Source organism: Dermochelys coriacea, chromosome 4 (assembly GCF_009764565.3).
Source record: "Dermochelys coriacea isolate rDerCor1 chromosome 4, rDerCor1.pri.v4, whole genome shotgun sequence".
Classification (NCBI taxonomy): Eukaryota; Metazoa; Chordata; order Testudines; family Dermochelyidae; genus Dermochelys; species Dermochelys coriacea.
The window spans coordinates 135,506,179-136,573,631 of NC_050071.1; the positions used below are offsets into that span (position 1 = coordinate 135,506,179).

General features: G+C 40.7%; 2 protein-coding genes and 2 long non-coding RNA genes across 9 annotated transcripts; 3 read left to right on the forward strand and 1 right to left on the reverse strand.

Moving 5' to 3' along the window:
• Positions 1–31,173: 31,173 nt before the first annotated feature.
• CTNNA2 (catenin alpha 2) lies at positions 31,174–813,305 on the reverse strand. 5 transcript variants are annotated; one of them, XM_043512733.1, is made up of 21 exons: positions 813,106–813,305; positions 742,624–742,766; positions 726,479–726,585; positions 656,714–656,766; positions 654,471–654,666; positions 615,298–615,464; positions 606,263–606,382; positions 603,210–603,476; positions 565,691–565,894; positions 208,044–208,124; positions 188,438–188,590; positions 125,291–125,383; positions 124,847–125,003; positions 118,330–118,530; positions 95,944–96,095; positions 83,567–83,680; positions 79,025–79,206; positions 76,395–76,500; positions 68,851–68,985; positions 57,964–58,107; positions 31,174–32,313 (listed from the first exon to the last, which is right to left on the reverse strand). In XM_043512733.1, the coding sequence occupies exons 3-21, from the start codon at positions 726,546–726,548 to the stop codon at positions 32,026–32,028; spliced, it is 2,883 nt and encodes a 960-aa protein (XP_043368668.1). In that variant the 5' UTR covers positions 726,549–726,585; positions 742,624–742,766; positions 813,106–813,305; the 3' UTR covers positions 31,174–32,025. The 5 variants fall into 5 exon arrangements, with proteins under 5 accessions (XP_043368668.1, XP_043368669.1, XP_043368667.1 ...); XM_043512734.1 differs by lacking the exon at positions 656,714–656,766 and having other exon boundaries at positions 813,106–813,304; XM_043512732.1 differs by lacking the exons at positions 742,624–742,766; positions 813,106–813,305 and adding an exon at positions 727,913–727,956.
• LRRTM1 (leucine rich repeat transmembrane neuronal 1) lies at positions 254,073–256,830 on the forward strand. Its single transcript, XM_038399465.2, has one exon. It carries the CDS (start codon positions 254,942–254,944, stop codon positions 256,505–256,507), a length of 1,566 nt encoding a protein of 521 aa, XP_038255393.1. The 5' UTR covers positions 254,073–254,941; the 3' UTR covers positions 256,508–256,830.
• LOC122459750 lies at positions 731,810–734,542 on the forward strand. Its single transcript, XR_006280627.1, has 3 exons — positions 731,810–732,208; positions 733,019–733,028; positions 734,531–734,542. It is a non-coding gene; the product is annotated as an uncharacterized LOC122459750 (long non-coding RNA).
• Positions 813,306–813,344: 39 nt separating the features above from the next.
• LOC119854646 lies at positions 813,345–819,417 on the forward strand. 2 transcript variants are annotated; one of them, XR_005292555.2, is made up of 4 exons: positions 813,345–813,473; positions 817,320–817,484; positions 817,703–818,715; positions 818,914–819,417. It is a non-coding gene; the product is annotated as an uncharacterized LOC119854646 (long non-coding RNA). The 2 variants fall into 2 exon arrangements; XR_006280626.1 differs by lacking the exon at positions 817,320–817,484.
• Positions 819,418–1,067,453: the final 248,036 nt, after the last annotated feature.

A 1,067,453-nucleotide genomic window follows, 5' to 3' on the forward strand; every position in this document is an offset into this window, starting at 1 on the left:
AATCTGAGAGGGATGAAGTGCGAAGCATGCTTTCAGAAGTCTTAAAAGAGCAATACTCTGATGTGGAAACTAGAGAACCCAAACCACCAAAAAAGAAAATCAACCTTCTGCTGGTGACATCTGACTCAGATGATGAAAATGAACATTATTGGTTCATACTGCTTTGAATTGTTATTGAGCAGAACCCATCATCAGCATGGACACATGTCCTCTGAAATGGTGATTGAAGCAGGAAGAGACATATGAATTTTTACCACATCTGGCACGTAAATATCTTGCGACGCTGGCTACAACAGCGCCATGAGAATGCCTGTTCTCACTTTCAGGTGACATTGAAAACAAGAAGTGGGCAGCATTATGTCCTGCAAATGTAAACTAACTTGTTTCTATGAGTGATTGGCTGAACAAGTAGGAGGACTGAGTGGACTTGTAGGCTCTAAAGTTTTGCATTGTTTTATTTTTGAATGCAGGGGTTTTTGTACATAATTCTACATTTGTAAGTTTAACTTTTATGATATAGAGATTGCACTACAGTACTTGTATTAGGTGAATTGAAAATACTATTTCTTTTGGGTTTTTTTACAGTGCAAATATTTGTAATAAAAATACATATAAAGTGAGCACTGTATACTTTGTATTCTGTGTTGTAACTGAAATCAATCTATTTGAAAATTTAGAAAACATCCAAAATATTTAAATAAATGGTATTCTATTATTGTGTAACTTTAGCACCTTTGTGGCCAAGAAAAGGCATGTGCAGGAATGCAGCAGAGAAAGTCCTTTCCACCCCAGGGCACCTATTCCAAACACCCTAGAGTGAACACATGCACCTCGGAAAAGTACAGTGACTATAGGAAAGTGAAATGTTTATTCCCAGAGGGATGAAAGGAGAAAAGCAACAGAGGGAATAATAGGGGGGAGCAGTAAAACAGGGTTGCTTTCAGTTCAAGGCCCCACAGACCCAGTGGTAACAAAGTCTGAAAGGGCAGACACCGAGCAATGTGTTTGCACACAGAGTTCAGGAGTCCTGGGCAAAGTTCCAGGCCACTGGTGAGTCTTGGGTGCTCCTGGTTTTCTTCGGCACCAGTAAAATTCCCCCAACAAACCCCTCCTGTGCCCTTTTGTGCAAAACCATACAGAGCGACAACCTCCCCACTTAACTAGCGAACAGTCTCCCTCCTTATTCCCAATGCCAAGTCACAAGCCCCAGTACTCACAGCCTTATGCAGCTCTGGGCATCAGTGACACTGGGTCCAGCTCGGGTCTGTCCTTCTTGGGCGATTCTATCATGCAGTCCTTCTGTCTGGAGCTCCAGACATGCACCCTGTTGCTCTCCCTCCCCTCCCCACTCCCAACATCACTTCCTCCTTCTGGAACAATCAGCACTTCTCTCCTCTGGAAAAAAAATCATTTGGAGCAATTTCAATTTCATACTGATCAGGCAGATCTGAAACCCCTCCAAGCAGAGTTTTCCAGTCAGAAAAGAAAGTCTATGTCCTGTTCTGGTTGTTGGTATCTTAGCTCTTGTTAACTTTTGGAATGAATGGTCATGGGAGTTTACCTATCTTACTGAATCAATTGCAACAATGAATCAGGATGAAATAAAGTTATTTCTTCCTGAGAAACATATACATTTGATCACATTTCAATTTTACTTCTTTTGAGGTAACCATTTTGGATCATAACTTTTGCTGATTATGCCAAATAAATCTTCCACCTACAGGCACTCACTTTTTCTAGTCTGCTTCTACCCTCTCTCCACCCTCTACTTTTATTATTATTAATTATACATTTAACACCTACAGATTTCACTCAAGATCAGGTGCCTTGTGGTGCTAGGCACTGCACAAATGCATAGTAAGAGACAGTCTCTGCCTAAGGGACTTGCAATCTAAATAAACAAAGGGTGGAAGAAAAAGCAGAGGCAGAGTGTTTTAGCTAAGGAGAACACTTCATCTCCATCTTCTTCTTACTTTCTTCCTTGCATCCCAATAGTTAAGGTTGCAACCAATTTTGCAACCATGTTCCATAGAGTGTAAGCCACTTGGTGCAAAGACCATCCTCTTGTGTGTTTGGAAAGCATCAAAGATATAGTAGGCGCTACCATAAATAAATACACTGCACACATGGTCATAGTCCCTGCTCTAAAGAAGTTTACAGTTTAAGGCCCCGATTCTGCAAATGCTCACCAAGAGCCACAGTTGAAGTCAATGAGCTGAGGACCACCTGCATGGAGCAGCTTATAGGACCAGGGCCCAATATTTAGGTTACTTATATATGGTCCCCAGTACTGTAGTATCTGAATACCTTACAATATATTTTAAATATGTTTTATCCTCACAACATCCCTCTGAGATAGGAAAATGCCATTTCTCCCATTGTACAGATAAGGCATCAAAACACAGAAAGACTAAGGGTAGGATCCACAAAAGGGACTTTGCCATTGAATGCTGAGCATGAAGGCACCTACCTTTGGAAAATCACAGGAACAAGATTGCGATCAACAAAGCTGAGTTAGACACTTAGGCTGCCTATACAATGAATGGAGAGAGAGAGACCATTTTAGAAAGTGATCCACAAAAGCGAGGACCCTAGTGGGGAAGCTGCCTACACTAGCCAACAGAGATGCCAGGGAGAGGGGTGTATCCTAGACCCCACCCCTCTTTTGGATACAGGTACGATAAATGCAGGCCTAACCCTGTTTAATGATTGATGATACGGAACCTGGCTCCCAGAGTGAGGCAGCTTAGGAGCCTAGAGGCGTTTCTTGCAGAATGAGTTAGTCACCTCCCTTGCTCCACACAAGGCAATGAGAGAAGGCGGAGCGGGTGCCCACATGATGGGTTTCTTCCTTTTGACCAAATTCCCCTTATAATATAGGCCCTTTTAGAGGAAAGTAGGTACCATCAGCATATTTTTCTCCCACCAAATAAGGTGGCTTTAGTTTTGAAAAGACAGATTCTGTCTGCAGGTATCATTCAGTTAGTTACATCAACACTGGTGACTCTCCCAAAAGAATGTAAGAATAGCATCTGCTGAATGTCCACAAGGACTTATACAATAGCGGAGACTACTCACCAGATAACAAATCAATATCTTCCTCATCGGGTTGCTTATGGCTTCCACAAACTGCAGCCATTCTTTTCAGGGCCTCTCATGTTCTTCTGAAATGCTAACTGCTACTGTGCTTCTTGTAGCAGTCCTGCTAGGAAGGTCTATTTTCACTCACACTGTGTTACTTCTGTGCATGATTTATTTTTGTTCTTTTTCCCAAAACAGAAATTTCTACATGGTTAAAGGCTGAAAATCAGACCAACAAGAAATTCTTCCTCCTCCGCAACTTCTTCCTAGACAGCCCACATTCTCCATTCAAACTGCTAGCCTGATGAAAAACGGCACCGAATGACCTATTGTTTTAAAATCTCAAGCCTGCCAGTTTGCAGTTGATAGCTTAATTTTTCTTTTTAATTATTATGACCCAGTTGTGAAAAGGAGCAAAACCCCTAAAAAGAAACATTTCTTTGGCCAAAAGCTTGTGCCACAGACTGCCTGAGAGTAAAAAGCAAGGACTACTTAATGGAAACTTAAAACAGTAATAGCAGATCATAAACGGCCTTTCAATATACCTGGAATTGTGCTGTCACTCAAAATTGCACAAACAATTACAATGCCACCTGTGCAAGCCATTTGAAAACCTAACCCTTAATGTGTCTTACTTTCCAATGCATGGGAACTGCATTGATTATTTTCCTCTTATCAGTTTTTCTCCAGTTGACTTATTTATGAGGTAAGCAATATCCCTGCCACCCCATCCCTCCATTTCTTTCTTTTGATCTGATTATAATAAGGCCATTCTTTTAAAATTGCCCATTTTACCACTGCCCACAAAAGACTATTGTTAACTCACTTTCTATTACAATAATTTTACACACATCAGAAGTGTCAATAAAATAAAAACCAAGCAATTTCAAGTTTCCTCCTGTCTTATTGCATGTTGTATCCCACCATTGCAAGTGATATGCTTCCCAGGATTGGTTGGGAGACTGATAAGATTCTGACAGCTACAGAGAAAAGGCCATATGTTCTGGGACTGAAGCATTTTCACATTATAAATGGTAATAATAGAGATCTTTGATGCTGTGTATGGTTTTGATACATTCATGAGTCTGAAGCTGCAGTTGAGCAAAACATTTTAAGCACATGCTTAAGTCCCATTTAAATCAGGCCAACCTATTTAAGTCTTGTGTGAAGAATTCACTCCGGGAGTCCATCACTATTCAGAAAAGCAATTGAGTGCATGCTATATTTTAAGCATTTGCTTAACTCCTGCTGAGGTCAAGTATATGCTTAAGTACTCTGGTGAACAGGGATGAACTGCAGAATTAGGGCTTGAATGAATTCTTCACAAATCCACTTCTGATTTAGGCTATGTCATACACTAAAGGTCAGAAACTCAACTGACGTAAATCAGGAAAGCCAATAAAACAACGCTAGTTTGCACCAGCTGAAGATCTGAACCAGAGCTTCCACTGATGACTCCCACGTGTACTAACTGTACTTTTCTGAGCTGGTCCCATCACTGAAATTTCACTCCTGTCATCACAACTGAATTAAGTGTCAGCATCATTAACATTTCTGAAACATGCTTTAAAGCAGAAATGCTAAACAACTGATGTGACATTATGCCCCATATTCTCTATAGAAATATAGTTATGATATGAATATGGCATAAAATGTGTTTTATGCAAGATGGGTCATGTGAGGTATCATTGGAAAAGTTATGATTTACTGAATGTAATTATCCAATTTGCATGCATGTATCATTTATGTATCTGAAGTTATGAATATTGACTATATAACAATTACAACTGTTGTGTGTACTTAGGGAATGACCACCAGTATGCAATCAGCCTGGATGGGCCATTAGGGAGGACAATAGGATGGTGAAGATACTAATATCCCTCCTTCCTGAGAAGTTTCCTGGGAGGCTGCCTTGACACTGCAGGGTCATCTGATTGTGTCACCTGGTACAGCATACCATCTTGAAACACTGGTACTTTTCCATGTGAAGAGGGTGGGGGTCAAAACTGGGAAACAAAAGATTCCCACCATATGCAAATCCTACTTAAGTCTGGGGAGTGACTTAATCTAGGCTTTTCTCCAGTGCCTCTCTGTCCAAGAAGGAAGACTGCTGAAAACACCTGAAGAAACAAAAAGAAAAAGAGTACTTGTGGCACCTTAGAGACTAACAAATTTATTAGAGCATAAGCTTTCATGAGCTACAGCTCACTTCATCGGATTTAGCTCACGAAAGCTTATGCTCTAATAAATTTGTTAGTCTCTAAGGTGCCACAAGTACTCTTTTTCTTTTTGCGAATACAGACTAACACGGCTGCTACTCTGAAACCTGAAGAAACAAAGGAACTAAGCTGGGGAAGGCAGGGGCTTAGCCAAGGCTAGGAATGGTGTCTAGCCTGTAAAAGGAATCCCTGGAGATTTAAGCTACAAGCAGTACAGTTTACCTTCAAGAAACTCTTCAACCTGCATAAAACAACATTTAGGGTGAGAAATTATTATTTGTAGCTGGTATTCCTTAGTGTATTAAGCTTAGTTTATGTGTTTTGTTTTATATGCTCTGTAATCCTCTTTGTTCTGTTTGCTATCCCTTATAATCTACTTAGAATCTACCTTTTGTAGTTAATAAACTTGTTAAAACCCAGTTTGTGCAATTCATAACTGGGGAGGGAGGGCAAAAAGTTTATCTTGCATATCTTCCTCTACACTGAGGGAGCAGGCGAATTTTATGAGCTTACTCTATATAGCTCTCTATACAGCACAAGACAATATAATTTTGGGTTTAGACTCCCGAGGGGGTGTGCACCAGAGTGCTGGACAATTCCCTGGTGCTGAATCCTCCCACACAGAGCTGATTGCAGACACTGTCTGATTCTGCAGTTGGTTGTGTCTCTACCTGTGTGTGTGCTGTAAGGGGGGTTGAGAGCCTATCACAGCAGCACAGAGTAAGGGGAACCCAGGCTGGTGGGACAGGTGGGCTCCATTGGACCCAGCACATCAGGTGGCACTTCAGAAGGGGGGTCCAACCCGTCACACTGACTCTCCTCTGGGACGCTATCCCCATTCTGCTTTGATCATGTTGGCCCTGATTCTGTGCAGTGCAGAGTCCCCTTGTTCTGATAGACACCAATACAGGAGCACAGATAGATGAATGGGTTAGACTGAAGCTAAGGAGTGGAAGCCAATGGGAGCTGTGGACATGCTACTTTGCAGAAGTCCTCAGTAACTTGAAGGTTCAGCCCCAGAGTTGATGCTGATTCTCTAAAATAGAGTACAGTAATACCATAAAAATAAAGAATGTACCAGAGGTCAGGAAGGGTTGAAGGAAGCAGAGAGGTGCAAAGAGACCATCTTGAACAAGAACAAGCAGTTCTGAGGAAGGGGAATGCTAAATTATACATTTTCAGATAGTTCTATGATGTCTGATAAAGTTTCCTGGGAGTCCTATAATAAGCAACTGCAATTGCAGTTACTTTTTCATACCAACCTGAGTTTATTAACTGACTCAGCAAATGCAAATTTCACTAGCTTTTCCACTCAGAACATTTCTTGGGGAGCTCTTAAAAGGATATCTGCTAGGCTTTTTTAGGGATAGATTCTGCCACCTTTGCTCACCTTGAGTTGTACCTTATTCACAATCAGTTCATAAGAGCTGTTAAGCATGAGTAAGAGTGATATAATTTGGCTGTTAACATTTGCCTGCTTACAGGTCAGATATCCGGGTTTAGAGTCACTAAGGCACACTGCAGAGCACAATTTTAACAAAGAGTAGCTAAAGGGGTTACTTGATCATAGTGTGTAAGTACCTATACGGGGAACACAAATTTGATAACAGAGGGTTCTTCAACCTAACAGAGAGAGTTATAACAAGTTCCAATGGCTGGAAATTAAAGCTAGACAAATTCAAACTGGAAATAAGATTATTATTATTTATCCATAATTGTAATTGACCATTGGAACAATTTGCAAAGCATTGTGGTGGATTCTCCATCATTGGAAAGTTTGAAATCAAGATTGGATGTTTTTTTCTAAAATATGTGTTTTAGTTGAAACAGAAACAGAAATTAATTGAGGGCAATCATATGGCCTGTGTTATACAGGAAGTCAGACCTGATTATCACAATGGTCCCTTCTGGTTTTACAATCTATGAAAAATCAGGTTTTGTCGCTTGCTATAGGTTAAACCCATTACATCTTGTCCGACCATCAGTGGACATGGAGAACAATTGATCTCAGTCCTCTTTATAACAGCTCTTAACATATTTGAAACCTTATCAGGTCCCCCTTCAGTCTTCTTTCTCCAGACTAAACATGCTAGTTACTTTATATCCCAATGAGAAACAGATGGCCCCTGCACTGATTCCATAAACAGTTACACATGCTTTCAATGTACACACTGGGAATACTAAGTGGAACAGCTCACAGAGCATAATGTTAATCCCATGCATTTGTAGGATCAGGACTACTTGCGAAGTGACAGGCAAGACAACAACATTTCAGGAGGAGAATCAGCAGCGGATGGGAGCAGGGGGAGGAAGTGAAGAGTTTTTTAGAAGAGTAGACTCCTTACTGGCAGCTGGGTGTGACATAGCAGGCTCTCCTCATCTAGTACCCGCTCCTGACAGCTACTGTGGCCCTGCAGTGGCCTGATTCTCATTCCTCCTGGGGTAACAAAAAGTCCAGCAAACAGTAGCCCCATGGCCTTGAGAGAAGTCTTTGGTCCAAGTCCCAACTCCTTAGTCCTTCCATCCCTGGTCTTCGATATCTTCACACCAACTTTTTCAGTAGTCAGTTGGGGAACCCGGAGCCTCCCTCTTTTCTAAGTTCCAGCCCAGGAAACTTGTAATAAACAGGCTAGTTCTGCCTATTTACACCCCTTGCTTCCTCCTTAGGCTTCGTCCTACCTCAGCCTGACTTCAGGCCTTTCCCTCCACCCCTATCTGGGCCCACTGTATAGTTTTAAGAGTCCCCAAGATCTCAGACTTTGCCCCTCCTTCTGGCCATGGCTCACAGGATTCCCCCTGGAGTTCTCAAAAAAATCCCAAACCAAAAGTACAAACTGAAATTACTTCTGCCTCTTTTCAGGCCCGAACTTTAATCCTGCCCAAGTCTTCCCTGACTCTACTCCTCATTTGAACACAGACATCCCAGAACAGCCTCCCTGGAGTCTTGAGACCACAATAGGAGCTAACTCCCCTCCTTTGGCTTTCCCAGTCCTCTTCTTTCCTGACTTTTATCAGATCATCTCAGAGAGCAGGTAATTATTCCCAGTCTCCTTTCTCCTGGGTCTCTAACTGAGCTTTCTGTCCTTTTAAGGAAACCTGGTTTCAGAGTAGCAGCCGTGTTAGTCTGTATTCGCAAAAAGAAAAGGAGTACTTGTGGCACCTTAGAGACTAACAAATTTATTAGAGCATAAGCTTTCGTGAGCTACAGCTCACTTCATCGGATGCATTTGGTGGAAAAAACAGAGGAGAGATTTATATACACACACACAGAGAACATGAAACAATGGGTTTATCATACACACTGTAAGGAGAGTGATCACTTAAGATAAGCCATCACCAACAGCAGGGGGGGGAAGGAGGAAAACCTTTCATGGTGACAAGCAGGTAGGCTAATTCCAGCAGTTAACAAGAATATCAGAGGAACAGTGGGGGGTGGGGTGGGAGGGAGAAATACCATGGGGAAATAGTTTTACTTTGTGTAATGACTCATCCATTCCCAGTCTCTATTCAAGCCTAAGTTAATTGTATCCAGTTTGCAAATTAATTCCAATTCAGCAGTCTCTCGTTGGAGTCTGTTTTTGAAGCTTTTTTGTTGAAGTATAGCCACTCTTAGGTCTGTGATCGAGTGACCAGAGAGATTGAAGTGTTCTCCAACTGGTTTTTGAATGTTATAATTCTTGACGTCTGATTTGTGTCCATTCATTCTTTTACGTAGAGACTGTCCAGTTTGGCCAATGTACATGGCAGAGGGGCATTGCTGGCACATGATGGCATATATCACATTGGTAGATGCGCAGGTGAACGAGCCTCTGATAGTGTGGCTGATGTGATTAGGCCCTATGATGGTATCCCCTGAATAGATATGTGGACAGAGTTGGCAACGGGCTTTGTTGCAAGGATAGGTTCCTGGGTTAGTGGTTCTGTTGTGTGGTGTGTGGTTGCTGGTGAGTATTTGCTTCAGATTGGGGGGCTGTCTGTAAGCAAGGACTGGTCTGTCTCCCAAGATCTGAGAGAGCGATGGCTCGTCCTTCAGGATAGGTTGTAGATCCTTGATGATGCGTTGGAGGGGTTTTAGTTGGGGGCTGAAGGTGATGGCTAGTGGCGTTCTGTTGTTTTCTTTGTTGGGCCTGTCCTGTAGTAGGTGACTTCTGGGTACTCTTCTGGCTCTGTCAATCTGTTTCTTCACTTCAGCAGGTGGGTACTGTAGTTGTAGGAATGCATGATAGAGATCTTGTAGGTGTTTGTCTCTGTCTGAGGGGTTGGAGCAAATGCGGTTATATCGTAGCGCTTGGCTGTAGACAATGGATCGAGTGGTATGATCTGGATGAAAGCTAGAGGCATGTAGGTAGGAATAGCGGTCAGTAGGTTTCCGATATAGGGTGGTGTTTATGTGACCATCGCTTATTAGCACCGTAGTGTCCAGGAAGTGGATCTCTTGTGTGGACTGGTCCAGGCTGAGGTTGATGGTGGGATGGAAATTGTTGAAATCATGGTGGAATTCCTCAAGAGCTTCTTTTCCATGGGTCCAGATGATGAAGATGTCATCAATGTAGCGCAAGTAGAGTAGGGGCATTAGGGAACGAGAGCTGAGGAAGCGTTGTTCTAAGTCAGCCATAAAAATGTTGGCATACTGTGGGGCCATGCGGGTACCCATCGCAGTGCCGCTGATTTGAAGGTATACATTGTCACCAAATGTGAAATAGTTATGGGTCAGGACAAAGTCACAAAGTTCTGCCACCAGGTTAGCCGTGACAGTATCGGGGATACTGTTCCTGACGGCTTGTAGTCCATCTTTGTGTGGAATGTTGGTGTAGAGGGCTTCTACATCCATAGTGGCTAGGATGGTGTTTTTAGGAAGATCACCAATGGACTGTAGTTTCCTCAGGAAATCGGTGGTGTCTCGAAGATAGCTGGGAGTGCTGGTAACGAAGGGCCTGAGGAGGGAGTCTACATAGCCAGACAATCCTGCTGTCAGGGTGCCAATGCCTGAGATGATGGGGCGTCCAGGATTTCCAGGTTTATGGATCTTGGGTAGCAGATAGAATACCCCAGGTCCTGGCTCCAGGGGTGTGTCTGTGCGGATTTGTTCTTGTGCTTTTTCAGGGAGTTTCTTGAGCAAATGCTGTAGTTTCTTTTGGTAACTCTCAGTGGGATCAGAGGGTAATGGCTTGTAGAAAGTGGTGTTGGAGAGCTGCCTAGTAGCCTCTTGTTCATACTCTGACCTATTCATGATGACGACAGCACCTCCTTTGTCAGCCTTTTTGATTATGATGTCAGAGTTGTTTCTGAGGCTGTGGATGGCACTGTGTTCTGCATGGCTGAGGTTATGGGGTAAGCGATGCTGCTTTTCCACAATTTCAGCTCGTGCACGTCGGCGGAAGCAGTCTATGTAGAAATCCAGGCTGCTGTTTCGACCTTCAGGAGGAGTCCACCTAGAATCCTTCTTTTTGTAGTGTTGGCAGGAAGGTCTCTGTGGGTTAATATGTTGGTCAGAGGTGTGTTGGAAATATTCCTTGAGTCTGAGACGTCGAAAATAGGATTCTAGGTCACCACAGAACTGTATCATGTTCGTGGGGGTGGAGGGGCAAAAGGAGAGGCCCCTCCACCCCCACGAACATGATACAGTTCTGTGGTGACCTAGAATCCTATTTTCGACGTCTCAGACTCAAGGAATATTTCCAACACACCTCTGACCAACATATTAACCCAAAGAGACCTTCCTGCCAACACTACAAAAAGAAGGATTCTAGGTGGACTCCTCCTGAAGGTCGAAACAGCAGCCTGGATTTCTACATAGACTGCTTCCGCCGACGTGCACGAGCTGAAATTGTGGAAAAGCAGCATCGCTTACCCCATAACCTCAGCCATGCAGAACACAGTGCCATCCACAGCCTCAGAAACAACTCTGACATCATAATCAAAAAGGCTGACAAAGGAGGTGCTGTCGTCATCATGAATAGGTCAGAGTATGAACAAGAGGCTACTAGGCAGCTCTCCAACACCACTTTCTACAAGCCATTACCCTCTGATCCCACTGAGAGTTACCAAAAGAAACTACAGCATTTGCTCAAGAAACTCCCTGAAAAAGCACAAGAACAAATCCGCACAGACACACCCCTGGAGCCAGGACCTGGGGTATTCTATCTGCTACCCAAGATCCATAAACCTGGAAATCCTGGACGCCCCATCATCTCAGGCATTGGCACCCTGACAGCAGGATTGTCTGGCTATGTAGACTCCCTCCTCAGGCCCTTCGTTACCAGCACTCCCAGCTATCTTCGAGACACCACCGATTTCCTGAGGAAACTACAGTCCATTGGTGATCTTCCTAAAAACACCATCCTAGCCACTATGGATGTAGAAGCCCTCTACACCAACATTCCACACAAAGATGGACTACAAGCCGTCAGGAACAGTATCCCCGATACTGTCACGGCTAACCTGGTGACAGAACTTTGTGACTTTGTCCTGACCCATAACTATTTCACATTTGGTGACAATGTATACCTTCAAATCAGCGGCACTGCGATGGGTACCCGCATGGCCCCACAGTATGCCAACATTTTTATGGCTGACTTAGAACAACGCTTCCTCAGCTCTCGTTCCCTAATGCCCCTACTCTACTTGCGCTACATTGATGACATCTTCATCATCTGGACCCATGGAAAAGAAGCTTTTGAGGAATTCCACCATGATTTCAACAATTTCCATCCCACCATCAACCTCAGCCTGGACCAGTCCACACAAGAGATCCACTTCCTGGACACTACGGTGCTAATAAGCGATGGTCACATAAACACCACCCTATATCGGAAACCTACTGACCGCTATTCCTACCTACATGCCTCTAGCTTTCATCCAGATCATACCACTCGATCCATTGTCTACAGCCAAGCGCTACGATATAACCGCATTTGCTCCAACCCCTCAGACAGAGACAAACACCTACAAGATCTCTATCATGCATTCCTACAACTACAGTACCCACCTGCTGAAGTGAAGAAACAGATTGACAGAGCCAGAAGAGTACCCAGAAGTCACCTACTACAGGACAGGCCCAACAAAGAAAACAACAGAACGCCACTAGCCATCACCTTCAGCCCCCAACTAAAACCCCTCCAACGCATCATCAAGGATCTACAACCTATCCTGAAGGACGAGCCATCGCTCTCTCAGATCTTGGGAGACAGACCAGTCCTTGCTTACAGACAGCCCCCCAATCTGAAGCAAATACTCACCAGCAACCACACACCACACAACAGAACCACTAACCCAGGAACCTATCCTTGCAACAAAGCCCGTTGCCAACTCTGTCCACATATCTATTCAGGGGATACCATCATAGGGCCTAATCACATCAGCCACACTATCAGAGGCTCGTTCACCTGCGCATCTACCAATGTGATATATGCCATCATGTGCCAGCAATGCCCCTCTGCCATGTACATTGGCCAAACTGGACAGTCTCTACGTAAAAGAATGAATGGACACAAATCAGACGTCAAGAATTATAACATTCAAAAACCAGTTGGAGAACACTTCAATCTCTCTGGTCACTCGATCACAGACCTAAGAGTGGCTATACTTCAACAAAAAAGCTTCAAAAACAGACTCCAACGAGAGACTGCTGAATTGGAATTAATTTGCAAACTGGATACAATTAACTTAGGCTTGAATAGAGACTGGGAATGGATGAGTCATTACACAAAGTAAAACTATTTCCCCATGGTATTTCTCCCTCCCACCCCACCCCCCACTGTTCCTCTGATATTCTTGTTAACTGCTGGAATTAGCCTACCTGCTTGTCACCATGAAAGGTTTTCCTCCTTCCCCCCCCTGCTGTTGGTGATGGCTTATCTTAAGTGATCACTCTCCTTACAGTGTGTATGATAAACCCATTGTTTCATGTTCTCTGTGTGTGTGTATATAAATCTCTCCTCTGTTTTTTCCACCAAATGCATCCGATGAAGTGAGCTGTAGCTCACGAAAGCTTATGCTCTAATAAATTTGTTAGTCTCTAAGGTGCCACAAGTACTCCTTTTCTTTAAGGAAACCTGACTCCTTTCCAGATGGACCTATTAATTAACTTACTTAACACCTCTCTAGGTGCCAGCTGGCCGGTTAATTTAGCTATCAAGCTCCTGTTAACCATTTCAGTACCAGTATGGGATTTACCTATAGAAGTATTACAGCAACAAGAGCATTCATTTACTCAGTGTAGGTATGTAGTGATTAGAAAGATGATTTATGATTTATGAAAGTGACGGTAATGTATTATATTCTTGGCTCCCTTCTTGTAGACATCATGGAAGTAGTGTTAAACAGGAACTTGAATGAGAGGAAAGAAATGGCTTGGCAGACCAGAATCACGAATTGTTGTTCACAGTATTGTTGTCGCTGTGTTGGTGACAGAGTATTAGAGAGACAAGGTGGGTGGAGTAATATCTTTTATTAAGCAATTTCTGTTGGTGAAAGAGACATGCTTTCAAGCTTATACTGAGCTCTGTGTCAACTCAAAAGCTTGTCTCTTTCACCAACAGAATTTGGACCAATAAAAGGTATTATCTCACCTACCTTGTATATCCAGAATTAGGAAGACTTTTATATTAGCCCAGTGCCGAATCCATTGAAATCAATGTGGCAGGTCTGTAACTTGAAATCTTTAAATCATTATTTGAGAGTTCAGTAACTCAGCCACAGGTTAGGAATCTATTACAGGAGTGGATGGGTGAGGTTCTGTGGCCTGCAGTGTAAGGGAGGTCAGCCTAGATTATGATGCCCCTTCACATCTTAAAGTTGATGAGTCTTCAACTGGAATAAATTGCTCCATTGACTTCAATGGAGGTATGCCAATTTACAGCAGCAGAGGATGTGCCCCGTAGGAAATCTTTCCATTTATTTTATAATAGAGCTGGAGGGAAAATTCTTTTCAATAAAAATTGGACTTCTCTGCATTTCAAATATCTGTTTCCTTGTAAATGCCCTGGCTTTTCAACAACAACAAAACACTTCAATTTCCCCCCAATTTTTCAGTGAAATATGTCAGTTTCTAAAAATTGAAAAAAATTATTGAAAACAAAGGCTTTTATTTCTTTTTGAAAAAAGAAAAAAATATTGGATTTAAGTTGAGGGGGAAAAAACAAAATGTCCACAAAAATGTTGGAAAAAAAATCCATGGAAAATATTTACAGTTTTCCAACATGCTCTACTTCAAAGGTATGGAGCCCTATATGAATGTCATTTAAAAATTCTTTTTTCCCCAGTATTTATTTTAATATAAGATTGATTAGATGCTCAGAGAGTATGTTGCATAAGGAAGCATTATAGAAAAAGAAGATTGTCCTGGATTGTCACATTGCACTTTCTCCGAGATAGAAACTGAGTTCGGTACTCTCCCAAGGTTTTGGGTGTATTTGATAAAAATCAATTGTCAAAAGCAGCTCTCAGAGTCTGATTGCAAAATTATTCCTCCTTTCTATGGCTGAGGTGATGAATTAGCTCAGCAGATAGCACATCATTTGAATAATGTCTTATTTCTTGTTTTCCCTTCAGGAAAATAAGTTGCTAACCATTGCCTGATATGTCCAGGAATTTGTTAGATGGGAAACTACTGGAGTTGTATAAGACTATTCCCTGAACTGAGCCTCAAAGCTTGTGAGCATCCTCATATTATTTGCTCTGGGGAAATAAAAAATGCTAAGAAAGCTTATTGCTTTGCCCCGAAACATTAGAAAATATAGAAGCCCTGTCGTTTCTGAATTTCAAGTTTGCTTTATTCCCCACAGTGGTGAATATAAATATTTCCCTTAACCAATATTTAACTCCAGTCATTCCGAGTTGCTTGGTTTCTTATACTTAAACAGGCAAGTGTGCAATGTTCATTTTGGATACTCATCCATGAGCACCAAGGAATTTGGGTTTCATTTTAATTTTGATCATCAAACTGAAAACAACATCTAGGCTTCATATTAGCTCTATGGGTTTTTTTAATTGTGTGTAGCAAAATCCCTTCAAAGAAAAACAGCATTCATTGCAACTCTACAGTACAACAACAAAGAGCTACCCACAAGAGAACAGCTGTAGCGAATTCACTCAGACTCAGCCCTGAGCTATCACTTATTAACACAATATGCTCCCTGTGCCCCAGTAAGCTTATTTGATAGGAGCTTATTATTTAGAACCCTTGGTGAGACTCTGTCAAGTAAATAGCATTTCCAGTGGTTTCAAGACCTCAGAAGTTCACTGGAAAATTGTAGATTGTTTATCATTGGTGTCACTCTTTTCCATTTTCTTTAGAGTCACCTTAGCTCTATTAATAGTAGGACTTGAAAAATATTCGTCCCCATTCCCCTCTGTTATCTCGGTGTAACTCTGGCACTTGTTCTGCTGTAATGGCGAGCAGCATTTGGATGCATTACTGGTTTAATAGTCATTGGGCCTGATTCTGTTCTCACTTGGAATGGCATAAATCAAGTCACTTGGTCAGATTCTCTGGTGCATTGTAAACCTTTGTAGCACTCCCATAATGTGAAAGGGCTGTAAAGCCAGGTTAACTGGCTTCCTGAGGAATCTCACTGCATGGGGCATTCCAGGTGGCATAAATCTGGCATAATTGGCTCTACATCACCCCTTCCTTGCAGCCCTTGAGGATGTGGCCAGCCAGAGGATCTCTTGCCTCATTAATGAAAAAGTCCTTTAGTCTGATAATCCAAACTGGTGAGTAACCAGCCCCAGGATTGAGGAAATGCAAATGACTCTTTTCTGCCCCACATCTCCTTCCCCGCACATCCTCTTTCCATTTTAATGGTCCTTGCTGTTCAGCTCCACCCTCAATGTAGGATCATAGAATATCAGAGTTGGAAGGGACCTCAGGAGGTCATCTAGTCCAACCCCCTGCTCAAAACAGGACCAACCCCAACTAAATCATCCCAGTCAGGGCTTTGTCAAGCCGGGTCTTAACAGCCGTAAAGCAGCCTTGGGGCTGAGTTAGACCCAACACCCATGGCCCCCTCTAGAGAATGTCCCAGCAGCCAAGGATCACCAGAATTTATGTTACCTGAGTGGTATGAAATGACCAAATTGCAACAGAGGACTTGGGCCATTATTTTAAATTTCACTGATGAGTTCAATTAATGCTAAAAAGGAGACTGAGCTGCTATTTCTTGATAGTAACAACATTAAGGATAAGAACATATGAACTTAGTCTTTAACAGTCCAGGGGAAAAAGAAATCCATGCTCATATGAATTTAAATCTGGGTCAGATTACTACTGGTAGAGGGAATAAATGTGTAAGAACAAGATGTTAAGTCACTGTATTATAGTCTAATTTAATTTATAACTGAAGGGCCATCATGACAATATAATTATATACCATTTATGCCCAAGAGTGAGTATTTTAAATGCAATCCAGTTCAATTTGTATATGTAAGTGGAATTTAAGTTACTTTAATGTTACCGTACAGGACAAGAACTCACATTTGTTAAGGTTTTATAATATAAAATGATACATGATTTCCTAACAGAGACTCAGTCAAATCTAATTAAGAATGAGGAATCTTTGTGACAATTTCAAATAGGATCCGTCTGTCCTCCTGATAAAATTCTGCAGCATGAGGTGTAATGCTGTCTAAAACACCTCATCACCATTCTCTACTGGCTCCCTATCTATCAACATACAGACTTTACTATGGAATTAATTGTGTCTGAGAGACTGTGCATAGCATGTATCTGAAGTCCTTATTCAGTTAATGGGTATTTTACCTTAGTATATTTTTACTTCAACATTGGTCCTTCAGTGACTTCTTGATGTCTTATTATTTGTAATTACATTAGTGTCTAGAGCCTGCAAGTGAAATGAGGAGCCCTTTGTGCTAGGCCCTGTACAACATAGTAAGAGACAGTCCCTGAACCAAAGAGATTATGGGCTAATAGACAAGGCAGAAGGGAAAACAAAGGCACAGAGAGATGATGTGATTTGCCCTAAGCCTCTGACTGCCAGAAGCTGGGACTAGACGACAAGGGAGGATCAGGGAAAGATTTCCCTGTTTCTGAAGCATCTTGCCCCAGCCACAGTCAGAAGACAGGATACTGGGCTTGATGGACTATTGGTCTGACCCACTATGGCCATTCTTATGCCCAAGGTCACAGAGGGGGGAGTAGCTCAACTGGGCTCAGAACCCAGACCTCCTGAATCCCAGTCCAGTGCCCATTCCAGCTGACCATGTTAGGCATGGACAAACTAGTCTGGATAAAAATATTTGCTTCCTCCATTCCCCACCCTCTTGAATCCCCCATGACTCAAACCTAACTCCTCCTAATTTTAGAGACAAATCTTTGCCAAGCATTCTGAAGAGTTCCGATGACATTTTCTACCTTCATTTTTGTGAGTGGCTCTGTCCCTGTGAGCCCTTAGTCATAGTTTGCAAATTCAGTACATTGGGCAAACTTAGATATTTCTTTGACCCAAAGCTAAACTCCAAACCTTTGCAGTTTACCCATTACTGCCCTTTATGCCCTTGTGCTGTCATACCCATGACCATAAAGGAATTTCATGGTTACCATGACTCTGAGTACCACAAGCATTCATAGCTTCATGGCCACATAAAGGAGGGATAGAATGCACATCCTGCTGCTCCAAAAATGGATGTCTGTACCTCTTGAGCTAAAGAAGACTCTTTAGTAGCTGTTACCAGTATAGTGTCTAGGGCACACAACCGAATAATTGTGATTCCAGCCAGTAGAGTGGTTAGTTATGTTTAAGCATTAGCCAGTCATTAAAGTATTTCAGTGGAAATTCATTCCTGACTTCAAATCTGGGGTCTAATCTACATCATGTCCCACCCTCTCCCCCCCAGTCAGATGAGTAACAAAGTGAAGTAACAAAAAGTGACTTACCAAGGCTGGTTGGGATCTGACAGATAAAGGTCTCCTATTGAGGTTCTTAGTGCTGCTATAAATTAATGCACAAACCAGAACATCTGCTTTTTGAAGCCAGCCTTCTTAGCTCACAGCAACTGTACTCACAGCTCAGAGAAGTCAGCATGTGAAATTATAGTGTAGCTCTCATTCCTCCCCCACCCCCAGGCACTCTGTTTGTTCTGTTTCCTCTGTTCTTGTAGGTGAGGAGATCCAAGACTATGAACATTTGCTAAAGGTGCCTCTCCTTCTGTCCCAGGATCTAATTCTGAAGACCTTGCTCAGGCAAAGAAGCCTCCAGCACCTTTCTGTCATTTGTGGGAGTACTGAGTTTTGGTATTGAAGCATTAGAGATGCCTTTTAATAGTCAGATAAGGACCAGATGGTGTAAGTGAAGGGCTCAGGACAAAGCTATTCTGGGCCTGACTCTTAAACAAACCTGGCTTTATCATAAAAGGGTAGGAACACAAGTCCTTTTGCGTTATCTTAGATTCAATTAGTGAAATACTAGACAGCTGAGTAGAGTTGCTACTGGCTTCCATCAGAGTGAACTGAATAGGTAGGGTAGCAATGATGTTGGTCCTGCATAATTCTGCTGCATTTGCAGAGAATGATATCAATATGATTCTGTTTAACTCAAGAGGTTTTTGATGCTGAAATATACCCTCTGCCATATGGCACCAGTGACAAAGTGTGATACTCTGTTCTGGCCTGCAGGATTAGAGTGGAGAAGGCCTAGATTCTTAAGGACTCTTCTTTTCTGGAGTGAATAAACTGTAAATGATCGAGATCCTTTCCTCCCTAGTTTTCTTTAAAAGATGGCTATAGCAAGAGAGAGGTGTGTATTTAACACCATTCCAAAGTTCTTTTAATCTCTTATCTGTATTTATTTATTTATTTCCTTAAAGGACATAAGGGCAGCATAGTCCGTAAGGGATAGGGCACTGGTGTCAGAAACTGATGACTCAGGTTCTAGTCCTGGCTCTGCCACTGACTCACCATGTGACCTTGGGCCAGTCATTCAAATTTCTTTGCCTCCTTTTCCCCATGTGGGGTTAATCATGTTTCCCCACCATTGTCAAGTGCTTTAAAATCTACAGATGGAGAGTGCCGTGTATGTGTTTTAATATTATTTGTTATATTTTATTCATTGTCTTCATCACCCTTTAGTTTCTTATCTTAATGGGCTTTGTCCTTGTTTTCTGCTAGCTGAGAAAGGAATCATTCCATCCTCACCCACTAGCCATCGCTCAGTAACAAAGCAGCTAGTGAAATTGGTGATTTAAGGTCCAATCTTGAGCATCTGCAGTGAGCTGCTGATTAGGATCGTAATGATCATTTTCCCACAAGCCTCATTTGAAAGGTTTCCAGGTCTGAAATGTAATGGCTTTCCGGCATCCACTGGCCTCTAGAAATGGGATGTAAAACCTTTCCCATGGCTCTTGTAAAATGGAAGGCAGTCAGATAATTTGTTGCTCTGATGATGTGAAACTTAGGTCCCAGCCTGAGACTTTAATGGGTAAAACTGATTGAGACCCTAGGCACCTCTGTATTCACACCTTACATGTTACTGCTATAATATTGGTACAAAATACACCGTATGAGTTATCATATGAAAGCTAATGACATCTTGGTTATTTATATTGTAAAACACATGTGTTAATGGTACATGGGAAGTTATGAATTCCCTCTGTATGATGTCACTAGAACATGTTTAAGCCTAGGCAAAGTAAAGGTGATACACAGTTCTGTCCTAGAAAAAGGAATGTGGGTTTACCTCAGTTTATGTGTTAGTAGTAAACAAAGCCATCATGCTAACCCAGCCTGGGTTATCCTGAATTTGAGAATTCACATGGCTTTGGCATCCCAGAGAGACACAGGAGAATGAATTCCCAGGAGGCCTTCCTGACTTGTAAGACAAAGACATTCCCCTTGGGGATATAAGGAACAGAGAGAAACTCCATCTTGATCTTTCCCTTAGGAGACAAAGGAACAAAGCAATTTCATCTCTAAGATGGGTCCTGGCCTGCTGGCCCGTAAAATTTAGAATGAAGATTGTACGTGAGAGAAACCATCTTGAACAAAGATGGTACCTTGGTAGCTTAAGTTTTATTTTTTTTAATTCATGTTTTCAGTTTTATTTGCTTGTAACCATTTCTACCTTTATCCTTTTACCTTGGTATCACTTAATTCATGAGGAATGAACGGCATATGTTTAAACATGTACACCAGATCAGAAGCTGCCCAGAACCATTCACTGTAACAGAGCTGGAACAGACACTGGGTAGCATCAAGTGTAGAATAGCTGCAGGCAATGACAACATATCTCCAGAATTCCTGAAAAACCTTGGCCCCCATGCTCGGCTTTGGCTTGTGAAATTCTTCACCAGGGTAATCATTGAAGGCAGACTACCTAAGATATGGCGCACTGGAAAAGTCACTGACCTCCTAAAGCCTGGAAAGGGTCCAAATCAAGCATCAAGCTATCCTCCCCTATCATTATTTTTGGTGTGCTTCAAGGCACTGGAGTGCTTGGTCCTACAGTGCATATTACCCGACGTAGAGAGAATTTTGAGCCCTGACCAAGCCAGCTTTTGCCGAGGCCATAGCACATGCAACCAAGTACTCACACTGACCATATTTGTTGAAAATTACTTCCAGAGAAACTTGAAAACAGACACTCTTTTCATCGGCCTTACAGCGGCGTACAATATGGTATGGCAAATTGGCCTGCTCGTGCAGGTATCATGGTTCCTGCTACCTTGGGTCACAGGCATCGTTGAACAGTTCCTCCGCGATAGGCAGTTCAGAGTCCATATGGGGGAGAAGATGAGTGCTGGGAGATGATAGAGCAATGGGTTACCCCAGGGGTCTGTGCTGTCTCCAACCTTGTTCAACCTTTACACCAATGACCTGCCAACAACGGAGTCACGAAAGTTCATTTATGCAGATGACATCTGTTGCAGTACCCACGCCCAGACATTTCATGAGCTTGATGCCACCTTAAACTGGGACATGATAAAGTTAGCTGACTACTGTAAGACTTGGTGCCTCCAGCCAAGCGCCATAAAAACTGTCTCGTTTGTTCCATCTTCATCACGCCAGCACAACCTGAGAACTAAATATTTATCTGAATGGTCAGGAGCTGAAGCACGAAGTGGAAGTGTTCTATCTAGGTGTGATGTTAGACTGCACACTGCGTTACCATGCCCACCTGAGGAAGTCAGCAGCTAAAGTTAAGACACGCAATAATCTTCTTAGCAAACTGGCAGGTTCGTCATGGGGTGCTCGTGCTCCAACTTTGTGGATGTCAGCTCTTGCCACCTTGTATTCAGTAGTGGACTACTGCGAACAAGTTTGGAGTCAATTTTCACGCACCAAACTGGTGGATACGCAGTTACATGCTGCCATGAGTATCATCTCTAGCACCATGCATCCGACTCCACTCCCAAGGCTTCCAGTTCTGAGCAATATTGATCCTCCTCAGATCAGATGAGATGTTGCCACTGGCCAGTTACTGGAGAAGTATGTGTCAACTCAAGCCTGCCACTGCACAATGACCTTTTTAAACCACCAGCTGTATGTTAGCCATCTCATCCGCCACGCCAGGATGTTAGGGCAGAAACACTCCGGCGAGAGGAATGGATATCTGTTATAATCCCCAACCAGTCCCTTGTCGCCCATCCCACAATTTTCCCACCTGGTTTTGACCTGTCCTGTCACCAGTGGTTCCTGTTGAACAGGCTTCGGACCGGGCAAGGTCTCCATGCAGCCAACCAGTATTGCTGGGGCCTTCGTGACAGCCCTTTGTGTAACTGCGGCGCAACACAGCCGAAGACACACAGTGTCAATGAATGCCTGCTGACTAGGTTCAGCGGTGGCCTAGAAGAACTGCATCACGCCACTGAAGATGCCATCACTTGGCTAGACAACTATGCACATGCTAAATAATAAAATCCATGTTCTTTTGCTCGTAAACTTGTTTTCCTTTCATTATCAGTCATTGGTGCTGTGTAAATTCAGTAAAATGTGTGCTTCTAGAGAAGCTAAGAGGTTGGAGTCTTTGACTGTCTCTGCGAAGGCAGCAAACCTAACACTTTCTCTGTGAAGGTTCAGTCAGAGGGACCCTGCAGTAGGACAGTTTTAGGGTTGGCAGTGTACTAAAGACAAGCCACCCAGGAGTAATCAGGTTGGGCAAAGCCAGGGTGAGACTTGTGGCCTGCTGCCAGGCTGTGGAGATCAGAGCTCTGGAGCACAGCTGTACAGCCACAAGACACCCAGGGTTGCAAGGCAGACAGTGATCGAACCACTCACTGTTCTGGGTGAACCCCAAAATGTCACACTCAAACTCTCCCCCCTCGCAAGGCCATCCTCCGTTCCCATCTCTTTAGATGTGATCTCCTCTCAGTGACTCTTGTATTTACATTTGTGCTGCCTCTGTTTCAGAGAGGAGATAAATTTAAGGAGTAGCTGTAAAAGACAAAGAATGACTAAGATGGATCAATCAAAGAGGGTTGGGAGAAACTAGAGAAAGATAATGAAAGAGAAAAAAAGTGAGCAGGGTTTTAAACTGTAACACAATTTATTTTGTTGAGTTGGGAAAATGCCTATGATTTGTGAGCTGACAATATTTTTTTCTGTAGACATTCTTTTAACACTGGGCTACACAGAAAGAATTTGCCAGGATATAGACTATTTTTTCGTCAATTTAATTATTTGACAGGTTACTGGTAACGTTAAAAAAAGTTGGATGATTTTTATGAGCACTAACAACATTTTCAGCTGTGCTTGTTGAGAATAGGGTAATTAAATGTTGTGCTTCGGGGCATAAACTGATTGACAGAGGTGCCAAGAAGAGTTTCTGCACAGCTCAAACAGCAAAGTGCATTGCTTATTTTTATTTTCACATTCCGCTGAAACATCAGGTGCTGGCCACTGTTGGGCTTGGAGTACGAGAACTGATGATCTGATTCTGTGTCAGACAATGGCAAACCGACACTAGTCCAACAATGACCAAAGTAACTGGTGCTTTCTTATGACTTTAAATTCGGTTACAGACCCATATGGAATGCTACAACTGACATGCTACAGGTGTAAAGGATTTGGTAGTGACATACCAATGCCATTTTGACATTGCTTTAAAATTTATAGAAGCATACAAAACAGAAACAAAAGTTTCCCATTGAAATAACTCTGAGGGTTCACAGATAGGAAGGACAAGTTTCAAAATTAAGTAGTGATATCGGAGGCCAACACTATTTTCAGTGCCCAACATGCAGTATCTTAAACAGGGGACTGATGTTCAGAGGTGGGTGCTCCACACGCTCTAGAAGGCAGATCCCTTTAAAATGTCTGAAGCTGGGCACCCAAAAATTGAATTTCCCCAATTCACAAGTCTCTTTTAAGATCTCAACCAAAATTTCTTTACACAAAGGAATATATAGGGATTGGCAATAGATCATTTGCTCTAAGATTTCCTGTACTAATCTGGATCTGATGGTATTGGGATGAAAAGTACCACAGGGAGAATGGTGTAGGTATATGTTTGTGTGAGAACATGCAAGAAAGAGAATATGACTTTAATCAAATAATTACAGAATAACCATTTTGTCTCCAATAGGAAGCCCAATTTTACAATGACGTGCAAAAGTGGGCTGAGATCAATTAGCTGCTGTCCCCTCCCACCAGACCCTGGTAAAACAGAGAATTTAGTGCAGGGAAACTTTTATCCAACCCCCAACAAAATAAACAAATGGCATTCCAACCACTCCTGCTGAGGTAGAGCTATAACATCTGTCTACAAGCCACGGGATGCAGATTTCTCACTTATCACTGTTGACGAAATAGAAGAGGGGGAAAAAGAATGACTTTTTCACTCTTATAAGACATGAACTGACTTGTAGAGTGAAACTAGGCAAACTCAGACAACTATGTTCCTCCATAAAGACAGATACATGGGTCGCTAATGAAAATGGATTGCAGTTTGTTGGGCCTCTTACCTTAGCTCATTGCGACTTTAAAAAGCTGTCTTACGGGACAAATAAAAAAAATGTATGCGAGTGTTTACACAGACCTTTGTCAGGAGCTAAGGAACCTAATTCATTCTTCAGTGAGGGTCCAGTAATGGTTCTTCCTTTAGGTCTCAAGATCTCTATATCTCTTAAAAACTGAATTAACTGGGGAGAAGTCACTGTTGAAATCATAAAAAAATACTCCATCTACACACTGCAACTTGACCTCTTAAATTGATGTGTTCTAGATCCTTGACCAGGGCCATTGGGAGGCCATTTATTATATCATAGGCTTAACTTTTTTCTGGAAGCAAATTCTGGGACCACCAACTTAAGATTCTAAAAGAGAATCGAGTAACATTTCTACTAAAAACCTGAGTCTTTGGAGAGTAACTGTTATTTATTAGTATTTGTCTTTCAGTAGCCAAATCAATAGTTATAGGATCTCTCGTCTATCAATCTGACCTGTCTATGCATTTATACCAGGCTGATCACTGTAGAGTCTGAGCATAGATTTTAAGACCAGATGGGACCATTATGATAATATAGTCTGACTTTCTGTATTACAAAGGCCAAAGAACCTCACCGTTAATGTCTGCATGTAAAAGCTAAACTGGATCAGAAATGTTTTTTAAGCTAAGTAATTGCCTCTCAATAGAAGGGTCCTTTGCAGGCTGAGAAAGACCAGAATAATTTCATCTCTCTCTCACTGGTCTAATTTTCAGCCAGTTGGAACTGAGAAGTGAGCATAATAGTGGAAAATTCACAATCTGCGAAGATATGGCTATTTACAGATCCATTATCCCTCAGAACCTGCCAAACACATTTGGAACTTTGAAATTTTACTTCAAGGTACAAATGACTATTGTGTTGGACAATCTGCAACATCAAACTATTCCTATGGAACTCCAGCAAAGAGTTTCAATAAAAGGCAGTGTAGATCAAGTCATTAAATATGTATTGCTTTAAAAAAAAATAACAAGGAAAAGAAAATACATTTCAGTCACCTGGAGCCTTCACCAGTTGTCAAATTCTCCATGGCTTGATGTTAACTGAGACATGAGGGAAACATCACTAAAACTGTAGTAAAGGAATGAACTTTTACCTACACGTGTTAGTCATTCAGACAAGAAATTGTCACTCTCTATAGGCCTAACTTAAGTGCCTCTCTAAAGGTCTGCTTAAGTACATCCCTGTTCTGCAAAGCACCTAAACATGCACTCAAGTGCCTAAGTGGGTAAACCAAAGGGTAGAGAGAGAAAAGATTCAACTCAGTCGGAAAATTACCAGGCACCTGTGAAGCACAGATAATACCTTGATTTAAAACATTGTCTAGGAATGCCAAGTGGACTCCCTTTTGATTGTAGAAGGAGCTGAAAATACAAGTGACCTTGAGAGCGTTGAAAGAAATCTGCGGTCCACTTTGTATCACTAGGTAGACTTATCACAAGTGGGGAGGGCTATAAGTTACTACAGTGAATACTTTCCCAGGTGTCTGGCTGGTGGGTTTAACTGATCGCCATATTTGGGTTTGGGAAGGAATTTTCCCCCAGGTCAGATTGGCGGAGACTCTGGGAGTTTTTCGCCTTCCTCTACAGCATGGACATCAGTCCCTCCCTTGTGTAAACTAGACTAAATGGCGGATTCTCTATAATGGGAAGTCTTTAAATCATGATTTGAGGACTTCAGTAACTCAGCCAGAGGTTATGGGTTTATTACAGGAGTGGGTGGGTGAAGTTCTGTGGCCTGTGATGTGCAGGAAGTCAGACTGATGATCATGATGGTCCCTTCTTGCCTTGAAGTATATCAGCACCTTATCATCAGTAGAGAAAAATAATTGTATTGCACTGCCAAAAAAATTCAAATGAGACATTTTAGTTTATTTTTTTTTACTTTTCATAGGACATTTCTAAACAAATGAAACAAATGAAACTTTTAAAATTTTGTTTCAATTAAAAATTTTTCGATTGGAATAGAAATTTTTGTTTCAGTTCAGTTTTCAAAAAATAAAATGCAGTTCTAAACTGAACAATAATTTTGATATCATAGAATCATAGAATATCAGGGTTGGAAGGGACCTCAGGAGGTCATCTAGTCCAACCCCCTGCTCAAAGCAGGACTAAATCCCCAACTAAATCATCCCAACCAGGGCTTTGTCAAGCCTTACCTTAAAAACCTCTCAGGAAGGAGATTCCATCACTTCCCTAGGTAATTTATTCCAGTGCTTCACCACCTTTCTAGTGGAAAAGATTTTCCTAATATCCAACCTAAACCTTCCCCACTGCAACTTGAGACCATTACTCCTCGTTCTTTTTCATTTTGAAATTTCCCATAAAATTTGTTTTCTTTAAAATATTCAAACAAAAACAAGAACTTTTGTTCTTGACAAAGCCAGATTTTTCAACTGAAAAATTATAGCCAGCTTTAATCACAGGAACTTAAAAATTTAAAATAGAAAATATCATCCAGTCCACCTTTTGGCCAAAATAGGATTATTGTCTGCAATGTGTTTCTAGTGCTTCATATCCACTCTGCTTTTAAAGTACTCTAGCAATCAGTCTCTTGAAGGTACTTCACAATGGTAGATCACAACTGTAATAAATATAAAGGGAAGGGTAACCACCTTTCTGTATACAGTGCTATAAAATCCCTCCTGGCCAGAGGCAAAACCCTTTCACCTGTATAGGGTTAAGAAGCTAAGATAACCTCGCTGGCACCTGACCCAAAATGACCAATGAGGGGACAAGATACTTTCAAATCTGGAGGGGGAACAAAGGGTTTGTCTGTGTATGATGCTTTTGCCAGGAACAGATCAGGAATGCAGCCTTACAACTCCTGTTAGCTAGAAATGCGTTAGATTTCCTTTTATTTAATGGCTGGTAAAATAAACTATGCTGGATGGAATGTATATTCCTGTTTTTGTGTCTTTTTGTAACTTAAGGTTTTGCCTAGAGAGATTCTCTATGTTTTGAATCTGATTACCCTGTAAGGTATTTACCATCCTGATTTTACAGAGGTGATTCTTTTATCTTTTCTTTAATTAAAATTCTTCTTTTAAGAACCTGATTGATTTTTCATTATTCTTAAGATCCAACGGTTTGAGTCTGTGTTCACCTATACAAATTGGTGAGGATTCTTATGAAGCCTTCCCCAGGAAAGGGGGTGTAGGGTTTGGGGGAATATTTTGGGAGAAGATGTCTCCAAGTGGGCTCTTTCCCTGTTCTTTGTTTAAAATGCTTGGTGATGGCAGCATACGGTTCAAGGGCAAAGCAAAGTTTGTATCTTGGGGAAGTTTTTAACCTAAGCTGGTAAGAATAAGCTTAGGGGGTCTTTCATGCAGGTCCCGACATCTGTACCCTGGAGTTTAGAGTGGGGAAGGAACCTTGACAACACCACTGGGAAATTATTAGACCAAAGTGCTACTTTGCTTAGATTCATCCCCTTTCTATGAATCATAGCTCTAATTCAGCAAGGTATTTAAGCTCGTTTAAGTTTAAGCACATAAGTAATGCCATTCCTAGGCAGAAAAGCACTTAAGCACATGCTTCAAGTTAGGCACACACTTAAATCTTACTGGGAACTTAAGTTTTAATACATGCTTAAAGTGAAGCATCGGCTTAATTGTTTTGCTGAATCAGGGCCTGTAGTCTGGCTTTGGCTCACTCAAAAGATTTCTTTGATCGTCTTGATTTGTGCACCCTTCATACACTTGTAGATGACCACCAGGTGCCCTGTCCCATTAGCTTCCCTTTGGACTAGATCACATTTAACTTTTAAAAGTCGTCTTCCCTCCAATTACTATTAAATAAATATGCTATCATGGAAAAGTTCTTCCCAACCGGCTACAAAAAGTGCACCAGTTCTGTGTGTTCACAAGTACCTGAGTCAGAAACTGATGGTTATACTTACCAAAGGTAGAAACTATAAAACAGAAACATTTTGGTTCAGCTTCCTCAAGGTGGGCTGCAAACTCCACTGAATTCTCTGCAGAAGCATAGTTCAGAAGAAGCAGCCATTGCTGGAAATAGTATACAGGCCAGTCTTGTAGGTTGGATCTCTGGTCTCCTATGCAGAGGCCACACGTTCTGGCATTTGAACAACAACAATAGTGACCACAGTATGGAGGGCTATGCCAGGACTTTTTTATTCCTGCTGAAAACAGAATCCAACTCAGGGTTTACAGACCTGAGAGTGGCTATCATTCAACAAAAAAACTTCAAGAACAGACTCCAACGAGAGACTGCTGAATTGGAATTAATTTGCAAACTTGATACAATTAACTTAGGCTTGAATAGAGACTGGGAGTGGATGGATCATTACATAAAGTATAACTATTTCCCCATGTTATATCTCCCTCCACCGCACCCCCCCACTGTTCCTCAGACATTCTTGTTAACTGCTGGAAATGGCTCACCTTGATTATCACCACAAAAGGTTTTCCTCCTCCCCCGCCCTTCCTTCTGGTAATAACTCATCTTAAGTGATCATTCTCCTTACAGTGTGTATGATAAAACCCATTGTTTCATGTTCTCTGTGTGTGTGTATATAAATCTCCTTTATAAAAATCACTGTATTTTCCACTGAATGCATCTGATGAAGTGAGCTGTAGCTCACGAAAGCTCATCCTCAAATAAATTTGTTAGTCTCTAAGGTGCCACAAGTACTCCTTTTCTTTTTTGCAAATACAGACTAACACGGCTGCTACTCTGAAACAACTCAGGGATGCCTACTAGAGTGCCACGCTGTTCTTCAGTCCAATGGCTGGGAGTCTGCTCATCAGCTGGAAGCAAATCATTTTCAAAAAAGCCTGATCAAGTGTAAGACATGTTACCAAATTTTATCTCCTGCAGCCAGAGGCTTAATGCTTTTCCTTGCACTGTAATTATGGTATGATATTGAATTAGAAATGTAGCACTCACTCATTGTTTAAATAGCTCTCTTTCTTTGGATTGTTACTGAACTGAATAATTGATCATTGAGGTTGTTAATTGTCTTCACGTTTGAAATGTTGGCTTTCTACTGGCTTCCATTTTTCAGCCATCATTTATGCTGATAGGTAGATCTGTTTACTCCTACTGAAAGTGGGGAGTGAAGGGAGGGAGACAAACAAAAAACCCACATGTCTTCAAAGAAACGGTTTGTACCATGTACTATTTATTTTTTAAAGTCATCATTTTGGAAATGCTATTTAAAGGTATAGCAATGGTAATATTGAAATTAGGGAAACCAACACCCCCAATTTACACTGTTCTTAATTGGCATACAACTAGTTATAATTAAAGTAAGCAAACCACGTAGCAGATCAAAATCCTGAGAGTTCAACATGAATAGAAGGTATTCCAGTGTTACCTAATCCCAAAGGGATACTTCCAGTGGTAAGAGATCCCTTTGGAATACTTCCGACGCGCCGTGATCTGTGTTTTTGTGATCCAGTACTTAGGCCCTGATTGATGGCCATGAGGAACTGGTTGCAGGTTTCTAATTTAGGGCTGCTTGGCCCCAGGGTAAATTAGAGAAGGAAGGATACTGCTCTAAATTATGCTACTAAAATTGCTGGTGTAAGGACCCTACCATCAAGGACGGGCTCAGCATAGCTCTGCCATGCTCCACCCAATCCTGATACATACGCAGTTCACACCTGATTCACCCCTTCCTCCATCTTTTGTGTACACAGAGGGATTCTCTGCTGGGAAACTCTGGCCAGTTTAAAGCCATATTTTGTTGGCCTTACCGGACTGCGAAATTTGGGCCACAGATTTTAAAGGTTTTGAGGCAGGGATTACAAGGACTCCATTCTCTACTGCTGTATCTCTGCTGAAGCCAATGGAGTTATACCAGCAGGGAATTAGTCCTTTGTGTCTTTGTTTTGTAAAGAGCCAACCACACCTATGGTGCTCTATAAGTAATAATAATGAATACCATATGTCATGACAATTAGCGTCAAGGGTTTCAACTGGCTTCTGGGGTAAGGTTTTCAGGGGAGGATTCATGTCTTCCAATGTGTTTGAAGCTCACCTAGCACAGTGGGGGCTGGTCTTGATTGAGAGTCTTTAGGCATTAGACAAATAACACAACATAGCCTAGGAGAACTATTATTGTGGTGTGACTGAAAGGTATTTAATGCATTCAGTCTCTATGTGAGGAAGCAATACAATGCTATTGTGTTGCACTGATGTTCTGACAGTCAACGGCATATGTCCAACCAATATATCCTGGGCAAGCATACTAACTCAGCTCTCAAAATAATATAAAGCAGATAAATGCCATGTACGTTATAACTCACTCTGCCCCGGACAAATTTTATTCATGCTCTTTCATGAGAGGTCAGGAATGCTCTATTAAGTTCTAGGAAATAAAAATTAATTTCAACAAAAAAATATTTTCATGCTGATTGTCCTACATTCAAATAGAGGGAAAACCTTGTTATAGTGATATTAACACAATTAATGCAGTTCAACCAATTCTTAGGCTGTAAAGTGAATATAAGTTAATGATGCATTTTTCAGAACAATAATGTGTAGATGGTTCTATGCAACCTGGCGTGTCAAAATGATCTCCCAGATGCTCAGACACCTACATTAAATAGAGCTTTACAAATTCAGTGCAAATTAACTACTGTGTAGCCGCTTCAGGGGTGAAACCCATCAGATATTTTCTGCCACATTACATGAAAGAATCTGTTTGGGGCAATTGTTTTGTTGGTTTTCTATACAATTGATAGGAAGGTATTCAACTGAAGAATCACAGAATTTTATCTCCCATACATGCTACATGCCGGAATTTGACACCCCTCCCCTTCCTTGTTGTGAGCAAATGAGTACACAATACACTATTTTGTCGCCCCTGCCCCCAAAATACACGCACAAATGCAAAATAAATTGATTTCCATCTGAAGGCCATGGTAAATGATATCTGTGCATTAAAAGACAGAAGTCATACCCAAGACTCCAAGGTTAAATGAGTTTATTGAGATTTAGTGGTTACAATGGTATATTAGATACCTGTAATCCAAGCTACACCTACATATTTGCCTCTAAATTCTCACATAATCAATTTCTCTGTCTCTAAGCATTCCACCACCAAGTCTTCTATTTCTAACAATAATATTATAATAATAATAATAATATAAAAGGCAATGTCAATCACCATATTTGTGCTTCATACTTCACCATAAAGAATTCAATTGGCAAAAAGTAAAACTTTGTCCATATTAATGGGATTAATTGAAACATGAGCATAGTCATAACCACTACTAGAATATAAAGAATAAAATATGGATTAAAAGAAGCATTTTAAAAATGGATTAGTTTTTATCCTTGATCAAAATTCACATACTATGATGAAGATGACTTAAATGTTAAATTGTTTAATTATTGGGCCACACATTTAAGCATATTGGCTAGTACATTTTTGCACTGTAACAGAAGCAATACGAACTTTATGGTCTACCATTACACTTCCAGGTTTTTTCAATTAAATATACCTGCCAACTTAATGTTTCTTGCATGCATAAAGTTTTGCTTTTCAGTTTATTATTTACCCCCACACTTGAGGTGCAAATTCGTTGGCCAATTTTATGCTATAGTTTAAAAAAGTAAGCTTGGGATAACTCCATGTAACATCAGAATAGAATGGTCTGCATTCGTGGGTTGCAGATTGTTAATTATTTTAATAGAGCCTCAGGATGCATGCAAATTGACACTGCTTCATTTGGTTCTTCCCCCATGCCAGACACATACAAGTCGGCAGGTATGCATACAAAAAGGAATATAAAACCCTCCTGGTAAAGCCTAGTGTTTTAGAAGGAATCCATAGCTTTAAATTCACTTAAAGCCTGTACTGGGGAAATGTGTTTCTTCTGGGAACCTCTTCTCACTCGTGTCTGATATTCTTCTGGCTTTTCTCTCTTTACTAAGGGTTTCTTCTCAGGGGCCTTCATCTTCCAAGATACAACAGGTGAGTTCACTGCAGCTGTACCATAGACCTTCTGATATTTCGTAGAAGCCACATATGATGCTTTCACCGTAAGGACCACAGCGTTCATCAGATTTTTAGCTGCCTGGATGAGGGACGTAGCGCTGTCCAGCTGTGGATAGAAAGAGAATGAAATATGAACTCATCTCCAGAAGGATTTTATATATGTTCTCAGATCTGATTAGATTTTCTTGCAGAAGGCCAGCAGAATATTATACAAAAAGAACAATCGCTGTACAGGATACACCCAGGTTTGTAGTCCAGGTGTCCCAGGAACAGCCCACCAGTAATGTGTACTGAATCGGACTGCTGGCTACAGAGAAGCTGTGTGATACTTTACATTAACTTTACAAACATTTCAAAAGAAAAAAAAGTTGTTTTTCTTGTGTGTGTGAGGGGTTCGATTACATAAATTCCTCTCTAAAGTAATGTCTCACCAAACTTCTAACAATGTAGGGCTAGTCTATACTAGAAGTGCTGCAGCTGCACCAGTGCAACTGTGCCACTGTAGCACGTCCGCTGAAGATGCTCTATGTTGACTGGAGGGAGCTTTCCCATCGGCAAAATAAAACCACTTACATGGGAGGCGGTAGCTATATTAGTGGGAGAAGCTCTCCCGACTACTGAGCACTTTTCACATCAGTTCTTAGGTCAGTGTAACTTATGTTGCTCAGGGAGTGACTTATCATACCCCTGAGCAATCTAAGTTATACCAACATAAATTTTAGTCTGTACAAGCCATTACTTTTAACTGTGAGGGACAACCAAACAGGTCAGGTGGGATTTCCCCAAACTCTCAGCTTTAGCCTAACTGCTCCCATTAAGTCAGTGTAAAACACCAATTGTTGTCATTGGGAGAATTAAGCTAATGCTAAACTCTTTGGGGAATCCCACCTGAATAGTTTAGAAAAGGTTGTGAAACCCTCAAGAAGCAGGAAAGACAAAGTAGCTGAGCGTAGATTTCACAATTATATGAGTAGGTAAAACAATGATTTCACAATTATACATGTGTAAAACTATGCAAACTCTCACCCAGGTATTATTTACTCTGTGTGTTATACTTCTTATCACTGCCTGCATTTTCCTACAAAGGACCTTGATTTTGCAAACTATCCCTATTCATCAAAGCCCTTATGCATATGCTTAATGTTAAGCATGTGCTTAAGTCCCATTAATGTAATAGGACCTAAACATGTGCTTAACTTTAAAGCAATGCGACTTCAAGTCAACAGGATTTAATCATGTGCTTAAATAAGTATGTGATTAAGGGCCAGATTTTTTAGAGGTATTAAGACTGCTCCTGGGGTTTTGGAGGGCAGATTTTGGGTTTTAGACATAGATAGGTATCTAGTGGGATTTTGGAGCTAGGTATCCAGACACTTTTGAAAAATCCCACAAGAAGCTACATGAAAATGTAGATCGATGGTGGGCAACCTGAGGCCCACGGGCCGCATGCAGCCCCTCAGGATAATCCGCTGGCAGGCTGCAAGAAAGTTTGTTTACATTGACTGTCTGTAGGCAGAGCTGCCCGCAGCTCCCAGTGGCTGTGGTTCCGCCATTCCCAGCCAATGGGAGCTGTGGGAAGTGGCACGGGCCGCAGGGACATGCTGGCCGCCGCTTCCCACAGTTCCCATTGGCCGGGAACAGGGAACTGCGGCCACTGGGAGCTGCGGGTGGCCGTGGCTGCAGACCGTCAATGTAAACAAACTGTCGCACCCAGTGGATTACCCTGATGGGCCGCATGAGGCCTGCAGGCTGCTCACCACTGATGTAGATCCTCAAACTCCTAATTGACAGTCCTGTAGGTGTCCCAAATTCCTAGGAACCTATATTTCTGCTAGTAAAATCCTCATGGTGCCTACATTTCTGGCCGTGCGTGTGCACATTGCCATCTCCTGACACTGCTGACATCATGTAAGCCACAGAGGATTACAAACTAGGCTTTCCCCAGCACTTATCTTACCTGTGGGGCCTGATCTGGTAAGCGTGCTCTGAGAATGCCTTAGAGCACACGTACTGGATCCAATCTCCACACAAAATGCACCCTAGAGGAGGTTTGCCCAACAGCTCACTCACCGAGGATGTTGAAGACCTAGGTTCAAATCCCCACTTGGCCTGATGTAGGGGGCAGGGACTTGAACCAGAATCACTCAGCATTTTCCCCAACCACTGCGCTATGAAGGATCTTGGGGCAGGTCTCAGTCTCCTGGGGAGGCTGCTCCACTTTGTGTAAGTAAATAATTACTCCCTGGGCCAGAGAGACAATGAGAACGACTCTGTAGCCTGGTAGTTTTTGCAAGAAAGGGCTCACTTAGTTTATATGGCTAACTCTAGAAGAAGTTGTGAATTCTGAGCAGATTGAGGAGCCTCACTCCCTTTGAGGGGCAGAGCTTAAGCCACACCCACCTCCTCAGCATTTCCTGCTGGCTCACTTAGATGGCTCCCCACAAAGATTGTTGGCTTTTGTGACTCCCCTCTCGTAGATCCCTGACTCTCTGGGTACCTTGTATAGGGAGCCAGGGCACCTGATTTGGGGCTGAAGATTTCAATAGGTGGCAGGGCACCTGAAATTAGGCACTCAGCTTAAGTCCCCCTTGTAGATCTAGCCCTAGGCCCCTACCTGCATCTTTAAGAGCTTATAAATCTTTGAAAATCTGGCCCTAAGGCCCAGAGCCACAAAGGTATTAAGGCGCCTAACTCCCATTGAGTTCAATCAATAGGAATTAGATGCCAAAATAATTTGGAGGATCTGGACCTAAATGATTTGCTAAACTGGGGTTCAAGTTACCATGTTCAGGTAGTTCTTTGAAAAACATTGCAAAAGGGGGGTTAGTTCCCTGTTATTAGGAACCAGGAGGTTAGGTCCTCATTCCATCAGGTTTAATTTTCCACTAAAATAACAGTGTTTTCAGGCTTGTTGGGACTCTCGCAGATGAGACGACTTACCATCGCGCTGCTTCCATCCCACTCTACTTTCCCAGCCAATTTCACAGTCGTTCTAATGAGCCCCTTCCCTTCCTAGTTCCCTCCAGCCCCAGCTTTGGGTGATGCATTTTCATCTTTCACAACAATTTACATGTATGTTTAAAAAAGGCAAAATACACACAAAGGCAACATCAGACATGTAATGTGCAGAATACATGGACACTATGAAAACACGTTGTGTTACTAAATATAAGTAAGGATGCTGCCCTAATCAACATGCTCAAAATATAACCAGAAAGAAACCCGCCCCTCCAAGAATAGAAATGGGGAGGGGGGAATGGCCAGCGCAGAAGTATTATTAACATTGTTCCAGAGGCCTGGAGGATGTGTGAGAGAGAGCAAGTGAATTCACAAAGCAGAACGAAGCAGAGGAATCCTGCACTGCCAGCAATGAGACGCACTCTGCAGCTTCTCCGTGGAGATGGAGACACAAGGATTCCACCGTCCCTGCTCCGCACAAAAATGGAGGCTCCAAAATACATCTCTACAGCACCCAGATTTTTAAAATGCAGTGGGAGTGATTTACATATAAAAAAACCCCAGCAGTGTGCTCTTCACCAGCACCCTATTTCAGACCTTTTGCACTCCGCATGTGTAACAGAAAATGTTCACAGCACTGTTTACTTTGTATTCCACCTTGTCAATGGGTATTTCACTGCCTCATTCCTACATTTGTGCCCTCCCCCAAGATTACTACCTGGAGTGGAATAGTGATTGGCTCTGTGATGAGTCGGACTGGCCCCGCACTGGGAATGAGAGGGTCAACCCTTCTCTGCTGGCAGAGGAAGCCATGCCCCTGAGGCTCTGCTGGGCATGCTCCAACAGACAGTCAAGTATAAAAGCCTGCAGAGCTGCTCAGTCAGGGCTAGTGGCTGAGGAAGGAGGACACTCAGTGGAGGCTTCAGCCCAGGAGCAATGGCGACTTGTACAGGAGGGAGCTGAAGGGCCAGGAGGTGGGATCAGAGACCGGCAGCTGTGGAAACCCCAGGGAGCACTAGAGGCTGAGGAACGTGAAGATCCTGATGCCACAGGGAATGCTACTTTTTAGCTTTGGTAGGAAGTGACCCAGGAATGGGAAGGGAGTGGTATCTCCCACCACTCTGAGGGCAGCGTGTTGCAGTAGGATTCCCCGCTGACCCAGGGTGGATCACGTCGTAAATGACAGGGCCCTGGGTTGCAGCCCGGGCTCCCCTACCGGGGGTCTCTAAACCCCCCACCCTTTTTGTGACGACATAGTTCACCAACCCCTCTCTTACCTCAAAGGAGATAGATGAACTCCGGCCGCTGGGCTACACTATCCTATGAGGGGAGGAGGACTTAGAGGGACTCTAGCCCTCGGGCCACACTGCTTTAGGAGCATACTATAGAGACTCCGGCCGCTAGGCCGTGCTATCCCGCCAGGGGAAGAAGATTTAGAGGAACTCTGGCCATTGGACCATACAGCCCTGACTACAGGGAGGTTGTAGAACTGGCATAGAAGCCAGGAGGTGGGGTTAACCTCCTTTCTCCTCACCCCCGCCGGAATCAAAGGGATTGACAAGGTACAAAACCCAGCACAGACTCTTACAACTTGTCATGCTTCATTCCTACACTTTCTTGCTCCATTCCCTCTCTCTGGCTGCAATGACTTTTGGTTCCGTGTGCTTCCTTTTGTGCCACCATTTGTTGCTGATGAGCCCTAGCAGTCACATGCAGATTTGCAGCACCTAATTTGAGGTCTTTCACTGCCTCTGCTAGGCCATTAAATCAAAGCTGAAGCCAGTGGTTTGTCACTGGAAGGGCAAAACATAATGACTGAGCTTTCATCAAAATCATGCTGATGGAGACTAGCTAACATAACATAAGGACATAAGAACATAAGGATGGCCATACTCGGTCTCACCAAAGGTCCATCTAGCCCATTACCCTGTCTTCCGACAGTGGCCAATACCAGATGCCCCAGAGGGAATGAACAGAACTGGTAATCATCAAGTGATCCATCCCCTGTTGCCCATTCCCAGGTTCTGGCAAACAGAGGCTAGTGACACAATCCCTGTCCACGCTGGCTAATAGCCATTGATGGACCTTTGCTCCATGAATTGATCTAGTTCTTTTCTGAACCATGTTATAGTCTTGGCCTTCACAACATCCTTTGGCTAGGAGTTCCACAGGTTGACTGTGACTTGTACGAAAAAATACGTGCTTTTGTTTGTTTTAAAACTACTGCCTCCTAATTTAATTTGGTGGCCCCTAGTTCTTGTGTTATGAGAAGGAGTAAATAACACTTCCTTATTTACTTTCTCAACACCAGTCATGATTTTATAGACGTCAATCATATCCCCTCTTAGTCGTCTCTTTTCCAAGCTGAAATGTCCCAGTCTTATTAAACTCTCCTCATACGGCAGCCATTCCATACCCCTAATAATTTTTGTTGCCCTTTTCTGAATTTTTTCTAAATCTAATATATCTTTTTTGAGACGGGGCGATCACATCTGCACCCAGTATTCAAGATGTGGGCGTACCATGGACTTATATAGATGCAATATGATACTTTCTGTTTTATAATCTACCCTTTCTTAATGATTCCCAACATTCTGTTTGCTTTTTTGACTGTCGCTGCACATTGAGTGGATGTTTTCAGAGAACTATCCACAATGACTTCAAGATCTCTTTCTTAAGTGGTAACAGCTAATTTAGCTCATTCATATGTAGGCACAGCACTCACATACTTCACTTATGTTTTAGATTTTGTTTGAGGCCCTTTCCAGGCCCCTTTCATGGGTAAATCCTTAGCTTATAATGGCAGGAAAACATCAATTCAATAGAAATAATGTTCAGCATGGTATTACTATACCCAAACCATTCCCTGATTTATAATGCGGTCTATATGTTTGTTGGCAAATAACAGATCTCTATTAAATTAGGATATTTTAAGTTATGACTGAGGGCTACAATCAAACATTATTCATTTTGAAATGATTCTTTTTGAAACTTCCATGCATAGATACAGTATATATAGTGATATAGTCAAGGAGTATTTCCTTTGTAATCAATCAATGTGGGGCAGCCACAATACTTTGCGCGCCTATGAACTCCTTTCAGCTGCATATTTCAAAGAGCCTGACAAACTTTAATTTTCATGACAAATCTTTGAGGAGGGAATGATTATAGGCATTTTCAAGATGGTGCGAACTAAAGCACAGAACCATTAAGGGAAGCATTTTCAAAACTTCAAAAGAGAGGCACCTAAATCCATATTTACAGCCTGACCTTACGAACACTTACCCCATGCGGTTAAGCACGAGGTAATTCCATGGGGGCCAATGGGCCTATTCACGTGCTTAGAGGTAAGCATGTGTATAAGTGTGCGAGGACCGGGGCCTTAGGATACGTCCACACCGCAAAAAAAACAACAACAAAAAACCCCAAACAAACCCAGGGCAGTGAGTCTCAGAGCCCAGTTCAACTGACCCAGACCCACAGGGCTCACATTATGGGGCTAAAAATAGTTTGGTATATATTCCAGCTCAGGCCGAAGCCGGGCTCTGAAACCCAGTGTGGGGGGTGGGTCTCAGAGCCCGGGCAGGAACCTCTACATTACTATTTTTACTCCTATCGGGTGCCCAAGTCAGATTCTGAGACTCACTGCTGCAGCGTTTGTTTTTGCAGTGTAGATATGTCCCAGGATACCTAAAAAACTGATGTCTCCCATTGTCCACCAGCACCTCAGAAAAGCATCTCACTTATTTTTGTGCCTCTTTAATCACCCGTCTCTCCTTTTCAACCCATTGTTACAGCAGATAAAGGGCTGCTCATCTTCACCAGTATTAATCTAAGGATGAGTTCCAGACACCCTATCATTGGTCTTAGTATTTATTTACATTCTAATATGCTTCCACGCTCTGAAAGCTTATGAGAGACATAAAAAGCCCCTACCGTTATTAGGCCCTGGGTGTCCACCAAACCTGCTCATAAGTATCGTGTATCCAATTTGGTATCCAATTTGGCCACCTAAGTGAGTTCTTTATTGCCTCCAGGTCCTGGCCTGTAGTTTGGTTCAGCAGAGAAGAATTTATCTAAATGAGCATTACTTCAATTCACTTTTTAGGCCTTGCTGTGCCACTGTGGTACTTCAGTTTTAAGCTGGCCTGTTGAAATCAGCAAAGTTACACCGGCACAGAGCGGATGCAATAGTGAATCAGGACCGTGATGTATTAATTTCCTACAAAATCTGGGCCCAGAAACACACACACTTTCCCAAATATGTAATGCTGATAACTGAAAGGGGGAAATTAACACTGAAAATAAAAGCAACAGCAGGATATTATTGTGCAGACAAAGAAAGCAAACACCACTCCCTAGCAATGGAAAGGGAATTATTAACGTGATGATACCCTTTGTGATAATAGCTAACACAGTCTTTTTGACAAGCTATGCAAGTAATATATTTTCAAGAGTTCTGATATTTGGATCACTTTTTGCTTTCATTTAGGGAAAAAGCCCTCGAAGTCATAAAAGAGAAATGTAGGCCATTGTGCCATAAAACTACAACAGCAAAGAAGGGTGGGGAAGGAATCACAATTCTTAAAGAAACTTGGAATCATTCCGCTGGAGCTTGGTCATTCATTCAGGTTAAAAGAGCCATCTACCCAAGAGGAGGCACAAATCATTCAGAAAAAAGACTTTGCTACAAGCTATCTTTGCAATTAATGAATGCAAGGTTAGAAACCTGGAGCAGCAGAGCCTATTATCTGCCAAGAAGATCATTTCAGGTATAAAAAACTACATAAGGCTTTCAGGGATGTGTGATCAGCTTATATGCTGTGCTACATTTCCCCTGAAATAGAGGCAGAATTTTCCAGAGTCTTGTGGCAATAAGGATATTTTGCTTCTTTTACAGGCCCACCATAATCAGAAGTGTCTGAATAAAAAAAAGCAATAGCTACAAAACTAAAGGGGAGGGGGGAAGAAGACTGCTCATGTTTTCCTCAACAATATGAAAACGTAAAATAATTTTCCCTCTTCGTTTTATTACATCCTTAATGTGGGGGGAAAAGTATGACTCAGTTTTAAAAAGAAGAGCGTTTTCTTTCCAGCACTCTCCCTATGATTTAGAGAAGGAGAGAGAGAGTGGAGCTAGCAGAAGGGAGGAGACCCTGATCTTTCACAATTCAATGTGCTTTTTTCAATGCAATGTTCATCTTTTTCTCCCTTTGGTGAGAAAGTGGTGTCACTGAAATAGGCAAAGAAAAAAGTTACAGAATAGTTGGATACATTGCATGTATTCAAGTCAGCAGGTCCTGAAGATATTTATGCTAGAGTACTTAAGGAACTACCTGAATCAATCTTCAAACCATTAGCAATCATCTTAAAGAACTCATGGAGGACTGGAGAGGTACCAGGAATCTGGAGAAAGGCAAACATCATGCCTATCTTTAAAAAGGGAACAAAGAGGATCTGGGGAATTTTAGATCAGTCAGCTTACCTTCAATACCTGGAAAGATACTGGAACAAATTATTAAAAATCAATGTGTAAACATCTACAGGATTAAAGGGTAATAAATAATAGGCAAAATGGGTTGGGGAGAAACAAATCATATCAAACCAATCTAATTTCCTTCTTTGACAGGGTTACTGTTCTAATGGATAGGGTGGAAGCAGTAGACATAATATATCTTGGCTTTAGTAAGGCTTTTGACACATTCCTACATAACATTCTCATAAACCAAGTTGGGAAATGTGGTCTAGATGAAATTACTATAGATGGGTGCATAACTGGTTGAAAGACCATAATCAAAGAGTAATTAGCAATGGTTCACTGTCAAATTGGGAAGACATATCTAGTAAAATCCAGCAGGGGTCTATCATAAGTCTGTATTTTATACTGCTATTCAGTATTTTCATTAATGACTGGCATAATTAAATGAACAGTCTGCTCATAAAATCAGCAGATGACACTAAGTTGGGAGAGGTTGCAAGCACTTTGGAGGACAGGATTCAAATTCAAAATGACCTCAACAAATTGGAGAATGGGTCTGAAATCAACAAGATGAAATTCAATAAAGACAAGTCCAAAGTACTACAGTTTGGAATTAAAAAAACCAACTGCTTAAATACAGAATGGGGAATAACTGGTTAGACACTAGTACTTCTGGGGGCGGGGGGCACAGTGGATCACATATTGAATATGAGCCAAAAATGTAATGTAGTTGTTAAAAAGGCTAATATAATTCTGGGGTGTATTAACAGGAGAGTCGTACATACGACACAAGAGGCAATTGTCCCGCTCTACTTGGCACTGGTGAGGCCTCAGCTGCAAGACTGTGTCCAGTTTTGGATGCCACACTTTAAGAAAGATGTGGACAAATTGGGGAGAGTCTAGAAGAGAGCAACAAAAGTGATAAAAGGTTCAAAACACCTGACCTATGAGCAAAGGTTAAAAAAGAAAACTGGGCATGTTTAGTTTTGAGAAAAGAAGACTGAGGAGGGGGGCCTGAAAAGTCTTCAAAAATGTTATGGGCTTCTACAAAGAGGACTGTGACCAATTGTTCTCCATGGCCACTGAAGATAGGACAAGAAGTAATTGTCTTAATTTGAAGCAAGGGAGATTTAAGTTTGATGACAATGTCAAATTTTCTAACTATAAAAATAGTTCTATACTGGAACAGGCTTCCAAGGGAGATTGTGAAATTCCCATCACTGAAGGTTTTTTAAGAACAGGTTAGACAAACATCTGTCGGGGATTATATAGGTTTACTTGACGCCGTGTTAGATCCGCACCAGCCTTACATTTCTAAGGTTCTATGAAAATATTTGTCTGACGAACTCTCCCAACCATTAGTGTTGATTTTTAATAGGTCTTGCATAACTGGGGAATTTACAGAGGACTGGAAGAAAGCTAATGCAGTACCAATATTTTAAAAGGGTAAATGGGATGACCCGGGGAATTATAGACCTGTCAGCCTGCTCTCAATCCTGGGCAAAGTAATGAAATGACTGATATGGGACTTGATTAAAAAGAATTAAAGGTGGGTAATATAATTAATGACAATCAACATAGGATTATGGAAAATAAATCTTTCCAAACTAACTTGATATAATTTTTAGATGAGATTACAATTTTGTTTGATAAAGATAATAGTATTAATGTACACCTAGACTTCTGCATGGCATATAACTTGGTTCTACACAACAGTTTGATTAAGAAAAGAGAACAATACAAAACCAAAAAGGTGAATTTAAATGGTTCAAAACTGTTTTGATAGATCTCAAAATATAATGGTTAACTGGGATTCATCACTGAGTGGGTATGTTTGTAATGGGGTCCCAGAGGCATCTGTTCTTGGTCTTACACTATTTAATATTAGTATCAGTGCCCTGGAAAGAAACATAAAATCATTACTGATAAAGTGTTCAGATGAAACAAATAATAATGATGAGCATAGGTCACTGATAAGTAGTGATCTGGATTGCTTAACATGCTGATACAAGTAAACAAAGTGAGTTTCAATAAAGTCAAATGTCAGGTCATATGTTTAGGAACAAAGAATATAGGCCACACCTACAGCATGGGGGGACTCTATCCCAGAAAGCCGGGACTTTGAAAAAGACTGGATGGATATTCAGCTAAACATGATCTTCCTGAAGGATGCTGTGGCTAAAAGGTCTAATGCAATGCTTGGATGTATAAATAGGGATATATCGAAGAAGAGTAGAGAGGTAATATCTCCATGTTCAGCATTGGTGTGACCATAACTGCAATACTGTGTCCAGGTCTCATGTCCAAAATTCAAAAAGGATGTTGATAAGATGGAGAAGATTAACAGAAGATCCTCAAGAATAATTAAAGCACTGGAAAATATGCCTTGCAGTGAAAGACTCAAAGTGCTCAATCTGTTTATCTTAAGAAAGAGAAGGTTAAGTAAAGGGTTACTTGATCACAGTCTGTACATACCTACGTAGGTAACAGAAATTTGATAATAAAGGGCTTTTCAACCTAGCAGACAAAGATATAACAAGATACAATGGCCAGAAGTTGAAACTAGACAAAGTCAGTCTCATAATGAAACGTAAATTTCAACAGTGAGAGTAATTAACCATAGGAATGACTTACTAAGGCTTGTTTCAGAGTAGCAGCCGTGTTAGTCTGTATTCGCAAAAAGAAAAGGAGTACTTGTGGCACCTTAGAGACTAACAAATTTATATTAGCATAAGCTTTTATGAGCTACAGCTCACTTCATCGGATGCATTCGAGCTGTAGCTCATGAAAGCTTATGCTCAAATAAATGTGTTAGTCTCTAAGGTTCCACAAGAACTCCTTTTCTTTTTACTATGGCTTGTGGTTGATTCTCCATTACTGGAAACGTTTAAATCAAGGATGGATGTTTTTCAAAAAGATATGTTTAACCACAGCTACTAGACTTGAAGCAGGAATTAATAAAGGAAAGTCCTGTAGCTGTCTTACGCAAGAGGTCAGACTACAGTATGACAGTGGTCCCTTCAGGCTTTAAAATTTATGAATTAATTTTTACTACTAGTACTAATGGCTATTGTTATTCTGATTGGTTTTATCAGGTTAGTTTGTTGTTGTTGTTTGTGATTATTCTTATTCTTGGTTATCAGATATTACAACAGCACCTAAAACCATTGGAATGGGCACTGAACAGCAGTGTAAGGGCTAGATTAAGATTTGAATTACATAACCGTGCAGGACCCTTTTACACCCCTACTCTGGCTAACAGGATCTAGGTGCAGAGAAATAAGCAGTGCTATGCATCTGCTTTCTTCCTCCCCGGACCAAGTAGCAAGAAAGAAGTGTGAAATGGATAGAACCTTGGATCCATTCCACCCATTGTTGTAGGGGTAGTACTGGCCAATTAGCTTCTGGTACAGGCCAGTAGTGAAGTAGTATCCCCTGGGAGCCAAGAAGAAACAAGGGAGGAATTGTGACACAGAAAAGTGTATGAGGAATAATGCCTCCTAGAGCTACTGCTATGGCAGTTCACCTTCTGTAACAGCCCTTGCTCAGAGCTATGTCTTAAGGCAAAGGGCAAGTCTACACTACAAAATTAAGTTGGCCTAAGTGACTTAAATGTACAGCTACCAAAGTAATTGAATCAGTTTTACATATCCACACTATGCTCCTTGTGTAGGTGGTGTGTGTCCTTACCAGAAGCACTTGCACCAATTTAACTGCCAGTGTGGAGTATTGTGGGATAGTTTCTCAAAGGAGGCAACTGTCAAGGTAAGCAACACAGTGTCTACATTGACACTGCATCAGTCTAACTACATCAACTTAAGTACTACGCCTCTCGTGGAGGTGGAGTTATTAAGTCAGTATAGTGGGTGATTTAGATCAGTGGGAGATAAATTTTAGTGTAGATGCTTACAAGTTAGGTGGAGGTAAGGCAGCTTATATTGATCTAAACTCTGTGGCGTAGACCAGGCCAAAATCTAGCCCTATATAAATAAATGTACATTTTCCTCACAATTATAGTAATGCCACCTGACATTTCTGTAGTGCTTTCCATTGCAAAGCATTTTACGGTTTTACAAGTATGTATTAATGACAACCAATATATGACTCACTACACCCAGGACTCAAATGCAGCCATCTGTGGGTTGTTTAACAGTAACACTACACAACAGGCTAAGGCCCCAATCCACCAACTAATATAAGAACATGAGGAATTCCACTGAAGTCAATGTAATAAAGTGCTTTGCTAGATCTGGGGCTAGGACCTGAAGAAAAGTAAAATCCATTAATCAGTTGAAAGTACATGGCAATGTGTTGTAGCTAAGCAAAATGCTATTATCCAAACTGGGATGTGTGCATGACACTGAGGTTAAAAAGGTTTCATGGTTAGCTAGAGAAAACAAAGTATATTCCCCCTTTTTTTGATATTTTCCCATTGGATTGCAATTAACTTACTCCTCTTGACATGTTGACGTTTTAACTCATTTAGGTGGGTAGCTGTGTTTCATAACTTGCCAACCTACTGATTACTTCTTGTCATTTGCATTGTTTCAATTATAGGTAGCTAAACCATAGGGACTCCCAAGCAGACTTAGTTATATTGAACACATTCTTCATCCTTAGCACGGTTTTTCATACCATCTCCCTCATCATAATGAGAAACAGACAAATGTACCAAGAATTATGGGTAGCTCCTCCATATAACATGAATCATTGCCATTTTGAGGAGAGACTTATATTGAAGTTGGTTGGTTACCAGTTTCATTATGACAATATCCCAAACTATAAGTAGTGTTCTAATAAAAGAAGACATACACAGAGGCAAACACACACGATATAGAGACCGGGAGGATGCATTTGAATTGCTGAATAAATCACTTTGACCAATATTAATTGCCAAAAAGAAGAAAAGAAAAAGAAAAAAATAGATCCCATTTTATTTTCTTTGTATGAAAAGGTCTATTTAATATAAATAGGTATTTAATTTGTGAAAACAAAATATCTAGAGATAAATATAATAAAAGATATTCAGTGAACTGAGCTATGTTTTAAATCACATTTAATAGCTAAATGAAGAGATAGTCCTTGAAGAAGTAATAAATATTATTCTATCTATAATAATAGGTTATAATACATAATTTTAATTAAATTAATTTTAAATCAAACCGGTTGACCCATAACTACTGATAGTTAAAGGCTGCCATGTGAATGATCCTAGAAGTTAACAAAAATGTATGCACCAGCCCTAAAAATCCTTTCACTTTGTTTTTACACTCTGCAACTACCCAGAGATAAAGATTACCTGACTGAAAAAATCAGGAAAATCAGGAAAAATCTTTATATCACAGTGAAACCTATTTTAAGTAAGCAGATATGAATTCAGCCCCAAATGGTCATCCAGTAGAAAAGATCTTAAACCCTAATGGTAGTAAACTAGAAAGTTTGAAGATATTTCTGTGTTAATTTAAGATGGGGTTTGTGTGTGGACGTAATCACTAGTTCATGTTTCACTGTTATGCTACTTGCACACTGCATACCACATACAGCAGCATATAGGATATGTTTAGCTACACTCCACAATCAAAAGCAGGCTGTGTCCACATTGCAGCATGTAGCTACATGTGTTAGTGAAAGGCTCTGGCAGGGACAAGGCAGTGGGGAAAGGCTCAGCAGCAGGGAACTGCCAGAGCCTATTCCCTCTGCCTCCCCACTATCAAAGTCCTTCCCTATTGCTGGAGTCTTTCATTGCAGCGGCAAAAGGCTCGGGCACCTCCTTGATATTGGAGTCTTTCCCTGCCGCAGGGAGCTGCCAGAGCCTTTGCCCATTGCTTCCACACTGCTGGAGTCTTTCCCCTCTGTTGGATCTTTTCACTGCAGTGAGGAAAGACTCCAGCAGTGAATAGGCAGAGGGACACTACACTGCTAAAAACAGCAGTGTCAGCAGGGAAGGCACTGCTTGGGCAAGTAGAGAGCCATGTAAGGTATATACCTGGGTACATACCCACAAGATCCAGGTGTGTCTTTGCTCATCTAAGAACTCTCTCACCGTCTACACTGATATTTGTACCCGTGCTAGGGGGGAATGTAGTGTATGTACTCCATATGCCACTGAAAGGAGTGTGCAGTGTAGATGTGCCTTTAACGTAATCGAGTTTAAGGCCACAAGGGATCACCAGATCATCTAGTCTGACCTCCTGTATATCACAGACAACTAATACCATGGCCACACTGACCCCAGTGAAATCTCTTTCTGATTTTACTTACAGTGATGTATGGCCCTGATTCAGCAAAGAACTTAAGCACATTGCTAACTTTAAGACGACTTCAAAGCAGACTACAAACTCACTTCAGCTTAGGTATATACTTAAGTACCTTGCTGAATCAAGGCCTAAATCCAGAGTACCTACGATGGATTTAGAGTAACTTAGTCCAGGTCTGCACTGAAGACTTCTGTTGGCACAGTTATGTTGGTCATGGGAGTGAAGAGGTATGATCCCTGACCAATGTAGTTGTGCCGATGGAGGTCCCTAGCATAGACACAGCTATATCAGCAAAGTTGAACTTTTACCAGTACAGTTTGTTTCACTTGTTGTGAGAGGTTTAATTACATGAGTACAAAGTGAAGTTTTGCTGGTATAACTGCATCCATTTTAGGAGCACTTTGCTTGTAAGGCTTTTCTTGCCTTCACCTTGTCCTGTTAATTGGGGTCAGCAGCTCTTGTTCAGTCCAAGCACTCCTGTTGACTACTTTTGTCCAAGCTGACAACAACTTGCTTCATGTGCTACCTCGGTATCTCGAACCATCTTTTTCTGATTCTTCCTCCTGGTCTTTGTCCTGTGACTACTAGATCTGATACTTTCTGACCAACACACCTCACATCTTATTGTCTCACATGACCCAACCATCTTAGTAGATACTCTTTCTGCTTTTCCATGATGGGGGCCACCTGCATGATAATTCATACCATTTCATTGTGTGACCCCATCCATCAACTCTCGTCTTCCTAGTGTTAACCTAAACATTCTCATTTTGGCAGTATGAACTAATTGTTCTTCTCTCATTCATCCACTAACTTTCTGACCCATATGTCATGGTCAGTCTAATTATGGTCTTATACACTTTGCTCTTTAGCTTACTTGCCATATTCTTATTGCAGAGAACTCCTGTCAACTACCTCCTTTTCCACCAAGTGCTCTTCATGTGATCCCTAACATCTGCTCCATGGTCCTCGCATGGCTCAACATTTAACTGAGGTATTTAAATTGTTGCACAGACTTTAACTCTATACCATCTAATTATACTGGCTTCTCATTGTCCCTCTCAATAAAGCATTGTGTGTATTCCATCTTTTGTTGGTTAATTCATAAACCATTTTCTTCTAACGCAGCCCTCCAGTATAATGGTATTGCTATACCAGTTTTTAAAAAAGCACCTTAATGGTATTGCTATATCAGTAAAATGTTCTTAGTGTTGATATGGCCTTACATCAGAGTCTGGCCCATATATTCTAGCACTGAACAATATATTGGGCCAGATCCTTAATTGGAGTAACTCAATGTGGCTCATTTCAATGGAGTTAGGACACTTTACAGCAGCTTGGCTTGATTAGATCAGCTAGACCATGCCCCTGACAGTGCAGGATTGGTCCCTATTGCACATTTTTCTAGAATTATAGACTCTAGAGTAAGAAAGGCCTGTTGTTGTAGCACAAAGGATCAAATTTATGTGCTTTAGCCGTCATCCATTAGCAGTAATTCCACTCCAGCTGAAATTTTGGAAATTGCTTTATCAAAATACCATTCTTATGTCAATGGCTGATGTTCCAAATTGTCAGCATTTATCCTATGAATGAGGCATGATGAAAGCATTAAATTTAATACTTGAAATGAAAATATGGAACACAAGCCAAATGGAAGCCACTGAGTTTTTAATGTTGTCCAGCTATAGCTATGTAAGAATTATTATTATTGGCTTCTTTCCATCCTGATAGGAACTGAATGTTAAGAAACAGTACTGTCTTCCATGCATCTGTCGTAAATCTCACAGGAAGCAGGGATATAGATCCTTGTATTATTGGTTCAGTAGTCTTAAAGCAATGGGTGAAAAAAATCTGACATTTCCAACTAGCTAGAGTGGCGTGGGAGGCAGTGAAACTGGACATATGGATGAGGGTTCTATTTGGGATGCAGTGTTTCTTTATCCGAATGTAACAGGGTGTAGCAGGGCCCCACTTGGTCCTGCCTCTTCTCTGCTCTAAAAACTGCTCCAAGACCTTCTGGCTCAGCAGTCACCAGTGCAGTTCATTTACATCATGCCATCCCACCACCTTCGCACCAGGCTGAGCTTGGGGGTTTCCAGCCTTGAGGACTTCTTAGCCTCTGAATCCAGAAGGGCAGAGCTGCTCCCTTCCCCTTCCCCTGCTTCCTCCTTTCTGTCTGCCTCCCTTGGCTTCTTTCTTCTGTGGCTTTTATACTGCACCAGGATAATTAGGCTGGCAGCTGTTTCCCCTTTGCCAATCAGGTGCAGATTTCTCTAGCCAGCTCTAATTTACCTCCCTTAATTGGAGCAGGGGTGACAGAGGGCTGGCTCAGGAGTTCCTGCACAACACCCTGTCACACCGAGTGCAACTATAATAGAAACTTTGTGTTTGACATCTGCATTAAATACAGAAAACGAGTAGCTCACACATCAGAAAACTACAAAGCCATTTATTTAAATGTAATGAATTAATATTATCCACATATCGCAAAACACTTCAACTCTCTTTGCCAAGGCATCAGATTTCATGTAAATCTAATGTTACAACAATAAAATCCTCCAAACCATTCTGCCATCTCAGCTGGAACTTTTAGTATCTGTGGATGGATAACAGACACAGTCCCAACCACATCTGGTTTGAGGAAAAGACCTAATCACAGTGTGGAGGAGAGGATGAAGGTCCCATCACAAAAATAAAATAAGATTACATCTCCTAGTGTGGTTGAGTTAAACAATACTTTGGAGAAGGCACAAGATCCCAACCTATCACAGAAGATACATTGTCAGCATGGATACTGAAGCAGCACAGAATAAGAAGTCTCTTGAGAATCCAATGATCCAACAAGAAGTCAGTAAGGTAAAAATTCAGGTGAGTGATCTGCATACAGCCAGAACTTCATAAAACATTTTATGCTCTGATTCACAAGCAGGACAGATACACACAAATCAGTCCATCTTTGATTCTGGACATCTCCTGAACCTGAGATCATATGTAAAACCCACAGCCAGGTCTCTTCACTAACCCTCCCTGAATCTGAGTACCCATTCATGTCAGATGCATGAAAGAAGGTGCAGGCTTTCAAATTCAGTTGCTATTATATCTATAGGAGGCCGATATAGGGTAGTGTGTCAATACTATTGATTTGTTTCCTCCTGGTTTGAATTTTGTATTGTATGCCTTTTGTGAGAAGGTTTAAAGATGTAACAAATATATCTAGATTTTTTTTTATATTTCAGTTTTTCCAAGTGAATTTAATACTCCTATAAAGGTGTTAGATTGCCAATCCTGGAGACCAGTCTCCTCTTATTTATCCAGAGAACAGGAACAGCAACTAGAGAGACAATGCACGTTTTTCCTTACTGTCTTACCTGGAGAGACTTGGAATAGACTCATGTTGATTGGTTATTGCACAATCAACACCAAATAGAGTAACTATCAGACACAAAGTGCAATGGACTTTCAGTCCAATGGCATCAATAAAGCATATAAACTAGAACATTTATTTTCATAAGACTGTGTTAGCCACAGTTGTTTCTCATGATTTTGTCAGTGTGATCAAACAGCACAATGTGGCATTTCAATCTATATTGCTAAAAAAGTGTGACTGTCCAACTTTTCCATTTGTAAGACTGTCAGAACCTCTGTGTACGTGTTATCTTCCTATTTTCATCTGAGATGATATCTCACATTCCAAGGTAAATTGCTTCCTAACTAAATTCAGATGCCTGAGGTTGCCTTTGCCCAGGTCAGCATAAGAAGAGTTTGAGGATGACTTTGCTGGCATACATGGTTTTCCTCAGGGGAGCTTACAAATACCATCAATCATATTCAATCCTGAAATAAACAGAATGAAATAACATTGCTGAATGGCCGATATTGGCAGGACAACAGTTCTTCTATCCTGGCATGGTGTTTCATTGCTTGCCAACTAATATTTTGCATCTTGTATAAAAAGTTAACATTGGGCTTAAACTCACAAGTGCTGAACACTTGCGAGATGTTGAGTTCCCCCCATTTCCACTGAAGTCAGTGAGAGCATTCAGGGCCTGATACAAGACCCAATCAATGGAAAGATTTCTTTTGATTTCGGTGAGCTCACTCTTGCAGGACTGAGCCCATAGCAAAAGGAAGAAGGAAAAGAAGTCCTGACCACATGAAATATGATCACATAGATAGTAGAGTATCTATATTCCAGTCTGTCAGCTAGCAAATGCATAACTCAATATTTCAGCAGAGGCTTAGTCATGTTACAGATTATGTGAAGATTCTCGTCAATCACCGGATACATTATTTGTGAATATAAAGTGGCGCGTTACTATAGATACTATTGGCCATTTTACTCCTTAAAAGAAGCAGTTTGGAATTTCTGGATACTTTGAAAATAAATTAAAACACAAACAAATGAGTTAAAAATTCAGTAGATATTCCAAGAAAGAACAAAAAACAAGGGAAAGTAAAATGAGCCAAACCCCTCTCATTTTATTCACAAAAGTAGTCTTGTACATGTCAAAGTTTGGTGGCCTCAGTGGGATTACCTGAATGAGTAAAATAAGAAGGATTAAGCCCAATTTACACAACAAAGATACTTTTTCATCACTTATGTCAATTCTGCAAATGTTTATACATCTGAGTAACTTTACCTATAGGAGTAGTCCTCTTGAGCTCAATGCCAGAGTTACACACATAAAGTGTTTGCAGGACTAGGATTTAAGTGAATAATGCTTCATTTGGCCAACTTTTAGAATTTGCAACAGAGGTCATTCAAGAAAAGTGCTAGAGGAAAATAATCACACATTTGGCATTGCCAGATATTTAACAATTCATCAGATTTGGCTGGTCCAACACCATTTCCTTTAGCAATTACATGTTATGTTACTGAGTTACATTAGGAAATCATAACTCATTTGGTCAAAGTTTTATTTTGAGCGTCAGAATCTTGGAAGGAACTTTAACAACAAATGCAAAGGTACTTACAATGCAGTCTGAATAATTCACATGCTTTAAGATTTTTTGTACTAAATATCCTTGGGACACTCGTTTCTATGTCCATGCAGAATAATGCAACCCTCCCTCCAATCCTTCTCTCCAATTTATAATTGACTTAGAAATGTTACACAGGTAATCTCAAAAAAGAAAAGGAGTACTTGTGGCACCTTAGCGACTAACAAATTTATTTGAGCATAAGCTTTCGTGAGCTACAGCTCACTTCATCAGATGCATTCAGTGGAAAATACAGTGGGGAGATTTATATATACACACAGAGAACATGAAACAATGGGTTTTATGATACACACTGTAAGGAGAGTGATCACTTCAGATGAGCTATTACCAGCAGGATGGAAGGGGGGAAGGAGGAAAACCTTTTGTTTTGATATAAACGCATTTGCTCCAACCCCTCAGACAGAGACAAACACCTACAAGATCTCTATCATGCATTCTTACAACTACAATACCCACCTGCTGAAGTGAAGAAACAGATTGACAGAGCCAGAAGAGTACCCAGAAGTCACCTACTACAGGACAGGCCCAACAAAGAAAATAACAGAACAACACTAGCCATCACCTTCAGCCCCCAACTAAAACCTCTCCAATGCATCATCAAGGATCTACAACCTATCCTGAAGGACGACCCATCACTCTCACAGATCTTGGGAGATAGGCCAGTCCTTGGTTACAGACAGCTCCCCAACCTGAAGCAAATACTCACCAGCAACCACACAACAGAACCACTAACCCAGGAACCTATCCTTGCAACAAAGCCCGTTGCCAACTCTGTCCACATATCTATTCAGGGGACACCATCATAGGGCCTAACTACATCAGCCACACTATCAGAGGCTCCTTCACCTGTGATATATGCCATCATATGCCAGCAATGTCCCTCTGCCATGTACATTGGTCAAACTGGACAGTCTCTACGTAAAAGAATAAATGGACACAAATCAGATGTCAAGAATTATAACATTCAAAAACCAGTCGGAGAACACTTCAATCTCTCTGGTCACACGATTACAGACCTGAGAGTGGCTATCCTTCAACAAAAAAACTTCAGAAACAGACTCCAACGAGAGACTGCTGAATTGGAATTAATTTGCAAACTGGATACTATTAACTTAGGCTTGAATAGAGACTGGGAGTGGATGGGTCATTACATAAAGTAAAACTATTTCCACATGTTATTTCTCCCCCCACCCCACCCTCCACTGTTCCTCAGACATTCTTGTTAACTGCTGGAAATGGCCCACCTTGATTATCACCACAAAAGGTTTTCCTCCTTCCCCTCTCCTTCCTGCTAGTAATAGCTCATCTTAAGTGATCACTCTCCTTACAGTGTGTATGATAAAACCCATTGTTTCATGTTCTCTGTGTGTGTATATAAATCTCCCCACTGTATTTTCCACCAAATGGATCCAATGAAGTGAGCTGTAGCTCATGAAAGCTTATGCTCAAATAAATTTGTTAGTCTCTAAGGTGCCACAAATATTCCTTTTCTTTTTTGTGAATACAGACTAACATGGCTGCTACTCTGAAACCAGCTAATCTCAGCCTTTACTTTAAAAGGGAAAAATAAAAGGAAGCCCCTTAGCCTTTTCCTTTGTGAAGACAACCCTGGTGTATTCTACAGATTTGGAGTTATTTATGGTTCTCTGTACAGTTGCCTACAGCTAGTATTTGGTGCCAGTGAAAACCATGGCCATGTGTCCCTTTATTTTGTGGAGGATCCATGATTTTTTCACGACCATGGGGGCAGAGTTGCATGAGATGCTACCAACGACAGCCTTCTCAGCTGTCTGAATCTGAGCCACTTCCACTGCTCTGAATCTCTTTCGATGTCTGGCCTCAAAAAGGAATAACTAATAAGCATGATAAAGACAGTGTGATCCAGTGGCCTAGGCATGGAATCAAGAAGAAGTGACTGCTGCATCCTAAATCTGACTCTAATGTGGGATTCTTCTGTGGCCTGGTCAATACACTTAGACCAAAAACTGTAAAATGCCTGTTATATATGGGTAAAACCATTTTTGGATGCCTAAGCTGACGGTCTAATTTTTGAGAGCTACTGAGCACCCAATTCGGTCAGTGAATGCTGAGGGTGCTTAGCACTTCTGAAAAAATCAGTTCCTCGTTGTCTCCAATTAAACAGGCCAAGAATTATGGTGAACAGCATTTGTGGATACTTTTGAAATTGTTGTCCTTAAGCTCTCTGTCTTATTTTTCCAAACTGCCAAATGAAGATAATTACTTAACTCATGGGGGTGTTGTGATTATTAATTAGTTAATGTTTATAAAATACTACAAAAGTGTTAAAACTCACCAAGACCTAATGGCTCCAAGAACCCTGGTTTACTTAAATCAATGTTCTTTGCAAAACATTTTAAAACTTTTGCCTGGACCTTGGTACCAGATGGGATCCATTTCGCCAACAGCCCCATCCCATCCCCAACCTCATATTTTTTCATGTACAATACAAGGCTATTAAGCATGTCACTGAGAATGTGGCAGGTCTTGCCTCTAAATGTTCAAACTTGCTTTCTGAAGCAGATTGATACCTCTTATACTATAAATCTTCTTTGTCAGCAATATTCCCAGTGTAATCAACTGAGCAGCTAATATTTAGTGATGGGTTTCTACAAATCCAAATTGCTGTCCTGGTTATCTCTGCTAATGGTGTTGGTAAATAATGGCCATAACTCAGAAGCGATTTCTAATTTTACTGGAGAATACTGTGGTGATTCTGGTGCCACTTCTAATGAGCTTCCAGCAGTGATACAACCAGGTTTATGATGGAAATGGTCGACTAAGTAACAACGGCAATGACAGTAAAAGATGAAGTTTTTATAACTCAAAAGATATACAGTCTTCAGAATTTGTGGTCAACTGGGATGCTTTATACAGTACAAGTGCTGCATTTTTTCATTGCTTGTGTCCTCTGTCCAACCCCCACCCACTAGCTCTCGTTGCTTTGATCTTTTTTGCCAGGGAGAGTGCAGAGTGGGAACTGGTGAGATCTGGATAGGGAAGGTAGGTGTCTCAAAAATTATCTGAGGACCTAATGGTTTAAAGCACGACTGGGAGTCATGACTCCATGGCTTTCTTTCTGCCCATTACTTGCTATGATGGCATTGTTCAAGCCATTCACCCTCCCTGTGGCTCCTGTATTCTCATTTGTAAGACAAATAGAATAAATATAAATAATAACAATCATAATAATAATATTTGTTTCCACCATGGGTTTGGTGAGGCTACATTGTTTGCAAAGTCCATTGAGATACTCAAATGAGATACATTTTGAAAATGCACAGTAGCATTATTAGTTATTATGGTGAGTCTGGCAGATGACTGATTAGCTAATGTCTTTGAGAGAGGACTCTCCTACAGACAAAAAGTCTAGGGTATTAAGGTGGCCATGATCTCCTTCCTGGTTCCTCTGACCACTGGCATTTAGCCAACTATGGTTTAACATTTCACCGGTAGTTCAAGTGACTACAGGACAAGGTTTAAAAGAATTGTGATTTAAACCAACATGAAGGGTTCCCTGACTGCTATGGGTCTGACTCTCTTTTCAGTGAAACAGGGATAAATCAAGAATAAGACATTTGATGTTGATGGAGTTACACCACTCTAAAGGAATTGCAAACGAGGGCAGAATGATGATCTACCATCTGACAGTTTTTGAAGAGACGGAACATTTCACAATTTCACAACTCCTCCTTCACTCCCAAAATCATAAATGGAAAAGGAGGAGATAACAGTCATTTTTAGCCAAGAAGCCTCTAATTCAACTTCTGAGAGAGTTCAGACTGGCAAGCGTTGAGGATTTGGGAATTATAGGGATGCCCATTAATCACACTGATAATGTGTGTGGATTCATGAAGCTGAAGTCATATAATTAAGCTGCTACTCAGAATTTAGCAGTACGTTCTTAAGGAAGCCACATGGGATTCCTGTGTGTTTATCTGCTTGCACATACATGTATAGGTAAACTTGAGTACTTCTTTTGTTCTTACACTGCTAAGCAGAGTTAGTGCAAAACTGATCCAAGACAAACTTGGATGTGTGCCTTAATTTTTTTTTAATAAATAGTGCTGTCGAGTAATTTTCAATTTATAAAAGAGGTTGGGAAGGATTAACTAGTTCAAAGAGTGGATATTTGGAACAAATTGCTCAGCTTGCTGCAGATACGGTGCCCATATTACACACTAAATGAGATCAGTGGGAAAAAAACTGGACCACCATTTCTGAGTTGTTTTTTTTTTACTTTACTTTAAGTATGTAACTTTCATGCACAAATACCAGAAAGTACAATAAATATTGTCAATGACAGAATAAATATTTCATCCTGTGCAGTGTGGAATATAAATACTTTGTACTTCCAATTTCTTTATTGTCTTTAGCATATTTGCCAATAAAATAATTGAACATGGGAAATGGTTAGCTCTGTAGATTAGTAATAGGCTATTTAGCCTTTCACTTTTAGGCTGCAGGGTCCATTACAGTCCTGGGATAGTACTGACAGATATTTGTTATTATGACTAGCCATAGGCATGTTTTGTTGTCACTTACGGTTGTGTCAATTTGCATGTCCATCCCTTTACTGTCCTTCATTCAAACCCCACCCACTGGTTGGCACACTGTGGAAACCCACCCTCCCCGCATTTATCTTGGAAGATACATTTGGGGAACCAACCCTCCATGGCCTTCAAGTGACAAATGCACTGATCCCACTGCATGTCACTGCCAGTGACCTAGAGATGGAAGATTCTGCATCTTGTACCCAATTCCTCAGAGCTATCCAGTCATCTGAAAAAAAGTATGTCATCCAGCAGACTAAATTACACTTGGGTTGAAAAGGCTATGATCATGCTCTCTTCGTCTTTTGATTTATAGAGTATGCATTACTGCCTTCTAGTACTGTTCACTGCGATATGATAAGGCCCCACACAGAGCTGGGAAGGAACTTTAAATGAACAAGAACAGCAATATCTCTGCCATCCCTAGAGGCCAAAATCCTCACATGACCCTTCTTCTGCCCTTTAGTGAGAGAGCTCTGACATCGTGACAGCTTTAAAAGGTAGCCAAGAGGCAGAACAAGAGTAAAAGATCTTTGCAGTCCATCTTGTCTTTCTAAAATTCTGAGGGATATGGGGGGGGGGGGAGGAACCACACACAAGTAATAATACCAGGACCGAGAAAAGAAAAGCAAGCTTTAAGTGCTATTAAATACAAAACCTATGTTTAAATAACGTAAGGGCTGTAACACAAACCAGCAAAGCCAGGATATTCCGTTAGAGCTCATTCTGCTCCACCATTAATTCACTGCATTCTGAAGCTTTGACTTTGAATTTCAAAGATTGTGTGTAGTTTGCGTCTAAATATTAATCGTGTTTTGGGCTTACATCACTTGCTTAATAGGTTTTTCTCTCCTTTTTAATATTTTTTTTAGAAAGGTTCTTAAAAATGGCCTGATATCAGCAAGTAGGCATACACATATTTAGAATTAAGCAGAAAAACAAATTAAACATAGAAGATCTGGAGAAAAGAAATGTTCCGTCTATCCTAAAAAAGTAGACATATCTCCACAGTTAATAATAATAATAATTAATAATAAATACAGGAATAACAATATCTTCCATTTATAAAGCACCTTTAATCCCAAAGCACTTTACAAAGTAAGGGCTTGATTCTTCACCCATGAAGCCAATGGAAGTTTTGCTACTGATTTCAAGGGGACCAGGACTGGGCTCTTAAATTGACATGTAACATATTCAGAGGGATCCCTTCACCCATTACTAAAATGTGGCCATCTCTGTGGTAGCTGTTTTACACCTCAGAGAAAGTCCGCACAACAGTTTAGATTGGGAAATGAAAAAAAAAAAAACAACTTTTCAAGTTTAGAAAAAGAACATGCAACTGATTTTGTGTTAGCGCTGTACTTTAACCCCTCCCCAAAAAGCTAAACTGACCAACAAACAAAATCCCCTCTTAAAATCTTTCCCCTCCCCCCCCCACAAAACAGTCAGAGCTTTACATAATGGTATAAATTCGAAACAAGGTTACTCACCGTGGAGGAGTCACTGCTTCCGTTCCCAAGCGTAGCTCCCTCAGCACAGGTGGGTAGGTGGGTAGAAAGTTGACTAGCCCTGCCCCCATCTATGACATCACATTCTACCTCATAAAAGGTAGTGAAAGTGCTCTGAACTCCAGTCTGATTTCCGAGAGATACAGAAAAGAGAGAGTGAGAGAGAGAGAGCAAGAGAAATATTGTACCCTAGTGCAGAGGGGAGAAGAGGAGAAAATGTGTGCTGAAGGAGCTATGCTTGGTAAAGGAAACAGGGACTCTTCCACGGTGAGTAACCCCACTGTGCAATTCCTCTCACTTGCTCCCTTACCACAGGTAAGAAAATTACTGAACAATTTGCTTAGAGGGGAAGAGTGAGCTATGGTGCTATATGATGAAAGCTAGAAGGGCCAGGAATGGCTGTTGAACCATGATTGCACGAGAGTGGGCTAGGGAATTTGGCATAGGGCTTAAAAAGTAACATTTTTGTGTATCTTTTTAAACACTGGGAACACACATATAAAGGTGATGTAAGCAGTTGGAATTTCACTGACTTCAATGGGAGTTACACACATATACACTAGGGTTGATTTGGTCCATACAGAAGTCAGAGGAGAGTTTTAGCCAACTGTTTCAGAGAAATCAGATGAGAGGGCAGGGAACCTTCAGTAGCATGAAAGTCCAAACATTGTGGTCAGGGAGAATCAACTTTCTCTCACCCTGCCTGCCTGAGCTGAGAGAGCAAGTGAGGGGAATGGTAATCATTCTGGGCAAACATTTATTTACAAAGCACACTTCAAAGTTCTATAAAGTATCAGCAAAATTACACAAAGGCGATTGCTTTAGAGAGTGTATATTTTAGTCTAGTAATTACACACAATGGCACCGTCTAGAGTGAAGCCAATTCTCTCAGAGGACAACTTCCTTATAACCAGAATTGTGGTTTACAAATGGGAACTTTCATTCTAATTCTCTCTAAATGGAATTTTGCTCTATCAAATTCTGTATAAAGCAGGTTTCACAATATATATTCCCATTATCTATTACAGTTTTGATTTTCTTATTAAACCAACAAGGCATCCCGGCTAAAAATGTAGTATATTTACTATGGACTAAATCTACCAGCCTTCCTCATATTGAGTAGTACCTCCATCAGTAGGGAGCCACATTGCTTCCAGAGTAAGGGACTACTCAATGTGAGCAAGAGTGGTAGAATCTGGTCTGATTTTTTTTTCTTGATGTATAAGGAATGCTCTTAAGAGTCAGGATTACAAAGTTACACTGAGCAAATACTGCTATTTTCCCTTAGGATCTCAGTTGCTACAAGGATCATGTAAATTGTAATCTACCCAGGATTATTTTTCAGTTTCACTAATGATTAACGTGCATCCTCTGCTCTGCTTGTGTTGGTTTTGGTTTCTCTCCTCTTCCGCTACAGCAAAAGAAAGTCTTTTTGATTAATGCCTACTACCAATCACTTCATCTAATAACAGAGGTCAAGGATATTGCCTCTTTATCTGAACATCTTTCACTATATTTGGAAATGCAACAGCATTTTAACATTCAAAGTACAAATTAAAAGAATAGAGAGAGTAAGAACAACTTTACCACCTTGATCAGCTCCTCCAATCTGACTTGTTCTACCTATCTTAAGCAAGAGCTACTGTAACTGTTAGAGGCAAAATATGAGTTCAGGAACCCAATGCAAAACTAGGCTGCATCTGAATGATGCAAAGTGATGATGGGTGCTGTAACTTTAGGTTTATAATTGAATTAAGGATCAGGATTTCTAACTGATTCCTGGTTAAATGATGTCTTTAACCTATGTCAATGTTTAAAGAGGGAAAAATAACTTTTCTGCCTTGTAATAGGACTGGATTGAGCTATGTCCATCTGAACCTTATGACCTGCTGCTAAAGGCTTTCCACTTTTTGGTGAATCTTCAATCAATTGGTGGAGACTTCATTGTTACCTCTTCTAACCAACATGGATTATTACTAATCCTCCAAATGGACAAGCAAAATTTATCTTTTAAAGGCCTTTGAGGTAAAAGGTAACTGCTGTAATTCAATCAGATCACAATCCATAGGATTGCCTTGATCATTGCACTATTGTTGTTTTTGCCAAATGAAGTAGGAGCATATTCTAAACTCTTCAGCAGATACCAGAACTTCAGAGGCCCAAGCAAATAGTAGTTGGAATGATAAGACTAGATTTTGTGGGGAGAAGCAAATTGTCATTTAAATATTACCCTCAAATGGAAATGCCATAGCACAGAACCTTCTGATGGATGGTGATGGCCAAATAAATTCTCCACTAATAACCTATTATTAAAAATGAGGCTGTCAGAGACCATAGTGATAGCATGGTATAAATACCTAGAAAGATTAGGTTTGATGATAGACTAGTAGAAAATGTGAGAGGGCATTATTGGTTTGCACTGTGGAGGCCGCACCTGGTGTACTGCTTTGGGCCACTCAGAGAGACTTTGGTTGAGAAAGAAGAGGAAATGCAGAGAAGAGTAAAACAATAGTGAGCAGCTTGGAGGGATTGATTAAGGAGGATATACATAAAATTTGGTTAAACAGAGAACTAAGTAAGAACTACTACAATGAACTACAAACACTTGCAGGGCAGTATATTTCAGAAGAGAGAGAAATTGCTCCTAGTGTGCTAAAGAACTATAACTATGAGTAACTGGAAGAACACATGCAAAGTTGAGTATCAAGAGGAACTAGATGAGGGCTTTTAGGTTGTCAAATCACTTCCTAAGGGAAATGGTTGCAGCTCTGTAGCCTAACGAGGCTATAAACTTAGTTCAGCTAATGATTTGACATCTTGCACCTAAATGTCTAGCTGCCAGGAGCTGAATTTGTCCAGGTTTGGTTTCACAACAATCATCTGTCAGATAAAACAACAACAAACTTGCTTAATAAGAATTTGGCAGAAGGTAATAAATGAATAGGCTCTATTCAGGCATTGGTGGGTGCCACTGAGATAAAGTTTGAATGCTTTCCCTCAAGATTGTGGGTGGCGGAGAAAAATAATGACTGTTTAGAAATACCAGTCCATAGATGTGCTACTGTCCAGGTAAGGAAGGTAAAAACTGATATACCGTGAGAAACTCAATGACGACTTGGAATAAAATATCAGACTCAAGGCATGTCAAGGTGCCAGGTTGATAAGGGTCACTAAAGGTCAAGACAGAGACCTTAACTCCACACCCCGGAAAAAAATTCTGTTTTGCTGTTGTCGTGGATTAAATTGGTTCTGATGGATGGATAATGAAATTCATCTCATTCATCATGTGTCATATCCAAGGAATGGCCAAACAGATAATGACACTGGATAGAACATGCAAGTCCTGAAAGTTTTTAAAATTGGCAGATAACATGTTGAATTTAGTTATTGGTATGTACGAGTATTCTTGGTATGGTCTATTAGCTCAGCGCTGGATGCCGTCAACATACCATTCCCAGATTATCCTAAAGATCTAATAGGGCTTTTAATGAGGACAGGGCAAACCATTTGAATTTGTTGCCTTATTTTCCCCTTCTGTAAAATTGGGGTATTACTACTTACCCAGTTCACAGGGTGTTTTGATGATGAATAAATTCACGTTCAACAGTTGCTGCTGAAAATGTCCAACAGTACACATTCTAGGCATTATCATTTTTAGGGTATTTTAGGAGGATTGGTCCCACGTCTGTGTCTTAAATCAATAAATATTGGTCTCACATATAGGGAGCTGGTTTGTAATTCAAGGCTAATGGTGTGATGTGGAGGATACACATATGTTTTCCTTTCTCCTGAGAAATTCATGAATAAATGCAGCCAGATTGCATCTGGTGACTGGAAGAAATGACTTAAGAAGTATGACACATAAGAGACTCTGAACTTTCCTAATGCAAAGGCTGATTTGCTGCTTTTTTCTTCCTAAAGTTAGTCTTACATAGTTTGTGTGATGGAATTAAGTTTCCCTGGTGAGTTTTATTGAGTGTTTTATATGTTGTTTTAAGTATTTTCACTCAGTATCTGCGATTAGTTGGAAAAACAGTGTGAAGTTTCTGCTTGAGGGGGTGTATGTGTGTGTGTGTGTGTGTGTGTGTGTATTATTCATCTGCAATTAAAGTTGTCAAGAACTGTAATTAAAGGGAAAGAGATTGAAAAGTGTAGTCTGAAGTTATTATTTCTTTAATATCACATGAAGACCACTTAGCAGTATTTTGGAAGTGGGATTAAGTCTCACCACTACACAGATCAGAGTGAAATAATTAGTAGAACTGGAGTTTCACTGTATATTGTCAATCAATTCTGATTTTATCCAAAAATCTCCTTCCATTATTATGTTACATCTTTAGGTGCTCCAGGCCAGGTCTGCCATTTCCCCATGCATGCCATTTAGCTAACTGCTGCACCTAAATATGGTCAGATTTAAAGTAATGGGGTGGACACTCCACTCTAATTTCTGAGCTGGGGACATAATCTGGTTGCAACTGGGGAAATCTCAACTGGTGTAATGCTGGTGGACACAGATCCTAAACCAACCACTCACTCTCAGAGAAGGGAGCCTGATGGGGCAGGCTGGAGCCTTATTTCTCTACAGAAGTTCTCAACTGCATGGTCCTTAGGGATCATAGCCAACTGTTGTAAATCAGAGCAGCACCCAGGTTCCTCTAATTTATTGAAGGGCCAGGGTAGTTTGAGAATCAAGAAGCTGTAAGTGGCTCTCTGAGATTCCCTTCTCCTCTATGCTGATTATATCATGGCACAGGAAAGAATCTAGCCTAGCATTCTAGTTATTTTATGAACAGAAGTTTTTTGATTGTCAGATTTCCTATATTTATATAATGAGAATAGTATATATTGAAACATATAGATTAGTATTGCCTTCAAATCCATAACATACTTGTTTCAAGCATCAGCTTCCAATATATAACTTTTATTTTTTTCCATTGAATTAAATTGCTCAGGAGTTCTTATTTTTGATATCAGACTCTTTTTTTCTTTGAAAAACACTCTTAATTGTAAATTTCAGTAAATGTACTGTCCAGTAATTCATAAAGTTACTAGTTACTACAGAATATGCAGTGTACAGAGAGAAAAAAAACTTTAAAACCCCTGTGATTCCAATCATAAATATAGGATCCTTCTAGAGCAGTCAGTTAATCACAGTTAACTCTAGCGATTAACCCAAAACAAATGAACTAGAATAAAAAAAAATAGCTGTGATTAATTGTAGTTTTAATCACACTATTAAATAATAATAAAATACCAATTTAAATGTACTATACATATTTTGGATGTTTCTCTATACTTTTAAATATATTGATGTCAATTAAAACACAGAATACAAATCATACAGTGCTCACTTTATATGATTATTTTTATTATAAATATTTACAGTGTAAAAAAAGATAAACAAAAGAAATAATATTTTCAATTCATCTCATACAATACTGTAGTGCAATCTCTTTATCATGAAAGTTATCCATTGTTATTTTTACATATAATTGCACTCATAAACAAAACAATTTAAAACTTTAGTGCCTACAAGTCCACTCAGCATAGGTGCTGGAACTAGGGGTGCTGCTGTACCCCCTGGCTTGAAGTGGTTTCCATGATATACAGGGTATACAATTTGGTTCAATGGCTCTCAGCACCCCCACTATACAAACTGTTCCAAGACCCCTGCCACTCAGTGTTACCCTTTGTTCAGCCAATCGCTAAGACAAACAAGTTTGTTTACATTTATGGGAGCTAATGCTGCCCACTTATTATTTAAAATGTTACCTGAAAGTAAGAACAGGCATTCGCCTGGCACTGTTGTAGCCAGCGTTGCAAGGTATTTACATGCCAGATCTACGAAACATTCGTATGCCCCTTCATGCTTCAACTTGTACAGTGCAAATATTTGTAATAAAAAATGACGTAAAGTGAGCACTGTACACTTTGTATTCTGTGTTGTAGATTAAATCGATATATTTGAAAATGTAAAAAATCCAAAGATAAGTATAATTAATTTAAATTGATATTTATTATTGTTTAACAGTGCATTTAAAACAGCGATTAATTGCAACTATTTCTTTTAAATCTCACGATTAATTGTGATTTTTTAAACTGTCTGACATCCATAGTTCCTTGTACTATATTCACTGTGATTTAAATTAGATGCAATTACTAACAAACAGAAAGTAGGAATCTTATTATCAATAGCTATGAATTGTGATTAGGAAAATATTACTATTGTATTTAAAAAGCAGATGGGAGGACATTCTTTATAAAACATACTGCTGAAACAGATTTCTTCCAAATCTGAGAGATCAACTGGCCAAGGAGCCCAGCACACAGAGGTCTAAATAAAATTTGGTTTATCAGTCTGTTTTCAAGGGTTTATTTGATACATTATTCTTCTGTTTAAATTCTAATTCAGTAGTAAAACATACTCAGTTAGTGGCTGGAAACAGGAATATTTAGCTTAGATTCATGATGCTCTCAAATGAAAAGGAGGTGACAGTCTTGGCAGTCTACCAAATCTCTCATTGAGCAGGCTGTCTTTCTTTCACATAATGCTAAACTCTTACCCGGTTGAAGCAAGGATTAAATTGCTGTAGGTAACACAACAGTGGACATCAAGCTCCTGACACAAATATAAAATAAAACAAAATGCAAGCTCAGGGGCTAAATGTATAGTAGACTTTGTGCTGTGAATAGATCGGTTTCAATCCGTGAAAGGAGAGACCAGAACTACTGGCTGTTTTCTCCATAGCAATAAGGGAACACATAGGTCAGTTTTGACGTAATGATATATTTTGATACATCTGCTGGAACATCGACAAAAGAAGTACCCCAAACTTTTGTGAAACTTGGATTTTGAGCTGGATCCAAACATCATAGATTACACCCCTTTTCAACAAGAACAAAAACCACAACAACATGCTAATGCCTGTTGTGAGGCCATGTATCTGTAATTGACATTTATTTCAATGGGAAAAATGTGTAACAGCACCTCATAAAAGTTAGTCCATCTTAAGGGTGATTCCTGTTTATCAGGCAATAGCTGCATAAACTCTCTGGCTGAAGACTGAGGAAATGAACTCTGAAGTTGAGGTGCTTATTATCCCAGGATATTATAACTACTGATTAATAAGAAATGCCTACTACTACTACTACTACTAAGAATTAATAATGAGGCTGTCAAACTTATTAATTATTATTATTATTATACATGATTTTTTGTAAATATTCAAAAGTTTGTATGCTAAAGTACAAAACCACATAGTCTGCAACAAGAAACAAAGCAAGAGATTAAATTCTGGCCACACTGAAGTCAATGGGAATTTTGCCTCCCTCACTGCAGAATCTCAGAGCCCAGGCTCCAGCCCAAACCCAAATGTCTATACTGCAATTAAACAGCCCATAGCCTGAGCCCTATGAGCCAGAGTCAGATGTCATGGGCCAGCCGTGGGTGTTTAATTGTTGTGTAGACCTACCTAGTGAGGCCAGGATTTCACTCAAGATCTTTAGCAGGTATTTAAAATCATTTTGGGCATTTCAGCCTCTATTCCCCTATATCCTTATTATTTTATGTCCCTCCCTTTATATCTTCCTTGTCTCCCTATGCTTCCTTCACTCCAAGTTAGTAAGGCTCTTAACCACAGAAGAGCTTTCAAATACGGTTTTCTTAGACTGTGTTTCAAAACTCAACTGGGAGACAGGGAGTTGGAGTCTCACAATCTAAACATAAACCTACTGGTTCAGATCACCACCTGGTACAAATCAACACTCAGCATAGTGCATTGAACACATGGAGTTACACTGATTTACACCAGTGGAAGACCTGGTGTATGAGATTTACCTGGGGAAAAGACTCTTGTTGATCGGTAGGCAGAGAACATCTTGGGATGGAAAGATCAAGGGAGAGATGGAAGGGAAGTTAAGGGAGAAAGGATTGAAAGAAAGGGGGGAATGATTAAAAGGGTTCTTTCCTCTTATTGAAATAATTTCACTTTCAGGAGTTTGACAGCCTCATTTTCTTTGCTTTTTTATATACTTTTCAGCCTATCTGTAAGTAAGTTAATGATACCAACAAAATCTTCATACACGAGGTAAATGTCATATTGATGGAGAGAGAGAGAGAGAGAGACTGGGCATGTGCTTAGGTTTGAATGTAAAATATACTGCACTACAAGTAACTTATTGCGAATATAAAGAAATAGAAATGTCACCGAAAAGACATACACCATATTATGCAATAACTTCAACATATCACATAAAATGGAACACATTTTCCCTTGCCAGAATAGAATTAAGGTAATCGGAACAGATTATTTCTCTCTCTCAGGTTCTATTCATTTTATATTTATTCACTGTATTTGGAAACACGGATTAACTTTCCTAATAAAGTAGAAAGTCAAGCAGAGTTTGTATTCCCCAGAACCAGTGGTTCTGAAATCACAGCTAAACTTCTGGATGAGGGAAATGGTGAATTATACGGTGACTCCTTGTAAATACAGATATATGTTATAGTTCCATCTCCTCCAAAATTTGTAAATGTCAAGTGCCAGGGTGATTGTTACATCACAAAAATTAATTGAATATAATGCTACACACCAGTTTCCTGCCATAGTGAATGGTTTGGGGACCACGAACTCTGGATTTCCACTGCACTTTCAAGATCATTGTATTGTATGCAAGTTGCCAAATAACTGTTGTTCTTTTTTATGCAAATAAAGTAGTATTTATTTGCAGCTGGCTATCCAAGAGAGAATGAAGAACAAGATGGAAGCAAAAGTGGCAAGTGGATAAGCAGGCTACAGATGCAGATGTGGATTTGGACATCTGATCTCTGGATAGTCCCGAGGTCGGCAAAAAAGCATACAGTACCCAGCACTTAAAGATGTAAAGCATGTTTTATACTACCAGAAAAGCAGTGGATTCATTTTGACTCACCAAGCTCTAAGATATGGGTCTCAAAAAGGAATGTACAAAAGATCAACTTTCTGCACCATCTCCATTAAGTCTATGATGGAATAACAACTGAAGAAACAGATAAGACAAGCTTAGGTTTCTGTCAATGCCATTAACACTGTCTTTGGAGTCAACTCAAAAGCTAGTAATTTGAACGGCTGAAGTTAGCATTGCTTTGAACTGCAAGTGAATGCAAAAAAAGACAATGGTGATGAAGCCTGGGAAACAGCAGGTGCTAACAATGCCAGCTTGGGAATGAAGAAGTCAAGCATTCAGCCACTTAAATTTCACAGTGTATGATGATGTTTCAATAAAACTGTATGTCAAAGGTTCACAATGGCCTGTTCAACATCCACATACAGTAAATAAAGAGAACTGGAAAAGAAATAAACACAAGCACAAAAGCCAAGCTGAGAGATGATCTAATTTGGGCAACTGTTATAGATGGATGGGTGTGAAAGCTAAATGGGTATGGACAGCCGGACTTGCATGGCAGCAGGTAAGATAAGGTCTGAAGCATTTGATATGTAGTACACTTGTCAGTGATATAAGGAAAGATCACTCATTCAACACCAGGAACATGAAAAGGGATTTTCATTGCTGTGGGAAGATCAAGATGTTAAAATTATACTACTTTGTACATCTGCCAAGAGGTGGAGACCATCTGCAGGAGAGGCACAGGTGGAGAATAGTGCAGCAGCTTCCTTCTAGGATGGCATGCAAGCTTTCGAAATAATAGTGCCAAGTTTTAAAGCTGCATACTGTGCTTTGCAAAAAAAATCATTGTTTTATATCTATATTGAACAAAATGTTCATATGTTTTGTTCTCAGTTAGCTTTCGGAAAGCCCACTGATTTCCCTTGCGGGCGTATGGATAAAATAGAGGGCACAGCATGTCCCAAGACTTCAAATTTGATTGGCTTTAAACAATGAGAGGTTTGGGGGCTTTTTTGTCCCCAAAATGGCATTTTCAAACAAACTTGTCTAAAGTTTTCCCAAATCCCTGTCATCTTGAAAGCACAGTGGGGCTCAGGGAATATAGTATACACTGGTATATGCAAGAGGGAATACAGTATACACACAGTCTATATGCAGCTTGGACAGTGACCAAAGTGTGGTTGGGCCAAACCTACTGTGAGTAGCATAAAGAAAAAATTCATGAAGAGTAGGAAATATTAGTGCTTTTTGCCACTGGTCTCACAGAGGCAGATGGCTCAAGGTGAGGTGAAGGGGAGAAAACATCTTTTAAAATGCAGCAAAAACAATTTATGTTCTGACTGTCTCTACACATTTCTAATTTGGGCAACAAATGCCTGGTGATTGTGGATAAAACATTTGCATATTCATTAAAAATTACTGAAACAAGCAAATGGAAGGAATTAGAATATGTAATTTTTTAGGTTTGGCAACTGTATTTGAAAACAGCACAAAAAAAGTAAAATATTTTGCTGGCCTTCCAGGGTTTTTGATAAACCTAGTATGCATTGGAACCTGAGTGAATGAAATCCTGTTAGATATTACCATCTTAACAATATGCACTCCATACAGAGCAGTGCTGGCTCCTGCTCAGAGGAGGGAAATTACCAATACTAACAAAGGAAAGTAGATTTACAATAAGCAAATATACAAAAGCTCCAAATAATTATAACATTCACATCTTGGCAATGAGTTTCTAGACTAAGAAATTACCTTTCTTTTGGGGGAATGAAGATTTGACAAGGTTACTATAAACAAAGGGTAATTGGAAAATCAAATAGCTCTACACAAGTTATTGTAAGGTCTGGAATAATGGAGATAACATTTTAAGAAGCTTGCTTATGAATCACTATTTTTTTGTCTTTTACATTCTTGTCACTGAAAACACTCCCTGGCAAATTGAACTATGGATATGTAAACTGCTAAATGCAAATACCAGCTTACCCCTGATACAATAAGTTCTCCTCCGAGATTCTGCACTTCTGCCTTCACCTTGCTGCAGATATTGAGCTGGTGGCAATAGAGGGCAATGCGCTGCAGATATGCCAATAGATCCTGCTTGCAGGCTGAATCAGGGCACTGCAAGGGGGAAAAAATAAGCAACATTGATTAGATCTAGCTCAGTTTATATGTTCATTATACAAAGGCAATCCAAGGAAATAATAGCACTGTTGACACCATATTAGATTCATCCATTTCACTTAACCCTTTAGTGAGGAATTTGATGAGAGCTGAAAGCTATTCTGTATCTCTTCTATAGCTTGAGACTCATAAACTAAAATGTGAAGATAGCATGGGTGCTTTACAAAAATAATCTCTTTTTGTCACTTACCTGATAAACTTAAAGAAAACACTATTCTCTGTAGATGTTTTTCTTAGAACATCATTCAGTTTGTAATAAACATAGTAGTCTACTGATGCATAATATACAAGTCCATCTATCCTGGAAGGAAATTATTTATAGTAATATACATGACATTATAGAAGATACTTTCAGGCTTGCAGCCCTTAATAAGAAGGAAATGAAATAATTTGGTCTCCTTGCCTGTCTAAGCAATACTTCTCACTACTACTGGTGGGCCATCTAAAGTACTGTACCATTTTTAAATATTCCTCATGACAAAAGTGTGCAGAGAAAAATTACACTAGGTTAAACTAACTAGAATTTGTGAAGGTTTCATAATCAATATAACCAGACAGGGCCCAAGCACAACTCATGTATAGTCCATTGAAATACACTTTTACAAGGAACTGCAGCATCCCCAACAATAATCAACAGCATAATAAACAGCACCCGTACTTAATATTCCTAGACTTGCCTCCTGAGCACAGGCCTGTATAATTCACACAAATGAACCAGCGTTAAAAGGTCCCCTTCTGAAGAGCACATCTCCAATAAACACTTGTCAGAGCTACACAACAAAGTCCGCCTTTGTTTGACTATGGAGATCAAAGATTCAGAGACTTTTGAACTAGCTTCTTTAGGTCAATAAAATGCTACATTCAATTTTCCATTTTGGAGAGTAAAACCACCACATGACAGCTTAACTAAACATGATCAGATTAAATCCTCACAGCTCAAAGGCCCCACAACTTCTGTCTAAATGGTTATAATAGCAATGACAAATAAGGCACAAGGGAAAAATGTTTACAGTGTACTTGGATGTAAAACAACAGCACTGGTTACATACACACACTGTGGCCCCTAACTCTAAAAGCAATCACTTAGTTTGCTCCTCTATCTTTAACTTTAACAAACAAAAAGAGCTGAAAGAATGAGGAGTACTTGTGGCACTCGAGACTAACAAATTTATTTGAGCATAAGCTTTCGTGGGCTAAAACCCACTTCACTGGATGCATGCAGTGGAAAATACAGTAGGAAGATATATATATATATATATATATATATAGATATAGATATAGATATAGATATAGATATAGATATATATACACATACACATAGAACATGAAACAATGGGCTCCATAAAGACTGGGAGTGGATGGGTCATTACATAAAGTAAAACTATTTCCCCATGCTTATTCCCCCCTCCACATGCACACACACACACACACACACACACACACACACACACTGTTACTCTCACCTTCTTGTCAACTGTTGGAAATGGGCCATCCTGATTATCACTATAAAAGTTTTTTTTCTTCTGCTGATAATAGCTCACATTAATTGATCACTCTTGTTATAGTGTGTATGGTAACACCCATTTTTTCATGTTCTCTGTGTATATGTCTTCCTACTGTATTTTCTACTGCATGCATCCAATGAAGTAGGTTTTAGCCCATGAAAGCTTATGCTCAAATAAATGTGTTAGTTTCCAAGGTGCCAAAAGTACTCCTTGTTTGTTTGTTTTTTTTGCTGATACAGACTAACATGGCTACCACTCTGAAAAAAGAGCTGGGACTTCTTTGGAGTTAGGCTAATAGGCCGTTTAATCTGTTCTGTACTTATGATAATGCCATAATGTCTTTCTCTCGCATAGTTGCAATATCTTTCAAAAGTGAATTCCTAAGAGACCTTTTTTTCCTACTTGTGACAATTTAATACAGTAATATTTATCCTGCTCTTGAGGCCTATGAGCTGAAATAAATGAACTTTAAAACAATACCTCTCGAGAGCTGACAAGACTTTACATGCAAGTACCTTGAATCAAATTAAGATGTAAAATCTCTCTCATTGGAACAGTAATTAAAAATGCCACAGTCAATAAAAAGTTTATACTCCATGTATGTCTCAAAAGTTCTGTAAAATAATACCATGGCCAAGGGATTAAAAGAGATATCTAACTCTCATATTGATTTAAATTTTTTTTTTTAAAATGTGTATTTTACATCTTTCTGAAGGGATGTAGATTAAAGACATGACTCAAGCCAATATTCTCTAAACAAGCTGTGTGTGTTATGTACCTGACATTTATTTCTTTAAACTCTTCCACCTCAAAAACATCAGAATGAAAACTTCAAGATCATTAACGAGCATTTTACAGCTCTCTTGACAGTGGGAATTACATTAACACAGGGATAGATTTCTCCCTCCTAGGATGTATCCAACAGGAGTGGGCTCCAGAGGGGGAAATGGGCCATCTGGGTGGAACAGTTCAGATCACCAAACCTTTGGGGATTATAGGAAAAAGCTGCAGCTCTGTGTACAGTTCTGGCCCAGAATATCTTGCAGGATGAACCTAATGCCATTCCCATGCTCCATGGATACATTAGAATCCCTGTGACCAGCAGACTTTCTCCCATTTTAAGGGGAAGAGAAGAATGGCTAGAGGTCACAGCTGTAGGTTTGAAGGGGGATGATAAGGGAGGATATCCTCCTCACCTACAACCCCCTCCGATGGGTTTCCCATGTGAGTGGATGATCCAGGTCCTTATTCCCTTGGGGGCATTTCTCTGTCTTTCTGTCTGTCTGTAATGAAATCATTTTTTAATACCACATCTCATCCATTCCAATTTTTCAGGGAATTGTCTAAGTATCAGTGGACAGAAAATAAATGTGTTAGTCTCTAAGGTGCCACAAGTACTCTTTTTCTTTTAGTGGACAGAACCTCATTGGTTTTGGTGACATTTGGAAAACTGGAAGGGGTTAATGGGCAACTCACAAAGGCCGCTGCATCTGGTTAGCAGGCACAGCAGGTCGACCACCTCTGTAATTGTCAATAAAGCAAAGAACTGGTTCTGGCAGCCAATATAACAATACTTCCTATCTCAGCTTTGCCCATCCGCCCAATAGAGTTTAAAAAATTGACATCCTGAATGACTTATCTCCCAGACAGACAGAAAAGTAAAGAGAATGGTGTGGAAAAGGGGGACATACAGAGCCCCTAAAATGGAGGTCCCATTATGAAGTGAATGGGGGCCATGAGCAATGGGGGCACACAAAGTGCCATGGCATGGCTGGAAAATAAGGGACAATGTTATGGGATTGGAGATGGGGGACATACATAAACCCTGAAATATGGGGGGATGGGGAAGCACATGGAGCCACTGCCATGGTGGGTAAAGGGGGCTATAGTGAGGAAGGAGTGAGTGAGGGGGAACACTGATTCCCTGGCATTGAGAGAGAAATGGGGACAATGGTCTGAAGGATAGAGACCTGGAGGGAACACTGAGCTCCTGGAATGTGGCAAAAAGGGGAACAGGGGGCACACAGAATCACTGGCAGGAGGAAGGGGTGGGGTGGGGTGGGGTTGTATGGAAGCCCTGAATTGGAGGTAATGGGAGGGTGGTGCACAGGGAGCTTTGGGAGGGGAGAACAGAGAAATGCAAGGAGCCCTGGCATTTGCAATGAGCTTGGCCTACAGAAGCACCAAAGTGTGTGACCTTTTTATTGCTTTTTGCCATCAACATTCTACTGCAATCATCATTTGTAGCCAACATTCCTTTGTTCCAGATGAAGATTGTTGTCCCTTCTGGGGTTTTCTGGGTTTCTTAGACTAGCTTACAGATTTCCCATAGCACAAAAGGTACAGAAGGGTGTGCGTAATCCCCTTTTAAGTAAGGGCAACAGTGAGGAGGCTGGAGTAGCTCGGGTCACCTTGGTGTTTTTATCTATGTTAGCTGATGCTATTATTACTTAGTTGGTTTGATTTCTGAACTGGTGAATTAAAGGGCTTAAGTATCAGCTTCATTCAACTGACAGTGATCTTTCCAACTGACTGGTGCTGTACAAACAGCCTGTTTTCAGCCACTAGATCACAGCACTAGTAGATATTTCAGAGTAGCAGCCGTGTTAGTCTGTATTCGCAAAAAGAAAAGGAGTACCGGTGGCACCTTAGAGACTAACAAATTTATTAGAGCATAAGCTTTCGTGAGCTACAGCTCACTTCATCGGATGCATTTGGTGGAAAAAACAGAGGAGAGATTTATATACACACACACACACACAGAGAACATGAAACAATGGGTTTATCATACACACTGTAAGGAGAGTGATCACTTAAGATAAGCCATCACCAGCAGCAGGGGGGGGAAAGGAGGAAAACCTTTCATGGTGACAAGCAAGGTAGGCTAATTCCAGCAGTTAACAAGAATATCAGAGGAACAGTGGGGGGTGGGGTGGGAGGGAGAAATACCAGGGGGAAATAGTTTTACTTTGTGTAATGACTCATCCATTCCCAGTCTCTATTCAAGCCTAAGTTAATTGTATCCAGTTTGCAAATTAATTCCAATTCAGCAGTCTCTCGTTGGAGTCTGTTTTTGAAGCTTTTTTGTTGAAGTATAGCCACTCTAAGATCTGTGATCGAGTGGCCAGAGAGATTGAAGTGTTCTCCAACTGGTTTTTGAATGTTATAATTCTTGACGTCTGATTTATGTCCATTCATTCTTTTACGTAGAGACTGTCCAGTTTGGCCAATGTACATGGCAGAGGGGCATTGCTGGCACATGATGGCATATATCACATTGGTAGATGCGCAGGTGAACGAGCCTCTGATAGTGTGGCTGATGTGATTAGGCCCTATGATGGTATCCCCTGAATAGATATGTGGACAGAGTTGGCAACGGGCTTTGTTGCAAGGATAGGTTCCTGGGTTAATGGTTCTGTTGTGTGGTGTGTGGTTGCTGGTGAGTATTTGCTTCAGATTGGGGGGCTGTCTGTAAGCAAGGACTGGTCTGTCTCCCAAGATCTGTGAGAGTGATGGCTCGTCCTTCAGGATAGGTTGTAGATCCTTGATGATGCGTTGGAGAGGTTTTAGTTGGGGGCTGAAGGTGATGGCTAGTGGCGTTCTGTTGTTTTCTTTGTTGGGCCTGTCCTGTAGTAGGTGACTTCTGGGTACTCTTCTGGCTCTGTCAATCTGTTTCTTCACTTCAGCAGGTGGGTATTGTAGTTGTAGGAATGCATGATAGAGATCTTGTAGGTGTTTGTCTCTGTCTGAGGGGTTGGAGCAAATGCGGTTATATCGTAGCGCTTGGCTGTAGACAATGGATCGAGTGGTATGATCTGGATGAAAGCTAGAGGCGTGTAGGTAGGAATAGCGATCAGTAGGTTTCCGATATAGGGTGGTGGTTATGTGACCATCGCTTATTAGCACCGTAGTGTCCAGGAAGTGGATCTCTTGTGTGGACTGGTCCAAGCTGAGGTTGATGGTGGGATGGAAATTGTTGAAATCATGGTGGAATTACTCAAGAGCTTCTTTTCCATGGGTCCAGATGATAAAGATGTCATCAATGTAGCGCAAGTAGAGTAGGGGCATTAGGGGACGAGAGCTGAGGAAGCGTTGTTCTAAGTCAGCCATAAAAATGTTGGCATACTGTGGGGCCATGCGGGTACCCATCGCAGTGCCGCTGATTTGAAGGTATACATTGTCACCAAATGTGAAATAGTTATGGGTCAAGACAAAGTCACAAAGTTCAGCCACCAGGTTAGCCGTGACAGTATCGGGGATACTGTTCCTGACGGCTCGTAGCCCATCCTTGTGTCGAATGTTGGTGTAGAGGGCTTCTACATCCATAGTGGCTAGGATGGTGTTTTTAGGAAGATCACCAATGGACTGTAGTTTCCTCAGGAAATCGGTGGTGTCTCGAAGATAGCTGGGAGTGCTGGTAACGAAGGGCCTGAGGAGGGAGTCTACATAGCCAGACAATCCTGCTGTCAGGGTGCCAATGCCTGAGATGATGGGGCGTCCAGGATTTCCAGGTTTATGGATCTTGGGTAGCAGATAGAATACCCCAGGTCGGGGCTCCAGGGGTGTGTCTGTGCGGATTTGTTATTGTGCTTTTTCAGGGAGTTTCTTGAGCAAATGCTGTACACACAGATCTTGGGAGACAGACCAGTCCTTGCTTACAGACAGCCCCCCAATCTGAAGCAAATACTCACCAGCAACCACACACCACACAACAGAACCATTAACCCAGGAACCTATCCTTGCAACAAAGCCCGTTGCCAACTCTGTCCACATATCTATTCAGGGGACACCATCATAGGGCCTAATCACATCAGCCACACTATCAGAGGCTCGTTCACCTGCGCATCTACCAATGTGATATATGCCATCATGTGCCAGCAATGCCCCTCTGCCATGTACATTGGCCAAACTGGACAGTCTCTACATAAAAGAATGAATGGACATAAATCAGACGTCAAGAATTATAACATTCAAAAACCAGTTGGAGAACACTTCAATCTCTCTGGCCACTCGATCACAGATCTTAGAGTGGCTATACTTCAACAAAAAAGCTTCAAAAACAGACTCCAACGAGAGACTGCTGAATTGGAATTAATTTGCAAACTGGATACAATTAACTTAGGCTTGAATAGAGACTGGGAATGGATGAGTCATTACACAAAGTAAAACTATTTCCCCATAAAGAAAAGGAGTACTTGTGGCACCTTAGAGACTAACAAATTTATTAGAGCATAAGCTTTCGTGAGCTACAGCTCACTTCATCGGATGCATCCGATGAAGTGAGCTGTAGCTCACGAAAGCTTATGCTCTAATAAATTTGTTAGTCTCTAAGGTGCCACAAGTACTCCTTTTCTTTTTGCGAATACAGACTAACACGGCTGCTACTCTGAAACCTGTGATTATTTCCCCCTGGTATTTCTCCCTCCCACCCCACCCCCCACTGTTCCTCTGATATTCTTGTTAACTGCTGGAATTAGCCTACCTTGCTTGTCACCATGAAAGGTTTTCCTCCTTTTCCCCCCCCCGCTGCTGGTGATGGCTTATCTTAAGTGATCACTCTCCTTACAGTGTGTATGATAAACCCATTGTTTCATGTTCTCTCTGTGTGTGTATATAAATCTCTCCTCTGTTTTTTCCACCAAATGCATCCGATGAAGTGAGCTGTAGCTCACGAAAGCTTATGCTCTAATAAATTTGTTAGTCTCTAAGGTGCCACCGGTAGCACTAGTAGAGACATTCTCTAGCGGGTCCTTAAACCACACAGCTAATTTGTACTGTCCAGACAAAATGCTTGACTGATTGACTGATTGATATTATATATTTATTTATTTGGGACATTACCTGATCAGCTACAGCTCGTGCCAATTTGTCCATTCTAGAGCCTGCTTCTGCAATCTTCTTGGCAGCATTAATGACATCAGATGTATTCTTCAATGGCCCTTTACCTCTGGAAAGAACAACATGGTTATACTACAATCTAAATAAATTATGACACAGTTGCAGTCTCCTAACTCAGTATATGATTATTTATTTTATGAATGCCTTCCTAATTTACTGCAACTTCACCTTGGACTTAACTACTAATTATATGTTAGCTTTATTAAGAAATGGGTATGCTATATTTTCTTTCACATACAAAATGCCTCACTAGCAGTTTAATTTGATGGTGCCTTAAAGCACATGAACTATGTTTAATAGTATGTGCATTTTTAAGTGCTCATTAGGAAAATGTCCCTGCAGGAATACAAAACTTTTTAAAAATTCTGTTATTCCCAGACCAGTGCTTAACACCAAGTCTGACAAGTCTAGTGCAGAAATGTCACATTAGGAAAGCTCTTCTCTTAGATTTATGTCATAAAGCTGCTAAATTACCTGAGGCATAATTCAGCTGTGCTTAAATCCTGCTTGATTTTTTAAAAAAACATTATTACTAATCTGTCTCTCTTGATATTTGTAAGATGATGTAAAAGACACAAGTTCTTACAAATAATGATACCACCTAATTATTTAGGGGATTTTCACCCACATATCCCAAAGTGCTTTAAAAAGGAGGTCTGTATTCCCATTTTACACATGGGGAAACTGAGGTGCATAAAGGGAAGTGACTTGCCCTAGGTCACCCAGCAAACCAGAGGCAGAACCAGGAATTGTATGCTAGTCTTAAGTCCCAATCACCTTGACAGTGACTGCCTATGCTTTGCTGTCAATTATATCAAGAGAACAGCACATCTGGCTGTAACACACTCCAGACATTTGGGAGTTATTCCATTTTAACACCACTGAAGTCACTGTAGGCAAAGGAGATGCAAAAGAGTTTTGTTTGTTTGTTTGTTTGTTTTTTAGTGGAAGATGTTAAAGAAGACTTTATTGAATCTGGTGTAAACAGATGCACTAAGGTCCGCTTTGACTTCTTTTAATTTTCTCCAAACATGACAGTGATTTTACTCTCATTTTCACATTATTTCTCATCTTTTGATGTTATAAACATCCAATTACCAAACTTTCAGTTTGACGATTAAGGTATTAAAACTTATGCAGCATGTGCTAGAGAAACCTTTATATTCTGGTCCCCTGAGAAGTTATTAGATCATCACCTCTCCCTTCCCAGAACTGATGGTGAGGCATGAGAAACTTTTCATACTGCTTCAGGAAAGAGAGGTGAGAGATCCAGACCAAAGAGAGATTTTTTTATGTCCCTGTCATTAAGGGTATAGAGGAATTTTACACTCCTTTCCCATGAAAGATGGGCAGGGGGCTAGACATATTGTAGGGGGAAGAGAAACTCAGCTCTCTAGAGAAAGATCCCTACATGATTCTTCTGCCTAAGGAAATTATTTTTTCCCTATAGAGTGCAGAAAGGAAGAATAAGACCTCAGTGGGTTTGGGATTTTTGTTTGCTTGGTTGTCTGTTTTTTGCCTTGCAGAAGTGTGGCATAACATATCCAAAACATGAGCTTTGGAGAGGTCTTTTTGGTCATTCACTCCCCAAAACAGCAAGTATTGTAGCACTGCATAGATAACTCTAATTTTAGGAGAGTGCATTTAATCTCTTGTAAAATGGTCCCTCTAGTCTGATTAACAATGTGGCTGGATATAAACAAAATTAATTTTGTTTAAATGATAACATTAATTAATAGCCTTTTGATGCACTGTAATTAGAAAAAAATATTAAAGCAAGGAAAAAAAAGTCATTGTTATTGACAAGTTCTGATGAAAGTTATTTCTGGATGAAATCAAGGGCTGCTTTTTTAAAGAAATTCAGTCATGAGAATGAGTTCAGTGGATTTTTTGCCATTATTTTTGATTGACATTCATTGCGCTGAAATGTTAAAAGTTCAGCAAGCCTTATGCATTTTAACTCGTGCTAGACAAAAGTTCATTTGAGGTCCTATCAGGTCACAAATTATCCTTGCTGCACCACTTCTGCTGAAATTAAAGATGCACAAATAACTAACAAAAAACATACATGTTTAATCTTAAATGGTGAACTGTCCAAAATAACCAGGTGAAAGGAACTATTTGGGCATGTCAGTAACCTTTGCGTTTTAAGCTGACTTTTTGTCCCCCCCCAACCAACAAGTCACTAAGGAGTCTCAAATATGAATGTGTGTGTTTGATATTCTGGCCCATTGGTAGGAAGTAAAGCACCTCTGTAATTGATTTCACTGGGGCTACTCATGTGATTAAAGTTACGCATGTGGTTAGGTGCTTTGCTGAATCGGGATGGAATTGCTCTTGTGCTTAAGTCCTTTGGAGTCTTAATGCTGAACAGTATTTAAATAATATTGAAGATCTCCTTTGTGTTAAAAGGCAAATACATAAGGCAGTGATTATAGAACCAGCAATATTAGAATTGCTATAGACACATTAGTTAAACATAGTAAATACACTCAATGTTCCTTAAACACCATCATAAAGAAATGATGCAGGGTTTCAGAGGAAGCACTCAGTCCAAACACTATTGTGCTTACCTAGTAAAGTCTGTCATTTCCATCATAATCATGCACATCTGCTTTGCCAACACAATGATGTCATTACCACTGTCATCCCACTTGGCCACCTCAGCATCCAATTTGCTCTTTTCTTGGTGGAATATCTCTACTTGCTCCGCAATCTTAGCCTTCTCCTCCTGGGGCAGTTGAGCCATGATAGCCTGGATAAAATGTAGAGTAGTTGCCCATGAAAAAAGGAAGCTAGAAATCATTTTAGTTTCTAAGGGTCTAAACTGGCAAGGTGCTGAGCGCACACAACTTCCAGTGTCTTCAGAGGGAGTTGAGGGTGCTAAATCCGTCACAGCTCGCACTCAGCACCTTTTAGGATTTTATTTCTGAAAGCTGTAAAGTGAAATGGTGCAGATAGTTTCTTCAGAAAGGATCTCCCCTATAATTTCACACTGAACAAAAAGACTCCCAGGGACTCCATACAGAATAGCAGAAACCAATCAAAGCTTATAGTGCCAGATGCTTATCTGGTGTAAATCAACATAGCTCTACTCACTTCAGTAGGGTTACACTGATTTATACTAGCACAGGATGTGGCCCCGGCTACAGTGAAATCTGCCATAAATGAGTCCAGTTGTTTTAAGCGGACCAGCTTGTTTAGTATAAGTTATAGCATAACCACATGACAAGCAAAATTGAACTGGAAACCTCACAGGTGTGCTTCAGAATGGTCTCTTAAAATAGGGGTTGCCATTAGAGATGGTCTTTAGTACTGATTTCAGTCTCAGAGCATTCACACAATTAAACATTTTTAAATTAAAGTCTATGCATTTAATAACAGGTTCCAAATTTTGTTTTCACTACATCAGTTATTTCAAGAGTAACTGCAACATATTCCTGTAAAACAAGGGATTTTTATAGTCCTTATTAAATCTTTACAAGTTTAAAGACTGTATATCTATGACATTGCAGACTGAAGAGGGTGGGCCGAAGCCATTACAATTAAACTAAAAGACAGGATTTTTTTATTATATCTGAAACTTTAGACAGATGAAAAATACACACTAACAGGAAGCCCCGTAGTTTGACTAAGCTTCAAACACCTCCACCTCTCTCATATCTCAATGTCAGTCAGAAACACCCTGGCTTTCTACTTTACTTGAGGTTGAAATAAGCCATGGTATGCAAGGGAGTATGTTTAAAATGAACGGAATGAACGTACCTTTTAATAACATTTAGTGGTTTAATTAGTTCTTGGATGATATGCAAAATGGCACTAAATAGGTTGATTCTAATTTGCCTTGACTATCAACAAAGGAAAAGGAAAATTACCAAAAAAATGGCAAAATTATGGAAGTTACTTTTGAAGATGAAATGGACACTTCCAACAATGATTCTCAAGATGAGATACTATTTGGCTTCAGGGTTCTGAAGACTGCATTATGCATTTAATGGGGTGTGACACATTTAAGTGTCATTAAATTTTTTCTTGTTTATGTCACTTTCAATCAGCTGAAGTCTTTCTCTACATATTCTTAAAATGCTCTTGGCTTTTAAAAATTCACAATTGACCTTTTCCAAAACTGGAATTAAAAAAGGTTATCTATAAACAGTAGATCAGAAAATGAGAAATTTGCAAGTTAATCAAATTAAAATTCAACACATGAGTTTTAATTAGGCCTTATCAATGTAACTCAGCGGTTTCAAATGTTAACACATTAGTCTTTCCACAGAGAAATGCAATGTAAGTTAAACTCTCTCTTTCTCCCCCTCCAGCCCCCTCTAAACACTCTAGAACTGATGAATTCATTGTAACTAATGGGATGTGAAAATAAAGACCTATATTATCAGGAAGCTAATCTGTATTACTTGTGTTTGGTTCCTGTCTTCGTGAACAGTCTAACCTGAGCTTCTCAGTGCTGGTTCAGTATGTCTTAATGACTCTGTTTCAGTTGCTGATGCATTTCTAAGGAGCCATACCCAGCCGCAAATGCAGATTGTATATTCAAGTTTTATCTCCAGTCAAAGACAGACACCAAGCCTTTTCACTGAAATGCTAACAGCTTTTATGGAGTAGGCATATTATACAAAACTATTATATTATAGCTTCTAACTAAAATCCTAACTTTTCTCCAACAATGAGTCCTATATGGCACGATCCCCCAGGAGGCTGAATACCGGGGTGCTGGAACAGGAGAGTCCAAGGGGCCATTGCCCCATCACTTTTATCCTGCCTTAAGGGTGAGTGATGGGGGGGAGGGGGCAGACTGGAGTGAGCAGCGAGCGGGGTGTTGGGGGAAGAAGCAGAGCGGGGGCAGGACCTCAGGAACAGGAAGAGCCACAGGGCCACCATTGGGGTGCCAGTGGCCCCCCTTCATCTCGGGAGCCTCCGGAGTTTCTGGCTGACTAGCTTCAGCTCAAGGGTTCACTCAACACAGTGGCTTTTGCGGCTTATGCTTATCACACTGATCATAATCATCTCATTTTCACCTTGTCTTCCTTCTGATGCTGTTGTATCCACCCATTGGTTCTTGTCTTATACTTAGAATGTAAGCCCTTTGGGGCAATGACTGTCCGTTTTATTTTTGTCCAGCATCTACCACAATTGACAACCACAATAATAACTATAATAGGATTTGAGATTACTCAATTGCTAGCTGGATTATGCCCTTAATAAGGATGCTATGACTGTCCCTATTTCTCTTCATCTAAATCGATTTTTTTAATTCTAATTTTAATTACTGAAAGAGCAGCATGATCCCATTGCCCCAGGTTTAGCTATGAAAGAAATAAGGACAGAATCTGAATCCACTAAAGAGCACCAGGAAACTTTTCACGCTTGAGTTTATTTCAGCACTCAGTCTTTCTGCATGCATTAAACATTATGTAACACTCTTTTAACCATAAAAACCTCTCAAATATAACTGCCATAGTCCCTGGGCAGGCTGCCTCTTCTGAGACTTCCAATCTTGCTGGTTACCAACCACAACACCTAGCAAGCCTAACAGGTTTGGCACTTGCAAATGTTTTCCTCCAGCACCCGGTGGGCAGCAACAGCACACAGTGACACAGAAACAACTTTTTTTTTTAAAGTAAGATTTATTTGCCAAAAGCACTCAGACATGGATATAAAACAGAGAGGTCTGTGTGCACACTATTTTACCTACATTTGGCGTTCCCCTCAAGGTAGACATGACATAACTTCAGTGCCTCTGTTCTCCTGGGGACCAAGTTACAGCCTGCTTGCTGAAGACCGTGCTTCTCCTTCAGTCTGTGTCAGCCTGCAGCAGCTGAGAGCTTCCCCCTTCCTTTCAACATCTTTTGCTCTCTGGATTCTCAGCCTTGGCAAACAGCTAAGCAGGGCTGAGAAGTTGCTGTAGTTAACCTGGCTATGGTGTTTTGGTGTTTGTTGGGATGCTCCCCATCTGGGCTATTGTGTTTCCAGTTTGGTTCCCCTAATAGCTCTCTTTTGAGCCATCTGAAGAGTAAGTAACCCACCATAAACAAACATATAGAGGGATGCACAATAATAATAAAAATAAAACAGATATTTTCCAGTCCTCCACAATATCTCTCCACTGCTTCTGTACCAGGTTAAAAAAAGGGAGGATTTTAAACTCTCTTTCCAGTCAAATACATGTTCATGTGGTGTGTTAACAACACAGTGTTCACTTGATTTCTTATCTGAACTGAGCAGCCTACTTAGCAAAAGGTAAACATTAATCAGAGGGTGGAATAATCCTGAGGGTCAACCAACTTCATTTCTCCAGCATCTCTGACCCCGAAGCACTTGTCTGCTCCATTTGCAATCGCCGTGCATTCGCTAAGGTCACAAATCACAATGTCTCCAGTTTATCATGATATAATTACGCTGGTAAAATTACATTGACTCGGTAACAAACGTCTTCAATTACAATTAGATTACAGAGACTACTCAGCACCTTAAACAGCTTTCCTAGACAAGTCAGCACACTGAGAAACATGACAAATGTAAGATATCTTCAGATACTGCACATTGTGCCCTTAGGTTTGTTTGTTTGTTTTAAATTTTGTGAATACTCTCAGCTACAGTACATTCCAAATATGCAAGGCCTTTTGCTATAGTTCTAGCCTGAGCAAATAACTGATACAAGACATCACATAATCCTGACAAAAATCATACAAGAAACTTGGCCCAAATGTACTGCAAGTGAAAAGACCTAAATAAATATCTATGCCTGAAAACCAAAATTGCCAGCCTTCTTGCTGAAGTGACCCCAAAAATTTTCGCAAAAAGAAAAGGAGTACTTGTGGCACCTTAGAGACTAACAAATTTATTAGAGCATAAGCTTTCGTGAGCTACAGCTCACTTCATCCGATGAAGTGAGCTGTAGCTCATGAAAGCTTATGATCTAATAAATTTGTTAGTCTCTAAGGTGCCACAAGTACTCCTTTTCTTTTTGCGAATACAGACTAACACGGCTGCTACTCTGAAACCCAAAAATTTTAAATCTCCCAATTTGCTTTCAGAGGCATACCTTTTCATTTGGAGCTGTACACAGAGTTGACAGGGTACATGGATTTTATACTCACCCTTGCACTCTGCCCAGCAATAAGCTGGTCATCCTCAGTCTGAACACTCGTTCGGCTGCGGACATCATAATCTTCTTGTTCAAAGTCTGAATCATCCTCTAACTCTTCAGGGGTCTAGAAAAAGAGAGAGAAATAGAGAGAGGAGAAGGCAGTGATGACCGGCTTATAAAAGATACAGACAAACTCCAGTGTACAGTAAGTTCTTATTTCATCGGCTACCTGCCCAGGAAACACTGTTTCTTTCTTTCTTTTAAATTAACTTGTCTGCCCAGACAGTCAGGACCTGAAATTGAATTGTCCTCAGAATTAAGTTGTTCCAACTCTCGTTTCTTTCACATTTATCATTGCCTTACTATGCTTTCTCTTAACTCAGTTAACATGATGAATGCAGTCTGATGAACACATATCTTTTGGATGTATTCACCGCCGAAATGCAATATTTCAAAATAATGCTAATTGGTCTATAAAAGGAGACTAATACTATTAGAGTGCCAGAACACCCTGCCTAATCTTCAAGAGAGAAAGTAAATACCTGGGAAAAGGTAACCAACAGACTGGTAGAAAAAGAGAAGTCCTCAAAGCAAATGCAGGGTTTCCCCTCAAAGGAACAGTAGATGATCTAGTCAATTATTTTTAAAGCAGGTATAAAGTTTTGAAACATGCCATCTTGGTGGTAATGGAAACTAAACACTCTGCATAGTCCTAGGTCTTTGTAACTTACTTCTTCCCCACGCCCACTGAGTGAAAGATTGTTAGCTTTCAGGGCACGCTGCGAGATACACCTTTTCTCCCTTGCCCAAGAGAATTGGGAGTTGGACAGGGCTGAGCAGTGGTGGTGCGAGCTCTGTTGGGGGTCACATGGGGAAACCAATTAGTTTTTGTTCTATTTATGTTGTCCTTTGATCTAGTGGCTGATGGATCTATACATTTATTAGTATAGTTTTCCAATTGTTTTGCATTGGATGGGTGCTCTTGTATTGTGGTTTGGGGAGAAAACAAAATGACTAAATAAAAATATATCAATACATTATTAATATTAATATTTAAACAATAAACAATATATTGAATCAATAATAATATTGCTAGGAGCTACCTTATCCAAATAAATAATCATAATAACAATATAAACAGAGAGATCACAGGTGTCATTGGTGAAATCTTCCCCACACTGCCCTATCAATATGGCTCATCTTTAGAGCCCTGCATGAATATAAAATTTGTATCCACATCTGATCCATGATCCACAAACATGATCCATTGATGTAAAGTGGATATCTGCAGATTTGCTGGGCTCTAGATATAAAATTTGAATTTGCATCCATCTGCTATCCAGAAACATATAAAGCAGATTTGCAGGGCTCTACTTATCTTTTAACCTGGAGGGACCACCTCTATGGCAGAAAATGTCCACACTGATATAGTCAACACTTGGGGGCCTTGTTGCAACTGCCAAGAGAGGTGCTAATCATTGTCAGTTAAGAACATAAGAACGGCCATACTGAGTCAGACCAAAGGTTCATCTAGCCCAGTATCCTGTCTTCTAACAGTGGCCAATGCCAGGTGCTCCAGAGGGAATTAATAGAATAGGCAATCATCAAGTGATCCATCCCGTCGCCCATTCCCAGCTTCTGGCAAACAGACTAGGGACACCATCCCTGCCCAGCCTGGCTAATAGTCGTTGGTGGACCTATCCTCGATGAACTGATCTAGTTATTTTTTGAACCCTGTTATAGTCTTGGCCTTCACAACATCCTCTGGCAAGTAGTTCCACAGATTTATTGTGATTATGCTTGCTATATGGTTATGTGCACATGACAAGAAGAGGGAAATGGGGCCATCTTCATTTGACTTTTAGAGTGTGAATTAAATATGAGGTTTGATGTTGAGCTCTGAAGGAAGAAATACAGTATGACAGTATAGATATGAAATTTTGGCAGAATCATTGAAGGGATGCATGTACAATTAGTGTATGTAACAGGTTACACAGAAGATAAAGTGGAGGTGAAAATATAAATTGTCTTTTCTTTTCTTTTCTACTACTGGGGAAATTATTGACTGCTATCCATCATTATAAAATCCCACTGTCTGGTTCTGTTAATATTGTATGTGCTACAGTCATCTCTCAGCTGCCTAACAGCTAGACTGTGACATTAAAATCTGCCCTCAATAAGGGACAATGTGTAGCAGATCCAGTCTAGGAGCAAACCAGAGAAGGACTTGTACCTCAGAGTCCAGCTTCTCATCAGCTCATCCCTTGCTCTAAGTGCTTTTCATAAATCAATTTATTTCACACCCACCATGCACTCAGCCAGATATTGTGACGGTCAAACAGAGGGCGGAGCCAGAGCTCCTCCTCATTCCTGCTCCTCTCAGCTCCCTCTACTCCCAGTTGCTCATAGGTGACAATATTGGTTAAATAGTCTCTCGTCTACCGCCCACAGCCAAAGTTGCAATCTGAGCAGGATAATAAGGGGGTCCTGTAACTACCCTATGCAGCCAGAAAAGGGCTGTGATAATCCAGTTCTGAGAGAACAGCCTGGGAGAACAAACAAAAAAATGTGGAGAAATGACATCAATTTAGGGCACAGGAGGAAGTCTGTGAAAGAGGTAAGGCATACTCAGAAAGATCTGCATTTAAGTGGTTTACGCCTAAGAAAGCATTCTGAAACAAAACACAGCCATTGCTTTAATATCTGATATTTGTTGTCTTACAAACCACAGTACTCAAAAGAGGGAAAAACATTCAATTTGGTTTAGGTGGTGGGCTTAGAAAAAACAACCCCACGCCCTGCCAAAAACACCCAACAAACCCTAGTCATGCAAAAGAAGGGACACTTTAATAGATGTATTTTTGTGTAACAATATTCTACAGTATATGGAAACTAATTACTCCTCCATGCACAGTTCAGATCTAGCCCCAAGCTAGCTTTACACATCCATCCCATTTTCTGTTAAGGGTTTTTAATTCTGGAGGATGAAATGTCTTCATTTTCTTCTGAAGCGGATTCTTTTCTGCATTAAGATCGACAATAGCAATCAGCTGGTTTTAGGCCCACATTCGAAATGAGCCGGCATGTTTTGGCATGTGCCCAACTTCACACCCACCACGGCAGGTATTCACAAAATGGTGAATGCACTTTTGAAAACTGAGGCCTAAAACCGACTCATCAGCTGACTCTTTAGTTTGTTATTTACTATTGCAACATTGCTTTACCGCAGCCTGATCTCTTAGGTATACCGCCGGATGCTAACTAGCTCTTCAGTTTGCTTGGAGACAAGGCACAGGGATACAAACCACACTTTTATAAAACATATATTTTGACTTTTAAAGTACATGCCTTAGGCAGGGTCTTACAAAAAGTGTCATGGGGTCTTTAATATCTGTGCACAGCAGACAGGATATTGATTTAAAAACTAATCTCCAAGAGTCACAACAGTGTCTGGAACTTAATTAGTCTACTTTGGAAGAATGAAGGACTTGAACCTATTGCTCTTGTAACCTGACAGACCCTGGTTGTCAGTGGGCTGGATCGAACCTGGGACCTCTGGAGCTTAGTGCATGAGACTCTACTGCATGAGCTAAAAACCACATGGCCCTTAGCTAAGGCTGAAGAGCAGATTCATTAATCTCTCTAAGTGGTCTTGGTACTACTAGATGGGACAGAACACCACACCCCGGAGGTGTGTGGGTTACATAGAATCATAGAATCATAGAATATCAGGGTTGGAAGGGACCCCAGAAGGTCATCTAGTCCAACCCCCTGCTCAAAGCAGGACCAAGTCCCAGTTAAATCATCCCAGCCAGGGCTTTGTCAAGCCTGACCTTAAAAACCTCTAAGGAAGGAGATTCTACCACCTCCCTAGGTAACGCATTCCAGTGTTTCACCACCCTCTTAGTGAAAAAGTTTTTCCTAATATCCAATCTAAACCTCCCCCATTGCAACTTGAGACCATTACTCCTCGTTCTGTCATCTGCTACCATTGAGAACAGTCTAGAGCCATCCTCTTTGAAACCCCCTTTCAGGTAGTTGAAAGCAGCTATCAAATCCCCCCTCATTCTTCTCTTCTGCAGACTAAACAATCCCAGCTCCCTCAGCCTCTCCTCATAAGTCATGTGCTCTAGACCCCTAATCATTTTTGTTGCCCTTCGCTGTACTCTTTCCAATTTATCCACATCCTTCTTGTAGTGTGGGGCCCAAAACTGGACACAGTACTCCAGATGAGGCCTCACCAGTGTCGAATAGAGGGGAACGATCACGTCCCTCGATCTGCTCGCTATGCCCCTACTTATACATCCCAAAATGCCATTGGCCTTCTTGGCAACAAGGGCACACTGCTGACTCATATCCAGCTTCTCGTCCACTGTCACCCCTAGGTCCTTTTCCGCAGAACTGCTGCCGAGCCATTCGGTCCCTAGTCTGTAGCGGTGCATTGGATTCTTCCATCCTAAGTGCAGGACCCTGCACTTATCCTTATTGAACCTCATTAGATTTCTTTTGGCCCAATCCTCCAATTTGTCTAGGTCCTTCTGTATCCTATCCCTCCCCTCCAGCGTATCTACCACTCCTCCCAGTTTAGTATCATCCGCAAATTTGCTGAGAGTGCAATCCACACCATCCTCCAGATCATTTATGAAGATATTGAACAAAACGGGCCCCAGGACCGACCCCTGGGGCACTCCACTTGACACCGGCTGCCAACTAGACATGGAGCCATTGATCACTACCCGTTGAGCCCGACAATCTAGCCAGCTTTCTACCCACCTTATAGTGCATTCATCCAGCCCATACTTCCTTAACTTGCTGACAAGAATGCTGTGGGAGACCGTGTCAAAAGCTTTGCTAAAGTCAAGAAACAGTACATCCACTGCTTTCCCTTCATCCACAGAGCCAGTAATCTCATCATAAAAGGCGATTAGATTAGTCAGGCATGACCTTCCCTTGGTGAATCCATGCTGACTGTTCCTGATCACTTTCCTCTCCTCTAAGTGCTTCAGGATTGATTCTTTGAGGACCTGCTCCATGATTTTTCCAGGGACTGAGGTGAGGCTGACCGGCCTGTAGTTCCCAGGATCCTCCTTCTTCCCTTTTTTAAAGATGGGCACTACATTAGCCTTTTTCCAGTCATCCGGGACTTCCCCCGTTCGCCACGAGTTTTCAAAGATAATGGCCAAGGGCTCTGCAATCACAGCCGCCAATTCCCTCAGCACTCTCGGATGCAATTCGTCCGGCCCCATGGACTTGTGCACGTCCAGCTTTTCTAAATAGTCCCTAACCACCTCTATCTCTACAGAGGGCTGGCCATCTCTTCCCCATTTTGTGATGCCCAGCACAGCAGTCTGGGAGCTGACCTTGTTAGTGAAAACAGAGGCAAAAAAAGCATTGAGTACATTAGCTTTTTCCACATCCTCTGTCACTAGCTTGCCTCCCTCATTCAGTAAGGGGCCCACACTTTCCTTGGCTTTCTTCTTGTTGCCAACATACCTGAAGAAACCCTTCTTGTTACTCTTGACATCTCTTGCTAGCTGCAGCTCCAGGTGCAATTTGGCCCTCCTGATATCTTTCCTACATGCCCGAGCAATATTTTTATACTCTTCCCTGGTCATATGTCCAACCTTCCACTTCTTGTAAGCTTCTTTTTTATGTTTAAGATCCGCTAAGATTTCACCATTAAGCCAAGCTGGTCGCCTGCCATATTTACTATTCTTTCGACTCATCGGGATGGTTTGTCCCTGTAACCTCAACAGGGATTCCTTGAAATACAGCCAGCTCTCCTGGACTCCCTTCCCTTTCATGTTAGTCCCCCAGGGGATCCTGGCCATCTGTTCCCTGAGGGAGTCAAAGTCTGCTTTCCTGAAGTCCAGGGTCCGTATCCTGCTGCTTACCTTTCTTCCCTGCGTCAGGATCCTGAACTCAACCAACTCATGGTCACTGCCTCCCAGATTCCCATCCACTTTTGCTTCCCCCACTAATTCTACCCGGTTTGTGAGCAGCAGGTCAAGAAAAGCGCTCCCCCTAGTTGGCTCCCCTAGCACTTGCACCAGGAAATTGTCCCCTACGCTTTCCAAAAACTTCCTGGATTGTCTATGCACCGCTGTATTGCTCTCCCAGCAGATATCAGGAAAATTAAAGTCACCCATGAGAATCAGGGCATGCGATCTAGTAGCTTCCGTGAGTTGCCGGAAGAAAGCCTCATCCACCTCATCCCCCTGGTCCGGTGGTCTATAGCAGACTCCCACCATGACATCACTCTTGTTGCACACACTTCTAAACTTAATCCAGAGACACTCAGGTTTTTCCACAGTTTCGTACCGGAGCTCTGAGCAGTCATACTGCTCCCTTACATACAGTGCTACTCCCCCACCTTTCTGCCCTGCCTGTCCTTCCTGAACAGTTTATAACCATCCATGACTGTACTCGAGTCATGTGAGTTATCCCACCAAGTCTCTGTTATTCCAATCACGTCATAATTCCTTGACATCACCAGGACCTCCAGTTCTCCCTGCTTGTTTCCAAGGCTTTGTGCATTTGTATATAAGCACTTGAGATAACCTGTTGATCGCCCCTCATTCCCAGTATGAGGCAGGAGCCCTCCCCTCACAGACATTCCTGCCTGTGCTTCCTCCCGGTATCCCGCTTTCCCACTTACCTCAGGGCTTTGGTCTCCTTCCCCCGGTGAACCTAGTTTAAAGCCCTCCTCACTAGGTTAGCCAGCCTGCTGGCAAAGATGTTCTTCCCTCTCTTCGTAAGATGGAGCCCGTCTCTGCCCAGCACTCCTCCTTCATGGAACACCATCCCATGGTCAAAGAATCCAAAGCCTTCTCTCCGACACCACCTGCGTAGCCATTCGTTGACCTCCACGATTCGACGGTCCCTACCCAGGCCTTTTCCTTCCACGGGGAGGATGGACGAGAACACCACTTGCGCCTCCAACTCCTTTATCCTTCTTCCCAGAGCCACGTAGTCCGCAGTGATCCGCTCAAGGTCATTCTTGGCAGTATCATTGGTGCCCACGTGGAGAAGCAGGAAGGGGTAGCGATCCGAGGGCTTGATGAGTCTCGGCAGTCTCTCCGTCACATCACGAATCTTAGCCCCTGGCAAGCAGCAGACTTCTCGGTTTTCCCGGTCAGGGCGGCAGATAGATGACTCAGTCCCCCGGAGGAGAGAGTCCCCGACCACCACCACCCGCCTTCTCCTCTTGGGAGTGGTGGTCGTGGAACCCCCAACCTCAGGACATCGCATCTCATGCCTCCCAACCAGCGGAGTCTCCTTCTGCTTTCTCCCCCCAGACCTATCATCTGGTCCACTCTCCGCAATGGTACCTGTGGAGAGAACATGAAAGCGGTTAGTTACCTGTGTCTGTGTTACTGGAACCCGGACATTCCGCTTACCTCTTCTGGAGGTCACATGTTGCCAAGCTTCTTCACTGGCCTCTTGGCTCCTCTGTGCAACCTGCTCTATATCTTTAGAGCTTTGTGCCCCTAGAAGGCTATCCTGAGTTTGGTCCAGAAAATCCTCAGTCTCTCGTATACAACGCAGGGTCGTTACCTGTTGCTCCAGACCTTCAATCTTCTCTTCCAATATGGAGACCAGCTTGCACTTTGTACAGACAAAGTCGCTTCTGTCCTGTGGAAGAAAGACAAACATGGCACATCCAGTGCAGGTCACAACAGCTGAACGCCCCCCTTCCATATCACCTACCTACTATGAGCTTCCTCAGAGACGTTGGCAAGATGTAAGCCTCACTGGGCTCACTCCAGGCGAACTCCCAGGCAAACTCCTGCTGTGAGCTGCTCTGCTGTCCCCGCTGCTCCGCTGCCGCTCAGCTGGTTCGCGAGGCTCTGGCTATTTTTAAACAGCCAGGCTTCCCTGACGCAAACACACAGACACCCTAATGCCCGCCCCCTGCAGGCTAGCAGCCAATCAGACACTCACTCAGGCTCTCTCCCTGCCCTCCCAGCAAACACACGCTCGGATACTTCCTCAGCAAGCAAACACACACACTCGGATACTTACCAGTCCCAGGCAAACTCCTGCTGTGAGCTGCTCTGCTGTCCCCGCTGCTCCGCTGGTTCGCTGCCGCTGTCGTCTACCCTTCAGAATAATGTCTTCTCCCACCCTGTTCAGTACTTCCTTGAGCTGAGGAAGCGTGTCCCAAACTTCAGAGACTTCCCAGTTGAAATCCCGGACGAGCCCCCACTTGTAATGCTGACAGAGCCTAGTTGTCGGTGGGCGGGATCAAACCTGGGACCTTAGTGCGTGAGCCTCTACTGCATAAGCTAAAAGCCACATGGCTCTGAGCTAAGGTTGTAGAGCAGACTCATTAATCTCTCTCTAAGTGGTCTCAGTGCCACTAGATGGGACAGAGCATCACACCCAGGAGGTGTGTGGGTTACACTATAGGCACCAGTAAGACACCCATTTTAAATCCAAATTGTATCTATCAATCATTGGGGACAGGAAGAGCAAGATCAGACTACATTCGAAAACTGCAATGGAAGCAAAATAATCTTCAGCAATATAAGTCTGTTCTTTCTTCCATGTGGCCCCACCATAAACCAGAAGGAATAATTGTGCATCCATAAGAAGATTTAAAAAAATGTCTATATGAGCAGATTTGAAAGGGGTGTTTAGTCTTTATCCATTTAAATATAATTTATAAAGATAAAACAACCAACTCAGCCATAATCTTATATGTATTTGACAATTGTAAGAAGTGCAATTTTTATAATAAACCCAAGCATTGCTATAACTCCAACAAGCCAGTGTAACCCTCTTAACAAGAAAAAAAAAAGACAAAAACTAAATTACCCTATTCTCCCATCACTAACCAGACACCCTTAGAATTCTTCCTACTCTCCAAAAACTAGGCCTTGGAGTGTTCCTTGGAGTGTCATATCTGGAGTATTTTGGACCAAGAGGGGACTAATTCCATAACTGAGAGGCCCTAATAGAAATTGTCCTGCTAGCAGCACCTTTGCTGACTGCAACATTACCTTACTGGCAATGAAAGAGAGGCAGCCTCGCAACAGATTTTTGGCTATTTAGAGTCTTCTAGGTCAAAACCAACACATTAAATTCAACCTGGAAACCAACAGGTAGCCAATACACATCACAGAACACTGGTGTAATATGCTTACAAGACACACAACTTAACAAGCAGATGATTAAATTCTGCATCAGCTCCATTTTCAAATAGATATAGGATGGAGTCTCACACAGAGCATATTGTGGTTTTTTTTCCACCAAATGCATCCGATGAAGTGAGCTGTAGCTCACGAAAGCTTATGCTCTAATAAATTTGTTAGTCTCTAAGGTGCTACAAGTACTCCTTTTCTTAGAGCATATTGTAGTAATCTTATCTTGAGGTAACAATGGCACAGATGACAGTCGCGAAAGACTCCCATCTGAGAGCAAAAGACTCAACCTCCTGGCCATTCAAACATGAAAAAGATGCTGTTGTGGTAGTTGGTAACTGTACAATGGGTTTCCTTTCCCATTCCCATAACTAGGGAAAACTCATAAGTAGCTATGAAATAAAACGATGTGTAACAGGATCCCTAGACAGTGATAGATGACTGAAGTAAGTTATTTTCTATCTTCATTTTAGCTTCCATAATTGTATTACTACATTTATGTTACCATCAGTATTTTTTGAAGCTTGGAAGAAGGATTTTTTTTATACCAACTGTACTAATATCCCCCAGTAGTATAATGGTTCTCTTTTCTTTTCCATAAGGACAATAAAGAAAAAAAAGATTTCTTTCTCTTTCCTTAGTTTATAAAAAGCAGTAATACAAAGAAAAACTAGTTTAAAAGAATTGGATTTATTTCTTCCATGGAATGAGATAACTATCTCAGAAAATTCCATTCTTCTGTGACATGCACATGAACAATTACTGTGGAATGATATTTTTTTCTGTCAGATGTTCCGACAAGATTACAAGTCATTTTAGTCCTGGGAGAAGGTTTAAAGCACAAATCGAAGGGGTATGTGAGACTAACTTCATCACTTGGTAGAAATACTTCAGCGATTGTTTTCAAAGTAAGCCTTTGTAACTGTGCATTTAATTGCAATATAAGTTTATTTTCATGGATCCTGTATCTCTTACTATTATTATTGGATTCTGGATCTCTTATCATTATTTATCTTTTGTCATTAGCAGTTTGGAGTTTATCTGTTTGTTACCTAAAGGACAGGTAAATTGACAAGAAAATCCTACTATTTCATTGTTGGCAATCACAGCAGAGTCAAAACTGATGACTAAAGTACCCTTTTATTTATATAGATGGACTCCTCATGTCATAAATGAAGCAAACCAAGCAAGGCAGTGTGTTAAAATTAGCACTGCCAGTACCCAATATCATTTACAGAAGTCAACGTCTCCTACTTTGCAGTTGTTTGGATGGGTACGCTAAAGAAAAACTGTTCAGACTGAAAATCACATTTCTGTCTGACATTTTGTACCCACTATCACTATGAGTAAGACTGCTCCTGCAAAAATGGACCCATGTAACTTTATATCTTTGAGTTGCCCCATTGAACTTGCAAAATAATCTATCCATCCATCCGTCTTTGCTCTGACAAAACAAGTGTGCGTTTTGCCCAAGTGAGGAATGCCCCTCAGGTTCCATCTATTTGTTAATGTTCGGAAGGAAATTTTTACCCTGACCTCATAACGTGACTCTGCAGAATTCACCAGTTCAGATTACATGCAGAACTGAAAAACAGCAGAATGATACAATTGAAAATGTAAATTGGGATATTTTCATAGAGCTCACAAGGCCTGCATGCTGAGCAGCTTTCCAGGCTAGTGGTTAACATGTCAGTAGGGTAATAAATCGGGGGGAGGGAAAGGATGTAAATCCAGAATTAAAAGCGGTGTTTTACTGCTAAGAAAAAATCTAGTCCTTTCCACTGTAGGAGTGCAGGTGGCCTTGGTAACACATCTGGTATAGTCCTGCTGTGCAAGGGGAGGAGCTGGAAAACAGGGGCTTCTGCAGGGGGTAGCTGAAAGGCCTGATATCTGTGACAGTTTATACAAAGGGAAAGAGGACAGGCCAAGGTGGTCTGATCCTGTAACATAAGCATCCTCTCATGTGATGGGGTTGCATATGCCTGTTGTTAGGAGGAGGATTGCCTCCGCAAGCCTACCTTCCCAGCTATCTGGATTTGGCATTAGACACTGGACTGGAACCTAAATGCATTGCAAATATAAAGTTAAGCATCTAAGTAGTTTCCATTGCATGTGTAGCAGATAGTGGCAGATTAATAAAAAAAGCTACCCACATCCTTCCAGGTTTTTCATCAGTGCCATGCTAGTCACAGCCACCAACCATGGTTACCAGCTTGCTGAAAGCTGCTCAAAGTGAGGGCTATTGTTTCAACTCTGCCAGTTGCTTAAATAGGGATTTTTTTATTTTGCTGTGTTTCAGATTCTTTGAAGTGTTTTCACAACTGCTCTGTTTGCATGGCTTTTACTGGGCCTGAGGCCTGATCCTGACAGGTCCTACGAAGCCACACATCCCATTCTTTACAAACAGGAGCTCAGTTGTTCTTAGGGCCAGGCTCTTTATGCTGTGGCTGTGGTGACCCTGAAGAACTAGGCTGACCTATTCTCTGCTTATTATTGCTCAGTTTATTATAAAAAGGATGACCGATCAAATTGAATTGATCAGCTAGTCAACATTCAAATGGCACTTTCTTTACCTGCATAAACATTTAAAACCATCCATTTGAAAGCTCTGTGGAGCAGCAAGATAATTTATTTACTCATTTAGTTATTAAGAATACCTACCGAGATGCATGCGGGAATTAACAATAAAATATTCCATGCAAACAATTAAGTTCTTAACAAAACAATTGCAATAACACTGAAATAATTCTATTGGACTAGGCCTTGCAATACAGATAAATGTGATCAAATCCTACCCTGGATAATTAACAAAAGTATATTTTGTGCATCTTTTGCTATTTCTTTGGGAACACAGAGCTACATGAACTGAAACCTACGCAACTTCAAATATCAAACTCCGTTTTAAAGAGGCTATAGACTGGAACAACAGGGTGCAATATGTTACAATTCAGGTGCACAGACAGCTATGTGTGGAACCTAGTAGTGTGACATACGGCTGTAGCCTCTGTTATTGCTCCTTAATTTATACAAACCTCAGATTCACATACAAGTGTTAAAATAATCTAATCTCTTTACTAACAAGATCTTTCTGTTGTACAAACATTTGTTCTACATTCATTTCCATGTCAAATGATTCTTCTTTATTGTAAAACAATGTAGGTGCCAGGCAGCTTTTATCCTCTCGTCTTTTATGATACTTTCCTTTAAGCACCAACTTTTATTTCCCAGGTGCCTTACATACCCTTATCATCAGAACAGCTTTCCTGATGTCACGAACTCCATCATAAACCAAGCGGGAGGCATCTATGAATTCATTCTCTTCAAATGGCTGTGGGACATTCGCACTCAATGCTTCAATGGCAACCTCAACTTGTTCAGCAAAACGTGGCATAACTAGATTAAACAAAATGAAAGGCAGTATGATTACAGACCTTCTTTCATGTATATTCTCCCCTGCCCTTGGCCATAAATCCTTTCCAGCGGGCATGGATCATGCTGCTGTCATACTTTCAAGATACAGAAAGGAAGGTTCATTGACTGGATCTGTGCTGACTTAGAGGTGTGCAGGGCATTCTGTCATATTTTGTGAGAGAAAGAAAACAGTGTAGTTACCTGTAATTATATGACAAAGAATTAACAACTCTATAACAAAGAATCACTGTCATTTTAAAGTCTCTAACTCATCTCATATGTCAATTAAGTACATTCAAAAGCATGCCTAGAAAATTACAACTTGGAATTTATGCTAATACAATGTTATTCATGCAAAATGACCAAAATGTGATTTAGCCGTTACTCCCATTAATTCAAACTAGTTAACAAACCATAGCGTAACTCACAATGAATAAAAAGTCGTCCGTCCCCCCCCCTCAAACCCAAAACATTCTTAGACTGCAAAAATCTGGTAAATGATATTTCTGAAGGTATGTAAGTCCCTGCTTCTTCATTATAGTAATGTTTATATGATGAAAGATATCAGTGGCTGTAAGTTAACAATTCCTTCTAGGTATTAATGACTGGGGTATATGTATGCTCTAAGAATACACACATAATGAATATATTCATTATTTATTTATTTTAGTAGTTTATAGGCATTTCTATAGCTTTTGTCACTGGAGTAATTGTAAAATCTTAGGGTGCTTACCAGCTTGTATTGCCAATTTTGATTGGGTGTATTCCTGGAGGTTTCATCGCATGACATAAACTTTAATTAAAGATTAATCTTTACTTTATTTCCCACAAGCACTTACCATGGAGCAAAAGACTATCACAAACAGCCCCTTTAATTCACAGTCATTGGTTCTATACAGAGTAGCAAATGTTCCCAATATCAGGGGGGTTTTTCAGCTAAGGCCAAATTCTACATACATTTAAGCACATGAGTAATCTTGTTGGGTTCTAGCCCACGAAAGCTTATGCCCAAATAAATGTGTTAGTCTCTAAGGTGCCAAAAGGACTCCTCATTTTTGCTGATACAGACTAATATGGCTACCACTCTGAAAACTATTCAGATGCTTAAAGTTAAGCACATACATAAATGTTAGTAGGATAGATATAGATATAACAAATATAAGCAATTCATGACTAATCAGTTCCCACTGGTTTCATGCATTGAGGTGAATAGATTTATAAATATTTACTGATATATAGATAATTATTATTTGAATTGTGGTAGCACCTAGGAGCTCCAGTCATTGACCAGTACCCTGTTAAACTAGGTTGTTTACAAACCCATGACAAAAAGACAGTTTCTGTCCCAAAGGCCTTACAATAACATCTAATCCTTTTTCTGCACTTTTATTCTTTTTCATCCCCTTTATTTCTCACCACCAGCCCAATCCTGCCATCTATATACAAGAGAAATTCCCAACAATACTACCGGGAGAAATGATCTCTTATATTTAGAAGAACCACCGATAGCAACCACAGACTCATCTTTTCCAGTTCTGAGCTTTATGCATGATTTAATTCATTCATTCTAACCTGAATTTGGCATGAGAAATTCTTATATTAATTCATAGATACTAAGGTCAGAAGGGACCATTCTGATCATCTAGTCCGACCTCCTGCACAGCGCAGGCCACAGAATCTCACCCACCCACTCCTATGAAAAACCTCACCCATGTCTGAGCTATTGAAGTCCTTAAATCATGGTTCAAAGACTTCAAGGAGCAGAGAAGCCTCCCTCAAGTCAACCATGCCCCATGCTACAGAGGAAGGCGAAAAACCTCCAGGGCCTCTCCAATCTGCCCTGGAGGAAAATTCCTTCCCGACCCCAAATATGGCAATCAGCTAAACCCTGAGCATATGGGCAAGATTCACCAGCCAGATACTACAGAAAATTCTTTCCTGGGTAACTCAGATCCCATCCATCTAATACCCCATCTCAGGGGATTAGTCCTATTTACCCTGAATATTTAAAGATCAATTACTTACCAAAATCCCATTATCCCATCATACCATCTCCTCCATAAACTTATCGAGTAGAATCTTAAAGCCAGATAGATCTTTTGCCCCCACTGCTTCCCTTGGAAGGCTATTCCAAAACTTCACTCCTCTGATGGTTAAAAACCTTCGTCTGATTTCAAGTCTAAACTTCCTGGTGGCCAGTTTATACCCATTTGTTCTTGTGTCCACATTGGTGCTGAGCTGAAATAATTCCTCTCCCTCTCCTGTATTTATCCCTCTGATATATTTATAGAGAGCAATCATATCTCCCCTCAACCTTCTTTTAGTTAGGCTAAACAAGCCAAGCTCTTTAAGTCTCCTTTCATAAGACAAGTTTTCCATTCCTCGGATCATCCTAGTAGCCCTTCTCTGTACCTGCTCCAGTTTGAATTCATCCTTTTTAAACATGGGAGACCAGAACTGCACACAGTATTCTAGGTGAGGTCTCACCAGTGCCTTGTATAACGGTACTAAAACCTCCTTATCCCTACTGGAAATGCCTCTCCTGATGCATTCCAAAACCGCATTAGCTTTTTTCACAGCCATATCACATTGGCAGCTCATAGTCATCCTATGATCAACCAATACTCCAAGGTCCTTCTCCTCTTCCGTTACTTCTAATTGATGCGTCCCCAACTTATAGCTAAAATTCTTGTTATTAATCCCTAAATGCATAACCTTACACTTCTCACTATTAAATTTCATCCTATTACTATTACTCCAGTTTACAAGGTCATCCAGATCCTCCTGTATAATATCCCGATCCTTCTCTGAATTGGCAATACCTCCCAGCTTTGTATCATCTGCAAACTTTATTAGCACACTCCCACTTTTTGTGCCAAGGTCAGTAATAAAAAGATTAAATAAGATTGGTCCCAAAACCGATCCCTGAGGAACTCCACTGGTAACCTCCCTCCAACCTGACAGTTCGCCTTTCAGTAGGACCCGTTGCAGTCTCCCCTTTAACCAATTCCTTATCCACCTTTTGATGTTCATATTGATCCCCATCTTCTCCAATTTAACTAATAATTCCCCATGTGGCACGGTATCAAATGCCTTACTGAAATCTAGGTAAATTAGATCCACTGCATTTCCTTTATCTAAAAAATCTGTTACTTTTTCAAAAAAGGAAATTAGGTTGGTTTGGCACGATCTACCTTTTGTAAAACCATGTTGTATTTTTCCCATTTACCATTGACTTCAATGTCCTTAACTAATTTCTCCTTCAAAATTTTTTCCAGGACCTTGCATACTACAGATGTCAAACTAACTGGCCTGTAGTTACCCGGATCACTTTTTTTTCCTTTCTTAAAAATAGGAACTATATTAGCAATTCTCCAATCATTCGGTACTATTCCTGAGTTTACAGATTCATTAAAAATTCTTGCTAATGGGCTTGCAATTTCAGGTGCCAATTCCTTTAATATTCTTGGATGAAGATTATCTGGGCCCCCCGATTTAGTCCCATTAAGCTGTTTCAGTTTCGCTTCTACCTCTGATATGGTAATATCTACCTCTATATCTTCCTTCCCATTTGTCATGCTACCATTATCCCCAAGATCCTCTTTAGCCTTATTAAAGACTGAGGCAAAGTATTTGTTTAGATATTGGGCCATGCCTAGATTATCTTTAACCTCCACTCCATCCTCAGTGTTAAGCAGCCCCACTTCTTCCTTTTTAGTTTTCTTCTTATTTATATGGCTATAGAACCTTTAACTATTGGTTTTAATTCCCTTTGCAAGGTCCAACTCTACTCGGCTTTTAGCCTGTCTCACTTGATCCCTACATGTTCTGACCTCAATTAGGTAGCTTTCCTTGCTGATCCCTCCCATCTTCCACTCCCTGTATGCTTTCTGCTTCTTCTTAATCACCTCTCTAAGATGCTTGCTCATCCAGCTTGGTCTACAACTCCTTCCTATGCATTTTTTCCCCTTTCTTGGGATACAGGCTTCCGATAGCTTCTGCAGTTTTGATTTAAAGTAATCCCAGGCCTCCTCTACCTTTAGATCCATAAGTTCTTCAGTCCAATCCACTTCCCTAACTAATTTCCTTAATTTTTGAAAGTCAGCCCTTTTGAAATCAAAAACCCTAGTTGCAGATTTATTTTTGTTAATCCTTCCATTTAGTTTGAACTGAATTAGCTCATGATCACTTGAGCCAAGATTGTCCTCTACAACCATTTCTTCTATGAGGTCCTTGCTACTCACCAAAATTAAATCTAAAATGGCATCCCCTCTAGTCGGTTCAGCAACTACTTGATGAAGGAATCCATCAGCTATCGCATCTAGGAAAATCTGAGCCCTATTATTATTACTAGCACTGGTCCTCCAGTCTATATCTGGGAAGTTAAAGTCTCCCATGATCACGCAGTTTCCATTAGTATTTACTTTATTAAAGACATTAAAAAGGGCTGTATCCATATCCAAATTAGATCCCGGAGGTCTATAGCACACTCCAAGCACTATCGTAGGAGAGGCTTTACTAGTTTTCTTCCCCAATGTAATTTTTGCCCAGACAGACTGTCTTATCCATTGCATCGCTTCTTATTTCTTTACATTCTACCTCATCATTGATATACAATGCTACTCCACCACCTTTACCTTTGTTTCTATCTTTCCTAAAGAGCACATACCCTTCAATACCTGTAGTCCAGTCATGACTACTATTCCACCATGTTTCTGTTATCCCTATAATATCTGGTTTCACTTCCTGCACCAGTAGCTCTAGTTCCTCCATTTTGTTACCTAGGCTCCTCGCATTGGTGTACAAACTTCTTAATTTTTGCTGTTTGGCCTCGCTCACATTTTGCACCCTATTAGGCACAGTCATTCTACATCCAGTATAACCTATTAGACTAGTATCCACACCGCCCTCACTCCTTATATACATTCTCCTACCCACGGCTGTATCCATTCTTACTTCATCTTCTTCCCTCTCAATGCTAAAATCTGGCGTGGAGATTTTCTGGACATCTCCCATCCATCTCCCCCCAATTCCTAGTTTAAAGCTCTCTTTATCAGGTGTGCCAGCCTCGATCCTAGAAGTCTATTTCCTTCCCTACTGAGATGAAGTCCATCCCGAGAGAACTGACCTCTGTCCATGAATGCCTCCCAGTGGTCATACATCCCAAAGCCCTCCTTATAGCACCACTGCCTACGCCATCTGTTGACAGTCATAATCTTGTCAGACCTTTGTTGCCCTTCTCTAGGAACAGGAAGGATCCCGCTAAAGATCACCTGAGCCTCAATTTCCTTAAGCGTCTTCCCCAGCCTAGCATAGTCTCCCTTAATACTTTCCAGCGAGAATCTAGCCGTATCATTTGTTCCCACATGAAGGATAATTAGGGGATTCTTTCCCGCTCCCTTTAGGATCCTTTTCAACCTCAGGTCTACATCCCGTATCTTAGCACCCGGAAGACAGCACACCCTTCTATTCTCAGGATCAGCTCTAGTTACAGGCCTGTCTATTCTTCTCAATAAAGAGTCCCCGATCACATAGACCTGCCTTTTCCTGGTGACGGTGCTATTCTCCAGTGTCTCCCCTGTTCCCTCTGGATGCAAGTTCTTTCCATTCCTATTTTCCCTTACAATCTTCTTCAACCCATCCTGTATCCTCCTGGGGCTCATATTTGGTGTAGTCTCCCTTGACTCTTCCCCTTTTTCTATAGGGCTAGCCTCTCTTCTCTTCTTCCTTACCCTTCCACCTTGAACAAGTACCTGCTGAGCCCCTTCTTCATTTTCCAACTCTGCAAACCTGTTCCTAAGCTCTATTTCTCCTTCACTAGCCCGTCTTTTTCTCTGCCTGGTTCTTTGAGTCACATGTTTCCACTGACCACTTTCCTCATCCAGTCTCCCCTCAAAATTCCTCAGCCCTGCTTCCATCCGTGAGTCTGAGCTTTTCCCTTCTGATACCTCATATCTTTGCTCCATCATCTGCTCAAACCCCTTCCTAAACTCAACCAGACTTTCCACCTGCATCTCCAAACCTCGGATCTTTTCCTCCATCAGCTCTATCAGACGGCATTTCATGCAGACAAAACTCTTACCGGTTCCCCCCTCCAGGATCATGTACATACCACAGCTTCCACATCCAGTCATCCTCAATGTGTCTTTCACTACAGGAGTCACTCCCACAGCTGCCTCTGTATCTGTCATCTCCTTCCCACCTAAATCCTGTTAATCTGGGAAACACAAGCCACACCAAAAAGACCACCTCCCCAGCAAAAGCAAACCCCAAACAAGCACCACAAGACAAACTCCCCTTGCAAACTCCCACTCAAACTCCCCTGTTTAGAGCTCTGTTTGCTAGCTCCTGTGCCGCTGCAGCTGTCTGTGAATTGGTATTCATTAGACACGACACTTTAGTGGAACCTGTTAAAAGAATAAATCAACTCAAAATATAGTTTATTCTGCCAACTCCCAAAATATATTTTATGTAAGAGAATAGTGAAGCTTTCTTTAATACATATAAATTAGGGATGGAAAAGACCTATAAGGTCACCTAGTCCAGACAATGTAGGATTCTTCTCCACTGTATATCTGAAAGCTTTCTCTGATTTAGTTTGAAGTGAATCAAATGAAGAGGCATCTACCGCTGCCTTAAGGAGACTAACTAGTTCATGGCCAAAAAAGCTCATCGATGGGATTTTTTTCCCCAAGTGATCCAACATATGTTTTCTTATTACTTTATTTCTCCATTGTAATTCATCCCCCTGCTTGTAATATATACTGAAATTTATTTTTATAGCTGGGCTATATTTATTTATATAGTTTTTTTTCTTAAAGCTTCACTTGATCCATGGAAATTAAACACCCCGATGCATGGAAATTAAAAACAAGATGGAACTCTGTAATATGTATTTCCAGCTAGCTTGGCCATAAGAAGAGACTCACTGAAATTGTAGCTTTACATATGTGGACTTCAGAGCATATTGCCTTGGAGTATTTGTAAGGGATTATTTACTTGATAAATCATGACTGCTCCTCTGGTATCATGGAAATATGTACTTTAAAACATTTAAAAGGCAGTTGTGCCTGCTTTGTTCAGCAGAAGAGCCTAAAAATGTACATGGTAAGAAGCACTTCCCACCATAGATAAGCTGCATATTTAATTTTTGTTTAAAAGAGTTTGAAACTCACATATTTACCCAATATACTGCAATAGAACCCATTATTGTGCATTTATTAGTACTAAATTATTAAAGTAAGCAATAGCCCTGTGATAGGCCAGACAGGAGCTAGACTGTTCTCACAGGAGAATAGGGATCATTATGTCTACACAAATTCTTCAGCTACTGGAAGCGTGTAACCCACATTAACCCAGTGAAAGTTTCTGTTCCCCCTATGCTGGCTAAACTGGCATAGAAGTTTATGAATCTGCTACTATTGTCGCTAAGTTAAGGGACACATTTCCTTAGCTCAAGCATGTATGGGTCCCCACCTTTAAATTCAGAGGCTGTAATGCAAATGAGGCAGTAATTGTAGAATTAAGACTGTTAGCTCAGAGGCTGAGTAACAGATTCATAAACATCTAGCCCAGGGACCGGCAACCTTTGGCATGCGGCCCGTCAGGGAAATCCTCTGGCGGGCCGGGATGGTTTGTTTACCTGAAGCGTCCGCAGGTTTGGTCGATTACAGCTCCAACTGGCCTCAGTTCACCGTTCCAGGCCAATGGGGGCTGCAGGAAGTGGCAGCCAGCACACCCCTCGGCCCACGCCGTTTCCCACAGCCCCCATTGGCCTGGAACGGTGAACTGCGGTCAGTGGGAGCTGCGATCAGCTGAACCTGCAGACACTGCAGGTAAACAAACCGGCCCGGCCCAGCCTACCAGCAGATTTCCCTGACAGGCTGCGTGCCAAAGGCTGCAGATCCCTGATTTAGCCACTAGAGAGGGACAAAGAGCCATGTTGTGTTATCTTTGGAAGCATCCATGTGTTTAACCCCTCTATAAGCAGTAGGGTTTAAAGACCTTTTGGGATGGCATTAGACAGAAGCAGTCCTTGCACAAAATATACAGTTGTGGTTGGCTGCTGTGTGACAAAAGGTACTTACACACTCTCAAACCATTTGTACTCTGCCACACCTGGCCACAAACTGTCCCTTAATGTCAACTATCACACACACTTTAATTTGCCTTTTTTAAATGCAGAAAGTTATTAAACTAAATTTGGAATTGAATGCTTGCCAAAATTCATTTTTAAATCAATGCTTTAGTTGTGGTTGATGTTGCTGGACAAGCACAAAAAAACACATTAAATTAATAATGTCTTATTTCCCATTGTTTCTCTGGCCATACATTATTGTTGAGCGCAGTAACATTTTTTGGAAATTGAGGGAAGAAACCCATTACTCTACAGTTCAGGCTTTCAGGCCACACTTGAAAAAACTCTATGACAGTGATATTTGGCAAGTACATACCTTTGTTGCATCTATAAAACCCACATTCTGCATTTCAGTCTCACATCTGTAGAGACTGGGATTTTTCTATGAAGACAGCAGAACTCAAAAGCAAAATTCAGCTGGAATCACAAACATTTGGATCTGGATTTGAAGTTCATGGGTGAGTGAAACTAAGGATTGGTTCAGTTTATTTAGTACAGAGAAGAGGCAAGACACCATTTCTGAATTCAGAGACAAGTCTGAATTTTCTCAAAAACTCAGGAAAGATCAGATCCCCTGGGTTTGGTTCAGGCTGTGATCCTGCAAATACTTACAAATGTGCTTAACTTTAAATATTGAGTAATCCCAACTGACATAAACTGGCATTTATCACATGCATAAATTTAAGCACATGCGTAAATGTTTGCAGGACTGAGGTCTGTTAACAGGAACAGTGCAAGTTAGTTGATCCAGTAGATAAGAGTGTAAAAGCTTTTCTACAAAGGCGGTTTCCACAACATTCCACGTAAACCAAATTACAATAAATACAGAAAACTTCTAATGCTAAGGTTGTAGAGTTAATTAATGAAAAGCCAAAGTTAAAGTCCCCCCAGCAATGTTTATGATGCCATGTTGCACATAATTGTATGTAACCCCTATTCTTTTTTTCCTGTTTCATATGCAGATAATGAAACTTCTGTTTATTTTGCTACATGCGTACCATCCAATACACAAGATGTGCAACATGTCTGAATTAATTTTGTCAGAAGAACTTTAATATTTGTATTTCCTGACTTTTTTTTGGTTTGAACACAATATTGCCTTCACATTAAAGTTATAGTATTGTTTTTGTGATGTTTCCTGATAAACTGGTGCTAATTCAATTCTCTTTCACAGTAAGCAAATTTACACACTAGAAACAACCATAGGAAATTCAAGTCACATAATGGTGTTATTGCTCAGGATCAGAAACATATGCTTTGATAGAGAATTATCATTGATACCATTGGAACAATATCAGTTTTCAGAATTTACATGGTTAAACTGACTGCTGTCTATCTACAGAACATATATGGCCCTCAATACCATAATGCATTACAATTACCATGAATCCTGGCCTTCCAAGACTCAGGCTAGTGTTCTAACCACTGAATCATCTTTCCTGTCTATGATTCATAGGTTCTAAGGCCAGAAGGGACCCTGTGATCATCCAGTCTGATCTCCTGAATAACACAGGCCAAAGAACTTCCCCAAAATAAATCCTAGAGTAGATCTTTTAGACAAACATCCAATCTTGATTTAAAAATTGTCAGTGTCCACCACAATATCTGGTAAATTGTTACAATGGTTAATTACTCTCACCATTAACAAATTACACCTTATATCCAGTTTGATTTTGTCTAGTTTAAATTTGTTCCACACATTATTCAACTTGTTCCACAATTATAGTGATAGACTCAAGGAGCTCAATCTATTTAGTTTAACAAAGAGAAGTTTAAGGGGTGACTTAATTACAATCTATAAGTACCTATGTAAGAAACAAATATTTAGTAATGAGCTCTTCAATTTAGCAGAAAAAGGTATAGAGCGCAATTGCTATACCTTTTTCTGCTAAATTGAAGAGCTCATTATTAAATATTTGTTTCTTACATAGGTACTTATAGATTGTAATTAAGTCACCTCTTAAACTTCTCTTTGTTAAACTGAATAGATTGAGCTCCTTGAGTCTATCACTATAATTCTTCTAATCCTTCAGACATTCTCATGGCTCTTCTCTGAACCCTCTCCAAATTATCTTTCTTGAATTGTAGACATAAAAACTGGACACAGTATTCCACCAATGGTCACACTAGTACCAAATACAGACTTAAAATAATCTCTCTACTCTGACTGGATACTCCCCTGTTTATGCATCTCAGGATCAAATTAGCTCTTTCAGCAACACCATCACATGGAGAGGTTAGTCATGTTCAGCTGGTTATCCACCGCACTCCTCAGATCTTTTTCAGAGGTACTGCTTCCCAGGATAGAGTCCCGCCATCCTGTCAGTCTGGCCTACCTTTTTTGTTCCCAGATGTATACATTTACATTTAGCCACACTAAAATGCTAATTGTTCCATAAAATAACATCCTGATGGAGCCCTAGATGCAGCAGAAATGGTGTGGTTGTGCTGCTGGGGGATGGATAACTGGGAAGCCTACCCAAGGATTTATATTTGCATAAAGCACCATAATTGTGCACATCATATGGATGGACCACAATTATTTAGGGTGGTCAATGGGGTTATCAACAAGAAGTAAGAGGAAGAGATTAAAAAAGCAAAATTGCATGAATGATCTACTGCCTAATAAATTATTGCCTTTGGAAGATAAATGATTTTCCAGATTTAAGGGGGATATAGTGCAATAATGTCATGAAGCACACCAAAAAAAACCCAAAAAAAACCAAGTTAATTCAGAACACAGCTTCTCGTAGTCTAACTGGTATTTTCCTAATTATTAATCTACTTAGCTAAGAAAACAACAGTCTACTAGGAAATTGAAGTATTTTAAACAAGTATTTCAAAAGTAATCCCAATTTGTTGTCAGGCCTTCTCTGTAAAAGATGGCATAGATTCTCAATTTGACTTGAGGAATGAATATAGAATTGAACATGACACCTTATTTAGCTGGAGGTGTTTGTCAACGTCTGGTTCCATAAGGACTGTAAATTCTTTGCCGGACTATAAATATTTAGTATTTCAATATTACATCTTAGTCCAGTATAAGAATAGTATAAGTGGAAATTACAAAATTTCCACTCATGATCCTTTTGTGGGTAATTAAGAAAACATACATTTTTGACCTTAATATTGTAATAGAGTGCTACTGTGCAGCATGTTACATTGTTAGTTTTTCAAACAAGCAGATGTGATTCAAGGGCTTTGAGTCCACTCAGAAAGATGCTGTCTGAAATATAAGAGAAATTGTCTTGGTAATGTGCCTCCAATACATACATACATATGTGTGTATTTATTATGGTTGGGATTTTCAAAAGTGCCTAATGGATGCCCAACTCCCATTAAAAATAAATGGAATTTGGGTATCCAAATCGTCTAAGTGGCTTTGAAAAACCCACTTTATCTCTCTCTCTAGCTATATATATGTGTATGTGTGTATATATATATATATATATATATATATATAGCACATACAAATATCAAAAATGGTAAAAAAAAAAAACCAAACCCACATGTTGAGGTTGCAAAGTCAAGTACCCATAATTTGGGAAATGCCAATGTTAATGATGCCCATGCAACCTTAATTTGAGCCTTTTATACATGGGCCTTATGTCATACATTATGATACACTACTTTTTCCACAGGACCACGGCCCCATTAGGTCCAAAGTATGAATGCTGCTTACAGAGTGGGTAGCTATTCAATATTTTGTTTTGTTTTATCGGTATCATTCAATGCATAACTCTGTGTCTTATTTATTGCACACCTACCACATCTTGCTCTCAATACAGAATTACAACTTTCCTTATGGGCTTTTTTATGGCATTCACCCTCATAGTAATCAATGCCTTCATACACATTAATGAATTTTATTTTCACAATATGGAGATGGTAAAATGGTATTATTATCCCTGTTCTACAGATGGAGAACTGAAGTACGTAGAGATTAGGACACAAGTGTCCTAATTCTGAGGTATGTAGAGATTAGGACACAAATGCCCCAATCTCTTGAATAGTCAGAGAGTGGGAAAATGACTCTATAGCCTACTGGTTAGGTGGGAAATATGGGTTCCATTCTCTGCTCCAATGAGTATTTAATTATGGATACAAAGGGGAATAGTTTCAATAGGGAAAGATTGACAGAACTACCCACCACAGAATGCACTATGATCTGGTGCTTGGGGAACTCATCTGGAAGGGAGGAAGGGTTTGATTCAAGTTCCTGCTCAAAGTGGGAATTCAAACCTGGATCTCCCACATCCAAGGTGAATGCCCTAATGTCTAAGCTAATGGGTATAAGCCTACCACCTCCTTCTCTTTTTAGTCTCTGCAAAGGCTCCCCTGGTTCTTCCCTATACATTTCAGTCTTCTGACTTATAAAAAATTCTACGGCTTTGGCCTCATTTCATACTATAACTAACCTGTGCTCTGCTTAGCCTTTCTCCAAACTTTCCCTTTGCCTGCGCCGCAATCTTTGCCTTCTTCCACAACATCTCTAGAGTTTGCACAGCTTCCATGTCAGTATTCACCTAGGTCTTTATCTAACACTCATTGAAGTCAGTGGAACTCTTTTCATTGACTTCAATGAATGCTGGACCAGGTTCCTTTGCTCACTTTCATACCACTACTAGATATCCGCATGATCTACAAGACTGAGCTTAACAAACATCCAAATGCAAATCCACCTACTTATACCTGTGTTGACTGAATGGTGTTCTCTCTATATCTTTAGATTTTATGCCCTTTATGGCAGGGTCATGGTTGTATATGTTTATCTTACTTTTTACACTGATGGTGTTATATAAATGATAAATAATGATATTGCAATATGTCAAACAGAAATGAATGCATTTCTGCAAAATAAAAAGAAAAAAATAATTATTTGTTTTATTACACAAACACTAACAACCTGCCAACTGATAGCTACACCTATTATCATTTGGAATTAGTGGCAAATATGTGGAAAAAAATACTAACACAATGCAGGTTTCAGAGTAGCAGCCGTGTTAGTCTGTATCCGCAAAAAGAACAGGAGTACTCGTGGCACCTTAGAGACTAGCAAATTTATTAGAGCATAAGCTTTTGTGAGCTACAGCTCACTTCATCGGATGCATAGTATGGAACATATAGTAAGATATGGTAACTTCCAACTTATCTGTATATAAGGTCAAAACAACATCCTGGACTTCTACATAGATTGCTTCGATTGATGTGCACGGGCTGAAATTGTGGAAAAGCAGTATCATTTGCCCCATAACCTCAGCCGTGCTGAACACAATGCCATTGACAACCTCAGGAACAACTCTGACATCATAATCAAAAAGGCTGACAAAGGAGGTGCTGTCGTCATCATGAATAAGTTGGAATAATGAACAAGAAGCTACTAGGCAAATTACCAAAAGAAACTACACCATCTGCTCAAGAAACTCCCTGAAAAAGCACAGGAACTGATCTGTTCAGACACATGCCTAGAACCCCGACGAGGGGTATTCTATCTGCATGTCGATGGAAGCAATCTGTGTAGAAGTCCATTCTGTTGTTTCGACCTTCAGGACACCACTAGCTATCACCTTCAGCCCCCAACTAAAACCTCTCCAGCACATCATCAAAGATTTACAACCTATCCTGAAAAATGATCCCTCACTCTCACAGATCTTGGGAGACAGACCAGTCCTCGCTTACAGATAGCCCCCCAACCGGAAGCAAATGCTCACCAGCAACCACACACCACACAACAAAAACACTAACCCAGGAACCTATCCTTGCAACAAAGCCTGATGCTAACTCTGTCCACATATTTATTCAAGTGACACCATCATAGGACCTAATCACATTAGCCATGCCATCAGGGGCTCGTTCACCTGCACATCTACCAATGTGATATATGCCATCATGTGCCAGCAAAGCCCCTCTGCCATGTACATTGGCCAAACCAGACAGTCTCTAGGCAAAAGAATAAATGGACACAAATCTGACATCAGGAATCATAACATTCAAAAACCGGTAGGAGAACACTTCAACCTCTCTGGCCACTCAGTAAAAGATTTAAGGGTGGCAATTTTGCAACAGAAAAGCTTCAAAAACAGACTCCATGGAGAAACTGCTGAGCTTGAATTAATATGCAAACTAGATACCATTAACTTGAGTTTGAATAGAGACTGGCAGTGGCTGGGTCATTACACATATTTAATCTATTTCCCCATGTTAAGTATTCTCACTTCTTCTTGTCAACTGTGTAAATGGGCCATCTTGATTATCACTACAAAAGTTTTTTTTCTCCTGCTGATAATAGCTCATCTTAACTAATTAGCCTCTCATAGTTTGTATGGTAATTTCCAACTTATCTGTATGTGTGTGTGTATATATATATCTTACTATATATTCCATTCTATGCATCTGATGAAGTGAGCTGTAGCTCACGAAAGCTTATGCTCTAATAAATTTGTTAGTCTCTAAGTTGCCACAAGTTCTCCTGTTCTTTTTACTAACACAATATTCACAAAGGTAGACACATTTGAGAGATATTTTAAGTTGTTATAGTTATTCTTAACAACCACTTTCTATTCTATTTGTTGTAAAAACAAAGCAGAGCTAACTATTCAGGGAATAGCTTGTAATACAAACAAAACTAAAATCCATGCACTGTTGTAGAATGCGGTACCGGACAAAACAGGAGATTAAACTCTGGGGCCTTGTTTTCCCACTGCAGATAACAATTAACATCCATTGAAAGCCATATGAATTTTGCTTTTATATTTCTAAGAAGTCATTTAGACTTTATGGTTTCATGGTTTTTGTCTTAGATTTCTGCAACTGTTATGAAGTGGGAGTCAAGCATCTGCTTTGTTTTTAAAGGGAAATGAAACTACATCATTATTCAAGAGGATTTAAACAGCATGTCCTTAATTAATGCTAATATCAAAGACACTGGGGGCATAAATGTGATCAGAACAGGCTCTAACAAGCACAAGAATAAAGGTCACCAGTCAAATAAACACAGTCAAGAAAGCAGGAAACAAATGAAACATACAACAACAAGCAAAAAATTCCTAACAAAAAAAACTACACATATCAGGAGATTTTTTTTTAAAGTCACCATTAAATTAAAATGAAGAAAGGATGGATTATGGGTTATAAAGTATTGAAAAAGAAGATCATTAAATGAAATCTAGAAATCAGGTAGCAAATTCAGATCTTGTGTAAGTAGGTGCCACTTTCCTAAAATCAAATATGAAATCTGTCTTCAAAAATCTCACCATACTGCTGCTCAACAGGTTTAAATCAGTGTAACTCCACTGAAATTCAGTGGAGCTAGGCTGATTTAGACCAGCTGAGGATCTGGCCCAGTATCTCTTTGAACACCCGGTTTAAAAAAATGCACAAGGCGCTTGTATCCCTGAAAAACTATATTTTGTAATTTGGGCTTTTATAGTTCAACAGCCAGATGCATTTCTTGAGCTGAGTCCTCAAAGAGTAAATAATAATAATAATCAAGGAAGTGTTCAGTGCTATTTTTTCTCTCTATTATCATTTAAATTAGTTTCTCTGAGCCTACAAAAGCTTCTGCCTTTAAAAATGAATAAATGTTCAATTAAAAAAGATTAGGGACTTACCGTACTGTTTCACACTCATAGCTATCGAATCCAATCGGATCCCACATTCATGTCTAAGGGCAGAATCTGTCCCTATATAATAATAACACTTTATCCTTCTATCACATCTTCTCAGGAACCCCAAGTGTTCTACAGACATTACTAAATTAAGCCCCATTGTAAGACATGATAGTAATATAATTTAACAGATGAGGAAACCAAAGGAAAGAGTTGCTAAGGGATTTTGCATAAGGCCCCACAGTTGGTCTCTGGCAGAAGCAGCAACACAACTTGCGACTTTGGTGAACCCAACTCTGGAGGGAATGAGAGCCTGTCAACTGGGCACAGAATTGAGTTAGGAGGCCTGGGCTCTCCCCTCAGCTCATCCACTGACTTATTATGTGACTTGGGCAAGTCATTTCACCTTTCTGTGTCTCAATATAATAATCTGTAAAGCAGGACTAATCATACCTTTGTAATGTGTTTTGAGAACTGCAGATGGAAAAACACTACACTGTATAAGTACAGAATACTATGAGCCAGATCCTCACCTGGTGTAAATCACCTTAGCTCCACTGACTTGCACAGTGCCAGGATTTATGCCTGTGTTATTGTTTTCTGGCTCACCGTCATGAGTGCTTCCACTGAAATACAGCTCCTATTCTTCAGTGTTTTGTTTTCTGAGCAGTGGCACAGTGGCCAGCAGAGAGCTGAAAGCAGAGGACTTTGACTGGAGATCTGTTGGAGAAGAACAGAGGCAAGCAAACCCCTGTTCCATAGTGGCCGTGAGTGAGTACTTGAGAGTCTGAGGTTGCATCTGAAAAAGTGGGGGTTTTACCCACAAAAGCTTATGCCCAAATAAATCTGTTGGTCTTTAAGGTGCCATTGGACTCCTTGTTGTTCTTGAGAGTCTGTTTGTTTCCTTTCTGGTTTGCTTTCAGTTTGCAAAGTCTGGTAGGGAGCAGTGTGTACTGAGAGAATTAGAGCCTTTGATTACAGCTAAACCTTGATTAGGAGATGGGGCTTTCTTGCAGCCAACTGGCCAGCCAGCAGAACAGGAGCCACACCTGTATGTCTAAAGTGCCACCCGATAGATCCAAGGAAGAAAAGATCTAAGGTTAGGAGATACAGCTAGAAACTATAGTTGAGTTTCAAAAGAGATTTGAGCAGATGATGAGGAAAGGTACCAGTGGAAGCATGTGACTATAAGAACAAAACAGAGGGAAAGACTGGCTAGTGAAGGAGAAATAGACCTGAGGAATAGGTTTGGTGAGTCAGAAAATGAAGCGGAGAGGCAGTCAGTACCAGAAGATGGGAGAGCAAGGAAGAAGAAAAAGTGTGAATAGCCCTACAAGGAGAGGGGAATAGACCATGGAGACAGCCAGAGTTTGGAGCCCCAAGAACTCTCAGAAATTGCAAGTGAGAAGAGAACACAAGAAGACTTGCAGTCAGAACGAATAGAAGCAGGAAGACTGCCAACAATCAGTGGGGCCATGGGACATTTGAGGTACTAAAGGAGCACTCAATGAAGACAAGGTTGTTGCAGAGAAGCTAAAGGAATTAGTTGCATGGGTCTTCACTGCAGAGGATGTTAGGGAGATTCCTACACCTGAGCCATTCTCTTTAGGTGACAAATCTAATGAACTGTCCCAGACTGAGGTGTCAATAGAGGAGGTTTGGGGACAAACTGATACATTAAATAATATTAAGTCAGCAGCACTAGATAGTATTCGCGTAAGAGTTCTGAAGGGGCTCAAATATGAAACTGCAGAACTGCTAACTGTGGTATGTAACCTATTGCTTAAATCAGTGTCCATACCAGATGAATGGCGGATAGCTAATGTAACACCTATTTTTCAGAAAGGCTCCAAAGGCAATGCTGGTAATTACACGCTGGTAGGCTAACTTTGGTACCAGGCAAATTGATTGAAATTATAGTGAAAGACATAATTATCAGATACATAAATCACAATGAAACATTGGGGTAGAGTCAACACAGCCTTTGTGTTGTGAAAGGGAAATCCTACCTCACCAATCTATTAAAATACTTTGAGAGGGTCAATAAACATGTGGAAAAAAGGTGATCTAGTGGATATAGTGTACTTGGATTTTCAGAAAGTCTTTGATAAGGTCCTTCACGAAAGGCTCTTAAGCAAAATAGGCAGTCATTGAAAAAGAGGGAAGGTCCTCTCATGGATCAATACCTGATTAAAAGGTAGGAAACAAAGGGTAGAAATAAATGGTCAGTTTTCACAGGGAGAGAGGAAAAAAGCAGGGTGCCCCAAGGATCTGTATTGGGATCAGTGCTGTTCAACATATTCAACATATTCATAAGTGATCAGGAAAAAGGGGTAAACAGTGAAGTGGCAAAAGTTTGCAGACAATACAAAATTACTGAAGATGTCAAGTCCAAACCTGACTGTCCATAGGGATCTCATAAAACTGGATGACTGGGCAACAAAATGGCAGAGGGAATGCAATGTTGACAAAAGCAAAGTAATGTATATTGGAAAACATAATCCTAACCAAACATACAAAATGTTGGGGTCTAAATTAGTTGCTAAAGCGATCTCAGAGTCACTGTAGATAGTTTTCTGAAAACATCTGTTCAATGTTCAGCAGCAGTAGAAAAAACCTAACAGATTATTTGGAACTATCAGGGAAGGAATCGATAATAAGACAGAAAATATCATAATGCCACTATTTAAATCCATGGTACGCCCACACCTTGAATCCTACATGCAGCTCTGGTCATCCCATCTCAAAAAAGTTACATTGGAATTGAAAAAAAAATATAAAGAAAGGCAGCAAAAATGATTAGGGAACAGCTTCCATATGACAAGAAATTAAAAAGACTGGCACTGTTCTGTTTAGAAAAAAGATGACTAAGGGGGGCCATGATAGAGGTCATGAAAATCATGACTGGTGTGGAGAAAGTGAATAAGGAAGTGTTATTTACCCCTTCACATAACACAAGTACCGGGGTCACTCAATGAAATTATTAGGGAGCAGATTTAAAACAATGCTTCTTCACACAATGCACAGTCAATCTGTGGAACTTGTTGCCAGAGCAGGTTGTAAAGGTCAAAAGTTCAACTGGTTTCAGAAAAGAATTAGCTGAGTTCATGGAGGGTAGGTCCGTCAGTGGCTATTAGCCAAGATGGTCCGGGATACAATCCTATGCTCTGGGTATCTCTGTGCTTCTGAATGCCAGATACTGGGACTGGATGAAAGGGAATGGATCACTCAATAATTGACCCTCTGAAGCATCTGGTGCCAGCCACTTTCAGAAGACAGGATACTGGGCTAGATGGTCATTCTTATGCTCTTATGTTCTATTCTTTCCCAGGTGTAAGGCTGGTGGGTCTTAACCACATGCTCAGGTCACTGTATTTAGGTTTGGGAAGGAATTTCCCTGCAGATCACATTGAAGAGACCGTGGGGTGGGGTGGTTTTTTTTGTTTTTTTTTTTTGCTTTCCTCTGCAATGTGGGACACAGGTCACTTGCTGGTTTGAACTAGAGTAAATGGCAGATTCTTTGTAACTTGCAATTTTTAAATCAAGATTTGAGGACTTCAGTAACTCAGCTTGAGGTTATGGACCATCTACAGGACTGACTGGGTGAGATTCTATGGCCTAAATGTGAAGGAGATCAGACTAGAGGACCATGACAGTCCTTTTAGGCATTAAAGTCTATGGATTTATAGTCACAAATCTACTTCCATCTTATGAGAATAAGATAAGCAGTGACTTTGATCTTGCGGATGGAGCAGGGGATTGGAATTAGGGAACTGGGTTCCAACTTCAGCTCTAGCGCTAACTCACACTGTGACTGGAGTGAAATCCCTTCATCTTTTGGTCCTCCGTTACACTCTTTGTAGTCTGGAGGTGACAATGCCATTGTGAAGCACTTCAGTATCTACTGACAAATAGCGCAGTAATTGGTTAGACAAAAGTGATATTAATCTGATTATTGCTTTAGTTTCCCCTAATTGTGTTGTCTTCAAGATATACAATTTTCAAAAAGGACACTTCAATACACTTCCGCTAAAGAAGGAAGTGGTTAGAGTGCTAACCTAGTGATCAGGAAACCAAGGTTCAATTCCCTGCTCTGCAGAGACTTTCTGTGTGACCTTGTAGAAGGCACATAGTGTCTCTCTATGCCAAAGCTCCCCATAAGAAAAGGGGGTTAATAGCAATGTGCTCACCATGATGTTGTGAGAATAAATATATTAAGGATTCTGAGTTGCTAAGATACTACAGTTATAGGGGACATAAAAGTATCTGAGAGAGAGAGAGTACAGAATGAACTGAAATATAGGCTTTAAAATACAGTATCTGTAATTTGGAGTCCTCTTTCTCTACAGTACAGCAACCAGGTGCAATTTTTCCCAGACCTCACAGAAGGGCTTGGAAAAGATGCACTTAATATAAAGCTATTATCACTTTGTTATAATTCAGGCTTTATTAAAGAACACGTTAACTATGCAATGTAAGTGTTTAATGTCCCTGTTGTAGATCCATTTTATTGTGTTTTTATCATTGTAAATTTGTTCTATGAAAGATGAATTGGACACATTTTACATAAAGTTGGGCCAGAAATGTTAGCTTAATAAAAAGGCTGAAAATTAATTTTCTTCTATTTAATAATGAATTCATATTGTTCAGAAATCGCTCAGTTTACTAATGAAGACTTTAATGGAAATAAAGTTCAGTATATTTTGCTGGTTTGCGAAAGTCTGTTGACCCAAGAACCCAGTCACACTGGACAGGTCATATCTTCCTGTTTTAACTCCATGACAACTGTCTCTATTGCTAGAGTTTACATTATTTTGCTAATGAAATGCCCTTTTGAAGCTAAAGTTATGGTTAAAAACCTTTGATCGTGCATTGATTATGCAATAAATATGGAATTAAAATAACCACTTTCTGATCCTCTTGTGTTTTCTTGACTAAGAACTATACAAAGATTTTCTATGGAATCTCACTAATGTCCGAGGACTACCACCCCAGCATCTTCAAAGGCATAGAGGGCCAAATTCTCACTCTCTTGGAACACAGGACTGGAAGTGAAGTCACATGGGTCATGAAGTCCTGCCGCCTGCTAGCACAAGCAGCCCATCCTATACTCCCATTTATAAATGTGTCAAACTCCATCTTAAACCATTTAGGTTGTTTGTCCCTCACTACTCTTATTGGAAGGCTGTTCCAGAACCTCACTCTGATGGCTAGAAACTGTCTAATTTTCAACCTAAATTTATTCCTGGCTAAGTTTTACCCATCTGTTCTTGAGCCAACATTGTCCTTAAACTTCAATAACTGCTCTCATTCCCCTGTTTTTTCCGTTTCATGTATTTATAGACAGCAATCATATCCCCTCTTAGCCTTTGTTTTGCTAGGCTAAACAAGCCAACTTCTGTTCATCTCCTCTCATAAAATAAGCTCTCTAGTCCAATTGTCCACTTTCTCTGGGTTTATCCAAATATAAGACAGAGAGGTGTTTAGGGGATGTATGCTGATTAGGGCTAAGTGGCAGGATATATACTATTATGTGCAGATCATGCTCCCAAAGGCTAAATCCTCCTTTGAAATGTCCCTCTGTAGGCCAAAGTAAGGGTAAATTTCACGAGTTCTGCGGAGACAAAGTTTGTTTCCTTACCTCCTCTAATTTTGATCATATACTGAAAGATGTACAGTCAGAATCTGGGATTCAATCCTTAATCTCCAGTGAAGGGACATAGAAAGCAGAGCTACTAACATTTCACCTTCCCGGTTTGTTTATGGGGCTACACTATTCAATTGGAACAACAAATAATAATAATAATAATTTATAATGCATGTAACAATATATTTTGCTACCTTGCTTTATAGCCTGATTTAAATATCAAGCATAAACAAACAGGCGACCAGTGATAAAGGATTCGCTATGTTGCAGCAACAAATCTGATTGCTTCACTCTAATATTACCGTCACTTATATTATCTGTTGCTACATGTGTTTGAATTGCTCATTGGTTATTTGTCACAACTGGAACTGTCCTGGTGACTACAAAGCCTAGAACAAATACTGTGGTCAATAAGTATATGAGTGAGAATAGGAGTGGAAAAAGTTTATGATTCTGCACATAGTCCCACTATGAAATAACTATGAAATTGTATTACTTTTAAAATGATATAATCATGACTTGCCAGTCATTCCAAAGTACTTTCACTGAAATGTTGTTAATTCTGAGGTTTTCTTAGACCTTTGGAGAGGACATGAGGTTTTGAAATTAGCCTTATTATTTGGATTTATTTTTTCTGTACTTTTTTAAACATGGCAGTGTGAATTTTTTATTGTTTTGTTTTGAAACATGAACTTTAGTCACTAACAAGCAGATCCACCCACACAGAGAGAGCACAGATGCTCTTCTAAATTACAGACTGGAAAATATGGATTTAAACTGGTTAGGAACTTAATGTGTTAGAGAGCTTAGTCAGAATAAGCTTACCGGTTTCTGAGAGCAATTTTGTAGCTTCCAGTACCTTCTCGGTATAAACTCCAGCTTCATAGTTTTCCATCTCTGCATTGATGATGTGAATGACTCTGGCTGCACGGCCACGGATTGCACCTGCAGTTCTGTCCAGTGTATCAACATCTCCTTCTTGGAGGGCGATCACACATTTATTCACATCCTCCAGAATATGGTTTTCTGCAGAAAGAATACATATAATTTTCAGTTCATTGCTAGGCTTATATGTGTATACTGCAACTGTTGAGTCATAAGGAATAATTTGTCTGTTCTGAGTACTTTTCTCATGTAATAGAATCATGGAATCATAACATCACAGAAACGTAGGGCTGGAATGAACCTCAAGAGGTCATCTAGTCCAGTTCCCTGAGCTGAGGCAAGGCACAGTAAACGTAGCCCTTCCCTGACAGGTGTTTGTCCAACTTCTTCTTAAAAACTCCCAGTGATCGGAATGCCACAATCTTCCTTGGAAGCCTATTCCAGAGCTTAACTATTTTTATAGCTAGAAATATTTTTTCCTTAATATCTAACCTAAATCTCCCCTCCTGCAGATTAAACTGATTACTACTTGTTCTACTTCCAGTGGGCATAGAAAAGAATTGATTGCCGTCCTCTTTATAACAGCCCCTTAACACATTTAAAGACTATTATCAGGTCCCCACTCAGTCTTCCGTTCTCAGGATTAAACATGTCAAGTTTTTTTTAATCTCTCCTCAGAGGTCAGGTTTTCTAATCCTTTTACCATTTTTGTTGCTCTCCTCTGGATTCTCTACAATTTGTCCACATATTTCTTAAAGTGTCTTGCCCAAAACTGGATACAATCCTCTAGCTGAAGACTCACCAGTGCTTAGTACAGTAGGACAATTACCTCACACGTCTTATTTACAACACTCCTGTTAATACACCCCAGAACAACATTCGCCTTTTTTGCAACTGCATCACATTGTTAACTCATATTCAATTTGTTATTCACTACAACCACATATTGTTTTAGCAGTACAACTTCCTAGCCAATTATTATTTGCACTTTTTATAATTAAATTTCATCTTGTTGAGTTCAGATCAATTCTCCAACTTATCAAGGCCATTTTGAATTATAATAATTTCCTCCAAAGGGCTTGCAACCCCTTCCAATTTGGTGTCATTTGGAGATTTTATAAGCATACTCTCCACTCCATTGCCCAAGCCATTAATGAAAATGTTTAATAGTAGCAGACTCAGGACAGGCCCCTGAGGGACCCCACTAGATATGTCCTCCCAGTTACAGCAAGCCATTAAAAGCTACTATCTGAGTAAGAGTTTTTCAACCAATTGTGCGCCCACCTTATTGTAATTTTAGCTACACCACATTTCCCTAGTTTGTTTCTGAGAATGTCATGTAGGACTGTGTCATGTGTGACGAAAACACAACAGCTTACAATATTGTTACCACAGTACTTTAGGCCATTTCCAGGGGCTACTGTAGTCTCTTAATAAGGGTACATAATAAGTTATGGTGCTTTACATTCCAGGTCTCCATTTTGAGTTTGAACCTAGGTCAGTACTGACCAAAATTAATTTCTGTCCAATGTCTGTTTGGTGACTTATCCTGTGTTAAATAGGTTGAGTAGGTCTTCTCACCACAAAAGTCACCTACATAACTAGCACTTCTTGGCACCATTATTCAGAGTCTCAGCAGAGTGGACAAACCAGTGACTTATTTACCACTGAGACAGAACTACCCTTCTCACACTACACATTGTCACTCCAAAACAAGCTTGAGGCAAGAGGGATCCAATAGTTATTTTAAGGGTAAGTACACCTCTTGGGATTTCCAGTGTTGTAAATCTGGTACTTTTCTCAAACACTGAAATTCACTTCAAATATCAACTCTTAATTAAATTTAAGAATTACTAAAATAACAATAAATAAAACTGGAATATAATATGGCCATACATACTGTATATGCATTGACAAGAAGTCAAATTTGAAAGATTAGTCTATTACTGAAAAGATTTAGGATGTGAGTTTCAAAGGTGTCTAAAGAAATAAGGCACCCAACTGCTATTAAAAGTGAATGAGAGTTTGAAGCCTGTTATTTAGGTTTACATCATGGATAAAATTCACTCTTGTGAAGAAAGTTTGCATATGATCAGTTTCCAGTAGCATGATAGTAGCATGACATCTGAGAACGTGGCCAGTCCAATGTCCTGACCCCTCACCTGCATCTTCACAAGACACTCTGTAGAGAAGGCACTTTAGTAGGTAGCTTTCTGTTGGCTGGGGAGCACAGGTGATTCTTGGCACAAAGAAGTCAATAAGAATTTTGTCATTGAGTGCAATGGAATCAGAATTTCACCCCAGAATTTTACCTCTTTGGCATGGACACAGGGGTCTGGGTTCAGTTTCCACTTGCTGTCTCACATCATTTTGTAAAATAATCTTTTTTTACCTTTGTAAGTACTATTGTGTATCGTCTCTACCACCTCTCACCCAGGAATCTTGTTAGATAGGCAGTAGAGTGGCTTTAGAAATAATCTTGAGGAGTGAGAGATTTGTAAGGGGTTCCTCTCCCATGCCCGTGCAAATGGAATCAGCAGTGGGAGAGTAGAGGGAGCAAGAGCTGGTTTTTGCATCCCTCACTGCATTCAGAACCAGGAGAAGTGAGGGACTCAATTCAGGGAGGGATGTGGAAAGTATCCCCATGCAGAGAACAGGAAGTGGAGGAGCATGCAGTTCATCCCCTTCCCACAAGACCAGGGGCAGAAGTCTGAAGCTTTTATAGCAGAGAACATGCTCTTAAGTGTCAATGATTGTGTCTATCATGATACTATACTAATGGACATATGGCAAGGTCTTCAGCTGGTGTACATTATTGTAGCTCTATTGAAAGTAAAGGAGATACACCAATTTACACAAGCTGAGTATCTGACCGCCAGGTTTTATACACTGCAGTATATAATGTGTGACTTACATAGCACTGTCATGTGTTGAAGCTGATTTTCTGTAGCATTGAACACTGTCCTTCTCCCTCCAGTCAACATAATGCAAAAAGTAATTTCAGCAGTGAAAGTGATATCTGAATTTTACATTTTATATTTGGCTAATCTCAGGCAAATCTGAGCTGCAACTTCTATTTCTGCCAGTACCACCACAAATGAGCTGGAGATAAAATTATGTACTTTGTAGTAAGATCAATAAATCAAGGATGATTATTTAACCAACTGATTTTTTTAGCCATTCCAGGGTTACAAAAATAGACTAAAATTGTCATGTGACTTGTCAAAGATCCCAGCATTCACTCTTAATTTTTTCTAGAAATGTTAACAATGTTGCATTTCACATTGTAACAAATTTGAATGAGAACTGAAATTCTCCAGTGTTGTGAATGAAGGTCATTTCAAAGGAAAAGTTCACTTCAAAAAAAGGACATGCATACATTTCAAAAATGTTGCTCTGCAAAAGGATTTTTGTAAACCCATTTTGCTTAGCACAGCATGCCCACATTTTGCCTGAAGTAAACTCTTTCAGAAATATGAATGGACAATGTATTTGAAATGTAAAGTGTTTGATTAAAATTAATCTCAGCTTCCTTCTGTAGCCACTGCACCAATAAAAATGTGCCATCAGTTGTGGCATGGGGTAATAAGCGGGGAGGGTTCACTTTATCAGAAATTCTTAAACAGTCACCTAACCGGTTTTGAATACTTTAATGGTTTAACAACCAAAAATAAGCTATTGCTTCTTTGTGTGAATTTCTGATTGAAGCCAAGACTTCAGAGCTCACTGGTAATAGAACAAAGTTCTCTAAACAGTGTGGGACAGTACATCAGTTTTTAAACAGATAAGAAAATAAAATATTGAAAAGATAGACCTGAACTCAAACCCCAGATTTGACCTACCTTGGCAAAATTTGGATCTGGATCCAAGTTTTGTAACTCAAGCTTATCCCCAATAAATATATTATGAGAATAAATTGATTTCTTACATAAACAGTCAGTATAAATTACCCCTGGGAAGAACGTGCAATTTATGGATGCAAGTGCTTTGCTTTGAACAGTAGAACAAAAATAAATAATCAAATGGCAGCTCCTGAGCTTGTGGACTGTATCTATGGACCACAGACTTGGTCCGTCCATTATTTGTAGAGCTAGGTCTGCGAAAAGGTGCTTGCTAGCTCCAATTGTCAAATCAAAATATATACTCTCCCAGTTCGGAAGCACCCAATTTTCAGACAGTCAATTTTCATTTCTTTGTCATAGCTTGTTGTAAGCACTCTGCACTGGGGTTGAATCGTGATCAGGCTTAACTACACTGTTTCCTTGTTACCAGGAATAAAATGATGCAACCAAACAGAAAAAAAAAAAGAAAATGAAGGAACCCTTTCTAAGGATGAATAAGCTGTCCCCCCCCACACTCTATTTAAAATAGTATTTTTGAAATGTGCATTTTAGATAAAGTATATATTCAAAATCTTTGCCTAATATGAAGTTAAGATCCTATAATGCCTCATTTTCCAAGATTCACAAAGAATAGAGAGCAAATGCATAATAGGAACAGGGATTTTCCTGTTACTTTGAAACAAGAACTGATTACATTATTTCATGTAAAATGTATCTCTTCTTTTTTCTAAGTTAACTGTTATTACCTTTTTATACACAGAAGAAGTATAAGTAAATGGCTTCTGCACAGTTGACAAAGTTGTAGCAAGTAAAAACTTATCCCTTTCCTTGGATTTGGTATTATTCATGAAAGGATCTCAAATTAGACCACCACAGAATTCAGCCCATGCTGTCTCCTGAGGCGTGGCTGCTCTCAGAGATCCTCTCAAAGGACTGCTCAGCCCATACTCTATGTCCTTTTCTCACAACAGCTAATTCCACTTCCCTTATATCTTGCTAGGATAACAAGCTACCTGCAACGTGAATCAAACACACAAACAACTTTTTGCAGCAGCATTACTAGCTTCTTATAGCTAGATTGTAACTTCACATTCTGCCACAAGGAGTAGTGTGTATTTACACCTCCCCAGAAGCACCAGAGAGAAAGGACTGTGAACCAGACAGTCCATATCCCTTTCCCTTTCCTTCCTGTATTTGGATGAGGAGTAAGTTACTTTACCTCTTTTTGTAGAACAGCTTGCTCTCTACTGTGTTCCTGTCCAGCTATTGTGGTGGGTGAAGGACCACATCAGGTATCCTTCAACTTACACTCCATTCTTTCCCCTTCCCACCTATTTGGTTGCATTGGTGAGTCACAATCTGAGCAGGACTATGAAAGAGAGTAAGGCATCCTTTTTCTCACTCTTGGATAAGGACCGTGGCAATCAAGCTCTTACAAAATAACATTTGCAGACACTGGCAGCCATTAACAATACATTAATGAATGGGAAAAAGGGTGGTTCTCTACTTATTGGCAATAGAGACAGATCCAGCCAAAACAATAGACATGAACACCTCTGAACTTTGGGGACACTTGAAATCCAAACCCAGACCTGGATTCAAATTTTGCCTGTGACCCATATCTTTATAATGAGCTCAAACAAACCCTGAAGTCTGGGAGGCTTGGAATCTGGAACCAACTCAGAATTCTGTGGCTTGAAGTTGTCTCTGCTAATTACAGCAAAGGCAGAAATCCTGCACTGTGGGGAAATGGATTAGATAATCCAACAGGTCTTTTCCAGGCTCAGACCTCCCCTTTGTTTGAGCTCCGCTAGGTGCAGGTTTGGGGAGTGCATCAGAAAGCCAATTATAACTCCATAATTCACTGATTGCCTGGTCCTTATATTAGTTAGAACAACTAGTGTGTGCACTGAAGTGACTGGCACAGGTGACTGGCACAGGAGTTATCTCTGCCAGGTTTACACCAATGAAAAATTTTCCTCCATTAGGAAAATCTCTGCTGAATATTTCTGTCCAGAATCCATCCATTTTGTACCCCCTGAGCGGCATAAAGTGAATGGATTGCACTGGAGACTCTGGATCTCTATCTCTTAACTTCTTTGACTCCATGAAGGTGGTTTGCCATTTACTGCAGCACGCAGAGAAACACTAAAGGCCAGATTTTCAGCCAGGCCCCTGACCAGCCTCTCTTTATATTGGGGCGACACCTTCAATTCATTTTGGCTGCAAATATTAACCCCCAGACACTAAAAGATGCAAATTAGGTAGATAGGTAGCTGGCCAACTACGAACACATGCGCTAGCAATTAATTTTGTCCATAACAAGGGGAAAATTGGTGCTAAAAATTATACTTGTTTTACCTGCAATTGTTTTAACCCCATCAGGGTTTGAAATTCAAAACATCTCCCAGAAGAGAGAAACACATGTACAATGTGACCAATTATTAGGGATTAATTGGCAGGACTGGATCACTCCCACTGAGTTCAGCAAGCCAGCATTTGAAGTGGATGGAAGAACACACTAATGGTTCAGCTGTAATTCTAGCTACCTTTCTAATGTGACCATTACTTTAATTTATTAGTTTATTTTTAGGAGGCTCCTTTGATCCCAGTACCTGAGACAGAGAGGAAGTCGTCCACAGAAGTGATGTCATCAACTGCCTCCGTCAGAACTCTCACTTGTTTCTCCCACTGATCTTTAAAGACGTCCATGTTGTCCTGAGCTACTTTGCTCTGGGGTCTGGCAGCCAATGTGAGAGCAGCATTTATTACCTATTATTTAGAATAAGTTGTTACAAGAAATGAGAAAACTTTGCTCAAGGGGAAGAACAAATTGATTAAATACTACGTTAAAAGCACAGCTGTGCACTGTGTTCATTCTGTTCATTAAGCAAGGCTCACAATACAAATGTATTTTTCAGTTTTTGCAAGGCAGTCAACAATATAATGAAAAAGGCAAGGCTATAATCTTCATATGGGACATTTTTCTCTGTCAAATACCTTATGCTCTTTAATGCTTTAACAGTCCTTGAGTACTTTTCATCAAGAATTTTGCCTACCTGTGGGCATAGACTATCAATCTGGGTTGCTGCCATACGGACTAACTTCACACCTTCTTCGTTATTGGAGATAGAACAGGCCAGATTGGCAACCTGAAATGAAAACAGTAGACTGAGAATCAGGTTTTCAGGCAAATGGTACATTTTATATCTGCTTTAATATTATTACTGAACCTTGCTTAGAACGAGGGAATCATATTAGAAGCATGAAACTGTATCATTTATGCCATTGAACAGAAACCCACGTGGATCGTTTCCTCCCTTACAAACTAAATGCAGCCATCCGCAGTATTAAGATATTTCACAACATTTTTCTTCACTGCCAAGTGCTCTGCATCTCTCCATAGTTCATACATGACATTTCCTGTAAGAATTTTCAGATGATTTTTTATGTTTCAAAACAATTATCGAGATGTTTCTTTCTCTCTCCATGTTTGTTATGAATAACGGTATTCAGGCTCTGCCATATCCTGGTAGTCATGCCCTACTGAAGAAATTCAGAGGTCCAGCTCTGCTTGGCTAACCACAGCAAACATTCTGATACCTGTACTCACACACAGAAGTTCCTTACTGCTTGAGTATTCCTTTCAGTCTCAGATTCTGATGCCCTTACTCACACTGAGAAGTACCTTACTTCTCAAGTACTCCCATTTATGTCAATGGGGCTTCATGCAGAGTAAGGTACCATTCAGTGAGGATATCAGAATCTGACCTTGTCATAAATATAAAGGGAAGGGTAAACACCTTTAAAATCCCTCCTAGCCAGAGGCAAAACCCTTTCACCTGTAAAGGGTTAAGAAGCTAGGATAACCTCGCTGGCACCTGACCAAAATGACCAATGAGGAGACAAGATACTTTCAAAAGTTGGGGGAAGAGAGAAACAAAGCCTCTCTCTCTCTCTCTGTGTGTGTGATGCTTTTGCCGGGGACAGAACAGGAATGGAGTCTTAGAACTTAGTAAGTAATCTAGTTAGAGATGTGTTAGATTCTGTTTTGTTTAAATGGCTGGTAAAATAAACTATGCTGGATGGAATGTAGATTCCTGTTTTTGTGTCTTTTTGTAACTTAAGGTTTTGCGTAGAGGGATTCTCTGTGATTTGAATCTGATTATCCTGTAAGGTATTTACCATCCTGATTTTACAGAGATGATTCTTTTTACTTTTTCTTCTAGTAAAATTCTTCTTTTAAGACTCTGAATGCTTTTTCATTGTTCTTAAGATCCAAAGGTTTGGGTCTGAGGTCACCTATGCAAATTGGTGAGGATTTTTATAAGCCTTCCCCAGAAAAGGGGGTGTAAGGGTTGAGAGGATTTTGGGGGGAAAGACGTTTCCAAACGGACTCTTTCCCAGTAATATACTGGTTAGACGTTTGGTGGTGGCAGTGATAAAGTCCAAGGGCAAAAGGTAAAAGAGTTTGTTCCTTGGGGAAGTTTTAACCTAAGCTGGTAAAAGTAAGCTTAGGAGGTTTTCATGCAGGTCCCCACATCTGTACCCTAGAGTTCAGAGTGGGGAAGGAACCTTGAGAAGGTGGCAACAGTGGGATCCTAGCTTCTTAACCCTTTACAGGTGAAAAGGGTTTTTCTCTGGCCAGGAGGCATTTACTCTTCCCTTTATATTTATGACAGACCTCATGGAATGTAACCGTTAAAAACTACATTAAGGAGGACAGAATATACAGATCTCATTTAGAGTTATGTATCCCTCCATGTGCTGTGGAGCACTGTTCCAGGAAGGGGGGCAGGTTTGAGCCATTATAATGCTATGGGTATTTGGAGCAGGAGTAGACTGGGAAGAGTTATGGAGATGTGTATGAAGACCTACCCATCAAATCTTGCCCTTAACCACTAAAAGGGCTGGAGCTCTATAGCCTGGATGTGAATGGGGGAATCAAGTCTCCCAACTACTACAGACCATCCATGCAAAAAATCCATTTTCAAAGGCTTTGTGTCACAGAGGGGAGTTTGGTCTAACTTGTTAAAATAGCAATTCATGCCAGAGTACAGAAAACTAAACAACATTGCACCTGTGATGTTTAGAAATATGAGTAATTTTTTTGAAGAACAGTAAAGAACTTTTTTTTTTAAATTTCACCGGGAAGCATGGCTCTGAATTCTAAGCTACATTAAAACACACATACATTTTTAAAGATGCTGTCTTGGTATTATTCATTGTGCTTGAAGGCAGAACTATCAGTTGGAAATGATTCATGAATTAGATCAAATACCCCAGTCTTTCCAATTTTCCTTTAGTCTCCCCTTGTGGTATTAATCTGTTCCTGTCTCTAGTGCACATCACCATATTTAGCCTTGATCCAACTGTTCTCCACAGAACCTATTTCATTTCACAGTTATTTAGAATGTGGTTTGCATGTATCACTGTGTCAAGAACCATGGAAGGAAACCACCCTAGGCTTCAAAGAGTCTTCTAGGCACTTCCCAGTCAAGATTTTATTATAATGTGGTGATTCTTATTTTCATTACATGGTGAGACAAATGAGTTATTCTGCTTATTAACAGCCTTACAGCACTCATATCAGAAATGTTCTCCTAAGCTGATATACTCAAACTAATTTGCTGTTTTCTGTAGTCCCTTTTTTTTTTCTTTTTTTGCATACCTCTAGCAGTACCCTTTAATCATCATTGGAAATAAAAACTATACGAGATAGTAATTGGAATGCAGTAGCATGTGTGGAAAGTTAGGTGATTCGATGAAATGTATAGGAGGATTACAGATTTAAATACCATCAAACAATGTTACATTCAGCACAAATCAAGATCCTCATATTTTAAAATAAGTCATCTTTTAGATTTTCTTTTCTTTTTACGATGATCAAGATGAAAGAATTGTCCTGAGGCCCAAAATGTACTATATATCTTAATTTCTCTCAGGTATGAGCGATATGGAATTGAAAGTCACTTTAATAGCACCATAATAGGTCTCCTGAAATGGCAATAAAAATATCAAGCTGGCATGATCTTGCCAATTCTACTGGGAACAGACTCCTCTCATTGCATTGACATTGAAATAAAATTTTCTTCTTCTTTCTCTGTATTAATCGCTCTCTTGGTTCTATCTGGTGAGGATAATATTTGGAAACTACTTTGTAAGAGTCTGTATCAAGTCATCCTGAGACAATTGTTTATTCTTTTTTGTAAAATCCAACATACATAGTATGGGGAACTGAATGTAGTATCTGATATAATCAGTACTATAAAGAATCCAAGAGTAATCAGTGGCCATACACAATATGCATCGTAATATGCGTGATACCTATCTATATCCATAATGGAAATTTGTTGATGTATATCAACTATAATCTCTGTCTTTTCCCTGAGTTGTTTTAAGTCTTGTACATATATTGTGCCATATCCATTGATTACAATCAAGTGAAACCAATTTTAAAACAGTTAAGGATCTGGCCGACTGACTCAAATACTGTGCACAGCAGCAAACAAATCTTACACTGGAGGTTACACTTTAGTACAAATTAGAATTTAACACCAATTCATCATAAGAGAAATTGTGCCTGTAATGCACAATGTGAGATAGACATTATTTGTCAGGAATTGTGGGAAAAAATACATTTTTAATGCTATTAAGTGTGTCTTCAAGAACAAAAACACATTTTAGCTCATTCAACCCCCTCAGTCTTGCAACATTTCTCTCATGTTTATTGATTATGATTAACTTGGATCATGATATTAAAATAAGAGAAGAGAGTTCTTCAGAGGTACAGGGAAACCTTGTTTTTGGTGTTCACATTTCATAACAACAATACGTATTTTGAAGAACCCTCATTGGATGATAAGTTATTTACCATGAATCCCACCCCCCTCCCGCGCTCACTCTCTTGCTGGTAATAGCTCACCTTACCTGATCACTCTTGTTACAGTGTGTATGGTAACACATATTGTTTCATGTTCTCTATGTATATAAAATCTCCCCACTGTATTTTCTACTGCATGCATCCGATGAAGTGAGCTATAGCTCACAAAAGCTTATGCTCAAATAAATGTGTTAATCTCTAAAGTGCCACAAGTCCTCCTTTTCTTTTTGCGGATACAGACTAACATGGCTGCTACTCTGAAACCTGTCTTAATAGTGACACATGCACAGATCAACAGCCTTGGATCTGGATTGGTTTGAAATGACAATGAAATGGGTTGAGCACCTTGACGCAATCATGACACCTTGTGAAGACTCTGCAATACACAGCAGTGCCATTTCAAACATGTATATTGAATAATATCTAGATATTTGGGTAGCAAGGTGACCTGTCCAAAGTTCCGTAAAGGCAGGATCCAAGTTGGAAGGTACAACTGTCTGCAATGAATATTATGGTCTAAGGATGTGAAATAACAGAGTACCATGCTAAACAGTCTATATATTGGGAGGTACCAGAAAAGTGAGGACAGATCTGGAACATAATCCTAATCCCAGTGAAGTCAATGGCAAAACTCCCATTGACCAAAATGGGTCCCAAATTTCACCCCTGAAATTTGGCTCGGATTGCAAAATCTTCAGAATGTTTAGAGATGATAGGGGACTGCTGCTGAGGTGTTATCTATGAAATGCTCTTGGCTTTGCAACTGACTTTCTCCCATGGTCTGCCCGATGCCAGATTTGATGACTTCCAAACCATACTGCAGATACCATCTTTCCCTTTGGGCAGCTGGGGAGGAAGTGACTTGGTGGGCTTGGAAGGTAGCAGGATTGTTGATGTGGTTGGGTTTTTTTTAAATGTCCGGGCAGTATACTAAGTTTATTGAACACATGGAGTTCACTGACTGCCTAAAAGGGTTCTCATTTTTGAATTAAGATTGTTGTGAAGAATCTAGAGTACATAAATAAATGAATAGGTAACTAAACAATGCAGCAAACTATGAAACACCTTTTGAAATGTATGTGGAACTAAACTAATATTAATCATCTGCTTAAATAACCATTAAGGCCCAGAACCTCAGGCTCATTGATCCTTTTGGACCATCAGAATGATTCAAAGGGACCTTAGCTGTCAACAGTCATCAAACCAGCGTAGCCAGCTCTATCAAGTCCGTCCTTTACCTGAAAGACTCCCTCTAGCAGTCCTTACCACCAGCCTCCTTGCCACTAAGTCAGCCCTGGGATCAGCAGAAATGAACAGATGGTTTAAGAAGCACCTTTACCTTCCTTCCCCACTAGCTGGACTAAGCCCTGTAGGCCCACTCCTTGAAATTCTTACATACATATCTTTAATCATGTAAATCACTCCATTGTCTTCAGTTATTTACAGGTAAAATATATGCAGGATCAGTCCTGAAAAAAAAACCCAGAAAACTTTTTTCTGTGATTTAGTCACAGGAGTATCCCTGTACTAAGTAAAAATACGGCACAATTGGAAAACAGCATGTTATTTTCAAAATAATATTAATACAACATGTATTCTAATTTATTTTTATCTTTATTACTGTACACAGGATTAAATTGCAGTTCTAGGACATATTTAAGATACTAAGGCCCTTTTACATTTACAGCATCTTTCAGATCCCTTTACACTGCTAGAGTGTTAATGAGTATCAGACTCAGGTATCTTTCTTCTGTATTTCTGAACTGTACCCTTTCCACTTCCCACAGTTGAACTGAACCCTTGGGGATTATTACAGTAATCATGATGATCAAAATGTATTTTCCTCTGTATTAATCTTAAATTCAAAATTAATTAATTTAGCAGGGCTGCTCTGGATTTACTGGAAGTGGTCCACAGAAACACAAAGTAATTGCTTGGAGCAAAAATTCAGATGAAGGTTCCACAATATCTTACAACAAAGCAGGGATACAAATATAAATACTACAGGGCTTTGAGGGAAATTTGCATACTCTTTCCCTCCCTCTCTCCCACCCCCTAACAGCACAGGTTGAGTGAAGGTAGCACACTGCAGAAGGACTCAGATGTTTCTGGGCTCTCAGTTCAAAGATAATAGAAAAATAAATGTTTAAATGGTGATTTTGCAGCTATTGTTTGAGTTGCCTTACCTATTGTGACAGGGTCGGGCCAGATGGCTATAGGAGAGTAATAGAAGGCAGATATATTAGCCCCAGGCTAAGTAGGTCCCTTTTCCCTGTGTAAGGTAACAGGGAAGGTTCCAGAACAATCAGGAACCTTCTGGAGACAATTAAGACAGGCTGATTAGAACACCTGCAGCCAATCATGAAGCTGCTAGAATCAATTAAGACCCGCTAATCAGGGCACCTGGGTTTTAAAAAGGAGCTCACTTCAGTTTGTGGTGCATGTGTGAGGAGCAGGGAGCAAGAGGCACAAGGAGCTGAGAGTGAGAACGTGGACTGTTGGAGGACTGAGGTGTACAAGCATTATCAGACACCAGGAGGAAGGTGCTATGGTGAGGACAAAAAAGGTGTTGGGAGGAGGCCATGGGGAAGTAGCCGAGGGAGTTGTAGCTGTCGCACAGCTGTTCCAGGAGGCACTGTAGACAGCTGCATTCCACAGGGCCTGGGCTGGAACCTGGAGTAGAGGGCGGGCCTGGGTTCCCCCCAAATCCTCCCAACTCCTGGTCAGACACAGGAGGAGTCGACATGGACTGTGGGTTCAGAAAAATGGCCAAGCTAAGGGCTGCCGTGAAGCTCCAAGGCGAGCAAATCCACCAATAAGCACAAGACCCACCAAGGTAATTCCTATATATATATATATATATATATATATATATATATAATTGATGTTGGTTCCGTTAAGGATTGTGAAAAATAAAATTTGCAGTGAGCTATTTCCTTTCAGCAAGCAAGAGAAAAATGTTAAAACACTTTAGCTGCCATTTTCTGTGTCCAGAAGTGAAAACACTCATCTGCTTCTGGGCATGTCTACATTGCCCCACAGTTATACTCAGGTGTGCATAGCAGTGTGCACCAAAGTGCTGCACTGTAACTTCCCCATGTGGGTGCTGTGGGTGCAAAATTAAAGGGTCCTCGTTAGTACTAATGGACTCCTGTTTGAGGAGGACTATATTAGTGTGAACTAGAAATCTTTAAGCTTGTGCCTCCAGTGCCCACATGGGGGAGGTTCAGCACAGCCTGTTGGCGTACACTGCTATTCACACACCCCCACAGTCCGAACTGCAGGGCAGTCTAGAAATGTATCTGGCCCCTTTAGCTTAATGTCCGAACACTTCACCCTCTGTGGAAGAACTAATCCTCACAATACCCCCATAAGGTAGGAAAGTAAGAGTAAGAAAATTGCACAGAAAGAGTAAGAGATTTGCCTAAAGTTACAAAGGCAGCCTGTGAGGGAGCAGGTCTTTCAAGGCCCAGATTAATGTCTGAACCGCCCGACCATTCTTTTTTTAATCATTCATATTCTGTATTCTGAACAGATTTCCATGGAATCAATATAGGTTTTTTGTACATATACAAATAAGTGCTAAAAATAGAGTATCACAGACTACATATAGCAGCAGTTTCTCCCTCACGGAACACAGTTCAGCTAGCTGTACCAATTCTTACTGTTAGGATACTCTTGGGGACTACTCTCTTTCTCGATACCTGGTCCACATGGAACTGGGGAAAGACACACTGAATGCTCTCTATGGTTCTAGGTACTTCAGTATGTGGAGGAGATCAACAAGATGGAGAGAATTTATAAATAGTAACACGGATTAAACCGGGTCTAGAGAGCATCTTGTATGAAAAAAGAATAAAATAGTTCAGATTTCAGGCCTGGGATGAGATGCGTGTAGCTGACATGTGAGGAATGTAATTCACTTCAACAGGACACCTGATAAAGGCAGGAGTCTTCCATCTTGCAGCTTATTGCAGGACTGGCGTTTTGACATGTACAGCATTAGCTAATATATGGTTGGAGTAGGTGTTAAAATTCCTGCTAGGAACTCAAAGGGTGTCAGGCCCAAGGAGGAAGAGCTAGTATTTAAGGTTCAAATGAGCAGTAATGTTCATGTTCACAGGAGCAGACAAACTAGTCAATATTGTTTGTTTGCCACTACCCAAATGCAAGTGAACAGTCTGTCCCAGTGACTTTAATGGGAAAGTAATCACTAGTTTGCATTCATGAACAAATTAATGCTCTGGTTCAAAGCTGAATCACTCAGCGTCAGTCTACACAACCTATACAGTATCTAAAAACCTCACTGGCCTAAAACAATGCAATAAAGCATGAACTAATGATTTCCAAACAGACTCTCATTAGGCATATGTGGTTTTAGAATAACAGTAGGAAAGCACTGTCCCCAAATAACACAATAAATAGGCACATTTAATGTTATTTTTATTCATCTGGCACCCTGCATTGCTCTTTTTCTACCTGTGTGAGCTATCATCACCTAGGCAACTCAGTGTTGGTTTTTCAATTCAGATTTCTTTTTTGAGAGTTAAAAAAAATAGCTTATTGCATTGCTTTTTAACATTACTAATTATTATTTTCGTTTTGCAGTAATACCTAGAGGCCTTGGTCAAACATCGGGGCACCATTGAACTACAGACTATACCAAAATATAACAAAAAGACAATCACTGCTCTAGAGAGCTTACAGTCTAATTAGCAGTGCTAGACAGGTAAATTTATTTTCATAGGTATAGCAACATCACAATACTACAATGATTTTTCTGTGCAATGGAGCCTCATCCAGAATTTTCTTTTTGTAACATAATGAGATTTATAGCATATTCCACTGGATGAAAATTAGTGATGTACAATCATCAATAGACCTGGAGTATACGTTTAATTTAGATAATGGATGGGGTGCGACAGAATACACCCCTGTATTCACACCATACACACTATTGTAATTCTCTTTGTACAAAGTATGCCTTGTAAGGTAAGGAAGACTCATAATTTGCTGGTCAGCATTGTCCTGGTAAGATATGTGTGGTAACATTATATGTGATGTGATAAGATTCCTCTGTGTAATGTTATTAACACAAGTTCTACAGTCCTGCCCAAACAGAAGTTGGCAAACAGGTCCGTCCTAAGAAAAGCAATGTGTGTTCTGCTTAATTTGTACTTAAGCAGTGAACAGAGCCATCAAGCTGGGAGGAAAACAAAGGAAGCTTAAACAAGTGTGAAAAGCCAGCAAGGAACATCCTTCCACATATACTCTTTGGGCTTGTCTACATCGCACTTTACAGCACTGCAACTTTCTCGCTCAGGGGGGTGAAAAAACACCCCCCTGAGCGCTGCAAGTTTCAGCGCTATAAAGCGCCAGTGTAACCAGCACTGGGAGCTGTGCCTCTCATGGAGGTGGGTTTTTTAGAGCTCTGGGAGAGCTCTCTCCTAGCACTCTGCTGTGACTACACACACCACGTTAAAGCTCTGTTGCAGAAGCGCTTTAGCGTTACCAGTGTAGACTAGCCCTTTGTCTATTAGTGCGCATCTGAAAATGTTTTGCAAGCGGGAGACTGAAACTATAAAAAGGAGGGACAAACACCCCCTGGCACCTCTATCTCTCCCTGCCCATTGCATTCAATGCTCCTGAATGGAGAAAGGAAGCAGTCATTAAAATCTGGGGGGAAAGGTCGTGACCCACAGAGTTTGGTCAGTAAGGCTGCTAAAAGCATGTGGTGAGAAACTTTGCTTGAATCTGATATAGTTTGTTAAGTCAAAAAGAAAAGGAGTTCTTGTGGCACCTTAGAGACTAACAAATTTATTAGAGCATAAGCTTTCGTGAGCTACAGCTCACTTCATCGGATGCATTTGGTGGAAAAAACAGAGGGGAGATTGATATACACACACACAGAGAACATGAAACAATGGGTTTATCATACACACTGTAAGGAGAGTGATCACTTAAGATAAGCCATCACCAGCAGCAGGGGGGGGGGAAGAGGAAAACCTTTCATGGTGACAAGCAAGGTAGGCTAATTCCAGCAGTTAACAAGAATATCAGAGGAACAGTGGGGGGTGGGGTGGGGGGGAGAAATACCATGGGGAAATAGTTTTACTTTGTGTAATGACTCATCCATTCCCAGTCTCTATTCAAGCTAGGGGCCACAACAATGGTTCCCGTAACCCACCCAGCAATATTGTTAATCTATCCAACTATACTCTTACCCCAGCAGAAGAATCTGTCCTATCTCGGGGCCTCTCCTTTTGCCCCTCCACCCCCACGATAATGATACAGTTCTGTGGTGACCTAGAATTCTATTTTCGACGTCTCAGACTCAAGGAATATTTCCAACACACCTCTGACCAACATATTAACCCACAGAGACCTTCCTGCCAACACTACAAAAAGAAGGATTCTGGGTGGACTCCTCCTGAAGGTCGAAACAGCAGCCTGGATTTCTACATAGAGTGCTTCCGCCGACGTGCACGAGCTGAAATTGTGGAAAAGCAGCATCGCTTACCCCATAACCTCAGCCATGCAGAACACAATGCCATCCACAGCCTCAGAAACAACTCTGACATCATAATCAAAAAGGCTGACAAAGGAGGTGCTGTCGTCATCATGAATAGGTCGGAGTATGAACAAGAGGCTACTAGGCAGCTCTCCAACACCACTTTCTACAAGCCATTACTCTCTGATCCCACTGAGAGTTACCAAAAGAAACTACAGCATTTGCTCAAAAAACTCCCTGAAAAAGCACAAGAACAAATCCGCACAGACACACCCCTAGAATCCCGACCTGGGGTATTCTATCTGCTACACAAGATCCATAAACCTGGAAATCCTGGACGCCCCATCATCTCAGGCATTGGCACCCTGACAGCAGGATTGTCTGGTTATGTAGACTCCCTCCTCAGGCCCTTCGTTACCAGCACTCCCAGCTATCTTCGAGACACCACTGACTTCCTGAGGAAACTACAATCCATCGGTGATCTTCCTAAAAACACCATCCTAGCCACTATGGATGTAGAAGCCCTCTACACCAACATTCCACACAAAGATGGACTACAAGCCATGAGGAACAGTATCCCCAATAATGTCACGGCTAACCTGGTGGCTGAACTTTGTGACTTTGTCCTCACCCATAACTATTTCACATTTGGTGACAATGTATACCTTCAAATCAGCGGCACTGCGATGGGTACCCGCATGGCCCCACAGTATGCCAACATTTTTATGGCTGACTTAAACAACGCTTCCTCAGCTCTTGTCCCCTAATGCCCCTACTCTATTTGCGATACATTGATGACATCTTCATCATCTGTACCCATGGAAAAGAAGCTCTTGAGGAATTCCATCATGATTTCAACAATTTCCATCCCACCATCAACCTCAGCCTGGACCAGTCCACACAAGAGATCCACTTCATGGACATTACGGTGCTAATAAGCGATGGTCACATAAACACCACCCTATATCAGAAACCTACTGACCGCTATTACTACCTACATGCCTCTAGCTTTCATCCAGATCATACCACTCGATCCATTGTCTACAGCCAAGCTCTACGATATAACCGCATTTGCTCCAACCCCTCAGACAGAGACAAACACCTACAAGATCTCTATCATGCATTCCTACAACTACAATACCCACCTGCTGAAGTGAAGAAACAGATTGACAGAGCCAGAAGAGTACCCAGAAGTCACCTACTACAGGACAGGCCCAACAAAGAAAATAACAGAACGCCACTAGCCATCACCTTTAGCCCCCAACTAAAACCTCTCCAACGCATGATCAAGGATCTACAACCTATCCTGAAGGACGAGCCATCACTCACACAGATCTTGGGAGACAGGCCAGTCCTTGCTTACAGACAGCCCCCCAATCTGAAGCAAATACTCTCCAGCAACCACACACCACACAAAAGAACCACTAACCCAGGAACCTATCCTTGCAACAAAGCCCATTGCCAACTCTGTCCACATATCTATTCAGGGGATACCATCATAGGGCCTAATCACATCAGCCACACTATCAGAGGCTAGTTCACCTGCGCATCTACCAGTGTGATATATGCCATCATGTGCCAGCAATGCCCCTCTGCCATGTACATTGGCCAAACTGGACAGTCTCTACATAAAATAATGAATGGACACAAATCAGTCGTCAAGAATTATAACATTCAAAAACCAGTTGGAGAACACTTCAATCTCTCTGGTCACTCGATCACAGACCTAAGAGTGGCTATACTTCAACAAAAAAGCTTCAAAAACAGACTCCAAGGAGAGACTGCTGAATTGGAATTAATTTGCAAACTGAATACAATTAACTTAGGCTTGAATAGAGACTGGGAATGGATGAGTCATTACACAAAGTAAAACTATTTCCCCATGGTATTTCTCCCCCCCACCCCACCCCCCACTGTTCCTCTGATATTCTTGTTAACTGCTGGAATTAGCCTACCTTGCTTGTCACCATGAAAGGTTTTCCTCTTCCCCCCACCCCCCACTGCTGGTGATGGCTTATCTTAAGTGATCACTCTCCTTACAGTGTGTATGATAAACCCATTGTTTCATGTTCTCTATGTGTGTATATAAATCTCTCCTCTGTTTTTTCCACCAAATGCATCCGATGAAGTGAGCTGTAGCTCACGAAAGCTTATGCTCTAATAAATTTGTTAGTTTCTAAGGTGCCACAAGTACTCCTTTTCTTTTTGCGGATACAGACTAACACGGCTGCTACTCTGAAATTTGTTAAGTCAGTTACCATTAGTAACCATTTTATCTTTATTTGTCTTATAACCATTTCTAACTTTTATGCCTCATTATTTGTACTCACAATCTCTCTCTCTCTCTGTAGTTAATAAACTTGGTTTTCTGTTTTGTCTACCCCAGTGTTTTTATACTGAATTGTGTGAATAACTATTTGAGATAATATATTAACATATTGACAGGTTTCATAGTAGCAGCCGTGTTAGTCTGTATTCGCAAAAAGAAAAGGAGTACTTGTGGCACCTTAGAGACTAACAAATTTATTAGAGCATAAGCTTTCGTGAGCTACAGCTCAAGTGAGCTGTTGCTCACGAAAGCTTATGCTCTAATAAATGTTAGTCTCTAAGGTGCCACAAGTACTCCTTTTCTTACATTGACATATTATTTCCTTAAAGGAATAACAGACTTAAAATATCTGTAGTGTCTAGGACAGAGGTGGGCAAACTACAGCCCACTGGGCTGTCCTGCCCAGTCCCCGAGTTCCTGAACCCGGAGGCTCGCCCCCGGCCCCTCCCCTGCTCTTCCCCCTCCCGCACAGCCTCGGCTTGCTGCACCACTGGTGCAATGCTCTGGGCGGTGGGGCTGCGAGCTCCTGGGGCATCGTAGCTGCAGAGCAGCGGCCTGCCCTGGTGCAGCCATGCCGCTAGCCACCGGTGCACCAGGCAGTGTGGTAAGGGGGCAGGGAGAGAGGCGGTTGGATAGAGGGCAGGGGAGTTTGGGGGGTGGTCAGGAGCCGGGGGTGTGGATAGGGGTTGGGGCAGTCAGAGCTTGGGGAATAGGGAGGTTGAATGGGTCCAGGGGGGACAGTCAGGAAGGAGAGGGGGGTTGGATGGGGTGGCGGAGGACAGTGGGTCTGGGGGTGGTCAGGGAGAAGTGGTGGTTGGATGGGGCAGGGGTCCTGGGGGGCAGTCAGAAAGGAGAGGGGAGGTTGGATGGGGCAAGGGGGCCAGGGGCGTTCAGGGGACAGATAGCAGGGAAGGTGGATGGGGCAGGGGTTGCTGGTGGGCCGTCGGGGGCAAGAAGTGAGGGGGGATAGGGATGGGGTCCAAGCCACGCCTGGCAGTTTGGGGAGGCACAGCCTCCCCTAACTGGCACTCCATACAGTTTCAGAAACCCAGTGCGACCCTCAGGCCAAAAAGTTTGCCTGCCCCTGGTCTAGGAGAAGGGTGGGCAGTACAGGACATACATTTCTGTGGGGAATCTGGGATTGGGGGTGTGTTGGGATCATCCTGCAGCATAACCAAGGCGGGTGAGAGCCAGAGTGTACCCCAAGTATGGTTATCAGGCTGCAGATACACATAGACATTTGCATGCTGGAAGGCTGTTTTTGAGCAGCTCAGGTAGGAGCAACTTCAACAAAGCATTGTAAGGCACCCAAGGTTGCAGGGCAGGGATGACAGAGCCCCACAGTGGTCTGGACTGTACCCTCGTCACAGGGAGTGTCATGGTTCCTTCCCCACTCTGAACTCTAGGGTACAGATGTGAGGACCTGCATGAAAACCTCCTAAGCTTACTTTTACCAGCTTAGGTTTAAACTTCCCCAAGGTACAAACTATTTTACCTTTTGCGCTTGGACTTTCGCTGCCACCACCAAACGTAATAATAATAATATTATTATTATTAGGAAAGAGTCCATTTGGAAATGTCTTCCCCCCCCCATCCTCCCAAATGTTTCTCTTTCTTTCTGGGGAAGGTTTGAGAAAAATCCTCACCAATTTGCATAGGTGACCTCAGACCCAAACCCTTGGATCTTAAGAACAATGAAAAAGCATTCAGAGTCTTAAAAGAAGAATTTTAATAGAAAAAAAAATAAAAAGAATCACCTCTGTAAAATCAGGATCGTAAATACCTTACAGTGTAATTGGATTCAAAACATAGAGAATCCCTCTAGGCAAAACCTTAAGTTACAAAAAGACAAAAACAGGAATATCCATTCCCTCCAGCACAACTTATTTTCTCGGCCATTTAAAGAAATCAGAATCTAACGCATCTCTAGCTAGATTTCTTGCTAAGTTCTAAGATTCCATTCCTGTTCTGTCCCCAGCAAAAGCATCACACACAGAGAGAGAGAGAGGCTTTGTTTCTCCCTCCCCCCAGCTTTTGAAAATATCTTGTCTCCTCATCGGTCATTTTGGTCAGGTGCCAGTGAGGTTATCTTAGCTTCTTAACCCTTTACAGGTGAAAGGGTTTTTCCTCTGGCCAGGAGGGATTTTAAAGGTGTTTACCCTTCCTTTTATGTTTATGACAGGGGGTAAATCCAACAAGCTAAAGAACAGGTCTGAGAGTCAGGAAATCCGTAGTCCTTGGTCTGTCACTGAGTTATTACACAATCTTGAGCCAGTCCATTATCCTATTCAATTCACCACTCACTACTCCAGTACAATTCAGTTTGAAGTCAAATAAGAGGTTATAATGGGGTTAACAAACCCCATTCAGGCCGTAGGCAGAAGAGAAAAAGAGAGCCTTCCAACCCCATAAGCAACCAGGCTCACCACACCCCAGCACAGCTGCCAATCAGGGAACAAGTACCCACAGCTGGAACCAATCAGGAAAACAAGCCCAGCTATAAGAGCAGGAGAACAGAAAGAGAAGAGGAGGCAGAAGGGCCTGTGATGACAGAGGAGCATAGTGTCATGCCAGGCTACCTCCAGGAAACTGATAAGGAGCCAAAGGAAGACTGCATAAGAGCTGATAGAATTGTTTTATGTTAAGTTCATAGACTGGCTAATTTGAGTTAAATAGAGGGGAGCCAGCTTGGTGAAAAGGGGCCACCTAGAAGGGACTGCACGCAGAACCTTTGTCAGAGGTACACCTATTTAACAAATTAGGCCCTTTATGTCTAGGTTTCCCCATCTATAAAACGAGGATAATAATTATTTACCTCATGGGTATCTGTAGCCTTAACTCAAAGCTTGTAAAGTAGTTTAAAATCATGTGATAAAAAGTTGTATTGACATGTGAAATACAAAGACTGTCTTAATCACTTGAGTCTATAAAACTGGGCAGTAAATCTTGAAATGAATTTATTACCATAATATTTATTTGAAATAATCTCTTTCTCATGACACTTTCTGCTTTGGGTTTAAAATAATTCTGATCGGAATTAAACCAGCATAGATCCAGAATATATTGTGATTTTCAAAGGGGATTATGGACGTTAGATGCCTAACTCAATTCAAAAATTGAAATCCCATTCTTGGTGGCAAAGTTTGAAGCAGTGTAAATGAGATCAGAATCTGGCCCACTTGCTTGCAGCATTTTGGTACTTGCACTTTTGGTCGTGACTAGAAGCTAGCAATGCAAGAGGGTTCCAAAATAAAACACACTGGAAAATCCTTACACTTTAGTATTTTCAAAACTGCATTTTCACTGGTGACATTTCTTTCTCCATAAAATATTTCCAGGTGAAAGCAGTGACCTGGATACAGTAATTACTAAGATACAAGTGAAATGGGTGTATGAAATTATTTTCCACATCACATGTTATAAACCAAAATCGTGGAAGTTCTGTACCTACTTTCAGCATCCATCCCTTTTGTGTGTGGTTGTATTTGTGGGTGAGCAAGACTTTATAGAAACTTTTTTTGTGAAAGATTGGCTCTGCTCAGATAGACTGTGACTCCTCATGAGGCTTTTTTTTTTTAAAGTACAGATCAGGAAACAAAAGTACATATTTAAAGTAGCTGAGAATTCATTGACATAGAATAGTCTCTGTGAAATCTAATTCCCTTTGTGGAAAACTTCCGCAGTTGGGCAGAACACTAGGAATTACATATGATCCCCTCTCCAGCATGAATACCATGGATCCGGGAAACTTAACTGCAGTACGATTAGGTGACAGTCAGAAATGCTTGGCAAACTCTAATCAGCATGATTAGGGAATAAAGTCTCATTGAGGTTATTGGATGGTTACCATTATAGACTAGCAGGTGACTATTCCCATACTAAAATTATTCCTCATTTGAACCACCAACAGACATGTATTCTGGAAATTAATTACTTATTTTGGAGTAGCACATACTAATATTAAATATAATCTCCTGTATGTACAACTCTCCTGGTGTTGAAGCCAAGAACCAGATTTATCAATTGCCTGTTAAAACTTCAGAAGAGATTAACGTGTTATGTTAATATGACATAACATTTTAACAGTGAAGGTAATTAACCAGTGGAACAATTTACTAAGGGTCATGGTGGATTCTCCATCACTGACAATTTTAAAATCAAGATTGGATGTTTATCTAAAAGATATGTTCTAGGAACTATTTGGGGGAAATTCTATGGATTATGTTATACAGGAGGTCAGACTAGATGAACACAATGGTCCCTGATGGACTTGGAATCTATGAATCAGGAACGCAAGCACATATATAAAATAAAATCTCTGTGTATCTATAAATCCAGTATATCTAATGTATACAGTATACATAAAAGCTGTATATGTGTGTGTGCATGAATTTATATTAAGGTTACTGGATATTTCCTGCTTTATACTTTTCAGATAGTCCCCCATTCACCAACAAATTCCATGAAGGAGGGAGACAACCTAAGTGCAGTCCTAAAACATTCCTACCCCTGAACAATATCATTATTGTGCATATCAGCCAGCGGAGACAAACTTTTTATTAAAATAGAAGACTTATCAATGAGTGCAAGGAGCCTTCTGAAGATTGGGGGAATAACACTTCCCACCCGCTCTCATTCTGTCTAAAGATAATATTTCTCACTGTTGTTTTTCAGTTGGCATTTGGATGATTGGATGGCTTGCCCACCTTGTTCCTTCATGACTGGGCTAAAATATATTGAAATGATCAAAGCTAACTATTTGCATGAGCCCGCTGAATCTTTTTGTGACCAGTGTTGGTGTTTTATGACTTCCACTGGCCAGGTTTTTTCCTAGCTGAATCAGCTACGTGGGTGTAGAGCCAATCTGTGTGACCTTCCCAAATAAAGCTTTTTGTTGAATCAGCCCTGCAAAATGTACACATTTAGTAGCTCAGACTGTTACTGCATACTAATTTGGGACCCAGATGAGTAAGACACTCAAGCACATGCATAATTTTAAGTATGTGAGTAATCTCATTGACTTCAATTACGAATGTGCCTAAATACTTTAATGAAGAATCAGTTTCTATGTTAGCATGGAGTAAGGAAAGTAACTGAAGTTACACACCTGCTTAAATACCTTGCTGAATCAGGGCCTTAAAAGGCCCAGTAACTGTAACATCAACAGGCCCTTTAAAATGATTAAAGTGTGTTTATTTTTAGTTACTAAATAGTAACTTGCTATTTTGTTTAAATTAATATTATTTAAGCTCTGAGGCCCAATTCCTGACCCTCCTTCTAGAATTTGAAATTCACATGTTTTTAGTATCCCTCCATTACAGGCATCCATTCCACCATTTCTGGTTGACTTTGATGCCTCAAATGATTAATTTAACTTTTTACCTTATTTAAAACAAATAACCAAACCCCTATGATATTTTAAAAGTTATATACTCAACTCAAAAATAGAAAACTAATCAGATATCCATGTAGAATAGATCATCTCATGAACATTTACTCTTATAGCTGTCTTCCTCCTCATCCCCAAACTATATCATGAGTAGTAACCTTACATCTCCTGTAACTTTTATTATATGAACCCAAGGGCAAGAGATTTTATTTTATGGATCAGGACATAGAGGTGAATGGAAGATGGATACAGGGATGTATTTAAGCAGCAGGCCACAATTTGTTATGTGAACTATGGGAAGAAGCAGTATCCACCCATTCCCTCTCACATAGCAGGCATTTGACTGGGTCAGTGCAGGTTAAATGGACTCCCAGCAGTAGGAGATAGACCTTCTTCAGCCAACTCAGTTCCCTTCTGAACCCTCTTGTCTTTCCACTCCCAAGAAGAATAGAAGGTATCAAGGGGTACCCCACTCTGCAAAGACTTCTCTCCTTCCACTAACAGGCAAAAGGTGTACCAGTCAAATCCCAGAACTCATGTACCTCTGGGGGATGCCTCCTTTCACCTTTATCTGTGCCTTGATACCAGCTGCAAGTTGCAACAAACTGACATTCCTATATTCCTCCTAGCATTAAATTCCTAGTCTTACTACGTTTCACCTAATCCGTGCCTCCACAATGCTGCGAGGAAGACAAAAAACCCTCCTGTTTGGCACAGCAGAGAAAAAAATGCTCCCTGATCCCCAAAACAGGTCAGAACCACAACATTCTGGAAACACAGCTCAATAATACCTGAAGTACCAGGAAGCAGGGTGGGACATCAACAGGGCCCCTGGGCAGGCTTTAAAATGAGAACCAATCTGCTATACTTATCCATGCCAACTGGCCAATGGGAGGCAGAGTAGTCCCTTCCCCTCCCTGAGATGCTCCCCTATCTGCACTTTGAGGCACAAGATGGGAGTTCCCTCCAGAAAGTCTGGGCATGAGCTCTCTCTACTCCCTTCCTCTCCCTAAGAATTGGCCATCCCCCTGCTTATCCATCCAAACTCCCCGACCCACACTGGTGGGAGGTGCAATTGTTTGTAAAGTACTACACACACACATAATGTTATAGAAATAATAATAAAGACCTGCTATGATTCAGGGGTTAAATTAGAGCAGAATTTGGCCTCAGGAACATATTTCAATGAGACTACTTGAGAAGTAAGGCACTACGCAAGAGGAAGAGTGGCTGAATCTTGCCCTTAGATAAAAAGAGGTATTATTAGGGTTTATAAAACAGCTGGTGGACACTCCTCCATCATCTAGCTATATATAAATTTAGGTGGACCAAGGAAAAAAGCAATCTAACCTGAGCTAAATAGCTAACTCTACCATCCAGTCCATACCTTTACTGTTCATTATTAGTTAACAGGTACTTCACTTTCTTATGTGGCTGATGGGAAATGAGTCTCAGAGATGACAGCTAGAAATTAATTTGATTGATTTATTTTCTGAGCTATGGCTATAAATGCTTTTTACATCCTGCTGATGCACCTTTATGCTCTTCCATTCGCAGAAAGCAAATTTATAGTCCGTAACAGAATTTTCTCTGCCAAGGTCAGAGATAAACGGGCACATCCATCTCTTTTTACCTTTCTTAGCAGATTCTAGTTGTTTTTTCTGTTTAATTTGTGAATAGAGTTAAGATCCCCCCTGCCCCGCCCCCCCTCCCGTAATTCTGTAAAGGTTGTATTATTTATTTAATAAGGAAAAACCATTGAACAAAAGAGTAAGGTTTAGCACAAAGATATAAATCACTTATGCACTCCAATAGAACAGAAAGCTTAACTAACAGCAACTTTTACATTTGCACATACTGCGAAAAGACCAAAGGGGACACTCTCTTTCTCTTTGGTATTCCAAGAAAAAGAAAAACCAATGCATTACTTGTGTGTGAAATCTTTTTGCTGCACTGAAGTTAAGGCAATTTTTGTTAAAACTTGTCACCAATTATTTTCAATGGTTACTGCAACACCACAAAAGGTAAAGCACACAGAGCTATGTTTTAAGTATGCTCCTTTCTTTTTTAGGGGTGGAAGAGAGACAGAGATACTTCAATATTAACAATATTTTTTAATGTTTATTTTAAGACAGGACAAGTTACAATGTGGATTTTATGTGATCCTAGTGTGGTTTTTGAAAAAATTATGATAAGTTAGTTGTAAGTGACCCAGGTGGGACCTACAGCAGCAAAGAGTCTGCCAGCATTCCGGTAACACCTAGAATGTCAGTGTATAGCTGCCGCATGCCAGTACATTCCAGTCACACTCTGGCTTCCACCAGCCTTGGTGCAGGGTGATCCCAACACACTCCCAGTCCTGGATTTTCCCCCCAAAATGTGTTCTGCACTGTTCAGCCATTTCCTGGACAGTCCAGATATATTATAGAGAGATTCATAGAATCATATATACTAAGGTCAGAAGGGACCATTCTGATCATCTAGTCCGACCTCCTGCACAGCGCAGGCCACAGAATCTCACCCACCCACTCCAACAAAAAAAGCTCACCTATGTCTGAGCTATTGAAGTCCTTAAATCATGGTTTAAAGACTTCAAGGAGCAGAGAAGCCTCCCTCAAGTCACCCATGCCCCATGCTACAGAGAAAGGCGAAAAACCTCCAGGGCCTCTCCAATCTGCCCTGGAAGAAAATTACTTCCTGATCCCAAATATGGCAATCAGCTAAACCCTGAGCGTATGGGCAAGATTCACCAGCCAGATACTACAGAAAATTCTTTCCTGGGTAACTCAGATCCCATCCATCTCAGGGGATTAGTCCTATTTACCCTGAATATTTAAAGATCAATTACTTACCAAAATCACATTATCCCATCATACCATCTCCTCCATAAACTTATCAAGTAGAATCTTAAAACCAGATAGATCTTTTGCCCCCACTGCTTCCCTTGGAAGGCTATTCCAAAACTTCACTCCTCTGATGGTTAAAAACCTTCGTCTGATTTCAAGTCTAAACTTCCTGGTGGCCAGTTTATACCCATTTGTTCTTGTGTCCACATTGGTGCTGAGCTGAAATAATTCCTCTCCCTCTCCTGTATTTATCCCTCTGATATATTTATAGACAGCAATCATATCTCCCCTCAACCTTCTTTTAGTTAGGCTAAACAAGCCAAGCTCCTTAAGTCTCCTTTCATAAGACAAGTTTTCCATTCCTCGGATCATCCTAGTAGCCCTTCTCTGTACCTGCTCCAGTTTGAATTCATCCTTTTTAAACATGGGAGACCAGAACTGCACACAGTATTCTAGGTGAGGTCTCACCAGTACCTTGTATAACGGTACTAAAACCTCCTTATCCCTACTGGAAATGCCTCTCCTGATGCATCCCAAAACCGCATTAGCTTTTTTCACAGCCATATCACATTGGCAGCTCATAGTCATCCTATGATCAACCAATACTCCAAGGTCCTTCTCCTCTTCCGTTACTTCTAATTGATGCGTCCCCAACTTATAACTAAAATTCTTGTTATTAATCCCTAAATGCATAACCTTACACTTCTCACTATTAAATTTCATCCTATTACTATTACTCCAGTTTACAAGGTCATCCAGATTCTCCTGTATAATATCCCGATCCTTCTCTGAATTGGCAATACGTCCCAGCTTTGTATCATCTGCAAACTTTATTAGCACACTCCCACTTTTTGTGCCAAGGTCAGTAATAAAAAGATTAAATAAGATTGGTCCCAAAACCGATCCCTGCGGAACTCCACTGGTAACCTCCCTCCAACCTGACAGTTCGCCTTTCAGTAGGACCCGTTGCAGTCTCCCCTTTAAAAAATTCCTTATCCACCTTTTGATGTTCATATTGATCCCCATCTTCTCCAATTTAACTAATAATTCCCCATGTGGCAAGGTATCAAATGCCTTACTGAAATCTAGGTAAATTAGATCTACTGCATTTCCTTTATCTAAAAAATCTGTTACTTTTTCAAAAAAGGAGATTAGGTTGGTTTGGCACGATCTACCTTTTGTAAAACCATGTTGTATTTTGTCTCATTTACCATTGACTTCAATGTCCTTAACTAATTTCTCCTTCAAAAATTTTTCCAGGACCTTGCATACTACAGATGTCAAACTAACTGGCCTGTAGTTCCCCGGATCACTTTTTTTTCCTTTCTTAAAAATAGGAACTATATTAGCAATTCTCCAATCATTCGGTACTATTCCTGAGTTTACAGATTCATTAAAAATTCTTGCTAATGGGCTTGCAATTTCAGGTGCCAATTCCTTTAATATTCTTGGATGAAGATTATCTGGGCCCCCCGGTTTAGTCCAATTAAGCTGTTTGAGTTTCGTTTCTACCTCAGATATGGTAATATCTATCTCCATATCCTCATTCCCATTTGTCATGCTACCATTATCCCTAAGATCCTCTTTAGCCTTATTAAAGACTGAGGCAAAGTATTTGTTTAGATATTGGGCCATGCCTAGATTATCTTTAAGCTCCACTCCATCCTCAGTGTTTAGCGGCCCCACTTCTTCTTTCTTTGTTTTCTTCTTATTTATATGGCTATAGAACCTTTTACTATTGGTTTTAATTCCCTTTGCAAGGTCCAAGTCTACTCGACTTTTAGTCTGTCTCACTTTATCCCTACATCTTCTGACCTCAATTAGGTAGCTTTCCTTGCTGATCCCTCCCATCTTCCACTCCCTGTATGCTTTCTGCTTCTTCTTAATCACCTCTCTAAGATGCTTGCTCATCCAGCTTGGTCTACAACTCCTTCCTATGAATTTTTTCCCCTTTCTTGGGATACAGGCTTCCGATAGCTTCTGCAGCTTTGATTTAAAGTAATCCCAAGCCTCCTCTACCTTTAGATCCATAAGTTCTTCAGTCCAATCCACTTCCCTAACTAATTGCCTTAATTTTTGAAAGTCAGCCCTTTTGAAATCAAAAACTCTAGTTGCAGATTTATTTTTGTTAATCCTTCCATTTAGTTTGAACTGAATTAGCTCATGATCACTTGAGCCAAGATTGTCGCCTACAACCATTTCTTCTATGAGGTCCTCGTTACTCACCAAAATTAAATCTAAAATGGCATCCCCTCTAGTCGGTTCAGCAACTACTTGATGAAGGAATCCATTAGCTATCGCATCTAGGAAAATGAGCCCTATTATTATTACTAGCACTGGTCCTCCAGTCTATATCTGGGAAGTTAAAGTCTCCCATGATCACGCAGTTTCCATTAGTATTTACTTTATTAAAAACATTAAAAAGGGCTCTATCCATATCCAAATTAGATCCCGGAGGTCTATAGCACACCCCAAGCACTATCGTAGGAGAGGCTTTATTAGTTATCTTCCCCAATGTAATTTTTGCCCAGACGGACTCTGTCTTATCCATTGCATTGCTTCTTATTTCTTTACATTCTACCTCATCATTGATATACAATGCTACTCCACCACCTTTACCTTTGTTTCTGTCTTTCCTAAGCAGCACATACCCTTCAATACCTGTAGTCCAGTCATGACTATTATTCCACCATGTTTCTGTTATCCCTATAATATCTGGTTTCACTTCCTGCACCAGTAGCTCTAGTTCCTCCATTTTGTTACCTAGGCTCCTCGCATTGGTGTACAAACATCTTAATTTTTGCTGTTTGGCCTCGCTCACATTTTGTACCCTATTAGGCACAGTCATTCTACAGCCAGTATAACCTATTAGATTAGTATCCACACTGCCCTCACTCCTTATATACATTTTCCTACCCACGGCTGTATCCTTTCTTACTTCATCTTCTTCCCTCTCAATGCTAAAATCTGGCGTGGAGATTACCTGGACATCTCCCAACTATCTTCCCCAAATTCCTAGTTTAAAGCTCTCTTTATCAGTTGTGCCAGCCTTGATCCTAGAAGACTATTTCCTTCCCTACTCAGATGAAGTACATCCCGAGAGAACTGTTCTCTGTCCGTGAATGCCTCCCAGTGGCCATACATCCCAAAGCCCTCCTTATAGCACCACTGCCTAAGGCATCTGTTGACAGTCATAATCTTGTCACACCTTTGTTGCCCTTCTCTAGGAACGGGAAGGATCCCACTAAAGATCACCTGAGCCTCAATTTCCTTAAGCATCTTCCCCAGCCTAGCATAGTCTCCCTTAATACTTTCCAGCGAGAATCTAGCCGTATCATTTGTTCCCAAATGAAGGATAATGAGGGGATTCTTTCCTGCTCCCTTTAGGATCCTTTTCAACCTCAGGTCTACATCCCGTATCTTAGCACCCGGAAGACAGTACACCCTTCCATTCTCTGGATCAGCTCTAGTTAGAGGCCTGTCTATTCTTCTCAATAAAGAGTCCCCTATCACATAGACCAGCCTTTTCCTGGTGACAGTGCTATTCTCCAGTCTCTCCCCTGTTCCCTCTGGATGCAAGTTCTTTCATTCCTATTTTCCCTTATAATCCTCTTCAACACATCCTGTATCCTTCTGGGGCTCATATTTGGTGTAGTCTCCCTTGACTCTTCCGCTTTTCCTATAGGACTAGCCTCTCTTCTCTTCTTCCTTACCCTTCCACCTTCAACAAGTACCTGCTGAGCTCCTTCTTCATTTTCCAACTCTACAAACCTGTTCCTAAGCTCTATTTCTCCTTCACTAGCCCATCTTTACCTCTGCCTGGTTCTTTTAGTCACATGCTTCCACTGACCACTTTCCTCACCCAGTCTCCCCTCAAAATTCCCCAGCCCTTCTTCCATCTGTGAGTCTGAGCTTTTCCCTTCAGATACCTCATATCTTTGCTCCATCATCTGCTCAAACCCCTTCCTAAACTCAACCAGACTTTCCACCTGCATCTCCAAACCTCGGATCTTTTCCTCCATCAGCTCTATCAGACGACATTTCATGCAGAAAAAACTCTTACCGGGTCCCCCCTCCAGGATCATGTACGTACCACAGCTTCCACATCCAGTCATCCTCAATGTGTCTTCCACTACAGGAGTCACTCCCACAGCTGCCTCCGTATCTGTCATTGCCTTCCCACCTACGTCCTGTTAATCTGGGAAACACAAGTCACACCAAAAAGACTCCCTCACCCCAGCAAAAGCAAACCCCAAACAAGCACCACAATCCAAACTCCCCTTGCAAACTCCCCTGTTTACAGCTCTGTTTGCTAGCTCCTGTGCCGCTGCAGCTGTCTGTGCTGCTGCCTGACTGGCTGGCTACCTTTATAGGACCTCTAGTTAGGCCTGTTACCCTTCTGAGGGGATCAAGATACAGCAGATTGCCACCTCAAATGGAGTTACCTACACACTTCATAACACTGGATTAGTTTTGATTAAAGAGTAAAAAGTTAATTTAACTACAAACAGATAGGTTTAAAGTGAATACAAATAATGGGGCATTAAAGTCAGAAATGTTTACAAAAGAAATAAAGATAAAGCGCTTCCTAAACGTAACAAACTAGACTTTGTTTAAGGTGAAGTCCCCTACCTCATGTTTTCAGTACATTGCTGACCAAACCTTCAGGTTAGGATCTGCTCCTAAAGTCCAACAGTTTTTTCTTTTGTCTTCGTCGATGAAAAGAGAGAGATGGGTAGGGAGAGACAACTTGGGATGCTTTTGCCCCTCACTTTTATAGTTCGGTCAGACTTCAAAATGTTTTTCCTTAGAATGACCCTTAGATAAAGTTATTTCCAGCTGAGAGCAAGGAGACATGGAGTTTGGTTGGAGAGAGGTTTTTTCCTTGTTGCTTGCTAAGATGCAGATCTCTTTGTTTCTGCCCCCACTCTTTGCCAAAGAATGGTCACCTGATAGGTGAGGTCCCATCTGCTTTGATGACACTTGGTTAGGGGTGTCAAGTTGTCCTTTATCTTTGAGAAACAGGTTTATCCACATCCCAGACTTGTCTGTTAAACACACTTCAGTCATGATGTCAGCTTATGTTCATAACTTTACATATAATGTTATATACATTTTACCATGATATTATTGGCCAGCATGTTATTAGTTTTCAGATGATACCTTACAAAGCATATTTTGTGCAAAGGTTATTATAATAGTGTATAGGCTGTGAATACAGGGGTGCATTATGTCACACCATAGATTAGTGCTAGTTTGATAGCAATGGAAATTGATGTCTTCTACCTAGCCACAGAAGAAGTAGAGCTGGCAGCAGCCATGCAAGATTCCTCTTCTCTTCACCCCCACCAATATGCCTTAACCATGACACAGAAAGACAGCCTGTGGGGGGACAGGAGAATAGGTATTCTCCACATTTTCTGGCAGGGTTGTGGCAGTCTTGTTGGCAGAGTGCTAGTTGTGATGGTGATTTTCTGTAATGTAGGTGTCTGACCACCAAGAACCAAGGTAAGACCACCAACTTATTTCATGGGAAAGCAGAGAGGTGGATATAAAGGATTTTTGATTCTAATATTATTAAGAACAGGGGGTCTCTTTTTGGCCCTTCTTTTATGTTCCCTAACATTTTATATTATGTGAGACCACGATGGCTGACATAAGCTATGTTTTTCAAACATCAGAGTACATCTATTATTGGAAGAAATATTTTCTTATAGACTTTAGATACTGCAACATTATTAATTATTAAATATGTTGAAATTCATAACTATACATAATACCATCTCTAAAATAAAGACTATATTTTTCTGCTTTTTGCTAGAGTTTAATTTTTTATTACAGAACTAACAAATATGCACAACTTTTCATCCTAGTAATAACCTGAGCCATATGGTTTATCTGATTAAAAGACTGTAAGAGGGCTAATATTGCTGATTTGGCCTTACATTTTATCCCAATCCTCACACATTTTACAGTTCTATGCATGAAAGACGATTACCTTCTCAAAGGATCATTATTAGCTCATAAATACACAAACTCATGTGTACATAATTGTGATTATTTTCTGTCCATCACAAAGAGCTCTATTTTTATACTTTTTCTTCGACTCTTCCAAATAAAAATGTCATAATGATACAACTCACAGACATCCAGTTTTTATAATGATTTGCTGGCAATACCAGAAATTATATTAATTGTTAGTAAGTTATGCCACTTAATGCAAACCAAAACAAGACACCTAACTGTTAATCTACAAAGATCAAGATTCTGAATGTTTATAGGGAATCGGGCAAAGAAGTGACAGGAATTTCAGGGATGTGTTTGATTTAAAGGAAGGTGTCAGTGAGTTCTTTCTCAGGGTCACCCCATACCAGCCTCTGTTCCTTTTTTACTTTTGTGGAGCAATGACTGACAGCAAATCAGTCAAAGCCAGGATTGTCCAGCAGAAGCAGGTAGATCCAACCAATGCTCTTAGTCCCACTGAGGTTGCTTTATAATTTCAACTCAATAATGAGTCCACTCTCCTGTCTGTGGAGTCCATTAGGAGGAACTGGTCCTCCATAGGAATAGTTGTATCATTCACTACAGAGGAGGGTTGACAAAGTTTGGCTTGTGTGGTCAGGAGTTTGGGTTTTATTGAGGACTCCCTATTCCACACTGATGATGATCTCTGTTACCAAATATAGAAGTATCCATCTTTGATCCTCATGAGAAATATTACCTCATCCTTTTTATGGCCTTCTGCTTCTCCTTTTCTTTCTTTCTTTCTTTCTTTCTTCGCTAGAAGCCCAAGATGACCTTTCTGAGCAAGGTCTCACCTCAAACATATCTGAGGGAAAATTTTATCCTATGTCTCCTCCTCTTGGCTCTACACTTTGGACTCCAACAGTTGGACTTCCTCCCATGAAAATGCATGGAAAACCTCCCTCTTCCTTTCCTTTCTTTTTTGTCATGGGAGCCTCTCTGGCTAGACTGCATAGGACCAGAGGCCACTGAGAAAAAAGAAGATGAGTTTCTATATCTACTTTTGGCTTTACATTCCTTAGGCACTAGGGTCTTAGGCTACGTTTCTGGCTCTCAGATAGTTTTTTGGTCAGATTCCAACATGAATGAATGAGATTGAGGATGAGATATCATCAGCCTTTTAGGTATCTTAGAAAGAGACAAGGCTGACTTTTTTTGCTTTGATTTTCCCTCATTTCCTTGAGAGGGACAAGGAAATGCATACTGGTAACCTTTGTACTTCATTCCCCACTGCAAATCTTGGCTGGAGCTATCCCCTTTGGGCTTCATCATTGTATAGAAGGGTTTGTACACTACATCCTTAGTGTCTCTGTCTAGGACCCTCTAGTGTAGGTCTGGAGAAGAGGTCTCTATGTTGGCAAACAGCTGACACAATGAGATTGCCTCAGGATGTAGTCTAAGAGAATCATAATGAAAATTAACATTTAATGTCTGTAATTTTACACATGGGAATTTCAGAGTCAGAATTAAATTAAAGTAAACTTAATTATAATAATTACATGATAAAATCACATTATGTGGGGGGGAATATATTATACTCTGTGCCTTAAAATTTTAATGCTTAAAATTTCTGAAACTGTTACGACAGTAGTTATTGACAATGAACTCTGCACTCTGAAAGCCTCTGCATTAACTGTTAATGCTAAGCTCTCTAGGAACCTATTTTCTATCTAGCATAATTTTTATTACAAAATAATTAAAAGATGAAATAAACATTTTGGTTTGAACAGTATGAGCAAAAAGCTAGATTTAAACAAAGAATATTAATGAAACTTCCAACCAGGGAAAACAAATAGAGCATTGAAAGGATTGTTGAGATGCCACTGAAGAGGGAAACAGCATAGGGTGAATTGTTGAGGAAAGGAACACATGGCGGGTGGTTAGAAAGCTGCCACAGGGATGTGTCAGAGATATAGAGTAAAATGGCCCTGTTTGGAAGAACTACTACATTCAGTCAACTTTTGTATATCCAATGCTATTTAGAGAAGAAAAAAATTATGCACATTATGAGGACTGTACACCTTGAAACGTAAAAAAAAATACCTTTAGAACATGCTGATATGAAAATTAATTGGCCAATAATAAACACAAACAAGCCATGCTGATATGTTTTTTCTCCCCATACACTTCTCATGTGTGGAATCATTGCAATATAGAAGATAAAACTGAGCTGTGAGTTGCTAGATTTTGTGACTACAAGGAATAAGCAGAATAAAACCATAAATGGCAATATCAGTAAAAAATTGGCTTCCTTTGGGACCATCTTTTACCTGATTTATAACAAACTCAGGAAGCTTTCACATTTTTTTAAAATGGTGTCTGAGAAGCTTTACACATCAGTACAAATAACATGAATATCTAAAACAAGAGGTTTGAAATCCCTTCGTACTGTTGTATTTGCATGTGTATTTTTGTGTTTGAAAGAGCACTGAAAGGGATTATTTGTTGAGTCTAAACATTTTCATCCTGTAAATTAAATTCCCACATATTACCTGGTCCTTTACAATATTTTCTTGCAAGTGAAAGACCGAAGGAAAAAATGAAACCTTATTAAAACATTTTTCTGAAGGTTTTTTTTTTCTCCTGAGGAGACATCTTTCCCCACAGAAATATGTGAAAAGCCAGTTCCTCTGATCTGATTCTTGTATTATTATCATTGCCTACACTCCACTGCCTCTGGTACCTTAGACACTCACAGCTAAAGATAAAATATTCTGGAGACCTGAATAAGAGCTCTGTGGAGGTCAAAGTTTGTGCCTTTCACCAACAGAAGTTGGTCCAATACAAAATATTACCTCACCCACCATGTCTCTCGGGTGACATCTGTAATGAAATTCTTGATCAGTTGACCATTTGTGTAATGTATACATAAAATATACAGTGGTCAAACTTAAAATGGTTCTCCTGGTTTGAAAGATCTTTCCGACCCATAGCACGGGGAATATCAATAGAACCAGAAAGCTCATTTAAAAAGACAGAAACATTTGAAGTGTGACCATTGTAAAAAACGTTCTTTGTCTATTTTTGCATAGGTCAACTATCAAAATATCTTTAGGCACATGAACAGTACATATTTACCAATCACACACAATAATATTATACAATGACATAAGGCTGACTTGAAATATATAGCCGTCCCACTGAAACACAAAATTTGAAATCCTCCTCACTCAAACCGCCTCATCGGAAGATGGCTGAAGGCTAGATCCTCAGCTGATGTTTAGCTGTATAAGCTCTAACTTTAGTGGAGTTACACCCATATACACCATTTGAGGATTTGAACCTGTATAGTATATAGATAGATCATACAACATACCTGGTGGTCAAGACCTTCTGATTCTGTGATGGAAATGAATTCCAGAATCAACCCCCAAACTATATTTGAAATGTAGAAAATGTTCCATTTTCATCTTTCTATAGGGGAAACCATATTCAAGAGTTGTTTATGGGATCTATATGTGTATATATGTATCCACAAAGATAATGAATAACGCATTATAATAGATGTTAGATTGGTCCCCCCTACTTTTATTCCACTAAAATACATGGATTTAATGGTTGATTTATTCTGAATTCATTGTATCAATCCTCAGCATGTATTTGCACTGCTACAAACTATGCCTTATTAGTATAGCTACAAACTGAGACTTATTTAGTTATCTGGGGTCAGTGAACATGTAACATAGTTTTATAAACTGATATTGAACAGGAAGAAACTGAATTAGAATGAAATCTGAATAACAATAAGACAAAGACTCAGGAAAATATTTTTTGATCCAGCTGTTACACACACACATTTTTTCACTGACAAAAAACTGAAGTTCTTTTTTAAAAATCTTTACTTTCTCGCCAGTTACTTTTTCTTTTTTAAGCTCTGTAACCCCCCTGGTAGTTGTCATGATGACAACCTACTGCCAGCTAAAAGGGCAAGTGAGCAAATAGCAGGAGTGCTCTAGCTGTGTGTGGAGAAACTAAGCATATGATGGGGTTTCGTCTCACAGACAGGGATTCCCACATGGCAACACAATGTGCTGCAACTTGGATTTTCAGTCTAACAGGATTTTGATACTATTCTTTTAAGTCTCCTTTTTTACAGGAACTTTACAGTTTTTAAAATGACATCACAATGAGCCTGACGCTCTTTTGACCAGTTTTATAGCAGTGTGAGATTATGGACTTCAGCAGAGCTAGTCCTCATTTACGTTCATGTGAATGAGAGGAAAAGCAAGCCCAGTCATTTTAGAATAAAAGCTGTTTAAAAGTGTTTACTTGTGTGAACCCAGGGAGCCAAATTCATCTCTGAGTCAATGGAATCATAATCTAGCCTAGGATTTTCTAATTTAATGAACAGCCTTTTCATGTGCAACAATATTCAATCACAAATTGGTTACTTACTATGCATAAATCACAATAAATTGTTGAGAAACATACCAAGAAGCAATACATAAAACTCAACTATCATAATCATAAGTTATGATATGAAGTTTAACTAACAGTTAGACGTATGTGACATCTGAATCAGGTACTGTATACTTTGGAACTAAATTGTCTAGTCAATTGCTTTGTGAAATGGCATGTAAACAGACCCAAATTTCTTTTATCATATTTAGCATAGAACTTGTCAGGAAATATATTTCTCTCCATGAACAATTTCAATAAACTGATGAAAACGTTCTTTGAAATTGTTCAGGTTCTCATTCTAAGATTGAAAACCAAAGACTTTTCAGTTTTCAGCAACTGAAAATAAAAAACAAAACAAAAGGACATTACCTGCAGAAATTGTGACAAAAAAACTTACCAATAAAATTTTGATGGATATTTTTGACCAGTTCTATGGAATGGTTTAAAATATGGATACTGGGACTGATTGCTGTTGTGTCACTCCATATTTTGGACCACTGTAACACTGTTTCATGGAAATGAGTAGCAGAGTGGCCCAAATCCTGAGTTTCATTTTAAAGCAATGACTTAAAAAAAACAAATACAGTAAAAACAAAAGTCTTTACCTAATGATCTGTTCAAATTCATATGACCTCTGAAAAATGTTAATTTCATCTGTATGGACTAAAATACATTTAATTCATTATAATCATTGACAAACTAACTCTGACTAAGAAGAATTCTATTTTGAAGAATCATGGCAAACACAAAGTAGGACCAGCTATTGCACTCATTCTCACTGATGGCAATTGCAGATCGCCTCTGCTGAAGTCACTGACATTACTCTGGATTTGTACCAGTGTAATTATGACCAGCTTCTGGCCTTTGGTCTCCAGACATATTCCAAAAGCATTGGCAATTTCCATGGGATGCGAGTCATTTTTTATTCAGGGAACACTATGCAAATTGCGATTACACATGTGCTAGACTGCCAAAGAAAGCCACATAACTATGATAAATACATGTTGGAAAGGAAGAGAAGCTAGAAGGAAAAAGAGAATAATAACATTTTCCCTTTCATAGGTTTCAGAATATTTAAAAAACATTCGATCAGTTAAAAGAATCACTCGATGGCCCTCACTGAGCTGCTCTTCAAGTAGAAATGGCTGGAATAGAATCTCCTATTTCCAGAAATGCTGGCCCTCAGCAGAGGCAACCCTAGATGTTTATTTTGAATGTATTGTCTCTAATTTGCAGTGGCTAAAATGCCTCTGCTTTCCAAGGGCTGAAGATGATAGCGCCTCCGTTGTCTGGCGTTTTGTGTAGTCTTTTACTCCTGTGCACGATGAATGCAAAAAATGGGTATAAAATACTACCAATCTGATTTGTGCTCACGTTTACTAGTGACTAAGCTTGCTTGTGCTCACGTCTAACCACAGCTCATAGTTGCATAAGACAGTAACAACCTTGTGACTCTCTGCTGCATACAGCAAAAAGACTTTTGGAACCAAGCCTCTTAGGCATAGAATGAACAAAATATAACAGGTGTTGTCTCAGGGACAGTGGCAGAGCAGGACATAAGACAGTGACAGGCCAGGTTTGCTGTACAATCCACCTGGCAGACATTTATAAGAAGGCTATTCTTGGGACACTGATGTGACAATGTACCAGACCGTTGGGCCCCACCCTGCCCCTTTTCACCTCTCCAGTGGTGCATAGGGGCTACTAGGCTGATATAACTAGCCAGCTAGGTATTGTGTAATGTGGAGGAATCTCTGTGAGGCAAAAGGCAGGTATAACTGGTTTCTACATCAGTGCCCTCTACACCTGATCTCCAATGGAGGGGATATGGTTGGGAAGATGGAGGCATAGCCAGAATATTGCTGGGTTCTGCTGATCTCCGGGTAGGTTATTAGCCCATTGGAACCATCGCCAACCAGAGTAGCTCCTAGGCTGCTTAAACTATGCTGGGGCCAAGGACAGTGTGGAAAAGAACCAAGACTGGTAGCTGTAAATAGCTTCTCATTGGCTCCCTCCATAAATGATGTCTAGCATTTACTGAGCACCGTTGAGAATTGAGCCCCATATTTATTTATTTTTTAAATAATTACAAACTGTTCATTTTTTCCAATCCACTTTTGAGCAACCTGTTACTTTAGCACAAAAACCCATGGAAAAGTCAATTTAAAAAATCCCAGGCCTACACAACCTTAATATTTATAATGCTATCAAAGTAGAGAACAATTTGCAAAGATTTGTGAGGACTAAGGGCTTTTTTCTCTGCATTTGCCTGCTGGCATAAAGGCCATTTTCAAATTAACTAAGGTCATCAACTTCCAGTAATAAGCATTGGTAGCACTTCTGCTGCTATCAAGAAATTTTCTTCTTTAACATGCACAAATCTCAAGTCCACTATGACAAAGTCAATACCATATAATTAACTGGTCAAATTTTTAGAGAACATGTTAACCATGATGTCTTATGTCTCCTCTCTGGGGGATTGTCTTTTGTTTCAGAAAATAAGAAAATACTGACAAAAAGGAAACAGGTAACAATAAATCTCATAAATATCTGGGGGGAGAGACAATGTGGGGGAGGAAATGTCTTTTATTGAATCAACTTCTGTTGGTGAAAGAGACAAGTTTTGAACTACACAGAGTTCTTTTTCAGTACCTGAAGAAGTTGTGTAGCTTGACAGCATGTCTCTTTCCATCAACAGAAGTTGGTCCAATAGAAAATATTACTCCACCTGCCTCATCTGTCATATCCTGGGACCAACACAGGTACAACAACACTTCACACATAAATATCTGATAGTGCATTCTTTCTCTTCATAGCTACATTGAGCAAATTAAAGGGATGGGGAAGAGGTGTTGGTTGGGTGGGGCAGTTTAGCTTCTATCCACAAAACTGCAAACGTCATGTTCATTTTCTGTAGCAACAGAAATACTTTGGGCCTTTCACCCACTGTTAACAACAGAATGTAAGACCCAAGAATCTCAAACCAATTTATACAAATCAACATCCTGTAAGGTAGCTATTGTTCTCATTGTCCAGATGGGTAAACCTAATGGAGCGAGTGTAAGGCTGGGATTTCCAAAGGAACCTAAGGGAGTTAAAATTAAATGGGAATCTAACTCCCTTATGGTCTTTTTGAGAATACCAATCTAAATGACTAGCTTGAGGCAACACCATAAAGCAGGACCTGATAATAATATATAGTGTTTCAGAGTAATTGCCCAAAGCATGGCAGTAGCACTGCTCTAAAATATGGGGGTTAGAAATATTATATTAAAATATTGTGGTATATTTTTATAAGGGGTAGGAGAATCGGAATAATAAATGAGGGATCTTGACACAGAGTACCATAGATAACAGTTCCATTTTGAAGGGCCCAATCCTGCAAGGTCAATGGGAGGGTATTCAAGGCCTCATAGGATTAGTTCCCACAGCACAAATAAATACCCTTTGATAAAGGTCAGACGGTGAAAAGAAGAGAGTATTTGTGGCACCTTAGAGACTAACAAATTTATTTGAGGATAAGCTTTCGTGAGCTACAGCTCACTTCATCGGATGCATTCAGTGGATAATACAGTGGGGAGATTTATATACACACACAGAGAACATGAAACAATGGGTTTTATCATACACACTGTAAGGAGAGTGATCACTTACCTCCCTTCCTGCTGGTAATCATCTTAAGTGATCACTCTGCTTACAGTGTGTATGATAAAACCCATTGTTTCATGTTCTCTGTGTGTGTACATAAATCTCCCCACTGTATTTTCCACTGAATGCATCCGATGAAGTGAGCTGTAGCTCACGAAAGCTTATGCTCAAATAAATTTGTTAGTCTCTAAGGTGCCACAAGTACTCATTTTCTTTTTGGGAATACAGACTAACACGGCTGCTACTCTGAAACCGGTCAGACGGTGGTAGTTCACAAACATGCTTAGTAATAAATAAGGAAAGAAAAATACAGAAATTGAGTCCTTCAGGGAGAACTGTGTCTAAAGAAAATGCATGTCAAAAATTTCTGCCTCAAAGAAACTGCCGTTTAACACCGCATATCTTTGATTCTGTTGGCATAAATCAAACCTTTAATGATTCATTAATGTGGTTTTGTGATCTAACAGCCAATGTATGCATTTGTTTTGTGTGCGTGTGAAGAACTTTATGTCCAACTGCTATGACTTCTCTTCAGAGTGGCTGTTTTCAGAATGGCGTCACCTATTACCAACACAAAAGGCACTACTGCTTTCATCTGCTACCAACATGCTTTATCTTTTAGTACCAAGACTATTCTCTTAGCATTTAGCTTAGTGTCAGCTATTGCCAAAATAATTCAATGAACTATCTAATGTTTGAAAATTTCTACCCATCTTCCCGTAAACTGACATTCTGCTGTGCTGTCCTGCCATGATTCAGCTTTGTCAATCACACACTACTCGATACAAGTATATTTATCAATTAATCATCATACGTTACCAGAGAGTTTGAGATTTTCAGACATATTATACACTCCTCAGATTCACGTTGTTATGAAAAAATCACTCTGATGCTTAGTAATAATTAGTCAAAGCTACACAGTCACAATGTCTAGCTCAGCAGCTTTGCTAGTACAGCCCAGAGCTGGCGTGTAGAAGAAAATCATTTTGGAATAGAAAATAAATCAATAAAAATTGGAAATGGGAAAATACCCCAGATTAAGTGCTGCTCCAAATAATGATCATTTCAAACTTTCTTCAGACTGTGGAGAGCTCTACCAATGTTCTTCCAGAAAAGTATTTTTGTTTTAAAGAAAAAAGAATGATCTGAAGGTCTCAAAAGAGTCTCTGGACAGACAGAGATGAACACAAGCAATTAAACTTTAGCCAGCATTTTCCTGTCCATCCCTTAAGATCTATATCTATCTCCCAGTAGTGCCTGCCTTCCTAAAGGTGTGAGTATCTGCAATGGTGAAAGGATAGCATTTTTCTTTTAAGAAAGAGACTTTACTAGATCAGAAGGTTTGGATTCATTCCTCTGTTGATTACCGTACTGGAGTTACCAAAGAAGCTTGAATTAGCCCGAAGCTTGTTCATTATACCCAGAAATTGCTGAGCATGAAAAACCATGCGGGACTAAATAAAAGGTGAAATTATATCACCTGATCAAGTCTAACCAATAATAACTTTGACATGTTTTAAGTTCAAGGGACTATTTACAAAGACAACCAGAGGCATGAAGTAAGCTTGGGAAACCAGAAAGACCAGATCTGAAATAATCCAACCAAAAACCTTAAGCAGGTACTGCCAGCATCAAAGTTTTACTAATACTCCTCTTGAAAGCGATGAAGATATTCAATCAGGGTAAATTGCATGGGTATTTATTTAAGAAGGGAGGCCAGATAGGCTTCTTTACCAGTTGCAATGTCTGTAGAGACCAGTAAAGCTAATACTCATGTATGGAATATCCAGAGGATTTGAAAAGGCTACAGTTTTGCTAAACTAGTTCAGTTCACACCAACTCAGACTGATCTCACTGCATGGAACAACTGGTGGTTATCAGACTTCTGACCTGTAAAGTGCACCAAGTACACAACAGAGAATCATCTGCAAAGGTCATCCAGAGCTCTTCTTCACATTTCATTGACCCTAGTAATGCTCTGTGCAGGCTATTCCCCCAGATGAAAGTGATGCAAGGGCTTCACTAATGTATGCTGGATTCTAACAACCATCACAGTTGAAAATCTAGCCAAGAACTGGCCTAAAATCAGGGTGTGTGACCACATCCCCTTTCCTCCAGCAGTGTCCTTTTTTCCTTGGCATGCTGGCAGCAGGAAGGATATGTGGGCATCAGAGCCTCTACACCAGCCCTGTGAATTAACTTTACAGTCAGGTTACACTAGTAGTGTGACACAAAATGGACACAGCACTGTGGAGGATCTATCCCAAGGTATTTAAAATAGGAGAGAGATAGGATCTCATTCAAGAGACACATTAGATCTCTGTAGTAAATGCTCCCCTAAAATAATTATCCTCTCATAGCAAGTGTTGACTCCAATATTCTTCTCTCTTGAAATGTGTGGGATCAATAAGAGATCCGTATACAGAGTTAAGATCATCCTGGGGTCTGAGAAGAAAATGTTGTCCTATGTTTCTTACTATAGAACAAAGGACTGTCTTCAGTAGACAATGAAAAGAACATAATACAATAATAATAATGAGTATTTGAGTATGACACAGCTTCAGAATTCTGTAAAAGCACTAAACATTAATAGCACTTTGGTCATAAGACCTTCTGCAGGATTGACCAGTAAAAGTAAAAAAAAATATAGTTCTAAGTTTATAATAAACTCTTCGTATTCTGGTAGAGATAGCAAAGATAGAATTTCTGATCACGGCATTTTATTTGTCCTTTATTTTTCTGTTTTGAAAGCTCTCTATAAATCATCTCAATAAAGACTAAATAACTCCCTCTTGCAAGATTCAGATTTCCATTACTTTACACACAGGAACACAGACTGGTTTTTCAAATCAATATTAGAACAACAAAAATGCCATAATTACAATATAGGATATGGGAAAGTACACATAGGAGCCTACTTTATTTATTATACATGTGAGAAAAAGGGCAAGCAGAAACAATGAAAAGAATAATAAAACTTGAACTGGAAAAGCTAGAGAGAACATTTATGGCACGTAAAAATATGTATTTCAACCTCCTCACTAAAATAACTTCTGTAAAACATACCATTATTATTTAATTGTATAAGTAATTTGTTTTCTTCCTTTTAAATGAAGACAAAATTTGAACAAAGAGTTTGAGAGGCCAAGTGTAACCATTTGTAAACAGGCTTAAGCAACTAAAGCACTCACCAGGCTATATTAAGTAAGGGAAGGAGGTGAATATGATGAATCAATCAAATTTTAATCCAGAAAATCATTTAAGCACATACTGTATTTAACTTTAAGCATATGAGTACTCCCGTAATATCACTCAGCACAATGGGATTAAGCACATATTTAAGTGTTTTGGGGCCACTTGGGAACGAATCACTTGATAATTATCTGTTCTGTTCATTCCCTCTGGGGCACCTGGTATTGGCCACTGTTGGAAGATAGGATACTGGGCTAGATGGATTTTGGTCTGACCCAGTAAGGCCATTCTTATGCTTGATTGGCATTTAAATCATTCATAATTTTCACTAGGGTCTAGATTTCACAAATAATTATTGTGAACCATGTGGGAGATATGTTCTTTTTAATTTATATGATGAGTACTTTTGTTCATTTGATTACTGTAATGCTGTCTGCTATAAGGGGTCAAAGAGTCCAGGCTGGTTTTACACATGTATGAGAAGGCGTATAATGGTTGCGATACCCCAGTCACTGATACTTAACAATGCACAAAGAAAAGGAGTACTTGTGGCACCTTAGAGACTAACAAATTTATTAGAGCATAAGCTTTCGTGAGCTACAGCTCACTTCATCGGATGCATTTGGTGGAAAAAACAGAGGAGAGATTTATATACACACAGAGAACATGAAACAATGGGTTTATCATACACACTGTAAGGAGAGTGATCACTTAAGATAAGCCATCACCAGCAGCGGGGGGGGGGGGAAGGAGGAAAACCTTTCATGGTGACAAGCAAGGTAGGCTAATTCCAGCAGTTAACAAGAATATCAGAGGAACAGTGGGGGGTGGGGGGGGGAGAAATACCATGGGGAAATAGTTTTGCTTTGTGTAATGACTCATCCATTCCCAGTCTCTATTCAAGCCTAAGTTAATTGTATCCAGTTTGCAAATTAATTCCAATTCAGCAGTCTCTCGTTGGAGTCTGTTTTTGAAGCTTTTTTGTTGAAGGATAGCCACTCTTAGGTCTGTAATCGAGTGACCAGAGAGATTGAAGTGTTCTCCAACTGGTTTTTGAATGTTATAATTCTTGACGTCTGATTTGTGTCCATTCATTCTTTTACGTAGAGACTGTCCAGTTTGGCCAATGTACATGGCAGAGGGGCATTGCTGGCACATGATGGCATATATCACATTGGTAGATGCGCAGGTGAACGAGCCTCTGATAGTGTGGCTGATGTGATTAGGCCCTATGATGGTATCCCCTGAATAGATATGTGGACAGAGTTGGCAACGGGCTTTGTTGCAAGGATAGGTTCCTGGGTTAGTGGTTCTGTTGTGTGGTGTGTGGTTGCTGGTGAGTATTTGCTTCAGATTGGGGCGCTGTCTGTAAGCAAGGACTGGCCTGTCTCCCAAGATCTGTGAGAGTGATGGGTCGTCCTTCAGGATAGGTTGTAGATCCTTGATGATGTGTTGGAGAGGTTTTAGTTGGGGGCTGAAGGTGATGGCTAGTGGCGTTCTGTTATTTTCTTTGTTGGGCCTGTCCTGTAGTAGGTGACTTCTGGGTACTCTTCTGGCTCTGTCAATCTGTTTCTTCACTTCAGCAGGTGGGTATTGTAGTTGTAGGAATGCATGATAGAGATCTTGTAGGTGTTTGTCTCTGTCTGAGGGGTTGGAGCAAATGCGGTTATATCGTAGAGCTTGGCTGTAGACAATGGATCGAGTGGTATGGTCTGGATGAAAGCTAGAGGCATGTAGGTAGGAATAGCGGTCAGTAGGTTTCCGATATAGGGTGGTGTTTATGTGACCATCGCTTATTAGCACCGTAGTGTCCAGGAAGTGGATCTCTTGTGTGGACTGGTCCAGGCTGAGGTTGATGGTGGGATGGAAATTGTTGAAATCATGGTGGAATTACTCAAGAGCTTCTTTTCCATGGGTCCAGATGATGAAGATGTCATCAATGTAGCGCAAGTAGAGTAGGGGCATTAGGGGACGAGAGCTGAGGAAGCATTGTTCTAAGTCAGCCATAAAAATGTTGGCATACTGTGGGGCCATGCGGGTACCCATTGCAGTGCCGCTGATTTGAAGATATACATTGTCACCAAATGTGAAATAGTTATGGGTGAGGACAAAGTCACAAAGTTCAGTCCCCAGGTTAGCCATGACAGTATCGGGGATACTGTTCCTGATGGCTTGTAGTCCATCTTTGTGTGGAATGTTGGTGTAGAGGCTTCTACATCCATAGTGGCTAGGATGGTGTTTTTAGGAAGATCACCAATGGACTGTAGTTTCCTCAGAAAGTCAGTGGGAGACAGGCCAGTCCTTGTTTACAGACAGGCCCCCACTCTGAAGCAAATACTCGCCAGCAACCACACACCACACAACAGAACCACTAACCCAGGAACCTATCCTTGCAACAAAGCCCGTTGCCAACTCTGTCCACATATCTATTCAGGGGACACCATCATAGGGCCTAATCACATCAGCCACACTATCAGAGGCTCGTTCACCTGCGCATCTACCAATGTGATATATGCCATCATGTGCCAGCAATGCCCCTCTGCCATGTACATTGGCCAAACTGGACAGTCTCTACGTAAAAGAATGAATGGACACAAATCAGTCGTCAAGAATTATAACATTCAAAAACCAGTTGGAGAACACTTCAATCTCTCTGGTCACTCGATTACAGACCTAAGAGTGGCTATCCTTCAACAAAATAGCTTCAAAAACAGACTCCAACGAGAGACTGCTGAATTGGAATTAATTTGCAAACTGGATACAATTAACTTAGGCTTGAATAGAGACTGGGAATGGATGAGTCATTACACAAAGTAAAACTATTTCCCCATGGTATTTCTCCCCCTCACCCCCCCCCCCACTGTTCCTCTGATATTCTTGTTAACTGCTGGAATTAGCCTACCTTGCTTGTCACCATGAAAGGTTTTCCTCCTCCCCCCCCCACTGCTGGTGATCGCTTATCTTAAGTGATCACTCTCCTTACAGTGTGTATGATAAACCCATTATTTCATGTTCTCTATGTGTGTATATAAATCTCTCCTCTGTTTTTTCCACCAAATGCATCCGATGAAGTGAGCTGTAGCTCACGAAAGCTTATGCTCTAATAAAATTGTTAGTCTCTAAGGTGCCACAAGTACTCCTTTTCTTTTTGCAAATACAGACTAACACGGCTGCTACTCTGAAACTTAACAATGCACGTGTCAGATCCTTTCAAGGTATTCCCACCACATTCTGATGAATAGGCTGTTTGTGTTTATCCCAATCACCTTCTTATCAACAAGGGGGGCAGGCAGGGAGGAAATCCAAATGGAAACAATTAAACAAAGAAATTTGGAAGGGTTAAGCATCACAGTCCTGAAGCTGAGAGGTGTTAGAAAGAGGCAGTGTTCCTCGACTCCCAGATGTTGGGGTGTCTGGGATATGTTAGACCTGTCTAAGGTAAGACAATATGCATACAAGCCTCTTAGTTGTTTTAATCATTTTCCTCTCTGTTTGTTAGGTACTTATCGATAAATAAATACTATTTTGTTTTGAAGAGGCTGTTCAGAATAACTATATTTTCATACTGTTCACATATCTGGCAGGCACCAAACCCAGTTGGACCTACTAAGGAAACCTGGCTGGTAAAAAGGGGTGTTGTAACCTGGTGACCCAATCTAAAAGTGGGATGAATCAAAGAATTCCACATTGGGAGAAGTGCAAGCAGAGGTTCTGTCACTTTGCAGGTTGCCCTCAGAAGGACTGAGTGAGGGTTCAAAGTACAACTTATCCTGGAATCATAACAGTTATTCACTTAAAAGTTAATTGAACTACTCATGTGAGTGTAGGTATTCAGAAGCATTAGTGATTGTGGGATCTGTCCCTAAATTACAGGCATTGTTAGGCTGATTTAGAGAGCAGTAGGCATGACTATATTCTGTAATCCTTTTAAGCAAAATAAATGGAAAACAAAAAGATAAAGAACTGCATGTTTGTTTTTTCTTTGAGATAAAATAAAGTAGTACAAGCAAGAAAATCACTTAATAAAAAGAATCTCATAGGACAGATACTCATCTTGATATAAAGTATATTAGTGAACACTATTTCAGCACAATTTCTTTACAGAGTTTTTTATATGTCAAGCTTTGGTCCCAAATACAACAACAATACCCTGGAAAAACTATGTGTAGTCCTGCATACACGTATTAGCAAACACAGGGCTTAGTACCATGAAAGCTCTCTGGCTTTCCTACTTTTGGAAAGGGGGGAAGCCTTACATTGTTAAGGCAGTTCATGGCTTTCATCCTCCATGGCTCTCTTTGAAGTCAGTGGGAGTCATTTTCATTCCCATGATATTGATGTTAAAACTAACCCCTTAATTTATTGCAGTTATAACTGTTTGCCCTGATTTATAGGGCAAGTAATTCATGAAAACTTATTTGGTTTCATGAACAATAAATATAGCTGAGATATTTAACTACTTTAACCAGCCAAGATTCTCGCTGTTCCAGCTGCTGTGTTAGCAGTTTGATGCCAAAATAGTTTTCAATGGTACAAGAAAAAATGAGAACATCTTTGAGAGGCACTGCAGGCTTTTCCATGAATCTTAAATAACTGAATATGTGGAATAGGTTCAGATAAAATACAACTGACCATAAATGATGGCTATGGGACATTATCTCCTTGTTTTAGTTTGTGTGTGAAAACTAGAAAGAGGAACCCTTTTGCACAGTTGCGGCCAGATCTTCATCTGGTGTCAATTGGTGAATATCAACTCTCACCAGCCCAGCTGAGGTTCCTGCCATTGTTTTCTTGAGTTTTCACCTAGGGACTTCACATTGCAGACTCCAACTGGGCCTTCTGGTGCATATTATAAGGGGCAGATTTTGATTTAAAGAAATAAGTGTGTGTTTTCTGCAAAAGGTCATTACAGGCACATTATCTGCTTGCTGCACAGTGGTTGGGGACACTGAGTAAACAAAACAAAATCCCTGATAGTCCAAAGTTAAGTGCGGCAAGCTGGGTAGACCAGGAAGGGCAATTCTTGCTATAAGGAATAGCAGAAAACTAAAACCAGTAGATAGCAGTGGTCTGCCTGGGACAAACCCTTTACCAAGGTGACACTGACATAACTTGATCTTGGATGATATGTTGCATGTTTTATCTACATTTGAATATATAATTACTAAATGCGGGGTGGTAGCCAATGATTTCTAAAATGGATGCAATAAATTGACCAATACAACTGGCTGTTAAATGGCCCAAGCCCTTTGCACATAACTGAATCTAGTGTAATGTTCTTCAAGTCTGAAGGTTAAATGAAGATAACTGAGACAGTGGAGTGAGGGGAGGGGAGACAGTTGTTAAACCCTGAGACAGGAACCAACAGTCTCCCTTCTTATGAATAAGAAATACTTTGGACTGCTAGTTGAGACAAGGGTTGTGCACCAAATCCTCAGGTGCTGTGAATCAGTGCCGCTCCATTGATTTCTATCACGGTAGAAATCATGGACAAGGTCCTCACCTGATGCAAATGAACAGATCTCCACAGAAGTCTATGGAATTATGCCAGTATATACTAGCTGAGGATTTGGCCTTTATCTGTGGCATGTATAGCATCAAGCATTGTTAGTGCTTAAAACAACTAAAAACTAAAAAAAAGCAGAAGCAGCTCACTGTCCTGTTTTGAAGATCTTGGAAAGAATTATTCCGTAAAAGAGAAATTCATTTGCAACAGTGAAGAGGCCATAGACCAGATTCATCAAGAGAATAATGGGACGACATTTTTCATATTATACTTTAATGTATATACATGATGAATAGTTGTGATGATAATTACCAAGGTTGGATATGTATAGAACACAATGAATGTCTGCATTTTCAGAAATCAGCACATCAAAAAATGAGAAAAGACATGGAAAGCTTCCATCAAAGATTCCATCAAAACTAAAAATACAGCAAAACATGAGAGGGTCTGGACCATCCTTTGCAAAAGAGATGGTAGCTTCTTCACAAAAAAAGGAACAAAGAAAGGGTACATCAAAATTTAAGATCAAATCATATTTGCACATTGTATGCCAGACTCTCTTAATGGTTTCTGGCTTTTCACCATCTCATTCTCTGTGTGAATCTTCAGCTGGGAAAAGTGCATTCAGGATTGATAGTGACTTTCTGAGATGAAAATAGATATCATGACTCAGAAATCAGTGTCATGGTAGTTTCCCTCTAATCCAGGAAGAAAAAAGTCTTACCTGGCTGCTAAAGTAACAAGTTCAGAAAGAACATGAATAAACCTTATAAGGCTCATTTTAATCAACTTTTAAGAGAACAGATAGTATATAAAAACAGAAAAAATGACGGATAGTATGTTCCACTGAAAGGTCAGCTTAAATGAATTATTTAGGTCATTCATACATTAACCTACTAGGATTCTCAATATCAGCTGTCACAACTAAGTGTTGTTATTATTTTACACTTCTATAATGGCTTTCAGGTGAGCTTGCCAGTGATTTATCAATATTAAAGCTCATGGCACGTCTATGAGATAGGCAAGTATTATTACAGTGATTTTACAGATATGTAAACTGAGACACAAAGAAGCTGCATGACATGTCCAAGGTTACCCGGGAGTCAGTGGGCAGAGCTGAGACTAGTCCTGAATTTCTAGATCTTTATAACTCATTGGCATTGTAAAGACTTTGGACATATAACATTCACCTCCATCACTGTTCTCCCCTTCTGACAGACTATGCAGGTATGAATTATTACAGTTCTCTCTACTTTGTGATTTTGAATGTTTGGCATTATCAGTTAAACAACTGATATCCAGGTAGTGTGGTTTCTAGTTTTGGTTTCTAGTATTCTGTAAATTAGTCCATTATTAATATTTTGTTGAGTAGTCTAATCATGGTGGCCTGTAGCAGATACTGTTATTTCTCCTTTAGATTTCACTTTATTTCCTGACTGAATTTGTCTAGCTTCAACTACCAGCCATTGGATCACATTTTACCTTTCTTTGCTAGACTGAAGAGCCCATTATTAAATATTTGTTCCGCATTTAGGTACTGATAGACTGTAATCAAGTCACCCGTTACCTTCTCTTGGTTAATCTAAATAAATTGATCTCTATGAATCTATCACTATATGGCATGTTTTATAATCCTTTATTCATTTTTATGGCTCTTCTCTGACCCCTTTATCAACATCCTTTTTGAATTATAGGCACTGGGACTCAACACAGGATTCCAGCAGTGGTTGCACCAGTGCCAAATACGGAGGTAAAATAACCTTTCTACTCCTCCTTGAGATTCCCCTGTTTATGCATCTCAGGATCAGTTAGTTCTTTTTGGCCACAGTATCACCCTAGGAGCTCATTTTCTGCTGTTTATGTACCATGACCCCAAAATCTTTTTCTGAGTCACGGCTTCTCAGGTAAGGGTGCCCCATCTTGTAAGTATGGTCTACATTCTTTGTTCCCATATGTGTACACTTGCATTTAGTCATATTAAAATATATTGTTTGCTTGAACCTTGTTTACCAAGTGATCCAGAACACTCTGAATCAATGTTCTGTCCTCTTCGTATTTACCACTCCCAAAATTTTTGTGTCATCTGCAAACTTTATCATTGGTGATTTTGTGTGTTCTTCCAGGTCATTGATAAAAAATGTTAATTAGCGTAGGGCCAGGAACCAAATCCTGTGGGACCCCACTGGTTACAGTCCCACTCAATCACTTGTACCTAAGTTACCATCATTTTTAAAGTTAAATGATCAGCTCCTCTTTATTTGTTCGGACGAGGTCTAACACAGAACTTCCCAGGTCAGCAGTAACATTTTTCAAGTCATGAAATTGTCATCTCTTATGTTTAAAAATTCCAAGGATGTTTTAGTACTGGTAGCAGGAGACTTCCAACATATGTCACTCACAATCAAGTCCCCCACAATCATGCAACCTCTTTTTCTATGCATTACAGATAGGTACGTAGAAGGCAGTCATCAAGTTCCCTAGTGTGATTGGGTGGTTTGTAACAGACACCAACTAGTACTTCATTGTGCTTTATCTATTAGGACATTGATGTATAAGCATTAAGATCATTTTCCTCCAAATTATCAGTGCCTAGGGAACAGGCAATGCCATTTTTTGCATAGAGTGCCACTCTCCCTCCTCTTTGCCACTCAGTCCTTCCTAAATAAGTTATAACCATTGATTTTAACATTCCAATTGTGCAAATCATCCCACCAGGTTTCAGTAATACCAACTAGATTGAATTAGTGTTCATCAATAAGCAAATCCAATTCCTTGTGTTTATTACCCAGGCTCATACCATTGGTATACAAGCAATTCAATAATTTCTTCTTTTCATGTCTTTTGGTTCCCTGATTAAGTTTCTTCTCAGTATCTTGATTTTATGCTGAGTGCTCATATCTTCCCTCTTTTTTACTCTCCCCTTTTGCTATTAGTTTAATCCCCTCCTGACTCCTCTAGCCAGCTGGTCCTCAAGGATATTGGTCCCCCTCTTAGTGTGATAGAGGCTATCCAAACTATACAGCCCTCTTTCCCCACAGAAGGTAGACCAATGTTCCATAAACCCAAAGCCCTCCATCACCTACCTACCCATAGATTCATTTTCAGAATCTTTTGCTTTCTGTCTTCCTTTGCTTGAGGCACAGAAAGTATCTCAGAGAAAGTGGCTTAGATAGTCTTCTTTAGCATGCTCTCGAGTTCCCTGAAATCATCTGTCTGCGAGATATCCCCTGACACAGTGCCAAGTGTGCCAATATGAACCATCACTAATGGAAGTTGCCCATCAACTTCAGAAGTCTTTCTAATCACAGAGTGATGTCTCATGTCTTGGCTCCAGGATGGCAGCACACCATCCAGTTGTCTGCCTTTCCCTTGCAGAATGTTCTTTCAATTCTTCAGAGTACTGAGTCTCCAGCAAGGATCCTCTGTTTACTGTTGATGTTTGGAGAACTCTTTGCTAGTAAGCTTGATTTTCTTACAAGTTGAGCTGAGCTGAGATGTCATTCACACCTATACCATACCTAGCTGCCTTGTTCCTGCTGGAGCTTGAGAGGTATTTTCCATAGTTTTCAAGTTGAGCTGCTGCTATGGTTTTGAAATTTATAGCTTTATGGACTTCGTCCTGCTTCTCTTCTACTGTTTGGTGGCCAGAGTCTGCCTACCTTTATCTGTCTCCAGTCATACTGACTGCTGTCACTATGTCTTGCTTCTGGTGATTACGAACAGTCAGGTCTCCTCTCTGACTTCCTCCCTCACTGATTTCTTTGTGGCCAGCTCCATTTCTTCCTTCAACTTGTGGTATTGGTGTTTCCCAAAACTGGTTGTCTAGGAACCCCTCAGTTTCTCTGACTTTTAATAGCATCTCAACTTGTCCAATCCAAGAATCTTTTCCTCCAGCACAGCCACCCACTTGCACTTCATGCACAGAAAACCCCTTCTGGCTTCAAGTAGGAAAGAGAACATGGCATATTCTTTGAAAGTCACCGCCACTATTCCATCATGGGTCATCTTGATATCACACATAATACTGAGCCTCTCACTCTCCCTCTCCAAAACTCTCCTGTTAGCTCCCTCTGTTTATGACTGTCGAGTTTGCCTAGCAAGTGATGTTTTTTTATAACAAGTTTTCCCTGCTTAGCTCAGCTCACCTCTGCCCCACCAGGGAGTGATTAATCACTCAGAGACTTCAAAGAACTGGGTTGATCAAAGGTCAAAGGGCCAGAGCTTCAGGGACATTAGCAAGGCTCTGACCAAAGCTACAAGGACTTACTCAGGCTCTCCAGCCTAGCTACACAAACTGTTTGTTCTCTGTGTGCAAACACTCAAACATACACCCCACCAATTCCAGCTACCTCCAAGTACAGAGTCTGCAGCTGGAGTTACTGCCTCTGAAACTTTCCTGTTAGTTGCCTCTCTTCTTGGCTAGACTTCAGTTCTTCACACCAAATAATAATCATCATTTGGTATCATTTCCAGTTCTTCTTACTCATTTCCCATTATTCTCACCTATTAGAACATTTTTATATATTAATATCTTTTAAAACTTCACTTTTCATTAAAAAAGATCTTCATTTTCTGTCTTAGGTTGCGTTAAAGCAAATGTTCTTTTGCACTTAAAACATCCACATATTGCTTTTCACCCATGCACAGAAACACCGTTTTAGAACCATTACATAAGACTGCAGTTTGTAGCAATTTGCTTCCTTGTTCATAATCTCTGAACAGTATACAGTGCCCGTATTGAATCATAACAGCTGACATGTACTGTTCCACATTTCTGGTTTGTCTGTGAACAAAAAGAATTCTTGTTCTTCAATACATTTGAGGAAAAAATAAACAATAATGGACACACTTAATTTGAGGGAACAGTCTGGAAAACAGTAATCTTAAAAAAGGCTATGAACATGAGCATAGTGAGAAATTACACATTCTCTAACTTGATATGACAGCTAAAATGGTCAAAAATGTAGATATGTTCCCATGAAAAAGACAGAAAATAGACTTGGTCTCAGGTAACAGTTTCAGTTTTAGACAGGGCACTATGACAGGGAACTTGGGGAGGATTTCACCTTCCTGAAAGCAGGAGTGCTGGAACAATTTATATAGTGGGGATGTTGAGAGCCACTGAACCAAACTGTAAACCCTGTATATGATGGGATCCATTTCAAGCCAGGGGGTGCGGCAGTATCTCCAGCACCCCTAGTTCGGGCACCTATGCCTGAAGGTCCTTGAATATCTGTGAGGATCAAATAGGCATTTCCCACATGATAGATACATTTCTTGTGATTGCACCAAATATAGGTGTAGTCCTACGTCCATTGGGCTTCAACACCAGTCCTGGGAACTACAAGTTGTGGACTACAAAATGCGGAATATTGGGACAACTTCCTGGTTCCTGCCAGGATGTACCCTCTGCCTCCACAGCAGGAGGTCTCAGCACTGACTGAGCTGGGAGCATGTAGCAGGCATGCAGAGACCAGGCTGCAGGACTGCAATCCTGTTCTATGTTCTTTAAGGAATAAAGCCTTGTTCCCGGTGGTTTGTCTGAGTGGGTCTGGCCTCAGGTGAACACACACTGACACACAATGCAGAACACACAAAGGAGCCTCAGGCCCAGTTTCCCAAAGTTATGAAAAAAGTCACAAGGCAGGCTTCCCTTATCTTGAACAATCTTATACCGGGCCAGTGAATGGGGGGGCAGGGCTATACAGGCATTGGGGGAACCTTTGTCCTACTTGGCTTCTATAGTTAGTGCTTTAAAACACGATTTATTTTAAAGGCACTCTGTGGCTTGCAGATTACTTTTTCTAAACTTCTAAAGTCTTAAAACCACTTCAGGATCAGCAAAACACAATTTTATTTAGAGTTTTATAACCACTCTACCGTAACACTATAACTAAGGTTGAGAGGGCACTTTCATTCCAAATCTCTGTTCTCAGTACTTATAACTTTCTCAAACAGCTGCCCTTGGGCTGAAATTTCTCATGCTTGGTCTAAGCCCAGAGGTGACACTTTTTTGGAACTTAGAAGAAAATCCATTGAAGTTCTTTTTAAGTTATCTGAGCAAGCAAAACGGTGATTTTTCACACTAAGAAATTAATTGAGACCCTTTTTTTGGTGCTGCAGTATTTGATATCTCACAAAAGGGCTTCATGCTGAAACCAGATATTGTGCTGTACATAATCCTAAATAAGCAATGGGTGTTATGCTTGTCTGAAGAAATGTAGTTTCAAACTATGGTTGTGAAATAAATTTGGGAAACTTTTTGGTGGGAGTATGCACAGTGCTATACATTGCCTTATTTAATATTTTCAAGTTCTTTTTTTAGTGTAAATGTAGTGCTCTGCATAGAGGTCTTTAGGAATACAGCAAGGAGAGTGGAAGTACAAGTTTCCACACAATGACTCTCGCTAATAATGCTCAACTCCGAGAGTGGAAAAATCACATCTAGTGGGTGAGAAGATATGTCTGTCTCCACATCCATTCAGTGCCAGACTTCTCTCTCAGCAGTAAGTATGCAAGGGTGCTGATTAGGGCCCAATCAGTCCTCCATACTCTGAAGGAGGATTTTTGCCATTGAATTAAATGGAAGCAGGATCATGCTCATAGTGCCAAATATTCACCCTGTGCACAAATCAAGTGTCAATCTGTTAAAAGTTCAAATTTCCCATCCTAATTCACTTTTTAGCAGCTAATGGAGCTCTCAAGCTTGTTGGACTCTACAATTTCAAAGTCTTTGGGTCTGATGATTCTTCTGGGTTCACTTAGGATCTCCTGGCTGCCATGACAGCTACAGGTCTGTGTCCCCTACCTGGAACACAGTGCTTACAGGTGGGCACAGAGTAGACAAACTAAAGTTTTTTAAAATGTGTGTGTTCAGACCCAGATATAATAAAGTTGAAGTAATCTAGTCTGGTGGGTCCTGACTGTTTGTACACAATCACCATCTGCTAAGATGTGGTACTCTCAGATGGAATAAGGTAGTTTTTGCAACCATACCTATTTGAGGATCCAGTAATAACGAGGAGTCCAAAACAACTCAAAACAATCTAATGATCCATAGTCAGATTCCCTTGGTAAAGGGTGACTTGATGGTGATTACTAGATTCTTAATGTTTTGTTCTTCCCACACATATCATCTCTGTCCTCCTTGTGTTCAGCCCCTGGATGAAAATTAGCAGGCTAAAGCTAATTTTGGCAGACATCGGGATAAGTGGGAGGATAGTGCTATTTGCATCTGAGGTGAAAGCACTATAGAGTTGGTTTTCTTTTGTCAGTGTATTAGTGCCATTTGAGACCAGGGCATCTCACAGTTCCCCTGAATGGTATATATAGCTATTAAGAGGATGGGGAGAGAATCAGAGTTTGTTGGACTCCACAAGTGAGTGTTCTGGAGGTGGAGGAGATCTTTGGGAACATTCTAAAAGAAAGGGTTTGTTATTAAAATGCATTCTGCATGAGGATACTACTGAAGACCACTACTACATTATAGCTGGAGTAGAAAATGGCAGCCTGTTGGCTTAGTGGATTTCATTGGAGATAGTACATTACAATGGTGCTCCAAATATTACACTGACTTCTTTTTCACTTCTAGGTGCAGACAGTGATCTACATTTGTAAAGCCCTATACGGTTTGGATCCAACACAGTTTGAAAATTGGGTAGGAAGCTGGGACTGAAACTGGACTGAGATCAGCTCATTTCACGAAAGCCTACAGACAGCCATCAGATGGTAAAAACTTTCACTTACTAATGACCTGCATTATTATTGAAAGCAACAAACTATATTTCACTGTAAACTCCTGAGCTATCCAATCCCCCTATAACTTACTGATTTAGTTACCCATTTAAATACCCAAGCACAGATATTTGTGCAATCCTTCATACAGCTGCCAGTGATCCTAACTGATGAAGTGTACAGGTAGGTTAGATGTGGCAATCTTTTAATCTGGGAGCCCTTCCTGGCCATCATGCATCAAACATATATAGTATTGCTCAAGCTTTTGCTGCTACAATAATCTATCTTAATTTTTGAACTTGTCATCTGCACAGCAGTTTATAATGCTAATGACATAACACAACTCAAATAAGGATATTGCAGATTTAGAAGTACATCCTGGGAGGGATAAGTTATGGGTGTGATAATCAGTTGCAACTGGAAGAATAGCAGCTGAGTGTTTGTAGGGCAGTGGCCTTGGTGGTCTGGATAAACTTGACATTGCTTCTTGTAAAAAGCTGAACAGGATTAGGTCTTCAGTGGCTGTCCTGACCATTATTTGATTTCTAGGCTTGTGGTTAATCTGGGGTAGGAAATGCTGATCTTAATGATTTTAGATAAGTGTTTAATTTCTGTGTTGGACATCTGGCCTGGTGGCTTATATTTATAATGCTCTTTATTTTTATGAAGGAATATCTTCTCACTCAAGTAGTACAAAAATAAATAAGTGCATAATTAGCCTGAAGTCATACTTTCCTAAGTTGTGGTCTTGTCAGATCCCATAGACTGATCAGTACTTTAAGGGAAGACCTCCGAGGCATGGGAAATTTTGTCCCTTATATTTTTGCCATCTTGTTTTCCTGTAAGTCCTCCAGTTCCCTCTAACATCCTTATTGCCTTTCCTCCTCCAACTTTGAACCTTTTGCCATATGACTCTATGCATGAAATGTCTTTCTACACAACGAATGCAAAGTTTACTTCCTCCTTTCTTCCAATAAGCTTCCAAAATATTTATTCCATGAAACATTCCAGTTTTATTGACCTTATGTCACTCAGCCTTTGTGCTCTATTGTATAGCACCATTCAGTGTTTGTCTCATCTCTTACTTGTCTATGCCTTTATGGAGAAAACCTAATTTATCATCTTTAATTTTAACCCTTTTCTCCTAGTTATATCCCCTTGCTTCTATCCTAAATCATATGCGTTAAGACAGAGTGATGTTCCACATTTGACTCAACTTAACCACATGAAGATGTGAAATACACAACTGGAAAGATATTTCAAATTGCCCATCAATTGAAAAATAGTAATGTTATTAAATTTCAATAGAAAAACAGCCAAAAATAAGTTATACAGAAATGAAAAGGTAAACTAGCTTCCCAGGCAGCTTTAAACAAATCCAACTGTAAAGCTGAAAACACACTGAAAACTTCCCCCTTTTAAAGAAACACAAGCAACATCTGCAGCTGTGGTTAGAGTGTGTCATCATCGACGTAAATGACAGAATTCTTTTTCAACCCAGCCTGCATTTCAGTTCTTGCATGGGGCAGTAGATGAGTAAGTGAGACTCTCTAGAACATTCTACCTTTGAAGAACTACAGTAGCAGCAGAGTCATTTTCCCTGTCTTCAAAAAGGATGTATCTCCTTTAGATATCCACAGCTGGAGATTAGAAAATTGGCAAAGTGTCTGTATTAAGCAACACATTGAAAATAGTCATATGAAATGAAGAGACCAAGAGAAACAAATGGAAGGAGGCAAGTGCTGGACACTTTGAAAATATAAGCATTAAAGTCACAATATTACAGCAAGTAAGTGGTGGCACTCAGAATATTCAAGTTCTGGTTGCAGCGTTCATGCAAACTCTGCTGGACTTTCCCACATCGAGTTTGTCAGCCAGCACGGGGCAGGGTTTCTACAATTATTCTACCCAGCTACTTCAGCTGCTATGAAGCCACATTAACAGTTGCCTTTCCTTCTTCCCCACTGTCATTGGTCCCTGCTGCCAGGCTGACAAACTGGGAAGAAGAGCCAATGAGGGAGGAAGAAGTTATAGTCAGCGATGTAATAGTGTAACACTGACAGACCCCGGTCACCGGGATCAAACCTGGGGCCTCTGGAGCTTAGTGCATGAGTCTCTACTGCATGAGCCAAAAGCCATGTGGCCCTTAGCTTAGGCTGTAGCAGACTCATTAATCTCTAAGTGGTCTCAGTGCTACTAGCTGGGACAGAGCGCCACACCTAGGAGGTGTGTGGGTTACAGTAGTAAAAACAGACGTGGGTAAACTAACCTAAACTAAATTCCACATTCTCCAAATGAGAAGTGAGTAAACTCCAATTACCCTGGTTTACCCTTTACCATGCTCCTGGTTGTGGTGGTGTCAGCGCCCTGCCTCTGAGCAGAGCTGGTCAGGAAGTCTTGATAAAATGTTTTTAGTTGAAAACACCAGTTCATTGAAACCAAAAACTTTTTGAGGAAATGTGTCAGGAGACAGAAACACTATCCCACACACTCCCCCTTGCCAATAGCTCAGGGCACTCACCTAGGAAGTAGAAGTCCCAGGTCCAGGTCCCTACTTTGCCTGATTCAGAGCAGACACCCATTGGCTATTCTGGGGTGTCTTTCTTGTGTTTTTTCACAAAAGGTTCAGCTTCACTCCACATCAAAATAAAAACAAATTCCAAACCTAATTTTTTTTGCAAAGCAGAAATGGTGCTTCCAGGCAGCCCTACCTGTGGGTAGATCAGAGGAGAAGACTCGTAAGTGCAACTTCTGCAGGGATAGAAACTTGCCATCCTCTCTCATCCCAACCTTATTTCCACCTGCTGACCTTTCCCTCTGTACCATTCAGATACCACCTTGGCTCTGTGAATGAGCAGAGATCACTCCCTGCCATGTTGCCAAGAAGCTAGCTAATAGTATAGTCAACCAGAGTGCTTGCAGTAACTGTACCTCTGGTAAATGTAATCATTTGGCTGAATGGTGAAGAGACTTTCATTCTTCCTACATGGCATAAAGGAAACACAATTAAAAAAAAAGAGTGCACCTCTTACTAAAAACAGGCAAATGATAGGGTTCACAGTACTGATTTCTGCCTACCAGGGCAGGCAGGGAGTTGGGAATTTTTCACCATGTCATCACACAAGTATATGTCTCTCTCTTTCTCACTCACACACATGTTGACAGCTTAAGAGCAACCCCTGATGAGTTTTCCTTCTTCTCTGACCTATTAAAGGGTAATTAGGGAAGACTCGGCTGTAGGAGTTTCTATTCACATTGTTAACATGACAGTTAATAAAAGACTGAGAAGATAACAGGAGCCTAGTTTTAAGTGAAATGACATCTAGGCTTCAGATGACCCTTGTCCATAGAAAGGCTCACACATACAGCCTCTCTGAAGTGCTTTCTGCAGTAGAAATCCTAAGAGTTAGGTGCCTGCCAGCTACCCTATTGTGTGGAATTTCAGCGTAATGAAGTTACAAATTCAATTCCTGGTTAAGGCAAAACTGTCATTAATCCAAGTAAAAGGATTGCAGAACTGGAGCTGGTTGGGAGCTTTTCGACAAAACATTTTCTCAGCAAAAGAAGCTGATTTGTTGAAATGAAACTTTTGACAGAAACCGAAACATTACATTGGGAAGGTTTCTCAGGTCAGGATGGAATGGCAGGGAGAGTGCCTCTATAGCCCTTTTGCTAAGGCATTTATCTGGAATGTGGCAGACTGAGGATCATGTTCCTGTTTTGAATCAGAAACTTTTCAAAAAAGGTTTCAGAGGGGTAGCCCTGTTAGTCTCTTTTAGCAAGTACAATGAGTAGTCCTTGTGGCACCTTAGAGACTAACAAATTTATTGGGGCATAAGCTTTTGTGGGCCCACAAAAGCTTATGCCCTAATAAATGTGTTAGTGTCTAAGGTGCCACAAGGACTCCTTGTTGTTTTTTTCAAAAAAGGCTAGTTTTCATTCTGTTGCAGAATGAAACAAATGCAGAAACCTTGACATTTATCACAAAATGGAATTCCTACTTTCTAGCCAGCCTTCAGTGGCCTCAGTCTCATGTACTGTCTGAACAACGTGAAACAGAGGTGTCATACAACTGAAAAATACTTCTCTTTAGCCAAGCAGCTGTTATGCATTACCAAGTTCAAGCATGAGTTTACTCAGCGATTAAAAAGGAAGTAGTTGGACTTCAACACCTTTCTCATATAGAAAATGACAGACATGGTTAAAAACTAATTATCTTGAAAAAAGCAGCAGCTTACTAAAAATATTGGGAGCTTACTGAGGAAAACATTTTCCGTGAGGCGTGTTTAAAAGAAAATAAAACAATCTGATGAAAATTGCTCTTCATGATATAGCATATATCATTCATAGAATGAAAGAGACTATTCTAGGTGATTATACTATGGGGAAAGAGTGGATTACATTATATTTTTATTCATAGAAAAAACTGCAGAAATAACTATATTCACTTAAAAAAAAAAGAAAAAACCCATAAACAGCACATAACAAACCAGTTTAGTTACTTAAAGGTGTATGGTTACAGGAGGGACCAGCACTGGCTTTATAATTTGTGAGGCCCTAAGTAAATAGTGAAACTTGTGCTCATTGATGGAGGAAATTTTGCAGAAATCTCACACCTTTTCCACTCCTGTTTCCATTTGGGGGACTATTACTGATGACCAGTAATCCCTTCTGGTCCCACTCTCAATTGCCAAATCTATGTGAGGTCCCAAATAATTGCTTGTATTACTTGTTCTCACAGCTCTCTATGAGATGTACAATTGGCATCTACCATCCCCGATTTTTCTGGAAGGCATTTGAATCTTATCACATTGCGAATAAAGGAAAAGGAGGAAGAGGATAAAATAAAACTGGAGCATAAGAAAATGCAGATAGTTTCACATATGTTCAAGGGCCAAAAGTCAGTGGTTTGTTTATTTTTAGGATCGTATTTTGGATGCAACGCGAAAAATTCATAGGGATATATTCACTGAGCAAGTACAGGGAGATATAAATTCCAACTCTTTGAGCCATCCTGGATGACAGAACTTCACAGAAGCCTTGCCAATGAAGGATGCTGTGGAATGGGCAGAAACATTACATCTAAGAATGTCCTGGCCATGCTCTCTAACCCCCCAACTCCCATGCCCCTTGGGCCAGAGCTCCACACTTTTACTCCAGTGCTGGCTCACCACAGAAAGAAGACTGCATCCATTTTCTGCAGCCATAACCTGGCCTTGGCATTTCCCAGCCCACGGTGTCTCTGCCAGGATCTATGCTGGCAGAAGTCAATGGACTCTCACATGAGTATGGTCTCTAACACTCAAACGTTTATTATTTTATCACTTCTATCAATAAGATATCTTCCCCTGGCGTATTCAAGAAGCTGAAGGGGTCACAAAATGTCAGTTGCTTCCCCTACCTCTTTCTCTGCCCCCCTGCAGCAATTTGGTTTTCAGTGAGGTTGGCCATACAGGTTGAAGGGGAAATTTCTGGGGATCCCCAGATATTTAAAAACTAGCAATGGGCTACCAGTCCAATGTGAACAGCAGGAGTTGAATATAAAGTCTCATTCCTTTTTCACACATTCCTAGGCCAGAAGAGACCATTGTGATCATCGTCTGACCTCTTGTACTCCATAGGCCTAAAACTTCCCTAAAATATTTCCTAGAGAATATCTTTCAGAAAAACATCCAAAATGGTCAGTGAGGAAGAATCCCTTCAAACGTGGTCCCCAATGATTAATTACTCTTATTGTTAAAAAGTATGCCTTATTTTAACAGTGAGCATTAAAAGAACCAGTTCAGAGGAGGGTTCTGGGTTCATATGCTACTAGTGGAATGTCTTTTTCCCCAAAAGCCCTTCTATCTATGCCCCTAGCTCCCTCAGCTTCAGAACAATCAAAGTCTTGTATGCTCCCGAGGTAGAGACGATATACTTATTTAGCCTGGCTGCAGTGGTGAGTCAGAAGAAATAACTCTGCAGACTATTAGAGCTTTTCATACACACTTCATACTGATAATTACAACAAATTAGCCTTGCTGAAGTTTAACACATTTCTATATATTATTTTTGCTGATGTTTAATAAGGATTGAGAGTATCTGCGCTAACACAAGGAGGAAAGGTCTGAGATGGAAAGCTGAATTAAAATGAATCAGTTGAACAGAGGAAGCAGTGGACATAAAGCTTTTGTTTTAAAAATAATCTCTCAATTTGCAGGTCTTGAATTAAAGCAATCATGATCTTCCAAATGCTGATTTATGAGAATCAATTATGAATATCCTTAGTGTATAAATCCTTACCTATTCTAGGTCAAATGTCAGGGAAAACAAAAATACAAAAAACAAATCATATCAATATATAAGGAGGAAAACTCAGACAGGTATTTATTTTTTATGAAGGTAGCTGAGATACAAAAGCTCTGAAAGAATATTGACACCTTCTCTTCATTACTTCAGGGTGGGGGGAGGAGGGGAAAGTCCTAGGTACTCAGATAACACGGGCACAATATGAAGAGAACAGAACATTTTGCAGAGGGTCAGGCTTTGTAAGGTATGTTACATGGGAATATTCCTTGTTCAGTAATTAATGTTTCAGAAATAAACTTAAATTTGTTAATCTGGATTTACACTGCTTTAAGTGAGTGCCCAATGTGATCCTTGTGAATTCATAAAGTTCCAATCAAAACACAAAGAATGCATATATTTGTATTTTTCCTTCATAGAGCTTATTAGTAGTTTGTTACACTGAGTTAATGGGCCATATTCTCTGCTGCCGTAAATTGGCATCACTCCATTGATTTCAGAGGATTTTTGCTATTTTATACCAGCTGAAACCTTGCTCCATGATTCAAGTCCTAAAGATGGCTGCATATGTAGAGTAAATGATCTTTCTAAAATGTTACACGCCGGGTGAGGTAATATCTTTTATTGGACTAACTTCTGTTGGTGAAAGAGAAGTTGGTCCAATAAAAGAGACTACCTCACTCACCTTGCCTCTCTAATATCCTGGGACTGACCTGGCTACAACACTACTTCATATGACAATGAAAGATATCTTTCTAATGATGTATGTCAACTCCTAGAAGTTCCAGTCCATCCTTTCATTCATTCAGAATGTCTGAAGTATATTTCAGAGAGAAGTTTACATAACACAAACAATGTAGGACTAGATTCTGGTTCAATTATGCTAGCATAAATCAAGACTAATAACTCCATTGACTTAAGAGATATCTAGTATCTAGCTAGCATGGTAAAGAAGTTACTGAACAGATGTGACTGCCCAATTTCTTCTTAGTATACTAGCAATGCTTTTTCTTCCTCTTTCCAGTTTTCAGATGTTTCCATGTATCATATAATACCGTAGGATCAATTTGAGTTGTGCAGCAACAAATGAGATATCTCATAGGAAATGAAGGGCAGTGCTCTTAGTATCTTCACAAGGAGAGAAAGGCTAAGTAAGACATTTACACTTCCATGACATTGTGGAGGAAAAAACTTTTCAGAATGACAACTTGATGTCAGGAGTTAATAAAGGTTCCTGTAAACCTAACAGACAAAGAGACTATAAAACAGAAATAGAAATGTTGTTCTTTGGTCCCATCTGCTGCAAATTACTGTCCAACCATGTGATGCTATTGATTTGCTTGCAGTATATCTAATTTTAATCAACATAAACCATAGACTAATACAGGCCAGCCCCCAACAAGTGCTTCTAGTAGCTGACTTTGATTATTTTGGACACCCCTGGCCTTTAAGTGTATATGGGAGGAAACTGATAGATCTATGTAGGGCTTCATAAAATCCTTCTTAAATTAATTGATATTCATACAAAGTGGGCAGGGCACTGTCTTTTGGAAGGACTGTGTTTTAGTGGGAAGCGATGCAGCACAACATTTAAAACAGCTAAAAATAAAAGTGCTACACATGGTGAGATTAACAATTGTTGAAAGAAAATTTAAGGACAGAACAATGTAGCTGATTTTGGTTCACTGGTCTTTGAATGGAAAGTTTAAGTCAATTTAACCCTTCGGGCTCAGAATTTCTTGAGGCTCATGGTACCAGCAGAAACTTTTGACCCCCAACATCTAAGAACTTAATACCATTTGCAATGAATAGGTCACAGATATGAACCTACTATGCATTCCTTCTAGTGATGCAGAAGACAGTTTTCACATCTATTATAACCCCCATCTAACATTTTCTATTGTGTCCTCAGTGGAAATCCTTTTAGGTCAAAAAAACTGACACCATTCAGATACAGCACAGCATCACCATTCTTGATCTTTTTGGCAACGCCCTTGATTTTTCCATTGAAAAATGTTCCAGCCCATACTCATTGAAGCAATGTTCCTCATCAAGATGCTAAAATAAAAGTACAGAGACCCTCTTTCCATTAAAAACACTCAGAATTTCATCATCTGAAACTTTATTTCCTTTTCACAAAGACTCACTGTGTCCTCCATCAGATCAATGACAAGATTGTTGCATCCAATCCTTTAATTTATTTATCCTCTCCAAATGACAATAGCTATGGACAAACTACCATAGTGCAATGTAGCGATGAGTTTCTGACATTTTGATTATGGGTCAGTTTCCATTTGAATTATGCCATTTTTCATTCTTCAGAATTTTATAACATGACTCTCTGAACAACAGGTTCCAGCTTTGGTACTGTATGCACAATATAAATCCAGCTGCAATTCTCCCTCATACTCCAGCCTCATAATGAGCTCAGCTGTCATTTTCTAGAGCAGCAGCCTTTTGCTTCCCCCTGCCCCTCCAAAATATCTGTTTATATAGTCAGTTTTGTTGTTGATGTTGTTTTAAAATGGAGTTTACTATTTAGGTAAGAATATAAGGATGGCCATAGTGGGTCAGAACAATCTAGCCCACTATTCTGTCTTCCAACAGTGGCCAATGCCAGATGCTTCAAAGGGAATAAACACTAGACTAGGGAACACTAGCATGGTCTACACACGGGTCAGTTAGTGTGCAAAACATTGGCGTGCTTTAGAATTCACCTTCCTCTGGTCACATTGCTGCACTGTGTAGACAAGGCCTTAGGCACTTAGGAGTCTACATCCCTTTGACTTTTCATAAAACTTAGGCTGCTAAGTGTCTAAATCACTTCTGAAAATGGGATTTAATCTTCCAAGGGCCAATGTCTCAAAGGTATTTAGGGGCCTAAAGATGCAAATGCATGCCTTGTGGGGTGTTCAGAAGTATCTACACAGGTTGGCACCTAACTCCCATGAAACGAAAACACATTCTGCAAAACAGTTTAGAAAAACATACAAGTGTTGAAGTACGGCATACATTTTGGAAACCTGGCAAGTATTTTCCCTTGATTAGTGTTATTGCATGTTAGATTTTGGGAATCCCACATTTTAGCAGAATATTAATTTCTAATTAGGTAAAGCTATTTATAGTTAGTAAAATGATCACTCATAATCCAGGTAAAGAAGGTTGTGGAAAGCATTTTGGAGGTTAGTATTCCTGAATGAGGCACAGTGTTGACCCCACTCCCTCATGAAAGGGAGGTGGGAGGGACAGAAATAGTTAACCAAGGCCTTAATGCAGGATTTTATAGTGCATGTTGCAGAAGATCTTTGAAGAAAGGTAATTTATAGAAGTCCAGTTCTTGCAACATAGACCTGAGAAAAGTATTGGAATACACATAAAGTGAATTATCCCTCCCCTTTGGCTGGCCAAACATCTACAGAAATGTCACATTTACACAAGTACATATTGTTCTGATTCTGCATTCTGCATTATACTCAAAAAGCCCATTAAACTCAGTAGGATGTGCAAGGAATGAAGAATCAGGCTCCAGAGTCACAGACTGAGACTCTAGTAATGCTACTGTGTTTGGATTCCTGATACCAAATTTCTCTCTGACATAAGCAGGCACAACTCCAGTGACTTCACTGGAGCAGTGCCTGCCTCCACAAGCGGTGACATTGGCCCTCTGCCTGTGAGAGAATCTTTAGCTCCTTAATCAAGAAAATATAATCTTTAAATCACATTTTGTAAATGTGATGGGTAGCACTGTAATCTATTTTTTATTTGCAAAATTAGTGACACAAGCAACCACGAAAACTTGGCTGCTATGACATGCCTTATGCATCTATAAATAAAAATGATCAGAAAATTTTAGCTGAATATACTACTGTATATGAGCAGTAAACCATGATTTCAAATTGACATGTTCTCTTGGAACATATTTTCCTATGAACCTACACATCTGAGGTTCAGAATTCTACCAACCCTTCAAGAAGGAAATATCTATAACAAACTTTTTTTTTACCCTGCTACTTACTATGGTATTCCATCCCATTGTCATCAAGAGTGCAATACAACATAGTAAGCCAGGTTCACAAAAGCAGCATTGTACAAAAACGAACAGTGTAATATGATCATAGATTCAGAATCATAACACAGTTGTAATGTTTGCAGAATTAAAATGAATGTACCTAGACCCTATTTTCTTTTTCACTGCTACTGCACCAGTCACCAGATAGCAATAATATACATGTTTATCTTAATGCAAAGCACCCAACCCTGCAAGGTGCTGAGTTCCCTCTTCTCACATTGCAGATGCTGGTACTCAACACATTGTAGTATGCAGCCAGTACTGTCTAGAATCAAGCCCCGAGTTTTTAAACAGTAAATGTCAGTTCCTGATCTCAGTTAGATGGGTAACTTTAGATTTAAACCAACCAATATAACTGAGATCAGAATTTGTTCCTGCAGTTTTTAAGAAAAAAACATTTTTCAGAATTATAACCCAATATTCCTTGTCAAATCTGCACTATCCAAGAATTAATTTTAATTAAAATGCATATACCACAAATTGTTATAAAAGATGTTACTACAAGCTGCATAGTCTTCAAAACAGTGCTAGTAAAAATGAGTTAATAACCCCATATAGTAATATCAAAGACTAAAACCACTAAACAGTATTTATATGTTCAAGAAATGAAATTTTTAAATAGTTCTTAATCTGTCATGGAGAGCAAACTTGGCTAAACAAACATGTTTGACTAGTTAAAAGTTGTTCGATAGGCATCCAGGTTCCTGACCATCATGTTTTGTTTGAATTATAACTCGAAAGAGGCAGTTTCAGGAACAAAATCCTTGCAGTACTAACCTTGAAACCAGTTACAGTTTGCTAACATTGCAAAGTGTCTATATAGAGAGAAGAAAAACATAGAGAAACCCAGTTTGTGTGTACCTATGCAAAACAATATACTTACATACATACTATATGTATATAATACATAATACACACACACAAGGTGGGGGAGATGGACAGTTTTAGACTATTATCCATTTTATGATGCTTTCACTATTTTAGCTACACAGTCTAATAATAATCTAGTTTGCTCTCTAAGCAATCAGAGTCAGATACAACACACTGAAGCATCTATTTGGCTTCCTGCCTGGTACAGAAGACAGCCTATTATACTGCACTGCTGGTGAAGTTTAACTGAAATCTTCTTTTTGTTACTCAAGTCACTATTGACAAGACACAGGAAATTCTGCATAACACATGTTCAGCTGATTTAATCTTACAGTAAAGCACAGGGCTGTCCCTGCCTGTCATTTTTACAAGTCAGTAGATTTCTAAATAACCATCCCAAGCAAAAACCCCAAATTGCTTAAATCCCACAGGAAAAGCCTGCAACATTTCAGCTAATTTATCATTTTCCTTGACCCTCACAAGACAATGCACACTAATGACGCCAACAGCATAACTTACCTCAACTAACTTGTTGGCATGTTCACGGAAAACTTGAGCGTATTCCTTCACTTCTTTCTCATTACCACTCTTTGCAGCCTCAATAAGAACAAGTAATGGAACATTGGTCTCCAGGAAGGAGTCAGATATATGATCCATAACGGCCTTCCGTAGCTGTGTTAAAAGAAAGAGGAGCAGTAAGTAACTGAAAAGTTATCAATACACATTTCCAGCATATTGATCAGCGAGTTATAGTTGAGTAAATTTGTCATATCTCAATGTTGTACAACAGGGTTTTTTTGGTAGTATTTATGGATTTGTAGCATTTGTTTTTATTTGTAGGAATTTAATTTATCTAGCACTTAAACCTAGATAACTAAAGACTTGGTTCTGCAATCCTTACTTACTCAAGCAATTCCACTGACTTTAATGGGACTACCCAGCTGGACAAGCATTACACACATAAGGGATTGCATGTCTATGGCAGCTGCTAGGTACCCAACACTTTTAAAAGTCAGGTCAGGTCATTTAGGATCCTAAATGTAGATTTAGGAGCCTAACTTTAGGCAATCATTTTAAAATATTGGCCAGTTTATTTCCAGACCTCATGTGAAATCTGTATTCAGTATTACAGTTGGCACATGCATGGTGTCTCATTTTCATTAGCAAATCTCTAATAGGAATAATCTGAAAACATTCCCGTGCATTTCATAGGCAGGATTAACAAGTGTATAGAAAATGTATTCTTAATGAAAAAACACAAGCCATTAAAGATTGAACACCTGTTCATCCTTTAAAAAAATACCCATGTTTGAAAAAAAAAAACCCACTACTTTAAGAGTGATGGCACAAACTTGTCCTCTGCCATTCTGCAAAGTACTAATCAATGTCAGACTTTCCTAGTATCTCTAGAATGCACAAAAATATGATTGAAATATTAAATAATTCTTCCTGGAGATGTCACTGCTCTATGATTGTGTGGATAGCAGATATATTTTAGCAGACTTCCTTAAGCTTTTGGGTATAATTGTTATTAAAAATGAAAAATAGCAAACTCAAAGCCACCAGGCTGGAAGCCATCTAGCCTGGAGATCCAACCAGACATTAGTCTCATTAAGTCATACATCTTGTAGCTAGACTGAAGGTCAATTAAGGTAATCATTCAATTTTGTAAGCCACAGTAGAAAGCTTTAACTAGCTGAGGTCCTATCAATGCTCATAATTGCACAGATAATTATTATATTGGTTGCTGCAATAAAAAAGAGGATTCAAGACCCCTGTGGAGTTCAGCTGCATTGACGGTGTGCAGTTTTTCTTCAAAGGGAAAAGCTAAACCAAAATATTGCAGGTGGTGACTACTCCATCCATTTCTTAGTATGGAAAAGGCAAGTACCATTAACAAAGCAGAATGGTTTGAAAGGCAGTGTAATATTTCCTTTGTTAAAATGATGACAATTAAAATAACACAATCGTGATTAGTAATAGATTAATAAAATGAGATATTATATTGCCCTGCCAATTTGATTAAAGTGCTTCAACATAATTATAAAAATAACTCATAAAAATAAAAACGTGACAGCTATGACTACTACCTATGATGTGGACCAATACAGTCTCATTATTTTCTTTTTCTCCCCTGTCTGTCTGCATCCATCTGTTGTCTTATATTTATATTGTAAGTTCTTTGGGGCAGAGACTGACTTGTTCTCTGCTTGAACAGTGCCTAGCAGATTGGGATCCTGGTTCCTGATTGGGGCTCCTAGGTACTACAGCAGTAAATAAATACATAATAGAATATTAAAACATTGAAAATTTAATATAAAATAACCCATGAAAGGGCAGGTGATACTGCATAACATCACAAAACCTAAGGTGCATTCATAGAATCATAAAATATTAGGGTTGGAAGAGACCTCAGGAGGTCATCTAGTCCAATCCTCTGCTCAAAGTAGGAGCAACACCAAGTAAATTATCCCAGCCAGGGCTTTGTCAAGCCAGGCCTTAAAAATGTCTAAGGATGGAGATTCTACCACCTCCCTAGGTAACCCATTCCAGTGCTTAACCACCCTCCCAGTGAAATAGTTTTTCTTAATATCCAACCTAGACCTCCCCCACATTGTGAGGCTGATGAGTCTCCAGTCACTATCAGATTTTTTTAAGTTATTTAGGTGCTTAAAGAAGCAGATTGAGGCCTAGTGGTATTTCCAAAAGCAGCCAGGTGCCTAACTCTCATTGATTTAAATGGGGGCATTCACTGTCTTATAGTGATAAGCTAAGATAGACTCAAAGAGCTTAACACAGAAAAGATTAGGGTGACTTGATTACAATCTATAAATAGGTATATGGGAACAAATACCTAATAATGGGCTCTTCAGTCTAGCCAGAAAAAGGTACAACATGATCCAAGGCTGGAAATTGAAGATAGATAAATTCAGACAGAAATAAGGTGTGAGTAATTAACCATTGGAACAATTTATCAAAGGTTGTGAGAGATTCTCCATCACTGATCATTTTAAAATCAAAATTGGAAGGGTTTCTCTTCCCCCACCTCCCTCTTTAAGAGATCTGCTTTAGGAATTATTTTGGGGGAGTTCCCTGGCCTGTGTTATACAGGAGGTCAGACTACATTATCACAATGGTCCCTTTTGGCCTTGGAATCTAAGATAAGAACAAAACTATTTTTACTCTGGCCAATGCAGTATTATATTTCTGACTATGTCATGATGCTCCCCTACCATATAACATTAAAATTGTAAGAATGTGTAAAAATACACCATTGATTTTCATTGGTAGTATCAAGTACCTCTACTCTTAAAACACACATTAGATGTTAATGAAAAAGGAGATCATCAGATAACTGCAATTTTGACCTTATTATTGTAAATACAGAATTTATTTATATAGTAATGAACACCTAACTTATAATTAGAGCTGGATACTAGGGTCCTGAGTCCAAAGTCACAAAAACTGAACTGTGTTAGCATTCTGCATCATGGTGGATTTGATAAATATAAATTTAGTAAATCCTCATTTAGTTTATGTGCTATTATTCATAGCTGTCAGTGAATCATTCATAAATGTCAGAAGCATATTTCTGAACCGTTATGTAGAAAGGCATTGTAATTTCTTTATAAATTGATTATCTGAATTTTTGGATGCCCTTGCATAGAAGTTGAAAGGTACAGATAACAGTTTTTATATATGCAGGAAACCATAAGTTTAACTATCCATCAGCACAGGCTATAAGGAATGACTTGACAAAATCATTTGTTAAATGTGACAGAGTATGAACATAAGGCATTCGTCCAATAGCTTAAACAGGTGCATGACAAGGTAATATTAATGGCACATGACAAGACATTTAAAGGTATTAGCTCAGCACTACCAGTCTATTGTATTCAATTAGGGCTACTTATCAATGTAAATAACTGCTGGAAAAGCTAATCTTGTATCTTCCTCTAGGTACTACAGCAAAGTCCAGCCAAAGTGATGATTTATGAATGAAGAGTATTTAAAGTTTTGTACGGATGCCATTCTTTCAAAGGGAAATGCAAAAGACTTGTATTTAAATGGGCATATAAAAAGTGATAGCAAAAGGAAAGATTAATCTATAGGAAATTACTTAACAAAAGATGGACAGCTCCTCTGATCTTGTGAACATCTACAGATGAACTACTTTCTTCTCCAATTCCTTGAGAGCTTCCCTGATGCAGATGCAAACACTGTGTGGGTATGTCTATACTACGAAATTAGGTCAATTTTATAGAAGTTGATTTTTAGAAACTGATTTTACACAGCCGATTGTGTATGTCCACACTAGGCACAGGAAGTCGGCAGAGTGTGTCCTCACTACTGTGGCTAGCATCGACTTACAGAGCGGTGCACTGTGGCTAGCTAGCCCAGAGTTCACACAGTCTCTGCTGCCCATTGGAATTCTGGGTTAATCTCCCAATGCCTGATGAGGCAAAAATATTGTCATGGGTGATTTTCGGTACATGTCATCAGGCCTCCCCTCCCTCCATGAAAGCAACGACAGACAATCGTTTTGCACCTTTTTTCCTGGGTTACCCGTGCAGACGCCATACCACGGCAAGCATGGAGCCCGCTCAGCTCACCGTCACTGTACATCTCCTGGATACTGCTGGTAGACACGGTACTGCATTGCTACACAGCCGCAGCTCCTTGCCTTCGTGGCAGACAGTGCAGTAGGACTGATAACTGTCTTACGTCTCCTGGATGCTCCTGGCAGATCTCGGGGAGGTCCATCAGGGGCTCCTGGACAGACCTGGCTATCCTCCTCTTAGACCACTGAATGGGAGCCAGAAACTCCAGTTCATTCTCCTCTTTAAGTTTCATCTCATGGAGATTCAGTCCTGCCTGGACTATTATGCGAGTTGGAGGCTTCTGCCTCAGGCTGCTCTCCCAGCCTGCAGCACCACGCAGTCGCACCTACCCCAGCCTACCCCTTGCTCCCATGGCTCATGAAGCCTGGACAGTAGTAAGGAGCAGTTCAACTATAGGGTGAGCAAATGCAGAATGGTGGGATAGAATGTGCCTTTGCACGTTTAAAAGCTCGCTGGCGCTGTTTGCTGACTAGGTCAGACCACAGCGCAACCAACATTCCCATTGTTATTGCTACTTGCTGTGTGCGCCATAATATGTGTGAGAGTAAATGGGAGAAGTTTATGGAGGGGTGGAAGGTTGAGGCAAATCGCCTGTCATCCGATTTTGAGCAGCCATACACCAGGGCGATTAGAAGAGCACAGCAAGGCGTGCTGAGCATCAGAGAGACTTTGAAAACCAGTTTCAAGACTGGCCAAGGTTTCAGTGTGACAGTTGTGTATGTTTCTCCTTGATGTAAACCTGCCCTTTTTGTTGATTTTAATTCCCTGTAAGTCAACCACCCTCCGCCTTTGAAATAAAGTAACTATTGTTTTGAAAACACACATTCTTTCTTTATGAATTAAAAAAAATGAGATAATGGACAAAGTAGCCCAGGTGGGGTGGGGGAGGAGGGAAGGACAAGGCCACATTGCTTATTGTAGCCACACTAAAAATCAAACTGTTTGAATGACAGCCTTCTGTTGCTTGGGCCATTCTCTGGAGTGGAGTAGAGTGGCTGGGTGTCTTCATACTCATTTAATTCTTTCCTGGCCTCTGCCTCTGAATGCCTCCATGCATTAAGCTGTGCCCTATCAGTGCGGGAAGACTGCATGAGCTTGGAAAACATGTCATCGCAAGTGCATTTTTTTCACCTTCTAATCTGCGATAACCTCAGGGATGGAGATGATAGGCGGAGCATAGAAACATTCTACGCTCTATGATTCTGGGGGGACTGCATTGTCACCTGTGCTGCTGAGTGCTGCTGAGTTCGCCACACTGACCAAACTGGAAATGAAATTCAAAAGTCCCCGAGGATTTTCCCGTGTACCTGGCTATTGCATCGGAGTTCAAAGTGCTGTCCAGAGCGGTCACAATGGAGCAATCTGGGATAGCTCCTGGAGGCCAGTACCATCAAGTTGCATCTGCACTACCCCAAATTCAACACAGCGAGGTCGATTTTAGCGCTACTCCCCTCACTGGGGAGGAGTACAGAGGTTGATTTTAAGAGCCCTTGAGGTCGACGGAATGGGGTTGGTTGTGTGGACGCAGGCATTTTTAAATCGATCTAACACGGCTAAATTCAACCTAACCACGTAACGTAGACCAGGCTTGTACTGTATATTGTTATTTAGAAGCTATAGCTTATATTCAATTCTCCCTCCTTGTAGTTTAAAATCAAGGGTGGCTTCAAAATGAGCATAGTTTCTATTAATTACAGGGTAAAGTTCTACTTACTAATAGAGGGTGTCATCAAATGAAAATCATTGTTATTAAATAGAGTATGTTAAATGTAAAGTTAATCAAATTAATCCAAAAAAGTTGATGTGTCAGCCAAGCACAGAGATGTGACGTGTAAACAAAGCATGCAAATATTCTTTTTAAATCATGAACAGTCTACTACAAGGCACATTCCCCACCTTATACAATCAATGTAGTTAGTTTATGGTGCACTGTTACTGTTATTCACAGCTAAGGGTTCTACCATTCTGAGCACTAGTTGGGTCTACTTTATCATTGTTGATTCACAGCTCTAATTGCACATTCCAGAACGATGCTTTTCATTGCTGTATAATAATTTTAGAATCGAATGTCTCTGTGCTACTTACAGTCATGTAGAGAATAAAGGCAAGGCAAGGCAAGGAAAGGCAAGGCAAGGCTATCCTAGCCTAGGCAAGGCAAGGGGGAGGTTTAGATTGGATATTAGGAAAAACTTTTTCACTAAGAGGGTGGTGAAACACTGGAATGCGTTACCTAGGGAGGTGGTAGAATCTCCTTCCTTAGAGGTTTTTAAGGTCAGGTTTGACAAAGCCCTGGCTGGGATGATTTAACTGGGACTTGGTCCTGCTTTGAGCAGGGGGTTGGACTAGATGACCTTCTGGGGTCCCTTCCAACCCTGATATTCTATGATTCTATGATTCTATGAAATGTCTAATCGTAACACTAGAAGGTAATGCCACCGCAGGAGATTAACAGCTCTAACAGATTGTTAAATTTTATAAAGACTGGCAGTATAAAGCTGTCTGTAAAAAAAGTTTACTTACCCTTTGTTCATAACTATATCACACAACAAACAGCACTGCATTCACCACTTTCTACTTAACACCACAATATATACTGAACCCGGCTCCAATCACATGGCTTGTTAGTGTTCTGTAGCAGCAATTAGGTATAGATTAATTGGCACAGATGGAAACAAACTTTTCAACTGCAGTTCTAGTGAATCAAGTATGTCTCCCAAAATGTTATGAGGAATTGAGTTTTCTGGTACAATACAGTGATCATCAGAAGCTCCAGTAATACTTCATATAACAGGAATTTAATAATTTGCATTAGAAATTTTGAACTATGGACACAGAAGAGGAGTGTGTGAAATGTGAACTGCAGGCCTGCCCTAGTGCTTTCTCATCTTCCTTTGCTGGCTCTGTTTTCTGAAGCTCCAAGACAATTTGCAGTGTAGATCCATGGCAGGATTCCTTTCTTTTCTAATGACCATTCCAGCAGCTTCAGTGGTGATGCAGATTTTTATATGCTCCTGCAGAGCTCTCATCTACTACCCATGTATTAAGACTCGGTGTAGCTGTCATTTAGATTTTTTTTACCCCAAAGATTAGGAGGGCGTTAGAAATCTTACAAACAAAACACCCTGAGAGCAGCTGACCCCACACATGATAGCTCCTGACAAAATGGTGAGTAATTACACTATCCTCAGAATCATTCTTCTGTGAACCCGGCTGTTAATGCACTCATCTTGTGCCCACAGTAGCTTAAGTGGGGAGAAGGTTCAATATTTAAAGCCTCTTCGACTTTCACTGCAGATCTCCAAGATCGACCATAACTGATGCATTTGAGGATTTGAACATCAAAAAAATAGTTCCCAGAAGAATGTTACTACAAATAAATGTGATAATTAATTTAATTGTGTGTTTGAGTGTGGGACCTTTTCTCTTACCTTATCATGGTTAATGAGACGAGGGAAAAGTCTGGGGCTGATATTACTGATGGAAAGCAACTGCAAATAGTGATTTTTTCCCATAACAATTTGAAGGAGGACAGGAAGAGGAAGTCTTCTAAAGCAGTAAGACTACTAAGGGTACAAATTCCAAAAGCATCTAAGTGACTTAGGAGTGCAAGGCCCCGATCTTTAAAGGTATTTAGGCATTGCTCCACTTAGCATTGCAACGCCTGACTTTGGAGACCAAGTCTCATTTTTAAAAAGCGACTAAGGCACTTAAGGTCCAGATCCTCATAGGTATTTAGATGCCTAACTCCCACTGATTGTAATGGGAGTTAGGCACCTAAACACCTTTGAGGATCTGGACCTTAGGGGCCTAAGTCCTCTGTAGCTCACGAAAGCTTATGCTCAAATAAATTTGTTAGTCTCTAAGGTGCCACAAGTCCTCCTTTTCTTTTTGCGGATACAGATTAACACAGCTGCTACTCTGAAACCTAAGTTTCTTAGGTGCTTTTGAAAATGTTATCCATGTGAAAAAACGCAGAGGAGCAAGTATTACAAGGTCTTCAGGGCAGAAACTGACTTCCACTATAAGATTATAGAGTGGATAGAACGTTGTGGTCCCAACTCTGTATGGAGTCCCTAGGCACTATCACAATACAAATAATAATAACTTATAGTAATAAGGGAACAAACAGGGCAGTAAGAAGAAAGGAATGAGCAGTGGGCTGAGTACAGGGCTGGATTTTCAATTAGACACAGTAGGCACGTGCCTGGGGTGCTGGTGTTCTAGGGGCACCTTACCTCTCTAAAACTGTGTGCAACACAAAGGTCAGCTGTAGGAAGCGGGAGGAGGGGGTGAAGATGCTGTGCCTAGAGGCACGTAAGGTGTAAGGAGAACTAAGATATAGGAAAAACTAACCAGTGTTTTGAACAAAAGGCTGAGAGTTTGAAACTGACATAGAAGGAGACAGAGTTTGATGTGCTTTGTGAAGAGGAGTGAAATGGTCAAAGCGATGGAAGATGATTTTTTAATGTTTGCACTTTGGGTGTTACGGAGAGGGAGAGAGAAAAAGATGGGAGGCCAAAAAGGAGGAAGTTACAGCAGTCAAGGTAACAGATGATGACTAAGGCATGAGCCAGGGTTTTAGAAGTAGAAACAGTGTGGAAAGGAGGGATTTAGAAGATGCCACAGAGGAAGAAGTGATAGGATTTTGCTAAAGGCTTGGGGGGGCATGCAAGGGCAAGGACAATAAAGTGTCAAAAATGACAGTGCAAATGCAAGCCTAAGTGACACAGATAGAGCAGCTGTCACTGGAGCAGGAGAAAGGTAAGTCAAAGAGAAGGGTAAGGGAGGAAGGATAAGAAGTTCATGGGGTAATCATTCTATTTCACTGACAGCTACAAGTCATGAAATTCTGTAATTCCAATGGCAAAATGATGCAACATATATTGATCAAGTACACTGCACTGCAGGGCTATATATATATTATAACTATAATTGTCACAAAGGATATGAAAATTAGGGGCCAATATTAAAACTGGCTAATTGTGTTCAGTGGCTAAATAGTCTATGGTTACATACCCTTAGTATCTGGATCATTGTGCTATTTCCCATAGTAAGTATATGCAAATGTAAGGGAGTGCTGTAGATCGGTGATTCCTAAAATTTTGTGCCATTGACCACCAGAGGTCCACAGATCACTTGATGTGTGGTCTGTGGACAGCTGACGGGTCACCTGGTGCTAACCCTCCTTCTTGTTTCCCACTGTTAAAGTACATTAACATAAGCTAAAAATACAAGAAGTACTTTTCTAACATCACTTTTCCTGTCAGCAACTTCTGCAAAATGCCATGAGGAAGTTACTTGCTCATGAAAGGGAAAGGAGCATCAATCACAAATGATAAGAGCATGGTCCATGAGATACTCTCTACTAAGGTATGCTCCACTGTTACCATCTCGTAGTGTGCTTTCTTGAGGAGTTTCAGTTTCTACTGACTGACCCGCCTTAGTTTGCTCTCAGTCAGGTCAGTGCCTAGACCCTCACCTCCAATTATATATATTGTGACAAAACTCTGTCCTTGCCTCCGTGGGTCCCGCATTTCCTGGCGGATTTCGCTAGCCTCAGAGGTTCACTGTGGCCCTCCATGTAACCCTTCTCTCTCTAGAGACAAGGGTCACAGTCTACTGAGCCATTTTCATCATAAGCCAGCGAGGAAGGTGAGGAGAAGTTATCCTTCCTTGCACAGTCTCTGTTGTCTCCCAGTCTCAGTGATTAATCAGGGGGCAAGGGGGGGAAGCCCGGGCCCACCCTCTACTCCGGATTCCAGCCCAGGGTATTAGATTCCAGCCTAATGGTATCAGTTATGGTAGCTGACCTTTTAGAAACATGACATGTACAATTCCCTGGGCTACTTCCCCCACAGCAGCCTTCACTTCCTCAAGCTCCACTTCACCCTTACCTCAGGGCCTCCTTCCTTATGCCTGATATGGTGTGTACTACTCAGTCTCTCCTAGAGCACAACTTCCTCCCACAGCTCCTGACATGCACACCCATCTGACTAACTGGGAGGCTTTTAATTAGTTTCAGCCAGCCCCTGATTGGCTTCAGGTGTCCCAATCAACCTAGCCTTCTCCCTGCCTTCTGGAAAGTTCTTAATTGGCCCCAGGTGTCTTAATTGACTTGGAGCAGCTGCCATTTCACTTATCCTGGTCCTAATGGGATTTGTTTAGCCTGGAGCTAATATATCTATCTCTCACTACTTTTCTATAGCCATCTGGCCTTGCCCCGTCACAATATATATATATATATATATATATAAATTTTATATCTATCTATCTATCTATATCTATATCTAATGTCTTCACTTTTTGGGCTTGCAGTTTCCTTCCATCTTCTGGCTGTTTTCTCAAAGGCAGCCTGATGTGAGGCTGTCACCCCTTTGTTGTCCCAGGCCTTTCTGCTTTTCTTTCCTTCTCTGCACTCTCCCCTTTAAAGCAGACCTTGTATCCTATATTGGTTGCAGCTGTGGGTGCCTGCCTCAATGATTGGCAGCTGCGGCAGCTGCATGGGGTTATGGTCAAGCTGCTTGTTTGTAAACAGGACAGACTCTGCTCCCGCTCTACCACAGTCTATGTGCAGTCTGGGGATTGTCAACCCTGTTAATATCTTCCCCTGCAAGGCCAAAGCCCAGCCTTGGCTGGCATAGGCCAGGTCCCTGGACCGAAAAATGGTGTTGCAATGCAAACTTGCTGCTTGGTGCTCTATCCAAAAGGCATATGGTTGTAATGACAGGTATCATCTCATGGGATCGTACGCAAGGGAGTATGATCCTTAACAAGTGTGAACTCATTCCCTAAAAGATAGTACCACAGGCTCTCTATTGCCCATTTGGTAGCCAAGCACTCTTTCTATCACCAAGCAGTGGTCTTGCAGGGGAAGTTTCCAGGTGATATATACTATCAGATGTTCTTCTCCATCTATCTCTTGAGAAAGGACCATCCCTAGTCCTATCACCAATGTGTCTGTTTGTAGTATGATCTCCTTTTCAAAGTTTGGGCTGTACAGCACTGGGTGTCCACAGAGTATGGCCTTGAGTTTTTGAAAGGCAGTTTTGGAGGTGGGTGTTCAGAGTGCCTGTCTTGGGGAGGCATCCCTAATTAGGTCAGGCAAAATGGGGTATAAATCAGGGACGGTACCAAGGTTAGCCTAGGAAGGCATGCACTTGCCTTTTGGTCATGGGGTCTTGTATGCCTGTGAGGCATGAACTTTATCCACCAATGGACTTGTCCTCCACCAGCTCTGGGGCCCATGTAATGAGCTTCTTCCTTTCCTATTGCACATTTAGCTTGGTTTGCTGTTTACCCAGCTTCTCTCAGGGATGGGAGTCCCAATCCTTGATATAGATAACTATGTCATCCAAGTATGTCACTGCATATTGATTATGCTGTTGGAGTAATCGGTCCATCCAACATTGAAAAGTGGCCATCACCATGTATTCCGAAGTGCATGATCTTAAATTAAAATAGGCCTAGCAGTGCAGAAAAAAGCCATCTTGTTCTAGGAATCTGTTTTAATGGCAAAATGGGGTTAGTCTTAGCAGCTGTAGTCCACAGTGATATGGCTTCCAGGTAGCTGTTGGCATAGTCCATGATTACAAGTATATGCTCATGTCCAGAAACACTCCACTCTTGAGGTCCTATAAAGTCAATTCCAGTTCATTCAAAGGCAGTTTCCACCAAGGAGAGCTGTATTAGTGGAGCCCACAGGATTTCCCTAGGGATTGTTAATTGGCATTTGGGACATGAAGCACAGAAATTCTCGATTTCTTAAAGACCCTTGACCAAAAGTATCAGGCAAGGAGCCTAGACTGGGTCTCGTGCTTCCCAAGATGTCTCGTATATTGTTGTGTGTGCCAGATGCAGTAATTTGCTGCAATATACACAAGGTACTAGCAACTGTGTCTGTATCTCTTGTGTCTGCTAGTCTTGGTCTACATGATGTAGCTGTAACATTATCCTTTGACTTTCCCCTGCATGTTGATTTTTCTCACATTAAGAAGGATGCCATTAAACATTCAGCATTTGCAATTCTGCAAAACTGTGGAAGCATGCTTCCTTCTAGTCTAAATATAGGAGGTTACTGGACTTAGTACAGGAAGCTGCGTTGGTGAACAGTGAGCTTTTAATGGAACTCTATGTATGGGGAATAATATCAAAATTATCTGCAGGGCTCATCACTCTTTGCATAATACTCTGAAAACACCTGCCTATATGTTCACAGCATCACACAATAAAAATTAACAGTTTCAAGCCAATGACTGCTGTGAGTTTATAGAACAGTCATGATCCTACTGAAAAGTCTAGATTAACTGTGGCTCCTTCACTTTTTGCCATGCAAAAATAATCTGGTATGAGTACTTAAGTTCCAGATCAATTTTTTCTTCATTTGATGGAAGGGTAACACACAATTACCTGTTATGGGTATAGTTTTCTGAAATACGGCACCATATGTGCATCAGTAAACATTATGTGTAGAGTAAATTAAACTGAGCCTTATAGCTAGGCAGTAAGAAAATTACTGCAGACCTGAAAGAGTAAATTAGCATTATTAAAACACTCTCCATTTCCTCTGAAGCACTCTCAAGTGTCATAAAAACTCAATGTCACAGTGATAAACATCTAGAAGAAATATATTTTGAGATAGGCAACAAAAAGACATAGGAATTCAAATAAGTCTTTTAAGTTCAAGTCCAAACCACCATTAAAATGAAGTCTGAAACCAGCTCTTGCCTCTAATTTTGACAGCAGATATTTAGATATCTATTTAAAGCAATTATTCATAGACTATATATACTAATGGTTCTATTAAATAGTAGAAGAAAAAAAATGGCTCCAGAAATGTACACCTTGCCAGAAACCTACACCTTTCTGAGTCCAATCCTACAAAATGCCTCCAGTTCACAGTATCTTCAGTGCTGGCAATGACTTGAATGGAAGGTGAAAGAGCACAGCACTTTGTTGTATTGTGTGCTCATTCCCTGTACTTTGAGTAATTCAGCAACGTACCCAGATTTCTATCCAAGACCAATATACCTTTGTAACAGGCTTTAGATCAAATGATTTAATTAAAGTACATATATACACAAAAACAATAACAGTACAGATTTCAGAGTAGCAGCCGTGTTAGTCTGTATTCGCAAAAAGAAAAGGAGTACTTGTGGCACCTTAGAGACTAACAAATTTATTTGAACATAAGCTTTCGTGAGCTACAGCTCACTTCATCGGATGCATTTGGTGGAAAATTCAGAGGGGAGATTGATATACACACACAGAGAACATGAAACAATGGGTTTTATCATACACACTGTAAGGAGAGTGATCACTTAAGATGAGCCATCACCAGCAGCGGGGGTGGGGGGAGGGAGAAAACCTTTTATGGTGACAAGCAAGGTAGGCTATTTCCAGCAGTTAACAAGAACATCTGAGGAACAGTGGGGGGTGGTGACCGCTATTCCTACCTACATGCCTCTAGCTTTCATCCAGATCATACCACACGATCCATTGTCTACAGCCAAGCTCTACGATATAACCGCATTTGCTCCAACCCCTCAGACAGAGACAAACACCTACAAGATCTCTGTCATGCATTCCTACAACTACAATACCCACCTGCTGAAGTGAAGAAACAGACTGACAGAGCCAGAAGAGTACCCAGAAGTCACCTACTACAGGACAGGCCCAACAAAGAAAATAACAGAACGCCACTAGCCATCACCTTCAGTCCCCAACTAAAACCTCTCCAACGCATCATCAAGGATCTACCTATCCTGAAGGACGACCCATCACTCTCACAGATCTTGGGAGACAGGCCAGTCCTTGCTTACAGACAGCCCCCCAATCTGAAGCAAATACTCACCAGCAACCACACACCACACAACAGAACCACTAACCCAGGAACCTATCCTTGCAACAAAGCCCGTTGCCAACTCTGTCCACATATCTATTCAGGGGACACCATCATAGGGCCTAATCACATCAGCCACACTATCAGAGGCTCGTTCACCTGCGCATCTACCAATGTGATATATGCCATCATGTGCCAGCAATGCCCCTCTGCCATGTATATTGGTCAAACTGGACAGTCTCTACGTAAAAGAATAAATGGACACAAATCAGACGTCAAGAATTATAACATTCAAAAACCAATTGGAGAACACTTCAATCTCTCCAGTCACTCGATTACACACCTGAGAGTGGCTATCCTTCAACAAAAAATCTTCAAAAACAGACTCTAATGAGAGACTGATGAATTAGAATTAATTTGCAAACTGGATACAATTAACTTAGGCTTGAATAGAGACTGGGAATGGATGAGTCATTACACAAAGTAAAACTATTTCCCCATGTTATTTCTCCCCCCCTACCCCACCCCCCACTGTTCCTCAGATATTCTTGTTAACTGCTGGAATTAGCCTACCTTGCTTGTCACCATGAAAGGTTTTCCTCCCTCCCCCGCCCCCCGCTGCTGGTGATGGCTCATCTTAAGTGATCACTCTCCTTACAGTGTGTATGATAAAATCCATTGTTTCATGTTCTCTGTGTGTGTATATCAATCTCCCCTCTGTATTTTCCACCAAATGCATACGAAGAAGTGAGCTGTAGCTCACAAAAGCTTATGTTCAAATAAATTTGTTAGTCTCTAAGGTGCCACAAGTACTCCTTTTCTTTTTAATAACAGTACATACGCACTAAACATTATACATGGCAAAAGCAAGTATCCCTTTATGCTACCAAGTGATTTTACAGAAACAGCTTCCTGATTTCCACAACCAAGAGCAATAGAGGAACTGCAGTCAAAGCAGTGATATATTAAGCCTCAAGAAGGAAGCTGATGAGATTCCAATGAAGAAAGGCTGATGCTGCAAGTGGCCTTAGGTTCAAAGTTGTATACAAGTTCACTCAGGGAGGGGTCACTTTCAGAAATGCTAACATTTTGTCAGGAAGCATTCTGGTGTAGCAGGATGAAGCAATGTCACCAATCACACTGCAAATTCTCTGGGGGACAACTGAAACTTCATCTCTGGTAATACAATGCAACCTTAGAAAGGGAGGGTCGAATGGCTAATTTATTCATCTACAAGCTGACTGTAACATGACTTTGCATCATCTTTGCCTCTGCAAAATAAGTTGCTAGCAAAGGCTCATCTAAGACTTAATTTAAAGCTGCAAGCTCTTCTGGATATTCTACTATTACATAGCAAATATATACAGCTTTGCAATCTCCAGAATTATTTTACAAACTATCTAATGAATCCTCACAAGGCCCCTGAATTGGGTATTGTGGTGCCTGTGAAGCTCTCAGCTACTATCATGAAGGAAGCCATGAACCCAGAGAGATAGATTTGAGTCCATAGACTAAGACCATTATGTAAGCATCTATCCATGGTATAATTTGCATTATATGGGTTTAGATACCATAAAACCTACTCCAACAGAATACATTTTTCAGGGTTAGGTGTCTCCTTTATCTAGCAGCTTGGTCTAAAGGACATGTTTTTACTCCTGAAGACTATAATGTATACATTAATTTTCAATGGCTTTCAAAGAGCTGTAAAATATGATTTTTTCCCAGAGTTCATAAGCAATGGTAACGCAACTTCCTCTAACTGGCGTTGCCCCACATAAGGAGCATAAAATAATATGCTGTCTCCCGAGTGCTAAGACAAGAGATGTAACAAGAAAGACCAAGGATATCCTTGAGAATGTTATCTAATTCCACCTACTGTAGTCTACACTAGAGAAAAAAAGTTACACAGAATCACGGACAGTTTCTGAGACCTGCAAAAAGTGCAAAAGATGGAGTTAAATCGAGAGGTTTTCTCAAAGATCCTTTTAGTAGGTTGATACAGGAAACCAATTAATAAGTGTGCCAATGATACAGAGGGTTTCATTTATGAAGTATATAAACTTACATATACATATATAATGGGTTTCATGGTTTTCTACCATTCGAAAGACTTGGACCAAATGTATTTACTGAAATGAAAATGTTATCTCAGTGATTTTTGGATTTTTAACTTTACAATCCTGATTCCTATTCTTTTATTATAACATCCTGTGAACTAAAGTTCTTCAGAGGAAGTAAACTCCATTTCACAAAAGACTGAGATTCTGAAATCTGTTTTCATGACTATTCAGAAGTAAACCCCAAAACTTCTAAATTCTCCACAATAGGTTCACAATAGAAAGCTCTGATTTGGTTGCTGTCGGTGTAGTTGTTTTGGAGAGATCAAAACACTTTGATTACTGTAACTCAAAGAAACACTGGCGAATAGTGGCTGAACTAGATCAGCTGCTAAAAGGGAGGAGAGACTGGGGCACAGAGAGTGTGGCAGGAAGGGCAGGAGGCAGCAGAATTAATAGGTGGAACACCAGTGGTGGTGACAGTGGAACAGTTGGTACACTGCTAACTCTACTCCAAATGATCTATAGCCATGTTGGCCATCACTGTGCATTCAGCCTGCATGTAAGCCAAATTCTTCCCTGCTTATCTTTGTTCCAATGTTACTGCAGAGTTACAGTGTCTCAAAGATTGTGTGTACATGCTGTTTCCGATTAGCTGTAATATTTAAACTATAGAGTTATTATTTTTTCTCAATAGAGAGAACATACAAACAAAATAACTGGCAACAGCAGGCTTCTCACTGCTGTGATCTTTCTTGTCAGCTGTAGCATGGTGTGAAGGATGTTGCCAATTTAGGGGGGCTGGTTTGTTTTCTTTAGACAAACTTGTGTGTACAAAAAAGCAAAAAATCCTGCCAATTGGCACAACTTGTTATCAGACACAGAATTCTCTGCTTTTCCCAAACAACTGAAAACAAAGTAAGTGGCAGCAAGAAGCAATAGGCTGCTGTGGGACACTTGCTTCTAAGCACTTATTCAGTTTGACTCAGTTTGATATTATTCTCATTCACAGTTGACATAAAGGTATAAAATTAGATCCACATAATATTTTTCAAATACCCAGAAGATTCAAAGTGATGATTATACAAGGTGTTATTCTTCCAAAAGAGGAAAACTGATACTGCTAGAAATTGTGAGATGGATTTTTAAACACCAGATTCCCTACCCACAACCCACATCAGCATGTCTATGCATTCCTTTGTCTAACTAAATAAAAACCTCAATGGAGATCTGGAGTAGAGTGACCTGGGAAAAAGAAATCAGTCTGACTGCTGAAGCCTGGGAAGAGAGCCCTTTCTGACAGATGGAAGACAATCCCTCCCTTGCCTACAAATTCATTTTGTAGATCACTCAGTTCTAGGGCAATAACAATGAGCTGGGGGAGTCTGATTGACAAGAACTGACAGAGGCTCCTACTCGAAAAAGTGACTCCGTAAAAAGGGTATTATTCTGCTTAGTGTATGCCCAATGTGCCTTAGGTAGCACATGACCAGGATTCATCACCAAATTTGGTCTGCTAGTTGGATCATTAGCTTCCCTGGCCCAGGCTGGGTACTGATAGGGAGCACGACATGAACACTGAACCATGCTCCTGGATGGTATGATGCAGCTCCATGTTTGTTGTCCCTGAAAAATGTCTGCTTATAATTTGATTAATTCACAAGTAAAAAGATTGCAAACTGCCAGGCTTGCACTCCCAAACTTGGTTCATTTCTTCTTGAACCTCATTGCCCATAATAAAGAATCTGTTGGACAAATCCTGCCAACTCCATTGGGCAACCCCACACATGCAAACACCTTGTCTTCAAATGATGTCCTCAGTGACACCGGTGTAATATCATTGCTTAAGTGGGGTTGCTTATCTGTAACTGAGTGAAGATTAGCACACATTCTCTTGATGACGCAGAAGGAGAAACAGAATGCAGTTTATGTCTCTTAGCTGTGGTCGATTTCCCCTCTGATTATACACTCTTCAGTGCAGTGACTCTGTCTTCCTGTTCATTTCCATACCACCTACTACATTTGTGATTTGATTATAATGAGAAGGGTTTTGGGCCACTACCATAACTCGAATAAATAATAGACTCTTCAGGGTTAGCAGGAATAAAACCCAGTTAGAATGTTAGAGGTTTTGGTTCCAATTCTGCAAGAACTGACATACACTTAACTTTGCTCACATGATTAGCTCCAACTTATTTTTGTGATTGAAGTAGTAGAGATGATACCAAATGCACACAAGGAGCAGTTGTGTTGGGTAAGGAGGTGCCATTTTTACATAGTCCCATCTGAGACTGGAACCTGATTTCAGACGTGAGCAATGCAAGTGTCTGCTGGGAGCTTCACACAGAATAGCAACTCATGTGTTGACCTTGTACTTCACTCTAGCAGTGGGAACAGAGTGAGAAACAAGATATGGTGCAAACCACATTCTTGCAGCTTGAGGTCTCACATATCAGGAGGCTGGACCTGCAGAGAGAGAGTATTTTTTCTGCTCTCATTAACTGTAGCAACAGAGATAATGTTAGCTTTCCTACAGCATGGCTGATGATTCAGACTGTGTGGGGGTCCAACTATAACACATTGTAAATCTGCAATGTTTTTATTATTACAGTATTGCAATGGGCATTGAGGCCAATATTTTCAAACCTGGGTGTTAAAAGGGAAGTAGCTAAATGTATGGCCTAATTTTCAAGGTGATGAACACTAACATACATAAAAACTGTGGATGCCTAGCACCTCTGCAAGCAAGGCTACTTAGACAGGTACCTAAATACAGACTTAAGTGCTTATTTCATCATGCTTATTTGCATAGTTTGGTCTGTCTGTATAAAGCAATAGTCTGATTGGTCAGCCAATCCTTTCTGACAATGTCTCAACCATGGACCAACTCAGAGCTGGGATTTCATCTCCCAAAAGAGGAGGAAGAGCCTTCTACCCTTAATGTGAAATTGGTAAAACACCAAGGAGATTTAATTTATGGGTAAAAATCCAACTCCATCCTCCCCAACTCAATTTCCCATCCCCAGTTTCAGAATTTTGCATCATATTATTCTGTTACAAAATACATTGCCTAGTAGAATAAGAAAAAAAATAGTATGGAAAAAGCAATAAGCACCTTTTCACTTCTGTTTTTCCATCTTCTCCCTATTCATATGCCTTTTCCATTTAACAAGCATTTTAGGTGAGTTTCCTTTTAAAATGTTAGAAGCTTTGGCTCCCGTCCTACAGACACTTACACATGTGCTTAATGTTTGTCACATGAATAGTTCTGTGTGTTTCAATGGGACTACTCATGTGAGCAAAGATAAGCACATATGTCGGTAGGTGCACAACTGGCTTTAGTGGTTCCTGAGTCAACTAAAGCTTAGAGTGTTTTCCCTTCTCCCAGACATAAAGAGCACTGGGTGATTCATCTAGCAGGTAATTCAGTTTCTCCATTGTTACTCAGCAGGTACCAAACCTGCTGCCACCATTAATTATAATGCAATAATAAATTGTAAACAAATCATTCATTTTTCTAATTCTACTAGTGTCCAAGACAGTCTGAACATGCAGAACAATGACTTTCTTGAAAATGCACATGCATAATGAAGAACACAAAGTACCTGTCTTCGCAGATCCCTCGTTTTTTTGGTCATCTTGTCAATGGCAATGTTCAGTGGGTCCCCTTTTTCTTTTCTCCCAGTCTATTTAAAAAAATATGTTTTACAGTTAAAAAAAACAGTTCAAAGGTGCAAAAAATATCGTCTAAATATAAAGGTTTTAAAATTCTGAAAATGTATCAAAAGAAGCATTTCAAAAGCCACCTAAATATCTATGTATACATGCAGTAAATCTATCTCTGTATTGTTTGCACCCATCACAGCACAAATCAAGTTTTCTTTTCAATATACGTTATCAACCACACTTTTAAGGGGATGCTGCTGTGTATAGCAGATTTTTGAACAATTCATAAAAGGATAAAAAAGGGAGATTAATGTGACTCACTAGACAGTTCAGAACTTTTGCACCGATACATTATGTTTGCGTGCTAAAGCACTTACTGCCAAAATCTGGCAAGACCTCTCACTACATAACAAATATTAAGAGTTTCTAATCTCTGTCCTGCCAGGCGGTGGGTATGTTAAACATGATAATAAGCAGCAAAACAGCTTGAGGACAGAATGAAAATGTTCCATATGACTGTAACAAGAATTGTACTGGCAGACGTTAGATATAGTATAAAGGAGACTTCCACTTAAAACGCTCTCTTGTGCAGGAAGTCTTGAAGCAAAGATTCTCAATGAAGATTAAAAAGGGGAGGGGGAGAAAGGGGAAGTTTTCTGCAGCTTAGCATAAAAAAAAACAAACCCAAAAAAACAAAACAAAAAAAACTTCTAAGTTTCCAAGGTACAAAAAAGCTTTAAGTGACTGTCAGATGTATTATCTTTCTTTTAAGAGAAGGCTGCTCCTCTAAAGATTTGTTAAATTTCATATCACATTGAAATCCATTTGATAAGGGTTTTTTTATGAACAATAAAGATCTCTTCAATCCTTTCTCCCATTTTCTTTTCCCACATCTGTTTTCAAATATCATATTTACAATTATCCCCTGCATACAATTAACCAAGATTTTGTACTTCCAACAGAGCCTAACTTCATATGTTTCTGGGATCTACTGAAAATTTGCTTTCAAAAGGCTTTTTAAACATACCCTTTCAATAATGATTTCTCTAAGACATATGACGATGCTATCAACTCTAAATGGTCATCTTCTCATCCTCTGCTTTAATCAGTTAGCTGAGTCAATGTTTGACTTGTATTACTGTAATGTTAATTCTGATAAAAGGCCAATGCATTTATAACATTCAGGAATCTGTAAATCCTCTTTTCTTAATCTAGAAATTCAAACATTACAGTAGCAAATGACAATAGAATTTCAAACAAAATACAATTTTACTCCTTAGGTTCAGAAAAAAAAATCAATGATAAACCGATTGAAGTGAATTGTACACACCCACAGGAGAGAACAGGAACAATATACCCCTTCAATATTTTACAACAAATATATTTGGGTAGCCCACTGGTGAGTTTGCATTACAGATGTGTCATTCCCCCTACCCCAAGTCCCTAGCATGTCAGTCAAGTTAGTGGGCACCATGCTTTTAAGTGGTTAGCCTACAGTTTGTCAAGGTGAAATTTAACATAAAAAAAGGAAAGAGATTTGGACTGATATGATATGTAATCAAAACATATTTAAATTGTGGCAATGGAAAGAGGGATTGTCAAGTGTGCTGGTCTATATAATATATAAATACAGTCAAGGTACTAGTTTAAACTTAGAATATGAAGTGGCACTCTCATAAAAAAAAATCCAGTAACTCTGTTACATATATATTAACTATTTGCAGTAACAAGGCTTGGTGACATTAGTATTCAATGTCACATTCATTTCTCTGATGCGTGACTCCATGCATGTAATGTTATTTAAGGTTTCTCTTTCTCCTCTCTCTTCTAGCTGGCTACCGGGTAAAGTTCTGATCACAGAGCTGTGGCAAGAGGTACAACTGTATGAAATGTTTTAATCCATGTATTGCTGTCATAGTGATAATACCTCATTGTTATGTAAAAAGAGCTGCGGATAAACAATGCAAGTTACTCTGCATATTAGCAATATGATAATAATTAATAAGCTAATCAACAGAATTTAAAACCACTTTAGGATGAATTTTTTAAATAGTCACGTCACTACACAACAATTGACTAGCATTTTTGTACTAATTTGGTGCAGGGTAAATTTTTCTTGGGTCCTTCCTTGATTTCAGTGATGCAGGATCAAGCAATTCCATTTAGCACCCATTAAAATGGATCATAAAGCTGCCCTGACCAGACAGCTGAGAATTCTCCCAAAGTTCAACCCTCTCAGTGCAGAGGCCAAGCCAGGGCTGATGGGGGACAAAGATAGAGTGTGCTGTGCTGTGGCTATCTCCAGCCATTCTAAGAGCCATTGCAAGGAACAATAATTTATAGCAGCGAACCTGAGGCTTGTCTAAATTATGCCATGGACTGAACCAACATCAAAAGTCCTGAGGGAGAACAGAGATGGGATACATCCATATTTTTCTCCTTTCCCCTCCCCCTAACAACCAGGTCCGGTGCAAGCAGAACTCTATTGTAGTTGAGGATCTAGCCTTTGCAATTCAGTTGTGAATGTCCCAAATGTAATTTCTTGGGAGACTGTTCTGATGTCTTACACAACTACACACGCTCAGGACAATTCTGGGTGACATTAAGCCTAAGTGTACACCATCTTAATTTCAACACATGATTTTGATTGACCCAATATGCTTTGAAAGTCATGTCACTCCCTCCTGAACAATTCCTCTGTCATTGCTGTTTACATTTGTAAAGGGTTACAATGCCTCCCTCAGTACACAGTTTCAAACAGGAGAGCAAGACAAACACCTTAAATAAATAGTATTATTGGCAAAAATGGTAGGGCACATAATGTTACATAGCATCCAGCAGCTCTGTCAAATCCCATCTGTTGTTGGCTGAAAATATATATGTTATAAAAATTTATTTATTGTAGTCTTTAAAAACTCTTGTATCAAAATTGTTATGGAGTAGATCTTCTGCCTGGGTTCCTTGAAGGGAACTGACTGACAAAATGAGGCCTATACCCAATATCATGGTATTTCTCTGTTTCTCCCTTCCAATCCAGGGGGCATGAAAAGTACTTTGGAAGTGTGAAAGAGAGATGCAGAACCAATGGCATGTGTGGAAGAAGGGAATGTGGGACCCACACAGCCCCAGACATGGGAAGGAGAAGGAAATGGGAGGCCCAAAGAGGTTTTGGCCTGAGAGGGTAGAATGGAGTAACCCAGATAAAGGGGAAGGTGGAGATGCGAGGCACACGCATCAGCTTCAGCCAGGTCAGTGATTCCAGCATCACAACTAAAGCTTAATTATTCACATATTATATCTCTGTCAGGACATTTTCACAGTACCATCTCCATCAATTTTAGTACCATCCAAATAGCCTGGGAGCCATTCCTTGCCTTGTCTGATTTCTTTTCAGCCAACTGGGATGGGTCTTTTTCAATGGGCTCCTGATGAGTATCTATTAGCCATTATCTTCAAAAAACTGTAGAAGATGAGAAAGATTCCAGAGAATGGGAAACGGACAAATATAATTCCAATCTATAAAAAAGGGAAATAGGGACAACCCAGGACATTACAGACCAATCAGCTTAACTTCAGTACCCAGAAAAATAATGGAGCAAATAATTAAACAATAGATTTGCAAACACCTAGAGGATAATAAGGTGATAAGTAACAGTCCGCATGGATTTGTTAAGAACAAATTGCATCAAACTAACCTAATAGCTTTCTTTGACAGGGTAACAAGCCTTATGAATAGGGGGGAAGTGGTAGATGTGGTATATTTTGACTTTAGTAAGTTTTTTGATATTGTCTAGCATGACCTTCTCATAAAGAAAGTAGGAAAATACAACCTAGACGGAGCTATTATAAGGTGGTTGCATAACTGGTTGGAAAACCATTCCCAGAGAGCAGTTATCAGTGGTTTACAGTCAAACTGGAAGAGCATATCTAGTGGGGTCCTGCAGGGGTCAATTCTGGATCCAGTTCTGTTTAATATCTTCATCAGTGATTGAGATAATGGTATAGAGAGTACTCTTATGAAGTTTGGGGACAATACCAAGCTGGGATGGGTTACAGGTGCTTTGGAGGATAGGATTAAAATTCAAAATGACTTGGAAAAATTGGAGAAATGTCTGAAGTACATAGGATGAAATTCAAGAAGGACAAATGCAAAGTACTAAACTTAGGAAGGAACAATCAGCATTCAATATGGGAAATGACTGCCTGGGATGGAGTAATCGCAGGAAAGGATCTGGGGGTCATAGTGGATCACAAACTAAATATGAGTCAACGGTGTTACGTTTTTGCAAAAAAAGCAATCATCATTCTGAGATGTATTAGCAGGAGTTTTGTAGAGAAGACATGAGAAATAATTCTTCTGCTCTACTCCTCGCTGATTAGGCCTCAGCTGGAATATTGTGTCCAGTTCTGGGCTCCACATTTCAGGAAAGATGTGGACAAATTAGATAAAGTCCAGAGAAGAGCAACAAAAAATATTAAAGGTCTAGAAAACATGACATGGGAGAGAAGATTGAAAAAAACTGGATTTGTTTAGTCTAGAGAAGAGAAGACGGAGAGGGGACATGATAACAGTTTTCAAGTACATACAAGGTTGTTACAAGGAGGAGAGAGAAAAATTGTTCTTCTTAACCTCTGAGGATAGGACAAGAAGCAATGGGCTTAAATTGCAGCAACGACAGTTTAGGTTGGACATTAGGAAAAACTTCCTGTCAGGATGGTTAAGTACTGGAATAAATTGCTTAGGGAAGTTGTGGAATCTCCATCACTGGAGATTTTTAAGATCAGGTTAGACAAACACCTGTCAGGGATGGTCTAGATAATAATCAATCCATGAATGAAGGGGACTGGACTTGATGACCTCTCGAGGTCCCTTCAGTCCTACGATTCCATTGTTTCTGTGGTGTCTATTAGCTGGGAAATGGGGATTTCATTACTCTCACAGCCTCAGTTTCCACTAAAGTCTCAATTTATGGGAGCAGCCAAGCTAAGAATTTCCCCCTCCCACTCCCAGATAACTTCTCAGATGATTTGTAAGCCTAAAAAGCTATTTACAAGAGCACAGAGTGCTCAGCCTCCATGAACAACCAAGTGCACAACACTCCAGTTATTTCCCCCTCTCAAATCTCAACAATCAAAAATATTTCCTGAACCATGAAACAGAAAAAGATTTACTGGCCTCCATAAATTGAACAAAGTCAATGTCAACAGTTGCCACAGAGTTATTTTAAGCTAATACAGTAACTCAATCTACTTAGAGCAAATAACGAGAGTTTCCCAAATACTCCATGCACAGAATTAGGAGTCAGTGTGGAAGGAATTCCATCCTCCAGTGCAATGAGGTGTTTTAACATGTAGTGGTTTTTATTCTTAAGACAATTTTCTCATGAGCTGTTCACAGGTGCATGAAACTGAACTAAGGTTATATCTTTCTCTCTAAAAATATTTCCATAACCATGATACTTGCTATTCCTTATATCTGCTTAGTAATCAAGACCCATTTTGACCATCTTGAAGGCATTTACAGAATATTCTTTTGCAGCCCTAGAGATCAGTATGGGGGAAAGAGTTGGGCTACTGGGTTGCTGGCCAGTCAATCCAAAGCTATGGTGTATTGTGGATGTGATGTTATCAGACTTTAGGGAGGAGACATAGCTATTACAGAGGAACTCTGCTGCCAGTTTTGCATAAAATTAAATACTACACAAATGTGAGTTATTAGAGTTAAAAAAAGAACAACTCCTGAAACTGACACACACAACACAACTAAGGGTGACTTGATATTTTCAATATTGGAGGTGCTTAGATAATGGTGATGATTAACATTATTATAAAGGCATAGAGATAAAAAAGGGACCTTGAGCTGAGATCATGTATGCTGAATAATCACCCGACTGAGCATTATTACAAAAGCCAGGTTTGATTAGCCAGAAGAAAGGTGACAGTAAACCCACATACAAACAGGGCTGAGGTAGATGCTACACAGGACTCAAAGTTGCTTCTGTGATTACAGAACTGCATTGTTCTGGTGCAGACAGACGGCATATTTGTTGTTATGTCACCAATAAAGAGGAAGACTTCAAAGTAAAAGTAAGGAAGAAACTACCTACTTTTCCCTTTAAGATGTCTTATCTGGAAGGCTAAACAGAATAATGGTTCAATTTATTACAATACAAAAAAAACCCTTCTCCAGCTGTGTGAGAAGGAATCAGAAGATGCTATCGTTTTTACACACTCAGACACCTTCTGTCTTCTCTGCTCAGATAAGTGAAAGCTGGGAGAGCTCAGTTTCATCATGTATCATATGTTGCATGACCAAAAGACAGACCTGCTGTCATTTATCCAGTAATTTAGCCCAAAAGGGACAGGTGGGAAGATTATCTATTGATCCAACAGCTACCGTTCATTAACATACTTTTAACTATCACCTTGGTAGCTGCCTCCGCTATTAGAGTTTATTCACAACTGCAACATCACACTGTTAAGGTATACATTCATCTTCAAAAATATACCAGTCCTAAAACCTTCTTTGCACTGCCGAACAACATCACTCTTTTAAAACTATGTTTCTGTTCAACATCTTCATAAAATTGATGAACTGAAATGTAGTACTAGAAAAAACAGACAAAACAACAGACCCAAGTGGCAGCTTTAAGTGGGAAGATAGGAAAATATGCACTGGTATTTTTAGCCCTATGGTCTATAAAAGGAGACTAAGTCGGGTCAGGAGAAGACTATTCCACCTATTCTATCAAATAAAGGTAAATGTCAATGATATTTGAAAACCCCAGGCTAAGTGGAGACAATGGTCAGGAAAATATATTTTGGATGAAAAGTCAGGTCCCCATATGAATAATCTGAATAGGATACTGCATTAGCCATACATTAAGTAAAAATATGTAATATCTGACATATTAAGAAAAACAAAAAAAATTGGAAGTGATAGAAAGTTTTAACCACTTTCTCTCTCTCTATGTAAAATTGGTTTGTAAGTGAAAATTTAGGCACTTAGGGAATGCAGATGCCTCTAGAGTTAGTCAGTCGCTGAGCAGGGATTTTGTGAAATGCACCTAAATATTGGCTTAGCATCTCCTGGGAGTTTGAAAATCTGGAGTCAAGTGATCACTCACATTAAAACTACGTTCTAAGATAAAGAAATACAGGCACCACTTTGGGGTTGCTTTCATCACACTAATTTTAAAATTACAAGAAGTAAACATTCAGGATCTAGAAAGGACCAGTTCTGGGAAGTCATTGGCATTGCCTGGTACTCAGCACTTCGAAAGGATTAGGGTCTCAGGATATAATCATATATTTGTTGAAATTGGAACCTTGTATGCTAGAAAAATTATTCACATTTTTAGATACATTTTTCTCAAGGCAACCTCAGTATAATTACATACATCGGCATACCAATCTAAAGGTTTGTACTGATAAGATCTTTAGAGTAGTTTAAAGAATGCTTTTCAACTTGGATTGGCTATTGACAGTGCTAAACTGGAAAAAAATAGCCGCATTTCCATGGGATAAAACATTCAGTTCGGCTCAGAAGACACTAATGTACAAAAATTGTTCTGTTACATTTTAGTGCTTATAAAAAAAATTACTTCTCAAGGCAGAAGCTCAGCTGGTGTAAACTGCCATACCTCCACTGTACAACAATTTACAGTTGGTGAGGATCCGTTGTCCTTACCTTTTAAATGAAAGCTGGCAGATGCCTTCATTTAGAAGGTCAGAATCACTTACTCTAGAAAGCTAAATTATTCTAATTTCTTCATTGCCAGCCATTTACATAGTGTCCACCACAAACTCCTAATTTCCCAGCGGTAAATTGTAACCTGCTCTTATATCTCCACTGCTCTGTTTCATAATCTCAGATGATTGAAGGAAAAGGGAAGAGGCAGTAAGCACATGTCCCCATTCACATGATGGGGCTATGTAAGGAAAAGAAGCTAGAATTAAATCATAACTCTCTTAACAAAATTACATTCTCATTCTATCAACGATAATATGAATATTATTAATAATAATAACAATACTTAATAATAATAATAATTTAATCTTCTCCACTGCTTTCTGCTCAAGAATCTCTAAGTGTTTTAAAAAGCTAACCACTGAAATTTTACAACAGTCCAATGAGTAGGTAAGAAAACTGTAGGAGTGAAACACATCAACTATTCTCACAGAACAGAGAAACTTCATGAAACTATTAAATAGCAAACAATACTAAATGCATTTAAAATCCAAGGGAAACGTAAGAAGGTGCAATGGATTTCCCTAAATTACAATTTGGCAAGAATAGTTGGATTAGCACTCCTACTGTTAAAAAAATGGCTATTTTTTTACACTATGAGATATAGGTAGTATGAATATAAATAGCAGTGTAGCTGTGGGAGAACAGGCAGCAGGAGTGGATGCATGGCTTAGCCATGCCAAGTGCAAACTTGCCTGAAACAGGTGGTTAAGTTCTCAGCAAGGCTAAGCTGTGTACAAAAGCTGGGAAAACAGATCCCTACATCATAGCGTAGACATAGCCTAAGTGACCACGGCTGGCCAGAATCTGAGTTTTAGGTCTCATTCAAAGGACAGTGTATCCAGCAAAATTCCTCTCCCCAACACCATGCTAATTAGACACAAAATGCTGACTCACAGGATAAATGTCATCAAATGAATTACCTATAATTTTTCCTGCAGCGCGAAGGCATACCTTGGAAATTTCCCTCTGAAGTACTGCTCGGCCTCACCTTCTTTAATTTTTTAGATCAAGCAGGATAACCAATAAGATAGTTTGACTGTTAGCAACAACATTAAAAAAAAGTTATATTTGGCTACAATATTTGACCCTATTGTCTCCTGTTGGGGGGGGGTGTCTTTTTTTCCCTTCTTTTCCTTCTGTTAGCGAGGCATTGTGAACAAGAACACATCACTTACAAAGGAAGAGATTTTTGGAAATGTGGGCAAACAATTAGAAAAAAGGTAGGCATACCCAACCATGAGACTAGTTGCTGATTTACATGTAAATTTTTGTCTTAATGAACATGCTGATGTTCCAACTGTAACTTTTAAAATATATTTTACCAGGTATATTTATTTTTGGTTCATCTTTTACAGTATAGGTATCGCATAATCTTAAAAATCTGAGACAGAAAATATCTAGCCTATCTCCAAGAATTAATTGCAGGATTATTCTGGATAGTGCAATTGCTAGTGCTTTGCCCAATCTGCTTTTAAATGTCTAGAGCAAGGGGGTTTCTACTACTTCACTTGGTTGAGTCCTTCCCAGATCTTTCCATAAGGGTATATATATCCTGATATCATGTCTACCATGTCCCTTTTCTCAATTTCCTCACATTATGTTCCTTGGGTGACCCTACATAATTTGTCTCCGTTCTCGATGTCCACACTCTATCTGATAGGTGGGTGTCAATGAAGGAAGTGTCCTCCTAAAATAAAATCTAATATAAGGGACACAGGCAGTTAATACTGGAAGAGCCAAATTGGTTTATAGCAGGGAATTAAATGCTTTTCAAATGTGCTTTCCTACTTTCTCCCCTACTCTGTCATCTCCCTCCTTCCCTCCCTGCTCTCTCTCTTTGTTTGCCAACCCATTCTGTGGGCCTCTTTTAATTACAGTTTATACTGAAACCATATCTTCAAATGATTTGGGCCGATGTGCTTTGTCCATCAGTGAAATCACTGTTACTTTCCACTGCTAACTTTCTCTTGGCATATTACTGTACTGCCTACATAATATCAGGTTAGTACATGTCTCAAACTTTCTGAGGGCAATGACTTGTGTGTTTGGCAGTAAGCCTTTCCCAGTCTGGCACACCTCCAATGGAAAACCCACCTGCAAGCAAACAATGTGCATGAGAATTAATTGGACACTTACTGTAACTTTAGCTATCATTTTAAATTAATGGAGATGGAAGCAAGCCTGCGAAAGAAAATGACTTGATCCTCATTAATGTAAATAATGGATCACTACTGAATATTGCTTTCATCTTTGTGCCTGAATATTTCTAAGACATCGCTACTCAGAGAGATAGAAGCGGCTGAAGTTTGAAACAAAAAATGAACTGGATCTAATTAAGCCCAAGAAGGGGAGATTCAAAAGAAGACAAAAAGGAAAGGATTGACTCTCTGTATTTAATTCTTCTCCCTTTCCATACCAGACATAGTTGAGATATAGTAATAAACCTTAGACACTGTGTACTGTGTAGAAATGCTGTAATCAATTCCAGTCACCTCCTCAGATCAATGTGCTAAGTGATATCAATTCATGTTACTTGTCAGTTTAATTAGAGAAAGTGAAACACAATTACAGGGCATTAGTGCAAAGCCAGCATAAAACAGCAGAAGGCCCATTTGAGTCATTTGAAGCAATTAACTTCAGAAAATAACTGTGCAACATTTTCATCACAATCTTTATTAAAATGTTACTAGAGAAAAAACAGTTTAGCAAATACCATTATAAACTAATAGTGAATGAACTAATGCTTTTAATCTGTGCACTCATTAAACCCTTATATTTCTTTTTAGACTACAATTTTTGGCTTCTTTTTTGTTACTGTTTGTCAAAAAAACAACAATTAAATGGAGCCTCTTCTATTCCCTCCATGCTTATGAAACTTTAAGGTTGCAAATCTAATTATGAAAAAAAATGCTTTTACTGCAATGTGAACTCAGGCATGCTACACATATCAGACCCGTTCCTGCTCCCACTGAATTCAGTGAGAGTTTATCAGTTTACAATGCAAGTGGGATCAAGTCATAAAATGTATGGTATTAGGACATGATGTTGTAATTCATGTATGCCCAAAACTTCTACAGAATTCCATGGGAGTTTTGAATGCTCAAGAAATGCAGCTTTCGGACTCTGAATTGCCCAGCTAGTAAGCACTTTCTTGAGCTTCCTTCAATGGATATTTGTGCTTGTATGCCATTTGTGCTTCAGGGATTCTATCATCATATTTTCAGACTGTCAGGCGATTGCACCTCTGCTGCAGTGAGCAATGCAGTGTGGCTCTCCCTTCCATTTGGCATATCTCTACCTTCTTCCCTTCCCACTTTTAAACAAACACAAACCAATGTTTCTGTCCAAGAATTTTTTTCTTTATTGTGATTAATATTCTCAACATTTCCCACTCCTCTTTGTAGTTGTATGAAGGTGGTTATCTTCATTAAAATAGTCTAATGTATTTGTTGTGAATTATTGTTCAGTAGCCAACGTGACCTGATGGGACAGTATATAAATAACATTAATTTGGCCAAAGGATGGATGTTTCCACCCCACTTTTAGCACAGTGCATAAAATACATACTGGACCTATGTCCTAACTCATCACCCCCTTCTGGAGTTTACCTTGATTCTTAATTAAATTAACAAAAGCCTAGCAGAACTGTACTTGCACACATAAACTTTAGTACTACATTTTCTACTGAGAGAGAGGATTTGTACTGCTCTCAAAACCATATTTCCATTTCCTTGCAGAGCTTTTCTACAGACTCATCCTGCAGGGCAGGCGGATTTTGTTAATTGCTCCAAAGAACATTAAATATTAAGGGCCTGATTTGCCACTCACTTTCACCTTAGGTACTTATTTTCACATGTTGAAATTGCTACCAAATCATAATTCTCCACTCTTACTGGTAGTAGCATTTTACACTCCCTTTAACTTTGACCTTTTTACACTCCCTTTAACTTTGACCTTTTACATTCATGAGATATATAGGAATTAATGGGACCCACTTAATCTGACAAGCAGGGTGATTTAGTGAACAGCTCTCACATATATTCCTGTGGACTGGTATCTACTTACATATTATTGTTACATTTATGCAATGTGAGTTAATTTTGCTATGAGTGACAAAAAGGTACTAATAATGATGAGATGATTAATATTTGACCCAATATTATATCTAACTGAAAACACGCAGATAAGACCTATACACAACAGGCAAAACATTTAAGATAATAATAAAACCACTTTACTTTATGCCTATCCGTTACAACTTCAAAGGGAAAAAAAAGAGTTACTAAGCATGGTGATTATTTTTAGTGCTTCACATAGTACATCTTCCTCCTAAGGCAAACCTTAAGTCAGAGAAGAGTCTCAAAGGGGCTAAAAGCAAGACAATCCTCTTTTGAACATCAGAATTCATCACTGCCACAAAGGCCTGTTATAGGAACCACAGTGTAAATATTTCAAAGAATATTAAATGAAATAACACCACAGTTGAAACTAAGGTTCTGCTGTACAACCTGACATAGCTTTGAAAAACCTCAGTTCTACTATTCTAATGGGTGGGATTTGCAAAAGAGCCTAAGGGAGTTTGTGTCCAAATCCCACTGAAATTCAGTGGAAATTGGGGGCTAGATCCACAAAGGCAATTAGGCATCGCAACATCTAATTTCTAGATGCCATGGTACCCAGTGGAATCCACAGCTCTCCATTAGGTGTCAATGGCTCTCTATACAATGCATTGGGAGAGAGAGGTGCCTTAGAATGGGATCACAAATAGTAAATATCCAGGAGAGGGGCAGGGACTAATCCCCATCCTTCTCGGGGATTTAGGTGCCTAAATCTGCATTGGAGGGAGATGCCTATCTAGCCTGGGGATTCTCAGACATGAACCCTTCCCTGCCTCTGCCGCCACCTCCTCCTCCTTCCCCCCTCAATCCATGGTGATTTTGTGTAGGGTTGGGCATGCTCAGAGCATGCCTACCTGATTGGGCCCTGCAGGCAAGAGAGGTAGGACAATGCCTAGTCTATGAATCCGCTGGCAATTTGGTGTGACTGCGAGATGTACCCAGGAGCCTAATCTGAGGCAGCTGTGTGCATGCTCTCTGGAATTTAGGCACGGAAAAACTTTAGGTGCCTCCAGGGATGGGTGACAGCTGAGCAGCAGTTTCCAGGATCTTTTGGCTTATGCACCTAAAGCAGCAGTTAGGCACCTAAATCCTATTGTGGATCTAACCCTGGGTTTCCGGCTTCTTTGGGCTACATTAAAAATCTCAGCCTGTGCTGCCAAGCCACTTAAGCAATTTCATTCAGTAAGGCAACATATGCAACATTTTCAAAAGGGCGCAAGGATTTAGGAGCTCAAATCCGATTTTTTTTAAAAATGGATTTATGTTCCTACATTACTTAGGGCCAGATTATTAAAGATAGGTAGATGCTTAAAGATGCAGCTAGGAAGCCAAAGCAGATATAATGCCTAAAGATGCAGATGGGATTTTCAAAATCAATGGGAGTTAGGCTCTTAGGTGCTTTTGAAAATTCCACACAGTGCCTATCGGCATCTTTAAGCTTCAAGATATCTTTAAATATCTGGCCCTTGGGCCCTTTGAAAAATGTATTCAACACAGTTTAATTTTGATGTATAAAGGTGTGAATTATTCACCAGGATGTCAGTAACAATTCTAGAAGTAGCATAATAGAACATTCCAGTTTCCTTGGCTTATTATTTTATTCCATATATACAATACATGATAATTCCCACTAGCAAAGGACTAGGGTAATGGTTGAAAAGGTGTTTCCATAAAACAGCAACAATTACCAACGGTTCAACTACCCATTCAGCATCATCTTGCAAGCTAGTGACTGAGGTGGGATGAGAACTAATGAGCTCCTTCACCCAACGACAAGTTCAATGTGCCAGGCCAATGCTGGCCTGCTTTCTTTAAGGTGTGAATTGGCTTTAAGATGAGTCCGCTGCATGTGAGATGATCAAAATTTCTAAAGTAATTTTAGAAAATAAAATAAAGCTCTACAGGAGAAACTCGATACCTTATCACACTGCATGGTGCTTTTCACAGAAAAAACTATTAAATAAATTACTGAGTAAAAGTTACTGTGAATAAAAAGAAAAGGAGTACTTGTGGCACCTTAGAGACTAACAAATTGATTTGAGCATAAGCTTTCGATGAAGTGAGCTGTAGCTCACGAAAGCTTATGCTCAAGTACTCCTTTTCTTTTTGCGAATACAGACTAACACGGCTGCTACTCTGAAACCTGTGAATAAAAAGGCCGGCACTGTGAAAAGCAATTATTCTAAAGTACCAAATGGACAGAACAAAACCTCTTATTAAAGTAGTGCCACAATGTTATATGACCTCCCTAGTATCGTTTTGATCAATCTTTTTTCTCTCTTGGGCTTCATCTACACTATGAGCTAAGGGTGATTGCCCTGCTTGCAGACACATACTCGTGCTTGCTCTCATCAAGCTAGTGGGGGTATAAATAGCAGTGTAGCAGTGGAAGCAGAGATAGCGGCAGTGTAGCCACCCTGAGTACAAACCCATCTATAATACCTGTAGAAATCAGTGGGTGCGTACTCAACTTGGCTAAGTTGTATCTCCACTGCCACAACCCATGGTACGGTGCTGTTTATACTCGCACGAGCTCTATGACAGCTAGCATGAGTATGTGAGCAGGGGAATCCCATCCCTAGCTCGTCGCTTAGATGTAGCCTTGGAGGAGCAAGTATAGAAAGGGAAACTTCATTTTCTAATGCCTGGAATTCCCAGACAGGATTCTCTCTCTCCAGATTCCCAGGAAATGCTCACTGTTTATCCTAATTATTTGTTTAGGCACAGGCACCGGCTTCAAATTTTTCTCGGGGGTGCTCAACCCCTGCTCAGTCCCAGGCCCTGCTGCCACTCCACCTGTCCTGTTCCCCCAAGCCTCCACCTTGCCCCACCTTTTCCTGTCTCCACTCCACCCCTTCCCCCAAGGCCACACACATGCCCTGCCTCTTGCCACCCCCTCCCCTGAGCACACCCCATCCCTGCTCATCCCCCTCCCCCAAGTGCCTCCTGCACACCGCTGAACAGCTATTCCACAGCGTGCAAGAGGCGCTGGGAGGGAGGGGGAGGAGTTGATCAGCGGGTCCGCTGGCAGACAGGAGGTGCTGGGGGGAAGAACGGGAGCATGACTGCCGGTGAATGCTAAGCACCTGCTAATTTTTCTCCATGGGTGCTTTAGCCCTGGGGCACCCACACAATCAGCGCCTATGCGTTTAGGGTAATGTCCAGTATGTGCTAGGTAATTTTCAGATAGAAGTGAAGGTACAGTTCCTGTCCAATGAGCTCACAAGCTAAGGGAAAAGAGCCAAAACAAGCAGATACAGGTTAGGGAGATCAGTCTAATGCTGTGGCTAGGCCATCCTGGAAGAGTCAGGTTTTCCTTGCCAAGTTAACTGGTGCATGGTGGAGTCATAACTTATCCTATTTCAGGAAGCAAGTTCCTGTGGGGGTGGTAAGAGGAACAGCCCCATTAACCCTGGTTTGTGAAACAGTGCTGAACATGGTTTGCCTTTGTCTACACTTGTAGATAAAACACGATGAGCACCAATTCACTCATTGTTGACAGCCGACAACCAATAATGTTGTAGTGCAGACAAAGGTTTAGTGTGGGGTATGGATACTTCATCCCAGTGGTGTTTCTTTTTTAAATACTATTAGCTTGATGGATAGAGAGAGGCCTGAGCCTAAACAAATGATAATTTATTCCAGTGGCTGGATATTTTTTTTAAATGTTAATTTAAGACAATCACATATATTACTAGCTAGAAGTTGGGGGGAGGAGAAATGCAAATAATGAGAAAAAAGAGCTCTTTCTCTAGGCCAAAAAATAATTCAAATCGGTTCTAATAACTTGTGGATATTGGCTCATTAAAACACAACTATCAATTATAAGGTTATTTACTTATTTACACTAAAATCTGTAGGCAGAACATATGCGGACTTCAGTCCTGATTCAAAATGAAAACTTGCAAAATTGTGCTAATAGAGTGCCAATCTGAGTTCAGTGGTTTATAGGTACAACTCAGAGAAAACATTTTTAGTTAATGACCTTTTCAGCAGTGTAAATGGCCAACATATACAACAGATTTTTTTGAGGATTTACATAAAATTGCCATCCTAAAGTGATAAGAGAGCGATTTTCTCAAATTAAATATCAGCCATATATCAGATAATTCTTGTTGCAGGGGCAAAAGGAGATGACTCCCTATTATTACCTCTGCAACATACATAATTGCTTGGTCTTAAGAAAGATCAAAAAGCAACTTTAGAATCAAGAACACAACACCCTGTAAAGTCATTTTAGCCTAATCTGTTCAGGGAAGCCGCTTGTATTCTGAAACAGTTTTCAAGACTTGACCTTTAAAAGGACATGCAATAACATATATGTGCTTTCAGGGGATGGCCAGGGAACAATTTTCTTTTGGAAATGAATGTTGAAAAGCACTTTGTCAACTATGTAGGCCAAGGGTTAAGGGGCCTTAGGTTCAGCATTGCAATGCCCAACGTTAGGCACCTGCTGCCTAGTGGAATCCAATGTGCCAAGTTAGGGGCCTAGTCTCCAAATACAAATGGAGAGAGTTAGGAACCAACAAATGGGATCCACAAAAGCCAGCATACTGAGTGGGGAGCTAGTGAAGCTAGTCAATGGGAAATAGAGAGGAGAGAAAATATCATATTGCCTCTATATAAATCCATGCTACACCCACATCTTGAATACTACGTGCAGATGAGGTTGCCCCATCTCAAAAAAGATACATTGGAATTGGAAAAGGTTCAGAAAATGGCAACAAAAATGATTAGAGGTAAGGAACAGCTTCCGTATGAGGAGAGATTAATAAGACTGAGACTTTTCAGCTTGGAAAAGAGACGACTAAGGGGGGATATGATAGGTGGTATCATGACTGGTGTGGAGAAAGTAAATAAGGAAGTGTTATTTACGCCTTTTCATAACACAAGAACTAGGGGTCACCAAATGAAATTAACAGGCAACAGGTTTAAAACTAACAAAACAAAGTATTTCTTCACACAACACACAGTCAACCTGTTGAACTCTTTGCCAAAGGATATTGTGAACGCCAAGAGTATAACAGTGTTCAAAAAAGAACTAGATAAATTCATGGAGGATAGGTCCATCAATGGCTATTAGCCAGCCTGGGCAGGGACGGTGTCCCTAGCCTTCATTTGCCAGAAGCTAGGAATGGGCAACAGGGAATGGATCACTTGATGATTACCTGTTCTGTTCATTCCCTCTGGGGCACCTGGCATTGGCCACTGTTGGAAGACAGGTCTACAGACCTTTGGTCTTACCCACTATGGCCATTTTAATATGCTTATGAGGGGTGTGGCCTAAGCCATGCCCACAAAGGAATTTAACCTCCTGAATCAGAGTTAGAGGGAGGTGCCTATCTCTGCTTGGGATTCACAGCTATGAACCTTTTCCTGGAGTCAGACACCTAAACCCTTTCTCGCAAAATAAATCATACAAGTTTGCTGGCTTTTGTGGCTCCCATTTTAGGGAACTAGCTTTCCCTGTACATTGTATAGGGAGCCAGGGCTGTGGATTCCACTTGGCGGGCAGGGTGCCTAACATAAGGTGTTGCAATACTTAGCTGAAGTCCCGTTTGTGAACCTAGACCCAGGCCTCTAAATACACATTGTAAATACTTCTCTGCTGAAGTAAAGTGTCATTCACAGCTTGACCTCTGGGATCAGAAATTGCTACTTCCAGAAGGAAGAACAGCCATGTCTTAAAGACAGTGTAGTGCTTGCTTAATGCTCTTCAAAATCTCGCGTTTAGGGTGAGAATACTGTGCATTTAGAGTTAGGCATGACCTAACTGTGTCCCCACTGAAGTCACTGCAAATTTTCAGTAGGAACAGGATTAGGCCAATGCTGAGCACTTTTGAAAATCCAACCTTTAAGGGTTTGTTTTCACAAAGTCAGGTGCAGGATTAGACATGAAAATTGGACAGCTGCATATATGAATATCCAGTAAATACACATCTGGACATCTACATGCACATATATCACATGTGTGTATATTACTGCAGTAACTGTGCTTACAAATTAAAATCCCAATGTTGTAAGGACCTTTGGGCACAGGGATCCACCTCTATGCAAGATTTTGTTCTAAATTAACTGCATGCAAATTTTGTACTTTCGATTGTGTACATGCCTTTTTAAAAATCAGGATCTTAACTTGGAGATCTCAATGGGAGCTGAATGGGCTCAGTATGTCCCAAGGTTTGTCCCTAAGATTCAAGTATCTTGCTTCTGCTACTGGTACATCATGGAGAAGAAACAGAACTAGGTTGCTTTGGTCACTTCTGTAAAATTTGGTAAAATATTAAGGCAAGCCAATTACATTCTTTTTTAAAAAAATAACCATGTAAGCTGGTTTTCAGGTTTAAAACAAACCAAAAAAAACCTCCCCTCCCCCTCCAAATGAGTAGCATGAATTACAGAAAAGGAGATGTGTTACCTTTAAAGCATATTATAGTGTGTTAAACTCAAGGATAAAATTTCACTTTGTACATAACCTACTAAATCAAGAGACCTATAACCATCTCCCATCTAATATATTAGCTAACAAGTGCAAATCTTAGGTAGGAGTTTTAGAGTGTTTTTTTTTTAAATGAGGATAGCAGAATGACTGACTAGGCTAGTATTCTTGTTGACTTATGAGTCCCGGAACAGTTTAATATGACAAATAGTTTCTCATAGCAGAGTCCCCTTCTTCTAATGGGGATTCTGTTCTCAGAAGTGTGTACTTTTGATATCAGAAACAAATTGCAATGACATGAAAAAGAATGAGACTCTGCCACAAAAAGTGATTTATCATTCCAAATAGCTCCAGATTTCATCAAATGCAAAAAACAGAGCTGGATGGGAGATAGGATATATTTTGAAATGACAGATTCACAAAATGGCTTCTTCCATAATTTGCATCCATTATATTTTACTTCTGGATAAGCAAAACAAATGAAAGCAAACACCTAAAGCCAAAGGCAACATGAAGTTAATGCATTTCTCACTTTCATTGTGCCATCTATTTGTTGCATCGGTTCTTAATGGAGTATTTAATATTTTCATAATTTAAAGATACACTACAATATACCATGCACTATTTCCTTTTTTCAATTATTTACTTCTTGTATCTTCTCTACTCATATGACATTGAAAAATGTTAAAATACTGTAAAAGTCAAAAGTTACAAAATGCTAGGATATATTACTCAAGTTGGAGTTAGTAAGCATGGAGATCTAACATATTTAATGTCACATCAATCATTCTATATGGCATGCAATTTATAAACTACTGTGCATAATTCCTCGAAAGAACAGAGTAAAATAAACACAGCAACTTGAAACAAATAGAGGCTTTGGGTATGTCTACACTGCAATTAAAAACCTGCAGCTGGTCCGTGCCAGCTAACTCAGGCTCACAGGGCTTGGCTAAGGGGCTGTTTAATTACAATATAGACCTTTGGGCTTGGGCAAAAGCCTTGAGCTCTGGGACCCGCTCACCTTGCAGGGTCCTAGAACCTGGGTTCTGTCTAAAGCACAAACATCTACACTGCAATTAATCAGCTCAGCAAGCCTGACCCCGAGTCAACTGGCATGGACCAGCTGCATGTTTTTAATTGTAGTGTAGACATACCCTTAATCACAAATACCTCACAGGCCTCCAGGCTTTAAAGATCATCAATAGTTTTGATATGTTGTCTTTTATGCCCAGAACATTTTAATTCAAATCATTATAATTAATTCATTTTCACCCTCAATTTTGATGGACAGAGAATTCACCTGAAAGTGTAACCATTGAGATTCATATATTAGTAAATCCCCACATTTTTAAAAATGTCCATGCATCTAGAACATAATACGTGAAGAGATTATGTCTATTTAAATGACAAGGTTTCAGCTGTGCTCCACTTGGATTGATGCAAGGCTGTGACATCATTAGAAAAGATCAACCAGCCAATCAGAATGTGGATTTTGACAATCAATGTCCCTTGTCATCATTCAATCTGAGTTACTTGTATTGAGTAAACTGTAAAAGAGAATAAAACCTTTTTTCAGTGATTTCTTACGTAGATACTATGCAAATTATTCAAAGTAACAAGCATATTGCATTTGAAAGAACATACAACTGCAAAAATCAGTATTTAAATTCAAGAATATTTTTAAAGAATGTTTGGAAATCAAACTGAACTTTACGCTTCTTCAGGAAAGGAGAGTTAACTAATTTTTTTCTGAAGTATGATCAGCAAAAATTTATTTTAAAAACCCAACAACTTTAACATAAACCTGTCCAAACATTTTAATATGCCAATCACCACAGTATCTGAGCCCTGTCATGTAGTAAAATTATGCTAATGGAGATGCTTTTGGATTGATTGATCTTTCTATATAGGTTAATTTAGTGCTCATGGTTGGTGTTGGACTGGTAGACCCCAAAGAGTGAACTCCTCTACATGATCACCAGAACACACCAGATCAATGGATTAGGTTCATTTCAGCAGAGTCTGATGGTTCATTTACATTTTACAATTTTTAATTCTTTTCCTGGCACCCTACAAATTGCTAGTCCTGGAGCATCACTCTATTTATAACATATGTGTACAGAGCCTAACACTATGAGAATGGGAGTCCTGATTGGGCCCTGTAGATAGTATTGCAATACACTGTACTGCCAACCACAATCATTTAAAAGTCAAGTCAGGTTTAAAAAAATATGAGATTGGTTTAAAAATCACAAGATATTTTTAAAAAATAAATTGGGGATTACATGTATTTGCCTTTTGGTTCTTTAGTCTTTAGATGTATTGTCAAACATTCTTCCATAACCGAGAGGACTAAAACCATTCTTTTTAAAGTCATGGAATCTCATGACTCCAGAAATTGGGCTTTCCAAAAACATCAAATATTATTATTTGACATCTGATGAATTGAGCTGTAGCTCAAGAAAGCTTATGCTCAAATAAATTTGTTAGTCTCTAAGGTGCCACAAGTCCTCCTTTTCTTTTTGCGAATACAGACTAACACGGCTGCTACTCTGAAACCTGTTATTTTATTGAAACTCACACAAGAGCTGGCAATACTGACTACAAATCAGCAATTACAATATCCTTATGTACCTATATTTCATGTTTGTAAACCACTTTCTTGTTCTAGTGCGCCTATTCCCTCTAATTCACCCTTTTTTTTCAGTGAAACCCACAACTCACTCTCTCTCTCTCTCTCATACACACACATAGTGCTAGGAGCTACACAAAAGTATAAGTAGATATGTCCCCTACCCCAAACAGCTTACAGTCTAACTAAAGTGAGCATAACAAACAACTGGACAGAGGCAGGGGGGATATGGAGGATGAGGGACACAGTACTAATATGGTAGTACAGAGGCTACCTATATGCCCAACAGATTGATGGCTAAGAATAATTAAAATCATCAAACTGTAGCCGCCCCCCCACCTCATGTTCCCTTTTTTTTCCTTCCCACCCCCAGAAAAAGTGATGCAGGGCTTGCTGCCTATTATCTGAATATTAATCATGTATCGTTTCCTTTTCCTCCTTCTATATAAACAATCCATAACTAACCTAGCATTATGGAGTAACTTGTATGAAAACCAAACAAGTATTATCCCCATGGCCTCTTCAGGCAATTGGCCTCCCCTCACCGTACATAACTCCCCCCTTGGGGTGGCAGCTCCATGTCAGGTGAGGAGACCACCAAGATTGCCAAAGGCTTTCTCACACTCTTTGCAACTGTCAAGTGAAAGAGGGCAGAACCTCCATATGCATTTATAGAGCATGCACTCTGACTTCACAGCAGTGTGGGGCTAGGTATTGCTAGCACCTCCTGTATGTAGCCCTCTACTCAATTACTATATATACCCCACTCCTTCCCATCAAATCATTAACCCAAAACCCACAAAACAGCTCACAGACTCATAAATTGATGGCATTGTTGGAGCTCCTGAGTCTACAAATGGTCCTTCTCTGGCCTTGGAATCTATGAATTTATGAATCCTGGTGATGCTGGGGCACTTCAACAAAAAATGTTGTCACACGCCCCAATTTAAAAACAAACAAACAAATGAAATAAAATGAAAAAGATCTCAGGTATATCCTGCCCCTTTGGTCCTGTTGTCTTTCTCATTCTATTTAGAATAAGCAAATTGGGGCAGGGACCATGTCTTCTTCTCTGTCTTGTACAGTGCAGAAAAGACTTATGTGCAATACTGAATAATAGAAAAAAACAACCCTAAAAGGTAGACTCTCTCTCTCTTTTATGGTGGATGTGATCACACGTGATGGCTATGAATGCTGACCCATTACACTGAGGGGAACCAGTCATCACAGGACTTTAAAGATTCACAGCAGAGAAAAGGTAATTTAAGAAATGTGCTGAAAAGGCTCATCGCCTTTACTTTGGAAGATTCAGTCATTAATATTCAGGATGTTTATATCATGTCATATACCTTTGTGATAAATATGTAAAACCATGTTGAATTGTAGCACAACATAACAAACTAATCATATTATTTTAACTGAAAATACACTATAGAGTATAAAATGTCAGATTTGTTCACAGCAGAAAAGCAGTATGAATTACTGCGTGGGGGGGAAATCACAGGATTTCCCTTTTTTATATGAATCACACTGTTTAGAACCATTTCTTTGGGGCATGATGTGACCTTTTCAGCTTGTATGGATTTCTCATGGGTTCTGGGGCAGTCACAGAGAAGCAATGAATCAATTCCATATAGCTTTTCCACCAGGAACAAAAATGGCCCTACATTTAATTCACTATTCCTACTGAAATCACATTTTTATTTGCACATACAGGGTCATTCTCCCCCACCAACAGGGAACTGACGATACATATGCAGTAAACAAAAAGAAAAGAAGTACTTGTGGCACCTTAGAAAGTCTCTAAGGTGCCACAAGTACTCCTTTTCTTTTTGCGAATACAGACTAACACGGCTGCTACTCTGAAACATGCAGTAAACAAACTCAGTTTTTGCTCTCATGTGTGGCATCGTGTATTGCATTCATCAAAACCCCATTAAACAATGTCATAGTTACATATACAAGCAAGGGTTTAGTTTAAATGTCATTTTAATGTCATTATTTAAAATTTCCTTGCTATTTTCATCCTCTCCTTTTACTTGTCCCAAAGCTATTGAGCAGCTTTATGTGCAGAGATTTTAATTCTAACCACACACTTGGCCATCCCAAATCATTAGGTAATACACCTAGGCTATAGCACTATAGTTGGCTTAATTCACTTTCTTCTATATGTTAATTACTTAAAGTCAGATTATGGTACCTCGATGTAAAATAATATCTGTGTTCAGTGAGCAGTCCCATTGAATCTGACCCTTTGTATCTTCATGACTGATTGAAGAATGGCTTTGACGAATGCAGACCCAGTACTAGCACAAGCCTCAGTGTGTAAATCAGTTATCATGGACACAATTTTTCCCTAAGTTTGCCAACTGCAGATGGTTCCTGCAGCGGTTCTCAAACTTCATTGTGCCATGACCCTCTTCTGACAAGAAAAATTACTACTCAACCCCGGGAAGGGGGACCGAAGCCTGAGCCGGAGCCTGAGCCCCAGCTTCAGCCCCGGGTCCCAACAAGTATAACGCCAGCCCAGGAGACCCTATTAATATGGGGTTGTGACCCACTTTGGGGTCCTGACCCAAAGTTTGAGAACCCCTGGGTTAGACAGAAGGCAAATATATTATTTTTGGTCTTCTATTCATTTTACCAAATTCATGCAGCTTCACAGTATTTGTACCTTTAGATTCACAGGTGCTTATTTCTTTTGTTTAATATTTTATTTTGTCATCTCAACTAATTTGTGCTTTAATTCCTCCTGCATTAATTTTAAAAGCTCCTTCTTTCTGATTTGTTTTCCATAACAACATTTTTATCCAGTGTGAAATACATTCCAAATCTCTCCACCCATCTCCGATTTTGGCATTCAGAATCTCTGCATTATAAACTGTCAACTTCCACTTTACTCTCTTTGACAGCTGCCTTTACATTCAGTTTTATAAATCCAGCTCCTCCTGGAGAGACATTGAAGTTTGTCAGGGCTACATTCTGCTATCAGATCTATGAAACACTGTCTATAATTTAAAAAAAAAACATAGGTGTTACAGGAGTTGCCAGCAATACCTGCATTAAAACTGCAGGTATTGTGCCAACTTTCAACAATGAGAATCCATTTGGGCATAAATAAAAGAAGGGATCAATAGTGGGAAATGGCTCTTGGACTACAAGAAGAAAAGACATTACTGTGAACTGCAATTTTCTCTCCCAAAAAGTGACAACCAAACAGGTGGGAAAGAAGACCTTTCTCCTGTCAAAAAAGCAATGTTTAAATGGGGGTCTGTAAACAAGTAGCGTTCACACACTGCTCTGTAATACACTAGGCACACCAGAGTATAAAATCGAAATGGAGGTAGATATTACCATATCTGAGGTAGAAGCAAAACTCAAACAGCTTAATGTGACTAAATCGGGGGGCCCAGATAATCTTCATCCAAGAATATTAAAGGAATTGGCATCCGAAATTACAAGCCCATTAGCAAGAATTTTTAATGAATCTGTAAACCCAGGAGTTGTACTGTATGATTGGAGAATTGCTAATATAGTTCCTATTTTTAAGAAAGGAAAAAAAAGTGATCCGGATAACTACAGGTCTTGTTAGTCATGTTAGTTTGACATCTGTAGTATGCAAGGTCTTGGAAAAAATTTTGAAGGAGAAAGTAGATAAGGACATTGAAGTCAATGGTAAATGGGACAAAATACAACATGGTTTTACAAAAGGTAGATCATACCAAACCAACCTGATCTCCTTCTTTGAGAAAGTAACAGATTTTTTAGAAAAAGGAAACGCAGTGGATCTAATTTATCTAGATTTCAGTAAGGCGTTTGATACCGTGTCACATGGGGAATTATTAGTTAAATTGGAAAAGATGGGAATCAATATGAAAATTGAAAGGTGGATAAAGAATTGGTTAAAGGGGAGACTACAACGGGTCCCACTGAAAGGTGAACTGTCAGACTGGAAGGAGGTTACCAGTGGAGTTCCTCAGAGATCAGTTTTGGGACCAATCTTATTTAGTCTTTTTATTACTGACCTTGGCACAAAAAGTGGGAGTGTGCTAATAAAGTTTGCAGATGATACAAAGCTGGGAGGTATTGCCAATTCAGAGAAGGATCGGGATATTATACAGGAGGATCTGGATGACCTTGTAAACTGGAGTGATAGTAATAGGATGAAATTTAATAGTGAGAAGTGTAAGGTTATGCATTTAGGGATTAATAACAAGAATTTTAGTTATAAACTGGAGACGTATCAATTAGAAGTAACGGAAGAGGAGAAGGACCTTGGAGTATTGGTTGATCATAGGATGACTATGAGCTGCCAATGTGATATGGCTGTGAAAAAAGCTAATGCGGTTTTGGGATGCATCAGGAGAGGCATTTCCAGTAGTGATAAGGAGGTTTTAGTACCATTACACAAGGCACTGGTGAGACCTCACCTGGAATACTGTGTGCAGTTCTGGTCTCCCATGTTTAAAAAGGATGAATTCAAACTGGAGCAGGTACAGAGAAGGGCTACTAGCATGATCCATGGAATGGAAAACTTATCTTATGAAAGGAGACTTAAGGAGCTTGGCTTGGTTAGCCTAACTAAAAGAAGGTTGAGGGGAGATATGATTGCTCTCTATAAATATATCAGAGGGATAAATACCGGAGAGGGAGAGGAATTATTTAAGCTCAGTACCAATGTGGTCACAAGAACAAATGGATATAAACTGGCCACCGGGAAGTTTAGACTTGAAAGTAGACGAAGGTTTCTAACCATCAGAGGAGTGAAGTTTTGGAATAGTCTTCCAAGGGAAGCAGTGGGGGCAAAAGATCTATCTGGCTTTAAGATAAAATTCTATAAGTTTATGGAGAAGATGGTATGATGGGATAACGTGATTTTAGTAATTAATTGATATTTAAATATTCATGGTAAATAGTCCTAATGGCCTGTGATGGGATATTAGATTGGTGGGATCTGAGTTACCCAGGAAAGAATTTTCTATAGTATCTGGCTGGTGAATCTTGCCCCTATGCTCAGGGTTTAGCTGATCACCATATTTGGGGTCGGGAAGGAATTTTCCTCCAGGGCAGATTGGAAGAGGCCCTGGAGGTTTTTCGCCTTCCTCTGTAGCATGGGGCACGGGTCACTTGCTGGAGGATTCTCTGCTCCTTGAAGTCTTTAAACCACAATTTGAGGACTTCAATAGCTCAGACATAGGTCAGAGGTTTTTCACAGGAGTGGGTGGGTGAGATTCTGTGGCCTACGTTGTGCAGGAGGTCAGACTAGATGATCAGAATGGTCCCTTCTGACCTTAGTATCTATGTATCTATGAAACTTAGTTCCTTCCCAAATTTTGGATTTATTGGTAACTCATAACAATGACAGTGCATAAACCCCACTTTAAGCTTTCTCCCCATGTTTAGCTGGTTCTACAGTTTTCCTGCAGGACCTCAGATTCTACCACTTGATTCCTCTGACCTAGAAAAGCCATTCCAAAATCTCCTTCATAATCCTACATTGGGGCTAATTGAGCAGACCAGACCAAACCTCAGAATGACCCATCCACATATCTCTATATAGATTCCAAGCTCCTGAGATCACAAGAGCCCCAGGCAGAGTCCTAAAATCAGCCGTGCTGTTTTAGAGCCTCATGGTGAGAGACGATCCCTAGAACATATCACGACTATCATTTCAAGTTTAGTGAACTGCCAGTAAAGCCTAAGGGTATGTCTACATGGCAATTAAAAACTCACAGCTGGCCCATGGAAGCTGACTCGGGCTCATGGGTCTTGGGCTAAGGGGCTGTTTAATTGCAGCGTAGACATTTGAACGACTACACCACAACCTTAATGTCTACACTGCAATTAAAAAGAGCCTTAGCCCAAGCTCCATGAACCTGAGTCGCTGGCATGGGCCAGCTGCAGGGGTCTAACTGCAGAGTAGACCAACCCTGAAGGAATGAGCCTCTGGTGTGTGCATAGTACTGTAAGCAATAGAGGAATAGAACATATATTACAGCCACCTCCTTCAAAGACGCAGATTACAGCTGAAGAAATCTGAAATAAAAGTCCAGGACAAGCTGCCATTTTCTCTGTGATTGAGTCTACCAGCTGAAGTATAGAAATTGTCAACTGAAGTAACTGAAGATGTACAGGACTGACAGTTGTACTGGGACCCAAGCTCAGAGCATCCCCCAAAAAACATCTCTAACTGGGGAGAAATGGGAAGTGGATGTGGCCCCAGTGAACATGATGTACTGTGTCGCAAATTTATCTTGCCTGGCACTAGGACATGGTGCAGCAGCCTTGAATGCTGTTCTGGGGAAAGAGACAGTCCAATGAGAGGGCAGCTAAAGCTGGGGAAAGTGCTCAGACTCTGCCCAAAAGGGAAGCTGGATGGCATTTAGAGAAGAAGGCAGTGAAAAGAGACTGTGCGGGGGTGAAAAGGGGTTTGGCCAGAAGAAGTGTTAGAGAAAGCTGGACCGTGACGAGCCAGGTGCAAGGAGTCTGGCTGTAAGGGGCACAGAGTGTATTGCTGGCAAGGTTGACCATTGGGACACTGACAGAGACAATACAGTTTGGGCACCTAGAGAATGGGTGGCTCTCCAAGTGAAGAGCGGTCGTTCACAGGTGGAGATGTGCGGTCATTGCAGTGTCAAAGCAAAGGAGTACTGCTGGAAAGAGGTGAAACTGGGATAAAACTGGACTTTGCTGCCAGGTAGAGAAAGAATAGATTCTCTCTTGGGGTGACACAGCATGTAGTTGAAAAAAACATTTTTATTGTGATGGTAATTTACAGTTTATTATTCTGCTAAGCAACTATTTGATGTTATTTTCTATGATTTTTATATTATTTATATTATGTTCTTGTTCCTGCCAAATTTCTTAGTTTTACTTTATAAAGTTTAACATTTAAGGTTATCTCCATTATACTGGTTTGCCTCTGCCTCTCCTCACAGTGGGGATAGCTTAGGTCACCGCAAAGATCTGCATTATTGTACTGGGGAAAAAAAACTGTACAGCTGTGTTTCATACCCTACATGAGAGGAAGGATGGTCCAGTGGTGAGTGTGCTCCCTTAGGAAACACCAGTTGAATTCCCTGCTCTGCCACAGATGTCCCATGAGACCCTGGGCTTGTTATTTAGTCTCTCTGTGCCCCATCTGTACAATGGGGATAATAGCACTTCTCTATCTCACAGTGGTGTTGCAAGGAGAAATAATATTAAAAGATTGCAAAATGCTCAGATACTGTGGTCATGGGGGCCATACAAGTACTTAAAACAGACTGAGATGTATGGAGAATTGTCAGCTAAATGAAAAGACATAACATTTGACATTCCCCATGAACCGCCTTTTTACTGAAATAGAAGAAAACATATGAAAAGGAGAGATAGTATTTGTCATTTTTGTGCGGGACTTTTGAAAACATGAGGAAAGATGTGTACTGGAAAGAAATATACCCATATATAAATACTAAACACCATCTACTGTAATCTACCAGAGTAAATAATAAAGGCTCTGCCTCTGCTATGGGAAATTAATTCCCTGAAGTACAGTTCCCTAACTGGAAAGTGTTCTGCATGTGTGATAACAACTATCAACAAGTGTCAGAGTAGCAGCTGTGTTAGTCTGTTTTCGCAAAAAAGAAAAGGAGTACTTGTGGCACCTTAGAGACAAACAAATTTATTTGAGCATAAGCTTTCGTGAGCTACAGCTCACTTCATCAGATGCATTCAGTGGAAAATACATTGGGGAGATTTATATACACACACAGAGAACATGAAACAATGGGTTTGATCATACACATGTAAGGAGAGTGATCACTTAAGATGAGCTATTACCAGCAGGAAGGAGGGGGGGGAAGGAGAAAAACCTTTTGTGGTGATAATCCAGGTGCGCCATTTCCAGCAGTTAACAAGAACATCTGAGGAACAGTACGGGGTGGGTGGGGGGAGAAATAACATGGGAAAATAATTTAACTTTATGTAATGACTCATCCACTCCCAGTCTCTATTCAAGCCTAAGTTAATTGTATCCAGTTTGCAAATTAATTCCAATTCAGCAGTCTCTCGTTGGAGTCCTTTTTTGAAGTTTTTTTGTTGAAGGATAGCCACTCTCAGGTCTGTAATCGTGTGACCGGAAAGATTGAAGTGTTCTCCGACTGGTTTTTGAATGTTATAATTCTTAACTTCTGATTTGTGTCCATTTATTCTTTTACATAGAAACTGTCCAGTTTGACCAATGTACATGGCAGAGGAGCATTGCCGGCATATATGGCATATGATGGCATATATCACATTGGTAGATGAGCAGGTGAACGAGCCTCTGATAGTGTGGCTGATGTGATTAGGCCCTATGATGGTGTCCCCTGAATAGATATGTGGACAGAGTTGGCAATAGGCTTTGTTGCAAGGATAGGTTCCTGGGTTACAGAGTAGCAGCTGTGTTAGTCTGTATTCGCAAAAAGAAAAGGAGTAGCTGTAGCTCACGAAAGCTTATGCTCTAATAAATTTGTTAGTCTAAGGTGCCACAAGTACTCCTTTTCTTTTTGTTCCTGGGTTAGTGGTTCTGCTGTGTGGTGTGTGGTTGCTGGTGAGTATTTGCTTCAGGTTGGGGGGGCTGTCTGTAAGCAAGGACTGGCCTGTCTCCCAAGATCTGTGAGAGTGATGAGTCGTCCTTCAGGATAGGTTGTAGATCTTTGATGATGCCTTGGAGAGGTTTTAGTTGGGAGCTGAAGGTGATGGTTAGTGGCGTTCTGTTATTTTCTTTGTTGGGCCTGTCCTGTAGTAGGTGACTTCTGGGTACTCTTCCCAGAATTCCAGATGTGGTATTTCTTCTCTCAAGGTCTTTGGGGCTATATGTGAACAGACATGTGTGTCCTTTTCCTTGACACGTGGAACATGGCTAACATTTTTTTGTTGTAATATACAACAACAATCTAAAGCAAAGGAAATGTGTAATTTAATACAAGGGTCTATGTGCCAGTGTGATTTGTCCATTTAAGTGAATACGTAGCATCTTGGGGGCTTCAGAGGGAAGGACTCTTTGGCAACTTTGATAGCAAAAAAAAGAGCCACATATCCACTGGATCAGAGATCTTGTAAGGATGGAAGGTATTCTATGCGTTCTCCCTTCTAAGCCTCTGTGGATATTTCTATTTAATTTTAGAGTTTCTTTTCTTCCCTGGAAACTTTTTTGGGGGGAGAGAGGGTAGGTGTGGACATATGTCATATGAGGCATGAATTTAACTATTCTTTCTTTTCTCATTACATCATTCCTATCTTCCTAACTGTACCCCACAGCAGAGTTTCAATTAATGGGCTCTGTGCAATCAAGTCACCTAGGCAGCTTTGAAAATCTTCATCTACACATTTTACTTTAAACACCTGGAACCTTAATGTTTTACTTTAAACACTTAACTGGTCTGAGCTCTCTCTCCACATCCTACTCCAGTCTCTTTACAACTGACTGCCTAAAATAAGTTAAGCCCTTTATTATAGTGTTTTACTGTATTAGATCGCCATGACTGAAAGAAAAATGAAAAGGACATAGTACAGTATATGCAAAAACTGATCCATTACGTATTGATCAAGTGACAGACATTTCTGGATTTTGTTTGTAGAAGTTAAATATAGGATATAAGAAATGGGTCCAAAATTTTATGTTTATGTATTTTATTTCCTGATTATGTATACTGGAATTTGGGTTAAGCTATCTGAACTGTGTAATTTCCTTTTTTATTACATAAAGTGAAATTTTTGGACCCTGAGAAATTGTCCTGAAAATTTAGAAGTGTCGGCACAAACATTTACTCACTGCCTCTGCCCTGAGGATAAAGATAAAAAATAATGATCTCTATTATATATGTGTACACACACACACAAGCACATCCCGTGCAAGTGAATGAAGACAGTGTTATCAGTGTTATCAGAGTTGCTCTGTTGGCCTATATGTCCTATAAAGAAATAACTGGAAAGCCTGCTCTGGAATGTAATGTGGCATATGTGGCTACCATGGTGATAAGAATGTTGTAAATAAATACAGTTGATCAGTATGAAAATGAAAATAGCCTTAAAGCACATTTCACTGTGCAAGGAAAATGTAAATGTAGTTATTTATGTTACATAGGAGGCTACCATATACAAGAAGTTAGACATATCAAATATGCAATAAACTGCAACATGCCTCATAACACTCACAGCTTGCTTCAGATTTTAGTGGCATCTTTTAGGTAGTTTTGCATTTGTAGCTTCAGAAGGATAGGACTTAGTGAGAATCTAGACAGCAAGAAAGAATAGGACAAGAGTCTGAAACCCTGCGTGCATGTGAGCTGTCCTGGAAATCCAATGAAACTTTTGGCTCCTGCCAGTCACATCGCAAGTCAAAATTCCATATGTTACTCCATACTGGACATATTTTTATGGCGCACACCCTTTGCCTTCCAAGGCATATTTAATTTTAGAAAAACACATCAGTAAAAGAAAGAGTTATGTTTTATACAGCTATATTTTGTAAATTGTGAAAATGATATTTTTTTAAAACAAAAGTTTGTAACAAAAGGGCCAGCAATTCACATTAATGATCATAAACACAGCAATTCCCACTAATGATCATAAACCCAGAATCCTGACTAGATTAATTATGTTCTCATAGTAGAATACTTTCTTTTGAACTGGCTTTTTCTTATGCAAAAAAAGATGAAGTTTAGCTAATTTTACAGCTTCTTTCCTTATTGAAGAAATCCCATATTATACAAACTTTTACTCATGTGAATACTCACGTAAGTAGTAATGCTGGCTTCCCCAGAACAGCGGGACTAGTTATGAGTAAGGATTTGCAGCAGTGAATAGCACTTGCATGCTAAAGCCACCAAAAACAGGCTGCACTGTTTTAAAGGCTGATCGCACTATGAATGCCACAGAAGAAATTTGAACTTGTTTTGTCTTGTGCTATGATTTTAATAGAAAATAATGGTAAAACTTCTTCATTGGTGCATGATATCTTAAGGCTACATATCTTCATCTGTGTGTGGCAACTCAATGGATTTGTAATGTAGAAAAATATATAGTGGCATAACAGAAAAGAAAAAATCTTAAAGTGTACACTCTGCATTTGCTACTAGGTGCACATGGTCTTTTCAATATGGAAGTAGAATTTTTGCTGAAGTACCTTGTGGCAAATTTGAAATACTAGCCTGGGGGCCCCAATGAGACATAATTCACTATCCTAGCTAGAACAAATCAAGCTTCTACATCCATGCCTCCGAACTCATTATTGACCCAAGGGAAAATGCTAGCCTTAAGCAAGTTTTAATAAAGACTCCTGTGGAGTAGTTTCTGTGGTACTAAATGAGATAATGAGAAACAAACCACTTATCTGCAATAGACCCAGGACCTGTATATAACCCTAACATCAGTTTTCTAAGGTTCTTGGGATTCTTTCCAGAGATGAAACCGAGATCCAAAAGAGATTTTATTACCTTGCTCACTAATTTATTATGTAACTGTCAGGCTTAAATTCACAAATATTCTGCTTATCCTGTATGAGCATCACTTATGTTAATAATGTTTTGGTAAAATAAAAATGTCCACATAGTAAGCAAAATTCAATTGATAACTAATTTTTTTACTAAATCAGCATAAAGTGCAAGTATCTAAAAATGGCTTTAAACATTAATATTCAGTGTAACTTTTTGTAGTTTATTTAAAACAATTAAAATACATATCACCATAATACATAGGTGGTGCATTACATCAAGCATGCCACAGGCTAGACTGTTTTTTGAAGATTTCTTGTAAAACAACTGAACACTATCCACCATTGCTGTAGGTAAATAAAAATAAACAGATGAGCAGCCTGTGTTCTTTTGAGGTTAGCAGTATATCTCATAAATGGTGACTGAACTGCCCCTCATCTATCATTAATTACCAAATAAAACCTGCTAAGCAGAGGAAGGGGGTTGAAAATTAAACTGTGGTCTGGATACAGAGCGACAGAGAAAGAATCCTATGTCTGATAGTTATGATCATTAGTTTCCAACCTAGGCAGAGCGATCACAATTTTTGTGTGTACTCATTTTCAGACTGGCATTCATTCATAGAGTGATGTTGTTCTTTATTTTTTTGCAAATTCCACAGGCAAGTATTAAAGAATCATGAGATTCTGTGGGGTGAAATTGAGAAAAAAAAACAACTTTATGTTAATACCTTAGTGATACAGCTGAGGGAAACGATAATAAAAGCCAAGAAGGAGGTCAGCAGAAGAGGTACAGAAGGCCAGGTTCTGATCTCTGTTATACTGTTCCATTCAAGGCATCCACGTTAATCTGGACCTACTCTAATGTAACTCAGATCAGGCCCATTGTGATTAGGTTTTCATGAGAACAGTCACTTTGATATAATTTTAATTTAATTTGCACCTTTTCACTAGGTTTAATCAAGCATTTTCTATACACAGAGAAAATTAATAGACAAACATAAAACCAGGAAAAATATGTGCTATATGTGTTACCGTGAAATCATTACATATAAAGAAACTAATAAGTTGTGTTTGCAATCAGTCAATTACTGTAATTCACATGAAAAGTTTCTAGCACTTCTCCTTTTTATGGAATCTCTTGACATTTTTTTTTAATTGTGTCTCAGGAATCATTGTGTAGTTTATGATTCTGGAGTTACTAGCCATGTGTTTGGGGGGAGAGTTGTTTTTGTTTTTAACTGGTTGGTCTAAAAGCAGATAGTACTTGGTGATTCCAATAAAAATGGAACTGAATCACGTTTCTATGTAACCAATAGGCTTATATAGTTGAGATGTGGTGGGTAGAGGGGAAAGAACAAAATATTTCTAGTTTGAGTAAAGATTAAATGACAAGAAGACTGGAGTTGCCATCTACTGGAGTGTACAAAGAATGACAACTGACATGTACAAAAATCCTATCATGAAATAATTAGTCAAAATAAGTCCAAGTGTTGCCACACAATTATAAAAATAATAATAATAAAGGGATATTATTCTTCAATGACAATTTTTCAGCAATTCAAAAAATGCATGAGGAGGCTGTACTAAAACCATCATATTTGCTTAACTTTTTTATCCATGTCTTATAAAAGATTATTCTTAGTACTTCATAGCAGCACATGCCTATTCCCCTATTCAAGCTTCACAAACATAAAACAACACCAGAACCTGTAATGAAAGCAGTGATCTACTCTTCAAATATGAATACCTAATTGTTGTTATATTTTGTTGTTGTTTTTCACCATTATGCTTTGACCTACAATAAGAGAACTTTATGAAATATCCTTAGCTAATGAAACATCTGAAGACAAAACAGCATTTTTTTACATTTGTGTTACTATTAATCACTGTTACTCAATATTCATCTGTGCAGATGTAATCATATGCAAAAAAAAGCTGTTTACTTTTTTATTCAAATAAGATCTATAGCAGAAATGATGTTTCTCAGATGCCTCCTCTAACAGACAGCAGAACACACAAAAGCTCTTCAATGAAAACACTTCCAGAAACCACTTAATATACCAAATCATTCCAGAGACAAAACAGATCTTTCCCACATAGATCCGAACACCTGTAATCACCAGTTCAGTAAGGAAAGCAAGAAGTACAGAACAAGTGCTTTAGTTGACATGCTGGCTGTCTCTGAATTTCTGGTTAGCATATCTAAAAGAGGCACAAATGCTGCAGGGGAAATTACACCAAACTAGTAGGAGGCATGATGTCCATTACCTCTACAACCTAGCAATTCAATGTATTCAAAGGGACAGACCCTAACAGTCAGCAAGGGCGCTGACACACTGCATTGATCCTCACAAGAAAAAGACTATGGCTGTAAGACATTTGCATTTCTTGGAATTCTTTTAACAAATTAATTTTTCTTTAACATTTAGTGAACATATTCATTAGTCTGTTATTAAATTCTTTATATTAAGTGACTGAACTGAAAGTCTTTGACGTGAACTTTGTGATTATGATTAATGGAACTCATACACAAAGGATTATTTCTCTGTAAAACGTCAAATTGTATAATCACTGGAATTAATCCCAAAGGGCCATAGAAAATGTTCTAAATAGTTCCAAGTCACATTTTTATTATATTTTTCCTTTGACTGGGAGGTGATCTTTAATTGCAGCTTTAAGTAAAGCAAGTACTGTAAGCAAGTCATCAAACATAATGAAAAATGATGTATTTCTCCAACAGAGCCTAAAAGTAACCAATTTATTTTTTACCCCAGTCTGCAGGCAAACTAGCAAAAGCTGATCAATAAACAAAGGGATTTTTTAAAGGGATACCATCAATTTATTTCATCCAACAAGTTTGGAACCAATCTGACAATTGACATGACTGGCAATTTTGTCAGAGTAAGGACTGAGTAAAAGTTGGTAGGATTTGGATTTTTGGATTTTATAAATCTAATAACTTTTTTTTACTCTTCTGGATATATATATACAATATTTCTGTAAAAATAGAAATCTGGGATATGTGGAGACAGAGTAATTTAATAATTGTCCTAACAGGTTTTGACTAGATGAGTGAAGACCTAGTCAATCTGCGGGTGGCAAATTTTGCCAGAATATGCCTATTTACTAGAGCAATCTGAAAATAAAGTGTGATTTTTATTTTTGTGTGAAAAATTTCTCCATTCTCATCCAAGTGGTTATGTCCTTACAAAAATTCATTTTTGGTGAAATTTTAGAACTATTTATTATTTTTCATTGAATCACACAGAAGTTTTAAAAAACCCACCCAAGAAGTCCTTTAAAATGAGGACAAAGGGTAACATTTTCCAAAGTAACTAAGGTACCTGAGTTCTATTGAAAGTCAGCTGGATTTAAGCATTTCAGAAGCCTAAATCCCATTTTCAAAAATTATTTAGGAGCCTAACACACTTTTGAAAATTTTACTGTGAAACCTGAAACTTGACCTGATGTTCAATAAGGAGTTAGTGGAGCAAGCAGCATAATGGGTGATGGGGTTTTGGTACCCATGTTGCTGAAGGGGGCGACCTGATGCTTTTTACATCAGTTTCAGCTTTCATCAGGCTGATGTTGTCTAGACGAGGTATAATCCATTGTAATTTTCCAAAAGACATTTGAAAATGCCAATGCCAGGTCACCAGTGGAAAGCAATAGGCAGAGTCTCCTTAATGCAGTCATGGAACATGGTTTTTGTGGCTGATGTTATGTGAGAAACCAGTGTCAGGAAGGCATCTAGGAAGATACCTAGACTGCAATTACCCTGGGGATTTGGGACAAATGTCCTTCATTGGAAGTGATAACATACTGGCAGCATGTTCTTCAAAGTGATTCCTGCTGCCTTCTAGCCTGACTTCTGTTTGCTTGGGTTCATCTTCAGCCAGCTCGTCATCTATTTGCAGGTATTGGCCAATGGGACTGCTGTTAAAGTATGATGTGAAGGATAAATAGAGGTGCATACTAGATACTTCTGCCATTTGAGTCCATGGAGTCTCAGAAATTCTTCCAGTGGCTGCATGAAGATAAGGAAAAGGCTAAGAGAGATGATTAAACCTTGTCTTACTCCACAAGCACCCTCCGATTGCACATGATCAGGTGCCCATCACCACCGTCTGGCTATAGATCTTGAGGGAGGATTTAAATTGTGACAGAACATTTCCTTTCACCTCTTCAATATCTCTTACTCAGGATAACAATATCCTGCGATCAGCCTTTATTTTTGTGACAGAGGAGGGGAAGAAGTTGTGGATGTAACTGATGGGAGAATAGGGGAGGACAAGATTGTCCAAGGTTTTCAGATACTCCACTTTGAATATGGAACAGGATTTGTGATGTTATGCTAAATGCACAAATAGTGGAAAGGTTACTTGTCCATCTTTCTGATCTGGTGAGTAGAAAACAAAGAAGTATGAATACCCAAAAAGGTCTGTAGTCGGCCCAGCAGCCCATTCTCATGTTCCAACTAGAGAGGAGGTCACCACTACAGAGGCTGCACTTGAGAAGCAATAGTTAGAATTAGATAGAATCCCACCCTGGTTACTAACTAGCATTCCCTCTCCTAATTTTTAATTTGTACTCAAAGGATCTGACCTCAGTAGGCTGTGACCTGCACACTGACAATCACAGGATTCACTCGTAGCAGATGAACATGTCATAAAATATGATTATATAGGAACGGCATCATATAAATTGGCCACCTCCAAAATGGGGTACTTTCAATGATACTTCAGAAGCAAAAGCAAATATCAGCAACAGACCAGACAATTAATACCTCAAATAAAAGTAATGAGAACCCAGAATGAAAAATGTGCACACTAATTCCAATTCTTCCTTAGCTACATACAAGCTAGACATAGGGCAAATTGAGATGGTTTGGATTTGGACTCAAACCAACAAGAATATGGAAACTGCGCACCCTCTAAATTTCCTCTTCTAAGCTATGGACTCCCATACTGACACAGTGTTGTCCTTTCCCCTTCAAATAATTATTGTCCTTCTTCAAGGTTAAAGGGTAATAACAACAAACAACAACAAAAGAAAAATGTAATCCCGGTAATAACTCCCAAAGCTACACATAAAATTATATTGTAAACCAGCCTTAATGTTATAAAACCATACCAAAAAAAAAAAAAAGTAAGAAGAAAACTTCAAATGTTGAGAACTGAGTTGTTTCAGGTAAGTATCCAAAAGTCTGCCAGTTCATCGAATCCTACAGCGGCTTTCACCAGGACCCATGGACCACCATCCCTATGCAACAAACCCTGTTACTGATCTTCCATTTGACAAACCCTAATTACCATTCCTGGAGTTATTTTCTTGGGGGCAGAAATGGTCTTCTAACTCTATCTGGTATTTTTGGAAGATGACACCTTTAACATGTTTTGGCAGCATATCTCCTCCAATGCTCAATAAGCCTCATGGCTTCAGCTGATCTACCTCAGCGCACAGTCTAGGCTCAGCTAAAATAGCAATCTGAAGAAATACCATGTGACAAATCATACGGCATGAAACACATGTCATGGGCAACTTCAAATAACTTTATGCTGGCCCCAAAAATGTTTGCATGCAAGCATCCCAGTTTTGTGCATTATTATTATTATTTGTATTGAACCACAGCACAAAGGCCTCAGTTGGAATTGGGGCCTAATTATGCTAGGCACTGTGTCAAAACAGAAACAAAGGAAACAGTACATGTCCTGAAGTGACTAAAATCTAAAAAAAGACAAGAGAGGTGAAGAGAGGAAGGACAGGCATACAACATACACAAAGAATGAGCAGGATGATGATAGGGGGATGCAAGCTTTTATATATTTTTTGAAAACTATCCTCAAATGTTCCTCCACTCAGCCATTGTTAGTTATTATATATAAGTATATAAACTATGCCCGTCTTCCATTCTAGCTACACTTTTGTCCTCAGATGGCATATCCCAATGGCAAATTGGTTTCCTTAATCACTTTTTGTCCCCTATCTTCCTATTCCCCAGGTGGATCCCATTTTAGGGCCTTGGAAGGAGGGTGGGGTTTGTAGTCAATCTGAAGAATCTCTCATGAACTGGCAATTAAGCAGCATAGACTATGATATGAGCAGGGTGCTGGGCTGCTGAAGTATCGTGCTAGGAAACTCCAGGGAATTGTTTCTCATCCCCCACTGACCTGAGGCCACATAGCTAAGAGAAGAGGAGCTGCTTGGGGCAATGTGCAGCGGGAGGTGGATCCCCAGTCACTGGGTCTGGAGTGGCAGAGATGCACTGCAAACTCAAAAAGGGGCACATATCAAGTGTTTTTAGTTTTACACCAATTATTTCCCTAGGATTTACCATTGTCATAGGATCACATTATTTGGAACTTCACTGACATAATCGTGAAAAATTGTTATTATTTTTCCACAGTCTGTAGTCACACTCATATATAACATGCAGAATGGATTTATACATGTAAACACTTTGTTCACAGACAAAACTCTGTAGATAATATTAAAAGATCTACAATACATTGCGCATTTCACAGATACTGACCACTGATTTTGAATTAGAAGGTCTAACTAATAAAAAGCTTGGCTCCATACCAAATCTGAAAAAGAAATCAGGCACTCTCTTGTCAGATTATAAGTATTTGCACTACAAAAAGAGTACAAAGTGAGTCAAGTGTTCTTTAAAAATGGTTCTCTAGAATTCTTAACAGACACAAAAAGGCCCTATGTCCTGAAAAACAGGTTTTCCCTTTTGCCTTTAGAGAGGACAATGCAGTTTTACTATGAAGCCTTGCACTAATTTTGCACAAAATATGGAATGGGTCCTAATAAATTCTGTGGTATTCATCCTATAGCAGATATTTCCAAAATTAAAGACTCAGAATTGCATCAGTAAGTAGAAACATTCACTAGTTAAGAAAGCTAAGTAAATTAGATGCCCCTGAGACCAAGGTCAACTTCTCAAGTGACTTTGCATCTGTTTATAGAATTCACTGTAAATTTCAAATCATTTGTTTTAAAACAATAAGTGATCAGTAATAAGCTTTGAGTCTATCATGTCTTTTTTTTTTTTGCTGTCAGTTGTGTAAGATCCTTAGCATAGGAATGTGAAAACATAAAAAGATTTAATGAGGCATGATCCAAAGCTCCCCATTGACTCCAATTGGCTTTAAATTAAGCTGTTAATGAACAAAGATAGCTTTCTTTAAAATATAAAAAAACAAAACAAACAACACCACACACATACACATTAAATTGCTTAGTAATGCCTATTAATTATTGACAATAATTTAAAGAAAGGTCAGAAAGCACACTTGTTAGGACAGTTTTCAGAGTAGCAGCCATGTTAGTCTGTATTCGCAAAAAAGAAAAGGAGTACTTGTGGCATCTTAGAGACAAACATGCATCACATCCGATGAAGTGAGCTGTAGCTCACAAAAGTTTATGCTCAGATAAATTTGTTTGTCTCTAAGGTGCCACAAGTACTCCTTTTCTTTTTTGTTAGGACAGTGACCATCTTTATGTTATGTGTTTTTACAGTGCCCAACACTATGGGATCTTGGTCCATGAATGCTGTTTCTAGACATTGTAGCAATATAAATTATAGCAATACTTCAGCTTCTCTAGGTTTACTACCATTATCAGAATTAATCCTATGTGATATGATCATCAGTATTTATATTTTTGTATTTTATATTTTCCTACTATATATGATAAGATGTAATCTTCCAGTGAAATGGATTACATGAAAAAAAATGATTTCAAAAGGAGTAAGATCTTATTCTATATGCAGTAAGATCTATATTCTGATAATGGTAATTTTGTAAATTTTCTCCTTTCTGTCTCTGTATATTGTCAGAGCAGAAAAATGGTACCATAAAAATATTGCCCTTCTAAACAACCAAAATATACAAAAAGGCACAGATATCTGGGCATGATTTAGTCTGCCAAAGATCTGCTTGTATGTTTTCTATAGGGGTTGTGAGATACTGATCATCATCTATCCCCATGACTACCTAGGCCAATCTGTATTGTTTAGAGACTGTAGGAATTCTAGGAGTTCAGAGAACATTTCAGACTATAAAACATTCCAATAAAATTATCTGGAAACATATTGCTTAACTGTAATGCCTTACTCACTCACTTGCAATAATACCTGTTCTGACTGAAGAAAGCACAACTAGAGACTTTATTCCAAGAACTTGTTTGTTCCTTGGCTCAGGTAGAAAAAAACTTGTACCAACCTAACCTATTTGTGCTAATGTTCTCAGTGCCAAAACACTGGATGCCTTGAAATTAATTTAGTCTCAAACCCTTTAGCTAATGGAGGCAGTGCATACTCCACAGCAATAGTATAGTGGAAACTATACTATATTCCTGCAAGAAGATTATGAGAAAACAAATATCGACTCAGGGTGGGATTTTTTTTTTGTTTTGATTTTCTTTTTGTTCATGAGAAATATATTTGGAAAGGAGCAAAAGAAGTGACTTGAGAAGGACTGTTTTCCTAATACTATGAAGAACAGATTTGTGCCTAATGCACTGTGAAGATTTTCCAGGAACAGTTTATCCATTTGTAAAATGACTCCCCGGTAAGGCTGCCAGGAACAGCTTTTAATTTGTTCACCCCAACCTTCTGAAAACTTATTTTAGAACTTTCTTTCTATGAATTCCTGCACCTTGTTAGACTGAGTAGTGGTTTCTGGCAGAGAGACTTTGTCTTCGCTGCAAAAAAGATGAGTTTTTTACATTAAGACAGCTATCTCAATGTAAAATCTTAGTTGAGACAAGGCACAGGTAATTTTTACCTTTCAGCTAGCTAGTCAAATATAAACCCCTGGTGGGAGGGTAAAGGGTTGATTTTGTCTTGTCAAGGTAAAAGTTACCTGTGCCTTGTCTCAACTAGGATTTTGCATTGCAATCACTATCTCAAATTAGCTATCTCAATGTAGAAATGTGTCTCTTTCCAATGAAACATAGCCTTAGGTTTTCTCTGCCAGGAAAATGAGTTGGGTAACAAGATGTGTCAATTAACACACTTCAATTAATGTGTTTTAAAAACCATTTAGTATGTAGTATGGACAAAGACAGTTATATTTTGAAATGTGTTACCTAGTCATGACTAACCATAAGAGGAAACGGTGACCCTTCGGGTATGTCTACGCTGGCGTGTGGTACCATTTTAACACCAGTTAACTGGAAATCAATTAACTCTAGTTAAGTAACAGCTCCAGAAATGCTTTAGAAGGTCTTGGAATAAATGTTTATAGAGCGTCTAGATTAGCATTTCTGAAGATTTTAACTAGATTTAACTGAAATGCCATTAACTCGAGTTACAAGAAGACCAAAATTCTAGTCTAGACGTACATGAACTAGGAGTTGTTTACTACCAGCTTATTTCTTATATTTTCTTTAAAAGATACACTGACAATTCTGCATGTAGATTGCCTCCATGACTGACTTTACAGAGGTTCACATGGGTAACTGTTATAGCTGGTGATGGCAACCAAGTATCTGCATGAAGAGATAAAAGTTTATTTATCACATTGTCAAAATAAATAGGCTGATTTACATGAGAATATCTATTTCTTGAAGATCGTAACACATTCAATGTGTCTATTCTGTACTGATAGTAAGGCAGCAGAGATAGCTATCTTTTACTTATTACTTGAACACCTTGAATGGCCAGAGTCATTTTGATTCAAAAAAACTTGTATATTACAATGTTTGTGTGCCCACTAAAAATACCATTTTATATAGCTCATCTACTCCTTATCAACTGATATTCTAAATCCTATTTAGGGGGGACAGGAGTGTCCGAGATGTAAATATCAGAGCAATAACAGATTTAATTTGCTACCCTTGAAGTCATGTCTTTTCCTTTCCTTTCCTTTCTTTAAATGTTTATAAAAATGCCACAGTTCAGTGCACTTGAAAATTAAAGACTACAGTGTAAAGATCAAGGTTTGAGTTTGTCCATTCGTAGCCACAAAGGGAAATTAAAATCACCAATCAAATTCCCATTCCTTATTACACTGATAGAAATAACTTAGAAAATACCAAAAGCAAGAAGTACATTTTTGCTATTCTTTGTGCATGGCATAAACAAGATTATTTTACACTCTGCTCAAAGGGATCTTGCACATTTTTGAGTTTACATATTTGATTGTTAATAAACTAAAGAGTATACATACACTTAGTGATTATGAGCCAAATTCTGCATTTATTTACGCTGGTGGAACTCTACTGAAGTCATAGATTCATATTTTTCAAATCTAGAAGGGACCACTGTGATCATCTAGTCTGATTTCCTGTATAACACAGGGCATAAATCAGTATAGTGAAGTACAGATTTGGACCTAATAAATGTTGGGCATAAATGATACTTATAGCATACAATACCAGAAATTAATAAATATGGAGCATGATTGAAACTAGTTAATGTGTTAACTTGTTAAATGTATAAATAACATTAATATGAAGACAATATCAAATGGAAGTAGACTAAACAAATGAAAGAAAGATGACTTTACCACTTAATTTGACATCGTAAACAATTTTGCGAATCATTGCACTGGGATACCAGCAAATTTCATTTGTGTGATGATTTCAATATGTAGTTTATCAGCTGAAGTTTTTCTAAAGCTTTATATTTACCTTCTGTAACCTACTTTGCATTGATGTAATCAGTCTCCTTTAAATACATATACACTTAATTTATACTTCTGAAAACAACTTATAATAGCTGCATTTTATACAACTAATTTAAGTCTTTTAATTTATACAAATTTGCCACAGGGTTTTGAACTGTAGAAAATGTGTAAACTTAACAAGTTGGCAGTGATAACAGCTTTGACAGAGGAAATTAAGTCATTCGAAAAACAATTAGGTTGAAAGCAGATTTCTGTTTTTATTGCCGTAAAAGGTACATTTTAAAATGTTTAGCCACTCTGTGATAGACAAGGTTACCAAAGACATTGTAGAACCAAAACATATTCACCCAATTTTATTTTTGTTCGAACCCGTATTCCATGCTTCTTGGATTTAGTCAACCCATTGCTTCAATGGCTGTAGCTAGACATATTGAGCTCTGCCATTCTTAGAACGACGTAGTTTCTTTGTACAAAAGCATTTTTAGATAGGGGCACATTCTCTCCTGCAACAGAGCTCGGCTCAGCGCACCAGAGCTGATTCTGGCCCCCTAATTCTGAAAGCTAGCCTTCACTTTGACACTACTTACATCAGCTGCAGTAAGATCTAATTATACCACTGGCATGGGATCCTTACTAGATCATGTGCCAATGCAAGATGGGCAGCACCTTCACCCACATCTCTCTTCTTCCTACACCAGCGGACATGGGGCCAGATTTAGAAAATTAATGCCCTGGAGAGTACTCACCAATGCCAGAAGAATTCTTTTCTGATGATTTGCAGCTGCCTATGGCTCCTTTATGCAATTTAAGTAGTAGAGATCATCATTACAAATATAGGGCCTGCCAACCTCTCTTGAAGGGATAACGGAAATCTGCGAATTTCCCTTTACAGAGTTGTCCCTGATCTGTTCAGGGGCAGAGAGTGTTAAGCTCCTCATGGGATTCCAGATCTAAAACCTTGGGGATTTTGTGCAATTTCCATATAGGACCAATGCCTCAATCTCTGCTGCTGACTTCATCAAATACTCAGAACTGGAATCCTGAATATGCCCTGGCATGGCCATGACTTTTACTTTCCTTGTTTGCTTCCCTTAGTCTCTCCCCATGTTCTTTCATCACTTTCCCCAATGTTTTTGTGTAGAGGGAAAGAGAAGCCAATATTGCACTGCCACTACTGGACAGGAACAGGCTGTAGTTGCCACTACAGGAGTTCCTGAGCTGTGAATAAGGAATACGAGTGGGAGGAGGAACACAGACAATTTTCCATCCATTTTTAGAAGTCTAAATACTACAAAAGTTTCAGATTTTGGTATATGCCCAGCCACTCTTATTGGAAAACAATGGATATGTACAGTAGAAGGGCATAAAGACATTGAATTAGGAGGATAAATAATTCTTGATCCCCAGTTCTGAGACTGCAATCAAAGGATTTTAACCCGTTTGGGAAGGACGTTTTGAACAAATCTGTTTGAAATGATTCACTCACATATTCATGTTTGAATTCCTGAAAATAGTTTTGGCATTAAATTTTCTGTGACTTCCCTTGGAAGAGAACTTCTGTAGTATCAAATTACTGTGTTCCTTGAGCTGTACCAGCACATGCTCAAAGCAGCCAATCATAATCAAATACATTTAGTAGAACCAAGATCTTGTATTGATTTATCAAAAACCTAAAAAACTGTTTTGGTCAGTATTGTAGCCAAACTCAAAGCTAATCCAACTTTACACACCCACCTAATAATCAATGGTGACTTAAATAAGAGAACAGCACTTTCTTTTGCATGAAATGTGTTTTCATATCAAACTTCCTTAAAGGGATATAGTGGACCTTGAATGCATCCGATGAAGTAAGCTGTAGCTCACAAAAGCTTATGCTCAAATAAATTTGTTAGTCTCTAAGGTGCCACAAGTACTCCTTTTCTTTTTGCGAATACAGACTAACACGGCTGCTACTCTGAAAACCAGTGAACCTTGAGTTGTCAGTTCCAATAGCATTTGTCAGCAGTCTCACTTCTGATGGTATTTCCTAATGGAAAAGAATGGCCAATATCTCCCTGACAATAGTATTACATATTTCTCGATCTAAAGATTACAGAGATAGTTTATCAACAGTGGTCTTGTTTATAAATAACGATGAATGAAAATTAGTATGCAATGATTTGTTGGTACATGGAACAAAGGGAAGCACAATTGGGAAAACATAATCTAATCGGGTTCCAAATCCCCTCTCTTCCCACTACAAACACACTGAAGGGGCAACCTGCATGTTGATCTCATTCAGAAAGCACAGCATTCTTTACGCTGCACAAATAATAGTTCTGTGTGCCGTAGCATACACTGCAAAAAAAAGAAAAAAAAAAGAAAAAAAAAGCGCCATTAGGAAAAGCGTGTGCTGACCACATTAAAAATATGCAGGATGGTAAAAGACCAAATGTAATTAAAACATATGAGTCCAGAAATTCGAATTTGCAGAGCCCTTACTGCCTTTCTGTGAGAAGGATTGCACAGAATTCCTAAACATGCCCTGGTGATAGGGTATCAGAATAAAAACATATTCCCAACAAATGACTATAAAATTCAAAACGTTGGTCTTTAAAAAAAAAAAAGAAAAAAACCCAAAGATCATATTTTCTATACTCATTCTCAAAACAAGAAACAAATACCCCCCCCCATCTAATCCCTATGTGTTTTATGAATTCAGGCGAGTTTAAACAAAAGGGGTGGGGGGAAGAAAGAAAAAAAATCTAATTCTATTCTTCCTACTTAGAAATGCCGGGCTGCTGCTGATGATGTTTGTGTGTGTGTGTTTGAGAAATGGAGAGAGAGGCTTAAAGTATTTTTCATTTCATCAAAGAACATATATTACTTTACTGGCTCACTAAAATGTTGGTTTTATGCCCACCCCTTTTCAATCTGCCCATGTCTGAGATGCACAGTGCAGGCGTACAATCATGAGCAGCTTACGACACTCAGTGAGCACTAGGTGCCTCTGCATGTTTTAGCAACATACTGCTCAGCTGAAGGGAAGGGATTCTTGCTGTCTCTCTCTCTGCTCTAAGCATCACCTAACAAGCAAAGCGAACAAAGAATGGGAAATAAAGCTATCCTTAGCCGGTCAGTGAGTGAATTGTAATCTGTCTCTGCGGAGTAAAGGTTGTACCGGTCAATGGTCGTTTCAAATGATGGACATTAAAGAGATTGTCAAATCCTGTGGAGTCGTTAGTAAAGAGTTTGGAGTTTTTTTCACAACGTCACAGTATTAACTGCAGAGAAAAGGACAGAGAGAGAGAGAAAGAGAAGATCAAGCTCATGCACATAGTTCTGAAACTTGCAGGTCCTAGAAGTCAGCTAAAAAGCTAGACGGACATCCCTTTAGCTCTTTGAGCAGAAGCAAAATAAGACATTGTGAGCCTGCCAGCTTTGCACAAAATTGAAAGGGACTGAATTTGTAGCACAGAGAGGTCTTTTTTAGTTCTGCATATAATTAGTCCAAACACAAAGGAAGCAACTGAATGGAGGTTGTCACTCTCTGGAAAAGGGTGGGTAAGACACTTTTTAATTAAATTCTTTCATGAAGAACGATCTTTTTCTCTTTGCTGCAGCATCTAACATGAACATAATCAACATCTTTTTACCTGTGAATGTCTGTGAACTTTAATGCTGCACAGCTCCTGCATGCTGTAAAGTGAAATATTTGCCTCTGTGTCTTTTTTCCCCCCTGAAATAAAATATGATGTAGAATTTGAAAAGATTTCAATGGACATTCTCAAGCATATTTGGAAATATTCTTGCTAATGGATTTCCTTCTTATTGGTCTCTGTTTAAACTGGTTGCTGAGGAAGCCCCCAGGGTTGATATTGTGTACACTGGGTGTCTTTTTAAAAATGCTTCCAGCCGTGAATAGTGGGTGTCCACAGCTATGTCGGTGTGAGGGCAGGCTTTTGTACTGTGAGTCATTGAATCTTACAGAGATGCCTCGCAACCTGTCGGGCATGATGGGCTTGTCTCTGCGGTACAACAGCCTTTCAGAGCTACATGATGGACAGTTCACAGGGTTAATGCAGCTCACGTGGCTCTATCTGGATCACAATCACATTTGCTCAGTGGAGGGGAATACCTTTCAAAAATTGCGGAGAGTTAAAGAACTCACTCTGAGTTCCAACAAAATCACCCAACTGCCCAATACTACTTTCCGACCGATGCCAAACTTGCGTAGTGTGGATTTATCATATAATAACCTGCAGTCTTTGGAACCAGATCTGTTTCATGGGCTGAGAAAACTAACAACTTTGCACATGCGGTCAAACGCCATCAAGTTTGTGCCAGTGAGAATTTTTCAGGACTGTCGCAGCCTGAAGTTTCTAGACATAGGATACAATCAGTTGAAAAGCCTAGCTCGAAACTCTTTTGCAGGCTTGTTTAAACTCACTGAACTACACCTCGAGCACAATGATTTGGTGAAGGTGAATTTAGCCCATTTTCCAAGGCTCATTTCACTGCATTCTCTCTGCCTACGAAGGAATAAAGTCACTATTGTAGTCAATTCCTTGGACTGGATATGGAAATTGGAAAAAATGGATCTCTCTGGCAATGAGATTGAATACATTGAACCTCATGTTTTCGAAAGTGTACCTCACCTCCAATCACTGCAGCTGGATTCAAACCAGCTAACCTACATTGATCCAAGAATCCTCAACTCCTGGAAATCACTCTCTAGCATCAGCCTTTCTGCAAACATCTGGGATTGCAGCCGTAACGTTTGCGCCTTGGCCTCCTGGCTAAGTAACTTTAAAGGTCGCTATGACAGCAATCTGCTCTGTGCCACCCCTGAATATGCACAGGGAGAGGATGTTTTAGATGCAGTGTATGCTTTTCACTTATGCGAAGATGCAGAAGACCCAACAAGTTTTAACATGCTATCAGCAGTAACAAACAACAGTGACCAAATGTTCACTTATAGCCCTGCCACAATAATATATGATGTGCAGGATACTGAAGGAGAAAGAACAACAAATGCCATAACGGTAACTATCCCCAGTGAAAACACTGAGAATGCTGTTCAAATTCACAAGGTGGTGACAGGGACCATGGCACTGATTTTCTCTTTCCTCATAGTGGTTTTAGTGTTGTATGTCTCCTGGAAGTGTTTTCCAGCCAGCCTAAGGCAACTCAGACAGTGCTTTGTGACACAACGCAGAAAGCAGAAGCAGAAACAAACCATGCATCAAATGGCTGCCATGTCAGCCCAGGAGTATTATGTTGATTACAAACCCAACCACATTGAAGGAGCCCTGGTGATCATTAATGAATATGGATCTTGTTCCTGTCACCAGCAGCCAGCAAGGGAATGTGAGGTGTGATTTTCTGTGGGGATTTAAACAGTGTGCAACCAAATAACAATGGGCAGACAGTTGGATGGGGGTTTACTGTGCTTTTCTGATAATTTCTGATGCACTTCTTTGCTGAAATTGTAAGAGGATCTGTCTAAAAGACTTGATATGTTAGCTTTATTGTGTCTTAAAATCTTCAGGACAGTCAGTCCTAACATTTCATATGATAATATTCCCTTTGAAGATCTGACAATATTCAGGAATCCGAGAGTGTAAAAAGGTACCAATTATTGATTGATTTTTTTTGTAAACTACAAAAATGTTTAAAATAAAAAAAAATAGCATTTACAGTTTTTACAGACTGGTGTATACTACATGAATTGTTACCTGTATGCAAAATACAACAGTTTAACCTCTTTTCTCTTCACATAAAATGTTGAAATGAAAATCTAGCAGCAAGAAAGTCACATAAAATTGAAAGATTAAAATTAAGCGGATGGCCTCACAGTGTAATTATTACACATCCACATACACCATGTTATTGAAAATAAAAAAAGCATGGCATAGCAAATATATTTTTGTTAATATGCTACCTGTAACAGTATATCACTAAAAGAAGGAGCTGAGTCATCTTGGAAAGGTTAAAGTTCTAACCTGTCACAAGGAAATATTTCTGAAGATTTTTCAAGATAGCTGACTTCTAAGTTGTACTAAGAGCCACAAAGATGCAGCATTTTCCATCAGTACATTCTGTATCTGAATTAATTACATTGCAAAGTCTGATTAAAAAAAAGACAGCCTAAAAAATGCTACTTCGTCTTTCCCTTTTAAAAAAAAAACCCCAAAAACCTTATGTTAAAGGGCTTATTTAAAATCTTCTAGCATTTCCCCCTTTCATGCTCTTATGCTGTATGCTAAAAGGTAGAGAAACCATTTCTCTGTGCAATGTAGTGTAATGATGAAAGGACTAAGGAGGAGGAGGCAATCCAATTTTCAGTGGTGAAAGCTCTGTCTGTTTCAAAAGTAGAACCTTGGGTGTAACACTGCTGGCCCATTAGGCATTGGGTGATTAGACCATACTTATGATTACTATAGTAAACCACTATAAAATCCTGTCTTGGGAATGCCTAGCTTGCCAGTCACTTTAATCACAAGACATCCTTAACAGCCCATCCTTTTAAAAAATACCTGCAGAGGAAGAAAGTATATGAGCCCACCTCACTAAGTATTGACACTGAGATTGGTGATTATATTAACAGTGCTTTTTTAATACAGAGCCATGCAGCTGTTTCATTTTATTGCCCTTCTTTAAATGATTGCTTTTCCTGTATTTTGGATTTTTCTCTCCAATATGTGACCAACCTACTGATTGCTCTCCACTCATGTCAATGAAAACGAAGGTGTTGCATTTTTATATCAGGCAATGCATTTTTTCGAACCTTCCTCATACAGCATACCATTCTAATAAAATGTTACAGATAAAGGAGTTTGTAAAATGTATACACTTTGTACTTATTTCTTCATGCTAGGGCCAGCAACAACGGAAGGAAGTGCCACAAAATTGACATTTTAAATGTTAACTTAGATGTACATTTTAAAAAAAATGCCTATGACACTAACATAGATTTATAAAATACAGATCATGAAAGGATCAACCCAAGTTTTTTTTCTGCAGAGAAGCTTAGTAGGCAATAATGTTTAATTGTATAAAAAGGAAGATTTTATAAATTATTTCTAAATGTCAAATGAACATATCCTTTGAAGAGCCAAAGCTTATTCTTCATCTGCTTAACAACTTTCATCCTGATTTAATATTAATTAAATATGAAGTATTGCTGTACTGTAATCAGATTATTTTATATAGTAAAACTACAATATCATAAACAAAAGCCATGATAATCTGCATCGGATCATTTTTTTCATTATTGCAAATTTGAAACTCAAAAATTAATGCTTTTTTTTAAGCCACTTACAATTTCCCTGCTGTCTTGAAATTTGCTCAGACTATTATAAGACTATTATAGCTAGAATGGTATTTAACCATTTAAGTAATAGTGCATTTCTCTTTATGTGCCATTGCAAATCTGCAAGGGTCTAATTCTTCAGCCACTGAAGTCAATGGCAAAACTCCCATTGACTTCACTGGAAGAAGATCAGGCCCTAAATTAGCAGTGATGGAACTGGGTCTGCTGAGTTTTGTAAAACAAAATACTTTACACAATGTTAATTTAGGGCCATATTTTCCAGTCTTTGCTCATGAAAATCTCCATTGAGTTCAAATGGGGGTTTTGCCTGAGGCAGGTCTGCAGAATTTGGCTCTCTAACTTTAATTACAAGCACTATGATACACCCCTCAAATCAAAATGTAACTTTAATGTCATCTTGTAAACTGATTGGTTTAAGTTGGTTTGACAGAAAGCTTTCAAGAGCACCCCAAGACAGTTAAAATTCTACATATGTGAAAAACATTGAACTGCCTTTATTTCTTCAGTAACTCCTGTTGCTATAAGAAAAAGTGCCGGTTTATTCATTTTTCCTCAGAGTTCATGTACATATAAGATGTCTTCGTGCATGTAAATCTGCTGCAAGACTGGTGCAAAACATACCAGCTTTCCTCATATTTTTAGCATATGTGTGGGGTGCGTTTTACATGCAAGTCACTGCACGAATCTACAGAATTATTCATGCTGTTTATCAGTGTTAGCGGTTTCAAATGAGGTTTTGTGAGACTTGAACAATTCAACCTTGGTGATTTATTCACCTCTATGCTTCATGCATCTTGCATTGACACCTTAAGTAAACTAAAAGAGATAATCTGATTTTTAAAAGTGCAATACTTTTCACAATGAGGGCTAATCTCATTACTTCCTCTTACCAGTTCTCTAAAAGGAGAGTAGTTACCACCAATGACTTGCTTCCCATTGCAGAATGATAGATGAACCCTCTACACATAAGATAAGAGATATTCAACTTCAGAGATGATATTTTTCAAATAATCACAAACAATCTTTTTTCTAAACAGATGAGTGACAAGACAAACTTCTGCTTCTTCAGGTCTCCAGAGGATACCTGTACTTATCTCTTGGGAGTCCTGAGCAGTCACCGTGGCCCCTTGTCATTTAAATTAAGCTATATCGCTATAAACCACGATGATACTCTAAAGGCTGCCCAAATCTTTTCTGAAAGTTAATGTGAGAAATAAATGAATATTCCAAATGCAAAGGGGAAGCATTTATTTGTGTTACAATCCAACTAATCAAAATACAGTTATTTCCATTCCATTTCAGGCAGCTTGCATGGGTATATTTGAACATCACTACCTTTGTAGTGTACATGGAGCAATAGGAGAAAGCTCTTGCTGATTATTCTTTTCAGATTTGATATTCAACTAACCACAGAAATGTCAGTGTTTCTGTTCTGATCCCCTTATCAGAGATTTATAGTATGGCTACGAAAATATGCTTCTGGGTGAAATATGACACAATTTCTCACCCAAGAGGTTCTAGGGGAAGGTCAGTGGGTAAAACTATTTTAAATAAATCCCCTTATAATGTTCCACTAGAAAGACAATCTCCCTTTTTTAACTAGGCAATTAGCTCAAGCTGTTTCTTTCACTATTTTCACACACAAGACAAGGCAAAGAAACTATCTTTCATGAGGATTGTTAATACTCAGTCAGTGTTATGGATCCAGAATAGACAATCTTTTGCTACTAACATCAATACACAGTCACAGTGTACCCCATAATGGTTTTGAAGGAAATGTTAGTGTGTATGGTCTGAATACATATGAGGGATGATTTATGTCCCTTCCCGGCTTTTTCTTTTAATTTCTGAAGTACAGAAAAAAATGACATGAAATCACAAAATCAATGCTAATATATCATATTCTGTATATGGCCTGAATATATAAATACAAAGAAATTCTAAGTTAAAGCTCTAAACTCCATCCTTTAGATTCCTCATTGTGCTTAAGTACTGCTGGTGCTTAAGTACACCAGGGGATGATCTGACATGCCATATGCACAGCAATATCTAGGTATTCTATAGTGGGCTAAGGATGAAACCTTAGATGAAGCTCTTAATCTCCTTGCTTGTGTATATCAAAGAAAGATCATATACCTGAACATATTTTGTATAGTTTAACATACATGGTATGCTTTTATGGTCAGGGTACTGAGAAACTCATTAAATGTCTATATTTAATCATTTTCTTCTGCTCTGATAAAAAGCTCAGCATTTGCTTTTTTACAGATATACTAAATTTGTTTCCTTCTGTGTCTTGTTCTACTGTGGTAGCAAAAGAACATTCTGAATAAAAAGCCCAGTTACATCAGACAGCTTTCAGAAAGGCAAATGGGAAGCAGCATTTAATTAGCAAGCTTATTACTACTGCTAAAATATATTCAAATTAAAGAAAAGAGGAAGGAATTGAAGACAAGGAGACAAAAGACAAGGGGGAAAGACTTAAGTGAAGAGGACTAAACCAGGTCTTTTTTTAAAAAACGATGATAAACCTAAAGGACTGGCAAAGATTAAAAAAAAAAATCGAAGACTGAGATGGGTAGACACACATATAGCTTTACAGAATGAGCAAGCAAAGATGGAAGGTCTTGTGGAAAGGAGAGTACAATAAAAATATAGGTTTGCTGCATAAGAAAGACAAAAAGAAAGGATGGAGGAACATGAAGAAAGGAGAGAGAAGGATAGGTGACAAGGCAGGCAAGATAAATTAGCTTTTTCTGTGTGTTACCTCCCATGTTCTTACTGTGAGAGGGCCATCCAAAGACATTCTAGAAGGATACTCTCTCTCTCACTCTCAGGCATGAACACACACACAATCACTCACTCACTTTCATTGGGAGGTGAATATAAACAACACTGTACTATTCCTTCTCCAGAATTCTGGTAGTTGAATTCCAACATCATGTCCTTCTTTCAGTTTTATCAACAGCATTTCCCAGTTGTATTAGTAGCAACTCACTATGGACTTTCTAGAAAACTAGGTTTCAGAGTAGCAGCCGTGTTAGTCTGTATTCGCAAAAATAAAAGGAGTACTTGTGGCACCTTAGAGATTAACAAATTTATTAGAGCATAAGCTTTCGTGAGCTACAGCTCACTTCATCGGATGCATGAAGTGAGCTGTAGCTCACGAAAGCTTATGCTCTAATAAATTTGTTAGTCTCTAAGGTGCCACAAGTACTCCTTTTCTTTTTTCTAGAAAACTAGATAGTTTTACCAAAAGCAGTTTGCTTTCCTAACAAAAAGTGCCCATATTCAGAGCTGAGCTTGAGCTCAATTGATTCTGTTATTAACCATACCCTGACTCAATCTCTCTCACACTCAGATTTTGTAGTCACAGATATTACAACAAACACATATCAGGCATTTTTCCCATGTACAATTTATCAGTATTCCACAAGGTTGCTTTTCAGGATCAGTCCAGGGTTAACAAGTTGAATGTCCGTTTACTTGAGGACACATATACTTATCCTCAAAGCCTGAATTTGTCTGATGGTCTGGAAAAAATGCCAGAGACCTAAGGTTAACATTTCAGATGAATACTGACACATACCAAACCTATTCAGTTATTAGAAATAACCATTCTGAGTATTTATTAAGTAAAAATCAAACAATCAAAACCATGCAAAGAATTCCCCACATCTTTTGTTACAGCAGAGAAAGTTGCTGAAAGAACAGGGTTGAAAGCAGTCTGCCTCTGAAGTTGTCTTAAAAAAAAAAAAAAAGGCCTGACTACACTAAGTTAACAAAGCAACAATCTAGCTGACAAGACAGAAATTTGTAATTGGGTGGGTGACTGTGAAGAACCCAGCTGAATGCTGAAGAGCACTGTAATTTTATTGCAATATGTCAGGTTTATAGTGAACATATTTGCAGTGAAATCTGTATTTCTCTTCCAGACAGACATTTTATCATTATTATTAATTAATATTACTATTATCATTATTAATAAAATGTCACTTGCTGGTACTCAGACACAATTGTTTAGGATTTAGAAGAACTGTTCTTCTTGTTCTCTAGTATCAGTCATCCCTAACACTCTACTTTCAAGGCCAGGAAAAGGGATGAAGAAGCTGTGGGAAATAATTAAATGTAGCCAACCAAAATGAAATGGACTCTGAGTTCAGAAATGTGCCAACTATTTACATGAAGGGAGAAGAAAAGAAATGTACTTTACAAAAGCAATGTGTAAAATTCAGTGCTCCTGGGAGTGAAGAACTATTAGCAGTAGCCAAATATAAACAGAGTGAGCAGGTGCTAGGCAAACATCACACACAGCTCTACTAATACACCTCAATCCTGATCCACACCAACTCTCCCGCACTGTTCAAATCTGCAGCAGGCAAAGGTAGTAATGCCCAGCTAGGTGTTCGTTACTGTAGACAGCATGGGATTATGACCAATTCATTTCCATTTGTGACATTATCAGGAGCTAACTACAAGACTCCAAATGTGACAGGTTTGCATCAAATCCACTGTACCAACTAGTCCTCATACTTAATGCAGATGATTTTAAATTATGATTGGTTTGTGCGATTAGTGACTAAGCACATAGCCTCAGCAGACTTTCCTCTGAAGACAGGCTATTCCCTTTCCTACTAACAGCAATCTGTAGCAGTAGAGTTTAATGACAGAAGACTTCAAATTGTTTTGTCAATAAAATCCGCAATAAGAAATATGCATATGTGTATTTAACTGATAGAAAAGGGGGGTACCCAATTCAGGTATTCACTGCAGCCTATAACAAGACTCAACTGAACAGCACACTTCTGTGTTCTAATGGGTAGTAAAAGGTGCAGGGAAACAGCTTCCTTATAGATGTGGGACTCAAACTGTCAACTGTTTTATAAAGAACACAGATTTTCTTTCCTGTTTGTATTAAGTCTGCTCCATTTTTATTCTCCTTCTTTTTCAGTCTCCTCTTATCCCTGTCTTTCCACTCTCAGAATTTGTACATCAGCTGAAAAAGAATCTGAATCAAAAGAAAAATCAAATCAAATCAAATCTGAAAATCCAAAACTAAACTGCAAGAATAGTTCACAGTTATTGAATTCCAGGGGTTTTTATTCTTTTAGCAACTACCAGCACATCTTTGAAGCACGTCTGCTATCAATGGCTCGTATTTGCAAGACTAGAGCTAAAGTGAGCTCTCTGGAGTAAACCTGAATCTGTGTCTGTAGTTCAATGCTTCTACTGACAGTTTGGCTTGCTAAGAGAGAGTGTGGTAAATATTAAAGAATGTTAATAAAAATGAGATAAAACATCTAGGGATTTTTTAAACTAAACTTGGCTCACTACTAAAGTTTATCTTGACAGAAAATTTACTTCTCTGATCCAGATCATTTCCCAAAGCAATTTTCCAACAGCAAACATAAATTTGTGGCTGCTGCTAAAAGGTTTTCAATCCCAATGCTAAAGAGGCCACTGAATGTCAAATGTTTACCTCAACTTCATGTAAATGTCATTCTGTATTGGGTACCATTACTTCACATTAGCATGATCAGCTGCTAACTGTCATGACCTTAAACCTTAATGTGAGGCATTTTTGCTTTCCATATAAACAGCTACAGCAAAAGATCATACCATCAGTTCATATATCTAGATAATATCTTGATTGTAATTAACTCATTACAGAATGATAACCTAATAAGCTGCATATCTTTTTAATACATGAATTTATGTCAATGGGCTAAGTAATTCCATAAGATTCACAGTACAGAAAGATCCAAATCAAAGTACCAATGAAGCTGGAAAACTAGTGGTACTGACAGAAATGTTGTACAGGGCCTAGTACTACCAAAGATGAGGTGAAAGAAGATATTGCTCATATGTCCCTAAACATGAGGCAACCTTGGGGGAGAGTAAATGGACAGGGGGACAGGCAGTATACATGATTGTACTCTATGGATAAAACACCATGGACCAGAATGATCAAACTCCAGAAGTTAATGCTTTCTGAGACAAAATTAACTGCTAATAGTGTGTGTATTAGAGATGAAATTTGAGGAATTAAACTGACTGGAGATAACTGGCAAAAGTAAACAGTGCCCAGTGAAGATTAGTCAGACACAGAAGTGATGGATGCCTACAATGGGAATGGCCCTCATCAACAGATCATGACATGACATGACATCCACCCAAAGACACAATCAAAGTACAAAACAAGTATATGCACCATATACAGGGGGAAACCAGAAGTCCACAAGATCTAATAGAGACACTCCTGAGAACCTTCCTTTGCCCTGGTATTTTCATGCTTCTCTACCCTTTATCACTATCTGTCACCCACATGGAACCTCCATGCCATTTGGCTTAAGTGTACAATGATGAAACCAGAATTTGCTTTCAGGGGCTAGCAAACAGGAGTTTTGCGAAGTGAAGGAGGAGTGAACCTTGTGTTGAGTTTGTTGTCTGTTAGTGGTTTGATGTTGTGTGCTTGCTTGCTTACTGTGTGCCTGCTTGATAGAAATTTATTGTGCGGTCTGTTCAGAGGGCTGTGTGCTGAGCCTACGGGCCTGCCAGGTGATGCTAAAATCTGCCTAAGGAGGCTTTAGCCTGTCATCCCTTTAGGATTACTTCATAAGAGGGGCAGGGCTAAATCAGAGAGAGCAGGGGTTTTAAAAACCAGCTCATAAGTGGAGCCTGCAAACAGGAGCTGCAAACAGGGGAGTTTTTTCAAGGGAGCATGAGCCAGGTACACCTAATAATCATTCTCTAAATTTAGGCCAATAACACTGCCTTCTCTCTCTCAACACTCTCCTCTCCCCAACAAACACAAAATAACCCTGCAAGCATAAAAAGAATGCAGGCAAAAGTCTAGCAGCAGAGTGCAGGGCTATCCAGTTTATTGCACTGAATGCAGCATGTATGATTACCTGCCTGGCAGGTGGCATATGTGTGTTCAGAGCAACCAGCGCATGGCACTCAGAGACCGAGTATGGGCTCCTGAGACCAGAGTGAGTAAACTACAGGAGACAGAACGGTACATAGATGAGACTTTCTGAGAGAGTAGAACTGTCCCATCCCCACTATGACAGCCTCTGGGCTGTCAAGGAAGATGATCGTCTCAAGGAAGGAGAACATCAAGCTGGAGCAGAAGGAAAACGAAAATTATTAGAGGGCTGGGTCACATGACTTATGAGGAGAGGCTGAGGGAATTGGGTTTCTTTAGTCTGCAGAAGAGAAGCGTGAGGGGGATTTGATAGTAGCCTTCAACTACTTGAAAGGGGGTTCCAAAGAGGATGGAGCTTGGCTGTTCTCAGTGGTGGCAGATGACAGAACAAGGTACAATGGTCTGAAGTTGCAATGGGGGAGGTCTAGGTTGGATATTAGGGGAAAAAAAACTATTTCACTAGGAGGGTGGTGAAGCCCTGGAATAGGTTACCTATGGAGGTTACCTATGGAGGTTACCTATGAATCTCTATCCTTAGAGGATTGTAAGGCACAGCTTGACAAAGCCATAGCTGGGATAATTTAGTTGGGGATGGTACTGCTTTGAGCAGGGGGTTGGACAAGATGACCTCCTGAGTCTCTTCCAACCCTAATCTCCTATGATTCTGTGAAAGGATCCCATAGTTGGGACCCTTCTGCTAAACAATATCATGGTATCCTCTTGCATTGAGGACCCCTCTCTGGGAGGGTGGATCTTGTTATTAGGAAGAGACTGATAATAATAAAGAGGGATTCAATTATTAGAAATATAGATAGTTGGGTTGGTGAGGATCAGGAGAACCACATGAATTGCCTGCTGGGTGTGAAGGTGAAGGACATCTCGAGACATTTAGACAGGCTTATGTGCAGAGCTGGAGAGGAGTTGGTAATCATGGTACACGTAGGAAACCAGTGCCAGAGGGAAAGATAGAAGAGAGGTTCTGGAGGTCAAATTTAGTCTGCTAGGTAAGAGATTAAACTCCAGGACCTCCATGATAGCATGGTGTTGCCTGGAGGGCTTCAGCTTCCTTGATCACAGGATGCTGTTCCAGGGAAAAGAACTGCTAAGCAGAGATGGGATCCACCTGTCGAGGAAGGGGAAGAGCATATTTAAATACAGACTGGCTAACCTACCGATGTGGGCTTTAAAGTAGGTTCAACAGAGGCAGGTGACAAAAGCCCACAGGTGAGTCCAAAACATGGAGACCTGGGAGAAGGGTCGGAATTTGGGGGAAGCATCGGCTGTTATAGCATGGATAAGGGAGAGATGAGAGAACATATGGGGGAAATCAAATCAGAATCTTAGATGTCTGTATACTAATGTGAGAAGTATGGGGAATAAATAGGAAGTACTAGAAATACTAGTTATTAAACATGACTATCACATAGCTGGCATCACACGTGGGATAATACATATGACGGGAACATTGGCATAGAGGGGTACAGCTTGCTCAGGAAGGACAGGCAGGGAAAAAAGTATGGAGGTGTTTCCTAATATATTAAAGATGTATACAGTAGGACTGAGCTTGACATGGAAATAGGAGACAGACTTGTTAAAAGTCTCTGGGTAAGAATAAAAGGGGTACAAAACAAGGGTGATGTCATGGTAGGGGTCTACTCCAGACCACCTGTTATAAATATAAAGGGAAGGGTAACCACCTTTCTGTATACAGTGCTATAAAATTCCTCCTGGCCAGAGGCAAAGTCATTTTACCTGTAAAGGGTTAAGAAGCTCAGGTAACCTGGCTGGCAACTGACCCAAAATGACCATGAAGGGACAAAATACTTTCAAATCTGGAGCAGGAGGAGAGGCTTTTGTCTGTCTGTGTGATACCTTTGCCAGGAACAGATCAAGGATGGAAGCCCTCCAACTCCTGTAAAATTAGTAAGTAATCTAGCTAGAAAATGCATTAGGTCTTCTTTGTTTTGGCTTGTGAAATTCGCTGTGCTGGAGGATATGTGTATTCCTGTTTTTGTCTTTTTTTGTAACTTAAGGTTTTGCCTAGACGGATTCTCTATGTTTTGAATCTGACTGCCTGTAAGAGTATCTTCCATTCTGATCTTACAGAGTTGTTCTCTTATCTTTTTTTGTTCTTCTAATAAAGTTCTGTTTTTTTAAGAATCTGTTTGGGATTTTTGGGTCTTAAAAATCCAAGGCTGGTTTGTGCTCATCTTGTTTATTCTCAAGCCTTCCCAGGAAAAGGGGTGTAAGGGCTTGGGGGGATATTTTGGGGAAATAGGAACTCCAAGTGGTCCTTTCCCTGTTCTTTGTCTAAATCACTTGGTGGTGGCAGCATACTGTTCAAAAACAAGGCAAAATTTGTTTTTAACGTAAGCTGGTAAAAAAATAAGCGTAGGGGGTTTTTCATGCAGGTCCCCACATCTGTACCCCAGAGTTCAGAGTGGGGAGGGAACCCTGACACCACCTAACTGGAAAGAAGAGGTGGATGTGGCTTTTAAAAAAACAAACAAACAAACAAACAAAAAAAAACAAATAACAAAATCACCCAAAGCACAGGATTTCATGGTGATGGGGGACTTCAAGTAGTCAGACATTTGTTGGAAAAATAACACATCAGGGCTCAGATTATCCAACAAGTTCTCAGAATGTATTGGAGACATTTTTTTTTATTTCAGAAGGTGGAGAAACCTATTGGGGAGAAGCTGCTCTAGATTTGATTTTGACAAATAGGGATGAACTGGTTGGGAATTTGAAAGTGTAAGGCAGCTTAGGTGAAATAGTAGAGTTCATGATTCTAAGGAATGGTAGGAGGGAAAACAGCATAATAGAGATAATAGATTTCAAGAAGGCAGACTTTAGGAAACTCAGGGAATTGGTAGGTAAGATCCCATGGGAAGCAAGTCTAAGGGAAAAAACAGTTCAAGAGAGTTGGCAGTTTTCCAAAGAGACATTATTAAGGGCTCAAGAGCAAAATATCCCACTCTGTAGGAAAGATAGGAAGGATGGCAGGAGACCATCCAGGCTGAACCAGGAGATCTTCAATGATCTGAAATTCAAAAAAGAGTCCTACAAAAATTGGAAACTAAGTCAAATTACAAAGGATGAATATAAACAAATAACAGAAGTATGTATGAACAAAATTAGACAGGTCACGGCACAAAAAAAGATTAAACTAGCTAGAGACATAAAAGATAACAAGAAAACATTCTACATATACCCTAAAGACAGAGGAAAACGAAGGACAGAGTAGGCCTCTTATTCAACAAGGAAGAAAATCATAACAGAAAATGCGGAAATGGCAGAAGTGCTAACTGACTTTTTTGTTTCTGTTTTCACCAAAAAGGTTAGTAGAGATTGGACGTCTAACATAGCGAATGCCAGTGAAAATAAGGTTGGATAAGAAGTTAAAACAGGGAAAGAACAAGTTAAAAATTACTTATACAAGTTAGATGTCCTCAAGTCACCTAGCCTTGATAAAATACTGCCTAGAATACTCAAACAGCTCACAGAGGAGATACCTGACCCTTTAGGGATTATCTTCAAAAAGTCATGTAAAATGGGAGAGATTCCAGAGGAATGGAAAAGGGGAAATATAGTGCCAATCTATAGAAAGGGAAATAAGGACAACCTGGGGAATTACAGACCAGGCAGCTTAACTTCAGTACCCGGAAAGATAATTGGGCAAACAATTAAACAATCAATTTGCAAACACCTAGAAGATAATAATATGATAAGTAACAGTCAGCAGGGATTTGTCAAGAACAAATCATGTCAAACCAATCTAATAGCTTTTTTTTGGACAGCATAACAAGCCTGGTGGATGGGGGAAAGTGACGGATGTGGTATATCTTGACTTTAGTAAAGTTTTTGATACTGTCTCACATGACATCATAAATAAATTAGGGAAATACAATCTAGATGGAGCTACTATAAGGTGAGTGTATAAACAGTTAGAAAACCATTCCCAGAGAGTAGTTATCAGTGGTCCATCAGTTATCGAAGGGCCTATAAAGTGGGGTCCTGCAGGGATCAGTTCTGGGTCTGGTTCTGTTCAATATCTGCATCAAGGATTTCAATAATGACATAGAGAGTGCACCCATAAAGTTTGCGGACGATACTAAGCTGGGAGGGTTTGCAAATGCTTTGGAAGATAGGATTAGGTTCCACCTAAACCAAAATGGAACTAGATTGTTGGCACTTAAAATTAAAAAGATCTTAGGACAGTTTTTAAAATAAGGGCTGAGGGAAAGCTGACAGGTGTAGGAAAGATATCCCTTAGGGGAGGATCTATTAATGGAGATTCTCTATGTCCTAGTAAGGAGGAGAGGATGGAAGATGATAAAATACAGGTAGGATCTGATGAGAAACAGTCAAATGAAAAAAAGTCCTATTCGTTTACATCACATAATGGCAGAGCACTAAAAAGTGACACGTTTTTAAAGTATTTATATACAAATGCTACAAGTCTAAATAATAAGATGGGTGAACTAAAGTGCCTCATAATAAATGGGGATATTAATATATAGGCATCACAGAAACTTGGTGGAATGAGGATAATCAATGGGACACAGGAATACCAGAGTACAAAATATATCGGAAGGACAGAACAGGTCATGCAGGTGGGGGAAAGAAAGCATAGAATCAAATGAAGTAAACATCTGAAATGAACCAAACTGTACCACAGAATCTCTATGGATAGTAATTCCATGCTCTAATAAGAAGAATATAGCAGTAAGGATATATTCCTGACCACCTGACCAGGATGGTGATGACTGTGAAATGCTCAGGGAAATTAGAGACACTATTAAAATAAAAACTCAGTATAGTGGAGGATTTCAGTTATCCCCATATTAACTGGGTACATGTCACCTCAGGATGGGATGCAGAGATAGTTTCTTGACACCTTAAATGACTTCTTGGAGCAGCTAGTCCTGCAACCCACAAGAGGAGAGGCAATTCTTGATTTAGTTCTAAATGGAGCACAGGATCTGTTCCAAGAGGTGAATATAGCTGGACCCCTTGGTAATAGTGACGATAATATAATCAACTTTAACATCCCTGTGGTAGGGAAAACAACACAGCAGCCCAACACTGTAACAATTATTTTCAGAAAGGGGGACTGCACAAAAATGAGGAAACAGAAATAAAAAGTACAGCGCAAAAAGTGAAATCCCTGCAAGCTGCATGGAAACATTTTAAATGCACCATAATAGAGGCTCAACTTAAATGTATACCCCAAATTTTAAAACATAGTAAGAACCAAAAAAGTGCCACCATGGCTAAACAACAAAGTAAAAGAAGCAGTGAGAGGCAAAAAGGCATCCTTTAAAATGTGGAAGTTAAATCCTAGTGAGGAAAATAGAAAGGAGCATAAACTCTGGCTAATGAAGTGTAAAAATACAATTAGGAAGGCCAAAAAAGAATCTGAAGAACAGGTAGCCAAAGACTCAAAAAATTATAGCATTTTTTTTAAGTACATCAGAAGCAGAAAGCCTGCTAAACAACCAGTGGGGCCACTGGACGTTCGAGATGCTAAAGGACCACTCAAGGACAATAAGGCCATTGTGGAGAAACTAAATGAATTCTTGACATCAGTCTTCATGGCTGAGGATAAACTAACCAGTAATAAATCACCAGGACCACATGGTATTCACCCAAGAGGTCTGAAAGAACTCAAATGTGAAATTGCAGAACTACTAACTGTAATCTGTAGCCTACCTTTTTAATCAGCTTCTGTACCAAATGACTGGAGGATAGCTAATGTGACGTCAATTTTTAAAAAGGGCTCCAGAAGTGATCCCGGCAATTACAGGCTAGTAAGCCTGACTTCAGTACCGGGCAAACTGGTTCAAACTATAGTAAATAGCAAAATTGTCAGATACCTAGATGGACATAATTTGTTGGGGAAGAGTCAACATGTTTTTTGTAAAGGGAAATCATGCCTCACCAATCTATTAGAATTCTTTGAGGGGGTCAACAAAATGTGGACAAGGGGGATTCAGTGGATACAGTGTACTTAGATTTTCAGAAATCCTTTGACAAGGTTCCTCACCAAAGGTTCTTAAACAAAGTAAGCTGTCATGAGATAAGAGGGAAGGTCCTCTTATGGATTGGTAACTGATTAAGAGATAGGAAACAAAGAGTAGGAATAAATGGTCAGTTTTCAAAAAGGAGAGGGGTAAATAGTGGTGCCCCCCAGGCATCTGTACTCGGACCAGTCCTATTTAACAAATTCAGAAACGATCTGGAAAAAGGGGAAAACAGGGAGGAGGCGAAATTTTCAGATGATACAAAACTTCTCAAGATAGTCAAGTCCCAGGCAGACTGTGAAGAGCTACAAAAGGATCTCTCAGAACTGGGTGACTAGGAAACAAAATGGCAGATGAAATTCAATTTTGATAAATGTAAAGTAATGCACATTGGAAAACATATACAATGATGGGATCTAAATTAGCTGTTACAACTCAAGAAAGAGATCTTGGAGTCATTGTGGATAGTTTTCTGAAAACATCCACTCAATGTGCCATGGCAGTCAAAAAAGTAAACAGAATGCTGTGAATCATTAAGAAAAGGATAGATAATAACACAGAAAATATCATATTGCCCAGATATAAATCCATGGTATGCCTGCATACCATGGATTTATATCTGGGCAATATGATATTTTGAGTACTGCATGCAAACGTGGTTGCCCCATCTCAAAAAATACATTGGAATTGGAAAAGATTCAGAAAAGGGCAACAAGAATGATTAGGGGTATGGAATGGCTTCCGTATGAAGAGAGATTAAGAAGACTGGGACTTTTCAGCTTGGAAAAGAGACAACTAAGGGGGGATATGATTGAGATCTATAAAATTACGACTGGTGTGGAGAAAGTAAATAAGAAAATGTTATTTACTCCTTCTCTTAACACAAGAACTAGAGATCACCAAATGAAATTAACAGTCAGCTGGTTTAAAACAACAAAAAGGAAGTGTTTTTTTACACAATGCACAGTCTGTGGAACTCCTTGCCAGAGGCTGTTGTGAAGGCCAAGATGATAACTGGTTTTAAAAAGGAACTAGATAAGTTCATGGAAGATAAGTCCATCGGTGGCTATTAGCCAGAATGGGAAGGATGGTCCCTAGCCTCTGTTTGCCAGAAGCTGGGAATGGGCGACAGGGGATGGATCACTTGATGATTACCTGTTCTGTTCATTCCCTCTGGGGCTCCTGGCATTGGCCACTGTCAGAAGACAGGTTACTGGGCTAAATGGACCTTTGTTCTGACTCAATATGGCCACTCTTAAGTTCTTATGGAAAAGAGGCATCTAAGGGGTCTATGATAGAGGTCTATATGATCATGAATGGTGTGGAAAAAAATAATAAGGAAGTATTATTTACTCCTTCACATAACACAAGAATCAGGGTTCATCCAATTAAATTAATAGGCAGTAGGGGTAAAACAAACATATGTGGCAAGGCACCTCCTTCACCTACCTAGGCTCAGCATTTCCCTTCTGGCAGTGGGGGTCTGGAGCAAATAAGTCCACTCTGGAGAGTTTTTATTCCCCACTTGGAGTTTGTTTTTCAATATTTACAAGGTGGGCCTCGGGGTAGGCCTAAGCAGCACTCTTCAGCCAAACCAAATGGAACCAATTCATAAAAGAAAAAGGGACTATCTCTCCATGCCCTGTCTTAGGGGTATTGCCTTGTTATTCTAGCCTCTGTATGCCAGTCCTTTCCCAAAAAGTCAGTTAGTTTGGTTTCCTTCCTGTATATGGACGAGAACTGCCTTCCCTCCATGAGAAGCTTTTTTTCTCCCTGCTGCTACTAACCGTGCTGCAGCTTGTCTCTCATCTCTCCTCCTCTTTACTCACCAGAAGATGGATTTTTATACATCACAGGCAGACCTTAATTGGACTCAGTTGTCCCTAGTTGACCTAAGTAACTTCTTTTTAGCTCATGGGGAAAAGGGATTTTAGCATTTTAGGGCTAATATACCTACCTGCCATCACTCTCTGGTAGCTATCTAATCTGACTTTGTCACACAAAAGAAAGTGCTTCTTCAATAATGTACAGTCAAACTGTAGAACTCTTTTCCAGGGGGGTATTGTGAAGGCCAAAGGCATAACCAGGTTCAAAAAGAATTGGATAAATTCATGGAAGATAGGTCCATTGATGACTATAGCCAAGATAGTCAGGGAGACAACCCTATGCTGTGTGTGTCCCTAAACATCTGACTGCTAGAAGTTGGAACTGGACAACAGGGGACGGATCATTCAATAAATTACTCTGTTCATGCCCTCTGAAGCATCTGGCATTGGCCACTGTTGAAAGACAGGATATTGGGCTAGATGACCATTGGTCTGACCCAGTATGGCCATTCTTGTGTTCTTATGAGGGGTAATGTATTGGTACCTCCTTGAGTGCATGCAGCCTGCTGTAGATATGGACTGTGTTGTCTCTGAAGTCATACCTATACTTTTCTGCATCCAGCATCTATTTCCCTGACTACAGCAACAAATGGAGAGAACATCTATTAATCACAGTGGATTTTGACTTAGGTTATTTTTGATAGAGCTATAAGGATATATTTTAATGATTCTTCCCTGGAATGTTAGTTGAAGAGTTTTCTGTTCTTTTCTACAGTCCTTATTTCCTATTTCATAAAGTACCCTAGTCCTAACTAGTCATTATTCGAGTTCTCAAATTCATACTAATATTAGCAGTGGAGGAACTCATACTAGGTGTGTTAATAAAAACTACCATTTAGATCAGCAAGACTTACCTCAGTATCAGGTAAATTGGTTGCAACAATAATTAACATGATAAAATACCTGCATGAACTTGACACGATAGGGATGAATCATCCTGGCTTCTATAAAAGAAAAGCATGCCTCTCTAATCCATTTTTGAGTATATAAACATAGTGGAGGATAAGGTAGAAAATCACACATTTGGACTTTCAAAAAGCTTTTGATAATGTCCCTCACAAGGGGACAAGCTTATTAATGAAAGTCACAAAATGAGATATCACCTACCATCCTATATTACAAAATGGGACAGAAAATAAAAAGAATAAATGGCCAATTTTGTACACATAAAAAGTTTAAGAATAGTTTCTCCCAAGATTCCATACTAGGGTTGGAGTTGTTTAACATTTCTAGTAATGATCGGGGGGAAATGTGAACAGTAGAGTAGCAAAATTTGCAGATGACATCAAATTATTTAGGTTAGTCAAAAGCAAAGAAGACTGAGGATCTGCAAAGGGACTTACAAACGTGAGGAGAAGGGATAAAAGGCTAATGGATGAGCTTCAGTGTGTCAAATGCAAGGTAAAGAACATAGGAAGAAATAATTAGAACTACTTGTCCACAATGTTGAACTCTAAATTATTTGTAACAATTAAATAAAAAGACCTGAACATCATTCTGGAAAGCTCAATGAAAAACTCTGGTCAATGTGTTGAGGTGATCAAAGAAAGGAAATAACATTTAAAGAAATGTGAGTAACATAAATGTGAGTATCACTGAAAACATTATAATTCTCTTGTACACATCATGGGAATACTGTGTTCAGTTCTGTTTACCCTAAATAGAAAAGGAATGTAGAAGGGGTTCTGTAATTAGTAATTTAAATTATTAGAAGCATGGAAAATCCGTCACAGAAATGATTCAGGCATACTAATACAACACAGTTATAAAGTGTGTATCCATTCCCCCTCTAGTGGTTGGTCCATATAGAGGATATTATAAAAGAAAAGCAATAAAATGGGCAATGGAAATGAACTTTCAACAAACTGGAAACTGATTTAAAAAAAATATTTCTCCCACAATGCATAACTGATTATTGATTTTTACAAAGTCCAGAATTGTGTCATTGTTATCTTGAGCTCTCTCTCTACCTGTTTGTTGTACTCCTCTTTGTTTCTTTTATAATTACTTAGATTGTAAGCTCTTTAGGTCAGGGTCTATCTTTTTGTTAAGCATTTATGCTCAACTTAGCACAGTGGGGACCTGGTCTATGATTGGTGCCATTAGGCATTACCTTAATGTGAATAATTAATAAATAATAATAAATAATAATAATAATTAACCACTGGGACTCACTGTCACTAGGCATTGCTGAAGCAAAAAGCTTTGCAGGATTATTTTTAAAAAGGATGGGCTATCTATCTATATATGAGAATATCCACCTATTCATCCACTTGCACATAATAAGAATATTACATTGTATAAAGTGGATATAAATTCTCATGCTTCAGGAATAAGACAACCAGCATTTGATATGAGTTGGGGAGAAACATCCCCTAAAGAAGAATTTTTTTTCTAATCTACTCGATAATAGGAGTTCACCCAGTATGTAAAGTAAAAATTCATCCACTTCCTAGATTTGGCTTTTTTTTTTTTTTTAAGGTAACATAAGGACTAGTTTGAACCTTCTACCCAGGTTTAATTGCTCCTAGGGTTCCTCAATCAAAACTGCTCAGCCCACATGCTCTCCAAAGAGACACCCTCATCTTTCTTATATCCAGGTAGAGTGGTGAGTTACCTGTCTCAGAGCCCAACAAAACATATTGATTCCTTTCCCAAAAAGATCAGTAGTTGCTAATAGACTGTGATGTTTTAAGTTAATACTGCCAGCCTGTTAAATACTTCCCTACAAGTGTGAATCATGTATTCTGGTTTCCTCTCCCTTCCTGGATTGCTTTGGGATGCTCCCAAATACTGAAACAGTTGCCAGAGGAAAAAAGAAAAGGAGTACTTGTGGCACCTTAGAGACTAACAAATTTATTTGAGCATAAGCTTTCTTGAGCTACAGCTCACTTCATCGGATGCACCGATGAAGTGGTGTAACTCATGAAAGCTTATGCTCAAAAAATTTGTTAGTCTCTAAGGTGCCACAAGTACTCCTTTTCTTTCTTGAGAATACAGACTAACACGGCTGCTACTCTGAAAGTTGCCAGAGGACCTGCCTCCTGAAGCATCTTCATTTTTGTGGTCATGAGCCCATCTCATGTCCACAGGTCACCCTCGGTAGCTCATGAAAAACTGAATGTATAGCTAGGCTTACCTCACAACAATTGTCCAGGGCAATGAGTGGGTCACCACCAATAGGAGTCAGCCTTTCTATCTCCAACTCACAAGGTCATCATTGTAAAAGGATAAGCCCATGAGCTTCAGCGGTTGCAGGAGTCACCTGGAAGATCTCACATCCCCCCCATACCAATGTTTGGATACGCCTTGAATCCACTTGGCTGATATTTCTACTTCCCCTTTGATCCATATTGTCATGGTATATTCTCAGGGAAAACTAAGACCACACAGCCACAGCAAGATTGCAATCTTGCTCCATCATCACACTTCAGAAAGGGACAACATTGTTGTATGTGCTGCTATTCCCCACAAAAAAAGAATAGATTGCAGGAAGGCTGGTGACTCCACCTCGGAGTCTGAGTGAATGTCCTTTTGGATTGTTGTCTCAATGAGCACACATATCTGCCCAAACTCATATTTCCTGATAAGACAGAACTTTTTGTGTGACCCTGTTGCCCACAACCCTGCAGCCTGGGCAATTGATATTTTCCCTCTATAATCTCCCTATCTCTTCACTTTTCTCCCCATCAGTTCCTCAGTCCATCCCTTGGACTGTCTTTTAGGTCAGAGATGTAGCCACAGATGTGTTGGGCTCTTCACCTGTTCAACCTCTATGAAAAACACAGTGTGCTACACCATTTCCCTCAGCATAGATGGCTGATGAGCCCAAATCCGCCCTCTACCAGACTATACAACTGCTTAAATCTTCCCAGAAGGATCTATGATGGCTATCAGGATGGGGTGTTTCAGGTAAATACTGCCAGATTGTTACAGCACATTATTCCACAGTTCTCTTCTGGGTGTCTTGTCCTATCCCCTGATGCATCTGGTAACAGTCACTTTCACAGACAGGTACTGGACTAGGTGGATTTATTGACTGATCAGTATTGAAATTCTTATATTCCTGTTGCAATTCCCATTTTCAGCTGAAGTCAAAGAAGTAACATAGTTGTAAAGGGGGTGTATTTTGGCTCCTACAGCAGGGGTGGGGAATCTTTTTTCTATTGGGAGACACTGACCCACAGAAAAAATCAGTCATGGGCCACACACAGCCATGCAGGGGGGCATGGAGGCCCGGGGCTGTGCCTAGGCTCTGGGATGGGGACGAAATGAAGGGTTCAGGGTGTGGAAGGGGGCTCCAGGCGGGGTCTGAGGGGTTTGGCATGTAAGAACGGGCTTAGGGCTGGGGCATGGGGTTTGGGGCAGGGGTGCAGGGTCTGGGAGGGAGTTAAGTGCAGCAAGGGGTTCCGACCTTGGGCTCAGGGTGGGGGTATGGGCTCTGGAGGAGGGAGGTTGGTGTGCAGGAGGGTGCACAGGGCTGGGGCAGGGGGTTAGGGTGCGGGAGAGGGTGAGGGGTGCAGGCTTCAGCTGGGCGCCGCTTTCCTCAGGCGGCTCCCGGTCACAGCGAGGCTAAGGCAGGCTCCTCCCCTACCTTGGCCCCGTGCTGCTCTCGGAAGCAGCCAGGATGTGTCCAGGTAGCTCTGTGCGGTACCTGCATCTGCAGGCACTGCCCCTGCAACTCCCATTGGCCGTGATTCCCAGCCAATGGGAGCTGCAGGGGTGGTGCCTGCAGGCGGGGGTAGGCACACACGGACTCAGAGCTTTCTTGATCGCCCCTGCACCTGGGGCCACGGGGGCAGCCAACCGATGGGCCTGGCACCTTAGCTTCCCCCCAGAGTGGGACGAGATGGAGCTCATGGCTCCAGCCCCTCAGGGAGCTGCCGAGGCTCAGAGCTTTCGGCCTCGGTACTGAGACTTGCCGCAGGCGGGATGAAATTAAGCAGGGGACTGGCTCCGGCCCAGGGACCGGAGATTCCCTACCCCTAAAGGCTCAAAAACAGACACATATTTAAGCTTTGTCTGATAGCTTCTCCTTATTGAAAAATATTCAGAAAACAAAGGATTTCCCCTTAGCCCCCCATTCCAAGTAACATTTCATGAAGATATCAGTGAATCATTCTTCCCACATCAAATTAATTCACCCATGTACCACGTATAGAACTATATTGGGAATCTATCTTTTTCTAGGGCAGTTTCAGACTACACTTGTATTTACAATAGATTGTGTTCAGGAAGGGATAAAGAACAGGAATATAAGAAATTTTTACAGACTATAAACCAAAGGAAAGAAAGGCACTCAGGTAACATGGTGATGGGGTGCAGTATAAGAAGGATAGATTTATGGATAAACTCCCATAACATTGATTCTTACAGGCCAATGTGAAATGAAGATGTCTCCTCTTATTGATCAAGATGACAAGATTTCTTTCACCAATATCTACACAGAGAACTATACGGTTATGATTAGTAAACAGAAAATAATGATGTACGTGAATGTGTGAATGGGCACATTGAGTAAGATTTAAATGTAGGTGAAACTTTTGTATCAAGGTGCTGAAATAGCCTCATAAAATCTCCAAAGTGTGTATAATCCCTCTCCAGCTAATCGAGTTGCATGAAAACTATTCCTTCCAAAATTAATAGAAATCATGCTTATAACTTTAGCCTCTTGCTTTAAAAGATTGTCTACAGATTTTCAATGAATTTCATTCATTAGTATGGGAAGTGCATGCTCTTAAGAAAAACAGCAGAACTTTTATAAATAGTGAAATAGACTTTTTTGTTTTTCTTCTCTTTGCCCTAATACATCACAGACTAAATATATTCTTTCAGTTGGTTCCTCATTCTAGTTAAAGTCCAAATGCATATTTTCATTTGAAAATCTAAATCATGTTACAAATTTCAGAAAGGGTGGCTTTTTATTCAGAGTGACAGCCTGATATACTCTGTGATTTCCCAGAGTGCCTTTACTGGGGCAAATTAAGTGTCAGATTCCAGACTAATTCATCACTTATTAATTAACAATATCAACAAACTCTTTTTCATTACTGATAACACATTTTACAGACTACCAGAAGGATTTTTATTACTAAACTTATCTCAAAAGCTCTTTCCTGTTATCTACCACCATAATAATAACAAAAAATCATCATTCAATCATAATTTTAATGGCTGATCACTTTCCCCTTCACTAAAATTAAATCATAAAAGCTATTTAATTAAATTGAATGGTAATTGAATTACTTTAATCATGCAAAGAATTAAAATGAAAAATGCTTTCTCCCCAAACCTTACAACATGTAATGACAATGCTGTGCCATGTGGCCTTACACAACAAACTATCTTTCTTGTTCACAAATAAAGCTTTTCTATTAACATCACTGTTTCTTTCAGCTTGTAATAGAGAACTTTGAGGCCTTTTGTGAAGTTTATGAAAACTTTAGCATGCATGCTAAAGTACAGTTTTACATGTTGATCTAGCTGTACAGAACATTATTAAAACTGCAAAGCTACTACACCATCCAGCTCCTGTTACTTCAGACTCCCACTTATTTCAGGTTTCAGAGTAGCAGCCGTGTTAGTCTGTATTCGCAAAAAGAAAAGGAGTACTTGTGGCACCTTAGAGACTAACAAATTTATTAGAGCATAAGCTTTCGTGGGCTACAGATCACTTCATCGGATGCATTTGGTGGAAAAAACAGAGGGGAGATTGATATACACACACAGAGAACATGAAACAATGGGTTTATCATACACACTGTAAGGAGAGTGATCACTTAAGATAAGCCATCACCAGCAGCAGGGGGGGGAAAGGAGGAAAACCTTTCATGGTGACAAGCAAGGTAGGCTATTTCCAGCAGTTAACAAGAATATCTGAGGAACAGTGGGGGGTGGGGTGGGGTGGGGGGGAGAAATAACATGGGGAAATAGTTTTACTTTGTGTAATGACTCATCCATTCCCAGTCTCTATTCAAGCCTAAGTTAATTGTATCCAGTTTGCAAATTAATTCCAATTCAGCAGTCTCTCGTTGGAATCTGTTTTTGAAGCTTTTTTGTTGAAGGATAGCCACTCTCAGGTCTGTAATCGAGTGACCAGAGAGATTGAAGTGTTCTCCAACTGGTTTTTGAATGTTTTAATTCTTGACGTCTGATTTGTGTCCATTTATTCTTTTACGTAGAGACTGTCCAGTTTGACCAATGTACATGGCAGAGGGGCATTGCTGGCACATGATGGCATATATCACATTGGTAGATGCACAGGTGAATGAGCCTCTGATAGTGTGGCTAATGTGATTAGGCCCTATAATGGTGTCCCCTGAATAGATATGTGGACAGAGTTGGCAACGGGCTTTGTTGCAAGGATAGGTTCCTGGGTTAGTGGTTCTGTTGTGTGGTGTGTGGTTGCTGGTGAGTATTTGCTTCAGATTGGGGGGCTGTCTGTAAGCAAGGACTGGCCTGTCTCCCAAGATCTGTGAGAGTGATGGGTCGTCCTTCAGGATAGGTTGTAGATCCTTGATGATGCGTTGGAGAGGTTTTAGTTGGGGGCTGAAGGTGATGGCTAGTGGCGTTCTGTTATTTTCTTTGTTGGGCCTGTCCTGTAGTAGATGACTTCTGGGTACTCTTCTGGCTCTGTCAATCTGTTTCTTCACTTCAGCAGGTGGGTATTGTAGTTGTAGGAATGCATGATAGAGATCTTGTAGGTGTTTGTCTCTGTCTGAGGGGTTGGAGCAAATGCGGTTATATCGTAGAGCTTGGCTGTAGACAATGGATCGTGTGGTATGATCTGGATGAAAGCTAGAGGCATGTAGGTAGGAATAGCGGTCAGTAGGTTTCTGATATAGGGTGTTGTTTATGTGACCATCGCTTATTAGCACCGTAGTGTCCAGGAAGTGGCCCTTATTTCAGTGACACTGGATTGGCCCTAGGTTACAGAGACCTGTAAATTATATGCACCCTTTTACATGAAACATTTTGTGTGGTCCATAAGGTTACACTCAAAGATGAACGTTCGCAGTTCATGATGAAATGTTATTTTGAACTGTCCTGTTTTTGGTAAAAATCACAGTTTTTGCTTTTATTTGCCATATTGTAATGTCCTGTCTCTCTGCTGCTAATGAAGAAGTTTATCCAGTACCTGGTCTAACATGCCATTGAGATTTGATGTACTTTTCCCAAGACTGCAAAGAGGAAAGCTACTTTATACTTCAAATGGTTTTATAAAACCCCTTTCTCAATATCTATTCTTTATGGTTCTAGAGGACTAAGGAAGCGGTTCAAACATAGAGAGTAAAGGGAACTAGAACAGAAAGTAAAATGTCCTGTTTAAGGAGGCCACGTGGATCGATTGCAAATCTAATGAACATGTAAAAATCACAGGCTGGAAGAACACTCATACTTCTATCAAGAAGGCAGGACAGCCATCCAAACCCTTTCAAGCCCAACCCTACAGGAACTAGAAGTGATTCCTTTCAACTGCCTATACCTCAGCAGGCCATCTTCATCCCCATTCTTTAAAAATATAGGTATGGCTCTCAACATTGTTTCCTATATGTCCCTTGGTCTCTTTACTGATCAATATTAGGCCTCCCTGTGTGAGGTGAACACAGTTCATTTTAATTCAGTGCGGTAAACAGCAAACTAATGCTTCATGCATTAACAGGTCCATGCCATGACAGTGTCAAGCACGTGTGGGGATTAGAAATAACGTCTGGAAAAACTCTGGTGAAGTAAGTAATTATGCTCCAAATGATTTTGTGCCAATTGGCTTGGGTCACAGATGGAATGGATTTTTTTTTCAAATTCTTTATACACTGAGATACTTTCCAACAATCTTGAGCTGGAAGTCTCTAAACGATTGACTTACAGTTACATATAAAAAAGAAAAGGAGTACTTGTGGCACCTTAGAGACTAACAAATTTATTTGAGCATAAGCTTTCGTGAGCTACAGCTGAAGTGAGCTTATGCTCAAATAAATTTGTTAGTCTCTAAGGTGCCACAAGTACTCCTTTTCTTTTTTGCGAATACAGACTAACATGGCTGCTACTCTGAAACAGTTACATATGTCTATTAATTACTTACACATTTTATAAATTACCATAAATCCTATGAACAATTATGAACAAAATCATATAGAAAATGTATGAAAATACTTTCATTTTAAAGCCTGTTAACTGTCGAAATTATAAATAATTGTAACTAAAGATACTATGTTAGTCAATGTTGGTCTGCGGGACCGGACCCTGGGTGAACCGGACTGAGCGGCTCCACCCGGTGGGCAGCACCCTCCAAGGCACGGGAGGGCAATGAGGATTCCCTGCCCGTAGGGCGCCAGTGACTGCCCCCTGCACGAACATGGGCACTGCCCCAGTTTTTACAGTTTGGAGGCCTCTGGGGGTTGTTGGCGCAGAGGCACATGCCAAGTATAGCCTATACAGGCCCTGGCACGACCCCAGTCAGGTTTTACCATTTGGTATGGTTTGGTTTGGTTCTGACGCATGGAAGCTTTTCCCAGGGCAAAGTCTGGGTTTTAAAGTGTTTGGAAATCTCCATTTTTGGATTTGCTCTTGGCGGGGGAAAGGGGGGCGGGGCTGAGGGTTGGGGGGGACCTGACTGGACAGACGGATGCCGCACGCCCCTCACGTGCTGTGGGTTACATTGCCAGCCCCCCCCATTTCACATCCCGCGTGTGGCCTCATTCTCTGGGGAGGGTTTATTTATTTGAGCAGCGGTTAGGCCACAGGGCCCTACAGAGATGGGTGTCGCTCGCCCAGCACCAGGACTGTGGTGTACTGAACATCAACTTCAGCCTGGACCAGTCCCCACAAGAAATCCATTTCCTGGACACTACAGTGCGTCACATAAACACCACCCTATACCAGAAAGCTACTCACCGCTATACTTACCTACATGCCTCCAGCTTCCATCCAGCACACATCACACAATCCATTGTCTACAGCCAAGCCCTAAGATACAACTGAATTTGCTCCAATCTCTCAGACAGAGACAAACACCTACAAGATCTTTATCAAGCATTCTTAAAACCAGAATACACACCTGGGGAAGTGAGGAAACAGACTGACCTAGCGAGACGGGTACCCAGAAATCTCCTACTACAGGACAGGCCCCACAAGGAAAATAACAGAACACCGCGGGCCATCACGTACAGCCCCCAGATAAAACCTCTCCAGCACATTATCAATGATCTACAACCTATCCTGGAAAGTGATCCCTCACTCTCACAGACCCTGGGAGACAGGGCAGTCCTCGCTTACAGACAGCCCCCCAACCTGAAGCAAATACTCACCAGCAACTACACACCCCACCACAGAAACACTAACCCGGAACCAATCCCTGTAGCAAACGTCATTGCCTACTCTGTCCCCATATCTACTCTAGCGACACCATCAGAGAACCCAACCACATCAGCCACACCATCAGAGGCCATGCAGGCACCTGCATGTCTACTAATGTTATATATGCCATCATGTGCCAGCAATGCCCCTCTGCCATGTACATTGGCCAAACCGGACAGTCCCTACGTAAAAGAATAAATGGACACAAATCAGACATCAGGAATGGTAGTACACAAAAGCCAGTGGGAGAACTCTTCAATCTTCCTGGACATTCTATAACAGATTTCAAAGTAGCTATACTTGAACAAAAAACTTCAGAAACAGACTTCAAAGAGAAACAGCGGAACTAAAATTCATTTGCAAATTTAACACCATTAATTTGGGCTTGAATAGGGACTGGGAGTGGCTGGCTCATTACAGAAGCAGCTTTGCCTCTCCTGGAATTGACAACTCCTCATTTATTGTTGGGAATGGACTACATCCACCCTGATCGAATTGGCCCTGTTAACACTGGTTCTCCACTTGTGAGGTAACTCCTTCTCTTCATGTGTCAGTATATTTATGTCTGCATCTGTAACTTTCACTCCATGCCTCTGAAGAAGTGAGATTTTTACCCACGAAAGCTTATGCTCAAATAAATCTATTAGTCTTTAAGGTGCCACCGGACTCTTTGTTGTTTATGTTAGTCAATGGTGCTTAGATACAAAAATGTCTTAGAAAAGCAAAAAATATATCGACTCTTTCAACAATAAACATTACTTTTTCCTTATGTTCAATTCAATTTAGTATTCTTTTCATGTACACTTTTTCAGGTATTTGCTATCTCTGTAGAGAATTTGAATTGTAATACTATGTTTTTGAACATACAGCTTACTTTTTAGAAGCACTTTAAAAATGTAAAATAAAACTTCAGGAGAGCTGGACAAATAGTAACAAACTATTTGATGACTAAATAATTTGTTTTAATAATGGAAGTTGTTGAATAATCTGTCACTTAAAGCTTTTTCTCCAGCATATACTTTTATATATCAATTAATTTTATCATTGTTAAGCACATTCTCATATTTAATAAGGAACATATTTTAAAAATCATATTTCTAATGCTAAGACAAGCTTCAGAACAAGATAAATATTAGAAGCCCAATAGAGGAAGATAGTTAAGCAACTGTGTAACTTTAAGGAAGTCAGTGGGACTACACGTGCTTCAAGATACACACATGCTATGATGAATTGGGGCTCTGTCTGTATAACTTATATACTCAGATTGATATTGTGAAGTTGTATTATGGAAAACTGCTGCATCATGAATGCCTACATGTATGTGGATCCATCATTGTCAGGGTCTGCAGCATGTACACACCGGACAGATACAAAGTGACCTACTTAAGGACAACGGTAATAACTTAACCTTTTTTGAGGGCTATGCTAAAAAAGTAGGTGCATCATTAGAAATCCACTGTTAGATCCCCCACCCCACCCCTCCCGCCAAGGGAGCCGGGAAGCTAAGAGCAGTGGAATCTTACCAGGAAAAGCACAAAAGACCAGATAACCAGGATGGTTTAAATAAAGAAACAAAGACTCTGGACAACCCAAGGGACATGGACCGCAGCCCAAAGGATGGCTTGGAGGGTGAGGAAACTGAGGTAAGAACATGCACTTAGTGTTTACTGTTCTATGTGATCTGTTCTTCCCTGTGCTTTACATGATTAAGTATAAAAGAGCACAAGGGTGTAAGACTGGGCAAAGTGTATGTGTTGATTGCTTCACAGCCACTGCATGCTCTTGGGAGAGTTATACATTTTATAGGTGGAGTTCTGGGAAAGGGAAATAGCATAATTCAACTTGGCCAAGAGGGAGTAGTCACTAGGATCTATGACCCCTGCTTACGTACCTTGCTGAATCAGGGCCTAGGAAGCCAATCATGTGTTGTGTTTGTACCCCAAACTCCCACTGAAATCAATGCAGGGCTGTGACCAAGTTGAATTATGCAACCAGGCTTACTTCAGGGAATTTTTTGAGGAGGCTGCTGATGGCCCTTCTTATTCTGTAGAAACACTCCTCTTTATGGTGGCCACTAACATGCCGGCGTAGTAGAAAACAAACCCTCCGCATTATAAGACAGCCGTTGCCTCATGCATGCTCAGCTAGGATCTGATTCAACTTCCATTTAGTCAAAGGGAATTTTTCCATTTACTTTAATGACAGGTGGATTGGCCTCTGCTCCCATTATTCATGCTACACTTACCCTGGCAATACACAAAACAGACCCCCAAAATTCACCTGATGTGAAATGATTTTTTTTGCATGGGGTAAAGAATACTAAAACATAAGAAGTGTTAAATGTCACTGTGTATAAATAGCTCTGCTGCTGCTACCAGAAAGCTGAGCCAAAAAACACTGATTTAATAGCCACGGCTAGCCAATTACCATTCAGATGATATTGACTGGTCTTTTTGATTAAAGTGCTCAGTTTGGATAGTAGACGATGAGACTGTGCAATTAAAAGTAATACTGCAAAGACATCTAAAGTGTCTTAATTAAATATGACATTAAATGTATAAAGGTTCATGGAGCTTTTCCTGGGATTCTGCAGAACAAACAATTTGAGAACCAAGCAATAGCAGGGGAGAAGTCAGAAAGGCAGATGTCCAGAAGAGCTCTCTCTCTCTCTCTCTCTCAATAAATGGCCTGCAGAAGGAAAACACTGGAGAATGATAGCTAGAGAGAATTCAGTTTATTAACTGAATCCCACCCACATCAGAAACATGCATTTAATAGCCAATGTTTTATATTTAATAGCTAATTATACCATGCTGATTAAAATGCAGCATATTGCTTACAGCAGAGGACTGAAAACTGGCCCTGACCCATTGACGCACTTAAGCACATATGTAACTTTAAGCACATGAGCAGTCTTATAATCTTCTTGTCTGAGAGGTATACACATGCTTAAGGGCTTTCCTTGATTGGCGCCTATAGCTCGTTCTAGAAATAACTCACTATGTGGTCCTGTGTAAGTCATTTAACCACTCTGTTCTTTAGTTTACAGTCAAATGAGCTAAAGAATAGCTTATTTCACATATGGTGTTGTGATACTTAATATTTCTTTTTGAGATCCTCTGATCAAAGTGCAATATATTATTAAGGTGTCTTCTTAATCTAGTTGGTTTATCTAATCATACAGGTAAAATTCCAGATTCTGAGACATGCTTCTAAAGATGTGTATTGTCTGTACATCTCAAGATGACTTAATTAAGATTCAACTTCAAGATAAGAAAAGGAGTACTTGTGGCACCTTAGAGACTAACACATTTATTTGAGCATAAGCTTTCATGAGCTACAGTTCACTTCATCGGATGCATTCGGTGGAAAATACAGTGGGAAGATTTATATACACATAAAGAGAACATGAAACAATGGGTTTTATCTTACACACTGTAAGAAGAGTGATCACTTAAGATGAGCTATTACCAGCGGGGGGGGGGGGGGGCGGCGGGAGGAAGTAAACCTTTTGTGGTGATAATCAAGGTGGGCCATTTCCAGCAGCTGACAAGAACGTCTGAGGAACGGGGTGGGAGGGGGGAAATAACATGGGGACATAGTTTTACTTTGTGTAATGACTCATCCACTCCCAGTCTCTATTCAAGCCTAAGTTAATTGTATCCAGTTTGCAAATTAGTTCCAATTCAGCAGTCTCTCGTTGCAGTCAGTTTTTTAAGCTCACAAAAGCTTATGCTCAAATACATTTGTTAGTCGCTAAGGTGCCACAAGTACTCCTTTTCTTTTTGCGAATACAGACTAACATGGCTGCTACTCTGAAACTTCAAGATACTATGCAGGACCGGATATTTTTTTCACAATCACTCATCTGTTATGGGTTGCCAATTTATACAGCCAAAGTATAGTATGTGAAGATTTACTTTTGCTATACCCACTGCAAAGTTTCTGAAATTCAGATGGCTCTCTTTCCTAAGAACCAAAGTATTCAACAACTGGAAACATATTTCTTTGTATTTTATAGTGACAGAAAGAAAGAAAGAAAGGAAGAAAGAAAGAAAGAAAGAAAGAAAGAAAGATTAATTAGCCTGTGTTACAAAAGTTTTAAACATACATTTTGGGGAAAGAGGGGAACTAAGGGAGACTATATTTTAGTTCAAATGGGGAATATACAAATATTGACACTGCTGTGCTTAAGACCCAACTACAGATTGAATCTGTGATTTACAGAAATAGGTAAGCTAGGAAATGCAATTACTATCTGTAAATCATTTTGCTATAACTGTCTACTTCAATATTCTTAAATAGCAAAATGCAACTGAAGCTATTTTAGTTAAAGCCTGGAGAAAATAAATCCTTTTGGCAACACTCATCTGTCAAGGGATTTGATGTTCTCCAAAGTACTTGTTGGTATTAAGCAAGCAATCTCTCACTTCTAACGGGCTCTCTTATTGATATGTATGAGCTAAGTAGTTTATTATTTATAGTTAAATGTGGAGTGATGTGTTAAAAATACAAAATTAAGGAAATTGAATATTACATGATCTAAAGCATTTAATTACAATACAAAATAGCTTCAAGCCTCTCTAAGTTATTCCCTTAGAGGTATAGTAGCACTGTTTTAATAAAATTTGATTCCTAGTTACCATGGGCCAACAAACATGACATAGTGAAATAATTGTTTGCAGTGTAGTTGTACCCATGTTGGTCCCAGGATATCATTATCTTTTATTGGGCCAACTTCTGTTGGTGAGAAAGACAAGCTTTCGAGCCACACAGAGCTCTTCTTGAGGTCTGGGAAAGGTCCGGACCACTACCCTTGAATGGTCCCTTAGAATACATGATAACTACTTATGCCAAACAATCTGTTCCACTTTGCATTTAGGTGTGATGCTGGTTGTACCTTTCCCAGACCTGAACAAGAGCTTTGTGTGGCTCAAAAGCTTGTCTTTCTCACCAACAGAAGTTGGCCCAATAAAAGATAATGTCTCACCCACGTTGTCTCTCTAATGCTCAACTAAGACATTTCTGTACCCCTGAGAAGAGCATGTATTTTTGGTGCAAACCAAAAAGCAGTCAGTCACCCAGACCATTTTATAGCTAATAAAAATATCAATAAATCAATCAAAGTCTTCAATCTAAATAATCAGACCACTTTGCACCTCATTGGCAAAAAAAAACCCACAAAAAATCTAGAGCAAGGCCTACATCTACATCACACTACCCTGCTATGCGCTAACTGGCCACTTGGACCCTGCAACCATACACTAAAAGTTCCATTCTGTGCTTTGGCATACTGCTGTTTCAAACTTTCACACCCTAACTTTCTTAAGGCCATGTTTAGACAGCCACTTATTTCGGCAAAACTTATGTTACTTAGGGGTGTGAAAATACATCCCCCTGAGCAATATAAGTTTCTATGGCATAAGTGGTTGTGTGCACAGCTCTATGTCCATGGGAGAGCTTCTCCCGCCGACACAGCTACAACCGCTCATCGAGGGGGTTTTATAATGTCCACGGGAGAGCTCTCTCCCATCAGCATAGAGCAGCTACATGAGCGATCTTACAGCAGCACAATTGCATTGGTACAGCTATGCTGCCGTAAACTTGCTAGTATAGAATGGCCCAACAAATCTGAAATAGGAAGGGAGGAGACATATTCAGAGGCAAGAGTAACTCACCCTAATGTTCAAAGCAAAGATGTGCCCATGTCCAGTTTATTTGGAGTACATTTTAACAAACAACAAAAAGCTGTATCTATATAGAAAGAGATAGATTGATGTAGCTATATCAATAAAATATAAAGAAAAATAGGTTTCTTAAATGCTTATTTGGAGCTCTGATAATCCATGGATTCTGCAGATACTTCTAATATTATAATACTGATATCACTATTTGAATCTGAATGTTTAGAGAACTACACTGAAGTAGGAAGTTTTTGGATTCCACATCCGTCCAAGTTAGTGATCAAGGGTCCTTCAATCACTATGGCAGCAGACAAGGGAAGACAAGGCAGGAAGAAATTCAGAGTTCACTGTATCCCAGCATTGAGATGTGTAATCTCAATTCCTTTGGCTTTGCCAAGAAATAGAGGTTGTTGATAGACAAAGATCCCACTTTGCTGCCAAATGCAATATTGCTTGTTACTAAAGTATTGACTGTCCATGCCTAATCTGTGGACAAATCCCCCAATCTTGCACATATTACCAAATTTTGGTAGGATGGTTCTGTTGAACTGGTTTTCCAACAGTTGATACCGACAAGATATTTGGTACAGCATAAGACTAAAGGGGTGCAGGAATGAGTTGGCATAGCAGTGCTGTTTTCATCCAACCTGGAGAGTAGGAGGTCTCCCCTTCCAACCCTGGATCAAATACAGTGTTTTCTTTTGGGGTATAATTCCTGGGATGTTGGGACCAGGTATGTTGTGCCAATAACCCCCTACCCTGCAAAGTCTGTGTGAATTTATGAAATTCCTTACTAGATCTGGGTGAATTTTTTTGACTGAACCTTTATTTCAATGAAAATCTTTCTTCCCCTACATTTGGGTTGGAGCACAATATTTTGTGTCAATTTCTGCAAATTATTTCAGACAAACCCTCCCAACCTAAAATTCGTTTAGTCTTTTTTTAAAATGAAATGTTTAACTTTTTGTTTTGAAATGACTTTTAATGTCAAAATTTTCTTCTTTTTTTTTTTTTACATTAAAAGGAAAAAGCTCAACATTCTGATTTGCTCAAAACCTCAACAAATTATTTTCTGAGTTGACATGAAACAATTAAAAAAAATTTTTTTGGAAGAGCCATCAAACTGAAAAATTCATTATTCACACAACTCTATTCCTCAGCCCAGGGGCTTTGGAGGAATAAACTCTGATGGTACTCAGTGACTAAATTCCACCCAGATAAAAAAGCCTTCTGTTCTGCTCAGGATTTCATGGGCTACATGACAGCCATGGAACTTACTGGCTCATATATATGGTCACATTCTTGATTTAGTGTAGGCTGGTATAATACATTAGATGATTGAAAATTAGACCACTGTAATGAAGTGACCATTATCTTTTGTCAGGGTGAGAAACCTGTGATAGTCCATCCTTAACTACTTACCAAACCAGGGCATTTTCAGAAGGCTCATAGGAAAGGTATTGTTTGTTAGTCACATCACTCTGTCTCGGGTGTTAGGATCTGATAATAATCTTTTATCCTCATCCAGCAATATGGTGGCCTTCAGCACCATGTTCTCCCGTTTCATCATCACAGGTCACCTGGTCTTAAAGATTACTTTCAAGAGATGAAACTGATAGGAAGATTACAGATGGTGAAGCTGATTGGTTGTAGGATAAACAGTTTTTGAATTAATATAATGTGGCCATAAAAGTGGGGAGGAAAGATTTCTATGCCTCCATCACAGTGTCTGCAAAGCCTTGATTAGCAGATTGGTTTCAAATGATATGTCGTTAACCCAAACTGTCTTCATTTGTCTGGTGGCAGCCTCCCTTTCTGTGGGATTTTGTGGGTACTATTGATTTGGTTCACCCCAAACATTGATGCAGGCAGGGCAAATCTGGAGGGGACAAATGCCTGGATTTCTCTGCTTGAGTGTCTTTTATAGAGGTTATGTGTTGGGAGAATTTCCTGCCACAATTTGTGTCTAGGGGCTAGATCAGGGACCCATTGGACTAGACCTGTATAAACATATATGACTGTTTCTTCTCTGAAGAAGTTATAGTCTAAAATAAAGACAAGACATAATAGGTGGATTAAAATAAAGAAACTGTGAATGCAGGAGAGAGGATGGGAGGGAGAAGAAAGGGGATGGGTTACCAAAAATAGGATAGTGTAGCTCACACTGTTAGCACAATTCTTAGCCAATTAGTAGCTGTACTGAAATATGCAACATTCCTAGCTGCTACAGGATGGCAGCTTTCTGTATAAATGAGGGCAGAAATTAGTTACAAGGAGGGAGTTGAGGAAGAATGAAGATACTTGTGGCACAGGTCCACAATTTACGAATCCCATTTAGGAGTCAAGCTAGATAACAGTTGTCATGAAGAGCACTCCCTCCTCCTGCATCTGTTTGTCAAGGCAAGTGCAGCTATATTTGCTGGATGTGGTTGGTGCTCCATTTATTCATGCTCTCGATCTTCTTGAGATTAGAAAATTATTATGTGTACTATATGTGTCTTGAACACTCCAGAAGCTTAAGCAAGTCCAAAATGTGGTTAAACATCTGTTAAACTGAGTTCTGAGCCAAGAACACACAGCTCCATTGCACTTACTATCGGCTTCTGAATGGACCCAAAGGTGTTGATTTTGATTTATGGTCCCCTTAATAGTTTGGGATCTTGTGTAATTCCAGACACAGTGGAGCTCCAGCATCCCTAATGTAAGAGAGGGCAGCTGCAAGTTGTTTCAATAATGATCCTTCGGTTCAGGAACTTGCTACCCTCTGTAGTCTGCCTCAGGCCTGTTCTGTCCCAGATCTGTTAAAAGATGCACTAGAAAACCCTTTTTTCCCCTTGGGCATCAAAGGGGTGAAGGAGCAGTGGTTTTGGACTTAGGATATGTTGGATTTTGAGAAAAATGGGCAGTACATTAAAATTACAATAACTTTATTTTGTTTAATTATATTGGATTTTCGCCCCTATAAATTTTGCCCAAAAGTTATTGTTAGGGCCTTAGAAAAATGAAGCCACATGTATTTAGTAACCTCAGTTTAGGAGGCTAACTTTAAGCACCCAAGGTTGAAAATGGGGCACTCAGAAAGTTTTGGACATGAACCTCTTTTAATATTTGGTTAAAAAAATTGAAATCAGTAAATAAAAAGTGTATTACTTCCTGCTGGATTTCTAAAGACCCTGTTCTAATAGAGTAGTCATTTGATTTGTTAATTAATACACTATCTTCTGAAAAATGGCTTTGCCTAAGATTAGAAAAGAAGGAAAAATTCCATGTAATATTGCCTTTTATATCAGATGTTCTGCCACCAGAATATGAAGTGGTTGTATTAAAGCTAATTGAGTACTTACAATTTACACTGGCATATATGACTACTAAAAAGCCCTGGTATATCCCCAGACACTCTACATATGCACACATGCACACATATACACAATTAACTAGACACATATCTTTATTGTGAGATTATGTCCCACCCAATGGCTAAGTACTGCTTTAAATAAATAATATTTAGGCTTCCAAATACTGCAATTATATGATATTATTATTTTGTATACTATTTACTGCCCACATTGTATGGTTATCAGATTTTGTAATACAAGAACATAAGAATGGCCATTCTGGGCCAGACCAGTGATCCTTCTAGCCCATTGTCCTGTCTTCCAACAGTGGCCAGTGCCAGATGCTCCAAAGGGAATCAACAGAACAGGACCATTATTGAGTCATCCATCTGCTGTTGTCCAGTCCCACCTCTTGGCAGTCACAGGTCTAGGAATACCGGGAGCATGGGGTTGCATCCCTGACCATCTTGGCTAATAGCCACTGATGGACCTATCCTCCATGAACTGTAGCTAATTACTTTTGAACCCAACTGTACTTTTGGCCTTCACAAGATCCCATGGCAACAAGTTCCACAGGTTGGCTGCATTCTGTGAAGAAATATTTCCTTATGTTTGATTTTTTATTGTTGCCATTATCCCCCTATCTTTTAACCAGTTACTGATGCATGAAAGCACCTTCCCTTTTATCCCATGACTGTTCACTTTGCTGAAGGGCCATTGCTAAGGGACCTTGTCAAAGACTTTCTGAAAGTCCGAGTACTCTATAACCACTGGATCACCCTTGTTCATATGTTTGTTGACATTGTTAAAAATTCTAATAGATTGGTAAGGCATCATTTTCCGTTACAAAATCAGTGTTGATTCTTCTCCAAATTATCTGATCCACAAAGGTGGTCCCTATGCCCATTAAAAGTCCTACTGACTCCACATGCAGCACTGGCATCTAGAAGAATCCCAACTGAGAAAGAAGGCTACAGTGGAGATAAAAATTGTCTGTCTTAGAGAGGAAGTGAATGTGTGTGTGTGTGTATGTGTGTGTGTGTATCTATATCTATCTATAGATATACAGAGATACATACACACAAAACGAATAGGAAAAGGGAGAAGTTGATAGCAATGAATATACATTAGAAGTTAGAAATTGTAGAAAAATTATAAGGGAAGCAAAAGGGGAAAAAAGGAGAAATATATGTCCAGCAGAGTTAAAGAGAATAAGAAGATTTTTTTTAAAGTATGTCAGGTGGAAATACTTGGTCCAATAGTAGGTGGAAATAGCAGATCTGTCAGTTAAAATGCAGAAAAGCAGAAACATTCAATAAATATTCCTGTTATGTATTTGGGGAAAAGGCAGATGTTGTATTCATAGCAGATTATGATGATTAAACACTTTCCATTCCATCAGTAACTATAGTCAATGATGTTTAATATTTACCAAAGTTAGACATTTTAAAATCATCAGATCTGGATAACTTGCATCAAAAAGTTTTAAAAGAGCTGGCCGAAGAGCTCTCTGGACTGTTGATTTCCAATAAATCTTGGAACACTGGGAAAACTCTAGAGGACTGGAAGGAAGTTAATGTTGTGCCAATATTTTAAAAGGATAAACAGATGACCCACATAATTATAGGCCTGACATCGACACTAGACAATATAATAGAATTATATGAAACTTAATCATCAAAGAATTAAAAGAGAATAATATAATTAATGCCAATCAACATGGGATTATGGAAAATAGATCTTATCAAATTAAACTGATACAATTTTTGATGATATTACAAGTTTGGTTGATAAAAGCAACACTACTGAGGAACATCTGTTAGGCATTTGGCTTTGTAATCTACAATATTTTGACTAAGAAACTAGAACGATACAAAATCCACAAGGCACACATTAAATGGATTAAAAACTGACTAACTAATAGGTCTACAAATGGAGCTGCATATGGGAAATCATCACCCACAGGGATCATTTGGTCCTATTTAATATTTTAATGACTGGGAAGAAAACATAAAATCATTACTGATAATGTTTTCAGATGACACAAATGGGGGAACGATAAATAATAAAGAGTACACGTCACTAATAGAGAGCAATCTGATTGCTTTGTCAGATGAGCACAAACAATATTCATTTCAATACACAGAAATGTAAAACTATACATCTAGGAAAAAAAGAATGTAAGCATTAGTTACAGGCTGGGGGATTCTAACTTGATAAAAAGTGACTCTGGAAAAGACTTGGGGATCACTGTGGATAATAAACTGAACATGAGCTCCTGGTGCAACACTTTTGCTAACAACACATTCAAGGATTGCATTAACAGGGGGACATTGCATTAACAGAAGTAGAGAGGTTATATTCCCCTCTTTATTTGGTAATACACTGCTAATGGAAGAAGGATGTTGAAAAATTGGAGATGGTTCAGAGAAGAGATACAAGAATGATTACAGGATTGTAAAACATGACTTATATTGGGATATTCAAGAAGCTCAATCTTATAAAAGAGAAGGTTAAGAGGTGATGAGATCACAGTCTGTAATTACCTATATGGTGAACAAAAAAAAGAAAAGGAGTATTTGTGGCACCTTAGAGACTAACAAACAGAAATTTGATAAAAGTGAGCTCGTCAGTATAGCAGAGAAAGATATAACAAGATGCAATTGCTGAAAATTGAAGCGAGACAAATTCAAACTACAATCAAGGTAAAACTTTTAACGCTGATGCTAAATTACCATTGGAACAACTTACCAAGGGATGTAGTGGGTTTTCCATCATAAAAAAATTTGCATTCAAGATTGTTTTTTTTCTTCTAAAAGATATTCTCAAGTCCAACCATAGCTATTCTATTTGAAACAGGAATTAATTCAGGGAAGTTCTCTGGCCTGTGTTATGTAGTAGGTCAGACTATATGATCACCATGGTCCATTAAGGCCTTAAAATCTATTTAAAAACATTGCTAGTGCAAATACAGATCAAGTAGTAAAAGTAGAAGACTATAAATATTTATCATCCATTTCCTGTACTTTTATGTAAAGAGTAAACACCATTTTCAATTGGCCATGATGAATCAGCTTTTATTTGGTAACAGTAAAAAGAACATACTTGGTATTTTAATTCTTTATTGCACTCGAACTGGATTTGGGAGATTTCAAATAATTATCTACATTTATGTTGCTAGTTGAGAACTACATGAACACTGAAAGATTAAGACCTTTCTCAATTAAGTTTCATCCTGTCAATGTATATTAGCTAAACCAGTATGCTACTACATACAAATAGCTAGACATAGTTACAAACCAATGTTAAATGTATATTAGGTAGAGTTTGACAGTATACAAACAGATTTGTAACAAAGTCATTACATTGGATTAAGGTAATTTCCATGGAACAAACTAACCTGCACCTTAAAGCTGGCATGTCAAAGTCAATAAATTTTTATGAGTCTTTGCTACTGAGCCATCTCCATCAGCTAAATTACCAAACCTCATTAGAAGACATATATGACCATCAAAGTCTAATCAGGCATCCGGACATTTGTAATAAAAAGTTTATAACAAACAATCTCTCTCTCTCTCTCTTACACACACACACACACGAACATAAGACTGTGGGGCCTTAGGCTCTGAATCACGTGTAAAGGGCTGGCTTGTCCCCAGCCCATAAAGAACTAACTGCCACACCCAGAGTCTCTTCACAGGCAAATTTTTCCTCCCAAATATATGCAAATACACAAAACAAGTTCCTCAGCCCTTCCTGGGCGAGAGTTCCCAGGGGATTTTCCCCTTTATCTTGCTCTATTCCTCCTGCATCAGGGACTACTGCAGGATTCTGCCTTGCTCTTTTAGCTGAGCACCGCCTCTCCGAGCTTTCTCCCTGCAGACTATTTTTTCCCCAGCAGGTTCCCACTGCCTCCTCCCCCAGGGGACTCTGACAGCCTCTGCAAGGGAACTCTCCTGCTTCTTACTGAAAGCTTGGCTCTTTGTTGCGAACACCAGCCCCCTCCTCAGACACACCCGGTTATGAACAGGGCTAGCTGGTCCACCCAGCTACAATGTGTCTAAAGTAAAGCACATGCTTAAGTACTTTGCTGAATATGGATGGACTTAAGTCTGTACTTTTATGCTTTTGCTGCATTCAAATCTCAGTGTCCTGACTCCAGGACTTTGTCCCATTAATTTTTAATATGCATACTAGGTTATACATTAGTCTCTCATTGATTGTATTTGTACACACATACTTTCTTCCACCAAGCAGCAACTAAGGGTGAATTGTTGGCCTTACTGAGGTCAAGCGAAGTTCTTCCATTGACTTCAATTGGGTCCAGGTTTCACCCTAAGTATTTTTATAATTAGAACAACACAGTGCAGAATGTCATAGTTGGACTGTTTAAAAGATCTCCATGCTAATGAATTAGAAACTGGTAAAGTAATAACTTCATAATCAAATGTACAATCATTGTGTGCTAATCTGAAACTAACAAACAGCTTTGTTCATTAGAATCTATTTAACTGAGTGAAGGAATATTGGCAAAAACATCATTTTTCACTTCCATCCAGTCAGGGATGTGGAACTTTTAAAAAAAAAAAAAAAGGTCTCTTCTCCAGAATGGCAGCACTAGTGATACAGCACCTCTGCCCCAATAGCAATGCCGCATCAATTTTGGGTATGAGCCCATGATCTTCTGGCTCAGAGGTACTGCCAGCTGAGACAGAATGATACTGTATGAAATTTGATACAATCTGTAGTAATTACCACAAAGAACCAAAGGACTCATTATACTCTCTCAAGTAGACATATTTCATTTGGTATTGTGTTATCACATTTAGAGGTCAAAATTATGCCCCAAAATACTCCTTTAATAATCCACCCATTTGCTAAGGCTTTTTTCTACCAGAAGAAGGTATAATGTTTATAAGAGTTGGTGAGTAATATGGCTGGGAATGTTGACTGTGTTATTTAATGCCACAATTCAATAAGATAATTAAACACATGCCTAACTTTAAACCTCTGAGCAATCTTCACATGCTTCAAGGGCCTGATCCGAAACCCATTTAAGTAAATGAAAATATTTCATTGAGTATCATCATGAACTTTGGATCAGGCCCAGAATTAGACACATGCTCAAGTACCATGTGAATTGTGGCCTAATATATTTGTGGCAAACTCATCCTCTCATGAAGCTTCAACTACCATCTCTACACTGATGATTTACAAATCTATCTTTTGATTCCTGACCTGTCCTCTTCTGTCCATTATTGTATCTAGCTGGGTTTTTTTGTGACTTATATGACTTGTTCTACTCAAACCAAACTTAACCAAGGCCGAAACTGAACTTTCCAAAAAAACTCTCTCACATTCTTCCTGTTCTCTACTACCTTCTCTATAGTCAGACACAAAACCTTCATATTCCCTGTCACTCAGCCTCATGATCTTTGGGTTACCTTCAATTCTCTTCTTGCTTTGTACCCTTATACTCAGGCTCACAAGAAGAGATGGTCAGGAATTCTTCAGCAAAATTATTTTTTGTTTGAAAATGCAAAATTCATTGAAACTGTTTGTAAGGCCCAGGATGGAATTTTGGAGGCAGGAGGAATGAGGGAAAGAGATAGTGACGACATTCACCTGAAATTTGGGAGACTCAGGTTCCTAACTTTTGAGTGTTTGATTTTGCAATGTAATAATGTTGTTTTAACATAGTTTGAGTGTAATTTCCTAGTTTGTTTTTCAAGCGAACTGGAAAAACAGAAATCCCATCATATGGCACCATATTAACACCTACATAGGTCATTAGCAAGGTTGGAACCTTCTTATCTACTGCACAGACTTCTCCCATGTGAGCTGACACACCGCAGTAAGCTGTCCTCATCTATGTCAGCCAGTGCTTGACAGAGTTGAGACACACACTTTGCCACCGAGTTTCACTGATACTGACTGCTAAGGAATGCTGAGATAGGAATCCTAGGTTCCATTCCAGGCTCTAGAGCAGAGTGCACTATCGTGGGCACAGAATCATCTGCACATTCCTGCCAAGCTTGACCCCTTCTGTGCCATCCTCTGCCACCAGTCCCAGTCTCCATTCCTCAGGCTTCTCATCACAGTCCCAGTCTCCTTGTGCAGCCAGTCCCAATTCCCCCCCTCCTGCTCCAACTCTTTGTTTCCAGTCTCTTTGCCCAGTCACAGTTCCTCCCCCTCCGGTCTCCACCGCCCTCCCCCACTAGCTCCCAGTCCTAGTTCCCCTCCCTCCAAACTTCACGTCCTTGCCCCAAACATTGAGAAGAGAAGATTGCAAGATTTTTTTTTAATGGGCAAAACAATGTATTACTCCATAGACTTATTCTCCCAAATGTCTGGACTGTTTTGGTTAAAATTAAATTAAAACAAAAATCAGCCTGAGGCAGACATCTGGCACACAAAATGTCAACCCAAACAGTTGAAGACTGGCAAAGTTATAAGCAACTGAAAACAAAGTCTTATCATGGGAAGTTTCAGGCAATCTTGAAAAGAGGTGGTGTTACCAGCTCCATCTGTAATATACATCTAAGGCAGCACTATCTTCTCAGTCTCCCAGTGTGCCTGATCCAATATCTCCTCTTTTTTTTAGGTTGGAATCTATGAGGGGCAGACTTTGTGTCCTTATCTGTGTCTTGTGAAGCACAGTTGGCACTTAAATAAATAAAAAAAAACCATCATAATAAACTTTAATTATTCCATGGTTTAATTGTGCTACCTCGAAATTATTGCCAGTATCTGGCAATATCTGGTCTTTACCTAAAATCCCATTGGAGTCAAAGGATTCTGCCTGAATAAAGTCTTCATGTCTGCACTCTTCAATTATTTTTCTATTACGTAAATGTACCTAGATAAATAGGCTCTAGACACATTATAAATAGAAATGAATAAAATATGTACACTACTTAGATAATTAAATATGCACGTATGTGGAGCACCAAAGGTTTGGATTCACCCATCTCATTGAGACTCATGTAACTGTTCACCTACAACCTAGACTTCAATGAATATAGATAAACCAAATGATTAAATTACTCTATAGACTATAAATGCAAAATATAATCTCCAAGATCATTTATAGCACCAGTGAAACTGCTGGACTATTTGTGTTCACCAGTGGAAGTAAGGGATTCACATCTAGCTCTGAGAGATTAAAATTTTGTTGACCTTTAGCTGGGCAAATATGCACCATATATAATATATATGTGTCCCTAATGACATCAGATATTTCCTAGCTCTTGCTATCAGTTCCCAGCTAGGTATTAAAAATCTCGGAAATTAAATTTGAATGTCTTACATTGTATACACAGCAATTTAATAATGTAAAATTCCACAATTCCTATCAGATCTTTTGGGGACTCTTAAAAGTAAATGTGTGTGTATATATATATATATATATACTTTCCTTTTGGACTGAGGTACTAAGATTATTGCATGAATATTCATCAGATGAACGACTGATTTGATTCAGTGCTACCTTATTTATTGTGGTCAATGATACAAAACATGGAAATGTATATGATTTGATCCTGGCTTCCTACAGAGATGGACTACCTCTTTCCTCAGGCTCCCCACCATCTGAAATCTTGCCAACAGTGCCTAATTCTTGGGGCTGAGGGTTCTCAGTAGAGAGCCATTGTTGCTAGAATTTGGTTCCCCATCTGGACCTGAGCACTTCTGTTCAACTTGAATTTCTGCGTGATTCATAATGATTTCAGAGGTTGATATTGTGTCATTATATATGCAATCATAAATATGACTTTATATTTTTGTGTATCTACTGAGAGAGATTAAAGACGGCAGATATTAATGACTGCAAATAAATAAAGATTTAGCAAGAAATAGGTAAAAAGTGTCATTTCAAGAACAGATTATTGACAACAGCCTATTTGTGGGCTGCTTATTTTTTGTCCAAAGAAATCTCGTAATTAAAGTGGCTTAGGGGTTACTAGATATATAAACTTAAAGTTAAGGGTGAAATCCTGGCCCCTTTGGAATCATGGGACTTTTGCCATTGATTTCAAAGGAGCCAGGATTCAACAGAATAACCTTAAAATATGGGTGATATTCAAGAGATGGTCTAAAAAATAAGTTCCTAGAGCAAGAGTATAGTTGGCACTTCTTTTCTTTCCTCATTGGTCACAAATAAGGAGGCTGTTAAGTTTGAAAAATCCATCATTGCTTTGTTTAGTCTTTCCCAAAATTACCAGCCTCATTTGAATGTTTTACTTTGACTTTACTAGTCACAGACTTGGCAAACATGCCAAAGAGATCTGATGTCTCATCAGATAAGAATTCAGCTGCTAAGGGGAAGCATCCTGTTTCTTTCTGGAATCTTTATGTCTCTTTTAACCAAAAGACCTTTTCCTTTTGACATGTCATGCGGTCAAACAAACAAGACTTGAGTGACAAATGACATGCCTAACTCTCCAGAAAGGAATCTCAACACCTTTCTTAGAATAAGTTTTTATTTTTTAATCTGAAAGACCAGATAAAGATACACTACTCTGTCTGGGAATTGATGATGTCATCACAATGTTTAGAAAAGAACCTCAACATGCTGCTGTTGTTGTTGTGTGGCTGTTTTCTTTGTTTGTTTGTATAATTTAATAAAAAGTTGAACTTGTAAAGCTCAGATGGGTAGACTGTCCTATATTTCTGAGACTCTGCTCTCCCCATTCAATGGGGCATGGACAAATCCGTCTGTCAATTTTCTGAGTGTCAAGAAAAAAACCTAATTCCAGCACAGCAGAGTTTGAAAAAAATGGATAAACCCCTAGAGCTTTTAAAACAAGTTTAATTAATAACTTGATGTAATCATGGTTAACAGTTCTTGAACTATTTTGCCCTGCGGAGGTAGTGGCACTTTCCTCTTCTTACTCCACAGAAGCAAAAAAGAATAAAATAGATTTGCTTCTCTTGCTAACTTAGAATATGAGGAGGGCAAGCTTGGTAAAGAGTTATCAATAAATGTGTGTATGTTGAGAAGCACAGGTTAAAGTGGCCAATTTTCATAGATACATAAAATTAGGAACAGTAGGACCCAGAAAGTCATGTAGAACCTGATCCAATTTCCAGTGAAGTCAGCGGGAGCTGTATCAGATCTCTGGTCTAGTCTCATCAACATGGAAGGATTTTTACCTGTAACATATTATCAAATGGCTTCTACCAAAATATCTTGATAAGCCTTAAGTCAACCTATATTTTCAGTGAACTTGCTCTAAAGAAATATTGTGTGGTATTCAACCTTCATCTTCTTTTGCTCTGTTTCATTCCTCTGTCCCAAGTTGGACTTATACTCTCATCCTGCACAATTTCTCTCCTTCCTTATGTTCTTCAAATACTTGTGCAGATTATTATATCCCTCTTCATTCAAGTTAAATCAAAATATTAATATTTAGTCCTTTTACAGTTACCTGGCACAATGATAGTAACTGGAAATATTGACCCTCAAAGGGAGGTTAGGGCCTACTAAAGATAACAACTGAGTACTTTCAAAAATAGTATGTAATAAACTATTAAAAATTACATTTAGAGAAACAAAGGAGGAAGGACTTGTTTCAGCAACTCTTCCCTCAATCTCTTTTAGCATTTTCCTTTTGCAATGGCTCTATGTTTCCCCTTTTGTTCTGAAGGGGGCAATGGCCTACCTGGTAAGAGCTTGTATGAAAAATGTGTTCAATTTTCTTCCTTGAAATAGAAAAGGCAATGAACCCAAGTCACAGGAAAGCAGCTTGTGACAAATAAGGTATGTTCTACTTTCCTTTTTTTACTCAGCCATAATAGAAAAAATATGACAATGTCACACACAGAAACGTATGGAGGCCATCTTAATATATACCTAGGAAACTGAAAATTTGCCCCAAATTCTGATTGATTCTCTCTGGCAATAAATACTAAGATGGAACGCCAATTAATCTATGCTACTCCAAGAGCAGAAACTAGTTTTATATTATCAAAATAAAATGTCTCTTCAGTGTCTTTTTTAAATAATGTATAATATGGCTTTACAGTTTTTTAAAGGTATGTTTAAAAATAATTCAAGAGTAATTTGCACACAAAAATACGTCAGGAAGCGTAAGTGGAGAGACATTCTTATAATAGAGGCACTCCTATCAAACTAGAATGCAAATGATTTGATGATAGATTTTTCTTCATTACTTTTTTGATTTAGGAGCTCATCTTGCCAACTTTTACCCTCCTGCCTCTCCTCTTGCCATATATATGCACTTTCAGACTCTACTTTTCCTCTCAAGAAAATAGGACAATATTTCAAGGAACACTGCCAGGTAGCTTTGGTACAAAAAATAACATTTGAAATTTTATACACACATACCTATCTATATCTATATCTCCATCTCCATACATAAAATGTGTGTGCACATGCGTGCAAAAATATTGTTCCAGCAATATTGATAACCTAACCAGAGCAGCATTGTCAAATGCGGCAAGTGAAACTGACTGGAAACAGTAGCATAACAGTTACTCTCTTTTTCTTTGTTTTTTTCTTGTTCCAACGACTATCTGGTTGGAGCAGACTCCCAATAAATTTTGACAATCTCTGTCCAACTCCTCCTTCCACAAAGCCATTTCCTTTCAGTTTGTAGTGACTTTGCTCTTTCTGGTTGCAAATACTTAACTACCATGTGTAGTCTCACTGGGACTATTTGCAAGACTGGGACCTCAGTTTGTGTCATTCTGAGTTGCATTACTCCAGCTTCTCCCAGTAGGCCATGATCCTACAGTGATTTACACACATGCTTAAATTTATGTATTAGGAGTTGTCCCACTGAACTCCATGGGACGGTTCACAGTTTGTGAAGTTAGGCATGTAAGTATGTCTTTGCAGGATCATGGCCTTTTTATCCTAAACTCTTCCAGGTAGGGATCTGTTATTATCTTGTACACACTCACCTGTTTTACAGCATTACACTCCTGTGTTCTGTAAATAACAATAATTATAAAGTGTGTATTTTCATTGTCCAAGGTGAATTAAGTGCAAAAAAGCACAAATGTGGAAAGTAAATTGTATAGTTTTTTTTTTTTTAAATCATTCTTAATTATATTAGGTGTTAGAAATACCAGTATAGGCAATGAATTGCATGTTTTTAAATATATAATTTTTGACATTTAAACATTCTCTTTTTAAACAAACGTTGGGCCTGTTTTACTATAACCTTTACATGAATAACCTTTATTTATGTAAGAAGTACAACTAAAGAATTGATTGTATGAAAAAGGACTGAGTGAGCAAATTATGTACAAATATATCAATACTGAACCTATGAGTAGTAAAAGTGATGAAGCATGAATTAATCTATTACCTTCTCAATGGAAGGATGAAAATTAAACTTGAAGAACAGACAGTTATATTTTTACTAGTTACATTTATACTAAATCCAGTGCAATCATGGTCTGAAAAAATACAACTTAAATTTTAATATTCATCTGAGTAACATCTCACCTTTGGTCACTTTTGTGACTGGGTGGAAAAGCAAATTCTATTGTACTCTTCACAAGTCCTTTTTCCACTTTTTATTTTTCAGGGACTTTTTTTCCTTTAAATTACTTCAAATCTTTATTGAAATATGATTTATTTAATAAGTACCAATTGAACACATACACACAATTATTTACAGATGTACCTCAGCAAAAAATAAACAAACTCTCTCCCTCCTCTGACCCCACCCAAAAAATCTGGCAATGTTACAGGTCTATTAATCCAGTTGAAAATGTAGCTGTTGCGTTTAATGAGTAAATTGCCATATGGCCTAATCTTTCACATGCATTTTGAAATACCTAGCACAATTTTCCAGTACTCTAAAGAGTAAAGAAAAGAAAGAAATAATATTTTTTATCCTTATGAAGACATTTATACAGAGAAAAGGGGAAAAATAAGAAAGGTCAGTGAATGATAATTGTACCAAGGAACCCTACAAGTCAGGTGCAAAACAACTTATGGACCATCCAGGTCTATCTCCCTTCTCTTGAGGAACTAGTCTTTAAAGTACATTTTCTAGTAATTTGTTTAAGAAAGTTTTAAAAAATCTCAAGCAATGGGGCTATAAGTACTTCCCTTAACAGACAATTTGACACTCTAGTGGGGGTCCCTGTCAGGAAGTTGTCTGGACAGTCAGCATAAATTTTCTGGTTTCAGAGTAGCAGCTGTGTAAGTCTGTATTCACAAAAAGAAAATGAGTACTTGTGGCACCTTAGAGACTAACACATTTATTTGAACATAAGCTTTCATGAGCTACAGCTCACTTTGAGCTGTTGCTCACGAAAGCTTATGCTCAATAAATTTGTTAGTCTCTAAGGTGCCACAAGTACTCATTTTCTTTTTTCATAAATTTTCTGTTTCTTAATTTCAACTCACTACTCCTTGTAAGGAACCACAATACATAATTGTTCTGTCTTTAACTTTCTTCTAATATTTGTCAATTGTTAGCATGTATCCTTTAGTTATTATAGCCAAACCATAGTATACATATAGCTTTTTGAATCTTTCCTCACAGGTCAGTCTTTCCAGTCCTTTATTTGTTGCTCTCTGAACTTTCTATTTTGTCAGCATCTGGTAATGTGGACCAGAAACAAAGACTACACAGAGCATTACAGAAAAGAATTATTGTAATCCTATTGTGTGATATGATGCCATTGCTAAAAGTGCAGCCATTTCACATTGCAAATTTATGTCTAACTCATTGTCCATTATCTCCTCAAGGGTTTGCCTGGACCCACCCCAAGATGTATTAGTGGACAGTTTCTAAGATGAATCTCATTTTGTTACCTTCCACCTATAGCAGGAAATCTCTCGAAATCCCTTATATTTTCTCTCTCTGTTCACTGCTGTTTAGAATGCCTCACAATTTGGGTATCATCTGTAAATTCCATAACAGTGCCACAGGCTCTATGACACAGATCATTAGTGATGGTGTTAAACAACACCCCATCTTACACCAAACCCTACCAAACCCTAGAAGGCAATTCCTCTCAGCTTGATATATTGCTTTTTTATCAGTACCATTTGTTTTTGGTCATTAAGCCAATTTTCAAATCACATCACAGCATTCATATATAAGCCAATTTGAAATGAATGTTCAGGTAAGTTATTGCGGGATACAGTATCAGTTGCTTTTCTAAAATTAAAAAATATATTTAATCTACTTTATTTCCTTTACCCACTATTTTACCCTCACCTCAAAGATAGAACTTTCAAAGGTAGTTAGACATTTAAAATCCACTGAATGTCAAAACTTCCTTAGGGTAAGTCTACATTGCAAAGAAAAACCCACAGCATCAAGTCTCAGAGTCCAGGTCAATTGACTCAGGCTTGAGGGGCTCAGGGTTGAAAGCAGTGTAGATGTTCCTGCTCTGCTGGAGACCAACCTCCGAGACTCTCCTTCCTCACCAGGTTTCAGAGCCCAGATTCTCCCGCAAGCCTGAACCCCTGTACTGTTATTTTTGGACCCAGCCTGAGCCCCAGGGGTCTTTGTCAATTAACCCAGGTTCAAAGACTTGGTGCCATGGGTTTTTCTTTGCAGTGTACACATACCCTTAGTCTTCTTTAAATTCCCAGCCTTAATTCTTGACAAAAATATTTTGACTAGCAACATTTATTCTTTACAATCCCATGCTCTTTATTATTTATAGCTCCATTACCTCCCAGAATTAAGGCATTTTTTCACCTCATACAATAAAAACCAAAGGTAAAGGGCTGAAAGGCAGTGTGTGTTATAGTCATGTAATTACCACACTTTTATCAGCAGAAACTATATGGTTCTGTGTGAAGTTGGGAAACAATAGCAAATAAAACTGCCAGAAATAAATGCCTCCCTGATTCCTTTGATTATCTGAATAATCAAGCCATTGTTTCTGTGGTTGACCTTTCCTGCCATGATATACCTGATTATCAGCTTTCCTACACTGCCTTCCCACTAAATACTGTTCTCTTTATTGTATTCTTTTGATCGACTTGGGAGGATTTTTATTTTAACTCTTCCTTTCTCCTATTGAAATTGCAGTATCTCCCAAAATACTAACTCTTATCCAACCCCTTGACCTGTTTGATTAAGGCAATTGAATGCTTAACTCTTATTTATATGTTTCAGAGTAGCAGCCGTGTTAGTCTGTATTCGCAAAAAGAAAAGGAGTACTTGTGGCACCTTAGAGACTAACAAATTTATTAGAGCATAAGCTTTCGTGAGCTACAGCTCACTTCAACTTGAAGTGAGCTGTAGCTCACGAAAGCTTATGCTCTAATAAATTTGTTAGTCTCTAAGGTGCCACAAGTACTCCTTTTCTTATTTATATGATTCTGTTCAAAGTATCACACTAAAATCAGACATATTCTTATGCTGTAGTTCTTCATACTGCACGCAATATATTCACGCTCCTATAACAGCTTATATGAAAACAGTATATGACATTTTCCCCCAAACATCAGCAACTGCTAACACCTTTGATTCACTCGTTTAGCATCACATCACCAACCCACACACTGAGATGTACACAAAAATCCCTTGATCTTGTCAGATGCTGAATTGCACAAAAACTTGTCACAAGATACTGTAGAACATTTTGTTTTAGATATATGATCTGATTGAGCAACACTTATCTGAGTAATCCTTATTTACACTGGAAGCATCATCTCTTTAAAAATAGGACTGCTTGCAAGAGTAAGATTTATTTATATAAGAAAGTGTTGCAGGATCAGACCCATAATTTGAAAGCCATATTTTCCATCTCTCTCCTAATTTTACAAGTTACAAGTTAACTTGTCTGCTTCAGATTTCCAGAAAAAAAGCATTAATAGCTTTTGTTGATGCAATTTATGGAGCTAGTTTTAGAAAACACCTAATGTCAGTAGAGGGAACTATTTTCATCACAGTATATTGTTTAACGACCCTTGATGGTCATCAAATTTAGTGCACCTATAAAATGCAAGGTAGCTGCAGAGGATGAACCAGCAATTTAGAAAATACTAAAGAATAGAAAATTATCCAGTCAAGTTTCCATTCATCATATAGCAAATCTACTGACAATGCTGCTTCTGAATGTAAAATGAAAAAGACATTTTTATCTGTATAGCATGCTAAGTCAAAGGGAGATTATATACTATATTAACTGCAATTGAAATTGCAAAGTTTCAAAATTAGACAATTCTAAGAACAAATTTAAGCAAATTGTCAAAATTATGAGACACAGTGAATGACTGGCAGGAGTCAACAAGCTGAATAAGTGATATTCAGAAAATAAGAATTTGAATCTCACAGCAAAATCCTTATCAAATGAACCTGGGCCTGATTTCACAACTCAGTTAATTGGGAGTAATGCCAGTGACAATAATAGAACTATAATGGTGTCAATCTCATGAGTGAGATCAGAATCAGAGCACCAGATGTTCACCTGGTGTAAACTGGTGTAGTTCACTGACTTCAGCAGAGATATGTTGCTTTACACCAGCTGAGAATCTGGACCAAAGTCTTTAACACTGCCTTAACAGTAATCTAAAATCAGGGAATTTTCCTCCAAATGGGTGATGTGACAATTTAGAATATATATCTGCATATATCTACATCAATCATCAAACTCCATTTTCCTTTATGAGCATCATTTTCAGTCTAAGACTGTACTTTGCCTAAACTTTTGCCTTTTACCCTTCATCTTCTGCTGAAACCTTCCAAGAAATGTCAGGAGAAATTATTGCACCTACAAACGGCTAACAATGGAGTACAATCAATACTAGTTGGTCTTTCAAACAAAAAGAAACTCCCTTGGCCAATGACATGGCTATGGCTCAGAAGAAACATCTCTACAAGGTGGGTTTGAAACCAAAAACAGATCACCTGATGAGGGACCTGAAGTCACCCAGAAGAGTACCAGATGGGGAAGACATTGGAACCTTATTGAAAAAACTGCTCACTCATCAGCCATTTTAGAGAAGATATCAAAGTAGTCAAGATTGGGCAGGATGAAAGGAGGTTCCTAGGACCCTGATTAAAATGCAAAGTACTGAGATGTGCTTAACTTTAAGCATGCCCTTATTTCCCATTTTTCAGAGTGTTAGTCTGTGTTAGTCTGTATCAGCAAAAACAAAAAGTCCTTGTGGCACCTTAGAGACTAACACATTTATTTGGGCATAAGCTTTCGTGGCCTAAATGGTATAAGCACTTAGAATCATAGAAATGGAGGACCGGTTACCTGGTCCAGTCTGAGACCCAGCACTAAGTACTTTCTAGACCATCCCTGAAAACTGTTTGTCTAAACTGTTTTTTTAAAAACTTCCAATGACAGAGATTCCACAACCTCCCTATGTAATTTGTACCAGTGCTTAACTACACTGACAGCTACAAAGTTTTTCCTAATGTCTAACCTAAATCTCCCTTGCTGCAATTTAAGCCCAATACTTCTTGTTCTGTCCTCAGTGGTTATGTAGAACAATTTATCACCCTCCTCTTTATAACAACCTTTTACATACCTGAAGACTATCATATACCCCCTCAGTCTTCTTTTCTCCAGACTAAACAAACCCAGTATTTTTCAGTCTTTCTTCATATGTAATGTTTTCTATCTTTTAATCATTTTTGTTGCTCTCCTCTGGACTTTCTCCAGTTTCTCCACATCTTTCCAATCGAGGCCTTATCAGTGCTGAGTAGTGTGGAAGAATTATTTCTCATGTCTTACAACATTCCTGCTAATACATCCCAGAATGATGTTCATTTTTTTTGCAACAGTTACATTATTGACTCATATTTAGTTTGTGATCCATTATAACCCCCAGATCCTTTTCTGCAGTATAGCCTCCTAAGCGGTCATTTCCCATTTTGTATTTGTGCAACTGAATATTACTTCCTACATGTAGAACTTTGCATTTGTCCTTATTGAATTTCATCCTGTTTAGTTCAGACCATTTCTCCAGTTTCTCCAGATCATTCTGAATTCTATAGTAGATTCATTTACGTTGTATTTCTCTAGTTTGCTTATGAGAAGGTCATGTGAAATAGTATCAAAAGTCTTATTAAAATCAAGATATATCATACCTACTGCTCCCTCCACAAGACTTGTTACCTGTCAAAAAGGATATTAGGTTATTTGGACATGATTTGTTCTTGACAAATCCATGTTGACTGTTATGTATCACCTTATTTTCTTCTAGATGCTTACAAACTGACAGTTTGATTATTTGCTCTATTATCTTTCCCAGTACTGAACTTAAGATGTCTGGTCAATAATTCTCTGGGTTGTCCATATTCCCTTTTTTATAAATAGATACCATATCTGTACTTGAAGATATCTAACTTGTCTAAATAATTCTTAACTTGTTTTTTCCCCCTAATTTAGTGTCATATCTTACCCCACTTACACTGATGTTCACTATGGTAGTCATCCAGTCATTGCTAACAGTTTTGGTGAAAATTGAAACAAAAAGGGCATTTAACATTTCAGCCATTGCTGCATTTTCTGTTTTTGTCTTTCCCTCCTGATTGAGTAGAGGGCTTATATTGTCCTTGGTCTTCCTTTCTATTCTCACATATTTGTAAAATGTTTTCTTGTTACCCTATATGCTTGGGATTTTTTTATATTCATATTTTGTTGTAATTTGACCTACTTTCTACTCTTTGTGGAATTTTTTTATGGACTCTTTTTTTTAATTTCAGGTAATTGAAGATCTTCTGGTTAAGCTAGCATGGCCTCTTATCATACTTCCTATCTTTCCTGTGCATTGGGATAGTTTGCTCTTGTGCCCTCAATAATGTCTCTAAAAAACTGCCAGCTCTCCTGAACTCTTTTTTTCCCTTAGACTTGCTTCCCACAGGAGCTTACCTACCAATTTTCTGAGTTTGCTAAAATCCGCTTTCTTAAAGTCCATTGTCTTTATTCTGCTGTTTTCCCTCCTACTATTCCTTGGAATCACCAACTCTATCATTTCATGATCACTTTCAACCAACCTGCCTTCCACCTTCAAATTCTCAACTAGTTTATCCCTTGTTGTTATAATCAAATCTAGCCTCTCCTCTAGTTACTTTCTCCACCTTCTATAAGAAGTTGTCTCCAATGTATTCCAAGAACTTGTTGGATAATCTGTGTTCTGCTTTGTTATTTTCCCAATAGATCTTTGAGTAGTTGAAGTCCCCCTTCACTAACAAGTCCTGTATTTTTTATAAATTTGTTAGTTGTTTAAAAAATGTTTCATCCATTTCTTCTTCCTGGTTAGTGGTCTATGGTAGACACCTACCATGACATCACCCTGGTTTCTTATCCTTTTTATCCTTACCCAGCTTTCAACAGGTCTGCCTCTCACTTCTATCTCAACCTCAGTATAAATGTATTCATCTTTAATATACAAGGCAACACCTCCTCCACTTTCCCTACCTGTCCTTCCTGAACAAGATGTACATATCTGTACCAATATTCCAGGCATGTGAATTATCCCACCAAGTTTCTGTAATGCCAACTGTGACATAATTGTGATGATTCATTAGTATTTTTAGTTCTTCCTGTTTATTTTCCATACTTCTTGCATTAGTATACAGACATTAAGATGATCATCAGATTTTCCCCTCTAAATTCCCTTATTTCTCCTTGGTCCCTGCTGTGATTGTCCATGTACCCCCCTCCTCCACCCCCCGAGATTCTGACCCTTCATGCAGGTCTCCATGTTTTGGACTCACTTTTGTCTGCTGCCCACCGTTGAACCGAGTTTAAAGCCTGCCTCACATGTTTCAAGTGTTTTGCTGAATCAGGGCCACAATCATTTCCAGTTTTTCTATAAAGTGAGCCATAATATGGTAATTTCACTTATTTTTAAATATGAAAGCAATTCCATGTGGATATTGGTGACATTGATTATTCTGTATCTGCTGTTTCAGTTCCACAGGCCTAAGAAAGGACATATTCTGAACCAACCTCACTTTTTTCACAGACAAAATTTCAGTGTAACGTTCTCAGTAGTGGACCTCCCTATCTTGATAACCAGCTGAAGCCCAACCAGCTGACTTTCATACAGCAGTACCATGCAAATCACACATCTGTGTATAAATAAACAAAAAAGCCAAAATTCTATGAGTCCTGCATAGCTGATTGATACAATTCCTATCAATTATGAAACACCACAGGACTGGTAGTAATTACTCTCCTTTATCCACTTTACCTTAGTGAACAAGTAATAAAGCACTATTTCAATAAGTGGTACTAATTTACTTCTAGGTCAAGTTTAAACTTTTTTGTTGGGGTTAGATCTGCTTGCTTTACACATTTACTGGTTTATTTAAAAGGGAAAAAATATTTTCTAACACTGATTTCCTGAGCTCTGTTGCAAGGTAAAACCAACAACACTCATTGACAATCAAAAACCCAAGACCTTATACCATGTCTACAGGTTACTCATCTGACATGTACAGCAACATCACTGGAGAAACAGCAAATTCACTGGAAATTCACAATTTAATTAATTCAAACAGACCTGGAAAATTATAATATTATTGGAGCAGAGAGTAGGTTAATGAGAAATATTTCAACTCATGAGGGATGAGCTTACACATGCCATGTGCAACTCCCTCCAGTTCTCTCTCTCTCTTGAGTTATGAGGTCATCCCTATCTTGTGAAAATATTTTTCACATTAGATTCTTCTCTGTCTTGTGGTCTCTGTTTTCAAAACCACAAGACAATAAGGAATTTACTGTTAAAGAAATTTACTACTTAACAGTACATTTCAACAAATGCACAGTACAAGATAGCAGCAGCATTTATACAACGTTAATTCATGTAACAGCAAATTCAAAAAAAGAAAAGAATAAAAATAAATAAATAAATAGATAAACCAAAAGCATGTTTAATGCTTTTTCTAAAATTATTATTTGTATGGCAGAGCCATTATCCAAGTGTAGACCTTGTTCAAGAAATAAATGGGAGGAGATTGGGAAGAGAAGGAAGCAGAGAGGAATAGTAAGAAGCCATATTAATGGTAAGGAAAGAGAGGATACCAACTGAGAACTTAAAGATGGGTGTCAACTTTAAAGATATCTCCTGTGGACAGGATTCATGATGAGAGAATTTTTTGCAGGAGTCCATAATATTGAGAGAATAAGAACAAATTGCTGTTTCTTGTGTGAAAGATTTTCCTTCGTTATGAGCAAGGAAGAAAGTTTTTCTCCATAAGTAATGGACCAATTGTCTCAGCAGGATTGTGTGGTATAAATATATACCAAACACACTTCACAGTATTATGGAGAGGGGGGCTGCCAATGCATGCTATATCTGAGGTTGCAAAATGGTCTCTATTACAACCCCCATTTCAATATGTTCACCAATTTCTGTAACATGCATTTTTGGGATGAACTTTTCCACGCTTGGCTTGCATGCAAAGGTTATTTTTGAGAATGGGAAAAAAAATATACAATTTTCCAATGTAAAAAGGGGAAAAATCAACACAACTTTATTTTAAAAACATGGCTACAGCAAAGAAGTCTGAAATCAGACTGATGATGGCACAACTTGCAGGAAGGAGATTGTAACTGCCTTGTTGAGATGTACCAAACAAACGCCTCTGAAAACAATATTCTTAGCTTCAGAGACAAGAGAAAATCATGGATCTGGAAGGGAAATGTGGATCCTGCTACTTTAGGGACTCTGCAATTTCTGCTGTATCTAAAATATTCTGTAGATTCTAAGCTTTTCTTTAAAAATTGACAGCACACTGCCCCCCAACCAAAGAAAGGTGAGAACTCTTTTTTCCCAAATCTGACTCATTTCAATGTGGTGTGGATTTCAAAGGCATGCTGGAAACACTTACATGTTCATTATTATCACAAAAGAGAATTGCTATGCAAAATTCTGTTAATTTAGACTTAAGGTGATTCAGTTACAAAAATGACAAAAAATGTCAGAAAATGCAGACATTAAGTTTGTAATTCCCACATTAACTCGGCTATATTACACAGATATTTTTGATTCCTGTTTCCCTGGGTTTTGTGTAGTTTGGTAGATTATTCCATATGTTGTATAAATGTATATGATAAAATAATCAGAGCACACAATGATGCTGATTTAATGGTCCTGCAGCAACCCTCACTTTTGAATTACTTGAATTTTTGGAATTTTAACCGTGAATCCCTTTTTCCCCATTAAACTTACATACTGGTTACTGGATGCACATTAACCTTACTTCCACAATAAACAAAATAATTAGAACAACCAGCAAAAAAGTCATCAGTGTTGCATAATTATCTGCAGGGTATGTTTGGTGATCATTTAGGAGTCAAGTAGTGCTAGAAAGCAGTATACAACAGCATACCCAAAGCACCCATGTGAAACTCAAACTCATGAATTATGTTAATCCACTCACTACATTTGGGGAAAGACTTACAGGCTAAATCTATATCCTAGTGCATAGACTCAGTTATCAGTCTTATTATTGCTTACTTTTTTCCAGTACTGTCCATGATGTGCTAGGCGCTATACTTGTAGCAAGGAAGGCATAATTCCTGGTTTTGAGAGCTTGCAATCTAAGAGACCAACGAAGGGTAGCAGAAAAGCAATATTTGGGGCCTTGTTCCCAACTTTGATGCCGCCCTTCTTCACTATCCGCCTTGTGATAAAAATGGAACAAAACAAAACCCAAGCAAAGCTGGATCCCCCATCTTGGGATTCTGCTTGTTTGGGAGAGGCCCATGCTGTCAAAGCCTCCTCCTTCATCATGTCCTGCAGCTCCCAAAGTTTGGGTCCATGCCAGGAAGAGGATGTGTCCTAATCTTCACTTGCTGCAGAATCAGGGAGCCACAACCTGCACCTTTGTGGCTCCCCCTTTCATTTGTGCTCACTGGATACTGGTGGTGACTGGCAATTTCTTGCCAAAAGAATGTTTCTCATTACAAAGGGGATTTTATTTTAAATTAGAAACGTAAAACTCTCCCCAACAGCCTCTCTGCCTCACCACTATGAGACAGCTAACTTCCGTGAGGAAGGAATTCTCTCCCTTAAGTCAATGTGTGGCAGCTCAGCAGAAGGTTAATGCATAGTTGATCTACATAAATCCAATGACTCCATTCCCACCCACAGGATCGGCTCTAGGCACCAGCAAAGCAAGCACGTGCTTGGGGCGGCACAATTCCAGGGGTGGCCATCCTGGTTTTTTTTTTCACTTGGGGTGGTAAAAAACCTAGAGCTGGCCCTGCCCACACACAAAAAAAACCCATTGAAATTGGAGAGCAGGAAGCCCTCTTAAGACACAGAGTAGAGTCTACTTCCTGAAAAGGAAAAGCACCCCTGTTCCAATGTGGCTGCGATCTTTTGCACCCACAGAGGAAGGATTTGTCCTTATGTGAATATGATTTGAAAGCAGACATATAACTATAGCAATACACTTGGCAGTGTGTATACTACCCAGCCACAACACAAAGCAAGGCGTAACTGAAGGATCTGGTCAATTGCTTTTATTAAAAACTAGATATATCAAGAGTCTAAGGAGTATAATCTAATGCCACAAACATAAGGCCAATAGGCAAGTTATTCTGTATCATCGATACTTTATTACTATTTACACAGATTTAATAAGCTAAATAACTTTACATCTTATTAATTTAGTAACATGTTTTATGTTTAAAGAGTAAAATTATTCTTTTGATTGATAAACCAACATTCAAACAGGTAAAAAGACTTCACAACACTTCATTCCAATGCTACTTATGATGTTTTAATGTTACATTTTATCAATAAGGTTTCCACACTCTCATAAGATGGACAGGAGACTTTTTTCAGGCATTCCACATACTCAGAACGCATGCTACTGAGGGTTGACTTTATAATTCTTTTCTACTGAGCAAGAAACTAATTGTCCTTAATTTCCTCTGGCAAAGAGATGGCTTTTATGGTCCCAAACATTAAGGAGAGTTTGCAAGCTGCCTTCCAGGGCAGATAGGTAGAGAAATTCAAGGACATACAATATATCAAAAAATGTGGATGATCACAGATCTAGTAGAAGGGGAAAGGAACCGTCAGCAGGGTGTATCAATGCTGTGTTCACAGAGCACAAAAGAAAATAATCGGCAGGTCTGAATTCTTTCATCTCCCGTCAGGAAAGTGAAACAAGCAGAAGGATTCATTTGGCAGTTTTCAAGGCCAGTTTAGCCACTAGGCAGAACAGGCCTAGGGTCTGAGACACTGAATCTGTGGCCTCCCATGGGGGATTGGGTTTTTTTTTGTGGTTTTATTTGTGTTTTGCATTATTGACAGGCACTGGAAGTTCTCTCTCTTTCTAGAATCGCATGATGATGTCACATAAACATAAACAGGTATGACCTGGGCTCTGGAGAGCTCCATAAGAGGCTGAAGAACTAGATGGGTCCCTATTTCCACAGCAGAGGACCTTTCACTACTAGGGCTCTGTGAAATAGTTAGCCACTACTGCTGCTGTTCCTGTTAGTCCATTATTGTCTACCCCATTTTCAGGCCAATTGGGAAGAATCAGGCTGTGTTCTACATGAGTGAGTTAGGGTTTCCCTTCTCCCAGTCTGCTTTAGAACCCAGGGTTTGGGCATGATGAAGGAATAAGCAGGCCCCTCAGCCCACCACTACTGTACCTCTTCTGGTGAAAAGAGAAGGAAAAGCCCTCCTATTAGCTCATTGCTCATACAGTTTGGGTGGGCTGGGAAGAGAAGGACTTGGCTTGCTACACTGCATTGCTGATGGGCCAGGCTTTCCCTCTTCCTCAGCCCACCGCTGTTCCACCTCTTCAGGCAGCTGGGGAAGGAGGAACTGCCATGCTTTTGGGGCTGCAGCACCTGAACAGACAATTCTTACTGGGGGCTGGCGGAACCTCTTCAAAATCCCTTTTCCCAAGCAAAACATTGTGGAATGTGAGTGCATGAGTTGGCCCTGTGGGGTGCTGGGGATCCCACCTCCTGGAGCAGTGTACTCTGTGCCCCCATTGCTCTGTCCACAAGCAGCAAGTTTTATGAAGATGAGGGTGTGCCTATAGTGGTGGTGTAGGGCTACTGGGGGAGGGATTCAGCTCTCTCAACAGGTTGAGGGAAGGCCTTCTTACTTCATCTAGGGCCTCGTACCTCAATGTTACATGTATGAATGTCACAAACTTGAATCCAATAGTTTGATTAACAAGCACGGTCAACAATAACACACATTCTTATCTTTTTACAAATTGACTCATTCTGAAGTCCAGAACTCCCAATTAGAACAAAGGACAAGACGAATAAAAGCTCCAGATGATACAAGAATCTCAGTTCAGGTATGTCAGCCAAAATATAAACTGATTTAATTAATCTAAAACACCCTTAAACCTCAGAGCTGGATATGTCTTTCCCATTTATGTCTGTGTGGGACCCTCCACCATACAGATTATTGATTTTACACCAGCTAGAAATCATTGATTTATGATGAACAAATGTCTAATTTTAAGCAACAGAGGAGAGTGATAACCAGATGTGGGTATAATCCTGGGGAAAATATGTATCTTGTGTCTAAACAAAGGGTGATTTAGGGTAAATTAACTCTGGGAACTGAATCTCATTTTTCTCTCTGAATGTTGCTGTGAAAGATACCCAGACAGAAGTGGAAGATTACATCTGTCATACCAGAGTTACTCAGAAGAGGGAGAAAATTCAGAGGATCATATTAAAATTAAGATATACAGTATGGGTGTCCATTCCATACTCTGAGGGGTACAGAAGGAAAGGAAGATCTACCTACCTAGCTAGGTACTACTATAATTGAAGTACAGATACATTTGTTTACTCTGAACAACACGGAGTTGGGATACCATAATTTAAAGCCTGTGATCTGGGAAACATATTCCTGACAGTTCATTGGGATGCATTACAGAGCTTTACAGCAGCCCAGATAAAGCGGGTTAAAAATAGATTGAGTCATTCAACATTCTATCTTAATAATGGGAAATACTAGAGGGAACAATTGTTTCCTCCGGGCATTCTCTCCCTTTCCTGCCTTCACTGTTTACTCCAACACAATCACTTGTTCTCAACCTCACTCTACCCATTCTCCATGCCTGCTTTCTCTCACCTCTCCGCCTCCACTGCCTCCTTCCCCTGTCTTTCTATTTTGTCGCCTTCTTCCATCCCCTTCACCTCAACCCAAAGGAAACATATCAAAAGCAAAACAAAAAAATGTGGAAGTAAAATGCAGATGGCAGACCAGCACTTTATTCACTGTGCTTGTTATGTTATAACTCTTTCCCACAATGCTTTGTCTGTCTTGTTGACACTATAAGCTATTCATGGCAAGGACTGTCTTACACTCTGTTTGAACCATGGATAATGGGGCTCCAACCTCAGTTGGCCTCTTGGCATTACTATAAGCTAAATAAACTATAATACCAACATTTGCAAACATGGTAGAGAATAAATTATTTCTGATCAGTGCAGAGATATGTGTTAAATTAAAAAGAGAGGTAGTAAATTAGAGGATCCGAAAGTATTTTTCATGATAATATAGAACACACTAAAACAACAAGGAGTCCGGTAGCACTTTAAAGACTAACAGATTTATTTGGGTGAAAGCTTATGCCCAAATAAATCTGTTAGTCTTTGAAGTGCCACCGGACTCCTTGTTGTTTTCATGTGTTCTATATTATCATGAAAAATACTTTAGGATCCTCTAATTTACTACCTCTCTTTTTAATTTAACACATACCTCTGCACTACTCAGAAATAATTTATTCTCTACCTTGTTTGCAAATGTTGGCATTATAGTTTATTTAGCTTATAGTAATGCCAAGAGGCCAACCGAGGTACCCCTGATACTTGATATAGAACACACTGGATCCAAACCTTTATATTTGAATATACATCCAAATGCCTACACCATTTCTCACAATGACCATTTTTACAATGATTCTACAAGCAAAGTGAGTGTGGAATTTTTTGTCAAAGAGGATAGAGAAAACAGTGTCAATATTTAAATATTAATGTATTCTAGTGCATTTACTTGTCTGAGAAACTGATATAGCTACTTAGTGCAAATAAATCAAATTTAAGAAATTATAATTACAGTAAATTGAGTTTCACCTTGACAATGAAGGGAACTCTAGTTACTCTGTCCAAAAAAAAAGAGAGGAAACTTTTGCATGCTTGAATATTTCTAGTATGGAGATCATTAATACCTAACAACATTAAGTTCACAGGTCACATCCAAGACCTTGTTGAAAATTGAGGGGAAAAAATACTTATTGAAAGACATATAGCATGATCTTCAATTCCTAATAGTTTAGGAGAAGTAATGAGTCATACATTCATAATGTTCTAATACCATTAACTTCAGTAAATATGTATTGTTCTTACTAAAAACATGCTTAATAAAAGAATGCAGAAGCATTTTATGTCCTCAACTTTCATTTCATAAGGGAATTCATTTTAAAAGTCTGGATAAAAAATGTTGCATTTTTATACCAAGTATATAATTCAAGCCAATGTGTTTGTACAATTTTCATGGGACAATCTACAGTATCACTACAGAAAAGCCAATTCATCTGCACCAATGACCTTCAAATAGTGTTCCAATCAATATAATATCATAAATGCACACTAAAATTTACCCACCCATTTTCAGTAGCAAACTTCAGTTATGACAATTTACAGCCCCAATGCTGTCTCAGGATAGATTGCAGAACACCATCCTATAAAGATCATTTCCCAGTGTAGTACTGGTGCATCAAGGCTTGAAATCAAATACTGGTTCTGTGGTCTACACACCATTTTTCTTTCTAGCATATCATCTGGTCAGACTGTAGAAATGTGATCTTGAAAATGGGAACAACTAATGTCATAGATTGTGCGATATCTTTGCCAATTGAGTATGTACTTGCATACCTGAAAAGGTTAACTATTCAACCAGCATGGTATCAAGTTGAAAACATGTTGAAATCTAATGCAGTGGTGGGCACTGCAGACCACGGGCCACATGCAGCCAGTCAGGGGAATCTGCTGGTGGGCTGCCAGACCGTTTGTTTACATTTACACAGCTGCCCACAGCTCCCAGTGGCCACGGTTTGCCGTTCCCAGCCAATGGGAGCTGCGAGAAGCGACACGTGCCTGATCACTGCTTCCCACAGCTCCCATTGGCCGAGAATGGCGAACCGCGGCTACTGGGAGCTGCGAGTGGCCAGGCAAATGTAAACAAATTATCTGGTGGCCAGCCAGTGGATTACTCTGATGGGCTGCATGCGGCCCGCAGGCTGCAGGTTGCCCACCATTGCTCTAATGCCTGGATCAGTTTACACTGGAAGACCAGTGGGCCTGGGCTGATGCCCATAGGCATTCATGCCCAGCAGTACCATCCAAAAGATGGCATATAGGTTGTCAGGTGGCTGGATAACTCATTTCGTTTAATATGCCAGAATCCATTCTTGACATCACAAACTACCCTGGATAAATCATGTAGTATTTTCTCAATTGCTGGTAATGGGCAGTGACTTTTGTTTTTCAATGCTCTGTCCAATGCCTTTCGATCAATGTAGATCTTCAGTTTACCTGAAAGTTTCCTCACCACTACTAGCCTGCTAATTTTCTTTGTTCACTTGGTAAGCTTGCCAGTCAGTTCCTTCTTCAGTGGCTCCCCTAGGGCTAATGGAATTCTGCATTTTGGTAGTCTCATGGACTGGATGTTGCAATCTATTCCAAACTTCAGCTTGCCCTTTGGGTGTCCGTCTCCTTGAAATACATACTTATATTCTGTTACAATGCTGGACAGGGCTAACAGTGACTGTTCTCCCTCCTCTTTCAAGTTGAAAATTTTCTGGTGTTATATTGATCTCAAATCCATGGCTTATACTGCCCTGCTACCCAGCAGTCAGTGGTATTCCTATGTATTAGCTACTATAAACTCTTGCAATGGTGTCTCTTATTTCATGGGTTTCTTACTGACAGCCTGCATTTGCCCACTCAGAATGGTTTTATTGTACACCTGGTCACATTTCATCAGTCTAATATTGTTGCTTATCAGTGTGGCTGGGATTAGATTGCAGCTGGCTCCACAGTTAATCTAGAATCAAATTGGCCATCACTCTAATAACATAGATGCAAATATGGCAGCTGAATGGCTGACAGCCTTCTTCTGTGTGTATACTGAGACTCTTTCAATCTGCTGAAGTCACATTGGAAGTCTCTATGGCCTCCATCACTGATTACAGCTGGATTGTTTGTTTGTTTCCTAGGGTAGTTGCAGCATTGGGGCACAAAGTGGTTCTGTTGTCTACACCTCTGACACTGTTGCCTACAGGATGGGCATTTTTCTTTTGGTCTTTTGTGCTGCTTTTCATAGTGTATACATTGGACCATAATGCCTGCACTCTTGGTCAGTCTGTTTCTGTCTTGCTCCCTGGGGTCCTTTAACTTGATCCTATATACTAGATCTGCACTAGATGCTGTCACTATTTTGATCCATAGCCTGGACAGTTCAGATACCATTAGTATTTGGAGGCAAATCTCCGGGGTTAGATCTGTTTCTCTCAACAATCTCTCCTATAAGCTCCCACACAAATGATCCTGTCTTTAATTAGGGAATCTTTCATGTCTCCAAAGTTCCATGTGGCTGCCAGAATTCTCAGCTCTGTAATGTAAGTATCTGTTATTCCCTCTTCTGCCTCTTGGTTTCAGGTAAAAAAAACAGTAGCTCTCCACAGTATCATTCTCTCTGAGGTCACAGCACTCCTCAAACGCCTGCATCAGCTGTTCCAGTTTTTCAGGCATCCTCAGGTTTGGCTGATCTCAGCTCCCACTGGCCACCGTTCACTCTTCCAGGCTAACGGGGGCAGCAAGAAGTGGCGCAGGCCGAGGGATGTGCTAGCCGCTGCTTCCCGCAGCCCCCATTGGCCTGGAATGGTGAACCATGGCTAGTGGGAGCTCCGATCGGCCGAACCTGCAGACACTGCAGGAAAACAAACCATCCCGGCCCACCAGTGGCTTTCCCTGATGGGCTGCATGCCAAAGGTTGCTGATCCCTGAACTAGTGGAACAATTTACCTAGGGTTGTTGTGGACTCTCCATCACTTGATGTCTTTGAATCAAGACCGGATGTCTTTCTACAAGATATTCTTTAGGTCAGCCAGAAACTATGGCTTGACGCAGGAATACGAGGGTGAAATTCTATGGCTTATGTTATGCAGAAGGTCAGAGCAGATGAGCATAATAGTCCCTTTTAGTCTTAGAATTTATGAATATGTAAATGTATGAAAATACCAGCCACAACAGAAGGCAGAGCCCCACAGGACTCAATTCTTACAGAACTTAAACCTGCATCCAGTGAAGTCAATGGGAGTATAGCAATGACTTCAGAAGATGCAGGATCAGACTTGTAGACCCTGATCCAAATCCTACAAAGTCAATGGAAAGAATCCGATTGACTTCAGTGAGCTTTGATCACTCTCCTACAGTATTAGCAGTGCTTTTTGATGAGCTCCTATACATTATATTGTAAGTTATGATCATTGATATGCTTGCATATTGAATACTCAATTTTTATGTCCCAATTTGCAACATTCTATATTCTGATTGATCTAATTTTAATCTTTTACAGATTCATTCACCAACAGAGAGGAAATCATGCTTATTTAAAAATTACCTATAAAGTGTTTTTAACACTGATTTACTGCAGCACTTTCCTTTTTCTCCATTTTCCTGGTACTACTCAATGATCAACATGATAAAATCTATATTAGCAAGCCTACTACTTTTACAATATCTGATTATCTAGTTTTAGCTTTGCAGTTAATGCTCATTTCCAAACCACTCAGAGCACTAATATTTATTTTCATCAGATATTTAACCATCACTAATGGAACCACCACCATGTAGCTATTTATATTTTAAGACTGAACAATTAACTTTTCTCTCTTCTTTCTGCCATAATGCCGGGTTGGGGGGGAGAACACCTACAAGTAATGGCAGTTTGCAAAGGACACTTCTAAAGCAGTCACTCTGGGTAAATGTGCCAGAATGAAAGTAAAGCAGCCAACTGTGGCTTTAAAAAAAACATCTGTATCTTAATTGTCACTGTAGAGGATGCTTCAGACTTGAGTAAGAATCTCAAGATAAAAATACAGCTTCATAAAGGAATCCCCATTTCCCAACCCTATCTATCCTTGCAGTAGGAGGGGGAAGTCTAAGCAAAATAGATTGTGGAGACATTTTAAATATATTTTGGGAAAATGCAATCAGCTTTTAAAAATCCAGTCAAACATCCCTCTTCATACTGCAGGTTACTTTTGGTTTTTTTGGTTACTCTCACATATTGCCTGTGAGGGTTTCCCTCCTTTGCTTTTCGATAAGAGTCTAAACTATATCTTTCTCGCTTCTGCTCTTTGCTTCTTTGCACACACTCTCTCTTTCTCTCTCCATTTTCTCCCTCTCTTTTTCCCCCATTCCCTGTCTGACAAATCATGTGTTTTTTACTTTAGTGGGCCAGCCTACACCACATTGCTGCTACCCTGCTCCATCTAGTGGGGCTATTGTAGAATGTATTATAAAAATCAATACTCCACAGGAGAAGGAAAGACAAGCAGAACAGCACAGAGCCCAATCTGACCACTAATATTTAACATGCCAGCTTCCAAAGATCAAAGCTTATTGATGTGACTAGATTTAACTCTGAAACCATACACTTTCCTTTATGCAATATTAAACAGAGGGCAACGTTACTACTCATATCATGTGTATGCCATAGCAAGTATGAACAACATGTAAGAATTTTACAGAACATTACAACCTTCACAGCATTTAAAGCATTACAACCTTTGATTTCACTTGTATAAAATACTAATAAATGCAGAAGCATCAGCTTATTTTTAAATGATCAAAGAGCCAGCCAAAATTGTGTGCACACTGTGTGTGAAAGATAAAACGATGCAAACCCCTCATAACTCCTCCAAGAGAGACTATGAATGCCAGTTTGGTCAATAAAGTATTTAAGCCCTCAGTGACACGTAGTTTGGTGTAGATAAATTTTTGAATCTCTTATAGTTTAACTAGGTCTTTAATTTTATTTTAACTGTAGGCATCAGACCATACACTGCCAGTAGAAGCACAAGACATCCACTTTCTCATGGGGTTTCTTTTAATAGAATGGTTCTTTTAATGGTTTCTTTTAGGTCTGGTCTATGAGACAAAACACTCAGTTACAGCATACAGTCATAAACATTCACTATGGGCTAAATCTTGAAGTACTTAGTCACTGAAAGTCTGATCTGAGTAAAGTCTGCAGGATTTGCCCATGGTATTGAAGGTTAGATCAACACCCTCCACATCACATAAATCCTGACTTGGAGCTGGGCTGGCACAGTGGAGCAGCTGTGCCTATGCAACCCCAGTGCCCTGCAGAATGGCTCTCTGCATTGGCCTATGGAAATCACTGAGGCATAATCAATGCTTCAGACTCCCCTGAATCATTTTTCAGGTACTCTAAACTTAGGCAGCTGTCTCAGAGAGGGTGATGGGAGGTTTAAACTGTGTAAACAGGTTGAGTTAAGGGGTAAAATCCCAGCCTTATTGAAGTAAATGGGAGTTTTGCCATTGAATTTTATGGGGCAGAATTTCACCCGAGAATCTGTTTTTAGATTTTGTTGTACGGCCCTGATCCAGTGAAGTACTGAGAACACTCAATTCCCAAAGATGTCAAAGAGGAGCAGACTTCCATCTGCTACAGCCAGAAATGAAGGTGGCATAACCACCTCCATGTGACCAAATAATATAATAATATATAATATAACAGAAAAATATAACAGACAATGTTTGCATGTCTATATTTGGACATATGCCTGTAATAACTATGTTGCAATATTTTGTCCATTTAAAGTCAGTCACCAAGTCAGAAAGAAAACTGTGCTCACTGATGCTCCTTATCTTAAAGAGGCCGGGGCCAAATAACAGTCCCAGAAATCAGACAATTGCAGGGCTTCAAAAGAGCCATAGGTCTTTACTGATAAAACCACACCACAGGTGTGGAGGGTGCTGTACAGGCCAATTATAAAGAGACACATACATGCCCTGAAGAGTTTATAATCAGAGAGTCTGGTCCTGCAATCTCTTAACCACTAGTGAAACCAAAGGGACTACTTGTGTGAGTAAGAGTGTGCACAATTAGGCCCTCTGTTCCATATCACCTCTATGATGTGTCTAAGCATCACTCACCCAAACAGGGATCTTGAATTTAGTCCAAATCCTGCCCTACAGTATCAGAGGGAAACACATACTTATTACTGTCTTGTGGTTGGTTATTCTTGGTTTAAGGGTGGGGAGCTACTGCTGACTAATTTTTATCGGATGTTTTTGAAATTATTTTAGATATCTATGGATAAACAGAAAAAATAATTAAATCCTCGCTGTGCTACTGAATCAGAATTACTGTTTCTCTTCTGAGCTCCCATTTTAAACTGCCTCCTTTATGATGCTTGTATGCACAATGGAAAGGCACACATTGAAATCCATTTACAAATCACAAAAGGTCCCAAGTTACTCGTTAAAACTCGCTATATGAACTTTGCAGGGCACTTTTATTATTAAGTCATAATTAGCAAATTAAGCATTGCAACAATTGGAATTAAAACCAATAGTAAAAGGTTCTATAGCCATATAAATAAGAAGAAAACTAAGAAAGAAGAAGTGGGGCCGCTAAACACTGAGGATGGAGTGAAGGTTAAAGATAATCTAGGCCTGGCCCAATATCTAAACAAGTACTTTGCTTCAGTCTTTAATAAGGCTAAAGAGGATCTTAGGGATAATGGTAGCATGACAAATGGGAATGAGGATATGGAGGTAGATATTACCATATCTGAGGTAGAAGTGAAACTCAAACAGCTTAATGGGACTAAATCGGGGGGCCCAGATAATCTTCATCCAAGAATATTAAAGGAATTGGCACTTGAAATTGCAAGCCCATTAGCAAGAATTTTTAATGAATCTGTAAACTCAGGAATAGTACTGAATGATTGGAGAATTGCTAATATAGTTCCTATTTTTAAGAAAGGGAAAAAAAAGTGATCCGGGGAACTACAGGCCAGTTAGTTTGACATCTGTAGTAGGCAAGGTCTTGGAAAAAATTTTGAAGGAGAAATTAGTTAAGGACATTGAAGTCAATGGTATATGGGACAAAATACAACATGGTTTTACAAAAGGTAGATCGTGCCAAACCAACCTAATCTCCTTTTTTGAAAAAGTAACAGATTTTTTAGATAAAGGAAATGCAGTGGATCTAATTTACCTAGATTTCAGTAAGGCATTTGATACCGTGCCACATGGGGAATTATTAGTTAAATTGGAGAAGATGGGGATCAATATGAACATCATAAGGTGGATAAGGAATTGGTTAAAGGGGAGACTGCAACGGGTCCTTCTGAAAGGCGAACTGTCAGGTTGGAGGGAGGTTACCAGTGGAGTTCCTCAGGGATCGGTTTTGGGACCAATCTTATTTAATCTTTTTATTACTGACATTGGCACAAAAAGTAGGAGTGTGCTAATAAAGTTTGCAGATGATACAAAGCTGGGAGGTATTGCCAATTTGGAGAAGGATCGGGATATTATACAGGAGGATCTGGATGACCTTGTAAACTGGAGTAATAGTAATAGGATGAAATTTAATAGTGACAAGTGTAAGGTTATGCATTTAGGGATTAATAACAAGAATTTTAGTTATAAGTTGGGGACGCATCAATTAGAAGTAACGGAAGAGGAGAAGGACCTTGCAGTATTGGTTGATCATAGGATGACTATGAGCTGCCAATGTGATATGGCTGTGAAAAAAGCTAATGCGGTTTTGGGATGCACCAGGAGAGGCATTTCCAGTAGGGATAAGGAGGTTTTAGTACCGTTATACAAGGTACTGGTGAGACCTCACCTAGAATACTGTGTGCAGTTCTGGTCTCCCATGTTTAAAAAGGATGAATTCAAACTGGAGCAGGTACAGAGAAGGGCTACTAGGATGATCCGAGGAATGGAAAACTTGTCTTATGAAAGGAGACTTAAGGAGCTTGGCTTGGTTAGCCTAACTAAAAGAAGGTTGAGGAGAGATATGATTGCTCTCTATAAATATATCAGAGGGATAAATACAGGAGAGGGAGAGGAATTATTTAAGCTCAGCACCAATGTGGACACAAGAACAAATGGGTATAAACTGGCCACCAGGAAGTTTAGACTTGAACTTAGATGAAGGTTTCTAACCGTCAGAGGAGTGAAGTTTTGGAATAGCCTTCCAAGGGAAACAGTGGGGGCAAAAGATCTATCTGGTTTTAAGATTCTACTCGATAAGTTTATGGAGGAGATGGTATGATGGGATAATGGGATTTTGGTAAGTAATTGATCTTTAAATATTCAGGGTAAATAGGCCTAATCCCCTGAGATTGGATATTAGATGGATGGGATCTGAGTTACCCAGGAAAGAATTTTTGTGTAGTATCTGGCTGGTGAATCTTGCCCATATGCTCAGGTTTTAGCTGATCGCCATATTTGGGGTCGGGAAGGAATTTTCCTACAGGGCAGATTGGAGAGGCCCTGGAAGTTTTTCGCCTTCCTCTGTAGCATGGGGCACGGGTCACTTGAGGGAGGCTTCTCTGCTCCTTGAAGTCTTTAAACCATGATTTGAGGACTTCAATAGCTCAGACATAGGTGAAGTTTTTCGTAGGAGTGGGTGGGTGAGATTCTGTGGCCTGCGCTGTGCAGGAGGTCGGACTAGATGATCAGAATGGTCCCTTCTGACCTTAGTATCTATGAATCTATGAAACTCAGAATGGCCCCTCAAAGTTCTCTACTGACAAGGAGTTCTAGCTTAAGCACTTCTGAAAGATCAGGCCTCATACCATGCTTGGTGTTAGGGAATCCACCTGCTGGGGGTGACGAGGAAACAAAGGACATGTTGGTCCTGCTTTTGAGCAATTTATACATAAAATTATCAATTCCAAAAGTCAAACTCAGTCGCAGGTGCAATCCAGGCCCATAGGTGCTACTGCTAGGAATGAGAACACAATGACACAAGCCATCTTCTTTCCTACTCTGCTGGGAAACCAAGACTTGACTAGAATGACTCACAAAATGGGTGTATCTAGCTTGGACTGGGCTGGGATCAGGTTAATTCAGCACATCTCCAGTGGAACCTCCACCAGCTTTCACCCAACTGGAGCCCCAAACACAAATAAAGTTGCACTCCAGCTGTGGAACTCATGGAGGGTGGGAGGCAGCAGTGCCCTTGTCTGCCTTTCCGCAGCGATATGCTCTTGCCTCCTCAGCTACACCCAATGGACAGGGATGGGTGTAAACTGCACCGTGCTGATGTGCACCACTATTAGATGATGCTGTCCTCATGTATTTTTCTTGGTTTCCATATCTAACTTTCTTAAGAACTAGAGGCTCACCGAAGCCACCATTAAACTTTCTGGAAAGACTCCTATTGATTAAAATGGTAATTGGATCAGGCCCTAAGAACACATTGATTTTGACCTAAATTTTCAAAGTGTGCTGTGCCAAAGTGTGTGCACGGGATCTAAAACTAGGTCTATGCTTAAATAACAAATGTGACCCTCACCCAATAGGAGCATAGTTTTCAATGTGCACATAAATTGGGCTTGCACAGGTGTGTATCTACATTATCAGTGTAAACCCAACTTATGGGGAAAACTGTGCATCTATATAAACTGCACGCAAAAAAAAAGCATGTGCACAAATATGAGCATACAGCTGTGAAAAGATGGGCCCACTTGAGTAAGACAGTGCTAAGAATATGATATGTTTGTGTACTTCAATCAAAATATGAGATTTCAAAAATAGCTAAGTTTAGTAGCTACTATGTGGCTTCATCTGAATAAGATTTACAATTTTCTCAAATATGTTTTGGTTGAATGAAACTTATATATAATTGTAAACCTGAAATGCTAAGTATTAAATCTAGCATAGGGCAGATAATTTCTAATTCTGAACCAGTTAGCCTGAGAAGCATAAAGTGAACAACATTTGGTAGAAATTTGTACAGGCTGCAGAATGGCTTCCTAAGCCCTCTTTTCCCAGACAAGTTTTAGAGTTATCAATGTTCATCATCAACAAGAGCTTTATTATGGGCCTGATTTCCAGAGGCGCTGAGCACCCACAACTCCAACTGAAATCAATGGGAGCACTGGTTCTCAGAGGATTCGGAAATCACATGTTTTTGGGCCTCTACTTAACAGTTTCCCAGGGTTACACACATATTTGTAGTTAATGCCAATCTCCACTAGGTGTCTTCTAGCACTATATTTCTGTATGGAGTAGGAAATTGCCATATCATAACATCTCCCGTGTTAGAAATGTTTTTATACATCAGTGGTTTCATGGTGTTTAGATCCTGTTATTTTCTGCACTCAGACACTTGTTTCTTATTTTACTTTCACAGACAGGAGTTTTCTACTAAGCCTATATTGCTAGAAAAATATGTTCTTCCTTTGGAAATACAACTTTGGAAACAAATCACATTGTCTTCAGTTTTAGAGCCTGACAGTATTCAAATAATGTTTTCTTGTATTTCCATGGGAGGGGGAAGCCTTCAACTGTTCTGTGTTGTGTTTCTGTGATATTCCTTGTGGGTGGATTTCACTAAGCAAACAATACATTCCTGAAAACATAATTAAATTATTGCCTTGGCAGTTTTTTAATAAAATTGCCTCTGCTACTGCTGAAAGGCTTCTAATTTGACTCTCTCCTATGAATTACTGGCAGTGGCACCAAGAATGGTGTGGTGGGAAGGCTGATTTTAACTTCATCCCATAATCATCTGTAGTAAACTGGTTACAGCGAAAGGATGGCTACTCAAGTCCTATTCAGTTAACTAGATGCATCAGTGTGATTTTGATAAAATGCCTTTCAAACATTCCTTATAATCAGCACTGCACAATTTCCATCTCTTTGTGGCATTAAAGATCCATACAAATGTTCATAAAAGACTGGGAATTGAAGTCAACATGTTCTGACCTAACACCAACACAGTAATTACATTTTGTCTAAGTAAATCCCTACACCCTTTTGTTTCAGGTTTCTACGAGATTCTTTATTTCTTGTCCTAAACTGCAGTGTGCTACTTCGGTGTTGTGAAGTTCAGCTATTAACAGAAAAATACTTGAAAATCGTCAATTGTGTCATTACAGTTATTAACACACACAAAGATAAATTATATGTAATTCAGGTTTCAGAGTAGCAGCTGGTTAGTCTGTATCTGCAAAAAGAAAAGGAGTACTTGTGGCACCTTAGAGACTAATAAACTTATTTGAGCATAAGCTCATGAAAGCTTATGCTCAAATAAATTTGTTAGTCTCTAGGGTGCCACAAGTACTCCTTTTCTTTATATGTAATTCAGACTTACTCATTTGTAATGGATCTAATTTTCCATTCATACATGTAATGTATTCCAGGATCCCTAATTTTCAAAACTTGGCCATTAAGTTGTCCCTGCAAAAGTTCTGCACAACCTTAGTAAAGGGAAACACCACATTTGCACATGCAGGCAAGTACCCATTTTGCAGTAACAAATGTTATTCCTCACAGGAAAAAAAGACACTATGAATACTAATTCCTCATGTCAATTTCACCTTTTAAATCTTTTAAACCTAAGCTACTGGGGCTGTAAAACTGTCATTAAAAGTATCAAGAATATTTCCAAAATGGGAAATGTTTATTTTCCCCTATCTTCATGCTCAAAAGCAGCAAGAACCTCTTCCCAACACAGCAGAACTCACTTTCATTCTGATAAGTCACCAACCTTGCTATACCTACCCTTCCCGATAGGATAAAAAGTTCTTCCATGTTCAGATATGAAATAAGCCAATAATAAAATTAGATAATATAATGGTTTCCCAACTTTAAGATTTAGCAAACCCCATTTAATGCTCAGAAGTCCTTGGTGCACTGCCTTACTTAGTATAGTATTAAAGGATTCTTAGCCATATAAGCCAACACTAATACCACCTGATAGCAGCCCAGTGGTGCATGTGCCACAGTTTTTAGAACCGCTGATATAAAATCTCTCAAAACCCAAGTTAGTCTCTTTTTGGCACTTCACAGTGCATTCTAGCTACTTGGGGCTAGATCCTCAGCTGTTCATAAGCATAGCTCTACTCTCATTAATGGAGATGCAATGATCTACACCAGCTAATCTGTCCTGTGCATCTGTTTTGCTTAAACTGTAAAATCTCTTGAGCAGGGACTATCTATGTTTTGTGTCTCATAATTCAACACACACACTGTAGGCATTTTAAAAGAGAACATTCAGTGAATAAATAAAATAACTTAAAAATCATTGTTGGGCAGAGATCAATCATGAAAACTTTAATCTTATAGTAAAAGTTTCAGAAGGTAACAAATGAGTGGAAACAAGGAGTCAGGATGGGAACTATTATGCAGCCTTAAGAACAGCAGTCACTGTCACTCCTGCTATAATAAGTCTCAGCTATCTCCCACAGACTATCTAGGTAACATGATTGATCAGAACCTTTTGCTATGACCTCTTGAATAAGTTAAAAGCACTATATCTGAAAACTGCTGCTATGCTGATTCACTCTTAGCCAAAAATGGAATCTCTTTTGCCTTGTTTTCCTATACCAAGGTGACTTTTGAGCATTATGTTAGGTAAACTGCATCTCAAGTAACCACTAAAAAATAGTCTCTATACAAAATTCAGGGGCTTACACTTAATATTTCATCTGTTTAATTCCAATATGTTGGAATTAATGGGAAAATATGTTTCCTTTGTCATTATTAAAAGCTGTGCTGAATGGAATGGTTAGTACATGATTCTTTATTGTATCACTTTTACTTTTCTATAGTAAAGGACTTAAGTACAGTAATGGAGTTAAGTACAGTAAAGCACTCCATTTCCCCCCCTCACTTATGTTGTTATGAAACTCCTTCTTTTCAGGCTTTGAAAATTGGGCAATTCTGCATAGAAAACAGAACTGCTTGCCAGGCAGATAATGGGGTGTCACAACATATTTTTGTACTTTTAGATTCATGCACTGAATCTGGATGAGTATGGATGCAAGTGACTTTTTCAATGACTTCCCTAAGTGGTCCCTTTGTGTATTCATGTGTATTTAACCTACAGATATATGAGAGGAATCTGAACCATACTGATACTTTGACATGTTCCCAATACTTTGACAAATTTTCCTTTTCATTGTGTACAGTAATTCTTATTATTTACATAAAGGCATATGGTGCTCTACAAAAGATGCACAAGACACGCGGCAAGACTTTCAAAAATACTCAGCTTTGACCTGATAGGAATTTCACCACTGACATCAACTGGAACAGAGTTAGGCCAACATGGAGTACTTGAAAACTGAACCTATGAGCCCTGCTTGAAAGAGCATATTGTCTATTTCAGGAAAGTAAGAGAGGTTTTTTGTCAGCCTCAAAAACCTGGAATGAAGGAATTATGGCACTAGCTGCCCATTTTAAAGCAATGTGCATAAAACTCTTCAGATGAAGAGTTTCAGCCAGAATTAATGGATTGTCTTTCACACAGTTTTTTCTCCCCTTATCCCTTCGTCACCACTTCCTCTCAATTTATTTTCTCTCCCTTTATCCAATTATTTTTCACCCTGCAAGACAAAAATGCCTCCTGATTCCCTAACTTTCTGTCATGCTCCCAGACAGAACACAGAACACATTGTTCCTTTTTGTCCCTGGAGAAACCCTCTGAATTTTGAGTTGGTGACAACAGCAGGCTGTCTCAGAAGAGACTGATAGAGCTCCTGAGACCTTCTAATGAATGCTAGCAAATCCATTGAGTCTTAATGGAAAACTGCCTTTCACAGATGGAAACTTCAGTGTAAGGGGTTGCACGATCACAACCTGCCTTCCACTGGAACTGTAGGTACAAAGAGATTAAATTTGCACAGTTTGCATTGTGCTTCTGCCATGAACTTCAATTGTTAAGATGAGAATCTAAACAAAGAACCACAGAAAACTATTGAACGCTACAAATTGTTTGTTGTGACACTGGAATCTTAAAAGGGTAACCTGAAAACAAGATGCCATTGAAAAACAAGTTTTTCCTGTATTTCATAAAGACCCTACATATTTATGAGTAACACAGATCATGTAAATGGGGAAAATAGGTTTTTTCAGGCTACAAGAAATAGATATTTACAAGAATATAATATATCATAGAATGAGGCATTTAGCTCAGATCATAGAATCATAGAACTGAAAGGGACCTTGAGACGTCCTCTAGCCCAGTCCCCTGCACTCAAGGCAGGACTAAGTATTATGTTGAAGTCTTGCTTTTGGGTGATACCCCAGGGACTGTATTTCATAAACAGCTCATCACTGTGTACAGACTATCCAGTGAAATTAACAAACTAGATGAGATTTTGAAGTCTTTCCTCTTTCAGAGTCAAATCGTAGATCAATAGTTGTGTGACCAAGGCAAACATGGTGTCAAAAATATAAAGGGAAGGGTAACTACCTTTCTATATACAGAGCTCCTGGCCAGAGGCAAAACCCTTTCACCTGTAAAGGGTTAAGAAGCTAGGATAACCTTGCTGGCACCTGACCAAAATGACCAATGAGGAGACAAGTTACTTTCAAAGCTGGAGGGTGGGGGGGAACAAAGGGTCTGTCTGTCTGTGTGATGCTTTTGCTGGGAACAGAACAGGAATGCTCTTCAGAACTTCTGTTAAGTTAGTAAGCAATCTAGCTAGAAATGTGTTAGATTTCCTTTTGTTAAATGGCTGGTAAAATAGATTGTGCTGAATGGAATGTATATTCCTGTTTTTTTGTCTTTTTGTATCTTAAGGTTTTGCCTAAACTTTTTCTTTAATTAAAATTCTTCTTTTAAGAACCTGGTTGCTTTTTCATTGTTCTTAAGATCCAAGGGTTTGGGTCTGTGTTCACTTATGCAAATTGGTAAGGATTTTTATCAAGCCTTCCCCAGGAAAGGGGACATAGGGCTTGGGGGGATATTTTGCAAGGAAGACGTCTCCAAGTGGGCTCTTTCGCTATTCTTTTTTAACACGCTTGGTGGTGGCAGCATAGGGTTCAAGGATAAGGCAAAGTTTGTACCTTGAGGAAGTTTTAACCTAAGCTGGTAAGAATAAGCTTAGGGGGTCTTTCATGCAGGTCCCCACATCTGTACCCTAGAGTTCAGAGTGGGGAAGGAACCTTGACACATAGTGTGAAGGATGAATAAATACCACAAGATATGGCCTAGATCAATTGGATTAAAAGAAGCAGCAATACAATTCTTCCTGTAACTTTAAAGTGCATTTATATTAAAAAGCCTGAATCCTCCTTGCTTTATTCATATAAGTAGTTTTATTAAAATCAACATGCATTGGGATTATTCATGTGACTAAACTGAGCTGGATTTGGCCCAGAAACATTATTGCAAAAGTTGCTTCAAGGGGTCCCATCATAACTCTATAGAAGATGGCAACTCTACATTTGATCCAGTTTTGAAGTGGGTATATATGTATTATCTTTTCATATATATATTTATATATAGTGACACTTTACAAGTTGTCTGATTTTCTTTGTAAGAGCATGGTTTTGTTGGATAGACTGTACAGGTCTTTCTTCTTATGCACACTCATCTCTCCCCAAATAGCTCAGTCTAAGTTGTCTAAATTGTGATCATTTGTGTTGTGTATTTTATTTTCTCATTCATATTGACCTATAATACCACAAAGAGCTGTACCTGGCCTTCAAATCTCTTAATTAGTGTCATCAGTAGTTCTGTCTTGTTTGGTATGATAAGCTGACTAATAGACGGAAGGCCTACCTAGGACCTCTCAGATTTGAAGTCCCAGGTTATGTTGATTAAATATAATCCTTCATCAGAGAGACACTTAGCAGCCATGAATGCCTTTTGTCTATACGGACATTTCTCACTATATTAAAAAATAAAACAGTTTCAGTTTTCCCCTGCAGTTTCTTCTATTCAATATCCTCTCCATTACTCTCAATTATTCACCATGAAGGAGAGTAACAGAATTATTTTCAGGTGGCTATGCAGATTTATCTGGGTTTACTGAATAAAATATGTAATTTTCAATACATATGGCACCTGGAAATAAAAATCAACCTTACGGTCTGAATACTCAATGAACACAAAGACTTCTGGGTGACAGTTGTGTAGGTTTGTCTTAAGAATGTACATAAAATAGCATATTCAATTATGGTTATATAAAACAGACAGTACAAGGCAGGATATAACCCCCCCCCCAAAAAAAGTCCTGGGGAGATTTTGTTCCATATCCACTACTTCATGAAATAAATATTTTCTTTAATAGGTCATTCTGATTGCAAAATACACTTACCCTGAGTTGATGGGATATACAAAAGGATAATAATTTTATAGCTGTGATCCAATTCCTAGACAGACCCACCATTACTATTCTTTGAGGGGACACTAAATAAGGGTGTCCTGTGGTGAGAATGTCCAGTAATAAGGTCATCTGCAGGCACATGATCCTGCTAATGAGATAAATCCGTGATGACAATGCTGGATTCAGACAGTTCTGAAAGGCAATTAGAAAGGATACGATGGTAATGTGTGTGAGTGCTGAAAGGTGGAACTGAGCCCTGATCACTTTAACAATGGGATGTCTGATGTTCTATTCTATACAGGTTTTTATACTTTTAATGGTAAAATTGGGTTCATGCTGGAGTCATATACTGTATGGTACAAGGTGCAATGACTATTGAGAGTGAATGTCAACATGCTTTTTACATCACAGTTCCAGTGGTTCTGCCACTAAGAGAAATGTCAGAAACTATTTCTGTAATTGTTTTATCTCAATATGTCTTCCTCAAAAGGATGTGTTACCCATTCTTCTCTGTCACATATCAGATTGTGTTGCCTCAACACCAGCAGTCCACTTATTTAGTTATTTATGAAAGAAAAGCAAGAAAAATAGAAGGGAGCTTTATCTTGGAGTGGAAGAGGCCACGTGACCAGAGAATGGAACTAGATATTTGGAGGGAGAATTGGGGAGGCCTAGATATAAAATAAGTTTGACAACTGTTAGGTATAACATTAAAAAAAAAGCCTTTTGGTTTTGACTTAGATTAATATTTTTGTTTCCAGTGTTGTAGCCATGTGCTCCCAGGATTCAAGAGAGACAAAGTGGGTGAGATAATGTCTTTTATTGGAACAACTTCTCTGTGGCACCCAAAAGCTTGTCTCTTTCATCAGCAAAAGGTGGTTGGATAAAAGATGTTACCTCACACACCTTGTCTCATTAACATTTCTGACTTTTACATTATGAAGTACTCTTTAAGGAACAAAACAAAAACGCCAATGTATTTAGGTACCTGATTAAATTATATCATGTAACATATCTGTTGCATATTCAGCTACCAATGTCTGTTAATCAGGCAACTTATAGTACTCTCCATTACACATGTATCACAACTTGACAAAACTGATTCATAATTTCCATTCCACAGGTAATGAGATCTTTACTTTCTAACCCCTTTCATAGGCACATCTTGACTATCAGATCAATTTATGAGAGAGACAAGGTGGGGTGAGGTAATATCTTTTATTGACCCAACTGCTGTTGGTGAAGGAGACAAGCTTTTGAGCCCCACAGTGCTCTTTTCAGGTTTTTAGGGAAGAAGAAGAGCAGCTCTTGTCTCTTTCATCAGCAGAAGTTGGGCCAATAAAAGATATTATCTCACTCCACCTTGTCTCTCTCATTTTAGGGGACCAACACCGCTACAACAACATTGCTAATTTATCTCAGTTAAGATGAAAAACAAAAACAACATAGTTATTTACACTACAGTGACTGTAGTTTCTTTGAGATGTTGTCATCAGTGTGTATACCACTCCCCCCTGCACATGAGACTGGATTTTTTTTGTAATAGCCGTGTCCATCGGGGCCACTCACACATCCTATGCCTCTTTGTGTTCCCATAACCCTTCCTTTGTTCCATTACAATTGAAAGCCCATATAGCGGAGGACTCTGGAAAGCAGGGATGGAGGGCAGGATCTACGCTGAGTGTAGTATCTTGAAGAACCAGTGGGTAAGTAACTGTATTTTCTTCTTCACGTGTGTGTCAGTGTGGATCCTGCTTTAGGTGGCTGGCAAGGAGCATCCTCCCCAGATGCTGGGCTTGAGGCTTCTAGGGTAACTCAGTCAAACAGGGAGTTAATTTCTTCTCTTCTGAACTTTTGTCGCTGAGGAAGGACGAGTATGTTTGTGCAGCCTTGAGAGTTTGTAGTTCATGAGGTGATAGCAACAAGAAATAAAATTTTGTCATCAAGACAGTCTCATGAGCTTGAGCAGAGGCTCCCTAGGGCTGTAGAAGAACCACATTAAGCTTCCACGTAGGAGCAGGGTCTGTAAAAGAGTCCCCTTAGGTTTTTCTCCCAGATGGTAGGAGACCCTGGCCATGCCCAGTTATTGACACAGGATGGCTTATGCACAGGCCCCCATTTCTTATTTCTTGCAAGGCAGACCCTGCCTATTGTGGGTCTTAAGTCTCTTTGGATGAAGGGATCAAAAGGAAAGTTAAATGTCCCAGTGCATCCAAGAATAACATCTTCCCAGAGCCCTCAAACAGGAAAAAGGCCAACAGAACCTCCTTAATTCAGGCCCACCTATGTAGCGGCTTTTGAGGAATCCTGGTGGGGCTGCTGAATTGGGCTCACTCCATCAGCCTGGCCCCGATAGCTCACTGCTCTCCCCAGAAAGTGGTGGGGTGGAAATCTCCTGAATGGGTGTTTCCTAGTCAGGGTGATCTCTCCCCGCAGATGACTGCAGTTTTCTCCTTTTTAAAGACCTCCTCCTTACTCTACATGATTGACAGGGTCAGGGGGTAGGGCTAGCCCTGCACAAAGGGCTACTCTGGTGCCTTCTTTTCAATATGGGGTCTATACACTCTCTCACAGAGTCTCTAACCAAAGGGCAGATATGGAGAAGACCCTTGGGGAAGCTCAATACCACAGGGTGTTAAAAGAGCGAGTGTGACTGTACCAGAGTGTGGTACACTGATATTGATGTCCGATTGACTTAAAAAGAGCTAACCCTAGTCCTATTTGTGTCAGGAGCAGTATGTGGTCCAGACTCTTTGGCATCAGGACTTCAAACAGGTTTAAATCATTTTCCATTTCCCATATGGAAAAATCATATTCACTTCAAGGAGTAAAGATTTGTAATGGAGAGTTTCCAACTCTATAGAAGGAGCTCCTGGATGCACAGAGAACATTCTCCATCAATCCTGCTCAACCACCCAACAGCCAGGCCACCATATACAATGACTGTGGGCTAGGTGCAATATTTGATCCTGATTCTGTGGGAGCATATCTGGATAGATGGGGAGCTGGTTGTATATCTGTAGAAAATCCAACAGCAAAAATTGCCTCAGCCAGTAAGGGGCTAAATTGCATCAGCCAATAAGGGACTATGAGGATGACGATAGCTTGATTCTTGGCCGGGGATGGGGGGCATGGATCAATGGGAAAGCAGCCATTTGACACCACCAATGTGTAAAGGGAACTGGATCGCAACTCCCCTGGAGCAGAAATCCTTTCATTTGGAGTTGTCCACGTAGTGTTCCCCACTGCCAGAATATTGGTTCTAGGATGTATTTCTGCAGTGATGACTCATGTCTGGTTACCATTCCTGCTCAGGAAGTCCAACAGGACATTGTTGATCCCCGGTAGGTGCAGAGCTATCAGAGTTTCTCCATGCTGATGTCATGATTCCTAGAATTTGAGTGCCTTCAGATAGAGAGGGAATAGAGCACCTCACTGCCTATTTGTATAGTGCATCACTGATGTGTTGTCCGCCTGAATCTACACTGTGGGATTAGAAAGGGCAGGTAGGAATGCCATGCAAGCAAGTATGGTTGCTCTCAGTTCAAAGATATTCATGTGTGGTTTTAAAATACAAACCTTGTATTTTCAGGTGGTTCAGGTGGGCACCCCAGCCTGTCCCTGATGTGTCTGTGCCCAGTGCCATTGTCAGGGTAGTAAAAGTAAAGGAATTGAAGAAGTAGGTTTGAAGAAGCTTTTGAGAAATTAATGCAGAACAAAGGTCTGGTGAGTTGGACACTCACCAGGTTCCATCTCACTACTTCAGGCAGTAAGAGGGAAGGGAGGAAGGGATGTAGTCACCCCTTTTTTATGTCCTTGTATGGGAACACAAGGAGGCACAGAGCCGTAGTGGACACTGTTACAAAAAACAACAACCAAAAAAAAAAAACCCTAGTCTTCCACATATGGGATACCTGCATTCCAATGCAAATATTCAAAAAGCACACTTTTGTCTGGCTATTAATGATGTACATAACTAAAATAATCTATGGACCAGTTCTGCCCTCTGAGTAAATGTATACAATTCCCTTGGGTTCAGTGGGAGTTGTACATGCTTACTTGAGAGCAGAACTTGGCACCCGGTTAGTAAATAAGTAATTAATATAATACTAACTCAGAGCTTGCGTTGTCACATGGGTGTAATCTGTAAAGTTGTGTGTAATAAAAAGCAAAACAATGATAAATAAAAAGCTAAAAGAATGATGAGAACTTAGACACTGGATGGTAACAGTCCACAAATCCCAGAGATGACTGAACCTGGTGATATTATAAGCAAAAAGAGCTCTCAATCATGTTTATAGCTTTTTCCATCACTTCACACTGATGCAACAGACATTCTAGGTTTCAGAATGAAACACAGACAGAGTGACTTTTGTGGAATCTTATTATGAAGAGAATAAACCAAATTAAAAGTCCATACTTAGTGCTTCTATAATGCTTTTCATCCATAGGTGGCATATGTGACAGATAGGAAGTAAGAAGTGGGAAGGCATGGTTACCTTTTTATGGTCTCACAGGAAGACAATGGCAGAACCAGAAAGATAACTCAGGTTTCAGAGTAGCAGCCGTGTTAGTCTGTATTCGCAAAAAGAAAAGGAGTACTTGTGGCACCTTAGAGACTAACAAATTTATTAGAGCATAAGCTTTCGTGAGCTACAGCTCACTTCATCGGATGCATAACTCAGTTCTCCTGATTCCCAATGCTCTGCCCTGTCCATCTTTTCCTAGACAGCATAATTTAATACCCATTAGCACTACAGAAGAATTAGATTACAACACCTGGTATAAAATTTAATGTTCAATGAAAAAACTAATTATATTAATTTTAAAAGGTATGGTAAAGTTCATTGTTTAAATACCTTGACTACATAAGAGGATATTTTCTAAAAACAAACAAACAAAAAAACCCTTTAATATTTTCTTAGTCACTGTATCATAGCAGCATTACACAACAGACCAAATTTTACTTGCCTTAAAAGCCTTCACAGTTGATCTCTGTATGAATGCTGGTAATTAACATTAATGTGCGTTATATAAACACACATCAACAGAGATAATGACACATTTGTTAGCTATGAATCTAGATGAAGGTATTTCATAGTCAAATTGTTCTGATGGTCATAATTGCTAAAAACTCTTCATACAGTTTATTTTGGATATTTGTGTTGGTGACAATCAATCCAATGCAGAACCCTGCAAAACGGTTTATTCATTCCTTGGACATGTTGCAAGACCTTATGTGGAGCTCACATAGTGTGTTGAACTTTGTTAGGTCTTTTTGCAGTAGGGTGAATTTTACCCATTAGCATGATCCATTTGAGAAAATCAAGGGAGGATAAACCAGATTCTGAATTAATCATTAAATATATGGGGTGAAGATATCTGGATATTTACAAGATCTAATGGTTAGGAGTCAAAATTAGATGAATTCAAAGTGGAATCAAGGTGTACATTTTAAGTGAGGTAATTAACAATTGAACATCCTATCAAGGAATGTAGTAGATTTTCCATGACTTGAACTCTTTAAATCAATATTGTATGTCTTTCTAAAATATATGCTATCATTCAAACAAGTTATTGGGTTTGATACATGAATTACTGAGTGAAATTTTGTGTCATATGCTATGTAAGAGGTCTAACTAGGTAATCACAATGGTGCTTGTGGCACCTTAGAGACTAACAAATTTATTTGAGCATAAGCTTTCGTGAGCTACAGCTCACTTCATCGGATGCATGCGGTGGAAAATACAGTTGGGAGATTTATATACACACACAGAGAACATGAAACAATGGGTTTTATCATACACACTGTAAGGAGAGTGATCACTTAAGATGAGTTATTACCAGCAGGAAGGGGGGGGGAAAGGAGGAAAACCTTTTGTGGTGATAATCAAGGTGGGCCATTTCCAGCCGTTAACAAGAACGTCTGAGGAACAGTGGGGGATGGGGTGGGGGGAGAAATAACATGGGGAAATAGTTTTACTTTATGTAATGACCAATCCACTCCCAGTCTCTATTCAAGCCTAAATTAATTGTATCCAGTTTGCAAATTAATTCCAATTCAGCAGTCTCTCGTTGGAGTCTGTGTTTGAATTTTTTTTGTTAAAGGATAGCCACTCTCAGGTCTGTAATCGTGTGACCGGAGAGATTGAAGTGTTCTCCGACTGGTTTTTGAATGTCTGATTTGTGTCCATTTATTCTTTTACATAGAGACTGTCCAGTTTGACCAATGTACATGGCAGAGGGGCATTGCTGGCACATGATGGCATATATCACATTGGTAGATGCGCAGGTGAACGAGCCTGTTATAGTGTGGCTAATGTGATTAGGCCCTATGATGGTGTCCCCTGAATAGATATGTGGACAGAGTTGGCAACGGGCTTTGTTGCAAGGATAGGTTCCTGGGTTAGTGGTTCTGTCGTGTGGTGTGTGGTTGTTGGTGAGTATTTGCTTCAGGTTGGGGGTCTGTCTGTAAGCAAGGACTGGCCTGTCTCCCAAGATCTGTGAAAGTGATGGGTTGTCCTTCAGGATAGGTTGTAGATCCTTGATGATGCGTTGGAGAGGTTTTAGTTGGGGGCTGAAGATGATGGCTAGTGGCATTCTGTTATTTTCATTGTTGGGCCTGTCTTGTAGTAGGTGATTTCTGGGTACGCTTCTGGCTCTGTCAATCTGTTTCTTCACTTCAGCAGGTGGGTATTGTAGTTGTAAGAATGCATGATAGAGATCTTGTAGGTGTTTGTCTCTGTCTGAGGGGTTGGAGCAAATGCGGTTATATCGTAGAGCTTGGCTGTAGACAATGGATCGTGTAGTGTGATCTGGATGAAAGCTAGAGGCATGTAGGTAGGAATACCTATATTGGAAACCTACTGACTGCTATTCCTATATAAATCTCCCCACTGTATTGTCCACCGAATGCATCCGATGAAGTGAGCTGTAGCTCATGAAAGCTTATGCTCAAATAAATTCGTTAGTCTGTAAAGTGCCACAAGCACTCCTTTTCTTTTTTGCGAATACAGACTAACACGGCTGCTACTCTGAAACAATGGTGCTTCTGACCTTAAAATCATGACTCCATCATCTCGCAATGGAGGTAGATCAGGAATAATTCCACTGAAGGCAATATAGTTATATTGATGGGAAACTGCAGTGAAGGAGAGTCAGCCCTGACAAATCTGTTTTATTTCTTCTTTGCTAATGGATGCCCATAAATAATAGTTCAGTTCATTTTTAAATGACTAAACTTTTTGAAGTAATCTACTAGTAGCTCCAATGACATTGACAAAAGTTGAAGAACATATACTGGGCATATAAAGCTGAGGACATGCTCCTTCAGCGTCCATCATGGGAATTTATCATCGGCTGTTCCCTATATGGTGACTTTTTTTTAAATAGGCTTTTTTAACCCAAATAAATATTAATGTTGTCTCAGAAGGCAGACTACATAAAATATCTTCTCTTTTCCAACAGATCAATATATTTTATCTATACAAGATACCATTTTGTTGACTGGTGTCTGGAAATAATGCAAACAAGAATTTTAATAAAACAATAACTCAGTGGGGGAGTGGGGGACAAAGCTGTATAACCACAGATTTATGTGCCATTTTAAATGAGAATCTGCCCGACAAGGTTGCAATATTTTATTCCATAGAACAATGTTATTTTTGCTGGAATTTGGTAGATGTATGGACCTAAGTAAGCAATGGTGAGATCTTAAAGAATGAAAAAAGAAAAATTAAAAGACTGCAGTTTACTTGTAAAATATACACATCACATAGGACTCAGACTACATTTTTCTTAAATAACTTAACATAAAACCTTTTTTATGACCATCACATTGGTAGCCTTGTGATTTATAGTCAGAAACAAATGTTTTCACTAGTTTGATCAATAAAGGAGTTCCCAAGCTGTAAAAGCGGGGGGGGAAATGGTTACTCGCCTTCTTGTAACTGTTGTTCTTTGAGATGTGTTGTACATGTCCATTCCAATAAGGTGTGCATGCATTGCGTGCATGAGAGCTGCAAGATTTTTCCCTTAGCAGTATCCATAGAGTCGGTGTGGGTGCCCCCAGGAGTTGTGCCTTCATGGTGCCCAATAGAGGGCCCTGATGACCCGACCTCCACTCAATTCCTTTTTGCTGTCTACTCCGATGGAGGGGTAGGAGGGAGGGTATTGAAATGGACATGAACAACATATCTTGAAGAACAACAGTTACGAGAAGATGAGTAACTGTTTTTTTTCTTTGAGTGCTTGTTCATGTAATTTCCAATCAGATGACTCACAAGTCAAAGTTCAGGAGGCAGGATGGGAGTTATCCACTGATTGGAGCATTGCTCTACCAGAGGCCGCATCATCTTGGGCCTGCTGGTTGATTGCATAGCACCTGGTGACAACATGTATGGAGGACCTTGTTGCTACTCTGCAAATTTCCTGGGTCCAAATCTCTGCCAGGAACACTGTTGCAGAGGCCTGCACCCTAGGGGTCCAGTACGCAGTAATCGTAAGTAAGCCTCCCCTGCCAGGTTATAGCACTCTCATATGCAGGATGACAGGTTTCAGAGTAGCAGCCATGTTAGTCTGTATTCACAAAAAGAAAAGGAGGACTTGTGGCACCTTTGAGACTAATGAATTTATTTAAGCATAAGCTTTCGTGAGCTACAGCTCACTTCATCGGATGTAATCCATGATAAAATTCACTGAGAAGAGACAGGAAGACTTTCATTCTGTTGACCACAGCCATGAATAGTTGGATGGATTTTCAAAGCAGCTTTTTTCTCTTGACGTAGAAGGCTAGCGCTCTGTGGACATCCAATGAGTGGAGCCTCTGCTCCCTACCACTCAAGTGTGGCTTAGGATAGAACACCGAGAGGAAAATGTCCTTGTTGATGTGAAATTAGGAGACAACCTTCGGGAGGAAAGCCGGGAGAGGCCTGAGCTGAACCTTGTCCTTATAGAACACAGTGTAGGGAGGTTCTGATGTTAAGGCTTTGAGCTCAGACACCTTTCTGGGTGGGGTTATTGCAACCAGAAATGCCACCTTGTATGAGAGATAGAGTGGGGATCATGTCGCCAGTGGTTCAAAGGGCAGATTCATCAGTTTGGAAAGGACGAAGTTAAGGTCCCAAGGTGGGATTGGCTGCCTGACGTGTGGATATGGCCTGTCGAGACCTTTGGGAAATCGAATGACCATAGGGTTGGCAAAAACCGAACGTCCCTCTGCACCTGGACGGAATGCTGAAATAGAGGCCAGGTGAACCCTTACTGATGACATGAACAGGCCCTCCTGTTTGAGATGGAGGAGGTAGTCCAATATAAGCGGTATAGTGGTGAGCGTTGGGGAAGAATGATGCTGCACCATCCAGATTGAAAAATCTCTTCCACTTGGCCACGTGGGTAGCTCTAGTGAAGGATTTTCTACTGCCAAGGACAACTTGTCTAACCTGGTCTGAGCAGGTAAACTCCATCAATTTCAGCCATGGAGCTTCCACACTGTGAGGTGCAACAACTCGAAGTTTGGGTGCTGAAGGCAACTGTGATCCTGAGTTATTAAGTCTGGGAAGAGCGGCAAGGTGACCAAGGCTTCCACTGACAACTTGAGGAGAGATGTATACCAGTGTTGACAGGGCCAGGCTGGAGCTATCAATATCACCAAAGTGTCTTCCTTCCATATCTGGAGGAGACCTTGTGAACAAGAGGGATGGGGGAACTCATATAGGAGATGATCTCCCCATGCTAATAGGAACACATCCACTATGGAGCCTGGACTGTGGTTCTGGAAGGAGCAAAACTGCTGACACTTCCTGTTGAGTTGAGTGCCGAAGGGGTCTACCTGGGGAAAGCCCCACCGCTGGAAGATGGCATTTGCAACATCTGAGTGCAGGGGCAACTTGTGGCCTTAGAACAACCTGCTGAGGTAGTCCGCCAACTCATTCTGCACTCCGGGGAGGTATGAAGCTTGCAGGTGTATCAAATATTCTACACAGAAGTCCCACAGCACAAGGGCTTCCTGGCACAGGGGAGAGGAGCATGCACCTCCCTGTTTGTTGATATAGAACATTGCCATAGTGTTGTCTGTCATAACTGAAACACACCTGCCTGTTAGGGAGGCTCAGAAAGTCTGGCATGCCAAGTGCACTGCTCTCAGCTCTGGGACATTGATATGGAGAGCCAGCTCTGCCTGCAACCCGAAGCCTTGTGTCCTGAAGTCTCCCAGGTGTGCCCCCCCTCCGCCCAAGTCTGATGTGTCAGTCACCAATGAGTGAATAGGCTGGGGGCTGGTGAAAGGAACCCCAGCACACACCACCTGTTGGTCGAGCACCACAGAAGGGAGTCGATGACATGGAGATGCAGAGTCACGACCCTGTCCAAACTGTCCTGACCCGTCCGATACACCGAAGCTAGCCAGGATTGAAGCGGACAAAGTCTGAGCCTGGCGTGTTGCACCACATAGGTACACAGAGTCATGTGTCCCAGGAATCTTAGGCAATTTTGTGGTGTGGTGGTGGGAAACTGCCTGAGACTTCGAATGATGTCGCCCATGGCCCGGAACCTCGATTCCGGCAGGTACGCCCTGGCCTGGCTCAAGTCCAGAACTGCCCCTATGAACTCTATCCACTGAACAGGGGACAGAGTGGACTTCCCCATATTAAGGAGAAGGCCCAGTGCATCGCACATTGCCATGTTGAACTCGACTTGCGCCTCTTCTAGAGCCCTTGAGCAGCCCTTGATCATCTAGTCATCTAGGTGCAGGAACACTGTACCTATCATATGCACAGGAACGTGTCCACGATTGCCATGCACTTGTAGAATACTCAGGATGCTGCTGACAGACTGAACAGGAGGACTGTTAACTGGTAGTGGTTGTTGCTCACCACAAACCTGAGGTATTTTCTGTAGGATGGAGTTATTGCTATGTGAAAATATGCATCCTTCAAGTTGAGGGCAGCATATCAGTCCCCTCGATCCAAAGAAGGAATGATGGAGGCCAATGAGACCATGCGGAACTTTAGTTTCTTCATGAACTTGTTGAGTTCAAGCAGGTCTAAAATGGATCTTAGCCCCTCTTTGGCTTTTGGTATTAGAAAATACTGGGAATAAAAGCCCCTGCCCCTGTAGTCCTAAGGAACCTCTTCCAATGCTCCTGGATAAGGAGTTTCTCGTGAGAGGGTCCCTGAAGAGGGATGGGGAAGGGGAGTGGAAGGGTGGGAGGGCCAAGAATTGGAGAGAATATCCTCTTTCTACTGTGTAGAGCACCCAACGGTCCAATGTAATGCGGGCCCACGCAGGGTACAAAGGGAAAAGACGGGATGAAAAGGTAAGGCTGGAAGGATTCAGTCTCTGAGCTGGTGCATCACCCCCAAGTGCTCCTTTAGAAGGCCTGTCTCTGGCCTGAGGAAGGTTTCAACTGGCCAGAGCCCTGGCCGGAGGAAGGATGAGTTCCTGTTCCTCCTTCGCAACCCTTCCTGTCTGCCCTGAGGCTGATAATTCCTTGGGGGTTGCGGAGGCCTGAAATGCCTCCTCTGGGTCGGAGGTATGTGAAGGCCCAAGAACTTCAAGGTGGCCCAAGAGTCCTTGAGGCTGTGCAAACGTGAGTCAGTCCTTTCTGAAAGCAGTGATTGATCCTCAAAGGGGAGATCCTGAATTGTCTGCGGCACCTCGAATGATAGAGTTCCTGGCTGCAGGTCCCGGGCCTGTCTCATGGTCACCCCAGTAGCTGTCATGCAGGAGGCTGTGCCTGCTGCATCCAAAGCCACCTGCAGGGACACACAGGAGATCAATATACCCTCCTTTACTAGTGCAGAGAACTCTGCCCGAGAGTCAGAAGTTCAGTGAACTTTTGGATAGGCCCACAAGTGTTATAATTGTATCTGCTAACACCACTTGATGTTAGCAATATGTAGCTGCAAACCCCCCAGTAGAGTATATTTTTCTCCCCAAAAGGTCCAATTTCTTGGACTCCCAGTTCTTGGGAGAGGGTCCCTGGTAGTCCTGTCACTCACGCTGGTTAGCAGTGTCCACTACCAGGGAATCTGGCTGGGGGTCAGTGTACAACTGTTCATACTCCTGCAAGGAAACAAAGTACCTCTGCTCATATCTCTTGGTGGCAGTGAGGATGGGGTCTGCCACAGTGTCTTGGTGGCATTGATAATTGTTTTGATCAGCAGCAGTGCGATACGCGATGGCCCAGGAGGGGAGAGAATATCGACCATTGGCTCGGCTTCATCCACCACCTCCTCCATTTTGATATTTAGGTTCTGGGCCACCCATCTCAGCAGCTGCTGAAGGACTTTAGTGTCTTCTAAGGCTGGAGCAGTTGAGGTACCCACCACTGCCTCATCTGACGATGAAGAGGATGAGAAGGCAGCCGGTACTGGGTTCTCATCCCTGTCCTCGGCCGCCAGGGTCCCGCGGGGCAAGGAGCAATGGCACAGTGCCACAGTTGGTGCCGCAGTCAGTTGTACCACCGATGCTGGGATCGGTGCCGGGATTGGTGCCAAGCTCGGTGCCTCAGTCAGTGCTGGGATCGGTACTGCAGCTGGGATAGGGGCTGCGGTCAACGCCGGGATTGGAGCCGTGGTCGACGCCGGGATTGGACCCACGGTCGATGCCAGGATTGGAGCCGTGGTCGACACCAAGTCCAGACATTGCAGTTGGTGACAGGAACAGTGCTGAGGACAATGCAGCAGCTGGCACTGTTGTCAGAGTGCCCAAGACTGAGGCCACCGATGTCTATCTAGAACCCTGGCGTTGATGATAGTCCCAGGGTGTCCAGAAAGGCCACTGGGGGCCCTGCCACTTGTCCAGGGTGCCAGGTAGGGATGACGATTGTGGTGGGATTGGGATCTTCTGCTCCTGCTAGAGTGAGAGGACTCCGCCTCCGAGGTCTCTGATCGTGATGACCATGGAGAAACGGAGCCTCTTGGTGCCAAGGATCAGTGCCAGCTTGGGGACAGGAGCGGTTCCCCTGTAGAACCCCCTGGTGCCAGTGGTTGATGTAATGGGGATGGCCTCATAGCAGACATCAATTGCCGGCTTGCCCACAGAATGTACTGGGCCTGGGATCGATGCCAGGAACCTGTGTCTCCTAGGAGGGGAGGGCAGCCCCAGAGTGCCAATAGGTCCGCTGCAGCCTCAAATGCCTCCAGTGTGGGAGGCAGTTGTATGTTGTCGCAGTGGAGGCCCGTTGAGTGGCATGGGTCTGGACTCAACAGTACCCCTCCTGGAGTAGGAGTTGACGGGATCCCGGCTGATTGAGGGTCCGATGGGGGGGTTGCTTGTTATATGGTCCTTAGATCTAGCTGGGGAGTGCCCTCTGTCGGCCTTCTTCTTACGGAGCACTGGGGAGTGAGAACGGTGCCTCACTGGTGACTTCCCAGGGGTGCAGCCGTGTTGGTGCCTAGGGTCTCTAACTGAGTTCTTCCTCAGCACCGATTCGCACATCGACGGTGCTGGCGCACTGTGCACCGAGGATGCAGCGATTTAGGCTGGGACAGGCATGGCATGCTCCGACTGGGGCCGAAGAGCTGCCTACATAAGTAGGACTCGGAGGTACTGCTCTCTGTCCTTAAGGGTCCTGGGGCAAAAACCCGTACAGATCTTACAGCAGTCTCTGAGATGCGGGTCACTCCTTGGCATAAACCTGCCACAGTCTGAGGATGGTTTAAAGCCCAGGGACCAAGGCATATCCCGGTGCCAGGGAAAAACATCAGGGGAAAGACCCCCCAAAGGAAACCGGTAAGAAAAAAATACACAAACTATAACTACTATGTAACTATATACACGAGGATACAGATACTGCGAAGCATGTTCTTGCCGAGGCAAGAGAGGTAGGGAGTTCCAGCTAGCCATCACAGGCAGTAAGAAGGAACTGAGTGGGGATCAGGTCGGCAGGGCCCTAGATTGGGTGCCGTGAAGGCACGACTCCAGAGAGTGCCCAGGCCGACCCTACGGACACCACTAAGGGAAAAATCTTCCGGCTGTCACGCACGCAGCATGCGCACACCTGATTGTAACTGACATGAACAAGCACTCGAAGAAGAATGGGTGTCCACTGGGGAAAAAAGGAAAAGTTTATATTGCTGCATGCAACGGATTTTACTAATACAATGGCAAAGAGTCCCATGTTTTCTGCAACCATCTCACTTCAGACATGACAAACTCAATATACCAAATTCATATCTTACAGGATACTGATCCACAAACACTAACAGGCAAGGTATGTACAGAATGCTCGTAACTTACCAAGATTCATAATAATTGTGAGATGTATGGATGGGTAATATTTACGAAAAGATGTGTTTATGTTGAAAGTATGCTTCATGGCTTTAGAGAGAGAAAAAGTTACCGGGGTAATATGGCTCGGTAATGACACATTCATGCAAGAGAGTGTAATCACACATCCTTTATTGCTGGGTGACCAACGTTCTATGGTCAACCCTTGCCACATCCCAGAACAGTCAAAGGAAAACCACCAAAGATAATTGCACAGGATTACTCCTGGGGGGATTCTGGGTGACTTGTGCTTGCAGAAAATGCCCTGCCCCCTCCCCACCAAATTCCTGTGCTTCCCTGCCAAAAATGGGAGGGAAGCAAAGGGAAGCTGGAGGGACAACCAGGGGTGCCATTTTTTGGGGGGTTGCCCCTCCTCCAAATAGAGGTGAGGCATGGGGGGTACACAGGGTTATGTGCCACAGCCCCCCTCATTTCTGCAAGCACAGAACTGCCCAGCTGAAGGAGGCTGCATCTCTGCTCTGCTGACTCTGCAGCTGAACACTGCCTCCTGGATCCTAGTGCCAGGTGTGCTCCCCTTCCGTATGCTGGGAGCCTTCCTGTTTTCTGCGCAACAGTGAGTGCCTGCAGTGAGGCTGGGAAAGGAGGGGTGGGGAAATGAGGGGCTGAGAGAAGAGGCAGTGGGGAAGAGAATGTTGCACCAAGAGGAGGGGGATGGAGAGGAAAAGGAGATAGGGAAATCGCAGGGGAAAGCAGGAGCTCGGCATGCGGTGTCACCTCGGCAGTAGCTGGGGCTCCCTTGTTAAGCAGGCTTATCGAACCCTCATCCTGACGAGCTCTACCGCCTCACATCTGGACCGCTCCAACATGCCCCCTTCACCCAGACCCCCACTCCACTGATCCCCAAGCAGCTGCACCTGGATCCCCACCCCTGAAGCCCCACTCCCCCAGCACCTGGACCCACCCCCTCGCCAAACCCCATCTCCCCAGACCACATTCCCCTGCTGATCCCCAACTATCTTCACCTGGATCCCCTGCAGAGTCCCATTGCCCCTGCAACTGGAATCCCCCAACAAGCCCCTGTGCATCCAGATCTCCCACTAAGCCACCCGCACCCAGATTGCCCCACACAGAGACCTCTCACCCCACACCTGGAGCCCCTCCCCACTTGGATCCTGCTGGGCTGACCCTGCCCACCCACACCTGGTGCACCTGGCGCAGAGGGGCAGGGCCCCGGGTTGTTTCTGGGGCGGGCCCAGCCCTTGCACTGTGTCAGGGTCAGGTGCAGCCTCGCTGCCGAGTCTCTGTACCAGGGGAGGTGGGGATTTCAGGGTACTCTCCCACCTCAATTACCCAGTGGCCTGTGCTCCCCACTGCCATGCTGGAGCCACATTTATTATTGACAAATACAATTTGCAGAATTTTAAAATATTGTGCTCATTTTTTTTTTGGGTGCAGAATGCCCTCAGGAGTAAGGAATTTAAGCCATTTAGGGATTAAAAGGAACATTACAGCAAACAGGAGATCATCCTGGCTGTCAAAAGACTGGTTCAATATAACAGTATAGGGAAAGACAATGTATCCATTCACTAAGGAAACCCCTTACGAATCAGAGGGCTCTCGTGAACATTTAGATCCTGCTTGTTGTGAAACCAGCCAGTTCTGCAGTGGACTGAACTTTGGGAGGAAAACCTCCTTTATTAGATAGGAAAGGTAACTATTGATAAGTGTGCACCAGGTTCATGTTTTGTGATTTTGTTTTGTTTTGTAACTAGTTGTTTCCATCACTCTCACTTTTAGTTAAATCTTTATTCCTTCTCAAATACACCTACTTCTGTTTTACTATAAGTGCTCACAAGTGTTGTGCACCTTACAGGAGTGATGGATTAAGATAAAACTGGTAAACTGGGGCCCACTGGACCTTTGAGTAAAAAGGATCTGGAATTTCTGTGAGCAGCCAGTGTCAGGGGCAGGACATTACGGGGGGAATAATTCAAAAAGACTCAGGGATTGGGCTGCACCTCTTGTTAACCCACAAGGTGAAGTCAGGGCTGGTCTACCCAGATGAGAACGTTGGAGTGGCTGAAAGGCTGGCAGTGTTAGGGAAAAGACACCTAGATACCATATGAAGGACTCCCTCTAGCTTTAGGCAGGGGGTAACAAGGTGACTCTCAGTCCTGGATGTCCTGAAAACTGTCATAAGTACCCAGTGAAACGATGAGTTTGATACAAGAAAAAATATTCATTTGGCTGAAGGAAGGCATTATAAAATTTGATGCACATGGAGCTGTGCCAGACAGTCATGAGGAAGACACAGGACTTTCATTGCTATGGGAATTAAAAAACATGCCCTCTTCCCCACAATAACTATGCAATCCTCTCACATAGGTGTGCTCTGCAGCTATGGGTTCACAGAACTAGCCACTTTGACCTGTGTTCTTTGCTTCAGCTGACAGTTTGAATAATAAATTTCTGTATGATTGGTAATAGCAATGTCCTCCCCTACCCACTGACATCAGTCAGTGGGCTAAATGTAACAATATAACCACAGCATGTTTGGTGCAGTAAACTGAAGACTATAAAATGTCTAGAGGCAGGGGAAGATCTTGCTCAATCCTGAATAATTTTCACACTATCCATTTTTCTCTTCCATGTTCCACACAGTGGAACCAATGTTGTTGCCTTACTCACACAAGTAGTTCCTCTGAAGACAATGGGAGCTGTAAATGATCAGCACCTTTAATAATGCAGCCAGTTATTTATGTGCCTAACTATGGATATCATAGACAATGGTTCCTTATCTATGTTGTTTTTAAAACTAACCTGTGGAATACCTTTCTTCTGTTACATTTCTTAGAAAAGCTAAAAAAAATGCTCAACAGCTTAGAATTTTATATTAAATTCCATAGAACTTTTCCAAAAGGCATGAATCATTAGTGTGTAGATAGTCCTATGGACCTCATCCAAAGTCAACAGAAAGACCCCCACTGACGTTACTAGGTGTGGATCAGGCCCATGATTTGTATTGTAGCTCAAAAATAATTTTTTTTACACAAGTATTCTACTGTATTTCACTATAAAGTTTTAAAACTTCCAAACCAAAACCCAACACCACATCAGTTCTGCTGTTAGAACTGTGGACGCTGCGAAATGGATGTTCTTCCTACCTGCAGAGCCTCCACTTATTTATTTTTGTCTATAACATAAAAGCCCTGGTGGAGGTAAGCATCTTTTCCAAATGCTGTCTGCTTTTCAAAACACAAATATATCACCCAAGATAAAATGCTTTCTCTAAATACATTTTCTTTCATAGTCTGCTTCTCAAATAACTGTTTCATCTTCAGTCTCCCTTCTATTTTACCCTATGTTTCATTTTGTCACCAAACCTTTAAAGGTCTTCACACTGTTATTGGATCTTTCTACCGGGCGTTCTGGTTGAAAACTGGATGCCTGGCAACCCTAACTAGGATGCAGGCTTGTGTGTTTAGTAGCGTGTTTCAGATCCAGTCCTGGACATTCTACATTTCATGGCTTGTAAATTTTTGGCTTAGAGATGAATGACTACAGGAGTGAACACAGAGGACAGCTGGGTGTGAAGTAGTCAATGTCTCTGCTTTCAGGGAAGCTGAATCTTGGCCACATTACTTCTAAATATCCCTGGATGATCCTTAATATAAGTAGCACTAATTTTCCCTGCCCAATGAAAAATGGTCCTAATTATGAAAACTGCCTAGCTGTAAAGAATTTAGTTTTGTGCCTTATCACTACAGAACTTAGGCACCAGCCAGAGCTTCACTTAATGAGATACATTTCATTTCACTGCATCCTAGTCTGAACACACCTTCCCTCCCCAATAAAATCCATGGGAAACAGTTTGGAGGAAGGAAATAGCCCAAAGGAATCAGTGGTACCACAGAAAGAAAATTTGTAGGAATCTCCGCTGGTGCAGGGGAGAGATGATGTGTATCCCCTTTGACCCACCAATTTTCCCTGCCTCATCCAATCACTGCTCCACCTCCTGAGTAGATCTAAGTGGGAGAATGAGTCTCCTCTTCCCCCATAAAGTAGCTTCTCCACCGCTTAATGGTGGTTACATGGAAAATAATGTTTAGTTGCTCACTCAGTCTTTTTCCAGTTCAGAGAAATATGTCTTTAATCAATGGTTGTCTTTTCTAAAACACTTTTCAAACAGCCACTGATAGAAAGACCTCCAGTGGCAGTGCTGGTAGACAATTTCCTACCTACCCACACCTTCAGATATCAGCTCCCTGCTCCCACTCAGCATAGTGAGTGATGTCCATGATACCAGTGACCACCACTGACATTCTGCCATACACAGATTATTAGACATCAAAGTGACCAGAAATGCTAGTGAATTCAGCTTTAAAAATCATAGCATTTTGGTTGTGCAATTTTTAATCCTAGAAGAAATTTTATCATTGTAAGTGGGAAAAGCCTGCTAAACACAACTGATTACACAGGGAAACTCACCTTAATTCCCTCTATTGTATTTTGATTAGACACCAGAAATTAAAAGCATCTGAAAGGAAAACTCAAAAGTATTTATCTTGTGAAGATCTTTGCAACTAATCCTGGTGTCCTTTGTCTGATTTAATGGTACTGATTTTCTTTTTTTTCTCTCCTGATTAGCAACTCTGTCACAACTCACACCAAACAAGGCATAACACAAATAGGAAAAAAAAATGCTGTAAATGCATATGTGGAGTTACAGGATATAGCACCCATTTTTCTATCAAGGTGCTCTTTTAAATCCAGATCCATGCTCCTGTATGCTTAAAGGTAAGCACTTTGCTTTGAAGTACTTTGCTGAATCAGAGGCAAAGTTCTCAGTAATATTAATCGGAAATACAATGGTCATTATGAAAATGTCAACATTTACAACAGTTACCACACAGTGGTATATGAGATACCAGGTCCTCCCTCACTGCCTCCTCCCCATTACATTATTTTTAACAGACTGGGACTATGGCAACTGTTGGCAAATGTTCACTTTGTCACAGTGACCACAGAACACCCACACATTGCCAGGAGATGAGACCTGAATAATGGAAATCAGTGTACTGTAGTGGCACTGTACTGAGAAATTTTCTGTCAAATCTAACTGACAAGGGAGCTGTGAAACCTATTGGTTTTGGCATACCACCTGATTCCATCAATTTGAGAAAAAGAAGAGAATTAAAGTTAAAAATATATACCACAACTTCAAACCATTTTAACACATTCAATTTGTTTGTGTTTAAAGCTTTCCAAAAGCCTGGAATTTGCCCCAAACTGTGTCAACATGAGTGCTGGAAGCAACCTTAAAAGTAATGCTACTGTTTCTCGACCCTCTTGAAAGGCTTAAAAAGTTGATTGATTCAATGGGGAGTGTCAGTCATGCTTGTCTGGGATGCCAAATTGATTAGGTTTTTCTGTCATTTAGCTTAGCCTGATGCTTTTATTATTCCTTTGATAGCAGGGATAAGAAAGTGAGAGTGCTTTGCATACTGGCAGAAATTTAATAAATGCTTTACAGAATTTGAAATTATTTGATTTTTTCATGGAGTATAAATGAGGCCAAAATATCAAACTGATTCCATGTTTGATATTTTTTGGGAAGTGGGGCAAGAGGCATTTTAACTCATTCATTGTAAGATATGAAAATAAAAATATATTGATATCATAGCAATGCAAGTATCTGATATGAAGTCACATAGTAATTAAAGAGAAAGCTCACTAGTAAAATTTTAGATTGGAATCATTATGCAAAACTGGATTATGCCAATATCAGATGCTGAAAACACTTGTCCCTCTAATCATTGCAAACTTTCAATTGGAGATTGCTGAAATGTAACCCCCACACCTACAAAATACACGCTTTGTCATTAACTATGTCACATTACAATGAAGTGGGTATAAATGGTAAAGTAACACACAGCCAACAGAAAAGGAGTACTTGTGGCATCTTAGAGACTAACAAATGTATTTGAGCATAAGCTTTTTAACAATTTTTTTTAACAATTATGATAGCATGTCCTATCTGGATCAACTCTACACAATTAGCAAGTTAAGCAATAAGCCAATGAATGACATACTAAAGAATTATTATTGGTGAAATCCTGATCCTACTGTCAATGGCAAAGCTTCCATCCACTTCAATGCGGCCAGGATTTCAACCTGTGTGTAATAATTTAGGATTTAACATTTCTTATAATATGTATTTCCCAATGCTCTACAGCCAATTATAATGCTCCACAATAGCCACACAAGGGGAAACATTTTCTAAAATGGCAATCTTCATGGAACAGCATAAAACCTTAAAACATCTGCCAATGAGCTCTATTTGGAAGTGAAATACTCTCCCAACGGAAGTGGTAGAAGATCTTTCATTTGAAATTTTAAAACTAGAATGGACAAAGTACTGTAGGAAACAATGCCCAATATGGAAGATGGAATGAATGACCTAATATTACACTTCAATTACTGTCTGAAAGCCATGCCAGTGATTGGAACAAAACTATGAGCCAGACTATGACCCTCACAACTCTGTGCAGTGGAGTCTGGGTATATCAGCAGCCCGCTCACAACAGTAACATTCTGTCCGATGCAACTAAGCCAGTGCAGAATGGGAAAAAAATGTTCACCACATATATGGTTGGTGTAGATCACCTCGCTCATGGAACAGGAAGAAGCAGGGTCAAATTTGGCCCCTCCTTTGCTCCTGGGGAAGCATAACTACATGCTGCCACTTACTGAAGGTGAATTCAAGATACCAACCCAATTTAGGGTGGCCACTGACACAACACCAGAATACAGGACTTCTGGAACAGCATAGACCCACCACTGCTGGCATGACCACACCTCTGTGATCATATCAGCAGGGACAGAGCAGTGCACATCCTGCAAAATGGCATCCTCCATGCATCCATGATAATACCGGACAAAACCACATTCAGGTTTATATTAGTACTGGACAGGGACAAACTTTACAAAACCAGGACTGTTCACCTTAAAATTGAACCAATGTCCTGTCTAACCTAATGCTATATGTTTTTTTTTGGTCTTGCATACAATAGGAAATGAATGACTAAAGCAGAACTGTAGCATACTTTATTTTTCCTAATTCTTGCCACATATATTGTAACTTGAATGTCACGGGGCTGGGGAAATGTTCTATTAGCAATGCCAATTGAATTATAAAAACTCATTAAGGTCACTTGTTACTGACTTTAATTTTTGCTCTTTGGGGCAACATGGCAAAATCAAAAAATCAATTGCAGTTCTGTGTTAACTTCACTGTAGCTAGGAGTGTGCGCAATTAAGGAAGAAATCTTAAATGGCTAGTGCTTTGAATATAGACAGTATTTATCAAAAGACAGAAAAAATATACCAGAGACAGTATGCCATTACATTACTATTTTAAAACCTAAGACCAAATTATGTTCACCCAGCCCTTGCTAATGGTCCTATCAACTTGTGTGAATAAGATAAGCAGGATTTGGTCCTTACATACAGTATCAGGAAAACACCTTATAGACTATTTCCAAGGACAATACTTGACATGAAGTTAAATATCCTGACTTCAGACAAGGTTGTGAACCATTCACTCAAGTTGAACAGTACCTTACTCACTGAACAGTCCCACTGAAATCAATACTCACCATGAATAATAGTTTCAGAATCCAAACCCTCATCTTCACATCTATTAATTAGTATAAATTAACATTTATATTTTGGTAGCACCTAAAGGCCACAACAAGATGGGGCTCCATTGTGCTAGGCACTGTACAACACACGATAAACAACAGGCATTTTCCAGGCTAGTTAATGAATGTATTTGGAGCTTCTCTCAAAAGACAGTTGGCATTTTTCATGATATTTTATTGTTTTTTTCTGATTATTTTAATTAGGGAAGGGGAAGAGAGAAGTGAGCAGAATCCCATATTTTGTATCCAATACATACTTTTAACTATTCTGAACTGATTGCACATGCAACTTGGGGCCTGCTTAAATAAAAACAGATGCTGTTGTTGCTGTCAAGCTGAAAGAATAAGAAATATTGCACTCTATTATTATAAACACAATAGATATATCCAATGGTCATATCTGCTAAGGTCTCCAACCAGTAAGAACATGGCTCCACCTGCCTTTATGACAACACAACTAATTAAAACATTTTTCTGTAACATTAAAATATTAAATCTTATAGTGACAAAGGAAGATTAAGGACCAGACTATCTCTCGCCCCATGTGGGATAATACAAGAAACCAATCCCATGAAAGGCTCAAGAACCATTTGTGCTTCTGGCACAAATACAAACTGGGAAACTCTGAAGTTATCAGTTATCTCAAAAAGGGCAGAAAAGAGTGGGACAAAATGGGCAGCAGCTGTGTTCCCCATCCACACCAGCCATCAGAAAATATAGTAACGGTTGTTTTTTGATATGTTCTGCACACACGGATCCCACTTACAGTTTCCACATGCCCAAGCACAGGAGTTTGAAATGTTTTCATTAACAGTGTCCAATAGGGGTTATGCATGCACCCTGCATGCCCTCATGTCCCCCAAGGCCATAAAGGGCACAGTGACTCCCAACCACCACCTCAGTTCCTTCACCACCCAAACTCCTCATTTATAAGACTTCAAGTTGTGAGGCCAAAGGGCAGGTCTTGAGATCCATTTGTGCAGAAAATCTCAAAGAACCACAATTACTATAAGGTAAGCAACCATTTTCTTCTTTGGAGTTACAGCACAGGTGGAACACACGTACCGTGCTTTGCCAGCAATCATCGTTCAAGGAGGTGGGAGCTAGGAGTTATCTAAAACTAGACTACAAAACTGCTTTTCCAAAGAGCACATCAGATCTTGAAGCAGTGCCGAACAATTAATGATATGTAAATGTATGAGCTGAAGACCAGGTAACAGCTCTAGATATTTTCAATACTGAAATTTGATTTAGACATGTTATCACTTCAGTTTGTACTCTGGTGGAGTAAGTTCTGATATTCAGTGCAGGGTTCTTCTCAGTAATATCATAGGCAATTAAATAAAATCTGACCCATTTCAAAAATATCTGGGATGAAATAGCCATTCCCCTTAGATTTAGTACCATAAACCAAAAAGAGTCTTGAAGTTTTAAAAAAAGATTTAGTTCTGTCCAGGTAATATAACAGCAACCTTCTCCCACATAGAATATGTTGTTTAGATTCGGCCAACAACAAGTAAAGTTTTGTTTTGTTTTGTTTTTTTGCGGGGGGATGGTAAGTGAATAAATTGATTGACATGAAAATCTGACAATACTTTTGGAATAAAAGATGGATGTGGTCTCATAGTTACACTATATATATGAAAAACTGCATAGGAGGAATTTATCATTAAGGTTTGTAATTTCCTTTTTCTATGAGCCAATGTAATTGCTACAAGAATGCCACTTTCATTGATAGCAGATGAATTTTACAATTCAATAGAGGTACAAAGTGGGTATCCATAAGTGAAGAAAGCACTAGGTTTAAGTCCCATATTGGAGTGATCTTTCCTACAGGAGGAAAAACATGAACAAGCCCTCTCAAATTAATTCACTAGTCAATGAGAAAAAACTGATTCTCCCTCTACTGAAGGCCAGAATGCAGAAATTACTACTAAGTGGGCTAACTGAAATGATAGATAGTCCCAGGTGCTTTAATGATAACAAGTAATTGGAATAGAACACTGACCTGGAACATAACCCTTAGCCTCTGACTATAATGAAAATCGTTTCAATTTGGTAATGTATGTAGGCCTAGTGGATCATTTTCTGCTCTGAAGAAGAATACTCTGGAGCTCTGAAGAGAACTCCATCTACTGAGGACATCCAGATATCATCCAAGTTGTGAGATGTAAAGATGCCAGGTCTGGGTGAAGAATTACACTGATTCTGCTATATCAATGCTTTCTGAACTGGAATTGTGATAAATTGGTGATTTGATAATAGTATTAGGTCTGAGAAACAAAGCTGGCAAGAGAAATCTGGAGGCACCACTATTATTTAAGCCTTTTCCTGTCTTGTTTTCTGTAAAACCCTTGTGCTCAGCAGAAAGGGAGGAAAAGCATACATCAAATGGTATGGCCAATGAATCATGTAGGTGTTTGCCAAGAATCCTGGACTCTTGGCTGTTCAAGAACAAAAAACAAAACAAAAAAACCCCACAACAACAGACCTTTCCTATTTTGATCTGATGCAAACAAGTCTATTTGGGGAATTCTCCATTTTTTGGAAGGATTTAGTTTTAATAGTCAATTTTTCAGTTCCCATTCATGAGACAAGGACATATGTCTGCTTAGTGATTCCACAATATCATTTTTCTCTCCTGGGAGGTTAAAAGCTGTCAGACGGATGTGATTCTGAATACACATTCCCAAAGTTTTATGGTTCTTGACAAAGATGGTCTGATCTCACACTTCCATGTCTGTTTATATAATGTGTGGCTGTGAAACTGTCCATGAGAACTTGTCTTGAAGAAGTCCTTGATGATAGCTTGCAAAGCCTTTCTGTCTAATCTCACTGCTCTTAGTTCTAGTATGTTTATATGAATCATGGATTCTAGACATGACCAGAGGTCATGACCTGAAAGTGATCTATACGTGCATCTCAACCTGTCTTGGATGCTCCTTTTATCAGTTTTGGACATGCTCGGAGAGGCAAATGGAACTCCCATACATACATCTCCCTCAATCATCCACCATTACACTGAGGTTCAGATTTCATCTAGAATCATTACTGGAGTATTGGTTTGTAAGCTGACTCAATCCATGCTTGAAATGGTCTGAGACATAATATGGCAAATGGGGTTACAAATATACATGAAGCCATATGGCCTAAAACTTTGAGACACATTCTTATTGTAGTCCCAGGGTAAATATGAATTAAAGGATCAGATATTTTAAAAAAATATTTAAAATCTGTCTGGTGGGAGGAATATTCTCACTGCTGTTGAATCCGGGAGAACTCAGATGATTTCTTTACTGTGGGATGGATCCAGATTTGACTTCAAGATGATCCTAAAACCCAGGGATGAAAATAGATGAATCACTTTCCTTGCTGCTGCTATAACTTGTTTATGATTTCCCCCACAGAAGTGGGTCCAGATATAGGTAAATGTGCAAACCTTGTCTGTGTAAATGAGCTGCTGCCACTGGTAGGCATTTCGTAAACAATCTCAGTGCCAATGACATTCTGAAAGGAAGTATCTGGAATTGATGATGACTCCCAGAGCCATAAAATGTAAATACTTCCAGTAGGCAGAATGCATTTGCACATGAAAATAAGCATTCTGTAAGTTGATGGTAATGAACCAATCTATGAGATAACTGAAGCAAGAGTTACCATGCAGAGCTCACGTGCCAAATGAATTTGCAAACGTTCTTGAGAACTAAGTTCAGATACCAGACATCATTATTTTTTGGTATGAAGAAATAAGGAGAGTAGAAACCTTTTCTGATGTACTCCTTAAGTACTAATTCTGGATAAGTATGGATAAGCTGGATAAGGCGTCTATCTACTGATGCATGGTACTCTTGTGAGAATGGTCCCTGAAAAGGGGTAGGTGGAAAGGAGTGGGGAGGGATAGCTCAGTGGCCTGCTAAACCCAGTGTTGTGAGTTCAATCCTTGAGGGCGACATTTAGGGATCTGGGGCAAATATTGGGGATTGGTCCTGCTTTGAGCAGGGGATTGGACTATATGACCTCCTGAGGTCCCAGATATTCTATGATTCTATGAGGCAGGGATTGAAACTGAATGGTGCATCCAGCCCTGATTGCTTGAAGGACCCATTGAGCTGAGGTGATTACCATTCAAGCCTCCAGGAAATAAGTTAGTTTGTAGCCAAAAGGTGGAGTAAAAACATACATCTTGTAAATTAGTCCAAGATCCTTGACCATCACATCGTATCTGATGTGTCTGTGTCTGACCCAACTGAGTAGCGACAGAAGAGGCTAAGAGTGCTGATCACTTCTTCCATAACTAGTTCTCTTTCTAAATTGTTCCGAAAGCCTCTGGTGATAAGATGTGAAAATAATAAATTGTTTCTTTTTGAAATGAGGACTATATAAATGCAGTGATCAGAGCATGGATCTTGAATCTTTTAATTAATGCAGAGATTAATTAGTCTTATCACTGAACAGATTCTAACGATTGAATGGCAAGTCTTCCGGTTGCTTGCACTTCTTTTAGTAAACCTGACCAGATAACCACAACAAGTGTTGCATCGCAATACCCGTAACCTTTGATTGAGCACCAGAATCAGCAGCATCTAACACAACTTGAAAAGAGGTTTTAGCAATAATCTGACCTTGTTTTTAAATAGCTTTAAATTAATCTCTACACTCTGATGATAACTTATCCTTAAAACTATCCCACTACAGCAAGTCATATTTAGATAGCATGGCTTGATGATCTGCTATTCTGACCTGCAATGATAATAAAGAACAACATTTCTTTCCACAAAAACAAACAAACAAACCAGTCTCTTGGATTCTCTCCCCTTAGGAGTAGATTTCCCAGAGTGATTTGATCTTTCATTGGCTACAACAACAACTAGTGGCACTGGAGCCAGATGAATACAAAATTACCAAATCCTCTGGGGGGTACCTGATATCTATCATAAGTATGTTTTGAAGTAGCTGAAATGGCAGCAGGGACAGCCCAGAGATCTTTTGACAGATCCAATATCCCTTCATTATTAGGTAGTGCAACACCACTTTTGGATGCTGGCTGTAGAATATTAAATCATTTATATGCTTTTTCCTGAACTATATCCAAAGGAACCGTCAATGTTTTTTGCCTCTGTTGTTCCAAATTTCCAGAACTGTTTGAACTTGATCCTTTGATCGAGCTGTGGAAAGTTCTGACTATTGCTGCTTTTGTCTCTTGGAGTTCCGGGATGAATTCATTCCTCAATTTGCTCTAAGGCTGAATCCTTCCTCTCTGATGGCCTATGTTGCTCCCTAGTGCTTTAGGCACTATTTGGGCTTTGAGCTACTTGTTCATTCTGCTAAGTGACTTTCCCCTTCAAAGGTCTATAGATAGAGTCATTCGATTATGCGAAGAAAGACTTTGAAATTCATGTTGCTTGACTGCACAGGCTGAGTAATGAGAAATAAACAAATAAATTAATAAAAACAACACACAAGTCTTGTCTGTTTAAAACTTTGCTAATTTTTATCTGATTGAAGTAAATAGTTAAGAGCGAACGTCTCTCTTCAATGCTGGTTAATCTGACAAACTGTGCAGGCAAGCCATGTCAAGTTCAAAGGTGTCTTCTCCCTTCCTCAGAACTGGAATGTCAGATTCAAGCAGCCAGGGCAATTATGGTTTAAGTAGTACAAAGATATCAAGTAATTTGTGGACACAGAGAAGTGGTGAATCTTCTATAGTAGCTCTGAAGCATTCTTTCAAGGGAATTATTTTCCCCAAATATCTATCATTTGGTACAATATAGTGTATTACAAAAGGAAGAAAATACAAACAGTAAAATAAATTGCTTTTCAAAAGTATCTTTATTATCCGGAGTAAAATTCACCCTGTGCGGGGATGGTTTAGCAATACACAGAGGGCAATCAGCAGCATAGCAGGGAAATCTCTCCCTAAATGTGAAAATGTGTGTGTGAATACATTTTTACACATAATCATTTCTCTTTATGTGTATGTATTTGTACGTACACACACACAGCTTTGAAAACTAGTGCCTTGTGCCTTTGGTTCTGGAATCAGTAAGCATGTGTAATGTGCTTAAGCATGTTTAAACAGTAAGCAGTAACACACTTAAGCATGTATTTTTACCAGTGGGATTCCTCACATGGTCAAAGAGAGGCATGTATTTAAATACCTTGCTGAAAATTGTAAGTTCTTCTAGAAGCGATTGTTATATTTTTGACACAGTTTACCGTGTCTACTGTAAAACAATATGTACACTTGTGCTGCTAAAACTCTCTCTTTTTTTTTTTTGAGTTTTTATTACAATAATTTGACATTCAGCTTTCTATTAGACCCGTGTATATGTCCATATGTAACTTACTGTGGCTTTTGCTTTTGTTCACTCTTCTCTCAGCCCTCCCCCATGAACTCCTCTATTTTTTCTTGTATCTCATGGGTATCTTTCATGGGTTGTTTTCTCTGTCCTTCCCGTCACACCTCCTCTTCTTCCTATCCCTGCACTGTGTTCTCTACCTCCATGTTTTCTCATCTCTGATCTATCCCAACAGTATCTTCCTCCTTCCCAAGGCCCCTTAGCCTATCATATTTCCTTTGACCCAACCTCCACATCTGTTCATTCCTCTCTTGCCCATAGCCAATCAGTTGCCTCCTTAGTCAATGCCAAACACTCGCCCAATTACACCCATCTGGCCACACATTTGCATACAGTGTGTGTGGGATTAGCAGAAGGGACACAATAATCTGATAAACAGCTACTCCAACTCTACTGGCTGGTGAGGAGCAAGTACAGAGGAGCCCAAGGCCTGAACAAAAGCCATTTCCTGTTCATGTTCCTTGCAGCCACCAGGTAGGTAGAAGCAGTTCCTGCAGGATGCCAGAGATCTAAACTGAAGTGGTGCAAAGTAATATTCTCCTCTGTTGGCCTGCAGGAACTGCATTCTCATGGTCTGCTGCAGTGGGACATGTTCTTCCCAGGCCTGCAACCAGAAAAAAAAATGACAAAAAAGAATGGCACTATCCTTCCCATTCAAGGAAGTGGCCTATTAAATCGTCTTGCCCAGTTCTGGACAACTCTTCACTGAATAGAGCTATCACGGCAACTTAAAAGTTCTTAGGAGAGAAAAGAAACATTGTCAATGGCGCTGCTCATGGAGTGTATTGCTAATGATAAGACATAAACACACTATAGCTATCCAGATCACACAAAGACTCTCTCCTGGCCATAATTTTTTTAACAAGAAAAAAGTTGAGGAACTGCCAGACATTGAAACTAAACCAAGCTAGTGACCACTGGCTTGAAGAAACGATACAGTAGCTTGACTAAACTAGGCCTTGATGTGTACTGGATGGAGCAGGCAGTCACTGATATGCAAGAACCAATCCATCTTGCTCTTACAAACCCAAATGCCAAGAGCACCCTTGATTTCAACTTCCAAGAGAACCAAAAGGGATTCATAATGCCTGAAATCTATCTAAATAAAACTTTAAGAACCTGAGAACATCTAGGTTGTGACAATTTTTCTTCCTTTGTTTTAGGATTAGTCATTGCAAATGCCTTGTATGAAATGGATTTCGATTTATATAACAGGTAGCACAGAGTTCATAGGGTGAGAGTCCAAACTGACAGAGTCCTCTCTGCAGTTTGAAAGCGAGGGCTGCTGATGTGTCACACAAAAAACAGTTACCTCAGAAAGTGGGCCTGGGGCTGCATACCCAGGTAAGGAGTTGGCCAGTGTGGGCAGAAGAGTGCCAAAGCAACCAGCATACTTATTACCCTGTAAAAAGAAAAGGAGTACTTGTGGCACCTTAGAGACTAACAAATTTATTTGAGCATAAGCTTTCGTGAGCTACAGCTCACTTCATTGGATGCATCGAGCATCCAATGAAGTGAGCTGTAGCTCACAAAAGCTTATGCTCAAATAAATTTGTTAGTCTCTAAGGTGCCACAAGTACTCCTTTTCTTTTTGCGAATACAGACTAACATGGCTGCTACTCTGAAACCTGTTATTACCCTGTGACTTCCTCTTACCCGCTGAAAACATGCTACGGTAATTCAAGGGCTACAAATAAGAACTTCTCTTGGGTTACTATCCTGCCTAATCTGTGTGATGGTGCTTAACCCCTACCACCTGCAAGGCTAGTGAATGCACCTAACTGGTCATGCTCTGCACCTGGGGAAGTGATTAGCTAACTGGCTTCTGGCCAGAAGGGGTGGAGCTAAGCCAAACCAAGTAGACCGAAGGAGCTCAGTTGAGACAGGTCTCCCTGGCTGAGAGAAGCCCAGGACTGGGACAACAGATAGATACAATGGGGGCAGCAGAGGCTGCTGCAAGGGAAGCCCCGAAACAGGGTTTTGCAAGTTTAAGGGGAGGACTTGAGGACATCTGCCCAAGGTGGGAGAAGAATTATCCTGATTCATTTGGACTTTATGACTTGGCCTGAGCCACAGAAGACCTGGAATCAGAGGCGAATAGCCAGCCAGAGGCACTGAAGTCATACATATAGGCAACATCCCACACTGATATCAGAGGGCATACCAAGAGTGAGAAAGCCCCGTCACTCACAGCATATAAGGGAGGAGCAATTAGTAAACTATTTAAAAGTAAAGTGCTGTTATTATTACATCTATAACAATAATTTATTATTATTGCTGCTCAAACCCTGGAGTGACAGCAGATGTGGAAGATTCCTTCCTCCCCAGACCAAAAGAAACTATTAGTTCACAGCCCTGATACAAAGGCTGTGCATTGGGAGTTTGATTTTCCTTATACTGTATGACTCACCTAAAGATTTATTTCCTGATGGCATACAGGGTTCATAGATTCATAGATACTAAGGTCAGAAGGGACCATTCTGATCATCTAGTCCGACCTCCTGCACAGCGCAGGCCACAGAATCTCACCCACCCACTCCTACGAAAAACCTCACCTATGAGCTATTGAAGTCCTTAAATCATGGTTTAAAGACTTCAAGGAGCAGAGAAGCCTCCCTCAAGTCACCCATGCCCCATGCTACAGAGGAAGGCGAAAAACCTCCAGGGCCTCTCCAATCTGCCCTGTAGGAAAATTCCTTCCCAACCCCAAATATCGCAATCAGCTAAACCCTGAGCATATGGGCAAGATTCACCAGCCAGATACTACAGAAAATTCTTTCCAGGGTAACTCAGATCCCATCCATCTAATATCCAATCTCAGGGGATTAGGCCTATTTACCCTGAATATTTAAAGATCAATTACTTACCAAAATCCCATTATGCCATCATACCATCTCTTCCATAAACTTATCAAGTAGAATCTTAAAACCAGATAGATCTTTTGCCCCCACTGCTTCCCTTGGAAGGCTATTCCAAAACTTCACTCCTCTGATGGTTAAAAACCTTCGTCTGATTTCAAGTCTAAACTTCCTGGTGGCCAGTTTATACCCATTTGTTCTTGTGTCCACATTGGTGCTGAGCTTAAATAATTCCTCTCCCTCTCCATATATTTCCTCTCCCTCTCCATCCTCTGATATATTTATAGAAAACAATCATATCTCCCCTCAACCTTCTTTTAGTTAGGCTAAACAAGCCAAGCTCCTTAAGTCTCCTTTCAGAAATAAAACAAAATTTCACATCACCTGATTGTTGTAAAAGCCCACAGAATTCCATGAAAAATAGAGCTTCTAACTGAATCTTACCTGTTAACAAAATTGCTTTGAATAGGGTTAGGTTTTAATTTGTCTAAACACAAATCCTGACCTGAAGTATGTACTGACATCCTAGTGAAGTCAATGGAAGTTATGTCTCTGCTTAACTTTAAAACATGTTTAAGTGCTTTGTTGAATTGGGGTTATTTTGTATTTTTTTCCATCTGTATCATCAGGCCCCGTTCCCAGAATTTGTTTTTTATTTTTTTATTTTCTAAAGCAAATAGTCACTAGCAAAAGACAGTTTTGTTTCCCATCCCTGAGATATCAACAACAAGCTACAAAGCTGTTGGATAATGCAACAAGTTAATATGGGTCATCATTCCTTACACAAATACCCAACAGAACAAATAGCCAGCAGCAGCAGTAAAATGTCCTTGTATTAGTGTGAGGAAAACCTGAGATACTTATTACATTTTGAATCCACACAATAAAAAATTCAGATCCAAGATACTATATTTTTTTAAATTTGTGGTTAAGAAAAATTTCAGGATGTGTCAACTGTTTTAATTAGGCTCTCTTTGCGTGTTGTCCAGCAATGGAGTTGCAATGTCTGAAGGAAAGTCCGGCTCATCAGTATGCATTAGTAGTACTTGTTGATGTATGCTACCTTTAATCATTTATTATCTTGACTTATACTTTACACATGAGTAGTCTTGTCCTAACATCAGTAAATACAGCCACAAAGCAATGAGAAATAGCAGTGGGATGATGACACCAATTGTATTGTCTTCACTTGAATTAAAATTGCTAAACAGTAAATATGATTACTAGTCTAAAAATAATCTTAATTTAAATGTGAAGCTGCATTTATCTCCTTTTAGCTGTAATTCTCCAGAAATGCTAAAAAATTGTCTAATAGGAATCTATTGTTCTGTAGGTTTTAAACATAATTAAATTTCCTCCATCCTCCCACACCCTATACGTTTTGTTCTGTGGCAAGATTTACATATGGTAATTTGCAGATCAGAACTGAGAAATCAAGTAGTTTCTTAAATTTCCAGAAAGGAAATTGCTTTAATATTCTCTTCTACTTTTTGTAAGAAATCCCTATTACTGCCTATGAAGAAAACAAGGAGATATGGGTTAGTTAAAATGTAGGATTGTCATGGATTTTGTAATTTACAACTGTTCTCTGGTGAATCTTAACATTTCTTTACAAGAGTCATAAAGCAGCACAAATGCATTGTGAAAATAATTCTAAAACATTATTTAGCTTAGCAGCTAACAATGCTAGTTTTTCCTATTAACTAAGGGTTTGTCTACACTGCAGTGTAAACCCAGGGTTAACAGAACTCAATTTAGCAGACCCTGGGTTTATTAACCTAGGCTTGAGTGTCTACACTCATTTGTAACCCCAGGTTACGAATTGTTGAACCCTGAGTCCCAACCTGGGGCTCCAATATCTACACTGCATTATGCGGGCCTGAGTCCAGCCACCAATATCCCGGGCTTCCCAGCGCCCTCCCAAATGTGACTGCTTTAGCCCTTTGTCCATTGTACAGTGTGGGAAAACTTGACTGTCCACCATACCTGACAGTCCAGAGGACAAAAATCATCAGCCTGTTGGATTGTGGGATACTTTTGGCAGAGTCCAGTGGGGCTGCATCTACACTGCAAAACAAAAGGGCTTGAACCCTGGATCCTGGCTTGATTCAGGCTCAGAACCTCCACCACCCTGGTCCGAGCACTCGGTCAATGTGATTTGTGTGTAGATGGAAAGGGGGTTACGCTTGAGCCTGAGTTCAACCCTGAGCCTAAGAGCTATTATTGACAAGCTTAATTAAAAGATTCACAGAGCAGAAATCTTGCTTTTGCTGTGTACATATACATATATAATGCACGCAGAGCTTGAGTGTTGCCTCTAGGGGCACACTATTTATTGACACCATGAGCAACATATTGAAACATGCAATTTACCAAAGCACCTACATTCTGCGCAGCTTTCAAATGCCCATTATTACCTTCAGTTACATGGATGTATCATGGCGGGCACCACAGAATGCAAAGTCCAGAATCCCCTTTAGGTCAGGTCTGTGACTAGTGGAGCACACCTTGGAAGATACTGTAGAGGTCATGGAAGGCATCAGCTGACTTGTTCTAGATTGTTGATTTTTTCACTGGTTTCAGGGATCAGCATCTTTGGTGCATGGATGTATTGCTATCTTCCTCCTCCCCACTCCAACCCCCTAAAAGACCTGATCCCATTTTGTGCCTCACCACTGGTGGAAATAACTGAGTACAGCCATCTGCTGTTATCTCAACGTGTAGGAATTATTCAGTGTCCTGAAGCTCTGCAGACAGATTTCTTGCTGGTGCAAATTGGACCCCTTTTGACATTTCAGTGTGGGTGGGTGTCTGCTTAGAAATTTATTTGAGTTCAAAGAGAACCACATGTAATGTTAACACAAAATAATTTTAAGTCAGCAGCCCTTGTTTTTAAAGTAATTGGCTAGCAATGACCTTCACCTTCAATAAAAGTGAGCCAACAGCAGTGAACAACAACAACAAAAATCAAAGTTCAGTGGAGAATCGTGGCAATTTCTAACAAAAAAGGGGGTTGTCTGCCATTGTGTTCTGCCAGAGGATGTCACTGAAGAACTACCCCGTCACGATAGTGATTCAGGATACTGTTGGCCTGCTACCCCCTGATATGTCAATGGACTCCCTTTTTACAGCTGCACAGCATCCCGCATGAATCATCTCCTCTTCCCACTCACACAATTGGACACTCCCAATTGTGTTTTGGGTGGAGGCAGGCCCACCAAAAGAAATTTGGGGCACCAGTAATTCATGTTCGCTAGGACCCCAGCCCTCCCATTTCACTTTATTTACACAGATGTTAGGCATTTAGGGCCCTGCAACAACTGCCCCCCCTTTTCTTTCCCTTTAATAAGCACTGGGTGGATGTCAGAATTTCTCTGAGTTGCCTACCCCATGTCCCCAGTCCCTCCAACCCCAACCATGCATGTTCTCTGCTTCAATGAGGCACCCAAACCCCCAATCATATTTCTCTTATTAATAAAAAACAGGGGCCACTTTGTGCCCCTAGTGCCAATGAAGATTAGTACACTCCTGCATCTTAAAGGGCAGAATCCCAACCTTTAATTAAAATGTAAATATTTCCCAGTATTTGTGTGTGTCAGTCTTAATGTATCATTTGTGTGCCTTAATTCTATGCTGATTTGCATTTATCTTCATTAGAAACCCAATTATTTTTGTAATTGGCAATGTTTTATGCTTTCACAATCTCAGGCTGGCTTTCAGTATTGGACTCTAGCAGACTATGGAAGTGTTGAGAAGTAAAAGTCAAAAGCAACAATGAAGCTTTCACTAGTTGCTGCTCCCATACCTTTTAGTCTCTTGATTAACACACTTCTGGACTCATGACTTGCTGGTGCTCTGAATTGGCAGTATAGGTGGGAAAACTGTGCCAGTTTTCAAACTCAAGCTTTTTTAAATACACATTTCCAACCCACACAAGTCAGAGTGGCTCACTGCTCTGCCTATCCATGGCATCAACTCTAAATTTGACATTGTCCTCAAACTTTCAGAAAGTGCTGATTCTAGAATTGGCCACACAACTCTAAGATACACATATTGACAGGCTGGGAGGGGAGAAATTACAGAAGAAAAAAACAGGTCTGATATTACACTGAGATTTCCTAGGTACAGAGAAATCCAAATCTGTATCAAGAGGTATCATTGCCTCTCCCTAACAAATATTGGTGAGAACACTGAAATCTTAGGGCAGAGTCTCCTTTATTTATTTATTTATTTATTTATTTATTTTTGTGTTTTCATAGTGACTAGACACCTCAGTAATGAATCAGGATCCCATTGTGGTAGGCACTATATAAACAGAACAAAATGGGAGATTTGTCTGACCTCTCTATGAGAAGATGGATTCCCCCACAAGTTCTAATGGGCCGTAACATGTTCCCTTTCTAAGCTTGGTGTTACACACAAAAGGAACTCAAAATGTAATATTCCAAAATACATCCCAAGCCATCTCCCAGGCTTGGATGCTATCAGGGTTCCTTCATTAGGACTACTCAGCCCACACTCTAGAAAACCACTTCGACGTCCCTCCTATTTTGGTGAGATAAAACTATAAACAGCAGTTAGTAAACAGAACAACATTTTCCAGCAGGAAATTCACCTACTAACAGAGTGGGTTTTTCAAGAACACTGCCAACATGCCCCACACAGCAACTCTTATTTTAATAGTGGCACTAAAAATCATGATTCCCAGAACATTTCCTCTGGAATACTCTAAATACAATGATTAACTCCAGGTGCCCTCACAATACCACATCATCCAGTTGTCCTAATGAGTTTATCTTTGAGCTGTCTATCTATAGCAGAATCATAGAAATGTAGGGCTGGAAGAGACCTCAAGAGATCATCTAGTCCACCCCCCTGCGGTAAGGTAGGATCAAGTATACCTAGACATCAACCTCCAATGACAGGGATTCCACAACCTTCGTAGGTAACCTGCTCCAGTGCTTAACTGTTGTTACAGTTAGGAAAAAACCTTCTAGTATCTAACCCAAATCTCCATTGCTACAAACTAAACCAATCATGTCTTGTCCTATCCTCGGTGCACATGGGAGACGAACTGATCACCGTCCTCTTTATAACGATTTTTTCATATTGGAAGACTTGCATCCCCACTCAGTCTTTTCTTTTCGAGACTAAATGTGCCCAATCTTTTCAACCTTTCCTCACAAGTCATGTCTTCTAAACCTCATCATTCTTCTTGGTTTACTCTGGACTCTCTCCAATTTGTTCACATCTTTTATTTTTTTTAAAGCGTGGTGCCCCAAATTGGACAGAGTACTCCAGCTAAGGCCTCACCACTACAAAGTGGACTGGCACAATTACCTCCAATATCTTACATGCAACACTCTTAATACATCTCAGAATGGTTCTACTTAAAATGTTTATAAGAAGATTTAATAGTTTGAGAAGTATTTCCTATTCATATTAGGGTGAATATTAGTTATAACTGTTACATTGGTGAAAACTCAAATGCACCCTCACCCCATCTGTGTACTTGTGTGGGCATTTTCTATATGTCAGACTCATCACAGCATCTGGGGTACCATGATAATTTTAAAATGCCATCCTGGATATTCTTTTTTGAAAGCTTGCATATATTCTGTTCTTTTCCTTCAAGAAAAGATCCATCATGTGTTTCCACAGTCTTATCTCATTTTAAAAAAAAATTCTTTCTGGTTTAACAATATATGTTTTGCTAACTGCATCCCTTGTGAGGTCTAGTTGGTTGCCTTTGTGCCACCCCATTACAATCTTTTAAAAGACGTACTCTACTGTAAATCGAAAGTACCTGACTCACTTCATTGATAGGCATGAAGTACCATACTAAGCAACTTAATTCAGCACACAGGGGTCTTTCAAACTGACCTTTGTCTGTATTTGAAAGAGATGAGGTATTCAGAGTTGGTGGAAGGGAAGATTAAGAAGAACAAAAAATCTAAAATGCCTTTCCACCTCCCCATGAAACAAATGATTTATGGTAAATATATTGGATTGCTGATTACCATTTTCCTCTCGGAAATGAAAGAGGCTACCCTGAGCAAAGCAGCCTGTGAAGCAGAAGTGACTGGCCAGTTTTAGTTGGCACTATTAGTTTTGGTGAATAAGATGTAAAATCTGACAACACTTTTATTAATATCAGCTTTCAGGTTCTTTTTTTTTTTGCACTAGTCACATACTGCCCATTTTCTCTGTTGACTCCTGTCCCTTAAGTACTATGTACCCACAGATTCTATCCTACTGAGGCGTCCCTGAAGTCTACTGATTGTTTCTGTCCTAATAATTTTAGGCTACATTCTCAGACCTAATATCCTCTTTTCTAGCACTGTAAGAATAAGGAGTGCTTTGGAGGCAGCATCTTCCGCTTCTGGTAGGAGGAAGGAGGTCTTGTGGGAAGCAATGTGGATGACTGGTTCTGGTTATACCATTGACCAACCCTGTTGGACAAGTCACTCAGTTAACTCATCTAGCAAACACTTACTTACCTTCCAGGGGAATTGTAAGTTTATATTTATATTTTCATTTATATTTATAAAGAGCCCAGTCTTGCAAGATGCTAAGATTCCTCAACTTCCCTTTAAACAAAGAATCACTTTTAGAACAGAACAGAAGACTTTCCTCTAAAGTGTCTTTGAACTGGAAGGTGGTGATGTAACAAGAGTCAAGCTAAGTGGACAGATAAAATTATTACTATTCATTATTCATATTACAGCAGCAGCTAGAACTCCCAATGGAGACCAGAGACCCATTCTGCTAGGCTGAAAAATTTATAATCTAGACAGATAACTCTGAAGAATTGTACATGTGTCAGAGAGTGGGGGAGAAGGAAGTAATATTAGCCTTATTTTGCAGATGGGGAATTGAGGCACATAGATTAAGTGATTTACAAAGGAAGGCTGAGACAGTGTTTGAATACAAGTCTCCTGAGTTGCAGTCCAGTGTCATAACTAGAAGACCATGCTTCCCTTCTGTTGGTAGCCACATGATTCCAATCTCTTTTGTAAAAGAGACAGCTGATGTTATGTTCCACAGGAACACACTGACAGCTGATTTCACCACCAAGTTCAATAGGCTGCACCGGAAGAGACAATATGTTAACATCCTGTCATCATCTGATAAGCCATAGACTGCTGGGCTAACAATAATATATCATCAGTATCTCTATCCTCAGATAACGGCATTGTAACGCACACACTGCATGGGTGTGGTGTCCTGTCCCATATATTGGCACCGAGACCACTTAGAGAGAGAGAGAGAGATAAAACGAGTCTGCTCTACAGCCTGAGCTAACTGCCAGTTGGCTTTTAGCTCAAGCTGGAGAGCAGGGGTGGGCAAACTATGGCCCGCCGAACAGATCCAGCTTGTGAACTGTTTTAAGCTGCTCCGCGAGCTCCCACTGGGGAGCTGGGTCAGGGGCTGCACCACACAGCTCCGCCCTCCTCCAGGGCTCCAGCTGGGGCACTGGGTCGGAGCTGCACCACACGTCTCCTGGAAGCCGCAGCATGGCCCCACTCCGAGGGTCGGGGCCTCTCCATGCGTAGGAGCAGGAAAAAGGACATGCCACTGCTTTCAGAACCACTTGAGGTAAGCGCTGCCCAGGGCCTGCACCCTTGAGCCTCTCACCATGCCCCAACCCCCTGCCCCAGCCTTGATCCCCCTGCCACTCTCCAAACCCCTTGATCCCAGCATGGAGCACCCTCCCGCACCCCAAACCCCTCATCCCCAGCCCCACCCCAGAGCCTGCACCTCCAGCCAGAACAATGCTCCCCTTTCCACGCCCCTGCCCCAGCCCTGATCCCCTTCCGAACCCCTCAGTCCCAGCCCAGAGCCCCCTCCCGCACCCTGAACTCCTCATTTCTGGCCCCACCCCAGAGCCCACACCCCCAACCAGAACCCTCATCTCCTCCTCCACCCCAACCCCAATTTTGTGAGCATTCATACAATTTCATTTCATACAATCACCATACAATTTCTATTGCCTAATGTGGCCCTCAGGCCAAAAAGTTTACCCACCCCTGCTGTAGAGGCTCATGCACTAAGCTCCAGAGGCCCCAGGTTCAATCCCACCTGCCGGGGGACTGGGGTCTGTTGGCGTTACACCATGATACCTGTAGTGTTATTGAACATGCCATACTAGGGCATCAGAACCTCAAGGGAAACACTAAGGGCTTGTTTACACTTACAGCGCTGCAGCTGTGCCACTGTAGTGCTTAGTGAAGATGCTACCTACGCAGATGGGAGAGCTTCTCCCATTGGCATAGGTACTCCACCTCCCCAAGAGGCAGTAGCTATGTCGATAGGAGAAGCCCTCCCATCGACATAGTGCTGTGTATACCGGGAATACCTGGATTTCCCACACCCCTGAGTGATATAGTTATGCCAACATAAATTTGTAGTGTAGACCAAGGCTCAGGAGAACTCCTCTATGGAGGAGGTAGTTATAGACAGTAAACAAGAATAATCTCTGAGTTTGCGATTGAATTAAGGGATCTTTACACACTAAACATGTACTGTTTTGCAAGAATGTTATTAGTTTGCCTTGATTGGAAGAGAAGAGGTTGCTGAATAAGAAAGTAGAATGACATTCCTTCAACATGAGTCTAATTGGTGACCGTAAGACTACAGATACAATTGCATTAAACTAAAACATCAGCACTTGAGCCTTTATTCCTTTGACAGAGTCTGACCTGTATTGTGTTAATATATAAAGGATTTTCAGAAAATAATCAGGACTTGCACCTATGATATAACAAATAATTTTCACAGGTTTCAGAGTAGCAGCCGTGTTAGTCTGTATTCGCAAAAAGAAAAGGAGTACTTGTGGCACCTCAGAGACTAACAAATTTATTAGAGCATAAGCTTTCGTGAGCTACAGCTCACTTCATCGGATGCATTTGGTGGAAAAAACAGAGGAGAGATTTATATACACACACACAGAGAACATGAAACAATGGGTTTATCATACACACTGTAAGGAGAGTGATCACTTAAGATAAGCCATCACCAACAGCAGGGGGGGAAAGGAGGAAAACCTTTCATGGTGACAAGCAAGGTAGGCTAATTCCAGCAGTTAACAAGAATATCAGAGGAACAGTGGGGGGTGGGGTGGGAGGGAGAAATACCATGGGGAAATAGTTTTACTTTGTGTAATGACTCATCCATTCCCAGTCTCTATTCAAGCCTAAGTTAATTGTATCCAGTTTGCAAATTAATTCCAATTCAGCAGTCTCTCATTGGAGTCTGTTTTTGAAGCTTTTTTGTTGAAGTATAGCCACTCTTAGGTCTGTAATCGAGTGACCAGAGAGATTGAAGTGTCCTCCAACTGGTTTTTGAATGTTATAATTCTTGACGTCTGATTTGTGTCCATTCATTCTTTTACGTAGAGACTGTCCAGTTTGGCCAATGTACATGGCAGAGGGGCATTGCTGGCACATGATGGCATATATCACATTGGTAGATGCGCAGGTGAACGAGCCTCTGATAGTGTGGCTGATGTGATTAGGCCCTATGATGGTATCCCCTGAATAGATATGTGGACAGAGTTGGCAACGGGCTTTGTTGCAAGGATAGGTTCCTGGGTTAGTGGTTCTGTTGTGTGGTGTGTGGTTGCTGGTGAGTATTTGCTTCAGATTGGGGGGCTGTCTGTAAGCAAGGACTGGTCTGTCTCCCAAGATCTATGAGAGTGATGGCTCGTCCTTCAGGATAGGTTGTAGATCCTTGATGATGCGTTGGAGAGGTTTTAATTGGGGGCTGAAGGTGATGGCTAGTGGCGTTCTGTTATTTTCATTGTTGGGCCTGTCTTGTAGTAGGTGATTTCTGGGTACGCCATTGTAGACAATGGATCGTGTAGTGTGATCTGGATGAAAGCTAGAGGCATGTAGGTAGGAATACCTATATTGGAAACCTACTGACTGCTATTCCTATATAAATCTCCCCACTGTATTGTCCACCGAATGCATCCGATGAAGTGAGCTGTAGCAAATGCGGTTATATCGTAGCGCTTGGCTGTAGACAATGTGACTTTGTGACTTTGTCCTGACCCATAACTATTTCACATTTGGTGACAATGTATACCTTCAAATCAGCGGCACTGCGATGGGTACCCGCATGGCCCCACAGTATGCCAACATTTTTATGGCTGACTTAGAACAACGCTTCCTCAGCTCTCGTCCCCTAATGCCCCTACTCTACTTGCGCTACATTGATGACATCGTCATCATCTGGACCCATGGAAAAGAAGCTCTTGAGGAATTCCACCATGATTTCAACAATTTCCATCCCACCATCAACCTCAGCCTGGACCAGTCCACACAAGAGATCCACTTCCTGGACACTACGGTGATAATAAGCGATGGTCACATAAACACCACCCTATATCGGAAACCTACTGACCGCTATTCCTACCTACATGCCTCTAGCTTTCATCCAGATCATACCACTCGATCCATTGTCTACAGCCAAGCGCTACGATATAACCGCATTTGCTCCAACCCCTCAGACAGAGACAAACACCTACAAGATCTCTATCATGCATTCTTACAACTACAATACCCACCTGCTGAAGTGAAGAAACAGATTGACAGAGCCAGAAGACTACCCAGAAGTCACCTACTACAGGACAGGCCCAACGAAGAAAACAACAGAACGCCACTAGCCATCACCTTCAGCCCCCAACTAAAACCTCTCCAACGCATCATCAAGGATCTACAACCTATCCTGAAGGACGACCCATCACTCTCACAGATCTTGGGAGACAGACGAGTCCTTGCTTACAGACAGCCCCCCAATCTGAAGCAAATACTCACCAGCAACCACACACCACACAACAGAACCACTAACCCAGGAACCTATCCTTGCAACAAAGCCCGTTGCCAACTCTGTCCACATATCTATTCAGGGGATACCATCATAGGGCCTAATCACATCAGCCACACTATCAGAGGCTCGTTCACCTGCGCATCTACCAATGTGATATATGCCATCCTGTGCCAGCAATGCCCCTCTGCCATGTACATTGGCCAAACTGGACAGTCTCTACGTAAAAGAATGAATGGACATAAATCAGACGTCAAGAATTATAACATTCAAAAACCAGTTGGAGAACACTTCAATCTCTCTGGTCACTCGATCACAGACCTAAGAGTGGCTATACTTCAACAAAAAAGCTTCAAAAACAGACTCCAATGAGAGACTGCTGAATTGGAATTAATTTGCAAACTGGATACAATTAACTTAGGCTTGAATAGAGACTGGGAATGGATGAGTCATTACACAAAGTAAAACTATTTCCCCATGGTATTTCTCCCTCCCACCCCACCCCCCACTGTTCCTCTGATATTCTTGTTAACTGCTGGAATTAGCCTACCTTGCTTGTCACCATGAAAGGTTTTCCTCCTTTCCCCCCCCTGCTGCTGGTGATGGCTTATCTTAAGTGATCACTCTCCTTACAGTGTGTATGATAAACCCATTGTTTCATGTTCTCTGTGTGTGTGTATATAAATCTCTCCTCTGTTTTTTCCACCAAATGCATCCGATGAAGTGAGCTGTAGCTCACGAAAGCTTATGCTCTAATAAATTTGTTAGTCTCTAAGGTGCCACAAGTACTCCTTTTCTTTTTGCAAATAATTTTCAATACATCCCATTTTCTTTCCCATAGCTACACGTTACAATTAGCACCTCCTTCAATACCCATTCTAATCTTTACATCCTGCTCTGACAATCGATGCTCTTGTTCTCAAACGGCAGCTACACATTCACAATGTATGCATTTTATTTGTTCAGCCTCAGACTGAAATACGTTGCTGGCAACACTCCCACAAATACAGTTCTTCTAAAGCTGAGCAACAAACCCCTATGAAAAGTTCCAGTCTCTTATATATTACGCTCAAACTTTGAGAAAGGGCACCCTAGAGCACAATACAACACTAAATAAATATGAAATGGGAAAAGTTGTTTTCTTTTTCAGTTTTAAAACCTTCCCTCTTCCTCTCTACAAAGTTATTGCCAATAATTCCACTATCCTCCGAACCTGGAGCCCAACAATATCATCTCTCTCTCTCTCTCTCTCTCGTTCTTCACTCTCGACATGCAAAGTCAGGGTGTCACTAAAATACTTTGTTGTAAAGGAAGAACCATATTTAAAAACACTACTTTCAATTTCATCCCTACAACTAACATCTAATGTGAAATTCATCTTCCTCGCTAGGCTCTCTGCCATTCTGCATTGCACATTAAAACAGTCTTCCATATATAGGGCATAAACAACCATCAAGTGAAATACCTTAATATCCTTTCAAATCATACTTCTTCCACAAAGTCTTTAAACAATCTGCCAGCAAAAGAATGTTATATTTTTAAAGGAAAAACCCTACTTGTTTAAGAATGTTCCTTGTTCTGGTTCATGACTCTGTTTTGTATTGCTTTACTACTTGTTTTTCTGACAGGGAAGGGCCCTCTGTGTGTCATAGCGACCTCAAAGGGTATGTCTACACTGCAATTAAATGCCCGTGGCTGACCTGTGTCAGCTGAGTCAGGCTCTCAGGTCCCAGGGTTATAAAACTGCCATATAGATGTTGTGGCTTGGGCTGGATCCTGAGCTCTGGGGCCCTGCCCCCATGGGGTCCCAAAGCCTGGTCTCCCGCCTGAGCCAAGACGTCTGCACTGAAGTTTTATAGCCTTGAAGCCCAAGTCCTGTGAGAATGAGTCAGCTGATGCCGGCTAGTCACAGGAGTTTATCTACAGTGGAGACACAACATCCTTAGGGTTATTTCAGGCGGGAGCACCAGGCCCTCAGCTGGTATAAAATGGTATAGATCTCTTGAACTCAATGGATCTATGCTGATTTAAACTAGCTGAGTATCTGACCAGAGTATTAAGGAGTCATTATACTAATGGTAAAAGATAAAAGGTCTTACTAGGATATTAATAGTAAGGACTGAGGCTGCATCATTCAAATCAGGTCTCAGTGACAATGAAAGTCAGGGGCCATTTCATGGTGGTGATGAACTTATTAGTTACTGGATTTGCATGCAACCTTTATTTGCACTGAAATGAATTGCCCAGGGATGCTGTGGAATCTCCATCATTGGAGATTTTTTTAAGAGCAGGTTGGACAAACACCTGTCAGGGATGATCTAGATAATATTCAGTCCTGCCATGAGTGCAGGGGACTGGACTAGATGACCTCTTGAGGTCCCTTCCAGTCCTACACTTCTATGATTAGATTCTGTGAAACGGAAACCCACATACTGTGATGAGATCCATGGAAGAATAATTAGTACTGAGAAACTAAGCTGTGCTTAGACTACTCATATCCACTGCATCAAAACATCAAGGAAATGAAGACAACTGAAACAGTTCTTCTTAAGCTCCATTATTCCCAGCTGGCAGAATCACTCAAACCATTGAGCTATTCCACCAGTTTAGCAATGCCTCAGCTACCTACAGCAGGCAGAAAACTGCACCAAAGAATTCATCTGATAGAGGGGAATCTTTGTGTGATAAAGTCCATAGGTGGAGTAAGATGCAGCTAGTTCTATATAACCTGTTAATGCCAGGGGCATATACAGGGTAGGAGGGGGGTGCCAATCTCAAGAGGGGCTGTGTAGAGCACACAGCACTTTGTCTGACCCCTGGCCAGCACAGCCATCTCTGGGGTGTGGGATCTAGGGCTGCTGTCAATTATTTCAGAGGCTATCTCAGCCCCTGAACAACCTAGGCCTACCAGTTTTGTGGACAAAAAAAGAAACCCAGAGGAAAGAGCACTAAAAAACCTGATGCTTGGAGCTTTATTTCCCTTCTCCGGCTGCCCACTAGCTTATACAAACTTACATCCAGACAAATATGGACTTTCCACTTGCTGTGCTGGAAGACACTCCAGTTACCCTAACCAATGCGCTGGGGAAGGTGCCATTCTACTCCTCTTCATCATCACCCTCTTCTATCACTGTCTTACCTCCCTACCCACCTTCTCCTCTCATAATCTCCATTTCCCTTTTGTCTCTTGTCCTTCAAATCATACATCCCTGCTTTCCTCAGTCTTTTATATTCTGCCTCTTACCCACCCCAGACATTGCCATCTCCACAGACTCCCTCCCCGGCCTTATAAATTCCCTTGCCACCCTATTTTCCCTTTCTGCTCCCTTGATTACATGACCCGCAATCTCCCTCCCTTATTTTCTTGTCCCTTAGTCTCCCTTCCTCTGCCCTAAGCTTCCTCCTTTCCCATTACATCATCTCACTCCTCTGTCTCCCTTCCTATCCACTAACATTCCCTTGCCCCCCCCCCACCCCCGCATTGCTCGGACCCTTGTCTACCTCCTTCTCCCTACCTGCCTCCTAACATTCCTCAGCTTCTTCAGTCTTGCTCCTCAGATTCCCCTCCATCACCCCAATACAACCCTGCCTCTCAGCCTCTGTCTCAAGCCCCATATTCTTCTTCCCCAAGAGCTTTGATTCCCTTCTCACTACTTGCACATGACGCCCACTTGACTTCTGTCCCACTGGGAAAAATGGAGACTGGGGTTATCTGTGCTATGAGCAGCCTCATTACTACTTGCAAAGGCTGTAGGCAGTGGTGTGTGGTAAAAAAATAAAATAAAATAAAAATGGGGAAACTAACCTAAACTAAATTCTGTATAACGCATAATGAGGAGTTGGTAGGTAAACTGTGTTTATTCATTTTTACCCTTGATTATACTACTGATGGTAACCATCGGTGGTTTCAGTGTCATTGAGAACAAAATGATTTGTTGGGCAATTTTGATAATGGGGGGATGGGAGAGAAAGCCCTAACTTTTCTCAATACAACAAGTAGCTTAAAAAAATTAAAGAATAAAATGGCAAAATCAAAAACTGCACAAATCTCAATATTACCACTTAAGCTGACAGCTCTCTTTCCAGCTTGTCTCTACCCCTCTCCAGCAATTTATCAGCTTTCTTGGCCCACAGACTTTCCTGACATTTTTACTTTATTTGCTTACCAGACAGAAACCCAACTGAAAGCAGGTGCAGGAAATAGCAGACATTTCTCTTGCAGCCACGGGTTAGCATTCAAGGATTCACCTCTTGGCTCCCTTCCCATATGCTCCTGCTCAAGCTGCAGTAATATTGCATACAACCTGCCTGGTCCCCGCTCATTTCCACTTCCCCATTCAGCACAGTGTGTGTGTTGGTTATTCAATTGCCTTCGTGTACAAACACACATTACTCTGTGCCTAGAACAGACTGACTCAGCATTGAGTGTTAACTCTTTCCTAACTCAAGGGCGATTGAGATACTTTTTGCATCCTGGCAGTGGCCCTGCTGGTGAGTACTTACATGGGAAACCTCCAAGGACAATCATGGGTACGGCCAGAAGTGGTGGTAATGATTCAGTATTGTAGATGCCATTCTTCTCTTCAAGTCTATATTGAACCAAAGGCCTGGCCCAAAGACCCAGCATGGTGTTAGAGGACTCTGTGGTGTTGGAAGAACCATTTTTTAGAGGAGATGTAAAATCAAATTCTGAACAACTTAAGGACCTTAAAGCTACTGGGGAGTGTTTTGCAAGAAAAGAGTTTAAAGAGAAAGCATGGTCTTGTAGTTAAGGCATTGGACAGGGACACAGACGTCCTACATAATCTTGGGCAAGTCACCTAATCTCTGAGACAGAGTGTGATACCCTTATTCACACTGAGTATTACCTCACACCATAAGTAAGCCCATTGAAATCTACTGGACTGTACCCGTGGAGCAAGGTTTTACTGAGCGGGAGTGCAGATCTCAAAATCTGGCTTTCCGTTTCTCAGCTCTCCATCAATAATATGGTGATAGTCACATGTTTTTTCACATACCCTTTGTCTGTCTTGTCTGTTTGGACTGTAAGTTCTTTCTATGTGTTTTTGCAGTGCCTAGCACATTGGAGCCCCAAACTCTGTTGTGGCTTCAAAGTGCTGCTGTAATACTACTACTATCTCTGTTCTCGTCATTTCTAATTTGGGCGATTACTTTTTACCCATATCTTTTCCCCCTGCAACATCATACACACACACATAATTGTCTACATTTCATATAACAAGCATTTGGGTGGTATTGCTGTACACTGTTAGGCAGCTGCCACATTCCATTCCAGCGGCGGCTGCATTTTAGTGGTGAGTGAAGGGATTTCTATGTATGTAATTCTTTGGGATACTTTGGAGTGAAAGGGGCTATATGTAATTTATCATTATTAAACAGTACATCTAAGTATGAACATGGAGGTCCTCCTTTTATGTTCTAAACCTATGAGGAAAAAAGAGAAAGATGAAACAGACACAGAAAGAGGGAAGGAGAGGGAGACATTAACAGAGAAAGAAAGAGAGAGAAAGAAATGAAATAAATATTATGAAGGTGACAGAAATAGAAAGAAGGGCAAAGAAAATAATGGGGGCTCAAAATATCTCCCACTGACTCTAGTATATTCATATAACACTCATATCAAGGATTAGCTAGACTATTAAATTTGCCTTTTGGCAATTCACTTACCCAAATGTATGTGCTTGGCTATTCTGTCTATGAAATGAGCTATTCATACATATATAAACCTCATTTTCAGTGTATTACGTGTCTTCCTTTACAGACTGGCCCAAATAGGCTGTCTACTCATGCTTCCAGCTATATGTAATCCTTTACTACAAGTGACAGAAGTCTGCTACATTGATGAGGTTCAGGGTTCAAACTCTGCTGATGCTGGGAAGGGGGAAAGGCAAGCATGGGAACTTACAGTGACACAGAAAAATCTTTATTGGCATTTTTTTTCCTTTTCATAAAGCCCCAAGTTCCTCACAAATATTAATGAATTTAACTTCACAAGTCTCCTGATAGGAAAGCATAAATATCTCCATTTTAGACATGGATAACTGAAGCACAGACACACTAAGGTCAACATTTGAAAACAAATTGAATGCCTCATTGATTGTGTAAGTAACATGAGAAATCTAAGGCCTGATTCTTCTGAACACAATAGTGTTTATGTTCAAAGCTCAAAGACATTAATTATCTTCATAACACCCTTCTGTGACAGGTAAGTGTTCTTATTAGAGCTGGCCAGAAAACTGAAATTCACGTTTGATGGAAAATTTCAAAATTTCAACAAAATTTAATTGCAAAATAGACCAAACACACCAAAATTTCCTACAGAATAGGAATTCCAAAAAAAAATGTTTTGAAAAAGTCAAAACTACAATTTATTTTGACTTTGTAAGAACATTTCTGCAGCTCCCAAAGTTGCCTGGACCCTCAGTAATCCGCCAGATGGGAGCAGGACACCTGGGAGACCCTTGAGCCAAACAGCTAGGAAGCCTGGGAGGCAAGCCCTCTGAGAAGCCAGGTGGTGAGGACTTGGTGGAAGCCTGTTTTCCACTGAAAGTTCATCAAAACCGATAAATTCCTGTGGAACATTTACATTTTGACAAACTGACCTTTTCCAATAGCAAAACATTGTCAGAAATTTTCTTACCAACTCCAGGTATCAATCTCTTTTCACAGGTTTCAGAGTAGCAGCCGTGTTAGTCTGTATTCGCAAAAAGAAAAGGAGTACTTGTGGCACCTTAGAGACTAACAAATTTATTAGAGCATAAGCTTTCATGAGCTACAGCTCACTTCATCGGATGCATTCTCTTTTCACAGAATGCAAAACAGACAAAAAAGGCTCAGTGACCAAGCCCACACAGTGAGTCAATGGCAGAGCCAGGATTATAACTCAGGACTGCCTTATTCCCAAACCAGCGCTCTTTCCTCCAGGATACACTGTCCTTACCACAGAGGTCCTGAGTACTCACAGCTACCACTTAGGGTTGCCAGGTGCCAGTTTTCAACCAGAAAGTCCAGTTGAAAAGGGAATCTGGCAGTGTCCGGTCAGCAGTGCTAAAAGTATGGTTTCCCTGTGCCACTGCGGGGTGGGAAGAGCAGTAGCTGCATCTGGAGAAGCTGTTCTCTGCTCAGCTGCTCATGGAGAGAAGTAGATGGCTGGCTTCCAATCAGCTCCCAGCCTCTCTGGCAGAGAGATAGATACAAGGGGGAAACCTGTAACCCCCCCACCCCATTGTGTCCCGATTTCCCCTGGCCCCTTGCTCCAGGAACTGACCCCCCCCCCAGCCATGCCCTGATTGGGCAGGCAGGCAGGCTCCGCATCATCTCTTCCCAGCCTGTCTCTGAAGGCAGCAGGTGAATCCTGAGATTGGGGGGGGAGTCAATGACGGGGATGAGGGGAGCAATGGAGGGAAGGATAGGACCAAGTGGCGGGGGGCAGGACCTGGAGGAAGAGGTGTAGATGGGGCCACAGAGAGAAGGGTGGGGGCAGACGGGAGGACAGGCTATCCTGTTTTCAGCAGCTAGAAAGTTGGCCACCTTAGAATGCTCAGCACTTCTGGAACACCAGGCCTCAGGTGTCTCACACTGGGAGCTCGGAAAATGAAGCACATACAATTAGTAGCCCCTGATGAAAATCTTGGCTTAAGTAGCTTACCTAGCATCACACAGGAATTCTGTGGCACCGCCCAGGATCAAACTCCCGCATTCAAGCGCCTTAACCACAAGACCATCTTCTCCTCTTATTGCCATCCTCTGCCCCATTCTGTATAAACCTTTCTACTCCTATAGTTAATGAGGATGGCATCCTACAGATGATAGCCTCATTCACATTGCAATTCAGATTCATTCCCTGAGCTAAGTCCATCACATTGAATAAGGGTGTGATCCTGTGAGGGGAAATAATGTGATCATTTCATCTAAGACTATTATAACAGATATGCACTAGGAGTCAGAAATAACACCACACGGATAAATTTAATCCCAGAATTTCCTAAAGTCTGCTTGCTCCCGAATTTAAATTGTATTGTCTGTCAGTCAGATTTCCATTCCTGTGAGCCTCTGATGCTCAAAGATGAGTTTTGTCTCACTAGGGAAGTATGCAATGAACCTGCTAGTTTGTTTGTGTATCACTGCATTCTCCTGAATTGAAATGGAGTGGCTCGGTTGTGGTGAAGGTCCTATATTCGTAATTCTATATTCCTTTCCTACAGAAGACTCTCCTTTAGCTACTGTTGCTGTAAAATTACAGGTAACCAGAGCTTTTAGCACATTGGTAGCCAGGAACTTTGAAGGTGGGCACAAACTTGTCACAGTACATTTAAAATCTTATTTCAAGGTGACCAAAGTGCAGCCTGAGGGCAAATGTGGTCTTCAGTATCCTCAAATATGACTCATACGTATCTTTTGATATGCTGTATGTTAGCTGTGGAAGTACAACTCACAGAGACCAATGATCCAAATAGGCCAGCGACCAAGTGTGCTATTCCTCTTTACTGGCTTTGTGAATGTTTCAGGATATTTTTTGTTGTTGATGTTTATTTTATTTGCTAGTGAACTCAACACAAGCTATTACACAGAAACATTGTGGCTGTGTGAGTTTATTCTTAATTTTAAAAATATGTATGCAAACTAGATGTGGCCCTCAGCTCCAAGAATGTTGTAGTTCTTAGTAGCTGAAAGTTTGGCATCCTTGCTTTATTTGCTTTTAACTGCAAAAATGCTACAGTTTAAGCCATTTAAGGCCTATTCATTTATTCCCTATGGCTGAGTTAAAATAATTAACTACAACAATGACTGGGGCTCTATTAATTTACCTAGGTAGATATTCAAGCATGTATCTGTATTTAGCAGCATTTACAGTAACAGCTACTTACCACATAGCGTGAGCAACGGATTCATAGAGTACCAAGTCATTTAAACAATGACACAATATCTGGATAACCCTAATTAGCTGTCACATGAACTGAAGTATCTGATGTGTAAAAAAAGCCAAGAAAATGGAAGTTCAGAGAAAAGAGTCACTATGCTATCCTGGAGAATATACATAACATGCAGCAAGCTATGGGTTTACAAGGAGTAAAGAGAAATATCTGTGTACAAGTCATGAAATAGAACCCTATATTAACTTTCCTCTCCTCTACCTCTCCAACATTAATAAAAAATAACTCATCTGTAAATCTAAAAATACAATTTGACTATTTGTATAGCTAAAGCTCCAGTGGGTATGTTTGATAAATTTGATGAGAGGACCCATCCTCTTTTATAAGCTCCACCTTGACCACACAATCTGCATGGGCTGAAAAACTCAATGTAGTCACCGCCATTTTAAAGCACCACATAGAAAGAAGGTCTTTAAATAGTAAGCCCTTTACATCTAAAACAAACACAAACAGAGTCTAGAAAATATCACATTTTTAAAATATGCTAAAAAGATGAAAACATTAAGTGATGTGGCCATGTAATGATTTCTCTTAGAGGATGTCTGCAAAGCTAAATAGCCACATTTCTTCTGTTGGAAAATAAACAAACACAAAACCAAAACCAAAATAAAACATGGCCCATTTCTATACAAAATATGGACATGCTGAATACAAAATTGATTTATAGACTGAAATCCTAACATTGTGGCAGCAGTTTGTTATACAGTGAGAATAAAACTTAAATTATTGTTTAGTCAGCTCTATCTCCTACTGTGTATAATTTTTCCGCACCGTATCTTTTTTTCACTTCCCTCCTCCCACATTGTAAATTAAAAAGATTTTCTGGCACTTTTCAGAGACAACAGATGTAGTGCTATCAGCATTTCTGATAATGCTGAAAAGCACCTGAAGCAGTAAATATCCTGCTTTGCTGCCAACCATTCCGTTTTTTTCTATTCTGTTGTATATATTAATATATGTGTGTGTGTATACACAGAGCATAAATCTTCACATACACGTGCACAAATTGAGACAGATATATATTCATTCTTTTATTCATTCAAAACAACAACATTATGTTTAAGTGATGATTTGCTGTGGTTATAAAATGCTGACATTTGGAAAATCAAGAAATTTGTCATTAAGGGTCTACAAGTAATCCTAATTCTCTTTTGGTGTCACCCATCATCCATTCTATGGACCAGAAACCTTTTTATATCCTCCCTCAATCAATCATTTCCAATGAAGGCCCTAAATTTTCAAAAACCACCACAATTGACCAAGAGACCATCTTCTGGTTCTCCCAGTATTTATAAAGTGTAGCTATTGATTGTATAGAATTTACGAGCACTGCTGGGTCTGTTTTAAAGAGTGTACATTTCATGGATAGTAGCTATACTTCTCAAAACCGTTTGGAAGATACTAGTCTAAGGTTTTACTTGAGGAGCTGGTAAACTCCGTAAACCCTGAAATGAAGGACAGAGATTATTATAATTTACAGTAGATACGGGCATATGAAGCATATTAGCTAAGCAGGCATAGAAAGGCCATCTTAAGGTCTAAAGACAGCCTTGTAAGAATAGTTAGTGGTCTGTAGTGTTTAGAATACAGTTTTCATGCTGCTAGCCTGCAGATGTGTAAGCTCCACAAGCAATAAACAAACTAACCTGCATTATAAACACTGCAAGACCTATTAGAATGTTTATAAACTCTATAGGAACCAAAGGAGACACGGAGATTTTTCATAAAGTAAAACCCTCTCTTTTTCAGATGTGTGTCTGATAAACATACCTCCTCTGATTAAGGGCAAACTTCCTTCCAAAATTTTCTTCCACCAAGATACTAGAAATATTTGAGAGTATTTCAGATCAAAGAATTTCTCTGAGAAAATCAGTGCTGGTTTATATCCAAACATATAACTGAAACTCTCCTGAAACTAGACTGTGACTTCATGCATAGTAGTGCACAAACTGCATCAAGCCAAGAGGCAGGAGATATTGTGACTCAGAGACATGGTTTAGGCATAATTCCTCCCCTACTACCAACTTTGCTCCTGAGAGGTAGAAATTGACTGCTGATCTGTACAAACAGTAAGCAACTGCCCACACTGCAGTGCCTCACATACTCTGGCCAGCAAGTAAGATGTGTAGCCAAAACTAAGTTAATTCCCTGCCCATATTTGTCTACTCATATTTGATCCAGGAATGGAGTAAGCAGGCAAGTATCCCAGCTTATTCCTGCACAGCTGTACCCAAGATCGTAGCATGCTGGGTAACAGTGTAATGCAGGGGCAGATCTTACTCCATATTACTCACTTGTATGAGCGCTTAGTCAAAATCACACCCTATCCCTTACTTTTTTTATTCATGGTATCAGTCTCATGGAATTTAACTCTGAAAATATTCTAATGTAATTTAAAACTTCCACATGATCACTCAATGATCTATACTGCTGAAATGGATAAGGACAGTGTCCCGTTTTGCAATAGAGGGATTTAAAATGTTTTCCAGTGTCTTGATGCAATATTTTGAACTCTTAATGGGTTATTTTTAATATGAAATGTGAATCAATTTTTACCATGAACACTAAAGCATATGTTCTAATCTCAATTCTGGGATGTACCCACTCACATCCCTGCACATTATACAAAAAATAAACTCATAAATCTGAAGATGCATACAGTCACAATGATGAGTAACAGTTACAGGAAACAGTGCAAGGATGCTGACTACGCTGAATTCAAACTACTAATCGGAAGCAGCAATGAAGAGTACCTATTGCAGACTTATGTTGGTTGTAATCAATCCATGAGAACAGCCCTGAATTAGGAGTGGAAAGATGAGGCACTGACCCAGGTGGAGCTCTAGGTGGGACTTTGCCTCCAACCTCCCCACTATATAGATGGAGTGTACGTGCTGCACCATCCTTTAGGAACAAGGTCTTTCATCCTTATTACACTGTCCTGCTCTCTGTGGTGTAGCTTGCATTCCTGGGCATGCCAGGAGGGAGCAGTCATAAAAGACAATGACTAGGAGACGGGTTATGGTGGGGTGGGATGGGATATCCTAAGCCCATGAATGGATCAGGCAATCTGTGGTGGGGTTCACCCCTCCAGCTCACTTCCACTATAGCCCTTGCAGGACAGTCACAGAAGATCTGGAAACTGGGCCCTCCTCCCCAAACTATACTACCATTATCAAAGAATAGATACAGTAAGTAATCTTGACTCAGAGCTTTAGAGCTCACACCGGAGGTGGGGACAGAATGATGTGGTATTTCCCTATCCAAAAGGAACAGGATCTCATGTGTACTGAATCTACTCCAAGCATCTGGTAATCTGAAAATCTCACTCATCCATCATAGGATGCCTTCTCTCACACACTAGTGCCAATGAGTGAGGTGATAGAGCATAGTTATTTAAAAAAAAATCACATAGTGATCATTCAGATTTCAGGGGGAATTTCACGCTTAGGCTCAGCTAGAATATTTATTGCATGTAAAGCACAGGCTCACATTTTTTCTAACTTGTTGGGCAGTTCCCCCGGGTGTTGTGAATCATTGCTCCACTAAAGTGGAGCCACAATATGGAGCACACCAATTTACCCAGATGAGGATCGAGTTCAGTGTGAGCGACTAAGATGTTTGCAGAAACAGAAGGATCTTTTTGAAGACTAAATGGACACTTAAAAATGGCACCGGTTTTCTCTACTGAACATCTATTTGACATAAATTGTGGCTGTGATTTAACACAAAAACTATGATTTATTGACCGTTTTTTATTACCAAATGTGTAAAATACAAACTGCACATTAATTCCTGAGCAGTTCCTGTTTGCTCTTTTGCCGGGTTTGTGAGGCAGGTGTTATACTATGTATGTTTTACTCAAGGGGGTGAAAAATACTGTCCATGGGTTCATGAAAGATTGGATAGTCTTTTCCCATGGAAATGCAGGTGCATGTGCACTATTTATCATATCTGGCTATATAAAACCCAAACACATAAACATATGATACACATAAACAGACAAACACATAAACAAACAGTAAAAGCCCTTACACCCGATGTATTTTATATATTAACACTGCAAATTGTTATTGGGATGACATCATTCCAGGACCATAATTAAGTTTTGACATCACTGACCCGGCAATCAATGTTCTGTCCATTAAGTATTTTAAACATCACAGTAAAATTGAATGACAGTAACAGCAACACAATCAATACTACCGAGATGTCATTTCCCTTTACTTTTTTCAGTCAGCTTTACTAATGTATTTTAACTGGGTAGATATTTTAAAGTATCTTTATTTGGCAATTCATATATGTTTATTTGCATATTTGCATTTTATTCCTATTTTTGTGTTTTTAATGTAGTGCCCAACACAGAGAACACTGAACAAGTCCTGCAGGTATCTAAATAAATCAATGCACTAAAATAAACATTTGACTTTTTTTTTTTTTTGGAGTTTCAAATACTAACAATATTTTTTTTCTACCTCTTTCTTCCATACAAACTAGTTTTCCACTGTCCTTGGACAAAGATAATGAATCAAACTCGCAAGTTTACCTTCAGAAATTCTAACCTACTCTATCCCCAGTGCTTTTGGGTTCCTCTTCACCACAAAAACGTTGTGGCTTTCCACGTTGTTGAACATCACAGATGGTTTCCTCAACCAGCCAGTTGAATAACCAGAATTCAGCTGGGCATCAGAAAGCAATTTTTCAAGTTCTGCAGCTGCCTGTCACAGAGAGTTGATTAGGCCTGCAGACTTCTTTTTAATTTGTCTCTTTTCCCCTTCAAGCTGCTCTCCACTTAATTCAAAAATGGTCAGAAACTGACCCCTGCATGACTGTAGAAACTGCTTTTGTAATTTTAATAATCCAGCTCAAGGCTGGATTAGCTGCTTCAAATCTTCCCAAATGCCAACTGGATGCTTCGTATACAGTTAACAAAAGTCACATTAACTTTGCTTTTTAATCTGCTCTCCTACTTCCAGAACAATCTTCTATTACCCAATGTGGAGTGCAATGCACATCCCTTCAAACCATGTTTTTTGTTTTGTTTTTTAAACCAGTCACATCTATTAATGTAATATTTGAAAACAGGTTTTGTAAACCCAGATCTGGTCTGTCAAATCCCTGTCTTCACTTCATTTAAATCCTTCTGAGTATGATCCAGTAGGTCTTTCTTGATGATAAATAAAGATTTGCTCCTTCACATAGCCTCTGAGTAACCCCTCCACTAACCAGTTAAGTCTAGGAGGTAAGGGGAGCTTTTCATGCTGAGCATTTTGTTATTTGTCTATCTGAACAGTCCTTGGTTGCTAGAGACAATTCCTGAACCTGACTGATGTTTTTGCTTTTCCAAAACAGTGGAATTCAAAAATCCGAGTTTCAACCAAAACATCCCAGGGACATGCGGCAGCCCATGCTAATGATCTGGAAACCTTAATTGCCATCATCCATCCGAATCCATTCGTATTGGGATGTTCAGTTATTTTCAGGAATCACTGAACAAAAAGTCTGACTCAGTTTGGGCGGGCGGGAGGGAAGGCTGGTCTGAACCATGAAATGAACTTCCACAAGAACAAAGGACCATCACAAATCTCACCACCTTCTGCTCCAAGAGCAAGGCACAGTACTTTGGCCTTACTTTCTCTAATATAAAAATAGAGCAGAGTTCACACTTAAAAACAAATTCACCCAAACACAAACTCTATGTTGCACACACAATTCTTCCACTTGGGGAGAGGATAAAAGAAAGTACAAATCTCGCAGGACAGATGTGAGTCATGTCACTTTCTGTATGACTGGAAAGTGCTTCTATACTAAGGTGATAATGGCAGTATAACAATATATATGGAATAGAATTTAAAATATTTTAGTCTGGTGACAGCATTAAGTCATTGTGGTGGTTTCTATGTAAATATTTTATAGATACAGTGTTCAAGGTTTATATGTCACAGAATCTGAATACTTAAGAAGCAATTAACATTAAACAGATGCATTGTACATTCTACTTATGAATTAAAGTAACTTATTCCAAAACCTAAGAGAGCTCCAAAGATTTATGAAGAATTTATAGTTTTGGAAGACTACTCTCAAATACCGTTTGTGACACTAAAAAAAAACCAACACTGTAAAAGATACAGTTACACAGAGTATATTGGAAATGCCTAAAAGTAAAAGAAATTGGTTAGAAAAATCCCTTAACTGAACTTGAAGATTGAATCCTGCCAGTTCTGAAATCAGAAAGGCATCTTCCTCTGACTAAATAGGGAATAACATGCATTTGTAATACATCTATGCCATCTATCCAATAATGCAATTCAGAAATCTGAGAATAAAGAAACATCACCAGATTCGGAGGTATAGAGATCATATATATCAAACCCTTCTTTGACACACCACTGAAAGTTCAGAGAAACCTCTAATACTCTCCAGCTGAGCCCAGCAGCACTTCAGTATAAGCAGAGCAGTGAACCGACCAAAGCTGTTTTTCCAGCTCTCCTTAAGACTGGCAGTCCATGGTGCCTTCTTACCTGTAATCAGGATCCAAATGGCAGAGCTGTAAACCAAAAATAAATGTTGCCATTTCACCTCTCCGGTGGCACAGCAGTCAACGCTGCATTCCAGACCCCAAAACAGACTCCAAAGATAGAGTAACTTTGCTGGACCCAGGAATTTAAGCTACTAGTGAGATTTCATTTAAACATACACACACACAAGTAACTGGCTAACTTTCACCTGGTTCAGAGCCACTAACGTTAGGAGAAAAGGAGTACTTGTGGCACCTTAGAGACTAACAAATTTATTAGAGCATAAGCTTTCGTGAGCTACAGCTCACTTCATCGAATTAGACATTAAAAGCTAGTGGTTAATAACTACTCCTTAGCTGTTACCTAGTTGTCTAACACAAAAGGCGACGACCTAGCTTTAGGGGGAGAGGCCTGAAAAACAAAACAAACAAGTAAACAAAACCTTCAGACTATTCTTTGATCTTACATGGAAAAATCCTTCCTTGATAAGTCTTTTAAAGAACTGACTCCTAAGTGGGGACTCTTGCAAGCTAACTGCCTGTATTAAACACCACTCTAATATTCCAAATCTCATAGGCCTTATCTACACGAGAAAATTGTACCCATTTAAATAAGTCAATTTAGAAAGTGATTTAATAAAGTGGCACAGCCACCTTGTATGGACACTCTTATTTCAGTTTAAGGGTGCTTTATGCTGATATATCTTAAACTGGTAATGAAACGATTTCAGCTAAAGTGATATTACCCAATTTAAATTAAAATAAGAACGTCTATGCCAGGGGGTTACACCATTGTAACTAAATCGCTTTCTACACTGATTTAACTAAATTGATACAATTATGTCAGGTTGACAAGGCAATAGGTAGGGTGGAACAGAGAAGAACGTGTTTATCTCTTCTAAAGAAGTTGCTATTGATTCAAATAATCGATCATTGTATAAAACCTAATTGTTTGCATGATCATACACACAAATTGCAATGTAGCCTTAACTACAGCCAAAAGACACTTTCTAAATTAAAATAGTCTTAAAATGGAGGGGATGGTATGATTGAATTGCCTATGATGGCATGTGGCCCTTTGGTGATTGCCAGTAGCAAAAATCCCCAGCTGCTGGAGACGAGACGAGACACTAGAGGGGGAGGGCTCTGAGTTCCTACAGAGAAGTCTTTCCCAGATATCAGCCTGGTGGGTCTTACCCATCTGCTGAGTTCTAACTGATCGCCATGTTTTTTACCCCAAGTCAGATTGGCAGAGACCCTGGGATTTTTTCACATTTCTCTGCACCATGGGGCTTGGGTCACTTCCAAATTTAAACTAGTGTAAATAGGGACTTTTCTGTAACTTGAAGTCTTTAAAATGAGGTTTGAGGACTTCCGTAACTCAGCCAGAAGATAGGAGTCTATTTCAGGAGTCAGAGTAGCAGCCGTGTTAGTCTGTATTCGCAAAAAGAAAAGGAGTACTTGTGGCACCTTAGAGACTAACAAATTTATTAGAGCATAAGCTTTCATGAGCTACAGCTCACTTCATCGGATGCATTTGGTGGAAAAAACAGAGGAGAGATTTATATACACACACACAGAGAACATGAAACAATGGGTTTATCATACACACTGTAAGGAGAGTGATCACTTAAGATAAGCCATCACCAACAGCAGGGGGGGAAGGAGGAAAACCTTTCATGGTGACAAGCAGGTAGGCTAATTCCAGCAGTTAACAAGAATATCTGAGGAACAGTGGGGGGGAGAAATAACATGGGGAAATAGTTTTACTTTGTGTAACGACTCATCCATTCCCAGTCTCTATTCAAGCCTAAGTTAATTGTATCCAGTTTGCAAATTAATTCCAATTCAGCAGTCTCTCGTTGGAGTCTGTTTTTGAAGCTTTTTTGTTGAAGTATAGCCACTCTTAGGTCTGTGATCGAGTGACCAGAGAGATTGAAGTGTTCTCCAACTGGTTTTTGAATGTTATAATTCTTGACGACTGATTTGTATCCATTCATTCTTTTACGTAGAGACTGTCCAGTTTGGCCAATGTACATGGCAGAGGGGCATTGCTGGCACATATATGCCATCATGTGCTTCAAAAAGCTTCAAAAAACAGACTCCAACGAGAGACTGCTGAATTAGAATTAAATTTTCAATTTATTTTATAAAATTCAATAAATTTTAAATTAGAATTAATTTTCAAACTGGATACAATTAACTTAGGCTTGAATAGAGACTGGGAATGGATGAGTCATTACACAAAGTAAAACTATTTCCCCATGGTATTTCTCCCTCCCACCCCACCCCCCACTGTTCCTCTGATATTCTTGTTAACTGCTGGAATTAGCCTACCTTGCTTGTCACCATGAAAGGTTTTCCTCCTTCCCCCCCCCCCCCGTTGCTGTTGATGGCTTATCTTAAGTGATTACTCTCCTTACAGTGTGTATGATAAACCCATTGTTTCATGTTCTCTGTGTGTGTGTATATAAATCTCTCCTCTGTTTTTTCCAACAAATGCATCCGATGAAGTGAGCTGTAGCTCACGAAAGCTTATGCTCTAATAAATTTGTTAGTCTCTAAGGTGCCACAAGCTGGCTGTATTTCAAGGAATCCCTGTTGAGGTTACAGGGACAAACCATCCCGATGAGTCGAAAGAATAGTAAATATGGCAGGCGACCAGCTTGGCTTAATGGTGAAATCCTAGCGGATCTTAAACATAAAAAAGAAGCTTACAAGAAGTGGAAGGTTGGACATATGACCAGGGAAGAGTATAAAAATATTGCTCGGGCATGTAGGAAAGATATCAGGAGGGCCAAATCGCACCTGGAGCTGCAGCTAGCAAGAGATGTCAAGAGTAACAAGAAGGGTTTCTTCAGGTATGTTGGCAACAAGAAGAAAGCCAAGGAAAGTGTGGGCCCCTTACTGAATGAGGGAGGCAAGCTAGTGACAGAGGATGTGGAAAAAGCTAATGTACTCAATGCTTTTTTTGCTTCTGTTTTCACTAACAAGGTCAGCTCCCAGACTGCTGTGCTGGGCAACACAAAATGGGGAAGAGATGGCCAGCCCTCTGTAGAGATAGAGGTGGTTAGGGACTATTTAGAAAAGCTGGACGTGCACAAGTCCATGGGGCCGGACGAATTGCATCCGAGAGTGCTGAAGGAATTGGCGGCTGTGATTGCAGAGCCCTTGGCCATTATCTTTGAAAACTCGTGGCGAACGGGGGAAGTCCCGGATGACTGGAAAAAGGCTAATGTAGTGCCCATCTTTAAAAAAGGGAAGAAGGAGGATCCTGGGAACTACAGGCCGGTCAGCCTCACCTCAGTCCCTGGAAAAATCATGGAGCAGGTCCTCAAAGAATCAATCCTGAAGCACTTAGAGGAGAGGAAAGTGATCAGGAACAGTCAGCATGGATTCACCAAGGGAAGGTCATGCCTGACTAATCTAATCGCCTTTTATGATGAGATTACTGGTTCTGTGGATGAAGGGAAAGCAGTGGATGTATTGTTTCTTGACTTTAGCAAAGCTTTTGACACGGTCTCCCACAGCATTCTTGTCAGCAAGTTAAGGAAGTATGGGCTGGATGAATGCACTATAAGGTGGGTAGAAAGCTGGCTAGATTGTCGGGCTCAACGGGTAGTGATCAATGGCTCCATGTCTAGTTGGCAGCCGGTGTCAAGTGGAGTGCCCCAGGGGTCGGTCCTGGGGCCCGTTTTGTTCAATATCTTCATAAATGATCTGGAGGATGGTGTGGATTGCACTCTCAGCAAATTTGCGGATGATACTAAACTGGGAGGAGTGGTAGATACGCTGGAGGGGAGGGATAGGATACAGAAGGACCTAGACAAATTGGAGGATTGGGCCAAAAGAAATCTAATGAGGTTCAATAAGGATAAGTGCAGGGTCCTGCACTTAGGATGGAAGAATCCAATGCACCGCTACAGACTAGGGACCGAATGGCTCGGCAGCAGTTCTGCGGAAAAGGACCTAGGGGTGACAGTGGACGAGAAGCTGGATATGAGTCAGCAGTGTGCCCTTGTTGCCAAGAAGGCCAATGGCATTTTGGGATGTATAAGTAGGGGCATAGCGAGCAGATCGAGGGACGTGATCGTTCCCCTCTATTCGACACTGGTGAGGCCTCATCTGGAGTACTGTGTCCAGTTTTGGGCCCCACACTACAGGAAGGATGTGGATAAATTGGAAAGAGTACAACGAAGGGCAACGAAAATGATTAGGGGTCTAGAGCACATGACTTATGAGGAGAGGCTGAGGGAGCTGGGATTGTTTAGTCTGCAGAAGAGAAGAATGAGGGGGGATTTGATAGCTGATTTCAACTACCTGAAAGGGGGTTTCAAAGAGGATGGCTCTAGACTGTTCTCAATGGTAGCAGATGACAGAACGAGGAGTAATGGTCTCAAGTTGCAATGGGGGAGGTTTAGATTGGATATTAGGAAAAACTTTTTCACTAAGAGGGTGGTGAAACACTGGAATGCGTTACCTAGGGAGGTGGTAGAATCTCCTTCCTTAGAGGTTTTTAAGGTCAGGCTTGACAAAGCCCTGGCTGGGATGATTTAACTGGGACTTGGTCCTGCCTTGAGCAGGGGGTTGGACTAGATGACCTTCTGGGGTCCCTTCCAACCCTGATATTCTATGATTCTATGATTCTAAGTACTCCTTTTCTTATTTCAGGAGTGGGTGAGGTTCTGTGGTCTGCAATGTGCAGGAGGTCTGACTAGATGATCACGATAATCCCTTCAGACTTTAGAAGTCTAAGAGTCTATCCCTTTGATGTACTAATCACTTGCCTTAAGATCCACTAGGTACTCTTCATTACCTCAGTATATTAAGGAGTTGCCTTAAAGCTATTATAGAGGCCTCTGAGTGCTTTGGGGCATCAGAATTACTTTGTGTAGTTGCCCTGAAAATATTTGCTGCCAGAGTGCTATTGTTGTTTATTCCCTCCAAAGTATTTTTGCCTCAAATGTTTCTTTTATTAAAAGATTAAGAGTCCATTTTGTGCAGAGAAATCTTGATCATTTTTTTAAAAATAGAGATTACATAAATAATGCATGCATTTGTTACCTTAATTACGACTTTAAAAAAAAGTATTCCTTCTTTGAAACCTGCCCTACTTTTTTTTTAATTGAATGGCTGATGTGTTCCTCTATGTGAAATTCCAGAAACTGTGAATATTTATTTGCTAAATAAAAACTGTATAAATAACAAGAGAAGAAAAGACAAAGGGGGCGTTTTTAAAACTGACGTCTGAAAGAAAAAAATGGTTCCTTACTCCCTGATCATCCAGCTGAGACCTGGGCAAGTGCAAACCCCTACTGGTGCACACATCCAGTTGCAGAATTAGGGCCTTAATGAGAAAAATCTTGTGCTGTAACAGTAACCAGCACTACCCCTTGTGTTAAACCTTAAGGGGATCATTTGTATTATATCTTCTGAAATATTAAACAAATATGATTAAAATGTTGTGGATATTTTTTTTTTCCTTAGAAACATGCTGGCTCCCTAGGAAATTGAATAATGCTCCAAAATAATTCCCCCCATTCCTCCTGCCATGCCAAAAAGAGAGGAAATAACTATTATTTAAGGGGGGGGGGGAGGAGAAAAGGAAAACAAACAAACCATTAAGATGTGCCCATGTCTATTGATCAATCATGTGAGAAAATTGCTGTAGCCCTCATCATACCCCATACCTCTTTCTCTCTGATGATGTGTTACCCCATTTCTTACATCAAATCCAAATTCAGATTGTAAACTGTTTGGAGGAAGTACCATGCCTGTCTACACGCACGGTAAAGGGCTTTGTGGACTTGAAGGTGATAGATAAATAATAATTGTTACATTGAATTAGATCTTCTGCATGCGACAGTTGTGGTGCATAGAGTATACAGCAGAACTGTTACAAGCAGATGGAATTCAATATAACTTCTTATTTTTATTTATTAAATAAGTAAATAATAGTGATGGATGAGCATAGGAGTTTCAGTGAAACATTATCTAAACTAGACACTGAATTGAAAATTTCATGAGAAAGCCAGGCGACACAAGATTTCTATTATTTCTCAACTTTGGCTGGGTGGGGAATACAGTCTTGTGAAAAACTAATTAGACTAGCTAATGTTTTTAGTCACTTTGAAAATGGAAATCACTAGATAAACGTGTATTACCATCCAAAGTAGTCCACAAATCCCCAGTATGGTAAACATGATGTCAATATTAATTCAGATATTATTTTCCTGTTATCAAATAGATCTGTGTGTAGTGACTACCCCCACAGTATATAGGTACTCATATACTTAGGGCCAAATCTGAGCATTAGTCCTGTACACAGTGCAGAGTCTTCAGGACTTGGATAGCCAGCCTGATCTATACACTCAAGGAGGGGAAGTAAAATCCTGAGGGCAGACCTATACTGTACATCAGCTGACCTACCTCACATGGAAGAGTCAATGAGTCTGTCCCAACATTGCGGTATGTGGCTAGGGGTCATGGCAGGGAGCACCGGAGACTGCTATCTAAGAAGGAAGTGCTTTCCTGAAGTCAGTGAGACAGGAAGGATCTTCCCTGCTGTGACAACTGGGGAGTGGATGAAGGGGCAGAATGGCTTTCAGAAACAAGTGCCTATTATGGACTTTGAAACAGAGCTGTCAGCTATAGCAGATGCTTACAATTCTCCTGAATCTTTAGGGCAGTTATATGGGGGAGGAGAGATGGCTCAGCCCCTGGAATTCTCCAAGTCACAACCCAAAGGGTAGTTTTGTACCTGTCATCAACAATACCCTCTCACCTCATAGCATCTCCACTGTGGATACTGGCAGCTCAGGGCTACAACAGTCTGTATGGAGGAGAAAGGAAGCAGGAGCCAAGGAGGACCAGTCAGTGATCTCCCTGGCCCCTTCAGCATCTTCTTATGTCCTAACCCCAGACCAGAGGTCCTCATGCTCCCTTTCCACATCACGACTCCCTCCAACACCTCTGTACTGTCCTCTAGAATGGTCAGGCAAATGTGCAGCCACCATGTAGGCATATGGGGTTAACGTACCTTTACTCCCAAATATCAAAGGGGCAGGATTCAGTCTTCAAAGAGATAATTTATGGTAAGGCATCTTTACTTTCTTGGGTAAAGCTTTCTTTCATCCAGAGAGCTGTTTAGATACTATTTATTTTTTAACTTTCATTTTAAGACAAATGTCAAATTATATTAAAAATTGGAAACGGAGAAGGAAGAGAAAAATATTGCAAATCCCCCCTTCAGTATTTTCATCATCACCATTCCCATAACTGCATTGGTCACTGGGACACCATCACTGAATGCCCAACCGAGAGTCCGGGGACAGAATAGGCCCACTGCTCTCCTGCATGTCGTAAAAGGGGACTAAAAGGGGGCTTCCTAGAGAGGGATTGGCTTTGCAGGTTAGAAATTTGCCCAAGACACACCCTATGATGAGCAAGTTCAGTATTTTAGCAATCAAACCACCATTTAGCTTCCTATAATCTGACTTTTTGTAACAGGCTGCAGGTTGATGCCTACTGGCATCAATCTTTAGAAACACTTAAATCAAGATCTGTGCATAATCCTGAAAAGAACTAAAAAGTGTGTTTGGTTTTTATGACCAAATGTCTTTGAAAACACAAGATATTCTCTCAGCAAGATATTTACAGGTGACTGAAAACAGAACAAAAAGAACCGTGATTTATCAAATATCCCCTGAGAATGTTCTATTTGTCATTGTGGCTTTGCAGACGATTACATCTCAAAGGTATTGGCAAGCATTTCTGTGGGACCATCAAGGCATTCAAATAATCTCAGAAAGTGTAAAGAAATATAGATGAGATGATCAATATCCTTGATAGGAAATTTCAGGAAAGAACAAAATGATTTGGTAAATGTGAATGCATTAAATGCACACTGAATAGCCTTTAACAAAAAGAACAAGGAAAGAGGGAACTGAAGTAACAATGACCTTCCCCCACACCCCCTCTTAAACAGCAGCTTCTAAAAACTTTGAATTACCCATAAAATTAGCTAGAACATAAATCTCACTATGGTGATTTGCTCTTTATAAGTCCAGAACCAGTGTTCTGAATTTCTAGTGTATAATTACTTCCACATAGATAAAACATGAGTCATCTGTTCCAGCATAACCTTTGCATTTAAAATTGCATTTTATTCTCGCTTATCTTTTTTCTAAACTGGTATTACTGTCTACTTTGTTTATTAAAATCAACTTAAAGCCACAGTGCATGTCAAACTCTGAACTGAGGCATCATTTGTTGTTGCATTGTAATTAAAATGCCTCAGATTAAAATTCTAATAATTCCCATTAAGTTTGTCAAATTTATCTTAAATGTCAAATTTTTGTTCACAAACTATGTCCAAATGCCCAGTGGCCCTCTAGTAGAGCTCTGCAGAGTCGGATGAGAGGCCCAGGTCTGTTTTGTTTCCTGAGCTCACTCTGCAGTGACCTCTCCAGTTGGTTATGCAGTGGAATTGGCAAATTCCAAAAGTTACTCCACCTGGCTATGTCCCCAACCTGTCAACTTCAGTAAGAAAAAAAGTTAACATACTGTATGGCCCTAAAAGATGGTTTCGGGGTGGAGGGAGAAAAAGCAGGGGGAGCGGATGTTGGAGCCTGCTGCAGTACACACTGAATGGGAGTGTTTCCATTTACTTCAGTGGGCAGTGGATTGGATGGTATCTAAATAGAGAAGTTTCAGCTAGAATTTTGATTAAGTACATTCCTTACATGGTCTGGCCCCAGATGCATAATTACACCAAGACATTAAATAAAAGTTCCCTAGGGTTTTAATTTACTCATCCAGGCAGCATGGCTTTCATAGCTATCAGCTGTCTTTTTTTAAGCCATTATAGAATCATAGAAATATAGGTCTGGAAAGGACATTGAGAAGTCATCAAGACGAACCTCCCGCTCTGAGGCAGGCCCGAGTAAACCTAGACCACCCCTGACAACCTCTTTGTTCAACCTGTTGGTAAAACCATTCAATGATGGGGATTCCTCTCCCAGAAGCCTATTACAGAACATAATGACTCTTATAGTTACAAAGATATTTTCCTAATATCTAAGCTAAATATCCCTCACTGAAGATTAAGCCCATTACTTCTTTTGGACATGGAGAACAATCGATTACAATCTTCTCTATAGCAGCCCTGAATATACCTAAAGATTTATCAGGTTCCCCCCTCAGTCTCCTTATCTGAAGACTAAAGATTTCCCAATTTTTTTTAAACCTTTCCTCATACGTCAGGTTTTCTAAACCTTTTATCATTTTGGTTGTTCTCTTCTGGATTTTCTCCAATTTACCCGCATCTTTCTGCAAGTGTGGTGCTCAGAACTGGACACAATGGTCCAGCTGAAGCCTCACCAGTGCAGAGTCAAGGTCCTTTTGAATTCTAAGATTGCTACCTGAAGTGCTTTAAGCCCCTTGCTGCTTGGTGTTACCAGCAAATTGTATAAGCATACATTCCATTCCATTATCCAAGTCATTAATTAAAAAATTGAATGATACCAGACTCAGGACTGACCCAGGCAGGACCCCACTAGATATATCCTCCCAGTTTGACAGCAAACATAGATAACTACTCTCTGAATACAGTATTTCAAACAGCTGTGCACCCACCTTATACTAATTTCATTTAGACCACATTTCTCTCGTTTGCTTTTGAGAATGTCCTGTGGACCTGCATCAAAAGCCTTGTTAAAGTCAAGATATATCACATCTATTGCTTCCCCCATTCACTAGGCCACTAACCTGGTCAAAGGGTTTAATTATGCCTTTAGTGACTTCACAGTAGTGGGTTAAGCTTTTTTGTATAAATGAAATCATGAGCCTTTTGGAGCAAATTGAATGTGGTCCCCTGACATCACCAAATATCCTTTTCCATAAATGCCCAAGGGATGCAAGCAGATTGAAAGGTTCTGCCATGGAGAAGAGGAGGGAGCAGGAAGCCAACTGTAATTTTGTCCTCATGAAAGGCAGCTCAATCAAGAGAAGGCTTTATAGAAGGCAAACAATTCCCTGGTACCAGGTTAAGTGAAATGGAAGCTGCTCCAGGTCAATTAAGACACCTGGGGCCAATTAAGAACTTTCCAGAAGGCAGGGAAAAAGCTAGGTTGATTGGGACACCTGAAGCCAATCAGGGGCTGGCTGAAACTAGTTAAAAGCCTCCCAGCCAGTCCGGAGCTGTGGGAGGAAGTTGTGCTGTTGGAGAGGCTGCGTAGTACACACCATATCAGGCTCAAGGAAGGAGGCCCTGAGGTAAGGGTGAAGTGGAGCTTGAGGAAGTGAGGGCTGCTGTGGGGGAAGTAGCCCAGGGAATTGTACATGTCATGTTTCTAAAAGGTCAGCTACCATAGCTGATATTATTAGGGTCCCTGGGCTGGAGCCCAGAGTAGAGGGTGGGCCCGGGCTCCCCCCACCCCACCTTTGCCCTGTTTAGTCACTGAGACTGGGAGACGACAGAGACTGTGCAAGAAAGGATAACTTCTCCTCACCTCCCTTACTGGCTTATGATGAAAATGGCTCATTAGACTGTGACCCTTGTCTCTAGAGAAAGAAGGGTTATGTGGAGGTCACAGTGAGCCTCTGAGGCTAGTGAAATCAGCGAGTGTTCTCAGCCCCCCAAAAGACCCGGAAGACAAAAAAGGAGAGGAAGGCCGTGAAGGCCTTGGGAACCTAGATCCTGACCCAAGGCCAGAAGACCTCCCTAGTAGGCAGATGGATGCGAGCAGCCAACAGAGAAACTTCCACCAGAGAAGGTGAGCCAGAAGCTTCCCCCAGCCATGACAGCGGTGAGCCATTGGAAGAAGCAGAAGTCGGCCCCAGGGAGCTTGGGCAGGTTAGTCCCGGGAGAGAGACTTTTGGGCGGGACCAGGCAGAGGACCCCAGATATAACACCAGGAAAGAGGTGACCAAGATTGATGGGATACCCGTGGATGGGAAGGTCTGGGGTCCTGGACCTTACTTTATAGTGAAGAAAGATCTCCTGTACCACGTGGTGCAAATGTAGGAACAAGAGATACAACAACTTCTGGTGCCACGAAAACATCAAAAAGCCATATTGAGTCTTGCCCACAGTCACCTGTTTGGAGGACACCTAGGGGTAGAGAAAACCCAGGCACGGATCCTGTGGAGGTACTTCTGGTCAGGAGTACATGAAGATGTCCGGCGATACTGCACCTCTTTTCCGGAGTGTCAGTTACATAGCCCTCGTCCGCACTTGTGGGCTCCTTTGATACCTCTTCCAATAATAGAGGTTCCTTTTGAATGGATAGCCATAGATCTAGTAGGGCCCCTAGAGAAGACAGCATGTGCTTGTTGTATTGGACTATGCAACCCGGTACCCGGAAGCTGTTCCCCTGCGCAACACAGCTTCCAAGACAATGGCTAAGGAGCTAATACAGATCTAGCCCAGGTTGGGCTACCCAAGGAGATATTGACTGATCAAGGGACACCTTTCATGTCCAAGTTGATGAAAGATCTCTGTTCATTGCTCCATGTACAAACCCTACGGACCTCTGTATACCACCCGCAAACAGATGACCTTGTGGAAAGGTTCAATAGGACCTTAAAGGCCATGATCAGGAAAGTGGTGATCTAGGATGGGAAAGATTGGGATACCCTATTGCCTTACCTCATGTTCGCCATCCGGGAGGTTCCGCAAGCCTCCACTGGTTTCTCTCCATTCGAACTACTATATGGGTGCCATCCTCGGAGCATATTGGATATAGCCAGAGAAGCCTGGGAAGAGGAGCCAAATACCGGAAGGAACATAGTTGAGCATGTACTGCAGATGAGAGATCGGATAGCCTGAGTTACGCCCATTGTATGGGAACACTTGGAGAGAGCACAGGAGACCCAACAAACCCATTATAACCACTAAGCAAAACTTCGATGGTTCCAACAAGGGGATCGGGTGATGGTACTGGTTCCCACAGCAGAAAGTAAACTTTTGGCCCAGTGGCAGGGACCCTACAAAATAATCGAAGCCGTGGGAGAAGTGAACTATAAGGTGCGGCAGCCAGGCTGCCAGAAATCAGAGCAAATTTACCACATCAGTCTTCTAAAACCTTGGCACGATCGAGAGACATGCTTAGTCATGCAGGAGACCCTTCCCCAGGAGGATAACTTACACGAGCAAGTGAAGATATCATCCGACTTGATGCTGATCCAAAAGATCGAGGCAGCCAACATGATTAATCGCAACAGAGATGTGTTCTCTACAAAATCAGGGCAGACGACTGAGACCTATCACCATATCCGCACGATCCCTGGAGCCAAGGTAACATTGAGACCCTACCGAATCCCAGCAGCCAAAAGAGAGGAAATCAAGGCCGAAATAAAGAAAATGTTAAAATGTTAGAATTAGGGGTTATTGAAGAATCTTGATTCTTGATTCTTGAAGACTCCAGGACAAACCGCTGATAGTGTGGCTGATGTGATTAGGCCCTATGATGGTGCTCCCTGTATAGATATGTGGACACAGTTGGCAACGAGTTTTGTTGCAAGGATAGGTTCCTGGGTTAGTGGTTCTGTTGTGTGGTTGCTGGCGAGTATTTGCTTCATGTTGGGGGGCTGTCTGTAAGCAAGGACTGGCCTGTCTCCCAAGATCTGTGAGAGTGATGGGTCCGTGGAAAGCAGTCACTTGTATTTTCAATCAATTTAATGTTGTGTGCCATCTGTTGCTACACAAACCTTTCTAATGGTCCTGGGGTAATAAATGTTTAGCAATTTGTGATCACTATACAGTGTCCAAACAGTGTGGAGTGGGACTGGCACACATGTACCTCCCTGTTCTCCTTGGTTCTCTTCACTTCAATTCTGTCAGCAGACAGTAGTACCATCCTGATCTTCTATGAGTTCATAGAATCATAGATTTGTAGGACTGGAAGAGACCTCATGAGGTCCTCTAGTCCAGTCCCCTGCACTCATGGCAGTACTAAGTATTATATGGAAGATCTCAGACCGGTGTTTTGTCTAACCTGCTCTTAAAAATCTCCAATGATGGAGATTCCACACCTCCCAAGGTAATTTATTCCAGTGCTTAACCACCCTGACAGTTAGGAAGCTTTTCCTAATATCCGACCTAAACCACCCTTGCTGCAATTTAAGCCCATTGCCTCTTGTCCTGTCCAATTTGCAAAGATCATTTTGAAATTTAATCCTTTCCTCCAAAGCACATTCAACGCCCCCAGCTTGTTATCATCCACTAACTTTATAAGTGTACTCTCTATGCCATTATCTAAATCATTGAGGAAGATATTGAACAGAACAGGACCTACAACTGCTCCCTGTGGGACCCCCCTTGATATGTTTTTCCAGGTTGACAGTTAACCATTGATAAGTACATTTTGGGAATGGTTTTCCAACCTGTTATCCACCCACCTTATTAGCTCCTTCTAGGTTGTATTTCCCTGGTTTGTTTATGAGAAGGTCATGTGAAACTGTATCAGAAGTTTTATTAAAGTCAAAATATATCACATCTACCGCTTCCCCCCATCCACAAGGCTTGTTATCTTGTCAAAAAAGGCTATTATGTTGGTTGGATATGATTTGCTCTTGACAAATCCATGCTGACTGTTAATTATCACCTTATTCTAGTTGTTTGCAAATTGATTGCTTAAATATTTGCTCCATTACCTTTCCGGGTACTGAAATTAACTGGACTGGTATGTACTTCCCTGGGTTGTCTTAATTACCTTTTTTTACAGATGGGCACTTCATTTGCTCTTTTCCAGTCCCCTGGACTCTCTGCTGTCTTCCATGACTTTTTAAAGATAAATCACTAATGGCTCAGATATCTCCTCAGTCAGCTCCTTGAGTATTCTAGGATGTATTTCATCAGGCCCTAGTGAATTGAAGACATCTAACTTGTTAAGTAATTTTTAATTTGTTCTTTCCCTATTTTAACCTCAGATCCTAGCTCATTTCCACTGGCATTCACTATGTTTTACTTCCAATAGCTACCAACCTTTTCGGTGAAAACGGAAACAAAAAAAAAAGTCATTTAGCACTTCTGCCATTTTCACATGTCCTGTTATTGCCCATCTCCCCCCCCCCCACACACCTTTGAGTAAGAGGCCTACCCTGCCCTTGGTCTTCCTCTTACTTCTGCTGTATTTGTAGAATGTTTTCTTGTTATCTTCCTATCTTTCCTACACAGTGGGACACTTTATTTAGTGCCCTTAATAATGTCTCTGATAAACTGCCGACTCTCTTGAACTGTTCTTCCCCTGGGATTTGCTCCCCAGGGGATCTTCCCTACCAACTCCCTGAGTTTGCTGAAGTCTGCTTTCTTGAAATCCATTACCTTTATTGTGCTGTTTTCCCTCCTACCATGCCTTGAATCATGAACTCTACCATTTCATGATCAGTTTCACCCAAGCTGCCTTCTTTCAAATTCTCAACCAGTTCCTCCTTATTTCTCAAAATCAACCAGTTAACCAGTCCCATAGCAGTCAACAGATTTCTACCCATGTTGCTGTTTATTAAAGTGTCCTGCAAAAAATATATTTCATACACTTTCATTCTCATCTAGGACAATTATTTTCTAGTGAAGTATGTTTGATTATATTTTTGTTCCTAACAAAGGATCTTTTTAATTCTCCTTTGAACATGACATAAAGCACGTTTGATGAGTAATATATACATGTGTGTTCCTCTGATTTTATTCAAAAAGAGCTTGTAAGAAAAAAAAATAAAATCTCCATCTATAGGTCCATGAATTAAAAAAAAAAAAAACTACCATCTTTTCTTTTTCCTGGCAAAACGTGCTGCTTCTACATAGGCAGTGTATCACATGACCATAGAAAGTAATGTCAGATACTCTCAAATCATGTGACACTAAAAGCCCACTAAAAATATTAGGAAAGTCAAGAATAAGGGCAGCTGATAGGAAGTGAGAAAAGGGGGAAGAGAAGAGGGTGAAAGAAGATGTCATTAATTGAAAGAACTGTTCAACCTATTTTGTCTAGGTTTTCAAGATCTTCAATGTAGCCAGCTATGTTGCTAAATATATATGGGCATATGCTAAATAAGGCATAGGTATGGACCAAGGCAGTAATGCAAACCATCATAGAAACACAGACTCATAGAAGATTAGGGTTGGAAGAGACCTCAGGAGGTCATCAAGTCCAACCCCCTGCTCAAAGCAGGACCAACCCCAACTAAGTCATCCCAAGCAGGGCTTTCTCAAGCCAGGCCTTAAAAACCTCTAAGGATGGAGATTCCACCACCTCCCTAGGTAACCCATTCCAGTGCTTCACCACCCTCCTAGTGAAACAGTGTTTTATCCAACCTAGATCTCCCCCACTGCAACTTGAGACCATTGCTCCTTGTTCTGTCATCTACCACCACTGAGAACAGCTGAGCTCCATCCTCTTTGTAACCCCCCTTCAGGTAGTTGAAGGCTGCTATCAAATTCCCCTTCACTCTTCTTTTCTGCAGACTAAACAAGCCCAGTTCATCAGCCTCTTCTCCTAAGTCTTGTGCTCCAGCCCCCTAATCATTTACGTTGCCCTCTGCTGGACTCTCTCCAATTGGTCCATGTCCTTTCTGTAGAGGGGGGCTCAAAACCGGACACAGTACTGCAGATGTGGCCTCACGAATGCTGAATAGAGGGGAATAATCACTTCACTCCATCTGCTGGCAATGCTTCTACTAATGCAGCCCAATATGCTGTTAGCCTTCTTGGCAACGAGGGCACACTGTTGATTCATATACAGCTTCTCATCCACTGTAATCCCCAGGTCCTTTTCCGCAGAACTGCTGCTTAGCCAGTCGGTCCCCAGTCTGTAGCCGTGCATGGGATTTTTCTGTCCTAAGTGCAGGACTCTGCACTTGTCCTTGTTGTCATGATTATATGTTACATAATTATTTATGCTGGCCCTAATCTTGAGAGATGTCATGTTCATTGATCAAATTGTTGAGTGTAGCTCATAGGACCAATGTCACTGTTAGTATTATTGCTTCTACTAAGTTACCACAGTACAGTCAGTCCTTCAGAGCATAAAAAGTGTTTGATCAAAGAACTTTAATTAGTCACACATGCCATTTATTAAAACAGAGAAAATGGCTATTTCATCTTTTATTGTGACTAACAATGTAATTGAGCTGGGACAAAATAGATAATGATAATAAGCACCTATTACCATCACATACACATCCCGCATACTTCATAGGCACCTTTTGTGCACTTCTTACATTGTTAATATCAGAATGCTTCAAGCAACATAATCCAATATAACCAAAGTTATAAAAAAAAACACCACACAACACTTTACCTTTTAATCAAAAGAGACTACAAAGACTACGACCTTGATTTAGGCCCCAATCCTAAAGAGCACCTGTGCACACATGTGATTCAGCCTGTATGAGTAGATTACAAAGCCCACAAATCTCTAGATTCTTTAAACTGCATAGAAATTAGGTATACAGCTACATTTATATTGTGTCGTCAGTGAGACAGTCTAAGGGAGCATTCCCTCACTCTGCTCATTCCAAGGTACCAGTGTAGGGGAATAAGGAGACAAGGCACAGATCTGGAAATTCAGATTCAAAACACCAAACCCAGCAACCTCTCTCTAGCCTTCTTTAATGAAATCTGGGGGGAAATGGTGGTGCAGAGTCCAGAGCAGGGAGAAATGTGAAATCTAGAAACAGTGGGCAGGGTGGTGCTATCACACACTCACAGCAAGAGGAGGAGAAATAGGGACACACTGCCAGACAACTCAGGCTGCTGATTCAACTACTTTTGTAAAGATGAGCAAGCTGGGGAGCCCAGCTCCTTCTTTCATCTGCTGCAGTGATTACTTTAACCCTGCTGTTACAAGTTCCATGTTACCCTTGGCTCTGAACCAGAGGAAAGGCGGAGAGGGGGGCATAGAGCCTGCAGCGGAAGCTTGAGAACCACATCCTCAGTGTGTGTAAGGACATTCACTAGGACGTGGAAATTCAGTCTTACAATTTATATATCTATATCTCCCTTCTGAAAGCCTAGATTTAAAAGTCTTTTCTGTAAAGCACAGAAAACCCAAAATAAGATCGGTGTTACCAACACTTTAAACTTATATGATGGCCTAATCTCATGTCCGGGTTCTAGGTCAGCAAGACAGTTATATGGAAGAAGTAATTAGGAGGAAATGATTTGGCTATAATATTATCACAATTCAGGACCGTTAAATATCCACATCCAAACCAGCTGCACAGAGATATGGTACTTTTACTCTGAATGCTGAAACATTCAGACTACCTTCCTCATAATGCAACATGAAAAATAGAAAACCAGCTATTTAGAATGGACATACTGTTTTATTTTTCATAAAATCTAAAGTGCCATGAGTTTAAATAGTACGGAGTGATACATGTAACCAGGGGAAAAAAACAACAAGAAAAAAAAAACTTCAACTCTGCATCTCCCAAGAATGACATTAAAAAACTAAGCAGCACTTATTCTTATTTAAAATGTCATCTCTGTTCAGTGTAACCGTTAGATACTTAATGCAGATAAATGAGGTAAGTGGACTCTATGAAGACAAAACTTCCCCTTTTACATCCACTCTAAAAGCTTTCAAAATCTCTTTGTCAAGAACAATTTGACTGCATATCAATTGCATTCCCCTACTACTGCAGAATTTACAAGGGGAAAAAAAGGTAAATATACCAGTGACATGAAACACTGTCAATCTAATGAGGTAAAAAAAAAACTGGGATTGTACATAAATCTTACTTTGCTCATTAATTACTTGCAATTAAAACAACAGCCAGGATGTTTCAGAATGCAACCAAAATGTTGTGTTTCCAGTAATGTCATTTCTGGTGTTTCTCTGTTGACCTCATTATTAATTTGGCCCTAAGACTTTTAAGAGATTGCCCATGCTTTTCTTGCCTTGGCCCATTTTATAAAATGGGCCAGCTGAAAAAGGGTATGTGTCCATAATGTTAAGTCTAGATATCTAGGAATAAATATATGACTCACAGACTTGCCTCTATATCTGCAAAGCATTATCCCAGGTTTCATAATCCAATTCCTTTTGACGAGAACTGGAATTATATGGATAAACCTGCCCATTACTTTCAAAATGGAAGGTTTGGAATTAAGGCCTCTCCTATCTTCTTGGTTTTCCTCTGTTGATGTCCTGTTAGAAATTAAAGATACTTAATCTTTCTAGCAGATGGGAAAGAACATAAAACACATAATTTAGCCTAAAGAAAAAAGTACTTGTGGCACTACAGAGACTAAGAAATTTATTAGAGTATAAGCTTTTGTGAGCTATAGCTCACTTTATCGGAAGCTTATGCTCTAATAAAGTTGTTAGTCTCTAAGGTGCCACAAGTACTCCTTTTCTTTTTACGGATACAGACTAACACAACAGCTACTCTGAAACCTATAATTTAGCCTGGCGTTCTCAAAAGGAACAGTTATGGTCTCATACATGAATACATATTTACCAACACACTAAAATGAACGTAACTGACTCATCTTCCATATAAATCCATATCAGTTATCAATTTGATTCCCCCAGGCAAGAAGAAGCATTACTGAATAGTTTGCAAAGCTTTAAGTCATACTTAAATGCCATGTATTCGTTCAATGATCAGTATTTGTCTCATATCACCTTCATGCCAGCTCTATCCTAGAAAACGTCATCGTGTTTTTGACCAACAGGAAAAATGCTGGATATTTTCAAAGGACAACTTGGCACCTCAGCACTCACTCCAAGAATTTCCTCAAAATAAAGGAAAAATTCTAGATCTGGAAGGAAAAACTTGGGGCCCAATTCAGAACTTATTCATGCTTGTCGTCAATCCGGAATAACTCAATTAAAGACAGTGGAGTTATAGAGATGTGAAACTGGGGAAGAGGGATTAGAATGGATTTTAAATAATTTATGATATCCCCAGTATGAATCACCACCATTAGGATATTTCTTTCTATAGAAAAAATTAGCCACAGTCAATTTTTAACTATTGTGAACTTGCCATTTTAAGTTAAAGGAAAAACAAAATATTCCTTGCCTCAGAGTTATGCCTGAGTAACCTTTCCATACACAGAGGTGGCACCTCCTGAACAAACTTGAAGCATGCTGGCTGAGTAATGTAGAGAAACTTGTACTGCTTCTACCTACATTGCTTTATCTGTTCTGTGGACAAAGGTTATAATTTTCCAGGGCTGCCAATCTGGCACTCCTTATGACAAATACATTCTTGAAAGAAAATCCACAGGATCCTATTAACCAAGAGCAGGAAATATTGCATTGTTAAAAACAAACAAAACACTAAGAAAAAAAAAACATTTTTAAGTTTTAACAGGGTAGTAAACATCTATGATTTCCACCCCCCAAACAAATTCAGCTTAATGAAAGGCAAAATGTGTTCCCTTGCCAAGACTTTACATGATAGATTTTATCCTACAGTGATATTTCACAGCTGTATTATAAACCCATAAATAGCAAGGACTCATAATGGAACTGCTGAATTTAGCTGCAGGTATACTGGTAACAGAGTCAATGATGTCTTCATAAAATTATACCTTGACGTCCATTTGCCAGAACTTGGCATACAAACTTAATACACAAAACCGTCGCTGAAATCTGGCATCATATTGGCTTTGATGGACACTTTACAACATAAACCATGATATTGCTTTGAAGTGAGATTTTACCTTGTATTCCTGCTTCTGTTTTCATATATTGCACAACACAGGATATGTAGGACAGATAAGATGGTATTACAGCAGTCAGAGTTATAGGCAGTATCAGGGCCTCTGAATTTCACTACTATGTTCCTGTCTTATCTACATCATGGTCCAGTTTTTGTGGGATAAGGACCATACAGAATAATGCCCTGGAGTCTTGACAGTGCACTTACAAAAATGTTAAAAATAAAATACTGTACAAAATTGCACAACTAAATGAGTAGGAATTGTCATTTTTAACACTACAAGAAAGTATAGTCTAGATGTCATTACTATAATGTGGGTGCACAACTGTTGAAAGACTGTACTCAAAGAGTAGTTATCAATGGCTCACTGTCAAAATGGGAGGGAATATCTAGTGGGGTTCCACAGGGGTCAGTCCTGAGTCTCGGGTAGTTTCATTAATGACTTGGATAATTGAGAGGAGAGCATTCTTATAAAATTTGTCGGTAACACCACCCTAGAAATTGTGGCAAGCCCTGTGCAGGACAGGGTTCGTATTCAAAACAATCTTGACAAATTAGAGAATTGGTCTGAAATCAACATGAAGAAATTTAATAACGACAAGTGAAAAGTACTACACTGAGGAAGAAAAACAAATACACAATCAAAAAGGGGAATAACTACCTAGGTAGTAGTACTGCTGAAAAGAATCTGGGGTTATAGTGAATCACAAATTGAATATGAGACAGGCAAATATGGGTGAAGAAAAATCTTTTACTGGACCAACTTCTTTTGGTCAAAGAGACATGCTTGCAGGCTACACAGAGCTTTGTGTGAAGGAGAGTTCTGTGTAGTTCAAAAGCTTGTCTCTTTCACCAACAGAGGGTAGTCCAGTAAAAGATATTCCCTCATTGGACCTCTCTCTCTAATATCCTGTGACCATCATGGGTACAACACCTCAAACAAAAACTGAGTATGAGTCAACAATGTGATGCACTTGCAAAAAAAGCGGTTATTCTGGGTTGTTTTAACAGTCGTGTCATATAGAAGACATGAGATGTAACTGTCCCATTTTGTTCAGCGCTCAGTACTGTATCTAATTCTGAGAACCACACTTTAGGAAAATGGAATAAATTCAAGAAAGCTTAATTTAAACTTGTTCAGGAGGTGCCACCTCTGTGTATGGAAAGAGCCACTTGCAGCTCGTGAGCCTCAGCCTTAGTATTACTGACTTAGGAACCCTTGTCATGGAACCGGAACCCATTGTGCTGGGGGCTGTCCAAACACAGAACAAAAAGATTCACAGTGCCCCAAAGAGCTTATGATCTAAGCATAAGACAAAAGACCACAAATGGATAGAGACAGCTGGGGGAGTACAAAGAAACAGTGAGACGATATGTCCTAGGAAACACACTTATCCTAGCATTTCTGCACATTCCCACCAGTATGGTCAGCAGATAGTTCAGTTACATTAAGTAGGCTTCAGAGTAGCAGCCGTGTTAGTCTGTATTTGCAAAAAGAAAAGGAGTACTTGTGGCACCTTTTCTTTTTGCGAATACAGACTAACACGGCTGCTACTCTGAAACCTGTGATTATGCAAGGCACTGAATTTAGCCGTATAGAGTGGAAATCTGTCAACTTCATGAAAAAACTCGCACAGATACAGACAGACATCATCTTCCTCTCTAAATGCAAACAGATGGACATCATACCGAAAGGACTGAAGGTAAAAAATCCATTAAAATCTACATACCACACAGACTGCTGACAGCTTGTGCCACACACTCTCAAAGAAACTGCAGAACCACCTGATCAACATCCTCTACAGCAAACAGGAAAGATTAGGAATGAGCTCTCAAAACTGGATACTCTCATTTAAATTTGTTAGTCTCTAAGGTGCCACAAGTACTCCTTTTCTTATTAAGTAGGCTGATATTTAAATATTTTTAAGACATTTCCCTAGAGTCAAAGATTGGGATGACAGACACTGGTGAGCCATTGTTGGGAAGTCAGCATTACTACAAACCTTGCTGTAATTTTTCTGGGGTCAACTCTGTCCAGGAATCTCTTGGATGTGCACAAACAAGTTGCTCACCCTTGGAGGGACACTTTTTGTTAAAAAGAAAAGAGCAGGTGGAGCCATATTCCCTGTGCCCCTGCCATGCCCCAGAGCACATTCATTGTTTTAATATTTTGATTTCTGGAATAGCCTCATGAAGTTAACATCTCATATTTAGTAAGGAATCCCAAACTGGAAGCCTTATGCATCATGGGCAAAAAATTAACTTAATTTCCTTCCATTCAATAAATATGATAGTTCAAGAGCCAAACCAAACCACTGGTTTAATGTATTGGGTGAAGAACCTTAATTGCTTTAAATTTTAACAAATAAAATCAAGTTTTTTGACACTACAGTTCTTTACCAAGTTTACTACTGTTTGCTTTCAAGCAAGGCCTCTCTAGTCAATAATACACATACTGAATCAATAACTTATTACATCTCACTGCATCTTTTGCACAGCTCCCATTCAACAGCAGGTGGGAAAAAGATACCAGAGTTTCATCATGAATTCTACCAGACCGTGCTGTGTCTCATTGTTATTGCCTTTCACACCTAATCCTCACAATCTGCACATTCAACATTAGAGTGGATCCTGAGTGGACCTCCCAGAAGTGTACATGAAATAGACTCCAGCTCAGCAGCTCTGACAGTTAATTCTTTCTCAACAACAAAACCATGTCAGGAACACCCTCAAGTGCAGCATAACTGCACCAGCTAAACAACATTATGGAGGTTCAGAGTCAGTTGAGCCCAGAGCAATACATTAGTATTTTTTTATTTGGAGATACTGAATACATGGAAGTTATTTATACGTCTTTCAGTATTTGGAAATTCTATATTTTCAGGTATTTTAGGATTCTATAATCAGGAATTCTCACATTTGCCTTTAGTGCTTGTTTATCTCCATACAAACACAATACTTGCCTTACAATAATAATGAATTTTAGACTCATGATTTAAGCTTGTTAGTCAAAATTGGGAACAAAATATATAAAAAATAAATAGTTTACCATGTTCACTGGTTTTTTACAGGATAATAGAATTCATTTTTACTATGATCTGTTTTATTATGAACAAGTGAAAGTCCATCATGGAAACTTCTGCTTTGAAAAGTAGCCAGTGTGTACAGGGAGACTTTGGCAAACCAGTAGAGTGCCTGAAACCACTATGGATTATTGCTAAAAGCAGCCAAGTCAGAGGGGATGGGGTTTTTTTGGGTGCCACAGAAAGGGCAGCTTGACCCCGCATCTTTCCTGATAAGAATTATGTTGAAGTTGCTAAGACATACATCTTAGAAGAGCAGGATGTGCCCTAGGAATGTCTATTGGGGTCTCAAGGCTGCAAACTCTGGAAAAACCCATACCTGGTTAATCGATAATCAGAAGGAGCCTCTTGCTTGCCCATTGGAACTGCTTGCTTAATACGTTTTCTTTAAGGGACATGTCATTCTATTATTAATGTATAAATAAGTGGGAAAAGTTTGAGGTAGGGGGATTCTTCAAGACTGGACTCTCCCTCTGGATGCATCTTGTATTCCCCACTAGCAGATGGGCTGCTGTTGTGCCACTCGAGCCACACTCAGCTTTGGTAATTATCAGGGGTTGAGGGTGTTTTACTAACCTGTTGCAGACATGTATATAAGTGCTTGAGACTAAGTAAAGTATAGCTTTTAGTGAAAGCACTCTGGTGTTGTCCTGTTTGTGCTAGCCATCTATTGGTTGGACGGCCGTGTGTCCCCTGATTTATTTCCTGACACCACCTCGCACAGAGTAAAAGTTACCAATAGCTTTAGGTTGAAAGAACCCTGGGTAACAAGTGCAGTTAGATATCTGAAGACTATGCATGATAGCCTTAATAAAAAATAATGCCGCTTACCTTTTACTTCATCCAAACAAACTTCTATGGCTTTCATTAATATTTCAAAGTTACAAGTTATATTTCTGGCTACAATGTCTTTGAAGTTATCAGTCTTTCAGATTTCAAAACACACAAATAGACTCCCTTCAAGTCTGCCATCTCGTCAAATGCTGTTTCCTTTGTTCTTTAACTTTTCTAAAGGCCTGAACTGCAGCCCTGACTCCTGTGAGTAGCCCCATTGACTTCACATGAATAAAGCCTGTAGGATTAAGCCCAAAACTAGAGCGTGTGTGTAATCTATATCACACATTCATCATATTCACCATTTTAAGGATATAACGATGTAAAACAAAGAAGCAGAATAATGCATGTGTTTTTGAACATATACAGTGCAATGTATTCCACCGGGGAAGAGGAAAGCAGTCATGCCCCTTTTCTAAACTGAGGAGCCTGTGTAGCTTCTAAGCCATAGTGTAGCCTTGATGCCATCAAGAGAGCTCTATGGCTCTAGAGGTTACACCATCTTCTCAGCTGGAGTAGGTTCACTGTTGTCTGGTGAAAATATTTTTTCTCCTTTCTTCCATGTAGTGTTCCATACCCAGCCATGTTATTCAGGTAGGGGAAATGATTTTGCCCTTGTGCCTGTGACACAGGAATCAAATTCAACCCTGATGTAACTTGAGCGAAATCATTGTAAATTTAGAACATGTTACATTGTCTGAAGCACAGGCATAGTGATATTCTGTTATACCCAAGGTCCACCTGGTCTCTAATAGTGATCAGTAATGGTTGCTTCATAAAAAGTTAAAAACAAAACAAAAACCAAAAAATTGCAGGCAGTTATGGGATAACTGAAGCAGCTGACATTGGCCACTGGCAGAAACTGGGATATTGGACTAGATGGACCACTGATGATCTGATTCAATTTCACTGTTCTTATATTCCTGGCCACCAGAGACATATAGATGCAAACTTTGTTTCAAGAGGCCATGTCTTTAGCAGTAAAGCTGTCTCTCAACTAAATAAAAAACTAGGGAATATACTGTAGGAAGGTAATGATTCTCTGGAGGTCATTTCCATCTCTAATTTCCATGATTCACTATTACTGCATTGCAGTGCTAACGCTGGGTGTATCCTGAAGTGGGAGTTGAAACAGCCTACATCTTCTGATTCAGAACCTTAAGAACAAGTTGCTATTTGAATGAGAAATAAAGCAACATTAGTAGGTCTCAAAAAAACCTCCACCATAATTTAAACCAAATTATATATTTTTCAATTCAAGTTGCTAATTCTTTTCCCTTTCACAGTTCTGACAGGCTAGTTCTACACCTCCAGCTGTGTATCAGTGTGCAACCTCAACTTTATCTGATTTTCCATTCCTCTACCACTTTCAAAAACAGGGAAGAATTTTCAGAAAGAAAGGAAACAGTCCAAATAATCTTTTTCTGTTATCAAATAAATATTTTCTGGAAAGGAAGAGCATGCAAATCTTCTACTGAAGTACAAGAGTTATTTGCAGAAAGATTGGAATTACTGCTTAATCTCTCCACATTTTACAGAATTAACCTTGTCAGCAATGGGAGGAAACAGACTACTTTCGGTGAACCCCACAGAATTTCAAACACCTGCACATTACTACAAATGCTGTAATATCATCATGTAGCATATTTCAAAGAATGAACATGCATATCTTCTAACTAACCTCACTCAGGTGGTCATCTTAGCTATGATCATCTTAGTCATTGGGACTACCCTTCATGTAGCTTCAAAAAAAATATGTCTGTTAGACAGTGAACTAATATATATCCTGATTTACACTTCTTATAGCTCCAGCAAAGTCAATGGACTTGGAAGAGATGTATTGATAAAACCTGTAACTTCCCATCACTGGCTCTAGTGGACTTTCTCAGGATATCCCAACCTTTCATCGAGAAGCACAGTTCTCTCAAATTTCTTAGCTGGCAGGATAACCATCCTGAAACAATAAAATCAGTGTCATTCTTTGGTCAGACAGGCAGATTGTACATCAAGTTGCCATCTCTCTTTCAAAATAACTACACCGAAACCATGAGTTTGGAGCCAGGAGCAGGGGAGGTAGAGGGAGGGAGATATTATGGGTGGGGCAGCTAGCATCCTCTATTAAAAGGTTGCTCGACATATCCCATTATAAGACCATTTTCAGTTACATATAATTTTGCCAAATTTTAACTGTTTGATCTTAAAATTTCCATGCTGTCTGCCTGCCTCAGACTGATTTTTTTCCCAGCCAAAACATTTCAGTCATTGCAGAGAATGAATTAGGGAGAAATATGTTTTGCGCACATTAAAAAAAATTCTGCCAACCTTTTATTTGAGAAGCACTCCCATGCTCTGGAGCAGGGACTTGAAATTTAACAGGCGGTGCCTTTGTGTCAGGGATGTGACTTTTCCTGGGACCGTAAAAATCCACCCAAATTTGGACAAGTTATAAACACGTGAAAATCAGTTTGCACATGCTCAATAGAGACTTACTAGAGCCTCAGAACTAAATGTTCTGAAAATTACATCTGCATAATGCCTATGGACGTGGGAGCCAATTAAGGTTGCAGAGGCAACCTTAATTATGAAATTCCCTAGCTTGAGTGTTTCATTTTACAATCTTAATAGTGTTCTTTTAACACAAGTTGGGGTTTTGTTTAGTTTTTTGCTTTAATGTAGTATATTTTAATATTTTTGTGTTAACTATTTTAAACACACACATACACACACACACTTTACATTACATACCAACTTTCATCTGAAAATACAAAAGTTCTTTACAACATTAATGACTTAAGCCTAATAAAAACACCCATATTAGACTGATGATATTATTATTCGTATTTTACAGTTGGGAAAACAGACTCCGTGAGGTTTAAGTGTTTTATCTAAGGCAGGATTTCTCAACCCGTGGATCGCGACCCAAACGTAGGTCTCCAGAATGACACCAGACTCATGGGACTGGCTGGACTTGGCTCTCTGCTCTGACTGCTGCAACCTCCAGTGTCACAGCACTACTCCGATTTGATTCAGCTGCCCCTCCATCATGATGACAGGGGGCCAGTCAGTCCAAATTTGAGTGAATGATGCTGTGATCCCATGTGCCAGGTTGCAATGCCACTCACAAATTTGTGCCTCCCTCCCGCAACTGCTGTTTTTCTTTTAAATTTGACATCCTTCTACTCTGTTACTGAAGTCATACAAATCCATAGAACAGTAATCTATTTCACAGTTTGCTCTATCACATAAAATAGTAAAGTGGGTTGTTTTAAATAGTCTGTCACTTAAAAAACCCTCACAGGTAAATTATGTTCAGCTGAATCTCCTATGCAGGGTTAGGATTATCAGATTCCAGATTAACAAAAACTGAAAGAAGTTTGCCCCATGTCCACATCACTCCTATGGCCCCCTTTCTCAAAGCTCCACCTCTTCTCCTGAGTTATGTTCAAGCTACATTCTGACCTCTGATATATTCTTGGCCGTTCTCTATCACTTGACAGCTGGTTCTCCACCATCCCCTCTTTAGAGTCTATGTCCATCCTTTGCCCTGTTGCTCTGTTCTTATCCCCCACACCACATATTTCTTACACATTCCCCTGTCTCCTTTTCTGCAGTCAGCAGTTCCATGAATAAATCAGTATTTCCTGCACAGAGACCCTGTGTGGTAAAACTAGGCACTACAGTCTGTATCAGTCAGGCTCAAAACTAGACAAAAGTATGTATATAGCAGTCCCATAAATAACCACCTTTCCATTCAATGAAATAGAGTTGTGTTTCTTCTCTGCTGCAAGAACATAGTTGCCTCATACTGTTGCCTTTAGATGACTACTACCCAGGTTACTGTCACACTCCAGTCCACTCCCTTCTGTGTCATCTGGTCACGGTACATTCATTACTTCTACTTCACACTTAAATTAGGCAAGGTGAGCAGAGCTCCAGCTTGGAGAAGCAACTGCGGGGAGAGTTCCATTAACAGTATCAAGAAGGAGGAAAAATTTTAAATGGTGTATCTAGAGGTAACCTTGTTAAACAGAGCAGATTCACTACAAAGTCTAATTTCCCCCTGCGGATACTCACATCTTCTTGTTAACTGTTTGAAATGGGCCACCTTGATTACAGTGGCCTCATTCGCGCTACAAAAGTGTCTTCCACCCCTCCTTGTCAACTGTTGAGAATAGCCCATTTCCACCTTAATTGAATTGACTCGTTAACACTGACCCCCCACTTTTCAGATGCTGTGTATTATACCTCTCTACTGTATTTTCCACTCCATGCATTTGATGAAGTGGGTTTTAGCCCACGAAAGCTTATGCCCAAATAAATTTGTTAGTGCCACAAGGACTCCTCATTGTTTTTGTTAGAGCAGACAATGAGTTTGAAATCAGCCTCCTGTCTGCTCAAGTTGAGAATCATGAAAGTTGGCCAAACATCGTCCAGTATTGCTAACTACCAATTTCACACATCAATTTCAGGCACTTAAAAACATGAGATTAAGTTAAATATGAGATTTTTAAAATACATTTTTTTCATTCTTTTTATTTGTCTTCTGGATTTAGAGCCTTTAAGGATCATGTTTTCAAGCTTTTCTCTACAGCCATAGAGCTAGAAACTTACTTTTGAGGAAAATGAAAATTGAGATGGACATGTCAATTGTCAGGAGCTGGGTTATTAAGAAAAATACCAAATATTGTGAGACTTGTGATAAAACTGCAACATTTGGCAACACTGATTGTGTTTTTAACAGATTGACCAATCAAAGGAGGCTCCATCTTGGGAGAGGACAAAGCTCAGGCAGGTTCGGTTTATAAGCATCAATGTCTTTGCTGAACTATCATAAAACTGCCTCCAAGCTCTGCACTTCCCAAGCACATAGGAATGAGGAATGGAGTTCTGAGGAAAGGTACCTGGAGAACATCACAGGAGCCAAGGCCCAAGGAGGGATGCTGGGCTACATTGAAAGCACAACGAGGGGCGGGGGAAAAGGAAAATCACTGCCGAAAACGAATCATGGAAGAATGGTATATCAATAATAATCTTCCATGAAGAACTATAGTTTGTGTTCTGGTGGGAGAGTGGGGATGGAGAATATTTCACAGAGATAGAATGAATTAGCGTTGCTGAGGAGTTTGGGGTATTTCGGTTCCATTGTGCTGCACAGTACACAGGCCCTTACAGCAAAGTAACATGCTGATATTTGTGAAGAAAAGAAAACACAGTGTGAAAACACCTTAATGCATTTATTATTATTCAGAGCCAATTAAAAACTAAAAAGAGGCTAAGTCTGGAAGGAGGATTTTAAGATACAAGAAACAATCTGTTGGCACATTCTTAATACAGTGGCGATTGTTTAAAAAGAGGGTGAGAGAGAGAAATAAAATCAGCATTAACTTGGAGCTGGCATGCAGCGGTATCTGAGATATCCCAGTTATTTCCAATCTATAGAAACAAACAACTCCCCCCAAATGTGTAAAAATATTCTCCAACTATAGGGTTTAAATGCAGTATCTCAAATGTATATGATAATTACTGGCTTTCACTCTTTTTAGTGGTGACCATTCCACTTTGCGTGCAAGAGTAAACAAAGTTAACATAGTGATGCCATTTCTTACTCACACGTCTTCAGTGAGTTATTAACTTTCTTCTTCGCCCCTTCAAAAAGATTCAAAGAAATGCATTCCCTTAAATGGGCAAATAGATAAGTTTCACATTAATATCACAAGTCTGTCATCTTGAGGCAGTATTTTCCACAAGAACATATCGGGTAGGGAGTTATTTTAGAGGCTCGTTCTAGTTGTGCAATTTTACATAATGCATTCTTTTGGTATCATTTGAGATTACTGTTTTGTAACATTTCATGTCACACTACTCATCATCTATGTATCTATCTATATCTATACACACACAACACACACACACCCTCACTAGGCAATTAGGATTGTCCTATGGTACCTTTCTTTTCATAGATTCAAAGGGTTTTAGACCAGAGACAACTCAAATACACATCAGAAAACAAAAAAACAAAAAAGAAAAAAAAACACTAAGGGACTGGCAGAGAGAACAAAGCCTAGGGGGAGGGGAACCGGACTCCGGGAAGGAGCAGCACCCTCTGTCAGTCACAGAGATGAGACAGATTTTCCTTAAGGAAAATCAACACTGGTATTGCATAGTTTGGGACCAATAGAAGAGAGCTGAACCACCTGACCCAATGAAGGAAAGAGAGAGCAGAGAGAGTGAATAAAAAGCAAAGAGAGAAGAAGTGTAGGTGTCATTTTACTTTGGCATTAAAATGCTTTCAGATTTTCAAAGTGCCACACCCCCTTCACCATCCCATTAATAGCTTTGGAATTCACCATCTAAAAATTCAACTTTCAGCTTCTTCTTTTGATATTTTCCTTCCTTTCTTTCCATTTTCTCTCCAGTTCAGCTTTGTTATAAATCACCTGCTCCACTGGTGCCTGGATACAGTTCAATGCCAGGAATTTGACATTCCTCCCCCTCTGTGAACTAAGCACATTCCAAAGCTTGGGCTCCTATTTATTGCAGAAGGTAAGTGCAGAGCCCTTGCATTTGTAAATTTACTATTAAATCATTTCTTGTGCAGCCAGACCACCGCCTCAATAGGAGGCCATACTGTACACACTGTGCAGTTACATGAAAATATTTCACAGGAATAAGCAGCTCGGATAACGAATCATGAAGAATAGAGATGGAAAAGATGCAGTCAGTCATCTAGTGTATCCCTTGACAGTTCAAGATTGTTCCCTGGTGAATTAATATTCATTATATGCTAATTTCCCATTTTGCGCTCTGCAGTGCAATAGACATGGTTTCTACCCCAAGGAGATTTGAGAGAGACAAGGAACTTGAACACATGGGATGTGCCCGAGGATGGTGATAATATAAGCTTTTAAAAAAATATAATTGTAAATGGGGTGCGGATAGAATTATATTGATGTCATCTACCTCGGGGAGCCTCCCAACAGAAGCTTGGTGTTCCAAAGGAGCCAAGTTCCTGTGCTTCATGAATGGTTTCACATAGCACTGCTGCCCCAGTTCTCCCAGCACAACTGGCAGCGGCAACTGCTGACATTTCAGTGCTTAGAAACTGACCTCAAGCCCCCTCACAATCCTGTTTGTCCTCCGGCCTGCTACCCCCAGCCCTCTGTCCTCCCATATAGTCCCATCTCTCCTTCTGTACAGCCATGTTCCTCCATCCATTACCCTTGGTAGAAGTATAAGAACTAAGCAGAGCAGGGGATTCAAAAAGCCAGGCTAGGCAATGTTGAAGAGCAGCAGCAGTAGCTAAGAGAATGCAATGGTTCATTTGGCTTCTCTTTGGGAGAACTAAAATAGTTAGGATGAATAGGGGGAATAATTCTTATGTTGAAGTCTAAAATTGTCTTATCCCTAAGACATTATAAAGTGTTTGTGTGTGAAATATGGGACTTGCAGTTTCTGGATCCTTGTATCTTTAAAATAAAATCAGGAAATTTCAGATTCTTTTTAATGTTAAAACAAAAAAAAACACCCTGATAAAATTATGAAAAATGTAATGGTCTCCAGAGTTGCTGTATTAAATATGGAAAGTTAAAATACTAAAGCATGAAACTGAGGCATTTTAATCCTTCATTAAAGTGTAATTGTGACAGCAAATTTAACTCCAATTATACACATATAATTGCATTTTTCTGGGGGTTTTAAAAGTCCAAATTATAGAATCCCATTTCAAACAAGTAATTTTCAATGTACACCTCTATTTTAAGGAGCACAAAATGCTAAAACTAAATGTTATTTGAGGAGAAGGTTCAGAAACCATAACTCAATTAAAATAGCAATGGGAAAATTTGACCTATATGAGAAGTCTTGCCCATATGTTTGGACTCAGGTGAAGAGGGCAAGAGGTACATCATCGGGAGGAAAGCAGCACAGTGATCATTGTCATGGGACGTGACCAAAGTAGTAGGGCAAGAATTTCCCGCATCATACAGGGCAATATTTTAAGTGCTGAAATCAGAGAGATAGTGCTAGTGTCTGCCATTGTCAGAATTGGACATCAAGCACAATACTTCCTCTCCTTTAACTTACTTTTGTGTTCCTATGATGCGGTTTGCATTTTTGGTTGGGCCTGCAAAATAATGTTTTGCCCCAATTGCCCAAAAAGGGCACAAGTTTTCTCTTTTTTAGCCATGTGCATGTCACCAGCCTGAGGCTATTGAGGAGTATTAGGATAACTGATATAAAACATGGGGGAAGATGCAGGACTCAGCAACTTGTCCATGCATAGCTAACAACTTCTTCTAAAGCTTGCCAAGGATGATTGCCAAAGAGTTAAGAAGAAGCTCAGTTAATGAAGAAAGTTATTATTCCATTTTAAAAAAGGGGAACTGAGGCAGGGAGTGACTTGACCAAGGTCATGGAATGTGTCAGTGTCAGAGCAGGGATGAGAATGTACAAACCCATGCTCCAAATCCCACAGAGTCCATCAGATCATGTTGTCTCTCATGCTGTTAAGCAGTTCATCACTCTAACCAGAGATTAGACAGCCTGCTCAACAGGAAGAGAGAAAACTAATTGTAAGCAGCCTTCTGCAAGATGCACTTCACTGGCATCTGAAGTGGGCATGCTTCCAACACTGAAAGATGGTTGGGGTCTTTCCCCCCGACATACTTCCCTTCCCCTCCCCCCCCAAAAAAACCCCAACCAAACAAAGGACCTGTGTCTGTAGGTTTCATAGGTCCCCAAGTCAGACTTGGTGTGTTGGTTGTGTACAAGTACATGGGTGTGTGCTGATTGTGTGTATGCTGATTTTATGTGGGTGGTTGGCAAAGGGAGCATAGTAAGCCACGTGGGATCTTTAAGAAAAAAATGTGACAAACTTTCAACCCTCGTGTCATAACCATACAGCTAAGGGTAGCCTAGAATTTCTCCTTACCTGTAAGGGGTTAAAAAGCTCAAATAACTTAATAACTTATTGGCACCTGTCCAAAAGGACCAATGGGGAAAGAAGATACTTTCAAATCTTGCGGGGGAGGCTTTGTTTTGTGTTCTCTTGGGAAGCAGAGAAGCATACGGTCAGAAAACTCCTTCTCCTATAAACCATCCTAAAAGTCTCTCATGTTACAAAAATTGTAAGTCAGGCAAGGCATGTTAGATTATCCTTTGTTCCGCTTGTGAATTTTTCCTTTGCTGGAGGGAGGTTTATTCCTGTTTTTTGTAACTTTGAAACTAAGCCTAGAGGAAGTTCTGCTGTGTTTCTGAATCTTTTGTTACCCTGTAAAGTTATTTTCCATCCTGATTTTACAGAGGTGATTTTTCCCTTTTTTTAAAATAAAATCCTTCTTTTAAGAACCTGACTGATTTCTCTCTATTGTCCTAAGACCCAGGGGGTTGGGTCTGCGATCACTTTGTAACCAATTGGTTAGGATATTGTTCTCAAGCCTCCCTGGGGAAGGGGATGTAAGGGCTTGGGGGGATATTCTGGGGGAATAGGAACTCCAAGTGGTCCTTTCCCTGATTCTTTGTTAGATCACTTGGTGGTGGCAGCATGCTGTCCAAGGGCAAAGAATTTGTGCCTTGGGGAAATTTTAACCTAAGCTGGTAAAAATAAGTTTAGGGGGTCATTCATGCAGATCCACAGATCTGTATCCTAGAGTTCAGAGTGGGGAGGGAACCCTGACACCTAGCAATTGGTTTATATTTATATTCATAAGGGGGGTGGTGGGAGCTAGATTTTAATTAATCAATTAATTAATTAATTAACATTATTATTAAGAACAAAAGTGGAGGTTTGGTGTGATTTTCTAGGTCCCCAAAATCATAGGCCCAAAAAGTCAGTTTTGGTTCTCAGTTTTAGATCATGCACCCTATCCAAAAAACATGCACAGAAATAATTGGGGGGGGGGGGGATTTAAAAGCTAAATTCATCCCAAGTGTACTTGGGTTTATGTCAACATATTCCATGATGAACAAGAATGTTATATTGACTTTCAAAGTCTCTGCAGCTAGCCATGAACCTAATTTGCTATTTTGGAAATGTAGCAGTGCCTCAGATTACAGCAGATTCTAAAACATTACCATGTAAATCAAGCACTACAATAGGCTACAAGGCAACACCTATGCATCTCAGAATGCATTAATATGCATGAAGCAAATACCTCCTCCTAGTGCAATAACCACAGCAGATAATGAATATATTCAGCTCCTACTCAACCCTCTCAACTCTCTTTCACTCTCAGATAGGAGTCAGACTTTGCAAACAAAAGCAGTATTTTAAGGCCATTTGTGTTAAAAGGTTCTGAAATACAGATTTTAGAATGACATTTTTGTTTTACATTAAGAAGAACAAGAGATTTGAAGTTTGCCAAGATTTTTGACTGTTTTAGTTAATATTTTTAGGGTGTGCACTTCTCCCATCAGAGTAGTTACTCCACCTCCGCAAAAGGCAGTAGCTATGCCAGTGAAGAAGCCCTCCCGTCAATATAGCACTGTCTACGCTGTGGGCTAGGTTGGTGTAACTGCGTCAGTCAGGGATGCGGATTTTTCACATCCCGAGCAACACAGTTATACCAATGTAAGTTTATAGTGTAAGCCTGGTGTGTGTGTGTGTGTGCACATGTACTTACACGCACACACAATTTATGTGGAGATGATAAAAGGCATAGCCATGCAATAAATGAATTTATAGGCACCTTTGACTACTGTCGCCTGTCTTGTGCTCATTAACCCATCTTACTCTAACATTCCAAACCTCTGAGAAGTTTCAAAAAGCTGTTATTTTTGTTTAAATCAAGGTGCCACTGAAATATTTCTTCTTTCCCTGCCCCCACAAAATTGTGGATTTCCTCCCAGCATTTACATTTACAATTACATCAGCCCAAAGGGGGCACAACCCAGACCTAGCTCAGTAATAGCTTTTCTACAGATAAGGATGGTAAAATTTTAGAATCCAATATCCTGCATCTTTACAGAACGAGGGATGGGAGCTTTATCCTGTTGGGAAAGAGAGATTACCAGCTCCTGAAGGGACCGAGTCCTCACTTCTGGCTCTAGAAGAGTCCAAGATAAAAGGCTTTACTATTATAAAATTGTTATATATTTTATCCTATTTTCAGTCATGCAGATTGGTTTTTGATTCCCTCAGAGACCTGTACATTAGCACTCCTGGTCTTATTGCAGGAGGAAAACCAGCACCTTGCTTTACAAGAAGAGCAATAAAGAAAAATCCTAATTAATTAAATACACACACACACACACACACACTATATTTATAAAATCATGTGTTCTGTAACAAATATGTTTTACACCATTATCTTATTTATGCTGCTGGTTTTATCGAGGGTGACAACTGAAGCCACAAACACTCAAGAGAGCTGATAGATAACGTGGTTTTAAAATCCCATTTTATCTCTCAGTTCCATCCATTCTATACGATTGTTTCCCAAGTCACTGTTTAATTTGCTAACTTCAAGAATATTTGCAAGTATGAACAATCCTGTGCTTTCTACATGACCATCACCAGAGAAAAAAGTGAAAGCTAGCAAGTATCAAACATGAATGGCTATTGGCAGAATACCTGATCAGCATCTGGCTCTTTGGGGCCTCATGTCTTTGAGAGAGTTGACAGGTTTAGTTACAAGAATTTGGTCTGATCCCAAAATAATTACACATGCCAACATACAACAGGGAATGCTGAACAAACAGATCATGGTCACAAAAAACCTTGCCTTTCCCAGACACAACAAAGCAAGGGAGAAGGAAAAGAAAAGAACTAGACTGAACTTTCAGTCTCACCCAATAGTATAGGGGAAAGGAATGACTGAAAGAATGAAACAACATCCCTACCCACTCCTGCTTTCTTCCCTCGATCCTTCAAAAAAGAGTGTATTTTTAAGTAGTTTGGTGTTACTGCTTCCTGTTTAAAGCCTATCACCTCAGGCCCAGAATTAAATAGAGTTAAATTCCTTTGCCTTCCCAAGTCCTGTAGCCCTTGTTCATAGATTCATAGTCTGTTTCTCATTCACTTCTACTGAGTTAAGAAAATCATATGAACCTTCAAGAGGGCATTTAATGCCTCTCTTCTAAATACTTCCCCTTTCTTTGATGGAGAAGGTGTAATGGAAGCATCCCTTATGGGAGCAGAGATGCAGTTGCTTGCTACAGCTAGGCTGCTGTGAGGACACTAGGTGTGACTATACAGTCTTGGATGCAGGAGGCAGCAAGTAAAGGTATTTGAATGGCTGTTTGTATGAGGGTATATGTTTTAAGATATATCTGTAGTGCAGAATTTATTTTCCACCCTTGTGGCATGCAACGCTCTGAGGTATTAACGATACAGCAAGTAGACTCCGCTGTAAAGAATTACAGAAAGGAAAAAAAAAAAGAGTTGCACCACAAATGAATCCCCAAATATATCACTGTATGAAGTAGCTTTTCAAACAACTTTGCTGCTGCATGATGATGAGTTTTCCCCCCACAGACTTCTCTTCCCAATCCATCTCCTGTAGCTCTCTTGCTGAAATAGAAGGGTACAACCACTCTAAACCTTCTCTTCACACTCCCACTCCACACCCGCAGGGCCCAGAACATGCTGTGGCTATTCTAGTTGCACACTTCGTTCAATTAGTTTCTCACAACTCCAGCCAAGGCTATAGACATTTTCAGAACTTTAAAGTTACATCTATGGTTTAGCCTAAGAGCTTAAGTATATATCCTTGAATCTAGAGCAGACGTGGGCAAACTTTTTGGCCTGAGGGTCACACTGGGGTTCCAAAACTGTATGGAGGGCCAGGTAGGGAAGGCTGTGTCTCCCCAAACAGCCTGGCCCCTGCCTCCTATCCACCCCCCGGACTCCCTCCTCAGAACTCCCCACCCATCCAACCCCCCCGTTTCTTGTCCCCTGACCACCCCCGCCCAGAACCCGCCCCACCTCTAACCAACTCCCTGGGACCCCACCCCCATCCAACCCCCCCACTCCCTGTCCCATCTGCCCCGACCCCTATCCACATCCCTGCCCCCTGACAGGCCCCCCAGGACTCCCATGCCTAACCAACCCAGGTCGGTCCTGGGGCCCGTTTTGTTCAATATCTTCATAAATGATCTGGAGGATGGTGTGGATTGCACTCTCAGCAAATTTGCGGATGATACTAAACTGGGAGGAGTGGTAGATACGCTGGAGGGGAGGGATAGGATACAGAAGGACCTAGACAAATTGGAAGATTGGGCCAAAAGAAATCTAATGAGGTTCAATAAGGATAAGTGCAGGGTCCTGCACTTAGGATGGAAGAATCCAATGCACCGCTACAGACTAGGGACCGAATGGCTCGGCAGCAGTTCTGCGGAAAAGGACCTAGGGGTGACAGTGGACGAGAAGCTGGATATGAGTCAGCAGTGTGCCCTTGTTGCCAAGAAGGCCAATGGCATTTTGGGATGTATAAGTAGGGGCATAGCGAGCAGATCGAGGGACGTGATCGTTCCCCTCTATTCGACACTGGTGAGGCCTCATCTGGAGTACTGTGTCCAGTTTTGGGCCCCACACTACAAGAAGGATGTGGATAAATTGGAAAGAGTACAGCGAAGGGCAACAAAAATGATTAGGGGTCTAGAGCACATGACTTACGAGGAGAGGCTGAGGGAGCTGGGATTGTTTAGTCTGCAGAAGAGAAGAATGAGGGGGGATTTGATAGCTGCTTTCAACTACCTGAAAGGGGGTTTCAAAGAGGATGGCTCTAGACTGTTCTCAATGGTAGCAGATGACAGAACGAGGAGTAATGGTCTCAAGTTGCAATGGGGGAGGTTTAGATTGGATATTAGGAAAAACTTTTTCACTAAGAGGGTGGTGAAACACTGGAATGCGTTACCTAGGGAGGTGGTAGAATCTCCTTCCTTAGAGGTTTTTAAGGTCAGGCTTGACAAAGCCCTGGCTAGGATGATTTAACTGGGACTTGCTCCTGCTTTGAGCAGGGGGTTGGACTAGATGACCTTCTGGGGTCCCTTCCAACCCTGATATTCTATGATTCTATGATTCTAACCCATCCTGTTCCCCGTCCCCTGACCGCCCCCCTAAACCTCCACCCCATCAAACCACCACTGCTCCCTGTTGCCTGACTGCCTCCCGGGACCTCCTACCCTTATCCAAAGCCCCCCGCTCCCTACTGCATTACCATGCCTCTCAGAGCACCAAAACTGGCGCCGCCCAGCAGGAGCTCGCAGCCCCGCCGCTCAGAGTGCTGGCGGTGTGGTGAACTGAGGCTGCGGGGAGAGGAAGGGGCTGGGGGCTAGCCTACCCGGCTGGGAGCTCAAGAGCTAGGCCAGACGGTCCCGCGGGCTGTAGTTTGCCCACCTCTGATCTAGAGCTTAGAAATGGCTGTGATAAATTTGTGCCATTTTGAAGTAGGCAAGGTAGATTGCACAATATGTTTGCTTGGGCGAACATAGCTTCAACACAGTAGCCAACTTTCTGAAATACATAGCAATGTGGGCAGTGAAACAGAGAGCAAGGCTGGAATTCATTTTACTCAGAGTCCAACAGCAACCCTTTTATATTTACTTTTACAACCCTTTAGCCTTTCATATTAGTTGACAACATAGGAGGCAGTTCAATTTCTTTTGACTCACACCTACAATTACGTGTTTCATTTCTGTTATACGTCCTCCAGATTTCCTCAGGAAGTGTACCAAGTCACTGTTTTCTCATATTCTCTAGAGAGCATAGCTGAGTAGTTGTCATTAAGATAGACAGTTCTACAATTGGATCCAAACTTACTTTATCACACAGAGATATGGCACTGGCCTTTGTTTATTATCCTTGATATTTGCTATCATGAGAAATGGTCAATTATGACCTAAGCATTATAGAAAATCTTACTATTCAAGGTGATCTTCAGAATATAAAAAAACAAACTAAAAACTTCAGTATTTAAGGGATACTTTCAACTGAAATCTCACATTTTTGTCTGAGAATGCTTTATTTACCATTATCACTATAACACCCAAGATAATTACCTGAAAGAGATTAAAGAAATCTTTGCAATCAAATGAAGAAAGGTAAACACCCTGGAAAAAATACAATCTGGGCCTGATAGCATGAATAATACTCATGAGTAGTCCTGCTGACCTCAAAATAACTAATTACAGAAAGAGTACTACTCAATGTAAGGGTTAGAAAATCAGATCATTGTTCCATTGGTTGTTCACAAGACTTTTTCCACACATTAAGAAGGGAGAGAGATTTTTAAAATAGGAAAATATTGTAAAATCACACAAACAGGAATGGGCAAGGAAGACTCAGGGACATGTGGACTCTCCACTAAAACCTTTTCAGTCCCTAAATCACTGACGTGCAGGATTGCCAGCCACCCCAGATTTCTGGCATTCACCTGTGTGATCCCATATCCCTGAAGTGCTCCCTTTCAAAGCAATCGGGTTTTGGCAACAATGACATTGAGTTGTGTTGTGATGCTACTTTGATGCAAGATCACCAAATGATGTAACAACATGCTGAGAAGGTTTAAAAGTCATGACACACTGACTGATGCTAAGATTTTCCCACTGCGCAAACTCCAGACGGTGCAATAGTTCACAATAAAACACAGGCCATATTGGCTTTTCAAACACTCCTTCCAATCCCAAACCAGTGAGTTTTTCTTGCTTTTTTTCTAGCTACAATTTAGACTATCCATGGTGTTTGCCATTTAAGTTTTGGACTAATCAGCCAGTGAGATGAGAAAATCAGATCATTTTTGCTCATATTTAGGCCAGACAAAGACAAATAGAGTTTTCTTATGATCAGAAAATTACGCAGAACTGACTAGGTTCACGTGCCTTCTTCAAAGCTTCCAGGCTGAAAAGCAAGGTTCTTAATTTATTTTGTTCAAACTTCACATCTGACACAGATCGGCTCTTCAAAAGGTTCAGAATGACAAGTAAAATGTTTACTGTTAAAGATTAATCATGTTCTCTTTCTGTTCCCACTGAGACTTCCCCGGTCTTTCACTTTGTCTAGCTCCTCCTCTGCAACTTTGTACACATGAATCCTTAAATTTGATCCCATCACTGCAAATTCTTAGTCCTGCCTTAATGTGTTTCCCATATCAATGGTTGCTATTAACCCTTTACTTATTTACTCTTCACCCCCTGCTCTAAACATTAGGAGGTCCAGAATATTGCAGCAGGCTTTTTTTTTTATTCTTCTAGGAAGTGAGACCTTATCTGGTTGGTGATGCATTGTTTCATCTGCCTAGTTGATCTTTAATTTTCTATTGCATTTCATTTTAACATGCTTCACTTCAACATTTGACTATATATCAGCCAGCTCATCACTATCCTGGTGACTTCTTTATCCTCTCTTTATGATATTCCACAGTTAAAGGTTATTTGTGCCACACAGTGTATCTGAAACACCCTCCCCTTCAACATCCAGAAGAAACATTTCTCTTTTTAGCACATTTCCTCACCTCCTTTTTTTCTTGCTGATTTTATGCTTCAGTCTCAGTAAGGCTTGTTGTAATACCCCACATAACGAAGAAAGATTGTGTGATCAAGGGCCTCTAGGCAGTCTTTCATACTGACCCCAGGGTCAATGAGCTTCAGAGTGCGAATCACATCTAATGTTGGGCCGCCAAGGCTCTCTATTAGACATCTTTGCTTTTCTGCATCTGGTACAGCCCATGCTTGCAGCATTTCAGTGGTATGCTCTAACCATCATTGAAATGGGCCATCACTGAGAAATTTCGAGACTACCTACATGGTGCTCAGTTCCAGCTGTGGACAGACAACAATCCACTGACTTATGTATTAACAAGTGCTAAGCTGGATGCTACAGGGCAAAGATGAGTGGCCGCTTTGGCTAGCTATGACTTCAGCATTCAATTCCGATCAGGAAGAAGCAATGTAGATGAGGATGCATTGTCCAGGCATCCACAGGCACTGGAAGTCTCTGTGATAGCCATGGATGGAGTGAGAGCTATTTGCAGTGTGAGTCATCGAGAGCCAGAGGCCCATGAAAGCCTTCATGGATGTTGCAGAAGCTCTGGGCCTGCCCCCTGAAAGTGTGCCTTCTGCCTCAGTGAACTATATAGCATTGGACCAATCTCCATTGCCCATGCTCAATGCGGCTGCCTGGCAAGAAGTCCAGCTGCAAGATATTGACATTTGTGATACATTACTTGCCAAAAGAAAGGGGCGAAGCCCAGCTGCAGTTGTCCCACCTAGCCCTGAGGGTAAACTGCTATTGAATGGACCAAACTTAAACTGATTTAGGGAGTGCTACAACAAGTGACCCTAACCCTTTACAAAAGCAGAGAGCACAGCTAGTGCTGACAAAAGAGTACAGAGCCCTGGCCAGGAGGGTCCTGCATGATGATTTTGGGCATCTAAGGATGGAGAGGAGCCTGGAACTTATTCTATTGGCCCCAGATGGCTGAAAATGTTTGCAGGAAATGTGAGACCTGTACTCTATGTGTTCAAAGGAAAACTCTGCCCACGAGGGCTGCATATCTCAAGAACATCACCAGCAACAAACCTTTGGAGCTGGTATGCTTGGTTTCTTGTCTCTAGAAGTAGACAAGAGGAATGTCAGGAACATTCTAGTAGTGACTGACCATTTTACGTGGTACTCGCAGGCATATCCCACACGTGATCAGAGGGCCGCCACCATTGCTCAAGTATTGTGGGAGAAATATTTCTCAGTCTATGGATTCCTGCCCAGATACACTCTGATCGGGGTGGGATTTTGAGAGTCAACTTCTGAAGGAAGTTCTGAGGATAGCAGGAATTAATACATCTAGGACAACACCTTATCACCCGCAAGCTGATCCTCAGCCAGAGAGGTTTAACCGAATCCTATTAGATATGTTGGGGACTTTGCAACCAGAGCAAAAGACAACCTGGAGCCAGCATGTCACATTCCCGATGCATGCCTACAACGCCACAAAGAACGATGCTACAAGAGTCACCCCATATCTCTTGATGTTTGGACGAGAACCAAGATTACCCATAGACGTGTGCTTTGGTGTATCAGAGGATGGAGATAGCTATGAAACTCATCAGGATTATGTATCCCAACTAAGAGAACAGCTGCAGGATGCTTATCACTTAGCTACCTCTGTGGCTCGGAAGAACGCAGACCGCAATGAACATCAATATGATGCTAGAGTGTGTTCACAGGAGCTCCAGCCAGGGGACAGAGTCCTGCTAGGAAATGTGGATATTGCTGGCAAACACAATATAGCTGACAGATGGAAGGCAATACCTTACCTGGTGATAGAAAAGCTGGAAGATCTGCCGGTCTACAAGATCAAACCTGAAGAGGGTCCAGGGCAAATAAAGATGGTGCATAGAAACCTTTTGCTCCCTGTGGGGGAACTGGTAGGCACCCCTTATGAGATGAGCCACGACAGGGCAACCAGCCAGAACAGAAGTGCTAGACCAAAGCCACAATCCAGCATGGACAGTGGGCCCCCTGTAGCTAACCTACCCCTATTCAGCACATCCGAGAGTGAGTCTGTAGGAGGAAGACACAACCATGGTGTATCCTGGAATGGAGATAAAATTTCAGTCTCGATCAGCTGAACCAAAAGAGAGCTCCACCTCCTCCACCCTAAACCCCATGGCAGAGGTATTTAGGCCCATTACTGGCACCCCTGTGCCGCCAATGGGACCCGCCCTGTGATGACGCACACAGGTTATTGGACAGTGGAGACATCCGGGGGAGAGAGCCCTAGAATCATAGAATAGAATATCAGGGTTGGAAGGGACCCCAGAAGGTCATCTAGTCCAACCCCCTGCTCAAAGCAGGACCAAGTCCCAGTTAAATCATCCTAGCCAGGGCTTTGTCAAGCCTGACCTTAAAAACCTCTAAGGAAGGAGATTCTACCACCTCCCTAGGTAACGCATTCCAGTGTTTCACCACCCTCTTAGTGAAAAAGTTTTTCCTAATATCCAATCTAAACCTCCCCCATTGCAACTTGAGACCATTACTCCTCGTTCTGTCATCTGCTACCATTGAGAACAGTCTAGAGCCATCCTCTTTGAAACCCCCTTTCAGGTAGTTGAAAGCAGCTATCAAATCCCCCCTCATTCTTCTCTTCTGCAGACTAAACAATCCCAGCTCCCTCAGCCTCTCCTCGTAAGTCATGTGCTCTAGACCCCTAATCATTTTTGTTGCCCTTCGCTGTACTCTTTCCAATTTATCCACATCCTTCTTGTAGTGTGGGGCCCAAAACTGGACACAGTACTCCAGATGAGGCCTCACCAGTGTCGAATAGAGGGGAACGATCACGTCCCTCGATCTGCTCGCTATGCCCCTACTTATACATCCCAAAATGCCATTGGCCCTAGGCACATTGGACCTTCCACGGTCAGAACTGGAGATGCAGGGGCCTATCCCAGTAGCCGAGGGATCCTCAAAGGAAACCTCTCCATCCGTTGCTCAAGAAGATGTTCCCCCCCACCTCTGCAACAGAGATTCTCAATAGACGAGACAGGGTAATGAGACTAGTAAAATGTTTAACTTACGATGCACCTGGAGAGACTAGTGATACACTTAGCACACAGGCTTGTGAAAGCTGAAGTGGGCTTTCTGAGGCCCTTTGGAAGGAACCCGTGAGTTGGTATAATAGGGAGTGTGATTTTTCAGGATGACAAATTCTCAGCTGCACGGAGGATTTAAGCAGAGTCAGGATGAGCTCTACCCTGACATCTGGAAAAGATTGTGGAAAAGAACTTCGGGGCTGATCTCCTTTGCATAGGCACACCCATCCTGCATATATGGTCACTTTGGCTGCTGTAGGAGCCCCAATTTCTCTGTTATTGGGGCAAGAAGAACAAATTGTTATTATCCTGATTATGTGAATCAAGGACAGTGGAACTGTACTTGGCCTTTTGTTATGATGGAGGGACTCGTCATCAACTAAGCAGCACTCGCTAGGCAAGGATCATGGGTTCCAAAACCCAGTGAATTGAGAGAGGCTGGGGACAGGTATTAGTCCTTGGTGGTATGGGCCCCTGGTGAGGGCCTGAAACGCCAGTTGCACCATTTCCTCTCTCCACTGTGTAATATCGGAGCTAATTTTGATTCCATTAGGAGCCTAGTTACAGGCTGCTGAGCTGAATTCACTTTGGGCCAATGATACACCAGCACTGAGGCTCCCTTACTACAAAAGTCACTGAGTGCTGTGTTAAGTAGTGGGCGGGGGGCTAAAGATATATTGTGAGACGGCTGGCATAGTGGAGCAGTTTGCAGGATGGCTGGAGTGGCTCACGGGACGGCTGGTGGAGCAGAGCCCCACGGAGATGGGGGCAGTCAGTTTCGGACCACGTAAGGTGACCCTTAACCCCCCCACCCCCATTTCCACCCAGGTGGAAGGTAAAACTCTGCAGATAAACTTTCAAATTCTGGGGCTGCATTGACCAGGGACAGAGACTTTTGGGTTGTGGGATTTGGGGTGACTTTTGAGTTGCTGGACTCAAGAATCAAAGGGAAAGGACTCGACCCAATTTGCTTGGGGTGGGTTTTTGCTCATGGTTTGTGTTATGAATCCTGTTGGTGGTATTTCCCCAACATAATGCCACAATGTTTCTCTCTGTTATTAAAAGGCTTTTGCTACATTCAGACTCTGTACTTGCGAGAGGATAAGTATTGCCTCTTAGAGGCGCCCGGGGGGGTGATATATATTTGTCATAGGTCACTGGGTGGGTCTCGAGCCGGTTTTGCATTGTGTTATTGGAATAGAACCCCTAGACACTGAACCTGGCCCTTGTTGCTGCCAACTCGGACGGGCAGAAGGATTACACTAAATTGACCACAAGTGCATCAAGTCCCATCCAGAATCCACCTGGCCAAAAATCTAAATTAATATAAAGTCTTCTACCTCAACCCTCTTGTATCACATTTGAATAAGCATCTTAATTAAAAGAGTTTCTCATCATATTATCCTCCCTGCAAGAACTCCTATAAGAACAGGTTGAATAAAATGATAAAATCCTGATCATGCATATTTATGCATCCAGGGCTTAAGAAATCTGCACCCCCAGGGTGAGTACGAAGCTTCCCAGATGAATGCTATCAATGTCTGAAGAGTCTTAGCTTCCAAAAACAAAACAAAAAATGTGGGTTTTTTTTAATATTTTATGGTTTCAAAGATAATCATCGAAACACAAAAGAGTGAAAAGTCAATGCAGTGCCAGTTTTCTAAACCTGACAACAAGGAAATGCCAAGCAGCAGCTTTGTGAAACTAACAAAGTGTTAGTCAGTTTCACAGCATGACCCCTGTTTCTCCTTCAAAGCTTACAAATAAAATTACTGTTTGTCTACTATGCTAACTGCTGAGAGACCAATCTTGATCTGTTATTTGAACTAAGGAAGAAAGATCCTGCCTCCCTCTGAAGGGGATTAGCCAAGCATGCTGACCTGTTTTAATGAATCCCTGCAAGGAGGAAGGGAAAAAAAGGGAGGGGGAGGGGAAAAGGAGGGAGTCTGCCCTACCTCCATCACCCATAGGTGAAACTCTGCTGTTGCATCACACTCAGTCTTAAAAAGAAAAGGAGTACTTGTGGCACCTTTCAAGACTAACAAATTTATTTGAGCATAAGCTTTCGTGAGCTACAGCTCACTTCATCGGATGCATGCACTTGGTCTTATATCTGTGGTTTTGTAGACAAAAGCCCATTGCTGCCTATTTGTTTCACAAGCTAGATGTAGTTGTGCCTATATGAGGTGAGGATACAAGTTACAGCAACAGTGTCAGGGCTCCTGTACAAGACAGCTCAGTCATTATTTATACCAATGAAATGTTTATTACATGTGACTTTACCTTAAGCTCTAGATGCCATAACTTGAACATTTTCACGTCATTACACTCTGTCCCAAAAAGGGAATATTGCATCAACTGAATCTCATTACTACTATGGTTCAAAACAATAATGGCAACAAAAAGGATGCAGTTGTCATTACTAAAAGTGTCCTTATGTATTTTCCCCCTTACATATGCATCAAACACAGAAATAATGTTTCCATGTGGTGGTTTTATTCTTCCACTGAGCCATGGAGGAATTTATATGCACAACCTACGCTACTATTCATGGGAGTTACCTGCAATAATCCCCCATCAGTCAGAGGAAAATGGATCGGTAAGCTCGCGGTGCTGAGACTAGCAATACAAAAAACGCATTATGCTTTATGTCAGCAAAATCCTGAATGTCAAGGAGTTAATTGAACTGAACACTGAATGAAACATAAAAGTAAACATGTTTTATTGTTAATTTACAAACATTTAGATAAACTCAATGAATATAACATTTCACTTTTAATAAAGCGAATACAGAGTTCTGCACACCAACAATTAGACAATTTAATTATAAATTAAACAAATGAAGTAAAAATGGTACACATTATACTAAACTATTAAAATCATGAAATGACTGTTTCTGGCCAAAGGAACAGAAAAACAGTGGAATTAAAAATGGTTAAGCCTCAGTTACACAGTGTCTATTAGCAATTACAGCAGCCCCACATACTTAGTTATTGCCCTATCATTAACTACACCCTTTATTGATCATGGGCATTGCATTCAGCCTGCAGGATGATATTTTATGGACTGCTGTAGGCTTTTAATTTCTTTATAGTACATTAAAATATAGTCAGTCTTTGAGCCATTTTAACCTTCTTTAGCATAAATGGTTGAACTTGAAATTCATCGACTTATACGGTCCATAGAGGATGTCATTAAGAATTGCTGTACTGGATAATTTTTTCCCATGAATGTATAATAAATTTAATCATTAATGTTCCTATATCATTTATAGCCCATTGTTTTTGAGCCATTCCAAATCTTTTCACCTTAAGTGTTCAGAGAGTCAGAAGAGTCATAGCACAGCATGCTAGATAAAGACAAAGGCACTTTCTTTTGTCACTACTCCCTGTATTAGCTAAATTAACCTACATTCCTGAGTGCTGATGATTAGACAAATTTCCAAGGTCAAGTCGAGAAATTTACTGGGGGAGCAAAGACATCTGTTGTTATGCAAGTTAATGATTTTTGCATCAGTTCTAAGAGTAAATATAAAAGGGTTTTGTTGTTTTCAATACAGAGAGCACAAATGTGCAAGAGGAAAATGGAACAACTGTGATTATTTAAAGAAAAACTATGAAGAGGTGAGGTTTTTTTTCTGTAATGAGAAGGGCTATTACCTTTGCCGGTTATTAATTTTGATTAACACTACCTAAACTATGTACCTATATTATTGTAATATTTTACTGCCATTTATAAAACTCCATCTCCATCACCTTTGCAAAAATGAAACAAGCAAAAAACCCCAAACAAACCCCATATTTTCTATATGCTAATATACACATAAATCAAATCATATGCTTCAGGGCATTATCTGATTGCTGAACAACTCAGGAAGGATTTTTTTCTCTACAAGAACAGAACTGCATAATTGGCCAGGTTCTGTATTTTTTCATGTATATTTTATTTATTTGCTTTTCTCTGAAACATCAACTCTTGGCCTCTGTCAGGCAGCGAATTGGAGCTGATGGAACATTGCTCTAATTAGGCATGGAAACACTTATATTTCTCTACTAATGCTACTGAGATGTCCTCTACAGATCTTTGTCCTTCTCTTCTAGACTGGTCCTGTGGAAGTTACTGTAGCCTCAGAGCTGAAATAATGTTGGAGTAAGTTGACAAGTTGAGTATTCTCTAAAAAAACCAGGAGTATTTGTGGCACCTTAGAGACTAACAAATTTATTTCAGCATAAGCTTTCATGGGTTAAAACCCACTTCATTGGATGCATGCAGTGAAAATACAGTAGGAAGATATATATATATATATATATATATATATATATATATATATACACAGAGAACATGAAACAATGGGTGTTATCATATACACTATAACAAGAGTGATCAGTTAAGGTGAGCTATTACCGATGAAATGGGTTTTAGCCCACGAAAGCTTATGCTGAAATAAATTTGTTAGTCTCTAAGGTGCCACAAGTACTCCTGTTCTTTTTGCAGATACAGACTAACATGGCTGCTACTCTGAAACCTGAGTATTCTCTGTGATTCACTGACATCTGCCAGCACCCAGGAAGAGAGGGAATTCAGAGACTCCAGGGAGTCTCCAACGGGTACAGGTGGACATCAGCTGCACACCTGACAAAATACAGCTCTTGAGATAGGTGTTCATTATGTAGGGCTTGTCATCACTAGGTTATTTTTAAAAACTGAGTTAATTGACGGCCAAGGCTCTGATCTAAGGTAAGCCACTGTTTGTAACCTGGAACAAATGTGTAGAGAGTGTCCAGAATAGCCTGAGTGTCCTGATTTTTAAACGTGTTAAATATCTGAAGTTAATTGACCAGGGCCAGCTCACAACACTTTGGCACCTGAGGCGGGGAGCTCAAATGATGCCCCCTCACTTGGGCCAAAACTTTGAAACTCTGGGTCCTAGTGGCGCCCCTCCACACACACAGTCTGGCACCTGAGGCAGCTGCCGCTGTTGGCCTCATGGTAAGGCCAGCCCTGTAATTGACTGCCAGTTAACTCAGGATGAAAACTAAACATAGACCTATCTGGAGGGTTCGTTTAGTTTCCCACAGCCATGGAATGCTACATGACATAGGTACAGGCCCTAAGATCTAACCATTAATGAAAGGAGAAAGAACCCAGAGAAGTCCAAAATGACTCATGGTAACTAACTCATGCTGCTCTATGAAAGTTTGTTTTATAACGTAATAGTCATAATCCTCTGAGTGTCAGACCTGTGCAACATTAGCAAGCTAGGAGAAATGCTACTTTGCATGTATTTTCCGTGTTTGAATTAGAGCCGGTTGGGCATTTACAGACTGAAGAGTTTTCCATTGGAACACACTTATTTGATGCAAAATATTACTGATTTCCTGACAGCTCCCCTACGCACAATCCCTGTGGCAGCCCACCTAGTGGGCCCCTGGGGAGCCTAGATTCCCAGTCTCCTCAGCTTCTTGGCAGCGCCACTGTCAGGCTGAAGCCCAGGCTCCCAGACTTCTTGGCCAGAGCTACCTGCTAGGCAGTAAGGCAGCCTATTGTCTGGCTCCCTGGGCTGTTCTATTTTATTATTCATTTATGTGTATGCGTGTGTGGGGAGACATGCTGAAGAGTTGAGAATCTGGTTTCAATCTAGGTCATACGGAACCTCTGCCATTCCCCATCTCTGAAATTTGTGAAATAAGACTTAAGGTGTGGCAGGCCTTTTGTATTTGGGGGAGGCTTAGGCTCTTCTATGCACCACCCGTGGCTCCATCACAGTAATGATTAGTTACCATAATGTTGGCAAAGCACTTTAGTTGTTTTAAACTGCCATGTAAAAGCAACATTTTTTTCTCAAATAAAAGGAACATTTTCCCCCTCTTTTTTCTCTTGCCTGGAATGTTTACATCTCCAGAAGAAGGACCCTTTCCATTGGGATAGGCCATAACTTCATCCATGGTGGTCTTTGACAACCCACAGGCACATACTAACATTTTTTCCTCTTAAAAATATTCATTTGAACATGTCAAAAAATAAAACTGCAAATAGGGACAGACACTATTCTCTATAGAATCGTAGGACTGGAAGGGACTCCAGAGGTGGTCTTCTCCAGTCCCCTGCATGGAGGCAGGACTAAGAATTATCTAGACCATCCCTGACAGGCATTTGTCTAACCTGCTCTTATTTTATTTTAATTGAACAAGTTTTAAAGTTGTTTCTGTTGGACCCATAATTTTTCTGTAGAAACATCCTTTCTGTGGGTGTTCTGTAGATAAAGCTGGGTCAAGATCTCCATGGTAAACCTCAGATTTCAGAAGAAACGTATCCAGGCTTAAAACTTGGCAGAGAGGATCTCTATCATTTTGAAATACTATAGTTTTGCAGTTTGAAATACACACACACACACACACACACACACTTTCACATTAAAATAAAGCAATGCAAGCATGGAATTTTTTGATTGACAATTTTGCACTTATTTGCCAAATACAATGGATAAGGATAGTACCCAGATTTACATAATAACTGCCCAGGCTAAATATGTATTTTGATAGTTACTGCTGATACATTGGTTACAGGTTTATTGTACTAATTTTGAACATACACATAATTCGTTTGCAGACTCATTATCCTTCACAACATAAAAATGGATTTGGAACTTTTAAATGAAAAGTAGATTTGGTAGCTGAATGAGCCAGAGATTTCCAGTGAAGCTATTAGAATACCAAGGCCAATAACCCATGAGATAATATTTACATAACCAACTGGGTTATTGGGTGAAAAACAAACTGGGGACCCAAACATGCAATTCTTATTCACAGGAGTGAAGTCAATGGATTGACTCACATGAGAAAATGTTGCAAGACAGGACCAATGGTTTTGTAATTGTGTCCACTGGGCTTGACCTATAGCAATACTTTTAATCAAATGCTAGATAAAAGAAAATCACAGCTTAACAGGTGATTAAGTATAGGCATAGACCTCCTGTCTACCACACACAAATTATTATTTAACTCTGAAGAACTATAAAAACTCACATTTATGTAGCATCTTTCACCTTATGTATTGTATAGCTATAAACTATATACTGAGGTCCCTTCTAGTCCTACGGTGTACAATTCTGTAATAAATACACAGCACTAAAACTGTTGATACAATATATCAGGAGTAAAAGGCAACAGCCAAACAGACTATGCATAGCACAGTACACCCCTGTAGAAAATTTTGGACAGACTCTGTGTCAAACCTCTCCTCCCACAAAAAGTGTGATGGGGTTGTTAATGACTGTGCTGAGAATACTGATCTTCAGTTATTTTTAGTTTTTCATTTGAAATTTACTATCCCCCACCCACCAAACATACAGAAACATGCATGCAAACATGCACTCACACCATAAAATACATGGGACTCCATTCATCTGATTAAAGAAAACTAAATTTACCCTATCAGGATTCAAACCTGTATTTCTATAGCCTATAGATAAACTAAAAGCACAAGCTAAGATGACTAAAGTCATCCCTTGTAGTTTCATAATAAAATATGGGTACAATCCTGCATGTGATCTGTACACAGAGTGGCTAATGAATTAGATCTTAATTTTTTTAAGCTTCTGGTGTATTTATAAGGATCTTTTGCTATTTCTTGACATACATTTACATAAGCCTAAATACATGCACATAATCAAGCAGCAATCACTGCATTTGGATTTATCTGATAAATAATCAACACAGAATAATCAACAATGAATGACTTTAAAAGATATAAAGTATGGACGGATCATTTCCCTTCATGTTTGATTTTCCAGATTTGGTTGGCTTGTGATTGTAACAGCAATGTTATTTATACTTATCTTTTCTATTTACTACTATTTACTATTTACTACTATTAATAAAAACATCCTTATCATTATATATGTATTTATATGTAGATGAATATTGTACATTTTTATGCCTGTTCACTTCATTATAACCAATGAAATATTAGGTCCCGAGAGAAAAATCCATGATGAACCATCCCCCGTTTATTTAAAATGTTCTGCACAATGTAGGCTACCAATTAAAAATTAATAGGAAACTTGTTTAAAAATTGGCTTCAGTTACCCAAGGGTTTAAAAACATTTTTAAAGTGCATGTAGAACTCATTTTTATATGCAAAAGTCCTTAGTGATAAATAAATCACATTGTTTCTCAAAATGACTCCTACTAAATTGATTTTTCAATGTTTGTCTCTATTAATATTATTATAGCATCTCAAAAGACTAGCTTATACAATAATACTTATTTAAATTATATCCCTTCCAGGCAAGATTCATCTTCCAACATTAGTATTCAAGGTAAGTGACTCCAGACTGGGTACAGCTATTGCTCATGAAAGAGTGGCAGCCTGAAAACTCAACATTTATATTCCAGAGTGTCTTGAGTCAGATACTCTACACATATATATGTGCATGCACACACATGACAAGTCCAAGTTATGTGATAAAAAGGGGTCAAAGAAAGAAGTAATGTATGATTGTAATATTTGGGAATCTATTTATTTTTCTAGCTACACACATTAGGGAAGGCCTGATGCAAGGGCCACCTAAGTCAATGAGAGTCTCTTCCTTTACTTCAGTGGATTTTGGATCAACCCTAAGAGAGGCTGAATTGTCTGGGGGAAGAAAGGTCTTTTGGTTAAATCGTTGAACTAGAACACAGGAGATCTGATTCAATTCCTGGGTCTGCTACAGACTTCCTGCATGACCTTAGGTAAGTCACTTAAGCATACACTTAAGGGTTTTGCTGAATTAAGGCCCTGAATTAAGTATCTATCACTAGATACTCAGTACACATCTTTAGGTTTGCATGGAATTAAGTTGGGCTCCTTTCAATTCTTTAGGTCTGGTAGCTTACTCTTTTCTCCCAGCTGAAGATCTCATGGCTAGGTCAGGGCTTTGGTGGTTAGTTGCTTTTCCCAACTTGATTTGTGAGAGCATCCACATTTCTTCCAATGCTTTAGAATTTCCAGATGGATAATTGTCACTAGGGAAGATTTCTGTGATCTTCCTACTGCAAATTTTTAGTGTCAGTATTTTTTAGGCCAGCTTACTTTCCAATGGTCCCCAGAAAGGTGTGCTTCCTTGCTATTGATCCTGCCTGGGCACCAGGCATCCACTTCCCTCTTACTCAGCTGAAAACTTCAGTCTCTCAATTTCCATATTGCCAGGAAAGGAGAATGCTACTTCCTTCCAAAGATACTATTTAGCCTTTAATCAATTCACATCACTCTCCTGATGATTTTGTCTAGGCTCCAACAAGCAGTTGCAGCTGCAAATTGCACCAAATGTTTGACCACATAAAAAAAATTACAACATCATAAGATAAATGGAAACATACACAGATCTTCTCAACTTATAAAAGTTTAAGGGCATTCTAAAACAGAATTATTGTAACATGGTTCTCTCTTTAAAAGACAGTGGCTAGGACTGAAGTAATGTATTACTGGGCATGCATGGGAAAGGTCTCTTCCCCCTTTATTAAAACCTAATTTTGAAGTGAAGGATTAGTGTTTAAAATGATAATCTAATGAAAGTGTTATAATCAAGCTCATTCTATCTTTGTGTGGGAGGGAAAGGTGGGAGGGAAAGGTGAGGAGAGTGCTTGTTAGCAAATATCTTTTTAAAAGAAGTGTTGAGAACTTTCACAGTGAAAGGAACAGTTAATAAATGGCAGTTAAAATGAGAAAAGTGCTTGTTCATTGAACAAAGTGGTGTGTAATTTATTTTACTTCATTATAAGCTGAATTCTTCAAACACTGAAAGAAATTAGAATGCTTGGAAACTAATTATTATAAATATGTTTAATCATAGCTTTGAAGTTACTTTCAAAACAGTACTCTACTTCAGTTAAAATTATATATCTTTCCCATTCACTGTAACCATCCAGATCCAGAACAGTAGAAAAGCTGCAAAATAAATCTAAGTCTCAGAGAAAAGATAAAGATTTTTTTCTGCTTTTTTATTGCCTCAGTTCTTCAGAAATATTTTCATATTCACATCTTGTTACTGACTACCAGTCCCATGCAAAAATAAAATTAAAAGTTAATACTCAGCATAAAACAAAACAACACAATAATATTAATGGACAAACACATGCAGAGAGGCAAGAGAACAAGAATGAGCAGATAATCTAATAGAAAACAAAAGTCATGCCTATAATTTAGGAACACACACACAAACATTTTAAAGTCTCCAATAAACAGCCACAGGTATCTGTATTTTCTATTGTTTTGACAGCTGCAGATCAGGGAGCCAGAAATCCCTGAATTCTAGATTCAAATCTGGCACTGACTGTGGATTTGAACAAGCAATTCATAAGGACATTATCAACTTAAAATTGAGTCTATCTGAAAAAAAAAAGTTTCAGGCACTGCAAAAACTCTTGATTACCCCTGCCAATTTTAATGGTTTTCCAACACATTTTCCATTTTATTTTTAAATATATATTTCTCTCTTCTGTTGATAGGCAAAAGACCTACACAAGTAACATATGAAGCTGTGTAGTTGATAGTCCATATAGAAGAAACAGCAACACTGATGATACCCAAAGTACACAAGTAAAACTCAAAGTAGAGAAAAATTGTAATTTCTTTTAATCTGATTCAGTTATTGTAATTGTGGATGTTACTGGTAACAACAGTAGGTAAAAATAAAATACTTTGTGGTAGAAGTGTAATTTTTAGTTGATAAACCCTTTAACCACACAGCATGGAGTCTCCTATATTTAAAACAGGGTCAGTACTATTTATATACCACACTGGAATGCTGTGAAGATATCTGTGCAGTAATATAAAACATCTAGATAATACTTAGTCCTGCCATCAGTGCAGGGGACTGGACTAGATGACCTCTCCAGGCCCCTTCCAGTCCAACAATTATATGAAACTAGTAGGCTAATGCTGTTGGCAGCCTATGTACCTGTTCTTGCAGCAACAACCATTAAATACCTCCTTATTTGGACAGTTATTACTGAACATTGACAGAATGTTCCCACCATTGTTTACATAGATAGTAACTGCATTGACTAATTTTATGTGGGGTTTCAGAGTAGCAGCCGTGTTAGTCTGTATTCACAAAAAGAAAAGGAGTACTTGTGGCACCTTAGAGACTAATACATTTATTTGAGCATAAGCTTTCGTGAGCTACAGCTCACTGCATCAGATGCATTCAGTGGAAAGTATAGTGGGGAGATTTATATACATAGAGAATATGAAACAATGGGTGTTACCATACACACTGTAAGGAGAGTGATCACTTAAGCTATTACCAGCAGGAAAGTGGGTGTGGGGGGACTTTTGTAGTGATAACCAAGGTGGGCCATTTCCAGCAGTTGACAAGAACGTCTGAGGAACAGTGGGGGTGGGGAGTGGGGAGGGGATTTGGGATCACCACCATACATGCAGGCAATGATTTGTTTCTAGTTTAGAAAAGAGTCAGCTGATCAAATACAATATAGGGCTTTCTTGACACATACATAGTAGCATCCCCACACAGAGAAACAAAAAGGGAGCAAGAGAGCAGACAAACTCAACTACTACTCACCAATATATGGAAACTGGGGGGATATCCCCAGCCTTCAGTGAAAAGCACCAGGAAAGTCTATAAATAATTTTAAACCTGTCTTACACAATGCTTCCCCATTGCAAGTGTAACTTCTTTAATGACACGAAAGAATGGGTCTCCTGGTCCCATTATGTGTTTTTGTTGTTGTTGTGGCATATGCTATGAATTGAGTATTTGTCATACAAGATGACTAGATGGAAAAAAGTATTCAGATACCTAAAACTGCAATATGGCACTGATGATGATGTTGAAATACCTTCCTATCAAAGAGAGCACTTTTCATTTCATAAGATTGATTGACTTGTAAATTTATGAGCATTCTTATTTCATGCTTGCCAAAATCTATCAAAGTAGCACACAGCAAACTTCAGAGATGTTGAGGAGCCCGCTCACATTTTTAAGCCATCTGTAGTCTTCAATGGATACACACTGACTCATGAGCTAGAAGAAATATTTATGTGTTTGTTTATTTTTGTGACTCAACAGCCCTGCACACAAGTGTATTGACATATCAAACCTACCAAAGGACCAATCCTGCAGGGTGCTGATCATTCTCAGTTGGATGGCTTCAATGGGAATTAAGAGAAATAAGCTTTTTACAGAACACAGGTCCAAGTTAGGGCTTCCCCTTTGCCTTCCCGGCTTAATAACATCAGCTTCTTGATGTGATAAGGATACTAGAAAATAACCAGTGAATCATTACTATGTCACCACCAAGTACTACTGTCCAGGACCATATTTGACCATGCAGGTCCTGAAATGCTACAGTTATCTCTTACCTCACCTGTCACCCATTCATCTCCAGTCTATCATAGTGAAGAATAGCTTTATAGATCCCATGGCTTGCTAAAGCACTATGGACATTCCATTACCACTGTAGCTTCTCCGTAGCATTCAATATCTCCTTCACTTTAATTCTCTCTCACACACATTTGTTCATTCTCCTGTCTCTAATGTTACCAAACATACATCTTTCTCCGCCCTGCAATTAAGGACATAATGTGTGGCTGTCCTCTCCAAACTGGTCCATTCATGGTAAAAACACTTTTGTATAGTTCAGTTTCTATGATCTGGAGGGCAGGAAAGGGATTTAGCACTGTTGCGAATGTTATGCAACTGGTAGCACTGATTGAATCAACCAAACTACTACTTACTCAAAAAAAGTTGAAGGGATTCTTTGATTTAAAGTTATCTATTTAATGCATTTTTCATTTGGAATTTATGGAAGTAGGGATTCCCATCAGAAATGAGATGGCCATAAATAAGCAGAGGACCTGTGATGTTAAACAGTGATAAGTTAGCAGTTTTTTGTTTTGTTTTGTTTTTTTTTAAGGGGGGCAGAAGAGAAATGTACCAAGCTAATGAAGACAAGGGTAGAAACATCAGTATGTTTATTTCACAAACACATGTTGACACGTTGTAATTGGTAGAGACATTACTTTAATACTTTAACCATAAGTGGAAGGGTGCCATTTCATCCTTTGCATTTTCTACTTTTTTTTTTTTGGTACTTTCCCTATAAAACACATTCTAACACATCCACATACTGTCTACTCCTACTCTGCTCTGCCCACCAAACCACACGCATCCCCTGAAAGGTTCTTCATCAAGGCACCTTTCCCACCTACCATCTGGCAAAGTTTTATTTTTTGAAAAAAGACCATATTTCAATTAAAAAAAAAACTCTTTAGGAAAAATTAGTTCTGCCTATCAGTAAGATCACATAGGAATAAAGTAGGAAAGGTAAGAAAAATCCTGACAATATCAAATTAAATACCCTTCTAAAATAAAATACATAGGTTTATTACTAGCAGAAATATCTTACTTTTGGGAGTAATGCATGCTCTCAAATGGAGAAAAAATAAGTTCTATGTTTCAAAGTATTTTATTCAAAGTTTAAATTAGTTTATGAACTGCTACAAATTGACAGGTCTTACTTTTCAATACTCCCTAACTACTTATGGCAAGGGTGTAATAAAATGTAACAGGCTAACGTCTCCTGTGCAAACACCAAACACAAATTGCTAAATAAAAACCCAACTGAAGCCTATTTGTTGTGAGTCATATAACTGGAAATATAGTGTTTATTAAGGTGCTGTTCCTTAAGTATCTGATCCTTATCCTGCTGAGCTTCCTTACCAACACTTAAAATATTAATGTACTGATTTTATTGCTTCCATCCACTGTTTTTGCGATTAGCAATACATACATAAAATATGTCACATTATGTGTGTCTGCATTATGTGGATCTATGATTTAACTAGATTTAACACTATGATTTAACTATGATTTAACACTAGAACGTGTGTTTAAAAAATAACTAGGATGCCTTTTTCAGTTACCAGTTATTCATGAGATTTTATATCAAAGCTAGTTTCTGACGTACAAATTTCAGATAGTTTAATTGCAGTCAGATTTTAATGCAAATCATGGTTTGGAAACACTTAAGGTTTATATCTGGATAGCTTTAAAAGCAAAACTGCACTGCTTTATTCTCTCTTTTGCAAGGCAGATGCACTGGATGATTATCTCATTGGACTTACAAAATTGCAATATAAAGTAACAACTATTACCCGCCAGTTTCTATGCTAAAATAAAAGGATTGCAGATTATGAAAGAGTCCATAGTCATAGTAATTATTGTTATTAATGTGAAGGCATACGTCAAGGATTACCCTTTTGAACAGTATAAACTAGAAGACAATGAAGGAAAGAGGTTCTGGTACAGTGTCCCGAGTGAGACAATACTAATAACCTAATAGTAATTAACATGCTATAAGTGCTAACATGCTATAACATGCTATAAGTGCTCAGCAAATAACATCAGACCAGAGTTGGCATATGAAAAATGGCTTTACCATTTTGAACAATTTTCCATACATGTATAATATCAATATTGATCAAACAATTTATGGTTTTCAAAGTTTTTTTCTATTGTGTGTCCCCCCCCATTGTGTTATAGTTACCACTATAGTTATCATTAGAAAAATGTCTTCTTAAAAATACCTGTTTTCATATATTCATAACTTTCTGAATTATTCTACTTTGCAGTGGAAGTTTTCTGTTCTTGGTCATTTGGACTACATTCTGCAATATTTTGGAAATTCTAAGCTTTCACTATTTTTAAGATTTTATTCCCCTTCCTTCTCCCTTTGGGCAAAGGTACAATTATCACTTTATAAACAGATAGTTTTCTGTCAGGCTGCTGTCCTGTTAACCCAGCCTATCTGTAGCCAAACAAGAGAGAGAAAGGGGTAACGATTTCCAGTGAAAAATAAGTTTATTACTGTAAAAGTTTTGTTGTACATGGAATTTGTTTGCTTGTTTTAAATCCAGAACAAATAAGGAACAGTCTCACTAGACATTCACTTAGGTCGATCATCCAATATTCTGAGAGCAGGACAAGACACCACCACCTATACTACAATAGAAGTGCTTCAGAACCTCCTGCGAATCAAGATGGTGTCCAGCTGGTGAAAACGATAATATATCCATAATAATATTTTATAACATTAACAAGATACCATATAAAACATGACTAACAGTTGTGGGACTTGGTCCCACATTGTATGCAATACATGACCTTAGCACAGAGACTGAACTATGCATAGTCTTTGAGATAGTCCCTTCAGAATATTGATGAGGCATATTGGTGACCAGCACTGAATTCCTCTGTTAAGCAATAAATTCAATTCAAAACACAAATATCAGTGCACATTTTTCTGTTCCACCTATGAAGCTTAACTGTGTTATCTGTGTAGTCCAACAATATAAGGGCTTGTCTACACTACCTGCCAGATCGCCGGGCAGCAATCGATCCAGCGGGGTTTGATTTATCCCATCTTGTATAGACGTGATAAATTGACCGCTGAGCACTCTCCCATCTACTCTGGTACTCCACCAGAACGAGGAGCATCAGCTGTTGACTTACCGCAGTGAAGACACCGCGGTAAGTAGATCTAAGTATGTCGATTTACTTCAGCTACACTATTCACATAGCTGAAGTTGCGTATCTTAGATCGACCCCGTGCAATAGTGTAGACAAGCCCTAGAAGACCTTTCTTAGGCTCAAGGTTATTCTGTATTAATCATTCTGATAATGCCGAAATCTAACTTTATTTAAAACAATAGTATTATGACAGCATGACAATTATAAAAATGAGGGTAGGAAAAACAACTACCATGAATCATTAAAACCATATTAAATGAGGACTTGAGAATCAAAACATTGGACATGATGGCACAGTGATTCTGTTAATTGATTTTTTTCATTTACAAGGTATTATACCAAGGAACCAGACAGTACTATTAAGGACTGAATAGTACAACAATACTTGGATAAGTATAAAATGATAGAGTCCTTTTTGCTAAGGAAACGTCTCTCTCTAATATGGCCAAGTTCTTTGAGAAAGTTAAGACCACAGAAGATAAGCCAACCTACTGGAATCAATTTACTGGATTTTGAAAATGGCTTTGAGAACCCCAAGGCTTTACAAGTTTGCCTGTACTTCAGCCAAGGAGCTTTTTATTTGTAGGAACTCTGTGATATTTAACACTTCAAGTCAGGAAATTTCATAGAAGAAAGCAGGAATTTTAAAGAACCAGAACTATACAAGACTCAATAAAGAAAATAAGCGTGGGGAAGGAGACACACATGTGTTAACTGATTTAGAGCAGCAAGATAGAAGTCATAATACAACGTGGAGAGAAGTTAACAGTAGAGTAAATGCTTAATTTTTGGGGAAGTGGACAGTGAGTTAGTAAAGGTTGCCAATGGCATCTAATATTTTTAAATTTGGTAAAAACAAAGAAGGGTTATGAGGAATCCTAGTGAATTCCCCAAGGGGCTTAGGGAATCCCAGAGCTAGATTTACAAAGGGATTTAGGTGCCATTGAAATTCACAAGACCCAGCTCAGCTGCCACTTAACCCTACAGAAGTTTAAACACACTCAATGCCTACATGTTTACAGTAAAAGATGCCTGTTTCTTCCTCTGCGTATACACACTGCAGTCTCACTCCAATAATCCAGACGTCTAACCCCAAAGCAATTCACAGACTGGGGGATGATAGATGTTCCTCCACTTAACTTGCCAGCGGAGCCCGATTGAGAACATGTACTCTGATTGTGCCTAACGCCTCACAAAGTGCTCTGATTGGGTCAGAGAGAAAGGGAGAGAGAGGGAGAGAGAGAATGAAAATAACCTGGTGGGTTGAGCACTCACCCAGAATGTGGGAAACCCAGGATCCAATCCCCTGCTCCACTGTTTCTATTTATCCAGAGTAGAACAGCTTCAAGAGGAGAGATTGAGGCAGACCCACATCAGACTATGCCATAGCCCAATAGTTAGGCAGTCACCTGAGAGGTGGCAGATCAATGTTCAAATCGTTTCTCCATGTGAGGCATAGGTAGAACTTGATCCAGGGGTATCTCACATACTAAGTGAATACCCTAGCCTCTGGGCTAAAAGCTATGAAAGAAGGCCTCCTTCCTGCCCATCCCCCAGCTTCTTGCAAGTAATGCCTGACTCTAGGAGAGGGTTCACAGCAGAAATAGGTGCCTCCTTGCAGCCTGGTCTTAAGAGCCAAACTCCCTGAGGTGGGCAGGGCTTAGAAAACAGCCCTCTTGCTCATCTCTCATTGGCTAATTTAGATTGCTCCTTGCTCAGTTTGCTGACTTTTGTGAATCCCATTTTAGGTGCCAATCTCTCTCAATTCATTGTATAGAGAGTCTGAACACCTAACTCAGGCTTTGCAAATCACAGCAATTTTATAGGCACCTAAAATGACATTGAGCATCGCAACACCTACATCTCTTTGTGAACCTAGCCCATTGTGTCTGATCCTGAACCACTGGCATCATTTATGTTTTTATTTTAGTAAAAGTGGACCCAACCCTGCAAGGTGCAGAGCACATCTGAGGTGCTGACTGTCTCAATGCCCAGCGGCTTCAATGAGAATTGAGATCAATCAGCAGCTCACCGGATCAAGCTTTTCAATAGGAACAGACTCAGACTACTACTAAACCTGAAAGGGTATATGAATACAGGAAAATAGTAATACATTATTCAGTCCCATTTATTTTATATATGCTGCTGGATATTAGTAGTGTAGAATCTCACTAATTCACGTTGAAGACCCATTGCACAATATTAAATTTTATAAATTTGCAATTAAAAGGCTAAACACAAACAAAACAAGGACAATGCAACACAAATAATGTTAATTTGTCCCACAAGTCCTGTTGAAATTATTTATTATTAACTTTCCACTGTACTGGTATAATAAAGAGCCCGAAATACATGTTGTAAAAGTATGTAAATGTTGTAATATTAATATCATACAGTAACACCCTGGTAATAACTTTTAGCTCTGGAGAAAAGAGAGACCATCACAGGAAGCAACCAACGCAACAAGTACAGTTTGTCTGTCATGACCACGTGTAAGGTCAGACTGTAAAGGATCGGCACTGTCTGGGGAACGCAGATGTCACCAGATAGGTCTTGACTGTCTCAACAATGTTCCCCCAAAGGGAAAAAAACTTGAAATAGAGTGATAGTTACTGTTCATCAACATAACTATTTATATTGGTCAATGGTTTTCAATAGAAAAAAAATGGAACATCAGCTTACAAGGTAAAAAAAAACAAAAACAATTCACTACCATAGGTACTAAATATATTAAAGATTTATGACAGCCTTGTGTTCCTGAACCAAATTTCTACAGTATGTTGTCAAACAAAATTTAAAATGCTCTATACATCCTATTCACACCAACAGAGAGACTGTTTGTAACACACATGGAAGCAGGGTGAAATACAGCAGGGGAAAGAATGAATAAGGGGGAGCTCCATGCTGCCCAGAGAGACAGAGGATGAACCAGTATCCCTATTGGCATATCAGTCAACATCTCTAGCACCTATTCAATATATGCTTCATCTGGGATTCTAGAGTCTTGACCTACAGTATTGCAGCACGTGTGACTTTGAAGCCACACCCACTGCCACTTCTGACAACAGGCTCAATGTGCAATGAGATGACATGTATAACCTCCAGTCCTCTGATTCCGAGGATGTTTATTAATAAATTTACCCCATACACAAGAAGAAAATATATGACTCTATACTTAGTTACTGCCTGAGCATGAGCTAATTCTCCCTACATTGTATCCAAGTTTCTGTTTATCTCCTCTAAAATGGTTAGCATTAAAGATTGATGAGTCAGCCATCCTGCTTCAGATAGCAAATAATTTCTATTCAGATTTTTTTCACAGCATGCTCCATTTCTTTGGGCTAGGCAGTGCAGATGCAGAAGAAATCTTAGTTAGAATCTATATTCTTACATTTAGACATTATTGAAAGTAGGTGGAAAACATACTGTATGAAACTGACACAAATCTGCAAAAAGAACAGGAGTACTTGTGGCACCTTTGAGACTAATACAAGTACTCCTGTTCTTTTTGTGGATACAGACTAACATGGCTGCTACTCTGAAACCTGATACAAATCTGAAATTATCCTTAAGGGGCAACTAAATAAAATAAAAAAATAATAAAAACCCCCCATAGAAGTCAGTGAAAAGCACGCCTGAAAAGTTCAATAGTTCACCAATTACCCACAGGCTAAACTTTCTAACTACTTAATTTATATTACTTAATTCTCTGTTCTACATTGCAGATCTTTAAATTTGCAATAATTCATGCATTAGAGTGACTACAAGTATCTTCTGTGCTAAACTGTTGACTGGTCCAGATTCTTCAGCCCTCTCAGAAGTGTATACCACTAGACCTATGACCCTGTGTAAGTTATTTTCAATTTCCATATGTGAGGTGCATTACAGAATTTGGGGAAACTTAGCCAAATGCATACTTCTTCTGTTTGCTACCACCTTAAAGAAGAAAATCTTAAATCAGCATAGCAGATTATGACAGACTGTGTGCTGCTAAAATGCCTACTCCATAAATGCTGATAAAAGTATTACTAAATAGTAATTGAAATTCTTTAAAAAACACCTTACTATACTGGTTAAGCTCTCTGTACAGAGCCTATCTCCATCTGCACAGTAATACATCAAAAGCTATTCAATTTGTTAAGAGTGAAATTTATGGTCTATTACTTAGGGTATGTCTACACTACAAAATTAGGTCGAATTTATAGAAGTCCGTTTTGCAGAAAGCGTTTTTATACAGTCGAGTGTGTGTGTCCCCACACAAATGCTCTAAGTGCATGTAGTCGGCAGACTGTGTCCACAGTACAGAGGCAACCGTCGACTTCCGGAGCTTTGCACTGTGGGTAGCTATCCCACAGTTCCCGCAGTCTCCACTGCCCATGTGAATTCTGGGTAGAAATCTCAGTGCCTGATGGGGCTAAAACATCGTTGCGTGGTTCTGGGTACATATTGTCAGGCCCCCGTTCCCTCCTTCCCTCCCTCCTTCCCTCCGTAAAAGCAAGGGCTGACAATCGTTTTGTGCCTTTTTTCTTGAGTTACCGATGCAGACGCCATACCACAGCAAGCATGGAGCCCGCTCAGCTAACTGTCACCGTATGTCTCCTGGGTGCTTGCGGACGTGGTACTGCATTGCTACACAGCAGCAGTTTATTGCCTTTTGGCAGCAGACAGTGCAGTATGACTGGTAGCTGTTGTCGACATAGTCCTGGGTGCTCTTTTAACCGGGCGACTGGGCAAACATGGGAGTGACTCAGCCAGGTCATTTCCCTTGTTTCGTCTCATAGCAATTGAGTCCTACTGGCAGTGCACTGTCTTTTAATCTGCAGCTAGCAGAAGTCGATGGCCAGTAGTCATACTGCACCGTCTTCTGCCGAGTACCCAGGAGGTGACGATTCTGGGCTCGGGAAACAAGCACAGACTGGTGGGACAGCATAATGTTGCAGGTCTGAGACGATTCCCAGTGGCTGCGAAACTTTCGCATGCGTAAGGGCACTTTCATGGAACTTTGTGACTTGCCTTCCCCTGCCCTGAGGCGCAAGAATACCAAGATGAGAGCAGCCCTCACAGTTGAGAAGCGAGTGGCAATAGCCCTCTGGAAGCTTGCAACGCCAGAGAGCTACCGGTCAGTTGGGAGTCAATTTGGAGTGGGCAAATCTACTGTGGGGGCTGCTGTGATGCAAGTAGCCAACGCAATCAAAGATCTGCTCATATCAAGCATAGTGACCCTGGGAAATGTGCAGGTCATAGTGGATGGCTTTGTTGCAATGGGATTCCCTAACTGTGGTGGGGCCATAGACGGAACCCATATCCCTATCTTGGCACCAGAACACCAAGCCAGTGAGTACATAAACTGCAAGGGGTACTTTTCAATAGGTCTGCAAGCACTGGTGGATCACAAGGGACGTTTCACCAACATCAACGTGGGATGGCTGGGAAAGGTACATGATGCTCACATCTTCAGGAACTCTGGTCTGTTTCAAAAGCTGCAGGAAGGGACTTTCTTCCCAGACCAGAAAATAACCGTTGGGGATGTTGAAATGCCTATAGTTATCCTTGGGGACCCAGCCTACCCCTTAATGTCATGGCTCATGAAGCCATACACAGGCAGCCTGGACAGTAGTCAGGAGCTGTTCAACTACAAGCTGAGCAAATGCAGAATGGTGGTAGAATGTGCATTTGGACATTTAAAAGCGCGCTGGCGCAGTTTATTGACTTGGTTAGACCTCAGCGAAACCAATATTCCCACTGTTATTACTGCTTGCTGTGTGCTCCACAATATCTGTGAGAGTAAGGAGGAGAGGTTTATGGCGGGGTGGGAGGTTGAGGCAAATGTCCTGGCTGCTGGTTACGCACAGCCAGACACCTGGGTGGTTAGAAGAGCACAGGGTGCGGTGCGCATCAGAGAAGCTTTGAAAACCAGTTTCATGACTGGCCAGGTTACGGTGTGAAAGTTCTGTTTCTCCTTGATGAAACCCCCCCGCCCCTTGGTTCACTGTCCTTCCCTGTAAGCTAACCACCCTCCCCACCTCCCTTCGATCACCACTTGCAGAGGCAATAAGTCATTGTTGCTTCACATTCATGCATTCTTTATTAATTCATCACACAAATAGGGGGATAATTACCAAGGTAGCCCAGGAGGGGTGCTGGAGGAGGGAAGGACAAGGCCACACAGCACTTTAAAAGTTTAAAACTTATTGAATGCCAGCCTTCTGTTACTTGGGCAATCCTATGGGGTGGAGTGGCTGGGTGGCCGGAGGCCCCCCACATCATGTTCTTGGGCGTCTGGGTGAGGAGGCTATGAAACTTGGGGAGGAGGGCGGTACACAGGTGCTGTAGCGGCGGTCTGTGCTCCTGCTGCCTTTCCTGCAGCTCAACCATACGCTGGAGCATATTAGTTTGATCCTCCAGCAGCCTCAGCATTGAATCCTGCCTCCTCTCATCATGCTGCCACCACCTTTCAGCTTCAGCCCTCTCTTCAGCCCGCCACCTCTCCTCCCAGTCATTTTGTGCTTTCCTGCATTTTGACATTGTCTGCCTCCATGCATTCATCTGTGCTCTGTCAGTGTGGGAGGACAGCATGAGCTCAGAGAACATTTCATCGCGAGTTTGTTTTTTTCGCCTTCTAATCTTCGCTAGCCTCTGGGAACGAGAAGATCCTGTGATCCTTGAAACACATGCAGCTGGTGGAAAAAAAAAGAGAAAGTGGTATTTGAAAAGACACATTTTATAGAACAATGGGTACACTCTTTCACGGTAAACCTTGCTGTTAACATTACATACATAGCACATGTGCTTTCATTACAAGGTCGCATTTTGCCTCCTCCCACCGCGTGGCTAACAGTGGGGAACATTTCTGTTCAGCCATAGGCAAACAGCCCAGCAGGAACGGGCACCTCTGAATGTCCCCTTAAGAAAAGCACCCTATTTCAACCAGGTGACCATGAATGATATCACTCTCCTGAGGATAATACAGAGAGATAAAGAACAGATGTTGTTTGAACGCCAGCAAACATGCACTTCAATGCTTTGTTCTACAATGATTCCCGAGTACGTGCTACTGGCCTGGAGTGGTAAAGTGTCCTACCATGGTGGATGGAATAAGGCTGCCCTCCCCAGAAACCTTTTGCAAAGACTTTGAGAGTATATACAGGAGAGCCACGAATACCAGGACAAATTAATCATTAAACATGCTGGCTTTTAAACCTTGTATAGTATTTTAAAAGGTACACTCACCAGAGGTCCCTTCTCCGCCTGGTGGGTCTGGGAGGCAGCCTTGGGTGGGTTCGGGGGGTACTGGCTCCAGGTCCAGGGTGAGAAACAGTTCTTGGCTGTCAGGAAAACCGGTTTCTCCGCTTGTTTGCTGTGAGCTATCTACAACCTCATCATCATCGTCTTCCTCGTCCCCAAAACCTGCTTCTGTGTTGGCTCCATCTCCATTGAAGGAGTCAAACAACACGGCTGGGGTAGTCGTGGCTTGAACCCCCTAAAATGGCATGCAGCTTATCATAGAAGCGACATGTTTGGGGCTCTGACCCAGAGCGGCCGTTGGCCTCTCTGTTTTTCTGGTAGGCTTGCCTCAGCTCCTTAAATTTCACGCGGCACTGCTTCAGGTCCCTGTTATGGCCTCTGTCCTTCATGCCCTGGGAGATTTTCACAAATGTTTTGGCATTTCAGAAACTGAAACATAGTTCTGATAGCACGGATTCCTCTCCCCATACAGCGATCAGATCCCGTACCTCCCGTTCGGTCCATGCTGGAGCTCTTTTGTGATTCTGGAACTCCATCATGGTCACCTCTGCTGATGAGTTCTGCATGGTCACCTGCAGCTTGCCACGCTGGCCAAACAGGAAATTGAAATTCAAAAGTTCGCAGGCCTTTTCCTGTCTGCCTGGTCAGTGCATCTGAGTTGAGAGTGCTGTCCAGAGTGGTCACAATGGAGCACTCTGGGATAGCTCCCAGAGGCCAATACCATCTAATTGCATCCACAGTACCCCAAATTCAACCCAGCAATACTGATTTCAGGGCTAATCCCCTTGTCGGGGGTGGAGTAAGGAAATCAATTTTAAGAGCCCTTTAAGTCGAAAAAAAGGGCTTCGTCATGTGGACGGGTGCAGGGTTACATCAATTTAACGCTGTTAAATTTGACCTCAATGCCTAGTGTAGACCAGGGCTTAGATCATGGGATTTTTATGAAATAGGAAAATCCATTTATTAAAGGGACCGAGATATTAATGTAAAATTAAAACCAAAAGGATAAATAAGAGAATAAATAGTATTAGTCAGTACATTAGAAAATCATTTTTGCATACACAGAAATACTCTAATCGAGTTAGTTGTTGTAGGAAAGTATCAATTGTATCCTTTTTTAATGTTTCCATAATCTCATCCAACAATGGATGTATTTACTGAGTTATGTAAACACAGAAGGCAGATCATGTCTGTGCTGGTTGAATGCACATTTAGGGCCTTTCACTGGCATTAAGACCACCTAGACAGAGATCAGAGAGATGCAAGCCTCTCACAACCCCCACTTTGCTCATTGGTACAGCTCAAACTGGGCAAGACTGGGCTCCCAGGAGCTGAAGCAAGGCTTGCTTGGAGTTGTGCTGAGCCAGTGCATTGCACAAGCAGACTCTGCCTAGGGCGCCTATGCATTTCTGATTATAGAAAAGGCTGCTTCATGACCAGCAAAACCACAGCTTAAGAGAGACAGTTATCAACATCTACCCCAAAAAGTGAATACCTCCCTCAGCCACTCTCAAGGTGTTGGGACTGTTATAAATTCTTTTATACAAATCAAAAGAATCGGGGCTACAAATGAAGACTTTCTGGGTACATGACAGTCATTTACTGGCAAGGACATGGTACAGGCTTTCACTGCAATTTTGCCAAGTGCCTAGGAACAGAGTTCTAAGATGTTCTCAGGCTGCTTCCTGCAGTATCCATTTAAGCTTCATTTTTAGTTAAACCTATCTTTTATTTCAGGAATTTTCCCATGTCTCTGCAAATGCCAACAAAACTTTACTTAATTTAACCTGAAATTGTGTTTAGAGCCTGTGGAGTTAGAATGGCCAAGACGGGGCATGGAGCAAGGAGGTCAGAGTCTGTATATGAAGTCAACAAGCTACAGTGGAGCATTAAAATACTGCAAAGGATAGTTGTGTTTTTTTAAAGGTGTAGAATATTGTCCACTCAATAGCCTCAGCAAAATTCCGTTCCAGATAGACACTCTTTGATGGACTTTTCAGATTTTAGCTCACCACATAGCAACCCCTCATTAATGAGGAAAATCTGACAAATGTGCAAGTTAACTGTCATCTCTTCCCCTTCACATGGTTCCTTCACTTTCTTTTCTAATGAATGTTAAGATTTTAAAAGTGTTTCTACTTACATCACTCAAAATGAGAAAATGTCTTGTTACAAGACAAATATCTTCTTAAATGTTTCATGCCATGAGATGTCATAGTATGGCAATAAGTGACAAGACAAGGTCTGTTCATTTCTGCATAGCTATAGTTCTTCACAAATTTGTATTGATGAAATGATTTTGTGAAATTTGGATACCTAATTAGCATGTTTGGTTATTAGAAATAAAGTGTGGACTCCAATCTGTTACTCTTTCCATCATATTAATCTGCTCCAAAGAGAAAAATATGAAAGTTTCTCAGTGGTCAAAAAGAAATTACCGATCTATCAGATAGGTTTAGAGACACAGGGAACATATACGCAGCAAACCCAAATATAGACCAGTGCAAATTAGATCCAACATTTTAAAAAAAAAGTCTATTACTTTTTATATCCAACTTCAAACACCTAGATTCAATTCTCAGAGGTTATAAGCAGCCCAGATCCTATTGCAGTTACTAGGAGGTGAGGGTTTCTGAAAAATCAAGCCTATGTAAGGGGACTGTTGCCCCCTTACTAACATTCAGTGTTTTGGTTGGCTAGCTCCTAGTACTAAAAGGGGAAAGATCTATGGGAAACTAGGTCCCTGAGACTGATAGACCCCAGGAACAATGGGGAGAGGCCAATGCTCCAGGTCAGCATGAATGACAGGGCGAGCCAGGAGGCCAGGGAGGTCCCGTTCTCTGTGTGAGCTGGAATTGCCTGGGTCAGACAGAGTGGGGCCAAGCTAAGGAGAAAGCAGGGGCCCAAGCTGAGCTGGGGAGCAGAGCTGGGCCAGATCCAGAGGGACCAGAAAAGCAGCCCAGAGAGAGCAGACCCTGTCCTGGGAGCAGAGCTGCAGCCTCAAAGCCAGAGGCACAGCCCAGAGAGAGCAGACTTGTGCTGGAAGCAGATCTGCAACAACCAGAGCCAGCGGGGTCAGAAAAGCAGCCCAGGAAGCAGGTCAGTGCTCGGAGCAGAGTCACAGAAGCAGCCTGCAGAGCAGACCTGTCCTGAGGAGCAGAGCTGCAGCAACCAGAGCCAGAGGGGCCAAAGAAGCAGCACAGGGAGCTGGAGGCAGAGCAGCAGCAGCAGCAGTGCAGAGACAGAGTGGTGCAGCTGGGGCTGGAGCAGTCTGGAGCTAGGTGCGGTGAGCAGCTGGGGAGAGCAAGGGGGACCCTGGGCAGCGGGCCCAGCACAGGGAGACGCCTCAGCCAAGAGGCTCTGCAGGCCAGGCTTGGATCGTAACCCCGACAGGGTGGGGGCGACACTGGGAAGAAGGGTCCTACCACTTAGAGCCTGAGAGCGTGTGGCCACCATCAGAGCGAGAATCCAACCCACAGCATCCCTGCAGCACAGCCAGGGCCTGAGAAGAAGGCCTGGGACTTACAAGGAGCAGACTGTGAACTGCCCGGACATTCCAGAGAAACTATTTGTGATGTTCCCTGCCACAGAGCGGGGTGATGTGTTTCCTTTAACCTTTCCCATTTTTCCTTATTCTTTTTAAATTTCATTGTTGATTAAATAACTTGCATTTGCTTTAACTTATATATAATGGTCAGTGGGTCAGAGAAGTGCCCAGTGCAGAGAGAGTACCCTGGAGTGGGGACACCCTAGCCCCTGTCCTAGGTGACCATAGCAGGGTTGGGGGTCGAGCCCCCCAGGAATCCTGGGCCCAGCCTTGTTGGGGTTATGAGGTCTCTGCCAGACAGGAGCGTGGAAGGGGAGTCCTCAAGGGTAGAGAGGCCACTGGGTGAAGGAAGTGGGAGCGAGGACTCAGATCCTTTCACTAGCCCACTTCACCGGGATAGTGCAGAAGCCAGGAAAGTTCCCCACAATAGCGGGACTATTCCCCCACTTACACCTAGATGTCCAAAGTTGGGCACCCATAATTAATGGATGTTTTTGAAAATTTAATTTGAAGCTTTTTAGCTTGGGTATCTGACAACATTTCATGTACAGCCTGATCCTGATGGGGTGTCAGAGATACCCAAGCCCCTTTCCGTGTGCAGGAGGGGAGATCCATGTGTAGAGATCCTTCCATATGCAGATCTAAGATTGGCCCAGACCATCCCACTGTTTTCTAGTGCTTTATCTAGTTTAATTGTATATCTCTGGGAAAGGGCATTAAGCCATTTCTCTCATGAAAACATTCCGTAGTCTTTAGAAATGCTTCTATGGTTGATAGGTTATAGACCTCATTAAACAACAACAACATAGCCTAAGTTTTACATCCCCTTCCTCGTCCTCATTCCAACTAAGCATTTGCTGTCTTTATCCTTCAAATTATTGTTATGGAGTCTTTGCTTAGCCACGTAATACAATATTGATCATTATTGTACATTATATTGTTGAAGCACTTCGAGACCGAAATCATAACCAAGACCTCATTGTGCTAGCCAGTGTACAAACACATCCCAAAATGTTCCTAGCCTAAGAAGCTTGCAGTCTAAACAAACACATTGCTGCTTTTCTTGATCTTTCATCACTGGGAGTATTCCCTGACCCTTAGGCATTATCATATATTTTCAATATTAAAAATCCTGGCTCCCATTAAAGCGCCAGCACTACTGGCACAGTGCAGAAGCACCCTGACTTGTTCACACTAGCCTGTCCACTACTGGAGCCATGGGGAACATGCCCAGGCTCTTCAATGTGTGTGGAGACATCTATCCTGCATCCTGGGGTGGTGAAAACACCCCAACTCTCCCAGAAGCAGCAATGCAAGAGGAGCAGAGTGTAATTTCCTCCCCTTTCCCTTCCTATATAAACATGAGAATCTTGCTTGGGGTTCTGGAGATGCCCTAACTCCTCCATGCTGCTCCAAAGTGATTCCCTGCATAACCTTAATCTTCCCACCTCCAGTTTCCTTGGAAGCCCTTACAGCCCCAGAGTCAGTAGCATTAGCATTACATACAACAAACAGGCATTCCTGTTCTCCAGCCCCCAGCCTTTTATCAGACCCTTTGGCCTTCAGACTTTCCAGTTGCAGTTAATGGATTTCTTTGTTGACATTTACTAATATCCATTTGTTCTTCATCACCAGACACTGCACCTTGTCTCCTGATCCATACCCTCACTCTTTCTCCACTCTCTCCCCAAACCGATATCGTTTAAATGATTATCATCTCTCCACTTTTATACTCTCACAAATCCATCCTCTAAGCTCCCCTTCACCAACTGCCCACACCCAACCTATCTAAGCACAAGAATTAAACATAACAGATCTTCAACTGGTTCATTTCATTTAAATTAAAAAACAAAAAACTTTCATAGCATGTTGTTAAGGTTCCTTCCCCACTCAGAACTCTAGGGTACAGATGTGGGGACCTGCATGAAAGACCCCCTAAGCTTATTTTTACCAGCTTAGGTTAAAAACTTGCTCAAGGTACAAACTTTGCCTTGTCCTTGAACCATATGCTACCACCACCAAGCGTCTTACACAAAGACCAGGAAAAGAACCCACTTGGAGACATCTTTCCCACAAAATATCCCCCCAAGCCCTACACCCCCTTTCCTGGAGAAGGCTTGATAAGAATCCTTACTAATTTGTACAGGTGAACACAGACCCAAACCCTTGGATCCTGAGAACAAAGAAAAATCAATTAGGTTCTTAAAAGAAGAATTTTAATTAAAGAAAAGGTAAAAGAATCTCCTCTGTAAAATCAGAATGGTAAATACCTTACAAGGTAATCAGATTGAAAACACAGAGAATCCCTCTAGGCAAAACCTTAAGTTACAAAAGACACAAAAACAGGAATACACATTCCATCCAGCACAGCTTATTTTACCAGCCATTAAACAAAAGGAAAGCCATTAAACAAAAGAAAGTAATGCATTTCTAGCTAGATTACTTACTAACTAAGTTGTAAGGCTGCATTCCTGATCTGTTCCTGGCAAAAGCATCACACAGACAGATGAACCCTTTGTCCCCCCTCCAGATTTGCAAGTATCTTGTGTCATCAGTGGTCATTTTGGTCAGGTGCCAGTGAGGTTATCTTAGCTTCTTAACCCTCTAGAGGTGAAAGGGTTTTGCCTCTGGCCAGGAGGGATTTTATAGCACTGTATACAGAAACGCGGTTACCCTTCCCTTTATATTTAAAACACATGTGCAGGGCTACATACATATACTTATAACAACCATCAAGAGAGACACATAACTCCATGACCAGACTTGCTCAACCCTTGTCTTACTTCCCCTACCCCACACTCCCAGCCTATTGTTTGTTGCATCTTGTCCAAAACATCAACTTGTAAGCTCTTTGGGATGCAGGCTGTGTCTTTGCTATATTTGGACCATACCTACCACCTATTAGGAGCTCAGTGAATATTTTTAATAATGATAATGTGAACTCCAAAATCTTTCTAATCTCTATGGTACTGAGGTGGCCAGAACAGAAAACACTATTCCATGTATAGTCATGCCACAAGTGTACTAAGAGGTGCTATTATTCCCCGTCTCAGTGGCATGAGGCCTCTGTTTGTCCCCACGACAACCCAGCCTCCCAGTCGATTCTTCTTTCCAAGAGTTCTCAAACCCTTGCCCCTTCCTGCTCTTCCACAGTAAAGTTCCCCAAGCACCTTCCTTTTCATGACTTATCCCATCATCACTAATGAAACTGAAAGACCCAGAAATTCGTCACAACCATAACTGTTTATTTTAGCGCTATAGAATTAAATGTTAGAATAACATGAAAATTACATAAAACCACAGTATGTCCATAAATTAAATTCAGGTTATTTTCTTCAATAAAATGCACATGGATTAAAGGAATTTAAGGAATGTGCAGTTCAGGAGAGAACTATGATTAAAAGGTACAAATTAGATATAGCCCAAAATGAGGCAATGCAGGTTAAATACAGTGTGCAAACATTTTTCCCCATCATCACACCCCCTTAAATATCTAGCTTTATCTTTATTACTGTTTTTCAGACAATCACTCTGATTTTGATCCTCTGTTTCCTGTTAAACTGGGAATAACCTTTTAGAGAAATGGCCTAAAATTAAGCCATTCTGCTTATAGTTGCAAGTTTTCAATTCCTTTCTACATTTTCTTCCCTGAGATTACAGCCAAACTTTCTTAGAATTCAATTTAAAGAGTAATTAGTGAAATGTATTAAAACAAATTAAATTAATCCACACTGATTTGTCAATACTATTCAGCTGTAGCTAACTGTCATCTAAAGGTCACTCATAGATAATCAGCTATGTAGCATCAGCATAAACTTGCCACGTTGTATTTCTATTGCTGCGGTTAACCTGTATGAATGAATGAATACTGAAGTGTTGCGCTCTCTGTTTGCTTGTCACTGCAGCACCATTTTCTCATGAGCAGTAAAATCAATTCTAAGAAAATTTTATAGAAACAGTTGGCTGGGAACCAGCTTTGTATAGATTTGGATTTGACCTTGCTCTTTTTAAGTCTATGAAGATAGAGAGCAATTCTCTCCCTGTCAACCTTAGGTTAATAAAGCTGTACTGCCTGACTTACTCAACACACACACTTTTCTGATAATGTGCCATTCAACTGAAGACCAGCACTACTTCTACAATTTTCTTTAATATATTAAAGACTTTCAAGCTACTAAACAGGTTATACTAAAAGGTTGGGTTTTCAAAATAAAATAGCTGTACACACAATATGAGAACAAAGTTCCTTCCCGTGAAACTCTGACAGATACTTGATTCACATTGAAGGAATCTGTCTTATAGCCTACCTTCAGGAGTTTTATATTAATAAAAACACAGGACAACATTTCCATAAAAAGGTTCATAGAACATCAGGGTTGAAAGGGACCTCAGGTCATCATCTAGTCCAACGCCTTGCTCAAAGCAGGACCAACCCCAATTTTTGCCCCAGATCCCTAAATGGTCCCCTCAAGGATTGAACTCACAACCCTAGGTTTAGCAGGTCAATGCTCAAACCACTGAATTATCCCTCCCCCACTAAGTTTTAAGTAGTCTTCTATTCCTTGGAATGCTTGAAAGAAAAATATCATCTTCACTAATACGGGTATTTGCAAAATAGACATTACCCTAATCCTATATTTGCTTATACCCTATATAATCTTTTTTAAAAAAAAATCTAAAATAAAAGTTATTTTTCCTGGTTTATCCTGTTTGACAAATATGTGGTTGGTGTTAATATTGTCTTTGTGCATTTTTCTCTCATAAAAAAAGTTTAAGAAAGAATTCACCCTTTCATCATGTTCTACTACCCACTTATCTCCCTCTCTAAAACAAAGATACTAAATTTGATTATCTATATAAACAAACAGACATTTTAATTGTGGGAGCTAAAGGACAAAAATAAATTTCCACTTGGGTACCTATATTTGAGATTTTTCCAAAAGTGTTGTTCCCCATTCTCACTTAGAAATCCTCATTCACCATGGCAGATTGCTCAGTGTTGATCAAGTAGGAAAATCAAGTGTTGATTAGTATGCAACACTGTGTTGCAGCAGATGGAGTTCATTTGCTGAATTTCATAATTTCCATGTGATATGAAATCCAAATTAAGTATTTTGTCAACAGAAATACTTGTTTGCCACTAAAAGCCACATACACCCTGCTCCGTCCCCTCCCCCCAAAAACTAAGTTGTTAAAAAGTTATTTTGCTTTTTCAGAAAAGCAATGAGAAAAGGCAACAACTTGTCATTTTCATCCAAAACTTTGTCACAGCCCTATTACACTCTGCATTTTGAGTCAGAGCTACATGCATTAACTTTGGTATCAAGTTCACAATCATTCTGACAACATTTCACTTTTACATATATCATATAAGTAGCAAGTAGCACAATGCTGATCAGAGGTTTTGAAAAAAATATCCCCCCGATGCAGTCTAAGAACAAACTCTGATTTATGGAATGTAAGTGCTAGTAATGACTTAGTCTGGGTGAAAGAAGTCTATTACCCTGCAACCATATATCAAATAGCTTTCATTGCAGTTATATACAGAATGTCAGGTAACCCACAGTCAGAACAGAACACTAAATTCACTCCAGGGTTAATAAAACTTTCCAGAGAGCAAGAATGACAGACAAGGTCTTGATTGTAATATGCAAGGTGGCAATTTGTATATAAGTGCTTGAACCTATATTTCAAAGACAAACTTGAAAAGCTGAAAATAAAGCATTAAACAGAAGTGGAAATAGCAGAGTCTGGTACTGTTAACTCATTTATAATTGTAAAACCAACCTACACTTTAAAAAAAAGGCTAAAATATTCAAGAAAGATGTGTATGTTGATTATGAATTGCCAACACTTTTCAAAATGCTTATTTTAAAAATCATGTTACCTTTCCTGTTCTGCACACAGTGATAATGTTTAGTATCACTCCCGGGAATTTGTGCCATTACCATGAATATTCCTGGGCCAAACAAGCACACTTTATTTAAATTTTAAAAAATAACCCAAAACACTAATCAACAGGGGAAAAAAAAAACAACAAAACAAAAAGGGTGAAAGGCAATAAAATGAAAACACTAAAAGCAAGTTTATTATACTTTTCTAGTGATAGATTTTGAATAAATGTCACCACGCCATTTGAATACCCTCAAGCAACAAACCTGCCAGTGAGAAATTACATGTTCTTTCTGAATTGTCTTGAAATTAACATTCCTTTTGTCCACATCCCAAATGAAAACTACCAGTCAAAACGAGTAAACTACAAGCAAAACATTTAAGCAGGAGAAGAGAACCATGGTAGCTAGATAAACATATGGCATGCGGAGAAGAAAAAAAAATCACATCAAATCTCATTGCAGAAGAACTGCAGTGAAGTATTAAAAAAATAGCTTTGATTTTAGGCCTTGTCTTCACTAAGAATTTTAGGGAATTTTCTAATCAATCTCCTCCTACTTATGTTAGCAAAGGTAGAAGCACTAATTCAGCTCAGCTGACTCCTCACCAATAGCCCCCCTCCAAACTGTCAGCTTGGAAGGGAAGACACTGGCTGCGCTGGATTTGCTGCACGTTTTCAGGAATGGATGCCCTGGGCTCCTTACCCCTCCTGACTAATCAATATTTGGCATTGTTTTGGACTGTGTTAAAGGTTGCTCTTTTGTCTCTAAAGAGTCCTCTTACTGACTCAGAGGGAATTCCCCCCTCCCTACTTCCCCCTCCCCAAGGAGGCTGAATTGGGGAAGAGCTGAGTGTCATTCACTCTCTCCTTCTGCTGCAGCAAAGGTTTTCCCTACCACCCCTGCACTTAGGGCAAGTGATTGGTGTTTAATCCTACCAGATTGCATTGCTGTATAACTGCTGGAGGTACGCTGGTTTGATGTTCACTAGTCATTGCATTTTTGTTGTTGTTCCGGACAAACCTGAATTACAACTGGGTTACACATGTTCCAATACACTCTGTTGCAACTTTAGGTGGATACAGTCTTTGCATGGGGTACATTTATTCAGCTGTTTAGGCCGGGATGGTAAGTAGGGAAGAGTCTCTCTCAGAGAACAGAAGAACTCCCATATATCTGGGACCAAAAGACTCCCTGGCAGAGACTGTCTGGAGTTTGTCCCTGCAGTAGCTCTAACTCTTTGTAGAGGGGTGTAGCTTGGCTTTGCACAATCTGTGTGTCCAGGCCTGCATGGGCCAGACAGCATCTCTGGCTGGTAGCCATTTTGACCTTGGGCTCTGTCAATCAGGACACAGAGTGGCTCATGTTTGGGCTCAGCAGCGATGAGCCGCATTTTCCTGCTACATTCGTTTTCTCCTTTGTTTTTTTACATTCCTGTTTATTAATAAAGTTGCCACCTTTGTGCCATAAGCCTGTCTCTCTCAACCTTTCCGGACTACTGGAGCCCTTTCAGGAGTTTGATTTGCCTTGCATACCCCCAAGTTTCACCTCACTTAAAAACTACTTGCTTACAAAAATCAGACATAATTTCACTATTACTGAAAAATGGCTGACTTTCTCATTGTTACCATATAATTAGAAAATAAATCAATTGGAATATGAATATTGTACTCACATTTCAGTGTATCGTATATAGAGCAGTATAAACAAGTCATTGTCTGTATGAAATTTTAGTTTGTACTTACTTCACTATCACTTTTTACATAGCCTGTTGTAAAACTAGGCAAATACCTAGATAAACTGACTTACTGCCTGGAAGAGGTATGTGTACCCCTGGTTGAGAAGCACTGCCATAAACTAGCCTTAATTTCTGGAGCTCTCCTGGGCAACATAGATGAGAAAGGAATTTTTACTTTGCTCACATATCCAAGGTGAGTTAATTTCCCTAAGGTACAGACAGATAACTGATTCCTGCCCCCAAGAGCTCACAGACTAGGGCATAACCATCCATAGTATCAGGACCTTTAGACATGAATACATCTGAAATCATATTTTGTCATTATTACATAGATTTACATAATGTTTGTTTTGCAAGCAGCTTGATAGGATAATCTTGCTTCCACAGCATACTGACTAACACGGCTGCTACTCTGAAACCTATCTTGGCATTGTGACTTTAAGGAGACAAAGCCACAATGATACACTTTTAACTTTGACACCGTAACACCTTTTTTGGGAAGACAAAATTTAAAATGTCAAGAGATTGCCATGACACCACTTTAACTGAGACTTGCAGATTTCAGTGAAGGTGGTACAGATTATACCAGAGGAACTGAATGCAGAATGTGGACCTTTGTCTCTAAACAGGAAATTAGAGTTGGTAAATATTTTGGAAGTGAACATTACTGTGCATGCTACATATGCCACTGTATGTTAAATTAGTCCTACCCTCTAGTTATGCATATCAGCAAGAATCTTATAACGTTATTTTGAATTACTTTTATAGTTATTATAAAATGTGTGTACAGTGCCACAAATTTACACCAAATAGTACAAAGCACACTCTCTGCCCCATAGATCTCCAACCTCACTAAGGGCAAATGTGCAGATTACATCAATGAGAAGGCAAGAGAGGGATTGTAAGGAGAGTTTTGAAGGTACAGTCATAGAACACCAGGTGATGAGGAGAGGGAGACTCTACCAGAAGTCAGGGGCATTCTGATGGAAGGCATGAGAATGGGAGGAGATTAATGGATTGGAAGATGGGAAGGGGACTAGGTGAGAATGGAGACATAGGTGAGTATATAAGTATGTAGGGGCTCTTAGATGAGACAATTTTTTTTAATTTAATGCAGAATGGCATTGGAAACCAACAGAAGGATTCAAGGTGGGGAGAACATACCATACTCAGAATGTTAGTTGAAGCCATGAGAAGAAATGAAAATGCTGAAAAAGGAGAGAAGAGAAGGACTCCTGTAGACAGAGCTCTGAAAGACAACAGGCAGAAGGAGGAAAGAGAGTGAGGTACCATCAAAGTGGACATGAAGGAGCAGTCAGCAGGAGAGGAGCAGAAAAGCTTGGTCTTAGAAAATGAAAGACAGGATGAAATGAACATGGTCTTCTTGTGGGTCCTCATTTTCTCTCCATCCTTTGCCTATTAGCATCTTTCAGGTTTTGTTCCATGTCCCCTCCTTTTGACTTTTTCTCAGCATTTTTATCAGAAATTGATAGATTCTGGAGGAGGAGAGATGACCAGGAGTATCAAAAGAAATAGATATCAAGGATGAGGATAGAGGAGTGCACCTTAGATTTGGAAAGTGGGTCCTCCATAATATTGACAAGGGTTGTTTCAATAGCGGGGAGAAGTAGCTTGAGCAGTCCAAATAAAAAAGAATCCACATAAGAAGGATCAAGAATGGGAGCCACAAGAGACCACGTTACACAGCAGATTGTATATACGAGGGTGTCAAAGACAAAAACAGGCAGGGGCAGAGAGAGGACAACCGCAATTTACAGACGTACTGGATTGAAGGAAGGGTGTCTGCATAAGACCTTATTTAAAATCTGCATTGTGTAGACAAATTCTTCCTCCTTGTATTTGACAGTCTTAAGGGGAGCTACACTAAAATAACCTTGAAAGATCTGCAAATTGCACCTGTACATTTTTCAGCATGGTTTTGAAGATTAAGCAAAGACAAATACAAAATTTGTTGTAGTGCATTACTTGCCCATTTCTTCTGAAACAGCAAAATTATGCTTACTTTACATTCCTGCATGCAACATTTAATTCATCAGTCTGCTGCCAGGTTTCCATTCCATATTGTATATCATTGAAGTGTAAAACGACTGAATACATTCCAATGTGATTTTAATCAGATTACAGAATATGTTCCAAGTTGATGTAATCAAATAGCTTTTATTGTGACAAAACTTAAGTTTACTGCTGCTACCCTAAATTTAGCACACAAAAAATTGGAACTACAGTATGTGACACTGGGCACTGCTCTCTGTGCATGACTTGGCTAAACTTCACAACAATGTGCCTATTTCAATCATTGGTTCAAGTACTGTAGACTTCCTCTTTGGGACTAAATGAGGAAACAATGCAAGTCTTAATAGTAAATGAACACTTAACAAAATAGCTTGAATATTCTCTTCGTTGTTAATGGGCAATGCACAAAATGAGGTTGGTTTCATAGTACAGAACAGGATAGCTTCCTCAGTTATGCAATCCCCTATAGAAACTGGTGCAGGTAAATAGCTTTATACTTCACATTTTAGCGCCATGGAAAATGAAGCCTGCCTTAGCCCTGCTGTGCCACCGGACTTTACAGGCCAGAGGTCACAATTGACTCTTAGAGGCTCCAGGATCGACCAATCGATCACGATCTACCGGTTGGTGACCACTGCTCTACCAGTCGGTGACCACTGACTCTCTATAGATACCCTTTTTCCCCCTGAAAGTGGAGAATCAGGCCTGTATCTTCACTCTAAGAAAAGGAGTACTTGTGGCACCTTAGAGACTAACAAATTTATTAGAGCATAAGCTTTCGTGAGCTACAGCTCACTTCATCGGATGCATACTCTGAAACCTATCTTCACTCTGTAGTCAATGGTTCAACAATAGGGGAGAATGATTCCCTGCATTGCAGGAATTAGTGGGTGAAATGCTATGTACTGTATTATACAGGAGGTCAAAATAGATGGTCATACTGATCCCTTCTGGCCTTAAACATCTATGTGTTATCACTGTTTGATGCTTAAAAAGAAAAAAAAAATCACAAAGTAGTACAAGCTGCTCATTAACACCTTAGTTCTATAAAGGGCTCTTATAAATAGATTGGATTGAAAACACAAACATGTATTTTGAGTAATATTGGACAGATGGGAAACATCACTGAATATATAGCAACGTTTTCCTAACATTGGCCATGTTCAAAAAAGAAAACGCTATGAAGCCTGACTGCCCAAGAGACAAACCATAGATAATTGACTTGTAGAAGTGACCTTTTAAATAAAAGTGTAAATGTAGTTTAAAGATGTTGCCTAAGAAAGCAGGATGCCAGCTGAAAGTGATCTTATAGGTTTCAATGTAGGCCACATGCTATGGGAGGAAGTTTGTATTGTGATAGAGCCAGGCCAGTTGGGTACAGCAGAGCAGTAAAAGGCAGATATACTGGCCACTGGAGAAGCAGGTTGCTGTTCCCTGACTGACCAGAACAGGGGCTGCTCCAGGCTAGATTGGACAAATGACACCAGTTAGCCTGCAAAGAGTCAGCTGAAGCTGTTAGGCTAATGAGAACACCTGACTCTAATTAAGGCCCCTCTGATACTATAAAAGGGCTCACTCCAGTCAGGCTGAGGAGAGCCAGGGAGCCAGAGGAGAGGAAGTGTGGCTGAAGGGCTGGGTAATGAAGACACCCTCAAGCCACTGGAAAGGGAGTCCTAAGCTAAGCGTGAAGAAGGCGTTGAGAGAGAGCAGCGGGGGAGCTGTGGGGAAGTGGCCCAGGGAAATGTAGCAACTCTGGCAGTGAAAGGTCAGCTGCCAGCAGCTGCTGCCATTAGGGTTCCTGGGCCAGAACCCGGAGTAGAGGGTGGGCCCGGGTTCCCCCCAACCTGCCACTACAGAAACACCTCCTGCGAGAGGAAGGCAGGTCCCTGTCAGGACAGGAGGCTAAACTCTTCTGGAATAAACCTGTAGAGACAACAGAGGCTGTGGAGTTCTCTCACCAACCTTCTTGCTGCCTTATGATGAAAAGGGCTCAGTAAACTGTACTCTGGCCCCAGAGAGGGAAGGGCTACTTGGAGGGTCACAGTGAGCCTCTGAGGCTAGCATAAGCCGCCTGGAAGCATGGGATCCACAGGGACAAGGTCAGAGCTCTGCCACAGTATGTAAAAGAAGACTGGCGAGTGATCCCAAGGCCAATGAGCCTTGGGGTTTTCTGTCACATAAGTATCCATTTTACCTGAGAAAAAGCTGACTGAGCAGTCCTCGAATATCAAAATAAGTCTATGACAAGAACCTAGATAGATTAGTGTATATGGATCAGTAGTTCTCAAACTGTTTACCATTGTGGGCCACATCCAGAGGTGAAAGTAAGCCGGTATGGAGCGACTCCAGCTGAGGGGGAGATGGCACCATAGTGCCCTGCTGGAGCCCTCCTGCCATTAGGGAAGGCAAAGCAGCCCCCTGTGGTGAGGGAGAAAGGAGCTCAGCTGCCAGTTAGGAGTGCCGCTGGTTCCTCTTCCCTCCCCATGCTGCAGGAACACACTGCCAGGTGTCCAGTAGAAAAGGGAACCTCAGGAGTCGGTGCCTATGACCACTGCTATAGATGCTTTAAAAGGCATATCCAGCTTTGAGCATTGTTAAGAGTTTTATATTTGTTGAAGAGAAGATTTGATCAATTATGTTAGAATCCATCTTCTTGGCTACCCACATCTCATCATGGACATTTTTCTTAACACACAGCCAAAGACAAAGGTAGTTGCACAATAATAATTGTCCATAAACTAGCTAATTGCATGTGTTAACTTTGAAAAGAACTGGACTTAAGTGCATGCTGAAGTCCAGTGAGGAAACAGACCATAATCTGAAACTTTTGGGGGGGAGGGAACCCACAAGCCAACTATTTTGCATGCTCACAAACAAGTTTAATGAGTAATGACTAACTTAATCAGAAAACATTTGCAACTATAGTTGAACAAGTAGGTTTCCAAGGTTACAAGAGGGAAAACGCTTGTGTGGGTGAAATGGTTGTCTTGATTTTAGAAAGTGTATTTAGGGAAATGGTTGCAAAAGGAGAAAAAAATACTGATTCATCTTTGAGTTGGTAACACATGTCCACTAATATGGCTCATTAGTATCCAGGATGCTATCTCACAAAATAGAAAGCCTCTGTCACTGACAGTCACAAGATTGGTTTAAAGTTAAGAAATTTTTTTTTTTTTCAAACGAACCCTCAAACACAGTTGTAAGCATTACAGACTTTATTCCGAGAGTATTACAGTCACATTTCCACCTGTGTCTCAGAGGATTTCTTGTCATGTAGGGAGAATCCAACTGACTAATACCGAGTGCCTGTATAAACATCAGTTACAGAAGCATATAATTTGATACGTTGCTTCTGAAAGGCTGTATGGCAAAGTAGATGACATTTGGGTAGTTATATTAGAAACCTAGGTTCTATTCCCATCTCTGACTGAAATGACCTTGTTCAAGCTCTCATTATCTTTGTGTGAAATGGGCAGATGACAGCCACCCTCCTAAGGTAGCAGAACTTGCCCTTTACAAATAAAGCAAGGCTTCAGGCAGACATTTTGTGAAGTTAAGACAGAAGAGTTGAAAATAGGACTTTTCACAAGATTTTCTTAAATGTACTGGAAGTTTTCCACCACAGCTGATGCTACATTGCAAGCAGAGAACTAACAGGATTGGCCAACACACCATTGGAGTTGTAACCATGCCCCCAGGCCAACCAGCATCCCTCTCTTGTGGGTGGCTGCTATTGGTTAATCTCACCACTTTTATCAAGAGATGGGAATTACTGGCAAGGGACCACTCAAAGGGTGTCACAGAGCAGAAGTACTCCGCTTCTTGCAACTGCCATCTCCTGTTGCATCATGCTCTGCTTTATCACCTCACATAATGAGTTCCCGAAGAGCCATTCAGCAAAAACAGCAAAGGTTTGCTGCATAAATAAACCCAGGCTTCAATTCAATCAGCCTAACTTGTTTTTATTCCTTGAACATTGTTAGTTAACATGAAAAGGAACTAAAACATGGCCATCTCAACTTCTTTATAGCATTACTTTAAAAAGCTCCTTTTTTTTAATGTAGGAGACTTCTACAGAAGCACATCACACCAGAACTACCATAAAACAACTGCTTCTCAGTTAACCTACTCATATGATCAAATGATTTTGATTAAAAGTTAGGGCTACACTGACAAACAATAACCTGTTATATACAAATTATGTAGAGTTAACTAGCATGTATTGTGAAAGCCCATATTTGCAAACATTAAAAAAAATACTCAGACTAGTTCTAAAACCGATCATAGAACATCAGGATTGGAAGGGACCTCAGGATGTCATCTAGTTCAACCCCCTGCTCAAAGCAGGACCAATCCCCAACTAAATCATCCCAGCCAGGGCTTTGTCAATCTTGACCTTAAAAACTTCTAAGGAAAGAGATTCCACCACCTCCCTAGGTAACGTATTCCAGTACTTCACCACCCTCCTAGTGAAAAAGTTTTTCCTAATATCCAAGTTAAGCCTCCCCCACTGCAACTTGAGAACATTACTCCTCGTTCTGTCATCTGCTACCACTGAGAACAGTCTAGATCCATCCTCTTTGGAACCCCCTTTCAGGTAGTTGAAAGCAGCTATCAAATCCCCCCTCATTCTTCTCTTCCACAGACTAAATAATCCCAGTTCCCTCAGCCTCTCCTCATAAGTCATGTGTTCCAGTCCCCTAATCATTTTTGTTGCCCTCCGCTGGACGTTTTCCATTTTTTTTTTCACATCCTTCTCATAATGTGGGACCCAAAACTGGTCACACTGCTCCAGATGAGGCCTCACCAATGTTGAATCATGTAACAGCAGTATTTGGAAAAGGAAATATAGGGACATATTTCATTCCACTAACAGCAATCCAGATTTATACCAGTATAACTGACAGCAGTATTTGATCTATACTAGCTACCAAGAAATATATCATATAGTATATGGTGTATAAAAGCACATCTGGATGATTTCTGAACTGAATTAAATATTGGTGTTAAACTCCTTGTGTTATAGAAGCACTGGTGGTGATCCCAGTGTTTTGACACTCTCTTCTCAAAGGTTGATATGTTGTTGTATTCTCTAACATGTTCGGATAACCCTGGGATGCTTTCTGCACATAACTGCAATTGCTGCAACTCAAGATTCTTGAATCTAAAGGCAGCTCAGAATGTTTAGATTATAAATCCTGAATGACATACATGAACCATGTCATTGTATTCTGCCTCAGCTGAATCAAGTGTCCCTGCATCTAAGGTGTTTACTCCAAACTGAAACCAACACATTGAAAGATTCAATGCCCATTATACTATGCACAATGTTAACACAGTATGCCAAGTTTAGTACTTAATCTACCATTATGTTGCTTTTATATTTGGGAGACGAGGTGTTTTTCAGGATTACTCTTTTTTGTTCCTTGCCTCAATTTCCAAACTGATGGACACATTTTTCACACTTGAGGGCCTGAACATTCTGAGCTGTCTTTAGATTCAAGAATCTTGAGTTGCAGCAATTGCAGTTATGTGCAGAAAGCATCCCAGGGTTATCCGAACATGTTAGAGAATACAACAATATATCAACCTTTGAGAAGAGAGTGTCAAAACACTGGGATCACCACCAGTGCATGGTGGTGATCCCAGTATTTTGACACTCTCTTCTCAAAGGTTGATATATTGTTGTATTCTCTAACATGTTCGGATAACCCTGGGATGCTTTTTGCACATAACTGCAATTGCTGCAACTCAAGATTCTTGAATCTAAAGAGAGTGTCAACCTTATTTAGCAGTTTCTGGGCTTTTCTGTAGCTCACATTCATAGGACAGTTTTATTAACATTGTGCATAGTATAATGTGCATTGAATCTTTCAATGTGTGGGTTTCAGTTTGGAGTAAACACCTTAGATGCAGGGATACTTGATTCAGCTGAGGCAGAATACAATGACATGGTTCATGTATGTCATTCAGGATTTATAATCTAAACATTCTGAGCTGTCTTAGAAAATTTTGGCCACACTGTTTAGTTGAATTATTCACATATGACCATGGGTTAAACATTTGAACAGAAGAAAAGTGATTTATTTATCCTTGAAAACAAAATGGTTTTATCTAATAATTACTGTATGTAAACAAGGTGTATATTATCTTTGGAAAAGTTAGAAAAGGTTTGAAGGTATATAGACAAATTTCACTGCACATATGGGATGAGGACCTGATCCAAGTGCACATTGTTTCAATGGTTCCAATATTTTTCCCCTCTCTCATGTGCCTATCCATTCCAAACAAGCAATATGAAAAAACACTCTGTTTTTGCAAAAGTACCGTGCTTGGAATTATTTCTTAAATTGCTTAAATAAAATGGCCACTGGACAATGAGCTTTTAAATCATGTTTCAAGCCCCTGAGAATTTATATTGGTAAACTACCACAGGAAAAAAAAATCTGGTTTTGTAAGAGAAGTGCTGATTACATGATCAGAGAAGAATGAAGAAGTAATGCCACTCTAATAAACCCATAATAACTGTTAGCCAATTGGACATTACTTGTGACACATTTACAACCCACGCCTAACACTGCTTACTCAATTAACCTTCTGACATCAGGATTTCCTGAGCAGAGTAATAATGCAAAAAGAATTAGCTCCTACCAAAAAGAACTCTGGGATTAATGTGCCAAGGAGTTCAAGAACCAATACAATACATTTCCTGAATTGTCTTCAGAAAACTGTATATACTGGATAACTCTCACTATGCAAAGAGCCCCAGCATTCACAATCTAGCTTCTGTAATTTTAGCAACCCACCTCTCATTGTTTTCTTGCTAGACTAAGCAGCTGATGAAACGACAAGAAATATGCATTCCTTTAAGGCAGTGTTTCCCAAACTTGGGACACCGCTTGTTCAGGGAAAGCCCCTGGCGCACCGGGCAAATTTGTTTACCTGCCGCGTCTGCAGGTTCAGCTGATCGCGGCTCCCACTGGCCGTGGTTCGCTGCTGCGGGAAACGGCGCGGGCCGAGGGACGTACCAGCCGCTGCTTCCCGCAACCCCCATTGGCCTGGAGCGGCAAACCACGGCCAGTGGGAGCCGCGATCAGCCACACCTGCGGACGCAGCAGGTAAACAAACCAGCTCAGCCCGCCAGGGGCTTTCCCTGAACAAACGGCGTCCCAACTTTGGGAAACACTGCTTTAGGAGATGCATTAATTTATTCTTGAGTGGCTAATACGTCAACTCCTCATATATTTTCTAGGCCAGAATCTAATGTGAGAGGCCTGGGACACCTTTTGAAAGATCTGACTGTTCTTGTACAGATACATGATTCATCTATATTAAACAAGAGTGGTTCATCTTCTTGTCCAGATGACACATCAACATGCTTTCTTGCATTAATAACTGCAGCATGGTGCAGGCTTGATCAACCTATGGACAGTGCCATCTCAATCCTTTTTCTAGATACTCTGACTCTTTCACTTCCACAGCTCCATTGCTCCCCTTGTCCCCCATACAAGTTGCTTGCTTTTTAAAAAAATATTAATGTGTAACCCTTCTGCCTGTCAGAGTGGCAGCAGCAAGGGCTGGGTTCAGTGTTTTAATAACACAAGGCAAAACCAGCTCAAGCCGCTACCCAGTGACCTGGGACAATTACATACCACCCCCCACCCCACCCCGGGCACCTCTGAGAGGCAATACTTCCCGTCTTGCAAGCACGGAGTCTGAGTGTAGCAAAAGCCTTTTCATAAAAGGAAGGAAACAATGTGGCATTATGTTGGGGAAACACCGCAAACAGGATTCATAACACAAACATTGAGCAAAAAACCCACCCGCAAAGTAAGTTTGACAGTGTCCTTTTCCCCTCAGGATCTTAAGTCCAGCAACCTACCAGTCATCCCACCCACAGTTTTCTGACCATGGTTTGTGCAGCCCGCAGAGTTCAGAAGTTCCTCCACAGAGTTTACCTCCCAGCCTGGATGGAAGTGTGGGGCGGTATGGGGGGGGGGGAATTCACATGCCCACTACTCAGGTCAATGGTGGATTGCCACACTCCACCATGTGACTCTGCTGTAGTCTTCACCGCCCACTGCTCCTCTCCACCAGCTGCCCTGCTATCCTCTCCGCTACACTCGCAGTCCTGCTGGCCACGCCTCTTCACCAGCCACCCTGCTATCCACTCCGTTCGCCATACTATCCACTTGCCTCGCCGCTCCGCTATCCGCTCCATTCCTCCAGTTGTCCCGTGAACTGCTCTGCTCCACTAGCCACTCCACTCCAGCCATTCCATGAGTCACTCCAGCCATCCCGTGAACTGCTCTGCCAGCTGCTCAGCAATATATCTTCTGCCCCCCCCACTACTTAACACAGCATTCAGTGATTTCAGCTTGTAGTAGGGGAGCCTCAGTGCTGGTGCACCATTCACCCAAAGTAAATTCAGCTCAGCAGCCTGTAACTAGACACCTAATGGAATAAAAAATAGGTCTGATACTCCACAGTGAAGAGAGAAGGAGGAGAAACTGGCGTTTCAGGTCCTCAAAAGAGGCCCACACCACCAGGTACAAATGCCTGTCCACAGCCTCTTTCAATTCACTGGGTTTTGGAACCCATGTCCCTTGTCTAGCGAGTGCTACTTAGTTGATGGCAAGTCCCTCTGTCATAAAACAGTTCCACTGTCCTTGATTCACATAATCAGGGTAACAATACTTTATTCTTCCTGCCCCAATAACAGAGAAATTGGGGATCCCACAGCAGCCAAATGACCATGTGGGCACTGTGGGCTCATGCTAGGCGGGGTGGGTGTGCCTATGCAAACAAGATCAGCCCCTGAAGTTCTTCTCCGCAACTGGCCACAATTCACCACCAGATGTCAGGGTAGAGCTCATCCTGACTCTGCTTACATCTGTAAAACTTCTCTTTTACAATGCAATGGAATATGGGCCAAATCCTGCTTGCTTTATTCACATACATCATTCCACTGATTTCCTGAGATGCAAGCAGTAACACTAAGCACAGGGTTATGAGTGCAGACCAGTATATTAAGAGCAGTGTTTTGTAGCTGCTGGATTCTCCTAAATAAATAGAAAAGGGGACCTTTGGCAAGCAGCAATGAAACCCACTTCTCCATGTTAAAAGAAGTCATCAGCCAAGAGCAGGGACAAATGTGTGACTATTAGCAGCTAGGAAGGAAAGGTCATGTCCCTACCATTGATTTACAGCAGCGAGGAAGTTGTCAGTCTTAGAGATTCAGTAGCTGAGCAGCTGCATGTGGCAGGATTCCCACACAACACCCCATCAAGTTTGCAGGAGGGCATCAGTGCTGAGGATTTGAGGAGTGAACTCCCATGAAAGCAAGTTTGTTGGGTTATTCTGGAGTTGAAGGGGTTGACACATTAGGGAGAAGGATTGAGGCTACAACTTTGATCCAACCATGTGCTCAAGATATTTCAGAGATCTAGTTTCCTACGGGGTTTCAGGAAAGGGACAGATTTTCTTAATGTCTCCATGTCTGAAGGAAAAAAAAGTGTTAGATATTGGAACATCTGCAAACAGAGTTTGATTAGGACACCATCTCATATTAAATTGAAGTTTGAGAAGGTTATCAGGGCAGGGAACACAATGATAAAAACTAAGGTAAGGAGTAGTGGGGCCATCAGCCTTTATGACGTGAGGATGCTCTGCTGAATTTCTTGATCATGCTACCCACGTCAAGGAAAAACAACAAATGGGCAGGTTTAATCCTGCTAATTTGGGAAATCACTTGAAGGGTGTCTATTGAGGAGTTAGCCTTAATGATATTTGAGACAGTTTAATTTGTCTATTTAAAACGAACATTAACTGTGCCCTCTTCTGCTGACAGAGTCCCACTCCTAGACCACACAGACTCGTTTAACAACTGACAGTCTGGCACATTCTGACATCTAATCAACTTGCTGAGGTTCATTACATTCAAAAATAATTCTACTGTTCCAAAAAGTGACTGGCAATTAGCATTTTCAACTGGCCCTCTCTCCCCTTATGCTTAACTTGTTTTCAAAAGTAAATCTATAAAAAATGGAGAGATTCAGAAATTTTAAATATATACTTCTTTGTTGAAAGTCAGGCAAAATCCAGTTGTCCAGAAGAGACATCCTAGGTTACTTAACTCAACCTCCAGCCAAAGCACATGTGTTACTTATATTTAAGGCTAAGATTTAATCATGGGTATTTTTAGTAAAAAAAGTCATGGACAGGATAATAAATAAAAATTTACAGCCCGTGACATGTCCATTACTTTTACCATAAACATCCCTGACTAAATCTTAGCTGACCCAGTATCCCACTATTCTGGGGGCCCACTGGGCCAGCCCCACTGGCCCTGCTCAGGCGGTCCCCTGGGGCCAGCTGCCTGGGACTGCCAAGCAGCAGGTGGTGCGGCCGCCTCCGGGGTCACTCTAGCAGTGGCCACTGTGGCTAGCCCTGGAGCCAGCTGCTCTGGCAGCCCTGGGATCACCACACTGGCAGCTGCAGAATTTCATGAAGATCACAGAAAGACTCTGAAGCCATGACTTCCGCGATCACCATGACAGACTCTCAGCCTTATATTATCTACCCATGTCTCTGGTGGTGTTTTAAGCAATGATGCTAAACCCAGTTTCCTTAGAAGATTTTGGGGTCTACTAGATCTCACTGTTGGGAAAACTTTCCAGATATTCAGTTTAAATTATTTTTCTTCTCAGTTTAATCTCATACCTTGTTACACATGCCCGTAACACACTAAACATTCTCTCCTCTCCTATAGCTCCTTCAAATACTTGTAGATGGAAATGTCTCTTATATGTTTCTGTTCTTAGAAGGACAAAGCACAGGACTGGGAGCCAGAAAAGGAGTTCTAATCACTGCCCTCTAGACTTTGTGTGATGCTAGCAAGTCACTTAACTATTGTGGTACTAAATTTCCATCTCCGTAAAATCAAAACTAAAAATACTTGCTTCATGTCTGTTGCAGGGATCTTGTGAGGCTTCTATCATTAATGTCAGTAAATTAATTTATCTGAACATAAGAGAAGCATAGTGATCTGATTTTGGAAGTATTATTTAAACACTATATGCTGTATAAGCAGGCTGACTGCAATGTAGCTACTTTTGAGGTTGGATCCAGTAGACAGCATACAGAAGAGCCACAATGGAAGGTGAAATTCCCCTACTCTCATGAAAGATGCTATGGGATCTTTAATGTTCATAAGGAGAACACAGGTCATTATTTTAAGACTATATAGTGAACTGAATGGTACTCAGTGTATCTATTCAGGAAGCATGAAGGCCTGGGTTACACTTTATAAAGGCATACTACATACATCCCCTTGTAATGATACTATGGAAAGTAAGAGGGCTGAACGCTGCCCATTCAGCTATGTTGCAACATCTTTCTGTTGTCTGAACTGCCTCCTCAATTGCATACATTTCACGTGCATCCAACTGTCATTTTAATCCATTTATCTGTCTAGAATTATGTTTGTAGAATACCAGCATGAACAAATTGGTTTTTGAAAAACCAGTGGGAAAAGATCAGTGGGTAGCAAACCTCCCAACATGTCTAGTCTCCAAAGTGGAACTGTTGCATCCAACCCCTGTGGAGCCATCCCCACTGCAGCTGCATTACCTGCCAAGTCTGTGCCATACTCAGCCCCACCTTCCACCCCAGCCCATTCAGCTGCAGTGTTACTCCCCATCCCTGAGCTTCTCGGCAGTCACTGACCATGCCCTACAGCAACAAAAGCTGCTGCCTTCCCTAGTTCTACCTCTGCCAACAGTATGCACCATTTGCTGTGGGCACTACTGAATGCGGGAAATGTTCTACTTTTATTGGGAGAGGAGGCTGGGGGGAGTCAAAGTGAGAGTGTCCTACAAAACCGGGGACTGTTGGCAGGTACAGGCTGCAGCTGAATTTTACTTGGTTAGAATTATTCCTGCCAATGCACAAGGGTACTCTGAAGACAATGTCCTATTTCATTTTCATCTTTTCTTCTTTTTTTTTTTATTTAAGATGGCAATCCTGGGTTGAACTTGTCTAAGGATATTCCTGGTAGAAGGAAAAATCACTACTTGGGATAGAGACACCGTAGGTGCTCCAGCATAAGCCACACACACACACACACACACACACACACACACACACACACACACACACACACACACACACGGCATCTCAGCCCCCCAGTGCAGGGGGCTTTCTTTGAGGAAAAAGGGTCATTTCAATCACTCAGCAATTCCTGACTGCTAGAATGTCTCCTTGGAGGCAAAGATAGTTAATTGTAAGCTAGCGAAACCTTCTGGCCACTAATTTATGGCAGAAGCTGGGCCAGTACCCAGCTTTTCTTGGGGTTTGGGAAACAAAGGTGGTTTAAAGCAACCTTTCCTCTTAGGCTCATCCCTGACCTGCTTAGCCAGACAAAGGATTCTAGGCTGGTGTTTCTAATAGTACTAGCCTCTTTGCTTTGGGTTTATCTGCTCTGTCCTGCACTTCACACTACATGAGTGTAAACAGTAGCGCACACAGAAGTGCTGCACTGTAACTCCCCTGTGTGGAAGCTGTGGGTTCAAACTAAGAAATTTCTAGTTCACATGAATGCGTATTGGGAACCCTTTAGTTCACACTGCAGAGTCCACACAGAGTTACAGCACAGCACTTTGGTGCACACTGTTATTCGCCCCCAGAGTCCAAACTGAAGGGTAGTGTAGATATAGCCTTTGCATATGGTAGCGCGTGCCTCCTTGGTTATGGAACTACTTCAAACACCATGCTTAATGACAACAACATTATTCATAAAACACCTTTGCATTTCAAAATTATCACTGGATTCTCCAAAACAGTATTTGTTCAAACACTAACAGGCATATTGTTATAATAGGATATGACTTATCTAACACTTAAAACCAATAAATTAGTCTAATGAGCAACACAAAATAAAGCCAAATAAATACAACCACATATTGACATAGTAGATTAAATATAGGACTGTGAACAGAAACTCAGTACGTCAAGTCACTTGTTTACATCAAAGCTGTTAAATTTTCTTTCAACTACACTCCCACAAAGGGGTCTTCTCTTAAGTCTTTCTCCACAAGAACTTCTGCTTTATTGCTCTACTTCACTGCCAGTTATTGGAATGACAGACATTTTGGTTTATTTAATAGAATGTATTTTGCTCATTGTGGTGTCTAGGCACATGGTAGTTTAAAAAGCAGGCAACATTGTCCTCTCTGGTTGAGATAGTTTACTAACAGCCTCACTTTCTGCACCACGTCAATCCATCAGATGAAAATTCTGACCCAGAGCAATCTATACTCAATCCAGAATATTACACAAGTGTTTGACTGAAACTATGTGCCACCTATTGCAGTCTGAATGACCAGTATATTGAGTGTTAATTCAAGGAGGAAAAAAGCCACACACAGATGCTGAGTCTTCTGAACATAGCATGCTGACGGAGAAAAGAAAACGTCAACTGTGGAAACAATACTATAAACGTAATTATTCAGTTAAATTAGGAAAAAGTAAAACCTGATTGGTCCACAGCTGCGATGCTATTTGGGAAGTACTTTTATTTACCAACCACATTAAATATAATGTTAAGGCACCTCTCATGGGTAAAGCAAATTAATTTCCCAGAGAGCGGGATTATTCCATTTATAAACATTTACCTGTCTTTAGCATCAAGAGAAGCAGATTAAGAAATTTCAAAACATATTGAATTCTTCCCCTGGGCTATGTGTCCTCTTCCTCTGTCATCTGGGTGTAGTGACGTGTATTAATTACTTCTCCCTTGGACATTCATTTTTCTTTAAATCCAAGAATCAGGCTACTTACCACAATTGGCACATCACTAAGCTACTCCAAGTACCTAGTAACCATTTTTAGAGGCTGCTACTTTTCTTTCTGGAAACATTTTTCCCCTCCTCCCTTCTTTGAGAAGCTACAGCTGTTCACTGTGCCTCCTCAACACTTTTCCAGCTCTGGCAAAGGAAAGGTGGGTGGGGTGCTCTGCACCTTCTCCAGGGGAAAAAAGGTCAAACGTACTTGAAAACTTCTGATATAGCTTTGCAACTTTCAAAGAGAAGCATGAAAATATCACTCCTCTACTTAGCAGGGAAGTGGAGCTCATACACAATGACATCAAGAATTCCTATTTGGTTCAGTCTTCACTAAAAAGATTAATGGAAACCAGATACTCAACACATTTAGTTTTCACAACAAGGGAGACAAACAGGTTCAAGAATATTTAGATAAGATAGATGTATTAAGGACAGTGGGGCCTGAAGAAATTCACTCTAGAGTACTTGAGGACCTAGCTGAAGCAATCTCGGAACTGTTAGTAATTATCTTAAGAACTCATGGAGGACAGTTGAGGTCACAAAGGACTAGAGGAGGGCAAACACAGTTCTTATCTTTATAAAGGGGAACAGAGGACCCGAGGAATTATAGAGCACACTTTGATACCTGCAAAGATACTGGAACAAATGAATAAGCAATCAACTTGTACGCACCTAGAGGATAATAGCATTAAGGAATAGCCAGCATGGCTTTGGCAAGAACAATCATGCTAAACCAACCACATTTCTTTATTTGACAGTGTTACTGGCTGAGTGGCATGGGGAAATCAGTAGACATGATAGACCAGTAAGGCTTTTGGCAGTCCTACACAACATCCTCATATGCAGACTAGATAAATGGTCCAGATGAAATTACAGTACGGTGGGTGCCCAACTTGTTGAAAGTCCATACTCAGTAGTTCTCTGTCAAACTGGGAGGTAATATCTGGTGGAATCCAGCAGGTGTCTTTCCTGGGTCTGGTACTATTCAATATTTTCATTAATGACTTGAATAACAAAATGGAGAGTATCCTTATAAAATGTGCAGTGACACCAAACTGGGAGGAATGGCAAGAACTTTGAGGACAAGATTAGAATTCATAACAACCTTGACAGATTGGAGAATTGGTCTGAAATCAACAAGCTGAAATTTAATAAAGACAAGTATAAAATACTTCCCATGGGAAACAAAAACTCAAAGGTATAAAGACAAAATGGGGAATAATTAGCCAGGTGGTAGCACTGCTGAAAAGGATCTGAGGGCTATAGTGGATCACAAAGTGAATGAGTCAACAATGGGATGCAGTTGCAAAACAAAATAGTATTCTAGGGTATATTAACGGGAGTGGAGTATGTAAGACACAGGAAGTAATTGTCTCACTCTGCTTGGTACTGGTGAGGCCTCAGATTGAGTATTTTTGTATAATTCTGGGTACCACACTTTAAGGAAGATCTGAAAAAAATAGAGGAGAGCAATAAAAATGGTATAATGTTTAGAAAACTTGATCTATGAGGAAAGGTTGACAAATCTGGGCATGTTTAGTCTTGACAAAAGACACCTGAGGGGGACTTGGTAACAGTCTTCAAACATGTTATGGGCTGTTATAAAGAGGACTGATCAATTGTTCTCCACTGCAGGTAGGACAAGAAGTAATGAGCTTAGTCTACAGTGAGGAAGATTTATGTTAGACAAGAGGAAAAACTTTCTAACTAAGGGGAGTTAAGCTCTGGAATAGGCTTCCATGGAAGGTTGTGGAACCCCCATCATTGAAAGTTTAAGAAGAGGTTGGACAAATGCCTGTCAGGGATGGTCTAAGTTTACTTGATCCTGCCTCAGCACAGGAGGCTGGACTTTATAACTTCTAGGTCCCTTCCAGCCTGACATGTCTATGATTCTATAATATAAAATAAATTCCCCCCCCCCCCAAAAAAAAGGGAAATGGCTGAGGAAGGTCATTTCCTTCTTGAGATAGAAGAAAATCCTAAAAAGAAAACACTTTTAGTGTACGTTTTCTTTATGGAATTATTAATAGTTGTTTAAAGCATAAGGATATTTTGCATTATTTATTTATTTTTATTACAGAAGCACCTAGCCCCTTTACAGAAGATATAGATCTCCAGCCCAGATTGCAGACCAGATGCTATGCTATCAGCATAGAGTACTGCAAACACTTGCCTATCCTCACACCCCTTTCTCCCTCTTTCCTCCAATATAAATAGACACTCACCTTCATTGGCCTCCACTTCTTTGATCCTTAGAAACATTGGGGGATTGGTACTGCTGGAGAGACTACGTGTGTGTATGGGACACATAGTATTGCTTAAATATTCAGCCTAGCAAAGGTAAAGATCAGAAAAGGCCAGGATATTTTTTTTCTGCCTCTGTAGGACTATTTGATCATTTCAATGAAACACTTCACAAGGAGTGTTACACTGGGAGATTGCTATTTCTCAAAGGTTTGTAACAAGTCTTGTGTCTCATCATCCATCCAAGGTCTGGCAATACCCTACCACAACAATCTTCCAATCTCTGTTATTTAAGTAATCCCTGGACACCATTAAAGCAAATGTTTTGCAACCTTTAGCACTTCTCCCTTTGGCTTACCTAGACTTTCATTAAGGTGCAATCATCAAGCCTATTTCATTTTTTCACCAATCCTCTCATGATCTATCCAGTGAACATATAAAATTAGACACTACACAACTATAAAGAGTGTTATAAAGAGTGCAGTATTAGATTATCACGAATTAATGTCATTAACTGTGTACTCCTGAATAGCCAGCACAAAAATGATTATTTGCCTTGCAGCAGTGTTGAAATTAAAACCTATTATGAGGCTGTATCAACTGCAAAAGCATCAGCAAAATATTTTTATTTTGTAATAAAAAACACAGTAAAACTAGTCTTTATTCAGACGTAGTTGTAACATGGAAGGGGAACCCAAAAGTAAAAGCAACAAGATAATTTTGTAAATCTGAAACTAATGATAGTTGATGGTTTTCCAAAATTTCACGATGCATAAAACACTGACATCCCTATGTGCAAAGACACCATTTAAAAGAATATTTTTCTATGAAAATATAATCATTTTTTCAGTATTTTCAAGGCCACTGGGGCATGGCAGAGAAAATGTGTTACAACTGACATTTTTATGCTGATATATTGGTAGCAATAAGCAATAGTTAAAATATAATAGTGATATATAGTATAAGTTCACCCATAACTTGTGACACAAAACAAAACAGGATGGAAATAACCCACTAAAGTTGTAACAACTTAGATTTAATGATGAGCAATAAAACATGCAACTCGGTATAACAGACACACATGATTACAACCAAAAGGAATAATTCAAGTACAGTAGAAGCTCAGAATTACGAACACCTCGGGAATGGAAGTTGTTTGTAACTCTGAAATGTTAGTAACTCTGAACAAACTGTTAGGGTTGTTCTTTCAAAGTTTACAACTGAACATTGACTTAATACAGCTTTGAATCTTTACTGTACAGAAGAAAAATACTGCTTTCCCTTTATTTTTTTTTAGCTGTTTACGTTTAACACGGTACTATCATGTATTTGCTTTTTTCCCCACTGCTACTGCCCGATTATATACTTCGTTTCCAAATGAGCTGTGTCATTGACTGGTCAGTTCATAACTGAGATTCTAATGTAAGCAAATATCTGTTGCCAGCTAAATTTGACATTTCTACAATTCTGTGCATTAAAATTTCTTGCTTACAGAAATACTATCTCCATATTAGCAAAGAGGTGAAACCTACATTCTTTTAGAGGGGGATATCATGAAAGTTGAGAAGCCAATAAAACTAATACCGTGCCCACAGTAAGACATGTATGTAACAGAACTACCACTTGTTAGCAAACATAAAAAACTTCAATGGCAGTTTACTAAGATAAGTGAAGTGAAAATTTTGTTCAGGCTCAATATATATAAACACCCACCCTCTCATACCAAACAAAAAAAAAAACTTACCTTCTACCCAACATATAGATGTTAAGGCCAGAATGGTCTACTGTGACCATCTAGTCTGTCCTGCAATACTGCATAACACATGCCCTAGAATTTCACTCAGCATCCTGCATCAAGCCCATAACTTCTGTTGAGATAGAGTAAATTTATAAAATAGATAGAGCAGGTCTATAAAATCATGACTGGTGTCGAGAAAGTAAATAAGGAAGTGTTATTTACTCCTTCTCATAACACAAGAACTAGAGATTACCAAATGAAATTAATAGGCAGCAGATTTAAAACAAACAAAAGGAAGTATATTTTCACACAGCACACAAGCAACCTGTGGAACACTTTGACAGAGGATGTTGTGAAGGCCAAGATTATAACAGGGTTCAAAAAAGAGGAGGATAGATCCATTAATGGTTATTAGCAGGATGGGCAGGGATGGTGTCCCTAGCGTTTGTTTGGGAATTACCTGGGAATGGATGATGGGGATGGATCACTTGATGATTACCTGTTCTGTTCATTACCTCTGGGGCACCTGGCATTGGCTACTGTCAGAAGATGGGATACTGGGCTAGATGGACCTTCGGTGTGACCCATTATGGCCATTCTTATCTTCTAGAAATACACCTAAGCTCAGAAACTAATGACACAAACACCTCCACAGAAGATAGTTTTCCTTGGAGCTGGCAGATATTTTCTTCTGGATCTGGTCCTAAGTAAGTAAATGGGTCACATGCAATTTTCTTAACAGCAGTAAGTTCACATCTTTTTTTTTTAAACGCATGCAGTAGTTCTGCCATTAATGGGGTTCTCTGATGATATATATAATGCTGCAGTACCAGTTGAGTAAATTCCTTCTGTAAGCACACATGTTGTCCCAGAGAAGCCAAATTTCCCACAATGCTATTTTGTCACTATTAATGTAAATTTGATTTTTAAACAGATACAAATTACACATTTTTGTTTACCGATTAATACCTCCCAACACAGCTACAATACTGTGACATTTCCCACAGTACAATCTGGACTGTTGGACAGCTGTGTCCCCTCAATATTCCAGCCTGGGGTGCCATTACTGCTTTGCTGTAAGAATCACCACTCCTGGCCAGTTCACATACAGCCTGTAGCATGAAAAATCACTCACAACTATATTACATGAATGTTCCAGCCAGCCACTCATGAATTACATATAGGGTAATACCAGCAAATTGCCAGTCCCAGACCTTCCCCCAGAAATGTGCATCTTATACTGCCCAGCTCTCTACTTGACAATGAAAGTCCATCATAATACCTCCCCAGTCAGGACCCCTCCCCAGTTCAAAGATGTTTCCTTTGTCTTTCAAGTGTTGTAGTTGCTGAGAGTAGCGATGGGGGAGAGAGGTAATTTGTTGTGTGTCCTCTCCATTCTTATACTCTTTTCCTCTCTTGGGGGATTATCTCCAGCTGGGCTTCAGAGGACAAGCAATCTGTTTATATGGAAACCCCCATTGTGCCTTTGTCAATATGTAAAGTCCTCATTTATACCCTTCTTCCTGCCAAGGAATGGCTGTTTAACTAGGTGATTGTCCAGTTGATTATGAGGATACCTGGCTGGCGTGCCAGTGTGTCTGTGCCTGATGAACTATTTTGGGCCTTCTCTTCTAACTCTGGAATACTTTACAGCAATGTTATACAGTAGAAACTTATAACTTTACATACAGTGTTGATACACATAATTTACCAGGACAATAATGTTCAGCAGATTATTAGTTTCCAAATACCACCTCACAAGGCATACTTTATATAACATTTATCATAGTCTTGTACAGGATGAATTCAGGGATACAGTGTCACACACTGCAAATTAAAATTGATGAGGCCATAATATAACTAATTTAAACAAGCTGATTGCCCCCCTCAGAAAATAATACAGGTTATGTTTACACTATGAAGTGAAGATGTGCATGTATTATGAGTTGGCATGCCCATGTGTGATGTTATTAATATGAACTTTGACTGTATAGATCATTGCTGCAACCAACGTCCAATAGTGGCACCAAATCTTGTACAAAGGAGGTCAGGTAAGGTATCTATGAAAAGGTTATGATTTGCTGGTTATGATTATGCTATCTGTATGTAGATATCATGTTTGTATTTAAAGTTATGAGTACTGGCTCTATACTGTCTGTATTTCAAACTTGTGCTATGCTTCTGGTGATACCCCAGACAGTTTGGCATCAGCCTGCTTGATGGCCCATTAAGGAACATCAGCTATATAACTGACCCATTGAGAGAAGGCAGATACATCTTATGACTCAGCAAGGTATGCAGGGACATGCCTATGGAGAGAACTTTAAGGCTTTCATGCCATGTGCTGGGCAGCTTGTGTTTGAAATAAAGGAAGCACAGGCCACATGACAAGAGACTATAAAAGGCAGCTGCATCTTCTCCATTTTGTCTTCAATCCTGCTTCTTACCTCTGAAGGAACTTTCCTACACTAAAGCTCAGAATTGACCCATCCAAATCTGTGGATGTACTCCAGAGACTTGATTTGAGCCTGCAGTTTATTCCATCACTGCTACAAACCTGAACCAAGAACTTTGCCATTCCTGTATGTAATTGATTACTTTGACTGATTTTAGCTCTCATCTATATTTCTTTCTTTTTATGAATAAAACTTTAGATTTTAGATTCTAAAAGATTGGCAGCAGCGTGATTTGTGGGTAAGATCTGACTTGTATATTGATCTGGATCTGGGGCTTCATCCTTTGGGATCAGGATAACCTTTTTTTCTTTTACTGGGGTATTTGTTTTCATAATCATTCATCCCTATAAGGAGTGGTGCTGGTGGTGATATTGGGAAACTGGAGTATCTAAGGGAATTGCTTATATGGCTTCTGGTTGGCCAATGGGGTAAAACCGAAGTCCTCTCTGTTTGGCTGGTTTGGTGTGCCTTAATAATAAAGGAACCCCAGCCTTGGGCTGTGACTGCCCTGCTCCCAAGCAATTTGTCCTGAATTGATACTCTCAGTGCTGTCCCACAAAGGCAGCATCGTTATACCACATTAGTGCTATTCTGCGCATGGCTAACAATAGTAGTGAAGACATGGCAGCATGGGCTTCAGCTCAGGATATAACCCAAGTACAAGTCAACCTGGGACTCTGGGTATGTACTCAGATTACTAAACCATTTTGAACCTGTGCAGCCTTCCCCACCCTCAGCACTACTATTATTACTGATGCTAGCTAAATTATGCCTAACCATGCTACAATGACACCTTAGATTTGCAGTGTAGACATACCCCAAAAGAGCTGTAGTCAACTTACATGTTTGGGTTTTAGTTGCTATCTCTGCCAATGACAGTATCAGCATATGAAAGCAACAGTTGGATTTACATCAAATTTGGCCAAAGACAGGGCATTAATAAGTTATTGATCATTTTAGGTGCCTTCATGAACACTGTTGCATGCAGTATTGTTGTAGTAGTGTTGGTCCCAGGGTATTAAAGAGACAAGTTTGGTGAGGTAAAGAGCTCTGTGTAGCTCAAAAGCTTGCCTCTCTAACCAACAGCAGTTGGGTCCAATAAAAGATATTAGCTCACCCACCTTGTCTCTTTTGGGAACATTGTCAGGGTAGAAGATGATGTATGAGAAAATTATTATTGCTTATATCTCAAGCATTGACAATATGTTCAGCTTTGTACAAAGCATGGAGAAAATAAGGTCCCTGGGACCTCAGGAAGATCTTTACTGACAAACTGGTTAAGGAAATCCCAAACAAGGATGCACGTGGGTTGTCATTATTTTGTAACCCTCCACTGGCAGTAGCACTTATTTCCGAAATTGAGATGTCAGAGTATTCATCATATTTTGATGAAAGCACTTGCTTCTAAATTGAAAGTAAGACTTTCCAGAGCAGGAATGTCAATAGCAGTCATTCTCAGAAGACAATAAGTGGAATCTCACCTGCAATAAAATGTTATTTGAGCTGAACAGCTCTTGTCCCTTGGTAGGGTCAGCAGTTTAATGTTGCAACATTTAATGTAATGTGATTACAGCTTGTTTATTTACACACCTACTGTAGGGGGCTATTAAAATTGCATAGTTTTATTTCTAATTATGGTGTAGTATTGGTTTAATCTGAATTGAAAAAAAAAGACAATGTCCAGGATCAGGCCAAGTAGGAGGCTTTATAATTACCAGGCCAGAACTTAATAAGCTTGATCTTGTTTTTTTTTTGTCAGGAGAAAAAACTAAAAACATCCAATCAGTAAAACAGAGTAAAAAGTCTCTGGACTTTAGGTCAAAAAATGTAAAAAAGCATAAGAAAGTAATGAAATATAAATTATGTATTTTTAAATAAGAGTTTAGTTTGTTTCCCCAGAATAAAATAATTACACAAAATGAGAGTAGAAATATTTACTGCTATATTGTGTTTTATTTTGGTGACCAAAGACATACTGTATATTTTGGTTAATTTTTTTTTAAACTTGGATTAATGTCTTTATTCTAGTAGCAACCATGGTTTGCTAGGCATTGATCGTAGACGTAGTAAAACAGTCCCCGCTCCAAAGAATTTGTAATCTATTATTTGTATGATGTTTCTCTGAATTAAGGGACACGTTTTGTCCTCTTTTCTACAACCACTTAGGACCTGGAAATCCAAGATGAAACTGAAGTTATTTTTGTCATCCTGTTTGTCTACGAGTATTAAGAAGTGTCCATCAAAATGGTACCCAAGAACATTTAACAATGTCTAGTAATCTGGGATTAGATTTTCAGAAGTGTGTCCATAAATGTCCAGCATACATGAATCCTGATATGCACATAACTACAGCATATATATACTCAAATCTGAGGGGCAAATTCACTCATGTTTGTTTGTATCTGAAAAAGTAGACACTTTTAAAATCTGTACCAAAAGCTCTTAGATAGGGTAAAAAAAAATCACAGCTAGTAAGTCATGAGCGAGGTCACTAGAAAAATCATTTTTTCTAACTCTGCTCTTCTGCTTTATATCACAATTTTTACTGCTGCTACGCTGCTTGCAGTTGTGGGAAATTATGGAGGGTGGTTCAGACAATTATTTAATGAGAGTAGCTGTTGATAGTCAAAAGAGTTACCGCTTTGTAAAACCATTAAACCAAATTGTCAACATTACATGTCAAAACATTCATAATAAATATCTTTCATCACCAATTCCAACCATTCACTAGCCCATTCATAACAACCCTAATTCAGTCATTTAAATCATTTAATGTTGACTCTAATAAGTTCTCAAGCTGCATTTTTCTCTTTTCCTATTTGTAAATTTCAATCATCGTCAATGGTTTGTGTGTGCATGGTGAAATCAACAATTAATGACAAAAATGTAATCCTTTCAAGCCTGTCTATTAACATACTGCCTCATCAGCAAGCTGAACATTTAATCTCTAACAAAGCACAAGTGTGGTGGTGATTTTTTTTAAAAAATTAGTTTTCTAGTAAAATTTCTTTTGATCTGCCCTTAGAAGCATGTACAGAGTGTTTTATTATTTTTCATAAAATGATTGTCAATATTCTGGCCTTTCACACAATCATACAAAACTTGCAAAATCCATGATAACTTTAACTATTAAAGATGATTTGAAGTGGTCAGTTATTCAGTAATAGTAGTTAGAGTGTCCTTTATAGTATTATATAAGTAAATCCAAATTTCAACCATTTTCTACCAAGTAAATTCATCCCAAGGGTCCATACCTAGACAATTCTCATTGAGGCAAAGCTACTTCATAAACATAACTGCTATGACAGATTATAAAAAACATTCATTGCATAAGAATAAGAACTGTTCATGTCATAAATTCTCAAATTTTGCCACACTGAATAAATATACTCATATACTCAATTACATAAATGTATAATGTTAGAAAGACATAAGGGACCAGTCCAGCTCCCATTAAACTGAAAAGAAAGTACAGTTGAATTTATTTCCAACAATATTGGAAGTAACAATTACCAACTCATTTTCCACCCCCAGAATTTCTTGGTGTGACATTAGACTGGAGCCTGCATACCCCCAGCACGTGAAAAATATTCATGACAAAATGAGGATGTGTGTACAAATCTCGTCCAGAAACTTGCAGGAACAACCTGAGAAGCCAATGCAAAAATCTCAGACCTCTTCACTGGCCCTTGTGTACTCTACCACAAATATTGCTCACCCTCCTGGACACATAGCTCCCACACTTCACTTGTCAATTCTCAACAATGTCACATGGATTCTTAGAGAAAAAAAAATGAATGCCACCACCATGGCTTCCTGTACTGGTGGAAATACACCCCAAATTCATTGCAACATGAATTCTTCAGGTGTTCCATTATATGAGAGAGAACAAGGATCTTCCAATACCTGAAGAATTAAATAATATACTGAATTCTGGCTCAAATCCAGAAAGCCTTTTTGGCTTCCAGCGCATGAGCTCAAAGACATGAGCTCAAAGACTTAACCCCAAAGATCAGTGGTGAGCCAGATGGAAGGACTCCAACATCCCAAATAAACACCTAATCAAGGATCCAACAAAAGAACCTAGTGGCTTTTCCCTCCCACAGAAAACTGACACCTTGTCAATCAACATCCCAAACAAGCATCTTTGCCATCCACTCCTTGTCACTTGAAGAAATCATTTGGATCGCCAGCCTAGACTCGGACGTCTAAATGCTGGTTTTAAGCCATACAAAAGATAGCTTGTTGCTCCCCCATTCTTCCAGATCTCAACACTCCTTTAATCCTGAATATTAACTGTGATAGATTTGTGTACGTTTGTGTGTCCATCTGGTCCAAGAATTTTCCATAACCCACACAATAATGTCCAGAGCTTCTGTCCATTTGTCACTTAAAGTTTGGTCAATTATAATTGAGATTAAATCTATTTGTCATCAAATCCATTGGACCGGAATTCTTTGGCACTACTGTGGCAGACTGGAAATTCTGCAGCAGGCATATTTCTATTTTTCTAATGAGTGCACATTACTGAATCATAGAAGCTGATAGGGAAAATGGTTAATTGGCAGATGAGACATGAGTAGAGACAATTTAGCTTTTGGCAGTTGGGAAGAATGAGAGGCAGTTGGTGATTTTGGGCCAATGGTAAAACCTGTGACTCAGTTCAAGTTGTTGTTCCGCAACAGAGGTCTTGGCAAGTTAAATGAAAAAAATCAATGGATGTTAGGAGCCTAAATATCTTTGGCACCCTGTGCCTCAAAGCCATCTTTGTAAAATGGACTTCCCTACCTCACAGAGGTGTCGTGAGGATAAATGTGTTAAAGACTGTAAGGCACTCACCTACTATGGTGATGGGGACCATATAAGCATCTTGATAGATATAAGCACATTGAGGATCTTTCTACCAAATAATCAGCAATAAAACACTTAATGCTGATATTTAAATGGAAAACCTTATATTTCAGAGCTAAAACACAGATGAAAAAGACAATCCAATGCCTTTCAAGAGCTACTCTTTTGGATGATCTGCAGTCAAAAGAAGACAACATTGTTTCATTTATTTTTTCAAGGTTCTCTTGGCAACCAAGAGGGCTAGAATTTTTTTTAAATAAAAGTTTAGATTCTGGAGCATTTATATGATGCCAAAGTACTTGACAATGAAAATAATTGATAACAGGGAAATAGAAGCAATGTTGACTTAAGAGTTAATAAATATAATAAACTTCAAACAAAATCTAAATAATAGATTTTCAAAAAGTCTACAAGTGAGTGAATTTCAAAATCTTAAATTCCAGACATTTGCTAAAAAGAGACCCAAAAAAATTAAATTTTCAATTTTCAAAAGTTCCTACAAGTAAATGCTGTGGATTTGGGGAGAATACAGTAAATACACTTGAAGATTTAATCCCTGCTTTAAATGCAAATCTCCTTGAAACGCTAAATATGGAGTCAATGTGCCACATCCTTTATTAGACACACAATCCATAACTCCTGTCTGTGTTGTCTAGGCAAGCACCACTTACCACATCTAACTGCTTTAACAGTTCTGGTTCAGAACAGTAACAGCAGTAGCCACTTATGGCTTCAAAGGTAACAATCTGAGAGGACTGAGAATGCCAGTAACTGGAAGTAAATTTTTTTCTACCGATGTTTATGAAGTCACTTAAATTGAAGGGAAAACAAAGAACCACAGACTAAGATCCTGACAGGCAGAACTGATTTATTATCTATTCTGTTTCCAATACTGCCCACCATACATGGGGAACTTTCCATATGTAAAAAATGAAAGTATGGTCCTTGCCTTGAAAAGGTTTCCATTTAAGGCCCTGGTCCCTGCACTGGCATCTGTTCATGCAGGTCCATGCACAGTCCTAATCAGTGAGAGCTGAAGATGCCCAGCCCCTCTGGCTATGTCTATATGCTGATGGTGGCGTCTAGGATGTCGCCACATGCCACAGTGGAAAGCATGGTGCGTGTACTCTGTGGTGTATAGCTGTACACCTGTGAAAGGCTCTGGCAGAAGGGAGGGAGAAGGGAAAGGTTTCAGGAGCTCCCTGCTGCCGGAACCTTTCCCCTTTGCCCCCCTCCCCCCCGCCAGTGTCTTTCCCTCCCACTGGAGTTTTTTTCTGTGGCAGGGAAAGGCTCCAGCAGGGGGGCAGTAGTAAAAACAGCAGGTATAGAGCTGTCATAAATATAAACGGAAGGCTAAACACCTTTATATCCCTCCTGGCCAGAGGCGAAACCCTTTCACCTGTAAAGAGTTAAGAAGCTAAAGATAACCTCGCTGACACCTGACCAAAATGACCAATGAGGAGACAAGATAATTTCAAAGCTGGAGTTTGGAGAGCAGTGGGAACGACAAAGGGTTCTCTCTGTCTGTCTGGGTTGTCTTTTGCCAGGACCAGAGCAGGAATGCAGGTCAGAACTCCTATAAAGGGTTAATAAGCAATCTAGTTAGATATGCGTTAGATTCTGTTTTGTTTAATTGGCTGATGAAATAAGTTGTGCTGAAGGGAATGTACATTCCGGTTTTTGTGTCTTTTTGTAACTTAAGGTTTTGCCTAGAGGGATTCTCTATGTTTTGAATCTGATTACCCTGTAAGGTATTTACCATCCTGATTTTACAGAGGAGATTCTTTTATTTTTTCTTCAATTAAAATTCTTCTTTTAAGAATCTGATTGCTTTTTCATTGTTCTTAAGATCCAAAGGTTTGGGTCTGTGTTCACCTATGCAAATTGATGAGGATTTTTATCAAGCCTTCCCCAGTAAAGGGGATGTAGTGCTTGGGCAGGGGGAGGATATTTTGTGGGGGAGACATTTCCAAGTGGGCACTTCTCCTGCTATTTTTGTGAGACGGTTGGTGGTGGCAACATAAAGGTTGAAGGACAAAAGGTAAAAGTTTGTACCTTGAGGAAGTTTTTAACTTAAGCTGTTAAGAATAAACTTAGGGGGTCTTTCATGCAGGTCCCCACATCTGTACCCTAGAGTTCAGCAAGTATAGAGCCATATGTATATATTTCCACAGACTTCAGGCATGTCTCTAGTCGCCTAACCTGTGCATTGATGTCTGCCCTACTATTTATACCTGTGATAGGGGCTCTGCCCATGTATGTATTCTACACACCACCATAAGAAGTCTGCAGTGTAGTTGTACCTTAAATGAAAAATGGATTTAGGATCCTAACTTTAGACAACCAAGTTTAAAATTCAGGCCTGAGGCACTAGTTTAAACATATGAGGTGAGAGAAGTTACATTTTCAATAACTGTTAAGCTATATTGCTGTAGTTGTTTTTAATAGCTTTTTAAAGAGCAAACCTCTTCCCCTAGGTATAGGCAATGCTATGCTACTGAGATTGGGGGGAAGGGGCAGGGGAGAACTGCTCCATAAATGGTTATTAAACAATCTTGTAAAGGAATCTGCTTTAGTAACAGTAAATACCAAAGCTCATGAAATCCCACATGCAACAGCGCATTCTGCAAACGTTATTTATTCCTTCCACTCAGTACATTCCCATGGCTTACCTGACTTTGCTTAAGGGAAGATGCTGACAAGCTCTGATGCCTTTAATTACATGTAACCTGCACTTGGAGTTTGCCAGCTCCCAAAGCACCACACTGATTCTCTACAGGGTCCTAACAAAAGGACTCCAACTAAGACAGCTACCAGAACCCTCTGACACCAATTTTCAGCAACTTTGGAGTCAGGAGTTAAAGACAGAAAGAACTAGAAATCCCTATTGGAGCCAATAGGGAGGTTTCTGCCTGGGGTGATCTGGATAAGCAGTTCACTGGGCCAATGACAAGCCAGGAATGTGCAGACTCCAGTGAGGGGACAGTCTGACTCTATACATATGAGTGAGCAGTTGAGTTTCAGTTTTGGTTTGGAAACTGAGGGAGAGGTAGTGAAGCTCATTGCGTCCTGTTAAACTCCCTTGTTCTGCAGGGAGATCCAGCAGAGTGGATCAGACAATTCCAGCATGGCAGTGCCCGGCATCCAGCTGAGAGGTATCCGACCCAGTGCCATTTACTGAGACCAACCAAGGCCCCCACAGGATTCCAGACCAGAAGCCAGCAAGCCTGGTAGGAATCATGAGAGGACCCTGCCACACCCAGAAGAGCAAAGTTAGGGGTCCTTCTTTGTTGAGGCTGGCCAACATCACAGCACTGGAACACATTCTCTGGACTCAATCTCAGTGTACCATCTGCCTCAGAAGCTGCAAGGCAGGGAGCTGGGATGAGGGGGATGAATATGTTCAGAGGTGGGGGATTCGGTTATTTGTTAGTGTTTAGTACATTTCTTCCACAGATCCTATTTCCCTGTTCACAATAAAGTCCCCCTTGGCTATCCTGTTATTTTGGGGTTGTCTTTTCCTTGTTGGGATTTGTACATATGCATTGTATTGTCCCTGGGCTTTACACTCCTCTCCAGATAGTCATATTAATTTTCCCCAACGACACTACCCTGGCACGTGGCACAGTGGAGAATCACCTTGGGATGGATGCACCAGGTGCCAGAAAAGAACCAAAGACCCAGCCCTGAGAGGAGTAGTTTTTCCCCTCTCCTAATTCAGATGAATGGTGATAGCAACCATGAGGGAGAACGAAGGCTTAAGCCATTCCTCAGGGGAAGGGCTGCCTATACTAAGAAAATTATGATTGCTGGAATGATCATGAAAAAGGCCTGGTGGGGCAACTCTGTAAGAAGTTAAACATTAGTAGGAATGGGAATAAGAGGTCACCCATACAAGCCGACAGCGTGCTGTCCTAATCTTACAAAGAAGATAACACTGGTTCTTCTCTCACTTGCAACTGAGTGGCAGTGAGGAAATACAAGTCTTCCCTCAATATACTAATGCAGTGGTTCCCAGATTTGTTCTGCCTCTTGTCCAGGGAAAGCCCCTGCTGGGCCGAGCCAGTTTGTTGATCTGCAGCATCCACAGGTTCAGCCGATCGCTCTGCTTCCAGCAGCTCCCATTGGCTGGCTGCTGCTTCAGCAGCTCCCATTGGCCTGGAGCAGCGAACCGCGGCCACTGGGAGCCACGATCAGCCAAACCTGTGGATGTGGCAGGTAAACAAACCGGCCCGGCAGGGGCTTTCCCTGCACAAGCGGCGGAACAAGTTTGAGAACCACTGCCCTAATGTATAAGAGCCCTGGGAAAACATAGAATGATTCAGACAGGTCAGCACGTAACCTGTCAGTCCCAGGATAGTAGAGAGACAAGGTGGGTGAGGTAATATCTTTTATCGGACCAACTTCTCATGATGTGAGAGACCAGCTTTTGAGCCATACAGAGCTCTTCTTCAGAAAGCTCATCTCTCTCACCAACAGAAGTTTGTCCAATAAAAGATATTACCTCATCCACCTTGTCTCTCAGACTTTTATCATCATTTACAAAACCCAACTACTTGGAAATCAATAGTTAAGGACACCATAAATATTATTGTTGTGACAGTGTTGGAAGCTAGCGGGTGCAAGCCTGCCCTCATCTAAAAACCCCTCTGCCAGACTAAGGGGAGGAGCCACTGAACCCAGGCTTCAACTGAAGTTTGGGGGACAACTGATCAACAGGAAAGGGAGTGAGGGTCACAGTGTCAAAAGCAGGGAGTCAGAAGGGGACACTGAGCAGAGAACCCTGGACAGCAACCACTGTTCCTCAAAAACATCCAGGGATCCAGCAGTCACGGAGCAGAGGAACTCTGCCTAGATACGTGATCAAAGGGAGGAATGGAAATAGGCCCCACAGATGCAGAGCACTTCCCCACCAAGCATCCTCCTCCTGGTATGGTGGATGGCCACCATGGCTAGCGCCAGGAGGATTTTGACAAGGTCGTCTTGTGACTTCGTGGGCCACAGATAGGGTGTCCGTAAATCCGGAGGTACGGGGGGGAAATACAGCCAGAACCTAAGCAGAAGGTTATGGAGGAGCTGGAAAAGGGGCTGCAGTCTGGTGCACTCAAGATGGATGTGTGCCAGGGTCTCCCTCATGCTGCAGAAGGCGCAAGTGTTGGGGAGGTGGCCTAAGCACACCAGGTACATGCCTGTGCTCACAGCTCCATGAAGGAGCTGCCAATTAATATCCCCAGCAGACCATGGGACCAGGGTGGAATACAGACCGACTCTCTGGGATTCGCTACCCTCCACAGGTAGTAAGGGGTCCCACCACTTGGTGTCAGGGTGGGACAGGAGAGGGAGGAAATGAAAGGTATGGAGAGCTGTACGTAGAGCTGTGTCCTAGGTACAGTTTGGAAACGAACCAGCTGCAGATCACACAGCCCACTTGGGTTATGCAGGGTGGGTGGGTGGCCAGGAGGGCTTGTTGGGCAGGGGCCTGATTACAAGGTCTGGAGGGCAAGGGGAAGGCAGGGAGCACCCTCCCACAGGACCTGTTCAAGGCCCAAGAGGTGGGCAGCAAGGCTACCCTTATCTCCTCGAATATGCGCCTGGGTACATGAGGGGTGGAGAGCTCACCATATGCCAGCCGAGCTCCAGGGGATCCACCCAGTCCCCTCGGTCATAGTCTAGGAGCAAACTGATCCTGGTGGTACCTGCCAGGACCAACCTTCAACACAATGAGGAAGACTCTGGCCCCTGCACACCAAGCTGGGTATTGTGTAGGAGAGGCTCCACGCGGAAATCTTCCCCTTCAGCGGCCGCCATGGATGTGGTGGAAGAGACCAGCTTCCAGGTCTGGAGGAGGTCCTGGTAGAAGACTGGAAGCTCAAAGAGGTCTTGCAGAAGATTCCTCAGGTGGAGGCAAACGAGCTGCCAGTTGTATCAGAAGCGGTGGAGGAAGGTGTATGCCAGCATGCTCCATACTAGACTACCTGCATCATAAAAGAGTTTCTGAATGGCTTGGAGGCAGAAGACATAGATCTGAATGTGGGAGCAGAGCAAGCCCTGTCCCCACTCCTCCAGGGGAAGGCTCAGCACCCTCTCAGAGACCCAGTGCAAAGTTAACCTCTGAAGGTGGGCCAGGATACCCCAGGCCAGGCTCAGTGTGTTGAGCCAGAACCAGAAAATGGACAGGAACAGCTGGATAAGCACCAGAATTATATGCTGGGAGCACATTAGATCAACCCCTGTGATCCGCAGTGGCCTCCAATATGCTTTGGGGTGGAATGTAAGGTGTTAGTTGTAAACTACAGTGCCCTAGATGGTTTGGGACCTTGATACTTGAGAGATCCCTGTCACATACAGTCACAGTTGAGATCAGTAGAAGCACTCGAGCTGGAATCCTTGAGTTCCCTCAATGGAAATGAGAATCAGCTGCTGGCAGGGCATTCTCTAAGGGGTTCTAAAGTTTGGGACTCCGCCCTAAAAACCAAAACATTCTTACTCTTTGGGACATGCTGAAAAACCCATCTTCTTTCTCTCTTCTTTAGGGCTGGGTGGACTGAGGTGGATACACTTAGACTTATGGCAAGTCTTTTGTTTATGCTGTTGTGATGCTTTCCAAGGGTACCCAAGATTCTGAGGCACCTCGGGGCCACCTGCTCTTAGCATGAGGACATCTTGTCTGTGCCTGCTGTACTGGGGATCAGCTTTCTGATTCCACCAGACTCTGGCAACACAAGCACTGCCTTCCATGCCTCTGCAGGCCCTGTTCTTTCTAAACAGGTTAACAACAGGCACAACCTCCCTCTAATCCTTTGAGCATCCCATTGGAGTGTCGAGGCCCTGTACCACTGAACAGTCACAGAACTCTGAGATCGTCTATTCCAAATAAATACATTTATATACAAATGCTAGACATCTAAATAAACGGGTGAACTGGAATGCATCGTATTAAGTGAGGATACTGATATAATAGGCATCACATAAATGTTGTGGAATGAGGATAATCAATGGGATACAGTAATACCAAAATATATTGGAAGGACAGAACAGGTCATGCTGGTAGGGGAGTGCCACAATTTATGAAAGAAAGCATAGACTCAAATGAAGTAAAAATCTTAAATGAATCTAACTGTTCCATAGAATCTCTATGGATAGTAATTCCATGCTCAAATAATAAGAATATAGCAGTAGGGATATATTACCGGCCACCTGAACAGGATGGAGATAGTGACTGTCAAATTCTCAGGGAGATTAGAGAGGCTATTAAAATTTAAAAACAAAAAAACCTCAGTAATAATGGGGGATTTCAACTATCCCCATATTGACTGGGTACATGCCACCTCAGGATGGGATGCAGAGATAAAGTTTCTTGACACTTTAAATGATTTCTTGGAGCAGCTAGTCCTGGAACCCACAAGAGGAGAGGCAATTCTTGATTTAGTCTTAAATGGAGCACAGGATCTGGTCCAAGAGGTGAATTTAGCTCGACCGCTTGGTAATAGTGACCATAATATAAATTTATATTTATATTTATAAAATTAAATTTAACATCCGTGTGACAGGGAAAACACCACAGAAGCCCAGCACTGTAGCATTTAATTTCAGAAGGGGGCACTACACAAAAATGAGGAAGTTAGTGAAACAGAAATTAAAAGGTACAGCGCAAAAAGTGAAATCCCTACAAGCTGCATGGAAACGTTTTAAATGCACTATAATAGAGGCTCAACTTTAATGTATACCCCAAATTAAAGAAAAAACATAGTAAGAGAACAAAAAAAGTGCTACTGTGGCTAAACAACAAAGTAAAAGAAGCAGTGAGAGGCAAAAAGGCATCCTTTAAAATGTGGAAATTAAATCCTATTGAGGAAAATAGAAAGGAGCATAAACTCTGGCAAATGAAGTGTAAAAAATATAATTAGGAAGGCCAAAAAAGAATGTGAAGAACAGGTAGCCAAAGACTCAAAGAATGATAGCAATTTTTTTTAAGTACATCAGAAGCAGAAAGCCTGTTAAACCACCAGTGGGGCCACTGGACGATCGAGATGCTAAAGGAGCACTCAAGGATGATAAAGCCATTGCAGAGAAACTAAATTAATTCTTTGCATCAGTCTTCACGGCTCAGGATATGAGGGAGATTCCCAAACCTGAGCCATTCTTTTTAGGTGACAAATCTGAGAAACTGTCCCAGATTGAGGTGTCATTAGAGTAAGTTTTGGAACAAATTGATAAACTAAACAGTAATAAGTCACCAGGTCCAGATGGTATTAACACAAGAGTTCTGAAGGAACTCAAATGTGAAACTGCAGAATTACTAACTATAATCTGTAACCTATCATTTAAATCATCTTCTGTACCAAAGTACTGGAGGATAGCTAATGTGACGAGAGGTGATCCCAGCAATTATAGGCCAGTATCTCTGACTTCAGTACCAGGCAAACTGGTTGAAACTATAGTAAAGAATAAAATTGTCTGATATATAGAGGAGCATCAATTTGTTGGGGAAGAGTCAACCTGTTTTTTTGTAAAGAGAAATCATGCCTCACAATCTACTAGAATTCTTTGAGAGGGTTAACAAGCATGGGGACAAAGGGGATCCAGTGGATATAGTGTACTTAGATATTCAGAAAGCCTTTGACAAGGTCCCTCACCAAAGGCTCTTAGGCAAAGTAAGCTGTCATGAGATAAGAGGGAAGGTCCTCTCATGGATTGGTAACTAGTTAAAAGATAGGAAACAAAGGGTAGGAATAAATGGTCAGTTTTCAGAATGAAGAGAAGTAAATTGTGTTGTCCCTCAGGAGTCTGTACTGGGACCAGTCCAATTTAACATATTCATAGATGATCTGGAAAAAGAGGTAAACAGTGAGGTGGCAAAATTTGCAGGTGACACAAAACTACTCAAGATAGTTAAGTCCCAGGCAGACTGCGGAGAGCTACAAAAGGATCTCTCAAAACTGGGTGACTGGGCAACAAAATGGCAGATAAAATTCAATGTTGATAAATGCAAAGTAATTCTGTGGCTCATGGCCAGAAAGGGTTAAACATCCTGCAAAATAAATAACCAAAGACATGAGGGGAGATAATGTTTGTGTTTTTGTGTATTTACATATGTATGAGTAGGGTCTACAGTGTAATCAACAGTCCCTGTCTATACTGTATTCTGATAATTCAGAGATCAAAAGACCATCCTAGCATTTAAATGAATTGTAAACACGGGATCGCTCTCTATTCGTCTCTCTTTGAAATGTATAGCAAATAATCTGTGAATAGTGGAGGAAGAACCATATTGCTTTATGTTAATTATATAGCTAAGTACTGGTGATGGACCTCTTTCAAAGTCATCCTAATTACCTTTTTTCCAAGGAGGAACTCACAACTAGTCAAAGAGGACATGAAATTATATAAAAGATCCGTGGGTCCTGATTCTGTCAACTCACATCTGCCTAAGGTTTCATGCAGGGGAAGCCTAAGCCACAAGGACTGAGATCCCAGTTCTAACTGGATCGCCCTGAAATATAAACATTGGACTATAACCAATGAAGTATTTCTGAATGAACTCTTTGCAACTACAAAGCTCACCATCTCAGCTATGTATTTAAACCTCAAGAATTAAACTCATGTCTGTATGTTTATTGATCTTTTTAACCATACTGTCTCTTTTCCTTTTTAATAAATTGTAGTTAATTAATAAGGATTGGCTGCATGCGTGTGTTTGGGTAAGATCTGGGGGGAGGCATAGCTCAGTGGTTTGAGCATTGGCCTGCTAAACCCAGGGTTGTGAGTTCAATCCTTGAGGGGGCCATTTAGGGATCTGGGACAAAAATTGGGGATTGGTCCTGCTTTGAGCAGGGGGTTGGACTAGATGACCTCCTGAGGTCCCTTCAAACCCTGATATTCTATGATTCAGTAACCTGTGAGGTAATGTGTCCGATGCTTTGGGATTGGTGGAACCTTTTCTTTTATATGATGAAATAAGATTTACAGGAATCTTCATCATATTTGACTTGGGTACTTGGATGGAGGCCTGAGGCTGGGCACTTTAAGGGAACTGTATTATTAACTCCTGAATAACCAGTGAGGTCATTAAGAAACTGTTTTCTGTTCGCTTGGTAAATCTAAGATTGGAACATCCACCAGCTTTTGGGGGTCTGTCTGCCCCATTCTTTGCAGTTCACCCTAATTGAGTGACTATAGCTGGTCCCGACTGGGACCCTGGTCACAAATACACATTGGAAAACATAATACCAACTATACATATAAAATTATGGGGTCTAAATTAGCTGTTACCACTCGAGAAAGAGATCTTGGAGTCATTGTGGATAGTTCTCTGAAAACATCCACTCAATGTGCAGTGGCAGTCAACAAAGCAAACTGAGTGTTAGGAATCATTAAGAAAGGGAGAGATAATAAGACATGAAATATTCTATTGCCTCTATATAAATCTTGAATACTGTTTGCAGATGTGGTCTCCCCATCTCAAAAAACATATATTTGGATTTGGAAAAGATACAGAAATGGGCAACAAAAATGATTAGTGGTACGGAACGGCTGCCTTACGAGGAGAGATGAATAAAACTGAGACTTTTCAGCTTGGGAAAGAGACAACTAAGGGGGATATGATTGAGGTCTATAAAATCATGACTGGTATGGAGAAAGTAAATAAGGAAGTGTTATTTACTCCTTCTCATAACACAAGAACTAAGGGGTCACCAAATGAAACTAATAGGCAGCAGATTTAAAACAAACAAAAGGAAGTATATTTTCACACAACACACAGTAAACCTGTAGAACGCTTTGACAGAGGATGTTGTGAACGCCAAGACTATAACAGGGCTCAAAAAAGAACTAGATAAGTTCATGGAGGATAGATCTATCAATGGCTATTAGTCAAGATGGACAGGGATGGTGTCCCTAGCCTCTGCTTGCCAGAAGCTAGGAATGGGTGACAGGGATGGATTACTTGATGATTACCTGTTCTATTCATTCCCTCTGGGCCATCTGGCATTGGCCACTGTCGGAAGACAGGTTACTGGTCCACAGACCTTTGGTCTGACCCAGTATGGCCATTCTTATGTTAGTATACACCAGCTTGCAAGATACAACCCCAGATTGCCACTCACTTAACTCACGGCACTTCAATATATTTATAGTGAAAACAAGAAAAAGTTTATCATCAAAGAACAGAGATTCAAAAGACAGTGAGAAAGAATATTGCAAACAAGTGGTCACACACAAAACAAAATCATAGCATTTTTACTAGAGCCTAAACTTAACTCATAAAACATTGCACTGTTTCCTTCAGGAAAGCTAACCCTAAGTCCTCTCCTCAGTGTTTTAATAGGATGTCTGAGATAGCCCTTTCATGAGATCAAGCCCATTGGAGGCTTATCTTCACTGACTCAAAGATGCTAGAGCATCTCTCTGTACCCCCAGATATACTAGGCCATACTGCTGATTTTCACCTGAAAAAGGGTCTCACCCCCACTGTTTATCTCTGCGTGTTAATTTGCTTCTGAAGTCTCTGCAAGCTCTTCAGTAGCACTTGAATCAATATGCCAATAGAATTCTATTGTAAGATGCACAATACACAAAGGTCCACCAGGGAGATAAGTGTGTCACACTTTCTGTCTGGAAAGTTTGTCTCAAGGCACATTGTCTTAGAGTTGCCTGTCTTTAATTGCAAGTCGTAGAGAACATAATTTTCAGTATATATCCATAGATTCTCATGTATTTTCCATACATACATCTCACAGTGATTATGATGACCAATGTGAAAGGTTTCATTAGAGACTTTACATGACATTCCTTTGGTGAACTCTGTACTCCTTTGTACCCCTGTACAGTTTGCATCCAGAGGTCCTAGGTTCACAGCTGTGATTTGTAATCTATAAGATAGATGCCCAGAAACTGGATGTGTGCCTATAGATGCATTTTAGAAAAAGGAAAAAAATAAAATGTTAATACTTTAAGTGATTTTGAGCTGTATTCATCTTACAAAGTGATTTTCCCAAATGTATTCATGCACTTGAATAAAACTCCAAAACCACACACATTTTAATAGGTTGTCAAAGAAACTAATTCATGGTTTATTACCATTATTCATCCTTACTCAATAAATGGGCTCAGTACCATTCATCATTCATTAAAAATGGTTCATTTCCCTTGGCCTTTATTCACTGCTGAATATTCCTAATGAACTTAATGTAGCAAATGATGTAATCAGACAAAAAGAACGATAAGAGCTCTTTGGGCCACTATAAGCACAATCATATTTAATTAAGGATTTAGTATTAACTAAAGACACCAGTTAACTGTTACAGACCCAAGATATTCTCTAGTTTAGAGCAGCACATTTTTCTTTTTGCATTAAAAAAAACAAAAGCAGAAAGTTAACTGTTGCTTATTTCTTTTTTAGATGCCTCTTCTGCTCAATGTATGCTTGACATAACAAAAGGGGTCTTTTAAACCTAGCGAAAAGAGTTGGCAAGAAGCTAATAAATTAGCAATGGGTCCCATGGCACGTTGTCCAGGATCCCGCTGTAAAGGAAAAGATAGTTACCCACTAATTAATGGGCACCTGAACATAAGTAGTAAAATTAGTAATCACATTCAATCAGGAAAATTACTGAAAACAGAAGAGCTATTTTGAAGGCATAGTTATTAGTTGATTATACATTTTCCTTTACAGACAGCACTGAAGCAACCCTATGGCTGAAGGGTCTTTATCTTCTGTTTCTAACTTTACCTTCTCTTTCTCTATGTATTTTAGATTTCCATTTTACAACATTTCCAATGCATACATAGACACAACAGCCTCTTTTCAATATATGCAATATACTATAGATTGAAATACAAAATGTAACGATTTCTAACCTTATCTCATTTCTTCTCCTGGAAAAGACATATAAAATCTGAAGGAGTCCCTTGTCTTTCTCCCCTCGTTTTAAACTACATCTATTCAAGATCTTAGCTTCAGGTCATCATCTTCACAATCATGGAGAACAAATTAGTCTCTCTCAGACCTCAGGCAATGCCGTTCCTTTGTTGGCTGAAGGAGTCCCTTGTTGAGTCAGCCAGAACATTCCCTCCTCAAGCAACGGAAAAAGCAAAAAGAAACAAAAAACCAACCCTGCTTCACCACTACTCCTGTGATATTTTTTAAATTGAGCTGTATCACCCTTTGCAGAGAGACTACTGAAATGTTTACTCTCTAGTTGGAACACAATCAATGCCATGTTACTGAACACCCATGAGAAGGAGCTGAAGTGTTTTATTCCATACACTGTCTATTGCAAAGGCCTCCAAGTAGGAGATGATCTCCAAGAGCAAGAATCTACTGCTACTTCAGTCCAATCTGGTTCTTTTGTTTTACAGATTGAATGAGATACTATCTAAAGCTCATGGCTGAGTGGAAGGATGACAGAACTCATAAGAATTCTGTTTTACTGGCACTTAAAGATAGATTTTGGGTGAATTTTGAAGATATTTATGTCTTTAATCTGAAAATCTGTAAGGGATTTTTTTTAAGAATCTAGACTCATTCATAGAAACTGCTGCAATACACAGCAATATCATGCATCCGATGAAGCGAGCTCTAGCTCACGAAAGCTTATGCTCAAATAAATTTGTTAGTCTCTAAGGTGCCACAAGTACTCCTTTTCTTTTTGCGAATACAGACTAACAGGGCTGCTACTCAGAAACAACAATGTAAATTTCAGACATTAAACCATATTCATTTTAATTACCCTCACAGTGAAGTGACTAATGGGGGCAAAAAAAAAAGGTCAATACCCTAAACATCTAAGACATTCCAATGACTACACAAATTGGAATGAAGACAAATAGTCAAAAAAGATGGACTAATACTGCCATTTTTCATTCTTTATGCTTCACTGCTAGTGATCATCAGGGTACCAACTGTCCCATTCACCTGTCCTGTTCACAGAGATGTTCAAAAGCATATAAAAATTATCTAATGAACAGGATCTTCCAAATGTAACAACATTACAATGAAAAAGTCTACTAAATCTAGACTTTTTAGTAACTCTACACAATTATTCAGTAAACGGCATTTATACAACCACATACATATATACACGCAGCAATGAAACCAAGTTTTGCTTGATTTTTATAAGGAGTTTCCATCTAGAGAAGATTTAGCAAATATATCTGTGCAGATCAGTGCTTCTGGAAATCAGTACATCATGCCACTGCACTTGGATAACACCAGTTAATATCAAGTAAAAGACTGATTTCTCCAGGCAGAATGGAATATCAACAAAATCTTCAAGCAATATAACAACAAATGTTTACTTAGTTGATTGTCAGTATTTGGTTCCAGCTCACAGAGGATATTTGAAATTTAAAAGAGGATGTAGGATAAATGCTGAATTTATTACATTTTCTATCAAATTCTTCACTTTCTTTGATGACACTTGTTCTTTGCTCCATTTTAGCCTTGCCTATGTAGTTTGTAAATTGCATGACATTTTCCAAGAGAATGGTATGCATCACAATTTATAATAATGATATTAACTGTCCATTGTATGAATGATTACCAAAATAACAAACACTGGACATGATAGTTATCTAGCAACAATTTGGCTCACAATATTCAGAAACAGCACCACCCCACCATGGTACTGCAACAATCTGGCAGGTATCTGACTGCCCAAAGACAGCAGCTGGAAGAACTGCTTGGACGGCAGAAGCACAAACAACTAGTAGCCATATTAAACCTGGGGAGAGTTCCTGAGAGGTTTGCCAAAAAGAAACCACCACTAACAATACCATTAGAAGCCCATACTAAATTCACCTTCATTTTGTTGATTATACTTTGGCAGGCTAGCCCTCAAGAAGAGTAAATCCATCTGTTTCTTACCATGTTTCCATTTTCAATATATATTTTATTGACTATATTTAAAAAAAATCAAAATTAAAATGTATGTGAAATGCCATTAGCATACGCCAATTAAATCACAGAACTAAGAACTAAAAAGTTATCATTCTTTTTTCAGTCATGGTTCTCACTTCTCACTTGAAATTATCTGCTGAATCATAGAATCGTAGGGTTAGACGAGACTGAAGGGTCATTTAGTCTAACTCCCTGCCAAGATTCATGATTCGTTGTGTCTAAACCATCCAAGACAGATGGTTATCCACCCTTCTTTTGAAAACCTCTAGTGAAGAAGCTTCCACAACCTCCCAAGGCAGTTTGCTCCTCCATTATCCTACTGTTCTTACAGTTAGGAAGTTTTTCCTGAGATTTAATCTAAATCTGCTATGCTGTAGTTTGAACCCATTTTCTCTTGTCCTGCCCTCTGTAGCAAAAGAGAACAACTTTTCTCCATCTTTTTATGGCATTATTTCAAGTATCTGAAGACCACTACCATATCCCTCCTTAATCACCTCTTTTTCAAACTTAACATATCCAGTTCCTTCAGCCTTTACTTATATGGTTTACATTCCATCCCTTTGATCATCTTTGTCACTCCCTCTGGATTCTTTCCAATTACTTTACATCCTTTCTATAAATTTTTGACCAAAACTGGACACAGTACTACAGCTTTCAGAGTAGCAGGAATGTTAGTCTGTATCCACAAAAAGAAGAGGAGTACTTGTGGCACCTTGGAGACTAACAAATTTATTTGAGCATAAGCTTTCATGAGCTACGCTCACTTCATCGGATGCATTCAGCTGAGGCCTAATCAGTGCCGAGTAGAAGGATACTCTCACCTCCTGTTATTTGCATGTTATGCCTCTGTTAACGCAACCTAAAATTGCATTCTTTTTTTGGAACAACATTGCATTGCTGACTCACAATGAGGTTGTGATCCACCACAACTCCCAGATCCTTCTCAGCAGTGCCGCTGCCAATCCACATTTCCCACATTCTGTATTTGTGCATTTAGTTTTTCTTCCCTAAGAGCAGCACTGTACGTTTGTCTTTGTTGAATTACATTTTGTTGCCGATAGTCCACTTCTTCAATTTACCAAGATCCCTCTGAATTTTAGCTCTTTCCTCCAAAGTATTGGCAACTTCCCCAGCTTTTTGTCATCTGCAAGTTTCCAAGATGTAAATATAAAACATTCATAATTAGGATATTTTAAACTATTTTTAACAACTCAAGGTCCATTTGGTCCATTATTTTAGTCTTGACAAACATGTATCCCCCCCCAAATCTAAATTTCTAGTTAATTTAATGCAAATGATTATAAATTCTGTTCTTTCTAAATTACCTTTTTTAAAAAATCTGAAGCAGAAATTGACTTTTCTTTTCTCACCTTCAAGGTTTGACTTTAATACCCATGTGAAGACAAATTACTTTATTATGTTCAGAAAGTCTGCTGAAAATCATTGAATTTTTAATCCAAGTTCAGAAGATATTTCTTGTTTGACAAAGTAAATCAATATTTGCCCCTGCCATAGAGATTGAATTTAAAGCCATTTTTCAGAACAAAAGAAATAAGAAAGATTTAACTATGACATTCATTTAAAGTAAAACATCCAAATACAATAAGAGCTGTCAAACATTTACAGTCGAGGCCTGTATTTCTCATACCATAGAAAGATCTGTAATCGTGGTCAACCAAAAATGTGATGAACTTTTAAGATCATTCTAGCAGCACAAAGCCATGCATTTAAATACACATTTCCAATTACAACGATATTAAGAATAGAGAATAATAATGTACCTTGGCTATCACCATAGTGAATCCACTAATATATAGGGTGCAACAACTTGCATGAACTGTTTCAACATGGAGAAATGTCTTGTATGTAGTTTTATAAACCATTACATGGACGGTGAAAGTGTGGTTTTGTTGAAGTCAGTGAGAGTTTATCTATTGACTTCCATGGAGTTAATGTTTCACCCACAGACTTAACAGGTGTTTTGCTGAAGCTACTACATTAGTTCAAGGGAACAAAACTGCCAGCTGTAGGCTGCTTTCAAATGGCTCATCTGGACGATACAGGGCTTTCGATGAATGCTGAGAACCTAGTAACAGTGTGTTGTGGGTTTTTTTGGTGTTTTACTCTCTGTTCATTGCCTTTTTCACTGTTTCCTGTGGAAGGACTCCAGAAGTGTTTAAGTTTGTGCTTATTGAATACGTGCCTCTAAACTGCCCTTATGTATGGAATGCCTTCCTGACACTTATCTATACAGCCACTAGCCTCTTTTCCTTCCAATCCCTCCTTAACAGCCACTTCTTCTGTGATGACTTTGAAAAAACAAACAAACAAAAAACAACCCAGGCTAACTAATAATGGTTAAATTGAAGGGGTTTCTGGGATATTCAAGGTGAAATCCTGAACTCATTGCAGTCAATGGGAGTTTTGCCATTAACTTCAGTAAGGCTGGGATTTCACCTATGATATGTATTTATTTAAAACAGAATTATGTAATGAATATAGAACATATTTTAAAATGTGCATAATGTACATAAAGTACCCATTATTATTTCCTTCTTCCCCTCCCTTTATAATTTTACTTACTATCTTGGGAACCAAAATAAAAGGAATGAACAAAGGAACATGCCTGCCATCATTCTAACCAAATGCCTTGTAGAATTAATATCTTTGCCTGGTTTTGGCCTGTTTGGAGTGTGAGTTCTTTGGTGGAAGATGCTATTGATACTTTGTGATGGTACATCACAAGGGAGCCAACATTCTCAATAGAACCCTAGGACAATACAAATAACAGCCGTTGTAGCAGCAGCAGCATGCTTTTTTACTTTTCCGCCTTCCAGGAGTCTTAGAAGGAATATTACTGCATTTCTACTCACATTAAATTGCTCTGTGAATTTCTACTGTAAGAATATTTCCCCCAAATTTATATGTTATTAATTACAGGATTCTTATTAAAGTCTTACAAAAACATTAACATTTCTCTATTTATTTGTAAGGAAGGGGATCACGTTAGGATACAGCATAAGCTGTTTTCGCTCAGAATCCCCAAAACATTTTGGTTAAAATCTTAGAGATTCAAGGTCCAATTCTGCAAATCAACTTGTGGATGCCGGGGTCTGCCCATGAAAGGTCAGTTGCAGAACTGGTCTCTTACAGAGTATGTTTTCATTGCAACTGAATATTGCATATTTTTGAGAACTTAGTATTTAATTGTTTTCACAAATAAAAAACAACTTGTTTAACTCCCAAGTACTTTGTATTTTTCCTTTGTGTTTCTTTATATACATATGTACGTGTATATATATTACATATATGCACATACATACACACACACAACCACCCTCTGGAAGAAAGTTTGTGGAGTTAACATATCACACATTTTTGCAATAATCTCAAAGAACTAGTTGAGATGAAAAGAAAAGAACAATGTACAAGATATAGATCTGCAAAGTAGAACAAAGTGAATTACTATTAAAAGAACAGTTAGTTTATGGCTAAAATGGCAAACTGCAGAAGATCACAAGATGTATATGCTTTCCAGATGTCATCTCAATGACAATTTTTTTTCAGAAAGATTAATATATACAGTAAAATATTGTGTGTATTGATGTTCCTTCAGTCTCACAAAGGAAGATTATTTGAAAAAAAAATCCAAGATGATTTATGGCCATGTCCTCATTTATGGAAACTAGTAGCAAGTTGAAAAGTAAATGATGGTTGACTTGGATGAAGAGAATTAAAATCTTCCTCAAACTGAAAGTCAAATCACTGACTTTCTGAGGAGGTTCCTCCAATGCACCACACTGCATTGCTATCCAGGATGGAGTAGACTGTTCCTTTAAATCACCGCCCAGTGTTGGAAGAAATTGTGCTTACTGTGCAGGTTGCTCTATAGCATGGTGCAAAGGTGGGGTCGGAGAAGAAGCAGAGCCAAAGACTGAAACTCCGTCGGAGTCACTGCGTGCTCAGCATCTTTGAAAATCAAGCGGCTTATTTCAATGCTTAAATTTTCATTTAGGAATATTTGCTTTAGTTTGTTTGTTTTCAATCTGAGAATTACTCTATATTACAGAGGCCAATAGAAAAACACAAGATATTCCTTAAGATTTTGACACGCACTATTTAAAAAAATCAGAATTCCCACAAAAATCTTTATAGAAATATCCTATATTGTACATCAGTAGCCTTCTCCTAGGCAGTGTTGTGGGCCCTACAGCCCAGTCTTCTCATGGTTTCTGTAATAATTCTTATAATGTTACTTGTATCTTGTGTTAAATTGACCTGAATGCTGATATTTTTGCACACCCACAGATTTGCAGGTTCTGACCCCTTATATTGAATATAGGAACAATTAGGATTCCTTCGATACTAGAAGAGAAACTGTGTTAGTGTGAATCATATTTAAACATGGCTCTTCTTTATATAGCCAGTGCTAACAAAGGCCTGTGTTCTAAACTCTTTTACAGAAGAGGCCTGTGTTACAGACTGTTTAACAAACCTAGTTGCTGCCTACTTCTCTAATACCTAGGCCATTACAGGTTTCAGAGTAGCAGCCGTGTTAGTCTGTATTCGCAAAAAGAGAAGGAGTACCGGTGGCACCTTAGAGACTAACAAATTTATTAGAGCATAAGCTTTCGTGAGCTACAGCTCACTTCATCGGATGCATTTGGACCTGTGATTATGCAAGGCACTGAATTTAGCCGTATAGAGTGGAAATCTGTCAACCAAATGCATCCGATGAAGTGAGCTGTAGCTCACGAAAGCTTATGCTCTAATAAATTTGTTAGTCTCTAAGGTGCCACCGGTACTCCTTTTCTTTCTAGGCCATTACATGAATGATCATTCTTGCAAACCTTTACTCACACAAGTAGTCCCATGGAAGCTAATGGGGCAAATTACATGAGTGAGCCTGGGTCATGTGTGTAACATTTTGCAGAAAAACAACAATGCTTAAGTGCAGTCTAAACTAGGCAATGATATGGATGGGGCCTTCAAATTTCAATTAGAATAAAGTGGAAACTTGGAAACAGACTCTTTGATTAGAACATAAGAGTGGCCATGCTGGGTCAGACCAAAGGTCCATCTAGCCCAGTATCCTGTCTTTGGACAATAGCCAATGCCAAGTGCCCCAGAGGGAATGAACAGAACAGGTAATCATCAAGTGATCCATCCCCTGTTGCCCATTCCCAGCTTCTGGAAAACAGAGGCTAGGGACACCAGAAAAGAAATTGAGCATAGCTCAATATCAGTGAGCTCAATAAAAACGAACAACAGTGAAGTTCGGATCAAATAGAAGTGACTTATTAAAATTCAAAAATAATTAAGATTGAACTTGCAAACAGTTGCTCTGATATCTTGGTTGATAAAATCAGATCCAATCATATTTAAACATGACATTTTCAATTTTCTGATAACATTTACTTTCAGGTTTGAGTATTTATCACATTCCCTGTGAATACCCTAACATTTCATGTTAAAAGTTGTTTTTTGTAGAGTTAAGACAATTAAAAAATGTAAATATTAAATCAAATCATTCAGGATTAGGACTAAATCTTCCAATACCCTCCAAAAAAGAAAAAAAAAAACAACAACAAACAACACACACAGTCAAGTTGCAACCTTTCAGTTTTTTTCTTTTTCTTTTCCCAAATATATTATATATTTCACAAAGAGAAGGGAAAGTTTTCAAGAGTCAGACTTCAGAAACACTTTACATAATTCTAGGGACAGAACACATGAAATCCAGATTCAGAGAGTTTAATACTGTTTTTTGTTGTTTTTTTAATGTTCCTGGTTTATTTGGGTACCTGGCAGCCAATGGCACACATTCTTGGCATTGGAACCAGAAGATAGCATTCTTTTTAGGTTTGGCCATGTGCGAATTTTGTCAAGGAAGGAATTAGTATCCTGATCTAAAAGACAATATTTTAAATAATCTTTTTACATTGCTATGGACTCAGTACTAAATACAATATTTTACAATGAAATAAGTTAACCTACATAGAGAATTGTTGACATTGGGGACAGAAAAGACCTATGTGGAGCCCACACTGATCCCATGCCAGTGCAAAATGAATCCCTGAAGAATATTTTACAGTGCTTTGTTCAATCTGGTTCTAAATGTCACATCTGAAGTGCCAATTTAAAGTTGTAGATGACAGGAGACAAAGTTAAATGTCAATAGTATGAGAACCCGAGGGAGGAGGTGTTTGACCATAAGTTTCAAAGATAAGACACCGAAGTGGTTAGATTCAAGTTTAAACCTTGGAATTCATCAAAGTAGCAAACAGACCAAAAGCAGGAGCTACAAGGAGAGGAGAGAAATGAGAGAAGAAAGTAATCTAAAGGGTTTCAGGGATCCATACACTCAGTGTTACCATATCTTGCTATATTATTGAAAACAGAATAGTTTTTAAAATAAAATGGGTAAATACAGTTTTGGAAAAGTTAATCACAAAATGTGGCGAAGTGAACATGATTTTCAGCAAATTTGTAATTTCAAGAGCACAATTGCACCGCTGGTTGAATTTGCCAGACATGGATCTAAAAACATGCCCACACACAACAGATAGCCTTGTAAAACAGAAGAAGAACATGAGTGCATATGCAATCATTCCCACCTGTATCTTTCAGCAAAGAGATGCCTCCAATCCTGTGTCTACATAAGAACATAAGACAGGTTTCAGACTAGCAGCTGTGTTAGTCTGTATTCGCAAAAAGAAAAGGAGTACTTGTGGCACCTTAGAGACTAACAAATGCTCAAATAAATTTGTTAGTCTAAGATGCCACAAGTACTCCTTTTCTTTTTAAGAACATAAGAATGTCCCTAGTGGGTCAGACCAAAGGTCCATCTAGCCTGTCTTCCAACAGTGGATAGTGCCAGGTGTCCCAGAGGGAATGAACAGAACAGGTAATCATCAAGTAATCCATCCCAGGTCACTCATTCCCAGCTTCTGGCAAACAGATGCTAGGAACACCATTCCTGCCCATCCTGGCTAATAGCCATTGATGGACCTATCCTCCATGAATTCATCTAGTCTTTTTTGAACCCCGTTATGGTCTTGGCCTTCACAACATTCTCTGGCAAGGAGTTCCACAGATTGACTGTACATTGTGTGAAGAAATACTTCCTTTTATTTGTTTTAAACCTGCTGCCTATTACTTTCATTTGGTGACCCTTAGTTCTTGTGTTATGAGTAGTACTAAACAACACTTCCTTATCTACTTTTTCTACACCAGCCATGATTGTATAGACCTCAATCATATCTCCCCTTAGCCGTCTCTTTTCCAAGCTGAAAAGTCCCAGTCTTTTTAATCTTTCTTCATGCGGAAGCCATTTCATACCCCTAATTATCATCATCATCATCAATTATTCGACCATTGCCATTGCATACAACTAGTACACTGACAGAAAGACATACTTTCCATTCACAAAGAATCATTTTATCATTAGGTCATATCTGAATGGCACTGGTTATTCAATATCTCACATGATCAATGATAAATTTACAAAGTTATAAGATTAATGCAGGCACTACTTGCTGCTAGTACTTCATATCATTGTAAAAATTAATATATACATTAGTTCTCAAAAATGCCTCCGTCTATTGATAACTGCAGTGACCAGCTATATATTGGTTTATTTATGTGGCATCTTTCAATAGTTTTTGAAGACTGAATTAGGAAGCCAAGTACTGAGGTGATCTCAGCTAGATCATGACTTATTTGTGTTGACCTCTCTATTTTCCTCATGGACAAATCTCAACAGATGTAAAGTATTTGGTTCAATTCAGATAAGAATTCAAAACTCAGGTTGCTTATCTAAACTTCCACATCTACAGAAGTCCCCTCCCTCCTGAGTGGAAACCTTACCCCGTATTTTTATCTATCATATATGACCTCTTCCGTTTAGAGCTATGGTGAACCATCACAACCACTCCCCTCATCTGATCCCTTCCAGTTCTATTTGTTTCAGAGTAGCAGCCGTGTTAGTCTGTATTCGCAAAAAGAAAAGGAGTACTTGTGGCACCTTAGAGACTAACAAATTTATTAGAGCATAAGCTTTCGTGAGCTACAGCTCACTTCATCGGATGCATTTGGTGGAAAAAACAGAGGAGAGATTTATATACACACACAGAGAACATGAAACAATGGGTTTATCATACACACTGTAAGGAGAGTGATCACTTAAAATAAGCCATCACCAGCAGCGGGGGGGGGGGGGGGGGGAAGGAGGAAAACCTTTCTATTTGCCTTGAGTATGGAATTGAAGATCTTGACCACACTTCACTTTCTTTGCTGGACCTGAAAGTTAGATTTTCTTTTTCACAATCTTGCATTCCAGAACAGCACTAGATTTAACAGGAAGTCATTCTGTGTGTCTTTTTCATTAATGCAAATGACAAACACCACTAGGGTCATAAAATTAAATCAGATCAATGCTTTTCATGAGAAATGTTTTATTACAGTCCTGTCATAAAAAATAACAAACAAGATTTGCAGATAAATGCTAATCTATGGCTTTTACTGAATGATAATAAAATAAAAAGTTACTTTTTCCTTTCGTTGCTTCACGCTTTCTTTCATATTGTTCCAGAAAGCTTTGAATTCCCACACCTTTTCCTTGTATACCAAGAGATCTCCCTTCGCTGCATTCACATTACTCCCAAATCTCAACTCTTCTGTGAAGCCTTTCAAATAGTAATTTACCAATAATTATTTTTTAATTAAATTTTTGAATTACTGAAAGATTGACCATTAATCAGTTTATCATTCATGGTTAAATTGTACTCTGATTTAGACTGATAGCTTCTTGGAGCAGGAGCAGTATCATCAGTGTTTATAAGGCACTAGGCATAGTTACAGTACTCAGTAAACAGTGCTAATAAATGAAGACATTCTATGTGAATTATTAATCCAACAAAAAAAATAAAGAAAATCTTCCTACTTTATGTTCTAAAACATGCTTTGTTCTGCTTCCATGTTTACTTGGTCTTATATCACTTATTGCTACATGTTCACCCTGCAAACTATATGTAAATAAAGCTTTTATGGCACCCAGGATATAAGAAAATATATCTTTTTGACAGTTGTAAATGACAAAAATATCTTTCAGAATCCTTTCATACTTGGCTCATAAATGAGGCATATAAGCCATGGATTCTACTAACAAGTAAAGCCCGGTGTAAACAAGCTAAGCATTCAAAAGATGGCTTGGAAATTGTATGCACTCTGTTTTGGAGAAGGAATAAGATGAATCCAGCAATTAATTGTACGCAACAAACAAAATGCATATTGAGTTATCTTACAACTTAATACTTAGCGTCAACGGACCAAATTTTGCACTGTGTTGCACCAATTTTATGCCGGTGTAACTACTTTTGAAAAGAATGGAATACAGGGGTATAAAACTAGTGTAAAGGATGAGGGATCCTCCCTAATATTTTATTTGCAAGGGCATTCCAATAACTGACTATTATTTATTTCATTTATCTATGGATAATAGTGAAGCTTATTTATCATTATTATTTTGTAGTACCCAAACTGTGCTAGGTGTTGTACACTCACATATGAAGACAGGGCAAAATTCTGACCCCACTGCAGTCAACGGGAGTTTTGCCACTGACTTCAATGGGGGCAGGATTTCACCCACAGCTCCTAAAACAAAGCTTACAATTCAAGGAGTCAAACAACATATGAAATGTGTGGGAGAGGACTACAATTAAAATATTTACCATCTTATATACATTTCAAAAATAAATATCAGTTATACTCAGCTGCTCCTCAACCTATCCATTGTTAGTTGGGTAATTTATTGCAAGAAGCACAGAACCGACTAGAGACACGGTCCACTAGGGCCACAGTCAAACATGCTCTTCTTTGTCTCATCTCATGAAGTACCGTGAGTGGCAGAAGCTATGTCGGTGGGAGAAGCTCTCTCGCTGATACAGCACTGGGCACACAAATGCTTATGTCAGCGTAACTTATGTTGCTCAGTGGGATGGTTTATTCATACCCCTGAGTGTCATAGATTATGCCAATATAGAAATAGCCTTAACCCAAGTAAGCTTCCACAATTAAAACAATGAATGGACTGTGTAACTATATCAAAATTAATTAATGCACTATCACAGTTACCCATAGTTCTCAGCAGCAATATAACTACCACAGAACATGTTTGAATTTTCACATATACTTTTAGGTCCAAGATGAGAAAATTAAATTATATGATAGTTGAAAAAAATGTTGATTTTCTTGCAAAAATGTGGAGGCCAAGAATAACAAAAATGAAAGATACAGATGTCTAATTAGTATACCATCTAGAGGAGTATAGGTAAGGATCAGAGACTTATGCTTATGCTCTTTCTGTATTTCAGATTCACACTCTTCCATACTTTTGTTTCTTTGTGTATTAGGATATTTTCTGGAAAGTTTTGTTTAATAACACAAGAATAATAATAATTAATATTAAGCTTACTCATCCAGAAAGGTTTAGAAAATAAAGGGAGCTACAAATTAAGTCAAATAAAGTCGCTATTTTAAATTGTGGATAGTTTCATTCACAGGCATTTGAACACATTTTTATGTGGCTAACTGAAAATTCAACTTACGTAATATCTCCAAACACTATGAATATCTCCAGTGCAAAAGCATCAAACTAACAACAGAAATTTACTTTGTGAGAGTTCTAGTCTCAGAAGATATGTTAATATGAAATAGCAATATTTTTGCCATATTAAAACACTATTTTAGACTATTTATTATAAAAATAAACATATATGGTCAGGCTGAGATACATCGCAAAATGTTCATAGGTAATGTCTTTTTTTTCCCAGTAACAATGATCCCTTTTAGCCTCTCTTTTATGTACTCAGTGTAACTCCTCAGAAAGTCATACTAACCCCTAGTAATGGGACTTAGGAGACCTGAGTCTATTCCTGGCTCTCCCAAGAACCCAGCAAACACACCAAGAAATCTGTTACCTACAACCAGGTACTCGGATACCACATAAAATGCTCTGAGGAGAAAGTCCAGCATATACACCTTACACACTTAAACTGCCTTCACCAAAATAAGCACACTCTAACAGAGAAATAGATTGCATCATGGAAAAGGCCACCAAATACCCTGAGAGAACTTACTTCCGTACAGAAATGAACTCCCATCTGACTACACACCCTTAGTTGTCACCAGACAGTGGAATCCTTATGGGGTATCAAACAATCAGCTTGAAACCTCAAGTATTGTTACTCACAAACTAGATGCCCTTCCAGCTTGGGCTCAACCCTTCTCCTCCCAGTTCAGTTCTTGCTTCCAGGTGTTTTTCAGTGTCTCTTTCGGTGGGGAGGCAAAGGAGGAAGCTACAATTATGTCATTCCCCTGCCTTGTATAGCTCTTGTGTATGGCAGGGACCCTTTGTCTCCCAATAGAAGAACACTGGCATTCCAAGGGGTGGGTCCAGTACCAGGCCACTCAGACCCACGTCTCTGCAGGGCTGTGGCAGCCATTACTCATAGGCTGTCCACAGGAAAACTAAGCTCTTTCACGGTCCATTGCCTTTGCTAATGGGCCATTAGCCCTGTGCAGCTTTTCCATTGTTGTTCCTGAAGGGCTAGTTGGAGGTGACACCCGAATAACACATTTGAAATACAGATACATAGCCAATATTCCCATGACTATGACATACAGCAATGATACAGGGATACAAATTGGATAATCATATTCAGTAAATCATAACTTTTCCAGTGATATCTTACATGCACCATCTCGCATGAAGTATATTTCAGTTATTTCATATTTGTATCATAAGCATATTTTCATAAATACTATGGAGTGAAATGTCACAGATAGTACATACAATTCAACAGGATATTAAGCTTTTGCAGATCAAGACTTTTAAAATGATACCTCACAAGTCATACTTTGTATGAAACTTATTATAATTGTATGACAGTGGTGAATATAGGGGTTTCAGGGTTGCTACTTTGAAGTACAGAGTGTCACATCATATTAATATTTGCCATTGATTAATGAGCAACACCAAGGATTAGAGTGACAGACCAAATTCTATCCAGTCTGATGTGGTATAAATAAGGAGTATTTCTCTTAGCTTTATTGACAATTTATAACAGAATGAATGTGAAGAGAATTTAGCCGTCAATTAGAGAAGAAGGCTAAAACACATTAACCCCCCTCTTCAAGCCTCTACCCAACCCCTCCAAGCTTATCTTCAGAAGCAAGATCCCCATAAACCAGGACACACCAATTCAAAGTGCCCCGAGATACTGCCAGAACAACAGATCCCTGCTGCAATGATCAATACACCGCACAACACACCTTTCAAGAATTATCATAGAATCAACGAAGATTAGGGTTGGAAAAGACCTCAGGGGTCATCTAGTCCAACCCCCTGCTCAAAGCAGGACCAACCCCAACTTAATCATCCCAGCCAGGGCTTTGTCAAGCCAGGCCTTAAAAACCTCTAAGGATGGAGATTCCACCACCTTCCTAGGTTATCCATTCCAGTACTTCACCACCCTCCTAGTGAAATAGTTTTTCCTGATGTTCAACCTAGACCTCCCCCACTGCAACTTTAGACCATTGCTCCTTCTTCTGTCATCTGCTACCATTGAGAACAGCCTAGCTCCATCCTCTTTGGAATCCCCCTTCAGGTAGTTGAAAGCTGCTATCAAATTCCCCCTCTGCTGGCAATGCGCCTACTAATGCAGCCCAATATGCTGTTAGCCTTCTTGGCAACAAGTGTGCACTGTTGACTCATATCCAGTTTTTCGTCCACTATAATCCCCAGGTCCTTTTCTGCAGAACTGCCGCTTAGCCAGTCGGTCCCCAGCCTGTATTAGTACATGGGATTCTTCCATCCTAAGTGCAGGACTCTGCACTTGTACTTGTTGAACCTCATCAGATTTCTTTTGGCCCAATCCTCCAATTTGTCTAGGTCATTCTGGACCCTATCCCCACCCTCCAGCATATCTACCTTTCCCCCCAGCTTAGTGTCATCCTCAAACTTGCTGAGGGTGCAATCCATCCCATCATCGAGATCATTAATGAAGATGTTGAACAAAACCTACCACAAGAACGACCCCTGGAGCACTATGCTTGATACCGGCTGCCAACTAGACATCGTACCATTGTTCACTACCCATTCAGCCCAATGATCTAGCCAGCTTTCTATCCACCTTATAGTCCATTCATCCAATCCACACTTTTTTAAACTTGCTGACAAGATACATTGCATCCACCGAGCCAGTTATCTCATCATAGAAGGCAATCAGGTTGGTCAGGAATGACTTATAGGTTCATAGATTCATAGAAACTAAGGTCAGTAGGGACCATTCTGATCATCTAGTCCGACCTCCTGCACAACGCAGGCCACATAATCTCACCCACCCACTCCTACGAAAAACCTCACCTATGTCTGAGCTATTGAAGTCCTCAAATCGTGGTTTAAAGACTTCAAGGAGCAGAGAATCCTCCCTCAAGTGACCCGTGCCCCATGCTACAGAGGAAGGCGAAAAACCTCCAGGCCCTCTCCAATCTGCCCTGGAGGAAAATTCCTTCCCGACCCCAAATATGGCGATCAGCTAAACCCTGAGCATATGGGCATGATTCACCAGCCAGATACTACAGAAAATTCTTTCCAGGGTAACTCAGATCCCATCCATCTAATATCCAATCTCAGGGGATTAGGCCTATTTACCCTGAATATTTAAAGATCAATTACTTACCAAAATCACATTATCCCATCATACCATCTCTTCCATAAACTTATCGAGTAGAATCTTAAAGCCAGATAGATCTTTTGCCCCCACTGCTTCCCTTGGAAAGCTATTCCAAAACTTCACTCCTCTGATGGTTAGAAACCTTCGTCTAATTTCAAGTCTAAACTTCCTGGTGGCCAGTTTACACCCATTTGTTCTTGTGTCCACATTGGTGCTGAGCTGAAATAATTCCTCTCCCTCTCCGGTATTTATCCCTCTGATATATTTATAGAGAGCAATCATATCTCCCCTCAACCTTCTTTTAGTTAGGCTAACCAAGCCAAGCTCCTTAAGTCTCCTTTCATAAGACAAGTTTTCCATTCCTCGGATCATCCTAGTAGCCCTTCTCTGTACCTGCTCCAGTTTGAATTCATCCTTTTTAAACATGGGAGACCAGAACTGCACACAGTAATCTAGGTGAGGTCTCATCAGTGCCTTGTATAATGGTACTAAAACCTCCTTATCCCTACTGGAAATGCCTCTCTTGATGCATCCCAAAACCGCATTCGCTTTTTTCACAGTCATATCACATTGGCAGCTCATAGTCATCCTATGATCAACCAATACTCCAAGGTCCTTCTCCTCTTCCGTTACTTCTAATTGATGCGTCCCCAACTTACAACTAAAATTCTTGTTATTAATCCCTAAATGCATAACCTTACACTTCTCACTATTAAATTTCATCCTATTACTATTACTCCAGTTTACAAGGTCATCCAGATCCTCCTTTATAATATCCCGATCCTTCTCCGAATTGGCAATACCTCCCAGCTTTGTATCATCTGCAAACTTTATTAGCACACTCCCACTTTTTGTGCCAAGGTCAGTAATAAAAAGATTAAATAAGATTGGTCCCAAAACCGATCCCTGAGGAACTCCACTGGTAACCTCCCTCCAGCCTGACAGCTCGCCTTTCAGTAGGACCCGTTGCAGTCTCCCCTTTAACCAATTCCTTATCCACCTTATGATGTTCATATTGATCCCCATCTTCTCCAATTTAACTAATAATTCCCCATGTGGCACGGTATCAAATGCCTTACTAAAATCTAGGTAAATTAGATCCACTGAGTTTCCTTTATCTAAAAAATCTGTTACTTTTTCAAAAAAAGGAGATTAGGTTGGTTTGGCACGATCTACCTTTTGTAAAAAAATGTTGTATTTTGTCCCATTTACCATTGACTTCAATGTCCTTAACTAATTTCTCCTTCAAAATTTTTTTCCAAGACCTTGCATACTACAGATGTCAAACTAACTGGCCTGTAGTTCCCCGGATCACTTTTTTTCCCTTTCTTAAAAATAGGAACTATATTAGCAATTCTCCAATCATTCGGTACTACTCCTGAGTTTACAGATTCATTAAAAATTCTTGCTAATGGGCTTGCAATTTCAGGTGCCAATTCCTTTAATATTCTTGGATGAAGATTATCTGCCCCCCCCCCCCGATTTAGTCCCATTAAGCTGTTTGAGTTTCACTTCTACCTCAGATTTGGTAATATCTACCTCCATATCCTCATTCCCATTTGTCATGCTACCATTATCCCTAAGATCCTCTTTAGCCTTTTTAAAGACTGAGGCAAAGTATTTGTTTAGATATTGGGCCATGCCTAGATTATCTTTAACCTCCACTCCATCCTCAGTATTTAGTGGCCCCACTTCTTCTTTCTTTGTTTTCTTCTTATTTATATGGCTATAGAACCTTTTACTATTGGTTTTAATTCCCTTTGCAAGGTCCAACTCGATTCGACTTTTAGCCTGTCTCACTTTATCCCTACAAGTTCTGACCTCAATAAGGTAGCTTTCCTTGCTGATCCCTCCCATCTTCCACTCCCTGTATGCTTTCTGCTTCTTCTTAATCACCTCTCTAAGATGCTTGATCATCCAGCTTGGTTTACAACTCCTTCCTATGATTTTTTTCCCCTTTCTTGGGACACAGGCTTCCGATAGCTTCTGCAGCTTTGATTTAAAGTAATCCCAGGCCTCCTCTACCTTTAGATCCATAAATTCTTCAGTCCAATCCACTTCCCTAACTAATTTCCTTAATTTTTGAAAGTCAGCCCTTTTGAAATCAAAAACTGTAATTGCAGATTTATTTTTGTTAATCCTTCTGTTCAGTTTGAACTGAATTAGCTCATGATCACTTGAGCCAAGATTATCCCCTACAACCATTTCTTCTATGAGGTCCTCGCTACTCACCAAAATTAAATCTAAAATGGCATCCCCTCTAGTCAGTTCAGCAACTACTTGATGAAGGAATCCATCAGCTATCGCATCTAGAAAAATCTGAGCCCTATTATTATTACTAGCACTGGTCCTCCAGTCTATATCTGGGAAGTTAAAGTCTCCCATGATCATTCAGTTTCCATTAGTGTTTACTTTATTAAAAACATTAAAAGGGCTCTATCCATATCCAAATTAGATCCCGGCGGTCTATAGCACACCCCAAGCACTATCGTAGGAGAGGCTCTACTAGTTATCTTCCCCAGTGTAATTTTTGCCCAGACAGACTCTGTCTTATCCATTACATCGCTTCTTATTTCTTTACATTCTACCTCATCATTGATATACAATGCTACTCCACCACCTTTACCTTTATTTCGGTCTTTCCTAAACAGCACATACCCTTCAATACCTGTAGTCCAGTCATGACTACTATTCCACCATGTTTCTGTTATCCCTATAATATCTGGTTTTACTTCCTGCACCAGTAGCTCTAGTTCCTCCATTTTGTTACCTAGGCTCCTCGCATTGGTGTACAAACATCTTAATTTTTGCTGTTTGGCCTTGCTCACATTTTGTACCCTATTAGGCACAGTCATTCTACAGCCAGTATAACCTATTAGACTAGTATCCACACTGCCCTCGCTCCTTATATACATTCTCCTGCCCACGGCTGTATCCTTTCTTACTTCATCTTCTTCCCTCTCAATGCTAAAATCTGGTGTGGAGTTTACCTGGACATCTCCCAACCATCTCCCCCAAATTCCTAGTTTAAAGCTCTCTTTATCAGTTGTGCCAGCCTCCATCCTAGAAGTCTATTTCCTTCCCTACTCAGATGAAGTCCATCCCGAGAGAACTGTCCTCTGTCCATGAATGCCTCCCAGTGGCCATACATCCCAAAGCCCTCCTTATAGCACCACTGCCTAAGCCATCTGTTGACAGTCATAATCTTGTCACACCTTTGTTGCCCTTCTCTAGGAACAGGCAGGATCCCACTAAAGATCACCTGAGCCTCAATTTCCTTAAGCGTCTTCCCCAGCCTAGCATAGTCTCCCTTAATACTTTCCAGCGAGAATCTAGCCGTATCATTTGTTCCCACATGAAGGATAATTAGGGGATTCTTTCCCGCTCCCTTTAGGATCCTTTTCAACCTCAGGTCTACATCCCGTATCTTAGCACCCGGAAGACAGCAATCCCTTCTCTGGATCAGCTCTAGTTACAGCCCTGTCTATTCTTCTCAATAAAGAGTCCCCGATCACATAGACCTGCTTTTTCCTGGTGACAGTGCTATTCTCCAATCTCTCCCCTGTTCCCTCTGGCTGCAAGTTCTTTCCGTTCCTTTTTTCCCTTATAATCCTCTTCAACCCATCCTGTATCCCCCTGGGGCTCATATTTGGTGTAGTCTCCCTTGACTCTTCCACTTTTCCTTTAGGACTAGCCTCTCTTCTCTTCTTCCTTGCCCTTCCACCTTCAGCAACTACCTGCTGAGCCCCTTCTTCATTTTCCAACTCTGCAAACTTGTTCCTAAGCTCTATTTCTCCTTCACTAGCCCGTCTTTTCCTCTGCCTGGTTCTTTTAGTCACATGCTTCCACTGACCACTTTCCTCACCCAGTCTTCCCTCAAAATTCCCCAGCCCTGCTTCCATCTGTGAGTCTGAGCTTTTCCCTTCAGATACCTCATGTCTTTGCTCCATCATCTGCTCAAACCCCTTCCTAAACTCAACCAGACTTTCCACCTGCATCTTTTCCTCCATCAGCTCTATCACACGGCATTTCATGCAGAAAAAACTCTTACCGGGTCCCCTCTCCAGGATCATGTACATACCGCAGCTTCCACATCCAGTCATCCTCATTGTGTCTTCCACTACAGGAGTCACTCCCACAGCTGCCTCCGTATCCGTCATAACCTTCCCACCTAAATCCTGTTAATCTGGGAAACACAAGCCACACCAAAAAGACCACCCTCCCCATCAAAAGCAAACGCCAACAAGCACCACAATACAAACTCCCCTTGCAAACTCCCCTGTTTACAGCTCTGTTTGCTAGCTCCTGTGCCACTGCAGCTGTCTGTGCCACTGGCTGGCTACCTACCTTTATAGGACCCCTAGTCAGAAAAGCCCCACCCACTAATCAGGGCTCAGCTTCTCTCCCCGCACAAAGCCCCTACAAACCTCTACACACACACACAAATACTAAAAATACAAAACCAAGTACAAATACCTTCTCCTCCAACAGAACTCCCACTCAAACTCCCCTGTTTACAGCTCTGTTTGCTAGCTCCTGTGCTGCTGACTTGTCCTTGGTGAATCCATGTTAACTGTTCCTGATCATCTTCCTCTCCTCTAAGTGCTTCAGAATGGATTCCTTGAAGTCCTGCTCCATGATTTTTTCCAGGGACTGAGGTGAGGCTGAACGATCTGTAGTTCACCGGATTCTCCTTCTTCCCTTTTTTTAAAGATGGGCACTATATTTGCCTTTTTTCAATTGTCCAGGAACCTCCCCTGATTGCCACGGGTTTTCAAAAATAATGGCCAATGGCTCTGCAATCACATCAGCCAACTCCCTCAGCACCCATGGATGCATTAGGTCCCGCCCCATGAACTTGTGCATGTCCAGCTTTTCTAAATAGTCCTTAACCTGCATATAGACATAAGATGAGTAGATTCCCCATTGTATTCCTTCTTGTTGAGCCTATCACCCTATTGTAATATTCTGTTTCTCTCCAACTTCCAGCCATCTGTTAAAGGCTCCTTCTAAAATCTACCTGTGGGCTTTTGTCACCTGTCCCCTTTGAACCTAGTTTAAAGCCCTCTTCACTACGTTGGTGAGTTGGTGTCCAAAGATGCTTCTTGATCAAGGGGTCCCTATCACTTCCCAGAAATCCTCCCTCCTGGAACAGCACCCCATGGTCAAGGAAGCCAAAGCCCTCCCAGCCATGCATTAATCTCCATGATATGCTTGTCCCTGCCTGGACCATCAATCTCAGCCAGAAGCATTAACAAGAACACCATCTGTTACCTTGTCTCCATCATCCCCTCTTCCAGAGCCCTGTAGTCACTATTGATCCATTCAGGATCATACGTGGCATTATCATTAGTGCTCACACAGATGTACAGCATAGGGTCAGAGGGTCAGATGAGTTTCAACAATCTTTCTGTGACATCTCAGAGGAGGCCTCCATGCAGGCAGCACAACTCCCAGGATTTCAGGTCAGGTCAGCAGATGGATACATCTATCTCCTTTTGAAGAATGTTGCTGACCACCCCCTCCTTATGTTGTTTCCTCTTGCGTGCGGTGACTGAGCCTCCCAGTGCTGGGTGCAGATGGCTTCTGTTCCTCAATCAGTCAGGTCTGCACATCTTCTGTTGCCAGTACAGTATACCAGTTCTTGACCACAATGGATGGTCAATTTGGGAGCAGAGCAGAGCACTGTCTGTTGCACGAGGTGGCCGACAGTCAGTCTCCTCCTTGCAGAGCAGCTGGCTCTCTTTCCTCCTCTGGTGCAGCTGTAGTTTTCTCTAGTTGGCTAGTATCCTCCATCTTGGACATGTCCATGTGCATCCTGTCAATGTAATCCTTATGCTTCTGGATGCTACGCACGTGAGCCACTTCCTCCTGCAGATCTCTTACCTTTTTCCTGAGGGACTCCACCAACAGATGCCTCTCACACTGGGTGTTTTGCCCCTGGCCTTGTATGGCAGGTACATGAAGGTTGCATTCCCAGCAAGTCAAAACCAGGACCCGGGTAGAGGCCTCCAGGGTCAGGATGTTTATTTGACCAAGGTCCCCAAAGGTATAGGCCGAGGAAGAGCTAGCAGTCGTAGTGGTAGTCTGCCATTTTTCTCCCCACTGCAGGTTCTTCCTTTCAAATTACCTGCAAACTTAAAAAAGACACCTCTCTACATTCCTCTGCTGGCGAACTCCACTGGTTAACTCCCATAGACTCCCATTTTCCTTCATCTCACCAGATCCTGGGAACCTGCATTGCTGCTTTAAAATCTCCCCACACACACACACTTTAGAGGTCACAGCTGGAACAAGTGACTCACTCCCTTGACCCTCTATAGCAACAAATGCAAGGAAAATAATATTAAAAAGCAATGCCAGAATAAATGTAAATATTAGTCAATTACATATAAACCCAGAAAATTTCTGGTAAGACATATTTTAATCTACCCATTTTACCTTTTTCCACTTCCAGAACTGTTCGGAGCTTGTTAATATTAGTTGCTAAATGGGGTGCAGTAGGTTATAATAATGTCAAAAATCATCAATTCTTTTGGCATACATGGAAAGTGTTCTAACATACTCAGTGGTTCATGTGATTATGAAGCCATCAATGTAAATTATATTCACATTCAATGTAACTAATCTATGTAGTTAGATTTGTAAAGCTGTTGATGTGAAACTTTGAATAGTGTTTCAGAGACTTGGCATACATCAGTGAATTCTGACCTCTATATTTCATTATAATGCCCATAACGCATTCAAGAAAAGTTTCTAAGGAGTAGCTCTAGCAATTAGAACAGGGGACAGAGAGTGAAGAGATTTTGGTTCTACTTCCAGCTCTGCTAGTAATTTGCTGGTTGACCTTGGACATATCATAACCTCTCTATGCTGCCGTTTACATGTGTAAAATGAGGAAATAATACGTATTCACCTTTGTAAAGCAATTTGAGATTCTCAGGTGAAAGGCACCCTATAAATGTAAAGTATAATTACTATTATCAAATGCTATTTTGAAATACAGTACTTTTGGTGCATAACCTAGAACTGGTGTTTTCCCTAGTAAAATTTATGTCACAAAAATTTGAGGTCCAGATTAAGTGTTACATCAGTCTAGGTCTATTAAAAACTAGAGCTGTCACGTGAGAAAAAATTAATCATGATTAATCGCGTGATTAAAAAAAATTAATTGTGATTAACCATGCGATTAATCACACTGTTAAATAATAATAGAATACCATTTATTTAAATATTTTGGATATTTCTACATTTTCAAATATATTTATTTCAATTACAACACAGAATACAAAAATGTACTGTGTTCACTTTATATTTATTTTTCATTACAAGTATTTGCACTGTAAAAAAACAAAATAAATAGTATTTTTCAATTCACCTGGTATAACTACTGTAGTGCAATCTCTTTATCATGAAAGTTGCACTTACAAATATAGAATTATGGAAGAAAAATCTATATTCAAAAATAAAACAATGTAAAATTTTAGAGCCTGCAAGTCCAATTAGCTCTACTTCTTGTTAAGCCAATTGCTCAGACAAACAATTTTGTTTACATTTGCAGGACATAATGCTGCCCACTTCTTGCTTACAATGGCATCTGAAAGTGAGAACACGTGTTCTCATGGCACTGTTGTAGCCGGCAATACTTGATATTTACATGCTAGATGTCCCTTCATGCTTCAACCACCATTCCAGGGGACATGTGTCCATGCTCATGACTGTTCTGCTCAATAACAATCCAAAGCAGTGTGGACGGATGCATGTTCATTTTCATTATCTGAGTCAGATACCACCAGCAGAAGGTTGATTTTCTTTTTTGGTGGTTCGGGTTCTGTAGTTTCCGCATCAGAGTGTTGCTCTTTTAAGATTTCTGAAAGCATGCTCCACACTTCATCCCTCTCAAATTTTGGAAGGCACTTCAGATTCTTAAAACTTGGGTCGAGCGCCGTAGCTATCTTTAGAAATCTCACATTGGTACCTTCTTTGCGTTTTGTCAAATCTGCAGTGAAAATGTTCTTAAAACGAACATGTACTGGGTCATCATCCGAGCCTGCTATAACACTAAATATATGGCAGAATGTGGGTAAAATAGAGCAGGGGACATACAATTCTCCCCCAAGGAGTTCAGTCACAAATTTAATTCATGTATTATTTTTTTAAGAAGCATCATCAGCATGGAAGCATGTCCTCTGGAACAGAGACCGAAGCATGAAGGGGCATACAAATGTTTAGCATATTTGGCATGTAAATACCTTTCAATGCTGGCTACAGAAGTGTCGTGCAAATGCCTCTTCTCATTTCCTGGTGACATTGTAAATAAGAAGCAGGCGGCTTTATCTCCTGTAAATGTAAACAAACCTGTTTGTCTTAGCGATTGGCTGAACAAGAGGTAGGACTGAATGGACTTATAGGTTCTGAAGTTTTACTGTTTTGTTTTTGAGTGCAGTTATGTAACAAAAAAAAACCCTACATTTGTAAGTTGCACTTTCACAACAAAGAGATTGCACTACAGTATTTGTATGAGGTGAATTGAAAAATATTGTTTCTTTTGTTTATCATTTTTACAGTGCAAATATTTGTAATAAAAATATACACTTTGATTTCAATTACACCACAATACAATATATATTAAAGTAGAAAAACATTCAAAATATTTAATATATTTCAATTGGTATTCTATTATTTAACGGTGTGATTAAAACTGCAATTAATCGCAATTAATTTTTAAAACTGTGATTATTATTATTTTTACTTAATTGCGCGAGTTAACTATGATTAATCTCTTGCTACCATTCCTCTTTGTGATCTATTCAGCAGAGCAAGGGGAAGCAGAATGCAGATTCTGTCAGGCCAAGGAGACAGGTATCCACAACCTGCAGCTAGCCTACATGGAGAAAGAGAGATGTGGAAAACCACATCTAGCATCGAAAAGAACAGTGGGACAGAAATAATCTACTACCGTTCCCTAAGAAACCACTATCAAGCCTCTAGTCGCACCAGACCCAAAGGGACTTACATTTAGCCATAGGAGAAACAGCAGCAAGAGTAATCCTAGAATTATCCATGGGACATTTTCAGTACTATCCTGTCTATGTGTTGAACTTTCAGCTGAGCAGAACACTAGCTCCCTGAGACCCTTCTGAGAGGCAGACATAAGATCTGCTGTCAAGAGGGAGGGGAGAAAGAATAAGTAAGAATTTCATCTACTTCCTCTCTACCACAAGGCCCTTCTGAAAGCACTAATCCCCCTGGCTTGATAGCCACTGAGAAAGTGAGGTGCTGAAAAGAGTCACCATATTTCCTCTTACTTCTCTCTGGAGAGCTGATTAACAGGTCAGCTGCCAAGGGGGAAAGATATCCTTGGGTTGGGGGTCTGTAGACGAAAGCAGGAGTGGAAAGATCAGTCCATGTCATAAGCATAGATTTCCCAATGGACCATTTCCCTTCATGAGGCTGGATGTTTTAGGCCAAACAGCTGCTTTTCCCAGACACACCAGGTAGTCAACGTATGTAAGGTAGTAGGAATGTACACTTGTCCTCCAGGCACACACACAGTATAAATATGATTATTTCTTTTCTTCAGTAACAAGTGCTGCCCTCCTCCTGCACACAGATTACTTTTTTAAAAACAAAAATAAGATATAAATTTTCAAAATAAATAAATAATAAAAATAATAATAGCATTAACCAGTTTCAACTATTGAGAACCCTTGGGCTGATTCTGCTCCTACATGGTTATTTAACTAGAGAAGCAGAAATGGCAGGCCAGGGAGAAATCTCCTTCCTGGAAGAACAAAAGAAAAAGAAATCAGTGGGTCCCCCAAAATAAGTTGTTTGTTTGTTTTTTTTTTGAGGGGGGGTTGCTTTTAAAGGAAAACAAGATTGATTTATAAGTTGATCTGACCCTCCCTTATTTTTTCCCCACATAGACAAGTTTGGTCACTGATGCCAGCCACACTTTAATATCACAGGGCTAATGGCCCATTAGCAAAGGCAATGGACCGTGAAAGAGCTTAGTCTTCCTGTGGACAGCCTGTGAGTAATGGCTGCCACAGCCCTGCAGAGACGTGGGTCTGAGTGGCCTGGTACTGGACCAACCCCTTGGAATGCCAGTGTTCTTCTACTGGGAGACAAAGGGTCCCTGCCATACACATACATAAGGTAGGGGAATGACATCATTGTTGCTCCCTCCTTTGCTTCCCCACCGAAAGAGACACTGAAAAACACCTGGAAGCAAGAATTGAACTCGGAGGAGAAGGGTTGAGCCCAAGCTGGAAGGGCATCTAGTTTGTGAGTAACAATATCTGAGGTTTCAATCTGGAGACCAGCATAGCTGCCTTAGTTGTCCCCTGTATTTAATTGAGATCGCGGACCTTGTAGATCCTCCCCTTAGGAGGGGGGAGGTCCTTTAGCAGTACCCGCCCACTTCCCAGCTCCCAACAGGATTATTGTCCTGTAGCCCGCCGGCATTGAGGGAAGGAGGTAGGGGGCTGCTGGTGCTGCTAGGCTCTGGGCTTTCGCTGTTGCTGCTCCAGCTACTTCTTTGTCCAGACCAGACCCCCCCTTAAAAAAAACAGACTTTCTGTAATTTGTAATTTCATGTAATTTGCCTGCAACAATATCGAGGGTGAGAAATTACTATTTGTAACCAATTTCTTAAGTATATTGATCTTAGCTTACATATTTTGTTTTATTTGCTCAGTAATCTGCTTTGTTCTGTCTGTTATCTCTTATAGTCACTTAAAATTCACCTTTTGTAGTTAATAAAGATATTTCTTGTTTATAATATAACCTCGCCTGTATAATTCATAATGGGTGGCGGGGGAGGGGCAAGAAGTCATGCATATCTCTCTTCACATTGAGGAAAAGGGCAAATTTTATAAGCTTGTGCTGTACAGATATTTCTATACAGCGCAAGACATTATTATTTTGGGTTTGTCTCCCAAAAGAGGTGGGCACGTGAGTGGTGCGGGAGTCCTTTCACACAGAGCTGACTTCGGTCTGTGTTTGCAGCAGGGTGTGGCCCTACCTGTGTGCGTGTGCGCACGCACACACGTGCTGCAAGAGACCGGAGAGCCTAAATCAGCAAAGCAGGGAGAGGGAACCCAGGCTGGTTGAAATTCTAGCACATCAGATGGCAGCCCCGAAGTGGGGTCCAAGCCATCACCCACCCCCCATCTCAACACCTGGAAGCAGATCTACAAGAAAAAGACTTTGAACTCAGGAAGTTTGGTCCCAGGCTGGAAAGTGGTCCAGTCTCTGTATTGAGGAACTGTAACCTACTTGTACCATCTGAGACATTGCTTGAATCACACCTTGCTTAGTCTGTTAAAGTTAGAATTTAGACTGTATTTCTAAGGTATCCAACTTTGATCTCTATGCCTGCTACTTATAATTATTTCAAATTTATCTTTCTGTAGTTAATAAATCTTTTATATTTTACCTAAAATAGTGTGTTTTGGTGGAAGTGCTTGGGGAATCTCAGCTCAGATTACAAAGTGTGGTGTATGTCCACTTTCCTAGGAAGTTATGGCAAACAGTGCAAGACAGTACAGTTCTGGGGTGCAAGGCTGGGGAACTGAGGGGAATTGGCTGAAGCCTCCCTATTGATGGTCCATGAGCGGCTGGGTGATCATTCATGTAACACAGCTGGGTGTGTTTCTGCCTGTGGATGGATATGGAAGGGCCCATCAGATGCTTTTGCAGCACCACAGTGTGAGAGGCAGCCCAGGCTGATGTGTTTGAAGGGCCCACTGGTCCCCAAGTCCAGGTTGCACACTGGGATCCCCGTCACATACAATGATTATAATTACTTTGCTTCATTATAAACTTAGAACAAATCTCATTTATTCTACATAATGAACAGTTTGAGAAAGAGGGTTTTTTAATTTGTTCTCCAAAATTTTATTTTTTATTAACAGCAATTAAAAAAAAAGGATGAATTTGGCTTGGAGTTTAGTACCAAGCAAACACAGCATATTGTAGTGTAGAAAAACCACCCAGATCACTTATTGGCTCATCAGTGGATTATTGGCTCCAGAGGGCCACTCGGGCAGGGCTCACTGCACATGCAACTCCTGCCAACTGATCTTAATAGTGGCAGTAGCATTATCACTGCAGAATGCTTCTCTCAGCCAGAACAACAACATTGTGGCTGCTACATTTTCAAGATGAATGTTGTTGCCATGGTAAAAAGCTTGTGGTCTCTAGAATGAGAACTTTAAAATATTAAGGACACCATGTGATTAGGGAAAGGTAGAACCCATGTTTTGATATGAGAGACAGGAAAATGAGAGAAACTATTTCTAATCACCATCTTTTCTCTCTACTGGCTTTCTGAGATGCACCCTATAATGAACATGCAATTATAATCAAAGCATTAAATAAGCATCCCCTCACTCCCACATTATACAGATTACTGAAGGGAGCACATAGTGGAAAATCATTTTAAAAAGCGTAGTATTGAATGTACTCTTAAATATATCTCACCATGTTCTGAATACATCCTCTTATTTTTAAAACTGTATCCTTAACCAAAGCATGTTTAGTGAGATCAAAACTCTACTCCACATTACTATAGTCTTCCCCCACACCCCCCAAAATGCATGCGTAGCCCTACCCAAACCCCTGTATGTGTGGGCTAAATGTTAATGTATTTTGTCAAAAACAGATTACCTTCCATGGCTAAATTATTCAATGTCATCATCTACAGCAGCCATCTGCAAACCTAATCCCCTTGTGTTCTCAAATTCTGAGTGCCTGCTACACTAATTTTGTTTTACATTCCTGTATAAATCTGTTAAACTCAATATGTTACAGCAAATTCCCCAAATCAAAAGCAATCTGCTGGCCTATAAAATACTGACTACTGAAAATCAAAGGGTTCAATATGGTAACAATTCAAGAAGTCAGTAAGCAATCTTTGCAGTTTGAAGCTTGAATCACACACTACAGTATCTGCTTAGATAATCCATGCTATAAAATCTGATCTGTTCTTGCTATACACAATGTGGCCTGGCCTTGCACCCATTCATGTATTTCATAGCTAATAAAAATCTGAACAGTTGGTCTGATTGGATTTTAAGCGATACAAATCTGAAAATCAAAGAGGCAGACTCCCTTTAGACTTGGTCTATTTAGATTATAATTGTAAAGAACCTCAAATTACATTTACTGTGCTATTGAATTCTCAAGAGATTCAATATGAGTTTTACAAAATGAAAACTATTTGTCATTTTACATTTGTTAACAGCAAATAAAAGTGTATTCATATATGATGCCTTTTTTATTTTAGTACAGCCTTGCTTACATATGCAGTAGAGGTGTAATCACTTTTCACTGCATGGATCACTCTTTGATTTCCACAGTAATTTAATTACATTGTTTGATAAAAATAGTTATTTTTAATTATTATTATTTTATTAGCCTGGCAACTAAATTAAATAGATAAATACCATTTAAATTCCCCATCAGACAGATAATCATTTGGAGAGACCAGTTTGACATTCCCAATTAGAAGTTTCTTCTTGGAAAAGTCAATATGATGAAGTAACACATGTTGAAAGCACCAGTAGGCTTGAAAAGCAATAAGCTTTCCTAGCCTAAGATTTTTTTCTTAAAAACAAAAGTTGTTTGAAATATTTAGATTGATTTTGATCAAATGCAGGCTTATAAACAGAGGCAATTATCATGCTGGATAGATATCACTTTCCAGTTAAGGATTCTAACAGTAGAAATCAAAATCCTCCCTAAAAATAACTTTACTTGTTTTGATCACCAATCTCTGCTCAGATAATACCTCCTTGAACTCCCATTCCTGAAGATGAGATATTTATAAGTATGTATTAAAAACAAACAAACAAACAAACAAAGATAACTCAAATGTAGCAAACATGATAATGGAAAAGAAAGTAGAATGCTCTCCCAAATCCAAATTTCCTTTTTTTTTTCTTTTTTGGCACGACTTTTTGTATTCCCCTAGTATGTTACATATTACTTGTGTTATCTGTCCAGATTAGGCCCTGATCCAGCAACTGACTGACTGCAGGCAGACCCCTGCACAGAGCTTCTCTGATCCTTAAAATATGTTCTTCTGTATAAAGACATACAAACTCATAGATGCAATAAAATTAACCACACAAAGGAAGTGTATGTATGCTCATACTTTCCTTATAAATATAATAAAACCTTGGAGCTGTGTTAGACTTGCAACTTATCATATGAAAAATAAATGATCTTCCACTGTGGTTTGAAATACAAAATAAGGAGTCACTAATTTGGGTATATTACTCCTACAAACTTCTCAGCACATTTTAATACAGTTTGGTATCTGAGACAGACAAATGAATAAATATATCATATGTCATTTTATTTAAATATATTTGTTGAGACTTTATCATATAATTTATTAAAATAGCAGCTTAGTCCATCACTACTCTTGCCACCACTAAAAACAAAACAATAAAAACAACAAAAACCCCTCCTTAATTTGCCTCTGTGACATCAATTACTGTACTAATTCTCATCTTCCCCTTGAATATAATGTTTTACCACCTCTTTCTTACCTCGCCTCCAAAAAAAAACACAAAACAAAAAAACAAAAAAACAAAAAAAAAACCATCACACCTCCTTGACCATTTTCAGTCTGATTTTCACACAGCTCTATGGCAAATGGTGTTCTTCTTTAATGTCACCCTGCTTGCCTCTCTGAACTTATTCTTCTGAACTTAAGATCTTCATTTGATACCTTAACTATAGCATCTTTATCCATGACCTGAACTGTTCTGTGCATTTTAGGCACCTACTGATCTTACTTCCATGATTGCATATCCAACCACCTGTTTTCTGCAATTGACACTCCTTTCTTTTATGGTATCCTGAGGATTTAGTCCTTACTCACATCTTTTCATTTAATTCCTATTTCTAAATTCATGGCTATCATATCCATCTCTCTTTCATTGGTTTTTGTCTCTCTTCATAGCTTATTGATCCATTCAAGACCAAATTCTTCATTGGCTATAGATCTCCCAGACTAATTAATCTGCCTAGCAACACCACCAAATCACCACCTACATAAGACACTAATGCAATGTCACTGTCAAATTTTTCCCCTCTTTTCTTGATTACTCTAATTCCACCCATTACACTCCCCTCAATTCTCAATTTGACAGTGTTCAGTTTGTCCAAAATATGGCAAACTATACTCATTCATGTCCACAGGCCAGAACAAACTGCATCACCTTCAGAAATGGGCCCTGGTGTCCTGTTTATTTCAGTAAACAAAACAAATTCTCAGTCCTAATCCTATTGAGTGTATGTCTTCACTGCACTGCTAACCCATGCTCTTATCCACGTTTTAGTCTAACCCTCCCCACCCTCTGATGTGGATCTGTAGATGCTTTAGGCCCAGGCTAGATTACCTTATTGTGGGTACAGGTTTGAGCCGGTGCTCCAGTTTAAGTCAGGCTGGAACCCACTCACCCCCTTTCAGTGAGGATGCAGACAAAAATAACCTGGGCTAAGCAATGCAGATGCTCAGACTTGGGTCTCAAAGGTTAACTGTGCAGTGAGTCTTTACTCCTCTCTGCATCATAGACGCTGGACTGCACAGAGGAGCTTCTGCAGATTTGGGACTAGGGGTGGGGATGAAGGGCAAAATGCCATAGACTGTCTTCTCCACACACCAATCTAGGAAGGACAATCTGGCACCAGATCTCTAACCTAATTTCTTCTCATTCTCCAGCAATTATTCTGTACAATGAATTGTAGGTCCTCCTCCTCCTCCTGTGTCCCTATCATCTAGCATAGCCGCATTGCTAAATACAATCCTCAGTACCATCAGTTGCCTATTACCTCTTGCTTGACTCATAAATAGCTGCAATATTGATGGGTTAGATTCTGCTGTCTTTACACAGAGAAGACTGCAATTGAAACCAACAACGTCTGTAAGATTTTGCTCAATATATTTTAAAAATAACTATAACTATCATTATGCAGCATTTTTCATCCACAAGGAGCACAAAGTGGTTTACAGACGGATTATGAAGGAATCATTCATTACTCTTTCAAATGCAGCCACCCTGGATAAGCCACTGCAGTCATTCTATGCCAACAGCAATATAAATATGGCTTAGCCTCCTTGCTGCCTCCAAAGCTCCTCTCTGTTTGCATAATTCTTCTGTTCTCCTCTTTGGGCCTCGTTCCATGCAGCCTCTTGTGTCTGTAACTTCCAACCCTTCCTTGTATACCAAACGACCACTCTCTCTTCATTCACATCCATTCTCAAAACTCTCTATTTCCATGAAGACTTTCCAAAATAATACACCAATGAAAGGGTCATCAACTATCCATGAGGCATATTATCTGACAGAAATGTACTTCCCGTATACAACTCCGAATATAAAATTATTTGGGAAGAGATCCTGTTTTCATCCATAGTTAAGCTTTATTAGAGGTAGTCATTAGTGTCATATATTTGAAAACTAAACAACATTGTACCTCTAGCTCACCTGGAAAGAATTATTCGCCACTCACACTTAAGTAGCCTCATAAATGTGCTCTGACAGGACAGTGCTAGAGGCTATGCATTTTAACTAGATTATCTAATCAAATGTTTTGCTCCCCAAATCAGCTGTACAGTGTAAGTGGTATGGAACAACCTGAATACTTATGCAAATTTGAAATAGAAACTGGTGTAAATCTATAGAAATTGTAGATTCTCCTCAGCCATATGTATTTTAAACGCAAAGTACTTTGTTTTATGCAGTTCTAATTAAATTGCCCCTTACCATTGCCACTGGCTGCTCCTATTTTTATTATTATTTTTTTAAAGTAATTTGCCTAAAGATCTAAATCACACTAATGCAGTTAGACTACTGTGGGGTTAGCCATCTGGCTTAGTGGCTCATTAGTAAAGAAATGACCCCTATGCATAAAACACAGCTGGGTCATTCCAAGCTAATGAGCCTTCAAGTTTTATTGTCTGGTACATCTACAAATGGCTGGACGTGGATCTCTTTTATAAGTCTACAATTTTTACATGCTAACAATTAGGCATAAAATTGATTAAATTTTAACAAATATTATGATCTGTGAACACAGAACTAAGATATCTACTCATGCAACATCAATATGACTTCTTTAAAAGAACATTTCTATACTGTAAGATCCTGATAAAAACAATGCCTTTATCTTTATTTTTTCTGCATTAGAACTTGCTTGGTAACTTAATGTAACATGTGGATAATGTACTGCTCATTAACTCATTTAAGTTTAATATTTTTACATTTTTACTCTATAATTTTAATGTAAATATATTGTAATAAAACACACAGAGTTCATTCCTGCAAAATAATGTGAACTATTTATGTAAGGCTACTCACATCAGAAAGATTTACAGGATCAGGACCCAAACACCTGCTCCCACAGGAAGCTAAGGCCCCAATTCAGCAAAGTACTTACGTGTATAACTTTAAGCATATAAATAGTCCCATTGACTTCAGTGGGACTCCGCACATGCATAAAGTTATGCACCTACCTAGATATCTTACTGAATCAGACCCTGTATATTCTCATGAGATATTGACTTGCCTCCACTCCAACACAATGGGAGCTGATATAGAGTGATCTGGATTGCTTGGTAAACTGGGTGCAGGTAAGCAAACAATGTTTTAATATTACTGAATGTAAATGTATCTATCTAGGAACAAAAAATGTAGGCCACACTTAAAGGCTGGTGGAAATAAGGACTCTAAAAAATGTTTTGGGGGTCATGGTGGATAATCAGTTGAAATGAGCTCCCAGTCCAACACTGTGGCCAAAAGGGCTAATGTGATCCTGGGATGCATAAACAGGGAAATGTCAAGTATGAACAGAGATACCTCTGTGTTTGGCATAATGTGCCCAGTTCTTGTATCCACAATTCCAGACAGATGTTGACAAATTGGAAAGGGTTCATTGAAGAGAATGATTAAAAGATTGGAAAACATGCCTTATAGTGATAGACTCAAGGAGTTCAATCTATTTAGCTTAACAAAGACTTGATCACAGTCTATAAGTACCTACACAGGGAACAGAATTTGATAATGGCCTCTTCAATTTAGACAACAAAAGTATAACAAGGTTCAATGGCTGGATGTTGAAGCTAGACAAATTCAGACTGGAAATGAGGTGCAAAGTTTTAACAGACAGGATAATAAGCCATTGGAACAACTTACCAATGGGGGTGGTGGATTCTCCATCACTAACAATTTTTAAATCAACATTGGATTTTTTTCCCTAAAAGATATGCTCGAAGTCAAAAAGGAATTAATTCAGGGAAATTCTATGAATTGTGTGATGCAGATCAGACTGCATGATCATAGTGGCTCCTTTGGCTTTCAAATATATGATTTTATGAGCAACAGTGAAAATCAGACTGTTTTTCCAGTGTCTTTTGTACTAACTGGTTTCAGAGTAGCAGCCGTGTTAGTTTGTATTCGCAAAAAGAAAAGGAGTACCGGTGGCACCTTAGAGACTAACAAATTTATTAGAGCATAAGCTTTCGTGAGCTACAGCTCACTTCATCGGATGCATTTGGTGGAAAAAATTTGGTTTTTTTTCCACCAAATGCATCCGATGAAGTGAGCTGTAGCTCACGAAAGCTTATGCTCTAATAAATTTGTTAGTCTCTAAGGTGCCACCGGTACTCCTTTTCTTTTTGTACTAACTGTATATTAAATATTATGAAATAAAGAACCATTTTAAAAAATAGTGAATGCTTCTTGTTTTCTTACAAAAATAAGCATAATAAATTAGAGATAATTGAATATGCACCCACTGCAATCACAGGGCCTTATTCACACCAGTAGTCTTTACTTGCATTTATGTAATAAATTACACACATAAAGGTTTGCAGGACGAGGCCCTTAGGCATTCAAAATATTGTTTAACTTTAACAGGTAACAGATATTTTTAAACTGAAGTAATGATATAAGGAGTGAGTGCGGTGCTTGAATTTTATAACTCAATTTAAATTTCAGACATTTGAACATGTCTATACAAAAGCCAGATGAAAGACAAAATGAAGTTATTAGGAAAAAGGTCATGTCTGCAATGAAAATTAAATTCTCCACTGTAAAAAGTCATCAGCTTGTTCATAAGAAGTGAGATAAACAAGCTATTGTTACTATCTTTTCACAATAAGCAGTAATTTCAATTTTGCTCTTTAAAAAAATAAAAATCAGTACATTCTCTGCCTCAGTGGTCCTACCAGCTGGGTAAAACTGAATTTTGTTTTTTTTTCATCAAATTACTATAATAAAATATAACTAATACAATTTTGTCCAGTTCCTTGGGTTTCCAGTGTTTGAGATAATGTGATTATATTAAATAACACCGTTTCCTCTACCTATCCGTGTCAATCTTTTTCGACTTTTCCATGACATCTTTTATCAACAACAGATTGTATAGTTTTTAATACAATAGCCTAAGAGAGGCAAGGGTTTCATTACATTAATATGTCTCTGGTTAATTCTACCTTATCTACTTATTCAGCTTAGCTTTAAAACCCAATTAAAATCTAATTTATTTGATCCCTGGATTCTGAATGCTATTTGGCAATGAATCCGACAGCCTTGTAGTAACTACATTACTATACATTGTGCCCCAAGGTATTCTAAATAATGTTTAAAAAATTCATTTAGAGCTGCAGAATTCTCTTTTGGGGCTCTTTGATTTCATAGTGAAGAACAAATGTTTTATCATAATGCAAAAATCTAGTTGTGTTATTTAAAGATGTAGGGCCAGATCCTCGGCTAATGTAAATTTGCATAGTTCCATTGGAACTAATGGGACTATGACAGTTTAAACCAGCCTAAGATCTAGCCCATAGGCCCCAATTCTCCACTATGTCAGAGCTGTACTTGGACATAGCGAAGAGTGGCGTCTGCAAGGGCACCAGTTGATTCAGTGATCCTTGACTGCCCAGCATTGGCAGAAGTTAGAGTAGCAGAGGGTTCACTCTAACTTTCACCACTGACAGCTCCATTCTGAAGTTTGCACCAGCAGAGGATCAGGTGTAAAGTGTATGTGGTGGACTGTAATATTAATCCTAATGTGTTAAGGGAAGATGTTTGTTTTGCTTTCTACGACCCCAATCCTGCATTCACATCCTTTCGCCTGGACACATACGACTACATGACTTCAGTGGTGATTTGCTATCATTTTGATACATAAATGACTTCAGTGGGGATCAACATGGCACAGGGGTCCCCACTAGTGGATCCAAATGAGGGCCCTATATACTGCATTGCAAATAATAGATGTGCAAAATGTATTGCAATAATAGACGTGCAATATATTATTTCAGATTTCATTGTATATTACATTTTAAGACTAATGAACAGATAAATGTATTATAGTGAACTCCTCCTATGTCAGGAAATTCCATATAATTTCAGTGTAACAAAATGGATGCCAGACTATTTAAAATTATTTTTTCTTCTATCAGTAACAAGACAAAGGTGATATTTAAATATATATTTACCTGATGATAAAATGAGTTCTATGTAAGTTGCATAAGTGTGACAGTGACTCCATTGCATTTCTTTTGTGATATCCTGATATATTACAAGTTAACCCCAAATCATCATATTTTATGCTAGATGTTTAAAAAGATATCAGATTCAACTGTTTTGTGAAAAGAAATCCAATATTTTAAATTCAGTGTTAAAAATCCAAGAATAAATTGAAAAAAATAATGTTCCAACCCAGTTTTCCTTCTGTGAAAAAAACCCTGATATTGTAACATGTGAGTTTTAGGAAACTGATCATATCACAGGTTATTTTTCTTACTTTCATTTGTCTATGTTAAAAAAAAAATCACGTGCTGCTATTGTACAAAGCACACACAGATCTGGATGGAGTAAATTTAAGTTAACTGACAAGTTACCCTATGATATACTCACAAGGTTATGATCTGTCACAGTAATGCTATTGTAATCATTAAATCATAAGATGATATGACAGATCAGACAGTAAAATTCCACTGAAAACAATGGAATTACTTTATGACATTTCATTTATTGTATAATTTACTTTAGTAGAAGGAAACTTGGAAGGTAGCCTATATCAGTATTGTATATCCTTTGTATATTTCAGCATACATCTGTGATATCTTCCCACATAGGAAATAAATCAGAAAAAAAAATAAATGTTTATTCCTGGCACGATAATTTCTCTAATGTTAAAACCAAAATGCCAATACTTTTCAGAAAAGCAAGAGGAATTTAGCACCTAATCTTTTATTTGCTCATTTATGCACATATCCTACACAACATTCAAAATAAATTATTTGTCTTCACAAACCTTTTGACTCGGGTGTCTTGTTAAAGATCCTGTACCTAATAAACATAAGCTTTCCTTTTTGTTTATTATTAAATTTCCTTTTATTACTATACACCATCAGAATGCAGTTCTTTTAATTATGCAGAGAATCCTTAAAGCATGCAAGTGTGCCCTCTTCTGGACCAAGCCCATTATTTCAGAACCAGGCTTCTAAAATGCTTCTGAATTCTTATAATGATGAAGTGAGCTGTAGCTCACGAAAGCTTATGCTCTAATAAATTTGTTAGTCTCTAAGGTGCCACAAGTACTCCTTTTCTTTTTGCGAATACAGACTAACACAGCTGCTACTCTGAAACCTGAATTCTTATAGTCCATCAAAAACTTAAATAGAATCATATCAGAATAACCATTAAAAGAAAAACAACAAGTAATCCAAACAACAGTAGTAGCACTGATTAACCTGTAATTCTACATGAAAAGTGTACATCCAAATAAATGAAACTCACCACTGCAATATATACATGGCACATGTTTACATACTAGAGTATCTGGCGTATATTTTTTTTTGCAATTTTCACATTTAATATAAGTTTTGATGCCTAACACAAAATAAAAATAGAATTTCCAACACACATGTAAAAGAGAGGATTGGCCTTTACATGTGACCTTCAAGGAAATGCACCCTTGTTATTAAATCACCATTTTTAATTTATGTATGAATTTTGGAGGGGATTCATTTTTTAAAAAAATTCAGTCACTATTAGTTTTGTAGTTAGAGGAAGAACTGATGTTATACATAAAATGGATTAAATACAAGGCAGCTTTAAAATTATTATTATAGGTCAAAGTCTGGTTAACATAGGGATAAATGGTATAACTCTATATTCCAAATTGTGAGATAGATAAGATACTTCCCTCCCAAAAACCATATTGCTTACATGGACCTGTATGCTGCCTGAGACCAGTCTTATGTACAGCCACCTCCATTGACAATCCCAGTTATGCTAAACCTCAGAAAGTACAGAATCTAGAGGAATCAAAATGGAGATACCTAACTGCCACCATATGTTCCTGCTATTGTCTGTAGGTTTTTTGGCCTTATATCTGGATATTACATAATTAAGGTGCCATGATACCAAAAAATCCTTAAGAGAGCAGAAGACATGAAGCCTTTTGGGAAAAATAAATTCAAATCATGAGTTTCTGTAAGCTCCCTAATTTCAGCAGACATGTTTATTTTGATACATTCCCAATAAATATTTAAGACTTTTTTTCTTTACGCCCAACATCTATAGGATATACAAAGATGGAAATCTGTCCTGTAAAAATACTGAAATGCAGGAGAAATATGCACAAAGAAGAGGTACATATAGAAAGCAAAATCATCATACCACAAATGATATTGCATTAACTACAGAAAAACTTCTCTCACACCAGGATAATAAACTCCATATCACATGTAGACAAACAAAAGCAACAAATTAATGACCCATACACGCAAACTCCAACACTGAAAAGAGTAGTTAAAGAGCATTGAACAGTCACACGACTATAATCAGGGTTCACTCTGGAAGGCATAATAGATGAACAAATAACTTTAAACAATAGCATGTTCAGTCACTCAAGAACTGACAATCGTTATTGAAGTACAAACTTCTCACCTAGCAAAGTGTATATGATTTGCTATTGGAGGAGTCTTTACTTCTGTAAGCAGATACATCAAAACAACCAAAAAATAGTCTATTACTATTGAAGAACTGAAATAAGAAAAGTAAATTGTTACCCTATATTCCTAAAATAAAAAAGGAGGGCAGAATGAAAATGATAGAAAGACATTTTGTTGTACCATACCGTTTGTATTATCGGACAAGTCACATATCCCTTTTATTTGATTATAGTGACTTTTAGAGCAGTGGCAACAATTGTAAAGTATAAATATTCAGGCACATTCATGGGGGCGAAAGGAGAGGGAGACTGCGCCTGGACATTTAGGATATGTCCACACTGCATCTGGAAAGGAGTCTCCTAGCCCGGGCTGATAGACTCACACTAGCCTACCTTGAGCTAGCACACTAAAAACAGCAGTATGGATGTTGCAACTTGGGCTGCAACTTGGGGTATCAAATCTGCCCCACCTGGACTTGCGAACCCAAGTCCACACTGCCATTTTTAGTGTACTAATTCAAGCCCTGCTAGCGTGAGTCTATCCAACTGGGCTAAGAGGCTCGTTCCCAGATGCAGTGTAGACATAGCTTATTGTCTGGCCTTTTTAGGGTGAGAGGAAACCCCATATCTCTGACTGGGTAGACACTGAGTTCCTAAATGCATCCTCCATGTACCAGCTATTATAATAATGATTTACATTTTCACAGAATCTTCCGTCTGAGTATCTCAAAGCACTTAAACAATAATAAATTAAGTCTAACTGAAAAAATAGGTAAATATCTCAAGTTTGCAGGGGAAGAAACTGAAGCACAGAGAGGTAAAATGATCTGAGATGAAGGAAAAGCAAGTAATAAAACTCAGATCTCCAGCCTCCTAGTCCTGTGTTTTAACTGCTACACCATACTTTCTGTGATGAGAAAATCCTCCCCCTTATTCAAAATCTTTATGAGACTCACTCATGGTGCTACAAACACAATAGTGTGTTATAATTGGATTTGATTAGGTTTGAACGGTCAAATATACAAGGCCATGTATAGGGAATGAGAAAAAAAAGGAGGAGGAAAGCAGGAGTACAATAGAATAATCTTAGGCGAAGGACCTATTTAAAATTGTCAGATTCTGAAGAGACCAAACAAGCAAGCAAGCTGGAAATTAGACACCAGAAAAACCTTTGTTTCAACATAATTATTATTAAATGTGGTGGTTACATGAGGATTTGCTTCCAGTTTTGTTACATGAATTAATGTAAGGTGATGAGGGATTCCACACCAAATTGCTGTGGGAGATATATAATGCCTCTGGGTGAGTTGGTAGGGTGGAACAGGTCAACCCTGATGGCCCCCAAAGAAACTGGATTGTGTCGAAGGGCCCCGCTTTAGCAAAGTGCATAAGCACAAATTGAACTTTAACCTTAAGTATGTGCCTAAACCCTCTGCCTTTAATGGGACGTAAGCGCATGCTAAAAGTTAAGCATGCCCTTAAGAACTCTGCTGATTTGGGCCTAAGAGGGGAAAAGGATAAAAGATCATACCCCTTAGGACGACAGCTCATAGTAACTGAAGAGGAAGGGAGCCTGAGGAGGAATGTAAAAAAGGGATTAAAAAACCCAGAAAAAAAAAAACACAACCCACCTCAGAGTGTTTTACAACACACTTAGTACTCTTAGTTCTATTGAACAAGTCATATATTCTGTAAAGTATAATATAATAGTTTATATAGATTATAGTGGCACCTAGAGGAGATAACAGAAATTATGAACTGTAGACTATTTGCTAATGTACTTTTGTGAAGAAATACCCTTGGTCATACAGTTTTATTTATAGGTTGCATTGTTTTTGTTGAATATCCCTTTTCTCCATACATTCATTTTCCCCAGAACTGAGTCATGTACATGTACACACACACACTTCATAAATGTATATATGCACGCGTGTCGGGATGCATGGAACATTCACTTCTCAGATCAGGGATTGCATATTCTTTTGCATTTGTACTATGTCCTTTGTGGGCAGTACCAGAAATTAAGAATAAATAAACAAACACAATAAAAGAATTACCTGGCCCTCAGAACACAAAGAATTTACATTTGGTTTTAGGTCTCTTACCCTAGCACCAGTGCTCTGGGGAAGACACAAAAGAGGGAGAATGCCTTTTGAAATGCAAAGTGTTCCACATCCTGGTCATGAGGGCTGGGTGAAATTTAGGTTTTGGAAACTTTCGGTTATGTTTATATTTTTCTGCTTGCAGCTTGTTCAGATGTATGCTGATAAAGATTTGCTCCTGCTGAAAAATCCTGCTCATTATTGCTAAATTCCTTCCTAGTAATCCCACTAATCCCTGGTTAGAAGGGATGTGAAATTCCAGACTCATACAGAGAGTGAGGACCAATTAAAAACAAAAAACAGTAAAACTTGATGTTGTGGATAGCTTAGCAGTGGGAGAATGAATAGTTCTCAACTATTTCCAACTGATGCTGCAACAGCAACACCAGTAGGAATATTAAATGAAGCAAATAGGATAGACACCCCAACTGTAGAAAGAGCTGTACCACCCTGTGCCAAACGGGAGAGGAAAGAAAAGGAGTACTTGTGGCACCTTAGAGACTAACAAATTTATTAGAGCATAAGCTTTCGTGAGCTACAGCTCACTTCATCGGATGCATTTGGTGGAAAAAACAGAGGAGAGATTTATATACACACACACAGAGAACATAAAACAATGGGTTTATCATACACACTGTAAGGAGAGTGATCACTTAAGATAAGCCATCACCAACAGCAGGGGGGGGAAGGAGGAAAGCCTTTCATGGTGACAAGCAGGTAGGCTAATTCCAGCAGTTAACAAGAATATCAGAGGAACAGTGGGGGGTGGGGTGGGAGGGAGAAATACCATGGGGAAATAGTTTTACTTTGTGTAATGACTCATCCATTCCCAGTCTCTATTCAAGCCTAAGTTAATTGTATCCAGTTTGCAAATTAATTCCAATTCAGCAGTCTCTCGTTGGAGTCTGTTTTTGAAGCTTTTTTGTTGAAGTATAGCCACTCTTAGGTCTGTGATCGAGTGACCAGAGAGATTGAAGTGTTCTCCAACTGGTTTTTGAATGTTATAATTCTTGACATCTGATTTGTGTCCATTCATTCTTTTACGTAGAGACTGTCCAGTTTGGCCAATGTACATGGCAGAGGGGCATTGCTGGCACATGATGGCATATATCACATTGGTAGATGCGCAGGTGAACGAGCCTCTGATAGTGTGGCTGATGTGATTAGGCCCTATGATGGTATCCCCTGAATAGATATGTGGACAGAGTTGGCAACGGGCTTTGTTGCAAGGATAGGTTCCTGGGTTAGTGGTTCTGTTGTGTGGTGTGTGGTTGCTGGTGAGTATTTGCTTCAGATTGGGGGGCTGTCTGTAAGCAAGGACTGGTCTGTCTCCCAAGATCTGTGAGAGTGATGGCTCGTCCTTCAGGATAGGTTGTAGATCCTTGATGATGCGTTGGAGAGGTTTTAGTTGGGGGCTGAAGGTGATGGCTAGTGGCGTTCTGTTGTTTTCTTTGTTGGGCCTGTCCTGTAGTAGGTGACACCACACAACAGAACCACTAACCCAGGAACCTATCCTTGCAACAAAGCCCGTTGCCAACTCTGTCCACATATCTATTCAGGGGATACCATCATAGGGCCTAATCACATCAGCCACACTATCAGAGGCTCGTTCACCTGCGCATCTACCAATGTGATATATGCCATCATGTGCCAGCAATGCCCCTCTGCCATGTACATTGGCCAAACTGGACAGTCTCTACGTAAAAGAATGAATGGACACAAATCAGATGTCAAGAATTATAACATTCAAAAACCAGTTGGAGAACACTTCAATCTCTCTGGTCACTCGATCACAGACCTAAGAGTGGCTATACTTCAACAAAAAAGCTTCAAAAACAGACTCCAACGAGAGACTGCTGAATTGGAATTAATTTGCAAACTGGATACAATTAACTTAGGCTTGAATAGAGACTGGGAATGGATGAGTCATTACACAAAGTAAAACTATTTCCCCATGGTATTTCTCCCTCCCACCCCACCCCCCACTGTTCCTCTGATATTCTTGTTAACTGCTGGAATTAGCCTACCTGCTTGTCACCATGAAAGGTTTTCCTCCTTCCCCCCCCTGCTGTTGGTGATGGCTTATCTTAAGTGATCACTCTCCTTACAGTGTGTATGATAAACCCATTGTTTCATGTTCTCTGTGTGTGTGTATATAAATCTCTCCTCTGTTTTTTCCACCAAATGCATCCGATGAAGTGAGCTGTAGCTCACGAAAGCTTATGCTCTAATAAATTTGTTAGTCTCTAAGGTGCCACAAGTACTCCTTTTCTTTTTGCGAATACAGACTAACACGGCTGCTACTCTGAAACGGGAGAGGGTTCTTGATAAAACAGGACCAGGAAATGACCCTGAGCCATATCTTGAACGATTTGAACATTTGGGAAGACCACTTATGTTGAGCAATAGGCCCGCTGGGGGGAGCCTTAAGAGGCCTATAGCTCAATGGATTGGTGACTATAATCTTCTCAAAGATATAATCTATAGTCAGGCATTCTGTATGGGCTGGGGGAGAGAGGAAGGTTATCGTGGCAGTTTAGAGCAGTTAATTTATGATTTCAAGCCATGGCACAGGAACTGTTTTTGCCTCTGCAGTCCGTGGCTGTAAACAGAGCCTAACTCCACTGGAGAAGTAGTAGAGTTGATTATGTCAGAACCACGTTGTTTCCACTGGCTGGAGACAATGATTGCATTTGAGGCCAGTCTAGCTGACCACATGACAGGTGGAGAATTTCCTGGTTTCAGAGATTGACTGTGGAAGTGTGAGATTAGCTTGGAAGACACAGGGCTGGGTGTTCATATAAAGAGAAGCCAGGAGAGATAGTAAAGGAAAAATAGATTTCTCTGATGTCTTTTGAAAGACTTCCAGTGGACCAAATATTTTCCCAATTTAACCCTGATTCCCCAATACTGTACTGAAAACATCGAGGATTCCACTTGGGATAGACTAGGCTCTGGGTGAATCTCTCTAGGGAAGTCAAGGAGTAGTGATAGTTGCCACACAAGTTGATGCCAGATCTTGTACAACATCAGGAAAAAGCAGCACCTGGAGTTGTTTTTCACGTAGGTAGGAGGGTCGTGGCTGTCATTACTGCCCCTCGATGGATTATAACTATGCTGTAGCTTGCAACTCCATTTTACAGATGTCTCCAGTGGTACTGCAAGATTTGTTTGATTCCCGTCATAATTCATGAGCTTAAGTTTCAAGGGCTGTTAGATTCTTATTATGATGAGATGTTTGTGCCGGAATGGATAGTGGGCCCTAACATACGTCTGCCAGCCATGATGTTGCACATGGGCTGCACTTAAAAAGAAATCCAGCCTTATCTTGGCTCCTGGGTTATAGTGACAGTAAATAGCCAAACTTCAGTGATGGTTACTCCCACTGTATATTATTTTTATTGTAACTGTGCGTGTGTGTGCGCGCGCGTGCACACGTTCCCCTTGTTCCACTGAAGTTTTAGACCATGAGTGGGAACAGACTGATATGTTTTCAGATCAACGGTGGCACTGACCTGGACTCAATTGGATCCATGACTGGCAGATTTGAAAGGTTTTTCATTTTAGTTACTCTGAACTTTCTGGCCCAATAGGTGGAGACAGAATACTGGTTAGCTAAGAATGGAATAATAGTTACCCAGAAGGAACCAAGGAAAAGGGCCCACAGTGGCACTGCAACTTAGTGTGCTTTAAGACCCTCCAGGGATACTCAACTAGGGGGGATTCATTCAAGGTTATACCACTAGTGAATGACCAATCACTCAATTCCACTAATTTTATAGGAGAGAAAAGAGACAATGAGAAGCTCAGTCACATATATGAGTGCTTGGCTGTGATTAGTGAGGCTCGGCTACCTAGTATTTCAGTTTTGACTTAGAAGGAAATATGCTGGTCAGAATCATCAGTGAACTTCAAATAGGAATTCATTTTCCTGAATTCTCATTCCAAAGATTTCATGGAAACAGAGCTCTCTGGGTATTTCAACAACACATATGGAACCTATCTCCTGCCAGTGTAGAACCCAAGACATATTTAAACATTTCTCCCAGGTTGACATGCCCAAGGTAATAATGTTGACAGACCATGGCACGAGCATTACTTCTCAGGTGCTGCAAGAAGCATGCTTTCTCCTAGATATTTTTAAAGTCAGATAAAACCACAGTCTATCATGCTCAAACAGATAACCTACTTGATCTTTTTAATAAAACACTCAAGGGAATGCTGTGTAAATGTGACTACCAAAGCCCAAAATTGGACAAAGTGCTTATATATCTGTTATGTGCAAAGCACGAGGTACCACTCTTTTCTACACGGCTTGCCTGTTGTGAATTGTGTCTATGGAGGACAGCAACAGGATATTTTCGTCCTGTAAAAGGAAACACCAGGCAGTGAACATGATCCTGAATATCCTGAAATTATGGGAACATCTGGATTCTGTAGCAGCTTTTGCTTATAAAAACCTGCAGGCAGCACAGATTCCCACAGTACTATCATAAAAGTGCTAAGCAATGGGTATATCAACACCAGGTCCTACTGCTGTTATAAGAAAAGACAAGAAACCAAACTACTTGCCATGTGGCTGTGACCCTTTAAACTAGTGTTCTGGGTAGGGTATGAAGATGGTAAATTTTTTGTAGCTGGGGAAAGGAAAGGTACCCAGAAGTCTCACATAAATTTAGACCGCTAGATGGGCACATCCTATGGAAGTAGAAGTTAGAGTGAGATTGCCAGCAAGCAAGTGCTAGGCAAGCCAGGAATTTGATAATCACTTTGAAAAAGCACATTTCATGATTTCCATAAGAAGTACCAGGGAAAATGATATTGTTGTCAATCATCCCAGTGACTCAACTGCTCAGAATTTTGTGAAGAGGGGGAAAACTGCATTTCTGTCACCCAGTAAAGCCAGTGTGCTTCTAAAAAACTGCCTGAATATTTCATTTTCAACAAAACAACATCAAATAGGTTACTAAAAATTGCTTGATATCTCAAGGATGGATCATTGCAACATAAAAACACTGTTCTGACTGGTACTTAAAAATGCAGAGACCCACCCCTTTCACAGTCCCAACCTGTTTGTTTCCACATCACTTTTTCAGGCCAGGAAATATAAAACCGTTTCCAGAGATTCTCTAGGAGAGCAAAATGAAATGGCCCAGTTCATTATTTCAATCTTGAACTACAGTATGTAGCTTTAACTAAAACTTGCTTTTCTAAGTATTCCTTGAAAAGCTAGCAGAGCAATACTGAGAACAATTGATAGATTGTCCTTTCTAGGCTGCTGTAACTAAATCAGACAATCCTGATGACGCAGCAGTCAACCTCTGTCACCAATCACTGATTACTGAGTTCGAGACAACTATGGACATTTTGCTGTCTCATGAATGTAATTTAAATGTTCACTGTCACACCAATTAATCTTATGTGATTCAGAGCCATCTCTCTAAAGGATGTAAGAATATTTTTTTCTCTTTTAAATATGAGTTCAGCTATAGCTATTAAATATGGAACTTGACAGTGTCTTGAGAGTCCATAGATTTTCATTTTCCATCACCTTTTTCATTCTAATTTGGTTGTGCCTTCAAGAACAATGACTTCTAACCGCCCATTAAAGACTTTCAGATTTTACTCACTGCTGCACTTTCTTAAAATACCATTTTATCTGGGGCGAACTGAAATGTATTTCCAGGATTTCAGTGAGCAAAACCACCTGAAGGTCTACATTTTCTCTACCTTCATTCCCTTACATTTTTTATCTTCGGACCTGGCATTCCATAGACCCATGGTATAGCCACAGAGCTCCAGTGACCAGGAGGTGATAACTTTAGAGGACAAGTTACAAAAAAGCACTGAAGGGTTAAGGGGAATCTTTCCACTGCGTCATAACAAATATGTTTAGGGACTTTAAAAACAAAACCCCACCCAGATTGAGGAGAAGGATCAGAAATCTGGGAAATGCTGTGGAGGAGCAGAGGGGGATCAGAGTAACAAGGAAAACAACAAGAGGATTCTGATTCTACTAAATTTATGCCATAGAATAAGTAGGTCTTTAAAAGATTGCTGCTGCACCCTGTCACTATTTTGAATGCATGCATTCTGAAGTTCATTCTAAGTCTCAGATAGTATTGCTATGAAGTTCCCTTTCCCCAGCCTTGGTGTACCTGCTGACAGAGGCACCCCATCTGCATGAAAAGCAGAAGCAGTGACTCTTGGATACTAGCATCAGAAGGGTAGCCGTGTCAGTCTGGATCTGTAAAAGCGGCAAAGAGTCCTGTGGCACCTTATAGACTAACAAACGTATTGGAGCATAAGCTTTCGTGGGTGCATCCGACGAAGTGGGTATTCACCCACGAACGCTTATACTCCAGTATGTCTGTTAGTCTTTCTTGGATACTAGGTGCAGAAAACAGCCAGACAGGCCCCGAAGTTCTGACCAGAAACATTCCCTGAACCACAAGGGGGGAACCCAACAGAAGCTCCTGAGCCCATGAGACTCAATGGCCATGGAAATTCCCTGTCTCCCTGCCCAGAGCTCCTGCCAAAAACAGTCCCACTTCACAAAGGGGAAGAGCTTTAGGAGTTGATTTGGGAGCCTGCAAGCAGGGACCAGCCACTGTGTTCTCCTGTCCTGCACCTAGAATCCCATATCGGAAGCAGACCCCAGTCTCCTCCAGGGTGGAAAGAAGTGCCAAGAGCCAGTGGACTCTGAAGGAAGACGGCAGTTAGGAAGGTCCCTTTCCACACCTCTTCTGAAAACAGAAAAGTTAACTACCATTGAGTCTGTGACACTCAGTAGTATGAGCACTGATATAGCAGGCTGATTATTGTCAGGGAGGAGTTAATTGTGGCTTTTTGGAAGTGGTGGGGATATTAGAAGGTGTTTCCCTCTCCAATATAGGCTAAGTCTACATTACAAGCTATGGGTGTGGTTACCCAAGAAGCGGGTCACCTATTGGCACAACTCATCAAGCTAGTCAGAGTATAAATGGTAGTGTCGCCGTGGTAGCATGGGGTAATGGTGGGTACAAACTCAGCATGGCAAAGCCATGCTACTGGGAATCATAGAATATTAGGGTTGGAAGGGACCTCAGGAGGTCACCTAGTCCAACCCCCTGCTCAAAGGAGGACCAATCCCCAACTAAATCATCCCAGCCAGGGCTTTGTCAAGCCTGACTTTAAAAAACACGAAGGAAGGGGATTGCACCACCTCCCTAGGTAACCCATTCCAGTGCTATACTGCTATTTGTACTTGGGCTAGCTTCATGAAAGCTGGCATGAGTATGTGTACAGAGCAGGGGAATCACACCCCTCTCTTATACAGTGGACGTAGCCATATTGTCTGAATATTCATGTAGTGGGGACAGGGGTGGGAGGACTTCAGTATTACCAATACCAAGATTTAAAAAAAAAAAAAAACCCGAGTCAGCCCCCCAAATCATGAGACTGATTTAAAAATGATATTATAAGAAGTTTTACTTGTTGAGTTCTTTTTTATTTGCCTTCTGGTGTTTGGGTCTTTGGGATTCACATTTTCAAGAAGGATTATGGGATTTCAAAATTGGGTTTTGTTCCAATTTGGAATGAATACCCAAAATTTCAAAATTCTCCAGGTAACAGAATCAATGATATTTTTTTTCAAAACTTGGAACAATTAGATGATTTAAAAAAGAAATTCTGCCTGTAAAATGAAGGGGAGTCAGGAGCCTGGACACCCCAGATCCCAAAGCTTCAAGGTTCCCAGGTTATCTGGGGATTGCAGGATCCCAATTCCCTTTCAGATCACTAGGTGGGCTGAAGTGGAGCCAAGAAGCCTGGGAGCACTGGCAGAGCAAGAAGCATAGGAGCTGGCACTTTTACAATTTCTGGGGCTCTCAGCTTCCCATCATCCCACCAGGCTGAAGAGCTGGGAGTCTGCCAAGGAGCCAGGTAACCAAACTGGCATGAAACCAGACCGCAAAAATTTCAGATCCGTTCTCCTTTCAAGCTCTTCTCGGAAGCCATGAGGATTAGAAACTTAATCTCTTTCATTTAAAAACAAAAGTATCACAAAATTACAGAAGCTACAGCTTAAAAAAAATAAATCACCAAATACCATGAGACTCGCAATAAAATCATCAGAGTTGTCCTTTGGGAGAGCTAAGAAAGAAAGAGGAGGGACTGTTGAGGGGAAATCTTAAAAAAAATGTAACTGACAAGATACATACCTTTGACATTTTAGTTATATGAGGTTTATGACTTTGTCTATAAGGTGCTTACTGTGTGTTTGTACATCTAGCACAATGGAACCCCAGTCCTGACTGGGGCTTTTGTGCACTATCACAATACCAATATACAATTATTGAAAACAATGATAGCCCTCCTATGGGCTAATACTGCAAAACCTCCCACAGTATTAATCATTCAAACAAATATTGGCAATGGAGACAGAATATCTGAATATTTGATGAGGGAATAAAACTGAACCAAATCTAATTCAATATATTAAAAACAATCAAAATGAAATTGTCAAGTTTTGTCGTTTCACCCCTTCTTAGCAAAGTTGTGTCACTTTGCCTGAAATCTTCATAATATTGAAAATCGTTTTTTCTGAGACTGAAACTTAGTCTTCCCCCTTTTCCCCTTGCAAACCTTCCTTCCACCTGAGTATAAAAACTAATGTCTGAACAGTATGAAAGGGAACAAAAGCTTTTTACAGGATCCTCAGACCCTGAAGTTCTACCATGCCTCTCCCCCACCAATTGATCAGACATCCAGTGGCATCTTTCTGAATCATCTTTTTGATTCTTTGACCATGGGATGGTGTTCCATGAAGGAGGAGTGCTGGGCAGAGACGGGCTCCATCTTACGAAGAGAGGGAAGAACATCTTTGCCAGCAGGCTGGCTAACCTAGTGAGGAGGGCTTTAAACTAGGTTCACCGGGGGAAGGAGACCAAAGCCCTGAGGTAAGTGGGAAAGCGGGATACCAGGAGGAAGCACAGGCAGGAATGTCTGTGAGGGGAGGGCTCCTGCCTCATACTGGGAATGAGGGGCGATCAACAGGTTATCTCAAGTGCTTATATACAAATGCACAAAGCCTTGGAAACAAGCAGGGAGAACTGGAGGTCCTGGTGATGTCAAGGAATTATGACGTGATTGGAATAACAGAGACTTGGTGGGATAACTCACATGACTGGAGTACAGTCATGGATGGTTATAAACTGTTCAGGAAGGACAGGCAGGGCAGAAAAGGTGGGGGAGTAGCACTGTATGTAAGGGAGCAGTATGACTGCTCAGAGCTCCGGTACGAAACTGTGGAAAAACCTGAGTGTCTCTGGATTAAGTTTAGAAGTGTGTGCAACAAGAGTGATGTCATGGTGGGAGTCTGCTATAGACCACCGGACCAGGGGGATGAGGTGGATGAGGCTTTCTTCCGGCAACTCACGGAAGCTACTAGATCGCATGCCCTGATTCTCATGGGTGACTTTAATTTTCCTGATATCTGCTGGGAGAGCAATACAGCGGTGCATAGACAATCCAGGAAGTTTTTGGAAAGCGTAGGGGACAATTTCCTGGTGCAAGTGCTAGGGGAGCCAACTAGGGGGAGCGCTTTTCTTGACCTGCTGCTCACAAACCGGGTAGAATTAGTGGGGGAAGCAAAAGTGGATGGGAATCTGGGAGGCAGTGACCATGAGTTGGTTGAGTTCAGGATCCTGACGCAGGGAAGAAAGGTAAGCAGCAGGATACGGACCCTGGACTTCAGGAAAGCAGACTTTGACTCCCTCAGGGAACAGATGGCCAGGATCCCCTGGGGGACTAACATGAAAGGGAAGGGAGTCCAGGAGAGCTGGCTGTATCTCAAGGAATCCCTGTTGAGGTTACAGGGACAAACCATCCCGATGAGTCGAAAGAATAGTAAATATGGCAGGCGACCAGCTTGGCTTAATGGTGAAATCCTAGCGGATCTTAAACATAAAAAAGAAGCTTACAAGAAGTGGAAGGTTGGACATATGACCAGGGAAGAGTATAAAAATATTGCTCGGGCATGTAGGAAAGATATCAGGAGGGCCAAATCGCACCTGGAGCTGCAGCTAGCAAGAGATGTCAAGAGTAACAAGAAGGGTTTCTTCAGGTATGTTGGCAACAAGAAGAAAGCCAAGGAAAGTGTGGGCCCCTTACTGAATGAGGGAGGCAAGCTAGTGACAGAGGATGTGGAAAAAGCTAATGTACTCAATGCTTTTTTTGCCTCTGTTTTCACTAACAAGGTCAGCTCCCAGACTGCTGTGCTGGGCATCACAAAATGGGGAAGAGATGGCCAGCCCTCTGTAGAGATAGAGGTGGTTAGGGACTATTTAGAAAAGCTGGACGTGCACAAGTCCATGGGGCCGGACGAATTGCATCCGAGAGTGCTGAGGGAATTGGCGGCTGTGATTGCAGAGCCCTTGGCCATTATCTTTGAAAACTCGTGGCGAACGGGGGAAGTCCCGGATGACTGGAAAAAGGCTAATGTAGTGCCCATCTTTAAAAAAGGGAAGAAGGAGGATCCTGGGAACTACAGGCCGGTCAGCCTCACCTCAGTCCCTGGAAAAATCATGGAGCAGGTCCTCAAAGAATCAATCCTGAAGCACTTAGAGGAGAGGAAAGTGATCAGGAACAGTCAGCATGGATTCACCAAGGGAAGGTCATGCCTGACTAATCTAATCGCCTTTTATGATGAGATTACTGGTTCTGTGGATGAAGGGAAAGCAGTGGATGTATTGTTTCTTGACTTTAGCAAAGCTTTTGACACGGTCTCCCACAGCATTCTTGTCAGCAAGTTAAGGAAGTATGGGCTGGATGAATGCACTATAAGGTGGGTAGAAAGCTGGCTAGATTGTCGGGCTCAACGGGTAGTGATCAATGGCTCCATGTCTAGTTGGCAGCCGGTGTCAAGTGGAGTGCCCCAGGGGTCGGTCCTGGGGCCCGTTTTGTTCAATATCTTCATAAATGATCTGGAGGATGGTGTGGATTGCACTCTCAGCAAATTTGCGGATGATACTAAACTGGGAGGAGTGGTAGATACGCTGGAGGGGAGGGATAGGATACAGAAGGACCTAGACAAATTGGAAGATTGGGCCAAAAGAAATCTAATGAGGTTCAATAAGGATAAGTGCAGGGTCCTGCACTTAGGATGGAAGAATCCAATGCACCGCTACAGACTAGGGACCGAATGGCTCGGCAGCAGTTCTGCGGAAAAGGACCTAGGGGTGACAGTGGACGAGAAGCTGGATATGAGTCAGCAGTGTGCCCTTGTTGCCAAGAAGGCCAATGGCATTTTGGGATGTATAAGTAGGGGCATAGCGAGCAGATCGAGGGACGTGATCGTTCCCCTCTATTCGACACTGGTGAGGCCTCATCTGGAGTACTGTGTCCAGTTTTGGGCCCCACACTACAAGAAGGATGTGGATAAATTGGAAAGAGTACAGCGAAGGGCAACAAAAATGATTAGGGGTCTAGAGCACATGACTTATGAGGAGAGGCTGAGGGAGCTGGGATTGTTTAGTCTGCAGAAGAGAAGAATGAGGGGGGATTTGATAGCTGCTTTCAACTACCTGAAAGGGGGTTTCAAAGAGGATGGCTCTAGACTGTTCTCAATGGTAGCAGATGACAGAACGAGGAGTAATGGTCTCAAGTTGCAATGGGGGAGGTTTAGATTGGATATTAGGAAAAACTTTTTCACTAAGAGGGTGGTGAAACACTGGAATGCGTTACCTAGGGAGGTGGTAGAATCTCCTTCCTTAGAGGTTTTTAAGGTCAGGCTTGACAAAGCCCTGGCTAGGATGATTTAACTGGGACTTGGTCCTGCTTTGAGCAGGGGGTTGGACTAGATGACCTTCTGGGGTCCCTTCCAACCCTGATATTCTATGATTCTATGATTCTATGAACTACAAAACAGTGCTGATCGGCTCAATAAAAATTTGCTTAGAACATTGTATAGGTGGCAGTGTATGCTATATACAAGAACTCCATTTCAAGCATATAATTAGCTAGACGGACATTGTTAGCAACTCACTAGCCCATCAGAGATCTACAAAATGAGCAGAAGAATTCTCCCTCCTGCTTGACCGAAAGCTGCGGTAACATCACCTATTGTCACAATAGTGAAAAGTAAGATAGGCTGATTTGTCCTAAGACTGAATGCATCCAGTCCAATTCTACTGTTTTGCACCTAGTCATTCATACCTGAGCAAACTGATTGTAAAATGAAAGGTAACACACTACACTTTATACCCACTTTGTACTCACTATGCACAGGTGTAAAGGATTAGCTTAGTGCAAGGGCGTGGAGAATCAGGACTCTTCTTTCAACAACATAAAACAAAAAACAACTTGTAGATAAAGAGTGAGTCTCCCTTGCCCTAGATCATTGAAGAGGATAAGTGGAGGGGCACTTTTCAGTTGAGTAGAGCTATTAACATTTGAATAGGCAAGAAAATAATAATAGTATTGCAACTGCAATGTACAGTCTCCCTGAAATATTGGTATACAATATTACTGTAATAAAATAACTGTATTCTTAATTAAAAGTATCAAAGGAGTGTGCACATTTTATGACTGATTATTAGCCACAAAGTTTCAGTTTTTTCCATTACCTCTTCCTCTTGTTCTTTAATCAAAACAATGTATGAGTAGATTTAAAATGAGGGACTGATGGCATTGGTTAAAGGCATTCTGGGCAGATGTTATACAAGCTTCCCTTGGACAGCTCTGCAAACGTATCTCAATACTAACCAGGAACAATATACTCTTACAGTCTGGCCATCTCTTGATGAGGCTGTCAGTTGTTCCAAGTCATGCCTTATCGCAATCAGATTTAGTTTTACCTTGTAATAATTCTACCAAGCTTTTGGGAATTTTGCAAGTGAAATCTTTGGCAATTGTAAAGCCCTTGCTTCTCATTACTGAAAATCCCATGTCCTCTTATCAAGGACAGGAGTTAAAATCAAAAATGGAAGCCATGCTGGTAGATACAAATGTTGTATCTTAAAAAAACAAAAACAAAAAAACAACTAGGAAGTGATTACATGAAATATTTATTTTTTAAGTTTGAAATACTATACCTCAAACTAAAAACATTCATTTGTTAAGAAGAAGATACTTATACATGAACTGTTAAACTGATTTGGTTATGTTCCATATGAAACATGAAGAGAAAAAGAATTGGGAATTATGGATCTTAGATCTAATTAGACTGCTATTAGAAGAATAGAAATATAAAGATGGACAAATATCCATCAACTCAGTTACTTAAACACCATATATAAAGTGTAAAACAAAACTCTGTTCCAGTAAGCATTCTAAGAGAAACCCTGAAACTACATTAACCATCCTCTGCATGGTCATAAACGTATGCCATCATTTAAGCTCTAAAGATTCTTTTGCCTTATCTGAAAGTGGTGTCAGAAATAAAATAAGTAATGTTTCTGAAGCAAGGGCAAATTCATTTTGCTATCACAAAGCATGGTACATAAAAACAGGCACTACCAAGAAACAGGATACAACAATCCATCAGTTTTGGAATAATCTTTGTAGAGACCTTTTACAACTTACACCTAAAAGTAATAATTTTGTGAGACAAGATTCTGCAGACAGCAATCCAAAAAGCTATATTTCACATCATCATCACCTGTTCTTTAACTCACTCTCTTTACGGCTTTCACCTCAAGATAAAACAATATCAGCTTTGCTGTCATTTGCACCAAAAGAACATATCAACTGTCACCTTAAAAAACAGCAAACAATTTCTGCGTTGTAATCCTAGACTGGGGAAGTAGCTGTTCCTTGAAGCCAACACCATTTTACTGAACAGTAAAAAGAAAATATAAGCAATTTAAGAAATAAATTCTAGTTGTCTCAGGTATACAATAAAGCAACTAGAAGATTGAATACTTTCATTGGTTTGATATTGCATATTATCAGTCTTGCAACTAGAAATAATTATAATAAAAACACTTAATCATTGAATGTTAGTTTTCAACATTTATCAGAATTGGGGACTTGGAAAAACAGGATTAAAATATGTCAATGTGTTTACTTAAACTCTAACATTACCAGCAGATGAAAAATGAGGCATGCAGTAGAACACATGCTCTGGTAAACATATTTGGATAGCTTAAATGTGTCAATACTCATTTGGAAATATTTCCAATCATATAATTTATGTTCAGAAAAGGGGAAATGGGTTTGAAACCCTGTAATATCCTTAAACACAGTATCTAGGAATTCATGGAAAGACATGGGCACCACCATTACCACTTGAAGTGTCTACCACCATATTTTCAGAGAAGAACTGCTTCCGACAATATTTCCAGGAATTAAGTTGTAATATGAAAGATGGTTATTGACTGGTTATGACCTCACTGCATATATCACAGCCTTGCAATGATGGATGAGTCTAGTAACAATAGTGCAGAATATCCACAAATAATTTTGGAAGTATACATAGGCACTGTTAAGAAGAGGATGTTTATCATTTAGGAGATTATACACAAAGCAAATGATACTGTATGTCTACGCTGTGGTGACTGATGTATTTAAGATATTTTAAAAACATTTCATTATGTGCACTGCAATAATGATAGATAATACTGAATGGATTCAGGGAATCTGCACACTTACAGTTAATAGCTCCAATTACACTATTAGCAAATAAGAATCTTCATGGTTTAACTACATCCTCCCACATGCAAACTTAGAGCTACTTCATGTGAACTTCTGTGTTTACATCTGAATAAAACAGTACATGACTATTTCCCTACAACAATGAATAATGCTAGAAACTGACTGTACCCATTTTCTTTTACAAAAATAGTATCTAGGATATTTTCATTTGACTTATCCACGTTCCCTGTTTGCTTACCAACCAGGAGTTTTATACACATTTCACAACAGTGTTTGGGCTCACTAGAAATATTTAAAAGTTGTGTGGACTACCTTTTAGTTAAAATGAAACAAATCACTGATGCAGAACACAGTAGTCTCTTATTCTGCAATAGAGTGAGGGAATCTTAGAATTGGGGGCATTCCTTTTCAGGACAAAATGCATTTCAGGATATAGTTATTTGTAACAAACTACTATAAAACAATCTCAAACCCCCAAATGTTGAATACCACCGAAGTATTTTAAGTGACTACCTTGATTTTCTTGAACTGCTGCTATTTAGGATAATCAGTTTTACTAAGCATGTAGGCATTTTAGAATAGTCATAAAACTGCTTAACAATCCATAGAGGAGGAAAAGACTAAAGAGAGCATAGAACTTACATTATTCATATACTCGCTAAGTAGGTCCTGGAGGGCCTGTCGTACAGCATTGCACTCAGCAACAATTCTCTCTCGGCGGTCATCACGTGTGCATGAAGAGTCTGCCATCAGTGCTGCTCCACTGATAATACTCTCCAACCTCTCTTCAAGAGATGGTCTGAATCTGGCCTCACTGAAAGTCATAGGGTCTAAAATAATCTTGTTCTGAAATATAAAACATACGTAGAAAAATGAACAGCATTCTTGGGTGTTTGCTATTGTTTTTGAAATATCCCCTTTTATGGCTTTTAAATACATTACTTCTCTGCTATATTCCAGGAGGAACTACACTTACTGAAATATCTAATCTCTATGAAATTTGAGGTCCTTAAATAACATATTTTAAGGGACCAGACAACATACACTTGTTTTAAAATTTGTTTAAAATAAACATCTCAACAGATGAGTTTTCAAATATGTCAATAGCCTAAAACAAAAAGAGGAGGTGACCTTTAAGCACAGTAAATTGTTGACTATTATACTTTTACTGGATCTTATGAAGCTTTTCACGGCTGAGAACTGGAACATGAAATGTACCAAACATGCTATTTTTTTTTTGCGAATGTCACATATTCATTGAATACTTAAATCTCTGTAATATCATAATATTACTGCCTCTGTATATATTCAAGTAATCTAATGTTCAGTTCTGTGTACAATGGTCTTCTCCACATTTTCAGCATCACTATAATTTACACTGATCTCATTAAATAGGACAAAATGTATTTTTCATAATTTTTACAACTATTGCTTAATGATTTGTGTAAACCACCATGTCCTCTGAATACATTTCTTCCTTACTTAAAAACACAAACAATGTACTAATGTAAGCTTGCATTTAGGTGTTGGGCTGGTAGGGTTATGTTTTGTTTATCAGAGCACTGACTTTTATTTGACCCACTGCTCTGGGACTCAGAAGAGCAGGGTTCAATTCCCAGTTTTACAGATTTCTTGTGCTAGTTTGGACAAATCCCTTGATGTTTCTGGTTTCCCCCCCCCCCATTACCTGTGAAATGGCAAAAGTAAGTAATTCTTCATAGCCCCCACCTTTTGCATATCTTGCCATGACAATGTACCTGTTGCAATGTATCTGCTGCAGGTGTAAACAAGAACTGGGGAAAGAGGAACATCTTGGGCCTGGGACTGTTTCTAAACACCTTGGGTTTTCGCCATTTGCCCAGAACTGTCTCTCTGACACTGCCCAGACAACTGCTGATGTGACAGAGTGGATTATAAAGGATGTTCGATACACTCGCAGTTTGGAGTCGTTTGTGGAACCAAAAGCCTGTTTAGATTAAGATGTGGTAATCCTGGCTCCCCGCACCTTGTGATTGGACTGAATGTCGACTGGCCATTGGGACTTCAGTTCTGATCTTCAGACTCTGGTGTAGTATGCTTGGGTTATGAATGTAAACTGGATGGTTTATTTTGTAAGCAATAAGAAGTACTTGTGGATTATATACCAACATTGTGTCTGGTGTCTGCCTGCTCTCCTATCTCGTAGGGAGACTCCTGCTGTGGGTCTAACAAACCCTACATTGTTGGTTGAGGAAGCCATGCCCCCTTTACTGGGCATGCTCCAAGTGCACTGGTATAAGAGGGAGCAGCTCAGCTCTGTTAGAGCTGACTGCCCAGGAGGAAGGATATGCTCCGTTGGCTCCAGCTGAGGAGCAGCCAAAGTCTGAGGGCAGGGAGGCCGGACACACTGTAATCCAAGCAGATGCTAAGGCACCTATTGGGACCCCACTGCCTCAGGAGTCACTGGGGATAGTGCAGACTGGAGAACCCAGAGACAGCAAAGATGCCCAGACCACAGCAACAGAAACTACGGTAAGCAGCAGCCCAGGGGAATTAGATAGTGGCCTGGTTACTGAGCCGGTGTTTTGAGTCATTGTGTTTCAGTCGGAACCTCCCCACTGACTCCATGGCATGTGCCCTGTCACTACCAGGGCCCTGGGCTAGGGTGCAGTGGAGAGGGAGGGCCTGGACCCCTTACTAGGGCTGCCACTCCCCCACGTGTCTGGTGGCCCCCTTCCCGACTGACTTTGGCCACTAGGCCTTACTGCCCTGTCTTCCTGGGGCGAATGTACTGATTGTGACTACTAGGCCTTACTGTCCCGCTAAGAGGGGCAAGCCTATTGACTTTGGCCATGGGGCCAAACTGACCAGCTATTAGGTGCGAATACATGGAATCTAGTCATTATGCCTCACTGCCCTGCTAAGAGGGGAAATATATGGACTTTGGCAGTTAGGCCTTACAGCCCTGCTAACTGCAGCAAAGCTTATGCTCTAATAAATTTGTTAGTGTCTAAGGTGCCACAAGTACTCCTTTTCTTTTTGCGAACACAGACTAACATGGCTGCTGTTCTGAAAGCTATTAACGTTGGTCGGTTGGCCCACCGCCCTGCAAACCGGGATGAATTTATTGATTTTGGCCACTCAGCCTCACTGCCCTGATGCATCTATAGATGGGGACTACTACACCTTAGAGCTCCACTAAAGAGACGAACCTATTGACTTTGCCCATTGGGCCGCATGGCCCAGCTCTTAGGGTCGGGTACATTGACTAGTCATTAGGCCTCATTGCCCTGCCAAGAAGGGCGAATCCATGGACTCCGGCCACTAAGCCTTACTGCCCTGTCTTCCTGGGGCGACTGTATTAATAGTAGCTATTAGGCCCTATTATCCTGCAAAGAGGGGTAAATCCATTGTGCTGCATTGCCCTGTCTAACTAGAGTGAACTTAGTGACTATAGCCACCAGGCCTTACGGCTCTGCCGATGGGAACCAATTTATTGACTCTGGCGATTGGGCTACACTCCCCTGCTAAGAAGAGCGAGTATATTGACTGGGGTCTAGGAGTGTGACGGGATGCACTCGCCCTACACTGGATGTGGTCATCCCCAACCCTGTCACAATAGGCTATATGTACATTTTTACTACCTCAACTCAACATGAACTAAGATTTTTGAGGGGAAACATCACAGGTGTATAGTAACTTTAACTTTGCATCATGGTTATTATAGCTAAATCATACAGATATAAAAATTGAAATACCCCCATTTGGCACCCTTTAGTATGCCGCACCTCCTCCATAGCTCTGCTTTCCCTCCCTGTTCTCCCACTTTTCCCCTTAGAGACTCATCTTCCAACCAGCATGCTTCCATTTACAAACTCCATTCCAGAGACAGCTTCTTCCTCTGGCAAATCTCCGAGTTTGCCAGAACACAGTCCTACCCTGACACTTCAGAGCAGGTCCATCGCTGCAGGACTACAATTTTCTGTGTGTCCCCCATTACTGCCGAATCTGAGCACCTCACAATCTTTAATGTATTTATCCTCAAAACCCCTGTGAGGTAGGGGTTTTGCAGGGAGATAATATTATTATCTCCATTTTACAGATAGGAACCATGTCATAGAGACATCAAGTGGCTTGTACAAGGTCACAGAGAAAATCTCTCAAGTCCTCCACTACTGTCTTGACCACTGGGGCATCCTTCCTCCTATATAGCCTCCTACTACTGGAGAGGTGGCTGGGAACATGAGGAGAGAAGCGTGTGTATGAATTAGTGAATATGAGGAGCATAGGTGGACAATTAGATAGTCTCCCTGCTTCCCTCAGTTCCAAGTTCTCTTTCCGTTCCCCCATGCAAAACCCACGACTCTCTTCTCCACACCACTTATCCCTTACTAGCCTATGGTCTCTGTGATGAGACAGCTAAATAGCGATGGAATTCAGTTAGGTTGTCATGGATTAGGGAAATAACTTATTTTAATTTTCCAAGTTCAGAAGTAGATGGTCTAAACTATTTTTCACAATGAGGTTTTTTTTTTTTGTCTGTGCAGTTTGGGGACTATGGCATTTTTTGCTAGAGGAATCTCAAACAAATTGAGGACTTATTTTTATTTTAAATGAACATTCAACATTTTTCCTCCCCAAAAGTTAATGTTTTATGAAAAGATTATGTAGAAAATGCAACTGTCCTAAGAATTAATATGTCAAATTTTAGTCCTACTTTAAGAGCAAATCTCAATGCAACATTAGCTATAAAGCCACTTCCAGGACCTTCACAAGAACAAAAGATAACAGGATACTGATGCTGATTCAAAAAGCATCCAGCAATGTGAAGATCAGGATAGTGAAGTGTGGACACCAAGCCCTGATCCCCGGAGCCTCCAAGATATCTGGTGACTTGGGGAGCAAAGGGAGAAAAAGCACCATGACCTCGCAGCACAAGTGCAGGGAAAGCAGTGAGTAGCACAGGAGCAAAAGCAAGAGGAAACCAAAGGCCAGTTGGTGCCAATGAAGTTTTTTGACACTGATTTTTTTTTCAGTCTCCCACCAGGCTGCCTCAGCTCTACTTCCAGCAGTTCTTTGATGGGAAAGCCAAGGAGAGGTTCCTCATCTAGTACAGTAACTGGAGTTCTTCAAGATGTGTATCCCTGTGGGTGCTCCACTCTAGGTGCTCATGAACTCCTGAACCTTTGGAGAACTTTTTTTTTTATCAGTGCCTTTATGCCTGCAGATGGGCCCTGCACATCCTCATGCCCTGTACCAAGGTTGTATTGGCCTGTGTGGGTGAAGTGCCCTCAGTTCCTTCTCTACTATAAAGCCAACCGAAGCAGCTCTGAAGCAGAGTGGAGGAGGGCAGGTATTGGAGCAACCAGAGTTGGACATATCTCAAAGAACTCCAGTTACTCCTTCATCAAATAGCATGCCTGTGGGTGTTCCGCTTTAGGTGATTCCCTAGCAGTTACCCTTTAAGGAGGTCGGAGTTTTGGAACAGAGTCCATCACTGAAGAAAGACCTGCATTGCCTACAGCCAAATCTGACCTTGCAGCTTGAATTAGGGCATAGTGGTTGGAGAACATGTGCACCAAGGACCCTGTTGCAGCCCTTCAGATTTCAGCAACTGGAACATCTTTGAGTAGATTTACAGACACACTGTGATCTAGCAGAGCATGCAGTTACTTTTCGGGGAGGTGTAACATCAGTGAAAACCATAGCAGGCAATAATACATCCAGAGATCCATTTAGAAAGTCTCTGAGTGCAGATAGGTGTTCTCCTAGACCTATCTGCAAAGGAAACAAAAAGAGTCCAAGGGTCTTCCTGAATGGTCTAGTCCAATTCAAGTAAAAGGCTAACACCCTTCTAATATCCAGTGTATGAAAAGCAGACTCTTGTATAGACTGATGAGGCTTTAAGAAAAAAAAACAGAAGATTAATATGAAATTCAGAGAACGCCTTAGGTGAAGATTTCAGATGAGGTCGTAGAGATACCTTCTCTTTAGGGAACAAAATAAATGGAGGGTCTGCCATTAGAGCCCCCATCTCCCCAACCCTTCACGCAGAAGTGATAGCCACAGACAGATGTAGCAGTGATTATGTAGCTTATGGTTCACAGGATTGTTTCATGAGATGCTTAAGAATCAGGCTGAGATCCCAAAGTGGTGTAGGGAATCTAATCTGCAGAAAAAGATGGATAAATCCTTTTAGAAATCTTGCTGTGGTTGGATTAGCAAATATTGAGAAACCTTCTACTGGCACATGGAAAACTGTTACTGCTGTTAAATTAACTTTGATGGAATTCACAGAAACGGATGATTTTTTCAATTCCAACACAAGATTGAGGAAGTTGATGACTGTATTAACAGAGAGGAAAGGTTGTATTTTACAGATGTTCTTTAGAAAGAATCAACAAGATATAGACAGCCTGGATGTGTGGATATAGAGACAGGTACAAGTCAAAGAGGACCTAAATGTAAACCCTAAATTTTCCATAAGGTATTTCCAAAGTTACTGTATCAGATGGGCCTAGGGTAAGGTGATTTTCTGTCTGAAACAAAGATGACATCATTTGATGTGAAACAAAAAGTGAAAATACTTGTAATGACTCATTTAGCGTATATGAAAACTTCTGCTAAACTGTGTAGCAGAAGCCCTTTACGTTGGTATTGAGCCGAAAGATATGAGTTCATCACAGAGATGTACTAATTGGTCAAGTTATGCCATGTAGTGACATCAATTACATTCCTAGGTGGTCACAGATTTATGTTTCTGAGTATTCTTTAATCTAGTAGAAAAAGGCATATTGAGATCCAACAGTTGGAATATGAAGATAGACAAATTCGGACTAAAAATAAGATGCAATCTGTTTACCAGTAAGGGTAACTAAAATTGGAACAAATTACTTAGGGATGTGGTGTGTTCTCCATCATGTGAAGTCTTTAAATCAAGACAGGATATCTTCTAAACTTATAACTCAAACAGAAGTTTTGGTCCCAAGGCACAAATTGCTGGGTGACTATGTATGGCTTATGTTATACAACAGGTCAGACTATATTATCATAATCTCTTCTGGCCTTAAAAACTTATGAACCTATTACCTTACTGGAATTTTTTTCAATTAAGTTAAATTGGTTTAGATGGATGGACTTGCACACTAGTTAGGGTTTTTCTGGAAAAATATTGTAGCAATAAATATTTGTTTTTGTGCTAAAAGGCATAAGTACTGAATGACAAGTACTGTACCAATTGGAAATGTTGGAGGTCAGCATCACAAAAGGTCTGCTGCTACTTTCTGGCAGCTACCCACTACTTTATTTTTTCTGACAGAACCTCTACTGCTGCCTTCCAATTTTCAATGACAGAAGGTGTAGGTTGTTTACCCAAGTTTTCATTTTAGCCCATTTTTCACCTCCTGCCCTCATTCCATACTACCTGGCTGTTATTCCACACTGTGTAAAACCTGAAGGATTGCATGGACTTTGTTTACTTTTGCCTAGGGGATGAACATTTTGAAGTTGTCTTGAAGCCAAGTCTCCTACATAGTAGCACAGAGGTCAGCTTCTGAACAAGTAAGTCAGTAATTAGAACTGATTAGATTATCTAGGCAGATTTTTATTAGAAAAGATGTTTTATAATCAAATTATTTAATTGAGCAGTCATTAGAAACAGATTAAACCAAATGTGTTATGTATTAAGTCACATAATGTATTAGGAAAAAAAACATTTTAACTCCAACTGGAAAGAATATTTTTAAAAGAATAATCTACTTGCTTTCCAGGTTAACACTTTTATCTCAAATTAATGTTATTGTAGGGGTGCACAAATTGATTTGTAGTTTAGAAGCTAAAAAAGATACCAGATGGCAAATTTTGCAAGTGTACAGAAACCTTAACCTTAAGTGTAATGTATGAGATAACAATAAATGATTTTGGATCACCATTCGGTTATTTTCTGAGTCATTTTTGTTTCTTTATATTTCAAGGTGGCAGGTGCAAAATAAGAGTCAATCTGTGTTCCTACCTAGGGCACTTTACCCACACCACCTGCTGCTCTATAAAATTTGGCTAGAATCATGCAAGCAGGTTTCATATTTGAACAGTTTGCAAAGATGTTGTGTTACCATCTCTCTGCTGTTACCATCTGAACCTTAACAGAAAATGAGTCAAGAAAGAAAGAAATATATAGAGAGCTACAACTAGGGATGGGAGAGAATTTAGCCAATTATTGAGATGCATAATATTTCGGTCATTATTTCAAATGGACCATACAAATGCCAAATCATGATAAATTCTAATGGAATATTTTAATTTTCACAACATTTTAATGAAACATAAGTTTGTGCGTAGCCCAAATCAACACAGCATTAATAGGTCAAATGACATAGCTAATTAGGAGAGAACCAACATATTTTAAAATCCTGATAATATATGATAAACATAAAATGCACTCCATAGTTATCAACGGCCTCTAACAGTGTGAAGTTATAGCAAAACTAACAAACTGTATTCTGATTACAGTACACTCATTCATATAATGTAAAAACAAAGTCAAAGGTGAAATCCTGGCCTCAGTGAAGTCAGCAGGAGGTTTGCCATTGACTTGAATGGTGTCCAGATTTCACCCCAGATATCTAACTTTTGTTTTGTTTTTTAATAAGTGTCTGGCTCTATACATATGGACAAGTGAGAAGATAATTTTCCTTCCGGGGGGGGGGGGGGCTACAATCTAAATAAGTGAATAGCAGAGAAACAACACACACAGAAATATGTGGGAACCTTGCTATGATTCATTGTTTAATAGAGAGACGAAACTCACAGTTGAACAATTTCAACCAAATGTCATTGTTCCAGCTCCACCAACTGCTGGTGTAGTGGAAATTAATGTATCATTTTCTAGAGTGTGCCATTATGTTTCTTACATACCTTCTAGCATATATGTCAAAAAAAATTGTTCCAGTTTTACTACCAACTAAATCATAACTGATCTCTTTGAGAGAAACGATCCATACTGATAGGGCCGTTCTTGTCACTCATATGTTAATTCCTTAGATATGCACTTCACTGTTGCACTTGAAAATGACCTAGTTTCATTCACATTCATTGAACATCCTTAAGAATTAACAAAAGAGCAAAGTTACCTTTACTATCATACTTATAGTTAATAGATCTGTATCGCTAGAGAAAATGCAGTGAGTAAACTGGGATAATTAAAATGTATGGAAATCATGAGAAATAATTTTTGCAGCCAACAGTCAGTTGATTATTACTTCTTCAGAACATTTTCAACATTTCCTTATGAAAGGGGATTTTTAATTAGAAACATACACACTAACACTTAACACATGCAGTAGTCTCTACTACCAACCAGAAGATTTTCCACCGCAAACACTTCCCATGCTTGTAACACATTTTGTTGACACACAGAAAGTACTTGCACTTGATTAAAGCAAAACTCAGTATATTACATCCTGTCCTGGGTCATTCTGCACTCTTGTTGCTCTAGTGCAGAGGTTATCAAACTGTGGTCTGCGAGCTCCATTCAGGTGGTCTGCGGATAGTTCCCTCTGAGGTTTCAGAGTAGCAGCCGTGTTAGTCTATATTCGCAAAAAGAAAAGGAGTACTTGTGACACCTTAGAGATAATAAATAACATAAATTTATATATTTATATAAATAAATAAATAACAAATTTATTTGAGCATAAGCTTTCGTGAGCTACAGCTCACTTCATCGGATGCATTTGGTGGAAAATACAGATATTTCCCCATGTTATTTCTCCCCCCCACCACGCCCCCCACTGTTCCTCAGATGTTCTTGTTAACTGCTGGAAATAGCCTACCTTGCTTGTCACCATGAAAGGTTTTCCTCCTCCCCCCCCCGCTGCTGGTGATGGCTCATCTTAAGTGATCACTCTCCTTACAGTGGGTATGGTAAAACTCATTGTTTCATGTTCTCTGTGTGTGTATATAAATCTCCCCTCTGTATTTTCCACCAAATGCATCCGATGAAGTGAGCTGTAGCTCACTAAAGCTTATGCTCAAATAAATTTGTTAGTCTCTAAGGTGCCACAAGTACTCCTTTTCTTTTTCCCTCTAAGGTATGTGCCTGGGCAGTCACACACAAGAGAATGAAGGGCCACCCACCTAATTAGTGGAGCCACACAGGCGGGGCTCCACTAATTAGATGTCTGGACCCTGGAGAAGACACCCATGTAAGGTGGGGGGCCTCTTCCCAGCCTCAGCTTGGGGGCTGCCATGGCAGGGAAAGAGAGGGAGAGACAGATCCCCCTCCTTCCCAGCCCCAGATTGGGGGCTACCACGGTGGGGGAGAGAGAGCACATCCATTGCATTAGAAAGGTAAGACTAGTGATATTAAAATATGAGTTGTGTGCGTTTATTTGCAGATCCAAAAAAACTGTTAATTATTAAGGGGTTTTTTTATATAGCACTTTTATCCAAAGCGCTTTACAATAGTTAGGTAAACTATTAGCCAAACAACATTTGGAACGATCATTAAGTGGTCCGCCGAGACCCTCAGCGATTTTCAAGTGGCCCATGGAAAAAAAAAAGTTTGAGAACTGCTGCTCTAGTGTTTCAAATGGTCCTCCCAGTAAAGTCCCAAATAAGCTTTTTCAATTCCTGAGATCATCTAGGCCTACACACCTAACTTAATTCCTCTTTGGGGAAGAGATTGTCTCTTAGTTCTTTGTAGGTACAGCACTTAGCACAATGGGGTCCTTCTCCATGACTGGAGCTCCTTGGCACCACAATAAAACAAAAGAAACAAATACATAAAAATAAATATTATATAGATAATTCTCACCTATTAATGGATATGAGATAAATAGTCATATCAACTTGATTAGCTCTATGACCAGGAGAAGTCTGTTGAGTCATCTGAAAGATCCTGTTGGCATAGAGGGAATGGCCTTCAGTGGGTTCACTTTTTTCCTTCTGGAAATACTGGAATGTCAGTGGACAATGCTTTATATTCCCTGAGGGCAGGATCCTATCTGCCTCTGTTTTATTTCCCCTCTTATTTAATGTGCATGTAAAGCCTCTATTAGTATTAATGATATTTCCAATGGGCATTGCTTTTCCAGAAGATTCCTGAAGTTGATCATTAATAAATAATAATATTTATTTTTATTACAGCATAACCCATAACAGGAAAGATGTTTCAGTGATTGGGATGTTAGCCTCAAACTCAGGAATTAAAGGTTCAGTGTTTCGTTCTGCCACTAACATCCTGCATGACTTTGGACATGTTACTTAGTCTGTGCATCAGTTCCCCATCTGTAAAACGCACATGCCTCTGTGTCTAAGGGGTGCTGTGAGGATTAATACATTAAAAAGCATGAAGCACTCCGATAACATTGTAATGGAGGACATATGAGAAATACTCCTTTAAGAATCAAGGTGACACCATACAAAGCAAGTAGTAGTCCCTGTCTGCAAAATTTATAGTCTAGGTAGAGGAGACAGGTAAAATGCTAGTGATCAAGCAACACATTTAAAAAGTAAAAAAATGCCAACGTTGTTTGTTCCTTTTTCCCCCACTCAAAATTAAATTGTGCCAACCCATCCCCAACGTTACCATTGCCCAGGTGCTACAGTCAGCCTGCTTAGGGTGATCAGGCAGCAAAGGTGAAAAATAGGGCCTGGGTTGGGGGGTAATAGGTGCCTATAGAAGACAAAGCCCCGAACATTGGGACTGTCCCTATAAAAGCAGGACATGTGGTCACCCTAAGCCTGCTTCCCCACTGATAACCCAGTACGCCCACCCCTCAGTGATACAAGCAAACGAAAAAACCCAATACAATAGTGTTTGTGTACTTGAAGCTATGTACAGACATGCTCCTTCTGCCCAAGGGGCTCCAGCTGCTCTCTACCCTATGGCCAGAGGACTAATGAGAGATTTCTTCCTCCTCCAGGACTCCCTGCACTTGGGGGCAAGAGCTTACCACAGCACATCCCACAAGTGGGGAAATATGCACAGGCTCTATCAGGCATCAGGACATGCAGCTGAGTCTGGGACCAGATAGCTACCCTCCAGCTGAACACTATGATTGACCAAAATACCTGGTTGGCTGAGAGGCATCGCCCGACCTGTTCTTAAACCCATCAGCAGTACCAGAGAAGTGGCTGCTCAACACTTACACCTGAAGCTACAATCACTCATGTGCCTGCCTTGCTTCTGCACTGATCCCTTGCTTAGTTTCTGACCCCCTACTGCTCTGACTTTGCCTCCTGGTTCCTGATCATCACAGCTCCAAACATTAGGTATGACTGCCCACTGCCTGGTCCATGACAGTTTCAGCAGCCCAAAACCAAAAGGAAGAAAGGACAGGTTCTGCTACCAGAATGGATTTCACGAAGGTCAGCATCTCCACGGTCAGAGATAGTAGGCCCTTTGCAAAACCTGCAGCTGCAGATTGCAGGCACAGAGTGAGACACTACAGGAACAGGCTATGCTATGCACAACTCTGATGCCAGCCCCTTGAGAACCAAAAATTCCACTGCCACACAAGCTTGCCAGTGACCGTGGTAAAATCTGTGGGTTTCTGTTGCCCCTCCAGTCATTCTCAAGTGGGACTTATCCTCAGCCTGCTGACCCAGAAGGCCTTAGCCAGGGCCTGTCTACTCTATGAGAAATCAAGCCCTCTCCTGCCCCAACTTGAGAACTTTATTCATGCCATGGAAGTGATTTTTGATGACCCAAGACATGTGCATACAGTAGAAGCTGCACTCCAAGCATTGCCAGCCAGTTGCTAATTGCGTTGTGGAATTTCAACGCCTGGCAGCCGGCATCAAATGGAATGAAGCTGTGCAGCACTATCACTTCCGGCTCAGCCTAGATGAAGAGATCAAAGGTGGGGCTGGTGTGGGTGGAGCCTCTGACTGGCCTGGATACCCTAACTGAACTGTGCATTAAGATTGACAACTGCTTGATGGAATACTGCCAAGAGAGAAGGTCAGCTTCCCAACCCCCATCAGTCTCGCTGACTCCAACCCACTAACCGTCCACATCCTTCCTACAGCCCATAGGTGCTGGGTGTGCTGCCATACCACCTGGCTTTAAGATGTTTCCACTATATACAGGGTTTACAGTTTGGTTAAATTGCTCTCAGTACCCTCACTGTACAAATTGTTCCAGTACCCTTGCTACAGCCTGAACTCTCATATCTGCTGGCAGGCAGGTATGGTGCATTTTAGTTAGCCATGCTGCCGGCAACCTTACCTACCAAATCCAATCACAGACTAGAAGTCCTCTGCAGCTCTGCCTGCCTGCCAAGGGCTTCCAAGACAGAGGGAATTACCCTGAAGAGAATGTCGGCAGGCACCATAGAGGGTGCTGGGTTGCTAAAAATCAAAGCTTTATCGACATGTTCAACAAAAAGAAAGCTTGCATCCGATGAAGTGAGCTGTAGCTCACGAAAGCTTATGCTCAAATAAATGTGTTAGTCTCTAAGGTGCCACAAGTACTCCTTTTCTTTTTGCGAATACAGACTAACACGGTTGCTACTCTGAAAAAAGAAAGCTGAGATCCTTCTGCCCCATCATAGCTACAACTGCCCCATCAACCTCCAGCCTGGCATAGAGCTTTCTTTCAGATGTATCTATTCCCTCTGGAGTTATCTTAAAGAAAACTTGTTCCTAAGTGACCAGAGGAGCTAATAAACAGGAGCAGCAAACAGGTGAGTTTGGCGAGGAAGTTCTCCAGGTGAACAAGCAGTGAAACCCTTGGGGTGAGTTTGTCATTTGATGTGTGCTTGTTGCTTAACTGAATTATATAGTGTGGTCTGTTGGGAGGGGGGCAATGTGCTGAGCCTAAAGGCCTGCCAGACAAAGCGGAGAGCTTCTTAATGAGGCTTTGATCCCTGATCCCTTTAGGATCCATTATCCACAGGGTGGGGCTACTCAGGGATAACAGGGGGTTAAAAAGCTAGTTCATAAGTGACCAGAGGAGCTAGTGAAAAGGAGCAACTAACAGGGAAGCTTTGTGAGGGTGTTTAGAGAGGAAATGTGAGAGCAGCTCCCCCAATTAACATTCCCTAAATTTAGGCCAATAAACAACCTCCCCGCACTATGCCCTTCCCCCCCAAAAGTTCCAGGAGTAAAAATCATGCAGGAAGAATTAAAGCAGCAGAATGGGGGCTATCCAGTTTATTGCACTGCATATACCATAAATGATTATCTGTTGTGTGGGAAAGTGGCATGGGTGTGCATTCAATACAAGGAACTCAAGCCCCTCAGAGATCAAGTACAGGCTCTGGAGACTAGAGTGGCTGAACTGGAGGAGCTAAAGGAGAAAGAGAGGTACATAGATGAGACTTTCTGGGACACAGTAGAGCAGACCCAACCCCAGTCTGACAACTTCTATGCTGTTGAGGAGGACAATAGTCTCTGGGAAGGAGAACATCAAGCTGCAGCAGAAGGAAGCAATTCCATAGTTGGGACCCTTCTTCCAGATAATGTCATGATATCCTCTTGTACTGAGGGTACCCCTCTGGGGGGAGGGAACGCCTTTTATTAGGAAGACACAGGTAATAGTAATGGAAGAGTCTATCATTCGAAATATAGATAGCTGGGTTTATGATAATCAGGAGAATCGCACATTGAATTACTTGCCAAAGATAAATATTGTGGATCTCTTGAGACATCTAGAGAGACTTATGTGCAGTGCTGGGGAGGAACTGGCAGTCATGGTAGACTGATGACATATGGAAAGGTAGGAGAGAGGTGCTGGAGGCCAAATTTAGGCTGCAAGGTAAGAGATTTAAGTCCAGGACCTCCAAGGTAGCATTCTCTGAATGCTTCCAGTTCCATGCAAGGGCCAGTTAGACAGGCAGAACTGGGTCTCAATGTTTGGATGAGATGATGGTGTAGGCAGAAGGAGTTAAAATGTATTAGGAACTGGGGAAACTTTTGGGAAAGGGGAGCCTATAAACATAGGGTGGGCTCCACCTAAACCAAAATGGAACCAGATTGCTGTCACATAAAATTAAAAAAAGGTTAGAGAGGAGTTTTTGAACTACGGGTTGGGAGGCAGCCAAGAGGTTCAGAGTAGCACATAGATCGGACAGACACATCCCACAGGGGAGGCTCTGTTAATGGAGATTTCCTATATCCTAGGAAAGAAAAGAGGATAGAAGTTGATAAAATACAGATAGGAACTAAAGAGAAATAATCAAATGAGAAACAGTCCAATCCAATTACATCACATAATGGAAAACAAATAAATACTGAACATTTTTATCAGTGCTTGCATAAAAATGCAATAAATCTAAATACTAAGATGGGGGAACTTGAACGCCCTGGTATTAGATAAGGATATTGATATAATAGATATCACAGAAACATAGTGAAACATAATAATCAGTTTTCAGAGTAGCAGCCGTGTTAGTCTGTATTCACAAAAAGAAAAGGAGTACTTGTGGCACCTTAGAGACTGACAAACAAATTTGTTAGTCTCTAAGGTGCCACAAGTACTCCTTTTCTTTTTGATAATAATCAGTGGGACATGGTAATACCAGGGTACAAAATGGATAGGTGCTGGTAGGGAAATGACACTATATGTGAAAGGAAGCATAGAGTCAATTAGTAAAACTCTTAAATGAATCAAACTGTACCACTGAATTTTTATGGGTAGAAAGTCCATGCTTGAATAATAAGAGTATAGCAGTAGGAATATATTACCAACCAGCTGACCATAATGGTGATGGTGATATGAAATGCTCTGGGACATTAGAAAGTCTATAACCATAAACTTAGTAATAATGGGGGATTTCAACTATCACCATACTGACTGGGTGCATGTCACCTCAGAATGGGATGCTGAGATAAAATGTCTATAACACCACTAATGACAGCTTCCTGGAGCAGTTAGTCCTGGAATCCACATGGGGGGAGAGGCAATTCTTGATTTGTTCTAACTGGAGAACAGGGTCTGGTCCAAGAGATGAATACAGCTGCACCGCTCAGTAATAGTGACCATAATGCAACTAACTTAATGTCCTTGTGGGAGAGAATATACCAAAGAAGCCCACCACTGTAGCATTTAACTTCAGAAAAGGGAACTACACAAAAACAGAAATTAAAGGAGTAGCTGCATGGAAATATTTTAAAAACCACTATAAGAGAGGCTCAGATTAAATGTATATCCCAAATTAAAAACACAGTAAAAGGACCTAAAAAGTACCACCATGGCTAAACAGAGTAAAGTAGTAATTAGATTTAAAAAAGACATCCTTCAAAAACTGTAAATCAAATCCTACTAAGGAAAATAGAAAGGAGCATAAACTCTGGCAACTTGAGTGTAAAAGCATAATTAAGCAGGCCAAAAAAGCTAACCATATGTTCAGAATCATTAGGAAAGGGTAAGATAATAAGACAGAAAATATCATAATGCCACTCTACAAATCCATGATACACCTTAAATATTGCATGCAGTTCTGGTCACCCTATTTCACAAAAGATATTAGAATTGGAAAAGGTACAGAGAAGAGCAACAAAAATGATAGGGGTGTGGAACAGCTTCCATATGTATAGTGACTAAAAAGACTGGGACTGTTCATTTTAGGAAAGAGATTATTGGAGGGAAAATATGATAGAGGTCTATAAAATCATGAATACTGTGGAGAAAACGTGTTATTTATCCCTTCATATGAAATTGATAGGCAGCAGGTTTAAAATAAACCTAAGGACATCTTCAAGCAATGCTCAGTCAGCCTGTGGAATAGGGGATGTTGTTAAGGCCAAAACTATAACTGGGTTCAAAAAATAATTAGATAAGTTCATGGAGGATATTTCCATTAATGGGTATTAGCCAAGATCAGGGATGCACCCCATGCTCTGACTGTCCTAGGCTTCTAACTGCCAGAAGCTGGGAGTGGACAATTGGGGATGGGTCCCTTAATAATAGGCCCTGTTCTGTTCATTCCCTTTGAAGTATCTGGAACTGAATATTTTCAGAAGACAGGATACTGGGCTAGATCAACCATCGGTCTGTCCCAGTATGGCTGTTCTGATGTTCTAAAACCTGAAGAAAGTGCACATCTGTCCCTCCATGTCCCCAGCCAGGGCTTCACTTTTCTTTTTAAGGAGGAGTGCTCTACAATCTTGTGTGGATTACTGGGCATTAAATAGGGTTACTATCTGTAACCGTGACCACTCACCCCTTATCTGTGAGCTCTCTGAAAAGCTCTGATCTGTGAATGTCTTCACTAAATTGAACCTTCATGGAGCTTACATCTTGATTTGGATTTAAGATGATGATGAATGGAAGACCACCTTCTGCACCTAGGATTGCCATCTTGACTAATCAGTTACCTGGTTCTCATTCAAGGTCCTTATAGACCACAAAAACCTAGAATACCTCCTGACCGCCAGACATCTCAACCAAAATCAGATCCCCGGTCCCTCTTTTTTGTCCAGTTTGACTTTGTAGGTAAATGTCCAGGGATGAGAAATGGAAAGGGTGACTCAGTGTGTCACAACAATAAGTACCTCGAACCTGGCAGAGAACCTCCTTCCATAGATCATAAGGTGTCCTATTTTGTCAGTGGATAGCAGTCTGATGTTCTCTATTCATTCTCTGCTGCTCAACAATCCACTCACCACCCAGATCCACCAGGCCCTGGGTGATGCAGATGGCCAGCATGACTATGAATTCAGGCTGCAGGATGGTGTCCTCTATATCAGAAATAGGATTTATGTTACGAAGGGGCAGCCTAGACTTCAAGTCTTGAAATTATGTCATGACATGCTGCTGTTCTGTCACTTTGGCCAATTCAAGACTGGTTTGGTGGAGTTTCTGGTGGCCAAGTCTATGCGCTTATGTCAAGGAATATGTGAAGTCCTGTAACCTCTGCTCTCAGACAAAGTGCCTGTGCTCAGCTTTTTGCAGTCCTTGCCCATTCCACCTCAGCCTTGTTCAACCTTATCTATAGACTTCATAATGGAGATGCCTCACTTTCATGGGCACACAGTGATCCCTCTGTTGGTCCATCTCCTAACGAAGATGGCAAACATTGTTCCTTGCCACACCATCTCCAGTGCCCTCGAAACTGTGTGTCTCTTCTTAGAGAAAATCTTCCATTACCACAGACTACTAACCAGAATAGTGTCTGACCAAGACCCTCAATGAGGTTCATCTGCTGTTTTTGATGGGAGTTTCTAAGACTTCTTTGAATAGTCCCTCACCTCTTCTGCCTATCACCTATAAAACAAGGGGCAAACAGAACAAGTCAACCAAATACTGGAACAGTATCTTTTTTTTTTTTTAATTGCCACCAGGATTACTGGTTTTCCCCGTTTCCCTATGTGCAATTTGCCTGCAATAATGCAATCTATGCCTCGACCCAACAAAACCCATTCTTTTCCTAACTATGGCTCTCACTTTCACCCAGACATACCTATAAGTTCTATGGTACAGACTTGGCTACCCACCTGTGTCAAGTGCACTGAGAACTCAAGGAACAATTGAGGTCTGCTGAAGAAGCTTACAAGCACCATGCTGAGCAGGCCTGCCCCTGACCTTGCTGTATCAGCTCATCCATCAGACAAGCTAGATCACCAGTACCTGGGCCCATTCAAGATTTTGAACAGGTTAACGCAGTAACAGTCGAACCTCAGCTACCCAAGTTCCTAAAGTTCTATCCAGTATTTCTAAAGACACATTGAGAACCTGTTCCTGAATTGCTCCAACCCACCTCCACTGCCCATAAGCATTTGAAGATAGGAAGAATACTTGAGCCAATGAATTCTTCATTCCTACAGAGTTAGGGGGGAAAATCCAGTACCTGCTGGATTGGGAGGGCTATGACCCAGATGAATGGTCCAGAGAGCTGATTGAGAACATCCACTTCCTGGACCTGCTATGCGACTTCCATTGAATGTATCCCAAGTAGCCAGGCCCCAGGGCATCCCTGAAGGTGTTTGTTGCAGAGGGGTAGGGGGTGGTAGCTGCAGGCCCCGATTCCTGACAGTGAGCATGGGACCAGATAGCTGCCCTGCAACTGGACACCTTGATTCACCAAACTATGTGATTGACTGAGAGGTGTCACCAGACCTGCTCTTAAGCCCAGCAGCAGATTGGGCCAGCAGCTGCTTAATGCTTATACCCCCAGCTGCAACCACTCATGTCCCAGACTTGCTCAAGCCCTACTCCCCTCCCAGTCCTACTCCCTGCTTGATTTCTGACCTTGGCTCAGACTCCTGGTTCCTTACTCCACCTCTGACCGTCGGTGCTCCTTCTGGTTTCTGACTCCATTTCCAACCACTGTGTCTGTCTGCCACTGCTCCAAACCAGTAGGTTTGTCTGCTCACACATGGTCCATGACAAGCCTTCTCAAAGAACAATTGTCTGACACTTAATTTCAAGTTACTGGGGAATTTTTTCATGTTTCTAATAAACAAATAAACTGTTAAATACATTACTTATTTGAGAGATTCAAATCAAATAAATGAAGAGGAAATTCTGAAGAACTAATTACATGCAACTGATAGTTCATTAAAAATGTCACTTTCCTCAGCTACTAAAAAGACAGATTCATGGATGTGGCTAAGAGAAATTAAGAGATCCAGCCAGCTCTAACGTACACAATTATACCTTGTGCCCGACTTCAGAACTAAAGGTATAATTTGTATCTTTAAGGAAGGATTTGAAAAATAAATAAGTGTATATATTAAGTGGCTGCGCTACAACAGAGTGATAGTTAAAATAGTGAAATATTTTCCATGAATTGAAGATACCAAATCATTCATAAAAGCACAAGAGGAAGTTGGTGATGGGTCTTATTTACAGTATTGAGATTTTTTTTTCAGGATGCTCCCAGAGGACCCCATCAGTGCCAGGTCCCCATTGTTCTAGGCAGTGTATGGACACAGATGACATAAGAATGGCCTTACTGGATCAGACCAAAGGTCCATCCAGCCCAGTATACTCTCTTCCGACTGTGACCAGTGCCAGGTGTCCCAGAGGGAATGAGCAGAGCAGGTAATCATCAAATTATCCATCCCTTGTTGTTTATTCCCAACTTCTGGCAAACGTGGGGCCAGATTCTCCCATCTACCAAGTTCACTTTGCAAATTCACTTTTTACTGTTTACACAATGTAAAGTGATCTTAAAATGATGAAAAGATGTGCTCTGAAATGTGCTAGAGCTGCTCTCAGTATAAGGAGAGGCACAGGACTGGAAGGGATGGTGAATTTTAGGGAACTAGGGGCCTTAAACTAGCAGCAGCAAAGAAAACTATTCCCCTGAAGTTTTAATATATACTGGGGTGGGGCATTTGATAATCAGGAAGCTTCAATTGACTTCCCAACATCTTCGGTCAGCTCGAGTGCAGTGGATAATCAAGATAATGGACACTTCCTCAACAAATTTACAATCTAGTTTTAAATTGAGACAAAAATGAATGTAAACAACCAAAAGGGAGATGAAGAAAGTGCAAGGGGACAAGATTACAAGGCTACATAGTCTAAAAATATTCCAAACCTCTATTTTTTAATCATCCTTTCACTGCCTATTACCTTTTTATTTTATTATACACTTCATTTCTTTTTTCAATTATATTACTTTCTTAAATTCGTGTACTGTTTCTTTGCTTTCTTTAAGTAACCTCTAAGCAAGTAAGGCAGATTTACATCTATAATTTAATGCTGTGATCAAAGCCATAGTATCTTAACACACAACACATTCTATAATTGCCCTTGTGAACTGAAGTGGACAATGTTCAGGGCAGTATCAGCTACCTCAGGAGGGATCTGCAAAGAATCTGTGACCCTCTTAATAAGGTTCTGGAACTGTTTAAAATTGTCAGCCAGGGATGGTGGAGGTGGCACAACTGCTTTATCTGGGGATAAAGAAGAGATTTTGGCTGTGGGGGAGATCTTTTCATCAGCCCTAGCTTCCTGTTAATCAAAGGGTTCCTTCTGGGCTTCAAGTATCCTGGAGAGGGAAGGTGATGAAGGTTGTCTAATTCTGTGATGGGCGGTGCTTGAAGCCCTAGAGATTTGACGATAGAACACCCATGGGTCCCAGTATGGCCAAGGTGATGGTGCATATCAGATGGAATGGGTGGAAGCATCCATGGGTGCTCATAACAGCGAGATGGTGATTGTGGATCTCTCTCACCAGTGAGATCAACTTAGTCAGAGACCTCTGGAAATGGAGTGGAAAGCCTTGGACAATGTTTGAGAGACTGAGGCAAGATCTTCAAATTGACCTAGACAAGGAGGATTTTGATGAAGTGGTGGAGCAGCAGAAGAAACGTGAGGTACCATTGTGGGTACTGGACAGGTGTCCAGGGATCTGGAGGTCCTTGGTACTGAGAAAAGACTGGAGCCAAGAAATGGTGAGCCACGTGTCTCAGGCACAGCCAGGTCTCAGGGAAAGCAAAACTCTTGTGCCACTTAGTGTTGTGGTACCATGTCCAGGGCTTGAGACAAAGTTGATGGTACCATGAGTCCTGAGTGCTGCAAGAGGAGTACAGATAGAGCCCTAGCAGTTTTTTTTCAGTACTGAGTATGAAGAGGTAGAGCTCTTCATGCCCTCACTCCCCTTAAGGTACCAATTGTCTATCTGAGCCCAACATTTTGAAGTCTCTAGGCTTAACAGTGCCATTGTCAGTACCTGAGGAACCAGCAGCCTCATGGGTTCCGGGTTGGAGATCGATGGGAGCCAAAGAGGCTGGAGTCACTGGCAATCTTGACTTCTTTGAAGTAGATTCCATAGTCAGAGAACTCAGGGCACAGTCTTTGGAAGTCTTATGAGAGGACACTTGAATCTTCCTCTTAGATGCCTTGAGGAGTGTGGCTCGGAGGTAGTAGAGATAGTCAACTTACTTGAAGACCAGCATATAGAGCAATGGGGGAAGGGTCCCTGGTCCAGATCAGAGGCAGGGCTCAGTGAGCTCTCCATCATGAGGAGACGAAATTTGAGCTCCCTTTTTTTTAAGCTCTAGATTTTAATGCCAGATTACCGAAGTTGTGCTTTTAGGAAATATGGAATTTCCTGAGGCATTGGATGATCTGGGAGTGTCCATCACTCACTGGTATTAGCTCCTGGCATAATAAGCAGCATTTAAAACTGAGAGAACCAGGTATGCCCTCCCAGAAATGTAGAACTCCCAGGAGGGAAGAAATTATCTAAAACGATAAGTCCTTTCTCTCTCTCTCTCTCTCTCTCACTCAGATAATTTTCTTTTCTTTTCAAAACCATTGCAGCTAAACTACAACTAACTACTAAAAGAGCTAAGGGGGAACATTTGAGGTAAAATTCAATGGACAACTGCGAAGGCTCTGCCCCAGGCCTAGGCCACTGAGAAGGAGCTAAGGGTGGGTTGTCCACGCAGTACTATATAGCAACGGTGTGGAGCATGACACTGAGTAACACATGTGAATGGGCCGAATGGACACAGCTATGTGAAATTTCCAATAAAAGGGGCATGTAGCACTAGCACACCTAGAGTGGAGAACCCATAAGTACACTATTCTAAGAAGTAATTATTTCAAACGAACATAAAGTAAGTAGGTTTCAGAGTAGCAGCCGTGTTAGTCTGTATTCGCAAAAAGAAAAGGAGTACTTGTGGCACCTTAGAGACTAACAAATTTATTGGAGCATAAGCTTTCGTGAGCTACAGCTCACTTCATCGGATGCTCACGAAAGCTTATGCTCTAATAAATTTGTTAGTCTCTAAGGTGCCACAAGTACTCCTTTTCTTTTTTCATAAAGTAAGTAGTATATGAAAGAACATCAAAGTCATGCTCAAAAATTACATAAATATACAGTTATCAAGGTGGGTGTTTGTTGTTGTTTTTGCAAATCTTGGTAAAATGTTTTACTAAAACAGTTTATGGTCCAGGTCCTAAAGTCCTTACTTAGCCCAAATTCATACTGAAGTCAAGTTTTCTTTCATATATAGGTAGATGATTTGTGTTGTATTATACATTTGTGATAGTTCATGCTCAATAATTCTATGACTCATTTGAACTCTTCTCCAATTCAAAATTTCATAAATCTGGTTTAAAGTCAGCAGGCTAAGGACCCAGAGAACCAGCAGGAGCTCAAAAGAAGGAGAGACAGGATAACTGCACCTAACATTCAAACCACAAATAAAGAGGACAGTCTCTTATGGAGATTGCCAATGTTAAGAGAAAACTATTCTGTTCATATTGTCATATCAGTCCACCCTCCCTGAGGGATTGTTACAACCATATGTTTTGGTTACTTATTTTGTTTTGTAAACTTTGCCTAAGTAAGCATCCCAAAGAAAGGAGGGCTCTTTGATGGCTTTCTAAAATTAGATCCCCCAAAAAAGAGGTTATTCTTCTGCTCCAGACAGTTTCCTTCTCTTTTCAGGAGAAACTTTAGATCTGGGCACAGGCTCAACATACGTTAGGGTGACCAGATTTCCCAGTTTTGTAGGGACAGTCCTGATATTTGGGGCTTTTTCTTATATAGGCGCCAATTACCTACCCCCCCGTCCCGATTTTTCACACTTGTTTTCCGGTCACCCTAACATACTTTAACAGGAAGCATGATATTCTTATACTAGTGATTTGATGCTATATAACTACTAACCTTAGGAAAATTTCTTAGAAATAAAATTATCTGACAAAAGATTTCACACAAAAATACCCTTCAAAAATGTGAAAAGAACACTGCAAACTTTTCATCATTTGCTGACAGCTAATTAATGAATGACTAATGTAAAGTGTTCCAATTCATTTATATTTATAATTAATCAACTTTAAAGCCATAAATCAAAGTCTCAGAGTAGCAGCCATGTTAGACTGTATCCACAAAAAGAAAAAGAGTACTTGTGGCACCTTAGAGACTAACAAATTTATTTGAGCATAAACTGAAGTAAACTGTAGCTCACAAAACCTTATGCTCAAATAAATGTTAGTCTCTAAGGTGCCACAAGTATTCCTTTAAATCAGAGTCTGACACTATTAATCAGGTTATGAATAATTGTTTCAGGTTTCTTACTGTTGAAGATACATTCGTGAAAAAATGTAACTTTGCTGGTATACTAAATGTACATGGATTTTTTTTTTCAATAGATGAAATAAAATTAAAAAAATAATTACCTTGACATGGAAACTTATTTACTGATTATTGAAGTCCTGACAGATGCCATTTTAACATGGTAGAATATACCAAATGTATTTATCTTATGAAAAATAATTAAATGCTCTCCATTTGTTTAATGCAGTGTTTTCCAAACTTGGGACTCCGTTTGTTCAGGGAAAGCCCCTGGTGGGCCGGGCTGGTTTGTTTACCTGCCGCGCCTGCAGATTTGGCCGATCGCGGCTCCCACTGGCTGCGGTTCACTGCTGCAGGCCAATGGGGCTGCGGAAAGCGGTGGCCGGTGCGTCCCTTGGCCCATACCGCTTCCCACAGCCCCCATTGACCTGCAGTGGCGAATAGCAGCCATGATCGGCTTAATCTGTGGGGGCATTGGGGTATGGAACAGCTTCCCTATGAGGAGAGATTAATAAGAGTGTGACTTTTCAGCTTGAAAGAGAGATGATTGAGGTCTATAAAATCATGACCTGTGTGGAGAAAGTAAATAAGGAAGTTTTATTTATTCCTTCTCAAAACACAAGAACTAGAGGGTCAACAAATGAAATTAATAGGCAGCAGGTTTAAAAACAAACAAAAGGACGTATTTCTTCACATAACGCACAGCCAACCTGTGGAATTCTTGACCAGAGGATGTTGTGAAGGCCCAGACTATAACAGGGTTTAAGAAAAAAAAAAATGAACAAGATAAGTTCAGGGAGGATAGGTCCATCAATGGCTATTAGCCAGGATGGGCAGGGATGGTGTCCCTAGCCTCTGTTTGCCAGAAGCTGGGAATGGGTGATGGGACGGACCACTTGATGATTACCTGTTCTGTTCATTCCCTCTGAAGCACCTGGCACTGGCCACTGTCAGAAGACAGGATACTGGGCTAGATGGACCTTTGGTCTGACCCAGCATGGCCATTCTTATGTTCTTAACTACCCCTATTCAAAGGTTTGCAAGAACTGTCCTGTACAGATGAAAACTGCTCAGATGGCCTATGTACACACGTATCTGAAAAGTAAAAGAAGCATCAGCATGGGATAAAGGCTTAGATAACTTCCTTTGAAAAAAATAGTTTTAAATTTAATGTTTATATACTTCACCAGACAGCTTCATGGATTATAGATCCTCCCCCACATTCCCGAAAGTATTAATAAATCATCATTTTACACATAATACAAAAGTCAATGCAATAATATTTTCATTAAGGAGAAGTCTGAGGATTGTTGGTTTGTTAGTTTTTCCCAATCTTTTTAAAGACAACAAAAGTTGCCTCTGACCATGGCAGAATCTAAAGAGAATCTATCAAATCTTTTAGAAGCAAAAATAGCTTAATTTCAATTTGTTCTAATCCAGTGGGGATTGGTTACTATTCTTCTATACTCTGTTTATTGCATGATAAAAGTTATTCAATAATAAATTACAGGATGACCATACAATAAAAAACACTAAATGAATTTGTATTTCCATTCTAACTTTCTTAAAAATATATATATTTCCATTTATTTCAATGGAAGTTAGGATTATAAATACCTTTGAGGATCTGGGCCTTAAACTCTCTGTGTCAACTGTAAAATAAGGATACTATTTCCCTATCCCGGGGTGCTGTGAAGATAAATATATTAAAAGATTGTGGGGCACTCAGATATTACAATAATGGGGGCTGTATAACTACATCAGACAGAAAGAAGGGTCCTACCTATCCCCCCCCCCCCCAAAAAAAGTAAAAAAATTATACTCCAGGCTTCTAATAGCTCTACTTGCATTGCTTGATGTTCCTGAGTTGCTATATATAAAATTCATGATGACAGTATTGCAATCCATTTACCCACTTTGTGGTCTAGCATCCTACTTCCTCACATTTTTCAATAGCTAACACATAATAAGAAAAACAGATTTTGATGGTTTTGGTTCCAGTTTAATTTGTCCACCTTAAATATCCACACATAAATTCATTTAGATGATCTCACACCACAGAAAGTCATATGAGAAAAAAAATTACTATATTGCTCTACTCTCCATGTTCACTGCATGGTAAATTTATTCAATAATAAATGATAATGAATGCTGTACTATAAAAATACTAAGCGGTTTTGTATTCCCATTGGATTTTTAAGTTTACTTTTGGTATCCAAGAAAGAAACAAACATTATTTTATCATTAATTATAATCCAAATCATATTCACAATGAATTGCTATATCTTTCTGTAATAACTTACTAGGGAATGGAAATGCTATATAGTACAGAGTAGAAACAGAAATAATTCAAGTAACCACTAGGTGGTGGTATTCTACAAAAAACAAAAGGCAGCAGAGACTCTTGCTGTATAATACAGGTGCAACACACTGGAGTCCCATGCATATAACATGGTTTACAAAAGGTTTTTTCTCTGCTGCATGACTGAGGTGAGCACCCGATGATTTCCAGTGTCTACAATTACCATCCTCTCTAAAAAAACAACTTCCACAAACTAACATAGCCCACTTATCTAAACACACAAATAGAGACATTGAGGACAGAGTTCTGGCTCGGATCACTCAACTGTTCTGCATTCCATGGCTGCTCAACTGTTCCACTTTAGTTGGAGACATTCTAATTTATGCTCCTCTCTCTTCCTCCTCTCCCCTAATTGAGCAAGCAGAAGTTCCCTGTGGGAGGTAGCTGAGGTGGTGATGGTCCTCTTTTAGGGTGGCAGACAGCAGCTCAAACTGCTATATTTTTCATAGAATATCAGGGTTGGAAGGGATCTCAGGAGGTCATCTAGTCCAACCCCCTGCTCAAAGCAGGGCCAATCCCCAACTAAATCATCCCAGCCAGGGCTTTGTCAAGCCTGACCTTAAAAATTTTTCTCATCTTCTTCAAAACCATCAACACCTTGGCTGCTCAGTTTCAGCATTCAGAGGGCTCTCTGCTCCTGTAAGCGGAGGGGAGCCCAAGAGAGTAGGGAGCCCAGAGCTTCCAGAGACGTCGTATATGGGAGACTGAGGAACTTTTGAGTCTACAAGGGGTACCAGCTGCAAGAAGCCCTGAAAAGAGGTAGCCTAAATTAACTGAATTGTATTCAGGAAAAGGAGCAGTGTGAATTTGGGAAGGGGGAATTTCAGCATACGCCGAGACTTCTTTCACATCAGTGTAAGGTTCTTTTCTTAAGCATGTTGCAGAACATTATGCAGTTTCTCATGTTCTTGATCATTATCAGCCCAATTCAACAGAACAGAGCAATTAGCTCCACCCCAGTGAGACCCTCAAATATATGTAAAATATCAGAATTGCCATATTGGATCAGACCAGTAGTCTGTCTAGTCCGACAGTGGCCAGTACCAGATGCTTCAGAGAAAAGCTCAAGAAATCCTAGGTGGATATTCATGGAATAACTTGCCCATAGAAGAAGTTTCTTCCTAGCCCACTCACCCACAGGTTGACTTAAGTGCAGATCATGAGGGTTTATAGCCCTTGTTGTGTATTTTTTTTTAATCAGTTGTACCTCTGGGTTGTTCTCATTATCCATAGAAGTGTCCCATCCTTTTTAAAAAAAAACTTACCAAACTCCTAGCCTCAACGCTATCTGGTGGGAATGAGTTGGAGGTTGTGGAGGTGAAATCATATAAATGTTCATCCATCAAAAGGAGAATTCGAAGCTGCAGGTTTTGCACTCTTTGCCACTTTTGTACTTAGCAAAACTATTGGCTCCTATTGAAAAAATAAAAATGCTCTTGCATTTTGAAGCCTAGGCATGATCTCCTCCACTAAAGAGGTAGCATTTGTAATGGATGATCTTATTCAAATCTTTTGAATCTATACAAATCCTTAACTAGTTTTGGTTTTATTCAAGCCAATTTTGTTTACATCAGTTATGTCTATTTGTTCAATAACGTCTAATTTTCGCACCTGATCAGTTTCAGCTTTTACTTTTGTTCCCAATGCTACTGGGACTTTATGGTCTGTATGCATATTTAGTGGGACATTGTGATCTATACCATTATAATGTATTATAGCCTTAATGCGTACAAGGTCAGTAACACTGCATCAAATTGTTTAAGAATAACATTTGTATCCTATTTGGTAGGCCAACTGATCATATATGGAATCACATGTATTTAGACAAGTTTAGCTTAGAAATTCTATACAGGGTTCTCAATCTTTTTTTTTGTAAATGTTTGCTGTGATTCCATTCATTATATACTGCTCCATTTTCTATTCTGATATTTACTTTTAATTAATTTATTTCCAGTGTCACAAACCAAGCTATTGTATACCTTTGCTTTATAAATATACTGAGATCCAACAGAGAGTTCTGCATCAGCATAGGTTTGTATTGTAACTATATATTCATTAATGTGGTTTGCTTTTTATTTCTTTCCAATTTGTTTTGAGAACATGCTTTTGCAAAATGGTCACTTTTATTGCCGACATGACATTGTACCTCTTATGTTAAGCACTTTTTTGTTTCACACTGTGACTGTTCCCACGTGTATTACAAAAAAAAAGTGTTTTCTGCTATTTGCATATCATTGTATTCTAGTTTTGTGCCTTGGTATGCAGTTTTCATTACATGCACACTAGATCTTTCATTGCATTTAAGAAGCACTGTTTTCACTAGCCCTGCAAACTTCCATTTTTTCCCCTGAAAGCCAAGTCAGTTTCTCACACTAACCGTACTATGATTATCAGTTATACCACAAATAATTCACTCTGTAACAGTCCCTTTGTTAAGTGCAAATTCACACGACCTAGCTTTATTATATAGGTCTGCAAGATAATGCCTAGTCATTTAATCAGGCAGCTGGTTAGTAATAAAGAAATGGTGTTTTCCAACATGACGGGCTTCGATTGATCACAGAATTATTGAAAAATTTAAATTACTTTCTGTAGCAATTTGGAGTCTTCTTTTTCCTTCCAATAGATCCACACTGTAGATTTTCAATATCTTGGGGCCTTCTACTTGCAGCAGTGTGGATGGTTAAACACTCTGATTTCTCTGCAATAGAAACCATTTGCCACCAGAAATTTTTGGAAGTGTTCCAGACATCTCCTTCAGTTCTAAACCAAAATTCCCTGCCTTCCAAATGGAGATTTTAGAATGGCTTAATTTTCTCAAGATTCCACTTGTTCTAACACCATGTAATAAAGGTATGACACTGAGGCATGCTAGTAAGAAGCATGGCATGGATCAGAGTTACCAAAGATTATACAGTTCTGTCCCATGGCAGGGATAAATAGCCAATGTCTCCAGTAGCTACTGTTATAGACTGGTCACTCTAAGGCAAACATACACACCTAGTTTTATCTGGTCATAGAATAAAATACTGAAGTGATTTGTCAGTATTTTGGGGAATACATTTACAAGTACGTTACAAAACCTGAACATGGATGACTAACACCAAAATGGATCTTTGTACTCTATGGAGCAGCATTGACTCAGAGCATGAGTTATGTTGATGATCTCAGTTCCTGTGCTTTGTGCCACAGCAGCCTTTGGATACCAGGAGGAGCAAATACAGGGAAAGTCAGGCTCAGCCCCTGAATCCCTTGGGTGGAGAATGTTCAGTGTTTATGGAATCTTTGGAAAATTTAGCAGCCAAGTTTTTAACAAGTCTCAACTGAGCATGCATGAACCAAGATTTTTCATATGCTTATAACTTGGTCAACTTTTCATGGAGACAGCAAAAAGTACATCCCTGACACCTCATACCAAATTTGAAGTCCCTGCTGCAAATCATGGAGGCATTACAGCTTCTCAACAAGACAGTTGTAAGAATTTTTAAACACAGGAAAAACAATGTATTTCATTTTTGGAAATGGCTGAACCATTTTAGCTTAAACTCCAAAACCAAAACCAAACAAACCAACAAACAAAAACAGGAACATTTTCAGCCTAAATGTCTTGGGTTTGACAAAGCTAAACAGAACTGAAAACAAGGTCTCACAATGGAATGTGCTAGGCAATCTTACCAAGCTGAGGAGCAACTAGTTATGCCTATACCACCACTTTGGATTTTATACATTTAAACAAATGATTGTCCTTTCTTCTATTATATCTTATTATCTTTCTTTAATAAACCATGAATTTAGACAAATACTTTTTGTATTTATGTTATTGGTTACAACAAGAATCTGGAGAGTCAGATAAATTGTATGGAAATTAAATATCAAACCCAAATTATCCAGTTGAAACTAAGAGCAATAATACTTACATTAAATATAGGAAATGTCAAATACTATACAGTTACTATCGCCTGTTTAAAACAAAAGAAAAAAATCTAAAACTAAACAATATTTCAAAGTGTTAAACTCTGACTAAATGAATTCATAAGCTCTTTACATTCCTATGTAAAATATTTCCAAAGTCTAGTAAATTATAGTTCTTCTCCAAAGACTAAGATACATACAAATCATGCAGAGGTAGCTGTTTCATTGCAGTATACAATCAACATGTCATAGAATATGACAATTACCATGTGAAATCTATTTAAAGATGACAGTTTAAGTGTGTAAAATTGGTACAGCCTAATTTAAACTAAATATCAGGCTATTTTGGTTCACAAAGTACTTCAAATCATTAACAATGCAGGTATTCGCAAATAGCAGTGATGTTGAGAACTATGGAAAGCAGAGTCTGAAATTTGCCGTAGCTCAGCAAAAGAAGTGGTATTATGCTCAAGGACAAATCTGCTCTCTTTTTGCTTTAGTGAAGAATGATTCTTTTGCCCTACCGTAGGTGTTCCTTTAGTGTACACTTCATATCAAATGTTAGGTTACCACTCATGCAAGTTTTTACTGCAGGAGATACTGAAACATTAACATAGCAATGATGATTACTCAGCCAAAAGGATTAAAAGTAGTATTCTTTTCCCTTGCTGAAGTTGTACTATAATGAGGAGGGTCAGAAGTTTCTCTCTATCCCATTGTGTCCTGTGCTGCTGGCATGCTGGCCTGTTTTATCTATTAGCACATAGAGAAGCGATTTCAGAATCATCTCAGAGTTGCAGCTACATTTGTTAGATAGGTAATCTTAGAGCTAAAGGGAGTGAGGTGTCAGCCCCAAGAACAAGGCTGAGTAAGTCCCTGTTGGCAGCTAAGCATTCAGGTGAAAGTGGCTAAAAACGGGCAAAACAAGATTATATTCAAATGAATCTTCTGTGCCCTCAGTGAAATGGACAAATGAAAATAACTTCCTTTTTACTTCTTAATATTAGGAAGAAAGACTTGCTGAAAATAAAGCATATATATTTTTCACAAGTGCACCTACAAATCATGATGTGACTATGATTTTACATGTCACACATGAATCTATTACACTTGCAACACCATGCAAAAGTGTGAAAATATATTACCTGAAAGAGGAATGATGTCTGAATATTCCTACGAAGAATCAGGGGATCCTACCAGATGACCAGCATAGTCTTCTCAGTCCCAAATATCAATGCATTTATTATGACTAAGCACAATGGCCCTTGTTGCATTGAACAGTAGCCCTTTCCAGATAGTGGTGGCAGCATCAGTTTGAAACTGATAAGCATCACATGATAATGGTCAGTTTCAAAATTCTGCTGTTCATACCATGTGGAAAACACTCCTGTGCAAGATCCAAAGTACAATTAGATCAAACAGTGATAATTTTAGGGGACTCTCACCATTAAAGGAGTTTAAAAAATGTGTACAGGCACTTGAAAAATATGGGATTCCTGAAATCTTGACCCACAGTTTAAAGCCACAATTACTTCAAATATGAAAAAATATGATCAGTTTAATCAGAAGATATAGCACATTTACTATGGGCACAAAGAAGTTTTGAAAAAGCACAAATCAAAAATTATTTTAAACCTAGATGGGTCACACTTTAAACATAGGGTCCTGCAATATCTATACCGAGGGGGGGTTTTTGGCCAATTTCAGACCTTTCGTAATCAGGTTTATTTTTGCTGAAGTCAATAAGTTTGCCAGAGATGAATTTGTCCTTTTATGTATTATTAAGGCTTTTGATGCTGCACGAGCAATTCTGCTCCATGCTAGCAGTGATAAACATCAATAATTTTAAAGATGTATTAACATCAAGGCAATGTTAAGATTCCGTGCCATTTAACAACATATTCATGGCAAAAAAAATTTAAAAAAGGATTAATAAAGTCAATATTGATTAAGCAATTGACCATTTCCATAGCTACCAATATTTGCTAGACCATTTAAATTGACACCCAGCACAGAAGAAACACGGCACCATACCCTATAAAAAAAAATCATTTAAAAAAAACAAAAAACAATTTTAAACTTTGTCTAAATAACAGAGCCCTTTTCACATAGAATCACACAACTTTCCTATATCAGCTATTAAGGTAATTCATGTCAATGAATTTGTTTCTGGATAAGGTAATCAAAGGCACATTAAATATCCCTATATAGACAGAGGAAAAGCTTGATACAACTAATTGTGTTTTACAATGTGCGCTGAAGGTACCAAGCTCTAGGCAGATGGAGCATATTCCCGAGACATAGGCTTTCCATTGAGAAACCATGTCATCAGCCACTACTGAGTGTTAAATCCAAGGAAAAAAATAAATCGAACAAGGGGAGGGGAAGAGCTGTTCTCTCAACAGCTCTCAAACAACTCAGATTCAGATTATTTAGGGTTTTTATAGATCCTAACCAGCACCTTCCTTTTGCAGCTGGGACTGTGCCTGATAGCTAATGCAGAAAACAGAGTACTGATGTTCATCTTAAAATGGCACACTTTGGGGTCCGTTTCTGAGTGTGGAAAACGGTTAGGACACTGGGGAGGCTACCACAAACAAAATAATAAATTACATTTTAAAACTCTACATTACAGAAATGCTTACATTGCAAAGTCAAGCGCTCAAAAGCCAGAAAATGCCAAAATGGAGGCTGGCTCTGCAAATTTAATCTGGCCCCCTTGTTGCTATGCATATGACACAATCTTTAATTACATGATCACATATACTTTACCAGTGGGTTTCACAGCTATTTGCTGATAGCAGAGGAACATAGAGACTGAGGACCCCGGGTTCAATTCCAGGTTCTGGAGGAGAGTGTTCTCTACTGGGAACAGATCTTTCTGGTCCTGTACCCCCACCCTGTCTGTCCCCTCTGCTCTTATCACACACACGCACCCCCTGACCTCCTCCTACCCCCAATCTCCTGGCTCCAGCTCCTCTCCTCCAGTGCTCCAATACACTCCTTACCCTGGCTCCTGTCCCCTCTGCTCCTTCAACCTCCCTAGATCACATAACCCCATTCCTTCCTCTGCTCCTATTTGCCCCAATACAGACATGGAGACAAGTGGAGCATGACTGAAAAAGCCCAGCCTGCTGAAGAATCAAGTTCTTACATTCTAAGTGAGATGGAACATCTATGTTGCTTCCACCTTCCCTACAACTGAATGCCCCAAAACCATTGCTAAGGCAGAGTTAAGGCTTTACAGTAGCAGCTCCTGCCCTTCCAGAATGACATGACCTTACCTATAGCAGAGCTGCTGCTTTACTGCTGTAATAGAGAGAGTGGAGAAGGGCGGGGCGGGGCAGGGCACTACATCTCTCAGCAGCACAGCAGGCTGGGAGAGGTGTGAAGTGAGCCACACAGTTGAATGAGATGTTCTCAGATTAAAGAGGATGCCCAAGGGAGAGGAATGCAGCCTGAAAAAATAGCTCCCAGCAGAGAGAATTGCTCCATTCATGTTAGTGGGTGTTCCCATTCCCCCTCCTCCATGTTGGAGAGTTTCTGATTGTGTCAAGCATACCCGTTCGGTGTCAATAGTGTGTTCTTGATACAGACACCCAGCATGACTGTTCAACCTCTCCACCCAGACAGGCAGGGCTTCCCCAGATTGTGGCTCCCCGGGGCCAGGTGGGAGGGTAAAGAGTTGGGCTCAGAACATCCTGGAGGGACAAGGCACCCCAGATCCCAGCTCACATGAAGGGGGGGAAGGAATGGGGCTCAATCCCTCCAAGAACCTGATTCACACAAGGGTGGGTGGGGAAGTGTCAGACTCCCATAGATGGGTAGGGGCTTCACAGATCCTGGCACACACACACAGGGGGAGAGAGTGGGGTTTAGACATACCTGTGGGCAGGGACTTGTTGGGGGGACTGAATGAGAGGGGGTCAGACACCTCCCCAGAAAAGCAAGACTCCTCCAGAAGCAGGCTTATATGAGGGGCCATGGAGGGGATCAGACTCCCAGAGATGGGCAGGGGACATCAGGCCCCCACCCCTAGATCCTGACATAAACTGAGGGAGAGGTTCAGAAACTCCCAGACGGCAGGGACCCAGGACATCCCAACTCACATGAGAGAAGGTAGGGAGAGGGTCTCAGGCTGCTAGCCCCAGCAAACTACTGCTCCCCCCCAGAGGAGACACATGGAGGGGGGGTTAGATCCCCATAGATGGGTAGGGGTCACCCAGATCTTGACACAGACATGGGGTCAAGGAGCAGGGCTCAGACATCCCAAAGAGGCAAGGCCCCCCATAATCCAACCCACACAAGGCAGGAAGATTAGAGAGGGGCTCAGATTCCCTAGACAAGTAGGGGACCCCCAAATCGTGGTGTAACACTGACAGACCCCAGTCGTCAGTGGGCGGAATTGAACCAGGGACCTATGAAGCTTAGTGCATGAGCCTCTACCACATGAGCTAAAAGCCATCTGCCTCTTAGCTAAGGCTGTAGAGCAGACTCATTAGTCTCTCTCTCTAAGTGTTCTCAGTGCCAATAGGCAGGACAGAACACCACACCCATAAGGTGTGTGGGTTACACTGGCACACACACAAGAAGGAAGGTGGCAGGGATACCCAGATCCCAGCTCACATGGGGTGGGTGGGGAGAAGGGCTCAGACCACCACCAGATCCTGGCACACACACAGGAGGAGAAATGGGGGGATGACAGCTCCCTGACCCTATTCTTTGCCAGTCATCCTGCCATTCACCCCTATGTCCCCTTCCCAGCGTCCCTTCCCCTCCCCCCATGAGCCCCCCAACTCCTCTCACCTCCCCTACTACCCATCTGCATTTACCCCTCCCCTCGATGCAACCCCCAAATGACTCTCACTCCTATTCCCCCCACTTCTCCACCCCCTAAAATGCCCTTGCACTGAGGGCAAACCTTTGTATATCAATTTAAAAAAAATGTTTACAAAAATACTTTGATTACACTGTCTCCCCCGCCCCCGCCCCCACCCCCTCCGCCGCCCAAAGACAGAAAAAAAATGACAGAGAGATTTTAGCCAAATATCTTTCTACCTTTCTCAGATTTCTGTCCAAGGTGGGACTCACACTGACACTGGGTGATTGTGGCAGGTTCAAAGAACTACTGCCTAATCCCTTGAGGTATGAAGCAGGTGTACAATGGTGAAGGCTAACAGTCATGTTAACTCCTTCGTCTGTGCACATAAGATGTAATCAATTTGGCATGTCAATAGGTGCATGAGTATTAGAACTGCTTGGAACATGCCTATCTAGAGAAGCAAACTCTTTTTCAAATAATATTTTAATTTCATTTTCCCCAAAGGACTGATGAGTGCCAACAAATCCGTTGGGATAACTCTTGAGCTTCTGAGCCCCTGGTGCAATGATCTGAACCCTGGTTTGATCTCTCTCTGTGCACTAAAAACAGGAGTAGAGAGGTTATTTTATCTCCATACTTTTCACTGGTGCAGCTGCTACTGGAATACAGTGTCCAGTTCTGCTGTCCACAATTCAAGAAGGTTGTCAATACATTGGAGAGGAATCAGAGAAGAGCCACAAGAATGATTAAAGGAATAGAAAACCTGCCTTATCGTGGTAGACTCAAGGATGTCATTCTATTTAGAGTAACAAAGAGAAAGTTAAGGGGTGACTTGATTAGAGTCTATATGTACCTACAGGGAGAACAAATATTTAATAACGGGCTCTTTGATCCAGAAGAGGAAAGTGTAACATGATCCAATAGGTGGAAGCTGAAGTTAGACAAATTCAGATGTGCCAGGGACCAGACCAGCAAGGGACAACTACTGTCCTGCTCCCTGATTAACTGCGCTGCTAGGCAACCAATGAGCCCAGCTGCATTGCCTTAGACCAGAGGTTCTCAAACTATGGTCCATGGACTGTGAGCCCCATTCATGTGGTCTGCGGATATTTCCCTCTAAAGCACAGGCGTGGCTCCACTAATTAGGTGCCTGGACCTGGAGAAGACACACATGTACGATGAGGTAGTGGCCTTGGGGAGAATAGGGGGTTGGGAATAGGGTGAGAAGAGGGGGTGGGGGAAATTTGGGACATGCAGGGCTGCGGCAGCCAGAAAAAGAGGCGACTTTCCCCAGCTCTAGGACTGTGGCTGCTGGGGAGAAACAGCCCTCCTTTCCAGCCCCAGCTTAGGGGCTGCTGTGGTGGGGGAGAGTGCACATCCATTGCATTAGAAAGGTTTTTTTTTTATATAGTGCTTTTATCCTAAGCACTTTACAATAGTTACCTAACAGTAAAAACAACATTTGAAAAGATTAAGTGGTCCGCCGAGACCTTCAGCAATTTTCAAGTGGTCCATGGGGGAAAAAATAAGTTTGAGAACCACCGCCTTAGACCTCTAAGAGTAGCCACAGTCCCTGACTGGCTGCTGGTTTAGCTGTGATGCTTATAAGCCTGGCCCCCACAGCAGTTCATAGGCTGCTCAATGCATACTAGACTCACAGAAGTGCTTGCCCTTGTTCCAGTCCTTGCTCCTGCTTGTTCTAATTCCTACTTGTCTCAGCCTGATTCCAGTGTATGCTCCTGCCCGGCTCCCCAGTAGCTTCAGTGTTTTGGTTTCGAACTTTGCCTCTGCTGGCTTATGACTCCGGTTAACCCTCCTGTTCTGGCATTTGGCTTATGACCCTCTGGTATTGATTGATCAGCTTGTTTCCTGTACTCCACTCACCCTAGACCCAGCTCTAACTCGTGGGTTGAACTCTTACCTTCACCACTAGGCATGACTTCCCATGGCCTGGTTGGTGATAGACTGGAAATAAGCTGTAGCTCATGAAAGCTTATGCTCAAATAAATTTGTTAGTCTCTAAGGTGCCACAAGTACTCCTTTTCTTTTTGCGAATACAGACTAACACGGCTGCTACTCTGAAATCTACCATTTATCACCCTATTACCCTATAGGTGCTTACAAATTAATTGTTTAATACTTTGTTCCAGTATATTTTAGGTATCAAAGTTAGGCCGACTGGTCTATAATTCCCCAGGTTCTCTTTGTTCCCCTTTTTAAATATAAGTACTATGTTTGCCCTTCTCCAGTCCTCTTGAATATTACCCATCTTCCATGAGTTCATGAAGATAATCGCTAGTGGTTCCAATACTGCTTCAGCTAATTCCTTAAAGACCAGCTAGTTCCTTAAAGAATTTTGTCAAGCCCTGCCAATGAAATTATGCATCTACAGCTCTTCCAAAAATGCCTTCTAAATGGTATTCCACAAAAATGGGATGGGGGAAACTTAGAACTAAGAAGTCACTGACAAGGTTTAACCATGGCCCTTGCCACCACCTGAATTTTGAAGGCAGTGGCACCCTGTCTGCACAAAAGCTAGTAGCAGTGGTCTTCTCTGAAAATCTTCTTGTAGGTTTTTACTGGACATGAGGGGCAAGAATCTAATGAACAAGAAGTTGGGCATAGCTCCTTCTACATTTCAGAGAAGAACATGTATTAATATCTTTCTGCACTGATTTTGCCTGTGACAACAATCAAATCATCCTAAATCACTGCTTATCATTTTCAGCAAAGTAGATAAAGACACTCTTAAAACTCATCTTTTTAACAGAACTAAAACAACCAGATTAATCAGACTACCAACTGACTTGAAAGATTTAGCTGGATAAGATTATGCTTATGCTGAGGCAGAAGAAGAGAGACTTCTCTGCTTCTGTCAGTCACAGCAGAAGAAAGCAAACAATGACTTGGAAGTTCTAGCATTCACTAAAAGCAAGAACTATTCCTCATTAAAAATTGATGACCCCTTGCATCTTGCTTGCTGCAGCCTAACAAAAGAAAATTGTGTACAAAACAAACATATACTGTTCAAATTCTGTTTGACAAAAGGTACATGGGATTTCTTGAAAGGTGTGTCATTTTGGGCACACATTTAATACTTACATCAAATTCATTTAGTGCCGCAGCAAGTTCTCCGATACCAGTGTGCCCCTTGTTCTCATCGGTTGGTGAGGTGGCCTGGGCAGCATTAGAGATACCGGCTATTGCTTCTTGTACTTGTTTGAAGACATAATCTCTGTTAGCCCTAGTGGCTGCTACATCAGGGTGACGGAGAAACGCTTGAGAGGCAGTGTACAGCATAGTAGCGTTCTTCTTCAGAGCACCTCGAGCAGCAGCCATTTCATCCCTACAGTGAGGATCTTTCAGTTCCTGTACAAAAATATATATACACTGTACAGTTATATAATGAAGATTTAGCATTAGAATATGCTACAGTTACAATGTTTATTCATATATACTCCTAAATAGGGCCCTGTGGTCCTGATTCTGTAGCAATGGAATCCATCACAGAATTTTCCAGTTAAGTCACAACAAAATGTTCCTTCTTCCCAAGGAAATCTGTTTTTTGTTTTGTTTTATTTTTCTTCTGTGTTATAACAGGTCAGCCACATGGAAAAAATGGAGGAAAATAAGAGAAAAATGCTAATGATCTTAAAATGCAGGAAAACTTCTGGGCAAAACATCTAACAGAACAGCAGCAAGGCACACAAAAAAGGCAGTATGGAATGCCAGTGGACCTCAGGGGAAGAAGAAAAAAGAAAGAGAAGGTGGCAACTACATGGAAAAGTGAATATTCTTAAACACCAGGGAAATTATTAAAAATATTTTAAAAAATAATTGAAGTAGAGAAAATATACAAAATATGTATGAACTAGAAACATGTGTGATATCAAAAGAAGAAGGAAAGAGCCATATCCAGGGAGGAAAGAAACAAACACAAGTCAATATTCCTAGAAAGGTGGCCTTTTCTGCAGTGTAAATTGTGAGTGTGGAAGTATGTTGTTTATAAATTATGTTGCACACTAAAAATTATCTGTAAATTCTTCATTGAAATAATACACTGCGGAGATATTTTGAAGCTGCACTATAATCTGTTCTTTTTCACTCTATTAGAAGTTGTGGTGACTGACTGGAAGCAGCACTGACCAGGAGGAGGCATAGCTATGAGCAGCCTAGTGAATGCACGTGTATTCTCCCTCCTTTATTTCCACATCTCCACAGGAAAATATACTTTAAAAATCTGTAACAGGGCTCATTGATTGGGCTGCTTAGGTGAAAGCTATATGCTGAGTGGAAGGGAATGCATAACAGTGAGACCCTATAAGGTCTGCCCCTATAAGTACCCAAGGTTGCAATAATCATCAGCTTTGTGTGGGCTCTAAAAGGGAAAAGTCTGACCTTATGCACAGACATTCGTAATTTTGGATGATGAATATTTTTTATCACTTTCAGGTATTCTATTTTTTTATTTCTTTGTTAATACAAAAAATTAGATTATCTTTTTAATCTTTTTAATCATTAAAACTAACATCACAATAAATGTTTTGTGAGCATCACAATAAATTCCTGTTCCTTCTTAAATGGAAAGACTCCTATTACATTAGACTACCAGAGAGCTCCATCCATATGAACAATTTTTCTTTGTAAAAAATAAGGCAATTAAAAATATATATATCTAACGTTAGGCACCTAAATATGTGGGATAATTTTCAGGAGAGTAAGATCCTACCAACTCCCTTTGATTTCCATTACTAGTGTTTATAATTTGAGTTGAGTTGTTGGGTGTTTTAGAAATTAGAGCACTGATGTGATAAATGAAGGAAGGGGGGTAGCTCCCTTTTATGGACAGCCAGTAGCTATAAAATCCCTCTTAGGAGCTGTTCTCTAATCACTCAACCTGTAAAAGTCTCACTGCTATGCATAGGTAAAAGGAAAGGAGTGGGCACCTGGCCAAAAGAGCCAATGGGAAGGCTAGAACTTTTTAAAAAATTGAAAAACGACTCCCCTTTTGTCTGTCTGTGGTTGTTCTCCCGGTGAGACGGGACAGGGCAGAGCTATGCTGTAAGACGCTTGGGCCAGGTATGAAAAATCATCAGTATCATACCTAGAAACTACTCATTTAAAACTCCAGATATGCAAGTAGATCAGGAAATGTCTAGGAAGATGCAATTAGGTTTATTTCTTTTATTTCTTTATGGCATGTGGATTCCTTTGTGCTAACCCCAGGTTCTTTTGTTTTGCTTGTAACCTTTAAACTAGACCTCAAGAAAGCTATTCTTGGGGCTGAAACCTTGTAGTTGTTTTTTTTTAAAATCTAGCAATAGCCTGAGTTCCCAGATATATTTTCTTTTTTTTAAATAAAATTTATCCTTTTTAACAGCAGAATTGGATTTTTGTGTCCTAAGAGGTTTGTGCATATGTTGTTTAATTAGTAGGTGGCAACAGCTGATTTTCTTTGTTTTTCTTTCTTAGCTCTTCCCTGGAGGGGTGGTGAAAGGGCTTGAGGGTACCCCACAGGAAGGAATACCCAAGTGCACCCTCCTGGGCTCTCAAAGTGGTTCTGCACTTGGGTAGTTTAACCTTGAGAGTTTAATACAAGCCTGGAGTGTCCAGTATTAATCTTTAGAATCCTTGCGGGCCCCCACCTTCTGCACTCGAAGTGCCAGAGTGGGGAATTAGCCCTAACAACTTATTTAGGTGCCTAAATATGAATTTAGAAGCTTAATTTTAGACATTCATTTTTGAAAATCTGTCAAAACCTTTTTTGTAAAGAAAATATTTTCTTTATAAATAACACTTCATGTAGACCACCACACAATGATCAGATAGTGGCCTCCAGTCTCTACTGACCTGGACTGGACTGAAGTGCCCACTAGATAACGTAATTTCCTTGGTCATTTGCTCTCTTGCTCTTTAAGCCATTCTTAACTGAAGCATTGGTTTTTTAAGATTTTCCTTTTTTAAAAAAAAATCACTTCTAAAAAAAGGCAACTGTGCATTGGAAAATTAATAGGCTTAAGATATAGGTAATGATATACTAATTATTGACAGAACTGATGATGCAAAGCAGAAACAACATTTCTTTGAACATGATAAAAAACCAGGTTATTTTATATGACTGAATTTTCATACCCACTGATTTACAATGTACCCACCTGTTGTCTTCTAGCAGCCACATAGTTAAGTTTCACCATCTCTTTCCCAAATTCTTTAAAACGATTTGCTAGGTCTTGCTCATTTGTTGCGTTCTTCACAGCTTCCAGTGCTTCTTCTACCTAGAATTTAATATATGAAATTTATTAGAGTTTTAATCTGGCTCTGTTACTTTTCCCACCTTGACCAAGTCGCTAACCATTTTATGCCCCAGTTTCTCATAGGCAAATTTGACTCTCAGTTACACCAATGTACAGTAACTCTGAAGTAAGTAAACCAAACTGAGGTCAGTTGAATAAAGCTAATACAAAAACTTTCTCTTAATGTTGTTCTGTATTACTTTTCCTTCTTTGCATGACACGATAATGTATACTTCATATAATGGGCATTAGTTTAGACACTATCTTATTCAGATATACTTCCTAGATTAAACATGTTTAATATCTGTGTCATTTTTTTTATTGGCCAAGCTTGCCGAGGACCTATATTCAACTGTATGCAATTTCTCCGTTATCTGTCTGCATGTCTGTCTGTCTGTAATGCAATAACTTATGAATACCATACCCAATCCACTACAAAATTTTAGAGGATATTCTAGGCATCAATAGTCTGAACTTTATTGATTTGGGGGGAAAGTGGAAAACCAAAAGGAGAAAAGTGGGGGGCACAAGAAGCCTGTATCATCTGATTAGCAGAGCCACAGCTGCAATCAGCTCTGCAACTGTCTATAGAGCAAATAACTGGATGATGGTACCATTAATGCCACCCAAGAAAACAATACCCATATTCAAGCTCTGCCTATCCTCCCCATGGAGTTTAATAAGCTGACACCCTGAATGACTTATCTCCCAGACTGAATGAAAACTAATAACTACTGTGGGGGCAAGGCAAGGGAGACCTGGGGGATAGCACCCATCTCCTGACATGGGGGACTCGGGTAAGGGGAGGGGGAAGTCTGGCAAAGCAGAGATTGGAGGAGCCTGGCCTGGGGGAAGTGGGAAATGGAGGCACACATGGAGCCCCCAGCACAGAGGAAAGGGTGGGAATGAAGGACCCTGGATTGGTGGGAGGAGGACAGCGTGGGAGGGCATACGCAACACCTGGTGCAGGACAGATTGAGAGACTCTGATATGGAGGAAAGGGGCACACAGAACCCCTGGCAAGGGAAATTGGGGGGAGTTGCAGGGAGTCCCTGAAATAGAGAGGGATAGGACGGTGGCACACAAGGAACTTGTGGGATGGAATAGAGGGATGTAAGAATCCCGTGACATGTGAAATAAGCCTAGTCAACAGAAGTTATTAAGTGTCTGACCCTCCAACTGTAAACAGAGAGAACAATTTCCTAATGGTATATGTGCAGTATAGGCTTTCTGTGAAAACTAAGAGTATGTCTCCTCTAGGACTTTTGTTAGTACAATTTACGTCACTCAGGGGTGTGAAAAACACCCTTGTGAGAGACATAAGTTACGCTGACAGAAGCGTCAGTGTGGACAGTGCTATGTCACTGGTAGACATAGACTCCCACTGGCATAGCTACCACCACTCGTTTAATTATGTTGGCACAGAGCGGACACACGGGAGATCTTACAGCAGCGCATCTGCATCGGTACAGCTGCGCCACTGTAAGGTCTCTAGTCTAGACGTGGCCTAAGACTGATTACAGCTTATGGGAACAAATCAAAAACAAAGAAAATTAAACTTACCGTTGAAACTAAATTTATAGATTACCCTATATTACATAGCTAATATAGCATCTTTTAAAATGTAGTTAAGACAGAAGGAGGCCCAACATGGAATAGTTATTGTGGCATAAGAAGTAGTTTGGGGCTTAGTTTTCTATTTTTTCTACTGTTATCAAAAGTGTTACATTTACTTTTACATAAAGAGCAGAACTTAACAGAGAAAACACACTCTCCATAGTGATTCAAATTCGTTCGGCAAAAGAGGTGAAGATATGAAACTCCTAGATGTATTACCAAGTGCCCACCTAGTACAGCTATCACAAACTTACCAGCTCCAGCATAAAAGCTGCTTACCATTACGATTATAATGAAAAGATTTAAAATACTTTATTCATCCAGGAAATAAAATTACCTGCTCTGGGAGCAAGTGGGGCAGTAGAATTTTGTGAACTTGTTCTGTCATTTGAGAGATGAGTGAAATTCCCAGCAGAAGGGTTTAAACAGTGAATGTAGATCTATCCTGATCTGTATCAAGTTGAATTAATGAAATATTTAACTGGAACAATAGGTGTTGTCAATCTGGACATGCTGTTAACAGCAGACACATGAACCTTCCTTTTTCAGAGGAAAGGTTATTTAATTACAACAGGAACTTGTTCCTAAGAAAGGATTTAGAGCTCCATCTTGCTCTCTGTAAAGTCTCTGGCACCTCATCAACGTCAATAACAAGAGCAGGCATCTAATTAATTTAGGCAGGGTTTAAAATATACAGCGTTTGCTTAACTGCTAACTTGTATCTTGTGTTATTTCTACCTTGCAAAGTAAATGTGAAAGGTTAGCACCAGTCCGAGTGGATAATATTCATTCTGTCTCGTTTTGCACCCACTTTACAAAAGATAAATGGCAGCACAAGGTGCAAGGCCATGGAGAATCAGGCTCACCAAGTTCTGCAGAGAAATATTCTGGCTGGAAATTTAAATGTATAGCTGTTTTCTGGAGGTGTTATGCTACATCTAACAGTTACAAGCTGCACTTTGCTTTTGTGGTCAAATCAATCTGGGCCTGCATCATCTCATTTCTTACCCATAAACTGAACAACGATGTTCAAATCCTAACTGCCATGACAACTCACAAAATTAGTATGAAAACTATATTGTATGGTCTAATTTGTTCCTACTATTTATCTACCACCATTTGAAATACTAACCCTCAAGTTTTCGAGCCACACAAGTATGTCGACACAGCAAAGAAAGACCCGCAGCTGGCCTATGCTAACCAACTCGGGCTTGCAGGGCTCGGCTGCGGGGCTATTTCATTGTGGTGTAGACTTCTGGGCTTGGGTCAGAGTCCCAGAGTGCGAGTTCAGCGCAAGTCTGAAAGTCTATACAGCAATGAAAACAGCCTTGCAGCCTGAGACCCTCAAGCCTGACTCAGCTGGTATGAGCCAGCCATGGATTTTTCTTTGATGTGTAGATATACCCACAGAGTCCTTCTTCAGGTCTGGGAAAGGAACTCCCAGAGCCACAACAAAATGCCAAGTGGAACAGATTGTATGGCATAAGTAGTTAGCACTTATTGTAAGGGACCATTCAAGGTAGAGTGGCCCATTATAACCTGTGCAGTCATAGGAGAAAAAGATGGGGTTACTGGATTACAGATTGTTGTAATAAACCATAAATCCAGTTTGTCTGTTCAGTCCAGGATTTTTGGTGTCTAGCAGAGTAATGAATTTAAGCTCCCAGGCTTGTCTTTTGAAAGTGTTGTGGAGATTTCCTTTGAGGATGAAGACTGAAAGGTCAGATATAGAGTGATTGTTTTATGAAAAGTCTTCTTCCACAGGGGATATGATATTTTTTATCCTTAATCATTTTCCTTTTGTGAGTTAATTTCAGAGCACAATGATTGTTTGGTTTCACCCACATTTTTGTTACTGTGGCATTTATTGCACTAGATGAGGTATAGCACATATTGCAATAGGCATGTATAGGATAGATGCATCTTGAAAGGTGTGCTGTGGGGTGGGGGGGTGTTGCTTATTGTAGCAGTGGGGATATATCTGCAAGTTTTGCATCTGTTATTTTGGCAGGGTCTGGTGCCCCTTTGAGTTGGCGTGCCCTGGTCTGTGGAAATGGTCACTTACAATATGTGCTATTAACTTACTTATGCTAAACAATCTGTTCCACTTTGTATGTTGCTGTGATGCTGGGGCTTCATTTTCCAGTCCTGAAGAAGAGCTCTGTGTGGCTCGAAAGCTTGTCTCTCTCACCAACAAAGTTGGTCCAATAAAAGATATTACCTCACCCACCTTGTCTCTACAATATCCTGGGACTGACATGGCTGCGACTACATTGCCTTCATTTTTTATTATGATAGCAGGGCCGTCCCTAGCCATTTTGGTGCCCTACATCTCCCAACCCCCCACCCCGTGTGTGTGCTGGCCTCAGGGGGTGGGGAGGAGGAGGATGCAGCGGGGGAGTTGGTGCTGATGAGAGACCAGATAAATATTTAAAATTAATCCCAAGCAGTAGTAATATTTAAATCAATGGGAGCTGCTGGGTATTCTTCACATTTAAAATCAGGCAACGTATTTAGGTGCCTAAGTCTGAGCACATATTTTTGAAAATCTTTATTAAAAAAAAAAGTACATTTAGAAAGCACATAATAAGTCATTAGCCATTGGTGTGAATTGATTGTAATTCATTAATATTTATTATCTTTACATTTCAGGTGAAATCTTAAATATTTTATTTAACAATGTTTTATTTCTATTTTCGGAAGAATAATAGCTCCAGTAAAGTAACACAGAGCCAGTTTGCCTCCACAGGATGGAATCCTACCTAGGAAGTGATGTTTCCTTGGATCATTCCATCTGGATGGGTGGGAGATTGCTCATTACATTGGGGGCAGAGGGTCTGGCTCATAGAACCTGTGCCATTCTGTTTCCCACTCTGTCTCCCTGGCATTTGCCAAGGTCTCCCCTTGCATACTGTAATCCTATTCTATTAAAGGGGAGAGCAGATTCACCACTGTTTGCCAGGGGAACATGAAAATGTGCATATAACATCCTAAGCCCACACCCCACTTGCTGGCCCTCTCTCCACATGAAGTTCCCCAGATCCGTACAAACCTCTTTTGGGCATGTGGATGGTGTCTGACATTTGCCAAGTAAGATCTAGGCATAGATTTGGGTTGGAGTGCAGCATTACAATTCAATTAAATTCAATTCAATTATTACTAGGCCAATATCAGAACAACTAGGTTACAAGCAGCTGATAGATAAACTGTTATAATTCCAAATACTTGAGTTATTTCTGCATCCCCTCATCAGACATTTCTCCCTTCCAACAAAGTCCCTATTGCACCATTCTTATTGGGAATTGTAAGAAACTATGCATTTGATCTCTGTGCCTACTTTGTAAAGCTGTTTAAGATCCTTGGGGACAAAGGGGCCTGCATGTATTATTTCTACAATACCTTGAGCTATGTAAGTTATACCTTTGTTATAGCTCAGTAACTATTTTTATTTATTTTATTTTACTGAAACATGGTTATGGCCAGAAAAGTTATTATAAAAATTTTTCTTATGCAACAAATCTTCTCATTGTCTCGAGTGGCCCAGGATGCTGGAATGCTGAAAGCACCTTGGTCTATCTGTTAATTAGCCTAATTTATATGGCCCAAGGGATAGGTGACTATATCACTGTTCAATATCTGCCAAACATCAAGGACATCAATGATACAAAGTAATGTAGGGATGCAAAGCTGAGAATTGGTTGAAGGTAGATACATTAATCCCAGATTAAGCAGGTCCCTTTTCCCTAGGTAAGATAACAGGGACTATTCCAGAACACTCAGGAACTTGCTAGAACCAATTAAGGCAGGCAGGCTAATTAGGACACCTAGAGCCAATTGGAAAGCTGCTAGAATCAATTAAAGCTAATCAGGGCACTTGGCTTAAAAAGGAGCTCACTTCAGTCAGTGAGGTGTGTGCACGAGGAGCTGGAAGCAAGAGGCACTAGGAGCTGAGAGTGGGAGGACTGAGCAGTACAAACATCATCAGACACCAGAAGTAAGGTCCGGTGGTGAGGATAAAGAAGGTGGTGGGAGGAGGCCATGGGGAAGTAGCCCAGGGAGATGTAGCTGCCATGCAGCTGTTACAGGAGACACTCTAGACAGCTGCAATCCACAGGGCCCTGGGCTGGAACCCAGAGTAGAGGGTAGGCCTGGGTTCCCCCCAAAACCTCCCAACTCCTGATCAGACACAGGAGGTATTGACCAGGACTGTGTGTTCCACCAAAAGGGAAGGTCTTTGGTCTGTTTCCTGATTCACTTGGTGGATCAGCAGAGACTGTGGGGATTGTTGTTCTTCCTTTTCCCCAGCCGAGTGACCGGCGGATTTGAGCCATGAAAGTGGCCAAACTGAGAGCTGCCATGAATCTCTGAGGTGAGCAAATCTGCCAATAAGCAGAGGACCCACCAAGGCAGAGGAGGAACTTTTTCACAATATATATCAGTTATTTCAAGAGACAGTGAGTCACAAGATATTGGATCTTAAATTAAGATCATTCCGATTACCATCTTACCTTTTCCCACCTATTTTTGACCTTAGCTCAGTGTTTATTCCACTGAAACTGCTCAAGCTAAAACCAACGTCTTTAAAGCCTGATAAAATCACGGCACAATTTAAGTGGGTGAGTGGGAAGGGGAAGTAATGGGATGTACAAGACAATAATGTGAAGGACTTCATTTTAAACCCAGTGTGGTATCCAATTTACTTATGAGAAAGAAATTTGTTTCTCTTTCCCAGAAATGTCTGGGAGGCGCAGTTCCATCTGACATTGCAAACAATTCCAGTTTCCACGTTCAGTAAGACCTACAATGGCCCAATGAAGTAAAGTGGAGAAAACAAATGGATTTATAAAATAAAAAAGATAAGGCCAATTCCAATTAACTTTATGGGGTCATTGTAGTTCCTAATAAGATTGTGCTACTTTTTTTACTCCAACTACCATTTAAGAGTCAATATATCTCAGGAAAGATAGCTAGATTTTACTTATGCTCATATATTATCAGCAGAACTAAGCAACTTCAGAATGAAAAATATGTAGGATTGGCAATGACATGCAAATAACAAATAATGCAGTATGACCTTTCAAGTCTCGGGTTGAGATTGTAGGGGTAGAAATGAAATTTTAAAATGAGAAAATTGTATATGGAAGCTATTGAAAGTCTTTGAATATGGATTCCTAAACTGATAATTTTTCCACAAAGTCATATTTGAGAATATACTCGTTCTTCAAATAAATGTTTAAATGAATATGCATATATTGTTACGATTAAACAGTGATTATAAATATATAGATAGATATTTACATACACTTTTAATATTAATGCTAACAGTAAATGATATCTGATAAAGTGATTAATAATCTTTCTGAAGAGCACCTACGTTCATTCACAAATTGATTAAAATGCACTTCTCTCCATAAAGACTGAAGTGCAACTCACTGCCTTGACGTGATTAAAATTAGAACTGATTATAGTACATTTTAGGGTGGCTCTTGGATAAACCACCTCTTATAACTCTGACAATGCAAAGTGATTTTAATTTATTAATTTTCAGAGTACCTGAAGTGAAAATTATATACTGTAAATCTGTCTTTGTACATTAGTTGCAAGTTAATATTAATGCTGTTCCATGTGTGACAACTACTACCATCAATCTTTGGCCTTTTAAAGCTACTTTGGTCTCTCAAATAATACAAAATAATAATAAAATGCAAATATTTGCATTGCCCTGCTCTCTTGGAAAGTAAAAATAACTGGTGTTCTTTTAAAGCTGTAAATAATGCAAAATGATCAAATGCAAAGTTAAACTTTCAAGTGCTTAAACACAGTTAACAAAAACACAGACAAAAATATATAAAAATAAGGGTGAAGGTTCTTTGAAATAATTTCTTGGATGATTTGCAAAAGCTACAGACTATGTTGATGTATGCTGCCTTGAGAACCCACAGAGACAAAAATGATATGAGAAAATTAATCAACAGAACCCACTTACAAAAGATCATTTGGAGAATGCTACTCTAAGCAGTGCATCATACTACTTCCAACAAAGGAATTTATCAACACAGAAAGCCAAACAATTCTGGCTTCTGCTCAGATACAGGAAAAAATGATCACTTCACCTTTGAAATGGTCTGAATAAGAATTTGAACTGTAGTGTACAAATAGGAAATCTCTTACTGCTAAAATTAAGAGTTAGAAAGTCTCCACTGACAAAGCATTATTTGAATTAGAATGTTGTTCATTATTAAGTTGAAAAAATGAAGGCATATTCAAGAGTCACACTGCTTACACAGCATGTAATCACGGGACAATGTGCTGACATTTTACTACGATAGCACTGCATTCATTACGGCAGTGCTTTCTAGCATTTGTACAGAAAAGCGTTTGCCATTTTTCATTGTAGACACTGTTTTCAAAGGATTAAAATTTGTTTCTACAGTCTCATTCCAGACTAAAGGTTCTCATCTCTCTGAAAGAGAATATCTACAATTTACCAAAATAGGGGTGAGGGAGTACCTTTTGGGCCATTTATCAATAAAATAAACAAGGTTTTAAACGTGATGTTTATGCATTTTTACACCTAGGGCAGTGGTTGGTTCCCCCCCTCATTTTTTTTTCCCTTTTTCTTCTCCCTCCTCCAGATTAGAAAAACTGGCCATGTGATAAAGACCAAGAGAAGAATCAATTAAGCTGGGTAGTGACAATTACAAAACACTGTATGCCTTTACAGACAGGTAGATAGACAGCATCAAAAGCAGAGTACAAATCTACAGCAAGTCTTTTGCAAATCTACGTCTTCTCTGCTATTTTTTTCTTCATTTTTGAATACTAACTTGACACTTACCCTGCTTCTAATCCCAATTAATGTTCCTCCCTTGTGATACAATCAGTAGTAATATAGAAGCACCTAACTTACACGGCACAACAAAACTGTAGTACTTAAATTCTGCCACAAGATAGCAATACTCTACAACTACTGTGGATTATTAAACCACTGGCATGAGCTTCACTGCCATTTAAATGTGGCTTTTAATCCAGCATGGTACACAACAGAAGTACAATCTATCAGAAGTACCTAGTGATGCTGATTTTAACTCAAACACATTAATTAATTTAGATTGAACATATGAAGGTCTAAAAAGTAGAAATGCATTATATTCTAGTTCCACTTTAGTGCTTCCACAAGAACAGCAACTACAAAGACAACAGAAAACTTGGACTTTTGTTTATAATTTCAACACATCTTAAATGAAGAAAACAGTGTAGAAAATTTTAAAGAGTCATACAATTTTCAGGTGGGACAAAAGCCTCATGACATCAGCCATATCAGCCAGGATGAGTAAGCGAGTAACAGCCGACAACAAGGCCCGAGCAGCCCGCACCATGGTGCCTCGTTTCACGGAGGAACATGGATCATCAGCAAACTCTGAAGAGGCAATTCTCATTGTTTCACCTACAATACAATAAAATTTTGATTACACAAAAGGTTTTACATTTATACCACTCAGAAAACAAACAATTCCCTGAACGAATTAACTGTTGCTAGCCAGAAAGGAACTTAGTTTTTGGTTTTGGAGTAGTAGGTTGCTGAAGAGAGGGGTTCTGTGCAAAGTGTTTTAGAATCTCAAAATAACCTGGGATGATCAGGTCAAATACAACAAGCTACACAGGAAGTAGCTATGTATTTGGCAGACTACGCAGCAACCTTCTCTACACAGACTATACTCCTTACTGTTTTTTTCCCATTGTATAAATCTCTTCTGTTTCTATTGCAGGCCCCTGCTGCAGAATTAGAGGAATATGATACCAAAACAAACTGTTGAATAGTCACCCGCAGAGATATTCACCATAAGGTTAGAGAAGCTGCTATTGGAGAGCTGTAGGAAACACAAAAAACTCACCTCCTTTTATGCAGACGACCAGAGTCAGAGATTCATTAGGTTGACTCCAACCGAAATATGCAAAATTTCCTTCCATAAACAGACTTTCTAATCTACTCCCATTGTAGCTATCTTTCCCCTATGAAGGGCTCCTATCCTACTGTCATGTAAATCACCACCTTCTATGCAGACTCACCAATCCACTCTCTCTCTGCTCCCAACTTTCCCTCCCATGTCTACATTATTTCTTGACCAGCTTCCTCTCCAACTATCTCCCAAGTTTCTACCACTCATTTGCTCCTGGTCCCCATGCCTCTTTCATATGGACAGAGATCCTGATCTCATCTTCTCCCCACAGCTATCAATCCTGTTGATAAAGTTCTCATGCCATTACAATTACCTGTATATTCAGCCCTATAATGAACCCACTTCTCCAGTCCTCCCCACTCCCTCCCCCCATCCCAATCTACACTTGTTTCACTTAAGACACTTCTCCCAATGGACTTGACGGAACTCTCTCTTTAAGCTACTTGTTAGAGACTTAAAACATGGAGGACATAAAGTCCCCTGCTTACAGGATTTATAGTATTTATTATTAGTTAAGCTTCAATGTTATCCACTAATCATTTTTTTTAATTTTGTTTAGTGTCTGGATAATGTAATAACATCCCCTATTATTATTGTGCCAAAAGTGTTCTAGGTGCTTAACAGACTACTGAAACCAGATCTGAAGAAGAGTTCTGTGGAGTTCAAAAGATTGTCTTTCACCAACAGACGTTTGTCCAACAAATTATGTTACCTCACCCGCCTTGTCTCTCTACAAAGACTAAATCTTTTAGAATGAAGGATGAGAGTTCATAGGTAAGGCTCTGTGTTTGTCATGGAGGTCACGGATACTGTGACTTTTCGTGACCTCCGTGACTTCTGCAGCGGCCCGTGCGGCTGGCTGAGGAGGCACCTGAGCAGCTCGGGCAGCGCTTGGGCCAGTCGCAGTGGCTGCTGCTGGGGCAGTCTTGCCCCCCGCACCCTCCAACAGCAGGATTATGGGTGTGGGGGGGGCTTGGAGAGTGAAGTACAGGGCGGTGCTTACCTGGGGGGGGCGCTCCCTGGAAGGGTGACAGGAACTCCCCTCCCTCAGCTCCTAGTTCCACATGCTGTCTTTGCCTGTAGGCACCGTCCCCACAGCTCCCATTGGCCATGGTTCCCAGCCAATGGGAGCTGCAGAACTGGGGCTTGGGGTGGAGCAGAAGCAGTATATGGAGCTAGGAGCTGGAGGTTGCTGCTTCCCAGGAGCCAGGTAGAGAACCTGCCTGAGCCCCACCACCCTCTCTGAGCACCCACTGTGCCCCCCCTAGCATCTGCGGCGCCCATGCTCCCCAACCACCTGCGGCACCCCCTGGGCTGTGACACCGCTGAGTACCAGCAGTGTCCCCTGGGCCACCCCACCAGACCCACAGTGCCCCCCCAGGCTCTCATCAGGAGTAAATAGTAAAACTCATGGTGTGATAAGTGAAAGGGTGAGGATAGCTCCCTTTTATGGGCACCCAGCCAGCCATAAAGTCCCTCTTGGTGACTGCTTGCTTTACCTGTAAAGGGTTAAAGAGTCCCCCAGGTAAAGAAAAAGGAGTAGGCACCTGACCAAAAGAGCCAATGGGAAGGCTAGAACTTTTTAAAATGGGAAAAAAGCTTTCCCTTTGTCTCTGGGTTTCTCTCGCTTGGCTTGGCGGAAGAGACAGGGGCAGCAGGAATGCTCTGTAAAGTTTGAACCAGGTATGAAAAATCTTCCATACCTAGAAGGATTCACTGGGACTGGGGATGTTTAGACAGACACGATCAGGTTTATTTCTTTTTTTGGCTTGTGGATTTCCTCTGTGCTAAGCTTGGGTATTTTTGTTTTCTTTTGTAATGTTAAGCAGGACCCCAGGGAGCCATTCTAGGTGTTTAACCTTTTTCAGTTGCTCTGTAACATCTAGCAAGAGTCTGATTTTCTAGATGAGTTCCCTTTCTTCTTTTTTAAATAAAATTTACCTTTTTAAAAAACCTGATTGGTTTTGTGTCTTAAAAGGTCTGTGCATATGTTTTTCAATTAGCTGGTGGCAACTGCTGGGTTTCCCTTCTGTTTGTTTTCCTTTCTCTGCTTTCCCAAGGGAGGGGTGGAAAAGCCAAGCAGCCTCAGGGAAAAAACTTTCCAAGTGAATTTTCCCAGGATCTGCAAGAGGAAGTTTTTCACTTGGGTGGTGGCAGCATTTACCATGCCAAGGTCAGAGAAAAGCTGTAACCTTAGGGATTTAATACAAGCCTGGAGTAACAAGTATTAATTCTTAAAATCCTTGCAGGTCCCCACCTTCTGCACTCAAAGTGCCAGAGTGGGGAATCAGCCTTGATACATGGACAGGTCATGGGCTGTGAATTTTAATTTACTGTCAGTGACCTATCCATGGCTTTTACTAAAAATACTCATGATTAAAAAGTAGCCTTATTTATAGGCATTGTGGGGAAAAGAATGTTTTAAGACAGCACTTGGAGAAAAGGATTAGGGCAATGGTCGATGGAGGTAAGTATGGAAGGAGATGAAGGGAATGGTTTTTCATATGTAGTCTTCTGGCAGCTTGTAGAGGAATTTGACCAACTCATCCCAAGTGGAATAATCATAACCGGGCAAAAGGGCTTAATGATTCACTATGCACAGTGGTAACCCTGCAGCTGAATATATCTCTCTGCCAAAAATATCATTGGGGGTGGGAGGCATCTTTGTCTTTGGGAGTAGCTTTCGCTCTAATTTGGCTGTGTTATTCGTTTACAGCCACTGCCCCTGCCCCCAGGGCACCTAGTGGGGTGTACTGATAAAAATTGTTTGTACTCTTGTGAAGGAATTTGGTATTTGTGTTCCCTGCACAGTGCTACCAGTATTAGGGATGACGGATTTGCCCTAAGGCTTTTATAGGTGGCATAATTGCCTCTTTCTAGGGAGAGCAACCTTCCCTGATATAGCAAGGTATAATATGTCCATGAGATTGTGGGGATTTTCCTCCACAAGCTCCATCTGTATTCCCACAGATATAGCCATCCTTTTTAAGAGATCCTGAGAAGATTCAAAATCATCTGGTACCAGAAAAGACTCTGACACAAAGGCCTTATGTGGTTAAGAGGACTAGGTGTTCAGAGGAGGCAGGTTAGAACCCTCCTGAGGCTGGTCTTGCACAGTTGATGCTGGAGGTCTGTCTCAAGCAGGCAACAGGCGGTGCCACTGTTCACACCGCAGAAGCTCAGTACCGACATTGAGCAGTAGATCGTTACCTCTTGGAGAAACTTCATCCTTCAGTGTAGTGGTTTCCTGGTATTAACTTTGGAGTAGGAGACTTAGGAACCCCTTTCAGACTCTGAGGAATATGGTACTCCAAAAGCCAGGATGGAGCAGTACCAGATGGCACAACAAGACATTGGGACCATGATCTACATGGGCTTGCAGTTCCGGAGCCAACACCGTGGGCTTCCTAGATATCACTACTGTGCCTTGTGGCAGAGTGGTTACCATTGAACTCAGAGCTGGCACTGAGATTGCTGGAAGTGCTGCCAGACCTGAAGCCACAGGCACTGTTGCAGATCCCAACATTGAAGAGAAAAAAAGAAAGAAAAAAAAAAACCCGGGCACCACATGTGACAGGCCTGACAAGTTACTATCAACATGAATAATCACCAAGAGCAGTACAGAGTGGCTCAGCAGATCCTGCCCAGCTGTGTATGCTTCTGAGGCTTCCGAAATGGGCCTTTGCTCCACTGTGAGCCTGAGGCAACAGCTTCAGCATGTGCACCAAGGAAGTAGCTGGGCTCGATGGTCCCAACACAGGAACTAGAGTCACTGGCTCTAGCCTGGTCGAGCCACTAGGATGAGGTACCATGGCACAGCAAGCCAAAGAGGGTGCTCTACCTTTGGTACTAGAGTGGCTAACTTTGCAGTTGAGGAGTGCCAAGTACTTTTGAGGATATACAAATCAACCTCTTCTTTGGCTTCGGCAGCCCAGGGTGCTCCACGCACTTATACCTCTTTGAGACTGTCCTGGCAACACGTGTGCAACAGAACAACATTGGCTCCACTGCCTTCAGGTTCCTCCAAAGCTAGTTGTGGGATGGGAAGTGGGATTTTCCCCTGTACAGGAAAGTGCAGGATTTCCAAGGACATTTTAATGCAAGTTTTGGCTTTGTATGAGGAAAGATTTTAAACTTGCAAAACCCATTTGTCCAAGAGCAGGAAAGTGAGAGGATACTTGAATGAGTTACTACTACTTATGAATCTTCATAATGCTTTATTCCAAAGACCGTCAGCAATGACATATCTAGGTTTAAAAGAATGTTCCAGTTATTAAGTTGTGAATTGTTATATTAATTTAGATGGAATATACTAGTCAAAGGTTAACATAATCCAGTCACTGTGCAACATTAAACAGTGTTGATCAAGGTCCAGGGTTTGTTATATAGAGATCTCAGCTTGCTTAATACAATTGAAAACACACTACTAAAAATATTTTTTAACCTTCTATTAAACATACAGTAATTAAAATTATTGCAACAGAACATTTAATATTCAAATTAAGTTTAACTGGATCTATAGTAGGGATTTCTACTATAGTAGAAAGTGACCGGTTCCAAACTACAAATTCAATATTATGTCTTATATTTAAATTAGCATGACAAGGCAGTGTTGCTATGTCAGGGAGAAGCAGGGTTTGAAAAGTCAGCTCCTAAGCGACCCGAGGAGCTAGTGAACAGGATCAGCAAACAGGGGAGTTTTGTGAGGGAGCATGAGAGCCAGATACAACTAATAAACAGTCTCTAAACTTAGGTCAAACTCCCCCTCAAAACCAAAAAACCAAAAAAACAAACAAAAATAATCCAGGAAGGGCTAAAATAACACAGGCAAAAGTCCAGCACCAGAGTGGGAGGCTATCAAGTTTATGGCACTGGATGCTCCATGCATAATTACCTGCCTTTTGGGCAAATGGCATATGTGCGCATTCGATGCAAGCAGCTCGTGGCCCTCAGAGACCTCATACGAGCTCTGGAAGCCAGAGCGTCTGAACTGGAAGAGATAAGGGAGACAGAGAGAAACATACAAAAGACTTTCTGGGACAAAGTAGAGAGGTCCCAATCCCACAAGTCTGACAGCCTCTGTGCTACTGAGGAAGATTAAAGTCTCAGGAAAAGAGAACATCAAGGTGGAGTGGAGCAAAATGATCGCATAGTTGGGATCCTACCTCCAGATTAAGTCATGATTTCTTTTCGCACTGAGGATACCTCTTTGAGGGAGGGGATCCCTGTTATTAGAAACAGAGAGGTAAAAGTGATGCTGGTTTCAATTATTAGAAATATAGATAGTTAGGTTTGTGATGGAGGCGCTTAGAGACAATGGTCTCCACCTAAATTAAAACAGAATCAGATTGCTGGTATGTAAAATTAAAAAGGTGGTAGACTAGTTTTTAAAACTAAGAGCTGGGAGAAAGCCAACAGGTGCAGAGGAGCACATGGTTTGGACTGGCACATCAGTTAGGCGAGGATTTATTAAAGCATACACTCTATATTCTAGTACAGAGGAGAGGATGGAAGTTAAGTACAGGTAGGAACTGAAGAAAACAGTCAAACAAACAAACAAAAAAAAGAGAGTCCTAGTCATGCAATCAGAGTCATAGAAAATTAGGGTTGGAAGAGACCTCAAGAGGTCATCTAGTCCAACCCCCTGCTCAAAGCAGGACCAACCCCAACTCAATCATCCCAGCCAGGGCTTTGTCAAGCTGGGCCTTAAAAACTTCTAAGGATGGAGATTCCACCAGTTATATCACATGAAGACAGACAACTCAATAGTAACAAATTTTATAAGTGCTTGTATACTAATGCAAAATTCTAAATAGTAAGATGGGTGAACTTTGAGTGCCTGGTATTAAACAAGGATATTGATATAATAGGCATCACAGACACTGGATGGAAAGACAATAATCAATGGCACACAGTAATACCAGGGTACAAAATACATAAGAATGATGCAATAGGTCACACTGGTGGGGTATTGGCACTATATGTGAAAGAAAGCATAAGTCAAATATAGTAAAGGCCTTAAATGAATCAAACTGTAACACAGACTCTGATAGAAATTCCATGCTTCAATAATAATAGTACAGCAGTAGGATGATGATTGTGATATGCTCAGGAAGATTAAAGAGCCTAAAAAACAGAAAACCAAATAATAATAGGGGATTTCAATTTTCAGCATACTGATTGAGAACATGTCACCTCAGAACAGGCAGCAGAGATAAAATTTCTAGCCATCATGCATGACTGCTTTTTGGAGCAGGAAGTCCTGAAACCCACAAGGGAAGAGACAATTCTTGGTTTAGTCCTAAGTGGCACAGAGGATCTGCTGTAGACAGAATTGTAACTTCCTCTTTTACATTTCGATAATCATTCAACTTTGGTGAAAGATTAGACTTTAATTCCACTGGAGTACAAGTATTTTACTTCTAAAAAAGATAGTTTGGGGATTCAATTTCTATATACAAGCCTCTTTGCCTCATGTCACAGGGTAGCTGGTCTCTGTTGATAGACTGAGCCAAGCTCCCCTGGATTGGAGCAGGAAGGCCTCATACAGCTAATTAAAGAGGACTGGACTACACTTGGGCCTATAAAGGGCTGCTAGTAGGCAGCTAAGGAGGAAGGACAGAGACAGGCTGAGCCCTGGTCAGCAGAGGTCACATTGGAATGGAGCAACTCCTGTGGTGGGTCCCTGGAGCAAGGGAATTGGGGCTCAAGGAAGCAACCCTGCAGCTGTGCCCCTAAGAAGGGAGCAGAGCTGGAGGTGGCAAGGATGTTGCCAGGAATTGGAGAGCTGGAGACCCGGAGACTCCTGGGAGGGGTGGCCCTGAAGACTGTGGGCTAGGTATTGACTTAAGACTGCCTTCTTTAGGTTTATTAACCTTTGTTAGAAAAGAATGAACCAGCCTGACTGGGACTGGGCATGACAGCACATGCTCCGAGGAGGTGTGTGGCAATGGCCACCCAGTGACACTTCACAAGGACTTTTTCTTTGGATTGTCAAAACAGATGGCCCTACTGGATCTTAGATACACACATAGCAACAGTAGCCACAAATGTCATTGTTCATCTAGCAAAAAGAAAAGGAGTACTTGTGGCACCTTAGAGACTAACAAATTTATTAGAGCATAAGTTTTCGTGAGCTACAGCTCAGCTTATGCTCTAATAAATTTGTTAGTCTAAGGTGCCACAAGTACTCCTTTTCTTTTTGCGAATACAGACTAACACGGCTGCTACTCTGAAACCTGTTCATCTAGCAGGTCATCTTCTAACTAAAACAGACCAACCAGAACATAAAGGGAGTGTTTGCCTACTATCTGAACTACTGTTTCATTCTGGATTGGAGACTAGATCATCTACCATTAAAACAATTTACCTCAGGATGTGATGGATTTTCCATCATGGGAAGTTTTATTAAAAATCAAAAATGGATGTCTTTTTAAAAAAATGCTATCATTCGAACAGAAGCTTCCATTCTAATTCAAAACATTCTTTTTTGACCTTGCCTCCTCTAAGATCAACATATAAGCACATTATGCAAAAAACAACAACAAAACAAACACACACACACACACACACAATCTGCCTGTTCCAGGAACTTACAGAGTAGAAACTATATGTAGAAGAAGTTAGTCTCCTTGACTAATTTTCTAATTCTAAAAACTGTCAGTTGCGACAGTCATAGCATGGTGTAATAGAGCCGGACTCACCCAGCGGTGCCTCCTGCTGGTTGTCCTTGGAAATTAGCTCATCAGCCTTTGGAGCTCCTTCTGCTGTCTGGTGATCCACCTTACCGCCAGCCCCAGTCTCTCCCAGGCCCCGGTGCCTCCTCCCACTGGGGTGCTGCCCCTTGGCAGTAAACCTCCAACAATCCCTGAGAGTCTCCCCTCCCCTGGGAACCCCCACCCACTACCCCTACCTCACCTCAGTCTTATCTACTGCCGGTCATCGATTAGCCCCACTCCCTGGGGCACACTGCAGTGTATCAGCCACTCATCACAGGCGAGGGAGTTTGGACCTGCTGCCTCTGTCTATCCATGGGCTGCCCCCTGGCAACCCCTGTACGTAACAGGCCCTAATCTAGGCCTCACAGCCTGGGGATTTCCAGGCTGGAGCTCCCCTGGCCTTTCCCCCTCAGCCCTGCTCCAATCTAGGTATTCCCTTAGGTCCCTGCAGCTAGGCCCTTCCCTCTTTGAATACAGAGAGAGACTCTGGCTAAGAGTTAGCCTAGCAGCCCTTTATAGGCCCAGCTGCGGCCTGATAGGGGCATGGCCCAGGTGCAGCCATTTACCCAATCAGCCTAGCTTCTCTTGCCCTCAGCCCCAGCTGTCTCCCAGGGCTTTTAAGCCCCACAGGGCAGGAGCGGATAACCACCCCGCTACACATGGTATAAAAAAAATAAATAGACTAGAACAGGATGAACTTGAGTCTAGTCACCTTTAGAATTCATCCTCTTCTATTTCTATATAGTTCCAATAATTTAGAACCTCACATAATGCACAGATCATTAAAGATAAGGATTTAATTATCGTAGCTATAGGCTGTTCCTAGGGATGCTTTAAAAGCATGCACAATTTTATGGCGTTTCAGTAACAAAACTATCAATCTGATAATCTGCACTTTACAAAAGTCCCCTTAACAAAGGACTTTTTAGACAGATACTAAGTTAATGGTGTTTTGGAAATACCTAAGATAAATTTAAATGAAATAACATTATGGCATTCATTAAAACAATTAGATTGGCGTGGATATTACCATTAGAAAATAGATTACTATTTGTCATTACACCCGGTGATTGATCCTCTGCTATCTGTCAATGTATTGCACTTGGGGGAGTTCAGTGGGGTTCCACAGAAATCTACATTGAGAACATTGTGATATTAGGGGCTGTGCCTTTAAGGGCTGAGCGTCCCTGACAGAGAGTCTGGGCAGGCCACTGTGAAACTCATGTTGTTATGCATAGCCAGTGGGAACCAGACACCAAGTAAACCAAAATTCTTGCAAGCATCTTAAGCACTGAGTGTTCACTGAACAACACACACATTATTTAAAATCATATTTCATGATCTGCAAAATGGGATTACTAGCACATTAGTTTAATTTGCAGGTGACAGTAATATGGGATGTACTGAATCAGATGTGAAGACAGAAGACTACTAAACAAGGCTTACAGAGGTTGGAAATTTGGGCAGGAAATAAAACATGAAGCAGGTCTCCCTTCAGTAATGATGTCAGCTCAATATCTCAGCAACACTCCCTTTGGATATTAACAATAGGAGTGATCCCACCTAGTAAAGTTTCATAGATTTGAAGACTAGAAGTGATGTAAAAGATGCTATTCTCAGTGATCTGTGTGTCTAAATACTATGGTATTGGACAAGTTCTAAATGGATAGATAGATTTGAGCCACAAGGCTGCATTAGAGGCTATGGAAGATTCCTTTTCCCCTGGACCATATCAATTATCCCTTGTGTAAAGCTCCTTTATTTCACATTGGCATGGAAAAGAAGCTTTTGCCTCTCAGAGGAAAGCTGTCACTTAATCTATGGCCACCACTCAAAGAAAGCACTAACTGAACTCAGCATTTTAGAATAAGAAGTGACATCTGATACATGCCCTGACTGAAGTGTTTAGTAGTTTAGAGAACTGAGAAGCTATTTGATAGATGAGGAGGAAAGAGAGATGGTCAAGCTAATTGCTAGTGCTTCCTTGTAGTAAGTGTCCAGTGAGGTACTCATTCCACAGGGAGTCAAGACCCTGATAAACCAGAACTGGAAGCAAGTATAGGCCAGTTGTACCCTAAAGAAGCTGAGAAATGGGACTGAGGCTCCTAATGTCTGTTGCAGTGAGAAGACAATGCCCTTTCCCTGGCCCCTTATATGACGGTAGTGTGATGGAGTCCAGCACAGGGTTGGGGAACAGCCATTGTAAGGGTGGGGGGCTGAGGGGAGCACTCCACCAGGCGGAAACTATTACGGAAGTAATGGTGACCTGCATCATACAAGTTACTGTGGGATAGTTCCCAGATGACTTAGATTAATAAAGTTGCAGCCTAATGTAACCATATCCCTTCCATCTTGTCTTTCTTCCCACATGTCTGAGAGGCATAATCTGATCCATGCCCTAACTTCCGTATTTAATATTTTAGAGAACTGAGAAGCTATTTGGAGCTTAGTCTTTATCATTAGAGTAAGAGCTTTATTGTCACTCATTCTTTCAGATAGCTGCACATTTGACTAAGCTGAGTTGCAGGTTTGATATGAATAGTTATTTTAAAGGTTACATGCTGGAATCTAACAATCTATCATTTCTAATATGTTTTTTAAATATGCAAGTTGTATTAAAATAACATTAGCTTATTTTTTCCTTTATGAGCATGCTGCAGGTTTCCCACCACTGCTCTAAGTGGTTAATCCTTCTCTATAAGTGAGGAGTAGTAATGACACCTGAGGCTAGGTGTATAAAGGCACTTGCAACCTGAAAACCTGAGCATGCTAACAGGGGTTTCTGAGAGAGTTTGCACAAAGGAAAGAAGGAGCATTTTCTGCAGTTACAGCTCTGCATAACAAATAACAACAGAACATTTATTGTGACCTGTAACAGATATGCCAAAGATTTGCTATGCATGAAGTGCAAGTTGATAGCTGTATTGGGGGGGGGGGGGAATGTGGTCTTGAAGAGTAGCTATTGAGAGCTGTGTAGCATTAGAGAGGCAGAAGAATTCTTGGACAAATTGTATTTGGGTAAAACTACTGCAACCAGAGAACAAATTGGTGTCAAGAGAACAAGAGAGATTAGACAACAGAAGGACTGGCAGTTTGTAGAAGCAGGAGACATTCTGAGACATTCCAAGAAGCAGGAGACATTCTGCAGTAGAAGAAGCAGAAGAAGATGGGCAGTATGTGACTACCAAAGGAAAGGTGACCAGAAGAAATCTGACATATGCAAAGGTATATAATTGCTTTCAAGTAATCAGTGTGACAGCTGCAGAGAATGTCTTGGATGATCCAATGTGAAGAACGGGATCTCTACAGAATATACCAGCGGATGGATTGCCCAATCCTTAAGGATGTCAGATGTCCCTAACACAAGAAATACAATCCTTAATTGGGACTTGATATTAAAAAGAGCTGACAAAATATTCTGTAGGGGATAGTGGATGATGGGTGTAAGGGACCAAGTGCAAAGTGGTCTTGCCTAGTGATCACAGCTGGGCTCGGGTCTGCACATCAGGGGCAGCAGTTGCTGAGCGGGAGTCAGAAGAATCACAAGAGCCAGGATCAGTAATCAAGAGCCGGGGTCAGAATCAGGCAGTGGTCAGAGACCAGAGGTCATATGTAGTGCCACGCCGGAATCAGGAGGCAGAAATCAGGATCAGAGTCAGGCCAAGGTCAAAGATCAGAGATAGTATGAAGCCAGAGTCAGGAGGCAAGAGTCAGGGTCAGAGTCCAGCTGAGATGGGAATCTGCAGATCAGTAGAAATGGCAAAATCTGGAGTCAGAGCAGGCCAAAATCTATGTGGTTGCCCAGACGACTTCCTGGGCCAACCCCTGGAATTAAATAGGATACTTGTCCAATCAGAGGGCTGCAGAGTACTGTCATTCTGGCTCTCTTCGGTGGTACTTCCTGCGGCACCTACTCTCTATCGTGCTCCCTGACTGTATTTCTGCCTCCTGGTGGCACTGTGGGAATATCAGCCATCCCAGGCTCTGCAGACCCAGGTTCCAGTTCACAGCTCCTTACAATGGGATTCTGTGCTGTCTTCTTGGAGCAAAGATAATACACATGACTAGATGGAATTCTGAAGACTACAGGCAATAATCTCTTTGGTTATTAGATACATTAGAATTAATAACATTGCTTCAAAAGTCACCTCACCGATCATCAAAGACTTTTCAATCTCAGAATAGAGCTAAAGGAGATGAAAGTTCAGGAGATCTTCTTGGTGAATGTATTCAAATAATTATTACAGTAATTACTATAAAATGTTGCCAATTTTTTTGTGAACTATTCATTTGTTCAAACATAAGAATGACTCTCAATTACAAGGGAATTGTTTGAAATATGCTGTAATTGATTAGAAATGTTACCATATTATTTTAAATAGAACAGTAACATGGTACTGCACATTTTGATCAAACTACAAAAACTCCAAAAATATGAGGTAAAACATACTGTTTAAATGTACGAGGATGCAAAAGACTGACACATCTTATACTAAGTTCTTTAAAATCTTGCATTTAATCCTTTAAAGTGTTCTTGCATAACCATTCATGAATGAAAAGTGCATTATGATTAATGAACTTCAATTAAATGTACCAACTACATAAAGGACAATGCCTGAAGAGGATGCAGATACTCTCACCATACATAATGTGAATAGAAAGGGAAGTATTGTATACAACCTACTGTAGCAGCCTGCATTAGAAAGATTCAGATTGTATCATTTAGAATATTACTTTAATTCTGCTCCTTAAAGCCTTTTAAGTCCTATTTAGTCAAGCAAGTTAGTGAGTACATTACACCTGGGCTCTAGGTATTGCACAGATTTCTCATTTTTCTTGGTGCAATTCAAAATGCTGATATAAATAAGCCCGGTGTTTTTAGAATTACTTCCTTCATTCTCTATCTACCACCACAAAAGTTTAGATCTGCTCTTGCTATTGGTCCCCCTATTTGACCTCTTGAGAAATGGAAGCAGGGTCTTCTCAGTGCTAAATTCTGTTCTTTAGAACTATCTCCCTGTGTCTGCCTGCTCATCTGGGATGCAAGGATTCTATTTTCAACCACGCATTTGCTTGACAGAAGCCTAAGACTATAGTGGTGTATTCCACCAGGTCAGTTGGGGGCAATTACACTAGAAATGGTGGTTATTGTTGGTGCAGCCACGACCACATAATAATGGTTTTCTTTATTATGTTACTACTTTGAATGTATAAAGTTATAGATGTTCATTCTATAGGTTAAAACACACAAAATAATACAGGAGGGCTGTCCATAAATATAACTGTCCTAGCCCTTAGTCCCTGCTCAATAACCTGAACCCAAGAGACACAAAAGATGGTCTTTATGACATACCTGGAAAGTTAACAAATCCATAAATAGATGAATGCATAACAATGTACATTTAAACACATACTTATCACTATTAATTTATAACTTGTACAACACTAACAATGTGTCAAATGCTTTATAGACACGTAGAAAGGCACAGCCACTGTACCCATGAGCTTACATCTTGGGAGGGGGTTGAAATGGAAGTGGGGTTGAAAAGGCTGGTGATGGGGGATATAGGAAGAGATAGAATAGGCATAGGCATGTACAGAGGTTGGTGATGGGGGTTTGTGCCTGGGGAAGATGGGTCTATGAGTGAGTGCTTAGTGTTGGGGATGATAGTAGTGGGGAGATGACATGGGAGGGGTGAGCAAGTTGGTTGGTAACCTGAGGGAAGTGGGGGTAGGTACCAAGGTAAGGTGATGGTTGGATGGTCAACTAAGCGGTTTGGTGATGGGGGAAATCTCAAGTAGCTGGAAGTGGTGAGAAGACTGCTGAGGGGGCCAGCTTGGGGTAGCTGGGTGGATGTTTGTTGGTGGGAAGGGAAGCCCGGGGCCAGTATTGAACTTATCACCTTGTTTCCTGACCAGCTGCTCTCTTCTGCCTGCTACTACATCCTCTGCTCCTGACTGTTCATTCATGACTTGAATACAGCAAGAAGGAACATAAAAGTAGAGGCAGAAGCCACCTGGCTTCCTGCAGAGTAGGTTCTACAGCAGACCCCAGTGAGCCAACAGTTACCACAGTAGAGGAGTCCTTGCTTCCTGCCTGTTGCTCACCTGGATACATAGGACTCCAGTTGGACTATGGGCAGGAGAGAGAAAGAGAGCAGTGCAAGTGAGAAGGTTACATGAAACCTGTGATACTTGGCAGATTTTGTCTTGGTGGTAGGGATGGGAAGATTATGGAGATGTTGTTGGGGGAAGGGGGTTAGCAACATCAGCAAATTGTAGGAAGCAGTAGGTAACAGCCTGAAAATAACAACCTCCGGAGATCCTTCTGTACTGAGAAGGCAGTGATGTTACCACCAGTGATAGATAAGTGAGAAGGGAATAATTTGGGAAGAGAGAAAAGGAGTATAATTTTAGACCAGTTTTAGACATCCAGGAAGAAGTAGAAAGGCACTTAGAAACTGAATGGCAGAAGATAGGACAGAGGCACACAAGAAGTCTCTAAAAGAGAGGGAATGACTGCATCACAGGTTTGTGGTAATAAAGGTAGAAGTCAGGAAGGAATGCAGAAGCAGGTTCAGAAATTAATGAAAGAGAGCTAGAGACATATTTACAAGTTGCATTAACACTGGCTGAGACTAAATTATTTCATTGCTACCAGTTTACATAATCTTCAAACTAGGCATTTATAAGAACTTATATTTGAAACCCAATTTAGCAAAAATATATGGCTGGTTTTTGTATCATAAAAAAAACAGCACTGATCTTGGAACCATGCCCAAAGAATCAACTTGCATGAAAGCTAAATCTATTTTTTGCTTATCTATGTCAAATAAATGGCAACATTAGATAAAAATCACAAAGAAGTTTAATGGAGTATAATAATCTCTGACCTATACTTGATTTCTGGTAAAAATTTAATACAATACCATTTTGCTGCCTGTTGAAATCAGAATTCCTCTACCGAGTATGTTAATATAATATAGATAACCTCTTATCTAATGAATCACAATGCATACATGTTTCAAAATTTCAGCAGCAATGATGTAGCAAGATAAAAATACCTGCATTTCATATTGTTAAATTATATTCTGATCTGAATCAACACACACAGCATTGTGCTGCCCATCAGCAGAGAGAAGAATCAAAGAGGCAGGTTGATGTGTTTTAGAATATAAAAGGTTCACAAATAACACATGATTATTGTTAGATGTATAGTGACAGAAAAGGACACTGCCAGCTCTGAAAGCTGCAGACAAGGATGTCACCGAAGAAAAGCATGATAACAGTAGAAACTGTGGCTGAATATAAGTGAGAAAGACTAATAGGGTAGAGAAGGTAGTTATCAATGAGGAAGATACAGAATAGAAAATAGTATTAGTCACAGAAATGGTGGAGGAAGCAGTTTAGCAAAACAAATGGGGCAGGGGAGAAAAAATAAGGAGAAAGGAAAGAATGTAAAATACAGAAGTTTGCAATAGAAAGTAACCTTAAGGGATCCCTTTCTATTGTGATATAAAATAACCTCAAGGGACAGACCCTGACTAAGTATTGTGTGCAATCTGCACATTCTTTCATATGAAGAGTTGTGTGAAGGATAACTTTGTGGATTGTTTCTTTCACAAGAACCATGTGCTAACAGGATATGGACCAGGACAAGGCAAGAATTTTATATAACATTTTTCTCACAGTACGATGGTTTTACAGAATTACAAATTAATGTTTCTATATTTAAGGATCCTGTCATCTTGCACTGAAATGCATCCACTTCTGAGATGGAACACGCAAGCAATTTAACATTGCATAACACCACCAAATCAAAGTTTAAGTATGAAATGAGTGCAGTGCAGGAGGATTCTGAGGCAGGGAGAATGTAGTTACCATATTAGTATAAGGGTTGGTATGCTATGGATAATATCTTTATTCTTGCAAATAATTTAATACAATCTTTATCACAAGAGACCCAACACAGGATTTACATCAGTATCAAAAAGACAACAGCTGCAGTAGCCCAGTATGTCCTAATACCAAGTTCAGGAAGTAATTTCATTCTTACTCCAAAGGAAAAGTACAACCTGAGTTAATGTCATTTCCTGCAATGCCTTCCCCTCCTTTGGAAGTCTCTCATCCAGCTACTAATCAAGACTAATCCTTCTTTGCTTGTGAAGGAGGGCAAGTGACTTTGATGTTCTGAAGACATTTCATTCATAATGTTATAGAAGACATGCACAGTACTTATTTTTTGTTATTTTTGAACGGTCATTGACTCCACTGTCCAGTGACACACAAATATGAATATCTGGAGGACTGAACGCCGCTGGAGTTATTAGAGTTACAAAGCAACACCCTACTCCCCCCTTCCTAAAACAACTAAGTCTATGGAATGTTATATTTAAAATAAGTTCTTGAATTAGCCAAGCACAGAATAGCATGACTTCCTTTATAAAAAAAAAAAAGCGAGAGGTACTTTTTCACGGTTGCAACACTGAAAATCAGGGTAGCAGACAGAATTTATAGACACTGGTATAAGAAAGAAAAGCACTCCCACTGTTTTTACACCAGCATCCTGCTTCCAGTGTTGTTTTGGTTTATTATACCTATCCTGACCCCATTTCTAGCAGCTTGTTTAATTGGGTTTTACTTTGCTAACTTTTTATTAAAAACAATTTTTCATACCCAAATCCATTAATTTTGATCATTAAACTTTCTATTAAGCCTTACAGCAATTAAGTTACTGTCTCCCCTTTTATTTTCTCTCTCAAATATCTCTTCATCCTAGTTTAATGTTTACCTTCCTTTTTTCCAGTCTGCTTTACTTCATTTTATTTTTTCTATAACATTTAATAACCATTACCTCACACACTCTATTTACCCTCTGCTTTCCCTTTCTTTGCATAATGACAGGTTTCAGAGTAGCAGCCGTGTTAGTCTGAATCCTCAAAAAGAAAAGGAGTACTTGTGGCACCTTACAGACTAACAAACTTATTTGAGCACAAGCTTTCGTGAGCTACAGCTTACTTCATCAGATGCATGCAATGGAAAATGCAGTGGGAAGATTTTATATACACAAAGAACATGAAACAGTGGGTGTTACCATACACACTGTAATGAGAGTGATCAGGTAAGGTGACAAAACACTAACCCAGGAATCTATCCTTGCAACAAAGCCTGTTGCCAATTGTGGCCACATATCTATTCAGGGAACATCATCATAGGGCCTAATCACTTCAGTCACACTATCAGAGGCTCGTTCACTTGCACATCTACCAACGTGATATATGCCATCATGTGCCAGCAATGCCCCTCTGCCATGTACATTGGCCAAACTGGACAGTCTCTATGTAAAAGAATGAATGGACACAAATCAGTCGTCAAGAATTATAACATTCAAAAACCAGTTGGAGAACACTTCAATCTCTCTGGTCACTCGATCACAGACCTAAGAGTGGCTATACTTCAACAAAAAAGCTTCAAAAACAGACTCCAACGAGAGACTGCTGAATTGGAATTAATTTGCAAACTGGACACCATTAAATTAGGTTTGAATAAAGACTGGGAGTGGATGCATCATTACACAAAGTAAAACTATTTCTCCATGTTTATCCCCCCCCCCCGCCACTGTTCCTCACACATTCTTGTCAACTGCTGGAAATGGCCCACCTTGATCATCACTACAAAATGTTTTTTGTTTCCCTCCCTCCCCCCCTTGCTGGTAATAGCTCACCTTACCTGATCACTCTCATTACAGTGTGTATGGTAACGCCCATTGTTTCATGTTCTCTGCGTATATAAAATCTCCCCACTGTATTTTCCACTGCATGGATCCGATGAAATGAGCTGTAGCTCACGAAAGCTTATGCTCAAATAAATTTGTTCATCTCTAAGGTCCCACAAGCACTCCTTTTCTTTTTCCCTTTCCTGTCTTTCATACTGAGTTTCCCCTTCCATCCCAATGATCGAGAGCAAGCTGCCATTTTTTATCCTCTTATCTTTTCCATCTCCCATTTTGCTCATGCTGACACACACGAACACCCCAGCACATTTTATTGAATCATGGTTATTGCAATTATATTTACATTATTCATTTTCAAATACATTCTATAACAACATTGCACATCAAAAATATTTCTAACTCTTACTTGCTTTCCTGCTGGTATAAGCACACACCTGCAGGGGAACTCTTGTGCCCACAGAGAAGCCATTTGACACCAATGAATCTCTGAAGCACACCAGACTGTGTGAACTTGTAAGATAGGTGCTATAGTTTTATACAAGTTTGTATTCACTGCGTTGAGCTGCCATGATCATATCAGACTCACCTTATGGCATTTAAAGTGCCTGAATAGAAGGTGGAGGTTTGGCAATAGATAGTACTCTTCCCTGAGTCTTAATTTGTTGTTTACTGCTATCTGCACTCTGACACCGCTTACATTTTTAGAGGCTCAACCCTTAGATCTATGTTTGATGGATCACTGAGCCATTTCTGCGTTGACCTCTGTGGTAGAAAACATGTTCTCTTTGGGCAACTACCTCATCTAGGGTGACCAGATGTCCCAATTTTGTGGTCTTTTTCTTATATAGGCTCCTATTACCGCCCACCCCCATCCCAATTTTTCACATTTGCTGTCTGGTCACCCTAGCCTTATCCAATCTCTCTTCACTATTAAATTACTGAAGACATTCTTCTCAGTGATGTTGCCTGTTTAATCACTGTAGGACCTTGAGCATAACGACCACCAACCCCCACTTTCCATGTACCCCCACCCCTGATGACTCTTCTATGTTTCAGCTTCTTAATCTTAATGCCATTTGTTTTATACGGTTTTAATTTTTCCTGTTTATTGATAATTGTGTAGAGCTCTGAGCATCTCAGTATGAGTGGGGTTTGTTTTATAAAGAAAATAAATATTACATTATAACACAATACTTTGGTTAATTTATTGCATAATAATCATTCATCTTAAAAAATAAATAAAAAATAAAAATAAAAATAAATAAAGTAAATACGGTCTAGAAGAATCAACATATGACTAGGAACCAGGAAGTCCTAAATTGTAACCATGGGCTCAGACACTGGCTTGTTGTGTGGTCTTGGACATGTCACTTGGACATGTCACTTTCAGAAAGAAGTCACCAACTTGAGAAACCTACAACCTGACATTCAAGAGGTGCTGAGCAACTATATCTGATTTACTTCAACTGGAGTTGTGGTTGCTAGGGCACCCAAGATTAATGGATATGCTGATCATTTTGGCCTTAACTTCTGTGCAACTCAGTTATCCCAGCTGTAAAATAGGTTTAATAATGCTTTCCTACGTAACAGGGTTATACTACAGATTAATTAGATAATGTTACACAGTTTATTGTATACGTTAAAAGTCATATATGTGACTAAGATGGATTTTTAAAAGAAATACACTATTTTTATTCTATTCAAATCTTGCTTTTTAAATTAAAAAATAATAATACCGTCATCGTTTCCCTTTAACAGAATCTAATAAACTGAGCAACCCTTACTTTGACTACTTTGTTAAATTAGTAATGGGAATTCACTATGAATGAAAAGGAGACTTCTCCACATGCAAAGTTTTCTCACAGGGTAAAAACTGTAGGGGAGGTAGAGGAAAAGCAATGATGGGCAAAAGAGAGAAGTGGAAATTGCTTCTCCCAGCAGGATATATAAGATTGTTGAACTAGAGGCATCTAAGGTATATGTCCATGGAGAAGCATAAGACTAATGAAAAATTATATAAAATTATTTGGAGATTCTGCTAGCTGCTTCACAGTTGGGCAGTACTACGATTTTCCTTTCAATGGCACCTTTGCAATCTTCTTAAACACTTGGGGCCCAATTCTCTCACCATCTAAGGCTACAAAGTGGCTTCAGAGCAGTGGGAGAGAGCCAGTGAAGAATTTCCCCTGCACAGAGGAATTCTGCCAGTGGAAAACTCCCCCTGCCATCTCCACACTCAAAGCATAAGGGAACAATGGGGTTCAGTTTGGGGCATTCCAGGGACAGGGCTTGTACAGGACAGGAAAGAGGGGGGTCACTATACTGCAAAGCTCTACTGTACCCCACTGTCCTAATATCCCCGAGGTACCTTAATTGAGTGGTGTCAGCTAAAGCTGCTCCCTTACACCTTTAATTTACAGCAGGATAAGTTAGGTGAAAAAAAGCCAGCAACTCGCTCCTCTGAAGTCCCCTCTCTCCACTGCAGAGTGCCAGTGCAGCAACTAATCTGCCCCTTCTCTATTTAATATCTATAGATTCAAATTCACTATACACACACACACACACACACACACACACCCATATATATATATATATTACAATAAACTTACATAATATAAATACCTGTAACTATCTAAATGGTTGAGGACTCTTCTATGCTTAAAGGATTTACAGGTTTAAATTACTGGAAAAAAATCATTAACTCACACTAGTTTTGCAAACATTGTAAACCTTAAAAAAAAATTGAGAGTTTCCAGTCTCATAGGCATGTCAGAAATACTTAAGCTATAAGAAAAGTGTATACAAACACTTGACTATTTTTTTACCATCTTTGCGATTTTCAGAGGATGAAGCTGGAGCACTGCATACAAATCACATTTCCTGATCCAAAACACAATTATCATTATTTCCTATCTTAAAGCATCCCAAAGTCTGTTAAGTGCCTCACAGCATAGATAAGACATGGTTCCTTCCCCAAAGATAATTACTGAAAGGAGGTAAGAGGTAATAAAACAATAGGGCAGAAGGATAAATGACATCAGGTTTACACAATGACTCAGAAAAGGGATGTGAAATAGCATGATATAGCATTACATATAAATATATATCAATATAAATATCTTATTTGCAATGTTGTTCACAAATGAAACATGAAACCAATGATATACCTGAGATATATCAATGATATTTTCATCCTCTGGACAGATGACCTACTCTCCCTCATAGATTTCTACCACAACTTCAAGAACACCACCCATTCATCAAAATCTCTCTAGTACACTTGCATGCCAGCATCAACTTCCTAGACACCATAAACAGCTTCAAAAATAGAATCTTACAGGAAACCCTCTGATCACCACACTTACTTTCATAGCTCCAATAACGACCCCAAACACAACAGGAAATCTGATATCTACAGATACCACAGAATATGCTCCAAGGAGAAACACCTTAACACACTTAAAAACTGCCTTCACCAAACAAGGACACTCTACCAAATTGTATCATGGAATGGGACACCCAAATAACCTGAGACTGTTGCAAAAAAAAAAAAGCAAATGCAATTTTGGGTTGCATTAACAGAGGCATAGTATGCAAGTCATGTGGGTGATAGTACCGCTGTATTCAGCACTGGTTAGGCATCAGCTGGAGTACAATTTTCGTCACCATTATATAGAAAGGATGTAATGAAACTAGAAAGGCTCCAGAGGTGAGTGACAAAGATGATCAAAGGGATTGAATACAAGCCATATGAGCAAAGGCTGAAGTAACTGGTTATGTTTAGTCTGGAAAAGAGGAGATTAAGGTGGGACATGATACTTGAAAGACTGCCATAAAAAAGGATGGAGAAAAGTTGTTCTCTCTTGCCACAGAGGGCAGAACAAGAGGCAATGGGTTCAAACTACAGCACAGCAGATTTAAATTAAACTCAGGAAAAACTTTCTAAGGGATGCTGCAGCCATCGATCCCCCTGACGGTCAATTTAGCAGGCCTAGTGAAGACTCGCTAAATCAACCACAGATCACTCTCCTGTCGACTGGGGTACTCCACCGGAACTAGAAGCATAAGGTAAGTCAACGGGAGAGTTTCTCCCATTGACCCAGCATGGTGTAGACACCGCAAGAAGTCGACTTAAGCTATGTCGATTCCAGATAAATTATTCACATAGCTGGAGTTGCGTAACTTAGGTCAACTTAACTTCATCGTGTAGACATGCCCTAACTGTAAGGACAGCAGGACAATGGAACAGACCGCCTCCTTCACTGGAGGTTTTCAAAAGGAGTCTGGATAGCCATCTGTCTTGCATAATTTAAACCCAACAAATCCTGTATGTTAGCAGGGTGTTAGATTAGATGACTCTTTTCAGAGTAGCAGCCGTGTTAGTCTGTATTCGCAAAAAGAAAAGGAGTACTTGTGGCACCTTAGAGACTAACAAATTTATTAGAGCATAAGTTTTCGTGAGCTACAGCTCACTTCAGCTGTAGCTCACGAAAGCTTATGCTCTAATAAATTTGTTAGTCTCTAAGGTGCCACAAGTACTCCTTTTCTTTTTAGATGACTCTTGTGTCCCATCTAACCCTATGATTCTATGAGACAACCTGCTTCAATACAGGTGGGTGAGGGGGAACACTGACCATGCAACCGCAGCTGTCACCTACCAATCCACATTGGAACCCATACGGGGTGTCATTAACCAGTTACAACCCATACTTGATGAGGACCACAGCTTGAAAGAAATTGTTCCCAAACTCCCTCTTTTGGCATTTAAACAACTCCCCACCCTTACTAAGCTCATAATCAGAAGCAAGCTCCCCACAGACCAGGGGACACGAACTTAAAGTGGCACCAGACCCTGCCAGAACAACAGATGTAAAACCTACAGACATATCTTCACTGCTACAATGATCAATACCTTCTCCAACATACCTTTCAAGATCCAGGGGTTCTACACATGCCTATCACAACATGTGGTTTACCCCATCAGGTACAATAAATGCCCCAGAAACAACTATGTGGTTGAAACCAATCACGACATTCCTGAATGAACTCGCATAGAAAAATGATAAAAGATAAAATACCATATCACTAGTGGGAGAATGCTTTTAACAAAGCAATCACTCCATATCTGACTTCTCAATTCTCCTCTTAAAAGGAAATCTGCACACCTTCAAAAGGTGAGCCTGGGAGCTTAAATTCATAACTTTTCTAGACAACAAAAATAATGAATTCAATAAAGACACTTTTATGACTCATTATAACAATCTGTAACCCAATAAACCTCCTTTTCTCTACAACCACAGAGGTGTTAACTGCTTACTTCACCTGGAATGGTCTCTTCCAATCTGTATTAACTCCTTATACTGAACAATCTGTTCCACCTTGTATTTAACTGTGACATGCTGAATACATTTCCCAGACCTGAAGAAGAGCTCTGTGTAAACTTGAAAGCTTGCCTCTTTCACCAACAGAAGTTGGTTCAATAAATTATATTATCTCACCGACATTGTCTCTTTTATAAATATCTCACTTAGAATGACTTCTTCAATTTTAATATAAAGGAAAATACCTTGTTGATTATAAAGGAAGGAATGTGTAACACTTGTGAAATCTCAACTAAATGCTTTTAGGAACCTGGCTAATGAAAAGCTAAAGAGAATTGAGAATTAGAAAAGAGACTGTGAAGGAGGGACTCTGAATAACAGAGTGTGCTTACTAAGCAAAGATTTTGGGAGAGGCATCTCATATTTACATGACCAACTTAGTGCAATAGCCTTTGTGAATAAGGTTTGTGTCCCTCCTCAATCCACGCTCCCTGCATACGGCTGGGTTTTCTAATCTGAATGGTCAGTGGGTGAAACCCAGGGAGTCAGAGTACTGAAGCAGATAGCAGACTTGCAAGGTGATATAGTCAAGAGAAAGAACCTGGTTATAATCTGAGTGTGCCAAGTTCTGGTTCTGGTTTGCTTTTACTGTTTTTGTTGTACTTGCTTTTATTAAATTTCAAAGCTTTTTCCCTTGCATTATTTTTATTTATATATATGAAATGTGTTTATTCCAAGCTCTAGGTACTTTGTAAACCAAAAAGAAAAAAAATCTAGGAATAAATTCCATAACAAAATTTCAAAACAAATAGTCTGTTAGATATAAATGTGTGTCTGTGCACAGCAGATCTGTCTTTAGTCTCTTGCATAACATAAAACCTTGGGTCACTTAGTGTAACTCCACTGAGCTTGTGTTTTTCTCTCCTGTAAGTGTTAACATAAACCTGCTCTTTTATTTATATCTATGATTTCTGTATCCTGTAGCTACTTACAAAAAAAAAAACAGGCTTTTTCAGCAGATAAGACCTCCAATGAATGCACAATAACTGTAAATTAACCTTGAAAAGAAGGGAAACGCAGAGGTAATTAGCCTGTTGGGGTATCTCTACATTGCTATTAAAAACCTGAAGCTGGCCTGTGCCAGCTGACTTGGGCTTGCGGAGCTCAGACTAAGGGGCTGTCTAATTGTAGTGTAGACATACCCTATGTGGCTCAAATACTCATTGGCATCAACTGGTGTTCTGTCTCGGCATTTATACAACCCTTATCATGGTGGTATCTGAGCATCTGTTTAATTGTGTCTTTGGATATTTGTTCAAATGTTTGTCAGGTTCAAATCACTGCTTTGAGGGAAGCCTGTGACAGCCTATTACTATGGAGGCATCATTAACAGCTACAAAGTTATGATAGTATAACCTATCTATTTACCAATTCTGTACTACAGGTTCCTCTCTCTGACCAAGTATTTGCACAGATCCTGAATCCCTATCCTTGCAAGAGACTACAGCTGGATTTTCCACAGGAACCTTCCAAATACTAAAAGGGGAAATTATAATAGTATTCACTTTCTCGTCTTAGGAATCCAGTACTAGTTTTTACCGTCAGACAGGTAGGTATACACACACACACACACACACACACACACACTAATTTTAAATTCCTTATTAGGAATAACATGCCAAAGATAAACTGTTACAACACAGCAGTTACAATGCACCCTAGCTAGACTAACATCTCTAACTAGAGATTTGTTATTTTCCTTTAAGTGAACAACAAAACATAGGGTCTAAACCTCAATATATAATACCATACAAAGTAAATACAGGGATTGGAACTTCTGATAATCAGATATCTTCTGCTTTCACATTGGCTCACCCTGGGTATTATATTGACAAGTAGATAAAACATTTAGTTTTGCTACACAACTAATTATTTCAGCTATCCACACTACTGAGCATATACACAACTTCAAATAAGATCAGAAAGAAAACTTGACAACTACTGCAGGTGTTAGGCTAGCACATTTGTCTTTGGTTCATTTATGTAGTATACCTCCTGAAGACATTTGGCCTCCAGTCTGTGATTCCTCCTTAACGATGTTTCCCAGTCTAAATCTCACTGACTTCTGTAAAATTATATGAAACTGCACTGAAATCCAACCACGGATTCAATCTGGGTTACCCCGGCAGCACTATCTTCGTGGACTGTGATGGATTTAATTGTGCCCAAATGGATGTGAGTTTTGCACTCCTGACAGAACTCACTACTGATTGGCTAGGAGTTTCTAACTAAGTTGGTATGTGTGTGGATTCAGAAATGTCTACCCTTAATGAAGCCTTCCACAACCAGAGTTAAAACAGTTTCTGAGCATGGAAAACAACTCCCTGCCATCCGTTTAGTCTGCTGAAATCGTAATTAATTCTTTGCAGCCACTCAAGGCTCTATATTGCCACCTTTTCAGGGCAGGACATCTCTCTGTCTAGTATCTGTCAGGTGCAATCCCCTCCACTATCATTCCTTTCTAACCCCCACTGCTCTATTGGGAACAGGTGAAAGTCATAATTCCTTTGTTTACAACTTTACTTTCTAGGTGGGAAAAGCTTCCCATGTCACTTAAACTTTCTAGTTTGGTGCTCAGTGCTTTTCAGGTTGCCAAGTTTCTACTGCTTCATGTGAAAAGCTTTGAACACAAGAAAGCGAAAGCTGGAGCATCAATAAAATCTTATTTTCTCTCTGACATGCATAGTTTAAATGGGGGAGATATGTTTAATCGACCCGCTTCCCAGCTGACCCATCTTTGCAGGCCTTTAACCAGGCCTCAGGCTATAGACCAGAGTAAAGATTTGGGGACACCATGAAAAAGTCACAAAGATTCTTGTGGGTAATATTGTTGAATAAGGCCCTGGAGATTGGCATCAATATAAAGCAAAATAATAGCATACTACACCAGAAAATAGAGGTGGTCGTATGTAATACTTAAAAGGTGAGGCTAGAAAGTCAAGAGTCATATAAATGATTCCTAATAATATTAAAAGGATAGTTTGAATCAAATTAATTACAATCCTTTCCACTTACAAAAATTGTGGGCCAAATCCTGCAATCCTTTTTCACACAAAACTCTCCTTAAAATGAATGGGAATTTTGCTTGTAAAGGAATGGATTGCAGGATTTGGCCTCGCAATTGCAGACAAACAATAATATTATAGTACAGTTACATTTTGGGGTGCAATCATGTTGAGACATTTTAAAGCAATTATGCATCCTTTAAAATACAAACAAGGATGAATTTCCATAACATTTATATAACAACATGCTATAAATGTTATAAGTTAAATATGAAAAATGTCATGCTGCTTAGATAGATCTATTTTCATTATTTTTCCCCGGTAAAAGCAGTTATTACATTTCTGTAAGTGCTGTCAGAGTCCACCAATATGTTCCAACAGCAAAAATCTTTCAGAGAGAGAACTTTCTTCCCTGGTATATGCTGGCATGAATTTATACATTTAACAGGTTAAAACAAAAACATAAGGTGAAACAGAACTCAAAAAAAAAAAGCAAAACTCAAGCTACACCTAAAGCCAGTTCCTTTATAACCAAGTGTGGTCCTCTCCTCTGAGGTGTCCTGCTTAGCCTGCTCCCTACTAATCTTATTCCTTCCCTGTTCAGACTATTAGTGTGCTATTTATAGGACTTTCTGATATAGGTCCTTAGCCCCTGTTTGACTTAAGTTAAAAGCCCTATATCTCATTACCCAAAATCCTCTCCTTGTGGTAGTTTGGGCCACCAGAGGTTTGAGTAGGAAATTAGCTCCTGATTTCCATTTTTTTTTCATTTTTAAAGTAAATTTTAAAATGTGGACCATAATTCTGCAGCAAGGAGTAGCTTCTCTGGAAAATGTAATGGCTAAGGATCAATGAGATACTACATCCCTGTTGTGAATTTAAAAAAAGAAAGAAAAAAGATGGTATCAGAATGAGGTAATGCCTCCCCAGACATTGAAGGTACTTGGTTCTTCATTTCCCCCAATCTCAAAACAATGTCTTGTCATGTTTATTGTTTAAGAGGTACTACTTTGTTCTTAAAACCAAAAAGGAAATATATTATCTGTACAACACATCTTTGAGACCCTATGCAATATCTATTATTCATTACAGGTGCTTTATATCATCCTGGAATGTGAACATTAATATCTTTCAGAAGCTATTTCTCTAAGAGCTGAAAGATAATTAATAGATATGAAAATGGTCTGAATGAACTAACAATAGAACATTTGCATAGAGTGGCACTTAGTGTACAATATTTCTTAGACTGAGCACTGCAAATATGAATAACAATTAAATTTACTTCCAAATGTAATAAGCACTTTAAATTGGTTATGAATATTTACTGGAATAATGAGATGCCATTGTTCAGGCTACAACTGCACTGTTTCCTCACTGAATACGCAGTTGAATTCAAGGTGTCTGTCCTGATTTTCAAAGTCCTCCACTGGACTAGCACTACCCATCAGAGAGACCACTTCAGAATAAGAGGCAAAGAACTTCCAGTGACAGTAACTATAAAACTATTGGCCAATGTGTGGAGATGTGAGTGGAGAAGAAGGAACTTTCATAGGGTGAGACCAAAACTCTCTTCCAGATGAGATATGAATGCCTACAAGCCTCACTGCATTCAGTACTAAATGCAGAATTCATTTCTCTGACAAACCTTTCCACCAATAGGTTCTTTTATCACACACATTCTAAATAAGCAATTTCCTGCTAGCTGCTGCCTGGATGTGAAAGAAAGGGGAATGATTATTTCTTCTTAAATACATGTGGAGTACCTAGATACTTTGGGGATGGCAATCTATACAAATCTAGAAATAATATATTATATAGGCAGACAGATTAGATAAATTCACTAGGGAAGGATTCCTTTCGCCACTAATCTAAGATAGGAAGTAATGACTCAGTTTACTCAGAAAAAAAATCTGAGCCACACAACGTATTTGCTCTTTAAACCAAAAAGCCCATGACCTGCTCCTGACCAAGGACAAATTCTATAGACCCAATTTGGAAGAGGTAGTCAATTTGTCTGAACACAGCCTTACTCTTGGACGGGTGGAGGGAGAGGGGAGAAATCTGGGATAGGGGGTCCTTTTGAGTTCTATGGCATAACCCTTGAAATGATGTCTCTCCCTCATTTGTCAAGGGTGGAGGTAAACCAGGTAGGAATATATAGAGACAGATGCCCCCCAGGGGAAGGTTGGATAGCGACTGATGATTCTTAGCAGCATTCCTGGAGAAGGAATCACCTCTGGGTTTATCAGGCCTGGTTTTCTCCCATCTATTTTTAAATAATCTCTTGTCTCTCCTATCATATCTACATAAATTTCTGTAATACCAAAACATAGCTGTTGCAGAGGTTGCTTCATAGCCAACGTAGAGAGCTGATTTCACCCTTCTGTCAGAGATATCTTTGGGTAAGAAGTCCTCTTCAACAAGGCTGCATCCATTTTAGGTAATCCAACCATGAATGTTTTTGACTGGTGGACATTTAAGAATTTTTGTGGCTCTTTTTGACAGACTCTTTGCCTTTCCCAGGTTTTCCAATTCAGCCTTTGCAACTTTCATAGGGCATGCCAACTGGAATGGGAATGTGACGATCAGTTTTCGAGCCTGTTGGAAAATATTTACAGATATTTTCTCTCTTTTTGACCTCATCCTTGACTCCTTTTTTTTTTTTTTTTTAACCCTTTTGGCTGAACGCTATGGGAGATACCCAAGAAGGCAATTCCCAGATGCCTTAGATTCTGAACATCTATCTTTTGGAGGAGGAATGTCTAGATTTAGATTATTTCTTTGTTGTATGTCTGCTTTTTGGTCCCTTCCCCCCCCCCCGCCTGAGCTTCAGGGAGGAGGAAGTAGATGAGGAGTAGCTTCTACATCTATAACTCCTCCTTTGTCCCCTTTCTTTTGCAAGTTGAAGATTGTGAGATGCTGCAAAGGAGGAGACCGTGCAGGAGCTTTTTTCTAAAATGGCCACCCCCTGAGGAGCTAATGCTCCCAATTCCAAAATGGCCTCTGAAACCCTATTGCAAAGGAAAGTGGTCAGCAATGGCAGGATATTATTTTTTTTTCAGTCTGTGGGTGGTTCTTGAGACCCCAGAGGGACACAGAGGATCCCCAAACTGCAGTACCTGCTCCCTTGAAGGAAGAAGGGTGTCTCTGGCAACACATACAGCTTCTTGGCATTGTGCTTTGGCTGTCAGGGTGGGGCGGTGGGTCTCTAGGGAATTACCTCATGCCAGTTCTGTTGGCTTCAGCTCCTCAAGCCAACACAGTAAACCCGCCTGGGGTGTGAAACCTGGCAAAGGGTCCTGGTTCATGTCAGTAGCCACAAATTGAACCCTAGTGTCCTGGGTGCTTTTTATCCAAAGCCTTGTCTTTCTGGGCCATTCGTTTGCTCACAAACACCACTGCACTATCTGGTTAAGCAAGAGGAACACTTTTCCCCTTCAGTGCACTCAGCCAAGGTTCTATCCATTCCCTTCCTTTTTTTTGCTTTTCAGCCATTATCAGGGGTTAATTTGGGGGGAGAGCTTAGTAAAGTTCTCTCAACTGCCCAGAGCTCAGTAGAGCAAATTTAAATGGCTCTTAAAAAGTTAGTAGCCCAAAAAAGTGGAGAGTTGAGAAAACAGGGCCGGGGGGGAGGGGAAGGAGGGTAAGAAAAATAATCAGGATATGATCTATAGAGAACTTGTCTCTTAGCCTGCTTCACTTTGGAGGCAGAGATCATTTTGGAGGGGCTCTTCAGTAGAAGGAGTTATCTGGAGAATCAATCCAGCCAATCAAAAAGATCTGTCTCTGCCTCTTGTAGTGTAGGGGACTGAAGAACCCATCACTACTGTTATGGACCCACTCCTCAAGTGAGCATGACAACTAAATTTTGGTGATTAACTAAACAGACCCCAAGAAGGGAGGATGGCTTGATATAGAAGAGTTTGAGAACCCCCAAGAAGGGGAAACCTAGGAAGCAGCAGGGTTTGACATAGGATCAGGTAACAGACAGTTAATGTACTCTCACTCTCTCTCCATACCATACTGCTGTCATTGAGATCAGCAAAGACACTTAAACTTAAGAAGCATCATTATTATAAATTAGAATTGTAGTTGGTTCCATGGCTTTGGAATATACTCCAAACATTGGTCTGAAATAGAGCATACCTGATTAACTTTGATCCTCATCTTTTTTTCCCAAGGCATTTGAAAACAGGGGAGAATTGTAAGGGGAGTGAAATGTTGGAGAAAGAAGATGGGCTTAGCTTTTACTTTTCTTGTTTTATGTATGACTGTTTCCAAATATGGAACACTCCTGCAGTGGCAGGGGGATGCATCCAATGATTTAATAGCTCTTTTTCTCTCTATTTAGAGACACAAAGTTCAGTCTCCTGTGAGTTTGCATTGAGTTATACATAATAAATATCATATTCATCTAAAAATAGTAAATTACAGCTAGACCAGATCATATTTAAAAAAGTCTCCCGCTGAAGTTGTGTGTCTTTGATGTGCTTCTGTCATAATTACACCAAAATCAGACAGCCATTGGCATAATAATTATAATGTTAAATTTCACACACCATATAATTTTAATAGCAGTTACTTTCCAGTTTCTGAGTAGCAGCCGTGTTAGTCTGTATTCGCAAAAAGAAAAGGAGTACTTGTGGCACCTTAGAGACTAACAAATTTATTAGAGCATAAGCTTTCGTGAGCTACAGCTCACTTAGTGAGTAGCTTAGCTGTAGCTCACGAAAGCTTATGCTCTAATAAATTTGTTAGTCTCTAAGGTGCCACAAGTACTCCTTTTCTTTTTCCAGTTTCTGATATCTCTGCCAAAATTAGTTTTATTTCTAAAACTATATGCTATTGACTTTAAACAAAGCCAGCTTCTCCTTTACATTAACTATAGTATTAAATTAATTTACGGAATGTTTTAGTAACTGATCCTAATTATACATTTATCCATTTAACTGTAAAGCACTCATGAAGATACAGAAAATTGGTTCATGTAATTTTCTGAACAGTTTGACTTTTCTTTTCTTAAAGTTTCAAATTATTTTTATTAAAACTATATCAATTAAAAAAAATCTAAGAGTATTTTGTAATCATTTAAAATGCTATGCAGTCATTACCATAGAGTGGTATGTCTTGTATTTGGGGAAAAGAACAAATGTCTCATGTGCTGACACTATATTATTACAAATGGTTTATTTAAAAAATATAGTGTTGATTTCATGTTTCACCTACTGACAGACAATTTGTAACAAAACCATAAATTTATAGTTGAGAAACATTTATTTACACCTTTTTTATAACAACATGTTGATTAGTGGCAATAAGGTATTGAAGATAATGGGAAGTAGTATTTTTCATAATTCAGATGTGAAGAAAGGGACTCAACTGAATGAGGCATTGAAAAATTGTCTGAATTTCAAAAGTCTCACAAAACTTCAAGAACTGATATGTGATGTTTTCATTTTGGGGTGGAGGCAGACATAATTATTCTCTAATAGCATGCATAAAAAATCTTTTAAACAAAGCAGAATCTTAAAAACAATTTTCAGTAACTGATAGGCTGAACCTCATGTGAGGTGTCATTCAACACATATTGGCTATGTGTGAATCAGAGGAGTTTTTAATGCTGCATGATTCAAAAGTCTAGAGACCACATAAAATGGCAGTTGGAAAAGAGTTCAAAGAAAGACTAACATTTTCAAACCCAAGACACCTTTAAAAAGGTGCTCAATGCTTTTCAAAATCAGGCCACTTATTTGGGGACCAATTTTTAGGCACCCATATTTTAAGGCATTGGCTTTAGTCCCAGTTATCTCAGAAATCTTCATTAGACATTCTAATTAGCGTACAGTCATTTTGAGTTAGGACTAGAGATTATTTTCTGACCTGTCTGACAATTTAGTTAAACCTGCTAGGTTAGTCAAGACGTGCATATCTGTATGTTTTCTGATATATAAACACACCTAGAATTATTTTTGTAATAATTCTGAGAATGTGACATTTGCAAGAGACTTGAAAGAGCTGTTTTCTTGTTTCCAGAATAGCCGCTTTCAAGAACTCTTGACTTGTTAAACTGAAAGTGTTGATCATCAGGATGTTTTGCCTCATTCCTGCTGGGGAAAAAAAATCTTACTTCTTCCATTTTCTTCCAATAATAATGATCTTATATTTGGATAGTCCTTTTTAACAAGTATGATTCCAAATCACTGAGCAAATATAATACAATTGTTTCACCCACTAATGAAATGCAACCCGCTCCCAGCTGTTCAACTGCATACAACAGGAAACAGCAATTTAGGACTGGAAGAGAAGAATATCATATCCAGTTGAAACTGCAGGGGATAGGAACTACCCAATATGAAATTTAGCCAAGAAATCCACACAGAGTACTCTTGCAAAACATATGATGAGATTTTTCTTTCAGCAATTTATGTCATCTAGTTAAACGTGTCAGTTCATGCTTCACCACAGCTGGACTGTCCACTTGTCACTGTATTAAAAATGGCACGTGGCCTTCTCTTGATCAAATAGTAATAAACCCATCATGTTTTGCAAACCCACAATCCAACCCATTCTTATGACAGACAGCGTTAACATAATATGAATATTTGCAGTGTTTCACAGAGTACTGTTTAACACCTTTATCTTTTGTTACACTATTTTTGTGGCTTTACACACACACCCACACCCACACACTAAGTTTTTTTTTTTTTAAAAGAGGCATGTGAGCAATTTGAAAACATGCTCATGTGCCATAAATCTAGTGGGGGGGGGAGGGGAAGGATTCCTCTCAGGTGCCTTTAACTTTATGAAGCACAAGTTTACAAATCAACTTAGTATTAAACTAATATAAAGCACTGATAAACTGAGTAAGGAGCTCAGATATGATAATGGATATGCTATCTGTGCTTAGATTAGATAGGCTACATGGATCACCCTAAGTCAGGCACACATGGACTAAGAAAAGCAAAACTGAATGAATGTCAAAGCACGAAAGGGATATTGCCACATGACCATATATTGAGATGGAACAAGAATGCTGAGGTCAACATGGAAATTCTGGATCATGGTTCAGTGCACCAAGAACTGCACTGAACTATGATCAATAGGTATTGGATTAAGGGAAGACCAAAGCAAACAGGTAAATCTTTCCCTAGCCACTATCAAGATGAAATGGACTGGCAGGGAGAAGCACAGATCAGTCTGAAAAGGCCTGATTTGCACTCTGCACTGCTACCGCTGCTCTCAGGATTAAAATTATTTAAGAGCCACTGATGACGGTATTTCCAAAGTGTCCTAAATGAGTGAGACACAACTCTCATTGGAACACTGAGAATTGGGCAGCAAACTCTTTTAGGCTCCTTTAAAAATCATAGCTGAAGTTCTGATAGTCTTGTGCTAAGACCCAAGAAAGAAGATTCTGGCAGATGGTATCTTTAGATAATAGGATTTACAGATGAGAAAACTGACAAGCACTTTATTATGCTGCCAGTAAAGAAGACAGCTTTAATCAAAGTCAATAAATGTGAAAAGTTTGTCACGGAAATGCACTACCAACCTCTTGCTTCCCCGCTCCCCCACCCACAACTAAGTATCAGAGATTAAAATACTTTACTGTCACAATTAAGGGTGACTGCATCTGTATTTTCCTCTCTGTGGTCCCTCAAGGACATCCACTCTAGGCTTCTGGTTCCTTAGCTGTCACCTCTCTTGGATAAAGACCAGTGTCTCTCTCCCTTCTGACTGGGGATTTTCAAGGCTGCACAGTTCCCTGTGTACACTATAATATCCCCAACAAGCCAGACTGCTTAGATAGGCCAGTGTCTGTGCTTTGCTTTCTCTCCGGAGGCACTGCACAGCTGAAATTGCCAGCAGTCACAAGTTATCACACAGCTCTTTATAAGTAAGCACAGTTATTCTTAAGATGTAAGTATCACAGAGAAAACATATTAAAAACAATAAAAGAACCAACATTCATGCTAATAAGTTTCCCAGAGATCATCCTCCAACTCCAATCTCAGGCTCTGGTAGGAGTCAATCCTTCTAACCCAAAAAAGGGTTGTTTTTTTTCTGTTGATTACAAAGTTCATAAACAGCCTTAGCTCAGAACTAGCTTTCCCATGAGTAGGTAACTCTTTCCTTTATACCACTTGGGCTTTTGATGTTGAGAGTATGGAATGGGTAATCAGCAGATAATGGTCCTCTCCTCAGGGCATAGCTTACAAAGGTTGCTTTTTTAAATAGCCACAGGTGTGAAAATTGCATTCACTTTCCCCTAGAGATTCTCCAAGTAAACCACTTGGCACTGTTTCTCCCCAAAATCCATTCTTGTCTGCCACATTGTTCAGCATAGTCTTTTGAAGTTCATGATACTTTCAAGGGTTCACATCATATCTCCACCACAGAGAGGTTACATACAACCCCAGCCCACAATAATACATAGTTGCTGCATTTAATACAATGGATTCCAAAAATACTTAAACTTAATTCAATAAGGTTTTTCAAGGAGGGAATTGTCACAACTGTCACACCTGCTATGCATTTTACCTTTAAAATTCTTAGCTGAGATACAAGATTACTTTTGAATTTCCAAAGCCTTATTGTAGTTATTATTTATTTGAAAACTGGTGCCCTATAATAACAATGCAAACTATTGTAATGGTTATAAAATGAATTTTCTTAAATTTCTTTTCCACATGCTACTGTGAAAGATGCATATTAGATGAGTAGCTTGCATATTGTTGGTATATCCTGAAGTTACCATTCTATAAAATATGCAAGGTATCCTTAACATCTATTTAACCACCAACTACATAGTGAAAATCAGATCGTAATATTGCTTGTATTTTTGTGATTTAAGATTATACTAATCTTTGTGTTACACATTTAAAAACCAAAGAAGTCTACATCATTGCATTATTTGGTTGATAATTATTAAATTTTTCACCATGCAAAATATTGATTACATACATGCTATACATGCTATACATGCTATTCAGAGCTTAACAGATTTGCAACCTATTTTCCCTGCAATTTTCATTACAAAAAAAAGCTCATCCTCTACACAGTGATATAAAGAATAACTTGAAGCAAAGTCAGTGTCATGGTTTTGCATCAGCACTGGTCATTTAGGACATTGAATAATCTCTGAGTTTCCTATTTCCTGAGTCAGTAGAGCTCAGGCAAAATGATGAGATGATGTGGTAAATTACCTAAGATAGAATGTTCAGTAGAGTTGGACAACATTTTTTAGTTTATTCACTGAAAAAATCAGTTCCAGCCTTTGAAAAATTATTTGTGAATTTGACACATTCTCTAAGCAGTTTTGTCCCACCCCACACCCAAATTTTTCAGAGTACATTCACAAAATGACGGTATTCACAATATGCACTGGGGGGATGGGATCAGTGGTGGTGCCACCTCCCTCATATTTTTAAATTCAATGATTAGGACATGCATCCAGAATAGTCATTAAAGTAGAGGGACTTGAACGTGGCAGTCCCAGCTCCCAGATAAGTGCCCTAACCACCTGGAATCACAATCATTCTCACTTTTTGCCTATTAAAGTATTTTATAAAGAGGAAGAGCTTCAACAGGAGAGACTGAAAAGACTAGCCCCAGAATACTTCACATCCCACTCGTTAGGATACTCCACCTCAACATGGGATTTGAACCTAGGTCCCTTACATCCCCAGTGAGTGCCCTAATCGCTGGGCTAAACGTTATAAGGGGTGTGGGTACCACCTCTGCTTTCTCCCTCCCCATTTAGTGACTCTAGCCCTTTAAAAATGTCCAGAAACAAAAGTTTCATGCCAAACAAAACATTTTGCTCAACCAGTTCAACAAAATTTTAAGCATTTATTTGTTTCAGTTTAATCTCAACTCATTTTTCCCCCTGAACAACCAATGAATAAAAAAAATCAGTTATTGTCCCAGCTGTAATGTTCAGCTAAGCACATGGCTACTACTGAATAAACCATTAGTTATTTGTACAAATATTGAAAATATAATGCAATGTACACCATATCAGTAGTTTTAATCACATGATCATCATCCAGGAAGCTAGAGGCATACTTCTCTTGGAAGAAATCCAGCAATCATAGAATTATAAAACTGGAAGGGACCTCAAGAGGTCAGCTAGTCCAGTCCCCTGCACACGAGGCAGGACTAAGTATTATCTAGACCATCCCTGACAGGTGTTGGTCTAACCTGCTCTTAAAAATCTCCAATGACGGAGATTCCACAACCTCCCTAGGCAATTTATTCCAGTGCTTAATTTCCCTGACAGCTAGGAAGTTTTCCCTAATGTCCAACGTAAACCGCCCTTGCTGCAATTTAAGTCCATTGATTCTTGTCCTATCCTTAGAGGCCAAGAAAAACATTTTTTCTCCTTCCTCCTTGTAACAATCTTTTCATAGAGTCACAGAATAATAGAAGATTAGGGTTCGAAGAGACCTCAGGAGGTAATCTCGTCCAACCCCCTGCTCAAAGTAGGACCAACCCCAACTAAATCATCCCAGCCAGGGCTTTGTCAAGCCGGGCCTTAAAAACCTCTAAGGATGGAGATTCCACCGCCTCCCTTTTATGTACTTGAAAACTGTAATTGTGTCCTCCCTAATTCTTCTCTTCTCCAGACTAAACAAATCCATTTTTTTCAGTCTTCTCTCATAGGTCATATTTTCTAGACCTGTAATAATTTTTGTTGCTTTTCTCTGGACTTTCTCCAATTTGTTCACATCCTTCTTGAAATGTGACACCCAGAACTGGACACAACACTCCAGTTGAGGTTTAATGTGTGGAGTAGAATGGAAGAATTATTTCTTGCGTCTCGCTTATAACTCCTGCTAATATATCCCAGAATGATGTTCACTTTTCCTGCAACAGCGTTATACTGTTGACTCATATTTAGCTTGTGATCCAGTATGACCTCCAGGTTCCTTTCCGCAGTACTCCTTCCAAGGCAGTCATTTCCCATTTTGTATGTGTGCAACTGATTGTTCTTTCCTAAGTGGAGTACTTTGCATTTGTGCTTATTGAATTTCATCCTATTTACTTCAGACCATTTCTCCAGTTTGTCCAGATCATTTTGAATTTTAATCCTATCCTCCAAAACACTTGCAACTCCTCCCAACTTGGTATCGTCGACAAACTTTATAAGTGTACTCTCTATGCCATTATCTATATCATTGATGAAAATATTGAACAGAATCGGACCCAGAACTGATCCCTGCAGGACCAACTTGATATGCCCTTCCAGCTTGAATGTGAACTACTGATAACTATTGTCTAGGAACAGTTTTCCAAAAAGTTATGCATCCACCTTCTGTTATCTCCATCTAGGTTGTATTTTCTTAGTTTGTTTATGAGAAGCTCATGTGAGATAGTATCTGAAGCTAAAGTGAAAGATATATCACATCTTCTGCTTTCCCCCTATCCACAAGGCTTGGTACCCTGACAAAGAAAGCTATTAGGTTGCTTTGAAATGATCTGTTCTTGACAAATCCATGCTGACTGTTACTTATCACCTTATTATCTTTTAGGTGTTTGCAAATTAATTATTTGGTTCATTACCTTTCTGGATACTGAAGTTAAGCTGACTGGTCTGTAATTCCCTGGTTGTCCTTATTTCTCTTTTTATAGATTGGAACTATCTTTGCCCTTTTCCAGTCCTCTGGAATCTCACTCATCTTCCATGACTTTTGGAAGGTAATCACTAAGGGCTCAGATATCTCCTCAATCAGCTCCTTGAGTATTCTAGGATGTATTTCATCAGGTCCTGGTGACTTGCAGACATCTAATTTGTCTAAGTAATTTTTAACTTGTTCTTTCCCTATTTTAGCCTCTGATCCTACCTCCTTTTTTACTGGCATTCACTATGTTATATGTGCAATTATTACTAACCTTTTTTGGTGAAAATTGAAACAAACAAGTCATTTAACACTTCTGCCATTTCCACATTTTCTATTATTGTTCCCTCTCCCCCTCATTGAGTAACAGGCCAACCCTGTCCTTGGTCTTCCTCTTGATTCTAATGTATTTGTATAATGTTTTCTTGTTACCTTTTATGTTTGTAGCAAGTTTAATCTTGTTTTGTGCCTCGGTCTTTCTAATTTTGTTGATACTTACTTGTGTTGTTTGTTTATATTCATCCTTAGTAAATTGACCTAGTTTCCACTTTTTGTAGGACTCTTTTTTGAGTTTCAGATTATTGAAGAGCTCCTGGTTAAACCAGTGTGATCTCTTGCTATACTTCCTATCATTCTTACACAGTGGGATAGTTTGCTCTTGTGCCCTTAATAATAATCTCTTTGAAAAAATGCCAACTTTCTAGAATTGTTTTTCCCCTTAGACTTGCTTCCCATGGGATCTTACCTACCTAATTCTTGAGTTAGCTGAAGTTTGCCTTCTTGAAATCCATTATCTTTGTTGTGTATATACGCTTCTAGATCAATAGAAGACGTGTATTATCCCACCAACTCTCTGTGATGCCAACTATGTAATAGTTGTGCTTATTAACTAGCAATTCTAGTTTTTCCTGCTAATACCCAATACTCCTCACATCAGTATACAGATATCTAAGATACTGATTTGATTTCCCCCCATGTCCTCTCATGTAGCAATTATAATAAGTTCAGAGTTAGGACAGATTCACTATACATACCTTGTTTGCGTACATCCTCTACAGCAACAACCAATTCCTCCTTGAGGTCATGGCTCTCTTTAGCAATCTGTTCTCCTTTTTCCAAAAAGTTTTGGGTAGCTTGCTCTACCGAAGCAGCCAACACATGTGCTTTCTTAGATCGCCCTTTCTTTTTACCAGATGGACCTTTGTTGCTTGTGTTAACAAGGGTTGTCACCTTTGGGGAGGGAAAAAAAAGTTTTTTAAAAAAGTTTGCACAGCACTTTAATTAGTTGCCCTAATTAATATGAAACTAGCTGTCCCATATGGAAGGTCATGTGATCTGCATGTGTCAACTTTTTTTTTCCAATAAAAACAGCCCCAACCTTCACACATGCCAAGCATGCACAGATTTGATTGGTTTCATTGGAGCTAAAAGTGCTAGGCACCTAAATTCATAAATTCCAAGGCTAGAAGGGACCATTGGACCATCATTTAACCTGACCTCTCGGAGAACACATGCCAGAGAATTTGCCCCAAATAATTCCTAGAGCAGATCTTTTTAGAAAAACATTCAATCTTGATTTAAAAGTTGCCATTGATGGAAAATCCACCACAACCCTTTGGAAAATCGCTCTAATGATTAATTACCCTGTTAAAAATATATGCCTTATTTCCAGTCTGAATTTCTCCTGCTTCAGCTTCCAGACATTGGATCATTGGATACCTTTCTCTGCTAGATTGAAATGCCCATTATCAAATATTTGTTCCCCATGTACTTATAGACTGTGATCAAGTCCCCACTTAACCTTCTTTTTGTTAAGCTAAATATATTGAACTCTTTGGACAGGTCTTCACTACCCGGTGGATCAGCGGGTAGTGATTGATCTATCGGGGACCGATTTATGGCATTTTGTCTAGATGCGATAAATCGATCCCCGAACACGCTCCCCGTCGACTCTGGAACTCCAGCTTGTGAAAGGCAGAAGCGGAGTCGATGGGGGAGCAGCAGCGGTCGACTCGCCACCGTCCTCACAGCCAGGTAAGTCGACCTAAGCTACGCCGACTTCAGCTACGCTATTTGTGTAGCTAAAGTTGCGTATCTTAGGTCGACCCCCCCCACCAGTGTAGACCAGGGCTTTGAGTCTATTCTTATGAGGCATATTTTCTAATCTTTTAATCATTCTCATGGCTCTTCTTTGAAACTTCTCCAATTTATCAACATTATTCTTGAATTGTTGACACCAGAACAGGACACAATGCTCTAACAGCAGTTGCACCAGTGCCACATACAGAGGTAAAATAACCTCTCTACTCCTATCCAAGATTCCCCTGTTTATGCCCCCAAGGATCACATTTGTCCTTTTGGCCACAGTGTTGCACTAGGAGCTCATGTTCAGTGGATTAGCCATCATAATCCCCAAATCTTTTTTAGAGTCACTGCTTCTTAGGATAGAGTCCTCCAACTTTTAAATATGGAATACGTTCTTTATTCCTAGGTGTATACATTTACAACCTAGCCACTTGTTTTAATTTCTTAAATATGGATTTAGGTGCCCAATAGGAGGCTCTCAAGTTTGAAAATGTAGTCCCAAATGTCCAAAAAATTATACTGATAATAAAGAACAGAGATTTTTTTACTGCTTATTTCTTGATCCATATCCAGTCCCGGTTGAGAGAGCAAAATGTTATTAACTCTCAGACATTTGAAGAGATAGTGTTATGAAGCAAAGTACAGAAAGCAACAGTATTAAAGTAATGCCACAATTGAGCAATTAAATATGATGACACAAAAGTTGGCGGCAGTCAAAAAAGCAACACTTTTCTGGGATGACAAATGGTATTACTTATATTGCAGTAGTGTCTAAATTTTGGGCACTTTCCAGACACAAAGGAAGATGTTGCCTCTGCTGCAAAGACTACATAAGCTAAACAGCGTTATTAGTTTTATTACTTCAATGTACAGGTACTATGGTGGGACAATAGTTGATGCTGGAGTAATGGTCCCATTTTTGCAATGAAGACATTTTAACTTAAAAATACTGTTCATGCATTCACATTTTTTTTTAGTATTAGGTCACACTGACAATTAGAATTTATTGCAAACATGTTGAATAACTTGAGTAAGAATTTTTGGAGATTAAGAGACCAACATTTAGAAAACATTGCACACTGCATCTAATGTGCCTTTCTGCCACGCCGCCTTCCCAAAGAAATCACATTACATCACAAAATGCAAATCATTCAAGTTACATACAACAGACTAATATACTTTAGGAACTAACAGAAGCATGCAGGGCACCTCTGTTGATGTGTTCTGTTATCAGGTGCTTAAACCCTGAATGAAGAAGAAATGGAATTACTGCTGAGTCAAAATGGCAGGTGGATTTTAATAGCTCTAATTGGGATATAAAAGGTTGTTAGGGTGACCATAAGGGTATATTTCACTGCAGGGTTAATCTGGACTGTTATCTGAGAGTTAAACCCTAACCCCTCCCTACCATCATTACACAAAATCTTTGTACCCAAGTTTGTATCTGCTTTGGACCTGGGCTTACTATGCCAGCTGGGGCTATAAATTAGAACAAAGGTTTCTCCAACTCCCTTTGCAGTCTGGACACCCACACACAGATTTGGCAAACTCAGAGCCCATGTTTGTTTGTTTATTTTTATTTGAAGCAGATTTTGAACTTTGAATTTCCATACTTTTAAAAGTTGATTTCACTGTTTATATCATGGTGGTACAACTCTGTAACCTAATTCCAGATTAACAAAGAAACACAATAAATTACTCATAAAAGATTAGTAAGAACAGATTTCAAATGCAGTTGGCAGTGAAACTAATTGACCTTATACTTTCAGTAAAAAGATATTGCAGAAATTGGCATGGTTAAACTGAGGGCAAAGAAAATGAGGCTGGGATTTGAGTTTAATTATACCCTTGATGAGGGATGGATGCGAAAAAGCATGTGTGACCAATTGACAGTGCTGGCTAAAGCATTCTGATTTCCAATGTATGGGGCACATGACCACAAAAGTGGAACACATATAGACTAGCACTCAGAGAAGAATTAGCTCTGTTGATGCCAAGCTACTTCAGATAATACATACACAGGGAGAAAACATACATTAACGAAAAGTTGGACAATAAAGAATTGTCATCAGAAAGTTTCTACATAGAGAAGAATCACTAACATGTTGCAGCACTGGCAGCCAAAGACAACGGAGTCCAGTGGTTCAAATAATAAATTACTCTAGTAACATATAGAATTTTTTGTTGGTAGAAAAATTGCACAATTCCTATGAATGGGCAGAGACAGAGACTAACTTTTTCCTTTCCCCAAACCATTTAATTTTCCATTAAAAAAAATCAAACGTAACCTTGTTCATTGGTATAGTGTACCATTCTGCACACCCTACAAAGATAAAGAAACAACTAAACAAAAATTAAGTAACCAAAAATTAAGTAATCAAAATCACCTCCACAAAAATTCAATATACTGATTTTTGTTAAACCTTGATGGAAATGGTCCCTTATTATGGATATAATAGCATAATATTAAGATTTCCATAATTATTTAAAAGGAAATTATTTTCAAAATATTTACCCATCCTTACAGAACTGATATCAAGGAACTTCACTAAAATAATACACTTGTTGGGTACTTTTATTTCAAATTTTCCCCAACCACGGCAATGCTAATATATGATGATATTGAGGGCAGAGCTGGGTTATAAATTTTCCAACAAAACAGTTTAATCAGAAAACATAGATTTATAGAACTCAAAATGCTCTGCAGAAACATCATGGGTTCGATGAACTTTTTGTGAATGAAAGGGAGGTTTCTGTGGGAAACCTGCCACCTCTTTAGGCTGCTTTGGTCTCCCAGGATCCCCAGCTCCACAGTAGCCAGATGTATCAGGGCTTCCAGACTCCTGGTTATGGATCCGGGAACCTGAAAGCCCAGGAGCCCCAGCTTTACCCAGGGCTCAGCTTCTGGCTCCACAAGCTTCAAGTTTCCAAGCCAAGTACAAAATATATTGGAAGGAAAGAACAGGACATGCTGGTGGGGAGTGGCACTATTTGTGAAAGAAAGCATAGAATCAAATGAAGTAAAAAACTTAAATGACCCAAACTGTACCATAGAATCTCTTTGTACAGTAATTCCATGCTTTAATAATAGGGATGTATTACTGACTACCTGACCAGGATGGTGATAGTGACTGTGAAAAGCTCAGGGAGATTAGAGAGGCTATAAAAATAAACTCAATAAAAATAGGGAATTTCAGCTATCCCCATATTGACTGGGTACACATCATCTCAGGACGGAATGCTGAGATCAAGTTTTTTGACACCTTAAATGACAGTTTCTTGGAGCAGTTAGTCCGGGAACACACAAGAGGAGAGGCAATTCTTGGTTTAGTCTTAAGCGGAGCACAAGGTCTGGTCTAAGAGGTGTATATATCTGGACTGCTTGGTAATAGTGTAATTAGATTTAACATCCCTGCTGCAGGGAAAATACCACAGCAGCCCAACACTGTAGCATTTAATTTCAGAAACGGGGGATACACAAAAATAAGTTAATTAAACAGAAATTAAAAGGTATAGTGCCAAAAGTGAAATCCCTGGAAGCTGCATAGAAACTTTAAAAACATCCATAATAGAGGCTCAACTTAAATGTATACCCCAAATTAAAAAACATATTAAGAGAACCAAAAAAGTACCAAAGTGGCTAAACAACAAAGTAGAAGAAGCAGTGAGAGGCAAAAAGGCATAATTTAAAAAGTGGAAATTAAATCCTAGCAAGGAAAATAGAAAGGAGCATAAACTTTGGCAAATGAATTGTAAAAAAAATATAATTAGGAAGGCCAAAAAAGAATTTGAAGAACAGCTAGCCAAAGAGTCAAAAAGTAATAGAAAAATAAATAAATAAATAAATAAAAATAAAGTACATCATAAGCGGGAAGCCTGCTAAACAACCAGTGGGGCCAATGGATGGTAAAAATGCTAAAGGAGCACTCAAGGATGGTAAGACCATTGTGGAGAAACTAAATGAATTCTTTCCATCAGTCTTCATGGCTGAGGATATGAGGGAGATTCCCAAACCTTAGCTATTCTTTTTAGGTGACAAATTTGAGGAACTGTCCCAGATTGAGGTGTCATTAGAGGAGGTTTTGGAACAAATTGATAAACTAAACAGTAACAAGTGACCAGGCCTAGATGGTATTCACCCAAGAAATCTGAAGGAATTCAAATGTAAAATTGCTGAATTCCTAACTGTAGTTTGTAACTATCATTTAAATCAGCTTCTGTACCAAATGAGTGGAGAATAGCTAATGTGAAGCCAATTTTTAAAAAGGGGCTCCAGAAGTGAATCCAGCAATTACAGTCTGGTAAGCCTGACTTCAGTATCTGGCAAAGTGGTTGAAACTATAGTAAAAAAACAAAATGGCTCCAGGGAGACTCTTCCAAGCATGACCTGTTTGAAAAATGTGATGTTAATTGTGGTGGGGCTGGCTCTATCTGATATTAAGTCTATCTGGTAAGCTGCCAGAGAAAGACACACACGGAAAACCCCAAAACCACAAGCCTGCAAGTGTTGACTGACTAAAGATACCCAAGTGCTCAAAACAGCTACTTATATGGCAACAAAAGGTCATAGCAGATGCAAACATAAACAGGGGCGGAGGATTTAGCAGGGAAATTAGAGGGCAATTATTGGGCCAGGACCGAGACTAGAACTGCCTGCCTGGGGAAGGGAAGGACTGATGATTACAATAAAGGGGAAACAGGTGGTTCAGCTATGCTTCGCAGGGTGTAGCGGAGCGTCTGCTACAATAAACTGATCCATTACCGAAGACTCCAGTCTCTGTGTGTTCCTGTGTGTCCCCGTTGGTTGTGTCTGAAGACATAGGATACCCCAAAATTAATAGTCATTCTTTATATCAGTTTCCCTTTTTTGTGATTCTTCTCTTCATGTCTTATATCCCTTTTGTGTAATTTCAAGTGGCCTACAGTGAGACACATTAGAAGCCAGTTTTTTTCTTTGACAGTTTCAATTATTATGTGCCTGCAAACACATACACCCACACTCTCTTCTTCCCTCCCCTTCTCCCCCATTAGCTACCTGCCCTCAATTCATCTTTTTTTCAATCCAATTTCATAGAACTGGAAGGGACCTCGAGAGGTCATTTAGTCCAGTGCCCTGTACTCAGGGCAGGACTAAGTATTATCTATACCAGTGGTTCTCAAACTAGGGTTGCCGCTTGTTCAGGGAAAGTCCCTGGCAGGCTGGGCCAGTTTGTTTACCTGCCGTGTCCACAGGTTCAGCCGATCGCGGCTCCCACTGGCTGTGGTTCACCGCTCCGGGCCAATGGTGGCTGTGGGAAGTGGCCTGGGCCGAGGGATGTGCTGGCTGCCCTTCCTGGAGTGGCGAACCGTGGCCAGTGGGAGCTGCAATCAGCCGAATCTGCAGATACGTCAGGTAAACAAACCGGCCCGGCCCACCAGGGGCTTTCCCTGAACAAGTGGCGGCCCTAGTTTGAGAACCACTGATCTAGACCATCCCTAACAGGTGTTTGTCCAACCTTCTCTTAAAAATCCTCAATGATGGAGATTCCACAACCTCCCTAGGCAATTTATTCCAGTGCTTAACCACTCTGACAGTTAGGAAGTTTTTCCTAATGTCCAACCTAAACCTCCCTTGCTGTAATTTAAGCCCATTGCTTCTTGTCCTATCCTCAGGAGGTTAAGAACATTTTTCTCCCTCCTCCTTGTATTAACCTTTTATATACTTGAAAACTGTTATGTCCCCTCTCAGTCGTCTCTTCTCCAGACTAAACAAACCCATTTTTTTTCAATTTTATACTATCCTATGTAATCTGTTAAACATGGAGTCTAAATGCGCATCCTTACATTATGTCCTCCAATTAAAGATTTGCCTTTGTCTTTCTGTACCTTATCACTACTGGCTTTACAACAAAGGGGGAAAACAAAGGAGGTAGAAGAGAGGAGATTCTTCGCCCTAGCCCGAAGGGGCGCACCAGTAGAAAAGCTTTGTTTTGTTTCCAGTTGAGGCAGGGCTGCCCTAAGTATATTAATATCCTAGATGAAGAATTTTTTGACATCTAAAAAAATATGTAAAAGAGTTAAAAACAGTTAACACAAAACAAATGATAATACATCATGCTTCAGAGCTGCTCCTAAATCACAGGTAGACATGAACATAAATAAGGAAAATCCATTATTCATATTAATTTGGTTGTCAATGGCAGAATTTTTCTGCACTGTCCAATACATGTATATAAAGACAGGTCTCCAAAAAGCATATATTCATCTGCTCTAGGAATTATTTTTGGGAAGTTCTATGGCCTATGTTATACAGAGGTCAGACTAGATGCTCACAATGACTTCTTCTGGCCATGGAGTCTATGAATCTTTCACCAGTGGTCCTTAACCTTTTCCATACCCGGGCTCCTTTTCTCATGCCAAGAACGGGGAGTCTTCCTCCCATCCAGCTGGGACTCTTCTCTCCTATAGCAACATGAGAAAAGCAATCTGGTTGCAACCCACTGGCATGCTGTTCAGAACTGTTGAGAACCCATAATCTAGATAAAGATTAATCATCTAGATCAGAATATAAATACAAGCTTTGCAGAGGATGATGAACAGACATCAGTATGAAAATTTTTTTAGAACCCTCAGAGCTGTTACAAGTCGAAAAAGGAGCACCGTACATTAGGAATTATTGCTTTCCACTCCAGCCTCAGGTTTTTGCTGTCTTTTTACATTACTGAATTGCAGATGAAGACATCTCAAACAATAAATCTCTTTTACAATGAAATGCTGATCTTTAAACCATGATCATAGTTTCATTTATAAATGAGAGAGTTTTTTGTACATCACATGCGTAAAAAAAAGACTTTTTTGGTATCACTGGAAAAAACTACACATTTCTGGTTTGCAATAAATTTCACTATTTCAGAATTTGGTTTCATTCCAGCTTGGCATGGACCCTAGAAGCTCTGAGAGCTGCAGTGTTACCAGACTCCCAAGCTCCATGGCAGGGAGTCTGGAAGCCCTGGCATGGTGGTGTCACGCTGGAGCCATGGATTCTTAGAAGGGTCTCTGACAGCTGGCAGGGAACCCGGCAGGTGTCCGTTGCAACTCTGTCAAACAGGGTTGTGTGAGAACCCTGCCTGTGAACAGGCAAAATTTATCAAACCATTTTCATGCTAGAGGCACAGATTTTCCAACAATTGACCTGCACTGACTGCTAACTTTTAAACAATGGCTTACAAATTTTAAACAATGGACAGACAATAGCTACAAACATGGAAGGCATGAACTAGCAACATGACAATTGACATGAACTGACAATTATCAAAACAAAGGCAAGTCATTGCTAGTAGGTTTTTATGCAGAGGGTTGATAATTCCCATAACAACAAAGTAACATCATTCACCTTTGAACAAAGGAGAGATTTGGAGTCCAACTGCAGCCTAAAATCTCATACACACTTTTACTCTACTGAACATGACAATGAAGAGGAAAAAATAAATACTTAGAACACACAAAACCCCTCTCCCCCCAAGGTTGGCTACTATTCCAATAACTCATTATCCTCATCACCATGGCAAATCCCAAAGGGATGTAGTCTCCTTGCAAATTAAGAACTACTCAGATTGTTCTCTGGCAAGGTGCTTACGGTAGTCTGATTATGTTTCATTTATGTCTCTCACTGGCACTTCTGTTACACCACTGAAGCTTTTGACACATACACAATCAACAGCCATGTAGCAGTGCTCCTTGGTATGAAAGTTTCTGAATTTGTGAGTCTTTCATTCTTATAGTATATCCATACCAAGGAAACTGCCAAAACCATACCAGTACTGATGGAGGTGGCTGTTGGTTTCAGCTTCGAATATCCTCACTTTGGATCTTGTCCTGCCACTTGATATGGAGCAGCTGATGGAAACAACAGGAATCAGAAATGTCAATCTGGTGTTCGTCAGCCTCCCTCAGCACCCATGTTTTACTTCCATGCAACAGAGTTGGTGTAACTGTGATTCCACAGATCCACAGCTTTGTAGCAAGCTGACATGACTGGGCAGCGAGCGGCCAGATCTAGTAAACAGAGCCACAGTCTGCAGTCCCAAGAGAAGAGTCAGGAGTCAGGCTCGGTCAGGATACCAGGAGGTCAGAGTCACGAAACAAACTGGAGATCAGAACCATGAATCAGATGCCAGGAGTCACACCGGGTTTGGATGCTAGGAAAGCAAGCCAGAGGAGTAGGAGCAAGAGCAAAGAAGCACAAGGCACAGAGTCTAGAAGAGGGTGGATCCCAGTTGTTTGGACAGCTTCCTGTTCCTGCTGCTGGCTTAAGTAGGCACAATCTTGACGTCATGAGATCCCTACAGAGACCGAGGAAGGGCTTAAAACATGGCAGCAGCTGCTGCTACATGACTGTCCAAATCTTTTGAACATCCTCCAGCATTCTCTCTGATGCCTCCCAAGTATTTGACACCTGCCACCAAGTTAATATGAGCTGGAAGCTATGCTATGATAATGACCAGAGTTTAGTTTTATCTGGATTAATAACCAGAGCAATGCACACTGCTTTGGGCCAGACCAGATTAACTATCAGCTGCATCAAATCATCAAACTAAGCCAACAAGACAAAGTCACAGATGTATTCAAGATCTTGAAGCAGAAAGGTGTATGCCCCAATGCAATTTACAGTTGACTCCTCAAGCTTATCCATCAACCAATTTATGTTGATACTGAATGATAATGAGAGAACACAGCCTTGCCAAACTCTTGTGAAGATAAATCATAAATCATACTGTGTATCTGCCATTGACTCAAATGCAGCTGTCCATTGTGGTACAGAGCTCTATTGATGATGCTATTGCAACAGACAATGGAGGAACATCTTTAAATGTTCTTCCCACTGATGCAACTGATGTTGCAGACTCTGGCTGATAGAGAAATCAGATAGCATTACCAGACAAGCTAGTGCCACCTTCCCTTGCAAACACCTCAAAGTTGAATAGAGGGTGTAGAGCTCGTGCTTGGTGGCAGCCTGTTGTAAACTGACTGCCTGAATAAACCACCAGTAACTCCAAATCCATTATCTCTAAATAGCCATGTTTTTTGTCATGTAACCTAAGACCAATTTTGTGTTATCTACAAACTTTATCAGTGATGATTCTGTGATTTCTTCCAAGTCATTGATAAAACATTAAAGAGCAAAGGGCCAAGAATGGGTCTCTGAGGGGCCTCACTGGAAACACACCCTCTTGATGACAATTCCTTATTTATAATTACATTATCATACATATCCATTAGCCAGGTTTTAATCCATTTAATGTATGCCGTATTAAGTTTACATCATTCTAGTTTTTTTAATCAAAATGTTGAGTAGTATCAATGCAAACACCTTACAGAAGTCTAAATCTATTTCGTCAACACACTACCTTAATCAATCAAATTTGTAATCTCATCAAAAAAGAGGTATCACGTTACTTTGACAGAATCTTCTTGCCATAAACAAAGGCTGATTGGCATAAATAATATTACCCATCTTTAATTCTTTATTAATTAAGTCTCATATTAGCCACTCCATTACCTTGCCTGGGATCGATGTCAGGCTGACAGGCCTATAATTATCTGGATCATTCCATTTACCCAATTTTAAAATTGGCACATTAGCTTTCTGCCAGTTTTCTGGAACTTCTCCAGTGCACCAAGATTTACTGAAAATCAACCTTAACGGTCCAATGAACTCCTCAGCCAGCCAACTTTTAGGAGCCTAAAACATCACTGGGAATAATGAATCCAGACTTAAGTACCTAGGCTCCAGAGGTGAAAGTGGTCTGGTATGGCGTACTGATTAGAAATGGCGTACCATAAGCAGCCCAAACCACTAAGTCTTCTATGTTATTTTCACCCCTGCTAGGCTCCCTATACAATGACTGGGTGAGAGATAGGCACATAGAGAATGGGATTTACAAAATCCAGCATGCTACGCAGCTCCCTGCATAAACTAGACAATGGGAGATCCCTAGGAGAGGGCTGTGTCCCAAGTCCTGCTCCTCTCAGGGACAACATTACTTAAGGCTAGGCTGCATGTCACTCTGCTTGGGAGTCTCAGTTGAAGAATCTTGCTGTTAGGTGCCTGCAACTTTTTGACAAGAAGCTAATAGAGTGGTAGTGGTGAGGGTGGAGGAGATATTGTGTTAGTCATAGGAACACCTATCTTCTCACCCATTGTGAATCACACTGGCACTTAGGTGTCCAGAAGCCTAAAGGGGAACAACAGTGCACATGCTTAGAAGGAGGAACATAGTTGCTTAGGAAACTTTTACTGCAAAAACCTAGGTGCTGACTGAGTTTAGGAACCGACAGAGTTTGGTGGCAGCTGAGCAGGAGTTTTGTGAATCTTAGTGGGGCCTAATTCTGGGATTTAGGTGCCTAAAAGGGCAGTCACAAGTCCTTTTGTGACTCTAGACCACTGAATTAAGACTTTTACTGGATTAAAAAAAGTGGTAAAAAATTAAGGTAAGACTTATAAAACACGTTTATTTTATTGAATTTATTCTCTACACATATATAATGCATATTATAAACATAAAATTCCGGTTGCCAGAGGTAAAAATATTAATTTAAAATAGCATCTCTGAAAGGTTATTAGTATTCTGCAAAACATTTTACCATTTCCCCCTAATATCCAAGTAAACATTTCTTGAACTCTAAATGTAAATGGTTGTATGTTATTCTTCTCTTCTCAAAATACTAATATGTCATCAATCTGCTAGAAACAGTCAATGACCTGAATAAAGGCAACCCTGACATTTTAGTGTAAGGCCTTTTTTCCTCCTAGATATAATGGCAGCCTTCCACCTGAATGCACTTATTGCCTGACTGATTATACTAATGGAATCACTCTGAGCATTGTTTTTTTCAGAATGCTCATGGTTCTGAGAAAACTTTGTGTCATCAAAGAGGGAAAAAACATGTTTGTAATGATATGTTTCCAATACTTTATCAAGCGAAATCCTTTTGCAAGAATAAAGTTACAAGGCCTTCCTCTGTAACATGGGGCCTGGGTGACTTGAGGGAGGCGTCTCTGCTCCTTGAAGTCTTTAAACCATGATTTAAGGACTTCAATAGCTCAGACGTAGGTGAGGTTTTTTGTAGGAGTGGGTGGGTGAGATTCTGTGGCCTGCGTTGTGCAGGAGGTCAGACTAGATGATCAGAATGGTCCCTTCTGACCTTAGTATCTATGAATCTATGACAGTAATCTGGATATTATGATTCTTTAACACTGTATTTTTAAAAACAGACCAATTATTTTTCAGAAGTGACTTGGTAATTGTGGTTGATTCAAATTTTGGGTGACACCTTAGTATGTCTTATATTCAGAGGTGCTAAGCACATACAGCTCCAACCTTTCAGGATTTGGTCCTAATACAGAAACAATTCAAAATTTTTAAAATGCCCATAGAAAAAAATGTTAAACATAGTCCAGTGGTCCTCCCACCTCTCTAACCAACATTTCTTTCCCTTCACATCCATCTGACACACTTTGAAACTGGGTAAATAACTCTAGAAATAAGAGATGGAAAAGTCCTGTTAAGAATCTATCAAGATCATTCCCTACTCTATATTTTCTAGTGTTTTGTCTGGTCTTGAATTAATTGTCCTATGTGATGGGGCTCCCTCCATTTAAATTTGGAAATAACATCACAGTCTAATGTATTTCACGATCAGGACTGATATTCCACTTAAAGTTTCCTGTTCTCAAGGTCAGATATATCCTGAAGAGTGATTGTGAAAAATGACATCCTGGCATTCTAGATTTCTTGATTCTCAATGGCTCACACATTAAATTTGCAAGTTTATAAGTAATGTGTGGTTTTGTTTGCTTGTTTTATAAACTTTCAGCTCTGCATACTGTAAACTCACCCTAGGATCTGGAAGTCAAGCTGTGCCCTTTCTGTGTTCATTACCAGCCGTCCATAATAACCCTTACCCAACTGAGAAGCATTAGATGCTAGAAGAAGGTACAAGCATTTGACAGCTGGTACTTGCATTCTGTTCATGAGCAAGACAGAAAAACATTTCACATACTCTCCCATAGCTTTGCGGGCTCTGTAGTATTAATAGAAAAAATACAAATTTACTTTTTATTTCTAAATTAAGCCAATACGATTCTGAACACATACAGAGAGAAAATCTGTTGAGTAGGATGTTGCGTTTTTATGTAACTACTTTTCTGATCATAATCATGCTTCAATAGTCTCAGTTACACTCTCTTGGTCACTTTAAATAATTTGCACTCTCCTTACCACAAATTGTATTGTTTCTTTTTCCCTGCCAAATTACATCACAAATGTATGTAATTCGTTCTGTAAGATTCAATTCAGCTGTAAGATTCTCTGAAGATTCCAGATATCTCTCTTGTCGTAAATATCTGTGTTACTGATTATTTTATTTTATACCCAGCAACACCATCTTTTTTTTACTTAAAAAAGTCTGTGTGAATGTATTGTTCATGAAAGCTACCTGACTGATATCCATCAAGTTCTCCATTTATCCAGCTAACATGTCCATGTAGTGTAAACTTCCCCACACTGCAAAGCCAGCATGCCTCAGTCTTAATCAAGGGAAAGTCCCTTAAAGGGTAAGATGGTTGCTCTGTAGTTATGGCTAAAGCTAAGATATAGTCATGGGTATTTTTAGTAAAAGTCACGGACAGGTCACAGGCAACAAACAAAAATTCAAGGCCCATGACTAGTACTATACACCCCTGACTAAATCTTAGCTTGTGGGAAGGCGCTGCTCTGTGCGGGTGCAGGGGACCGGTGCTGGGGCGGGGCAGGGTCAGTGGCACCAGCTGCCAGAGGTCACCGAGCAGCAGCAGCTCTGGCTATCTTCGGGGCCACCTACCCGCTGCTGCTCCCGCAGCCCCCATGACCGCTGCTGGGGGCCAGTGAGCTGTGACTGCTCCTGCTGCCCCCAGGACTGCTGCTCAGTGCGGGTGGCTGCTGAGCTACCCCAGCAGCAGCCGGCGTGACTGTCCCTGGGGCCAGCTGTTTGGATGGCCTTGGGATCAGCCACAATGCAGAAGTCACAGAGGTCTTGGAAAGTCACAGAATCCACGACTTCCGTGACCTCTGTGACAGACACAGAGCCTTAGTTATGGCCCATTTAAACTCTCTGCTCAGTCTGACAAGAATGTCAATTTGTGCCAAATGTGCTGGTGCCTTGATGCAACATAGACACTTGTCAAACACATGCATTCACTTTTAAATAATGCATCTTCTGTGCTATGCTTTAGGAATTCAAAACCTGTCCCCTAGCTTACTAAATTAGATTATAGATATACTCGCACACACATATAGATATTATATTTTAGCACCTTGTTAGTAATTTTGATAAATATGGCTTTTGTCAAACTAGAAAGACTTAGACATGTGTTTAATTGAAGCTAATTAAGCAATCTATAGTCACTTCCGGTTTGCCATTTAACTCTCAGTAAAGGCAGATTTGAACAAAATTGATTGCCTAATTGTCGTATTTAAAAGGCTGTTCAGTAGTTTTTATGCAAACTAAATTTAGAAAATCTCTCAAAACTTTTTTCCTCATCATCTTCCTAATTCATATTGCCTCCAATTTCTAACAAACACTTGTTAAAAAGACCTGCCTTTCCAATACAATAGCATTTATACAGAAAACATTATAAAATATATTCATTGTTTCATTATTTTTATATTATTTTATTGACTGAGTCTCCCACACTCTATTCACAACACCCGCTAGATTTTAATCCTTTTCAGCTCAATAAACATTAAATATAAAAAAAAAGACAGAAGGATATACTTAAATCAAACTCCATAAATGTTTCTCATGCATTCTCATCTTTTCTCCATTATCAGTTTCTTCCAAAACAGACAACAGCTTTCTAAAATCCTAAATATCTTCTACAAACAATTTTTTCAATTTTAAATAAACATTGTTAATCTAGTACCACCAGGCTGGTAGGAGAGCATCTAAAAGAAATCTACATTGGTTATATCTAGTTTATGCCATTTTGTGTAGTCACATTTATGTTTAGTACTAAAATGTGAATTTGGGCTGTTATTTACTCATGAAAGACTGGTAAGAACTGCCGAAGATACTAAGAGGTGTGTATGAGTAAGTAAAAGTTAAAAAACATCTTGTTGGGAAACTTTCACCAGGTTTGCCGATGACAGTGCCATTGGCCCAGTTTCTAGAATTGTGCCTATGGATTACTGATTTCCCAATGACATGCAATACCAATATATACGACTGAGTTTTCTTACATCACATTTGAATTTATCAAAGGAAACTCAGTCAACCAGAATCAGGGTCGCTCTGTGTTAGCTATTGTACAAATACACAGGAAGACGAAGTACATGCCCCAAAAGACCTCAAGATCTAGAAGACAAACAAAATACAAAGGTTGACTGGTCGGGGGGAAGGGACACATTTTAATTTTTTTTAACTGATCCCTGAGAACTAAATAATTTAACTTTTGTGTGTTGTGTATCAAAATCCCATTTATTTACCAGTACTTTCCTTTACAGGAAAACTATTTTCCATTAAGCCATAGAACTTTATTTTTCTCCATTATTTTGTATAGGAAGAGACTAAAACCAAATTATGCCAGTCTGGTTCATGGTAGGAAGTTATTTCACTTGACCACAGGAGGGCATCCTATACTATAGTAACAGGGGGACATTCTAAACTGTGAAATATCCGTGGTGTGTATATCTTCGGGATGTAACAAAGGGTTTGGGTGGTATGTGTGGCTAGCCACACCTTGTAACTTGAATGCCACTTACAAAGCATTGCCTTATCTGAGATCAAGAAATATGTTGCTTTTTTAGTTTTAAAAACCTATTACATTTAAAAGTGTAAGAGCAGACTTAATACTTGTAAAATCTATTTAATGCCAACATGTGCAAAATTCCTGTTGACAAAGGCACGACACCATTGCTTCTACCAGGGTCCTATGATTTTTTCCAAAAAATAAATAAAGCTAGGGTCATTCATGCTTGGAAAAATAATGTACATTTGTTAGATTAATGGATATCACATCTAAAAGAGAAGCTTTAACATTACATTGTCTTTATTTTTGTTCCAATGGTTAAGACTTTGTATTAACTGAAATAACATAAAAGGATTTAAATAATCCTTAAATGGAGATCCTAAACTAGGATGCCAGTTACCAATCAAATAACCATAAATAGTCAACTCACAATTCTTCTATGCACGATTACAAATTCAAGGCAAATCATTCAAAGCATTTAAATTAACATCTAAGGGGAGGAAAATAATCCACTTCACAACTAAGTAGGAAATAAGTCAACCTGTGTTGCATCTAACTCCTTCAGATAAACACCAGAAGATAAAAATTCCCTAATTTAAGTAACTAATCTTCTAAACCAGATTAAATAAATTAGAATCCAGGAGAATATTTTTATTAGCTAAATTTTTGCAAGCCAGTCAGGTTCCAAAAATGTTAACATACTGAATGTGAATACAAAAAAATCAATACTCAAGGTCAAAATTATCTAGGCAGTTTTGTAATAAATGAATGAAGAATAAGGAAAAGTTAGAGCAATCAATTTAGACTGAATACTGAGGGAAAATAACAGACAGAAAAACACATTTCCAATAAAAATATTAAATTTTATTACAACAAACTTGTTTAAGTTCAGAAACCGCTGGATATGGGAGAGACGTAGGCTGTTAGCTCATTGTTTTAAATACTTAAACATAAATTTAACTAAAATCAGACCAAATAAAGCACTAGACAATATACTGAAAACATTCGGCCTAGACTGATCAGAAGACTGGACCAGATTATACACCCATTTCTAACTTCTACTATTCCATAAACAGTTTTTAATCATCCAACATGAGAAAACAAGGATTTGAATCAAAACAGTTATATACAATAATGCATCCAGTATTCATTCTTTTGCTTCAGAAGTCATATTTCCCATGTGAAATATCAGCTGATTTGGCAGTCAGCTAAAAATAGCTAACATAAAGGAGTTAACATCTATATCTCTTGTAGCACAGCAGCTAGCACAAGAGAACTTTAAGGGATTCATGGATTATTATAAATATACAAATTAAAAATACTAGGTAAAAACTTGTCAATGATTTAAAAAATACATATTTTTTACTAAACAAAGTTTGAATTCAGGTCCAAGAATGATGCTTCTAGCACAGTTCTGCAGCTGTATTATGGATCTAAGTTTAATAGAAACCATATGTAATATAATAAAATAAATAATAATAATAATAATCAATGCATTTTATCTAAGGATCTTAAGCACTTTCCAAATATTCAAAGGATGCTTTCGTTGAGTGTGTAATACCTAAGAATACTATCAACCGAAAGAGATTAGGGAAAAGATATTTCCTCTATTTTGTTTTTCAGCATGTTTTACATGGTGCACTTGACAGCACTGGTGAAATTCAGTCCATGTACTTAAAGATAAAAAATCGGGACTCTACGAAGGTGGAGTGTAGTGTGTCTGAGGAAATGAAATCTCTCTCTATCCAGAATTAAGATGGTTTCCCATATAAAATCAGTCCCTCAGTCCACCCCAACCCCTTCCCCCTGGTTTGCATGGGTCTTTTACACAGCAACAGAGAAACAAAACTTTTTACAAAACAATACAGTGTAATTATACAATTGCAAACATTGTTATGGTGACTCAGGACATTTTTTAAATTGACTAGATTTCAAGTCTGACTGTATCCCCTAAAATGAACCTCGATACACTCTTATACCTAGGTGGCATACCTGTGACCAGCCAGCAGCACTGCTCAGCATCCAGATGCATATATACCCAAATATATGCTGAGGAATACTGCTGCTGGCTATCACAGGTAAGCTATACACTTAGGGTGTAATCCTGTATTGGCAGAGGAATAGACTGGATGCTCTAACAGGTCTTTGCCAATACCAAGTTTCATGATTTTATGTCCAGGGAGCACATGGAGGAGTAAGTAGGAGATGGTGGGCAGTAAATCAACTAACCTAGCAAACTAGAAATAAGTATGTCTCCTGATTGGCTTGCCACCAAGGTGAGACAAATTTTTGGAACCAATAAAATAAAATAAAATATAACAACTCTGCATGCCTGCTGCTGATCTTATCTTCCTCAAGAGTAGCAGAACCATCCTATTCAATTTTAAAACTTACTTCTGTCCCACATATTCCACATGTATATATAGTTGCACAGAAAGCAACACTTTTTCCTCTTTGTTTTTTCAACAAAAGTATGAGTAATACATCTAATTATCCCATTGCATATGGTGCCTATGCTTTTTGAATCACCACAATACATGGCATTTCTCTGCCCACCAGATTACTGGATTTTGCTTTTCCTTCCATGATGAGGTAATGGGTCTTTTCTTGCAACTGGAGTTATCATTCCTACCCTATTATCTTTTCTACCATCACCAGTATCAGCAGCCACTTTCTGAATAACCTTGCAGTAACAGTATGAGTCAGTGATTTACCAACATTTGCCATCCCTGGTGAGGCTAAAACTACAGGCACTACCTTATTTGAGAGAAGATCCCTCTACACACACACACAGGTACACACAAAGGTAGCGAGAATACAAATACTATATGTTCTAATAAATAGATCTAATATATAGTTTGCCACCAGCAAGTGACAGTTGGCAGGACAGACCAGCAAGAGTCAAATCAGGAGTGCAGTTTTTTCTATGAGCTAGAAAATGAGATGGAGTTGCTTCAGCTCACTCAGCCACAAGCAATGAAGGCGCATATAATGGGTGTTCTTATCACATAACAAACATATGACTTGACAGCAACACTGCAGTACACTGACTTGATGCAGAAATTACTAAGTGAGGTTCTTTGGCCTGTTTTGTAAGAGGTCAGAATAGATCACAAAATCTGGCTTCAGAAATCTATGAATCTATATTGCATTGTATACTAATTTTTTCGTGGACTACAACAGGACTGGGATACCATTACAGGAAAAGGATTTTTTTTCCCTAGAGGCACCTTCTAAAGATATTTTCTTTGATTTGTGTGTAAGGAAAAATATTCCCCAAAGTTCCTCAATTTCTGTATGTAATTTATTATTGTTTAATACTTTGTAAAATTATTTTTACCACACTACTCACTATAGCTAAGCCAAGTACCCTCAAGTCTTTTTGCCTATGCATGTGTCCACTATGTCCTTAGTCAGCTTCTGGGTAGTACTGCTCCGGGGAGAGGAATCACAACCCTTTTCAACTTTGACTCTGTTCTCAGATCATTACCACTTCTGCTCACTCAGCCTCCTCTGAGAATAGAGTTTAGTTTTCTTCTCTATATGACAGCTCATAATGGTTAACCTCAACTTCACAATCTCTCAATGCAATAAAAACAGAGTTTATTGGCAGAATACCAAAATTAGAAACATCAGAAACGAAAAGACATTTGTACATAAACACATCTGGGTGCACAGTACAAAAAATCTCCACTAGACCTGTATTAAACAGTTGTATTACAAGTTATAGAAATATTACCTGTAGCATGGCTTAATTATACCTACATGTGTCTCTCTCATTTTCTCAGTAAAACAGAACGTCAGGGATTCTCCCAGCCTATGACCTAAAAGGTTTGGGTGTTGACCGGGGTCATCCTTTTCCCTTCCTTCTGGGTGAGGGAATACCTTCTGGATATCACCCTTTTAACCTTGGATATGATGATTAAGGGCTTCTCAGTTCCTTATACACTTACGGAGTGACATCGTTGACTTGATTTGATACAAATACTAAAATTAATTTCTCTCTATTACTAGAGATAATTAAAACTCAGAATTTCCATTTCAAGGGAAATGTTGACATTTCAGAATTTGTTTTCATTCTAATCTGGAACAAAAACAAATATTTTCTAAATTTCCCACAAAATGAAAATTTGAATGTTTTTCAAAATTTCTATTTCAAAACATTTTTGTTTCAACATTTTATTTTTCATTTTTATATTATTTTTCAATATTTCATGAGGTGTCAGTAAGACATAAGTGAAGTCATGTCATAGTAAGACATAATAAAAATAATTGAAATATTATTTTTTAATTTACTTTTAAAATCATTGAGTACATCAGGGATCAGCATTGAATCCTTTCCTGTTTATTCTCATCCTGGATACCCTCACATGTAACATACAGAAGGAGGAACCTTGGTGCATGTTCTATGCAGTGAGGAGAAAGTCTAGAAGAGGATGCTGGTAATTGGAGAGATGTGCTGGAGAGGCATGGGCTCAAAATAAGCAGAGGAAAAGCAAACAATGTGGTATGTAATTTCAATAATGTGAATACTGAAGAATTACCCTTGAAACTAGATGGGAAGATAACACTGAAAACAAAGTTTAAAGTACCTGGGTTCAAGGATCTGGGAAAAGAGAGGACAAAATTAGAGCTAGGATAATAAGTGGCTGGCTCAAATGGAGAAAGATAAGTTGTGAAGTGTGTGGCAGGAAGATACCAGTAAGATTAAAAGGGAACATCTATATAAAATGGTAGTCTGTCCAGTTTTAAATGTATGTCACTGAGTGCTGGACAGCCAAGAAGAAACATGAACAAATGAGGATGAGTGGTGTAAGCAGGAAACTCCTCACGAGGTATGTGTTTATTAGAGACATGCTCAAAGTAATACCCGTGAAGGAAAAAATGAGGGGTGCAAACTCAGATGGTTTGGTTATGTAAAGTGCAGTCCTAACAACCACGTGGGTAAGACAGTCCAACAGATCAAGACTGAAGGAAAAAGAGAGGCCAAAGAAGTGTTGGGATGTCATAAAGAAAGCCATGTTAGCATGTGGTATGATAGAGGATATGACATTGAATAGATCACTTTGGAGGGAGAGAACTTGTAGAGCAGATCCCATTTGATGGGATTAATACAAGGAAGAAGAGGAAGATGGTACACAGATAATCCTGCCGAGTGACCCACACCCACACACTGCAGAGGAAGGCAAAAAAATGCCAAGGTGACTGCCAGGCTGACCTGGGAGAAATTCCTTCCGTATCCCACATATGGCAATCAGGTAGACTCTGAGCATATGAGTCAGAACCAACCAACCAACCAAGTACTGGAGAGAAAGACTGCTCAGACCCACTTCAGAGGACTCATCCATCCCTTCCAGCGTTCCACTTCCAGCAGTTTTACATTTGATCTAGAAAATAAAATAAGCACTCTGAGTACTAATAAATAAAGCAGCTGTTTTCAATATTCTGGAAAATTCCAATTGGAATTGTTATTTATTAGCTCATAAAAACATTGGGTTTCATTTTTCCCCTATAGGAAATTTCTTCAAAATCTATATGACTGTGTGAAAAAATTCTTTAGTCAAAATGGTATTTTGGACTAAAACAACAGTAGTTCATTTTGCAGTCTAATTATTATGTACATAACTTTTATAATTAATTTCAGCAAGCTTTATACATCAGTCACAATCATAGGTTTATTTTTATTTACAGGCATTACCAATTAGTAAGGGAGATTCATGCTCCAGCCAGTGTCCTGTATCCCTGTATCAAGATGTTCCTAAATGGCTAACAAGCCCACTGAAGAATTTTCATTTTGTGCCAGTACAGAGCCATGAGAAGAGAGAGGACATTGGGAGGGAGAAGAGACAGAACTCCTAAGGTCTAGTTTACACACAAAATTGCACAAGTTTAATTAAAGGTTTGATTTCAAACCCATTTAGTTAAACCAATACAAAACCCACTGTGGACACGCTACTGGAATTGTAATTTGATTTCATGTAGGACTACATCAGTGAGAACTAGGGACCTTTAAGTTCACACTCTCTTCTTCCACACGGGGGAGGTACAGCACAGAATTCTGAAGTGTACTTCTATTCATACCCCCATTCTGTTAACTGCGGGGCAGTGTAGACATACCCTAAGCCTAAGACTTATCCAAATACCCATTTGATCTCACACTTCCCCTTCTCCTCACTGGGTAAACCATGGTCTTCTTAAGAGTGATCCCCTTTGGTCAACTTGACATAATTTAAAATGTAGTAAAGGTAGGGAGAATACATGGGCTTAGCAGCATCCTTTAAAGACCAACACATTCAGGATCTATTTTCTACTTTTATAGACCTATATTTAAGAGTGTAAGCTTTAAGTCATTTTTACCCTTCCTGTTGACCTCACTAGCCCAGTAGCCCATCAAAGAAGGAAATAGGTTGGTTTGGCATGATTTGTTCCTGACAAAGCCATGCTGCCTATTCCCTATAGTCTTATTATCCTTTAGATGCTGTGACGGGGCAAGGCCAGATGGCTATAGAAAAGTAGTCTTATTGGGATCCGGGAAATGGGCGGGCAAAGCCCGTCCACTGCTAAAGGATCCCTCCCAGCCTAAAAGGGGGATCCACAGGACCTAGATACCCAAAAAATTCCAGGAGACAACTAATGAAATAACAGGGACAGGGGTGCAGTCAAAGGGTCAAACGAAGGGAACTGGACGGGGACACCGAGCAGAGAACCCCGGACAGCGCCCACTGCTCCTCAAAGGCGTCAAGGGAGTCAGAGGATGCCACCCAGAGGAACTCTGCCCGGATTCGTGAATGGACCGAGGATCGGAAATAGGCCCCACAGTCACAGGAGATTCCATCGGCCAACTTCCTCACTCTGGTTTTATAGATGGCCATTTTAGCTAGGGCCAGGAGGAGATTGACCAGGAGATCCCATGACTTTGTGGGGCCACGGATAGGGAGTGCATAAATGAGAAGGTGAGGGGAGAAGTGTAACCAAAAACGTAATAAAATATTGGTGAGGAGCCGGAATAGGGGCTGTAGCCTGGCACACTCCAAGTATATATGTGCCAGAGTATCTCTCACGCTGCAAAAGGGGCAGGTGTCTGGGATTGAAGTGAACTGCGCCAAGTACAGGCCCGTGCTCACGGCTCCATGAAGGAGCCGCCAACTGACATCCCCGGCGGGCCTTGGGACTAAGATGGAATATAGGCTGGCCCACCGGGGCTCCTCACCCTCCTAAGGTTGCAGGAGGTCCCGCCATTTTGTATCGGGGCGGGACACGAGGGCACGGGCGTGAAGGGTGTGGAGCACGAGCGTGTAGAGATGTTTTCTTGGTGTGGTTTGAAAGCAGACCGGCTGCATCTCGTGCAGCCGGCTTCCGGTGAAGGAGTGAAGGGTTCGGTTGAGTCCACGGGGCAGGGGTCCAATTAAAAGGTCCAGTGGGCCTGGGGTAGCTGGTGGGCGGGGCATGCCCTCGTGCAGGACCCAGTCGAGATAAACCCGAGCAGCGGGTGGCAAAGCGACCTTCACCTCCTGAACTATGCGCCGGGGAGTACAAGGTCTGGAAAGCCCCATGCGCTGAGCGAAGGTCAGGGGATCCAGCCAGTCTCCCCGGTCATAGTCCAGGAGATCTCCCACTCTTGTGACCTCTGCCAGGACCAACCTCTGGTGCACCAAGCGGCACTCCGCCACCTGCACACGGAGCTGGTGGTTGTGTAGCAGGGGCTCCGCAAGGAGATCTGCCCCCTCGGTGGCCGCCACGGACCTGGTCGTTGAAAAGAGTTTCCAGGTCCGGAGGAGGTCCTGGTAGAAAACCGGCAGCTTGGAGAGGTCTCGCGGAAGACCTCTTGGATGGAGATAAAGGAGCTGCCGGTCGTATCGGAGCCCTCGGAAGCGGCGCAGGAAGGCGTGCGCCAGTATGCTCCACGCCGGACTACCTGCACCATAAAGGAGCCTCTGCAGGGTCTGGAGGCGGAAGACATGGACCTGAGTGAGCAGACATTTGAGGCCCTGCCCTCCCTCCTCCAGAGGTAGATGGAGAACCCCTGCAGGGACCCAGTGCAGTCCTGACCAAAAGAACTCCAGAATCGATGTCCGGAGGTTGGCCAGGAAACCCGGGGCCGGGACCAGGGTGTTGAGCCGGTACCAGAGCATGGACAGGACTAGTTGATTAAGCACTAACGCTCTCCCCCGAAGGGAGAGGCACCGGAGTAGTCCTGTCCATTTCCGGAGCGGCTCTATCACCCCGCCCTCTAAATTCTGCCAGTTCTCCGGTGGAGAGGGATGCGTGGCAGAAAGGTAAACGCCCAGATAGAGCAGCGGACCCATGCTCCACCGGATGGCCTGAAGCGCGGGTGGGAGGGAGCTCGCCTGCCGCCAGTCCCCTACCACCAAGTCAGAGCTCTTGACCCAGTTGACCCATGCGGAGGAGGCTGCCAAATAGATGGCCTGGCAAGCCTCCACCCGCACCAAGTCGCCCGGGTCCTGGAACACGAGGAGCACGTCATCAGCGTACGCCGAAAGGACCAGCCGCAGCTCCGGCTCCCGCAGCACCAACCCTGTCAACCTCCTTCGGAGGAGGCAGCGGAAGGGCTCAATCGCCAGAGCGTACAGCTGGCCCGAGAGGGGGCACCCCTGCCGTACTCCTCACCCGAAGCTGACCGGTTCGGTCAGGGTCCAGTTGAGCCTGACCAAACACTCTGCGGAAGCGTACAGCACCCGGAGAAAATTCACAAACCTGGGTCCGAAGCCAAACGCCTGCAGAGTGCTCAGGAGATACCCGTGATCCACCCTGTCGAATACCTTCTCCTGATCTAAGGACAGGAGGGCGAACGACAGACCATCCCTACACCCAAGTTCCAATAGGTCCCGGACCAGATATAGGTTGTCGAAGATGCTGCGGCCTGGGACGGTGTAGGTGTGGTCTGGGTGGACCACGTCCGCCAGCAAGGACCCTAGCGCCAGCGAGATGGCTTTTGCCACGACTTTGTAGTCCATGCTGAGCAGCGAGACGGGACGCCAATTTCGTAAATCGCGGAGGTCTCCCTTCTTCAGCAATAAGGCCAGCACGGCTCGCCTGCACGAAAGAGGGAGGACCCCGCTCTGCAAAGACTCGGCCCAGACGGTGACTAGGTCTGGGCCGAGGATGTCCGAGAACACGCGATAGAACTGCACGGTCAGCCCGTCCATGCCCGGAGATTTATTGGTGGGCATGCGACGGAGGGCTTCCGAGAACTCAGCCAGAGTGAGGCAGCTCTAGCCGGTCTCGGTCGCCCGTGCTGACCGTCAGGAGCTCCTCCCAAAGCACTCTGCAAGCGTTAGGATCGGTCGGATCCAGGGAGAAAAGGCTTACGTAGAAGGCTCTCGCCCTCCCGCACATCTCCACCGGATTCGTGAGAGGGGTGCCATCTTCTGCCAGTAGACAGATGACATGTTAGAAAGCTATGGGAGAGCAGTGGGAGAGAGAGAGGGAGATTCGCTCCAGGCTAAACAAATCCCTGGTACCAGGATACATGAAATGGGAACTGCTCCAGGTCACTTAAGACACCTGTGGCCAATTAAGAACTTTCTAGAAGGCAGGGAGAATGCTAGGTTCATTGGGATACCTGAAGCCAATCAGGGGCTGACTGAAACTAGTTAAAAAGCCTCTCAGTTAGTCAGGTGGGTGTGCATGTCAGGAGCTGTGGGAGGAAGTTGGGCTGTTGGAGAGACTGAATAGTACAGACCATATGCACATGGAAGGAGGCCCTGAGGTAAGGGTGAAGTGGAGCTTGAGGAAGTGAGGGCTGCTGTGGGAGAAGTAGCCCAGGGAATTGTACATGTCATGTTTCTAAAAGGTCAGCTACCATAGCTGATACTATTAGGGTCCCTGGGCTGGAGCCTGGAGTAGAGGTGGGCCTGGGCTCCCTCCTCCCCCACCTTTGCCCCCTAATTAATCACTGAGACTGGGAGACAACGGAAACTGTGCAAGGAAGGATAACTTCTCCTCACCTCCCTCACTGGCTTATGATGAAAATGGCTCAGTAGACTGTGACCCTTGTCCCTAGAGAGGGAAGGGTTACATGGAGGGTCACAGTGAGCATCTGAGGCTAGCGAAATCTGCCAGGAAACGTGGGACCCAAGGAGGCAAGGACAGAGCTTTGTCACAATGCTTACATATTGATTGTTTAATAATTTGATCCAGTATCTTTCCAGATATCAAAGTTAGCTGACTATTCAATAATTCCCTGAATCCTCTTTGTTTCTTATTTTAAAGACAAGTTCTATGTTTGCCCTTTTCCAGTCCTCTGGGACATCACTTGTCCTCTCCATGAGTTATCAAAGATAATTTCTAACTCTATCGCTAGGTCCTTGAGTACTCTAGGATGAATTTTCATCAGGCCATACCAACTTGCTTGAATACATACACCTTATCTAAATATTCTTTAACCTATCTTTTCCAATTTGATTTGCATTCCTATCCCATGGTTGTTAATATTAATTGTGTTGAGTATGATCACCATTAACCTTTTTAGTGAAGATTTATGCCTATTTTGCTTCAAACTTCTTAGCCTTCTTGATGTCATCAATTATTAGCTCCTTCCCCTGCTAAGTAGAGTACCTGTACTTTCCTTGATCTTTCTCTTGCTCATGTATTTAAAGATCTCCTCTTATAGCTTTTTATGTCCCTTTCTGTAAGTCATTTTGTGCCTTAGCTTTTCTGATTTTGTCCCTACATGTTTTTCCTATTCTTTTGTACTCCTTCTTTTTGTAGGATTCCCTCTTGATTTTTCAGGTCATTAAAGAACTCCTGATGGAGCTGTATTGGTCTCTTACTATTCTTCCTACCTTTCCTTCTCATTGGAATAGTTTGCAGTTTTGCCTTTAATATTGTCTCCTTGTGAAGCTGCCAGCTCTTCCAAGCTCCTTTTTCACTTAGTTTTTCTTCCCATCAGACCTTACCAAGTTCTCTGAATTTGTTAAAATCTAGTTTTTTGAAGTCCATTATCCTTACTCTGCTGCTCCCACTCCTTTCTTTTCCTTAGACTGATGAAGTCTATCATTTCATGATCATTTTCATCCTAATTGCTCTCCACCTTCACATTTGCTACCAATTCCTCCCTGTTGGTCAGAATCAAGTCTAAAATGGTTGTTTCCCAGTTACTTCCTTCATTTCCTGAAACAAAAACGTATCTCCAATACATTCCAAAAACTTACACAATGGGTGTAATTTATTAATTAGAATATTTGAGTAACATCAAAAAACCCACAAAATTTTAAGAACATAGTTCTTTGATAAGTGAGTTTGTTATCCATGAAATACTAGTAGGAATAAATTAATTGGTTGTGTTGACAGATTGTCAGAAACGTGGGAAGAGTTTTGAGTGGTAGATGTGGGAGTATGATGCACAAAAGTACATGCCTGACAATTGATTTTTTTACAAAATCTCAGATGAAATCGGAAACACTGAGCACATTTGATAAGATATACTTTTCAAAAGTGTATTACCCATTTTCACATGGCAGCTAAATTAGGATTGCCGTTAGGAGAAATTATTGTAATTAAATTATTTTGGTGCAAAAGTTGCTATAAATGCATCTAAATTGCTATACAACCTCCTACCTCAGATCAGTATACCCTAGGAAGAAACTCATACTCAGCACATTCATTACCAAGTATAGCCCTAGTTCTCAGCAGATCCCAGAATAAACGATGTCTATTCACCAAAACAGTCAGCAGGGAAACCCTATGCTTCAGGTACACTTAAACTTCCAATTCTCAGAAACTGGGATTGGACAATAGTGGATGGATTACTTGCTAAATGCCCTTATGGTTCATTCCCTCTGAAGCACCCAGCACTGGCTAGTGTCAGATGATGGAATACTGGGCTAGATGAACCATTGGTCTGACCCAGTATGGCCATTCTTATGTTCTTAATCAAAATTATCAGCTATGATTAAATGATTCCATGTCCGATAAAAACTTTTTTTGTTTCTCTGGTGGGCAGAGCTCTGGCAAAAACAACCTTGCAATTCAGAAAAGGAAGAAAAAAAAGGAAAGAAAAGAACTATTGAGGGCTGATCTGCAACTTTGGAAGGTGGAGGTTCTAACGAATGTGGTCCTAGCTCCACTCATCTCAGAAACAAGGTGTAAGCCACCCCAACACAACTCTTCTACAGCATTTTCAGTGGCAATGACATATCATGCCTTTATGGCATATTTCTGGCAGATGAAACCACATACCTTGGAGGCCCAATGGTTGGTGTTGTCCAGAAAGATATTAACAAATTGGAGATCATTTGGAAAACATCATTCAAATCTGATGAAGTGATTAGAGGGACTGATTTGTGAGGAAAGATTAAGTGAATTTTGTATCTATACCTTGTCTAGATGACAATTAAGAGGAAACATGATAAAATCTGCAAACATCAGAACAGAGTAAACTTCATAGAGGAAAAAAATGAGTTTGGAAAGACAAAAGGGTTTAACTAAGAGCAGTCAGATAAAATTAGGAAATAGACAATTAAGACTGAATACCAAGAAAACTTCCTGAAAATGAGATGTATTAGACAGTGGACTATTGTTTAAGGGAAACAGTGAAGTCCCTGTTGTCTGACTTAGATTTGGACTAGACAAAAGATAGAAAATTGACAACAAAGGAACATTCCATCTCCAACTTGCATAATTCTATAAACAGAATTTGAAAAATATTTCTATTTTACTATTTCTACTTACTACTACTAAAGGGAAATAGTTTTACTTTGTGTAATGACTCATCCATTCCCAGTCTCTATTCAAGCCTAAGTTAATTGTATCCAGTTTGCAAATTAATTCCAATTCAGCAGTCTCTCCTTGAGTCTGTTTTTGAAGCTTTTTTGTTGAAGTATAGCCACTCTTAGGTCTGTGATCGAGTGACCAGAGAGATTGAAGTGTTCTCCAACTGGTTTTTGAATGTTATAATTCTTGACGTCTGATTTGTGTCCATTCATTCTTTTACGTAGGGACTGTCCAGTTTGGCCAATGTACATGGCAGAGGGGCATTGCTGGCACATGATGGCATATATCACATTGGTAGATGCGCAGGTGAACGAGCCTCTGATAGTGTGGCTGATGTGATTAGGCCCTATGATGGTATCCCCTGAATAGATATGTGGACAGAGTTGGCAACGGGCTTTGTTGCAAGGATAGATTCCTGGGTTAGTGGTTCTGTTGTGTGGTGTGTGGTTGCTGGTGAGTATTTGCTTCAGATTGGGGGGCTGTCTGTAAGCAAGGACTGGTCTGTCTCCCAAGATCTGTGAGAGTGATGGGTCGTCCTTCAGGATAGGTTGTAGATCCTTGATGATGCGTTGGAGAGGTTTTAGTTGGGGGCTGAAGGTGATGGCTAGTGGCGTTCTGTTGTTTTCTTTGTTGGGCCTGTCCTGTAGTAGGTGACTTCTGGGTAGTCTTCTGGCTCTGTCAATCTGTTTCTTCACTTCAGCGGGTGGGTATTGTAGTTGTAGGAATGCATGATAGAGATCTTGTAGGTGTTTGTCTCTGTCTGAGGGGTTGGAGCAAATGCGGTTATATCGTAGTGCTTGGCTGTAGACAATGGATCGAGTGGTATGATCTGGATGAAAGCTAGAGGCATGTAGGTAGGAATAGCGGTCAGTAGGTTTCCGATATAGGGTAGTGTTTATGTGACCATCGCTTATTAGCACCGTAGTGTCCAGGAAGTGGATCTCTTGTGTGGACTGGTCCAGGCTGAGGTTAATGGTCGGATGGAAATTGTTGAAATCATGGTGGAATTCCTCAAGAGCTTCTTTTCCATGGGTCCAGATGATGAAGATGTCATCAGTGTAGCGCAAGTAGAGTAGGGGCATTAGGGGACGAGAGCTGAGGAAGCTTTGTTCTAAGTCAGCCATAAAAACTTTGGCATACTGTGGGGCCATGCGGGTACCCATCGCAGTGCCACTGATTTGAAAGTATACATTGTCACCAAATGTGAAATAGTTATGGGTCAGGACAAAGTCACGAAGTTCAGCCACCAGGTTAGCCGTGACAGTATCGGGGATACTGTTCCTGACGGCTTGTAGTCCATCTTTGTGTGGAATGTTGGTGTAGAGGGCTTCTACATCCATAGTGTCTAGGATGGTGTTTTTAGGAAGATCACCAATGGACTGTAGTTTCCTCAGAAAGTCAGTGGTGTCTCGAAGATAGCTGGGAGTGCTGGTAACGAAGGGCCTGAGGAGGGAGTCTAGATAGCCAGACAATCCTGCTGTCAGGGTGCCAATGCCTGAGATGATGGGGCGTCCAGGATTTCCAGGTTTATGGATCTTGGGTTGCAGATAGAATACCCCAGGTCGGGGCTCCAGGGGTGTGTCTGTGCGGATTTGTTCTTGTGTTTTTTCAGGGAGTTTCTTGAGCAAATGCTGTAGTTTCTTTTGGTAACTCTCAGTGGGATCAGAGGGTAACGGCTTGTAGAAAGTGGTGTTGGAGAGCTGCCTAGTAGCCTCTTGTTCATACTCCGACCTATTCACTAGCCATCACCTTCAGCCCCCAACTAAAACCTCTCCAACGCATCATCAAGGATCTACAACCTATCCTGAAGGACGACCCATCACTCTCACAGATCTTGGGAGACAGACCAGTCCTTGCTTACAGACAGCCCCCCAACCTGAAGCAAATACTCACCAGCAACCACACACCACACAACAGAACCACTAACCCAGGAACTTATCCTTGCAACAAAGCCCATTGCCAACTCTGTCCACATATCTATTCAGGGGATACCATCATAGGGCCTAATCACATCAGCCACACTATCAGAGGCTCGTTCACCTGCGCATCTACCAATGTGATATATGCCATCATGTGCCAGCAATGCCCCTCTGCCATGTACATTGGCCAAACTGGACAGTCTCTACGTAAAAGAATGAATGGACACAAATCAGACGTCAAGAATTATAACATTCAAAAACCAGTTGGAGAACACTTCAATCTCTCTGGTCACTCGATCACAGACCTAAGAGTGGCTATACTTCAACAAAAAAGCTTCAAAAACAGACTCCAACGAGAGACTGCTGAATTGGAATTAATTTGCAAACTGGATACAATTAACTTAGGCTTGAATAGAGACTGGGAATGGATGAGTCATTACACAAAGTAAAACTATTTCCCCATGGTATTTCTCCCTCCCACCCCACCCCCCACTGTTCCTCTGATATTCTTGTTAACTGCTGGAATTAGCCTACCTTGCTTGTCACCATGAAAGGTTTTCTTCCCCCCCTCCCCCCCCCGCTGCTGGTGATGGCTTATCTTAAGTGATCACTCTCCTTACAGTGTGTATGATAAACCCATTGTTTCATGTTCTCTGTGTGTGTGTATATAAATCTCTCCTCTGTTTTTTCCACCAAATGCATCCGATGAAGTGAGCTGTAGCTCACGAAAGCTTATGCTCTAATAAATTTGTTAGTCTCTAAGGTGCCACAAGTACTCCTTTTCTTTTTACTTCTGTTAAAAGAATCAGTGATCACTCACCAATGATCACTCATTACTGGTCCCAGATGTAGAATCACCTTCTCCTAAAAGACCAAGGAGACTTGTTTTGGAATTAAATACCCATGATACGCAACCTTTATAAATGCATAAGTTGTGCATAGGAGATTCTTCTATTTGCATAGTTCTGTGTACCAGGCAGCAGTTAAATAAAATATACTTCATATTTTTTATTTTACTGCATCAAGAGCAACTAGCAGACAGAACAGGTTTCTTTTGGCTACAACTTATCCTCAGAGGACATTAAGTGTCTGATTTTCAAAATGGAAGATTTTCTTTTATGGACATAATGAATACCAACATAATTTGTGTCCGCATTATTTGATGCCAACAACTGAAGTACAGAAATATATCTGAACTTGATAGTTCTAACATACCTGATTAGGTAATCAAAGGCAAAACCACAGTTTTGGCCACAAATTTGCTTTTCAGGCAAAAATTGATCCCACAGAAAGGCTATACGCCTTTTGAAAATTATCCTCAAAATTTGTTTTTGCTAAATATTTGGATTTGAAATTAAGAATAAAAATATTTCAGTATTTTTATTTTAAATATGTTATAACTCAAATAGAATAATCTAAAATCCAAAACAGAATAGTTTCCATGTTTATACTATGTAGGGCAAGGTAGAGGACAAATCCTTCAAAGCATTTGTCGCTAGATAGCAAAAGAGCTAAGATGTGTATTCTGTATCAGATACTGTTCATTCTAAAAAAGGCATGTTAAGAATTTCCCCTCTATTAAAACTGTTGAAGATTGCACACAAAAACAAACAAAAAAAAGTGGTGTAGTAGAGATTTTAAGCAAATCTTGTAAGTTCTTTGGGGGCAGGGATAGCCTTTTTTCATGTATTTTAACAGTGCCAACAGTGGGGGCCCAATCCATGATGAGGCCCCATTCTGCCAGGCACTTTACTACAGAACAAAAAAAGACTTTTCTCACCCGGAAGGCTTTCAATCTAAGATATATCTTACCATTTACAATCCTATTACCGAAGGGAGATAGAAAGGAGAGAGCCTGCCACCTTATCACTAGTGTACAAATTCCCCAAATTTGAGGTGGGTGGGAATTAGTTTGCTTACTAGTAGCGGTGCTCAGAATTTTTCAGCCAAAACTCTTTTTTGGTCAAAAAACATAGATGGAGCAACGCAAACATTTTGCAAATTTGCGTCCATTTCATCTAATTGTTTTGCAAAAATAAATCCAAAATGTTTCCTTTCACCATTTTTAAAATGAAATGATCAGATTTTTTTTAGTTTGCAACAACTTTTTGTTGCAAAATTCCTTTTTTAAAAAAAAAAAAAATCAAACGTTTAATGTAGGTAGCGTCTCCACTAAGCACTACAATGGATGCACCTGTGCCACTGCAGTGCTATAAATGTAGAGATGCCACAAGAACAATAGACTCTTTCAGATTGAGCGGAAGTAAGGAAACAAGTTGCCCCCCGACTAATGGGTTGTAATTCTGTACAAAAGTTCTAAGCATTCCCTACCTTTAAAAATAATCAACTTTTAAAAGAAACAAACCCTCATACATCAGAGGCTGCAGCTACTGTCTCTCATCACAAAATTCAAAGGAAAGAATGAGAAGTCACAGGAAAAGGGGGAATACTGTAGAGGATGCTAAAATTTTTGACAATCTGTAATTTGGTTCTATTTCTGCTTGTCAGTCCATGAGAGAGGCTGTAACCTAACCAATTCAAAGCACATTTCTAGTTCCATTCCAATCAATGAGAATGTTACCACTGATTTAAATGGAAGTAGGATCAGCCCACTTGAGGATCCTCATGGTAAAGTGTGTGCTGGAATTAAGTACAAAGAGGTCCAATAATTTATACTGTAATGCAGAGGTACTATAATGCTAAAAGACTTAAAGTTAGTTATCAATAAGATTCTTGGAGTTGACAAATTATGCCTCCTTGCAGATGTTGGTATAATTACAGACATATTCAAGCCCCATACAAAATTTCTATTAAAAAAAGATGCAAACCAGCTGGGTCATTCAGCTCCACTGAGAAGCTGTTAAGCTGTCAGGAGCCTGCCTACATCTATTATCTGCTTTTGTTATTGAGGCTGCCCAATGTGCTCCAGTGTAATAATGAATAATGTAGAACATTTAGCTAGAATATTCAGTATTAGAGTGTACCAGTGAACGTCTATTATATAGCAGCATATTTTGATAACTTTTTATAATCTCTACTTTACTTTACATTTAATTTTGGACTTATTGTGTTAGTTTTATCCTAACTTCTAGAAAAATAGACTCTTGAAACTAGAACATCTGTTGGGGAAAAAACAGCTCAATTTAAAATATATTTCGATATATATCATTTTAGCAATACAATTCTTTTCACTTAGATGGCACTCTAAGTATGAAATCTTAGCCTCTTTACTCCCATCTGATATGAAATCTATCTATACACACACACACACACACAAAGAAAAGGAGTACTTGTGGCACCTTAGAGACTAACAAATTTATTAGAGCATAAGCTTTCATGAGCTACAGCTCACTTCATCATGAATGCATCCGATGAAGTGAGCTGTAGCTCACGAAAGCTTATGCTCTAATAAATTTGTTAGTCTCTAAGGTGCCACAAGTACTCCTTTTCTTTTTGCGAATACAGACTAACATGGCTGCTACTCTGAAACACACACACACACACACTGAATTTACTTTCTAATTTATTTGTGGGCATATAACTCGAGGAGGAGAATCACTTGATAAAAATGCCTAATTATTTTGTACATGTACAATATTTTCCATCTGCTATATCAATTCAGGATTAATTCCTGCCACCAGGAGGAGACAGAAAAAGCTAATTAGAACTGTTTGATGCCTTTTCAGCAGTTGTCGTGCATAGCAACCAATAAACAAACTAGAGGACTGCAAACTACACTCTTTACTGCAGACTTGTTCCAGAAAACAATCTCTATTCAGGATGGCACTTAAGCATGTGCTTAACTTTAAACATCTGCTTAGTCAATGGGACATAAGTACAAGCTTGAGCACTGTCATGAATTGGGGCCACAGTTTTTACTATACAAGGACTACCACATTCTTGGTGATTCCCATATTGCTGCAGTAGAGTTGTCAGAAACTAAATTTGAAGCTAAATAGTTTCATTTCTGCAATATTTTTAAACCAATGCAGTCACGATAACATAATTTAAATTTTCAAAGTATTTTCTAATTAAAAAAATAATTATAGGCAACACAATTAGTGATGACCATAGTTAAGAATGCCAGACACTAAAACCCGGTGTTCAATTGCTTGTAATTTTGCCATACTTTAATAATTTGGGTTAAAATTTTTCATGCTGGATATCTGCATCAGGCCGAAGTTCGTTTTATTTTTTTTTTTGTAATGTTTCAGCAAAAAATTATTCAGACAACTAAAAAAAAAATCAGGGAAAAAATGCAATTTTGCCCTTGTTTTAAAAAAAAAAATCTTACAACCATTTTGTTGCTAAGCTGTAGCACCTCTATGCTTTGGAGCAGGGACTTGAAATTTGGCAGGAGGGGGAGGAGAGAGAGAGGTTGCCCAGGTATGTGGGGATTTTTTGCTGTTACAGTGAAAAGCCATCCAAATTTAGTCAAGTTATAAGCCTCTGAAACGCCCCACTCCTCCCCCAGTCCCTCCCATAGTGGACAATTCTGAGGGTATAAAATAAAAGGGTTCTCAAGCATCCTCCAGTTCTTTCCCTAATTTCATAATTCTTTACTTGAGACTCCAAAGAGGTCAGAAAGGTGGGCAGGGAGTGCGACAATGTGGAGGTGACATGCTCGAAGCACAGCAATGCTGATTAATCTCTCTTTCTTCAAGTAGCCTCTGCATATTCTCATTCGTAGATTAGCAAGCAGTACAATCCCTTAGGAAGGTGGACTAAGGAATTCTAGGTAAATAAGGACTACACAACTGCTGAAAAAGCCATTAGCTCTAGATGGCAGCTCAGTAGAGTGACCACAATTTCACTCTCCAAGATTAGACCTGAGTGAAGGATAATTTTTTCCATAAAGTTCACAGACCTTTAAGTACCACCACTGCAAATTCTATGAAAAAGACATAACTCCTGAAAATGATGCTGACTTCAATTAGTTTAGTACCTGTTGATATATCCAGGTGAATAGCTGGTGAGTCATTACAATGGGCATACTCACATATTTAAGGTTAAACAGAAAAGGTGGGTGAGGTAATATATTTTATTGGACAAATTTCTGTTGCTGAGAGAGACAATCTTTTGAGCCACATGGAGCTCTTCTTCAGGTCAGGGAAAGATGATCTGAACATCATGTAGTTAGGGATTGGTCCTGTTTTGAGCAGGGGGTTGGACTAGATGACCTCCTGAGGTCTCTTCCAACCCTGATATTCTATGATCACAGTTAAATACAGATTGTTTAGCAGAAGTAATTAGCACATATTCTAAGGGACCATGCTAGGTAAAGTGGCCTCTTAACAACATCTCTGCAGTCATCAGAGAAAAAGGAGTTAGTGGGTTACAGATTATTGTAATAAGCTATAAATTCACTGTCTCTGCTCAGTCCATGATTTTTAGTGTCTAGCAAAGTTATGAATTTAATCTCCCAGGCTCGTCTTTTGAAAGTGTGGTGCAGGTTTCCTTTGAGGATGAGGACTGAGATCAGATATAGAGTGATTGCTTTCTGAAAGTTTTCTCCCAAAGGTGATAGGATGTTTTTGGTTTTTTATCATTTTTCTGTACGAGTTCATTTGAGTGAGAGAAAACTGTCTGGTTTCACTCACATAGTTGTTGTTAGGTATTTAGTGCACTGGATGAGGTACACCACACGTTATAGGTAAGCATGGGATCCATGAATCTTGAAAGGTGTGTTGTAGGGGGTGTTGATCATTGTAGCAATGGAGATATGTCTGCAGGTTTTGCATCTGTTGTTCTGGCAGGGTCTGGTGCTGCTTTTTTTGTTGATGTGTCCTGGTCTGTGGGGAGCTTGCTTCTGATGATGAGCTTGGAGAGGTTAGAGAGAGTGTTTGAAGGCCAAAAGTGGGTGTACAGTTAAGATTTAATGGGTCACTCTACTTTGAATGGTCCCTTAATATATGTGCTAACTGTTTATGGTAAACAATCTGTTCCACCTTGAACTTAGCTATTACGCTGGAGTACCTTTCCCAGACCTGAAGAAGAGCTCTGTGCAGCTCGAAAGCTTGTCTCTCTCACCAACAGAAGCTGCTCCAATACAAGATACTGCCTTACCCAAAGTGTCTCTCTAACATCCTGGGACCGACATGGCTACAATTACACTGCCTATTTAAATGTAGGCATATGCGTGAGTATTTTGCAGAATCGGGGCCTATGTGATAATTTGAGGAATCTTTCTGTACAACGTATGCATTCTGTTTGAAATTCTGAAGTAGTGACTCTGAACAATTGCTGTATCATGGAATGCTTCCAAGTTTGTGTTTTCAGCATTGTCCCTTCCAGCATAGGGACAATAGCTGACGTTAAACACTATCACCACCAGAATGGGAAACTACTAGCAGTAGAATGACAACTGAAGGTGATGATGCTAGCTTTTAAAAAGAACTTACAGAGTGAAGGTAGTGAGCCAAGACACACAAGATGTTTCAGACAGGAGAGAAGAAAAGGATGTACCAGCCAAGATCAGAAAAGACTCTGTGTTGAGAACCCAAGCCATGTTCTGCAGAAGGACTCTGAGTCCTCTGGAGTGGTGAAGACACTGAGGCAAGGAAATGCATGCAGTGCTTATTACTTTTGCATAGATCTGCATATTTGTTAGGTTATAAAACAGCAATGGTCTCAGCATCCTGTGCAAAATCAGTCTGAGTGTATGAGTTACACTATTCACATACCTCTTGGAGAGGTAACCTGTGGGCCCAGAAAACCTACCCAACTACAGTTCTCTGAGAGGGTGCGTTTAAGCTACAGGGGAAGTCAGAGGAGTTAGCACACCAGGGCTGGACAGTGGATTACACGGTCACAGCTCTCAAGAGATGGTGCTAGATAGAGGATCTACACCTTAAGTGTATGCCTAGAGGTCCCAAAGACAGGGCATTGGCTGGACTTTGCTCACACTCTGAAGGCTTAAAACTCCTGGAGAATCAACAACTGCATTGCATTACATTACAGAAATCTGAGTGGCTAAAGCAAGTGCTCAGCTAGACCTGTGACAGCCTAAAAGAGTAGATTAAAATACCAAGTTACACTTATGTAAACAGAAAAAAGAAGCATCACTTGGAAAAAAGCATCACTGCTACAGAATAACCAACACCATAATTGAATAAACTTTTTTTCCAAAGTATATTGGTACATCTTGCTCCAACATCACAAATCACCTCACAAAACAGTCGTTCTTCTCCCCTCCCCCCCCCCGCCGCAGCATCTCCCTTTAGCCATTTCAGAGCTAGGGCAAAAGGTCAGATTTTTCATTATAAATACAGCATGTTAAACTTTTATAGGAGCCTAGTGAAAGTTCTAGGGATGACTGTCAACTTATAGAAAGTGAAAACCTGATTTTTTGGCGCAAAGGGAAAGTGACAGAGCAGCTCAAGTATTCTTGGGTGTCCAAAATGCCACAGTTGAATTACTGTTTTTAAAGCCAGGGGAGTACATTCTAACCTGTTTCTAATATCACTTTATATCTACCTAGAGAAAACCCACAGAGTTGACTAGTGAAATACCTGTCTGTATATCACTTTACAAATATCACCCAAATTCAACAGTTTGTTCTGTAAGTTAAAGCTTTCCAAACTCCAGACTGTATGTTTATTACATGAGGGGAATGCTCCTTCAAAAATCTGTCACTTAGGAGTCAGGTCAAGAGAGATACTAGATGATGTAGTAAATCTCACAGAAAAAAAGTTATCTATCTTGCACTCAGGTTTCAGAGTAGCAGCCTGCATCCTTTGAAACAAACCACTTCTGTACCAAATGAGAGTTATAGTAAAGCAGAATTTTTCTGATTTCAGCTTTCCCGGAAGCAAAGCGTTATAACACAAAATGTATGAGTATCTATAACAATATTTTTAAAGCCTGATATCTGAAAAATTCCTCTACTTGTTGGTAAGAATCACCCCAAATATCATTAAGTGTGATATGCCAGTTAAAAAGCCATGCAACCATAATGATTACCAATCGGAGCTACTTAACAGAGGATATACTTTGTTTTTCAAAGGCTCATCAGCTCCAGATTGTTCCAGTTGGTCCAGATTTCAAAAGGAAAAGACAGCTTAGCTTAGGTTTAGCTTAAAAGAGCAAAAATATTATGTAAAAATTTTTTTTTACACAAGGGATCTAAATGTTTGTATTTCTGCACTGTAATGTCAATCACATGACAGAAGGGAATATGTGTACATAATTATTGTTATAAGAGCTCCATTGTTTGTTTCTAGAATTATAAATTATTATAAAGTATTCTCAAAAAAAAAAGTATTCTCAAATGTTCTTTGAGCAATTCCAAGAACTACTTCTCCCTGGTGTGAAGGAGTTAGTATCATCAAAACAACAGATGAGAATTTTTAATTCCAAGAAAATACATGCAGGGGAACTCTTATAAATATATAATAAAATATTCAGTGTTTAAACAGCTTGATTCTTTTGTCATTCAAAATAAAAGGCAACCAGCGGAATAAACCAATTAATTGCCTGTTTCCCAGTACTTGACCTATATAAACAAGTACTGGACATTTAAAAAAAATGTCATGTTCCTCTTCACAGTTAACTGGAATTTTTACAGCTTGCTGGCTATTGCTTCCCAGCCCAGATGCTCTGCTTAACAGCTCTCCTTCATTGTTTACCTATCCGACAGGGGAATTGTGTAAATCATGTACCATGACTGCCTTCCCAGGCTTAAGCTCTGCAGTCAGTCAAGTATCTTTGATGCACAGAGTTTAACCTCCCGCTGCTGACCAGAAATTAAGGTGCTGGACAAAAGTTTTCTCACTTGTTCTCAGAAATGGTTCCTGGCATCACTTCCACAGATCCCATCATACCTCTGGGTCAGTTTTGCTCTTCAGAGTTGTTTGGTCATGCTCATCCTACTAAGGTAACCTAAATAAATAGCTGCAGTAGAGACAACTTCACTTTAGCAGTCTAAATGTTGCATCACATTTACAATCTGGTGGCTGACAATCTTGCCATTATAAGTACTAATGCCTCAACAAATCACAACTTTCTACCCCCACCTATAGGGGGAAGGAAAAGGACACACCAGGAGGGTGGGGAGTGGAAAGGGGAAAAGAGAAGACAACAAAGTCTCACAATCCAGGAGGTGTTCAGAATTTAGCTGTAGCCAGTGTCATCTGGGTCCCTGTCTCTAGTCCAGTCTGGTCAGGACATCTCTCAGGATCAGGACAAAGAAGGTCCGGGATCCCAGGAGACAGTGGCGGTGGCAGCCAGGATAATAAAGCTTGCTGCAGAAGTTGTTAGCTGATTCTTTTCCTAATTTTTCCCACAAGTATTTTCTTTTTAAGAACCCAAAAAGGGAGCATTAGGCCTAATTTGTGACACACCAGTTTGGTTCATTGATTTCTGGTCCTTTACTCCTCTGGTTTACCCTAATCTTAACACAAGTCCTTGAGTGGTAACAGTAAAACGCTTTCTGTTTAAATTGATTCAGTCTGTCTGCTTCTTACATCATTTCTTAAACAATTTTATATAATAGGTCAGTGTGACAATTTATTAACTTTCACTCCCTTTTTACAGTTGAGCTTATGATTAAGGTAAATTTGTAGGCTCAGACACTCTCACAGAGCTGTGATCCCATTAAGGTGCAGCAAGCAAACGCAAGGGAAGAAGCTGAAGACTAAGCAGCAGGTGGGAGTTGATCACAGGCACTATAAAAGAACAATTATTTACCCTACAATAACTGTGGTTTTCCAAGTATTGTCCACATAGATTCGTCTGTTCGTGCCCATGATCAGATTCTTTTGGACAGCAGGTTTCAGAGTAGCAGCCGTGTTAGTCTGTATTCGCAAAAAGAAAAGGAGTACTTGTGGCACCTTAGTGCCACAAGTACTCCTTTTCTTTTTGGACAGCAGTGTCCTTAGTTCCCATCCACCTAAAGCATAAAGGGCAGAGCAGGTACAACTATCCCTCAAGTTCCATAAGAATATGACTCCTAGTTAAGGTGACCAGATATCCCATTTTTATATAGGTGCTTATTACCCCCCACCCCCATCCCATTTTTTCACAGTTGCTATCTGGTCACCCAACTCCTAGGTAGCAGGGGAGGCGGTTATGCCATAGAATGTGTGTAGAGAACACATCTTGAAGAATCACAATTACTGTAAGGTAAGTGATTTCTTTAGGTGATTGTCCATGTGGATTTTATTCTTGGTGACTAAGAAGCAGTCATCTATTGCTTCGAGTTGGACAATGGAGAGTAGTGGACTTCATCAGTCCTGTTACTGAAAAGTTCATTACCTTCAATTGTTGTCTGGTCCTTCCCGTGGAACCCTAAGGACTGAAGCTTTTAAGATTTTAGATATTGATACTTTGAACATTAATAAGAAGACACTAGATTTACATAGTCTTACATTGCCCTCCCCCCTTTTTTTCCAAACTCATTTGAACACAACCTTAACATGGTGTGTACGTGCACATTTGTGCATGTGTGTAACCATTCATATTAATTTTTTGGTTTTGGGGGCAAAGCTGAATGTTTTTCGGGGGGGACGGTGAGATGGGGGAGAAAGACTTAGGAGAATAGAAAGAAAGGAAAGTTAACTGGGGGAGAAGGGATGTAATTCAATTATTATCCTCTTTATATTCATCTTGACTATCCTATAAATATAGGATTACTGTGTCTATAGCAGAGCATATCAATAATTTCAGTATTTCTATTGTATTGTTTTCCTGTGACAGACATACTATTACTTTTATCCTTTTAAAAAAAATTGTCTGGAACTGTTCTCACAAAAACAAGTTGTCTTCCATTATAAGATATTATATCAGGAGTGGGGAATGTATGGTCCACTGCTAAATTTCATCCGGCCCGTGGCGACCCCCCCACCCCCATGGGTCTGGAAGCCCCAAGCCTCCACTCAGAGGCACAGAAACTAGGGGTGCATGGGATCCTAGCTGCTCTGCTCCCGCCCTTACCTGTGGTCCAAGCCTCAGCCCCCTGACCTCTGTATGCATCCCTCCTGGAGCCATGGCCCAGTCTTGATCCCAGCTCTGGGGAGAGGGGGCATGAACAGGGGTACGGGGGGTATCAGGTAAAAAGTTTGAGGAACACTGGCTTTAAGCATCCCCACTGTAAAAATTGTTCCAGCACCACTGCCTCCACGTCCCCCGTGGGACTAGAGCTGTGAGCACTGGCTTGCCTTGCTGCGGGGGGAAGCCCCCACCCTTTCCCCACCGCAGCAGGTTAGTGGCTCACAATTTATTTTTTTCTGTGGGTCAGTGGCCCATGACAGAAAAAAGGTTCCCCACCCCATATTATATTTAGAGTTTTTACCATTGATATGCAGTAGGGATCATTGCCTGGGTCCACATATTTAAGATTGCTTTTTTTTTTTGCTGTGGCTGAGTTTGACTCTTTTTAACAGGCCAACCTCCAATACACCTGTCTACATCCTGTTTCAGTTCTGTCTCTATTTGTTTTCCAGAATGGTTTTCCAAAAATATTTTACCATCCAGCAATCCCATATCATGTCCATGAAAGAGGGGCTCCTGTTTTGTATTTCATACAAATATCTGGGACAATATTATGTATTTTTAGGCTTTGGAGGATGAAATTCTAATTGACAAATGTTGATAGACATCAATGACACCATACACACAAACCAATGGACAAATATTTTCATTGGTAATAACTAAAATGTATAGATAGGCAAAGTAAGAAAAATGCTGCTCAAGAACTTATTGGAGTTTTATTTAAGAGTATAGTTTGACATACAATGTCCCCAATTAGTATTTTAACCATTATAAAGCTTTAAGTTTTTGAATCTCAGTGTCTACTGTCATTAAATAATTATTTGTTTGACTCCCTGCATTGTCTGACCCTACCCCATAATTTCCCACAACTGTGAAATTTAAATTGTTAAAAATAAAAATAAATATTTAAAACCCATAATTCTGTGCAGTTGTGAAAATTTAAATAAATAAAAAATTGCTTAAAATAAACATGCATGAGGCCACCTTTGCTGGTCCAGAAGCGGGTTGTGATAGCTATCTGGAAGCTGGCTATCCCAGACTGTTACCGGTCTGTTGCCAACCAGTTTGGTGTTGGAAAGTCAACTATGGGTAAAGTGGCGGAGGTTTCTGAGGCAATCAAGCATGTGGTTTATCCCATGGTACCGGGCATAAAAGATATTCCTCACGTAATGGCTGGCTTTAAGAGAATGGGATTTCCAAACTGTGCCAGGACCGCTGATGAGACTCATGCCCATTGTTTTCCCTTGTCAAGCAGCACGAGTACACAAACGGCAAAGGGTAATAACTCCATCGTTATGCAGGCACTCATGGACCACAGAGGTCAATTTATGAATGACAAGGCGACTTATGAAATGGGGGTGGAGGAATGATGCAGCGATTACAATAAACTTTCTTGATTACATAAAAGGCTTTATTTATAAAAATGTATTAAAAGAGTACAGCAGTCACCCATTGCCAGGCAGGCCCAGTGCCATTACAATGCCCAAACACCAATTACAAAAGAACATTTCCAAAACAAAACAAAAAATGTGCATGAACAAGTGTAAACACTACAGAAAACCCTACTGCGGCACATCCTCAGAACACCATTGTTTTCTTTTCCCTTCTTTCCTCCTTTTCCACGCACTCGGAGCCAGGGATGAGGGGTGGAGGTATCCACAGGAGAGGGGGTTAACATGGAGAGCTTCATAGGGTTTAGTTGCCCTGACCAGCTGCTTCTGAGGCCACCCAGATATGGAGTTTTCCAGGCTGTTTCTGGACTGAGGGTAGGTCACAGAAGTCATGGTGTGGGATAGGCAGCAGGAGCCAGTAATCTTGCAGACATGATTGAGATGAGCCACTCAAACAGTTCTCTCTGCGAGCACTGTCCTCCTCTCTTAGCCACCATTCCTGTTCCAGGAACTCCATAGCAAGTGCCTGCTCTCACGATGAAACCCGATCCTCAAGCTGTGCAGGTAGCCTCAGCGTTTTCTCCTGCCTCTCGGCATGCCTTTTCTCCACTGTTAGGTCCCTACATTTCTGTTAGTAGACCTTCTTATTGGCTCTCTCAAGAGCTTAAACTATCAGTTCATCATGGAAACACTTCCTCTTGGAATGTCCGTACATTGGGCCAAGCTTGCAGTGCACTGAGGTCAAGCTGTGGAGCTACAGCCACCAGTAGAGGTTAAAGGGCCTGCAGTAAGACAAGACACAGAGAGTTATTGACTCATGTAGCTCAGCAGAGGAGCACAGAAATAATTCTTGTGGAATTTTAAGGACAGAAAATGTTACATTTAAAAACTGAACTGCAATCTATTGCAAAAGGGATGCTTCAGTCCACTGAATCTCCCTGGACACAGCCTGGTCAATCACAGTTAAAGTACTGCAGAGACATGGCAAGTAAAAAAAAAATCAAAGCTGTTTTGTTTCACAAAAATTGCATAACTACTTGGGTTGGAGCAGGGGGTGAGGATGGGGGCTTTGGCCTTACAAACAAAAGGCTTTTTCTATCATTTCAGGCCTTTCACATTTTGAAAGATACAACTCTTCTTGTAGTGCCCTGCTGACAAAGGGAGATGTTATTCCAAGCTGTTGGTGGAAAACCTGAGGTGTTCAACATATAGTGACTGAACAGCATATCTATGAGTGGAATGGGCTGGTCAGCTACTGAGGTGGCCCTCGAAAATATGCCCTTTCCTGCAGTGTGACTACTTATCTGGGTTACCTGCTTCAGGAACACTTTGTGGCTATCAGCAACTGGGATTGCAACATTATTCATGAGGGAATCAACAGGCTACTACATTACCCTCCACCTGGCTCACCTTGTTATAGCTGCACATTTCTGGACAAAAATTCAAACCCCAGTCATCCTTGGAACAAATGATTGTGTCACCTATGTACAACCTCTAATTGAAAGGGACTAGATTTGTAAATGGATCACATTTCTACAAACAGACACACACACACTTCACTGTTTCTACATGGCTCCATAGACCAAGTGATAGAGCAGCAAACAAAGGCACAGCAATGTAATGTTATTATTAGGGCTCTCAATTAATCAGAGTTAACTCATGTGATTAACTCAAAAAAATAAATTGTGATTAAAAAAATCGTGATTAATAACAGTTTTAATCACAGTTAAACAATAGAATACCACTTGAAATGTATTAAATACTTTGGATGTTTTTCTACATTTTCATATATATTGTATTCTGTGTTGTAATTGAAATCAAAGTGTATATTATTTTTATTACAAATATTTGCACTGTAAAAATGATAAACAAAAGGAAAACTATTTTTCAATTCACCTCAAAGTACTGTAGTGCAATCTCTTTGTTGGGAAAGTACAAGTTACAAAAGCAGATTTTGTTTTGCTACATAACTTTTTTTCGTCAAAAACAAAACAATGTAAAACTTCAGAGCCTACAAGTCCACTCAGTCCTACTTCTTGTTCAGCCAATCGCTAAGACAAACAAGTTTGTTTACATTTATGGGAGATAATGCTACCCTCTTGTTATTTACAATGTCACCAGGAAGTGAGAACAGGCATTAGCATGGCACTTTGGTAACTGGTATTGCAAGGTATTTACATGCCAGATATGCTAAATATTCATATGCCCCTTCATGCTTCAGTCACCATTCCAGAGAACATGCTTCCATGCTGATGACGCTTGTTAAAAAAATAATGTGTTAATTAAATTTGTGGCTGAACTACTTGGGGGAGAATTGAATGTCCCCTGCTCACTTTTACCCAGATTCAGCCATATATTTCATATTATAGCAGTCTCAGATGATGACTCAGCACATGTTGTTCATTTTAAGAACACTTTCACTGAAGAGTTGACAAACACAAAGAAGGTACCAATGTACCTTCTAAATGTAGCTACAGCACTCAACCCAAGGTTTAAGAATCTGAAATGCCTTCCAAAATGTGAGAGGGATGAGGTGTGGAGCAAGTTTTCAGAAGCCTTAAAAGAGCAACACTCCAATGTGGAAACTACAGAACCTGAACCACCAAAAAAGAAAATCAACCTTCTGCTGGTGGCATCCAATTCAGATAATGAAAATGAATATGTGTTGGTCCACAGAGCTTTGGATTGTCATCAAGCAGAATCCATCATCACCCTGGATGCATGTCACCTGGAATGGTGGTTGAAGCATGAAGGGTCATATGAATCTTTAGCACATGTGGTACGTAAATATCTTGCGACGCCGGCTACAAAAGTTCCATGAGAAAGCCTGTTCTCACTTTCAGATGACATTGTAAACAAGAAGCAGGGAGCATTATCTCCTACAAATCTAAACAAACGTGTTTGTCTGAGTGATTGGCTGAACAAGAAATAGGACAGTGATATTTCAGGCTCTAAAATTTTACATTGTTTTATTTTTGAATGCAAGTTTTTTATACATAATTCTACATTTTTAAGTTTAACTTTCATGATAAAGAGATTTCACTTCAGTACTTGTATTAGGTGAATTGAAAAATAGTATTTATTTTGTCTTTTTACAGTGCAAATACTTTTAATAAAATAAATGTAAAGTGAGCACTGTACACTTTGAATTCTGTGTTGTAATTGAAATCAGTATATTTGAAAATGTACAAAACATCCAAAATATTTAAATAAATAGAATTCTATTATTGTGTAACAGTGTGATTAATCGCAATTATTTTTTTAATCACTTGATTGCCCTAGTTATTATTTTTTTAAAAAGCAGGAATGGCCCTAGCAGAAATCTGTGCCTTTCCAGTAAAAGTCCTCTTTACAGGTGTTCTTTACCTTTTGCATTTCCAGGTTGCCATTTTGAACTACATGTGGTGGGAGGGAGGAGATGGGGGAATGCAAAGGCACTGTGACACAATGCACGATTAGCGGATACATGCATCTAGCCTGGGCTTCTCATGACTTTTGCATTTGTTTTAGAGCGGAAATCCCTCCCATTACTGTAGCAATAAACTTTAAATTGGAGGCAGAAACTTACCAGGCTCAGGGGTGGCTTCTGTGCCCTCCATGTCTGCTGCAGGGTCGGCAGTGGGCTGTTCCTCATGGGTGGGAGGACATCAAATAGCCCCTCCAAGAATGGACCCAGAATTTGCATCTGATTCTGTTCCAAAGCCTGCTCTGGGATCGGTTTCAGCAACAGAGTGACTTCATGGTCCTCACTCAGTGCCTGCTGCTGGCTCCCATAAGTCCCCATGCTGGATTCTGGGGCGAGCTGACAACATACACCACGGTTGGCTTCATGCTAGGCCCAGTGCCTGGCACCTGGTCAAACTCATAAAATGGAAACAATGTCAGCAAGTTGCCCAAGATAAGGGTCTGATCCCAGGTCTTCTGGTACTTGCTCTTGAGTCACTTAGTCTGCTCCCTGCACCGGTCTCTGGTTCTCTAAATTTGCAATGCTGCCAGCTTTTTCCCAATCTGCTATTATGCATGATCATTCCTGATACCTTCACTATATTTCACAGTTTTGCTGGCCTTGCACCATAGAGTCACCAAAATCTGGCTGTGCTCCCATGACCATGAAGCAGTGCACTTTGCAAAAGGCTTGTTCCGGTCTCTGCAAAAACAAAAGGCTCTCTGATGGCATGTTTGCAGCTCTGTGGTCAGAAGACAACGGAAGGATTAACACGGACTCACTGAGCTGCTGCTGTATGCCAAGGGGTTGACTTCCATTTTCAATTGAGTTGACTGGAGATTGTTGGGATAGAGGAAGACGGAAGTTGGCCCATGGGATTCTGGGATACTTTTGGCAGACTCCCAGAACCCAAGTGAAGAGGGGTTATGTCTACACTGCAAAGCAAAGGGCTTCAAACCCCAGGTCACAGCTTAATACAGGTTCAGATCCTCCACCCTCCCAGAGTACTAGTACCCTAGGTCCAAACCCAAGTCTGAGATATGTGTGTGTAGATGGAAGAGGCAGGGGGTTGGTCTCAAGCCTTACATTTCAATGTAGATATACCCTGGGAGACCTAGCTCTGAGGCAGTCCACATGGCAAATTGCCCTGGAGCTAGGGTCTCTAGAAGCCCTGGCTGTTGAGAATGCATGAGCCTGGTAGTCCTGGCAGCTGAGTAACCACAAGCCTGGGAAGTTGGGAGCTGGGACTCCCAGAGTTTTCAGACTCTTGGCTCCTCGTCAGCCTGCTAGGTGGGCTGCCAACGAGCCTGGGACTCTGCGAGCTCCTGCTCTGAGGCAGTCCATTAGTGAGTTGCCCTGGAGCTAGGGACCCTAAAAACCTGGACTGCCAAGGAGCTGAAGCACCTGGAAGCCCTGGCAGCCCTCCAGGCAAGCGGTTTGGAGCCAGTGACCCTGGGAGCTCAGGATGCTGAGGAGCTGCACACCTCGGGTGCAGGAATCCCAGACTCCCAAGCTCCTGGCTCCTCTTTGGCTTGCCAGGCAGGCTCTGTGGGCTGCTGAGGAGCTGGGAGGCCAGGCTGGCAAGAAACCAGGCAAGGTATTCTCAGGCTGCCAGTGATTGGGAGGTCTGATTCAGCACCCAAGGTGCAAGCAGGCTGAAGTACAATGGTAATGGATCTGTGGCTTTTTGCCTGAAGAAGAAATTACTCAAATGATCACTGCTTTCTGGATAATTCCCGGACTCAGGACGCAGGCTCCCAAGAGTGGGGCTTTGCAAGGCATTTCCCAGTGGAGAAAGAGGTGCTAGAGAGATGATGTCACTGCAGAAATAAAGATGAAGACAATAGAAAAGAAGTGGATTGGCTGACTGGGGATTGCTAATGAGATATTAAACAGCTCTCACACAAATCACACATTTGAATATATTCAGGGCAGGAATGACCTCATGTACTTGATTGGTGGCCTTTCATTGTTTATTTGTATAACTGTATCACCTTGAGGGTCCAAACAGTATCAAGGTCTTATTAGGCTAGGTGCTGTCAAAACATGCAACAGTCCCTTCCTCAAATTACTTAAATCAACACTGAGAAAAGATGCATCAAGTAAGTGTTAAAATAAGGAGGAAGGGAATACAGGGAAATAAAATAAAATTATGAAGTTACATATGTTGACTACTGCATATGCAACTTAAAAATAGAATCGGGAATCTTTTTTGATGATTATTTTAAATACATAAAATCAGCTAAGTCTGAATAATAAACAAGCAAATTATCATTGCTTAATTGACCTCCTAGTACTAGCGGTAGTACAATATTGCACATGCACTGGACAGGACCAAATGCCCATGAGACAGTGTTTCTGCACTTTTCAGGCTGGAAATATATTGTATGAGCCTGATTGTGTCTTGAGGTAGGGCAAGCTTGGAATCCAGAATGGTCCCTTTGAGGATGGAAAGCTGAATAGATGTCAGCATATTTACTCTCAACCCAAATGATTTGAAAAGGCAGACCATCTCCCATAGGGCATGGACAACTCTGTCATATGGATTGACTGTTCTCAGCCAGTAATACAGATACACCCAGCTTTCTGTTATACAGACAAATAGTTTCATTAAAATAAATAGGATTAGTCACATAAATTAAGGGGTGCACAATCTGATTCTATGCATGTTTTGCTTTGTCTTCTGATTTTTCAACTCTTGAGTTTAGCAGCATTGCCAGTTGCCAACTGGTGGGCAACACATCAGACACTGCCACATCATCACTCCAGGCACCAGCCTTGTTATTCTCTAGGGTAGTCTCACAGTACTTTGTGAATGGCAAATCCAAACCATTTCACCTTGGCATCTACTTTACTGCTGATGTCTAGAACTAGAAATCATTTTCCTGTCCTCTCAAAGGATGAAAATAGCATCATAAATGTATTTAACCACTGAAATTCCATCACTGAACAATGACAGACTTGGCACTTATTTGAGACCATGGAGCCCAAGGGTTTGAAAAGACAGAACATATAACCATCACAGACTTTTTGCACTCACTGGGGAGTAGTATTGTAAACTCTGAGTTCTGTATTTACACAAAGCATGTAACAATACTAGGTATTTTGTGTAATGAAAAAGACAGATTGTGGGAGGTAAAAACACCCCAAAATGAACACTGGCTCCAAAACCTCCCTCTGCAACTCATATCAGCCCAAAATTCTTAACACATTGTTTCAGAGAGGGAAAAGCCAACTTGGCAAATGCCCGGGGAGGAAGACACTGATATTTTTTCCCTCAGAAACAGAGGAATGTATGCCTTGACTTTTTACTATTTTGTACTGGATTAGTACAATCTTATGAACCACTATATTGCTAATTAAAGCATTACAAGCCATGTATTAAAGCTTAATCACTCTGTTCTATAGAGTGCACACATATGCTTAATTTGCTGTGAAAACCTGGACAGATTAATATACGTCCTCTGGAAATAACTCAATGTTCAATAGCTGTTCAGTATCTTGGAATGTTTATGCTTCCACATGAATAGCTAGTAATAAAAGTACTTGCTATCAGCCTAAAAAGGTGAAATACATTTTCATTGTTGTAGAGCAACAAGAGAAAAATCATTCCTGCTGGCAAATTTCTTGTTAAATTCCTTCATATACAAGGGTGCAGCTTAAACTTTTTATGCAAGCAGATAATGGAAGAAATTAAACAATACCGCTTCACTTTAAGGAATTTGATAGGACTACTCCAGTCTAGAAATCAGGACAACACTATATACATGCAATAAACAAATACAAATAAGCAAAAGCTTCTGAGCCTCCAAAAGAAGACCATATGTATCAAGAAAACTGCAAGGTTCTCAGTCTGATACATACTTTCACAGAAAATACATTTGCCACAGCTTGTTACGCATTGCTATGCAAAAAACTACATTGTACTGCATCTAGCCTTTAAAATTGTGTCTACAAACAGTCTACACAGCAAAAAAGATGATCTCAAAAGAGATTATGTGGGAGTATCATACATATGGGGACACACCATCAAGACCAGCTATGCTTGTTACTGAAAAATATGTAAATTATTACCTATGTTAAGCACATAAAGTTCAATAGTTTACAACTGATTCTGACTAGAAGTTCTAATCAGCACATTTCAGTTTCTGCACTTTTAGAACTGGCGTTATCACTTTCATTTTTTGAATGGAGTCATTGAGAAGCTAAAACTGCTTCTGCAAGCGTGCATGGTGCTTTTGTTTTAACAGAATCATAGAATATCAGGGTTGGAAGGGACCTCAGGAGGCCACCCAGTCCAACCCCCTGCTCAAAGCAGGACTAATCCCCAACTAAATCATCCCAGACAGGGCTTTGTCAAGCCTGACCTTAAAAACTTCTAAGGAAGGAGATTCCACCACTTCCCTAGATAACGTATTCCAGTGTTTCACCATCCTCCTAGTGAAAAAGTTTTTCCTAATATCCAACCTAAACCTCCCCCACTGCAACTTGAGACCATTACTCCTCGTTCTGTCATCTGCTACCACTGAGAACAGTCTAGATCCATCCTCTTTGGAATCCCCCTTTCAGGTAGTTGAAAGCAGCTATCAAATCCCCCCTCATTCTTCTCTTACGCAGACTAAACAACCCAGTTCCCTCAGCCTCTCCTCATAAGTCATGTGTTCCAGTCCCCTAATCATTTTTGTTGCTCTCCGCTGGACATTTTCCAATTTTTCCACATCCTTCTTGTTGTGTGGGGCCCAAAACTGGACACAGTACTCCAGATGAGGCATCACCAATGCTGAATAGAGGGGAACGATCACATCTCTCAATCTGCTTGCAATGCCCCTACTTGTACATCCCAAAATGCCATTGGCCTTCTTGGCAACAACAGCACACTGTTGACTCATATCCAGCTTCTCATCCACTGTAACCCCTAGGTCCTTTTCTGCAGAACTGCTGCCTAGCCATTCGATCCCTAGTATGTAGTAGTGCATGGGATTCTCCACATGTCCCTGTTGAACCTCATCAGATTTCTTTTGGCCCAATCCTCTAATTTGTCTAGGTCCCTCTATATCCTATCCCTACCCTTCAGCATATCTACCTCTCCACCCAGTTTAGTGTCATCTGCAAACTTGCTGAGGGTGCAATCCACATCATCCTCCATATTATTAATGAAGATATTGAATAAAACTGGCCCGAGGACCGACCCTTTGGGCACTCCAGTTGATACCGCCTGCCAGCTAGACATGGAGCCATTGATCACTACCCATTGAGACCGACAATCTAGCTTATAGTCCATTCATCCAGCCCATACTTCTTTAACGTGCTGGCAAGAATACTGTGGGAGACCGTGTCAAAAGCTTTGCTAAAGTCAAGGAACAACACGTCCACTGCTTTCCCCTCATCCACAGAGCCAGTTATCTCTCGAGAGAAAGCAATTAGATTAGTCAGGCATGACTTTCCCTTGGTGAATCCATGCTGACTGTTCCTGATCACTTTCCTCTCCTCTAAGTGCTTCAGAATTGATTCCTTGAGGACCTGCTCCATGATTTTTCCAGGTACTGAGGTGAGGCTGACTGGCCTGTAGTTACCAGGATCCTCCTCCTTCCCTTTTTTAAAGATGGGCACTACATTAGCCTTTTTCCAATCATCCGGGACCTCCCCTGATCGCCATGAGTTTTCAAAGATAATGGCCAATGGCTCTACAATCACATCCAACAACTCCTTTAGCACTCTCGGATGCAGCACATCCGGTCCCATGGACTTGTGCTCATCCAGCTTTTCTAAATCATCCAGAACCACTTCTTTCTTCACAGAGGGCTGGTCACCTCCTCCTATGCTGTGCTGCCCAGTGCAGCAGTCTGGGAGCTGAACTTGTTCGTGAAGACAGAGCCAAAAAAAGCATTGAGTACATTAGCTTTTTCCACATCCTCTGTCAGTAAGTTGCCTCCCTCATTCAGTAAGGGGCCCACACTTTCCTTGACTTTCTTCTTGTTGCTAACATACCTGAAGAAACCCTTCTTGTTACTCTTAACATCTCTTGCTAGTTGCAACTCCAGGTGTGATTTGGCCTTCCTGATTTCACTCCTGCATGCCCGAGTAATATTTTTATATTCTTCCCTGGTCATTTGTCCAATCTTCCACTTCTTGTAAGCTTCTTTTTTGTGTTTAAGATCAGCAAGGATTTCACTGTTAAGCCAAGCTGGTCACCTGCCATGTTTACTATTCTTTCTACACATCGGGATGGGTTGTCCCTGTAACCTCAAAAAGGATTCTTTAAAATACAGCCAGCTCTCCTGGACTCCTTTCCTCCTCATGTTATTCTCCCAGGGGATCCTGCCCATCAGTTCCCTGAGGTTGTCAAAGTCTGTTTTTCTGAAGTCTAGGGTCCGTATTCTGCTGCTCTGTTTTGTTTTGTAACTGTTTTATTTTTACTTTAGAAACAAACTATTAGCCAGTGGGCAGATGCACTAGCCAAGGAGTTAAAATGAAGCAGAAAATTTAGTTGAATTTAAGTTCCTCTCCTCTGGGCCAGCTTTATTAATCAAGAGGATTCCAAAAAGGGGTCAAAGTAACACCGCACACTTGCTAGCAGCCAACAGAGGCCATTCCACCGAGCTTTCAGCAAGCTAGGATGAGAGAGGACATACCCTCTCTCCTGGGTAACCTTTACTACAACAAGTTCCCTTTTTCTTTTACAGTCCCATCCCAGATCATTCATGTGATAGACAGGGAATTTGGCTTTTACATGTAATCCCTTACATGTTGGAACTTAAGAAGTGCCCTTATACTTCCTTACATAGAAATCTTGCACTTGCAGTTCTTCAAAATGTCTCTTGTGAATGGAGAATGATGGAGTCAGTTACAAATGGTGTATCAGCTGATTGCCCCGAATGCTGGGACCCAACCTCATAGCTAAGGCCCTCTAGTGGCATACGCCCCCACATTACTTGAATGAGAATATACATAAATTCAGAGACACCCTTGCAGAAAGCATGAAAGCATCCTAAAATGTACTTGACACAGCTGCTAGGTCATTGGCTAGAGTTGTAGTACTGTGAAATAGTCATAGAGCTTTTCTACACTTGAACCACTACAGAAGCTGTTTAGTGCTTCCACACAGACACTAAATACACCAACAGGAGGGGTTCTCCCATCAGAGCAGGCAATCCACCTCCCAGAAAGGCGGGAGGTAGGGTCGACAGAAGAATTCTTCTGTCAAAGGTTAGGTTGGCTTAAGTACATCGCAATATAACTGGGTAGACCTAACTTTGTAGTTTAGAATGATAAAATCATAGAATATTTGGGTTGGAAGAGACCTCAGGAGGTCATCTAGTCCAATCCCCTGCTCAAATCAGGACCAACACCAACTAGATCATCCCAGCCAAGGCTTTGTCAAGCCGGGCCTTAAAAACCCCTCAGGATGGAGATTCCACTACCACCCTAAGTAACCCATTCCAGTGCTTTATCACCCTCCTAATGAAATAGTGTTTTCTAATATCCAACCTAGACCTCCCCCACTGCAACTTAGACCATTGCTTCTTGATCTGTCATCTGCTACCACTGAGAACAGTCTAGATCCATCCTCTTTGGAACCCCCCTTCAGGTAGTTGAAGGTTGCTATCAAATCCCCCATCACTCTTCTCTTCTGCAGACTAAATCACCCCAGTTTCCTCAGCCTCTCCTCGTAAGACATGTGCCCCAGACCTCTAATCATTTTTGTTGCCCTCCGCTGGACTCTCTCCAATTTGTTCACATCCCTTCTATAGTGTGAGGAACAAAACTGGATGCAGTACTCCAGGTGTGGCCTCATGAGTGCCAAATAGAGGGGAACAATCACTACCCTCGATCTGCTGGCAGTGCTCTGCCTAATACAGCCAATACGCTGTTGACCTTCTTGGCAATGAGGACACACTGCTGACTCATATCCAGCTTCTCGTCCACTGTAATCCCCAGATCCTTTTCTGCAGAACTGCTGCTTAGCCTGTTGGTCCCCAACCTGTAGCAGTGCATGGGATTCTTCCTTCCTAAGTGCAGGACTCTGCACTTGTCCTTGCTGAACTGCATCTGATTTCTTTTGGCCCAATCCTCTAATTTGTCTAGGTCACTCTGGACCCTATCCCTACCCTCCAGCACATCTACCTCTCCCTGCAGCTTAGTGTCATCTGCGAACTTGTGGAGGGTGCAATTAATCCCATCAGCCAAATCATTGATAAAGATGTTGAACAAAACCGGCCCCAGGACCGAGCCTTGAGGCACTCTACTTGATACCGGCTGCCAACTAGACATCGAGCCATTGATCACTACTCACTGAGCCCGACAATCTAGCCAGCTTTCTATCCACCTTGTAGTCTATTCATCCAATCCATACTTTTTTAACGTGCTGGCAAGAATATTGTGGGAGACTGTATCAAAAGCTTTGCTAAAGTCAAGATATATCACATCCACTGCTTTACCCATATCCACAGAGTTTAGACAGGCCTTAGCTTCATACTTTGGATCTGTCTGCTGTAGCTCAATTCAAACTCATTTAATTCAGGGGGATGGAAGATCCCTGTGAATGGGGAGAGGGGCAGAGCGATAGGCAGGGATAGGAGCAGGAGTGAGGAGAGGCACTGAGACTCAGCGGGGAAGGAGACAAGTTCTGGATGGGAAGGAGGGTCCTAAGGTTCCTACCTACTCCTGGGCCCAACCCAGGGCTTTTGGGTGCTGCTCGTTGTTCCCTGGCCTGGTCATGGGCCCTGTGGCTACTGCTCCAGCTCATTTGGGTCCTGGTCTTGCCTCCACCCGCAGCATTCATGAGTTTATGCAGGGGTGATGCCTTCACAATAGGTGCTAGCCCCACTGCCTGTCCCCGGAGTTCTACCACCCCTGATTTAATCTGTCATTTGAAGTCACATGCAGCATTGTTGTAGCTGTGTCGGTCCCAGGATATTAAAGAGACAAGGGTGACCAACAGAAGATGGTCCAATAAAAGTTATTATCTTACCCGTCTTGCCTCTCATTTGAAGTCTCAGACCTTTTCTGTTCTAAAAAGAGAGAGGATCCTTTACAAAAAAATACAAAAGTAACAAAGTCAATAGCTAGGGCTTTTGGAGTAAACCATGTTCCTACCAAAAGAAATCTCTCTTTTGGTTTCAAAGTAGCCGGTACCAGCATATTTTATTGTTCAGATGTTTCTAGCAGCAACCCACACTGAATTAGCTGGGGTAGTCCTGTAAACCTTGATAGAGGAGACAGAAGTCTTCATCCTCCAATTCAGCAACAAGCAGCATCTGCTTTTAAGCAGCAGATGTGTAGCTGTGTAGGATAAAGCTGTAATAAAACTTAAGACAAACTTTTCATTTTCTTTCCCGTCATTTTGGAAACCATTTTGCCCATTTTTTCTTGGCATTGTAGGTTCTCTCTTTAGAATGATGACTCCTGGAGATCACTGAATGTGATATTTCCCTCAGTTAGTGGCCACACCAAAACCCAACTCTTTTCTAGGGAGCAGTACAAAAGGAAATATCAAGTCTCTTGCAACTGAGAGACAGAGAAAAGATGTGAGTCATATTGGAGCAAAGGTTTCCTTATCCCAAAAGGTATGCTGGCAGTGCCCCTGTGTGGACCTCTATCCATTATAGAAAAATAAAATGTAACCAAACTCTCCACAAAATGTACAGGTAATCCATATTCTAAATCTTTGGAACTGTCTTTGAGCAGCTAACTTTCAAGATGTATTTTACACATCTCCATGAGACAAATGCACAGGATGTACCTCAGATTCCATGTGGATGACAAACACAGTTAATACAAGGTTCAGGCTTGTGGTTTGCAGCTTGTCTTCATCTTGGGCCCTGGAAGTATATCTTTCTCTAACAGGCTCATCACAGCCCAATTATACAACAGAATAGTTTGCCCCTTAGACCCATGCTCCAGCTTAAACATAATTTGCCTCAAAGACAACAAAAAGACTATTTGACACAGCTGAACTGATATCAGTTTTTTGTTTGTTTGTTGCGGGGAGGCGCATATTAAACAGACTTTACCAAATATCGGGGCAAATAATGCAATAACCTTTCTTTCTTTGGTGTGTGTGTGTGTGTGTGTGTGTGTGTGTGTGTGTGAGGAGGAGAATGTTTTACTGAATAGTTTAAATGTTTGTTTGTTAAATTATAATATTCAGAATTTTGTGAAAGTTGAAAATTTTATGTATAAATTGACAATTTCTTAAAGGAAAAAAAAATAACGTATATTTCTTATTCAATTATGTAGATCTATGTTATCAATTCTATCTTCAGTTCATGTTCCATCATGTTGCAGTTTCCTTCAGAGTCTAGACTATTTTTTAAATCAAAACATTTACATAAATAGCAGGAGCTCAAGTAGCTTCTTTGTTCTGGTTGTGGTGAATGCTCAATAGCCTTTTATTTACAAGCTGGCTATGAACCAGCATTGAAAATTTGAGCAATCAGCCTTCTGTTTGTGTAGCTGTACAACATGAGCCAACAAGTCAGGTAAAATTATGGAGAAACTGTTTAAAAAAAAAGAAGAAATGGGTTCAAATTCCAATTTTGAAATTTGCATTCAAAACTTGCTTTTCCCCCGCTATGTTTAATCGTAAAACAGTTGCCTGAAATAAAATAAATGCTTATGTTCAACTGACACGAAGGCAATATTTATTGCACACTTTTCTAAAAAGTGGCCTTCATATTAGAATCTGAGTGTTCAATGAGCTGTAAATTAATTAGACATATTTAAGATTCCCATCATACAACAAGAACAGATTAAAGTTTCATAGCACAATGCCTGTTTACCAACATAATGCAGATTTAGAGCAGACCTACATGAAGGACAAATGGTTAATCACCCTTTGAAAGATGCAGAAACCACAAGTTTCCTTAAGTTCTGGTACAGAAAACATTTCTTCATAATTCGAGCATAGATAGCTCTGAGGTGCAATCTTCAGGTAGAGACCCTGACCACAGATGAAGTTGTAATAGGAGAGGGTTATTATCTGGATTTTAGCAAGTAGAAGAACTAAAGATTACATAAAGATTTTTGTAGGTTGCTTAAGACAAACATTTTAACATACCTCAACTGTGTAAGTGAGTGAGAAGCAATGTTTAGTTAAACATATCTAGCCAGAAGAGGACAGTTTCTGCCCACAGTTTGACCCAAATGCATTTTTTTCTGAAAGATTAAAATGAGAGCCAGCAAAGAAAGATTTGTTAGGTACCTTAAGATATGTAAATTTCAATGAAAAGGTGTACATCCAACAATAATGGCGATAGAATATTCCCAGGTAATTAGCACAGGAAATAAAAAAATGATTGTGCAATATATTTGAATTTCAAAGAACTCTAAGTAAATATGCAGTTCTCAGGTATGTGCATTAATGTGTTATGCAAAAAAAATCTATCATTTTCCAAAAGCTTACATAGAACAACATTAACTTAATTAAGACTTAAAAGCAAGATCTGGTAGTTGGTTTATTTCTTCAGTAAATCAGGATGATTGGACAGCTTTTCTAACTTTTAAGATAAACATTGTATGAGGTCATATAGCAAATTAATGCAGTGAACAATAATAAAGCAAATGAGATTTTTAATGTACTACAGCTCAAGCTTCATTTTCAATACATAGCTTAGTCTCTGTGGGTCTCCTTCAAAGCCCATGGAAGCAGATGGAAGTATCTCATTTTAATTCCCTGGGTTACGAATCAAGTCTTTGGTCTCTGGGGAGTTTTAGCTACAAAATGAGATTAATATGTGTTACCATTTTCTTGCTTGATTTACACATTTTAAGATCAAAAGGATCCATATTTATCATCCAATCTAAGCTCTCTATATGACATAGCCAATAGATTTTGATGCTGTAATTCCTGAATAGTATCATAACTTCTGACTGAACTATATGGCTAAGGCCCTTCATTTTCAGTTTTTACCGATTTTTACCAAAAATGTCCTAGATTTTACAAAAGCTATTATTTGTTTGTTTGAACCAGTGTTCAGTCAAATTTTGAATGCAGCTCAGTAACTTGGCCAGTTCTTAGGGAAACTCTCTGCATCCAGATTTTTGCTGTACAAGGAAAGATGGCAGTTTGGCAACCTGGGCAGACCCCAGAGGATTTTAGGGAGAAGCCCCTCAGACCCAACTCTCCCGCTCTGAAAGAAGAGTTGGTGGCTTGATAACTGGAGCAAGTCCATAAGTGTAAGATATGGAGCAGGCAGCATGCGGAGATGGCACCCTCGCCTCATCCACCTCTTCTAGTTCCAGAATCCCAGTACTTACCCAAAAAACTGTGGAGTCAATTTTTTTGTAGGTTTTTTTTTTAAAAAAAATTTAGTAACAAATACTAAATTTACACAAAATAAAAACCAAAAATGAAGGGCCTGAACTATAGCATATATCTTAGAAACACATCCAATCTTGATTTAAATACTTCAAAAGACAGAGAATCCTCCACATAGAATTATTCCAATGACTAATTACCCCACTGTTAAAAATCTGTATTTTATTTCTAGTTTGAATATGTCTAACATCACCTTCCAGCCATAGGATCTGGTTAGGCTAGATTAAAAAGGCCTCTAATACTATGCAAAAGATTATATAGATCCTGATCAAGTGACTTCTTAACCTTCTCTTGGAAAAACAAAGTAGATTTTGAGCTTTTCTAGTCTTTCACTCTAAGACAAGTTCCCCAGACTTCATAAAATTATTTTAGCTGTTTTCTGAACTCCTTCCATTTTGTTAACATAAATTTTTACAGTGTGGAAACCAGAACTGGAAAGTATTCCAGAAATGGTTTCACTAATGCTGTATTACAGTGATAATACCACCTCTGTACTTGTGTTTGATATTCTCCCGCTTATACTTCAAGGATCATAGCCACTGAATTGCATTTTGAGCTCGTTGTTCAGATGTAATCCACCAAGACTTAAGTTCCTTTCAGAGTCACCGCCTTCCAGAATACAGATCCTATTCCAGTAAGTGTGACCTACATTCCTTGTTCTTAAATGTTTGACCTTGCATTTGGTTACATTAAAATTGCATTGTTCAAGTTAGCCAAGTTAACTAAGGAGTGAAGATTGCTCTATAGAATTAAGCTGACATTATTTATCACTCCACCATTCTTTGGTGTCAATCTTTAAACTTTGCCAGTTACTATTTTTTATTTTCTTCCAGATCATTGATAAAAATATTGAATAGCATTGGGCCAAGAACAGATCTCTACAAAACTCCATTTGAACCACGCTCCCATTGGATGATGGTTCCCCAGTACTTTTTGAAATCTATGGGTCAGACAGTTTTTAATCCATTTAATATGCGCTACCTTTTTTAAAAGCACTATACAAAATCAATCGGAATGTCATTTGGCATACAATCAAATGGTTTACAGAAATGTATTATGTCAACAGTGTTTCCCTTATCAACCAAAATTGTTATCGGATAAAAAAATGTTATTAAGTTTCTGTGACAAGACCAATTTTCCATTAAACCATATTGATTTTCATGAATTAGACTCCCATCCTTTAATTAAATTAATGTTATCTGATATACCTCCCTTATTTTCATTTATATATTTGAGATAAAAGTTGAGTTTAGGGGTTAGAATCCTGATCATTTTCCATCTTGTTCAGATCAACACCACCACAAAGTATGTGAAACACTAGTAAATCATTTTTCATACACAACAATGAATTATAAACCTAATTTTGAGTTTGACATTTAATTTCACAAGACATTTTGACAGAGTTCATGGAATTGCTTTTTAGACAAGCTGAGAAAATACATTATGCACCAAAACATACTAAATTTTTTCACTAAACATTGTAGAGCTTTCTTATTTTATTAATTTTGTAAACCTTATTCTAAAAGCAACCTCCCTCAATTAACTGGTATTATCCATTTAAAAAATAAAATAAGAATTCAGATTATTAATTAATTTAAGAGACAAGAAAAAAATATGTTTCCCCTGAAAATGGAGTTCAGGTTCTTTAACATATGTAGTAATCTAGAATCATATACATGGCATATATTTTAAAATATTAATTTACGTATTCCTTGTGGAAGATTTGAACTTGGTTGTACAGGGATGGTGTCTGTAACCTCTGTTTGCCAGAGGCTGGGAATGAGCAACAGGGAATGGATCACTAGATGATTATCTCTTCCGTTCATTCCCTCTGGGGCATCTGGCAATGGCCACTGTCAGAAGACAGGATACTGGGCTAGATGGACTTTTGGTCTGACCAAGTATGGTCGTTCTTATGTTCTCAATGTTATCCCTTTTGTGCACTTGAAATTTCATCCATAATGTTACACCAGTTTACTGTAATTATAGTAGTTACTAGTAGTGACACCTATGCTTAAAGGCTGTCTAACACTTTCCATTATAAACCTTGTTTTCAGTTACTACTTACTTTGCCAAACTAACTGTTCAGGCTGAAATGTTATCCTGGGTGTCTGTCTCACACTGATTTTTGGTTGTTGTAAATTTCAGCAAAAGCAGTTAGCCATTTCCAAAAAATGAAATTGGTGAAAATACGGTTTACCTATGTTAAAAATTTCTCAGAACTCTTTAAAAGGGAAGCTCTAGGGCCTACTTGTTTTGGAGCAGTCAACTGAAATTTAGCAGGAGAGTCACCCTAGTGTTAGGAAAGTGCCTTTTGCTATCTCAGTGAAAATCTGCCAAAATTTGGCCAAATTACAAGCCTCTCGTGGTATATCTAGACTGCAGCTGAGAGTGAGCCCCTGAGCCAGAGCAGACAGATTCCTGCTAAGGGGGCTCAAGCTAGTGTGCTAAAAATAGCAGCATGTGCATTGCAGCTTTGCAGGGCTGGCCTTACCATGAGGCGAACTGAGGCGGCCGCTTCAGGTGACAGGCTGGGGGGGAGAGGCTCCACTAGGACCCAGAGTGTAGGAAATTGTGTCTGCTGCTGGTGCATATGTATTCTCTCTGCTCTAGATGCACAGAGATGGTGGAGTGCTGTGCTGGAGGAAGGAGGGAACAAGAGACCTAACAGGCAGGCAGGAGAAAAGGTGAGAGGGAATAACAGAAAGTAGCAGGAGCTGCAGGGAGAGAGGAGGAGGAGGAGGAACCTCTTATGTACCTCTCTAGCACCCCCATGAGCCTAGAATGATTAACACGAGCTTCTCAGGGCTCTTCCTATTTCCTGCAGCTTCCCGGAACCCCCTTGAGGAGAACAGGCAGCCAACTGAAATAGTAGGAGCCAGTTAGGCCCTTAAGACGCTGATATCTTCCCTCATTCTGGCCCTGCTACCAGCCTGCTTATTTGTCCCCTTCAACTGAGTGTTGAGAGCCACTATAGCTGGCACAGAAAAGCAGTCATGAGTAAAAAAAAAAAAAAAACGAAAACGCCCCTCTGGGACAGCATTCAGAAAAAGAAAGAAAGCAAAGGAAGCTTTTCTATCTAAACAGTAAGGAGCTCTCCTGAGATACATAGACACAAGTGTTCACAGTGAGCCTTTCGGCCCCAGCAAGGATGTTAGTAGTGAGATGCCGCCTGATCTTCCAGTTAGTCAGATTGCAGGTGACCTGGCAGCTACTGCAGCATCCATATCTCCATCTCAAATGGATGTCACCATGCATAATCCTCAAGAAAAGTGTAGATCAGAGAAGAGTGTGGTGAAGGCGCAAGAAACTGCTGCTGCTACCATAACAAAAACGGTAGTAACAGTCACAGTCCTATATTTTCCCTTTATGACTGAAAGTGAATGCTCTGTAATAATTTAATCCACTCATATTTATAATAGATGTTTTTTGCCAACCATTGTACTTTGTGCAAATTTTATTACTAAGGGGAACTAGTGCCCCACCATTTGGGTGACATTACTGGAACACAAAGGCAAACTAATTCTTCCAGTTTTTTCTAGTCTAAACTATTCATAATCAATAAAGCAATTACAGAATCCTCTTATGAATGTGCCATAGTTGGAGTAGGTCCTGCTTTGAGTAGGAGGTTGGACTAGATGGCCTACTGAGGTCTCTTCCAATCCTAATCTTCTATGATTCTATGAAAACCCCATGCATTTGGAGGGTCTAATCACCTTTCCATCACAGTTACAGGTTTTGAACCAGCTGCAGTTAGGTCTACCAGTGTCGTCGTCAACAACAACAGTGAAGGAAGTACAGAGACTATATGGCCCGGAGTGGGGGGAGGGAGGGACAAAGGCAATATGGAGCTTAAATATGGATAACTTTTCAAACTATTAGACACCCATTTATATTAAAATATTACCTAGAACTATCCTCAATCTTTATGAACCAAACCCCAGCTATCCGTGTGCAGTTTCCACAGAAGCCAGTGGAAGCTGTAAACAAGTATCCAAGCACAGAATTCATCCCTTACTAACCTCGATGATTTTAGATTGCTTTTTGTTAAAACTCAGTCTATGGAAATAAACCTATCACTTACTTTGGTCAGTATGTACTAAGGTGCATATTGTTCCTTGAGGAAATATTTCTAGTTATATTTATGTAGTATTGATAGTGTATTGATTATGTAGCATATTGATGTAGTATTCATAAATACAAAATTTTATAATGAAGGGAAATTGTAATAAGCCTTCATAAAATAAAGAAGGCAACAAATACAGTAATTACTTTTTATTGTTAGTTGTAGAATGAGTGAAGCAGAGGAAAGACAAACATGACAACTATAATCATTAGATAAATCTATTCAGTATTTTTCTGTAAGAAATAGAAATTCTGCTAAATTCTTCTCAATTAAATTTCTTCCTAAAAAGCCCACTTAATAACAGCAGTAATATGAAAATCAAATGGCATGTGACATAGTATACCTATTGTCCTTTCAATATGATGACAAGCAATGGGGATATGGGTTCTATAGCAAGTTCTAATGCTCTTAGATCTCTGACAGCTATATAAGTTCTAATTAGTCTGCTACTCCAGGGTTTCCTCATGTAAAAGCAATTCTGTCATTTCTTATGAATGCTCATGATCTGTTAATTGATTTTTTTAAATCAGCTTAATAGATTTTTCATAGTTTCTCATTTGGAATTTTAATTAACTTGTCTAAAATTCAGTTTAATGTACCATTTTTGGCTCAATGAGTCACTATTTTTCTTGGACATTTTGTTTTTGCTTTTGTTTCCCTTTTTAAATCCATTTTTCAATTCAACTTTTTAAATATATATTCTTCAAGACTTCAGTGACAGTAGTTGGGTGCTCAGTGCTTTTGCAATTCAGGTCACTTATTTATGTGCCTAAATATGAACTTAAGAATCTAAATTTAAGCACCCATATTTGAAAATTAGCCCAAGAACTTTAGGTCCAAAGAGCTGGATATTATTGTTTCTACTTTTTCAAAACGTCCCTGAAATCTTTTGCATCATGAGCATTAAGAATATAGGCTACAATATTCAAATTTTGGTGCCTAATTGAAAAATGGTCCGATTTTAGAGGTGCTGAATATCTGTAGCACCCACTGACTTCAATGGACACAATAGATGCTCAGAACCTTTTAAGAGTCAGATCATTATTTAGGTATTTAAATACAGATTTAGGCACCTATATTTAGAAAATATTTCTTAGTTGAAGGTACAGAAGAAAAAAGTAGTTTAAATATGTTTTTGCATTGCCTCTGACTTTTTGCATTGCCTCTTACAAACTTTTTGTAACTCATTCAACAATTTTCATTTCTGAAATAACCTTCTATAACACCAGATGTCTCTATTAACAATTGCATTGTAAATTCTGTTTAACTGAATGTATAATATGTTGTTTAAGAAAGAAATGCTTATTGCCAGCTGTGATGAGTTTTGTTTTAGTTATTTGGGTATTACCAGTAAAGCCTATTTTGCCTGAATCTCTTCCTATTAGTACACAAAATCACTTGTGTGTGAGTTAGGTATATTATGTATAGATCATCTGTAAAACAAAACCACAAAAGCAAGGAAAAGAAATGTTAAGGCATTTAACGTGCCTTGTATTCCTCCACCCAGAGAATCACACTTCACTACTAGAACTATCACTTTACAGCACAGACAACCCACCACAATCTTAATTCTGCCTTAGTGGGATGCCAGCCTTCCATCACTCCTTCCCTGGACTCCCTACTACCATAAAAAGTCAGACTTCCCCACTACTGTCTGTTATACACGCTTCTGAAAAATCACAGTCACTCATGTCCGGGGACTAACCACAACGTAAACCAACAGTTTACCAACTTTTGGGAGAGCCAATTTTTAATTCATTAGAAATCAGAAAGCAATTCACCACTTTTCTTGAAATGCCTCAGAAAATTCAAGCTTTCCTGAAAGATGACATGCTGAACATTTAGGGCAGATATACAGTGTTCAGTAAAACAAAGAGCCTAAACTCCTGCTTTAAGTACAAAACTGAATGCAAACTTAACTACGACAATGACAGAGTTTTCGTAGGTGCAGCGGCTGGTGACGTTACATCTCTGCTGTCTAAGCAGAATAAAATCAGTGAAAAGCAGGGGGATAAAATTCTTCTTGTTCTAAAATGACTAAGTATTTGTATGAAATAAGCGAAAGTAATTGAGCTGCTCAGTACTATTTATATAGATTGGGATTGACCAGCCCACATTTTGTCAAGAGCATACATAAAGTCTTTCATCTTGATCTTTTTATCATTTTAAATTATGAATTTACATCTTCCTCTCCCATACTGTGGTAGGGTTTTCTATCAGCTTTCTTAAGAGAGCAATACATCTAATTTTAGAGCTTTTGAAAAGGAAATGTAAGTGAGTATACATCCATAACTACTAGAGAAAATGGAACACAGTCATATTAACACCAAAAACTTCAATTGCCACAACAAGACATAACACAAACCTGCTGATGCTAACAAGTATTCTTGACAAACAATTAGAAAAAACAATTAATTAATTTCTCAAGATTAATACGTTTGAATTTGACTGTAGAGTGACCTCTCTGATACAAAGGATATAACCAGGAATTTCTAGAATAATTTCTTGCCTTAAGTTCCACCAAAATAATTGCTATCTGCCAACTTGCTGTGGTTTTTTTTGTCGTAATTTTAATTTTAATTTAAATAAGTTTAGTTTTGAAAAACCAAATGTATTTAAATTAAAAATCATATTTAAAATATGTTTTATTATTATTGTTATTTTAATTATTTTATTTTATTATTTTAATAATCAATTCTTATCCACCCTGATCTCATCAATATAGTTATTTGATGCATAACTTTTATAATTGTCATTTTCATCTATCTTTCCGTAACTGTTTTTCTTCAAGGTGAGCTGCAAATGTCCATTCCACTGTAGGTGTGTTGCATGCAGTTGGAGATTCTTCCCTCAGCAGTACCTGTTGGGGTAGCACATGAGCCTCATGCCACTGTACATAGTGCCTCCAACCCCCTCAGTTCCTTCCTACCAGAAAGATTCCAGTGGAGACGGTTATCCACCAGAGAGTGGAAAACTGAGATAGTTGTCAAATGGAATCTGATGGAACTACACGCTAGGTCTTGTTGTTTCAGGAAGAGGTGAAAGTCCAAGATATGGGAAATGGAATCTTGGACTGCGTGGATGCCTCTTTGCATAGACCAAATGGAAGATCTCTTCCATTTACCAAAGTAAGTAGATCTAGTTCAAGACTTCCTACTATTTAGAAAAATTTCTTGTACTCCTTTAGAGCAATCTTGCTCTAAGACTGTCAGCCATGAAGCAGTTGTCAAGTGGAGGGCATATAGGTTGGACTGTAGATGTCCCGGCAGATGTCCCAGGAGATCACATCTTCATCTCTCGGGAGTGACAAAGGGGGTATGACCGATAGGGTTACACATCTGACTGCAGTACCAGGTGGGTGAAACCAGTACCAACAAGTTCAGTAATCCCTGATCTGCCTCAAAAGCCTCAGGTATAGATGATACCTTCAAGGGCTCCTGATCCTGTGGTGCCACAAGGTGCGTCAGTCCTGGGATCAGTCTTAATGGGCCCTTTCTGGGCTCTGGAGTCAACAGTATGTCTTGGCATGCAGGCTGTATATGGGGATGCCTCTTCTTTGAGTGCTCTTCAGAGTCCTTCGCTCCAATTGATGTCTTGCCTACAGATTTCGATGTCCCCGGTACCGAGTTTTTCAAAGACTCAAAAAGTCTTCTCTTCGGTACTGATTAGGTGGGTCTGTCTATAGACACAGCTAGAATGGGCAGAGCACTCCTGAAAGACTTGGACACGATCAGTATCCGTTCCAAGTGGGAATGTTCCAATGGAGGGTGAAATGCAAGCTCCATGACTAAGTAGTTGAGCTTGGCAGCCCTGTTCTTTCTGGAACAAGGTTTGAACCTCTCTACAAATGTGATATTTGTCATCTACATGTGTTCCCCCAAATATTTAAGGCAGCTGGGGTAAAGGTTGCTCACTGACATAGGTTTGCCACATGAGCAGCAGGCCTTGAAAAAGGGAGAACACAGCATGAGTTCAGTACAGGATCAGTACCCAAATGGGCACCAAAGACTGCACGTCACTAAGAACTAAACTAATCTTACTCTAATCTCTAGCTATGTACAAAATACACTACTCTAAGCTAAATTAACATGACAGATACTATAAATACAAGAAGAGAGGAAAGACTTTCAAACGCAAAGATAACAGCTCCAACAACTGTCACTGGTGGCAAGAAGGCACTGAGGGGAGTCGTGAGCTGATCGGGCCTTTATACTGGTGTGCAGTGGCATGAGGTACAAGAGGGCACTTGTGCTGCCCCAATGGGCATTGCTGAGGGGAAAATCTCTGACAACCATGCACGAGGCACGCATACACCTACAGTGGAACAGACAAAGGCAATCACTTTGAGAAGAACTTGAATATTTTAGCCTACACTCTTTTTCAAAAGGTCCTATATCATTTTCAATGTATCTCCTACAATTCCATTTAGAGGGAGCAAAGAGCTGACAACATTGACCATGTGATGTCACAGTAACAGAATTCCACAGGAAGATTTCCATACGTGGAAAGGAGATGGATCATCACTGTCAAACAAATTCAGAAGCAATCATTTTTGTGTAATATTTTTCTGTTAAAAATAAATGTAGTGTGCTCAGAACATTTCATACTAGCAGGGCCAGTCATAATCAAAGCAGAAAAGACCAACAAAAAGTATTTGAAAGCTGAAGAAATATTCTTATAGCAAGAGACTTAAGAAGCTCAGTTTATCTGGTTTATCAAAAAGAAGACTGAGCAGTGGCTTTATTACAATATGCAAGTACCTTTACAGGGAGAAAATTCGAGGATTAACAGGATCTTTTATCTATCTGAGAAAGGCATAACGAGAACCAATGGCTGACAGATTCAAATGATAAAGAAGGCACTTTAAAAAAGAACAGTGAGAATGATTAACCACTGGAACAAATTACCAACGGAAGCAGTTTTAAGTGAGCTGTAGCTCACGAAAGCTTATGATCAAATAAATTTGTTAGTCTCTAAGGTGCCACAAGTACTCCTTTTCTTTTTAACGGAAGCAGTGAATTTCCCACTTCTTGAAGTCTTCAGATCAAGAGTGGATGCCTTTCTGGAAGATATGCTTTAGTCAAACATAAGTTATTGGACTCAAAACAGGGTGGCTGGTTTAAATTTTGTAGCCTGTGTTATACAGGAGGTCAGACTAGGTAATCTAAAGGTTCCTTATGGCCTCAAAAATCTATGAAATCAAGAAGTTGCTTAGGGACCATCACAAACTCTGAAATGTACAAATTGGTTCAATTTTCCCCTCCTGAATCTAGCCTTGCCTCCCACTCTCATCTTGTTGCTAAACTATGAAAAAAATCAACATGTTGCTGCACTCAGCCAAATGGTGGTGGACTTCAGGGCATATGTTAGTTTCTATGGTTGGATAAAATGATGTCACAAAGTCACATATAATTATTTATAGTATGTATATTGGTCTTGCTGATCTTAAACCCATCAACACCAAACTTGACCAAGGCAAATCCAGAAACCTGTGTTTAAATCACTAGTCCCAATCTAACAGGAGCTTTACTGTTTTCATCTGAAGTCTTCAACCATCCTCTCAGAGACCATGGAACTTTTCCCCTTGTAGACTTCACCCTTTAGTAAAGGGTACCCTGTGCTGACCTATTACTGCCTAACAGAGTCATCCTGCTATAACTTTGCCTGACTTCTCTTTCTATCAGCAGGACCAGAGCAAAAGACAACTCATAACCTAATTCCTCACCCCAACTCAGCATGTTAGGATCTTGCAGATTTTAAAAGAGCCCTCCACATTAGCAGCAGATTTATCTGTCTAGGTTTGTCAGGAGAGTTCATTAATATGTTAAATGAAAGCCACACCCATGTGACATTCCCCCGGTGTTATCTGGACTGGTGATCTGCTAGGTCACTCCAATCTTCAACTCTGGGAGCCAGCCTTACCCTGCTCTACTGTGAGAACCCCCACACCTAGATTGTTCCTGCACAGCCTCAAGCACGTAAGCTGCTCCCAGCTACATGAGTGAGCACTTTTGATCAGCCACTGCTTGGATTGTGCAACCAAATGATGCTAGCCAATATTTCCGGTCCCAGACACAACCCTAGGAATCTCCTTGTTGCAGTGTCCAGTTATGCCCGCTGGACGCTGCAAGCTTATACAAGTTTGTCAATTTAACAAAGACATTGATATGTACCAGGCTTGTTAACCCAAGGGGAGTCTCTGATCGCTTCAAACCAAACACGCTGCTTCAGGTAGAATAAACAAACAAATTTATTAACTACAAAAGATAGATTTTAAGTGATTATAAGTCAAAGCACAACAAGTCAGATTTGGTCAAATGAAATAAAAGCAAAACACATTCTAAGCTGATCTTAACACTTACAGTGCCCTTACATACTTAGATACTTTACGGGGAAGAGATGGCCAGCACTCTGTAGAGATAGAGGTGGTTAGGGACTATTTAGAAAAGCTGGACGTGCACAAGTCCATGGGGCCGGACGAATTGCATCCGAGAGTGCTGAAGGAATTGGCGGCTGTGATTGCAGAGCCCTTGGCCATTATCTTTGAAAACTCGTGGCGAACGGGGGAAGTCCCGGATGACTGGAAAAAGGCTAATGTAGTGCCCATCTTTAAAAAAGGGAAGAAGGAGGATCCTGGGAACTACAGGCCGGTCAGCCTCACCTCAGTCCCTGGAAAAATCATGGAGCAGGTCCTCAAAGAATCAATCCTGAAGCACTTAGAGGAGAGGAAAGTGATCAGGAACAGTCAGCATGGATTCACCAAGGGAAGGTCATGCCTGACTAATCTAATCGCCTTTTATGATGAGATTACTGGTTCTGTGGATGAAGGGAAAGCAGTGGATGTATTGTTTCTTGACTTTAGCAAAGCTTTTGACACGGTCTCCCACAGCATTCTTGTCAGCAAGTTAAGGAAGTATGGGCTGGATGAATGCACTATAAGGTGGGTAGAAAGCTGGCTAGATTGTCGGGCTCAACGGGTAGTGATCAATGGCTCCATGTCTAGTTGGCAGCCGGTGTCAAGTGGAGTGCCCCAGGGGTCGGTCCTGGGGCCCGTTTTGTTCAATATCTTCATAAATGACCTGGAGGATGGTGTGGATTGCACTCTCAGCAAATTTGCGGATGATACTAAACTGGGAGGAGTGGTAGATACGCTGGAGGGGAGGGATAGGATACAGAAGGACCTAGACAAATTGGAGGATTGGGCCAAAAGAAATCTAATGAGGTTCAATAAGGATAAATGCAGGGTCCTGCACTTAGGATGGAAGAATCCAATGCACCGCTACAGACTAGGGACCGAATGGCTCGGCAGCAGTTCTGCGGAAAAGGACCTAGGGGTGACAGTGGACGAGAAGCTGGATATGAGTCAGCAGTGTGCCCTTGTTGCCAAGAAGGCCAATGGCATTTTGGGATGTATAAGTAGGGGCATAGCGAGCAGATCGAGGGACGTGATCGTTCCCCTCTATTCGACACTGGTGAGGCCTCATCTGGAGTACTGTGTCCAGTTTTGGGCCCCACACTACAGGAAGGATGTGGATAAATTGGAAAGAGTACAGCGAAGGGCAACAAAAATGATTAGGGGTCTAGAGCACATGACTTATGAGGAGAGGCTGAGGGAGCTGGGATTGTTTAGTCTGCAGAAGAGAAGAATGAGGGGGGATTTGATAGCTGCTTTCAACTACCTGAAAGGGGGTTTCAAAGAGGATGGCTCTAGACTGTTCTCAATGGTAGCAGATGACAGAACGAGGAGTAATGGTCTCAAGTTGCAATGGGGGAGGTTTAGATTGGATATTAGGAAAAACTTTTTCACTAAGAGGGTGGTGAAACACTGGAATGCGTTACCTAGGGAGGTGGTAGAATCTCCTTCCTTAGAGGTTTTTAAGGTCAGGCTTGACAAAGCCCTGGCTGGGATGATTTAACTGGGACTTGGTCCTGCTTTGAGCAGGGGGTTGGACTAGATGACCTTCTGGGGTCCCTTCCAACCCTGATATTCTATGATTCTATGATTCTATGATAGCTTCTCACCACAGGCTGGCTGGTTGCCCTTCAGCCAGGCTCTCCCCTTTCATCAGCACTTCAGTCACTTGGTGGCGGTGTCTGTAGATGGAGGTGGAAGAGAGATAGCATGGCAAATTTCTCTTCCTTTTATCATGTTCTTTCTTCCCCTTTGGCTTCCCCCCCAAGAGTCAGGTGAGCATTACCTCATCCTAGTCCCAAACTGACCAAGGGAAAGGGGGTGACTCACACGAAAATTCAAGAGATCCTTTGTTGCTGCCTAGGCCAGTGCCCTTTGTTCCTGTGAGGCTGGGCTGGGTTTGTCTCATACATGCCTGGATGAAATGTGAACTGCCCCTCTGCTCCTGGAGAGTTTTGCCTGGGCTTGTTTTAAGCCATGAAGACACATTTTCAGCCTCATAACTATATGCATGAAATTACAACCTATAACATTACTATAACAACAATGCTCAGTGCATCATGAGCCTTCTGAAGACACCCGACATGACAAACTTTGCATTAGACATCACACAAGCATATTATAAGGATGAACATAGGTGAGAACATGGGGGTACAGAGTGACATAACCCATTTGATCACTTCATAAATCTCAAAAGGTCATGTAGCCAAGGTTTACCTTATACTGGCTTGTCAAATGTAATTTGAAGAAAAATATAAAATACCTTTTTGTCCCAACATATAAAGGGCAAAACAAACATATTACTGATGGCAGCAATTTTGCTGGAAAGTGACATCATTCAACATGAGCAGTATGGGAGCCTCACATAAAAAGATCATTTAAAAATAGAACTTTTGTTTAATATCAGTTTTACTCTCACTGTAGAAGCCAGCATTAAACTCAAAAGAAAGCCTACCCCTTCTCCTTCAGACCACTCCCCAAGATCCATCTGTGCCATAATGTCTGTAAAAAAACTGCCAATTAATAATGACATGAGAGACAAAAGGGGATAGTTGGCATTTACTTTATATATAATTGTTAGAAGAATAATTGCTGATTGTCATTATCTATTATAGGTATATAAAAATTGTATTTGTCTGATTTTATTCCTCTCCCATGATTCTTTTTATGATATTTGTCTTAGACAGCAAGTCTCTAAAGCAAGAACTCCTAAATGTGTGTTTGCATACTGCCTCGTGCAAGGATACTGCCTGGGAGCCCTAAAGTACCACTGTAATAAAGAATAACCATACACTGAGATATAGCATCACAGTCAAGACAACAGCTAACTACTGTACAAAAAAAATCAACTTACCTGTGTAACAAGGGGTTCTAAGAGCCTCTCTACTGTAAGAGTCCTGATTTCCAAACTTTTCGGGTCCCATTTTAAAATGATAGGTGAAGTTGCAGAAGTCATGCTCCCTAGAAGAGACAAAATTACATAAACCTATCTAAATTATTCAGTCTGTATATTTTTAGATATTACATAAAAAGGAGTACTTATATATTCTGTGCACACAAGATATACAACAAATATTCCTGCATCACTCCCATATGTACATAAAACCCACAGCTAATTTCACACAATGTTTGAATTCATTCACAAGATCTCTTTCCCGCTACATCCTCACTGAACTCCTTCTTCAACACCCACTTTTGTCATGCTGCCTACATTTGATCTAGTTGCAGTGCTGCCAACTCTTGCAATTTTATCATTAGTCCAGCAATATTTGACGTTTTTCTCAAAGCCTCTGCTCTTGGAAAAATGTAATTATGTGAACATCTCAGCATTTATTTATAAAACGAAAAGGAAGCATACAGCCTCCACCACTGCAGAGAACAGCTTGAAAATGTGAACCATAAAGGCTCAAAATCCAGAACACTTATAAAAAGAAACAAAATTTATTATTTTTAAAAATCTCATGATTTGGTGGGGGAGAGGCTAACTCAGAATTTTTGAAGGTTTGGGGTTAGCAGTACTATGCTGACTTGTATAAAAGCTAACCATTTGTTGTTCCTCTTCCTCTAACCTTTGTCTACCTAGCTGTCTTTAGACAGTGAGCTCACTGGGTTCGGATCCATCCTGTTTTAAATTTCTGAAAAGTGCCTAGCATACCATGAGCACTGTCACATAAAAATAATAAATAATAATAAAAGTAGCAATAATAATGTTTTACAATGTCTTGTATAGCTGAGATCAGAATAATACCTTCTATATTTAATTAACACAGACATTTAAAATGGTTTTCTTAATCAAACTAATTACTGCCTACACTAAACCACAGAGGAATGTATTTGAGTAATATGAAAAGCATATTATAGTTTACAAAAGCAGAGGCATTCAGGCACATACCCTGAAGTGTGCAATGCATAGCATGTACTTAGTACTGTAAGTATTGCCTACCACCCGACAACATCTGATGGAACAATTTGTAATAGGAAGGACTTGAAATAGGAAGGACTTTCCCTGTGTCATTCAGGAGAGTTGCAGTGCCCATTAACTACCACTCAGAACCATAGGTAGGTAAATGCAGATGAAAGGCATTTCACGAGAGACAAAGATATTTATCTTGTCCAGACACTACCTAAAATATATCATAAGCCAATACGAAAGCAGAGTATAATACCACAAAACCTAACTAATCTATGCTCCTTATAATTTGCACATGCAAAACCAGCCCTCTCTTATCTCGTTTGCAAACATTTTGCAAACTGAATGCTAGTATGAGCATTTGATCAAGATACTTACAGGCTACATCCAGGGATGCTTGAACCCATATTGGTCAGCTCCAATGCAGTCAGGCAGGTACTAATAATGAACCCTTAAGAGTTTACTTGTTTACACCCTGTAACAAGCAAGTGTCATTGCCAATTACTGAATTCAACCAAAAAGCCATTTGAGACAGTTCATGCTTATTTCTAATCTTAATCCAGATAAGATTTACAACCTCCTTTCTCCCCAAGGCCTTTCCTCCATATTTTTTCCCTCCTTCTTGCTGATCAACAGTTTTTCCTTTGTACCTAAATTCACAGTGGACATAACTTTTTAGAGAATACTGGTATGGGGGTGGAAAGGTCAGTGTTGACTCTTTTTTAAGACAGTTTCAGAGTAGCAGCCCTCTGTATTTTCCAGCAAATGCATCCGAGAAAATGAGCTGTAGCTCACGAAAGCTTATGCTCAAATAAATTTGTTAGTCTCTAAGGTGCCACAAGTACTCCTTTTCTTTTTTTAAGACAGATTCTCTTTGTCACATTTTAAACCATCTGCAGGCTTCCTTATTGGTCAGAGGCCTTCCTTTTAGAAACTTCCCCTTATTTCATTAGTTATTCTTTGAACAAAAATATCATTGACGTTGTTCAATCATTATGACCAGACTATACTCCACCTAGCAGAGCAGACATTGCTGGAAGTTTTCTGGATACAGTATGTGAAGGAAATTGAAATATGTGCAAAAAACATTGATGGGAAATTCATTAATCTGAGTCTTGATTGGTGGAGCAATGCACACAATGATCACATAATATGCAGCTGCGTGACAACAAAAAATGGGATTATCTATTTTACAGAAACAATTGATGCATCAAGAAATACCCATACAGCAGACTACTTAAAAGTAGTATCAGTAAAAGCTGTAACAAACTGTGAACAAAAATTTAAGTGTCAGGAGTGCAGCTTTGTCAGAGAGAATGTTGTAAATGTAGCAAAGATGAGGAGAAATCGAGAAGAGGACAATGAAGGGAACCTGAAACTTGAAGGGAATCTGAACCTTGAAACATATGGGTTCAGTGTTCATTTGATTAATCTTTTAGACAAAGACTTAAGTACAACTCCAGGAATAAAGGAAAATGTTGTCAAAATTGCAAAAATACTTCTGTAACAACCACTTTGCTTCAGCTTCACCAAAGAGAGCAGGAGGATGCAAACTAATTCTCCCCTAAGATGTATGATGGAATTCAGTGGTTGACTGTTTCGAGTTATTAAGGACTGGCCTATTCCAATGACAATTTGTGAAGAAAATTGTGACAAAATATATGGAAATAACACAGCCAAAGTAGTCAACATTGGACTGAAGAGAAATGTAGAAGATATGCTGAACATACTGAAAGGTATTTCTGGAGCCTCGGACAAACTGCAGAAAGATTGCTACTTTATTGCTGATGCTGCTGAAATTTGCAAAGCGCTTCAAGAGACACTGAAGAAAGAAATACCCAACAACAACAAAGGTAAATTGCAGGCAGTAAAGAAGTTGATGGATCAAGCAATTACTCTACCTCATCTTTTTGGCCAATATTCTCCACTCAAAGTATCTGGGTAGATTCCTAACTGCTAAAGAAGATGATGCTATATGACTTGGGCATCCAATAATCACCATTGTCATGCCAACCATAATAAATTTAAGGGTTCAAGATGAACCATTCAAGCTGTACATGTTTGCTGAAGAAGTTTTAAAGAAAGTCACACCACTGAACACACCGCTGGAAATCACTAGCTAAGCACCTGGAACAAGAGTCTGTTGAAGTACTAAACCAACTTTTGACAGCAGTAGCCTCTTCTTCAGGCTCAGAAATAATATTGTCTTCATTTGGATTAATTAATTTAAAGATGAGAAATCGATTGGGAGTTGAAAAAGTAGGAAAACTTGTCTCTCTCTTCCAGTCTATGAATAAAAATGAGACAGGAAGGAATGAGATCTACTAGTTTTAACAGTTTAAAGGACAGCTTAAATAACTTAGGACACTGTTGTCTCATTTTCAAGAGATGTAGGTGAGTAGAAATTTAAGCTACAGTCACTTTCATCCAGGCATATTTGAAAATTTCTCCAGGTTGAATTGAAATAATCAGTTTAATTCACTGTCTACAGTTAATCCCTCTGTTCCTTTAATAAATCATTTAGTTGTAAATGTGAAACGTGTTTTGATAAGAGAAGTTTATATATCCAAAACATTTAAGGTTGTTTTAATAAAAAATAAATTTTATAAACTGTTTTGTGTGTTTAATTAAATTTCAATTACTATCCTAATGCAGCATAACAGAAATCATGAGCTAAAATTAATTATCTAGTAAATAAGCAGTATATAATTCACTATTTTCTAATATACTAAAATGTACTATAAATAAAAATCTTAAAATATTAAGCTATATAATTGGTTAAATAAATGTATATGGTTATAGCGTACTGTTCTAGGTAGCAAAAAGATGTACCAAATCTAGTATAAAGACTCCATTTAGTTGTGAATCGACATGTTTTAATGATATCAATCAATGAGAAAATACCTGTATTGAGAAAATAACGAAGTACAAATGGAAAAATTGATTAAAATCAAGGCTTTCCAATTTGTGATTTAAACCATGACTTAAATTGCCTTGCTTTAAATCAATCTACCCTGATTGCAAAGTCAACACAGCTAAGCAAAACAAACAAAAATGTTAAGTTGAATAATTATTCATTCTATTTCATTAACTAATGCCACCTGAACAATTTAAAATGAAAAAGAGAGTGAATAGGGGTTACACTCCTGAGCATAATCTGTTAGGATTAAAATTTTTTCCTTGCAACTCATAGGGAATTCCTTCCTAGCCGAAAAAACAGGCAAACAAGGAATAGGTTGCATAATGACAGGTTTCAGAGTAGCAGCCGTGTTAGTCTGTATTCGCAAAACGAAAAGGAGTACTTGTGGCACCTTAGAGACTAACAAATTTATTAGAGCATAAGCTTTCGTGAGCTACAGCTCACTTCGAAGTCTATTAGGTGCCACAAGCACTCCTTTTCTTTTTAAGGAATAGGTTTTTGATCATATTCTGTTCACATATTCTGTTATCTCGTCTACCCAAACAAGCAAAAACGTTACTTCACATATTGTATTTAAACACAAGAACCTCACAGCCCTGAAGTATTCCAATGTACTTAGGCCAGGTGGGACACTGGCAGAGCAGGAGCCAGCTCATGCCAAGGCCCCAGGTCTCACTGAACGTTTAGAAATGGATGCTGCATGTATTTTTCTCACTCAACTATGCCCCATGTTACAATGTAACAGGGAACACTTGCATTGTATATATCCCTGATAACTGAAAGTGCTGCAGCCTGGGGGAATTACGGAGGTTAAGAATTTGTCACGGTTATCTTTAGTAAAAGTCATGGACAGGTGGCGGGCGGTATACAAAAAAAAATTAATGGGAGCCATAACCTGTCTGTGACTTTTACTAAAAATAATGAGGGGAGAGAGGGCAGGGTGTTGGGAGGGAAGGAATAACAGCTGGAGCACTATCGTGTGGATTGACAGCCCCAGCCCCACCGCTATGGTGGGGAGGGATGAGGGAAAGCGCAGTCCCAGCTTCAATCCTGGCTGAAGTCACGGGGCAGGGACACACAGCAGCAACTCTAGCTCCAGCCACACCTGAAGCCGTGGGAGGGGAGATGCACAGCCCAGGCTCTAGAACTGGACACAGCCACAGTGACAGGGGGGATGCACAGCCTCAGCCCCGGCTGAAACCAAGGGTGAGGGGCTCACATCCCCGACTTCCGCCCCAGCTTCTGACAACTGAAGCCAAAGTCATGGAGCTCTGGGTAAAGTCATAGAATCCATTACTTCTGTGATCTCCATAACTGAATTGTATCCTTAACAATTACACACCTTCTGGTGGGGGATTGTGACCACCTGGATGATAATCACTGAGCTAACAAGGTAATTGGGGAGAATATAAGGAGAGGAAACAGGAAGCAAAGGCAGCTGAGGAAGGAGCTCAAGAGGAACTCAGAAGGAAGCTCAGAGGGTGAGCCTGGGCTGAAGAGTGAGGGCTACAGGGAAGTCTGTCCTTGCTATAAGCCCATGTTGCATGTTCTGGTGATGCAGGAGGGAAATAATGCACACCTTGTTGAAGGATCAACAGCCTGGTGTGTGTTTATGACTGCGGAACCACCTGAACTAGTGCCCTGTGAAACACTGTAACACTCCGTAACTAAGTAACCCATCAAACAGAACAAATGTGTAATGCAAATGAAGGACTATAGCAGGAAGGTGCGAATCCCTGCATATTTCAAAAAAAGTGGTCATGTGTGACGATCAAAGACTCTAAATGCTATCCTCTCTCTCTCCGCATCATCAAAGAAAGAGCCCATGTCGGTACTGATTCTGTCAACTTGTTTTTCTGTGACAAGACGCTATAAGTATGGACACAAGGAAAAAATCTTCATCTCTGGACTGTTTGGATTCTAACGGGGCAGAATAACCAAACAAGAAGACAGAGATCCCCAGAATTATTCTGGGTAGCCCTGAGAGACTTTTGAGAAACGGGCAGATAACTACATCTCTGCTACCATTTGGAATTATAGACTGTGACTCTCCTGTACATATATTTTACCTGCATTAACCTCTCAATAACTCTAATTTCTTTTTCCTGGTTAATAAACCTTTAGTTAGTTTGCTATAGAACTGACTACCAATATTGTCTTTGGTGTGAAATTTAGGAAACAAATCAATCTGGGTGAGTAACTGGTCTGTTGGCACTGGGTGCAGCCTGATTATTTTGTGGGTTTGGTGCAAGTGACCATTTATTGCATAAACTAGCTTGCCCAGTATCTAAGGGGACTGTCTGCGACTCCATTATAAGACTATTGCATTACTTTAGGAGTTCAATTTGGTACTGTCTTGGTGAAATCTAATTATAGAACATATCAACAGTTGGGTGTCTGCCCTGAGGTAGGCACTCATGGCCATGAGCCACTCCAGACACCATGACACCACATTTGTGCCAGCCTATTATGTATAAGGAGGAGAACCTATGCTATCTGTCAATAGAAGATAACCACAAGACTTAATACAATTAATATTTTTGTTTAAATATAAACAAAAGAAGAAGAAAAGTTGTTGTCAAGAAAAATTCTCTCTTTTCATCTTACTTTCCCAGCTCAGAAAGAAAGCCAAATTTTCCAAGAGAGAGACGGTGGTAGAAGTAATATCTTTTGTGTAAGCTCAAAAGTTTCTCTTTCACCAGCAGAAGCTGGTACAGTAAAAGGTATTACCTCATGCACCTTGTTTCTCCAATATCCTCGGATCAACACGGCTTCAACATTACAAACAATCTTTTCCAAGTTACTTTAATGTTCTTGCTTTTCTCCAAGAGTTTCTGCTTTGCAAAACTTTCCATTTTGAAAACCTATATTGACCATGTAGTTAGATAAGCAATAATCCAATCTTTCTTGAAAGCTGAAGTTAGTTTAGGTGTAAACACTTATAATTTACAGTTATGTGCTGCTCTTTATTCAGAGTAAGTTTCACTGAACTAAACTATGACCAGCAACTTTCTAAATGTTTATTGGAGAGGACATGCAGTTCCTCAGTACAAAACCTGACTGAAAAACATTCACTGACAGCACGTGATTTAAAGTTCAAACCTTGAAGCATGTTGTCAACAGTGGAAATCCCTGAGCCAGAGAGTGTGATGAGTCATCAGAGGCAATTATCTTCTGATAGGCCCCATGCCAGTCAACTGGGTCCAGCCAATCACAGGCAAAGACCCACCCAAATGATCCCAAGGTAGATATATAGGCTCTTAGTTGAAGCAGTCTCTTCAGTCTGTTCAGCATCACTACCTGGTCAGGAACATTACCACTGCCAGTAGTGTCAACCAACTGCCATTGCTCCTGCTCCTACTCCAGTCTGTGTCTGTTTCCATAGTAGTGTGGGCCCCTGTGTCAGTGCAGAATCCTAATGTCAGTGGAACTCTGCATGGGTAGTCCACACTACCCTGAGCTTTTAAAAAACAAAACAGATATATTTTACTGCATGTGAGGCTTTTTCTTTTCCACTCATGGAAAACAGGGAGGAATCAAATTCTTGAGTCTACCACACTACAATGTGTTGAATTCATCCACAGTGTAATGATCTTGGGGTTCATTAAATAACAAACTAGTGATTGGGAAAGGAATACAACTTTCATAAAACCAACTGGAGAGCCTCTCTCCTGAACTGCTGCACACAGCCATGCTATGTTTCCAATCCCAGTCTCCAGGGCACATCGCCAAATTCCCACATTCACAACACTATCCCTTATGAGAGAGTGTCTCCAAATCACAATCTTTCATAAACATCTCTCTACACATAAAGAAAAGGAGTACTAGTGGCACCTTAGAGACTAACAAATTTATTTGAGCATAAGCTTTCATGAGCTACAGCTCACTTCATCGGATGCATTTGGTGGAAAATACAGTGGGGAGATTTATATACATAGAGAACATAAAACAATGGGTGTTACTATACACACTGTAAGGAGAGTGATCACTTTAGGTGAGCTATTACCAGCAGGAGAGGGGGGGGGGAGACCTTTTGTAGTGATAATCAAGATGGGCCATTTCCAGCAGTTGACAAGAATGTCTGAGGAACAGTGGGGAGTGAGGGACGGGGGAATAAACATGGGGAAATAGTTTTACTTTGTGTAATGACCCATCCACTCCCAGTCTTTATTCAAGCCGAAGTTAATTGTATCCAGTTTGCAAATTAATTCCAATTCAGTTGTCTCTCCTTGGAGTCTGTTTTTGAAGTTTTTTTGTTGAAGAATTGCAACTTTTATGTCTGTAATTGAGTGACCAAAGAGATTGAAGTGTTCTCTGACTGGTTTTTGAATGTTATAATTCTTGACGTCTGATTTGTGTCCATTTATTCTTTTATGTAGAGACTGTCCAGTTTGACCAATGTGCATGGCAGAGGGGCGTTGCTGGCACATGATGGCATATATCACATTGGTAGATGTGCAAGTGAACGAGCCTCTGATAGTGTGGCTCATGTGGTTAGGCCCTATGATGGTGTCCACTGAATAGATATGTGGACACAGTTGGCAATGGGCTTTGTTGCAAGGATAGGTTCCTGGGTTAGTGGTTCTGTTGTGTGGTTGCTGGTATTTGCTTCAGGTTGGGGGGCTGTCTGTAAGCAAGGACTGGCCTGTCTCCCAAGATCTGTGAGAGTGATGGGTTGTCCTTCAGGATAGGTTGTAGATCCTTGATGATGCATTGGAGAGGTTTTAGTTGGGGGCTGAAGGTGATGGCTAGTGGCGTTCTGTTATTTTCTTAGCTGGACCTGTCCTGTAGTAGGTGACTTCTGGGTACTCTTCTGGCTCTGTCAATCTGTTTCTTCACTTCAGCAGGTGGGTAATAGCTCACCTTAAGTGATCACTCTCGTTACAATGTGTATGGTAACACCCATTGTTTCATGTTCTCTATGTATATAAATCTCCCCACTGTATTTTCCACTGAATGCATCCAATGAAGTGAGCTGTAGCTCACGAAAGCTTATGCTCAAATAAATTTTTTAGTCTCTAAGGTGCCACTAGTACCTTTTCTTTTTGTGAATACAGACTAACGGCTGCTACTCTGAAACCTCTCTACACATAGTTAGTGCTCTACCAAATTCACGATCCGTTTTGCTCAAATTCACAGTCATAGGATTTAAAAAACCCTAAATTTCATTATTTCAACATTTAAATCTGAAATTTCACAGTGTTGCAATTGTAGGGTCCTGACCCAAAAAGGAGTTGTGTGTGTGCGGCCGGGCAGGGGGGAGAGGAAGTGGGGAGTTGCAAGCTTATTGTGGGGGGGTTGCATTACTGCTACCCTTACTTTCTGCACTGCTGCTGGCCAGGAGCCTAGCTTTGAAGACAGAGCCATCTTCAGGAGCAGCACAGAAGTTAGGATGGCATGTTATGTTACTTGCACCTTAATTTCTGCGCTGCTGCCTGCAGAGCTGGGCCCTCAGACAGCAGCCACCACTCTGTGACTGCCCAACTCGGAAGGCAGCAGCGCAGAAGGAAGGATGGCATGGTATGGTATTACCACCCTTACTTCTGTACTGCTGCTTGCGTGGAGCTGCCTGCAGAGCTGGGCCCCTGGCCAACAGCCGTCGCTCTCTGGCCGCCCAGATCTGAAGGCAGCACAGAAGTAAGGGTGGCAATACTGTGACCGCCTAAAATAACCTTGTGACCCCCTGCATCTCCCTTTTGGGTCAGGACTCCCAATTTGAGAAACGCTGGTCTCCCCCATAAAATCAGTATAGTTTAGGGTAAAAGCACATAAAAGACGAGATTTTACAGGGTGAGATTGGGGGGAGGGTGGGGAGAGACCAGATTTCACCCTTCGTGATGCATTTTTCATGGCCATGAATTTGGTAGGGCCCTACACATAGTATATCCCTTTTCCTTCCAAGTCACACAAAGTTTCCTTTTAACTAGTACCTGGACTACACTCCAGGTTCCAAGTTACAATGCACATCATCTAATTAAGTTTGCAGCTACTTAAGGGTAGTAGGAAAAATAGTAATTAGCTTTCCATATGTAAAGCAATACTCATTGAACAGAATAAATATATAATTTCCTAGAAACATGGGAACTGAAATACTAGATCAGACGTGTAGCCCATTTTATCCAGTATCTAAGTCTCAATAGTGCCCAGCACCAGATGCTTAAGATGAGGTGCAAGAAAGCTGTACTACATGTTATGTCACCAGCAATAAATGAAGTGACAGTATTGGAGGAACACAGAACCGTACTTCTAACACTACATTTACTACTGGAAAGAGATAATTGTAGCATGAAGAAGGCCTGAAACATAAGGCGTTGTATGAGAGGCCTTGTATCAGAGGCCTCATACCAAGCCTTACTACAATAATGTCAGGCAAAGGATACTCGTTTGTTTAAAAAGGAAGACACAGGAAGGACAAAGCAGAAAAATAGAAATAAGAGTAACAAGAGAGTTGCAACAAGGAAGAGTGAAATAATATCTTAATCCTTTGATAAAGGCTTACATTTTCAAAACCCAGTGGAAATATGAACTAAATCATTCTCAACAGTCCTGTGTAATAGATAAATAGGTAATATCCCAGACAAAAACAACAAACAAACAAACAACAGTTCATTCGGAGTTAAGGTTGAGCAGACACACTGCTAATGCATTTAGAAAATTCCTTAATGGAACATTGCAGTTTAAAAAAAAAAATCATTGGGAGGCATGAAAGTGCACAGTTCAGATAAACTAAGCAACTTGAGCTCTGCTTCCATACTACCAGCAACCTCCTATCTCTCACCTAGCAGAGCCCTCATATATGCTGTGACATATGGTTTTAAATGAATCAATCTACAACACTTTAAATACGTTTTTATAAGGGATTTGAGAACTCCACATCTTGTATTCAGAAAAGCCATGCTATTTGAAAAATGTATATGGCATGTAGTAAATGTATTCTAAATCTGATTCTCTGACAAAAAGGGTGATCTTTCCCCATTACACTATCTTTTACTCTCAGAGTGCAAGTCACAACTAAGTGTTCTCTGCTTACCTGATTTATATTTGTTAATAAAAAAATATTGTAAAAATGTAGCTACCCTATTTGGAGGCACATGTGTTTTAAGAATCTATGTTTCCTCCTCCAAGGAACTTAGTTTCTCTAGATCTCATTAGATTGTAAGTGACTTGCCCAAAGTCACACTATGCATCAGTGCAAGAGCAAGGACTGGAACTCAAAAGATCCTGGTTCCCAGCCTTTTTCTCAATCCAGTAGACTGTGCTACCTGTCACAATGGGTATGGACAGACAAAAAAAATCAGACTTAATGTAGAGGAGGGCACAAAGTAGAAAAAATCTGAAAGGCAATTGTGCAAGAAGTGAAAATAAAACAAAAGAAAGAAAGAAAGAAAGAAAGAAAGAAAGAAAGAAAGAAAGAAAGAAAGAAAGAAAGAAAGAAAGAAAGAAAGAAAGAAAGAAAGAAAGAAAGAAAGAAAGAAAGAAAGAAAGAAAGAAAGAAAGAAAGAAAGAAAGAAAGAAAGAAAAGTAGGCAGAGAAGAGAAACACCCTGTGGGTACGAGCACCTGTCATCAGTCAGTGACAAACAGCACAGCCTTAAGCAGATCTGGCTGAAATAACAGCAGTTGACATTGGAGGCCCAAATCACCTTACCTAAAGAAGAAAATTAAAAGATGGGACAGGATGGTTTGGAGGGATATTTGTCTCTGTTTATTTGAACTACACATTTTTGACATACCTGTTTTTTTGTTTCTTATGTGTGCTGCCTTTTCTCTCCATAAACTTAAACAAGAAAAATAACCAAAACATGGTTACACACATACCACACACATACACATGAGGGTGGCAAGGCCAGCTGCTCAAGTCAATAACAATTAGAGGGTGATTGCTTGACTCAGCAAGGAAAAACAATAAGGTCAAGTTGTAGGTGTTTAATTTTTTCCAACTAGTTTTTTAATAGCCACATGTAAGAACATAAGAACATGTAAAATTCAAATCTCTATTTTTTTTTCTGCCGTGCACATAAGAATGCACTTTTGTACAAAGAATAATTATGACCGTCGAGAAGAAAAGCGCCTCAGAAGTACCTAGGGTGACTTAGGCTTAAGTCTCATTTTGAAAAGCACCTAAGTCCCACTGAAAGACTCTTAAAAAGAAAAGGAGTACTTGTGGCACCTTAGAGACTAACAAATTTATTAGAGCATAAGCTTTCGTGAGCTACAGCTCACTTCATCGGATGCATTCATCGGATGAAGTGAGCTGTAGCTCACGAAAGCTTATGCTCTAATAAATTTGTTAGTCTCTAAGGTGCCACAAGTACTCCTTTTCTTTTTGAGAATACAGACTAACACGGCTGCTACTCTGAAACCTGAAAGACTCTTGCATCACTTAGACACTAGACAATTTTATCCTGGACTACTAACCACTATTCATTCACACACAGCAGCTTAGCCCCATAGGCTCCTATGACCTCACATGGAAACCTGTCCTACCTATTCTAATGGGCTCTAATGGACCAATACCTCTGAGCTCACCACCACTCTTGGTTCACTTGGAACCAGACTGAAAGCTCATTGAAGTCAATACATTTTGGATCAGATCCTTGTGAAAAATGACATTAAGAAATGGATTACTGACTGGGTTGGATGAATTCATACCATGTGATACAGTCTGACCCTAGCACGAATTGCCTCCCCTCACAGAAGCAGAGGAGGCCCTCAATTTCTATTTATTGCTAGTGAGCACCTTCACATATTTCACAGTATGGACCGGTTTTCATGCACTTTTTATCCTTTTGTGGTAATATCAATGCACTATTCCCTCTTCTTTTAACATAGGTAGACATAATTTGTGGATTAAGACAAACAAAAGGAATATCTATTTCATTTTCACCAGGTGTACGCTATTACTCAGTAAGCATGTTTAACTACTGGAGATTTTTTTTATTCAAAATATCTAGCTATTGGCATTTATAAAATACTTACTGTAGTAAACAGTAATTATCTTTGCTTTAAAGTGGTTGAGAATTTGTGCTCCGAGTATCATACAGTGGACTAATCCAAATGTTAACTCCTACAAGAAGCCCTTTCTAGAATGTAGTCTAAACCTTTCCTGCTCAAGCTTTTATTTGTGAAAATATGAGACCCCTTCCTTATAAGTATCACTGTGCCTATTCCTAAATTCCTGTACTAGAAAACTTTACTGAAATCACAGTCTGATACTATGTCTGAGTCTCTCTGCATCTCTTTCCTCGAAAAAGATTCCTTCCATATCTTTAGGTCAACCATCCACATTGTCCTCCTCTGTGCTCTCTGTAATAATTAGAAATCTTTTAAATTAAGTTATCTAAATTTCATACAATGTTCTGGAAATATGCAGAAGTGCCACGCAGAAATGCAAAAAAACCAAAAAAAAATTCTTTAGATTTAATATGTATTCTTTGTTTAAAGCAACCTATCCCCCCTATTAGGATACTGATACTGCTCATATCACCTCTAAATGCCTTTTTGCCTGTCTCATTAATATTTAATTGGTATTTCACTTTTTTGTTGTTCTCACCCCAGAAGCAACACATTTCCTGAATTTAAAAGAATATTTTAGTCATCTGACAATTTACCCAGCAAGTCCAAAAGCTCCTACAATTTCACTATATCCACCTCTATGTCAACTATCTCCTGCTTCAGTACCATCTGCAAGTATGGATACCACACAAATACAGTAGTTCAATTTTCCAACTCAGTAATTAATATGTTAAACAGGATTGTTCTCCACACAAAACCCTGTGGGAACCCAATTGTCATTTCATTCCAGGAGGATTTTGTGCTGTTAATGATAACCCTCCTCACTGTTCCTGCCAACTTGCACGTATTTTCTCATCAGTGCTGATATCTAGATTTATCATCTTGTTCAACAATTGCCTGTGGGGCAACTTACTAAAAGCCTTACTGAAATCCAGGTAACTCATATCCACTGCATGCTTTCATTAATTTTTTCGCTCCTTCAAAGACGTTAGATTCTTTGACCTAATCTATTTTTAGTGAGCCCATGCTCAAGAGAGCCTAAACTCTCATATTCATTTCCAAAGCACTATGCCAGGATTTGTCTTTGATGGAGTCCAACTATGCCATTCTATAATTATTTACTTCTCTCCAGCTAATTTTTTTTTTAAAAGTAATATAATCACAGAAATTAGAGATGGAAAAGACTCATTATATCTTCTAGTCTGACTTCGTTTCCCCTTACTGACAGGAATTTTGCCTGATATTCATCTTAACTTTTCTGTTTGTTTGGTTTTTTTAAAAATTTAATCACAATTCATCATAGGAAGCTCTTGAATTCTCATAAGCTGTTTTGCTCCTCTGGTCCATTGGACCATTCTGCCCTGCTAGGGATTTGATCAGGAGAGTGGTTTTATAAGCCACTTCTGAAATACTGGTTTCAGAGTAGCAGCCGTGATAGTCTTTATCCGCAAAAAGAAAAGGAATACTTGTGGCACCTTAGAGACTAACAAATTTGTTTGAGCACAAGTTTTTGTGTGCTACAGCTCAATAAATTTGTTAGTCTCTAAGGTGCCACAAGTAGTCCTTTTCTTTTTGCGGATACAGACTAACACGGCTGCTACTCTGAAACCTGTCATTATGCAAGGCACTGAATTTAGCCATATGGAGTGAAAATCTATCAACTTCATAAAAAAACTCATACAGATACAGTGACATGGATCCGATGAAGTGGGCTGTAGCTCACGAAAGCTTATGCTCAAATAAATTTGTTAGTCTCTAAGGTGCTACAAGTACTCCGTTTCTTTTTTCTGATATTCTGGAATACAACTTGGGAGCAACATCATAGCTATATTTTGAGAAGGAATAAAGCTGACTAAAGGGTGTTAAAGCTAATGATACTTGATAAAGCAGTGAGCCAGGAAATGCATGCAGTCCTCTTAATTTAAAAGATAACTATCCAGAGATGGAAGAGTGCAGACAATATGCTAAATCAGCACAGCCAGATTGGTCCTTAATTTTATTTTAAAAAACAACAAACTTTGGAAGAATCTAATTTGAAGAGGATGCATTTGTTACACTCCTGGGTTATTGGTCTACAAGCATCATAACATAACATATATAACTATTGTGAAAGGGTCCCCACCACTACAATCACTGGTCTGATACAGTCAATTTGCATGCTCTTTCATTCCATTTGGCCATACCTTATTCAATAAGCAGCAAAGTAAGCAACTTCAAGGAAAATGGTACCAATTTGTGCTTAATGAGGAGTTACCCTTACATGCTTGCTGTACTGCAATCATTGCTGTGCCTACTGCAAACCAAAACACTGAGGGGGCCTCTGGGCTCAAATGTTTTACACTATCAAATGGATGGGGTCCATGATGAAGCAGTGAAACCATGGAGCTATGTGATGCTACCTCCACCACGTCCAGAAATATTATGTTCATCCTATTAGCTTGGCTCCACCCACTTAGCTGTTTAAGAAAATTGGGGAAATACCAGAGGGCTGCTTTCCAGCAGGGAGCCAACAAAAGTAGGTGGGATACTTCTCAACAGAGAGCTGTCATGAAGAGTATAAGATTACTAAATACACTTTGCTACAAACGCATGCGATTCTGAAGGTATGAAGAGGACAAAGAAAATTTAGTCCCAGAAATAAAGGCATGAGAAAGTAACACAAAGTAGTTCAAAATAAATTATTGAAAAACTACACAAAATGAAGACTTGACCAAAGAGAGGACTTCATAAAGAACTGCATGCAAATTGCAAGTAGGTTCACTTTGTTGATATTGATATTTAGCTGGTTCCACTGAACTTAGATGGGAAAAGTTAAGATGATAATATGCAGCCAGCTGAGAAATTGTGGAGAAAGGGAGTACATAGTAAACTTAAGCAGCATGAATTGATTTAGGAACAGAAAAAACAAACAACCCCCCTTTCCTCCCAAAAAAATAAAACAAACAAACAAACAAACCCAAAGCTCTCTCAAGTCACGTGATAAAGCTACCAGTACCACTACCTTTCATCTGCAAACTATTTTTTTTAAAAAATGTATTTACAAAGTTATCCATGAAAGGTAGCATGCATTCTTCAGCAATGTGTCTCATACCAGATCCAGAAGGACCACTTGGAGAGGTAAAGAGAAAGTTAAGTTACCATGCCCATTCACTTACCGCTCTGTTGAGATTGCCAACGAAGTTGTCAATATCAACTATTCTGTTACTGATGTGGATACTTGTCCAAATAGATCATCAACAGCCATCTGATGGTAATTGTTCAGATTATTACAGATCTGGGCTGGATTTGAATCACTGACCTAGGGGTGAAGGTGACATTGTGATTACCAAATTATTGAGCCATCCCATCCCCCCAAACAGTTATTTTAATCAATTTTAGAAATAACAATCATGTGGTTCCCAGTAAAACTACCAGTAATCTCATATTAAATAACCGTAAACATCACAAGTCACTTAGTATATACATTTAATGAGACTGGGGAGGGAGCAAATAAAAAATGAACATCGAACAACTTTGTATGTTTTATAACTACACAAAATGGAGCTGATATTTCTGATTTTCCACAAGTTTATTTCTTGCATTTACAGCCACATCCATATTTCTGTTTAATAAATTCAGGCACTGTAAGATGCCTGCCTACATCTCTCTATCTGCTTTACAATCCATAGCTTGAACATGCTTGAAGCTTCCTCTAAACTTGTGGATGGAAAGGTGCTTAATGCATGTGAAGAACTCTCCTGTAAAGTTCATAGTGTAGTTGTTGTTGTTGGTTTTTTTTAAACTACCCCTCTATTTTTCTTCATAATACATAAATGCGATATATAACATTGCCAGTAATAAAGATTTGAAACTTAGCTAATAATTCTATGGTCTAGATAACATTTAGTCCTCCATGAGTGCAAGGGACTGGACTAGATGACCTCTCAAGGTCCCTTCTAGTACTACAATTCTATGATTCTATGAATTCTGTTGATGATGCACAAGCCAGAAAATCCAATATCTAGTTTGGTATTCATAATGATACTGGCTAAGCAGTGCTGCTTATAGGAATAAAAGCAATAAAAACTTGATTTAAATCAGTAAAAAAGAAGATGTGATTTAGAATATAACAGGAAGCAGATGAGTTGAATAAAATGTTACCATTTTTGCAATCAGTAGTATAACCATAACAGCACTTTAATTTCTCTTCCTCAGTTTCTTTCACGTACAAAACAGAGACTGTTACACCTGCCTATTGTACTGATAGGAGAGTAGTGTAGATTATTTTATAAAATGCTTTGTAGATTTAAAAAAAAATCTAGTTTTGAAGTTAAAAAGCATGATAAGTCCTAGGAACTTTCCTTTATTTTATTTTATTTTATTTTTGTTTCCCTAATTTCATTACATGCTTCTGGATCTCAACCAACACAGTAATGCATGAACATTCTCAGCTAAATAAATACTAGGACTCTACTGGTAGAAATGGCCAAGCCAAACAAAATTAAACGTTCCCAAAATGTAAAATTAACATTACCTTCAAATATTTTCATTTCTTCCTCTAGCCCCATGGTTTAGAAGTGATATTTAGAGAGGCTGCAGTTTTTTAAATCTAGGAGCTAGCCATAGTTCTAGGAAGATCCCAAAATGTGAAATACATCATTAACAAATTTTAAAATAGCAATGAAATATTTTTATTCCAAGTTCCAATTACAGAAATACCAATATATAGATTCTTCCAAGAGAGGAAAAAACAAAAGATGTTCATAGAATCATAGAATATCAGGGTTGGAAGGGACCCCAGAAGGTCATCTAGTCCAACCCCCTGCTCAAAGCAGGACCAAGTCCCAGTTAAATCATCCCAGCCAGGGCTTTGTCAAGCCTGACCTTAAAAACCTCTAAGGAAGGAGATTCTACCACCTCCCTAGGTAACGCATTCCAGTGTTTCACCACCCTCTTAGTGAAAAAGTTTTTCCTAATATCCAATCTAAACCTCCCCCATTGCAACTTGAGACCATTACTCCTCGTTCTGTCATCTGCTACCATTGAGAACAGTCTAGAGCCATCCTCTTTGAAACCCCCTTTCAGGTAGTTGAAAGCAGCTATCAAATCCCCCCTCATTCTTCTCTTCTGCAGACTAAACAATCCCAGCTCCCTCAGCCTCTCCTCATAAGTCATGTGCTCTAGACCCCTAATCATTTTTGTTGCCCTTCGCTGTACTCTTTCCAATTTATCCACATCCTTCCTGTAGTGTGGGGCCCAAAACTGGACACAGTACTCCAGATGAGGCCTCACCAGTGTCGAATAGAGGGGAACGATCACGTCCCTCGATCTGCTCGCTATGCCCCTACTTATACATCCCAAAATGCCATTGGCCTTCTTGGCAACAAGGGCACACTGCTGACTCATATCCAGCTTCTCGTCCACTGTCACCCCTAGGTCCTTTTCCGCAGAACTGCTGCCGAGCCATTCGGTCCCTAGTCTGTTAGTATGTAGTAGTATGTTCTACCCACTTATATCACAAAACCTCAAGGAATATCCTTCAGTCTCAACTCCTCCACTTATGGCATTCAATTTCCCTAAAATGCTTATGAGGAAAGATTTGTTTTGCAGCCTGCCCAGATGGATCAAAGAATTCTGGCTCTAGCTAAGGATTAAGGAGGGTAGCATGTAATTCCAAGGTTGAGAATCCCCCACAAAACAACCTCTGCCATCCACTTCCTGTTCATACCAAGTGAGCTTCAGCTAGAGTGTTGGTGGTAATAAGGTGTGGGGAGAGAGGCTCTCCAAACAAGTAACCAGATGCTAAACTATTTAGATCTTTATACTGTGGTTTAAGAGCAGCATCTTGAAATTCACTCCGAAACATTTATCAGAAGTTTTGAATTACTGAGCCTGATACAATTTGGAATTTTTCATTATTACAATGTTAAACCTCTCCCAGCTTTTACACAGTTATGTTTGAACCATATAAGTGCTACTGGCTTCTTCCTGCCTCTGCACCCAAATACTGCTACTGTTTGACTTTGTTTTATTTTATAATACAGTAGTTACCACATAATTTGCGTCAGGATTTTTTTAATTTTTTTAGGATGAAAGGGACATCGTTGCATAAAAATCACTTCAGTCTGATCTTTTTTTTTCCCTACCGTCACAAGTTACGCTTAAAATTACTTTAAATTAAAAAAAAAAACAGAGAAAAAAACTCTCTATTTTTTTTTTCAGTTTCTTTATTTGTATGTAGGGGCCTTTCCAAATACCATATATTCCATATACCAAAAAGGGAGAAAAAATAAAAAATATACATCTAAAAATATCCCCACAAAAATGGCACATGGCTATGAGGCATGTTCGTATCGAGCTGATTGAAAAATGCAGAAAAAAACCCCATGAGATGTGTTTGTGGAAATTAAGGAAAAATATTTAGCAAACAACTTCTCGTGAAACTTAAACAATTACAAAAATTGATAAACTTTAATGCAGTATCTGAAACCATTTTTAACTGATAAGTTTCAAAATGGACCGTGTCACATTAGAAGGGTCTGTGAATGGTCAAACTATTTGGAGTATAAACATATTTTAAAGCAATTTTATCATGTCAATATACAGTAGACACATCACTTTCTGATTTTGGTACTTAAATATGATAATGAACTCACTTGTTTTCCAATATACATATTTGTCTCCTATTGCTTCACATGTGGGACCTGTTAAAGTGTTTATACAGAAAATTGGGTGAAATAACTCTCTACTGACCCACCTACTCCCATTTGTGTGGATTCAAAACTAGAACTTTCCTGCAGTTGTCAAGTTCAACAAAGCCATAAAGCAAATTTCAGCTGAAACAGCACAGGTTTTTCAAATTTCAAGCTGAAATCATATGAATCAAGTTTCACACAATTTCTTCCAACACACCAGTCATGCCGATTAATGAGCCATGGTGAAATGACTAGTGAGCTAGAACAGAATTTCCCCCAGCCTGTTTTATCTGGTTTCACATTTCAATGAGAAAAGTAAAAGGTGTTGAGTCCAGGGTGCATCCGATGAAGTGAACTGTAGCTCACGAAAGCTTATGCTCAAATACATTTGTTAGTCTCTAAGGTGCCACAAGTACTCCTTTTCTTTTTGCGAATACAGACTAACACGACTGCTATTCTGAAAAAAGGATCATGTTAGCTCTTTTGGCCATAGCATCACACTGAGAGCTCATGTTCAGCGGATTATCTATCACAACCCCCAAATCTTTTTCAGAGTCACTATTTTCCATGCTAGAGTCTCCCATCCCATAAGTAGGGCCTATATTCTTTGTTCCTAGATGTATACATTTAGCTGTAGTAAAATGTATATTGTTTGCTTACACGCAGTTTATCAAGCAATCCAGATAGTTCTGAATCAGTGAGCTGTCCTCTTCATTATTTACCACTCCTCCAATTTTGGTGTCATCTACAAACATTATCAGTGATGATTTTATGTTTTCTTCCTGGTCATTGAAAAAGCTGGTAAATAGCACAGGGCCAAGAACCAATCCCTGTGGGATCCCACTGGAAACAGACCCACTTGATGATGATTCCCCTCTACAGTTACATTCTGAGCAATCGAGTCCCCCAGTGTCTCAACAGACCCATGTAGTCCAAAACTTTGCAGAACCAAACTCAGCTACACAACTGTAATAATGCAGCAATTGCAAGTGATCATTTTTTCCTGAGAACTTGATTGAAATGCGAGAATCAAGTGTCCAAAGAATGCCCTGTCCTTGTCCGATCATTTAAAATATTGTGGATGGAGATTTCTATTTATCTGGAAGCATCAGCTGTTACCCTAGTCAATCTATCATATTTAAATGTACAAGTATGTCCTTTGTTGCCACAAATCAAGGTAGCATTCACTGGCACTTTGCCAATTCTAAAGGAGCATATCAGATACATAGGGCATTAATGAAGATGCATTTTACCTTACATTCCACAGTATGGACCTCATCCTGCTCCACTGATGCCAATGGGAGTTTTCCATTGACTTCAGTGGCAGAAGAATCAGAGCCTGTGAGATGCAGTATATATGGTGAAGAAGCCATACAACATATCCTGAAGTAGGACTGCCTCTATGTCAAATAAAGGTCTTCCTGTTTTTTGATTTGCTGATTTGCATTCCCTTCTTATCACACACTTTATTTTGGTAACTCTGTAGGCTTGTTGAATAATGTTTCCATAATGTATTTTTCCAGTGGACTGACTTCCTAAAGTGTACCTCACCTTAGAAAACTTCCCTTATCAACTTTTCTAAAACAATGCTTTTCATCAGTGTTGTATTTGCAAGATGTGTATTCTCATCTGTTGAAATCCATGGGTTACCGCCACAAAAGAAAAGAAAAGGGCTATGTTCTGCAAATGAAGATATGATGGCTTCTGAGACAAATAAACTATATTATATATAGTTTATCACTTGAATAAAAGCAACAGAAAAATATGATGGGAAGGACCAAGATTCACTTATATCTGCCCCCTTAAATCACAACGGATTGTATGCAACACACTTATCTGATCCCAGGGACAGATCTCTCTTAATACTCCAGACGAAACAAGAAAATACTTCCTAACATCAGCATTAAACAGTTGAATCCCATGCATGTGATCAATGATCACCATAGTTAATCTGCAACATAACTTTATCATTTATTGGCTTTTACCTAGCACACGCTAAATGGTTTTAAGGGCCCATTACTTGAATACTACCTCTCCATGTGATAATGATGTATTTATGAAATAATGAGCATAAATTACAGCACTCTAAATCCCCCTCAGTTTAAAATGAAGGAAAGTTAAGGCAGAGTTCTCTCTCAGGAGCCCTAGACTTTGCAGCTTACTCCCCATCTGGTCTGAAACAGCCTGAATCCATGGGCTTTAAGGGCAAACTGCAAAGCCCCCCCCCCAATTCTCCCTGACTTTTGGAGAGTGAGGACTGATGGGAATGAGGAGTATTTCTCCCTTGTTTTTTGTCCAAACTTTGCCTGATCGTGTTCTGTTAGCACTCTCATTGAAGTGCATAATTAGTCATTTTTAAACAGTACAAATCATTCTCACATGAATATCAAATTCCTATATACCCTAAACAAAAATCTGAAGATTATTCTCAATCTTCACACCACAGGATTTAGTCGTCTTTATTTTTCCAGCTGTCTGTAACCCCTTCCATCATTTGAATGCCTCATTGCACACACAACACAAACCCAGCAACAAAGAATTTCCATAGCAACTGTGGAAACAGACTGCAGCTCAGCAATTCATATCATGTCTTCTCAACATTTTATGTTTTTTCATCCATTCCTTAATTTGCTTAGTTGTGTCTTCCTATCTACATTGGTCTGCAGACACTAAAAACAATCAAATATACATTGCTCATTAAACGTCTAATAAAATTAAATTATTTTTTTAAAGGCAAGTGGGACTATTACAGTTCAGGGTTAAATGAAGTAGCTTCAGTGTTCACAAATGTCTGAAAGGAATAAACAGTTCTTCAAAATATATTTGAAGTGATCCTCCACCCCCAAAGAAATTCTAAATTTCACTCTTCAAAAGTAAATATTTATAAGAATGTATCTGATATTCATATTAATATTTCCAAGAGTAATGATAAGAGAAAATATGCATTACTGTGAAATTTGTAGAGTATACTGTATCAGAAAAAAAATAGGAAAGCAAACTTTGCCAATTTAGGAAATATAGTACCAAAGCAGATTTACAAGCTGGAATCAAGAGAAATTCAAAACTTCTTTCTCCTAGAAGCAATTTAAGCTGTGTGCTATCTTGTAGACTTTTGTTAGATTTTGGTTTTCTGCAATGGCTTCTATGAATTAAGTAGCATTTTAACTTATCGCTAACATCTTGTGTACTACAGCCAACATTAATTCACCCCAGCAATACTGACTAGCCCACAACAACATTCTTTGAAATAATCAAACAGTTGCTAAGCTCTCAACATCAAGCACCATGGAAAATGTGCTGATCACAATACATTCTGAAAAGTGTTTTGTATATTATAGGTGCAAACTTGGCAGTTTTTTAGGACCACAATGGTAGAGTTGACTACATGGGCCAAATTCTCATCTGAGAGCCATGTAAATACAAAGTAATGTCACTGAAGTCAATAAATTTACTCAGGATATACAAGGATATGATGAAGTGGAATGTGACCCAGTGTTGATATTATATTTATTCACACGAGAATACAGGTCATATGGGGAAAGAGGCAATAATACATGATATATTCACCTTTTATTATTAATTTATTGAGTGCTAATACATTTAACAAGGACAATATTCTCATCCTCAGAAGAAATCCAGAGTCCATTGGCTGTAAGCATCAGACTTCTATGGGAGACATACACTAGGCTTAGGAAGGGACAGAATCTTTTTCAAATCCAGATATAAGGGGAGAGATTCTGATGTCCCTTATAGTGGTGTAAATCTGGAGTAACACCATTAGTTTAAATTTACACTAATGTCACAGATCAGAACACAAGCCAAACAAGTTATTCGGCTAAGTATAGGGGTAATTAGATGAAATTTAAGGAGGACAGACTAGAAGACCTAATGGTCCCTTCTGGCCTTAAGCTATGAATTTGGCTCAAGGAACATGGCCAGAAACTATTAGAAATATAGACAGTTGGGTTTGTGATGACAGGGAGAACAGCATGGTAAATTGAGAAGGTTGTATATCTCTCAAGATAGGTAGATACAAGCGTGCAGTGCTGGGGAGCAGCCAGTGGTAATGGTACATGTAGATACCCATGACACATGGAGAGGAAGGAGAGAAGTCCTGGAGACCAAATTTAGGCTACTAAGTAAGAGTTTAAAGTCCCAGACCACCATGGCAGCATTCTTGGAAATACTTCCAGTTTCACACGTGGGTCAGAAAGACAGGCAGAACTGAAAGGTCTCGATGAGAGGATGAGATGATAGTATATGGAAGGAGGGTTTTAGGTTTATTAGGAACTGGAGGAATCTCCTGGAAAAGGAGGATCCTGTACAGAAAGGATGGGCTCCACCTAGACAAAAATTAAATCAGACTGCTGACATGTAAAATTGAAAAGATTATAGAGAATTTTTTAAACCAAGGGCAGTGAGATACCTGACAGGTGTGGAGAAACACATGATTGGGGGGGGGAGACATCCCCAATATTCCAATGTTCTTATCAAAACAGTCACTACTACAGTCTCAGGTCTGTAGCCGCAATTGCGGCCCACGGGTTCTGGCAAGTTGATCTTTGTAAAACAGTGAATTTACAAACACTCTCACATAGCCTCTCCACCATTTGCCTGTCGTTTTGCTTCCCCTGTTGTGGGCGCCTTGGGCATACATGCAATGATACAGAACTTGTTCATAAATTGTAAATTTCTCACACCATGCAGTAGTTGGCTAACCACTACTATGTTGCAAAGAGTTTAAGAGTCATACTATTACATTTGTTTAAAAGTTTTATACAAGTCTAGTACGCATACAAATATTCCCATAAATGTTTTTTGTAATTTAATTTCAACACTTTTATTTGAATTTCACATTGCTCTCAAATGTTTGTAACACAAACACTGAAACAATATGGCACTATATGAGAAGCAGAAAGTGAAAAATTTGTGCACAGCTTGTGTGGGGGAAAAAGGAGAAAGCATCTATGTGACAAACAGGTAGCAAGCCTATGTATTGCAAGATGGAGTTTTCAATGGTAATCAGATGATAGACAATGTGGGAGGTAAGTTAGATTGTTACCACATTTTTAGTTATTGTTGGCATGACAACCAAGATGAAAAATCTAAGAAAAAGTGACACAAAGAAGATAAGTGACTTATTCAAGGCTACATGGTGGATTTTGGAAGACCTTGAACTAGAGTTCAGGAAATCCTAGCTCTGAACTGTTACTGAATTCATAGACCATATTTCCTTTCAGAATTTTATATGCACAAAAGTTACAAGAGTCACACTGATGCTCCCAGAATTTGTATTTATTTATTTTTAATTATGCTTGTTAGTTCTTGTGAGTTTGTCTCATGGAATAAAATATGTTAGTCTAGAGAGATAGTTGTGAATTGAAATTACCTTTGTTATAGTTGGCATGTATGTACAGCAGAGTTAATATAGGCTTCTTATCCATGGGTGGCTTCTAAAACAGGCTGACTACTGTGTGCTTGATGTGAGAGGTAATAATAATAATTGTACTTCTGTGTAAAGTAGGCAGCTTCTGGAGATGTACACACACACACACACACACACACACACACACACACACACACACACACACACACAGAGTGTATGTTCAGCAACTCAGACTCGGTAGTTATCTTTGTTCGTAAAGTCAGCAATTCTTTTAAGGGTGTCACAAAATATGTATTTAAAGTTTTATCTTCTTAGGGCTTTTTTTCTGCCCAAAAAAATACAGCTGTTCTCTGTATATACTATATGCCTGGCATAGTGAGGTGTTTTGTTTACCATGCGTAAACCTGACCTCTGTGATTGTGGTCACTTGAAAGGTCCTACTGCACTGTGGTACCATTTATGACTTATGTAGAGATCATGAAGTGTTCAGCTAATTTGGTAGTACCTTCACAGACAAAGGTTATGGAGTGTTTTAATCCATACAATTTTTGTCCTGATTTCGTTTTTAATCTGGTATTAAAAGCAACATGAAAATGGATTTAGAATGTTTGATACAAAAGCTTTTTTGCTGCCAGTGTTAAAATGAAGTGAGTTAACAATAAAATCATAGAATCATAGAATATCAGGGATGGAAGGGACTTCAAGAAGTCATCTAATCCAACCCCCTGCTCAAAGCAGGACCAATACCCAACTAAATCATCCCAGCCAGGGCTTTGTCAATAAAGTAATAACTAATAAAATTATTAGTATGCTTGCTCCTGCTGGTGAGGGACGTAGCTGCGGTCAGCACTCTACAGTTATCTCTGTAGTCCATTTTTCTGTTAAACTCAGCCTTTGCGTGATTTAACTTTTCCACAAAAAATACAGGGCATTTCCCAAGTTATTATCATTTGTCCTTGAAAGATAAGAAATGCCCCATGCTTTGTACATGGTTATTTTCTTAAATATTCTCATTGTATCATTCCTAAAAGTGAAATAATAAAACTGAAAATTAAAGATGTTAAGTTGGATGGTTGAATAACTGCATTTATACTAGCTGTCTATATAGACAGAATATACTGTAATGAAACCCTCTTTATATAGAGAGTGTAACTCTGCAACTACATTCAGTCTGGTTTCTGGTCTCTCCACTCCACCTACGTAGCTGTGACTAAGAGGTCTCAAACGGTCTCTTCCTGGTCCAATTGCAAGTCTTCTATTTTCTCCTCCCTTGATCTTTTGGCACTTTTTACACAATCAATCTTGTTAAAATCTTGTACTCCATTGGCCTTTGTGACTCTGTCCTCTTCTGGTTCTCCTCCTATCTCTCTGGTCTTCAGTGTCTTATTTGGTGTCTCCTCCTCTTCTTACCTCTCTTTCAGTAGATGTGCCTCCTCTCCCCTCTGAAGCTCTGATCATGGCCCCCTGCTTTTCTCTTTACAACCTATCTCTAGAAACTGGTACTCAAAAGTATGGCTTCAAATATCTTGATGCAGATATCTCTCAACTCTCTGCTAAAGACTTATCTCCCTCAACCAATCCTACATATTAGCCTGTCCTACTGACATGTGCCCTGTCTTTGCCTTTCAGTTAACAAGAGGTGCGCTCCGAATCCTCTTGAAGCTTTCCTCTGTGATATACAGTGCCTGACATTGGTTGCTCACAGAAATCCCAGATCCTCTGTAGCAAAAGGAGCAATGTACCCCAGTTTACCAGTTTTACTTTAAAACACTCTCCTCTATAACATGCATCACTTGCAATGAAACAACAGAAGGCTTATTTAAAATAGAATAGAAATTCCAAAGTGATGGGCGCAAAAGGGTACAATACAAAACAAACATAAAAGTCCAAAACAAGCATAAAACAGGAATTTGGGGGAGATGTCCAGGTAAACTCCATGACAGATTTTAGCATTGAGAGGGAAGAAGATGAAGTAAGAAAGGATACAGCCATGGGTAGGAGAATGTAAATAAGGAGCGAGGGCAGTGTGGATACTAGTCTAATAGGTTATATTGGCTGTAGAATAACTGTGCCTAATAAGGTACAAAATGTGAGCAAGGCCAAACAGCAAAAATTAAGATGTTTGTACACCAATGCAAGGAGCCTAGGTAACAAAATGGAGGAACTAGAGCTACTGGTGCAGGAAGTGAAACCAGATATTATAGGGATAACAGAAACATGGTGGAATAGTAGTCATGACTGGACTACAGGTATTGAAGGGTATGTGCTGTTTAGGAAAGACTGAAATAAAGGTAAAGGTGGTGGAGTAGCATTGTATATCAATGATGAGGTAGAATGTAAAGAAATAAGAAGCGATGCAATGGATAAGACAGAGTCCGTCTGGGCAAAAATTACATTGGGGAAGAAAACTATTAAAGCCTCTCCTACGATAGTGCTTGGGGTGTGCTATAGACCTCCGGGATCTAATTTGGATATGGATAGAGCCCTTTTTAATGTTTTTAATAAAGTAAACACTAATGGAAACTGCATGATCATGGGAGACTTTAACTTCCCAGATATAGACTGGAGGACCAGTGCTAGTAATAATAATAGGGCTCAGATTTTTCTAGATGCGATAGCTGATGGATTCCTTCATCAAGTAGCTGTTGAACCGACTAGAGGGGATGCCATTTTAGATTTAATTTTGGTGAGTAGCGAGGACCTCATAGAAGAAATGATTGTAGGGGATAATCTTGGCTCAAGTGATCATGAGCTAATTCAGTTCAAACTGAACGGAAGGATTAACAAAAATAAATCTGCAACTAGAGTTTTTGATTTCAAAAGGGCTGACTTTCAAAAATTAAGGAAATTAGTTAGGGAAGTGGATTGGACTGAAGAATTTATGGATCTAAAGGTAGAGGAGGTCTGGGATTACTTTAAATCAAAGCTGCAGAAGCTATCGGAAGCCTGTATCCCAAGAAAGGGGAAAAAATTCATAAGCAGGAGTTGTAAACCAAGTTGAATGAGCAAGCATCTTAGAGAGGTGATTAAGAAGAAGCAGAAAGCATACAGGGAGTGGAAGATGGGAGGGATCAGCAAGGAAAGCTACCTTATTGAGGTCAGAACATGTAGGGATAAAGTGAGAGAGGCTAAAAGTCGAGTCGGACCTTGCAAAGGGAATTAAAACCAATAGTAAAAGGTTCTATAGCCATATAAATAAGAAGAAAACAAAGAAAGAAGAAGTGGGGTGCTAAACACTGAGGATGGAGTGGAGGTTAAAGATAATCTAGGTATGGCCCAATATCTAAACAAATACTTTGCCTCAGTCTTTAATAAGGCTAAAGAGGATCTTAGGGATAATGGTAGCATGACAAATGGGAATGAGGATATGGAGGTAGATATTACCCTATCTGAGGTAGAAGCAAAACTCAAACAGCTTAATGGGATTAAATCGGGGGGCCCAGATAATCTTCATCCAAGAATATTAAAGGAATTGGCACCTGAAATTGCAAGCCCATTAGCAAGAATTTTTAATGAATCTGTAAACTCAGGAGTTGTACTGAATGATTGGAGAATTGCTAATATAGTTCCTATTTTTAAGAAAGGATAAAAAAGTGATCCGAGTAACTATAGGCCAGTTAGTTTGACATCTGTAGTATTCAAGGTCCTGGAAAAAATTTTGAAGGAGAAATTAGTTAAGGACATTGAAGTCAATGGTAAATGGGACAAAATACAACATGGTTTTACAAAAGGTAGATCGTGCCAAACCAACCTGATCTCCTTTTTTTGAAAAAGTAACAAATTTTTTAGATAAAGGAAACGCAGTGGATCTAATTTATCTAGATTTCAGTAAGGCGTTTGATACCATGCCACATGGGGAATTATTCGTTAAATTGGAGAAGATGGGGATCAATATGAACATCAAAAGGTGGATAAGGAATTGGTTGAAGGGGAGACTGCAACGGGTCCTACTGAAAGGCGAACTGTCAGGCTGGAGGGAGGTTAACAGTGGAGTTCCTCGGGGATCGGTTTTGGGACCAATCTTTTTATTACTGACCTTGGCACAAAAAGTGGGAGTGTGCTAATAAAGTTTGCATATGATACAAAGCTGGGAGGTATTGCCAATTCGGAGAAGGATCGGGATATTATACAGGAGGATCTGGATGACCTTGTAAACTGGAGTAATAGTAATAGGATGAAATTTAATAGTGAGAAGTGTAAGGTTATGCATTTAGGGATTAATAACAAGAATTTTAGTTATAAGTTGGGGACGCATCAGTTAGAAGTAACAGAAGAGGAGAAGGACCTTGGAGTATTGGTTGATCATAGGATGACTATGAGCTGCCAATGTGATATGGCTGTGAAAAAAGCTAATGCGGTTTTGGGATGCATCAGGAGAGGCATTTCCAGTAGGGATAAGGAGGTTTTAGTACCATTATATAAGGCACTGGTGAGACCTCACCTAGAATACTGTGTGCAGTTCTGGTCTCCCATGTTTAAAAAGGATGAATTCAAACTGGAGCAGGTACAGAGAAGGGCTACTAGGATGATCCGAGGAATGGAAAACTTGTCTTATGAAAGGAGACTTAAGGAGCTTGGCTTGTTTAGCCTAACTAAAAGAAGGTTGAGGGGAGATATGATTGCTCTTTATAAATATATCAGAGGGATAAATACAGGAGAGGGAGAGGAATTATTTAAGCTCAGCACCAATGTGGACACAAGAATAAATGGGTATAAACTGGCCACCAGGAAGTTGAGACTTGAAATTAGATGAAGGTTTCTAACCATCAGAGGAGTGAAGTTTTGGAATAGCCTTCCAAGGGAAGCAGTGGGGGCAAAAGATCTATTTGGCTTTAAGATTCTACTGGATAAGTTTATGGAGGAGATGGTATGATGGGATAATGTGATTTTGGTAATTAATTGATCTTTTAATATTCAGGGTAAATAGGCCTAATCCCCTGAGATTGGATATTAGATGGATGGGATCTGAGTTACCCGGGAAAGAATTTTCTGTAGTAGCTGGCTGGTGAATCTTGCCCATATGCTCAGGGTTTAGCTGATCACCATATTTGGGGTCGGGAAGGAATTTTCCTCCTGGGCAGATTGGAGAGGCCCTGGAGGTTTTTCACCTTCCTCTGTAGCATGGGGCACGGGTCACTTGAGGGAGGATTCTCTGCTCCTTGATGTTTTAAACCAGGATTTGAGGATTTCAATAGTTCAGACATAGGTGAGGTTTTTCGTAGGAGTGGGTGGGTGAGATTCTGTGACCTGCGTTGTGCAGGAGATCGGACTAGATGATCAGAATGGTCCCTTCTGACCTTAGTATCTATGAATCTATGAAAACACAAATTAGGATCTACACTTCTTAATAATTGACCTGTATTACTTAATGAAGTAGGTTTTTCCTCCAAAGTTAAGTCTGTTGCAGAGCTGGCTGGCTTCAGAGGAATCAGAATCCAATCTTTCATGAAAAATATCCCTACTCTACAAGATATCTCCTCAGAGAATTGATACAGAATATCTCTCCTGAATCTGTTATACCGAAACAGTCTTTTATCTTTGTTCATACATAGGAATCATCCCATCTGTTACAATGTTTCTTTTTTACCACCAAGTGGCTTTGGTTGTTCACATTTTGTCACTGATGATTTTCCATTGACCATTCTGTGAGGGGCAAAGGGATATAATAAAATCCTGCATTGACTCACTGGCTGATCAGGGAGGGTTGGCCACTCCCTCATGTATAAACAGGCTGTCACTGAGGGTATGTCTACACTACAAAATTAGGTCAATCTTATAGAAATCAATTTTTAGAAATCGACTGCATACAGTCAATTACGTATGTCCACACTAAGCGAATTAAGTAGGCAGAGTGTGTCCAAAGTACCGTGGCTAGAGTCGACTTTCGGAGCATTGCACTGTGGGTAGCTATCCCACTGTTCCCGCAGTCTCCACTGCCCATTGGAATTCTGGGTTGAGCTCCCAATGCCTGATGGGGCAAAAACATTGTCACGGGTGGTTTGGGGTACATGTCGTCAGTCGCCTCTCCCTCTGTGAAAGCAATGGCAGACAATCGTTTTGCGCCTTTTTTCCATGCAGACACCATACTGCTGTCAGTAGATGGTGCAGTAGGTCTGCTAACCATCGTCATCATCCACTGCAACTCTGCTCTCCTGGTGCCTTCAATCCACCTCGCAGGTCCTCTCATTGCTCTGTATAAATATCTATTCTTGTGGCATCCGTCGTCATCCACCGCTTCCGCTGCAACTCTGTTCTTCCACAGACACCATACCACAGCAAGCATGGAGCCCGCTGCAACTCCCACTGCTGCAGTATGTGCAGAACCTTCAAAAGCAGGCAAGGAGGCAACAACAGTGCAATCATGATAGTGATGAAGACATGGACACAGACTTCTCTCAAAGCACGGGCCTTGGTAATTTGGACATCGTGGTGGTAAAGGGGCAGGTTCATGCCATGGAATGCCGATTCTGGGCCTGGGAAACAAGCACAGACTGGTGGGACCGCATAGTGTTGCGGGTCTGGGATGATTCCCAGTGGAGGCAAAACTTTCACATGCATAAGGGCACTTTCATGGAACTTTGTGACTTGCTTTCCCCTGCCCTGAAGCACAAGAACACCAAGATGAAAGCAGCCCTCACAGTTCACAATTGAGTGGTGATAGCCCTCTGGAAGCTTGCAACCCCAGACAGCCTCCGGTCACTCGAGAATCATTTTGGAGTGGGTAAATCTACTGTGGGGGCTGCTGTGATCCAAGTAGCCAATGCAATCACTGAGCTGTTACTATCAAGGGTAGTGACTCTGTAAAATGTGCAGGTCATAGTGAATAGCTTTACTGCAATGGGGTTCCCTAACTGTGGTGGGGTGATGGACGGAACGCATATCCCTATCTTGGGACCAGACTACCTTGGCAGCCAGTACGTAAACCACTGCAATGGTGCTGCAAGCACTGGTGGATCACAAAGGACTTTTCACCAACATCAATGTGGGATGACCGGGTAAGGTGCATGATGCTCACATCTTCAGGAACTCTGGTCAGTTTGAACAGATGCAAGAAGGAACTTATTTCCCAGACCAGAAAATTACCACTGGGGATGTTGAAAGGCCTATAGTTATCATTGGGGACCCAGCCTACCCCTTAATGCCATAGCTCATGAAGCCATACACAGGTACCCTGGACAGCAGTAAGGAGCTGTTCAACTATAGGCTGAGCAAGTGTAGAATGGTGGTAGAATGTGCATTTTGACATTTAAAAGTGCGCTGGCGCAGTTTACTAACTAGGTTAGACCTCAGCGAAACCAATATTCCCATTGTTATTGCTGCTTGCTGTGTGCTCCACAATATCTGTGAGAGTAAGGGGGAGATGTTTATGGTGGGGTGGGAGGTTGAGGCAAATCGCCTGGCAGCCAATTACACATAGCCGGACACCAGGGCAATGAGAATAGCACAGCTGGGTGCCCTGCGCATCAGAGAAGCTTTTAAAACCAGTTTCATGACTGGCCAGGCTATGGTATGACAGTTCTGTTTGTTTCTCCTTGATGAAAACCCACCCCTTTGGTTGACTCTACTTCCCTGTAAGCCAACTGCTCTCCCCCCTTCAGTCACCACTTGCAGAGGCAATAAAGTCATTATTGTTTCAAAATCATGCATTCTTTATTAATTCATCAAACAAATAGGGGGGAAACTCAGAAGGTAGCCCGGGAGAGGTGGGTGAGGAGGGAAGCACAGGGTGGGATGGTAGATGAGGGGAGGAGGGAAGGACAAGGCCACACTACAGTTCAAAATGTATTGAATGCCAGCCTTCTGTTGCTTGGGCAGCCCTCTGGGGTGGAGTGGCTGGGTGCCTGTAGCCTCCCCCGCCCCCGCATTCTTGGGCACCTGGGTGAGGAGGATATGGGCTTGGGGAAGAGGGTAGGCAGTTATACAGGGGCTGCAGTGGCGGTCTGTGCTCTTGCTGCCTTTCTTGCAGCTCACCAGATGCCTGAGCATGTCATTTTTTGCCCCCATTAGACTCAGCATCACATTCCTCCCTCCTCTCATCGCTTTCATTTAACACTTTCCTGGTCTCTGCCATTGTTTGTCTCCACGCATTCTGCTGAGCTCTTTCAGTACGGAAGGACTGCATGAGCTCTGAGAACATTTCATTGCGAGTGTGGGGTTTTTTCACCTTCTAATCTGTGCTAGCCTCTGGGAGGGACATGATAGCGGGAGCGTAGAAACATTTGCAGCTGCGAGAGGAAAAAAGGGAGAGTAGTATTTTAAAAGATACATTTTAGAGAACAAAGGGAAGACTATTTCACACTGAATCAAGCAATTCACATTACATAGCACATGTGCTTTTGGTACAAGGTTGCATTTTGCCTCCTATATTAAGTGCCTGCCCCAGTTTGGTGTGAGACATCACATACACTCGGCTGGGCAACAGAATTGGGCTTGCAGGAACGGAGTTCTGCCTGCATCGATTCTTCTCCCCGTACAGCGATCAGATCCAGTGTCTCCCGTTTGGTCCATGCTGGAGCTCTTTTGCGATTCTGGGACTCCATGGTTACCTGTGCTGATGAGCTCTGCATGGTCACCTATGCTGATCAGCTCGCCACGCTGGCCAAACAGGAAATGAAATTCAAAAGCTCCTGGGGCTTTTCCTGTCTATCTGGCCAGTGCATCTGAGTTGAGAGTACTGTCCAGAGCGGTCATAATGGAGCACTCTGGGATAGCTCCCGGAGTGCAATACCATCGAATTGTGTCCACGCTACCCCAAATTCAACCCAGCAAGGTCAATTTTAGCACTACTCCCCTCACCGGGGAGGAGTACAAAAGCGATTTAAAGAGCCCTTTAAGTCGACAAAACAGGTTTGGGTGTATGGATGGGTGCAGGGTTAAATTGACCTAACACGGCTAAATTCAACCTAAACTCGTAGTGTAGACCAGGGCTGAGTCACTCCCTGGTGATTCCTTTTAACTTTAAGACCATAAGGGCATAAACTTGAATATAGTTACATTATGCCTTAAATATTTCCTATACCATCACACCATGATTACAAACATTAGTATGTTGCAAGCTTTCATTAGAGACCACTTGAGCAAGATAGCAGTGAAAATCAAGACATTGCAACAACCTTCTCAGAGAACTGGTTGGCTCTTTATGGGGAGTCCACCACCAATCAGTTCTCATCACAGACCCTCCCGCTTGCCCACCCGGCTTTAACCTTCCACATCATCAGTGGGCCCTGATTAACCAATTCTGGACAGGGCAAGGCCTTTGTGCAGTCAACCAATACTGTTGTGGTCTTCAAAACAATCCAAGCTGCAGCTGCGACACAGATCAAACAATGATGCACATTGTCAAGGAGTGCCTGCTAACTAAATTTAGCGGTGTGCTCCAAGAACTCCACTTGGCCACTGAGAACACTACTGCTTCGCTTAGCAAATATGCAACTGCTAAATAAATACTAGAGACTTTAGATGCTAACTTTATGGGCAATTACTTTGTAAGCAGTGTGTTTGATGTCATGAGTTTGTCAGGTATGAGACGAGAATAGTTTTCTAAGAGCAGGGGACCCTTTGCCAAGGGAACTGTGTGTCAAAGATAAGGACTGTATTATATTCTGTCTTAAATAGCATTGAATACAATAGTTCTTAAGAAGCTTTAAAAAGACTGCAATGGAAAAAGATTATTTCTTCCTTCTGAGGACTGGATGGGAAAGAGAAATTTCACGTACACTTTTGCATGTGCCTTCTCGCTTGTTTTCCTTATTTGAGAAGCCACTGACCCCATCAAGCTCAGGAGGGTGTAGAGTTATGCTTTTTAGTAGCCTCACACTTCCTGGGACAAGTCTAGCTTCTGCTTGTGACAGAAACAGCAATGACTGATCTCATTACGCTCTATATCTTGCCATGACCAGCCAGTCCAAGTAAAAATATCACTTCACATCCTAAATTCAGGACCTCAGTCATGTCAGGGTAGTTAATGAAAGGAAAGAAAGAGATTCATTGTGGTATCATAAGTCCTCTGTGCTACTCAGTAATTGCCTACCAAGAAGGCCCACATGGAAAAGGTTTGTGGGCTGGAGTGGACATACTAAAAAGAATCCTTCACAGTCAGACACACAAACACACTGATTGACTTTTAATTCTCTTCCTGGATTATGAACTTGCTCCCATAAAGGTCATTTGGCAGCTATTTTAGTTTTTCTATCAGCATTTAAAATATACTATTTTTATTGGGAGCAAACTTATCAGATTTACGAAGGGCTTATGGCATCTAAAACTCCTTCCCAATTTTAAAAGTCCCCTTTGCTATCCAGTCCTCATGTAATCTTAGTTGGCTAATTAAGCTTCCTTTTGAGCCAACTAATAGCCATTGCTTAATTTTCTAGTTTTGGAGGTTTCACAGCGCTGCCAGTGATGTCAGCTGACAAAGCCCATGAACTTTTGGTGCTACTGCTTGATCCATTCTATACCAAATTTAACGTTAATTGATCTCAGGTGCTTTCTGGTTCTGCATTTGAGGTCACAGATTTGGTGATAAACAATGGTGAATATATAAAGGAATCATTTCTTCAAGATGATCACATCCTTTACTAAAGGGGCAGCAGAAGAATGGATCTAAATAATATCAACTAGTTCTCCTTTATCCTGAATATTATTGACACATTAAAATAATTCTAACCGATTAGAGAAACCTTCTTCTTCTTTGCTGAAATCGTGCTGGTGAGATCCTAACATATTAAGATCTTCCAGATATTATTATTCTATTTCTAAATTATTGTTTCAACCAATTTACCATGTATAGATGTGAGACATATTGGCCCATAGTTCTCCAAATCACCCCTACAGACTTTTAAAAAATATTGGTACATTTGCTATCCTCCAATCTGCTGGTACAATACCTTTTTTTTTTAAATAAAGGATCACATACTTTTGCTTTCTAGCACAGCCACTTCATTCTTGATCTTCTTCAGAACTCTTGGATGTATACGGTCTGGGCCTGGTGACTTACTGCATCTCACATTTTTGACAACTTGTCTTCTGACATATCAATCTCTCATAGTACCTCCATCTTTATTTCCAGGAAAGAGCAAGTTTGGAGTAAGTATGTCTCTAACATCCTCAGTGGTGAACACTGAGGGAAGAAGTTGAAAACTGGTGTCTTCTCAGCAACAGATTTGCGAAATAAGAAAGAGTGAAGGGAAGGGCAGGAAGGGATGTCTCCTGGCACAAATCCCACCTCTTTCCCCAAAGAAAAATGTAGCTATTTTAGGGTTTGGGTAAAACACTACAGCATGTAGGTTGTTGATTAATCCCTTTCTCAGAAATGTCACTTTTCCTGTGTGCTGCAAAGGAGAAACTGTTGAGGGTCATTTAGGCAGATGTACTCTGAAGAAAAAGGCTGCTGCAAAGGCAATTGAAGTGTGGTTGTTATAGTTCTGCCCTCACCACAGTCAGTCAGTAAGATAGTCATACGAAAAATATCTGCTGAAGACAAGAAATATCCCACAGTAGCTCTGGCAGAGATGGATAAAATGGAAAATAGCATAGTGTTGGGGTGAATTCTGGTCTCATATTACTAAGACTTCATTAATTTTATAACATACAGGACTGAACATTTGTTAATATGCTATAAAGTACCACAATAAAACTCAGTTGTAATTGTAAAAATAAATGAAGATACATTTTGTGATGCAGTATCCTTGATATCTGTTTTATAATATCTGTGCATTTACTGTCTAAAGTGCACAGATCATCTAGTCACTTGAGCAAATTAACAAGAGTCTAGTATATTTCTAAATGAAAATCACAACAAAGTCTGATATGTATCAGCAACATTTTCTCATCAGATGATGTTACATTTCCCCTTGCCCCTGAATTAAAAACAAAACAAAATCAGCTGTTGGAGTTAGTGATGTACATAATTCACTTCTATCCCTCTACTAATTTGGAAGCATAAAAATCAAAACTAATTTATATTCCCAAAATACATCCAATGCTATTGAAACTAAATATAGAAGCTACTTTTATAAATGTAATATCTTTAAAGACTAGCATTTTAGTTTAGACAATCCAAAATGAATAAAGGATTTGACAATATCTTAAACTTCTTCTCTAGAAGCAAGTAAAACAGTACTCCAGGCTGAATCTTTTAAAATTCAAGTGCCTGATAAAACAACTAAGAAGAAAACTGTCAACTGTGGATAGCAAGCTAAACAATGAGGCCACAGTGCAGATATAGAATTGAAGAATCACATTTCAGATACATAAAACTAACTTAATTGAAAATGAGAAGTTGCCTATACTTTTATTTTACTTATTTCATAATTGTCAGGTTTCTTTTTCTCAAGGATTTATTTCTAATAAAATATAGGTAGTAGTTTTATTTTAAAAACATTTTATAAACTTTAATCCTCATTGCTTCAGTGAGAAATTATATTCACGATTCCACATCAGGGCAAATAAGGCACAAAGCAGTTAAGTACATTGCCCTTGGTTACACAGGAGGACTATCATGGCCAAGATTAGGATTAAACAGTTCCACATTTCCAGTCCTGTGCATGCACTCTAGATCATCCTTCTTTCATACTTCTGTTCTTGAAGTCATACTTTATATAAAATGCATACTGTAGAAAGTTTCAAAGCAGTATTAGAATACTGTTGAATACCTCAATGTCTAAAACATTACTGATAAAGAAAAAAGTGCAACATAAAGGGGCAATTTAGAGGGATAAATCTGTTTAAAATAAAATACATCAGAAATTAGACATCTAGATTCACTGGGATAAAGCTCTATATATTCATAAACATCTGTAAAAATAAATGTTTGACTTTTAAAAAGTGTTAATTCATTTTAGATAGCATAGTTTGGACAAGTTAGATACAAATCTCATTTGCCAAACTATATCCACTAAATATAGTGAATATAACAGTCTCTCTGGGTATTTCTATGTGTTGGCACATCTGTAATGCTCCCTTCTATTCTGGGCACAAGAACATTTCAAAAAAAATATGGCCAAATTGGAAAAAGTTGAGTGAATAGCAAACAGAAATGATAGAAGATTGGAGGGATTTACTGATCAAAAAATGCTAGCTAGCTATATATTGGTATATAAATAAATAAAATGTACACACACCCACTTTCACTAAAATTCCAGAGAGGGGAGGGAAGACAAACACCAAAACACATCAAAGAGGAAGAAGAATGTTTTAGGCTGATGCCCAGCAGTATAATTATAAATAATGGGATGAAACTAAGGATGTGGAAATAGACATATGTTTTGGATAGTGACATTTATTAGAGACTATGGAAAAATCTTTCCTGGAAAGTGGCAGAAGCAACATCACTTGAGATATTTATGATTAAAATGGACAAACACAATTGAAAAAGTAGTTTAAGGAAAAATCCTGTGTTGGCAGGGAAAGGTCTTTTTCCACTCTATTTGCTAGGATCTCAAGACTTGTAGATCAAATGTTTGCTACCTACAGCAAAACCGAATACAAAAACTTTTAAGACCGAATTCCATTGCCTAAGGCACCAAATATAGAACAGTACTTTTTCCAAATGATTAGTTTCAATGGGTCACTGGTTTGTATCTGCTTTGCACAAATTTACCATTAGCATTCAAATCCATTTAAAAAATGTAACTATTAAAACAAAAGCATCTACACCATGTAAAATACAGAACTATTGTAATCAAAGAAAAAAATTATATAAATATTTAATCTTGGCACTCCTCTGTTTGAAAATGATACATATTATACATATTTTAAATACCTAGGTAATTAGATAAAAACTAATGAAAAATTTGTTCTACCTGAAAATTTTGTTTATGTGTTTGGGCTTTTAAAATAATTTATTTTCCCATGGGTTATTTCTAGGGCTGTCGATTAATCGCAGTTAACTCACACGATTAACTCAAAAAAAGTAATTGTGATTAAAAAAATTAATCAGGATTTATTTCAGTTTTAATCGCACTGTTAAACAATAGAATAACAATTGAAATTTATTAACTATTGTCAAATATATTGATTTTAATTACAACACAGAATACAAAGTGTACAGTGCTCACTTTATATTATTAATTTTGATTACAAATAGTTGCACTGTAAAAATGGTAAACAAAACAAATAGTATTTTTCAATTTGCCTCATGCAAGTACTGTAGTGCAATCTCTGTTGTGAAACTAACTTACAAATGTAGATTTTGATTGTTACATAACTGTGCTCAAAAAAACAAAACAATGTAAAGCTTCAGAACCTACAAGTTCACTCAGTCCTACTTCTTGTTCAGCCAATAGCTAAGACAAGCAAGTTTGTTTACATTTACAGGAGATAATGCTGCCCACTTCTTGTTTACAACGTCACCAGAAAGTGAGAACAGGCGTTCGTTCATATGGCACTTTCGTCACCAGCATTGCAAGGTATTTACATGCCAGATATGCTAAAGATTTGTATGCCCTTTCATGCATCAGCAACCATGCCAGAGGACATTCTTCCATGCTGATGATGCTTATTAACAAAATAATACATGAATTAAATTTGTGACTGAACTCCTTGGGGGAGAACGGTATGTCTCCTGCTCTGTTTCACCCACATTCTGCCATATATTTCATATTATAGCAGTCTCGGATTATGACCCAGCACATGTTGTTCATTTTAAGAACACTTTCACTGAAGATTTGACAAAACGCAAAGAAGGTACTAATGTGAGATTTCTAAATGTAGCTACAGCACTCAACCCAAAGTTTAAGAATCTGAAGTGCCTTCCAAAATCTGAGAGGGACAAGGTGTGGAGCATGCTGTCAGAAGTCTTAAAAGATCAACACACTCATGCGAAAACTACAGAACCCGAACCACCAAAAAAGAAAATCAACTTTCTGCTGGTGGCATCTGACTCAGATGATGAAAATGAGCAAGTATTGGTCCATACTGCTTTGGATTGTTATTGAGCAGAACCCATCATCAGCATGGACACGTGGAATGGTGGTTGAAGCATGAAGAGACATATGAATCTTTAGCACATCTAGCACGTAAATATCTTGCAACACCAGCTACAACAGTGCCATGCAAATGCCTGTTCTTACTTTCAGGAGACATTGTAAAGAACAAGTGGGCAGCATTATCTCCTGCAAATGTAAACAAACTTGTTTCTCTGAGCGATTGGCCGGAAAAGAAGTAGGACTGAATGGACTTAGGCTCTAAAGTTTTACATTGTTTTGTTTTTGAATGCAGGATTTTTTTATACATTTATAAGTTCAACTTTCATGATAAAGTGATTGCACTACAGTACTTGTATTAGGTGAACTGAAAAATACTATTTCTTTTATTTTTTACAGTGCAAATATTTGTAATAAAAATAAATATGAAGTGAGCACTGTACATTTTGTATTCTGTGTTGTAATTGAAATCAATATATTTGAAAATGTAGAAAACATCAAAAATATTTAAATAAATGACATTCTATTATTGTTTAACAATAATCACTAATCACACGATCAATCACGATTGATTTTTTAAAATTGCTTGACAGCCCTACTTATTTCCCTTTAATAGAAAGTTTCATCACAGCAAGCATTAGTTTACAGGTCCAACCTTTGGTGTTTTAGGCAATTTTTTCAACTGCTTCCTCCTTCTATGCATGCTCTCCATGGCAAAACTTAGAGGAAACAAACACTTTTTGAGGTAACATTGATTAGGTTGTTGTTTTTTTTAAATGTTCAAAACTATTCAGCAGTTTGAGTAAATTAATCGTGAATTATATCATATACTAATTGTTCTACAGGATGGCCACTTCAATAAGTGAATAAGATTGACAGTTATCAAGGTAGAAATCAGTGTCTCTCAAACTTCATTGCATAGTGACCCCCTTTTGACAACAAAATTACTACACGCCCCCGTGCTCTGTGTTACTCTAGAATCAGCACCGATGTTAGGAGTGACAAGCAGGGCAATTGCCCAGGCCCCCACAAAGTTAAGTTGCTCAGGCTTCAGCTTCAGCCCTGGGTGTCAGGGCTTCGGCTTTCAGCCTTGGGCCACAGCGAGTCTATTGCTGGCCTTGGTGACCCCACTGAAACAAACTCATGACCCACTTTGGGGTCGTGACCCACATTTTGAGAACCACTGAGGTAGATTGCTGTCAGTGAAAAGACAGCTACCACTTAAGATATAAGGAGTGTGTGAACCCACCAAGAGTTTTTGGCTGAGTACCTTTTTAGTGGTAGGGGAGGGGAATTTGAAGGCAGGAGAGATAAAAGACTGGAAAAAAAAACAAGACCAGAGAGAGAGAGAGAGCCAGAGCAGAAAACAAGAAAGCCAAGAAGTAGCCTGTGAACACAGTGTGCTCCTGGAAAAAACTAGAGAAAGAACTTTTGGGTCGTTGGTCTGTAAATTAGGATACTGTGCTTTTTGTTCTTGGTTTATCCTGTATTCAGAGGAGACAACGTCGGATACTCCTAGTAAATCAACAAGACTGCATCACAGAAAATATCAGACTCCATCAATTTCTACTTTCAACTCAGGTTTCAGAGTAGCAGCCGTGTTAGTCTGTATTCGCAAAAAGAAAAGGAGTACTTGTGGCACCTTACAGACGAACAAATTTATTAGAGCATAAGCTTTCAACTCGAAGTTCTTCAAGGCCCCCAAAATTTGACTAGTCACTCTGGCTGAAGAGGGGCAACAATATTTTCTTGTGGCTAAAATACTGGATTAGAAATGAACAGATCTGGGTTCTGTTCCAAGCTGCCTATCCTAATATGTCTCTTCTTATTTTTTTATGTTTCAAGGAGGGGTGGGTAACACCACTTTTCTTTACGGAAATCTGAATACTGTCTATTCCTTAAGAAAAGGAACCTGTGACAGCATTTAAGAATACTTGATATCTATTTTTCAGAATTAACAGGTTAAACACACAAGATCCAAGGATGAACTCTAGTAACACTAATTAAGATATTAAAATTAAAATGTTTCAGTTTTGCAGTTAGACGCTGGGTATGTCCTCTCCTGGTATTGATCATCTGTGGAAGTTTCTGTCAGCAGACAGACTTTGTAATGTGTTTTTCAGTAAGAATATTCTTGATCATACTGCTTATCCCTGCATTCTTATACAGATAAGAAAGATTGGTACAGTAATGACAAAGTGAAATTTATCCTGCTGTACATGTAGTCTTTATACGTACCATGCTATCAGTTCTTGCAATAATTATGTGACAATTAAATGTTCCTGTTCCTTTTGCAAAGTCTTCTGTTTAAAATCTCTGTATTCATATATAATTAGAGCTGGCTGATTTGACAGAAAAGCAAGGATCAAATAGACATTCTGAGTGAGTAATATATTTCTGTCTCTGACTGCTGGCATGAGCCCTAGTAGTGCCAGATACGTTATTAATTAAGAACACTGGAAATGCCCAAACTATTTTGTGCACACACACACACACTCACTCATATTATCAACAAATCAAATAATACATTCCCATTTGAGTCCAAACCTGGGCAGTAGATATCCCAATTGCACCTCTGAACCTTCACAATAACCTAAACTGTGCTCCAATGCCTAATGTGGAAATATATGCTGTGTGCCAGCACATGAATAGCCAGCATACAACCTCGGAGGTCCCCAGTGAGATTTCCTGATAGATTAAGTCTTTCTACTACAAAAATAAGTCTGATTTTGAGTAGAGAAATTCATTTAAGACTAATTAATTAAAGCATTCCATGAGTTAATTTCACCCCAATAAGTGTTTTCCATTAAAGAGGAGATTCAATCTGCACAGTACGTGTATCCCAGTCCTTTGTAGGAATTTGCAATTACACTGTACCACTTTAAAATATATGTTACTTGAAAATTATTTTGAGCATAACCCTCATTTTTATCATGGAAGCACCCTAGAATTCTGAATTTTCCACTTAAAATTGGATATATATCTATCTCTAAAACATAGTAATTCACACAAAACCTTCTCAAATCTAGAATACTTCAAGAAAGAAGGCAAGCCTTACTTTCCTGGCACTTCTCAGTCTCCCTAAAGCCACCTTAAGGTTTCTAAAGATTTCAAGTTATTCCTCTTTTGAGATTTCCACAAGGATTCTAATTTTTGAGGCCTTCATAGCATAAGAGATACACACTCTCAAAATGTCACACACTTGATATTTCACAAAGAGCTTCACACAACAGAAGTCCACCAGAATAATTTTTGAAAGAAATAATTCAAAATACTCTGCAGAATGAAAATTCATTTCCTGATAATTTTCCTTATTTGGGATCATCTACACCAGGTCAAACACTGTATTTATAATTTCTCCCAAAGGACAGATAGAAACAAAAAAACCTAAGTTTTTTGATATTATACTCTATCTATACAAGGGGTATACTTTCTCTCAGACGCTCCTGAAATACTATGAAAGCAGTACCAACAGACAGGCAACTGTTATAAACAACAACCAATAATTCTAGTACAGTAATATATGCAAATATCCCCATGAAAATTTTTATTTAAACCTAGTTTACAGCAGATGATCCTAATCTGTGCAGGGAAGGAGTTTAGACTAGTAGGTCATCTTAAAAAAAAAATATCAGGTGAAGGAAATTTCACCTTCTCTCTCATCCATCCTCTATTTTAATCCAGATGTTTAGGATCTTCCCAAATAGTCCAAGAACCTCAATTAGTGAGAAACTAGAACCTGCCAGCTCCCGTCAACACCTGTATGACAAAAACTACATTCATGGATGTCTTCACATCAATCCTGTAATGTTTGACAAAGGTGTAAATGAACATCCAGGTGGCGGCCTGAATAATATGTAGCAAGAATGCTTATCCTCTGTCCAAGAATGACTAAGCATTGATCAAGCCAAAAGCCCTAAACTGGCTCTGACATGTTTTTCCCCAGTGTGAAAGTATGTCTCCTCAATCAATTCTTTAATTTGCTTCGAGGGAGTTGACTTGGACACTGGTTGGCCCTTTTTTGTTCTTAGGTGTATGACAACCTTTTCAAGAAACTCCTGAAAGAACCTGAAGACTGGAGCAGTGTAAGAATGTTATTCACATTTATTATTTTTCAAGCACTCAGAAATATGATAGTTAAAACAACTAAATATATGGTTTTGTCCCCAAAAGTATACAAATTCAAACTGACAACTGAAAAATCAAACAGACCGGTCGTGGAGGAGAGGGAGAGAGTAGGAAAGACAAAGATGACAATAGTAAGCACATGAGGTTAGACAGTAGGGAACTACACAACTTGAAGGTTATGTTATTAATTATTATGAATTATTATTATTATTATTATTATTAGTTTTGTATTATTTGTTGTAGTAACACCTAGGAGACCCACCTACACCCCCCATTGACAAAGCCCTGGCTCGGATGATTTAGTTGGGGTTGGTCCTGCTTCGAGCAGGGGTTTGGACTAGATGACCTCCTGAGGTCTCTTCCAACCCTAATGTTCTATGATTGTGCCAGACTCTGTATTAACACAGAATGATGGTCCCTGTCCCAAAGAGTTTACAACTTAAGTATGTTACTTCCCCCTCCCAATTTCCCCCCTTGCTTATATTTTCTCCCCCTAGAAATAGCAGGAATTAATTTTTAGTTGGAATTTCAATACAGCCAAGGACATGGTTTGGAAAACAGATTTGGATAGACGATTTCAAGAATAAAGAACAGCATGGAGAAGGTAAAGCAGCAACTGTGAGAGAAGACAAAGGGGCTGAGGTAATTGGCAAAGCAAAGGAAGCAGAGAGAAATACAAAAGGAGACCAGCTCAGAAAGGTGGGAAGCAAGACCACTTTGACTTTACAAAGGAAAAACAAAGTTTTTAAAACAAAAGAGTTTATCTCCATTCGTTCTTTAAATAAGCCTGCTTTTTCCGGGTCTGTGACCTTCTGGGCTAAGTCTAATCCCTTCCCTATAGGAGTTCTGGGGCCTGGGGTACTGTCTCTTGTATGCCCCAGGGGTCCCAGTAGGGCCACTGAGTGGGGAATGACATAGGCGGTGGCATCCATAGGTGACCAAACCAGGTCTGGGTGTCAACCCTGTGGTGAGAGTAAGGCTGTAGAGGTGGGCCTAATGCTGAAGTACTTTGTATGGGAGAGGAGTGATGTGATGAAAAAGCACCCTCCTCCTTGTCTTCCTCTTTGCTAGAAAATGCAGGGGCCAAAGATGAAGTACCGAAGGGAGGTGATTTTGGCATTGCTGAGACCAGTAACTCTTTGTGCTGCAGGAAATACTGCCGTGCTGCTGGTTTTGGTGCCAAGGTGGCCAGTGCTGACAACGCTGTTGTACTTGCAGGCGTTGGTACCGAAACGTTTGCACTCTATGTTATGGGAGCAGAAGGTGGTGCCATAACCTGTGAAGAGTGAAACAGTGCCGCATCAACTCCAAGCCTGCCCATTTGGGGTCATTGGCTTTTGCAGTACTGGAGGATCCCGGTGCCTTGTATGTACTCAGCTGCGGTGCAATTGGTAAAGAGGATGTAGAACAAGCTGGAGACCATTTCTTTTCCGGTGGCTCTTTAAGAGGGGAGGTTATTGCTCTTTTCCTTGCTATCTTTTTGGCGGAGTGAGCCTTCTATTGTGAGAAGGGTGAAAGTTGTCTTTCAGAAGCAGTCATTATAGACCATTGTCCAGAGGGGGTCCGCTGTCAGGTATCGGATGCCGGGCGCAGAGACTTCTCCATCAGGATAAGTTTAACAAAGAGCTCTCTGTCCTTCCAGATGCGAGCCTTTAAATTGCTGTAGTGAGAGCACTTTTGTGGGACATGTGTCTCACTTAGGCACCGGACACATTGAGAGGTCCATCTGAGACCGGGATCATCTCCTGGCAGAAAAGGCAGTGAACCAGGCATACTCTTATGTCCACAATCAAGAACAATCTTGAAAAATTGGAAATGGTTCATAGAAGAACCGTGAGATTGATTAAAGAATTAGAAGACATACCTTTCAGTGACAGACTCAAGGAGTTCAAGCTCTGTAGCTTAACAAAGAGAAGGTTAAAGTTAGTTACAGTCTATAAGTACCTACCTGAGAACCATATTTAATAATGAGCTCTTCAATCTAGCAGAGAAAGGTATAACACAATCCAATGGCTGGAAGTTGAAGCTAAATAAATTCAGACTGGAAATAAGATGAAAACGTTTAACAATTAAAGAGAGTAATCAACCATTGGAACAATTTACTAAGGGTTGTGGTGGATTTCTCCATCACTGACAATTTTTAAGTCACGATTGGAATTTCTGTAAACAATCTGCTCTAGGAATTATTTTGGGGAAATTCTCTGGTCTGTGTTATACAGGAGGTCAGATACAGAGATGATTTTTGGGCTTGGAATATAGGTACTTCCACAGCTTTCCCTGAAGAAGGAATGGCTTAACTCAGATTCAGGAAAATACTGAAGCACATACTTACGTCTATCTTTATTCAGGACAGAACATAACACATGGTTAACATTTGCAATATGTTTAAGTGATGTTCTGAACAGGGATGCTTTCCTGCATTGGGATCTTAGATCATATGCTTGGACAGAGCACTGAGGCAAACAAACAGATTTTCCTGTGTTTGATTTTTTTTCTTATCATGATGGAGCATTCACCCCAAACCAGCAAGAATGGGGTTCAAGTGGCAAGAGAGGTCAATTAGCCATATGCTGCGCCTGCTGGGGAGCTAAGGGTCAATCAGACTGATTGAGAACAAAGCTCACCTGGGTAGAAACAGGTAGGGCTTCTATAAAACCTAGAAGATGAGGATAGAGCAGGGGGCTCTAGTCAGGGAGCCAGCAGTCACGCTCCCTGATACAAGGAGGAGAGTAGGAGCTTGAAAAAGGCAGGGTAAGAAGCAATACAGGGAAGCAGCAGTAAAGTCTGACACGCATAGATCTGACCTGCTGGTTCAAGGATCCCCGGATTTCCCTAATAGCCACTGTGGGAGTGGTGCAGCCAACACAGTGGTAATGGAGCCTGCCTGAGACTTCAGGAAGGAGACTGCCATGGTGCGCGTCACTCACCACACTGAGCTGGCATCACCTCTTGGTCTTTCTGGGGATTATCTTGAGGTTGATGCCGCCGTCCACAGTCTGCACCCACTCCTTTTTCGTAGTCCATCTGCAACTCCTCTTGCAATGTCAGGAACCAGAGCATCCTTGTTATAGCTCATCCTTCTGGCTGCGTCACTGTCTGTGTTCCCCTCTTCCAGGGGAGTTTAGCTCCAAGTCCATTCACTTCCTAAGGGGCGAGTGGTGGGGACCCAGGCTCACCCACTACTCCAGGTCCCAGACCAAGGATCCTCTGGACCACAGACTCCTGCTGTGCCTCCAACTTTTCTCCCTGCTGCTATGTCTCCATATGCCACTTACCCATAGCCCTAGCACTTTCTTCACCCTTCCTCAGGGCCTGCAATTACCCAGTCTCAGCAGCCAGCCAGGGCTCCTCTTGCTCACCTGGTCCCTGTCAGCAGTAGCTCTGTCCAAGTTGCAGCAGGTCTCTCAGCCTGCTAGAGACACAGTTTTCACTCCTTGAGCCCCGGGCAGCTACTGACCCTGCTCTGCTCTTAGGCTCTGACTGGCCACTCCTCACATCCCCTCTCCTATTGGCTGCTTTTCATGCAGCCTTCCAAGGGCTCTATTAAGTCCTTATGGCCAGTGTGGGGCAGATGCCTAATCAGATCCCTCCCACTCAAGACCCACCACCCCAGGATAGGGGGTATTACCTCTCCTGCCACCCATGCAGCTGTGCTTGCAGAACATCTGTCTCCTGTTTCAGGTCACCCACTAGGAGGCACAATCTGCCTCTCTCCTATATGGTCTGAGTCCCTACCGCAGCCTGTTCTGCCTCCGTATGGGTTCTCTTGTCTGTCCGGGTCTCTCCATCCCAGTCACCTTCTCCACCACCTCCCTACCGCTCTCTGCTGGGTGAGGGAGATGGCTCCCTGCCAGGTCCAGTCATCACTGCCAAATCCTTCTTGATGGCCTCTGACCTAGCTTGGTTCCCAGGCACCCCTTTTCTATCCTGCCTTTTCCTAAGGGGGCAATGTCTTTATATATGGCCCTCCTCATGGCACTCAAAGCAAACTCCTTGCCTTCCCTTGGCCATGGGACTCCCATTGTCCTTCCCTTACTCAGCCTCTTCCCCTGAACTAGCCATGACCCAACAGCTCATGTATGGGCATTCCTTCTCCAGGTGCCCGTTGCCCATGGCCCAAAATGCCAATTTCCTCCTGGTTCTCCTCACAGGTAGGACTGTCCTGGGCTTGCTCTTCTCGTTCTCTGGGTGAGGCTTCTGTCCCCCATCCCAGTAGGGGCATGCTCTTTTCCAGTGTCCTTGTCACCTACAGGCATAACATGGCCCTGTCCCAGACACCGGCCTCCTGGCCCTAGTGCCGTGCTTTCCCTCTCTTTCTCTCTGCAACATCTAGGAATCTTTTCCTACAGGAGCCTGAATATATACAGCTGCTGTTCAGCTTGCTGGGCTATATAGATTGCAAGTACTCCTGTTTCAGAGTAGCAGCCGTGTTAGTCTGTTTTCGCAAAAAAGAAAAGGAGTACTTGTGGCACCTTAGAGACTAACAAATTTATTTGAGCATAAGCTTTGGTGATCTACAGCTCACTTCATCGGATGCATTCCTGAAGTGAGCTGTAGCTCACGAAAGCTTATGCTCAAATAAATTTGTTAGTCTCTAAGGTGCCACAAGTACTCATTTTCTTTTTTGCAAGTACTCCTGTGCCTCCCACTGTGTCTGTTGGGTTTCAAGTACCTGCTGCAGCAGGGCCTGGATTCTCCCTTGCTGCTTGTCAGCCCATTTCTGCAGGGGTAGCAACTCTGGAGTCCAGCCTGGGAGGGTATATGAGCCTTCAACAAAAGTGGTTCCGTGTATTGCAGTTCCATTGTCTCTCAATTTTCACTGCCTCTAATTATGTCCTTTCTTACTCCCCTTATGTGAGGGTCACTTCCCACACTGGCCTCTTCCCCGTTCCCTTGTATCAGGGGCAACCACGTGCCCGCATTCTCCATCACGGGTCACGTGCACGTCACTCACAAAGCTGAGCTGGCATCCCCTCCTGGTTGCTCTAGGGATTAACTCAAGGCTGATGCCCCCATCCATGGTCTGCACACCATCATTATTTCTTCTCGGTCCACCTGCAACCCCTCTTGCAGTGTCAGGAACCGCAGCATCCTCTTCATAGTTGAAGCTATCCGTTTCACTATCCATGTTCCCCCCTTTCGGGGGAGTTTAGCTCCTAGTCCATCCACTTTCCCCAGTGGCAACTTCAGTTTAGAGATGCAATGGAGGATCAGGATAAAATGCGTCTCGGGCAGGGGGTGACTTTGAGCAGGAGTGGGATGACTTGTGAGCGCAAGCTCCAGCAACTCCAAGGGAGAAGGCATCCCTGCCCTCAGGGGTTACACACATCAGGGGTTGTGTGTGTGATGGGGCATTCACTCCACACCAGCAAGGATGGGATTAAAGTGGCAAGAGAGGCCAATTAGCCTTAGGCTTTACCTGCTGGGGAGTTAAAGGGCAATGAGATAGATTGAGAAAAGCTTACCTGTGCAGGAACAGGTAAAGCCTAGAAGCTGAGGATAGAGTAGGGGGCTGCAGTCTGGGAGCCTGCAGTCACACACACTGATATGAGGAGGAGAGTAGGAGCCTGAGACAGACAGGGTAGGAAGCAGTCCAGGGAAAGAGCAGTAAATTCTGACAGGGACAAATCTGAACGGGTGGGTCCAGTTTCTCCTACCACCCACTGTGGGAGTGTTGCAGCCAGATAGATGGAGACTATCTGAGACTTTGAAGAAGGAAACTCTGATAATACCCTGAAAGAGGAGGACAATAGTAATTTGGCCAGAGGCCTAAACCACAAAGGAGAGGTGCTTCAGCTCCTGACCAGCAAGAGAGGGGCTGCAGAGTGACTAAGGTAACAGGCTGAGTGACTGCCAGGTGGGGTATGGACACTGGTGATCTAATTCCCCAAATGAACCATGAGGAGGACTTGCCAAGCAGTGAGTAGCATGACCTCTGACACTTTTCCCTCAGATTGACAAGTCATGCAATCAGATTTCTGCCCATAGCTATAGGAGTGGTAGTAAACAGCAGTACAAGCTTCCTCATCTTTAGGGGAAAGAACTCCACATTGGTGCAAAAATGATTATGAATAAAATGATTATAACTTATTTTACTAGGTTGTTACAAACTTGTTTCTGCCTTTACTGAGTATTAAGAGATAGTTACAAGTATGTTATAGCCAGAAAGCTTGTAAATATAACATATGATTAACTAGTTATGTTATAAAATGTGAAGTCTAATCAATGAAATTATAAATATTTAAAACTCTTGTTCACTTTTTAAATGTTGAAATAGCAAACACCTTTGTGAAATGCATACTTGCAAATATGTTAGCTAAATGCAAAGGACCTCTTAAAGCTCCTAATATCATTGCTATGAAAATAGTAACATGCTATATACAATCACAGATATCATAGAAATGTAGGACTGGAAGGGACCTCAATAGGTCATCTTGATCAATCCCCTGCACCGAGGTAGGGCTAAGCAAAGACCACTCGACAGGAGTTTGTCTAACCTGTTCTTAAAAACCTTCAATGATGGAGATTCCACAACCTCAATAGGTAATTTGTTCCAGTGTTAACTACCTTTACAGTAAGGAAATTTTACCTAATGTCTTGCCTAAATCTCCCTTGCTGAAATTTAAGCCCATTACTTCTTGTCCTATCTTCAGTGGTTACTGAGTATGATTTATCACTCTCCTCTTTATAGCAACCTTTTATGCAGTTGAAGATCGTTATGTCCCGCCTCAGTCTTCTCTTCCCCAGACAAAAACAACCTAATTTTTTCACCTTTCCTTGTAGATCATGTTTTTTAGACCTTTAATCATTTTTCTTGCTTCCCTCTGGACTTTCTCCAGTTTGTCCATGTCTTTCCTAAAGTGTGGTGCCCAGAACTGGACACAATATTGCAGATGAGGCCTTATCATTGTGGAATACAGGAAAAGAATTACTTCTCATGTCTTGCTTATAACGCTTCTGCTAATACATCCACAAATGTTTGCTTTGCTTTCTTTTGCAACAGTACTACATTGTTCACTCATATTTAGTTTGTGATCCCCTATAATCTCCAGATCCTGTTCTGCAGTACTCCTTCCTAGGCAGTCATTTCAAATTTTGTATTTATGCAATTATTATTCCTTCTTACATTTAGTACTTTGCATTTTTACTTATTGAATTTCATCCTATTTATTTCAGACCATTTCTCCAGTTTGTCAAGGTCATTTTGAATTCCAGTCCTGTCCTCCAAAACACTTGCAACCTTTCCCTGCTTGGTATCATCTGTGTACTCTCTATGCCATCATTCAAATAATTTACAAAGATGTTAAACAGAACTCAACCCAGGATAGATCTGTACAGGACACCACTCGATATGCCCTTCCAGCCTTACAGTGAACCATTGATAACTTCTCTCTGAGTATGGTTTTCCAAGTAGTAGTGCTCCCACCTTATGGTAGGTTTGTCTAGGCCATATTTACCTAAATTGTTTATGAGAAGGTCATGTGAGATTAACAAAAGCCTTACTAAAGTCGAGATATATTAGATTTACTGCTTGCTCCTATCCACAAGGTTTGACAGGGGGAAGTAGTAGATGTGATTTATATACCAACATGGAATCTAAGGACCATGTTAAACTAGTCTAAGAAGTCATCTAAGTGTAGAATATTTATATTAATGGGGGATTAATTACTTACTGGCAGTATGCAAGCCAACCCTCATCCAACTCCAGGAGGCAAGAATTCTCTCTCCACAAATTGTTGTAAAAATCAAGAACCCAAGCTAAAGATTTTCTATGAGTTTATTCAATATTAAAAGGCGATTTGAAAGCTGAAATCTTTTATATGAAGAACTGGAGTGTTTAGTCTTTTTGAAAACAGAATTTCATTTCCTGACAAACTCTTAAAAAAAAAACAAAGAAAGAATATCTCAGAAAATGGACTAAGTAGGAAAAAAATGTTAAAACTAATTTTTAAAGTTATCTGTCGCTTTTCTGCCACAAGAATAACAATGGCAATTAAAGAAATGTTATATATTCATTAGGCAGACTGCATATTCAGGAGCTGCATGTGTCACCTAAGCCAAACCTGAAGCCACAAAGCCAATGAAAGGGTGACAGAAACAGATTTGAATATAAACAAGAGGTATGTTTCCTATAATTTAACGAATATAGGAAAGAGACGGTATAACAAGACTCTGAAGAGAGCAGCCCATTCACACATATCCCTACTACTTTTAGACAGCAAACATTGCATAAGTCATCCTGTGCATCTCTATAAGCAAGCTGCCACAGACAAATGAGAAAAAGAAAGATGACTCAAGAAGAAACCAACCCAAGGAGAACTTCCCCAAAACTTCAACATGGATTAGTGAGAAAAGTTTACAAAAACGGTGCCAAGAGATTAGGTTTAAATTCATATAATGATTCCATTAGGATACTCAAATCCTACTGTAACTTAAAATATTAACAGTTTCTCCTGATATTTACCAAGTTGTTACACCATGTATTTCTGGAGATGAGAAGGGGCTATATATTGGTTAAAAAAAGAAAAAAAATAGTGGTATTTAATTAGATTTAAAATTCTTAATATCTGTAATTGACCTGTCTGAAGACTGTCCTTAAATGGCTTCTTCTAAGTAACTGATTTAAATATTTTCTTCAATTTCATAGGGTTTAGTTAAGATTCCTTATTTTGCTCAATTACAAACTATCTGGTTATTTACTACTGATCAAATGATTTAAAATATCTAATAAGATACTACAGAATGGATTCCCAATAATTTTGGGAAACAAAATATTTTGATCTCAACTTACCAAGAGGAAATGCCCCACCAAAGGCAGGTTCACAGTCAAGGATATAATCTCTCTTAAAAAGTCTCCACAGAGAGACTGTAAAGGAAGTAACCAGTTTATCATTTGTTTTCAGATACTCAGGTATGTAAAAAACAAAAACAAAAAAAACCCATGACTAAAGAGTGGGAACTACAACCCTAAGTTAGCAATAACAGAAACAATTAGTAAAAACTGGCCCTACCATTTCTTGTTTCTCTAAACTAAATATTTTTAGTAATTTTAGAATAAAATTACTTGCTATCCAATGATTTAAAATTACTCTTTCAAATCCCACACATGTTTCTGCCCAACATCTTCAGTTCTGACCCAAAGAACCATTTTCAAAGCATTATGGAGTTTTCCACCAACATACTACTGAGAACTGTTATTTTCATTTTTGGCCATCTGGGATGGAATAACTTTAAGACCTCTTGTCAAAGAGAAGTAATAAATGAACACTGTCCTTAAATAAGTTATGTGTTCCAGATCTGATATATTCACGAACAAACTCTTAAAGGTCCAGAATTTTAGAATTGGAGACATACATTAAAATTAAGAAGTTTCAAGAAGTCCTAACACTGAATAGTATATTTTATGACCTTACAGCAAGGTTTAATAATGTGGAAAGGTCTGAAAAAGTTACTGGTCCCCCAAGTGCCATGCCTAACCCACTTCTGAAAAATATATTCTTCTGGGAGTATTGCATTAACTCATGCTACTTCCCAGAGATTCCTTCCAATTATACATTACACAATTTTCTCTCCGCCTTTTTATATGGGGTGCACACATTTTTTTTCAGAGATTCCAAGGCCAGAAAGGACTACTGTGGCCATCTAGTCTGACCTGTATAACACAGGTCAGGGAACTTCCCCAAAAATAATTCTTAGAGCACATCTTTCAGGAAAACATCCTTTCCTGATTTAAAAACTGTCAGTGATGGAGAATCCACCATGATATTTGGTAAACTGTTTCAGTGGTTAATTACTCTCTCTCACTGTTAAAAAATTCTGCCTTATTTCCTGAAATAAGTCTGAATTTGTTTAGCTTCAACTTCCAGTCATTGGATTGTGTTATACCTTTCTCTGCTAGATTGAAGATCCCATTATTAAATATTTTTTCCCCAGGTAGGTATTTTTACACTGCAATCAAATTGCCCCTTAACCTTCTCTTTGTTAACCCAAGCTTCAGTATCACTATGAGAAAGATTTTCTAATCCTTTAATTGTGTTTGTGGGTCTCCTATTTATTAACATCCTTCTTGAATTCTGGACACCAGTATTCCAGCGACATTTTCACCAGTGCAAAATAAAGAGGTAAAACAACCTCTCAATTTCTACGCAAGATTTTCCTGTTTATGCATCTAAGGATTGTGTTAGATCTTTTGGCCACAGCATCGCATTGGGAGCTCATGTTCAACTGATTATCTGCCACTGCCCTCAAATCTTTTTCAGAGTCACTGCTTCCCAGGATAGAGTCCCCCCATCCTCTATGCACAGCCTGCATTCTTTATGCCTAGATGTATAAATTTCAATTTTATTAAAACACATATCGTTTGCTTGCACTCAGCTTACCAAACAATCCAGATCACTCTGTATCAGTGCCCTGTCCTTGTCATTATTTACCACTCCCCACCGAGGTATTATGTCATCTGCTCGCATGATCAGGGATTATTTTATATAATGTAAATGTAATGTTCTGCCTTACCATTGGACTAATTGAACAACAAGTTCTGGAACATGCACACATCCCCAACATACTTCAGAATATGAAAAATATAATGACCATGACTTATTGTTTACTTTACGAAGAATATCTTACTTCAGCATGGTCAGACAGATAATGAATTAGCTATATAACCCAATAGCTACAATTCCTATTTTAAATGCAAATGCCAGTATTTTCAAAGTTGGGGGTCCTAAAGTTAGGCAACTATAGCCTATTTAACTACATAAATAAAAAAGGCTTGATTTTCAGAGGTGTAGGGCACACACAGCACTCACATTTGAAAATGGTGACATTACTGAAAGGAATCCAGATAGATGCACACATACCACAGACATCTGAAGAAAAAATTGTTCATTTACAGTCCTGGCTATACTGTGCCTTAAATAATACTGAAGAAGATTTATTTTAGCTCAAAGGAAACAAAGAATGTTATCTATGAGAGCTCATCTTACATCCACATGTAATGGCCCCCATTTTACACAAACACACCTTCAATAAAATAACTTGCACACAGGTTTTTTAGGCACTAATTAAATTGTACACATTGAAGCTATTATAATCTTAATGAAGCAAAAGTGAAAAGAAAGGGATAAAACAAGAAGAAGAAAAGTGCCTGCAACATATATTTGTTCTATAGAATAAATACAATGGGAAAAATTTTCAATGCAGCGAATCACAAGCACAGTCAGAAGACATTTTAATACTACCCATTATTCCTCATGCCACTAAAATAATTAGTGCATCTTTTGAATCACAAATTGACTTTAACTATTGATCAGAAATCTTGATGTCCTTGGAAGGAGCAGAATTTTCAAGAAGTCTTTCTACCATTAAGCAGAATTAAATAGATTTATATAGAATACTGCACAATGGAAACGGCTTTCTGGCTTATAACAATACCTCAGCAAACACACAACTACAGTATCAACCCAAATGTAAGCCACAGTAAGGAATATGAAGAATTTCAGATTTTGTGGAAAATAAAATTATAGTACTTGGCTGAGACACTTCTGTGCAACAAGAAGGGAAAAAAACAGGTACCTTCTCACAGTGTTGTTCTTTCAGATGTGTTGCATATGTCCCTTACACTGTAGGTGTGTGCACGTCTAGTGCACTGGTGCCAGTGGCACCTGTCAAGGCAGCCCTGCCCACTCCCGAGCTACTCGTGTTCTGAACCGAGGGTATAAATGGTGAAGCTCCCCATCCCTCCTTCAGCTCCTTTGCATTGGAAACCAATGGTAATTCCAATGTGTCAAGGAAGGAAGGTGCATTGTGTAATGCACATGTGCAACCTATCACAAAGAACAACAGTTATGAGAAGGTAACATTTTTTCCCTTCAAGTGCTTGCTTATGTCCATTACATTGTAGGTGACTCCCATGCTGTTACCCCAGGAAACAGGACTTGGAATTGCATCAGAACAGGGACTGTAGGACTGCTTTTCCTACATTAACAACCTACTTTGATGCAGCAGTCAGTTGACAATATCTGATGAATGTAGGAAGAGAAGACCATGTCACTGCCCAGTAGATGTCCACAATAGGGATGTATGCCACAGAAGACGGTGTGGCTGAATGTACTCTGATTGAGTGTACCGTCAGCTTGTCAAGAGGTAGTATCCCTTTGCCAGTGTAATACATGCCAATGCAGATAGTGATCCATTCTGAAAAGGTCCCTATGTTGAAACTGTTTGTCTTTTCAGGACATACTGAAAAGTCCGTTTGTCATATTCTCTGCAGATGAAGATTGAAAGAAATGTGAAAGGGCTTTGTCCTACCCAGGTTAAAAGACAAAGCTCAGTGAATGTCCAGGCGTACAGCATTCACTCATCTTTGTGAACATGCGGCTTCAGAAAGGAAACTGGCAAGCATTTGGATATATTCAGGTGGAAATCAGACACCATCTTTGAGGGGACTTGAGGGTGGGATATGAGGGTGATAAACTGATTTGAGCCAACCCTGTAATGCTCTGAGGGCAGCCTGGCATGAGGGGTCACACAGGTACACAAAGCCATGTGGCCTAAGAGTCTGAGGTAATTCCTCACAATGGTCTGTGGGTGATCCTTGAGGGACATACAGAGGTCCCATATAGTCTGAAATCTGGAAAGAGGCAGAAATGCTGTTGCAGAGATTGAGTCCACAACCATCCTGATGAATTCTATCCTTTGTAGAGACAATAATGTCGACTTTTCTTTGTTTAACTTCAGGACCAGGATGTTGAACCGATAGAGAATTTGATGGACAATGGCATTTGCCTGACATTTGGGGTGACCCCAAACCAACAAAGATGCTGTTCCCAGAGCTGCTTTGTCTTGGCCTTGAAACCCCAGCGAATGGAGCACCATACATGGCCCTCACCCATGCACTTGAAACAGTGTGAATGAGAGTCACCAATGGGCATGGGCTTTCAGCAATCCAAGCAGTTTCAACCTTAGGGACCCGGGCAAAGCCTCTCCAGTACTGGGATGGGCCTGAAGGCCCACCTGAGAGGGGAATAAAATTAAAACCAGAAAAATGTAAACCAAAATAAATACTAACAGAAAACTAAGATCAAACAAAAAACGAAAGAGTACCACTAGTAACAAAAAAGAAAAACATAAAAAAACTTTGTTAACAGGGAACAGACTGACTACCAACAATGATAAGAAGGAACTGAAGGAGGTGTGGGCTGGTTCCTCCCTTTACAACCTCAGTTTGGAGCATGAGGAGCTTCGGTGCGGGCGGGACCATTCCTACCGGTCCTGCTAGGGAAAATTCTCCAACCTGCCACTTGCAGACAACTACATATGCAAGCATTAAAAAAAAAAAAAACTCTGATTTCTCTGCATCCTAAGTGTCTCAATTTTGTGGAATATATCTAGAGATTTAAAAAAAAATAGAAAGAAAAAACAACTAAAGGATAGTCAAGTAGTATGACAATTTGACAAGACAACACAATGACGTTAATTATAGAATAAGTTTTAATATAATAAAACATCACTCAAATAATATAGATATTCAGTAAAAATAGAGCCACTCTACTTTTGCAGATTTCAATAAAACCCAGCAATTTCACACTATCACTGATCAGCTATTCAATTATGATAATACTGATAAAAAATTCAGAGGCATAAACTGTATTAAAGATACTCTTACAGACCAACAATCTGATCCTGCAAACACTGACTATAGGGCATGGTATTTAAGACTGTAGTATGTTGCATACCTCTGCAGCAAGATGCACAGGTCACTTGCAGGTTTAAAACAGTGCAAATAGTGGATTCTCTGTAACCTGAAGTCTTTAAATCATAATTTGAGGACTTCAGTAACTCAGCCAGAGGTTATGGGTCTATTATAGGAGTGGGTGGGTGAGGTTCTGTGGCCTGTGATGTGCAGAAAGTCATGATCACGATGGTCCCTTCTGAGCTTAAAGTCTATGAGTCTTCCCTGCAGTTAAGTCAAGTGATCAGCCTCTGCCTTGCACATTTGTAAAATTTGCACCGCTACATCCCAGACTATATAAATCTTTTTGCAACTATATATGAAACAACTTGCCCTATAGATGTTTCTTCTGCAGATCAAAGACCTTAATATAACGTCTTTGATTGCATACTTAATTTGGCAGAACAGTGCTTCCATTTTTAAAAAAAAATGAGTAGTAATTCTCAACCATCTTGCTGAAGATTGTCATTGATAGGTAGTCTTCTACAATAGGGATCTGCGAAGACAGTATCATAAAACACATAGAAGGTTTTTGGCAATCTTGTTCTCTGAATGTATTATATATGCAGATCCACACATTGACAATCTCCTGTACTTAAGAACTTTAAAAAAATATGTCAAGAGTTGGAGAGAAACTAAGGGATGGCTGGGGGATAGGTTGGTTCATTTATGCTGTCTTATCTTTACCTTTTATGTCTCAAACATCTCACTCTATTTCAATGACACTTTCAGATATACCTATTTAGTAATGTTTGACCATAGTATGAGCTTCTAAGCAGCATTCTTCCCTTAATTTCGGGTTTCAAAGAATATGATTTTATTACAAATTCTAAGATGCATCTAATATATAATGCAGTGCATTAACCTTAATTAACTGTCTTTTTATGAATACTATTTAGTATTGAAGAAGCCTTGGAGAGATAACATCTCTTTTTCTTAAGTAAATCTAACACACAGTATAATACACCTAAATCACATGCCATGTAATGGAATAGCTGGAAACTTAAAACAATTCAGCAATATATGTTCATAGTTATTACACTGATGTAAGAACACTAACAGACGTTTTAATTAATCATTTAGAAATTGAATAGCAGTGCAAGCTGTACAGATCTGCAAGAGAGAATGGTTAGGAAACTTTCCTTACTGCTATTGGTCAGTAGGTGACTACATGTGCACCAAAGCCAATTCAGTTGGTATTCTCCATCTTCCACTCCCCTTTAAAAACAGAACAAAACAAAACAAACCACAACCCTGAAACGACTTTTTTGAAATGAGCACATCTTCTTGTGGATGGATTACAATTTGAAGCCAGATTACACTTTGAAGCAAATTCTTACAGATGAGTTTTAAACTTCTGAAAATGGGACTTTATGATGGAGGTACTGATGTAGTTAACCATCTCAGCTCAAAAGTCTTTCTTCAGTGGTTGAGATGGAAATTTAAAAAAGTGTATTGAGAGGACTGAAGAGAAGACTGGTGACTATACATCACCAAATAAGCTATGGAATAGTCACCTGATTTAAAGCTGTGCTGGAAGGAAGATAAATTAAATACTAAAGTGTGTTTGTAAAAGGCACCTTTACAATCCACAAAATTAAAAAAAAAAAGAATTATATATTGCAGATTTGAAACTGAACTCTTCTAGAATCTTTGTCTTACCTAGGACCTAGGCATAATGGAGTGAATTAGAAGAGAAATTAAATTGTTCATAACATATTTTTAACCCCTGGAGCCTCTCTAATTATCTCTCATTATGAAGAATATCCCATATAAAGTTTGACATTTACTTCTATCCATGAGCAGGGATTTTCACTTTTTTTAAAGAAAGCTTTTGCTAAATAAATGTTTTTCTGAACAAACTCAAAAGCCCTTCAGAGTATTTTTCTGCAAATAATATACGATTGGTTCATCGTGGGCTTTCCGTCTTCCTGTAACTAGCAGATCAGTAGTTGATATACCGCTGAAAATAGAAGGGTTATCATGGAGAACTCTTTACTTCAGTACTGAAAAAGTGCTACGTTTACACTATTCATGTTTAATGGTACTCCCACACAAACTATCAACATTCTAACAGTGTGATTTTATTTTATTCAATATATTTATATTCATTAGTTTTATCCTCACAAAACAATAATTGAGTTGTAGGCACATTCTATACAGAGGTTGTCTTTTGACACCTTGATATTTCAGTCTTTGCATTCTATGCAGGACAACTTACCTCTTATTGGTTGATGAGAGAATTGGACAACACAGAAAAAGAGGTGAAACTGGTCATGAACATGGACTTTAAATGTAATGGGAAAGTACAGTAACTTTATATGAATGGGAGGGGAGCCTATTGGCTGCTCTGCAAAATATGCACATTTGCTTCTTCCTGAGGAGTCTGAAAGAGGGTGCTTAGTATAACCATTGGTTTTAAGGAGGTCTGTGATTGTCTTTGGATTAAACAGTCTTCTAATGGCAGCCCTTATCACCTTTCAGCAGAATAATACTGACCTTGTACATCCACAGCCTTGCAAAAGGAATCACAAAGGTGTATGAAACCATTAATATAAGCATACAGAGAAAACCAAATGGGTTACTAGTCCGAGACCATTCCCTGTACTCCAACTTGGGAAAGACTTCTTGAAGCTTGAGAAGCACTTATATATGTCAGAAATTGAGTGGGTTCCTGTGCTCCGGGGTTTCATCCACATCAACAAGAGGATGTGTCACCCCCTGCCCTGTAACCCTGAGTGTTGCTGTGCTATATAGCTTTGGCATAGAGCCCTGTCACCAGCAGCTTTGCCACAAAATAGCCTCACTAGCAGATGGGTTACTCATTACATGGTGTTACCAATGCCATTCTGCTCCCAAATCTCCCCAAAACCATCTCCTCTTCAGTGTCCAGTCCCCTTGATACTCACAGAAGTTAAGTTCACTACCTTCAAAGAAACAGAGGACACACCAGCCTGTTACTTTAGCTGAGGACTTCACCCTTCAGTTTAATACTCAGCACTGTGATGGATTTGTAATGAAATAATAAGAAGTTTATTAACAAAGAACAGATATTTAAATGATAAATAAGAATATGCTTGCAAGTAAAACAAAACAATTTCTAGTGACTAAAACTTAACTTCAGCAAGTTACAATCTCTATCTAAGCAGGTTTCTCACCTACAGTCAGTTTCAGGCCAAGCGGATCCACTTTTCATGAGTTCATAGAGTGCTACTCACCCTTTGATCCCTAGGTAATGGATTCCAAAATAGCTTTCTGTTTCTGGTTATATTTCCCAAAGACTATTGTGTCTGTTTTAGGAGCCAGAAAGGCTTTCTGAGAGATGCAGACTCCATTTCCCATTATGATCCTTATGCAGTCTTCCCTCCCACCACTCATTTAGCTTGATGACTTTGTTTACCTTCTATTTAGATGCACTTTTCATTGTCCTCTGAGGTGTTAGCTGGCTCCATTTACATTGTAGACAAAGGAAAACAAGTGAAAACTTTTTTTTTTTTGGTCTAGGACAGGCTGGGTTTATGCACTGCTTGCAAAACATCTTTTAAAAACATCTTTCCAGCACACATCTATAATTCTTTACAAATCACCTATACATACATCAAATAATAATATTAATGACCAGTGTGTTACCAGTTTGCATATGATGCCTTACATGACACCTTTTAGATACAGATTATGACAACCATGTTTTGGGGCAATGAGTGTGTCAGGCCTGATGTGAATTATGGTATGGTCTTCCCTCTGGCAGTTGGCATTAAGGAACTCCCTGGGTCACAGCTCCAAATCCAACATCTTTATATTTACTATTAAGCCAACAGAGCTGAAGAGGTAGCATATACTCTTTAAAACATGTATTACTCCATGATACAATTGTACTCTTTGAACCAGCCATCTAGATACAGATACACCTGCTGGCTCTGATGATGGTGGACAGACATGACTGTCATATACTTGATTAACATAGAACTTCAGCCAGTCTAAGCAGTTATGTCCTTATTCATATGATTACCACTCAGATTGAATACGAGATACTTCTTGTACTTCTGCCTTATCAAGACGTGCAAGTACACATGCAGAAGGCCAAGGGCCCCAAACCAAATATTCCCCTTAGAGACTACATGGAATTTTAAATGCTGAGATATGAATTTAATGTTCAAGATCTATAACAGAACATAGGCTTTTTTCTTTTGTTGGGGCATAAGGAAATTAAACCAATGAAAACCATCTCCCCAGTAAAACTCTGGAATTAACTCAATAGCACCTATCCCCAAATGGAAGTAGACTTCATTTCATTCAGGAATCTGTTGAGAAGGATCCTTGAGATCCAGTAAGCGGTTTAGAAGGTTTTGGCAGGCCTCAAACCAAAGCATTTGATCACTGGTCCATGTCTGCAAAAACTGGCACAATTTGTCCCGAAAAGGAGTATAAATGTAGGCTAATTCTCAAGCTGTAATTTGAATAGCGTAGAGGCAAACATGCACATTATATGCCTCTATTATGTTCTGTCATGGGCCAAATCTGGCGTGTTAGAGGATAGAATGCTTGTGAAAGACTGGTGTCCATTGATGCCATGCAGCCATTGTGTTTTAGGTCTTCCAGGTGGTCTTTTCCATCCTGCTGTCATTGGATCAAAGATAATTCTTGCAGGGAAGTTGGTAGGCATCTGAGCAGATGAGCATACCTCCATAGAGAGCACTGGGTGACTGCTTGACAGTGTGTGGCCTGTTTAGTTAAAAAATGGGATCTCTTCATTCAACCTGAATTCATATCATTTAATGGTTTTCTATCATTCAGAGACGCCTTATCTGAATGGTACCCAATTTCTTTTCAATCTTGACATTGAGGGACCATGGTTCAGTCCCACAGATCAGAATAATGACCACCAAAGCATTATTAATCCTCAACTTCATTTCTCAATTTATCAGTGTGTCTGGTGTGCAAAGGACATTCTTGATGATGTATGCCATTACAGGCCATACTTTTGCAGTGCAGAATTCAAGTTCTCTCTTGATGATGCCCATGTTAACAACAAAGCTGAGGTAGGTAAAATCACTGACAATCTTGAATGGGTGATCACCCACTTAGTTGCAAGACCCCACAACATGCTCAAATCATCAACTGGAAGATTAACCTCCAATTAACTTTCAGGCCAACTTTTGCTGCTGAGCTTTCCAGGGCTTTAAGTGCCGCAATTAGCTCACCCATTTATTTGTCAACAAAATTGACATCAGTGGGGTTCTTATCATCAAGGCATATGCTTAAAATGGTTTACTTAATATCTGGTCAAGCATGTAGTCTATGATGGCACTGAAGACTTCTGGAGTGGCAAAGCGTCCTTATCAAATGCCTAATCTAATTCAGAAGAGGAGGATTATTTTCCCCTTTATAAGAACACAGCTGGAGGAATCATTATATTGTTGCCCCTTTTTGACCCAAGCAGCTAGTCAAAGTTTGAGGCCCTGTGGGTGTTCCAGTTGAGATTAGCAATTGGTAAGAATCGGGTATCTCTCTGATGCAGTTTTATTTACAAAAAATGTACAAAGTTCTGTATCTCTGAATGCATAGTGAATCACATAGAAGGAACCAGCTTTTGCCCATTGCACCAAGAACAGTCTTTTCAACCTGCACCCTTGACCCAAAACACCTCTCTCCATGTTCCTTCCAAGCTCAGTCACATACCTTCAGCTGCTCCTTCAGCCTGTTCTCTCACTCAATCTGTTCCCAGTTTGGGTGTGTTCTCTCCCATCCATTCCCATGCACCCACTGAGTCACAACAACCAGTTGAACCCTCCACCATCTTGTGCTAGTTTATGGGCTGACGGTGTTAGGCTTTGTATTATGTGTGGCCCCTTAACTGTCTCTTACAACTGACTTAAATAGGGGGCTTGATCACACATCAATTTGAAGAGGTTTTAACCCTACCAATGACAAGATTTCAACCAATTTATAGCAATATCCAAGACAGAACATTCTACAGAACTTGTCAAGGAGACCTGCAAATATTAAGATCAACCAAAGTGATTTCCCTTAAGAGTAAAATACAGCCTTGATATCCACAAATTCAATGTGGATTCAATGGGCTGCTTGAATTCTTGTGCATTCTTCGTAAACTGGCGTACTGTGAAGATTTGCTCCATCATGGAATGGCCAGCTTGTTGTGATCTTTTCTTGCTCCTTGAGACATCAGCGGCTCAGGCCAACAAGGCAAAGAAAAAAAATGGATAGAAGAGTAATGCTGAGAAAGTGATGTCTCATTTCCTGTCTTTAATTTACTTTTCCAAAGTGATAAAATAATGTCTTTTTCTGGTTCAGCATTTTTTAACAGTTCCATAGGAATTCCACAGGTATCTGCCTCTTTATTTCCCTTAAATGTATTTTACAGCTCTGTGGATTTTGCCAATAGTGAATTTGCCAGAATCATTTTGTACAGAATGTATGAACTTGCAGAGGCCTTAATATCAGGGTCCAAAGAAATTGGGGATGCATTTACTGGGGGGAGGGATAGCTCAGTGGTTTGAGCATTAGCTTGCTAAACCCAGGGTTGTGAGTTCAATCCTTGAGGGGGCCACTTAGGGATGTGGGGCAAAAATTGGGGATTGGTCCTGCTTTGAGCAGGGGGTTGGACTAGATGATCTCCTGAGGTCCCTTCCAACCCTGATATTCTATGATTTAGCAGCTGATTGAAATGTTCACTCCAGTGTGCCAGGCACTCCGCTTCTGCACTGATTAACTCAGCAGAACTAAAGTAGACCACACCGAGTGAATGACCTTTTTTATCAATTAGATCCCAAAAGCATTTATCCTCGAGAGTTTTCAGAGTAGCAGCCATGTTAGTCTGTATTCGCCAAAAAGAAAAGGAGTACTTGTGGCACCTTAGAGACTAACAAATTTATTAGAGCATAAGCTTTCGTGAGCTACAGCTCACTTCATCGGATGCATTTGGTGGAAAAAACAGAGGAGAGATTTATATACACACACACAGAGAGAGTGATAACTTTGGCTTTGGCTTCCAAAAAAGTTTTGCAGTCAATATGTACTGCTTTATTTATAAGCATGATTTAACTTATGATGCGTACTCATATTACCTCTCAAATGAGTCATGAGATTATTAAGGTATTAACAGAAAAGCAGGGCTTCTTAACTCTTTTTTTTTTTGGGGGGGGGGGGGGGTAGGGAGGAACCAAAGGCAGTCACAGAAGTATTGATTACCTGAGATAAGAAGTCCATCCAGGCGGATTCAGCATCAGTATATAGTAACATGGTCTCAAACTGTTCAAAATTTCAACTATATAGTGGTTTCGACTACTCTCAATTTTTAGATTTGATCATTCAAATTTTGGTACCCTAATTGTCATCTTTCATATGCCTTTTCAAGTCTAAGATGGACATTTCTTGAGACTACTTTGTGGTCAATGAGTAGCAGCTGTGTTATTCTGTATTCGCAAAAAAGAAAAGGAGTACTTGTGGCACCTTAGAGACTAACAAATTTATTTGAACATAAGCTATGCTCAAATTGTTAGTCTCTAAGGTGCCACAAGTACTCCTTTTCTTTTTCAATCTATATAAAAATCAAGGGAAAAACAAAGAAAACTAGATGAACTTGGAGAAATGGCAGAGACAAACTGAAGGCTTTCAAGTCACCAGATAAGTATAATTCTACCGGTACTTCCACGCAGTATGAAATATTTTAGCATATAAAGATTATTGGTGATGGAAAGAGAGGAAGTAAAAAGCATACCAAGAAATAAATAGACATAAGAAACTTTGTCAGACTTGGAAGATTTAATAGTTTTCCTATGGTGAAGAATTGTGACCACTATCACCATGTTAAAAATCATCATCAAGAAAGAGATGCAAAACTCTGAAATACAAAGCAAAAATTGTTCTGACGGCTGCAGAATCCTGTGTTCCATATACTACATTATATTTATGTTCAGAAATTGCTACTAAGTGTTTAAATGTGGTCTAAATGTTTTGAAAAGCTGCTCAACAGTGAGTTTTGTCAGACTTTTAGTCTCGAATCATGAAAAATTTCTAGTAGTTACAATCCAACCCAATAGTTTCAAGATTAACCAATAGGTTAACAAATGCTTACAATGCCTAGTTAAAATCGTCTTAGTAAACCTAAAATCAATATTCTGATGGAAGGAAAGCTTTGTTACATTTTAAAGCAAAATACAGTTTTATATCAGGCAACTAAGAACATAAGAACGGCCATACTGGGTCAGACCAAAAGTCCATCCAGCCCAGTATCCTGTCTGCGAACAATGGCCAATGCCAGGTGTCCCAGAGGGAGCGAACCTAACAGGCAATGATCAAGTGATCTCTCTCCTGTCATCCATCTCCACCCTCTGACAAACAGAGTCTAGGGACACCATTCCTTACCCATCCTGGCTAATAGCCATTAATGGACTTAACCTTCATGAATTTAGCCACTTCTCTTTTAAACCCTGTTATGGTCCTAGCCTTCATATCCTCCTCAGGCAAGGAGTTCCACAGGTTGACTGTGTGCTGAGTGAAGAACTTCCTTTTATTTGTTTTAAACCTGCTGCCCATTATTTTCATTTGATGGCCCCTAGTTCTTATATTATGGGAACAAGTATCCTTATTCACTTTCTCCATATCAGTCATGATTTTATATACCTCTATCATATCCCCCCCTTAGTCTCCTCTTTTCCAAGCTGAAAAATTGGAGCCTCTTTAATCTCTCCTCATATGGGACACGTTCCAAACCCCTTATCATTTAGTTGCCCTTCTCTGAATCTTTTCTAATGCCAGTGTATCTTTTTTGAGATGAGGAGACCACATCTGTACACAGTATTCAAGATGTGGGCGTACCATGGATTTATATAAGGGCAATAAGATATTCTCCATCTTATTATCTCTCTCTTTTTTTTAATGATTCCTAACATCCTGTTTGCTTTTTTGACTGCCACTGCACATTGCGTGGATGTCTTCAGAGAACTATCCATGATGACTCCAAGATCTCTTTCCTGATTAGCTGTAGCTAAATTAGCCCCCACCACAGTATATGTATGTACAAAACCTACAAAAGCAAACAAAATGCTCTGGATCACAGGCCAGGTTTCCAATCACAAATTTGTCAGGCTTTATCTTAGCAAGCAGCATTAATTAATGGTTTCCCTCCAACTTTCAGATAGTGTTTAAAAAACATCTCTTGCATAGAAGAGCTGCACTATTTTTGCCCTCTTAACAAGTGGCTGAACTGGAGAGCCTGCATAAAGTAGTAAGAGGAAAATTCATAGCATGTAAAGAAAGACAGAATTACAGTAAATTCTGAGAAGGCAAACAAAAGAATCGGATTATATAACAATATCAAATTGTCCATAAATATCCAGTTTCATGGTGATTCATTCACTGTAACGTAGAGAGTAACAGATAAATGATAATGAATAAACATTACTAAGTTAAAGAGAAACTATGAAATAATTTAGGCTCAAAGTTTCTTTTTAAAGATCTGGAGGGAAATATCCGCTCATTTTTATGGATTGTTTTCAAATACATTCACTCCACTCAGATTTTTCTTATTTTTAAAACAACCAGAATATGCAGTAACTAGAGTTGTAATAATATAAAATAAAATTAATTGCACATAACCTCAACCTCACTAACATTGAGTTTTGATACATCATTATTGACTGATATGTGGAGAATGTATCTGTTCATAGGGTTTTAAATATTGTGATGTTTAGAAATCCTGAAAAAATGATTTCACAGTTTTGGAATTTCTTCATACCCCAATTTGGTTTAATTTCGCAAGTATCTGTTCTATGAGATCTCCAAGAAATAAACTAAAAATCTTTAATCAGCTTTATTGCACTTTGCATAGAAAAATCTTGGCTACCTTTATTTGCCATTCTGCCTTTTTAATCAGCAACATATTCAGTTCTCCCTTCTCATTTATTGGTATATTGTCCTTTCTTTACCTGCACTCTTATATAGCACTTCCCATCTTTTCTTCCCCTCCCTCAAATGGATAGCAATTCTTTTCAATCACTTTTTTTTTAATTGCTAGCCACTTCAAACAATGCACCTTGAAAAACTAGCTTTTTTTAAAGGTCCTTTCTGTGTACTTGTGGGATCTCCTGGGGCTCCGTTTAAGCAGGCCGCAGCTGATGAAATTGGTTGAGAGAGCCAATACTATGCAGGCTGTCATGATTACAGTGCTAACTGCACCTGTCCCTTCTTCTGGCCTCTCTGAGTGCAACACCCTGAAATGTTAGGCTTCATGGATATACTATCCTGAGTTGGAATCCTGAAAATTTTCCCAGTCTTAGAGCAGGCCCTACGCTACAGTACGCCATGTACCAACTATGATTACTCAGCAGACTCAATTGGGTGTGGCACTTGAAAGCCTCTCTTTTGGGAACTTATGACCAGTAATTAATACAGCTGACCAGACAGCTTTCTCGGATAACAGTATGGCATAATCCTTAACTAACTATTCTTAACTCATCTTGAGTATTTCTATCATTCATAATGGCAATGAATAGGCATGGGCCTATATGCTTTATTCCTACCGTGAAGATTACATAACACTTGGTGTAAGAAGATATTAGTTACACTATCATCACAGGTCAAAACTTCTGAAGGGAAAAACCATAGAGTTCTAAGCCGTAGAACATGCTGGGTAAGCATAGTGAATGCAGAGAATGCTGTAGCCCAGAGTCTGATCTAAGAGTGGGAGAATCATGTGATTTCACCCTAGGAGAGGTTAAGACACAAGCTCTGACACCTTTGGGGGAATGCATTCAGTAAACACTAGATAGGTGACTGAGGTGCAACTAGCCCTGCAACTGTGACAAGTAGTACTGGGCTTGTTTCCACGAGAACACTGGAGCAAGAGGTCCTGGAAATACAGAGCTGGAAGGGACCTATAGAGGTCATCTGGTGCAACTCCCCTATGAGGAAGTACCAAGCATACATAAACTATTGTCTAACTTGTTCTCCAATGATGGGATTCCACAACCACCTTGGCAGCCTATTCCCAGTACTTAGCTATCTTTATAGTTGGACAATTGTCCCTAATAGCTAACCTAAATCTTCCTTGCTGCAGATTCAGTAGATTACTTCTTGTCCTACTTTCAGTGAACAGGAGAACGATTGATCACCATCCTCTTTAGAACAGCCAGTAACATATTTGAAGTTTGGTATCAGGTCCCCTCTCACTCTTCTTTTCTCAAGACTAAACAGACCCAGTTTTTTAACCATTCCTCATAGGTCAGATTTTCTAAATCTTTCATCCGTTTTTGTTGCTCTTCTCTGCATTCTCTCCAATTTGTCCACATCTTTAAGAAAGTGTGGCACCCAAACTGGACACAATGTTCCAGACTGAGACCTCATGAATGCCAAGTAGAGAGGAGAAACTTCCTCCCTCCTGTCTCTTATGTACAAAAATTCGTATAAGCACTCCTCAGAGAGATACTGGCTTTTTTTGTTTGGTTGGGTTTTTTGCAGCTACATCACATTGTGGTCTCATATTCAATTTGTGATCCACTATAATGCCCACATATTTTTCAGCAGTACTACTCCCTAGTCTGTTCCCCATTTTGTAGTTTTTAATGTGATTTTCCTTCCAAAGTGTAGTATTTGGCACTTGTTTTTATTGAAATTAATTTGCTGATTTCACACCAATTCTCCATTTATCAAGGTTTTTTCATTATAATCCTGAACTTGAAAGCACTTGATACCAAGCTGGGAGGGATTGTATCTGCAAATTTTATAAGGATACTCTCCATTTAATTATCCAAGTCATTCATGAAAATGTACAGGACCCAGGATCGCACTAGATTCATCCTCCTAGTTTAAACAGTAAACCATTGATAATTACTCTTTGAATACAGTTTTTCAACAGTTATGCACCCACCTTACAGTAATTTCATCTAGTTTTCTTAGTAGAATGTCATGTGAGACTGTGTCAAAAGCCTTATTAAATCAAGATCTATCACGTCCACTGTTTCCCCACATTCACCAGGCCAGAGATGCATTAAGACTGGGGAATTCTCAGCTCCTCTCCACATCTTTACTGAGGCTCACCAGGATGGAAAAAGAGGAATAAGGCCACAATTTTCTTGCCTGGAGAGAGAGTTTCAGGAGCATACAAGAGAAACAGAAGCAGAAGACCAAAGTCTGATCATGACTGCATTTCCTCAAGGAGACCAGTAGTGGATGCTGCCAAGCAGCTTAAATTTAAAAAAGGTTACAAGAGGTCTCATGTTCTGCTTCCAAAGCATGAAGAGAACAGAGCCATCAGTACTGGACTATTGGAGAAAACAACATTTAAAAAAAAAATCCCAAACAGTTACAATTTGAAAAGAAAATCACCAAATAAAACAGTTTAGCCATATAAATCATTTTATCTATTTATGGAAAGGCCCAATTCAGACTTTCAGAATGCTGCACTATATCATAAAACAATTTAAATAACAAAGGAACTAAAGATCACTTTAAAAATTCAAAACAGTCAATGCTTTCCAAATAAAGTGATAATTAATATGAAGCCAACAGTGATCATTCTAACACATATTTAGAATAAAATGTGTTATGGATTTTTGTATTAAACGAGTGGAGGGAAATGGATACTGGGAGACCAAATCCCATACCAAAGAGCCTAAGGCAGCAAAGGCCTACTGACCTAAGACATAATTAGGGTAATCCTAAAAGGTAGAGACAGTACCCGAGCACAAATACCTGCCAGGAAGTATCAAGGAGGTGATCTCAGATAGAGCCAGGATTTAAAAATATGCTGCATACAGTGTCAACTGAAGGTCACCAGGCCATGGCAGCTAACGTACACAATGCAGGGCATGTGCAATACAATAACTGTTGCTTAAGTCAAAAGGCAAACATGTTGCTGCATTTTGAACAAGCTCCAAGTGAAAAAGAAGCTCTGTAAAGAAGGATTTGCAGAAAGTGACCCTTATGTGTCAAAGGTGCAGGTTGCTGTTTCAAGGTCATCATCAGATAAAATAAGTACAAAGCCTGCACAAACTGCACATTTGAAAAGAAAAAAGAAAAAAAAACTGTTGTACTACATATGATGCATGGCTTCCCATGGAAGGAGCATGGCGGAAAGTGACAGCAAGATTCTGAACCTCACTTATTTATTTGGCATATGCAATACGGTCAAGCCAAGCCAAGGCATTCTTATCGACAACGTACAAAGCAGTTGTTTCTGAGGAGACTTTCTTTTCCTTTATGTCACTGTTTATGGAGTGTACCTATTCAAAGGGAGTGAGTGAGGTTCAGATGAAGACTGCTTCAGTTTTTCTTTACCTGAATCTCATTCACTACCTTTGAATAAGTACACTTATATCTTATAAATAACTTAAGTGTAAGATATTACAGAAGTGGAACTACACTCTATTTCAGTAAATGAAGTATTTGAATATATCTTCAGGCTCATTATGATGAAAAAAAACAACACCACCACCAACATTCCAGTTGACTGATTTGCTCTCATGAATTTAAAACATATTTTTATAAAATGTGTTTTTAAAGAAAAAAGTGAAATATTTGTAGTTTCTCAGTGGGGTGGGGACAAGGTCTGGTCAGGCTATGAACCATTTTAAAAAATTATCAGCGTGATTGAGTGAGGAGAAAACCTTAACATTCTTTTAACACAGGTTTTTGTATGCTATAATCTTCCTATAAGATTATAGACAGACTGATTGTTTACTGAATTGCTGATGAGCTACACAAGTTTTCACTTCTAGGTCACCTGTTTGAATTCAACCCAGCTCAATAGGGATTGAATGTCATTCCCTAATAGATGTTTGCCGGCCCCTGCATGAGATGAATTGGATGGACCTCTTTTACAACTCCCACATTGCAGACTCACCACAAAACTGCACACTAAACAGACTCAGAAGGGATTAAGAACTGCATGGGCCCTGGAGAATAAACTATGTCTGTTACTTCAGTGAAAGTTCCCCACACTCACCCTGCCCTCTTAGATCAGGGCTGAGGCATAGTGGTAGGACACTTCAAGTAAGAAGTGTCTCCTGTTGCTGTCCTCTTGATAATTAATCCGACACCTTTTGCCAACAGTAAATCACATATTATATTTTAAAATCTAAGAGAATGGCTAAATGCAAATTACTTGCAAGTATGCAAAGTACCTCATTAAATAACTGACATAAAATGTGGCCTCCCTCACCTTCTTCTCCGAGGATAGTGGTGACTTAGACCTAGTGCCACTGATTGCCAGAGAAAAGGTTTCTCACGGTCTCTATCACTATTTTACTTTTGCAGAGAAGGAAATTGAGAACTTTTTCTAATTCCATATAGTTAGAGAAAGCTGAGAGAGAAAAAAAAATCAGCAACTCAACTGATTTCCCTCCTTCTCCTGATCTAGCTCCTTACGGGAATTGAGTCAAGATGATGTATTTTGGCCATGTAGCCCTTTAAATTTTCTTTCTTTGCTGACTGACAGCCACCTAGCAAAGAACAAGCTTTGTGCATTAGGATATCAGGAGAACACCTGACCATGCTTGCATTGTCAGTGCATTTCAATGTCATTCTCATGAGTCCTATAGCCATAAAACAATTAGGCTGAACCATATCTGACTTAATCCCATGATAGATCCAAAGTACTGTCTTTGGAAGACAGTGTAACTTCCACATTTGTCACGCCTGATCAGTCTATAGACCAGCACTCAGGTTACTAAGGCGTTGCATAATTATTATTCTTCAAAATGTGTTGCACAGGTCCATTCCACTTTGGTTACTGGTGCGCCCAGCGCACAGCCATTGGAAACTTTTCCCCTGAGCGGTTCAAGCTGACATGTGCCACTGCATACATTTATAAAGGACAAAGCCGCCCCTAGCTCCTCTCAGTTCTTTCTTGCCTCAACTCTGATGAAGAGGTGTGAGAGGGTGGGGTCATGGAATGGACATGTGCCAACACATCTCAAAGAACAACAGTTACAGAACAGGTTCATAATCGTTTAATCTTCTTCTTGTGATTGTAATGTGCATTCCACTCTTGGTGACTCAGAAGCTGTAAGACAAAAGGCAGAATCAGACTCTATTTCAGTCAACACTGGAGAACAACTCATCTCACTCTAGCATCGTCTCTGGAGTCTTGAGCCACAGCATAGTGGGAGGCTAGAGTACAGACAAACAACCAGGCTGCCACTCTACAAACAGCCACAACTGGAACTTGTGTCAAAAGGCCACCTAGGCAGATTGCGACCTTGTTGAACGAGCTCTGATTCTGTCAGGCAGAGCAACATTAGCTAGGTCACAGCACATGCATATCCAGGATGTGATCCAGGATGAAATTCTCTGAGTAGAGAATAATTGACCTCTTACTTGGTCTGCCGCTATAAATAGCTGGGAGGATTTACAAAAGAGACAGGTTCTGTCCAGATAAAATGCCAAAACTCTTCTGATATCCAAGGTATGCAAACACTCTTCCTTTCTGATTGTATGTTATTTTAGGCAGAAAACAGACAAATAAATTGACCAATTGATGTTGAAAGAGGAAACCATCTTTGGGACAAACTTTGGATGCAGGTAAACCTTGTCCATAAAAAGCTTGTTTATGTAGGTCCCAACATTAATTCCTGCACCATCCCTACTCTTCTGGACAAGGTAAAGGTCACAAAAACATACCACTTTCATCGACAGATGCAGTGAGGATGAAAAGGCTGCTTTCCTGAGCTGCAATAAAAATACTTGGCACACCAGTCTGATAGCTTTCAGTTCTCTGACATTAATTGGTAAAACTTAAATCCTCTGAGGACCACAGACCCTGCATTTGTACACAACCCAGGTGGACTCCCCATCCCAGAGCCGAAGCATCTGTCACTAACATGAAAGTTGATTGTGGAACAGCAAATGGAACACTTATACATAAATTGGCTGGATCTGTCCACCAATCTAGGGAATGAGTTTCAGTCTGGTGTATTTAACCATGTAAGTGCAAGAGGCCAGGTGACCCAGAAACCTCAAACAATTTCAAGTTGTTGTGACCAAGTTAGCTTTCAAATCTATAACAGTCGATCAAATTGCCTGTAACCTGGAGTGTGGAAGAAAAACCCTGGCTTCAGATGAGTCCAGTACTTCCCCTATAAACACTATCCTCTTACTGGGAAGAGGACAGATTTTTCTGTGTCAATTAAGAGTCCCAGAGCACTGAATGTTAACTGGATCCAGGCAACACTCCTCTGCATTTGCCATTTGGACTGGGTTATCTAGGTAGGGGTAAGCCTGTATTCCCAAACTTCAGAGGAATGCAGCTACTACTGCCATGACTTCCATAAAAACTGTGGGAGTTGCTGATAGGCCCAAAAGGTAGTATAGTGAACTGGTAACGATTTTGGTTTACCAGCTATTGGAGGTGCTTTCTGTGGACTTGATTCATTGCCACATGAGCATCTTTTAAACTGACACCAGTCCCTAGGATCCAAGAAAGAGATAGGGTGACAATGAGAAATGTTATTATTTTTAAGAATTTGTCGAGATGATATAGGTCTCAATTTGGTCTGAGACACCCCTGCCCCCTTCAGTTTGGGGATTAAGAAATATTGTGAATAAAACCCCTTCCATCAGAGATCACATGGTACCTCCTTTATGGCTCCAAAGCAAAGGAGCAATGTAACTTCCTGGATAAGGAGTTTTTCATGATAGTGGTCCCTGAAGAGAGACAGGGAGGGAGGGTAGGCAGGAAAGGTAGAACAAACGCAGAGTATATCCCACTTATATAGTTCTCAAGACCCACTGGTCCAAAGTAATCTGGGACCAAGCACTGCAGAAGTGGGACAGATAGTTTGTGAAAGTGAGGAGGTTTGGGTCTGGAGAGATGGAGACTTATGTCAACCTTGGCCCATCAAAACACCAGAGCTGGAGCTGAACAGCAGAAGGGGGAGGCCTACGGTTTCTGCTGAGGAGGAGTGGAATATTGGTGTGTCTGGTGTGCCTGACAGTACTTCCTCATTGCAGCAGGTGTATACAGACCCAGGAACTTCCCGGTGGCTCTAGAGCAGTGCTACTCAAAGTGGTGATCCGCAGACAAGTGCCGGTCTGTGAGCAAATCGGCTGCCGGTCTGCGTGCACATTGGAAAAAAAAATTGCCGGTCCCCCATATCAAAAAGCTTGAGAAGCACTGTGTCTAGAGTCCTTAAATCCATGAATCTTGCTGTCTATCTGGTCCGAGAACAGAGAGGAAGCCTTGAATGGCAAGTCCTGTATAGTACTCTGCGCTTCATAGGAAAGACCAGAAGACTGCTGCCAAGATGATTTATATCGTGCTACCACAGAGGCCATGGTTCTAGCAGCCAAGTCTGCTGCGTCCAGCCCCACCTGCAGTGAGGTTTGTCCTGCAGTCTGCCCTCATTGACCAGGGAAAGTAAGTCCTGCTAGTGTTCTCCAGAAGCAGCTCCTTGAATGTTACCATGTAACCCCACAAATTAAAATTGTATAGTCCCAACAGAGCCTATTGTTAGCTATACACAGCTGCAAACCCCCTTCGAATAAACCTTTCTGCCAAAGAAGTCTAGCCTCTTAGTGTCTTTTGACTTGGGGACAGCAACCTGTTGCTCCTATTGCTCTCTCTCATTAGCCACTGCAATGACTAAAGAGCCCAGAGATGACTCAGTATAAAGTTGTGCAGAGAAGAGTGGGGGGGATTTGATAGCAACCTTCAACTACCTGGGGAGTTCCAAAGAAGGTGGAGCTAGGCTGTTTTCAGTGGTGGCAGATGACAGAACAAGGAGCAACGATCTCAAGTTGTAGTGGGGGAGGTCTAGGTTGGATATTAGGAAACACTATTTCACTAGGAGGGTGGTGAAGCACTGGAAGGGATTACCTAGGGAGGTGGTGGAGTCTCCATCCATAGAGGTTTTTAAGGCCCAGCTTGACAAAGCCCTGGCTGGGATGATTTAGTTGGGGTTGGCTTGCTTTGAGCAGTGGGTTGGACTAGATGATCTCCTGAGGTCTCTTCCAACCCTAATCTTCTATGATTCTATGAAAGGTACTCAAATCCACGTGAGGGTACATAGTACTTTCTTTCCACTCTTTTAGAGGTGGGAAGCAAAGAGGATAGAGTCTGCCAGCAGGCTTTTATTGGCTCTAGTATCGCTTCAACTCACAGAGCCATCCTGGAGGGATTTGTCAATGATAAAATGTCAGCCCCCGGGAAATTGAGGACTACCTGACCTCTTTGACCTGTACACCTAAGTCGGCAGCCACTCTCTTTAATAATGCCTGATAAACTTTAAAATCTAGGGAGGAGGAGGTCACCACCATCAGCAGGAATTTCAGCTTAGCCTCCCTATCCTTCTTCATCCTAGGCTTGAACTCCCTGCAAACCTGACACTATCCTTGAGGGGTGCTTCCCCCAAGCCCTTCTGGCAGCTATTGTGTGGGCTGCTCACTAGCATAGTCCTGGAGCAAGAAGCACATGCTTTGAAACCTGGTGACCAGGGAATCCCTCAATACCATGCATAGAAAAAACCGCAAACAGGGCAAACAAGAAGTCAGAAAAACTTTATATATATATATAAACATAGCAAAAATGTACTATCTTAAGAACACAAAAAAATAGACCAACTATATATGTGCACATTATGTTCACAAAGGCTGAGAGAAAGAACTGTTCTGGTATAGAACACAGTTCCAATGACCATCGTGGGTGGTAAGAAGGAACTGAGCAGGGGCTGCGGGACTCTGCCCTTTAGTACCTGCTTACAATGGCACATGGCAGCCAGGACAGCTCAAGCCACCAACGGTACCACTGAGGAAAATGTTTTTGATAGCTGAGTATAGGTATCGTTCAGGACTGAAGACTACATCTCCCACTAGTGAAAAAGTTTCTTCTGAGACTGTCCAGCAGAGAGTTTTGTGCACCTGGGAGGTATCTCACGAGAGTGTGACATGGTCTTGGATACTTGAGAGAGGAAGAAATTTCACTCCTTCTCATTTATTTATATAGAAGATGGCCATCACATTGTCCAACATTATCTAGACATGTCAGGACTGTATAAGTGGGAGGAATGCATTGCACATTACTCAGGCTGCCTTTAGTTTTAGGAGACTGATGTGCATCCTGACCTCCCAAGGTCAGTGTGATGTGTAGTGTGATTGCCCATAGGGCTCCCTAGCCTATAAAGGATGTATCAATGATGATGATTTATTCGGTCGTGGATGGAAGAAAAGCGATTCCAGCACACACCTGCTCTGAGTTCATCCACCATACAAGGGAAGCCATAACCATGGCAGGAATTGTTACCCTGGTGTTCATGTTGTCTCTGTCATGTTGTCTGAGTAAACAGACAAAAGCTAGGCCTGTAGGAGGTGAAGCCTGGCAAGTGGTGTTACATAACAACACAAGGCAACATGGCAGGGAAAGACAGATTCTGACTTTGGTTCGAAACCTAGGGGCGACTTCTTATCTGGCTGTTCTTGGAAAGGAATCCGTCCACATGGAGGTAGGACTTTGCTGAGTCAAGTCAAGGTCACTTCTAGAAAATTTATGATTTTTCTGGGAGTCAAAGTAGACTTTTCCTGTTTACGCAGACTCCCAAGGATGCCAGAAGGCAAAGCAAAAATAAATTGTCAACTGAACTTCCCAGCTAGATCAGTCTGCTATAAGCCAATTGTCCAGGTATAGGAATACTGCAAGCCACTTCATCTCATGTGAGCCACCACCCTGAGATGATCTTCAGTGAAGACCATGGGTGCTGCTGCCAGCCCAAATGGAATTACTCTGAACTTTCATGATGAGCCATGAACCAAATGCACTTCTCCAGGGAAGAGATTATCAATGGAAACATAACAAAATGGAATTTTGATCTGCAAATAAATTTTGAATTTTGATCTGCAGCTGACATGTCAAGAATGGGTCTCCATCCTCCTTTTTTTCTTGGGGACTATAAAATTTTGGGAGTAGAACCCTTTCCCTTGATGTTGAGGTGGCACTTGCTCGATATCTCCTCATTGGAGGAGAGAGTCCACCTCCTGGTAGAGAATCTCCTCATGAGAGTGGTCCCTACAGAGGGGACAGAAAAGAGGTTTGTGAGGGTGAGTGGAAGGAAACTCAATGGTGTAGCCAGAGAGGATGATATCTAGTACCCACTTGTCCTTTTTACTACTCTCCAGTTGTGGGCAAAGTACGATATTCAGCCACCAAAGGTTAAGGGTGCAGGGAGGTAATGACAAAAGTAATGGTATGCAGTTCTCAAGCATCCCATCAAAAGGTAACCACGGATGGTGGAAGGGTTGAATGGCTGAGGTAGAGCAGACTGTATACCTTGTTTTTGTTTCTTCTGGCATTTGCTGGCAGCTCATACAGTTTTGATGGTAGAAAGGCTATGGGGGAGAGGGGCTTGTGCTTATACATTTGTATGTGGTGTTTCCTCTTTGGGCCCGGGTATAAATGCCCAGGGAGCAGAGGGTCATCCTGGAATCTTTTTAAATGAGACTTTAATGTGTATATTCAGTAAAACAGTTAGCCTTCAGAATTGTATTACTGGTTACTAGAACAAGCCAAAAACAACACATCTGGTTTTCCAGATTGTAGGACTAAGCCTGCAACACGGGCAGTTTCAAAATATATCTTTTATCAGTAAAGAGAGAAACTGGTTCTAGAAATCAAGGAGGACAGCAAACATGGAACCACACTGTGAATTGTGATAGTCAGTTTTAGAGTAGTTGTATTTTAATTCTTAAAATTAAATAAAAATCTCAAAAAACAAAGCTTACCCAAATTATTTATAGGATGTGGAGGCTTAAAAATTACAAATACATTTTAAAAGTGAAATACAGCCAGAATGCAAGATTAGACCTCATAAATATAGATGACAGCAATGACATTGCGGAGTGGTGTTAGGAACCACAGCACTGTTCTGCTCTAGATATGGGCCACAAGCTTTTGCAGAAGACACCACAGAAACTTGAGGGCCTGACCTTGGACTTTATCATACAAAAGCCTCTTCCATCACTTAAAATACAAGTCTAACCATGTATCCTATTATTTTTAAGTCTTCCCGTGTATCCTATTAATTCATTTTTCAAAATACTGTAGTTGGAAGTTTTTAAAGACACTTCTCTCTCTCACCACACACATACACACACTTTTAAAGGAGAAGATACTAGGGTGAAAATGTTGCTTTCAGTGATGCACAGATCAGAATTTTGAGTAACTCTCATAAAAGCTGCTCTGGATCTTACCCAATTGTAACCATGGAAATTAGCTGACCCACGTCTACCAACATTATGATTAAGTAGGACTACCAAGATACAGCATTTGCTGCTCACTTCTTAGTTGTTTACACTGTAAAACAAAGGTAATCAGCAATGCTATAAGCCTATTGTAAAAAATATATTATTTTTCTAGGTGCCTAGAGTTGAAACTACAGGTTCCACAATCTGATCTCATTTTATATACCACCTGCAAATTGGGATGTAATTCCATTTATGTCACTGAGTCCTCTGGATTTACACTGGTGTAAATTAGATCAGAATTTCTCAATGGACTATAATTCTATGAGCAATTCTGTCAATGATATAATTTTATTAGTCAAAACAATCATATTTTTTACTTCCAGGATGTTAACCATGGGCTTTGTCCTCTTTGTACTATTAAACAAAGACTGCAGCTCTTTATTTTACCATATAGATTTATGAAAGTCTACATTCTTGGGACCATGCACAAATTTTAAGGGCTAAACTTACAAGGAAGACTTAGGCATAGCAACACTGAGTGTTGCAATGTCCATCTTTTAAACTCCCTGCCAACTCTCAGATTTCACAACCTTAAGTCAGGCACCCAAGCTTCCCATACAATGCACAGGGAGAGTTAGGCACCTAAAAAAGAGATTCACAGAAGCTAGTACGCTGAGTGGGGAGCTGCAAAAGCTAGCCAGTAGGAAATGCTGGAGAGGGGAGAAATGCCTCAGGCCCCACCCCTCAAAAGGGAGTTAGGCACCTAACTCCTGGCCCGAAGGAGGCACTTCCCTCCATTCAGGATTCACAGCCTAAGACCGGTTAGCCTTTTCTTGCCAAAAAACAAGGACGACGACATAGCACAGCTAAGACTCCCCCTCACCCACCTTGTACTCAACGGTAAGCGCACTCAACATGGATGTGAGAGATCAAGATTCAAATCCCCACTTAGCCTGATTCAGAGCACTGACTTGAACCCAGGTCTCCCATATCCCCAGTGAGTGGCCTATATAGAGTCACACTCACTCTCTGGCCCAATGATTATTTAAACAGAACAGCTTCAAAAGGAAACATTGAGAGAGTCCTGTCTCAAAATACGCTCATATAGCCCATTGGTTATAGCACTCACCTGGGAGGCAGGAGACACAAGTTCAATTAGCTACTCCAACTTAGAAAAGAGTGGGATTTGAACAGGAATCTCTCATATCCTGACAAGTGCTGTAAATACTGAGCTAACAGATATAAAGGGTGCAGCGGCCACCTCCTCTTTGCTCTCTTTTGTGTAGGTTAGGCATGATCAGAGCATGGCTACTGGACTCGGGCTCTGCAGGCAAGACATCAGGGAAACGTAGTTTGAGACTCTTGCCGCGGCTTAGAAATTAGTTAGGCACTGAACTGCTAATCAGTGTCAGAACTTAAGTGGTTTTGCACATCCTAGTAGACAGAAATTTAGGTGCCTACAAGTTGGCAGCTGCCAACACATGGTTTTGTGAATGCCAGTTGCATTCTACAGTGGCACTAGGAGTTGAAGTCTTCTTTGTGAATCTAGCCCTAAGTGTTAACATTGACCCCAATCCTGTAATTCTCTGTGCGCAGGTGCACCATTGTACCCACATGGAGCCAGGCTGATTCATCTGGGCTCTATATGGGTGTAGCTGTGCACACATAAAAAAAGAATTGCAGAATTGGGGCCATTGTCAATAATAGACAACTCAACACAGCACAAACTTGATAATTAAAGCAGAAAAAGAGGTTGTTCAGCAAACACTCAAGGGCGAAAGATATTTCATCACAGGAAACACTGCCTGTGTTGCACATTTATTTACATAATTTGTAAGATTACAAGATATGTGGACTCAAAAGTCCTAAACCAACATTAAAATAAAAACATCTTATCCTAACTGAAACAGAAAATACCAAAATCTCTTTTCCAGAAGCAGCCAAGTATGTGTGTGTGTGTGTATATATATATATATATATATATATATATATATATATATATATATATATATAAACACCCTCAGATAAATGTGTCTCCTCAAACTATTCAAGCAAGTTAGAACTGCAAATAATTTTTGCGCTTCTTCTCAATAGGTTTTCTTGCATTCATACTTGTAATATGTTTCCTTTGGAAAGGGCACAATTACTACTACTGTAGTTTAACAATATTTTCTTCTGGATTGAACTCACTGATCTACTGTTAATATAAAGCTCTGGAATTGCTTCAACCATGACATGTCACTTGCTACTAATTTAAATCTAGTTATAACAAACATTCTGCAAGAAAAATACCTAACAATGTAACAGAAAAACCTTATCAGATGCTACTAAAATCTTAATATCAAAAGAGAAAAAAATTAAAAAGAGGCATATTTATATATACCATAAGTATGTGATTCTAACTGGAAAGTTACATATTAAAGACATTTCCCTTTGGTCTTTTCTATTTTGATACATTAAGCTCTCTAGTCAAAGCCGTTTTCTTAACGTGATAAGCAAGTATGGTAAAAGCTATCACATGATGGATTCAGCTTCACTCAGATTCTGAATGAGGAAAGTGATGTCAACTGGTCCATTTTTGTAGGATAAGCGCTGAAATTGAGATGTTTAATGGCCTCCTTATGTGCTGAAGGGACATTAATGTAAATTGATACATATTTCCCTAAACACGGATTCAAGGCAATATAGAAAAGATGGCTTACTAGTAAACAATAAGGTGTTTTTTAAAGTATTTTAAAATTAAAGTCTAATTAACATCATGAACATCATAATTAACATCATGAACAAATCATTCATTTCAGGTAAAATTTTCAAAAGCGCTTGAGACTTAGAAGCCTAAGTCCCATTTTCAAAAGTGACTGAGGCATTTCAGAGTTTAAGTTCATTAAAAGGGACAGATGCTAAGTCACTTGAAATTATGTCCTCCATTTACAAAGTGTCCCCCATCGCCATCTTCAAATGCATTCTAAGCCTTTTGCAGCATATAAACACAATAATAACCCCAAATATAAAGACAAAGAGGAAGAGGGGAGGAGAGGAGAGAGGTTATACCTAACTTAATCATTCCAACCCCGTTACAATAGCAACTGACTCCCAAAAGAGCCTACACTGGTCTATTAGTTATACTTATAAAACACTTTGAATATGTAAAGCACTATATAACTGCCAATTATTATTCTTTCCTACCTCTCAAACAAAAATCAGATGATGTAATCTTACTGAATATTTATGGGATTCAACCTTACGCAAAGTGATCAATTCTCATTAAATCTTGAAAAATTGGTCCAAGCTCTGTAAACAATGCTGAAACAGGAATAGGAGGGGGTTGCATGAGGGGGTGTTTGGATTTTTCCTTCTTTCAATGATCACACCAGAAGACCAAATTCAGTGATGTATCCTGGTCACATGCCACCTTAGGCACATTGTGCATACATTAAGAACACCAGTACAGGGGAAACTGTGACTGATAACTGCAGCTGGTCAAAATTTTCAGACAGGAAACTGACAGATTTCTTGTAATGTTACAAAAAGCTTTGAAGCAATTCATGTTGATAATATAATATAAAGTCTAAATGCAGCACTTCTACAAGGATGTTCAATAGTTCTAAAATAATTTTGGAGGGAATTCCATTTTTAAAGCAATTGAAAATTTCATCTTTCATTCCAATTTGGGACAAAAAGAAATTTTAAATGTCGGTCTTTCCTGTAGAATGGAAATTCTAAGGTTTCAAACAGTTGTACAGATAAAAGTTGTCAGTCACAATTCAGTTTTCTAGAGTAGTTGGATTTTAATGGTTTAACCCTGTCCTCACCTATCTATTCATTCCAGAGTTTACCAGAATGCCTCATATACAATTAAATGGGCGAGTTATTGGAGAAATACCTGTAGGACATCTCATGTCAGGAGAGACCTGTGTTTCATTACTGACTCACCGACTAACTCACATTATGAACTTGAATAAATCACTTAACTGGTTTGTGTTGTAGTTTCCTGATATGCAAGACTGATACAAGACCTCATATTTGTGAAGCACTTTGAGCCCCCATGACAAGAGATTCAATACAAGCATACAGTACTGTTTTGATTTTTAAAAGAATTCTTGATGGCACAGCAACAAAAATGTTTAACAAAAATAGTTCTGGTTATGGAATTTATTAGGAAACAGTGAAGTATCCCACTTGAACAATCATTGTTAGCTGTCCCTCACCATTCAATTTTTTAAAAACTTGTGCTATGGCTTAATTAATATTTCATGTTTCAGTAAGTATCTCACACATTTTCTACAACGTGGCAACAAACATTTCTACATTCTCTAGTAAGGAGGCAAAATACTTCAAATATTGTGAAAACCAAATAAAACAATACTGCACTATTTTTAAAAAAATAAGGAATTATAATACAGTTGTTGTCACCATGGATGTTCTGGAACAATTAAGTTAGCTGTCAATTCCATCCTGTTAATGAGCCAAGTCTTCCTTTCTCTTCTTAGTAGAATCACGTCTTAATCACATTTTCTACAATAGTATGGAGAACAGCTCTGTCCCATCCTACACTAGCAGTTTAAATCATGTTCACCAGCGTTCAAGGGTACCTTTGCTAACAACTCTTATCAGCAAGGGACAATTTTTCTGGTGTATATAAGGCATAGCCAGGGGTTTTGGTGCTTTGCTTTAGAAAGCAAACGCCACAAAGGAATTGGTGATTTGGGTAACCTTCAGTTTCAATAAAGGCCTAGTGTAATGAAAGTACCTTAGTGAAGTTCTATCAAAGGTTTGTGTCTGAGCAATTTGCCAAATAATTAAGGCACACACCATAGATTAAGTACTGAAAAAAAGTTTATTTTGGCTAATGACTATGAAGATAAACAGTGGTAATTGCTGAAATTTCTTGTATATCTTATTATACCTTATAATTGAAGAACATAAACCTTAAATGACGTTAGTCATCAGCTAAGCACTTAACTAGTTATATAAACATGTGTTTATCACTGTACCCTTATTCTTCCTCACCCAATCATTTATTTTGTCACATCCTCTTGTTGTATCTTCTTTTACATCAGATTGCAAGCTCTTGGGAGAAGAACTGTGTCTTCCTCTATGTCTGTACAGAGCCAGTACAATAGAGCCCCAAAACTCATTAGGTTCCACATGCTACTATAATACAATAATTTTATATTAGTTAATAATGGCATTCTTTGTTAACATTACTACTACTGTATTTATTGTTTCTATCCTTTGTTGGGTTACGAATCCTAGCATAAATAAAGCTCTTCTGTTTTGTTATGCTTTTGGAGGGCTGTTTGTAAAACAAGGGTACAGAAAAGGAACAAATAGCTTTACCCTTTCTTTGGCCAACACTTGCGAGGTCCACTCTGCCCTGAAAACTAACATCTGAGTGGCCGGGGCAGTATACAGAGACAATTTTCCCAAACCCACAGGATACAGATAGTGTACAATACCTATAGGAGACTGTCATGACAAACACTATTTGGCACCAAACGATAATTAAGTAACTCTAGTAATTAGGTGGCTCTGTGGCATTTCAGCAGTACCTACATATTTCAATGTTAACATGACATAAGGAATCCCCAAAACATACATAAATTAAGGTTGTAATTCCACCTCGGAGTTCCAGTGATATTGACAAGGTAGTAGCGCTGCACTCTTGTGGCTTATGTAGTCACCAGAACCCATTAATGGGAATTACAGTCCAATTATGTACAGTTGGGGGTACATTACTCCTCTAACAGTCCCTAAATACTGTTACATGATTGATTGCAACATTTCTTCTACCAAAGTCAACTCTGTGCATTTCTAGGAGGAATTCTGTTAATTTCTATGTTTTTTTATGCCCCAGTGGGGAAGGGGGTGGAGGAGAGAAGAGAGCTACAAAACTATAACCATTAACCATGAAATTTGAAATGAAAAAATCAAATACATTTTAATAGTTAGCTAGAGAGCCAAAAAAGTCTGTCGTTCTCATCAGGAATATCACTAGATTTAAGTCTATTCCTTACTTATTCACCCTCCGCTCCAAAATACACAATTATATTTGCAGTAATCTTGACAAGTTAACATAATCTTAATGTTCTCAAGGAATATATGCCAAAATATGGTACAGTTTGAAGGTTTTTACATTCCTTTGACTGATAAGAGTTTTGCATTGCTAGCTATAGTATCTTTTTATTTCCAAAACAACAGGAATGCTGGAAAACATTCATCCTGACAGAGTATAAATAAACTTCTTATAGCTCAATAAATGGATGTTTGAAAAAGAAGAGGAAAAAATAAATTGCCTGGAATACAGTACCTATCACACAATGCTTTATATATCTTTGTATTGAAGCTGGAGAGAGAAAAGGCAGTGTTCACATAAAGCATTTCTTAAAATGCCTGACCAGCACCTTAAAAAGAAACAAGAATTTTACACCCCCGATGTGTCACAAGATAATATAACCCACCCACCCATCGAGATGCAGGTGCATGCTACAGATTCCTCTTGCAAGTTTCTTTTAAACACCCTCTTTGTTTTGCATTACAACATTTTAAGAACATGTTCACTGTGCACACAACAAAACACAGCCCTTCAAAGAAGCAAACAAAGCAACACAAATCACACCTCTAGGTACCAAGTACCACCCTGTTATACACCCCCATGTTTAGCTGAATCTGCTTCTAATCCAAACCCAGCTATGTCCCATAGCGTAAAACACTGTCACTTCCCACCCCTAGTTATCCAAACCCCTTTCATCTGCATGCGTTTGACATCCCCAGAACATTGTGGAGAAAGACAAGGTTGCACGGTACGTTTTAAAAACTTTAGTTCTTTGCCCCTCACCAAATGCGCTGACAGGACTAAGGACCTTTCAGGCTGGATTCCAAATCAAATATTAAGCGGCTGGCTTGAAATATATTAGAAATTGGAAGAGGCCTAAAGGGAAAGGGTGTCAAAAAGCTGCTTTCTCCACACTAACCTCCCCCCCTCCCCTTTCCTGGTGGCTTCTTACTGAGACAATCAGAGCAGCAGCAGAGAAAGGCTGTAAATTAGAGACCACGGGTGGATGGCTAAAAAGCCCCCTGATGCCTGAAGAAAGGGGGGATTTAAAGGAATGAATAAAGAGGAGGAGCAAAATGAAAGACTACGGAGCTAGAATCACCTCGAAGTGATTGTGCGGGGGAGGGCGGGGGGGGGGGGGGGGAAAAAGGACCCAATGCCACCTCTGACCTTTCCCTTCCCTTCCTAAACTCAATCCTCCGCTTCCCACCATCCACGCCGCACAAAATGACCATTAATTCAAGCCTCTCCTTGAAGGGGGGGGGGGGGGTTATCTCTGCCTGTGCCGGTCTGATATCCCCCCCCCCCCCCTCCGCCCCCCTTTGCTGGGCCGAGCATTGCGACCGCGTTAGAAACGGGGAGAGAATTGTGGCTCTTTCTGTGGGTGCCAAATGCGGAGGGGGGAGAAGGCGCCGGGGTGGGGGAGGGAAGGAGAGAAGAAAGGAGAGCAGGGGAGAAGGGGAGCAAGGGGGGGGGGAGGCAGCAGGGCGAAGGGGGATGCGGGGAAGGGAGGGGGGAGGAAAGGGAGGATGCTTTGCCCTGGCCTCACCTCAGCTCAGCTCAGCTCGGGGGGTGGGCGAGCCCCTCGCCTCCTGCTTCTCGGCAGCGGCGGCCGCTAACGGGCCAGGGCTGGGGCGCGGCGCGGCGCGGCGCGGCGCGGCTCCCCTCACACGGCGCCGGGTCCCCGCCTCCTGCTGCCCGAGCCGCGCTCGCCGGGCTCTGAGGGAGGCGGGAGCCGCCGCCAGGCTCTGAGCAGCCGCCACTCGGGGAGGAGGCAGCGCGCTGCGCCGCCGCCCGGGCGGGGAGACTGGAGGGGGCGGGGCCGCCGCGGCTCCAGTACCCGGGGAGGGGGGAGTCCGGTCCCGGCCGGCGGCCTGAGAGCGCGCGGGGCACGGGCCGCCTCAGTGCGCAGGTGCGGTGAGTATGGAAACCGCGTTACCGTGGGCCGGGCGCCGGCGGGGGGCGCCACAGAGCGGCCGGGAAACGGGGCTGGGATGGGCGGCAGCCGGGCACGGGGGGGCGGGGGTCACAGGCAGAGCCAGCGGCCAGGCGGGGTGGGGGGGGGGCAGTGCGGGGCAGAGCAGCAGCCGGGCACGCGGGGTGGGGGTCACGCAGCCGGGCACGGGGGTCCAGGGCAGAGCCAGCGGCCGGGCACGGGGGTTGGGGGGTCACAGGGCAGAGCCAGCAGCTGGGCACAGGGGTCATGGCGCGGGGCAGAGCCAGCAGCCGGGCACGAGGGGGGGTGAGGGGTCTCAAGCATAGGCCAGCAGCCGGACCGGATGGGGGGGGGGGTCACAGAGCAGATCAGCAGGCCCTCATGAGCAGGCCGGCACGGGGGGGGGTCACAGAGCAGATCCAGCAGCCGGGCATGGGGAGGGTGAGGGGTCACAGAGCGATCCACCAGCCGGTGCATGGGGAGGGTGAGGGGTCATAGAGCAATCCAGCAGCCGGGCCGGGGGGGGGTCACAGAGCAGATCCACCAGCCGGGCATGGGGGGGGGGTCACAGGGCAGATCCACCAGCCGGGCATGGGGGGGTGAGGGGTCACAGAGCAGAGCCAGCAGCCGGGCACGGGGGGGGTCACAGGCAGATCCACCAGCCGGGCATGGGGGGGGGGTCACAGGCAAGCAGAAGCGGGCATGGGGGGGGGGTCACAGGGCAGATCCACCAGCCGGGCATGGGGGGGGTGAGGGTCACAGAGCAGAGCCAGCAGCGGGCACCGGGGGGTGAGGGTCTCAAAGCCGAGCCAGCAGCCGACATGGGGGGGGGGGTCACAGAGCAGATCCAGCAGCCGGGCACGGGGGGGGGTGAGGGGTCACAGAGCAGATCCAGCAGCCGGGCACGGGGGGGGGTCACAGGGCAGAGCCAGCAGCCGGGCACGGAGGGGGTTTTAGGGCAGAGCCGACTGCTGGGCATGGGGTGCGGGGCACAATGCGGGCCAAAACTGGCTGCTGGGCATGTGGGGGGCACAGTGCAGAGCAAAGCCAACTGCTTGTGGCAGGGCTAGCAGCTGGGCGAGGAGGGAGGGCTGGGTGAGCAGCTTGGCATGTGCAGGGGAAGACAAGGTAGGGCCAGCAGCTGGGCATGGGTAGAGCACAGTGTGGGGCAGGGCCAGTAGCTGGGTATGGGGGGCACAGTGTGGGCAGGGTTGGCAGTTGGACATGGGTGAGCACTGTGGCACAGGGCCAGCTATGGGGCACAGGAGTACTGTACAAGGCAGGAGTAGGGCCAGCAGTTGGGGCACAGTGCGGGGCATAGCCAGCAGCTGGACACGGGGCCAGTGCGGGGCATGGCCAGAAGCTGAGCATGGGGGCACAGTGTGGGGCAGTAGCTGGGTACAGGGGGCACAGTGAAGGGCAGGGGCAGTAGATGGGCACAGTGGGGCAGTAGTAGCTGGTACAGGAGGCACAATGCCAGGCAGGGGCAGTAGCTAGGCACAGTGCTGGACAAGGACAATATGGGGTACAGAGCTGGGACAGGAAGGGAGATGGGGTTAATGGTTTAGGGCAATGGGGTGGGCACAGGACTAAGGCATTAACAGCTGGCCACAGGGTGGAGCTCAAGTACAGGGTCCAGATAGCAGTGGGCAGGGTTACCATGGGAATGGAAAAGGTAGCAGCAGGCACAGAGCAAGAAAGACAGGAGTGCTGATGGGGCAGGGTAGCATTAGAGGATATAGCACTGGATGATATGGGGTGCAAGACACAGTGGTCAAGGGTGGATCATGCCAGTCTGACAGAGAGAGCACCACAGATGGCATGAGGCAATCACCTCAGTACATGGATAGGCTCTCTCATTTATTCAGATTTTGGTTTAATACACACATCTAGGATGCCCAATTGGTCTGGGGCATAGCAAATGGTAGCAGGCATAGGAGGGATGTGATATGAAGAGAAGTAACTTTCCTAGAGTTTAATAGTGGGTATGTAAATTAAGCCCACCTTTCAAGATCCCATAAGTTTTAAGTATAGTAATGGGAGAGGCCAGGAGACCAACATCCAAAAATAAGGCAACTTGTTACTAATGTGATGCTGATGATTTAAATTGCTGAAATGACACCCCTCTGAGCAGGGTCCTAGAGCCATGCTTCAGCCTGACTCTAGAAGTCTGTACAGCAATGAAACAGCCCCGCAGTCTGAGCCCGAGTTGGCTGGCATGGACTAGCTCTGGGTTTTTCTTTGCTTTGTAGACATACCCTCTGTGTCTTCTAGCCTTGGAGCAGGAGGATATCTTGTTATGTGTCTTGTACAACTCTAGAATTCAGGTCTTAATCTCTGCCAGGTCTATATCTCTGCCAAATCCCCCCAATCCCCATTCACACCTTTTTGCGCTGATCTTATTCCATAACACTTCCTCACATCCTCAGTTTCAACAGTGATGCCAGCCTCACCACACTATTTGGTCCTTACAGATGAAACACCTTCACTGAGCTGGTTCACAAGACCATACTTCTCTGTAAATGACACTCCCTTCAGGCCTGGGGTGACCCTGCAGGCACCTTCCTCAGTTTCCCCAGAATAATGTGGTCACAGTCTTTGAAACAATATTCCCCTTCTGCTGGGGTCTAATTCAGTATCATTCATCTCCTACAAAGGCTCCTTTCTGCCCACCCCCTCAGATTTAAAAGTCCTCCGTCCTGGGACTGTGGCTTTAAAGTTCTGGCCTTCCTGAACTGTGACTCACCCTTGAAGGCTAGGGTCTCTCAGTCCCTCCTTCCTGGGGCTGTGTGCTGGCTGATATCTGTTGTTCAGCAGCTTTTTACCCCTGAGATCTAGGCATGGACCGAGTTAGTCACATGACCGAAATCATTTTTCTACCTGGGGAGGCAAGTTAGGCTTGTCGCTGTTGGATTGGGGCCCATCTCCCCTAAAAGGCCAGCTACCCTATGTAACTCTCCATATCTACGTCTCTCTTGGAGACCCCACCCCCAGCATGATGCCAGCACGAAATTAGCTAATTATATCAAGATATGGGAGAGTCTACATTGGTGTTCCCTCTGACTTTTGTTTTTAAGTGCATGCAGAATGACAGGCTGAGTTCAAGTTTAATACTTACAAGTGCAGTCCCTTCATCCTCATTCTCTTTGTTGTTTTCTCATTCCTTCTCATTCCACAAATTCATCCAGCTATTGTCATTCGCTCTCTCTCTCAATCCATTCTTCCATTCTTATTCACTCCGTCTCAGTCTTTCCCTCACTCTTCACATTCTCTCCCAATCTGATTCTATTCTCTCCTCTTCTCCCCTTCTTTCCTATCTCACATTCTCTCAGTCCATCTCTCTCTCTCTCTTCCCATTATCCTCCTCCTCACCCAAATCAATAACTGCTGTCCGTCTCCTCCTCTCAACCATATACTACTGCTACCTCCCCATCCAAAAAATCATACAGTGCCTTCAACCCCAAATCAATGGTTTCTGCTCCTCAGGCCAAGATAGGCCCTGTTGCTGCTGCTCACTTGGGCAGCAGGAGGCCCTCATCTTGGGACATAGGTAAGGATACCTAGATTTTCATCTCCCCCTTCCTTTTTTCAGCTTAGAAAGGGGGAGGGAGGATCTGCAGAAGTCTTCACGCCCCATCAGCCATAGGGGATGGTCACAAGAAACTTCAATCTCTTCCCAATATTCAGTGGTGGGAGCGGGGGTTGTTTCCAGTCTTCTCTTCCTCCCATTCCCATGTCTGAGGAGATAGCCCTGAATATGCAGTTTCCTTATTCCCAAACCTGGGGAGGGAAGCTAAGTAGGGATCTTAATTCTGCCTTCCCCCTAGCCAAGAGCAGCAGAAGTGGCCATGGGAAGAGGCAGCAGAAGGGAGAACCCAGAGCCCACTTGCCAGGAGTCAGTACCAGGAGGAAATGGGAGATCTTGGAGGCAGATGCCATCCTAGGGAAGAAGTTCCTGCACACACCGTGCCCATGAGCTATGCATCTTATGGGTAATCTTGGTCTACGTCCCTAATGAATGAAAACATATTATCAAAACAATGTATATATACACCTCCTCCCCCTTTCCTTCATATGTCTGTGTTTATTCAGTCTTTTAGTTTGTGAGATCTTCAGGATAAGGACTGCACCTTATTTTATATTTGTAAATATATCTAACACATGGTGGGGGTTAATGTTGCTAATTTTCCTTTCTCTCTACCCCAAACAGAATCCCGTATGCTAATGAATCTGAGGATGAGGCATCTTTACCTAGCACCTCTCAGATGCACTTGCCCCTGGACCTGCCATGTGCTGAAAACAGTCCATGAGGGTTTTAAGGACCTTAGTAGGAAGAAGACTATAGATGTTTCTGGATTCAGTTCAGGCTTTGATGAATCATGAAGATAGCAGAATGTTAGTTTTGTGGAGAGGCAGGAGGCTAAAAACAAAGGGAGGAGAAGATCAAAAAGAGATTAAAATAAGGAGTCCTTGGAAGCCCTCAAGGGCTGTTTTCAGCACATGATTGGAGAAGATAGAGGCCTAAAACAGGAGGTGGAGTTAATTGAGACAGACTAATGAGATGCAAAATATATTATATTAGTATCATTTAGATGGAGTAAATGGGCCAAAGACGTTAACATAAAACATTCTGGCATTAAACAGTATTAAACAAAGTTCAGGTTTGATATACAGAGACTTTAGGCTGCTTAGTAGCATGGCAAACACACTATGAAATTCATGCCAAAGACTATCAATTTATTGACTGAAACACACAAAAGAAAGAATAAAATGAGGTAAAGAGCATTGAAACAAACTGATTCTTATGCAAAACAAACAATCAAGACTTAACAAAGTTCCTTTTGTAGATAGTGTATATTGATTAAAGTCTCTTATTCAGACAAACAGTTCTGCCTGAGGGGGAAGAAAGGGTTAGTTCAATTCTGAATTCCTTTCCTGCTTCAGACAAAAGAGACAGACACAGAAGGGAAAGAAGAGGTAGGATAGTAAAGATGCAGGAAATACAGCTGTGATGCTGGCAGGCCTGTTTCCAGCTCATGCCAAAGTCCCCATGTCTCAAGTGAACACTAACAAATACTTAGCTGGAATCAGTCTGGCTCACCTGTCTGTCAGTATTGTTAAATAGGTATCAGCATTTAAATAATGTATTTAGTCTTTATTGAATGCTTGCGAGTTGCTGCCTGCATTAATCTCATTTATAACATCAGTATCCCTTATTGTAAGGTTTCAGAGTAGCAGCCGTGTTAGTCTGTATTCGCAAAAAGAAAAGGAGTACTTGTGGCACCTTAGAGACTAACAAATTTATTAGAGCATAAGCTTTCGTGAGCATCCGATGAAGTGAGCTGTAGCTCACGAAAGCTTATGCTCTAATAAATTTGTTAGTCTCTAAGGTGCCACAAGTACTCCTTTCCTTATTGTAAGGTGTGGTTTGAGTGATTGCATTGTGACCTTCTCTGACTGTGTACATCGCCAGACTGGAGACGTACATTAATTAGTATGAAGGGATGATAAGCAACAGAAGGTGTTACGTCCTTCCAAACAGGTAATCTGCATCAACACCAGACAGACTATTGTGAGATATTGTAGTTCTGTTCTCCTGCCCTCCAGCCCCAAAGATGAACCATGCAAGAGGATTCCTCCCATCAGCTGAGTTGCAGTTCAGAGCACATGGCAGAGAAAGGGTTAAAAACCTCAAACAAGAGGAACTAAGGAGCTCTATACTGCTTGCAATCTGGGCGGTAAGCAAGAGATATCCAGCTGTTTAGACTGGCTTAGCCCTAAAGGGTATATGGAACTTGTTGGCTATAGAAGCTTCTATTACCTTTTGAAACTTAATACTGTAACTCATTTGTGAATCTATGTTTGCCTGCTTTACCTTGTAAATAATTCTCGTTTCTTTTTCTATTTAATAAATCTTCATACAGTTTGTTATATGATTGGCTACAAATGTTGTCTTTTATGTGAAAGCTAAGGTGTAATTGACTGGGATGAGTTGACTGGTTCTTTGGGACTGGGAGTAACCTGAATATCGCCATGACTCTTGGTGTAAGGGACCATCTTTCACAAAGGTACACTCACTGGGGTGGCAGCATACAGAATATCCACCAGAACTGCATGTAGCACCATGTTTAGGCTGTTATTGTACCTGAGGAGTTTACACTTGATAATTGGTTGGTGACATCTAAGTATAGATCTCCCAAACCAATTTGAGGTTTGTGCCCTACTTCCTAACAGTCTGCCCTTAGGGTGACACTCATGTTCTTGAGTCACTGTAGGCAGCATTACAACAGCCTTGTTGATGTTCTCAGGATATAGTGCAGCTGGTCAGCCATGAATGGATGTTTTGGGCTGGCAGGTTTGGCCTGTTGCTCTGGACCCAAGCTCACCTTCCTGTTCTTCACTGGAGTTCTCAGGCAGCAGAGCTAATGGGCATCTCATATCACTGTGCTGGTGACGTGCAGTGGATTTCAGAATCAGGTGAAAAGCCATGAGAAAGAGAGAGACCAGGAGAAAAATGAGGGGTAGAAAGGAGCACACGAGGGAAGGAAAGACTGAACAAGTCTCACAGGTATCAAGTCTGGGTCCTTGCTGGTGCAGTGATGATGGGCAAGTGTCCCCACTGGAGTATCAAACTCTGGTGTCACAGCAACAGCTCTTCCACTGCAGCTATGGTAATGGTAAAAATTCCTTTCTTCCCCACCCAAGTCTCTTTCTAAGTACCCCAAAAAAGGCGATGAGTGAATAATCCATCCTCTCATTATTTGTCCACCAAACTAGGCTAATTTCTGACACACCAATTTTGGCTGTGTTCTGCGTCCATTTGTTTACCAGTCATAATCTTAACACAGTCCTGAAGTGGTATATCAGTAGACCTTTTCTGTTTAAATTAATTCAGTCTCTGTCTCTTCAAACCTTTTCTTAAACAGTTCTATATAACATATTATTGTGACAATTCATACAACTTTGGCCACTCTTCACCAGTTAGGCAACAATTAACAAAGGCCTGCCAGGCCTCAGTTATTACTTTTTCAATGCATCGCATCAGGATTTCTAGGAACTAAGCCAAGGAGGACGGTATCTGGGCGCTGCACCACTGCTAAACTGTGTGCCTGAATGCAGTGAAGCAGTCTGAAGACCTGGAAGAGCAATAGGGACTTTCCCTGGGTCAGTAAATCACTAGACGTTGTTTCAAAATACTATTCGCAATGGAGGAATTATTTCTCTCCTTTAGGATATACTGGTTTGAAACCACTATTATCCTCCCTCTTCTTTTATCCCTTAACTGTTTCATAGAAATGGAAACAATATTACCACCGGCTACCAAAACTGAGATAATTTGCGAAGTATTATTTGTAACTTAACGATGGTAGCATTTCTGTTCCTTGCAAAGAAAACACTCGGAGGCAAGTCTTTCAGCCATAAGAACCACACCGCACTGTTCCTAACGTGTCATTTTCCACTGTCATGGAACTATCCAGTACTAAATTCTGTTCCTTGCATTAAAGAAGCATCATCCCACTCGTCATGCTGTTTGAGTACCAGGGGGTGAGGAAAAATCACGCTATTGTACCTTGATGAAATGTACATTTTTTACACAATACATAATTAACTGTGGAACTTAGTGGCACAAGATAATCATTGAATCCAAGAGTTTAGCAGATTAAACATTTATAAGGAAAATTAGAACATTCACAGTTACATTAGCATAAAAAAAAGCATAGAAACCCACATGTTTCAGTGCATAATTCATCTACTGCTAGAGATTGGGAAGAAGCATCCCTGGGGTCAAGTTAATGCATTGCACAGATTCTTGCACTTCTCATTGTAAGTGAGAGAGTATTGACTAAATAGATGACTGATCTGATCAGGTATGGCAATTCATATGTTCTGAAACGTGGTTCCATCAGGACCATAACAGTATTTTAAACATATCGCCAAACTTAAACAATTGGGAACATGTTTAAATCAAACTTAAGTCCAGTCTTGGCACCATGAGGAAACTGTTTCAGCCATTTAGGGGAATTCCTTTGTTGTATTCAGGTCCCTTCGCAAGATATATCTGTAGTGCAGAATTTAAATTATTTAAAAATTAGTAGGAGTTAAATTTACATATGAGATTTTTTTTTAATTTGATGTTGGCAGATCAATTACTGTGGCAGTTCTCCTCTTCTAGTAAGTTGCTAAATATAAATTTGACCATCAACGCTCATGCACTGGCCCAACACCGTTGCACTATATGCTTCATTCAAGGGCCATGTGAAATAATAGTATGGGATAACGTAATTAAAGATTATGTAATTAAAGCTAAAGGGCAAATAGGTTGCCCTGCACAGTTGTTAACTTGGTGTTTCTTGACTTTTGAGTGCTTAACTGTACAACTTAATGTTCTTGAATATATTTTGAAATAAATGTCCTTCTCTTCCCATACCTCCTCCTCCCGAAAATCTATAGACAAAAAAGAAGTTCCATAACGTGGTGGAACAGAGCTTTTATGAATAGGGACCGTCTTAAGCATGTGTTTAAGTACTTTGCTGAATCAGGCCCTGAGTATTTTCTTTTGTGCACCGGGGATCTAATTCTACAACCCTCACTCACTATGGGTAGTATTTACCTACAAGAATAATCCTACTAAAATGAATGGTACTGCTAGTATGAATAAGTGTTGGAGAATTAATGCAGGGTTCTCTGTACCTTCAAAGATGTTGTGGTGCGTGGCAGCATGGTGTTTTATGAAGGTTTGTAGGCCATTTCCAAAGTAGGTTGGGTGGATATGAGGAAATCTGGTCTATAAGTGACAGCTGAGCAGGACTATAAGCTGGTTGTTTTTTGAAATATGCTGCATAATAATGTAGCTCTATTTAAGAGATGATATGAGCAATGAGGATATTATAATGTCCATCCATCAAGAGAGTGTCTTTCAGACTTGGTTGGCTAGTGTATGCACAGAAATCCATATGTGGACTCTTAAATTCCCCTTTTATGCATCTGTGTGCTAATTTGGGTGCTTAAAATAGGTATTTAAGTGCCTACATATGGAGGTAGGAGTGTAATTTTTGGCATTTATGATTGAAAATGGAGCAACACAGCCAACAGTCATGCTTTCAAAACCTGCAGGTCATTTCAAATGAGTATTGTAGGAAATGTCCTTTGCAAGCTGGGTCCATCAGTTGGCCCTGCTCTCCAATCACCTTTCTCCCTGTGTTCTCTGACTCTTAAAGAATCTGCAGCAGAGCAGGGAGGAACTACACTGACATGTGTTTGTGTAGTAGCTCGAAGGCAAACAGCAGCTGTAGTTCCTTGTGAAAAACAACGGGGGTCACTTCTGCCCCTTCTTTATATTGCAAAGATGGTGGGACAACTACCCTTTTTCCTTTGGAAAGCTGAATTTAGAAATTCAGAAGCCATCGCACTTTTCATCATAATATTCCTTGGTAATATATCCAGTGATATAGTAATATTTCTCATTAGAGACTGATTTAGGGACTTTTCTTTTAATGATTGCTTTACAACCACAAATAGTTTTGCCTTTTTATTTCCTTTTACTTTGAATTTCTGTTAATGTTAGCTTTTTCCTTTATTTGTGTGGGGGGGTGGAGGGGGAATGCTGTCTTTATTTATTTGTGAAAGATACCAAACATCTATATAGTTTTGTATTTGTTGAAGTGGGGAGAAGGGAGTTAGGGATATTTGGAATATGTAGAGAGAATATGCCATACTCATTCAAACATTAAATTCAGATATTAAAAATTGCTGTCCTTGTTCAGATAACTAAATCAAGCATCTCTCTGGAGGATGTCAGGAGTTAAGGACCAGGAATGGGACTCAGAAAATGTGGCTTCTATTCCCAGTTCTTCCACAAACTTTACATATGACCTTTAATAACTGACGTAGCCTCTTTTAACAGCTCTTTTTCCCCATCACAAAAATTGTGATAATTACACATACTTCACAGGATTGTCTTCCTTCAAATCCCTCCTTTGCCATAGTGCCTACAGAAAACTTAACAGATAGGCAGCTGATTTGTGGACACCACCAGCATTGTCTCTCCGAAGGCTTCCTACTTCTCTGTTGTCTTTTGCCTAGTAATTAGATTGTAAAGTCTTTGGAGCACAGACCATCTCTTTGCTGTGTGTGCGTACAGTGCCTAACACAATGGGGTCCATGTCCAAGAATGAGTCTCCTACATGCTACCGCAATACAAATAATTGTTGTGTGTGTCCCATGACTGACCTTGGTCATGGGGGCTCCATTCCAACAGGCAGTGCTTTTATCCTGGTGGTGTCGGTTTCTGCTCCAGGACCCCTGTGAGATAGGGAAGCAATATAATCCCCATTTTAGAGTTGGGGAACTGAGGCACAGAGAGGCTGAGTGATTTTGCCCAAGGTCCAACAGGTAGTCATGTTGGCATAGGGAATTTAACCTGAGTCTCCCACATCCCAGGCAAGTACTTCAATCACTTGGCCATCCTTTTTCCCGTAAGTAATTGTTCAGAAGCTTCATTTACTAGAATATTAACAAAACAGTCAATGCACTTGCTTCACCTCTGTGACGCTTGTATGTACCTCTAACTCACACTTCCCTTTATTTGTGGCCTCCCATTTACTTGTGTTCTTCCAAGATTCATCTGGAATCTTCTCTAGACACGGAGTCATATCCCTTCTTTTCAATTTCACTTTAAACCGGTTGAGCTAAATCTCAACAGTTTTGACTCACTCTATTCAGTCCTTATTTAGGCAAACCCCCATTGGCTTCAGGATTTGGCCCTTCATGTAACACATGCTGACCCTAAATTCTACCCTTTATAAAAAGAAAAGGAGTACTTGTGGCACTTAGAGACCAACAAATTTATTTGAGCATAAGGCATGCATCCGATGCAGGAGCTGTAGCTCATGAAAGCTTATGCTCAAATACATTTGTTAGTCTCTAAGGGTGCCCACAGTACTCTTTTCTTTTTTGCGAATATCAGGACTAACACGGCTGCTACTCTCTACCTTTATGACATCTTACTGATTTTACATTCCATATTGTCCTTTACAATTTCTTGATACTATGCCCTTTTTACTTTTGGACAATATGTCATTAGTTATAGGAACCAGTTTATGCCAGACACCCCTGACTACATTCTGGATGCTAGAATTTTAACCAGTTACTGATGGACAGCTCTTTGGGGAGAATCTCAGCAATCTATCTGATGTAAGAGTTTTTCCTAGATTGTCTATTTCTTTGAACTTTAAAATCATGAAGAAGTTTTCTGATGGTTAATGTTCCACTTTATAGTGGGGATCACAGTCAGTGCATGTTTGCTTGTGTACAATACCTGATTTGTCCAATTGCATCCAATCTTATTGTTTACTCTTGTCAGTTGTCTCACATCATAGCAGTCCTATTCCCCAGTGGTCTGGTGGTAGACAAGTTCACATGGCAGATGAGGAATGTTCACTAACATCACAGTGGGTAATAGCAACCACAGGCAGCAGAGTTGTTGTCCTGTAAGCAAGGAAATCATTAGTCGTCCTTTCATTATCTCTGCTACTGTGTTACTGAACTCTGTTTTGTAGTACATTAGACTAATTAACATTAAATACCATTATACAGTGGATTGGCTTGATGTAAGGGTAGCTAGACAGTTCTTAATCCTCTCTCTCTTACATCACAGAATAACAACAAACAAAAAACCCTCTGACCTCAATACACTGAGTAGCTTGAAAAATGCCAAAGTCAAGATTCTGGACAGGGACGCAATGGCCCATACAGAAACAGTGTCTTACATCATGAGGTTAATGAGATTGAATTCAGATAAGAAAATTAACAATATTTCACTTTCTCTCCACTATCAACAGAATCCCAGCGACTCCGAGGATGATGCATCTTTCATAGAATATCAGTGTTGGAATGGACCTCAGAAGGTCATCTAGTCCAACCCCCTGCTCAAAGCAGGACCAATCCCCAATTTTTGCCCCGATCCCTAAATGGCCTCTGCAAGGATTGAACTCACAACACTGGGTTTAGCAGGCCAATGCTCAAACCACTGAGCTATTCCTCCCCCTTATCATTATCTAACACCTCTCATGATGCACTTGCCCTTGGACCAGCCAGATGTTGAAAACAGTCCACAAGGGCTTCCAAGGATGTTAGTAGGAAGCAGAATAGAGGAGATGTTTCTGGAGTCCATTTCAGGCCTTGATGAATTATGAAGAAGACAGAACGTTGGTTTTCCCATGGAGGCAGGAGGCTATAAAACAAAAGGAGGTCAAGAAAGAGATTAATGTAAGGAGATAGAAGCAGTGCAGCACCAGGAGATGGAGGCCCAGGATAGGAGATGGAGTAACAGTGTGAGACATAGTTGGGGATTGGTCCTGCTTTGAGCAAGGGGTTGGACTAGATGACCTCCTGAGGTCCCTTCCAACCCTGATATTCTATGATAGACTAATGTGATGCAATATATAATGATGATATTACTATCATTTGTTCCCAGACGGCAGGGGGTGATCTCAGATGAACTCTAACTCCAATTCTTATCACTGCCACAACATATTTAATGGCAGTGATTTTCACATCCTCTCTTTTCTTCCAGATATCTAAAGTACCTTACAAAAGAGGTGTCAGTATCATTATCCCCATTTTACAGATGGAGAAACTGAGGCACAAGGAAATAAAGTGATTTGCCCAATGCCACCCAAGAATATAACCCAGATTCCTTGAGCCCCAAGTTCAGTATTCTATTCATTAGGCCACATTGCCTTTCTTGTATAAGATTTTTTTTTTAAAAAAGTCACAATTAAAAATGATAAAACAGTTTCAATTGACTCAATATATTTTTCTTATTTTCCTTTGCAGAGAATTTAAAAAAATTGAGTTTTGTTTCAGATTCAAAATAAAGCCAATTTTTCATTATTTTTTTTTGTGAAACAGCATCTGTCTTCTCCACACCTCTAATTTGTTTGTTTTCTCGTAACAAAAATGACTCATCTACTATAGCTATAGAAAATCTTTCATTATGTATAGCATCAGCAACAATTTTGTTTTTAAATTCCAGTAACAATATGCCTAGTGAAAGCAATAAGGATGCACAAAAATGCACCTGTTCATTCACCTTTTTGTAAATAAAAACATCTTAAATCTCATAGGCAGTAAAGTATTGGAGTTTATAAGTACAGAGATACCTTATAGGCCATGTAAATGTATCTTATAGGCCATGTAAATAAAGTCTTACATCATTAATTGAGTGTTTTCTAGTGACCACTAGACCAGTCAGTTTTGGTTGCTGATTGACAGAGGAGAAAATTTAACTTCGGTGAACCCTTTTGTTGCTCAATGTAATTACACCAGCAATGAATTTGCGCCAATATATTTGGGATGTTTCCTTAACTATGGTTCAATGGAAAAATTCATTATTCAATGATATCTTACTGAAATTCACTCTGTCATATATTGTACTGTGCATGTGGTCATCCAGTGTAAATACTCTTTCTTATAATATAAAATCCATAGGAACAGCAATTGATTCATGACCTGCTACTGAGGCTTCTGAGTCCCCTTCCAAAGAGGGGCAGCAGGGGATGGGGAGAGAGAGACACACACACACGTTCTACCAATGAGGTAGCAGAATCAGGGCCTTGGATATGACAAAACAAATAAGGGTAAGGGGAGGGGTGAGACAAAGGTTACAATACTGGGATCATGCAGTTACTCAGTTGAGGCATGTATACATCTTAATTGTAATGGTAGATTTTATTAGTTTGGGGTCATTTTTGTTTATTTAGAAGTACATTCAAAGCACTTCACAGAGTTACAGCTGTGTGATTGGTTGACTTTTTAACTGGAGTCATGGGAGTAAAATCCTGTGCAATATGAACTTTCACTCCAAAAATATTTTAATTATATCTATATATTTGAAAGACAATTTTTTACTGTGTTTGCAAATGGCAATTCTCACAAGGATGGCTTCTCAGGAAGCAGCTATCTAGGTGCTCAGATATATTATAAAGTATTGCAGGTTTGGAAAGTTTTTTAAACCAATTTTTTAGGTGACAGTGGATATCCCTTGAAAAACTGCCTAATTTATCTTCTGTCTTATCTACAGACTATATCTGAAAACTGTTTCATTATAAATTATAATGAAACTCAAAAATGACCAGAATGGTAATCGAAAGAACATTTGGTATCTTAAAAATGAGATTTAGATGCTCAGATAAATTTGGTGGAAAATTACTAAACTGACCTTTAGAAGAATGTAGGATATTCCTGGTTGGCTGTACATTATATAAGGTGGCCATTACATATGTCCTATCTTTAAAAAGAAGAGGCAGCAATTTAATGAGTAAAACCAAATTACTGATGTAAATTATCATAATGATGTATACTTGAAAGATTAGATTACAAATAAAGCAGAAGAAATTGAAAATAGAGCTAGACTTCTAGATCTCATTTTTAAGCTAAAGCAAAAATCAAAGCCTCCATTCATAAGGATGAAAAATAATTGTGTGCTTAAATACAGGGCTGCAATTCAGGAGAGCTGGGATCTATATCTAGTTCTGCCACAGACTTCCTGCATAATATGATCATGTGATCTCTCTGAGCCTCACTTACCCCATTTGTGAAAAGAGACACTTTTCTGCTTCATGGCAATGTTGAGAGACAAAATGTATTAATGTGTGTGTGTACTTCATCCATAGGTTTGTTTGAGACCAAATTTTTCCCTGTATGCCATGGAGCACTACTTGCAACACCCAACTCCAGGGTTAATGTAAAGATTGTAGTAGATGAAACTGTGACTCCAGGAGGAAAATGTCCCTCTTTCCTATGTTTTCAGATTGGAGCTCTGGATTTAGTTTAGTGAGTCAGCCAGTGGAGATCATAGAAAATAGAGGTCTCATCCACAGTCGCTAAAATCAATGTCTGCAGATGGTACTGCTGGCAAGGTCCTCCAAGGGAAGAGGGACTGCCTGATTTGTCCATTCTCAAAAGCATTTGGGTACTTTTTCCAGCCAACTGTAAGGCAACACCTTGGGCCTGATTCTCCATTGCCTTGCACACTGTGTCATTATTGACACCTGTGCACAGTAAATGTAAATTGTTATTAGCAGTGTAAGAATGTGAAGAATGCTGATTTGGTAGTATTTTACACCCACTTTGCTCTACTTTGCGTAGGTGTAAACAAAAGGTACAAATAAGGAAATTGGGGAGGGGGAAGGTGTCACATGGTACCCATGAGGATGATGGCTGCTTAGTCCTGGACCTCCTCACTCCCCACATATCAATTCATCTCTAATAATTACATTCCTAACAAATTGTCAAGTAAGTTTCTGTCATAAAAGATTAAATTAATCCCCTGGATAAACTTCAAACTGTTGACTATGGATTCCAGTTTAAAAATGAGAGGCAACAAAAGACCTATGCCTGAATTACTTAAGCAGCTGAAGCAAGGCCGCAGCAGAATCTAGGCCAGCATATCATGGCACTAAAAGAATTCCTCACAGACTGACTGGATACAATCTCAAAAGATATTCATGGCCTCTCTAAAGATATATGTGATATAAAATCCCAAATGGCTCTCTTGAAAAAAGAGCTACAAAACATTGTCATTGAAACCACGAAAATTAATGAAGAAGCTATGTCGTTAAAGCTTAGACAAGACAAACTGGAAAAAAACCAGGATGACAGAAAACAGATCTCAAAGAAATAACCTTTGCCTTTGGGGCATTGCTGAGGGTCTAGAGGGGATGGATATTACCAGCTTTCTTCAGAAATGGCTACCTGACATACTTAAATTGGACCCCCCTGTTTTGCCTATTAAATATTGTAACGGCTCCTCAAATGCCTGGTACTGGAGGGCAGGAGTCTGGCAAGTCCAGACCCCATCATCTTCAAGCTGCTGAAATTTACTGATAAAGCAATGTTAATGAATGCTGCCAGAAGGCTGAAACCCATATGCACAAAGGCCACATTTTTTTTCCTGACTTCCCAGCTGTGCTAAACAAAAAGAGGGCTGCATTCAGTGGCATAAAGTAAATCCTGAAAGAGACCAACATCAGATACAGCATCAAGTACCCATCCACTTTCACTATGGATTTAGTAGGCTTCACAAGATTTTGCAAAAACCCCTCTGATGCTTGGCAGATACTTTCAAAGACTGACATCAGATTTGACCAAAAATAGCAGAATGGTTTTTTCCATCATGAAAAGCATACCTCAACAAGTTTAAAAATCACTTTGTTTTCATGTGTATCCTTGTAGATATTGTAATATTAACTTATATAATCTTCCAACTCCTAGCAGATAACTAGCTATACTGAACTCTTCTGCTGATATCCTTTGGAACTGAGCAACAACAACTGCATAGCACGGGAATGCATAGACTAACAGTTTAACACTAAGCAGGCATTTATAACACCATCTACTGAGTGAAGTATTATCAGCACTAATCATCACAACTTGTACTGCTAGACAGAATCTCTTCACTAACTCTGCCTCTGATGGATTATGTTATGGTGACCACAAGTCCCTTGGAACAGTCAACACTCCTGCCATGTAAAGGAGACTATAACCGATTTCATTTTTCATACTTAGGTTTTGTACTCATTTATATATTGATTTACCAAATCAAATGTAAATTTACATGTGATGAGTCTGTATATATGTATATACATATACATATGTGTATGTATACATAAAATCTTCTGTAGAAAGAAATATATTATATATATTCTAGACTGCCCAGTGGTATTTACAGGGTAATATTTGACTTAAGATATATTTGTATTTAGAGACATTCAGACTATTATTAGATAATATAGGAAGAGGAGGAACAGATGGAACTGAAGCCATCAGGGATCTGAATGTGCCCCAAACTGGCTTGTTTTATGGCTATTAATTTTTTTGTTTGTTTTCCGTTACAAATATACTTTGGAAGACACATGATATTTAACGATAGATCTTTTTTGTATACCTGGCATTCTTAGAGGCTAAACTGAAGGCATAAATTCATTCAAAACTAAACAGTATCTAATATATATAAATACAGACCATGTCCTAGAAATGTGGCTGTAGAATATGAACAGGGAAATATGTATCTTTAAAATAAGGTTATATAACTTAATATATCTTTTAAAACTTTGCCATTAATTTTCTTAATGTGTGTTCCTGGAATGTAAGTGAACTTAATCAACCTTCCATAAGAATTAGAATCCTGAGATACTTCAGATTGAAAAAGTGCCAAGTAGCTTTACTGTAGGAAACTCAGCTAGCAAAAATAGATACCAGTAGAATCAAGAAGATGTAGGTAGGTGTTGAGTATCATTCTTCATTGAATTCTGAGAGCAGAAGCACATCCATATTAATTCATAAAAATCTAACTTTTGAATGTGTAATTCCTGGTCTGATCCTGTAGGAAAATATGTTCTTCCTGAAGGCTGTTTCAACTCAAAAAAATTAATTCTAGGAAGCATTTACAATCCAAGTGGAGGTAGTTTTGACGTTTTCAAAGACATTCCAGGTGTTCTTTCTAATAACAAAATATTCCTATAATATTGGGACATGACTGGAATACTACACTAGATAGACATCTGGACAAATCCAATTACATGAGACCCAGGTCTCAAAGTGCCATAGGCCAACCCTCATTGTTAATGAATGAACTTGGTTTAAAAGTATCAGGGGATACCCATGTTAGTCTGTATTCACAAAAACAACAAGTTTCAGAGTAGCAGCTGTGTTAGTCTGTATTCGCAAAAAGAAAATGAGTACTTGTGGCACCTAAGAGACTACCAAATTTATTTGAGCATAAGCTTTTGTGAGCTACAGCTCACTTCATCGGATGCAGCTCACGAAAGCTTATGCTCAAATTAATTTGTTAGTCTCTAAGGTGCCACAAGTACTCCTTTTCTAAAAACAACAAGGAGTCCGGTGGCACCTTAAAGACTAACAGATTTATTTGAATGTAAGCTTTCATGGGTAAAACCCTCACTTTTTCAGATGCACCAGATACACCAGCATCTGAAGAAGTGGGGTTTTTACCCACCAAAGCTTATGCCCAAATAAATCTGTTAGTCTTTAAGGTGCCACCGGACTCCTTGTGGATCTTGATTTAAAAGATATAGGAAGACAGACACACCAAGGAGTGTGACTGTACATATATGTAACCTTTTTGCCAGGCCAAGTTGATAGCAGCAAGGGCTGGGTTCAGTACATAGGGGTTCCCTCTCAACAACGCAATGCAAAACCAGCTCGAGCCCCCAGCCAGTGACCTGGGAAAATCTTACACACACCCATGAACGCCTCAAAGAGGCAATACTTCTCCTATCGCAAGCACAGAGTCTCAGTGTAGCAGAAAATCTTTAATAACATGAGGTAAACAACATCACCATTACATTGGGAAAACACCACAACTGGGTTCATAAACCAAACCATGAGCAAAGACCCACCCCAGCAAATTGGGCTGTGTCCTTTTATAGAATCAGAGAATCATAGAATATCAGGGTTGGAAGGGACCTCAGGAGGCCATCCAGTCCAACCCCAAGCTCAAAGCAAGACCAATTCCCAACTAAATCATCCCAGCCAGGGCTTTGTCAAGCCTGACCTTAAAAACTTCTAAGGAAGGAGATTCCACCACCTCCCTAGGTAACGCATTCCAGTGTTTCACCACCCTCCTAGTGAAAAAAGTTTTTCTTAATATCCAACCTAAACCTCCCCCTCTGCAACTTGAGACCATTATTCCTTGTTCTGTCATCTGCTACCACTGAGAACAGTCTAGATCCATCCTCTTTGGAACCCCCTTTCAGGTAGTTGAAAGCAGCTACCAAATCCCCCCCATTCTTCTCTTCTGCAGACCAAACAATAACAGTTCCCTCAGCCTCTCCTCATAATTCATGTGTTCCAGTCCCCTAATCATTTTTGTTGCTCTCCACTGGACGCTTTCCAATATTTCCACATCCTTCTTGTAATGTGGAGCCCAAAATTGGACAGAGTACTCCAGATGAGGCCTCACCAATGTCAAATAGAGGGGAATGATCACATCCCTCGATCTGCTGGCAATGCCCCTACTTATACATCCCAAAATGCCATTGGCCTTCTTGGCAACAACGGCACACTGTTGACTCATATCCAGCTTCTCATCCACTGTAACCCCTAGGTCCTTTTCTGCAGAACTGCTGTCTAGCCATTCGGTCCCTAGTCTGTAGCGGTGCATGGGATTTTTCATCCCAAGTGAAGGACTCTGCACTTGTCCTTATTGAACCTAATCAGATTTCTTTTTTCCTGCCCCAATAATAGAGAAACTGGGGATCCCAAAGCAGCCAAAGTGACCATTTGAGCTGCTCTGGGCTCATGCTAGGCGGGGTGGGTGTGCCTATGCAAACAAGATCAGCCCCTTAAGTTCTTTTCCACAACTTGTCACAATTCACCACCAGATGTCAGGGTAGAGCTCATCCTGACTCTGCTTACATCTGTTTCTACAGTACATTCATTTTACTCCACAATTGACTTTTTTCTTGTGTCTTCATAACTGATTCCAGGACATCTGGAAGGAGCTATTGATAATATATTAATTTCAGATCATGTTCCCATTATATTTACCATAGACATTGGTTACACATGATTAAAATCTTCTAGGTGGAAGCTGAACACTCTGCTACTAAATGCTGCAACGTTTTATTCCACAGTCGATTCAGTCATCTCTAACTTCATACAAGAAAATAAGCAATTAGTTACCTCAGATACCATATTTTGGGAAGCTCTGAAAGCTACTGTAAGAAGTAAATGCATAAAGTATGCCTCCCAAAAGAAGAGAAAGACTCAAGTTGCTATACTCGCTGGACAGGGAAATAGATGAGTTGCAGAGTAAGTATAAAACTGGCCCAAATAATCAAAACCTCCTACATTCTCTAATCAATGCCAAATATAAATATAATGAATGTTCATCCAGCCAAGTTGAATTTGCACTCAACAGGATCAAACAAAGATATTATGAATGGGGAGATAAAGCAGCTAAATTACTTTCCAAAAGATTTAAGAGGGAACTAGCCAACAATATTTCTTCCTTATTGCCATCCTGGAACCAATAGATAAAAATAATCAATTTAAACTATTATATCAAGCTTTGTATAAAAGCAGACAACCAATTTGATTCTGATAAATTCGATCATTAAAGGCCTACCCTTTAATACCCTAATTTCAAAACAAGCATTGTTTATGGACAAAACAATCAAAACGCAAGAGATTGAACAGGCTATGCAAATATGAATTCAGGCAAGGCCCCTGGGATAGATGGCTTTCTGGCAGATTTCTACAAAACATTTTGAAATCAGCTATCTTCTGTTCTTTCAAACGTTTTCATTGAAACATTCCAAAAACGAATCAAGTCTTGTGACACGAGAACTACTTGAATTACTTTTTTCAGAGTAGCAGCCGTGTTAGACTGTATTCGCAAAAAGAAAAGGAGTACTTGTGGCACCTTAGAGACTAACAAATTTATTTGAGCATAAGCTTTCGTGAGCTACAGCTCACTTCATCAGATGCTCACGAAAGCTTATGCTCTAATAAATTTGTTAGTCTCTAAGGTGCCACAAGTACTCCTTTTCTTTTTGCGAATACAGACTAACACAGCTGTTACTCTGAAACCTGAAAATTACTTTAATATTAAAGAAGAACAAAGATGATTGCAACTGTGCTGACTTCTGCCCTATATTTCTATTGAACACAGATTGCAAAATAATTGCAAAATTTTAGCAACGCAACAGAACACCATCATCCCATGAATTATGCACACAGATCAGATTGGTTTCATTAAAGGAAGATTAGCTGCTGATAATGTGAGAAAAATTGCTTACCTGACCCAGCAAGCTCAGATGTCAGATTTTCCTTCCATAGCCTTATCGCTAGATGCAGAGAAAGCCTTTGATAGGGCTGAATGGCCTTATCTAATGGCTGTCCTAAAAAAAACCACACACAGATTTGGACCAATATTCCCGAATTGGGTCAGTGTATTATATAACTCTCATCTAATGGAGTTATTTCTCCAACATTTCAACTAGCATGTAGGATGTGACAGGGCTGTCCTCTCTCGTCCCTCCTTTTTTATGTTGCACTTGAACCACTGGCAATGTACGTATGTCAGCACTCAGCCATTGAAGATATGACTGTAAGCAGGAAAGAATATAAAATCAGTTTATATGCTGATGAAATTTTGGTACTATTGAATAATCCTCTGTCCTTACTGGGGAGACTAGAAATAGCCAAAATGAATACCTGCCCTAGAATGACTTATACCATTCTCCTATTGCCTTTCAAGGTATTTTCATTGCTCTTAGTTTGAATAAATAGGATTATCATACAATGTATATGGGATAAAAAACAGCCTCCCATATCACACAAGACCCTTAAAAAACCCTGGGCAACGGGAGGTAGGGGATTGCCAGATTTGTGTTTATATTTTCTAGCATACCAAATGCATCCTAATGTAAGGTGGGTCCCTTCCAGTAGCTCTGTATACACACCAGTCTGGTTTGAGATCAAAAAAGGCTTAGCTATGCCATTTGGTTCCTTCTCTTCTTTTTTATTCCTTAAGAAGCTACCCACATCCTTAAGAAAAAGCCAGTCTTTGCATCTGCATGGGGCATTCTGCAATGCATTAAGATGATTACAGCATCCAGTCTTACTAATTCTCTTCTCATACCACTATGGGAATAACCCATACATCAGGATCAAGGCCAACTCCATGCTTAATGCAATTTGGATAGAGAAAAGGTTAACAAAAATTAAAGATATAATAGGAGATGATAGACTGACCTCCTTCAATTACATGTGCAGCAGATATCAACTACTGCTCTCTAACAGTTCCTTCTTTCAGCAGCTATGCTGAAGGATTTATGCAAGGATGGGGGACAACTGGCCTGTTTCAACTCTCTCACCTCTAGAAGAACATGTTAAGAAATATGGAAACAAAAGTCACTTTTTAGGAATTACTTATTGGTGGCTTAATGATTTTCATTACCCTCTCAATCTCCAAGAAAAATGGAAAAGAACTTAGTCTTACTATCACAACAGAAACCAAGGAGGATATCTGGCTCAATGTGAAAAATACTTCAGGTTATTACTGGACTCCAGAAAATTTCTTTAAGGTTAGACTGGCGATACATAGTGAAGGTTGGAGCTGCAAACAGCTCCATACCAATCTTTCATGCATCCGCTATACCTGTCAAAAATGCATGTGTTCCGGAACACAATATATAGTGCTCTCTCAAAAACTTTGAAGTGTTGCCATTTTTCATACTCCAAGCCTATGTATTTTAGAGGTGCTTGATGAATTGGTCTTGCCAATTAACATTAAGATAAATTGCAGTAACTATTTTAGTGGCCAAAAGTGTTATTTTGAAGAAATGGAAATCTGTAATTTCCCCTTCATATACAGACTGCATAGTGAGCTCTCTACTACTGCATTAATGGAAAAATATAGCTCTGTCTAAAATAGCTTTTCATTTTGGAAAAAATATGAGGTTGTCTGGTCACACAGGAAACTATTGCATGCTTTTGTAATTTATTATATATTAGTCCTCAGTACTCATAGGTTATGTTCTCACTTATTTTTCTATTTAATCAATTTAACAATTGATGCCCTGCATGACCTCTACAGGTTCAGGGCTTTTGTTTATTTGTTTTTGGTTTGTTGTGGGTTTTTTTCAGATTTTATACTGAACACTGAATTTTGTTATTTATGTGATATTTCCATCTTATGAATGCATTTATATAATTTTATTTTAGGTGTTTATAGTTTATATTAAAAAATAAGGTTTTAAAAATAATAAATAAGATCTACCCCTTCACTAGAGGTCCAATTTATGAACACCTAGGAGAGAATAAGGTGAGAAGGAACAGTAAGCATGGATTTTTCAAGAACCAATCAGGTCAAACCAACCTGAGAGCTTTCTTTAGACTTGTGGATGGGGGGACTTTAGTAAGGCATTTGATACTATCTTTCCTGACCTTCTCATAAACAAACTAGGGAAAAAGAAGCTAGATGGAGCTACTATATGGTGTGTGCATAACTAGTTGGAAAACCATTCCCAGAGAGTTCCCAGTGGTTCATGGCCAAGCTGGAAAGGCAAATCAAGTCGGGTCCTGCAGAGATTAGTTGTGGGTCCAGTTCTTTTCAAAATCTTCATCAATGATTTAGATAATGGCATAGAGGGTACATTTATAACGTTTGCAGATGATACCAAACTGGAAGGGGTTTTGAGTGCTTTGGAGGATAGGATTAAAATTCAAAACGATCTGGACAAACTGGAGAAATGGTCTGAAATAAATAGGATGAAATTCTATAAGGACAAATCAAAGTACTCCATTTAGGAAGGAACAATCAGTTGCACACATACAAAATGAGAAATGACTGCCTAAGGAGGAGTACTGCAGAAAGGGATCTGGGGATCATACAGGATCACAAGCTAAATATGAGTTAATAGTGTCACACTTGCAAAAAAAAGCAGTCATTCTGGGATGTATTAGCAGGAGTGTTAGCAAGACATGAGAAATAATTCTTCCGCTCTACTTTGTGCTGATTAGGCTTCAATTGGAATATTGTGCCGAGTTCTGGCCAACACATTTCATGAAAGATGTGGAAAAATTGGAGAAAGTCCAGAGAAGAGCAACAAAAATGATTAAAGGTCTAGAAAACGTGACTTATGAGGGAAAATTGAAGAAATTGGGTTTGTTTAGTCCGGAGAAGACTGAAAGAGGACATGAGAACGGTTTTCAAGTACATAAAAGTTGTTACAAAGAGGAAGGAGAAAAATTATTCTCCGTAACCTCTGAGGATAGGACAAGAAGCAATGAGCTTAAATTGCAGCAAGGGAGGTTTAGGTTGGACATTAGGAAAAACTTCCTGTTAGTATGGTTAAGCACTGAAATAAGCTGCCTAGGGAAGTTGTGGAATCTCTGTCATTGGAGATTTTTAAGAGCAGGTTAGAGAAACACCTTTTAGGAATGGCCTAGATAATACTTAGTCCTGCCATGAGTGCAGGTGACTGGACTAGATGATCTCTCAAGGTCCCTTCCAGTCCTATCATTCTCTATGGCAAGCTAGTGCTCGTCGATCCTCAGATAGAAAGTTCTCTAGAAGTGTGAAGTATTACTACAATTATCATTATCTACATATTTTTATTCAAAAATTGAAATATATAGCTGAACACAATGGATTTATAATTAAAAACAATGTTTTAGCCAAAGCCTACAGTGTGTTCTCCCTGGCAACCCTCACAGTGACATATCAAATAAGCTTCCTGGAAAAGAGACCAGTAACGTGATGGAACTTTCCTGAGCCCTATTATTATTTATTTGTATTCCAGTTGCATTCACAATGTGCTAGGCACTGTCCATACACACACAGGAAAACACAGACTCTGATCTAAAAAACCCTCATGATTTAAGGTCCTGATCCTGCACCAGTTAAGTTAATGGGAGTTATGATATTGACTACACTGGGAGCAGAAGCAAGCCAGAAGGCCCCAGTTATGCACACTGCTATACATTGGCAGATCCACAGCTCACACAAAGCCCTGAATCGATCGCAGTGGAGGATTGAGCCCTGACGTATTCATATTTTTATATATACAGCACCATTAATGTGCATAGCACATTAAATAGGGATAAAAGACTGGTTTTACAGACCCAAGAATACTGTGGCCCCTTCTGCATCCACTAAAATCAGCATCAAACTCAACTTGAATTTTATTAGTGAAGAATTTTATCTTAACTTAGACAAGATATTTCATAGAGAGAGAGACCTTCAGAAAAGACAGCATGGGATAATCAATGGGAGTTTTGACTGGGAAAAAGGATCACAGTATTTGATTCTACATAAATAAAATCTAACAATGGGCTTGACCTTGTGTCATTTCATACAGTGGTTATTTTGCCACTGACTTCCATTTTAGCAGGCTTTAACTTAAAGTGAAAGAATGCTACGAGGACAATATAAATTCCCTTAAATTGACATGTACTGTATACGTGTAGTCCATTGACTCAGTTTTATTTTGCTCAAATGTTTTATTTGATCATTTTAAATGACCGGAAATAAATGACAAGTAAATGAAACACATTATTAAGTACAGGAACATTATACATATGCCATGGGAGGGAATTTTCTGGTCATGATGCTCATGAGTGATTTGAAATTTTTGTTTTTTAACTGACATTTTTCCAGGTTAAAGCCATGGTGTGTGTATAAGATGAACACATGCAGAAGGAAAAAAAAAGACTCATGGCCTGGTTTTTACTTCTATTTATAGAATTGTATATATTTCTTACTTATAAGAAATAAGGGCTGGATTCTCAGATGGTGTAAATCTGTCTCATTTCAAATGAATGGAGTTGCACCATTTTATACCAGATGTGGCCCTTAGTACCTCAGTTCTGCCTATATTCCCACCTATTCTGGCACAAAAATTCTGTCTATATGCCTGTCAGATTAAAAAATAATTTTAAAAAAATTGTTCCACATGATTTTGTCAGAACTTTCGAGTTAATAATCCGTTTGACCACATCTATCTTCACTCACATTTTTAGAATTTTCAGTTGAATCAATGTAATCAAGTGGGTTGTAGAACAGCAAGGGAGTTTTTGTGCTTCAATATTTTGTGGAGTTGTTTACAGCTAGATGATGGGAGAAGTGTTGTTAAAGGAATAACCTTGGTTCATAAACCTGAAATGTAAAACAATGTGGGAAAGTTCACAACAGGAAAAAAGGGAAAAGAATATCATGCTCCAATGGAATAATCATATTGTACAATAATTCAAAATAAATGCATCTGTTGAGCAACTAGCGACACTACATGAAAAGAGCTTTTTACAGTGGAACAAAAGTGGTACTGATATCTTAATTGCTGATTAAAGTCTGCAAATACTATATCTATAAAATTATGCACATTTTAAACAAGAATCAGCAAGACGTAGCTAACAAGAAAAACAAGTTCTACAGTGCAATGCAGACTTCTTCAGTTTTTTTATATGACATTGCTGATAAACAATTTTGTTGTTATTATTTCTGTCTTATAGCGGCCACAATGTAATCGCAGTTTCCAAACATAGAAAGTGTGGTCACTGCTCCACCGAACTTACCTTCTAAATGTTACAAAATAAAGAAGGAGGGTCAGGGAAATAGAAACAAAAGAATTGTATTTTTTTTATATTTTGGCTGGTAACAATGGAGCAGAGTTTGATTATTGGTTATATGAATGTCATATTTTTAAAGAAGACTGTCAAGTATGTCCAGAACCTGGGATGGCACTTTTTCCTTGTTTAGATTTATACCACATCAACAACAACAAAAATCAAGCAATTAATTATATACTGATATTTTAATGCCATATTTTTTGTTTTGTTTATCAATAACAGTATAGGCATTTCCAAGCTGCTCTACATGCTGATGAAAAAGTGAAACTCTTGAGAACCAGGTCAGGAACTTCTCTGCATGCATAGGATGTAGCATGGAAGAAGGCACTGAGAATCATAAGCAGAGTGATACAAAATATTAGGGCACATAAAGTGGAAAGATCAGAGTTATAGAGAGCCTTGCAGAAACATTAACAAACACTTGAGCATACATAACAGCAAGTAGGCAGATAAGATTCTTGCATTCCATCCAATGCTATTGGTTCAGTGGAACAATTAATTCAGGGAGGCTGTTGAACAGTATGTTTGGCCAACGCTTCCCTGAGACCAAATCCTCCAGCTTGCAATGAACAATGGAAGAATAGAATTTCCATCTTTGAAACCATCTGATTTCCTACCTAGCCTAAAATATCTGCAAAAAGCCAGGTCCTACTGCAAAATACCATTCAGAGTTACTGTAAGGTGTGATAATGGAACAGTGACAAGAATTTCTGTAAATTTTTTTCAAAATAATTATTTAGAGACGGCATATATCAAAACTTCAGACCCAAACCCCTGCACATAAATGGGTTAGGATTGTAACTGCCAGAGCTAAGTCTGCCCCTGTAGTTTTGGTCTAAGATTGGATCATGAATGGGAATAGTATTATTTTCCAGGAACCGATTTAGATGTGGCACAAAATAGTTGAAATCTTATAAAAACAGATAATCCTACAGGAGTGAGATTTTTTTCAAGGTGGCAAAAATCTTGTTAGATCAGCTAATTTTACACAATTTCCAGCATTTTAGACTTTGTTCTCAGAAGAGTCATTGTTGCCCCTAAATCTTTATTCCTTTCCCAGTCAGATTTCTGAACCTTAGCTAGAACATAAAACTGGGTCAAATGCTGCTTTCTTGGCTCACTCTGTTAAAATTTAGTAAGCATTTCTCTAGGTGACTAAAATATTATAGGTAATCATTGCAGTTTTCCTTTTAAAACCATCTATTTTTTATTCAGGCACTACACAAGCTAAGGCTTTATCTAGCAAAGTCCTCAGGAGGATCTCGCCTATTCAACAAGACCCAAAAGAGCTGCAAATGTAATAAATATAACATTTAGGGTACATCAGTAGAACAGCTAATAAATATGCCTGTGTACAATACTTCCTTAAAGCGTGTCTTCAGGTTGCAAATCTGATCAGTTTTTGCTCAATTTACATCAAGTTGGAGTGCTTGAAATTGTTTTTTGATCTGAATAAAGCATGCGATGCAATAGCAAGACTCTAGCAAAGGGCTTTCTGGGAAATGACAAAAGTGTCATGGAGATTCCAGTTTATTAAAGTGCACATTGTTAAACAATAAGGGAAGTTACTGCTAAAACCTGAACCATGGCATAATACTTCCAAAATGGGCTCCTTAGCGCAGGAGAAGGAGAAGCCTCATTGGCTGAAAACATCAGCCATTGCAATCACAATTTCCCACATTATTTTATGCCTGTTATAGATCGTTCTGTAGGCACATTTTAAAAATTACATTGCTCTTCCTTTAAAGCAGCTTATATGAACTGCAGGCCTGAACCTGCTACTCTTCTTCATCTTATTCTCGCCACTTTTATTCACTGCCACTCTTATTCATATTCAGTTGGGTGCAGGGGTCTGATTATTTATTATGTTTATGTTATATTTTAAAAAAGAGTGCCAAACATGTCTAGAACTTGAATGGCACTCTTGGTTACTTTAACTTTATACCACAGCAAAGACAACAAAAATCAGGCAATTAATGAGAGCCTCATAATATTTTAATGCCATATACTTTTTGCTTCTGGATAGTAGTATAGATATTCCCAAGCTATTCTACAGGCACGCTGGTGAAAAAGTGGGACTCTTGATGCAATTAACTACATTAATTCTGAGGAGTCCTCACATCGGAGAAGCTGCAAGATCAGGGTCATACATAGCACTCAATGTGATACTTTTTGCCCATTTGGTGCACCAGTACTTACTATCACATTTTACCTCTCTAGAATTCCTGAGCTGCCCTATTTCTACATCCTAGTTAGCACACAATGAGGGTGGCTTCATTACCTTTGTATAATGTTCAGAAGGGTCCTAATTAAAACAAACTACAAGTTCATGGAATTGGCTCCCCTAAAGTGCATCTTCCAATGGTCTGAAGATTCCAGTGTAAGGAAATAGGAAGCCATACATGGTGCCTTCTTCAGCTCCTCAATGCTAAGGGGGAGAACGTCCACTACTATGCCCCTTAAGTGGGTACAGAATGCATTCAGTGATCACTCCACCACTTCTGCTGGCCAGTGCAAAAGGAAAGCAGGCCCAATACCCATTTTGGGATAGCCAGCATCTGCTGTGGCAGCAGGAAGGAGCAGTCTCTGAAATCAGGAAAATATGAGGACTCTATATTGTGCTCAGGCACTATACAAGGATCTAAGAATGGCTGGGGTCTCTTGCTTCCTCTTCCCCCTGCACATCCAAGCAGCCACATGCAGTCGGGTCCAGTATTCTGCAAGTGGTTGTACATCTCCAGCTAGAAGAGAACTAGCTTTGAAAGCAATTTCAAGCGTACCAAAAAAGTTTTCCTGCCCACAGCATTTCCAATGTTTTTTAGAGTATTTACCTGAAATCTTAGCTGATTTGTCTGGTGTATTCTTGCTAATGGTTTAAACTGTGGTTGTGATAGACTGATGAGACCAATAAATTCTTTAAAGAATACAGAAACCCTGTCCATGCTTCTTGGCCAAAGCTTATACTCAGCTCTTTATCCGTCACCTATGTTTGTTAACAATACGGCTGGCATTTCTATGAAGCAATCTGCAAATGCTCCTAAAAAGGAAATTAACTGCACTTATTTCATACATTGTTATATCCAGGTGAATATGTTTTCAGTTTATTTGTTCTTTGATATCTGAGTTTATAGCACATCAGATTGAAAATACAGATTCATGGGAAATGTAGATAATTTTCAATTAATATTTATATTATGGAGGCTCCAACTATAAAAGGCTCCAACTAGGATCAGAGCCCCATTTTAGTCGGTACTGTACAAACACACAAAAGAGACAATCTATGCCATGCTTACAGACTGTTGACAGGGTAGAGGAAGAGGATACAACGTGCAAGTAAATTGGTGAAAAATTGGCACTCCTTTGTTAGTTATGATTTGGTTTTGTTAACTGGAGGTAGCGGTGAAGAGGAAGAAAAGGAAAGAAGGGGAAGAGAAATTGTCAGTTTGTTAGGTTTCAGAGTAGCAGCCGTGTTAGTCTGTATTCGCAAAAAGAAAAGGAGTACCGGTGGCACCTTAGAGATTAACAAATTTATTAGAGCATAAGCTTTCGTGAGCTACAGCTCACTTCATCGGATGCATTTCCGATGAAGTGAGCTGTAGCTCACGAAAGCTTATGCTCTAATAAATTTGTTAGTCTCTAAGGTGCCACCGGTACTCCTTTTCTTTTTGTCAGTTTGTTATGACACATGGCCATCAGACTGGGTTTTGTAGACATCATGAAAGAGATGAATCTTCAGGACGGTTTTGAAGGAAGATAAGATAGTAGCCATAGGCACTGACTCCGTGGGTGCTCCAGGGCTGGAGCACCTACGAGTAAAAATTAGTAGGTGCTCTGCCCCCACCAGCAGCCAAGGTCCCTTCTATCTAAAACTGCAGTTTATTAGATTTAAGCACTACACAGACATAAGAAACAGGTTTAGAACATCCCAGATATTTACCTAACATCTGGAACAGTATTTAGTAATTAACAGCAGTTTCAAAACGGGCAGTTGCTCACCTGCTGGGGAGAAAGGGTGTCAGGAAACCCATCTCTCATGATGGCTTCAGAGCACGGCTCTAAAGTCCACTCTATTAGCTAATCTTTTATAGCCAACTTCTACAAAACACAAAAGACAGAATGACCCCTACTGGATCATCGCTTTTCCTAACTTTAAATAAACTTTGTAATGTCAAAGGCATCTAGACTCAAGGTTTTCCAGCCACCAAGGTTTTCAGTCTAAAGTTGTTTACTTGTCTGCCCCCTCCTCCCATTCTGATTAGCAGAAACTGCCAGCTAGATTTGACCTTGTTTCTTATAGCCTGTATCCAAATCAACCCTTACCTATGTGGTATTCTATTTCATTAATTCAGGATGGCTGAATTCATATAATATGGTTGCAATTAACTTGATCACATTCTGGGGCATACACACCCCTCAAATCCAGGGCAACAGTAGGACTGGAAGAGACCTCAATAAATAACCTAGTCTAATCCCCTGCACTGAGGCAGATATAATTATTATTTAGACCATGCCTGACAGGTGTTTGTCTAACCTGTTTTTAAAAATCTCTAGTGATGGAGATGTTATATGTTAGATAATTATGATTAACAGTAAGGAAATCTATTTATTGTTTTAATTACAGTAGCATCCAAAAGCCTAGTCAAGATTAGAGCCCCATTGTGCTTGGTACTGTACAAACATTATAAAAGATTACAGTCTAAATAATGACAGGTTTCAGAGTAGCAGCCGTGTTAGTCTGTATTCTCAAAAAGAAAAGGAGTACTTGTGGCACCTTAGAGACTAACAAATTTATTAGAGCATAAGCTTTCGTGAGCTACAGCTCACGTGAGCTGTAGCTCAGGAAAGCTTATGCTCTAATAAATTTGTTAGTCTCTAAGGTGCCACAAGTACTCCTTTTCTTTTAGTCTAAATAATGTAGTACTGACATTTTAAGGTAAAAAGAAATAGTGTGTATCTTGGATGCCACCAGATGGTAATTATTGGCAAATAATAGTTTTTTGTTCTTCAGTTTTTAAATATGCATTTGTATGAATCTGGTAGATAGAAATTTCCACCTCCCAGATACACCACTTTTTTTGTGTGTGGGGTGGGGGAGGAGTATATATATTTGTACATTCTTTATATTTAGGAAGATATGAAAATATTATACTAATTGGCTCTTTCAATGAAGAAAATGTTGTCATACTTGATAAATTGATACAGAAGGAAAATTAAGCACCATTTCTCAGAAGAATATATAAAAAGCAAGACAAGATTATATATGTATCTTGATACATCTTTATATTTTGGTATTTTCAGGAAGATGGATTCCAGTCCATTAAAACTAAGGGTTCAAGAACAAAAAGGCAGCTATCTTCGAAGAACTACTAAAAAGCTGATATGATTGTATATCCACATTTCTACATGCTTTTAGAAGAAGGAAAATGTTTGAATGAACAGTCAGTAACATTGCTTAACATGGTTACCACTCTGAAACCATTTGCTAGAAGACAGATTATGGTCAAGAAGTCAAATTCAAATCAGAGCTGCTGCATTACCAACACGAACATGCATGAACTATTCCTGTGTCTTCACTTGAAATGACTGTTACTTCAGCATCTTCTTACATCAGGACTACATAGGAATAAAAAGCAAAGTGGCCTCCAACTGGAAGGAATCTTATATATTCTATGAGAAAAGGAGTACTTGTGGCACCTTAGAGACTAACAAATTTATTAGAGCATAAGCTTTCGTGAGCTACAGCTCACTTCATCGAATGCATTTGGTGGAAAAAACAGAGGAGAGATTTATATACACACACAGAGAACATGAAACAATGGGTTTATCATACACACTGTAAGGAGAGTGATCACTTAAGATAAGCCATCACCAGCAGCGGGGGGGGGGAGGAGGAGAACCTTTCATGGTAACAAGCAAGGTAGGCCAATTCCAGCAGTTAACAAGAATATCAGAGGAACAGTGGGGGGTGGGGTGGGGGGGGGGAGAAATACCATGGGGAAATAGTTTTACTTTGTGTAATGACTCATCCATTCCCAGTCTCTATTCAAGCCTAAATTAATTGTATCCAGTTTGCAAATTAATTCCAATTCAGCAGTCTCTCGTTGGAATCTGTTTTTGAAGCTTTTTTGTTGAAGGATAGCCACTCTTAGGTCTGTAATCGAGTGACCAGAGAGATTGAAGGGTTCTCCAAATGGTTTTTGAATGTTATAATTCTTGACGTCTGATTTGTGTCCATTCATTCTTTTACGTAGAGACTGTCCAGTTTGGCCAATGTACATGGCCGAGGGGCATTGCTGGCACATGATGGCATATATCACATTGGTAGATGCGCAGGTGAATGAGCCTCTGATAGTGTGGCTGATGTGATTAGGCCCTATGATGGTATCCCCTGAATAGATACGTGGACAGAGTTGGCAATGGGCTTTGTTGCAAGGATAGGTTCCTGGGTTAGTGGTTCTGTTGTGTAGTGTGTGGTTGCTGGTGAGTATTTGCTTCAGATTGGGGGACTGTCTGTAAGCAAGGACTGGCCTGTCTCCCAAGATCTGTGAGAGTGATGGGTCGTCCTTCAGGATAGGTTGTAGATCCCTGATGATGCGTTGGAGAGGTTTTAGTTGGGGGCTGAAGGTGATGGCTAGTGGCGTTCTGTTATTTTCTTTGTTGGGCCTGTCCTGTAGTAGGTGACTTCTGGGTACTCTTCTGGCTCTGTCAATCTGTTTCTTCACTTCAGCAGGTGGGTATTGTAGTTGTAGGAATGCATGATAGAGATCTTGTAGGTGTTTGTCTCTGTCTGAGGGGTTGGAGCAAATGCGGTTATATCGTAGAGCTTGGCTGTAGACAATGGATCGAGTGGTATGATCTGGATGAAAGCTAGAGGCATGTAGGTAGGAATAGCAGTCAGTAGGTTTACGATATAGGGTGGTGTTTATGTGACCATCGCTTATTAGCACCATAGTGTCCAGGAAGTGGATCTCTTGTGTGGACTGGTCCAGGCTGAGGTTGATGGTGTGATGGAAATTGTTGAAATCATGGTGGAATTCCTCAAGGGCTTCTTTTCCATGGGTCCAGATGATGAAGATGTCATCAATGTAGCGCAAGTAGAGTAGGGGCATTAGGGGACAAGAGCTGAGGAAGCGTTGTTCTAAGTCAGCCATAAAAATGTTGGCATACTGTGGGGCCACGTGGGTACCCATCGCAGTGCCGCTGATTTGAAGGTATACATTGTCACCAAATATGAAATAGTTATGGGTGAGGACAAAGTCACAAAGTTCAGCCACCAGGTTAGCCGTGACAGTATCGGGGATACTGTTCCTGATGGCTTGTAGTCCATCTTTATGTGGAAGTTGGTGTAGAGGGCTTCTACATCCATAATGTCGAGGATGGTGTTTTTAGGAAGATCACCAATGGACTGTAGTTTCCTCAGGAAGTCAGTGGTGTCTCGAAGATAGCTGGGAGTGCTGGTAACAAAAGGCCTGAGGAGGGAGTCTACGTAGCCAGACAATCCTGCTGTCAGGGTGTCAATGCCTGAGATGATGGGGCGTCCAGGATTTCCAGGTTTATGGATCTTGGGTAGCAGATAGAATACCCCAGGTCGGGGTTCTAGGGGTGTGTCTGTGCGGATTTTTTCTTGTGCTTTTTCAGGGAGTTTCTTGAGCAAATGCTGTAGTTTCTTTTGGTAACTCTCAGTGGGATCAGAGGGTAATGGCTTGTAGAAAGTGGTGTTGGAGAGCGGCCTAGTAGCCTCTTGTTCATACTCTGACCTATTCATGATGACGACAGCACCTCCTTTGTCAGCCTTTTTGATTATGATGTCAGAGTTGTTTCTGAGGCTGTGGATGGCACTGTATTCTGCATGGCTGAGGTTATGGGGTAAGCGATGCTGCTTTTCCACAATTTCAGTTCGTGCACGTCGGCGGAAGCACCCTATGTAGAAATCTAGGCTGCTGTTTCGATCTTCAGGAGGAGTCCACCCAGAATCCTTCTTTTTGTAGTGTTGGCAGGAAGGTCTCTGTGGGTTAATATGTTGGTCAGAGGTGTGTTGGAAATATTCCTTGAGTCTGAGACGTCGAAAATAGGATTCTAGGTCACCACAGAACCGTATCATGTTCGTGGGGGTGGATGGGCAAAAGGAGAGGCCCCGAGATAGGACAGATTCTTCTGCTGGGCTAAGAGTATAGTTGGATAGACTAACAATATTGCTGGGTGGGTTACGGGAACCATTGTTGTGGCCCCTTGTGGCATATAGTAGTTTAGATAGCTTAGTGTCCTTTTTCTTTTGTAGAGAAGCAAAGTGTGTTTTGTAAACGGCTTGTCTAGTTTTTGTAAAGTCCAGCCACGAGGAAGTTTGTGTGGAAGGTTGGTTCTTTATGAGAGTATCCAGTTTTGAGAGCTCATTCTTAATCTTTCCCTGTTTGCTGTAGAGGATGTTGATCAGGTGGTTCCGCAGTTTCCTTGAGAGTGTGTGGCACAAGCTGTCAGCATAGTCTGTGTGGTATGTAGATTGTAATGGATTTTTTACCTTCAGTCCTTTCGGTATGATGTCCATCTGTTTGCATTTGGAGAGGAAGATGATGTCTGTCTGTATCTGTGCGAGTTTTTTCATAAAGTTGACATTTTCCACTCTATACGGCTAAATTCAGTGCCTTGCATAATGACAGGTTTCAGAGTAGCAGCTGTGTTAGTCTGTATTCGCAAAAAGAAAAGGAGTACTTGTGGCACCTTAGAGACTAACAAATTTATTAGAGCATAAGCTTTCGTGAGCTACAGCTCACTTCATCGGATGCATTTGGTGGAAAAAACAGAGGAGAGATTTATATACACACACAGAGAACATGAAACAATGGGTTTATCATACACACTGTAAGGAGAGTGATCACTTAAGATAAGCCATCACCAGCAGCGGGGGGGGGTGGGGGAAGGATTTCATGGTGATAAGGAAGGTAGGCTAATTCCAGCAGTTAACAAGAATATCAGAGGAACAGTGGGGGGTGGGGTGGGGGGGGAGAAATACCATGGGGAAATAGAAAAGGAGTACTTGTGGCACCTTAGAGACTAACAAATTTATTAGAGCATAAGCTTTCGTGAGCTACAGCTCACTTCATCGGATGAAGTGAGCTGTAGCTCACGAAAGCTTATGCTCTAATAAATTTGTTAGTCTCTAAGGTGCCACAAGTACTCCTTTTCTTTTTGCGAATACAGACTAACACGGCTGCTACTCTGAAACCTGTCATGGGTAAATAGTTTTACTTTGTGTAATGACTCATCCATTCCCAGTCTCTATTCAAGCCTAAGTTAATTGTATCCAGTTTGCAAATTAATTCCAATTCAGCAGTCTCTCGTTGGAGTCTGTGTTTGAAGTTTTTTTGTTGAAGGATAGCCACTCTCAGGTCTGTAATTGTGTGACCGGAGAGATTGAAGTGTTCTCCAACTGGTTTTTGAATGTTATAATCACCTACTACAGGACAGGCCCAACAAATAAAATAACAGAACGCCACTAGCCATCACCTTCAGCCCCCAACTAAAACCTCTCCAACGCATCATCAAGGATCTACAACCTATCGTGAAGGACGACCCATCACTCTCACAGATCTTGGGAGACAGGCCAGTCCTTGCTTACAGACAGCCCCCCTATCTGAAGCAAATACTCACCAGCAACCACACACCACACAACAGAACCACTAACCCAGGAACCTATCCTTGCAACAAAGCCCGTTGCCAACTCTGTCCACATATCTATTCAGGGGATACCATGATAGGGCCTAATCACATCAGCCACACTATCAGAGGCTCATTCACCTGCGCATCTACCAATGTGATATATGCCATCATGTGCCAGCAATGCCCCTCGGCCATGTACATTGGCCAAACTGGACAGTCTCTACGTAAAAGAATGAATGGACACAAATCAGACGTCAAGAATTATAACATTCAAAAACCAGTTGGAGAACCCTTCAATCTCTCTGGTCACTCGATCACAGACCTAAGAGTGGCTATACTTCAACAAAAAAGCTTCAAAAACAGACTCCAACGAGAGACTGCTGAATTGGAATTAATTTGCAAACTGGATACAATTAACTTAGGCTTGAATAGAGACTGGGAATGGATGAGTCATTTCACAAAGTAAAACAATTTCCCCATGTTATTTCTCCCCCCCACCCCACCCCCCACTGTTCCTCAGATATTCTTGTTAACTGCTGGAATTAGCCTACCTTGCTTGTCACCATGAAAGGTTTTCCTCCTTTTCCCCCCCCTGCTGCTGGTGATGGCTTATCTTAAGTGATCACTCTCCTTACAGTGTGTATGATAAACCCATTGTTTCATGTTCTCTGTGTGTGTATATAAATCTCTCCTCTGTTTTTTCCACCAAATGCATCCGATGAAGTGAGCTGTAGCTCACGAAAGCTTATGCTCTAATAAATTTGTTCCGATGAAGTGAGCTGTAGCTCACGAAAGCTTATGCGCTAATAAATGTGTTAGTCTCTAAGGTGCCACAAGTACTCCTTTTCTTTTTGCGAATACAGACTAACACGGCTGCTACTCTGAAACATATTCTATGAGAGGTAGTCATACAAGAACAACACTTCCTTAGTTGTTACTTCTATAAGACTGTTGAAGCCCATGCAGATAAAGAACTGAGAGACTTCACTAAACTGCCTCCTTTAGCAGTTAGGTACCACAAAGGCTATTTTAATATACATTGTACAACAAACAAACAAATAAACCAACTATACCACGAGGTGATGCAGCTTGGAATAATTTTATAAGTATTCTGAAAGTAGCCAGCATACTGGTATGGATACTGCTAACACCTTCATCTCTATAAACGAAAATGTCAATCAATCTCCTCGGTACATTCAATCCTCAGCCAGTCAGCATGGCAATTAACACCAGTTGTCGTAGTAAGTTTGAGATGTAGACATTTTTCAACTAGGAACAGGACTAGAACTACCTAACCCATTTCACACAGTCGATAATAAACTATCAGACTGTAATAACTTTCCATATCTCCCCTCCTGACCTGGATATGAAACAGCAATGAAATGCTGACTATCACCTTAAACGTATCCAACCCTCCACATTTCTCCATTTTAACTTAGGGAAAAGGGCAAGTACTTGAGAAATTTTTAAATTAAGAGTAATGCTGTTACGATTTTTCCTACGAGACTCTTTGTAAATGTAAAATCAGCATAATCTTGCCAAAATCGTCATTAAAATAACAGACCTGAAAAATCCTACAGGACCTCTGAACAGGTTTTAGCTATCTCAATGGCATGTATATATGAGGGTCTTAAACTTTCCCACAGTGGGAACTACATCGTTATAGAGTTTGTCTTAGGGACATCTCCAATCACATTTCTGATCACACAACACCCCTAGGGCAGTTATCAACGACAGCTATTGTTTACATGAAATAATGACAATGGATTGCTTGGGAAGATGGGCTCAGTCAAACAACATGCATTTTAATATAGCAAAATGCAAGGTCATAACTTTAGTGCCAAAGAATGCTAGTCATAACTGCAGGATGAAGAACTATATTTTGGAGAGCAGTGACTGTAAAAGGGAATGGAGATCATGAAGATCTGGAAAATCTGCTTTATAGCGAGAGACTAAGGAAATTTAATTAATTTAGTTAATCCAAAAAAAAGGTTAAGAGGTGACAAGGACAATCTGTAAGTAGCTACATGAGAAGAAGATTTCTGACAGTAGAGGACTCTTTAAACTGTCGGACAAAAGCATAACAAGATCTAACAGACAAATTCAGACTGGAAACACATTTTTAACAGTGATGGTACTGTTGTGACCAGTGGAACAAATTACCAAGGGATGTGGTGGACTGTCCATCTCTAGAAGTCTTTCAGTCGAGATTGGATGTCTTTTTGATGTCTATGCTCTAACTCACCCAGAAGTTATAGCCTTGGTGAAATTATATAATCTGTGCTATGAAGGAGCGGTCAGACTAGGTGATCATTGTGGTCCCTTCTGGCTTTATACTCTATGAATCTATAATGTTAGGAAACTATTTATGTATTTTACCTGTGGATAGTGTGATTTCTTATTTCCAAAAGGACAAAACAACTTATTACTTTGTCTTCATTTACTCTTCATTTCATATCACCCGGCAAACTACCCATTCTGATTATCTGAAAATAAGGAGAACTGGCTATAACTAGCATTCTGCATATCACTACCATGTGTTCCATGGACCCCATTTTGTACATAATAGTTCACCTCTCCTGCAAACAGCAAATGTATTTTTTCCCTCCTGATCCCAGACCACATATCTGTGGGAGCACAAACCCATTTTCCCCACTTTGAGAATATTGTTAAACAGAATTATATAGTTAAATCACAGGTTGTTGAGTAGCAGGCAGAACTTTAACTTGGGGTTAATATTGACTTCCTTGGGGTTTGGATCAGGCCCATCCAGTTACCTAAATTCCATTCTACAACTTCAACTGTCAATTTAATTAATTTTATTTAAGTGTGTGTATATATATATATAGATAGATATATATATATAAACTTTAAAATTATATATACACAACATCAACTGTAAATTATCTAATTTCTAAAACACAGTGAAGTATTTCAGTGTGATAATGAATAGCTTCCATTACTCAGAAGTGGCTGCTTTTCAGTGAGTAGGAAGGGTGGGGGGGTGGGGGGGAGGTCAGTGCTATGGAAGCAACAGTTCTTTTATTCTATGCAGAAGGGAGAGAGAGATCAATGTGCAGAGAGTCCTCTCCGTGCTCACATCCAGGTGGTGTTATTCAATTTAGTGTGTAGGGGAAGATTGGGGTGAAGTTTTGTACTGAGATTTGAAAATATGATTTTGTTTCGAGAGATAGAAGTGTTAATCCAGTCAATAAAAAAACACCAGTAGGAAGTAAAAGCAGGCTCACTATACATCAAAATGAAAAATCTGGAGAATCACAATCTCTTAATCAGCTTTTAGGAAAAATAAGGGGCTTGATCCTACCTCTCAGCCAAGGTAGTAGCAAAAGACCAATTGAGTTCAATGGGAGAAGGATTGGGTCCAGAGTGAGGAGACATAACAGATATATTCTTTTGTTGTGCTTGTTGATGAAGAGTTCATAAATAAATTCACAGGGAATAGTGCAGAAAGGATATTAAAAGAGCCAGAGAGAACCATGGACTGGAATGTCACTTCTCAGAAGTTCTGTGGTTCAAAAAGATGTATTATATTGATTTACAGTTATTAGACAGTTATTGTAATTTGTGTTGATAAAATAATCACTGAGTATGGAAATATTTATTAAATATGAGCAGCTCTGTAATACTTACACACTTATTGCAACACTGATCATCAGCAATAAGTATGTTCTAATACACAGTTAATGAATATGTAACTTGCAACACATAACAGTGGGTCTGATGGATCGCAACCCCAAGGACTGATTAGATTAAATGGTATTGGCCTGGTTTTAGGATTATTTAACTGATATATCACAGGATTTCCAATTAGGAAAGAGTTTTTCAAAAAGTGTGTGGTTTTCAGTGTCTGACTTCCCCAAGGAAACAATATCAGGGCTAATTCTGTTTCTTGTTTATTGAAAAATTAGCAACCTTGAGGAGGGGGTAATACAATGGTGAACCAGTTATACTCCAATTAAGTGGCATTGTTCTCTAATCATCATTTTCATGGGCTTTTTGGAAGATACCATCCAGGTTTCTGCAGAAAGCAAAATAAAATGTGGACTTCATCCAGGAGAGCTCCTTGCATGAGGTAAGTCGAGAGGAGCAAAGGTTTTTTCAGTTCACTGGTGCAGTGGTTAGACAAGAATTGGGAAGGACTTGGGGCCACAGCTCCTGTCATAAATATAAAGGGAAGGGTAACCACCTTTCTGTATACAGAACAATAAAATCCCTCCTGGCCAGAGGCAAAACCCTTTCACCTGTAAAGGGTTAAGAAGCTCTGTGCTGAATGGAATGTATATTCCTGTTTTTGTGTCTTTTTGTAACTTAAGGTTTTACCTAGAGGGATTCTCTATGTTTTGAATCTGATTACCCTGTAAGGTAGTTACCATCCTGATTTTACAGAGGTGATTCTTTTAATTTTTCTTTAATTAAAATTCTTCTTTTAAGATCCTGATTGCTTTTTCATTGTTCTTAAGATCCAAGGGTTTGCGTCTGTGTTCACCTATGCAAATTGGTGAGGATTTTTATCAAACCTTCCCCAGAAAAGGGGGTGTAGGACTTGGGGGGATATTTTTGGGGGGAAGACGTCTCCAAGTGGGTTCTTTCCCTGGTCTTTGTTTAACACGCTTGGTGGTGGCAGCATACTGGACAAGGCAAAGTTTGTACCTTGAGGAAGTTTTTAAGCTAAGCTGGTAAAAATAAGCTTGGGGGGTCTTTCATGCAGGTCCCCACCTCTGTACCCTAGAGTTCAGAGTGGGGAAGGAACCTTGACAGCTCCTGACATACCCTTGCATAAAAACATTCAGTGATATGGAGCACATGCATAGCACACCAATGTGAGATGACTCATCAGCAAGGGGCCTGGACTTTTCAGAGAGTGGGGATAGATACAGATGACAGTCAAAGGGGAAGATGGGATATAAAGTTTCCAGGTGGTCCACAGTGGTCATTCTAGCTCAAAGAGTTCTCAAGATACTAGCCATTAAAAGCGTTGGATAGAGGTGAGAGGCAAGGTCATCATGTGCTTTAGCAGACAGTGTATTAGATTGGGACCCTGGAGTCTTGGATTTTGTTCCCAGCTTGGCCACTGGCTGACTGGGTGACCTTGGGCAAGTCATTTCACCTCCCTCTGGCTTAGCTTCCTGCTCTGTAAATGGAGATGTTGATACTGACCTCCTTTGTAAAGCACTTTGAAATCTACTGCTGTAAAGTGCTATATAAGAGCTAGGTATTATTTCTGTTACCAGAATTCGGTGATTTTAAGGTGTGATCTTCTCTCAAACCACTAGGGTGAGAAAAAGCTGCTAAACATCCCTGGAAAGCTTGAATTCATTTCCCAGCTCCATTGGTGTGTAACATTATTTTTGTTCCTGGTGGCTAACAAGATAGTAAGGCTCCTAATTCAGCAAGGTACTTAGCACTTTCATAACTTTGTGAGTAGCCCTATAAGGGCCATGACTACACACACACTTAAAGTTGGGTACCTGCTCATTCAGGAATTAATGTTCATTGGTCCCTGAGACAAAGCAAAAACACATGCCCACATTTAAGACAAGCCAGACTGCTTCCACCATCCCCGTGGTCCTTGGCCTTTCTCTTGCTAAGCAAGTTATGCAGGTTGCTGGTGTTGGGGAGAGTGTTTTATGCTCATTCCCTCTCCTTGGGACCATATAAAGCTATTTGCAAGGGAAGGAGTCTGGAAAGAGGTTTTTCCACTGTGGTTCTGCTTGTGGAACTATTTCCCACTCCTCTTAAGCTCATAGTAGCACTAATTTTGCAACTTTTGAACTTTCACTAGGCATTTGGGGTGTCTAAGAACTGCAGGAGCTGGCCTCTGGTGCTTTGTCAAGGATTAAAAAAGCACAGTACTAGAACCTGCTGATTGTAGCTATTTTTAATTGCTAGGTATGGTGTTTGTATATGGGTTATCCATAGTGTGCACTGCATGCTTCCATTTGAGGTACATGTCTGAAAAGGAAAGTATGATCTCAGTCTACCTTTCCAAGTGAAAATAGATATAAACAGTAATGACCAAATCCCAGGTTTATTGGGGTCATTGGGAGTTTGACACAGATACCAGGATTTTGACTTTAAGCAAACAAACAAAATTGTTTCAGCTCTAGATTACTTGCATGTTACACACATTAAACAACGAGTGGCTGCTTTTAAAGCAGGAATAGAAAATGGGAAGGACATGGACCATTACCAACCTTTATCAAAGTAATTGTGAGCCATATAATAGAAAGCGAATAGTAATACAGAATTGCTGGGGAGAACATAATACAGGATGTGAAACATTAAGCTTTATAGATAGCAAACAGTACACAGAAGTTGTTTTACAATTACCAAAGGAAACAGGAAAGTTATGGCAAATTCTGAGAACATGGGTCATCTAGTTATGAGAACAATTACTATGAATTACAAAGGTTTTGTTCATGCTACTATAATTAAAGGTCACTCAACACTTCCAATTTAAGCATCTATTTCCAGCATTTTTTTAATTCACTGCAGAAGTTCATTCTGGGCAAAAATTTATCATACCAAGTTTCAGTCTGGCAACCATTTTTTAAAAACGTAGCTTGTGCGTATGATTTACAAATTAAATTTGACTGCATATTTGAACAGAACTGTTGGAGGTTACATTACATGGGATAATTGCTTTTTTATTTTTCTTGTTTTTTTATTTTCTAGCCACAATTTTGATAGATGACACATCCAATACTTAGTACGCATTAACAGAATACCCTGTAACAGCCCCTCTATTACCAGTATTCTCCTACACATAATTTTTAAACTGTAATCTCTCTGGGGCAAGAACTGTCACAAGATGTATGCGTGCACAGAGCTTAGTGTGACAGATATGACAGCTTCATGCAATATCCTTGAAAAACCTTATGGAATTAACTTTAAATATCTTTGGAGTCCATTGCATTAAATGCAACAGCTACTTATTATTCTGGGACAGGATTGTATGCAACCTGTCTAGTATGGAGAAGAGATGTGAAGCCTCAGAAGTATTATGAATTTCAAAGGACTGTATTGAACAACATTTCAGAAAAGGATGGACTTTCAGGACAAACAACCTCAAGTGGTTTGCTTGAGGAATCTTTAGGAAATAGCGAATGCAAATTCCCCACCTCTGGCTAAGCAAAAAAAAAAATGGCCTTTTGAAGCTCCACCCTCAGAAGAGGACCATTATCTGCTGAGTACCTGTTCTTGGAGTCTCAAGATCAAAGGCCTGAGCTGTATAAAGGATTCTAGTTCTGAGCTAGAACGGTTTTGAAATTATAACCATGGGAAAAACCCCTTTGTAGTGTTTGATGAACTGACTCCTACTAGAGCCTGAGGTTGGAGTTGGCTGGTGATCTCTCGTAAACATATTAGCATGAATGTAGTGTTTTTATTTTTTTAAATCTAGTTTATCTGTAATGCCTTAAGAATAAATGTGTTTGCTTATAAATAGTTGTGTAGTAACTTGTGACTGCTGACAATTACAGCTGTTCAGAGTCTTCAGACAGAAAGCAAAGCACAGATGCTGGTCTGTTTAAGCAGTCTGGCTTGCTAGGGATATCACAGTGTAGGCAAGCAACTGTGCACCCTGGAAAAACCCTAGAGAAAAGGGAGAGACATGAGGTTCTCTCCCCAAAAGGCTGACAGCTGAGGAGCCAGGAACCTGAAGTAGCTCCCATTGATGAGAGAAATACTGAATTGTGACATTTAATACAGTGGGGCCCTGCAGTATAAATGTTAAATAATTTTTAAAAATAATAATATGATGTGCTATGTCAAACCAGGTGACAATAATACACAAAACAGTTATAGATTAGTTATAGTTATATAAAATAGTTATAGATTAGTGGGTCTGAAGGTTTCTGGGACACAGTGATATGTTGCTGTTGTTTCTACAAATGGAATCCCACGTAGCCTGTGATAAAACCTAGGTGGTTGCATGCTCTTGCAGAGAGGGTTGAAGGACTCAGGAATCTATTCATTTGAAAATAAAAATCCTTGCTCATATGCATAACCAAGGATTGTGGCAACACCACATACTTATTGTTTGCATGATGGCAGTACCTACAGGTCCCAGCCATGGATCAAGGCCCTTTGTGCTAGGTCCAAGTACACACTAGTAAACAAAATTATAGTACGGTAACATGCTCAAAGTGGTGATACCTTTTTTCCCTGCATAGACAGCATGTCCTGGAGTTCTAGTTGTGTAATTTGAGATGGCAGGGGAGAGGACATTTCTTGTAGGGGGATCCTATGGTTTCTCTAAGAGAACACTGAAATATAAAAAACAATGGACACTTGGAATAATCTGGGAAATTTTTGAAAGAAAAATGTTGCTCTTCCAACATATTTTTATGCTTCCCAGGTGGAAGTATTCTCTCACATGAATGATTTAGCAATATCCATAGATGGGGTGAACTCCATCAGAGCCGGGGAAATTACTCCAAACCTCCATTTCGTTTGGGGACAGAATATTTAACCAGGGACTCCAAACACCACTCGTTAGCATATCACTGCTGGACCCACCTAGCATGTCAGAGAGATGCTTGCCTCTCTCTGATTACTGAAGTAAAATAAAAGAGACTGAAAAAAAAAGAACACTCAAAACTATGTTACAATGACATGAAAAATCCAACTCACTGTAAAATCATAATCACAGTTGTCACTCCAACCTATAGTAAACTCACCCTGTCATTACAGCATCCTGTTATTACAATGCCATTCTCAGACCCCTGCAGCATGTGGGTAAGAAAGGGTGTCTAATGGACAAACAGCCTATACTTGGTTATTCCTTGCTATTTTATGTCAGATATTAACTGTGGCTGTAACGCAGTTTTTGTGCTGGTGTAGATAGGAACTCTGTTTGCTGGCTGAATTGGGAACACTGAAAGAGAACAACCCTTTCCTTTCTTTTTGCCTCCTTTTTCTGTCTCTTCCAAAATGGCAGTAGTATGTAATAGTTAAAGCAAGAGAATGGGAGTTAGGTTCTATAACTGACTCAGCCACTGACTTTCTATGTGACCTTAGGCAAGATTTTCAAAATTAGAAGACTGCAGTTAGGTACCTAAATCCACATGAAGTATCCTAAATTAGTGGCCTTATATTTCAAGGTTGTGGACTATCTGCAGTTCACTACAATCAGTGGGAATGTCGGTGCTTAATACCTCTGAAAATCAGGGCTCTTTATACCATTCTCAGGACTCGATCCTGAACAGCACAGGTGCAGGATGCTATGCCTATGAGCACAAGGTTAAAAATGAGGAGAAGGACTGGGAATACAGAGAAATCTGAATCTGCATTAATGAGAGAATTGCTGTGTGGTCACCAGGTTACCCTTACGTTTACAGTAAGAGTCAGGCCTACGGTGGAATAAGCTGTAGGCTGAAAATTGCACCAAGAACACCTTTCAGGTACTCTTTAGGTGTATGGGGCTTCAGGCAAACTTCTGCTCACTGTATGTCTATCTTGGTACTTTAACAGTTGGCTAGGCCTAGTGCTTACCCCTAAGAAACCCACAGATAATCTCTACTCACACTTGCACAAGATGGTAAAAACCCTGCACTCACAGCTATGCATTCAACACACAAGCACTTGCAGGGTAAAGGTTTCAATGTCCTTCCTCAAACATTTCCACTGATACCCAAAGGATCTGTACTGGAATCCGTGCTGTCCAACATATTTATAAACCACCTGGGAAAGAGGGTGAACAACGAAGTGGCAAAAATTGCAGACAACACAAAAGATAGTTAAGTCCAAAGCTGAGGGCAAAGAGTTAAAAAGGGATCTCACAAAACTGGGCAACAAAACGGCAAATGAAATTCACTGGTGATAAGTGCAAAGTAATGCACATTGGGGAAAAAATCCCAATCCCAGCTATGCATACAAATAATGGGATCTAAATTAGCTGCTGTCGCTCAAGAAAGTGATGTTGGACTCTTCATGGATAGTTCTCTGAAAACGTCCAATCAAACAATCTAATAGAATAGTAGGAACCATTAGGAAAGGGATAAATCAAACAAAAGAAAATATCATAATGGCAATAAATAAATCAATGGTTTATTTATATAAATCACCTACACCTTGAATACTAAGTGCTGTTCAGGTTGTCCCAGCTCAACAAAGAAATATTAGAACTGGAAAAAGCAGAGAGAAAGGCAATGAAAATGACTGAGGGTATGGAACGGCTTCCATACAAAAAGAGATTAAAAAGACTGGTCAGCTTGGGAAAGTGATGGCTAAGGTGGGATATGATAGACATCATTAATATCATGAATGGTGTGGAACAAAAGTGTGATTTACCCCTTCACATAACACAAGAACCATAGATCACCGAATGAAATTAATAGGCAACAAGTTTAAAACAAACAAAAATAAGTACTTCACACAAAGCACAGTCAATCTGTGGAACTCTTTGCCATGGGATATTGTGAAGGCCAAAAGTATAACTGCGTTCAAAATAGAATTAGCTAAGATCATGGAAGATAGGTCCATCAATGGCTATTAGCCAAGATACTCAGGAACACAACTCTATGCTTCAGGTGTCCCTAAACCTTTGACTGCCAGAAGCTTGGAAGGAAGACAGAGGTTGGATTACTTGATAGTTGTCCTGTTCTGTTCATTTCCTCTGAAGCATCTGGGACTGGGCACTGTCAGAAGACAGGATACTGGGCTAGGTGGACCATTGTTCTGACCCAGTACGGCCATTCTTACATTCTTATGAGTGATTGTTCATGCACATTGTTGCTACTGCCACCACTGTTGTTAAGCTTTGCTGATTCTGTGCCCTACTCAGTTGGCTTTTCCTTTCTGCACTGAATGGTGAACACTGAAAACAGTGCTGTGTCACCCTGATAGAATCTAAGAGCAGGAGGGGATTTAAATCAGCTGGGGCATTCAATGACTAGAGATACCGCTTTTTAGCAAGGGGAAACTAATGTGTCTTATCAAGGAGAACAACATTTACTTCCGACTTCTTGTTTCCATTACCCATCAAATCAAGCTCCAGCTACCTATTCACCTGATGAGAGACAATAAAGCAAATGGAGAGTAGAAAACAAAGAGAAACTAGAGCTTATGACATTCAAAAATTAGCCCATATTGTAGCCCAGATATCTCCCTGCAAATAAAATATTCAATAGAGCATAAAACTACATTTCACATATTCAAGATGCATTTTATTGTATAGGAGCAGAGGCAAAATCAGAGAGCTTTTAAATAAATCAATTGAATTGCTTAACTTCTTGATGGATGCAGGATAATTTAAGTCTGACCAGACACTGTGAACCTGCTGTGCCTTTGAATATGTACCAGATAAAGTGTATCTTCCAATTTACTTCAGTGGAGTGTTAATGTATGATAGAAGGCCCAGCAGCACTAGGGTTAATAAGAGTTAAATCTTATGAAAACAAAGAGTCGGAAGAGGGTGGGGTGGGGAAATCAGCTTCTAAAAAAACCACTTTATCACATGGTGAAAATGGAAACAGAAGTGTTGGAAGGGCATTAGAATGGTACAGTTTATACAATATCTTCCCTTGGAAGAGCAAGGCACTGGAATTAATTTTGAGACGACAGTTAAGGGGCCTACAGACTGGAAAGACATCAGGAGACTAAGGTGATTGGGGAGATTCACCTTTTCCTTTCACCAAGTAGATACGTTATAGTAGACAGTTTTCTAGGACTGAAACAATCTGAACAAAAGCTAGAACTGTATAAAAGTGACAAGAAATAGGTCTTAAAACTTCACCTCTGAATTTTTCTTTTCCTTTTGGGCCATTATATGACTTAAATTTCACTTTTGGGTGGAATTTCATCAAAATAGCCATTTTCATACCCAAACCTTGCAAAATACAAGTAGTAGTACATCAGCACATTGTAACCCTGAGGCTATACCTAGTATAATGTGTTTATTTCTGGCATCTCAATGCCAGATTAAATGTGATGGAAACCAAAGAGCAATAAGAATGATTAAGAGAGAAAGTGTATAGGAAAGATGTAAAGAATTAAATATATTTAGTTTGGTGACTCACTGTAGGTACACACTATATTTTTAGGATGACAACATCTAGGGCCAAATTTTGACTTGAATTACACCCTGAATAATGCCACTTAAGTCAGTCACTGATGTAACTTGATAGCAAAATCTGCCCCACAGCATTAATAAAGGAGAACATGTGATAAAGCCTTTCTCTAGTTAGGATGAAATTATGTTGGTATTGATTAGTTCAATAAGGGTTTGCGGTGTTTTAGAAAGAAATTTTCACAGAAGAAAAATGAAACTCTTGGTTCCCATTTAAAACACAATATAAAATTATATAGCAAGCTATCAAAACAAGTAAGTTGGGTTGATGGAGTGTATATAAACTCAAGGAACTTTTTGAAGATAATGAATAAAAACAATCAACCTACTTGAAGATTTTTAATAACCTTGCATCACAGTCCAGCTGCTTACATTGTATTTTCAGCTTCTTTTGAAATGATGCCAAATTAAAGTAAATTTGAATATTATCTACAGAGAAGTTCTCTGTGGAATAATCACCAGAATGTTTTTCATTATAACACAATTATATCACCAACTCCTAATGATCAGAATGCAGAGAGACTGATTATTTTCATTATGCAATTACTTTATAACAAACATTTTAGAAAATTCAGCTGCATGCAAACAATTCTCTCAAAATACTTCATTTACCAGATTAACCACAGGATGGGATCCCCTTCATCTCCCATCAGAAACTCACCTGTGTTCATTGTCGATTTAAATTACAATAGCAAGCACACAAACATGAGAGAGAGAGAGACAGAAAGAGAGAGAATGTTTGCTTCTTTGAGTATAGAGAATGATTTTAATGGCCAGATTTTCAAAGCTAGGTAAGCACAATTGTTTGCCTACATTTTCACATACCTCCATTTATGTGTGCAAATCCCCAAAGTATAAATGCAAATCTGCTGTTTGTGCCTGTATATTAGCTGGTCACAAATGCACATAGCTATTTAGGAAATAAATTAACTGTGTACACACATAAATACTTGATGTGCGTATTGGGTACTTAGGTGCATAAGTTAGGGACGTGCAAATATATGCATAGAGTTGCATGCAGCTAACTTTAACATTCTAGCCCTTAGTACATATAAAAATGATTAGGGATTTTGCAAATAATCTGAGTCTTTCATACATACATAAATTAGTCTTATAAGACCGAATCTATCGCTCAAGTAGCACCACCACCTGAATTGCGTTAACTAGGAATGAATTTAGGCCATTATCTCATTTCACAGATGAGGAAACTGAGGCATAATTTGGTAAAGCATATGCCGAACTTCACATGAGGAGTCAGTGGCAGATCCAGACAATGGATATATGCTGCCAGCACAGAGAAACCCACACTGAAGAGCTGCCTTTCCTTACAGGCTGAGGTCTTGTGATGTCCTTTGATCTAGCATATCTGCAAGGCTTCAAAGTTGCACACATTTCTCTCTATCAGACCTAAGGACCTTGCCCTCTGAGGGTAGTATTCCTTGGAAACTGCAGGAGTGCAGTCTCAAGAAGGTTCTACAAGACTCCTCCCTCTCCCTCTCCCAGATTACTCCCAAAGAGTTATCAGTTTGGAAGGTAATCATTTGGAATAGGGGTCTGAGGGTAGAGGATGCTTAGATCTTGGCAACTCTCAGGCTGGTGATAAAGGAACAATGAGAAAATCCTCAATGCTAGAATTTGGATTCTCCCAACTCTGATGTTTCTTTTAATGCTCTATAAAATGTCTAACTTTAAACCTTCTTTAATGGGAAGTGAGTCTGTCAGAATTCTCAGGCTTGTTTGAACCTACTGAGAGAACAAACAGTGAGGCTGGGATATTTTGTAGGAAAGCCTAGAGTAGGTTAGGGCACTAAAGTTCACATTTCTGACAAGCCAGCTAGATGCATCTTGTGGACAAATAATGCTCATTATAGATGCCATGCAAAATATATTTTGCACTGTGAACGATCACAGATGTAAGGCCGGCTAGTGCATTTTGTGAATGTGTATTTTTGATGTTCTTTTTTTCCTATTTAAAATGTTTTCATTTTGTTCAATAAATGGGAAATACATGTACCAGCTCCAGTAATACAAAGATCAGCTGTCACAAATCCTGACAGCAAAAACACAAACAAAAATGCCACACATCATACACTAGTCATATTGGTCCAAGTTTTCAAAATGGCAGTTTTGCACATGCTTGACTTGAACTCCCCCAAGCTATTTTGAAATAGAATACTCCATCCAGTCTAATAATACTTAACTATTCTTTACAATAGTTGATTCCATCCAATTATATCAAAACACAGGGAAGAGATGTGTTATGCCTAATTTAAGGATGAATGAACAGAGGAATCATCTGCCATGTGACTTACAAAAGGCCACTTGCTGATTCACTGGCAGACACTCTGAAGACATGACTCCAAGTTCATTCTCAAACCACTTGTTTCTACTAATAATGTTACTGATAGCCACTGTTACTTTAAGGCTCAATCCGAGCGCTTTGCCTGATATTTTCAAACAAGGCCTAGAAAGAGTCAGGCCCCCATTTTCAATTGATTTTTCAGTGAAAGTTAATGGGAGTTGGGTGCCTAACTCCCTTAGGCCCCAAATATAAATCCCAACCTTTATCTTTTTCTATACATAATCCATATATATTACTGTGCTGTGCATATATTTAAAAAAATCCTCACATATACCCACTAATAGCAAAATACAAAGGAGGAAAATATACAAAAAAGAAGTATCCTTCAGAATAAATGATACGTGACACATTTTTGTTGGTGCCAGGATACCCAGTGATGGGCACTTTCAAAGGTGATAGATATGACAGGTGGAATTTACATTTATTTGAAAGTCTATGATATTTGTGATCTTAGGTTCATTTGAAATCCAACCCACAGCTACTAGAGCTGGTAAAAATCAATTATTATTATTTTGTAAAAACTGTTGAAGTTGTTTTCATTTTGCAGAGTTCAAAATAGAGCCTTTTCTATTTTCAGAACTTTGTCATGATATTTTAACCAACATTTTTGATAAAATTAAGGTTGAAAGTTTCCATTTACAAGTATTTGTTTTTTCTTATTGAAAACTAGGTTTGCAGTAAACAAAACATTTTGGTAATGATTTTGCAATCAATTCTGATAAACAGTTGATTAAATTATTCATAAAAATATTAACAAAAGTGGAAAGCATTTATAGTGGCTATTTTTGGTGAAACATGTTTTCAATAAAAGAAATTTTTCAACAAAAAACTTTTTGCAAAACATTTTGATCAACTCTAGTGATTATTCATATTTTACTGCATCAAATACTTAATGCTGCTCTTTTCTTAAACCAACAATTCATAATATAAAAAAAACAATATACATAAAAATTGGTATTGTAAAAAATGAACCTATCCACACTAGCAATACATATCCACACCTCTCATCATGCCCTAGTTTGGCACATTGTCTAATGAAATACATCACTACTCCAGTATAAAGAAGACAGTACCAAATGCAGCTCCTTCCTCTCCTTTCAGTCAACTGGACTTTTACCATTGGCTTCAAGGGAAATAGATTGGACCCATAATTAGGGAAAGTCCAGTAAAAACAGAAAAATAGGTCATTGTTCTTAAAACAACAAAGATGATGCAATACTTTGGCCAGTTATTTTTATATATGCATGTATGGACTGTGATTAATTTAGATTAATTTGATTTAGCCTGTTTTAATAATTGCGTTACTTTTATTTGGCTTTCCATGCCAGATGGCTCAGTCAGCTTAACAACAGGAAAGATGTTGTGGCTGTGGCAGTGAAATATAACTTATTTATAGAAGTCTGACCATCTCTCACACACATCAGAGTTCTGCATTCCTGCATTTGAGCACTTTGCAGTAGATTGCCCTTATGTATATCCGCTTTATTCTATATAATTTATTTACCTCCTGGGTGAAAGTGAACCAGTATGGGCTGGTACTGCATACTGGTAAGAACCCATACCCAGCCCACATTAAAGCGCTGCTGCCCCTTTTGTGCCCTTTTGCATAGGGAGCAGCTGCCATGGGGCCCGTGATTTAAAAGCAGCAGCGGTGTCCGGAGCCCCGGGCCCTTTAAATCAAGACGGGAGCCCTGGGCGATGTGGGCCAGGCGGCCTGGAAGGGCTGCTGACCTTGGGGGATGCTGACCTCCAGTCCTGCCCCTTCGGCTCAACACCCCACCCCTTCCAGGGGCCGGAGCCGCCCTGGCCCAGTACCGGTAAGTGTCCTCAGTTACTTTCACCCCTGTTTACCTCCCAAAGTTACTTAAGTCATTTTATTCAGAACATGCTTTTTTCCTTCGGTTGGTCTCCTAGACTGCGTGTGTTCTTGCAGCTCCTTATTCTGCACTCACACCATTGTAAATTGAGAGCTTCTCCACTGAAATCAATGGAGTTACACTGTGGTTAAAGAGCTGACAGAACTGAGTCCACTGACTTTAATCCTTACATGAACAGCTCCTGTGCTTCAGGAGTTCTCGCAACACTTGGATGTTTAAAATGTCTTCAGATTGTTAATTCTCTTATTCAGAATCCTAGACACATGCTAGTTTTAAGGTCTGATCCAAAAGCTTTCATCTTTAGAGACTGAAATTCAGGAACCTGCTGTTTCTGATTACTTGTATTATTCCATTACATTTCCTTTGACTTGCTTCTCCTGATTTAATTTATATTCACACACAGTAGGAAGCAATAGTCATTTTGCCCTCTGATTTAGCATTAGAGACTTCCTGTATACAATTCATCTGTTTTTCAGACCTCCAATTATACTGTACATAGAATAGTTATGCACAATTAAAGGCCCACAAGATTGAACAACAATTTAAGAGAGGTGGAAATAGGGCTGGATTGACTGGTTTGGAAGACAGACATCCCAATTTTGTCTTCAACGTGCTTCACAATTAAATAGTGCCACCAAAATATACAGCTCCCAGCTGTTTCTATCCACCGTGAAATATACAGCTCCCAGCTGTTTCTATCCACCGCTGTTTCTATCCACTATCAATATTCTGAGCAATAACCAGTGCCCCTTTTGCTTCTTCAAGAGATATTTATCTGACAATGAGCTCAGTTCTGCAAAGCGCTGAGCACCCCTGCATGGAGCTGACCATTCTCATCTTCCTTTGATATCAAGACCAGGCACATTAGGTCAGCAACCTGCTCCCATTGAAATCAATGGCTACATTTCCATTGACTTTAATGGCATAGAGTCAAGCCCGCTGTGCTCGAAACAAAATGCTCATTCCATCAACCTGTGCATAGAAATTATAGATTTTGCAGAGAACCCTAAAAAAGTGCTTCTATTATTTTGCAACTCACACAAATATACTTTTTTTTTTCTGGTTAAAACATTTCCCCCTCATTTGTCTACATAAAATCAATTCAAGAATATGCATTTATATGGCTTTCATCCCCGCCATGTGTCTAGCTTCTTAAAATAAAAGTTATCTGAGCTCCAAGTACTTTTGTCAAGCACATGTCAGTCAACAGCAGTAAGAAGGGATTTCCTCCTTCCCCCACTCCTCTCATTCCTTTCCATTATGTGGCACATTTTTAAAATCTGGCAAAGCTGTAACAAAATGATCACTAACTTTCCTAAAAAGAAAAGGAGTACTTGTGGCACCTTAGAGACTAACAAATTTATTAGAGCATAAGCTTTCGTGAGCTACAGCTCACTTCATCGGATGCATTTGGTGGAAAAAAAAAAGTTTTTTTTCCACCAAATGCATCCGATGAAGTGAGCTGTAGCTCACGAAAGCTTATGCTCTAATAAATTTGTTAGTCTCTAAGGAGCCACAAGTACTCCTTTTCTTTTTGCGAATACAGACTAACACGGCTGCTACTCTGAAACCTAACTTTCCTAAAGGATCTTAGAGAAGAGGTATGTTGTTTAGTGCCAAAGAAAGTCAAACAATCTCAGCACGCACTTTAACTGTTAGGACCTAATTCTGGTCCCACTGAAGTCCAAGCAAACAGGAGTTTTGCCATACATAATTCAGACCAGACATTCCGCTAATGAGTAATCAGTTATCCAGTGAATCTCAGCCCTTTGTTCTGTTCATGAAGAGTTTGCTATCACACCCATCTTTTGCATATTTGTAATCTGTAATTGTTAAATAATTTAGGGGAATAAATTTCAGCCTGTGGCATGTTCACAATTTGTTTTTGTTTTTTAGACTTTTCACTTTTTGTGATTCGAGGCTGGTGACTCAGATCATATGGTACTATTTTTGCTCCATGACTTGGTGATTGAAACTTTTTTAAAAAGTGGAGTGGTCAAAAAATGCTATATATGTTATGCTTTGTCACAGATTCCCCCACCCCCATTTTTTTGCCTAAATAAAATTGATTTTTTTCAGTTTTAAAAAAACAAAATTTGTTCAGTTTTTATTTGTCTTCCTTCTTCCTCATTTTTCATTGGAAAGGGGGAGAAAAAAGAAAAGAAGGCAAGCATAGGAAATTGTCCCAAAAGATGAACATTTGTTTTTGGGATTTATTTCTTGAAAAAAACAAAAAATTTTCTTGTCTATCTAAAGGCCATTTTTCATCTAAAAAAATAACTGACAAAAATTTCACTCAGTTCCAATAAAAAAAAGATACGTAACAAATAGCAAATAACATAATTTCATGCACACATGAATATTAGCAGAGAATAGCGAATAGAAAGAATACATGGATGTGGCTGAATTGAAGAATCATTCAGATTCCATAGAAAAGTCTGTGAATGCTGTTTTTGTAAGCATTTAGCGAGCAAATCTCCTGGAAACAGATAAATTAGGACCTGATTGAAAGCCTGTTGACATCAATTAACTTTGGATCTAGCCCCTAAAAAGTTCCCCCGTCCCCATAACAGAATTGGTATAGCATACATTGTCCAAAAAGGAAAATATGGAATGTAGGATCACATGAAGCAACTGACAGCAAGTAATACGGTAAATAACCAGATAATAATAGTCTTTAGTGATGAAAGGCTTATTTATTTGTTATTTATAGACCCCTGTCATAACCATAAGGGTAGCCTAAATTCCTCCTTACCTCTAAGGGGTTAAGAAGCTCAAGTAACCTGGTTGGCACCTGACCAAAGGAACCAATGGGGACAAAAGATACTTTCAAATCTGGGGGAGAGGTTTTGTTTTGGCTTCTTTGTTTTCTGTGGCCATTCATTCTTGGGACTAAGAGGGACTGGACATCAATCCATATTCTCCAAATCTTCCTGAACAAGTCTCTCATATTTCAAATTTGTAAGTAACAGCCAGGCAAGGTGTATTAGTTTACCTTTGTTTTCTCAACTTGTGAATTTTCCATTTGCTAGAGGGAGGTTTATCCCTGTTTTGTTGTAACTTTGAAACTAAGGCTAGAGGGGGTTCCTCTGTACTCTTTGAATTTTCTGCTACTCTGTAAGGTTAACTACCAGCCTAAGTTTACAGAGGTGATTCTTTTACGTTTTTCTCTTTAAATAAAATACTTCTTTTTAAGAACCTGACTGATTTTTCCATTGTTCGAAGACCCAGGGGTTTGGGTCTTTGATCATTTTGTAACCAATTGGTTAGGATATTATTCTCAAGCCTCCCCAGGAAAGGGGGTGTATCAGCTTGGGGGAATATTTTGGGGGAATAGGACTCCAAGTGGTCCTTTCCCTGACTGTTTGTTAAATCACTTGGTGGTGGCAGCGATCCCAAGGCAAGAAGGGAATCTCTGCCTTGGGGAAGTTTTAACCTAAGCTGGTAAGAATAAGCTTAGGGGGTCTTTCATATGGGTCCCCACATCTCTACCCAAGACTTCAGAGTGGGGAAGGAACCCTGACAGTAAATAACCAGATAATAATAGTCTTCAGTGATGAAGGGCTTATTTATATGCACATAGGCCCCAATCTGCAAAAATACGTGAGTAATTTTATTCAAGGGACTAGTCCCATTAAAACCAATGGGACTTCTCATGTGCATAAGTATTTGCAGAATCTGGTCCAGAGATGGTATATGCAACTTCATATTTTGCATTTCTTAATTCTAGAATGCTTACATTCTCAAAACTTAACATGGCATTAATGTAAATCTTTGCATTTCACTTCACTCCTTCCTCCTTAACATTTAAAATCACTCATGTACATTTAAAAATGATCATTCCAACAGTGTTTTGCCAGAATTACAGTCTAATTTGGCTTTGAAGTCCCAGGCTGTCTCATTTGCTGATGGCTGCTATGTATTATACTTCAGCCCTGTTTCAGGGTTTCTTTCATGTAATTTTTGAAAGTTGCCTTTGAGTTGGTGTGACACCTCATTTGCTTCTAATCATATGCAGATGACACAAAATTACATCTCCAAATGGATTCAAATGACAACCTTTCACTAACATTCAGCATTAACTGCCTTTCAGACATGAGGGTTTGGTTAACGATCAATATTAACAAAATGGAAGTCAATGAATCATATATATATATGATTCATTGACTTCCATTTTATATAGTCACCTTACTTTATGCACCACGATTTGAAACTTGGGTCTTCTGCCATTACAAGGGTTGAGCAAATACTGGGAAGAAGATAATAACTTAATTGGACCAACTTCTGTTGTTGAGAAACACAAGAAGTTGGTCCAATAAAAGACATTACTTCACCGACCTTGTCTTTCTAATTTCAGTCTCTTGTGTGTTTGCATTCCACAAATATTCACTTTAGCAAATGAGCTTACTGGCAGGATGTCTGAAATTAATTTTCAATTTTGAAATAGGTAATATTCGCACCAGAAGCCCAATTCTCAAGATTAACACTTGCCCAATAAGGGGTTAAAAGCTTATCATGTGACCTATTTTCAACCAACTACTGCTCAAATTTTGAAAACAGAATACTTGCAGCCAGCTCTTGATTAAAGAACTACAAACATTTTTTAGTTTATAATTTCAAACGATCCATATAGCTGAGAAAATTCTGATAAGGTTCATGGACAATCCAAGAACAGAAAAAGAAGTGAAATTCACTAAATAAATTATTCATCATTAATTATTCACCTCACCTTAGTAAATATACACATTTTGGCATGTGGTTATAGTACATGTAGGTGTAGTACTTGTGAAACTATATGCATACATACACAGCCATTTAGTCAATATGTTCAGTATTGCCACTGATGTTTCTTTAAAACTAGAGATGCATCTCTACTAAAGATATGTATGCTCTCCCACTGCCAGATGCCTTCCACTACAGGCTGCCAAAATTGCAGGCTTATTGCTATGATGATATATCACTCCAAGAAAAACTGACCCCCCCCAAATGACATTTCTACCAGCAACCTCAGAATTGACAAATTGAGATGAACTGATTCTTTGTGAACCCAGAAATTGTTTTGGTTGACCCAAATCTGCATTTTTCCTCCAAAAAGAATTTTGGCTGAAAAGTTCTGCCCAATTCTAGTGGAGACCCATTCTGTGGGGTCAACATAAGAACATAAGAATGGCCATACTGGGTCAGACCAAAGGTCCATCCAGCCCAGTATCCTGTCTACCGACAGTGGTCAATGCCAGGTGTCCCAGAGGGAGTGAACCTAACAGGTAATGATCAAGTGATCTCTCTCCTGCCATCCATCTTCACCCTCTGACAAACAAAACTACCTGAAAGGGGGTTTCAAAGAGGATGGCTCTAGACTGTTCTCAATGGTAGCAGATGACAGAACGAGGAGTAATGGTCTCAAGTTGCAATGGGGGAGGTTTAGATTGGATATTAGGAAAAACTTTTTCACTAAGAGGGTGGTGAAACACTGGAATGCGTTACCTAGGGAGGTGGTAGAATCTCCTTCCTTAGAGGTTTTTAAGGTCAGGCTTGACAAAGCCCTGGCTAGGATGATTTAACTGGGACTTGGTCCTGCTTTGAGCAGGGGGTTGGACTAGATGACCTTCTGGGGTCCCTTCCAACCCTGATATTCTATGATTCTATGATTCTATGAAAAGCTAGGGACACCATTCCTTACCCATCCTGGCTAATAGTCATTAATGGACTTAACTTCCATGAATTTATCCAGTTCTCCTTTAATCCAGGTCCCTTTTCTGGATTCTCTTCCCCTCCTCCCACCACACCCCCCCAATACCCACATATATGGAGGGGTTATAAGTGGTGAAGAAGGCATTTTGACAGCCCTGTGTACCGTGGGAGAATTTCACCTTGGCAGAAGTCACAGTACCTAAGCTTTACTCTGCAAAATGGTTTCCACCGTGAAACTCACATTAAAGACCCTTTCCAATGAGCAACTGCTTTAAAGTATCCCCAGGTTTCCAAAGCAATCTGAGACTATGGCATGAACCCCACCAGGAACAAAGAATATCACAAACCTCACCACCTTCTGCTCCAAGTGAAAGGCACATTTATAAGTCATGTTGCTTAATTCACTATTGGAAGGTGCTCAGATACTATGGTGATGAGCACAGTTTAAGAATCTATAGAGAGAGTGGAATTTTCCCTTTAGGATCCATTAGTAGATGATTGGCTTTTTTTGGTCCTTTGAGTGTTCACTCATGACGGGTGCCACTATCACTATGTTTGCTTACCTCATAAGGCATGTTTGTGAGGCTAAACCAACCTTTGTGATGGCTTTTGAGAGGCTTGGATTCAGGGAACTAAAAATGTGGAAAATGTTCTCACTCGCTTCTGGGCACACCTTTCACGATATGGACAACTGCAGGAGTCTTATACATGCTTTGTAGAGTAAAGTCTTCAAAGACCAGGGGATCCCAGTGCACTTTTCTCTGAGGCAACTTGAAAAGGTAAAAAAACAAAACAAAGACATATTTTCAAGGTACATGGATCCTGCTGACCTTGAATTCCAAACTTAAATAAACTCTTTCTCAGGGTTCCAAACACAGAGGAAGAGAATGATTGGATGACTGAGTCATCCAAGCTTTGGGGTTGAAAACAGACAGGGTCTGGCTCTGATTTCATTTGCACAAGTGTAATGCTGTTGACTGCAGTTGAGTTAATCCTGATTTATCCCAGCATAAGTCTATGTCTACACTACAGAGCATGTAGTGGCATGCTATGCTTGCATAGCCTCCTAGTATAGACACAGCATACACCAACAGAAGAAGTTTCATGGGAACACAGCCTCCCTGAAGCACTTTGTCAGTGTAGCTATTCCAACAGTACAGACACAGCTATGTCAGTTGGTGTATTGTTTTTTTTTACCCCAACCGATATAGGCATGTCTATGCTGATAAAAGTTTCAAGAGTGGACTAGTGTGGGTGAGATTAGAGTTAGATACTTAGACTCTCAGGAGTCCCCTCAAGTCTAAGGCCTTGTAGAAAAGGAAAAGTGAACTGGAACTGTCATTACTTTCCCTGCTGAAACTTTATAGGACCAGGGGGAAGCAAAGGTGATGGGCACCCCTTATTCTGAGCCACAGCCCACACTCTGCCTGCCCACTACTTATTTCTAGGGAAAGGGGAAGCACTGCTGTGGAAGTGGCTGACCCCTAGTTTGGTAAGAGGGAGGAGAGATCGGGATCCCTTTGTATTTGATTCCAGGGTGGCATGATATGGCTCAGGGTACTTAAGATGTGCCAGATGCAAATGCTTTAATTCTCTGGAGCAGCAGCTGCTGACACTGGCATTTTCCTTGTGCTAAAAAACAGATGCATTCTGGGAAACATATAAGCAGAACTGAGGGTATGCCTCCAAGTTTGGATAATCATTTTAGGGACAAATCCTGCAAATTACGTAAAAAAAGACAATGACATCATGGTTATTTATAGATCCACAAGACTCTGGAATTGTGTGTTAAGCTGGATCCTTTGAGACTTCTTGGTTATAATGATTTATGTCTATGCCCATCATTGGCCTAATTCCTTACTGCCTGGATTCTTGTTTAAAGCCATTTACACCCGCATAAAGTAGGTGTAAAATGCTGCAATTCTAATTTAGTACTGTTTTACACTCAGTCTGCACTGACCGCATGCGGGTAAATGATTACACAAGATGCAAGGCAGTAGAGAATCAGCGCTCTGTTCTTTTATTTTCTTTTTTCTGCTCAGATGTTCCTGCCATTTTGCTTCTGTTTTGGTAGATGTCCCTCTCTTCCTAGCACTGCCTGAAATGTGCTTTCTTCGAGAGATCTGGGAGGCTGAAATTCTGACCCTAAATCAATGGGAATTTTGCCATCAGCTTCAATGGCGTGAAAATTCCACCAGTGGTGTTTACATAATAATGATACCCAAGTCTTACATAGAACTTTTCATCAGCAGATCTCAAAGTGTTTACAAAGATGACTCAGCAGGCCAGTGGAAGAGCCAGGAACTGAACCCAACTCTACAGAGTTAGTCTAGTGCTCTCTACTATTTACATACAATGTACGTCTCTGTACTTCCAGAAATAAGCTCCATGCTTGAAAGAAGCACAAGATCTGCTTTTGCGGTTAGAGAAAGGTATCGTTGCTACACAATGTAAACGCCCTTGATTCTGAGAGGAGACACCAGACTCACAGCAGGGACAATCCTTGATCCCAAATGGTCAATGGGCATTCAATTCCTAATTAAAGTTCTAAGGGCAGCGTCAGGCTCTCTTTCTAGTCAGTGGCATTTGGCAGGAAAGCCGATGACAGGCTATAACACTGTTTAAAAGGTAAACAAAATGAAAGACACCGTGGTACTGCAAACACCTCATTGCAGTAAATCCTCAGAATCTGCATCAGTGAATCATCATAAAAACAGATCTCGTAACACAGGAAAAGCAGAAGGAATGTAAACATTTAAGAAGAAAGAGATGCACACAGTGGTCCTGATTCTCCACTACCTTGAACCTTATTTAGACATTGACAGCTGTGCAAAGTAAATTTAAAATACAACCAACCCAGAATAGCTATGGCACACTCCCAGCCTAAGGGCTTTGTCTATAGGAAAAGAAATGTGACCAGACATCCCTACTTCCAGCAATCCCTGGTGGCTGGAATTGACCCTTGGGGCTGTTGCATCTGGCACAGTAACAATGAGGAGTGAATTGGCAAAGAACTGGGATCTAAAAATCTGTCCCTATTGCTTTAAGATTAATTTTTAAGTTTAAAAATCTCTGTAAAAAAAATCACAAGATGGAAATGAGAAGGTGCTATAATTCTCAAACCTTTGATTTTCCAGCCTGTAATGTTGCTGAAGGATGTTGTCATTTGAGCATGTGTCACTACATACTCTCAGCAACGCTTAAACCTTACAGACTCTTGGCATTATCTCTATTCTGTCAAACTGGTTCTGCACTACTCAACCATAATTATTAGGAACCAAAATTTATTTGATATTAAAACTCTTAAAGTTTAAACTGTGTGTTTGCTACATAATTCTAAAACCAGACAGGATAACACAACGTTTACCACATGCTTTCTCATCAGTAGTAAGGACCCCCTGTGTGTGGAGCTGGCTTTGACAGCAGTTTGCTGATCTGTACCTCAGAAGCATAGCAGGGTCATGATTCAACTACTAGCTATCTCTAGATCTGTGGTAAACATGTATGGTTAGCTTAAATGGTCTTCTTCTGCTTTATAAACATTCCTTCATTTGCTTTCAGTACCTGGCGTAAATCATCTTTCGAATTTAGAACTGCATGACCTGAATCACCTTGATTTATGTGTTGATTAAGCCGGACCCCCAGGGTAATCAAAAGACCATTCCCACAACTGTGGACACCGATTTCTGAATTTGTTTCATATCTAGGCTTGGAAGGATTAGATTTGTATTGGAAAATGATGATAAACGTTAATTTCCCTTTATGCACACAAACAGGCAAAAAAAATTCATAGCTAATAGAAATTCACAGCTACACAAAGTAAGAAAATTGCTGCTGGAGAAATTAGAGTTTGATGTAAGGGTATTTACTTTGTATATTTTGACAGATGATGTTGACAATTTGTGTTTGAATGGCTATAAAGCTTTAATTATTTGAATCTCAACATCTACTGTCATTACATAAATATTGTCTGACCCTTGCCATAATTCCCCACCCACATTAAAATATAAATAGATCAGAATAAAATATATGCTGAAACCCTATCCATTCTGTGCAACTGTGAAAATATAAATCAGTAAAAATAAAAAAAAATACTTAAAAATAAACATTGATGTTATTGTGATGAGGTGTCTGCCCCACAGTGGAAGAAGAGGGGTTAAAGCAGCCCTGGGGGAGGCTGTGCAGGAGGCAGCCAACTAGGAAAGGGCTTGTAGAGACAGACAATCAGGAGAATGGTTGTCTCTCTAACCCATCAGGGCCAGGCTGAGCCATATAAGAAGGGCGGCTGAACAGAGAAGCTTCAGTCACTCCCTGGAGTTCGAGGCGGGAGGACTGGCTGCCCTGAAGGAGGGAGAAGAGACAGCACCATGGTCAGAGCAGCGCTGGGTGGGTCAGGGGAGCAGGAGTGAGCTCCCGGCTGACTGCTGCCAGACTGGGGCCCTGATACAAGGGCGGAGAAGGTGCTAGGGCTGTGGGGAAATGGCCCAGGGAAACAGACGCAGGTGAGTGGATCCTGGACTGCAGCCTGCCACTGAGGCAAGTGGTTGGACAGAGGACTGCTGCCCCCTGCTCCCCATTGGGCTGTGTCCAGAAGAGGACACTGTGATCCGGAGAGTGACACGGGTCCTGATGACAGAAGCAACAGCGGCGAGACGCCACTAGATGAGGGTGCACCGACGAACCAAAGCTAATTCCCAGGATAGCCAGCAGGAGGTGCCACAGTGGTGAGTTGCGCCCCACCACAGTTATGGATTGAAATTATATTAAAAAATATAAAATTCTGCAAAGCCTACTCATATCAAAATCAAGTTGAGTGAGATGTATAATAACTTCTCTGCTTGAAAGTTCACCAGATTCACTTTGATCATCAGACTATATCCCAAGAGTGAGGGTCTGTAGCATTTGGGGTATGCATCTATCTAACTTTATACACACTCACCACACCCCGCTTTTCAGCTGGGGAAAGCCCCCGAGATATGCCATTTCCCTGTGTATGACACTGAGTCACAGGAGTTAAAGGGGGTATTGAAAGAATGACTCAGTTTCTTTACTTTAAACTAGAGGACAGTCATAACTGCAGCAGAAAAAAAAAATCTGAGCTTTTTGGAGCAAGTAATCTCTCTCACAATTTTCAGCAATAAAGCCAGCAGTAAAGGCATGAATATTAAATTAAATAATCTGAAGCTCTTAAGAAGAAAAGTCAGTGGAAGCGTTGAAGCTGTTGTCATTTTCCCAAGAAAGCCCCCATTGTTCGTTTGGGTTGATTTTTGGTGGGAAGTGGTGGAGAAGCAGTATTCTGAACCAGAGTTCCTACCACAGGCCTTGCTGTAGAAGAGAATATGCTTTCATTGGGAACCCAACCCTGGAGAATTACTTATTTTAGAGCTTTAAATTGGATACTGCATAGAAATAAATGGGGCAGGAAAAAAAGAAGCAAAGACTGAATGTAACTTACAATTTTTGGTGATGTTTTGTATGTAGTTTTGCAGAAGGAAAAAAAAATCACTAAGCTGATGTCTCCCTAAATTGGGGGAAAAAAAACACACTAGGAGGAACTACTGTGAATCTCGTTTTAGACGTTTTATTACATATTGGGACAACTGCAGAGACTCAACCATATACACTGCTTTTCAGGTCTCCCTTCCCTTGGCAGCTTGACCCAAGTTCCTATCCCCATAGCCTGCCCCACACTGTCTTCCCATCCCACCTACCCTACCCTACCCTACCCTAGCCTACCAATGGCTGCAGGCTCAATTACAAAAGGCAATGTTTCTTCTAGCCATGTCATAAATATAAAGAAGGACAAGGCAAAGTTTGTACCTTGAGGAAGTTTTTAACCTACGCTGGTAAGAATAAGCTTAGGGGGTCTTTCATGTCAAGGTTCCTTCCCCACTCTGAACTCTAGGGTAAAGATGTGGGGACCTGCATGAAAGACCCCCTAAGTTTATTCTTACCAGCTTAGGTTAAAAACTTCCTCAAGGTACAAACTTTGCTTTGGCCTTGAACCCTATGCTGCCACCACTAAGCGTATTAAACAAAGACCAGGGAAAGAGCCCACTTGGAGACATCTACTCCCCAAGCACTACACCCCCTTTCCTGGGGATGCTTGATAAAAATCCTCACCAATTTGCACAGGTGAACACAGACCGAAACCCTTGGACCTTAAGAACAATGAAAAAGCAATCCGGATCTTAAAATAAGAATTTTAATTAAAGAAAAAAATTAAAAGAATCACCTCTGTAAAATCAGGATGGTAACTACCTTACAGGGTAATCAGATTCAAAACATAGAGAATCCCTCGAGGCAAAACCTTAAGTTACAAAAAGACACAAAACAGGAATATACATTCCATTCAGCACAGCTATTTTACCAGCCATTAAACAAAAGAAAATCTAACACATTTCTAGTTAGATTGCTTACTAACTTTTTACAGGAGTTCTGAAGAGCATTCCTGATCTGTTCCCAGCAAAAGCATCACATAGACAGACAGACCCTTTGTTTCCCCCCCACTCCAGTTTTGAAAGTATCTTGTTTCCTCATTGGTCATTTTGGTCAGGTGCCAGCAAAGTTATCCTAGCTTCTTAACCCTTTACAGGTGAAAGGATTTTGCCTCTGGCCAGGAAGGATTTTATAGTTCTGTATACAGAAAGGTAGTTACCCTTCCCTTTATATTTAGATTCATAGATTCATAGATACTAAGGTCAGAAGGGACCATTCTGATCATCTAGTCCGACCTCCTGCACAGCGCAGGCCACAGAATGTCACCCACCCACTCCTATGAAAAACCTCACCCATGGCTGAGCTATTGAAGTCCTTAAATCATGGTTCAAAGCTTCAAGGAGCAGAGAAGCCTCCCTCCAGTCAACCATGCCCCATGCTACAGAGGAAAGCAAAAAAACCTCCAGGGCCTCTCCAATCTGCCCTGGAGGAAAATTCCTTCCCGACCCCAAATATGGCAATCAGCTAAACCCTGAGCACATGGGCAAGATTCACCAGCCAGATACCCAGGAAAGAATTTTCTATAGTAAATCAGATCCCATCCATCTAATATCCCATCTCAGGGGATTTGGCCTATTTACCCTGAATATTTAAAGATCAATTACTTACCAAAATCCCATTATCCCATCATACCATCTCCTCCATAAACTTATCGAGTAGAATCTTAAAACCAGATAGATCTTTTGCCCCCACTGCTTCCCTTGGAAGGTTATTCCAAAACTTCACTCCTCTGATGGTTAAAAACCTTCGTCTGATTTCAAGTCTAAACTTCCTGGTGGCCAGTTTATACCCATTTGTTCTTGTGTCCACATTGGTGCTGAGCTTAAATAATTCCTCTCCCTCTCCTATATTTATCCCTCTGATATATTTATAGAGAGCAATCATATCTCCCCTCAACCTTCTTTTAGTTAGGCTAAACAAGCCAAGCTCCTTAAGTCTCCTTTCATAAGACAAGTTTTCCATTCCTCAGATCATCCTTGTAGCCCTTCTCTGTACCTGCTCCAGTTTGAATTCATCCTTTTTAAACATGGGAGACCAGAACTGCACACAGTATTCTAGGTGAGGTCTCACCAGTGCCTTGTATAACGGTACTAAAACCTCCTTATCCCTACTGGAAATGCCTCTCCTGATGCATCCCAAAACCGCATTAGCTTTTTTCACAGCAGTATCACATTGGCAGCTCATAGTCATCCTATGATCAACCAATACTCCAAGGTCCTTCTCCTCTTCCGTTACTTCTAATTGATGCGTCCCCAACTTATAACTAAAATTCTTGTTATTAATCCCTAAATGCATAACCTTACACTTCTCACTATTAAATTTCATCTTATTACTATTACTCCAGTTTACAAGGTCATCCAGATCCTCCTGTATAATATCCCGATCCTTCTCCAAATTGGCAATACCTCCCAGCTTTGTATCATCTGCAAACTTTATTAACACACTCCCACTTTTTGTGCCAAGGTCAGTAATAAAAAGATTGGTCCCAAAACTGATCCCCGAGGAACTCCACTGTTAACCTCCCTCCAGCCTGACAGTTCACCTTTCAGTAGGACCCGTTGCAGTCTCCCCTTTAACCAATTCCTTATCCACCTTTTGATGTTCATATTGATCCCCATCTTCTCCAATTTAACGAATAATTCCCCATGTGGCACGGTATCAAATGCCTTACTGAAATCTAGGTAAATTAGATCCACTGCATTTCCTTTATCTAAAAAATCTGTTACTTTTTCAAAAAAGGAGAGTAGGTTGGTTTGGCACGATCTATCTTTTGTAAAACCATGTTGTATTTTGTCCCATTTACCATTGACTTCAATGTCCTTAACTAATTTCTCCTTCAAAATTTTTTCCAGGACCTTGCATACTACAGATGTCAAACTAACTGGCCTGTAGTTACCCGGATCACTTTTTTTTCCTTTCTTAAAAATAGGAACTATATTAGCAATTCTCCAATCGGTACTATTCCTGAGTTTACAGATTCATTAAAAATTCTTGCTAATGGGCTTGCAATTTCAGGTGCCAATTCCTTTAATATTCTTGGATGAAGATTATCTGGGCCCCCGGATTTAGTCCCATTAAGCTGTTTCAGTTTCGCTTCTACCTCTGATATGGTAATATCTACCTCTATATCCTCCTTCCCATTTGTCATGCTACCATTATCCCCAAGATCCTCTTTAGCCTTATTAAAGACTGAGGCAAAGTATTTGTTTAGATATTGGGCCATGCCTAGATTATCTTTAACCTCCGCTCCATCCTCAGTGTTAAGCGGCCCCACTTCTTCCTTCTTAGTTTTCTTCTTATTTATATGGCTATAGAACCTTTTACTATTGGTTTTAATTCCCTTTGCAAGGTCCAACTCTACTCGACTTTTAGCCTCTCTCACTTTATCCCTACATCTTCTGACCTCAATTAGGTAGCTTTCCTTGTTGATCCCTCCCATCTTCCACTCCCTGTATGCTTTCTGCTTCTTCATAATCACCTCTCTAACATGCTTGCTCATCCAGCTTGGTCTACAACTCCTTCCTATGAATTTTTTCCCCTTTCTTGGGATACAGGCTTCCGATAGCTTCTGCAGTTTTGATTTAAAGTAATCCCAGGCCTCCTCTACCTTTAGATCCATAAGTTCTTCAGTCCAATCCACTTCCCTAACTAATTTCCTTAATTTTTGAAAGTCAGCCCTTTTGAAATCAAAAACCCTAGTTGCAGATTTATTTTTGTTAATCCTTCCATTTAGTTTGAACTGAATTAGCTCATGATCACTTGAGCCAAGATTGTCCCCTACAACCATTTCTTCTATGAGGTCCTCGCTACTCACCAAAATTAAATCTAAAATGGCATCCCCTCTAGTCGGTTCAGCAACTACTTGATGAAGGAATCTATCAGCTATTGCATCTAAGAAAATCTGAGCCCTATTATTATTACTAGCACTGGTCCTCCAGTCTATATCTGGGAAGTTAAAGTCTCCCATGATCATGCAGTTTCCATTAGTATTTACTTGATTAAAGACATTAAAAAGGGCTCTATCCATATCCAAATTAGATCCCGGAGGTCTATAGCACACCCCAAGCACTATCGTAGGAGAGGCTTTACTAGTTTTCTTCCCCAATGTAATTTTTGCCCAGACGGACTCTGTCTTATCCATTGCATCGCTTCTTATTTCTTTACATTCTACCTCATCATTGATATACAATGCTACTCCACCCCCTTTACCTTTGTTTCTGTCTTTCCTAAACAGCACATACCCTTCAATACCTGTAGTCCAGTCATGACTACTATTCCACCATGTTTCTGTTATCCCTATAATATCTGGTTTCACTTCCTGCACCAGTAGCTCTAGTTCCTCCATTTTGTTACCTAGACTCTTCGCATTGGTGTACAAACATCTTAATTTTTGCTGTTTGGACTCGCTCACATTTTGTACCCTATTAGGCACAGTCATTCTACAGCCAGTATAACTTATTAGACTAGTATCCACACCGCCCTCGCTCCTTATATACATTCTCCTACCCATGGCTGTATCCTTTCTTACTTCATCTTCTTCCCTCTCAATGCTAAAATCTGGCGTGGAGATTTTCTGGACATCTCCCATCCATCTCCCCCCAATTCCTAGTTTAAAGCTCTCTTTATCAGTTGTGCCAGCCTCTATCCTAGAAGTCTATTTCCTTCCCTACTCAGATGAAGTCCATCCCGAGAGAACTGACCTCTGTCCGTGAATGCCTCCCAGTGGCCATACATCCCAAAGCCCTCCTTATAGCACCACTGCCTAAGCCATCTGTTGACAGTCATAATCTTGTCAGACCTTTGTTGCCCTTCTCTAGGAACAGGAAGGATCCCGCTAAAGATCACCTGAGCCTCAATTTCCTTAAGTGTCTTCCCCAGCCTAGCATAGTCTCCCTTGATACTTTCCAGCGAGAATCTGGCTGTATCATTTGTTCCCATATGAAGGATAATTAGGGGATTCTTTCCCGCTCCCTTGAGGATCCTTTTCAACCTCAGGTCTACATCCTGTATCTTAGCACCTGGAAGACAGCACACCCTTCTATTCTCAGGATCAGCTCTAGTTACAGGCCTGTCTATTCTTCTCAATAAAGAGTCCCCGATCACATAGACCTGCCTTTTCCTGGTGACAGTGCTATTCTCCAGTCTCTCCCCTGTTCCCTCTGGCTGCAAGTTCTTTCCATTCCTATTTTCCCTTACAATCCTCTTCAACCCATCCTGTATCCTCCTGGGGCTCATATTTGGTGTAGTCTCCCTTGACTCTTCCCCTTTTTCTATAGGACTAGCCTCTCTTCTCTTCTTCCTTACCCTTCCACCTTCAACAAGTACCTGCTGAGCCCCTTCTTCATTTTCCAACTCTGCAAACCTGTTCCTAAGCTCTATTTCTCCTTCACTAGCCCGTCTTTTTCTCTGCCTGGTTCTTTGAGTCACATGTTTCCACTGACCACTTTCCTCATCCAGTCTCTCCTCAAAATTCCCCAACCCTGCTTCCATCCGTGAGTCTGAGCTTTTCCCTTCAGATAGCTCATATCTTTGCTGCATCATCTGCTCAAACCCCTTCCTAAACTCAACCAGACTTTCCACCTGCATCTCCAAACCTCAGATCTTTTCCTCCATCAGCTCTATCAGACGGCATTTCATGCAGAAAAAACTCTTACCGGTTCCACCCTCCAGGATCATGTACATACCACAATCATCCTCAATGTGTCTTTCACTGCAGGAGTCACTCCCACAGCTGCCTCTGTATCTGTCATCTCCTTCCCACCTAAATCCTGTTAATCTGGGAAACACAAGCCACACCAAAAAGACCACCTCCCCAGCAAAAGCAAACCCCAAACAAGCACCACAAGACAAACTCCCCTTGCAAACTCCCACTCAAACTCCCCTGTTTAGAGCTCTGTTTGCTAGCTCCTGTGCCGCTGCAGCTGTCTGACAATATGTCAGACATATTTATGTCTTGACATATTTATGACAAGCCACGTTAGAGATCAGTATCCAAGCTGTTCCCATGTCTATTGCCCATGGAAGGCAACATACTGTGTCCCTATCTCCACTACCTTCTGTCCATGACCCACTCCTGGTCCATGCAAAAACTTAATCCCATAGGAGCACATTGGAGGGGCTTCCATAAGGTCCTTACAATTGGAGAAGTATGATACAGCATTGCACCCCCTCCACAAATAGGCATGATCTAGCTAAGCTTCTCTTCACATATGAATTACCCATTAGTGAGTGTCTTTACAATAGAAGTTCTAATGCTCTATCTTAAAGACACTTGGTCTTCATTTGCACTCTCAACTTAATGGACCACATTCCTTCCTAGTGTAAGTCCATTGACTTTAATGCAGTTCAGTCATTGATGTTTTTGGTCTACAATCTTCTAATTTCTAATGACAGACTCTATTGTCAAACACTACCATTCTTTCCAGAAAATCCACTATCCGCATTATGAATTCACTTCAGCTTTGAATTAATTGTGCTTTAATTGGCAGTCATGAATTCATTTGCCTTTTTATCTGCAACAATGATTACTTATGGTATTATTATAAATGACTGCAACCACAACTAATGAGTCAGACTTCAAAGCAGAGACACTAGAATAGATTTCTAATTACATTTTACATACATTTAAGGAAGTCCCACTGTAGTGGGAGGATGCAGAGCAAAAATCTGATTAAATTTGCAGTTGGTTGACCTGCTGTTGTATGATTCTTCCATGCCCAAAAACAACTGGGTGTAGCTCAGCCAACCAGGTCCAAGGCCTGTAATCTAAACAATCACATTTCCTTGGACATGAAAATTAAAGTTAACAGAAGGGGCAAAAGGAGAAAAAAAATTATTGCCTGAAAAAAGATGGCTCAGATGAAAATGGCCTTTACTCTTGATAGCTTAAACTATTGGGTTCAAGCCATAAATTTATGAAGACCTGAACACAATGTGTATTAACAGGTTTCAGAGTAGCAGCTATGTTAATCTGTATCCGCAAAAAGAAAAGGAGGACTTGTGGCACCTTAGAAACTAACAAATTTATTTGAGCATAAGCTTTTGTGAGCTACAGCTCACTTCATCGGATGCATTCAGTGGGGGAAAAAAGTGTATTAAGTAATCCAAAGCTGTTTGGTTAAAGGTCCAGAAAATACATGCAATATTCTTGGTGAGTGCATTCAAGTCCGACAGTATCTCAGCTTTCTCCTATATATAATTATAAAAGGCAAGATTCTTTACTGATTTCTCAACTGAGTTATTAGCTGGAAAGTCCATGCAATGGACTTCATTATGCATCTGAGGTCAGGTATTCACATCAGTCACTGAACTTCCATGAAAGCAAGCTGGTTGTTGATTTGATGCAGGTCAGTAGTTAGAGCTGTAACATCCAAATAAATTACATAACTTGGCAAACTCCTTGCTTTTTCAGTCTCTTGCATATTCAATGTACCTTCCTTTCAAAAGCTTGAAAGGAAAGGCTTTCAGGAACTGTCAGCTTTCATCTGGGCTTTTCTACAGCCTGTTGTGAAATAACCTCACCTTCTTCTAGGGTGTGCTACTCACTAATCTAAAAGAAGTCAGGAGTTCCCTTTTTATGCCTCAAAGCTGCATTCATATGAATCTAACTTAGTTTAGTTTCTTCAGCCAGGTACACATTATGCCTGGCTCTTGCATCAGTGTGCAACGAGCTTCCCTTTGTACTTTCTGTATAGGGCTGGCCACAACTACAGTTCTTGTGATCACCTCAGGCCTGTGCAAGTCTAGAGCTGCTATCCACCCCCAAAAGTGCCAGGGAGGGATGTGGAGAAGACAGGTACACGTTCCCACCAGGTTCTGCCATTGGGGAGATGCCTACTGCAGTCTCTTGGGAGTCAGAACAGCTAAGGTGTTGCATGGGAGTCCGGAGCCCTGGGTTCTATTCCAGCTACTGACCTGCTTTGCGACCTTGGGCAAATGATTTCCCCATCTACTCTCTAACTTCAGTTTATTATTTTAAGCTACTAATTTAAATGCCTTGATCACTGCCTTGTTTTTTCTTTTGCATTTTTCTTGAATTTTTTTTAAATGTAGCAAATGACTGGGAATGACAAAAACTAGAAAATCATCTGCTAAAGCTTCTTGCAAAGTCAAAAGGAAGGACAAACAAACTGCCATCTTCTCTATCTTTTAAGAGCACTTATGTTTGAGCTCCTTAAGAGAGAGCCTGTAGGATGCTCTTGTGCCCCTGGTGGACAAACTGGCTGCTAGAGAAAAATCAAAAGAAGAGAAAAAGCCTTTCAATGTAGTTTTTGCTAAAGGCAGCGGTGAGCTGGAGCCGGTTTGCTAGAACCAGTTATTAAATTTAGAAGCCCTTTTAGAACTGGTTGTCCCTTCGGTTCTAAAAGGGCTTCTAAATTTAACAACTGGCCAAAAGTGGTGCCTTAGGCGCCGACTCCGTGGGTGCTCTGGGGCTGGAGCCCCCACGGGGAAAATTTGATGGGTGCAGAGCACCTACCAGCAGCTCCATGCCCCACCCTACGCCTGGCCCCAGCTCACCTCCGCTCCAGCTCCGCCTCCTTTCCTGAACGTGCTGCTCCGCTCTGCTTCTCTGCCCCCCCAGCTTCCCACAAATCAGCTGTTTGCGCAGGAAGCCTGGGCAGGGGGGCTGAGAAGCAGGCGGTTTCGTGCTCAGGCCCAGGGAGGTGGAGGTGGGGAAGAGGTGAGCTGCGGCGGGGGGGGGGGCATGAGGAGGGCCACCCGCGCTGCAGCAGGTAACCCGGGGGGGGGGCTGCAAGGGAACTGCTCCCCGCCCCAGCTCACCTCCGCCTCCCTGGGTCTGAGCGCGAAGCCGCCACCTGCTTCTCAGCCCCCCCAGGCTTCCCGTATGAACAGCTGATTCACGGGAAGCCGGGGGGGGGGGGGAGGGCAGAGAAGCAGAGCAGGGCAGCACGTTCAGGGGAGGAGGCAGAGCAGAGATGAGATGAGCTGGGGCTGGTCGCGGGGAGCAAATTTTCCCCGTGGGGGCTCCAGCCCCGGAGCACCCCCGGAGTCAGCGCCTAAGGCGCCACTTTTGATGTGATCAGTGGGGGGAGTAGCTGCTCCCCCTGCTCCCCCCCAGCTACGCTCCCCCACCCCTAGGAGCTGGAGGGACCTGCCAGATGCTTCCTGGGAGCTGCTCCAGGTAAGCACCGCTGGGACTCCTCACCTCGCCCCTCGGCAGGTCCCTCTGACTCTTAGGGGTGGGGTGGGCACCCACTACGGTGGCCCATGAGACCCTCCTGCCCAGTTCTGGGGGCTGACAGGGGAGTGGGTTGGATGGGGCAGGAGTCCGCGGGGGCATCAAGGAACGTGGGTGTTGGATGAGGCAGGAGTCCCTGGGGGGTGTGGGTGGGCCACGACCCCCTCGTAGGGTGAGGAGGGAACCGAATGTTAAGATTTTGGCAGCTCATCACTAGCTAAAGCGTTGTCTTGTCAGCAAGAACACAGGCAGAACTTCTGGGCTGTTCTTTTAAATTCTTATTTCAGTCTTTTTTAAAGAAAGTCCTAAATTGAGACACTGAGGGTTAGTGTGACAGTGATAAAGACATGCAGAAAGGGTCCTCTCTGAAGCTTCTCTGTCCTTCTACTTCACTGAAGAGCTTCTACCCAGAGCCTGCCCCATATCCCCTCCACGATCCATTCCTCCAGCCTGGCTTTCTCCTACAGATCCAAAAAAATGTTTCTCACTCCTCCTTATCCTCATGTTCCTTAAAGAGAACAGGAGAGGCTGCACTGTCAGCGGTGATAGAGCAGTGAATTTATGTCTTTGTGTTTCTGAATGGTCAGAGGGCAGAGAAAGTAGAAGCACAAAGCAGCAGCAGTCAGGAATCCCTTTTAGATTGGGCTGCTCTTCTAATTCCATGAGCCAGCAAATGTTTGCCTTTCTTACTTTCAAGGCCAGTGAAGTCCTGCTCTTTGATTTACAACATGAGGAAAATAATCGAGTCTGACTTTTTCCCCAAATGTGGCTGCAGAATAAACTGCCTGCTGAAGTCAAACACTTTTAAAAAACTATCCTTATTGCATCATTTGCACTGAGCTGCTAGTTACACTGTTGCTGAAATGAATGGGGCCAGCCATATTATTCTATTACACTAGCATCAAACCCCATTCATATAGCACCACAAAGTTACCCACTGCTCTGCATACGCAGGAAGGCACATGCCCTGCTCTAAACAGCTTAAAATCCAAGAATGACAGGATGACCTTGCAGTAGACAACTGGAGAGAATTCTCCCATCCTTGGAGGCTTTTAAGAACAGGTTAGGAACCCTCCTTCATGGATGGTCTAGGTATACTCCATCCTGGCTCCACAGGTGGTGGGGGTGGGGGAGGGGGCAGAAGGGTAGACTAGATGGTCTCTTGAGGTACCTTCCAGCCCTACATTTCTATGAATTCCCACAGATGGTGGTTTTTAAGGAGGATTTGAAGAACAGAGGGTGAAAAGAAGGGGGTAATGGTGTGAACCTTTTGTGGAGAGTACACAAACTCATACAGTAGATCCTGAAGGCAACTAAATCCCTCAATGGCTCTTGTGGAGAAAGTCATTAGACACGCCCACCAGATATAAGCATGGGAGGTGTCACTGGCTGTCATCTACTGGATTTTCACAAGAATCACTGTTATTTAGCTCAGATTCTCTATAATTAATATATGAGGTCTTTAAACTCATCCTTCCTGATCTGATGGTCTAGCAGCAGCATGGTCTAGGATTGGGCAAATGGCCAGGCTCTTCTGAGTAGCAATAATACCCTACATCCCAAGGATGTTCTGGGGATTAATTTAATGTTTGTGAGGTGCATTACTAGTACTAAGTATTTGAAATAGTGAGGAAATCACTATACAACCCAGGATATTCTGGAAGCAGAAAAAGAAGCTAAATTCATTAGCTACATTATTTGTTAGGCGTTATTTGCTCGGCTGTAGTAATTCAATCCTTTCCCATCTCTAATTTCACTACCATTCCTACAATGATAAGTGCTGCCTACACATATCCATTCTCAAACTGACCCACTGCTCTTACCCGTTTCCATTTCTGGATACTTAACTGGAGACAGCTACAGCCTAATTTACAGAGTTGCTGAGCTCTTGTTGACTTCAACTGGATTTGTGGGCACTTAGCATCTCTGGAAATCAGGCCGTTTTGAGGCATCTCAAAATGGGCATCCAAAATCAGTGGACACTCTTGATACTTTTAACCTTAGTGACTTGTCCAGTGTCACAACAGCAAGACAGTGGTACCACATAGTGTGGGCTAGAGCTCTGGAGTCTAAACTCCCTGGCTTTTGCTCTGACAATTACTGTAGACAGAAAAATGCCTCAGCTGAGCGATTACTTCTTGAAATGTGCACATTTTAAACCCTATTTTCAATTTTAAAAAGGAAGCAATGAATTTTCATTACCAGTGGTGGAATTCCAAAAGTTAAAAGGAAAACATGCACATCCTTCTCCCCCACAATAAAAAACCCTCTTAATTTAATGCAAGTTTTATGCAACCTAATATTTCATGTGCCATTGATATTAGACTTTATCCCTTAGTAATTACTGGTTGCTCACCCAGCAATTAATTAGATTGTAGCATTAGTGATCTTTTTGCTTTTCCGAAGGGCTGAAATAGTGATGTCTAAGATATGAACTATATCTTGACTTTGATTAATTTAGACACAAAGCATTATTCTGCACACAAAGCAAATAAAATCATTTAAACTGTCTGCATCTTCAGCAGTATCCAGGAGGGTAATGCAGAAATGTGCATTGATTACAGCATTCAGCACAATGAGAATGACTCGGACTCTTCTCCTGAGGTCAGCCAAGATAAGCCACATTTGTCTGCATAGCTTGCCCTCTGGTTTGTACCTGCATCTCTTTCTCATATGAACGAACAGGTGCAATCAGTTGTAGGTCACCTACCAACAGTTAAAAGTTTTTCATCTCGCCTGATATTTGTTTGTGTTTGCAGAGTTGGAGAATGGTAAGCAAAAACTCACTGCATGAAAAATAAAGTTTCAATTTGTGCAAATCACTTTGGGATTTAAGTTGATTTACTTGTGGTTTTTCTTCTCTGCCATTATGACAGCTTTCTTAGTTCTAATATACCACTGTATCACTTCTCTATGGGCCAGATTCTGCCACTTTTATTCCCACTGAATAATGCCTTATGCCATAGTCAACACATTGATTTCAATGGGACTACTGAGAGAATAAGATACTGCTCAACATAAGAATGGCAGAATCTGGTCCCATATGTTGATATGATACAACAGATTTGGACAAAGTAACAGGCAAAATCATAATCTCAGTTAGCTGTCTTGTCATAGAAAGCATTGCAGAAGAGTAACTAGGCACAAAATGTATCCCAATGATTCTTTCTTCTTCATTACAAACACTGGTAATGGAACCTACACTCAACAATTCATTATTTCAGAATGCATCAATCCAAACCTAATGTTGGTAATATAAATGGATGCAACAATTCTTTGAGTTACTACATACCATGCAGTGTGATATTCAAAATGGCATTCTATACAATGTATTCATGAAAGAAAGTCAAAGTAAATACGTGACAGGAGTCACCAGTGTCGTCAGATGTTCAGCTGCATGTATGTGTTCTCTCTGCATGCTGTACTGACTCTGGCCAGATAACCTGTACAGCAGGCTCCGATCGAACTGCCCAATAAATTCATAGATTCAGTTTTCAGCAAATGAACTTGGTCAGGTTTATAGCCGACGAATCCCGGCTATAATGCCCCAACTCAATGGTTACAGATACACTAACACGTATGCTCGTGACAATGGACGGCTCAGTGAATGGCAGGGCTTTCCATTCTCTCCTCAGGCAGACAAAGACACTGCCTCCGAGATACATCTTTATACATGATACAAACAAATTATGTATTACCCCTCTGACATAATTAGGTGCCATGCTCTGATGTAATTAACCACCACCCATTACCTTGTACCCGTTGTTTCGATCAAAACATTTCTATCCTTCATGCTATCCTCCTGACCTTATCTTTAGGATGGATCAGTGTGCTTATCTTTGGGGAATGTGCTTCTATTGAGGTGTTCTGGTACCACCTTTCTGGAATGTGTTTGCATATATATTTTTATGTCTAGCACCACTTAGGAATGTGTGTTTCTGCAATATCAGCACTGTTCTTGCCAGATTCTGTGAGCAGAGCCTGCCTCTTGCTCACAACTTAACATTGCTTTATCTCAGCAAAGTTTTGACTACTTTATATCAGGCCTCTGATACATTGGTTTATGTTTCAGGCCCTCTTCCTACTACAGCGTGGATAATGACACAGGTCAGTCCAATTGCATCAAGAGAGCTGATCACCAATTCAACTTCACAATAGTGAGCATTGTGTAAACCTTGAGTGAGGCAGTTTCTGTAGACGCTCCCTTTATGAAACCTTGGGTCAAATATTTGCCCATATCTAATGTAGGGCAAATACTAGGTGGGTGCATGCAGATCAGGCATTAGCCCATGTATGTGGCCTGTTAGATAATTAGGGCCTGATCCTTCAAGGTGCTGAGTTCACTTAGCTCCGTTCAAGTCAATGCAAGTTAAGACACCTTCAAGGACTGGCCCTTTATAATCCTGGTTCCCTGTCCACTGTTCTAATCCCTAGGATTAAACTGGTCAAAGTGATGGTGTGTAGATTTTTCCTTTTTAAGATAGCTATAGCTCAAACAAGAAATTAATGTAAGGAAGTACTCTGGCCTGTGTTATGCAGAAGATCAGATTAGATGCTCACAATGGTCAGCTTCTGGTCTTCCTCCATTCATCTATAAATCCAGGATGAAGTGCTCTTGACAGATTCAAGGAAAAAGAAAGCAAATTAACAGATGACAATGACTAATGGTGTAAAGGTTCTAGATCCAGCTTCCTTAAAGTAGGAATAATTAACACCATGCTTGAATTCAGACAGAAATGCTACAGAAAATAGAGATTAAGTAATAATATATAAAAAGCAATGAAAAGCACCAGGACTCCATTGCACTAGTGAACAAAAAGACAATTCCTGCCCCAAATAATTTAAGTATGAATTTACATTCTCCATTTAAGACCTGACTGTACAGTCCTTTTGCTGGGTGCACGCCTGCTTGTCTGAACACTCCCACTGAAATCCATAGAGTTACCCAGGTACGTAACTATTCCCCACAGTGAGTAAGAGGAGCACAATTGGCCTTTAAACTGGGATTCTTAAAGGAGCCAAAGGATACATCCACACTGCGTTTTAAAACCCAAGGCAGCAAGTCTTGGAGCCTCCATCTACAGACTGATTTCAGAGTAGCAGCCGTGTTAGTCTGTATACGCAAAAAGAAAAGGAGTACTTGTGGCACCTTAGAAACTAACACATTTATTTGAGCATAGGCTTTCGTGAGCTACAGCTCACTTCATCGGATGCATTCAGTGCAAAATACAGTGGGGAGATTTATATACATAGAGAACATGAAACAATGGGTGTTACCATACACACTGTAAGGAGAGTGATCACTTCAGGTGAGCTATTACCAGCAGGAGAGCAGGGGGGAACCTTTTGTAGTGATAATCAAGGTGGGCCATTTCCAGCAGTTGACAAGAATGTCTGAGGAACAGTGGGGGGTGAGGAGGGGAGATAAACATGGGGAAATAGTTTTACTCTGTGTAATGACCCATCCACTCCCAGTCTCTATTCAAGTCTAAGTTAATTGTATCCAGTTTGCAAATTAATTCCAGTTCAGCAATCTCTCATTGGAGTCTGTTTTTGAAGTTTTTTTTGATGAAGTATTGCCACTTTTAGGTCTGTAATCAAGTGACCAGAGAGATTGAAGTGTTCTCCAACCAGTTTTTGAATGTTACAATTCTTGACGTCTGATTTGTGTCCATTTATTTTTTACGTAGAGACTGTCCAGTTTGACCAATGTACATGGCAGAGGGGCATTGCTGGCACATGATGGCATATATCACATTGGTAGATGCGCAGGTGAATGAGCCTCTGGTAGTGTGGCTGATGTGATTAGGCCCTATGATGGCGTCCCCTGAATAGATATGTGGACAGAGTTGGCAACGGGCTTTGTTGCAAGGATAGATTCCTGGGTTAGTGGTTCTGTTGTGTGGTGTCTGGTTGCTGGTGAGTATTTGCTTCAGGTTGGGGGGCTGTCTGTAAGGACTGGTCTGTCTCCCAAGATCTGTGAGAGTGATGGGTCATCCTTCAGGATAGGTTGTAGATCCTTGATGATGCGTTGGAGAGGTTTTAGTTGGGGGCTGAAGGTGATGGCTAGTGGCATTCTGCTATTTTCTTTGTTGGGCCTCTCATGTAGTAGGTGACTTCTGGGTGCTCTTCTGGCTTTGTTAATCTGTTTCTTCACTTCAGCAGGCGGATATTGTAGTTGTAAGAATGCTTGATAGAGATCTTGTAGATGTTTGTCTCTGTCTGAGGGGTTGGAGCAAATGTGGTTGTATCGTAGATCTCGGCTGTAGACAATGGATCATGTGGTGTGGTCTGGATGAAAGCTGGAGTCACGAAGGTAGGAATAGTGGTCAGTAGGTTTCCGGTATAGGGTGGTGTTTATGTGACCATCGCTTATTAGCACCATAGTATCCAGGAAGTGGATCTCTTGTGTGGACTGGTCCAGGCTGAGATTGATGGTGGGATGGAAATTGTTGAAATCATGGTGGAATTCCTCAAGGGCTTCTTTTCCATGGGTCCATATGATGAAGATGTCATCAGTGTTGCTCAAATAGAGTAGGGGCATTAGGGGATGAGAGCTGAGGAAGCGTTGTTCTAAGTCAGCCATAAAAATGTTGGCATACTGTGGGGCCATGCAGTTACCCATTGCAGTGCCACTGATTTGAAGGTATACATTGTCCCCAAATGTGAAATAGTTATGGGTGAGGACAAAATCACAAAGTTCAGCCACCAGGTTTGCCATGACGTTATCGGGGATACTGTTCCTCACGGCTTGTAGTCCATCTTTGTGTGGAATGTTGGTGTAGAGGGCTTCTACATCCATAGTGGCCAGGAGGGTGTTTTCAGGAAGATCACCAATGGACTGTAGTTTCCTCAGGAAGTCAGTGGTGTCTCAAAGATAGCTGGGAGTACTGATAGCGTAGGGCCTGAGGAGGGAGTCTACATAGTCAGACAATCCTGCTGTCAGGGTGCCAATGCCTGAGATAATGGGGTGTCCAGGATTTCCAGGTTTATGGATCTTGGGTAGCAGATAGAATACCCCAGGTCCTGGCTCCAGGGGTGTGTCTGTGTGGATTTGTTCTTGTGCTTTTTCAGGGAGTTTCTTGAGCAAATCGTGTAGTTTCTTTTGGTAACCCTCAGTGGGATCAGAGCGTAATGGCTTGTAGAAAGTGGTGTTGGAGAGCTGCCTAGCACCTCTTGTTTATATTCCGACCTATTCATGATGACGACAGCACCTCCTTTGTTAGCCTTTTTGATTATGATGTCAGAGTTGTTTCTGAGTCTGTGGATGGCATTGTGTTCTGTACGGCTGAGGTTATGGGGCAAGTGATGCTGCTTTTCCACAATTTCGGCCCGTGCACGTCGGCAGAAGCACTCTGTGTAGAAGTCCAGTCTGTTGTTTCAACCTTCAGGAGGAGTCCACCCAGAATCCTTCTTTTTGTAGTCTTGGTAGGAAGGTCTCTGTGGGTTAGTATGTTGTTCAGAAGTGTGTTGGAAATATTCCTTGAGTCGGAGGCGTCAAAAATAGGATTCTATGTCACCACAGAACTGTATCATGTTGGTGGAGGTGGAGGGAAAGAAGGAGAGGCCCCGAGATAGGACAGATTCTTCTGCTGGGCTAAGAGTATAGTTGGATAGATTAACAATATTGCTGGGTGGGTTAAGGGAACCACTGTTGTGGCCCCTTGTGGCATGTAGTAGTTTAAATAGTTTAGTGTCCTTTTTCTTTTGTAGAGAAGCAAAGTGTGTGTTGTAAATGGCTTGTCAAGTTTTTGTAAAGTCCAGCCATGAGGAAGTTTGTGTGAAAGGTAGGGTTTTTATAAGAGTATCCAGTTTTGAGAGCTCATTCTTAATCTTTCCCTGTTTGCTGTAGAGGATGTTGATCAGGTGGTTCCGCAGTTTCTTTGAGATCATGTGACACAAGCTGTCATCATAGTCCGTGTGGTATGTAGATTGTAATGGATTTTTTACCTTCAGTCCTTTTGGTATGATGTCCATCTGTTTGCATTTGGAGAGGAAGATGATGTCTGTCTGTATCTGTACGAGTTTTTTCATGAAGTTGATAGATTTCCACTCCATACGGCTAAATTCAGTGCCTTGTATAATGACAGGTTTCTGAGTTGCAGCCGTGTTAGTCTGTATACACAAAAAGAAAAGGACCACCCTATACCAGCACTGTAGTGTCCAGGAAGTGGATCTTTTGTGTGGACTGGTCCAGGCTGAGGTTGATGGTAGGATGGGAATTGTTGAAATCATGGTGGAATTCCTCAAGGGCTTCTTTTCCATGGGTCCAGATGGTGAAGATGTCATCTATACCCATAGTGGTCAGGATGATGTTTTCAGGAAGATCACCGATGTATAGTGTGTATTGTAACACCCATTGTTTCATATTCTCTATGTATATACATCTCCCCACTATTTTTTCAACTGAATGCATCCGATGAAGTGAGCTGTAGCTCACGAAAGCTTATGCTCAAATAAATGTGTTAGTCTCTAAGGTGCCACAAGTACTCCTTTTCTTTTTGCATCTACAGACTGTGTTTATGGGGACTAAAACCAGCTGTGTAGAAGTTCGGCTTAGGCTCTGAGGCCCACTCTCCTCACTGGATTTCAGAGTGCAGGCTCCTCCAGCCTGAGTAGAAACATCTCCAGGGCTGTTTTTAGCCCTGTAGCGCAAACCCTGTGAGCCTGAGTCTGTTGTCCCTGGCTCTGGGACTCACTGCTATGGGTGGGTTTTGTTTTGTTTGTTTTTACGGTTTAGACATACCCTAAGGATCTGACTCTCTTCCATTGAAATTTGTGGCCTAAAGGAACAGATTCAGTGGCTAATTTTTGCCAAATACATTTTGTATTTAAGGGTCCGCATAATTAATCTCAGTGAATTTAAATTTTGTTTTGATACTTATGGAGAAATTCCAGACGAGCCTCAAAGGGCACATTTATCTATCTTTCCCTTCATATCATTACTATTCCGCTGTCAACTGTGCAGTGTGTGTGATGAAAGTAGCATAATTATTTTGCCCATTTCCAGCTTATGCTGTAATGGTTGGGACAATTCCAGTTTTTAATGATTTTTCTGGCTGTTGGCATGTCCATTTCTTTAACATCTTTTATGCTGAAAGAAACTGGTATTATATAAGGCACAATTTGTGGCAGGTTCACTCGGTCAGCAGTATGACATTATTATATCAGAATTTAATATAATATGAAAGTACTTTTGCTTAAATCTTTCTCTATCTGCCAGGGGGTAAATGCTTATATTTTCCATGTAGACCCAGCCTTTACAGGCTTCAAACATGTCAACTTATCTTAATGGCTATTGTAATACTGTATATTAAGATGATGCCTAATTTTAGAGATACCAAATAGCAAATCATATATTACTGCTGCAGATAAACAAAATAGCCTCAAGAAAGATATCAAAATAAAGGCCTAAAGCCAGAAAAAAACATTATTCTGTGTACTAATTTTTAAAGCAAATTCACTGCAACACTTGGACAGAAGCATAATAACTCTAGAACTTATGTACTCGCATAGAGTATTGTACTGCAAACACAGAAAAAATGTTTGTGAATAATTTTGCAAATAAAACCTTAGCCAATTATTTGTTCTGATATACACAACCCTTTTTTATTCATGAACAGTCATTTGAATGAGTTTATATCCCTCAGAATGCTGGCAGAGAACAAAAGCTTCATGAATACTAGCACAAACACACACCTGTAAAAATGTCCACAATGAAAGTGTTCTCATAACCATCCTGGAAAGCTCTTCCTTCTCACAAAAAGGCACCTTCTTATAATGTTGCATCATGATGTGGCCAGATTTTGGTTTTGCAACACGATTATATTTTGCAGGCCGGAGAAAAATGATTTTAAGGGACCTAGGAATGTCATGCAAGCATAATGAGATAGACTCAACACAAAGGTGGAAACTGTGAAAATTTAATACTCAGCTAAGTAGGTCAACTTTTATCACTAATTTTTATGCTGGAGGTGAGCCAACCTCCAAAGTTTGATGGCTTGATTAAGTGTGTCACAAATAGACTATTCATTGGCTGTTATAGGAAGGTTAATTTCGTTTCCCATCTATAATTTTAAAAGTGGTTATTGGCAAGTAAAAGTATATCTAAAAAGCAGAGAGAAGACGTCTTTTGAAGCAGGACAAACACTAACAGTTTAAAAGTAATGCCTTTTGGATTATACAGTGTGCTTGTCAACTATGAATGGTTCATGGAGAGGATAGTGTGATAGCAATTGCACAGAAAGCCGCTCTCAGCCTGTTTATTAAATCTGGATGCCATCTTGGTGCATGCTAAATCATAGAAAAAAGAACCAATGTATTTACCAAATGGTTGGTGGTAAGTGTAAATTTGCTACTTTGAAATTAAATTCAAAGGAGTGATAGTTGGTTTAAAAAAAGAGTGATTTATGTTAGTCACTTTATCAGCAAGGAAGGAATTTCCCCTGATTAAAAGAAAAAGTGAAGCAGGGAAGACAGAGTGATCTGGATTGCTTGATAAACTTGGCACAAGCAAACAACATTCCTTTTAATACACTTAAATGTAAACATATATATCTAGGAACAACGTAGGTATACCATACATACAAGATGGGGGTGGGGGTCTATCCTAGGAAGCAGTGACTCTGAAAAAGGATAATCAGATGAACATGAGCTCCCATTGTGATTCTGTGGCCAGAATAACTAGTGCAATCCTAGGATGCATAAACAGGGGAATCTCGAGTAGGAATAGAGAGATTATTTTACCTCTGTATTTGGCACTGTAGTGACCGCTGCTGGGAATACTGTGTCTAGTTCTGGTACCCATAATTCAAGGATATTGATAAATTGGAGAGGGTTCAGTGAAGAGCCACGAGAATGATTAAAGGATTAGAAACTCTGCCTTATAGTGATAGAGTCAAAGAGCTCAAATCTATTTAGCTTTACAAAGAGAAAGTTAAGGGGTGACTTGATTACAGTCAATATGTATCTATATGGGAAACAAATATTGAATAATGGGTTCTTAAATGTAGCAGAGAAAGGTATAACACTATCCAATGACTGGAAGTTGAAAATAGACAAATTCAGACTGGAAATAAGATGTAAATGTATAATGGTGAGAGTATTTAACCATTGGAACAAATTACCAAGGTGTGTGGTGGATTCTCCATCACTGACAATTTTAAAATCAAGATTTGAGGTTTTCCTAAAAGATATGAGCTAGGAATTCTTTTGGGGAAGTTCTATGGCCTTTGTTATACAAGAGGTCAGACTAGATGATCACAGTGGTCCCTTTTGGCCTCAGAATCTATGAATCTAACACGAGGCCAATCCCCAAAATACTCAAGAATGTGAGGAGTTTTCTAGGATTCTTTCTACCAAAGGTTCATTGGTGGGTTTGTCAAGATAGAAAGATAATTGGAATAATGGTTAGTGGATAGAAGGAAACCTCTACCTACCCCAACATCATAGCCAGGTAGAAGAAAGTAGGAGAAAAATGTCCTAAACCTATGACACCATTTTTTGTTTGGTTTGGTTTGCTTTTTGGGAAAAGCTTATAAAAGCACCTGCATTCACAAAAATACTAACCAGAATGAGTTAAATTCAGGCAAAAAGCTAATGCTACAAAACAACGGTGCTCCTGTTTTTATCTCTAACCTCTCCCTTCTTTATTTATATATAGTGACAAAGCTCTGTCCTTGTCTCCGTGGGTCCCACGGTTCCTAGCGAATTTCACTAGCCTCAGAGGCTCACTGTGACCCTCCACATAACCTTCTCTCTCTAGAGACAAGGGTCACAGTCTACTGAGCCATTTTCATCATAAGCCAGCAAGGGAGGTGAGGAGAAGCTATCCTCCCTTGCACAGTCTCTGTTGTCTCCCAGTCTCAGTGATTAATTGGGGTGTGGGGGCAAAGAGGGGAGCCCAGGCCCGCCCTCTACTCCAGGCTCCAGCCCAGGGACCCTAATAGTATCAGCTATGGAAGCTGACTTTTTAGAAACATGGCATGTACAATTCCCTGGGCTACTTCCCCACAGCAGCCCCCACTTCCTCAAGCTCCACTTCACCCTTATCTCAGGGCCTCCTTCCTTGTGCCTGATATGGTGTGTACTGCTCAGTCTCTCCAACAGGGCAACTTCCTCCTACAGCTCCTGACATGCACACCCACCTGACTAACTGGGAGGCTTTTAACTAGTTTCAGCCAGCCCCTGATTGGCTTCAGGTGTCCCAATCAACCTAGCATTCTCCCTGCCTTACAGAAAGTTCTTAATTGGCCCCAGGTGTCTTAATTGACCTGGAGCAGCTGCCATTTCACTTATCCTGGTACCAGGGATTTGTTTAGCCTGGAGCTAATCTATCTATCTCCCACTACTTTTCTATAGCCATCTGGCTTTGGCCTATCACAATATTATTTAGAGAGAGAGAGAGAGAGAGAGAGAGAGAGAGAGCGCACGCTCCTTTTTTACCCCTTCAACCATATTAAAAATACAACTGCCTGCAAAAGACAGAAAAAGCTAGAAGGCATGGGAAAAATCAATAGCTCTGTCCTACTGCTGAAAGATACTGCACAAGTAAAATAAAGGCACATACCTACTTTGTTGCTGTCTTACTCAATCAGATCACCATCTCCAGAACACGAGAGAACTGGAAGAGAAAGAAGAGTGAAGATTAGTAAAACATTTTCCACAGTTCATCAGAATACCAAATCATTTTCAACAGACAGACTAGTCTAGTTATCAAGACATTACTACCCAAGAAAATCATAACTTCTGGAGGTGGTTCTTTCTCTATCCACAATTGTGTCCCCTGCCTAGATCTCACAGTATTTATTGCCAAAAGGACCACTTGCACAGATGACTGCTACTGACTCTGGGTGCAGGAGGCACATGCTTGGCTCACGCTCTGACCCCGCTAAAGCCCGTCTGTTGATTCTAAGGAGAGAATACAAGAGTGCAGGAAACTACTGGTGCAAAAAGAACAAGGAAACCAACAAAAGAGAAAAAGAAAAACTTTCCACAAAGTGCGCACACAAAAAAAAGGAGAGAACAACTTGCTCATATCCTCAAATATCACCACTCACATAATGCTGTGCTCATTACAATATATTTTAAGGCAGCAGGCCCACAGTCAGTTAGGGTGTGGAGAAACAGCCTCTACCATCTTACTACAAAGAGCAGTGTGATGGTATAGCTTCAAGGAATGCATGTGAAGAGCCTGTGAGAGGTATTACAAATTGAAAGCAGGTAACAAAACTTCCCACAAGTTGTCTATTCTGTTTATACAGACTGCAAGCTCTTTGGGGCAGGCACTGCCTCTCACTGTGGGTCTGTATATGTCAGTGGTTTTGGTTGTGATGCAACTGAAGAAAACTGATGACCATTTTGATTTAATTGGCAAACACAAGTATAAATGCGAGCATAGACATTTCATAAATGTTTGTTCCAGGACACAAATATTTTGTAATTAGGTTGAACCTCAAGCAGAGACAAAACCATTTGGAGCATCTATACTAGTATTTACAATGATCACAGTCAACTTACATTAATTTGCAGTCACTTGACTCAAAATTACAACACAACCACAGACTCGGTCTGCATATACAGCACCTAATACAATAGGCTCTTGATCTTTGTTGGGGCCTCTGGCTGCTGCTGTAATACAAATTAGTGATAATAAAGTCACTGGAGGTAGCAGCCAAACATCAATAAATAAAAGCAGATATGGTAACTGTTACAATATCAATCTAGTGCCACATTAAATAAATTGTCATATTGGTTTTAACATGTTTCCCAATTTGTGGCATATAGAATGTAATATTTGCAGCACAAACTTTGAGTCAAGTTTTCAATATACTACTTCCATTTAGGCAACTGCAGTTCACCTGCTGTAGAAAGCTGTGCTCAGAACTGTGGAAGAGGCACCTCAATCCAATGCTACTGTATCCACTTGCAGAGAGTACCATATGTATAGACACAGGGCAATAGTGCATCTGAAATAGGATAGCTAACATGGTCAGCACCATGAGGGGGCTGCCCTCTTGGCCAACACACAGTGAATTGAACCTGGTACCTCCAGAACTAAAAGCATGAGATGAGATAGCTTGGGTTAAAGCACTGTATGTAGGGCTGAACCAGACACATATCTTCTGTGGATTGGAACACAGGGTGAATTGATACTCTCAGTCCAGGTGGGTTGCAGCTGCACTGCTGCAGCTTGTCCCTGTTCAATCAGCGCAGTGCAAACTGCAACAGTGCATATCTCTACAGTGAACAAAATGTGAGGTGCTAGCTGGTTGGTACGTAGGGCTTGAACCTGCAGGTGTTGAATGCATGCAACTCCCACGGAAGCCAATGGGAGTTTTGCTGCCTGCAGCAACAGCCCCTTAGAATAGCACAAGATATATTTTTGTTCTTCGGATCCCTAAATACTTTTGCCTTGAAGTAATTACCAGAACTGTACATGGCTTGCATTTATTGTCACACTAAGCTCCTTGTTTGTTCCAGTCCACCTGGTAATAGTCCAAGTTGCAGGCCAAAGAGTAGAACCTTTATTTTGCTTTCCCCGTGCTCTCAGTTTTGGATCCTTGCATCCTTTCTTTGGGTCTGCTGTGTGTATTTCTCTCAGCTGTTCGGTACACAGTTTCACTGGCAAGAATCCCATTTAGAGAAATGCCAAATGATTTAACATTCATGCAGGTAGCTACATACAGCTTGTTCCAGTAAACTCACTTATGTGGGTATATATAGAATAATATTCAGCACTTTATAATTGCTGATGAGGGAAAACAGCATGTCTCTGAAGTCTCCAAGGTAATAAAACAGCTTAATCTTGAACCACATCAATCAAAATTATTTCACTTCCCACCAATATTGAAATAAGCTGGGAGTGGGTCTGAACGTGGTCATTACCATACTAGGTCAGACCAATAGTCCATCTAGTCCAGTATCCTGCATCTGAGACAATGATTATAGTAAAACATTTTGGAACTGATCTCCTGCAATGGAGCAGCTATACCAATGCTAGCAATAATACAGCTGGATTGTTGCAGGGAAATGCTACAAAAGTTTCTAGTAGACAAGGCCAATTCTTAGATGCTTCAGTGTAAGTTGCAGAGAATCCTTTAGTGGACACATATGGAATAACCTTCCATGGGGGAAGTTTCTTCCTAATCTCATCAGTTATGATGCAGAGCATGAGGTTTATATTCCTTGGCAGTTTTCAGCCTATGTATGTAACTGTGTATGTTGTTGTTCATATACATGGCTAATATTTTTTGAATGGTGCCAAGTTCTTTGACTCCATATCTTGTATCAGTGAGTTCCACTGGTTAGTTATACCTGTTTTTTTTAAGGGATTCCTTAAATTAGTTTTGTATTTTTAGTTACCATGTTTTGTATTATGACAGACGACAGATAGGGCCTTTCAATTAATTTTTCCTAAGGCATTTTATAAACCTCCATTAGGCCACCTGTTCTTCTTTCATAGATGTGTTGTAATCATCTTTTAAATCTCCTTTCACATGGAAATCTCTTCAAGCCTCTACTAATACACCGTGCCCTTCTCTGGACCCTTTCTATTTCGAGGATAAAATTTTTGAGATGGGTTGACTGAGCACAATCTTCAAGGTGAATGCACATCGTCAATTTATACCAAGGCATTAAAATATTTTCAGTATTATTCTGTCCCTTTCTTAATACATCTTGATATCTTGTTTGCGTCTTGATCACAACTGTGCACTGAGCAGATGTTTTCCCTGAGCTGTCCACAGTGACAGCCAGATCATGGACAGATCTTTTTCCTGAGTAATTACAGTGAATGCATAACTCAGTAATGCATATGAGGAGTTTGAATTGTCCTTTCCAAAGTGTATCACTTTGAACTTGTCTACAACAAATTTCATCTGCCATTAGTGTTGGCCAGACATCTAGTTTAGCCTGGCCCATCTATAGTTCTGCAAAGTCTTATTTAGTCTTGACTGACGTAAATTACGTTATATAAAATAATACAATAAAAAACGTTGTTGCCAAGCTAATTTTGCCACCAAACTCCCTTCTCCAGATTATTAGCAATAATTATTGTTATTTATTTCAGCTAGTACCCACTGTGTGCTAGGTGCTTTTCAAACTGAAAAGAAAGCATGGTTCATACCCTAAAGAGCTCACAAGATAGAGTTTTGAGGCCAGGGGTGTAACATATAAGCAGAATTGTCAAGGTGGTGATTGCCCACATCTTGGTAATATAAAGGTTATGTTTACAATTTTTAAAAAAGGTTTGATATAAAACTATCCCAAATGCTTCTCAGACTTGTCAGTGTAAATCAGCTAGTTACCCTGTAGGCCTCATAACATAATACATTTTATTAACCAAACACAGCCCTCGTATGGACCCTTGTGGCAGCTTTCCTTCCATGGTAAAATTTGACTTTTTATTCCTACTCTTCAATTTTTATCTTAAGAATATAAGAATGGCAATACTGGGTCAGACCAAAGATCTGTCCAGCCCAGTATCCTGTGTTCCAACAGTGGCCTCTGCCAGATGCTTCAGAGAGAATAAATAGAACAATGTAATTGTTGAGCGATCCATCCCCTGTTGAGCGATCCTTCCCAGCATCTAGCTGTCAGAGGTTTAGGGACAACCCGAGGACGGGGTTGTGCCCCTGACCATCTTGGCTTTCCTCATCCATGAATTTATCTAATTTTTTTAACCAAATTACACTTTTGGTCTTCACAACATTCCCATCAATGAGTTCCACAAGTTGACTGTGTATTGTGTGAAGAAATACTTCTTTAGATATTTTTTTATACTGCTGTCTACTAATTTCATTGGGTGACCCCTGAATTCTTGTGTTATGGAAAGGGGTAAATAAAATTTCCTTATTCACTTTCTTCATACCAGTCATGATTTTATAGATGTCTATCATATCCCTCTTTAGTTATCTCTTTTCTAAGATGAACAGAGTCTTTTTAGTCTCTTCTTATATGGAAGTTGTTCCATACCTGTGTTCATTTTTGTTGCCCTTCTCTGCACCTTTTCCAATTCTAATACATCTTTGTTGAGATTGAACAAGAACTGCATGCAGTATTTAAGGTGCAAGTGTATCATGAATTTATAGTAGCATTATGATATTTTCTCTCTTATTATCTATCGCTTTCCTACTGGTTCCTAACATTCTGTTAGCTTTTTGGAGAGGCACTGAACATTGAGGAGATGTTTTCAGTGAACTATCCACTATGACTATCAGATCTCTTTCTTGAGTGGTAACAGCTAATTCAGACCCCATAATTTTGTATGTATAGCTGGGATTATCTTTTCCAATGTTCATTACTTTGCACTTAACATTGAATTTAATTAGTCATTTTGCTGCCCACTCACCCAGTTTTGTGAGATCCCTTTATAACTCTGTGAATTTTGGACTGAATTATCTTGAGTAATTTTGTAGAGTCTGCAAACTTTACCACCTCACTCTTCATCCCTTTTTCCAGATAATTTATGAATATGTTGAACAGCACTGGTCCCAGTACAGATCTTTGGGGGGCACTGCTATTTACCTGCTATTTACCTCCATCCTGAAAAGTGATCATTTATTCCTATCCTTGGTTTCCTATTTTTTAACCAGTTGCTGACCCATGAGAGGACCTTCACTCTTATTCCACAAATGCCTACTTTGCTTAAGAGCATCTGGCAAGGGTCCTTGTCAAAGGCTTTATGAAAATCCAAGTATACTATATTACTGGATCACCCTTGTCCACATGCTGGCTGATCCCCTGTCAAGGTTCCTTCCCTCTCTGAACTCTAGGGTACAGATGTGGGGACCTGCATGAAAACCTCCTAAGCTTACTTTTACCAGCTTAGGTTAAAACTTCCCCAAGGTACAAACTATTTTACCTTTTGCCCTTGGACTTTTGCTGCCACCACCAAACGTCTAACCGGGTTTTTTAGGAAAGAGCCATTTGGAAACATCTTTCCCCCCAAAATCCTTACCAAAACCTTGCACCCCCTTCCTGGGAAAGGTTTGGTAAAAATTCTCACCAATTTGCATAGGTGACCACAGACCCAAACCCTTGGATCTTAAGAACAAAGAAAAAGCATTCAGTTTCTTAAAAGAAGAATTTTAATAGAAGAAAAAGAAAAAAGAATCACCTCTGTAAAATCAGGATGGTAAATACCTTACAGGGTAATTAAATTCAAAACATAGAGAATCCCTCTAGGCAAAACCTTAAGTTAAAAAAAGACACAAAAAACAGGAATATCCATTCCATTCAGCACAGCTTATTTTCTCAGCCATTTAAAGAAATCATAATCTAACACATATCTAGCTAGATTACTTACTAAGTTCTAAGATTCCATTCCTGTTCTGTCCCTGGCAAAAGCATCACCCAGACAGACCCAGACCCTTTGTTCCCCCGCTCCAGCTTTGAAAGTATCTTGGTATCTCCTCATTGGGCATTGTGGTCAGGTGCCAGCGAGGTTATCCTAGCTTCTTAACCCTTTACAAGTGAAAGGGTTTTTCCTCTGGCCAGGAGGGATTTTAAAGGTGTTTACCCTTCCCTTTATATTTATGACATCCCCTCAGTGAATTCCAATAGATTGTCGAGGCATGATTTCCCTTTACAAAAGCCATGTTGACTCTCTCCCAACATACTGTGTTCATCTATGTGTCAGTTAATTCTGTCCTTTACTATGGTTTCAACCAATGTGTCTGATACTAATCTCCTTCGGAGATTTTTTTTTTAAATCATTATTATATTAGCTACCCTCCCAGTCACTTGGCACAGAGGCTAATTTAAGCAATAGGTTACATAACACAGTTAGTAGTTCTCCAATTTCATATGTAAGTTTATTCAGAACTCTTGAGTGAATACCATCTGATCCTGGTGATTTATACTGTTCAATTTATCAGTTGGTACCAATACCAATTGACACCTCAATCTAAAACAGTTCCTCAGATTTTCCACCTAAAAAGAAATGGCTCAGATGTGAGAATCTCCCTCATATCCTCTACAGTGAAGATCAATGCAAAGTATTCATTTAGCTTCTCTGCAACAGCTTTGTGCGTCTTGAGTGCTCCATTCGCATCCAGTGGCCTCACTGATTGTTTTGCAGGCTTCTTGCTTGTGATATGCTTAAAAATGTTATTAGTTTTTGCACAGGTGCTGACTTTCTAATGTGTGTGTGGGGCGGAGATGCTCTGCCCCAGGCTCCCCCCACTCCACCCCTTCCCCCCAAGACCCTACTCTGCTTCTTCCCACCCCACACTACCTTGCCTCATTCCACCCACTCCCCCAAGCAGATAGGGGGGATTCTGGTGGGTCCTCAAAACCTACCTTTTTTTTTTCCTCCATGGGCACTCCAGGCCTGGACCACCCATGGAGTCAGCACCTATGAGTTTTTGTGTCTTTTGCCAGTTGTTCTTCAAATTCTTTTTTTGTCTGCCTAAGTATGTTTTTACTATTAACTTGTCAGAGTTTATGTTCCTTTCTATTTTCCTCAATAGGATTTGACTTGCAGTTTTTAAAAGATGCTTTTTTGTCTCTAACCACCTCTTTTACTCTATTGTTCAGCCATGGTAGCATTTTTTTGGTCCTCTTTCTGTGGCTTTTTAAAATTACTATTTGAGGTATACATTTAGTTTGAGCCTTTATTATGGTATTTTTAAATAGTTTCCATGCAGCTTGAAGGGATTTCACTCTTGTGACTGTTCCCTTTAAATTTCCATTGAACTAGCTTCTCATTTTTGTGAAATTCCCTTCTTTTAACTTAAATGCTACTATGGTGGGTTTCTTCAGTATTTTTTTCCCCACAAGGATGTGAAATTTAATTTACTTTACGGTTGCTATTACCAAGCGGTTCAACTATATTCACCTCTTGGACCAGAGCTTGTGCACTTCTTAGTGCTAAACCAAGAATTGCCTCTCCCCTTGTGATTCTAAAGCGAGCTACTCCAAAAAGCAATGATTTATGGTGCCCAGAAATTTTATCTCTACATCCTGCCCTGAGGTGACATGTACCCAGTCAATATGGGATAGTTGAAATCACCCATTATTGTTGGATTTTCTATATTTGTATGGTGTAAAGTATCAGGGAGTAGCCGTGTTAGTCTGTATCCACAAAAACAAGAAGTCTGGTGGCACCTTAAAGACTAACATTTATTTGAGCATAAGCTTTCGTGGGTAAAAACGCCACTTCTTCAGATGCATGAAGTGAAAATTACAGATGCAGACATAAATATACTGGCACATGAAGAGAAGGGAGTTACCTCACAAGTGGAGAACCAGTGTTGACAGGACCAATTCGATCAGGGTGGATGTAGTCCGCTCCCAATAATAGTTGAGGAGGTGTCAATTCCAGGAGAGGCAAAGCTGCTTTTGTAACAAAGGAGGTGCTGTAGTTATAATGAACAGGTTGAATTATGAACAGGAGGCTGCCAGGCAACTCTCCAACACCACATTCTACAGGCCACTATTCTCTGACTCCACTGAGGAGTACCAAAAGAAACTACACCATCTGTTCAAGAAACTCCCTGCTACAGCATGGGAACAAATCTACATGGACACACCTCCAGAGCCCCAACCAGGGGTATTCTATCTGCTTCCCAAGATCCATAAACCTGGAAACCCTGGTTGCCCCATCATCTCAGGCATTGGCACCCTGACAGCAGGATTGTCTGGCTATGTAGACTCCCTCCTCAGGCCCTACACTACCAGCGCTCCCAGCTATCTTTGAAATACCACAGACTTCCTGAGGAAACTACAATGCATTGGTGATCTTCCTGAAAACACCATCCTGGCCACCAAGGATGTAGAAGCTCTTTATACCAATATTCTGCATGAGGATGGACTACAAGCTGTCAAGAACAGTATCCCTGATGAGGCCATGGCACACCTGGGGCTGAGCATTGTGACTTTGTCCTCACCCACAACCATTTCAGATTTGGGGACAACTTATATCTTCAAGTCAGTGGCACTGCTATGGGTACCCGAATGGCCCCACAGTATGCCAACATTTTTATGGCTGACTTAGAACAACACTTCCTTAGCTCTTGTCCCCTAGCACCCCTCCTCTACTTGCGCTACATTGATGACATCTTCATCATATGGACCCACGGGAAGGAGGCCCTTGAAGAATTCCACCTGGATTTCAACAATTTCCGCCCACCATCAACCTCAGCCTGAACTAGTCCACACACGAGACCCACTTCCTGGACACTACAGTGCAAATAAGTGATGGTCACATAAACACCACCCTATACCGGAAACCTACTGACCGCTATACTTACCTATATGCCTCCAGCTTCCATCCAGGACACATCACATGATCTATTATCTACAGCCAAGCCCTAAGAAACAACCAAATTTGCTCCAATCTGTTAGACAGAGACAAACACCTACAAGATCTTTATCAAGCATTCTTAAAACGGCAATACCCATCTGGGGAAGTGAGGAAACAGACTGACAGGGTGAGACGGGTACCCAGAAATCAACTGCTACAGGACAGGCCCAACAAGGAAAATAACAGAACACCACTGGCCATCACGTTCAGCCCCCGACTAAAACCTCTCCAACGCATCATCAAGGATCTACAACCTATCCTGAAGGACGACCCATCATTCTCACAGATCTTGGGAGGCAGGCCAGTCCTTGCTTACAGACAGACCCCAACCTGAAGCAAATACTCACTAGCAACTACACACTACACCACAGAAACACTAACTCACAAACCAATCCCTGTAGCAAACCTCGTTGCTTACTCTGTCCTCATATTTACTCTAGCGACTCCATCAGAGGACCCAACCACATCAGCCATGCCATCAGAGGCTCATTCACCTGCACGTCTACTAATGTGATATATGCCATCATGTGCCAGCAATGCCCCCTGCCATGTACATTGGTCAAACCGGACAGTCCCTACGTAAAAGAATAAATGGACACAAATCGGACATCAGGAATGGTAACATACAAAAGCCAGTGGGAGAACACTTCAATCTTCCTAGAAAATTCTATAACAGATTTGAAAGTAGCTATACTTGAACAAAAAAACTTCAGAAACAGACTTCAAAGAGAAACAGCAGAACTAAAATTCATTTGCAAATTTAACACCATTAATTTGGGCTTGAATAGGGACTGGGAGCGGCTGGCTCATTACAAAAGCAGCTTTGCCTCTCCTGGAATGGACTCCTCCTCATTTGTTGTTGGGAGTAGACTACATCCACCCTGATCGCATTGGCCCTGTCAACGCTGGTTCTCCACTTGTGAGTTAACTCCCTTCTCTTCATGTGTCAGTATATTTATGTCTGCATCTGTAATTTTCACTCCATGCATCTGAAGTGGGGTTTTTACCCATAAAAGCTTATGCTCAAATAAATCTGTTAGTTTTTAAGGTGCACCAGACTCCTTGTTCTATTTTTGTAGCATCTCTAATCTCCCTGAGCATTTCACAATCACTGTCACTGTCTTAGTCAGGTGAGTAGTACTATATTCCTCCTGCTGTCCTCTTATTATTCAGTTATGGGATTTTTATCCACAGAGATTCCATGGTACAATTTGATTTTACTATATTTGACTCTGCTTTTTTTTCCTCCATCATTCTGACATATTTTGTAGCATGGTTTTACTGTGTCCCATTGATTATTGTCATTCCACCAAGTTTCTGAGGTGCCTGTTACATCAAAATCCTTTTTTAAGTCCAGGCAGTGAAGTTCACCCATCTTTGTATTTAGAGTTCTTGCATTTGGATACAAGCTCTTATAAAGTTTATCAACATTTATTGGTCTACCTTCATGTGCTATAACTGAATGGAACGTCATTTGACTGATTCTCTTCAGTTCCTGCCTGTACTTTATCAACTTCTATCCCAGTAAAGAGCAGAGGATAGAAGCGTCTCCCATAAAAAATCCTTCCCTAAGAGATATATTGTCCAAGCTACATGATCCTCCATGCCAGTAAGCTTTCCCACAGCCCTTAGTTTACAAGCTCATTTATGTCCTCAGGGGAAGAGGTGGCATGGGGCAGGGTCTCAGGGGGAAGGTGTGGTGCATGGGTGGGCAGTTCAGATGCCTGTCCCCCTCTCCCACCTTTTAGGAAGCTTCCACCACTCATGCCCAGTTCTTCTTTAGTCAGTGTTTTACAGGCATCCTTAAGCCCCGATTCACCATTCAATCCATATGCAGTGATGTACTTAATCACCTCCTTAATGTAAAGCATGTGCTTAAGTGCTTTGTTGAAAAGGGATGACTTAAGTATGTGTAAAGCTTTGCTGAATTGGGACCTTAAGGAACTGATTAGGCAAATGGCCAGCAGAGACTTTTCCTCTAAATTGTATTCTGTTCATTTTTACCTCCGTTTCCCATCATCCCTCATATTTTTCCATTTCATCCATCTGCTACGTTCTGTCCAACACCAAAAATGTAAATATCTCTGGGGCAGGGGATGTCCATCTGCTTTGCTACACATCTGTACAGTGCCTCACCTACTGGAACCCTGATCTTTGACTGGGGTTCCTAAGTCTATGGAAATATTTACTACTAATTATAATTTGGAGAGACAAAGGAGCCATCTAAGTGCTTATTAACTATCTTTTTTCCTTTGATAATTTCAAGGAATTGGAATACATTATACCTACTCTCTGTATAGTGTATCAGTTTTGTTTGACTATTAGATGGAGGTTTCAGAGTAGCAGCCATGTTAGTCAGTATTCGCAAAAAGAAAAAGGAGTACTTGTGGCACCTTAGAAACTAACAAATTTATTTGAGCATAAGCTTTCGTGAGCTACAGCTCACTTCATCAGATGCATTCGGTGGAAAATACAGTGGAGATATTTATATACACATACAGAGAACAAGAAACAATGGGTTTTATCATACACATTGTAAGGAGAGTGATCACTTAAGATGAGCTATTACTAGCAGGAAGGGGGTGGGAGGAAGAAAACCTTTTGTGGTGGATAATCAAGGTGGGCCATTTCCAGCAGTTGACAAGAACTTCTGAGGAACAGTGGGGGTGGGGGGGAAATAACATGGGGACATAGTTTTACTTTGTGTAATGACCCATCCACTCCCAGTCTCTATTCAAGCCTAAAGTTAATTGTATCCAGTTTGCAAATTAATTCCAATTCAGCAGTCTCTCATTGGAGTCTGTTTTTCAAGTATTTTTATTGAAGAATAGCCACTCTCAGGTCTGTAATCGAGTGACCAGAGAGATTGAAGTGTTCTCTGACTGGTTTTTGAATGTTATAATTCTTGACGTCTGATTTGTGTCCATTTATTCTTTTACGTAGAGATTGTCCAGTTTGACCGATGTACATGGCAGAGGGGCATTGCTGGCACATGATGGCATATATCACATTGGTAGATGGGCAGGTGAACAAGCCTCTGATAGTGTGGCTGATGTGATTAGGCCCTGTGATGGTGTCCCCTGAATAGATATGTGGACAGAGTTGGCAACGGGCTTTGTTGCAAGGATAGGTTCCTGGGTTAGTGGTTCTGTTGTGTGGTTGCTGGTGAGTATTTGCTTCAGATTGGGGGGCTGTCTGTAAGCAAGGACTGACCTGTCTGCCAAGATCTGTGAGAGTGATGCGTCGTCCTTCAGGATAGGTTGTAGATCCTTGATGATGCGTTGGAGAGGTTTTAGTTGGGGGCTGAAGGGTATGGCTAGTGGTGTTCTGTTATTTTCTTTATTGGGCCTGTCCTGTAGTAGGTGACTTCTGGGTACTCTTCTGGCTCTGTCAATCTGTTTCTTCACTTCAGCAGGTGGGTATTGTAGTTGTAACAATGCTTGATAGACCCCCCCCCCCCGGTCTCCTGCTGATAAAGCTCATCTTAAGTGATCACTCTCATTACAGTGTGTATGGTAACACCCATTGTTTCATGTTCTCTATGTATATAAATCTCCCCAGTGTATTTTCCACTGAATGCATCCGATGATTCGGAAGTGGAAGAAGTGAACTGTAGCTCACAAAAGCTTATGCTCTAATAAATTTGTTAGTCTCTAAGGTGTCACAAGTACTCCTTTTCTTTTTATGAATACAGACTAACTAAGGGCTGGTCTACTCTACGAGGTGGTGGTGGTGGGGAATTGGTTTAAGTTACGCAACTTCAGCTATGTGAATAACGTAGCTGAAGTCGACATACTTAGATCTACTTACTGCGGTGTCTTCACTGCGGTGTGTCGACAGGAGATGCTCTCCCGTCGATTCCCCTTGTGGTTCTTGTTGAAGTGGAGTACTGGAGTCGATGCTAGAGCGATCAGTGGTCATTAATCGTGTCTATACTAGACATGATAAATTGACCCCCCCGGATCGATCACTGCCCATCGATCCGGCCGGTAGCGTAGACAAGCCCTCAGGGACTATACAGAGCTCTGCCATTTCAAAACCCACTCTTCTCTCCTCTTACATTCTTTCTTCCTTTGAATCGCACGGTCAGGCTCTCCGGTCTCTTTTATGCCTTATTTATTTATCCTTCTCTTCCCCCTATAGGCCTCTCCCTCTGATTATTTTGATTAAAACATGTTAATTGTCTGAAGGGAAAAATACAGAAGTCCAAGAGCTGGTTATTCCCACCCACCCCATTGAAGTAGCTTTGTTTTCTAATGCATTACTTGTTAGTGAAGAAGCCACAAGTTAAAAATGTTTTATTGGTGCTTTTTCATATCCCTCTACCTGTAAAGCCAGTTGTCTTGGTTACCATTAGCCCAACTATATGTGTTACAGAGAGACAGGAGAATAGAAGTGATACATTTTAGTAACCTCTAAGAAAATGACCTAAAATAGCTTTTTCCATACATAAGGAAGACTGTACATTTAAGATCTGTTATCTAGAAGCTTTCAGATCTTGGAACAAGTGTTCTGTCCCCATTAGGAAGCTGTGAATCTCCATTTCCCAGTGGCATAAAGCACCTACTTACAGCCTCAATGAGCTATGAGATAGATATTGCATCTTAAACTTGTCCCTGGTCCAGGACCAAAAATTTAGAGCCCTGCAAATCTGCAGATATCTGCTTTATATCCGTGGACCATTTTTTCAGATTGCATATAGATACAAATTTTGTATCCACGAAGGGCTCTGCAAATATTGCTCATCCTGCACTTAAGACCACCTTAATTTAGGGCTAGAAACATTCCACATTTAGGGGAAAGAAGGAAAAATCCTTGGAAGTTTTATTTATCTTTTACATAAGAGATCAGCTGCTTAAAGCTGTTCAGAAATATAAAAAGTTAGAAGTAGCCCTGGAACAGGGATGGAGCTATAGGGCAGAGTGCAGGTGAGGGAGTCAAAGGTATGTGAAAATTGCAGTTTGTCACCTGTTTATGAGGTTTGTCATATGAATAACACCACCAGACATGTGATGTGAAGACAAATGCATGCATATACTCATCAGCCCTTTGACAGACCATTACAACACTACACCACACCAGTTTAGGATAGGAAGTGAAGAATGCCTTATCTAATTGAAACTGCTGGGGAAGGGTTTGGAAAAGAGAAATGTAATATCCAAATGGAATTTCACTAAGACATCAGGTTCAATACTTTAACACTTGTGAGAAAAGAGGACCACAAGAGGTCAGGAACTAGTCCTTTTATTTAGAATAATAATCAATATTGATTTTATAATACTGTGTTGGTAAATGCATTTCCTTGTTTGTTTTAAGTAGGATTAAATCTCTCCTGTCAACAAGACACACTACATTTCCTTGTTTCCAAAAACAAAACAAAAATATCTCATTTAGATGATTATTTTCTCCAGTGGCAGACAATTTTAGCGTAAATGATTCAGAAAAAAAAGGACAGCTAATTATTTACTCCTTTCCACTCACTTTAACAGAATTTTCTTTGCCGCGAGTAAACAGACTTTTCACACCGGCTCCTCGCCAAAGTAAGGGAAAGAATGGAGGGCAAAGGAGACCGAACCTCTGTCATGTATTTGTAATCTTCAGGATGCATAAAGAAAAAAATATAGTCTTTTACAGCTTGGTTCTGCCTGCCCATTAATGGGAATTAGACATGGTCAGCATTATATACCAAACACAACCATTGCACCTCATTACAAGACACAGGCCTCCTTCTAGATTCAAATTTAACTCAATCTTCCACATAGTGGGGGTCTTCCCCAGCCCATAACTTAGTAGTTACAGAAAGAGACAGAGTTGAGATTCCTAGGCTGTATTCCAAGCTCAGTCACTGATTTGAAATGACATCTTGGTCACTTTATAAGTATTTATTATTTATACTACAGTACATCTACTGGTCTCAATGAAGATCAGAACCTCATTTTGTTAGGCATAGCAAAAACACACAGTAAGAGAGAGAGACCTTACATGAAAAGCTCACAGTCTAAACAAACAAAGGATGGGAAATGGAGGCACAGAAAGGGAAAGTGACTTACCTGAGGTAAGGGCAGAGCTGGGAACTGAACCCATATCTTCTGAATTGCAATGCCATGCCTTAACCACAAGCCCATCCTCCTTCCCTACTGCTTTGATTTCACTGGTACTCTTGCCTATAAACGTATTTTGAGTCCAAAACAAAGGCCAAATTCTGCTCCCCTTAAAACTTATGCAAACAAATGGATTCACTCTGGTGCAAGTGAGAGCTGAGTTTGGATCAAAGCATGCTAGAAAGATAAATTATTAATCATCATTGATTATTTACATTGTGGTAGCACTGAAAATGTGCAAGATGCTGTACAAATGCATCAAAAGTCACAGAGTCAGATCCCCAGCAGGTGTAAACTAGCATAACTCCTTTCAATAACAATTAGGCTTTTGCTTTGGTGGAGCGACACTGGTTGAGACCAACTGAGGAACTGATCCACAGGTCCTGCCTGACAGGCTAACACTGAGCTTTACATTATAACATTTTTATATACATTTTTAAAAATGCTGTTGAAAGTATAAAGTGCGTCTATTCTGTACCCCGACGGGTCATGTGGAAGCTACAGGGCAAAGTACTCATATGAGAAAATGATCAGTATTGTTAAATGGGGGTTGTGCCTGTCAGAACACAGAACAATCTTAAAAAAAAAATTAAGCTTATGTAATCCTGTTGAAATGCACTCGGACTTCCCGAGCTGGGATTCTTTAAGGAGAAAGCCATGAAGAAAGAACTGAACGAAGAAGAAAGAAATAAAAAGTCTAGGCTGGTTGTACCATTCTGTCTTTGAGAGGATTGACTTTGTCACTGCTCGAGGCAGAGCCATGTGGGATGGCTGTTCGAGCTGAGTGGCCCTGCAGAGGAGAAAGGCCTTGACATCAGCAATGCTATGACTGTGAGCCAACAGAACGGAGGGCAGTACAGTGGGAATGGGGATGGCATGAGAGAAAAAGAAGGACTCCGAGCTGGGCTGCAAATATGTTTAGAAAAGTATATGAAGGACTAATTTGGAACTGGAGCATGAATGTAGGGACAAGGGTGTTGCTGGAGGATGGGTTTCATGTAATCCTGCCCTTTTTTACACATGAAAAGCCAAACAGTGACTTGGCGCTGTACAGAATTTAACTGCTGAGCTTTGAGACAGTCACTGAGGAGGAGATGCTCTCTGATCCCAAATTATAGGTGTTTGTGGGGGAGAGCTATATATTAGGGCTGTCAAGTGATTAAAAAAACAAAATCGAAAAAATTAATTATAAATCATGCCGGTAAACAATAATAGAATACCATTTATTTAAATATTTTTGGATGTTTTCCACATTTTCAAATATATTGATTTCAATTTCAACACAGAATACAAAGTGCACAGTGCTCACTTTATATTTATTTTTTATTATAAATATTTGCACTTGAAAAATACTATTTATTTTTACATTCATTTAATACAAGTACTGGAGTGCAATCTCTTTGGCATGAAAGTTGAACCTACAAGTGTAGAATTATGGACAAAAAATGACTGCATTCAAAAATAAAACAATGTCAAATATTAGAGCCTACAAGTCCACTCAGTCTTATTTCTTGTTCAGCCAATTGCTCAGACAAACAAGTTTGTTTACATGTGCAGGAGATAATGCTGCCCGCTTCTTGTTTACAGTATCACCTGAAAGTGAGAACAGACGTTCACATGGCACTGCTGTAGCTTGCATTGCAAGATATTTACTTGCAAGATGTGCTAAAGATTCATATGTCCCTTCATGCTTCAACCAACATTCCAGAGAACATGCATCCATGCTGATGATGGGTTCTGCTCGATAATGAGCCAAAGCAGTGCAGATTGACGCATATTCATTTTCATCATCTGAGTCAGATGCCACCAGCAGAAGGTTGATTTTCTTTTTTGGTGGTTCTGGTTCTGTAGTTTTCGCATTGAAGAGTTGCTTTTTTAAGACTTCTGAAAGCTTGCTCCGCACCATGTCCCTCTCAGATTTTGGAAGGCACTTCAGATTCTTAAACCTTGGGTCGAGTGCTGTAGATATCTTTAGAAATCTCACATTGGTACCTTGTTTGTGTTTTGTGGAAATCTACAGTGAAAGTGTTCTTGAAACTAACAACATGCTGGGTCATCATCCTAGCCTGCTATAACACTAAATATATGCAAAAAGAAAAGGAGTACTTGTGGCACCTTAGAGACTAACAAATTTATTAGAGCATAAGCTTTCGTGAGCTACCGCTCACTTCATCGGATGCATTTGGTGGAAAATATATAAATATTTGAATATATTTAATATTTAATATTTAAATATATGACAGAATGTGGGTAAAACACAGAGCAGGAGACATACAATTCATCTCCAAGGAATTCAGTCACAAATTTAATTTACACATTATTTTTTAATGAGCATCATCAACATGGAAGCATGTCCTCTGGAATGATGGCCGAAGCATGAAGGGGCATATGAATGTTTAGCATATCTGGAACGTAAATACATTGCAATGCCATCTACAAAAGTGCCATTGAATGCCTGTTCTCACTTTGTGGTGACATTGTAAACAAGAAAAGGAATACTTGTGACACGCCTTTTCTTTTTGTGGATACAGACTAACACGGCTGCTACTCTGAAATTGTAAATAAGAAGCGGGTAGCATTATCTCCCCTAAATTCAAATAAACTTGTTTGTCTTAGCGATTGGCTGAACAAGGACCATTGTTTTGTTTGTGTGCAGTTATGTACCAAAAAAAAACCCAACAAAAAAACAAAAATAAACCAACCCTACATTTACAAGTTGCACTTTTACAATAAAGTGATTGCACTACAGTACTTGTATGAGGTGATTTGAAAAATACTATTTCTTTTATTATATTTACAGTGCAAATATTTGTAATAAAAATAATATAAAGCGACCACAGTGCAAATATTTGTAATAAATATAAACAACATACTTGTTTGTACACTTTGTATTTTGTGTTGTAATTGAAATCAATATATTTGAAAATGTAGGAAAAAATGAATATATTTCAATTGGTATTCTATTGTTTAACAGTGTGATTAAAACTACGCTTAATCATGATTAATTTTTTTAATCATGATTATTTTCTTTGAGTTAATCACATGAGTTAACTATGATTCATTGACAGCTCTACTATATGTACAAAGTGGATTGAAGACAAGATAGTATTTGTTATTCCACTTCATCCTCCCTCCCACCACCCCATCACTGATAAACCAATACCCTACCTCCTGGGCAGATCCAGAGATTTCCTAGAATATAGGCCCCATGGTTATAGGAAGCAGCAGTAGTGATTTGGAGCTGGAGCCATGCACACTGGTGCAGCACACCCCTCATTTGCCAGCTGCTGGGCTACATTGGGTTGTCTTACTTATGAGGAAGAGCAAGGCTTTTTGGGTGGAAGAAAGACTGTTGTCTACCCAGCAGTAGGGGGCAGAGGAAACTGGGATGAAGTTTTGGTGGAGCAAGGCCCTGTTTATCTTTAATAACTCCTCTGCTAACTATGGATTTGGCAGCAGTTTTATATTAAATAATGACTCATTCTTAGATAGTGACTTATTTATGTGCCTGCCTTAATGTTTTGCAAATCACTGTTTTGAAGACGCCCAGCTGGAAGCCGCACAAGCTTGGGGAAAAGAATCAGCTTGATAGAGAATCAGATTCAATAAAGGCAAGATGGAAATTGACAACTGGTGCACATCGCTGGAAATAGAAAGCATGTCATCTGGAGAGTAGAAACGCAGACCTACTGCTACTCCAAGTCTGATTTGCATGGCCTCAGAAAGCAGGTTGTTACTGGCTATAGATAAATACAAAATGAAAAGAAGGTGGAAGAAAAGACATAAATTTGCTTATGTTCAGTGACGGCATTTCTTCAGGTCTGAAAGATTCTATCAGTTCATAGATTTTAAAGCAAGAAGGGTCCATTGTGATCCAGAGTTTGATCTATGAAAAATATTCCCAGTACTTAAAATGAAGACCAATGAGACCAATAGTCGCTGTTAAAACTGAAGCAACTTTTAAAGTGTGACCAATTACCAAGAGGTTCTAGTTTGTTTCTTTTGTACTTAAGACAGACATCTTCTCCATGGGCCAAACTTCCATGAGTCCTAAGGCAAGCATACAAGTTGTGGTGGTGAAGAAGGAAGGAAGCAGAAGATTTCAGTAGACAAGATAATGGCCAGGAGTTAACAGACTTGTATTTTATTCCTGGCTCTGCCACTGACTTGCTGTGTAATGTGGGACAAGTCCCCTTCCTGCCCTCTTTGTGCCTCAGTTTCCCCATCTATAAAAGTGGATAATACCTTCCTTTGTAAAGTTCATTGTTATTTATAGGGGCAAATTGTACATGTCAAGAATTAAAGGGGAGATTTTTCAAAAAGACAAATGCCAGTTAGGTACCAAACTCCTCTTGTGAGTCAACAGAGGTTAGGCACATAACTGGCATCTATCTGTTCCTTTGAAAATCTGCCCCTAAATATTGTTATTGTTACATTGATATTCTTCTCAATGGTGAATGTGACTAAAATATTATTGTCAATATGTTGTGTTTTCATGGCACTATATCCATATATCTGAATATATCCTCCCCTATACATATATACATGTCTAGAACTGTGATTGTGGATGACTGATGCTTAATTTCCAGAAGATTTTTTTTTTACTATTAATTGAAAAGCAAGGACTTTTTCCAATTGTATCTATTATTAGAATAAGGTAAGTTACAGTTGACATGGACAACACTACCCAATATCCGTCCCTGTTGATGGGTAATCCCTCCTTTCAGGTCTACATGTCATAGAATATCAGGGTTGGAAGGGACCTCAGGAAGTTATCTAGTCCAACCCCCTGCTCAAAGCAGGACCAATCCCCGATTTTTGCCCCAGATCCCTAAATGGCCCCCTCAAGGATTGAACTCACAACCCTGAGTTTAGCAGGTCGATGCTCAAACCACTGAGCTATCCCTCTGCCCCAACGTCATTCAGTCTTCCTCAGAGTTATGAACACCTTGGGAATGGAGGTTGCTTGTAACTCTGTAATCTCCATAACTCTGAACAGAACGTTACGGTGGTTCTTTCAAAAGTTTACAACTGAACATTGACTTAATACAGCTTTGAAACTTTACCATGCAGAAAAAAAATGCTGCTTTAAACCATTTTAATTTAAAGGAAACAAGCACAGAAACAGTTTCATTACCTTGTCAAAAAATTTAAACTTTCCCTTTATATTTTTAATAGTTTACGTTTAATAGTACCGTATTTGCTTTTTTTTGGGAGGGGGTCTCTGCTGCTGCTTGATTGTGTTTTTCCAGTTCCAAATGAATTGTGTGGTTGACCGGTCAACTGGTCAGTTCAAAATTCTGGTATCTGTAACTCTGAGGTCCTATTGTACTGAGGTTTTTCCCAATCTGTTGTTTAATGGTTACAGAAGGGGAAAGAGTCAGGTCTCCTAAACTGCATTCTCAGTTTGGTCATTGACTTACTCTGAGATCTCGAGGGAGACAAGGTGGGTGGGCCAACTTCTGTTGGTGGAAGCGACAGCTTTCAAGCTTCACAGAGCTCTTACTCAGGTTTGGAGAAGGAAAGCAGTGTCCACGTTAAATACAAGGAGGGACAGATTAAGCAAATGGGGCTCACACACGTTCTTGGAGACCACTTAAAATGAAGTAACAATTAACACCTCTGAAATCATAGTACAATGGAGAATTAGTAGACAGCAGGTATGTTACAAGTTGTTATAATGGGCCATAACACCAATTTATCTGTTAAGCTCATGGTTTTTGGTGTCCTGCAGAGTTATGAATTTAAGTTCCCAGGCTTGTCTTTTTGAAGGTGTTGTATAGATTTCATGTGAGGACAAGTATGGAGAGGTCAGATAGGGAATGGTCATTTTGTGAAAAGAGTTCCCCCCCAAATGATACATGTTTTTGTCTTTTATCACTTTTTGGTTTGAGTTCATTCAAGAGCGTGGTGATTGTCTGGTTTCACTCACATAGTTATTGTAGGGGCACTTGATACACTGGCTGAGGTACGCCACAGGCTGTGATAGGCATGTGTAGGGACCTATGGAGCTTGAAAGATATGTTGTGGGGAGGGCGTGACACTGGCAGGTGCCAGCTTATCCCAAGGACCCTTAGCCTCAAATGAACTCTGACATATACATAGCTGGAAGATGGTCTGGCTCACCTATGTGTTAGCATTGTTAAAATAGATGTTAGGTTTATAAGAAGGTGCTTAGTGTTTAGGCTTTATGAAATGATTGTAGGATGCTGTATGTAGTAATCTCACCTATAACATCTATACCCCGTGTACCCTTTGTAATGGTGCAAATCATCAAACAAGAAAGGAGCAATAATTAATGTAAAATTCTGGCTTTCTACAGAAGATGTTAGGTCCTGTCCACTAAGAAGGTCCATTGAAACCAAATGAGCTATTGTGAAATATCAAAGTAGAAAGACTTTAATTGCTCTCCCCACAACCATGAAAAGGAGACTTGCACTTGTCCCATCTTGTACTCTGGGGGAAGGGAATACAAATCCCTGACAAGAAAAAAAAGTGGATCTCTGTGCTGCTTGAACTTTGAGAGGGCAAGATTTCTAAGCATAAGAAAGGGATTCCTAGCTGCTTAGCCTGGTTTAGCCCTAGAGGACATATAGAACTTGCATATGACAGCAGTTTTTATTACCTTTTGAAAGCTAAGACTGTAACTCGTTTGTGTGGGTGTGTATGTTTACCTGCTTTAACCTTGTGAACAATGCTGTTTCTTGTTCCTAGTTAATAAATCTTCAGTCAATTTATTATAGGATTAGCTACAAGTGTTGTCTTTGGTAGGTGAACTGAGGTGCAACTGACCTGAGGTAAAAGACTAGATTTTGGAACTGGGATCAACCTGAATATTGTGTAATTTTTTTGTGTAAGGGACCATCTATCACAAAGTCAAGCTTCCCTTGGTGGCCAGATAGACTGGAGTACCCAAGGGAACTGTCTGTGATTCCACATTAAGGCTGTTCTAGCACTTGAGAAGTTCACAGTTGGTACCTGGTTGGTGAAATCTAAGTACCCTCAGAATCGGTTTGGAGTTTGTGCCCTGCTTCTTAACAGTCTGTCCTGAGATTGATACTCACGCTCCTGAGCCACTCCAAACAGCTTGACCAGGGGTATTGATCATTCTATCAAGGGAGATATGTCTGCAGGTTTTGTATGTGTTGTTCTGGCAGGGTCTGGTCCTGTTTTGAGTTGGTGTTCCCTAGTCAGTGGGGAAACTCGCTTCTGATTATGAGGTTGGGGGGTTGTTTGAAGGCCAGAAGAGAGGGTGCAGGGTTCTAACTGTTGTATGATAGCCTCTACGTGGAGTTCTAGTGGGGGGGGTACATGACAATTAGCAGTGTGGGGTCAGTATGGCCTACCCCTCCCCATATTGAAGCATATTCTTCTGGGGTCTTTGGGTAGCCTGCTCCCTGATGAGATCTTGGACACTTGGATTTCTCCTTGGGTCAGGATCCCTACTCGTAAAATTGAGATAACATTTGTCTGGCTCATGGTTGAGTTGTGGGGCTTACTTGAGCTCAGAGGTCCTTGGATGGAAGGCATAATATAAATGCAAATTATTTGTCACTATCATAATTATAGCTATAAAAATGCTGGATCAGGATAATAAAGGCATAGGAAATGTCATTTATGTTAAATTAGTTCAGTGTAATTTTAATTGCTAGCCCTTTATTGAAGGCCAACATGGGATAATTAACAGCAAAGTAAGGAGGAGAATAGGTAAGACCCAAGTCTCCTCTCATATCAGTTTTATGTTCACGTAATTCCACTGACTTACTATGATAATAATTTGTATTGCAGGAGTGCATAAGAGCCCCCATAATGGATGAAGACTGCACTGTGCTAGGCCCTGTACAAACAGAGTTCAAGGTGCTGCTCCTGATGTATACTAGTATAAGCCAGATCAGAATAAGACCTGTATTTCCTCTACACAATGACGATCTAGTGAGCCAACATTATATCCTTTGTACTCTGCCTTTTGATCTAGTGGGTCTGTCAGCATTGTATTTATACCACCTTCTATCAAATGATTTCAAGGTGCCCTTCAAAACAATGAACTTTAGTCTGCCAGCAGCTCGGTATGGTAAGGGAAACATGCCTGATTGAGGTTAATTGCACATTTAAGACACTGTCCCTGGAGGCCAAAGGGGCATGTGGAGGTACATCACCACAGCAGGAGACCCGCAAGTATTGTGACTGATGCAGTAGGATTTCTCCAGGGCTCTGGAGAAGCACAGACCACAGCCGCCCATGGGAGTTCCAAGTATAAGAGGGAACATGGAAACAGTGCAAAGAGAAGGGGCCAAAATCAGGTGATGTGCTTTGTTTCACTTGTATTGAAATGAACATGACCATCCAGGGTCTATGCATCCCAAGTGAATATGACTATTGCAAGATTCAAAGTCTCTCTCTAATTTCATTGCACAGGGTGCTGTAATCTACAGTTATAGTCCTGTTTTCATATGTTTCTGCTTGTTTCGGTCTTTTTTTGCTACTCCTACATTCAATTGGATATAGGCTGAGCCCACTTTGAGTTACATAATCTCTCCTGTTCAATACTCCCCAAAGTTTAACAAGAACAAGAAGCCAGGTATAGTAGGACTATCACAAGGGAAGGTTCTTATATTTAACTCTTTTTTACATTTAACTCTTATACCATCTCTCCATTACTTCATGCACATTGCTGGTTTCAATTCCTCAAGGTTCTCCTTGTCAATTTTAAGGTGCCCACTACAGGAATACTGGGTGTAGTTCTGGTGTCCACAATTCAAGAAGGATATTGATCAACTCCCTGTACGTTGTCAGCACCAAATCCTGAGCAGAATGTGGTTCAGCTTTGTGTGAAATGCCACAATCTTGGAAGGATCTGGCCTTCTTCCAACTAACTGTTCAGTGGCAAAAACAGTATTGCATACTTTTCAGCTATATCATGTGGATGGTCAAAAAAACCCCAAACCATGCATACCATGCTCTCAAATGCTCCATGGACACGTGAAGGAGTGCGTGGCCTGATCCTATCTAGAATTGCTCATGGGGCTGCCCCAGAGATTCATGGATTTGCAGGACTGAGCCAGACCTAGAAATGTCACACTATGATGCCTGGTGTGATATATCAGCCTTGGTCACTCTGGCTGGTGCAACAGATCTCAGCAGACTATATGCATTTGCTGATGATAGGGTAACCAGATGTCCCGATTTTATAAGGACAATCCCGATTTTGGGGTCTTTTTCTAATATAGGGTCCTATTACCCCCCCCATCCCCGGTCCTGATTTTTCACATTTGCTGTCTGCTCACCCTAGCCAATGATGGTTGATCAGTTGGAGAGGGTTCAGAGAAGAGCCACAAGAATGATTAAAGGATTGAAAAACATGTCTTACAATGGTAGACACCAAGAGCTCAATCTATTTGGCTTAACAAACAGAAGGTTAAGGGGTGACTTGATCACAGTATACAAGTACCTACATGGAGAACAAATATTTGAAAATGGGCTTTCCAATCTAGTGGAAAAAGGTATAACAAGATCCAATGGCTGGAAGCTGAGGCTAGACATATTCAGACTGGAAATAAGGCACAATTCTTTAACTATGAAGGTAATCAACTACTGGGGGGAAAACAAAAAACAAAACGAAAACAACTTACCAAGGGTTGTAGTGGACTCTCCATCACTGGCAATTTAAATCAAGATTGGACTTTTTCCTAAAAGATCTGCCATAGTTCAAACAAGAATTCATTAAGCAAAGTCCTATAGCCTGTGTTATACAGGAGGCCAGAATGGACAATCACAATGGTCCCTTCTGGCCTTGAAATCTATGAAGACATTACACAACTTTGCCCCATCTCCATCTCTTCTCCCACCTTCGCCTCTAATCTTCTTCCTCTCCTATTAATCTTATTTCTCCCAAGCTTGGGCCCAAATCTGGCATGATTTAAACTGGGGTCAATGAAGAATATTTGTATTGAAGTCAATAAAGTTACACCAGTGTAAAACTCTTGTGAGGGGAGAAACAGCACCTTGATGTCTTGACCGCTTCCTTTGACTCTTTTGATGACACTCATCTTCAGACCATCTCTCAAACGGCCTGAGTGCTTGAAAAGGCCTATTAGTGAATATCTGCCAAATGCCAACTGCTAGATCTGGTCCATTTTTTTTTGAGGTGGGGTGGTTTCAAAATGTAATTTATGTGAAAAATTGCTTTTTGTCAAAAGTGAAAATTTAACAGAAAAAATATTTTTGATGAATGGTTTTCTCAATGAAAAACAAAAGATATTTAAGTAAAAATTGTCATTTTTCAGTTAAAATATTTTTCCAAAAATGGACAATTTTGACCAAAAACAGCCTTTGAAATCAAAACATTTTTCAGTTTTGTTTTCTGAAAAAAACTCCCAGAAATTTAATTATGAGACATTTCAACAAAAAAGGAATATTTTCTTCTGAAATTTCCCACCAAAAATAATTGTTAGTTGGGGACTAACTCTATCACCCTGGCCTTCTTTACGAAATTCCCAGATGTCCATTTCTTTTGGGGAGAACTTCAGCTCCGATGCCCTCACTCTTTCCACTTGGGTTTACCTTGTTCTAAGACCTAGGTTATGTAGAATCTAGGTTATGTTTTAGATTGTAAGCTCTTTAGGCAGGGAATCTTATTTGTTCAGCACATTTTACCTACTGCATGGGAAAGATTTTCGACTTTCCTGTCACCCAGGAAAGGTTTTATCCTTCTCCTCTCCCCTGCCTATGAAGGAGTGAGATCTGGGAGCCCAGCTGATTTGCTAATGCACAGCCTGAGCTCTCTTCTTTCATCCCTTCCCTCCCTTGTGTGATGCATGCTCAGGCCAGTGCCTACGAAGGACAGAGACAAGGTGAAGTGCTGGAGAGGAGCAATCTCATGCTTTATTATGCTACCTGTGTGAACCAAAGATTAAATACTCTCAGCTGGAAGGGCAGCCCATCTAGCTGTTAAGGATCAGAACACATCCTACTTGTCCCCTACTTCTCTCCCTACTGGTTCCCAGCCTGAAACAGAGGTTAAGAATCAGTAGTGGGATAGTTGTGGGGTAAGGGCGTATTTTCAGCAGAATGGATTGGGACCTCCTTCACCACCTCAGAGCTCCTAGCTGCCCATCTCTCAGCAGTTAGAAATGCCCCACAGTGGCCACCTGCTAGTGCTTGCAATTAACCAGTTGGCAGATGTTATACATCTGGGAATTAGCAAATTGTCTAAGGGTTAATAATTGGAAGTGCTGCACCTCCCCCAGCAGGAATGACCATCCAATGACCCCAAGTTAAAACAGAAAAGATTAACGTTCCTCCCCTCCCAAGAGGATGTCCCAAAAAAGAGACTTCCTTGAAACCTGTTAATGACCCACACGTTGAGAACCCATGACCTATGCCATCAAGTAGACTATCCTCTCTGAAACTGGAAAATGTAGAGAGGGGAGAATGGAGAAACCAAGTGTAACCAGTGCTAAAGAACTTACCTACCATGTTACTGGATGTGTCATTAAGGTTCTGCGTGTAATGTAGGCTGTGTATATGCACAGAGTATGCTAAATTCTGCTCAGTTATGTGTGTGTAAATCTTGAGTAGGGTCATTCCCTTGACTTCAGTGGATTGGAGATGGATTTATGCTAGTCACTGAAAGTAGAAAAAATAAAGATAGCCCAGTGTTTTGAATGTCCTGAATTGGCAGCAGCACTGGGAACAGAAAGTGCCTTTTAAAACGCACTATCTAGACTCTTCAGTGGAAAGCAGCCTGTGCAAGTGTGTTAGGAGAATGTAGATTGAAGTAGACTAGACTGTTAGGAGCAAACCTCAAGGTCTTTCCATATGCAAAAACCAAAATCCCATGTGTACCACATAACACAGTCTGCTGACTCTCTGTCTATAAATAGTGATTGCTGATAGAAATCGTGGTAAAATATTGCCCTAGGGATAAAAGATTACATTACTGGAGCTAAAGACTGAGATTTGTACAATACAACAGAGATGACTTTTCTTGTCCTGAGGACAATGTTATACTCAGCAATTGCTCAACAAAATAAAGACGAGAATGAAGCTCTCTCTCTCTCTCTCCACATACTCACACATGCAATCAGCCGTTACTTTGTTGTGTCCATTGTGCTTTTAAAACACCTGCTGTTAATGGGAAAGTTTCAAGATAAATATGTATGTTATCCAAAGAACCATGGCAAAAGAAAGTTAAGGTTGCAGAGTCAAACACCGAAAAAGTTCGGAAAGGCCAAAATTAGAGTAGCCTGGTCAACTTGAAACCAGCCCCCCTATGCGTACATATTATGATTCAGTCTATAATTACATTATATCCTGCTATATTTTCCAATAAAAAAACATTTTTCCTCTTGATGCTGTGATGCGAACAGATTAAAAAGAAAAAAAGTTTCCTCATAACTATTCAGATTCCTTGCTCTTCAAAACTTATGCTACCTTCTTGTGCTACTGGTTCAGCCTAATTTCTTGCATTTCTATTAGTATTTATCAACAGCTACTGACTTCATGGTCTGCTGTATCCTCAATTGGAACCTGCCTTTCCTCCCCCAACCAATATCAACAGCAAATATATCCCCAAGCAGACACATTACCCAAGAAAAGTTAGGCAAGCCAGAGACTCCAGTTGTCCATTAGGGACTTTACTGTTCCGATGGATCTTATGTAGGAGGCTCAGATACTACATTGATGGGCGGCAGCATAAAACACTAGGGTAGCTACATAGATCCCATGGAAAGCAGTGGGAGCTTTTCCATCGACTTCAGTGAGAGTTGGGTCAGTTTTGTGGAAGTTACTGCTCAAATACCCATTTTTGATGTAATTTATAAAATTATTTCCCCATTTGACAGACAGGGAATAGAGAGAGAGAGAGGCTTACCCAAGGTCATAGAAGAAGTTTACAGCAGAGCTTGGAATTAAACCAGATCTTGCAAGTCCCTGTTCAGTGCTTTAACCACAACACCATTATCCTTCTCCCCCGCTTACACTGTTACACGACTTCATTTGCCAAACACCATCTTTATTCATTCCTTTGCTTTTCTTTTTCTAAATTCTCAAATCAAACAATAGGATAAGCCCAGAGACGTGCATAGTATAAATACCTTGGCAGAGAGAAGGTATTGTAACAGGCTAATAAGATGGTTTATGCATCCCTTGAGAAACAAACCACCTGGCTTAGAATTTGTTGTTTTTTTCCCCCATTTATTTTTTTGGCTAGTAGTTTCGTCTCTCTTCCATTGTCTCGTAAACACAAAGAGAGAATTCATGTTATATAGCCATTGTTTAGCTGTTGTTACTTTATGCCTCTTGAAGTTTATTTGAAGGAGAAAACAATTATGGCCCTGATCCTGTAAATAGTTAAGCACGTGCTTAATGTTAAGCATGAAAACAACAGAACAACCCACATGCTTAAAGATGAGCAAAGAATCATAGAACTGGAAGGGACCTCGAGAGGTCATCAAGTCCAGTCCCTTGCACTCATGGCAGGAATGAGTATTACTTAGAACAGCAGTTCTCAAACTTTAGCAACCTGAGGATCCTCATTTTGATATACATTTTTTTCGGACCCCCAAACCCCATGCTCAGTTCCAGGCCCTGCCCCCTTACCCAAGATGCCATCCTCACTCCACCTCTTCCTGCACCTGTTCCACCCCTGCCCCTCCTGTTCCTGCCCCCTCCCCCGAGCGCGCCCCATCCCTGCTCCTCCCCCTCTCTTCCAGTGCCTCCTGCATCCCACTGAACAGCTATTCCTCAGCATGCAGGAGGCACTGAGAGGGAGAGGGAGGAGGTGATAAGTCATCAGACATGACTCATGGACCCCAGTTTGAGAAATCCTGCTCTTAAAAAACTCTTATGAAAGAGATTCCACAACCTCCCTGGACAATTTATTTCAGTGCTGAACCACCCTGACAGTTAGGAAGTTTTTCCTAATGTCCAGCCTAACCCGCCCTGGCTGCAATTTAAGCCCATTGCTTCTTGTCTTATCCTCAAAAGTTAAGACGAACAATTTTTCTCGTGCTTCCTTGTAACAATCTTTTATGTACTTGAAAACTGTTATGTCCCCTCTCAGTCTTCTCTTTTCCAGACTAAACAAACCCATTTTTTCCAATCTTCCCTCATAGGTCATGTTTCCTAGACCTTTAATAATTTTTGTTGCTCTTCTCTGGAACTTCTCCAATTTGTTCACATCTTTCCTGAAATGTAGTACCCAGAACTGGACACAATACTGAGGCGTAATAAGCATGGAGTAGAACAGAAGCTTACTTGTTTGTAAGACTAGGGCCATCCTTGTTAAAAACAACCAAGCAAACATGCAAGATATCCTCAAAGACAGCAGCTCCAGAACTGTTAGAGAGAACACTGCCTATTCTGTTTTTAAAATGGCCTCCCCAAACCATCCAAATCAGAACAAGAGGAATAGTAGCAGCCAAAGGGACCCAGATCGCAGAAAATAGTAATGTTGTGTTGGATGTGCCTATCTACTTTCTGGTATCACCAGTGTATGGTAGTTTCCATTTAAGAACCTCTTTCTCCTCCTCCATCCAAATTCCCATTAAAAAAAAAAAGATGGCAGCTAGATGATGTCAGAGCAGTAAGACTGGCTAATGCTTGAGTCATGATAATTCTCTCTCTAAGAAGGGACACTGTACTTCCATCATTCGTACACTTTTTAACACAGAGAAAAATTGTGTAGGTTTTTGTTGCTGCACTGCATTTCTGGACTTGCTGTGTGAGTACCTTATCTCATGTCACAACTTTCATATTTTAGCTCCTCAGCCTGCATTAAATTCATTTCTTGCCATTTCTACAAGCAATTCTAGTCTACTTTGGAGCTGGAGGTGTAGACATACCCACACTAGCTTGAACTGAGCACTTGTAAGTATGGTGGCATTGGCAGTGGGAGGGGCTAGCCGCCCCAAGTGCAATTGTAACCCACACACCTTCTGGGTGTGGTGTTCAGTCCCATCTTGTGGCACCGAGACCACTTAGAGACAGTTAAATGAGTCTGCTCTACAGCCTTAGCTAAGAGGCCATTGGCTTTTAGCTCATGCAGTAGAGGCTCATGGACTAAGCTCCAGAGGTCCCAGGTTCGATCCTGCCTGCTGACAACTGGAGTCTGTCAGCATTACACAATCCCATCTGAAAATCTAGGTATATATTTGGAGTGACTAGTCCCTCCCACCACCTGTGAAGACATGGCTACACTACTAATTTTAGCACTCCAATGCTATCAGAGCCAGTGCTGGTATGTCTACCAGAGCTGGAAATTACACCTTAAACTCCAATGTAAACATGCCCTTAGGCCAGTGCTAATCACTTCTGAAAATCCCACCCTTTAAACAGTGAAACAGACAACACATTCCCCCCACCCAAACTGCTTTGACATCAAAGACAGAAAAAGTTGCGTGTGCACACACACACTTATAGATCCTGAGGTCTCAGGGTCTATCTGCACATTTTGAACGTTTTTCAAAATATTCTCACTTTTCATTAAAAAACAAGTTTCAGGCCCCCTCCCATTTGTGAAGATGAAGCTATTAGGATGTAAATGAAAGTGCAGCTGCCCTTTTGACATAGCCCTGTAGAGAACTTGCCACCAATTGAACAATAACAGCATAAATGCTAAATCTAAGCATGGGGAGTGTTAAAAATCAAGGAAATTAAATGCAGATGCTGCCCCCTGTTATATATGTGCGAAACCCATTGGGTGAGAATCTGATGGCAGAATTTGGGTATTAAAATAAATTCAAATTCAAATCTAAAGCTGATTGATTTTGGAGGCAAATGGGGAAAAACCTGGATACCTGGGGAAAAACCTGCTCAGCTGCACCATGATTAAATAAATCCACTGGGACCATAACAAATGAAATTGCTGTCCATAGAATAGCAGCGGGAACACAAGTTCATTGAGAAACATTGCACTCAGCTTGGGAAGTCTTGACTTTTCTAGAGTAATTTTTCATTCACCTCCCTCTGTAGAGAGGCAGTGTATTTCAGGGGCATGGGGAGCCAGGAAATTGGGGTTGTGACTGCCACTGATTTTCTTAAAGTTGTTCATTCAATGAAAACTTTTGTAATCCAAATGAATAAGAGACAGTGTATAAGACAATAGTAGACATTCTCATAACATTAACTCCTTGACATAATGCATGTCTTAGATATAGAACTTAGAGAAGAACATGTTCCAGATGTCAGTGACCGCACCGCACTCTACATCCAGTGCAACTCCATTAATTTCAACTGCATTGCTTCAGAATAACTATCCTCAGAATATGTCCCTTCACAGCTAGTCCAAATTATTGATAATCATGGGCCTGATTTTCCATAAACTGCATAGCAGAATAATTTTCTCCAATGCAAAGTGAGTGCAAACTGGTTGGAAAATGCTAGCACTAGAATCAATGACTGGTGAGTTCTGACTGGGTAGTGTTATACACCCACTTTTGTGCTCATCTGTCATTGGTTTGACTGCACCAGGTACAAAGTGGTGCAGCATCTCTCCCATATGGGTAACTTAATATTGTGATAATGTTATGGCAGCTTTAGATTTTTTTTCTATTCAGTGACTTGCAGGCCCGGTCATCCCTTGCCTTCTACACTATTGTCCATTACACTTGTGCACAGAGGGTTAAATGCTCCCACTTCAGCATTATCCTCTCACCTGTACCCACTTTGCACGGGGTAGTAAATGAGGATACAAAATGCAAAGCAATGTAGAAGAAAACGTTGCATGTTTAAATTTGAACATTTTCCTTCTTTTTATATTTTTCTCTAAGTGACATAGAGGCAGACTTAAAAAAAACCCAAACAACAACAAAAGAAAACAGATCAGAGGTGCCTTTCAGATTCTAGAACAGGTTATAAAATGTTAAGGAAGGTCAAATTTTACACCTCACCTACAAGACTGTGTCCTTTGTTAGGTCATCATCAGTGTAACCTATTTCCTTTTGCAAAAAGAAAAGGAGTACTTGTGGCACCCTAGAGACTAACAAATTTATTTGAGCATAAGCTTTCATGAGCTACAGCTCACTTCATCGGATGAAGTGAGCTGTAGCTCATGAAAGCTTATGCTCAAATAAATTTGTTAGTCTCTAGGGTGCCACAAGTACTCCTTTTCTTTTTGAGAATACAGACTAACACGGCTGCTACTCTGAAACCTATTCCCTTTTGTGATACCTAGGGCCTCTTTGTTGGACATGACTGTATGCAAACCATTTCCCATTAAGGACTAAAAATGGAATGGGGAAATCAAAGTGAAATGGAAATGAAAGATTTATTTCTTGTGAAGTGACTAATGTGATTAGCTTTATTGTAAGGGAGAGCTACTGAAGCTACTTTTTTGATCTCCGTCTAGCTGGGGAACTGTAACCATGTTGAGCAGTGTGCTTTCAGATCTTTATGCTCCAGGCAAGGGGTTTGTTCTTTGAAGTGCTTTTCTTTTTTTCCCCTTGGTGGACAGAGAAACTAGAAGATATTTAAACAGCTTAGCTCTTTTAGGAGAGTATACTACTGGATAGTAGTAGTTACCAGAGTTACAGTTCTGACCACCAGCATCAGTACAGAATGCTCTTAGCAACTAGCTTCACACTGATAACGATAGTGATAGTTGGCACCTGTGCATTTCAGAGGGCTTGACAACACTTTACAGATAGGGAAACTGAGGCACAAAAGGCTCAGGGACTTGCTCAAGACCATGCAGCAAGTCAGTAGTGGAGTTAGGAATACAGCCCAGCTCTGATGGCTCCTATCCATTTGGAAGTGTTGTTTTTCTCTACAGAGGGAGATGAAATACAAACAATAGAAAGTCAAGTACAAACTACTTTAAGCCACACACACATTTTATAAGGAGCTGTAGAAAAAGATTTTGCTATATATAGCACACATTTCCCCCCCCCCCCCCACCGCCCCCTTCATGTTCTCTGTGGAGCTATTTAAACACAGCATTTCTCTCTGTTTTTGTCAACTTATTCCAAAAAGTAATCAGTCTTGCATCTAAATAGAGTGTAGGGCTAATGACCACATTATTCCACCACATTCACACCCCAATTCCTATTTTAAGTCAATGGAATTTCTGCAGAGAAAACAGAGGGAAGCATCTGTCCCATAGACCCTGATCCCACACAATGAACCTTGTAAATACAGAGATCTGTTCTTCATGGAACACATACAGGATCAGGACCACAACAATTTCCCCTTTTTCGTGCACTGCTTGTGGAAAACAAACACAACCTTAATGTACACATTGCTTTTTTTTTTTCCCTCTTGAACTCATTTTAAAACATGGTTTAGTTTCCTGACTGTGCCAGAGGAAGGGAGCAGAGAGTGGGTGCTGTCTCATTGGGAAAAGGGAACTTGGTGTTTGAAGGAAAGGATGGAACATGGAAGAATCCTCCTTCTTTTATGGGAAGCAGATGATACAAAGTGGATGTAGAACATAGGAGAACCAGATACCGTTCTGAGGAGGGGCATGCACATAAGAAGAATGTTCTTTTCTACTGTGAGTTTCAAAGGAGTGAAGATATTTTGGACAGTGGAGGAGAAATTGAGGAGAGGGACCCATGGTGGGAGCATTCATGGATGAAATGAAATAGAAAATCAGAGGCTATAAGATAATGGAGATCTTTCTTTGCTCAAGTTATGTTTTCAGAGCAGAAGTTCCTGAGCTTTATCCAGGCTGTTGACAAGGAAACCCATAGGACTACATTAAGCTGAAGAGATGACCATAAACTCTGTGCAGCTATGGAATCATTATAGCATGTGCCTCAAGGAGCACATAGGAGAGGTCTACAAGGGGAAGACGGAAATGAGGACACACGTGACTTCCTAATACCATAAATTTCTGTTGTCTTTGTAGTGAGGTGGGAGAAAAGTGAGCAAGGTAGCCCTTCATTTTACCACTAATGATTTTATTACAATAGCACCCAGAGGCCGCAACTGAGATCAGGCATTCATTATGCTAGCTGTTGTACATACACACACAGTCCCTGAAGAGTTTACAGTATAGAGAAGACATGGGGTAGGAGTGGAAACAGAAGTACAGAAAGCATTTGTCCAAGATGACACGGGAAGTCATTGGCCAAGGCAGGAATAGAACCCAGCCTCCTGAGACTGTCTTTTCGCTGGTCCATACCGATTCTCCTACAAAGGCTTCTGTTGCAGTAGAGGTTGGTGGTGTGTGCCACTTCCTGTGTATTTTATTTCTTTAAAGTGATTTTCTCATTGATTGTAATAGATGGTAAAATGTCAGGGCCATAAAGCTCTGAAAGAACAATGCCTTGTGGAGAGTTTTAACATTATATAAAGAGTGCCACGTGACCAATGAACTTCTAACTCTGTGAGAGCTAGATTAGGCAAACCTCACCTTCCAGAACCTCTCTCCAGATTCCATCTCTGCACATAGGCCTCAGCCTTATACTCTAGCAGTGCCTACAACTCAGTGTTTTCATGATCAAGCCCTGTTTTATAGTGATTTATAAATCAATGATGAAAACTTGCTCTGGGCTAAATCTTGGCATACAATGTCACAGCCAAAACCTGATTTCACTAAAGCTGATTAAAAACTGGTTCGATGTTTTAAATTACACTGAACGAGAGAAGGGGAAAAAAAATCAATTTGTGTGGATTTCAACATTTCCCCCCTCAGCCCCATACCATTTGAATTAAAAAATATATATATATATATATATATATATATGAATAACTATGCTCTGGCACTACTTTCTCTTTTGTAGTCCTGCCATCCGGCCCTCTTGTGTGCAAGATGCTGCTTTTCTTGCCTTTAGTATGTGCAAATGAGACCCCTTAAACAATATCAGAAAACATTTCTGTTTCAGAAGCACTTTCTACTTTGGAAATGATTTGAGAGCTATGGCGAATAGTGTTCTACAGGCCTGATCCAAAGCCCACAGAAGTCATAGGAGTCCTTCTGTTGACTTCAGTGGACTTGGGATCAGGTCCTAAAAGAACCACGTGTTATTTAGTATAATTTTTTTTTCTGAAAATTCTAGTGCTAGTGAAATAATTTGGATTAGTAAAGGTTATGGGCATTGGTGATGGTGCTAAAAGTCTTTAGCTAGCTGAAGAGTTTTCAGCTTGATGAGACTACAGAGATGAGGGGATTAATTTGAAGGCCTAATTATAAATTCTGAGGCCCCCATATTTCTTCTGTTGAAGCAAGCTTCAGACCCACACCAGGATCCACCCAAAACATTGCAGTTGCACAAAGATGAACTGCAATTTCAACAAGGGAACTGCTCTTGTTCCTGTTTAAATCACTAGAATTGTTACCATTGACTTCAAAGGAAGCAGGTCAGGATTTGCATTGATGAGCGTACCAGAAACACCTACTTATTGCATTTATCTAGTTTGGCTAGAAATTAAAATCAGCATTTCAACTCTTGTTATTTTATCACAAGTCTTGTGCTACTGGCTGTATTTTTCACAGCCACAGCTTCAAAGGTCATAAGATTACATGAGCATCTCAGCTTTCATTTTAAAAAAGTAAGTTTTGAGCCCTCTTGATTGCAGATAGGTGCTTGTACATAGGAGCCCTAAAGGTGAAAACCTGAGAAGCCAAAGAAAAAGAAACCCAATTTAAATATTTAAGTTATTCTCAGGGGGTTTCTTTCTCTCTCTCTCTTTTTTTTTGTGGGTGGGGGGGAAGAATGCAGCAGAATGCTTAGGGTTAGTCCTCACATTCATGCCATTTGAGTTGCACAAATCAGAGACAATACTGATTTTTGCCAAACTTTCTCAGTAGCTTTTTTTTTGGCGCGGGGGGCTCTAATCAAACTATTTTTTTATCCAAATTCCTAAAGTTGAAGAGAAGCAAGCAAGGAGAGAGAGAGAGAGTTTGAATTTCAGCCTCTCTCTAAAATATTTGGATGAATCTTCCATAGGCTGCTTTCTTTGAAGCAATAAAACACCATCTACACCAAAAAAAAAGAGATTCATGAATAGGCAGCAATAAGAAGAAGGAAAACATAAGTTCTTACTAGCTTGAAGAAAAAGTGTCACAGCTATCATTTGTAAAATGTCTAGTTTAAAGCTCTAGGTGTTTGGTTCTGCCAAATTTAAAGAGCCAGCTGTAGAAAGGCATGCTGGGATAAAGTTCCCATTAGAAGGCAACCCTCCACTAAAGAGCCTTAATAAGGGGTGGGAGATCACCAAAGGAGGTTTCTCTGTGTGGTGTCACGCCTGGCCTCTCAGTATCATATTAGGTTATATATGGGGTTTATTTTCTCTGTTTTTGTTTTCTTTAACTTTTTTTCACTAGGGAGAAATATACATTTCCTATCCAGCACTATTAAATATGTGCATACACAAGGATCAGGGTTAACATTTGTACAGGGCTGCTTGTACTGTGACTGGAAGTACATATAATTGTTTTTTGTTTGATAGCACTGAATTCACTCAAGTCTTGAGAAAAGGGGAAACTGAAAAATATGTCAGATACCTTGTGTTGGGTTATTACTGCTGGCTCTATATAATTACAGCCGATTGATGAGACTTTAGATGCAGTACCTGTCTAAATGACTTTTATTTGCTTTTGTTCAAAATAATGCTTTATTTTAAAGGAAGCAAAGTCAAAGTAATATTGCATATGTGAGGCAGAAATATGTTGCAACCTTCAGTTATTGCAGAGAAGAGAAAAATCACAAGATGTATTGTCTAATCAACTGCTGTGTGCCCAGCAATTATTAAAGGGTGCAATCAAATAACAGTATGACATGGAATGCTATGTTTTATTTCACTACATTACCTACGATATATCTTGTGCTTTATAAACCTTATTTGGTTGGATTTAACATAGCCTGCAGCCATGCCACTGCATTAGAGGATGTTACCAGGTGACACAAATGAAGCAGGCCTGAGCCCAGTTAGTTTTAGCACTGGATTCCTCAAGGAAATTCAGGTGCTGCAGAAAATGATGTTGGTGAAACAATTAGCAGCACAATTGGTTCATTCTGAGTCAGTATGAACCAGTGTCTTAACATGGAGTAATAGGGTGCTACATAAAAATTAGTCTACTTCAACTGGTGCAAACTGGCTTAAACCTCTAATGTAGCTACCCTTAAGCCACTTTAAGTCTTGCTTAAATGAGTTTAGCTTGCATTGATAGACTACTGAGAAAGATAAATCAATATAAGCAAAAATTAAACTGGTTTAAGTGTATCTTCATTAGGGGTTTGTATCTGTTTAAACTGCTTTTTAGATAGAGGCAAGGCCTTATGATGTAAATGGGAGTTGTGCGTGTTTGCGATGAAGAGCATAGACCCCTGGCTAGAAGCCTTTCCTCTCTGTATTCAGAAGGATCAGGATGGTATAAGAAGATGGGATTGCAGATAGGCATGATGAGTTAACATGGACAATAGATTATTATGTGATGGAGATAGTTTTGGTGCAATGAATCATTGTCTTTACAAGGCTACCCTGCTTTCCAAGCCCCCACTCGTGATAGGAGAACCCTGCCATTCCCTGGCAGTGCTCAATTGGTAAAGAAAGAGGTGACTATGCTCTAGCAAATTTTTTTTTTTACTTTCATAACTGATGTGGCAAGGCCAGAGGTGCCAGGACTATGAACCCCCAAACCTAGAGATGGTGGGGCTCAGCCCTGGTAAATCCTAGCATAAATTAAGCACTTTTGTCTCAACACAAGCAGCCTCCAATGAGGCTAAATCTTGGTTCTACTAAAGTCAATGGCAAAATTCCTGCTCACTTCAGTGGCAGCAGAATTTGGCCCTAACTTCTCTGAGGCCTATTAGCTGTTTTGTAAACCCTGGGGGCTTTCTGGCTGCATCTCCAGTGCATGTAGGAAGAATAATCTTTATACCTAAAGTTATCCCCATACGTTGTAAACTGTGACAGTTAACCCAGGTTCCCTTGCCTTATCTCAGTTTCTTACCAGCTAAGCCAGCTTCAGGGACATGTGAATGTCCCAGAGGCTACAATTTCCCAGAGAACACTTGCTATCTTTAATAAAAAAAGAAAAAGAGTACCCGTGGCACCTTAGAGACTAACAAATTTATTAGAGCATAAGCTTTTGTGAGCTACAGCTCACTTCATCGGATGCATTTGGTGGAAAAAGCAGAGGAGAGATTTATATACACACACACAGAGAACATGAAACAATGGGTTTATCATACACACTGTAAGGAGAGTGATCACTTAAGATAAGCCATCACCAGCAGCGGGGGGGGGGGGGGGAGAGGAGGAAAACCTTTCATGGTGACAAGCAAGGTAGGCTAATTCCAGCAGTTAACAAGAATATCAGAGGAACAGTGGGGGGTGGGGTGGGAGGGAGAAATACCATGGGGAAATAGGCTTGAATAGAGACTAGGAATGGATGAGTCATTACACAAAGTAAAACTAAGTTAATTGTATCCAGTTTGCAAATTAATTCCAATTCAGCAGTCTCTCGTTGGAGTCTGGTTTTGAAGCTTTTTTGTTGAAGGATAGCCACTCTTAGGTCTGTGATCGAGTGACCAGAGAGATTGAAGTGTTCTCCAACTGGTTTTTGAATGTTATAATTCTTGACGTCTGATTTGTGTCCATTCATTCTTTTACGTAGAGACTGTCCAGTTTGGCCAATGTACATGGCAGAGGGGCATTGCTGGCACAGGATGGCATATATCACATTGGTAGATGCGCAGGTGAACGAGCCTCTGATAGTGTGGCTGATGTGATTAGGCCCGATGATGGTATCCCCTGAATAGATATGTGGACAGAGTTGGCAACGGGCTTTGTTGCAAGGATAGGTTCCTGGGTTAGTGGTTCTGTTGTATGGCGGAGACGTCGAAAATAGGATTCTAGGTCACCACAGAACCGTATCATGTTCGTGGGGGTGGAGGGGCAGAAGGAGAGGCCCCGAGATAGGACAGATTCTTCTGCTGGGGTAAGAGTATAGTTGGATAGACTAACAATATTGCTGGGTGGGTTATGGGAACCATTGTTGTGGCCCCTTGTGGCATATAGTAGTTTAGATAGCTTAGTGTCCTTTTTCTTTTGTAGAGAAGCAAAGTGTGTTTTGTAAACGGCTTGTCTAGTTTTTGTAAAGTCCAGCCACGAGGAAGTTTGTGTGGAAGGTTGGTTCTTTATGAGAGTATCCAGTTTTGAGAGCTCATTCTTAATCTTTCCCTGTTTGCTGTAGAGGATGTTGGTCAGGTGGTTCCGCAGTTTCTTTGAGAGTGTGTAGCACAAGCTGTCAGCATAGTCTGTGTGGTATGTAGATTGTAATGGATTTTTTACCTTCAGTCCTTTCGGTATGATGTCCATCTGTTTGCATTTGGAGAGGAAGATGATGTCTGTCTGTAACTGTGCGAGTTTTTTCATGAAGTTGACAGATTTCGACTCTATACGGCTAAATTCAGTGCCTTGCATAATGACAGGTTTCAGAGTAGCAACCGTGTTAGTCTGTATTCGCAAAAAGAAAAGGAGTACCCGTGGCACCTTAGAGACTAACAAATTTATTAGAGCATAAGCTTTCGTGAGCTAAAGCTCACTTCATCGGATGCATCAGAGGCTCGTTCACCTGCGCATCTACCAATATGATATATGCCATCATGTGCCAGCAATGCCCCTCTGCCATGTACATTGGCCAAACTGGACAGTCTCTACGTAAAAGAATGAATGGACACAAATCAGACGTCAAGAATTATAACATTCAAAAACCAGTTGGAGAACACTTCAATCTCTCTGGTCACTCGATCACAGATCTTAGAGTGGCTATACTTCAACAAAAAAGCTTCAAAAACAGACTCCAACGAGAGACCGCTGAATTGGAATTAATTTGCAAACTGGATACAATTAACTTAAGCTTGAATAGAGACTGGGAATGGATGAGTCATTACACAAAGTAAAACTATTTCCCCATGGTATTTCTCCCTCCCACCCCCACCCCTCCCACTGTTCCTCTGATATTCTTGTTAACTGCTGGAATTAGCCTACTTTGCTTGTCACCATGAAAGGTTTTCCTCCTTCCCCCCCCCTGCTGCTGGTGATGGCTTATCTTAAGTGATCACTCTCCTTACAGTGTGTATGATAAACCCATTGTTTCATGTTCTCTGTGTGTGTGTGTATATATATATATATATATATATTATATATATATAAAAATATCTCTCCTCTGCTTTTTCCACCAAATGCATCCGATGAAGTGAGCTGTAGCTCACGAAAGCTTATGCTCTAATAAATTTGTTAGTCTCTAAGGTGCCACAAGTACTCCTTTTCTTTTTGCGAATAGAGACTAACACGGCTGCTACTCTGAAACCTGCTATCTTTAATGTAGATTAGGGCAATCTGGGGCATTTTACTCACTTTATAAGTATTAATCTAGGCAGGGTGATCCTTGTTTTTCAAAAGCTGCGTCTCCCTGCCCTGCCTCTTCCTTTAAAAATATATTTTTGCTTCCCCCAAATCAGTCAACTGTTGCTCTTTAAAAGGTAACTACAAATGGTCCAGGTATGATAATCAGTTTTGTACTCTTATGGAGCCAATAGTCATCCTTATGACAGCTCCGGTGTTACACAAAGCCCTTGAATACTCCTGGCTCACTCAGTATGTGGTCCTTCAACTTCAGGCCATGTAAATGGTTTCACAAACTGAAACAGAAATATTAAAAAAGGTATTCACATGGAACTTACTTCTATGGAAACGAATGCCAAAAACATTCTAGAGAGGGGTTTGCTTACTGGCTGCTTCTCGCTTGCAAACGGTGGGCGCAAACCTACAAACATGCTGGTACAAGTAGTTGCATTAAAGCCAATCAGATTATGGCTAGCAGCACTGGGCCTGGTTCTGCTTCCATTGAAGTCAATGGAAGTTATGCCACTGATTTCAGTGGGAGAAGGTCTGACCCTTAAAGTGCAGTCAGCTACTGCAGGATAATTAACAGGCTTGCCACCTCCCAGCATTCTGAGGCAAGAGACATTTTATTTGAAATTGTCACATTCAAAAAATTCATGCAAAGACCTATACTGTACAATACTGATCTACAATCCATATTTTAGTCTCTTGTGCAAAGCAGAACAGAAATGTTAATTTATTTTTCTTCTCCCTCTAGATACTGAACCATGCAATATAGGAGACTTGGGTATATTCCATGACTTTTCAACGGAACGGCTATGTAAACTCATACAAGTCACTTCACCTCTCAGGACCTCTGGCCCCTCCCACAATTTCTCCCCCCCCCCCGATTTAGACTGTAAACTCTGTAGGGTAGGAGTTGTCCCTAATTATTGAAGCATTTTCAAACAAGCCCAGCACATTAGGACCTGTGCCCTTATTAAAATCTGATTATTCATTATAGGGCCTACATGGGAACTGAAGTCTTGTAAACCTGGCTCTGAACACGGGTGCTGAGCCTTTCTGAAAACTCTGGCCATGAGTATTTGTACAGTGCCCAGCTGATATCAATCAGTTCACATCATAAAATGTGTACTGATTGATGAGGCCCTAATTTCAGTTGGAAGGATGGTCCCGAGGACAGGATTCTACTGGCAGGCATATAAGCCCTGACTTCAAATCCCTGCTCTACCACAGATTTCCTGTGTGACCATGAGCAAGCTACTTAGGGCTAAAAGAAAAGGAGTACTTGTGGCACCTTAAAGACTAACAAATTTATTAGAGCATAAGCTTTCGTGAGCTACAGCTCACTTCATCGAAAATGCATCCGATGAAGTGAGCTGTAGCTCACGAAAGCTTATGCTCTAATAAATTTGTTAGTCTAAGGTGCCACAAGTACTCCTTTTCTTTTTGCAAATACAGACTAACACGGCTGCTACTCTGAAACCTACTTAGGGCTAGATTCACAAAGGTATTTAGGCACAGAACCACTGCTCACCTGATGCCTTTGTGGAACCTACATTCCCACCAGTAAGCCTGCCCAAAGCTGCTTAATTCCTGACATCATCTCACAGCTAATGAGATGCTCAGTGCCCTCGCTCATGCCTAAAGGATTCCCAAACTTCCTCAACATGGCTCAGTGTGGTAGGCATGTGCAGATCATGCCTACTGGAATGGACCCCAGACAGACAGCTGGGGCAAGAATTTGTGTGGATGTGGTTGTCTGTCCCAGAATAAATAATAGACCAGTGGTAGGGTATGCACATAGGATTTGGGAGACCAAGATTCAAATTCCCACTCACCTTATTTGGAGCAGGCACTTGAATGCAGGTCTCCCACATCCTATGTGCCTAGCTACAGCAGGCTCTAAATAAGCCATTTATAACGTACTTTAATTGATGTGTAGAATATCTATTTTAACAACTGATGTTCTCAAAGGCATTAGGCTAATTAATATGAGGAACGCAAAAAACCCAACAAAAAACAACAAAACACCACCACCACCACCCCAGGCATGTTGGACCAATTAATAGTTCTTCTCCGAGCTATCCAAGATTTTCAAAACTAGAAGCCTAAAAGTTAAGCAGCTAAGTCCCTATTTAGGCATCTATGGAAATGTCCTGATTTGCAAGAATACTGAGCTCTTAGCAACTCCCATCACCCAAATGGGAACTGTTGGGTGGTAATCACTCATGAAAAATCAGGTCACTTACTTAGGTGTCTAAAAAGGGATATAGCTCCTAAATTTAGCTAATTTTGAAAATCTTGACCAATGTTTCTTAACCCCTAACTAAAACCCTGAGATGATAGTACTGTGGGCAAACGGTCCTGTTCAGCAGCCATGAAGCTTGAGAAGGGGGCCAATTTCTTGACGGATATAGTGCCTAGGAGTTTTAAATCAGTGAAGCTTGTGAGTTTGTAGAGCACTCTTGGTGGCATGCCAAAGCTAGCATACAAGCCTTGCTGTTTGAAAGCTCACCAAATTGCATTATTAACCTTGGACTTAAAATATAAGACCATTAGCAAATATTATTTGGATAATTAACATGCAAAAGTGATGGAAAGCAAATAGCAACATTCCCCTGGACACTTACTCATTTACACATACTAATTACTTGCATTTGCATACACATGTGAAAACAGTGTTTTCTGCATTAGTACTGATTACATTCCTCATTAACTTAAGTCAATATCCCCAAAATGCAAATACAGTTGTAGCTAAATTTAATACAGTTTTGCATAGACCAATAACCCATAACCTCTTTGGATTTTTTTGGCCATCCTGGATAGTAACCTAGTGACTAAAAGAACAATTGCACACTCCGACACTGAAGGCGAGTCAATCTCTTGCAGTGTCACTTAATCATAGAATATCAGGGTTGGAAGGGACCTCAGGAGATCTAGTCCAACCCCCTGCTCAAAGCAGGCACAATCCCCAATTTTTGCCCCAGATCCCTAAATGGCCCCCTCAAGGATTGAACTCACAACCCTAGGTTTTGCAGGCCAATGCTCAAACCACTGAGCTATTCTGACACAGTCATTTTCTTGACCTGCATTTGTCAGACGTGGGAAAGCTGAGCAGCTATTGGCACAGGCAGCTTATCGGCATGTGGCAAATATAACATTTCCTCTGTGTGAATGAATTGGGACTACAACTCTATTCAACCCCTTTCACCATTTCTGAATCAACACAGACGCCTTAGTTTCAACTTATTGAAGAGAAAAAAAAAAAAGATGGTGGTCCTGCTCTGAGTTGGGGATTGGACTAGATGACCTCCTGAGGTCTCTTCCAACCCTAATCTTCTATGATATGATTCTAGTGTCTACATTAACCATTGCAACAGTCCAGGTTGTATTTTGTGAAAGGGATTGTCACGAACTGGGTTAGGAATAGCATGGAAGTTAGATGTTTTTAATCTCTATTAGGCCATCTACTCCACACCCCTCTTTCTAATGCAAAATGCAGCCTGAGGAAGAATTATGGCAGTGTGAATCTTCAGACATGGTATTTAAGCTCTGATAAACTACAGGTGTAAGTAATAGTTATGCACCTAAATTCTGTTCCTTAAGTTTTCAAAATGCGTCATTGCCTAAGCTGTTTTGGACTTTATAAGGGTATTACAAGCCAGGGGTGAGTTTCACTGCTATGCTCTGGTTCTTTTGTGCTATCCAATTAAGCCAGGATTTATGGCTGCTTTTGCAACACTAGTGTGAAACAGCCAGAGCACGCCGATATACTTGTCTTTCTGGTATAGAAAGTTACTTCTGCTTTTGGGTATATCACTGCAAGTTAGATGCTGATGTAGACTGTAAACATAGACATAAGATGAGAACGTAGAAATAGTGCCAAACTCCTTTAGCATTTCTTTCAAGAGTTGTACTAAAATGATCAATGTTTATCATGGCAAAAGGCTAACTGTGGGGACTCACAAGGTTCTGTTCTAGAATGGGGTTTTTAAAATGTATCTATTAATGATCTAGAACAGGGGGTGAGCACTGAGGTGGCAAAATTTGCAGATGACAAAATATTATTTTCAAGCCTGGAGAAGACTGAACAGAACTCCAGAGGGACATAACCAAACTAGGTAAATTGGTAACTCAATGGCAGATGAGATTCAGTGCTGATAAATGTAAAATAAGGCATACTAAGAGGGAATAATTTGAATGACTCATACATAATACAGTGTGAGCTGCAAATTAAGTATATCAACACAGGAAGAAAAAAAAAAAAGATGTGGGCACCACTCTGAACAGCTCAGTAAACACTTGTGCTCAACATGCAGCTGCAGTCAAAATAGTAAACAAAAATGTAATTTTGTATAGGGAGTAGGCAGGAGAATAATACAGAAACAATCAGGAAGTTATATAAATCAGCCTTTACCTGGAATATTAAGTTTGGTTCTGGTCACCCGTCATCTCAAGAAGCAGAAATAGAGATGATTCAGAGGCAGGTGATTAGAATAGAAAAATTCTCAAAAAAGAGAGTTAAAAAATTGAGCCTGATCACCTTAGAGACGGAACAAATAAGAAGGGCCAGGGTACAGGGATAGAAAATAACAAATGGTATAAAGGGGAAAGATGAAGAACTTCCACTCACCTTTCCTCATAATACAAGAATAAGGGGACATTCCTGAAGTTGGAAGGCAACAAATCCAAAACTGATGAAAAGAAATTTTTTCACACAGTTCATAGTTAGCCTGTGGAACTCTTTGCAACATGATACCACTGAGGGCTAAAGCATATCATCAAGATTAAAAAAGAAAAGGGTTGTTCTGCCTCTGGCTGCAGGAATAAGACTCTCTCTGGAACACAGTTTATAATTTTCATTCTGGGGAAGGTCTAAAGACACAAGTACCTGAATAAAGCCATGTCTGGTACTTATATAATATGTAGAGTCTTATAATTATATTTTTACCAGTTTCAAAACATTTTTAGAGCAGCTAGACTCAAACTGTGCCAAAATGTACTGCAGGGAGATCTTGCACCTCAAAGATGGCCTTCCAGGACATCCTAGCCAGGAGAAACATCTCACCTCCTTCTCCTGAGAAGGATGCTAGAAGGAGAACTTTCTTCCATCTCCCCTACTGCCCAGGATCCTGATGATGGTAGTTGTCCTGCTGTGCTGGAAGGTACCCGAACGAGCAAGACCAGCCTTCCCTCAGAAGCCACCCAGCTGGACCTCAACACCTCACTAGATGCCTGCCCAGCTGAGCCTCTCCTTACTACTCTCCCAGAGCCACGAGAAACATCTAGCGAATCTGCCGATACGACTGAAGCACATCCAACAGAGGAAGAAGAAAAAGGAGAATGATTGCATCCATCTCCAGTATCCCCTCCTTACGGACACACTCTGTCTCTTCTACTATCCAGGCCGAGGAAGCCAGTACATTGGCAATCTCAGCAGATATCTCAAGAGAATCCACAGCAAGCAAATCGCCTTCCGGTGTGCCCTCTGGGACCTGCCTTTCGAGACGCAGAAGAAATGCAAGTCTCATCAAGTCAACTGCAAAGGGCATCTTGAACTGGAAGAGTCCAACTCTATCAGTCCATGTTGCTGCCACCCCATCTCTGCTCTGAAAGCAGAAACACCACATGCTCCAGCTCTGGCTTCCGACTCCCCAATCACTCTGGCTATTGCATCTCAACCAACTCTCCCAGAGCCACAGCACAAAAAGGCGGTCCAACCATCTACTGAGGGAAGGACTACCCCTGACCCTGGGACCACCCAACTGGATACTACCATTGAAAGAATAAGTGCTGCCTCGAAAATCCCTAAACTGGACCCTGCCAAGAGGAGTATCAGTGCTCCCTTGCAGCTTATGCAAGGTAACTCCATCTCCAGATGGCTTAGTCCTTCCTCACAGTATGTCCAGCACAACGCTGTTGCCAGAAGGGTCAGCCCCCGCCTCCTCCACACACAGGTAACTTCATGGGATCCTGTCATCCGAAGAGCAAGCACAACTGCACAGGCCACCCAGAAAGACCTGGACAGTGGAAGAGCTATCTCCACTGCTCTCACCATGCAACAGGACCCCACCCCTAGGTGAACCAGCACAGCCTCCAAGATCGCCCAATGGGACCTTGTCCCAGAAGGTCTCACGTTGCATCAAAGACACCCCCCACCCCAGACAGAACTCATCCACAGAAGGACCAGCATCGCTCCAGAAGCTCCCAAGCAAGGTCACATCCCTAAAAGGGCCAGTACTGCTGCTTCTAAAACTGTCCTTCCTAAAAGGACCCATGCTGCCCTAAAATCTGTAAGGGAAGACACTGCCCTTGTTCTGGAAGATCCTGGTGAATGGATTTCTGGAAACCGGGAGGGAAAAATGCAACAGGCTAATCCCACAGCAGTTTTCTAACCTAAGCCTGAGGAGATTGAACAGCCAGAAGAGCAGCAGCCCACGGTGGGGGCTGCCACACCATGAAAAGCCACTTGGATGGAGGAGTTGGTAAGGACAGCCTCCTTGTAGACAGACTCACTAAAGATCTGTCTTCAGAAATGATTTCTGGGAGGAAGGAAACTCAGGAGAACACACCGACTGTGCACAGAGCTCCTGCATCCAGACAGAACCACACCATCATGAGGGAAGCCAGGGAGAAGGAAGACCAGTTGCCACTATGACCCAGCAGCACATCCAGGATCCAGAAGCTCTACCAGTCAAACTGCCCTAAGGCTATGGGAGAGATCTTCGACAGACCCTCATCCTACTTTGCAATCCTGTCCAAGAGACTATTCTCACACTTCAAGGGGGGGTTGACTGTGTAGCTCAGCAGCATCCAGAGTGCCTTCATCCTTTACCCCATGTTGACTGTGCAGAGGACCTGGAACAAGACTTTACATCACAGGAAATAGAGACCAGACTTACAAAGACCAAAAAAACACAGCCCCAGGAAAAGATGGCATTCGGTATAACATCCTGAAAAAACCAGACCCCAGCTGCCTGGTTATTAACTGCACTTTTCAACAAATGCAAAGAATTTTGCCATACTCCCAGCTCCTGGAAGAAGTCTGTGACGGTGCTTGTCTACAAGAAAGGCGAGCACGATGACTCCAGCAACTGGAGACCCATCTCTTTCTGCTCCACCATGTACAAGCTGTATGCCAGCTGCCTCACAGCTAGGATCACAGACTGGTCAGTGAACAGAGGACCCATGAGCTCCATCCAGAAAGGCTTCATGTCATGCAAAGGCTGCTATGAACACAACTTTGTCCTTCAGACTGCCATCCACGCAGCCAGGAGGGCACGGAGGCCATGTGCCATGGTGTGGCTCAACCTGGCTAATGCTTTTGGATCAATGCCCCACCAGCACATTTTGTCATGCTGTGAGAGTTTGGGATGCCTGAAAATTTTCTCCAACTGATCCAGGAACTTTATGAAGGCTGTGCCACCGCCATCCGCTCCATGGAAGGAGAAACACCTGAAATTCCTATCCGTGTGGCATGAAGCAAGGTTGTCCCGTCAATCCCATTGTTTGAACTTAGCCATGGAGCTGCTCAGTCCTCCCTACTGGCACCATGGCAAAAGATCAATGCCTTGAAGACCTTCCTGATACCCCATATCTCATTCATCCTGACGGAATCTGCTGTGGCGAAGGTACCTCTGAACAAGGCAGACAACACCATCAGACAGCTAATAAAGAAGTGGATGTTTCTTTCCCAGAGAGCCAGCAATAAACTGGTTTACATCTCGCTCAGGCAGGGCGGCGCCAACATCCCTGGTATGTGTGATCTGTGCAACGTTGCCGTGATCACTCATGCCTTCCGTCTACTGATGTGCCCAGGCACCATGGTGAGGAGCATCGCAGAAAGTGCTTTGCATGATGTCATCAGGAAGTGAATCGCCAGGACCCCCTCCAACCATGATGTTGCCACCTACCTGAGCAACTCGCTGGAAGGCAAAATTGGAAGAGACTTTGCTTTGCTCTGGACTGTTCCCGCAATGATATGCGATGACTGGAGAAGCGTATTGGCTGTTGCTGGACATGGTGCAAGAAATGACAGGAGCTGCGAGTCCAGGTGCCACAGGTGAAGAATACGGCGCACACAACCATCATTCCGAAAGCTAGAGCCATGCTGAAGGATGCTGAAGGATGCCATCCACTGCCAGTATGTGGAAAACTTGATGCAGAAGCCGGAACAGGGCAAAGCATTCGAGGTGATGTACAAGTGGGATGCCAGCAACCACTTCCTCCTCAGAGGCACCTTCATCCAATTTGCTGACTGGAGGTTCATCCACACGGCCTGGCTCAACTGCATTCCACTCGATGGAGCAGTTTGCACGGGAATCGGGACAAGCGATGTAGGATGTGTGGCTATGCTAATGAGACACTGCCCCACATCCTGTGTAGCTGCAAGCCCCATTCCAGAGCCTGGCAGCTATGACACAATGCCATCAAAGATTGACTGGTCAGAGCCATCCCGCCACCTATAGGGAAGGTTGCCATGAACTCCATAATCCCCAGAACCAACAGCCAACTGTGACAGGATATCATCACCAGCGAGGACCGGAAGATCATCATGGTGGACGTCACAGTGCCCTTTGAGAAAAAGACCCTGGACTTCCATGATGCCCAAGCTCAAAAGGTGGAGAAATATGCCCCTCTGGCCGACACCTTGAGAGCTAGGGGTTACCAGGTTCAGACACATGCATTGATCATTGGAGCCTTCGGCGCATGGGACCCCCAATAACGAGCGAGTGTTGTGAGAATGTGAAATCAATCAATGCTATGCTCGTCTGATGCGGCAACTCCTGGTGTCAGATGCCATCAGATGGTTTAGGGACATCTGCATAGAACACATCACCAGACATTGACAATATCAGGAGGGATGAGCTGGAGTGCCAATAAGATGAGAAGTGCAATAAGGAAAGTAAAGTATTTCCTAAATGGACAACCTACCCTAATTCTCAGTTACTGAGGGACAATCTCCCCTCACTGATATATTTTGCTTTCCACAACCAAATCTCTGTACAACTTCTCATCAGTGATATACCCAAATATCTGAACGCCAATATCTAAACTGTATTCTTAAATTTATTCACCTAAATTTTGGGTTATTGCCGATTATGTACTCTATGTATCATATGACTTAAAAACAAACTCTGTATTCGTGGATGATCTAAGCACTATACCCAGATGTAGAGACACTTTTCTCAACCTATGTATTACATTTTTTTAACATTAGCTTTAATAATTTTTTTAAATCAGGTTAAGCTGTTATGTCTCCTTCCTGATTCAGAGGACTGTATCCTGCAGTGATTGAGGAGATGTACTCTATATTCAAATAGGTCTTTTCTTCCCCTGACTCCATGACTGACTTTTAGAACAAAGGTGTTCTATTCCAAATGCTCTTGTTTTGTGAATTAATACAATGGTCTGTCCTATTTCCCAAACACAGGATGTACTTTTAGTCTAAAATTAATTAGTCTGAATAAAGCAAAACAAGAAGAATAAAATCTCCGAGAGAGCACAGTGTATTTGTTCTGTAATAGGTTGTTGCAATTCAGAAAACAAAATGGCTGCTATCTCTGCAGTCCAGGAAATGTTCTTAGGTGCTGTAAACAGGAAATGAAGACATAACATTTTAGACCTATGGTACAGGACAGTATGATTCAACTTTACCCCATTACCCTCTGCCCCCTATTTTTATATTTTTCCTAACCAGAGTAATGAGCAGTGTGGGTAATGCATCTCCATGAACAGGTTCCCTAACCCTGTAAAGGGAAGTTTGAACCAGTTTAAGAAGCCTTTCCCTTATGCATTTCAGAAGCCTACATTTTATATAACATCAGAAAGCCAGGGTATATCTTGCTATTCTATCAATTCTGTAATGAGGAGTGGGTGCTGCTCTGTAAACCTAAGCTTGGAAAAGTTAGATGAGGCTTTTAGGCACACCAGTGAGAACTGATCTTCCAAGGAAAAGTCTGTGTGTGGTACCATTGTAATGAACAGTCTTTGATTTGGGGCAAAAGCACCATATCTGTCATCTTACCTGGACAGTAATTGTGTCAGAATTACAAGGGGGAACCATGCAGAAATAAATGAGTTTTACTAGGGGGTCAGAAATAGTTGCTTCTTATTCAAGAAAGATTAAGTAACAAAACTTTGAAATGGAATCCCCATTGTGTGTCATTTTAGGAAATATATGTGCATGCTAAAGTATCTTGTTCTGACTTTTTTTAAAATCAGATCCACATGGAGTTAGTTCCAGCTATGAAATGCAAATTTGTCTCACACTGATCTTGCTGCCAGTATAAAGATTAAAAATACATATGAAATGCTTATCCTGGAATGTTTGCAAAGGTTTTTAGATGGTGATTCCAGGTTTTATGCTGCTGCTCAGAATAGTGTTAATGTCACAGACTTATATTGGCCCCATATGTATAGAATGGTATCTCCTTTGGAGATACTATTTCTTTGCTATTAAAGGGACATTGCCAAGTAGGGTAGGTCTCCAAAATGGAGGGTGGTTTTTTGTTTTTTTGTTTTTTGTTTTTTTGTTTTTTTAAGGGAGGATTTACAAATTCTAATATGCACACATCTGTTTTGTGGCTTTTCTTTTTAATTTCAACTTTTCTCTGCAGTACTAGAAACCCCCAAAACAGTGCACCATTGTGTTAGTGCATGAGAGAGCTAATAATCGAGACATACTATCAGATTTGTTAACCAGAGGGAAATGCTCTAAGGTGCCACAAGTACTCCTTTTCTTTTTGCGAATACAGACTAACACGGCTGCTACTCTGAAACAAGAAATAAACAGTGAAGAAGAAGAAGAAAAATAAAGCAACACAGATAAAAATACTTTAAAATAGGAACCATATTCTCCAAGAATGAGTGCCTAAAGTTAGGCACCTAGATCCACACATCTAGCTACCTAACTAAAGCTCAGATTCAGGAAAGCATCCCTGTTAAGGACAATGCTAAAGCACATGTCCTGAACGGATGCAAAGTGGCCTGATTTTCAGAGGTGGTGAGTCTGATTTTCATGGGAACTATTATTCCTCTTGAAATTAGGCCACTTAAGATCTGATCCAATGACCAATGAAGTTAATGGAACGATACCCCTTGAGTTGAATAGTTGTTGAATAGGCCCTAGGTTGGGTTCCTAACTTTATCTTTCCCAGAAAGAAATTTTAAATTTATAATATGATGGTTCTTGTTTTATAATTCTTTTTCTGGTGTGCACAGATAAGAATCATATCATAGAATCATAGAATCATAGAATATCAGGGTTGGAAGGGACCCCAGAAGGTCATCTAGTCCAACCCCCTGCTCAAAGCAGGACCAAGTCCCAGTTAAATCATCCCAGCCAGGGCTTTGTCAAGCCTGACCTTAAAAACCTCTAAGGAAGGAGATTCTACCACCTCCCTAGGTAACGCATTCCAGTGTTTCACCACCCTCTTAGTGAAAAAGTTTTTCCTAATATCCAATCTAAACCTCCCCCATTGCAACTTGAGACCATTACTCCTCGTTCTGTCATCTGCTACCATTGAGAACAGTCTAGAGCCATCCTCTTTGAAACCCCCTTTCAGGTAGTTGAAAGCAGCTATCAAATCCCCCCTCATTCTTCTCTTCTGCAGACTAAACAATCCCAGCTCCCTCAGCCTCTCCTCATAAGTCATGTGCTCTAGACCCCTAATCATTTTCGTTGCCCTTCGTTGTACTCTTTCCAATTTATCCACATCCTTCCTGTAGTGTGGGGCCCAAAACTGGACACAGTACTCCAGATGAGGCCTCACCAGTGTCGAATAGAGGGGAACGATCACGTCCCTCGATCTGCTCGCTATGCCCCTACTTATACATCCCAAAATGCCATTGGCCTTCTTGGCAACAAGGGCACACTGCTGACTCATATCCAGCTTCTCGTCCACTGTCACCCCTAGGTCCTTTTCCGCAGAACTGCTGCCGAGCCATTCGGTCCCTAGTCTGTAGCGGTGCATTGGATTCTTCCATCCTAAGTGCAGGACCCTGCACTTATCCTTATTGAACCTCATTAGATTTCTTTTGGCCCAATCCTCCAATTTGTCTAGGTCCTTCTGTATCCTATCCCTCCCCTCCAGCGTATCTACCACTCCTCCCAGTTTAGTATCATCCGCAAATTTGCTGAGAGTGCAATCCACACCATCCTCCAGATCATTTATGAAGATATTGAACAAAACGGGCCCCAGGACCGACCCCTGGGGCACTCCACTTGACACCGGCTGCCAACTAGACATGGAGCCATTGATCACTACCCGTTGAGCCCGACAATCTAGCCAGCTTTCTACCCACCTTATAGTGCATTCATCCAGCCCATACTTCCTTAACTTGCTGACAAGAATGCTGTGGGAGACCGTGTCAAAAGCTTTGCTAAAGTCAAGAAACAATACATCCACTGCTTTCCCTTCATCCACAGAACCAGTAATCTCATCATAAAAGGCGATTAGATTAGTCAGGCATGACCTTCCCTTGGTGAATCCATGCTGACTGTTCCTGATCACTTTCCTCTCCTCTAAGTGCTTCAGGATTGATTCTTTGAGGACCTGCTCCATGATTTTTCCAGGGACTGAGGTGAGGCTGACCGGCCTGTAGTTCCCAGGATCCTCCTTCTTCCCTTTTTTAAAGATGGGCACTACATTAGCCTTTTTCCAGTCATCCGGGACTTCCCCCGTTCGCCACGAGTTTTCAAAGATAATGGCCAAGGGCTCTGCAATCACAGCCGCCAATTCCCTCAGCACTCTCGGATGCAATTCGTCCGGCCCCATGGACTTGTGCACGTCCAGCTTTTCTAAATAGTCCCTAACCACCTCTATCTCTACAGAGGGCTGGCCATCTCTTCCCCATTTTGTGATGCCCAGCACAGCAGTCTGGGAGCTGACCTTGTTAGTGAAAACAGAGGCAAAAAAAGCATTGAGTACATTAGCTTTTTCCACATCCTCTGTCACTAGCTTGCCTCCCTCATTCAGTAAGGGGCCCACACTTTCCTTGGCTTTCTTCTTGTTGCCAACATACCTGAAGAAACCCTTCTTGTTACTCTTGACATCTCTTGCTAGCTGCAGCTCCAGGTGCGATTTGGCCCTCCTGATATCTTTCCTACATGCCCGAGCAATATTTTTATACTCTTCCCTGGTCATATGTCCAACCTTCCACTTCTTGTAAGCTTCTTTTTTATGTTTAAGATCCGCTAGGATTTCACCATTAAGCCAAGCTGGTCGCCTGCCATATTTACTATTCTTTCGACTCATCGGGATGGTTTGTCCCTGTAACCTCAACAGGGATTCCTTGAAATACAGCCAGCTCTCCTGGACTCCCTTCCCTTTCATGTTAGTCCCCCAGGGGATCCTGGCCATCTGTTCCCTGAGGGAGTCAAAGTCTGCTTTCCTGAAGTCCAGGGTCCGTATCCTGCTGCTTACCTTTCTTCCCTGCGTCAGGATCCTGAACTCAACCAACTCATGGTCACTGCCTCCCAGATTCCCATCCACTTTTGCTTCCCCCACTAATTCTACCCGGTTTGTGAGCAGCAGGTCAAGAAAAGCGCTCCCCCTAGTTGGCTCCCCTAGCACTTGCACCAGGAAATTGTCCCCTACGCTTTCCAAAAACTTCCTGGATTGTCTATGCACCGCTGTATTGCTCTCCCAGCAGATATCAGGAAAATTAAAGTCACCCATAAAGAGATTTATGCTGGCTACTAAATGTAACCACTTAAGGGGAGTAATACAAAAAAAAGTGCAGGTGCACTTAAGTTTGAAAAATCTGAGCTCCCAAACCATAAACTGTCTGAAGTGGGTGTTTCAAGGTCCTTATTAGTGGAGGTGCTTAATCTGTCCTATATGATCACCAGTGATGAAAAGAATGATTATCAGCAGAATAATAAATCTATGCCTTGTCTGAGTAGCTGTGAGAGGTTAAACACCATAAGCAATCATATCAACTAATGGTGTATATGGAGTTCTGAGAAACGCCATATACTAGGCTCTGAAGAAAGAGGTTTTAAAGGAAAACTAATAAAACATAATTGCCTAACCTGTACAGATTCAAGGTGAAACTATGAATTCAGAGGACATTCTTAATACTATCATGAGACCATACTCTGCTATTGTAATTCCAAATCTAAAAGATCAGGTCCCTATTAATAAGGTTCAAAACTAAATGCCCTTTGATAATTAGCTGCATAAAAGGGATGGAAGGAATACAGTATGTGATAAACCCAGGCAAGTTGGGTACAACAGAATAGTCATGTTGGTATTCAGGAGGTGAGCGGACTTCTGCCTGTCCAGTATTCAAGGACCTCCCCCCAGCCTAAGGGGATGATCCATAAGTCTGGGATTCCAAATATGTTTGGGGGACAACTAATGAGAACAAGAACGGGAGCGAGGTCACAGGGCTAAACGAAGGGAACCTGGTGGGGACACTGAGCAGAGAGCCCCGGACAGCACCCGCAGCTCCTCAAAGGCGTCCAGGGAGCCAGCGGACGCTGCCCAGAGGAACTCTGCCCGGATGCATGAACAGACTGAGGAATGGAAATAGGCCCCACAGTTGCAGGAAACTGTGTCAGCCAACCTCCTCTCCCTGGTTTTGTAGATGGCTATTTTGGCCAGGGCTAGGAGGAGGTTGACAAGGAGGTCCTGTGACTTTGTGGGGCCACGGATAAGGAGTGCATAGATGAACAGGTGAAGGGAAAAATGCAACCAAAACTGTAATAAAATCTCTAGAAGGAGCTGGAATAGGGGCTTCAACCTGGCGCACTCTAGGTACACGTGCGTCAGGATCTTCCTCATGCCGCAAAAGGGGCATGTGTCCAGGAGGAGAGCGAACCGTGCCAAGTACACGTCCATGCTCATGGCTCCATGAAGGAGCCGCCAGCTGATGTCCCCGGTGGGCCTTTGGACCAGGATGGAATATAGGCTGGCCCACTGGGGCTCCTCACCTTCCAGAGGTGGCAAGAAGTTCCACCACTTCATGTCAGGGTGGGACGCGAGGATGAGGAAGTGAAGAGTGTGGAGCATGAGCGTGTATAGATGTTTCCTTGGCATGGTCTGGAAACGAACTGGCTGCAAGTCATGTAGCCGGCTCACAGTGAAGGGGCAGGGGTGACGGTTGGGTCCACGGGGCAGGGGTCCGATGAAGAGGTCTGGAGGGCCTGGAGTGGAGGGTGGGCATGGCGTGCCCTCTCACAGGACCCGGTTGAGGTAGACCCAAGCAGCGGGCGGTAAAGTGGCCCTCCTCAAGTACGCGCAGGAGTACGAGGTCTGGAGAACCCCATGTGCTGAACGAGCGTCAGGGGATCTAACCAGTCTCCCTGGTCGTAGTCCAGGAGGTCTCAGACTCTGGTGACTTCTGCCAGGACCAACCTCTGGTGCACCCAGTGGGACTCTACCACCTGCACACAGAGCTGGGAGTTGTGTAGCAGGGGCTCCATGAGGAGATCTGCCCCCTTGGTGGCCGCCACGGACCTGGTCACAGAGAACAGTTTGAAGGTCCTGAAGAGGTCCTGGTAGAAGACTGACAGCCCAGAGAGGTCTCATGGAAGATCTCTCAGATGGAGATAAAGGAGCTGCCGGTCGTATCGGAGCCCTCGGAAGCAGCACAGGAAGGCGTGTGCCAGTATGCTCCACACCAGACTACCTGCACCATAAAGGAGCCTCTGCACGGCCTGGAGGTGGAAGACATGGACCTGAGTGCATAGGTACTTCAGGCCCTGCCCTCCCTCCTCCAGGGGCAGATGGAGGACCCCTGCAGAGACCCAGTGCACTCCTGGCCAAAAGAACTCCAGACTTGCTGTCCAGAGGTTGGCCAAGAAGCCCAGGACCGGGAGTAGGGTGTTGAACTGGTTCCAGATCATGGACAGGACTAGTTGATTGAGCACTTCAAAGGGAGAGGTACTGGAGTAGTCTTGTCCATTTCCAGACCCACTCTGTCACCCTGCCCTTTAAACCATGCCAGTTCTCCGGCAGAGATGGATGCATGGCAGAAAGGTAAACGCCCAGATAGAGCAGTGGAACCGCGCTCCACCAGATGGCCTGAAGCGCGGGTGGGAGGGAGCTCGCCTGCCACTCATCCCTGACCACCAGGCCAGAGCTCTTGACCCAGTTGACTGGGCGGAGGAGGCTGCTGAGTAGACTGCCTGACAAGCCTCCACCCACGCCAAGTCACCCGGGTCCTGGACCACAAGGAGCAAGTCGTTAGCGTACGCCGACAGGACCAGCTGCAGCTCCGGCTCTTGCAGCACCAACCCTGTCAACCTCCTGTGGAGGAGGCAGAGGAAGGGCTCGATTGCCAGAGCGTACAGCTGGCCCAAGAGGGGGCACTCCTGCCGTACTCCCTGCCTGAAGCTGACCGGCTCAGTCAGGGTCCAGTTGAGCCTGACCAGACACTCTGCGGAGGTGTACAGCACCTGGAGAAAGCCCACAAACTGTCCAAAGCCTAACTCTCGCAGAGTGCCCAGGAGATACCTGTGGTTCACCCTATTGAACACCCTCTCCTGATCCAGGGACAGGAGGGCGAATGTCAGACCATCTCTACACCCAAGCTCCAAGACATCCCGGACCAGATACATGTTATCAAAGATGGTATGGCCTGGGATGGTGTAGGTCAGGTCTGGTGGATCATGTCCGCCAGCACGGATCCTAGCCACAGCAAGATGGCCTTCGCTATGATTTTGCAGTCCGTGCTGAGGAGCGAGATGGGACGCCGATACCGTAAGTTGCGGAGGTCCCCCTTCATTGGCAATAAGGCAAGCACGGCTCGCCTGCAAAGACTTGGCGCAGATGGTGACTAGGTCTGGGCAGAGGACATCCCAGAACATGCGGTAGAACTCCACGGTCAGCCTGTCCACGCCTGGAGATTTATTGGTGGGCATGCGACTGAGAGCTTCCGAGAACTTGGCCAGAGTAAGAGGCAGCTCTAGTGGGTCTCGGTCGTCCGTGCTGACCAACGGGAGCCTGTCCCAGAGCACTCTGCAAGTGTTAGGATCGGTCGGATCTGGGGAGAAAAGGCCTGCATAGAAGGTCCTGGCCCTCCTGCACATCTCCACCGGATCCATGAGGGGGGTGTCATCCTCTGCCAGAAGGCAGGCGATGTGCTTCTTGACGCCCCCCCCCCCCTTTTCTCCAGGGCATAGAAGAAGCGGGAGCCACAATCCATCTCCCAAAAGAGGTGGATGCGGGATCGAACAAAGGCACCCCAGACCCAATGGTCGTCAAGGGCCCGGAGCTCCTCCTGCTTCTCCCAACATGCTCCACGGAGGGATGGATCTTCTGGGTTGGCGGCCAGATGCCGCTCCGCTCTAACCTCCTGTTCCAACTGCTCTATTGCCTCATCCCTCCGTCGGCTGGCACCCAGGGTGTAGTCATGGCAGAAGAGCTGGGCGTGCACCTTCCCCACATCTCACCACTGCTGTGCCATGTGAAAGAGACTTCTGCCTTCACCAGGCCAGCCAGAACTCCCAGAAGGATGCCATGAAACCCACATCCTCGAACAAGCTGTTGTTGAAATGCCAATAGGCTGGCCCCGGCCTCTCCACGCAGAGAGGTCGTTATGGTGGCTAGATGGTAAGCCAAAAATGGGGCCAGCCGGATGTTGGAGGAGTGGGCCCATAAAAGGTGGAAGCTTGACAAGTAGATGCGGTCCAACTGGGAGTGGCGCTATGATGACTGTCGGCCCCACCACCCTTGCCAATGCCCACACGTAGGTCTCCACATGGGGTGAGGAGGGCACCAGGAGGCAAAGGACACTGCCTCCTGGTCAAGGTGGGGAAGGGGGCCCGGCCACTAGAGATGGTAGCAGAGGCAGTGGCCGGGAGAGATGATGTAGCAGCAGGCAGTGGGGCTGCCACCACCTGGGCATACACCCTGGGGGTTGGGGGAGGGGCCATCTGCAGAGCTGGTGGAGGGAGCAGTGGGGAGCAATGCTGTGGCTGGTGGCAGGGCCATGGCATTGGGGGCAGCCCCTGCTATGGAGGGTCTAGTCTTTTTAGCGGGGCCCTTATCCTTCTTCTTGCCCTGGCCCTTCCTGCCAGCTGGGAGGGCACCCCCAGAATCAGAAGGGATGTGGTAGCAGTGAGGGTCACCCCATTGCCCGCCACTGCCAGTGCCCCAGCAGAGGCGGTAGCAGATGGTTCAGCACTTGCAGTTGAGGTAGAGGCTGGGGGGGGTAACAGGGAGCAGGGCCTACCCAAGGGGTCCCACTTGCCTCATCCCCCGCCATAATAAGAGGGGGGAGAACACACACTGGAGGTGGGGGGGAAAGGTGAACAGGTCGACCACTCCTCCCCTCTAGGCTGCAGGCAGGGGAGGAGGGCGCCAGAAGGGGAGGGCTGAATGAGGGGCAGGGGGCTATCAAGGACGTGGGGCAGGGTCAGTCACCAACTCAAAATAGGATTCTGGCTCCTCCACCTGCACTAGGGGAGAGTTATAATACCATTGGGGGGTGCAGTGATACGGGGGTCAACTAAAAAGGGAGGGGCGCAAGCACATGGGAGAGGAGCATGGGCACAGAGCAAGGAGCTAATCAGGGCAAGGGGGACTGCAGGGGAAGGGAAACAACGAGGTTGGAGGTAGGACAAGGACTAGCTTCAGAGGTTGGGGCAGGGCAGACAGAGTAGCAGAGGGAAATGGGTGGGGCAGACAAACTGAAGCTAGTGAGGGGGGTTGGGGCAAAAGGCTGCAAGGGGCAAATGGGTAGGCAGCAAGGGGCAAAGCTGGGGGTTTGCTGTGGATGGGTGTCAGTCTAAGGAGGGGGGGAAAAACATGCACCCTTGTGAGCTTTCAAAAAAGTCAGTTTGGGCTGGCTGCTGCTTCAGGCCCAAAAGGTGGTGAAAGGGCATGGCAAGCCAGGTGAGCAACTGAGTCTCAGAGGCAGGAGCTTAAGGCAGATGTTAAGTGTCCACTGGGGGTGGTAGAGGGGGCAGTGATGGTGGTGGGGGCAAAGGGGGACATGCGGATGGACCAGGGGGCAGGCTCCATGCCACACCCCGTGTACCCACAAAACGCAGTCAAAGCCCCCACCACAAGAGCAGAGGTCGAAAGTTACTCAGTCTTAGAGGCCCCCTCCACAGTGGTCTGCAGAGTCTCTACACGCTCCCCCAATGGCAGATGCTCCTCTTCTTCTCCTCCTCGGGGCCCCAGCAGCTCTAAGCAGCAAACACAGCAGCAGCTCCAGGTGGCAGTCTGGTGGCCAGGCAGGAAGGTGGTGGTGGTGTCCATAGCAGCAACGGCTGGGACTGGGGTCCCTCACTCTCCTCCTCTGGGGAGCAGGCCAGCAGGCCCCCCAAGAGGCTGTAACTGGAGCACCAGCAGAAACCAAGGGTTGGGGGGTCCAGCAGCCAGCCAGCAACCAGGTAGCAGAGAAGGAGGGAGTGGTGTCTGGCCCAGCCAGGGGAGCAGCTGGAGTAGAAGCAGCGAGAGCCCAGGGCTTAACAGGAGCAGCAACCTCTTGCCTCCCTCCAAGCCAGAAGGCTATAGGAAAGTAGTCAGGGACAGAGCTTCTGGCCCCTGGAGAAGCAGGTTGCTGTTCCCTGACTGACCAGAGCAGGGGCTGCTCCAGGCTAGGGTGGACACATGACTCCAATTAACCTGCAAAGAGTCAGGTGTGGCCGTTAAGCTAATGTGAACACCTGACTCTAATTAAGGCCCCTCTGATCCTATAGACAGGCTCACTCCAGTCAGGCTGAAAAAGCCAGGGAGCTAGAGGAGAGAAAGTGTGGCTGAAGGGCTGGGTAGTAAAGATACCCTCAGGCCATTGGGAAGGGAGCCCTAAGGTAAGCGTGAAGAAGGCGTTAAGAGAGAGAAGCGGGGGAGCCGTGGGGAAGTGGCCCAGGGAAAAGTAGCAACTCTGGCAGTCCAAGTTTGGCTGCCAACAGCTGCTGCTGTTAGGGTCACTGGGCCGGAACCCGGAGTAGAGGGTGGGCCTGGGTTGCCCCCAACCCGCCACTACAGAAACACCTCCTGTGAGAGGAAGACAGGTCCCTGTCAGGACAGGAGGCTAAACTGTTTTGGAATAAGCCTGTAGGGACAACAGAGGCTGTGGAGTTCTCTCACCAACCTCCTTGCTGCCTTATGATGAAAAGGGCTCAGTAAACTGTACCCTGGCCCCAGAGAGAGAAAGGCTACGTGGAGGATCACAGTGAGTCTGAGGCTAGCATAAGCCGCCTGAAAGCGCGGGACCCACGGGGACAAGGTCAGAGCTCTGCCACAAGTATCTAAAGAGAAAACAAGTAATGAAAACAGAATTACTTACCAGATCTTTAGTGACATTAAGGACAGTTTAATCTTAAATTCATGTTTAGACCGTAGGTCATTCTAGCTGTGGGGGAATCATGATTTATTCCTTGGATACCCCAAACAAACAGTAATTAAGGATTTGCACTGGATTACAATATAGCACCAACATTTAGGAAGATGAAGGTAAATGCCTTTTTGCTATAACGTGGTAATTGTCTGAACTGGTAAAAAAAAAGGAGGAGGAGAAGGGCATGTCTGCAAAATAATGGTTAAAAAAAAACTAAGAAATGGAAATGAATGAGGAAAAACATTTGCTCAGGACAGTCAGAGAGGAGGGTGAATTTATGACCAGGCACTAATTTTGTAATCTCAATCCCTCAGCAGGGTGGCAAGATATAAAGGTCCTAATTTAATAGTGCTGAAAGGAGTGATCAGATTGAATGATAATTTTCATCTGAACCACAACCATGTATTCCTACTGTAAATTTAAAATAATATTTATAAAGATAAAGCACTTGCACTTAGCAAGTTGAAGAATCAGAACAAGTGGGTGCCTCTTTTGCTTATTCCATAGTTTCTGGAATAAAATAAAAGCATTTTAAAAATTAGTGAAAAATCACAAGCATATGCACACTCAGCTTTTTCATTCATGTAGGTTAGCAAATTGAAACAGTTATAATACATACAAGACCAGGAAGTTTTGCTCTTAAACTGTTGTGTTTTAAGATTACACCATACATACAGTACCTGTCACGCAACCTTGCACTATTATTCTCTTAGATTTCACAAACTAAATGAGGTCAGGCTAATTTAGAACTGGGAGGGAGACCTAGTTGTTGAAAGGAATAAGGATTGGTTGTTCAGTGGGTAGCACTTTTTCTATGAGGTAGACAATGCAGAGTAATGTTCAATGAATCAGGTTTGTCAGGAGAGAATGCTCAGCATTTTACTTAATTGCAGAAGCACTCAGCTCAATGTAAGTTTGCTCAGGCTCTGAAGAGCTGAAGATGGGATTTTTACCATTGGCTTCAGTGGAGCCAGGACTCATCCTTTGTTCTGCGCTGCATTCCACGCTATCCTCCACTCCTGACTCTTTGTTCCTTTTTCCCATTGCAAGGTCTACTCTTCATCCCATGCCCTGGCTCACCCCCAACTTTCACTTACTTTGCTCCCGTTCTTGCATGGTCAAGCATTTTTGTTGGCCCATCCAATTAAACTCAATATGGCTAAAAAAAGAATTCTGAATTTCCCCCCAAATCTTGCCCCCTTCCTCAATCACCATGGACACCACCACCACCACGCTCCCTGTCACTCAGGGCCATAGCCTGGGCATGATCTTTGACTCAACACTCTAGATCTTCACATACAGGCTATATCTAAATCTGCCACTTCATTTGGCATTTAATCTCTAAAATGAGGCCTTTCCTCTCTGTCCACACAGCTAAATCTCTTCTCTAGTCCCTCATCATCTCATGTCCTGACTACTATAATCTCCTCCTCTTAGCAGTGACAAACTCCATCTAGCCCACTTATATCCATTCAAAATGCTGTTGCAAAAATAATTTTCCTGGTTCTTTGCTTCAAACGCATCACCCCCTCTTTGCATCCCTCAGTTGAATCCCCTCTCTCTAATGCAGTGGTGGGCAACCTGCAGCATGTGGCCCATCAGGGTAATCCACTGGTGGGCCACGAGACAGTGTTGACATTGACTATCTGTAGGCACGGCCTCCCGCAGCTCTCAGTGGCTGCGATTCCTCCTTAACTTTCTTCTGCTGTGATGACTACAAAAAATGAATCTATGGTTAGACCACTGATTTGCTGTGACATGCTGCCCAATATCATCTCATTGTTTCCTTGTACTCCTTGCTGTAATAATTGGTCCTACAAATTTACCTTAATTGTAAACTCAGCTCTAAAAAGTATGTAAATGTCCATAAAATGTCACAATAACCTAGAATAACAAAGGTTGATGGGAAACAGTGCAAACAGAAGACAGAAAAACTGAATTAGTCTAGTCTAAACAAAAAAGGCCTGCTGATATAACTCAAGGACTATGTTAAAATCATTTAGTAAAAACAGAAGCTGTGGAAAGAAATGAATGAACTAAAATTGGTTAGTGAAATATTAGGCCTAAATGATGGCCACGGTATGAGGGGATGGACTATTCCCCCTACCATTCCCTTTGTGGGTCCTTAATGAAGGAGACTGAGGCGGGGGAATAGAAGGAGGGGCTACTGAGGCAAGCTTTGTCGTCTTGGCTGCCATCTCTACCATCTCCTGGGACCCCAAGCCTTTGTCATCCTAATCCTGAGAGATGTCCTGACTGAACCAAGCCAAGAGGCGGCATTCAGATGACATTGCCATCCTGAACAGCTCCAGCTGAATCCCAAATACCACCAGAGATTAAATGAGATTGGACTTTAACTACAGCAGCAACAACGGCTCCAGCTCATCTCAACTAACTTTTTCTCATTTACAGTTCTTACCAGCTTTGATACCGTCTAAGAGATTGTCAAACAAGAGTGTTTCCTTCTAAAAACTCTTTCCAGCTAAAGGGAACAAGGGCTGATGTTAAATGAAAGCCTTACTTAATGCTTTGCATTTCACATGTTTTAACAGTTTTTCCTTCTTTCTGGAATCGCTAATAAAAGGCTAAAAAGATTTTTAATGGCGTGTTTGCCATTGTTAGGGGCTTCTTCCTTCACCCGTTTACTTCCTGGTCCTTCTCGCATGACCAGAGAGCAATAATACCCCAAGTCCAAAAGGTACAAACAATTCGATGTTTATTGGGGTAAACTTCCAGCAAGCATGAGTCCAGTTTCTTTCCTTAGTGTCCCTCTTCCCAGCTCTGACACTACAGAGCCTTACTTGTGTCCCTGTTCCCATTCCCCACCTTAGCAAAACATGATTCCAGTTTCCCCACCCCTATTCCCTTTAACCTATCCCCCCACCTACTTCCTGATTGACTGCAGACTATATAGTAAAACTTGAGTTCTGCTTAGCTAAACCTTAATCATTTTACTGAAATTTAACTAACCAATCCTAACATGATTATTTAACCAATTATATCCCACCATCTTAGTTTGCACCCAGCAAACTTAATTATACAGCAGACAGGAAATCACAGAACCAAACAGAGACCATGCAAACAAACAATAGCAAAGTGGGAACTATAATGACAAAACAATACAGAAGTGAGGATTTCACAACTACACCTATAAAGACTAAGGGTTTCCCAGCTGTGTCTATTGATAAATGAGTTCTTACCAAACAGCCTCTAGCCTCTTCCCTTTCTCTGGAGGGGATAGGAATACAATCCTGTTCTGATAATGCCTAACAGCCCAATAGCACCTTATTTCAATGTGACTAGTTTGGAATGTGAGGATGTGACCCATTCGCTTCCCAGCTTACGGCTGCTTCTGCTGTTTAGCCAAAGATCTTAGCCTAAGCACAGGGCCTCAGACTGTCACAGTAAGAGAAGCCCTTACACCAGCATACAGTGATTTTGATTCTCTTTTATACCTCTAGAACTAGCTAAGTGATAAGAATACACCTAAATTCTTAGAGTATAGGCCTTTGCAGACAAGCCTGAATATCTACATCCTAACAGCCATGATACCAAGCCAGTGGAGGTATACCAAACTCTGGACCTTGCTTAAAAATGTTTAATGTTGGACAGTGCCTGGGTTATGCTTATGCTCAAATAAATTTGTTAGTCTCTAAGGTGCCACAAGTACTCCTTTTCTTTTTGCGGATACAGACTAACACAGCTACTACTCTGAAACCGGGTTATGTTAATTAGGATATGTTAATAAGGATAAGTGCAGGGTCCTGCACTTAGGATGGAAGAATCCAATGCACCGCTACAGACTAGGGACCGAATGGCTCGGCAGCAGTTCTGCGGAAAAGGACCTAGGGGTGACAGTGGACGAGAAGCTGGATATGAGTCAGCAGTGTGCCCTTGTTGCCAAGAAGGCCAATGGCATTTTGGGATGTATAAGTAGGGGCATAGCGAGCAGATCGAGGGACGTGATCGTTCCCCTCTATTCGACACTGGTGAGGCCTCATCTGGAGTACTGTGTCCAGTTTTGGGCCCCACACTACAGGAAGGATGTGGATAAATTGGAAAGAGTACAACGAAGGGCAACGAAAATGATTAGGGGTCTAGAGCACATGACTTATGAGGAGAGGCTGAGGGAGCTGGGATTGTTTAGTCTGCAGAAGAGAAGAATGAGGGGGGATTTGATAGCTGCTTTCAACTACCTGAAAGGGGGTTTCAAAGAGGATGGCTCTAGACTGTTCTCAATGGTAGCAGATGACAGAACGAGGAGTAATGGTCTCAAGTTGCAATGGGGGAGGTTTAGATTGGATATTAGGAAAAACTTTTTCACTAAGAGGGTGGTGAAACACTGGAATGCGTTACCTAGGGAGGTGGTAGAATCTCCTTCCTTAGAGGTTTTTAAGGTCAGGCTTGACAAAGCCCTGGCTGGGATGATTTAACTGGGACTTGGTCCTGCTTTGAGCAGGGGGTTGGACTAGATGACCTTCTGGGGTCCCTTCCAACCCTGATATTCTATGATTCTATGTTTCACACCTTTGGCCCATTTATTCCATCCAAATTAATACAATACTCCCTGTGGTTTTTTTTCCTCCACTTATTATCCAGTTCTTACACTTACTGTGTACATTCTCTGGGGACAATGACCATGACTGTTATATAGTGCACAGTGTCTGGCACAATGAAGGCCTGCTATTGTAATACAAAAAATATACATCCATGGTCAGTGACTTTGCTAAAGTGAGTGCGAAGTCCTAGTATTCCATTCTTTCACTCCCACACTGGTAAGGTGATACCTCTCCTCACTTACTGACCTGTAGTGCCAGCATTTGCAATGAGCAAAGGGGTGTGTGTGTGTAGTGACAACGTCAGACCTGGCAGCTCTGGAAGGATAGTGAAGGCAGGTATATCAATCTTAGAATGGTGAAAGTCCTTTTTTCCTATGAATTGAGAGGTTATCACAAGTTAATTATGGACACCTGCGTGTATTCAAGGGCAGACTCTGACCTTTTTAAACCTCTTTCAGAGATGAGAAGCAAGCTGCAGAGGGGTTGTGTGCAGTGAGGGGAAAAGGATTCTCCTATATAAAGAGCTGTTTATTCCTATCAAGAGAAATTTATTTTATTTCTGCTTGGTGAGAGGGCCTTGGTTCCTAGCATAGCTGGGCCAAGAGTGCGTTAGAGGGGATGGCTGGCAATTGATAGTCAGCAGAATAAGACAGTACTTCAGTAAGAGTTAGGAAATGTAATTTTGTTTTGGTTTTGTTTATTAAAACAAACACCCTCAGGCCAACCCTAAAAATATTGTAGATAAACCATGAAGTATCAAACTTCCAGAGTGGGAGTGATTTACTCCAGGCCCTCCCAATGCTAGAGGGAGACACACTGAGCCCTGACACGATTGTCACTCTACATATAGAATCATAGAATCATAGAATATCAGGGTTGGAAGGGACCCCAGAAGGTCATCTAGTCCAACCCCCTGCTCAAAGCAGGACCAAGTCCCAGTTAAATCATCCCATATGTGTGTGTGTGTGTGCACGTGCGCACAAACCAATTCTCACATTCACACAGTATGCATTTACTTCAGAGTGAATGCAACAATTTGTGTTTTTTTTTCAATATTTGGAAACAAAAAATGAACTTCTGAGTTTCTAATGGGTAAGGCCATTAGAAATAGCTACTTTTCCTCCTCAAATCTGATGTCTTCGAGTGAGCCTGGGGGATATAACTAGGAGTCATAAAATGACACTGAGCAAAAGAAAATGTTGGCTGCCTGTCAGGGAAAACACCAGTGTGGTGCAATCTGTTAAGCTGCTGAATGATCAGTTGCTTACTGAGGTGTTCACATACCAACGATGAGGTGATAAAACAAACACTTCCACGGCTGTAACGCAAGCGGTTTTTATCCTAACAGGGAGGAAAGCTGGAATCCATGAAGAGCAAGGGGAACAAATGACTATTTGGGCCAGATCCTCAGCTGGTGTAAACTGGAAGCCAGTGGAGCTGTACTAATGCATACCAATGGCATTGCCCATGATTTTATAATGTGCTTTTCCTGGATTTTCACTGAGAAAAGTTGTGAGGAAAGATAATGCTGCTGAGACCCAACTCTTTGGTTAATTCTGTATAATGTATGGGCACAGCCTATAGGCTAGATATCGCCATTTACAGTACCCATTGGGCAAGTCTTTTTGGCAGCCCCATAGATTTATATGAGGCTACAGCAGTGTAACTCAGGAGAGAACATATTGAAAAGGTATACTGTACATGGAGCATACATAGCAATTCTAACTGGGATGTTATATTTTGCATTTAAATGTATTTCCAACCTTATACAAAACCTTCAGAATAAAAAAAAAAAGCTATTTTATAAAAGCATCAGAGAACTAATGTGCCAAAACATGGGCTGAAAATCACAAGGATAACTGCACAGCTTGGATGCTGGCTAGAGGCACTGAGAACCAAATTCAGCCCTGATGCAGCTCCATCAAACTCAATGGAATTAAATCTGTTTACACTGGGGGTGAATTTGGCCTTCAGCCTTTCGCCACATACTGTATGTGGGGATCACATTACTTCTCATGCCATGCTGAGTGTTATTATTGCTTATGGGCTGCTAAAGAATTATCAGTCATTCAAATGATTGGCAGAGAATTCCAAATCGCACTCTTTCACTGAGCTTGCACACCAAATGTGATGAAAATCCGTTTCTAGTGAGGAAATATGCCTTCTATCTCTTGCATGGTCAAAAGCAATTCTGTAACAGGGAGGCACTCTCCTTTTAGCTGGATTTTGATCTCTCTTACACTGGTCTAAATTAGGGAGAGCTCAGGTGAAGTTAGCAAAACTGTGGGAGTGTAAAACTAATATGTCACAAGCGAGATTGGAAGTGTGCGTGTGAGTGAGAGAGAGATTTTACACTATAGAAAGGCTAATTACCTCCCCACTGCTTGTGTGTATTGATGAATTTCAGGTAGAATGAATCATGACAGGGTGAAGCAAACAAAATCAAGCAATATTGACAAGCAGTAGTTGGTGACAACAGTAATTAATGTGAAAGAGGCAGAGAGGATTTAGTGGTTATGGCATAGTACACCCAGGGAGATAAGGCAGAGGCAGTCAGCAAAGAAGCAGTGGGAACATAGTCAGCAACAGGCAGAGAGAAGGAAAGGAACAGATGACTGATTAGAATAAAAGCCACTTATGGGTATATGCTCCCATCACTGCATGCATGCAGCTCCTATTAGAGTGAATGGGAATGGCAATAGGAGTGTGTCTTGACAGAAGAATTAGATTTTTAGAGTACAGAAGCAGGAGAAATGTTTGCTGTGATCTGTTTAGGTCACTACTTGGCCCCCATTGCCATAATATCTGATGGCAGGCCGTGAGGGTACTACTAATATTCAAATTGCTGCGCATATTAGAAATTGCATAGCTGGTTCTGTAAAGCTACACCAAGGGTGAAATCCTGGCCAAATTGACATCAGTGGCAAAACTCACTGATTTCATGTGGCCAGGATTTCATCTCAGGAATTTGAGGGAAAGAATTAAACACTCAGAGGGAAGGCATATGATCCTTTGAGTTGAACAAGGTACTGGTGATTAGAACTCTTGGATTTTACTTCTGCCACTGTTGGATCATATTAAAGAAGTTCTGTATTAAAATCACAAATGAGTTTAAATTCCAGGGTATTACTAATTAAGAGGTCTCTTGGTTTTACTGTTTCTCTCCCTGTGTGAAACTTGCAAGCTGCTAATTGTGTTAGTACATCCTAAGATGTAGTCTGTTCTCAAAGCAATACTTTGTAACAACAGAAACAACACAAAGAGACTCCCTGCCCTTTTGTTGTATTTATCTCACTTTGTTAACAATTGTGATTAAAATAGTGATAGAGGATGTATGTGGATGGATGCTTGGTGTGGATAATAACTGAATGATCAGGGAGGTGCCAACCTAAGAATCCAGTGTTCATCTGCCGAAGAAGGCATCAAGTGGAAACAACCAGAGGACCCCCGGCGAGTAGAAGGAATCCACCGAACAGCCTCAATGATGGGAGAACCGAAGAACAACACGGAGCCGTCAGGAATGTGCCATCTGCCGATTGATTCACCAATAGCATGATGAAGCAATTCCCATAGACTGGCATAGGAATAAATTCCTATAAAAATGGACTCTAGAAACTGAGAACTTTGGGGTCTGATTCTGCAAACCAACTTCCAGGAGCGTCAGATGTGCATCTGACAAGGCCCTGCTCCCTCGTCGTGTCAAGGCCACCTGGCCAGTGGCTTGGCACGAGCAACTCTAAGGCTGGTAACTGTGATAACAACCTTGCAGAACCTGTGTGTGTGTGTGTGTGTGTGTGTGTGTGTGTGTATGAATGAGTGAATAAATATGAAATTGAATGGAATGTTATAGCTATAATTGGTTACTATGATTTTCTGTATTCACAATAAATGTGGCATTTTGCCTTATTCCCTTTAATAAGATTCTGCTGGTTTTTATTTTATTGGTATAACACCACTTCCTGTGGCATTTGGTACTGTAAGTCATTTAAGCCCAGATCCTTACTGGTAATTAGGCTCCTAACTTCCACTGGTTTCAAGTCAATGGAAGTTAGAAGCCTAAATACCTTTGCAGATCTGGAACTCAGTTTCCCCCCACGCCAGTAATATTGTGATAATACCAAGGCATATGCTCTCTCTCCCCCCCCATGGAAAACCATCCAATTTTTCAGACAGCAAAATGGCAAGTTTCATGGGGCACTGTTAAATGTCTTTAGCACATATTTTAGAGGCCATTACCAATCAAACACTAAGGTGCTTGAAGTTTTTCCACACCTTTCCATTTGCTTTTTAGCTCCTTGGAGCTTTACCTGGAAAAAGAATACCAAGAATGGGAGAGAACGTGTTCAAAACTGCAAAGAACACGAATAAAATTAAGGTAAACCTAAGTTCCATGGTTTTGCCCAGCTGAGTGCAGCCTGTTGCAGCTTGCTGTATAGATTCAATATCGAGGTTTATGAACCTATGATCAGCGTTTAGCAGTAAGGTAAAATTGGTCCTTTAGCCCTTGTCGTGGGACCGGCACACAAAGCCAACTAATTGTTTGTCATGTCTGGGATATGTTCTGCACAAAGGGCTCAATCCTGAAAGGTACTGATTAATTAATTAATTTTTATTTCCTTAGCACTGAGGTACCCCCAGTTATGGACCAAGACCCCATTGTGCTAGGTACTGTAAAAACATGGAGCAAAAAGAGTCCACAGAGTGTTTGCAATCTAAATATAAGACAAGAGAACTTCAGTGGAATAACTCACATGGTTCAAGTAGAGCACATAATTATTTTGCTGGACTGGGGAAAAAGCGCTCAGTACCTGGAAGGATAAAGCCCTAAGCTGCTGAAAAGTGAATGATAGAGGTCTTCACATTCATTCCAACTGGCAGTTTTCTTGCAAGCAGATTCAAAGGAGTGACTTTCACATTAAGCAAAATGATTTTCATAGCGAAGCAAAAAACCCTCTGGAACCTGGATTTTGCACAGCACAGTCTAGGAAAGGGAGATGCAAAGAGGGCCTTAGTCTGCCTTTGTTCCTCCTAATCATGGACTAGCTATGCACTTCTGTTTCCACTTGTAATTTATGCCAGGTGTCAGTGGTCTCAGATCTGGTATTGCAGCTAAGGATCAGCAGGGCATATCTACATAGATCAGGGTATGTACTTACAGATAAGTTCCTTTCCTCCTAGCTACAAGCTGTGCTGACCATAGGAAGGGGTGATAGTGAAGGAGCCACTATAATGGCTGTATAGATCTGTAGAATTCCTCTATACTGGGGTGATCCTCTTATGGTCACTTTTACACTGACATTAGGTTTCAGAGTAGCAGCCGTGTTAGTCTGTATCCGCAAAAAGAACAGGAGTACTTGTGGCTTACTTACAGACTAAAATTTATTAGAGCATAAGCTTTTGTGGGCTACAGCTCACTTCATTGGATGCATAGAATGGAATATATAGTAAGAAGGTACACACACACACACAGATAAGTTGGAAACTGCCATACAAACTGTAATATGCAATTAATATGCAAACTAGATACCATTAACTTGGGTGAGAAGAGAGACTGGGAGTGGCTGGGTCATTACACATATTGAATCTATTTCCCTAAGTTAAGTATCCTCACACCTTCTTGTCTACTGTCTAAATGGGCCATCCTGATTATCACTACAAAAGTTTTTTTTCCTCCTGCTGATAATAGCTCATCTTAACTAGTTAGCCTCTTACAGTTTGTATGGCAACTTCTAACTTATCTGTGTGTGTAGATACACATTTTCTTACTGTATGTTCCATTCTATGTATCCGATGAAGTGGTCTGTAGCCCACAAAAGCTTATGCTCTAATAAATTTGTTAGTCTCTAAGGTGCCACAAGTATGCCTGTTCTTTTTACTGACATTAGGGATGCTTTGTGCCAATAATGCAGCATAAGGTGACCACAAAGCAAATTAGTATCTGGGTGCATATGGTTCTTAAAGTGAATGGTCAATTTAATGATTTGCATTGAATCCATTATAACTATGAAAATAGCAGCCCTAATAATACCTCTCTCAGAGGAGTGTTGTGGGGTCTATTTTAAAGTAATGTCTGTAAAGCACTTTGAGAACCTCAGACACAACTGCAAACTATTATTAGTTAGCATCCATACCCTTACAAATTTAGTGCATGTTTATAAAACGACGTGCATCTCCATATACCATTCCAAATTTTTATGCCCTGGAGTCTCAGGAAAAAATGAAGACAATACTGTCTTGGCCACAGATGTGTAGAAACATATTATATATAAAAGCCAAAACACCCAGGGTTGCCAACTGTATAATTTCAAAAATACATCCGATGAAGTGAGCTGCAGCTCACGAAATCTTATGCGCAAATAAATTTGTTAGTCTTTAAGGTGCCACAAGTACTCCTTTTCTTTTAGCGGATACAGACTAACATGGCTGCCACTCTGAAACCTGTATAATTCAGAAAATCAAACATCCTTGCCCCACCCCATGCCCTGCCCCTTCTCCAAGGCCGGCTCTGCACTCTCCCTGTAATGTGTGATCAGATAAGGTGAGCTATTACCAGCAGGAGAGCGGGGCAGGGGGAAAACCTTTTGTAGTGATAAGCAAGGTGGGCCATTTCCAGTAGTTGACAAGAACGTCCATGGAACAGCGGGGGGGGGGGGGCGCGAAATAAACATGGGGAAATAGTTTTATTTTGTGTAATGATACATCCACTCCCAGTCTTTATTCAAGTCTAAGTTAATTGTATCCAGCTTGCAAATTAATTCCAATTAGCAGTCTCTCGCTGGAGTCTGTTTTTGAAGTTTTTTTTATTGAAGAATTGCCACTTTTAGGTCTGTAATTGAATGACCAAAGAGATTGAAGTGTTCTCCAACTGGTTTTTGAATGTTATAATTCTTGACGTCTGATTTGTGTCCATTCATTCTTTTACGTAGAGACTGTCCACTTTGGCCAATCTACATGGCAGAGGGGCATTGCTGGCACATGATGGCATATATCACATTGCTAGATGTACAAGTGAACAAGCCTCTGATAGTATGGCTGATGTGATTAGGCCCTATGATGGTGTCCCCTGAAACCTGCTTCTCTGCTGACATGACGGCTATAGAGACAAATAGCCCATGGTTACTGTGACGTTGTACTCTATATGATTTGATAAAATATGCTAATGAGTGTGAATATAATGTAACTGGAATATGCTTCATGAAAAGGTCTCTTGTAAGGTATCATTACAAAGCTTATCATCTACTTAAATCCTACTTCCTGTATTTAATAAAATCATTTTTTAAAATATTAACCCAGAGTATGTATTAATACCTAGGGGGGCAAACAGCCGTGCATCTCTATCAGTGTTATAGAGGGCAAACAATTTATGAGTTTATCCTGCATACACTTTGTACAGGGTAAAACGGATTTATTTGAGGTTTGGACCCCATTGGGAGTTGGGCATCCGAGTGTTTGTGGTGTTTAGATGCTGCTTGTAACTATTAGAACTGGGAGCACTGGCTGGTGGGAGTCTGAAAGGACAGGAAACAGGAAGGAGGGAGGAGGAGATGAGAGGCTGGGAGAAAGCTACAGAGGGTGCAGTAGCAGCAGCAGCTTGATAAAGAGGTTTCCACTTTAAAAATAAAGTCCTGGTAAAGTTTGTTAGTACCTTGCCTGGTTGCTACAACAGTGTTAAAGACAGGAACACTTATTAAGCTGCTTTCAATTAAGCTTCCAGCTGTTAGGAGACATGGTTCAGACCTGGGTCTGGGTTTGCGGCAGGCTAGTGGGTCTGGCTCGAACTAGGCAGGGCACTGAAGTCTCAAGCTGCCAGGGCAGGAAAGCAGGGGCAGTAGTCGTCTCTTGGGACAGCCCCAAGAGGGTTTCCTGTGATCCAACCTGTCACAGTTACTCCCCAGGGGAATGGAGTTGAGTGGCTGGCAAACCCAGAGGAGTTGGGAGAGGCAGAAGGCAGCATTGCTGGCCCCACTTTAGCAACAAGGAACTGAGGCGCAGAGGTTGCATGACTTATACACAGTCACACAAAAGACTTGTGGCAGAGCTGGGAACTGAAGCCAGGGCTCCTGAGTTCCAGCTTCTGCGTTTGTATCGCTCTTTTTCTCATACATGCATGCACACAAACACCCTGCATCTCCTCACATTCAAAAGCTGCCCACATCCCTGCTACCTCATAGTTAATAGCTCAGGGAAAAAAAAAAAGATATATAAAAAGGAATAATTTAGAAGAAAAATAGTAGCTACTTTACACTGAGCGAAGAGAGCAAACTGAATGGACTGACCAGGAATTGCAGACAGAAGTCTGGTACCACCACAGCAAATTAAGGCTTTAAAGAGATGCTTCCACGTCTCTTTATCTGGGACCAGCCCATGAGCCTTGCTTCACAGAGGAGCAAGGGATCATAAGGAGCACCCTGTGCTTCCTGCCTACCTTATGCATAGCAGCATCTAAGAAAGAACAGCTGTCCACAGGAGTTGGTGGGCAAGGGTGAAGAATGGGTGGGAGCTTGGTGCCTCCCTTCCAACATGCTGGCCCAGGCAGATAGGGCAGGTCAGTGTTACCTGTTGAAGGGCGGGCACAACTTGCATCCTGTCGTGGAGCACTGCCCTGCTCTTGAGGCATCACAGCAGTGTACCCTTACTAGTGGAAGCTGGAAAGATTAAACTAACACATGGTAACAGCAGCAGGTTGTTACCACAAGTAGGAGTTTATCATTAAATTGACAAGGAGACATGTATAGGGACCATGCATCCACGTGGGAGGAGGGATAATGCCAGCAGAAGCATTAGGTTTTGCAATTTTCATGTGCAATTTTTATGTCCAGGCCCTTTTGGGTGTTAATGTATTTTTCCCCTGCATGATCAAAAAACGATTTGCTCTTTTGCCAAAAGAGCAGGACCACCGCGGTCAGCCACTGGCCATGAACTAGGCACTGTTTTATAGGTGGGAGTGTCATTAACTGATCTTGAGGGTGTGCTGGCTCCCGCTCTTAACAAGGTGCTGTCTGTGTATTGTAGTAATAAAGCTGGCAACTACCGAAGAATAAGGAGCCAGTCTGCCTAAGGTAGCTAGATGCCATATGCATAAAAGGGCAATTCCTTATAGGTTAGCATCATAAATTTGTTAGGTATAGTTTTCTGTTGGCCTTCTGTTGAATCTCACCTTCAGGAAGAATTAAAAAAATCCTCATTTACTGTGAAAAATCCTCCAGGGTTAGGTTTGCCAACTTGGGAATACTTACAGACTGGACACCCCCCTGCCGTGTCTTCCCCACCGCCGCTCACTGCTTTTTCCTTCTCATCCCCCACTCATGTCAGGAGGGACTTGCCTGCAGAGTTAGAGCTGGGAGCTACAGCCAGCCAATGTAGGTAGGAGGCAGCCCCAGCTGAGTAGGGGCTGGTATGGGTGGTGACTTGGCAAGTCCTCGCCTTCCCCACCCATAGTAACCAGACCGGACATTGGGTGTCCGGTCAGTAGATTTGACTGGACACTGTCAGGTCCCCTTTTTGACCGGACTGTCTGGTCAAAAACCAGGCATCTGGCCACCCTATCCAGGTTTTTCCCAAATACTTTCTCAAGGAGGGAAGGCCCAGTGGATGAAGGGATATAAAGTTATGTAGGTTCACTTCAAGCTTCAAACTAACTTTTGCTTTGTTGACACGAAGGAAGCTCACCCTGCTTTGTTTTCTAGCCCCATCTATAAATCTGGCACATGCCAAACCCAGCTCAGGTTCACAGAAAGGTCGAGTTGGTTAGGATTTCCCACATGAAAAGGATTGTTTATAAATGAAGAATGCCTCTTCTTTCAAGCCAACGTTTTTACAAAATTTATCATTGTCAAAGTTTTACTTTTTTTTTTTTACCACACACACACACAAATGTAGTGCTTTCTTGGGCAGATATCTAAACACAAAATGCAGTGGGGTGAAAAAGAAAATCTCAATATTTCAAAATTATTACAGTATTGCATTGATTGGGCCCTAGGTGCTGTACATACACAGAGTTAGTACACAAAGTATATTAAAAGAATGTTAAGGTTGCAAAGTCAAGAACTTAAAGTTAGGAAATGTCAGAATTCATGCAATCTTAATTCACCCCCTCCCCTGTGAGTATGCATCATCACCACATACTTCCTGCCCCCCACCACAGGACTTCAATTTCCCCGGGAGTTTTTAAAAAAGTTAAGCTTTATTATTTGCTCCTTTGGACTACTCTGTTTGTCCCATTGTATTAATGGAATGCAAAATGCTAGAAAGTGGTCCATGGTGGTTTTTTTCAGCAAGTTTGTTTCAAAGTTACACTGCAGTACTTAAAAACAGATGACTGACCAGTATGAGACTAGTGCTGTTAGTCTTTAACAAACTAAAGCTGAACCTGGCTTGAGTTAACAAATAACTCTTGTAAGCCATTTGGTATAACCCAGCCATATATAGGAGCTGCAGTAATTCACAAGCCTCAGCTAGTTATGCAACAAGAATACTACGCTGGAAATTCCCATAATATTGCTTTTATCTTTAAATAAGTATAGCAAGATTCAACACAAAAACCAGACATCAAGGATGCTGCTAGAATCATCTGCTAATTTGGCTTGGATTCTAATCAACAGCATGTTTATTCAAGTGAAACCTGGTGATAGATATACTAAATCAGAGGCACATTGCGATTCAGAGCAAAATCCTCAGTGTTAAATTAGGTGTTTTTCCTCCCCAATTTGGAACGGTCATTACTTTAACAGAAACCCCAGAAAACAATTTCTCCAAGGAACCTTGTCCGTCAAATTGTGCATCTCAAATCTTTCCCAGGAGTCTGAATTTCAGTACATTCACTGAAAAAAAGACTGATTGGAAGAAGATTTTATTAAAACCACTTCCCTCCCTCCCCCAATATCCTCAACCAATCCTCTGCCTTACACCACAGGCCAGTTGTGATGTCAGCTATCCTGGTGTAAGTCAGGAGCAACACCACTGAGATCAATTCATTGGGAAACCAGAGGGGGAAAATGGCCCCCTGTAGACCAGTTTTCTTCGTGAAGATCATACCGCATATTTTGAAGATACAGGAGGCCGTTATTTTTAATTGCTTTTATGGCTGTGTCACCTGGTGAGTAAACTGGACTTATGCAGCTGGGGTTATGTCTGTAAAGACTGAAGGCCACCTCCTCCTACAACAAACCCACATGGCTGCAAAAAGACAAACTCCAGGCTTTAGAATTCCACTACTGGAATTGAGCAAGTGGGTGAAATCGGGGCATGAATACCATCTTTCTTCCTGGGAGCATGGAAACACTGTGCCACTCCCTTTTCCCCCCTCCGTCCCCTCTGATTGGCCAGCTGTTTTGACATTTTTGCTCCACTGATTACTTGGCTGATCAGGGCTGGGGAAAAAACCATAAGAGTGGCCTGTAGCAAAGCAATGACTCACCAGTACAGTGCCTCCTGCTGGCTATCCTGGGAATTAGATCTCCAGTGTACAGAGCGCCTCCTCCTGGCCAGTGTCTTGCCTGCCTCAGGCCCCCACATCCCTCCTGGACCCCAATGCCCCTTTACCTCAAGGTTCTGTCCCAAGCAGTAACCCACAGTCTGAGTCTCCCCTCCCAGGGGAACCCCCAACCCCCACCTTGCCTGCAGTAGCCACTGATCATCTAGCCTCCCACTCACTGGGGCAGACTGCAGTCTGTCATGGCCACTCAGCATTGGCAAGGAAGTTGGACCAGCTGTCTCTGCCTATCTCTGGGCTGCACCTCCCAGCCCCAGTACCTGCATAGGCCTTTATCAAGGCCTCAGCCAGGGGACTTGCCAGGCGCCGCACCGCGCTCACTCTTTTCTCCCCAGCAGCTAGGTTCTTCTCTCTCCACAGCTAGAGAGAGATTGACTCAGTGCCTCCCTGAGCCCTTATAACAGGGCCAGGTGTGGCCTGATTGGGGCATGGCCCCAGCTGTGGCTGCTTCCCCACTCAGCCTAGCCTGTTCTCTCAGGAGCAGGGTCACTGCCCTGCTACATGGCCACATTAGGCCCAGACCAAGGGTCGATCTAGCCCAGTTTTCTGTTTCTCACAGTGGCCTGATATTTCAGAGGGAATGAACAGAATAGGGCAATTGAGTGATCAATCCCGCTGTTGTCCAGTCCCAGCTCCTGGCAGTTTAGGGACACCTGGAGCATGGGGCTGTGTGCCTGCCCACCTTGGCTAATAGCTATTGATGGACCTATCCTCCATGAGCTTAGCTAATTCTTTTTTGAACCCAGATATATGTCTGGCCTTCACAACATCCCCTGGCACTGAGTTCCACAGGCTGACTCTGCATTGGGTGAAGAAATATGTTATGTTTGTTTTAAACCTGCTGCCTATTTAATTTTACTGGTTTTTATGTGAAGGGTTAAATAACCTTTCCTTATTCACTTTCTCCACACCATTCATGATTTGATAGATCTCTCTCATATCACCCCGAGCTGTCCTTTTTTCTAAGATGAAGCCCAGTGTTTTTATCTCTTCTTGTTCCATAACCCTAATCATTTTTTTTGCTCTCTCTGTACTTTTTCTAATATGTTTTGAGATGGGGTGACCAGAACTGCACACAGTATTCAAGGTGTGGTCATACCATGGATTTATATAGTAGCATTATGATATTTTACTGGCTTCTCTGTCCTTTTCCTACTGGTTCCTAACACTGTTTGATTTTTGGACTGCTGCTGCACATTGATCAGATGTTTTCAGAGAACTCTCCACAATTTCTTTCTTGAGTGACAATAGCTAATTCAGAGCCCATCACTTAATAGGTGTAAATTGGGATTATGTTTGTTGGCTTGGCTTGGCATAAGTAATTAGATATGGGTGAGGCCTCATTTTTTGGGAGACTGGATTAGAGAGGTAAATGCTGTGGTGCTGGAACAAGGGGTGCTGCCATACCCCTGCTTTGAAGTAGTAATAACAAACACCAAATACATGGTTTCCATCACCAATACCCCCACTAGAAAAAATGTTCCAGATGATTGTGCTGTAGTTGCACACGCAAAGGAGGATCTACAAACAGCCCTTAATTGCTTCTCTGAAGCGTACAAAAGCCTAATGCTAATTCTGAACATCGGCAAAACAAAAGTTCTTCACCAGCCCCTCCCCGGTCAATCATCAGACCCAGCAAGGAAGATCTACATTGACAAAGAAGAACTGGAAAATGTAAAATACATTGCCTATCTTGGCAATCATCATCACAGAGGGCAGATATAGACATCAAAATTCAGCTGTGCCAGCCCTGCCTTTGAACACCTGGCGAAACAGTCCGCCAACAATCCCAACATCAGAACACATACTAGACTTTTAGTTTATAAAGCGGTGGTAATCCCAACTCTCCTCTATGGCTGTGAGACTTGGGTGACCTATAGAAAACACCTGAAATACCTGGAGAGCCAGCATCAGCACTTTCTTAGGAAGATCCTCAACATAAAGTGGGAGGATCATCACACTAAAGTTAGTGTCCTCAGAGAGGCCAGTATCTTCAGTGTTGATGCCCTGATTATCCAGCACCAGCTGAGGTGGAGCGGGTACTGTGTGTGCATGCCTGATATACACTTACCAAAACAACTGCTATATGCCCAACTCACCAAAGGAGAAAGGAAACAGGGAGGCCAAAAGAAATGCTTTAAAGACACCCTCAAGATAAAAAGCAAGAGATGTCGTATAGACACCACACACTGGGGGAGAGCAGCCCAGGATAGGGATAACTGGCGAAGACTTGTCATAGAGGGGAATGTCCCCTTTTGAGGAAAATTGCCTTGCCCTGGTCACAGAAAAACACCAGAGAAGAAAGGAAAGACAACTGTCTAACAGGAATTGCAGCCCGGCCCTGTCTTCCAACACTACCTGCAATGTCTGCCAATGAGCCTGTGGCTGAAGGATCGGACTCCTCAGTCACCAGAGGACCCATGGAAAATAAAATCTGGGAAAGATCATCCTCAACTTCAGGGGATCGCAGACAATGACATCACTTACAATAGTTATTCTTTAGCAACTTCTACTAAATACTACTAATAAAATAAGGCAATGTGAATTTCTTAGCATTTGAGGGCTTACAAAACTCTTGGGCAAGTTTTTGGGTCTGCAGGACTCACTGTTTGTTTGCAAGTCCTGTAAATCCATGTTTTATTCCAAAGGGGAAATTAATTTTTTCTCTCTAAAGATGATCATGTACTACATATAAGTGACAGAAAGAAGGGCTGATCAGAAAGGAAGGTGAGACTTGTGGTTAGGGCCCAGGACAACTGGGTTCATTTCCTGCTCTTCTACAAGACCAGATATAGATTTTTTTTTTTTTACAGATCATCCAGTGTACTGAGTTCTGTTGAAAATCTAGCTACATATTTTGGTGCCTAAATGGGAGCTGAGCTCTTCTGGAAATCTGGTCTTTAGTTTCTGTGTGCCTCAGTTCCCTACCGAGGATAATAACCCTTCCCTTCTTCTACCAATCATCTGTGTTCAGACTGTTAGGTCTCTTGCCTAGCATAATGGACCCCAACTGAGACCAGGACCCTATAGGGTCTACCACCATACAAATAATAAAGAACATACTCCAGCCCAAGCCTCAGGGTCATTACCAACCCCCTGTGTCCAACTGCCTTTCTCTTCAGGGAGACTTACCAGATGCTGAATAACTGATGCTACACCTGCGCCTGTTGATCATTGTAACCCACACACCTCCTGGCTGTGGTGCTCTGTCCCCCACACTTGTAACACCGACAGACCCCTGTCATCAGCAAGCAGGATTGAACCCGGGACCTCTGTGTATGAGCCTCTACTGCACGAGCTAAAAGCCACATTGCACTTAGCTAAGAGCAGTAGCAGAATCATTAACGTTTAAGTGGTCTCGGTGCCACTAGAGGGGGACAGAGCACCACATCCGGGAGATGTGTGGGTTGTATCATATACACTCTTGCCAGCTTTTCTGCTGTTTGACTGGCCAGGCTAGTAGGGATGGACATTTCATGTGTTGTGATTGCTGGAAGGACTGCAAGGTCTTTTGCATCGCTGCCATCTTTGCCATCAACCATTGCAGTGTCTCCTGCATTGCCTGGACTGCCAAATCTTCTCACCAGCTCCCCCTCTCATGTTCTCCATTATGACAGATGAAGGAAATGGGTCTTGGATAAGCCCCCAAATGTAACAGGGTGGGCTTCACTCCTGCCCTGGGCTCCCACAGAAACAATCTTTCATTCCTCTTGTTTAACGTCTCTGTGTGATTTATTAACATTACCATAACTATTTCAAACCTCTGAAGCAGTTTTATCTACAATGTTCCTCAGATATCAGCTCTTTTTCTAGGGAGAGAAAAAAGATTTTCCCCTGTTGAGATCCCTTTCCCCTCCCTTCCTGTGCTTTTTAATTATCCCTCCCAAATGAGGGGACTATTAGCTTCTTAGTGCCCACAGCCTGATTAGGTAATTAAGTATAATAGAATATCAGGGTTGGAAGGCGCCTCAGGCGGTCATCTAGTCCAACCCCCTGCTCAAAGCAGGACCAATCCCCAATTTTTGACCCAGATCCCTAAATAGCCCCCTCAAGGTTTGAACTCACAACTCAAGGTTTAGCAGGCCAATGCTCAAACCGCTGAGCTATTGGCCTGGAGCAGCGAACCACGGCCACTGGGAGTTGTGATCTGCCGAACCTGCGGACGCAGCAGGTAAATAAACCGGCCCGGCCCATCAGGGGCTTTCCCTGCACAAGCGGCAGAACAAGTTTGGGAACCACTGACATAGAGAGTACACATATAGAGTTTGCAGACGATACCAAGCTGGGAGGTGTTGCAAGTGCTTTGGAGGATAGCATTAACTTCAGAATGATCTGGACAAACTGGAGAAATGATCTGAAGTAAATAGGATGAAATTCAATATGGATAAATGCAAAGTACTCCACTTAGGAAGGGACAATAAGTTGCACACATACAAAATGGGAAATGACTACCTAGGAAGGAGTCCTGCGGAAAGGGACTCATAGTGGACCACAAGCTAAATATGAGTCAACATGTAACGCTGTTGCAAAAAAAGGAAACATCATTCTGGGATGTATTAGCAGGAGTGTTGTAAGCAAGGCATGAGAAGTAATTCTTCTGTTCTACTCCATGCTGATTAGGCCTCAATTGGAGTATTCTGTCCAGTTCTGAGGGCCACATTTCAGGAAAGATGTGGACAAATCAGAGAAAGTCCAGAGAAGAGCAACAAAAATGATTAAAGTCTAGAAAACAAGACCTATGAGGGAAGATTGAAAAAATTGTGTTTGTTTAGTCTGGAAAAAAGACAGAGGGGACATGATAACAGCTTTCAAGTACATAAAAGATTGTTACAAGGAGGAGGGAGAGAAATTGTTCTTCTTAACCTCTGAGTATAGGACAAGAAGCAATGTGCTTAAATTGCAGCAAGGGAGGTTTAGGCTGGACATTAAGAAAAAAATCCTAACTGTCAAGGTGGTTAAGAACTGGAATAAATTGCCTAGGGAGGTTGTGGAAATCTCCATCATTGGAGATTTTTAAGAGCAGGTTAGACAAAAACCTGTCAGGGACGGCCTAGATAATACTTAGTCCTGCCTTAAGTGCAGGGGACTAGACTAGATGACCTCTCGAGGTCCCTTCCAGTCCCATGAGTCTATAAGCCACTTGACAAATAATGGGGGAGAGCGGGGAAAAGGGAGTGAGAAGTGAAAAATAGTAATAGAAAAATCAACAACAGTGGGAGTGATGCCGTAAAGCAAAAACGCAGACTCCCACTTTCTAGAAAGTTTGATGGGGAAAAATTCAGCATGGCTGGGTGATGGCGGCCACCACCACCACACCAGCTGGTTGTGTTCTCAGCTACCTGTTGTGTGATTGGGGACAGGTCTATTCTCTTCTCTGTGCCTTCTCCCACCCTTTTTCTATTTAGACTACGAGCTCCTTGGGTCATCAACTATCTCTTAGTAAGTGCCTGGACAGTGCCTAGCACACTGGGGTCCTGCTCAGGACACTAGTGTAATACATAGTAATAATGTATGAGATATGGGCAACAGAGTTCATGGCCACTGCCTAGGTCCCTCAGACTTGATTGGCAGCACCAGGCAGAGTAGACAATGTATGAGTGGGGATGGGTGAGGAAGAAGATTTATGATATATTGGTGAGATTGTCCCCTGCTAAAAAAGGATAATTCCAGTTCCATATTCCATTATACTGTCAAGCACTTTATGTGGAGTACTGCAGAAGTGTGACAAGGGCTTTTCACATAGTAGTAAGAGCTCATTTATTCTAAAATTTATTACTGGGATAAGAAAACTAGACTCTTGGCCCATTTGCTACCAAAGAAAATGTGCACTATGACTTTGCAAAGATTGTATTTCCACAGCAGAGTTCATTTTGGTTGCTATCCAGCATGTGTGCAGGTGATCTTCAAAGACGCGAACATCCATTATATTTTAAAGTGGCATCAACAAATGAGATGAAGTAAAGCCCGTCATACAGCATTTCAAACATCGGTCAAGTGTGGCTGGGTTTTAAAATATGTATCTAATTTGAATTCAGAATGAGGATTCATTGTCACTTAGCTTCTTAACTCTTAGTCCCAAAATAAATACATGATAAAAGAAAAAAAATCCAAAGTAACTTTAGAGACAGTTTTCTATCTTGTCACTTTCAAAATATCCCAACAGTGGGTAAATAATAATTTGCATCTATCCATGGCAAGGAAACAGCCTATTCTCTTGTGAAAAGGGTTGCTAAAGACGATGACTTATTTTTGCACAGAAAGTAAAGACCGCCTGTAGTCTGCGAAGCGAAAACAATGAATGTTAAAGAATGCATGATGGGCCCCTGTTAGCATAAAATATTGATATCTTGTGTGAGGCCTTTGGGGATCATCATTCTGCTGTCATCTAATTAGAGGATGTTGTTTCCTAGCAAAATTATAGTACAATGTTTCTTCTGTGTATTCAAACCTGCCCCTCCACCCTGCCTGTTTCCTCACCCTCCCTGCAGGCTGCCAGGGCAATGTCTGCCTCTTTTAAAAAAAATGTAAGTCCATATGCTGCTAAACTGGAGTGAGGACACCATTCCACAAGTCAGGTTCACTGGGGATTCAAAAGACCCTGTTTTCCCAGGGTGTTTTTTCTTAACCTGGTACGAGAATCAGTCTTCAAATGTATAAGAAGAATGCGCATGTTTTAAGTATCCGGCTTGTTCCAAATAAAACCACTAGAAATGAGCTAAGGAGCCTTTCATCTCTCGGGCTCTGATCTTCCAAGTGGCTCTGCACAGTGAATCTTTGCACTAGGGGCTCCATGGGCAGAATCCGCCCCGGGATTTGGGCCTAAGACACTTATTCAAATCCTTTCCAGGTAAGTGGTGACCCAAACTTGTCCCTCCCCCTCTGAAATTTTTCAGTGGTCTTTTCAAAGTGAGTTTGACAGTTTCAGATCAGTACCCCATGGGCAACTGGGCATCCTAATGGGCACTGTTAATGGCAGCCACAGCAGAGGGTCTAAAGAGGGAAGAAGTTATGAAGAATTGATTGCCCTCACCCACTGTGATGGGATCGCTGGGGTGCAACCTAGACTGTGGGACTGCTGAGTCCTCCAAACCCACCAGCCTGGGCTGCCTCTCACAGTGTGGTACTGATGTCAAGCTACAAGCCTCCACACTTACACAGCCATCCACAGACAGGGACACCCCAACAGCGTTACATGAATGATCTCCCAGCCACTCATGAACCATCAATAGAGAGACTCCAGCTAACCAGCCTTGCACCCAGAACTATTCTGTCTTGCACTGGTCAAAAGCCTGAACAGTGTAAGTTCATTACTTAGTTCACCACTTTGCCAAAGGGAAGGACAAGCACCAGCCTTTGTAACCTGAGCTGATTTCCCAAGCACTTTATCCTTACCAGTGAGTTTGTCTAAAATGTTAAAATAAGTTTAATTACAGAAAAGGAGATTTATAAGTGGTAGGCATAAAGGTCAGAGATAGTTACCATAAGAAAATAAAAAGTAAAGGTGCATTCTAAATCCTAAACTTTTAGTCTAAGCAATAGCTGAATCAAACACCCCAACAGCTGATACAAGCAGCTAATAGTTCTTCAATACACAGACTGGACCCTTTTCCAGCTTGCAACCAAACTCCTTCATTTCAAAGTCTTTTTCTTCCAGACCTTCTTTCAGGTGTTGAGATGGCGAGAGGGAGAGAGACCAAATGATGATGTCAGTGTCTCTCCTTTTATACCTTTTCCCAGTTGCTAGAAACATCCTTGCTGCAATGAGTGTTGGTCTGCCCCCATGGTGTACGTTCCTTCTCCGTGAAGTCTCTGGGAGAGTGGATGGATTGTGTGTTGAGGAGCCATTAATTGACCATCTGGCTATCAATGGCTACTCCTTTGTTGTAATTGAAAGGCTGGTTCTGGGTTTTCCCAACCTTACAACATATTTCAGTAACACACATAGCAATACTTCATAACTCCACACAGCACACACAATCCAATAGGATATTAATGTTCAACACATAAAGACCTTTAAAATGATACCTCACAAGGCATACTTTGTACAAACATATCATAATTATATGACAGTGGTGAAAATGGGGGTTCCACAGTGCTACTTTGAGGTACAGAGTGTCACATCCTAGAAGTGACCCTTCCAGGTCAGGTGTAAGACATAGTGGCTGGTCAGTCTGGATTAGTCTGCAATGCTGATGTCCATGTGGTTGTGTGGATGAAAAGCTTGTTAAATGGATACACAAAAAAGTCCTAGAACTTTGCTCCTGCCTGGTTTTAAAGAAACAATACCAATAACCTCACTGTCGGTGTATCCCTCCTCTCTCTCTCTGGACTGTTGGATGTTGCCTTTCGTCAACTGCTATGCAGCACTTTGGCTCATCGGTACACAAAACACAGTGAAAAAGGAGACCCCAAAAGCTTGGATGCCTCTGGACCAAAACTAACTTTGAGTACTGACAGCTCCAAGAGTTCAAAAATTATGAGCCAGGTCTCCCTCAAAAACAACAACAAGGGCTTAAAAATCATGAGGGTTTTTTTCTGTTGTTGTTTAAAATAATACATGTTGGGGTTTATTTATTTATTTGCTTTCTAGTTTCTGAGCCTTTGTTACACTTGGGCATGCTTGCAAACTTTTCTCCTTACTGTGAGGGCTAGAAACTTACTGTTTTGAAAATGAATGCTGATATTTTTATCTAATCACCTGACTCTAGGAGCTGGGGCTTTTTTGAAAAACACCAAATACAACAAGACTGGCAATAAAATCATGGCAGTTGGCAACACTCTTTATTTTCCCAGGTTTTGCCTGACACAGGAATCACATTCTCCGTGAACCTTTCAAGTCAAAAAGCATTGTTAGGTAAAAAATATCAGTTTTAATTTCAACAAAAGGGAGAAGAGGAGAGGACGAGGAGAAGATGAAGAAGAAAGAGCTGGATTTTTTCAGATCAAGCAGCACACCTCTAGCTCTACATACACAAGGGCACGGCCGGGAGATGGCCCAGTTACAGTGTTCAGCCAAAGCACAAACAAAATAGATTTCATCTCCCCCTGGTTTAAGCTGCAACCATATTGAAACTATCAGCAAAGCCTTCATTTTGAATGTAAAACATCATTTCAAAGCAAGAAAGGGTTTTAGCCTGGTTTCCCATTAACCTCATGTGAAAGGTCAGCTCTTTGTGTCCTCCTTATTTCTGAATGGAACTTCTGGGACTTTATTATTCGTAATCAGCCTGATGCCCTTGGGGCCATTGCATCACCAGGTTCATCAGCTTCTTCTCTCCACTGGCCCTAAAATTCAGGGATTTCTTTGGAAAGAGTCCTTGCTGGTTATAATTGAGACCAGACATTAATTTTGCTCAGAAGGTATGGCTTAGTTGCTAAAATTAATCTCTGAAATTCATACGTTCTCTGAAACCGTGAGTTCAAGTGACTCAGTCTCTTACCTTTCTTAGGCAGACAAACCGAGTTCCACACTCCACGAAGTGGAGAGTCTTTCAGATGACACTTGATGGCCTCATTTTTGGATTTACTGAGCACTCTCAGATACCCCGGACATCATGAAATCTTGTTTGCTGTGAAGATCCTTTGGCAGGCTACATAACAAAAGAAGTAGTGCCCAGTGTCCTTGTCCAAATGTCCTCTTCTCCCACACTTTAGCATGCCAGGCACTGGCTGGTCATTGCTCTCCAAGTCTAGAGATGGCTGCATTTCAGTAGTGTTATATATACATAGTATGTAAAGAATTTGGGGATCCTTCAGGATTAGAAGTGCCATAGAAATATAACAGTATAATTATTCTAGTCTATAGCTCAGTCCACTTCAACCCTCTGCCCCAGAATTTCTGCATGAGCCAACATCCCTTTCTTCACCTCCCATGAGCTTTTCATTGACAATGTTCCCTTCATATTTAAATAGCATGTCAGGAATCTTCCCAGCTTTTGCCAGATGACAATTAATACAGTACCGAGGACCTCACATTCAGGTTTCTCAGCTCATTCTATTTTCACCTCAGGAGTTCACCATCCATTATAGAAAGTAAATCGGCTTCCTTTTTTTTCCAGTTGTACCTTGAAATATCTTTAGAATGAGTCTAGATCACGATAGTTCATTCAGAAAGACTAAGCTCATGTAATCAACAATAATATACACATCTGTGCTTGAATAGAAACTTTTATCTGAGGATTTCAAAGCACTATGCATCATATCTGTGGTGTTACTGATGCACCTGAAAGGGTTAACTTGAAAAAGTGGCTTTCAGAAATTGTTGTAAATATTGTCATGATGGACTTAGGATATGATCAGCCAATGAGAATTTGTTCCGCTGATGTAATATTTCTAGCTTGATATTCCTTTGGTTGATTATGTTGTCACATGACAGCTTATATCACCTCACGCCTCTCTGACTTAGCTCTCGTCAGTGATCATTAGGGCTTTTTAACTGGGCCCAGCCAACCAGCGTCCTGGCATTGATCACACCTTATGGACCAGACTTTTTTCCTTTTGACCAAGCATTCTGAATGGACATAGACTGTAGACCCAGATGAGAAGGATCCTGCAGGACGGATCTGGCTGAATATCCTGGATACGGAGTCAGACTACAAGTATCTTGAAGAAATTAAGATTTACTAAAAACAGAGTGATCAAAATAAAAAGCAAATAGCACCAAAGTCAGAGTTGGGGCTAAAACATTGCCCAGGTAAGCCCCAATCCCTCTGAAAATGTACTTAAGAGGAAACAAAATGAGGCACACATCTTTAACATGAAGCATCGGTCTCTCATGGTCTGGCAATTTCTGCCCATAACTCCTACACTGACAAGTCAGGGGAAAAGTGTGACTTTGTTCATTAGCATCCCAGGTATAACATCCTCCATTGTAATTATCATCCTGACAAGGATATTTGCACTGGTGTCCTCACTGGGGGGAACATGACAAATCCCAGTCCCTTATTGATATAATATGTATTGTATGGTTCCAGTTTCATTCAATATTGTATTTGCTGCCTTGGGCAAACAGTTTTGGTGCCTGGTTTCTTGTCACCTTTGAGCATCTCAGATGCACCTTTAGCATCTATTCAAACATGTTACAATGGGTATATGCTGTTCAGTGTCTTCCTCGTCACAATAGATTCACCACTGCTAAAGATGACTCACTTAATTTGTTTTTTTTTTACTATTATTAGCAGCAGCAATATTACAGATGTGTACACAACATGCAAGGAGCTGAGGAGCTGGCTACACACACAAGAAGATAGTCCCAGTCTGGAAGATCTCACCATCTAAAACCATGAATGGTTGGGAAGAAGGATAAACCATACAATTCTTTTTATTTGATGATGCCTCAGCCTACATTCTCCCCTATTCAAGGTGACTGTCTTTTCCACCTAAAGACTCAAGACAGATGTCATTATTTGTTTCTGGAAACAAATTTCAACACTTTCCACCGTTTCAAGGAATTTCTAATCTAGTAGTCATTTCAAGCAAGGCGAACAGCGCTTCCTGGCCAGATAGTATCAAGTCCGTCACACCCTGCTGCATAGTTCAGTGGAAGGTCAGAACTTACTTTACATTTCATGCAGTTCAGGTGAGCTGCGCATAACCAAAATTTATCTTGTTGCTGGAGCCTTCACATCACAAAGAGCTGGTGGGTGGGTGGCTCCCACACCTGCCCCTTATGCCATGACTTGGCAGAGTGGTGACATTCCCTGTTTTTTTCCTGTCTGTTCCCTCTCAGTCTGCTGTCCCCACATCCTTTTCTTTTGCTTTCTTTATTCTCCCTCTGAGTAAATTTTTCCCTCTCCACTTTTCCTCTCCTTCTTCTGAGTGCACCTCTCTATAACCCCACTTCTCTGATAGATGTGCGCTGATGTGCATACGCCTCTGAGCCATGTGTGTTCCTGTAGCTGAGCTGACTGCTACCAGAACAGAAAAGAGAGGCTTGGCCCTGTAAGTTTCTGCTTGGGACTGTAGTCCTCTACATATAAGAATCTCCCACAGCCAGCCTCATTGGAGCCACCATAGGAGCAGGGAGAGGAGGCCAGCAACTTTTGAAGAGTCACCTGAAGTTTTTCCCAAGAGCTGAAAAATATGTTTGCAATAGATCCAGAGTTATGAATCCTTCCTTATTTCCATTGTTCCTGTCCATCACCTGTTCCCTCACAGCCGCCCTCCTCCCCCTCTTAGCCTACTGCACTCTGAGGTAAGCTTTTCGTCAGTTATTTTCCAAATTGCTTTCTAAAATTAGAATTGCTATTGCCCTAAACACAGCATCCTCCCAGTGAGGTAGGTAAGCGCCCAATTTAAAGGTGGGAAAGGTAGAGGAAAATAATCATCATCATAATTTATGTTACAATAGCCCCACAAGACCCCAATATGCAAATACATGGTAGGAGATAACTCTTTAGGGCAGGGACTTATAACCTAAACAGGCAAACAGGATGGGAAATTGAGGCACAGAACTATAAAGTGACTTGCCCAAGCCAACAGAACAGATCAGTGGCCAAGGCAGGACTAGAACCCAGGTCTCCTAAATCCCAGTGCATTCTCTATTTGTTAGACCATCCTGGCTCAGGAAATACAGCTAATAATAAAAAAGTAACTACAACCCAGGAGTAACTTTTCTTGCTTTCTTCCCCCATAAGCTCAGTAGATTATGAATTCCCTTGGCTATCTCTTTTTTGTGTGTGCCTGTGACATTTCAGCTTTTTCATCAGTGATTCTATTTAGGAAGATGAAAACCACCCACTGCTGCAGAAGCAACCCCCTGTAGAAGTTAATGTCACTGAGATGGAAGAATTTATACTTCAAGCACTCCTGGCCTGGACACCTCTTCAGCATGGACAGGAGGCTCTGGGAAGATTTGTCTATTTTTCCCTTAGATTTTATGATTTGTTAAAAAAAAAAAAAAAGCTCACAAACACAGGCAGGAGAGGTAACAGCAAGCCAAGTTTTAATAAGGGCCTTGGCTGAAGCTTGCTAAGTCATATGCTTCCTGAATTCCTTTAATAATAACCTCAGCTGAGGACCCTTGTACTGAACTTCTTTGGGTTCCCTGCATTCAGTAATAATCGTGCATTAATCCTTAAAATCATGACAGCTCTTTTATTCACAGTGAACCTCAGCATTTATCACCAGATATGCTCATAGCTTTCAAAAAAAGCCTATATTTGTGTCTCTAACTCTTTATCTCCAGGTTTTTTTCAGAAAAGACATAAAACCAAGACCTGCGGTTGTTAAAGATCCCGTGGAATTTTTTGTAAGGGGAGGACGTGATAACATCAGGGTCTTGGCTATCTCCCCAATCAGGTATTTAGAGGTGCCTGCCTAAATTCTCTCTTTGGTTTTGTTGGCAAAAGGCTTCCACACCTTCTCTTCACATTCCTTAACCTTTATGTAATTAGATGAGGTGTGAGCAGCTGTTGCATTGTGGAGAACAGATTTTCATTTTTTCCTGCACTTTATCATGTAGCGTATTTTAAAATGTTGGTTCAGGAAATCTCTTAGGATTGAATAACTAACATCTTCAAGACTCCATTCAGGTTTAATGGTCTGCCTGCATAGATCAGATTGATCGGAACCTCAGGGCCTGGTTCAAAGTCCAGTGGAGTCAATGGAAGGACACCAATGACTTCAATCATCTTTCATTCAGGCTCTCAGAACCCAATTCAGCAAAGCATTTAAAACATGGTTAGTTCCATCCGTATTCTGCAGAGCGCTTAAGGATATGCTTAACTTTTAAGTCGCAGTGATGTTTATTAAAGTTAAGCACATCCTTAGGTGCTTTGCTGAATAGGGATGAATTGCTGAATCAAGACCTAAGTTTGTATGAAAGGCAGTTTGGGATCATTATGGATGAGACACATTATGTGACATTTACATTATTATTAGCCCTTGTAAATAAATTAGCCACACACTATGTCGAGAGAGATCAGCACAGAGAGGAAAATGCATATTAACTGAATCAAAAACTTCTATCCTTTTTTTTTTACAATATTTGTTGAAATGGCTGTGAATTTCTTACCTTCCTCTGAAGCATCTGATCTCCCTTCTCTTAAAACTTTTGAGTAAAAGCTCCTTTCAGCAAGGTTAATTAATATTGCTTTAGAAGTCGAAAAGGTGATGGCCAAGTATTCTTAAAATGATCAGCAGCCCAGTTCACTCATCGATGAATAATGAATACTTCTGGAAATAAAGCAAATGTTAAAACATGCAACAAGAACAGAGAAATGGTGAATTAAAAAAAGTCATGGTGCATAAATGGCAGATGGCTTTTTCTTGTTCCCTCCAGGCTTACGTACCATAGTGATAGGTCTGCATAAAAACTTAAGATAGGCCTCAATATAGCAAATCACTTAAACAAATGCTTAACTTTAAGCATGTACATTAATCCTATTCAATTCAATAGGAGACAGGGATGGATGTGAGCATAGGCTTAAAGTTAAGCATATGCTTATGTTGAATCTAGGCCCTAGTTAACATCTTACTTGAAATTATGATTGGTCTGTGTGCTATTTTTGAGTACAATCAATGTAAATCCTTGATACTCACAGTTCTTCTAGGCCAAGTTAACATTTTCAAAAGTACCTAGAAGACTAACGAAGCCAAGTTCAATTTTCAGAAGTGACTTTTGCAATAAGGAGCATAAGTCCTAATAACTTTCTATAAGAATAAATGCCTACATCACTTCTGAAAAATGGAACTTAAATTCTGAACTAGAGCTGGCTGAAATTTTGTGGTCAAGATGGGTTTTTTGATGGAAATTTGTTTTTCTTGAATGAAACAAGTTTGTTCATGTCAAATGTTTGCGTTCTGAAGACATTTTTGACATTTTGATTTTTCAATAAATACCCAATTCCTGAAAAGTTTTGATTTAAAATGCCACCGCCAGTGCATCTTGGGAGCTGTAATATGAGTGCCTCATGCCCTCATTCTCCTCTCTGGACTGCATTGCCTAAAAATACTACATATCTGATTATTAGATGCCAAATGCATGGCCATGAAAAACATGTCACAGACGGTGAACTCTGGTCTCCCGCCATAAAAACTGGTCTTTTGTGTGCTTTTCCCCTATATTATACAGATTTCATGGGGGAGACCAGCATTTCTCAAACTGGGAGTCCTAACCCAAACAGGGGCTTGAAGGGGGGTTGCAAGGTTATTTTAGGGGGATCATGGTATTGCCACCCTTACTTCTGTGCTGCCTTCAGAGCTGGGTGACTGGAGAGCAGCAGCTGCTGACCATACCATACCATCCTTACTGCTACGTTGCTGATGGCTCTCCCTTCAGAGCTGGGTTTCTGGCCAGCAGCTGCCACTCTCCAGCTGCCCAGCTCTGAAGGCAGTATAACTGCCAACAGGAGCACAGAAGTAAGGGTAGCAGTACCGCAACCCCCCAACAATAACCTTGCAACCCCCAACCTATAGAGAATTATAAGGGAATGAGGCACCTGAATTATAACTCCTGTGAGGAACCGGAGTCACATTTCCAAATGGAAATTTTTGGCACAGTGCACCGAAAAGTCAAAAATTTCCATGGGGAAAAGACTTTTGAATCAGCTCTACTCCCAAGTTACTTAAATATTTTACCTCAAATCCAGATCTGGTACAAATGCGTGCAACTCCATTGACTCCCTTATAAAAAGTGTTTATTAAAAAGATTTCATAACATGAATTGCCTCCATCTACACTGGCTGGCCACACTGGGCATAGACAATTTTAGTCAAGATGGAGTAGTAAACCAGTACAGCAAACTCTGAGTTAAATCAGAAGCTACTAGCAGAAAAGACAACAGAGATTAAACAGTTTCATGCTTGGGTTCCTATTCGGTGCAATATTATAGCTCAATTTAAGAATTTTTTCAGGCTTCTTATAAAAAAGGGGGGGCTATTAATTAGGAGCAATCTTCACTGGGAGATGGGTATCTCAATTAAGAGGATTTTACAATGACTGTGTTCAGACCCCATGGATATAAGCACCTTTTAAGTACGGATTATGTGTTATTTTTATACTCTCTCTGTGAAAAAGCATAACATTGCCTTCACGCATCAGTCCCATGAGGACTGGTGCAGTGCTATTTAATATGTCAATGGTCTTATCAAACCAGGGAAGACTGGTAGTACATTAATGGCTGATTTCACCCTTGGTGTAATACCACATTGAAACAAGCTGCATTACCCCAGGGATCAGTTTCACCCTATGTGCACTTGTGCCTTAGACACTTAACTCACAATGATCTCTTGTGAACGTATAGGGTTTGTCTACACTGCAGCTGCAACCGAGCATTCCAAACCAGACAGACAAACTTGTGCTGCTGGTGCTTGAGGTAGCATGCTAAAAAAATGCTCTCCAGCCCCTCTGCATTGAGAACCCAAGTTGCCGCCCACGTCACAAGGTCCACAATGAATTATTTTTAGCATGCTTGCTTGAGTCCCGCAAGCATGGGTCTGTCTTCCTGGGCGGGAAGGCTCTCTTCCTGCTGCAGTGCAATCATACCCATTCAGACTGCCCTGGAAGGCTTTGGGCCTCATTCTGAACTCACTGCAGTGCAATTCCACTGACTTCAATGGAGTTGCTCCTGAATCATAGACTATCAGGGTTGGAAGGGACCTCAGGAGGTCACCCAGTCCAACCCCCTGCTCAAAGTAGGACCAAGCCCCAATTTTTGCCCCAGATCCCTAACTGGCCCCCTCGAGGATTGAACTCACAACCCTGGGTTTAGCAGGCCAATGCCCAAACCACAGAGCTATCCCTCCCCACACCATCAGTCAATCCATCACAATAAACCTTCCTACAGGATGATAATTGTTGATTGTTTCCAGCTGTCAAACGATTGAGGTAATTACCGTGGTTGCTTCTTTTTTAACCAGTTTCTGAAAGCAGGAAGGAAAAAAAAACAACTTGGGAATAAAAGCGGTTGCTGGCACATATGCGTACATTGCTTATGTATGCAGAGGAAGGAGGCTTTTGCTGAGGAAAGGGGATAGTTATCGGAAGGGAGGTGTCAAGAGAAGACTGGAAAAAGGGCCATAGACCTCTGGACAGAGAGAGGACAAAGTGTGGTGGAGGGTCATTGCTAGAAGGAAGGAGAATTTAACAGATAAGACCAATAAAAAAACAACAGCAATAATAATGTGTAGGTTTTAATCAATGGGTTAATAGGCATGGGTTGGGGATGTTATCTTAGTAATAAAACCTTATCACTACCTGAAATACTGAGGGGGAAATCCATACAAAATACAAGGGATGGGCACGAATAGAATGAGCTAAGGAAGAGTTAAAGGGGTGGGTGCGGGGGGAAGGATTACCAAGTGTATTAACATCACAGCCTCTAAAAAATTAAATGCAATTCGTGTGTGTAACCATGCGCATAGATACAGACATGTACATATAGATATACACACATATGAATGTTACAGGGGCTCTGATCATGGCTCTACATTTAAGTATACACTGAGAATTTATATATGGACAGACAGACAGACACAGTCAAATGTGGTCAAAAGCCTAGACAGAAAGGGACTTTATGTATTCTGTTTGTAAAATGCCTGGCACACATTCAGCAATAATAATAATAAATACAAACATGACTGTTGGAAAGAGGAGTTAGACAGGGGGAATGTTTGCACACTCCAGAAAGCAGAGTTCTGTGTTGAAATGAGGTCTGAGCATTGCTGTCAATTTGCACTGCAGCATACTTGATCAAAACCAGCATACATGCCTCTTTCCAAGGCAAACACAGACACTTGCAGACAACCCACAGCCACACGGTTTTCATCCTGGTAAACAGAAACAAAGCATTTAGGGCTGTTGCACCAACCTGGGGTAAGATTACAGCTGTGGCCATAAAATAAAAATTAAATATTGGATGAACCATTTTCCAACTATTCAAACACGAGTGAATGCGGAGGGCGCTTGCCTGGCTCAGAGGCATCGCACACATGATGGCCACTGTCACACTTCCAGAAAAGTTACTTGTAAACTTTTAAAAGCTCACTCTGCGGAGACAGCTGAATTACATGTTGAATCAGAGTCTGTGGAGCTGGGGCCAGGTCTATACTACAGAGTTAGGCAGATTACGTCAACCTAACTCTGTAAGTGGCTACACTACAAGGTTGCTCCCACCAGTGTAAATAACCCCACTACACCAACCTAATAACTTCTCCTCCATGAGAGGCATAGCACTTCTATGGGTGACGCAGGGTCTGTGTAGATACTGCATTGCTTACGTCACCTGTAAGCTCTCCCCAGGCTGTGAGCTCTGTACAGAGCAGACAGCATGGGCTCTGGGTCCCCAGCCGTGGGAGTGGGGCTCCGGCTGTCAGACCTGTGCAGAGCTCAGAGCTTATATTGTCAGCCCCTCACACCCCCTCTCCCCCCACCCCCGCCCCGGCTGCCCTACTTAAGTCAGTGTAAGTGCTCCTGGTGAGGATATACCCCACCACAGAAGAAGGTTAGGGTGGATGTGGAAAACCACAGTAATTACTGTGAAAAGAAAAGGAGTACTTGTGGCACCTTAGAGACTAACAAATTTATTTGAGCATACGCTTTCATGACCTACAGCTCACTTTATTGGATACATTCAGTGGAAAATACAGTGGGGAGATTTATATACACAGAGAACATGAAACAATGGGTTTATCATACACACTGTAAGGAGAGTGATCACTTAAGATGAGCCATCACCAGCAGCGGGGGTGGGGGGAAGGAAGAAAACCTTTCATGGTGACAAGCAAGGTGGGCCATTTCCAGCAGTTAACAAGAACATCTGAGGAACAGTGGGGGGTGGGGTGGGGGGAGAAATAACATGGGGAAATAGTTTTACTTTGTGTAATGACTCATCCATTCCCAGTCTCTATTCAAGCCTAAGTTAATTGTATCCAGTTGTGGGAACACGGTGTATCTGTGAGCTAGTTAAGAATATTTATCTGCTAGTCAAGGCCGCGGTGAACCTTTAATGAGCTTTGAGAAAGAGTTACAGGCTGGGATGTGATCCAGGCAAACTGGCAACACCAGACTTTGTTGACAACAGATAGCGGACAGCTGTGCTCCAATCAAGAGGAAGGATGCACGTGCATGGCCCGTGCTGAGGCTGCTCGACCAACGAGATGTCTCCGCTACCGGGTGATGGACTTTGGAGGGGGTTGAAAATATTATGTAAAAGGAGTGTATAAAAGCAATGAGAGAATAACAGATAAACGGCTTTGCTACCAACCATATTGGCTGATGTGCTTTGTCCGGCTCGCATGAAAACCCCAACATCCAGTTTGCAAATTAATTCCAATTCAGCAGTCTCTCCCTAGAGTCTGTTTTTGAAGTATTTTTATTGAAGAATAGCCACTCTCAGGTCTGTAATCGAGTGACCAGAGAGATTGAAGTGTTCTCTGACTGGTTTTTGAATGTTATAATTCTTGACGTCTGATTTGTGTCCATTTATTCTTTTACGTAGAGACTGTCCAGTTTGACCAATGTACATGGCAGAGGGGCATTGCTGGCACATGATGGCATATATCACATTGGTAGATGTGCAGGTGAAGGAGCCTCTGATAGTGTGGCTGATGTGGTTAGGCCCTATGATGGTGTCCCCTGAATAGATATGTGGACACAGTTGGCAATGGGCTTTGTGGCAAGGATAGGTTCCTGGGTTAGTGGTTCTGTTGTGTGGTGTGTGGTTGCTGGTGAGTATTTGCTTCAGGTTGGGGGGCTGTCTGTAAGCAAGGACTGGCCTGTCTCCCAAGATCTGTGAGAGTGATGGGTCGTCCTTCAGGATAGGTTGTAGATCCTTGATGATGCGTTGGAGAGGTTTTAGTTGGGGGCTGAAGGTGATGGCTAGTGGCGTTCTGTTATTTTCTTTGTTGGGCCTGTCCTGTAGTAGGTGACTTCTGGGTACTCTTCTGGCTCTGTCAATCTCTTTCTTCACTTCAGCAGGTGGGTATTGTAGTTGTAAGAATGCATGATAGAGATCTTGTAAGTGTTTGTCTCTGTCTGAGGGGGTTGGAGCAAATGCGGTTATATCGTAGAGCTTGGCTGTACACTATGGATCATGTGGTATGATCTGGATGAAAGCTAGAGGCCTACCTTGCTTGTCACCATGAAAGGTTTTCCTCCTCCCCCCCCCCCCCCGCTGCTGGTGATGGCTCATCTTAAGTGATCACTCTCCTTACAATGTGTATGATAAAACCCATTGTTTCATGTTCTCTGTGTGTGTATATATAAATCTCCCCACTGTATTTTCCACCAAATGCATCCGATGAAGTGAGCTGTAGCTCACGAAAGCTTATGCTCAAATAAATTTGTTAGTCTCTAAGGTGCCACAAGTACTCCTTTTCTTTTTGCGAATACAGACTAACACGGCTGCTACTCTGAAACCTGTAAGGAGAGTGATCACTAAAGATGAGCAAGTTCTCTGTGTATATAAATCTCCCCACTGTATTTTCCACTGAATGCATCTGATGAAGTGAGCTGTAGCTCACAAAAGCTTATGCTCAAATAAATTTGTTAGTCTCACCCCCCACCACCCGCTGGTAATAGCTCATCTTAAGTGATCACTCTCCTTACAGTATCTACTCTGAAACCTCTCCTTACAGTGTGTATGATAACACCCATTGTTTCATGTTCTCTGTGTATATAAATCTCCCCACTGTATTTTCCACTGAATGCATCCGATGAAGTGAGCTGTAGCTCACGAAAGCTTATGCTCAAATAAATTTGTTAGTCTCTAAGGTGCCACAAGTCCTCCTTTTCTTTTTGTGAATACAGACTAACATGGCTGCTACTCTGAAACCAGTAATTACTGTGGTAGCAGTATGGTGACCGGACAGAGGTCGATTTCATTGTGTCGTATAGACAAGGCCTGGGACTGAACGTTAAAGACTGTATACTAATTCTGAATCTATAGCAAGGCTCCCTCTGATATCAAAGGGAGTGTGCACCAAAATAGAAGGCTACAAGCTGCCCCCAGGTAGGTGCTTAATCTTCTAAGGCCAAGCCAACACTGAAAGTCAGTGGAACCTTTCTGTTGACTTCAGTGGTCTTTGGCTCAGGCCGTTAGAAAAAATAACTGCTGCATTCAGCATTGCTCAGTAGCAGGGGGGAAACGGTGTTAGGAAAAAAATTGTATTGTCACTGTTCCTGCCCTTTGTTTCTCTTCCTGCACCATCCACCCCCTCTGTCTCATTTTCTCTTCCTATCAGCTTGGGCCAGGCCTCCTCCCCTAGAAGTAATCTGCCTGCCTTTCCCTAGCAAAGTCTGTCCTGCCTCCCTTTGTGACCTAAGATACATGGTCTGCACAAGCCCAAAGATCCTCCAGGCTGGGCTAACCCCAGCAGTTCAGCCAAGAGGGGCTTGTGCTCCTCTGAACAGGTGAATAGATGCCAGAATAGGGGGAGGAGGACAATGAGGAGCAGTTGGCAGCTGGTGCTAGCCCATGAAAATTGGAGTTTAGGGGAGGTCGGGAGCAACAAATGGTAGAAATAATTCAGGAGGCTGACAGGCTGCATTCATGGAGAGGCCTTTTGCTGCTCATCAGCTAGTCCTAGGGAATGCCACATAGCTAGAATGACCCTTGGACCAGCATTGGATTTCTCCTTCCCCTCTTTCCTTGCCAAGGCTGATTTTAAATTTTTGGGAGGGTCTTGAACTGCTGCTTCCTTTGATCCCGAGTGAGAAAACACATAAGCCTCTGTCTGGTCCCTATACAAACAGGCAGAACATTGTGTCTTTGGTGTCAGTCAGGAAGCACATTTAAGAGATCATCTGGTATCTGAGATTTGGAGCCAGAGACTTTCAGTAAAATTGTAAAAAATGTCAGAGGTACTCCTAGAACAGGCAGGGACACTGGCACAGCTCTCTGAAGTGGGGAAGATGCAATCAGTGAGCTAAAGAGTAGTGGGATCATGGTGCAAGAAGCAGCAGAGAAAAAAAGTTCCCTTGGGGAACAGAGAAGCATCATCTTTCACAATTATGAATGACTATTATTAGTAGTAGTAGTATTACAATAGCACCTAGAGGGTGTAACTGACACTCAGGCCATATTATGCTGGGTACTGTACACACATATAATGAGACAACTGCTGCCCTAAAGAACTTACAATCTAAATAAACCAGAGTCACAAAGGGAAACCTAGGGATAGAATGGTGAACTGATTTGCTCAAGGCCATACAGTAAGTCAGTGGCATAGCCAGGAATACAGTCCAGGTTTCCTGGTCCATAGACCTAGCCTCTCCACCACACTATGTCCATAGGTATGAGGCAGTAGTTAATTAGGGTCCTTAGATTCATTTTAATGTCTGTTCTATAGGAAATTGGTGCCAGAATAGATGCACCTTCAAGCAACAAAAACAAGCTGGCTTCAATACTGATATAGCCGTATAAAATCATGCCCTGAAAAGAATACAAGAAAAGAATCCTATCCCTCCTCCCATCCCATCCCCACACAAAACTTAACCATTGTCTGCAGAGGACTCAAATAACCAGAGAAAAATATGACTTTTCTGGGGGATCATTCTAACCTTTTGTGTAGATGTAGCAAGCATAATTGCTGGACTTTTTGCTGCACATTTCTTCTATGTGATCAATGGCTCCATGTCTAGTTGGCAGCTGGTATCAAGCGGAGTGGCCCAAGGGTTGGTCCTGGGACCAGTTTTGTTCAATATCTTCATTAATGATCTGGAGGATGGCATGGACTGCACCCTCAGCAAGTTTGCAGATGATACTAAACTGGGAGGGTTGTTAGATACACTGGAGGCTTGGAATAGGATACAGGGGGACCTAGACAAATTAGAGGATTGGGCCAAAAGAAATCTGATGAGGTTCAGCAAGGACACGTGCAGAGTCCTGCACTTAGGATGGAACAATCCCATGCACCGCTACAGACTAGGGACCAAATGGCTTGGCAGCAGTTCTGCAGAAAAGTACCTAAGGGTTACAGTGGACGAGAAGCTGGATATGAGTCAACAGTGTGCCCTTGTTGCCAAGAAGGCTAACATCATTTTGGGCTGTATAACTAGGGACATTGCCAGAAGATCGAGAGACATGATCGTTCCCCTCTATTCGACATTGGTGAGGCCTCATCTGGAATATTGTGTCCAGTTTTGGGCCCCACGCTACAAGAAGGATGTGGAAGAATTGGAAAGCGTCCAGCAGAGGGCAACAAAAATGATTAGGGGACTGGAGCACATGATTTATGAGGAGAGGCTGAGGGAACTGGGATTATTTAGTCTGCAGAAGAGAAGAATGAGGTGGGATTTGATAGCTGCTTTCAACTACCTGAAAGGGGGTTCCAAAGAGGATGGATCTAGACTGTTCTCAGTGGTAGCAGATGACAGAATAAGGAGTAATGGTCTCAAGTTCCAGTGGACTTGGTTGGATATTAAGAAAAACTTTTTCACTAGGAGGGTGGTGAAGCACTGGAATGCGTTACCTAGGGAGGTGATGGACTCTCCTTCCTTTGAGGTTTGTAAGGTCAGGCTTGACAAAGCCCTGGCTGGGATGATTTAGTTGGGGATTTGTCCTGTTTTGAGAAGGGGGTTGGATTAGATGACCTCCTGAGGTCCCTTCCAAGCCTGATATTCTATGATTCTTTGATTCTATGCTTTCTCACCTGTGTGGCAGTAATAGACTACAGGTGTTCTTGCGTGTGCAAACATTCCAATTTCATTACCTGAGGGTCTAATTCAAAAGCCCATTGAAATTACTGGGAGTTTCCCTATTGACCCTGAAGGGTTTCTAGTCAGGCCCTCAGCCCTGAAGAATGGACTTGGAATATGGAGTTAACCTCCAGCCCTCTATCATGTAGGCCTGCTGAAGTGCTAACAGAATGGCTCACGTACTTGCTAAGTTATGTCACTGACAATTTTCAAACAGGGACATCGTTTGCTATGGGGCAAGGCAGGCAGTTGTCTCTACCCCACAGACATTTCATAGATCTATAAGCTCCACTTTTTACCTCCTAACTCCCCCAGACTTTCAAGGATACAGTATTCTACACATAAATATTCTATATTCTGATAACTCCTCCCCCCAAACCCAATTTTGTCCTGAAATGTCACCCTGTTTTTAAATCAAGCTTGAGTGTTTTTCTGAAAGATGTGCTCTAGTTCAAACAGGAATTAATTCAGGGAAGTCCTATGGCCTATGTTCAGACTTGCCAAACCCGTGGGGAAAAAATGCAGAAATTGGGCTTGCTTTTGGCTTAATTGGCTTGTGAGTTGCTGGTTGCTTGTTTGGCTTGTAGCTTGTTTTAATTGTTGCTTTTTTATTTTCGATCGGCTCCCGGCAAGCAGGGGCAAGGGGGAGAGATTCAGGGTGCACAGTGGGCTCACCACAGTCCCGGACTGCACGGCGGGGGGATCTAGTCACATAGAGTGTTGGAGTTCTTAGGGTTTGGCTTGTTTTGGTCTTGTTTTGAAATGGAATTAGCTTGATTTTTGGCTTATTGTGAAAGTTGGGGTGCTTATTCACTGTGTAAAAGTTGGCAACTCTGACTATATTATGCAAGAGGCGAGAAGATCACAGTGGTCCCTCCTAGTCTTCTGATCTATGAATCTTTTAAAATATTTGATGGGCATGTGCATGGCACAGCCCTGAACAGCTGTGACAGTCTTCTCGTAGAAATGGCTCTAACACCTCCAGTTTATAAACAATGATATAGAGTTTATGTTATATGAACCACCACCCTTTACAGCGCAGCAAGTCTCTTTACAGTGGCATACCAACATCATCCCCCTTTTGGGCTGCTAACCCTCCAGCATTGTCCTGGAGTCTCCAGGAATTAAAGATTATGTCATGTGATGAAACTTCCAGGAATACATCCAACCAAAATTGGCAACCCTACCCCCTTTTACCATAGAGAAGAGAACTCCTCATACAGTGATCACCCTTTGCACTGGCCTTGCTAGCCACTCATACTTTCTCTGTCCCATTCATCCGTTGCACGTCCTTCCTGTGCGCCTTTCTGCTTTGCAAGTTAATGGGTTAATTAGCTCCTTAACTCTCACCAGCTCAGAAGATCTAATAATTAGCCCCAGCTTCCTACAGTCAGGCCCTTCTCTGGAGAAACTAATTGGACTTTCAGTGACCCGAGCGCTGGTTCTAGCATCGTGTCATAGCATCTCACAAACATAAGTGAATTAACTCTCGGAACACCAGCATGCCAGGGTAGGAAATGATTAATCTATTGTAAACTGGTGGGAAGTTTCTCCAGCCAGGGAAGGGAAATGAAGCTGAAAGCATTAGCCTTTAAAGGCCCTTTGCTTTATTGTCCACAAAAAAGTCACAAAATAAAAAACAAATCAACCGAGAAACACTGGGCAATAATCCCTAGATGCTTTCCCTGCTTTCATCAGCCAAGAGAGGGGAGAACAAACCTCCATTTTAGTTATTCTTTAACCCCACTTCCCCCTCCTTTTATATGCTGCTCTAAACAGTGATGTGACCTTCAGGAACTTGTTAACCCTTAAGAGACTCCATTGCCCTTATCTTGCCGCACCCATTTTACAGAGACGTGAACTGAGGCACAAATAACTTAAAAGACACATTTCCAAAAGTGGTCTCTGGTGGGGTTTTTTTGGCTTCCATTTTTTTGGTTCTCAGCCTTGGCCATTTAGGAGTCTAAATCTGAGCACCCCAAAAACAGAAGACACAAAATTAATGGCCACTTTTTAAAACGGGGGCATGCGTGAGTTGAAAATGTTCACAGGAAGGCTGCTGCAAAGTCAGGAAGAGAAGCCAGGTCTCCTTAATGTCAGCCCTGTTCCATATCTAGAAAGCTTTCCTCTATCATTCTATAATGCCCCATGTAACTGGTACATCCTCTTGGCTGGGAATGGAGGGGTGCTTTGCTGTATGAATTAGGGTAGTCAGCACTCAAGGGCTTAAATTTCTGCAAAAATAACTGCTGAGGTACAGACTGGCTAAGCTGCACCTGAATAAGAGTTGCCTTATTGCTGTAGAAAGAGGTGATATCTCTACAGGAGTTTTGCTCCATTTCAATAAAACTCAGAGACAAACAGTGCATATGTAGTTTCCCTGATCCTCGACCACCCACTTCCCACACTGGAGATTTGGATAGCACAAGCCGTTAAAGTCTTAATACAATAGACCCTATAAAAGCTTTAGAGTTTGTAAATATTGTATGTAGTATAAAACTCCCCAACCTTTGGTATTCACTGGGGTGATTTAAATACTGCCCTTTTTTCTTTTTCCCGTCTGAGCAGATGCCATTCTATCTGACCAGCAGAATATTGCACAGAAAGATTTTAATAACACAGGAAATCAAGTCTGAGAACAATCCACAAAATGCATTTCTCCAGTTGGGCTATGTCGGAGTGATATGTAGCTGGCAGCAGAGATGAACACCTGTCAATCTCCTGAATTAATACAAATCCCTGTTACCTAGGGTATCCCTTCTAAATAATGTCTAGTTCTTGGTCACTCTTAAATTGTACTGACTGTTGAAATGTCTGGGTATATAACAGAGAGTTGTTGATATTCTTAGTGGCAGCAGGAATTTTTTTTGTCTGAAGTCGGCTTTATTGATATTCAAATATGTTTATAATTGTTATATGAAAATATGGATGTTTGACTTCGCAGCTTACTTAGTCATTATTTGATTAGTCACCTATACAATAAATAAAGCTGTGTTATGGTATGTAGTTATCACAGACATGTCTCTGGACAAATAGAACACAGATCTGACGTAATCTGAATACAAAGAACATGATTTAAGGCCTAGTGAAATGAATGGGAGTTTTTCCATTGGCTTCAATAGTTCAGAATCAGGCCCTTAGTACCTATTTTCAAAAAACTCAGCTTCCGTTTAGGCATCTAAAGGAAATAGCCAAGTTGCAATGGGATCCACTGGGTGTGGAGGAACACTTGAAAATCTGGCCATAGTGGGCACATAAGAAACGTCTCTGATAGAGGGACCTAATTGTGTTTTAACTGTGCCTTGGAACTATGTAAAAATACCACAAAAAGCACTGCATTGGCCACCTCCACCCAACTCAATACATTTCAGTTTACTGCTATCCTTTGTTTATAGTCTTTCAAATAGTTTTTAATCAATGTAACTCACATCCAAGTGAATTTGAATGATTTTTAAAGAGAGAATCCATGGGACATTGCATCAAATGCTATACTAAAGTCCAGAAACATTTACCACATTCCCTTTGTCTTTAATTTGATAAGGAAAAGCTATCCAGTTTGTACTGTGTGATTTGTTCCTTGGGGAGCCAGTTGTGCTGCAAGGATAATACCCCAGATTCCACAGCAGATTTGGGTCCTGTCTGAGGCCCAATTCTCCTTTTGCTTACACCAGTATAAATCAGATTAATTTCACGGAAGTCAAGAGAGTTATACCACCGGAGAACCAGGTCATGGATGTTTTAGACTCTCTGCCCTGATGTCATTCATTTGTACCTTTCAGCTAGCACAAATGGTCTGGACACAGGCTATATCTAGTTATCAGAAAACTACCCCTTAGCTGGTGGATAATCTGGTGCTGTGTCACGCTTCTCTCTTGGACATGGCAGGAGGGCTGTGTGGATGCACATCAGATAGAGGGGACATAGCCAGAGCATGTTGCTCTGTCAGTTCTGTATCGATAAAGGACCCTTTGGGGAGATTTTGCCAGCCAGAGTGGGTTAGAGTTGCCCCTTGGCAGAAAGCAAATTTCAAAGTACCAACATGAGTATTTACAGAAACAGAATTTTAAATTCACACTAGCAGGCATTGGCATTTAAGTGTTTGCCTGCTTACCCAGGGACAGAAACAGTGCCATGGTACTTGTTGGACTAGCCACACTGAAGCACCTGCATTTGGTTTTTGAATAGTCACAATGAATCCATAAAATTAAAGAGATATTTATTAAATAAATTCAAAAGGACAAATAAATGTGAAATGCCTGTGTAACGGCAACAGACCCCAGTTGTCGGTGGGCAGGATTGAACTAGGGAACCTGTGGAGCTTAGTGCATGACCCTCTACCACGTGTTAAAAGCTAACAGCCTGTTAGCTAAGGCCGTAGTGCAGACTCATTTTAGCTCTCTCTCTTTAAGTGGTCCCAGTGCCACTAGGTGAGACAGAACACCACACCCAGAAGGTGTGTGGGTTACACCTGCAGACATTACGTGAGCAGGAAAAAAACTACTTTCATTGACTATATTAGGCCAGATCCTCAACTGGTGTGAATCAGCATAGCTCCTGGGCCATTAGTTGTTGAAATCATTTGGATCCTGTCTGCTGTGAGCTCTGCTAATGGTATTTTAAATACACTTGGTAGCCACAACAAATACTGGGTCATCTGAGTACCTACTTACATAACGAGATCTGAAAGGCTGAAGATCTTTTTATCTATTTGCCAAGAAACTTTAACAAGATTAACACTGAGAAACAAAACTGGTACATTTTTGTGCTGAAGTGAAGAAGCCACAATAGAATAAGTAGTTAGAGTATGGCATATCTATCTTGAAAACTGTGACAGCAGAGAAGGTGAATTCAGTCTGAAATAAAGGGAAAGACCTCTGGAGTATTTTCTTTGCAACAATAATTATGCTCAAGTCTCTTAACAAGATCTAAGAAGATTTAAAAGTCACTGTAACCTCTTTCTTGTATGGCTTAGTAATTGTCAAGACATCAAAGGCTGACGAGAGAGGATAAGCTATTCTGAATCAGATCACATGATCCATAGGGTTAAAGCCTCAAGATAAATTGGCAAGTGCGGACTCTCCGGAAATACATGGCTGTAAGCGGAAAGCTTTATTCTATTGTTTAGGTAATATTGTTTACCCTTACAGGACATCTTGGAAATATGCATCAACAATCCCTGAAATGTAATTGGGAAAACAGCTGCCATGTAGAAAATTAAGTACTGGCAGCTATATTTAGGCTTGGAAAGATTCAACTGTTTATTTTTTAATATATTTCAGCAACCTATTTACTTATATTTTGCACTAGCAGGACATTATTTAAAAACCTATTTTTAAAAAGAGGTACCTAAATATGGATTTGGGTCCAAAAGTCAGACATGACACCTAAATAAAAGGAGTAATGAGTACATGCAGACTCCAGTAACTGCAATGGGATTTATGGAGTGGTCATCATGACTGAAAATAAGGCCACTTTTCTTTAGGTGCCTACAGACGGACTTCAGGGCCTAGCTTTATGCACCTAAGTTTGAAAATGTTGAACTAAAATGCTAATGATTTATTCAATATGTATGCCAATTTAAAAAAAAATTCCTTAAGTTAGGATGCTAATCATAGAGCCATAGAAATGTAGGGCTGGAAAGGACCTCAGGAGGTCATCTAGTCCAGCCCCCTGTGCTGAGACAGGATTAAGTAATATAGACCATCCCAGACAGATGTTCATTTAACCTCTTCTTAAACACCTCCTGCCATACAAAGCCATCTAACGAACTCCATGGGAGCTGCTGGCTGCTCAACATTTCTGGAAACTACTTATTTTGATGCCTAAATATGACAGTAAGACAGTTAAGAGCTTAATTTTAAGCACTTAGATTTTAAAATATTGGACTTAATGAATGTAGGAGTCAATCAAAAAGCATATTCACAAATAAAGGGAAAAGAGGTCAACGATTGCAGGCGGTTAGGTTATAATTTTTCCTCTCTGTACTTTTTGTATATAGAAGATGAGGGGGAAATAGGGAAATGGCAGGTTGAAAAGGAATGGAAGGAGAAATCAAAAGCAGGGTCCCCCACAGATTTGTGTTAGGGTCTGTGCTGTTTAACATAATCGTAAATGATCTGGAAAAAGGGGTAAACGGTGAGGTAGCAAAACTTGCAGATATCCTAAATTGCACAAGTCCAAAGCTGAAGAGCTACACAGGGCGACTGGGCAACCAAATGGCAGATGAAATTCAGTGTTGATAAGTGCAAAGTAATGAATATTAGAAAAAATATTCCTAACTATCCATACAAAATGATGGGGCCTAAATTAGGTGATACCACTCAAGAAAGAGATCTTGGAGTCATTGTGGATAGTTCTCTGAAAACAACTGCTCCATGTGCAGCACCAGTCAAAAAAGCTAACAGAATGCTATGAACAGTAGGAAAAGAATAGATACCGGGAACTGGGCTTATTTAGTCTGCAGAAGAGAAGAATGAGGGGGGATTTGATAGCAGCCTCCAACTATCTGAAGGGTGGAAGTTCCAAACAGGATGGAGCTCGGCTGTTCTCAGTGGTGGCAGATGACAGAACAAGGAGCAATGGTCTCAAGTTGCAGTGGGAGATGTCTAGGTTGGATATTAGGAACAACTATTTCACAAGGAGGGTGGTGAAGCACTGGAATGGGTTACCTAGGGAAGTGGTGGAATCTCCATCCTTAGAGGTTTTTAAGGCCCAGCTTGACAAAGCCCTGGCTGGGATGATTTATCTGGGGTTGGTCCTGCTTTGAGCAGGGGGTTGGACTAGATGACCTCCTGAGGTTTCTTCCAACCAGACATGCCACACCCGTGAAAAAAATAAAGAAACTGGGCTTGTTTTTGGCTTAATTGGCTTGTGAGTTGCTTGTTGGCTAGTTTTTGGCTTGTAGTTTGTTGCTTGTTTGGCTTGTAGTTTGTTGCTTCTCTTTTTTGATCAGCTCCCTGGCAAGGAGGGTCAAAGGTCAAGCAGGGACAAGTGGGGGAAGAGAGTCAGGGGTGCACAGCGGGCCCACCACAGTCCCAGACTGCATGCCGGGAGGATCTAGTCACATAGAGTGTTGGGGTTCTTAGGGATTGGCTTGTTTTGGGCTTGTTTTGAAATGGAATTAGCTTGATTTTTGTCTTATTGTGAAAGTTGGGGTGCTTATGTACTGTGTGAAAGTGGGCAACTGTGCTTCCAATCCCAATCTTCTATGATTCTATTTTTCTATGATTCTATGATTTTATGATAATGAGACAGAAAATATCATAATGCCACTATATAAATCCATGGTGTGCCTACACTGTTTTGTATGGAGTTCTGGTTATCCCTTTCCAAAAAGATATGTTAGAATTGGAAAAGATACAGAGAAGGGCAACAAAAATAATTCGAGGTATGGAACAGCTTCCCTATGAGGAGAGATTAAAAAGGACTGGGGCTCTTCAGTTTAGAAAAGAGACAACTAAGGGGAGGATATGATAGAAGTCTATAAAGTCATGAATGGTGTGGAGAAAGTGTACAGGAAAGTATTATTTACTCCTTCACATAACATGAGAACCGGTGCTCACCTTTTCCCTATTAATGAAAACATAAGGAAGTGGAACTAGTTGCCACAGGATGTTGTGAAGGCCAAAAGTATAACTGGACACACAAAAGAATTAGCTAAGTTCACGGTCTATCAATAGCTATTAGTCAAGATGGTCAGGGACATACCCCATGTTCTGGATGTCTCTAAACCTCTGATTGCCAGAAGCTGGGCATGGATGGCAGGTGATGGCTCACTTGAGAATTGCCCTTTTCTGTTCATTCTTTCTGAAGCATCTGGTAGTGGCCATTGTCAGAAGACAGCATACTGGGCTAGATGGACCATTGGTCTGACTCAGCATGGCCATTCTTATGACTGATACTCAACAGCTCAAATCAAAGCTTTGCAAGCATAAATATATCTAGTGAGCCATCATCTGAAGCAGTAAATCAAGCATAGGCTTAAATTAACTATGCAAAATAAAGCACTTACTGAGAATTATTTTTTAAACCTCGCCCTTCCGTAACTTTATTTGAAGTGCAGAATCTATATAATCTGCTATGTGTTTCTCTGCCCCTCACAAACAATGCCCTCTGCATGATGAACTGTCATTGTCAAAGCTGTTGGAGTATGTGTCATCATGTGCATTTTCTTCTGACTGCAGCCAACAGACGATATATGTCCTAAAAATGAAGAGGAAAGGAAGAGGAACACAGACAAAGAGGGGAAAGAAGCAGGGAAAACAGCAGGAAGAAACAACATATAAAGCGGAAGAGAAGGTTTGAAGAAGGGTGAGTTACCTCATGTTACAAACACTAAGATGCTATGGTGATAGGGGCTATACTAAGCCCTAAAGACAGAAAGATACAATCCCATAAACCATTTGCTGGTTTTGTTGCATAGATGCAGAAGTCTCCATTGAAATTTTTACAAATACGTTTGCATGTAATGAATGTTGTTCCCTCTAGTAAACACAAAGGCTGGATTGCTTAGCCACAGCGGGAAGCCATGATGGCCCCGATAAAGAGAATCTTTGCCCTGAAGATTTTATAATCTAAATAGACAAGACAGATAATAGATTGGATAAAGGAAGTACTACTATTCCTGTTTAACAGAGGGGGAACTGAGGCACAGAGACTAAGGGCAAGTCTACACTACAAAATTAAGTCAACCTATGTTACATCTCCATATAGACAGAGCAGTAATGATATTGCTTTTGTATGTCCACACTATGCTCCTTACGTCAGTAGTGTGCATGCTCACCAGACATGCTTACACCGATTTAACTGTCACTGTGGGGCATTGTGGGACAGCTTTTGAAAGGCAGCAACTGTCAATGTAAGCAATGCAGTGTCTACCCTGACACTGCGTTAACCTAACTACATCAAACTAAGTGCTACTCCTCTCCTGGGAGTGGGGTCATTAAGTTGGTGTTCTCGGCGAGTTACATGAGTGGGAGCTATATTTTAGTGTAGACTCTAACAGAGTTAGATTGATATAAGCTGCTTTATGTTGATCTACCTCTGTAGGGTTAATCAGGCCTTAGTGATGTGCCCAAAGTAACACATTCCAACAGAGCTGGGAAATGAACCCAGATCTCCTGAGTCCAAGTCTAGTTCCTCAACCACAAAACCACCCTTCCTGTATATGAACCTGTTCTGAGTTTCGAATTTGTAACTAACTCAATTTGTAATTATGTGAGTTTCACATAATTTTATTGTAAATACCTTTGCCTGGGCCCAGGGAATTATAGATCAGTCAGCCTACCTTTGATAGCTTGAAAGATACCATAACAAATTATTAAACAATCGATTTGTAAGCACCTAAAGAGAAAGAGGTTCATAAGGAATAGCCAACATGAATTTGTCAAGAACAAATGATGCCAAATCAACTTAATTTCCTTCTTTGACAGGGTTACCAGCCTACTGGATGGGTGGAAGCAGTGGACATGATATAGCTTGATTTTAGTAAGGCTTTTGGCACAGTACCACATGACATTCTCATAACCAAACTAGGGAAACATGGTCTAGATTAAATTACAGTTAGGAACCAGGACATAGGTAGTCTTGCCTAATGGGAGGGGCTGGGATAAGTAGCTGGGGGCCAACCTGGAGTAGGTGGCCTGAAGACAAGTGGGGTTCGGAGCCAGGATTGGTAGCTGATGCTCAGGGGTCAGGTGCAGGAACCAGAAACAAGGCAAGAATCAGGAGCAAGGCAGGAGCCAGGAACAGGCAGCTGCAGCGGCACAGGAGCTAGCAAACAGAGCTCTAAACAGGGGAGTTTGAGTGGGAGTTCTGTTGGAGGAGAAGGTAGTTGTACTTGGTTTTGTATTTTTAGTATTTGTATTTGTGTGTGTGTAGGGGTTTTGTGCTGGGAGAGCAGCTGAGCCTGATTAGGGGGTGGGGCTTTGTGCTGAGAGAGCAGCTGAGCCCTGCCTAGGGGGTGGGGCTTCTGACTAGGGGCCCTATAAAGGTAGCCAGCCCGTCAGGCAGCGGCACAGACAGCTGCAGTGGCACAGGAGCTAGCAAACAGAGCTCTAAACAGGGGAGTTTGAGTGGGAGTTTGTATTGTGCTTGTTTGGGGTTTGCTTTTGCTGGGGGGGTGGTCTTTTCGGTGTGGCTTGTGTTTCCCAGATTAACAGGATTTAGGTGGGAAGGAGATGACAGATACAGAGGCAGCTGTGGGAGTGACTCCTGTAGTGAAAGACACATTGAGGATGACTTGATGTGGAAGCTGTGGTATGTACATGATCCTGGAGGGGGGAACCGGTAAGAGTTTTTTCTGCATGAAATGCTGTCTGATAGAGCTGATGGAGGAAAAGATCTGAGGTTTGGAGATGCAGGTGGAAAGTCTGGTTGAGTTTAGGAAGGGGTTTGAGCAGATGATGGAGCAAAGATATGAGGTATCTGAAGGGAAAAGCTCAGACTCACAGATGGAAGCAGGGCTGGGGAATTTTGAGGAGAGACTGGATGAGGAAAGTGGTCAGTGGAAACATGTGACTCAAAGAACCAGGCAGAGAAAAAGATGGGCTAGTGAAGGAGAAATAGAGCTTAGGAACAGGTTTGCAGAGTTGGAAAATGAAGAAGGGGCTCAGCAGGTACTTGTTGAAGGCGGAAGGGTAAGGAAGAAGAGAAGAGAGGCTAGTCCTATAGAAAAAGGGGAAGAGTCAAGGGAGACTACACCAAATATGAGCCCCAGGAGGATACAGGATGGGTTGAAGAGAATTGTAAGGGAAAATAGGAATAGAAAGAACTTGCAGCCAGAGGGAACAGGGGAGAGACTGGAGAATAGCACTGTCACCAGGAAAAGGCAGGTCTATGTGATCGGGGACTCTTTATTGAGAAGAATAGACAGGCCTGTAACTAGAGCTGATCCAGAGAATAGAAGGGTATGCTGTCTTCTGGGTGCTAAGATACGGGATGTAGACCTGAGGTTGAAAAGGATCCTCAAGGGAGCGGGAAAGAATCCCCTAATTATCCTTCATGTGGGAACAAATGATACAGCCAGATTCTCGCTGGAAAGCATCAAGGGAGACTATGCTAGGCTGGGGAAGACACTTAAGGAAATTGAGGCTCAGGTGATCTTTAGCGGGATCCTTCCTGTTCCTAGAGAAGGGCAACAAAGGTCTGACAAGATTATGACTGTCAACAGATGGCTTAGGCAGTGGTGCTATAAGGAGGGCTTTGGGATGTATGGCCACTGGGAGGCATTCACGGACAGAGGTCAGTTCTCTCGGGATGGACTTCATCTGAGTAGGGAAGGAAATAGACTTCTAGGATCGAGGCTGGCACAACTGATAAAGAGAGCTTTAAACTAGGAATTGGGGGGAGATGGATGGGAGATGTCCAGAAAATCTCCATGCCAGATTTTAGCATTGAGAGGGAAGAAGATGAAGTAAGAAAGGATACAGCCATGGGTAGGAGAAGGTATATAAGGAGCGAGGGCGGTGTGGATACTAGTCTAATAGGTTATACTGGCTGTAGAATGACTGTGCCTAATAGGGTACAAAATGTGAGCGAGGCCAAACAGCAAAAATTAAGATGTTTGTACACCAATGCGAGGAGCCTAGGTAACAAAATGGAGGAACTAGAGCTACTGGTGCAGGAAGTGAAACCAGATATTATAGGGATAACAGAAACATGGTGGAATAGTAGTCATGACTGGATTACAGGTATTGAAGGGTATGTGCTGTTTAGGAAAGACAGAAACAAAGGTAAAGGGGGTGGAGTAGCATTGTATATCAATGATGAGTTAGAATGTAAAGAAATAAGAAGCGATGCAATGGATAAGACAGAGTCCGTCTGGGCAAAAATTACATTGGGGAAGAAAACTAGTAAAGCCTCTCCTACGATAGTGCTTGGGGTGGCTATAGACCTCCGGGATCTAATTTGGATATGGATAGAGCCCTTTTTAATGTCTTTAATCAAGTAAATACTAATGGAAACTGCGTGATCATGGGAGACTTTAACTTCCCAGATATAGACTGGAGGACCAGTGCTAGTAATAATAATAGGGCTCAGATTTTCCTAGATGTGATAGCTGATAGATTCCTTCATCAAGTAGTTGCTGAACCGACTAGAGGGGATGCCATTTTAGATATAATTTTGGTGAGTAGCGAGGACCTCATAGAAGAAATGGTTGTAGGGGACAATCTTGGCTCAAGTGATCATGAGCTAATTCAGTTCAAACTAAATGGAAGGATTAACAAAAATAAATCTGCAACTAGGGTTTTTGATTTCAAAAGGGCTGACTTTCAAAAATTAAGGAAATTAGTTAGGGAAGTGGATTGGACTGAAGAACTTATGGATCTAAAGGTAGAGGAGGCCTGGGATTACTTTAAATCAAAACTGCAGAAGCTATCGGAAGCCTGTATCCCAAGAAAGGGGAAAAAATTCATAGGAAGGAGTTGTAGACCAAGCTGGATGAGCAAGCATCTTAGAGAGGTGATTATGAAGAAGCAGAAAGCATACAGGGAGTGGAAGATGGGAGGGATCAGCAAGGAAAGCTACCTAATTGAGGTCAGAAGATGTAGGGATAAAGTCAGAGAGGCTAAAAGTCGAGTAGAGTTGGACCTTGCAAAGGGAATTAAAACCAATAGTAAAAGGTTCTATAGCCATATAAATAAGAAGAAAACTAAGAAGGAAGAAGTGGGGCCGCTTAACACTGAGGATGGAGCGGAGGTTAAAGATAATCTAGGCATGGCCCAATATCTAAACAAATACTTTGCCTCAGTCTTTAACAAGGCTAAAGAGGATCTTGGGGATAATGATAGCATGACAAATGGGAAGGAGGATATAGAGGTAGATATTACCATATCAGAGGTAGAAGCAAAACTGAAACAGCTTAATGGGACTAAATCGGGGGGCCCAGATAATCTTCATCCAAGAATATTAAAGGAATTGGCACCCGAAATTGCAAGCCCATTAGCAAGAATTTTTAATGAATCTGTAAACTCAGGAATAGTACCGAATGATTGGAGAATTGCTAATATAGTTCCTATTTTTAAGAAAGGAAAAAAAAGTGATCCGGGTAACTACAGGCCAGTTAGTTTGACATCTGTAGTATGCAAGGTCCTGGAAAAAATTTTGAAGGAGAAATTAGTTAAGGACATTGAAGTCAATGGTAAATGGGACAAAATACAACATGGTTTTACAAAAGATAGATCGTGCCAAACCAACCTAATCTCCTTCTATGAAAAAGTAACAGATTTTTTAGATAAAGGAAATGCAGTGGATCTAATTTACCTAGATTTCAGTAAGGCATTTGATACCGTGCCACATGGGGAATTATTAGTTAAATTGGAGAAGATGGGGATCAATATGAACATCAAAAGGTGGATAAGGAATTGGTTAAAGGGGAGACTGCAACGGGTCCTACTGAAAGGCGAACTGTCAGGCTGGAGGGAGGTTACCAGTGGAGTTCCTCGGGGATCGGTTTTGGGACCAATCTTATTTAATCTTTTTATTACTGAACTTGGCACAAAAAATGAGAGTGTGCTAATAAAGTTTGCAGATGATACAAAGCTGGGAGGTATTGCCAATTCGGAGAAGGATCGGGATATTATACAGGAGGATCTGGATGACCTTGTAAACTGGAGTAATAGTAATAGGATGAAATTTAATAGTGAGAAGTGTAAGGTTGTGCATTTAGGGATTAATAACAAGAATTTTAGCTATAAGTTGGGGATGCATCAATTAGAAGTAACGGAGGAGGAGAAGGACCTTGGAGTATTGGTTGATCATAGGATGACTATGAGCTGCCAATGTGATATGGCTGTGAAAAAAGCTAATGCGGTTTTGGGATGCATCAGGAGAGGCATTTCCAGTAGGGATAAGTAGGTTTTAGTACCGTTATACAAGGCACTGGTGAGACCTCACCTAGAATACTGTGTGCAGTTCTGGTCTCCCACGTTTAAAAAGGATGAATTCAAACTGGAGCAGGTACAGAGAAGGGCGACTAGGATGATCCGAGGAATGGAAAACTTGTGTTATGAAAGGAGACTTAAGGAGCTTGGCTTGTTTAGCCTAACTAAAAGAAGGTTGAGGGGAGATATGATTGCTCTCTATAAATATATCAGAGGGATAAATACAGGAGAGGGAGAGGAATTTAAGCTCAGCATCAATGTGGACACAAGAACAAATGGGTATAAACTGGCCACCAGGAAGTTTAGACTTGAAATCAGACGAAGGTTTTTAACCATCAGAGGAGTGAAGTTTTGGAATAACCTTCCAAGGGAAGCAGTGGGGGCAAAAGATCTATCTGGCTTTAAGATTCTACTCGGTAAGTTTATGGAGGAGATGGTAGGATGGGATAATGGGATTTTGGTAAGTAATTGATCTTTAAATATTCGGGGTAAATAGGCCAAATCCCCTGAGATGGGCTATTAGATGGATGGGATCTGATTTACTATAGAAAACTCTTTCCTGGGTATCTGGCTGTTGAATCTTGCCCATGTGCTCAGGGTTTGGCTGATTGCCATGTTTGGGGTCGGGAGGGAGTTTTCCTCCAGGGCAGATTGGAGAGGCCCTGGAGATTTTTTGCCTTCCTCTGTAGCATGGGGCATGGTTGACTGGAGGGAGGCTTCTCTGCTCCTTGAAGTTTTGAACCATGATTTGAGGACTTCAATAGCTCAGGCATGGGTGAGGTTTTTCATAGGAGTGGGTGGGTGACATTCTGTGGCCTGCGCTGTGCAGGAGGTCGGACTAGATGATCAGAATGGTCCCTTCTGACCTTAGTATCTATGAATCTAGGACGGGTGAGGGTCCAGAACCATGAACAGGATTGGAAGCAGATTTGAGGAGACAGGAAAAAAGTAAGGTCAGCATCATCTGCAGGTGTGGTAGTGGAAGGGGAGGAAGAGGCGGGTCTGCACAGTTGCTTCAACAGCAGGCTTAAATAGTGCATGTGAGCCAATCAGGTGCCTCAAGTTCTTCAGCATTCCAACTGCATTTCCTGTGGGGCCTGACCTTCCAAGATTATTGAGGGTGGTGCTTCATTTGTCTTCTTGGTGGTGACGAGGGAATGTTGGTGACCCAGGCCTAACAGCCCCCCATTCTAGACCCACTGAAACTGAGGACTCACACCCTCAGATCTTTACAATTACTAAAAGGTGGTTGCACAACTGTTTCAAAGACAATACTCAAAGAGTACTTATCGATGATTCACTGTCAAACTGGAAGGGGTATCTGGTGGGATCCTGCAAGGCTCAGTCTGGTTCTGGTACTATTCAATATTTTCATTAATGACTTGGATAATGGAGTAGATAGATGGTTATAAAATTTGTGGGTGACATCAAGCTTGGAGGGGTTGCTAGAACTTTAGAAGATGGGATTAGAATTCAAAATGACCTTGAAAAATCAGAGAATTGGTCGGAAATCAACAAGATGCAATTCAATAAAGACAAGTGCAAAGTACTACTTGTAGGAAGGGAAAAAATTAAATGCACAACTACAAAATGGAGAATAACTGGCTATATGGTAGAATCACTGAAAAGGACCTGAAGTGATAGTGGATCACAAACTGAATATGAGTCAACAATGCGATGCAGTTGTCAAAAAGGCTAATATCATTCTGTTGTGTATGGACACGAGTGTCCTGTGTAAAGCACAGGAGGTAATTGTCCCACTTTACTTGGCACTGGTGAGGGCTCAGCTTGACTACTGTGTCCAGTCCTGAGCACCGCACTTTTAAGAAAGATGTGGACAAGCTGGAGAGTGTCTAGGAGAGAGCTAGAAAAATAATAAAATGTTTAGAAAACCTGACCTATGAGGAAAGATTTAAAAAATTGGTCATGTTTGGTCTTGAGAAAAGAAGACTGAAGGGCTGGGGATACCTGACAATCATCTTCAAATATTGTAATGGCTGTTAGGAAGATGACAGTGGTAAACTGTTTTCCATGTTTGCTGAAGGCAAGATAAGAATTAATTGGCTTGATCTGCAGCCAGGGAGATTTAGGTTAGATATTAGGGAAAACTTTCTAACTTAACTTAATTATAATGATTAAGCACTGGAATGTTCTTTGAAGGGAAGTGGTAGAATCCCTGTCAATGAAGGTTTTAAGAACAGGCTAAACAAACACCTGTCAAAGCTGGTCTAGGTGTACTTGCCCCTGCCTTAATGTGGGAGGATGGACTAGAAGACCTTGTGACAGATATGGCAATTTCCTGCAATATCCTTGGGAGAAACTGTTGAGTGAGGTGTAAATATGTTTGAATCCAGTGTATGAAATGAATGGTTTATATATTATTGTTGGCCAGGATTGTATGTAACCTCTCTCTAGAGGGGAGGTAGGATGTGCACTCTGGGAAGTGTTATGAACTTCAAAGGACTGAACTGAACAATGTGCCAGAGTAGGAAAATGACGGTTGAGGAACTGAGAGACTAGAATAGATATCCTTAATACACCGCAAAGTGGGAATACAGGTGCAGTTGTCCTGAACTGTGACAGACATCTCAAGGTCCCTTCCAGCACTGAATTTCTATGGTTGTATGATTGGAATCCAAAATCCAAGCTCTGAATCTTCACATTGTCCTGAGTATCCCAGATTGACTTACATGACTGGCATTCTTAAGAAAACATCTGATGTAGTTCTGCAGAATAGGTTTGTGCTGTAGCTAAACCAAAGCACAAATTCACAAGGACTGGGAACACTGAGAAACAAAATCCAGGTGCCTCTAATGGGAGAGTATAGTCCTATTCAAGGAATCTCATGGATTCCCATATTTCAGCGGCCAAAGTTTTGACCTTTTACTGTTTCCAGGAATGAATTTGATGAGCAGACATCCCATATGCAATGTGCTGATAGTACAAAATTCAAAACAGTGCAAACAAAAGGAAAGGACATCAATATTTCAAAAGGTTTGAATCCCTTCATTGGTGGAGCTGAGACAGTATAGAGCAAACACAATTCTACACAACAGATGCAAAGTTGATAGGACACTTACACGATACAACCAAATGTGATACTATTTTGAGTCAGGAAGATGTTTAGAAAGAGCCTCAAAATAAGACTGGCCTCCATGTTTCTCCTACTTTTTTTGTGTGTGATCCACAGAAAAGTATAGTTCCACAAATCAACAACTTTAGGTATAGCTATTAAAATTTTATATGCTCAGCTGCATTATATTTGAAGGTAGAGCATCGGGAAAGTAAAATCAATCAGACCAGTTAATTTTAGACTTAAAAATTTGAGGTCATGTAATGTAGAACCCTCAAGTGGATTTCTCTCTTACTATCAGGAAATTATGACAAATGAAATAAAAAAGGTAAGCTGAAAGTCAAGAGAAAATGTAGTCAGTTATAAGTCTAAGGAAATTACAGTGAGATTTCTATGATGAATGGGTCAGAGCTTATTTAGAATACTATACTTAGGAGAGCAAAATCACACTGTGTATCTTGAAAAGGTATGGCAAAGGGTAATCAGGCTTATTTTAAAATAAAATATGTATAAAATAAATGCAATTCATGTTTGAAACATGAAATGTAAAAAAGCCTGGTCCAAATGACCTCTTACAACCCCTTTGCCCACCCCTACAGAGAAACAAACAAACAAACCCAACCTGTGAGGAGGAAAAGGTAATCCTGAAGCTTTCCCAAATCTTTGTCAAAACAAGGTGGAATGGCTGGCAAACACAAGTCCTAACCTAGGAGTTTGGGGTCGCAGTCTTCTTCACTACTTACCAGCGAGGCCAAGTTTTTAAATAGTGACTAATCATATTTAGAACTCAGCACTTTTGGATAATCAGGTTCTTTCCAGTTGTCACCTAAAAAATGAGGCATCCCCAATCATTGGTCAATTTTGAAAATATTGACCGAGGTGCCAGTTTCCAATGCCCAGCATGAGTAAGAGTAGGAAAATCCATTCCTTCATAAGATTTCTTCCTCAAGGAACACTCTTTTGAGTTAGCTGACATGCTGTATGCTCAGAGTGGAGATTGGATCTTCCTGTGTTTGAAAAGTATCCGACACGTTGCTGGACACTACCACAGTGCCAACACAAACAAACAAAACCCAAATAAAACCATAATAACCCTTGCTTCCTTTTAGATATGTTTTTAAAATAAATGTGGGGGAAACATGTCAGCAGACTGGACCATCTGAGGCATTTTACTTTCCTTCTGATTTATAGATACAGTGGTTCTGCAACTTCTAAGACAGCATCAACCCCCTGCAGAATCACTATCCTTTTTAAACCAAATAATTGTCTTCAGAAGTGATACAATTTTGCAGTGCCTTTAGGCTTGTGGGTTTCGATAAAAAGTTCTTTTGGATGTTAATTTATTTGGTTACATAATTGCAAGATAAATCTGTTTTCAGCAATCACTGGTGGGGCATAGGCAAATAAAACAGATAACTGCTATAATCTAGAAGCATTATGAGACAGAGTACCGGGGAAAAGAGAATTGTTGGAAAGGAGAAGATGGAAATTTTAACCGTAGGCAGCTCCTGAGCATTTACAATCCTTTGACTGGTTTCAGAGTAGCAGCTGTGTTAGTCTGCATTCGCAAAAAGAATAGGAGTACTTGTGGCATCTTAGAGACTAACAAATTTATTTGAGCATAAACTTTCGTGAGCTACAGCTCACTTCATCGGATGCATTCAGTGAAAAATACAGTGGGAAGATTTATATACACAGAGAACATGAAACAATGGGTGTTACCACACACACTGTAAGGAGAAAGAAAAGGAGTACTTGTGGCACCTTAGAGACTAACAAATTTATTAGAGCATAAGCTTTCATGAGCTACAGCTCACTTCATCGGATGCATTTGGCGGAAAATCCATTTCCACCAAATGCATCCAATGAAGTGAGCTGTAGCTCACGAAAGCTTATGCTCTAATAAATTTGTTAGTCTCTAAGGTGCCACAAGTACTCCTTTTCTTTTTGCGAATACAGACTAACACAGCTGCTACTCTGAAAACTGTAAGGAGAGTGATCACTTAAAGTGAGCTATTACCATCAGGAGAGCGGGGGAGGAGGGGAGGGAAAACCTTTTGTAATGATAATCAAGGTGGGCCATTTCCAGCAGTTGACAAGAAAGGAGGAAAATACCCACTTTTGAGATGAAAAGTGCACTGTGAGAGCTATGTATGCAATGTTGTTATCCAATTGCTATGTCTACAGCCATACCACCCTGAACACGCCTGAGCTCGTCTGATCTTGGAAGCTAAGTAGGGTCAGGCCTGGTTAGTACTGAGATGGGAGACCTCTTGGTGCTGGGTGGGGGGAGAGATAGCTCAGGGGTGTGAGCACTGGCCTGCTAAACCCAGGGTTGTGAGCTCAGTCCTTCAGGGGACCATTTAGGGATCTGGGGCAAAAATTGGGGCTTGGCCCTGCTTTGAGCAGGGGGTTGGACTAGATGACCTCCTGAGATCCCTTATGATTCTAATTGCTTCTGAAACTTTTATCTGGGCTATTCTAAAGAAGATATAATGCTAGCCATAATGTTTAGAGCATCCCAACTGGATCTTGAACTGCATCAGGATGTAAGGTTTTTCTCAGGACATCAGCCCATTGTGACATTGAACCCGTAAGAGTTAATTTTATAGGGAACCAGTTCCAGAGCATAGATGGAAATGGAGGGTTGGCAACATGGGCAAACAGATGACCCAGAAGAGCTCTGTGCTTCATGAGTCCACTGTGATGCTGCACTCCATAATGTTTTATGGAAATATGCTTATGAGTGTAAATATGATGTAACTGGAATATACTTCATGCAAAATGTCTCTTGTAAGGTATCATTACAAAACTTACAATCCACTGAGTGTGATCATCCTATTTGTTTGCATGTATTAGTTATATATCTGGAGTGAGGAGAATAAGATATAAACTTGTATTACTGATGTAAACATATTAAATGGAAGCCATTAAGAGTGCTTCAGAATCAATTAATTGTGAATGGGTTTGTTTACCTGCAAGCCTTCCTGTGTAGGTGTCGGCCAGCTCCTAGATAACGAAAAAGGAGGTCTTACAGTGATATGTGATCATGCTACCTGAACTGGAATCCCTCTTAAACCTGGTGCTTTTCCATTTAGAAGGAGGAGTGGGGACCCAGAGAGACAAAAGATTCCTGCCTTGTGCCAAAGCTATATAAGGGGGTGGAACAGAACAAAGGGGGCTGCCAGTCATGAGAACAACCCTAGTTTCCACCTAAGATATCTGCTGGAACTGACAATGACTGTACCAGGGGAAAGGATTGGGCCCAGACTAGGAAGGAGTCTAGTCTGTGAAAGAAGCTTATTGGAACATATCTGAGGTGAGATTTACCTGTAAACATTTTCTTAATGTATTAGGCTTAGTCTTGCATGTTTTTGCTTTATTTTGCTTGGTGACTTACTTTGCTCTGTCTTTTATTACTTGAAACCACTTAAATCCTACTTTTTATACTTAATAAAATCACTTTTGTTTATTAACAAATCCAGAGTAAGTGATTAATACCTGGGGGAGCAAATCTGGGCATATCTCTCTATCAGTGTTATAGAGGGCAGACAATTCATGAGTTTACCCTGTATAAGCTTTATACAGGGTAAAACAGATTTATTTGGGGTTTGGATCCCATTGGAAACTGGGTGTCTGGGTGCTGGAAATAGGTAACCTGCAGAGTGGTTTTCAGTTAAAGTCTGCAGCTTTGGGAGCATGGTCCAGACCCTGGCGCTGAGTTGCAACAGGCTAGCCTGTCTGGCTCAAGGCAGGGTACTGGAATCCCAAGCTGGCAGGGCAAATGGGCTCAGAGGTAAATTCAGCCCATCAGGTGACAGCCCAAGGGGGTCTCTGTGACCGAACCCACCGCCAAAATGCAAAGAGAAGACAAGAGCTAGTTGATTCTCCAGATGGCCCAGTTACACACCAGGCTCTGCAGATGGGCTTCTGAAGTGCTGGCTTTTAAACATGACATTGTGACCAGGCAAACTGCAACATGCTGAGTCTAACAGTCTTTCAGAAGTTTAATACTCTAACATGGCCAGGTTCTGTTTTCTCTCTGGCCACAAGACAAATAATTCTAGAGGAAGGCCTCCTGGGGCAAGACTCTGTGACTTAGATAGACTCAGAATTTTAAGGCCAGAAGGAAGCATTATGATCATCTGGGTTGACCACTTGCACAACACAGGCCAGTGAATCTGACCCAATAATTTCTGCATCTGCCCTCATCTTGTGGTTGAGCAAGAGAGTATTTCTTGAAAGAAACCTCAATGCTGATTTAAAGAGTCCAGGTGGTAGGCGACCTATCACATCCTTCAGATAGTTGTTCCGATGATTAACTCCCCTCACTGTTATATCTTGTACCTTGTTTCCAGTCTGAATTTGTCTAGCTTCAACTTGCAGAAAACCTCCTTTTTCACAATTAATAGCTCGGGTTGAGCCAAAAATAGAACCTCATATATGAAGCCCCTTCAGCTTTCAGGTAGGTTTTGATTTGAATCTCCAAATCAGACACCATCCCTATGGCTTTCGTTCTCAGTTAGAAGGAGCCTGTCTTCTTCCTTTCTTCCTATCCAGGTACTTATATTTCCCCTAGCACTGTGAGCACTTTAGTGCCTCTCCAGTATTTAAAAATAGCAATTGCAATAACAATTTCTTTCTTTCTTCCCAGCCAGTAGGAGAAATAGCTTGAGTAGTTAGTTGATAGGTTTTGTGGGTTGTTTTGTTTGCTTTTCATGTTTGCATATGAGGGAGTGAATTCATCTGTACGAGCACTAGCAATGCAAGACTAGAGGGGCCCTAACATGTCTTTAATTCTTTAAATCTTTAAAACACTTTATAAACACTAACTAATTAGGGCCAAATTCTGTCAACCTTACTCACACTGATTAGTACCGCTAGGGCCAGACAGTTAAATGTATTTAGGTGCCTAAAGATGCAGATAGGTGCCTATTGCAATTTTTCAAATCACTTATCTGCATCTTTAGGTGCCTAAATACCTTTAAAAATCTGGCCCTTAGGAGTCTTAAACCTACTGATTTTCACTGTGTCTTGGATTCCCATGTTCTTAAGTCTCCAGTGTCTTATCTACATGGGAAAGTTATACTGGTATAAGTTAAGGTATGAATTTAACTAGGTATAGTTACACTAATAACTCTCCCCATGTGGTCACTTTTAGTTCAGTATTAGTTGCCTTTTTTTGGTTTAGCTTATGTCACTTGGGAAGGGGTGTAAACTAAACTGAAAAAAAGCCATTCATATCCTGGCATATATTCCAGTACAACCGGTAGGCCTTGTTTACAAGGAAAAGTGCTAAGACTCTTTTGAAAATTGAACACAGGGTATATCTACATTGAAATCGCAGGTGTACACATACCCGAGCTAGCTTTGATCTTGCTAGCTAGCAAGAACAGCCGGGAAACCACAGCCTCAGCACAGCTGGTACAACCCCTCCCAGGACTCCAGGTACATACTTGAATGTCTAGCTAGAGTTGCCAGGTGTCCAGTTTTCTCCTCAAACACCTAGTTGAAAAGGGACCTTGGCGGCTCCCGTCAGCACATCCAAAGTCTGGTTGGCGCAGGGCTGGTAGGATTCCTACCTGGCTCCAAGTGGCTCCCAACAACATTTCCCTCCAGCTCCTAGGTGTAGGAGTGGCCATGGAGGCTCCAAGCTCTGCCCCTGCCCCGAGCGCCTTTTCTGCAGGTCCCATTGGCTGGGAACTGCAGCCAATGGGAGCTGTTGGGGCGGCCCCTGAAGGCGGAGGGCAATGCGCAGAGATGCCTGGCCACACCTCCACCTGGGAGCTGGAGGGACATGCCGGCAACTTCCTGGCAGCTGCCTAAGGGAAGTGCCACCCAGAGCCCGCAAACCAAGTCTCTGCCCCAGCCCTGAGGCCCCTGCCTAGCCCCAAAAACCTCATCCCCAGTCCTACCCCAGAACCTGCATTCCCAGCCAGAGCCCTCACCCCCTCCCATACCCCAACCACTTGCCCCAGCCTGTTGAAAATGAGCAAGTGAGTGAGGGTGGGGGAGAGTGATCAATGGAGGGAGTGGGGATGGAGTGAGTGGGGGCAGGGCCTCGGTGAAGGGGTGAGACAGGGCAATGGTGTTCAGTTTTGTGCCATTAGAAAGTTGGCAACCCTAAGGCTGAACATGGTTGGGGGCAGGTGTAGCGGGAGGGGAAGGCCTCCCCACAACAGATAACTGGTGGAGTGGGGAGAGTACGGCAGTCCCCAGGCTGGGTACAAGGTGGGGGAGAGGAGTGACCAGAGGGCAGGGCCTCAGGAGCAGGGGGTGGAGCAGGGGGTGGGGCAGGGATGGGGCCTCAGGGGAGGGGTGGAGCAGGAGGCAGGGTCTCAGAGGGAGGGGGCAGAGCAGGGGTGTTCAGTTTCCAGAAATTGGAAAGTTGGCAACCCTATGGCTGGCCCATGTTCCTGCAGCTTCACTGCTATGATTATTTAAGCTAGCTAGACCAAAGCTAGCTCGGGTATGTCAACACATGCTGCAGTCTCACTTTGTTGTAAAGTGACTAAGGATGTATCAAGTCACTTAGGTGCTTTTGTTAAATTTTACCCAGTGTTGTGTGCATTTCTGTTCCCAATATGATTCCTATTCATAAGTAATCAAACGAGACCCAGATACCATACATTTTTAGATTAGAATAAATCTCAGGAAAAACTTCCTAACTGTAAGAACAGTAGGACAATGGAACAGACTGACTGCCTAGAGAGGTTGTGGAAGCTCCTTCACTGGAAGTTTTCCAAAGAAAACTGGATAGCCATCCGTCTTGGATGGTTTAGACACAAGAAATCCTGCATCTTGGCAGGGGGTTAGACTAGATGCCCCTTGTTGCCCCCTTCTAAGCCTATGGTTCTATTATTCTAATCTGAAGTTCTGCATAATTTTTCACATACCACTGAACTGGGTACAGAAACAATCCATTCTACTATTGAAGCCCAGATTTCTTTCTTCCAGTGCTTAAATAAGATATTTGCAGAGTATATCATGGCAATTCTCTTTTTATAGATGTGTACTATATTTGCCCTTTCTCAGTCTTCTGGAATCTCTCCCATCTTCTACGACTTTTCAAAGATAATCGCTAATGGCTAAGATATCTCCTCAGTCAGCTCCTGGAGTATTCTAGGATGCATTGCATCAGGCCCTGGTGACTTGAAGACATCTAATTTGTAAAAGTAATTTTTAACTTATTCTTTCCCTATTTTAGTCTCTTCTGATCCTACCTCATTTTCATTGGCATTCATTATGTTAGATGTCCAATCACCACCAACCTTCTAATTTTCCCACTACTTCATAAATCAAGAATGGCTCTCTGGGAATTTCCTGCTACTGTATGCTGTAAAATGTCACATTTGCTACTACTGTAAATCTGTAGTATGCAAATTTTTAAAATTCCATAACATCTCAAATGTAAGGTAGATATTATTTTCTGCTTTTAAATATTACTTTTCTGTTGAGGTGTCATACACTTACTCTAGCAACTGTTCATGGATTAAAAAGCAAAAACAAAAAACAAGAACAACAAAGTTTCCTGGAATTGATGGCAAATTAGTAAATCCAGAAATTGCATGGATTGTTTGCTTTAGAGGTAAACAATATATAATGGCTATTTCTGCTTAGAAAAGTACCCGTAAATTGATCTTATGGAAAGGGGGTTCCAAAGAGGATGGATCTAGACTGTTCTCAGTGGTACCAGATGACAGAACAAGGAGTAGTGCTCTCAAGTTGCAGTGGGGGAGGTTTAGGTTGGATGTTAGGAAAAACTTTTTCACTAGGAGGGCGGTGAAGCACTGGAATGGGTTACCTAGGGAGGTGGTGGAATCTCCTTCCTTTGAGTTTTTCAAGGTCAGGCTTGACAAAGCCCTGGCTGGGATGATTTAGTTGGGGGATTGGTCCTGCTTTGAGCAGGGGGTTGGACTAGATGACCTCCTGAGGTCCCTTCCAAGCCTGATATTCTATGAATCTGCTATTGCAGCTATAGACCAGCATATAACTATGGAATTTCAAGCCTTTGTTAGAAATATGCCTGAATAGGATATTACTTGGACCTTGTGATGGGGTGTTCACCCCACACCAATATAGAATGGGTAATGAGGCTGAAGAGAGACCAATTAACTGGATAGTCCACAGATGAGGGAATTAGCTGGCCTAAGTAACCCCTGAATAATGAGAGAATCTAGGGAACAGGTGATGCTAGGATAAAGCCAGGAGGCTGGCATTGGAATGGGGATGTGGTGAGGGAGCCTGTAACTACTCTCTGGACATTAGAGAGGGAAAAAAAGGAAATTAGGTGGAAAGGATGTAGCAAAAGGCTCAGGGAAAAGGTGGCAAGCTTTAAGGGGCAGACCTTGGCTGCTGATTAAATGGTGCCTAGGCTGGAATGCAGAGTAGATGGTGGGGCCTGGGTTCCCCTCCCAGCCACTGGGGTAGTGGCACAGCCTGGGCAGTGAAGGGAAGACTGACATCTTGAAGGAAGTGGCCTTGATATCCCAGAAGGGGGAAAACACCCAGTGACTTGGCCAGAGGGCCAAGGCATGAAAAGATAGCACTCTATGTTACAGAGAGAGGCTGAGTGGCAAATGAATGGCAGAAGGGGGTGTTGGATCTGGACAGACCTAATCTCCTAGCTTCTTCACTGTTTCAACTACCAAGTCCTGGGTAATAATATAAGAGGGCTCCATTGTTCTAAAACAAAAATTGTCTCTTTATTAAGAGAACTGTTTACAGAGATGATAAGCCTGCTGCTAGCATTCCAGTCACATGCTCAGAGACAAACTTCTTGGTACTTCCTCCAAACTCTTCTCTCCTGCATCCTGTGCCTCCCGCCCCCCATCCAAGTTCTACGCAGCTTTGTGCACTCCATCCTTCTGTGTACCCACAACATTCCCTTATCTGTGCACACCCAGATCCACGTCCTGCTTGCGCTTGTGACTCTCTCCTTATCTATTTGAGATCCTGGTGCTTCTGGTGATGCCACTGCATGGATCATGAAAGAAGGAGTGAGAAGGGGAAGGCAGCTAAGGAATCCACTCTCTGCTGATGTTGGAATAATGAAGGACCATAGACAAGGAAACTTGGGTTTATGCTTTGGCTGGTGGGTGCATATATATAAGAGAAGAGAGACCCCAACATGGCTGCATAGGCAGCTTCACCTAATGCCACTATTGCTCCTAAATACTTGCCTCATATTAATGACCTATCCATTGGCATTTTGGCATCCGTTCTTCTGCAAGGATTTACTTGTTCATTCTGTAGTATGTAAATGTGCATCTCACACTGAAAGGGCTACATCTTTAACTTCAGAAGAGCCGGTTCCATTGAGACCAGCCTCCAAGTTCTGAGAATCTTGTTTTACATACAAGGTAGGTATAATTAGCTGCATTGGTTTTGCTTCTACAGTTAAAGTTCTGGTTTCAGAGTAGCAGCCATGTTAGTCTGTATCTGCAAAAAGAACAGGAGTACTTGTGGCACCTTAGAGACTAACAAATTTATTTGACCATAAACTTTTGTGGGCTACAGCCCACTTCATCAGATGAAGTTCTGTGATTGTTTCCCCATCTTGTTTCTTCAGACTTCCAAGGAATGTTCCATTCAATTTTTAAAATAAATTTGCTTCCACCATGGTTGCATGTGGTTTTTGTTCCCTTTCCATGATCATTCCACCAGTCAAGTTTTACAGGCAAAAGAGTTTATGCAAAGCAAATTCCAAAGTGGCCTGCATTAATAGTTGCAGACACTGAACACCAAATGTGCATCTGGCAGTATTTGCACCTTACAGTCATGGAACATGTACCATGTGACTTATCTGACCAATCACAAATAAGCAATGAAAATCAAATTTCAAATATTCCTAATCAGGCCATAAGCATAAAACTTTAGAAAAGACCGGTGTCAAACAAGAAGCTAAATTTGTTGAATAAGTTATTCATTATGAAATTATTTGGTCAGCTCTGATTGTTTCTATTCCCATTATGAATATAAATGTCAATAGAGGGGTTTTATCTATGACAAATAGGCATTTTACATTAGAGAATGCCTGACAGTGGGAAATACTAAGAGCTAGCTGATGCAGGTTAGTGCTTTCACTTTCTACCTCTGGAGACTTGAGTTCAGCCCCTCCATGTCCACAGTGGAGGAGAGTGGTCAGATGAAGAACTAAATGACATTGGAGCCTGCTGTGATATGGACTGCACTGAAGCATCTAAATGTGTATCCCTTGAGTTGTATTTGTGTAATCCCCCCATTTGCAAACTGAGATCAATCCCACTGGAGGCTTTGAGCCAGATTCCTCTTCTCACCTACACCAGTATATCCCCAGTGAATTCAATGGAGTTGTTCCTGATTCTCACTCGCAAAAGTGAGAGGAGAATCAGACTCTCTCTGTGCAGGTGTGAGGCACCAACAGGGGACAGAGTGTATCAAAGAGGGTTGTATTCAACACAGCTCTTTAAATGAGTTGTTTCATTTCCCAGAGAAGTGGGAAGCCTGCCTAATCCATAATGACCCAAATCATTTGCTGTATGTTCTTTTAAATGAGTTTTGCCATGTAGTTTCTCAATGACAAAATTCCTTCATTTTCTGGGGCTATAGAGGAAGATTAGCACACAAAATAACATTTTTCTCTGCTGCTGAAAGATCTTCCTTTCTTTTCCCCAGAGCAGGTTGCAACCCTCCAAAACTGAAGATTGCAAATAATCATTATCTATGGGAGAGCAGGCACCAGCCTGAAACAAATATATCCTCTCCCAATGATTTGCTGAAGTGGTGTTAGCAACCAGTCTCTCAGCACCCTCACTTGCATGTCCATGCCTGGAGCACATCACTGCCAAGGTAAAGCATCCTATCTACCAACTATTGGTGGCTTTTCTTCATTTTCGAGACCACATAAAAGCAGGTCTTGCCAATGGATCAACTGTTCCACAATCCCATCTTTTCACTTTCAAGCAGTAATCTTTCCTTAACAATGGCCACCAAAATCTTGTAGGGAAAAAGAAGATTCTCTAGCTGTCAGGGCAGGGGACCAGACTCCTGGGTTTTGTTCCCTATTCTGCCACTGACTCACTCAGTGACCATGAGCAAGCCACTGATTATTATTTGTATTACTGTAGCCCCAAATGAGATTACAGGCCTCACTGTGCAAAAACAGCAATAGACAGTCCCTGGCCCAAAGAGATTACAAGCTAAGTAGACAAAACAGAGAAAGGGTAAAAAATAAGCATTACTTATCCCCACTTTACAGATGAGAAAACTGAGGCACAGGCCATTAAATAATTTGCCTAAGGTAACACAGGGACACTCTGGCAGAGGCAGAAAATGAACCCAACTTCTTTTGGGTACCTTTCAGTACCTTAACCATCCCTGAAACACTGATCCTGATTATTCACTTTCTTGCACGTTGAACAGTTGTTTAGATCCCTGAGAAATGGATACAAAATGCTGCTGCTCTGATTTGGTAGCATTTTGTATTCACTTTGGACAGGTACAAACGACTACACAAAGTACAATGTAATAGCTAACCTTGCCCTCAGCCTTCAATATCTCATCCAAGTGATAACTTGCTTACAGTATATACTAAAGCAGAGAGGACTTCTAGGAGGTTAAATTAATATTTGCAAAATGCTCTGATATTCTTAGGTGAAAGATGCTTTATAAGTGCAAAGTATAAAAATGTTATATTCTGGGGATTTGGGCTCAGCCTGTGTTATTGAATCAGCTGCTATGACTACTAGATATACATACACTGGTACAGATCTAAAAATTGCATGTGTGTCATTTGGGTTGTGACCGGCATGCCAAACAGACCGCTTCAATTCTATATCTCTAAAAGATACATTTTCTTGGGTAGGGAACTTGGTTTCCTGCCTTCTCCTTTTTCTGAGTTTATCCTGGAAGTGGATTGGGTGCCCACATCTCTTGTTTGCTAACCACCAGAGTGCATTTAGAGCATGACTCAGAAAAGCACATCCCCCTACCCACCTCCCTGCAAATAAAAGTATCCTGTTGTTCTAAGCCTGAGTGAAGCAAGGCTTGGGGTTCTGGTGTTAGCCTAAGAATTCTGGGTAGCCCTCTTACTGTTAGGGGCAGACATCTGTTGAAACTGCATTGATGTAGGATAGGGACTCATTCCCTTATCCACTTAGAGGGGCCCAGTGGTTAGGGCACTTGCCTAGGCCTTGGGAGACATTGCTGACAAAGGCACAACACACTTTGGTACATGTGCACATGAAAAAGAGATTTAAAAGGCAAGATGCAGAAATGGTTTTATTTATGGTTGATGTGTGCCTTGGACCATAGCAAGCTGGGAAGTTACAGGGAGCTGATCTGGGAGAAGGCAACATGATCCACCACTGGGAGCAGAGGTCTAAGAATGTAGACACCAGTGTTCAATTCCCAGGTCTGCCATTGACCTATCGCATAACCTTCTTGGAGTCATAGTAACCATTGTGCCTCAGTTTCCTCACCATATATAAAAGGAACTGGAGACAAGGACTTCTCTAGTTTATGCTAGCTGGAACACCCATTTTGCCAGGGAATCCTCAGGTACAGCTTTTCTGTCTAAGCAGTAGAAAGCTGCTGAATGGATCTGACCTCAGGTCTTCAAGGGGTCTTAAATTGGGCACCTTAGCAACACAGGCCACTCTTGAAATATCTGGCCTAACAGCTGGGGTAACTTGCTTCTTGCACAGAGAGGGAACAAGAAACAGCGTGAGTAACTGCATACCAAGCCTTCCTCACCACACACAGGTTCAAATCCAGCTTCCCACTCCTGGAAAGGAGGCAGCTGAGTCTTAACTGTCTGGTGTAAGGGGACTTTTAAAATGAGTGGTTTGGTTTAAAACCCATAATTGTCCTCACCATAGATAATGTACTTGGTGGAAGAGGTTCAAACTCACTTGAGATGTGTGCTGCCCTGTATATATCTATAGGGTCTGTTCATTACTGTGCAGCATCCCCTTTTGGCTTTCTCCCTGCACTTCATATTTTAATAGGCAAATGACTACTTTCTTTTATTATTATTATCATCAAGTTGGCAGGAGCTGAGCAAGTACTGGCAGCGAACATGCACACTTGGTTCTTTGTACCTATGGGAGATGGCCAGTTGTAGCTTTAATATGGTTTTACTTTACTTTCCAGGAGATTAGAAAAGCATCATAGGCAGTATGGATACCAAGGGAGATGTCTATGCTGAGTTGTTCTCAGGCAATATTCCAATTGGCACCAGTAGATATTTGTTTTATGTTTGACAGGCAGGATCAGCTTCAGGGGTGCGGGGACTCGGAGATGGAAAGCAGGTTGTATGGTTGCCCGGACTTCATTGCCTTGATGAAGCCATGTTATCCATGTAGTTATCAACCATGTACTGTAAGAGCCATGTACAGCATCTAAGGGAGGATTGCCCAATGGTCAGGATACCTGCCTAGGCAGTGGGAGACATTGCTGAGAAAGGCACAAGATCCAGGGGCTGGAAGCTGAAGTTAGACAAATTCAATCTTGGAATAAGATGCAGTTTCTTAGCAGGTTTCAGAGTAGCAGCCGTGTTAGTCTGTATTCGCAAAAAGAAAAGGAGTACTTGTGGCACCTTAGAGAGTAACAAATTTATTAGAGCATAAGCTTTCGTGAGCTACAGCTCACTTCATCGGATGCATTTGGTGGAAAAAACAGAGGGGAGATTTATATACACACACAGAGAACATGAAACAATGGGTTTATCATACACACTGTAAGGAGAGTGATCACTTAAGATAAGCCATCACCAGCAGCAGGGGGGGGGGAAAAGGAGGAAAACCTTTCATGGTGACAAGCAAGGTAGGCTAATTCCAGCAGTTAACAAGAATATCTGAGGAACAGTGGGGGGTTGGGTGGGGGGGAGAAATAACATGGGGAAATAGTTTTACTTTGTGTAATGACTCATCCATTCCCAGTCTCTATTCAAGCCTAAGTATGAGGAAGAGGGTGGAATCACCATTGGTTGGAGCCTTGAAGATGAGAGTAGCTACCTTTCTAACCAATATGCTTTAATCAAGAAATATAACAGCCTCTGTGTGTGGGGTGTCAGGCTGGGTGGTCGTGCTGGTCCCTGCTGGCCTTGGAGTTTATGAATCCCCTTGTTCATTCCCTTTCATCATGCGACATTGCCTCCTATACACTCTTAACATCTGGAGCTCTTCATAACGCCAATGACTATAAAACTCATGTTTCAGGGCATCAGGAAGGGTTTTTTTCCCCTCAAGCATAACAAGCCTGATGTATTTAGGGGCAGGGAAATGAGGCTGCACTTCATCTGAAGCATCAGAGATTGGCCACTGCTGGAGATGGACATTTCATAGGGTGGCCTGGACAATGCCTGAAGATGGTAGAGAGAATCCTCTTTCTTAGATGTTGCATAGTTTGAATGACCTCCACTTCAGTAAAAGGGGGACCAATCTCTTTGGGAACAGGCTAGCTAGAGGAGTCAGGAGGAAGTTAACCAACAGTAAAAGGAGAGGGTAAAAGAGAGAAGATATGAGCATTCAGCACAAACAAGATGTTGAGAACAAAATTAAATCAAGAAACCAAAGGACATGAAGAGAAGAAATTCTTGAATTGAACACTAATGCGAGCAGCTTGGGTAACAAACAAGAGAAATTGCAACTACTCATTTATGGGCATAAATTTGATCTAGCAGGTAGTATTGAAACCTGCTGGGATGATTTGCATGATTGTAATGTTAATGTCAATGGTTATAACATATTTAGGAAGGATCAAGTAGGCAAAAGGGGAGATGGAGGGGCATTCTGCATCAAAAATGGCATTACCTGTTTCTGAGTCACTGATAACGTTGAAGAAAATGATCTAGAATGCTTATGGATCAATGTCCTAATAGATAAAGCACAAGATGGGGTACTAGTTTGGTGTCTGCTATAGACCACCAAATCACAGTAGGGAACCGGATGACCACCTCCTATGCACCTGTCTATGAAGTGTAGGGAAAATGTTATGTGATCATGGGGAACTTGAATTTGAGTGACATAGGGCGGAAGTCTCATGATGCCAGTAGTAAAACATCCTTTGAATTTCTAAACATAGATGACAATTTCCTAACTCAAAAAGTGTTGTAGCCAACATGGGGGAATTCTTTATTAAACCTTCTCCTAACAGATAAAGAGGAACTGATCACAGAACTAAGAGATAATGGTAATTTAGGTGCCACTGGTAGCATGCGGCCTCCACCCTGTCACTCAAATTGAAGTTCCCCATGATCACCCAGCATTTTTCCCTACATACCCTGATGCGTTAATAGGCCAATGTCACAAAGTTGAAAACAATTATGAGCCAAATCAGCTGGGATGAAGAATTTAATCTGAAAAATGTGAATGATAATTGGCAATCATCTAAGTACACCATTAAGCTGTTCTACAGTGGCTCAAGAGCATGAAAACCACCCTCCGGGCAGATTGTTAGGAAGTAGGGCACAAACCCCAAATTGGTTGTGAGTTCTATACTTAGATTTCACCAACCAATTATCAAGCAAAAACTCCTCAAGCACTGTAACGGCCTAAACCATGGAGTCTCAGACAGTCCCCTGGGGCACTCCCATCTGTCTAGCCACCCAGGTAAGCTTACCTTTGTGATAGATGGTCCGTTATGCCAAGTATCATAGCAATATCCAGGCTACTCCCAATCCCAAATGACCAGTCACTTACCCAAGATCAATTGCGCTTTGGATTTCACACCAAAGACAACACTTGTAACCAATCCTATAATAAACTATGTAAAGATTTATTATATAGGAAAAGGAAATGAGTTATTTACAAGGTTAATGCAGAAAAACAGATGCACAAATGAGTTCCAATTTTAAACTTCAAAAAGTAATAGAAGCTTCTATGATAAGTAAGCTCAGTATGTCCTTTAGGCTTACCCAGGCTAAGCTTTGGGATCTTTTGCTTATGCCTAGCAATCCTTGTCCCCCAAAGTCCAAGCAGCAAGAAAATACAACTCCTCCTTGTTAGGGTCTTTTATACCCTTCTCCCCTTCTGCTTTGAGCTGCCATGTTTGCTGATGGGAGGAATTCACTTGCAAGACTCATCTTTGGTGTGGATGAGAGTAAACAACAGTCTTTTGTCCTCTTTGATGTTCCACTCTAGGTCATCTCACCTTGATGGGCCTTCCTTGTTGGACAAGATATAACACCATCCGTTGGAGACCAGCATCTCACACTAATAAATGTCTCTCTCCTGTTTGGTGATTTACACCATTACAGAAGTTTACAATACGAATGCTCAAATATTACCTTACAATATAGGATACTGGTGTTATAAGTGAGATGAATGCATGCAGCAACTCACAAGCATTCAATAAAGTCTAAACACATTCTTATAATTCTAAGACCTGTTTTAACAGTATCAACATGCAGGTGAGCAAGATTGATTCCAGCTCTGTATTTGCCAGTGTTCAGTTGAGACACAGGGACCTTGATCTGAATTGGCACCTGGTCTGCCAGCATCACAGACATCTTATTAGAAGATGTCCTGAAAGCCACAATTGAGGAAGAAGGCTGCTCTGGTTAAAAAACCAATCTGGTTTAGAGGGGAAGTGAAGGAAGCTATAAAAAATAAGAAACTAATTAACAAACGGAAGAAAGGGGAATTTGATAGTAATGAATTCAAATCAGAAGTTAGGAATTGTAGAAAACTGATAAGGAGAAATCTATGTCCTGCAGAGTTAAGAGCAATAAGAAGGAATTTTTAAATATATTAGAAACAAAGAGAATCCTGACAATGCAGAAAAAGCACACATGTTTAATACATATCTGTTCTGGATTTTGGGGGCGGTGGAAAAATCAGATGAAATAGTCTCATAAATATCTCTGGAGGATGCTAACCAGAAGCTACTGAAGTTAGTCATTTTTAAATCAGCAGGTCAAGATAACTTGCATCTAAGAGTTTTAAAAGAGCTGGCTGAAGTGCTCACTGGACCATTCATGTTGATTTACATTAAGTCTTGGAGCACAGGGGAAGTTTCAGAAGGGATGATGGTGATAATTATAGGCCTGTTAGCCTGACATTGATCCTCAGCAAGATAATGGAGCAGCTGATACAGAACTAGATTAATAAAGAACTAAAGGAGGGTAATATAATTAATGCAAATCAAACTGGATTTATGGAAAATATATCCTAACTAATTTGATATATCTTTTTTTTATAAGATTACAAGTTTAGTTGATCAAGGTAGTAGTGTTGATGTAATATATTTAAACTTCTGTAAGGTATTTGACACAAAATTTTGATTAAAATCTAGAATGGTATAAAATTAACATGGGGCACATTAAATGGATTAAAAACTGTCTAACTGATAGGACTCAAAATGTATCTGTAAACAGGGAATTGTCATTGAGAAGACCTGTTTTCAGTGTGATCCTGCAGGAACTGGTTGTTGGCCCTACGCTATTTAATATTTCTATCAATGACCTGGAAAGAAAACAAAGTAATAACTGATAAAGTTTGCAGCTCACACAAAAATTAGGGAAGTAGTAAATAATGAAGAGGACAGGTCACTGATTCAGAGCAATGTAGATAGCTCTGGGCACAAGCAAACAATATGTATTTTAATACAGCTAATTGTAAATGTACACATCTCCGAACAAAAAATGTAAACCATACTTACAGGGGACTCTATCTTGAGAAGCAGTGACTCTGAAAAAGATTTTGGGGTGTGAGGTGAATAATCGCCTGAATATGAGCTTCCAGTGTGTCATTGTGGCCAAGAGAGCTAATGCAATTCTTCGATGCATAAACAGGTGAATCTTGAGTAGGAGCAGGAAGGTTATTTTACCTCTGTATTTGGCACTGGTATGACAGCTGCTGGAATACTACATCCAGTTCTGGTGCCCACAATTCAAGAAGATGATTAATTGGAGATGGTTCAGTGAACAGCCATGAGAAAGATTAAAGGACCAGAAAACATGACAGACTCAAGGAGCTCAATCTATTTAGCTTAAAAAAGAGAAGGTTAAAGGGTGACTTGATTACAGTCTATAAGTACTTACATGGGGAACAATTATTTAATAACGGGATCTTCAATCTAGCAGAGAAAGATATAACATGATCCAATGGCTGGAAGCTGAAGCTAGATAAATTCAGGCTGGAAATAATCTGTACATTTCTAATGGTGGGTGTAATTAATCACTCCATCACTAACCATTTTAAAATCAGGATTGGATGTTTTTCTAAAAGATCTGCTGTAGTGTGGGGTTTCATGCGAGCCGGACAAAGCACAACAGCCAATATGGTTGGTAGCTAAGCCATTTATCTGTTATTTTCTCATTGCTTTTATACACTCCTTTTACATAATATTTTCAACCCCCTCCAAAGTCCATCACCCGGTCACGGAGACATCTCGTTGGTCGAGCAGCCTCAGCACGGGCTATGCACGTGTGTCCTTCCTCTTGATTGGAGCACAGCTGTCCGCTATCTGTTGTCAACAAAGTCTGGTGTTGCCAGTTTGCCTGGGTCATGTTCCAGCCTGTAACTCTTTCTCAAAGTTCATTAAAGGTTCACCGCGACCTTAACTAGCTCATAAATATTCTTAACTAGCTCACAAATACACCATGTTCCCACATCTCCCCCCTTTTTATTACATGATACACGGACCACCGGTCACTTGCGTAGTTCCATCCAATTCTCGTTCATTAACAGGGGTGACCTAAGGGGGCGGAGCGATGCATTTTACGGAATATATCAAACAAGGAGGGGAGACATTGCAGACAGCAACAAAGGCAAATAAGACCAATACATACAAAAACTATAATTCCAAATAACTGTCGAAGCCACCCCAAAGAAGGCAACCACCCTGTAAGCCAGTCCCAAAATCCCGCAAACCCGGTATCTTGACGGATGTGCTCAGTGAGAGAAGTCAACTCATCCAGGTGCTCCTCAATGGATCGGCTATTATCCGTAAGATTAAAACAACACATATGTTTAAAAGATTCACATCCCATATGATGCTTAAGCAATAGAAAATCAATCGCAGCTTGATTATCTAAAATGGCATCTCTCAATTCCTGCTGTTCCATACTTAAAAGAGCAATTGCCTGTGATGTAGCATTAAGCACCTTAACAGCAAAGCAAGCTAATGCATTCAAAGTTTGTACCGTGTAATAAGTTGAAAAACCAGGAATGCCTGCAACGGCGTTCATTAAGGCCAAATATTCCGAGTGACTGTATAAGGTAACATCGGCGGAACACGTGTTTTGCAGGGCCGTGCTTTGCCGACTTCGCTGCTGATTTATTTCAGGCAACAAAAGAGTCATTCAGCTAAGGCAGCATAAGGTATTATGACTTAAATTAGTGGGAATATAACTGAAAGTCCGTGCGCCGCAGGTGAAAAACCAACCAGACGGCAAAATAATATGTCCATAATTAAAAGAAACATTAACCGCATTAGTACAATTCAAAAAGGGGGCGCTTACTGTTTGGCAGCCCAAGGGTACTTTTGCGCGTGTGCAATTAACCACTCGCGCACACGTTACATTATTCACCCCGGCTGGGTACAGGGTATATAAAGATAGGGCCCCAGGGGGCAAGGAATAATTGGCGGGGCCCCAATTTGCCATAGTCGAATACTGTGAAGACAAATTGGCATAAGCTACAAGCATGGTGTGACTGCCAATTTCTTCGGGATGATGACATATGGACACAAGACAAGTGCCCAGTAGTTCCCCGGCTGCCACAGAATCAGACAAACAAAAGTGTGTGACATTGGCTATCAATGCTAGACGTTCCCATAGGTTATATGTCATTCGCACACGTAGGGGTACAAGGAGCCCCCCTTGCAACCCAAGCAATAATACTATAACAATTTTGGCAACCCACATCCTCATTCTGGAAATAAACAGGATATGGCCGCAAGCACAACCTCCTCTGATGCTTCCTCTCCAAGCGCGGGATCTTTTTCTCCAGGCGCCGGGTTCAAGGGCGAGCGAGGTTGCTGTAGCCACGGACGTACCCACTTGGCCGGGATCCACCGGGGACCTGCATCAGTAGAAACACAAGCATATCCCCTTCCCCAGGTTAACAATTCCACCAGCCCTTTCCACATCTGTTGGTGATAGTCAAACCAGTGCATTTGGGGCCGGGCGATTTGTTCGTCCCGGGTCAACCCAAAGAGGTGCCGGAACGCAGGGGGTGTGTCATGTTGGCCAGGCTGTAACCAATTTAAAACATATAATGCCTTTAACAGACGGGCCTGCGGGGTATGCTCAAGTGCATCTGGATGTGGGTCAGGGGTTACTCCCCCTTTTTGTTTAAGCAATAAAGATTTAAGCGAAGCATGAGTACGTTCAATAATAGCTTGACCCGTAGAATTACCGGGAACCCCGGTGATATGGGATACACCCCAACGAGCAAGGAAATGAGCCGTACGGCGGGATACGTAACCGGCACCATTATCAGTTTTAATGGTGGCCGGAACGCCCATAGCGGCAAAGCAACTTTGCCAGTGGCGAATAACATCGCGAGTGCCAGTTGAAGAAAGGGCAGTAGCCCAGACATAGCCGGAAAAAGTGTCAATAGACACATGAACGGAACGAAGGCGGCCAAATTCAGGGAAAATGGTAACGTCAGTCTGCCAGAGCTGAAGGGAGGCAAGACTGCAAGGATTAACACAGGAAGAAAGGGGCAGAGAATGCCTCTGACAATCTGAACAAGATGCAACAATTACACGGGTATCTGCAAGGGGCAATCGAAACTGACGCGCAAGAGCGTGTGCAGATTGGTGAAAAAAGTCATGGGAAAGGCGAGCCTGAGCAAAGGAGTTAGGAAGCTGAGCGTATAATTGTGGGGGATTAACAAACGAGTAAGGGTGCGGGAATCATAGGGGAGATAAATAATAAACGGGTCACAACCCGCGAGGGACACCAAGCGATCTCGAGCACTCATGAGAAGCCGGGCAATAGCATCGACGCGAGTGGTGATTGTACAGGAGTAACGCGAGGGCGGGAAGATCCATTCTATCACAATAAGAGGATCAGAGAGACTGGGGTCCCACTGAAATAAAAGGGCCTCCAGGGAGGTATCGTGGGAGAGTAGGGCGATACAAAAGGGGAGATCAGGAGCAATACGGCCAGAATATCGACACACAACCTTATCTGCAATTTTTTGAAGGGCCACAATATGAGCCGGAGAAAGGGAACGAGGATCGGTAGGAGTTTGTCCGCCTTGAAGCAGACTAAAGAGGGGTTGCAAATCATCATTAGTAATACCGCATATAGAGCGGACCCACTGGAGATCTCCAAGCAAATGCTGTACATCGTAAAGGGAGTGGATATCAGTATGAAAGGTAAGTTTTTGGGGCCGCACAACGGCATCAGTAATTTCCATGCCCAAGTATTGAAAAGGGGAACTCTGCTGAATTTTATCAGGGGCAACTATAAGGTCAGCCACCTGGAGGGTGGATCGAATCTCTTGAATAGCTGTATCGGGACACAAATCAATACCAGCAAATAGGAGATCATCCATATAATGGTAAATAAGCCAGCGAGGGTGCGCGTGGCGAAGGGGAGCAATGGCCCAGGCCACAAAAAGCTGGCAAATGGTAGGAGAATTTTTCATGCCCTGTGGGAGTACGGTCCACTGAAAATGATCAGCGGGCTCAGCTTTATTCAGTGAAGGGACCGAAAAGGCGAATTTTTCGCGGTCCATTGGATGTAGGGGAATAGTAAAAAAGCAATCTTTCGAATCGACAATAAGAAGGGGCCAATCACAGGGGATCATGGTAGGGGCTGGCAGCCCAGGCTGCAAGGCACCCATATCTTTCATAACAGCGTTGACCGCACGGAGGTCCTGTAATAAGCGCCATTGTCCAGATTTTTTGGGAATAGTAAAAATAGGAGTGTTCCAGGGACTAGTGGAAGGCTCCAAATGACCCGCCAATAACTGTTCGTTTACAAGTCTTTTAACATGGGCGAGCTTTTCTGTTGTAAGCGGACACTGTGCAACCCACACAGGAGAGTCGGTCAACCATTCGAGTCGAGGGGTCGGTCGCCCATCAGTGGCCGCTAAGCAAAAAGGGGTTCATTTTGTAGCGTGATGCCCCATTGGTTCAAACAATCCCGGCCTAGGAGCCAGACAGAAGTAGCAATAACATATGGTTGTACCCAAAACAGTAGAGGGGTTTTGAGTGTCAGTAACAGCAATAAATTCGGTACTAATACGGGTGTTCTGAGTTCCCCCGATGCCACGCACGGGGGTGTTAAGTTCTTGCAGGGGCCAATTTGAAGGCCATGATTGGAGTGGGAGAACAGTAACATCGGCCCCAATGTCTAAAAGGGCATCATGATAAAGCAAGTGTCCGTCGGGGCCCTTATAACATACGGCTCAAAGCGGTTTGCTGGCAGTTATTTTCATTGCAAAAGCGATCTCAGGAATTCCAGTAGACCCAAAACCACCAGAGCCTCGATGAACTGGATTAGTATGGGGAACTGCGCTCTGAAAAGGGATTAATTGTGCGATACGAGTGCCTGCTGAAATGAGGACAGGAAGGCAAAAAACACGCACCATGATCTTTATCGGGCCGGTATAATCTGCATCGACAAGGCCCGGAAGAACAAAAATACCCTGTCGGGAGGCAGAGGAGCGACCGATTATCAGGGCACTTAGTCCATATCCCAAGGGTCCTGTGGCTGTGGACGGGAGAACATGCACTTGCTCATCATTTATGGAGGTGTCAGTGGCGAGGGCCAGGTCCACTCCGGCACTGCCGGCGGTGGCTCCTGCGAGGTGTTCCAAACAGCCGGGCAAAGGGGAGGCATTTGTATCTGCGCGCCCCTCCGTTGAGCACTCATCTGTCCGTTTCCCGGTAGGGGGGTCCCATCCTTCTTATAGCGAGAACGGCATTCCGAAGCACGATGCCCAAACTTATCACAGCGGTTGCATGTGCCAGCGAATGGGCGAGAAGAGACGGAAGGCGCAACCTGTTGCCCACCCCTGTTGCTTCTGTTGGGACAATCTCGCTTCATATGGCCGGGGCGCCCGCAGGCAAAACATGGACCTGGGGGCCGAACGGGCCCGCGGGCCCCAGGAGCATGGCCAATGAGTGGTTTAAGAGCGACGGCTAAGGCTGTCGCTTGGGCCTGCTCATGAATAGTAGCCTTTTCCGCCTCCTCAACCGCCGTGGCACGGTTACATGCCTCAATCATTTCCATTAAGGAGGCTGTTTTTGGCAATGAGGCCAAAAGGCGATGGCAAGTGGGGTTAGCATTCTGCGTTGCTAAATCCATTCCCACCGCCGTTCTGGCGTCCTCCGTTAAGTTAGGGGATCTTTCTAAGACCTGCCGAAGGCGGTCCAAAAAGGCGGAATATGGCTCCGACGCGCCCTGAACAATTTTTGCATAAGGAGGGAAAGGTTTTCCCATCTGGGGTACCTCTTTAAACGCCGCCAACGCCAGACCCTGTGCCTGCTGCAGGATGCCAGGGTCTAGGCGGGCCTGGAGTTGAGGGTTGGTATATTCCCCAGTTCCCATCAAAACATCTAGGGTGACCGCCCATAAGGGGCTGTCGTCCGGCTGATCCATATTATGAATAATCGTCACCTCAGCCCTGCGATGCCAGCTATCCTTCCATAACAGGCGCTGGGTCGGGGTCAACAGCATATCTGCAAATTTTTGTGCGTCATAAGGACACATAACTTGACTAGTGAACACTTGCTCAATTAGAGATTGGACATAATGATTATCTAAGCCATACGCCATAACGGATTTCTGTGCTTCTCTAATCAATTTCCAATCAAGGGAGGCCCACCTTCAGCGCCCGTTGGCCTCCGTAGTAACAGGGTAAAGCATGGGCGACTCAAGCACTATTGGGTACGCCGAAGGGAAAAACTCCCCCTCGATAATCGCATCCTTTATCACCCCGTGCCAGCGTCGTGCCCTTTCCAAAACGGATTTGGGGGGCCCTTTCCCCGCTTCTGCCCCGGGAACTCAGGGGATTCCTTCTCCTCATCAGAGGAGTAGAACGGGGGTGGGGGTGAACCACCCCGAGTCCCTAGTACTTTCGCCACCTGAGAAAGGCCAGGAGGCGGATTGCCTGCCATAAGGGCCAGCTGCCGAAGCATGTCAGTCAGCTGCTGGCCCTGCCGGTGCATCTCCTGCAGAAACGCATTGGATTTAGTCAATTTAGTAAGATCGGGATAGGCAGGCTGGGAGGCATGTTGGGGAACAACAGCGGGAGAAGTATTTGCAGAGGGCACTGATTGCCCCGGATCCCACTGAAGCGTATCCAAAACGACAGGGTGGGGGTCATATGTAGGCATATCTCTAACCCAAGAACGGTCGACATGCTCGGTGGCATCCATAGGCACATCATCTGGTGGGAGCGGAACAGTACTTGGGTCTGGCGCCGGGACGGGCGTGGAGGGAGCCACAGGAATCACGGTCTCGGGGGTACCGAAAAAGTCTCGAGCCCCAACAGAAAGAACCTGTGGGGGATCATCCTTAGGTTTGGGGCGGAACATCTCAGAAACCGTCGCTTGCACCTCCGCCTCAGCTGCAAGGGCCGCTATAGCTTTCTTAACCTTGCATCAGGTCTGGCTAAGGGACACAGCCTCCTTATTCCCATGGGCAACGGAGTCCCAAAGATCCTGTCCCAATCGCTCCCACACTTGTCCATCAAAAGCATGGTTTGGCCTCTTCAGAAACCCTCTCCTCTGTCCCCATTTCAGCAGATGAGACAAGGATTCTGCAGTTACTTTCTCGCCCTGTCTCTCTATGATATGAAGTAAAAATTCATGCACGGTTTTCTCTTCAGCTGATACAGCGGTACCCATTGCTACTTAAAGCCGCTCACCTGTGCGCACTTGCGTCACTCTCGGACGCCTAGGAGCCGAAAAGCCGGTGCCTCCTGCCGCGGCTAGAACCCTCGCCTTTTCAGAAGGGATCACGTCGGGGTCACCATTTGTGGGCTTTCATGTGAGCCGGACAAAGCACAACAGCTAATATAGTTGGTAGCTAAGCCGTTTATCTGTTATTTTCTCATTGCTTTTATACACTCCTTTTACATAATATTTTCAACCCCCTCCAAAGTCCATCACCCGGTCACGGAGACATCTCGTTGGTCGAGCAGCCTCAGCACGGGCTATGCACGTGTGTCCTTCCTCTTGATTGGAGCACAGCTGTCCGCTATCTGTTGTCAACAAAGTCTAGTGTTGCCAGTTTGCCTGGGTCACGTTCCAGCCTGTAACTCTTTCTCAAAGTTCATTAAAGGTTCACCGCGACCTTAACTAGCTCATAAATATTCTTAACTAGCTCACAAATACACCATGTTCCCACACTGTAGGAATTATTTGGGGGAAGTTCTGTGGCCTATGTTTTACCAGAGGTCAGAATACATGGTCACAATGGTCCCTTTTGGCCTTAGAATCTATGAAACTATGAATTTGACTGGTGGCTCTGGCTCACATGCTCAGGGTCAAACGGGTCACCAGATTTGGGACTAGGAAGGAATTTTCCTCCAGATCAGTTTGGCTAGGATTTCAGTGGGAGGTTTCACCTTCCTCTAAAGCACAGGGCATGGATTACCTGCTAGGATCATCCGGTCCTATCCAACGAATCAGTTCCCTGCCACTGCAGGGGTCTTGGGCATTGGTGCCCCTTAGTGTCTCCTGTCTTCTGCCTAGCACGTAACAATTTAGTCTCTTGAGGACTAAAATGCTTTAATCTAACTCAAGTTATTGGGCTCAATATAGGGGTATCTAGGTGGAATTTAATGGCCTGTGATATACAGGAGATCAGACAAATAATCCCTGCTGTTCTTAATCCCTGTGAAACCTGAGTGCTATTTTCTGCTTCACCACTGACTTCCTGTGTGACCTCAGGCAAGTCACTTAGCTGCTCAATGTCTGAGTTCGCCATGACTACAATGGGGATAATAGCACTGCCCATGATAAATACATGAAAGACTGTGAGGGGCTCAGAGACTGTGGCGATGGGACCCCATATAAGTACCTTAGATAGAGATAAAGTCCCTTCTCCGAAGAGCTCAGTCACTGTTGAGGCATTACATTTCTTCACTGGCCTGTGTGCCAGCCTACGCAGCTCACCCTGAAGCAGGGTTTCAAAGTCAGTGGGATTACCCATATGAATGAGGCTAGAGGGATTTGGCCCTATATCTACCTACAACCCCCAGGATGAATAATGAATAATAATAAATGAATAATAATGAATAATAATAAATAATGAATAATAATAAATGCAGGGTCCTGCACTTAGGATGGAAGAATCCAATGCACCGCTACAGACTAGGGACCGAATGGCTCGGCAGCAGTTCTGCGGAAAAGGACCTAGGGGTGACAGTGGACGAGAAGCTGGATATGAGTCAGCAGTGTGCCCTTGTTGCCAAGAAGGCCAATGGCATTTTGGGTTGTATAAGTAGGGGCATAGCGAGCAGATCGAGGGACGTGATCGTTCCCCTCTATTCGACACTGGTGAGGCCTCATCTGGAGTACTGTGTCCAGTTTTGGGCCCCACACTACAGGAAGGATGTGGATAAATTGGAAAGAGTACAACGAAGGGCAACGAAAATGATTAGGGGTCTAGAGCACATGACTTATGAGGAGAGGCTGAGGGAGCTGGGATTGTTTAGTCTGCAGAAGAGAAGAATGAGGGGGGATTTGATAGCTGCTTTCAACTACCTGAAAGGGGGTTTCAAAGAGGATGGCTCTAGACTGTTCTCAATGGTAGCAGATGACAGAACGAGGAGTAATGGTCTCAAGTTGCAATGGGGGAGGTTTAGATTGGATATTAGGAAAAACTTTTTCACTAAGAGAGTGGTGAAACACTGGAATGCGTTACCTAGGGAGGTGGTAGAATCTCCTTCCTTAGAGGTTTTTAAGGTCAGGCTTGACAAAGCCCTAGCTGGGATGATTTAACTGGGACTTGGTCCTGCTTTGAGCAGGGGGTTGGACTAGATGACCTTCTGGGGTCCCTTCCAACCCTGATATTCTATGATTCTATGATTCTATGATTCCACTGAGGGACAGAAAGATCAGGATTTGGGTAAGAGATGGCAGTAGAAATGGGAGAGAGTGGAACCCCCATCCACATGCGACTTTTAAAACTAGCCTGGACCAAAGGCTAGGAAATGTCCTGAAAGGATCCATCCTGAATGGGCCAGAGTAACCCACACACCTCCTGGGTGTGGTGCTTTGTCCCGCTCTAGTGGCACCAAGACCACTTAAAGATTGAAGAGTCTGCTACAGCCTTAGGTAACAGCCACGTGATTTTCAGCACACGCATTTAGCTTTGGAGGTCCCAGGTTCGATCCCGCATGCCGACAACTGGGGTCTGTCGCCATTATACTAGGCGGGGATGTTAACATTTACTATTATTATTTGTATTGTAGTAGTAGCCCCAGCCTTGGAGCAGGACCCCACTGTGGAAGGCACTCCGTACAAGAGGAGCTAATGAGTCCTTCTCCATCTCTAGGGAACATACACAACCAGGAAGGAAACATGAGACAGAAGGGCCACCTCATGCCGTCCAATTATTTGGAGGGGAGGGAGGGGAGTCCATGCTGTACCAGACAGAAGCACTTTGACTAACCCCCAAAGCTTCATGCTCTGGCAATGTGAAGACTCCAGGAAGTCAAATGCATTACTGCCTGGTGCAGTATCACTTCCAGCAATCTGAATGAAGGATTAATGAAGAGGACTTGACATTTACCTAGATTCTTTTGCCACTAATAGGGTTGACAAAAGTGCTCGATGAATAATTTATGCAGAGCAATTCACAGATGGAAAGATTCATTTTCTTCTCATAATCAGAAAAAAAAGGTGGGGTGGGGTCGGGGGGGGAGAGAAATCAGACAGAAAGGACTGATTCCCTCGTTCCATAATACCATTATCAGTGTAAAGTGGGGTTAAGGCTTGATGGTTTAGTGTCACCGTCACTTGCTTTCCATTAAGGAATTAATTTTAATTACAAAGAAAGGTTACAGGGCTTTTTTTCTTTTTTCGGTTGTTGCTGTAATCAGTGCGGTAGCTTGCAGCTGAGCTCCTTGTGACTCTAATATACTTAGCGTTTGGAGGGGAGAAGGAAAGGGAAGAATTAATATATTCAGGGAATATGGGTGCCCCCTTTGTGCACACTACACTAACTTTATGGTGTGATGCTGTTAGAAGCACTGAGCCTTGTTTCTCAAGGAGAGGTGAACACCAGCATCTGGTGTAACCACTGGAGGATAAAATTTTCACGTTCCAATCAGCTACAAAAATTTGAACTGCACTGCAGTTCCAAGGCAAGTTGATAATGAAGTATCAGCATGGATACAGTGCTCTTCAAAGTGCTTGGCTAACCATAACAGTAATTAACTAAACCTCACAACTGCCTTACAAGGTAGGTACAGTCATCTCCTTGCTGCAGGTGGGGAAACTGAGGCAGAGAGGTAACATGAGGTCAAACATCCATGGTGCTGCTAAGATAATTTAAAAAAAAACACCCTTCTCTAAATAAGCTAAATTGGTGTAGATTACTCCATTTATATATTTGGGAGATGGAAATCTTCTAATAATGATTACAGTATAATACGTCCCATCTAAGCACTCCCAAGAGTCCCTGCTTATCTACCAGAGACTAATGTAATAGTCATACCAAATCACAACACAGAAATACGGTCGTTTAAAGAGGGGAAAAACATCTTTACTTTAACATTAAAAATACTAACAATGCTATTTGTTCAGAGCTAAGAATTTATGCGTAATTATTGGTTTATTGCTAATATTCAAGAGACCAGCATATAAAAGGAGGAAGGCACAGAGAGAAATACACTAAGGGCAATCTTAATGACTCTGAGTACTTATAGAATATTTTACTTCTTTAAAAGTTAATGTATTAAGGCATCTGATCTGGAGTGCCCTGATCCTCCTCCCAGGTTGATTTAATTCTGCAACAGCTCATGGATCCATTCACCTAGAAGCTACAGAGTAAAGCCAATTTTGCCAGTCCCTCCTAATTGAGGACTAGATTCTGCCATCATTGCTCACTTGAGCAGTGTCTTATACAGACAATAGTACTAGTCTGGATCAATAATGCTTAAACCACTTCCTCCCTGAGGCCATGTGCACCAACAGGGATATTTCTTCCTCATCACAGCCTCTCTACAACCTAACATTGTTCCGCCATGCAATCCAATGGCAGCTGGTTCAGAGCCATTGAGACCATTTTAGGGCTAGTTGAAAATTTTCCATTGAAAAAGTTTTTCCATCAGAAAATTGGGTTTTCAGCCAAAAAAGAAAACATTTTCCCATTTAATTGAAAAAAAAAATGAAAACTTTCCATCTGAAAACCAAAAAAGCTTTCAGCTTTTTGATGAAAAGTTAAATTTTCCCTGCAAAACAAAACACTGTTTTCTGACCAGTTCTAGACCATATAGTTTTGTTTCATCTGGACAGACCCATTTTTTTCATGAGACTTGTCTGTGTCCTGAAAACCTTTATTTGGACACCTGAACTGTCTGAGTTATTCACTTAAGCAAAATGTTCATTTTTTAAAGAACTGCAAACTATTTATCCCTGGCATATTGGCACTATTGTAATGGAAAATAGCGTTTGGAAAGGTCTCCTTCCTGCTCATTGAAAAGCCAGCATATGTTTGTAAACTCAGTTCTTTAAAGCAAACAAGATGAATTGATTTGTGGTGAGTGAGCTAGACGGAGAAGCAATCTCCATAAAGTGAAGTGGGTGAAGAAGTGCATTGAAGGGAAAAAAATATGGAACATGAATGGTAAATCTGTGGGTGAATGTAGGGTTGAGCTTTCTCACTATGATAAGGAATATAGGAACTGGATCAAACCCCAGTGTCATGGGGTCCACTCACTGGTAGGCAGAGGTGAAAGTGAGCCGGTAGGGGCTGGTATTGGGTACCGGTAAGAACCCGCACCAGCCTATACCCAGCCCACAGTAAAGTGTTGCCACGGCAGTGCTTTAAAGTCCCTGTCGGTGGCCCTGCTGGTAGGGTCCATCCCAGCAGGGCCACCGACGGAGGGGGGGAAGGGGCAGGGACATTAAAGCTCTGCCACAGCAGCTCTTTAAGGATGGCTCTTTGCCGCCACGGCACTTTAATGTTGCTGCCCGCCCCCCGTCGGCGCTTTAGTGTTCCAAACACACCGTCCTTCTCCCAGGGAGTGACTGCAGACTACTTCCCCTGCAGCCCCTTTCTGGGGCCAGCTTCCTGGCTTTTTCTCAGCCTCACATGTTCCTTCTCAACTGGGGTCCATCATCAATCAGCCTCTTAATCCCTGGATTTCCCCCCTCCCCCAGGTGTATCCTGTCAGGTTAATTAGCATAATTTAACCTGCTCTACCTTGTGTGGGCATGAACACCCCATCACACCCAGGGCCAACAGTGGCCAGAAGCAGATGCTTCAGAGGAAGGTGCAAAAATCCTTTCATTAGACAGATGTGGGATAATTTGTCCCCCACATGGGTCTCCTCCTAATACCTTATAGTTAGATATTGGATTAAGGCATGAAGTAGGAAGTCTAATCCTGATTTTCTGTGGAGGTACTATGAAGGTAGTAGAATCTTTTTTTTAGTGTACCAGAAACAAACAGTCTATTCGAATGAGCATTCCGTGTGAAGAACAGCATTTGGGGTGAAGGGGCAAATCACATCAGTATAGACCAGTGGTTCTCAATTTTTTGTTGTGACCCCTTTCACATAGCAAGCCTCTGAGTATGACTCCCCTGAAAAATTAAAGACACATTTTAATATATTTAACACCATTATAAATGCTGGAGGCAAAATGGGGTTTGGGGTGGAGGCTGGCAGCTTGCAATCCCCATGTAATAACCTCACGACCCCCTGAGGGATCCTGACCCCCAGTTTAAGAACCCCTGGTATAGACACTATCAGAGTGGATCTTTTGCTCAGAGTGATGCTTCTGCAATTTTGCATGATAAACTTACTCCTTCAGAGTACTGTGGGTACACCTACACTGCAAAAAAAAAAACAAACAACAAAAAACAACAACCAAACAAAAAAACCTACGGCAGCAATTCTCTGAGCCCCGGTCAACTGACTCGGGCTTGTTGGCTCACGCTATGGGGCTAAAAATAGCAGTGTAGACGTTCCTGCTTAGGCTGGAGCTCAGACTCTGAGACCCTCTCACCTCACCTGATTTCCGGGCCCAGGCTCCATTCTGACTGGGAACATCTACATGACAATTTTTAGCCCCATAGTGTTAGTTAATTGAACTGGGTTCTAAGATTTGCTGCCATGTTTGGTTTTTGTTTTGGTGGGGTTTTTTGCAGTGTAGACATACCCTGAATTACTGGAGAATGCCATCCACTCTGAGAAATAGCCACACAGAAGTATTCAGCTGGAAGCTGCTAACAGTTATACTATAAATTATTTTTATTTAAAAAAAAAGAATACATGTATTTTTGTCTTTTTATGATCATTTAATGAGCATACAGACTCAAGACCTTGTAAATGGAAATTTCAGGGGTACATTTCACCCTTAAACAGTACAGCAATGAGGAATAACTTGCTGATGGAGTACAAGAATCCTGCATTTCTAAATAAGGTGATACAATTGAATACATGCAGTTATCTCTTTGGATGGCTCTGTCTAAAGTACTACGAGGGAATTTTCTCATGGAGAAAAATAATTATTCCCAATTTAAAAAAAAACTGTTTGATTTCCTAGTATCGCTTCTCCACATCCTCATAAGCAATCATTCCTTAAGGTGATTCAGACTCCTCAGGACACACCGACTGAAAAGGGATCATTTTTAAATGGGTTGGTAGCTAATTAAAATGTGGGACATTCAGCATGTTGTCAGAACATGTCATAAAAACGAATTACAGGACAATACAACCTGTCACGGATAAGTGCTCAAATGAGAACGTGGCCAGTCAAACATTATGCAGGGGAAGACAGGTTGGATTAGGCACTTTGTGGGCATTCGGGGCCCCTCGCACCCTAGCGAAATGGTAGTGGTCTGTGTATTGCTGCTACTGATAAGTTTCACTCCTCTTCTTCAATCTTTATGCAAGTTTCTCTTCTCCAGTGTGTGCTGCAGATCTCTGTTCTGGTGGTAACCAGACATACAACAAGTAGTTCAATCCCTGATGGGGCCATTTAGGGATCTGGGACAAAAATTGGGGATTGGTCCTGCTTTGAGCAGGGGGTTGGACTAGATTATCTCCTGAGATCCCTTCCAACCCTGATATTGTATGATTCTAAGTACACTTTGGAGTACAATTTTAGATTCCCAGGGCAACATTTCTTACAACAAGTGACTAAGATTTTTGCTCTTCATCTGGTGTTTATATAATATGCTACTAGCGCTCTCTGACAGCACCAACTGAGGACATGCACATACTGGTCTTGACTAACCCTCACTTATACAAGCAGGTGCAAATTCCACTTTCCTGAGCTAGCAAGGACTGCTGTGCTACCCTGGGGGGATTCACCCCAAAAGAGACCAGGTGTGTTCCCTACTAGCAACCCTGGTGGAAAGACAGCTTTAAATGGCAGTTGAGCTCTCAACAAGCACCTCACCAGCAGAGGCAGCCTGAGGGATGCACTGGAATGAGTATGATTTGAGAAGGCTCAGGTCCCATGTGCGATGAGTCCATATGCCAATATGTGTGACTAAACCAGTTTCCAAAGGCCAGAATCTGGTGCCTTAACTAATTCCTTAGTGGTCCCATTAGAGTAAATGGGAACATTTGTGGAGTGAGGGGCTACTCAGTCTAAGCATCAGAATCTGGCCTTCACATGCTATCCAGCCCAGTGTCCTGTCTTCCAACAGAGGCCAGTGCCCGATACTTCAGAGGGAATGAACAGAACAAGGCAATTATCAAGTGATCCATCCCTTGTCATCCAGTCCCAGCTTCTAGCAATCAGAGGTTTAGAGACACCCAGAGCATGGGGTTGCCTCCCTGACCATCTTGACTAATAGCCATTGATGGACCTATCCTCTATGTCAGAGCAAATGAAATATGTTTCCATAAATGCAGGTTAAATTAACTATTTTTGGTCCTTTAGAATAAATAAGAAAATAGCTTCTCCACTATTCCTTTGGAAACAATTTTCATTTGCTAATGAGTATACTATATACTATTTTTCTTAATTACAGTGGTGCTGCTGAGCAGCACAACAAAGGTTAAAGGTTTTTCATTATTTCAGTTAAAGTCATTACAATTAAACCTAGGTTCATAACTTTGCTATCAAAATTGTCAGGTTTTTTTAATGGACAGTTAAAAATATCAACTTGGCTGGTTTACAAGAAGAGCCATACAAGGAAAAGGAACAGATGGAATGTGAAAAGGAAAGGAAATATCCCACTATTGCTAGATTTATTGCTTTCCTCATACTTTTGTTTGGCTTATGTAAATTTAAATGAAAATCCATAATATAGACTAGGATCCTTTTCGTACATGATTCAAATGGATAGATTGAAACATAAAGGATGGGATTTTGAAGTGTGCTCAGAGTTGCCCAGAATTCTGGTCCCATTAAAGTCAATGGTAAAACTCCCATTGAAATCAATAGGAGCAGAGTTATGTCAGCGCTGAACATTTTCAAAAATTCCACCAAAATATGTGCCGTGGATGGGAATAATTGTCAAAGCACTGCAAGAAGTTTAGCATTGTTCCAGAGTCTAGTCCTTTGGCTAAAATATGTTCGTAGCTTTTGGAAAATGTACATTCCAAATCTTATTGGATAAGCGGCTTGCCACGGCAATTTACAGCAGCCTCATCAGTGAAGTCCAGAGCCCTTGGACTGCCATCATCAAATCTGATCAGAAGGCAGTTGTCAGTGAGGTGTAACATTGTCAGCCTTTGGCCACAGCTACTCTCTCTCGTTGACTCCGGGTGTGAAGACTGGATGTACATTGACCCTTGCCCATTAGAAATCAGTTCAAAAGGGCCCATGAATGGTGTGGCAAATCAAAACTGGGTAGGCGCATGGCCGGGTGAGTTATAAAAGACTGGTTTCTGAAATGATCTGCAGACTATTCTTCACACTACATCAATGTTTCAGAGAAATCTATGCAGAGCAAGTGGGTCCACAATGGGTGCCTCAATGACAAGCATTCTCTTGGGTCGTTGAAGACGTCTGGGTAGAAGAGGCTCAGATTTGCCCTGATCTCCTCAACCATTCTGAGTGTAGCGTCCTTACGACAGATGTGTGGAGGAGTGATGTTGCTTAACATGGGGAGCCATGGTACTAATGGGGGTTGAATAGTCCCAGTTATGATGTGCATTGCTGAATGTTATTGTGTGTCAACCAACTTGACATGAGAGAAAGGGAACCAGACCAGAGCACAGAGTTCTGCTGCAGAGTAACAGAGGTTAAACCAGGTTTCAGAGTAGCAGCCGTGTTAGTCTGTATTCGCAAAAGAGGAGTACTTGTGGCACCTTAGAGACTAACAAATTTATTAGAGCATAAGCTTTCGTGAGCTACAGCTCACTTCCTCGGATGCATTTGGTGGAATATACAGAGGGGAGATTGATATACACACACAGAGAACATGAAACAATGGGTTTATCATACACACTGTAAGGCGAGTGATAACTTAAGATAAGCCATCACCAACAGCAGGGGGAGGAAAGGAGGAAAACCTTTCATGGTGACAAGCAAGGTAGGCTATTTCCAGCAGTTAACAAGAATATCAGAGGAACAGTGGGGGGTGGGGTGGGAGGGAGAAATACCATGGGGAAATAGTTTTACTTTGTGTAATGACTCATCCATTCCCAGTCTCTATTCAAGCCTAAGTTAATTGTATCCAGTTTGCAAATTAATTCCAATTCAGCAGTCTCTCGTTGGAGTCTGTTTTTGAAGCTTTTTTGTTGAAGGATAGCCACTCTCAGGTCTGTAATCGAGTGACCAGAGAGATTGAAGTGTTCTCCAACTGGTTTTTGAATGTTATAATTCTTGACGTCTGATTTGTGTCCATTCATTCTTTTACGTAGAGACTGTCCAGTTTGACCAATGTACATGGCAGAGGGGCATTGCTGGCACATGATGGCATATATCACATTGGTAGATGCGCAGGTGAACGAGCCTCTGATAGCGTGGCTGATGTGATTAGGTCCTATGATGGTGTCCCCTGAATAGATATGTGGACAGAGTTGGCAACGGGCTTTGTTGCAAGGATAGGTTCCTGGGGTAGTGGTTCTGTTGTGTGGTGTGTGGTTGCTGGTGAGTATTTGCTTCAGATTGGGGGGCTGTCTGTAAGCAAGGACTGGCCTGTCTCCAAGATCTGTGAGAGTGATGGGTCGTCCTTCAGGATAGGTTGTAGATCCCTGATGATGCATTGGAGAGGTTTTAGTTGGGGGCTGAAGGTGATGGCTAGTGGCGTTCTGTTATTTTCTTTGTTGGGCCTGTCCTGTAGTAGGTGACTTCTGGGTACTCTTCTGGCTCTGACCAGAAGATTAAAGAGTCTGAGAATTTGCTCCCCCATGAAGAGCCAGCCAATATGCTTAGAAGGTTGTTATGCATACTCACTTTAGGCACAGTTTTCTTCAGGTGGCTAAGATATGTGAGAGAGCTATCTAAGGTTATTCTGAAGTAGCCTGGATGTGATTCATGTTTCCAGTGATGTCCATTGAGAAAGATATTCCGTTCTTGTTCTGCTTAGTATTGTAAAGATGGAACACACTCAAAATTGTCTTGCTCACACTTTGTTGTAAATGCCACCAACTATGCTAGTTGGCCATCTTAATTAAGTCAGGGTTTCAAGCATTTTCAAGTTAAGGGAATGACTGTGTTTGGATGCCTAAGCAAATGTCATCTGTGTACATTAACTAGTGGGATTGGGTGACTGGAAGGTTGTTTGTGTATAGGTTAAAAAGCATTCGTGCCAGCACCGAACCTTGGGGGAGACCATTGGTTTGTCTTTTCCACACACTAACTCTGTTTTCCATGTGCACTCGGAAATGTCTGCTGCAAATGAGAAGGTCCGTGACATTGACTACCCATGCTGGGAGTGCTCTTGACAATTTGACTAAGAGCCCCGTGTACCAGATTATGTTATATGCTGCTGTCAGTTCCGGAAATACGTTTCTCATCTTCAAGCTTTTCTGAAAACCATTTTAGATTAATGTTGTCAAAGCCAGCACTTGCTCATAGGTGTGCTAAACTCTCTGAAAGCCTTCTAGCTTGACGCTGAGTATTGACTCCACTTCGGGGGAGATGAACTGAAGAATGAGATGGTCCAGCACCTTGAATATCACAAACAACATATATATATAGATTGATAGCTTGCAGCATTATATAGGTCTCTCCTTAGTTTCAGGAGAGCAATGACTTTTGACATTCACCAAGTCTTCGGAAGATGCTCTTCGTTGACTATGTGTGTGAAGAACTGCACCAGCCACTGGTGAGCACTAATCCTAGGTGCTTCAAGAATTCTGGCAATATGTTATCATAGCCAACAACAGTCCTGCTCCTAATATCACTCAGAATTTTATCTAAGTGAGGGTGTTAGCAGCTCTATGAATTGCTGAGTGCCATTTCTCCAGTGGACTTGATGCAATTTTCCATGGGCTTGTCATCTGCCGTGTTTATTATTTGGGGCCTTTGACACATTCAGCAGAAGGCTTGCAGCTTGGTTTGGTGTGACAGGTGCTCAGATTAGGTCGGATTGTTGCTGAGCTGCACTGTGACAATGAATCAAATTCCAGCATTTTCAGCACAAGTGAGAGACATCACCATTCTGAGTTGTCTTTTCCCATCATGCCCATCTATCCAGTGACTTGATTAGGTGGTCAGCAATATCTGGATCACCAGAGGATTCATGCTGACTGAGCAGTTTGGCACATTCAGCAACAAGGCACGCATGTAGACTGCATGGTGGCCGTGCAGTATGGATGATCAGGTGACTCTGAAGATGGCTCCTCAGAATCCCAATAGCCGTACTGGATGATAAAAGACTAAAAGATTCTCCTGAGCTGTTGTGGTTTTGGCTCGGGAACTCACATTGGGTGAAATAAGACTGTGTAGCAGGCATAAATAAGGAAATAAAAAGGCAGAACAAAAACCAGTGACTGGAAACCAGAGAAATTCAAATTAAAAATAAGGCATCTTAATGAGGCTGATTAACCATTGAAGAAAACTACCAAGTGGTGGATTCTCCATCTCTTGATGTCTTCAGATCAAGACCAGATACCTTTCTGGTTGAGATGCTTTAGCCAAATAAAAGTTATTGGGCTCAATGCAGAGGTAAGTGGTAAACTTCTATAGAGTGTGTTGTGCGGGAAGTCAGACTGGATGATCTAATGGTCCATTCTTGCCTTAAAATCAATTATATTCACACCAATGCAGAGGGCCAGCCCTGATGAGCCAGACTCTCTTGCTCAATCTTTGCTTTGATCTCTGGGACCCCACTTTTTAATCTTTGGCCAAGAAAACATACCAAGTAGGTGCTGTAGCAGACTCACATTCCCTGGAGATTTGAAAGACAGGGAGAGGCGGAACACACTCTGACCGAGGAATTATACTTGCACAGGCAAAACAACCACTGATGCTTAGGATAGTTTTGCCTCCACAAAGACTTCAGGAAAAGAAGCTTCCTTCCCTCCACTGCATTATTGCCATGTTAATTGTCATAACTATACCCCCCTAGTTCCTTAGCAGATGAACTGCCACAATTAGCCCATGACTTATACCAGCTGCCTTGGCATGGGTGAGGTAATACATTTTGGACTCTGAGCACCTGCAAACACAGTGCATGGTGGATTCTAAAACATACAGCTGTTGGCTTTCAGAAGCATTGTGTTGGGAGTGGGGAAGGACACAGACATGGAGCATGAAAAAATGGCTGTGTTATGCTGTGTTTTCCATGCTTTGAGCTTTAATCTGTGCATTTCATTCTTGTTTGCTGAGTCCCAGTTGATTAAGGGATAGATTAAGCAGAGCTATCTGCAGATTATGCAATCTGTAGGGTTCCATGTGTTATGAGGCTTTGTGGATAGTTTGAAGTTTCTAAATATAGTGTGAAAAAGACCTTGCATTTATTTTGATTTATTTCCTATTACTCCTCTTTCTGAGCTGCTAAAGGACAGTTCAATTTGGTTTTGCACAGTTTTCAATTTGTGTAATCTGGAATCTGGCAGTTAGCACTCTGGCAGTTTTACCCCAGTGAGTTTAATAAGCACTGAGAATTACAATAGTTGTGTCAAATTTTCAGAAACGGCCTTGGATGCATTTCTTTTCCCCAGCAAATGTTAAGTGGTATTGCTCATGTAAGAAATTTGAATGTGGGTGGCATCAATTTGAAATGCAGATGGCATATCTTATTGAACACCATTTTAGCTATTTGCAGAGCTCAGAATAGTATTTGCCTTGAATTTAAATAATGATATAAAGTATTTGTTAAAAACACACTTGGGCATGCTTTGTTTAATTAGCAGTTTGAAATTTCCTAGCATATGGCTCATGATTTGATAAAAATATATGCAATTATGAACTTCCTTGAAGTTTTACTATTCAAATACAAAATGAACTTACTACATTCATCAGTTAATGTCAGGCCATTAAATATAGTATTTACTAAACAAAAGACATATAGGAACATCACAGCCCAGCTATGCCATCTGTACCTAGCCCAGTGTTCATCTTTAGGTTCACGGAAAATGGACACGACACAATCTGCTCATACAATCTATTACCAGAGTTTTCTACACTTCAGTGTAAAGCACATTTTGTCTGTTTATTGTCTTTAAAGGCACGACTGCTACTTTAGAAGCAGTATTTTAATTCATATACAGAAGGAAAGCTAAGGGGCCATCTGCTTTTTGGAGAGCTGCAGGATGTTTTCCCTCTTAGATACAGAATGGCCTTTTAAAGTTTTCAGGACATTTAGTTGTTTAGACACTTTGTTTTTCATTGGGAAAGGAAGAAGAGGAATTGTGATGTTGGAGAATGGTACATATATAAAAAGCTTTTCTTATCTTGTCTTCTCTATCCCTTACTTTCATCACAGTGGGTGACTAATATACTTATCAATGAAAAGTCTAACTCTACTGCCCTGACTTCCTTCCTCTAACTACCTCCAGTTTTAAATCAACTCACCCATTCACCATTTTGATCCCTTACTTAATTGGTGGGAGGGGGATTATTCCAAATCCCATTTAAGGTGATGGAAAAACTGGCATCATACATCTCAACCAGCCCTCATTTCAAGCATTACCACTCATATTAATCCCAATTTGCACACAAATTGGATATCCCTTCATATTTATTGATGAAAATTGCTTCCATGAGAAGTAAAGAAATGTGAAAGTGAGGTTGCAGGGAGAATAATTTACACTAAAGTAATTAATCCTACAACAATGTGTTTCCTGAATGAATAATTTTATGTGTCCTTCATTTCGGGTCTTTGTCACCCACATTGCAACGTCCCTTATAATGGCTCAGAGTCCTGAATCCCACTGATTTCAATGAGAATGGGATCAGACACATGGTGTTCACTGTGGCTGAAATACTGACCCCAGTGAAGACAATGGCAAAACTCCCATGGACCCCAATGGGGCCAGGATTTCACTGTATGTTCTTTCTAATTGTTATTCTTTGGTTAGCTAGCACAGACAATATGCTCAGCACTGTGAAAGAGACAAACAGAGAAAGAACACCTTCTATGAAGACCTTACAAATAGACAAAGACAGAGAAGACAGGAGCAAGAGAAAACAGAGGGAATAACTCGAAGTTATTTTAAATCACATTTACCATTTTTGTTTTCAGTATAGTGTGTCACAACTTGGGGGGAGGGATAGCTCAGTGGTTTGAACATTGGCCTGCTAACCCAGGGTTGTGACTTCAATCCTCGAGGGGGCCATTTAGGGATCTGGGGCAAAAATTGGGGATTGGTCCTGCTTTGAGCAGGGGGTGGGACTAGAAGACCTCCTGAGGTCCCTTCCAACCCTGATAGTCTATGATTCTATGATGAACTCTAGATGAGTGCCCACTCTTGGCCACTCATCATACTGCTGTGAGGGGAACCACCTCACTGGGCTCCATGTGCTTTAAGCCTCTGGAGTCTGAATTGAGTCCAGGCATTGCTTGGGGTCTCTGGGAACACTCCTGAGGTGCAGGTCCTCCTTGTATCACCCCCACCTGAGAGCTGGGATCAGAGCCGACTTCCCAGACTCCAAAGCTTAAACACATCCTCTTCTAGAATGCCAGCCACGTGGGTATTCTGGGTGCACAGGTTAACTATGCAAAGGGACATGTGAAATGTATAACACATAGCACCCACACAGATATACTTCACACAGGATTCTGAAACACCATGGCTCTTCTTTAATAGCACAAGAAATGCACAGAGCTGTACAAAAATAATAAACCCTATACATATTTCCCTGCCTCAGTTCCCTCATCACTTTGGAGCATTTTTTATTCTGTGGCATGGGTCTTCTGGTGGTGTCCAGGCCCCCTTCGCTCTCTCTCTTTCTCTAGCTCACTTTACTTTCTCTGACCTTGGTTGGTCCTGAAGCTAAACTGCTCCCCTCTTGCTACAAAAGTATGCCTATGTCTTCCCTTCCTACCCAAAGCTTCCTCTGTGACTCTCAAGTTTATCAAAAAGAAAAGGAGTACTTGTGGCACCTTAGAGACTAACAAATTTATTTGAGCATAAGCTTTCGTGAGCTACATCCGATGAAGTGAGCTGTAGCTCACGAAAGCTTATGCTCAAATAAATTTGTTAGTCTCTAAGGTGCCACAAGTACTCCTTTTCTTTTTGCGAAAACAGACTAACACGGCTGCTACTTGAAACCTCTCAAGTTTATATGTCCCACCACCAACACCTGGGTCTCTTGTTCTGCTGGTGGTGATTTTCCATTCCTCAAATGCCAGCCCTTTGCAGAAAAGTTGGAGGAAGTGGCTTGTCCTAGCTCTAGCCAATTTCCTTAGCTTACCCACTGACTGGTCAAAGTAGAGTTGTTAAGGTTAACCACTCTCCATTGTATCTCACCTGGGATGCTTAAAGCCTTGTCAGCAATGGTGGATAGACAGACAAAGAGGCTCTCCATGATTCAGCAATTGTCATCAGGGCAACTTCACAATATCAGCCAGAATTCATAAATTGTATACCCCAAATTGTCACACTGTGTTAGCAAAACCCATCCTCGCCAATCTATCCATACTGCAGAAACCTCTGTTCAGACCCTGCTTCTCTCTCACCTTGATCACTGTAATCATCTCCTCCCTGTCCTCCTAAGTATTTCCCTGGCCCCACCACTCTGACCATGTTATTCCACCATCTCTCAGAATCCCTTCACTGGCTTCCTGTCTTGTAACAAATTCAGAATCCTTATTTTCACACCCCTCCCCCCAAGTTGTCCCTTCCTTTCCCTCAGCACTCATTTCCTCCTGCTCACCCTCTTGCACCCTGCCCAGATCTCACTACTTAATGCTCCCAATGTCCTCTTCCATTCTTGACTGCATCTTTTTTTTCATACTGCTCCTTCCACCTGGAACTGACTCAACAGTCTTATAGAACAAACCACCTCATTATCCTTCATCTCTCACCTTGAAACCCTCTTCTTTTCGCAAACCGTCTTCGCTCCAGTGCTAGCTACTCGTGGTCTGCCACTGAACCATATGTAACACTAAATAAAACAGCAAACAAGCTATATCTGACTCTCCTCACCCCCAAAACCCCAACATATGTACTCTCCCCTCTCTGCAGAATACAAAGGGAGATCCCTCAAGAGCAGCATTCTCCTCCCTTTATTTACTGCTGTGTCTCTTTCCCTTGCACCGGTGGTGTATGTATCTTTTAGTTGTGTTATTGTTTATATTATAATAGTACACAGAAGTTCCAAACAGGGTCAAGGTACCATTATGCTAGGCACTATACACATCTACAGTAAGAGACAGTCTCTGAATCTAGCTGATATTAGTCGTTCCTAATATCCATCTTGCCAGCGTTTATTATTAAGTTAGACTATAAGAACCTAAACGGGGGGACCTGGCTTCTTTCTTCTTCTTCTTCTTCTTCATTATTTCTATTCTGGGAATGCCCACAATGTGCTAGACATTGTCCACACACATGAGAAAGCAATTTAGGTTGTAAGCACTCTTTCTTATTATGTATATATTGATCTTTGTGCCAGCAGCTAGTACACTGGGGCTTGATCTTGGCTGGGGCCCCTGGACGTCATACAGATACTAAAAAAATTCTTAAAGTTGAAAGAAAACCCAAAGAAATTATTAATTATTATTATTATTAGGATAGGAATCACAGTAAATGTGACTTCTCAACCCTGCCTAGGGACTGCCTTACCCTTTTAATAAATAGCTCTTTGAAGCCATCCATCCAGTCTTACACGTATGTGCCATATATTCCTTCCATTGCCAAAGGACTCTAGGCCAGATTTTCAAAGGTATTTAGGTGCCTAAAGAAGCAGATAGGCACCTTGTGGGATTTTAAGAAGGGCCTGGTGGCCAGATTTGTAAGACATTTAGATGCCTAGGAGTCTGGTAGCACCTTAAAGATGAACAGATTTATTTGGGCATCAGATGCATCTGAAGAAGTGGGGTTTTTACCCACAAAACCTTATGCCCAAATAAATCTGTTCGTCTTTAAGGTGCCACTAGACTCCTTGTTTTTGTGGATACAGACTATACCCTGTTAGATGCCTAGGGGTATTTTCAAAAGCGCCTAGGTGCCTAATTCCCATTGAAATTAAGGTTTTTAGATTTTTAGGGTAAGGTGCCTAGATTCTTCTGGAAAATCCCACTAGGCTCCTAAATACCTTTAAAAATTGGGCCCAAAGTGCCTAATTCGCATTGACTTTGATGGCAGTTTAGTTGCCTATATGCTTTTGAAAATCCCACCACGTCCCTCTCTGCCTCTTTAGTCACAAACTATCTTTAAAAAACTGGTCCTCTCTCAGCAGCACTCTCTAGCCATTTCTTTAAAAGCTCTCTGAAACTTTGTGAAAGACATATGGCCACATTTCATTCGTCTGAATTTGATCCATGGAGTATTTTTAAAGCTTTGAATGCTGGCAGAAAGATCCTTAACCCTTAAAGAACATTGACACTGTATATTAATAAGACAGTATAGTAACTTTTAGCCATTGAATTGGTGCTCCATTGCGAGCTACTTGCTCTAGAGTCTAAGGAGACCTTTATTCTACATCTGAACTGTAAGAGCTGAAACTTTTATTTTATTCCCCCATCATAAATTCTTTGCTGGACAGAAGGTCAGAATTTGATTTCCTACAGAGGAGAAGAAAAGGAAAAGACAAAATAAAATACTAAGTCATCCATCCCTCATAGCTTTCAATTGTCACTCCGAGCAGCAGAAGAAAAAAAAAACCCTCCATACACAAACAAACCAATGAGCCATGATAGCAGGCAAGAATCCATTAGAGAAAAAGAGAAAACAATTCAAGCTTTTAAAATCACAAACATATTCTAAATGATGAAATGAATCCCCCCCATGATCAAATGGACTTCTCTGTGGCTGCTTCTTTTAGACTTCCAAACAAGGATGAAAGTAACGTAACGGACTAACTGGTATGCAGGGCAGCCAGAGTTCTGGGCAAGGTGGTGGTGGTGCTGGGGCGGCTCTGGGGCTCCACAAGGGGCAGGCAGAAGAGGCAGTGCTGGGCCAGACTCCCCCAGCTAGCCCTTCAGCGTTGCCGAGCCCATGCCACCTGAGGCTCTGGTGGCGATTAAAAGTGCCCGGGGCTAGGTTTCCTGGTGCGGTAGCAACAGCGACAGCCGGGAGCCCCAGGCCCTTTAAATCACCACCGGGGCCTTGGGGTAGTGGCAATAGCCAGGAACCCCGGGGTTCTGGTGGCGATTTAAAAGGCCAGGGGCTCCTCTTGCTGTCAGGAGCCCCGGGCACTTTTAAAATGCTGGGTTCGCCCCCTCTCCCTCATCAGTGGCCCTGCCGTTAAGATCAGCTGTGCTGCTTCCAAACCATTCAACTTGACTTCACAATGCAAACAAATTGGGCTAGTTCACTATTTAGATGAGACCCACTTCTCCACAGCACTCCTATGTGTTACAAGTGGTGCTGGTAATACAGTAGGTGGCACTCTTCCCCTACTATGCTTTTTCAAAGGTGTGGCACTCTCCCATCGATGTAGCCATCTTGATCCACAGTAAAGCCAAACCATGGACCCTTCCAAACCCCTTCTAGAAATGAGTCTCCTGTAGGTGGCAAGTGCTGGAGACAGCATTAGCTATCCTCTCTACTTTCTACTCTAGAAGATTGTGTGTGGCATGTTTGAATTTAATAACAAAAATAACAATGTGAGCTGTCAAAATAACAGGCTCCATTGAAATTATTTAATCAAATTTTCTTCTATAGGCATCTTTCACTAGTTTTGAGGGGTCCCTTTCCTGGGCATTTGGACTTTCACAGACTGAGAGGTGCTGAGGAGAATTAGGTACAACCCAATATATATATTCCTGAACACTGGCCACACACTAAGTTCAGGTTAAGAACCAACACTGTGAGGCCTTAGTGCCCAGACACACTTTTGCCTAACGCAGCAAAGATTAATGTACAAAGAATTATGAGAGTTAACATAAAAAATCTTACAATGTTGATATTTACCAATAATTGGTTCTCTTCAGCATTGTCACACTTGGAAGGGAGAGGGTTCCCTGCACTGCCCTCTCCCTGCAGCATAACCATGCAGCAGGAGCAGGCATAATTCAGCTCTGTATATTAGTTAGAAGTGTACAGAAAGGAGAGACCTCAGATCAACAGTGACTTGTCTAATCAATACTTTAAACTAAAGCTAAGATTCTCATTAGAAAACATGACTCCAGGAGCTGGGGCTTTAAGCAAAACACCCAATATTGCGAGACTCGCAATAAAAGGGCAAGAGTTGTCAGTATTGTAGCTGGACTTTGGACCATGCCCTGAAGATCAGTAGACATGGGTTCAGTGCAGGGAGGGAATGTCAGAAGTGAGGACCCTCCCCTCAGCACATCTTGCAGCCAGACATTCCTATTTAGGGTTTGTGAACAAGAGCATCCTACTCTCTGCTATGGCAGATAAGAATATAAGAACAGCCATACTGGGTCAGACCAAAGGTCCATCTAGCCCAGTATCCTGTCTTCCGACAGTGGCCAATGCCAGGTGCCCCACAGGGAATGAACAGAACAGGTAATCATCAAGTGATCCATCCCCTGTCACCCATTGCCAGCTTCTGGCAAGGAGAGGCTAGGGACACCATCCCTGCCCATCCTGGCTAGGTCCATAGGAAGAGAGAAGGCCGCATAGGTAGGGAATATTATGTTTACTACATACCAAGAGAGAAGTTAGATATTTTATGTTCTTATCTTTCTGGAAGGTTACAACATAACACTGTCCCCCCCCCCCTTAAAATTCAGAACTTCAACACACAAGAATAAAAAAAGAGAGACAAAGCAGCCTGCTCCCTAAGGCTGAGAGGCACAACTCATCCTACCTTGCTGTAGGCTGGATCTTTGCAGACTGATTGCTGAAGACCCAGATTGCATGCTTTCCTACAGAGCCCCTTAGCCTGTGAGCAGGGTCAGGAAAACCCCAGAGAATTTAAAGTGATAGCTTGTTATTTTAACATAGTTTTCAGTACACCCACAAGGAGGGCCCCGAACCACATAAGGTCAAAAGCAGCACCCTGAACTGAAAAGGAAGCTGGTATGATGCCTAGAAAACTGGATGCTTTCTATGGCCAAGATCAGGAAGCAAGGAAGCAACTTTGCCAGCTACAGCTTCTGAGGGGTCTTCAAGGGTGGAGCTTTGCAGTAATCAAATCCTGAAATCACTAAGGTGTGTACAAATGAAGAAAGGTGTATATCAGAGAGAAAAGGCACCTCTAATGTTACCCATTTATACAGTGCTTTTGAGCATTCCCTAATTAACACTCACAACACCACTGTGGGGCAGAGCAGGTAGGGTTAGTTAAAATGACAATTTTAACAATAGTATATTTTTAATTTACTCTTTATTAATTTATTTTATTTTTAAGACAGTATTTAATGGGCCAATTCAATAGACAGATTCATTGCTCTAGGCCCATGATATGAAGCAGCAACAACCATAACCTACTTTGAGTGTAGGGGACTCGACTAGGAGACCTCTCAAGGTCCCTTCCAGTCCAACAATTCTATGATTCTCTGATACTAGTTTTACTATGGGGCATCTTTCCATATGATAATAGTGCAATGAAATAATAATGCAAGCAGCAGCTCAATCAGTTCAATAGGATGTTGCATAGTATAAATGAAACATAGTAAAATAGAAAGTGACACAGATGCCCAAGAGACTTGCTCCACTGAGACCTTTTTAAAAAAAAACAACTATAAAGGGTTGTATTGTCCTCTGTGCCTAGCAAATCTATGCCAATGGAGGATTTCCATGGCAGGGCAGAACTCCAGCACAACCCCTCCAACCCCTATCATGCCCCCTCCTGCCCCCAATATGTCCCTTAGAGCAACATCAGGACAAGGGTGCAGGGCCTGGCTTCAGATAAGGCCTGCAGATAAACCAGCAAGGAATTTGTCAGGGAAATTCTTTGCTGGCCATTTGTGGCTGAGTTACAGCCTGCTTCATTACCTGTGTGGCATAAAGGAATCAGGACTAATTTGTGAATCTGGCCCCAAATGTTCACAGCCCCAAATTATGCTCAATACCCCTTCCAGCTGTACCTTTTTGGGCTCTGATTTTGTCAGATCTGACACTCTCAGCAGGGTCAGGTCTGGCCAGTGCTGGATGACAGTCCTTCAGGCAAAACACAGGTGCAAAAAATGTGTTCTTGGAGCAGATTGGTACCTTAAAGACTAACAGATTTATTTGGGCATAAACTTTCATGGGTAAAAAAACCACATGCATCTGAAGAAGTGATTTTTTATCCACGAAAGCTTATGCCCAAATAAATCTGTTGGTCTTTAAGGTACCACCGGACTCTTTGTTGTTTTTGTGATACAGACTAACACGGCTACCCCCTGATGCTTGGAGCAAATTGTACTCCCTTTGAAATTAATGGTAAAACTCCCATTGTCTTTATGGGAGCAGGATCTGGCCTTTTGACTCACCCCTTCCCACCAACTTCATTACGGTACAATCCTGCAAGCAGCTGAGTACCCTTCTATCTCCACCAGGGCTGTCCCTAGTGGGGTGCAGGGCCCGTGGCAGAAATGACAAATCTGTCACTTCTGGGATCGACCCGTCACTTCCGGGACCAACCGTGCCAGCCAATCGCACCAGCACTTCTGGGACCGACCATGCCTGGCACCGGCCAATTGCATCAGTCGCCCTGATTCACCATACCTAAGAGACAGCTCTGTTATTCTCCATAAAGACAATAGGAGCTGTGTGTGTTCAGGGCTTGCCAGGATCAGGTTTTTTGGGAGTACTCTTCCTTCTAAATCAGGACTGAAAGCATGCCCCAGATTTCTGTTTGAAAGGCTCCAGGCTGTATGAGGGGTTGTATTTCAGATGAGACATAAAACTAGTGTGCTGGCTGAATTACAGTTTGGATAATTATATTTTGCTCACATAAATTCCTGTAATAGTTTCTCCCATTGAAACTATTCACTTCCTCTCATAAAGCTTTTGCATACTATTGCTGGCACAGAATGGATGGGACAATTCACCTGAAAGGTGGCCGGATTTTAATAGCAGATGAATTAATCCCCACATAATATATACTAAGTGCACAGCATTCCAGGATCCGCCTGGCCTGGATGAAAGATGTAGAGTATTACCTTCTCTCTGAAATCTCACAACTCTACATCTCTGCCCATGATATGTCTTCCTCGATCCTATCCCATGTCTCAGCCTGACATCTCTTCTATGATATCTCACTTAGCAAGGGCTAAAATCGAACTCCTTATTTTCCCACCCAAATCCTCTCCTCTTCTTCTTTTCTCCATCACCTGTTGACAATAGCAGCATCCTTCCTGTCACCTTGGCTCCTAACCTGCCAGTCATCTTTGATTCCTCCTCTCTTTTTCCCCTCACATCCAGACTGTGAGCAAATCTTGATGATTCTTCCTCCACCGCATTTGGAAGATCCAGCCCTTCTTCTCTTTGCAGACTTGCTAAAACTCCTGTCCATGACCTGATCAGGTCCCATCTGTTTTGGCTTCCTTGACACCCACATCACCTGTTCCCATCTTTGCTGTCTAATTGTTTTCCATACAATGACAAATTGCAGCTGCCAATGTTATCTCAACTAAATATTGACAAAATGTACAAATGCTTATATACAAATTCTGGAAGTCTAAATACTAACATAAGTGACAGGTTTCAGAGTAGCAGTCATGTTAGTCTGTATCTGTAAAAAGAAAAGGAATACTTGTGGCACCTTAGAGACCAACAAATTTATTAGAGCATAAGCTTTTGTGAGCTACAGCTCACTTCATCGGATGCATGGGTGAATTAGAGTACCTGGCATTAAATAAGGATATTGATATACCAGGCTTCCCAAAACTTGGTGAAATGAGGATAATCAATGGGACAAGGTGATGCCAGAGTATGCAATATATTGGAGTGACAGAGTAGGTCACACTGGGAGGAGTGGCTCAATATGTGAAAGAAATCATAAAGTCAAATAAAATCAAAATCTTAAATGAACCAAACTACCATAGAATCTCTATGGATAGAAATCCCACGCTTGAACAATAAGAGCATAGTAGTAAGAATATGCTACCAACCACCTGACTGGGATAGTGACAGTGATTATGAAATGCTCCAGAGGTGATCTGGGCAGTTACAGGCTAGTGATTGAAACTATAGTGAAAAACAGACTCATCAGACACACAGATGAAAATGATATGTTGAGAAATAGTCAACTCTGCCTTTGTAAAGGGAAATCATGCCTCACCATTCTTTTAGAATTCTTTGAGGATTTCAACAATTATGTGGACAAGTGTGATCCAGTTGATATAATGTTCTTGGACTTTCAGAAGAAATCTGAGAAGGACACACACCAAACACTCTTAAGCAAAGTAAGCAGTCATGGGTTACGAGGGAAGGTCCTCTCATGGATCAGTAAGTGGTTAAAAACAAAGGGTAGGAATAAATGGTCAGTTTTCACAATGGAGAGAGACAAATATTGGCAGCGCCAAAGATTAGTACTAGGATGTGTGCTATTCAGCATATTCATAAGTGATCTAGAAAAGGGGCTGAATAATACAGACAATGCAAAAATTCTTGTAATAATTAAGTCCAAAGCTGACTGAAGAGTTAAAAAGGGATCTCACTAAACTGAGTGGCTGAGCAACAAAATGGAAGATGAAATTAAATGCTGATAAGTGCAAAGCAATGCACATATGAAAAAATAATTCCAACTATAAATACCAAATGATGGGGTCTAAATTAGTTGATACCACTCAAGAAAGAGATCTTGGAGTCACTGTGGATAGATCACTGAAAACATCCGCTCAATATGAAGTGGCAACCGAAAAAGCTAACAGTGTGTTAGGAACCATTAGGAAAGGGATAGATAATAAAACAGAAAATGTCATAATGCTACAATATAAATTCCTGGTACACTCATGCCATGGATACTGCAGGAAGTTCTGGTCACCCTATCTCAGAAAAGATATATTAGAGTTGGAAAAGGTGTGGAGGAGGGTAACAAAAATGATTAGTGGTGCAACAGCTTCCATGCTATGAGAGATTTAAAAAACTGGAGCTGTTCATCTTAGAAAAGAGAGAACCAAGGAGGGGTGTATGTGTATAATAGAGGTCTATAAAATTACGAATGCTATGGAGGAAGTGAATAGGGAAGTGTTATTTACCCCTTCACAAAACACAAGAACTAGGAGTCACCCGATGCAATTAATAAGTAACACGTTTAAACAAAGAAAAGGAAATACTTCTTCACATAATACATAGTCAATCTCTGATACTCATTGCCATGAGATTTTGTGAAAATCAAAACATAACTGGGTTAAAAAAATTAGCTAAGTTCATGAAGGATATGTCCATCAATGATAGTTATCTAAGACAGTCACGGACACAGCCCTTTGCTTTGCATGTCCCTAAACCTTCAAATGCCAGAAGCTGGCAATGGACAACATGGATGACTTGAAATTGCCATTTTCTTTTCATTCCCTCTGAAGCATCTGACACCAGTCACTCTCAGAAGACAGAATACTGGGCTAGATAGACCATTGATCGGATCCAGTGTGGCTATTATTATCTTATCTCCTGCAAATTATCCCTTCAAAATGTGGCAGCTAAAATGACCTTTCTAGTCCCCATCCCCCTCCTAAAATCTCTCTATTAGCTGGCTTGCCCCAGCAAATCAAATTCATTCTTCTTGTCTTCACTGATGAGCTAATCGCAAATCTGAACCTTCTTGTTTATATACTCTTGTCTTTTATTGAACCGCTCCACTGACCTCCCCCTGCTCCGCCATTGATCCCAGCCCCCTTTGTCAAGTGTCTGAACCTTTTCTGCTTGCTGCCGTGTTCCCTCTAAACTGCGCAGTTGGGTGGCCGCCCAGAAGAGATTCAAGTGCCGCACACTTGATTAGGAGAGCCACACACATCCGGCAGCATGTGTTCAGGTGCCCCTTCCCCTGCTGCTTTCCAGCCACGTTGCTCCTGCAGCTACTCCCGGGACCCTCCTGCTGGCTGTGCAGAGTGGGGGAGAGGGGGTACTGATGTCAAGGTGTCCCCCTCCCTCTGAGCCTTTTATCCCATCTCCACAGAGCAGGGGAGAGGAGACAGCCTGTCTCAGGACTCAGAGCAGGAGAGAGCTGCTGCGGTCTGAACCACCCTTCTGAGTGAGTGAGTGTGCCTGAAAGAGATAGCACATGGTCTCAGAGACTTCCCCAGCAGCCAACACACACAATCTCTGTCTCTGTCTCTGTCTCTCACACACACACACACAGTCTCTGTAGCACACACACACTGTCTCTTTCACACTCACCTCCCAACACATACTTGTATTATTGTTGTTGTTACTTCTTGGTACTTCCTGCAATGCACATATATTCTCTGTAATTTTATTCTTTCAAAGGTGTTATTTTACTGTTTTGACTGGTCTATGCATTTCATAATTTTTATTTCTCTTACACTTTAATTTAATTCTTTGAGTAGTGAGTTCTAAAATGCCTAATCTGTCCTGGCTGGACTAATTATGCCTATGGTGACTTTTTAAAAATATATATTATATCCAGGGGTTTTGTTTCTACTGGTGGTGCACATCCACACATACCTTGGTGGACATAACAAAATTTATTCCGCACAAGGATGGAAAAAATTAGAGGGAACATTGTTTCCCACTCTCATGCCTGTCCTCCGAACTCTGCTCAACTAAGCAGCTGCCCTTTTCTCATTTAAATACCTCCAGAAAACCAAATTCTCCCTGGATTAGGAAGTCAATAATTTTATTTTTATTATTGTTTTAGATTAGAAAACGAACTTTACAGAACTGCCAATATATGCACATGCATCAACCAAGTGTCGCCACGGCTCTATTTCTGCAGCACAAAAATTGCCACAAAGTAGCATTGAGGCTAAGAGCTTCAGAGGATCCAGAAAAGAACTGATGAACTACATGGCTAACGAGAGCATCTAAGGGACATGAGAAAGGATTAAAAGGAAGAAATAAGAATCTTAGAAGAGATATAAACCACCAGACTTCAGGGCAGAACCTAGCCTCTAACTAATGGGAAACCAGGAAGAAACTTCTCCTGGGGGCAAGTTATCCTGCCATGGCCTATTGTCGAGCTTCTTGTGCCTTCTGTCAAAGGAGCTGGTACTGGTCACAGCTGGGACACTGGACTAGATGGTCACTGGTCAGATCCAGCATGTTAATTCCTATG

Bases quoted from the DNA above. Each gene is read 5' to 3' on its own strand.
- LRRTM1 (XM_038399465.2), top strand. From the start codon at position 254,942: ATGGATTTCCTTCTTATTGGTCTCTGTTTAAACTGGTTGCTGAGGAAG.
- CTNNA2 (XM_043512732.1), bottom strand. From the start codon at position 727,941: ATGGGTTCAAGCATCCCTGGATGTAGCCT. The intron at 654,667-656,713 runs GTTAGTTCCTAA...CCCTCCCCAAAG, and splicing joins GAGGTGCCCTGCATGCTTCT to GTGACAACCCTTGTTAACAC. The intron at 615,465-654,470 runs GTATGTATAGTG...ATTGTATTGTAG, and splicing joins AGAGGATGTACGCAAACAAG to GTGAAACAATGAGAATTGCC.